The 851,383-nt window shown below is 39.9% G+C and overlaps 3 protein-coding genes across 7 annotated transcripts in view; 2 read left to right on the top strand and 1 right to left on the bottom strand.

The window, feature by feature from the left end:
- The window catches only part of LOC115792447 (pannexin-3), a 7,147-nt gene extending 475 nt beyond the window's left edge, over window positions 1-6,672 (top strand). Inside the window, 5 exon segments of the mRNA XM_030746983.1 lie at window positions 27-219; window positions 4,461-4,603; window positions 4,946-5,160; window positions 5,560-6,256; window positions 6,258-6,672. Coding sequence (XP_030602843.1) covers window positions 36-219; window positions 4,461-4,603; window positions 4,946-5,160; window positions 5,560-6,256; window positions 6,258-6,404 — 1,386 coding nt within the window. The 5' untranslated portion in view covers window positions 27-35 and the 3' untranslated portion in view covers window positions 6,405-6,672.
- A 106,352-nt stretch (window positions 6,673-113,024) lies between these two features.
- On the top strand, window positions 113,025-625,241 carry opcml (opioid binding protein/cell adhesion molecule-like). 2 transcript variants are annotated; one of them, XM_030745967.1, is made up of 8 exons: window positions 113,025-113,347; window positions 367,457-367,532; window positions 483,363-483,598; window positions 532,484-532,609; window positions 618,539-618,676; window positions 619,633-619,753; window positions 620,571-620,722; window positions 621,046-625,241. In XM_030745967.1, the coding sequence occupies exons 1-8, from the start codon at window positions 113,287-113,289 to the stop codon at window positions 621,144-621,146; spliced, it is 1,011 nt and encodes a 336-aa protein (XP_030601827.1). In that variant the 5' UTR covers window positions 113,025-113,286; the 3' UTR covers window positions 621,147-625,241. The 2 variants fall into 2 exon arrangements, with proteins under 2 accessions (XP_030601827.1, XP_030601826.1); XM_030745966.1 differs by lacking the exon at window positions 113,025-113,347 and having other exon boundaries at window positions 366,895-367,532.
- A 38,980-nt stretch (window positions 625,242-664,221) lies between these two features.
- Window positions 664,222-851,383, bottom strand: part of ntm (neurotrimin) — a 561,945-nt gene continuing 374,783 nt past the window's right edge. For 2 of the 4 annotated variants that reach the window (XM_030745784.1, XM_030745782.1), the window contains 7 exons: window positions 733,590-733,822; window positions 699,844-699,969; window positions 672,775-672,903; window positions 670,433-670,553; window positions 670,001-670,152; window positions 668,279-668,314; window positions 664,222-666,930 (listed from right to left, as the gene is read on the bottom strand). In XM_030745784.1, the coding sequence (XP_030601644.1) occupies window positions 666,830-666,930; window positions 668,279-668,314; window positions 670,001-670,152; window positions 670,433-670,553; window positions 672,775-672,903; window positions 699,844-699,969; window positions 733,590-733,822 (898 nt within the window). In that variant the 3' untranslated portion in view covers window positions 664,222-666,829. The remainder of the gene's footprint in view (window positions 666,931-668,278; window positions 668,315-670,000; window positions 670,153-670,432; window positions 670,554-672,774; window positions 672,904-699,843; window positions 699,970-733,589; window positions 733,823-851,383) is intronic. The other 2 variants (XM_030745783.1, XM_030745785.1) reach the window with 2 other exon arrangements.

Here is an 851,383-nt window from a genome sequence, read left to right as displayed (position 1 = left end):
ATAGAAACCTTTTTCTTATTGCTTAGGTGTTAAAGATGTCCATCGCTCAGGCAGCGGCCAAGGCCATGCTATCTGATGCCCTGTTGCGGGATGACTCTGGGCTGCACCGTATTAACCACCTGGAACTGGAGCTTCCTCTCGACAAGGTCATCAAATTTGTGTCTGTGGGCCTCCCGCTGATGCTGGTGTGCCTGGCCTTCGCCCGCGAGATCTCCCTCGGTGAGCAGCTCTGTCTCGGTTCTTTGTTCAAACTGTGTCAGGACATTTGTTTTGTATTCCGTTTGCTTTTGACCTTAATTACACCCTCATGAATAGCAGAGCTCTTTTTCCTTCGTGCTCACGTCGGCTTTTGTGGTCCTTGATTCCACTTTGCTATTAGTCTCCTCTGTATAATAATCTTGTATGTTTGTGCTTAAATTTCTTTTTATTTACTTGCTCAACAGCTTTTAGTTGAATACATACTAAAATACATACACTTAATATTGTTGCTGCTCTATAAACTATAAACTAATCTCAAAAGTCTCAAAGGTAAAGGTAATAGCTTATGTGTTAACTCCCTATGTGTTTAATTTCAAAACTAAGTTGAAAGCATGTTTTGTATCTCTGCTGTTACTTAACAGGCTTGTATTCCATATCACATCATCCCCTACTTAAATATAACGAGCTGGGACAATGAGACTGGTAATTACAGAACAAGAGGGAGTAAATCCTGAAACAACATCTACTTTTAAAGGCAGACAGTAGCTGCTCCCCCCGCTAAAGCTGTCAGTCAGAGTCAGTGAGATCAGGCTGTCCTGGTTCTGTGTGGAAGGTCAATTTCATGATGCTTTATTTCTGCTTACAAAGAGCCTGGGGTTCTGATCAGCTGCAAATACATACACACATCAAATACATACACGTGTCAAAAGTAACTCCAGAGTACGCATTCATCTGTGCCGGTAATACAGTGATTTTCAAAATAAAATAAAATAAGCCAATAAATATATTAGAAAAACTTCATTTGTTGTTTATATACATACTGATGCTTTTATACTTGCTCTGTATTTACAAACTGCTGACCACACTAAGACTGCTGTGGTGAAAGATAATGGGTGTCCAATGAAATAAAAAAAATCTCCTTAGCACAACAGATAAACAACACAGTGTTCACATACCAACACAAAAAAGGTCTCAAACTCCACGCAGCAGTTTATCTACAGTACGCTTCTGACTGAGTAAAATAAGGTGACTGAACCAGCGGAAAACCCCGCCTGCTATCCAACATGTACATATGTAGTCTGCTGATGTTTTTGTGACCAACCTGCATTTAAATCTCCTATAAATATAAAGAGCTGTAACAATGAAAGCTGTAATTACACGGCTGCTTTCAAGGACAGGAAACACTTAAACGTCTATGATAAAAGGAAGACTCCATTAAGACCCCCCAGCACACTGGATACCACAGGATCTATTATGCAATACTGACACGACAGCATGAAATTACTGAAAGCACAAAATAACAAATGTCTTGAAACTACATTCAGCACTTTATTGATTCTGCTGCTTTTTCTTCTGCTGTCAGCAGGAAAAGAAAGAAAAAAGCATGATTTAAGTGAAACAAGCACACAAACAGTGTGCCCCTGGTCATTCTTAACAACAAAAACAGACAGTTGACAATCCTAAATATACTTGGCAGGTCCACAAGTGAATCGCTGTAGAGACTGACTCCCTTGACCTTCAGCTAAATGTCTTTTCTACAGAGCTGTTCTGCAATCAGCCTGATGCTCCTGATATTAATTGCCACAGGGGATGATTGAGAGCAGTGTTCACTAACGGTGGCAAGCTTGTAATTACAAGGCGAAGTTCTTCTGTGGCGGCTCCCCTCTATTTAAGTCAAATGAGAGGATATGTTGATAACCAGAGGAGGGGCTGGGGATGATAGTGGGTGTAGGACATGACATGGTGCTGAGATTCGCAGCTGAACTGATGTATTTTGGCTGCCTATCTGCTGGCTTGTCAGTTTCACAACAGTGCTTGATTGCACTGCTGTCTGGAGTCTGGTTTACTTGCGCCTGGACTCTCAGCCAAGAATTCTTGTACAAGGCGCAAACGTAGGGACGATCTGCCAGTGTTAATTGAGGATTGGAAGGAGGCGATAGAAGCATTGGCAGAATTTCGACTCCTTCACTTTGCCAAATGGCTTGCAGAGGTGGCGAACTGAAGGGAAAAATATTTTACAAGACTTCATGAGAAGGCATGTGCTGTTGTTTTTATTTAGGAAGATTTGGCAGCACGTTCCCACACATGTTTTCACCAGGGAACCAGAAGAAGATGAATTTCCTCAGCAAGCTGCACTAACCATCAGTGGCATGGTTAGTTAACAACTGTTAGCATTATAATGCAGCACTCACTGAAACTTTAACTGTATCAATGTGTTTGTGTAGCGCTCATGATCTAGTTAGACAGCAGCATGTAAAGTGTAAACTCCTATTACAAACAAACAAACAAACCAACAAACATCTGCAGGTCATTTCAGCCTCTTCCTTTTTGAACAGTCAGGGTGAGGATGGATGGAAGGCTTGTTAAAACACTGGACTACAGCACAATAATACAATCTGTGTATTATTGTAATCAAGACCCCCTAACCCTGACAATAACAAGTTATTGGGATAGATTCTTAAACCAAGCCTTCAGTTCTAAGCATACACCTGCCTTTATCCTAAACCTGATTTCAGGTAAAAGACAAACAAATGCTCAGCTGTAGTTTAGATTGGAAAGGCACACTGGAGGACATATATGTCACCTCTCTCTCTCTCTCTCTGCATATACTGTATATGTATACACTCACTAGACACTTTGTTAGTATTTAAGTTGGATCTACTTTAGAAATGCTTTAATTTTTTTATGGTATAGATAAAACAAAGGTGCTGGAAACATTCCTCAGAGAATTTGATCCATTTTGAATTGACAGCAGTTGCTGCAGATTTGTTGACGGTGCATCAATGATGTGAATCTTTCATTCCATGATATCCCAAAAGTGCTCCAATGGATTGACTGTGGAGGCCATTTGAGTACAGTGAACTCACTGTTATGTTCAGGAAACCACTTTGAAATGATTTGCTTTGTGATTTGCCCATTGTATCTATCAGAGGATGGGTACACTGTGGTCATAAAGGGATTGACAAGGTCACTAATCAAGTGGTGTTTACCACTGGTTGTCACAGAGTTACTGTTACCTTCCAATCAGCCATTCTCCTTCTGGCATCATCAAGCCATTTTCACCCAGAGAACTGCCGCTCACTGGATATTTTCTCTTTTTCTGACCCTTTCTGTAAACCCTGGAGATGACTGTGCAGGAAAATCCTGTTAGATCAGCAATTTTTTTCAAATACAAGACCATCTGGCAAAAGCAACCACATTTGAAGTCACTTCCATCACCTCCATCCATCACCTTACTTCCTGAACTTTAGGAGGCTGTCTTGACCATGTCTACCAATGCACCAAGCAATGTGCAGTGTGACTGGCTGATTAGCATTTTGCTGTAACAAGCAGTTGAACAGGTGGACCTAACAAAGTGGCCACTGTGAGTGTACATATAACAAAAAGTATTTGCTTGATTTATATTCTTGATTTCTTAGTTTTTTGCATATTTGTCACACTAACATGTTTCAGCTCAGCAAACAAATTTTAATATTAGACAAAAAAAAAAACTGAGTAAATATAAATGCAGTTTTTAAACAATGATTCAATTTATTAAGGGGGAAAAAAAGATATTCAAACCTACTGGCCCTTAATAATAATAATAATGATCATCATCATCATTATAAACACTGAGTAGCACAGACAACAGATGTTTAATTTCAGTTCAGTGTCAGTCGGTCAATATAAGCTCTCTCCTCATATTTTTTAAATATCTAGATAATGTTAATATTTAGCTCGGGCTCACAATTGGACCACAGTGGTCTGAAAAATGACACCCTGGCAGCAGATTAGTGGCAGCATGCTTCTACTTACAGAGCGCAGGGGAAGTGTGGAGGGTGCGAGGGTAAAACACAGACTCTTTCTCTTGCAGGGCTCTCAAGTAGGTGGGGCACATTCTTCATGTGTTCCAACTCTGGTTCTCTGTTTGAGGGTGGAGCACCCTTATGAAATGACAGATGGTTGTGGTTGGACTAAATGTGGTAATATCAAGGTGAACTAAATATAAGGTGGGGGAGCACAATTTTGGAACACAGTCACCCAGGGTTTTTTTTAAATGCCAGGTTTCCATTTGGAAACATATGATTTCTACAGAGAAAAATCTGTTCCAGTGAAAGGAAAAGGGCATGCAGAAGCTCAGATGTACTGCATGTGTCTGTTAATGGACCTCCAGGGCTGAGAACAGTATGCGTGTGTGAGAGGCTGCTACTGTGCAATTGCTTACAGGCGTATTGACAAAACAGGATCAACTGAGGTTGCATAAAGAAATCTCCATATTGCAGGGCCTCAGATCAGCTGTTTCCCTCCCAGCAACTTCACCGTGAAGCAGGCCGGCTACGTAGACACATACTGCTGGGACTCCCTCATGCATCATGAGTTTGACGCTGATGGGAACTTTGAGGAGCGCTCTCTCTGGGTACACAAAGTGAGTTCAAAGTTTCTGATCAAGCCCTCTTGATTTGTTGTTCCTACTTAGATAAACTGCTAAAACCTTTGCAAAACTTGAGTCAAAAATGTCAGTTACTGAGCAAAGAACCTGTTTTTTCCTTTTTCTTTTCTCAAAAACATTTACAAACTATTCAGAGCCATCGCAACTGACATTTAAGGCCAGGGGAGAAGTTGTAAACCACATTTCACGCTTCCTCATTTTGCAATACTGAGTTAAAAACCAAAGCTGAATTTGTGACAGTTTTTTTCTTTTACCTCTATTATTTTGTCTTTTCTTCTCCATCGATTCCTCCTGTCTGTTCTCTCATTGTGTATCCAGATGTTCCCTTACTCTCTTCTGGCCATGGCTGTGCTGATGTACCTCCCGGCTCTGATCTGGCGCCAGCTCGTCATGCCCACACTGGGCTCAGACCTGCTCTTCATAATTGACGAACTAGACAAGTCATACAACCGCTCGGTCCGACTGGCCCAAAACATTCTGGATATAGGCCAGAACACCAAGAACCCCCTCACATTTCAGGCTGAGCTACAGAGGTAAGGGATCTATAAGTACAGTAAGGGACTGTTAGTTTGTAGCCCCCACGTCTTGTTGAATGAATGTCCAAGATAAAACCTGGGTCATTGCTGCAGCAAATAAAAATGATCTGCCAATGAGAACTTACAGAAGTGATGTTATGCGGTCTGTTGAACTCTCTTGATAAACTAGAAAAGTTAAGAGCATTATCTTCCTCTCTCTGTGCAGCTACCCTTCCTATACCCTTAGGCAAAGCTCTTAACTTCCAACAGTCTCAGTGTTGTTGGTGTTGTGGTGGGCAGCTCCTAGGAGCCAAAAGTAGAACATTGTGGTTGTGTTGGGCAGCTCCCAGCTGGGGATGTTTGTAGCAGTATGAACATGGATACGATGCTGAGTTTGTTCTACTTGTCTGATTACAGGGCCAAGAAGAAGCGATACTTTGAGTACCCCCTACTGGAGAGATACATGCAGTGCAAACAAAACTCTTACTTTCTGGTTAGCATGCTTTTTTTACGGGGCTTCCTCCTCCTGACCTTCATGACCGCTGCCTGCCTTTACCTCGCCTACTTCCATCTGTCTGCCTTCCTGCAGGATGAGTTCAGCTGCTTTGTCCGCACAGGCATGCTGCGCAACCAGGACTGGGTCCCTGAATTGGTTCAGTGTAAAATGATTGGACAGTTAGTCTTTCAGGTAATAAGTGTTGCCAACGGTGCCATCTATGTCCTATTGGCACCTATCGTCCTCTTCAGCCTCCTTCGACTCTTTGTGTGGGATACCACCTTCATCTCTGTATATGAGGTTCTCCCAGCGCTGGATCTCATCAACAGACGCCGGCTAGGCTGCCCACTGAACGATCTCAATGTCCTGTTGCTCTTCTTGCGTGCCAACATAGCTCAGTTGAAGTCCTATGGGCAGGTGAGGGCTTTGTGTTCTCTGGCACCCCCACAGGTGGGTAACACCACTACACAGCAGGGCTTACATGCAATGCTGACCCAAGAAGAAATGGAGGAGCGTGAAGAAGCTGCAATGGAGCTTGCTGAGGAAATTGACGAGGCCAAGGAGGAAGGGAAACTCAACTTAGTGGACATCATGACTATTCTGGGAGCAGCACAGGGAAAGAGTGGTGAACTGCAGTGAGAAGAGGCCTCTGGTGGAGGAGAATATGAGACTCGGTACCGTAACACTTATCTACACACTCAAACGCCTTCTGCTAGTGGCTATTTTTGTCTACATCATTTGGGATGTACAGAAAATTATTAAGTGACCTCCAGACTAGAGACACAGGTTCTGAAAGTGAAAAGCAAATGCTTCACATATACAGTAGGGTGGCATTAGCAGTGCACCTTGCATACAAATGAAGGTCATCCCCAAAAGGATTTGAGGAAGCAGTTTGATAAGCAGTGGCAACTAAAAGCAGTGACAATATTTTCTCTGTATTGTTTTAAACTGCAGTGCTTTTTTTTCTTTCTGTAAGTAACCACACCAGAGCACCTACATTTCTAAAAGAGTCTTTTAAAAGCACTGGATAATGTAGAAGAGATAGATTTGTGGTACTTCCTAGCCCTAACTGCCCTCTCTGTCTTTTTACAGAGCCAAACCACCAGGGGTACCATGAGTTGAAGGAGACTGCACCATTTAGTCATTACTAGGCCTCCTATGGACTGAATCAATATGATAACAAGGGGGACGGGAGGGTGGAGGGGTGGGCGGAAAACAAAAAAAGCCTCTTTTAGAATTATAGGGCAAAATGTTCTGGCTGTAAATGTCAGTGGAGCTGGATTTGTCAGTTTTCCACAGCTGGGCATCTGTGTCTACCATAGAATTTCTTTGTGTCTCTCAGTGCGGGCGACTGAAGTACTAAAGGACAACGTGCAAGTGAACACTTTTTGTCAGCGTGACATTTGTGAGAAATCTGAATTCCAGAAGTATACAGTACACATGGGACATTATTTCCACTAAGAGACACAAGAACACATTCGTGGCAGCTATGGATGCAGCTTCGGAGCTTACTGAATATTTTATTTTATATATTCTCTTCTCTTGTTGTTATGTTTTGTTTTCTGTGAATTGCAGACACTTGTATTCTGTGTATTTCAAAATAAATAAATACTGTTTTTAATTAGTTGTGTTTTCTATCATAATCAAACCCCATAAGGTTCCATTTTTGCATTTTACATTGATCAAAGAGCTTCCAGTGTACTACATCACAAAGTCAAACTCAACAATTCATTTAAGGCTGGCACAGAGCCACTCGTCTTTTAAAGTGCTTTTATTTTTGTTTTACACAGCTCTGTTCTGCTTTCTCTGTGCACAAATTATCCTTACACTTGTAACGAATGCTAAACACACACAAATGAATCTCATTAAGGTCACAGTTAATTACTTTGAAATGTAAATCTGAATGTATAAAATTAATAAAATGCAATTAGATTTTAAATTACACTGCACCACTTCTTACAGGCATCTTATTTAAGTTTGCAGACTTATATTTATTAGAATAAGGCACAAAAAAGCTTTCAGCATTTCAGCACAGTCATTAGTTGACCCCGAGTTGTCTTTGATCCAACTGTTTGCAATAAATGTTTAACTGTTAATTAATTACCAATAGGTGCTTGATCAGCATCATTCAGCATTATCTGTGTGCTTCAGAGCGACCAAAATCCATCCCAGCTGGGTGGAAGGATGGAAGAGGAAACAAAGGAACAAAAGAGGAGGGAAGAAACAAAAACACTTGCCTCACCTTGACTGCCGGTTCTATTGAACAAGCTCAGACTCACTGCTGTGGCACAACACTGAATTATCCACGGAGTAAAGCATGCAATTATTTTGACATAGTCAAAGACACAAAGGCAGGGAAGTTGTCGGGTGGGTAATGGGGGCCATTGGTGTACAACAGGAATGCAATGCAGATCTGAGACTTATAATGAACAAGCGCCCTCTTTGTAAGTCCAATTATAAACAGTGTGTGTGTGTGTGTGTGTTTCAGGATGACTGCAGAAATGTAATATCTTTCCTTCTTTATCTTTGAAGCAGAAAGTCACGGAACACGGAGCACTTTATAGTCGAGACACTTTTCAGCTTTCAGATATTCTTGCTGTATATCTGAAAGCTGCTCTGCTCTGAACCCTTAAAGAATACCTGAAGACTTTTCTTGTCATCAACAGCCATGCGTGATATATTCCATCCTCCATCTGGCACAGAGCAGGAAACAGGCGAGTGAATGATATAAATTAATGTTCTCAAGTGTACATTTTGAATGACAACAGACACTATTCAAAGATTAAGACAAAGGAAAACCTGTAAGTATCGGCTGTCTGTGACGGTATACAGTAATAGTTGTTTCTGGTGCAACTGTCTGGCTCAGGCCACTTGAGGGCACCATTGAGTCATGCTGAAACTAGGCTGCCCACATTGTTTTGATGGCTGCAGTATATTAATTTAGGGCCACATCATAAGTGGGGTCACTGCTGATATTTATAATTCCTATAATCAAAACAAAAGAGAATACACTCTCATGAACATCAGCCTTATCAGACCAAGTCCAGACTCCTCTGCCAGAAACTGTAAAAGCTTTTGTGCTGCAGCCAATTTCCCAGGCAGTGAGGACGCTGCTGTTGCTGTGTGAAATGCCTTTTGGAATCAAGAAATTGCTGGCAATCTTCACTGAGTTCAGCTATGTCAGCAGGCTGGACAGCAGCTACCAATGTTTTCAGTCTGTTCCCCAAATTGCTCTTTATAATATTCACATTTTAAAGAAGGATTTGATTGTGTGAAATAAGACATCGCAGTCATCCTCAGCCTGCTCTCCCCTGTCCTTCTGCCTGCCTGGATACAAACAATGCTAAGGCAATATCATAATTATATAACTGTTATGCAGCACACAGCATAGTGGCAAGATGTTTGGTGATTTAATTTGTGCTGTTTGACAATCCAGTGTTCTTTAGCCTTCTTTGTTTCAACACTGTATGAGAAATCTACTGACTCAACTGATGAGAACATCCAGTTATTTTGTTCGTCTTGTTCCTGTAATGTATGCAGGATCTGGGCAGGCTTTGGTGTGTTTTAGTGGTTTCTGCTACAGGTAGCTCTTTGCACACCTGCTGGTCATCATCTCATCAAGGACTGTTTATTGAACTCTGGCTGTGTCTGACAGTCTCTGCCAGTTCATCTCAGCCACTGCAGTGGTAAAACTGGCTCCATGTTATTCCTGCATTCTGTTTTACCAGGGCTGTAACCCCTCTTTCCCGTGGCTTCTTCAGCTCCTATTCCTGTTTCTCTGTGGTTTTACCTGCAACACTCACCTGCCTCTTCACTGCCGGATTCAGGTCCTCATGGCCTTGAGACTTGTTGTTGCTCCACTACAGTCTCTGCTTTGGATTCCCACCTCTCTGCCCACACTCTGCCACTAACACCAGGGATCCGCCTGGTAACAGCCTGCCCTCAAACAGCCTCCTCCCTCTCAAGTATTCATTACCAGACTCCAAGTGAGCTAACTACATGTCCCACATGTAACCATATTGCTCCCATTTTTCCCCTCTCACAAGATCCTGGCAATCAACACTTACGCCCTGTTGGTCATCAGATACCCTGCTGGAATATTAAGCTGGACAAAGGAGAAGATAGAAGCCACTGACATCAAGACAAGACTCCATGAGCATGCTTAGTGAGTACCTCAGGTAGAAGAAACTCAAGAAAGAAAAGGAGCAAGAACAGGAACCATCATGGAAGGAGAGGCTTCTGCACGGCATGTACCACCAGCTGATAGAAGAAGTGGCTGATATTGAAATCGTACCAATGGCTGGACAGAGCTGGACTGACAGACAGCACAGAGGCACTAATCATGTCAGCACAGGAACAAGCTCTAATTACAAGATCAATAGAGGCTGGGGTCTACCACACCAGGCAGGACCCCAGGAGCAGTCTGTGCAGAGATGCCCCTGAGACAATCCAGCACATAACAGCAGGGTGCAAGATGCTAGCATGCAGGGCATACATGGAACATCATAACCAAGTGGCTGGCATATTTTACAGGAATATCTGTTCTGAGTATGCCGAGTATGGCCTGGAAGCCCCAAGGTCAAAATGGGACACGCCCCCAAGGGTGGTTGAGAATGACCGAGCTGTGGGCCTTCCAGATACAGACGGACAAACTGGTAATTGCTAACCAACCGGACATCGTAGTGATGGACAAACAGATGAAGAAGGCCATGACAGATGTAGCAATAAGTGAGGCAACATTAGGAAGAAGGAACACGAGAAGCTCGATAAATACCGAGGCCTGCGAGAAGAGCTAGAGAGAATGTGGAAGGTGAAGGTAACAGTGGTCCCGTGGTAATCGGAACACTCGGGGCAGTGACCCCAAGCTGGGAGAGCGGCTCCAGCAGATTCCAGGAGCAACATCGGAGCTCTCTGTCCAGAAGAGCGCAGTCCTGGGAACATCTAAGATACTGTGCAGGACCCTCAAGCTCCCAGGCCTCTGGTAGAGGACCCGAGCTTGGAAGAGGACGACAACTGTCCACAGGACTAATAGGGAAGTTTTTTTAATTTATTTATTTTTTTATAAGAGGTTGAGGAACCAGGAGATACTGATGAGAAGTGGGCTACTGGGACAAGGCTAAGTGGATACGAGAATGACATCTGAGATCTGTCAAGAAGAGCACAGTCCTCGTAACAGCTACAATACTGTGCAGCACCCTCAAACTCCCAGACCTCTGACAGAGGACCCAAGCTGGGAGGAGGAAAAGTGGGGAATTTTAATTTATATATGTGGTTAGCACTGTTGCCTCACAGCTAGAAGGTCTGGGTTTGAATCAAACCTGGCTGATCCCCCCCCCCCCCCCCCCACCCTGAACAGGATAAGCAGAAAAAGAATGGATGGATGGATGGATGGATATATTTTTTGCTTTTCCCTTGTAGCTTCATAAAACAGCCTGTGTCAGGTGTGGTTTTAGATTGCTGACTGCAGAAGTCAGGGTCTTGCCAATAGATTAAATACTTGCGAAATTTAAAGTGAGTCTCAAGAGGCTACAGCATGCAGAATGGGGCTGATAGTTAACTTTTAAGCAGAGCTGAGGTGACCTTCTGTTCATGACACAATTGATCTGCTGTAGCTCACCTCTCAGTGGCCATTTAATTAAGACAAAACCTTAAATTAAATGTGATAGCCTCACTGAAGACAAAGCACACAATTTGGCCTCAAAAGGCCAAATTGTCAACAGTCCTCATTGACCCCTCTCAGATTGGAGAGCCGATCAGAGGGCAGTGTAAATGTTCACTCTGCATTTGACTCACAAGCTTCCTTTCAAGCATGCATCCGTCTTCCAAGAGACCAATCTGTGTCTTTTTTTCTCAGGTTTCACTTCAGAGAGTTTGAAGTGAGTGGCATTTATTTTTTTGTCCAGCCATACTGGCTAACAGCTGGTCTTTAAACTTCAGGAGCTACAGTATAATGAGAACATGCATAATCTTATTTAATAATTTACTTAGCTCACAATATATATTCCAGAGTTGTTATTATTGTTCGTATTATTATCACGTTTTCACCAGTCGATTACGACAAAGACTAACTTTGGATTTAAAGCAGATTTAAAGATTAATTTCTATGAAATAGAAACTGTTGTTCAAGATGAAAAAATGGATTAACTGCCCAGGGGTATGAACCTTGTCTCTAAACCTGCAAGGTCACTAGACAGGGAACCACAAGCAAAAGACAGTCGTACCTAAACCAGGTCTCTCACAAATGATCGCTGCCTTTGGTCACCCTGGAGGCTGCTCATGTATTCACTGTCCATGTGAAGGACACTTTGGTTTTCAAACACATTTTGCCTTTCATATAAAAATATTCAGTGACAACCTTTTCACTTCTACTGTTCTGGTGGAGGTTTTTTCTAATCACACCACCATGACCCAGATAAGACATCACTGCCTGGAGTGTGATGTGCTTTTTTTCCCCTCCTCGGTTTGGCCTCATGGATATATAAATGTATGCTGACAAATACATGACAAAATAGGTGATATCGCTCAAGATGGTGCTTTAGAGAAAGTGAAAAATATTGTGTTTTTTTTAAATGTGCAGAGGAAGCTCATTTCTGCAGCCGGTGTCTGTGATCTGCTATTGACAGGAGTGTACACCATTTGCATGACTACAGACTCTGTGCCAATCTGTCTGTCAGTCTCCCACTTCTGGCACTTTTATTTAGCAAGTAAATATATATTCATGGAAGACACACTATAGCACCATCCTGCCAACCTTAAAAAATAAAATAAATAGTTGAAAAAGGCAGGCTACAGCAGAAATACTGTCATTTCTTGATTTGTTTTTCTAAAAATTGTAAAATGTTTCATTTGCGAATACTACCATACAGGATTTAATGTGTAAATGAGACTGAACACCAAGCCTGCTGAATGCCATTGTGACTCACTTTCTTCGCTCCTGACTCACTGGCAAGCTGCTTACCTCAGGTGTCAAAGTCAAGTACAGCTGTCAGCAGGTAAGGATGTAGAATGACACAGAAAAAGCGGTGTGGGGGAGGGCTTACATTGTATTTCAGTCAGTGCTGTCAGCCCCTGTCACTGATAGTGTTCTGAAAAGTGGAGATATATCTGTTCTCTACTCCAGTTGCGCAGAAACAGAGCACAGCCAGCGCACACCGCAGCTCTGCAGCTGATTTATTCATTCAGTAATTTACATATTTCGAAATAAGCAGCTTGAGAAGAGAAGAGAACAAACTTCAACATTTCAACTGCAAGTGCTAAAACAACACATGCGCGCGCGCACACACACACACACACCTAAAGCAGCTGATGATATCAGTGTTGTTTGCTGTCTGCATACTGCCACTGCTGATGTTCAGTTTTTTTGTTTTAATTTTTAGTTTTGATGGTGTGATGAATACCTTGAGAAATGTGCACATAAAGAACTACGCTTGGAAATCGACTTCTTTTAGTGTAGCCCCTTAACTGGCAAGGGCCCGGTGACGGGCCGTTTGTAGTCCCTTTTATATGGCAGGCTAGACCCTCCCATTTTTATTGACACGTCATTCGGCCAATCATGTAACTGGCTGCACCAAATCACCTGACAAAGCTACGTGACGCCCTCTGAGTATTATTGGCTCTGGGAAACCCATTTCTTAACATTATTGGCCGAATGAGGTGTCAGTCAAAATGGGCGGGTCTAGCCTGCCATATAAATGCACTTCATTCGGCCCGCGGACCAGACGCAGCCGATTAATAGGCTATGAAATGGGTTGTTCAGAGCCAATAATAACCAGAAGGCGTTATGTAGTTTTTGTCAGGTGATTTTTTTGCTGCCAGTTAAGGGGTTAATAACTGCAGCTAGAAATGTTTCTAAACCAGATCACTACTGAAACTTAGTCAGTAGGTCCAATCAATCCACCAGATTCACTGGAATTTCTCTTAGATATTACCACACCAGTTATCTAACTTTATCTAAGGTTCATTTACCAGCAACAGCAATGCAACTTATTTGATTCTCACTCTTACACAAACAGTATTGATTGTGATTAAATAACCATCAACATCAGTACTTACCACTTTATCTTCAACTGCCAGTATGTCTAAATGTTTACACTGATATACGAAGTGATGATCAAAACCTTCCCTTCAGGAAGGAGCTGTCAAGAGAAATCTGGATCCAATTTGTAGTGCATGCAGAAGTGCCAGATTTCACAGAATCAGTATGGATTTATGAAACTGTAAATATTGCCAATTACTAATTTAAACACTGCACATACAAAAAAATGCTACAAAACATCAAAGACACTCAACAGAATAAACCACAGCAATGCTCATATCAGACCTGTTCAGCCTTTATGTGCCTATTATGTAGCTGCTCACACTGAGTCAGGTACATTTTTCTCCAGCTCCTTACATATCACACAATCTGTCAGATGTGCTCTGTTTAAAGACAGATGATTTTCAAAGGTCTAAACGCATTTGCATGAATCGAGCAGTTGGAAACAGTTTGACTTCTGCCTTGTAGCTACAAATTCAATTAGCAGTGGTGTCCAGTGGTGTCAGCGGGCAAGAGCAAAACCAAAATAATCAAAGAGCGCAGAGTGCACAGTGGAAACACAGGGTTCTGTGTTTGTGCCATTATGTCAAACCAATCACTGATTTCCTGTATTATACATGCTTCTGTTCACTTTGTCTTTTTCAGGTCACTTCAAGCAGACTTTGATCAGCCTTTTAATTTAATTCCTTATTAGTGTATTTGAATAATAATTTTAAAATTTTGATCTCTATTAAAGAGTAGGCCCATGATACCTGATACCAGCTACATGTGGAAAGCTTTTTTTCTCTATGGGGAGCAGGTGATATGGTGTGGATTTCAATCACTGTACAACCTAAGTATATACTTTAAATATTACAGTCTACCCGATGCAGCTGAGTGATCCATGTTGACTGATGACTTGCTGTAGAAGAAAACTGATGGAAATGTTCTGTCCCATCTGTTTCATGTGTGAGTAGTCAGAGGAGAGGTGTGTGTGTGTGTGTGTGCGTGTGTGTGTGTGTATGTGTGTGTGTGTACATCAATTCATGTAGGTGTATTTATGTTTATCCAAGCTCAGCAGACAGGCCGCAGCATTCATTGTTCCAAGCAATCATTGAAACACATCAGGGGATAAAAGGCCATTAAAGGCTTCAGTGATGCTGCATATGTACAATTTTTAAGAGCACTTTATAACCTAGAGTATGAGTTAAAAGTTGTGGTTCATTTCAAAGGGTAATTGCAAATTTTTAATTTAAAGGAGAACTTCAAAAAGCTAAATAAAATTATATATATATATATATATATATATATATATATATATATATATATATATATATATATATATATATATATATATATATATATATATATATATATATATATATATATATATATATATATACAGGCCTTTACTAAAAGCCACAAACTACACATGGAGTCATTTTTGGGTGAGATGCACAACTAAGAGGAAATGTCTAAGTCAGTAATTTAACCAAAGGAGATCAGTGGCACTAACCATGTTATTTCCTTTGTACCAGTGGTCAGATTTCCCTCAGGTGTATCCTTCCGTTGAAACAGTACTTAGATTACATTCAGGTGGCCTGGAGTGACTCATCAGAGGCTGCAGCAGAATGTTACTTGAAACGCTGAAGAAGATAGAAGAAAAATGTTATTTTGATGATTTGATGATGATTTATAGCCTAATTTCACTTAAGGCTACTTGGTTTGGATGATAAGGCTCAAAGGGAGTGAGAGTGGACATGAAGAAGGTGTAGGGGCCAGACTGACATTGGGCCTATGACGCATTGTGATAGTGAGAAACAGAACAATTAAATGACAATGACCGAAGTCAAATAAGTAACTAAAGTTTTTATGTATTTATTTTTCCTATTCATAAACAGGCTTTAATTAATTGAATTTTAGAATTATGACCTTTCACCACATACTTGTCATTCAACAGTCTTCTTGTGTTGGCAAGAACATTTCATTTATCTGATGATCATTTCTAACAAACCAGTCTGTAGTACAATTCAAAAGGAAGCAATATTTAAGGCTTTTGCCCCTCATCCACAGGTAAGTGATAAACACACTGGTACATTTCTACTCAAAGCACTTGACACCTTATCTAACATTCACACACTCACTCACATGGCTGCATCACGGCAACTTGGAATTCAGTATCTTGACCAATGATACTTTGACATGCAGACTGGAGTACCTCGGGGATTGAACCACCGACCTTCTGATCGGTAGACAACCCACTTCAGCCACCCACAAGGTGCATGGAGGTGAACCTGCTTAGGTTCCTCCTTAGCACAACACTTCCAAATTCAGTGCTTGAGGGAGACAAAAAAAAAGGAAAAAGTGGAAAAAGAGAGAGAGAGAGAACCAGAGCAGAGTCCCCAAATTTCAGCTGTATATATTCATTGTGTGGTATTTATTTGATACTATGCAGCACTTAGATTTGTGGGCTTAAGCTTATAGGTTTTATAGGCATTCCAGGTGATGTTTACTGCCTCTCTCATCTGTTCCTTGTCACATTCTGTTTTGGTGATAACGTTCCCTTGACTTGTAGTCAACTCAGCTTATTTATCAAGTGACTGTAAACAGGAAACGACTGGCAACAAGGATGGGAATTTTCTTGATTGAACCTCAAACTGGCACCATGTGGCACTTCGTCAAACACAGTTTATGTTTCTGGTCATCCTTTGCGTCTGACAGAATCTTTTCTTCAAGCATTGTTGTACTGTTCTCTCTGTGTGTTGTACTCCCTGAGTATGAACATAGATAAACAGCCAGCCAAGCTCCTTTTCTGGAGCCAGGAAAGTGAGCGTATTCGCTCCTTTAATGACTCCATACACTGCAATCACATTAAAGTGATGTCTGTGGACTGGAGTGAAACTAAAAAGACACAAAAACTCTCAGTAGTTTGCCATATAATCTGCAGGTAAATACAGTTAAGCACTAACACACTAACTCACAGCAAAGTGAGTATCTTATAGTTTTATAATCTGATATTAACACAAGTGTTCAACTGTTACCGGCACAAGGGCAGTGCCGGTAACAGTTGAACTTAACAGATTCTGGGGGATGAAGATTAAAGTTAAAGGTCACTGTTACCATGTTTCCACTGACATGGTGCCAGTGCTGGTTTCGGCTCCAAGGAACCGAAAAACCCCTTAAAAATGAGCCTGCGTTTCCACTGTGCTTTACGTAAGCGGGTGTGGGCACAAGTGTGGCAGAGCACGCTCCCCTTTTGCAAACTTTATTTCTTGTGCTGAGAACAACAAAAAAGCTACTTCAACATCTGTGTGCGGCACAGAGGGAGAGTCACAGACAGCGATTACGAGAGAGATGATAAGTATGCGCTTTCCTTCCTTTTATCTGTTATGAACTGATACAAAGTAACATGTTTAGCCTTAGGGCCCAACCTAATTCCTGCTCATGCATCGCTTTTCTCATGTAATACACACCTTGCAGTACAAACTTTATGTTGAGATGGCAGAGCCACGCCCTTCTGCCGCTTGCATCACATGTTCCTTGGTTCCAGACCAGCTAGCTTACAGTGCTGGAATGGAACCGTTTTTTTGGCCGAGCACCGAGCGAGTGCGCAGTGGAAAAACGGTTCGAGCACTTGGAACCGGCACCGTGTCAGTGGAAAAGGGCAAAGTGACCTCATAAAAGGGGCCAGAATGAGTTAGAGCCAAAAAGGTCTCTGGACGGATGGATGTATTTTTTAATAACCCCCCCCCAACAGCTATAAGAAATCTTTCATACTGTATTTAATGTCTCTCTACAATGCAGCACATCTGTCTCAAAAAGAATCATCTGTACTCTCATTTTAACATTTTATATCAACTCTACATTCTCACAAAACTTTATCCAACATTTTTACTGCATTCAGTAAACATTTCAAAATCCAGTTTTCTTCATTGATTTTAAAATATTTTCCTTGTTATCTTCATCATAATCCTTTCATTCTTTCATATAGCTGTGGTATTCTGAGAAAGGCTTTTTCTTTGTGCTTACTTGCAGAGAATCACACTGTGAAACTTTGCTTTGCTGGACAAAATTAATAAACAAATTGGAGGATTTATTCTGACTTCATTAGTATGCAATGCTTAGAATAAAGCCTTCTATACACTGTTCAGGTACAACATTAAAATGACTGTCACCCATCTGAAGCTTGGATCCCGCATTATGTGGAGGTTCCTTTAGGATTTCCCACCCACCTAAAGATTTTTGAAGAAAAAGCAACAGCACCTTCAACTGTTAAATGACACTTATAATAATCACTTAAATAAAGCTGAACTGTTACGCTACGCATTATAATTGAGAAAAATCACCAAACAACGCACATTATTTGACTGCAAAGTTATTAATTTAAAGTAAAAGACAAGAAAAGTTGAAAGGCAAATGTGCTATTTTGGAAGTCGTCTGTTCTCTCAGCCATTCTGGTCAGTTGGCCTCGTGTTCTCTTCTCATAAAAAGATTACTTCGCGTTGGTCGATTTGCAATTCAGCACCTCAGACGAGGCTGGCAAATCAGTTTGGATGTCAGCTGCTTGGATGCAACATAAAGTCTGAGCACATGGTTCTCACAGTCTGCTAGTGTTATTTTCGAGTACTATTGGCAGAACTAGTTTTTCTCTGCTGCTCAGTCTGCTTTGTCCTTCACGTCAGTCTCAGCCGTCTTTGTGCCTTGGAAGGAGACCGACAAGGACCCCCTCGCCCCTTCCTCTTCACACTCCCTCTTTAAATATGACAACACCAAAGCTGAATTAGAAGCAATCCGTGACACATATGAGCTCGACAAGATCCACAAGATAAATTAGTTAATTATAGTCCTACTGAACATCTTTACTTATTAACTTTAACACACATTTATTAGAGTCCACTTCTGATATGGAGCCTGCGTCGATCGCTTCTGATGACTAAAGTGTGTAATCTGCTTTCAGATTTCAGAAGACCTTTGAGTCTGCAGGATGTGGTGCTACCAATGTCACTGCTGCCTGCAGACGTCAGTGTCCGCCTCCTGCCAAATGAGGACACTTGAACTCATTCTCTTTAGTAACATACGGCCTGGCTGTCCTCCTGTCTGCCCTTCCCTTAGCAAGTGAGCTTTAATGGGAGCTAAAATACAAGTTAGGAGCAAAAGAACATACAGTGGAGTCTTTGAACTTTTGAACTCACTTCACCATCAACACAGACAGACAAGATTGACTTTTTTCTATGGTAACGTAATATCACTTGCCGGGTCTTTGGCATGTTTTTCAGCACTCCCAGAGGATGTGACCTACATTTTAAATGTGATCACCGCCTTGAAAATGCAAAAATCTATGCAAGTTAAATTTGCCTGAACTGGATCCACATCCACGAAGAATTCTGCCTCGAACCCGAACGTTGACACTATTTTACATTTTTTTTCTATTGCGATACTGATTATTGTATTTTGTACAAAGTTTAATCATGAAGAATAAAACTAATGTATGGTTATCAGCGAGACCAGCAACAGCAACTCATAACTGCGTTTTCTCCCAGCCTGTCATTCACCTTTAACCCTAATGTCACTGGTTGTGATGAAGCTGGAGAAGCTGGGTAATCAGGGTGGCAATGTCAAACAGCAGGAAGTCCACTGACTTTTTGTAACAGCTTTGTTGGAGGTGGAGATTTCCCCCTCATACATTTTAATTTTTCAGTCCTGAAAAAAATGCCAACTAGTTTGCCAAGGAGTTAATGAATTATGGTCCATGGAGACATTAATTCTTGCCTGGGGGAAGAACTGGTATAGATTTTTCAAATGATCAATTAACAGATGTAATGGGGTATTGTTTTAGAGCTCATTCCCATAAGCCTGGGCATTAATCTCAATCAATAGTCTATAAGCATGACTTATAGTCCCCACCCCCACCCTATTTTTTTTAACAAAGGAATCTGCCGATTTCTTTTTCCAGTATTTCTTTTTCCAGGAAAAGACCATCCATGTCTACTGTGAATTTCATAGAAGGCAGAATTGTTTGGCATTGCCATTTCAGGCAATTCCAGTTGTCAGATGAATCCAAGATGACTGTCCACTCCACAGAGAGACAACGAGATTGTCCACATTCATCTTATTGGTCCGTGTGTGAGACTCAGTGTGGAGCTGTACAATCATTTTTTTACTTGTAAATATTGTTCTAAGTGGCATATCATGGCAGTTAAACACAGTGGACGCCAAGATGATTGCAGGCATCAATTTGTTAGAAAGCTAACAGACTGCGTTTGCCTTTGTGTGCTCTTTGTAAATCCACAAAGGCTGATGGGGAAATGACAGAGGCGTTTATGAATTTGATGCCACTGATTGTGGGGCCCGTGCATATAAATGTCCTGAACTGAAAGGCTCAGTCCCTGTCATTAATGAGAATAATGTTTTGCTCTAATTATCATGTAATCACATTTTCCAACAGTATGAAAAATCACTTTTCTTCTGTTTTTAGAACAGCTTATGAAGTCAAGGAGAGTCACAGAAATTAAGCCAACAGAAGTCTGAGTTCAACCCTGAAATCCAGCCTCAGTTCAAGTTCTTCTCCTCTGTGAGTCTCACGGAACAGGCTTCAAGTCTCCTTTCTTCAAAGAACCTCACTCATTAAATGTGAAGGTAATTCATTTTGGGTGATAGAGAGAAATAAATAATTATTTTAGTAGAAGACACAGAAAACTGAAAATAAATATGTTGAACTGAAAGCAATAATAAAGCCATTAAAATGGACTGCAGTCTGCAAATGAGTGGATGCTAGCAGCCTAAGAGAAAAAAAACTGTCATTTTGGAAAGTTTTATTTATTTAATCTTTGAGACAGGAATGCAGGTGTTTGCTTTTGGCTTTGATATGGTCCCTTTCTAACAGGATAAGCCTGAATCTCTGTCATTTGTTCTGAGGAGTTTTTTGTGGCTGCCTTTCAGTTCTCTATCTTCTCTGCCAAGGTGACAACAGTTGCTTTTTTCACCACATAAAACACTTTTGCTCCTGCAGGAAATAAATAAATAAACACTTTCTATTTGACATTGGATTTTACCCAGTGAAGGCCTACCTGAGATTGTGGCTGTGCCCAAAATCCCATCAAGTCTCTCACCCTAAATGACAAGGTGCGTGCCTTTTCCTTCCAATGTGACCTATTCAACAGTTTTCTGATTCAACGATCAGATCAGTGTCATTTATTTATAATTACCTTATTTCATTTCTATGAAACAACACACTCACAATCTGGACACTGATTCAAAGAGTCTGTTGACCCCTAGGGAGCACCACCACAGTAGCATGACCTGTGATGCCCTGTCACTGACTACCTCTTCTCACTCCCCCGTGCATGCATATGTTACAGTTGCATATCATTAGCTTGTCTTTCCTCTCTTAGAGTTTGTCTTTTGTCCTTTTCTTTTCACCCCGGCCGGCCAGAGGAGATGGCTACCCCCCTAAACCTGAAGTTTTTTCCTCTTAAAAGTTTTTTCTCCCCACTGCTGTTTCGTGCTTGCCTGTGGTGGACTGTCGGATCGTTGGATTTCTGTCTGAAAGGTAAGCTAAACTGAACTGAACTGAATTAAAAGATTTAAAGTGGAAATACTCCTAAATGTTCTTTTTATGAACTCTTACATGGGTTCTTTCATCAGTAGGATTGTTCAGTTGGACAAATTTCTTAGTTTGTTAGATTCACATAAAGTGGCATATTATGATGTTTGTAATGTCCCCTCACAGTCTAACCCTGCCTCCTTGTAGCCCACAATGGTAAATTGACTAGTTCTTATATAGCACTTTTCTACTCTGTCTGAGCACTCAGAGCGCTTATACAACACGTTTACATTTACTCATTCATACAAGCACTTCCATGAGTATCTAAGCTAAGTGCTTACTGTCTAACATTCACACGCATTCATACTCCGATGCTTGCGTCGGAGAGCAACTTGGGGTTGCCCAGTCTTGCCCAAGGATACTTTGACATGCAGCCCGGAGCAGCCAGGAATCAAACCGCCAACCTTCCGATCAGTAGGTGACCTGCTCTACCTCCTGAGCCCCTATGCAATGCAGAGAAACATTTGGTTCAGTCTTGTTTGTCTGCTTTGATGATTACTGTGTGCTCATGTTGGGATCAAACCCCTCATTTATAAAGAACAGAAAATAGTTGACTCTTTCTTTTAGACACTCCTGTGTAACGCACTGCAGTTTTCCAGAGACTGCTGAGGACAGACTTCGGGAACTGTTGACCACGCTGTGTTATATCTAGCAGGAGGTTTCTTTGAAGAGCTGGGTGAAAAATCCATTAGCAATGCTGATTTGTCATTTTGGAACTTCAGAAAGAACAAACGCCGGCTTTTCTCTGTCAGACTTTCCGTTATTGTAGTCAGAATGTGGGATGACCCCAGGCTTTCAGATCTGTAGAGACACGCTGCCCAAACAAATCACACTAACCTCTGCTGTCTCTTTAATTGGTGGATTCTCTGCTTGTTTGAAAGCTTTCGCATTAGGAATGCCTGCGCAGCAATCAAAGCACAGATTTTCAGTCGACTTGAAATAAACTGAAAAGTCGGAAAGAAATTACAAAAATCTCACGTGAATATACACCAGCAAAGGTAAAGACGTTCTGAAGAGAGTAAGTTATGAAATACTTGGTAGAATGTTATGCTAACCTCCAAAAATTGAACTCTAAACCTCTACACTTAATTAATAAAATGAATTTATTCCGTCACATTTATGGAAGTACTTGAGGGTTTTCGCTCTTTCTCTCAACTTGGTGCCACTTTGAAAGTCAACATAGCAACTTTGGATCTATTCACAGGCAAATAAACCATTAAACTGGAATATGTGCTTTCATTTCTTCATAACTCACCAAGATCTGTAGCTTCTCTCAACAAGTGCTGTTAATTTGGAGATATTATGTGTTGCTTAAACACATCATATCTCCAAATTAACAAAGTCCTTATCAAACTAATTAAATCTGCAAAACCCAATATTAAAAACAGAATGCTTAAATAAATAATTCAGCTTGAATTGAGTGAAATGATTTGTTTCCCTGCTCTTTGTGTGTGAAATTAACATTTGCTCTTCCACTGTAGTTGGATATTTTTTCCCAGAGCTCTCTGCTAAATTCACAGTTTATTCAACTAACAAAAATGATACATGAATTACAAACACTTTGACTCCTGAAGAAATGCATGCATGCACCGTGCTGTTTCTGCATTTCTGCAGCAATAAAATAGATTTAGAAAAGAATGTCTGAATTTAGTTTTTTTAATTATTATGGGATGCATGCCCTGCTGTTACCCACTGGGCTATAAATATATGCTCAAGTAAAGTATCACCCTGCAGGATTTAATTTCACAAAGGTCAGAGCAGGTCCATTCTGAGATCCCCAATGTTTTGATTTATTCATTAACATTATCCAGGTGCATTGTGTATAGTTTTTGTTAGAGATAACAACAGAGCAGAGTGTATTATTTCCATATAGGAAGAAACAACTTGAATCCAAAAACTCCTGGATAGGAAAACAATCCAGGAAAGATTAAGGCAGAGGCATGTGTGCAGAAATGCAGGCGGCATGTTTGTTGTTTAACTTGTGCCCTTGTTGAAAAAGAAGCTTTTTCTTTTTGTTGGGATGGAACTCCTATAGTTTCATTCACCTTCAAAAATCCTGTCATTCATGGCTTGTCATGTAATGCGCTGTGTGGCAGGCAGGAGAGGATCCCAAGGCAGGACTCACAGGACAGGAGCTTAAACGTAGCTTTATTGCAGGCAAAACATCTGACTTCTAAATACTCTGGAGGTCAGAGCCGCAAACTGAGGATTATAACTCAAAGTTTGTGTAGGGAACAGGAAACGCACACAGCAGGCAGGGAGACACTGACAAAGGACAAGGAGAGACACAGACAATATATACACACCAAGGAAACAAGACAAGTGGAAACAGCTTCATAACCAGCCTGTGAAGGAAACACAGGAAGCACAACTAAACACAATGTGAAACGAGACAAGAGCTGGCAAAAAAAAAACAAACTGGAATTAACTAAACATGACAAAAAGCAGGGCTGACACACAGGGATGAAAAAAAAACCCACTAAACACTGTAATAGAAAACTAAATACTCAAAAATGCAAAACTCTGAACTCCAAAACCCACAATCATCAAAATCAAATGCAAAACAAGAAAAACAACTGAAGAAATTTAACAATAAAAATCTTCAGAAACCAAAAAACACAAATCACTGGGCCATGAGCTGGGACCATGGCATGGCTTTAACAACGAAGGTTAAATACTCAGACTGACAAAAAACACAAGATTTCCAGACATGAGCTCGAATTAAAACTGTGCAGTAATGCAGCGGATGGGTTTGTGTGTGTAAGGCAGTAATCAGTGATATGCACGCAGGTGCTTTCTCTTTGAAACACTTTGGAGCAATAATATGAGCTCTGCTACATCTGTGCTATCATTTTCTGTGCACTGCATTACATTTACCATCAGCATGGTGCCATGCTAACATTTGGTAATAACTTACACATTTTTTTTGCCCTTATTTGGATGTGAGGCCACGAACCTCATGGTGCCACTAAAGGAAATGTAAGGGGATTTCTCCTTTTATAGCACAGATATCTCCTGAAGCAGGAGGCGGCACCGGTCTGTGCTAGAACGGATCATCAGAAGGCATCTTTTACTTTTAATACCAAATTTCAATGCAGTCCATCAGTGAATCACAAATGTTAATTTTGCAGTGGAAACAAGTCCGGGGATCGCCAAAGACATTAAAATATATCATGTTCTAATCAAAGTCAAGCCTAGGGACCTTAAATACTGGTACCAAGCTCATTTAAAAGAAGGTTTATCCTGTAGGAAATGTGAATAATTGACAAAATTTCATTAAAAACACTTCAGATATTTATATATTTCATTCTAAACCCAAAATGCCTGTCTATGGGTAGAGGAAAAATTAAGATATCACCAAAAGGAAAATATCTGTAAGCCTTGAATGACATATTTCCCAGAGGTCTGAAGATCATCTGCCATTATAAGTTATTGAGTCAAGAGGTCTGCCCACAATTAAAACCATTAGAACTCGGTGAATTTTACATCAACGTTCGAGTGATTTGATATTTATTTCTGACAGGATTTTCTGAACATGCCAGCTGAGATATTTGGGCAAAGCTGGAAGTTTATAAAGTAATAAATATGACTTTTAAGACTCCATGACACACAAATCATTACAAAATTCCTCATGGAAATATGTGCAGAGGTCATGTCAGATGAATGGTGGCTGTGCACACCAAACACTGAAATGCCAAATGGCAGACTCTGCTTTCACTAGGAGATATGCTCGCCCTCCGTTGTCCTTCAATGCCACACACTGTACTGCTGACAGTGAATAGCAGCATGGCTAGAAAAACATAATGTGCTGTGACAGAAAACATAACTGAGCTATGTTATATAATTTATCCCCTTCAATATTTAACTTATTCCTCTGCAGATATATGCATTTCACTTTTTAAATTAATTTTAGTCTTATTTTAACATTAGATCCTGGTATCAAGGATAATTATACACAGCTCAGACTGACCCTCTTTCTGAGTTCACAGCGTAGAACAACCTGAAACTGCTGATTGAGAAAAGTTTGCAGCTCTCCTTTACTTTCCAGCCAACTTTTACTCTGCACTGTCAGTTTGTGCCTGTGAGTACAGTAGATCTATCATCTCTGCAATTACCCAATTATGTTCCTATTATACATATTATATCCATATTAATATATTACAGAATTACATTAAAAATGTTTTTCTAATGCTGGTAAATATATTTGTAAAATTACATCATTTAAATGTAAAGATATACTAAGTAAATAAACTCCAGTCCATAGAGTGATGGCACTAAAACTTTTGTTTCTAGGCTAAAGCTGCCCCAGAGGGTGATTTCTACCTCTGTTAGTGATCTCCTTACTTTTCCAAAAATTTCAAGGAAAATTACAAATTTGTAAAATCATTGTCTGAACCACAAAAGCAAAGTTTGGGATTTATTTGGCTAGAAAAACACAGTTTAAACCCCCAAACAAGACAAAAGTGGAAATGTGTTTGTTGTAAGGTAAAAACCCTACAATATTAGAGGAAGAACCTCGACAGTCACCTGTGAGCAGCACTTGGTGACAGCAGGGAGGAAGAACTCCCTGTTAACAGAACGATACCTTCAGCAGTACTCAGGGGGCTCAGGGGAGGTTGCCCCTACCTGCTGGGAGGTGGAAATAGTACGGAAAAGAAGCACATCAGAGAGAACAAACAAGGTTAACGGCATGACAATGATAATGTCTGTTATTATATTTATATTTATATTTATATTATGTATTATTAGTATAGTCCATGGCTGCTCACTACCTTTGGCTATTGTCTAATCTTCTGGAGTGGAACACACTTACATTTATAGTTCCTGGCCTACGTGCTGAATTGGCAATCTCCAATCTTCTTCTTTTGGTTACTTCCTTCAGAGGTTTCCACAGTGGATCATCTGGCTGCATCTCCCCCTACCCCCAGCATCCTCCTCTGTCACACCAACCCTCTGCATGCCCTCCTTTGCCTGGCAGTTTCATAACCAACATCCTTTGTCCAGTATACTCACTCTTCCTTCTCTGCACATGTCCACACAATCTCAGCCGTACATCTCTAAATAAAACAACCTGAGCTAACAGGAACAGGATCTTTAAACCAAATATCATAGACTTTATTTATCCTGTCAAACTTTGCTTTGGTGGATTTTAGAATGATTTTTTGCCTCAAAATAGCAAAATTTAATTCAATTTCTGCATTGTTTGCACGTCTGCCTCTGCACATTCGTATATGTATACTGCACTACGACTTTTGTTTTGTTTTCCTTGTTGTCAGAGCCCTTAGGCCCTGCACAGCTTACTATAGTTTGTATGATAGTATAGTTTGTATAGTTGGTATAGCTTGTTAGTCGGTATTATTAGTATTATTAGTTTGTATAATTTATACCTCCATTGTTTGCATTCCATTTATTGTGCATCTTAAGCTGCTGGATGCACTAATTTTCTCTGGGCTCAAGATCTGCTTAAAAACAGCTTAATTGTTTAAGACAGGAAAAGACAGTATTGGTTCTGTATCGTCGTTATCAGCAAAAATAAAAACAAGTACTATTGAGCTGTCTGTAAACAAATTCAGAACTGGTTCGCCACTCCTCCCGCTTGTATCCAGCTTTATAACATCTTTGTAGGATGATGGGTGGTTAGGACCTGAGCATCAGACAACAAACATCCACATTTTCTGACCTAAATCTGGCTGCCCAGATTTACACTACTTATATACAGTGTACCTACATGTAAACTGTTTTATATTTTATAGGGTTATGTCTCATAGTATGCTGCATGATGAGCTTACTTGTAAGGGCCTCTGGACAAATGCATTGTTTTCATATACTAGGGCAGCACGGTGGTGGTACAGCAAGAACTGTCTGGGTCCAAATCTGGTGGTTGTTTGACGAGTGTGTAGAGGAAGGAAAAGGAGAAACATGTTCTCTCACTCTTCAACGCAATGTAGACATAACGGGTTATCACTGTCTTCTTTTTAACCACATTTCAGTGTTATTTTAAGGTCTGGGTAAATGTAAGGACTGGGAAGGTTTCTGCTGAGTAAAACTGATCTCAGAGAACTGACGACAAATAACAACACAACAAAATGTCTTTTTATCTGTCCCTAAAAATTTTATCCAAGTATTTAAAATATTGACATTTTGCCTTCATGTCTTGCTTTAGGTTTTGTGACATGAGAATAAGCCAAAAATCTAAAAAGGTTATGATATTTACAGTTTCCTCATTCCATCATTTGAACCTGATGGATGTTTGGAGCTTGTGGTGAACATGTTTGACGAGTTTGATGCCTCACACCAAAGAGCACATTTGGATGAACTGGATGCTAAGCTACAGTAAACAATATTAAACCTGACATGTACCCAATCACAGAGGAAATAACGAGTAATTCCAGAGGGACTCTCAATCCCACTTGTGCAGAAAACATGGCAGTCTCCTGAAATACATCCACATGTTTACAGCACACTGAAAAAAGGCAACATGACCCCATCGCACATCCCTAACCCTGACCTTAACTCATTTCAAAATCACTTCTACTTAATCAGGCTGATGTAACTTTGAGGAGATTCCTTTTATATTTCTTTAAAAAAAACAAACATTTCAGAATGAACTCAGTGCGGGTGTCATATTTTTTTCTAAAATTCCAGGTTTCACTTCCAGGACAAGACTGGTGAGATGGAAAGATACTTTTAGACCCATTCCTACAAGTCTGCTCAAAGATGTTTCCCCATCAATAAATTCTTCAATTTTAAATGTGATTAATCTGTCTTTATTAACAGGCTACCTACCACAGGCTTATAAGGTGGTGATAATTAAACCATTATTTAAAAAGCCCTTTCTTTATCCAGTGCTCTTAGCTAATTACAGACCAATTTCAAATCTTCCTTTTTTTCCCCCCACAGTTCTCGAAAGACTTGTTGTCAGTTAACTGATCATTTGGAGAGTAATGGTTTATTTGAATAGTTTCATTCAGGATTTAGAGTGCGTTGTAGCACAGAAGCAACACTAGCAAATTATATAGTTAAATTATATAGCCATATAAATGTAGTAAATGTAGTGAATGTGCATTTGCAAATTTTCACTAAAATTAGAAACATCCTGTCTCAGAGTGATGCTGAAAAACTAGTTCACAAATGTATTACTTCTAAGTGGGAATAATGTAATCTGTTATTATGAGGTTGCTCTAAAAGCTCCCTGAAAAGCTTTCAAGCTATCCATAACACTGAAAAGAGAAAAAGAGACAATATTTCTCTCATATTAGCTTCTCTTCATTGGCTCCATATTAAATTCAGAATTCAAATTAGAATCTATATCTTAAAGACCTCGGAGTACCTCATTACCCTAACAGAGCACTTCACTCTCAGACTGCAGGTCTACTCATGGTTCCTGGAACTTTTAAAAGTAAAATGGGAGGCAGAGCCTTCAGCGTTCAGGCCCCTCTAGTGTGGGACCAACTCCCAGTTTGGATTTGGGAAACAGACATGATCTCAACTTTTGAAGTGGACATTTCTGGTGAACCACTGGTGCACCTGACTCAAACAAGCTCTCCTCCACACAGTCCTCATTTATTCAGTGCTCTACAAACCCGAACATTATGGCTAATAGCTGTACTTTCCCATTTCAGTGCAGCTAACCAACAAGAAAGAACCTCTTATTGCTACACACATAACATCCAACTCATTGTTGTAGCTGCGGGCAGTACAAAAGTGACCCCCTCAGACTGCGTTTTAGTTTTAGTTTACTGTTTTCCACTGAGTTATCGGATCTGTCACAAAAACGTATTTCTCAAATCGAGCTTCACAGACAGTGTTAATTGTGTGACAGTGTTTTAGAGTAGGGCTCTATGGTGTAAATTAGCCTTTATAGGCTTCCCATGATGCACTGAGCATTTCTTATTCACCTCTTTTCACAAAAAAAAAAAAAAAAAAATGGTCGATTAAATTAAACTCAGTTTGGTTTATATAGCGCGGTTGGCTGCTCTGACCCTGGTGCTGCAGGTTTCTTCCTGTTAAAAGTGACTTTTTCCTGCTCACTGTCACCAAGTGCTGCCCATAGAGGATTGTGTGATTTTTGGGCTTTCTTTGTAATACTGTAGAAAGATTTACCTTACAGTATAAAGCACCTTGAAGTGATTGTTAGGGCAGCACGGTGGCGCAGTGGTTAGCACTGCTGCCTCACAGTTAGAATACCATCTGGAAGGCCTGGGTTCGATTCCACCTTGGCCCAGGCCTCTCCCTCTCTCTGTGTGGAGTTTGCATGTTCTCCCCGTGCTTGCGTGGGTTTCCTCCGGGTACTCCGGTTTCCTCCCACATTCCAAAGACATGCACTTACTGGGGTTAGGTTAATTGGCTACTCTAAATTGCCCATAGGTGTGAATGAGAGCATGAATGTGAGTGTGAAAGGTTGTCTGTAACTCTGTGTTGGCCCTGCGACAGGCTGGCGACCTGTACAGAGTGTACCCTGCCTCTCGCCCTATGACAGCTGGGATAGGCTCCAGCCCCCCCCGCGACCCTGAACAGGATAAGCGGAAGTGAATGGATGGATGGATGGATGGAAGTGATTGTTGCTGTGAAATGGTGTAATACAAATAAAATTGAATTGAACTGAATTGCACTGAAATGGCTGGAATTATTCTACATGCCTGCTAATTAGACCTGTTTTAATAAGCAGCTGAAAGAGACCACAGATTTATTCCACACAAATTTTATCCAAATCTTTCGCTATGTTATTGATTGTACTGATGATATAGTCATGTTTTTCCACCTACAGCCACGTCTACCTACTACATCTGTGTGTCTACATACTCACAATGCCATACACTTAGCCACAGGGCTATTCTGCTGCTTACTGTTATTTCATGCTATCTGTCACAATTTGGGTGCTTCAACCATCAGTGAATCACATTGATTGTTAGCGGTTGCAGATGTTTTATACAAATAGGTCACATCCCAGCAGTCTCTGCTAATTAGAACATTGCTGTGCAAAGGGGCAGTTATGCAGATTATTAACAAACCATTACAGTGAGTGCCTTTCATCCATCATAAAAGCCAGCTCTAATTGGGCTTGTAGGCTTTTATTTATCTGATGGGCCAGGACAGTCATTATTTTTCTCTTCAAAGCAAATAGATCTTATTAGCCTGTTTTTGTCAATCTGCTGCTGTGTTAATCTGAAACTGTACTCTGGTTTGCTTGCTGATAGCGAGGCGTGGGGCTTTGATATCTCAGTTTAGATAACCTTCCATTTAATGCACCTGCAGGTTGACACATCGTTCAGTGGATTTTTCTTTTTTCTGGAACCACAGAGGTTTGTGTGCCCCTGCTGCTGCTTTTCTCTGTGTTGTCTTTAAACTACTTATGCAGGACAAATTACACATGCATTATGCTGAGCCTGTGCCCATCAGCTTAAATATCCAATAAAAGGAATATGACCTTTTTAACTGATGAGTTCCATCCTCAAGTTGAATGTAAATTGATTTCAAGCAAAATAATGCAGCGTGCACACAGGGCTCAGTTATCTGGGGGAATTATAGTATACAACTGGATCTTTTTTAGATAACAAGTCATGTAGATAATGTCTAATGAAGGTATTAATGAACTGCTCCCCTTTATACCTTGAGTGCAAGCTGGAACCTTAACCTTCCAATTTGCTCTCGATGCTCTGGTTTGTTCATATTAGATTAGTTCGGTACTATACTTGTCTGTTCTTATATTGAGTAGTATTCCTTTGGTGAAAACCTCGTCCTGGTTCAGTGAGTTCACTTTCACATTAAAATCAATGGAGAAAAGTATATTGAATTGGGGGTTGGTGGGGGGGTGGGGGGATGCCCTGAAAACTTACAATGCTTTCACAACTCTTTAAATTTTACTTCATATAAATTCTGCAGTGAGCTCCTCCTCAAGATACAGAGTACAGACAGCTCCTTGGAGCTATTTGAGAAAACGTTTAGCATACAGAACTTTAAGGTGATCGGGCCTTGAATATTAATTCCAGTATCTTCGCTGTTCTGAGCTGCTTGATGCCCATTTCATGTTTCCAAGACGAGACACTGCAGAAGACAGTGAAGACAAAGTGTCTCCTGGGAATCATCAAGTGAAGAACCTGTGTGACAGTCACTGGCCAGATGTCTCACATCAAACCCGACAGTGCTGTCGTTTTTCTGACTGACCTTTGCCCTAAGGTGAAGTACACCTTCTTTAAGGATGTCCATTGTTCTGGGTCATGAAGAGTAAAAGGATTTAAAGGAGAGATGTCAGATATTAGAGATATTGGCTTCTAAATTCAGATAAAACTGAAATTCTTGTTCTCGGCCCCACAAATCTTAGAAACATGGTGTCTAACCAGATACTTACTCTGGATGGCATTACTTTGGCCTCCAGTAACACTGTGAGAAATCTTGGAGTCATTTTTGACCAGGATATGTCCTTCAATGCACATATTAAACAAATATGTAGGACCGATTTTTTGCATTTGCGCAATATTTCTAAAATTAGAAACATCCTTTCTCAGAGTGATGCTGAAAAGCTCATTCATGCATTTATTACTTCTAGGCTGGATTATTGTAATTCATTATTATCAGGCTGTCCTAAAAGCTCCCTGAAAAGCCTTCAGCTGATCCAAAATGCTGCAGCTAGAGTACTGACAGGGACTAGAAAGAGAGAGCAGATTTCTCCCATATTGGCTTCTCTTCATTGGCTCCCTGTTAAATCTAGAATAGAAGTTAAAATCCTTCTCCTCACATACAAGGTCTTGAATAATCAGGCCCCATCTTATCTCAAAGACCTCATAGTCCCATATCACCCCAATAGAGCACTTCGCTCTCAGACTGCTGGCTTACTTGTGGTTCCTAGGATACTTAAGAGTAGAATGGGAGGCAGAGCCTTCAGCTTTCAGGCGCCTCTTCTGTGGAACCAGCTTCCAGCTTGGATTCGGGAGACAGACACCCTCTCTATTTTTAAGATTAGGCTTAAAACTTTCCTTTATGATCAAGCTTATAGTTAGGGCTGGATCAGGTGACCCTGAACCATCCCTTAGTTATGCTGCTATAGGCCTAGTCTGCTGGGGGGTTCACATAATGCACTGTTTCTTCTCATTCACCTTATTTACTTTGTTTATACTCCACTCTGCATTTAATCATTAATTGATATTAATCTCTGGCTCTCTTCCACAGCATGTCTTTCTCTCCCCTCAGCCCAACCGGTCGCGGCAGATGACCCCCCCTCCCTGAGCCTGGTTCTGCTGGAGGTTTCTTCCTGTTAAAGGGAGTTTTTCCTTCCCACTGTCACCAAGTGCTGCTCATAGGGGGTCGTTTTGACTGTTGGGTTTTCTCTGTATTATTGTAGGGTCTTTACCCACAATACAAAGCGTCTTGAGGCGACAGTTTGTTGTGATTTGGCGCTATATAAATAAAATTGAATTGAATTGAATTGAATTTAAACAAGACACAACACTATTAGGTTACTACTAATACTAGTAATACTACTAGGTTCCTGGTATTGTACTGTACACTATACTGGACAAAGGATGTTCCAAATGGGCCTTACGCACTCAAACATATGCACCCATTTTACAAGCAATTCAGAGGAGAATTATCTACATGCTCTGTGGTCTTGTGTACCAGTTCAGAGATTTTGGCAGAGGATATGTGAAGACCTATCTATATGGTTTAGCTGTTGTGTCCCAACTTCCCCCAGGCTATGCATCTTAGGTGATGTTAGTGAATTAGTCATGGAGTCAAATATATCACACATTATTCTTACTGCCTTGTGCATCGCTAAGAAAACTATCCTCATGAATTGGAAGTCAAAAAATAAACTATGTATTACTCAATACAGAAATTTATTAATAGATCATTTTAGTTTAGAGAGAATGTCTGCTTCTTCTAAAGATCAATTGGAGGAATTTGACTCTCTTTGGTTCCCACTGATCAGCTCCATTACTTAGTGGGGGTGGTTGCCTGTTGCCTAGGAGTAAGAATAAACAGAGGGGAAAAACAAGTTAAAAATAGTCTTAACTGGAAAGTACCAAACAAGCCATGTATTACGAGAAATGAAGTAATGGTCAAAGCCAAATACCATAATTTGTAATCAAGCAGTGGAGTGATAATTTGTCATGATGATGTTTTAAAACTAGGATGTGTCTTAAAATGTAAACTATAAAAGGAGATGCACAGAAGCATCGAGTGAGAATCTACGGAGCCTGTCCTGGCACCAAGACAAGTCTGCGCCTTGGACTAAGCCAATCCAGATGTGGACATTTAATTGACTTCAAACTGTCTTTGTGAGAACTCTCCCTGCATATAGAAGAATGTATGATTTATACATTTATATGAGGGGTTAGTGTGTCCAAACCTTTGATTGGTACTCTAAATTAGCATTTTTAGCTGAAAATACATGAGAAATCCACTCTGTAGTAATGGAATCGTGTCAAATGTAAGTGATAATTCACTGAAATCATATCAACATATAAATAATTTTGTCTGTAATTGGTGGATGAGAGACACTTCAGCAGGGCTGTAACGATGATCCTCTTCATTATGTGTCTAACAGTATAATACACACAGGTAATTTTTACTTTTGTGTAAAAGAAAATGCTCACATGAGGAAGTTTGACATATTTTATTATTTGTTTTGTGGTTGCTGTTAGCAAGCTGTTTTTCTTGCCTGTGTTTTTTCCAAAAGGGTGTTCCAACCAAAAGAGTCCCCGGTAGTGATGGCAGTGCGACACTTAAGCTTCGATACGTGCTTCGAACCCTGGACTTACAATTTCATAGAACCACTGCTTTGAAGCTTGCTTTGAAAAAAAAATCATGTGACATATGAAGTCTGAACCAGCAACTGCTTCATGAATCACCTGACAGCTCCAGTCCGGTCACTCACTGGCACACCACAGCTCGTTACAAGCAAAAAAGAAACCGTCTCAATCCAAAAACTGTTGAAAAAGTAATGAACTGCAATAAAAACCTGAGTGTTCCCCATCCCACAGAATCACCCCTGCCATAGTTACACATGCACATCCAATTTATGCCATGTTTTCCCAGCACTCTCTTCCTTAATAACGCAACACACATTCATCCATCTGTATGAATAGAACATATCATCATCAGAATGCAAAGATGCGTCAGAACAAAAGGTACTTTCTGCAAAAGTAAAATAGCTCATTGAAGTGTGTGTACATCTGTGTAATTAAAAGCATTGTACTTCTCCAGGAGAGGGCGATGTACAGTAATTGAAGCTGCAAGTAATTAACCAATTTTTGAAACAATTGGCTCAAGTGGCTTAGTGCTTCACTCGTCCCCAGGCTTCCTGAGTGCCTTTTAAAGGTTCCAGGTGGCACCAAGTAATTGAAGAGGACACTGAATAGCTATTACCAGTTTTTATTGTAGATTATTGGTGATAGGCCAAGTGGGGAAATATTTTATTTAATAATTGTTATCTTTGTAGTGTTGATGTAATGTCAATAAAGATGCTGAGATAAGTTGTGTGTTCAGTTCATTAGTTTAGTTTAGGGTGTAGCCCCAGAGAATGGTTTGGTTTGGGGGTTCCTTACAGCTGTCTATAAAAGGCTGCCAGTGAACATCAGAGACTGTTGCTGGAACCCTGCTCCACCACTGGGCTGCATTGTTTTATTTTATGTTATGTTTTGTGTTCATTAATGTTGGTGAATAGACACCTGTTGGGTCAGCACTTCATCTCCACCTCAAGCCTTCTATTTTAATTCAGCCACTACGGGCATCCTAACGAGGACAGAGCATTAACGTTAATTCTGGTGATGCGGAGATGAAGCCCCGTGAAGCTTTGAAGCTTTCCATCCAGTTGGTCCAAAGAAGGGTTCATTTCTCTTGGTCCAGTCTGAAAATGATCACTCAAATTGTATTTTTTCATCAAAATGATTTGTTGTATAAATAGAGGGAGAAGGACGCAAAGTTTAATGTGAAATGAGTACAAAACAAATGTTCAAAATAAAAAGTGTGCAACTTAATTTTTAACTTTTAAAGGAATCTCCCAACTTTGGTTATAAAACATTTCATTTTTTTGACAATATGATACATTGAAATCAGCAAACTATATACATACATTTTGCTGACAATATTTACATAATTTAAAGGGCACCATTTTAACCAGTAAATGAAAGCTACTCTGCTTATCAGCTTCTCCCACTGATTTAAAACCTACTACTATTACATGCAGTCTCTGCAAAGCAAACCCAGAGGTGTATGCACATGAGCGTGCTGCATTCCTGTATTTACTGCTAGAAGGGGACATTGTGGAAACCAGATAAGATTTATTGCCTGTGGAGTAAAATCACATTCTAATTCCATTAAACACCCTGCTGTCTGCCCAGCAACTCTTTACAATTACCCGCTCCATCTATCTCTCCTTCTTTATCAAAATTAATAACTGGTTGTTTGGGATTTTGTAGCTTTTCACTGGTTATAGAACCTTATGCAATTATGCAAGGATCCCACCCAAATGCGGTTGACTACACAGGCATTTATTTTAGCACATACACACTGTAGAAGAAGGAAGGTCAGTTACATGGTGCTGAGATTCAGATGCTCTAGGAATGGTGTCACTGTTACTTTACAATGCACTGCCAGCAGTTTTTCCCCTCACCTTAACATCACCTTTCCTTGTGAATCCAATAAAAACATTGCGATGGAAATGCCTAATTGAAGTCTCACACAAATGACCTCATTCTCAAAATATTGTTTGTTTTTCTCCCTGCCATCTACTCCAAAATGTCTGAGTCATTTTGAGCAAATTGAGGTCACTTTGGAACACAGAACTGTGTTGTGGAGTTGGTGGAGCCTATATGCACTCCACAATTTAGTTAACTTGATTGAGTATGTGTCCCCGAGTGTGCCTCCACTTTTTATTTGGTCTTGTGAGCTAAAGTTTAAGCAATAGCTTAAACTTCTTGTATACCAGAAAAAAAAAAAAGGTAAAATGCAAAATGATGCAGTTGTATTAATCTTTCTGAAGGCCATGGCCAATTTAAATATGATGTCTGCTTGAGTCCTAATTTATAGTCTAGTGCCATCTGCATCATTTCAAATATGTGACAGTGATATACATCATTAGTTACAAGGTTAACCCTATTATGCGTTCCTGGGGTAATTCTGTACCCCAAGTCCCAATTTTTTAAAATAATATTATTGGAGTAAATGTTATCGAGCAATCCTTTTAGGAGTTTGTTCCTTGGTCCTTACTGGTCCTTTTTTTATGCATTGCCCTCATCAATCAATAGCCACTTATTAACTTTTTCATTTCAATTCCGAAAGTTACAGTTTTATGGACCTGGGGTAATTCTGTACCCCAGGGTTTCCATCATTGCCAAAAGGTGTCTCTTTTTGATGAAGCGCTGCTACCTTGTGGTATCTCTATATAGGTAGGATATATAGATATATATATAGATATATATACATAGATAGGACTAGAATGCTTGAATCATATCCTATATACATCCAGCTGCAACTGTAAAAGATCTGGGAGAATAAGTAGGGGTAAGACATACAAAACGTGTCAGCACATCTGGCATGGCTAGAAATACAGGACATTGACCTTGGACTTGAGGAGGTTATTGTACAGTGAACACAGAAAAAAGTGATTTGTCGTAATAAAAAATATTTTGAAAAGGTTTCATATCAGACAAATTTAGATGAAATTAGCTAGTCTTTCTATACATATATCTGGATATTTTTGCTCCCAAGTCTTATCAGCTACCTGGTATTGTGTAACTTCATTTTAGGTATGTTCATCCAGAATGAGGTTGCTAATGATAAATGTTTTGCAGAATATTCCAATTCAGTTTAAGTGCATTCAGTGTTTGTTTGGTGGTTAAATGCATGCAGTGTTTCTTTGGTGGTTAGATGCATGCAGTGTTCATTTATTGGTTGAAATAAAGTTCATTTTATGGTTATATCTATGCTTTCTTTGATTAAATCCATGGGGTACAGACTAACCCCAGGTCACTAAAAACGTAAGCAAAAAAGTGCACGCATATAAGGGTTAAGAGAGTTAGGAATCTATTCAAATGCTCCTGAGTGACCCCTTAGATGTCAAGCAAGACTGTCAGACAGTCTGAACTTTTCCACAGTCAACTCAGTCTTATCCTACTTGCACAGGTTTCTACAGTATCTGAAAATACTGTATGTAGATTCACTATTTAAAAGCAGTCCATGTTACTCCAGCAGTAAATCACACAACAAATGGAATTCTGCATAAGCCATCAGCATTTTGTTCTGAGAAATACACATCATGGAATTATGTTCACGAAAATGAGCTTAATGTTCATATCCTTTCAGTTCCACCAAAAGGCTGCTGAAATGCCTATTTATCACTGGATTTGTTTAGTGTATTCACTTTTTGAAATAGAAATTGCAAAAGCAAATAACATTAAGCTATGACAGATTTTGAAGTGGATCATTGTGAGTGGGACAGCTTACCTCTCAAGTCCTTAGAGAAGGAGCATATTGTTTTCAGGGATTAGTGCTGGCACAGTTTAGAAAAGGAAAACTGTGTGAAGTTTCTATGGTTAAAATAACAGAAAAATTGCATGTGAATATAAGTGCAATGGTTAGAAAATTGGTATCACCTCTAAATGCACTTTCTTTATCAAGTTTTCTGGATCAGTACTAATGAACATAACACAGCTTAATGAGTTATCCTCTGAACAAATTACTATAATTAGCTTTGCAGGCAGGGAAAAAAACAAACAGCTGCACTGGATTGTCAAATGAGGGTCTCATGTAAAAGACAATGTGTACAAAATTAACATGTAGAGACTTATCCAAGATGATCTGCAGCTAAAGAGGCGTTTACAAACACTTCAATTAAGGGCCACAATAGTATTGTAAAAGAGAAACTCCATTTTCTTGATTTTTACAAAATAATAATAAAAAAAAATACACACCTTCACTTTGTAAATCTACAGTTGTCAGTTGAATTAATTAAATCTGAAATTTACAACACCAAAGTGTGCATGAAGTAAATGGGATTTGATTTGATCTGAAGCTATTGTACAGTAAAAGCAAAACAGAAAAATCTGTATATAAAGATGGCCATGGCCACTTTCACATCCACCATTGGTTTGTGAAGTCACTTTTTTCAATTCAATTCAATTCAATTTTATTTATATAGCGCCAAATCACAACAAACTGTCGCCTCAAGGCACTTTGTATTGTGGGTAAAGACCCTACAATAATACAGAGAAAACCCAACAGTCAAAACGACCCCCTATGAGCAGCACTTGGCGACAGTGGAAAGGAAAAACTCCCTTTTAACAGGAAGAAACCTCCAGCAGAACCAGGCTCAGGGAGGGGGGGTCATCTGCCGCGACTGGTTGGGCTGAGCCTCAAACTCAGCCTAGCTTTATTTTTGAAACATAGTGTTTTAGCTCATATAGGTCCAATTGCTAATTTAACTCATCAGGATAGTGTTGACCATGGAATAGATAAAGTGAGCCGAGGGTCAATTTCCCACTGACTTCTGTACAACCTGGCTTCGCTTTCCAGTCCTGGAAGCTATGTCCATCTTTTATACTGTATACATTCTATGGGCAAAATACATGTCAGAAACAAGATACAAGTTAACATTAATGCTACATGAAGTCAATGTAATCAAATGAGTGGCTGATTAATCTGTTTTTTTTTTTGGGGGGGGGGGGGGGGGGCATGGAAAGTCTTCTTAAAGATCATGCGGATATGAATATGATGCAGTCAGTGACAATTGGTCACATTTTCATATTAGCCCACTTGGTTTTGCAAGCCTCATAGAGGCAATAAAGATACTGTTGGATGGTTCTGCAGTTCATTTTCCAGTATATACAGGCCAGGATGTGTTAGGATGGAATTCTTAATTATCATATTAGAAATGGTAGTTAGACAGATCGCCACTGAAATGATAGATCCGCTCTTAATAACAACCTATGTTTGCTTCTGCTCTTGCTAATACTTGGATGTGTTTCCATAAATGTGGATAAATCTGCTAGGTCAAAGGTGTCTCCTTTCCTCAAGCCTTTGATTTCCCCTCTTCAGATGGTTGTCCCCAGGCTCCCATTTTGTGGCCAAATGGAGAGTGAAGTGTGCACTACCATCTGTGCAGTGGGGGGTAAAGAGAGCTAATAGTTCTGCACAAGGGATCAAAATCTCATTACTTTTAACTCCATGAGGAAAGCCAAGTTGTAAACGGACTCCTCAGTTGGACAAACCATTTACTTCTAATATGTTGTAGCTAAGTTAAGAGGAATGAAAGGGAAGGAATCAACAGACTGCTATTGTAAATCTCCAGAGAAACAAAAATCATTTTGGAAAAGCTCCAACTGCACTGAGATAATCTTGTTCCTAAAACACAAAAATAAAAATTCCATAAAAAAAAAATAAAAAGGCCATCATCAGTCTCTAGTTGTCAGCTAATCACAGCATTTGTATTTACCTGCACAGACAAAGGTGCGTGTATGTTTTTCTTTTTTGTAGACTGAAACAACATGGTGTCTTAATGCCAAAGGGAAGTGCTTCTCGATGAATCTCTTTATGGTGGTATTATGATTCTGTTCAAGTCCGCCAACATTTGCTTTGTGGTTGTGTGGCAATAATGGATGGGAAATCAGGACAATCTCTTCTCCCAAAGCCAAACATTGAAAAAAAGATTCATATAGCAAGGCATTGGAATCTCACACACAAGGCCTCAGGTGCTTCTCAAACCTCATTGCAGAGAGTTGAATGTATTGCTAATAATTAAAAGCTATTAATTCTTTTCATACATTTCTGATAATTTACCTGTGTTAAGATCATGTGTTGTTGCTTTAAACAAACATCCTTTTCTGTAAAAAATGAAAGCTGTCACTACCTTGAAGTAAAGACCACACCAACTGTTTAAAACAACAAAGTCTACATAGAGTGTGTATTGTGATACTGAGAAATGTTTATAATAGTGATTTCTTTTCTGTCTATGTTGCGGAGGCAACAAGTGCGGAGGATAAAAAAAAGAAATACACACACACACACACACACACACACACACACACACACACACACACACACACACACACACACACACACACACACACACATATATATATAAATATATACATAGCCATTTCAGAGAGGTAACATTATGTAAAGCTACTTTCAATACTGCTAATGTTTATTTGGACTCTCTCTCTCTCTCTTTCATCGATCTTTCTGAGTTGACTTGAGTGGTTACTTCTTCCAGACAATCAACGTGTCTATTAAACCCCATTCCTAAAAGAGTGCTCAAAGAAGTCCTACATGAATAAATGCTAATATCTTAAATATGATCAAATAAATATAATAAGCTAGGAACGGTTTAGTGGTGACCATAATATTTTATTACAGAAATTAGAGCAAGCCATAGGTAGTAAATGTACTGTGCTGTAGTGGTTTGAATCATATTAATTTACTCCCATTTTTTCATCTATGTGGGGAGTCTACTTCACACACTATGGTGTGAGGTGTGAGGGAGTTCCACAGGGTTCTGTGCTAGGACCAATATTATTTACATTATATATGCTTCCCTTATTAGAAAGCATTGCATACATTTTCATTGTTATGCAGATGATACCCTGCTTTATCTATCCATACAGTCAGATGACACACACCAATTAATGAAACTGCAGGAATGTCTTAAAGACATAAAGGCATGGATGACCTCTAATTTCCAGCTTCTAAGTTCAGATAAAACTCAAGTACTTGTACTCGGCCCCACAAATCTTACAAACATGGTGGCTGGCATTACCTTGGCCTCCGCTTTCAAAAAGTATCATTTTCATGCCGTTCTTGTGTACACAGGAAGCCGAAACGCATTAGCCGTTTTCATCTGAAAATGTTCTTGTGTAAACGGGGCCTCAGAGTGATGCTGAAGAAGCTAATTCATCTAGGCTTGGCTATTGTAATTCATTATTATCAGGCTGTCCTAAAAGCTCCCTGAAAAGCCTTCAGCTGATCCAAAATGCTGCAGTTAGAGTACTGACAGGGACTAGAAAGAGAGCAGATTTCTCCCATATTGGCTTCTCTTCATTGGCTCCCTGTTAAATCTAGAATAGAAATTAAAATGATTCTCCTCACATACAAGGTCTTGAATAATCAGGCCCCATCTTATCTCAAAGACCTCATAGTACCGTATCACCCCAATAGAGCACTTCACTCTCAGACTGCTGGCTTACTTGTGGTTCCTAGGATACTTAAGAGTAGAATGGGAGGCAGAGCCTTCAGCTTTCAGGCCCCTCTTCTGTGGAACCAGCTCCCAGTTTGGGATTCGGGAGACAGACACCCTCTCTATTTTTAAGATTAAAACTTCAGTCTTAGTTTCTTTGGCCACTGCCATGTTGGCTTTTTGGGCCAGAAGTGACTACATTTGGGCAGCATGGTGTTGTGCTAACACATCAGCATATGCTAGCAAGGTTTGTTAGTAAGCTGCATGCGTGAAACATACGGACTTGATACCAGCTAATTAGCACTAAGCAGCAGACTAATAAAACAACTGAATTTTACTCACCCAAACTGCAGCACAGACTTCTCGGACGGTCTGTTACTAACTGTAAAGTAAACCGTATTACTTGTCAGATAATTGCATTAGTAGTGCTTCAGAAGTTAACACCATAACTATGATTGAACTGGTAGAGGTAAGAACTAGTAGTAAGAGAGTGGCTGTGTCAGCAGAGTAGTCAATCCAAAAATAAATAAATAAATAAATCACCCGCCTGTAGAGTTGTTTTGAAAGGGAAAGCAATCCATAGAGACCAAAACTGTTTTTGTAACAGGCTGTGAACATACTTTTGATGCTTTTAATGCAGGCATTTTTACATAGGAGTCTGTGGGGACTGACTCGCTTTTAAAGCCAGTCTCAAGTCTACATTAGACAGATTTAGTATTTTCCAACCCTGGAGGTTGCCACTTGTTTTTAACTGAATAACTTCCATCAGTTCCATGTGAAAGTGAAGATGACTTTTTCACATGCTGGTCCATGAGTGTTACTGCTGTATGAGAAAACGTAAAGTAAACACAAACCTAATCTCATGCATTGAATCTACTCAGATTTCATAGGTATTTTGTATAAAGGCACAATGTCATGATCCTGGCTGAGCGTTTTCTATTTTGGGCTATGATTTCTATTATGTCAAGTCACAGTTTGATTCTCAGTTTACTGTAGTTTTGCAATTTTTGTATTGTTTCAGAGATTTCCAGGCTGGTTTCTTTATAGTTGCATCCTCAGGTTTTATTGTAGTGTTCTGGGTCATGTTCTTGGTTATGGTTTATTTGTATCTTCAGGTCTTCTTAGTTTAGTTATCTGAGTTTTGTTCCTGGTTAGAGTTTATTTGGATTTCATGCCTTGTTCCATCTGTGTTCACTTCCTCTGTGTGCCTGCCTCCCTGTTGTCAAGTCTGTGTTCCTGTTTCCACGTTCAGTTACTTTCTGTTTTACTTTGGTGGGTTGTTCCTTGTACTTTGTATCTACTTTGACTTCCTCTGTCTCATTAGTCCTGATTTGTTCCCAATGTGTTTCCCACCTGTTTCCTCTCCCCTTGTTACCTTGTGTATATATTGGGTCCTCTGCCGTTCTTTGTTGTGTTGTCATCAACGGCTCTCCTCCTGCTATGTGTTCTGTCTGTTCTTAGTTTTGGCCTAGATAATATATTCCTGGCTCCTGCCCAGCACACTGTTTATTTAGTGTATTTTTTTTGACACATGGAGGGCTGACAACCTTTTAATATCAACATTGTGGCTTAAGTGAGAAAAGTTTGGATATCAAAGTCGATATGAAAAAATATGAACAGTCTACTAGAAAAAAAACAAAACAAAACAGGTGAAAGACAATCTGTCAGCCCACGATGAGAAACTCACTGCAATAAAAAGAAAAAGAAAATCCAGATTCGCCAGCATTTGTGTGATAGCGTCAAAAAAGTTACACTGCAGGGCACCCAGTGGTTAAAGCGAGCAGCCACATACATGTGCCCCGCTGCCACTTTAACCTTCCCCGTATCTTTCCCTAATTTCCTGTCTCTCCTCTACTGAAAATAAAACCACTGTGGCCAAAAAATTAAAAAAGAAAATTACACTGGAAGTGATGAAATACAGTGATGAGTAATTGTTAATGAAAGATAAAATACTTTAAGAAAATTAAATAAGGATTACTGGGTATGTTTAAATGAAAAGCTTAAGGTCTACACTATTCCATTTGGATTCTTTTTCTTTTTTCTTACATGCATTTTATTTTATTTATATTTTTAATTTAATTCTCACTTCAATTCAATTTTATTTACATAGCCAAATCACAACAACAGTTGCCTTTGAGTGCTTTGTACTGTGAGGGAGAGACCCTACAATAATATAGTAAAAACATCACCTCCCCACCCCCCCACCCCCCAAGGAAAAATGTATTTTAACAGGATGAATAAGGACGAGGAGCATAAATCTGAAGAGTGTGAAAATCCCAGCTCAATGTCAGCTTTAATTTGAAGATATTATTGTCCTTTGTTGCTTCAGATCCATTGAAAATATAAATAATGTTACATGGAAGTACAGCATAAACAAGCAGCATTTTTTTTATTTAATCATTTATTTTACTGAGGTGTGATTGGTTGTTCCCTATAGTATCATTTGCCTTTGTGCAACCCAGGCCTTAGCATCTCCAACACTGAAGCAGGTGGTGTATGAGGTGACTGGAAAAACATAAAACAGTGTTTTCTTCTTGGTTGCTTTGCTCATGTCCTTTCTTTAGGCCTCGCACAGATTTCCTTTTCCAGATAAACAAAGTTGAAGGACAAATTCATATCAGTGTTTTTCTTTTGTAGTTTACATTCTTGTTTTGTTTTTGTTTTTTTACCTGATGGCAAAATGAACTCTCCTTGCATTACCCTAAGTAACTCTGTTTCTTTTAAAGGATCTGATGTCTGCATAACATCTGAAGACTCTGCTAAAAGTGTTATTATCAACACCTAGACTCAACAACCAGATTACCTAAAGCCTTTTTAAAACTCCTTTTAACAGGAAGAAACCTCTGGCAGAACCAGGCTCAGGGAGGGGCAGTCATCTGCTGAGACCGGTTTGAGGTGAGGGAAGAGAGAAAAGAGTACAGTTACTGTACAGTTTGCAATGAGAATCCAACACAATGCAACTTGTGAAGCAAAAACAAAAGTGTATGAAACAAAGCAAATGACACAGACAGCTAACTTTAATGCAAAATAAATCCTTTTACATTAATACCAGTGGCATCTATGTCTTTCCTGTGTGCTGGTTCTGAGTTTTTTTGTTTGTTTTTGTCTTCATAAAATTGTGATTTCCTTCTTGTAAAGTTACCACTTTAATTGTAAAGGATATTCAACTTTATTGTTACTTTATGTCTTTAATATGAAATTTGTGCACACAATTGTATTTCAGTTTGTTGATATGTTCTCTTTGGCCTCAGTACGCTGTCAGACAACACAGAAAACACAACGAGCTGCCATGAAACAAAGTGTTCTGCATTTGTTTTCTATATCTGTAGCTTGTCTTGTATTTAAGCAGGTAAAATAGATTTCCCCTTCTCAAAAGGGGAAGTGAGTACAGTGATATACACTGCTCAAAAAAATAAAGGGAACACTCAAACAACACATCCTAGATCTGAATGAATGAAATATTCTCATTGAATACTTTGTTCTGTACAAAGTTGAATGTGCTGACAACAAAATCACACAAAAATCATCAATGGAAATCAAATTTATTAACCAATGGAGGCCTGGATTTGGAGTCACACACAAAATTAAAGAGGAAAAACACACTACAGGCTGATCCAACTTTGATGTAATGTCCTTAAAACAAGTCAAAATGAGGCTCAGTATTGTGTGTGGCCTCCACGTGCCTGTATGACCTCCCTACAACACCTGGGCATGCTCCTGATGAGGTGGCAGATGGTCTCATGAGGGATCTCCTCCCAGACCTGGACTAAAGCATCCGCCAACTCCTGGACAGTCTGTGGTGCAACGTGATGTTGGTGGATGGAGCGAGACATCATGTCCCAGATGTGCTCAATGGGATTCAGGTCTGGGGAACAGGCGGGTTAGTCCATAGCTTCAATGCCTTCATCTTGCAGGAACTGCTGATACACTCCAGCCACATGAGGTCTAACATTGTCCTGCATTAGGAGGAACCCAGGGCCAACCGCACCAGCATATGGTCTCACAAGAGGTCTGAAGATCTCATCTCGGTACCTAATGGCAGTCATGCTACCTCTGGCGAGCACATGGAAGGCTGTGCGGCCCTCCAAAGAAATGCCACCCCACACCATTACTGACCCACTGCCAAACCAGTCATGCTGAAGGATGTTGCAGGCAGCAGATCGCTCTCCACGGTGTCTCCAGACTCTGTCACATCTGCTCAGTGTGAACCTGCTTTCATCTGTGAAGAGCACAGGGTGCCAGTGGCAAATTTGCCAATCCTGGTGTTCTCTGGCAAATGCCAAGCATCCTGCACGGTGTTGGGCTGTGAGCACAACCCTTATCTGTGGATGTCGGGCCCTCATACCATCCTCATGGAGTCGGTTTCTAACCGTTTGTGGAGACACATGCACATTTGTGGCCTGCTGGAGGTCATTTTGCAGGGCTCTGGCAGTGCTCCTCCTGTTCCTCCTTGCATAAAGGCGGAGGTAGCGGTCCTGCTGCTGGGTTGTTGCCCTCCTACGGCCTCCTCCACATCTTCTGGTGTACTGGCCTGTCTCCTGGTAGCGCCTCCAGCCTCTGGACACTACGCTGACAGACACAGCAAACCTTCTTGCCACAGCTCGCATTGATGTGCCATCCTGGATGAGCTGCACTACCTGAGCCACTTGTGTGGGTTGTAGAGTCTACTGTAGCCCCTTAACTGGCAAGGGCCCGGTGACGGGCCGTTTGTAGTCCCTTTTATATGGCAGGCTAGACCCTCCCATTTTTATTGACACGTCATTCGGCCAATCATGTAACTGGCTGCACCAAATCACCTCACAACGCTACGTGACGCCCTCTGAGTATTATTGGCTCTGGGAAACCCATTTCTTAATATTATTGGCCGAATGAGGTGTCAGTCAAAATGGGCGGGTCTAGCCTGCCATATAAATGCACTTCATTCGGCCCGCGGACCAGACGCAGCCGATTAATAGGCTATGAAATGGGTTTTTCAGAGCCAATAATAACCAGAAGGCGTTATGTAGTTTTTGTCAGGTGATTTTTTTGCTGCCAGTTAAGGGGTTAAATTGATCAATGAAGAATTTATCTTGGGTTGGCTGTTTGTAATTCTTAAGCTCATATCACGGTCCCTACTTAGAAAAACATGACACAATCCAGCTTCAAATACTAAATTAGTTATTCTGTGTAAGCTCCAGCACAAAATATGAGTAAAAACTAAAATAAATAAATTGCTGTAAAAGGAAAAGTAAAGCCAGCACAGAAATTCTGCTGTGCTGCAACTGACAGTTCAAAGGGTTCAATTTGAAACTGAGCTTGTAATTATGTTATAGGCTTGACAGGCTTTGTTAGAGGGTTGGATCTTTCTTTCTCTGTCTGCCTCTCTCACCATCATTAATATCCCTACATAGAGTGAGAATCCTGCTCACTTAATTATCTGGTATCCAGTAGCTTTATTAAAACCTACAATATGCACTATAATGTTAACATACATGCTTATTCTAGCGTAGCTCATACTGTGAGATGGAGCTGAGGAGGCACTAAAGTTACTTTTTCCTTAGAAGTTTAAAACATTTAAAATATTATTATATTAACATATTTAAAATATGTTTCAAATATTCTCTCATTAGCTGAGAAAACACAAGAATTAGAAATGTCATTCCATAAGAAAACATTATCTGTTTCAGCAGAACATCAAGTTTCTCTATGGAATAAATTGATAATGAAAATCATCTAGAAATAGGAGTGGCACAGCTTGAAATTCAGCAAGGCCTTATTAGAATCCAGGAATCCAATTACTCAGTCATACTGATATGCTGACTGATAAGAGTGTACACATGATGTGTGTTGAATAAAAACTGCCTGAAATGTAGTCTGACTGCGATGATTTTGAGATTCACCTGTTTTTTGTTTGTTTGTTTGTTTTGAAGGTTTTTTTTTTTTGTGCTGGACTCAAAGGTTTTCAGAACCCAGTAAGCACATCCAAATGATTTATTTACAGGCTGGGACTTCATATGGTGCGGGTTTCATGGCCCAGCTGGCAGAAACTCTGGACACATGCTGCATTCTTTTTGCAGATCACCTCAACTACTGTGTGCTTTGGATAGCAGCTAACTTAGAACCGGTGTGGACCGGGGAACTCTGACTGCTTAATTAAAGCAAAGCATTACAAATATTTGTCTTCTGTCAATGATTCAGCTTAAAGTAGGTCAAAAATCCCCAGCAGCCTAAGACTATTGCAACATAACTAAGGGATGGTTCAGGGTGACCTCATCCAGCCCTAACTGTAAGCTTAATCAAAAAGGAAAGTTTTAAGTCTAATCTTAAAAATAGAGAGGGTGTCTTTCTCCTGAATCCAAACTGGGAGCTGGTTCCACAGAAGAGGGGCCTGAAAGCTGAAGGCTCTGCCTCCCATTCTACTCATAAGTATCCTAGGAAGAATTTTAAAGTCAATTCTTGATTTAACAGGGAGCCAATGAAGAGAAGTCAGTGTAGGAGAAATATGCTCTCTCTTTCTAGTCCCTGTCAATACTAGAGTTTAGGTAGCTACTCTCCACTGTGCTGGCACATGGCATAGCATAATTATGGAGGCATTATATCCTTAAATGTAGTTACAGAACCTTCAAAAAGACGTCTACTGTTATAAAACTTATTCACCACTGCTGTGTAATCCATTAAAGTAAATGTTTTTTAAGAAATAATCAGACAGGAGGGGTTTTCAGTAAAGATGGTTAAGTCCTCGGTTTCTATGCCATATGTCAGAACAAGATCCAGGCTATGATTAAATGTCATTTTCAGCGTCTACATGGATGTTAAAATCACCCACTATAATTATTTTATCTGAACTGAGCACCAAATCAGACAAAAAGTCTGAGAAATCAGACAGAAACTCTGAGTAAGGACCAGGTGGACGATAGATAATAACAAATAAAACAGGTTTTTGAATTTTCCAATTAGGGTAGACAAGGCTAAAAGTTGGGTTTTCAAATGAATTAAAACTCTGTCTGGGTCAATGGTTAATTAATAAGCTGCATTGGAAGATTGCTGCTACTCCTCCTCCTCGACCTGTTCTTCGAGGAGTAACTAAACATCTGACACACAGAGCAGGAAAGTGCGGGAGAGAGAAAAGAGTCAGGCATGCTGTTAGTGAGTCAACTAAGAGCTAAGCTAAAAGCTACGCTAAGCTAGCTAATGCCTAAGAACACACAAAGTGAACAATGTGGTCATAATATGCAAGTGATTCAGCAGAGAGTGTGCTTTGGTTAAAGCATGTAACGATCACATTGTAAAATATGTCGTTATCTAGGTTTATCGAGCAACACAGATTAATTAACTAACAGATACATCAAAACACCACTGTGAGCTGGAACAGGAAGTGATACGATACTGAAGTGATACGATACTGCAGTGAGAGCCAACACCAAGTGACATACACGCCACTTTATTACATAGACCTGTGACCACTTATTAGGTACACACGTGGCTTAATAAAGTGGTGTGTCACTTTTTTATGTACCATTTCCCTTCAGCTTTTGTAGCCAACCTATTTACCTTCAACTTTGCTGTCAAGCAAGCCACAGACAGCAGTCCCACTCCAATTTCTCCAGAATAGCCTTCTTTAGACATCCATCCATCCCATTTCCTACTAGTTATCCAAAGCCAGGTCACAGGGGCAACAGCCTAAGCAGAGAAGCACAGACCTCTCTCTCCCCAGCCACCTTCCCTAACTCATCAAGGGGGAAGCATTCCCAGACCAGCTGAGAGACCAAAGATGAGGGTAGGGACATGGATCTACCTGTAAATTGACAGATTTGCTTTTACACTAAGCTCTCTCTTCACCACAATGAACCAGTAAAGTGTCCAGGTCATTGTACCAATCTGTCTGTCAATCTCCTGGTCCCCTGGTCTCCTGGGTGGCTGTAGCTCAGTAAGTAGAGCAGGTCACCTACTGATCGGAAGGTCAGCGGTTCGAATCCTGGCTACTCCAGGCTACATGCCAATGTATCCTTGGGCAAGATACTTAACCCTAAGTTGCTCTCCGACCGTTCTGTCGGAGTATGAATGCGTGTGAATGCTAGTTAATTAAAAAAGCACTTAGCTTAATTAATGATGGAAGTGCTTGTATGAATGGGAGTGCATGGGTGAATGCAAACAGGTTGTATAAGTGCTTTGAGTGCTCTGATTGAGTAGAAAAGCGCTATATAAGAACTAGTCCATTTTCCCCACACTCATGCACAAGGCAGGCTGCTTCTCCCAATCACGCCACTCCACATCTCACTGTCGTTGCTCACGTGAGCATTTAAGTCTCTCAGTAGGACATTGGAGTCACTAGGCGGGGCACACTCTAGCACCCTACCCAACAACACCAAGAAGGCTGGATAGCTCAAGAATAGTGCATAAAGAGCTTCACAGAATGGGTTTCTATGGCCGAGCAACAGCATCCAAGCCTTACATCACCAAGTTCAATGCAAAACATCAAGACATTTTGGACAATTTCATGCGCCCAACTTTGTGGGAACAGTTTGGGGATGGCCCCTTCCTGTTCAAACATGACTGTACACCAGTGCACAAAGCAGCTTCATAAAGACATGGATGAGCGAGTTGGTGTGAAAGAATTTGATTGGCCTGCACAGAATCCTGAGTGGAGACAGCGAGCCAGGCCTTCTCATCCAACATCAGTGTCACAAATGTGCTTCTGGAAGAATGATAAAAAATTCCTATAAACACACTCCTAAACCTGGAAAGCCTTCCTACAAGAGTTGAAGTTGTTATACTGTAGCTGCAAAGGGTGGGCTGACATCATATTAAACCCTATGGATTGAAAATGGGATGTTAAATATCAAGTGATTAATACATATAAAACTGAGGTATGATTTTCATTTGTTGTCTTTTAAACAGAAGACAAAATGGAAATTATGTCTCTGGTCTTTATTTTTGGTTAAATGTAGTTGTAAAACTCATGCCATCACAGTTGACACTTTGACTAATTAATGCTCAGAGATTACTTCAGTCCTAGTTTGCAGAAAGAGGGGTAAATACTGTCAAGGTATGTGCATTGAGTTGAGTTTAAAAGGCTTTGCCCTCCTCTACATTCCTGTCTCTGATTTAAGCTTGGGCTTGTTCTGCTTGGGATAAGTTGGGAACATTTTTTTTCTGTTCTTGACCCAGTTACTCGTGCCTCATTATTTTCCAGCTGAAGGCTTCAGGATGGTTTTTCTACTCTTTTGCTTCACTGTGGTTCCACTGATTCTAGCCTGGACTCGTCTCAATATACATAACACACACACTTTACCTCCGTTCTCCAGACATCCAGAAGTTATCTTTCTACAGGAGACAGCCTTTATATATTGGACTCTTTTAACTGTGTTCAAGTGAACCCAAATTCACTGACAAGTGCAAAACAGCAGTGCTGCTTCTGCTGTTTCTCTGCTTCCGTCTCTCTATTCCTCTCATGTATTTCATTTCTTTTATTTCCATCTGTCTCCTTATGTGCTTCTCAGCTTTCTCTGTTAGCTTTAGATTTGTCTTTTTCAAACCATCATGCTTGCCTTTGTTACTGTGCCATGCTCTTGTACTGTTGTTTCTTTATTGTCAGTGTCTGAGGGGACCAAGCCGCTGAGCAATAGTAACAATTTCTGTCATTCTTTCGTTTTTTTTTTTGTTTTTTTTTTTTAACTTAAAGGTTTAAAGGCTTTATTCAGAATATTATCCCTGAAACACATAGGGGAGTCCAGTTTGGCAGTGTGATGTTAAAAGAAAAATAAAATAGTGGACTGTTCAAAACAGGGAACAAATCCATCCATACAACCTGACCTCATCCCTATATTGGCCTATGATAGCCAACTGCACATCATTTGAATGCAAACACATGCTGTGCTCAAACGTTTCTTTAAATAACTGATACTTCCTTAAAAATAAAATTTTTGTTAACAACAACGTGCAAGTCAAACAACCTTTACACTTTCTTCTGATGGGAGGACATTCTCTTTTAGTTTTAGCTGGCAGCTGTTTTTGGAGCAGATGTTTTAATAACCACTGCTCTACTTATTCAGAATATAATACACATAACAGCGGACAAACACAACTAATGGGAAGCATAATGAAGCTTTCACGAGGTTACACGAGGCAGTGTTTCCCAGCATTTCCTGAAGATAAAAAAAAAAGAGAAATCAAGAGGACTGGATTAACATTTGCACTGGCAAATGGAGAAACTATAATTTGTTAATAAAAAATTTGTCACTAAACAGTCTAAAAGCTTTTAATGAAGTTTCACATCATCGTAACACATCTACCATCTCAGCAGTGATGTTCTTTAAATGTTCTTCTTGCAATTAAATAACTTGTGCAACAACGACTGACAAACCAGAAAGAAATCCATTGCAGAATCCACTTAAACCTGCTCCAGTACAAGCTAAAATTAATGGACTTCATAAGCCAGCAGGCCTAAATCATCAAATAATATGAGTTCTGCTGTTTTGTTTTTAAATATGTGTACTGTACATTCTACTAAATGTAATGTGAAACACCCCAAATAGACATTGTTAGAAAATTGAATGTCTGTTTTCACTTTCATAAATACTACTATTGGGAGCCCTTCTTTTAGCAAGTTCAGTAGGCTGTTATATCGATTTCAGTGATAAAAATGGAGCAACGCATGTAATATAGCCATCTAGCCATAGTGTGAAGAAGCACACCTGACTTCTTTTTTGTTTGTTTGTTTATTTTAATTAAAAAAAGTGTTTTCATAAAACTATGATATTTTCTGAATCCTAAGCAAGTACTCTCGGTGCCTAAACATAACCAGACTTTGTTGGCTAAACTTAACTGAATGCTTTTGGTGCAAAATGTTCCACACTTGAATTAAAGTGAATCAGCACAGCTTTGTGACTTTGTGCTCACTGCGTAATCAGTAACATACATAGACATAGTACATTGTTAGATTTTTTGAACAAAAAAAAAAACTCCACTGTGAATTTTACTGTAAAATGGTAGAAGTATTTATTCACAGTACTAATGTAATTTCTATATTATTAGTGATGTAGCATTTCAGTATTTTTGCAGTAATACTGTAATTTCTACATTCAGTTATTTTGTGAAACTATTTGAAATCCATGCTGGAAAAAGAAAATATTAACATTTATTTAAAAAACACCATTCAATTCAATTTTATTTATATAGCTCCAAATAAAGTGTAATTATTGTAGGGTCTTTACCTTACAATATAAAGCACCTTGATGCGACTGTTTGTTGTGATTTGGAGCTATAAAAATAAAATTGAACTGAATTGAATCACAGCAACAGTCACCTCAAGGTGCTTTATATTGTAAGGTAAAGATGACAATAAACCAGAGAAAACCACAACAATCAGACAATGCCCTATGAGCAGCACTTGGTGACAGTGGGAAGGAAAAATCCCCTTTTAACAGAAAGAAGCCTCCAGCAGAACCAGCAGTCATCTGCTGACACCAGTTGGGGTGAGGGGAGAGAGACCAGACAAAATGGGGAAGAGAGCCAGAAATAATAATAACTAATGATTAAAGCAGCCTATTGCAGCATGAGTAAATGAGGTGATCCAGCCCTAACTAAACTTTGTCAAAAAGGAAGGTTTTAAGCCTAATTTTACTAATAGACACGGTTCTGTCTCCCAAATCCATATTGGGAGATGGTTTCACATAAGAGGAATCTGAAACCTGAAGTCTTTGAGATAAGATGGAGCCTGATTATTCAAGACCTTGTATTTGTATGTGAGGAGAAGAATTTTAAATTCTATTTAAATTTAACAGGGAGCCAATGAAGAGAAGCCAATATGGGAGAAATCTGCTCTCTCTTTCTAGTCCCTGTCAGTACTCTAGCTGCAGCATTTTGGATCAGCTGAAGGCTTTTCAGGGAGCTTTTAGGACAACCTGAAAGTAATTATTTACAATAACCCAGCCTAGGAGTATTAAATGCATGAACTAATTTTTCATCATCCTTCTGAGACAGGATATTTCTAAGTTTAGAGATATTGTGCAAATGCAAGAAAGTGGTCCTTTTATTTGTTTAATATGTGCATTGAAGGACATATCCTGGTCAAAAATGACTCCAAGATTCCTCACAGTGTTGCTAGAGGCCAAGGTAATGCCATCCAGGTAAGTATCTGGTTGGACAGCACAAGAACTTGGGTTTTATCTGAATTTAGAAGCAAGATTTTAGAGGTCATCCAAGTCTTTTTGTCTTTAAGACATTCCTGCAGCTTAACTAATTAGTGTGTGTCTGTCAGGATGCTGGGTTATTGTTACTATGGCGGTCTCTCTCTCTTACCTTTCCAGGAGAAGTTTCTCTGCCTCTCTGAGGTGGGACCGGAGGCCAGAGCTGGGCAGCTCTGCACACCTGATTCTTGTTATGTGGCAACCAATCCTGTATTTAAGGCCTGCTCTAATCCCCTGGTCTTTGCCAGAGTGTCAGCAGGTTTGTGGTAAATGACCTCCAGCCATTTCATGACTAAGATAATTTTGTGCAGTTGCTCATGTATTTGTCTTCGTTTAGTGCTCACGCTACAAAGCTCAGCCTCGCTTCCACTTACTTGCATCTCCAGACCAGCTTGCTTGCCACACTTTATGGACATCACTCACTGCTTACCTACACCTGCCTGCCCTCCTGGAGATCGTCCCACAGCAACCACACACCTCCTCTCAAGGATTTCCCAGCTTCCACTTACAAGTAAGACTCTCAGTACCATCTTGGAACTACCATCTCACTCACCTCTTCTGTTGAACAAACAATAACTCTCCTTTTCCTCTGCCTAGAGAGACTCACCCATGCCACTTTCAATAAAGTGTTTTAAAATGGCTCCTTGTCTGAGTCTGCACTTGGCTCCCCTTTGTAGATTTGGCTGCTAATCGTGACAGTGTCATCTGGCTTTATGGATGGCCAAAGCTTGGTATCATCTGCATAGCAATGAAAATGTATGCAATGCTTTCTAATAATACTCCCTAAGGGAAGAATATATAATGTAAATAGAATTGGTCCTAGCACAGAACCCCGTGGGGCTCCAAAATTAACCAGAGTGAAGAAAACTCCCCATTTACACAAACAAACTGGAGTCTATCTATATACCTGTGGCATGCTCTGATCTCTGCAATGTTATATTATGGTCAACAGTATTGATCTAGGCAGGACGAGCACAGAGATGAATCCTCTCTCAGAGACCATAAGATTATTGTAACCTTCACTAATGTTTCTATGAATTCTGAATCCTGACTGAAACTCTTCAAATAAACTGTTCCTCTGCAGATGATCAGTTAGCTGTTTTACAACTACTCTTAAAAGAATTTGAGATAAATGAAAGGTTGGAGATTGACCTATAATTAGCTAAAACAGCTGGGTAATGAGCTGGCTTTTTAGGTAATAGTCCAATTACTGCCACTTTAAAGGCCCGTGGTGCTTAGCCCGTTAATAGACAGATCATACCAAAGGCCTTTAAAGTGGCAGTAATTAAAACATTACTTAAAAAGCGTCACTTGATCCAGCTATCTCAGCTAATTTTAGGGCAAAAATTCTTAAAAGGGTAGTTAAACAGCCAACTTTGAGTGAAGGTTACAGATCATCTTCTGAGCTCTAACATTGACTCATCTCTGTGCATTTACAGTTGCCTGTCATTCTTCAGTTTTTGTCTTAACTGCATAGCTGTTTGACTCACTGGGTAATTTTAATTATTTACCCCAATGCTCCCCATTTGCCCCCATAGTGCGAGTGCCAGTTATGATTTGCAGTCAATTGTTGTCACCTCTGTGTTTAACAGTTTGGATTTGGAATCCTTTTGTTGCTGCATGTTGCACTAGGCTCCTCTTGCCAGAGGACTGCATAAATCAGACAATACTGAAATAGGTGTGTTTGGCTTTTTGTACATACTTAAGATCACTTAAAATCGTGTCTTTAAATGAGGCAGCTCTGGGGTGTTTTTAAACAAGCATGGAGTAACTACTAAGGCGCTGCAGTGTTCCTCTGAGTTCATTCTCTGTGGGTGAGAATCTGTTTGTCACAGCTGACACAGATTATGTTTGTCTTTATTGATTCTCTTCTTCTCCCTGCCTCCTCCAGTACCCTGACCCTGTAGTTGGTGCTATATAAATAAAATTGAATCGAACTAAAATACTTTTTGACAATAAATAATACAACATCAGAAATCAGCTGCCTCTCATCCTCTGGCAGTCCTTGTTATCCTCTACATCCTCAGTGAGTTTGGCATAGAGTGACACTTGAACCAATCCTTTGCATGCTACAGAATAAAACAAAATCAATCATGTTTGCATTGGTGAAAAAAACATGATGGGATAGGCCACTGACAACTGGTTAGCATCAACCAAACTTTCAAAATAAGAGAGTGGAGACTCTCAGATGGCAAATTGATCACATCTTTACACATAAATAATAAAAATGAATAACACATATATAATGCCAGCCAAAAGTCTGGACAGACTTGTGTCCAAACCTTTGACTGGTACTGTATATGTGAACAGGTAAGGCCTTCTCTTTGCAGGTGACTGAGCTGGCTGATAGTGCTCACAGTCCATAAGAGTGTGTGGACAGGAATTTTCAGCCTTCTGAGAATCAGTTATTGCTGGCAACTGGAGAAGGAGTGGAGAAAGTGAATTACACAGGAACAAGCACAAGGCATTACAGAAAACCAAGGAGGTCTGACTGTCATCATACTGGCAAGCACAATCAGGTGGAGTAATGTGGCACCCTAAAAATACCCAGCACTTGGAGCAGCTGTGCGAGGGTGGACCAGGCAGCAAGACTTCACCCATGTGTAGATCAGAAATTTAACACCAGGCCAGCAACTCCACCTGAGACTAAGAGCAAAAGTTTAACAAAAAGGAGGAAAAAACAGCAACTAGAGCCCACACAGCTGAACGACATATTGATCCACAGAACAATGCAGGAATACGAACTGCATGAGCTTTTTAAACAACTTGGCCACTTAAGAGTGGCTGTAGCTCAGAAGTTTTCCAGCTCCATGTTACTATGCAGAGATGCCCAGACCTCTTTCTCCCTGGCGACATCCTCCAAGCCTTCTTGGGAATACTATGGTATTACCAAACAAGCCGAGAGAAATAATCCCTCCAGAGTGCCTTGGGCCTGCCCAGGGGGCTCCTCCAGTTGGACACCTCACCCTTCAGAGGAAGCTCATTGATGTATCCCTGATCTTATTCTCTGAGTCACTAACCACAGCCTGTGCAATAAAAAAATAGTACTGTCAAAAAAAACTTAAATGAGAGCAATTTTAATTACATTTTAATTTAAATAAATGCACATGCAAAATCATCATAGGATTCATGAAACATGCAGATTTGCTAAAAATAAGGACCTCCAAAATCTGCATCAAGGAAACATATTTACTTTGAGGGCGATTACTGAGAATGTGGTGCAGAAAACAACTGGAAGAAAAAAGACCATCTTATCTGTCAGCCCAAGATGAGAAACGGCAATTATAAGAAAACACACAGAAGTGGGATAGCATAAAGAAACTAGACTGTGATGACATCCAGCAATTTTGGTTTTTTTTAACTGAATGCAATTTTAATATGTTAAAGTTAAAATTTCTAAGAGTGGGGTCTTCATGTGTGCATATGCATGATCTGAGGCAGTTCTGAATTTATTTTGTAGAATACACACATATTCACATAAGAAAATATTGGTAAATGTGCATGAAAGGTTAAAACTAAGTTTGAGCACATATTTGCTCACATAGTCATGGCCGAAAATGTTGGCACACCTGAAATTTTTACAGAAAATGAAGTATTTCTCCCAGAAAATTATTGTAATTGCACATCTTTTGTTATGCACATTTTTATTTCCTTTGTGTGTATTGGAACAACACAAAAAACAGAAAAAAAAAAAGCCAAAATTCATATAATTCTACGCAAAACTCCAAAAATGAGCCAGACAAAATTACTGGCACCCTCAACTTAATATTTGGTTGCACACCCTTTGGAAAAAATAACTGAAATCAGCCGCTTCCTGTAACCATCAACAAGCTTCCTACACCTCTCAAGTGGAATTTTGGACCACTCTTCTTTTGCAAACTGCTCCACGTCTCTTATGTTTGAAGGGTGCCTTCTCCCAACAGCAATTTTAAGATCACTCCACAGGTGTTCAATGGGATTCAGGTCCGGACTCATTGCTGGCCACCTCAGAACTCTCCAGCACTTTGTTTTCATCCATTTCTTTGTGCTTTTTCAAGTATGTTTGTCCTGCTCGAAGACCCATAACCTTGGATGCAAACCCAGCTTTCTGACACTGGGTCCTACCCAAAATCCTTTGGTAATCTTCAGATTTCATAATGCCTTGCACACAATCAAAAAATCCAGTGCCAGAGGCAGCAAAGCAACCCCAAAACATCTTTGAACCTCCACCATGTTTGACTGTAGGTACTGTATTCTTTTCTTTGTAGGCCTCAGAAGGATTTTGGCAAACTGCAGTCTAGCTTTTGTATGTCTCTGTGTCAGCAGGGGTGGGGGGGTGGGGGCGGGGCATGCCTCTCTTAGAGCCATTTTGGGTTTTGGGATCTCCACCCCAACATCAACATTTCCTCATTTTCCTAAGCTTCCATTGTTGAAATGGTCAGAGGACAGAGTCATGGTTCACCTCCTTGCAGCTGTTTTTTCCCTTCTTCTTCTAGCATCTGATTTTCAAAGGCCAGTACAAAATATAGAAGTTTTGAGACATGTAAACCTTCTTTTAAATTGTGTGTTTGTTGTTAATAGAAAAAATATCTACTGACATATTTATTCAATACACTACAAAGCTGTTTGTTCTTTTAATTTGTGATTTCAGCGGTGGCTGATTTTCCAACCACAAAGAAAATTCGACACAGGCCAATTAACAGCACATGGAGTGTGATGCATTGATCCAAGTTTACCATTAATTGTAAATGTATGAAATGTGTGCCAGCCTGCCTGCTTGTCTGGAGAGCAGCCGGCTCTCTCAAAAGGCCTAAACAAAGAGACAGAAGAGGAAACTCGATGCTTAGATTTCTTTTCAAATACTCGATATTTGAAAAAAATAAAAAATTTAAGGTTATAAGGTTTTATAATTCATGTGTATATTAAATTTTTTTCTAACCCACCATAGATCGGGAGGCCAAGCAAACAGCAAAACAAAGAAGTCTTGCTGTGGACCAGTTAGCAGTGAACACAGTGTGTACAAGAACAAGTGTGGATGCATTGATCCAAGTCCACTGTTAATTTATATCTTTAGAGAAAATGTTTATTTGGTCTTTGTGCATATATAGGTCCCAAGATACAGTACAGCTGGTGGATGAGACAAAAGAGTCTGGAACAGCTAAACCAGCTACTTCATCAGGAAGATGAAATAGAAGCTTCTGCACAACTGCTCATAGACCAAGGTGATGTCTCTAGCATTTTTTTTATAATACAGGGTTAATGACCAAATGGACGCCTGTAGGTGAACAATGATTTTGTTTGTGAAATCATTCATGACAGCATGCTGCTAGATCTTGATTTTAATGATGTGTTATAGATGCCACTGTGGGAACATGTCTTAGACAGGAGGCTAATGATGTATCACACCAGAGTATGTATGATATTTGTATGGTAAATGGACTAGTTCTTATTTAGCACTTTTCTAGTCTACTTTGAGCTCTCAAAGTGCTTCATATTTGTATGAATTCCTTTCTCCAACCCACTCCTGACCACTGAGATATGTCCTTACAAACACCTGGCAGTGACTCTATACTGCATGTGATTGTTGGTAGATTAGACCAAACTGAAGCCAAACTTAATCAACAACAAACACCTAAAAGAGATTAGTGTTACACTTGCAAAATGCAGCAATAAAGAAAGAATGCAGCTTATTAGACATTCTGCATGCTCAAGAGGAATTTCACCATCACAGGTGGGTTAGATCTAGAGTGTATCACAACAGTGAGTACACCCCTCACATGTTTGCAGATATTTAAGTATATCTTTTCATGGGACAACACTGACAAAATGGCACTTTGACACAATGAAAAGTAGTCTGTGTGCAGCTTATATAACAGTGTAAATTTATCAGGTGTGCATAGGGAGCAGGTGTGTTCAACTTTGTAGTACAGCTCTCACACTCTCTCATACTGGTCACTGAAAGTTCCAACATGGCAAAGAACTCTCTGAGGATCTTAAAAGATGAATTGTTGCTCTACATGAAGACTGTTATATAAGCTGCACACAGATTACTTTTCATTGTGTCAAAGTGTCATTTTGTCAGTGTTGTCCCGCGCCTGAGACGTAGTAACATTAACGAGTCACATGACATTTTGGAGGGGAAATGACAAGCAGTGCTCAATTTGGACATTTGCGGGTGTAGTCTCTTAGGGGTGTACTCACTTTTGTTGCTGCTGGTTTAGACATTAATGGCTGTATATTGAGTTATTTTGAGGGAAGAATAAATTTACACTGTTATATAAGCTGCACACAGACTACTTTTCATTGTGTCAAAGTGTCATTTTTTCAGTGTTGTCCCATGAAAAGATATACTTAAATATCTGCAGAAATGTGTAAATATATATATATATATATATATATATATATATATATATATATATATATATATATCCTGGAGGTTTCAGAAGTCCTGGTGGTAGACCTTTCTTTGATCTAAGACAGAAGATGAGGAGCTTTCTTTCAAGGTGTTGAACATGTCCTGTATGTGTGGTATTGGATGGTTAGGGATCATATTTAGCTCCCTATTCTCATAGCACAAATGGAGGATACTGCTCTTTTTTCCCACACACATACAACCGGGATGGCGTACGAGGATTTTGACTTTTTAACAAGTTTTCAAGATACTCTTTTACTTTTGTATGAAGGGGTTTGCTACTGATATATATGTGTGCCTTACAGGTGCGAGGATGCTGTGGCGAATGTTGAGCTGCAGAGAGCATATTGTGCCATTATTATGTTCACCATGAGCAAGACTTTACTCTCCTCCCTTAGTAGCTGCTTCAACTTCTGCTGCTGGGAGGGAGGTGGTCAAGAGGGAACTAGAGGGTCCCATTTGCCTTCACTGCCACTGCGTGTTCTGTTTCCCTCTTTTGTCATCTGATTGGTTGGTGATGTGGGTGCTTGGTCAGTGATAGATATCAGTTTCTCTGTTTGTTTTCTTTCCACTGGTCTTGTGTTAGCTGAGTAGATGGTTCTAACCCTCTGAGTTTGCCTGAGGAGAGTTCTTGGAGGCAGCAGGATCTCATTAGCTGTGTTATTAGTGATTGGGAGGGTGATGCAGAACCAGGTACCTTGCTATAAGTGTACTACACTCTTCTCGACCCCCAACTCCTCTGGGAGCCTTGGGTTGTGGGTGGGTATTTGGGCCTGCTCTCACCCTATACAGTTTTCTTACAGTGAATAGAGAGTGTTGTGTTACCAGCCTCTGTCACAACATGAGGTGGCTCTCTTTCCCTCTCCAACAGCCCTTCAATCATGTTGAAGTCAGTGATTAGCTCCTCCGCCACCCTATCTTCATGAGCTACTAACACAGGCAGTAGAAGCTCAAATTGTTCACCGTCTTCTGTGGGCAACCAAAATTTGATTTCAACCCACCCAGAAAAAGGGATAGGTGTCTGATTTACTGCCCTCCCATCTAATATACAAGGCCTAATGATCTCAGTTAAACTCCTGACTCTAGTATGTGGGATGTTTTGTTGTCTCTATTTTTTAATTTATGAGGCAAACCTATGATTCAGTGTCCCATAGCACTCTTGTTTTCATTCCAGCCAGCAGGCAGGCAATCATATGCTTCTTCCCAATCATGTTCAGGAGCTGGGCTCTTCGCTCTGGGGGCCTTATTGTCACCATCCTCGGGAGAAGAGGTTAACAGAGACTGCTTCATTTCTCTTGTCTTGCTGGCCACTTTGTTCACTCTGGTTTTGATGCTTTACCAGATGAAAATGAGAGCAGTGTCACAGTGCTTGCTGACCTGTCTGTGGGTTTTCTTCAGGCCCCCCTCCTCTCGACAGATGACTGCTTGGTCCACATTTGAAGCAATAGTCACACTGTTTTTCCCTCTTGTTGCCCTGAAAATCCTGCAGCTCTGTTTGATAATTGGACAGTGTGAAGGGGACTCACAAATAACTCCTTTTATTTCAGTTATTTCTCATTTTAGTTGATCAAGGAGCTCTGCTTCTTTATGAGTCACTGTGGATGGTGATTTAGCAGGTGTAACTGTTGCAGAGTGGAGAATGGTTGCTCTTGTTCTCCCACAGCACCAATTACTGTCTCCTGCACTCGTTGTGCCTCTGCCTCTCTCATTTTAGGTTCTCTGATGTTCTTTCTGAATTTGTGTTGCCTCTCCCACTCAAATGTTAAGACAAATACTACCTCATATGTATCGTCAGTGACTCCTGGATCATCGATGTAGCTTTTACGTTTCACATTGTTGCTAAGCAAACGTGTATCAACAGCTCTCAGGAGCTTCTTCTGTATCAGTCCAGTGTTTTACTGTTCATCTGTGCCTGGTTCCCTAGATGACACTAGGAGTCTCTCCTTCAGCTCTATTGCCCAGAACAGAAAGCTCTGTGAGGACTCTGTGGGTGATATTTATCAGTCAGTGACAGAGGTCAGTGGAGCTATCCTCCTTATAGCGCCCTTTTACTATGGTATGAAGCTGTGGGAGGGTGAAGTCTGTTTTGATTGTTTTGATTTGATATCACGGAAGCTGAGACCTGGAGTCATGGCTCTGCTTCAATAATTTCAATCTCACTGTGATTTCTTTCTGAACCAGGTAACTGGGGGCTTAAACCTTTACTGGGTCCTTGAGAAGCTGTTTTGTTGTCAGTTTCTGACATTTCTTCCTCTAACCTTTTTTTGTCAAGATTTGAAATCTTATCTGTAATGCTGAATACTTTTCTTTTAATCCACTGAAGATCTTTTATCAGAGCTCTTTGCATGTTAACTTTATATAGACAGATACATTTTTGCAATATCTCCATAAAAAAAGACAAGACTGGACACTGGAAAATCCCACCTCTAGATACTCATCCGTGAAATATAGGTGTAATATCTTAATAGTCAATCCACTTTGCACAATAATCTTATATTTGACCTATCTAGTTTTGAAATGTTCTACATTAATGCACCAAAACTAGATATCCAACAGATATTTTGAATACTGAATGTTTCATAGGCACACAAAAGATATTTAATGAATATGTCATTACTGCAATTATTGATAAGAAGCATGAAATTCATGTTTTGTTGTTGTTGTTGTTTTTCCCCGTCATATTGTACAGCATCTGGAAAACATTGCTAATTTAGATTTGCATATATTTCTTACCTTCCCAGACAGCACCACATTGGCATTATAAAGGAACGTAGTCAGTAAATTGCATACCATCCAGCACAGTGCAGTGATGTATTGCCAACGTGTATGCACTGTATGGGTGTTTATAGCCCCAACGTAGCGGAGATGTGTGTTTGCTCATTGGCAAGATGCCGGGCAGACATTGCTTACCTCCACTTCACTGATGCTTTTTCTCTCTCTGTTAATTGCTTGCTGTCACACAATAGGCACTGTATTTGTATCTTTGTACCTCACATAAATACTAAGGGTAAATCTGAACTGTGCAACCCAGTCCGAGAGGCATTGGGTAGCTAAAAGTGTCTGGGGTGCATGAGTTTATAGTTAGTTATTAACTGTCTGTTGACAACAGAAGATGAACTTCAACTGAAGCCAACAATTTGAAAACAGAATATACAGAACATGATGAATCAGCTAGATGAGGTAATGTGAATTTTGTGTCATATGGCTGTCAGAGAATATACTCAGGGTCTCTGTTGGCTTCAGGATACAGATGCAGCCACCTAATGTTGCCGCATCCAGCCAGACGTCGGCCAGCTGAAGTCCAGCTCCCAGCTGGCCGACGTCCGGCTGTCGTCGGGCTGGAAGTCCCCCTTCTTCTCCTGGGCGTATCTACTACCCAGCATGAACACACCCCTTTCCCTCAATTGTAGACTGTCACCAAAAGGTGGCGCCTTCTTAACAAAAACGTTGAGTTCTGTGATTCAAAAAGGTTTTGGTGAAGTATCAAGTTTTGAAAACCTAAAATAGATGCCTAAATTTTTTGTCAGTATGACCTTTCACACATTTCCATTGCGAATCACCAAAAGATTCCTTTGTTTCACTTCATCTTTTAACTAAATAAGTAAATAAATACAGTAGGTTAAAAAAGAAGCGGTGCTGCGCTGAGCCAACCCGGTCTCACGGCAGTTCGTGCAGTAGTCACGAAATGTAATCTATTGATTCGTGCTCATGAACACGAATTCCCTCTTTTTTCGTGTTACTCGGCACGACTTCTATTCTGCCTGAAATGCAGTGGGATAAAGTTCGTGCCTCTGAGCACGGCTTCTAAGCTGCAGTATAGTTTTTTGGGTTTTTTTTTTGCCCCTGTCCCCCTTTTTCCCCCCTTTTCTTTTGAACCGGAAGCTCAGAATCTGAATTATGCCTTTAATTGCGATCCTTAAGCGCCACGTTTCCTTTTGACATGAATTTCTCCTTGTTTCATTTAATGTGGGGTGTTGCTTATGGTTGTAACGATGACATTTGTGGGGCTTTTTAGGTCTAAATTTATATTTACGTGTTTATGGTTAGTGCTATATTCGGTGTCCAATTTTTTCTTTGACTTCCGTGGTCTGAAGCCGTTTTTCTTCTGTGTTAAATCCATGAACCAACGATGAATAAATAAATGAACTACAGTACCCATCACCCCATCGGCCGTGACCATGGTCACGCGTATTCCCGTTGCTGTCCATGTAAATTGCATTAGTTCAGTTATCGTTCTAACGGAGGATCACTGACAGAGAAGGACTACAGAAGAAGGACTACAGAAGCCATGCTCGCTGACTTCCGGCGGATGCTGCAGTGTTCAGGTAAGAGGATTTCAATGGACAGCGTTTATATAGTGATATTATTAAGGCAGTGAGTTCAATAAGCACTTGAAATTAGATTAATGGTGTAAGAGAGCGCTGATATCCCATCTCTGAGATGCATTTGTAGAGATTATTGCGGGTTTTGCCGTCTTTGAGGCGCTGGCTTAAATTTTCTGTGCAAATGTTAGCGGATATCGTAGGAAAGCGTTCACTATTAAACAATGTTATGACAGAAATATGAGCTTCTGGACTTACTAGTTAAGTAAAATGATTATTTTCAGCCACAGATTCCAAATAAATATCCTGATGAGCTTCAGTGCATCCATATTCAATATCTGCGAGTACAGTGCTTCATTTAATCTGCATTGAACTGACCCAGGCTTATCACAATGTAAAATAAAATGATACTGGTCTGAACACAGTTGCTGGATCAGGTGACCCTGAAGCCTCTCTTAGTTATGCTGCTATAGGCCTAGGCTGCTGGGGAGGTTCCCGTGATTTCTTTATATTCACTGTAAACAAACCTTATATTAGCAAGTTTCTTATATACACTATATAAACAAAGAGCAGTCTGTTTATACTTCAGACTGCTGGCTTACTTGTGGTTCCAGGATACTTAAGAGAGAATGTACTTCTCTTTTATTGTAAGTAAGCTAATGTTAGTCTAAAGTTGTCAGTGACTAAAGTTAATTTTTCAGACCGTGGTGTCCTGTTGCAGATGGCGCACTGTTAGCAAGCTGTGCTCAGCTGCTGTGTGAGAGTTCCTGGAGAATTAAAAGGTAGAATGGGATCAGAGCCTTAAGCTTTCAGGTCCCTCTTCTGTGGAACCAGCTCCCAGTCCAGATTTGGGAGACAGACACCCTATTTACTTTTAGGATTAGACTTCAAACTTTCATTTTTGATAAAGCTTACGCTTAGGGCTGGATCAGGTGACCCTAAACTTTTCCTTAGTTATACTGCAATATGCCTAGGCTGCTGGGGGCTTCCCATGACGCACTGTGTTTCTTCTTCACTCACCTCTTTTCACTCTCTGTGTGCTTATACTCCACTCTGCATTTAATCATTAGTTATTATTAATCTCTGGCTCTCTTCCACAGCATGTCTTTTGTCCTGTCTCTCTCCACTCAGCCCCAACAGGTCATGGTAGACTGCTTCTGCTGGAGGTTTCTTCCTGTTAAAAGGACGTTTTTTTTCACACAGTCACCAAGTGCTTGCTCAAAGGGGGTCATCTGATTGTTGAGGTTTTCGCTGCATTGTTGTACGGCCTTACCTTACAATATAAAGCATCTTGAAGCAACTGTTTTTGTGATTTGGTGCTATATAAATAAAACTGAATTGAACTGAGCATTGGACAGATAAAGTATTTCATGCCAGTATTCCTCAATCATAAAAGACAAAGTAAAGTCAAAGAAATTATTTTCCAGCAAAGTCTTTTATCTGTTCAATTTCACCATCGCTATATGTTGGCAGAAAAAACAAGCAAAAACAAAAACAATTTCATGCTCTCTTTTTCTCAGCTCATCACTCAAACACTTCTGCTTATGAGGTCATCCCTGCAAAAGTTAAGAGTGTACAACAAAAGTCTAATAATGTATGGACTTAAACACATAAATACATTTTAGTTGTTAATGATAATTTCTGCAGTGTTTTTGCTCTCACTCGAAAGGTATTTGTAAGGTATCTCTATTTGTACCTATCCTATGTAATGTATCTAGACTTATATAGACTAATATGACAATGAAGAAAGTGTTTTACTGATAAACCTGTCAGTATCACTGCATACAAGGATAATTTAGAGTTGCCAGATTTATACAAAAGATGTTTCTTCTTTCTTATAGTCAAGGTTGAATGGAAATGTGAAGGAAAGCTGTGAGACATCAAAAAAGCTGTTAAACTCCTAACAAACCCTTCTTAGTGACACTGCTGATGATAAAGTTAATGGACTTAACTTTCCTTTAGAGGAAAATTCCTGTAGGAACCATCTTCTCTCCTTTTTTTATAGTGAGAAAGCCCCCACCACTAGGGGAGTGGGGCACCTGCCAGTTTGGCTGCAGCTGTAGTAGATTTAACACAGGTGTTACTGAGGGAAGCAAACAGTTTCTGTCTGTATTTATACCTATAGGCTGTATGCAGTAAATCAGCTTTACGAACATCTTAGGGTCACAGGGCCGGCAGTGCTCATCCTGTTTGTCCTTGAACAAAGGAGCATATACTGGTCCTGTTGATGGGCTAAGAACCTTACTGTATGTGGTCATGTCCAGCTCTCCTAGAGTAATTTTTTTTAGCAGTGTACACCAATCAGGCATAACATTATGACCACTGTCAGGTTGCGTGAATGACATTGATTATCTTGTTATCGTGGCAACTGTTGGTGGGTGGGATATATTAGGGTTGATGTGTTAGAAACATTAAAATTGGGCAAATGTAAGGACTTCATAAGGGCCAGACTGTGATGGCTAGACGACTGTATCAGCATCTCCAAAACTGCAGCTCTTGTGGGATCTTCCTGGTCTGCAGTGGTCAGTGTCTATCAAAAGGGCTCCAAGCAAGAAGACTGGTTAACTAGTGACAGGGTCAAAGGCAGCCGTATGCGTATGTATGTATGCAGCATGGTGGCGTGGAGGTTAGCACTGCTGCCTCACAGCTAGAATGACATCTAGAAGGTCTTGGTTTGATTCCACTTTGGTGTGGACCTCTCACTGTGTGGAGTTTGCATGTTCTCCCCATGTCTGTATGCATTTCCTCCCACAATCCAAAGACATGCAGTTACTGGGGTTAAGTTAATTGGACACTGTAAATTGCCCATAGGTGTGAATGTTTGTCTGTCTCTCTGTGTTGGCCCTGCGACAGGCTGCTAATTTTTACAGGTATACCCTACCTCTCGCCCTGTGACAGCTGGGATAGGTTCCAGCCCCCCCTGTGACCCTGAACAGGATAAGTAAATGGATGGATGGATGGATATAGACCTAGGTCTGTCCCCTTATTCTTCTGTTTTCTTCCCTCCTTTTTTTCCTCTCTCTCTCTTCTTCTTCTCACTTTTTCCTTCCTGCCTGTCAGACAATAATGGTGAACAGACTAGTGCTTTTCTACTCTAATGTTTACATTCACCCATTCATACAAGCACTTCCATGTGTAACTAAGCTAAGTGCTTACTGTCTAACATTCACACACATTCACACTTTGACGCTTACTTCGGAGAGCAACTTGGGATTCAGTATCTTGCCCAAGGATACTTTGGCATGCAGCTCAGAGCAGCCAGGAATCAAACTGCGAACCTTCCGATTACTTGGTGACCTGCTCTACCTCCTGAGCCACGGCTGCCCCAGTTAATCAAAATGAATGAATAAACCAAAGAAACGACAAACATCAACAAGAGTAGCCTATAGAGAACTTATGGAGCTCTTCTTCTAAAAGCAAGTGGTACAATAATACATTGGGATCGTGACTCAGTTTGCAAAAACTGCCTGACCTGACAGGCTATAAAATAAATAAATAAATAAAACAGGAAGTGACCTCATGTAACATACACACAAACATGACACAACACAGAAGACTTGACAAAGGAGGAAGTAATACTGAGGAAGAACGGACTGAGCAACTGAAAACAAAATATATTTAACAAAACTATATAAGATACAAGATATAACATAACCCCAAGCAAACCAAGAACCCATAACACACCTACAAAACAAAACGCAATGTCCAAAAAACCCAGAACACTGGGAAACTCGCCCAGGAACATGACGCTACATGTATAAAGGCTTATTTACACCATGGAGCCCTGCTTTAAAAATGGTCAAAGATTTAATTAAATTCAGTTAAATTCAATTCTATCCAATTTTATTTATATAGAGCCAAATCACAACAGTTGCCTAATGGTGCTTTACAATGTAAAGTCCCTACAATAATACTGAGAAAACCCTTACAATCAAATGACCCCTCTATGAGCAACCATTTGGGAAGGAAGGGAATAGGAAGGAAAAACTCTTTTAACAGGAAAAAAAAACCTCCAGCAAAACCAGGCTCAGGGAGGGGCAGCCGTCTGCCACAGCCAGTTGGGGTTGAGGTGGAGGGAAGGAGACAGAACAAAAGACATCAGATGTTTAACATTGTCTGTGAAGCTGGATTTAAGAAATTTTTTCAAATTTAAAGTTTTTAGAACATATGTAGTGCCATCTTGTGCCAGTACAGGACATTATGCCAAAGGGTTGGTCAGTTGGTTGCCACTAATAGACTTATATTAGTTTGTTTTAGCTAACTAGTGAAACTCATTGCTGCAGCCAGGGGCAGTACAAAAGTGACCACTTTGGGTTGCTTTTTAGTTTTAGTTTCCTTATTTTCTACTGAATTATCAATTCTGTTGCTAGTTAGCTAACATAAACTAATCTAAAACTATTAGCCTATTAGCCATTCTTAATCCGTTGGGTTTAATATGATTTCAGCCCACCATTTGCAGCTATAACAGCTTCAACTCTTCTGGGAACTACAAGGTTTAGGTGTGTGTTTATGGGAATTTTTGACCATTTTTCCAGAAGCACATGTGTGAGGCCAGACACTGATGTTGGATAAGAAAGTTCAGGTTGAGTCCTGACCTCAACCTGAACTTGACTGTGAAGGCCAGTCAAGTTGAATCCTCAATTTTTAACAATAACTCATACATTCTTGATAACAATTTGGGACACAGATATTTTAAAATTCTGTTACCCATGTAGTCATTTCTAAGTTCAGTTTATTGGGATGAAATCTTTCCTGTATGAACAACAGTTGCTGATATTCAAGACATTTAAGCTCTTGGAATGTGTCTTGAGTTACATGTTCTAGATTTTTTTTACCCTTTTCTACAGCCATGATGAGAAATTCAGTATTTTCCTTTTCTAACAAACAACTGAATTGTTACAAATGGGTGTTAGTTTACATGGGACAAGTGAAAACTTTGTTATTTTTTAAATTTCCCAACAGGCTGTCAGAGACGTGTTTATGCTAAGGCTTTTAAAGCAGTTGTGATGGTTTATATTGGAGCTAATGAAAGGCAGAGCTGAGATTGCTTAGAAACATACTGCAATCTATTGGCTAAGAGGTAGTGGGGGAAAAAATGGTAGTTCTAGACCACCATTGTGTTTTGGCTTTTGTAGAGTTTTTAAACTTATTCATGATGGTTTATTTTTCCATAAAAAGTTTGAGATGTTTAAGTCTAGTAACTTAAACCAAGCAATAAGGGGTTTATTAGGGATCAGTGAGACCAAATAATCTAGTTGATTTTATATAAAACCCTCATTTTAATGGTGGGAACTTTCCCCGTGAGTGATATAGGTGAAGTATTCCAACATGTGAGATTGCCCTCTACCATTTTTAGTAGAGGAATATGATTCAAACATACCAATCATGAGAGCCTGGCAGAAATGTCATTAACTTTTTAATTAACTTTTTCAACTTTCTTTCATATAAAGGACCTTAACCCACTTGGGAAGCTGCCTTTTGCTGGCTGTGCCACTGGCCACCCTCCTGCGTACCATTTTGCAGGAGTTGTGCTGTCCTAGTTTATTTTGGCACTTGTGCAGTATTTCACTGAGCCTGGTGGCCCTCCACTCAGGCCAGCTGACCTTCAGTGTCTGCCTGTCCTCTTCATCTGTCTCTTTGTCACATGAAGCATGTGGGAACATCTTCAAATATTCAAAGTCCTCTTCACTGAGCACTTACCCTGCTAAAGCCCTGTGGGCATTCAGAAGCTCAAACAGAAAAACAACTTTTCAGGCAATATTGTACTTGTATCACAAAAATCAAAAATGCTACATTGCACAGCCTGGTAGGGAACTGATTAGCACTGTCAGTATCACAGCAAGAATGTTCCTGGTTTGAACCCTGTCAGGGGCATTTCTGTGTTGAGTCTGCATGTTCTCCTTGTGCCACTGTAGGTTTCCTCCCACAGTCAAAGGACGTGCAGGTTATGTTAAGTAGTAAGTTTAAGTTGGCCTTGGATTTGAGGTAGTTAAAGTTTCTAGAATAGACATTTTAATATATGGTTAATATATGCTGTATGCAATGCATATATGGTTAAGTGTGGCTTAAAGCCCTTTAAGTGGTCAGTAATACTAGAAAAGTGCTATATAAATGCAAGCAGATTACATTAGTGGTTGTCAGTCTTGTTAGGTGATGTTGATTACGATGTGGTGGCTAAACAATATTAAGGAAAGGTTTTCTTTCATTATTGGTTAGGGCAGTGTTTTTGTAATATTAATTCTAACATGATGTGTGCAATGTACCGTAGAAGACAGGTATTTGTCTTTATCAGCTATTTTTTTTTAACCATTTTAAACATATTTTTCTCCTCCCAAGGGGAAAATAACAAACAAAAACATTCAAGAACTTCCTCTGAAAAATGGCTGGTACATTACGAAAACATATTCCCAGTGGTGGAGAATGTATTCTGGGCCCTATTCCACAGAGCCGGTTCAGTAAACTCTGAGTTTAACCATAAAACCAAATAGCTCTGTGATGATCAACTCTGAGTTTTTAGTTCCACAGACACGATGAGTGTTTTACTCCTTTATTTTCCTGTGGTTTGTACACTTTTCCACTTTTCCTTGTGCAGGCAGGCATCTTCCCCACCTCTGCAACCCCTCTGCTCTCCTCCTGCCAGCTACTGTGTGAAAAGGACACACACACAACCCTTTTCCTGATGGCAACTGTGCACCCCCGTCCTTTACTGATGCCGCTCCCTGAACCCACTGCCCCACCCCACCCTTCACCTGCAGCCATCACAGTATGAGTAGAGAAAGAAAGCCATTATCAACGAATCTCTGATACCAGGATTCATCATGGCAATGGGTAAATCAAGAGCAGAGCCTCCATTTTAATGCAGTGGAACCAAGAATATGAATATGTGTCAGTTGGGGCTGGGCAATAAAATGATAGATAATTATCAGAGAATAACTTTTTCTCTGTAGAAATATGAAACATGGTCAACACAAGTCAGAAATCATTCTATCCATGTTCTGACAGACTGTCACAGCCTGTGGCTGAAGCTACGAGGTGGACCCAGATGCAAACACGGAGAAGAAGACTGAGGCTATTTCCAGTTTAGTGAGGACACAGAATTGTTTTAGTTCAACTAAGAAGCACACTCGAAGCAAGATCAATTCAGTTCAATTTTATTTATATAGCGCCAAGTCACAACAAACAGTCGCCTCAAGGTGCTTTTTATTGTAGGTAAGGACCCTACAAAAACAAAGAGAAAACCCAACAGTCAAAACGACCCCCTATGAGCAGCACTTGGCAACACTGGGAAGAAAACCTCCCTTTAACAGGAAGAAACCTCCAGCAGAACCAGGCTCAGGGAGGGGGGGTCATCTGCCGCGACCGGTTGTGGCTGAGAAGAAAGAAAGAGAAAAGAAAGAGCTTTATTTGTCACATACATATACATGCAGTGAGATTCATTCTCTGCATTTAACCCATCACACACACATGGAGTATGTAGTACACACAGCACAGCATGGAGCAGGGGGCAGCCAAGGGGCGCCCGGGGAGCAACCTGGGGGGGTGGGCTTGCTCAGGGACCCACAGTGATGCCAGCCCGAGGATTTGAACCAGGGTCCTCTCAGTGATGAACCCTCTTCTTCTCCCCTAGGCCACCACTCCCCATTGAGGGGAGAGAGACAGGACAAAAGACATGCTGTGGAAGAGTCAGAGATTAATAACTAATGACTAAACACAGAGTGAAGTATAAACAGAGTAAAAAGAGGTGAATAAAAAGAAACAGTGCATTATGTGAACCCCCCAGCAACCTAGGCCTATCAGCATAACTAAGGGGTGGTTCAGGGTAACCTGATCCAGCCCTAACTATAAGCTTGATCAAAAAGGAAAGTTTTAAGTCTAATCTTAAAAATAGAGAGGGTGTCTGTCTCCTGAATCCAAATTGAGAGCTGGTTCCACAGAAGAGGGGCCTGAAAGCTGAAGGCTCTGCCTCCCATTCTACTCTTAAGTATCCTAGGAACCACAAGTAAGCCAGCATTCTGAGAGGGAACTGCTCTATTGGGGTGATATGGTACCATAAGGTCTTTGAGATAAGATGGGGCCTGATTATTCAAGACCTTGTATGTGAGGAGAAGGATTTTAAATTCAGTTCTGAATTTAACAGGGAGCCAATGAAGAGAAGCCAATATGGGAGAAATCTGCTCTCTCTTTCTAGTCCCTGTCAGTACTCTAGCTGCAGCATTTTGAATCAGGACATTTCTAATTTTAGAAATATTGTGCAAATACAAAAAAGTGCTCCTACATATTTGTCCATTGAAGGACATATTATGGTCAAAAATAACTCCAAGATTTCTCACAGTGTTACTGGAAGCCAAGGTAAATAGACTAGTTCTTATATAGCGCTTTTCTTCTCAGTATGAGCACTCAAAGCACTTATACAACCTGTTTGCATTCACCCATGCACTCTCTTTCATACAAGCACTTCCATTTTTACGAAGCGAAGTGCTTTTAATTAACTAACATTCACACGCATTCATACTCCGACAGAACGGTCGGAGAGCAACTTGGGGTTAAGTATCTTGCCCAAGGATACATTGGCATGTAGCCTGGAGTAGCCAGGATTTGAACCGCTGACCTTCCGATCAGTAGGTGACCTGCTCTACCTACTGAGCTACAGCCACCCTCAAGGTAATGCCATCCAGAGTAAATATCTGGTTCGACACCATGTTTCTAAGATTTGTGGGGCTGAGCACAAGAACTTCAGTTTTATCTGAATTTAGAAGCAGGAAATTAGAGGTCATCCAGGCCTTTTTGTCTTTAAGACATTCCTGCAGTTTAACTAATTGATGTGTGTCATCTGGGATTCTGAAGGGTTTTTCTATAAAACACTAAGTCACCTCCAGGTGGTACAGAGGAGGAACACAGGTTATGTGGGTGGGTCTCTCTAGACAGAGGAAAGGGCGAAGTTGTTGTTCGCTCCACAAAAAGAGGTGAGTTCAGTAACCGTCCAAAGATGACAAAAAGTGGGTTACTTGTAAGCAGGAACTGAATAATCCTTGAGGGGAACTGCATTGTTGTAGCAGCTCCAACAAGTTCCAGTAGGGCAGGCAGAGATGAGTGGTGAATGATTTCCAGGAAGTATCGAGAGGAAGCCAGTCCAAATGATGCAGGTGAGTGAAGGTGGTGATGAGGTCTGTATCAAGGATACTGAACAAAAATAAACATGAGTGAGATACACAAAAATCTTCTTGAACATGAAATAGCTGGAGGTCATGACCTCCAGCCATTAGCAGATATTCTGGTGAAGAGGTTTGGACTGCTAAATACTGGGTTGATTGACACAGAATAAGAAACAGGTGTGCAGGACTGCCAAGTGCTGACCTCCAGCCCTGCCCCAGAGGGGCAGAGGAACCCCACTACTCCCAGAGCTGGAACGCGCTAGCTGGACTTCAGAGACATGAAGAAAATGTGAATTCTGAAAGAAGCAGGCAGTTTCAGCTTGACCACAGTAGGACTGATCACATCATGTATTTCAAAAGGCCCAATGAATTGTGGAGCTAACTTCTTTGATAATGACTTCAGAAATGCTGAGGAGCATGGGTACATCAACGGTCAGCATACCGACAAGTACGGTCACATGAGATCAGGATGACTCTTCTATTTTGCTCCCACACTCGTCTACTCCTTTCCAGGTGATGCTGGAGGGAAGGGAACACTAACTCCTCCTCCAGCTCAGGAAACAAGTGGTTGAAAACCTAAGGATGCTTCAAAAGGAGAGAGTCCAGTAGTTGAGGAGGTGAGGATTTTATCAGCATATTTGACCCAAGGAAAATAGGTACTCCAGGTGGACGGATTATTGGATGCAACACAAGGAAAGGTGGCCTCTAACTCCTGACTCAGCCTGTCTGTTTGACCATTTGTTTGGGGACGAAAACCTGGGCTGAGGCTAACGGTAACTTCTAAAGTGGTACAAAAAGTTTTCCATACTTGTGAAATGAATTGATGCTCCTTGTACCAAAGGATCTGAACTGGAAAACATGCTAAACAAGCAATTTGGTGGGTTTCTGAGGTTGAGGGTAGTCTAGGAAGTGCAATTAAGTGTATTGCTTTAGAAAATCTGTCAACAATGGATAGAAGACTGGTCTAGTCTAGTCCTATATGAAACCCTGGCCTGTGAGGAATGGCAATGGATCGAAGTAGAGCTGAAGGGGATTGATTTCTACGATTCTTGTATGCACATATAGGTCACATATTCTTGTACATCTTGATCCAGTGAGGGACACCAAAAACATGGTTTCAAGAGAGTTTGAGTTCTTCTCACACCACTTACAGACTTTCTCTTTCAGAACCTCCTTCAGTCTATTAGGTGACACCATAAATGCAACAACTTCACATTTTTTTCTAATAACCAAATGAATTTGTAGCAGAGTTCTACACAATGTAGCATTGATAAGAAAAAGATATGGCAAACACATTTCTGGCTGATTTGGCTGACTGAGCAGCTGTTTTGGTGTTGTACTTATATACTTATACAAGTATAGCTTTATTTATTCTTTGGTATCAACAGAACAGAGTAAGACTTAAAAGCCAATCTGGTATCTAATATCTTTCCTTAACTTTAAAAACTAAACTTTAAAAACTCTCAGTAGAGAGAAGGTAAATACGCCAGAGATGATCTTCTGTTGTTGAGGCCTTTAGCATGCCTATCCTCTTCCTTTTTGTTATCCACAAGTTCTCTGAACTACTGTTTGACATTTTCATATCTATTGCAGGCTCCTATGGACATAAACTCACTGTCAAAAAGTGTAAAAATATAAAAGGAATTATTCACACAAATTATTACACGTTATACAAACCACTGGCTAAAGCTAAACTTAAATTTGGTAAAATAATTCACATTGTCAGTAATGTCTCTCTCTTTCAAGCCCCTTTTAGAAAATGATTTAATAATTGATCAACATATTGATTCATTCTGTCTTACAGTAACTGTAGGAATCCTCGAAGAACAGGTTGAGGAGTAGGAGTAGAAGCAATCTTCCACTCCAACTCATTAATTAACCAAAGACCCAGACAGAGTTTTAATTGATTTGAAAGCCTGACTCTTAGCCTTTTACACCCTGAGCCTGTGACTTTACCTTTTTTGTATGAGGTTGTTGGTCAAATGAAGCCCTCTGGGTGCCCTACAGATGTAGACCCTCCACGACTATTTAAAGAGGTGGTTACCACTTTGGGGCCATCTGTTCTTGCTGTTATTAACAGCAGTTTGTCCTCAGGTGTTGTTCCAAAAGACTGGAAGCATGCAACAGTGTAACCTCTGATTAAAAAGGCTGGCTTGGATCCTACTGTGCTTTCAAACTTTAGACCAATTTCCAAGCTGCCTTTTCATGCAAAGATTTTGGAAAAAAATGTCTATATACAGTTAAAAGAGTTTTTAGAGTCAAATGACATTTTTGAGGTTTTTCAGTCTGGTTTTAAGCCCTTCCATAGCACAGACTCTGTACTATTAAAGGTTTTTAATGAGATTCTTTTAGCTACAGACTCTGGCGATTATGTTATCCTAGTTTTACTGGATTTAACAGTGGCCTTTTATACAGTGGATCACAGTATTTTACTTTCTCGTTTAGAGAATTGGACAGGCATTCATTGCACTGCCCTGAGTTGGTTGAGGTCCTACCTGGCTGAGAGAACATTCTGTGTTAGTCTTGATAGTTTTAAGTCTTCACGCTCTCCTCTGCTGTGTGGGATACCCCAGGGTTCCATCCTTGGACCAATGCTATTCTCATTGTATCTTCTTCGCTTGGGTTCCATTTTTAGAAAGCACAAATGTGCTTTCCATTTTTATGCTGATGACAGTCAGGTGTATGTCCCCTTAAAACAAGAAGACTCTTATTCTGTAAAATCTTTGATTAAGTGACTTGATGAAGTTAAAACCTGGATGGCACTAAACTTTCTTCATTTTAATGACAAGAAGATAAGATAGATAAGATAGTGTTTATTCGTCACATGCAGTTATACACAGTACAATGCACAGTGAAATGTATTTTGTACCTGCAACCATATATACACACACATATAAATAAGAAGAATAAAAATAAAAATAAGTAATTCACATTATACACTATACTCTATATACTATACACTATACACACTTTTACGTGGAATTATAGATTATAAATTATAATATGTACATTGTGCAATGATAGTCCAGTTAGGGCTCAGAGTTGAGCAGACGGATGGCTTGTGGGTAAAAAGACAGAGGTTTTGGTTGTTAGTCCTGGTACTACTGGTGGGTCCTCTCCTGTACTGTAGATCTCCTCTAACACAATATGCAAAACCTACTGTTTCTAACCTGGGTGTCAGAATGGACAGTGTTTTTAACCTAGATAAGCAGATCAGTGCAGTGGAGAAGTCCAGCTTTTTTAAACTCAGACACTTAGCTAAGGTCCCAATGCAGGACTTGGTAGGCAATACTTGAACTCACAAATCCAAAGCTTTGTGCTGGAGACATGAAACTAACAGAGCTGGACGGGGCCAGCAGAACAGATAGCAAACTCTCTGGGACAGAGCCATACATGGACAGAAGAACACACAGCGGGAATGAATTCAAAGACGACAAACGATGCGACAAGGAACAAGAGGAACGCAGACAAGGGCGTAGGAATGAGTTTACTATTAGGGGGGACACATATCGGAAACCTGACAGATCTGTAAATACTCTGAGCAAAGCATAATGCTATTCTAATCACGTTGTTATTGATTTATTGCCCAGCCCTGAGATGTATACATTACATCTCATATGCTGTCAACTCTGTTAACAGCATCCCCTGACCCTTACAGTAAAAGTTATCATTTATTTTTACACCTGACCTCGAGCCCTGCACCACCCTCTTTTTCCTGTCTCCTTCGTGCTGCATTGCTGCTCCTAAACATACAAAATGGTTTCAGAGATGAGGCACAGCTCCTGAACCTAAAGGTGGCTCATTTTATACTAAACGAGAAAAAAATCCACTTATTGGTCACTATGGAGCAGCATTTCACCAACTCTAGTGAGGTGTTGTACTGATGAAATGAGATAACAAAACATGTTGGCTAATTTAGTTAACTTCTAGACAAAGTTAGCAGTTAAATATTGGACGAATGACCATCCCAGGATTAAGATGACTGAGAAAGATTTGGTTTCTATATATGAAAGTAAACTGGCAACAAGGCGTAATAAACAAGCCATATTCACGGAGACATTCCCGACAGTCCGTTTTACCTCATTTAAAGAGTTTCTGAATCCTGCCGCTGTCTCCGCCTCCCAAACACACTGTTCCGAGAGGGGCGGGGGGGGCATGACGCTATGTTGCGCCTTCAAAATAAAAGCACGCAAGTTACAGATTTAGTATTTTTTTTCCTCCGCAGTGTAATTTTTGGGTAGTACAAAGGTGCTTGTCTCCAATATTGGGGGGGGGGGGGGGGGTGGCGACATGTCCCCCGTCCCCCCCAGTTCCTATGCCTATGAACGCAGACAATAAGTACACAGAGGCTAACAAGGCAAGTGGAAACAGCTGGGCAGGACACAGAACAGGGACTAGGAAAATAAAGCAGGAAGAGGGAAAACGGGTAAACAGAAGTGCAGACGTGACACAACACTCAGAGTTATACTAAACAGAGAACACACAAGACAAGGGACAAAGACACAGAGGGATGAAACTCACACTGGAACACAGGGACATAGGGATGACCACAAGAACAAAGGAAAACGGGAACTCAATACAGATAACTATAACCATTTCAGTAACAAAAGAATTTCAAAACACAAGAACACTGGGCCAAAGGCCCTGGACAATGACACAATCAGAGAATATCATGAATGACTAAAGATATTTTCACACCTGTTTACTCTGAATCAGTTGATGCATGTTTAAACTTGTAGCTTTTTTCCTGTAATTTGGTTTCTTTTCACACAGAGAAAGGATCCAACAGGAGTTATGACTGAAACATTACTTTCACCACAAAATGAGCTTCCTGGATAGCCTTTACCTCTCTGAAAGCATTCTGTCTTTGACCTCTGACCTCTGTGCGGGTCTGGGTCTGTCTAAGGAATATCTCTCCTCTTTGCTTAGTTTCTTTTGCTGCTCTTTCTGTGGGAAAAAAAAAAAAAATTAATTCTGTTTTGTGTCTTTATAAATTGGTGGTGTGGCCATAATAGAGAATTTCCCTCCTACACACATTGCTGTTTGCAGTGTTTTCATTTGCAGCTGTAAAATATCTCCACACGATCCTCCTCTTTCTCACTCTCTGCAGCCCACATTTTCTCAGTGCAGCTCAATCATGTCTCCACACAGCAACAAACCACACCAAAGCAGGGAGGAATGGGTGAAGAAAAATGTGGCTGCATCAGAGATGCGGTGTTCACACAGACATAGCTGCTTTTTCATGAAACAGGAGCAACATATTGAATTTAGAGGAGAAAAACAAACTAAAGCATCGGTCCTGTCACGCTAGTATTAATCCAATACTAATACCAACATTGGTATAGATACTATCAATATTTATCTAAACAATGTACTTAATATGACAAAACTGTTTACTGCTCACCCAGTTTGCACCAATCAGAATGCTTCAGTCTGCCCTGATGTTAGCCACACTGTCACTCCTTCACTCCGCTAAGTTTAGTGTTAGCAGTTAGCCTGCACACTACAGATAACATACTTGTGATGCCTCACGATTGTCAAGATTGTTCCTCCAAAACAAAACTTTCTTTAACTTGTAAGCTATAGTATGCTTTTAAACCACTGTGCCTGTTTCCATATGAATCACATGAAATTTCCTGGCATGAAGAATCATGCTTCTCCATTTTGCAATCTGATGGATGAGCCATCAGACAGCCATATGGTGTGAGGGTGTTTTTCAGGAGTTGGGCTCAGCCCCTTAGTTTCAGTGAAAGGAACGCATATTAAGACATTTTGGACAATTTGATGCTCCCAACCTTGTGGGAACAGTTTGGGGATGGCCCCTTCCTGTTCCAACATGACTGCACTCCAGTGCACAAAGCAGCTCCATAAAGACATGGATGAGCCAGTTTGGTCTGGAAAAAAACCTGACCTCAACCTTTGGGATGAATTAGTGCAGAGACTACTAGACATCCAACATTGAGTGTCTGAATTCATAAATGCACTTCTGAAAGAATGGTCAAAAATTCCCATAATCACACACCTAAAACTTGTGGAAATCCTTCCCAGAAGAGGTGAAGCTGTTATAGCTGCAAAGGGTCGGCCAATATCATATTAAAACTTAGGGAATCAGAATGGGATGTCACTCAAGTTCATGTGAAGACAGACAAGCAAATAGTTTTGACAATATAGTGTAGCTTATATAGAGGAGAGCAGTGTGTCATTATTTATGACATGAATCACCATCAATTTGCCAAATCTGAATTCATTTCAGTGACCACTAGATCATTATGACTTTTACTTTCACAATAATTAGCTAACACAATAAAACACACTTTTCAGCTTTTCATGAAACTGAATTTTTTTTGGAGACCTGTAATGTAGATGTGCCTGTCTTTAAAGCACTTTGGGTCAATGTGTTTTTAAAATGTGCTATATAAATAAATGGACTGTGGCTCAAGATGAAATAACAAGTGGTCTGACCGATGCTTGACCCATAATTATGATACCAGCCCTCAACGTTTATAATCATGTTGTTTATTTAAGTTGCTGGCAAAAAAACAAGTGGATTTTACAACAAGCAAAATTAAACAACACATTAAAAGTAGGAAGAAAGGGCATGTATGCACATTGCTATGTCCATACATGCCATACTATGCAGCAGAAGTGGAATGTAGTAATTTCTTTGCTGCACAATATGATGTTACAGGAAGTGACTCACAAAAAAACAAACAAAAAACAATGATTACAGATCTATTCTTCATCTTAAAAGATCAGAAAAATCACATATCTCAAAAAATCTCTGGCCTTGCAGCACAAAAGGAAATGATTGAAGGTGTCCTGGAAGGCCCATAAAATGCAATATTTGCCAAGGGAAATAGTACATAAGGGTTCCTACATTGAAACCTATAGATCAGTTCAGATCAGTTCGGTCAAGGAAAGGGCTCATACGCCCTGAGTTAGAATTAGGGTACTGCAGTACAGTATGGGACCCAGCTGATAAAGACACCATCCAGAAAATCGAAATGGTCCAACGCAGAGGGCGAGGTATGTAATTCAATTCAATTCAATTCAATTTTATTTATATAGTGACTGGGATCACCCCCCAGGTTGCTCCCTGTGTGCTTTGTAGCTGCTGCCTGCTCCATGTTGTGCTGTGTGTGCTACATACTCCATGTGTGATGGGTTAAATGCAGAGATTGAATTTCACTGCATGTATGTGACAAATAAAGTTGTTCTTCTTCTAATATTTGTCATCTAATAGTTCCTCTTCTGATGACCTCACCCCCAACCATTTAAGTTACTGTGTTCAACTGAATATTTTCTTGTATGCTATAATTACACTGAAATATGTAATTAGATTGTTTTTAGTTTTATTTGTTGACAATCAATAAGTGGAAAAATGCTTTTGAGAAGGAAAAAAAAAAAGAAAATATTTCAAAATTCCAAATGTCATCACAATAATGTTGAACAGAGGGCAGAGCCTGAGTGTCATCATCTGGCCAAACTAAGAAAATCAGTAGTTACAAAGGTGGTACACTCATCATGGGCATGAATGTTTTTTGGGCTTTGTCATGGTCCTGGGTCTTTTGGCTCGGTGTTTTGTGATTTTGTAACTGAAGTCTGTTATTGTTTGATTTCTCTAGTTGTGTTTCTAAGTTTGCTTACAGTTTATATTCTTAATTTGTTATAGTTTTCTGAATTCTGTTATTAGTTATAGTTATTTGTATTTAGTTGCAGTTTCCCTTGTTCTTGTGTTCCAGTGTCTGTGTTGTGTTTCAGGTATCTGTGTCTTCCCCATCAGTTGCTTCCATGTCCAGTTCATGTGTCACAGTCTGGATGTCTGTGTTTTGGTGTTTCCTCTGTGAACCTGCTTTCCTGTGTTGTGTCAAGTCTGTGTGTATTTTTCTGTTGGTCATTTCCTGTGTTAGGTTTTCAATCTCCTGTTCTGTGTGTTGTTTATTTTTGCTTTCCCTTGTCTTGTTTCTATGTTGGCTTATCCCTCTGTCTGACCAGTCTTATGTTCTTCATCCAGCAATAAAATGTCTCTGAGCCCTGCATTGGGGTCCTCTGCTGTGCCTGCCACAGCAGTACATGACAGGCTTTTAATGTTTTCTTTGAACTGTTCTTTTTCCAGGATGGGATGATTATAAATATATATCTTAAAAAACAAGAATTAGGTGCACAGGTTTGAATTTATTTTGGATTTTCTCTAATTCACACAGGGTCAAAATTATAGATCCAGTCAGAAATATATGCATACACCCGTATAAAATTTTGTTAAATGTCCCTTAGCAACTGAATGCGTCCGGCATAATCCAAGCCGGATATTTGACCACTCTTTTGGGCAAATTTGGTAGAGTTATTTTAAATTTGTCTATCTGGATGGAGACCTGGAACAGTGATAAGTTTAAACAAAAGTTTATTTAACAAATAAGGCTATGATACCACTTTAGGAAATTTGCTCTAGTGGTTCTCTCCTTGCTGCGTTTCTCTTCTATCCTCTCATCAGGTCAATGACAAACACCTGTGGGTAATCAGAGATGTGCATGAGGTGAGTAACCAGTGGAGTGGAGCCTCCCACAGGACCCCACGTCTGGAGAGAGAACAACACACACACACACACATTCATACATAGCAAAAAAAGAAAGAGAGAAAGGACAAGTTGGTCCAGGGAACCATGGACAATGACAGTAGCTCCCCCCAAAGTCAAAACAAGAGAATGGTTCAGGCCCCCATACTACTTCGTGGTATGCCAGGAATCTGCCAGCGGAGACAAAGCAACTCTGAAGGTTGACCATGGGTCAGGGGTGATGAAGAAATTCAGGAGGCCGGCCACATTGCCAGCAGTGCGAACAAAGAAACTCAGGAGGCCTCCAGGGTGGCCAGCAGCGCAGGCAAAACAGGTCGGGAGGCCTGCCTGTTGCCCAGCGGTGTAGGCAAAACAGTTCAGATGGGGTGGCCAAAACTGGAAACCTTCCCACAGCTTGGCAGGAGGCTGATGTTGGAGAAGGTTATAGAGTGCTGCCGGATGCCTCCTGGGGACTGGCATTGGCAAGGGACTCCTATAGTAGCACAGCTGGAGGTTGACGTTGGCAGAGAATACATCCCTCTAGACCAGGGGTCTCCCTGTCATGGTCCGGGGTCCTTTTGACTCAGTGCATTTTGTTTTTGCTTTGCTTTTGTCTGTTCTGGGTTTCTTTTGTTGTGGGGTTTAGTTTGTTGTAATTTCTAGTTCCTTGTGTTTTCCTGGTGTTCAGTATCTAGTCTGTGTCTTTGTTCCCTCATTTGACTTCCTGTTTTATTTTGATAGCCGTCTGGTCCCTGTGTGTCGTGTTCTGTTTTGCTTCCCCCTGTTCATCAGTGTTATTTTGTTCACCTGTGTTCTCACCTGTTTCCACTTCCCTCACTATCCCCTATTGTATTTAAGTCCTGTGTTTTCTCTGCCTGTTTTCGCGTCCTGGTCATTGCTTTGTCATTTGTTCTCCTGCTGTGTGCTTCCTGTTTTTTGCCTTTGTACCTGGAAATCAAGTCACGTCATTTTTGTTATCCTGAACTTGCTGCCACTGGTTCTGTCCAGCCCTGCCTTCTGTTCTGCACTCGCAAATAAAGCTGAGTTTAAATTTTACTCCCCTCTGGTGTATCCTGCATTGGGGGTCCTCTTCCGTCTGCCACACAGTGTTACATGACTCTCCCGGCCCGTGGGCCACTTCCAGCCACTTCAAACATGCAGCTACACACTGGTCAGTTGGCTCTCTGAAATTATTCTCCGTGACCCCAACTCTGCCAACAAGAGCTCAAACTGTCCACTAACATCCTGAAATATGCACGAAAGTGGACATGATGATGAGTTGGACCCAGAAGCTCTCTTTCTTCCTTCTCTTATTTAGAAACATCAAGACCTCCTTACATCATCGTTTGATGTCAACTTCATGTTTTTCACAACGCGCCCGGTGTGTAATGGCCTTAACAAACTAGGTAAAGTATAATAAAAAAAAAATAAAAATTATAAACACTAACAGTGGCCCCCAGGTCATTTGAGTTTGAGACCCCTCCTCTAGACACTGATGAAGGAGATAGAGTTCTCCTGGTGGATGACAATGGAGATGACCCTCAGGAAACCAGTGTCGGCAAAGGCTGCAAGGGAGATGGAATCCCTCAGGAGGCTAGGATGGAGGCCGGCAATGCTGAAAGTGACAGAACACCTCTGGTGACTTGACTGGTGGCTGGTGTTGTTGTTGAAGTAGACGGTGCTTCTCAGGAAGCTGGGCAAGATTCCAGCAGTGGCAAAGACTGAGGAGACCCTCTGGAGATCGACTGAGAGGCCAGTGACAAGGAAGGCAGCAAGACACCTCTGTGATGCGGTACCGGCACAGGTGGCATGAGACAATGGACTTAGACAGAGACTCTGGACACTCAGGTTTTGGCAGCTTGGGATTCTTGAGGTCATGTACAAGTTCAGGCAGCGTGGGACTTTCGAGCTCAGGTTCAGTCGGAGGGGTACTCTATCTCCGGACTCTCTGGCTCAGGTGGAGCAGTACCCTTTGACTCCAGACTCTGTGGCTCAGGTGGAGCGGTACCCTCTGGGTCTGGACTCTTTGGCTCAGGAAATTCTGGTGACCCAGAGGATAATAAGGACCCTCCAGCTCCAAACCCTGGACACTCAGGTGGAGCGGGGTCAACTGATATGGGTTCTGGACACTCAGGATGCCACAGTTCTGATGCAGGATGCAGAGGGGGCTGGGGCAGGCTCCACTGACCCAAGGGCTCGGGTGCTCAGAAGACTCAGGAGTGTGTCCTGCCCAGCAGGACACAAGAGAATAAAAAGTCAGAGTTTGTCCATTCCGAAATGGCTGTGACTTTGAAACACAAAATTTAAGGTGGTTATTATCAAGCTCAGAAGCATGAGCTTTACTTTGATCAGTCTCCAGTTCAGAACCGCTTAACGCTGCTCCATCATCAACTGGTTCATGAAGCTTTGATTCAATAATTTATTCAAGATTCAATAATTTATCGTCATTATTCGTCAAGAAATACAATAAGATTACATTCCAGAACACCCATTCAAGAAATACAATCAACAAAACAAACAGGAAAGACAGGTGTCTGAGGTCATGCAGCCACTATGCGGCACTACTTTTAAGAAAAGAAAGGAAACAAACACACAACAGGGTAGTTAGGTTAAAAAAAATTCAACTGGTACGTACCGGGGTCCAAAAAAAAACACCTTAGCTAATCATATCGCACATTTAAAGCTGGGATAGCAATATGGTTGGGCAAGGGGGGCCAACGGAGACGAGAGGGTCAGGACATTATGGAGCCAGACCCCGGCTCCCAGCCAAGACAGTTCACTGATAATGATGGACGTCAGCAGGCCTGGTACGCCAGATCCAGCTCACACAAATCACAAATAGGGCTGGGGGAGAAGAGTGTCTGGTACACACTGACCTGGAGAGATATGATTACCAGCCTCAAGGCCGATTAGGGAGCCGAATTCCTGATAATGCAGATGTTGTTTTGGAACAGGCTGCTTGTTATTTTTTCAACAGGCTTCAGTTTCAATGAGGAACCCATTCAGTAAATCCAGTAGTCCAAATTGCAGTTACCGTCTTCGCTATGCAGGACTGAACTTTATCTCCAGATCTTAGCCCTTTCGCCTGCGAGCACATTCACAGCTGGACAACGCATCCAGCTTGCAGCTCAGGTCCAACAGGCTCTGATTCTGAACGGCTCTGCATAGCCCATCCATCTGGTTCTGCAGACTTGGAAGACGCCAAACTGCTGCCCAAATTTTCTTGATTTCTCGGTAAATCAGGTATCCTCCAAGCCCAAACAGAAGAGATCCCATTACCAAAAAGCCGAATATGTATACGTCTTCCACGTCCTCAACCGATAGCACCACAAGACACACAGGTCTCCACATGCTCCACGAATCCAGGACGTATCCGACCGGGTCTGTTCCACTAGGACATGTGGGCTCCCCTTTCCCCGATCTCATAGTGGAGAAAATACAATCCATGGTGTTTAGAGCCCAGTTTGCCAGATCCATGTTTTTTCTTATTTGATCAATATGTAAGAAAGGCACTTTCAGCAAAGAAGCAGAGCAGGTTAGGAAGGGGAGGGCAGGAGAGAGAGAAAGTGCGACCTTCTCTGTCGAGAGCAGGAAGAGAAAGAAACAGCTTTGGACAACTGGAATGGCACCACGCATGCAGCATTGACAGACAGGGGCTGTGCTGGACATATGATGTTGACATGCTGGAGCTGTGCAGGGATCACAGCATCAGCAGACGGGATCCTTTGTTTCTGCTGCCAGGAAGTGCACTTCTTCTTACAGGGAGCGGGTTGCAATGGTGGCGATGAATTGCCAGGCTGGGAGGGTGACAAAGCATCTAAGGGTTGCAGAGGCAAGGAAGGCGCACACTGCACAGCAGGGCTACCCACACCAAACAATTCGTTTTGGAGATGTTTCTTCAGCTGAGTTACTGTGTGTGCTAGCAAAGCAGTGACAGGTAGGGACAGCAGCCAAGGCTTGGCTGAATTGCTACAAGCAATCTTCTTGGATGATCTTCCTGGATTGCCTGTAGCAATCTCCCTTGATTGACCAGAAGCTGTGAATCTTTTGCAACCTGGGTGACAACTTCCCTAACTTCTTCCTAAACAGTATTTGAGACTGCATCCACTGCGTCCATCTTTGGCCAGACCTTTCTGTCTGGCTGGGAGGAGACTTGGACACATATGTGGAGCACAGTGAAAAGTTTAAAAAAATTTATTTAAGAAATAAGGTTATAATCCTCCTTTAGGCAATTCGCTGGTGCCAGGTGGGTTATCACTCTGTCGCAGCTCTCTCCTTGCCACATCTCTTCTGCATCATCCTCATGCCAATGGCAAACAGGTAGGTAATCAGAGATGTGCACGAGGTGAGTAACCAGCGGAGTGGAGCCTCCCGCAGGACTCCACCTTTGGAGAGAGAAAACAACAAACATACACACACACACACACACACACACACACACACTAACAGAGGAGAGAGAGCAAAAAAGGAAGACAGAAAAGGCAAGTCGGTCCAGGGAACTGTAGACCATGACAAAATTGGTTGGTTTCTTGCCACAGATTTAACTTCTAAGCCTAGTCGGCTTTATCAATCCCAAAATCAATTTTTTATGTATGTTTGGGATCATTGTCCTGTTAGAATACACAGTTGTGTCCAAGTTTCAGCTTTCTAGCTGTTGATTCGAGGTGAGGTTTTTTTTTTTGGTTAGAATTTGGAGGTAGTCCTCATTATTATTCATTACTCTGTGCAATGTTACTTGTAGTAAAACAGCTTCAGAGCATGATTTGATTTGAGAGTTGGTACATTATTCTTAGGTGCGAAAGCTTCACCTTTACTATTCCAAAAATGCCTCTTGTAATTGTGACCAAATAGGTTAGTTTTTCTCTCGTTTGACCATAAAACTTTCTGCAGAAGGCATTTGGCTTGTCCATGTGGGAAGCTGCAAATTTCAGTCGATGCATTTTGGAGCAGGTGCTTCTTTCTTGGTCAGCACCCTCTCTCAGTCCATGGCAAAGTATCCACTTCACTGTGGATAATGACACTGGTGTTCCAGCAGTTTGTGACAGGCTTGAGCCTTGGTGGTTTTTGGGTTTTTCCTAAACAATTTATTCTCATCTTGACATTGACAGTTTGGGTCTTCTTCCAGATCTTGAAAAAGCGGTGACATCCAAATAACTTGTATTTACATGCAATGGTTTAATGATGATGCACTGATGCAATGATCATGCAGGTCTTTAGAAATAGCACCAAGAGACCTTCCCAGCTTGTGTACAGCTACAGGTCTCCTTAGATGATCACTGAGTTCCTTGGACAGTCCCATTGTTTTGCATATTGTTCAATCCAGTGAGTGCTGTTGAAGACATCCTTTTTATGCTGGCTAAGAGAAACTACAAGTTGTAGTCAATCAAGATCACTTACAAGCATAGGCGTAGGAACCGGGGGGGCCATGTCCCCCCGAATATTGGAGACAGGCGCATTTTGTCCCACCCAAAAATTACACGCGGAGGAGAAAAATTTTTAACTCACGTGCTTTTATTTTGAAGGCGCAACATAGCGTCATGCCACTGCGCTCCCCCCGCCCCCGAGCGTTTGGGAGCCGGAGACAGCGGCAGGAGTCAGAAACTCTTCGAATGAGGTAAAACGGTCTGTCGGGAATGTTACCATGAATATGGTTGTTTGTCAGTTTACTTTTATACATAGGATAAAGTTTACTTACTGGACAAGAAGGCAATTTGCAATGAATTTCAAATGAGGCAGAAAAATAATTTTAGCTCTTCTGCTTAGGCCAATGTTTTTAACCTTTTGTGTACCTGTTTGGCTAAATGCAGGGCTGTAAAGAGGCACACAGCTTGTCTATTAAATGTGAGAGGTATCACTTTTATTTATTTCTTTTGGTTATTATTATTTTTATTGATATTTATTTTGATTTATTAGATTAGAGTTTCAAACTGAATAGGCATATTTTAATAGCTGTTTTTTTAACTTAAGGTTGATATTAAAAAGTGAATAATTTGTTCATTACATTATCTGTGAGTGTTTTTTCATGTCAGAACCTTGTTTAATTAAAGAACCAGTTCTGTTGCCAGTCAGCCAACATAAATGCATTTTTGACCATTATTAAATGTTTTGGACCAATAAAACATATCAAAAGTTGCACTTCTGTGCATATCTAAATTATTTTTGTGCTACTGAAATATTTAGCTTGCTAGTAAATGAAGGCATGTGAGGGCCACATTGAGAAAAAAAAATCATTTTGAGCATTTTGAGAATAAAGTCAAAATTGTCGAAGTCATCATTTCAAGTCAAGTAATGGCCACAGCTGCTATACTCTCTACAAAATGCCTTGTTTAGAAACAACTTGATCAGCTCTGTTATTGTGTCTTGTGGGTCTACATGTCCCCTCTGTACTGTATGAACAATAACCCTAAGACTGTTACCACCACCCTCCACAAACGCTGATGACCCTATGTCTATGCACCTGTCTGACTGCACTGATGTACATATTAGTGGAATATAGTCTACATTCTTTTATCTTTTAATTAGTCTCTGCACTGTATATTTTGTAATTTTGTAATATTGTGCTATAGTTATAGCTCTAATATCTCTGTATATTTGCAATTTGTATACTTGTATATTGTCTTATAGTTTTTATACTTATTTGTTTTTTTTTTCTGTAAGCACGAAGTACCGCAGCAATTTCCTAATGCTGTGAACCTGTTCACACATATGGCAATAAAAACCTTCTGATTCTGATTCTGATTCTGATTCTGATGAAGGTGCAGCCATCTTTGCATCTAACCATTGCCAGTTTGTGTGGTTTTTCCTTCCGAGCAGATGCAGCTTTTTGCACTCTCTCTTTGACGTCCTCATACTTATCACTACATTGTGTTTATGTGCTAAAAGAGAAATCATTTCCTTGTTACTAAAACCGATTCTAAAGTATAGTTTCACTAACTCATAATACAAGACATTCTGGAGGCTATAACAGACGTGTCGTGGCAGTTGTTTGACTTGAAATGACTTTAATCTGCACATTTCGACTTTTTTCTCAAAATTTTGAATTTATTCCCAAATGCACAATTAATCTTTTTTCTCAGTGTGGCCCTAATACTCCTTTGTACTAGTACCAGTGCAGCCAGCTGATAAAGTAAGCCCTATAGCCTGGAATAACATGGTCATTATGCTTCATAAAAGACTCAACCCATTTTGTTTGTCCACGTCTTATGATTATAAAACATATATATATGTAAATTATACATGCAGTAATATAGGTGTACACAACACTATTTTTCCAAGAAACATTTGAAAAAGAAGAAAGTAAAAGATTAAATAGCATTTTTTTATGCTTTGCTCCAAGTATTTACAGATCTGTCAGGTTTCCGATATGTGTCCCCCCCAATAGTAAACTCCTTCCTAGGCCCTTGCTTACAAGAAGTTAATAGGCACTGGCCTTGTCAAGTTAAAAGACATTGTAGAACCTTCAGCATCACTTATGAAAAGATTTAAGTGAATGTGTGTGAATATGTCTGTATGTATACTTTTGACCTCAGAGAAAATCCAAAAAAAATTGAAACTTCTGCACCCATTTCTTATATCATTCTACCTCAAGGTGACTGTTGTGATTTGGCACTATGTAAATAAAATTGAACTGAATTGAAATAAAACAGTTCAAAGAAATTATTAAAGTCCCATATTACCAAGTTTTAAAGAATTAATGTCATTCACAGTCATTCCCTGTGGTGCAAGGTAGCAGCAGACTGTAGACTACTGTTGCAGTTCAGTGTCACAAGACAAACAATACTACATAATTCTTTAATGGGTTAAAAAGATCTCTTGCAGGGTTGTAGGATTGAGGAGTTTTTAAAGAACTTTGTAAAACCACCCCTTCAAATTAAATTAAAAAGAAAACACATTTAAAAGGAAGCTAACAAGACACAAATAAATGTTGTCACACACAGACAATAAAAAAGTGGAAGCAAGGCACCAAAAACAAACACAAAACTAAGAAGCTTTTTTCAATGTATAACAGGAAAGAACTAAAAATAGAGACAAGAAAATCAAGACTACAATGGGAAAAATAAACAAACAAAATCAACAACAACAAAACACCTAAAGAGAGAAATTAACATGTAATAATACCACAAAACCAAGAATAACAAACCAAAGGCAGGAAGTCAAAATTTAACAGATACAAAAACCAGCTGGCCTGGGAACGCCTTGGGGTCCCTCCGGATGAGCTGGAGGAGGTGGCTGGGGAGAGGGAAGCCTGGGCTTCTCTGCTTAGGCTTCTGCCCCCGCGACCCGGCCCCGGATAAGCGGAAGAAAATGGATGGATGGATGGAAAAACCAGAAGTTTCATGAACTAAAACAGCAAAACAAACAAACAAACAAAAACAACAAGAATTCAAACCTCAAAAACATAACCAATCCTAGGGACCATGCTACGAAATAAGGGTGGACTCACCTTAGCTATGATGTTTTTCTAAAATTTAACTAAGACCAACCAAACAGCAAATGAAAATTGCTAATTACTAATTAATTAGAAACAATTAACAGTTCATTCAAATCAGTCCCCTGAATGACCACGACCTATACGTCTTCCTAATGCTCACTCTGGCACCATCTGAATATAATCTTATTTTTTTATACAGCACTACTAGGTGAGTTTTCTGGCAAAAATACTTTAAAAGATTTCTAGGGAAAAGATGTTTACCAAATTTGTTTACCAGCAAACTGGCAAACATATTTTTTGGGTGTCACTAACAAATCAATTTTTTTGGTAAGGTATGAGGACATGGTGACATCCAGGGCCTTGACAAATATGATATGACAAGAGTTGTGATAATTGAGTATCTCTCTCTCTCTCACACACACACACACACACACACACACACACACACACACACACACACACACACACACACACACACACACACACACACACACATACACACACACACACACACACAATAAATGTCTGGTGTCAGTGTCTATTTTTTTTCTCTTCAGTTTTCTAAGACAGCACACTATATGTGGGTTCTGACTCCTTAGTGTTATATTTTATTGTCTTTTCTTTTGTTGTTTAGTTTGTGTCCCACAGTGTGCGGTTTCATTTTTAAACAGAATAACTTTAAACAAAGTTTTCACTATGGTTAGTGTTGCTGTCGTTCAGGTTATTTCCATTGTGAAATAATTGGTAGCTCATAAAGTAGGCTCCCCAAACTGCAAAGGGTAAGCTATGCTTCTCTCTTCTTGATGAACCCAGTGCCTTTTTCTCTGTTATCTCTGTCATTCCTGCTTGTATGTTTAGCAAAACTAGGTCATCATTAACATTGGATTAACATTTAATCAGTCACTGAGCACGGTACCTTTCATTGTACTCCTGAGTCTTTAAAAAAGAACATCAAAAACTTGGAGATGAAGATGATTCTCTTTTATAAATACTCATTCTCTGTGACTACAATGACATTTAGTCAAAGATATCGCTCACCACTTTATTGTTGAGTGTGATGATAAAGCACCTGATATAGCTATCCATCCATCCATCCATCCATCCATCCATCCATCCATATTCTTCCTCTTATCAAAATGTCCAAATTTTAATACTCTTCTGATTCGGCATTGTAAATTGTAAAACATTTTTAGTCCGCTCAGGGAAGATTTCTTCCTGTAAATATTCTTCCTTCATACACGTTGAGTATTTTTGTGATGAAACGGTATCAGAATTTCAGCAAGTAGTTTCTATGAATATATGGATTAATCATAAGATGTTGTATCTAAATATGGCCCACTGTTCATTTCACTTTCCTTAGCAGGGGATGCTATATGTTACATTTATGCAGAAACACTGTAGTATATGCAGGGGAAATTATTACCTAAGACTGTATAAATATGCAATATACAAACCAATCAATGTTGTAAACAGTTGTAAATAAGAAATTGTTCTTAATGTGATTGCTTGGTTAAATAAAAGTTTAAATAAAACATGATGTTGGGGAAGGCATTGTTCATTGTTCTTGGCAACACCACAAAAAACTGAGGTTAAGGGATTTCTCTTACACACATGAATTGGCTGCCTTGCTTAACTAACTCTCCTGTCCACTTTGCTTTCTCCACATCTCTTTAATTTCTGGAAATTATTTAGCTTCTCTAATTCAGTCCACTTTTCTTTCCTTATGCTTAGTAGATTTTAACTTCGCCAACAAATAAAACTGGCTTGAAGGTTTACACTGCAGTACTTCATAAGGTATATAGTTGTTTACTGAGCTGTTACAGTTTAATCTAATAATTACAAAGGGAATAATCCAATGTAGCACAGCAAAGTAAGATTAAAAATGCAAAATCCAAATCTTTAATTAGCAGGCTGAGGTCATACATGATTGGCAGTCAACATAGATGAAAAAAAGCAGCTCAAGAGATGGGAAATGTTTGAACAGCTTGACTACTTGGAGTATGAGGAATTTGGGCAGGAACAAAAGGAAGTATTCTTTATTGGCAAAAGTATTTGCCCATCTGCCTTCACACACATATGAACTTGAATGACATCCCATTCTTAATTTACGGGGTTTAATATGACGTCAGCCAACCCGCTGCAGCTTTTTAACAGCTTCAGCTCTTCTGGGAAGGCTTTCCACAAGATTTAGGGATGTGTTTATGGGATTTTTTGACCATTCTTCCAGAAGTACAGTACCAGTCAGATGGTGAAACACATATGACACACTGTCAGCTAGAGTACAGACAGGGACTAGAAAGAGAGAGCAGATTTCTCCCATATTGGCTTCTCTTCATTGGCTCCCTGTTAAATCTAGAATAGAATTTAAAATCCTTCTCCTCACCTACAAGGTCTTGAATAATCAGGCCCCATCTTATCTCAAAGACCTTATAGTACCGTATCAACCCAATAGAGCACTTTGGTCTCAGACTTCTGGCTTACTTGTGGTTCCTAGGATACTTGAGAGTAGAATGGGAGGCAGAGCCTTCAGCTTTCAGGCCCCTCTTCTGTGGAACCAGCTCCCAGCTTGGATTCAGGAGACAGACACCCTCTCTATTTTTAAGATTAGGCTTTTTTTGATCAAGCTTATAGTTAGTGCTGGATCAGGTGAACCTGAACCCTCCCTTCGTTATGTTGCTGTAGGCCTAGGCTGCTGGTGGGTTCCCATGATGCAATGAGTATTTCTTTTTATACAACACTCTGCATTGAATCATTAGTTATTATTAATCTCTGGTTCTCTCCTGTCTCTCTCCCTTCAGCCCCAACCGGTCACAGCAGATGACTGCCCCTCCGTGAGCCTGGTTCTGCTGGAGGTTTCTTCCTGTTAAAAGGGAGTTTTTCCTTCTCAATGTCACCAAGTGCTGCTCATAGGGGGTCGTTTTGACTGTTGGGTTTTCTCTGTATTATTGTAGGGTCTTTACCTTACAAAATAACGTTGTGATTTGGCACAATATAAATAAAATTGAATTGAACTGAATTTGGGTTATCTGTGAGTGGATGGTTCCTGTCTTGCCAGAGATCACATCTGCTGACCAACCAGACTAGGACCCTCAGCAGGTTCACCTCCATCCTCATTTTGTCATTATCCCTTCTGAAATCCTCTTGGTCTCTTCTGTCTTTCACTGGACCTTGGATCTGTTGAAACTGGTGCTGCGTACTTCTCTTTCTTTCTTTCTGCCAGGTTGATTGTTTTTCCACTCTCTGGTCTCTTGCTGTTTGAAACTGCATTAATGACGTCACCAGATCTGTGGGTTCATCCAGTCTATTACCAAGATTAGCTCCTGTATCAGCTGTCACACCTACGCCATCATCTGCAACTTCATTAAAAACATTCTTTTTGTTTTCCACATCTTATCATATTCACCTCACTCTAATCAGAGTGCCAAAACCTCAACTGGGAGATTCAGCCCATCCAACTGGCCCAGGCAGCTCTATTACATTTCCTCAGGGTCATAGTACTTTTATTTAATCTCTTTTTATCACTGTTGTAATGTATAGTTTTGCACTCTGTGCCTGTGGCATTTCTACTCTCAATTTGTTGTTTATTTATTGTAGATTGTACTATTTTCTTGCTGCTGTAACATAATAATTTCCCTTGCGGGATCAATAAAGTATCTATCTATGTCAGGGTTTGGGCTTGTGTGGGGTTTTTATTTGTGTGTTGCATTTTCAGGTTGCAAGATGGGTGGGAACAGTGTCCTCCTGGGCAGCTGGAGTTGCACCTGTGAGAAATTAGTTAATTGGTGGCTGGGTATTTAAGGACCAGTCATGACAGTTGTCCTCCACCAGTTCCTTTGTCCTCTATGGTGTAGCTCAGGCTCATTCTATTCTCTACCTCTCGCTCTAGTTAAAATGTGCCAGATTTGAGTCTCTTGTGTCTTTCTCAGAAATCCATTGGAGGAACTCAGTTCACCTCCCTGCCACCATCTCTCTCTCACTGGTTCCAAACTTCGTCGCCCCTCTGCCTAACACCAGCCTGCTCATTCTCCACCAACACCAGCAGTTCACCTCAGATCCCTGCTTGCCTCCTGAAGTGTCCCCCCAAGCTCTGCTCACTTGCACCCCTAAGTATGGAGATACCTTTACCAAAACCCACACCATCTTGTCTCTAGCTGGCTCTGTTTAAACAAACTTCGCCCTCTCCACAGAAGCCGCTCTCGCTTCCCCGTGTATGATCAGACCTGGTCCCTCATACTCCCATAGCATCCAACTGAAAGTTGGATGCAGTCTGAGGTTACAGCTCTGATAGCCCAACATCCAACACAAAGGGAGATCCAATAAAGGAGCTTCTAGCCAAAGTTTAGGAGCACACAAGCAAGGTTGAGGCAATGGAACAAGAAAATATTTCACAGTCACCAGAGTCTTTGAGCCAGAGGTCATAGAGTGAAGTGAAGACTAAAAGAGATGGCTGTCAAAAATGTGTTTCCGTGGCAGGTGTTATTGTTACCACTGTTTCTCCTGAGGGGAAGAAGGCCATAGGGCTGTGGGCTGTCTAATTAAACAAACGAACAAGGGAAATGCAAACCAGTCATTGACACAGGGAACCCAGTGATTGGATTGGAACTAAAGTCCCACACTGGTGCTGCCAGGAAAGATTGCCCTGCCTTATCCATCATTCTTCAGGATGATAATCTACACAGGAGCCACAACCCAAAGAAACAACCTACTCAGCCTTCCCTGGAGTAGCTCAGTGCTAAATGTGGCAGTGTTGTCAAACTAATAGGAAGGAAGGCCCTGATATATTATAATCTGAGTGGTTTGGAAAGAACTGCATTACTTGACTCGTGCACAAGTGAACATTATGAACCACACCTGGAAAGACCTAAATCTGCCTGACCTTGATATCTGACCAGTTTCTGAGATCACTGAGGAAACAGATGAGCTGAAGGTTTATGTAGCCGGAGGTAGCCATAAAGGTTAACCTACTTGGAAACGAGGACCCTGGCCTTTCAATCAGTGTCCTGCTTCTAGTTGGCAGATTGATCAAGGAGAGACCCTCGATTGGTTTCAGTGTTTTAGAGCAGCTCGTTTTTGATAAGTATATTTATTATTCCAATCCAATCCAATCCAACTTTATTTATAGAGCGCTTTAAAAGACAACAAAGTTGAACAAAGCACTTTCCAGATAAAAGACAGCAATACAATACAGCACAAATAAAAACAAAAAAACAAAAAAATGTCAGACAATTCTGCTTAATTTCCGATGATGTAGCTATGGTGAAGTGGTGTTATTCTGATGGGAGAACGTTGCATGTGAAGGATGATAGGTTCAGATCATTTTAATAACTCAGAGAACAAACACACAACTCTTTTGAACTTGCACAAGGAGGAGAGATCCATTCCTTGAACTCAGCTCGCGGCTGAGCGGAAGTTATCTGTCCTAAGGGACTGCTTCCTGCGCAGCGCTTTTATTCGGACTTTTACAATAAGATCACGTGGGTTACACCAAACGCAGTTTACAGCATGTAATAAACAACATTCTTGGCTTTTTCCTTACCATATATGGTCGTAAGCATACTGTAACATGTGCGCATGTAACATGGCGTATACGAGACACGTATCCTATATGTGTTCTCTGCAGGCTTGAAACAGCCTGCAGGTAACTACAACTTCCTTTGTAAGAAATGTCACCAAATGTTCCCATTTCAAACATAAAAACAACAGTATCATATGTACATAAAACAACTTATAGAAAATATACAAACAGAAGATATGATAATTTATAATAAACAGAATGGAATTTATACCATAACTCCAACAAAGGATGTCAATGTGTTTGTAGGACACACTACACGATCGTGTTCTACACTGTGACACTGACTGTTATTTTCACATCCAAGCCCGGTGAAATGGATCCTTTGGGGCCATACCTGGATGACCTTACCAGTGAGTTACTCTGTGAGGAGGGCGAAGATTACATCACAGTGTTTATCTCTTGGGGTCCAAAATCACACAGTGTCACACTGTCACTCATAAATCACTGAAAAGGTTAACTGACTTTTTTGTGGTCAACTGTAACACAGGTGCACATTTGGTTGCTGTGTCTGACACCATCAAATGTGATTAAAACAGGTTTCATCTTAAGAATGGCACAGTTGTTAAAAAACTAAAAGTTGTTTACAACAAAAGGAGGGCGCTTTCCAGCAACAGCAAACAGCAGTGTTTATTAAAATAGCATCACCCACAGAAAAATCCTGGAAATCTTTAGCAACTCACCTCAGTATTTCTGTGACTAGACACCAGGGGTGAAAGTAAGCCAGTACAGCCCGGTACTGCTACCACTAAAAGATTCTGCGCCGGTATGCAGTACCAACAAGAGTTGGCACGCTGTCTGCTTTAAAGCCGTCATTCACAACCAGTCATGGCTGCACTTTCGGTCAGAGTAGATCCGCTAGCAATAAGTAATCTAAAACACAAATTAATCTGTTAATAAATTGCTTTTATTCTCATTTCAAATTGTTTCCGAACTGTTTGTGCAATGCTGGAGCCTCAACTCTAGCTTCTCTCCCCTCAGAGAACGACACTTTCGTCAACGGACAGCCACGTCCTGTAAGCAGGACGATGTAATGCATTGTATATGGCAGGCTAGACCCTCCTATTTTGATTGACACCTCATTCGGCCAGTCATGTAACTGGCTGCACCAAAATCAACCGAAAAGCTACGTGAAGCCCCCTTGTAATTATTGGCTCTGAAATACCCAATGCTTAATATGATTGGCCGAATGAGGTGTCAATCAAAATAGGAGGGTCTAGCCTTCCATATAAATGCACTACATACCTGACAGGATGCAGCTAGTTAACAGGCAATGACATCTGTTTTTTAGCGCCAACAATAACCAGAGGGCTTAGTTTTTTCAGGTGATTTTGGTTCAGCCAGTTAACAGGTTAAAACATTCTCCACTACGTTTAATGTCGGTCTGCTTGTTACAAAATATCCCAATTAAAAGCAAATAGAGATTAACTAATTGTTTCATGTTATTCTGCTCAGGTTCAACAACACAGCACAGCTCGTAAACACTGCTTATGACCAGAGATTTAATTTATGCTACACGACCCCGCATTCACCTCCAAAACACGGTGGATGCCAAGAGGATTGAGGTTTGAGAAAATTTGGTGGTTATTTCTGTCTAGAGGTTTTGTATTGGTGGAGAGAGCCAGAATGGATGGAGGTGGTCACCAGTTTTGTGCAAACATCTCAGCTCCTTAACAACAAAAATATATTCCACATTGTCAAATGACCCCAATTTCTGCCTTATCCAGGCAGGCAATAGTGTGTGTGTGTGTGTGTGTGTGTGTGTGTGTGTATATATATAGTCATAGTACCGGCAAGAATTTAAAACTACTTTCACCCCTGCAAGACACCAGTGGGCTTCACTAACTCATCGACCCATATTGGACTCCTTTCACTCCTTTTTATTGGATAGTGCGACAGTGAAGAGTAGACAGGAAAACAGGAAGAAAGAGCAGGGGAAGACATGCAGCACAGGCCTCAGGTCAGACCTGAACATGGGCTGCTGACATTCAGCCCCAAGGAATGCTGTCGCCTGCTCATGTCATGATAATGATAATCTGGCACCCTACATAACTGTTTTTTTTTTTTTATTCCTGATTTACTGCCAAGTGTTGATATTATTAAATTATGTCAAAATATAGTGTGTACAAAAACAGTGTTATCCACCAACAGCAGAAGAAACACGCTGGCCAGCCGTGGCCATTATGGAGAAAAGCAAGGAGGCCAGCTGCGGCCACTATGGGGTACAGAGGGTTAAATAATCAACTTCTTAAGACAAGAGATATAAATTTTGTTAACAGAATATCAGAATATCTCAGCAATTACCCCCAGATAAGAGCAATTTACACATAGATGATTTAATGAATAATGCTGGTAATAATATTGAGGTACAGAATGTCTTCACCAAATATGTACACCATAGAAATCTGTATTTATAATATAGACATTTGTATTTATTTAATTCAGTAATTGTTTATTTAAGAAAAATCCAGTAAGAGCCAGTTCCTGGGAACAATCAACTATTTTGTTCTTTTCAATAATCATACAGAAAAATATCAGATTACACGTTTAGATTGTCACGGCTGGGTCCTGCAGGCAGGGCAGAGAGGACCTCAAAGCAAGACGTGAGGCGAGAGCAGATCTGTGCTTCACTTTTATTGAAAATAACACCAGAAAACAAAACTGGACAGGGGCCAGCTATACAAAAACTAAACACTCGAAAAAAACTAGAAACTCGAAACACTCAGCACAACCGTTAACCTAAATGTAAACAGACTTAGGACCCGACAAAGGACAAAGACAAGAGCAGACACTAAATACACAAGGGTTAATGAGGGGAGTGACAACAGGTGGGAAAACAGCTGACCATAATTAGGCAGACAGGGGGAAGCAAAACTGAATACACACACAAGGAACACGACACTATCAAAATAAAACAGGAAGTTGAACTAAACACAAAACACCCAAACCTAATGCAAGAAACCCAGAATAACATACAATTAACAGAAAACCCAACCATAACAAACTGAGGATATAAATAATGAACACCCACCAGCAAAAAATATACAAAAAGGAACTACACACAAAAAAGAACTCAAGAATCTGGGCCACCGGTCCACAACCATGACATAGATAGACAAATGTTTCTGGGTAATACAAAATATTTCTTAGAAGCTTTTGCTACAGGTGTCCCATATGGATATCTTCTCATAGATCATAAAGGCAAGACACCTGACTATTAAAGACTCAGATCCAATTTGCTGTCAGACCAAACTGCTGTATAAATACCAAAAACACTAAAGGGTGTCATTGCGTATGCATAGAAACTTGGCTCTGCTGGAGTTGTTATATAAATCCCCACCAAGTGTAAGGAGGGTAAGTAGTGCAAATGTTACCATTTCACACAGTGTTAAGGGGCGGCATACCACTAACTGAAGAGCAGTTCAAACAGCTGAGGCTTGTTGCAGAGAAGAAGGTTAAATTTTGAAAAAAAGAAGACCCATCAACCAAACTCGTGGTTTTCTGCTGCTATGATCAGAAGCAGCAGTTCCATTCACAGATAGTCTGATAGCACGCCGGTGAAACGGAGCACACAGAATATGTATCCAGTTCCTTTGTAGCAGTTGGGCTTGTTAAAACAGCAGAATACAGGGAACATCAGACAGGTGGACAAGGCTATGGGTGAAGTGCTACAGCTACCTAGCTTGGATGTATATGAGAAGGCTAAAAAGTATTCTGGTATTCTCCAGAGATACCTGTCACTTGTGAGACAGGGTGAGCATGAAAAGAATGTACTGTCTTTGTCACTGCCTGAAGAGCCCAGACAGGACACATCTGCACCAGCACCAGCACCTCCATCTGCACATCATGTTGATGGTGATACAGAGGTGAAAGATCTTGTTATGGAGGATGTTTTGACACGTGCCCAAAGAGAGTAGAAAAAATGCAGAGCTCATTTTAACAGTGCTGAACAGGGCATCAGATATGATAGCATGGAATGATAAGAGCAAAATTATTATTGACAAACGGACAATCAGAGGGTCTCATTTTTATGATTTAGGTAAAGCTGTTATAACCCCACATAATGTTTCTGATATCTCAAGACCAGAAGGACAGACAGTGTTTTAAAGCATTCCTCTTTCCTCCATTCTCAATACACGTGCGCAGGCCTGCTGCTTTGTATAAAGCTGACCAGAACCTGTCTGAAAAAGAGGTTTTATGACACATCATGATTCACACACATCCAGAAAACAGTCTAATTTTAGAAAACCTTCAATATTAAAGGGCAGTCATGTTGGCTGGGAAGACTTTTGATTTTATACATTTATGCATATAAAGTATTTTTCCTTTAATAGAATTTTTATGATGATATCATCATTTTTTCCGCTTTGTTCACAAGCAGGGTTATTATTGTTAACGAAAACGAACGAAATAACGAAAACTGAAATTGAAAAAACATTGTCGTTAACTGAAATAAATAAAAACTAAAATTAAAAGGAAGAAACGACAACTAACTAAAACTGAATTGTGAGTTTACAAAACTAACTAAAACTAACTGAAATTATAGATATTGTTATTTTTTCAAAAGTCTTGTGGATTGATATGAAATCATTTTTTTCCTCTCTCCGAGTTTAAGCTCGGAACGCCGTCGGGCAAATGGGTGCGCATGGGCGGGGGGGCGCACACCGCGCTGCTCCTCAGAGAGTCCCATGTGGTTTTTTTTTTTTTTTTTTTACTATGATAGCACAGATAGCAGCGAGTGTCTTGTTGTGGATGATGTTGTGGATGATGTACGGAACACTTCTTAGTCAGGAAAAAAAACACCAACATCAAAGTAGACCTGAGAAGCGCACACAAGGCAGCTACGGAAACCGCTCTCATCCTACAAGGCAACCCGGCCTGCACCTCCAGAGAAACGTGACTACTCGTCGGGTCAACGCAGCCCACAACGTTGTGTTTAGTCCTTGTGCGTTTCCGGCTACTTTATCAGTCAGATAATAACAATCGGGACTAATAATCAAAGCATCAATATAAGGACTCACAAATGTCAGCAAATTCCTGGAGGGAGCTGCTGAAACTATGGGAATGGACGTGAAGGAATGAAGAAAGTGAAAAAACAGGGACAAATATGTTTGCACCCTAAAAACTGAGCATAAAGAGCGAGGACCAAAAAACCCCCAGCACACAACCACAAGGTAATTAACACACGCAATCCAGCTATACATGCATAAATGCGGACATGAGGTCGGACACTTCCGTAAGCTACATAGGCCGCAAAGACCCTGCAAGTCTAATCAGCGAGCATCTAACCAAGCTAGCTCCAAAACAGAAGCAGCATCAGGTGGAGAGAACATCAGGATGCAGCTGGATTTGAGCTTTGACTCCTTCAAGGAGTTTGTTTTTGTCAAACACCACATGTAGCTGTTGGTAATCTGCTGCACTGAGGCTGAACTTTATTGGGAGTTTATTGTAGAATTTATCGAGTTTTGGAGTTCATATTGTTAGCAGTTTCTCCCTGTTGATGTTCATGTGTGTCCTTAATATTACACACATTTAGCATGTAGTTCTGCTGTCTGTGAACAGTTGGTTGCTGAATTTATTTCTTTAAAGGGTATCTTTAAAGCGTACCTGATTAAGTATGAAAATACTAAAACTAATACTGAAACTAACTAAAACTAAGCATAAAACCAAAAATAAAAACTAATAAAAACGAGCAAAACCACTCTGAAAACTAATTAAAACTAACTGAATTAGAGAAAAAAAAGTAAAAACTAACTAAAACTAAACTATAATGTAAAATCCAAAACTATTATAACCCTGTTCACAAGTGTTTTATGCTAATTTAATGACGCGAGTTTCATATGAGTTTATGAAGATGTTTTATTTTTCTAATTGCACTACTAGAGGACTTAAAGAATGTTTACATGATAATCAGAATTCTTTCTTATTACTGCAAAATGATAGAATATTTTTCCTCTATTTACAACTGTTAATAAACATAACTGACTGTCATAGCTGACACTGGAAGGCTCTTTAATTACTGGACTCAAAGTGCAGACTTACAAAATTAAGTTTAATATGTTTATTTACAGTGATAAACAGAACAAGTGTTCTCAGTGGAATTATGCAGTGCAGTTAGGGAGGGCTCCAATGTAGACTGGTCTACAGATTCCAAACAAACAGTCATTAACAGTTCCAGTAAGGATTGATCCTCCACCTGATCCCTCACCAGGATTTTACTCTCTCAGTTTTACTGAGCTCCGGGTCTCCTGTGCGTGTTTGGTTGCCGATGTTCAGTAGTGGCCACAGAACATAGGCAACCAAACATGCAGATTCAGAAGAGCCAGTTCCACTACTTATTGTCAAAGCAACAATCAGCCATCAAACAGGTGCCTTCCTCCTCCAGCTTAAATAGGGAGCTACTGATCTCATGTCTCCTCACAGGTGTGTTTATCATCCCAGATGCATGAAACTGGAAGGAGTAAGACCCACCCCTGGAACACAAGGTGTGGTTACCCCACCCCCACCCCACCTACACACACACACAGAGAGTTAGAGAGGAAAACTGACTGAGACAGCCAGAAGGACTGGAGGACCATGATACTGGCTCAGTGAAGTAAGGTTCTGCATTGTATTTATTTATTTTGCATGGAGTGATAGAAAAGTTGAACACAAGCACAATCATATCCATGACACAGAAAAACAGGCTGTCTTTTTTTTATCAAAACAACAAACCAGTGCATCAATATAAACAATATCAGTTCCATACATATTAACTACTTGTGTATAAGGTATGCCATTTTCTATATGAAATTAAAAAAAAAAAACACACAGTAATGATGACCTATAATGTAGAGTTCACAGTTTTGAATCCGGTATGGTGGTAGAGTTTTTTTTTTTTTTTCTCAGATGGAAAGTTTTCTGGAGAGTTGCCAAAAAAAACAAACAAACAACCCTACAACAACAAAAAAACAAAGAAAAACATGTCTCTCTTCTTTGATATAGACTATGTTCTGGTTCCAGTGAATTTAGTTTGTCATACTGACGTCTAGTGGTAGGGAAGACTTAAAACTCATGTTCGGGGTAGGTCCTCCATTTTGTCTGAAGGTGTAGCAGTGCAATGGTGGAATCCAAATCCATCCTCCCTTTTATGATCTTGATTTCGTACAAACTGTGAGTATTGTTTTCTGTTGGACATTTTTCTGATGAATAGCAAGCTCATTGTATGCAAATTTACATTTTCTTATAGTTCAATGACCTCATAATCAGAGCTGGTGATCACATGGCAATGTTCAATCAGAAACAACTGTGTTATTGTTAGATTATTTCTTAATGTTTCAGGGTTGTCTTTAATCAATTGTATATTGAATGGGGTGTGCAATTGGTGCAAACTTAGGTTGTTTCATGGTTGTTTCATGTATAGGTGATTTCAATGTAACACTGTTATCCATTTCTTTATCTTTATGTCAATGTCAACAGTTTCACAAAAGAGGACATCCCATAAACAACCTCAACGTCAGCTCCTGTCTGAAGTGTTCTATTGGGCAAGTGTTTAGCTCACTGTCTAACCATGTATTCGGTACAGCACCTGGTGAGGGCAGTAGAGATTATCAACCAGTGCTTGCCAGGTGGGATTGATGGGTGGGTGTTTATAATTAGCATAGATGGGAATTTATCAATGTTTGGAAGCTGATCAAATACCACTGCACTGAGCAAGTATGTCTTTAATAATTCTTTTGACAACACCGGCTAATTGTACAGTGTTCATGTTGGGTTATTATCTCAGTAGTAATCCAAAAGTACCTGTCTCATATTTGATATTTCCATAATCAAATATAGAGTAACATACAAAGTTCATCGTATGAGGCAGTGGGTTTCTAGATGTATAATCCAAACCTTTGGAGTGGGTATTCTTGTATCACCTTGGCTTGCTGTCTGTATGCTGGAGTTTTCACCAGTGGACAAGAGAGTTGCTTCCCTGCGCCTCTGGGCCAGGGAACGGGTCCTGACTGTCGTTTGCACATATGTGCCAAGTGACACTTCAGAGTATCCATACTTCTTCGAGTCAGTGGGTGGGGTGCTCAAGGGTGCTCCATCCAGTGACTCCATCATCCAACTGGGAGACTTCAATGCTCATGTGGGCAATGACAGTGAGACCTGGAGCGGTGTGACTGGGAGGAACTGTCTGCCTGATCTGAACCCCAATGGTGTTTTATTATTGGACTTCTGCGCAAACCACAGTTTGTTCATAACAAACACGAACTAACATAAGGATGTTCATGAGTACACGTGGCACCTGGACACCCTAGGTTGCAGGTCGATGATCAATTTTGTAATTGTATCATCAGATCTGTGGCCATACAGTATGTTCTGGACACTCGGGTGAAGAGAGGAGCTGAGCTGTCAACTGACCACCACCTGGTGGTGACTTGGATTATGTGGCAGGGGAAGACGTTGGACAGACCTGGTACACCTAAACATATAGTGAGGGCGCGCTGGGAATGCAAGGCAGAAGCCCCAGTCCATGAGATCTTCAACTCCCATCTCTGGACTTGGGTGTGGGAGGAGTTCGGTGAGGCCATGGAAAAAGAGATTAGGATGGCCTTGAAGCAATTCTGGCAAATTGTCAGGTGAGTCAGGAGGGGAAAGCAGTGCTCTACCGACATGGTTTATAGTGCAGGTGGGGCACTACTGACTTCAACTGAGGCTATAGTCGGGCAGTGGAAGGAATACTTCGAGGACCTCTTTAATCCCACTGACACACCTTCTGTAGTGGAAGCAGAGTCTGGGGACGAGGGGGATGACTCGCCCATCACTGGGGGTGAGGTCACTGAGGAGGTTAAACAACTCCTTGGTGGCAGGGCCTCTGGGGTGGATGAGATTCACCCCGACTTCCTAAAGGCTCTGGATGTTGTATGGCTGTCTTGGTTGACATGCCTCTGCAACAGATCTGGGGCGGTGCCACTGGATTGGCAGACTGGGGTGGTGGTCCCCAGCTTTAAGAAGTGAGGATCGGAGGGTATGTTCCAACTATTGGGGGATCACACTCTAAAGCCTATGCTAGCATGCTGGAAAGGAGTGTCTGTCCGTTAGTTGAACTTCATATTCAAGAGGAATAATACAGTTTTTGTCCTGGTCAGAAAACGCTGGACCAGCACTTTAATCCTCTCAAGGATATTCGAGTGTATGTGGGAGTTTGCCCATCCAGTCTACATTTGTGGACTTGGAGAAAGCATTCGATCGTGTCCCTCAGGGTATCCTGTGGGGGGGTGCTGCAAGAGTATGGTCTGTCTGGCTTGTTGTTGCCAGCCATTCAGTTCCTGTAGAACCGCAACAAGAGCTTGGTCCGTATTGTTGGCAATAAGTCAGACTGATTTCCTGTGGTTACTGGACTTTGCCACTGCCCTTTGTCACTGATTCTGTTCATAATTTTTATGGACAGAATTTCTAAGTGTAGCCAAGTTCCAAAAGGCTTCTGCCTCGGTGGCCTCAGAATCTCTTCTCTGCTCTTTGCAGATGATGCGGTCCTGTTGGTTTCATCAGTGGTGGCCTCCACCTCACAGTGGAGCAGTTTGCAGCCGAGTGTGAAGCAGCTGGCATGAGAATTAGCACCTCTAAGTCTGAGGCCATGGTTTTTAGCCAGAAAAGGGTGGAGTGCCCACTCTGGCACAGGGATGAGTTGCTGCCCCAGGTGGAGGAGTTTAAGTATCTTGGGGTCCTGTTCACGAATGACAGGAGAAGGGAGTGGGAGATTGACAGACTGCATCTGCACTGATGTGGATCCTGCATTGGTTTGTCATGGTGAAGAGGGAGCTGAGTGTAGTAGTGAAGCTGTTGATTTACCGGTTGATCTATGTCCCTACCCTCACCTATGGTCACGAGTTTTAGGTCACCGAAAAAATGAGATCGGGATTACAAGCGGCAGAAATGAGCTTCCTCTGAAGGGTGGCTGGCCTGTCTCTTAGAGATAGGCTGAGGAGTGCCGCCATTCACGAGGGGCTCAGAGTAGAGCCACTGCTCCTCTACGTTGAAAGGAGCCAGTTGAGGTGGTTTGGTCATCTGACTAGGATCCCTCCTGGGCATCTCTTGGGTGAGGTGTTTCGGGCATGTCCTACTGGGAAGAGGCCGGGATACACTGGAGAGATTATATCTCTTGGCTGTCCTAGGAATGCCTTGGGGTCTGCCCAGATAAGCTGCAGGAGGTGGCTGGGGAGAGGGAGGTCTGAGCTTCTCTGCTTAGGCTGCTGCTTCTGCGACCCGGACATGAATAAGCAGAAGAAAATGGATGGATGGATGGATGGATGGAAGTATCTTGCATGTCTATACACTTGTTCTAAATGCATTATTTTCCACTAATTCCTTGCATTTTGTTAAAAAGTGAATTATTCTGGGCTAAAGACTCTCAGGAATGCAAAGACTTGGTAATATCACACAGTGTAAAGCAGCTTGTTTTACACTGAAATAAAACATCTCACAAATACCTTTGAGGTCATTACGGTTTATCTGAATCTTGCTGTATTAATAATTGACATTTATAAATTTCAATCATGGTACAGTTGGCAGTAATCAAATGCATTTGAAAACTAATGTCATGTATCATCTGTGTTTGTTCCATCTAAACTTTTAATTGTCAGAAGGCTCATGATTGTTGCCTTGCCAGACAACAAGAAGTTTTACTTTGCATGAGTAATGAGGCTATCAATGACAAATTAGTCAGGAGGATTAGGCAACGATCTAAATACACCGCTACAGATCAATTGGCCGCAATTGTGCAGCTGAATGCAGCTGAGTATTAATCTGAAGTAAACAAAATGTTTCCCAGGCCAGCACAGAGGCATCTGTCATCCTTTATCAAACATTGCTATAAGAGATAGACTGTCATAACACATTATTAACACTGGTGATTACCCCTTGTTATTTTACAACACAGGCACCTCCTCTCATTCAAGTCTTCCTCTATTTTATGCCATTCTTAAGTGTAAACACTAAAGAAAATAAAGAGGAATAAAGTATGTTGCAGTTTCAGGCATTAATTTATACCACATTTCACATAAAAGTGAAGTGTTGAATTGGGTTCTTCATGCATATAACTGCATGGGTCACAATTTAAGTGTTGGCAATGTGTACATTGAATGGCTATAAATTTTAAAGAGGGGCTGTGCATTTTTTAGTGTACCTCTGAAGAGCGTACAATATTAAACCTGTATCAGCCTGTCCGGATCTGCATTATAGTTCATACTTTCCAAAAACAGGGATTTTTGCCAAAGGAATTTCAGAAAGAGTGTAATTAGATGAACTACCTCTCAGCATAATTGTGCTGAGATTGATAATTAGATTGATGTTTATTGCATCTCATCAACAAGCTCATTAACAGGTTCATTAAACATGTTCACAGCTTCTATAGTACATCACACATGTCATTCTGAGATTAAACATTGATGCTCACGGTCATAGTCATGGCTTTGGATTGTTATAGCACCTAGAATAATTAAATAGCCTTCCTCTGTCCATTATGGGCACATCTACTTTATAGCATTTTATTTGTGATGGTACAACACCGTCTCACGGCAGTTTGTGAAACAGTCTCGACCTCTAATCTATTGAATGGTATTCCAAAAAATTTCCCTTTATTTTAATGTCCCATTAATATATTTTTTTTATGTCTGTTTTCATATGTATGGAAACAAGTCCATATAGAGTTGTGTTCAGAAGTTTAGATTCACTCATCATGAGCATGAATGTCATGGTAATTTGGGGCTTTTAATTATTTTTCGTTGAACTTTTTCCAGGGTAGAATAACTGTACAAGTTTGAATTTAGATTTTCTCAAATCCACACAAGGTCAAAATTATACATAGAGGCTCAAATATCTACATACACCCCCACTAATATTTGATTAAATGTCCCTGAGCAAGTTGTGCCTCATTGGTAGCCACTAACAAGCTTCTGGCATGATTACTGTCAGATATTTGATTACTCTTCATGGCAGAATTGTTAAAGTTCTTTTAAATTAATTGGTTGCCTGACACCAATGGCTGTTGTTACCAGTTTGGCTCAGGCTGGCAACAAATAAATGAGAGTCCACACCCAGCAGAATCTACTTTTTCCAATTTATTGAACAAACTATATAGTAATGTGTGAAAACTGCCAGACCATAGTGATGCATGAATGCAGTTAAAGAAATGGTAAACGGACTAGTTCTTATATAGCGCTTTTCTAGCTCAGGGGTATTCAACTGGTGGCCCAAGGGCCAGAACCGGCCCATCAGTTATTTTGGACCGGCCCGCTGCCCATTTACTTCTATTAAATAAAAATTTTAAAAGAAACTGTGACTAAACTGTAAGCACGGCATGTAGTTCACACTCCTTACAGGTGGTGGCGGTAATGCACCATAGATTACCAACCGCCATTGAACTCAAGAAGAAAAAGAAGAAGAAGAATGGCATTTTATCAGTGTTGCCAACTTGGCGACTTTGTCGTTAGAGTTAGCAGCTTTTCAGACCCACCCTAGTGAGTTTTTTCCTAAAAGCAACTAGCGACAAATTTAGCTTTTGTTAACCTGAAATCCTCCGCTATTGCTGTGTTTTATGTAGATACAGCCTTCATACTGCGTCCGTTCAGACGCTTTGGCATCACCTGGACCCCCAAGAGTACAGAAATGTTGGTATGTACCGTAAGTCACATGACCTTAATAGCGGAAGTGAGTCTGATTGTGTCCTCTTGATGCAGCCGGCGGATACGACGCTGCATTGAGCAGGTGGGATTGTTGCTGTGAGACATCAGCATATATGTCTATGGATTTACAAATCCTGCTGACTGAAGGATGGAAGTTTGTTCATTCAGTCTGTTTACATATTTTGTTATCTTCACAGGAGGAAGCACTTTGGTGAAGTCTACTTCACTGCAGACTGGCTTTTTAAAGAATCAGTCAGCCTTTTGCTATTTTCGCTCTGTATCTTTTATGTTTACATTTTAATAGCACAGCTGCAAGTCTTTTGTTATAAAGAAAAAAAACATTAATTTATTCGGGGAGCATTATTATTTAAATATGCCAGTGGTTTATGTTTGAGCAATTTCTCATGTACATCTACAGCAGAATGTTAATAAAAGTGTCTGTGTGACATTTGGGACATGTAGCTTTGACTCAGAGGTGCCTTTTTGTTTATATCTTTGGGAAGAAAAAATATCAAGATATAATTCGTATATCACCATTCAGGTAACAAAAATATTGAGATATTATTTTGGTCCATATTCCCCAGCCCTAGTAGTTCTAAACATTTTTTCTTCACTTTTTGTCTCTCCGAAGATGTTATTCCTCTCTCCTACAGCCTCGATTGCAACTACATGCAAATAACCAATTATGCAAATTAGGTGACGATGTCATATAGCAACTTCTAGGACATCCAATAGCTACTTTCCTTGCTGAGGAGTTGGCGGGAGGCAAGACACCAGTTTCTGATGAAAACATGTCGCATTCAAAAGAGAAGAGACGTAAGGTGGACAGCGAAAATAGAAAATTTAAGACAACTGGACTGATAAGTGTGCACAAGCGTAAGTGTCCCGAGAAATATGTGGCCCACTGGCAAATAGCCTCATGACAATTTGGCCCATAGAAAAATGTAGTTGAATACCCCCGATCTAGCTGTTGACATGAGTTGAAGTTGAAGAATTTAAGTGTAATCCTCCTCCTTCATTATTCCACCCACTTTGTGTAATGTACTAGTACCACTAGTAGAAAAACTGTCCCAAAAGCATGATGCCACCGTGCATGCCTGACAGCTGGTGTCATAGACATATATACGTAGACACCTCATTGACTGGGTTGGCCCACTGATGTTACGTAACTGTGTGTCCGCCATATTGGAGGAGGCAAAGCTGTGCTGTGAACTAATAAAAGTGAATGTACTATACATTTGTTTGTCTGTTTGTCAGCAGGATTACTCCAAAAGTTATGAAGAGATTTCGATGAAATTTTGTGGAGTGGTTGGAAATGACAAGAGGAAGAAGTGGTTAAATTTTGGCGGTGATCCGGATCACGATCTGGATCCAGGAATTTTTTTAAGGATTCTTCACTATTGCGGGATAGGGGGACTTTAATAATTTAGCTTCTAACTCCGAAACACAAGGCACAAAAGCCTGAAAAAAATTAGTGTAACATAGTCACATGTTCTATCATACAGCATAGTGAGGCGACGATCATTTTTTTATTGTTTACTGCTCAGATGATCCTAGCGTCCATCCTAGGAAAGATGGAAGATTATTTCACAGCATTTAGATACACGTATTACAGCGTCAGTGACCCTATGGCCTTGGCGGAGGTTTGCACTCTCTGAATGCTTCTAGTTTAAGTTAATGCGTTCATTCACACATTCAAATATGCACTAATATACACTGGGAAACTGTTAGGCACAAAAAAATAATTTTGTTTTCAAAATGTTAAAATGGCCAAATGCGATCAAAAACAATTCCTCAGTCTAACCTGTGAAAGGTAATCCCATGCAATCCCGTTTTGACTGTAAAATGGTTCGAACAACTCTATACAGCACCAGAGCGCAGCATCTCTCTCATGTTATGTTGGCCGCTTTTGCCACCTCCAATATGGCGGCGACGTTGACATACAGTGCGGCATCTAGGTATATATGTCTATGGTTGGTATAGTGTTCTTAGGCTTAGAAGCTTCAGCTTTACTCGTCTAAACATACTTCCTTTCACTGTCGCCAGATAGCGCAATATTTGTCTCGTCTGACCATATAGCATTTCCCCAGAAGGCGTTTGGCTCATCTATGTGGGCAGCTTCAAATTTCAGTAGAGTTTGATTTATTTCTTTTATTTCTTTATTTGTTTGTAATTTAATTTAATTTTTATTTTACACTTGTACTCGAAAGCTCTGCACCCAAACCTTGTGTGTGAGTACAAATGGCAAATACAGTCTTGAAGTCTTGAAGGCATTAGTTTTGCTTTTCAGCTTTTTTTTTTTTTCTCTCAGTCTATGGAAATGTAAAACTTGGATCACTGTGGACAGTGATGTTGGTGTTCCTGCAGTTTCCAGTTCTTGTACTTGCAAACAGTCATTTGAACTGATGGTCTTGGAATCTGCAGTTGTTTAGAAAACACTCCAAGAAACATTCCCAACTTATTTAAGTCTACAGTTCTCCTCCTTAGAGCTTCACTGAGTTCCTTTTACTTTCCCACTGTTCAGAATATTAGTCAATCCAATGAGTGCTGTCACACAAATCATTTTTATGCTAGTAAAGAGAAACTACCAGTAACTAGTCAACTGCAATCACTGATGAGAAGTCAATCAGCATTGGCCTTGTCAAGGTAAAAGACTCTGTGGAAAATCCAACACTGCTTGTTAAAAGAGTTAAGTGAGTGTGCTGTGAAAAAATATTTGCCCCTTCTCTTTTTTTACATATTTTTCACACTTACATATTTCAGATAATAATTTTAATATTAGACAAAGATAACCAGAGTAAATCTAACATGCATGATTTTATTTATTAAGGGAGAAAAAACTATCTAAAAGGTACTTATGTGAAAAAGTTAAATCATTAACTACATTTTTTGGAAAGCTGAGTTCACTAGTCACAGTCGGGTCTGATTGTTGTCAGACTTGTTGAATCAGGAAATCCCTTAAATAGAACTTGTCTGATAAAGTGAAGTAGGATAAAAGATCTTAGAAAGTAACACAACATGACACGATCTACAGAAACTCAAGAACAGGTGAGAAACAAAGTCACTGACATCTGTCAGTTGGGAAAGGGTTACAAAGCCATTTTTAAGGCGTTGGACTCCAGTGACCAATGGTCAGTATTTATGTCATCCCTGAGTCAAAATCACATTTACCCCCTTTTGAACACTGAAGCTCCAGATGTGAAAGCACAGATAAGCACATCTCACTGCTGCTTGAAGATTGGTTGACTGACTAATTTCATGAATAAGCAGGTGTAATGGTGTTTTTAATCAGGGGCTCACTGAGTATACATGGCAAAGTGATGATTTTGCAGATACCCAGACATATGCTCGTTTGCCAGTAATTTCGTCAATCAATTGAAAGCAAATTGAAGATAATGACATGTTGATGGACATATTTATTTATTCTGACTTTTTACGTGGCAAATCATCTGTCAGTTGATACAGAAAATAACTACTTATATTAAAAATATATTTGGTTGTAGTTTGTGATAAGGTGCAGCTTTATAACACAGGAACTCAAGTTAAAACTAAATTCTTAGGGTTGTTTTCACACGTGTGCCGTTTAAATCCAACTATGGTTTGTTTTCCCCCTTGGTGCAGTTCATTTGTGCAGTAATCGCACCTGGACCGAAAGAACCCCACAAGCCCTTTTCGAGGATGTGGTCTACCAAATGAGTACACAAGCTGTAGCAATGAGCCATAAAATTGCCTAAAACCAGGGTAACTATAGCTGAAACTACGTGTGAAAATGCCCAAAGACAAGGTCCTCAAGACTGGGAAGTCAATATGGAGGATAAATGACCCATCATGGCCGATCTTCTCTGCAGAGGAGCAACAAATCGTAAATTAATTAAATTACACAGACAGAAATACAAGGCACATGGGGCTTATGGGGCATGTCTTAAAGGGGCTTTTCTGTCTAGCAGGGTTTCTGCTATACAATCCACCACTCTAAGAAATGTCAGACGATTTAAAATATAACGTCAAGGGATAATTTCCTGGAAAAATGCAGCCAATTCCAGATCACCTTTTGCATGAATTAGGAGGCTGCTATTTTGTTTAAATGCATTAAATATGCAGCCCTTTATCATCTGTTAATCTTTTAATGCAATTATTTAATAGGGCAAGTAAAAGGAAAGGAGGTTTGAAGATTCATAGCAGGAGAGAGGAAAAAAAAAAGACAGAGCTACAGCTGTTCGCTGTTGATCGGCAGAGGTGTCAGCCAATTCCAGCTGAGCAGAGGCTGCTGTCCCCCTCCTCTCCCCCCAATCTTGCAGAGTGATGATCCCTGTGTGCGCTGTAGTACGTAGGAGAGGGAGATTGAACGCTGCGTGAGGAACCAGCCTCTCTTTCTCTCTCTCTCTCTCTCTCTCTCTCTCGCTCCCTGCATGAGAGCGCCAACTACTACTTGCAGTGGATTTAAAGCATCTTCAGTACAACCCGCAAGTGGGGATGAAAAGCTATTCAAACTGAGAGTCAGGGAAAAGGCAGAGGAAGAAAAAGAAAAGTAGGCAGCTCTCTGAAAGCCCTGTTGTGGGAAGATACAAAAAGAGCATCTATAAAACAAACGAACAGATCAGAATCAGCACTGTTTGGGAAGCATGTATAATTCGGTATGTTTCATCATCCTGTCATGGGTGTTTGCTGTGCTTGTGTTTCCAGGTAAGACACCTTCTTTTTCCCCTTTCTTCTGTATATATGTATTTACATGCTCCTGTCTTTCTTGCTCCTGTTAACACACAGCAGTGCACTGTTAAGACATAGCCTCTTTCTCTCTTGCTTTCATACTCATGGTTGTCAATAAATCTTCTGTCAGTGGGACTATTTGTGAGGCTTTTTTCCTTTTCATATGGAAATCTAAAGATTAGAAGTTTACAAGAAGCTTTCTGTGTTCCTGCAAGGATACTTTTGCAAAGCGAAAAGAAGTTCCCTCCCCCTCACATACTTGTCATTCTTTATAAAAAATAACACTGAGCTGAATTAACTTCTTTGGTCTCAAGTTTCACTGAAATAAAGATTCAACAGTTATGTCATGTGTTTTGATGATGTAACTGCTCAGTTGAAATAATTAGCAGATCCAAAGAATTTATTATATTTATGCAGATTTCAGTATTGTTGCTTTATTATGTTTCCTTGAGTGGAGCAGCTCTGTTGTATTATTAGAGTGCAGAAGTGGTATTTTGGAGTATGCATCTTGTAGAGCTCTGTGCATGTCATGCAAGCATTTAGATTTTAAGTGTCAAAATCTCCACATGAGACTTTCTGTCAGGGAACCCTGGACATAGTCCCACTGACTGAGCTTCAGTGCAATTCAACGCAATTCAGTTCAATTCAATTCAATTCAATTCAAATAGTGCCAAATGACAGCAACAGTTGTCTTGGGGCAATTTAGCTTGTAAGGTAAAGACCCTACAATAAAAGTGAGAAAACCCCAACAATGAAACAACAAAACATCTTTTTAACAGGAAGAAACCTCCAGCAGAACCAGGATCAGGGAGGGGCAGCCATCTGCCACAACTGTTTGAGGGTGAGAAGAGAGAGACAGGACAAAACATATGCTGTGGAAGAGAGCCAGAGTTAAATAATGATTAAATGCATAGCAGTTCATAAACACAGAGAGAGTGGAAAAAAGGCGAGTGAAGAAGAAACACTCAGTGCATTATGGGAAGCCTCCAGCAGCCTAGGCCTACTGCAGCGTAACTAAGGGAGGGTTCGGGGTGGTCCCACTGACTGAGCTTCCTCGTGATGTCAGGGGGGGAAGCATAATGTAGTGAAATTATGTTAAATCAGCCTGACATCTCAAAATGCAAATACACTCCCAAAGCACCTGTAGTGAGGGAATTTTTTTCTCCCCTCAAAGGGATTATGTAAAGTGGAATAATTGAGAAGGAGGTGACAGGGGAATAATGTGACGCATAACTTTGTACATTTGCATTTTATTTTTACCATTTTAGGTTCTACAAAGCTTTAAAGAAACTTCTCTGTCTAGGACACCAGAATAATCAAATACATTCGTGTACATTTGTCTCTAAATTCAGGAATTACATTACATTTACTCATACATTTATGTCACTTATTCAGGTATGTGTGTGTATATATACATACATTCACCGATTTGTATGCATGGGTGAGTGTGTCCAAAGTTTTGACTGTAACTGTATATACATTAGTTCTTCAGGTATGTGCATCGTGGGCGGATAAAAAGAAAGACAAAACAACATGTTTCTCTTCATGTGTGATTGTGTAACAACTGGCTGACCAGTGCAGTCTCCAACTTTTGATATATGCACATTACTTTAAATTTGTACCCAAATGTGATCTATGCATGCATGTCCTCCCAGTGAGGATAAGGATTTATGATAAATGGCAGTTATCTGACACTGCATCTCAGGAAACGTTGTGAAGTAATACAAAAGTACTACACAGGCTATGTATCTACATCAGTGACAGCTGGTGCAAAAATGCAAAGACTGTAGATAGACACTGTTCCCCAGACTGGGAATATTTGACTGTTAAATGCAGACCCATCTACATACTTTGGTCATATATATACCAATGTTAACTTAGCTATGGATAACCTGCACAAAAGCAATTAGTAGCCAACAGACCTCTTACCTTGATGGAGGACACATCATAGCTGGAAACTTGAATCGTGTTGATTTAAGGTCAGTATTCACCAGATTTGATCAGCATATTAATGTCCAACAAGGGGTATAATATTGGACAAAGCCTATATCAATATAAAGGTTATAGAGCAACTCCTTTACCACATCTAGAGCCGTCAGATTGTATGTCCATGCTGTTAATTCCTGCATACACCCCTGTCATGAGGAGAAAGACCCATTTCTTTTAAGGTGGAGGGACCCAAAGCAGTTGTAGCTTGAACACTGGAGTGCAGCAGCTCAGGGCAATGAACCCCAGGAAGGCCACGTGACCAGAAGGGTCCTCAGACAGTGTGCAGACCAGCTAGCTGGGGTCTTCACTAAAGTCATCAAAGTGTCACTGTCCCAGTACTTCATCCCACTATGCCTGAAATCAGCCACAATTGTCCCGCTGCCCAAAAAGACCACATCAGCTACGGTCTTAAACTTTTGATCAGCTGAAAAAATCATGTTTGAGTGTAAATTTCAAAAAATTCCCTGCTCAAAAGTTTTTGTCTATTTTTGTCGATTTCTTCTTTTAGCATTGTGAAGCTCTACTTAGAACCTTCTTAAGATCCACTAGTGCAGTGGTTCTCAAATCCAGGCCTCATGGGCCAGTGTTCTGCAGGTTTTAGATGTGTCCCTGATCCAACACACCTGAATCAAATGGCTGAATTACCTCCTCAGTATGCAGTCAAGTTCTCAAGAGTCCTGCTAATGACTTCTATATTTGACTCAGGTGTGTTGAAGCAGAGACACATCTAAAACCTGCAGGACACTGGGCCGCGAGGCCTGGATTTGAGAACCACAGCACTAGTGCAAAAAGCAAATTCTTGCAATTTTTTTACTGGTCTTAAAATTTTGATCAAGAGTGTATAATCTTTCCAGCGTGTCCTGGGTCTACCCTGGGGCCTCCTTCCAGGAGGACATGCCCAGAACACCTCACACAAGAGGTGCCCAGGAGGCATCCTAGTCAGATGTCCGAGCCACCTCAACTGGCTCCTCTCGATGTGGAGGAGCTCTACTCTGAGCCCCTCCCGAATAGCCACACTCCTCACCCTATCTCTAAGAGAGAGGCCAGCCACCGTCTGAAGGAAACTCATTTCTGCTGCTTGTATCCGTGATCCTATTCTTTCGGTCTCCTCTGCTCTCAGAGAGCAGAGAGCCCCTGCTCTCTGCTTTAACTGTGATTCACTTAAATGTTACCAGACTCAGAAGTGTTTAACAGTAGTTTGTAGCTGAATCTGGAAAGATGGCTGATGTCTAAGTTGTCATCTGTCAAGAAGAGTCACTTATGTTTTTTGTTTGCATTTTTGTTTCTAAATTCATTTCTCAGTGCCTGACTGATATTTTTCATGCTTATGCTGTCAAATCTTGCACACATCCTGCTCATAAACTGACACCTGCCAAGCCCAAATTAGTGACTGAAATAATCACTGGTCAAGTGAGGCTGTTCAGATGATGTATTGTCACCATTTCTGTGGTGTTTTTTCCAGTTGAAGTGTTTCCAATTGAGGACAAGCTAAAGACCTTTAGAGCCTCTATCAGCTCGTTCCTGTTGTCCAGTGATGGACAGCTAGGAGTGAATTTTCAAACTTTTGCTGGAAGAGGAGTAGCAGCAATTTTGTTCTCCAGCTTATTAATCAACCCAAAGCAGAGTTTTAATTAATTTGAAAGCCTGACTCTCAGCCTGATACATGCTAACTGGAAAACTCCAAAAACTGTTTCATTTGTTATTATCTACAGTACCAGTCTAAACTTTTAGTGCTCAGTTCTCATAAAATAATATTAGTAGAAGATTTTAACATCCATGTAGATGCTGACCCCCCCCCCCCCCCCCCCCCCTTTTTATCATTTCTTTATAAAAACATTTACAATAATGGATTGCCCAACAGTGGGAAATACATTTTAGTACAGTGGAAGTCTTTGTGAAAGTGCAGTAACTTAGTTTAAATATGATTCCTCCACTTTTATCTTCTTCAGTGTCATACCAACACAATGCAGAGCAGCTACCTAAACCCAACTGCCAGAGGTCATTTATCTGGTTAACAGTGTTACATCCTCACTGCGTGTGACTCTGGATACCGTGGCTCCTCTGAGGGAAAATAAAAAGTGCCTGACTCTTTGGTATAACTTAAAGCAGATAAGCTGTAAGCTGGAGAAGAAATATCATCTCACTAATTTAGAAGATGCTCATTTAGCCTGGAAAAAGAGTTTGTTGCTCTATAAAAAAGCCCTCCGTAAAGCTAGGACATCTTACTACTCATCACTGACAGAAGAAAATAAGAACAACCCCAGGTTTGTTTTCAGCACTGTAGCCAGACTGACAAAGAGTCAGAGCTCTGTAGAGCCGAGTATTCCTTTCACTTTAACTAGCAGTGACTTCATGGATTTCTTTACAAATAAAATTTTAGACATTAGAGAAAAAATTATTCATAACCATCTCACAGAGATATCATTATGTAGAGCTTCTTTCAATAATAGCAATATTTGTTTGTAGACTCTTTCTCTTCAATTGATCTTGAATAATTACTTCTTCCAAACAAATCTATTAGATCCCATTCCTACAGGAGCACAGTAGTCCTACCATTAATTAATGCTTCAATCTTAAGCATGATCAATCTATCTCTAATAATGGGCTATGTTCCATTAATAGAGGCCTAATTAAACCATTACCCAGCTGTCTTAGGTAATCATAGGTCAATATCCATCTGTCCTTTTCTCTCAAAGACTCTTGAAAGAGTAGTTGTAAAACAGCTAACTGATCATCTGCAGAGGAACGGTTTATTTGAAGAGTTTCAGTCAGGTTTCAGAATTCATCACAGTACAGAAACAGCATTAGTGAAGGTTACCAATGATCTTCTCATGTCTGTGCTTATCCTGTTAGTCCTCAATGCAGCATTTGATAATACTGACCATAATATTTTATTACAGAGATTAGAGCATGCCATAGCTACATGCTGCAGTGGTTTTATTCATATCTATCTAATAGACTACAGTTTGTTCAGTTCCACAGGGTTCTGTGTAATGACCAATTCTATTTACATTATACATGCTTCCCTTAGGCAGTTTTGTTAGAAGGCACGGCATATATCTTCACATGTAGATGATACCCAGCTTTATCTAGCCATGAAGCCAGATGATACAACCAATTAGTCAAATTGGAGGAATGTCTTAAAGACATAAAGACCTGGATTACCTCTAATTTCCTGCTTCTAAATTCAGAAAAAACTGGCCTTACTGTACTCTACCTTACTCTGGATGGCATTAACTTGGCCTCCAGTAACACTGTGAGGAATCTTCACACATTTGTGACCAGGATATGTCCTTCAATTCACATATTAAACAAATATGTAGGACTGCTTTTTTGCATTTGCATGATATCTCAAAAATTTGAAACATCCTGTCTCAGAGGTATGCTGAAAAACTAGTTAATGCGCTTTTTTTTTACTCTATGCTGGATTACTGTAATTCATTATTATCAGATTAATCTAAACCCTTACTCCCACCTGGTCATGACAGATGGCTGCCCCTCCCTGAGCCTGGTTCTGCTGGAAATTTCTTCTTTGTTAAAAGGGCGTTTTACTTTCCCACTGTCAACAAGTTCTTGCTCATCGGGGATCATCTGATTGTTTTTGTTGGGCTTGGGTTTTTGCTGTATTATTGAAGGGTCTGTACAATGTTGAGCTGTCTTGAGCAGAGTGTTGTTATTTGGCCCTATATAAATTAATTTATAAAGTAATTTGAATTGAATTGATGAGAACTTGAAAAGTCTCTTGGAATGCTGATGTTTATGCTGTGGCTCTGCTTGTTAATGACTGACACAAAAAAAATGCAGAGTGGTGTTTATACACGAAAACCACATTGTTCCTCTTGAGTCAGAGGTTCGACTAAGAGATGAACTCTCCTTTCCAGCACCCTGGCATAGACCTTCCCAGGGAGGCTGAGGACTTGTACCATCTGGCTTAGGCTCCTTCCCCACCAGAGAGGTGATATTCTATGTCCCAATAGCCAGTCTCAATAGCCGGGGATCGGTCCACATGCGCCTCCGCCCTTGGCGGCCGTGTGACACACATTGCACCTGACCCCCTATGGTGCCTCTTGCGGGCACCTACAGGAAGGTGGGCCCATGTCTCCTCTTTGGGCCGCACCCAGCCGGGCCTTACAGGCTTAAGCCTCGAGCACCCTCCCCAGGCCTGTGTTCTGAGTGGGGCCCCAGTAACCCTATCCCAGGCAGGGTAAACTGTTCACTACTGTTCACTTGGTGTCACTGCTTTAAGGATCACTGGAACTGCTCTTTGCCTGGCCCCTCACCCAATTTGCCTTGGGAGACCCTACCACAGAGCAAAAGCCCCAGACAGCATAACCCCTGGAATCACTGGAACACACAAACCCCTCTATCACGATAAGGTGCCGATTCATGGAGGGGTCAACAAAAAGATAGTCATCAAATGGTGATCAAGTCCATCCAGTATTACACCGTGTGTCCAAACTCTTCTCTGCTACTGTGTATATATATATATATATATATATATATATATATATATATATATATATGTATACATATCAGTTACTGAATTTAAGGATTTAGGTTTTTAAAAAAGAACAAGAACCACGATTGTGTATCTGAGAACATGTTAGTACAGAACAGTGCAAAAAAAAAAAAAAGAATCTTCATCCTCTTTACTTCTTTCCCCACTTTATTCATCCAGAGGAGGCTTTTGCTGAGTATGCATGTTCCTTTTAAGTGTTGCCGTGCTTCACATTCATACACACTCTATACATAACTGCACACCTGAGAGCGGCACATTACCACTGCAGTTTATCTCACAGCTACTGATTGAGCAACTGCTTACATATTAATGTTGACAGAGAAAGCTGCGTTGAAGATTTGAAATAGTTTTGGTCATAAGATTGTTTACAAAGCTTGTGGTGTGTCTTTGTGCACGTGTGTGTGTGAGAGTTTATAGAGTTACAGATGAAAAGGCAGCCTGTGGAAAACATTTCCTGTGATAGTGACTTGAAGAATATATACTATGATGTATATTTGTTTAATAATATGGCTTTCTGAACAGCCATCCTGCTTTGTTTACCTTTTATTTACTGAAATTATCTGGACTGTCACTCTTTGACTCAGTGATGGCTTTGCCTTTGCTTTCAAATAACAGAGGGAAAGGACGCTGTAGTTTCTGAGCTCAGAACAGCTGAGGAAGTTCCAGGATGTTAATTTGCATCAGCAAATTAAACTGTCCGTGGATATATGTGAAAAAAAGTGTGAAAATGTTCCAGATTTAGTGGTTGAATGTGCCTTTACAATGTCTGTGCAATAAAGAAGTTATTTTTGGTCAGCCAGTGAAAGGATGGCTGTTCACTGGAACTGTGAACCTCTTGCTTCCAATATTTCTCTTCTTTCTCATTAGTGTGGGGGAAAAACTGCAATTAAGACAACTTGATAAGCAAGCAGCTTGCAGATGCCACATCATTTTACAAGAATTGCTGTTGTGTTTTCTGACATCCTTTGATAGAAAATACCTTGGAAGATCCACCGTTTCCTAAAGAATGTCAGAAGAAGCAGTTTTATCAGCTCATTTTCATTTAATTTAGCACCATTAAGGAGAGCATTTGTGTTTTAACTGAACAACTTTAAGCGTGTAGCCTTTAAATTAAAGCAGTCTTGTCTCTGTGAAGAAAATTATGCCATTTGCAAAATAAAATAGCAGAACAGGTTCCATCTAAAGACCCCACATATGCACAGAGAGCACATGCACCCCTATGATACACTTTATTGTGGGCCATATAAGTGAAGTGATGGTTTCTTTGATGGGAGATTTATTTTTGGAATGTCAGAACAGAATTAAAAATAAACTGTAATTGATTTTACAAAAGAAACATGTATTGTGTTTTGATAGTATGTCTTTGTCAACATGATTACATGTAACCTGTAAGCCTAATACAACATGGTTTAGAGGTAGATCATAGACAAGGGAGGAAATTTAATTCAGTGTTGGCATAAATCCAGATAACTTTATTTAAAATTGTAATGTAGGGTCTTAGTCTTTGTTGACAATGTGCTCTGAGAGGCCTTCCAGGTGTTTCTGTTCTCTAACACATTAATACAGTGATGGTGACTAAATACAGTATCAGTGTGTCCAAACTTTTGACTGGTACAGTATATCTTTCACAATACATTGTATGAAAGTTATGTTGCACAATCAAATCATTAAACTGTACAGTGGAAATCTTTCTAGATCAACATGACGTGATAACAAAATGAACTATATATCCCATATTTTGAAATTCTTCAGTTACGGCAGTTGAAATTATGTAATAATAGTCATAATAATAATAACTATCGTGTGCCAGATATATTGCATTCTAGAGGGTGACAGCATTTGCTATAAAGGTTGTGGCAGCAGAGCTGAATCAACCTCTTATTGAAGGTGCCCTGCGGCCTGTCCATCAAGTGGTGCAGAGGGTGGTCAGGAACAATTTGTTCAGTGACCTCCTCTCCACCACAGCTTCAAGAGTAGCCAGTTTGCAGCCAATCACAGAGCCAGCATTCCTAATCAGTTTATTCAGTCTGTTGATGTCACCAGCTCCAATGCTGCTCACCCAGCAGAGCACAGCAAAGTACCCTGGGCTGGAGAAAACTGACTGATAGATAATAATAGTCATTACAAAGTCATTTTGCTGTGTACACTGAAGGATCTCAGCTTCCCCAGGAAATGGAACCTTCTCATCTCCTTTTTGTGTACAGCGTCTGTGTTATCCACATGGGTACCCAGGTACTTCTCCAACACATCAATCTCCTGTCCCAGGACAGACACAGGCTGAGCAGCTGTTCCCTTCCATCTACTAGATCACCTTCTCTTATCCACATTCAGAGGCAGATGATTATTCTAAGCCCCATGATGAGAATATGCTGAATTATCTGACTTTTGAATAAACTGTGTCTGTGTATCCATGTAGTCTGTGGTTGAGGTGTGTTATGGTCACTTCTGGCCCCCAAAAAACAAGTTGTTGACAGTCAATAATACAATTTAGGCTTCAAGAGGGGACTTCAAAAATAGGTCCAAGCTAAGCAGATTACTCCAGGCATCCTTCTCCCAAGCAATGTTTACCAGTTTCTCCTGGGATATCTAGGATGGACGTGATATACAATCCCTACAGCCAATTCTGAGTCTAATGCTACAGGAATACCTCCTCACTACAGGAAGCAGTCCAGAAGCTACCCTCTGGCTCTTTTTGACATGAAGGAGCAGCAGCTCTACTCCAAGCTCTCCCTGGATGTCTAAGCTCCTCACTCTGTCACCCCACAAAGGAAACTGATTTTGGCCACTTCTGTGATCAACTCATGACCCAAGCTGAGAGTTGGAATGTAGATTTACTGGAAAATTGAACGCTTTGTTTCTGGCTCCGCTTTCTCTTATACAAAATGATCTGGTACAATACCAGTGTTTACACTGTCTCCCAGCTGATGAGAGGTTCAGTAGTTTCCAAACAGTGCATCCTTTGTGACCGGCCGGTCCCAACTGCTTTTAAATGGTGGTGGAATTGCAACCACATACGATAGAGCATTAAGTCTTTTTGCATATGAAACCAGAGGATTTACACTTGCATATCATGCATTCAACATGTCCCAGAGCGCTGTATGCTTCCTCTAACGGGTTCACAGAAATCAGGTAAAAAGTGCTCACAACAAAATATACTCCATGCACTTTATTGTGTTCATTAGCATGTACAGCTATGGCGTTTCTGTGTTTAGCATAGTATGTAGATACAAAAAACGGTTTTCAATTTCTTTGTGGGTTAGTGCACTTTTTTAGCTACTTTCTGTGGTTTCTATGGATTTCCTTCATGCATGTTATTATAATTAGGGTTCTGAAGATTCTATGGATTTAGAATGAGTTGAAATATTCCACAAGATGGTACTACAGCATGTATAACTGTAAAGATATGGTCTGGGGGACTTGTTCTATTATATAAGGGCTATACCAAAGTTTGAAGTTAGTAATAAGGCAGAAGTATCTTTGCATCTCAGTGATAAGTTTTACAACAGATCCAACAAGTCTGTGCAGTCAACCTTAGAAGTCTTAAAAAGACAAATCTTTTTCAATATCTCATATCCTTTTAAACCAGAAGTTATTTTATTGTATTTTCATTGACATTAAGACATGAAGGGGTAAAAAAATAAATACATTATCCACATCATCATAAAGAACATTTTTGAAACAACAAAAGTGTGATTTAAACTGCTAAAGTCTGAATACTAACCAATAACACAGAGCCTGTGCAGTGATGCTCAGAGCGAAGTGGAGACAGATTGACAGGGGAAATATCAGAAATCTGTAAAATATAAAAATTATGCTTTTGTTTTAAATCCATTTCATTTTCACCACATAGAGGTACAGCATTCAGCACAGTTCAATTCAATTTGATTTATATATTGTGAAATCACAACAGTTGCCTCAAGGTGCTTTTCACTGTAAGGTAAAGACCCTACAATAATACAAAGAAAACCCCAACAATCAGATGATCCCCTATGAACAAGCACTTGGGGACAGTGGGAAGGAAAAACTCCCTTTTAACAGAACCCCCAGCAGAAGCAGGCTCAGGGAGGGGCAGTCATCTGCAATGGATTACACAGCAGTGGGGAATAAGTTTTATTACAGTCGAAGTCTTTCTGAAAGTGCTGTAACTAATTTTAAGGATCTAATTCTTTCATTATTATGCTCTTCAATGCCAACACAGTACAGAGCAGCTACCTAAACTCTGCTCCCAGTGAGGTCGATTATCTCGTCAATAGTTTTACATCCTCACTGCGTATAACTTTGGATACTGTGGCTCCTCTGAAAAGGAAAGCTTCAAATCAGAAGTGCCTGACTCTGTGGTATAATTCACAAATGCACAGCTTAAAGCAGATAACCCGTAAGCTGGAGAGGGAATGGCGTCTCTCTAAATTAGAAGATGCTCATTTAGCCTGGAAAAAGAGTTTGTTGCTCTATAAAAAAAAAAGACCTCCAAAAAGCTAGGACATCTTACTATTCACTACTATCACTAATTGAAGAATGAGGTTTGTTTTAAGCACTGTAGCCAGGCTGACAAAGAGTCAGAGCTCTGTTGAGCCGAGTATTCCTTTCACTTTAACTAGTAATGACTTCATGGATTTCTTCACAAATAATATTTAAGCCATTAGAGAAAAAATTATTCATAACCATCTCAAAGATTTATCATGTTCGACTGTTTTCAGCACTGCTGGTATTTGTTTAGACTCTTTTGCTCCAGTTGATCTTTCAGAGTTAACTTCAATAGTTACTTCCTCCAAACCAGCAACATGTTTATTAGATCCCATTCCTACTAGGCTGTTCAAAGAAGTCCTACCATTAATTAATGCTTCAATCTTAAATATAATCAATCTGTCTGTATTAGTTGGCTATATACCACAGACCTTCAAGGAGTAATTAAACCATTACTTAAAAAGCCATCACTGACCCAGCTGTCTTAGCTAATTATAGGCCAATCTCCAACCTTCCTTTTCTCTCAAAGATTCTTGAAAGAGTAGTTGTAAAACAGCTAACTGATCATCTGCAGAGGAACGGTTTATTTGAAGAGTTTCAGTCAGGTTTCAGAATTCATCACAGTACAGAAACAGCATTAGTGAAGGTTACCAATGATCTTCTTAGAGCCTCTGACAGTGGACTCATCTCTGTGCTTGTCCTGTTGGACCTCAGTGCAGCTTTGATACTGTTGATCATAACATTTTATTACAGAGATTAGAGCATACTATAGGTATTAAAGGTACTGCACTGCAGTGGTTTGAATCATATTTATCTCATAGACTCCAATGTGTTCATGTAAATGTGGAGTCTTCTTCACACACACTAAGGTTAATTATGGAGTTCCACAGGGTTCTGTGCTAGGACCAATTCTATTTACATTATACATGATTCCCTTAGGCAGTATTATTAGAAAGCACAGCTTTATCTAACCGTGAAGCCAGATGACACACATCAATTAGTTAAACTGCAGGAATGTCTTAAAGACATAAAGGCCTGGATGACCTCTAATTTCCTGCTTCTAAATTCAGGTAAAACTTAAGTTCTTGTTCTCGGCCCCACAAATCTTAGAAATATGGTGTCAAACCAGATACTTACTCTGGATGGCATTACTTTGGCCTCCAGTAACACTGTGAGAAATCTTGGAGTCATTTTTGACCAGGATATGTCCTTCAATGTCAGGGCAGACTAGAACGACTTAGAGCAGACTCGTTCTAATCTGGGTGAATTGCTCTTTTGGGTTGATAGGATGAAATAGGATGGGGACTGATTTACTTAATATTGTAGATAAGGTCTTTATTGAAGGCAAGTTCGGTGTCAGGAGCAGTGGTGGGTTGTTCGGCTCCACACCGGCTCTTTCATTTCTTTTTTGTGCAAACTTTGTTGGCTAATTTTTGGCTGAATTTTTAAAAACAGGAATTCTGCCTTCGGATCATAACAGAGGAGACAAGTGATTCAACTGAACATGGCTGATTTGTTTGCAGTTTCTCAAATTCTTCATGGACAATCCATTTAAATTACTACATTCCAGTTCTATATAAATAAACAAGCAAAAAATCAATGGCCAAAAAGAAGAAACAAGCTGCAAACGGTATGTGTTTGTATGACTACTTTTTGGTTTTTGTTTGTCCCACTTGAACAATGCTTGACTGTGGCTGAAGATGAAACAAGTGGAAAGGGCATATATGGGATTTACTACTAGAGGCATCTATTCTGCTTCTGTTAGCTGGTGACATACAGTTAAATCCAGGTAACATCTCTTTGGGTTTGTCTACTGCTATCCAGAGGAGTGTCTGTAGTTGAAATGATGAAGACTTCTATAGCCTGGCACAGGATGGAGATTTCCTAATGGAGTTGAATCAGAACACATTTCTTGTTGCAGCAGCAGAACTGGGCTGTAGTAAATTCTCTGCTGCACAACAGGATGCAACAGGAAGTGACTCCCAAAAACAAAACAATGACTCTGGGTCTGTTCTTGCAACACTAAAGCAACAACATCTGAAATATTTTCAAACAGAGAATCACGCAAAAAGTGATCATCAAAGGGGGTCATCTTAATATTCAAAGTATTTTATCAAAATGAAATGAAGTTTAACAGTAATTGAATAAATCTAATTTTGATGTTTTAGCACTGAGTGAAACCTGATTTAGATAATTTTTAAATGTTCTCTAATTTAATTGGATACTTTTGGTTTAGAATGTCTCATTTTTAACATTGTGCATGAAATTTAATATAATGGTTTTATGTAACTCACCTTCTCATAATGCTTCATTTTATCATGAGTTTGATAAACTGTGTAAACTGCTTAATCCAGAAACAGAAATTATTTTATTGGGAGTTTATGGTTTAATGGGAGTTTTTAACATAAATTGGTTGGACAATAGTAAAAAAGAAAAACTCACTGCTATTGCATTAAAATATAAATTGCATCAAATAATTACAAATCCAACCAGAATCATTCAAAATAGTAAAACACTAATATATTTAATTTTCACAAACAGACCAGAGTGAGTTATTATTATTATTTTATTACATATTATTATTTTTTATTATTTCATTGTAATATTATTTTATTACAGATATGTCTGATCATAACATGGCTTTGATTGTTAGGAAACTAACTAAAAAGCAACTAGAGAGAAGCTTTCATGATTCTAGAGTAAAAAAGCAACAAAAGTGAATCTCCAAGCAGAAAATGCCTCAATTTGAAAATGAGCTAAAACATTTAAATTGGGAGAATATTATATAAATTGAAAATGTAAATCATTGCTATGATCTTTTAATGGAGACACAAATTCAATACAAATGTATATGTTTAAAAGTAATGGGAGTAAATAATGATATTAATGAAAAAGAGAGAGATGACATTAAAAAAAAAAATCCATCTGAAATTGTACACCTTTTCAAAGGATTAAGAAATAGTGATTAGTGAATTGAGAAAAGCAAAGGCATCATATTTTATGCAGCTGTTTGCTGAATCAGGGGGTATTAGGTCACCTATATGGAAACACATGAACAAATTAAAATCGGGAATCTCGCCAAAGGAGGTGTAAAATATATTGCAAATTCATTCAGTTATTTCTTTGTTAACTCAGCGGAGGAGCTTGTGTCAAAATTTAGTTTCTGTTTCTGTCAAGGCGGCCTGTGTGGCAGGCAGAATTTGGACCCAAATGCAGGACTCAGATGACAGGCATACATTCAAGTTGCTTTAATGCAAGTTTCTCCAATAATACAAAAGCACAAAAATATCAATACTAAAGAATACTAGAGTACACAATAAAACAATTCAAGGGCTCGTTCAGGCCAAGGGACCCGAGCTAGAGGCTGCGGCCTTCCATGGAGACGTCCCTATACACCTCACAGGCCTGTTTAAGCCATTGATCACACATTGTAAACATGGAGTTACTCATTTCTTGCTTTTTAGCTGGCTCAGGATCACAACATGAAATATTATCATAATAAGATGATTCAAAAATATGACAGGGATTATGGTTATTATTGTCCAGTGCCCACAAATACATTTTTTCAAGAAACAAAGCAGTTCTATTCACTCTCTCCAATGGCCTGATGCCGGCACATGTGAGCAGAAAGGCAGGAGTGATTGGAAGCTGCACAGGGCACAACTGTGCCCTGTGAAGGACTGTGCAGGACTGCATGTGAGGACAGTGTGAGGACTGTGCAGAACTCAGTCACCAGCTCCACTGTCGGGTCCATGCCTTCGCTTGCATGGAGCGGAGCTTGACAGCGGCATTTTGTTGTTGCGCTGATACAACAGTGATTCATCAGTCGGAGGAACTACACAGAAAGTGATCTACTGTGGTGGCAGAATGGACGTGGACGGGGTGATCCACTGCGACGGTGACAGGAAAAATCCACCCACTCTGACATTTGAAAACCCTGGTGGAGGAGATGCAGCTGTCAAGCAGGACAGCTGCCACGTCAAGACTCAGGCTTGATACTGAGGTTGTTCAGGTTGTGATCAGTGTGACCTGGGACTGTTCTTCCAGGGAGATCCCCCCACTGAAAAGGTTTTGAGTCCATGGGGTTCATTATGGTCACAATGTTCTGTCAAGGCAAAAACAGGAGCAGAATTGGAAACCATAATCCACAGATGAGCACTTGAGCATGAGGGGAAAACCACTGGACAGGACAAGGGAAAAACAGACAATACATACAGACCAGGGTAACAAGAGGGAAAAGCTGAGGAAAACAGGTGAACAGTATTAAACTAACAAGAGAAGGGGAAGCAAGCACACTGAGAAAAGGCCATAAAACACTAACAGAACCTAAATACTGAAAAAACAAAGGAAAAATACAAAACTGCAGACCCTACAATAAACTCAAAACACTGGTCAAAAGGCCCAGGACCATGACAGTTTCATGTGATGAGGTAAAAGATTCCTCTATCATTTTTTTAACATCAAACAGTTTGATCAAGATATGATCCATATAATTACATATTAACCAATTAAACAGCTCAATAGCTAAAGATGCTAGATAGCTTAGATACTTCTCTTATCAAAATTCATAATGCAACATTACAAGACCAATAGCACATTTAGTAAATCTATCTTTAAAATCTTGTGAATTTCCTTAAAATATCAAAACAGCTGTTGTTTAGAACCACCTTCTAAACCCTAAACAATTTGGATTTTGACCTAAGTATTCAATTGAAATGGCCATATTTCATTTCACAGAAGCTATAAAACGTAGTTTGGATCAAGGTAAAGTGGCAGGAACAGTGTTTCTAGAAAAGTGTTTGATACTGTAAACCTTATAGCACTTAAAAAGAATTTGAAATATTTAAATTTTTCTCAACAAGCTTTAAACTGTTTTAAATCATAGCTTGACTCTAAACAGCAATGTGTTAAAATAAACTGTGTGAAATCACTCCTGCAAATATGCAGTTTAGATGTGCCACAAGGGTCAATATTGGGTCCCTTGCTCTTCTGCTTACATATAAATGGTCTATCTGCAAAGAAAAATCTGCAAAGATGCTAGCTGCCAGTTGTATGCAGATGATGCAATCATTTATGTAACAGTAGAAACTCCTCAACAGGCTGCAGAACTGTTAATTAGGCAGTCTGGCAGTTTATCACAGTGGCTGCAGGAGAATTGTTTAACTCTAAACTATACCAAAACAGCTGCAATGTGTTTCTCTGTAAAGGAAACTACACTGAAGAAATTTAAAGTCCACATCAAAGGAAATTGAAGAAGTATGTTAATTTAAATATCTGGGGTTTATTTTAGACCAAAAACTAAAGTTTGTTTCTCATATTAGAAAAATGTCTATCAAGACATATTTAAACTGTTCTCAGATCATAAGACCCTGTATATCCATCAAAGCAGCCCAAAGGTATTTGGATGGTATGATTTTTATGTCATACTACTCCATTCTCCCAGGCCTCAAACTCAGTTCTGAAGCCTTTAATTTTATTATACAAACAAACTCTGCAAGTATTTGATCAGAAACCAATGAAGTGGCATCACTTGCTGAGTTTTGATAACTTTCTTAATTACTCTATTGTAAAAACCAACACAAAACAAACAAACAAACAAAAACAATGTGTAAATGACCTTGCCCCTGATGTCATTTGTCAATTAATAAAAAAATATAATAACAAAGGTAAAAATATCCATTACTACTCTGGGTCAATCATCACTGTCAGTCAAAGGTTCATGGAACATTTTACCATTGGATTTAAAGTCAGCGTCAGAAATGGGACTTTTCACTGCAAAACGTAAGCACGAGCTGAAAGAACAACAGTGTGAACACTGAGCAGCTTATCTAGATTGGTCAGGTTTTATGTTTTACTTTTTTTTTGTTTGCATGTGTTTTTATGTGCTCTTGCAACTTGTTTACTAACCTATAACTGTATATGCCTTTTTATCTACATTATTAACTTGTACTAATTATTTTGTTTGGATCCAAAAACCTAACCAGGGATGGGGGCTGCAAATTAGGTTGAGGCTAGAAGCCTTGAATACATGGCATCGGTTGCCCATGTGTGACAATGATTAGTTGACTGTCCCTGCAAAGACAAACAAATAAATAACAAACTACTCTGAAAATAAACATCCAACCTGCTGGTAAAGCATTCAAGAAATGAGGTGATTCTTTACATATGCAGATGTGAGACATCTGATACATGTGCCACTAGACACTAGAAATATAGGCACGTGTATTTTTTCAGAAATAATTTTATTTCAGGTGTACGTAACATCTAAGGCAGCTCATCAAAATGTCAAAAAATAAATTAAAATGAGTTACACTTGCCAAATACTGAGCTAATATACAGATCAGTCAAAGCCAAGTAGTCATCAAAAGTTTTGACAAGGCATAAAAGACATACACGTGTAATATGTAATTATGTTCTTGCATTAGACATTAATTATATATTATGCCTTAGAATGTTATATATAATTATGCAGATTTCTCTTAAAAGTATATTAACTTTTTAAAAATGTTCAGTGAAACATAAAACAATCAAATTAAAAGATATAAACAATACTAATGTAGAGCAGCACCTAAAGCAAAGTAGAAGTCATTAGAGGAACAATCCAAGTTATCAAGACCAACACTAAGCATCTATAAAATAAAATTACATTACATCTTTGTATGTATGAAAGCACGATAAGACAAGAAAAAACAAGTGATACTACACATAGAATAGTAAACTTAATATAAGAACAGTTACTAATAGCGTTTTATTGTAATGAGCATGTTTTTGTGTTAAACTGTGTGTAACCTGTAGAAGATGTTCAGCAAGAAGTGAGCAAGCTTCTCTTGTGAGAGTGTGAAAAGTGTTTCCAACACTTCTCAGCCCCTGAGAAGTGCATGCAAACAGGGATCTGTGTTAGTGTAACAGTTTTTCATGCTGTTTACTGTCCCACAAAATAAAAAGAAGGCCAGCTCAGGGAAAAATCTTCTCCTCTCTCTAATTCCTTCTCAATACACAACACATCCCCCGGGACTGTGTATTTATCAAACTGTTCTGGCACAAGATAAAGTTGTGGCCAAAATTCTCTCAACTTTCCTGATCTTTGTGTAACTCAAACAGTATAGCCTCTCCAGCCTCTGCTGATTGAGCCATTTATCATAATGACATGCATACAGCCGAGTATAGTCAACATCACTGCTTGGTTCTGCCCATTGATCCCAAAGACTGAAAATGATGGATTGCAATTATAAGTGAGTCAATTTTGGTGAGAAAATGAAGCTTTAGTTTATTAGCTGCTGCGGATCAGTGTGTGGATCCACTTCTACTTAACATTTAGGCTATCTAGTGTGAGTTGGGCTAAACTGTGACTGTAGATCTTGCTAACACCAGTGCCTTTCATCACACGATGAACCCAGGGAGCTATTTTTGCTGTTGTTTTCACTCAAATGTATGACATGTCAAATTTTATGACATCACATTACTCACATTCAGTACAACTCATATCTGTAAAAGGAGATGGAAAGTGTGACAATTTATCACGTTTTCACTTTTCCTGGGGATTGTCACTCGTATAGTTTGGAAATGTTCAGATTCTTTCAGCAGAAGTTGAACAAAAGCCTTCAAAACTTCAAAAATGTCAAATGTGCTAAGCAGTTTTAGCATTTCACTGAAATGAAAGGACAAGCTTCTTTTTAGTATTCTTTCTTGAAATGAACCCTTCCTCCATCTGTCTTCTCCAAAATAAAATAATTCTATTTAAAAAAAAACTATGCGGACACTTATTTTGTGGAATTTAGAACATAATCCCAGTCCATTCCTTATTTATACTCTCAGACTTTACGCTGTGAGTCCCAGGAATACAAATCAAACAAGAGTTTCTTAAAGTGCTACTCAGAAACCGGTTACTAAGTTGGATAACACATAATGTACTTTGGATTGGAGATCCAACAGTGACTCACTGGTAAGACACAGACACATTGTAACAGTAGTGAATACAGGCTATTATTCATTGAATGGGCTAGACAGACAAAGACAAAACTGTTGGTACCCTTCTGTTAAAGAAAGGAAACCCACAATGGTCACTGAAATAATCTGACACTGGCAAAATTAATAATAATTAAAAATATTACTGAAAATTAACTAAAGAAAATCAGACATTGCTTTCAAATTTTGGTTCAACAGAATTATTTAAAAAACAAACTATTGAAACTGGCCTGGATAAAAAAAAATGATGGTATCCTTAACTTAATATTTTGTTGTGTAACCTTTTGAGGAAATCAATCAATCAGAATCAGAATCAGAAGGTTTTATTGCCATATGGGTGAACAGGTCCACAGCATTAGGAAATTGCTGCGGTACTTCGTGCTTACATAAAACAAATAAGTATAAAAACTATAAGACAATATTACAAATATACAAATTACAAATATACAGAAATATTAGAAAACTATAACTATAACACAATATTACAAAATATACAGTGCAGAGAATAATTAAAAGATAAAAGAATGTAAACTATAGTTCAGTTCATCAATCAAGTGATTTCAGTAACTCTCAGTGAGACTTCTGCACTAGGGTTTAATCCCGAGATCCGGGATTCCCGGGAAATGCGATCAGAACCATTTCCCGTTTCCCGGGAAACGTTAGACGGGAAACCGGGAAAAAAGTCGCGCGCGTCGATTTGACTTTCAGAAAGAAAAGAAAGCTTCAGAATGTTAAATTTAAGGAAATGTTGAGAGAAGGGTTCGTTTAATGCGAAAAGCATTACTCTTCATTTCAGGCATGTTCAGCCTCCGTTTAAGGCTTCAGCTTCATCTCAAGCGTTTTAATAGAGGTATTACACAGTTGTGCTTTTTTCCTCTTTAATTTGTTGAAATCGTAGGCAATGTGTTTACCCTAAGGTATTTTGTATTATATAATTTTATATTATTATATATTGTTATATTGCATTATATAGCCTATAAAATATGCCTGCCCTGAACAATAAAGAAATATCTGTTTAACTTCGAGTGTTTCTTTTCCTCGTTTGCAGCCGCTTACTAACAATCATGAATTAGGATACGGGCCTAATGTGTGAAGAAATTATCATGAAATAGATTGCTTTAACATATTTCGCTTTTAAAATGGAGTTGAGTAAAATGTATATTTTTTTAGGCTATAAGGATTGGCCAGTTTTTCAATAGACGATTCACAGCGAACCTACTTTAACCCTCAGACACGGTGTTATAAATTTGCTGTTGCCAGAATGGCAATGACCAAGTCGTAGTGCATTACTCAAGGCCCTGTGTTATGCCATATTATAGTGTAGTACGGTAGTTAACTTTTCAATGACTATTACAGCGTTCCACTGGTGGAGATATAGCCCAACAGATGTCGCCACGACAGCGTGGCTGAGCCTTTATCAATGCTGTGGAGATGAACCGTATTGTTTTGCACCAGCAGTTGTAAAATATCTTGGTATAATTCCATGTACAATGGAGGAATATTCGAATTATATTTGTTAAGGAAGTGTTGAGGAACGATACAACACCGCATAGCTCGAGCACTCGAATGTCGAGATGTAGGTTTTATTGCGTTAATCAAGCCGACGTTACCCCCTACTGGGCATAACAGGACATAGCTGGAAAGCTACCTCTACAATATCAGAATAGGTTAAGGCCGACACAGGCTACAGAAGGCCTAATTAAAATAAAAAAATAAATAAACTTTTTCCCGGGATTCCCGGGAAATGGCTCTTCATTTCCCGGGATTTGATCCATGTCATTTTCGGGAAAAATATTAAACCCTATTCTGCACCTGTCGACAGGTATTTTAGCCCACTCCTTGTGAGACTGCTTCAGCTGTCTCAGATTTGAAGGTGCCTTCTCCAGACTGTATGTTTCAGCTCCTTCCACAGATGTTCAATAGGAACATAACCAAGCCTCCACCATGTTTCACAGTGGGCACAGTGTTCATTTTTGTGTTTGTGCACAAAGAGTTAATGTGCTCAGATAGAGTAGAACTAGTCCATTTACTTGCGAAAAGGCTCTAGTTTTGTCTCATCTGTCCAAAGGAGATTCTCAGAAGCTTTGTGCCAAGTTTCAGGCTCACTTTTTTATGATTAGCTTTCTACAGTGGTGTCCTCCTAAGTCATCCTCCATTAAGTCCTTTTGGCTCAAACAGCAATGGATGGTACGATCTGACACTGATATACAGTACCAGTCAAAAGTTTGGACACACCTTCTCATTCAGTGTTTTTATTTTAATTTTTTTCCTACATTGTAAATTAATACTGAAGTCATCCAGACTATGAAGGGATGAATAAGGAATCATGTAGTAAACTTAAAAGTATTAAACTAAAATATGTTTTAGATTTTAGAGTCTTCAAAGTAGGCACCTTTGGCTTTGATTACAGCTTTGCGCACTCTTGGCATTCATTAACTGAAATGGTCTTGAAGGAGTTCCCAGAGGTGCTGAGCACTTGTTGGCTGCTTTGCCTTCACTTTACAGTCCAACTCATCCCAAACCATCTCAACTGGGTTTATATCAGGTGATTATGGAGGCCAGGTCATCTGACGCAACACTCCATCACCCTCTTTCTTGGTCAAATAGCCCGTACATAGCCTGGAGGTGTGTTTGGGATCATTGTCCTGCTTCTTTGCAGCAATTCAAAGTCCAGAATTGTGCAGTCTTCTCTGAACACTTGACGTTAAGATGTGTGTGCTACTTGAACTCTGTGAGGCATTTAGGTGGGCTCTTATCTCTGTTAACTTGTGATTTCTGAGGCTTGTAACTCTGATGAACTTATCCTGTGCAACAGAGACTCTTGGTCTTCCTTTCCTCTGGCAGTCCTGACGTGAGCCAGTTTCATCATAATATTTGATGGCCTTTGGACTGCACTTGAGGACACTTTCAACGTTCTTGAAATTTTTTGGCTTGACTGACGGCAGTAATGATGTTAAAAGAAAGCCACTCCAGGTGACTACCTCATAAAGCTGACTGAGGAAATGCCAAGATGTGCAAAGCTGTCATCTAAGCAAGCGGTAATAATTCTGTTGAACCACAATTCAAAAGCAGTGTCTGATTTTCATCAGTTAATTTCCAGTAAATTTTAATTTACTATTACTTTTGTAAGTTTGAAGTTATTTCAGTGACCATTGTGGGTTTTCCTTCTTTTACAGAAGGGCACCAACACTTTTGTCCATGTCTATATTTGCGAGGACACTGCCATTTGGCATAAGTAAACAAACCCCAGTGAGTATTCACAGAAGCTTTGTGGCTAAATGAGAGCATTGTGAGCCTTGAATAGAGGCAAATAATCGATTACTGGGAGATGGCACAGGCGAGAACAAGCATTCAACTGTCATGAGGCCGCAGGGCTTAATATGAGAAGATACTGTTTTACCAGAAACCATTTTGGTTCTAAAAGTATTTGGAGTAGAGTACAGCAGTGTCCCTGCTGCATACAAATGCTCTCTGCCTCATCTAGGCATTAATTCAGAGCAGACCTTCACAAACTAATTAATCCATTATTTACTGGATCAAAATGGGCCATAGAATAGGGAAATCAGCCTCCGTGGGTTAGCTGAGTCACAGCAGTGCTTTGTTCATTTGGCCTCTAAAAATAATTTTACATTCAGCTTGAAAGTCTTCCTTCACACAAATTGTGTCTAGAATGAATGATGCATGTTCTTAGTTTGACACAAAAAGGCTACCTTCAAATTATTCTGGAATTTTTCTGCTTAAGGTTTCTAATTATGAACGCTACATTTGTATACATTTTTTTTTCGGAGAGTAAGAGAGGCGGAGAGTAATTCCTCTCTGATGAACAATTAGTATCTGTCTTACTCATTTTAACTAACTAACTTTCAATTATCATTATTGTAAAATTTATCATGTTTTATAATACTACAACTCATACTCATACTATAATTTACTCATGTAAATGGTCATTTTCACATTTTTTTCATACAACACAACAATGGGGTGTGGTGACTTTTAAAGAAAAGCAAGCAGAGACAACCGGGTTAACACATACTGTTTCTTAATGTTATGCTGTCTTTTATTCTTTTACGTATGTTGACAGCCTTGTACACTGTGCATGCACATTTACACCTGCACTTAATCCCAACTGTATGATATTATTACTTCCATAGCTATCATCAAAATATTTACCATTAGCTGACAATGGCAAGTACTAAAGAATATTTTAGACATATTCCTTTAGTGGTCCCCTCCTCGGTCAGACCAGTAGTGACGTGTTTAACCACATGTTCTCCTTAAACTGATGGCTGTCTGAGTGGTATCCAGAAAATGATGTGAGCTTCGTAGATAATTGGGAAACTCTGTGGGAAAAAACTGGTCTTGTTAGGAGAGATGGAGCAGCTCTCATTTCTAGAAATCTGACCAAATAAACACTCTAAAACACGACTATCCAGAGTTGGGACCAGGAAGAAGAGCTCCAGTCTTATGAGTCTCTCTTCAGCTTCTCTCCTTCTGTCATTCATCCAGCTCCATAGAGTCAAATAAATAATCAAATCAAATAAAAAAATCAAATAAAAATAAATCATTAAAAAAAAAAAATCAGCAAAAAACAAAAACAAATCAAGTATAAAAATTCACAAAGACAGAACACCATCAACTACACCAAAGAATAAATCAATTCAAGGTGGCCTGTTAAAAATTTGGGCTCTCACTTCTAAGTCCCTGTTAATAAATTATTTAATAATTGATCAACATATTGATTAATTCTGCCTTACAGATTGGCTACAGCAGGATGACTCCCGAGTCATACTGTCAGAATCACTGAAGCACAAGCTAAGGAGTGGCAGCAATCTTTATCTGTAGCTTATCAGTGAACCAAAGACATAGAATCTTTGGCTGACTCATTTGAAAGCCTTACTCTTAGTCCTGTCCACTCCAAAAAACAGTTCTGGTTGTTGTTATTTATCATTTTCCTGGCCTTCACTCAGAGCTTTGACTTTTTATCTGATTCAGTGCATGGTTCTGAAAAATACCTATAGCAGGCAAATTTACCATCCATGCAGGTGTTGAAAATCACACCCTCAACACTGCATTTTATTTTTTCTCTCATAATGTAGATGGCATTACCTTGGCCTCCAGTAACACTTTGAGGAGTCTTTCAATATGGACTTTAAACAAATATGTAGGACTGTTTTTTTTTGCATTTGCACAATATTTCTAAAATTAGAAACACCCTGTCTCAGAGTGATGTGGAAGGTCTAGTTCATGCATTTATTACTTCTAGGCTGGACTATTGTAATTCATTATTATCAGGTTGCTCTGAAAGTTCCCTGAAAAGCCTTCAGCTGATCCAAAATGCTGCAGCTAGAGTACTGACAGGGACTAGAAAGAGAGAGCAGATTTCTCCCATATTGACTTCTCTTCATTGGCTCCCTGTTAAATCTAGATTAAAATTTAAAATCGTTCTCCTCACATACAAGGTCTTGAATAATCAGGCCTCGTCATATCTTACCTTATCTTAACAGAGCACTTTGCTCTCCGACAGCAGGTTTACTTTGTGGTTTTTAGGGTTTTCAGAAGTACAATTGGAGGCAAAGCCTTCAGCCATCAGGCCTCTCTACTATGGAACAAGCTCCCAGTTTGGATTCCTTACTTTTAAGACTAGACTTAAAACTTTTCTTTTTGACAAAGCTTATAGTTAGGGCTGGATCAGATGACCCTGGATCTTCCTTTAGTCACACTGCAATAGGCTTAGGCTGCTGTTGGGGCTTGCTATGATGCACTGAATGTTTCTTTTTCACTCATCTCATTTCACTCTCTGTGTGTTTATACTCCACTACTGTCCTGTCTCTCTCTGTTCCCCTCAACCCCAAATTGTTGTGGCAGATGGCCGCCCCTCCCTGAGCCTGGTTCTGCTGGAAGTTTCTTCCTGTTAAGAAGGAGTTTTTCCTTCCCACTGTAACTAAGTGCTTGCTCGTATGGGTTGGGGTCTCTTTCTGATATTGTGCACAATATAAATTCTCTTGAGGTGATTGTTGCTGTGAATTGGTGCCATAAAAATAGAACTCAATTGAACTGAATAGTAGAAGCCTTTTGTGTGTGTTTGCTTGGGTTTTCTCCGAGTACTCCGGTTTCCTCCCACAGTCCAAAAATATGCACTAAGTGGGCTTAGATTAATTGGTGAGTCTAAATTGCCCATAGGTGTGAATGGTCTCTCTGTGTTAGCCCTGTGACAGGCTGGCGACCTGTACAGGGTGTACCCCACCTCTTGCCCCCATGACCCTGAAAAGAATAACTGGAAGAGGATGGATGGATGGATGGATGGATAGATGGAGAACACCATAGTGTACACAAAACTGTACTATTGGCAAATTGTACAAAAAATATTAAAAGTGAAAGAGCATGATGAATTTGGATCAGTATTGATCCATATTGTTTATATGGTTCAATATTACTGCTGCAGACTTTTAAGGTTAAGATCAGTTTAAATCCTTCAGTTTAATCTGCAGTGATGCATCATGTTCTGCAAAAGCATATGCTGGTACTGTGGCTGTCCTGTGAGGACTACATATCTCTAAAGAAACATCTTTTAATGAGCTAAGAAAAACAGGCATTTGCTTTGATTTAAAAAAGTATATTAAAATAAATTAATAAAATAAATAAATAAAAATCACAGCTGAATTAAAAGCCTTGACTATTATGTGAGGTGGTTGCATGGTTTATTTTCTACAGGTGAAATAAAAATGTTAATGAAAAATTAAGGTGGTGCATTTGTAAAACAGCTGGTTAAGACCAGGAACTCTTTTTAAAAAGCATGTAACTGTTAAATTAACACCCATCATCTCATATTTCATGACTTTTCAAAAAAAATCAGTTTATTCATTCTATAGTGAATTTTAAGTTGTGTGGGTTAAAAAAGAAAAGAAATTATGACCACTTATACATAGAATGGCCGAGGACGGCGTGTTGACCTCAGAAACTGATACAAAACAGAACTGCAGCATGCACGGTTGCTTAGTGATATGAAGGCTGCTATAGAGCTAGCTAGCCATGCTGAATGGGTCACAAATCAAATGTTGAGCCTGGACAGAGTGGGTCAGAGTGAGGGAGTGAGTGACAGAACACGCTGAGAACCAGGTGGGTTACTGACTGTGAAGAGCAGCAGGGTGGAGTGTACCTGCATTGAGCAGAGAGTCCAGAGTTTGCAGTACTAATCTGAGCAAATAAACAGTGAAATCCAGAGCAGATCAATGGAATCAGATGGGTTTCAGGCCTCAGGAGCAAAGCTGAGCTGGTCAAAGGCTGCAGACTGAGGCGGAGCAGTGTGGAGGGTGGACGAGAGAGAGGCTGCAGATTCAAAGAGCGGAGGTAGATGGGGGCGCTTGTTTTGTTGTAGCCAAATGTGAGGTGAGTGTTTCACAGTGAGTGCTCTGTTTTTTTATACCTTCTTTATTTTATTTTATCTTTATTTTAGCAGAACTAATACCACTCATTATCCAAAACTCACTTTTAAGTTTTCTTTGCTATTCTTCTTCTACAGTAATTGTGTTAGCTATTTTGTTTGTTCTACCCTGTGTTTATTAATGAATTCTAATATATATTGTTACTTTACCAATCTAAATTGTTTGTGAAACTAATAAAACACTTAAAAAATCATAAATTCTCATTTTGTTGTATCTTACCTAGAATTAAGAAAATTGGATAAAAAATACTTCTTGCAGAAATGACCTCTTGGTCATTGCCGCTGTTGTTGGGGGATGGGGTAAAAATGACCCCCGATGGTTCTATGAGCTTTGGATTCTGGTGGTTCTAGTGTTAAATTTACATTCTTTGACCAAGCAAGTGATTTCTCAGACATGATAATTTGAAAATGCTTGTTGAGTCTTCATTTGTTCAGCTTGCCTGTTTTATTAACCTGGACATGGCAGGAAGTGATATCTCCTCTCCATCCTCAAGGCTTTCCATGTTGAAGAAGGTATTAAGGGTAGTGCAGAGTTCTGCACTATAATGGCATGTTGTGAAAAAAGGAAGCCCCACCTGCCTCCCACTGTGTTCTTCCTAGGAAATCCCTCAAGAAAAACTAAATGTGTGTTTTGTTGCCTTAAGTAATTATTATGGAAAGTAAAAATTACAGTGATTCAGTGGTCATTAATATGTGTTTAGAATTTGCTGTGATGAGTATTCATCTAAAAAAATCATGACACAGTGCTCTCGCCTATAAAAGCTGCTTTTATAAGTTAAAAGTATTGGTATCTGTATTGCTATTGGCAATATGGACCCTGTATTAGCTCGGTATTGGCTCAATACCAAAAATTGCAGTGTTGCACATAACTAGTGTTTGTGAATGATAGATAAAAGTGCTTAGGTATGGATAATAGCACTGTATGGATATGTGTGTGACTGGGTGAGTGAAACTTGTAGCAGTGCTAAGAGTGCTCAAATTCAGCAGAATGATGCTCTATAAGTCCATCTAATATTTACCATGCAAGGATGGCACTGCTTCCAGAGGTAAAAACAATTTGTGGTGTTTCCTGCTTTTCTGGGAACATGCTTTCAGTATGCTACTCTGCCTCTTTGTAAGAGTTTAAATTATATATGTTGTAAAAAATAAAATAAGATAAAATAAAATAAAAAGTATATACATATAACAATATGTATTTGAGTCTTGGACTGTGCCCATTGGGGTATTGTGCTTGGTAATGCTGTTGCTCTAGTTTTCATTAACATTTTCTCTTGTCTTTTATACTCACAGTCCTGCGTGAGTACGGCTGCAGTAGTCCAAACATTAACATGTGCTGATGTCTTTTACTTCCTTTAGTTTGACAAGTTTGATTGCCAAACATTTTTTTTCCACACAAAACAAAGTTAGACTCACCTTCAGCTGTGTTTACAATCTGATGACCAACAACAAAAGCCAAAATACTTGAAGTCACATGGTCAGATCTTGCATTCTGATTGGTTCTAAGGACATGGAAGCTTTTACGGCCAATGGGAAGTGGAGTTTTGAGGCTTTTGATAATTCAGACTAGTCAGAGATGGCTATTTAATGGATTATGATGTGACATGATTGATTGGCATATATTACGTGTGGAAAGGATTCCGTAAATGTCATTATCTCATTTTTGACGGAGGTGGCATTTAGTGGCTTTTGCATCTAAACTCTTCATATTTTTCCTCCTCAGTAGACTAGTTGGGATTTCAGTAACATTTGGGGGACTGGATAGAAAGCTCTGTCGGGCCGGATGTGGTCCGCAGGCCACCAGTTGACATTCACTGGTCTACAGAGTGCATGTTTAGTGTTCAATGGCAAAGTAAATGGACTCATAGCCATTGTTCAGTAAGCATTATTGGCTATAGTTCACCACAGGAAAACTGAAGGGTCATCACCATTTTCTTCTAATGAAGAAAAAGTTGCAACAACAATATGCAAAAAAAAGGCAGTGACCAAATAGGGATAATTTTTTTGCACTCAAATCTAAGGGTGGTTCAGCCAATTAAGGTTAGAGTTAGATGGGAGAACAGTAATTAGGTGGAACCTCTGAACAAACAGTGTACATAAAAGTTTTGAAAGTTATTGACCACAACCTGCTAGGTGATCTGTTTAGGCTGAGAAACGAGCTGCTCATTTCTGCTGCTTCTACAGAAGCATATGCATGTCACACTCCAACCTCAACACGGGATCCATCTCCAAGCTCTGGCTATCTGCAGTTCCCCGTGAGGAAAATGCATTGATCTCTCTCTCCTCTGGTCTTAAAGTAAGCTTCCAAAGGGAAAGAAAAAATAAATAAAACACAGCCTTGAGACCCAAACTGAATTAGCTTAACAACCATTTAACTGATGTTAAAGTTGGTAAAGGGAGTCATGTTGCCCAGTGGATCCTAATGACTTTGGCCAGCTACTTAAAGATCTCCACCACAAGGCTATGAAAACTATAAAAACTATTTAAAACTATTAATTCTACATTTGTTTTAATTTACATATTACAAGTAGTAATATCTATCAAGGTGTTCAATGCCGAGAGAAAAGTAGTCTCTAAAGCACAACCCAATAAGGAAAGATTTAAGTTCTCAAGCCTTATTTGTACATGAATTACTTGAACAGGAAGGTTTCAGAGCTGACACTGAGAGAGAGGAGAATGTAACAAGGTGCTGGAAAGCAGTGGTTTAATTGGAAAACATGAAAGGTGGGGTGCGCTGAATCACCCAGAAATTATATTCATAGTATTCACTCATGGTGTCTTAAGGGATTCACTAGCTTAGCATAGCTATTAGCTTAGCTCTTAGCCGAGTGACTAACAGCATGTCTTCTTCACCTGTCCCTTCTGCAGTTTCCTGTTCAGTGTGTCAAATGTTTAGTTACTCCTCTGCCTCCTTTAATAATAATGACACTTAGTACACACCACCAACCCATTCATATTTTGAATCGTTTTCCTCATTTAGCAATCACCTGCTAACAAACTCTGGTTATTGGTGACTGTTTTGAGAAACGTGCAGCTGGAGACACCAGCAATCATTGTTTATTGTCTTCCAAGTGCAGGACATAGAAGGAACCCTGAAACTGGTGGCTAAGGATAAACACAGAATTTTTAAAAGCAATAATTCACACCGGCAGTAACAGCCCCTGGTTACATCAATCGGAGATCACTAATGTTAATATTGAATCAGTGTGTAACTTTGCCAAAACAATAAACTATGTAGTTTTCTCTCAGCCCCTCCCCAATCAGACCAGGACTGACATACATTAATCCCTCACTTATCGCGGGTGTTGCGTTCCAGTATCGTGAAGTAGCAAGGGATTACTGTATTTAGCTGCTTGTTCTCCTTAAATTGCTGGCTGTCAGAATGGTGTACAAAAAAAACAAAAAAACAAAGTAGGCTTTATAGATCACTGGGGAACTTTTTACCTGGTCTTCTTAAGAGAGATGGCATTCATCCCAATTTGGATGACGGTACTCTCATTTCTAGAAATCTGACCATATTTATTAAACACCCCCAAAATGTGACAATCCAGAGTTCGGACCATAAAGCAGGATTGCAGTCTTACACGCCTCTGCAACTTCTCTCCTCCTGTCATCTACCCAGAACCCCATCCCCACAGAGACTGCATCTGCTCCCAGACCACCAAAAAACAAACCAAAAATCAGTAAAAAATATTGAAGCATGGAAATTCACAAAGAACGATCCATATAACATCCTCAACTGCACCAAAGAGTAAAACAGTTAAATGTGGATTATTAAACATTAGATCTCTCTCTTCTGAGTCCCTGTTAGTAAATGATTTAATGATTGTTCATTGATTTATTCTGCCTTACAGAAACCTGGTTACAGCAGGATGAACATGTTAGTTTAAATTAATCAACACCCCCGAGTCACACTACAGTAAGTGCCAGAATCCTCGAAGCACAGGTTGAGGAAGAGGAGTAGCAACAACCTTTCACTCTAGCTTATTAATTAATTATTATTAATTCCTCAAATATTTTCTTCAGTGCCATGTGTGAACACAGTGCAGGGCAGCTGCCTAAACTCTACCTCCGCAGAGATCAATTATGTCATTAATAGTTTTACATCCTCACTGCATAAGAACTCTGGATATTGTCCCCCATATTGACTTCTCTTCATTGGTTCTTTGTTCTCAGACTGCTGGCTTACTTGTGGTTCCTAAGGTATATAAAAGTAGAATGGGAGGCAGAGCCTTCAGGTTTCAGGCCCCTCTTCTGTGGAACCAGCTCCTGGCTTGGATTCAGGAGACAGACACCCTCTCTATTTTTAAGATTAGGCTTAGAATTTTCCTTTGTGATCAAGCTTATAGTTAGGGCTGGATCAGTTAACCCTGAACCCTCCCTTAGTTATGCTGCAATAGGCCTAGGTTGCTGGGGGCTTCCCATGGTGCACTGAGTGTTTCTTCGTCGTTCACATCTTCTCACTCTGTTTATAGACCACTGTGCATCATTATTATTATAATCATTAGTTATTAATCTCTGGGTCTCTTTCACAGCCTGTCTTTTGTCCTTTGTCCTTCCCCTCATGCCTGGTCGTAGCAGATGGCTGCCCCTCCCTGAGCCTGTTTCTGCCAGATGTTTCTTCCTGTTAAAAGACCCCAGTGTTGCCAATTGCTTGTTCATAGGGTGTCATCCGTTTGTTGGGTTTTCTCTCTATTATTGGAAGGTCTTTTCCTTACAATAAAAAGTGTCTTGAGGTAACTGTAGTAGTGATTTGGATGCATATAAATTCAATTGAATTGAATCGAATCACAGCTAGAAGATCTGGGTTTGATTCCACCTTGGCCTGGGCCTTTCTGTGTGGAGTTTTTCTGTGTGCCTGTTCTCCCCGTGTGTGGGTTTTCTCCGGGTCCTCCAGTTTCCTCCCACAGTCCAAAGACATGCAGTTACTGGGATTTGGTTAATTGGAGATTTTAAATTGCCCATAAGTGTGAATGTGAGTATGAATGGTTGTCTGTGTTACCCCTGCGACAGGCTCCAGCCCCCCATGACCCTGAAAAAGATAAGTGAAAAAGAATGGATGGATGAATTATTCTAAGGGTAACAGGCAGTTTCAGTTGGACAGCAGTGAGACTGGTAACGGAGTCGATCTCATAAGGACCGATGTAATGTGGGGTTAGTTTCGTAGACACAGATTTCATGGTATATTACTGAGAGCTAAACTTTCTGACCTCAGTGAGAACATGGACTTGGAATCTGCTGAAGGTTGGCCAGCTGTTGATTGAGTTTAGAGGTGTGGAGAAGGGCTGCTCAGGTTTCGAGATCCCATCTTCCCAGGTGCTGCTGCACAGATGGTATGTCCAAAGCCTATTCTTGAGCTGGGAGCAAAGGAGGATGGTAACCTTTGGACACCTCAAACAGGCAGGGTCTTGTAGCAGATGAAGGTAGTGAGTTATGAGCATATTCTCTCCAAGACAACTGTGAGCTCCAAGAAAAGGGATCAGTGGCTATGACACAGCAAAGGGCGGCTTCCAGCTCCTGGTTGAAACGTTCAGTTTGGCTGTTGGTCTGGGTTCACAGGTCTCCTAAACCTGTGCAGAAAACTGAACAACTTTGTTTTCATGTACCTTGGTAACATTCAGATTTTTTCCAACTCTCTCACCATAAGCACTGGTTTGCTCACAGTGGGTGCTTGAGGTCATAGGAGGGAAGCAGGTGGTGGAGGCAGAGTGTTCCGGTGGAGTGATGTGATTCGAACAAGGCATACAAAGGCACATAGGGTGGCTGTAGCTCAGAAGTTAAAGCAGGTCACCTACTAATCAGTTTTGTGGTTCGATCCCCAGCTGCTCCAGTCTGCATACCAGAGTATCCTTGGGCAAGATACTGAACTGATGTGTTCATTGGAGTCTGAATGTTAGATAGAAAAAAGTACTTGGGAGAATGAGGGATATTGTATAATGTACTTTGAGTGAAGAAGTAAGAATCAGTCCATTTGCAGTGTATATAGCAGATAACATGGAAGAGCCTGATTACCACAGTGGATATGCAGACAGCCTGGAGGAGACTGGATGCGGGAGCTGGTTCTTAAGTACCAGTGGGTTGATGAAGTGAATGAGCAACTGGTGAGGGAACCCAAGAAGGGAAGTAAATGAAAGAAATGAAGATACTGGCAAAGGCAGGGCCTCAGAGAGAGACCCTCTGCTTCTGCCTCCTCTTTGGCTCTTACAGTCATGTCCACTCTGTCATCTCCACATCATCTACATGCTCCAACACTGCTCATTCTTCCCTCATGTCCGCCTCACTTTCTTCCTCCTAACCTGAAGCCTTATTTCCTCAACTGCAGTCACAGTTCTGACTTGTAAAAACATGCATAAACATTATGGCTGCAATTAAAGGTTATTTTGGTAGTCAACTACTCTGTCAATTATTTTTTTGATTAGTCGATTAGTCAACAATTGTTTCAATCTAACCTCACCTGTTCAAGTCTGCCCACCTGTGAATATCACCTTCTCACAATTAAAATAATGACCCATAAAAATACTAGTTTGAAACTAATCAAATGTATTTTTAACATTAATGTGACCATCACAATAAAGATCAAATAAACAACGCATATTAAAGTGAATGCAATTTTTTATTTTTAAATGAAAATATAATGTGAAAATAAGTAAATAAAAATGGCTTCTGGCCAAAAGTTCAAATAAGGCTTCAAATTAAATCAAAAAGATTTTCCCATCCAAAACAACTGAAAAGTTTACAGATGATTCAGTTCATGAAGAGGTTTACTATTCAGAATTAACGCTGATATTAATGCAAGAAAAACAATAGGAGACAATGTAACTGCTCCTCTTGTCCTTCACTCGTTAGCTAACATAACTGAAATGGTGCCGCTTAGCAAACATCATCCATGAGTGTGATTCCTACAGGTAATCTACAGTAACAGAAACATTACTGTAACATTAACAGGTATCAACAACGCACTAATGTACCCATCCAGAGCTGACGTCACAGCTCCAGGGTGCCAACGTTTTAAATGCGTTTTAAATGCGTTTTAAATGCTAAGTGTTTTCCAGTGAAATATAAAGAGTTTGCCACAGTAGTGAAAGCCATTCCTTCAGGAATAGTAGAGTTAATGAAAGCACATTTTGTATATCAAAGGTTTAGTTTGTAGTTACCTCTTCTAAAAGTTGGGAGAATCAATTTAAGGGACAAGAAATGCTCAAATCAGCATATAAGGAAGGTTCTGTGAAGCTCAAGTATGGTGATACCCAAAGGAAAGTTTTTCTGGAATACACAATTTGTTATTATAAATTGGAGGAAAGCATGGATGGTTCACTTTGTGTTTCAAACAAAATAAGAGAGCTTAACTTCAAAATTTTACCCTAGTAACAAAAAGCTATCAGTGTTTAGGGATCTGGATGAAAACTTTTGTCAAGTTAAGTCAGAAACTATAATACATTTATTTTGTAACTGTTCTCTTGCTTCTAGGTTTTGGAGGGACATGGAGGAATTTGTTAAGGATAAAACTAAATGCACTCTCCAAATCAGACCTAAGGATGTTATAGTCAAGTTTGAATGTAGAGATCAAATTTTGAGCTTCATTATTAATCTAATGCTCCTCTTAAGGAAATTTCAGATACATAAGGCAAATCCTCCAGATCCCTCCAAAACTTCTATGTTTTCTTAGTAGACGTCCATTCATATGTAAACACTTTAAAGTTAACTACTAATAAGAAAGCAGAACTCACATTGCTGCAACTTCAAAATTCATCTTTGATTGATGCTGATAATAATAATCATAATATGCCTTTAATTGCTGTATAAATTTTACTTGCCATGTTTTGTATTTGAATGTTATTAATGTTCATGCTGATGTCTGTTTATGTATTCTACTTTATTCTATTTGTGTTTGTAACCAAAGCATAAATAAAGTTTCCCAATAAATAAATAAACGTTCAGCACTGCAGTGATGAAGGGGTTTGCGGGGTGCGTGCCTGCTTGCTAATTGCAGAAGTTTTGATGTGTTTTGACCTCCTGTTTCCATGAGAATAGAGTAAAAATGATACTTTTTGGAAACGGGCTCCAGAGTAGAGTGTTTTCGAAATGCTCCAGCCTCCGTTTCCATGTAAACAAACGAAAAACAATGCTTTTAGAAAACATTGGTGCTGGCACATGTGCACTATGGTTGCAGCTCCTATATCCACACTGCCAACTTTCTGAAACATTTCCATATGAACGCGCTACTTTTTGAAAACAAAAACGGCAATCAACACTGTTTCCACTGGATACGCTGTCGTGTAAATGAGGCCTTAAACTCTTCAAATAAACCGTTCCTCTGCTGATGATCAGTTAGGTCTTTTACAACTACTCTTTCAAGGATTTTAGAGAGAAATGGAAGGTTGGAGACTGACCTATAATTAACTGAGACAGCAAGTGATGACTTTTTAAGTAGCACTTTAATTACAGCCACCTTAAAAGCCTGTGATACATAGCCAACTAATAAAGACAGATTGATCATCTTTAAGAGTGAAAGATCAATAAATGGTAGGACTTCGTTGACCTGTTTGATAGGAATGGGGGCTAATAGTTGTCAGATGCACATGAGCATCAGAACTGGACCATAGAGCAATGGAAGAAGATGGCCTGGTTTCATGAATCACATTTTCTATTACATCACATGGATGGCTCCGCCGTTAATCGCCACCTTATCGTGGTGGAGGGGTTTATGTGTCCCAGTGATCACGGGAGCTATGTTGCCCGGGGGCTTGTCCCCCTGGTAGGGTCTCCCATGGCAAACTGGTCCTGGGTGAGGGTCCAGACAAAGAGCGGTTCAGAAGACCCCTATCTCTGCAACAATGAGGGAACAGTTTATTCTGGCCGGGATAGGGTTACCAGGGCCCCACCCTGGAGCCAGGCCTGGGGAGGGAGCTCGAGGGAGGGCGTCTGGTGGCCGGGCATTAGCCCGTGGTGCCCGGCTGGGCACAGCCTGAAGACGTTACATTGGCCCACCCTCCCGTAGGCCCACCACCCGCAGGAGGCATCGTAGCGGTCGAGTGCAGTGTGTGTCGGGCGGTGGCCAAGGGCGGAGGCCCTGGCGGACCGATCCCCGGCTATCGAGACTGGCTATTGGGACATGGAATGTCACCACTCTGGTGGGGAAGGAGCTTGAGCTAGTGCGTGAGGTTGAGAGATACCAGCTAGATATAGTTGGGCTCACCTCAACGCATGGCCTGGGCTCTGGAACCAGTCTCCTGGAGAGGGGCTGGACTCTGTTCCAGTCTAGAGTTGCCCCCAGTGAGAGGCGGCGAGCTGGGGTGGGTATTCTTGTATCCCCCCCGGCTTGCTGCCTGCACGTCAGAGTTTTCACCGGTGGACAAAAGGGTTGTTTCTCTGCGCCTTTGGGCCGGGGAATGGGTCCTGACTGTTGTTTGCGCTTATGCGCCGAATGACAGTTCAGAGTACCTACCCTTTTTGGAGTCACTGGGCAAGGTGCTGGAGAGTGCTCCATCTGGTGACTCCATCGTCTTGCTGGGAGACTTCAACGCTCACGTGGGCAATGACAGTGAGACCTGGAGGGGTGTGATTGGGAGGAACGGCCTGCCCGATCTGATCCCGAATGGTGTTTTGTTGTTGGACTTCTGTGCAAACCACAGTGTGTCCATAACGAACACCATGTTCGAACATAAGGATGTCCATAAGTGCACATGGCACCAGGACACCCTAGGTCGCAGGTCAATGATTGATTTTGTAATCGTATCATCAGATCTGCGGCCATATGTTCTGGACACTCGGGTGAAGAGAGGAGCTGAGCTGTCAACTGATCACCACTTGGTGGTGAGTTGGATCAGGTGGCGGGGGAAGATGCTGGACAGACCTGGCGCACCTAAACGTATTGTGAGGGTGCGCTGGGAACGTCTGACAGAAGTCCCAGTCCAGGAGATCTTCAACTCCCACCTCCGGCAGAACTTCGACAACATTCCGAGGTAGGCTGAGGACATTGAGTCCAAATGGACCATGTTCCGCACCTCCATTGTTGAGGCTGCTGCTCAGAGCTGTGGCTGCAAGGTGGTTGGTGCCTGTCGTGGTGGTAACCCTAGAACCAGATGGTGGTCACCGGAGGTGAAGGGAGCCATCAAGCTGAAGAAAGAGTCCTATCGGGCTTGGTTAGCCTGTGGGACTCCGGAGGCAGCTGACAGGTATCTGCAGGCCAAGCAGAATGCAGCTCGGGCAGTGGCCGAAGGAAAAACACAGGTGTGGGAGGAGTTCGGTGAGGCTATGGAAAAAGACTTTTGGACGGCATCGAAGCGATTCTGGCAAACCGACAGGCGACTCAGAAGGGGACAGCAGTGCTCCACTCACACGGTTTATAGTGTGGGTGGGGTGCTGCTGACTTCAACTGAGGCTATAGTTGGATGGTGGAAGGAATACTTCGAGGACCTCCTGAATCCCACTGACACGCCTTCTGTAGTGGAAGCAGAGTCTGGAAACGAGGGAGATGACTTGAACATCACTCTGGGTGAGGTCACTGAGGTAGTTAAACAACTCCTTGGTGGCAGGGCCCCTGGGGTGGATGAGATTCGCCCTGAGTTCCTGAAGGCTCTGGATGTTGTAGGGCTGTCTTGGTTGACACGCCTCTGCAACATCACGTGGAGATCTGGGGCAGTGCCATTGGATTGGTAGATCGGGGTGGTGGTCCCCATCTTTAAGAAGGGAGACGGGAGGGTGTGCTCCAACCGTCGGGGGATCACACTCCTCAGCCTCCCTGGTAAGGTCTATGCCAGGGTGCTGGAAAGGAGGGTTCATCTGTTAGTCGAACCTCGGATTCAGGAGGAACAATGCGGTTTTCGTCCTGGTCGCGGAACGCTGGACCAGCTCTTTATCCTCTCAAGGATATTCGACTGTGCGTAGGAGTTTGCCCAACCAGTCTACATGTGCTTTGTGGACTTGGAGAAGGCATTCGACGTGTCCCTCGGGGTATCCTTTGGGAGGTCCTGCGGGGGTATGGGGTGTCTGGTCTGTTGTTGCGGGCCATTCAATCTCTGTACAACCACAGTGAGAGCTTGGTCCGTATAGCCGGTAATAAATCGGATTCGTTTCCTGTGGGTGTTGGACTCCCTCAGGGCTGCCCTTTGTCACTGATTCTGTTCATAATTTTTATGGACAGAATTTCTAGGAATAGCCAGGTGGCGGAAAGCTTCTTCCTTGCTGGTCTCAGAGTCTCATCTCTGCTCTTTGCAGATGATGCGGTCCTGCTGGCTTCATCAGGGGGTGGCCTCCAGCTCGCAGTTGAATGGTTCGCAGCTGAGTGTGAAGCGGCCGGCATGAGAATCAGCACCTCTAAGTCTGAGGCCATGGTCCTCAGCCGGAAAAGGGTGGAGTGCCCTCTCAGGCTCAGGAACGAGTTCTTGCCCCAAGTTGAGGAGTTCAAGTATCTCAGGGTCTTGTTCACGAGTGATGGGAGAAGGGAGCGGGAGATCGACAGACAGATCGGGGCTGCTTCTGCAGTGATGCAGACGCTGCAGCGGTCTGTCATGGTGAAGAGGAAGCTTAGTGTAAAAGCGAAGCTCTCGATTTACCGGTCGATCTACGTTCCTACCCTCACTATGGTCACGAGCTTTGGGTAGTGACCGAAAGAATAAGATCGCGAATACAAGCGGCAGAAATGAGTTTCCTTCGAAAGTTGGCTGGCCTCTCCCTTAGGGATAAGGTGAGGAGTGTGGCCATCCGGGAGGGGCTCAGAGTAGAGCTGCTGCTCCTCCACATTGAAAGGAGCCAGTTGAGGTGGCTTGGGCATCTGATTAGGATGCCTCCTGGCCGCCTCTTGGGTGAGATGTTCCGGGCATGTCCCACCGGGAGGAGGCCCCGTGGTAGACCCAGGACACGCTGGAGAGATTATATCTCTCGGCTGGCCTGGGAAAGCCTTGGGGTCCCCCGGGATGAGCTGGAGGAGGTGGCTGGGGAGAGGGAAGCCTGGGCTTCTCTGCTTAGGCTCCTGCCCCCACGACCCGGCCCCGGATAAGCGGAAGAGAATGGATGGATGGATGGCACTGCAGTGATGCTGCCGTGGAAGGAAAGCTCTGCTCTGCACAGTCTGCATTCAGCTTTATTTTAGTTTCTGTCAAATGCTCCCACACTTTTGACAGTCTGTCTCCATTTTCTTTCATTTTCTCCACCCTCCTCTCTGTTCCACCACCATTATGTTGTTCATGTTACATTCTTCTTTGTTAGTATTGTTCTTATTGGCAGACAATAGAGCCAATACTGCCCCCACGGCTTCGTGTAGTGTATTGCAGTCATAAAATCACGTCTGTGGCTTTAGAATATGACGCGTTGACATTAAAATTCCACGTTGACTAATTTTTGTTGTCGACATCATCAAGTATGTTGGCGAATTGTTGCAGCCCCAATAAACATACATAAATTATTCAGTCATATATAGGTGCAGTTAGTCAAATTAGATTAGATTATATGTGGCCATCCCCTGCAGAGAAAGAAAAATCTTCTCTGGACAGCTGACAGCTACGTAACAACAGCAGCACCTGGTTATAAGATAACATCATGTCAGAACAATGATGTAGGCTTAAGTTCCCTATGGAAGCACGTTCTCTGTGATAAAGCTTCACTGCATACATTCACAAACTCCCTGAGTCTGACTAGGTTAGCTCCACCTCAAAGGATGGTTCAAAATATCCTTAACAATTCACCTCAATGACACTGTCATCGGATATAAGTGGCATTTCACTGACTGATTTGCATGGCTGTGGCTCAGGAGGTAGAGCAGGTCATCTGCTAATCAGAATATTGGTGGTTTGATTCCTGGATGCTCCAGTCTGAATCCCTAAGTATCCTTGGGCAAGCTATTGAACCCTGAGTCGCTCCCAATGTATTCATTGGAGTGTGAATGTTAGATAGAAAGCACTTAGATGCAGAAAAGAAGTGCTTCTCTGAATAGGTGAATGCAAACGTGTATAGAGTGCTATGTAAGAACTAGTCAATTTACTGACTCTTCATCCTGTTTATTTTCTTCAGCAGTCAATATGTCGGGTGTGAAGCATGTCTATTTACTCCTGAGGAGGCTGTAAAACTGTGAAAGAATTCCACTGATCTGATGGGCTGTGCTCATTACAGATAAATACTCACTATAGAGTTTAAGGTAACTTGGTGCATTTTTTATTCCTGATTTATTAACTGTGGATATCCATCCATCCATCCATCCATCCATCCATCCATTTTCTTCCTCTTAATGGCCACCTACATATGGTGGCTATGGCTGGCCAATGTTTAATGTGGATGATTTACATTATTAACCACATTACAAGCTGCTCTTCCATTTGATTTTATATGTTACAAGGGTGGTGGTTGTATCAGTCTATGCAGTCTTATGTATGGACTGATGCCTGATAAGAACGGCACCAGGAAAGTGAGAACTTGTTGCAAAGATTTGTTGATTGTAAATGTGGGAAATGCTATTTCAGCATGACTGTGGTCCTAATGTATTGTGAAGTGCTACTTCTCTTAGTTATAGAACAACTTTTTAAAGTTGGAAAAAAATAATCTAGAATGGCCACTTGCCAACTACACAAACAGGGACAACTAGATCCCAAGCCCAGTACAATACTATATCTATGCCAGTGAGTGTTGGACCTGCTTACCAACAAATCAGTGTGCTGCTTTTTACAAAAGGAACTCTGTATGTCCTTCAAAAAGTATTCACTCTGATAAACAGCCAGGAATGAGTTTCTGAGTGGAGTCACTGCAAGGTCATGGCACTGCTTCGCTGTTTGCACAAACACTGGAAGCTGTCCCTCCAAATAAGCAAGATATAGTGGCTTCAACAAATCCTGGTAAAAACATTATTTTAAATGAAAGGGTTAATATTTTATATTTCCATTTCATCAGTTGCCTGTAAAGATTGCATTTAGTTGCACACCTCATTTCTGCATAAGAGCTGAGTGTGTTTGGAAATGGCAGTGACCTTTCTAAGCACTTCTCCTGGAGCAAATAACCCTGTTATGTGATGAGTGAATTCAAGCATTAATGACTCAGGCAGCTTAACTTGAATATGTACTGTTTCTAAATATAATGTATTTTTTGTACAAGAGTAAAGAATTTGACAACATAATTACACATTATTTAGATATGAATATTACCTGGAGCTGCTGGAGTTAAGATGTTGGCCAAAACCTTGTTGTTCCTGTCATGTGTCAACTGGGAGAACATATAATGCTTCTTCTATTTGTCCACTTTACCTGGCTGCTTGCTTACTTGGTGGCATCCAAATTGCTACAACCGCTTAGTTTTGATGCAAAACTCCTGTGTGCCTGTGTTGGAGACTGGTAGACTTTAACTAAAAAATGTGATTTTAAATTTTTGCATATATTTCTGCTTGTACTTTGAGATTTCTGTTAATTTTAGTAGATTTTCAGAGTACGGGTGATTGACAAAGAGTTAGAGCTCTGTGCCGTGTTCCTTTAACTTTAACAAGCAATGACTTTATCCATTTATGAATTATTCACAGCTGTCCCACAGATGTGTCATTGAGTACAGCAACTTTAATAACTGCTGATATTTACATAGTCTCTTCTATCGATCTTTCTGAGTTAAATTCAATAATGTCTTCCTCTAAACCATCAGTGTGCCTTATAGACCCTATTCCCACAAGACTGCTTGAAGAAGTTTCACCACATTAATCAATGCTTCAAGTTTAAATATGATTAATCTACCTTTATTAACAGGCCATGTACCAAAGGCTTTTAAGGTAGTGGTAATTAAACCATTACTTAAAAAGCCCTTGCTTCACTCAACTTTCTTAGCTAATTACAGTATAGACCAATTTCTGGCTTTCTTTAAAAAAAAAAAAAAAAAACTTGAAAGAGTAGTTATCAAACATTTAATTGATCATTTGCAGTTTCAGTCTGGATTTAGACCATCAAGAGTGCCAAATCACAACAATCACCTCAAGGTGCTTCATGTTGTAAGGTAAGACCCAACAATAATACAGAGAAAACTCCTAGAATCCGACGACATTCTATGAGCAAGCACTTGGAGACAGTGGGAAGGAAAAAGAAATCCCTTTTAACAGGAAGAACCCTCCGGCAGAACCAGGCTCAGGGAGGGGCAGATATGTGCCAAGACCGGTACGGGTTGAGGGAAAGAAGACAGGACAAAAGACACACTATGGAAAAGAGCCAGAAATGAATAATAACTAATGATTAAATACAGGTGTGATGAAGAAACACCCAGTGCACCATGGGAACCCCCCCCCCAGCAGCTTAGGCCTATTGCAGTGTAACTAAGGGTTCAGGGTCACCTGATCCAGCCCTAACTATAAGCTTGATCATAAAGGAAAGTTTGAAGCCTAATCTTAAAAATAGAGAGGGTGTCTGTCTCCTGAATCCAAGCTGGGAGCTGGTTCCACAGAAGAGGGGCCTGAAAGCTGAAGGCTCTGCCTCCCATTCTACTCTTAAGTATCCTAGGAACCACAAGTAAGCCAGCAGTCTGAGAGCAAAATGTCTGTTGGGGTGATACGGTACTATGAGGTCTTTGAGATAGGATGGGGCCTGATGACTGTTAGTACCCTTCCTTTAATGAAAGAAAAACCCACAATGGTCACTGAAATAACTTGAAACTGACAAAAATAATAATATATAAAAATAACTTACCTAATGATACCCAGATTTTTTTTTAATTGTCATTCAACAGAATAATAAAAAAACAATGAAACAAAAATACATACAAAATATTGTTTTGTACATACTGTACAAAAATAATCGTACACCTAGAAGATTGAAAATAACACTTATGGATGGAATGCTGTACCTACTGTGAAACATGGAGGAGGATCAGTTAATTCTGGGGCTGCTTTGGCACAGGGTGTCTTGAATATGTGCAGGGTACAATGAAATCTCAAAGCATTATTGAGCAAAATGTGCCTAGTGTCAGAAAGATTTGTCTTAGCTGTAGGTCATGGGTCCTCCAACAGGATAATGACCCAAAATACACAGCTAAAAACTCCCAGAAACAAAACACTGGACTATTCTGAAGTGGCTTTCTATGAACCCTGATCTAAATCTGTGGAAGGAGCTGAATTGTGCAGTCTGGAGAAGACAACCTTCAAACCAGAGACAGCTGGAGCAGTTTCCTCACGAAATACCTGTTGACAGCTGCAGAAGTCTCACACAGAGTTGCAGAAATCATTTGATTGCAGTGATTGCCTGAAAAGATTGAGCAACAAAATATTAAGGGTAGCATCATTTTTGTCCAGGCCAGTTTCATTAGTTTTGTTGTTGCTGTTGTTGTTTTAAATAATTCTGTTGAACTACAATTCAAAAGCAATGTCTGATTTTGAATTTAAAAAATTTATATCACTTTTCTTAGTTTCAAGTTCTTTCAGTGACCATTGTTAGTTTTTCTTGCTTTACCAGAGTCAGAGTCAGAGTCAGAGAAGTTTTATTGTCATTTCAACTATGTAGTTGAAATGACAATAAAAAGTACATATTGAAACGAAACAGTGTTCCTCTAGGATCACGGTATAACACGGTACAAAAAGTGCAAGATAACACAAAAACAGTGTAGATACAACAATAAATACAAAAAAATTATATAATAAATAACTACAAAAGATTCCTGATTTTCCCCAATGTAAACAAGTAATTAGAAGACAGGACTACAGACAGGACTAAAGATAAGTGTTAGTACATGACGGTGAATAGATGGTACAATGGTTCATGAGGTAGTGACATGTACATTAGCAGCGTAAAATTGGCAATGCAGATAAAGTGCCTAAAAAGTAAATAAGGTGCAAAAATACAGGTAAGGTGCAGAAATTAAAAGAAAACTTGTGCAGTTCTAGCATGTGTGCAAAAAATGCAAGTAACATAGTCAAATACAGTCAGTACAGGGGAAATTGTTACAGTGCTGAATTAAGGAGTCTGATTGCTTGAGGGATAAAACTGTTACACAGTCTGGTTGTGTTAAGTCCGGATGCTGCGGTATCGTCTCCCAGACGGGAGCAGAGTAAAAAGTCCATGTGATGGATGGGTTGGGTCATCCACAATGCTGAGAGCTTTTCGGATGCAGCGGGTGTTAAAAATGTCCGTGAGAGATGGGAGAGCGACCCTGATGATCTTTCCAGCTGTCCTCACTACTCGCTGGAGAGTCCTGGGGTCCGACACAGTACAATTTCCGAACCGCTCAGGATGATCTCTCGATTGTTCCTCTGTAGAACGTGGTGAGAAAGGGGGGTGGCAGATGAGCTTTCCTCAGTCTTCTCAAAAAGGAGAGATGCTGCTGGGCTTTCTTGGTGATGGAACTGGTGTTGAGGGTCCAGGTGAGATTCTCCTCCAGATGAACACCGAGAAATTTGGTGCTCTTGACGATCTCGACAGATGAGCTGTCGATGTGCAGTGGGGAGTGGTCCCTTAGTGTCTTTCTAAAGTCAATGACCATCTCTTTGGTTTAATCCACATTCAGAGACAGGTTGTTGACTTGGCACAGTCCTTTAGATGTTGTACCTCCTCTCTGTACGCTGACTCATTGTTGTTGCTGATAAGTCCCACCACAGTTGTGTCGTCTGCAAACTACACAAACAGTGGAATTTGAGCTGTGCATTGCTGTACAGTCGTGCATAAGCAGAGTAAACAGCAGTGGACTGAGCACACAGCCTTGGGGAGCGCCGGTGCTCAGTGTGGTGGAGCTGGAGGTGTTCTTGCCGATCCGGACGGACTGAGGTCACTCAGTCAAGAAATCCAGGATCCAATTGCAGAGAGAGGTGTTCAGGCCCAGCGTGCTCAGCTTTCCAATTAGATGCTGAGGAATGATGGTGTTGAATGCTGAGCTAAAGTCTATGAACAGCATCCTGACGTAACAGAAGGGTCCCAACAATTTTGTCCTCTTGTGTATGTGAGAAAAAGGATTTTGAATTAAATTTTGGATTTAACATGGAGCCAATGAAGAGAAGTCATTATGGGAGAAATCTACTCTTTCTAGTCCCTTCATAACTTCAGTTTTATCTGAATTTAGCCTTTATGTCTTTAAGATATTTCTGCAATTTAACTAACTGATGTGTGTCATCTGGCTTCATGGATAGATAAGCCGGTATCATCTGCATAACAATGAAAATATATGCAATGGTTTCTAATAATACTGCCTAAGGCAGTGATTCTCAAAGTGTGTGGAATGACCTATTGGTGGGGTGCAGGGTCATGACAAGTGGGGTGCAAGAGACCTGGGAAAAAAGTCATGTGGAAGTAATGTTTAACATAGGAATCATTTTCATGGCAGAACAAAGAAATTTACCTCGGATATGTTCGTCTCATCCCCTGCTGTCACAGTCATGAGGTCATCAAAATGGAGAGATATTTGACAGTTACAAAAAGAAAAACCGGTGTTGCTTCTGGCACAAATGAGGCAAATGCCAAAAATAAGCCAAGCAAATTGCCAAAAACTAGATATGATGAAGCTTATCTTGCTGTTGGTTTCACAGTGAATGTGTTAGGAGATGATGGGAGACCAGTGTGTATTTTATGTATTTATGGATAGACTGTAGGCAACAGGATTTATGAAGGGCTTGTGTATAACATGAAGAAATGACCTGTTTTGCAGCATCTTTATGAGTCTGCATTATTGTATCTGCATTATAGTCACTTGGCCACTTCAAATATCTTTATCGAACTGTGATGTTATGAAAGATGTGAAGTTTTTTAATTTGCACAAAAAAAGTTACTGAAGAATTCAATGTGAATGAGTATGTATCTAAAATTACACCTAGGCTTTTCTGTCATTGTTTTGTTAAGGCAGGTCATGACAATACTTCTTCCTGCAAAGTGGGGAATGATGGAAAAAGTTTAAGAAGCACTGGCCTATGGGAAACATGTATAGTGTCAATAGAACTGGTCCTAGCACGGAAACCTATAAAACTCCATAATTAACCTTAGTGTGTGAAGAAGACTCCCCATTTGTAGGGTCTTTACCTTACAATACAAAGCCCCTTGAGGCAACTGTTTGTTGTGATTTGGCGCTACATAAATAAAATAGAATTGAATTAAATTAAAATTGAATCTGAATTTAGAAGCAGGAAATTAGAGGTCATCCAGGTATTTATATGTTTAAGACATTCCTGCAGCTAACTAATTGGTGTGTGTCAACTGGCTTGTACGCAATGTCTAAGGGAAGCATGTATAATGTAAATAAAATTGGTCCTAGCACAGCACCCTGTGGAATGCCATAATTAGCCTTAGTGTGTGAAGAAGACTCACCATTTAAATTGTCTATTAGATAGATATGATTCAAACCACTGCAGTACCATACCGTTAATACCTACGGCACACTCTAATATCTGTAATAAAATATTACAGTCAACAGTATTAAATGCTGCACTGAGGTTTAGAAGGGCAAGCACAGAGATGAGGCACGCAGCCCATTAATAAATATAGATTAATCAAATTTGAGATTGAAGCATTAATTAATGGTAGGACTTCTTTGAGCAGTATTGTAAGAATGATGTTTAATAGACTCATTTATGGTTTGGAGGAAGTAACTATTGAAGTAACTAAAAGATCAACTGGAGATAAAGTGTATGTAGTATTGAAAGTAATTGTACATAATTACATCTGTTGATAGTAATTAACTTTTTTCTAAAAAGAAACATCCACGCATGAGTGAAATCTCCTGAATGACTATTTTTCTTATTACATGTTTGTTAGTTTTTTACATTTTTGGATTGTGCGTGTCCTTATCGCCATTTAATGACATTTTTGTCTCTAATGGCTATAATTTTATTTGTGAAGAAATTCTTAAGTCATTAACTGTAAGTGTTGCAGGAATACTGGCTACAGTACTGAAAAGAAATCTGGGATTGTTCTTGTTTTCTTGACTCAGTGGTGAGATGTCCTAGCTTTATGGAGGCTTTTTTATATAGAGCAACAAACTCTTTTTCCAGGCTAAATCAAGATCTTCTAAATTAGTGAGACTCCATTTCCTCTCCAGCTTATGGGCTATCTGCTTTAAGGTGCATGCTCGTGTGTTATACCAGGGAGTCAGGCACTTCTGATTTGATTAAAATTGTGTAATATTGTATAGATTCCCCTCATGCTTTGAAAACAACTGTGACCCTTTGGGCCATGGACATTGGACCTGTGTGGGTGTCCACTGCTGCCTGGCTCTGGAATATGGGCAGCTGTGGACCCTGTGGGATGTGGGGTGAAACCAATGTGGACTGGTCTTGTTCCAGTACATCCTGTAGATGCTCAACTGGATTCAAATCTGGGCAGTTTTGAGGCTGGGTCCTATTATGTTCCTAGAGCCACTCCAGAGCAGTATGTGTCAAAGTAACATCCACATAAATGCCTACCTTAAAGCTGCATTGTAACACACAAATCCCCATTATTCACTTCCACTGTTTTAAATGTTGCAGCTGATTGGAGAGGTTTTTTTTGTTTTGTTTTTTTAAATCTTTAAATTTGCAAGGAGGAAAAGTACAGACAGAAATAACCATTGTGAGTTGAAAGGACTGTAGGCAACAAACTAACACTGTTGTTTGTGACTGGCACACCTTAAAACGTCACTGAAATAAAACAGTTGGAAAACACTTGGACTGCTGCTTGTGGCTGTTCACAGCAAGGCTCACCACACTAATCCCCCCATAATGGAAAATTCGTACTGGTTTCATGTTATTCTTTTTCTCTGTCTCCCCGTGTTTCTTGGCATCACTCTACTGTCCTGAATATATGTTATACCTGCAAATCTTCATGCATGCATTTAAATTGTATTATTATGGTTCTTTGTTTTATCATCAATGTACTTATAGACGGTATTTGGGTAATAAGTTCTAAGTACACCTACATGACAACTAAATGCAGTTCAAGACTTCTGTTTAGAAAATATGTTAAAGGTCAGGAAATAAGTATATTTTTTATTAAACCCACAGTCTGTCCTGTACATTTGCATTTTCTGTAAAAGAAATACCATAGTATGAAATACACATACAGCAGGGATAAAAGCAACACAGTCAAAGCAGAGCATGAATTTTCTTCATGTGCACAGCTTTGTGAGAGACTCCAAAAGGGCAAGAACATCAACCTTTTCAGGGCTGAACAGAAATGTGAAAGGATACATCATTGCTTCAGGATGTTACCACATAAAAGAAAACTGAGAATGGAAGCAAGAAAAAGAAGTTAAGTGCAGAGGAACAGACATCAGCAGGAGGTCGGTTACACACTGCTGTTATCACACAAATTTTTACAGTAATAGGTGAAAAACTGGAGGCATCGCCTTGGCTTTAGATCCTTCAAATAGTCTGAGCCATTTGCAATAGATGGATTGGGCAACTTCTTGTCCTTTTATAAACAATATTCAAATTGAATCAGCTGTATAGATGCTTTGCAACTGCAATGATGCTGCTCAGGTGTACAAAAGCTAGAAGACAAGGCAGAGAGGTCTAAAGCTATGAGCCAAGTGCAAACAATACAAGCCAGAGCTTTATTACTGAGAACCAGAAACCTTTTAACACAAATCATTGAACAAAAGGCAGCTGGGAGCTCTTAAGCTGTGTTCTCAGGGAGAGCAGAAAGGCTGGGATATTTACTGAGTCTTTTCATTGAAGTATTCAAACATTTGTGATAAATGTTCTTTCAAGTAAAGATTTGGCCACTGTGCACAAATTTGCTTGCATTTTGAGTTATTACTGGATATGTCTTTAAGAAAACAGTAAACAGCAAACACCCAAAGCAACTTAGGAAATCTAGTGACGTTATCATGGAGCTACAGAGAGGAAACTGGTGGAGAACTGTCAACAAAGCCGAAAATGAATCTTTGATGTGGGAAAATACTCTAAATTTTCATTCACAAAGTTGTTCTCGCAATGTTTATCTAAATCTGTCTTTGCAATTACTGTCACCTAAAGCATTATATTTCTGTAACCTTAAAATGTTTCTATGCCATAAATATGTGAAATCTGAAGAGTGCATGAGCATGGAGAGGCTATGAGCTCTGTGTTTCATTGTACATTGTTTGGTCTGGCGTGTGCGTGGACGTGTGTGTTGAGGAGTGCGTGCGGCCAAACACATCTACACCCATGCAGAGTTACAGGATGTCAGATTTGCATGTTATTCTTACATTACAAGGGACTTCCAGCAGTCTCACAAAATACTGCTGGATATAATCACTGGTGCTGGTGGAGAACAGCGGCAAAAATGAGGATCCAGGTTATACCTTCTTGCTAGGCTAACGAGACTACCCTACCAAGCATCTTCCTCACCAATGCATCATTGACAAAACAGATAAATTGGAGCTACAGGTGGCAGAAACCAAGTGCATTTGTGACTGTAGTGTGATGATCATCACAGAAACTTAGTTATACCTGCTCGTTTCGGATGTGACAGTTCAGCAGACAAACACATCCAGGTTTTCCTCAACCAAAAGCCACGGATGACCACAGAGGTTTGGTACCACCAACCCTCACCCACTTAATTTACATGAATACCAAGTGAGATGTGTGTTGAAGGCAATAAACCAGAGGAAAGCCACAGGGCCAGATGGTGTACCTGGTATAGTACTTAAAGCCTGTACCGACCAACTAACTTAGCACAAGCACAACCCTGGCATAAGTTACCATCCTACCCTGTCTGAAGTCAGTCACTATAACCCCTCACAACGCTGAGCCATTTTAAGCATATGGGGAAGTATGCCAGGATGCTTTTCGTTGATCACAGCACAGCCTTTTACACAATCATTCCTGACATCCAAATCGAAAACCTGATGGGCATGCAGCAGCGACTGCATTTCCTCAGGGTGCTGCATAGAAACAATCTGTAGGAGAAGCTGATGGTAGCTTTTTACTGCTTGAGAGCTTGCTGGAATACCGCATAACTGTGTGGTATGCCAGCTGCTCGGCTGTGGACAGGAAAGCTGTGTAGAGGGTGATGAAAACAGCTCAGAGCATCATCAGATATTCCTTGCCCTCCTTAGAAGACACTGCTAGCTTCCGGTGTCTCAGTGCTAGCTTCTGGTGCCTCAGCACTGTCCAGGGTGGTAGGGTCAACCTCCTGCCCTCTGGCACCCAGTACAGAAGAATTAAATGCAAACCTAACTGACTCAAAAACAGTGTTTATCCTTTGGCATTCACAATGTTGAACTCTTGATGCACTCTTTTATTATCTCATGTATAGCTGTTGTTTTTGTTGTTGTTATTTATTATTTATTTCTGTGATGCACTGATCTGAGGGACTCTCACAACTGTATGCTGGCTATGCAATGAGAATAAAGGCTGTTCTATTCTAACAGTTTATCTAAGAGAGGAGGGACAACAAGAAAATGTTTGACTAGTTTAAACTAGACAAAGAAAAGAAAATTAAGCAATGAGAAAATGAAGAAGTTCAAAAAGAGTAAAAAAGTTTTACTTCTTTCATTACCTTGCTGTTGTATAAATCATGTGTACTCACAAATGTTTCTATATGTTTCCTGACAGTTATTTAAGAAGGAGGAATGTGCATGACGAAAACTTACATTTTTATTAACATTATAATTCTTCACTGCTCGCTCTCACACACAGACACACACCTATATTATGAGGTACGATGTACTATTCACGGACTTCCATGCAAATACAACGTGGACTAAATGTTATTTATTTCTTTATTAGCTTTGGATGGGTGGGGGTAATTGAGGTTACTATAAATAGCAGCAGCCAACTGTAATCGTCACACATACGGGTGGCTGCTCTGGCATTTTGTGTTTATCTCTGTCAGTTTTCTTTTCTCTGAAGAGCAAAGGAACCTGCTGTTGCTGGCTAAAGATGGGAGTTGATATAATGGTTGTACAAGTTCATTGACAGACATCTGCAGAATAAGACCGCAGCTTTCAAAAACTACACACGTACATTTCTGCATTTGTGTGTACACACATTTTTAGTATTGTATGAATCAGCAGAACACTCACTATCCACACAGACTGCAGAACATATTAGCCATATGTGCATGCTTTATAATCTATAATGAAAATTGATCAGTGCCAAAATATATATTAGTCTTTAGAAACCCACCATCAAACATACCCCTGTAGAATTCATAAAAGAGGTCTCTGCAGGATCATCAGCATAAGGACTTATACAGTATAAATCTTTTGCATCCTATCCAAGAGAAGTATCATAAAACAAAAAATTACAGTTTAAAAGAGTACAAAAATGGACTGATACATTTGGTTACACAAGCTGGCACCATCAGAAGTGGCAACTATTATGGAAACCAACAAATCAGACGTCTGGATTTGAAAACCTTGAAGGCCACCTGTCTGACAAATCCATTCCCTGAAGAAGGTGGTGGTGCTGGTGGGGCTGAAAAAAACATTTCGGTTCCTGAGAAGCAGGAGCCGTTCTCGTGATCGCTTCTGACAAGAAAAGGTTCAAGCACTCACTTGGTTCCTGAGTGCCTGAAAACTGGCTGGAGACCTCAAATCTACCTGATGGAAATAAGAGGCTTTGTGAGTACTTCAGTCAGTAGAAAGCTTGGGGCAGCAAATAAAGCAGGAAAGTAACTGCATGTAGTAAAAGCAGAAATCCGTGGGAAGCACAGAAAGTGTGATGGAAAAAACAACCGCACTCGAAATTTTAAAGGCTTTGTTAAGTTCAGTGTTTAGTTTTATAAAAGTGTTTGACTTATTTGTTAGCGTGTGTGTGTGTGTGTGTGTGTGTGTCTGTGTGTGTTTGATGCATGGTGTATGGCTGTATTTGTACTCTGAAAGCAGGACAGTACTCTTCTTTTTGATCATAGATCAGAAGCGCTGCGTGGCCATCAGACTTCTGTCTGCCATTATTTATTGATGAAACAACAATTTCAGGGAGACAACCCCACCCCACCACCCTGACCACAACCACCTCCCCCCATTTTCCATCACCAGGACAGCTCTGATCTTTTACTAACAGATGAGGCCTGAGCTGAATGTGAAACCTGCTTGTTTCTTATATACTTCACAATAACAAGGTCATCAAAGGGCACTAATAGCTGAACACTGGACAGATCCATTCTGTCACTGTGCCACATGTCTGGGCAGAAGTCAGAACAGGATTTTATAAAAAATGATTCAAACAGTTTAATCTGGTTTTATGTACAGAACCACAATCGCATTTTTTCTGTGTAACCTCAGTGCAGCTACAGTGAAAGCACCAAAGTGCATGATACACAAGACCTGTTCTCATTTTAGCCCCATCAGCTGGTCCTATTTTCTCTTTCAGCTGTCACATCTCATTTGGTATGATCGTGCCTTTAGCAGTGCAGGCACCGTCCCCTCAACACTGTGTCACTGCTGTTGGTGCTGCTCAGACTTCTACCAAGCAATGATGAGGTCATATTTGCTAAAGAGGAACATTTTCCAGTGGGCAAAGTCAGAAAGGGTGACCCAGTGGATTAGAAGGCTTTGGGAAAAGTGTTGCTTTGGCTTGAACCAGCACAGCACTCACAGATTAAAGTTTACACATTTATACAGGAATTATCTTAAAGCTTTAATAGCTGGTAGATGATGGTGTACGTGTTCTGATGAAACAGACTGAACTTGTTTGTGCCTCATGCGTACATCACATTCAACTCAAAAGACTAATTTCTCTTTTTGGTTAATCCTTGAAAAATGCAGATGGACAATAGTGTTTAAAGACTCTTACATTCCATTTGAAGAAGAATGTGCAGAGGTCTTGTTGAGGATGACCTCAACATGACCTCTGCACATTCTTCTTCAAATGGAATGTGCAGAGGTCATGTTGAGGATGAGTTTATTTGCCATGTCTGATAAGTGCAAAGTGCTGAATTTACTATTGCATAAATCTCAAAAATCTGATGAGTCTCAAAAAAGCGATCAAGTGTTCAGACTTCTTCTCCATGACTGCTTTGTGCATTAGCTTGTAATTATGTGAATACTTTCATCATGACGATCAGCAATGGCTGTTTGCATCGAGCTATGTGAACAAATATAGGCTTAAAAAGCAGGTCTTAAGTTGCTGTAAGATACTATCTGCATAATTCAGGAGTGGCCTGTCTTCTTTTTGTGAACACAGTGTACTTCTACCGTTTACGTCACAAGTCTCCAACTTTATTACTTCTGAGAACTAGTTAAAATAATAGAAATAGCCGAGAGCTGCTTGTGTCCAAAAAAAAAGCTTTCACGCTCTGTAAAATGTAATTAAAAACACAATGCAGTCTTATTATCCCACATTTTATTCATGAAAGAACAAAGAAAATACATTAAATGTGCAAACTGATAAACTGGACCATTTTAAGAAAAAATGAACTCATTTTGAATTTGATGGCCGCAACATGTCGCAAAAAAGTGGGAACAGGGTCATTTTCACCACTGTGTCCATCCGCTATTCCTTTAGCAACAGTCCGTAAACATCTGGGAAGTGAAGACACATGTTGCTCAATTTTGGGAAAAGAATGGTGTCCCATTCTTGCCTGATGTAGGATTATAGCTGTTCAACAGTCCTGGGTCATCTTTGCTGTATTTTTTATTTCATGGTTGCCCAAATGTTTTCAGGCGGTGAAGGGCCTGGACTGCAGGCTGGCCAGTTCAGCAGCTGGACTCTTCTACTATGAAGCTGTTCCGTACATGTTGCTCTTAAACCTGTATATACCTTTCAGCACTGGTGAAAGGTGCTTTTCCAGATGTGCAAGCTGCCAATTCCACAGTCACTAATGCTCCTCATACCATCAGGCATGCAGGCTTTTGAACTGAGTGCTGATAATGTCCATGTTTCCCAAAAAGAATTTTAAATTTAATTTCCACTTTGCCTCAGTCCATTTTAAATGAGATTTGGCCTAGAGAAGACGATGGCATTTCTGAATCATTTTCACATTTGGCTTCTTCTTTCTTCTTCTTTGAAAGAGCTTTAACCTGCATTTGTGGATGGCACGGCAAACTTTGGTCACAGACAGTGATTTCTGGAAGTGTTCCTGAGCCCATGCAATGATTTCCATCACAGAATCAAGCCTGTTTTTAATGCAGTGCCACCTTATATTGATTTTTGATCTTGTCCCTTGTGCACAGTAAGATCGCCAGATTTGTCAAATGTTTTTGATTTTATGTATTATAGCTAATGAGATATTCAGAATTATACATTGAGGAACATCTTCAGAATTGTTCCACCCTGTGCAAACACGGTGTAAACTTGCCCATGTTTAATTCTGAGACACCCCGCTATGGTGGCCCTGAGATGTCAAGCGCACTGCAACTTAAGAAAGCATCAGCAAACAGAGAAATGCAGCAAAAGCTCACAAAAAAAACATAACACAAAAAAGAAAATTCATGAAACACAGCAGAAGCGTTTTTGGGGCGACAATAACGTGATGGAACAGCCGCAGAAGTGACAGGTCAACAGTAAACGGCTACTGGCAAACATGTATCTGTAGGATTACATGAATCATGAGATTAAAACATCACTTTGCATCTTTTTCTCCCTCACAACACTGAAGGATCCTCCGCTTCCTTTGAGTGTGTCTCAGTGGAACCCGTCACGTGTTTTAGTTTCAGTTCTGCAGCTGTTCCGTCACATTATCGTCTCACTAGAAACACTTCTGTTTTGTGAGACTTTGCTTTCTTCTACTTCTATTGTGTTTTATTCAGATTCCTTTGTGTTTTGTGCTTTTGCTGCATTTTTCTATTTGCTGGTGTTTTCTTCAGTTACAGTCCATTTGACCTCTCAGGGCCACCGTAGCCTCCTTTCTCACATGTGATTTTTATACGCTGTTATATTTCTGACCTGCTGCCAGTTCACCTAAGCTGTTTATTTTTGAGATGTGCTGCTGCCACCAAATTCAAACTAAGCTAATATTTTCATGATCAAGCAAAATGACTCAGGTTAAACATTTGATATGTTTTCTTTGCTGTGTTGTGAATGAAATATTGATTCATGAGATTTGAGAATCATTACCTCCACCAAAGAGGTTACATTTTGGTAGTGTTTACGTGCGCGCGTGCCATTCTGTCTGTAAACATGATAGCTAAAAAAGTTTTGAATGAATTTGGGTAAAACCTTGTAGGGGTGTAGAGTGGGGTTATGCTAACAATCCATTAAAATTTGGCTTATATCCATCAACATCTTCAAGGTCAATTTAACGATTTATTGGTTGAAAATTGACAAAAAGCCTTAAAACTTTAACTGATTCCTCCAAGTGTGGTGTGTATTGTCAATATATAGAAAGTGTCATATAAAGATTTGAAATATGTCACATTTGACCTTTGACTTCTCCTTCAAGGTCAATAGAGTGATCTGAAAATCAAAGTGATACTAGTGCTATATAGAGTTATTTAAATCTGTTTTTTTTACAGCCATTATTTGTACTGACAGCATATAGGTATATAGGGATTCTAAATATCTCATTACTCTCATTACCTCTGACCTCTACTTCAAGGTCAAATAAGGCAAAAGTTCACAGAATGTTTATCTTTAAAACTCTGCTTAAAATTCTACTGCCTTTGTTTGTATTGCAACATTTATTCTATGATATTGTTATGCACATAACAGTAACAGGGTTTAACTGTTTAAATACAAAATAATTTGAATACAATTTCTTGAATACGTTCTTTTTTGGAAAAAAAAATTAACCTTTTTTCACATTTATTACTAAACATTTAAACAAATGTTACTAAACAATGAAATGAATGGTAAATGCAGTATGTGCACATAAATAAAAATATAATAATTTTACTCAAAATGTCAAGTATAATAAAATGAGTTTCAACAGGACTAATAACAAATACCCACACTTTGCACTTGTTTTTATTGCACTGCAAACTTCTTAAATTATGTTTACAAAGAACAAAGAAAACAAAATGCATGTATCCAAAATATAATACTGTTCCCTTAACATACTGCCCAGATAGTGAGCTGCCCTGGTGGAGGTTTGTGCTCTCTGAATGCTTCTTGTTGCCTTTTGTTTTATATTTCACACAGCAACCCATTGGTTGGAATTGGGGTTGTGTTTATTTACACTATTTAAAGGTGTCTGCAATGTGTTCAGTCTTTTTCCACATGTAATTAGGTGACTGGAACTACTTGGAGTCAACAAAAGAGGCATTTGCTCAGGTGGATCTAGTTAAGTTCATCTGTCAGTCCTGTTCTGAATTCAGATTTTATCAAAAATAAAGCTGTGTTGAGATTGTTAGCTCAAACTTACAATTTCAGAGTCTGTCACGTTCCAAAAAACAGTGAATGTTGGTGACTGGGGAAATGTGCTCTCTGAAAATCTGATTGCTTATTTCTGTTTTTTTATGTTTCTGTTGTTGAAATTATTTGATATCAAGCAGCTGTAAAGCAGCAGAAAGACATAACATAAATAAAATGTATTATACATTGCCCCCTCAATTTTTCCTCAATTTCAAGGTAGTAGGGAGAAAGTAACAACCCTTCACATATTCTGGCCATTCATTAATGTTAGTTGTATTGTCAGCCTTGTAGTATAAAAAAGTAAAAGATAAAGTAAAACAAATTTCAAAGGCACTGCAAGTAATCACAACACATTTTTAGATTTCTGCTTGTCATTGTAGCCATTCTGTAACACCACACTCATGTAAAAGGTTGAACAAGTGTGTAAGCCATATATTAAATAACATTACCCTTAAACTAGCACTATTACTGTACCCTGAACCTTGAACTTGTTGACCTTATTTAAAGTTAGGACAGCAATTTTCCTGCCATAGGCATTCACAAACTGCTCCTTTGACTGCAGCATCTGTGTCGCTTTTAACCTGTAGTATAATTAATTTTTTTAATGTTAGGGCTTTTTCTTCATCTTTAAAATTTGCTGCTGTGCTGCCTGCTCCACCTCTTTGATGGGACTGGATTGGATTGACTTGTAGAGTTTATAACCACCATCAAATGACTGCTTAGCCTGATTGCTAATGACGGGGTAAGTGAAACCAGATAAGGAGAAGATATCCTGGGTTGAGATTCACATTAAAAGCTCCTGATTCATTCATACAAGGGCACTGAGGAGACTCAGGTGTCTGAAGCAGAAAAACTTATTAAAGCCTTCGACTGCCAGGCTGTATCCTATCAGGACATTTATGCTCATTCTATACATCTATAATTACAAATGTATGTCTAAATAAATAAATAACATGGCTCTTTTACCTTCAATCTAAAGCTGGAGTAGGAATGTTGTGTATGCAAGGCCATGCCTCTCTCCACTATTAAAATTAGAGGACAGAGGCTTCTCTTAGGCCTTGGGGCTACTGCAGACTCTGATTCATTACATTCTTGTGAGAAACTTCACCCTGAATGACCTCAGAGATTATAGAAAATGGAGAGAGTTTGACTTTTGACAAGTCTTTTACAACTGTTATTCAAAACTTAGTGCAGACCACACGTGACCATATAGACTATTTAGGCATGAATATTAGAATTTAAATTAATAGAGTAAATTATGCCTACTTTTCTTTTTGAGACCAGAACAGGTGCTAGGTTTATAGCAGCATAACTAAGGGAGGGTTCAGGGTCATCTGATCCAGTCCTAACTATAAGCTTGATCATAAAGGAAAGTTTTAAGCCTAATCTTAAAAATAGAGAGAGTGTCTGTCTCCTGAATCCAAGCTGGAAGCTGGTTCCACAGAAGAGGGGCCTGAAAGCTGAAGGCTCTGCCTCCCATTCTACTCTTAAGTATCCTAGGAACCACGAGTAAGCCAGCAGTCTGAGAGCGAAGTGCTCTGTTGGGTTGATACCATACTATGGGGTCTTTAAGATAAGATGGGTCCTGATTATTCAAGACCTCGTATGTGAGGAGAAGGATTTTAAATTCTATTCTAGATTTAAGAGGGAGCCAATGAAGAGATGAGATGAGATGAGATGAGATTAGATAAAACTTTATTAATCCCTTTAGGAAGATTCTGTCAGGGAAATTAAAGTTCTAGTAGCATCTTTTACAGATAACATAGGTACATAAACACAGCAGAAACCACAATAAACAAACAATAATGGATAAATAAATGAATAATAAAATAGACAAGTATTTCTTTATGTTGTGTTGCCTGCTGCTGCTCCCCTTCCTCTGTCCTCCTGAAGGCCCACCAGATCAGTTTGTCCTTCCTGGACGTGCAGCACACCATGGTGTAAAAGAGGACACTCGCTATGACGGACTGATTAAACATCTCCAGGAATTTCCTGCAAATGTTTAAAGACCGCAGCCTCCTCAGGAAGTACAGCCTGCTTTGTCAAATATGGGAGAAATATGCTCTTTCTTTCTAGTCCGCGTCAGTACTCTAGCTGCAGCTAAAACCAAATACCAAATATTTGGATTTGTCAAATAGCCCAGTCATATGTTTGTGTCTGCTGCAGCTTATATAACTTCTGTTTCAGTCCCACAGAAATATAGTAATTTTTTTTTTTTTAAAAACAGTCTGGAAGGTAATCATCGACAATAAAAAGATGAACAATTTTGTCTCCTATTAAAGGGAAGCAAGATTACACAGTGTATCCCCTTTGGTCATGATACAGGAACTTTGGTGGAAAAAATTCTTCTCGCCTACATAATCTTTAAAATATAACTATAGAAAGTGATGTACACAATTGTGTACACTGTGATCGAAGGGGCTATATTTAGTCCACGCATGCAGTGTTATCCTCCTGAGGGACAGATGCCCTTGTCTTGTGTGGTGAGCTCTTCTGAGCAACCGATGTATCTGAAGGGAGACAGCTGGGCTGTCACACTTGTCAGGAAGTCAGTTCATTACTCATCTTAGACTCGGCATGGGAGAGCAGTCTCCATTTGGCTGAGGTCTTAAACACTTGTGGCACTGAGCCAAGCTCTCTGCTGAGAACTGAAACCACATCTGGAAGTACTATATGTCAAAAATGTTCTTTGAAGAGGCACATTAGAGAGGATTGATGCCAATCATCTTTCTACAGAGTTGTGTGAGATGAAACTTTTAAAGGAGTAATTTATGTAGAGAAAAAAGGCTTTTATCTGTTTTGAAAAATATTGCTGAGGCTAGTAAGATTATGGAAGGATGCTGAGGACAGTTGAACACAAAATGACTATAAATATAAAAATCTCAACTTAAATCTTGGCAAAAAGTGTAATTATAGTAAGTGTTGAAAACACTGGGTGCTGTTTAACTAATCCAATCCTAATTTCATCATTACTTTATTTTTAAATAAATTACAAACATCATAAACAAAACTTTAAACAAATAAATCAAGACAAAACTGATAAACTAATAACAGATTCAGGATGAAAAAAGTGTATTTCTCCTATGCCATGGATTTTTTCTGAGTTCTCACAGACCTATAAACTAGCAGTTTAAAGAGTGCCTGCATGCTCAGTCAATGTGTAAGCAAAAAGATGATGATGAAAAAGGTGAATGCCTTCCAATAAAGTATGCTATGTACCAGTAAATGCTAGTATGCAAGCAAAAATGAAGGTAATGCAATTTAATTGGTTCTGTTTCATTTATATAGCACCAAATCATAACAAACAGTCACTTCAAGACAATTTATATTATAAGGTAAAGACCCTACATCAATATAGCAAAAACCTCAACAATCAAACAACCTCTCTGCCAGAGCTGCCCATCATCACTGATCCTGTTCATAATTTTGTGGAGAGAATTTCTAGGCACAGGCAAGTGGCAGAAGGCTTCTGCTTTGGTGGCTTCAAAATCTCATCTCTGCTTTTTGCAGATGATGCAGTCCTGTTGGCTTCAGGTGGTGGCCTCCACCTCACACTGGAGTGGGTTGCAGCTGAGTGTGAAGTGGCAGGTATGAGAATCAGCACCTCTAAGTTTAAGTCTGAGGCCACGGTCCTCAGCTGGAAAAGAGTAAAGTGTCCACTCCGTGTCAGGGATGAGTTGCTGCCCCAGGTGGAGGAGTTTAAGTGTCCCGGGGTTTTGTTCACAGGTGAGGGGAGATGGGAGCAGTCGATTGACAGATAGATTGGGGCTCAGGGGGGCTCAGAGTAGAGCCACTACTCCTCCACATTGAAAGGAGCTAGTTGAGGTGGCTCAGGCATCTGACAAGGATCACTCCTGGACGCATATTGAGTGAGGTGTTCCAGGCATGTCCAACCAGAAGGAAGCCCTGGGGCAGGCCTAGGACACACTGGAGACATTATATCTCCCAGCTGGCCTGGAAGCTCCTTGTTTTCCATGATAAGCTGGAGGAGGTGGCTGGGGAGAGGGAGGTCTGGGTTTCTCTGCTTCAGCTGCTATCCCCACGATGTGGCCCTGGATAAGCAGAAGAAAATGGAAGGACGGATAATTAATTATATAATTATAATTAATTCTATAATGTGTGTGTGTGTGTGTGTGTGTGTGTGTGTGTGTGTGTGTGTGTGTGTGTGTGCATACTAGGAGTTACTGGGTAAGGTCGAGCTCAAAATACAAGAAAACTGGCAGTGTATTACTCTTGGGACTTTGAACCAATTTCAAAATGTAATATGACTCCGGGGAAATCAGAGCTGTCACACGGTGTTCATGGAAACAATATCTTGGTAGATGCATTTGCAAAAGGGAAAAATATTGCAGAGGCAGCATACATTCCAGTTTATGAGTGGCTGGCATCAACTAAGGTGTCCAAGGAGTTATGCTTTTAAAAAAAACATTAGACAGAACTGGTCTGTTCCATTCCAATAAATGTTATTTCCTGTGAAGACCTCAGATGTATGAAATGCCAGAACATAAGTGAAAAAAACCTCACCTGGACTTTACTGCAAAATTGATGCCAAGTACTGATACTGATACTTTGAGCTTATCAAAGGCAGCCTATGTAAGGGAGAGCAGTGTGGTTAACACCACAAAAATCTTTCACAATTTTTCACAAATCGTGCTATGTTTTGTTGTCATTTGACCACATGACAGCAAAACATAGCACAGCAGGAGAGGGGGAGGAGCAGAGTGTGAATGCATGAGAGGAGTGGTGATGGCACAGTTACAACTTCTTTTTTGATGAACATAGAGATCCCGAAACTGAAGTATCAATCACACTAGTTTCAAAACCAATGTTGGCATTAATACTATTGATATTTGCATTAATTCCCCAACACCAAGATTGTAATAGTTCTGGAATTTACATTATACTTTAGTTTCATTTCATTGTAACTTTTTTCTCTAATGAAGTTCTAATTAGTTTTCAGAGTGGTTTTGCTCATTTTTTTAAATTAATTTTTATTTTCTGTTCAATGCTTAGTTATAGTTTCGTTTTTATTAGCTTTAGTATTAGTTTGAGTTTTTCAACTTTGTCAGGTGCAGAATTCAAGGTGCAAGATTGTGACTGAAGATTGTGCAATAAGAACTCGAGAAAAGATACCATTTAAAAAAACTGTATTCAACAACCTATTCACAAGACAGAGAGAGAGAGAAGTGAATTGAATTGGATAGATGAATGATGGATGGATGGTCATTTATAGAGTAACATAGTTATGTGTATAAATTTTTATGTAGTGTAACATGCAGGTTTACATGGGAATTCATGTGAATCAGTCATCAAAGAATGAACAGAGATGCTCATATAATATTTGCTACCCTGTGAAAAAAACTGATACAAATGATACAAACTGATGTAAGTCAAGTCTTAGGACCTTATGTCAACACAAACTGTGACCTTACTGCCTAAGTCTTATAGGCATATGAAAACATGCTGTGAATCACAGCTCAAAGCTTTACATAATTCTGAAAAGCCCCCTGAGCCAGTGTTGCTCATTAATTGAACTTCACTGGATCAGTGGACTCCAACACAGCTTTGATTTTTTGTTTAGGGATATTCAGAGAGTTTCTGCCTTTACAAACTCAGAAAAAAAATCCACAAATTAAGTTTTAAGAAAAAGGTTATGACATATGTATGTGTTGTACAGGTCTTTGTCCACCCAGTAGAGTGACACTTCTACTTATTCTGAAGAAGTGAGTAAGGAAAAGCACGTTCTGTTCCAAACCATCTGTGTGTCGTGGGGAGGCAGACGGCTGGGCAGGTGGACACTAGTGCTCAGGGATCCAGGTGCCCTTGGAGCCAAGATTCTAGAGTGAGCCTGCAGATTACAGCCACTAATTAGTCCTTGCCAGAGTGTAAGGTAACTCCTGTGCCAAGCTCATGTATGCAAGCATACCCACACAATCATGCAATTCATTGACAGTAACTATACGCAGGCCTTATATCATATGAATGATTCTCAGTTACCACTGGGGCTTCTGCCTACCAAATGAACAGATAATTATTAACAAAATGAACAAGAAAGCTAGTGATGCTAGCTTGATTCTGGGGTTTTTCTTTCTGACTCATTCATTTTTATTCTCTGCTGCTGTTAGCTCTGAAAAATGTTGTGTTACCTGCTTGGCTGGGTTTATGCAGATAACGAAAGAAATGATGAAATCCAAATAACAGCTTAAGCAATTAACTAGTTACTATAATGCAAGCTTGTCTTATGTTTCACTGCAAGTAACTCTTGATAACATAATAATCTGTGATTCCTTACAAAGCAAACAAAACAAGTGATTTCAGATTGTGCTATTGAGCTGGAAAATGCAGAGAAACCCCTTTCCCCAGCATTTAACAGTTGTGGTATAAAAATTCACAACATATTTTTCCATTGTGAAGTCCACCTAGTTTGGTAAAATATTATTAGAGAAGAAATAAATAAAAGCTTTAAATATGTCATTTAAAACTTAAAATCTTGATTAATATACAGTAGGTTTTTTCTTTTAAACTTATCAAATTTAATTGCTTAGAATATTGTGAGCTTTTTTTTTCCTTACACATTCTAATATACTTTTAATAATGTGAAACAATACAATAACTTTGAAGCTGGTAAGACCCCCGTTTGCACACATTGTAATAGATACAGTTTTAAGCTGAATACATTGGCTTTTCCCCTCATATCGCTACACTGACAAATAAAGAATAAAGAAAATTAGCAAATTTTTTTACAAATTGCAAACTGAAGTCTTTGATTTGCAAACGTACACAGATATCTGAAGCAGTGTTCTGAGTTTCAGACATAGCACTTGGAGTTCTGACCAAAAAGTTCACATTTTGTCTAATCAAGGAATCATTTTCCTTTAAATGCCATTCAACACACTTCAAGCAGGCTGTAACGTGTCTTTTACTCAGAGTGGCTTTGATGGAACCACTCTACTATAAGGTCCTGATTGCTGAGATGGCTGCAATTCTGGAAGGCTCTCCCATCCACGCAGAACATTTCTAAAGCTATGTTACAGTACCTCCTTGGTCTCTTCCCTGACCCAAGACCAGCTTACTAAATCTGTAGTTGATTCACTTTGGACTACAATCAGATTGCAGTCACATGTCAACAATTATTCAAACAAACAGAATACAATGAACCTCAGTTTGGAGTACCAAAACAAAGGCTCTGGTTACCTTAGTAAATGGAATGGGGCTGTAGCTCAGGACAAAGAGAAGGTCTCCTACTTATCAGAAGGTTGGTGAGTCAACCCCCAGCTGCTCCAGTCTGCATGCCAAAGTATCCTTGAGCAAGATACTGAATCAGAGTTGCTCTCCGATGTGTTCATTGGAGCGTGAATGTTAGATAGAAAGCACTTACACATAGAAAAAAGTGTTTGGGTGAATGAGGCACGTAGTATAAATCACTTTGAGTGCTCAAGTAGAGTAGAAAAGCACTATATGAGAACCAGTCCATTTTGATTTTTAACAGCAAATTTCTAAAAACATGTCTTCTTTTTGTCATTATGGGTTAACGAGTGTAAACAGTAAACATATTAAGTTGGATAACTTAAAAGCCTGAACTGAGGAAACTAAGATAAGATTTGTTGCTTTATTGTCTGTTTTTTGTTGTTATTGCGTTGATAGGGTGTCAGTGGTGTTGTGTTGGTGATTCTCAGGGGTTTTGCTTTGGTTGGTAGGGTGTTTGAGTGTTATATGGCAAATTTAACCAGTTTACCATGTCAGAATATGTCATGTACTGCAGTCCAGCCTGACACATGTAGTTTTGGGTGTCCCATGAGCAGGCTGGCATAATTTGTTAGTACATAAAGGGGTACAAACAGTGACTTAATAAATTAATGAAATCAGCGCTAACTGTGAGCAGTCTGTCTCCGGTCAAACTCTTCATAGAGCTGGCTTCCTAAACAACATTTCTTGTGTTTGCAGCAGATAAGTCATAATTCCTGCGGCCACCAGAGGGCTTTGTCACTCATATGTTGCTTTGGGGGGCATTTCTTGGTATGACTGATGTTTTGAGATAAGGTAAATGTTTCAGCATTATGGAGGGAGAGACACCATGACAGATTTGGTTAGTTATTTCCAGAAGCTGCTGAAATACACTAAACGGCAGGTAGAATTCTGAAATAGACCATTATGAACTGGTGCAATAGTTTGAGCCTTGCATTCTGTAAAGAAAGCTGAAAGAAATATGCTCCTTAGGATACAAGTATGAAATGAACTGCGCTTCTCCTGTCTGCCTTTCCCAGTGGCCAAGTTCTTCCTGTGTGCCAGACTGCAGGTAGTGTTAGACTGTGTCAAAAGCAGCAGACAGGCCAAGCAGGGTGAGAATGAAGGATATTGAGAAACAGCCTGAGGAGAGCAGAGGGCTTATGAAAGAGTCTCAGCTCAGTGTGCTAAACATGTTTTGATGGTTTGCTTTCCAGTGCAATTCTTCATGTATGTCTCAGGTTAGCAATAGTGAGTGCACTGCAGAGTAATGTATTCCCTGAACACGGACAGTGTGAGTGTGAAATGACAGCTTTAATGTAATTTTTGTGCTACTAAATCTACAAAATTATTGATATACTACAAAGCTATGACACAATTCTCCTCACTAGACATACAGCAGATTTTGCAGAGTTCCATATACAGTTGCATCAGTAAAAAAATAAATGCTCAAATTGCTCTAATGAAGCGAGAGTGAGAAATAAGATCCTATATCTTTAATGATGGAATGAGTGAATGCAGACTCCAGTGGGAATGGTGCTGAGGAGAGTAGTAACTCAGTTAATGTTGTCTTATAATGGCTGGGATTTGATAAGCTCTATGTCTGCGTTGGCACCAGGGACGCAGTCATTCACACAGAATTCAGTCTGACAGTTGAATGCTATTGTTTTAAACAACCAGCAATACGAGCCACTACTATTTCTTTCCACTACGTAAATGATGGGCTTCTCATATGAGATACCATATATATATATATATATATATATATATATATATATATATATATATATATATATATATATATATATATATATTTGAGAAGAATGGAAGCCATTCCACATGGAATCAATAAAAGCTCTGTGACTTGAGGCATTACATCTATTAAATTTAGTTGGCTTCAGTTAGAGAAGAAACCATTCACAGTGATTGAAAATTGTTTCTTCATCCAAATATTAATACATACACTGCAAAAAACAAAAACAAAAAACAAATAGCAAGTGGAGACAATCAAAAAAGGCTTGAGTTGTACATTGATTTTAATTTTTTTATGGTTCAGCATGTCTGGCTAAAGTGCCTTTTGATACCCCAAGACAACATAGGATGTCACTTTGCAGAGGGAATTTGCAGGTGATAGCCCTGCAAATTCTACCAGTGAACTACCATTTCTAATAATACTTGGAAGTGAATGTGGAGTACAAGTATCTCCAGCTCTGCTCTTTTATCACTAGAATTCTGGCAGGGGTCTGACTGGAAATACCAGCTTAGAGCTGGAAAGGAATAATGGAACACAAGAGGTTTGGGGAATGTGCCTAAAATGTGATAATCAGTATGCAGAATCCAGCTCAAGGAAAGCATTAAAATATTTGTAAATACATCAGGCTATAAAAAAGAAATATTTCGTAAGTTGTGGACGGTCCAATCTGCTTTATTTGCATTCATTCTGACTAACGCACGAGTTTCTGTTCTTTTTCAATACTCCATTAGTCAAAGCAAGCGTGTTATTGTATTGCTGTTTTCATCACACCAAGGTGATTTTATCCTTACGCTTTTGGGTTTTTTCATGTCAGCTTCAGTTTAAAAGGAACAAAGTTGAATTAAATTAAAAAAAAAAAAAAAAGGTTATAACTTGTATATTTCTAACCAGAAAAAAATTTCAGCCCACCGTGCGTGCGTTTGCTTAATGCTAACACTAAATGCCCCGCCAGTTTGCGAATTCCACGACAGTGAACAGTTGGATAATATTATGTATGTAATATTCTGTGAAAACGGTTGGTCCTACTGAAGGCACCTGAGTCTGATTGGACCATGTGATGTCATGACGATAGGGAGTGTGGATCCCTCTAGTCTGTGTTATGATGCTCTGAAAATAAGATGCACATTTACCTGCAGTTCTTAATAAACATTCCTTAAGCAACACGTCAGTGTGTTATCCTCGTGAGTCTACGAAGACAAAAAACAAGACAAGCTCCTGGGATTTTATGTTTAATAGGAAGCCCAAAATTGTCCTTTGAGCTCCCTTGTTCCTCTACTTCCCCCTCAATTTCACCCTGGTTGCTATTTTGCCCCGCAATTGTGGTAGTAGATTGCAAATTGTGGTGAAATAATACTATAGTACAGGTATCTGGCCAGGGGGAAAAAAAATAAGTCTGGTATTGGCGATGGGGTGGCATGCCCGGAGTGTGCGGGGTGCGTGCCTGCTTGCTAATTGCAGACGTTTTGATGTGTTTTGACCTCCTGTTTCCACGAGAATAGAGTAAAAATGATACTTTTTGGAAACGGGCTCCAGAGTAGAGTGTTTTCAAAATGCTCCGGCCTCCGTTTCCATGTAAACAAATGAAAAACAATGCTTTTAGAAAACATTGGTGCTGGCACATGTGCACTATGGTTGCAGCTCCTATATCCACACTGCCAACTTTCTGAAACATTTCCATATGAACGCGCTACTTTTTGAAAACAAAAACGGCAATCAACACTGTTTCCACTGGAAACGCTGTCGTGTAAATGAGGCCTTAAACTCTTCAAATAAACCGTTCCTCTGCTGATGATCAGTTAGGTCTTTTACAACTACTCTTTCAAGGATTTTAGAGAGAAATGGAAGGTTGGAGACTGACCTATAATTAACTGAGACAGCAAGTGATAACTTTTTATGTAGCACTTTAATTACAGCCACCTTAAAAGCCTGTGATACAAAGCCAACTAATAAAGACAGATTGATCATCTTTAAGACTGAAGCATCAATAAATGGTAGGACTTCGTTGACCTGTTTGATAGGAATGGGGGCTAATAGATGTCAGATGCACATGAGCATCAGAACTGGACCATAGAGCAATGGAAGAAGATGGCCTGGTTTCATGAATCACATTTTCTATTACATCACATGGATGGCTCTTCCGTTAATCGCCACCTTATCGTGGTGGAGGGGTTTATGTGTCCCAGTGATCACGGGAGCTATGTTGCCCGGGGGCTTGTCCCCCTGGTAGGGTCTCCCATGGCAAACTGGTCCTGGGTGAGGGTCCAGACAAAGAGCGGTTCAGAAGACACCTATCTCTGCAACAACGAGGGAACAGTTTACTCTGGCCGGGATAGGGTTACCAGGGCCCCACCCTGGAGCCAGGCCTGGGGAGGGAGCTCCAGGGAGAGCATCTGGTGGCCGGGCATTAGCCCATGGTGCCCGGCTGGGTACAGCCCGAAGAGGTTACATGGGCCCGCCCTCTCGTAGGCCCACCACCCGCAGGAGGCATCGTAGCGGTCGAGTGCAGTGTGTGTCGGGCGGTGGCCAAGGGCGGAGCCCCTGGCGGACCGATCCCCGGCTATCGAGACTGGGTATTGGGACATGGAATGTCACCTCTCTGGTGGGGAAGGAGCCTGAGCTAGTGCGTGAGGTTGAGAGATACCAGCTAGATATACTTGGGCTCACCTAAACGCATGGCCTGGGCTCTGGAACCAGTCTCCTGGAGAGGGGCTGGACTCTGTTCCAGTCTAGAGTTTCCCTCAGTGAGAGGCGGTGACCTGGGGTGGGTATTCTTGTATCCCCCCAGCTTGCTGCCTGCATGTCGGAGTTTTCACCGGTGGACGAGAGGGTAGTTTCTCTGCGCCTTTGGGCCGGGGAATGGGTCCTGACTGTTGTTTGTGCTTATGCGCCGAATGACAGTTCAGAGTACCCACCCTTTTTGGAGTCACTGGGCGAGGTGCTGGAGAGTGCTCCATCTGGTGACTCCATAGTCTTGCTGGGAGACTTCAACGCTCACGTGCGCAATGACAGTGAGACCTGGAGGGGTGTGATTGGGAGGAACGGCCTGCCCGATCTGAACCCGAATGGTGTTTTGTTATTGGACTTCTGTGCAAACCACAGTTTGTTTTTAACAAACACCATGTTCGAACATAAGGATGTCCATAAGTGCACGTGGCACCAGGACACCAGGACAGTTCGATTATCAATTTTGTAATCGTATAATCAGATCTGCAGCCATATGTTCTGGACACTCAGGTGAAGAGAGGAGCTGAGCTGTCAACTGATCACCACCTGGTGGTGAGTTGGATCAGGTGGCAGGGGAAGATGCTGGACAGACCTGGCGCACCTAAACGTATTGTGAGGGTGCGCTGGGAATGCCTGGCAGATGTCCGGGAGATCTTCACTCCCACGTTCGACAGCATTCCGAGGGAGGCTGAGGACATTGAGTCCCAATGGACCATGTTCCGCACCTCCATTGCTGGTCAGAGCTGTGGCTGCAAGGTGGTTGGTGCCTGTCGTGGTGGTAACCCTAGAACCAGATGTTGGTCACCAGAAGGGAGAAAGGAGCCATCAAGCTGAAGAAGGAGTCTTATCGGGCTTGGTTAGCCTGTGGGACTCCGGAGGCAGCTGACAGGTATCGGCAGGCCAAGCAGAATGCAGCTCGGGCAGTGGCCGAAGCAAAAACTCGGGTGTGTGAGGAGTTTGGTGAGGCTATGGAAAAGGTTTTCGGACAGCATCGAAGCGATTCTGGCAAACCGCCAGGAGGGGAAAGCAGTTCTCCACTCACATGGTTTATAGTGCGGGTGGGGTGCTGCTGACTTCAACTGAGCCTATAGTCAGACGGTGGAACGAATACTTCGAGGACCTCCTGAATCCCACTGACACGCCTTCTGTAGTGGAAGCAGAATCTGGGGATGAGGGAGATGACTTGGCCATCACTGGGGGTGAGGTTACTGAGGCAGTTAAACAACTCCTTGGTGGCAGGGCCCCTGGAGTGGATGAGATTCGCCCTGAGTTCCTGAGGGCTCTGGATGTTGTAGGCCTGTCTTGGTTGACATGACTCTGCAACATCACATGGAGATCTGGGACAGTGCCATTGGATTGGCAGACCGGGGTGGTCCCCATCTTTAAGAAGGGAGACCGGAGGATGTGCTCTTTCAGGGGAATCACACTCATCAGCCTCCCCGGTAAGGTTTTAGTCGAACCTCAGATCCAGGAGGAACAATGTGGTTTTCGTCCTGTCCGCTGGACCAGCTCTTTATCCTCTCAAGGATATTTGAGTGTGCGTGGGAGTTTGCCCAACCAGTCTACATGTGCTTTGTGGACTTGGAGAAGGCATTCGATCATGTCCCTCAGGGTATCCTGTGGGGGGTCCTGCGTGAGTACAGGGTGTCTGGCCTGCTCTTGTGGGCCATTCAGTCTCTTTACAACTGCAGTGAGAGCTTGGTCCATAAAGCCGGTAATAAGTCGGATTCATTACCTGTGGGAGTTGGACCCCCTCAGGGCTGCCCTTTGTCACCGATTCTGTTCATAATTTTTATGGACAGAATTTCTAGGCGTAGCCAAGTGGCGGAAGGCTTCCTCCTTGGTGGTCTCAGAGTCTCATCTCTGCTCTTTGCAGATGATGCGGTCCTGTTGGGTTCATCAGGGCGTGGCCTTCAGCTCGCCAAGTGTGAAGCAGCTGGCATGAGAATCAGCACCTCTAAGTCTGAGGCCATGGTCCTCAGATGGAAAAGGGTGAGTTCTTGTCCCAAGTGGAGGAGTTCAAGTATCTCGGGGTGTTGATCACGAGTGATGGGAGAAGGGAGTGGGAGATCGACAGACGGATCAGGGCTGCTTCTGTAGTGATGCAGACGCTGCACCGGTCTGTCGTGGTGAAGAGGGAGCTGAGTGTAAAAGTGAAGCTCTCGATTTACCGGTCGATCTACGTTCCTACCCTCACCTATGGTCACGAGCTTTGGGTTGCAACCGAAAGAATAAAATCGCGAATACAAGCGGCAGAAATGAGTTTCCTTCGAAGGGTGGCTGGCCTCTTCCTTAGAGATAAGGTGAAGAGTGCGGCCATCCGGGAGGGGCTCAGAGTAGAGCTGCTGCTTCTCCACATTGAAAGGAGCCAGTTGAGGTGGCTCAGGCATCTGATTGGGATGCCTCCTGGCCGCCTCTTGGGTGAGGTGTTCCAGGCATGTCCCACCGGGAGGAGGCCCCGTGGTAGACCCAGGACACGCTGGGGAGATTATATCTCTTGGCTGGCCTGGGAATGCCTTGGGGTCCCTCCGCATGAGCTGGAGGAGGTGGCTGGGGAGAGGGAAGCCTGGGCTTCTCTGCTTAGGCTCCTGCCCCCGCGACCTGGCCCTGGATAAGCAGAAGAGAATGGATGAATGGATGGATCACATGGATGGCTGAGTGTGTGTACATGGGTCCTACCATCCACGTGAATGTTACTTTAATGCACCCTGCCAGAAAGCAAAAATGGTTCTGGAATGGTTTGAGGGGCACATCAACAAATTTGAGGTGTTGACTTGGCCTCCAAAATCCCCAGATCTCAATCCAATCGAGCATCCTTGGGATGTGCTGGACAAACAAGTCCAATCCATTGGAGGCCCCAACTTGCAACTTACAGGACTTAAAGGATCTGTTGCTAACATCTTGGTGTCAGATACAACAATCATGATCTTGCTCATTTATGCACGTAGGGAGAAAAGGCTGTGGGGTACGAACACAATAGGCGGTCATGTTATGCTTGGTATGTGTAAATATTGTTTGGAAGCTTACTTTGAAATTAAGAAGCTTATAGGTTAATAGCTGTATAAATATTTCAATTACTAAAAGCAATGTAGTGTTTGATTACTGTTTGATTTTTGTGTAAAAGTACACAATAAGCCTGTAGGTGCACTTCCAACGCTGGTAAAGTTTTACTCTTACTTTACAGTCCAGTGAAAGTCTAAGAGCTATTTCCTGATTTCAGAAGAAAAAACAGAGTCAAATGTCCTGTACTGAACGATGTCCTTATCCAACAACTTGGCTATGACAGTGACACAGGTGCATTTTGATGTCACTGATGTTCCTTTTATGTCCGACTGGAAACTCCATTAAGAACCATTCTGGACTGTTTGAACTTTGAAGCATAATTAATTTAAAAAAATTTAATTATGCGTCATTGTGTGGAAGCTTCTGGTGGTTCTGGCCTGCTACAATCTATTTGCATAGGTCTGTCTACCATTGTTTTTGGTGAGTTTTTAACCAAGTAACTTCATGTTGTAGAAAAAAGTCTACACTGTAATTTTACTTTTTGAACAATTCAAAAGCAAAATGAACTTTCCATGCAGACACAGACATCAGCTACAGAGAAAAACTAAAGGTCAGTGATACAGGACTGTTAAGTACATAGTTTAATGTACACTCACATGTGGAGGCAAACAACGCAAACTTTCTGCCAAAAAGTATGAAATGCAGTTAAGGAAGACCCATTTCTGTCACATACATAGTGATCTTATCAAAACATATATTTTTAAGATAGAATCACAATCCACAACACACATTCTCCTCACAGACTTTGTTAAATTCATGTGATCATATAATTAGCTGCCCATATGGGAAATATGAGATCATGGACAGTCCTGACTGGGGCTAGTAAATAAGCAGCAAGCAAACTTTGAGAAGAAGCATATCAAACTTTATTCCAAATAAGTATCCATGAAATCACTTACTTGAAATCACCACCAAATAGCAACCTGACTATCCATGAGGATAAAAAATTAAATAAAAAAATGGACTCGTAAATGGTTCCAGTTGGCATCACTTGTCACTGGAATGCATAAAGGCCTGGAACTGCCTTTTCCATTCTGGCTCAATCCAGAGATTTTGATCGAATTGAAAGAATATTCAACATCTCTTGGGTATTGGCTTTTCAAAGAAAATCCTTGCAAGGACTATTCTTTTTCAGCCTCTGTCAAAAGACATTCAGAGATCTAACCGTTATCCTCTCTCAAACTTCTCCAAACAAGTCAGCATTTCCAAAGCTCATTTCTTCTATTTTTCAGTAGTTTGGATCTTTAAACATTCAGCCCTGGGAAAATGGCTTAAAGGTAATGTTTTTTATCTGAGTTATCAATTCTGTCTGACCTAATTTGCAATTGTCTCAGCTTCCTGATACTACAGAAATGGTAATACTGCCATGTCCTATATTTTAAAGGTAACCCTGCTAGGAAAAAGAATATATCAGTATGTCAGGTATGTAACTCCTTCTGAACCCAACGCACGCTAGTGTACAGGAACAGAAAAGCAGCACGGTTGTTTGCATTTGTATGAGAAGCCCTTTCTGCATATCAAACTGCAATCTTTCTCCAGTTTTCTCAAAGCAGATTCAAAAACAACCTGCAGACACGTTCAGCATGCCTGAGTAGCAACTGTTTCATAACTGTGAAAGTGTGTGGAAGTTAGGTGTTGTAAAATGTACAGAAAGACAACAAGTCAGCCATATCATCATCCTTTAGCTAACGACTAGACCCTTGGAATTGGTTTGATGGCTTTGCAGAAAACAGCTTAATTAATCCAGAAGGTAGTTTAACAAACAAGCTGGTTCAAAATCTCTCAAGGCGCTTTACATTGTAAGGCAAAGACCCTACAATAATACAGAGAAAACCCCAACAATCACATGACCCCTATGAGCAGCACTTGGCAACAGAAGGAAAGACAAACTCCCGTTTAACAGGAATTAGAATAGAATAGTATAGAATAGAATAGAATAGAATAGAATAGAATAGAATAGAATAGAATAGAATAGAATGCCTTTATTGTCATTATACAGGATGTACAATGAGATTGGAGGGCCACTCCTGTTCAGTGCCATGTAACAGAAAATCAAACTCTCTAAAATGAAAATAAAAATATTATAAAAATATTATAATCTAGTATAATCAATATGATCAAGAGATATACAGAAATTAAACAATGTGTAAAATATACAAAAAATAGAATGTATAAAAATATATACATACATACCTATTGGTGCATCTGTACATTGTAAGAAAGTAAATGCGTGTATACATATAATAATGAAGATGATGAATATTGCACTTGGTGAATGAATATTGCACTAGTGAATGAATACTGGATATTACACAATATAGGAGTGATAGATATTGTTCAGTATGAATAATATAATACAAGAGTGTTCTCCCCTCTTGTGGAACATTTGACATGTTGGTGGAATTTCGGGAGTACAGTCTTTAAGTTGGCCTTGTTAAAGTCTCCCGCGATAATAAGAACACCGTCAGGGTGGACCCGCTGCTGTTTGTTAATGGCGTTCAGCAGGAGAGAGAGCGCCATGCTAACGTTAGCATCGGAGCTATATACACAGCTGTGACGATCACTACTGTTAGCTCTCTGGGTAGAAAAAAAGGCCGACATCTTACAGGCATGTACTCTAAGTCTGGGGAACAATGTTTGTCTGTGATTGTTCCGTTGTTACACCAGTCCTCATGCACGTAAATACAGAGACCCCCTCCCCTGCTCTTACCGGAGTCCTTGGTCCGATCTCCGCATAGCAGAGCCCCGCTTCTGCTTCCTCTCCCTCCGCCGTCGGCGGCGCCTTCCAGACCCGATAACAATCCACGGAGCACCCGGCGGTCTCGCTATTGCGTCTGGGATGTTATGAGTGTAGTGAAAATCACTCGATACTGATATCTTGTGCCGGTAGCCAATGTCCACCAGATCCTGGCGTGTGTAGCAGTTATTTGCAGAGACAAATGCACCAAAACTAACAAATATGAAATACAAAAAGTACAAAAAAGAGCACCGAAAGGAAGAGCCGTGAGCCGCTGCATCTGTGCGCGCCGCCATCTTGAAAAGTTACAGTGTTTCAGTCCAAAAGACCTTCTTCAGGTACAACAAAGATTATATGTGACACACACATTTCACCCTAAATACAGCACCCTGAGACTATACGCTAAGTGGACAGAAGGAGGCCGATGACTAGCGAGAGAATCAGTATCCAGGATGAAATAACAAAGCCCCACGAGAACATTGGAAAGTAGTTAGCAAATGTTGTGTCTGTCACAACTTACCCATTCCACGCTCACTGTTGTGCTCCTCATAGTGATGTTAACATCAAAGGGTGCAATACTGTCACATACTCCACAGGTCCTTAGAACACTTGTACATCTATGCACTGGCAAGTTCAAAGATATTACAATCTGCCTCAAGCAGTTCTCATACACCACTGCATCTGTAACACAAATGATGTCATCTTCACAGAGAATCTTGTGAGGCTGTGGCAACACAGATAAACCAGCAGTGGGACAGGGCTTTTCCAGGAGGGTCTTCATGTGCAGGCAGGTCATGCACAGTCTCATCAATTCCAATAAAAGGGAGTTGATCAATGGATTGTGCCCTCTTCACTGCACCGCTGTCTTTATGCTCTGCAGACAGAGCATAAAGTCAAACTATAAAACATATACAAAGAAAGACAAAAATGCAAAAATCACATACCATGAACAAATTGGTGGAAAGTGTTCTTCATCAGCTTCATCACTCTTGCCAGCATCTCTATCATCTGTCCAATCAATTCTGGATAAAACATTTTTAGTACAGTTTTACTTTAGAACAACACAAAATTCTAACAGATGTGTTCAAGGAGAACTACTTACACACTGTTCTGCAGGTAATTGAATTGAAAACATTTTCCTCCAGGTCCTCCTCAGCAATGCTCATGTCATGTAATATATATTAAAATGTTCCACTAAGCACTGTGTTATTCTAAATTTATCTGGGAGAAAACATGGCTTATAAATACAGTTTCATAGAATTAATAGGCTGATAAAACATGGATGGGAAACTATGACACTTGTGCGATGTCATCTCATTGCACAAGTTCCATAGGAAATGAATGGAGAGGGAGCGACCTCGCTCCTCGTGTGTTGAGCCCCTAATATCACCAAGAAAAATATAAATCGTCCCCTTAGAATTATAAGGTTCTATCTGCATTCTGACCAGTTTTGAGATATTAAATAGTAGAACCTTATAATACCAAGGTAAAGCTTGATTTTGCTGATACTAGAACCTTTTTGTTTTGTGAATGAAATAGCCAGAGTTGTATACAATTTTAAAAAATCTCTTACATATTGTTGATTAGCGGTCAACGAATAAGAATATGACAATAAGTCAATTTCGTCAAACAGGTCAAATAGAACCTTATAATTCTAAAAGGACGAAATACTGAATTTGAAGAGAAACCAAACAAAGAACAGAACGTGAACATCAATCAGTTCTAAAAACCAACATGAACAAAGACTAAAAACCTTTGGTCAACAACCAAGGGAGCAGGAATCTACATGTTGTTGCTGTACTAACATTCGAATTCAAACGAGAGTCAACAACCCTGCTCTGCAAGTCAACTGTTTCTGGCCCTTTCCTTTTTGTTAATGGCGTTAGTGTTGTAGTCAAGACCACCTAACCCGAGACCGAGACAAGACCAAGACTTTTAGGGTCCGAGACCAGTCGAGACCAAGACCGAGGGGGGGCGAGACCGAGACAAGACCAAGACCAGTGCCTGACACTACATGACACAATAAAATGTGAAACATGATCAAAATCACTTCTCAAATTGATCTGAAAGATCCGCATTCCCATAAAATTACCCTGATATTAAAAACTCACAGCTCAAATAAATATAACCATCTTTATTTAATACTCCTGGGTGACTTCCATCATTTATCACAGAATGTAAAACAATTATTCATAGTTCATCACAATAGTCTTAACTTTTCTCTGCCTTTCATAAACTATGCATAAAGTTGTGTTGTTTTTAAACCAACAACCTTTGTAAAAATGGGTGCTTTTTCAAAACCACATAGCTAAATGTGTAAAACTGAAAAAATGGCAAACACTCATCAACAGTAAGAACTAAAGCCTTTAATCTTATACAGATTCAAGCTGCAGGATGTAACTTTTATAAAAAATCTGGTTTTTACATATTTGTTAAAACTGTCACCATGTCAGACAGTATGAGACCGATAATCTGCGAAAAAAATGGAGCTCCTCCACCTCCTCCCTGAACCGCTCCCAGTCAAAAACAACCAGTCAGAGCCAGGAGGAGGGTCTTAGCACTGTCAATCACTCCTGGTGTATGCTGCTCAATGTAGTTGTGTGCAATACTTCAAGATTTGGTATCGATCCTATGTAAAGTAAACACAGGGCCATTATCACCGATACTGATACCAATACTTTTTAATAATTATGAAGAATTTCCATGAAGTTTAACTGGTTTGAGATTTTTTTCCTTTGGATCATTAATTAGTTAAAACCCAGAATAGAATTGGGCAAAGTTTATATGTAAGTAGAAAATACTTTATCAAAATAAAAGTTATTGTTCTGAAACAATAGAATAAAACAATTTTCCCCATAAATTGATGTCTGGATTTTTTTTTTCATAAATTAAGTGTACAAAATCATCACTCAAGAACAAATGCAAACTTTTTTCCAGGTAGATTTTTCAGAAAGTATAATAAAAAAATTTAATAAAAAATGTCCCTTCATTCACTAATTTTCTACAAATTTACATTTAAATTTGATTTAAATGTTTCATAGCAAAATCCTTTTTTTTCCCCAAATAAAATCTGTTATGCATCACATGACAGTATAACAAAACACTGTGGGGAGGGGAGGAGCAAAGTGCTCTGTGCTGTGACAGGAGCGACACTTAGACAGTCAGCTCGCATCTTTGATGAAACCGCAGCACTGCATACAGGAGAGAAACTGAAGCCAAAGTATCGATCTCATCACACTGATATTGATCAATACCAATACCAACGTTGGCATCCTTATTATCGATATTAGGATCAATCTGCCCACCACTAGCTCAATGTACTAATGGCGGAGAAACAACTTACTTACTTCTCTGCTGTTACCATTGGTGGTGGCCATGGTAACTTCCGGGTTCTAGCAAGAAATATTCCTCACCCCAGCACTAATGCTAATGCTAATTAGTAAGCTAATACTAACCACCAAATGCCGCTCCCACTTGTTAATTGAGTGATGGGGCCTAAGACATAACCAGAAAGCAGTAATCAGTTTTTTTGGACGTGTAGTTACATTTCTTGAGGTGCATGTCAGGTTTGCTTCAAGAGGATTTTCAGTTATACACAAAGGATCAATGCAGAACTCTAAATCAGGCCTTATTAGATCGATAGAATGATCATTTTTGCATATAATCCAGAAAAGTTACATTTATACATCAAGCATTTAATGTGTCCCAGAGTGCCGTTTCCTTCCACTGTGTTTGCAGAAATCACATAAAAAATATACAACAAAAACATAATCCAGATTCCTCGGCTGCTAATAGCATTTCCTACATTTGAATATCAGCCACCATATCTCCAATCTCATTGTACATCCTGTATAATGACAATAAAGGCATTCTATTCTATTCTATTCTATATTGTGAGCATAAACTATCACGTTTTTAATGCAACAATAGGAAGTGACATCATCTTGCTGGGAACTGTAGTATTTTATTCTTGAAGGCCTCTCATAGCTCTACTGGTGCTGAAAACTAATGTTTGACTATGGCTTTCTGAATACAAGTAGGGCTGCAACTATCAATTATTTTAGTAAACAAGTATTCAATTGATTACTCCGTCAATTAATCAAGTAATTGGATAAGAAATAATTTTTCATTTTAACAATTCATCAGCATATTTTAACTTCCGTACTGCAGATGTTTCTCTGTGTGAAACAAACAGGGTGGATGGAGCAGCTACAAAGTTCTCTGTTCTTGATGTTGCTGATCAGGTGGTTGATAAAAACATTTTGACGGATCCCCTCTGTACTGCCGGGGGTGGGGGGGCACCGAACGATTGCTAGTGCTAATGGCAGCCCCCCTTTCCCCAGTACACTGTGGTTATAGATCTGTTCTGGTGGCTACAGCTGACGTAAAAAAAAAAATAACAGCTGACATCCTCTGCACAACACGCGCGCACATTCAAACATGCGCACTCACAGCACAGAGAAGTGGGGGCGTGAAAAAACATCTCAGCGATCCACTCGCGTTAAAGGGTCGTTTTTGTTTTTTTTGGAAATGCTCCGCTTACACGGAGACACCTGAGCTGCAGAGCTGATACGAAACATCAAAGCAACAAATTTGTGTCGAGGATTTTTAATAATCGAATTGCGTTATTCCAAGAATCGTTGCAGCCCTAAAACTTGCATTAAATTTTTAGTTTGTGTATCAAAATACATGAAGGTTGGTATTTACCTTTCATGCTGGGATTTTTTTGTTGAATCGGAAGCCTGAAATTTTCCTTTGATCTTCATTTTCCCTCTTACTTCTCTTCGTGTTCATGCCGGTTGTTATTTCGATTTATGCAGCACACGCGTGACCATAGTGAGATCAAACGTACACACTGTGAATGAAACTGTCCGTGCTCTGTGGTAGATTGCAAACTGCGGTGAAATGATACAGGCGTAAGCAGCGATAATAGCAGCGACCTAGCCGGGGCGGAGTCTGTGAGGTGCGCTCCTTTGAGAGGCAGAGGAGCGCAATCTTTGTTGGATTTGAATTAGTACGTTTTGCATCCAATAAAAGCAAATATGTTAACAAATAAATTGGACAGTATTCTGGCAATTTAGGGATATTTCCACATCTGTGGTCTTGACTGGTCTTGAAATAAAATCCCGAGTCCGCAAGGTCCGAGTCCATGACAAGACCGAGACCAAATGCGGTCGAGTCCATGACAAGACCGAGACCATCAAAAAGCGGTCTCGAGACCGGTCTCGAGACCAAGACCGATCTCGAGTACTACAACACTAAATGGCGTGGTATACCCACCCCACACTCACAGGAAGATCAATTACACTTCTCTTTTTTTTCTTTGTTTATTTGTGAACTGGAGCGTTTGGTGGTTAAATCTGTTTTTCTGTCTTGATTAAATCATGAATGAGGACCCAAATGTAGACTCACAAGGGCCCTATACTATGAAATAAGTTCAGCATACCCGGGTGTCTTCCAGTTATCTGGGTTCACTGACCCTAACACGGTCAATCAGGATATACGGTCACACAAAGCTGGTTATCAACTCGTTAAGTTAACCCTGGGTTTCCCCTGTGCTTTCTCACTAAAGGGGTGGTGTTTGCAGCATCTGACCGATCTAAAATGGGTGTTTCACGGGTCACTTTACTTCCATAGAAAATAATCGTTATGAGTGCCACCTACACCAGAGATGTTATATATATAATTATCAAACAAAAAAAAGATCTATAAAGATACCACTAAAAAATACCACTAAAATGCAACACTGTGGTAACGTGATTAATGCAGATCAGATCGTTAATCTGGTGATTTAGCACACAAACGGACCCTGGTTCAAATCCTCGGGCTGGCATCACTGTGGGTCCCTGAGCAAGCCCACCCCCCCAGGGTGCTCCCCGGGCGCCCTTTGGCTGCCCCCTGCCCCCTGCTCCATGCTGTGCTGTGTGTACTACATACTCCATGTGTGTGATGGGTTAAATGCAGAGAATGAATCTCACTGCATGTATATGTATGTGACAAATAAAGCTCTTTCTTTCTTTCTAGAAAACACAGAAGTTTAGATGATGGAAATACAAACTCAACTAAGGATAATTCGAAACCAGTAGCCAAGGAACCAAAACACTCAGGCTGTATTAGATAAAAAGTGAACAATAATTACAAAACTTTAGCATCACTTTAAAAATCCTTCTTTCTCTCCAACTCTTTCCATCTGGAAAAGGCTACTGTGTCAATATTTATTCAATTTTTAGCATAACTTTACCAAAACCGACAAAGTAATACTGAATCAACCAACTACGAAAAATATGTTCCTAGTATCTGTTATGGACAGAATACAAAAATGCTTTAAAGTCTTCAGCGATGTGTTCATTTTTGCCACCTTTCACTCAAGTGTTAAATCAGCAGAAGATGCTGAAGTGTTCTGACTTAATTTGACTATCAGCTTTCAGTAAAAATTCACACTGATAAGTGGTGCTGTATGCCCTTATAATTACAAGGCAAATCAAGAGTCCATCAGCAATCAGCAATAATTGCTGTATATACTTGTGCTTACTTCCATTTGCTGCAGAGAAGAGAGGGTTTTTTTTTTTTTTTTTTTTTAGAAATTTACATTTTTGAGTGTACATAGATTGCTAGATTGCCTAATTTTACTTAGGTTGAAACTATGCCTCTAATCAGTGTCTAGCAGAAACAGCTGTGTTAGTGCAGGTGGGAAGACTTAGTCATGTTTGTGGCAAATAACTTATGTCTGGTTTATTGTATATACACTGCTCAAAAAATTAAAGGAACACTTTGAAAACACATCAGATCTTGATGGAAAAAAATATGGTAGATATCTATTCAGATATGGACTGGGTAATGTGTTAGGAATGAAAGGATGCCACATTATTTGACAGAATTGAAAATTATCAACCTAAATCCTTTCTTTATTACACTCTACAACAATAAGCTCATGCAGCCGCCAGTTTTTCAACATAAACACTCATAACACAACAGCAGCAGGCAGCTGTTTTATGTGCAGTCTGTCTGTGCAAGTGCAAAGAGGTGGAGCCATTATACAGGCAGTGAGCTTAGGTGGAGCGCAAGGAAATGTTTTTCTAGTGTCCAAAAGAAGCTGTTTTTTCCCTGTAACCACCATTAAACTTTTACTGGGAAACAGCTGGAGGTCCTTCATCAACCACCTGATCAGTAAGTGAAGAAAAGAGATTTTTGTAGCTGCTCCATCCACCCTGTTTGTTTCTTACAGCGAAAAACTGCAGTACGGAAGTTAAAATATGCAGATGAACTGTTAATACAAAAAAGTATTTCTTATCCGATTACTCTAGTAATTGATGTAATAATCGATAGAACACTTGATTACTAAAATAATCGATATTTGCAGCTCTAATCCCAATAGCTAAAGTTCCTGTATTCGCAGTTAGAAAAATCCAATTTGATTTGATTACAGTGTTTGCCAGTGGCCACTGTGTGAAGTCAAAGAGCCTTAGTGTCATGATTTTCACTTACTATTGTTTAAACATAATTAAACAATTGAAAAGAAATTAAATTAATGTTATGTTATAATTTTTATAACAAGAAATAATCAAATCATATGGATACTTAAGTTTTTCAATTTCAAGTCCGCACACCCTGCGTGACTTCCTGTTTTACTTTTGTGTCGCACTAAAAGGCTAAATCACACAAAACAGACTTTCGCAGTTATCCAAACAAGGACTTTCAGACTGAGGGAAGCAGAAACAGTTCATAGGTTGAGTGGAGGCCCAAAACTAAAGATGGTGAATTGGCAAAACACGCAAAAAAAGACACCACACAATCACAAGGGAAGTGCCACATTTGGGACTGTCACAATGAAATCAATAAAGAAGCAAATAAATAAGTAAAGGCTAAACAAGCAAGCACTTTAAATTAGTGTCTTAGAAGTAGCACAAGCCCTTACAGGTGCTGGTCATAAAATTAGAACATCATGAAAAAGTTGATTTATTTCACTAATTCCATTCAAAAAGTGAAAGTTGTCTATTATATTCATTCATTACACATAGACTGATATATTTCAAATGTTTATTTCTTTTAATTTTGATGATTATAACTGACAACTACTGAAAACCCCAAATTCAGTATCTCAGAAAATTAGAATATTGTGAAAAGGTTCAATATTGAAGACACCTGGTGCCACACTCTAATCAGCTAATTAACTCAGAACACCTGCAAAGGCCTTTAAAGCCTTTCGCTCAGTCTAGTTCTGTAGGCTACACAACCATGGGGAAGACTGCTTACTAGACAGTTGTCCAAAAGATGACCTTTGACACTTTGCACAAGGAGGGTGAGACACAAAAGGTCATTGCTAAAGAGGATGCTGTTCACAGAGCTCTGTGTCCAAGCACATTAATAGAGAGGCAAAGGGAAGGAAACGATGTGGGAGGAAAAAAGTGGACAAGCAATAGGGACAAATGCACCCTGGAGAGGATTGTGGAACAAAAGCCATTTAAAAATGTGGGGGAGATTCACAAAGAGTGGACTGCAGCTGGAGTCAGTGCTTCAAGAACCACCACACACAGACGTATGCAGACATGGTTTCAGCTGTCGCAGTCCTCGTGTCGAGCCACTCTTGAACAAGAGACGGCGTCAGAAGCATCTCGCCTGGGCTAAAGACAAAAAGGACTGGACTGCTGCTGAGTGCTCCAAAGTTATGTTCTCTCAGCAAAGCCAATTTTGCATTTCCTTTGGAAATCAAGGTCCCAGAGTCTGGAGGAAGAGAGGAGAGGCACAGAATCCCCATTGGCTGAGGTCCAGTGTAAAGTTTCCACAGTCAGTGATGGTGTGGGGTGCCGTGTCATCTGCTGCTGTTGGTCCACTGTGTTTTCTGAGGTCCAAGGTCAACGCAGCCGTCTACCAGGAAGTTTTAGAGCACTTCATGTTTCCTGCTGCTGACCAACTTTATGGAGATGCAGATTTCATTTTCCAACAGGACTTGGCACTTGCACACAGTGCCAAAGCTACCAGTAACTGGTTTAAGGACCATGGTATCCCTGTTTCTAATTGGCCAGCAAACTCGCCTGACTTTAACCTCGGGCTATTGTGAAGAGGAAGATGTGATACGCCAGACCCAACAATTCAGAAGAGCTGAAGGCCACTATCAGAGCAACCTGGGGTCTCATAACACCTGAGCAGTGCCACAGACTGATCGACTCCATGCCACGCCGCATTGCTGCAGTAACTGAGTGCTGTACATGCTCATATTTTTCATGTTCATACTTTTTAGTTGGCCAACATTTCTAAAAATCCTTTTTTGTATTGGTCTTAAGTAATATTCTAATTTTCTGAGATACTGAATTTGGGGTTTTAATTAGTTGTCAGGTAGAATCATCAAAATTAAAAGAAACAGACATTTGAAATATATCAGTCTGTGTGTAATAAATGACTATAATATACAAGTTTCACTTTTTGAACGGAATTACTGAAATAAATCAACTTTTTCATGATATTCTAATTTTATGACCAGCATGATTCCTGGCTGCTCCAGGCTGCATGCCAATGTATCCTTGGGCAAGATACTGAACCCCAAGTTGCTCTCCAATGCAAGTGTTGGAGTGTGAATGTGTGTGAATGTTAGATAATAAAAGCACTTAGCTTAGTTAATCATGGAAGTGCTTGTATGAATGTGGTTAATGTAAGCATGTTGTATAAGTGCTCTGAGTGCTCAGACAGAGTAGAAAAGCGCTATATAAGAACTAGTCCATTTACTATTTACTCAGGCATAAATGTGAACGTAAATATGAGAAAAATCATCCAGTGTGTCTACACCAGGACAATGAGTAAAGTTACCAAGAACAAAATTCAAGAACCAGTTGAGAACAGTCAAGGTGAAAATAATCAAGCACTCAAAGCACTTATACAACATATTTTGCATTCACCCAAGCACTTCCATGTATATCTAAGCTAAGTGCTTACTGTCTAACATTCACACACATTCATACTCCAACACTTGCATCAGAGAGCAACTTGGGGTTCAGTATCTTGCCCAAGAACACTTTGGCATGCAGCCCGGAGCAACTTGGAATAGAACTGCCAACCTTCCGATTAGTAGGTGACCTGCTCTACCTCCTGAGCTACGGCCACCCCACCAAATGAGCAACAAACAAAAGGTCTGAATCAAAACAAAGCACAAATTCAATCAAGCAGCCTCTAACAGAGTGATTGAGGAAAATAACAGTACTCATACTCATACCAGTTAATGTTTCACCAATGACTGAACCAGAAAAGTAAATTCTAATGTATGTTTTACTTGACACCCAGAGTGACATTGCCTTTATCCCAAAGGATGTGGCTGAGACACTGAATGCCAAGAAAGAACCAGTAAATCTCAAAATTACTATGATAACATCAAGAACAAAGACTGCTCCCTGTCAAAAAATAAAGGGACTACAAGAAAGAGGCATCAAGTCTGACACAAAGATTATGCTCCAAGTAACGTACACTAGGGATCATATCCCAGCAAGCAGATCCCGTATACCTACAGTATGTGTGAAAACACAAGGTCTTGGCCACATCTGGTACAGCTTGCAGACAAAATGTCTCCTGAACTCAACTGTGAAGAAGGAATTGGTTAATTGGCTACAACTGTCCCCAAGCCCTGCATCCAAGACACTATTAGTGATAAGGAAGACGAGCCATTTGCACTAAAAATGGTACTGGGCTGGAGCATTGTTGAGTTCAGGGGCTCAGCAACACTTCCAGAAATCATTGTCCGTGAACAAAGTTCACCATACCATCCACAAATGCAAAGTTCTATAATGCAAAGAAAATCTTATATGTGGCCATGATCCAGAAATGTCACCATCTTCTCTGGGCCAAAGCTCATTGAAAATGGACTGATGCAAACTGTAAAACTGTTCTATGTTCATCCGTTCATTTTATTCCGCTTACCCGGGGCCGGGGGCAGCAGCCTAAGCAGAGAAGCCCAGACTTCCCTCTTCCCCAGCCACCTCCACCAGCTCATCCGGAGAGACCCCAAGGCATTCCCCGGCCAGTTGAGATATATAATCTCTCTAGCATGTCCTGGTCTACCCCGGGCCCTCACCCAGAAGGCATCCTAGTCAGATGCCAAGCCACCACAACTGGCTCCTCTTGATGTAGAGGAGCAACTGCTCTAGTCTGAGCCCTTCCTGAATGGCCACACTCCTCACCCTATCTCTTAGGGAGAGGCCAGCCACCCTTCGGAGGAAGCTCATTTCTGCCACTTGTATTCGCGATCTTATTCTTTCAGTCACTACCCAAAGCTCGTGATCATAGGTGAGGTTAGGGACAGAGATCGACAAGTAAATCGACAGCTTCGCTCCCTCTTCACCATGACAGACTGGTGCAGCGTCTGCATCACTACAGACACAGCGCCGATCCATCTGTCGATCTCCCATTCCCTTCTTTTGTCACTTGTAAACAAGACCCCGAGATACTTAAACTCCTGCACCTGGGGTGGGAATTTATCCCTGAGCTGGAGAGGGCACTCCACCCTTTCCGGCTGAGGACCATGGCCAGACTTAGACGTGCTTATTCTCATGTCAGCCGCTTCCCACTCAGATGCGAAACCATCCACTGTGAGCTGGATGATGTCCAATGCAGTCCTGATGACACGAACAGGACTGCATCATCCGCAAAGAGCAGAGACGAGATTCTGAGGCCACCAAGGGAGAAGCCTTCCGCCACATGGCTATGCCTAGAAATTCTGTCCATAAAAATTATGAACAGAATCGGTGACACAGGGCAGCCCTGGCAAAGTCCAACACCCACAGGAAACGAATCGCTCTCACTGCGGTCGTACAGGTACTGAATGGCCCACAACAATGGGCCAGACACCCCATACTCCCGCAGGACCTCCCATGGTATATCCCGAGGGATGCGGTCGAATGCCTTCTTCAAGCCCACAAAACATCCCGTAGACTGGATGGGCAAAATCCCACGCACACTCGAATATCCTCTAGAGCAGGGGTAGGGAACTCCAGGCCTCGAGAGCTGTTGTCCTGCAGGTTTTAGATGTGTCCCTGATCCGGCACACCTGAATCACATATAGAAGTCATTAGCAGGACTCTGGAGAACTTGACTGCAGACTGAGGAGGTAATTCAGTCATTTGAGTCAGGTGTGCTGGATCAGGGACACATCTAAAACCTGCAGGACACCGGCTCTCGAGGCCTGGAGTTCCCTACCCCTGCTCTAGAGGATAAATCCGGGGTTCGACTAACGGACAGACCCTCCTTTCCAGCACCCTGGCATAGGGAAGCTGAGGAGTGTTATACCCGAAAGTTGGAGCACACCCTCAAGTCTCCCTTCTTAAAGATGGGGAGCACCACCCCGGTCTGCCAATCTAGTGGCACCACCCTAGATCTCCAGGCGATGTTGCAGAGGCATATCAACCAAGACAGCCCTACAACATCCAGAGCCTTCAGGAACTCAAGGCGAATCTTGTCCACACCAGGGGCCCTGCCACCAAGGAGTTGTTTAACCACCTCAGTGACCTCACCACTAGTGATGGGCGAGTCATCCCCCTCGTCCCAAGATCTGCTTCCACTACAGAAGGCGTGTCAGTGGGATTAAGAAGGTCCTCAAAATATTCCTTCCACCGCCTGACTATGGCTTCAGTTGAAGTCAGCAGCACTCCACCCGCACTATAAACCGTGTGAGTAGAGCTCCGCTTTCCCCTCTTAAGTCGCCTGACAGTTTGCCAGAATCACTTTGATGCCATCCAACAGTCTTTTTCCATAGTCTCACCAAACTCCTCCCACACCCGAGTTTTTGCTTGAGCCACCACAGGAGCCACTTTCCGCTTGGCCTGCCGGTCCCCGTCAGATGCCTCTGGACTCCCACAGGCTAACCAAACCCGATACGACTTCTTCTTCAGCTTGATGGCTCCGTTCACCTCTGGTGACCACCATCTGGTTCGGGGGTTACCACCATGACAGGCACCAACTCCCTTGCTCTGAGCAGCAGCCTCAACAATGGAGGTGCAGAACATGGTCTATTCGGACTCAATGTCCTCAGCCTCCTTCAGAATGCTGTAGAAGTTCTGCCAAAGGTAAGAGTTGAAGATCTTGTAGACTGGGGTTTCTGTTAGGCATTCCCAGCGCACCCTCACAACACATTTAGGTGTGCCAGGTCTGTCCAGCATCTTCCTCTGCCACATGATCCAATTCACCACCAGGTGGTGATCAGTTGACAGCTCAGCTCCTGTCTTCACCCGAGTATCCAGAACATATGGCCACTGATCTGGTGATACACTTACAAAATTGATCACTGACCTGCAACCAAGGGTGTCCTGGTGCCATGTGCACTTATGGACATCCTTATGTTCAAACATGGTGTTATTTATGGACAAACTGTGGTTTGCACAGAACTCCAATAACGAGACACCATTTGGGTTCAGATCGGGCAGGCTGTTCCTCCCAATCACACCCCTCCAGGTCTCACTGTCATTGCCCACATTAAATTGAATTGAATTGAATTGAATTTTATTTACATAGCGCCAAATCACAACAAACAGTTGCCTCAAGTTGCTTTGTATTGTAGGTAAAGACCTTACAATAATACAGAGAAAACACAACAGTCAAAACGATCCCCTATGAGCAAGCATTTGGCATCAGTGGGAAGGAAAAACTCCCTTTCAACAGGAAAAAACCTCCAGCAGAACCAGGCTCAGGGAGGGGGGGTCATCTGCCGCGACCGGTTGGGGCTGAGGGGAGAGAGACAGGACAAAAGACACACTGTCTTTAATTATGATTAAATACAGAGTGAAGCATAAACAGAGTAAATAAAGTGAATGAAAAGAAACAGTGCATTATGGGAACCCCCCCAACATGAGCGTTTGAAGTGTCCCAGTAGGACAATGGAGTCACCAGATGGAGCACCCTCGAGCCCCCTGCCCAGTGACTCCAAAAACGGTGGGTATTCTGAACTGTCATTCAGCGCATAAGTGCAACCAACAGTCAGGACCCATTCCCCCGCCTAAAGTTGCAAGGAAGCAACTCTTTTGTCCACCGGGGAGAAAACTCTGACGTACAGGCAGCAAGCCAAGGGGATACAGGAATACCCACCGCAGCTTGCCGCCTCTCACCAAGGGCAACTCCAGACTGGAACAGAGTCCAGCCCCTCTCCAGGAGACTAGTTCCAGAGTCCAGGCATGCATTTAGGTGAGCCCAACTATATCTAGTCAGTATCTCTCAACCTCACGCAGTAGCTCAGGCTCCTTCACCACCAGAGAGGTGACATTCCATGCTAGTCCCGATCGATTCACCAGAGCCTCTGCCCTTGGCCACCACCTGACACACACTGCACCCGACCCATACAACACCTCCTGCAGGTGGGCCTACAGGAGGGTGGGCCATGTTGTCTCTTCGGGCTGTGTCCAGCTGGGCACCATGAATTTAAATTTGAAATGATCTTTGGAAAACATGGACACTGTATCTTTTAGAGAAAAGAGCGACCATCTAGTTTATTAGTTCAGAAGCCTGCATCTCTGGTGGTATGGGGGTTCAGTAGTGCCTATGTAAACTGGCAGTTTGCAGATTGGGAAAACACCATCAGTGCTGACAAGTATATACAGGTTTTAGAGCAACACATGCTGTTCAGGAAAGATCATGTACTGCATCATTCATTTTTTTTTTCTTTTAAGACAGCTGGGATAGGCTGCAGTCCCCCCGCGACCCTTAACAGAGAAAGCAGAAGAGAATGGATGGATGATATATTTCCTCATTTTAAACATTTGATATGTTTCTGTGTTCTATTGTGAATAAAATATATATTTATGAGCTTTGCAGAGCACTGAATTCTGTTTTAATTTACATTTTACACAGTGTCCCATCTTTTTTGGAATTGGGGCTGTAGAATAAAAGTGATTTAACCAAAATTGAATTACTGTCCAGCTCTGCAATTCTGTTAACAAGCATAGAATGAGCAGCGCATTCTGATGTGCTTGGTAGTGCCAAGGGACAAATAAACAAGCAATCTACATTAAACAGGAAATTGTACTGTGCAAAAATGCAAAACATTATATGGATCAGTATTACTGCAACAGATGTTTGAAGTTTAGTACATTTTTAATACTCAGTTTAATCTGCAGTAATGCGTCACAGTCTGTAAAAATATATGCTAATAGTGACTGTCCTGTGAAGACCATATATCTCTAAAAAATGCTTTTTAATCACCTCAGTAAATGTTAGAAAATTTATTTTGCAGTACAATAGTGGTGGAGTGTGAACCTGTTCATCTTGCCAGATTTATTAAATTAGACATGGTGGAAGTTTGTATCCCCTCTCCGCTATCAAGGCTTTTCTTGCTAATGTGCTAAATCAGATATTAAAAAATTCTTCACACTGCACTCCAACTCCTCTTTATCACAGGCTGACCAAGATGGTTAATAAGAGAACACTTTCTACTGCTAGCTCTGTTTCCACAAAACATGCAGTTAATAATTTATCTCAAAGCAAGTGAAACCAGAGCGTGTCAAGCACACTGGTCTCCCATCAGTTTCTCATCAAAGACGTGGTTTATCCATAACGTTTAAGTGCGAACAACAAGAAAAAGCTGCTGACTTCACTGCTTGCCCAACTCCTGCCTTTGTTAGCAGGACACAGACACAGCCATTAGAACAACACATGCTATAGATTTCAGTGGAATCTGAGTCAAACAGAATCATGCCTCCAGACACAGTAGCCAACTGTGGCCACAAGATGGCAGTAATTTAAAAATAACAAGCAAGACACATTATGACAGAACATTGTTTGAAGTGCAAGGAGAAGGATGACTTTCATTTTGGTATTTTTAATTGATGTCTATTTTTAGATTTCCACACATACCAGTGCCATCAGACATTAGACATCAGCCAGACTCATGTTTTATTGTATTTGCTTGACTGGCATGTACTAAATAAAGTAAACATAAAATACTGTAGATCTTTTTAATTTATTAAACTTCTTTGTACTATAAAATGCAGTCCAAATCTATCTTAAAAAGTGTATTTAAATCGGAATCTTTAGACAATGTGCGGAAGCACATACTGAAGCTGAACCCAAACTACATTCCCTCCTTCTTGTAATGAACAGCTTCTACGTACAGTATCACTTTCATGCCTGGGTGGTAATTACCTTCTTTTCAACTCAAAAATTAATTATATAGCTATAAATTGGCAGTTTACGCACTGAGGCAATGCTTACACCCGTTTTAATATAATTCCCTGTTAAAAGATGGATGGTACCTCAAGCATCTGGCAGACTATTTTCAGACCTCTGCCTTCCCTGAAGGTCAGACTGCCTACTGTCTGTCATGAAGCTCAATGCATAGAATCATCTGGTCACTGCTGGTTGGTCTCAGGTGTGTTCTTAGGACCAGCAATCTGTTCTCACTTGCTTGGATGACACTGGAAAACAAACACCAGAACAAGCACTGCATGAAATCAATTAAATACAAGTCATCCTTCTTCCTGTTGTTAAAAGACAGCTGCCACTACTTCTCATGTATGTTTTCTTGATTTATTAGACATATACATGTTGCCTGAGAGTTTCTAAAACAATATGTTTGATTTTGTTTTTTATTCTATGTTAATATCCTTTTAATAAAAATCAATGCCACAGTATTTATTAACTACACTAACTTGCATTTCCTGTCCCTTGCTGGGTTACACATGAAAAACAGCCTTGAATATAAGACTGTGAAAGTGATATTGTTAGCCTAATAGCATAATTTACTAAGTCATATTTTGTCCAAACTAAGATATCTACCTGACTGTACCACACTAACACTGCAGATTGGTAAACAGTCTAGTTCTTATATAGCGCTTTTCTACTCTAATTGAACACTCTAAGGGCTTATACAACATGTTTGCATTCACACCAGCACTTCCATATGTAACTAAGCTAAGTGCTTATTATCTAACATTCACACACATTCATACTCTAATGCTTCATTTGGAGTCGGAGAGCAACCTGGGATTCAGTACCTTGCCCAAGGATACTTTGGCATGCAGCCAGGAATCGAACTACCAACCTTCTGATTAGTAGGGGACCTGCTCTACCAACCGAGCCACAGCCAGCCCAGATTCACCACACTTTATTGCCTATTAGCCTAGAAATGAGTTAGGCAATTATGTTATGAGCCAAACAATATATAAATGCAAAAGCACACATTAGACCAATTCTAGACTTTTACCAGAAACATTAAAGGCAGACAGGGATGACTTTTACACATCAAAGTCTGGTTACAGTTTTAGAATGCCTTCTGTGGCTCTGAGACGTTTTTTTTTCTAAGGAAGATAAAATGAAGTTATTATTATTATAATTATAATTATTATAATTATCATTATTTGTTCATTTGTAATTTGGGGAATTTTGGCTAGTATCAGATGCTCTCAGCATAAAATGTATATATATATATATATATATATATATATATATATATATATATATATATATGCCACTGCTCATTTGACTTGGAGAGGCTCCATGGTTACATTATATTGTGTTCAGTGATAGAATTTTTTACTTAACTGACCAAAGCAATTAGGTTTGAGCATCTCTGGATCCTTCCTGTGTTCCTGGCATGTTCTCCCTGTCCTTTGAGTACTCCAGTTTCCTCTCAAAGTCAAAAGACAGCCATGTGATTAGGTGATTGCAAATTGTCTGTGAGTGTGAGTGTGTGGCATCTCTCTGTGTTAGCCCTGTAATAGACTGGTGACCTGTCCAGCATGTACCTCAACTCTCATCCATCTACCATATGACCCTAAGTTGAATAGGTGGTTTAGAAAATGGATGGATGGATAATCAACAGTTTTCTATAAAAGCATTACATATATAATGAGGCTATAATAAGGAATGGCTCCATGACATTGACTTGTTTTAACTCTTTGTGAAAAATATTTAGACTTTACCAAACCATAAGGTGGGAATTGTGAGCTGGTGATATTGTTATCCCTAAAATATGCTGAGTATCAGTTTTTCCCCTGTGGTATTGAAAATGGCATATAATATTTGTACTTTGTACAGCACTGTATGTACTCCATAAAACGATATCTGTCTGTGGTGCTGCAATATTATTTATCCATTTATTTTTAGACAAGATGGTTATTGATATCATGTCAAGCCTTTCTGCAGTGTGTCTTTCTGCATGTCAGATGCCACAGTGTGCAGATGCTTTCTTGTGCACTGAGCCCTGTGCTGCACACATCAGAGAAAAATGTCATGTAGTTTAGAAAGCAAACCATCGCCTGTTTTGCTGCTGCAGGCAAATGGAATAAGTTGCAGCTCCTTTGTGGACTTCATTAAAGACAAGTAGTTACAAATGTTTTACTCGAGTTCTTATTTTAATAACTGTGATGAATGATGCTTGCAATAATTGTCCCCATTTTTAACCCTCCTCTGATCTCAGCTGTGGCTGTTACAGTAGTCGTGTGTGTGTGTGTGTGTGTGTGTGTGTGTGTGTGTGTGTGTGTGTGTGTGTGTGTGTGTGTGTGTGTGTGTGTGTGTGTGTGTGTGTGTAGGTGTTCCTCTTTTATCAGATCCATTTATCACTGTCAGTGTCCGGTCTGCCTTGTGTTTTGTGATCTGCATGTTCTTGTCAAGTGCCTTTCGCAGTGGCTGTCTTTTGTGTCTTGAACCTCTGATCTGCTTCTAGATGTATTTAACCTCAATTGTTAAGACTTTGTTTCATTTATTTTCTTTATCAGGATGATAAAAACTACATTTGAAGTTGCATGAAAGTTGTAATCATAAAATGGCAAGATTGTGTTATTATGTGCTGTTTCAGGGTGAGCCCAAATAGTTATTTTTTTATTATTTTGTGAAAACTGAATTTCATACTGCCATAAAAATAAGATGTGAATATATTACACTCACAGAGTGACATTGTGGCTTAAAGATTTCCTTCATAATGTGGATTATGAATACAGTAGCACTGAATAACTATGCCATTCTAACCAGCACACAAACTCTCTCTGAAATAACTGTTATTCAATCCAACCTTGTCTAATTGGCTTTACCCTCCTCAGAAAATGATAGAAATCATGAGCTTGCTGCCGGGAACTGCCTCTCGGGCTGTTTATCATCTCTTTCTTTACCGTGTTTGCTCATCAAGTTGTTGTTCACATACTTACCACGCTGACTTTTTAGGAAACATGTCTGCAATTTGAAAAGTATTTGTGGCGTGGAAAGCATTTTGCCAAGCTAGTCAAAGAAGCTTTGCCTTTCTTGTTTAGCTGTATACAGAATGAGTAGAGCTTTGAAAAATAGCTTGAGTAACACTGACATCTGCTGGGACAGCATGTTGCAACTGGTCAGAGTGGGGCCATGTTTAATAATCCACAAGCTGTGGGCAAATACTGGCTTGGGGATTTAGTGTGCCTTCTCCTTGAGACGTTAATGACATGAATGAAAGTGGCAGAAAATTCAAATATGGGAAGTGATCTGAGCTGAGGTGGGTAATTAAAAGTGTGTGAGACATCCTCAAGCCTGTTCTGTGATCCAGTGTGACACATCATCCATCAGCATCATGCTGTCTCTGGCAGGAGTTTACATCACCACACTTGAATTAGCTGCTGCTACATTATGACAATAATGTCCTTAAAGTTTTAAAAAGCACTCTGTGCCAAAATAAAGCTCTGTTCTGTTTACCAGAAGTCTATCGTTCCCATTTCCAAAAACTAATTGTACTCTCTATTTTTCTTTCCAGGTAAGGCCTCTCTTTGTGTCTTCATTACAGAGGACGTTTTGTCTCAAAGGGTACTGTAAGATCAGTGTGTCTTTGTGTGTGTGTGTGTGTGTGGTGGTGGTGGTGTGGGGGAGTTGCTCCCACTATCTTATTCTGAGTCAGTCTGTCTCTGTTGATATTCATCTTGCTAATTTACAATTCACTCACTCTTGCAAAGACTCAATTTGTCCTGACCTTAGTTGTTTCCCAGAGACTTGGACAGACTGAGTTTTTATTAATGCTTTGGATCTTCTTCTGCCACTCTGTGGGTGTGTGTGGGTGTGTGTGTGTGTGTGTATGTGCGTGCGCACTAACACACATGTGTTTTTGCATGTTTGTGTATATGAGTGATCAGGTACTATTAAGACCTAATTACATCCAAATTGTGTTTGTAACTCCCTGAATACCAATAACCCCCCCCCCCCCCCCCCCCCCCCCCCCGACTAAAGCAACTCCACTGCTCAGAAGGCATGACATGCTGCTTGATTAGCTGAGCCTGAGTGATCACAGCTGAAGATTGACTTCACTGAGAATTGTCTGAAATGTTTGGCCAGCCTATGGAGAATGAATACAGCTCAGTGAGCGCAAGCTATAGAGTGAATCATGCTGCCTTCGCTGTCAAGTCGGCAAAGACCATGTCATGCAATCTTCCTTCGAACAAGGCAATTCTTTTTTTTTCTTTTCTTCCTTCTTACTGGGGCCAATAAGAAGAACAGCAGATGAATCCTGCCTCCCTCACCATGATGGCATTTTGATTTCAGTTTCCCATTTCCAGCTTATCACAGTTTGATAAGGTCAACTCACGCCATCACCTGCAGTATCCAACTCCATTTACTCAAGCACCATGAAACGCCATTATCAATATGAAATATTGTCCAGACAGACTGTGCCTCTTCCAACAGGAAAGCATCGATGTTTACGGTTCAGAAATCAAGCCCTTGCCTCAGGTGCCAACAACTAGTTGTCTTCTCTGGGGGGAAAAAAAATCTCCAACAGGGATTACTAATCCCCTCCTTGTTTGTAGTGTTGGTACAATTCAGCAAAACAAGATTATCCTGCTCAAATTTTGAGGCCCCAGATGAAATGATAAATGCCAGGAAATATTTATTTTGTTGGATAAACTCCTAATTCATTCCAGTAGACTGTGCTTGTTTTAGTAATTTCATAGTAATGGCTTTTCTCTATGCAAACCTCCCAGACTGTCAACACTTGAATTGGAGTAGTTTTGCCAGCTGTGAGATATTATGACCCAGATTCTTTCCCCCTTCCTCTAATGAGGTGCTCAGTCATGTTGAGGGAGAATTTTTACATTTATTTATTTCTATGTATGAGTGCCTCTGAAGATAGTTTTCTAAGGTGTAGATTAGATGTCGTACCTGAGAAAAGTGACGGGTATGCCATATACAGAGCTTACAGGTTAGTTTAGTATTTTTAGATGGCAAAATGCAAATGAAATGACTGAACAAAATGTGTTTCATATGATTAATTTTGTGAAATGGAATTCTTTTAAAATTGATGTTGCCATCCTTATTGGGATGCAGGATTAAGGTTTGCAAGCCCTCAAAAAAGCCATTTAAGAATGACAATTGGAATTCACTTAATGAAAATACTTTCCATTTTATATGCATGACAGTCTGTGTAAATTGCTTAAGGCCACAGAAAAGTCTCCCAGGACAGCCTGCAAGGAATAAAGCAATGCTTCCAACCCTGAAGAAGGGATTTCTAACATGCCTGACTATTATTTCACGTGGAAGCTAGCTTACTTTGCTTCAGCACAGCAAGTGAAAACTTAATGGATGATTAGTGTATTGGGGGCAAAATGGAGCCGCACTTATTCCCAGGTGTAATTTCTAGCTATTGTTTTCGGTCATGGGGTTACAAAATGGGGGTACAAAAACAAGTATGATTCAGGTGAGAAGCAGGTATCCAGCTACTTGTTTTAAACAAAACTTATGGCTACTGATACTTTTCTGAATATAAAACCTTAACCTGGGAGTGTATGCCAAATTTCATGACTTTTTGAGCTTTCCAAGCCCCCCAACACCCAGTTTCTGTTTCATGCCGAATCGGCATGCCACCAGTGTGCACAATTACACAAAAACTCACAATCTTCACAGTGAAGCATCAACAAGGTCTGATGTTTACTCAGACCGCTTCTGAGTTGGATGGGGTAAAACTGCAAGGAGCAGTACTTCAAAGTATAAAACACGGTATTTCCAGTTCCCAGTAGGTGGAACTCTAACAATTTCTGACTATTGGTTATAGAGCCATTCTGGAACATCCACACCTCAAACCAGTAAAATACTTACATTTTCACCAGACCTGATGTGTGTGCAAAATTTCATACATTTTTGAGCATGTTTAGGCTCCCATAAAGGCAATTCATTTGCCCTAAAAATTATAAGAAAGAAGAATTACAATAGGACCTTCGCGCTGTCCATGCTCAGGCCCTAGTAACACTGATGTTACAGTTACTTGGTTAGTTAACAACAATAGTGAATAAAGCTGCTTTTGGCTTCTTTAAAAAAAAAAATAGCAAAGGTAGGAGATGATCTGATCTCAATATGTAGTTGGTTCCGGCTGTGGGCAGCGTAGTCGCTAAATGCTTTATCAACCGAGTTTCAGATTTGTGTACTACCAGGTGACCAGCTCCTGCAGACATTAGAGACCTAAGAGGTTTGTATCCATTAAACATCTTAGTTATATATTTAGGGCCCAAGCTTTTACTGGAAGCCAATATAGGTACCTGAGAAGTGATATGCTTGGAATGACGTGCTGTCTCTAACTGTAACTGTCTAATTGTCCTTTTAGGGAGGCAATAAAAAGAGCATTGCAGTATTTAACTCTAGAAGAAGCAGAGTTTTTTGGTTTAATATTTTATTCCGTCAGATTGATTTAGATTCGAGTTTTACATTTAATCCTTTCTATATGCCATTATTTCCTAATATTTCTAAGTTTGTTATCTTTGGGTCTAGTTCTTGGTTCATCATGTTAGTTTCCTTTCAGGTCCAGTCGGTCCTATTCTCGTCTTTCCATCCCCGTGTCTGTCGTGTCTCTGTCTTGTCCTGTTCCCTTGACTGTCTGGTTTCCCGTTTAGTTGTGTCTAGTTAATCGCGTCTCCCCATTCAGTGATGACTCTCTTATTGTCTCTCTTACTGTGCCTTTAGTTCCCTGCCTGCTTTTGTTGACAGGTTGTTAATTCCCTTTTTGTATTTCCATTCAGTCCTAGTCTTGTCTCTCTATTGTATTTCTTCCTTCCTGTTTCAGTTTCGTATATCTTAGTTCTGGTCTCAGTAATATTTGTTTCCTGTCTTATTTTGATAGTCGCTTGTCTCTTGTGTTTTCTTTAGTTCTACTTCCCTTGTCTCATCTTCAGTGATTAGTACCAGCTTTGCTTCCACCTGTTTCCTCTCCCTTCTTTACTTCATTTGACTATATTGTCTGAGTCTTCCTCTGTTCTTTGTCGTGTCCTCCTCTCTTGCTGTGTATTCCCTCAGATTCTTAGTTTGTATTTCTGGTTGCAGTCCAGCCCTGTCTATATTAAATTTAATCTGTGAGTTACCAGCAAATAAAGCTGAGTATTTTTAAGTTCAGGGCTGTCTTCTGAGTCCTGCATTGGGGTTCTATTCCTGCCTGCCACACAGCAGTCCATAACACATATAATCTTTTATTTTTCTGAGATGCCAAAAAGCTGATTTAGTTACAGCCCTAATATGACCAGTCAAACTAAGGTACTCGTCCATAATGATACCAAGATTTTTCACATAGGTTGAGGTCTTCAGTAACCTAGATTCAAAATGTGAACTAAGTTGCAGTCGTGCATCTTCCAAACCGGATAATCTCAGTGTTTTGTCTATTTAATTGAATCCAATGTTTTTGTATCCAGGCGTCCACTTTATCAAGGCACAAACATAATAAGCTGAAAGGATCAAAATTGTTTGGCAAATGAGTCAAATAAATCTGGGTATTGTCTGCACAGCTATGATAAGCCACCTTGTATTCCTGAAAGATATCCCTGAGAGGAAGTGTATACAAATTAAACAAGAAGGGCCCAAGAACTGACCCATACAACATTAAGGTTGTCTCTGATTCATAAGTATCAATGGAGACAAAATTAGCTCTACCGTCAAGGTATGATCTAATCCACTTTAGGATCGTTCTTATGAGACCAGTCAAATTTTCTAATCTTTCTAATAGTAGATTATGATCTGCTCCCAGACCACCAAAAACCAAAGCTAAAATCAGCAAAAAGCTATTTAAGCATAAAAATTCAAAAACAATAAATAATACAGCTTCATCAACTGCACCAAAGAATAAAACAATTAAATGTGGATTGTTAAACATTAGGTCTCTCTCTTCCAAGTCCCTATTAGTAAATGATTTAATAATTGATCAACGTATTGATTTATTCTGCCTTACAGAAACCTGGTTACAGCAGGATGAATATGTTAGTTTAAATGAATCAACACCCCCGAGTCACAGTAACTGTCAGAATGCTCAAAGCACAGGTCGAGGAGGAGGATTAGCTGCAATCTTCAATTCCAGCTTATTAATTAATCAAAGACCCAGACAAAGTTTTCATTCTTTTGAAAGCCTGACTCTTAGTCTTGTCCATCCTAATTGGGAAAATCAAAAACCTGTTTTATTTGTTATTATCTATCGTCCACCTGGTCCCTACTCAGAGTTTCTGTCTGATTTCTCAGACTTTTTATCTGATTTAGTGCTCAGTTCAGATAAAATAATTATAGTGGGTGATTTTAACATCCATGTACAGTAGATGCTGAGAATGACAGCCTCAACACTGCATTTAATCTATTGTTAGATTCAATTGGCTTCTCTCAAAATGTAAAGGAGCCCCCCCACCACTTTAATCATACTCTGGATCTTGTCCTGACATATGGCATAGAAACTGAAGACCTAACAGTATTCCCTGAAAGCCCCCTCCTGTCTGATCATTTCTTAGTAACATTTACATTTACTTTAATGGATTACAAAGCAGTGGGGAATAAGTTTTATTACAGTAGAAGTCTTTCTGAAAGTGCTGTAACTAAGTTTAAGGATCTAATTCCTTCATTGTTATGCTCTTCAGTGCCATGTGCCAACACAGTGCAGAGCAGCTACCTAAACTCTGCTCCCAGTGAGGTTGATTATCTCGTCAATAGTTTTACATCCTCACTGCGTATAACTTTGGATACTGTGGCTCCTCTGAAAAGGAAAGCTTCAAATCAGAAGTGCCTGACTCCGTGGTATAATTCACAAACGCACATCTTAAAGCAGATAACCCGAAAGCTGGAGAGGGAATGGCGTCTCACTAAATTAGAAGATGCTCATTTAGCCTGGAAAAAGAGTTTGTTGCTCTATAAAAAAGCCCTCCGTAAAGCTAGGACATCTTACTATTCATCATTAATTGAAGAAAATAGGAACAACCCCGGGTTTGTTTTCAGCACTGTAGCCAGACTGACAAAGAGTCAGAGCTCTGTAGAGCCGAGTATTCCTTTCACTTTAACTAGCAGTGACTTCATGGATTTCTTTACAAATAAAATTTTAGACATTGGAGAAAAAAATTATTCATAACCATCTCAAAGATTATTCTTCATGTTCGGCTGCTTTCAGCACTGCTGGTATTTGTTTAGACTCTTTTGCTCCAGTTGATCTTTCAGAGTTAACTTCAATAGTTACTTCTTCCAAACCAGCAACATGTTTGTTAGATCCCATTCCTACTAGACTGTTCAAAGAAGTCTTTCCAATTATTGATGCTTCAATCTTAAAAATGATCAATCAGTCTTTATTAGTTGGCTATGTACCACAGACCTTCAAGGTGGCTGTAATTAAACCTCTGCTTAAAAAGCCATCACTTGACCCAGCTGTCTTAGCTAATTATAGGCCAATCTCCAACCTTCCTTTTCTCTCAAAGATTCGTGAAAGAGTAGTTGTAAAACAGCTAACTGATCATCTGCAGAGGAACGGTTTATTTGAAGAGGTTCAGTCAGGTTTCAGAATTCATCACAGTACAGAAACAGCATTAGTGAAGGTTACCAATGATCTTCTTACAGCCTCTGACAGTGGACTCATCTCTGTTCTTGTCCTGTTGGACCTCAGTGCAGCTTTTGATACTGTTGACCATAACATTTTATTACAGAGATTAGAGCTTGCTATAGGTATTAAAGGTACTGCACAGCAGTGGTTTGAATCATATTTATCTCATAGACTCCAATTTGTTCATGTAAATGGGGAGTCTTCTTCACACACTAAGGTTAATTATGGAGTTCCACAGGGTTCTGTGCTAGGACCAATTTTATTTACATTATACATGCTTCCCTTAGGCAGTATTATTAGAAAGCACTGCATCAATTTTCATTGTTATGCAGATGATACTCAGCTTTACCTATCAATGAAGCCAGATGACACACATCAATTAATTAAACTGCAGGAATGTCTTAAAGACATTAAGGCCTGGATGACCTCTAATTTCCTGCTTCTAAATTCAGATAAAACTGAAATTCTTGTTCTCGGCCCCACAAATCTTAGAAACATGGTGTCTAACCAGATACTTACTCTGGATGGCATTACTTTGGCCTCCAGTAACACTGTGAGAAATCTTGGAGTCATTTTTGACCAGGATATGTCCGTCAATGCACATATTAAACAGATATGTAGGACCGCTTTTTTGCATTTGCGCAATATTTCTAAAATTAGAAACATCCTTTCTCAGAGTGATGCTGAAAAGCTCATTCATGCATTTATTACTTCTAGGCTGGATTATTGTAATTCATTATTTTCAGGCTGTCCTAAAAGCTCCCTGAAAAGCCTTCAGCTGATCCAAAATGCTGCAGCTAGAGTACTGACAGGGACTAGAAAGAGAGAGCAGATTTCTCCCATATTGGCTTCTCTTCATTGGCTCCCTGTTAAATCTAGAATAGAATTTAAAATTCTTCTCCTCACATACAAGGTCTTGAATAATCAGGCACCATCTTATCTCAAAGACCTCATAGTACCATATCACCCCAACAGAGCACTTCGCTCTCAGACTGCTGGCTTACTTGTGGTTCCTAGGATACTTAAGAGTAGAATGGGAGGCAGAGCCTTCAGCTTTCAGGCCCCTCTTCTGTGGAACCAGCTTCCAGCTTGGATTCGGGAGACAGACACCCTCTCTATTTTTAAGATTAGGCTTAAAACTTTCCTTTATGATCAAGCTTATAGTTAGGGCTGGATCAGGTGACCCTGAACCATCCCTTAGTTATGCTGCTATAGGCCTAGTCTGCTGGGGGGTTCACATAATGCACTGTTTCTCATTCACCTTATTTACTTTGTTTATACTCCACTCTGCATTTAATCATTAATTGATATTAATCTCTGGCTCTCTTCCACAGCATGTCTTTCTCTCCCCTCAGCCCAACCGGTCGCGGCAGATGACTGCCCCTCCCTGAGCCTGGTTCTGCTGGAGGTTTCTTCCTGTTAAAAGGGAGTTTTTCCTTTCCACTGTCGCCAAGTGCTGCTCATAGGGGGTCGTTTTGACTGTTGGGTTTTCTCTGTATTATTGTAGGGTCTTTACCCACAATACAAAGCGCCATGAGGCGACAGTTTGTTGTGATTTGGCGCTATATAAATAAAATTGATTTGAATTGAATTGAATTGAATTGAATTGAATCTACAGGCTAAGATCTAACAGTACCAGGGTAGTCATTTTACCTGAATCTGTATTCAGATATATCATTTAATACCTTTATAAGAGCAGTTTCTGTGCTGTGATATTGCCGAAAGCCCGATTGAAAGGTATCATGACAGAAATTCATATTCAAGAAATTACTAATTTGATTAAAACATATTTTCTCAGTTTTACCAATAAAGAAATTTCTCTTTTTCAGTGATGTAGGGGAAATGCCAGAAAGGCGAGAACAGCAGGTACAAGGTTTAAGATTGAACATTAGGATTTTGTAGTCAATGGCAGTAAATTCCCACGTGAAAGCTGCATTTAATCTACATGCTTATGTTACATCAGTTAAATTACTGTTTGATAGAGTTTAACAGATATTGGCTCTGATATTCTTAATTTTCTGTTTTAAAAAAAGAATAAAACTCAGTACAGTTTTTGGCTGAGACAAACTTGAGACAGCAGTGTTGGGGGATTTGTTAGCTTATCTATAACACAAACTATACGATTGTCTGGATTTTCATGACTCAAAGTTGTAGATACAAACTCTCTTTAAAAATTTCATAATCTGAAGCTTGCTGTTCTCCATTTACACTCAGCTTTCCTACAGTTTCTCTTTTGATTTGCTACCATTGTAAAATTTCTCCATGGTGTTTTCTTTTTACTACAAACAACTTTAGAGTTAAACTGATGGAGGTGGTCGTCCACAGACTCTGTCCACAGACAAAAAAAGGTCACACAGGGCTACAACAAAAACATTAATGAACGTTATACTCAAGCTTGTAGTGATCACTAAATCCAGTGTATGACCACAAATGGAGTTGGAATGGTTCACCTGCTGCACCAAAACAAACAGGTTGAATAAAGCAATAAGTTCTTTTGACATAGTTTAAATAGGATTATCAGTGATAAAAAACAAAACAAAACAATATTTGTGGAAACTATATACAGCAACTCAGAAAATTTATTTATAAAATTTGAACTGTATTTTCGGGGGTCTATAAACAACTAATAACATTTTCATTATAATACATAAATATTCAACAGAGTTAAACTCTCCAAGTGACATCTGCTTGCATTCATGAATACCAGATCTAGACATATTTAGGAAATTAATATTTGGAGGAGCTGATTCAACAAGAACAGTTGCACTGCCGTGATTTCCTATTAATGTTTCAGGTAAAAAGAAGAAATCTATCTAGTGTGTAGAAATGATATCATGAACCTTATTGGCAAGTGATCAAACATTAAAAACTGCTGACTTTAAGATGTTGTAGGGATTTAAAGCTTCAGGTTTATACACAATCTGACATAAGTTAGGCTGATTGTCCATATGTGCTGACTTCGCTCTGTTGTTTGTAATTCTATTCCCAACTACAACTGAAATAGTCAGTTAGTCATGTGGAGCAGACTGGACAGTGTACTGCCTCTAATATTCGGCTACCTAACCATATACGGTGGACTCAGTCGGTCCAAAAAAGGGAAGCGTGATTCCAAACAGATTAAAATCATCAATAAAACCTATGTTAAAAGCTCTGTAGGTGTTCTGGAGCCAGGTGTTGAGGCTAAGGAGTTGACTAAAATGTCCTGCATCACAGTTCGGTGTTGGGAAAGGGGCAGTAATAAAGTCCTTTAAGAGGTTTTAAGTGAGCAGAATACCCAGAATTGTTAAATGAATGGCAGATTATGTCAACTAACTGCACATATGTCATTAGTGATTTACTACCCTGAGGATAAGGGGAAAAAGTTCTAGTGTCAAAAGCCTCAGATTCACTGTATAAACTTGGTCTACATAATTGCAATTTTTTTCAAAACTAGTTGTGCTGAAGTGCAACTTCTAGAGCAATAATACCTTTGTCTCTTCTTGTAGTGAGTCTACAAGAATCTATAGTTGAGACAAAAGAAAAAGCAGTTAATTAATTTCAAAAGCTGAAACCTGATGATACTTTTTTTGTTAAAGGTCAGCTATAAAAAATCAATTTTCTTTAGAGTTGGGATCAGTTTCTGGTAAAATAACATACTGTAGTCAATATATGACTAGAACAAGGCTGATGTGCAGAGCTGCAGTAACTACAGAGGGATAAAACTGATGAGCCATATAATGAAGCTATGGGAAGGAATTATTGGAGCTAGGTTAAGAAGAAAAGTGATGATCAGTGAGGAGCAGCATGGCTTCATGCCAAGAAGGAACACTACAGATGTGGTGTTTGTTTTGACAGCGCTGATGGAGAAGTATAGAGAATGTCAGAAGGAGTTGCACTGTGTTTTTGTGGATCTAGAGAACATATATGAGAGGGGGCCAAGAGAGGAACTGTGGTACTGTATGAGGAAGTCAAGAGTGGCAGAGAAGTATGTGAGGCTGGTGCAGGAGATGTATGAGGACAGCATGACAGTGGTGAGGTGTGTGGAGTGTCATACGGGTTCAAGATGAGGGTGTGATTACATCAGGGATTGGTTCTGAGCCCCTTCTTGTTTGCAATGGTGATGGACAGGTTGACAGACAAGGTCAGGCAGGCCTCGCTATGGACTATAAAGTTCACAGACGGCACTGTGATCTATAGTGGGAGAAGAGAGCAGGTGGAGGTATGCACTGGAGACAAGAGGAATGGAAGTCAATAGAAGCAAGAATGAATACATGAGTGTGAATGAGAGGGAGACAGGTGGAAAGGTGGACATGCAAGAAGTAGAGACAGTGAAGGCAGATGAGTTTAAATGCCTGGGGTTTTCAGAGCATTAGTTTTTATATTGGTTTCATGCTTTGTTTTAGTTTAGTTTTCGTCAGTTTTAGTTTTTCATACTTTGTCAGGTGCAAGAGTGACTATTGTGTAATAATAACTTGACAAAAGATACCGTTTCAAAAATTGCATTCAACAACCAACTGTTCACAAAATAGCAGCATTATGTGTTTAATGTGTGTAATAGGAAACACATGAACATCAACAAGGAGAAACACAAAGAAAAACATGAACTCCAAAACTGAATAAACTCTACAACAAACTTCATCGTCAGTGCAGAACACGTGGTGTAAAACATCAGAACACAGTTGGACCAAAACAACCTGAAGTCTTTGAAGGAATCAAAGCTCAAATCCAGCTGCATCCTGATGTTCTCACCACATGAAGCTGCTTCTGTTTTGGAGCTGCTCAGAGAGCTAGCTTTGCAGCCTGTGTCCACAACCTACTTAAGTGGCCGACCATTTATGCTTGTGTAGCTGGATAGTGTGTGTTAATTACCTTGCGGTCGCGTGGTGGTGTTCTATATGCGGTGCCGGCTGGGACTTTTTTGGTCCTCGCTCTTTGTGCTCAGTTTTTTGGCTGCGAACATATTTGCCCCTGTTTTTCCACTTTCTTCATTTCCTCACATATTCCGATAGTTTCAGCAGTCTCCCTCCAGGAATTTGCTGACATTTGTGAGTCCTTATATTGATGCTTTGATTATTATTCCTGATTGTTATTCTCTCACTGATAAATTCAAACACTGCAGCAAAAAGTAGCCAGAAACGCACAAGGACTGAACAGGTTAATCACAACCTTGTGGGCTGTGTGGACCCGACATGTAGTTCGATTTCTCCGGAGGCGCATGTCAGGTTACGTTGAAGGATCAGTGTGTTTTCTCGGCACACCGATGCCATTACTTTGCGCACCGATGCGGTGAGCATGCTTACACAGGCACACAGTTGCCTGATGGCGCTCCCAGCTTAAACTGTTAGAGCGAAAAAAAATGATTTCATATGAATCCACAAGGGTTTTAAATAAAATTACGAAAACAAAGGTCATTGTATCTATAATTTCTTTAGTTTTAGTTAGTTTTGTAAACTCACGATACTGTTTTTTGCTTTTAATTATAGATGTTATTTATTTCAATTAATGAAAATGTTTTTTTCTGTTTCAGTTTTCATTATTTAGTTTGTTTTCGTTAACTATAATAACCCTGTTTGTTACAAAGTTTACCAGCCAGCAGGAACCAGCTTGGTGGTATCACGTGGTATAGCCAAACTCGCATGCAATTGGTCAGTGGGTTTCCTTGGACGCTTCACTACTACTGTAAGGACTGTAAACCAGAAAGTGCTCAACAAGATTTTAATTAAGTGGTTATTTCTGTTTTGGTATTAGGTTCGGGTCTGCGCGAGACATCATTTCGGTCCGGATCCGGACCGAGGTCCGCCTATTGGTGAGGTCTGGTCTGGAGAGTAAACAAAAAAACCAGGAGGCAGAACTGAAGATGTTAAGATTTTCATTAGGAGAGACCAGGATGGACAGGATTAGAAATGAGAATATCAGAGGGATAGCACAAGTTGAGCGTTTTGGAGACAAAGTTAGAGAGGCAAGGCCGAGATGGTTTGGACATGGGTCCCTAACCCATGCAGGGGAGGGACAGTGAATATACTGGACAAAGGATACTGAATATGGAGCTGCTAGGGAAGAGGAAAAACAGGAACATGACAGATAAGATTCATGGATGTCATAAATGAGGATATGCAGGGGGTTGGTGTGACAGAGTAGGATTTCTCATCCTGTCCACTAGGGATAGGATGAGATGGAGGCAGATTACCCACTGTGGCAGCACCTGAAAGGAGCAGCTGAAAGAAGGTGAAGAATGTTATATTTATTGTAAGTGAAATATTTTGAATTCATGCAAACTAACTAGGCTTATCTCTTAGAAAAAAAAATGCTTCTTAGGTTTAAATCATTTAAATTAAAAATAAAACAAACATATGCATTTTACACATGTAAGAACAGTACACTTACCACCTGTTGGCAAAACTCATTGCTTATTTTCTAGCTACTGTAAAGTAAGCAAACAACTTTAGCGTAATCTTAGTGTTACATTAAGACTTTGATAATGCTCTCATGTTTTAGAATATATATTTCCTCAACCTTAAATTGATTATTTTACATAAAGCCACTGAGTAACCCCAGTCTATGGGAGAAATCAAGATAGCATGTTAACACTGCATGTAGTTTATTGGTGGTATTTAAATAAGAGTTATTAAACTCAAAGCCCGAATGACAACTTTTACAGTTTAAATAACACATAATAAGTCATTACAATAATTAAACAGCATTTTGTGAGGTTTCAAGAATCCTAGCTTTTTTTTTTATTACAATTTCTGCTCAGAACTTTCTTTTCTTTCATCTTCTTCTTCTTCTTGATTTTTATTGGTCACTGGTAAACAGTGAAATGGTACATTAGTGCCATCAGCTGATATGGAGTGTGGACCAGAATATCACTCCAAAAAAAAAAAAAAAAACTCAAATCCTGTGAAACAAGTTAGTCTGTCTTAGAAAATGGAATATGGCCTGAAAACCTTCACTTCTTTAGTCTATGTTTGACTTCTTTTATCAGTGTTACAGCTGTGCATGTGTGTGTGTGTGTGTGTGTGTTTGAAAGGATTGCTCTTTCAGACTGAAGATTGTTTTGATAAATAAACAACTTTATTTGCTTATGTTAACCGTGACTCCTTTCAATCCTGTCTTTTTTTTTAATATATTGTCCCCTCATCCCCTAGATCCATCGGGATGCAACATATAATTTGTGGGGGCTCATCTGGGATTAAATGAGATATTGGCTTATTAAGTGTGATGCCGTCAGGGGGAACTGAAGTGTGCCTTGGGGGAGGGGGGGTCTATTTGGTGGTTTTACACGTCTTCCTTGTGTAGACGGGATTGTTCAGCTGGGCTGCAGGCTCTTCCATCAAACATGCTTTTATTATTTTGCTTTTTTTTATTCTTGTGGTAATCCTATGGGGGGGAATCCAATTCTCTGGCGGGGCAGGCGATTTAGGGGTTTGCCCACTGAGATTTTGCCTTTAAAGTTGCCTTGAGCCAGCATGCCCCAGAAGATAAACAGGTACAGTGTGGACTAGGCAGGATCTGGAGATCTTTGTGTATTGGTTGACATTGATGGCACCTGATGTTGTAGTCTATGGTTCAGTAAGTATGGTGTTTGTTTTGAATGAGCTTGTTGCTGGACTTAGCTTGGGTAAGTTGGGAGAATATAGAAAGGCTGGTTGCACTTGTTAAATATTATGATGTTCCTGTTCCATCTGTGTTCAGGTAAAATAATCTGAGAGCTACACTTTTGGATGTTTTAATTAGTAAAAGTCTACTTAATTCACCAGCAGTGGATGAGCATCCTGTGGTGGAGGTGCCCGAGCTGCAGCTAATAGCTGCCATGCCTGATTTAGTGGAGTAAAGGAAAAGCCAGTTACCTTGACACGGTTCGATCCTGACATTGCTGATTCATCTCCTGGTTCTTGATTAGGCGCTAGAGTAAAATTGCAGATGGCTTGGCTTATGGAAAATGAAAGGGAGCAGTGTGAGTTTCAACATATAAGAGAGTTGGAGGTGAAAAGGCTGGAAACAGAAGCTGCACTTACAATGAGTGAGTTTGAGCCGTGAAAGGGCTCAGCCAATAACGGCTCATCTGTTCATCCACAAACCGCGTCCGACTCTGCTGGTGCATTTGACTAAGTAAAAACATTTCTTTGGTACCTACCAGAATGTATAACAAATGCTTCACACTGGCCAAAAGATGTATGAGCAATCCTTTTACAGTGTAAGTTGTTGGTAAAGCTCAGGAGGTGTGTGCTTCTCTTTCTGTTGAAGATAGTCTAATGCAGCCATTCCCAAAGTCAAGTGTGCTGTGGCCCACAGAAAATCTCATTAAATGAGCAGAAGGTGTAAACTTTGAGGCAAGCTGCTTCTCTGGCTGCTGAGTTTGCACTGACACACAAAGTTCTGTTTCTTCTCTGTGAAGTGGTGAAGTCACAAATTCAATTCAATTCAATTTTATTTATATAGCACCAAATCACAACAACAGTTGCTTCAAGATGTTTTATATTGTAAGCTAAAGACCCTACAATAATACAGAGGGCTGTTTCAGGGTCACCTGATCCAGCCCTAACTATAAGCTTGATCATAAAGGAAAGTTTTAAGCCTAATCTTAAAAATAGAGAGGGTGTCTGTCTCCCGAATCCAAACTGGGAGCTGGTTCCACAGAAGAGGGGGGCCTGAAAGCTGAAGGCTCTGCCGCAGCTGTAAAAAAAAAAAATAATAATAATAATAAAAATAATAAAAAATCCAGAAAAAGAATCTTTGGCCCTCTGAGTCGACAGACGTGCCAATACATCCAAATGACTTTGTCAATTTAAGATAACATAGCAGCAGAATGAGCCTCTGTGAGCCTAAGTTTCAACTTGTGTTGAAAGTTCATACATAGCAGTTTTAAATTGTGTGGCTAGACCAAGTAAAACCAGAGTTATGATTAATCATTTTCACCATGCTTCTTCCTGTATATTGTCCTCACATGTGATGCTGGTTTGATGCACAAAGAAACAGTAAAAACAGGATCTTTGCTAGCAGACAGTGCTGACAAGCAAATAAATATATAAATAAATAAAACACAACATCCCCTTTCCTGTTGGTAGAAAAATGCAGCACATCAATGCCGAGTTTTGAAATTTGAAAGATTTTAGCATTTTGAAGTCTATAGTTAGTGTGTTTACTGTGTTGTGTAGTCATGAACAATGCAGATGCTAGCTAAAAAGCTACCAAAGGCAGACAACAATGTAAATGCTGACTCCAGGTGTACAACAGGAGGGGTGACACACCTGGAAGTGTCAGGTATTGTGCACCTCTGTCTTGTGTTGGACAAGAACTGTTTTTTTGGAGTGACACACTAGCTCTAAAAATCACCTGAGACATTTGAATGTAAATAGTTGTATATAACTGTTTGGTAAATTTGTACATATTTGTTTTCAAATTACAACTTATATTTGTATTTTAAGTTATAAAAATAGTTCGTTAAACATGTTTGAAGGTTTTCACAGTAAAACATCTGAATGTTTTCTACTAGATTTTGTGTTTTTTTGTGTGATTTGAGGTCCAATGTGTTAATACAGCATGTCAAAATGAAAAAATAAATAAATGTATAAACCCAGTACATGTACACATGTGAGGTTGTGCTATAAAAAATGATACCGAACAAGGCAGGGTAAACTATTTTTTTAGGTGAAATACAAAGGTAAAATCAAAAGTAGTCAAAAACAGCAATGGACTCCACATAGGGCAAAATTTTAAAAAGGATATTTTTATTTCTGATCATGTTTGTGTTCTTTTTAATTTGTCTCTTAATTTTGATTGTCTATCTGTTCCACGTGTTTTTAATCACCTTTGTCCATATAAATTTACCGCTGCTTTCAATCATGAGGTTTTTACTTCAAATGATGTAAATATTTTAGTACACTCTTTTAACCATTAGTGTCTCTCTACTTCTACTTCTAAAATTAAGTAATCAGTAAAGTAACTAAATTACTTTTTAAAGGAGTAATCAGTAATCGGATTACAAGGTAACTATACCATCACTGGTGCTAACAGTAATGTATACTGCCACACTTTTCCCACTCATGAAGATCACTGCTCCCCTGATCAGTAAGGCCCGAAGTTTTTCACAACTTTTGGTCTCCCCAGAATAGTCCAGATAAAGGCACAGATAAATGATTGAGAATATGGGGTGGCTGTAGGAGGGAGGTAGAACAGGCTACCTACTAATCGGAAGGTTGACGGTTCGATTCCTGGCTGCTCTGAGCTGCAGTATCCTTGGCATGCAGCTTGCTGCATACTGAACCCCAAGTTGCTCTCCGACGCAAGCGGATGAATGTGTGTGAATGTTAGACAGTAAGCACTTAGTACTTAGTTTCATATGGAAGTGAATGTAAACGTGTGCTTTGAGTGCTCATTTCAGAGTAGACAAGCACTATATAAGAACTAGTCCATTTAGTGTTGAGTACCTGTCACCCTGAGTCTCAAGGGACTCTGGAGGGGTGCACCAAACACTCAAATCCGGAAATACTATTTGGACAAATCTGGGATAAGGGAGGGCCATTGATGGTGAACTTGAGCCATTTCCCCTATTTCATTAGTTACCCTCCCAGGGCTGGAGCTTGGAATAGACGAGGATGGTCTTGAGTTATGTGATGCAAAGCACCAGTGTGCCAGATTACTTAATTCCAAGGTGCTGTGCAATCTCTCATTTATCTAATGAACAAAAATCTGATATTGAAGTTCTCATTCAATCCCAGCTGATTCTCTTGATGTTCCTTCATGTATTGGAGCATGATATCAATGTAAGTAATGCATCACCTCTCAACCAAAATGTTTATTGAACAAACGTGGCAAAATGGGAAGTAATGAAAAACAAGTAAGGTACATTTTGGATCGTGGCCTGGCAAAACCCAGCTCTTTCTTCATGGCTTCTCACAGAGTTGATCACTTCTTGCATTACACTGTCATGGCGTTTGGACTGAAAAATGTTCCTTATGTTGTCTGGTGTCACCAACTGTAGTGTCTATTTAGATGATGTGGTTATCTATTCTTCCAGCTGCTCTGAAAACTCACTAGTCTCACTAGTCTATGCAGTCCAAAGCAGCCATTTATGTAGAGTGATGATTGACAGCATAATTATGAATGAATGAAAGCTCTCCTTTCAAGTTCTCCTAACTCCGAACTTATCCAAGCCTTTTAAAATCAAGGTGGACACTAGTGACTAGAGAGTCAGCCATCCTATTTCCTACTTCTTCCTACTTCTACAGTTCAACAAACACCAAATAGGATATTCAACAGCTGCAGTGTTCTAGCTAGCGATTGATTGCGAGGCGCTGCGCCGGAATGGGATGCCCTCGCGCGGGGCTGATGATTTCACCTCTTCACTTTCGGAGCTCTGCTGTCACAGCATTTAGCAAACAGGAGCCCGCCCCGCAGATCACAAGATCACTGCTTTTATCGCTGCTTGCGCCTGTATTATTTCACGGCAATTTACAATCTACCACAGAGCATGGACAGTTTTATCTCCCTACGGTGGTGCGCGCGCTTGATTTCGTGGCTACAGAAATTGAAACTACAACCAGTCTTGTGTGCAATTCTGTTCATCTGTGAAAAATCTGTTCCCCCTGTGTCGGCAGCGTGCACTGCAGCCAGAGAGGCATATCTGACAGTCTTCAAGGTGCTTCTGATTGATTTCTCAGTAAAACTACACTGTAAAAGACTTTTACTGAGAAATTGATCAGAAGCGCCATGAAGACTGTTGGATAGCCTGTTGGCTAGTGCATCAGGAGCTGTCTCCACTTTCTCTCCTTCAGTGATTCATTCCATCGAAGCTTAGATGCTGGCACCTTGAAAGTGGCAACTTCCTGGTTTCATTGGTTATCTCACATTCCTGAGCCTACAAAGAGCTGACTTGACAACACGAAAAAAAAAACAAAAAAAACCCTGAATTAGCAGCAAATAGTAGTCAGTCAGTCAGTCAGTCAGAATACTTTATTGATCCCAAAGGGAAATTACTACTGTTACAGCTGCAACCGTTTCATTTAAACGAGTAACCCTAAAACACAATAACATACACTAAAGGCATAAAAGTATAAAGACTAAAGAGATATTTTGACTATATACACATCTAAATCTATACACATATGAGAATTGTGAGTGCAAAAATGTTTAAATAGGTGTCATTATATATATATGCACAGTCCTTTTTTGTACAATGTATAAGTGTATGTACAATGTACAATGTATATAGTGTATGTACAATGTATATGGAAATTTAAACAATTTTATGTACAATTGAATACTGATAAATGAGTGACACTGATGAACCACAATGTCACCTATTAAGGGAGGAGTTATAGAGTCTGATGGCCACAGGTAGAAATGACCTCCTGTGGCGCTCTGTGGTGCATTTTGGTGGGATGAGTCTTGCACTGAATGTGCTCCTGTGTCCCATCACTGTGTTGTAGAGTGGGTGGGAGCCATTGTTCATAATGGCCTGCAGCTTAGACAGCATCCTCCTCTCCGACACTGCCATAAGCGAATCCAGCTCCACTCCCACCACATCACTGGCTTTGTGGATCAGTTTATTGAGTCTGTTGGCATCTGCCGCCCTCAGTCTGCTGCCCCAGCATGCAACAGCATAGAGGATGGCACTCGCCACCACAGACTCATAGAAGATCCTGAGCATAGTCCGGCAGATGTTGAAGGACCTCAGGCGTCTCAGAAAATAGAGGCGACTTTGGCCCTTCCTGTATAGGGCATCAGTGTTCTTAGCCCAGTCCAGTTTGTTGTCAATGTGTACTCCCAGGTATTTGTAGTCCTCAACGGTGTCCACACTGACCCCTCCGATGGACATAGGGGCCACCGGTGCCTTGTCTTTCCTCAAGTCCACCACCAGTTCCTTTGTCTTTGTCACGTTGAGCTCTAGATGGTTCCGCTTGCACCATGTGACAAAGTCCTTCACTGTCCTCCTGTACTCATCCTCATCACCCCTGCTGATACATCCAACTATTGCAGAGTCATCAGAAAACTTTTGAAGATGGCAGGGCTCTGAGCAGTAGCTGAAGTCTGTGGTGTAGAGGGTGAAGAGGAAGGGAGAGAGGACAGTCCCTTGTGGGGCTCCAGTGTTGCTAACTACTCTGTCAGACACACAGTGCTGCAGCCGTACATACTGTGGTCTGCCAGTCAGGTAGTCAACAATCCAGGACACAAGGGGGACATCTACCTGCATCGCTGTCAACTTATCACCCAGAAGAGCAGGCTGAATGGTGTTGAATGCACTTGAGAAGTCAAAGAACATGACCCTCACAGTGCTGGCCGGCTTATCCAGGTGAGCGTAGACTCGGTTTAGCAGGTAGATAATGGCATCCTCAACTCCCAGGCGGGGCTGGTAGGCGAACTGGAGGGGGTCCAGAAATGACTGGACCATGGGCCGGAGCTGATCCAGGACGAGCCTCTCCATGGTCTTCATTATGTGGGAAGTCAGTGCCACTGGCCTGTAATCCTTGACGTCACTGGGTCGCGTCATCTTCGGGACCGGAACGATGCAAGATGTCTTCCACATCACAGGGACCCTCTGAAGATCCAGGCTCATATTGAAGACATGGTGCAGTACTCCACAAAGCTGGGTGGCACAGGCTTTAAGCACCCTGGGGGAGACCCCGTCAGGGCCTGCAGCCTTGTTTTTGTGGAGTCTCTTAAGTTGTCTTCTCACCTGGTCAGCAGTGAGACTAACTGTAGAGGTGGCGGGTGGGGGAGGGGTGGAGACGTCAAGAGGGCCATCACAGGAAGGAAGCAGGCTATTGTGAAGTGTGGGGGTGGGTGGGGGTGGAGTGGACTTCTGGAGACCAGCAGCAGAGCTGTCTGGATGAGGGATGACAGAGCCTGCAGTGTCAAACCTGTTAAAGAACAGATTTAGCTCATTGGCCCTGTCCACACTGCCCTCCATTCCCCTGTTGTTACTGGTCCTGAAGCCAGTGATGGTTCTTATTCCACTCCATACCTCCCTCATGTTGTTCTGCTGGAGTTTCAGCTCCAGCTTCCTCCTATAATTGTTTTTAGCCTCCCTAATTGTTGTTTTGAGTTCCCTCTGGATCGTTCTCACCTCCTCCCTGTTGCCAGCCCTGAAGGCCTTCTTCTTATTGTTGAGAAGTGCTTTAATGTCCTTTGTTACCCACGGCTTGTTGTTTGGGTAGCATTTTACAGTCCTGGTAGGAACAATGGTGTCCACACAGAAGTTAATGTAGTCTGTGATGCATTCTGTGAGCCTGTCGATGTCCTGTCCATGAGGCTCACAGAGTGCCGGCCAGTCTGTCACCTCAAAGCAGTCCTGCAGTGCTTCATAAGTGTTGTCAGACCATCCCTTAATTGACCGTGTGGTCACAGGCTGACTTTTCACCAGTGGCACATAGCGGGAGCTGAGCTTCACCAAGTTGTGGTCCGACCTCCCTAGAGGGGGGAGGGGGGAGCAGCTGTATGCATCCTTAACATTAGCATACAGCAGGTCCAGTGTTCTCTCCTCTCTGGTGGGACAGTTCACGTACTGGGTGAAGTTTGAGAGTGTCTTTTCCATGGTGACATGATTGAAGTCACCTGAAATTGCAATAAAGGCAGTTGGGTGTTGAGTTTGTAAACACGCTAATGTTGAGTGAATGACGTCACACGCCGACGTCGGGTTGGCAGAGGGGGGGACGTAAACAGCCACAATAATAACATGGGAGAACTCCCTTGGTAAATAATATGGCCTCAGTCCCACAGCCAATAGCTCGATATCCGGGCAACCCACACGTTCCTTGATGGTAATGTGGCCAGGGTTACACCAGCGGTTATTAACTAGAACAGCTAGCCCTCCTCCTCTGCGCTTACCGCTCTCAGTGTAGCTCCGGTCAGCTCGAATAGTTTGAAAACCATCAATGGAAACGTTGTCATCTGGAATATCCTGGTGTAGCCATGTCTCTGAAAAGCACATTAGGCTGCATTCCCGATACTCTCTCTGACTCCTGACTAACGCTGTAAGCTCGTCCATCTTGTTAGCCAGCGATCTTACGTTGCCCATGATGAGAGAGGGGAGACGCGGCTTATATCCCGTCTTCTCCATAAGTCTCCGACGCTTGGCCCTTGCTTTTCCTGTGCGCTGTTTTGTTCCTCCTCTGCATCCTCGGTGTGTCCGTCTCCAAAGTTCTTCAGGAGTGATAGTTGTTCTGGTTGTTATGCCGGCCGGCCTTAGCGCGATCAGCTGATCCCGGTTGTAAACAAAGCGGACATGTTGCTGAGCAACGGCGGACCAGGAAAGTGAAAGAAGCACTTTCATGACGAAAAAACAGACCAAAACCCTCTCTGCTCTCATGTTTCGAGAGGGCATGGGTTCACTAAGTTACCCTATCTATATAAATAAATATTACGATGTTAAAGAAAAGAAAAGAACAAAAATCGATAAACACAAACGGAGCGCTGTAACGGGCAGCATGCACATTTCCGCGCATGCGCACCAAAAACTACAACTTGGACTACAACTTGACTAGTAAAGCCAAAGAATCCCCGATAAATGGACACGCAAATTCCATAGACTGAGAGATTCACAAGCTGGACATATACCATAGCTACCATTGCTTTAAAATGATGGCCTAAGTCATTTTTTTTAAAAAGTTTCATTTTTACCTAAATCATCATATTTTGTAATATTTCGTTCAGTTTCTTTGTCTTTTCTGAAAAACCTGACACAAATAACTTAGGCCATTATTTTAAGGTGCCGTTTACACAAGACCGTTTTCATTTTGAAACGGCATCGTTTTGATGCGTCCTTCTGTTTACACGACAACAGAGTGAAAACGATGTGTTTCAGAAACGGGGTCCAGAGTGGAGCATTTCAGAAACGCACCGGCTTGCGTTCTCGTGTAAACACTTGAAACCGGGGTGATTTGAAAACGCTCTACTCGCACATGCGCACTATGGTTGCGACGGCCACAGTTTTTCACGCACGCGCAAATTGATAAACAGTACTCACGGATTCACGAGTGCTTCTTATGCTTTTCTTGTGTTTTTACCGTTTTGTAATTCAGCGTTGTGTGCACCAGCGATCCAACCTCATCGTCAGTCCACACAAAACCTCTCACATTGGCCGTTTTGTAAGTAATGAACAATTTGCCGCACTACCTACTGTGTCACTCCACGCATGTGTGTCTTGCATAAACAAACTTTGCAAAGAGAAAACCAACGCCAACTTGTGGCCTGGCATGGGAACTACATCGTTTTCATCGTTTCCATCATTTCACATGTCATCGTGTAAACTTGGATCGTTTCTGAAACGCCATCGTGTAAACGAAAGGCTGAAACGCATCAAAACGACACCGTTTCCAGTGAAAACGGCTTTGTGTAAACGGCACCTAAGAGAAACACATATACATTTGCCTGAAATTCCAGTCCAAACTTGCTGCACGACAATGGGACTTGGACAGAGGGAAGGCCTAGGCCACTACTGATTGTCTGGAAATGCCAGGGGGAGGCTTGGGCTGGGAGTAGTGGGGAAGGAAATTATGTTGCATTATTTTAGCTTGGTAAAAAATACATAGTAACTAAATAATTCTTTGAATTTAAGACATAGGCTAAGGAAGGGCCTACGAAAGGTGTACAAACGTTTTCGTGGCTGTTTTGGTCACAGTTTTTACAGTCAAATCCAATACAAAAAACAACCTTGCTTCCAGGACAGACACCCCGATACTATGGTTACATGTGACATGTCAGACGCCTTGAGGCAACTATTTGTTGTGATTTGGCACTATACAAACAAAATTGAATTGAATCAAATACCTACATACACAAACTACTTCCTGGACTTGAGGTTTGGGTTTTTCTAGCAGGAAGAAGTTTACTGACGTTATAGAGTGTTGTTAAATGCAGTGAGCAATATATTACATGTTACATGACTGTCACTGTCAGCTGATGGACGAATTGTTTTCAGAGGTGGACACTTTCCTATGTCGGTGTAGGATGTTTGGTGGTTTTGGAAGGTTGAAAAACATGCATCTACCACAGGTTCACTTACAAATTATTGGATGTTTAATTGGGTGAACTTCTAGCTCCATAATACATGCGGTGATGCCCAAGGATACTTTGATGTGCAGCCCGAAATCAAACTGCTAACCTTTCAATTGGTAGGTGACCTGTGCTATCTCCTGAGCTACAGCCACCTCCCCTCATCCTCTAGACCCTTCAGGATGTAACAATCAGTAAGATTTCATTTAACTTCCATTTCACTGAGGTTTTGAATCAGTCACCATCTCTCAGCCTGATTTTTCTGACAGAGTAATAAAACATGTTCTGTGATTTCATCTCCTCCACAATAATCACATCTGTATGGTGTTTCCTGATTATCCCCTTTAGTCATGACACAGGAACTTTGGTGAAAAAAATGTATCTTCTGACATAATCTTTTTTTATGTAGGAGATGTCAGAAAATTAATATTACAGTAAAATATATAACTATAGAAGGTTCTGTACACAGATGTGTATGCAGGGTTAGAAACAATGTCCAAACATGCAGGAGTGCACCCACAGAGGGGCTCTGTAGGTAAACCGTGTGGTTGTATGAGCAAGGCAAACCTACACTTTCTACATGGGCCACGAGTTGGTGTGCCCACACAGGGCCCATGCATTTTTGCACTTTGGAACCCCTGTATGGGTTTTCAATAGGCAAACTGACTGTGTGCGTGTGCATGTGTGTGTGTGTGTGTATGTGCATGCTTGTGGAGGGGGTGTGAGGCCTGCATGGGCTAAACCAAAGGGGTTGAATGGGCCCCACATCATGCATAGGGATACTAAATCATTCAAATTTTTAATAAAATAACAATTTGTATAGCACCATTCATGGAAGAAATGCAGCTCAAAGTTTCCAATAACAAAAGAAATTATATGCACAGAGGAGGGTCAATTCTTTACTAATACATATATATAAAAAAATAACTCCCATAGCAGTAAGCACTAAGCAGCTGAGGCAAAGTTACTTGTCACAATATATAAATGAGCACAACTGCTAATATCCATAATACATCACGGCATTTTTGAAGATCCTTCAAACAGCAAGACCCTGCCAACAAATGCATTCATATATTCATCAACTGAATACACGGATCTCTAAGGTCACTTCTTTTCATGCACCTCATAATTAAAGCATTATTTAGAGCTCACTACAGGAATATAGCTAACAGTATGGGGTGGCATTACATACAAAGCTAAGTAGAGTTAATGAGAATTATCCAAACAGCCTACTATGAATTAAAAACTGCTCCTGTGTGTTTTTGTCAGCCAGGCTCCAGCATTTGTTTAAACATCCCAAATCCTTTAGAGTGAGCTGCTTCTGCAGTCTTCAGGCTATAATTAACTGAGGAGGTGATGGACAGGGAAGTCCAGGATTTCATATTGACAAGGCAAATATCAAGCCAATTCATTTCATACACAGAAATAACTCATCAATTCCCACTGTCACTGGAAGAGCTTGTTGAATTTTGGGCATGGTAAATGGATCATTTCTCTATGTTCTGCACTGCAGAATTTAACTGATATGCAGATACACCCCAGCCTGGAACATATGCCTTTAACCAAAGCCTGGTAACCTGTGAGGATGCGATAAAAATGTATATTTTTTAGCTGATACACTGAAAAAATAGAGTAGACTTAACAGCAGCTCCTGAGATGGGATGCCAAGTAAATTTAACATGTGAGTCATCCGTTACAGCAGCTTGGAAATGACTCACTGGAGCAAAAAGATGTGTGATGGAAAAAAATGTTTCAGTCACAACTACAAGACTGTAGGGAAGACAGACAGACAGATTTATAGTATGTCAAAGAAATGCTTGCATGAAATTAAACCCACATATCTTATTAGAGCATATATGGAGCCTATCTATATCCCTGCAACTCTAAATGTCAACAGCCTGAAGGTTATGATAATGAAACACTCTCATCTGCACTGAGCATGTGTGCCACTGGGGGGCAAAGTAGCACTATCAACATTTAACAGCAGTGACCCATTTTTCCAAACCTTGGACTGGTCTGATGCATTTGTTGTTGCCCCTTTGAAATGAAAATATGTATGTGAGCATAAACATATAATACATTTCCATATCAATTGGTAGTGCTGAATGCTGTGTCACTGCAGCAGAGGCCAAGCATATTATTAACAAACTGCGGACATCAAATTATGCCTTCCCACTTGTCCTTTCTTGTCTTTAGCAGAGACATAGAGAGCAAATGAGGAGCTGTAAGGACAGTAGGATCTAATGGTTAAGAAGGTGCTCTTACCTGATTATTTATCCTCCGTAAGCTGTTATGTGCTCGCCAGGGTGACACACCACTGCAATGTGTTTATTTATTTACTGTGAGGGCTTCTCAGCAGAATTAACAGGATTTAAGACTACAGCTATGTGGCCACAAATAATCCACCTCAAGTATCCCCTTACACTTCAAAGAGATGCTAGATGAAGATTAGCATTTTGCTTTCACTGTGGGGAGAAGTGTCTAAAAATAGCAGTGATCCTGGGGGAAAGCAGTCCTTGGTTGCAGGGACTGCATGGTTGTTCTTGTCTGGGTGGTAGAAAGTGCATCAGAGGATTTGTTTGAGCATCTCCTTCTAGTCTGCTGCCAAGTTATGGTATGCCAGTGACCTTGGGAGAAGTGCTGATGAAGGCCCCAGCAAACCCCAGGAGGTTAAGTGAAATGGGTTCCACTACTGGAATGGGAAGAAATCACGATGACAAACCAGAATAAAAGCAGCAGATAAGGTATTCATTTCCAGGGCTGCTGCACCCATCCTGTTTCAGAAAAACATTGTTCTGCTTATCAAAGTTTTCTAAGCACACTGGAAACCCAGATTTTGATTCCACTTAAAAATATTGAGTTCATATTACTTAAAGTTGCCTAGAATGTGACCATTACTTGTTAATGCTGAGTAGACTGTACTTTTTGATGGTCTATTTTATTGTAATCATGTGTTTGAGTTCAAACAACTTAATATCATCACGTTTTGCACCTGCTAAAAATCTAGTTTATACCAGTTTTAACAGACTGGATTAATGTGCAGCTGCATGGTGGTGTGATGGTTAGCACTGCTGCCTCACAGGTAGAATGCCATCTAGAAGGTCTGGGTTCAATTCCGGCTTGGCCCGGGCCTCTCGCTGTTTGGAATAGAAGACATTTGGTGTTTTTGTTTGGTTTTTGTTTACAACGCTCTCTCGTATAGTTTTTTTATCGTTCAATGGACAAATGTTATTTGTAAATGTTAATGTACCAGCATTCAGCAGGGCTGAGTTTTATCATGTTTATTTACCAAATTTAAACAGACAGTTCAACACTGTAAAAAATATCTGTATTACTGGGCAGCATGGTGGTGTGGTGGTTAGCACTGCTGCCTCACAACTAGAATAGTTATCTGATAGTCTGGGTTCAATTCCACCTTAGCCCGGGACTCTTGCTGTGTGGAGTTTGTATGTTCTCCCTGTGTCTGTGTGGGTTTTCTCCCACAATCTGAAGACATGCAGTTACTGGGGTTAGGTTAATTGGTCTCTCTAAATTGCCCACAGGTGTGAAAGTTTGTGGGCAAGGTGGGGTGCACCCTGCATTTTACTGCCTTGTCAGCTGGGATAGGCTCCAGCCCCCACCACCCCCACACAACCATGAAAAGGATAGGGGGGATTGATCAAAAGACATTTTATTTTTTCATGAACTATAAAAGATAAGTTTGGTCAATTAGAACATACAATTTAGTTCAATTGGAAATGGAGTAGTGCTTACTTAACAGGCTGAGTTAAATGAACTGTTTCATTACTTAAAAAATTTAAGGCAACGAGTTACCTTGGCTTTTTAAGTAGTTTCAACTTATCCAGGTTTACAGTGCAGTCAAGGCTGTGGAATTTTTGTTTGTTTGTACTGAGAGAAAGCATAAAAATCTGACTAAAATATCAGCATATTTCCAGCTCCATGAAGGAACAAAACTCAACAGCCACACAAAAGGAACCAAGAATGCAAGAATAAATAATCAATGCAAAGATATATTTAAACAAATACAACCTAAAAAGTGAGTTTGTGCTGAAAAAATGACACTGGTTTTGTATATTCTCAGGTAGTCTGTTCCACATTGTAAATGTTTCCAATTTGTGAGTTTTGGGCCTAAAATATCATGAGCTGAGACATTTGTGCAGGCCTGGATTACATTAGGATTAAAACAGCTTTTTTTTTTACACTCCTGTGCTGCGTATGTGTCACAACATCAGGTTAGTCTACGACTGAAAGGCTCCTCATTCACTTTTGGTGGGCTCGGGCTCAGTCCTGTCAGGCTGTGTTTGATTTGCGTTTTCAGTGAGAAATCACTCCATCACAGGTTCTGACAGATGCTATTTCTGAATGCTACGCATACATGGAAAGCGTGTTGCATTTCCATGACAACTGGCAATTGTGAGACGTCATCGCCAGTCGTAGCAGCAGGATAACAGCGAACAGGCATTTAAATATGCTGATTGTTTTTCTTTGTTTCAATGTTTTTATGTTTCTACACATTTGAAATCATAATACAGTACCCACAATCAATTCAGAGCTCTCTAGATTGCAATAAAAATCTTTTCTACAACAGATGCATCTGTCTACCATGTTGGCAGAGCCAACGCACCTGAACATTCGAATTAAAGATCTCAGGACATGAAGCAGGTCAAAGCGGGCCACTCTCTAACTGGAATGTTGGTGGTTTGATTCCTGGCTCTTCCAGTTTGCATTCCATGCAAGAAAAATATTCCCAACAGCCAAATTATACTGATCATCTTCCAGTGCAAACTTTACTACTGTGTTCCTCATTTTGATTCATTTTTTTGGTGGTCTGAAACAGCAGATTCAAAATTTGTAAAGCACGTCATTTAGCTTTTTTTCATTATTGCTTTTAATAAGAGTATGACTAATATTAATAAAATAGATGAAATGAAGCTGCTGAATGATGTTTCTTTGAAAACCACAGAGGCACGGAGAGTGGCAAAGAGATAAAGAGAGAGAGGCTTTATATTTCAGATTTTGCTGATAGAAAATATGTTTAACAGAAAAAGTATTTTATTTTCTGTTCTACAAAAGCCAAACGGCATGCCATCAACTGTAGGTGATACACTGAGTGTGGATAAGTACCTCATACAAACCCACTTCAAAGAAGCTGAACAATGTCTTTAACAGCCAGTTTGGCGGTACTCAAATATGATTTAGTCTGCACGCTGATGTGGCTGCTTCACTCTTTCACTCTTCTCATCCCAACTGATTGAGGCAAAAAGCAGCTGACCTATAAAGACCTTACAATAAAGGTCCTCAGATGGCATATAAAATAATGTATAGAAAATGAAATGGGAGCAAAATGCATTGCACAGTTATGTATAGAAGTTACACATGAACATAAAGTCAGAGGACGGGAGACTCGTGCTCCTTGTTGATTTTGTAGGTCACAGAAAGGCTGTGAGGCGAGATGTAAGATTTCGTCATCAGTGCTGGAACTGACTGATAACCATGAAGGAAAATGACAATACTAATCTTTTGTGACAATCAGAGTTTCTTTATGTGGAGAATATTTAAAGCAGCTGAACACTAGAACAATAGTTCTCATTATTTTATTTTTTCTCTTTTAATTTCCTTACTCCAATTTTGACTTCATACACATGTTCTGCTTTTGATTAGCATAATCTTGCACATTAAAACAGAAAGTGAAATAAATTCACTGATGAAGTGTGCAGTCTGTATTAAAAGCTACTTTTCCAGAGTGTAGATATGAGCAGAGAGCAGGATTTTCTCATTTCTCTGTGACAGCAGCACAGCTAATGAAACGACTGTGTGAGTTAAGCAACACTTGGACGACCACATTCATATTCATTAATGCAAAATTGAATGTTAATACAAACACTGGGAGTGTAAACAAAGATCATTTACAAATTCAGTGTACCAGCAATTGAACATTGCACACACACGCTCCCAAAAAATATTGTGGAGGTGTGCGGCCTTTTAATAATATATTTCCAAATATCAGCAAGTGATTCATAATTTAGCTCAGCAGTAGGCAGAGACTCTGCCAAAAAAACCCCAAAACAAAACCTGTGTAACTTTTCACACGCACAGCAGGTTATAGAGAACCAAACATTATTAAAACTTGAGTCATCCTGGGAAGGTGGGAAGCTTGTGTCTATCCATGCTGCTGAGATAACTTGAGGGACTTCCGAAGTCCTCGGCCTACTTTGCTTCAAGTCTGGGTGAGGTGAGGAGGAGGAGAAGAAGAAAAGCACAGCAGCTGCCAAGCAGACGGTATAGGTGGTGTCTGATTCAGGCAACAAAATCCTTGCTTGATACACAAACCTATGATGTGTGGAGCGTTTGAAGGTCTGTGGTCTTTCATCCATGTTTCTGGGGTTCTTGTCTGCTGTAACGACGTACTGCAATGTACCAACATATCCAGGAGTCAAAAGATAGTCTTTTTAGACAATTTGTCCAAAATACCTGCACTCATGTAAACACCAGCAAATGTGTTTTCCAAGGCAGAGCTGGTTTATGTGTTCAGCCTAACTTGGAAAAAAAATAGCCTCTGAAGCAAAGGCTTTTCGATTTGAATTGTTCATTCTGCCACTTGCACATCGCTGATAATAAGCTCGGATATGAGTCATTTGATGCTTGCATCCCCTCTGGTTTAAGAAATATTGAGTGCACCAAAGATGATATTATCTGGCTTTCATCACAGTCAGGTGCTCGGCTATCTACAGTGTTGCACATGTACTGTATGGAGTGAGTAAAGGACCTAAATGAAGGTCTGAAGCCTGGGCTGCAACCAAATTCAGAAGATGAGAAATTACAGTGCTGCCCAGGATGGACAGAGACTATAGACAAGTGACAACGAGATTCAGAAATTGCTGCAGACATCTTTAGAGTATTTCTACATTTAAAATGGATCCCATTACTGTTTAATGTGAATGGAGTCACTTATATTGATGAACTCACAAATATACAGTTCACTACCCATCCAGCAAAAGCAGTACTTAGCAACTTTAATAGTAATAAATCTGACGCCATGTTTTCCATACTATCCAGTTCTCCTTAGTATATCTGTGGGTGATGCAGGGGTACCAAATGGTAGCTGGGAAACTCCAGTCTGGCTTCTTAATGGCTCACTTACAAATTAAGCCTGTCAGCCAAGAGGCTGCAGTTTATGACCCTCTTGCAAACTTTGCATTGGTACTTCATATTGCTTTTTTGCTGTTTAGTTAGACACCAAAACTACTTATTTGGGCTGAGAAAAAGATTGTGGTGTAAAATGTAACAGTGTGCAACATTTACCCTGCATGTTGAAAATGACTAAGTATATCCAATAGGTTTAACCCTCATCCCACTGACTGGGGTCTGTGCAGAGCCCAGAGGTATATTTTTCATATATTTGTCATTCCAATTTTTAATGACTCTGTCAGTTAGTTTGTTCCTACTGATGTAATCATTTTTTATCTATTTCTGCTTTAATTGGTGGTTTTTAAAAATACAAATGTTTGGGAATCCCAGCCAAAAGAACCTAATTGCACCTATGCAGTTATAATAAATTTAACTATTTGTTAACTTAATATTTGCCATGGGTCCTATGGTAAAGTAATACACTATCCAAGGGTTAGGCATGGTGTCATTGAAAAGAAGACTCAGATGCCATCACTGATTTATTATCTGGATGGGGAACTTCCCAGAGCATCCAGTCAGTTCTGGCCTTTATCACCGATTCTGTTCATAATATTTACTGTATGGTAAGCATTTCTAGGTGCATCCAAGGTGTAGGGAGTGGAGGGTTTCGTGGTCTTAGAATCTCGCTGAGTGTGAAGTGGCTGGATGAGGCACCTCCAAGTCTAAGGCCATGGTTCTCAGCTGTAAAAGGGTGGAGTTCCCACTCCAGGTCAGGGATGAGTTGGGTTCCAAAGTGGAAGAGTTTAAGTATGTTCATGAGTGAGGGGAGAGTGAAGTGGGAGACTGACAGTGGGTACTGTAACGGTCTGTCACGTTAGGTTGATCTACAGTGCTACTCCTCTGCATAGAAAGGAGCCAGTTCAGGTGGTAGGTGTCCTCCTACGCAGGTGAGGTGTTTCAGACATGTCCTAGGAGGAGGTGAGGAGGCACCAGGGCAGACCAAAGACATGCTGGAGAGATTACATCTCTGGGCTGGTTGTGTGTTTATTTTATCATATAAATACAGCATATGTTTTACCTGAAATTACAAATGTTAAGTAACAGCAGGGTCAAAGAACGGTTAATCAGTATTAATGTGGATTGCACTTTGGATAAAAGATGAAAGTTGTATTAAAGATAAGTATAGATTTTGGTTTTATAAAATTAATGTTTATTGTAACTTTGCAAATATAATAACAAAAATCAGCAATATTTTTTCTTTACATGATATGAATAACATAAGGAAATAAGCTGTAAGGTTTTGTAGGTAGGATGAGAGTTACAGTGTCCAAATATGATCAGTTGGGAATGAGTTTGGACTCATCTGCCATGATTCTAGATCACACCATTCAGTAAAAGGGTTAACTAACTCTAGAGAAACCAGCAGGGATATGTTCATTTCATTAAAATGCTGGCTACCATTGATGATTGTCTTATGACTGTAAATGCATTAAGGGCACTGGTTTCAAAGGTGATTATAGATTAGTTAAAGGAGACTCAGAAATTCCCAACTACATATTTGTATTCTTGGACTCTAGAGTAGCTTTGTATGAGTCATAGTTCAAAATAATCCCTTTTTATTCTTATACTGGGCCTTGGTAGCTCCTTTTCTCATCCCCTTAGTCCAACTTTGTTCTAAATTGGCTGACACTCCCAAACAAAAAGCTTTGTGTCTGAAATAACTATATTGAGGGTATGATTGACATCATACAGAGCCAAGAGAGAAAAAAATAAATGGGAGGGGAAAATAGAGCATTTAGAGCACTTTGAAGCACGAGCTTTAGGCTCAGCAGGATTACTTGTAAGAAAGCTAAAACAAAGACTGCACTGTATTACACATAGTTTAAAAGTTGCATCTGAACTAAAACTAGAACTGTTTAGTTGGCTTGAGGTTATTGACTTGTTGAGCCATTTCTCCCATGACAGTTTCTGGAATTGCCTCATCTGCTGCCTGTGGGGCTTGTCTGCAACAGACTGACACTGCACTGATGGGTAAGCTGCAACAATGGGTTTGAAAGCTTTTTTTGCCTTTAAATTATTACCAGCTTCACAGTCATATATCTGTGATGAAAGCCTTATTAAAGCTTCCATCTGTTCACATAAGTGAAAACTTTTATCAACAAGGCCTGGTGGAGATGGAGATTAATTTTTAGTGTGGTAACACATTGTGGCATTAATTTTCCCCTTGTACTCTGCCACAGAAACAGTCTTTTCATCAAGCATTTTCATCATTACTGAGTTCAGTGAACCTGTAACAGCCTGTTAAGGACTCTCTCATTTTGAGATTGCAGTATTATCACTTTTGGGAGTTGATTCTTCCCTCTTTGCTTTTCTGACATGTTTATTTATTTGTTTGATGAGATAAACAATTCCTTGCTGGTGCCGAGCAGGTGATTTACACAGAATTCTTAAGGGATCATTTGAAATGAAGATATCTGTTGTGGTGTGTGTAGTGATGAGGAACCAGCAAATAATGCCATCCACCATCCCTCACTACCTTGAAACCAGTGTGCAAGCATATTTTGGCTCTGTGGCTTTGACTGCTTGGTCTGTCAGTTCTGTTATCTCAAAATAAAGGTCCCTCACACCTTCTGTATACAAGAAAATTCAAACCGGAGGCCAAAAACATGGAGCCCGTCCATAGCATTTACCTATTAGAAAAGCTGATTCAGGCCTGTATTCACCTGTCAAAAGTGGACTGAGGCGTTTAAATCATCAGCCGTATGCAGAGAAAGATAATGTGGAAGTTCAGAGACTGCCGACCAAATTATTTCAGAGGATTAGCTTCCCGACTGTCATCTCTGCCACACTCAGCCTGGCATTCAGAGGCTTGCTGACTCCCGGACAAACAGCAACCTCTGACTTTCAAAGTGTTAGCCATAGCTCTCTTCTCTTACCCTCCCCTGCCTAAAACTGCTCCTTTTCTCACAGCAGCCTGCAGAAAAAAAACAAATGCAACCCACAAATCTGCCTCTGCTCACAGTTGATGGCATTAATTTCATTTCATTTACACACTCACCACAATTAAAACCCTCATTGTGGAGACATGCAGAGATGGGATGGAGCTGTAAACAAAGCACTAAGTTTACTTACTGCAGTGAGGACAAAAGCAGTATCCCCTGAGTATATTTGTACAAACAGACAATAACACTCTCCGTTCTCAATAGTGGGTACCAAGGCAGCAGCTACAGTGCTGTGATGTTAAAGCGTAGTGGGTGTAAAACTGTGCAAGCAATAAGCTTTTTTTGTGGACCAGACTGCTCCCTCAAGCCAAATCTCTGCTGACCTCCAGCTGACATCCTACATTCCTGCTCTGTCTGTATCTGTGAGACAGGTACTGTAAAGCAAGATGAAGACTTCATAAAAATCACCCCATCTCGGCTATTTGTTTATAATATATTGCTACCTGATAGCTGCTTGGGGTATTCACTTCATGCACCACTAGCAGGCCATCAGGCACTCAGCCGGGCTCCAGTCCACAGCAGAAGCCTGCTATCTGAGCAGGAAGCGGAGGGGGAAGACATAATTTGTGTGAATTCAGCTGATGTAACTAATGCTGACAGATGATATGGAAATAAGTGGTACCTCGGCTTTGAACAACATGTACATTTTATAGCGCTCCACTTATCTCTGCTGAAACTGACATTTATGGCAGTGGGTAAATGCAAATTCCAATCGCACCCAAAATTGCTCCTTTCAAATGAATATATGTTGCATTTGGGATTTCATAGGACAAGATGGGCAGTTGGGGGCCGTGAGGAGAGTGGGAGAACTGTGAATCTGCTGGAAAAAAGCAAACATGTTGCGCAGATGCACCTATACACATTCACATGTTGAATGTGAACGTGCACCACTGACAATTAGACAGAAGGTAGGATGAACCAGCCAAAGCTAATCTGATGGGAAGGGAAGAATTGAGAGCCTAAGATGAAATGAGCAAGGGTGGGGGTGGGGGGGATTGAGGAAGGAAGTGGGGTGGGGGTTGTGTAGGTGGCCGGAGATAGAGAGAGAAAGAGACAGATAGTGGAAAGGAGGGATATTGTCAGACACAGTGCTTGATATATAGTGAGCCCAGACAATATAGACTCTTCATGTGGCTCCTGGCAGATGTTTAAAGAGCTTGCTAATGGAAGGCTGGTGCCTCAGGAACAATGACACTCACAGGCACTGTCATATACAGCTGATTAAACCCAGGATGTCACGCTGGATGTGCTGCGCACAATGCTATGTTTTATCCGTCACAAAGAAACAAATTCTGCGGTTTGCAGCCCCGTTCCTTCTCTTGTGCTTCTTTACTCTCAATCCTGGATAATTACTATCTATTAAAACAGAAATGCCACAAAAACGGTGCAGCAAAGGGTGAGCTTCTAAAAGTGAGCTTCTGACAAAAACTTTTTTCTTTCTTGTTTTTTTTTTTTTTTCTTTTTGGTTTGAAATGTGAAACAAGGTATTTCACATTTGAGAGTTTTTTTTTTTTCAGTCACTTCTCTGTAATGAGCAATTACATTTTTGAAGCAACAGCCAGAGTGATCGCCATTTAAATAATGTACCATCCCCTTAAAATGTGAATAAAAGTAGGCCTGTTTCATTGTCCACATCCTTTTATGTGACTCTGTGCTGCATGATCACAAAGAATACTTACTGACAGTAAATTAATTGTGTTCTTTCTTGACCAATGAAAATATCCATTAAAAAACTCGACATTTTCTGCGGGAATTAGAAAAGGATAACAATTTAAATCAAAGGACCAAAACAATGATTTCCAAGTGCATTTAGATTAAAAAGCCAAGCGTATTATCTTCAGTCCCTTTGCTAGCATCACCTTGGCCACTGTTCAAATGGAAATTTCACTTTGTGGCTTGTTGATGCCAAAAAGTTAGAGCTAATGCTCTGATATTTGTAAATATCAATATGGTTTTAGTTTATACAGCAGGATCCAAAAGTCTGAGACAAGTGACGATAACTATTTGATTATTTAATTTGCTTGTGAATTTAAGTTTTTTTCCTACCAAAAATGAAAAAATTATTACTTAATTCAGAAACTCTTAGTAATTATTGTATTCATTCCTACTATTGATCGAATGACTCTGTGATGATGCCTGTTGAAATTGTCTCTTCCGTCTGTAACATCTGCAAGTGTTTATCATCTCAGCCAATTCTATGCGTCACGTTAAGGAGATATAATGAAAGATATTTAAAAATCAATCATTACTTTGTCACTAACCTAAGCTCTGCTTTCTAATCTTTGGTAACCTTGTTTCACACTCGTAGACAGGGAAGAAATAGAAAAGCAAGCTCATCTACTGACAAAAAATAAGAATTGCTGTATTGTAGAGGGGTTATAATAAAAAAAAAAGAATTGCACAAAAATTTTTTGTTTGAAAGGGGTGTCAGTGTTCAGCTACGCCAATAATTATGTGAGGCTGAGATTAGAGATTAGATGTAGAGAAAAGGCCCTGGCAGTGTTTGGTCTTTAAGTAGTTCTACAGCTTTGAGATGTGTTTGGGCTCATCAGTCAGCTGCACTATAAATCATTCTCCATAAAATCCAAACTAAAGGGTGGATCAGGACGCTGTAGAATGGTGAAGGTGGATTGTATTTAATGCAGGTGTCCAACTAAGAGAAACTAAACAATAAGACTGTGCTATATCATATAATCTGCAATAATACTGATACAATTTTTATTAAATATATATATATATATATATATATATATATATATATCACAATATCATTCCCTAGTGTTCAACAATGGGACATGCGCAAGCAAGTGAGCAAGAGTTGGGTGTCAGCCTGTGATGATGATTAAGTACCTAAAAAAGAAGCTACTTCAACAACCTCGAACAAAACACAGTTTTCTAAACTATGCAAGAAAACTGTTCCCAGTAAGGATGGAAACAACAAATGTGTTTTATTACGTGACATAAAAACACACCATCAGGCTGTTAAGGAGCATCTGGTGATATGAGACCCAAAAATAAACAAATGACCCCTGCATTTGGCTGGGGTCAGTGTCACTACTGGTAGCATGAAGTGATGCCTGGACTCTACAGAGGTTGCACAGGTAGTCCAACTCCTCCAGGATAGCATATCATTACGTGCCATTGGCAGGTTTGCTGTGTCTCCCAGCACAGTCTCGTGACTGTTCAGCTACTCTAGGAGAGCTGGACTGAGCTGTAGAAGGTCCTTAACCCATCAGCAGGATTCATATCTGCTCTTTGTGTAAGGAGGTTCTATAAACTTCAGTTAAATTCAATTCAATTCAATTTTATTTATATAGTGCCAAATTACAACAAGCAGTTGCCTCAAGGTATTTTATATTGTAAGGTAAAAGACCATACAATAATTAAAATGACCTCTAACAGGTCAGAAACAGACTTCATGAGAGTGGCCCGAGGGCCCGATGGCATACTGTGCTTTTCACAGATAAGAGCAGGTTCACCCTGAGTACATGTGACAGATGTGAAAGGGTCTGGAGAAGCTGTGGAGAATGTTATGCTGCCTGTAACATCGTGCAGCATGATTGGTTTGGTGGTGGGTCAGTGATGGACGGGGGAGGCGTATCCATGGAGGGACACACAGACCTCTACAGGCGACAGCATCCTCACTGCCGTCAGGCATCAGGATGAAATCCTTGGACCCATTATCAAACCCTACGCTGGTGCAGTGGGTCCTCGCTTCCTCCTGGTGATCAACAATGCCCAGCTTCATGTTGCAAGAGTATACAGGCAGTTCCTGGAGGATGAAGGAATTGATATTGTTGACTGGCCCCCACGCTCACCTAACCTAAATCTAATAGAACACCTCTGGAACACTATGTTTCAGTCCATCTGATGCTGCCAGGTTGCACCTCAGACTGTCCAGGAGCTCCAGGTCCAGATCTAGGAGGAGATACCCCAGGGCACCATCCATAGTCTCATTAGGAGCATGCCCCGACAATGTCAGGCATACATACAAGCACATTTTAAGTTGCTGTAAAGAAATTTGGGCTAAATGGAATAGCCTGCCACATCAGTTTTTCACTTTGATTTTTGGGATGTCTTTTAATTCAGCCCTCTGTAGGTTAATTATTTTCATTTCCATCAAATGATGTGGCTCCCTTCATTCCTAACACGTTACCCTGTCCATATCAGTATAGATATCTAGCATGATTTTTTTTTCCTATTAAGATGTTTTTAAGGTGTTCCTTTAATTTTTTTGAACAGTGTACTTTCCTTTGTTACTGTTTTTGTTGTATAACACTGGTGCTGCAGGCACCTTGTTTTACTAGATTCACACCTTAAATTAGGCAGTGTGTCATCAGTGACAGTAGCTTGGAAAACAAGGATGGACCATGGCCTTCATTCACTTATACTTACAAATATTGTTGCCTCCGAACTGCAAGAATCAATAAAATATATACATATTTTTTAGTAATATCAGAAATATTGTCATCATAAATTTTCTTGAAATAAGATATTGTGCTATAACTGTGAGGCTGTATCACCCACCCCTCCTAAACAGTAGCACACAACCCGACTTGAATATTCTAACACCATGTTTCACCGTGACTTCTCTCTCTGGTTTGGACCCATACATACACCCTTTTGGTCTCACCACTAATTTCGTGCTTAGATGTATTAGTAAATAAGACTGTGTCTCACTTTTTAATGTGAAACACTGTTCTGTCTTTGCCCACTCCAAGTGTTTGGCCTTGTTTCCCCTCTGGAGAAGTTTAAAGATGCTATTCGTCCTCTGAGACCACAGCCACACAACTGCCTTCTGAAAGCACCTTTACTGACTGCTGTCTGAAAACCAACTTTAATCACAGATACAGAATTTGCTAAGAACTCAAGATTCCAATGTCTGAGGTTCTTATTGTGCTTTAACTTTTGTTTTTAGATGTATAGAAGTGTTAGAGTGCCATGCACTGCCCTCCATTTCAGCTTTGATTTGACAATGAGACAGCTCCTCTTTGATCAATATACAGTAACTATCTCACTTCTGACACTTCCAGCTAGTTTTAATGTGATGTTTCACACTATTACATTGCTAATATTCTGCAAGAAATTTGAGGAACAGCCACATTTCTAACAATGGCTGAAAGTTGATTTAATTGAACAAGGGTAGATTAAATTCTTCTGAGGGCCAACAAGAGCTGCTTACTGGAGCAAGTCAAAGAAATCTCCACCTGCTCGAAGGCATTAACGTGGTCAACGCCACTAATCTCTTTGACTTGATGACTTATGGCAGGTGAATCAGTTCAGAATTTAAATGTTTGCTTTTCATTCTAATATAGGAAGTTCTTTTATTAATGTTTCTAAATCTTCAAATGTTTTGGTTTACATGAAAAAAAAAAAAAAAGATTTTCCATGTGGCGTCTGCCATTTAGGCTAGTGTCCAAGAGTAGCTACAAATACTTCTTAGTCAATGTGTTAATCAGTTTGAAGTACCAGATGGGTTTATTGCACAAAAGCTGACAAATAAGCTTGTTGCACTTGCTGTTGTTTCCAAAAATATGTGAAAATCATGGTGGACTTTTTTCTACTTTCTGCTGTACACGAACACAACCTTCTATCACATAAATGGATTAAGACAAATTAGAAGATGCAGTGATTCTTGAGTTTTCATGTTTATAAAGCAGGTGTGCATTTACTTACAAGTTTTAAAGGAAATGTCCCAAACACAGTGAGAATAAACAAAGTTTATTTTGGTATGCTCAGTTCTTATGAATAAGAAGTCACAGCAAAGTCAGAAACACATGCATTTGTGTAATGGCATGCTGCTTTGTTATTTTTTGCTGTGTTTTTTACTACAGGGATAAATAGTATGGTTTTTAAAAGAAAATGAAAACAATAAAAGAGAGGTGGTGGTCTTAAAGCAATCTTGTTTTGGCATGATCTGCAGCAAAGGTAGCCATGTTTGATCAAGTCTCTCTCAGCACTCCTATGAAGTAAATACAAACTTCAGATTAATTTCTTGTAGATGAAAAATCTCTGAAGCATTTCACTGCCTTTTTGCCATATTTTCAAAGGCTTAAACCAAAGGCGCCACTGTGCATGTGTTATATCTGGACGACTGCTGCTAACTTTGTTAAAGCTAGGGCAATATTTACTGAGCGCTATCAAAAGCGAGATGATCAAACAGGACTTTAACAAAGAATTGCATTTGAAACAGTAATACTAAACTTCGTGAATTTTACAACCATACACTGTCAGTGATGACATTTGATTTTGACATTCCGTGACCCTGAATTGGATAATTGGAAGGTGGACAGATGGATGCTCACAGTAAAGTCACTGTAAATTAAAATAACTTGCAGACTTCCACAATTAACTACTGTTATCAGCAGACTGTGAGGAAAAAAACTGCTATGAAAACTATGAAATTGGCTCAGAATTTATTTTATTTTTTTCATATATGCTCTTCCAGCTCTTTCTTTATTCAGCTGTGGTCAGAAGTTTGTATACACTCATCATGGGCATGAATGTCGTGGTAATTTGGGATTGATTTATTTGAACTGTTTGTTTTCCAGAGTGGAATGATTGTACAGCATACATGTTTAAAGGCATTAGAAAACAAGAATTAAGCCACACAGGGTCAAAAGTATATATACAGGCTCAAATATACATACACCCACACTAATATTTGGTTAAATGTCCCTTAAAGGTCCCTTAGCAAGTCCCTTACACTATTACACTACACCATTAAAAAGCCTCACTACATATAATTTATGTATGGTTTGCCAGTAATGTAGTTTTATCAAAAGTAAAAGTACCCAGTTAACAGGGTGGGTAATGTATAGCAGAGTCAGTGAAGAAGTCTGTGAAGTTTGATGGGTCTAGCTTCAACAGTATGCATCTATGGCTTGAATTTGAACATTCTAGGTGAGCTCATTCTCAAGTTATTGCATTCACAAGATTTTCAGAAAACTTGACCTCTGACCTTTACCTTCAGATCAAGATCACTGAGGTTTGAACTCCAAGATCTTTAATACATGCATCTATGGTGTGAATTTGAACATTATTGGTCAAATGATTTTGAGTTATGGCTCACACGCTGCTGCCAAAGCTACAGTATGACAATAGCTCGGCCTTTTCTGCATAACAGCCGAGCTAATGAAGGTGGTGTTTTAGCAAAACAGCTGGTTAAATTTACTACATTCGGTCAACCAGGCGATTTCTCAGAGATGCTCATCTCAAAATGCTGGTGCAGTCTGTACCTGTTCAACTTGCCTGCTTTATGAACCCAGAGACGGAGCTGATGTCCCCTCTCAGCAAGGCTTTCTTTGCTAACATGTTAAAGGAGTTATTAAAAACTTTTTGACACTACACTAACTCCTCTACTTTACACAAGTTGGCCAAAATGATTAGTAAGAGGAAACATATCTGTTGCAATGATAAAACACAGATGCCTTGTTTACTCAATGAAGCTTATGCAATAAGGAAGATTTGTAATCGCTCATCTGCCTGCTTTTCCAGGTGTTCTACTGCTAGTCTGTTCCTCACATTACTACCACTTTCCCATGCTGTCATACTAACATAATTATACTAGTCCAATCATCTTCTTGCCCTTCTTTGAGCCAATCAGCCTCCACTCTATCTTATTTAAATCTCTGCGCTCTTCGGTTATTCTCCCTTTCAGACTCTCATTCATGCACTGGAGTCCATGCCTTTGTCATTTTGCCTCCTACTTACCTTTTCATTCATTTTAATTTTAGGCAGTGTCATCTTTGACACTGTCATGATCCCCATCCTGTGCAGGAAGTTCTCCTGCATAGTAGCAGGAGTCGCATATCCTGAATTGCATTACGTCAGGGCTACAGCTGCAATTGCACACACTTGCGTCAGGCTTTTGCATCTGCAAGCCTTTACAATGCGTCTGCAAGTTCTGGTGGAGAGAACATGGTGACTGAAGAGATTACTTTCATCTCAGTAGGTTTTAATTTATGCCTTTTAGATTTCACTAGACAAGCACTGCTTGCCTTGCTTGCCCTAACAGGATGTCACTGCTTAAAGTAAAGGAATAAATAATGCAGACTGGAAAGATAAGAGCTGTTTATGCCATTTACTGTGCTAAATTTATAACATTAATAACAGTGTAAAGTTTCCTACCAGAAAATCCTAGTGGCTGTGACACGGAGGTTGGGTCCATGTTTTACTATATTAACATCGCAAGAAACAGAAGAGGATTTGGTGCTCACTTCTCATATAATGATTAAGATTATACCAGCCAGAGAGAATCTATTAATCAATTTCTTGACCACTTTGAGTTGTTCATACCTATGTCCAATTTAGAATCACCAGTTAACATGGCAAGCACATCTTTTTTTAGCATGTGGGAAATCACACTCCACAAAACAGCTCCAGCTAATCAAAGGTTTGAACCCATAACCTCTGTCAGCTACACCGACAGTGTATACACTCATAAAACATTGACGCCTAATGGTCTGTCCATCCATTTTCTACCATTCTGGGCTTGGATTGCAGTTTATGCAGAGATACCCTGACTTGGAGGGACTATTCTCATCTCAGCTGCTTCTTAATGTAGTTCTTATATAGCGCTTTTCTACTCTGTTTTGAGCACTCAAAGCGCTTATACAACATGTTTACATTTACCCCATTTACACCCATTCATACAAGCACTTCCATGATTAACTAAGCTAAGTGCTTTTTATTATCTAACATTCACACACATTCACACTCCAACGCTTGCGTCGGAGAGCAACTTGGGGTTAAGTATCTTGCCCAAGGATACACTGGCATGCAGTCTGGAGTAACCAGGAATTGAACCGCTGACCTTCTGATCAGTGGGTGACCACTACAGCCACCCCGTGGCTGTGACACCTCCTGAGCCTAATGACAAGGAGCAAGGCCAGGAAGTAAAAGTAGTGCCTCTCCACCAATAAAAACCTTTCAGAATAGGTACCTATTTAACGAGTGGAGTGTAAACTGATATTTGCAGAGCTAAAATTCAGTTCATGAGGAAAATGTATACTGCTTAAAAAAGGTTTTGGTTCACAAGCTAGAACTCAAACATATAGTGGAACTCATATAATGTGTCCATGTTACCATAACAATGTGCATATGAACATCCAGTGTAATGAAGAGGAGGAATCCTTTGATTTGTGGGCCCTGGGGCATTGCCTTAGCTTCTATATGGTGCAAACTAATGAAATACTAGAATTTCAGTTACCAGAAACTAAAGCACAAACTTCTTGGTACCAGATAACAAACTATACAGTTTTTAATGTAATGACTCCTATTAACAGATTTAAAGTCTAGCAGACAGCTTTGCAACTACCTGTGTCAGAACACCTGGAAAATATCTAAGGCCCTAACTCTAGTAGCCAGATGGATGAGTAAAAAAATCTGCTTGCATTTTTGATGACAGTATGTAAAAAAAAAAAAAAATAATAGTAGGAGATTATGAAGCAAGTTAAGTCATTTATTGTATGCTTACTTGAAAATGACAAGAGTAATAATAAATAAAAATGTACAAAAAATTAACTAATGAAAATCAGACATTGCTTTTGAATTGCAGTTCAAAATTATTTAAAAAAAAAAACAAAAAACAAATTTATGAAACTGGCCTGGACAAAAATGATGGCATCCTTAACTTAATATTTTGAGGCAATCCTCATTTGCTTGCCGCAAATAAAGTAGGACGTGCACACCAAACAGCTTGCTTGCACTCAGTGGTTATTGCTGACTAATGAACATGAAACCATAAAAAGATTATTTAACGCACTGCTGATGTTTATAAGCAAAAAGTGAAATTTAAACGTGAATTGATTATTGCTGGGTCCTGTTGGATTAAGATGCATTTTATGATCGAGAGCGCTGGGATCACCTCTCTTATTCCTTTTAATACTCTGCTCTGTTGTGAAAGGGACCAAATGTAATGACAGATACATGTTCCGCAACAAAAGTTGCTGCAATATTTATTTATTATTCACAGGTACAAAAACTGTGTATGCTGACAGGCATTAGATAAAATGGCATTAGCATTCAACCTGGTCTTCGCACTTAATGACAGTGGAAACAGCTCTCCCAGTCCCCAAAAATCATGAATTTCAACCCTAACTACACACATTCCTCTACATTTTTTAATCACAGTGTCTTAAAATGCAGGAACATCTCGACGTCTTCTCAAGACTGATAATAAATAAAAAAATAAGCACATTAATAACATGATTTATATAAAGTATAACATAGATGTCATAGATGCCTGAGCCTGGTTCTGCTGGAGGTTTCTTCCTGTTAAAAGGGAGTTTTTCCTTTCCACTGTCACTAAGTGCTGCTCATAGGGGGTCATTTTGACTGTTGGGTTTTCTCTGTATTATTGTAGGGTCTTTACCCACAATACAAAGCACCTTGAGGCGACAGTTTGTTGTGATTTGGCGCTATATAAATAAAATTGAATTGAATTGAATATCACTAGTTTTACAAATAATGTATGGACTGCATAATTGTAACATCCAGTAAACTGCCTGCCACAAAACACTTGGTGTTTTTCTTTTAAATACACAATGTGTGCTCTGAAAGTGGCAGTACAGCAGGTTAGGTTAGCACATTAGGCAATCATTCAAACGGCCCCCACATAAGCACAACAACTTCCACAGCCCAAATTTCACTCGGTGCCCCTCTGCCAGAGTACACGGTCCTCTTTGGAGGAATCGTTGCCAGAAAGTATTTACACTGACATAAAAACAGTCCCGGTTTGTATTTTCCCAAACTGAAGGACGACTTTAAAATAAGGCCCCATTTACATGACACATTTTCGGTGTTTTGATGCGTTTCGGCCTCACGTTTACACGGAGATGTTAGAAACGGTGAAAACGATGTAGTTCCCATTGCCAGGCCACAAGTTGGTGGTGTTTTTTTTTTTTTTTTTTTCTTTTTGCAAAGCTTGTTTATGCAACATGCGCATGTGTGGAGGGACTCAGTGGGATGGGCGGCAAAGATTTGTTCATTATTTACAAAATGGCCAATGTGAATGTTGTTCATCTGTTAGTGCATGTGTGGAAAACTGTTGCAAGCATAGTGCGCATGTGTGAGTGCCCCTTTTTTCAAAAAGCATCATATCTGTCCGTTTACACGGAGACGGAGGCCAGAGCGTCTCAGAAACGCTCCATCTGGAGCCCGTTTCCAAAACGTATCGTTTTCACTCTGTTCTCGTGTAAACGGGAGACGGAAACACATCAAAATGGTGTCGTGTAAACGGGATCTAAGAAATGTCTGCTTTTCTCGTTTAGTGCTTGTTATTCAGCTGTCACCATTTTTCACCTCTTAATGACCAGGTGTGAAATAAGAGACTTCCTCCTGCAGACAAGGAGACCTCTATTAAAAACGACTTTTAAAAGTATGCAATCCACAGTATCTTAATAAAACTGCTGTTAAGACAAACAAAAATTTTCAATTCATATTCATCACTCCATAAAACCCATTGTTAAGTGCTCATTTGTTTGAGTAATTCATAGTTTATTATTAAATGGAGTAACAAACAAACAACAACAAAAAACATCCGTCTTCAGGTACATGGATTGGACTGAAAATGAACTCTAAAGCAGCCATAGAACAATTTTTAAAGACTTTCATGAAGCCTGGATAACACTTTAAAAACTTACAGTTGGTGAAAGTCTGGCTTCTCCTATGCAAAATATAAAGAAATGATGGTGGCTCAAGACTTGTGCACAATATGAAAATTTATAACATAAATCAAAATATTAAATTGTAACCTGACATAAAAAAATGGAGGACTGAACAAGCAAAATTTCAGCAAACAATAAATGCTAAATTAGGTTCTTCCAGAATCACACATAACCTGCACATCTGCTTTGATGTGTTCAAAACTACTTTTATGATCAAACTGACTGTAAATTTTCAAAAAAATTTATTTTACATTTTCAAAACTTAACTTTAATCAAGTTTTTATATTTCAGCAGGTGAAAATATTAAAGCACAAAAGCTATCAAAACTATTTTAAGCTCTATACAAGTCAAAGTTTTTTTGAACAAAGCACCATCACTTGGTGACACTGGGGGGACACCCAGTGGCTGGAAACTGGCTGACAACCATCTGGGAATATCTCTGTACATTCCTCTCATCCATTAGATTCATCCACTGCATTTCAGCAGGAGTTAGCCCTTTAAGATTACACAGGTGAGGGCTATATGATAATAACAGGTGGTTGCAGTGGGCAGGAAGCCCAAGGTGCAGCTCTAGTTCACTAGTGTGGAGCTATCTGGACAGAACTTTTGTCCATTTCCTGACTTAAACTCCCCTGTACTCAGATGCTGTTTCCTACGTGATGACCTTCATTATCTTGACACCTGTAATTAGGTAACTTAGAAGCACTTAAATCTAAGTTCATGCACTAATATGCTTCTCCTGATTGATAACTCATTGACTCCACTCTCAAAGATCAGGAATAAAATGTGGCACAAATTTGGATGTATTTTAGTTATTTCTCCCCTCACTCACATATAGTTCATCTCTGCAGAATATGCCTCAGTTTTGGCTACTTTTCAAAGCAGAATTTGCAGCAGTGGCAGGGCCAATATTTAAAATAGACTGTGCCCTGACACTCTTTGCACAGTCACACAGGGTTTTATTTCAGCAAATTATTCACTTTGAATAAAGATCAGCCGACAGCTGCAGGTACAGTTGTGACCTCTGGGCCTTTTAGGTGCCACAGCAAAGGAATGACCCTTTTTGGGGGGTGGAGGGAGCTTCATACCATGAGCAGAGTCTCATTCACTTCCTCTTCCAGCAAGAGCAGTTAATCAACTTCCTACAGAGAAAAGTCCCTTGTGGAGAAGTGCAGCATGATTTGCTGTTCCTAAATAGAGGTGGCAAAAGTACAGACATTCTCTATTTAAGTAGAAGTACAGATACTTGTATTAAAAATACTCTGGTAAAAGTTGAAGTACCAAAACAATTTCTTTACCAAAGTAAAAGTGAAAAAGTACAGGCTCTACTCAATGTAAGAGTAAAAAGTAGGTCTTTGACAGACATTTCTACCAGATAATTTTGTGCAGAGCTAACTGAACCGCATGCTAAATTAACGTAACAATAAAACAATATTGGTACATGGGAATGCAAACTTTATTTCCATCTAAATCTAATGAATGTACTCAGCTTGAATCAAACATGAGCAGAGAGAAAGAAAATTAATTAAAAAACAAAAATAGCTGTATTTGCTGCCGCCTACATTGTAGAGGATAACTTTGCCTCAGCACCTAAACTGAAATATGAGTACAGTTAGGGATTAAAGTGGGATTCGGCATTATGAGTGCCAGAGGATTTTCTGTACAGGCTGTGATCAGCTGACCTGTGCTGCTGTTTACTGCTCTTTGTGGAGACAAGATGTAAGCCAGTATTTCACGAGCTGTTTTGACTGATTTCCACCCCCTACACTGTAGGGGTATTCAAATAAAATTGAAAGAGGTCCAGTCAGACAAAATTTCATGAGGCCAAGGTCCGGAAGTCCAACTATTTAATGTGATATATTATATATATATATATATATATATATATATATATATATATATATATATATATATATATATATATATATATATATATAATATAGGTTAGTTTTCAGAGCATTAGTATTTATATCTGGTTTCATGCTTAGTTTTAGTTTCGTTTTCGTCAGTTTTAGTTTTTCATACTTTGTCAGGTGCAAGAGTGACTATTGAGTAATAATAACTCGACAAAAGATACCGTTTAAAAAATTGCATACAACAACCAACTGTACACAAAATAGCAGCATTACGTGTTTAAGGAAACACATGAACATCAACAAGGAGAAACACAAAGAAAAACATGAACTCCAAAACTGAATAAACTCTACAACAAACTTCATCGTCAGTGCAGAACACGTGGTGTAAAACATCAGAACACAGTTGGACAAAAACAACCTGAAGTCTTTGAAGGAATCAAAGCTCAAATCCAGCTGCATCCTGATGTTCTCACCACATGAAGCTGCTTCTGTTTTGGAGCTGCTCAGAGAGCTAGCTTTGCAGCCTCTGTACACAACCTACTTAAGTGGCCAACCATTTATGCTTGTGTAGCTGGATAGTGTGTGTTAATTACCTTGCGGTCGTGAGTTGGTGGTGTTTTATATGCGGTGTCGGCTCAGACTTTTTTGGTCCTCGCTCTTTGTGCTCAGTTTTTTGGCTGCAAACATATTTGTCCCTGTTTTCCCACTTTCTTCATTTCCTCACATATTCCGATAGTTTCAGCAGTCTCCCTCCAGGAATTTGCTGACATTTGTGAGTCCTTATATTGATGCTTTGATTATTATTCCTGATTGTTATTCTCTCACTGATAAATTCAAACACTGCAGCAAAAAGTAGCCAGAAACACACAAGGACTGAACAGGTTAATCACAACCTTGTGGGCTGTGTGGACCCGACATGTAGTTCGATTTCTCCGGAGGCGCACGTCAGGTTACGTTGAAGGATCAGTGTGTTTTCTCGGCAGACCGCTGCCATTACTTTGCGGACCGATGCGGTGAGCACACACACGCATGCACACATTTGCCCGATGACGCTCCCAGCTTAAACTATTAGAGCGGGAAAAAAATGATTTCATATGAATCCACAACAGTCTTTTAATAAAATTACGAAAACAAAGGTCATTGTATCTATAATTTCTGTTAGTTTTAGTTAGTTTTGTAAACTCACAATACTGTTTTTTGCTTTTAATTATAGATGTTATTTATTTCAGTTAATGAAAATGTTTTTTTCAGTTTCAGTTTTCATTATTTAGTTTGTTTTCGTTAACTATAATAACCCTGTTTGTTACAAAGTTTACCAGCCGGCAGGAACCAGCTTGGTGGTATCATGTGGTATAGCCAAACTCGCATGCAATTGGTCAGTGGGTTTCCTTGGACGCTTCACTACTACCATAAGGACTGTAAAAGCTGCGCCGGCAAACCAGAAAGCGCTCAACAAGATTTTAATTAAGTGGTTATTTCTGTTTTGGTATTAGGTTCGGGTCCGCTTGAGACATCATTTCGGTCCGGATCCGGACCGAGGTCCGCCTATTGGTGATGGCTGCCCTACAGTATACTATAAACAGTATACTGTTTATACTACCTTTATACTGGACAGTATAAATTTAGTATAAAGGGGGAAATCAATGCACAAATCTCAGCATCATCAGCTTAAATTCAAACTCATCTCTGCTACACTCGTTGTACCCAACCTGTTACCACGAATACCACAGCCACTGTGCACCAGTCCAACACAGTACTGCAGGCTAACCCACTTTACCCCTGAGTATAGCACAATAAATGTGCATAAATTACATGGTTTTGGCTCTTTCACCTCTTTGTATAGAGTTTCCTTTTATGTATTATTGTTCCTTCCATTTTGGCACAAATCGGTTTGACATTTGAAGGCACGCAGTGATGTGAAATAAAAACTTCCCTCAGATGTGCTAAACCTAAAATACCGAACCTGTGTTGAAGATGTCAGCAATAGAAAGTACAGATATTTGTGTAAAGTAGGGAGTAAATGGACAAAGTTGTCAGAAAAATAGGAAAAGTACAGTTACCTGAAAATTCAACTGAAGTACAGTAACGAAGTATTTGTACTTCACACCTCTGTACCTAAATAACCAATGACCCTGGTTGATTATAAATTAATTGTATGCTAAATCAAGGGGTTTGTCAACAGAGGGAAATTGTTCACATTGACGTTACAAGCTTTCTATTATGTTCTATTACTGTGTACTGTGAAGATATAAAGCCACCTACAGGCAAGATGGAAAATGCTGTCCATGCATTGAGAGTCATGGGAAGTCAAAGGGAATCCAACATGATGCTGGTTTTTGTAACATAATCAGTGAAAACTGTGACTGATCTTGCAGCAAGAAGGGAAATGCCAGCAAACCTCCGGCTTACAGGCAGCACTGAGCTGCTGATGTGTGATTTCAGCAGGCTGAGGTTTGCTCTCCTGTCTGCACCTCCTCATCAGAGCCCAACCTGGGATCCAAATACAAATACATGGGCTTTTTTAAAAACGTTTTTTAGCAAACACATATGAATAAGCTTTTGAATGCAGAGCTGGCAGTATTTGAGAGCTGGCATGAGACAAATACATGTAATTATATCTTTTATTGTAGTTTCAGGATTTAAAATGGCTTTTGATGAATTACCTCTGCGCACTAGAGTGAAACTGACCTTGACTTCTAAATGCAACAAGACAAGGATGTTATGCAAAGCTTTTCTGCTTGATGGCACAGTGACTCAAATTTATGCCTATGTCCTCATATGGTTTACTAATTCTAAATACCCAGATCAGAGCTGGAAAGAGCTGGCTAAACCCCGTGATTTTCTACGAGCAAGTGTCACAAAAGGCAAAAGTGCACTAAACAAGCCTCATCACAAAGCTGGGCTAATATACTGAGAACAGGAAGGAATGCCAAAAAGAGGAACTACACTTAATTTAAGACAGTAAATTATTCAAGGATTCTTTATTGTCATTCATACCACATTTGCATGCAGTGGAACGAAATTCTGTCCTCAGGTCCCACTGTTGCCCATGTAATAGTTACGACAGTTTCAGTGATGAAAGGAGAATAAATAGAAATATAACAATCAATTATATATATACACCTGTGTGTACCTTCCAAGGTAAACTTATGATAACGTTCAGCAGTAATACTACTATATATACTATATATCTGGACACACCTACTCATTCATTTTTTTTATTCTTCTTTTTATTATTATTAATTATAATTTCCAACTGTCTCAAAGGAGATGCCCATTTACTGACCACTTGTTGTCTGTTTTTCCTTCATTTTGTGCTCTTGAACCAGCTCAGCTAACTTCAGGTAAGAGGGGTGTACTACGAAGTGAGATTAATGGCTCAGCAAGCTGTGTCGAGCTGGAAGTCAGAGTTTTCTGTGTCACAGAAGTGGCTCTCTTTTTACCTGACTAAATCACCCTGGTGACTTATATTGTACACATAACCTGGAATGGAGCAGCTTGTGTTCGGCTGGAAGCATCAGGTTTTCACTGATTCTTTTATTTACAGCCTGTTTTAAGAGCAATATAGATTTCTGCTGGAGGTACTGTATATAAATTTTATATGTGCAAGTTGTCAAGCTACTATAACTACTGAATGAAGCACATTGTCACAGGAATGTACTTGTATTAATGTTGATTCAATTTGATTCAGTTCAATTTTATTCATATAACACTAAATCATAACAAGAGTCACCTCAATGTGCTTCACATTGTAAGGTAAAGACTCTACAGTAATACAGAGAAAACCTATGAGCAAGTACTTGGTAACAGTGGGAAAGAAAAATTCCCTGTCAAAAGGAAGAAACCTCTGACAGAACGAGGCTCAGGAAGGGCCAGCCTTGTGTCGCAACCAGCTAGGGGTGAGGGGAGACAGACAGGAAAAAAGGCAAATTGTGGGAGAGAGCCAGAGATTAATAATAACTAATGATTAACTGCAGAGTAGAGCATGAAAAGATGTGAATGAAGAAGCCTAATCTTAAAAATAGAGAGGGTGTCTGTCTCCTGAATCCAAGCTGGGAGCTGGTTCCACAGAAGAGGGGCCTGAAAGCTGAAGGCTCTGCCTCCCATTCTACACTTAAGTATCCTAGGAACCACAAGTAAGCCAGCAGTCTGAGAGTGAAGTGCTCTATTGGGGTGATATGGTACTATGAGGTCTTTGAGATAAGATGGGGCCTGATTATTCCAGACCTTGTATGTGAGGAGAAGAATTTCAAATTCTATTCTAGATTTAACAGGGAGCCAATGAAGAGAAGCCAATATGGGAGAAATCTGCTCTCTCTTTCTAGTCCCTGTCAGTACTCTAGCTGCAGCATTTTGGATCAGCTGAAGGCTTTTCAGGGAGCTTTTAGGACAGCCTGATAGTAATGAATTACAATAGTCCAGCCTAGAAGTAATAAATGCATGAATTAGCTTTCACTCTGAGATGTTTGTAATTTTAGAGAGATTGTGCAAATGCAACAAAGCAGTCCTACATATTTGTTTGTTATGTGCATTGAAGGACATATCCTGGTGAAAAATGATTCCAAGTTCTCACAGTGTTACTGGAGGCCAAAGTAATGCCATCCAGAGTCTGGTTAGATCATGTTTCGTGGATTTGCAGTTATACAATAATTTCAGTTTTATCTAAATTTGGAAGCAGGAAATTAGAGGTCATCCAGGCCTTAATGTCTTTAAGACATTTCTGCATTTTAAGTAATTGATGTGTCTCATCTGGCTTCATGGATAGATAAACCTGGGTATCATCTGCATAGCAATGACATTTTATACAATGTTTTCTAATAATACCACCTAAGAAGCAAGTATAATGTAAGCAAACTTGGCACAAAAATGAAGGAAATTTGCATTTGGTGATCATTGATTTGTAGTAACAATGCTTCTCGTCTATAAATTCTATACCGGTGGAAAGCCTCATTCCCGCTTAAATGGTGCCACATTTGTAAGGAAAATGCATTTGTGGGTTGAGCAGCAGAGTTGAGAATGTGGGCTGCATCCACGAAAAACTTGCCAGATCTTCAGTGTCAAAGCCAAACATCATATTCTGCTATTGACTCATGTTTGGTGTTATTTGTCTGAAGAAACAAGACATACTGTATTTGCAATTTAACAATTTATTAATTTAACAAACAACTGGCCTTAGTAGCATGTGGAAGAACATAGCCACAGCAGCCTGCCACCTCCTCCTCATTCTGGTCAACATCTTTGTTGTCATGGTCCTGGGCCGTTGGCCCAGTGTTTTGTTTTCTTGGTTTTGTTTCAGTTATTTCTCTGATCATGTTATTGGTTTTCTTTTGTATTTCTCAGTTTATTCTGGTCCCTTGTGTTTCCCTGTGTCAGCTCTGCATCTCTGTCAGTGTCCTTGTGCCAGTTACACCTGTCAAGTCTGCGTGTTCTTTGTTTCGCCACTTCCTGTTTTATTTTGCCAGTCTTGTGTTCCCTGTGCTTTGTGTTTAGGTTTGCTTCCCCTATGTTGTTAGTCAAATTTGCTTCACCTGCTGTGCCCTGCTGTTTCCTCTTGCCCTGATTACCTATTGTGTATTTAAGCCCTCAGTTTTCATCTGCCCTTTGTTGCGTTGTCTTCTGTGTTCCCTCGCTGTGTGCCTCCCTGGTTTTTGGTTTAGGTTCCTTCCCAGTGTAGGTTTGTTTTTGTCTTCTGTTTTACGTTCTAATAAACCACTTTAAGTTCACCCTCTCCTGAGTCCTGCATTTTGGGGTCTACCCGCTCCAGCCACACAGCACCATGACACTTTGTCACACACTGCTTTGGCGCAAATGCGGTTGTGTTGGTCACTCTGACACGAACAGCATGCCCAAGCTGATCCCACAAGCGTTCAGTCACGTTGAGGTCAGTTGAGGTTAGGCCTACTGACAGCCCTATGAGACCAGAGATTGGCTATGTGCAGTCTGTTCTGGATTGTCTGTATAAAGAGCTGTCAGCCATATCATCCTGCAAACCTTGACTGCAAATCTATAGAAGATTATAGAAGAAAATTCTTAAGTCCTGATAGGGTGTGCAAACAGTTTTCTTGTGGTGTCGTCTTAGAACGCCCACATTGCAGCCTGTCTTTGAAAAGTTGACAAGAGCTTGAAGTTACTGTATGGCACATGCCCTATCTAAATCACTCAAACTTTATAATGCTTGGAGCAGACACCAACTGACCGCTGTAGCAGGGTCCATGCTCACAGGTGCTGCTAATCAGGTGCCAGTCGGGCACCTGATTGTTAGTACCTGGGGTACCAGGCACTCAAAACAAGAGTCAATAACAGAACAAGCTGTTTGGCATTGTCAGGGAAGATTTAGCAATTAGTGTGTGAAGAAGACCATTTATATGAACATGAAGAAGACCATTTACATGAACAAACTGGAGTCTATTGGATAGATATGATTTACACCACTGTAGAAGAGTACCTTTAATACCTCTGACATGCTCTAATCTCTGTAATAAAATATTATGGTCAGCAGTATCAAACACTGCACTGAGGTCTAGCACAGAGATGAGTCCACTGTCAGAGGCCATAAGAAGATCATTTGTAATCTTCACTGATGCTGTTTCTGTGCTGTGATTCAAAAAAAGTATAAATGTTATTATACTTGAGTGGAATCTGCTGCTTAGTCTGTTTTACATTGCCAGAACTGCAGCTATAAGAGCAGAGGACACACATCACGAATCAATTCAATCCATAAAATTAATTTCACTTTGATCTGGCGAAAAAATAAAGCGATTTCCATGTCTCTTTTGGGTTATGGGACAGTAACCTTTAATGTTTAAATATATCCAGTTTGCAGTCTCAGATCAATAATGTGCAGCAATAACCGTATAAATAAACAGCAGCACCAAGAGAGCACTCAGCAATAAAATAATTAACTTAAAAATGTTTATTTTACCGCATTAATCTCTTGCCAAGTGTTGCATTTTACATTTATAATTTTATGTTCTTTATGTAATTTTAATCACCATTTTTTATCATCATCCAATAATGTGTCTGATTGGAGTAGGTGGCACTAAATAGCATGGAGGAAGAGCCATATGGTCCTTGTTGTGAGCACACACAGAGCCTGCTTAACAGATAAAGCTGATAACCACCCTTTTGATACTTGTTACCTCCAACTGGGGTTTTAGGTTTTGTCAAGCCAACTCACTATAGATCACAATGTCATCTGCAAAAGTCATAGTCCACAGAGACACCTGCCCAACCTCATCTGTCTGCCTGTCCATCACCACTGCAAGCAAGAAGGGGCTCAGAGCCCTGATGTAATCCCACCTCTATCTCTCACTACTACAACACACCTCACCACTGCGTCACTGTCCTCATACATATCCTGCACCAGACTCAAACAATTCTCTGCCACTCCTGACTTCCTCATGCAGTGCCACACTTCCTTTCTTGGCGCCCGATCATATGCTTTCTCTAGCTGCACAAAGATACAATGAAGCTCGTTCCAACCTTCGATATACTTCTCCATCAACAAGCAAAGCAAACATCATATCTGTCGTGCTTTTTCTTGGCATGTATGTAGTAAATATATGTAAATATAGATGTAGTCAATATAGACATCTCTATCTTTTCCCTTTATAGGTACATTTTTGTTTCTCAGTTAAACAGATATTGTGATGTAGATCAAGTACCTCCAATCTGCTCATAATAGGGAAACATGTTGTGTCAGCATTATGTTATGAATTCCTCTGTGATTCTCACCCCTGTTGATCATAGGTTTGCTGTTTTTTTGTTTTTTGTTTGTTTTGGGTTTTTTTTTTTTTGCATTTTGAGAAACTTTCTAAGTTCTTGAATTTTTTCACATTTACCGGTCTTCTTAAAGTTCTGATGAACAGTTTATACTTCATCAGTTCTTGCAATGATATGAACTCATTCAGTAGTTGATTGGGACTGTTAGCTTACTTAAAACTGAGGTCAGTGCAACAGTGACTTTGACTGCCTTTGGGCACAAAACAGCTGATGCCGATTAGGAAGACAGAAAACCTACAAGAAAAGCTCATTTAAAACCATTACAGATGATGACCTCATGAAGCTGGTTTACAAAAGTCTAATAGTATGCAGAGCTGCCATGAAGTTAATAAAGGCTATAATTGACAAAATAAGGTTACACATCATTAGATGTTGTGTGACACCTTGGCAATAAGACACCTTTTTATAGGCCATCAGTTGGGACTGAAACTGCTGTTATTAATTAGCACTAAGTGACAGGATTGCTTTCCAGTTACTGATAGATTTTGGCTGGTGTCATGCTTTTCCATGCCTTTTTGCACCTCCCTTTCTTCATGTGTTCGATACTTTTTCCTGTGTCATTTCTCATTATTACACGTAACTTAATTTATGGACATCTATGGTTTGATTTCTTTGCATGTGTGGATTGGACGCATTGTTATTGACATCTGGTGTGAATTTCATGTCAATATCACCTTTAGAAATATATTTATATTTAGTCTGCATGCCTAGGTGATTGGTTTTATACACTTGTGGTCATGGAAGTGATTGAAACACCTGCATTCAGTGATTTGAATGGGTGACTGAATACTTTTGGCACTATAGTGTATCTACGGAGACAGAAATCTGTATCTATCTTTCATGTGTACACTGTCTTATCTTGCACACAGCTGATTGCAAATTGTTATGCACAAAGTGTACATCGCTCCACTGTTTTGCAGATGATGGAATGGTATAACTACAGCTTTTGTATCTATTTTTTTCACTCATTTTGGACAAACTCATTACTTTCTTGTAGGAGTCATAATAAAATAGCATCTAGAAGCCAGCGTTCTCCCAAACATGTGATAGAGGCCTTGGGTTTCCTGAAATTTCTAGAAAACAGCTGAGTTAAATATCTAAGAATCCCCCATCAGTACAAACTTTGCCTGCCCCCCCAATTTATCAATTCTGTGAACTGCTATATATTTTCATCTTTAACGAAACTAATCCAGCAGACGGTTCCTATGTTTTATAGCGATCATACTTCAAACTACTTTGGTGAACAGAACCAATAAACAAACTTTGAGCTATGTCATTGTCATGGCTACAAATGACACATTAAAAACTGTCCAACAGTCTAGACCAGTGTTTCCCAAAGTGTGGGCCGTGGCCCACCAGGGGGCCACCAACGTACTGCAGGGCAGCCACAGTAATAACAGAAATTCAGTTTGAAATTACTCACAAGTGTGCATAATTACATATTTATTAGGGGTGGGACTCGATTAAAAAAATAAATTAATTAGGAGCTTTGTAATTAATTAAGCGAAATTAATCGCATTTTAATCACATTTCAATATTTAACATGATAAATATTAATTTAAGTTTGATTGATGAATGAATCAATATACATAAGCTTAAACTTCAAAACTTAGTTTATTTTCCCACCAGTCTACTACACAGACCAACGAAGGGTGGAAGTGCGCCTGTGATAAGCAAACTCCTGAAATTAAAGTTAAGCATCATAACTGGATAGTTTTACTCAACATTAATGTCTCACTTGTTATAGTTGGAAATTAATCATTCGCTCAGCTGTATTCCTTGATGTTGAAATGTGTTATGCTTGTTTTAACAGCTTATTTTGAATTAAAGACTTAAAATTAAACCACGAAAAGGAGAAAAAGTTCGTTCTCCGTTTAACCAGCTGTTTTTACACAGCTGTGCTTCACACTCACGGTTGCTAGGCGACATGAGCTACGCAGAGGTGAGAGCAGCTGATATGAAGGCTAGCCGCTCACTCTTCATGGGCTTCGTGAGTTTTTGACATCATGCGTCGATATAATCTGTATGCCTGGAACTCATGCACTGAGTGAGATTAAAATGTGTTAAAATTTTTAATTCGTTATTTTCCCAGTAATTAATTAATCGAAATTAACGCTTTAAAGTCCCACCCCTAATATTTATATAAATATATTAATTTATAAAAAAGTGAATTAAAACTGGTAACAGGAGGTGTTTAGTTTGTGATATTACTCATTACTCTGAACTAAATTTACTGCTCTTGTATTGAAGTTTGTGTCTCAGTGGCAAGTGGTCACATACTGTCGTATGACTGGGTAGTATTAGCAATTTATAGCCAACAGCCTGTGTTGTTTATGTTTTTTTTAATCACATTTTCAAGGAAATACATTTTCTCTTGTAGTTTGATGAGTATGAAGACAGGCTTCTAGCCAGGAAAATGTCACAGGCCTGTGTTGTGCCAAAAAGTGATTTCCAGTGTTTATATGCACTTTTATATATAATGTCTTTGCTTATATTGGTAAATAAACTGCAGTCAACAGGATTTATGAATTACGTCTATATAAAATAACAAAATGGGCCACAACACTCTTGACTTTGGGAACCACTGGTCTAGATAAATAATTTTATAACAGTCTTGCAATATTTATTTGTACATGTAATTACTTTATGATTGTTTTATATTATATAAAGGTAATCCTGGTGCATTGGACAGAATAAGAATATGCAGTCCTTGTGTATCTTTAACCCAGGGATGTTTATAAGTAGCGTCTCCCATCTGCTCCCTGACCAGGAGATCAGCTAACATGATAACATGAGAATTACTGTAACAGAGAAGTGAGCTGGGAGAGGATGAAAGAAGGAGCAGCTTTGGGAGTTTAAGGTGACAGCCCAAGTTTGTAACAACATGAAACATCAGCATTTCTACAACCCAAACTATTTTCATAGGCATGTATATATCTTATATCAAATACATACATATTAATAAATATTTAGGTATTTTAGCTGTCCTAAACACACTGTTGCATCTCTACAATCAATGCTGGTATTTAAACTTTCCTCCTCATTACTTATTTTAAAGCATCTTTCCATGGCTTTAAACAAGTCTTGTTGGTGCCTAAACCTAATTTAAGCTTAAGTGAACATAGAAATATGATTTATTTTTTGATGGTGATATCAGATCCAAAGGAACCTGAGTAACTGACTGTATATAATAATATTTCATCCTGTAGCCATGCTTATAATTACACGGTTATAAAAACAGTGCTAAAGCTATAGAATGGTGAGTTTTATTAATTTTAAAGTTCAGTGGCTTGTGGGTCCTTCATTCAACCCAGCCAACTTTATGATTGTATAACATTGTGACCTGATTTTCTTCTTTACTTGCATTACTTTGTCCACTACAGAGGCATTTCAAGAAAGCAAATGTGTCCATGTGCATTTTAAGCAGTCGTTTCTCAGATACTCCCACTCTGAACCCGAGAATTCACTCTCTGTGATGCCTCTTATTCATCTGTGTTGAAATGTGAAGTTCTATTGTTCATAACTGCTTTGTGAGGAAAATAAAAGAATTGGAGTCTCATATTTGCTTAAAAGATGATATTAAAGTTCTTTTGTCAGTAGTGTGTTGTATGAGAGGACTTCAGATATCCTCTTCCTTTTGTTGTGAGCCATGACCATGACCCGGCTAAAAGGTTTTACAGCCTGTAGAGCAAGCTATGGCTCCCAAGAAATTTGTGAAGAAAATATCAGATATTTGATAAATGTCTGTGATTTGGATAGCTTGAAACTACAGAGATCTGAAAGCCTAAAACCAAACTGTATCAAAAGAAAAAAGAAAAGCAATGAAGGGGGTGGGGGAACACTCACTACCTGACCTGACTCTTAGAGCAACAAATAACAAAGGCAGTATTTCCACACTCCACTTGCTGAATCCTTCATGGTGACAGGTGGATCTGGCGTGAGTGTGTAACTATGATTTATTGGGTTCCATACTGGCCCATCTTTAATGGTGGATACTATTGCCTGCAGGATTGTGAGTGATTACTGTCCACTAATTCTTCATGGCAAGCCGGGTAGAAAAATGACAGTGAAAGCTGTGCAGAATGGCTAATCAATACCATATTTATGCCCAGTGAGGAGACAGCATTGCTCACTTGCCACCACAACAGGGCTTCCATTGATGCACCCCAGTGGATTTCTGAGGGAAGATAATCAACATTTCTTTATTCAAAGCGACCAAAACAACAGCAGTTATGGTGGGAAACTGGATATCTTGAAAAGTGCCTTTAAATACTTACCCTCTGTCAGAAATTCTGTTTAGTGCAACTGCCTCTGCTTTGAAGTGATTTTTGATCAAAATAAACCTTGTTCATCAACCCTCTGTTGTTCCAAACCCTTGTTCACTTTGGACATTATCTGAACTTCATTTTTTAAGCCTGCAGCTAGTGTCCCCAGAGTATTATTGAAGTTATATTTTTGATCACTCACAGAAAGTCTAACCTGAAAGAAAGCATAAAAATCTTTGTGAGATGCACATCAGGTCAGTAACAGACTCAGGGAATTTGGAGGTGCCCTCAGTATGTCATCGGATGTTATCATCATACTTACAACAAACATTATGTGCATCTTTCAATTCAATTCAATTCAATTCAATTCATCCATCCATTCGCTTCCGCTCATTCTGTTCAGGGTCGCGGGGGGGCTGGAGCCTATCCCAGCTGTCACAGGGCGAGAGGCGGGGTACACCCTGAACAGGTCGCCAGCCTGTTGCAGGGCCAACACAGAGACAAACAACCTTTCACACTCACATTCACGCTGTCATTCACACCTATGGGCAATTTAGAATAGCCAATGAACCTAACCCCAGTAAGTGCATGTCTTTGGAATGTGGGAGGAAACCGGAGTACCCGGAGGAAACCCACGCAAGCACGGGGAGAACATGCAAACTCCACACAGAGAGAGGGAGAGGCCTGGGCCAAGGTGGAATCGAACCCAGGCCTTCCAGATGGTATTCTAACTGTGAGGCAGCAGTGCTAACCACTGCGCCACCGTGCTGCCCTCAATTCAATTCAATTCAATTTTATTTATATAGCGCCAAATCACAACAAACTGTCACCTCAAGGCGCTTTGTATTGCGAGTAAAGACCCTACAATAATACAGAGAAAACCCAACAGTCAAAACGACCTTTGTTCCTACTCACAGTTTTGTGACAAATCTACTCAGAGTTTTATGCATCTGGCCATGTGTTACTTAGTAAGATGGCAAAGCAGTAAAGTAGAAACAGTAAAATGAAAAATCTAAACGAAGACAAAACCAACAACACATAAACATACATGAAGCTTAAAACACCACCTGTTGTGGGATCATTATAACCAAAGGGTTTCCAGATACTTGCATCACTGTTGAAAGACAAGCTGGATAAGCTAAGGGTTAACATTCATTCAACTGTCAGGAGGCAGGGATATTCAGGGTAACTCATTTCCTAGTCAGTTAACTGAAAAATTAAATACTAGTTGGCTAATCTAAAATTGTGTTAAAAACATGCAGTCACTTGTGTGTAGCAAAATTTCTCTAAGAGTGCACTGACGACTCATCCAGGAGGTCCCAGAACAACATTTAAAGAACAGCAGGCCTCACTCGCCTCAGTTATGGTCAGTGTCCACGATTCAGTCATAACAAAGAGACCTGGAAAAAATGGCATCCATGGCAGAGTTCCAAGGTGAAAACCACTGCTGACCGAAGAACAAAAAGACATGTCTCACATTTGCCAAAAAACAACTTGACAATCCCCAAGACTTTTGGGGAGATTCTATGGATTGTCAAAAGTTGAACTTTTTGGAAAGTTTCCATCCCACTGGATCTGTCATAAAACTCACACACGATTTCATCAGAAGAATATCAGTCAAATTGAAGCCGTGTTGCTGGAGTGGGGCGACTGTAACTGATGGAACCATGAATTTGACTCTCAGATTATCCTGAAGAAGAAAGTCTGGTCATCATTTGAAGTGCACTTAGGTTATTCAGCAGGACAATGATCCAAAACACACCAACAAATGAACCTGTGCACCCCCCCCCCCCCCCAAAAAAAAATGCAGAAAATCACTGCCAAAAGTCATAGCACACAATTCTCATTCACTCTGAATGTTCTGATACACAGTTCGTGGGGAATTTCTCAAAGTTGCAAGACTAGTTATGCATCAGAATTTTAGGTGGAAGATTTTAGGTTTGCTATGATCTGGCACTATATAAATAAAATGTAATTAAATTGAATTGAACTGAATGTTTTGAGTGGTTAGACTGAATTGTAATAATTGCTGAAATCTTAACTGAAGTTGTTGAAGCTGCTGAAATGTGTTGAACTGCTCTGCCAATAACAAAGTTGCAGAATAGCTGAATGGTAAGGTTTGTATCCAAAGAAGCAAAAAGACAGTGACATTGCATTACTAAATAAAAAATAAGTAAAACAGCTGAATAATGTCTCAAGTGAAATATTACAAATAATACTAATACTTTTCCTTTTATTATTATACAATGTTGAGTCAACTTTGTACAAAGGAGCTGTTTTAAATCCTGTAACTGTCTTTGAGGCTTTATTTTGAAAAGCTTTTGTTTCCTACACTGTATGATAACAATAACAACAACACAGATCATTTGAACCACCTGACCACTGCAGATATCCACTCAGTCTGAGAAGCCAGAAGTGTAATTTGGATGTCACAATGATGTAACCCTTATTCAAATTGGTTAAAAAATACCAACTGAAAATAACTGTCAGAGCAGAATCATCTATCAGTAGAACCGTAGTTACCGTTGCCATGGTGCTAGCATCTCCACTCACTATCCTCCTGAATGCTGAAAGCTGAATGATTTTGCCCCGCACTGCTGTAACTGTTGAAATCTTACTTGAGCTTGTTGAAGCTGTTAAAAGGAATCGAACTGTTCCCTGCAGGCAATTTGTCGAACAGCTGAAAGCTGAAGTTTGTATTCAAAGAAGCAGAAAAGTCATGAAATTTTATCTGTATTTGATGGAAAATCTCAGACATAAAGGGATGACAGACTGATACTGAAATGGTGATTTAAAAAAATGCAAATCTGAAGTGCAGTGCACTTAAGATTTCAAACGTAAGACCCTTTTGTGCTGCCTACAGTTAGTTTTGTGGGTGCGGGTGTGTGGGTGGGACGGTGGGTGGGTGAGAGAAAAGAATAAATAATGATCAGTCGAAGTGACTTGAGCAGCTAAAATATATATATATGTCTTTAATTTGTAACTGTGTTTGAGGTTTAATTTTTAAAAAGTAAAAAACTGCTGTAAAGTGTCAATTATTTGTACATTTCATCATTTATTTCTTTCTTTTCCTCCTCCTCTTCATCTGCCTCCTCCACCACTGCTCTCGCTCCTCCTTCATGTCCTCCTCATCATCTTCCTCTTCACTTCATCTCCTGAACTGAAGTCGGGGCTCTAACACATGAAAACGTGAATAAACATGCTTATTTAATAATATTTACCTATTGTCATCTAAACAACAACAGCAGGTTATAGGATAACAGCATACCAGCTAATGTTAGTGCCCTAAAAATCACACTTTGCCTCTGATAAACAGATTGATCACATTCTCACATCGTGTAAGAGTTTATCTGCTCAGTGTCTGAGTTGTGGACACATTAGATCCACCTCGAAACTTTCAGTAACACCGGCTAACAGTAGCTAACAGCAGCTAACAGCAGCAAAAATGTAACCTTATAGAAAATCTAGTTATAGAAAAATATAGTGTGTATAAAAATGTTTTTATACACAAACACAGGTAGAAACATGCTGAGCAGTCGCGGCTGTTATGGGGAAATGCAAGGCAGCCAGCGGGGGTCACCACGGGGTACAGAAGGTTAAATGAACCTCCTCACTAAAAATACAATGTGTATCCCTCAACTTGGATCCACACCTAATTTAAATAAGTTAAATAAAAAGATTTTGTTAGATGTGAGAGACACGTCTTTGCATCACTGAAGATGTTATACAATTTGGGGGAAAAATGGTGGCTGTAGAGTGAAAAGTGTTGGCACAGCTGCAGCTGAAAGAGAAAATTTTAAGAGGAGTCTTTTGATTTCACCCACTGTTACAGCTGATGCCCCCACTGATGCCCCCACTGTAAGATCCAGCATTCCCAGCAATACACATCTCTGAAAAACGCTGACAAAGAGCATGAAACTCAAACTGAACAAAAACCATTTGAATAGTTCAGCATTTTGGCATCATTCTGACGTTTGAATGGCACTGTTTACAAGAACACACACACACTCAGGTGCCCATCCCACGCTGTTTAAAAATACACACAGACAATTCTCTTCCCCACCTGGCCCTGTTTACAAGAGCGTGCAGACACACACACAACCACAACCACACTTAATATTGGGCAGTTACTCAGGGAAAGCATGCTGATATTCTTCAATGCCAAAATGGAGTTTTTGACATGTGGGTGGAAGAGTGTTTCTCTTATAAATAATCAGGCTGATAAAAGATTATGAATCAAAATGCTGAATTTTAATACACCAATCACCAAGGAGCTTGGTACTGATTGGTTCCTTTGTTTACTTCTTTCCCTCCAAGTGAGCTACAGAATAAGCCCCTACAGAGCAACCCTAAAACAAGTGGTTGCTACATAAAAACTGTAGGTCCCAGTCAAATGTTTCACACTGTGAACACGGACATGTTACTGAACCAGGACATATATTTGATAACACAAAAATTGATGGAGAAACGGCTGTTAAAAAATACCTCTATTTTGGCTTTACTGTGCCTAATAAAATGGCATTTCAGTTATGGGTGTGAGAGTGTGTTGTCTGTATCTGTGTCCTGGCCAGAGAGGCCTCATAAATGGTATCGTTTTTGCGTTTTTGTTTTTGAACAGTAACACATTCAGACGGAAACGTTGGAAACACTGTACTTCCCACATATGTAACTTTTGACATTTTGCTTTCCCCTCCAATTAAGAGGAGTTAGCGAAATGTCAAAAAAAGTACTTTAAAGGGCCAAATTGTCTTATATTTTTGACATCAAATCGCAGTCTGGACGTAGGGGGCATAAATGTTTTACAGTGTTGTGGAGTGATAGTTTTGTACAGGTTGCTTTTTTAAGAAAAAATCCAGAAAATTATTGAATGAAGGAATATTTTATTATATCTTTGTATTATACTTTATGAACACTCTGCCTGAAAAAAAAGTTTTAATTTGTTCTTGAGTGATCATTTTGTACACTATATTTAAGAAAAAAATCTAGACATCACAATGTATGGGGAAAATTGTTTTGTTACTGTTCTATTGTTTCAGAACAAAAACCTCTATTTTGATGAAGTATTTCCTATTTACCTATAAACTCTGCCCAATTCTGAGCTGGTTTTTAGCTAATAAATGATTCAAAAGGAAAAAAACACACTTAAACTCAATGAAAACTTTTCATAATTATTAAAAGTATCGGTATCAGTATCAGTATCAGGGATACTGGCCCTGTATTTACTTGGTATCGGATCAATACCAAATCTTGCACTATCGCACACCACTAGCCAGTACCTCCTGTTTTCAGAATGTAGTGTTTTATCCGTTGACATGGAGGTGGAGAACAGAGTGTTTGGAAAATGCTCCATTCTGGAACCTGCTTTCAAATTGTGCCATTTTCAGGGACTCAGGAATGCTGTTGTTGTCTAAACAACAACAAAAACACAACAAAAAGTTTTCACCAGAACACATTCTCATGTAGATGGGGCCTTAGTTGTCTGCTGAAATGCAGAGAGAGGGGAAAAAAAAAGAGGTCAATTTGAATAGAAAAATTAAAAGCAGGTTCTCTTTGGTTAGTGCTCTTTTTAAGGCTGTGTAGGACCCCAACTTGTATGACAGTAAAGATATACACACACACACACACACACACACACACACACACACACACACACACACAGAGACACAGTGTGTGTGTGTGTGTGTGTGTGTGTGTAAATGGACTAGTTCTTATATAGCGCTTTTCTACTCAATCAGAGCACTCAAAGCGCTTATACAATCTGTTTTGCATTCACCCATGCACTCCCATTCATACAAGCACTTCCATCATTAATTAAGCTAAGTGCTTTTTTAATTAACTAGCATTCACACACATTCATACTCCGACAGAACGGTCGGAGAGCAACTTAGGGTTAAGTATCTTGCCCAAGGATACATTGGCATGTAGCCTGGAGTAGCGAGGATGTGTGTGTGTTTCTACGGTTTATTTAAATAATCAGTCTACTGATGTCATACATCTGAATGCTGAATTTGAATCCACCAATCAGAAGCAGTGTGTTTCTGACTGGTTCGTTTGTTTCCTTCTTTCCCTCCAGAGACAAGAGATTAAAAGCAACTGAATGGCCCCAACCAAAACTAGCGTCCGCCATGTTTTTTGTCTGGTTAGAGCTGTCAAATGTCAGCATTTATAATTAGAACAAACCTACCTATGCCAGAGCGCCCACTCGCAACAACGTAAACGAGTCATTTTCTTTTATCAGGTATAAAAATGAAAAAGAATGAAGAGAATCTTCGGGGAAATCTTTTAAAAAAAGAGAGTTTTAACAATGATCTGAAACCAACAACTGAAGTCCACTGACAGTCATCTGTACTGAGGCAGCATATATATATTTATGAAAAACTGTATATATTTATAACAAAAAATAAAAAGTGACTCATGAGGATCAATATTCTAATTGTACAGTGATTCAATTATAACCCTCTGAATCCCACATGTTTCTGCTACTGTTTGTGTATAAAAACATTTCTGTACACACTCTATTTTAACAATTTAATAATATCAACACTAATGAATAAATCAGGAATAAATAAATAAATCAGAAACATAAAATATTGCACAATATTTAATTTTCACATATTCCATTTTTTAAATTCCTGATTTATTCAAAAGTTTTGATATTATTAAAATGTTAAAATAACGCGTGTACAGAAACATTTTTATACACAAACAATAGTAGAAACACAGCCGCCACAGCTATGGGACACAGAAGGTTATAATTATATCATTGTACAGTTATAATACTGATCACCATAATTTGCTCTTTTGTTATAAATATATATGAAGTCTTAGAACAGGTGGCTGTCAGTGGATGTTTTCAGATGTTGGTTTCAGATCATTAAAACTTTTTTCTTTTTCTTGAGGCTTCTCTTGATTTTTCTTGATCCTTTAAACCTGATAAAAGGAAGATATGACCCAAATGAATTGTTTACATTGTTGAGAGTGTGTGTGTGTGTGTGTGTGTGTGTGTGTGTGTGTGTGTGTGTGTGTGTGTGTGTGTGTGTGTGTGTGTGTGTAGGCTTGAGCTCATTATAAACACATGTCTGACAGCCCTGAACAGACCAACAAACATGGCAGACGCTAGTTTCAGTCAGGGAGCTTTTGGTGATGTCACAGGCCTGGTTACTTTGTGTCCCTTCAGCTCTTGTCTCTGTTTCCCTCCAAGTGAGTGAGACCACAGAAGAAAGTCCTCCTGAACAACCCCAAACTACAGGTCGTAACACAAAAAATGAAGGTCCCAGTGACAGGGTTTCACATTATGAGCAGAGGGACATGTTACTGAAGCGGGACATATGTTTTTGTATTTATGTCATTAAAATTGAAGGAGAAATGGCAGTTTAAAAGGTGCCTCCTTTTTGGCTTTTGCCCCCAAAGAGAGCGGAAAAGTTAACATTGGAGTTTAAGGCCTTTACACAGTGAGCATGTGTAAAAACCCCATGAAACTCAGAATCTTTTGGATGCGAACCTGTTGCGTGACCTATATACACACCGAATGTGTTGTGTTTGTCCTCATAAAATGCAGTGTGAAAAAAATGAAGTCGGCATCAAGTCGCTGATGTAATGAGGTCCTGATGTTTCTAAACAAGAGAAGGAAGAAACAGAGATTCTGGGTTCAGCCAACTCTCCTGAGAAAGCAGCAGCAGGGAGAGTTTCATGGTTTGACCGCAGTGTTGAAGCTGCATCACGGTGACTTTCACACATATTTCACGATGTCAGTGGGACAGTTTGAGCTCTTGTTGGCAGAGTTGGAAAGTCAGAGATATAAGTTCAATGACTCGATTGACCCAGAGCAGCATCTAGCTGTATGTCTGAGGAAATTTACTGTCCCCACATCACTTTATATTCAGTATATCAATGTGCATTTTGAGATATCACCTCACAAAATGCAGCGGTCTGATTGGTCAGATCTGTTTATTGACTTGTGAATAAATAAATGGCACAAATTTGTCCTGTAAAAAGATGTGGTTTATGTGAGTCCGAAAAAAGTGTTTTAACTTTAATTTTACATATCCAGTGTGTAAAGGCCTTTAATGGCAGGGGATGAGTGTACTCCCGACACTCTCAGGCTCATAATAAAATACTATAAATCTCTGTGTTTTGGAAAGGTCATTTTCTTAAAGAGCACAACCATAGCCACAATTTGAAGTGTAAAATTTGTGGGTAGAGCACAAGTTGTGGGAGTAAACCAACATGTCCTCCAATCTGAATAATATCAGTCATTTGTTCCAAAACGACCTGTATCATGCTTCACGTGTCATGTCGCTGTAGCCCAGGAAGTAGAGCAGGTCACCTTTAAATCAAAAGGTTAGTGGTTTAATTCGCGGCTGTTCTTGTCAGCATGCTAAAATACCTGTGGGCTGTTCTGAAGTGTTTGTATGAATGTGGAATGTTGTATAAAGTGAGAACGTATTGTTTTAACTTTTCCAGTTGCCAGAGTAAACTGAACACATTATTCACACGCCCTTTTCTGTACAAACGCTAGACTTTGCTTAATTTTATTTTAAAATGTAGGTACTGATTGTGAACGGTGCCTTAAAAATGATCTATGAGGTCATTTTTTTTAAACTAGATGATCTTTGTTAGAGAGAGTTTTGGATGTTGTTCAGGAAACAGAGCTAAAGGAGAAAAAACTGAAATGTAAAATGGCTCAAAGTAGCATTACCAAAAACTAAATATTGCAATAAATAAACCCAAGAAAATACAAAAATTGAACTTCATTTGCTGAAATTACTTTTTAAAAAACAGAAAAAACTCAAAACTTGGAGCTGAAGTGCATCAAAATGAAAAACTTAAATAAATGCAGTATGAGAGAAACAGACCTGAAAAAAAGCTGTTTGAATCCACAAATTAAAAACAGGCTGTTTTTAAACACCCCTCTGCCCCAAACACACACACACACACACACACACAGACACACACACACACACAGATAGACATACGCACATCCCCATCTGGAACTTTTTACAAGCACAGATACACACACACACACAAAATTCCTACCCCAATCTGGCACTGGTAACAAGAAAATACACACACACACACACACACACACAGAGACACACACACACACACACACACACACACCTCTCTCTCACTGGGGCCGTTTATTTTTGATCAAGGTCCCCACCTAACACTATTTACAAGTACACACACACACACAAGGGAACAACAGTAATGGCGTGACAGTGCCTCTGTGTTTCTATGTCACATTTAAATAATCAGTCTGATGACAGATTATTTATCTGAATGATGAATTTGAATTCACCAATCAGGAGCAGTTTGTTTCTGATTGGTGGATGTGCTTATTTCCCCACTGCAAACTCCTGCTGAGCTCACCCTTCAACAACAGGTTGCCAAACAAAAACTGTAGGTCCCAGTGACATGCTTTTCACACTGCGAGCATGAGGAGAGGTTACTTAAGCAGGACATATGCCTAAATTCCCTTAAGTGTGATTAACACACTGCCTGTAGAGTGCCTTTGATAAATGTGCACTGAATATACGATATTTGCAAAAATCAGAATTGAACTGAAAACTTGGCGTCATGTTTGAAACAAATGTGTCTATCCTTACCTCATTTACGCGAATGGTTCTCAAAGGGACTGCTGCCCTCTGAAAAAAATCCAAACATAAAAATACAGTTTCATGAGACAATATAATATCAGTTCAGTAAAACAGGAGACCCACACATTTCCCTGTAACCTGTGAATTAAAATCATGGGAATAACAAACATCCTTCTTGATATTGCACTGTTGAAAGGAGGTGCCATGTATCTTTTGCTTTAGATTAAATGCATGCCAGTAAACAAAGTAAGTGCTGCAGATCCCATATCCTGTTGGAGCCATCCCTGAGTATTATGCTCTGACCTTTGCAAAATTGGCGTTACCTGAAATCTAACATTAACAACAATACATTTAAAGTATGTGTTAAAACACTGATTTGCCTCATATGCTTAATAAAACCTTTATCAGTAGTTAATATTTTTTCAAAGTACATTTGAACAGTTGGAAAGCTGTTCATTTCCAGATTTTGATAGCTACAGGATAACGGAAAACTAAAAAAAGAAAAATCTCCATCCGCCACTCAAAATTTTGAGTTATTAACATGAAATTTCTCAGTGAATGAAGACGTTGGACCGGCTCTTCCTCAGCCTCCTAAGATGCCAGTTGCAACACGCCCACGACCATCTGCAGTTTGCATACTGGGCAGGTGACAGTGTGGAGGGCGCCATCCTCTACCTGCTACACTGAGCACACACTCATCTAGAGAAGGGAAATGGCACGGTGGGGATCCTCTTTCTGGATTCCTCAAGTGCCTTTAACATCATCCATGCCCGCCCTTATGCTCCAGCATAAACTGAACAGGATGAGAGTGGACCCTTGCCTGGTCACTTGGATGACACATTGGTCACTTGGTGTATCAGGGAAGACAGAGAGGTGGAGTACAGGAGCCTAGTGAGGGACTTTGCTGTGCCACTGTGACCACCTGCAGCTCAACACCTCAAAGACCAAGGAGCTGGTCATTGACTTTAGGAAGTCCAGACTAAGGTCACAACCAGTTCAAATTGATAGAGTTGAGGTAGAGGCTGTGGACTCTTACAAGTACCTTGGACTGTGGCTGGACAGCAAGCTGGACTGGACATACAAGCCTGAGCCTGACCACAAACACACTGTAGCATAAAGCAGTACTGGACAATACCACATCATCTGTCAGACATTTTATATCTTCCTCTGTCTTTGCTGTATCTTTGTTTATTATTTCTCAATTTATTCATTTGCTTGTATATTTCTTTGTATATTTCTGACTACTGTTGTGCTTGCTTGTGTGCCTACAATGTAAAAGTGCTACTGGAACTTTAATTTAAGTGATGGACCCCTCCCAAAAGGATTAATAAAGTTTAATCTAATCTAATCTAAGTTTCAATAGGTTACAGTATTGTTCAGTCATACCACTAAAGACTTTTCACACTGTCCTTTAACCAGATGTGCTCCAGATGTGATGTGTCACACTCTAATTGTACAGTGATGAAGATGGTGATGAACTTTCTCTGATGTGTGCTATTATAGTAACCTAGCTGCCATGTACTGTCTTCACAGTATTGGAGGATGTGAAGCTTAAAGAAAACGCAGGAGAACTGTGTCTCCCTTCAAAGAGAATGAAATCTATATTAAGTTGGTGCAACACCCATCCACCCACCCCCCTCCACACTCCGCAGCCTCATACCATCTATTGTCTTTTTAGAGAGACTAACAAGACATAGGGATGGATAAAATTGTGGGGTATCAGCTGGTAACAGAAGCTATGTGTTACATATGTAACACATAGCTTCTGATGCATTTCTGGCCTTTTTCAGCAGCTGAGTAATGCCAGAACTGTGCAATTATCAGCCAGTGCACTTATCCACCCGAATCCTCCCTGATAAATGCCCTGTCCAAAACATGTTAAAAGTAGAGCTCCTAAGAATTTGTATTTTGTGAAAAAAAAAGAAAAAACAAAACAAAACAAACAATGTATATATGTATATATATATATATATATATATATATATATATATATATATATATATATATATATATATATATATATATATATATATATATATATATATATATATAATACTATAGTTAAATAAACCAAGATCAATAACATTTTGATAACCAGAAAAAAAAATAATGCATAAATTGTTTCAAATATATAGACAGATATTCTGCTTTGACTGTCATTTTTGTTTTGGATCAAAATGAAGCAGCCTGTAATGTGTGTGATTCTCTCAGAACCAAATAAGCAGTTTAAGCTTTTTGTTGTCTGGGCAATCCTGTGGTCCACCCACCCCCCCTCCCTCCCAGCCACAGTGAAAGTGGGGCAGCTTGGCAGGATGTTGAAAACTGGCTGCACAGACAATATGCCTGATCATATGCCTGATCACTTTAAACTGCTATATTTGGTTTCTCTGACAATTGTAGATAATTGTAAGTGGATTTTATATTATCTACATATTTTGTAATTAATAAAACCATAATCATATACTAGTAACATTACTTAAGTCAAATTTCATAATTTTTGTGTTTTGGATAAATTTTAATGTGTTTTCAATGTGTTTTAGAGATTATACTATGATGCAGCTGTTTTTTTTATTCAACTGTTAAATATTGTTGTAGTTTATAAATAGAAGCACATAAATTACTGACATTAGACAGAGGTGTAAAAAAAAATCAACTAAGGTCACGAATCATCACAAAACAATAGACAGTACCCAGGATCATGGTAACTATAATATGTTTTCATGACACCAGAAGGGAGACATCAGTGTGGTTGAAAAATGAAAATAAGGTCAAGCAGTGTTTTCTTGTCTGTGGTAGCAGCTGTGATGAGCTGCACATATCTGCTAGACTGTAACAGCTCCATGATTGATGTACCCTCACTGAATTCAGTTCAATTCAGTTTTTTTTATATAGCGCCAAGTCACAACAAACAGTCGTCTCAAGGCGCTTTGTATAAAACATTCTCATTAAAATCACCACAAACAATGATGGGATGGCAGTCCATGATCTCTAATGAATCTAAAAGGCTTATCGGGTTTTTCTGGATTCAAATTGTAGTCTGGAGGTCTGTATACAACTGCAATCAGTGCACTCATTGGAGTTTTTACCTTTAAAGCCAGAAATTCAAGAGCAGTTATATTATAGATATTCTGTTCGTCATATACTTGAATGTCTCTTTTCACATAAACAGGAACTCCACCACTTGTGTTTGCCATTTGGGGAAAGTTTGTTTAGGACAGGTTTGTATTTGAACAAATTGTAATTTTCTAAATAGAGACTCCAACAAAAGAGCCCTGCAGGCGTATTTCTGTTAGGCACAAAACATCTGCTAGGCATAGCTCATGATGGCTCTTGAAGTCATTAATATAAGAAGGCAGTCGTGCTATATTATATTGAACAATGGTGAAAGCTTCAGACCTACTTATTGATTGTCTCACATGTAGAAAAAGCATCAGTCTCATGTTCTCGAGTGCTGCAGTGATTTCTGGATAAGCAAATATTTTCCTTTCATCCAGATCAAGAAAATACAGCCACTGAGACAGCTCACAGTTGATGCTGTCAAAGCCTGGACCTTATTTAGCTTACAATGCAAAAGTCAGCTTCACTGGGAACTGTCTGTGTGCCACTCCTTTCTGTTTCAGATTTTCCTCTGCTCTCTCTCTGAACACTACATTGTCAGGCTCTTCTGGTGCTTGGTGATTCTTCCCAGCCTTTTCATTATCCATTTTAGGGCCAAGCTTGATGGTGTGTTGGTCATTTTCAGAATATACTACTGTAAATAGTTTCCCAAAAGCTCCATTAATCAAACCACTTTGTATGTCTTTGTTTCTGGTGAACATTACACGCGCTCCCTCTGCAACTTTCAATATGTCTGGTAACTCATTTGTACCTCCTTTGAATGGTCTGTCTTTTTGTGCCCTTCTGCCAGTTCTTGGATCCATTCTATAGTCATCTGCATCAACATCAATGATATGAGAATGGAGCTGAGCCAGTTTTGCAAAATTGTGTGCATCCACTATTATTAGTTGCAAAATGTGCAACACATCAGTTGGACACAGGGCTGATTCAGTTATGGACTGTGACAACAAATCTCTGCTTCGGAAAGCTCATCTAACTTTCCTTTCAAATGAATCCTGTTCAGCATCTCTCCAAGGCAACATCATCTTTCTGATGCATTATCTCGGTCGGCGTGATCATTTGAAATTGCCCCCACCATAGTCACCATATCATCTTTTTAGTGTTTCTCTCTCTTTTTTTTTTTTTTTTTTGTTTCTGTTTATAATGTGTTGCACATATTCAGGGCAGTCAGCACCTGGTAGCTGTACACAGTCAGCACTATAGGAAGAATGATAGGTTGCCAAAAATGGTCTTTTCAGTTCGTGAACTGATCGGTAAGGAAAGAACAGTTTAAGTAGTCTTCCATAATATTGCTCTGCATATTTTTCTTGTGAGCAGCAGTGAAATCTGATGTCAGCAGGGTTCTCATATTTCCACCTTTGCACAAATCCCATCTCACAGAGGAGGGGCGAAACAGCTTTACCTTTTGTGTGTTGGCCATAGACTATCTTGAAAGTGGCAGCAAAGTCTGCCAGCTACATCTTTTCATATTTTGGTGTTTCAGGCCTGGATTTGGATTTGGATTTGACATCAACATCAGCGGGGAGCAACATAAAGAAAAATCCAATAAACTTAAACTCCCAAAACCTCTTCTCAAAAATATGTTTCTCAGAATTTGAAAATTATTAATAAAAATATTTATTTCAAAAATACATTGGACTGCCCAGCACTAGATGCAGGTACAGCTTCAGTGCAGTAGTTCTATAACATCAGAATACATTGAAATATTATGAACAAGAACAAACTGATCTCAGAGCATTTGAAGGAAACAAAGCTCAAATACAGCTTTTCAAGATTGTGTGTGTTTGTATTTGTGTGTCACACAGTGGTGTGGACATCCCAGTCTCAATAAACACATTTATCAGTGCATCCTCCCGCTTGCAGGGTTACTGTTTATTAACTAGCCAGCAGTTATTTTTTTCACTGAAAATGGTTCATTATGGATTTCACTTTGCTACAGGGCCGTGATGCTGGTTCTCTGTTGGAGCCAGGGGAGCTACAGAGACGCTAGCTTGGTTAGATACTCACTATTAGGCCTGAATTAGTCTTCTGTGCAAGGCTATGTATGCAAGTAGCTGACGTCCATGTGTGTTAATTGCCTTGTGTCGTGTCTTAGTGTTTTATCTGCCGTGCCACTCGACAAAAACAAAAAATGAAAAATTACTTCATATCAATTGACAAGGCTTTTAAATAAACTGACAAACATGAAAACAGAGAGCATTTTATCTATAATTTCAGTACGTTTTAGTTAGTTTTGTAAACACACAGTACAGTTTCAATTAGTTATTATTTTTTTTCCTTTTGATTACCATTTTTATTCATTTCAGTTAACAAAAATGTTTTGTCAATGTTTTGCATGAGCAGCACATTCCTGAGCATGCCTGCATGACTCTCATTTCATCACGCTCATTTACATCGTCCATGTAGGAATTCTATATAACAGTTTTGAGAGCCCACTTTTTTTTGGTCATGTATTTCATCAGGTATTAGACTGCTGTAAAGGCATGTAAAATGTAACTCACACTGATTTTTCAGTCTTCAAACAGATATGGATTGTAGCCATTTTTTCAACAGTCCTTTGGATCACACTTTTTGACTTTGCTCTTCATTTTATTCAGGGATCTCATATTCCATGCTGAATTTAAATCTAGCCAAGAGCTGCTCTAAACTCGTGGAAGCAGCTTCAGGTTCATTCAGCAGCTGGTTCAGTGGTCTGAGCTTCTTCTTTGCTATTTCACAATCACTGTCTCATTGTGGGGTGGTTTGGGAAAACCAAAACAGCATCCAGAGCTCAAACTCTTCAAACATGTCTTTGAGTGGTTCTTATTGTGTTTTGCACTATTACTTGCTTGTACAGTTGAAGTTGTGTGTGTGGATCAGGCAGCCGAGCTGTGATGTACTTTTTTTAAAGTCTGATCATCATCCTCCTCAAATAGAGGAGCACCTTTTACCCATAAGAGATGGTGTATGTGTCGGCTTTCTGTTGAGACTCAACTCTGTAAAAATAGTCAAAAACTATATTGACTACTGACTTATTTCACACCAGTTTCTCGATCTCCTGTTTATCTCCTAACATACCTGAGGTTATTTTCCATCCGTCTCTAGGCAGGGACTTTGCCTTCCTTAACTGTAATGTCATGCTGGAAGTGTATTTCAGACACAAACTGTGCAAAGAACACATATTCTGTGTCTTTTGCGAGATGATTGTCAATGCAGAAAAGTCTGGATTTGAAATAGCCACTAGGTGATACTTTAATCAACCTCTTTTCATCCATTGAGTTTACCTGTAGTCCAGTTTAGGTGTTTTAAAAAGGTGAACTGGATTGCCACATCAGGGGTTTCTACAAACAGAACTGCAAACATACCAACGTGTCAATATCCTGTTCATTTTCAGACTCATTTTCTGCTTCACAGTGCATTTGTCACACCTGTCAATTTCCATGAAATCAGCCTCATGATAATCCTCCTCATCCATGTTTTCATCCTCATCTTCTTCAACAGGAAGTTTAGGATCACATTGCTCAGCCAAATCTCTGATATTTACATCCTTATACGGTGGATGGATCTGTTTCAGTTTACGCAGTGCCTGCACAAATTTACTCCATGTAACAGTCTGAAACAACTGATGACCTCTGTAAGATAAGCGTCTCTTCAGTTTTACTCTCATCACTTGAGACTCAATTCTCAGTCTGGTTCATGCCTCAACAGTTTCCTGCACTTCTTATGGGACATGCACTAAATTTCCTGTAATTGCTCCCTGTCTGCCTTTGGGAAGAAGAAGGATTTTGGCAAATGGCATACATTTGGCTATGAGATGCTTTTGAGATTAGACAGTTTGGGTGGAATATCAGAAATTTACTGGCAACAGAAAGTGCTGGCATGGATCAGTTTTTAAGATGATTATGGCAGGTGTGACAAATCCACTCTCTCTCATCACGCACATTGCACTGCTCATTTCTGCAGCCATCATCACAAACATGAACGAATCTTCCTGTCAAACATGCTGCAATGTGTGGATTCTTCACATAATTTGACCTTGTCAAGTTCATACTTTGTTTGGAAATGCAGTCACAAATATATAGTACAGGGTTATGATAGACCAGCTTTTTATTTGTGATTTGAATGCAGATATGACTACTTTGATCAAACTGTTGTCACTCTCTTTCTTTTCATAGAACATCCCATGCATAATCCTAAATGCAAAATTGTTTTCGTTACTGTCTCGCAATAGTTGTTTCATTAGATGTCTGTGTCGTCCTCTGAATGGGTTGTCAGAATAGTTAGAAAACAGCTAACTGATCATCTTCGCAAGGTTTGGGTACATAGGAATTCTTGTGCAGAGTTTTCGAGTAGGAGTGTAAAATTAAATAAAATAAAATAAAAAAATACATAAATAAAAATAAAATTAAAAAGGAATGGAAAAAAGGAATCTGCAGAGGAATGGTTGATTTGAAGCGTTTCAGTCAGGTTTCTGAAATCATCACAGCACAGAAACAGTATTAGTGAAGATTACAAATGATCTTATGGCATCTGACACTGGACCTTATTGCAGCTTTTGATACTGTTGACCTCAGTTTTTGTTTTTTGGGTTTTTTTGCGCTACAGTGGTTTGAATCATATTAATCTAATGGACTGCAATTTGTTCATGTAAATGGGGAGTCTTCTTCACACACTAAGGTTAATTATGGAGTTCTACAGGGTTCTGTGCTAGTATTTACCCTATACATGCTTCCCTTAGGCAATATTTATTAGAAAACATTGTATTGCATAACACTGTTATGCAGATTATACCCAGCTTTATTTATCCATGAAGCCATCAAACTAAACTGGAGTTTAAAGCCGTTAAACTCCAGGAATGTCTTAAAGACATAATGGCATGAATGATCTCTAATTTCATGCTTCTTAATTTAGATAAAACTGAAGTTATTGTACTCTGTCTCACAAATCTTAGAAACACAGTGTCCTACCAGACATTACTCTGGATGGCATTACCTTGGCCTCCAGTAACACTGCAAGAAATCTTGGAGTCATTTTTGACCAGGATACAAAAGTGCTGTCAAAAGTTTGGCTTCCCCCATTTATAGGAATATGTGAATTTATAGGAAGTGTGTCCAAACTTTTTACTGGTACTGTATGGCCTTCACTCTTAATATTAAGCAAATTTATAGGACCGCTTTTTTGTATTTGTGCAATATCTGTAAAAAAAAAAAAAAAAAAAAAAAAGAATCCTTTCTCAGACTGATGCTGAAAAGCTAATTCATGCATTTATTACTTCTAGGCTGGACTATTGTAATTCATTATTATCAGGCTGTCCTAAAAGCTCCCTGAAAAGCCTTCAGCTGATCCAAAATGCTGCAGCTAGAGTACTGATAGGGACTAGAAAGAGAGAGCAGATTTCTCCCATATTGGCTTCTCTTCATTGGCTCCCTGTTAAATCTAGAACATAGTTAAAAAAAAATTTCTGCACATACAAGGTCTTGAATAATCAGACCCCAGCTTATCTTAATGACCTCATAGTACCATATCACCCCAATACAGCACTTCACTCTCAGACTGCTGGCTTACTTGTGGTTCCTAGGATACTTAAGAGTAGAATGGGAGGCAGAGCCTTCAGCTTTCAGGCCCCTCTTCTGTGGAACCAGCTCCCAGCTTGGATTCAGGAGACAGACACCCTCTCTATTTTTAAGATTAGGCTTAAAACTTTCCTTTATGATAAAACTCATAGTTAGGGCTGGATCAGGTGACCCAGAAACATCCCTTAGTTGTGCTGCTATAGGCCTAGGTGCCTGGGGGGTTCCCATGATGCACTGTTTCTTTTTATTCTCCTCTTTTTACTCTTTTTATACCCCAGTCAGCATTTAATCATTAGGTATTATCAATCTCTGGCTCTCTTCCACAGCATGTCTTTTGTCCTGTCTCTCTCCCCTTAGCCCCAACCAGTCGCAGAAAATGACTGCCACCCCGTGCGTGGGTTTTATGTGGGTGTTCTGGTTTCCTTCCACAGTCTAAGGACATTCACTTTAATGGGGTTAGGATAATTGGTGATTTTAAATTGCCCATAGGTCTAAATCCCCCCCTGACCTTGGACGGGATAACAGGACGATCTTTATTTGAAGCATACCTTACCCAGTCTTCCTTTTTGATTTTTCTCTGTTCTCTGGGATTTTCCTGATGCCATTAATTTTCTTTTCATTTTTTGCCTTGGCTGTTTATTAGCTTTTGTCATTTTATAGATTTTCTGTAAACCAATATGAGAGATCACAGGCAGCAGCATGTTTTACCTTTCACTGAGTGTAAGAAGCATCATTTGATGGAAGATTCTGATTCAGTTCGCAGTGACAGCCGTCAGTCTGCAGTCTGTGTCTGGGATAGTGTCACTCATGTTGACTGTGCTCATATTGTAAAACTGCACAGGCTTCAGCTCATAGTTACAAGAAGGAGGTATCTCCATCGTTTCATAAGAATCTTGGTGCCTCTTAATCATATCACTCACTTCAGCATCACAGCTGTACAAAGATTACGTGACTACACTGGTAGGGGAAGACCACTGGCTGTCCTGGAGTGTGGATCACAGAAACCATATTTGCCTGATCTGGATCTGAATACTCCGATACACAATCCACAAATAATTAACAATGCATACTGCACAGCTGACAACAAGCAGTTCAGTCCTGCTTCTAAGCTGAGAATGGAAACGTTCGCCAAATGTGCCATACCTGGAAGGCTGTGTCGTGTCTACATAATGCATACACCTTCAACTTTGGCAGCTCATCAGTCGCCAAATGTGAATCTTATTCTGGCCTACAAAGGTACATCACTTTTAAGACCAGATTTAGGTCTGCTTCAGTTAACTTTTCATTCTTTCATTTCATTTGTATTTTGTTTTTGTTCTTTTAAGATTAAAATTCTGAACAAAGCTACTGAAATTCAATTGTGAATCAAACTCTGTTTGGACAAGAAGAAACATTAACTGTAAAAAGCTGCTAGTATTCCCATGTAAAGGTGTTTACTATGTAAAAGAAATACTACCAAATATTTAGAAAATATATTTACAAAATAATGATACACAACAGATTTTTTTTTCAATCTTGTAATCCGGTTGTTAAAGGATTTTTTTGTTTGTTTTTTGCATTGCCTGCTGATAGGCAGAGAGACACTTTTCTGTCGTCCATCTGTCCGTCACGCTTTCAGTATCTCAGTAACCGTGCAACATATTGACTTCAGACTTGGAGGATAGATATGTATTGCAACTGCAGAGGACGAGAACCAAAACTCTACCTCCTCTTATACTGGAGTTAGTGTTTACTTTTTCCACTTTCCATGATACTTTCAGTCTGTCACGCTTTCAGTATCTCAGTAATCGTGCAACATACTGAAACCTTTGAGCAGGTGGCACATGTTCTTTGGAAAACTCTTGTTTTTTTATTTTGCTGTTTGTTTGTTATTTCTTTCTCTTGTAGGGGAGAGTGGGGTAAGATGAGCCAGTGGGTAAGATGACCCACACCCTGTATATTAGCAACTATGCTTTTCTAGGGTCATGTGACCTTGCTTTTAGATGGCAAACATCATTTCAATCATACTGAAAAAGGCAGGAGTACATATGACAAGTGGTAAGATTTTTTTTCCACAAAAAAACAATGTTTCCTTGTCAAAGTAAATTTTTAGCATTTCATGTTTAATGAAAATTATATCAAGATTAATTTATTTTAAGGTATTATTATCCATGGTATATATTGGTGGATTCCCAAACTACAAAACCATGTCAATTATTTTGTTAAAGATTAGACTTATTAGCTAAACTGGATCATTCTGTCCAAAATGGCTTCTGGGGCAAAGTGAGCCAAAAAGCCGTAGGGTAAGCTGAACCAGTGGTTCAACTTAACCCTGCCGAAAGCCAATAACTGTCAGCTATATTTTTTCACATTGCAGAAGAGCTATTATGCTAAGAATGTATAAAATTCACCACACCGGATTTTTAAAATCCAGAATTTAATTTTTTTAAGTACTTAAATGAAATCAGGTAATGGTTCATTTTTTTGTTTTCCGTTTGTTTTTGACAAATTTAAAAAAATGGGAAATGGCTCATTTTTCATTTTGGGTTTCCAATTTTGAAATGGTAATCACGAAACAAGTTGTTTTGCTTTTTTTGTTTTTTTTAAACCTTTATTTTACCAAGTAAAAATGTTTGAGAACTATTTCTCATTTACAAACATGAAACGTTTTCCAATTTTTGTTTTCTGATTCCTAAATGAAAATCCATTGGCCGTAAAGTACACGGACCATTTACACCCTCACCTTAAAGTTAATGTTTATCAGTGGTAAAGTTACCTGAAAATTTAAGTTTCAGGTAACTTAAATTTAATTGGCTTTGTCTGGAACTTTTTTTTTATGTCTGTTTTAATACTGGGAAAAATAGACGGGTCACTTTACCCTGTGAACTGGTTCATCTTACCCCATGCCTGGGGCAAACTGAGCCACTGGAAAACTTTTTTTGTGATGTCATATTTCCAAAGCTGTTTGTTATAGACTCATTCTTATAATTTAATTTGTTAAACAACAATCCAAATTATAGATTGATGTTTTCATTATACTCCTGTTATTTAATTTTGTCTGTAGAACCAAAAAAGTAAAAAGTGGCTCTTACCCCACTCTCCCCTATATGTTATATGATCGGCTTGGCACATCAGCAGCAAGTGAAAAACAGTAGAGAGAAACTTTAGAGAGAACCGACAGAGGATGACAGACTTAACTTGGAAATCGCCATCGAGCCACAGCATAAGATAAAGTTGGCACGAAGGCAAAGACAAAAGGTGGAGCCGGACGGGGGGTAGAGGGGATGGGGGTTGGATGTGAGAAAGAAGACTGAAGATCTTGTCATTCTTCTGTGAACAAAAGGAAGAAAAAACAATAATTACATTGATTAAAATTATTACACACAATAATTGCATGAATAAAATGTATTTACAGCTGTGACTAATATCCATGCACAAAACAAGTATTTTTTTCATTCAGACAAGAACTTTTTTCGATGCCCGTCTATCCAACATTCACACTCCAGTGAACGCGTTGGAGGGTAACTTGGGGTTCAGTATCTTGCCCAAGGATTCTTTGGCACAAAGGCTGGAGCAGCCAGGGATCAAACCACCAACCTTCCGATGACATACATAAACATGTACCTGCAGGTGATATTCCTAATCAGTATTCTGTAAACTCATCATTTATAGAAGTCCCACACTAACGTAAGAGACCAACTACCAAAAATCTCTGTCAGCATGTACATGTGTGCTTTAGGCAGTTGCTATAACTCAGTATGTCCATACTTAACAGAGTGCCAAAGTCAGCCAGGTTTTTGTTAATTTAGAGATGGAAAATAATGTGTTCAGTTATCTCTGCAATTTGTTTCAGTTCTAATCCAGTCAGGAAGGATCTACTTCAAATCATTTGAAGGACAGCTGACACTAACTGCCCTTGTTAACATTTGAACCATCTGTCTGCCACCAATAAGAAGCCAGAAATGTAATCTGCCAATCAGAATGAGCTAATCCTAATTCAAGTAGCTGCTGAATTGAATTGTTCAATTGAAAGCCAGAAATGTACAACTGTTGAAAAATCAATTTTATGTATAATGAGCAAAAAGAAAAAAAAAAAAGATGTTTAATTATCATTTCATGAAGTACTCAGGCAGTGAATGGCTGAAAAAAAATTGCAGAATCATAAGTAAAAATATGGCTTTCCAAATGAACTTCCATGTGGATGCAGATTGTTTCTGACTATTTTGTAAGCCTGCACGTGTGTGTGTGTGTGTGTGTGTGTGTGTGTGTGTGTGTGTGTGTGTGTGTGTGTGTGTGTGTGTGTGTGTGTGTGCGTATGTTTATAATACCTTGTGGGGACAATTTTCCTGACATATACTACGTTGTGGGGACCAATTGCTCCTTGTGGGGACTGGAACCTTGTCCCCACAAGGGGAAACCCTGTTTTTGGGTCAGGGGTCAGAGTTAGGGCTAAGGTATGAATTGAGTTTAGGTTAGGGTTAGGGTTAGGTATGTGATGGTTAGGGTTAGGAAAAGGGTAAAGGTAAGGTTTAGGCTGTAGAAATGAATGGAAGTCAATGGAAATTCCCCACAAAGATAGCAAAACACACTTGTGTGTGTGTGTGTCTGTGTGTGTGTGTGTGTGTGTGTGTGTGTGTGTGTGTGTGTGTGTGTGTGTGTGTGTGTGTGATGTCAGTTATAGTTTATCCAGTATACAGATGAATGAGTTAAAGCTGAAGTTACTGTTAGTTGTTCTGCTAACAGATGAATGCTGTATTATCTCAAAGGTTTAAGATTCTTTATTGTCATTTCTGCAGTTGCAAAATACTACAGAAACGAAAAGGGTGTTTCACTTGGAACAAAACAGTGCAAAAAAAGTTATACACAAAAATATAAATATACATACTAAGATATTAAAACAGCAATACAAACACACAGAGTAGTGAGAGCCTAAGTGTTTAGTGCTCTCAGAGCCTGTGGGAAGAAGCTGTTGAAAAGTCTACTGGATCTACAGCTGATGCTCCTGAACCTTCTCCCAGATGGTAGCAGGGAGAAGAGGCTGTGAGCTGGGTGGTAAAGGTCTTTTAGAATATTTGACAACCTACAGATGTTACACTCAGTGTAGATGTCCAGCAGCAAGAGGAGGGGGGCACCTATGATCCTTCTGACCGGCTTCACCAATCTATTCAGCTGATGTTTCTCGTAGTTCTTACAGCTGCCAAACCAGGAGGAGAGACTGTAGGCCATAACGCTCTCAATGGTGCCCCTGTAGAAGGTGGTTAGGTGGACGGTTGGAGGACCTGCCTTCCCGAGTGGGTGGAGGTGCTGTTGGACCTTCTTGATGATGGTTGCAGTATTGGTGGTGAAGGTCAAGTCCTGTGCCAGGTGGACTCTGAGAAACCTGACACTGCTGACCCTCTCCCTCTGAAATAATTACCATCTCCTTTTTTTTTTTTTTATTTTAAGGAATAGATTGTGGGACCTGCACGACACCATCAACTGCTCCACCTCCATTCTGTATGCGGCCTCATTGTTGTTCTTAATGAGGCCCACCACAGTCATGTCATCAGCATACTTAATGATATGGTTGGTGGCAGTGCAGTCATGGGTAAGCAGGCTAAAGAGGAGGGGACTCAGGATTCAGGTCTACACACGAGCCACCAATTGATCATTCATGCTTAAACTGGTATATTTATGCTTCTGCCCAGTAACTATGTTCTGTCCTCAATACATGTGCTGTATATATCTCTGGACAGACAGATAAACTCTTTTCTATTTCAAGACTCTGAAGACGTTGTCAGCTTGTCCACAGGTTTATTGAAGACTCAGAAAAGTGTGAAACTAAAACACATGAAAACACAAATCAGTTATATACTAATTTCTCTTAACGTACGTAAGCACAACAGAAATATACACAATTACATGAACTGCATATCTTAACATCACTGTATCTATAACCTCTTCGGTCTAGAAGATATGTTAACTTTATCAACTAACAAGTTTAAACAGTTATCATAGCTTGTTGACACACTGAACAATGTGCTCCGGCGCTAAGCCGTTCCGATCCGATTTCCCGTTACCGTCAACAAAATACACACTCGTTCCAAAAAATACACATCTCAAAATAAAGTTGTCTTAGTGTAAAGCGTACATACCCAAGATGCAATCACCACGCCTAAGATGAAAGGCAGATGTTACACGATACTCTTACATGTGGTATCACAACACCATGTTTCTTCCGTAGCCATGCTCTCACTTCCTGAGTTAGGTCACATGACCGGAAGCTCCGTAGCTCTCTTAAAGCGACAGTACAAAACTGAACTCAATACATCATGCACTAACGTATTCCGTTAATCGTGTAACAGAACACTCCCCGCCTGACGTGGTTACACGTCACCCAAACAGTTATCATCTTAACTAATACAAACATCTAAACATCAGGAGGAAAAAGAAGAACTGTCTCTGAAATAGGTCTAAGAAAGAACGCGTTTCCACCAGGTTTCATGGTTTTCACTTCCACCTGGCGTACTCTTCCGTCCTTACTCGGAAAAGTCTTGGTTACCAGTCCAAGGGGCCACTCATTTCTCGGTGCTTGCACGTTCTTGAGAAGAACAACACTTCCTTGTGTGATATCCGGATGAGTGGAATGCCACTTCTTGCGAGGCTGTAGAGTTGGTAGGAACTGCTTCCGCCACCTGTCCCAAAAGGTGTTGGACAAGTGTTGCACTTGACGCCACTGACGTTTGTAGAGGTCCGACTCTCCAAATTCCCCTGCAGGAACTGGAACACCGCTAACCTTCTGCGTTAGAAGAGCAGTTGGCGTAAGTATGAACCGATCATCAGGATCTGTTCCCACAGGAATGAGAGGTCTGGAATTTATAATAGCTGTGACCTCCGCCATGAAGGTCACCAACACTTCATGAGTGAGTTTGTCTTTGAGTTGAAAGAACATGGAATCCAGAATCCTTCGACCAAGACCTATCATCCTTTCCCATGTACCACCAAAATGGGATGCGTGTGGTGGATTGAAGGTCCACGAACAACCTTGGTTTGACAGGTAAGTCTTCACCTTCGTCCCGTCAATATTCGAAGGAATCTTCAAGTCTTTACAGGCACGGACGAAGTTTGTGCCGCGGTCAGACCGAATGTGTTTCACAGGTCCCCGCACAGCGAGGAAGCGTCTCAGGGCGTTGATGAAACTAGAGGTGTCCAGAGTCTCGATGACCTCTATGTGAACTGCCCTTACACTCATGCATGTGAAGATCACCGCCCATCGCTTGCTGCATGAGAGACCTCCCCTAATACGCCGCGAGGCAACGACCCATGGACCAAACACATCCAAACCTACATTTGTAAAAGGTGGGTCTGTTGAAAGACGATCTGATGGCAGACTAGCCATTTTCTGAATGCAAGTTGGAGCTCTTAGTCGTCTACAGGTGACACAAGAGTAGACGATGCTGCTCACTTTCCTTCTCCCGCCAACTATCCAATAGCCAGCTGCGCGGACAGCACCTTCTGTAAACAAACGCCCTTGGTGTTCAGTCTGTTTATGATAGTGTCTGATGAGCAGCGTAGCAACGTGATGTTTGCCAGGTATGATCAACGGATTCCTTTCATTTTGATCAAGGCTTGAATGGTCGAGACGTCCTCCGACTCTCAGAAGACCATGGTCGTCGATATAAGGACTCAGTTTCCTAATAGGATTGCTTTTGTTAATTTCCTCCTGCCTCTGGATGCATTTGATTTCTTGCTCATACTCTTCCTCTTGTGTGGCTCGGATGATGATTGTCAGTGCTTGTTCCGACTCGTCTGCTGTAAACTCTGAGTTGCAGTAATGCCAGCCCTTACAAGAGCCCTTTGCCTTCCCTGCGGTGTTGAAGGCTCTGACTATGTGTACAAGACGAGTAATAGCTCGAGTTACTGCCTTCCAACTGGAGAACTTGGCAAACCTTTGAGACCCAAGTTGGTTGACTGAAGTTGCAGTACTCAGGGTAGACACAAGAGGTCGAATGTCTGGGTCTGAAGTAGGATCAACCAGACCAAAAGCATTTCCAGATTCGTTTGTTTTTCCTGAGGTCAAGAATGGTGGCCCGGTTAACCAGTTTGTGTCCGTCAAATGGCTTGCTGGGACAAAGCGTGTTGCATGGTCTGCCGGGTTTTTGTCCGTCGACACATAACACCACTGGTCTGGGCTGGAAGATCTCCGGATACGAAGTACCCTGTTGCTCACGTAGACGTAGAAACGTCTAGTCTCGTTATGTATATATCCCAAGACTACCTTGCTGTCTGAGTAGTAAGTCACTGCATCAAGCTTTAGGTCCAGTTCTGTTGAGATGAGTTCTGCTAGCTCCACAGCAAGTACTGCTGCACACAGCTCTAACCTAGGGATCGTGTGCTCTGGTCGGGGTGCTAGTTTTGCTTTCCCCATTACAAATCCCACGAAGTTGTTCCCAGCTGAATCTGTGACCTTCAAGTACGCGACTGCTGCGATGGCCTTAATTGAAGCATCACAAAACACACATAACTCTCTTCTCACAGCACCGGAGGTTGATGTTGGGGTGTAGGGCCTCGGAACTGAAAGTTTAGATAGCTCTGTCAAAGAGGCTCTCCATGATGTCCAAACTCCTTCCATCTCTTGAGGCAATGGAGCATCCCAATCCCCGTTCTCCGCTGTAAGCTCCCTGAGGATAGCTTTGCCTTGTATTGTGACTGGCGCTGCGAATCCTAAAGGATCATAGAGGCTGTTGATGGTGGACAAGACACCCCGTCGAGTGTATGGCTTAACCTTCTCTGAGACAGTGAAGAGGAAATAGTCGGTTTGGAGGTCCCACTTGATACCCAGACTGTGTTGTGTCGGTAGCACGTCTGCATCCAGGTTAAGATCTTTAAAGTCGCTTGAATGATCGCTCTCCGGAAAAGCCTCCATGACCTTTCTATTGTTCGCTGCGATCTTGTGGAGTCTCAGGTTTGACTTTGAGAGAGTGTCTCGTGTCCTTCTCAACAAGCTAACAGCCTCCTCAACTGTGGGCAACGACGTCAAGCCATCATCCACATAAAAGTCTCGCATCACAAAGTGCTTGACATCTGGGTCCACATGGAAGTCGCTGAGCTGGACTGACTGGTGCAGGCAATGAATAGCCACAGAGGGTGATGGGCTGTTCCCAAACACGTGTACTCTCATGCGATATTCTACAACGTCTTTGCTAAGATCGTTGCCCTGGAACCAAAGGAACCGCAGGAAGTTCCTGTCTTCTTCCCTTACCAGGAAACAATAGAACATCTGATCTACGTCTGCTGTGAACGCAATCGCTTCTCTTCTGAAACGAATCAGGACACCAAGCAGTGTGTTGTTCAAGTCAGGTCCCGTTAATAGGGTGTCGTTAAGCGACACACCATCGTATGGGGCACTTGAATCGAACACCACCCGGATTTTGTCTGGTTTTCTTGGGTGGTAGACGCCAAATATTGGCAGATACCAACGTTCTTCATCCTTGCTGAGAGGAGGAGCTAACTCCGCATGACCATTTTCAAACATCTGCTCCATGAACCTGAGAAAGTGATCCCTCATTTCGGGTTTCCTGTCGAGGTTGCGTTTAAGCGACATAAGACGTTTTAGTGCCTGGGGCCTGTTGCCAGGGAGACGTTGGCGTGGCGATTTAAAGGGCAACGGAGCGATCCAACTACCGTCTGGGTCCCTTGTTAATCCCTCATCCATTATCCTTATGAATGCAATGTCCTGGACTGAGGGAGCCACTTGGTTGTCATCCCTGCTGCGCTCAAACACTATGCGTCCCAGGTGACCTGTGTCACAAGGACTGCTTTCTTCAGGTGATGCTGGCGGATGTTTGAGGACCTGAATGTCACTGTATTTCTCCTTAATGTGGAACACATTAGGACACGGATCAAAGAGGGTAGGACGTTCCAACTCTGTGGTGTGTGTATAGAACGCCCTGACTGTAGGTGGTCTGTGAACTCTTCCAAGACACACATTACCAACAATAACCCACCCAAGATCCAACTTCTGAGCATAGGGTTGGTTGCGCGAGCCATTCACCTGCTTGCGGACCTTATGGACTCTGATAATGTCTCTGCCCAAAAGGAGAATTATTTGAGCCTGTGAGTCAATCTCTGGGATGAGATGGGCTACTGATTTCAGGTGTGGGTGATGAACAGCTGCGCTGGGGGTTGGTATTTCATCCCGGTTGTTAGGAATGTCATTACATTCAATGAGACTTGGTAGTGGGATCCTCACTGTTCCATCTAGTGATTCCACTTCAAAGCCACTGGCCCGTCTTCCCATAGTCTCCTTTTCTCCCGCACATGTCCTCAACACGTAAAGAGCACTTGGGCCTTGGTTGTTAAACAGATCGAAAAACTGAGAGCGAGCCAGCGAGCGGTTGCTCTGTTCATCCAATATTGCATACAGCTTCACTGCCTTTTCTCGCCGGCCGGCGGGGTACACATTCACAAGACAGATCTTAGAGCAAGATCTACCTGATAGATTTTCACCACAAACCTTAGTGCATTTGCTCGTGACTTGCGATTCCAAAAGGTTGTCCTCCTCCCCGCCGTGCTCTTGAGGCGAGGCTTCCTCTCTAATCCATGGAGCAGGTCCGGGGTGAAGTGCTGAGTTATGCCTGTCACTCTTACATTCTGCACACTGGACTTTAGTTTTACAGTTTCTGGCGATGTGTGTGGATGAAGCGCAGCATTTGAAACAGACGTTCCTCTGTCTCAGAAATGTTTTACGCTCCTCCATGGTCTTTTCTCTGAATGCACGACATTTACTTAAGGGGTGTGGCTTCCTGTGGATAGGACACTGTTTCTCTATGTTTTCAGAGTTTGTTGGAGGCTCACCAGTCTCTGCCGCCGTTTTGAAAGACGTCTCAGTTTTGTGGACGGAGACCTCACTGTATTTGTTTTGTCTCCAGACTGACTTCTCTGTCTTTGGGAGAATGTCTGTGTAGGAGGTGAATTTAAAGCTTGGGTCATTCCTTATCCTCGCTTCCTGACCGATGAACTCCACAAAGCACACAAAGGGTGGATAAGAAACACGATTTTGCTGCTTGTAACATGCACCAACTGAAGCCCACTTTTCCTGCAGATGAAATGGGAGTTTTTGAACAATCGGGTTGACCCCTCTTGCTGTGTCGAGGAAGGCAAGACCCGGTAAGTCTCCATCCGCTTTTGCTGCCTCGAGTTCCATCAGCAGATCACTTAACTTTGTCAGTTTTGAGTAATCCCGGCTTGTGATCTTAGGGAAAGAGTCAATACGCCTGAACAGGGCGTCCTCTATCGCTTCTGGTGATCCATATATTTGATCGAGTCTGTCCCATGTCATAGCAAGCCCTGCTGCTGGGTGGTTAATATGAATTGCTCTGATCTGCTCCACGTGCTCTGCAGACTCCTTACCAAGCCACCTGAGCAGTAGATCCATTTCCTCACTTGGCGAGAGGGTCAGACCTGCAGTCACGGTGAGAAAGGACCGTTTCCACGCTCTGTAATTCTGTGGCCTATCGTTGAACTGCAATAAGCCTGTAGCCACTAGCTCACGACGCGCTAAGTACTTCACAAAGTCGTTCGTGTTTATGCCACCGTCGTTGACGTCAGGAGATACTGGGTACGATGTCAAACTCGGGCGCTGCGTGGGGGAGACAAAATCTCTATCAAACTTGACTTTACGTGATGCCGGGCTGTACTTATCTTCATAAGCGTAGGGCTGCTGTAAAGCGTAGGGCTGCTGTAAAGTAGAATGAACTGCACCGTTTCGCCCTGGCACGAACGGTTTTGCTTTTGGCTTGAGGTGTGAGGCGCTGAAGCCTGTGCTTGGCTCTGCCTTTACGGGAGAAATGTCCTCGCCTAGCTGTTCAGAATCCTGTGAAAGTTCTGAACCTTTGACTTTAGCCTGGTCGACCACATATTGTCTTGTGCGTTCCGTGGCTTCCAAAGGAGAGGAGTCGAGATTCAGTTTGCAGCTGTGTTTCTCACTTGCTCCATCGACAGCTGCTTCAAGTGCTTCTGCCTCTGCAATGGCTGCAGCAACTTCTTTTTTATGACTCAGCATTTCTATGCTTGCTTCTAGCTTAGCTTTCTCCAGTTTTAAGCTTACTTCCTCTTCTAGAAAGGTAAGGCGTGTCTTAGCGGCCTCTGCTCTTGCCCTGGCCTTGGCTGCCGCTGAGCCAGTAGAAGATGCTCTGGATACTGATGTTGCAGCTGACACTTGAGAGCGTGTCTTTAACGATGAAGCTTTTTCTGCCATGGCGTAGGTTAGCGTTGTAGCTCCACTTTACTGCTTCTGTGATGACTATTCACATGCCACATGTGACCAGGTAAGTAACACTGCGCTGTCTTGTCCGCTAGAAAGCCTTGGTTTCACTGTTCTGTCCTCAATACATGTGCTGTATATATCTCTGGACAGACAGATAAACTCTTTTCTACTTCAAGACTCTGAAGACGTTGTCAGCTTGTCCACAGGTTTATTGAAGACTCAGAAAAGTGTGAAACTAAAACACATGAAAACACAAATCAGTTATATACTAATTTCTCTTAACGTACGTAAGCACAACAGAAATATACACAATTACATGAACTGCATATCTTAACATCACTGTATCTATAACCTCTTCGGTCTAGAAGATATGTTAACTTTATCAACTAACAAGTTTAAACAGTTATCATAGCTTGTTGACACACTGAACAATGTGCTCCGGCGCTAAGCCGTTCCGATCCGATTTCCCGTTACCGTCAACAAAATACACACTCGTTCCAAAAAATAGTGTAAAGCGTACATACCCAAGATGCAATCACCACGCCTAAGATGAAAGGCAGATGTTACACGATACTCTTACATGTGGTATCACAACACCATGTTTCTTCCGTAGCCATGCTCTCACTTCCTGAGTTAGGTCACATGACCGGAAGCTCCGTAGCTCTCTTAAAGCGACAGTACAAAACTGAACTCAATATATCATGCACTAACGTATTCCGTTAATCGTGTAACAGAACAAACTATCATTCCATTACTAACAGCATCAACTGACAATGGTCTGCAGGAATGGTACTAGGCTAGTTATAATAATAATAATAATATTTATTATTATTATTATAAAGATTTGGATCTCTTTTATGTGAATGCTGAATCAGCATTCACACTAATAAAAACTACAGAATGCATTTCCTGAAGAAAATGTAGTGTGAATGCTGAAAGTTGAATTAGATTGTTTAAATTTTTGGGAAACAGGTTGAAACTACTGAAATACACTGAATCATTCTCCTTCAAGCCAAAGTGAAGAACTGTTGAAAGCTGAGGTTCACACACAAAGAGGCAGAAATGTGTGAATATTTAATCTGCATTTGATGGTAAACCTTAAACTCGGCATTGCTAAATATGAAAAGTGTGAGGGAGTGCGAGGAGTGAGGACCCCAATGCAGACACACAGACGGCAAACAGGGGTGAACTTAAAGCAAGCCTTTTATTTGGCTGAAACCTGGAGTACAAATACAAAAGAGAACAGAAAGGTACAACTAAAGAAACTAAACACTAAGGTTTGGAGCTGAGGCGAACTGGGAGACATGGAGGGAAGGTGAGCTGATGCTCTGACAAAGGACAAAGGGAGGATGCAAATAAAGAACTCACGCAGGAACAATTAAAAGGTAAAAACCTCAAAACCGTGAAACCGTATAACAATCTAAGAATCACAGAGAGTTCTTAAACAGAATTTCCAAAATACAAAACGCTGGTTCACAGACCCAGGACCAAAACAAAGCATCAAAGCAACAGCGAGCGTGTCATCCTTTAAAATAATTTGTGAATAGCGTGTTTGGTTTTCTCTGGCAAATCCTGAGGAAATTTGTAAATATGGATTTTCTCAGATTTCTGAAACGTCTATGGGGACTAAATGGCATTAGATGCCACAGGAAAAGCTTAAACATTTAATAAAGATCCTGGTTTTCATGTAACACTTTTCTACTGTACCTGAGCACTCAAAGCCCTTTATACAACATGCCTCATTGACACTCATTTATTTTGCCCAATGTTGCTGCCTAACTTTGGCATGCAGACTGGAGCAGCCAGGAGTTGAACCAATAACCTTCACAATCATTCGGTGAGCTGCTCTACCTGCTGAGCTACAGCAACAGTACATGCTGACATGACCATCATGACACATGAAGGCACATGTAGGAGCACTCATTTTGGAACAAATGACTGATACTGTTGTTCAAACATGTTGTTACATATACGTGCAGCCCTAAAATGAAGGAGAATGACAAAGAAGAATAAATATAATACATTAAATGCTTCAAGGTTCAAAAGTAGTTTAATATCTTTAAAATGTACATTAGACACAAGCTATTTAATGGAAAAGAAAATTTAGGGTCAGAAGAATACCGAATGAATATTGAAAGCTCATTGAATTGAATGCTGACAGCTGACTGATTTTGAGATGAATTGTTGTAATTGCTGAAACTTAAATGAAATTGTTGAAGCTGCTGACATGCAATGAATTGTTCTCCATTTTCAGATTAGCTGAATGTTTTTTCTTGCATTTCTGTAATATCTCAAATGTTACTGAAACCTCTTGACAGTTTGTAAATGCACCAAACTGCTCACTGAAAAGCCAGACTGCCAGGGAGAACCTAGAGAAGCAGAAACCTGCTGAAATCTAATATGCATTTGAGCTAAAACAATAAAAAAAAAATAATAATAAAATCATTGCACTGTCAAATGTAAAAGCCTCCAGCAAAGCATATTGCATACACCTTTGGCTTGAAAATTAAGCAGACTGATAATAATGAAAGCTCACAGGCTTCAAATCACTTTAAGACTGGAATTATGTTTTTGTTCTGTTTTTTGTATGTAAGCAGAAGAATCTTGAATACAAAGACAGCATATTTTCAAGCCCATTGTAACCAGCTGCGTGTGTGTGTGTGTGTGTGTGTGTGTGTGTGTGTGTGTGTGTGTGTGTGTGTGTGTGTGTGTGTGTGTGTGTGTGTGTGTGAGAGAGAGAGAGACAGAGAGAGAGAGTGAAAGTGATGGAGAAAAAGATTGTTGAATTTGACTCAGTGTTGTACAAATGAGCTTTTGAAATCATTTTTAGCTCCTATAGTTGTCTTGGGGACATTACTTTTATTTTTTTCCTGTACTGTATGCTGACAATAACAGCACAGTTTAAGTTAGATGAGTTGCAATGTGGGAGAATCCACTTCAGGTAGACAGGTACCTGGTTTCAATTCTAATAATCCAATCAAATCATTGGAAGGTCATCAAGTGTCCCAGATTTGAACCACCTGCCTTGTCTAATCGCCCAATCATAATGATGTATTATCCAATAAACTTAAATTCACCAACTTTAAATAACCGCCAGCAGCTTTCAGTTGAACTGCAGTAATAAAACAGCTCAGTGCCTTTGTGAGACGCCTAAGTGTATGCACTGTGTTGGTAACAGTAGCCACTGCGTAGCAGAGACGTGTTTTGCTCATTAGCAGGAGGTCGCTGCTAGGTTGTTTCACCTACATTCTACCTTTCAATGCTCTCCACACAGACAGCACCCATATAGCTTACTCATCAAGACACCATGGTGACGTCGCTTACCTTGGCTTCACCAACCCTCTTACTCTGTCTATGCAATCCCATTAGGAAGGCATTACTGGGGATTTATGCTTAAGCAAGAAATCCATGCCATAGCTATACTGTAATTGCAAACCCCTCTGATATTCTCAACCTACAGCATAAACTTCCATTCACCTCCGTAGAAATGTAACTACATGTCGCATCAACGCAGCTGCAACTATTGTGATTGTCCTGCTCAGTACCAGCGAATCGTCATATGCATTTCTGGCTACTTTTTTGCTGCAGTTTTTGAATTTATCAGTCAGAGAATAACAATCATCATCTCAATATAAGGAATAATAACCATAACATCAATATAAGGACTCACAAATAGCAGCAAATTTCTGGAGGGAGACTGCTGAAACTATTGAAATGGATGTGAGATAATCTACAAAGAATTGGAAAAACTTGAGTTATAAATGTTTGCTCCTGAAAAAAAAAGGCCACAATAAATAGTGGGGACCCAGGAGGGGAAAAAGTGGCAGCCTTTTATTTGCAGTGATAGACTGGCATTGCATAGAAAACACTGGGACCACAAGGTAATTAACACATAATGCAGCAGCACAAGCATAAATGCCAGGACCAGTGTCTGCCACTTACTTAGGTTACACTGCAGGCTCTGCAAAAATTCACTGCAGAAGTCAGAAGAAGAAGATCAGCCATTAGGTAGCATGTACATTGTTTTCCCACTGAAAAGATTTAGTATCATTGTCACTTACCGCTGATTTAGCGACTTCCTGCTGTTCTCTATGTGATGTTCGGATCTACCTCATATCTCATTCAAACCATGATCTAATGAATGCCTTAAAACGCAGCATGTATTCCTATAGTCTACCATTTATATCCATGGTAATAATCCTTAAAGATTAAGTGAACAAATAAAGAAATATAACACACACAATCACCTAAATACCTAAATAAAGTTACAGGCTAAAATGGCTAGGTTAAAAAATGTATTAAAATGGTAGGATGTCATGATCTTTGGTACTTGACTCAGTGTTTTGAGTTTAGACTTTAAAGTTATTCATGTTATGGAATATATTCTAAATGACTCTTACTTTATTCATTGTCAGTGTTTTACTTTCCTGTTTGGCTTGGTCATGTTATAGTCTCAGCTTTACTTCGTTTTTTTGTCCCCTTTTGCAGCCTAGTTTCTCCTGAAAAAGAATCTATGCAAATATAAAATACACACATATATACACATAGCACAACAATTAAGCTGAAACATTAAAACACTAAAGGTGACAGAATATCATCTGTTTAATAAAGCAGAGCATAATTGTTTTGTGTCTTGATTTATTGTAAAATTAATGTTTCATCACAGGACTGACTGAAGGGGATTCCAATGCAGCACGTTAAAACAAACAAACAAAAACAAACAGTAAAACTCATAAGAGCCAGTTGTACTGCAGATTTACCTGGGCAGAGTCTGCTCTTATTATCAGACAAGAATACAAATGTGCAAATTTTTAGAAAGTTAAATACAGAAAAGATTTCTGAGCTCACAGCAGAAAAACAATCCAAGCAAACTGGGGAGTGAAAACAGCTTGGCTGAAGTGAATGAATAAAACACTTTAAAAGTCACAGTCTCGATGCAGTCTCGCATCAGTCATGCTGGCCCTCTGTCTGATCGAGGGCTGGCCTTGTTGAAACTCTATGCACATCTGTCTGTGGAGGGGAGTGAGGGAAGAGAAGTTATTACATGAAATTATGACCTTTTATATGCACTAATATCAAATGCAGTTGAACAGCTCAGTGTTTGTCAAGATTATTATAGTTAATTAACTAAAAGCTAATTTGTAAAAATATAGTTAGCTGAAATTAAAACTAAACTATAGGAAAAAAACAAACAATATTCAGTATTTAAAATAAAATCGATGTGTTTAGTTTATATCGCTAACTTCACATTTGGACAAATGTCTCAATGTAATATGAAGAGGGTCTGAAAACACATTTGTTGAAAATGGGATGTCTCAGTAAAAATACCAAACTGTATCAACTGGGGTTTGTTAATGAATGCTAATTATTATCCAAGAATGGGAATTGATCTGGGCTAAAAACTACTTCTCTATATAATTTATCAAACTCAATTTCAACAGGTGTGGATTAAACAAGACTACTTTTTTTTAGAATTGTATTAATCCTCAGACATTATAAAAATTTCAAGCATTGAAGAAACTACTAATAAGAATGCACAAAATTCAACCAAAAAATTCCTCCTCCTCCAGGGAACAGTGTTAATGTAGCTTCCCTGTAGAAAAAAAACAAATCCCAATTAGAAATCAGGGTGTTGAGGTGATTGTCATGATTGCTTTATAGCAAGAAGACTCTGGGTTCAAACATCTTGATTAGCTGGGTCTTTTCTTTGGAGTTCATATGCTCTCTCACAGTCCAAGGACACCCAAAAACATGCAGAGTGTGCTCCTCTGCCTCTCTGTTGGGCCTGTGAAAGACTGACAACCTGCTCAACATCTTGGATTTACTCAACTTTAGAATTTCTTTTTTTTTTCTTTAATGAAACAAGGAATTTTTCTGAAATTTGTTAAAATATAGCGATGGAGGAGGATAGTATATTTTCAGGTAGGGGTAAAAGCATGTCAGTGATGGTCTGGGGTGGTATATTCATGGACAGATGAACTCTACAGGCTAGGTTATGGTATCCTGACTGCCATTATGCATTGGGATGAAATCCTCAGACCCACTGTCAGACCCTAGAGTGGTGCAGTGGGTCCTCAGCTCCTCATGGTGCACAGCAATACCTAATGTGACAAGAGTACGCAAACAGTTCCTGGGGGATTAAGGAATTGATACTACTCTCTGGCTCCCACACTCACCTGACCTCACACATCTGTAACATCATGCTTTGGTCCATCTGATGCCACCAGGTTGCACCTCAGATTGTCCAGGAGCTCAGTGACATCCTGGTCCAGATCTTGGAGGAGAGCCCCCAGGACACCATTTGTCATCTCATCATGTCGCAGTGTTGTCAGGCATGAATAAAAGCAAATGGGGTCCATCCAAACTTTGAATTCATCCCTTTGAAGGTTGATTTTTTTTACAATGTGGAATTCTTTCCATATCCATATAAGTGTGGATATGTTGTGTTCCTTTAATTTTTTGAGCTCTCTCTCTCTCTCTCTGTGTGTGTGTGTGTGTGTGTGGCTGGCATAGTATACAGGAACTTCTGTTCCAAGTATGGCCTGGAAGTCCTATGATCAAAATGGTACATGCCCCCATGTGGTTGACAATCCTGTGGGACTTCCAGATACAGATGGACAAAGTGGTGATGGCTAACTAACCAGACATAGTAATAGTGATAGATGATGCAATATCAAGTTTAACACCAATATCATTATTAACATCAGGAAGAAGGAACACAAGGAGCTTGAGAAATACCAAGGGCTGAGAGAAGAGCTAGAGAAGATTTGGAAGGCCACAGTGACTCCTGTGGTAATCCAAACATTCAGGGCAGTAACCCCCAAACTGGGAGAGTGCCTCCAGCAGTTCTAGGAACAACTAAGATACCACACAGGACCCTCAAGGTCCCAGGCCTCTGATAGAGGACCTGAGCTTGAAAGAGAAACAAAGACCAGCTGTAGGGTGAGTCAGAAATGTAGTCCACTAACACTAATAAGTGACACAAGGAACTCACAAAGATTGAGGGAGAAACCAGACCATATATACACACATGGGTTAAAGGTGCAATGGTGGTCCAGACAATTATAAAGGGAAAAAACAAAGACAGGAAGCAAAGACACACAAATCAAAATAAACAATGGTAAACCAAAAGACACTAATACACAGGCTGCACAACTTTAGTCAGTGGTACATTGTAATTTAAATTACTTTTCTCTCAGGGTGTCTGTCAGGAGAATTTCCAAAGAATAATGACCAAGAGAAGGTTATAAGTGAAATGCAGATTTATTAGAACTTGCAAGTCCGGATCAGTCACTACACACTCTACAAGAAGGATGTGAGGAGTGAACGCTTCTGTTCATCAGCTTTTATACAGTTTACATATCATATTGATTTTAGCACAAAAGGGGAAGTGCTCCTTTTTCTGGTACTTTCCACACATGCTGACCATTCTCAGTAAGATGTATCTAAACATTTCATACATGGCGTCATTATTCTTAGCACACTGACCTTAAGCCTTGGTGTATGTGTGCTCAAATCAGTAACTTATAGCTCTCTGTCAGATTTTAGTCAACTTCCTCTTTTCTGTGTATAATTTACAAAAATACTTTCTAGCAACTGCTGACTTCTCAGTACACTAGTCAGAAGCAGACTACATATTTTCTTTCTTAGTACTGAAAGATTACTGTAACAATGATTATGCTGGAGTACGATTAACTGTAAAAGGTTAAACATGTGATTAACATAAAAGATTAATATTTTAGCTACATTTTCCTGTCAGTGTCTCTCTTACTTATAAATATGATGTATTTAAATGTCTGTAAAAATACAGCCATTAACATTATTCTGCCAAATTTGAAACATCTAAACACCTTAATAAAAATATTAGATAGACTGTCAGCAATTTCTTGGTGTTTGTAATGCCACACCTATTGTTGCTTTTTTTACTAACACTGAAGGACTCATATGAATTCCAGTGCTTTTTATAAGCCACTACAAAAGTGCTAAAGTGATGCTTTGCATCCATCAACTAATCTTGTTGTCACAGGTATCAGTAGAGAACATACATATCAGCATCATGGCATCTCACTGCTGGAAGACAGAGTATACAGCAGACTATATACATTTTATCAGACTGAAAACTGCACAGCTGTGGTTATGGAGAGGAACCAGAATTCAATGAATAACCCTGAACTTGGGTCAGTTTGTCATGATACAGAAATAGAGCAGGAAATTGTTATGTCTGCAATACACTGAATGCTATAAACCAGAACACACATGAGGTGGAGGAGGAAAGTACTCTGCAAAACCTACTTAAAATGTGCACACAATCCATTAGCAGTTACACAACAATAAAAAATGTCCACAGATACATTTTTTAAGGTGTGCAGAAAAAAGATTTCCAAGGTGTGTGGAAGGTTACAGAGAATATTATGATAGACTTTTAAGTGTAGTGACTCCTCTTGGGAAGACACTGTTGAAGTGATGGATGGCTCTAGTCATGATGGACTGGTACTGTCTCTTAAAGGAGGCTTTGTGGAACAGATGATTGCCTGGTGTGCGGTTGGCAACAACACTTTTTACTTTCAACCTGGTGTCATCTCATACAGGGAAGCTTACAGTTGCTGACCCACACTGCACAGCTGCAAATACCTGTACTCTGTAACAGGAGACAAAAGGTTTATTCTGTGTGAGAAAACTATTGATTTCTCCTTTAAAGCACATTCAGTTAAACTGGGATGTTATTGCTCTGAATTAGTCTACTTGAACCATCGATGCCCCAGTCTGCCGTTGTTTTTTCTTGTCTTCTTCATCTAAAAAAAATAAATAAAATAAAATAAAAGAGAGTGAGCAAACTCTATGGCAAATGCCAGTTGAGCTCCACGGTGCCAGGCAGTGAGAACACTAGAGGACGTCGGTTCCTCAGGCCGCCCTCATCAAGTCTATTTCTGATTATCTGGTCACAGACATTCACACCAGTGGGCTGCTGGAGGTCTTTTGTAGGGCTTTGGCAGTGCTCACCCTGTTCCTCCTTGCACAAAGGAGCAAATTCAGGTCTTGCTAATAGGTTAAGGACCTTCTATGGTCTTGTCCAGTTCTCCTTGTAACTGTCCCTTGGAATCTCCTCCATGCTCTGAGACTGTGCTGGAAGACACAGCAAACCTTCTGGTAATGGCACGTAATGATGTGCCATCCTGGAGGAGTTGGACCACCTGTGCAGCCTCTGTGGGGTCCAGGTATCACCTCATGCTAACAGTAGTGACACTGACCCTAGCCAAATGCAAAACTAGTGAAAAAACAGTCTGAAAATATGAGAAAAGAAAAAAATGTCAGTAAAACCATTCCTGTTTGGGGGTTGTCTCATTGTTGCTGCTCTAGTGCACCTTATTAATAACCTTTTCTGCTACTCAGCTGACCAGATCAATAAACTAGAAGTTTAATTGACTTGATGCTAGACTCTCATTAAAAAGCGTTACTTTATTTTCATTTTTATTTTGATCAGTATAGTCAAGAGTGTGTGTATTCTGAAGGAGCTCCTTTGACTTTGTTGCATGGTGCGCCTACACGCATCGGTTGGGATGTTTTTGAGCTTGTGGTGATTCCTGTTTATCGGAGAAACAGGAACTAATTGACTGGAAAGATTTAATAAATTATTTAGCACAGCTTGCTGTTTTTAGCAGTGGGAAGGTGAAAGACCGCTGACTGCCTTTTGTTTCTTTATAAAAAGCAAATCTGTACATTTCCTTTTGCTTCTCATTTTGAATTACCTTTTAATATCATCTGTGTGGAGGTGCTGCAGGGAGGCTCACGCACATACCTGCAAAATATAAATACATTTTCAGTGTCATTCAAATGAGTCATCAACATGAGGTCATATTTACAGAGGATTTTATATAAATATCATGAGTTCTGCTAAGTGCTACAGGCATCATCACTTAAGACCTTTTAACAAAATTGATAAGAAATTACTTGCAATCCTTATACTCACCACAGATTAATCCATCTGAATGAATGAATGAATGAATGAATGAATGAAGTTTTATTGCCATGTGGGTGAACAAGTTCACACATTGGAAATTGCAGTTACAGAACACCATCCAAATACACAAACACAACACACATAGGGGGATATGTGTCCTCGGGTCATGCAGCCGTTTACTTGCGGCGCTACCTTTGGCAGGAGGAGAAAACAACACATCATGGGGAAGTTAGGTTAAAAAAAAAGTCATCTGGTACAGTGCTCAAAAGAGCACTGCACCAGGGTCCAAAAAAACCACCTTAGCAAAGCATTTGCACATGTAAAGCAAGGACAGCGGCGGTAGGTGAGGTCAGGTCAGGAGGGGATGCAGACGGAGACGAGAGGTGGGGGCATTGTGGAGCCAGATGCCAGGATCCAGCCAAAACAGTTTGCTGATAGCGGTGGAATTTCATCAGCGGCCGTGATACACCAGACCCAGCTTCACAAATCACAACGCGGAGTGGGGGAGAGAGCAGCCGCACACAGAGCCCTGGAGAGTGATATGGTTGCCAACCCAAGGCCGGCAGGGGAGCCGAATTCCTGATAACAAATGTTGTTTTGGAACAGGCTGCTTGTTTTTCCAACAGCCTTCAGTCTTACTGGGAAACCATTCGAAAATCCAATATTCCAAATTCGTTGATTGCCGTCCTCACTGTGCAGAACCGAACTATATCTCCTGATCTAACCCCTCTCGCCTGCGAGCTCGCTAATCTTGCGGCTCAGGTCCACCAGGCTTTGAGTCTGAGTTTGTACGGCTCTGCCCAGCCCCTCCACCTGGGTCGGCAGCCTCTGCAGATGTCGAACCACCGTCCAGATTTTCTTAATTTGCCAGTAAAGCAGGTATCCACCGAGCCCAAACAGAGAGGATACTGCTACCAAAAAGCCGAATATGTAGGCGTCTTCCACGTCTTCCACTCCAAGGGCCGAGAAGCACACAGGTCTCCACGAGCTCCAAGAGTCGATGACGTATCCAACCGGGTCTGTTCCACTCGGACACGCAGGCTCCCCTGTCCCGGATCTCATAGTGGAAAAAATTCGATCAATGATGGAGAATGCCCAGTTTGCCAGATCCATGTTTCAATCTTGTTCTTATTCGGACAGTGTGTAAAAGACGCTCTCACAGCAAGCAGCAAGCGGAGAGATGGGGAGGGCAGGGAGAGAGAGATAGTGCGACCGTCTCCGACAAGAGCCGGAAGAAGATACTGAAATTGAAGAATATCTTAATAATATAAACCTACCAAAATTAAATGATGAACCTGATGATGATCGCCTCTTTCATCATTGGAATTTAATGCAGCAATACAGCATCTCCCAAATAATAAAGCCCCAGGCCCAGGTGGTTTTCCAGCAGAGTTTTATAAAGAATTTTGGTCTGAGCTAGCACCCATTTTTTTCAGAATGGTGACTCAGATTCAGAATGATCAAATGTTATCTCCAAACATGAACTCTGCTAACATTAGCCTGCTCCTTAAACTAGGCAAAGACCCCACACGCCCATCCGGCTACCACCCAATCTCTCTCATTAATGTAGACCAGGGCCCTTCAACTCCAGGCCTTGAGAGCACCTGTCCTGCAGGTTTTAGATGTGTCCCTGATCCAACACACACTGTAAACCCAGATAAGTTGAATCTACTTAAAAAAACCAAGGTAACTCGTTGCCTTAAATTTTTTAAGCAATGAAACAGGTGAATAAGTGCAGGGGACTACGTTCAGTGTACTCGAGACATTTTGGAATGGAATGAAAGATCTAAGTTGAATGTACTAATAACAGAGTTTCAGTAACTGAAAATACTTAGTTTATGCAATCACCACCCATTTATTTAACTCAGCACTACTCCATTACCAGTTAAACTAAATTGTATGTTCTAATTGACCAAACTTTTATAGTTCATGAAAAAATAAAATGTCTTTTGATCAATCAATTCCCCCTATCCTTTTCATGGTCGTGGAGGGGTGGGGGCTGGAGCCTATCCCAGATGACAAGGCAGTAAGATGCAGGATACACTCCGTACAGGTTACCAGCCTGTTGTAGGGCTGACACAGAGAGAGACAGACAGCCATTCACACCTGTGGGCAGTTTACAGTGACCAATTAACCTAACTACATGTCTTCAGATTGTGGGAAGAAACCCACACAGACACAGGGAGAACATACAAACTCCACACAGCAAGAGTCCCGGGCCAAGGTGGAATCGAACCCAGACTATTAGATAGGTATTCTAGCTGTGAGGCAACAATACTAACCACCACACCACCATGCTGCCCAGTAACAAAAATATTTTTACAGTGTTGAACTGTGTCTGTTTAAATTTGGTAAATAAACAAACATGATAAAACTCAGCCCTGCTGAATGCTGGTACATTAACATTTACAAATAACATTTGTCCATGGAACAATAAAAAAACTATATGAGAGAGAGATGTGAACAAAAACCAAACAAAAGGACCAAATATCTCCTATTTCAAACACCACACAACAAGAGGCCTGGGCCAAGGTGGACTTGAACCCAGACCTTCGAGATGGTATTCTACCTGTGAGGCAGCAGTGCTATCCATCATGCCACCATGCTGCTGCTCATTAATCCTGTCTGTTTTAAGTGGTATAAACTAGATTGTTGTTTGAACTCAAACACATAATTACAATAAGATAGACCATCAAAAAGTACAGTCTACTCAACAATAACAAGTAATCTTCACATTCTAGGCAATTTTAAGTAATATGTACTCAGTATTTTTAAGTGGAATCAAAATCTGGGTTTCCAGTGCACCTGAATCAAATGGCTGAATTACCTCCTCATTATGCAGTCAAGTTCTCCAGAGTCCTGCTAATGACTGCAGAGTCCTGCAGAGACACATCTAAAACCTGTAGGACAGGGGCTCTCGAGGCCTGGAGTTGAAGAGCCCTGATGTAGACCTTAAAATAATTTGCAAAGTCCTTGCCAGAAGATTAGAAAAAATCACTCCATCTATTATACATCCAAACAGGTTTTATCAAAGGTCGGCGCTCAAACAATAATACACGCAGACTAATAAATGTAATAGATTACTGTTCCATTAACAAATTAGAAACCACAGTTGTCTCTTTAGATGCAGAGAAAGCATTCGACCGGGTAAATTGGAAATTTCTGTTAGCAGTTCTACACAAATTTGGATTTGGTTCATCCTTCATAAATTGGATCAGAACACTATACAGCTCTCCAAATGCACATGTTAGGACAAATGATCTTATTTCCCCAAGCTTCAATCTGTAGAGGGGCACCAGGCAGGGCTGCCCACTTTCTCCTTCACTTTTTGTCATTTTCATCAAACCACTAGCAGCAATAATTCGACAAAATTTAGATATTAAAGGAATTCAAACAGAGAACACAGTTCATAAGATACGCCTTTATGCTGATGATGTTTTACTTTTCCTTGGGAACTTACAAACCTTTCTTCTGAAGACAATCACACTTATAGATAAATTCTCATCTATATCAGACTACTCCATCAGCTGGAGTAAATCAACAGTTTTATTTTTGAATTGTAACTTTCAGAACACCACCTCTACCTCACTACAGTCAGGCAACATTAGATATTTAGGTATAAATTTTTCCAACAGGCTGTCAGACCTGGTACGATTGAATCATTTCAGGATGACCTCACACATTGGAACTCTCTACCTATATCTCTCATGGGGAGAGTTGCCACAGTAAAAATGATGATTCTACCTAAAATCAATTATCTGTTTTCACTGATCCCTAATAAACCTTCTGTTGCTTGGTTTATGGCATTAGACTCATACATTTCAAAATTTTTATGGAAAAATAAAACCTCAAGAATAAGTTTGAAGACATTACAAAAGCTAAAATGCAGTGGTGGTCTAGAACTTCCAAACTTCTATCACTATTTCGTAGCCAATAGATTACAGTATGTTCCAAGGTGAATCAAATCAAGCCCTTTAGTCAGCCCATGGATGGATCTAGAACAAACACTCTGTGGAAAAGTGAAAATCTCTGACTTACCTTTCATTAGCTCCAGTATTAAACATCATAACTGCTTTAAACGTGTTAACATAAACACCACCCTGACAGCCTGGTGGGAATTTTTAAAGATAACTAAGTCTTCACTTATCCCATGCGGGCCTGCGGGGGCGGGGTGGGCTGCTCATTGCCTCTGGCTCTCTGGACTCTTGCCCTTTGGCCGTGGGGGCTCTGTCTAGGGTCTCTCTCCTTCCTCCTCTGGGGTGTGCACGCATTTGCCATCAGGATGTGTGGCCTCAGGTATTCTGAGCTCCTAGTGGGCTGTGGATGGCCTGGGTCCTTTCCTATTTGCCTCTGGATCGCGGGCGGCATGGTTGCAGTTCTTACCCTCATTGAGTACATTCCATGACAGAGGCGCATACACACTTTACTGCAAACAGCAAAATTGTGTGTATATGTATATGCATTTGTATAGACATGTGAATGTGTGTATGTATGTATGTATGTATGTATGTATGTATATCTTTGAGTATTTTTCTTTCCTTTCTCCCCTGCCCCCCTGTTTTTTTTTTTTTTCCTCTTCTCTATCCCTTTCCTTATTGCCTGTCAGGCCTGGCATAAATAACTAAATAAAAGATAAAAATACAAACATTAACAAGAATAGTCTATAGAAAACTTATAGAGCTGTTATTGTAAAAAAAAAATATGTTTGGTACATCAACAGCCAGACATGACAGGCTTTAAAAAAAAAATAAAAAAAATTAGTTGCAAGCTAAGAACAGAAAAGGACTAACAGGAGGCATTGTGGATGACACTGTTGGTTGACAGGTAAATGTGATATTAATATATTAGTACATGATGTAATACATTAACTGTATGATATTATATGTAATAGCATAATTGTATGAATAAACAGCAGTATGAAGGGTAACAAATAGTTCCTGCATTGAGTTACTTCTAGGTACATTACATTCTAGGTAGTGGCAGCTTTTTGGGGCAATAATCTAGCAATAATCAGTGATTTATTTTTGTCTATTCTTATAATAATAATAATAATTGTGGACAATAATCATATATATGTAATATATAATTACCATCTAATAATAATGATAATGATGGGTAAATGGATGGATATTAGAGGTTAAGTGTTAAACAGGATCTGAAGTTATTCTTGTTTTTAACAACAGAGACATTTCAAATGTCCAAATGATTTGTAGGCCATAGTTTAGAGTTGGATGATGACTTTGGTCAAGTAAACCAGCAGGCTGTTTATGAACTAATCAAACACTGAAATTTGTATTTAAAAGTTCAGTATCATTGTATTTTACCAAAACACTGCAAAACTAAATGGATGTGAGAAAAACTGAACTTGAAGCTAATGATTTGCAAATTAAACACTGAGAGGAACAAAAAGGTGGCTTTCTCCTGCCACCCTATCCTCACCCCAGCCAAGACAGTTTAAAACAAGCAAGAAGCATAAGAACAGTGAATAAGATGCAGAAAATGGAAAAAAGAATATAAAATATAAAGATGGAGTATGAAGCAAGAACAGTCCTAAAATTGGCATGAAGCTCTGCCTCTATCACTGAAAGACCTCACTCTGAGTCTAAGTGTTCTGTGGCTTGGCATCAACAATGACCTATAACCAGGCAGCATTTGGCTTCTGTGTTCTCACGGCTGCCTATATGTGTTTGTGTGCTTTTTGAGCTTTGGAAATGATGGGTGTGTATCAGTGTTTATTGTTTTGATAAGTTAAACCACTCTCAGAAAGAAATATCAGACTATGTGGGTGTCAAAACTGCAACTCATACTGTAAAAGGTCTCACTGGCTGTACCGCTGAATCAGTGCGTCAGCCCTCGGTTTGGTTCCACCCACCAACTGTGATTCAAATAGGTTTAACTGCCCACAGTTACTGTCTATATTCTGAAACAATCTGGAGTGCTGGATGGGCATAGTTGGAATAAAGAGTATGGTAAACATTTACATACCTTAATTTATGACCACAATGAGACTCGCAGGTTTCATTTACACTATATGTTGTCTTGTCTTTGGTCGTATTTTTATACTGAAGACTATGTGTTGCAGACATGGTTGGCTGTCATCTGGTAAAGACATTTTAGCGTGTCTTTGTAATAAAAGTAACACTCAACACCAATAGCTGCTTAAAGCATGAAGGTTTTTAATATTAGACTTTTGAACCATTTTTTAAAAAATCTTTTACTTATTTGTGGCCCATTGTTAATATGACATGTTTAAATGACTGTTACGTATATATAATGTAAATCAGTTCGAGTTTTAGTATAATCGGGCAGAATTACACTCAAGTACATAATAATTACTTAGTAAATAAACATTTATTAAAAAATGAATTGCAAAATGTTAGTGCAGTGTGAAATTCTAATATATTCACCAGGCACTTTATCTACCATTCAAATAAAACTGGAACCATTTCATGTGATGAAATAGATTTTTATTAAAGAATTTTTATACACTGCTACATTTGTTTTTTTTACACTTTTGGCCACAGTGGCTTTTATGGGCAGTGAAGAGAGACAGGAAATGGGGGAAAGATAGAGGGGAAGACACGCAGCCAAGCTGGCGACGGGCCGGGACTCGAACCCGCACCACAACGTATGCATGTGGTCACCAGCTTCACCACTAAGCCACCCATGCGCCCATGCACTGCTACATTTTTATGCACTAGTGCAGTTCATTATGTTAAAAATACAGTCCCCTTGAAAAACAAGTAAATTTATAGTACTTTTCAAAAATCCACCCCTAATTTCTTTATATTTTGCTTCCAGTGTGTAAATGTGTAAAGCTTTCTTGTTAATTTTTAAAGTACTTCTGAGCAATAGTTCTCCAGGTCTTCAAAAAAAAACCCCCAAAAAAAACATGGCAGACATTGAGGACAACTACAAGTACCTTAGAATCCCAAAGGAAAATGGAAACCAAACCTCAAGAACCTTCCGAGAGTAAGTCAAGTCCTGAAGAGTCAGCTGAATGGGAAGAACAAGATCTGGGCAATCAACACCTATGCCGTGCCAGTTGTCAGATACCCTGCTGGGATAATAAGTGGAATGTAAGTGGCCAAAGACACTGACATCAAAACAAGAAAGCGCCGTACCATGCATGGAGGACTTCACCACAAATCCAGCTCCCTGAGACTGTACACTAAGCAGAAGGAAGAAGGCTGAGGACTATTGAGTGTCAGAACCACTATCCTGGATGGAACAACAAAGATCCACAAGTACATCAGTAAGATGGCCACAAATGATCATGTTTAGTGAGTACCTCAGGCAGCAGACACCCGAGAAAGAAGAGGAGGAAGAACAGGAACCACCACGGAAGGACAGGCCCCTTCATGGCATGTACCTTGTCCATATATGCCTTGTTCTAATAGCCCACTTCTCATCAGAAATTCCTCAATAGCTGATGCATACCTTGTTAAACTAGGTGACATCCAAGCCAGTATGCTTTCAGTTAGATATCTCTTGCTCATGTTCTGAGATAGGCTTTGGTAGAGTGGGGGGCCCTGTCCTGGGGACCCTTGCTGGATGCATGCCCTGGCTGGGATTCAGACCTCCAAGCTATTGTTCCAGAGACGTAATGTCAGTGGCAACATTACTGTCTGAGCTGAGGATGAAGATTGAGGCTAGAGTAGCTAAGATACTGAGCCAATCCCACAAACCTGGCCTCTGGTAGAGGACCCAAGGTTGAGGATGACACACATACCAACCCCAGGGCATCACAGGGAGATTCATAATTTAATCCACCAGTATGCAAAGCTCTTCAACTGAAATTATATATTTAAGGCTAAAATATGATTATTAATTCTAATCCTTGAATTTTCAAATTTGCTGTTTTACAAAAAAGCTGAAAAAAATAATAAAGCACATGACTATTTTTTGATTAAGATGCCAAACTACAGTTATTTACTTACATTCTTGAATAGAAATAAAAATAGCCTTGGGGTTGAATGTTATACATGATTAATTTCTGACGTTTCAGAGAAGTCCACTTTTCTGTCTCATATAATATAATAATATAAAATTCTGAATTCAGTTGTTTTCACTTATAAATAGATTTTTTTGACAAATTTCTAAAACATTTATGCATTAGGAATAAAAGAATGCCAAATTGTTTGATGGAAATGAAAATTATCAACCTACATAGAGCTGAATTCAAAGACATCCATCCATCCATCCATCCATCTTCTTCCACTTATCTGAGAGTGGGCTGCAGGGGGCATCAGTCTAAGCAGAGAACTCCAGACCTCCGTCTCCCCAGCCACCTCCTCCAGCTAATTCAGGGGAGCACCCAGGCCAGCTCAGAGATATAATCTGGTAGTGGCGCAGTGGGCAGGTGCTCACCTTGCAACCAGAGGATTGCTGGTTCCCGAGTCCCCATCTGAGCACATGCTGTCATTGTGTCCCTGGGCAAGACACTTAACCCACATTGCCCAAGCGTGAATGTGGTTGTGTTGGTGGTGGTCGGAGGGGCTATAGGTGCAAATTGGCAGCCACGCCTCTGTCAGACTGCCCCAGGGCAGCTGTGGCTACATTATTAGCTTACCACTACCAATTATGATTGAGGTGTGAATGAATAGTGCATGAAATTGTAAAGCGTCTTTGGGTGTCTAGAAAAGCGCTATATAAGACTAATGCATTATTATTATTAATGATCTCTCCAGCATAGCCTGGGTCTGGGGTGTGTGTGTGTATATATATATATATATATATATATATATATATATATATATATATATATATATATATATATAGTGCTGGATATATTCATTTTATTATTTATATACATTTTAAGGCTTTATAAACCCTTCCCACACTCCCATAACCCTTTCCCACTCTCTTACTACAACTTGAATGATGAAGATGATGAAATGTGTAGCATTACAGCTCTTCTGAATGCACCACTTCATCAGGTGCTTCATCAGATGCTGTCGTATCTTCGCCCTTGGCTGTAACTTCTATTTCTGCTAAAGGCGTAGGCGTAACTTATCTCCTCGTCCAAGTGATGAACATAGTTATGAGGAGTCATATAAATAACTTCATTCTGCAAAATCCAGTGATGTAGCAAAAAGTCTGCCATACAGAACTAGATTTTTTTGTTTTTTTAAAAATACGCGATACAGTGAAGCTGCAATAAGTGAACTGCGATATAGCGAGGGACGACTGTATATGGTGAAAGGAACATGTATTTTAGAACATTAAATCAATTGATTACAACATTACTTTTTAAAACATTATAACATAGACATTAGAAATTTATACATTTCTTCAAGACCACATGCTTCTTAACCTCACTGAGGTGTGCGATGGACATCATATCTAAAGTGTGCAGAAATGACCAGGTTTAATTTTATTAACACCAAAGCAGCTGAAGCTAAGTAACGACCCCCTCTGCAACTTAACTGACCAGATCAAAATCCCAGAAGTTTAACTCGACTTCATGCAATGCTCTGATTAACAAGTGTTTCTTATATGTGTGCATGCATGTATATAGATATATATGTGTGCACGCACGCACGTGTGTGTGTGTGTGCGTGTGTATGCGTGTTATGCATAAAAATAGGGCTTTATTAGAACAATGCAATTTAGATTAATATTATAATAATTAAGGGTGGGACATGATTAAAAAATTAATCGAATTAATTAGAAGCTTTGTAATTAATTAATCGAAATTAATCGCATTTTAATCACATTTAAATATTTAACATGATAAATATTAATTTAAGTTTGGTTGATGAATGAATCAATATACATAAGCTTAAACTTAAAAATCTTGTTTATTTTCCCACCAGTCTACTACACAGACCAACGAAGGGTGGAAGTGCTCCTGTGATAAGCCAAACTCCTGAAATTAAAGTTAAGCATCATAACTGGATAGTTTTATTCAACATTAATGTCTCACTTAATATAGTTGGAAATTAATCATTCTCTCAGCTGTATTCCTTGATGTTGAAATGTGTTGTGCTTGTTTTAACAGCTTATTTTGAATGAAAGAATTAAAATTAAACCATAGAAAGGAGAAAAAGTTTGTTCTCCATTTAACCAGCTGCTTTTACACAGCTGTGCTTCACACTCTCGGCTGCTAGGCGACATGAGCTACGCTGAGGTGAGGGCAGCTGATATGAAGGCTAGCCGATAACTTCCAGCCTTTGCAGCCTACGTGGGCCGGGTCCTTTGCAGGATGCGGCCCCTGAATTTGGACATTGTGTGTCGATATAATCTGTATGCTTGGAACTCATGCACTGAGAAACGTTCCACGGTGCAAAGTGCGATTAAAATGCGTTAAAAATTTTAATTCGTTATTTTCCCCGTAATTAATTAATCGAAATTAACGCGTTAAAGTCCCACCCCTAATAATAATACAATTCAATATTTTTCTAGGAAAGTATTCAATATATTAACATTTTTGTTTGTTAATCACTAAATTTCATCTTTCATACACATACAAATAAATGTTTTAATGTTTGTATATAATAAAGAAAGTTGACATTTGAAAATGAAACACTTCTGTTTTCCAAAAATACAATTCATTTTTCTCCCAAATATGCTATTATTATAATACCAGCTGAAAAGATGATTACAGTTGAAGAGCAAATCAGTGGCCTGATTGGTGTGAAAATCAAAGTCCCTACAAGCTTTGCCATGTCTACGAGCTGTTTGCCTTTTCATTTTCTTTTATAACAGGACACTTGATTGCTCCTGTGTGATTCTATGCTTGTTGACAAATATTCATGAACTTCCTGCTGGGCTACTGTTTAGGAAACTGTATTTGTATAAGTGCATGATTACAAGTTAAACTGAAAACTCACACAAAATTGTTGATTGAAATCATGTCACTGTGTTTAATTTGTCCGGTCAGGATGTGTGTAAAGGACTGTTACACATTGATGCTTAAATGCTGCACCACCATAATCACTAGCAGTTTGCCTTCTAGATTCTTATACTGTGGTTATCTCTTTTAATCTACACATAAGCATAATCCTACATTCATTCCCAGCAGTCTCCTAAATTCTTACAAGTGTATGTTTTAAATGGCAAGAAGGCTTTTGTGTTCTCGTGCTGTAACTAATTCTTCACCAAAGCCTGCAAACACTCAGAAATAATCTTCCTATGCAATCCAGAACCTCTGATGAAAGTTAGTGGAGATCAAGGGGATCTGTCAAGTGCTTTCCAATTTTATGGTATGGTATTCTCCAAGGCCATCTTCAATAGCTCTACATCAACAGCGCATATTTCTTTTGTATGATGGGGATTTGCCTTTGCCCCACAGCAGCTTTCTCCTTTGGGTAGATTTTCAGTTCAATAGTAGACGGTACATCCGCATGTAGCCTGTAAAGCTCCATGACCTATAGATGATCACCATAATCAGAAGTAGTTTTAACTTATTGTATAACAAGACATCACTAACAACTATTTTTCCATGTTTTAATATAAATAAATGCACATTTGAATGTTGTGTAATATACATAAAATACGCTAACCAAAACAAAACAAACAAAAAAAAACCCCAAACAAAATCCCCAAATTTCCAAATCATCTATATTTAATTAGTACAAAGTCTTTGTTTTTTCGTTCTTCTTATGAAATAATGTTTCATTTGCTGACTGGTGTGAACTGCAGGCCGGCTAGTTTGTGTTGCTATAAGTCATGTGATAAAAGAAAGTACCGTGTAAAGACATAATAAAAAATCTGTCCTCACCAGGTCTTCTGACTTTTTAAAATACCACCTCAGATGAACAACATATGACATAATACACCAGTTCATTATTTATTTAACAAAAATTAAGCCATAATGAAGAATCAGTGTGTGCAAAACTAAATACACACTATGATCCAGTAGCTTGTAGAACCACCTTTAGTAGTGTAACCCTTCGAGAATGTAGCAGTCCAGAATGCAAGTATCTATTGATCTGAATTGTTGGAGCAACCAATCTAAGTATACACAATTAGGGTCAGTTCTCCTAGATCCGTAGGAGATTGGCAGTGGCAACTGTATAAATTTCAAAGGAAAAAAACATCTAATCACAATAAACCACACTCACTGTTTTTAGTTAAGAATGCAGTGTATTTCAAGGAATTTAACCTCAGTTTCCCTCACCCACTGAGCTCGATGACATTTTCCTATAATGTCTACTGAACACATTGTCCATGTCAGTTTACACACTTAAAGTCCACTTGTCTCGGGGTATTTAGAGTAGAGTTCAGTTACTCCTAATTTTTTTGATGCATCAGTTATTTATGGAATCAGGCATAACCCAAAGAAAAGTAGCAAATAAAATATATGAGATCTCAGGTAAAATATGAGAAAAATTAGCAAATCCTGTGAGGAAGGGGAAAAAAAAAAGGAAATCCTTCCAGGTCCTACCACCCTCCTGGGAACAGGTGGCCTTGGTACTGAATGCCCTGGGTAGATAGCTCTAGCTTCCAGTGCGCAGGCATCCCGGCTCAGTCTTTAAAAGCAGGTTCTATCAAAAAGAAAAAAAAAAAAACAGCCTGCACACAATGTGCAAGCAACTCTAATTCCTAAAATAAAATAATTCAGTAAATGAACCATCTCTTAGAAAATATCCTTTCTATTTCCACATATTAATGTTACAAGCCAATTGATAATATAATTTTGTCCAAAAAATAGTAATAATAGTATTCCAGAGCACAATCAAATCTCCCATGGAAGCTAGGCACCTGTTGAGCTCATAGCTGGCCCACAGTGATAACCAAATAAAGTTACAACCATGTGGCTGTGCTAGCTTACATTCCACAGGGCTAACACAGCTCACAACTCATTAGCAGCTCATAGCTTCCACATTTCACACAACAGCATATCCTGACAGTTTGTTTTTTCTTTCTAACTAATAACCAACTCCATTCTGCACCATGTTCACACAGGAAATTCTTCGAAACTTAATCCACCCTTAGTGGCATTTACACATCACTGGACCAACTATATTACTTCTGTGCTTACAAAATTACGACTAATCAAATCACTAAGTTTCACAGCCGTTCTGCTTTCCCGACGGTGGGAAAAAATGTTTTCGTCCTCTGTAGACAATGAAATGGTGCGTTCATAGAACATGGGAAAAACAAAACTTAACGAGACATATACAATGGCCAAAACCAACTTGGGTTACAGTTAATGTAAACTAATCACTTGGCTACTGTTTTTTGGTGTCTGTGTGCGGGCCCTGGTTGGTGGGGGGGGGCTTGGATGGATGCTCTTATGGTCTTTGGGTTGGGGGCTGGAGTGCCTGTGGTGGTGGGGGCTGGCCCTGGGCCAGGCGGCCGGCCCCGTCTGCGGGGGTTGGGGTCTGGGGTCTGGGGCCCTGGTGCTCAGGGTTGCCCGTTTCCCGCGCGCGCGCATACACACACACACACACACGCACACACAAAAAAAAAAAATTGAGAGGGCTTGTAACTGGGTGCTGTTTTGTTTTTTTCATGGCTTGCTTATTCTGGCAGTTAATGTTTTCTAGCCACAAATGGACTATATTAAAACCTTATGTGTTAGTAGGCCTGATCAAAAAAATTACAAAGAGAGAATCATGTGAAGTTCAGAGGTAGCAGGTGTGCCTCCATAGCCTATTTGTCAGCCACCATATCTGCAATATGGTCACATTCCTCTCCCCCATTAGCAAAAGCCAACCCTAGCACACCATGTTTCAAACGTGCAAGCTTTTTACGTTTTCATTATTTTTTGGTCATGAACAGAAAACAACAAACGCAAATTAGGATGTATTAAAAATCATGTAGCTCCAGTAGTGCTCAATGAGTAAGAAAATTATTATTATGATAATGAAATTTCAGACAGCTTGAGATGCCACTTAAAACCCAGTTATGAATGGGCTGTGAATGTTTTGTGTGTTGCTGCTAATCCAGTGTTAACTGCAAGTACAGTTGAGCCTAAGAAGCTATGTATCTTCAGGAGTGTAGTACAGTGGAGAGGATGATTGATGATACAGGGCTGTTAGCCAGTTAATTGTAAAAGGCTGGCAGACTTGTTACATTTAGGTAATCGGTAATAAGAGCAAGAATATGAAGACTGTTCTCAGTGGTTTTGAAAACAAAGATATAAAAACGTTCCTTAAACCCTGATGCAGAGTCAGAAAAATATATATAGAAAAAAATACACATTACACTACCCTTCAAATTCATCTCTTTGTGCACCTCTGAACCACTTCCAATTTTTAATTATACACTGCTCAAAAAAATAAAGGGAACACTCAAATAACACATCCTAGATCTGAATGAATGAAATATTCTCATTGAATACTTTGTTCTGTACAAAGTTGAATGTGCTGACAACAAAATCACACAAAAATCATCAATGGAAATCAAATTTATTAACCAATGAAGGCCTGGATTTGGAGTCACACACAAAATTAAAGTGGAAAAACACACTTCAGGCTGATCCAACTTTGATGTAATGTCCTTAAAACAAGTCAAAATGAGGCTCATTATTGTGTGTGGCCTCCACGTGCCTGTATGACCTCCCTACAACACCTGGGCATGCTCCTGATGAGGTGGTGGATGGTCTCCTGAGGGATCTCCTCCCAGACCTGGACTAAAGCATCCGCCAACTCCTGGACAGTCTGTGGTGCAACGTGACGTTGGTGGATGGAGCGAGACATGATGTCCCAGATGTGCTCAATCTGATTCAGGTCTGGGGAACGGGTGGGCTTCAATGCCTTCATCTTGCAGGAACTGCTGACACACTCCAGCCACATGAGGTCTAGAATTGTCCTACATTAGGAGGAACCCAGGGCCAACCGCACCAGCATATGGTCTCACAAGAGGTCTGAAGATCTCATCTCGGTACCTAATGGCAGTCATGCTACCTCTGGCGAGCACATGGAGGGCTGTGCGGCCCTCCAAAGAAATGCCACCCCACACCATTACTGACCCACTGCCAAACTGGTCATGCTGAAGGATGTTGCAGGCAGCAGATCGCTCTCCACGGTGTCTCCAGACTCTGTCACATCTGTCACATGTGCTCAGTGTGAACCTGCTTTCATCTGTGAAGAGCACAGGGCCCCAGTGGCGAATTTGCCAATCCTGGTGTTCTCTGGCAAATGCCAAGCATCCTTGCTAATTGCCAATATTTTCCACGTGTTGTCTATTCCATTTGCACAACAGCATGTGAAATTGATAGTCAATCAGTGTTGCTTCCTACGTGGACAGTTTGATTTCATAGAAGTTTGATTTACTTGGAGTTATATTGTGTTGTTTAAGTGTTCCCTTTATTTTTTTGAGCAGTGTATATAGCTCCTTGGAATTCTTATCTGTACAACTGCACGTGTCTGTCAGAATTTGAGCTTCTCTCAAAGTCTTGTAGCAACTATCTTATGGAACTATTTAGATTCAAAGCAAGCTTCTGGTGAGTTTTATCCATTTCACTGTATTCTGAGTACAGTACGTCTAATAATCTGAATTGTGATATGAATTACAGTGCTGTGAAAAAGTATTTGCCCCCTCCTGATTTCTTAGTTTTTTGCATATTTGTCACACTTACTTAAAGATCATCAAACAAATTTTAATACTTGACAGATAAGCAGAGTAAATACATATTGCAGTTTTTAAATAATGATTTCATGTATTAAAGGAAAAACGTTATCCAAACCTGCTTGGCCCTGTGGGAAAAAGTAATTGCCCCTAAACCTAATTACTGCTTGTGCCACTCTTGGTAACAAGAACTGCGATCAAGAGTTTGCAATAACTGGTAGTGAGTCTTTCACGTCACTGGGGAGGAATTTTTCTTGTTTGCAGAATTGTTTCAATTCAGCCAAATTGGAGGGTTTTCACCAGGAAAAGCCTGATTAAGGTCATGCAAGGCATCTCAATTGGATTTTGAAATGGAGTGTGATTAGGCCATTCCAAATCTTTTTCTAAACTTTTCTAAATTTCTTTTTTTTTTTGTAACCATTCAGTGGCATGTTTTCAATCATTGTACTGCTGCATAATTGAACAAATGGCTGGACATTCTTCATCAGGATTTTCTTGTAGAGAGTAGAGTTCACGGTTCCGTCAATTATGGGAAGTCATTCAGGTTCTAAAGCAGCAAGGCAGCCCTGGACCATCATACTACCCCCACCATGTTTGATTGTTAGTATGATGTTCTTTTTATGAAATGGTGTGTTAGTTTTATGCCATTTAGCATGGATTCAAACCTTCCCAAAGGTCCAATTTTTGTCTCATTAGCCCACATAATATTTTCTCAGGTGCTGGGGATCATCAAATGTGGCATAAAGACAAAGGTGAGACAAGCCTTTATATTTGTTTTGGTCAAAGGTGGTTTTAGCCTTAATAGGTGATATCATCATTTAAAATAAATATTTGTATGGTGAGCTGAAAAATATGTGTGACAAATATGCAAAACACTAATAAATCAGGAAAGGGCAAATACTTTTCACAGTACTGTATAAACATAGATAAGCTCATATAGAAAAAAGAAAAAAAATACACTTGATCATCTGAATAAACACAGTGATTGGTGGGTGCGACTCATCATTTGTTGCCACAAATGTGGCACAACAGCATGACAGATTCACCATTAAATCACGAATAATATTTTAATTTGGTAACATTACAAAAGCTAAAGTTCGTCAGTTTATTATTCATGATGGTGCAGAGGTTATCACAGTTTACCACTATTGCACAATAACAAAGTAACCTTTCTCTGACATTATATAAGAAATATAGAAATATGTTTGCCTAAATCATGTAGATTTCTATTTTTTGTTGAGTTTTTTGTCTTTTCTGAAAGCCCTAAAAAAATGACATAGGCCATTATTTTAACAAGGTGACGACATGCAAAACTACTGCTGCATTTTCTTACAAAACATACATGAGGGTAGAAGAGAAAACCTTTCTCCTTAATAAAGATGGTGTTTGAAAGCAGGCAGACAGAGTAAACATCAGATCCAGCCCTGCATGTGCCTTCGTGAAAGATGCAGTGTTTCTCTAAGTAGATATTCTTTCCTAAAAAACACAATTTGCGACACAGACTCATCTCAGATTTTTCAGCACGCACACAATTGGTATAACTCTATGGTTGTTTGTGGATGCATGCACTGAAATAGCAAGATATATGATATGGTTTTACAGATCTAGTTCCAGTTTTTTTTTTTCACATATATTTTCCTTTATTTGTCTTACGCTTTAATGATTAGTAACTGTTTAGCTAACATGCAAGCTTTAAATATTTTTTATATTTGTAGAAAATATTGTACTTTTTCATTTAAGTTTATTTAAGGAAATCAAGCTTTAAAAGATCAAACTGTGTCTGTTGACTCTGTAAAAGCAAACCAGTGCTGGCTGAAGAGGTCCAGGAGTTACTGAACTATTAGAGTGATCAAAAAAAGTTGAACAGGAACACAGCCAAGCCTTGGTTCATGCATTTCTTCTCTGATTAACACTGAAAGCTGTATGATGGATTGTCCTTAATTCCCAGCCTAAAGGGCTTAAAATCTGTTTAGTCTGTGCAAATACTGTGTACTATAAATGCAGATTAAACAAACTGCTTAATGACATAGTTATATGTTTCTAACTATGTTAACTATGTGTATAAGCTCTTTGAGTGCTCAGCTAGAGTAGAAAAGTGCTATATAAGAAGTAGTCCATTTCCCATAACATAAGGTTATAACATAAGGTGACAAGGTCATATATACACCGCCTGGCTCCCAAAAAAGGTCACGACCTGGTTTTTACTAAGCAAATAGGTAATCCTCTTCCATTGGATAATTACTACAGTGAATAATTAGTTTCAGCTGGCATCTATCTATCTATCTATCCATCCATCCATCCATCCATCCATCTGCTGCCTCTTATCCGGGTGCAGATCACAAGAGCAGCCGTCTAAGCAGAAACAACCACCCACCTCCCTTTCCCAAGTGAATGGAGAGATATAATCTCTCCAGTGTGCAATGGGCCTGCCCCTGGCCCTCCTTCCAGTGGGACATGCCAAGAATCCCTCACCTAGGAGGCACCCAGGAGGTATCATTGTCAACTGCCCAAATCACCTCAGCTGGCTGCTTTTAATGTGGAGGAGTAGCAGCACTACTCAGATCCTCACTTTAATGGCCAAGCTCCTCACACTATCTCTAAGGCTGAGCCCAGTCACCTATCACAGGAAGCTCATTTCAAGAGCTTGTATTTGCAATCTCATGCTTTTGGTTACTGCACAGAGCTTGACACCATTTGTGAGAGTAAGAATATAGATTGGCCTTTAAATCGACAGATTCATTTTGACACTTAGCTCTCTTCACCACAACAGACTGGTACAGAGTCCACATGACTGTGGACCCAGTGACACTTAAGCTCCTCCACATGGGTAACTCATTCCTGACCCAGTGAGGGCACTCCACACTTTCTTGACTGAGGACCATGGCCTTGAACTTTTTGGTCCTAATTCTCATCCCAGCCATCATAGACTGGTTGTGCTTGCTCCAAGGCACCCTCAAATATCCTCCAGAGAATAAAGAGCTGGTCCAGTGTTCCAAAAAAAACACATTATTCCACCAGAATCTGAGGTACAACTAACAAATGGCCTCTCCTCTCCATTACTCTGGATTACACTTTCCTAGGAAGGCTGGGAAGCATGTTCACCCAGTCCCCATTCTTGAAGAGAGGAAACACCACCCCAGTCTGCAAATCCAGAGGCACTGTCCCTGACTGACTTCCATGCAATGTTGCAGAGGTGTGTCAGCCATGACAGCCCCACAACATCCAGAGCCTTCAAAAAACTCAAGGCAAATCTCATAAACCCCAGGAGCCCTTCCACAAAGGAGTTGATTAACTACCTTGGTGATCTCACCCCCAGTGATGGACAAATCTTCCCTTTCGTCCCCAGACTTTGCTTCCACTACAGAAGGTGTGTCAGTGGGCTTTGAGTGCTCATACTGAGTAGAAAAGCGCTATATAAGAACTAGTCCATTTACCATTTACCATTAAGGAGATCTTTGAAGTGTTCCTTTCACCACCCAACTATGTCCACAGTTGAGGATGGAAATAAATATGACACTCCATAAGTCATGAAATGATGTGTGCCATCATCCAAGTTAAAGTCAGTCCAACAAATTATGTGGGTGAGCTTAACCTTAGATTCATCTTTGGGGGTGGTGCTTTATTTAGAACATTAAAATACCAGAGCTTGCTACCCTCTATCGGTAATAGCTACTGTTATGAAATACTCCTGATTGTTTTAGTAGCTGTGACTCTAAACACAGTGGTGGTTAGCATCTTAACAGGCCAGATTCTGGGCTGTTAAGTTTAAGTTGTTAGTTTTTCTTGAAAAGGTACAAGTTTTTGGAAGTTTTAAATTTTTTTAACACAATACTACACTTTTCCCCCAGGTTCCCTCTTTCCCCGTCTACAATAGCTCTTAGTCACTAGAGCATTATAATGTCAATCTTGATCTTAATTCATAGTCATGAATCTGGGCTCTACAGAGTGAATGCTGTCTTGAGTTGAGACTATTAAGAATCAGCTTATCAAAGCTTCATCATTATCTCTATGTTAAATCTTTGTTGAATAAATTCTCATTTCTGATTGAAATTAAATATGCAGACTGACTTCTGCTGCTCTGTGTTCATTTCATGACACACTGAAATGAAATGAACAAATGAATAGTGAAACCAACCACCACCAGCAGGAGCTTTGTCTGTAGTGCAATGACCTTTCATTCTCCACTCTCCTTCTCTTGCTTCTAGGTTACCGCTGTCTCCATATCAACCTATGCAGTGATAATATGCCAGGTTGCATAATGGATTGATTTTCTTTTATGGAGGTCTGAACCAAATGACTTTGAAGAACTGGCACCTCTAATGTGGTTCCCTGGGACATAGTTTATTTAGGTAATAGCCTAAATAAGACTGCAGGTGCTATTTTGCAAATGAATGTGCCTCCCTTTAGCCTCATCAAGCATTTCAGTGATAAAACTGCAATTTAGAGTGAAAATAAATAGTAGCAGCTTTAAAGAGGAATTATCTTCCAAGTTTTTGAAGTTGTTGCAATTGTCTTTTAACCCTGTTCAGATATGCAGTAAAGGAGCAAAATAATGTACACAGAAAGACTGCTTCATTTCTTTTGTATCAAGCAAAATCAAGTAGGAGTTTGGAACAAAATTAACTTAAATAATTAAAATGACTGATATGCAAAATTTCTTTCTTTCTTTCTTTCTTTCTTTCTTTCTTTCTTTCTTTCTTTCTTTCTTTCTTTCTTTCTTTCTTTCTTTCTTTCTTTCTTTCTTTCTTAACCCTGTCCTTTCAATTCAGAGTTGGTAATTATCTACAATATGAAATTGTCCCATTATAGTGCTTTGTTTTTTTCTGTAGAAAATACATTGTTTGCCACCAAAATTATGGGCCATTTTGGCTTTTGTTGCATCTCACCTGCAAATGTGTATATATGGAATATCAAAGAAACTGGTGTACTCACTGGCGGAACTAAAGCAATCTATATTGAATCTTTTCATATCTGCAAATATGGCTTTCTTTACGCATACACTCTAGATTAGTGTAAATTCTCTCCCTACGCCAGCAGGGAAAAGATGCAAGTTCTTTATTCTGAACAAAATGCTGATTGGATCAGACAGAGTCTTTGCCAACCAGTTTAGCCTTGACTCTATTAGCCAAGGTCATTCAACTACAGACATCCCAGACTCCACCTGAGGACTGACCTATCCCTCTACTTGTTTGTTTATTTCTGCAAATGCCATGCCGTTTCTATAGAATCTGGAATCTAATAGACCTGAGACTTCACTGAAATGATAGAGCATTTCATTCCAACATTTTAACAGCTACAATTCATCAGCATTGGGAAAACCTCTCAGTGCCACTCACTCCTGACAAATGGGGCATAGAAGTAGGTGTAGGGTTTAATTTCCTTCTTCAGTGTCATGCAATTAGACTAATATGAGTATGATGAATGTGATCATATTTATTTATTTATCTACTTAACTCCAGTGTTCGTTATGGGGTCAAACACAAAAAAGATTTATGCAAACTTTGCCTTGATTTTAGATTATTTTAAATGGTATATTAGGAAGTGGTAAGAGACAAATAATCTTATATTTGAGGATGTGTGCGTGTACATGGATACAATTACTCAATTACACATTGATTTTAAATTTGTAAATTCAGGTCAATGGCATTCCTGTTGTATAAAATACTGTTTTGCTGGTCTTACTCAGTTACACACAAGTTGCTCTGTGGTGGAGGTGCATGAATACAACTTGTGATGTTAAAGAGCATCTTATAACCCAAACTATAATCTTGTACTTATTCTAATCAAGCACCTTGTAGTGCCTTAACCGTACCAAGTGTCTAACCCTAACCAAGCACCTTTCAGTTCCCTAAAGCCTAGCCAGCAGCTGAAAGTAAAAAAACAAGTAGAAATGAAGTGCAAAATAGAAATTCCAAAAGGCACAAACCGCCACCCTTCAAACCTCTTGGAATGGTGAGTCAAGCCAATGTGTCAAGGCTTGGAAACCAAAAGACACCTTGTGTATAATGATGAGTTGGTTTTTCACAAAATTGCAATATGTGGCACCTGGACTGAGAATGCAAAGGGCAATTGTAAAATAATTGATCAAAAGCATGAAAACATTTTTGCAGTGTATACCAGAGTGATGCCAGATGCACCAGTCCCCTGGAGAGGGGTTTGAGTCTGGTCCAGTCTGGAGTTGCCTTCGGTGAGGGGGAGGATGCTGGGGTGACTAACCTTGTATCCCCTCAGTTTTGTGCCAGTATGTTGGAATTTTTACTGGTGGAAGAGAGGGGTTTTTTTTTTCCTGCACCTTCAGACCAGGGAACAGGTCATGACTGTAATTGTGTGCTTATGCATCAAACAACAGTTCAGATATCTAGCCTTCTTGGAGTTGCTGGGTAGGGTGCTTGAGGGTGCTCCATCTGGTGACCATCCATCCATCTATCCATTTTCTTCAGCTTATCCGGGGCCAGGTCACAGGGGCAGCAACCTAAGCAAAGAAGCCCAGACCTTCCTCTCCCCAGCCACCTCCACCAGCTCATCTGAAGGGACCCCAAGGTGCTCCCAGGCCAGCCGAGAGATATAATCTCTCCAGCCTGTCCTGGGTCTACCCCGGGGCCTCCTTCTGGTAGGACATCCCCGGAACACCTCAACCAAGAGGTGCCCAGGAGGCATCCTAGTCAGATGCCCGAGCCACCTCAACTGGATCCTTTCGATGTGGAGGAGCAGTGGCTCTACTTTGGACCCCTCCCGAACGGGAGAGGCCAGTCACCCTTCAGAGGAAGCTCATTTCTGGTGACTCTATTGTCCTACTGGGAGACTTCAATACTCCCATGGGCAATGACAGTGAGGTCTGAAGGGGCATGATTGGGAGGAATGGCCTGTATGATCTGAACCTGCCTGTATGATGTTCTGTTATTGAACTTCTGCACAAACCACAGTTTATCCATAACAACCACCATATTTGAACTGAAGAGTGCACCAGGATACCATAGGTTGCAGGTCGATGATCGATTTTGTAATTCTGTCATCAACTCTGCGGCCGTATGTTCTGGACTCTTGAGCTGAGCTGCCATCACCACCTGGTGATGAGTTGTATCAGGTGGGAGGCGGGATGCTGAACAGACCTGGCACAACTAAACAATTTTTTGCTATAAACAGAATTGTTATTTATATCAGTGTTTGACTGTTTTAACAAGAAGATGATCTCTGTCTCACTCTCCACCTTGTCAGTTATCCCTAGCCATGGTTGTTGTTGAGTTGTGAAATATTAACAAGAATGTATCTGCTGCTTGCCAGTGGTGAGTTTTGTTGTTTTTAATAATATAAAAAAATAGACACCTGTATTTCTTTCATTGCTTTATTTCAAAACATCTTTGTTTTCAAGGCATCTTCTTCAGCTTACCGTCGACACAGCCAGAAAATCTCAAATATGCACAGCACAGCTTTGCATATGAGTGTGGTGATTCTCTGGTTATGCTTTTGGCTTCACTTTGCCTTGGAAAATTTGGACTCAAATAATTTAGGTTTGGACTCATTAAAATATGCTTCACAAGAGACGTGGGTCCACTGAGAAAAAACAAACAAACAAACATAAAAAAACAGCACTACCTCTGATTATGGATCTCCTTCTGACAACTATAGACTGAGCATTTCCAAGTGTCGCAAAACAGGTTATAATAAAATGAAATTGCCAGTCTACATTTTACCAACATTACTTCATAACTCCTACTGAAGGCACAGCTTTGGCTCATAACAGACTTTGCTGTTCTCCCTATTCTCGTTGTTCTCTTGTAGCTGTAGCTCAGTAGGTAGAGCAGGTCACCTACTGATTGGAAGGTCAGTGGTTCAATTCCTGGCTACTGCAGGCTGCGTGCCAATGTATCCTTGGGCAAGATACTTAACCCCAAGTTGCGTATGAATGTGAGTGAATGTTAGATGATTAAAGCACTTAGCTTAATTAGTTAATCATGGAAGTGCTTGTATGAATGCGTGTGCATGGGGTAAATGTGAACGTGTTGTATAAGCGCTTTGAGTGCTCATATCTGAGTAGAAAAGCGCTATATAAGAACTAGTCCATTTACCACAGTGTGTGTGTGTGTATGCCCTTATTGGAGAACTTTCTTCCTGTACCTTTGAGCAGGGGATGGGGTTGTTCAGGCATCACTGCTGTATCTGAATTCATGGTCATATTTATTATGGCTTCATTACTTTTTAAAAAAAAATATTATTATTATTATTTTTAGAAACTAAAATGTGTACTGGGCAAATTTTCTGCAAATTTTCAGCATGGATTTACCATAACAATGTACTGTATGGGCCAAACCAAAATTCTGACTCTTTTGTCAATTTTTGCAGCCAATTTGATACTTTATCTCACTAATTTATGCAACCATTTGACCATAGTGTAGAAGCTGTATATCTGTGGAGGATAATTTATCCATGGAAAAGTTCCTAGATATTAGTTTTAAAAGGAGAAGTTCAAGCAGAAAAGTTCACAGACTTTGCTGATTTGTCTCTAAATGTCTTGATAACATCCTGGATAAATTATCAGATACAATATGATCAATATTATCAAAGAAAATGAGAAAATTATTCCCCTTGTAATATCTGATAAATATCGGCCAGCCTTTACATAGTGGTGCTGATTAGATCACTGGATAAATGCATAATTATTCTGATGTGTAGCTATTACCATTACTATATACATTAGCATATTTAAAATTTTAGTATAGTCAAATACTATACTATATATACTATAATATTTAAATATCATTAAATCCAACCAAGAAGGCAAATATTAGTGGTTGTAATGAATATAAATAATATTTAACAACCTGCTTGATCATATTAATAAGCCAGTATTAAAGAACCTGAAATGTATCACCACAGAAATCACTACTGTGGCTACAAAAACCAATCAAAAAAAACAAAACAAAAAAAACTGCACATGCTGATAACCCTTTACTGGTGTGTTTTATTGAACATGGTATTAATAATGCACTGTGCCTAGAATCAGTGTCTGTCAGGACTTCTGTATAAATATGCCTGTGGACAACATGTGTAAAAACAAGCAAACAACAACAACAACAAAACAGTCTTATAATTTTGCGTTGCATTACATGCTATGGACACTTACCTTTGACAGTTAATTCAAACTTTTAACTGAGGTGAAGTCTGACATCAGGAGCTGGAACAGAGCCTCTGCCTTTCTGCACTAATGGGTAGATGTGATGCAGTGGAATACTGGACAAAAACGTAGTAGGCTGTGTGAACGAATCAGTCCGACAGCGTATTAGTGCCACTGAAAATAAATAAATAAATAAATGAATAAATAAATAAATACATCACTGATGAGGGAGTACAAAATTATGAGAAAAAAAAAACTTAACTTCACATTTCAAGGTGAAGTCGGAAAGAAATTCAAATATTTGAACTTCTGGGTTTAATACAAAACCTTATTAAGAGAGACAAAAACTAACTGCATGCTCCAACGTGCTCTCTGTGCAGCAAAAATAAGCAAACCGATATCACTTGTCAAGAAAAATAAATAAATAAGTCCACACAATCTTTTTTTTAGTAAATCTACCAAAAATAAAGTGTATGATACTTATTGCACTGCGCAACTACACTTGGAGTTTTGAAAATAATTATAGTGATAATAATAATCATTTGTAACTTCAATTGTTATGCTGTGTGTGTTCTTATTTAAAAAACAAAGTCATTGTACAGCTAACTGCTTGATCTGCACGACCTCTTTGGTATCTCCAAAGACTGAGACGGCGAGTACCGCACTCTGCCCCCTTCCATCTGAGCCACCACTGTTTATGCAATCCACATGATCAAACCCAGGATGTGTCACTCCAATCCTTTGTCTGGTTTTGACGAGTGAACTGCAGGCTCCATCAATGATAACAGCCTTTAGAAATTTTCAGTTTTAAGAACATGGAAATGAGTAACAGCCCTTTAGCCCCAATTTTAATATTATTTCCACAAGAGTACCCCTAATCAGAAAATGTTGTGGTGAAGCGACCAGAGCGTTTCTCTTCAGCTGAATTTAGAGTTATCTTATCTTAGTGTTATTTATGTGGACAGTGCTACTTTAAAATGCCAAACTGAACTTCACCCAAACACAACTCAGCTTTAGAAGCATGATGTTCAGGATTTGAAAGATTAAAACTCTTAAACCCATCTTCCTGCAGTGGAATGACTGTTGATCTAAAAGCACCTGGTATGGTAAATCAAATAACAACATGCTTGAGTGGTCTGTCGCAAAAGACTGAGCTTGATTGACTCTGACCTCTAGCTTTTTTACATGGGCAACTTGTCAGTTTGTCCAGTCATTGATAAGAGGCAGAAAATCCTTCCTCACTAAGAACGGCAGCATCACTCCCTGTTTTCGCTGAGCCCTACAAACTGTCAGTAGATAGCAGCATTTCAAATGACAGCTGCTTATCTGAGCAAGCTCCAGTGCATTTTCCAAGGGAGGAATTGGTAATACAGCAACCACATTACTGCTGGAAATTCAGCATTCTGCGCTCACACTTCAGGTTCATTTCACTCCGGAGGTGTTTACCTTTATTATGTCCCAAAGAAGGTTTTGTAAAAATCACAATATGTGCTGTTGATATGAATCACTGTATTTACTGTAACTAAAAGGAATGCTTGTAAATAAATTCTTATGATCAATCATTTTTTTAACAGTGTGATGAGAGTGGGGAAAGCTTGTCAATGCTTTCTTTTGTCTCATCTTTCTTACAGTACCATACGGTGTAACCCAGTAAACAACTCGACTGTTTCCAATTAAACTGAAGTGTTCCACTGGACCATTATATCAATGGGACATCTAAGTACATAAAATTTGATTACATCTTAAGATATTGCTGCAAGAAAGAAAATAAATTACTATTAGGTGTATTCCAGCCAATTAATGTTAATGGGGGCTAATTTGACAACTGTTGCTGACAGCCTCCTTTCTGCACTCTGAAGCATGGAGAATTAATTGCATATGATTCTGCTTATAATTTAAATTAATAGCATTTATTCTTTCTAAAATATTCAAAAGTTCTCCATTAATTTACTTTAATGAATAAAAAAAAGTGTGAAGATGAAAACATTCTGTTACACTTCATTCATTTAATGCTGGCTTTTCCCCTGGAATCCATAGGTCATGTAGGGAAGATTTTGTTGCCCTGGGGCAACAGACAGTTTTGTAAGCCCCGTGCCCAGTACACATGAACTTAAATGATGCAAACCAATCAGAATGGTTTAAAAAAGTATTACATTTCAGTCCAACAACATGTGGGAGTCACTATAGGGCATGATTCGAAAGTAGGACATCCTTTTCTTTGTCACAGGAGCACATGGTGTCAGAAGAAGGTAAAAATATTTGCCCAGGTAATCATGTTTAAAATGACTTAAACCCTAATTAAAAATACAGGTATGTAGTGAAGCGTTAGAGAGGGATTTTGTCAGGTTTTATGAAGTTTTTTTAATTAATTTTGCATTAATTTTTGCATTTTCTTTTCGTTGCCTCAGTGCAACATTGTGCAGTAAGGCATACATCTTGAGGGAAACTTATAGGGTTAGAGTGCCTTAGGTCAGGTAAGGTAACCATAACACTCAAAAAAGTGGCAGCACTGTCTTTCCTTTGATATAAATGCAGCAGTGACATGCTGGCTGCTCTACAGACTGGACTGCACTGAGAATGGGATGACAGAAAGTGACCAGATGCACATGTATGGATTCAAATCCCAAACCACATGAAGTCTGTGCAAATCCAAAAAAGAAAGCAAGAGAGGGCAAAGCAGAGGTGAGAAATCTCAAAAGTATGAAGAGAAGAGGAAGAAGCAGGGACCCATGGCCCCCCTTCCAAATCGGGATGTGTGCTTGGACAGTTCACCACACTGACCAAGAATATGTAAGAAGGAAGATGGAGGGATGCTGGGTGCACAGGAACACCACATGTGATGTGTGTAAAATGTAATGTGCACCTCTGTGACAGCAATGTCTCACTACATGAGAATCAACAGGACAATGAGCCATACGAACCTGATCCTATATCAATTCATATGCAAATATGTTTCAAGGGTTTCTCAGTCCTTTGTGTCATCATTTGTTGAAATTTTTGGAAACATTTCTGATATTTTTATTGCTCTGTAACAGTTGCCTTATGATCCACAAACACATTTTTCTGTAGAAAATAGAAACATGATAATAAAAATAAAAACAAATTATAGACTTTGTGGGCTTATTTGACAATCAGCAGTGAAGAGAATCAGGAAACCAGGAGGAAAGAGATGGAGGAAGACGCGATAAATGGCGACAGGTCGGGACGCGAACCTGCGCCGTCTCTGCCACCACGCGGCACATGTGGTTGTCTCTGCTCATCCGCTGAGCCACCCCGGCACACCGCTGTCTTTATTGTCTCATTGGTGGATCTTAGGCCATTCAGGCTCAGTCAAGTCCCTGACAATAATGTGGCTGCACCACACTCTTTATAAATGCAAGCATGAATTTCACATTTTTCATGAATCCATCAAAAATAATAAAAGCTAGCAGATCATCAGAATCAACAGCTGCACCTACAGTACACATGATGATAGCCCAGGTACATTTATTATTTCTTTGCTGGCAAGAGAGTGCGAAACAAACATTTACTGACCTGGCAACTGGATATTAATGGCAGGATGAGATGGGTGAATTTTAGTTCCAGTGGAGTCTCAGTATTATGTAAAACCAATTTTTCATGTGAGCTAACTGTCAGTTGATGCCCTTCCTTTGCCTGTGAATAAAACAATGGTGATGCTCTGATCATTTTTTTTATTCTGGCCTTTAAAACAGCCAGTGCAGAGCATCTGTTGTATGGTGTTTGAGGACTTCATAGTACTGGATCACTGTTGACTTTGCAGGGAGACATCAGTTTGAGGGTGCTACAGAGTGAGGCGCTGTCTTTGCTGTTGGCTTTAATGGTAAATTCAAATTAGTGTTCATGGTCAGGGTCTCATCATTAACCTATATTGTATAAATCATACTTTTCTTTGAGCAGCTACTGTTCTAATAGTTTTATGCTTTCAGAGACAAATATAAATGTTTATTAAAGTATTTGAATTTAATTTTAAAAAACACGCACAACCGTATACTAAAACTTTCATAACCAATCGGTATTTTACAGCATAATTTATACAGCTTTTTTATATGGCTGCTGAGGGTGCTCATCATAGTGCCCCCATCACCCCCCCTCACATGAAATATGTTCCCATCACTATGCATCAAAACGTGTTGACTCAACACAGTAGTAAAATCAAGTGGAGGGTTGCCAGTGTGAGGCAAACTTTATGGCAGGGAGGGATCGTGGGTTCAAAAGGCCTTCCTGCTGTGACATTAGTCATCATTGCCAGTTCAGTCATTTCAGGGTTAGGCTGGAGATTCATCATCAGTTGACTTGAGAGAGCCTCTTGTTAAATGAAGCAGGACTGGGGTGTTTATGGATGAAGAAAGGCACATATCCAATCCCCCAGTGGATGGAAGCTCAGTTAGTTTAGTTAGTCATTGGTGATCTTTCAATTTTATGACTTGTGGCTTCCTGCACTCGTGTCTAAAGGCAAACTGACAAGAATGCAGTGTCTCTTGGAGTGTTTGTTTATGATTGGTTATGAAATTATATGTGAGGAATTGTAATACCAAGATAGTACTCTCAGTATTATTGGCTTATAAGTTGTTAATGTTAAATTAGTAATGCAAACAGAAATATAGCTGTAGTCAGGGTTTGAAATCATTTTTAAAAGCAAATCTGATTTCAAATCTGCATATGAACTGCTGTCCTGTTGGTTTTTATCTATTTGGGGTCGGCTTTCCCAGTTCTTAAAGTTATTAATAACCACCACACAAGATTAAGCAGAGCTCGTTAATCACTAGATGGGAAAATAGTGCAATTTAAATGCTGAATGTAGTAATTAAATATTGATTAAGCATGTATAAAAAACTGAATCACACCTTTTTAATAATTTGTGCTCTTCCCATTTAATTCATTTCTGTTGTGAACGTGTTTTGGGCCATTTTTGCTTATTGTCTTGTTTGCTTTTTAAAAAATAAACTAATAATACTGTGAACAACCTACTGTTACAGTACAGGCTCACTGAACTGATTGTAAGCTTAAATCATTTATTTAAATGTCTTTTAATGGTTATTTCAGTTATGTTGCGTTTTGGTTGTGAGATGGCAGAGAACAGTGTATCTGGAAAAAGGCCACCATAACTGAGACACCTGTGATGAATATGGCATCCAGCCAGTGTTCAGTGTGGCTCTTCAGCCTTTTGTATTTGTTTAAGGTGAGATGTGGACTTAGAGAAACTTAATTTAGTACATGGATGAGGACGTGCTGTTAGACAACCAGTTCAATTTTATGAATTATATCATTTGTAAAAAAAATTGTTATACAAATCAAAATTTGTCAGTTAGTTAATGAATTCATGTTGCATTGGCTTTAATTAAAGGTTGATAGTGAACGCCCACCTGCTGTCTCACTTATATGCTGTCAATTTTGAGTTTTTTTTAAATGTAAAATTCATTTGAAATCTTTAGTTTTTATCAGTATTCATTTCCAATATCACATTCTACAGTTTGAAGCAATAAACTGTTAATAGATAGATTGGTGGGGGGGGGGGGGGGGGGGGGGGGGGGGGGGGGCATAAAGGGACAAATTACTGAATAGTCTTATATTGGACAATATACTGCTGTACATTACAGAAGCTCACTGTGGATCAACTACTTTGTTTGGCTATATGTAGTTGACAGAATTTTGTTTTTCCAGGCTAGATGAGTTTAAATTGGAACATTGCAGCCAATCTAAAGGACATTATGGAGGTAAATTTATTTCTCAAGTAAAGACTTTTACAGTTATCGTGCAAAAACACACATCCACTGGCTCAGCACAGACAGTTACAGTACAAAGAGAGGGAGGGTCACCTACTAATCAAATTTCCAGGTCAAATTGTCCCAGTTGTCTCAGACATTTGAAACTTCATCTTTTCAAATATCACTACATCCACAAGCATGATGATGGTTATGGTTTAACTTTAAGAGTACATGGCCAGAAAGAAAGGATTATGGTTTTGGCTAAATAAAAAAGTTAACAGTGACTTGACACAGTGTGTCTGAGTAACATTTAATCAACGTACTATGTAACCTTTAATGACAAAAGTTTCAGTGACAGCTAAAAGAAGAAGCATATTACCAAAATGTTATTTAAAATGGAGATTTCTCATTAAAGAAAGGGTGAAGACACAAGGATGGAAAATAGTTTTATTAGCCATGGAAGTTTGTATTTTTAACCACCTAGACCTCAATCCTAAACAGCTCTGGTAAAAGGATTCAGCAACCAGAAGCCTAATAAGCAGTGGGTATATCATACTCATAATAAAGAATAGAGGGAGAGTAGAAAATAATAATAAAAAAAGGTAGCAATGCAATAAAAACATCAAAGAGAGGGATAGACCAAGCCTAGACACTTTAAAAGACACTTCTGTTGTGCTCTTAAGTCCTTCTTTCATTTAGCTGGTTATGAAAAAAGAAAAGTAAACAGGTTATTTTCAGAGGACAGTAATCTTTGGAGGTGGTTGTCTCAGCAGATAAAGACATTTTTTTAACCTTATGCTTTCAGTTAATTACACAGGCTGCCAAACGTTGTCATCTCTGCTTTCTCTGTCAGATTTCACCTCGAATATTAAATTGTAAACACAATATAAAACGCCTCGAGGCGACTGTTTGTTGGCATTTGATGCTATATAAATAAAATTGAATTGAACTAAATTGAACCACAGCCCACCTGACTTCACCAATTTATTCTTTCAAAAATATATTCATCTGATTCATAGCACATAGTGTCAATATTCACCATGTAATTATGTCAAGCATCACGTATTTCTGATTAATATATGTTGGATCCTTGTTAAAATACAGTGTTTACTTTATGCTTTATAAAAACCTCCAGTTACAGTCAGGATATTTTTAACAAGGAACTGCAGACATTTCACAATCATATGAAGCATCTCCAGGCAACATCATAACAATATTTGAAGTCAGTGTTATAACCTCAAATAACAGTGTGGCTGTTCAAGTTAAAGTAGTACTGACAGCCAACTGCATGGTCATCCATCAACTTGTATTTGGAGAGCTATCTAACACTTTAAAAGACTCCTGGATGAGCTCTCACAGCCCTTCAATCAGTTTATCCAAACTGCCTCAATATTTTACTGACAAACCTGTAAGAAAATTTTATGTTGGGTCATTACTCACAAAAGCAAGTGATACAAGTCAACAGATTTTCTAGGCTGGAACACGTGTAACTAAGCTAACAGAAAACTGTGCTTATCTTAATGCTCTGCATGGTCATGCCTCAGCATAAACATCCAATACTAATTGTCAAAATTGGTGTGTTTTATATGCTTTTACATTAAGTTTGCAGTCTGAGAATGGTTTTGTCACTTCACCACTTTACAACTGGACTCATTTTTATGAAATGTCATTCTTTATGCCCCCCCTAAGAGGTTTGATCCTATCTACCTGTTCCAAACAGTTCATAAAATTGTTTTCTGTTGATATCACTCACATAGGCAACCCTATCCAACAACTGGTAGTCTTCAGTTGTCACCTCATTTTAATAGTGATCCCTCACCTATCGTGGGGGTTATGTGCCAGACACCCCTGTGAAAGTTGAAAATTCACAAAGTAGGTGCGTAATTTTTATTATATATTTATTTTACTATTTATGTACATTGTGGTGAGCGCCAGTAGAAAAAGGAGACAGAGATTTTGAGCCAACTTTACAATTCCTGTGCTCCCCTGCTGGCCAGCTTTATGAACCCTTTGATGCAAAACATGGGTCAAAAGTGACCCGGCTGAGTTTTTATCTTTTATATCTTTGCAATAATTTAATTTCATCATTCAGCATTCAAGGTATTCCTCAATTAACTTGTTTTTCATCATCATATATCCTTATTTTATTTTTTCCTTTCTTACTTTTTGAATAAACACCCTTTTTGTATCACTACCCTTCTAATGCACAATATGGGTCAAAAATGACCCGCATTCATTTTCCAGGTTACTTCATGTATGGCTGACTGTTTCTATGATATAGTTTTGAAATAAATTAATTTTATCATTTACTTTTAAAATTATGCAGTAAAAATCTTGTTTTTGTTTAGCACAAATCACCGCTTTTATTTTTCATTTTTTAAGTTATGAACAAGCACAGCTTTTCTAATTCTAGATCAATTTTACACACATGGGTCAGAAATGACCTGCATCCATTTACTACAGCATTTAGTGGGAACTCTGAATTGTGCTTGTGTCAGATATTTCACAGCTCAGCACAGGACCCTTTGCCCATCTAATACATGTAAGTATTGTTTTTCAATTGTTCAGTTCGATTCATGGGAGCTTCATAGCTCGGAATTTGGATTTCATGGCAAAATGACCATGGTGAGCTATGTGCAGAAGAAGGGAAAGGCTGTTGTCCTACTGAGCACCATGCATGATGACAAATCAGTGGATAACAGCAGTCAGAAGAAGAAACCAGAAGTGATCCAGTACTACAATAAAACGAAATGAGGAGTGGACACAATGGTTCACATGGTTAGCAGCTACATATGTTTGTGGAGAACAAGGAGGTGGCCCATGGTTCTCTGGTACAATATGCTGGATGTTGCCACACTCAATGCCTACACCAACTTCAGTGCACAACACCCTGATCATATGAGTGGTGCGAGTAATGCATGCTGGCTACTTATCAAGGAGCTGGGCAAAGAGCTTGTCATGCCACATATGAAGAGGCGCATGGAGGGCACACCTAAACTCCAGAATCATATGATTGAGGCAATAGGAAGGTGTGGGTTAAAAAAACAAAACACAGCCACCACCCAGCTACAAAAGGACATCAGACAGGAGGGCCAAAGGAAGAGGAAGAGGCGTGCAATTTTGGATGACCTATGTGTAGTAATATAAAAAGTATTTTTGTTGATAAAGTAGTAAATGAAACAAAAAAAAATACTCATCTGTGGTAATTAAAAACAAGATATTTAAAGAATAAATTGATTTCAGAAGATAGAGCAAAGAAAAACTCAGTCAGCATGAAATAACCTGGTAAATGAATACGGGTCATTTTTGACCCATGTTGTGCATTAGAAGGGGTGTGCATATGTTATGCATCAAAGGGTTAACATAACATTAACATAAAAACATGCCCACAACCAGGAACAGTGGCCCTAGACCATTAGCTGCCACAGCCATCTCAGTCATGGTGGCTCATTACTAGCCACCCTCAATACTGGACATGTGTAATTCACATCACACAATAATAACAGTGAGAGACCAACACAACATAACTGAAATAACTGATAACACTGTAACTAAACACATAAACATCAGCATGAACAGTCCCATGAGCACCTCCCCCTTGGCTGCCCCATAGCCCCCACCTGAAGGGGTTAATCATCCCCGACAGCCCCATCACCCAACATAAAGTCTTTCAAGTGTCCAGGAACCTGCCTTAGGCGAGCAGGCTGCCTGAGACCAACAGGGGGAGAGTCATTCTGGTTGGAACATGGGATACAGCTTTTCCAATACCAGGTGAAGGAAGGGGGTGATATGGTGAAACTCTATCCTGGTGCAACACCACCATGTGCCCTTGGCCAGGCATGTGCACACCACGTCTGACAGCCGTGTCACGATTTCTGCAGGCCCTTGCCAGTGACTGCAAAGCTTGGGGGACACACCTTTCTTACAGACAGGGCAATACACCCAGACTTTATCCCCTGGCACAAATGCCCTTCCCCGACATCTGGAGTCATAGGCCTTCTTCTGTCGCACTCCAGTATGTCTGGGCTTGACGAGTGTAATCGTGGACCACCTGTAGACGTTCTCTCAGCCTCCGGAGGTAGTCTATTTCTTTCCCACCAGCAATCTCAAGCTCGGGTGGGGCTCCAAACATCAAGTCCACTGATGTGTGGAGTTCCTGCCCACACATGAGGGCAGCAGATGCGCACTGACTGGACTCTTGGACAGCAATTCGATAGGACCAAAGGACCAGGGCAAATGTTAGTCCCAGTCACACTGGTGTTGGCTGGAGAGGATGGCGAGCTGGGTAGCTAGTGTGAGGTTGAACCGACCAACCAGGCCGTCACTTTGAGGGTGGAGGGGTGTTGTCCTTGTCTTGTCCACCCCAAGCCGCCGGCAGATCTCCTTAAAGACCTGCAACTCAAAGTTACGCCCCTGGTCACTGTGGAGTTCAGCAGGGACCCCAAATCGGGTGATCATCTCTTCCACCAGCTTCACTGCCATCGTAGTTGTACTCTGAACTGGCACCACATACGCCTCAGGCCACTTTGTGAAATAATCCATGGCCACCAGTATGTATCAACTCCCTGAGTCAGTGACAGGGAAAGGTCCCAGAATGTCCACTCCTACCATTGGGTCCCCCCACCAAATACTGCTGCAGTGGAGCATGGGAATGCATGGAAATGCTCAGCTGGTCCCTTCTGGGACATGCAGGTGTCACAGCAGTGTACATGCAATTCCACAGCTCGTCAGCAGCCAGGCCAATAGAACCTCCCCCTGAGGCAATAGAGGATATTAGCATTGTCCTGCCCCCACTGATTCACGGACGAGCTTGAGCACCTGGGGGTGTAGCGAATGGGGCACCACCAGCTGTAAGATGTCTTTACCCTGTCCTGGGGCCTGCCATATCTGGTACATGAGACATCACAAATTTCCAGGTTGCCCCATAGAGAAATAAGCCTTCACCTCGGGCCCTTGTGCAGACACCCCTGCCCACTGAGGGCACTGTGCCATCTCCAGCCACCTCCTCACCTGAGCCAATGTTGTGTCGGCCTCCTGCTGTTGCCTCAGTTGTTGCGGGGTCAGCAGATACAGTCAGTGCTGATTGGCCCCGTTCTTCTTGCCCCTGGCAATAATGGCACTCAGCTGCTGCACAGGGACGTCTAGAGAGTGCATCAGCATTGCCATGCTGTTGGCCTGCTCAGTGCTGGATTTTGAAGTCGTGTCCGTGGAGTACTTCCAACCAGCGGGTCACTTGGCCTTCCGGATGCTTGAAGTTTAAGAGCCAGGTCAGAGAAGCATGGTCAGTGTGGAGGCGGAAGTGACTGCCATGCAAGTAGGGGCAGAAGTGCCATACAGCTAGTACTACAGCCAACAGCTTATGTCAAGTAACGCAGTAGTTTTTCTCGGCTCGACTCAGGGCACGGCTGAAATAGGCTACAGCGCGGTCTCTATCTCTACACTGCTGGGACAGGACAGCTCCAACCCCTACATTGCTGGCATCAGTGTCCATGATGAAGAGCTTTTGAGGATCAGGGTAGGCCAAGACAGAGCTTTTTGTGAGCGCCTCTTTGAGTTGGTCAAAGGTGCGCAGGTGTGGTCCCAGCTGAAGGGTTGGCCCTTGTCGGTCAAGAGGTGGAGAGGACTGGCAATGGTGATGAACCCTTTGATGAAACGGCGGTAGTATGACACCAGGCCTAGGAAGTTCCAAAGCTCTCTGATGTTCACAGGGGCGGCCAATCTCAGACTGCAGCCACCTTAGCAGGGTCAGTGGCTACACCACCAGCACTGACTACATGGCCCTGGAAGGTGATTTATGGGGTGTTATGGAAATACATATATACTACAAAATTCCGCAACATAGTGAAAACTCTGTGACACAGAATGAGATATATTTTTAAAAAAAATAAAAACCTGTGATATAGTGAACCATGATGTAGCAAAGGATGACTGTATTTGTGTTAAATGGTAGTGTTTCCAGACTAACGAAACTCCACATAGGTATAGTCAGGATGGTATGAATGGACTAGTATATGGCACTTTTCACAACATGTTTGCATTTACCCATTCACACACACGTTCATACATGTTGTCTACCTCAAGCTGCTTTCTATCTAACATTCATACTCCGATGGTTGCATTGGAGAACAACTTGGGTTTCAATATCTTGCCCAAAGACACTTTGTCATACAGACTGGAGCAGCCAGAAATTGAACCACCGACCTTCCAATTAGTAGATGACCTGCTTTACCTCCTTAGCCACAGCCACTCTCTGAGTTTTATCTTCCTACAGTACATTTTCACTGTGCTGGGAACTTTTTTTTTTTTTTTGGACTTTTAAGTTGTTGTTTAATTTCATTTATTGTTGCTGTTAGACTTGATCCAGGAGCCATGTTTCTGAGTTCATTGTACTGCTTCATCATCACTGAAGATTCATAAGCCCCTCTCAGTAGAACCCATGCAAGCCCAAGCCATGACATCACATCCACTGTGTTTCACAGATGAGCTCATATGTTTGGGATCTCTGTCATTATTGTAGGGTCTTTACCTTAAAGTGCATTGAGGCAACTGTTGTGATTCGGCACTATATAAATAAAATAGAACAGAACTGAATTGGATCCTGAGCAGTGGCAGTGGGTAGGCGCTCGCCTTGCAGGTTCGAGCCCTTGTCCCTGCATTGCGTTGTGTCGTTGGGCAAGACACTTAAACCACATTGCCTAACGGTAGCGCCGGTCTCTGGGTGCATGACCGCAGATGCTCGTCTCTGGATGAGTGATCTGGAACGATCATTTCGTTGTGTGCCTTGTGTGCACAATGAGTTGAATCTAACATTTCTCTCTCCAAACTTCAGCCTTTCTATCACCTTGGTAAAGGTTAATCTTTGTCTCGTCAGTCCACACACCTTTCTTTGAAAATTATTTAGGCTTGTCTCTGCACTTCTTGGCAAATTCCAGCCTGGCCTTCCTGTTCTTCTGGCTAATTAATGGTTTGCATCTTCTGGTGAAGCTTCTGTACTTTTGTTCATGAAGTCTTCTCTGAACAGTAGATTGTGATACCTTCACTCCTGCCCTCTGTTGCTGATGTCACTAACAGCTGTTTTAGGGACTTTCTTTACAGCACTAACAGTGTTTCTGTCATCAGCTGCTGTTGTTTTCCTTGGTCTACCTGTTTGACATGTGTTACTTAGAACACTAGCGATGACTTTCTTCTTCAGGATGTTCCAGATGTTTGTACTGGCTATGGCCAGTGTTTGTGTAATGGCTCTGATTGATTTTCCATCTTCACTCAGTTTGACAGTTATTTTTCACTCAGAGACTGCTCTCTGGTTTTCATGTTGTTTACTCTTAACTATAAATACACAGTCTGCGCAGGCAAAACCCAAATCTGAAACTGAGCACCGTTTATTGTTTTAATAATGATATAAGAATGAGTTTCCATCTTTGCTTTCCATTCAGTTTTATAAAGAGTAAACCAAATACCTGGACACATACTGCAAGAGAAAAGTTGAAAATATAAGTGAGCAATTTATATAAAGCTCTTTATAGACAGCAATTGCATGTCTATAATAATAATTATAATTATTAATTATTTAACAATAATTAATAATAATTATTAATTATTTAACAAGAATCTCAATATTCATCAGTAAATTATTGACTTTTTTACAGTATCTGTCTGTAGCTGCTTCATAAAATATAACAGTTTCTTTTTCAGTTATACCTGCAGCTGTCTAAACAGCCAAGCACATGCTGATAGATCTGCTTAATTTGAGTGTAAATGAGACGAGGCTCACAACCACATTTAGATTTTCTCTGTTGTTTATGCAGAAGATTACCTGGATCTCTTCAAACCTGTCCAGCTTTCTCTCTTATGAGAGTGACAGACCTACAGTAGCTCTTTAATTAAACTAAAATACGATCCAGTGTTTTGTTAAACAGGGCTTATTTTCTGATTTATATTTTTATCCTTGGACTCTACCAGAGTGGCTTGTGGTTCTTTATCAAAAGCAAACATATACATTTACTGCTTGAAGCAATTTAAGTGGTTAGGAGTTGGAAATACAGAAAAGCCAGACCATTATCTTCTCATCTGTATTTATCTTACACTGGACCTTGGTTAAGTCTCTCAATTTATCCACTATTCAAAACAAGCCATTGTAGCCCCCTTCTCCTTCTCTTTAAGTCAGATGTCTTCTGATTGGCTCCTCCTAAATAGAAAGATGTGAACATCATGGGGCTGTCACTCTCCATACTAGACATCTGATTTGTTCTATACATGTATAAAAAATAAATAAATAAAAGAGCTTCTTGCATTTGTATTATTTCACGCTCCTGACATATACACAAAAAATTATTTACAGCAGTGCATCAAAGATATTTAAAAAAGATTATAAAATTAAAATAAAATTATATCTTTGATTCAGCCAATTATGGAAGATAGGTTTTGTTTTTTGTCTTGTTTTGGTTAAGAATTCCTAATTTATGGAAATGAACTGGCATTTATATTTCACTTTTCTAGTCTTACTATTTATGTTGCTTGTGCAGGGTATGATTCATGAGAAAAACACAAATCACACCCTATTTTTGTTGCTGTTGTTTTTACTTTCCACAAAACCAGCTTAGGAACCAGGATGGTCCTGTTACATTAGCCTATTTATTACTGTTGTCACTGTAATGTTTATGACCTCAGCTAAACATATTCAGAACTTAATTATACTACCAAAACATTTACAAGAAATTTGTAATATTTTTATTAATTTAATGTGTGGAATATTCTCAATCTCTTGTCTTCCTCTCGAGAAAATCCAATCAAACATAGATATACAGTTTAAGGTCCCAGAGTTGGTGCTATTTGGTCAACTGGGCCATTTAACTTCAATGTTTAATATGAAATAATGCCAGAATGCAACAGCACAAAAAGCTGTTAGGCTATATTTGTTTTTTGTTTTTTTTCATCTTTCAATTTCAGTTTCTTATTAAATATCTTCAGTTTGATCCTTAAGTTTGCTTTTCATGTATTATTTCACAGCTTTAGTTTTATTTCTTTTATAGGTTGAGTTTTTTATTTACTGTATGTAATCCTGCGTCTTGAGTTCTATTACGTTTGCTATCTAGTTTCTGTTGATGGTTATTCTTTAGTTTATCCTTTTCTCCCTGTGTTTAGATAAATTTCCGTCACCCTGTTAGTGTTTCCTGTTAGTGTTTCCGGTACGTGTTTCCTGTATGTGTCTTCTTGTGCCTTGCCTTCAGTTTTAATTTCTTGTCTTGTTTAATTACCTTTAGCTGTGTCTCATCACCCTCCTGTGTCCACTTCTCTTGATTGCCTCGTGTGTATTGAAGGCCTCAGTTTGTCTCAGTTCCTTCTACTCTATATGCAGCATATCATGCTTCATTATATATTTTCCATTTACTTCACACCCACAGGAGAATCATCAATTATCTCAGAGGTGTCCCATGCAATGAAAAGGAATGTGTGCAAACTCACAGGGGTGCCAGAGCCAGGGTTTGAAGCAGGAACCTTCTTGCTGTGAGGAGACAGAGCCGGCACCTGCACTACCACACCATGTATGGGTCTAATTAAATAGAAAATCCCCCCTACATTCCCCGTATCAAATGAACTCAGTTTTGGTAAGGAAGGTCTTTGAAGCTGATTTTGTGATCCATCACCAAAAATATTGGTTCTTAAAAAAAACAACAAAAAACCTTAGTTTCATATACTAACTGTAAAATAACAAAACTTCAGTAATTATGTATCAAACCGAGAAAGTAAAATGTTTCGTGTACATGTGCTAATTATTATTTCAGTGTGTTTTCTTTTACAAAGATAAGAAAAGAAAAAACATATACACGCACACACACACACACAAAGACCGAAAAAAGTGTGGCAACATCAATTGATGTGAGATGAAAGATGACCTCTTCATGGAAGCAAGTAAAAATATATCATGTAGATTTCTTTTCTTTAGAAAACTGATATCAATGAGAATATAATATACAGACAGCAGGTAACAATAGTTAAGCTATTTTAATCCAGAACTGGCAAGAAAATGATTCCTTTTTATCTGTAGCAGTGGCAGGAAATAGGTACATTTTTGAGCACACTTAAAAGAAATTGGGTTTCTGTGTATGGATCAGGAAGTGACACGGGCTTCTGTACTCAAAACCAGAGCTGTGTGCCTGAGATGACAGCATAAATTTGTCCTCCCTCACTGACATCATACAGAAGAAATAGAAGGAAAAAACTGTCTGAAACTCAACATCTAGAGCAGTCTGAAGCCTGAGCTTTTGGCTCACAGGAATTACTTGTACATAGGCTGAACTCATGATTTGAAACATTGGCCATGTTTAGTATGAGCATCCACCATTTTAACAGTGTACAGTACCAATCAAAAAATTACATACCGGTACTGTATACAGGATATACGATATAAGAAAAGTAGAGTTGGCCCTTCAGTTACACTCACAGCAACCAAAAACAAATGTGAGCATTGCTTAAGTAAACTTGTATGTATGCTAAAGTGGCTCAAATAGTCCGGCCTGTTAAGGTTCAACACACAGGCACATCATGTACATTGTATATAGTGTTATTATTAGTAGTATTAAGGTTAATCTTGTTTGTTGATTTTATATATATTCTTTTCTTAATAGTGTAAATTATTATATCTTTATTTATATTATAATAACTGCGGCTGCTGTTACACCCAAATTTCCCCTCTGTGGGACAATAAAGGCTGTTTCTTCTTCTTCTTCTTCTTCTCAATACTTTTGCACAGTACTGTAATATAAATGAGATTTATAAATGTTTAGTAAGTCATTATAATTTGTGCTGTAGAACTGAAATGGTCATTTGTCGGGTTCATAAAAAACATTCATTTCAAAACTTGCATCGTTACATGAGCAGTCCAAAAGTGTTTCAGTATGTCCACAAAAATAAATGTCCTCATCTGGATATTTTAATTTTAGTTCTGAAGAATCTGTAACTCATAACATTGGGTGAATGTGAGCTTGTATACTCTTTTGTTTCTTTTGCCATTCAAACAAAAACAAAAAACAAAAAACAATAATGAAAGCAAGACACCGCTGAGACACTGCTCAGTGCACACAGAGCAGATGAAAGGAGGTAACTGTGTTCAGGGCCGTGGTGTTCCACCACAGTTTGTCAGTGCAAATATGATGGAAACACGAACACATTTTGGAGAAGAGCGTACTGTGCTGCACATTCTGGTCATATTATTATGGGTTTGTGCAACAGTTTGGCGCATCCTTTCAACACGCTTTCAGCATCACGTTTTATCTGTATTAATGCTACTCCCCAAGGCTTTGTGCTGAGGGGCTGAGAGCAGACAAATGATTCATATTTGTCTTCTCTTTGGCTTCGATAAAGACAACAAATCCGTTCTCTGCAGCTTTTCACTCATCTTAGTTGCAGTCAACTAAAATTGGAAGGCACTCCATTACACTCTTAGTAATACCATTTAGTGCAAATACATTGCCCTGAAATAAAACATGTGCAACTCAGAAAGAATTAGACCTTTAAAAGCTCTTTTCCCTTTAAATGAATTTGTTTATTTCATATTTGATTCACAGGAAAGGCTAAAAACTAGTTGAATGTGGTTAAATCAGTGGGGGGAAAGCTTTTGTGGCTGATTAAATTTTTAAAATAGTTCAGCTTTATGCTAGAATTAATTTAACATGAAGGTTTCATATTGAACTTTTTATGCATGTGAAGACATAAGGAAGATACCTTGATCTCAGGAAGGACCTGCTCTGCCCCATGAGAAAATAGGACAAGGAGATAATGAGTATTGAATGAGCATATCTACTTCAAGCAGTCATCCCCACTGACCAAATCCCATCAGCACACAAATCATTTGTGTGGTTACGCCGAGTTAATTAAGATCTAGTGTGTGGAGTTAATCGAGTCATGCCATTGCAAACGTCTTCAATCACTGAACCTGCTGGGTTTTTTTTTTCTGTGAGAAGGAATGAAGCTGAGGATATATTATTGAAAAATAGTCTTAAATATATGGATTTCTTTTTTTCAAGTAAAGATAAAGCCATCTCTGTCGAAGGCAGAGAGGGAACTGCTTTAGCTCTCTTTACTTTAAAACAAACCAACAGGAATACCAACTGGTGATAGTAAAGACTGTTGTGTACGTCTGAGTCACTGTTTCTGTATGTGGAATATCATTTAGGCTTTTATCTGGGGAAATACAGTACCCTCTCAGGCTTCTTGGACTTCCACAGATAAGAAAAATAAGTGAGATTAAAACTCGTTTTTCTTCTCAGTGCCAACATTTTCTTTTCCATTGCGAGTTGTAATTGTGCCCTCCAGACATTTATACAGTGAGTGCAAGAAATTGGCTGGGCAAAGCAAACAGCCCTGGTGGACTCAAAATGCCCCATTGAGGCATTGCCGGTGTTGTTGAGACACATGCTGGAAAGCAATCACCTTTCACCAAGTTAAGTAAATTAACAAGGAAATTTGGAAAAAAGCAGGAGTATGATATCACATATCAGAGGAAGCCTCGATTTCTACATAATGGCTTAATCTGCTTCATTGTTGCTGAGTGATAATTTATCATTTTTCCACGCTGAAAACACAGTTATCCATGTAGGAAATAAATCCTGCAACTCTGCACAGTCCTTGAGGAAAAACTGAATGACAGAAAGATGCAGAGAGTGAAATCACGAGAGATGAAACATGTCAGCATATCTGTGGTCTTAGTTATGTCACAGGTGTGTGTGTGTGTGAGAGAGAGAGAGAGAGAGAGAGAGATTAAACTCATGTCTACATAGAAGCCATTGCATGAGCAGCACATTAGCAGAGCAGCAGCAGCTGTGGAGCTCCATCTGTGTCTACACGGGAGGCATTCAGGCACAGTATTGAGCTGTAGATCACCTGTGCTGGGGAAGTTCTCAAACACCGACATGCAGTCACTGTGGTGCCATTATGTGCTTAAAGAAAATACACTTAAAGGTTAAAAATTAAGCTTAGTCCATGTTTACAGTCCAAATAAAACTCAAGCTGTTATGACGCCTGTTTAGCCAAGAGTATTGACTGAAGGAGCTGTCAGTCAGGTGTGTGTCATGGGAAGTTTAAAAATGCAGCTGACATTAAAGGGGCAATCACGCCTGTTGATACCAGCGTGACCTCCTAAGTGATATTCCGCAAAGGTAAAAGCAGTGAAAGACAAATAGTTGTAGATATTCAAACACATCCTGTCTGGCACATAAATATAATTAAAGTCTTATTACAATGATGTGCACAATTCTGTTATTTACCTCTTGATCAGTTGCCATTCATTTCACATCTACATCTAGAGTGTGAGGCTTGGTGCTGGTGGGCATCCTTCTTAGGAATATAGTATCCAGTTGGTGTAACAACCATTGGAAGCACACTCGCTACGTTCTGTCCATGACATCTGCTTTGACCAGCTGTGTTGTATTTTATGTCCATTGCAGCAGAGTGCACAGATGGGAGGAGACCCACAAAAAGAAGAGGCTTGTTCAAATGAGGCAGCACATAATGAGATATGGAAAAAGTGACCCAAATTTACCGTTTATTTATTTGTATTTGGAACATTATGAGATAGCTTCATTTTTGGTGACTGCTGATGAAAAACCCCTTTTCATTCCCAGGATGTCAATATTTGACATTTAGTTAAAGCCACTGGTATCTAATGGGTATGCCAAGGCGTCCCTATTGTCTATGCCTTGACATTCAGGGCTTATGGCAACAGTTACATGGTTCTTTAGCTGCCTAAAACAGGTACATATTGGAGCCTAAATTAAACCACGAGTTTTTGGTGCCAGAATCAAACTACAGAGTGAATTCAGAAATAAAAAGGGAGTGAAAACTAAACAGTCTGGAAACAAGATACAAACTATGGTCTCTTGTCTAACAAACCTTTGACTATTTAACTGCCACCCCTCCAACCTCCTAATACTGACTTTGTTGTTCTTTAAAAGAGGGTAGTTATCTACTAGCATCTCATATTGCTATAGCCAGTACTCTCAAGGTACAGTTGCCATACATGTAGGCGATATTAAATCCACTTGATCATCTGTGGGATGTACTGGACAAACAAGACCAACCCCGTAACTTAAGCCGCATTTCCATTAGTATCTACTCAGCGCAGGTCGACTCGACTCGGCACAGTCGTGTTGTGTTTCCATTGCAATTGAGGACCACCTCAGTGTGGATGGCGTCGATAAAGCAGTGCGGGCAGTAGTGTCTTGACGTAATTTGTATGCAGCTCAAAACACAACACGACAACGGATGAGACAGAGGCAAGCTAGTAACGCAGCTAATCCCAGTTTAATGTCATCATCACGCATAAGTCCCCCGTACAATTTTTTAATGTATGAAGGTTATCATTGTTAAGTAGAACCCTATACCACTGAACATGTCATAATCGACTCAGTGTACTTCAAAAGTGCCACCGTTCACAGACTTCCAGCAACAATTACCATAATAATACCACAGTAATACCCTATGTTGGTTGTGAAGTGCAGTTTCTCAGCTTTCAGAAAGCGTTTGAATTTTTCCAATAGGACAAACGGTTATTACGGTAATTTAAAGTTCCTTTGATCAGCCCCTCAGGCTCGGCATTAACCAGCTGTTCAAGACCTGTAGGTGCAGGTAACAGGTGCTTCAGCGGCAATCGCCAGGCAGTACAGGGTTATAATAAGTATGCTCTGTGTGCGTTTCAGATGGCTCTCTTGTTGCAAAACTACCAATGCAAACTGTCGGCCTGGATATTCAACCTGTGCTTTGCGTGCCTCCATTTTCTTGCTGTCGGGTTTTTTAAAAAAAGGCACGCTTGATTCTGGTGGAGTCACTCTCATGATTCCGTTAGCAATGACACTCCCTGGCCAATCGGTGGCATGCTGTTCTTCCGCATCACATTTTCTTATTGCTTGGAACCCCGGCTGAGTGAGTACTAAAAAAATAATAAAAGCACCAGGTATTAATGGAAACACCTTCAAACTGCACTGAGTTGAGTCGAGTAGATACTAATGGAAACGAGGCTTTACAGGACTTAAAGGCTCTGTTGCTAGCATCTTGGCGCCAGATACCATAGCACACCACAGGGTTCTAGTGGAGTTCATGCTTTGACGGGTCAGTACTGTTTTGGCAGCAAAATGGGGACAGACACAATATTAGGCTGGTGCTAATAATGCTATGCTTGATCAGTGTAAGTAAACTTAAAAGTCTTTATTGTGAAATCACAAAACGAGAATACCAAAATCCTCTTGGAAGCAAGGCATGGAACATAATCCAAGACAAGACATGGGCACAGGAGACACCACCATGACCAAGCAACAACACAACAACAAACAGCAGAAACACATGAGTTAAATACAAGAGGGCTGACACGGGGAGTGGAAACAGTGGGGAACACAGCTGAACCAAATTACACTAATGACCAGGAGGAAGCAAAACAGAACACAACACACAGGGACCAGAATACTATCACAATAAAGCAGGAAGTGAAAACAAACAAGGCAAAAATGAAGAATTGACATGAGAGGTGATAAGCACCCAGGGAACCAAAACATGACCTTCCATGAGACAAAGGCAAGAATCTAAGACATGAGAAACCAAGACAGAGACTAAACACTGGGGAACACTGGGAAACTAGAAATTAAAACACAACCTAAAACACAACCGTGAACAGAAACAAAAGAAGCTCAAAGGAAAACATGTTTCAAAAAACAAATCATAATCCAAAACGCTGGGTCAAAGGACAATATGATCTTTTCTGAAACCCAATCAATTATGTTTACTGTCCAAACTTAGCAAATAAAAACTGAACAGTCTGTCAAAAAATAAAAATGATAGAAATTAAAAATATAGGTTACAAGTAGGATTTGCAGTATAGGACCTTCATTTAAGAGATTACAGGACTTCTAACTATTTGAAAACCTGAGTTGCCATACTATGTTGGACGGTCATACATCCAACGCAACATTTTATTATACTTAACGATACAAATTGGTCATCTGACAAATTTAGCTGGATTGAGAAAAGGATTGAAATGTTTTTAAAGTCAGTGCTTGGTACCTGTGATTGCCTTTTTATGTCTTCTCACATCGTGGTTCTACCAGTGGGATGTGGTGATTTTTACGGAAAGGCAAGCAGAGATGATGATGCCCCCAGCCCCCACACGCCCACTTCCTCAACTGTTTAACAAGACAAATTGGATCAGATTAAAACATTGTGCTGCCTGTCTTTTATTCTTTTATATATGCTGACAGCCTCCTGCAGTTTGCTGCACTCTTCCTGGACATCTTCAGTTTTTCTGCAATTATTCCAGGCTGAAGAATTGTTAAAAAAAAAAAGCTATAAAATTATTCCTGTAACAAAAGAAGTCATAAAACACAATGAAAACACATCACTATACATTAAACTGTATTATTGGCAAATTATGCATAAAGTATCAAAAAGTAATAAAAAAAACATTCAGTATTATATGGCTCAATATTACTGCTGCCGGTGGTTAAGTTTGAGCTCATTGTAAATGCTTCATATTCTGTTTAATTTCCAGTAATTTATCATAGTCTATAAAATATGTTTGTGCATCTCCACGGATCTCTGGGAAAACCGCTGGTAATGAGCTTAGAAAAACAGTCCTACACCTTGAATTTAAAAAGTATATTAAATATATTAATAATAAATAAAATCCCACCTGAAATAAAAGGCTTGAGCACTGTGTAACATGGTTAATGGTATATATCTACAAAGGGACTAAAATTATTAATGAAAACTGACAGCCTATCCCAGCTATCATAGGGTGAAAGGCGGAGTACACCCTGTACAGGTCACCAGCGTGTTGCAGGGCTAACACAGAGAGACAGACAACCATTCACACTCACATTCATACCTATTGCCCATTTATAATCATCAATTAACCTAACCCCACTAACCGCAGTATTAGCAGCATGGTGGTGTGGTGTTAGCACTGTTGCCTCACAGCTAGAAAATCTGGGTTTCAATCTACCATGGCTGGGGCCTTTCTGTGTGGTGTTTGCGTGTTTTCCCGTGTCTGTGTGGGTTTACTCCAGTTTCTTCCCACGGTCCAAAGACATGCAGTTAGTGGGATTAGGTCCATAGGTGCGAATGGTTATCTGTCTCTCTGTGTTAGCCCTGCAACAATTCTGTTTCTGCAAATGTGCAGATGGTAACTCTCAGCTTGATAAACTCAAGCCTTTGTTAACAGGACACAGACACGCCCATGACCATGACATCAAGACATGCTAAGGATTTCAGTGGAATCAAAGGCAAGTGGCACTTCCAGTAGCCAATTGCAGGGACAAGATGGCAGTAATGTAACAGAAGCTTAATAACAGATGATAGGAGAAGGGTGCGTTCACTTTGGTTTTAACTGGGTTCTACTTATAGGTCTTTTAGACAATAATCCAACACTGAGCAATCTTGCACTGTGACTGGTTTGACAGCATATTTCCTTACTTCTGTATACCTTTGCCACAAACAAATAATCTCCTACACAGTTTTTCTTTTGTTCTATTTTTTTTTTTAACTTTCGGACATCTCGTCCTTCCCATCACCATAAAGATGCAGAAACGGTGGGCATGAAGCAAAGTCCACGGGCCAGAACTGAAGCAGGTGATTACAGTATATGGAATGTGTCCGATCCATACAGCTGCAAGAAAATGTTTGCAATTTTCTGCATTAGTGCATGGATATGATTTTAAAAAATAATCACAAGTCCTAAAAATAGATAAAGGGGACCAACTCAATAAATTATACGAAAAATTAATTTTATCTTTGGAGATAAAATTAGAATCAGTTTTCAGGCAGAGGGTTGAGATTCAAATGTGAGTGGATGCCCTGTATTTAAGAGCACTTTAGTAATCTACAAAGGTCTGATCTTTACAACATGTGTGTGGAAGTGTGCCATGGCATCAATGAACAACCTCGGAAAAGAGGTTGTTGTTTCTAATCATCTGTTTTGGACTCCATTCACAATGTTTTGTGAATGGAGAAGACCAAAATCCAACTTCATGTTTCAAGTGCTAAATAGACTGATATTTATATAGCACTGTTATCTGCTAACCAACCACTCACACCAGCATTTTCATGGACGAAGATAAATCCACTCATGCAACATTCTAACTACTTTAAGCACATAATCTACCACACACAGAGGGAGGCACTGGGTGGAATCGGGGGTTGAATCTCAGCCCAAGGACAAGTAATTCATATAAGGAGGAACCAGGGATTGAATCACCAATTTTCTGATTAGTGAACAATTTATTCTACCTCCTATATTATGTTATAATGGCTCATTTTCTTCAAAAAGACAAAGTATAATATTTCTATTTCATTCATTCATTAGATTTTCTTTATCTACTTTTAAGACGGAAAATCAGATGATATTTTTGGTCAACACCATACAGTGTATGACCCTAAGTCATGTCATACTTACCACCCTGCTTGCATAATTTATGTTTCTGGATGGACATTTTTGAGTCTGTTTTGTGTCTCTGGGCATGAATTTCCTTCTTCTGTTTTATATTTCCATGAACATAATTTTCCATCAGACCAGTACCATAAGTAATGATGTGTCCATATATACAAAGTGTCATGGTTTGGGGTGTTGTGATGTGTGCAGCTCTTTTTTCTTTTTTGTTTTCTATGTAGGCTGGGTGGCTGGGTCTCCTCTACATGGCAAAGCTGGAGGCTGTCTCTTGGTGGTCTGGCACACCTGGTGCTCATCATCAGTAATTTCACCTGCCTTTAAGGACCAGCTTGAGCCTCCTGTCTTCGCCAGAGTGTTAGCTAACCCACGTGGTTTGATTAATCATCTCGTGGATAACCTAGCCTCCCAGCCTGCCTGCCCTCCTGGATGTTTCGGAGCCGCTGCAACAACACACCAACCCCTGCTCTGGACTTTGTTGCCATACCTTCTGAACCCGTTACCCCTTTTATGAACCATTCCTGTTTCTAGCCCGTGAGCTGGAAACAGGAGACTGGTTTCCAGCAAATTCGTCCCTACCCCGTTGAGAGCATTCTTCACTTTGTTTGGTGACTGTTGTATTTTGAGTTAGTGTGCTTTCAATGAAGTGTAAGTGTTTCGCAAGCTCCCTGTTTGCTGTGTCTGCATTTGGGTCCACCTCTTGGTTAGCCATCTGGTGTGACACAAAGCTCAAATTTTCCACTTTCGTTTTGTTCTGCAGCACAAAATTTTATGTCATTACTGACATACACTATATTGCCAAAAGTATTCACTCACCCATTCAAATCAGTGAATTCAGGATTTCCAAATCTTATACACTAAATTCCATTGCTGCAGGTCTATAAAACCAAGCACCTAAGCACACAGACTGCTACTATAAACATTTGTGAAAGAATGGGTTGTGGCACAGTCACCTGTTAGAAATATTATAACAAAGTGGAAGTGACTGACAACAACAGGAACTCAATTCAAATCAATTCAATTCAGTTCAGTTTTATTTATATAGCCTCAAATGGTTGCCTCAAGGTGTTTATTACATAAAGTAACATAAAGACCCTACAATAATACAGGGAAAAACCCAACAAACCAAAAAACAACAATCCCCTATGAGCAAGCAACTGGTGACAGTGGCAAGGAAACACTTCCTTTGAACAGGAAGAAACCCCCAGGAGAAACAAGCTCAGGGAGGGGCAGTCATCTGCTGCGAATGGTTGGAGGTGAGTGGATGGAGACAAGACAGAAGAGAGTGGGAGATTAATAATAACTAATGATTAAATGCAGAGTGGGGTATAAGCACAGAGTTAGTGAAAAGAGGTGAGTGAAGAAAAAAAAAAAAAAACACTCACTGTATCATGCGACTTCCCTAGCAGCCTAGGCCTATTGCAGCATAACTAAGGGATGGTTCAGGATCACCTGATCCACCCATAACAATGAGCTTGATCAAAAAAGGAGAGTTTTAAGCCTAATCTTAAAAATAGAGAGGGTGTCTGTCTCCTGAATCCAAACTGGGAGCTGGTTCCACAGAAGAGGGGCCTGAAAGCTGAAGGCTCTGCCTCCCATTCTACTCTTAAGTATCCTAGGAACCACAAGTAAGCCAGCAGTCTGAGAGCGAAGTGCTCTGTTGGGGCGATACGGTACTATAAGGTCTTTAAGATAAAATGGGGCCTGATTATTCAAGACCTTGTAGGTGAGGAGAATGATTTTAAATTCTATTCTAGATTTAACAGGGAGCCAATGAAGAGAAGCCAATATGGGAGAAATCTGCTCTCTCTTTCTAGTCCCTGTCAGTACTCTAGCTGCAGCATTTTGGATCAGCTGAAGGCTTTTCAGGGAGCTTTTAGGACAGCCTGATAATAATAAATTACAGTAGTCAAGTCAAGAATTAATAAATGCATGAATTAGCTTTTCAGCATCACTCTGAGACAAGATGTTTCTAATTTTAGAAATATTGTACAAATGCAAAAAAGCAGTCCTACATATTTGTTTAATATGTGCATTGAAGGACATATCCTGGTCAAAAATGACTCCAAGATTTCTCACAGTGTTACTGGAGGCCAAAGTAATGCCATCCAGAGTAAGTATCTGGTTTGAAACCGTGTTTCTAAGATTTGTGGGGCCAAGTACAAGAATTTCAGTTTTTTCTGAATTTAGAAGCAGGAAATTAGAGGTCATCCAGGCCTTAATGTCTTTAAGACATTCCTGCAGTTTAACTAATTGATGTGTGTCATCTGGCTTCATTGATAGGTAAAGCTGAGTATCATCTGCATAACAATGAAAATTGATGCAGTGCTTTCTAATAATACAGCCTGCATGTATAATGTAAATAGAATTGGTCCTAGCACAGAACCCTGTGGAACTCCATAATTAACCTTAGTGTGTGAAGAAGACTCCCCATTTACATGAACAAATTGGAATCTATTAGATAAATATAATTCAAACCACTGCAGTGCAGTACCTTTAATACCTATAGTATGCTCTAATCTTTGTAATAAAATGTTATGGTCAACAGTATCAAAAGCTGCACTGAGGTCCAACAGGACAAGAACAGAGATGAGTCCACTGTCAGAGGCTGTAAGAAGATCATTTGTAACCTTCACTAATGCTGTTTCTGTAATGTGATGAATTCTGAAACCTGACAGAAACTCTTCAAATAAACCGTTCCTCTGCAGATGATCAGTTAGCTTTTTTACAACTACTCTTTCAAGAATCTTTGAGAGAAAAGGAAGGTTGGAGATTGGCCTATAATTAGCTAAGACAGCTGGGTCAAGTGATGGCTTTTTAAGTAGTGGTTTAATAACAGCCACCTTGAAGGTCTGTGGTACATAGCCAGCTAATAAAGAGTGATTGATCATTTTTAAGACTGAAGCATCAATAATTGAAAAGACTTCTTTGAACAGTCTAGTAGGAATGGGATGTTGCTGGTTTGGAGGAAGTAACTATTGAAGTTACCTCTGAAAGATCAACTGGAGCGAAAGAGTCTAAACATATACCAGCAGTGCTGAAAGCAGCCGAACATGAAGAATAATCTTTGAGATGGTTATGAATAATTTTTTCTCCAACGTCTAAAATTTCATTTGTAAAGAAATCCATGAAGTCACTACTAGTTAAAGTGAAAGGAATACTCGGCTCTACAGAGCTCTGACTCTTTGTCAGCCTGGCTACAGTGCTGAAAACAAACCCGGGGTTGTTCCTATTTTCTTCAATTAGTGATGAATAGTAAGATGTCCTAGCTTTACAGAGGGCTTTTTTTTATTGAACAAACTCTTTTTCCAGGCTAAATGAGCATCTTCTAAATTAGTGAGACGCCATTCCCACTCCAGCTTTCGGGTTATCTGCTTTAAGCTACGCGTTTGCGAATTATACCACGGAGTCAGGCACTTCTGATTTGAAGCTTTTCTTTTCAGAGGAGCCACAGTATCATACGCAGTGAGGATATAAAACTATTGGTGAGATAATCTGCCTCACTGGGAGAAGAGTTTAGGTAGCTGCTCTGTACTGTGTTGGCACTGAAGAGCATAATAATGAAGGAATTAGATGCTTAAACTTAGTTACAGCACTTTCAGAAAAACTTGTAATACTGTAATAAAACCTATTCCCCACTGCTGTGTAATCCATTAAAGTAAATGTAAATGTTACTAAGAAATGATCAGACAGGAGGGGGCTTTCAGGGAAAAGTGTTAAGTCTTCAGTTTCTATGCCATATGTTAGGACAAGATCCAGAGTATGATTAAAGTGGTGGGTGGGCTCCTTTACATTTTGAGAGAAGCCAATTGAATCTAACAATAGATTAAATGCAGTGTTGAGGCTGTCATTCTCAGCATCTACATGGATGTTAAAATCACCCACTATAATTATTTTATCTGAACTAAATCAGATAAAAAGTCTGAGAAATCAGACAGAAACTCTGAGTAAGGACCAGGTGGACGATAGATAATAACAAATAAAACAGGTTTTTGAGTTTCCCAATTAGGATGGACAAGACTAAGAGTCAGGCTTTCAAAAGAATGAAAACTTTGTCTGGGTCTTTGATTAATTAATAAGCTGGAATTGAAGATTGCTGCTACTCCTCCTCCTCGACCTGTGCTTCGAGCATTCTGACAGTTAGTGTGACTCGTGGGTGTTGATTCATTTAAACTAACATATTCATCCTGCTGTAACCAGGTTTCTGTAAGGCAGAATAAATCAATATGTTGATCAATTATTAAATCATTTACTAACAGGGACTTGGAAGAGAGAGACCTAATGTTTCATAATCCACATTTAACTGTTTTATTCTTTGGTGCAGTTGAGGATGTTGTATTTTTCTTTCTTTGTGAATTTTTATGCCGAAATAATTTTTTGCTGAGTTCTGTTTTTTTTTTTTTTTGGTGGTCTGGGAGCAGGCACAGTCTCTATGGGTTTTTGGGGGGGATGGCAGGAGGAGAGAAGCTGCAGTGATGCGTGTAAGACTGCAACTCTTCTTCCTGGTCTCAACCCTAGGCAGTCATGTTTTGGGGGGGGGGTTAATAAATTCAGCCAGATTTCTAGAAATGAGAGCTACTCCATCCATAGTGGGTGGGATGCCGTCTCATCTCTCCTAACAACACCAGGTTTACCTCAGAAAGTTTCCCAATTATCTATAAAGCCCACGTCGTTTTTTGGACATCACTCATGAATGCACTTCTGAAAGAATGGTCAAAAGTTACCATAAACACATTCCTAAACCTTGTGGAAAGCCTTCCCAGAAGAGTTGAACCTGTTATAGCTGCAAAGGCTGGGCTGACATCATATTAAACCCTCTGGATTAAGAATGAGATGTCACTCAAGCATGGTGTCCACAAACAGGTCTTTTTATTTATGTGGAACCATAAACTATCTCTTTTTCTCACAAATATGTTACACAGTGCTGTGATCTTTAAATTTGTATTTGCATGTGTGTTAGATGTGAAACAGCACTACTGACAAAAACATATCTCAGGAAAGTGACACATTTTTGACAGCAAGAGCTTTTATTAGCATTTTCAAGATGCTTTTACAGTTTAGTTGCTTGTGGCTAGGAAGAGCATCACATGAACAATCTCTCTCCAGTATTATATTAAATCTGCTATAAATTCAGAACTGAAAAAGTCTAAATAAATGAATGCCATTCCAACCTTAAGGACAACTGGAGCAGGACTGAAAAACAGCTAATACTTGGTAGAACTTCCTGACTGACACCTGTTGATCGGAAAAGTGAAAGATTAACTGTCTAAAATTGTGTTTAGCATCTCCTTAAACATCCCCTAATCGTGTCAATATTTTCCCCAACTTTCCAGAACTGCCATCCATGTGCCAGTGTCAAATAAGATCTGAGTGGTTGATTTATTCCATCCCAAGGTATTAGTTCCATATGACTAATATTTGAATGGAAATTACTCAGTGAGATGCATTCACCTTGAAGTGAGTGGAATCTATCTCTGGGATGACAGCCTCTGCCTAAATAAGAAGCATTACTTAGAGAAGCTCCTCTTAGATTGGACACTCATTGTCGCTAAATTGTTTATCACCTCAGAGTTAAATACTGCTACATTTACATACATACAAATGAACAATTTAATGTCAGTGAAACAATAAGGCTGAATTGGTAGCCATATTGACTGGATAACCACAGTGTCTGCCAAAGAGAATCCCACTTCTGAAAAATACACCTTCCAAAGTCATTTCCTGTTAATGAAACTTTGCTTAAATGGCCCATAACATTGGTAATTTTTTTTTGTTTGTTTATTTGTAAATGAAAGAGGTAATTGTTTACTGATGAAGCTGTTTCTGGAAGCTTCTGTGCTGTAAGCATAACTAAATACTGCCAGATCATTTTGCTCTCCATTAGTCTTATCTCTTTGTCCTCGTATGCTCCAAAACCTTATTAGGCTTTCCCCCGCAAGGTAACTATTGAAATGCCACCTCAAAGCCGTCATTTACATGGCACACATCCTAGATGTGATTTAATCTAAAAGAGGTGTGGTGCATAAGCAACTGCCTTCTTTTAGTGGCATTGAAAAATACTGAAGAGCAAATATTGAGGGGATCAAATGCATTCACTTTTATTCTCAAAGAGTAAATATGCAAGGATGACTGGAGAAAAAACCCCACAGTAATGCACACTGAGTCCTTGTTGATACTGTTCATATTTTCAAGGCTCTCATAAAAGCTGGATGCTGTAATGCAGGAGGATTTGGCTTTGACCTTCAAACAGCTTTTATGTCCATTACTTGTAGTCAGTAGATGCTTAAAGTTGTTGCAATATTGACAGATTGGAATGAAAAAAAAGCTTTTTGTTTTTGTTGTTTATTTAATTTTTAATAAACTGAACACTCAGTTAAGACTTCAGAACATGTGACAAATCAGTACAGTGCATTTTTAATTCAGACGCACTCACAAGAATGCCATGCAGCTGTCAATGGGAGCCCCTGATAAAGTATCAGCATATCTGCTGAAAATGAATGTTGAGAGCACATAGAATATTACACCTATTGATAATACAAAACGGCTGGGCATTTAGATCAGTTAAAGTTTCCAGCATCTTAAATAATTCATATCCTTATGCCTTGCTTACACTGACTGACTTTGCAAGACATCACGTAGCATTATCTGGGAGAAAACTGGGGAGGGCTGGGATCAGATCAGAAAAAGACCACTTTGTGAGAGCAAAGAAAGCACTGGCCTTACATTTTAAAGCCTGGCTACGGACAATCTGTCTTTTGTTTTGCATGCTGTGACTGCAGCAAAGGTGTCTAATTCAAGCTGTCTGATTAGTCAAGACGGAGGCAGATGTAGTTATCAGAGATCAAAGTTAGAATTATGTGCAGCTCTACATGCCAGGAGCACTTAAGCTTCTACACAGTTTAAAGCATACCTGAAACAAGAAGCCATTTGATTAAGAAAATAAAGAGAAGAAAACAGCAGAAGAAATGAGTCTGTCTTCAAAGAGACAACCCAGTAAGCCCTGCATTTCAGCCAATTACATTGCAAAGCAAGCTTTTAGTTCCAGATTTTACCAGTAACGGTGATGTCCTACAATCACAAATGAAACAAGTTCATAAAAGTAATGACAGGCAAAGCCAGCGTTGTCAAAAAAAAAAGTCTTCTGAAACGAACATATGAAAGGTAAATATCCAATTTTGTGTTTATGGAAGATTGCAGTAAAGCCAAAAGCAATGAAAGAGAAGGCAAGTCTAAAAGACTGCATCTAAAATAGAGCTCCAAAAGTGAAAATCAAGCCATTCTATTTTTGTCCAGAAATCTGTTGCATTTCTTTTCTTTTTTTCCCCCTTTTAGTACTTCAGGCTGTATTCTGGCTCATTAGGGTACAGGGGAAAACCCCAGATGTGAATTAAAAGTAATCCTGAGTAATGGTTAAAAAAATATTCTAAAATTCACATCTAGATGCTTAAATTATGTGAATTCTTTATTGAAATTAGATTTTCAGAAAGGCCGTTAAAGCTCGTGGCTACTGACACATACAAGTACATTTCAAACTGTTCCCAAAACACTGCTGGACTCACCTCAGAATGTCATCCTTTCATGAATATGTTGTGTAACGTTACAACTCTGTGCCAGAGGGATCTGAACTACTGCAGATGACTGGATCCATTGAGTGGGTGCTCTTTATTCAGGCTCCCCATGTTTTTGCATGGGTATTAACTAGCTTTGGTCAGAGGCCCGTCCATTGTCTGCTTGCTCTGCCCATCCTTGCATGATATGAATGAAGATTAGCATGGATGGTCTGAATAAACCACCCAGGGTCTGGCGTTAATACATTGCAGCAGGAAATTATATGAATGTCACTGCATGTATAAGTGAAATAAATGAAACACAATCTGTTAGGGAGAGTTGGACTGAATATGGCTACAGCCAGTCAGAAAAGATGTTGACTGAAGCACAATGGCTTTGTTCATTTGAGTGTGTTAAAATCAATGTCCACTTCCCATTTTAGAGCATGTGTAGTCCATCTATGCCACATAATTGAGCATCCTTTTTGTCTTCTGCTCTCTTTCTGTTTGTGTGATACATCAAGAATGATTCATGTGGGCCATACAACAAACAATGTCATTCTGATTTGTCATTTCTGCATGCTTGGCACTGTCGAATGATGTGGGTTGAGGTTGAGATCTTGGTTATTCGATGGCCTATGCCTGGTACTGGGTGGACAATCATACTTCTGAATTATATAAAAATGATAGAGTTGATTATGAAATGTAACAAATGATCTGTATGATTTCTACTTTAAGTTGATAAGAATGTGTGTAACACAGAAATGATTTGAGCACAACAAGTTAAAGGGGTTGTGAAATCTTGGAGAATTATTAAGCAGGGTGGAATGAGGAACTGAAACCTGTTGCCTAGGAATAAATGGTAAATGGACTAGCTCTTATATAGCGCTTTTCTACTCAGTATGAGCACTATTACAACATGTTTACATTCACCCATGCACTCCCATTCATACAAGCACTTCCATGTTTGCTAAGTGCTTTTTAATTAACTATCATTCACACACATTCATACTCCGACGGGACGGTCGGAGAGCAACTTGGGGTTAAGTATCTTGCCCAAGGATACATTGGCATGTAGCCTGGAGTAGCCAGGAATCGAACCGCTGACCTTCTGATCAGCAGGTGATCTGCTCTACCTACTGAGCTACAGCCACCCCAATAAGAATAGAGGAACAGAGGGGAAAAACAAGTTAAAAATAATCTTAACTTGAAAGTACCAAACAAGCCATGTATTACGAGAAATGAAGTAATGGTCAAGGCCACTCTGGTTGTTTCTGTTTTCTTCTAGTCAGATTCCCGAGCAAATGGACATCGTTCTTTACCCAGGTGGTGCCCTGCTGATAGGCCTAGTAAGCTCCACCATAACACTCAGTACAGTCGTTACTCCAGCCATCTAACTCACTGCAGGGTCTCCGTGCCAGCTCTATGGTGCAGGTGTCGTTGGCTCGATTACATCTCATTTTCCACGGTCTCGGGGTTAAGGTCACACTTGGTCTGATGCCAGTCCATCTATACCATTCATAGAGTCCTTCCCCTGTGGAATAGACTGTAGCCACGTATTGATACTTAATCCAATAGTTTTGCGGTTGTGACAGGCACGGCAAAACCCAGGCTTCGGTTTCCTCTTTCTGCAGCCCCCACCATGTTCGAGTCTTATCAGGGCCGTCCCAAAACAGCAGCCACTGCTCCAGTACCCCCTTCATGGTGTTATGGCTCTTCATTTGGGAACAGTTGTACCTCCAGTATCCTTCGTCCCATGCTCCTACCTGGGTAATGTCACAGCACTCACACTTGTGGTGAAGGTTTGGCAAGGTCATCGGTTTCACCTGACCTGCTGTAAGGCAGAACAATGAGGGGCAAAAGCATAATACACATGACATGGATTGAAATGGATTGCGGTCTTATATTTCTCAAAGAGCACTGCAAAGAGCTGATAGCTGACTGCACATAGCTGCTACTCCTCATCACTTCTATTTTCTTATTAAACCCTGTATCCTCACTGTGCATTGAAAGCAGAAACCACAAAGGTGTTAAACCAATGTCATGTGACCAGCTGAAGCTCTAATCGAATGAGGAGGTGTCTGCACAAGTGCCTGAGCCTACCACTGCCCTGTACCCTTGACTCTAATTAAGACCACATATCCTAGATTTTGCTGAGGTCAGGGAGGGCTTTTAATTTAAAAACCATTAAGTTGTGCACATAGTCAGGACTTGTGTTGCATCCAAGGTAGATATAATTTTAATTAACTCTTATCTTTACCCAATTTCTCTGGCACAAGACATCATCATAATTCCTCAATAACAACCTCAAATAAAATGAGCAGCAGTTTGGTAAATAAAACTCATACGTTACAAAGTACTGACTTGTGTAAATCAGACTTTTGCCCAGCTAGTCACTGATGTTAGTCAGAAGAATTCTGGAATCTGAAACAGCATTTACCTGCTGCCTTGAAATAGTAGAAAGTTTTTAATGTGCATTTATTGTAAAGAGAATTTTTTTTTATTGTGAAGTCAACTGTATGTGTGATAAGGCTGATGAACAGAATGCAGACTGGAGCCTGCAAATAAGCGCCCATCAGTGCTTTCACACTTGCACAAAATTTGATAGTAGACAGGAACAATGTCATGTGTACTTGTAAATTTCCCCAGTGATGACATCCAGTGCTTTCGGCACATTGTCATTTGTTGCCTCCTTTCCAATATCTCAACAGCATACCAAATTGATGTTAAGGTAAAGACATTATCTTGTTCAATCTTCTCATGAGACTCAAAAGCGGTCATAGTAATTGTGAGAGCTTCTGTTAGATGCACAGCAAAGTGCCACTTTCATCCCAAGTGACCAGCAACCCCTCCATGCATACAGATAGGGAGGGGAGAAACAAAGCAAGAGCACATTAGTAAACAAAGCCAACGTGACTCTGTGAAGTTCAAACACTCATTAATTTTCACACTTTCCCCTAAAGGTGCACTATGTGGAACACTCTTAAAGTCCCAACTGTTCATCACAAAAGCACACAGTGGCTTCTCCTTTGCGAATGCATGTTTGTGTCTTAGGCCAACTTTCTTTAGCCTCTAACATCAACCTGCCATATCACCCCAACAGAGCACTTCTCTCTCAGACTGCTGGCTTACTTGTGGTTCCTAGGATACTTAAGAGTAGAATGGGAGGCAGAGCCTTCAGCTTTCAGGCCCCTCTTCTGTGGAACCAGCTCCCAGCTTGGATTCAGGAGACAGACACCCTCTCTATTTTTAAGATTAGGCTTAAAACTTTCCTTTTTGATCAAGCTTATAGTTAGGGCTGGATCAGGTGACCCTGAACCATCCTTTAGTTAGCTGCTGGGGGTATAAACAGTATAAACACACTCTCTATGTGTTTATACCGCACTCATTATGCATTTAATCATTAGTTATTACTAATCTCTGGCTCTCTCCCACAGTTGTCTTTTGTCATGCTTGCTCATAAGGGGTTGTCTGATTGTTGCGGTTCTTTGTATTACTGTGGAGTGTGTACCTTACAATCTAAAGTGCCTTGAGGTGACTGTTGTTGTGATTTGGTGAGATGTAAATAAAACTGAGTGAGCGTACATCCTGGACAGGTCATCAATCTGTCACAAGGCTAATGCATAGAAACAGATAACCACTCTGACCTGTTTTGAACACCTCATTAACCTAACCCCATGCATGTCTTTGGACTTTGAGAGGAAGCTGGAGTACCCGTATAGAGAACCCAAACAGACATGGTGAGAATATGCATACTCCACACTAAAAGGCCCCAGGCTGGATTCAAGCCTCGGACCTTCTTTCCTGTGAGGTAACGGTGCTAACCACTGTACCATGTTGGACATCACTTCATCACTTCTCATATGAAGCATACAGCTGATAGACACTGATCTACTGACTGTCTGCTTAACTCACAGGGTAAAATTGGCCATGACTAGCTATTTATCAGAGACAGTGTGGTCACATGATTTATTTCTTCATGGAAAATCTGATTTATCCAACCTCCTTTCATGGTTTCTGTATCCTAATCTGCTGTGTTAAAATGCCAGACTTGCACATTAACTGTATAAATACTCCAACCGGAGGTACGTCTACAAGGACGCATTAGATTAACATGATGGTGACCACCTCACAGCAGGAGAACGGCTTTATTTCTTTTCTTTGGCTGGAAGACATGAAAAGATGTCACATGCAGTACAGATTTGATGAAATTCATATTTAGCATAAAACATGGATCCAACAACATGAATTAGTCTTTAGTCTAACAGGGCTAGGAGCCTGCCCAAAGATTTGTTGCATGTAAGATGTCATGCATTTTCCCATGCTGGAAAATACCTGAGTTTGCAATGTTTGCTACTGTACATGATTAACAACTGCTTATGAATATGTAACATATAAAACACAAAACTATCACAAGTGCACTTCCAGTGACATGTCTATAAGTGAATTACTTCTTTCTGAATATTTGCGTTCTTCTAAAATCAGCAATTTTTAGCAAATTGCTAAAATGTTGCTAAATATAAATAACCACTCCTCAGTGCATGATTAATTATTAATTCTTCTTATATACAATTTTCAGGGAAATAATAAACCATAAAATACCATTAACAATGAGAATGGACTCAAGATTGTCATACAGAAACTTTTAACCATCACATTTGAATTAATTGGGACTTTAAAGACTCTCTAGGCCTGCACTACAAGCTGTTTTTTGTTTTTTTTATTTAATTTTGTAGATCTGTGATTCTAAGTGCACAATTTTTGATAAATATTTTCCTTATAGTTCCATTTTGTTCACTTTAAGTGGTCTGTGACCTGCGGCCAAATAAAAACACACAACAATCTCATTTGAAGACAGTTTGTCACAAAGACCTCGATCATAAACCATTCAACAGCACATCAACAAAAACTGTTTCAAGTCCTGCTTAGTGATGGAGAAGGGGCACGTGTGAAGCCTGATTGGGATGAAATGAAATTACTGTGAAACTAAACAATTTCACTTCTGTTTTGTTGCCTCTGTGCCTTAGGTGCTCCCATCTTACACCAACCAAAGCAAGGATTCTAAGATCCTATCAAATGCCTGTGCGCTTGTTGTGATATTCAGTCCTCTTAGAAATTATTTATTATTTTCATGTGGCCAAATAGAAATATCTATATATGTCCCTGAAGGACCAACGGGTGGCCCCTGGACCCGTTTGGCCATTTACTGTAAACCGAATGAACGAATAGGCTGCAAACCATATGCTCCACATAATACATGCAAGTGATGCTACCCAGCGATTAAAAAGCAGAGAGAGAGAGAGAGGGAGAGAGAGAGAGGATGCTTCAGGAGCTGTGCACTAAACGACAGAGAAGATACTGAAGCCAATTCAGCCTTTTGTGTTGAGTATTTTCGTTTTCTCACCCAGACGACAGTAAGAAAAGAGAACACCGAGGGAGAGCAGGAAAAAATATACAAGGAGCCTTGGCTGATGCATCTGTGCAGGAGCATCCATTTCACGGCGGTTACAGTTTAAATCTGAGGAGACGGTGCGCATTTCTTTGAGAAACACGGTGCTTTTCTCTCCCCCGAAGTCAGTTTCCTAGAGCGGCTGACGGACGGAAAGACACTTTTCCCCCTCTGCGGTTATCTATACGAACAGGATTTCATAACAAGGCTTTTCACTTGAAGCAAAACCAGGTCGAGCGCAGTTCCAGCAGCCTATACTGCGTCTTGTTTGTGGAGTGGGATTTTGCGGTCCGTAGCTCAAGACGCAAAAAGGAATATCAGACGTTTAAGTTTCCCTGGAAGTTGCGCAGTGACAGAAAAACATGGGAATTTGTGGCTATCTGGCGATGTCTGGGAAATGCCTTGTCGTCATCGGACTTAAATTGTTATTCCTTGTACCCGCAGGAGTTCCAACCAGGAGCGGAGATTCTGTATTAAAGGACAACATCACCGTCAGACAGGGAGACAGCGCCGTCCTAAAGTAAGTCTCTAACTGTCTTTCTGACTGGCTTTCATTATTCGAACACTAATATGCTCTCTGCCTGCGCAGCACGGGGAATGATTCCCGCTTTAAAGCATGTGTTGGTCCAAACAGCTAATCAAGCCCAGCACTCCAGGAGTTACTAAAGGTCACCATAACCTATATAAGACACACTGATGGTTGTTTTTGTCGGTAATGTTAATGCATGCGTGACATGCAGAAGTTCTGTTATAGCGTGCAAAGCTCGGTGTTTAGCCCCTTCTGCTCATTGCCCTTGAATGTTATTGATCTGGTTGCTTAATGTCTTGTTGGGGATGCACAGACCTGAGGTACTCACATTAAGAATTAGGAGGGGTTGTGTAGCCTACTATCGATTTGCGCATGCGGTACAAATACAAATGCAATTATGACTTTTATTTTTAGGGCTGTTGTTTTCGTAACACTTCAAGAAATGTTCTGGAAGGCAGAGTACAAAATATAACGGATTTTTCAATTCATTCTTTATGGAAAAACTGTTTTTATTTCCATCTTTTAAAAACTTTGAGGGATTTACAGTGAGCTTATGACACTTAACACATGCATATTTTAATCTGCATTCTATTGTAGTACTCCAGCATATGGTTATGCTGTGTGCCATTGTTGCATCTTATGATTTTTTTTTTCATCTGTATTTGGTTGTTAATAAACAGGTGTGATGTTAGAAATCCACAATCCCTGTGAAAGGATGACAGATAGGGTGCTGTTCATGTGCCTGCACACAAATACAGAAGTAAATGCACACAAAAACAAACAGCTGCAAACAGTTTCTAAACCACACAGAATGATACCAATGATATTATAGACCAGTGACAAATGAAAGGAAATACATTAATCCTTGACCCCTACAGTCAGGGAATCCAGTGGCTCTTTTATGTTTTGGGGCCATTTTCAGGCATAGTTTGGGTCCACTTGCCCCCTTAAAACAGTGGTTTCCACACTTTTACACATCATTAACAATAAAACTGCAATGAAACATTTCCGTGCTGATGGGGTCAATTTCAGGATGATAATAATCCCATCCATAAAACACGAGGGCTCAGTGAATGTTTTGATGAGGATGAAAATGTTGTAAATCATATACTATGGCCTTCACAGTCACCAGATCTAGACCTAATTTAAACTAAAATTTTTACATTAAAAACAGCACTTGAAGGATGATCTTTTAGAAGAAAGGTGACTTTAAGAATCAAGAAGTGACCAAAGCTTCAGCGAGGCACTTTTCTTTAATAACTTTTCTTTTGCCTGTATCAGGAAATGTGAGATTCTTTAATTCAGTATGAATGAAGATGAAACTGACACTAATTTTCAACATTTTTTCTGTATTATCAAAGAGGACATGAAAACAATGTAATTGGTTAATGTGAAGAAATAAACATATAAAAACTTTCATCATATTCAAAACTGACGGGTTGTGCCACAGATGTTAATAACAGCCTAGATTATCTACTCAAGTATAATTTACAAGTGACTCAATAAACACAGACGTCTGTGACTATGTCATTATGTAGTCACACTCTTGTGTTTGTATGAGGCTGTGATTCAGTACCTTCAGCTGTCAGAGCAGGGCAGTAGAGTTCAGCTGGCTTCAAGCTGCCTGATGGGAGGCAGCTTGGACTACACAGGCTCTACACAGCCTTGCTGCTCTTTTAATCCTATATTCATTTTTAGCCTGTACAAATGTGTGCCGCCCGCCCTCCCCTGATTAGTAGAACTCATTAAGTAGCCTGTTGGTTCAACTGAAATCATCCATTTCACTCTCCTCACCCTGGATGGTGACAGGCTGAAATCCACTTCCAGCTCCTTTGTCACGCTGGTGTTGAGCTGCAAATGGTTGCTACAGTAGCAGCTGTTGGGTTTCTTTAGCTTCTTAATATTCTCCTTTTCTTGCCCTAACCTGAGAACCCCACTGTAGAGAAGTCATCAAAGAACTTGTTGAGCTGCCATGACCCCGAGTTGAATCTTTAAAAGAGAGGTTTAGAAAGTGGACTTGAAAACTGACAATAGAGGAGCCTGGTGCTGCTCCACAGTGTACACTGCCCTTGAGCAAGATGAGCTGCTTCCTGTCAGTGAGCTAGTCAGTCTATAATCCAGGAAACCATGCTATCCACATGCATCGCTTTGAGCTTTCCCCCAAGCAGGGGAGACTGGATGGCGATGAAAGCAACACAGAAATAATTCTTATCCGCCTTCCAAGCTTCTGTGGGTGGGAATAAGGCCTGTGGAGCTGCTATATGATGGCATTGTCCATGTCCACATTTGACAGCTACATGCCTGGAGCGCCCTGCAATGCTGTGAGCCTCCTCTGCCTCACCTGTGATGAGCCTCATCAACCAAATGGCAAAAATGCAGAAGCTTGGAAGGACAGCAGGTGTTGACAAAGGTAGGCCAGGAGCAGGAAGCTTTAGACTGGAGGCAGATGAGGAAGGCAGCTGTGGGTCTGACCTCTGATTTGAATGTTTTATTTGACATAGTATGCGCACCAACACTGTCTGTGTATTTATTGATGAGTCATTTAATAAAATCAATAAACCACTGCTACAACTAAATTGTAACAACAGATATTTTCAAATAAATTATAGTACTGAGAACCTGAATTTTACTAAATATTCAGGAATATGTATTATTGCTATAATTAGTATTTGGAAGGCAGCCATGATGTCATCGTGCTAAACTTTCCCGAGGGTAAAATTATTTCAAGTTCCTAATATAACAGTTGTTGTACAACGAGAGATTCAAACAATGATACACAGGAGTCATTGTAACTTGACCCAGAAAGTGGTTCAATCTGACATCAGGAATCAGATATAGTGCCGTGAGCCAAGTCACAGAGGGCTGTCAAGGGTTAAATGCTTTTATTCCAGGGAAAGTACAGCAATGATGTGATCCTGGCAATATGTTTTAAATGAACCATTGCTGCATCTGAGTGATTCCTTGCAGCTGGAAGAATTCCTCAAGGGTTATTTTGCTTCCACAAGGCTGTAATATTAAGACAGGAAAGGGCAACACAAAGCAGTATCATTCTGACATAAAGAAAGCCACTGCCAGCGGGAACTTCAGAAGATGTGAGCAGCAGAATAATTAGCATCATTCAGTTCAACCTTAGCAGCAATATTACTTTTCTTTTCCCCAAATGCATAGATCACTAGAAAAAACTGTCTGGGTTACACCTGTTAGAGGAACAAAGCACTGATGCCAGTTTAAGGCCAGCATGTGTATTTTATACACATAGGACTGTGTCTTTAGAGTGGAATATTCAGCATTTGTGTTTTATTTAATTTTTTTGTGAATAATTAATACAGTGCTATGAAAAAGTATTTGCCCCACTGGTGATTTTCTTTTCTTTCTTTTGTATGTTTGTCATGCTTACATATTTCAGATCATTGAACAAATTTTAATATTAGACAAAAATAAGCTGAGTAAACACAAAATGCAGTTTTTAAATAATGAGTTCATTTATTGGGGGGAAAACAGCTGTCCAAACTTACTTGGCCCTGTGTGAAAAAGTAAGTGCCCCCTAACCTGATAAGGGGTTACTCCATCCTTGGTAGCAAGAACTGCAATCAAGTGTTTGCAATAACTGGCAGTGAATCTTTCATATTGCTGGGGAAGAATTTTGGCCCACTCTTCAGAATTGTTTTAATTCAGCCATATTGGAGGGTTTTGAACATAAATGGTCTGTTTAAAGTCAAGTCAAAGCATCTGAGTTGGATTTAAGTCTGGACTTCGTCTAGACACTCCAAAACCTTCATTTTGGTGTTTTTTTTGGACTTGCTGGTGTGTTTCCGATCATGGCCCTGCTGCGTAACCCAAGTCTGGTAACCCAGCTGATGGTCGGGCATTCTTCTTCACGGTTTTCTGGCAGAGAGCAGAATGCATGGCTCCATCATTTAGAGCAAGTTGTCCAGGTTCTGAAGCAGCAATGCAGCCCCAGGCCATCACATCGCTGCAACTATATTTGACAGTTCGTATCATATTCTTTCTATGAAAAGCTAATTTTATGCCAGATGTAACCTTCTGAAAACTTGTGTCTTCAGTCCACAGAATTTGGCAAATTTAAAATTTCTATGATGATCTGAAACATGTGAGTGTGACACATATGCCCCCCCCCCCCACACACACACACACACACACACACGCACACACATATACAAAAAAAACCACCAAAAGCCCAGAGCAGTGGGCTGGGTGACCCACTCACCTTCAGTGATTGACTAGTGGTGAGAATTAAACACCAAAGTCAGATGGTTTTGTTGCATATTGTCAAAAAGTAGTACTTTCACTGTATTGCAGTACCAGTGTCTCTGTGGACATTGAATGGAGGGTAAAATAGTGTACTAACACTATTTAATACTTTCATGGTGCTGGCTTGAAGGATCTCATACATAGTATGAAAGTGCTGTATAGTCTTCATGTAAAGTATGTTGAGTCATCAATAAGACTACATATGTACTATATAAATTGAGTCTATTATAATTGACTCTGTCTATAAACACATGCACAGCAGTTTTAGTCATCATAGTTTTATGCACCTAACATTACTTTAAATGCTATGCGATGCTAATCTATAATGTGAAGGTGCTTAAATGAATGACAGGATTACAATATCACCATGTTAACTGTTATTTCATGTAAATACTTAAATAGTGAAAGTAAAAAAAGAAAAAAATACAATTCAGCTCTATTAAAATGTATTTTAAGTGGGAGATTTTATCAGAATACATGTGAAGAACACATGATTTTACCTAAAACAGTCATCCAGAGCTTTGATTCTATGATCAAATGGGTCTCAAGTCATATTTATTAGTTAAATTTTGAACAGGTGCCCTGATTTCTGTCACTTCGGATTTGGCACTTTGGCTTTTATTTTAGCAGATTTTGCTTCCATTTTCACCCAGATTGAAAGGCCCAGTTCTTACATCCAATAGTCCTTGTCGCTGCTTAATCTGTGTTTAACCTGTGGACAGCCGCAGACACCTCTGTGACACAAGATGTCACCAATCTTTTATTTTCACCTGCAAGTGATGAGCTCCACTGGTAGGGCAAGACATGCAGGTGGTTCACACTGTCCTCCCCCTCCTCCACCCCTTGACCACTATTGCAAAAACAAGGACGACAGGACCTGGCTGGCTCCTGACTTATCGCTGGTTGTGTTTATTGAAGTGTGAAGTGTCTCAGGGCCATTTGGCAGTGTCATTTTGTTTGGACCCGTAACTCTACATGAGGTGGGGAAAATATCTAGCATTTAAAATTCTTTAGTGTTTGTTCAGCCATCCAGATTGAATCACTTCAACCATATGGGAGGTGTCTATAAATAAAGGTCATCCTTTCTCATCTGTTTGCACTGGCAGTGGATGATGAGAATACAGTAGGAATGAATGGGTCACGTAGGATGGACCTGCTCTGCTTGGTAACTACAGACAGTCATGCCTTTATTTCCTCTGTATTCTGCGAGTCACTGTTGGCATTCAAGACAGCGGCACCAAAACTAGACAAAAATCTGTTCACTCAGCTTTGGGATGCAGTCATCCGGCTGGCATTCTGTGAAACACTGATCTTAGGTCTGGCTGAAAGCTGTTTGACGAGTAGGTGGTAAATCCTGTTTTACATATAACCATTATCTTTAAGCGAGCTCTGCAGTGTCATTATAAATGAGGGGTAAACATAAAGTCATTGTTGCTCTGTTTTCCGATGTGGACACTTCTGAAAATATCAGCTGAGAGCTTCTGCTTTCCCTCACTGCCACTGACTATTTCACTGACAGACCTGTTGTAATATGGGTCCCTGTGGCCCTTCTCCCAGCTGGATAGATTGGCAGCAGAGATCCCTGGTGTTCTGTCGATGACCCTTGGCACAGTCTCTGTTTAAGCCTTATGTAGCAGAGTGTGTAGAGTTGAATGGCGTGATGGTGGGCCTGTCTGAACAAAGGTGCAACCTTGGAACTGACACAACCTTTTTGAAGAAGGTGTGAGTTGAATTTATTCTTGTTCAAACTCGGGTTGGGTGATCTGTACTGAATCAGCATGTATTAATGTGTACAGTGAGACATGGTGATGTCTGGTGTCAGGGTGTTTTATGGGGTATTTTTACAAAAGTAGAAATGGTAAATAAGGTGTAAAGAACTACAGGGTTGATCTCCCGGGCTGAGGTACTGTCACGCCGGCCTGAGAATTTCACTCCTTTGCTATTGGAACTGTTTGCTATTAGCACTAGCAAGCGGTCGTCCGATTACCAGGGGGCCCCGTCAGTGGTTACCCAGGTACGGGAATGGTGTCTAATAGAGATGGAAGTGGGGCTGTCAGTGGCATTCATTGGATAATATGAATGTATTATTAAGCTTTTGATTTTAGTCTGTGTTACTGGTTTTGTTTAAACTCATTTTCAGTAGGAATTTGCTTAATTTTCTTCACCCATCAGTGGTTACAGTGTGTCTAATCAATCAAATTAAATTTACAGTTTTCAGTAGACAGAATAAAGATGTGTTTTTTGGTTTTTCAGTCCCTTATCAGTAGAGCTGGAGGTTATTCATGTTGGCCTCACAGTTGTGGTATTCTTGTTCACTTGGAAATCAGTAAAAAATAGACTGAGGACTTACTGGGCTAACAGTTATTAAATTAAATGGCAAATTATTGCATTTTTAAAAGGTGAAATGTTTAATAGATTAGTCTATTAATGAAATATTTTATTGCTCAATTAAGCATTTAAACATGTTTGCATTTACTGGTCTCCAAAGAGGATCTGCTGCTGCTGTTTTGTGCTTAATAATAAAAAAAAACAATCTCTTTAGGTCTTTCAGGTTGAACAGGATATCAGTGGTTTCCAAAAACTAAATATTATAGACTAAAAGACGAATTAACTAATTGTAACTGATAAATCAGTAGCTGAGAGATTCTTCAGTAATGAGTTATTTGCAGCCCTTATATCTATTTGATCCACTTTCTGCAGTTTTAATGGATCTGACCAGACAGTGATGTTGGATCATAGTAGATTTTATTTACTGCAGTTATATGCTTGCAACACAAATATTGGACAAGGATGTTATGAATTTGTTTTGCAGTGATCACTGCGGTGCTAGTCTCAGGGCTAGTTATAATTAGTTATCCTTGTCAAAATGCAAGTGCAGACATTTGACTGTCATAAAGAATTTTTACTGCAAAACCAAATATCACAGACACCTGTTATTTTCATTGTTTGCCTGATTTAGCATTTTCCCCACATCTCATTGAATGCCCGAGACATTCACTTAGTCCTTTAGTCCTTAGTACTTCACACCAGAACCCCATGTACTCCAAACAAGCAAGACTTGACCCGTCAAGACTGATTTTGTTCCTTGTTTTCAGTGAGGATAATGTCGATTTGATTCACAGAGGAATCAGTGGTTTCTGTACTTCATTTAGAACTGACCAAAAATACTCCAGTATAATTTCCAGTATAAGTTTCCAGTCTGCATGTTATTGTAGTTTTTACACAGCACAGTTGGGAATGCAGTGCGCTCTGAATGATCTGTGATTTCTAGTCAAAGGTCTGCTCTTAATTGTGGCCATAGCGTCTCTGCTGTTCAGTACAGAATGTCATGAAGTCTGGGAGGCGTTCACTGATTCCCAGGAAGACACCACTGAGACACCGATGGAAATCATCAGCCTGGAGAAATCTTTAAGCCATAACAAAAAGTTGAATGCTGAACTTTTTATCCATTCCTTGCATATCTGATCTCCATACAAAGCAAAACAACTCCTTGACTGAATATGGCCCTGTGAATCTAGACTATACAGAGGTAGGCTTCAATCAGTCATGATTAACTGCATCACTTTCTGTAAAGAAATAAATTTAAAATGTTTCATACTACCTAGGTCTCTCTGCAGTCCTAATATAAAGGATCAAGAGGTATATTTTCTTTTTTTTTGCATTAGTTTCCCTTTGTGTTTTAGGTCAGTAAGCCATGGCTAATGATTGTAAGCAGCATTTAACTAGCTCCTGCCTCTCTGTTTAATCCTCTTTCAGACATTGACCTGAAACACTGCAGTGCACTGAGAGTACACTAATAGGTAGTTAGTCACAACTAAAAATGATATCAGGATCATGAGGAGACAAGAGTGTCGTGCAAAGGAAAGCCTAAGGGTAGGATAATGGGCACAGAGATGGTGAGCTGCTTTTCTTTGTTCATGATCACACAATGATGCATCATTTTAACCAGTACTTTTCAGGGGCTGACCGAGGAATGACAAAACACATCCTATTCTTTGACTTCTCTCAAAGCAGTTTTTCTGTACCTTAATGAAAAAAAAAAAAAAATTATTGGGTAACCCAAGGATCAGAAGCAGTGATTCCACAGGAAGCTGAAAATATGTGGAAATATGTGGTGTCTTTTTTTTTTTAATATCCATTCATTCATCCATTCTCTTCTGCTCATCCTGTTCAGGGTCGCAGGGAGGCTGGAGCCTATCCCAGCTGATACACACACACACACACATATATATATATATATATATATATATATATATATATATATATATATATTTCAATTCAATTCAATTTTATTTATATAGCGCCAAATCACAACAAACTGTCGCCTCAAGGCGAATATATATATATATATATATATATATATATATATATATATATATATATATTCCCTTGAAATTGAAATTCCCTTGAAATTAGGGCATTTCACATGGCAGCAGCTTTTTATCCATAGTTAAGAGAGACAGGAAACGGGGGAAAGACACGCAGGCAAACCGGTGACGGGCCAAGACTTGAACCCGCGCCACAACACAGCGTGTGCATGTGCTCACCGGCTTCACCCCTAAGCCACCCAGGCGCCCAAATAAAAGATTTTTGGTGTTTTCCTGCCTGCCGTCACACCGCCTGTGACCACATAGCCTCATATTATTTATTCATCATATCTTCAACCCTCTTGTTTTTTTCATTCAGTGCAGCAAGTGTTGAGTTTGAACTCTGTGGTTTCAGACACAGCTGGACAGAAATTGTACTGTGTGTCAGGAAAATGTGTTCTATTTCCAGGTATATTCATCTCCGATCTCTAATCATTTTACCATTCGCTGTCTCAACACTGAGTAGATTCAGTGGGTAAATTTGCTGCAGATTGATTAAGATTGTTTAGCATCTGTCAACGCTGATGATTACAGTCTATTCTCATTTTTGTATGATACTTTATAATATAAAAGCAGGAATGTGGCTCACTCTATCAAGGTGAGACCCTCTGGATATTCCAGAGATTGAGGATCAGATTCCCACATCCAGTGGTCCACCAGGCTTGCATCAGTCTTCTTTTATCATTCCCTATACATCCATCTTGCACAGGTTGAGTTTCAGCATCCTTGTGTTGTCGTAAATCACAGAGATAGTCATTAATTTTTAATATCCAGAAACCTATGCGCCATGCTTGCAGTCCGAGTAGATTCTCCTCTAGTGAGAGCCAGCCACATCCATTACAGCCCGTCTTTGCTGTCCCCACTCTGTGCATGTTTGGGTGCACTTTTCTGATATCATTAATACTCATCAGGAGCACCTTCCATTCATGCCACATTCTGCCAGGCAATTTATGCTCTACTACTTTCACTCTCCTACCTACTTTTTCCTTATCCTTTTTAGCACATCTCTCTTACTCATCGACCTATATGCTTCAAGGTCTGGATACACAAAAAAGTAATCACAATCTGGACCAAAAATGAAACATGTTGCTCTCAGCATAATGTATTTTGATTGCAATGTGACTAACCAGCAAGGGCACTGGTGTTTGTATTGTTTTTTTCTCTTTAACTGTATTACAGTTATGATTGAAGAAAGCATTGAGGAAATGTTATATATTGTCCAGTGTGGTGAACAGAAGTCCCACGTCATCTGGTGTTATTCCAGTGGCACAATTTTGCTGAATGTTCTAAGGAAGTTCAGTTACCTCCGGACCTTTCCACAGGGCTCACACTCTACGTTGCTCATCCAAAACGTACCAATTTCCATCCATTTCTCGGTTGAGTTTAAATAACTTTATATGATCCCAAAACAAGCTTTGTATGAACAAAAATTGGCCTTGAAGTTTAAAGAGAAATATTTGCAATATTTACATAGTATTTAGACGGAGTAACAATAATACTCCCACTGATTATAAAAGTGTTAAGAGAATATTAAACTCAGATAGTTTCTTTATTAAATGAAGCTGAATCTCATCGATTAATTTGAATTACGTAGGTTGCATTTACGAATATTACCTGTTTTTCTATGAATTTGCTTTTATTTCAAATCTCTTTGAAATCAAAATACTGTCATTGAGAGCTTTGTACTGTCACTTACTGTCACTTCTCATGGAGAAGTAAAATGTACTTTTTTGAAATCTCCATGTCAGCCTGCCTGCTTACATGTCTGCTGTATGAACACAATGAATATATTACATAGAAACACACAGTATGTTGAATGTTAATCTCTATAGCACAGGAGACGTGGTTAGAGCACAAGCTGAATATATTTGCAAAATAATGAGTGAAATGTGATTCTCTCCAATTTTAACCTCCATGTGGATGTAAGGCAGGAAACTTATATTTTAAGTGTGTTATTTGATGAGTATGTACAGATCTCTTACTTAATTAATAAATAACTTTGCTTAATTGCTGTCTTCTGCAGCACAAATGTTGTATCTCTTGCATCACGGTGATTGTGGATGAGGGATGGTACTTGTTGTCCATTTGCTGTTACAGGTCTTCATGTTTTAGAAATGTAATGCTGAAAAAGTAGGTCATCCTCTCCAGAGGCGATAGAAGTACTGTTAGAAAGGTTGTATATTTTATGTGAGCACACACTTTGCTTGCTGCCATAAGGAGGCACGAGATTTGCATTTCAAGAATCAGTTTCCAGCACATGTAGAAACTTTCAGGTCAGAACAGTAAGGGGCACTTCAGAGTTACCGCTCAACTAAAAATCAAAATATAAAAAATAACTTTAGGTTTTGCAGTTCTTCCCCAACAGAGGTCATTGTTACTTGCTGCAACCTCAACAAAGGGAATAGGATTTTCATCATTGCACTTTCACCTGAACTGAGCTGCTGACACTGTTAGTGAGTATTAATGCAGCTCTTGAAAACTCCAGTATTATGCTCTTCATTCGTTCCACTCGAGATCTCTCCTCCCTCATTTCAGAAATTAGACATCTCTGACCATCTGTTGCCACAAAGTGCTGGCCTCCCATGACCGGGCAAATCATTTCTAACTCTCCCGCCTCTCCTCGGGTCCTGGATCTCAGCCGTCGGCTCTCTAACAAAATAAACCCCCCTAATGGAGGAATATGCCAGGGAAATATTCCTCCTGTTGATTCTGTTCCCAGGCTAATGCCGCCTCAAGGATAGTGCAGCTGAGCTATACTCAGAATGAAGTGTGGGGTTGATGTAATATTTTTTGTTGCCTTCAAGATGTTTTGTATGGGCAGCGTAATGATAAGACTTAACTAATGCTAATTGAGCGATTTCAACACAAATCAATGAGCAACAGAATGCAGTAAATATGGCTGTTAAATGAGACTTGGCTGCCAGCCTTAGCTTATGAGTAGATCGCAATGTGAAAGCCATCCCATGACGATGTCTGTCATGTAACAAACTGTGCAATACAGTGATTATATTCAGATTAGCAACTTGTTTATTGCTATGTGAGACGTTTTGTGCACCCCCCCCCCCCCCCCCCCCCCCCCCCACACACACACACACACACACACACACACACACAATCTGCTTTCCATGTTAATCAAGGACTAATTAAAGCGGCCTAAAAATACCCTAAATTTTTACAAAATATATTAACCTGCACCATGAAAGCTGGTCATCTTATGTCTTTCATGCTATAATCTAAAACATTCATTTGAGTAGAGGTGAGGCATCCATCTTGGAAAATGCAGAATCCCTGTGTAACTGTGCTCCATGCCCCGTGCCTTTCTGATTGATATCACCCTTTAATGCACATAGTTTTTATGTGGCTGACTTAGGCACATTGAAATCGATAAGTGGCCTTGATTTATTATTGCAACCAGATTTCACTGTCTAAAGACAAGGAAGGAAGCAGGGAATTCGTCTCAGTCCGCCAGCTGATGGTGCTCATTAATATGGATAAAAATGACTAGGAGTCATCTGGGAGGAATGTCATACCACATTAGACAAATAAGTGGCTGAAACCACTGGCTGTAATGAATTGATTTTCTTCACATTGATCCCCCTCCCTTTCTCTGCTGTTAATCGCATTTGGGAATCATGTTCAGAATTTCTGTAATTATGAAATGTTAAATAGTCCAAGTGAATGGGGCCCGGTTCCATGTTTTGCTTTTGTGCTGTTAATACACAGTTGACAAATTAAAGGAAAAAATAGAGTGTCTAAATAAGGCATTAGCTCCCCATTTTCCACAAGAACAGCTTAGTAGGGAATTTCTTCCAAAATTTCTTCCTCCATTTGGTGTTCCAATGATGGTTCTGGGGAGCGTTGGTGTTCAGATGGGTTGATATTTGGATATTTGATATCTGTGAAAGCCGTTGCATATGATTTACAAATGCATTGTTTGTCCAGAGATAGCTCATTCCCATCACAGAAATCACAGAGGGATTTTCAGTTGTTTAAGTGAATGAAGATCCTGCAACTTCCTGCACTTAGAAAGTTTAATTTCTTTTTATTATGAAGCTAATATGTTGCAGTGAAGAAAGATTGGGTTTTGTTTGTATATGCTGTCAGTTATTCAGACACTCTTGGAATGAAAATCAAAATTAGCAACAATGGATATCAGCTGGTCACACTGTGAAAAAAATCAGAAGTTGAAATCCGCCACAAAATCATAGGTCAGTGCATTTCTAATAGAAATGTGTCTTGAGAGGACAAAGGTGATCACAACAATATTCAGTTGCAGTGAACCTTCATTGTAGAATAGGGATGCTATGGCATGTGGGCCAGGCCTGGTGAGCCAAATGGTCCATTCTAGCCCACTGGATTGCTTTACAAATAGTGAAGATTGCAGAGAACTAGGGCATCATTTTGGACAACTCACTGCATTTTTCAGAAGGTTTTCCTTAAGAATGGCTCACTTGATAAAAGTTGTCTGAACTGTTAATTTCTTTCCAGCCAGGTCTGAATCATAGTCAAATGTATAACTTTCTTAACCCTCAGGGGTGTCGGGTTAAATCGGCCATTTTTGACTACTTTTGATTTTAACTGTTTACTTTGCCTTTTTTGGTATCATTTTTTTTTTTCAGCACAGCCTCACATGTGTGACTGTACAGTTATTTTTTTCTTTTTGGCATATTAACACATTTGACCTAAAATCATACAAAAAAATTTAAGTCACAGTAGAATTTTTTTTTTACAATTTTTGATGTGTAAACTATAAACATGTTTAATGAGCAGTTTTTATAACTTAAAATACAAATAGTAAATTTAAAAGACTTATATGTACAAAATGAGCGATCAAGCTCAGGCAACTACTTATTGAACAATCATCTGTCACAATAAGATGCCATACAAATGATTTGTGACACTCCACAAAAGAGGCCCCCATCGCATTGGAGTACATGTGAATGTAACTGGTAGATAGACCCTTTTTTCTCAGGCATAGAAAAAAAGCACTTGTATGAATATGTGTGATCGGGTGAATGAGGTTTGCAGTAGAAAGTGCTTTGAGTGCTCAATTTAGTAGAAATGTGTGATAAAAGTGCCAGTTCATATTGTTGAAATTGAACTTTTTATTTGTGAAGTGGACTTGGGCATTTAAGAGTAGAATGGGAGGCAGAGCCTTTCAGCTTTCAGGCCCCTCTTCTGTGCAATCAGCTCCCAGCTTGGAACTGTTGAGACAGACACCCTCGCTATTTTTAAGAATAGGCTTAAAACTTTCCTTCATGATCAAGCTTATAGTTAGAGCTGGATCAGGTGACCCTGAACCATCCCTTAGTTACACTGCAATAGGCCTAGACTGTTTCTTCTTCACTCACCTCTTCTCATTCAGTGTGTTAGAGGTTTATTCATTACTTATTTTTAATCTCTGGCTTTCTTCCACAGTGTGTGTGTGTGTGTGTGTGTGTGTGTCAGTTCTGCTGGAGGTTTCTTCCTGTTAAAAGGGAGTTTTTCCTTCCCACTGTTCCCAAGAGTTTGCTCATGGGGGGTTGTCTGATTGTAGGCATTTTTTCTGTATTATTGTACGGTCTTTACCTTACAATATAAAGTGCCTTGAGGCGTTGTGATTTGGTGCTATATCAATAAATAAAGCCTCCACTTTGCACACGTAAATAGGGAGCCTTCTTCACACACAAGTTAGACATGGACTTCCACAGGGTTCTGTGCTAAGAAGACCAACACTATTTATATTACATATACTGCCCGTAGGCAATATTATTAGAAAACACTGCATACAATTTTAGTGCTATGCAGTTGACACCCTGCTTTATTTACCAATGAAGCCAGATGAAACAAATATTACAGCCATGTCTTAAAAAAACAGGCCTGGGTGACCTCTAATTCTACATTTAGACAAACTGATACTTGGCCCTATCTGTTGACTAACCACATACTTACTCTGGATGGCATTACCTTTGCCTCCAGTAACACTGAGTCATTTTTTATCATTAAATGTCCTTCAGCGCACATATTAAACAAATTTGTAGGGCTGTCTTCTTTCATTTGCACAATATTGCTAAAATTAGAAACATCAGTTGATCTAGAATGCTTCTCCTGCCCTCAGTTAACTGTTAAGAAATTAACCTAGACAGCGAGCTAAACACTAATGAGTCCAGCAATGACATGCTGCTGTGACGTGGTCTTTTTGGGCTTTACTGAGACCCATATTTTACCATAAAACTGTGTTTTGTCATAACACAGATTCACATCCAAAAAAAAAAACATCCTGTCATGACAGAATAAGCAATAAACAAACAAACATTCACATGCCCTTTAGCCAAGACTAACATAAACAGAACTAAAGGCTAGTAGCATTAGCTTATTCTCTCTCAAACTAGAAAACTGGTCTATAAGCAGCATGGTAAAAGAAACTACAATCAAATGGACACAACACTGCCTAACAAAGACAAAACTATTGTGCAGTCCTACACGTGAATTGCCGCGGCTCACAGATGATATTAAGATTCATTTATTCCACACTTGACCGGACATGGCTGCTTCACGAACATCATTGCTGCTTACAGCTGTTGACCATTAGATGTCACTGTTATTCATAATCAAAAGCAGAAAAACACAACAAACGTAGCAAGGCTGACCTCTTGTGTCACAAAAGAGCGTTTAAACGTTCACCAACAGGGATTACAACAAAATAACAAGTCTTGCTGTAAGTGTGAGACAGAACAAGAGTTCTGACAGGGACTAAAAAGCGAGACCATATTTTTCCCATATTAGCTTCTCTTCATTGGTTCCCTGTTAAATTGAACTTAAAATCCTTCACACATACAAAATCTTAAACAATCAGGGCCTTTCATACCTTATTATCAGTTCCTAGAGATTTCAAAAGTAAAATGAAAGGCAGACCTTTCAGTTATCAGGCCCCTCTCCTAGGAATTAGCTTCCAGTTTGGCTTCAACAGTCAAACACTTTCTCTACTTTAAAAATTAGATTTAAAACTTTCTATTATGATAAAGCTTATAGTTGGTTATTTAGGCTGCTGGGTGGCTTCTTATGATGAGCGTTTCTTCTTCAGTCACCTCTTTTCACTGTGTGTTTTTACACTGTTATTGCATTATTAGTATCAGTAATTATTATTAAACTCTGTCTCTCTCTCCCCCATAGTGTACCTTTTGTCCTGTCTCCCTCTGCTTTCTGCCCCCCCCCCCCCCAGCTGGTTGCAGCTGGTGGTTGAGCCTCCTTGATCCTGGTTCTGCTGGAGGTTTATTCCTGTTAAAATTGAGTTTTTCCTTCCCAGCGTTCCCAAGTGCTTGCTCATACGGGGTCATCTGGTGTTTGGGGTTTTCTTTCTAATATTGCAGGGTCTTTAGCCTACAGTATAAAGCAGCTTGTGGTGCCTTGAGTTGTTGAGAATTAGTGCTATATAAATAAAACTGAATTGGATGTACCTGAAATTGAAATTGAATTGAATTTTGTGCTGGGGTTTGATGCAGTGTCCAGGGCTTAATGTTCTGTGGGAGCGGGCCATTTTAAATTCATGAATGGATATACAATAAACAGGCCTTTCATTTTGTTCCAATGTCTTTGGTGAGTGTTAAAAAGTTCAGTATTTTTTATGTCCTTGAAATATGTACTTTGGCTTTGATACTGTTGAGACACCAGATAATTGTTTCCAACTGAGGAAATGATGGGTATTGTTTTTTCTTCCATGCTTGAGCCTGAATGCGACACAGAATATGAGAGCGGACAGCACAAACATCTACAAGAACTCAGATTTATATTTCCCTCACTAGCTGCTTATTGTGGGACATAAAAAGGTCTTTCCATTGTAAGCTGTGTGAAATGCTACCAACCAAGGTGGAAATATTCTGCTGTCAGGAAATACAGAATGCTAATTAGCAAGTTAAATGTACTGTCACAAACTGTACAGTAGCAGCGAGCGTGTCCAAACTGGTACTGTATGTCCCTATGCAGAAAGACTTTGAAAGAGTTAGGACTATAAAGAAGAGCTTAGTTACAGTGTACCTGTAACTTTAGTCACTGAAACTGTAGTCACAAGCATTGAGTCCTATTGTCAATACAAGACAAAAATTTCAGAGATATGTTACTTACAGCTTGCAGTTCTGATGCCTCAACTTTCTCCCTTGCTCCCTTTCTGTTCTGCAGTAGGTGAGCTGAAAATGCAACTTCATCCTGGGCTCTGTTGATAAGAGTCTGAAAAAAAAAGAAATTGCATCCACAGTTTGCTTGTGCTTTCTTGTTTAGAAAATGTAGCAAATGTAGCTTTACTTCACAATCAAAAAAGAAAGACATCCTAATCACCCCTGAAAACCTCGCAAAGGATTCCTGTGCAGAGGGTGGTGGAATTGTCTGGCCATACATCCACTGTTATATCTGTGTGCATGTGACATCTCAGGCTTTCATTTTGTGTTTTATAAATGCCTGACTCAAAAAAATGTGGATTTTTTAAAAGTAGGTTTTTATTTAGTGGGTCTTGCTGGCCTTGCCCCTCACAGAATAAAAGAGATACCAATTCCCCTGGCTGTGTAGATCAAGTGTTCAGTTTTTTCCTTATATTACCTTGTGTTTATTTATTTATTTCCTTTGCAAACGCCAGCCTCACTATCTTACCAGATTGCTAAACATAAAATAATAATGTATTCTCTGGCATAAAATCAATATTTATGAAAATGATGACTTCTTTAAAAAGTTAGATGTTCTGGCATGATTTTATCTTCATCCAAAGGGAAGTCAGCTGAGAGTAGCTTTTCATTTCACACAGCACAACAACTTTTATACATTTCGTTCACATTCACACATGCAGCCACACTCGGGAGCTGCCACAGCCGCAGTCTTCTTACTGTTGGCCACTGAGCAGCTTCAGTGGATCAGCGGAGAGTTCACTTGCTTGGTCAAGGGCGAATTGGCAGCGATAGCTGGAGGAGAGGAGAGTATTAGACAGCCTTCATATGAATATATGATTTTATGATACATAGAATCATGCCTTGTTATTTTTGTGCAAGCTGTGATAGGAAAGATTACATGGATTGTAGTGCAATTCAAGACACGACCACAATTAAAAAAAAAAAAAAAAAAAACTGTCAAGTTTTGGCATAGTGAAAGTCGTCACTGCCAGACCTCAGACTAAATCAGCCATGGAAAGTTGTTCAACAAGAGAGTGCTACGAGAGTGTCTGTAGGACTCTGATCAAACTGCAAAGTAATAAAAATACTTAGCTGATTTCAAAAGTAACAATATGTTTGACTGACAGCTGCTGATTGTACTGTTTTGCCAGCCAGTATGTGACCAGTATCTAGTCACGAGGCTCCCTGCGGAGCACACCATCTTCCCACCTAGAAAAAATATCAGATAATAAATTTAGGTGCAACAGGTGGGAAAACCAGCTATTGTAAAACATTTCTGACATTCACTGTTTAACTTTGGAAAATCAATAAAGCCAATTTAGCTGAAGGATTTTCTTGTTTATCAAAAAATAGTCCACATGAACCTGACCTGATTTTTTTCTGTCTTCTCTTTTGAGAGGCTATTATCCCATAAAAGCTCTGACCTCTCTCCTGAGTACTTGTCATTATTTTTGTCTAGATAAATAACTTCCTTTACTGCCAGTCTCTGTGCAAATAGATGATGCTGCACAGCGATTGAGAACCCTACAGTTGTAGCTAAACATTAACCAGCAGCTAATAGTTTATTACAGCTGGATTGTGTGATTACTTTCATTTATAAGAGTCTGATGAACATCTCCCAAGAAAGGTTTTCATATTTTATATTCCATTTTTTTGTTTTTGAGTAAAAGAGAATTAGAGTGAGTGTCAAGAGCCTGAAATGCATTTACAGTGAACATTTGTGCATTTAGAGCTACATCAGTCAATCATCTGACCCAGTTAGTGGCTTTAGTTTATAACAGTGTTTTTCAATTACTGTTTTGGATTCCCGTGAATATGAAAACAAAATAGTTGAGATTTATTTATAAGTTAATGCATAATCATGTTAAATGGCTATTGGCTAGGACCAAAAATATAATTATGATTTTTGCCATATTTGAACAGCTGCAGCCTTGTAGCGGATACATCACTAATGGGGTTAGGCTGTATTATGTGAATAAGGGTAAAGAAAATGCTTTGCAGAAATGTCAGTGTCAGTGTTTCTTCGCTGATGCTGCAGTGTTCCTCAAATTTGTTGTGATAGTGGTCTCCTTTGTTTATTTGTTTATTTAAATAATTGCTTTCATGTTTGTGCAAGCAAATAAATATTGCTAATAAGGTGATTCTTTCCAAATATTTGAAGTGTCACTTTTGACAAATAAATACTGCAACAGTATAATCAGCTGCTTGTCCAGTGAGTCTCCCGGTGATGGACTGTTGTACTGCAGATCATAGTGCTCTGCAGCTTTGCTCAGCACAGCAGCAAATGGTGGAAGCAAGTGGAAGTTCTCCACCTTTGGCTAAGAGTGGCCATTCTGGACCTAACATCCTAAACTGCAGTCCAGGACAACTGCGGGATGAGGAACTCTCTGGAGAAAAAGCTGAATAATACTGAGGACCCCCACAACAGCAACCAGATCAAGCTGGTAAGGAAAAACACTCTGGGAAGGCCTGGAACTAAACTGTATGTTAATATGAGCTTTACCTCATCATAATAAAAATTTGTTTATATTGTTCTTAAAATACATTATGTACAATCTCAGTTTCTAAAATGTTAGGACACCACATACAATGTAAATAAAAACAGAATGCAATGGTTTGCAAATCTCAAAAATCCACATATTATTCACGATAATACACTGAAAACATGCATGATTTTAAAATAAAAAAAAAAACCAGCTCATTTTCAGTTTGATGGCAATCACTCTGTAGTTTATCACTCTATAGCATCCCCTCTTCTTTAAACAACAGTTAATTGAACACTCCACAACATACCCACTATATGCTGAGTATTGCTATAACATATATTGTCATTTATCACCTTTTTTCAAAGGCAGATTATGTCCTCAAATTTAAACATTGTCAGTATCTTTTTCATCCAATAGAATAAAGTTATCTCACTTCAGTTATTTTTTTAACTGCAAAATTAGACTGTCAAGCACACCAACACTGTCACTAAAACCTGCCATAAATGTTGCAATAAGACTGAGATCAGTTCAATTCACTTCAGTTCAGTTCAGTTTATATAGCACCAAATCACAGCAACAGTAGCCTTAAGGTACTTCATATTATAAGAGGTTACAATAATACAGAGAAAACCCCAACAATCAGATCACCCCTATGAGCAAGCACTTGGTGATGGTGGGAAGGAAAAACTTCCTTCTGTCACTTCTCTCTTCAAACCATACCTTCACCTCTCCAAGCTGTTTCCCACCTGCTCCCTACTCAAACTACAGATCACAGTGTTGTCTGTGACCATCATAGTCCATGGAGACTCCTGCCTGACCTCATCTGTCAACCTGTCCATCACCACTGCAAACAAGAAGGGGCTCAGAGCAGATCCCTGATGTAATCCCACCCCCACCTTGAACCCATCTGTCACTCGTGCCGCACACTGCACCACTGTCTCACTGTCCTCATACAGTTGTAGAATAATAAAAATTTGCCTTTTTGTTACTGAAAATCAGACACACTGCATGTTGCTTCCCAGTTATGCTTGCTACACTATATTTTTCTACATGTATGGCGTAACTTGAAAGGAGGTCCCAGCTAATCATTTCTCTAATCAGACCATGGTAGCAAAAGTGGTTTGTATGATACTAGTGATCTAGTTATACTCAGTCATACTCAGTTTCACAGTGCTACAAGTGAAACTGGCAAGCTCATTCCTCTTATCAGTGGTTGTTTACAGTAGGGGAATATTGCACTCTAAAAATTGGGTAGTGACAGCATCACTGAGCTACGAGTGTATAGCAAATATGAAGAAATTGGCACCAGGTTCTTCAGATTTGAATGCCTTCTAGCGAATGATAGGTGCAGAAAAGGTGGAATCAACGGATTCATGTCAAACTGTTGGACAGCTGGTGCCTTCCAGCTTCTGCTTCTGGGTAACAAGTAAACGACGAACCTTCACAGAGCTTCCTGATTGTCACGGCTAATTCAGAATTTAAAGTTTTTTCTCGAAATTTTGAGTCATTGTTGGCATTTTCTTTTCAAACTTCCATACTTGACAGACTTGTGGAAAGTGAGAGCATTGTTGTGATTTTTTTAAGCCACAGTTTTACTCCATTTTTCAGATTTGAGTTGCCTGAGATGGCAGAAGAAGCTTGCTGAACCTCAGCAGCAAGTTTATAGAAAATGTAAGAGGTGGACAACAGTTTTATGTACTTTGTAGCTGTAACACTGTGTCATACTCACCAGATTAGTGTGACTTTTCAAAGCCCAGGCAGTCCAAAAGTTGCAGAGTTAAGTATTTAGAAAGAGTACAGCTGCACCTTGAAGTGTCACTTGTAAGTAATTTGTCAGGAGATCAAAGCAAATAATCTTGCTGAACTGTTCTGTCACAGAACGCTCTTCATGTGTTTTTTCAAACTTATTTTCCATACATACGCAAATTAGTTTAATTGCTGTGCAATTTTTTAATCTTATCGTTTCCATCCTATCAGCAAGTCTTCAACTTAGTTTTCTTTAAGTGCCATGTTGTATGTATTTGTATGTCATTGAAAAGTTTCCCATGAAGCTCTTCAAGGCTTTTGAAATCACTCAAAAAAGTGAATCGGAGATGGAACAGATGAAATTTCTAATTACTGCACTTTCATCACCTGAGGAAACATTCCTTCTGTACATGCTCAAAGAGGCGAGGATAAATCAAACAAACATGCTGGCTGTGGCACAAATGTTTAAAGAAAACAGAGCAAGCCCAGCTTTTAACCCAGCTTTTCATCTGAGAAATGAGCAGATCCGCCCAGCCTTTAATGGGCCTCAGACTTTTGGAAAGACAAATTAAGCACTGAACTTCAATATCATTATTCTATCATTATTATTTGTTCTTTTCAGGAGAAAAACTGACACGTATGCCTCTAATAGTGTACTCACCGAGAGGAGATAATTATGACACATAGCCCACTTATCTCAGACTGTGCTGTGTTAAACATTTTAAATGAAACTGCAGGATATTTCTGGTACAGCAGCAGAATGGCACGCTCCTCAATCTTACACGAGTATTGCAGGCTCATACAGAATGTGCCTGACCTTAGTGTTGCTCCTTCATGGCATGAATATTGAGGCTGTATGTTTTTAACCTTCTACTGGCTGTCCAGTGTCCCTTATCTGGCATTGAAAATAATGAGAACCATGAAAAGCAGACTGCTGACAGGCACCCTTTTGACTGTGCACTAAATTTATAGCTGTCAGGTGGAGATGGCACTCTTTGCATCTGTGAGGGTCAAAGCTATCAGGGCCATAAAGGTTTAATTATAGGGCTGGGAACTGGCAAGTGCACTAGACATGGGTTACAGTGCAGGACAGCTTTACAAATGGGCAATTGTGCATTTTGTAATAATTGACATAAAGAAGCAAGAATATAAAGGTCGTCAAGGCTGTAGTGGAATCTATGATGCACTAACAGGGGAGGTTACAGTATATGTGTAAATGTACATCACTATTAAAGTCTTTGATGTAGTCTAACTTCCATTTTTCTTTGAATCCTAAATGATCACACTTTTAACGTTGGAAATGTATTAAATAAAGAAAATAACAATAAATTAAAAAAGGAGCACTTCTGATGATGCACCGGTGAAAAAAAGTTTTACAGCATGGTTTGCATAGAAAACTGCCAATTTACTTTAGTATCACTGTTAATTTGACTCTTTTAAACATTTTAAAAGGTTTGCAGGTCATTTTCAACATCTCATGAAAAAAATCACCTCTTCAAATGTTTTGCTCTGCCTGAAATAACATTTTAAAGCTGTTCCCAAATACTGTGGACTGTTCAGGAGCAGCATCCAAATACGCTTGCTTCCTCTGGGCTCAGAGATTAATTTTCTCATATGTGTGCTATTTGTTATTCTTTTTGGGAATATGCAGCAGACCTGGTCAAATCTGTTCATCATGAATCACATTTGAGAAGACTTTAGATAAGGAAGTCCAAAACACTGACAGATCAATAAACAATTTGTTAATTAAAAAAAAAATAAAATGAAAGGTCTTGATTTGATTAGGTTAAATGGGTCCAGTGGTTACATTGATGGAAGTAGGAGTGACTCAGTTTATTGCTGTTTGGGAACTGAATAACATTAAAAGTAGTTCTCAGAGGTGTAAAGTGTTCAAAAGATTAGGCAAATTGGTTCTTTTCCAAATGAGACTTTATAAAAACAAAGCAACCAGTTTAGTCACAAAATAACTGGCAATAAACATTTTTCCCTAGCGACTGGTTCTTACAGGGGGTCACTGAGCAGTCTGTAGTGTCTGTGTGGCTGAGCTTTTAGTAATCAATTGCTGAAGTTTGATTAAACCATAACTGTCAGAATTGTGTAATATCAGTCATTAAAATATGGTTTACTTTACTGAAAAACATGAAAAACATCTTTGAAGTAGATTGGAAAAACAGATATAAGGCTAGGTGAAGAAAATATAGAAAAAGATTATTTGTATAAAACTGATTTGTATCTATTATGTTTCATAGCATGACATATCCAGTGATATAGACAATACATTGGATATTTGTAATAAACTGTGTTATAAACATGTTTAGCCTCCATGGTTGTGGGGTATAAATTTCAGCATTTTTCTGTGGCAGTTTGGAGTTTCATTGAATCCAAAAACATCAATGGGCAACTTCATAACTGAGCAGCCCACCATCTTTTTTTCTCTTTTGCCACAGGGCTGGCGTCCCCTGCTTGTGCTTGTCAGCATGAACCATTACTGGAGCCAGGCCCTCAGTGTGCTGCCCTTACATTACACAGCGTAACTTCAGAGTTTATTTCTTCCTGTCTTGCAGAAATACATCCCAAAGACACACAAAAAGGGTAAAGGCAGATTTTGTTCAGAAATATTTTACCTTGACAACAGTAGCCTAACAGGAAAAACAAACGAGTGTTGGAAATAATAGATAAAATCTCAGTTTTGGAGTGTGATACACATAATGTGGTAATTTTCTGACAATGTTTAGGTGAGGTGCCCCAATAGATTTATACATAACAGGGATGGAAGTGCTTAAATTAATCTTTTCTAGACCTTATTTGTGCTCTCTTGCTATATTTGCATTGCAGGAAAATCTATAGCTGTGAGGGAGGACGGGGTCAGCAAGGGTTTTCTCCACAAAGTGCATCACACTCATTTATCTGCCTCACAGGTGGCACTTTGCCCAGCAAATAAAATAGGATACTTCCCAACCATGGTAGTACACTTGATAAAATTAGCTGTGGAACAAGGGTAGTGCCACCTTCATAAGTCGTGACAGTACTCTGTCTTTCAGATTTTTGGGACACTTGTTGCTCTGAATCCATTTGAATGTGCCACTTCAGACTGGTGCAGCATTACCAGCACTGACCTTTAAAAAAATGTAGTTAAAAAAGTTTGCAGAAGTCGAGATTTCATTTGAAGATTTGAAATAGAAAGATGTATTTTTTTATACATGAGGGTAATGTCTGATCACACACTGATCTGCAATTCACTGCTTGTGTTATTGGGATGAAAACTTTGCTTCACAGGATCATTAAAGTAATCAGATTTCTTTGAACAACACTCAGCTGTTTTAAAGCTAATGAAAAACAGCCTTTTTATAAAGTTGTCAGAAAGAATTCAGGTGACAAACTTCAACTTTTTTTACTTCTAATATCCCTGCAGTTATGCTCAGACTGTATTTTCAGATTGCAGAAAGGTCACTTTAGAGGCCTCAAAAAAGCAAAATCATTGTGCATGCTCTGATTGGTAAACACATATTTGGTTTTAGTAGAACCTTGTGCAGAGTTTACTTTGAGAGATTATTTTGAACTTGACAGACAAGAAATCTGGTGCTGTGCACATAATCTCTTCATCCAAAGAATGGATTTTATCTCTAAGAGGATGGGTCAGTTTATTAAATATAAAGCCTTAGATTGGTTTGTAAATCACAAAGCGGAGCAGATTCAAGAAGGAGCTAATCACACATACAACATGCCAAAGAACACATTTGAAGCACTTTTACAGGCTTCCATTGAACTATTTAGCACCAAAATGTGTCAGCCTAAACACTGTACAACACCAACATTATTCACTGCTGCTAATTAAGACAATGTACATTTACAGGATTTATCCAAATCAAATTATGTTGGTTTGCATAGTTATTTCAACCGCTTGCTTCCTTGTTAAACTTAAAAGCATTAACAGGGAATTCAGTGTGGTAGTTTTCTCAGTGTGAGCATCAAAAAATGAAAGACTCAAGCATCCAGTCTTTTAATTAAAAAACAGTTTTGTATGTGAGCAAAACAGTTTCCAATCACAGCATCTGTTAAGATGTCTGAAGATAATGCTGGCAAAGAGGTACGTACAGCCTAGCAGTGAAGAGTTGCTACGGTTTGTCCTTTCTAATACTTCTTGCACAATTTGCAATGTGTGCTGAGCATCTGAGGAAATGTAATTAATTAGTACGTTTGTGATAGTTTGTAAAAGGCAAGGATGAAAGAGATAAAGACAGACAAAAAATCGACAAGACAGATAGGGCAACGGATAAGCACAAGATTTATAGCATGCATATTGTGGGATGGTGAGTGTGGCTCTTATCTAAACCTTGCAGCATTTTCAGGTAATCAACAATTCACTGTGAGTAAAATTAAAGGGCTTTATCTGCTTGAAATGGTGCAGATTTAATGGGGATAGATGGCGTTCTGATGAGGTGAGAACATTTCATAAGTGATTAGAATTCATCTAAATAAATTTAGGATGAAATTTCTCCAAAGTCAGAGTGCATGCAGAGCAAGGTTGTACCAGTATTAAACACTGAAACTTTCCCTACATTGTTTACACATTTCTGATCTCTTGTGGACACTACATGTGAATTCCTCCTTATTTAGTTATTTTGAACGGTCCTGCAGTCGGGCTGGTTCATTTTCATTTGACTTATTGGTTGGTTTGAAACCCATCTCCACACTTGGAATGGGTCTACTTGGTAGCAGATGCTTCAATTTCAGACCTGAGCAAAACACATGCCCAACGCGCATGCACACACACACACACACACACACACACACTCACACACACACACACACGCACACAGTGCTGAAATCATGCCTCCATCAGCTTTGCCTTGTCTGTCGTACAGATATTGATTTACAGACCAGTTATGAGCTGGCTCTGAAGCCACCTCTGCAGTTTTATAGAAACATGATAAACACCATCAATCTTTTTGTGCAGCCTTCAAAAGGTGGCAGATGGTTCATAGCCCTTTAATCAATTGGGATTCAATGGGCCGATATAGCATGTAATGGTTTCTGTGCTACTTTGGTTTATCTGGTATTAGTTCATGCTGTTAAAGTCAATTTATTGCACCTGTTATTACAAACACATTTTCTGTTGATGTAATATGAAAGTATAAGGCAGCTGCATACAATAGTCTAAATAGCGTGCTTGTTTATGACTCTTGTGTTAAAATAGAGACTGTCAGATAAGTGATTCTAAAGGATATTCCTTATCACATCAAGCCCAGCTCTATAAGTTCAGCTCTTCATCAGAAAGAAACATTTACAGGATTGATTTCATGCCAATAAAATAACGAAGGTGTCCTGCCTACCTACCAGTGTGGGTAAGGTAAAAGGCCCTGTAAAGGTGCAGTGGACGTGGGACAGTGTTTTCCGTGGCTCAGAATGGTCCTCAGGAGGGTGGGGCATGACTACACATGTCATGAGCATGATCAGTCTGCGTGAAGTAAAGGTGTTACCTTAGGTGGTAGTTGTAGTGACACTGTTAATGTTCTGATATATAGTATTTATAATGGTTACCATATTAAGGTGTTTAGTCCAGGTAAGTGTATTTTATTAAAATGCTTTGCACTAAACAGAAATGTCTGTAGTACTTAAGTAGATTTTTCAGGTATCTGTGTTTACTTGAGTATTTATTTTTCTGACAATTTTTTACTTTTACTCCTTACATTTGGTAAATGGTAAATGGACTAGTTCTTATATAGCGCTTTTCTACTCAATCAGAGCACTCAAAGCGCTTATACAAACCGCATTTGTACATAAATATTAGTAGTTTCTACTTCTTATATTTTCAGAACATAAGGTTTAAGACAACATAAACCGATTTGAGCCTAAATGGTGGGAACAACAACACATATACAGTAAAAGCCAATCTTATTGGTGTATCCTCCAACATGGGGCCTTAGCATATACAAAGAGATGAAAGAGACTAAAACATAAATTATCTTTCATTTATAGTGCTGTACTCAGGTGTCTAAGTGGGCCAGAATGAGTGCAGATGTCCGTAAGTTGTAGTACTTCAGCATCTAGCTACCGCTGCAGAAGAGGAGTGAAAATAAAGGGAGTCACGAGTTGTTGCTGGTAATTTCAAATGCAACTTTTCTATCAGCTGCTTGTCACACAGTGTGTCTGTGAGCTGCTGTATGCCCCAGAATGAGAGAGAAGTTCACTCAGAGATGGAGAAAGATGTATTGTAGGGTCTTTACCCACAATAAAAAGCGCCTTGAGGCGACAGTTTGTTGTGATTTGGCGCTATATAAATAAAATTGAATTGAATTGAATTGAATTGAATTAAGAAAGAGGACAGGAGAGGAAGAGGAGAGGTTAGATTTAAAGGTAAGAACTGCTCAGTGACATTTGATATCCTGGAAATTTAAAGCTTACATGTAATGTCCTCATTTTTAAATCACATATGATGTGAAGTTATGTTTTTTCATATTGTGAAACGTCCTGCAAAACAAACTGATGTTGTGTTATTCAAAGGTTGCATGAAAATGCTCGGACAAACACATTGGGCGTAACTCGTGGTTCAGTATCTTGCCCAAGGATATTTTGGCATGCAGACAGGAGTAACCAGGGATTGAACCACCAACCTGCAGAATTTTCCGTCTTGCACACGTGTTCTGCACACATCACATGCCATCAGGTTGTGCAGTGTACACACAATGGGCATGCTATTGATTGTTTCAATTTCCCATCCACCGTGAATTTCTGGATTCTTTGTATCCGTGTGATAGGGATCTTAAGGAAAATTGAAACCCCTCCCCCCTCATAAATTGTTTAGTGCATAAGCAATGTCAGACTCAGACTAGAAATGGAGTGTAAATATTTGACAGTTCTATTTAACATCAGTTGCATTTTTGAATGTCATTCAAATGAAATTGAATATTTAAAGAATAGCAGGTTTGCACTGACACTTTTAGTCTTCTGATTCACACATCACACTCCCAAACATACTGAGAAGGAAACCAGAGAGTACTTGGACAGAAATGTCTCTGAGCTCTGGGTGCTCTTCTTTCTATACCCACAGTCCATCCTCTGGATTAACAACCTGCAGAATCATTTAAGAATCTACTTACTAGGAGCAAGATCTCCTCATTAAAGATACCCCAGAGTAGCTGACCAATTTGACTGCATCGGGTCTGGTAACAAAGTAATAATGATACTACTGTGTCATGTGGAGGCATCAAAATTAATAGGTGAAGGTGTATATGAACACCACATTGTGAATTTCTGCTCTGTCATGTAGCCTCCAAGCACACAACTTGAATGAGGAAAAAGTTGTTTAACTTTGTAAATGAATGAAACTTTGTTGTATTCAATCACATCTTATTGCCTGTTCAGTTGCTTCCTTCTCATACAAAAAACAGGTCATCTTATTTTAGACTGCAGCAATCAGTATTGCACAACTATCTTTTGTTAGTGAGCCAACATTCAAGTGGAGACACAGCTCCATAAGCACTGAAGCACTGTTGTTCTTCTGCTCCATCCAACAGTCTCAAAGGCTTTTAGTGCTACCAAAACACATGAAAACATTTTTATACTGTCTCTGTTGGGAATGGGAGAGTTTTATAGAGAGCAATGATAAATCTGCAGTGCACCCTTTTAAATTATGCAACAACACTTCGAGGTGTAGTTGTGGCTCCAGGCTGCATTTTGTCACTTTGATTTTCAGGGTGTCTTTGACTTCAGCCCTCTGTAGGTTGATCATTTTCATTTCCATCAAACAATGTCATCATTCCTAACACATTACCTAGTAGATATCAGTGTACAGTATCCAGCATTTTTTATTCATATTTATAATTGAAGGGCCTGTTTTCAAAGTGTTCCTTTAATTTTTTTTGAGTAGTGTATGAGTACCACTGCATTCTACTGGCAAAACCTTGGGCTTGTGCAATTCAATTCAGTCTTATTCATGTAGCACAAATTCACAACAGTTGCCTCAACACACTTTATATTGTAAGGTAAAGACCCTACAATATTAGAAAGAAAACCTAACAATCAAATTAAGCCTAATCTTAAGAGTAGAGAAGGTTACTGTGGAGCTGGCTCCATAGTGGACGGGCCTGAAGGTTCTGCCTCCCATTCTACTTTTGAAAACTCTAGAAACTCCAAGTAAGCCTACAGTCTGAGAGTAAAGTGTTGTGTAATAAGGTGCTATGAAGTCTTTGTGATTGTTGCGTTTTCTTCCTAACGTTGTACATCTTTAAGATATGATGGGGCCTGATTATTCAAGATTCTGTGTGTGAGAAGAAGTATTTTACTCTCAAGTCTGGATTTAACAGGAAGTCAATGAAGAGAAGCCAGTATGGGAGAAATATGGGCTGTTTTTGGGTCCCCGTTAGTACGCTCACTGCAACACTCTGGATCAGCTGAAGGCTTTTCAGGGTGCTTTTAGAATGACCTGTGAATAGTGAAGTACAATAGTCCAGCCTAAAAGTAATGAATGCATGAAGTCGCTTTCCAGCGTCACAGTGAGATAGGATGTTTCTTATTTTAGTGATATTATGCAAATAAATGAAGGCAGTCATATCTATTTGTTTAGTGTGCACGCTGATAAAAAATGACTCCAAGTGTTACTGGAGGCCAAAGTTATGCCATCTAAAGTAAATATCTAGAAGGGAATCATGTATAATGGAAAAAGTTTAAAAGTGTAGAAAAGATGCTGCTTTGAAACATACCTGCATAATATAAATGGTAAATGGACTTATATAGAGCTCTTCTACTCTAGCTGAGCACTCAAAGCACTTTATACAAAGCATTTGCATTTACCCATTCATACAAGCACCGTTTTCTACTTTAAAGTGCTTACTATCTAACGTTCACACTCCGACGGTTGCATCGGAGAGCAACTTGGGATCCAGTTTCTTGCCCAAGGATACTTTCACATGCAGACTGGAGCAGCGAGGAATCAAACCACCAACCTTCCACTTAGTACAGTAGAGGACCTGCTCTACCTCCTGAGCCATAGCCATAAGTAGGATGCTTTAATGTTCTTGTTTATCAGTGTGGTTTGAGTGACGTCAACTTAGATATACATCCAATTGAATGTGGTCTCTTATTTGTCAAAAATGAACCAAAATGTCAGCAACCAGATTTTTATTTTTTCATCCCTCAGCTGACCCCTTTCAGCTCTGTTAACAGTGTTACTGCTGACACACACAGTGTTGAGTTGTCAATTTGCTGAGGAGAAAAAGGAAAACTGTGTACTAATGAGTCCAAAGGGAACACTTTAGTAGCTCGGGTGGCTGTAGCTGAGGAGGTAGAGCAGGTTACCTACTAATCAGAAGGTTGGTGGTTCAATCCCTTGCTGCCTCTAGTCTACATGCCGAAGTCTTCCCAGACAAGATACTGTATCCCAAGTTGCTCTCAGATGCATTCATCTGAGTGTGAAGGTCAGGTAGAAAGCACTCAGGAGTAGAAAAAATGTGCATGTATGAATGAAGCATGTTGTACAAAGTGCTTTGAGTGCTGTGGAAGTAACCAGTCCTTTTAGTATTGTAATACAGCAGTTCTCAGCTTCCTCGTTATGGACTCACTTATATTCAGCATGATGGCAGCTGGATACATGACTTCAAAATATCACTCCAATAAAACTGTTATGCGCCATCAGTTGGTGGGTAATGAAAGAGAATATTGTCAGGATTTTAAAACTATTTTTATAGATTTTTTTTCTTTAAATATAAACAATAGCAATAGCAAAATTTTTAGTATGTTCAAAGAAATCATTAAATCATTACAAGGTAATCATCGATTTTGATTGGTTCTCTCTTTTTTTAATTTATACCTCCTCTCATCTACCAGTGAAATCAGTGTACATTGCTCTAAGCAAACGCAAGTCTGCCATTGAGATATGCTCTCAATGAGACAGGCGGCCAAGTAATCTGACAAGAAGGCCTGCAGCACTCAGAATTCATGAATATTTTCCTTGTGAGATCAGAAATGGGCTCTGACCTCACTGTATAGAGTATAGCATGTATACCACTCATGTGTGGAGTTAGTATTTTCTTCCCGTGCCTGTGCGGGTTCTGTCCAGGTACTCCATAATTTAATTGGTCATTCTAAATTGCTCGTACAGTAGGTGTGACTCTAAGTATGAATGATTGCCTGTGTTAGCCCTGGGTCAGATTGGTGACCTATTGAGGGTGTACCCTGCCTTTTGCTCTGTGACAGCTGGGGTAGGTTCAAGCCCTTATTCAAACTTCAATTTCATAAACAGAAGAAACTGGATGGATGGATGATAAAGCAATTAAGATTTAAAAATGTTATTACATTCTTAAGATGGTAACAAGTGAACTGTGATTGTTTACATTTCAATTGCAACCTTTCCAACACACATTTCATGTTTCATTGCAGGTTTGAGTACATTATCATTGTCTCTCCTGTTTGTGTCCTTGCATACACACTTCTGTTAATACAACTACTCTTTGACTTTGACTCATCAGTAAATATGACTCTTTTTCATCCTCTCAAGTGTTTGGCCCTGTGTCACCTTGCATATTCTGCAAAGAAGGTAGAAACTCTTCTTTTGTACAAAATTGTTCACATGGTCAAAGCTACCAAATTAGTTCTTGTTGATATATAAATGCAGAATTTGAAATATTTCTTCTGTGTCTTTTAATGTTTTCCATCCATCCATCCATTTTCTTCCGCTTATCCGGGGCCGGGTCGCGGGGGCAGAAGCCTAAGCAGAGAAGCCCAAGCTTCCCTCTCCCCAGCCACCTCCTCCAGCCCATCCGGAGGGACCCCAAGGCGTTCCCAGGCCAGCCGAGATACACAATCTCTCCAGCGTGTCCTGGGTCTACCACGGGGCCTCCTCCCGGTGGGACATGCCCGGAACACCTCACCCAGGAGGCGGCCAGGAGGCATCCTAATCAGATGCCTGAGCCACCTCAACTGGCTCCTTTCGATGTGGAGGAGCAGCGGCTCTACTCCGAGCCCCTCCCGGATGGCCGCACTCTTCACCTTATCTCTAAGGGAGAGGCCAGCTACCCTTCGAAGGAAACTCATTTCTGCCGCTTGTATTCGCGATCTTATTCTTTCGGTCACTACCCAAAGCTCGTGACCATAGGTGAGGGTAGGAACGTAGATCGACCGGTAAATCGAGAGCCTCGCTTTTACGCTAAGCTCCCTCTTCACCACGACGGACCGGTGCAGTGTCCGCATCACTGCAGAAGCAGCCCCGATCCGCCTGTCGATCTCCCGTTCCCTTCTCCCATCACTCGTGAACAAGACCCCGAGATACTTAAACTCCTCCACTTGAGGCAAGAACTCGTTCCTGAGCCGGAGAGGGCACTCCACCCTTTTCCGGCTGAGGACCATGGCCTCAGACTTAGAGGTGCTGATTCTCATGCCAGCCGCTTCACACTCGGCTGCGAACCGTTCCACTGCGAGCTGGAGGCCCCCCTTTTAATGTTTTTTAATTCTCAAATTTCAGTTTGACCAAACCTTTGATGTGGTCTCCAGTTTCATATTGGAAATGGACTGGTACTTACATCACCCTTTTTAGTTTCAGTGAACATTCAAAGTGTTTCATTTTAAACCCTGTTGCGCGTTGTCCCCTTAAAAGCCCATGTAGGCACATGCAAACTTCTTGAGTAATGCCTCAAGGAGGTTCAAACCCATAACCTTATGCCCTGATGTGAAAATGCTAACCAGTGATTTGCTTCAAACTGGCTGAAATATGTTTCAGTGTATTCAGGGTTCTGAACTGCATTAACTTTGGTACTGTACTTCTCTACGTCCATTTTAAGGCATTAGATTTTTCTTTCTTCTTGGAGAATAAGTGGCTTTAACCTTTAAAATCTTTTCACTTTTCAGCAGCGTCTTCCATCTCTTATCAGCTGAAATGTGAGGATGTGGTGGTGGGCTCTTAAAGCAAAGCAGGTGAAGGGGAGCATTTCTTGAAGAAACAGAATGGAAGAAGAGTAATAAAAGTGCAAAAATGCCAAGCAACTTGGCCAAGCAGTAGTTAATTATTGGTCCATAATAACAAACATCACTCATCCATCAAAATAATTGAACTCAGGTGTTTCAATCACTTCCATGGCTACATAAATCAAGCACCTAGGCATGCAGACTGCTTCTACAAACAGTGAAAGAATGGGTCGCTCCCAGGAGCTCAGTGAATTTCAGCATGGTACCATGATAGGATGATTCCTGTGCAACAAGTCCAGTCCTGAAATTTCCTCACTATTAAATATTCCACCATCAACTTTTAGTGGGATTATAACAAAGTGGAATCAATTGGGAATGACAACAACTCAGCAACAAAGTGGTAGGCCACACAAATGACAGTGTGGGGTCAGTGGATGCTGAGGTGCATAGTGTGCAGAAGTTGACAATTTTATGTAGCGTCAATCACTACAGACCTCCAAACTTCATGTGGCCTTCAGATTAGTTCAAGGACAGTGTGTGGAGAGCTTTGTGGAATGGGTTTCCATGGCCAAGCAGCTGCATCCAAGCCTTATATCATCAATCATAGCACAGTGCTGTAAAGCACACCACCACTGGACTCCAGAGCAGTGGAGATGTGTTCTCTGGAGTGACAAATCTCCCGGGGGGGGTGGTTGTTTTTCAAGAGTTGGGCCCTGCCCCTTAGTTCCAATGAAATTAACTCTTAATTCTGCAGCATACCAAGACATTTTGGACAATTTCATGTTCCCAACTTTGTGTTGGCACAGTTCGGTGATGGCCCCTTCCTGTTCCACCATGACTGCAAACCAGTGCATAAAGCAGCTCCTTAACTACATGGATGAGTGAGTTTGGTGTGGAAGAGCCAACATGTCTTCCAATCCAAATGACAGTATCAGTCAGGCCCTGAAATATGACCTATTTGAGCATTCCTACATGTGGCTTCACGTAGTTTCACGTGTCATGTGGTCTTGCCTGTGAGTAATGCTGCTGTAGCTCAGGAGGTAGAACAGTAATCTATTAATTAGAAGATTGATGGTTCAATCCCAGGCTGTTCCTGTCAGCATGCCAAAATATCCTAGGGCATAATACTGAAGTGCTTTTATAAATAAACAATGTTGCATCAAGAGCTTTGAGCGCTCATTTACTCAAATAAAGCATTATATAAAAACACTTAACTTTTCTGGTTGCATCTACTACCATTCAGTGTGCAAAGACTTCAGAAATCTGAGGAAATCCATATGTACATATTTTTTCAGAGAAAACTGAACGTGTTATTCACAATCACTTTCATCTACGACTGCTAGAGGTTGCTTAATTTCTTTTTAAAAAATAGATATTGGTAAAACGTGCCTGCAGAAATGATGTACAAGGTCATTTTTTTCAAGGAGGACAGGCTTGGATGAACTTGACTGGCCTGCAGTGAGTCCTGACCTCAACCCAACAGAACACCTTTGGGATTAATTAGTGGAGTGGAGACACTGAGCCAGGCCTTCTTGTTCAACAGCAGTGTCTGACCTCGCAAACGCACTTCCGGAAGAATGGTCAAAAATTCCCATAAACACTCCTAAACACTGAGTTGAAGAGTTGAACCTGTTATGAACCTGTTGGGATGTCATATGCATGTAAAGGCAGACAAGTGAATACTTTTGGCAGTATAGTGCATTTTTGCTCCCAATTCACAGTATATACAAAAGAACCACTGAAAACACAACATGCACGTTATCTGACATTGTAATAAAATATGATTTAATGCATGAAGATATCAATTTTGTTTTAGTCTACAGTACTAGAATGGCATTACAACAATGGAATACAAGCATGCATAATTAATCCTAGGTTACACTGAATGGTTGCACAAATTCACTTGAACAATTGTCTATGGTCTGATGGAAATTTGTTCTGTCATTTAATCTGCTGCTGCTGATCCTCCAATGGAATGAGAGAAAATGATGTGTACATACAGAACAACACAAAGGCTTGCCTGTTTTGCCCTCACTCTGCCAGGCTTTCCCTCATCAATCTTACTGTGGAAGGCTCGTAGGGAGCCAGCTGGGCCTGTTTTGAGGCTGTGATGCTTGACAGCTTAAATAGAACAGCAGGCACGATGTCCATTTTGTGACAGAATAAACAGCATTTTCAGACCCACCGATGAGCTGCAAGAAGACATGTCTCAGTCTTACCTGTCTTACCCAGGTGTCAGGCCTAGTATTAGCTTATATACTCCAAGGCTGAATGGATCTTTGATTGACCAGAGGGTAAGATCTCAGGGAGGTGGCAGTATCAGAATGGCAGGATACGCAGGAGAGGGAACGATGGCTCTCTGCCTTCATCTTCACTGCCTCACCAGATTCTGCGGTTTCTCTCCCTCTGCTCGTGTCCTTTGAAACCCCTTTGCTTTGGATATTTTGACAGCTTACAAGCTTGTGCAGCTCAGAGCTGTTCCATTCTTTCTTATGTCTGTGTCAGAGATCAAGTGTAGGGTCAACAACTCATCAGCATGCTAATGATTTTTCTTTAAGTACAGTTAATAACCTTTCACAGTGGTGAGATGTTAATAACTTATGACACTTAAAACACTACAGGAATAGCTGCCAAAGCAAATTGAAAAGCAGCAATTGTTTAAGTGAACCTGAGCTGCAAGGATACGGATTTATCATGATAGTATGTATACGCTGCTTTAGAAATGAATACTTTCCTTTTTGAGTGAAGGAAAATGGGTATAAAAATTAAGGCGGCTGTTAAGTCTCCATCCAGATGCTCTACAGACTGAGTCTTAGACATGGTGAACTCAGTAGCAGCCCCTAATCCAAACCTTAACTGAGCCCAGAGGAGGGGTTGCTCCTGAAATCCCACAGCACAGCTGAACAGACTTTGCTGAGAAGCAAATTACTGCTTCAGATTTCTTATTATTGCTTTAAAGGCAGGTTAAGTATCCTTTTATCAAGCCACAATGTACATGTCAGTGCAGAATGTTTGAGCATTTTCTTTCTAATATGTGGCTGGCAATTTCAATCACACACACACACACACCTATAGGTGTTTGTGTTTGCTGTGAAAAGAGACAGCATGATGATAGATAACAAGGAGCTTGGGGGGAGGGAGGGCTGAGCGTCAGGTGCACCATTTTCTCCGACATTGCTATTGCCCAATGATAAGCTGTTAGACAGTGCAGAGAGGAATTTGACTGCAGGCGGAATCTAGGCCATGTGTAAGAATCATCTCCAATTTGTAGCCTCCAAGATTGCCCAGGGGGCAACAGGAAATAGTCCCTCTATCTGCTATTATGACCTGGCTTGTAATTAAAGGGAAAAAAAAAAAAAAAACAGATGCTGGTTTGCAGACTCTGCAGGCTGCCTGAAATCCTTCTAAATACAGTTTTGCAGGTGCAGCCAGTGCCCGTCTGTGCATGTGTGTTTGTGATCGAGAGAGCACACATACAAAAAAGACAGATGCGTGTTTAGTGAAGCACTTCTCCCTGTGCACCTTTTGAGTCTATGAGGAGGAATCTGACGTGTGCCAGTAGAGCTCGCCTTTGCCATGGTGCATTGAAAAGTAGATTATGGTTTTGGCTCCATATTGCTAACAATTACAAAGTTAGTCTGCTTTGTAGGAAATTCTGCTAGAAGGGCAATGTGTTCCTGTCACTGTGCAAAGAATCAGCCAGTGTTACTCATAGAGAACAAACAGAGAAACGTTTTCCTCTCTCTGGTGCTGAGGAGGATTGCAAATAGAGATGACATGCAGACAGGCCCTCACAAAAACACATTAGAAATACATTCTCCATTGTGCATATCTTTTCACAACATTTTTCCCCCAGACAGAACCATTGAACATTTTAGCCTTGGATGATGGCCCTGGAGCTTCGAGTTGTCAGGATCAAACACATCAAACGTCCTGGTTATATAAACAAGAATGGTAGAACAAAGAGGAAGATGGGACTTTTCAGTTCAAAACAACTCATTGTTTTCAGCTGTCTCAACATCAACACCCTGAAATGTGAAATTAACTCTTAATGTTAGAGAAAGAGCTATATAATTATCATTTGAAAATGTAGTTTTAATCTTTTACAGTTGTTGGGAAAAGTACTAGATTACATTATTCTTCACAGTTATGGTTCCTTTTTAGCAAATATTTTATGTAGACTATAATAACCTTTAATAACCTTTTTTTTTTTTTTAATTTTGCAGCAGTCACAGCTCACCAACCAACAACACACATTATCTTATGCACTACAAGCTTACTTGTTTTGTTTCAGTCACACATCATAAATGCACATCTTTTACATTTACATCCATTTACAAGTTACCTTTGATAAAAGAAAAGAAAAAAAATAAATAGAAACCTTCATCCCATTCAATCACATATCTATGTCAAATATATTGTAAGATTTTCTTCTTAAAAAGAAATAATGAATTACATGTTTTCATGTCTGGGCTAACGTTATTCCACAGCTGAGCTCCAAGAACAAACACGCGTCTCTGTTTTAACCCTTTCCTGGCCTCAGGTACAAGAAACCTTCATTCATCTTTAGATTGGATTCAGTTTCCTGAAGTACAAAATATTTTGTACACAGTCTGGCAGCATCTTTGATTTAGCATTAAAGGTTATTTGAATTATTTCATACTAAATTATGTCTTTAAATTTTATAAGATTAGATTTTAGAAAAAAATGAATATGTGTGTTCATAATAGCCTGCCTTATTTATCAGGCGTATAGCTCATTTTTTTCAATAAAACTGTATCATTGAGTAAGGTTCTGAAAATGGACCCCACAGTTCAGTGTGCAGAATATTATAAATAAGGCATTATAAGTAAGCAAATCTTTAATTTTATACAAAATACCAAGGGTGTTTACCTTATGTAATTAATACGGTGCTTCCATGTTAACCTGCTGTTAGTTACCACCCTAAAATCTTTCAATATCACTGATTTTATGTTTTGTCTATTTTTATTTCCAAATGCTATAAATGTGTTTTTGCTATATTAACAGATAATTTAATTCCTGCACTATTAAGTTCATTCAGATTTTTACCAGAAAAACTATTGTCGTGTCACCTGCAAACATAATGAACCCAAATAAATCAGAAATATTACAAATATCATTTATAAAGATAAAAAAGAGTTTCGGCCCAATCACAGAACCCTGTGGTAAATCCAGAAATTATATTGTCTAGTTGAACACACTGATGACAATTTTCCAAAAAGCTTTTTACAGAGGAATTAACCTATCAGGTTTTCCAGTAACTGTCTCTGATCAGCAGTATCAAAAGCTTCTGTTAAATTCATGCATATACTTCAAGAGCAGAGGTAATCTCCTCTAACATATGAATCACTACAGCGGCCTGATTTTTCCTAAATCCATATTATTGTTCATGCGGTAATCATTTATTATTTTTTTGTCATGGTTAGCTGTGGCAGGCAGGCAAAGGTTGGACCCCAAAGGCAAACTGAACTTAAATGTGGTTTATTAAAGAGGATGACAAATAATACAAACAAACTGGGCTGGACAAACAAACAAACTGAGGGAAACATGACACAGGGAGGCGCACAGCAGGGATCATTGATGACGACGCAGACACACACACACACACACACACACACACACACACACACACACACACACACACACACACACACACACACACACACACACACACACACACACAGTTATCAGGGAACAGGCAATGGGTGGAAGCAAAAGGGGGAAGCAAAACTAAACACAAAGCACCAGGAACAAAGGACTATCAAAGTAAAACAGGAAACACAGATACAGGACAGAGACGCAGGGGAGGCAAGAACAAAGGGAACTAGGAAATCAAAATGTAAGCTATAACTAATAACAAGACAGGAAACTAAGATGAATAATGAAAATCAAAACAAACTGGGACATAACTAAACTCAGTAAAAACAGAACTAAACACCAAACGCTGGGCACACGGCCCAGGACCATGACATCCTTAAAATAGACGTTACTTGTAGCTCGATTATGATGATGTCCCTTGTTTGTCTCCTTGCATACACACTTCTGTTACTACAACTACTCTCTGACTGACTCATCAGTAAATATGACTCTTTTTCATCTCTCAAGTGTTTGGCCCTGTGTCGCCTTGAAGGTAGAGACTCTCCTTTTGTACAAAATTGTTTGATAATTGAAAATATCAACACATCAATCAAGATAATCAAGAATGAAAACAGAGATGTGTTAACTAAATATTTTACAATATTTTACATTTTTATGCCCGTTTTAAGTCCCCTCAAATGCTCTGGCTCTGGAACTAGTAATTAGATAGTAACCTATCACAGTTCATTACACTGTAATAAATACTGTAGTAAATCAGACCTTTTACCAATAGCTGTCAATAACATAAAAAGCTGTTTGACATCGGCAAGTTTTTCATGGGTGCAACTCACATACTCAACTCTGCTGCTCAACCCTCAAATGTGTTTTTGTTACAAATGTGGCTCCATGTAAGGGGAAACAAACAGGCTTTCCAACAGTACAAGACTTGTTACCATGAAGCATTGTTACAACAAAGAAATAATGGATCAAACACAAATGTCCTTACTTTTTATGACAGTTTATTGGGCTATCATTTGTAATATTAATTTAGACTATTTATGCTGTGCTTGACTCTGACACTGCATTGCATCACATTTAAAAGGTCAATCTTCAGTCATCAGCACACTGAGTGTTTCACATCCTCCCTTAATGTCATTTGGTTTACTCACTTTTGCTGTCCTTTGAGCACTGACACAGAGCACTGACTTCAGAGAAACTGCACTGACACAAAGTGACAGCTGCGTAGTTCTCTTGCCTTCTGTACTATGATGCATCGAAAAGACAATGGTAAACAGCCAGCTGGTCACAAACACGAGAGCATGCAAGTTGTGTGCCTGGGGGAGATGTCATGAATAATATATATTTTCAGTCTAAAGAGCTTTATCAACACAAAAGAAAATAAATTACCCAGCTTTTTTTTTTCTAATCCCTGTGAATCACACTTCGACGAATGCATCGGGGGCAACTCGGGGTTCAGTATGTTGCCTAAGGATACTTCAGCACATGGAGCCAGGGATCAATCCAACAACCTTCTAAGTGGTAGACTACCTGCTCTACCACCTGAGCCGCAGCCACCCCAAACAAAACAAGACTCAAAATATTTTTAAAATAGGAAAAGGAAAAAAGTAAATTGCATTTTATGAAAATCAAATGAAGAGCTTTTTATTCTTTCATATCCACCGAGATGCAGACAGACGCACAGCCGCACCACTTTTTAATCGTGTTCATAAATCTGTGAAGAAAAGGAAATATTCATAGCTTGTCTTTTTTCCAATAAATAAAATGGGGGATTGCTGTCAGCTGTCAGCAGTGTAATTATTTACCTCAGTGATTAGCAGTTTATGCCTGGAATACTGGTGACAGTACACAGGATCACAGGATCCAAGCTGATGCTAGGAACTGGCATTGGTTTTCAATCAATCAGTCAATAAATAAATAAAAGTTTGGGCTTTTTTTCCCTCCTGTGGACACATCAAGCAGGCTGTTTTTTGATTGGCACCCATTTCCTGTAACTATAAAAAAGAGTAATCCTGCAATAAAGTCCATTTTTTTCCCCTATACACTTTATATAAACATTGGTCATAGCTATGGTATCAAATGCTAGCTTGGTTAGCATGGTCCACCCTTCATTCACTGTAGCATTAAATGGCATTCCAAGTTCGTCTAGTGAAAAAAGACAAAGTCAAATGAAGTTTTTAAATGCTGCTGTGGTTATGTGATAAATGCTCGTCTCCTCCATCCTCTTGTTATTAAAAGCATTGCATGTACAGCAGTTTGATGTCTCTTTGAAGTCCCTAAGCATTAATACCTAGTTACAACACAGTATCTGGTTTTAAATTTGTCACATGACCGGCCATCCTCAAGTCCTTGAACACATTTTCTCTGTATATGTGAAAAAATGTGTCTGGATCAACAGGCATCAGTAATTTGTTGCTGTCTGTTGATGGGAACTGCTTTGGGGTTTTTCTCAAGGTTTTTCACATTTTCCTTCTGTTACCCCCAGAATGCAAAATGAATGTTAAAAAGCTGCACTTGGCCATTTTTCACTTTGCCAGCTTCAAAGGGAGCCAGCAGTTTCCCCCCCAAATCTAACTCTCTTGCAGTTGGTGGTAGCAGTGAAGACTGTGGGAAACTGTTTTCTGTTTTGTTATTATAAAAGCCTGCGAGCCTGGGCTGGAGGACAAGCTCGCTGCTGCTGAGGCAATGAGATTCAGTTAGGATTTCTTACTTTAAGATTTCACATTAAGGATAAAACTATATAATGATGGGCTCTCTGTCAACATAAGAGGATGTTCAGACTCAGTTTTCATACATACATTATGCGCAGGTAATATAAATATAGCTTTCACACATTTTCATAAAAGTACTCTGAGATATTTGTGTGCCAAAATAGGTGTAATCCTCTTTCAACTTTTGTAAGAGTGTCTTTAATTGAGTTCTGGCTTCATGAAGTGTAACCTCAACTTGTTAGGTAGTGAGGACATCTCTGAAAGCCATGTGGTTTGCATTAACTTTTGAAATCATGTTCTCTCTAATGGTACAGTTCATACCAGTGTTATACACTATACCCTTAAGAAAGTACACAAACACAGCATACAATATTAATGTTCAATTCAATTTTATTTAAATCACAGCAGCAGTTGTCTCTAGGCACTTTAAATTGTAAGGTAAAAGCCCTGCAACAGAGAGAAAAACCCCAACAAGTTTAGTCGGGAAATTTCCTCACTACTAAATATTCCATAGTCAACTGTTAGTGGGATTGTAACAAAGTGGAAGCGATTGGGAACGACAGCGGCTCAGCCACAAAATGTTAGGCCATGTAAAATCACAGAGCAGTGTCAGTGGGTGCTGAGGTGCACAGTTTCTGCAGAATTGCTACAGACCTTCATGTGACCTTCAGATCAGCTCAAGAACAGTGTGTAGAGAGCTGCATGGATTGGGTTTCCATGGCAGCTGCATCCAAGCCTTCCAGCATTGATGCAGTGGTGTAAAGCACACCGCCACTGGACTCTGGAGCAGTGGAGACGTGTTCTCTGGAGGGATGAATCACACTTCTCCATCTGCCAATCTGAGGGAGGAGTCTGGGTTTGGTGGTTGCCAGGGGAACGGTACCTGTCTGACTGCATTGTGTAAAGTTTGGTGGAGGGGGGGTTATGGTGTGGGGGTGTTTTTCAGGAGTTGGGCTCAGCCCCTCAGTTCCAGTGAAAGGAACTCTTAATGCTTCAGCATACCAAGACATTTGGGACAATTTGATGCTCCCAACTGTGTGGGAACAGTTTGGGGATGGCCCCTTCCTGTTCCACCATGACTGCACACCAGTGCACAAAGCAGCTCCATAAAGACGTGGATGAGCCAGTTTGGTGTGGAAGAACTTGACTGGCCTGCACAGAGTCCTGACCTCAGCCTGATAAAACACCTTTGGGATGGATTAGAGCAGAGACTGTGAGCCAGGCCTTCTCTCCAACATCAGTGTCTGACCTCACAGATGTGCTTCTGGAAGAATGGTCAGAAATTCCCATAAACACTCCTAAACCTGTGGAAAGCCTTCCCAGAAGAGCTGAAGCTGTTATAGCTGCAAAGGGCCCACATCATATTAAACACTATGGATTAAGAATGGATGTTACTCAATTTCATATGCATGTGAATGCAGATGAGCCAATACTTTTGGCACTATAGTGTACATGGATCCATGGTGTTACAGTATCAGTAAGAACAGAGTGCAGTTTCAGCTCCTACAGCAAAATGCAAACAGCGTGGGTTAGAGTGAAGAAGGGAAGGCTTTATTGATTTCTATCCAAATATTCTTGTCTTGTTCAGCGAGTGGATTCTCATTGTCAATCCACAGCTGGAAGGCCTGGTTTGCACAGAGCTGTCCTTGATCAGGGAAGTATTTGATAGCTTCTCAGCAAGTGTTTGGAAACTGTCTCGTTGTGTGTTGAGGAGGTGGCTTGTTCTTTGTTACATGCAATGCAAGTGAGGATGTGTGCAAAGGCAGAATGATAACAGTAGAGAAAATGAGAAGTGCGCTTTAACAGTGAGCGTGCTCAGTGCGGGGGCATGCTGCTGTCCTATCGGTTTTGTTCTGTGAAATGTTGTCTTGTTTCTGGTGTGACTTTGAAACTGCCTCTCTTATAACCTTCCTTATAACACAGCAACTCTGGACATGAGCTATGAGTTTATTGACCAGTGCTTGAACACAATTTGAAAGGGAATAAAATATATGATTTATTGTTATGTTGGCTGTTAAGTTCCAGTTTTATCTTTAAGCTGATATGAGTCTACAATAAGTGTGTATCCTGTTTTTGACCAATTAACGCATAATAGTTTGTTTACTGGAAATGGTTTTAAATAAGTCCAAATTTGGCAATAATGAGGTAAAGGAAACAGTCTGCTTTCCCTACTCACAGTCACGATCTAAATATGAATATCTGAATTTAGATGAAACAATTCAGCCAGTGTTACTAGAGGAAAGGCATTTACTGAAATTTCCTGACTCACCAGACCATTAATGTTTTGACATGCTTTAGAAAAACAAATATCATTTGGAGTTAGTTCAACCAAGGTCATGTGGACACAGTCTCTGATGTCTTTAACTAAAACTGTACATGAAAAACTTTGTGTCGTTTCAGATAATGAGACTAACTGCCCTGTCTGTATGAAGTCTTCAATTAGGGTCGGATGTTAAACCAGCAAAGACTGAAGCTTCAAATCTGTGTGCAATACAGTTGCACCACCAATTAAAGATACTGAGAGAAAATCCTATTTTCCTACACTGTACTTTATTATCTTGAAAAATGAAGGCTCGTGCACATCATTCCCTAGTTTGTCATGTCACTGTGTGTGCGTGTGGGTGGAACAGGGAGCCTAATAGGTCATGCTGCGAGTTTCCTGGCAATTAGCCCGTCGCTCATAGATTGATTTGTCTGCAAAATGGAGATCATGTTGTGAGGTGTCGGTGAGATTCAGCTCAGAGCCTACAGCCTGGAGCACATACAGTGGTCTTCTTGTGTTTGCTGTCTCTGCTTGAACTCATATGCGTTGGTCGTCACAGTTATTCTTTTGATGGGTTATTAGCTGCCTGCCTCTCATCCCCTGGTGTGTATATGTTAGCATGTGCACTTCTGAAATATCTCACCACAGCCTTTTTCCTCTTGTTAGACCAAAATGCAGATGTAGCTGCGTGTTGCCACGTGACTGAGCGCCTGGAAGCTTCTTTCCATTTAGGAGAATGTGTGGCTCTACTCTCCTGTCACTGATGTCGTGTTTGCATCACTGGTTAAATGTCATGATATTTTGAAATACATTATATTTCCATATTTTTATTTTCATTTTTCAAAGTGAAACTGTTGGATAACTGATAATAAAAATGATAATGAAAATATTACCTAGATACTAATCTTGGATCTCTGGGATGTAAAGATGCTTTCGCTCATTACATCTGTCTGAGGTTAAAAAAATCTTTTTGAGGCATTTTCAGTGTTAAAAGGAAGAGTCATTTCATACTAACAAAGAAAGCAATCTATTCTTGTTTGTGGCGTAAGAGTTGAGGAATAAGTCAAATGTTAAAACTCTGACTGGCAGCATTCCCTGTTTCTTTATGAAAGTAGCACCTGGTAAAAACAAAACAGAAAAATCCATTAGACCTCAAATGGCACAAGAAAGCAGCTGAATCAGACAAGAAATCATCCAACTGAGCACAGACTGCCAACTAACTAGTGCACAGTCATCAACACCCCCCCCCCCCCCCCCCCCGAAAAAAAAAAAATATCCTGCCTGCGCTTCTCCCTCTCCTGTTAATTTCAAATTAATTACTCGTATGCATGGCATATGGTGACAGAGAGTTTTTTTCTCTCACTTTCACCTCTGAAGGTGCACTTGCTACTTGTTAAGATGAGATTTCAGGTGTAGCTGGGCTCACTTGGCGTATTCTTCAGGGACACTGTAGTCTGCAGAAAGCTACGCCAGAGAAATACCTGCATGCTGGATCAGTCCAGCATGATGAACAGTCAATGGATCCACTTGCAGAACATCACGGCCACTGTCTCTTTCTCCCATTGACTGTGAAAATGAAAAGTATGGCACAAGCGAGAGCCCTGACACCCTGGGGATGGGATTTGCTTCAAGTTATCAGACACTGTCAGTAGTAATTCAGATTGATGAAAGATAAGGAAAACTGATTGCATGGGATGATGGACAGCTGTATCACTGATAAATCTGGCTATCTCTGACCCAGCCGAATTGACAATTGTGAGCACATAGCAGTTTCTATTTCAGTCCCTGGTAGTTATTCTGTCTCCGTCACACGTTAGTGAGATGTCAGCTGAGAGCTAAAGCTTCCAGTGCTTCTTTGTGCAAGCAAGGACATGTGTGAAATGCTGTGAAATTTTCTAGACCAAATAACAAAATTGCAATAAGTCTGAACAAGACAGAGATCTGCTCCTTCTTATGAATATGCACTAGCTTAAAAACGTTTAGGGAGACTACATGAGAGATCAAAGCCCAGCTGTGTATGAAATCACTTCCAAACAATCTCAGCCTTTGGGTCTAATTTAGAGCTGTGACGGTTTTCATTTGACCTCAATATGCTTATTTGTTTTTTTTTTTTCTGTTTTCAATTTAGTGCAGTAATTACTGCACAATAATGTACATAGTTTATGCATGTTTTCTTATATGACTGAGGTCTCTATAACTCAGTTAAATAAAAATATAATCATAATCATCTAAGAAAAACTACAGAAAATACAGGATACACATGCATACAGGGCACTGGTTCACAGGAAAGCTACATTTGCATTAAATCTCAATGATAAAATGGCATCCATCAAAATTTACTATCAGAACACACACACACACGCACACGCACAGATGGGCTGTGGCTCAGGTGGTAGAGCAGGTTGTCTATCTACTATAACGTCGGTGGATCAATCCCCAGCTCCTACAGTTCATGTGTCGAAGTATCCTTGGGCAAGGTCCTGAACCCAGAGTTTCCCCTGATGCATGTGTGTGAATGTTAGATAAAAGCACTGTATGAGTGCATGTGCTTGGGGGAATGAGGCTTGTAGCAGAATGTGCTTTGAGGGCTCAAACTGAGTAGAAATGTGCCACATACCAGTCCAAGGATTTGCTCTTTAGCATATTGTCTACTGACACTGCTATTTATTGCCAAAACCAGAGAAGATCTCATGATAAACATACACAAAGTAAACAAATAATTCAATTCAATTCAGTTTTATTTATATAGCGCCAACAACAACAGTCACCTCAAGGTGCTTTATATTGTAAGGTAAAGTTCCTACAATAATACAGAGAAAACCCAACCCAATCAGATGACCCCAATGAGCGATAGACATGCTGTGAAAGAGATCCAGCGATTAATAATAACTAATGATTAAATGCCGAGTGGGGTATAAACATAATAAAGAATCGAAAGAGATGAGTGAAGAAGAAACACTCAGTGCATCAAGGAAAGCCCCCAGCAGCCTAGGCCTATTGCAGCATAACTGGAGGGAGGGTCCAGGGCAGGGCTGGACTGGGACAAAAAATCGGTCTTGGCATTTGTGGCTTAGACCGGCCCACAACTATGTCTTAAAAGCATTTGACACTGTCTTACTCATATTCAATGTGGGCATACATAATAATACTAATAATACTTTTATACTTTTTTTTGCACTTAGTTTAGTAATGCTTAAATTGCAAAGCTTTTACTTATTTAGCTTTTTTTAAAATCTGTTATTTTGCTTTTAGTGCTTTTTAAAAAATGTTTAACCAGCACAGAGGCTACAAATTCAAACTACTGTGCAGCCTTTCCACACACCTTTAACCTAAATATCTAAAATGCTATGATGTAGCCTAAAATGGACACTTGCTGCTGATCCAACACTTCTCGGCCTTGACCGTTTGCTATTTCATCAGATTAAGGTGCTGTGGCTGCCAGATTTTGGGAAGTATGCAAATACCAATAAATATTGATACTAATCAATCATTCTCATGTAATAGAGCTAACGTTACCTCCATCACCTCAAAGTCCCTGTATTATCCTAACGTTACTACCTGCTCTTGTACTACACTTTCCCGCTCACTCTGTCCCTCGGTTTCCAAAGCCTGCATCTCTGGCTGCTCCTCTCCCTGCTGCTGTCTTCATCTACAGCAGACGGGCCCAAGCCTTGACGGGGCCCTAAGCAAGATTTGATTTGGGGCCCCCTTCATACCATTTCATTGTCCCCTGAACTTAACCGTTATTAATGCTGGAGGGTTAAAGTTGATTATTAATTTTTTTAGGATGCATTACTGTTTCAGCCTTTTCAATTCAATTTTATTTCTACAGCACCAACTCACAACAAACAGGCGCATGAAGGCACTTTATACTGTAAGGTAAAGACAATAATTATAGAGAAAACCCAACAGTGATCCTAATCTTAAAAATAGAGAGGGTGTCTGTCTCCTGAATCCAAGCTGGGAGCTGGTTCCACAGAAGAGGGTCCTGAAAGCTGAAGGCTCTGCCTCCCATTCTACTCTTAAGTATCCTAGGAACCACAAGTAAGCCAGCAGTCTGAGAGAGAAGTGCTCTATTGGGGTGATATGGTACTATGAGCCAATGAAGAGAAGCCAATATGGGAGAAATCTGCTCTCTCTTTCTAGTCCCTGTCAGTACTCTAGCTGCAGCATTTTGGATCAGCTGAAGGCTTTTCAGGTAGCCTTTAGGACAGCCTGATAATAATAAATTACTATAGTCCAACCTAGAAGTAATAAATGCATGAATTAGCTTTTCAGCATCGGTCTGAGACAGAAATATTGTGTTTGAATGTAGCCTACTCATTAAATTAGCATTGTTGCAAGTGTACAAATCAGTTAGACTAGTCTCTTCTTTCTTTTAGGAAATTGGCATTTGTAAAAAATTAAAGCAAACCAAAAAAATTTCATGACAAATGTGGGCGAGCTCGGGGGGCCCCCTGGTGGTCAGAGGTCCCTATGCCTCCGCTGGCTCTGCCTACAGCTTGCTGTTGCTGGAGCATTGCTATTACAGAGGATGTGGAGGCTACAGCAACGAACATGTCTGGGATCTTTACACATTTTGTAGCATCTACAGCGACACTCTTCAGTTTCTTTGCACGTAACTTCTCAGCACCCCCTTTCTGCCGCTTCGGTTTCTCCATATTGCCTCTCATTTAAAACACGCGCTCAACACTGAAACTACTAGCGGGAATTACAGGGAACCACGCAGAGAAAGAGTGGGGCCGCTTTCATCCGTCCAGCCTAAAATTAATAAATGCATGAATGAGCTTTTCAGCATCACTCTGAGAAAGGATGTTTCTAATTTTAGAAATACTGTGGAAATACAAGAAAGCGGTCCTACAACAGCAACAACAAACAACAGTTCTGCACCAGCTCTTATGAAAAAAAAAAAAAAGAGATTTACAAAATATTTTGATGATATAAGCATTAACCATTGACACAGCTGTATTCACTAGTAAAGCTGACTAACTCACTGAACTTGAGATTCACTTTTTTAAATTTGGATACACAGATAACAGGTCCTCTGCAATCCACCAGGGAGTGCTCCAGACCCACAACACCTGTACAGCCCATGGGATTGGCTACAGACTGTCAAAACATTTGTTATATTGAACAGTAAAACTAGAACACCAGCACCAGCTCTAGCACAAGAGCAGACACTCAAATGCATAAACCAAGGATCGGCAAAGAACATTCTTAATAAAATCTTATACTTCTTTTTGTTGAGACAGCTAAGAGCAAAGAAAGCATCGCTATGTCAAACTTGTTTCATAGCACATCCGTCTACCAGCCTCAGAGACATAATTAACCAATGTCACCAAAACATTTCAGACAATAACTTTTACAACCTTGTTTAAAGATGGTTAAATGGGAATAAATAGCAGTTCCAAATTAGTATTGATCCAGTAGTTCAGTTACAAAATTTACTGTTTTCTTGGTAAAAGAAGAGATGCTAACCTTCCATAGAATTCTGGTCATATTTAAAAAAAAAAAAAAAAATCAGCCTCACATAAATAGAGAGCTAGATAGACAGATACTAAATTTTTCAATATCTAAATGGCTGTCAGTATAGTCAGAACCTAGCATGTCACTAAAAAAGTATCATTAATTTATCAAACTGACAGGGGGTGGGCAGATCGATCGATCGATCAGAATATCAGTGTTATCGATACCAGTGCCAGTATTGGTATTGGATTGATAGTAGCATGATGGGATCGATGCTTTATATTGTTTGTCTCCTCTAAGTTCAGTGAGTTGCTCCTATTTCATCAAACAGCAGACAAGTCTATGCATACAGTGCGCCTCTTGTGCAGGCACACGTAGCTCCGCCCCCTCCTCCATGCTTTGCTGTGTTTAGTTGTCCTGCTGTCACGTGACTCAGCGGCACTGAGCAGAGCCATGTAGGCTGCAGTGAGTGAGAAAGAGAAGCATGCTGTAGGGGTACTTTACAGCTGGAAATAAAAACACTGCAACAAGTGATGCGAGTTGGAGGGAAATTCTCGATTGTGGCAACACCACCAACTTATATAAAGACATGAAAGACCATGAAAAAGAAAAAAAAAACCTTTTTCCAGAAACAAAGAGAGGAGGAGGGGAATCCCTCAGACAGCCCCCCCAGCACAGTGATAGAGCCCACTGTCACAGAGACAAAGAAAATCCAGGTAGCTCATATAATGGTGAAAGTAACGTTTCATTCAGCAGCAATTCTGTATCTACCCCGTTAGTTAAGGTCTCATTGGTCATGACAGCTGTTACATTAGCAGACTGATTATCTATAGGCTATATTCAGATTCAAACAATATATTCAGCCCACTGAATTATGTAAAATTAAATTATTGGATTGGAACTGAAAACAATATGCCTCAAATGTGAACTCTGAAAAATGTCTAAGTATATAATAACTCTTTGCATTGACTGTCATGATTTCTTTTATACAGCACATTTAAAACAGAGACGACCTCGCTTTAAAAACAGGCACATTTAAATTATAGGTCTCCAAAAGACGCAGTTTCAAAATACATGAAGAGCTGAAAGGTGTGTTTTATTCTGTTAACTTATTTTTGTGGAAAGTAAAAATCACAGTTTAGTGATCATTAAAATGTGTTGCAAATCGATGATGATTCATCTCATAAGTCCTGATACACTGCTCTCCCCATATAAGCTATCTTTGTAAGTTAAAAGTATTGCTATCGGCAGTACTGGCCCTGCATTTACTTGGTATCGGATCAATACCAGAAATTGCAGTATCACACACTGCTAATTGGTGGAGGTCACTGGTCTGAGAGAGCTGAATAAGTATTTACAGTACACTAGGAACAAGCTAGAATTTTTTGTTTGCTTTCATAAAAGGGTTATGAGGCTTTTTAGTGACAAACCCAATTCTATTCTATTTTTCATCCTTGTTTTCTGTAATAATGATGCCTGACAAACCTCCTTGAGCTTCAATTAAACCTTGCTAAAAGGTATCTGTAGTGATTCAGAATGCAGTTGTATTTATGTGTCATATTATATTCTGCACCAACAGTGGCCTTTGGACATATGTGTGTTATTAGTTACCTCCAGCAGCTTGTTATTCATAATGCGTGATAGGCAAAATTATCAGAATCTTTTGTATAAAGTATCTTTTTAAAAAATAGATATATCCTGTCTGTCTTTTATTTCTCTCCGATATCCGATCCAGTAATTTAGGCCAGTATCGGACCGATACCGATACTGAATATCGGATCGGCGCATCCCTAATCTATATAGTTACACAAGTGATAAAGAGAAGAAGGAGAAAAAGATGCATGAATTAGCCCTCTAGTGGACACACTTTAGTACTGCAGTCCCCAGCAGCGGTAGTTTTCTGGTGATGTGTGTCGCACTTGTTGGGCCCTATTGTTGTATTACAGTATGGAACTTTATTTTAAATTTAGTATCTTTTTTGAACAAAAATAGATATTATTAATTAATATATTTATTTAAATAATAAATTATACTTACAATACCATATTTACATTGCTTTAAATTAAAAAACGAGATGAATTTATTGTTTTTCACTCCCCTTTTAAACCATTTATCTATTCTTTAGTGGAATTTCAGTTTGTTAGTCAGCATAATTTCAATAAACTGTTTTGATCACTTTTTGAAAAACAAAAAGACAAAAATGGTGTTTTTTTTTCTTTTAGCTGTAGTTATGGCAATAATTTTAAGCAGCAACAGTGGTCGACGTTATTCTTTGATGGTAAAATACTAAATTTAAGTTTGTTTTTAAGAAGAAATCATTAGCAGTTTTTATTTTGAAAAGCTGTTTATTAAGATGTTATTGACAAAGTAAAAAAAAGAATAGAATAAAATAAAATACTTTTATTTGTCATTATACAGAATGTGTAATGAGATTGGAGATTGGAGAAAAATCAGCACTTTGAGTATCAATTATTATTTTCCACTCCACATTAAGTACAGACTCTCAAGCAGCCCTCAGCTTCAGCAGAAGTAGTAAAAGTATTTGATTTAGGACCATCTTAATCAAAGTAAAAATCTGTGGTGGTGCCTGCCCAACAAATATGTTATACATATGCACGCTTCAGGCAACAAATTGGGAGCTGGTTCCACAGGAGCGGGGCCTAATCGCTGAAGGCTCGGCCTCCCATTCTACTTTTAGAATCTCAAAGAATCACAAGTAAGCCTGTAGCCTGAGAACAAGGAGCTCTGCTGGGATTATGTGGCACTATGAGGTCCTTTAGATCCAATGGGCTCTGATAATTCCAGAATTTGTATGTGAGGAGAAAGATTTTAAATTCAGTGATGAGAAGCTAATATGGGAGCAAGTGAAAATAAGCTAAATTATGAGAAATGTGATGTATTTTCTTTTAGTCCCTGTTAATATTCTAACTACAGCATTTTGGATCAAATGGAGGTTTTTCAGGGAACTTTTGGAACAACAATAAAGACTTACAGTAGTCCAGCCTCTGGGTGGTATGGAAGAGTTGCCACATGACTGTGAAAGTACAGAAAATGTAGTGAGGGAAGCTGCCAAGAAGGTGTTTGGTGTACCCTCTGGACAGAGGAAAAGGACAAGGAGACTTAGTGGGGGAATGAGGAAGTACAGGAAAGCATTTAAAGGAAGAAGTTAGCAAAGAAAATTGGGATAGTCATAGAGATGATGAAAGTAGTTGGGAGCAATGGGAGGCTAGGCAAACCGCAAAGAGAGAGGTGACAAGGAAAAGTGTTACAAAATGAAATGATGGACAGATGGAGGACAGTTAGTGAATCAGGAAGTGCAGAGGATTAGTAAAGAGGAAGTGAGGGCAACTATGAAGAGGATGGAGAGTGGGAAGGGAGTTGATCCAGATGACATATCTGTGGAAGTATGGAGTTTCCTAGGAGAAAGGGCAGGGGACTTTTTGACCAGATTGTTTAACACAATCTTGGAGAGTGAGAGGATCCCTGAGGAATGGGGATGAAGTGTACCGGTACTAATTGTCAAGAATAAGGGTGATGTACAGTGCTGTGGGAAATACAGAGTGATAAATCTGATGAGCAATACCACAAATCTGTGTGAGTTCTTTGAAGTTAGGTTAAGAAGGGAGGTGACAATCAGCAAGCAGCCGTACAGCTTCATGCTGAGAAAGAGCGCTGAAGATGTGTTTGAGAGTGTTAATGGAAAAGCATAGAGAAGGTCAGGAGTTGCACTTTGTTTCTGTCGATCTAGAGAAAGAATGAGATGAACTGTGATTGATGAGAGCTGGCAGGAGTCTCTGTGGACTATAATGTTTGCAAATGACATTGTGATCTTTAGTGAGAGTAGGGAGCAGATGTAAGAGAGCCTGGAGAGGTGGAGGTATGCACTAGAGCAAAGAAGAATGAAAGGCAGTAGAAGCAAGACAGAATACATGTGTGTGAATGAGAAGGAGACAGGTAGAACATTGAAGCTGCAATGAGCAAAGGTAGTGAGAGTGGATGAGTTTAAATTTCTGGGATCAACCATCCAAAGCAACGGGCAGTGCACAAGAGAGGTGAAGAACAGAGTTCAGGCAGGGTGGAGTGGGTGGAAACGAGCATCATGGGTGATTTGTGACAGAAGGATAACAGCAAGAATGAAAAGGAGACTTAGTGAGACTTGTATGTATGTATGGTTTGAAGATGGTGGCACTGGCAAAAAGACAGGAGCCTGATCATGAAGATCTTGATTGGGAGTGACTGGGATGGACAGGATTAGAAATGAGAATATCTGGAGGACAGCACAGATTGAGTGGCGTGGAGATAGAGTTGGAGAGGCAAGGCAGAGACAGTTTGGACACATGCAGATGGGGACAGTGGATATACTGGACAAAGGATGTCGATGGATGATGGAAGATAGAGGAGGAAAAGATAAAACCACAGAGAAGGTTCATGCATGAAATATGCAAAGGGCTGGTTTGACAGAGGAAAATGCTTGGGATAAGGTCAGGTGGAGGCAGGTGATCCATGGAAAGACGGCAGAAGAACTGTGCAAACTCTGTTTTGGGTTTTAAATGCTGCATTTCCCTTTATGTTTGTACATGTTTTAATATATTGCTGTACCTATTTCACGTTTTTCTAGTAAAATAACTCACAAAACTAAGGTAGAACATGTGAACTATACTGAGGTCCCTTGAAGTGCTAACCACTGCACCACAACGTTGCCACAAAATGGCCTCATCCTAAAACAAGGAGCAGCATAGCATAATTTTTTTAACTAAATTTCTGCTGCAGGATATTTATGGAGTCTTTCTACCTAATTCCTGAAGTAAATGACTTTTGTTAGCCTCATAGCAAAATTGCCGAAGTCATATTTTGGCCATATTAAAATCTCTGCCCAACTCTACTTTGCTAACACTGTTTTATTGCTAAATATTTTTCATTCTTTGGCAAAAACAAAATGAAAAAAAAATATATTCATTACATACATCGTGAATTTTCATGTCATCATGTCTGTCCTAATTTGAAGGTGCCTCAAAATGCAGCCCACAAATGCAGCCTAATTCAGATGATATTTAATGGGTGATGTTTGGTTTATTTGGCTGAGATTAAAGTTAAGCGCTATAACTGGATAGTTTTATTTAACTTGAATGTATTACTGGAGAGCTGTCAATATATTTGGAAATTAATAATTCGCTCAACTTTACTCCTGGATGTACAGACGACGCTTCAAGGATTAAATAAACTTCCAGGCTCCATTTTAACAGTTTTTTCCCCTCAGATGTGCTCAGGTGACAGGTGACAGCAGCTATGCTGAAGTATGGGCGTATAGCTTGTGAACCCCCCCTTAATGTTCGCTAGCTTTGTTCTTTCTACAAAATAGTACCTGATTGAAGATCACACAAAACATAGAAAATTCTCCCTTTCAATATGTATCAGTGTCTGAGCTGTTTGTAACTAACCCGGGGTGTGCTGTATTATAAATCCTTTTGATTTGCACAGAGAAGCTATGGAACCTGAAGGAAATGGTAAGTTTGAAGTTATTTTATTTTGCTTTTAATATATATTGTATTGTTAAGCTTACTGGCTACTGTTTGTCATAGTATTCAAAATAACTATTAAAACATGCTGGATTTTCACAAAGCTGCATGTTAGCCCATGTTAGCTAACAGCTGTTAGCACCAAATGAGCAGGCTGCAGTGAACACCAGGCCATCAGCTGACTGAAATGCCAGAGCTGAAAGTTAAGATGAGAAAGACAAAGGAGCATAAAAACCACATGTAATATGTTACAGTGAGATTGTATGGAGATTAAAAAAAATGTTTTTACCTTTTTAGTAACACAGCTGTCTTAATTATCTGTTGAATAATAAAAAATCTTTTCTGATATTTCTAATACTAATTAATAATAATTAAGGAATGAATTTATGAATTGATTAATTCAACATTATTATATCCCATGATCTAACTGGGTATTTGTAGGAGAATATTTTCTATATTCCTCATAAAGAAGGTTGGGTATGTGTGCAGATTGAAATTCAGTAAAATGCTGGACTTTGCATGACTGACTGTGTCACTTGTACTAACAGGTAATGGTCCAAGTTTTGGATCCACTGGTAGATGCTCAGAATGACAAGGTAAGGCACCTGAGAAGTAATGAGAAATGCCAACATTAAAAAGATAATAATATTATATGGTTAGACACTCTATGGTTAGTCTCATTATCTGACATGTTATAGATTTTCTAGTATTCTCTAATATTCTATTACACCTTGGCATATTTAGAAGCAGTTTTAAAAGTAATCGCAAAAACAAGTACAAAGAACAAAGTATGCATTTATGAGAGCAAGAAGAGAAAATAAACAGACAAGGACTATGTTGTCAGTCACTTAAATGTGAACACTACATGAAGGAGAAATGCAGTTACTGTCCTAAAGGTGCATGAGGATGCTTCCTGAGCAGAATCAAAACCATAAAGGGAGATTGGCATGTTGCATGATGCATGTTGACATCATGGAATGTTATCTTCTTCTTCTTCCTGCTTCCTTTAGGAGTCAACACAGCAGATCATCTGCCTCCATCTCACCCTATCCTCCTCTGTCATACCAATGCTCTGCATGTCGTTCTTCACTACATCCATGCATTTACTCTGCGCTCACTGGGATTTCCTAATCCTGCAAGCATTTGTTTCCTCAAGGCAAGGACAAAAGGTAAAATTCAAATCTAGCTCCTAAAAACTGTCACCTACTGTATTTAGTGAGTTCATTTGGTGTTTTGTGCGCTGTTCCAAACCAACTAGCCTAAAGTGGATTGTTGGTGATAAGATGCAGCAAAACACCAGGCTGCACATATATAATCTGGACTAAACAAATCAAACTGAATATGTACAGCAGCAGTCAAAGGTTTGAACACAGAGTGTGTCCAAACTCTCAGTACTTTGGACATGATGTTAATACATGCGTATACACACGGGAATACATGGCAGATACTGGAAGTTCCCATTTCCATTTGAGAAAGGTTAGAGCGTCCTAACGTCTGCTGCTCTGTTTCAATGGTCTCTTAGTTAAGAGTCTGAAGGGAAAATATGACATGACTGAAATACTCAGGTGATGTTCTTAGAGCATTTCCTGCAAGTGGTTAAAGAGTTTCTGTTATTATCAAAATTTTTTTCTGTTCTTTATTTTTCAGGAAGCACAACAGTACTCCCGTGACTATGAAAGTCCTTTTTTCCTTGATGAACTGAGGACCCAACAGAAGTTGTAAGTAGTGATGTATGTGGCTAATAGTGCAACTAAATGCTGCTGCTCTTGCTAGTCTATTTCTAGTTTCTTTAATTACAGGGATAATATACATTACCTAACTTTATGCAAGGGCGTAATGTAACTATATCAGATTTAGTCAAGAACGCTAATTTTCATCTGTAGGCCTAAGGTGGGTTAATGTAACAATCAGGAAAAACATGTTGGCATATAATCTAAAACAGCAAAAAGAAAATATAATAATTTGATTAAAAAAAATTATCCCAAACAAATCAGTGTTGTTTTAATTAATATTCACATAGTTGATTATCCAGAAGAAAAGAGCTACATGAACAGCTTGATATGAGGATGCTGACGGACCAAAAATGATTTTTGTAACGGGAAGCAAAAGTTACCTGTTATGACAGACCGTTCAACCTGTGGATACAGTCACAAGTTCCCCAAGTACCTGTGATGCAATTCCATTTAAAAATTTATGAAGGAATATAAAATAAGAGAAGATAGGGATATTTAATTAGGATATTGGAACCTAGAAATTATACCTTAATAAGAGAACAATGCGACAGTGGTTATACTGATTTGGTGTTTTTGTCAAGAATCTTCGCCACTTATTTCCAAACTATTTCAGCTGGCATCAGGGCTGTGGTGTTTGCTTGGCTATAATGAGTTAAGCAGTAAGTAATATGAGGGAGGCTCATAGAATTTGGCAGTAAAGTTGTAGTAAGGTTGCCTCTACTATGTCTAAAGTATGCCGAGTTACGTTTTATAGTATTTAGTTACTTCTTAATGTGTTTTTTAAAAGTTAATTGTTAGTCCAAAACCAAGTCAACGTATTTAAATTCACTTACACCCTGCAGTTTCTGGCCATGAATATCCCACTTCTTGTGCAAGATGCATTGAGACTAACGTTTTAAATCTTATATTTTTAATCTTTGAATGGATAAATTAATAATCTTTGTTAGAGTACCAGTTAAACAGTCTCTGAGTTTTACAAATCTGACTTCATGGGCAATGTTGTGAACAATGCAATGTGCAAAACATTTTAGTGACATTTAAAATACAATCTGATTATTGAAGAATGTGAATACCACTCTCAAATAGCTCTTAAAAGTTCATGCAGTTTATGTACAGACAGTGTTTTAAACTGAGCTCAGTTGAGATGGTTTTCTGTTTTCTTACTTTTGGACTAGTTGATTCATTTTTTTCCTTCAGTCCTTAAAATGTCTAGCAGTTAAGTTGCCAAGAACATCCTTGGGTATAAGTTTACAAAATTTGACATCCTGACCTTAGGAAGTCATGGTATTGGTCAGGTGAATTTATCATGCTTTCTCCTGCATAGAGGATAAAATGAATGTTAAATAACAGGCAATTATGTACAGAAACTTTATTTCTACTATTTACTCCAAAGTGGCACACAAGTGTCAGAAAATTTTCAAACCCTTTGGATTTTTTTTATATTCCTGTATATAGATCAGGAATGTCATTGTGACCACTGACTGGAGAAGTGGAAAATACTCTTCACTATGGCACCTGCTGGTGAGTGGGATATATTAGGAAGCAAGTGAACATTTGATTGTCAAAGTTGATGTTAGAAGCAGGAAAAATAAGCAAGTGTAAGAGTTTGACAAGGCCCAAATTGTGATGGCTAGACAAATGGGTCAGAGCATCTCCAAAACTGCAGCTCTTGTGGGGTTTTCCCGGTCTGCTGTGGTCAGTATCTATCAAAAGTAGTCCAACGAAGTAACAGTGGTGAGCCAGTGACAGGGACGCTAGTGGCCAAGGCTCGTTGATGCACATGGGGAGAGGATACTGGACCCTGTGGTCCAAGCCAACAGACGAGCTACTGTAACTCAGATTGGTGAACATGTTTATGCTGGTTGTGATAGACAGGTGTCAGAATACACAGAGCATCACAGTCTGTTGCATACTGGGCTGCAAAGCCAAAGACCATTCAGGTTGTTTGTCCATCCCAACAATGGGCATGTGAGTATCAGAACTGGACCACGGAGCAATGGAAGAAAGTGGCCCGGTCTGATGAGTCACATCTTCTTTTATATCACATGACCAGGTGTGTGCGTCGCTTACCTGGGAACACCTTGCAACAGGATGCACTGCAGGAAGAAGGCAAGCCAGTAGAGTCAATGGGCAGTGTTCTGCTGGGAAACCTTGGGTCCTGGTATGTCCTGATGGCTGTGGCCTATTTCATCAGGATAGTATGGTTCAGGAACAGTTTGAGGAGCCCAACGAGTAGGAGGTGTTGACTTGGCCTCCAAAAAAAATCCCCAGATCTCAGTCCAATCAAGCATCTGGGGGAAGTGCTGGACAAACAAGCCGATCCATGGAGGCCCCACCTCACAGCGTAAAGGAGCTGTTAAACATCTTGGTGCCAGATAGCACAACACATCTTCAGGGATCTAGTGGAGTCCATGCCTCGACAGATCTGAACTGTTTTGGCAGCAAAAGGGGGACCAATACAATATTATGCAGGTAGTCATAATGTTATGCCTGATCAGTTTATATGTCCTAAACAACCTTTGAAGTTTATACAAGTCATAAAAGTAGAAAAATACAACTCAACTTGGCTAATTAAATTAAGATACCAGATTGGGCATTGAATTATTTCGGGGAAATTATCAATTACATATCAGTGAGAGTAACAAGTATGTGAACCTTTGCTTACCTTTGTTTAACTGTTAATCAGTCCTGTTTATCAGATTGATTAACAGGACTGACTAATAAATACAATAGAATAGCTTCAACTCAGATATAACAGGGTTAGCTCTTGAATTTCCTCCATTTGTTTTCAGTATGTCTGACTGTAGATTGGTGGCGTCTAATCTTTTTAGAGATGCTTCTAATCTTTTCTGCCCCAATGAGAAACATCTATTTCTGGAGTCTTTGGAAATCTAATTATGCTGCAAGACTTGTTTGAATAAAATGACTGGTACACCGTGTTGATTACGCTACCATGACATTAAATGGAGACATTTTTTTTAATCATAATTAATTAGCACTGTGACTCTCATAGCTATAGCAGACCCCCTGTGATGTTTCCTTTTCAGGATTGAACTCGTACTTTGTAATAAACCTGTCCCAACTGTAATTTGTTTTGTTTTGCTTTTCTTTTAGGCTAAGAAATGATTTGCAACACACCAGGAGGATCCATCAAGTTTTGAGGTCAGCAAAGAATGTGTTAAATCTCCATCAGCTGAATAAACAGGAAAAGATACTTCAACAGAAGCTGTCAAACAGCTGAAGAGTAAGGAGAGGTGCAACAGAAGGTACAGAGAAGAATTCCAGCCACCTGTTAGGAAGTAGATGTCCCTTGGCTTCAAATAATACTGGACATTACAAGTGATAGGGCTACAAGTGATCTACCAGCATCGGTGGCTGATGTTTATCTGTTACGTCATAAACATTTTACAATTGATAAATGTTCAAATATAGTGTTGCTTTAAAATAGTTATTGTTACAATGGAGTGGAGATCAATATGCAGAGATGAATAATAAGCATACAAACACAAAAACAATTGCAAGAGTTGTTAACAAAAGTATAAATAAAATGTAATCATTTTTATTTTCAAAAGGGCGATATTTGATTCTAAAGACTATGGCTGTGCAATTCATCAAATTCATATTTCTATTTCAGCTCCAAATGATCACAAAAATAGTGTACTCAAAAAAGATTATTATTTGAGTCTTTGCGGGGCCAGCCACAGTGTCAGCACTTGTGAGAGGTGCATTATGTGTTAATTACCAAGCAGGAAATCTACGTTATACGTTATAACCTGACATGCTCCTGATCAGAGCCATCGAATCCTCCTGTGCATTTCCAGCTTCTTTTGCACCACAGTTTTTGAATTTTTCAGTGCGAGAATAAGGGCAAAGACACCTTCATCGTCATCGGCACTACGCAGCTACATTATTCATCATCTTCATCATTCAAGTTGTAGTAAGAGCGTGAGAAATGTTTATAGACGTGTGGGAAGGGTTTACAAAGCCTTAAAATATATATAAATAACAAAATAAATACTTGGTGGCTACTTGGTGGATTTTCACCTATGGGGGGGTCTCTGGAACGACACCCCAATCCCGCGATATGTAAGGGATCACTGTATTACCTTTCTATTTATTTTTCTATTCATTTATTATTTGTGTTTAATTTATAATGTATTTGTTTATGTTGTAATTTATTTATATTTTTATATTCAAGTGATTGTAGAAGTGGACTAGATTCCAAGGTATTCACTGCTCTTTAAGTGCAATAAATCAAGTATTTACAAAGTCAATGAGTAATCATGTTAAATAATTGTGATTTCAGTATTGACTCAAATAATTGTGTCAAACAGCCCTACTAAAAAAATAACCTTAAATGCTGACCACATAAAGACTTGAAAATGCATATAAGAACATTCTCGAAAGATGTGTTTAAGTGCCAGATGGTGGTGCTTTCCTTTCCTGTCCCCACCAGCACAGAAAAACCTGACTGAAAAACTAAAAATCTAACTGAAAATCTGAATTTAAGGAGTTTAAGTTTCTGGCATCCAAAAAAATCCCTGAAAAATTGCTGAGATATAGCTATACCTGTGTTTATAAAAACTGAAGGTCCCACGAAACACAATTTTTTTCAGGTGCAAAATGAGGTCCCCACAACGACCAGTGGGGAGCGGTAGGGAGGGGCAACTCCCCACCCTCCATGACCATGTCCCACAGGGGCAAAGGCTCAGCAAGCCTCAGACCCAGGCCCAGCTATACACACAGATACATGCTTTTATAAGTCAGTCTAACATTTTTAGCTTGAGACAGTTCAATGTTTTGTGTTAACTGGGTAAGAATGAGCTCACCCACCACTTTAATCAGTGGAAGTGCTGTGACTAAGTTCAAAGATGTAATTCCTCCACTGTTAGTGCTGCAGTGTTTTTACACAATGCAGAGCAGCTATATGTTAAACCTGTTAAATGGGAGTTTTCCTTTCCACTGTCACCAAGTAGGGGCTCGTCTGATTGTTGAGTTTTCTCTGAATTATTGTAAATCTTTATCTTACAATATGGCAACCGTATTTGTCCTATTGGTGCTATATGAATAAAATTGAATTTAACTTATTCAGCTACTCATTAATACTCTGAATTAAAAATAAATAAATAAATAAAGATAGACTCTGATAGCATCTGGCTACTAAACCATTAATATATAGTATTTGACTATCTGTAACACTGATTGCAGACTAGAGCTCTTGCAAAACTGTGTAGACTTCATGGGATAATTGCAGTATTTTCTTTGATCTGAACTGCATTTATGTAGATGCATTTTCCTCATGTAAACTAAGGGAGGTGAATATGCTCCACTTGCTGCAAGGATGCATCTTGAGGACGGATACAAGCAGATATATGCAGCAGTGGTAAAAGTAACAGTGACCTCAAAAATACGAAAGAGAAAAAATGTTGGGTGAGCTACACTATAATATGCAACACCTAAGAAAGGTGCACATACAACATGCCAAATCAGGCTGACAGATAGTGACTAGACAAAAGGGGAAATGTTATTACATTTCATCTCCATTTCTTTTAAATTATTACATTCAGCAACAGTTTTCCTGAGAGTCCCTTGGACTATGATGTGAATTGAGCCCCTCTGATGTCCAGTACTCCCACCAGACCATAATTTTACTATACTGTAATCTAAAAATGGTTGTGCAGAGGAGCTGGAAATGATAGGCTTTTTTTTCTTTTTCTTCAGAAGGCATTATCATCCACAAACTAGCAGAGTGCACACACCTCCATGTGCTGTGGAATGCAGCACCAGCTGTCTCACCACATTCTTGCCCACCTGCGATTTCACTCTGAGTTGTTTTGGCTGACAGATATTTGTGAGCTGCTCAGACAAATCAAATATCTTCCAGAAGTCTCCATCAGAGCTAGATGTTCTGTGATGTAGCAAATCATCCTGTTTCACCAAGGAAGCATCATAATCATCTGTCAACACATGCATGTTTTCAGTGAAGGGTTCTCTCTTGTTCTCATCATTGACAGCATGAGTGAAATGAAGATATGGTAGTTTTTCCTCAATACTACACCCTACCCACAAGCTAATCCTCCACTTGTGTGCTGTCATGCTGGTCTAGAGGTTTATGCAAAGTCTACTGTGGCAAGAAAAGTGTGATAAATATAGTATTTTGTTAAGAGGGCACTTGCTGTAAACAACCATCAAGGCAAGGTACAGGTAAAACATATGAAACATTAGTTTCACATTGACTTTTATGACAGACAGATATGTGAAAAAAGCAGCTCCAAAGTCTAATTTACAAATGTGTAATTTTCTTTAAAGGATGGATTCACAGGAACATGGTGTAACATGGTGCAACAATTCTTACACAGATTTGACTTCGAACAACACGTGCACTTGCTTATTCATGCATTTATCCGATCATTCAGTCAGCCTTTTCCAGAGGTGCAATGCAAAAAGTCCTGTAGCTACAGTTCAGCAGATTCAGTATTTACACTGAATATCAGAATTGGTTTAACAATCTGATCCTGGGAATTTGACTGCTGGTGGCAGACAGGCGGGTTTGAATACTTTTAATACCTGGATTTTCACAAGTAAAGTAACGTAAATCATAATAGTGCAAAAACAAATTGGATTTAACACTTTGGGTTTGATTTCCCATTAAGCTGTCAAGTTGCAGTTTCAATCCATGTCTGTTCAGACACATATATGTAGCGCAGAGACTGAAGGAAATGAAGAAGAATAAACTGTAATAAAGTACTGATGTACTGAAGTCTAATTACACTGTTTTGACAGAACACAAAACATGGAAGTCGCTAAAAGAAGCTACAAATTTTAAAGCAATAATGGCCAGAATTTTTATTTTTATTTTTTATATTTGCAGACCATTATGAGTTAAATAAAATGTTATCACTCCATTTTATGTCATGAGCACCTAATCACAGGAACTGTGGTGAGCTTACTGTGATCAGCCATCATGTGTGTAGATCATTTTTATTCAAAATCCTGTGCTACACCTCGTACATGTAGGAAACAGGTAAAGTAAAAAAAAAACAGAAGAAAACCGAGAGAAAACCGAAGCAGAAACGGGAGAACATGCAAACTCCACGTGGAAAGGCCCGGTGGATTTAAACTCAGGATCTTCTTGCTTTGAGGCAGCAGTGCTAACCACCACACCACTCTGCTGCCACATCGCACATCCATAGCCACGTCAAATTGGTTTAAGAAACATGAAAGCCATTTTAAAAAGTCAATTTAACTGCCTCTGCATCTCCAGATTTAGATGCATCAGAATACCTTTTGGGATATGACATACTGAGATTAGCAGCATAATTACGAGACATATAAACTATCTTTTTTTGACCCATGGACTTAAGATATGTGATTATCAATGACGGAAAATATAGGGTGCAGAAACCTTTGTAAAGCTTGCTATTTTTGTGTATCTAATGACATCTTGTAGTGTTAAAAAAAAAAAAAAAGGTGCAATCATGGTGCTACACTACTCCAGGAGCACTATGCTCACATACTTTCATGCTAATTTAGATTATGAAGTTATGTTTAGGGAGGTTAATTATGATTGCGGCATTATAAAAACATTACTGAAAATAGAAGTAGTGATAGTGGTGGAAGATGATCTTGCAGCCTTTAGTTAAGAGCATGTGTTATTTTTTTATGTTTTTGCAGAAAAAATAGAACACATGTTGTGTTATCATATGGTACATACAGTCATATGAAAAAGAACTTTTTCCTGTGAGAAAGACTAAGCACCCCATGATTCAAGCACTTATACAAACATCTTAATTGTTTTTTGAATGACTCAGTCAGTCTCTCATATAATTATGGTCCACACTTCTTCACAACTTTGCTTCAGTTCATTGAGGTTTGCTTACATTTGTGTTTACACGGCTCTTTAAGCTTGAAGATCCTGCATTTCAATAGGATTGCAGTCTGGACTTTGACTGGATCATTCCAATATCTTAATTCTTTACTTTTGTATTGCTGGTGTACTTGGGATCATTGTCCTGTTTCATGACCTATGACCTTTATGAGTGATAGGTGTGGTGTAGAATTCAGGAGAAAGGTAGTCAACTTTTTATGAGATAAAATCTCCTCTAGCTTATGTGGAGAAGTAGGTGCAGAAAGGCTTAAATCAGCAGAAATCCTAGAGATAACAGAAAGGTCCTGGGCTATTTTTATGAAAAAGAAAGCTGCACTTCTCTCCAAAGAGACAGGTACTGTAAGACTGCTGGCAGGCCTAACAACAGACTACTGCAATTTTTTTTCATTTTTTTTCCCCCTTCAAAATGATATCCTACTTGATATTATGGGTCTTTTGGGTTTGGGTTGGACATTGCACCCACAATCTTTCAGCCAATTCACAGATTAATGGTGTTCACTGTCAATTCCTTTTGATCTGCTGCTTCTCCAAAACTTCCCACAACACAAATTAAGCATGCTTGCCACTTGCTGCTGTGTGCAAGCACACTATATCAGTGAACAAGTGTTCACAGCAACTCTCACTTGCAAGCATCATATTTCTAAGTATAATCAAATATTCTAATAGACGGCTGGAGAAGGAAGTGTTTATCCAACATTGCATATAATTGTAGTCCCAGTCTTGAGCTGATTAACACTTCAAAATGATAACTGTAGTGTCTGTGTTTACCACTGTATATATAAAGCAAGAGGATGCAGGTGGATCCTCTCATGGTGCCAATCAAACCTTATAGTCTGCGTACAAATGTGACAATATATCATTAACTACAATAATCACTGTGCTTTTTAAATTAAAAACAGACAAATTAATTAAAAAAAATTAAGTTTAATACTGTATGCATCACATAATGCTGACACAAGTCCCCAATTAATGGAGTAAAAAGGCATTTCTCAACCCTTACATGTCCTTGGCTAAAATCTTTGCTCATCATTGCTCCTAATCCTAAACAACCATATGCACCACTTTAAGGACATTCACTTTAATGATGACACTTGAATTTCCACTTAACACAGCACTGCACCAAGGTTTATACTGAATCTTTCAAGCCCTTTGCTCCTTTTTTCTGAACAGAGAGACAACAAAGTTAAACTATTGTTCCATAAATGTGTCTTTTCTCAGACCATAAAATTTCTTCACTTTGTGAATGAGCACAAAGGCTCACAACTCTGGCCACCAGGCTGAAGAGATATACCAGAGAAACCGAAGCCAAATAAATGGTCTGTTCTCGAAAGAAACATCCACAATATACTTTTAGCTACAAGGGAACAATAGCACAAGGGCAGACCCACCCAGATCGGAGACTGACCAATACTGGAAGAACATCTGGGAGCCAAGTGACTGATGGACACAAAAGCGCAGACTGCAGCAAACTAAGTACCAGATTCATAGAGGCAGGAATCTAACACAGCCAATAGGATCCAAGTTAAAGACTATGCAAAGATGCCCTGGAAACTATCCACCACAAACTAGCAGGATATAACATGCAAGCTGGGACAAGGTACACTGAGAGGTACAACCAAGTGGCCCGGATAGTGTACAGAAACATCTGTGTCGCATATAAACAAGAAGGTCCATAGTCCCAATGGGAGACACCACTAAAGGTGGTTGAGAACAACTGTGCTAAGGTCTTGTGGGAGTTTGAGTTCCAGATAGACAAGCAGCTGCTGGCCAACCAATCAGACAGGTGGTTGAGAAGGAACAGAAAACTGCAGTTGTGATAGATGTGGCAATCCCAGTGGACAGCAACATCAGGAAGAAGGAGCACAAGAAAATAGAGAAGTACCAGGGGCTGAAGGAACAACTGGAGCAGATGTTGATGATAAAGTCCAAAGGGGCTCCAGTGGTAATAGAAGTGTTAGGAGCTGTAACCCTCAAAACTGGAAGAGTGGCTCCAGGAGAACATCCAGCACAACATCAGGGGTCTCAATCCAGAAGAGTGCAGTTCTAGGAACAGCTAAGATACAGCAAACAGCAAAGAACCCTCAAACTCCCAGGGCTGTGGTAGAGGACCCATCAAAAGTGCCGCTTAACAGACACAATCTGTTCAAGCATCTGTATTGTGAAACGAGCATCACTGGATGGAAAACAGTGAGTCAGAAAAAAGTGACTGCAAGTAATTCAGTATAAATTAACACAAGATTATCATTTGAATTGGGAACTCTTGGTTCAGATTGGTTTATAAATGTCTTGTAGCAATAATATTGTATTTGGCTACATTAATATGATCTAATAAAGTAATTTGGGATTCTTTAGAGTACCTGCTGAGAGGAGCGGAAGGAATTTTTAATTTTTTAAAATTTGATTAGCTTTTTTTAAGTTCCATTACACACAAACAGAGTTCATTATGTACCCTGCACTGGAAATATTGTACAGGGATTAATTATGTCTTAGAAGTAAAAGATAAAAACCTGCGCTGAAGTTCATATAGAAACTGTTTTCGTATCTTGTATAACAGAAATTGAGTTTCTTTGAACCAAAATGGAATGCCTTGATGGGATTTCAGTCATGAAATTAATCTTGCTTGTGACAGATTTTCAGTTGAAACAAAACACTTTTAAAGTGGTTCCCGATACCTTTAAAAAACAGAATACTTTAGATGAGCATCCGAAAAACTGAACTGAAAGCAGGAACGAATCATAATTTATCATTTTAATAAGGATCGATTTGCCACAGTTGCTTTAATTGTCCTTTGAATCTTATGACTGTGAAACTCAAAAGTGTTCTTAGAGAAATATTATGGCTCTGTATCTGTGTTTCTTTTGAACACAGTAACTGCCTCCATAGGGAATATTTAAATTCTCAGTTGAGAATATTTGGTAGGGTGAATGAGGCAAGATATTATTTATTAATATCCTGCTACGTTTACTCTGACCTTGACAGGCCAGATGGCCTGCAAAAATATGACTGGATTGCACTTATAGGAAAGTTCTATGTTCCAGGGCTGTGTCACTCTCTCTTTATATATATATATATATATATATATATATATATATATATATATACCTTTATATATATATATATATATATATACCTTTATATATATATATATATATATATATATATATATATATATATATATATATATATATATATATATATACCTTTATATATATATATATATATATATATATATATATATATATATATATAATATATATATATATATATATATATATATATATATATATATATTATACCTTTATATATATATATATATATATATATATATATATATATATATATATATATATATATATATATATATATATATACCCTTTATATATATATATATATAATATATATATATATATATACTATATATATATATATATATATATATATATATATATATATATATATATATATATATATATATATATAAGGTACAATATGTGTCCAAATTTTTGACTGGTGCTGTATAAACACAGTCGTAATAGTAGAATATTGGGGTCAGGTTTGTGTTTGCCACTCTGAGGTGGCCTTTTCTAGTGCCTGCTTCACTGCACAGTATACACAGTATTGGGAGCAGCAATGTTACTGCCTGCCTCAGTTCCTCTCCTGGACCATGAGCACTGTCACCAGTAAAAAGTGACCATCTGGGGTCAGCAATTTGCTGTGTACTGTTGTTGTATTTGCTGCCATCTGCTTGAACAGAAAGAAATTTATTATTTCATTCCCTGTTGAGTTACTATTTTATCACAAGCGATTTTGGTTTTGTCTTTTTATGTCCAAATTTAGCAGCAAGCACTTAGTGAGCACTCAGCCGATGTTATATCAAACTGACGTACAATAATGTGATGATCAGACTGTCTTTGGCCACTTAATTGGTGTACCACAGTGAATGTAGCTTTCTTGTGTTGTGTGGTTTTTACCTCCCAGGTGGAGAGTCTGTTAGAGAGCCAGGCCTGTGTGAAACTGAACAGCTTCTTGCTGTGACCCTAGTTTTTATAAAGAGAAGTGGTCACGTGACTCCTGGAATCACTGTTTTTTAAATTATAATTCCATTCTTTGATGTTTTAATATTACTTTTGCTCAAGTAAAAACTGGTAGTCAATTTAAAACTGGGTGTCTGACAGTGGCAGTGAATGAGATGAATACAAACAAATAAAGGCCAGGCCCTTATTACAAAATCTTCCTGTGACTGACTTTTGTTCTACAGTATATTAAGGCTGAGGTTGTGGGGTAATTACAATTCAATTCAATTCAATGTTCAATGCTATTAATATAGCGCTAAATTACAGCAGTATTTGCGTCAAGGCAATTAAGTTGTAAGGTTAAAAACTCTAAAATAATAGACAGAAAACCCCCAAAATCAGATTACTGGAGACAGGACAAAAGAAGAGAGCCAGAGATTAATAATAACTAATGATTAAATGCAAGTGGTGTATAAACCCACAGAGTGAAAACCATTGAGTGAAGAAGAAATGCTCAGTGCATCATAGGAACAATAAAAAACACTGGAAATCAAGTGTTTCTATCTTGAAGTCAGTTTTAGTTAGGCATTTATTCGATGCTTACACATATTCTGTCAAAATGACTTGTTCTGTGTTTGATCAGTTTGCTTTTTTATCTTTTGTTTGCTGATTAAGTTTTTTGTTCAGATTTGTATTTGATTGTCAGACACCATGCTAAACAGAATTGAAATGAAGGATTTTATTGTTATTGCACAGCATATAACAAAGTACACTATCCTAAAATGGTGTGAAGAAAGTAGGAAGTAATAAAATGTAAAGAAATTAAAGAAATGCAAATGCAAACATAGAAAGAAAGAAAGAAAGAAAGAAAGAAAGAAAGAAAGAAAGAAAGAAAGAAAGAAAGAAAGAAAGAAAGTTTTACTCATCCCCAAAGGGTACATTTCTGTATTGCAGCAGCAGTACTACACAAAATAAAAAACACACATAAAATACAATGCCTCTCCCAAGAGGCGCACAGGTGCCATCCTAGTCAGATGCCCGAGCCACCTTAACTGGCTCCTCTTGATGTGGAGGAGCAGCAGCTCTACTCTGAGCCCCTCCCGAAAGGCTGCACTCCACACGCTATCTCTAAGGGAGAGGCCAGCCACCCTTCCAAGGAAATTCATTTCTGCTGCTTGTATTCGGGATCTTATTCTTTCGGTCACTACCCAAAGCTTGTGACCATAGGTGAGGGTAGGAACGTAGATCGACTGGTAAATCGATAGCTTCGCTTTTACACTCAGCTCCTCTTCACCACGACAGACCGGTGAAGTGTCCACATCACTGCAGACACAGCCCCGATCCGTCTGTTGATCTCCCGTTCCCTTCTCCCCTGACTCCTGAACAAGACCCTGAGATACTTAAACTCCTCCACCTGGGGCAGCAACTCATCCCTGAGCCAGAGAGGGCACTCCACGCTCCATGGCCTCAGACTTAGAGGTGCTGATTCTCATGCCAGCCACTTCACACCGCCTGACTATAGTCTCAGTTGAAGTCAGCAGCACTCCACCCACCCACTCCACCCGTTTTCCCATCCTGAGTCACCGGTTTGCCAGAATCGCTTCGATGTCATCCAAAAGTCTTTTTCCATGGCCTCACTGAACTCCTCCCACACCCGAGTTTTTGCTTCGGCCACCACCTGAGCCACATTCCACTTGGCAGCCAGTACCCTCCAGGTGCCTTCAGAGTCCCACAGGCTAACCAAGCCTGATAAGACTCCTTCTTCAGCTTGATGGCTCCATTCACCTCCGGTGACCACAATCTGGTTTGGGGGTTACCACCAAGATAGGCACCAACCACCTTGCAGCCACAGCTCTGAGCAGCAGCTTCAACAATGTAGGTCCATTCAGACTCAATGTCCTCAGCCTCCCTCAGAATGCAGTTGAAGTTCTGACACAGGTGGAAGTTGAAGATCTTACGGACTGGGGCTTCTGCCAGGCATTCGCAGCGCACCCTTGCAACACATTTAGGTGCACCAGGTCTGTCCAGGATCTTCCCCCGCCACCTGATCCAACTCACCACCAGGTGGTGATCACTTGACAGCTCAGCTCCTCTTTTCACCCGAGTGTCCAGAACATATGGCCACTGATCTGGTGATACGATTACAAGGTCGATCATCGACCTGCAACCTAGCGTGTCCTGGTGCCACATGCACTTATGGACATCCTTATGTTCAAACATGGTGTTCATTATGGACAAACTGTGGTTTTCACAAAAGTCCAATAACAAAACACCATTCGGGTTGAAATCGGGCAGGCCTCCCAATCACGCCCCTTCAGGTCTCGGTGTCGTTGCCCACATGAGTGTTGAAGTCTCAAAACAGAATGTTGGAGTCAGCAGATGGAGCACCCTCAAGCACCCCACCCAGCAACTGAACTGTCATTTGGCGTATAAGTGCAAACAACAATCATGACCTGTTCCCCAGCCCGAAGGCGCAGGGAAGCAACCCTCTCATTTACCAGTGAAAACTCCGATGTACAGGCAGCAAGACAGGGGAATACAAGAATACCAACCCCAGCTCGCCACCTCTCACCAAGGGCAACTCCAGACTGGACCAGAGTCCAGCCCCTCTCCAGGAGACTGGTTCCAGAGCCCAAGCTATTAATTGAGGTGAGCCCGACTACATCTAACCGGTATCTCTCAACCTCATGCACTAGCTCAGGCTCCTTCCCCACCAGAGAGGTGACATTCCATGTGCCGATTGCCAGCCTCGATAGCTGGGGATCGGTTCCCCAGGGCTTCCGCCTTCAGCCACTGCCTGACACACACTGCGCCCGACCCCTGTGACGCCTCCTGCGGGTGGTGGGCCTACAGGAGGGCGGGCCCATGTCGGCTCTTCGGGCTGCACCTGGACGGGCACCACGGGTTAATGCCTGGCCACCAGATGCTCTCCTTCGAGCTCCCTCCCCAGGCCTGGCTCCAGGGTGGGGCCCCGGTAACTCTATCCTGGGCAGGGTAAACAGTTCCTTTGTTGACATTTCCATAGGGGTCTTCTGAACCGCTCTTTGTCTGGCCCCTCACCCAGGACCAATTTGCCTACCAGGGGGACAAGCCCCCGAACAACATAGCTATAAGATGTGTATTTAAATAGCAGAGAAGAAGTAAAGTAAATAAATAGATAATAGCTGGCATCACTGGCTGTCCTGTATGAGGACAACAATATTGCACAAGGAAAACCTCTTTTACATAATTAAGAGGTCAGTGTGATGATGACTCTGGTAAAAACGATTTCTGAGGCTGTTTGTCTGTGATTTGATAGTCCTGTACTACTTACAAGAGATCGATAATTCAAACAGTTGATAATCTGGGTGTGAGTCCCTGAAAGTGCTGGTGGTTCTGTTAAGGGAGTGATGTCTGTCAAAGTTTTCAAAGGAGATTAGTGGGAACCTGCTGAACGATAAAGAGATGCAGTAGCTCAATGCATTCTCTGTGGAACAGCAGCACATTTTATTTTCCTGAAGTCAGTGATGAATGCTTTGGTTTGTAAGGTTTATTGAGCCAGGTTGCACCACTGTAACAGCTGTTGGACCTCATTCCTGTATGCTAGAGTGAGCGGGGATGCAGTCATAGGTACACCCTCACTCCTCACACCATCATATTGAGAATTATGAAAAAGGTGAGGGCCTACTTTAACTCTCTGAGAGTGGTTAGAATGTTTTTGATCCAGTTACAGACAAACAGTTCACCAGTTTAGTGGTCCACCACTAAACTGGTGAACTTGGGTCAGATTGCTAGGAATGATGGCTGAGGTGAAATCCAAAAAGAGAAGTCTTGCATTGCATCCCCGGATTCATAATGAATCAGAGCCATGTGTAGAACTGTGTCTTACGGCTCATTCAAACAACAAACATAACAGTTAACACAAAACCAGTGTGAAAGCTAAATACATTACCTACATGTTCATTATAAAGTAAAATAAATAGATAAATGTAAACAATATTTAAGCACCTCAAAGGGAGAAAGAGAACTGAATAGAGGACCAGCATATAAAGGCCCAGCAAGCAAGCTAGTGTAGCTGCCAGCCAATCAACTGCTCATGATGGAGAAAGAAATAGGAAACACCAAAATGAAACAGGTTGTAGCACTATGAGCACAGTGGGTTTCTGGATTCCCACTTTGACACCATTAAGTGTGCATAGAGAGATGTCCTGCTCATTGTGGAAAAGAAATAAAATTACATTAAACAAATTTTAAAAAGTAATTTTGTGGTGGAAGTCCATTATTCGTGTAAGTTTGATTATTTATTAACTACTTGCTACTGTATGATATGATGTTGCTACACCAGTTATATATTTAAAGCTCTCTGGGGTAGTATGTATATGCATGTATGTATATGTGAATGTGTATGTATGTGTATCTACCTCTCTCATATTATTTTTTCTGTTCTCTCCCTTTTTTTCTTTCTCTCTCTTTCTCTCTTCTTTTTACCCCTTCCTTCCTGCCTGTCAGACCTGGTATGAATAAATAAAATAAAAATACAAACATTAACAAAAATAGCCTATAGAAAACATATAGAGCTCCTCTTGTAAAAGCAAATATGTTTGGTACAAAAGTGCATTCGGATCATCCTTCTCATTGTGAAAACTGCCAGACATGACTGACTAAAAAAAAAAAAAAAAGCTCTCGGGGGTGGGGGTTAGCCTGGTGGGCCTGTTCCTGCCTCTCGGGGGGGGTGCCATGGTTGGGGGTGTCATGGATCTACGAGCATGGTGGGATGGTGTGGATGTTGGGGGTGGTGCGGCTGGGGGATGGGTGAGGGTGAATGGGGTCTTGCCAGCTGGGCTTTGTGGCACTCCCTTTCCCTTTGCCCTATCCTTTCCTTTATTCAATTCAATTCAGTTTTGTTTATATTGCAACAAATCACAACAGTTGCCTCAAGGCACTTTATCTTACCTTTATTAATGCCCCAGGCACTGGTGGAGACCATCCTGCATGTTTCTGCCTTGGCACACAGGTGTCCACTACTTCTTGGCCTTTGATGTAGGTTGCAGCCACGTGGGGGTCTCTGAGCTCTGGCCACTTGGGTTCTTATCACCATCCTGTGTTGTGATGTTTGGGTTCTGGTGACGTTGTTGAGAGTGGGGGTGCCATCAAAATGACCATACTGCCTGGTTTGATATATGCTAGTCTCTTGATCCTTGTTTAGGGGTCTGGATGCTGGATTTCACTGAGATGTATTTTGCTAGTGAGTTTTTCTAAAAAATGTTCTCTCTCACATAATGAGTCAAGTTCACCACTTTTGATTTGGGAAAGATCACATGTACATCCTCACATGTGCATGGATGCATGCACACACACGCAAACACACACACCCAAAAGGGTGTGTGTGTGTGCTAAAGATGTATCAAAAGAATACCAGGTGACAGGTATCTGAACTTGTAGCTGATTGCACACATGCTATTTCAGTTTATTAACTATTCCAGCTACATGACCAGGGTACCTGTCAATATTTTTCTGAGGACTTTTATAAAAAAGGAAAAATAAGAAAAATATATTAACAGCAAATGAAAGTACATTTCAATGAGGCTGTGTCAATACCAATTCAATTTAAATTCAATTTATATATATATGGATTCTGGAAGCCAATATTGGAGAAATATGCTCTCTTTCTAGTTTCTGTCAGTATGCTTGCTGCAGCATTTTGTATCAGCTGAAGGCTTTTCAGCATCACTCTGAGACAAGATGTTTCTAATTTTAGAGATACTGTGCAAATGCAAGAAAGCAGTCCTACATATTTATTTAATATGTGCATTGAAGGACATATCCTGATCAAAAATGACTCCAACATTCCTCACAGTGTTACTGGAAGCCAAAGTAATGCCATCCAGAGTAAGTATCTGGTTTGACACCATGTTTGTAAGATTTGTGGGGCTGAGGACAAGAGTTTCAGTTTTATCTGAATTTAGAAGCAGGAAATTAGAGGTCATCCAGGCCTTAATGTCTTTAAGACATTCCTGCAGTTTAACTAATTGATGTGTGTCATCTGGCTTCATGGATATATAAAGCTGGGTATCATTTGCATTACAATGAAAATGTATGCAATGCTTTCTAATAATACTGCCTAAGGGAAGCATGTATAATGTAAATAAAATTGGTCCTAGCACAGAACCCTGTGGAACTCTATAATTAACCTTAGTGTGTGAAGAAGACTCCCCATTTACATGAACAAATTGGAGTCTATTCCATAAATATGATTCAAACCACTGCAGTAGAGTACCTTTAATACCTATAGCAAGCTCTAATCTCTGTAATAAAATGTTATGGTCAACAGTATCAAAGCTGCACTGAGGTCCAACAGGACAAGCACAGAGATGAGTCCACTGTCAGAGGCTCTAAGAAGATCATTGTAACCTTCACTAATGCTGTTTCTGTACTGTGATGAATTCTGAAACCTGACTGAAACTCTTCAAATAAACCGTTCCTCTGCAGATGATCAGTTAGCTGTTTTACAACTACTCTTTCAAGAATCTTTGAGAGAAAAGGAAGGTTGGAGATTGGCCTATAATTAGCTAAGACAGCTGGGTCAGTGATGGCTTTTTAAGTAGAGGTTTAATTACAGCCACCTTGAAGGTCTGTGGTACATAGCCAACTAATAAAGACTGACTGATTATATTTAAGATTGAAGAATTAATTAATGTTAGGTCTTCATTGAGTAGTCTAGCAGGAATGGGGTCTAATGGGCATGTTGATGGTTTGGAAGAATTCCGAAAGAGCAATCAGAGAGAAAGAGTCTTAAAAAATATCAGCAGTACTGAAAGTAGCTGAACATAAAGATATGTCTTTGAGATGTTTATGAATAATTTTTTCTCCTCAAGTACTAGTTAAGGTTAAATGAATACTTGGCAGAGCTCTGACTCTTTGTCAGCCTGGCTACAGTGCTGAAAAGAAACCTGGGGTTGTTCTTATTTTCTTCAATTAATGATGAATAGTAAGATGTCCTAGCTTTACGGAGGGCTTTTTTTTAATAGTGCAAAAACCTCTTTTTCTAACTAAATGAAGATTTTCTAAATTCAAGAGATGTCATTTCCTCTCCAGTTTACGAGTTATCTGCTTTGAGCACGGCATTTGAGTTTTAACAGGGAGTCAAGTACTTTTTATTTGAGGCTTTCATTTTCAGAGGAGCCACAGTATCCAGAGGACTTATGCAGTGAGTATATAACACTATTAATGACATAATTAATCTCTGTGGAAGTAGAGTTTAGGTAGCTGTGTTTGCACATGGCACTGAAGAAGACAATAATGGAGGAATTATATCCTTTAACTTAGTTACAGGACTTTAATGATATTTATTCCCCACTGCTGTAAAATCCATTATTGTAAATGTAAACATTATTAAGAAATGATCAGACACAAGATAAGATAAGATAAGATAAGATAGTGTTTATTTGTCACATGCACAGTTATACACAGTACAATGCACAGTGAAATGTATTTTGTACCTGCAACCATATATACACACACATATAAATAAGAAGAATAAAAATAAAAAAAGTAATTCACACTATACACTAGTGGGGTGGCTGTAGCTCAGTAGGTAGAGCAGGTCACCTACTGATCGGAAGGTCAGCGGTTCGAATCCTGGCTACTCTAGGCTACATGCCAATGTATCCTTGGGCAAGATACTTAACCCCAAGTTGCTCTCCGACCGTTCTGTCGGAGTATGTATGCGTGTGAATGTTAGTTAATTAAAAGCACTTAGCTTCGTAAAAATGGAAGTGCTTGTATGAATGGGAGTGCATGGGTGAATGCAAACAGGTTGTGTAAGTGCTTTGAGTGCTCATACTGAGTAGAAAAGCGCTATATAAGAATCAGAATCTTTATTGTCATTGTACACAGAAGTTGCACAACGAAATTTAAAATGCATTCCTTTCTAGGTGCCTCAGACAATAAATAATAAAATAATAAAAATATGAGTGATAAAAATGATTACTAAAATACAGTGCACAATAGTAAATTAAGATGAATCTAGCCCCAATACACACACCAACGCACGCACACAGTCAGCACTACCACCCCACATCACTGTCCAAACCACAAAGAACTAGTCCATACACTATACTCTATATACTATACACTATACACACTTTTTAAATTATAATATTTACATTGTGCAATAATGGTCCAGTTAGGGCTCAGAGTTGAGCAGACGGATGGCTTGTGGGTAAAAACTCTTCTTCAACCTTTCAGTCTTAGCCCTCAGGCAGCGGTAACGCCGGCCTGATGGGAGCAGGGAGAAGAGAGAGTGTCCGGGGTGGCTGGGCTGTTTTAGGATCTTCATGGCCCTCAGCCTGCACTGCTTGGTGTAAATGTCCTGCAGGTTGGGGAGGGTGGTTCTGATGGTCCGTTCAGCTGAACGAACCACCCTTTTTAGGGCCATGAAGTCCTGCTTGGTGCAGTTTCCCATCCAGGTGGTGATGCTCCCACGCATGATGCTCTCGATGGTGCAGGTGTAAAAGTTCCTGAGCACCTTGAGTGGGAGCTTGAAGTCTCTCAGCCGCCTGAGGAGGTAGAGACGCTGTCTGGCCTTCTTCACAGTGATGTTTATGTGATGAGTCCAGGACAGGTCCTGTGAGATGGTCACTCCCAGGTATTTGAAAGTGTCCACTCTTTCCACCTCAGCACCACTGATGACAAGTGGATGGTAGTCCCTCTGCTGCTTCCTGCTGAAGTCCACGATCAGTTCCTTTGTTTTGCTGACGTTGAGCAGGAGGTGGTTCTCCTGGCACCAGTTCTCCAGGCGGGAGACCTCTCTCCTGTAGGCTGTCTCCTCATTGTGAGAGATTAGTCCCACAACAGCAGTGTCGTCGGCAAACTTGATGATGACGTTGGACTCTGACGTGGCCTCGCAGTCATGGGTGTACAGTGAGTACAGCAGAGGGCTGAGCAGACAGCCTTGGGGGGATCCAGTGTTGAGGGTGAGGGAGGATGAGGTGAGGTGACCCACTCGTACCACCTGTGGTCTGCTGGTCAGGAAGCTGTGAACCCACCTGCACAGGGATGGGCCCAGGCCCAGGTCCAGCAGCTTAGAGACCAGCCTGGAGGGAACTATGGTGTTGAATGCTGAGCTGTAATCTACAAACAGCACTCTCACATAGTTCCCCTTACCAGTGTCTATGTGTGAAAGGGTCTTGTGGAGGAGGAAGGATATGGCGTCATCTGTGGATCTGTCTGGCCGGTATGCAAACTGTAGTGGGTCGAGGGTGGTGGGCAGTGAGGAGGTGATGAATGTCTTCATGAGTCTCTCAAAACACTTCATCACCACAGAGGTGAGTGCTATGGGCCTGAAGTCATTGGGGCTGCTGGGGTGTGGTTTCTTTGGGACAGGGACTATGATGGACTTTTTAAAGCAGGTGGGAATCACACACAGTTTCAGTGAGAGGTTGAATATCAGTGTAAACACAGGTGCCAGCTGGTCAGCGCAGGTCTTAAGGACACGTCCACTAATACCGTCTGGTCCAGCCGCTCCACAAGAGGGTTTTCAGGGAATATTGTTGAATCTAAATGAGTGGTACTGTAGGTGGACGCATTTACATTTTGAGAGAAGCCAATTAAATCTAATAATAGATTAAATGCATCATTGAAGCTGTCGTTTTCAGCATCTACATGGATGTTAAAATCACCCACTATAATTATTTTATCTCAACTGAGCACTAAATCAGTTAAAAAGTCTGAGAAATCAGACAGAAACTCTGAGGAAGGACCAGATGGACGATAGATAATAACATGAAATCAAACAGGTCTTGGAATTTTCCAGTTAGGGAGGACAAGGCTAGGAGTCAGGTTTTCAAATGAATTAAAGCTCTGTCTGGGTCTTTGATTAATTAATAAGCTGGAATTGAAGATTGCTGCTACTCCTCCTCCTCGACCTGTGCTTCAAGCCTTCTGACAGTTACTGTGACTCGGGGGTATTGATTCGTTTAAATTAACATATTCATCCTGCTGTAACCAGGTTTCTGTAAGGCAGAATAAATCAATATGCTGATCAATTATTAAATCATTTACTAACAGGGACTTGGAAGAGAGAGACCTAATGTTTAATAATCCACATGTAATTGCTTCACCCTTTGGTGCAGTTGAGGATGTTGTATTGTTCTTTCTTTGTGAATTTTTATGCTTAAATTGTTTTTTGCTGGTTTTTGGTGGTCTGGGAGCAGGCACTGTCTCTATGGAGATGGCGTTTTGGGGGGATGACAGGAGGAGAGAGGCTGCAGAGAGGCGCATAACACTGTAACTCTTCTTCTTGGTCTCAACCCTGGGTAGTCACGTTTCAGTTGGTTTAATAAATTTGGCCAGATTTCTAGAAATGAGAGCTGCTGCAACCAATGGATGCGTCTCTCCTAACAAGACCAGGTTTTCCCCAGAATGTGTCCCCCTTACCTATCAGGCTACTTTCATATATAGGTCATGTAATGTGTACATGTAACTAAACCAAAATATATTTAAGAGATTAATTACCAGTACGTGTCTTTTTCATTTCAGCTTTTTTTTCATAACGAAAGTCAGTTTGAGTTCAAATGGTAGTGACTTAATATTTACATTTTACAATACTATAAGTGCTCAACTATTATTTAATTTTTCATCTGATATCACAAATGTATACAGTACAAATTGTCCATGGTATTTGCTCATTTTATCCCAATCTGCTTTATTTTATTTCCCCTTGAAGTGTAATGAGCCATTGCTGCAACATAACATTTGTAAAGGTTACACTGGCATATGGCTCAGGGAATGTTTAAAATTGGCATGGGGTAATCAATTTAAAGATGACCAAATCAGTTTAACAGGAGCTTCCAGTGACTGTGATGATTGGAATGAACACAAATTGATGCCTCTGTCACTCCTGCTTAGCATTTTAACACAGACAGAATAATGGCAGTAGAACAGAAAATCAACTGGGATTTAGGATCTCTTATTTTCAATTTAAGATAGACCGCCACCACATTTTACTTGCTAATACTGAGATGCAAATCATTATATTGATTTATTTTTAAATCTATGTAGCACCGTAGAATAGGAACAGATAGGAACACATGTGTTGGCAGTTGGAATGACAAATGAATATGAAGTATTGTTTGCCACTGGGTTATTTTGAGGGGGGAAATTTATCATTACATTAAAGTGTTACAATATAAGAAAATATCCTGGATGAAGGTGAGATGACTAAAGACTGCTTGCAAAAAGTGACACATTACCCAAATGTTTGAGAGCAATGCAGCAACAAGTTACAGAAATCTATCCCAGTCACCTTAAAAAAAAACCTTGAAGAAGATGTCCACCAGGGATGGATATACAGTACCAGTAAAAGGTTGGGACACACTTATCCATTCATACGAATGGATAATGGGTGAGTGTGTTCAAACTTTTGACTGGTACTGTGTATATATATATATATATATATATAAGTATAAAAGTATATGAAGTATAAAGTAAGATTAAGTCATTTGATGCTCACAATCCAGATGACAGATGATTCAGAGTCTGTGTGTGAGGGACATTAGCAGCTGCAGCACTTCACACTTCACTAGACTTTATGCTGATATTTCTCGTAAGCATTAACTTTGTTGCAGCTAAGAAACGAGCAATCTGCCAAACATAGAGCAAAAGTGCATTACATAGAAGCTCACTCCAGATATACTATGTTTGAAAGCCACCAAGAGGCTATATATGGCCATGTCACCCACACACTGCTAACTAAATTATAGAAATGTGTTAATGTTTAAGAGCAGCCATTGGCAAGCTGATTGTTTATGTTTGGGTAAATTCATACATTCAATCTGAAATGCTCAGCAGATCAGTGTCACTTATAATTTCACAGTTTCAAAAGCTTACAGTGGGACACATTTAATGATTAATGATTAATTTGGGGGCTACAGTGATCTAGTATGTCTTATTTGTGTTGTTTTTTTTACTGAATATTGATAATAGTAGTTTCTATAAACTAAATTAAAATTGAAGAGTCTAATTAGATTTACTTAATGTTTGTTAGATAATTATAAAAAGTACTTTATATTTCATGTTTGCCATATTTTATTTTTAAAATTAGCAACACCTAATCTAATCAGGTATTGTAAGAGTGCTGTTAAAGTATGAAGTTTATATATAAAAATATATCTCCACAAGATGTACTTACACAAGCTGTCTTTTTAGTTCAAATCTTATTTAAGATTTGCAGTTGTCTGAGACTGCAGGCAAGCAGCAGAGAGTTGACCAATATTAAACAAGACAAAAGAATAGTTACATCAAAGTGATTTTAAGCTGTTTATTGTTTTTTCACGGTAACTGAACCATTCTGCTAATAAGCACAAGCTAATCAGTTGATGACACTCTTGGAGTGTTCACAGAGCTGTACTTTGCATTCAAATGTTTTGGCCATCAGCTATAATATGAATGAGAATGCACTTACCTAAGCAGCTCACATCTCATTAGACAAACAGCTCCTCACCACAGACCCACAGGTGCTCAGCTTCAGCTCTCCCCATCTTCATTCCTCACATTTGTGTCAGCTTGTGCAGTGCTTGGTCTCAAGTTGTGGCTCCTCCATGTTGGCAGTTCAACATTTAGTTGACAACTTAACACAGAAAGTAACATTGTCTTCCAGAAAAGGGTAAGAGTTACACTTGATATCTGAAAATCCCCACCAGTCACTCACTTGCCCTGGCACCCTTTACTATGCCCCTGCATCACTTCCTGAGGGGCAATTTATTACAGCTGTAGCCCATTCATTCCCACTGCATGTACATGCACAGTATGCACAGCACAAAAGACAAACATATAGCACCTTTCTTTCTCTTAAGTTTGTCATTTTTGTCTTTTTTTAAAAATCAGTTTATCTTACATTTATTCTAGCAGCCATAGGGCAGGACTGATCCCCAGCTATCAAGGCTGGTGATTGGAACGTGGAAACTCACCCCTGTGGTGGGGAAGGCGCCTGAGTTAGTGTGTAAAGGTGAGCGATACCGGCTAGATATATTCAGGCTCACCTTAACTCACGGCCTGAGCTCTGGAAGCAGTCTCCTGCAGAGGGGCCGGACTCTGTTCCAGTCTGGAGCTGCCCTCGGTAAGAGGCTTGCTACCTGTATGTTGAAAATTTTACAGATGGACCAGAAGGTTTTTTCCCTTTAGCTTCGGATCAGGGAATGGGCCCTAACTGTCTTGCGCTTAGGCCGTTAACTACTGTATCTATGGCAACTTTCTCAAACACTGCAAAAACCACATCAAAGGCAATTTTATCAAATGAGGACATAAAGATACATGCTCGTTTAAGATCAAATCCATTGTCACTTTTGCTTCCTGCTGCCATAGCTCTTTATACCTCTACTTTGGCCATTCTTTCTAAATGAGCCCTCTCTTTCCCCTTTTCCTCATTCATTTCTCACTCCCTTTAATCTGCTAACTGTGGTCGCTTTTGTCCTCAGCTAGTTCTCTGCATTTCTTTTGTTTGGTGAAGTTGTAACTGCAAAACCTCCATTAAACAGAGCGAAACTGTTCCCCTCCAGTGAAATGTTTCTTGTGCCAAAACAGTTAGTTCATCCATTTTTTAACCTTCTCAACTCCTCCCGAGTCATTTCCATGACTGACAGTTCACTGCCCACTACAAGTTCGTGGCAATACAACGTTAGACACAACCTGGCCAATCAAACAATCAAATGACCAATACGATCAAGCCACGAGCACACCTGATTTGTTTCATTTTATATTTATTGTGTCTACAATTCTGACTGTCTAAGCCAAGTCAGTATTAAGCAAAGTATAAACATTATTTATGAACATTACTCAGACCAAACAGGTACTCTGTTTGCAAGCTGTGCATTTATGTACTACCTGGCTGTGCACACTTTTTGATGAGCCAAAATCAACGATGGCACGTTTCCCATCATCAACAAAGTAAATGATGTCTTTCTGGTGGACTGCTGAAACTAAATACATGAGGCCCCTAGCTAACTTTTCATTTTCATAGCTTCCTTCTTGACAAGCTCCATTAGTATGAAATGGTCACCAAACCGCTGTACTAGTAAGGAGTAAGCTAATCATTTGATGACAGTCTAGGGGCCTCCTGAGTGCAGTGCCATGCACGACTTACCTAAGCAGCTTATGTCTCACTGGACAGATGACGCCTCATCAAAAACCCACAGATCCCACTCTCAATGTGCAACACTAAAGGAAACTGTTTTCCAGAATGGGAAGGAGTTTGTGTGATATTTGAAAATCTTTCAGTATACCCCTACATCACTTTCTGATCACACCTGTTGTCCTTTTAATCCCACCATGCACAGCTTAGTGGCCAACTCATTGTGTGGGTGATACTATGAAAAGTTCTACTGAACACAGATGAGTTTTGGGGGTTTAATGGGTGTTTAATCTTGTCATAACTAGCTTCCTTGACCAGCAGCACAGTTGAAGGATCTTATGGCTGTTAATTTTCTGAATTTGAAACTGCATGGCAACTTTCTGACCTGCTGTTCTCTGATGGTTTTATCAAGTGCCCCAAGGTATGAATCCATTCAACTTTCTCAAAACTGTAGAGTGACATCCCATTAGTTTCTCTCATGGGGGTCATTAAAGTTTCATCTATGCTAATTTAACCACTTGGAGGCACTTAATGAGAATAAAAACTTGTTAAATGTTGTGGCTGTATGACCTTTCAATGACATGATAGACTGATGGAAGATGTGTATGTGGACACAACTGGAAGTCATTGAGATCAGCTGCACAGTACATGCACATGTATTTCATGACATTTTGTTAAAGTTAAATATTATAAGCCCACCTTGAGGAGGTAAGAAAAGAATGATTTTCCATATCAAAGATTTTGAGGCTAGGTGTACAAACAATCTAGGAAATTATGCAATGAATACGTAATGGCTCTGATGAGTCACAGTTGTTCATGGAAGCAAGGAAAGGGGGGCATAAATATTGTATTTCAATTGTGATATTAATGCACTTGTGATACTTCATTAGCACCCACAGGAGATAAAAATCATGCCTTCCATCTATGTGCTGTAAACAGAAAATTTATGCATTCAGTTTAGTCTGAGTGATTTTAGGCATATAAATGCTTTTGAAAATGACTAAAAAAATATTATATTAAATTAAAATAAATAGATAAATAAACAACCACAAATTGTTACTGTAACATTAAGTAATGAAAATACACAGGCACAACATGCATAAAGAGTCCTTGAAAAAGGCAAAACTCTGTTTCTCTGGAAGATTCCTCTTAATACGCTTGCAGCATTAAAGTAAACCCAGCTTGACCTTGTGTTGTTTGCAATGGAGGACTGCTAGACTAGCTTTGAGGTCTAGAACACTTTATTATTAAGTAAGTCCGAGATGTCTTGTAAATTGACCCTGAACAACAAAAATTATTTATAGAAAAAGCAGCGCTGCTTCAGTATTAATTTTACACCACAGTGGAAGCCTGTATACTGATCTCAGCAATCTTATAAAGGCTTCTTTCTACACGTAGTCAATGTTAAAATACAATTACACTCATTCATCATCTGTTGGTAATTACTTGCTGCACAAAGGTCTTTCAACAACACTAATAGCACATAGAAAATGTATGTCAATGATAATATGTTTGCACATATGAGTGAAGATTAGTGAACAAAGGTTTCCATGTCCATGCACATCAGTCACTCCCTCTATCTCTCTGATGTTTGTTCCCAATTGAATAACATGGCTTTATACAGAAAACAAACAAATGAGATGAAAACAGATATGGTATTGCCCTCTCTTCCTCTATTTCTCTCTCTCTCCCTCTCAAAGTTTCCTCTCTTTAGTGTACATTATCATTTGACATAAAACATCTAAGGATACTTACATGAACAGAGTATGTGTCATTTGCCCTATGATGCACTAATGTCATTCATGCTATGCAAAACTGAAATGAATCAGTCTAAATGCATTAAAAATATAATGTAATCTTCCGTGATTTGTTATGGAGAGATGGCTCATTAAAGACCAGCTGCAGCTCCACTTTGACAGTATGACAGCTGTTAGTGTGGAAGGTTTTAAAAGAAATAACACTAAAACGCATGATAATATGCCTAAAAACTGGGTCTGTGCCAGGAAACAACCAATTTAAAGGAACTCTGCTCTAATTCTAATTCAATAATTCTGCCAAGAAGAGAGGTCAAATATCGAGCCAGAATTATGCCAGAAGCTTTTTGATAGCTACCAAAAGCTTCTGTGCAAGGTGCACCTTATGGCGGTGTATGTATATATTTCAATTTTATTTCAATTTTATTTATTTGGGACAATGCACATTAATAAAACAATCAATACTTTGTACGGATTGTAAATGAGCCAGATTATAGCATATTTGCTAATTTGCATCTGTAGTCCCTAGGCAGAAGGACAAACAACAGAAGACATCATGAGTATACAATAACAGTAAAAAGTATTTGAGCCTATATGTATAATTTTGACCTTGTGTGGATTAGAGAAAATCCTAAGTCAATTCAAACTTGCCCACCCTATTCTTAAATGTCCAAAATTCCCATGATATTCATGACCATGATGAAGCTGTACAAACTATATAAACTTCCCTGCTCGCCCTGCAGGTGTAGGTGTTGATTGCCCAGATCTTGTTCTTCCCATTCAGCTGATTCCTTAGGACTTGCCTTACGTACTCTCTGCAGGTACTTGGAGGTTGCAGCTTTCCTAGCGGCCTCTTCATGGTTCCCTTTTGCCTGTGGGATTCCAAGGTACTTGTAGTTGTCTTCAGTGTCTGCAATGTTACCTTCTGGTTCTGCAATCCACTATCCTGGATGAAACACAAAAGATCCATGACTACATCAGGAAGATGGCCACAACTGATATGGTGTTTAGTGAATCCCTCAGGTAGTCTAAGCCAGAGTAAGAGGAGGAGCAAGTGCAGGAACCATCATGGAAAGACAGGCCCCTGCACAGCATTTATCACCAGGAGAAAGAAGAAAATTGGCTGACACTGAAAAATTCTATCAATCGCAGGGCAAAGCTGGGCTGATAGACAGCACAGAGGCACTAATCATGGCAACACAGGAACAAAATCTAACCACAAAATCAGTGGAGGCTGGGGTCTACCACACCAGGCAAGACTCCAGGTGTAGGCTATGCAGAGATGCCCCTGAGACAATCCAGCACATAACAGCAGGGGGCAAGATGCTAGCAGGCAGGGCATACATGGAACACCAGAACCAAGTGGCTGGCATAGTATACAGGAACATCTGTGCCGAGCATGGCCTGGAAGTCCCATGGTCAAAATTTGATACGGCCCCAAAGATAATTTTGAACGGTCAAGCTAAGATCCTGTGGGACTTCAAGATACTGATGGAAAAATGGTGATGACTATCCAACCGGACATCATAGTGGTGGACAAGCAGAGGAAGAAGGCTGTAGGGATGTACTAATACCAAGCGATAGTAACATCAGGACGAAGGAACATGAGAAGCTCAATAAATACCCAGGGCTGAGAGGATGTGGATGATGAAGGCAACAGTGGTCTCTGTGGTAATTGGAACACTCGGGGCAGTGACCCCCAAACTGAGACAGTTGCTCCAGCAAATTCCAGGAATGACATCTGAGAGCTTTGTCCAGAGGAGCGCAGTCCTGGGAACAGCTAAGATTGTGCACAGGACTCTCAGGCTCCCAGGCCTCTGGTAGAGGACCTGAGCTTGAAGGACAAAGAAAGCTCACCCACAGGGCGAGGGGGGATTTTTTTAATATATATTTATAAAATCAGGAAATTTAGCCTATGTACCCTATTATTTGATTAATTTGGTACTTGTCTGAGTTTTGTTTACAGATTTAACCCACAGCGCAGCAATGTTATGTTATTCTTACTGTTAACATACTGTTAATATTTAATATGTCAATAATACAGATTTGTCAGTTTTTGCATGTGTGAAAATGCTGCTTACCATCTATTGTTCAGATCTTGTGCAGGTTTTCAGGTGTTTTTGTTGGTGAGTAAACAGCTGTTCTGCCTCAGCTGAATTTATAACAAGCTAATTAAGTACTCATTTATTCCCACCTCAGTGGAAGATATTCCTCATTCTCAGTTGCGTGCTTCTAAACTGGTTATAAAGGTATTTGAAGCTGGAGACACAGCGATGCAGTAAGAGCATCTTGGCCATTTTCCTTTCAATATGTGTTAATGCTTCTAATTGACATTTCTATTATTTTATTTTATTTTATTTTATTTTAACTTTTAATTTTTTGGAGCTTTAACTGCATTTCAGAAAGGAAAAACAAGACAGTAGTAATGTAACAATTGCATGTACTGGCCATTGCCAAACTGCCACTGTGCACTTAATGCTGTTTGTACTCCCACTGCTGTAATGATAAAGAGTGCTTGACATTTGCTCAGAGGCTTCCCACCAGTTACAGTATGTGTATCATATGTTTAATTGTGACAAGGCAGTAGCATCTATTTGGTGCATAAACCAGCACATGACCTTGAACAGCTGAACACTAAATGAATAATGATGAATAATGCATCAAAATAATTTGTTGTATTATTGAATGCCTTGTGTTCATAGAGCATTAGCACATAGAGTGTTTCTGCGATATGTAACCATCTTGCTGACTCTGAAGGGTAGTTTAATCATATAATATTTTGCAGGAACAGGAAAGAAGATAAATAAGGTCACAGGATCTAAGATATAATTATGCTATGATAGCACTATATTAGATCAGATGTTTCAAGTAATTTAAAACATTTCACCATGCAGTGTGTATCATAGTATCATAGAAGACAGAAGACCTATTATTTATTTAAAAAAAAAAAAAAACTTCAAAGAAACAACTGGTATGCAAGGAGTAATGTATTTCCTGTTGTGAAAGGAAAAAGTAATTCTGCTGCTTTAAAATGTTTTAAAAGCCATTCTAATTTTTAATCAATTTAACGGAAAACGATGCTCATGCAGCACGGTGGCGTGGTGGTTAGCATTGCTGCCTCACAGTTAGAATACCATCTGGAAGGCCTGGGTTTGATTCCACCTTGGCCCAGGCCCCTCCCTGTGTGGAGTTTGCATGTTCTCCCCGTGTCTGCGTGGGTTTCCTCCCACAATCCAATCCAAAAACATGCACTTACTGGGGTTAGGTTAACTGGAAACTCTAACTTGCCCATAGGTATGAATGTGAGTATGAATAGTTGTCTGTCTCTCTGTGTTGGCTGTCTGCGACAGGCTGGCGACCTATACCTATACTGCCGACCTCTTGCCCTATGTCAGCTGGGATAGGCTCAGCGACCCTGAACAGGATAAGTGGATGGATGGTTATTTAGTCAATTTTTTTAATGAACTTAAACAAGTTTCATGTTCCTGTTTATGTGTCTGGGTAGGACACTGACAGTGTAGCTTTTAGCAGCAGCAGTCAGCTTTCTGCTCCCTGTACTACAAACAAACAAACAAACCAAAACAAACAAACAAACAAACAAACAAGAAAACCAAAAAAGCTGCCAGAAAATCCAAGAATGAACAGAAATTTTGCAGTTAAAGAAACAAATGTTTCCCTCAGCAATTGGTAGAGATACAAAAGAAAGGTATAAATATTGGACTTTCATTCATCATAAACGCTGCCCCAAATAAATGTTTTGCTTTGTAATTGCTGGATGTCTACGTAAGAATCTAAGAAGCTAAGCTATTTGCAATCTATACAGAGATGATAACTCAGTGTTGTGTTCACAGTTCTCAAATGACCAATAAAATGTGTGCTTGTTCTTTTAATTAAAATTAATAAGGTATAAATAAACAAATAAACACTGTACTGTTAAGGAAAAATAGGTCTGTGTGATCAGCAGAATGTAGTGAAAGAAACAAAAGCAGCCCTCTGAATATACACACATATTATTGGTTTAGAATTACTGAAACATTAATGTCTAAGTTACAGTTGTAATTCATCATATTGTCACCTAAAGTATGACATGATGTCCTAATCATAATAATACAGGATAGTTGTCTAAATAAACCTATGTAATACATGTATCAGAATTTTGTGTCAGAATTATAAAGTAGCATTAAATAGAAATTCTCATCCAAAGTACTCTAACTATTTGTACTCTAACCAAGTACAATAATCAAGTGATTGTTCGTGCTTCCCTTCTATCACTGTTGAAGCGTATTGGCATGTTTGCCACAATGTGTGAGCACTGGTTTCGAAAGCTGAGGACCAGAGGGGTGTTTGTCTCATTAAGCAAGATTACTAGTTTAAATTGGCTTAGGAAACATTGGACATAATTTTAATAGGTCTCATAAAATGAAAGCCTGAATATCCTATAAGTACAGAATGGCTTGTTGCATGCACTGCTTGTTGGGACACCAATCAGGTAAAATACATGAATAAATAACTATGCTATATGGTATATATTATGCACACTATCCAGTGCTGTGCAAAAGTGTTTGTACAGTTCTAACAAGCTTGAAATTTAATATCTAGTATGACCACCTGTATTCTTCAACACATCCTGAACTCTCATATAGTAGGTAAGCTTTCTTATCATTTTTTAAGAAGTCTTCAGGAATAATTCTCCAGGCTTCCTGAAGGACATTCCAAAGCACTTTTTTTAGATGTTGGCTGCGTTTTGTTATGTTCTTTGTCAAGATGATGCCACACTGCTTCAATAACATTGAGATCTGGGCTCTAGGGAGGCCAGTCAATGACTGATAGTGCCCCATTGTGTGTTTTTCTATCCAGGTATGCTTTTACTGCACTGGCAGTGTGTTTGGGATCATTGTTGTGCTGAAAAATGAAGCTGTTTCCAATCAGATGCTTTCCAGATGGTATTGCATGGTGGATCAAAATCTGACAGTGGTTTTCTACATTCCTAGTTCCATCAATTTTTGGCAAGCTCCCGAACACCACTGGTTGAAATGCAGCATCAAACCATGTTTTACAGATGGCTGTATACACTCGCTGTTGTAGCTCTCTCCTGATCTCCTCCATATGTACTGATTTTCACCACAGTTCATATGTAATTTGCCATACCTCAGCCTTTCTTTTCTAACTGCATTATCTTTGGCTGTGTTATCTCTGGCATTTTTCATAGATTGAACTAAAGAAATGGGAACAAATGATGTGTTTTTGCAAAGTTCCTCAAGATACAATTTAAAAGTGGTTCCTTGCTAAAAAAAAAAATTCTATTACTGTATATGTAGATACAACACTGATTCATCCCTTGAGTTAGGTGCATTTTTGGGCTTGAAGCCCACCCTTGGAGCCCCCACCCCTACCCCAAACCCCCAATAACCACCCCTTCTCTTAATTCCCCACACTCTTCCCACGTAGAGAGACCCTGTTTCTGCATAACATTTAAACTGAACTTGTGTGCAGCCCATCCACACAGGGCACTTGCAAAATAGCTTCCAATATTGCTGATGTTAACGTTATACATCAATCACCTTTAAGATAGAACGTTTCTAGAATTTTCTACTGTAGTCTAATCAAATGCGAGTGACTTGACTGCTAATGCATCAGAAAGCACATGATTCAGAAAAATCCTAGAACTGATGATGAGAACTTCACATGGGAACTGACATTGTTGACTGAGGATATTTGTGGGAATCAACACTGAGTTTTTGTTTGGCCTTGATACAAAGAAAATTATTTTACAGTTTTACACCCAAATAAAATCCAAATATCTTGCGGCATCTCAAAGGTGAACTCTACAGTTCACAATCAATTTGGATGCAAATGAACTGTTTACTGTTCCAGAATTTAAAAAAAAAAATCTAATCAGCTGTGGGTAAAGCCAGTGGGTCAGTGGTGTTTCAGGAGTGGCATATTCTGAACTTAAAATGTTTGTCACACTTGTCTTGTGGGGAGTATTTCTCCACAATTTCTGATCTATGTCTGGACTTTGATGGAGCACTGTGATAGAAGTGGATTCCCATATGGCTGTCTCCTCTGACCCTGCAGTTGCAGAGGGAAATGACAGAATGAGTAATGCTATTCATCCAGGGTGGTCCACTGGACTAAAGTCTAGGCAATGTGTGAAGAGAAAACAGTAATATGTCTTAAATATGAATCCTTTGTCTTCCTGTCTGTCTCAGGGACACTTCAGGGTGAGCGCTTGCAGTTTTGTAATCTTTTTTTTTTTTTCTTTTTTCCATACACATTCACTGCTTTCCACATAATGTTAAAAATATGCTAATGTGAAGGTTTGGGTGTAAATTTGTAGTAAATAGAAATTTTCACAGGTGCTGACATTTTGGTTGGTGTAGCACCATGGTCATTACTGGGTAGATTTACTCTTTTGGCAGCTATTTTCTTTTGTTGCTGTTAATCGTCTTTCTGCATATCACGGAGCAAATACACTGTTTCCAGCACAGGTCTCACAAACACACAGCACGTCACAGAACCAGGGCCGTATTACCAACCGGGCGAGTGGGGCTGGCGCCCCGGGGCCCATGGATCCAGGGGGCCCAGGGGGGGGCCCAACAACAATCCAGATACAGATGTCGATGCTGATTGCGATAGAGCCCTCTATTCTAGTATCTTCTTTAGTTGTACTTCTTTAGTCTATAAGGGTTAACTGAAATGGGCTGGGGGGAGTGACAGCAGTCAGAGGGCCCTCAGCCACAGGACATAGGAACCAGAGGGCCCCTGGGCCATGTCGTACAGCAACCAGAGGGCCCCTAGGCCACGGAGGACGGCAATCAGAGGGCCCCTGGGCCACGGGGGATGGCAAAGGGCCCCTGAACCACGGGATATGGCAACCAGAGGGCCCCTGGGCCACGGGGGACTGCAATCAGAGGGCCCCTGGGCCACGGGGGACGGCTATCAAAAGGCCCCTGAGCCACGGGATATGGCAACCATAGGGCCCCTGTGCCACAAGAAACAGCAATCAAAGGGCCCCTGGGCTATGCGGTACGGCGACTAGAGCGCCTAGGGGGACAGCAATCAAAGGGCCCCTGGGCTACAGGATATGGCAACTTCGACTGTTCTTGACTCTGCCAATTACGAACTGTGAAGGGGAACGGTCATTCTCCAGAATGGCTCGAATAAAAAATGAGCTCAGGATGAAAATGACCCAAAATCGTCTGAACTCCCTCTCACTTCTTGCAATTGAATCACAGTTTGTGCAACAGCTGAACTTTGATGAGTTGGTAGATGATTTTGCACGAAGGAAGAGCAGAAAGAGACTTTTGTAGGGGAGTGTGTGTCGGGGGGGGTGGGGGGGTTGGTATGGGCTCGGAGCGGGAGGGGGGGAGGGGGGGCCCTTGCAATCTCCTTGCCCCGGGGCCCAGACCCACCTTAATCCGGGCCTGCACAGAACAATACATTTTGTGTTCTCGGGGCAAAGGTTTATGCCTAAAATTAGTTGTACTGGCTATGTTGACATGTGCCCTAATATTCTGATTCTAAGGGGTGGCTGCAGCTCCCAAGGCAGAGCAGGTCACCTGCTAATCGAAAGGTTGGCAGTTCGATCCCTGCCTGCACCAGTCTGCATGCCAAGGTATCCTTGTGTGAGATACTGAAGCCCAAGTTGCTCTCTGATGCATTCATAGGAGTGTAAATGTGTGTGAATGTTAGACTAAAAGCACTTAAGCGTAGAAAAAAGTGCTTGTATGAATGGGTGAATGAGGCATGTTGTATAAAGTGCTTTGAGTGCTCAAGTAAAGCAGAAAACCACTGTACAATAATCAGTCCATTTACTAATTCGTTTAAAAGACCAAATGGAGCTAAAATGTGCACTATAAACATCCCAATCAGAACAGACCCAAAGCAATTAAAAAATTGAGAGAGTGAAGTATCCTTTTTCATAAAATGATAAGAAAAACTTTACTATGTTAAACCACGTTAACCAGAATACTTGAACAGAGTACAGATATCCCTTTTTAGTGAGCTGATCAAACATATTCCACAGAGATCAAATTCACGACAAATTGATTGCATTGTGCATGTTCAAAGTAAATTTGCTTGCACCTGTAAAAAAGAGACTGTATCAAACCAAAATCAATGTAAACAGATGACCCAGAATCTTCAGACTGAAAAAAGCTGCTTATACTGTATGAGAATGCAAGTAATGTCTCAAAGAGGCATCGATACTGGAATGTGTTACATCTTTCTGATCACTTGCAGGTGCAGAAACTATTCAAAAGGGTTGGCAACCAAAACCAAATTGCTTTACAGCAGGAGTTCAACTCATACTGTCTGTGGAAATCTTCTGCTCACAATAAAGCCACATTTAGACTATGTAGTACTTTATGTCTGATTAGATTAAAAGATTAGTCACACAATTTTACTCTGTATTGGCGTGATAGATGGTGGACTGGATGTTTCCCCTACAAGTCAGGCTGGCCAGCTTTGTTATATTATAATATATGTTTGAGAAGTTGCTAGGGGCCACTTTGTTTATGTCTTTGAGGCTGACAACAGTGCTAACATAGTCAAATATCAATCTGAACAAGTGGACATCACTATTATACTTTGCCTTTGCTGTAATGTTATTAAACTCACTCTTTCCATCTTTGTCACTATCTCCATCACAGTCTGCTGCTCTGCAATAGGCCCTTCAACAGTTTAAAAAGTCTTACCTTGGTTTAATAATCAATGGAATGGACTAGCATTTATATATTTTCTGTGAATGATCTTACTAAGCACCCATGTGAGTTTGTACTAAAAGGCCATATTATAACTTTTACAGCACTCGCGTTCCATCTGGGCAAGGAAGGCAAGCAGTGCTTACTTCATAAAATCTAAAATCAGACATCAGTTAAAACCAAAGTGAAAGCGATCCCTCCCCTTTCATCTCAAACAGAGCTCTATCAAAAAGCTTTTTTGCATCCATCCTTTATATTACTGCTATCTTGTGCCGACATTTGGCTGTTGTTGCTAGAAGCTCCGCTTGCCTTTGAATCCAGTGAAATCCATGGCATCTCAGTTTAACCCTTTAACGCAGAGCATTGTTGCATGTTGTCGCCAACATGTTGCGCAAGCACAGTCTGCATTACCGTGATTACACAACAGTTTGTCCTATCAGATACGCTCTGTGTTAAAGGGTTAACAGGACGTGGACATGCCCATTAATAAAGGCTTGTCAAGCTGAGGCCAGCACCTCTTTCCTGGTTGTTTGCGCACGCACGTTGTGGATAAACCTCTGGTCTTTGGTGGGAGACTGCTGAGAGATTAGCATGCTAGAGAAGCTGCTGCTGGCTGTGCTTTCATTGCTCTGAGATCAGTTACCATCTGCACATTTGTTGAAACAGAGCTAGCATAAGGAAGTAGACAAGCTTGAATGTGAAAACTTTAACCAGCTGTTTTGTTAATATACCGCCTTCCTTTTTCATTAATATTTTAATTCCCTTGTAGATACATAAAGGTAACCATGCCACAAGCTTTTTACTTCAGCTGTGATTTTATTTAATATCAGTATATTTAATATGCTTTTAAAAATTAAGGTGTAGGCCTGTTTTTCTGAGCTGTGTTTTTTCAGAGATGTGAGGTCCTCACACGGCAGCTGCACTGTACAATTTGCCAATAATACACTTTAATGTGTAGTGAGGTGTTTTCATAGTGTTTTATTGCTTCATTTGCTAAAGGAATAGTTCTAACAAATTCTTCCACCACTTGTCACTGTCAGCTAATAGTACAGTAAATATTTAGTAACATAGCAAATATTTATTTAACTATGGAAGTAATAATATTTTACAATGCAATGAGTGCAGAAAGGTGAAGAAATGTGGAAGAGTGCAGCAAGCTGCAGGAAGCTGTCAGCAGCATATATAAAACAATAAAACTGAGGCACCACAAAGCACTGGAGGAAGTGGGGGTGTGGGGGCTGGGGGAATCATCAGCTCTGCTTGCCTTTCTGTAAAAGTCACTGCATGCCACTGTTTTACAGCACTTATACACTTCAGCACTTTAGCTTGTATCCACGCCTATGGCCAATTTAGAATTAAAGGTTAAGTGCACTTGTATGTCTTTGGACTGTGGGAGGAAACACAAAAATGACTTAAGAACAGGAGCTCATAACTCAGATCACTGAGTTATTTTTTCTGCAGTCAAAAGCTGTTTTACCATGCCTATTAACAAACATGATATGCAGCATATGTTATTTGCTGTGCATTTCTAAAGCTGTAATGTCCAAAAAAGAAATAATATGAGGAAAAAGTTCTGTAAAGTTTACTGTACAGAGCTCACCAATTTTTCTGTTTGTTTCTTTGTTTGTTATGTTTTTTTTGTTGTTTGTTTTGTTTTGTTTTTGGACTACTTTTGACTTCTGATGACCTTTTTTCACATATATCACATGACATGACAACAGTGGTGTTTGGACTTTAACTTTAATTTGCTATTAGACATAATTGGTCTAATTTGATGATTGAATCCCTGTTTGTGATTTCATGATTCATAGATTGTACGCTGAGAGTGACTTAAAGAATTTGTTCTATAGCATAATTCTTTGTGCAAAGATATACAGTTGTGTCTCGTGCCTGGCAAGTTTAATGTTTGACTGTTGTCAAGCTGAAGCCTGAACTCAGCACTGTGGTTTCAGGTGGCACGCCTTGTGATTCTCCTTTGTACTGGTCTCTGTAGATAGTGTAATGAGTTATCTTCTGTTAGCAGAATTTCATGGCTGTGCCTATGATCATGGTTATTTGACTAAATTTCATCCCGTCTCTTTGGACTCTTTTCATCAGTGTGGGCAGGTTTTATATGCCTAGGATTGTGCATTTTGGGTCTGCGAAGGTCAGAAGTGCCAAGCAGCAGGCCAGCCATACTCAGCATTGTTACCCACTTACTATACGGAGATTTCATGAACTACACAGTACCTGTAGACCCATAGAGGAGGGGATTTGATTCAGACACATATTTGTGTTTTTAGTACATAGTCCTCTTAACTGTTAGTTACTGTGTCTGGCACCTGAAGTATTTATGCAACAGTGGTGTACTGCATATCAAAAAATAAATAAATTTTAGATCTGTAAACTAAGAATGCTAAATGGTAAATGGACTAGTTCTTATATAGCGCTTTTCTACTCTTTTTGAGCACGCAAAGTGCTTATACAACATGTTTACATTTAGCCCATTCACACCATTCATACAAGCACTTCCATGACAGTAGAGAATAAAAAGCTCAAGACAGTATTCATCTGATTATCATCCTTATGCTCATACTTGGTATTTATGTTTTACTGGAATACATTTTTCCAGAGTTGGGCTGAGAAAATCAGCCTTTCTGAATATTACCACATTAACTGATCACATTCTACCATGTTTTCTCATTGATTTCCTAGTTTTGAGCAGTCATTTTCAATTCTCAGTATGCTTTTTGGTCTATGCTGTTGCTGACAGCAGTGTTGGAATGGTGAAAATACAAACCATTTGATTCCTCCACTCGCCACTCACTGCTATTTTTAACCTGACACCGAGGACTGTTAGATTTTAAAATCCAGCAACCAACCATGCCAGTTGTAGTCAGTGAAGTGCAAACACATTTGAGTAAATGTGTTTGGACACCATGGCAGGCTCCAAACAGTGTCATTGTCCAATAGAATAAGATAAAACATAACCAGCAAATCAAGGTTTTAGGAGAACAGAAGCAGCCAGATGAGCACATGAGTACACCCTGAGGGAAAGGCTAGATTAGATTTGACTGTGCAAGAAAATAAAATTTGACTACCTCCTGGGTATATAGCAATACACAGAATTTACTGTAACCACATTTAGAAAAAAGAAAAAGATATTTGGCAAAGTAGTAGAGCCTAGTAGTATATTTATTTACTTTATTCAGTGTATTAAAATTTCAGCTCAAACTGCTGCTGCAGAGGCTTTGCCTAATACATCAAATTCAGAAGACATACCTAAGTCACTACAAAAGCTCCTGCACAGTGTATTATAAGAATACATAATAACAGCACAGAACCTCAGCTGATGACTTAAAAATTATATTGCAGAAGAAAACTGTAGCACGTAATGTTGCTGAAGCAGTGTGTTTTTTCAGAAAGCCGGTCTTTCTTGGAATGCACAATTTTAGAAGACACTGAAAAGATTCATTTTTAAAGATGATAGAGAGATATATAAGGAAAAACCACAATACAGAGTTCTTGTAAAGTTATTCTGTACTGCCAAAACAGCTTTCATGTGCTTTGACATTGAATCTCCAAGTCTCTGTGGGATAGGGTCTCTAGCCCACAGAATTGTGTCCGTGAAAAAAATTTTCTGGCGCATGTAAGAGCATGTAAGAAAAGCCCTGGTCTTCCACGGTGTTGTATGGACACAGGTCTTTGCAGATAAAGTATGTGATGGATTGTGTTATTTTTGTTTCTTTTTTTTTTTTTTAAAGGGCCTCAGAAAAATATTGACAGGTATCCTGGTCATGTAACTGGAACAGGTAGGAAACTAAAATACCATGTGTCCAATCAGCTACAAGTTGAGATACCTGTCACATGTGGTATTCTTTTGATACATCATTTGCCTCCTTTTCAACTTTTTTGTATGTGTGCCTGTGTGTGCATGTGTGCCTGTATCCATTCAGATGTGAGGACATGCATGTGATCTTTCCCAACTCAAAAGTGGTGAACTTGACTCATTATGAGAGAAAGAATTTAGAAAAAGACACCAGCAAAATGCATCTCAGTGAAATCCAGCATCCAGACACCTAAACAAGGATAAAGAGACTAGCAGAAACCAGACCAGGCAGTGTGGTCATTTTGATGACACCCCCACTCTCAAGAAAGTCCAGAATCACCAGAGTCCAAACATTACAACACAGGACAGTGATAAGAACCCAAGTGGCTGCAAATAAAGGGAAGGATAGGGAAAAGGAAAAGGGACAGCCACTAATGCCGCATTTCCACTACTACCTAGCCCGGCTCAATTTGACTCGACACGGTTTATACTGTAGGCTTTTCCATTAGGTCCTGGTACCAGGTCATTTTTTAATACCCATTCAGCCTGGATTCCAAGCGATTCGAGGTGATCCGAAAATGTGACATCGAAAAACAGCATGCCACTAATTGGCCAGGGAGTGTCTTCACTAGCTGAGTCATGAGAGGGACTCCTTCACCAGAATCAACGGTACCATTTTTAAAACCCAACAGCAAGAAAATGGAGGTACGCAAACCACTGGGAGGCTCGGCTGAATGCCCAGACCGATGGTTTGCTGCGGTAGTTTTAAGAGAGCCATGTGAAATGTGCACACAGGATACATATTTTGATACTTAACAATGATGTCCTTCATCCATTAAAATATTGCATAGGGGACTTATGCATTATGATAAGAGTAAACTGGCATTAGCTATCGTTAGCTTGCCTCTGTCTCATCCATTGTTGTGTTGTGTTTTGAGTCGTATACAGATTACGTTAAGAGACTACTGCCCACGTTGCTAAATTGGCTCCACCCACATTGATGTGGTACTCACTTGTAATGGAAACAAAACAAGACCATGGTGAGTCGTGTTGAGTCAAGTCGATCTGCGCTGAGTAGGTACTAATGGAAACCCAGCCAGCAAGACGCATCTGCCCTCACCCATCCCCCAGCTGCACCGCCCCCGGCGTCCACACCACCCATACTCCGCCCGCAGATGCAAAAACGGAGCACCCACACTGCCACCATGACACCCCATGCTGTGGAAGAGAGCCAGAGATTAATAATAACTGATGATTAAATGTGGAATTGTGTATAAACAGAGTAAAAAGAGGTAAATGACAAAGAATTATGGGAACTCCCCTGTAGCCTAGGTCTAGAGCATCATAACTAAGGGATGGTTCAGGGTCACCTGATTCAGCCTTAACTATAAACTTTATCATAAAGGAACATTTTAAGCCTACTCTTAAAAATAGAGAGGGTGTCTGTCTCCTGAATCCAAGCTGGGAGCTGGTTCCACAGAAGAGGGGCCTGAAAGCTGAAGGCTCTGCCTCCCATTCTACTCTTAAGTATCCTAGGAACCACAAGTAAGCCAGCAGTCTGAGAGTGAAGGGCTCTATTGGGGTGATATGGCAGTATGAGGTGTTTATGATAAGGTGGGACCTGATGTTTCAAGACCTTGTATGTGAGGAGAAGGATTTTAAATTCTATTCTAGATTTAACAGGGAGCCAATGAAGAGAAGTCAATATGGGAGAAATCTGCGCTCTCTTTCTAGTCCCTGTCAGTACTCTAGCTGCAGCATTTTCGATCAGCTGAAGGCTTTTCAGGGAGCTTTTAGGACAGCCTGACAATAATGAATTGCAATAGTCCAGCCTAGAAGTAATAAATGCATGAATTAGCTTTCCAGCATCACCCTGAAACAGGATGTTTCTAATTTTAGAAATATTGTGCAAATGCAAAAAAGCAGTTCTACATATATGCTTAATATGTACATTGAAGGACGTATCCTGGTCAAAAATGGCTCCAAGATTTCTCACAGTGTTAGTGGAGGCCAAAGTAATGCCATCCAGAGTAAGTATCTGGTTCGGCACCATGTTTCTAAGATTTTTCAGGCAGAGTACAAGAAGTTGTGTTTATCTGAATTTACAAGCAGGACATTCCTGCAGTTTAACTAATTGATGTGTGGCATCTGGCTTCATGGACAGATAAAGGTGGGTATCATCTGCATAGCAATGGAAACGTATGCAATGCTTTCTAATGATACTGCCAAAGGGAAGCATGCAGTGTAAATAAAATTGGTCCTAGCACAGAACCCTGTGGAACTTCAAAGTAACCTTAGTTCAAAGAAGTCTCCCCATTTACATGAACAAATTGGAGTCTATTCCATAACTATGATTCAAACCACTGCAGCCACTGTACCACTGTACCTTTAATACCTACAGCAGAGATTCTTAAATCCATTCTCCAGAGTCCTGCTAATGACTTCTATATTTGACTCAGGTGTGTTGGATCAGGGACACAACTAAAACCTCCAGGACACCGGACCTTGAGGCCTGGATTTGAAGACCCCTGACCTATAGAATGCTCTAATCTCTAATAAATGTTATGGTCACAGTATCGAAAAGCTGCCCTTAGGCCATAAGAAGATCGTTTGCAACCTTCACTAATGCTGTTTCTGTACTGTGATGAATTCTGAATCCTGACTGAAAAACTTAAACCGTTCCTCTGTAGATGATCAGTTAGCTGTTTTAGAACTACTCTTTCAAGAATCTTTGAGAGAAGAGGAAGGTTGGAGATTGGCGTATAATTAACTAAGCCAGCTGGTTGAGTGATGGGTTTTTAAGTAATGGTTTAATTACTGCCACCTTAAAAGCCTGTGGTACATAGCCAAATAATAAAGACAGATTGATATATTCAAGATTGAAGCATCAATAAATAGAAGGACTTCTTTGAGCAGTCTAGTAGTAATGGAGTCTAATAGGGGTGTTGATAGTTTGGAGGAAATAACCATTTAAGTTAATTTAGAGATCAGTCGGTGAGAAAGAGTCTAAACAAATACCAGCAGTACTGAAAGCAGCTGAACAAAAATATATCTTTTGAGATTGTTATGAATGATGAAGTTGAATTCTGAAGAGACAGCATGAATATCTTAATTTCCAAATGAACCTGAAGTATTTTCACAGCACATACAGTGCTGTGAAAAAATATCTGCCTCCTTTTTAATTTATAATTTTTTGCATTTTTGTCACACCTACATGTTTCATGTCATCAAACAACTTTTTAATATTCAACAAATCGGACTGCTGTGGCTCAGGTGGTAGAAAGGGTTGTCTACCATTTGGAAAGATGGTGACTTGATCCCTGTGTGCGTTCAGTCTGTGCTGAAGTATCCGTTGGCAAGCTACTGATATTTGTCTTTCAGTGATTCTTCTGAACTTTTCTTCTGGGGTGTAATGATCAAAAAAACAAAAGAAAAGAAAAAAGAGCACATCTAATGTATGGTTAACCTTCCTTTAGGCCTCAGTCACACTAGATTGAAACTAGGAGTGTGACCTCCTTACAGCCAGGAAAAGTCCCGGGCCAAGGTGCGTGGTGAGTGATTGGATTAATGTTTTTCTTTTGTTGTTTGTTTTTTGGGGGGTTTTTTCGCTGTCTGGAGCCAAATGCAAGTAGCTGCAGTGATGAACTGGTAACCCAGAGGTTGAGTGTACAGCAGGAAGGTAATTCTACAGGTTGCCACCAGGCAACCTGTAGAATTACCTGTCTAGCTACACTGGTCAACAATGATTTTGCTACCTAGAGAAAAATACCTGATATAAGGCATTTCAGGTATGCTGATTCCAAATCTTCAGTGGCTTGCAAAAGTATTCATACCCCTTGAACTTTTCCATATTTTGTCACATTACAACCACAAACATAAATATATTTCACTGGAATTTAATGTGAAAGACCAACACAAAGTGGTATACAATTGTGAAGTGGAAAGAAAATTATACATGATTCAAAACATTTTTTACAAATAAAAAACTGAAAAGTGTGGTGTGCAAAAGTATTCAGCCCCCTTTTTCTCTGAGTGCAACCAATTGCATTCAGAAGTTGCCTGATGACTGCTAATGACTAAAAAGAGTCCACCTGTGTGTAATCTAATCTCAGTACAAGTACAGCTGCTCCGTGACGGCCTCAGTGGTTGGTTAAGAGAATATTGGGGAGTAAACAGCATCATGAAGTCCAAAGAACACAGCAGACAGGTCAGGAATAAGGTTGTGGGGAAGTTTAAAGCAGGCTTAGGCTATAAAAAGATTTCCCAAGCTTTGAACATCTCACGGAGCACTGTTCAATCCATTATCCAGAAATGGAAAGAGTATGGTACAACTGTAAACCTACCAAGACAAGGCCATCCACCTAAACTTACAGGCCAAACAAGGAGAGCACTGATCAGAGATGCAGCCAAGAGGCCCACGGTGACTCTGGACAAAATGCAGAGATCACCATAAAAATTCCTGTTTGCAGTTTGCCAGAAGCCATGTTGGAGACACAGCAAACATGTGGAACAAGGTGCTTTGGTCAGATGAGACCAAAATTGAACTTTAAGACAAAAATGCAAAAAGCTATGTGTGGCGGAGAATTAACACTGCACATCACTCTGAACACACCATCCCCATTGTCAAATATGGTGGTGGCAACATCACGCTCTGGGGCTGCTTCTCTTCAGCAGGGACAGGGAAGTTGGTCAGAGTTGATGGGAAGATGGATGGAGCCAAATACAGGACAATCTTGGAATAAAACCTGTTGGAGTCTGCAAAAGACTTGAGACTGGGGCAGAGGTTCACCTTCCAGCAGGACAACGACCCTAAACATAAAGCCAGGGCTACAATGGAACGGTTTAAAACCAAACATATTCATGTGTTAGAACGGCCCAGTCAAAGTCCAGACCTAAACCCAATCGAGAATTTGTGGCAAGATCTGAAAACTGCTGTTCACAAACGCTCTCCATCTAATCTGACTGAACTTGAGCTGTTTTGCAAAGAAGAATGGGCAAAAATTTCAGTCACTAGATGTGCAAAGCTGGTGGAGACATACCCTAAAAGACCTGCAGCTGTAATTGCAGCAAAAGGTGGTTCCAGTAGATAAAAACAAAGTTTTAGTGCTACATCAAGTGATGAATAGTGTTTCTGGGCCAGTCCAAAGTGATGCCAAGCTTAAAGCTGGGATCTTTGATGGACCCCAAGTCCGTGAGCTTATTAGAGACAAACTCTTTCAATCTAAGCTCAGATCCCTTGAACTAAGAGCATGGGAATCATTTGTTCAGGTGCTACAGAATTTCTTGGGCAATCACAAAGCCACAAACTATGAAGAACTAGTTGCCGACATGCTCATATCATTCAAACGCATGGGTTGCAGAATGTCACTTAAGATTCACTTCCTTCACTTTCATCTTGACTTCTTTCCACCCAAATTGGGTGATGTGAGCATGGTGAAAGGTTCCATCAAGATATCTCTGAAATGGAGAGCAGTTACCAGGGGCGCTATAATGCAAACACGATGGTGACTAATGCTGGAAGCGTCAAACTTCCGTGAAGCACAAGAGCAAGTGTTTGTCACACTTTTGAACTGTTTAGGCAGTCTAATTGTGGACTGTATTAGTTTGAGATTTTGGTATCTTTTATTTTTCTGGCCTTTTGGGCTTTATTTCATAGTTTTCCAGTGAAGATAGACAGGAAAGCGGGAAGGAGAAACGGGGGAAGACACGCAGCAAATGGCGACAGCCCGGGACTTGAGCCTGTGCCAGTCGCACAGCCAAGCGTCATACACAGTCGCCTGCTCACGCCCTGAACTATCCCGGCACCTGATCTGCTGTGTCTTTTTTCCACCAGTTGTATGTTCATGGTGTACTTTTCTAATAAAATCGTTGACGTCGAGTTTGGCAATTGACATTTATTGGCACGTCAAGATACTGACGTGCTAGATGTGCTGGAGTTTTTCCTTCCCACTGTGGCCAAGTGCTTGCTCATGCTGGGTCATTTTGACTGTTGGGTTTGCCGAGTAATTATTGTAGGGTCTTTACCTTACAAGTGCCTTGAGGAGACTGTTTGTTGTGATTTGGCACTATATAAATAAAACTGAATTGTGGTTTAAATCCACCTTGGCCCAGGCCTTTCTGTGTGGAGTTTGCATGCTCTCTCCATGTTTGTGTGGGTTCTTTCCGGGTACTCCGGTTTCCTCCCACAGTCCAAACACATGGCGTTAGTAGGGTTAGGTTAACTGGTGAATCTAAATTGCCCATAGGTGTGAATGGTTGTCTGTCTCTCTGTGTTAGCCCTGTGACAGGCTGGCGACCTGTACAGGGTGTACCCTGCCTCTCCCCCTTTCAACAGGGCTGACCGCGAGCGCAACCCTGAACAGGATAAGAGGATGGATGGATGGCTGTCTTGGTAAAACTTGGACTGACTGCAACTGCAGTCAAACAGATAGGGGAATTTTTCCAGTTAATCATAAATGCAGACAGATTGATAACATACTGCAATCAGTTGGGGTCAGTCTGTGTAACTTGACTGCTTCATCAAATAATAAAAGTAATAAAAGTTTGTGGCAGGGAGTTTACTACTAATTGTACTAAATTTAATTACAAAAGCATATCCTATTTTGCACCCGATATCTGCGTGATAGTTTTACTAGGAGTGTTTATTCGGGATGAGGAGGAAATTTTATCAGAACAAATGTGTAATTGGCACTGGTAGATGGCTCAAAGCTGTGATTGCAGTGCCAAAACTTTGGCTCTGTCCTGTTACTCGTTACTCAGTCCTCATTAGGAGTGCTTCACACCAAGCCCCACGTTTTCCTGCTCTGCAATAATACAGTAATTTTTAATTGAAACAGAACTGAACTGAACTGAAAGTAACAGAGCATCAGAGGAAGGGAGGGGGAGAATCCCAATGCAGGACACATACAAGGATATTTCTTGTTTTCCATTTTACAGTGAGCAGGCTGGGTTCCAGTGTTTCATTTCTGCACAGTGATCAGAACACAGTGAAAACATCTTTTCTCAGCAGTGCGCACACAGAGCAACATTCATGTTTTTTTTTTTTCCTTTACTTGCCTTGATAGACGCTATTATACAACATGTGTCATATGTGTATTTAATCATTAGTTATTATTAGTCTCTGACTCTCTTCCATGGTGTATCTTTTGTCCTGTTGCCCTCCCCTTATCCCCAACCGGTCACAGCAGATGACTGCCCCTCCCTGAGCCTGGCTCTGCTGGAGGTTTCTTCCTGTTAAAAAGGAGTTTCTTCTTCCCACTGTTGCGAAGTGCTTCCTCATCGAGGGTCATCTGACTGTTTTGGTTTTCTCTCTTACAACATAACGAACCTTGAGTTGACTGTGGTTGTGATTTGGTGCTATATAATTAAAACTGAGTTGAGTTGAATTGAAAATGGAGCTATTAATGGAACTGTGTTAGGGTGCTAGATAAGCCTTTAACAGCAAGCAATTGATGCTGATACACCTGTTACCTGCTCTTAATTGCTGTAAACAACTGGTTAGTGCCGAGCATGGCACCGCTGAGACATCTTATCAAGCTTTGAATTACTGTAATTATGTGACCGTTTGTCCTATCAGAAAAACGGTTTCTGAAAGTAATTGTTGCCCGAAGTCCGCAAATGGTAGCAGTTTGAAGTTCACAGGCCAATGGCCCCTGGTAAATAAAGAGTTAATATCTGAATGTTGGGGTTAGAGTTAGTTAAGTTAATATGTGGCTGTAGCTCAGTAGGTAGAGCAGGTCACCTACTGATCGGAAGGTCAGCGGTTCGAATCCTGGCTATTCCAGGCTACATGCCAATGTATCCTTGGGCAAGATACTTAACCCCAAGTTGCTCTCCGACCGTTCTGTCGGAGTATGAATGCGTGTGAATGTTAGTTAATTAAAAAGCACTTAGCTTCGTAAAAATGGAAGTGCTTGTATGAATGGGAGTGCATGGGTGAATGCACAGGTTGTATAAGCGCTTTGAGTGCTCATACTGAGTAGAAAAGCGCTATATAAGAACTAGTCCATTTACCATGTGTAGCATTCCAAGTCTCATGCTTTCCTCTTCAGACATTTGCTATCAAATGCAATAATACAAACAGTTTAATGTGCCAGAATTAAACCATGAATTAAATCCCAATTCCACTTAGCGTTATTTGACTAGTTGAGACATTTAATTTTACAACAAAATAATGTCAAAAAGTCACAGCACAAAATTCTGTCAGTTTAAAGAATGAACTAATAAATATTACACTATAGTAGATTGCTAAGAAAACAGTTTGCTTTGATGAGTGATTTTTTTTTTTTTCACTTTCCTGCAGTGCATCAATTTTTAAAACACATCTGTAGATCTCTGTACAGGGCAGGAGGCACCATTTTCATTCAGTGAGATCAACAGCAGACTTTGTTGTTCTTGGTAAAATGCTTCTCATTAATGAAATGAACTAGCTTCATCTGTTTGTTTAGAAATTTTTAAATTAGAAATTTGCCATTTCAAAGACAAGCAGATTGCAAGTTGATTGCACACAGTCAAAATCATTTTGATAATACAGTTTTCCCCAGTGTAACTGTAGCCTTAACTCAGTAACACCTTTGGTAATCATCAGCAGTCTCTTAACATGATTGTGGTTCAGTGTTTGATCACTCTTGACAGAACTGGTAGAGTTCAATTTGCATTTTTGGTTACCAGAGCAAGGAACCCGGTTTTATGGATAGTCCACATATTTTGATAGAGAAGGGGCGAAACAGACTCGTTTTATGAACAGTCCAATATTATCATGATATTTCTGTACAAAATGGATATATGTAACTGTCCAACCAAAACTGAATATTTCCCATAATTTCTGTTCTTAATTTGCACAGAATGTGCCTGCACTATTTCCTAAGCAATTTATGAAAGTAACTAAAGCTCAAAATCCAAAGTGGCAGCAGGTTGTGTGTGCTACATTCTGCTCTCCTGAGCAGATTTGCTACACTTAAAATGACAACTTGGTCCTTGATAGGACCATAGTGGAGCCTTAGCCGATTCTCAACCATAATGGGATACCGCTTGTGATGTGGACACAAGCCCACAAGTGGTAAAACCCCTAAGCAGGAAAACTGGTGTTAATGTCTGGTGTATCCACGAGGGGAGCAGCGGTAATGGAACCACATTCATTTACAACTTGCTACACTGTATATTCATGCATTTAAATTTTGCTCAAGGCTCTATTATTACTGTATAACAGAATCATAATGTTGAGCTGTTCTGTAACACACTGATATAGATATTTGCTTGCAGCAAATAAAGCACAGGTTATGCACACAAGCAAAACAGAACGGAACCAAATACAACAACAGACACATGTCACGCAAAAAAGTGTCCAACCTCATCCTTCAGTATTTATTTATTTATATATACGTGCAAAAACTACATATGGTGACAGGAGAATTTTAAAACAGCATAAAAATTAAATCTCCCAGTCCCAGCAGACCCCGATTTTCAACCCTGATTACAAACGTCTGTCCATTTTTTTAATCACAGTATATTTGTTTCCTTTACTATATAGATACTCTAAAACTACAGGACACTGAAAAAATAATTTCTTTGTAATTATGCAGCCAAGAGAAAATGTTTTATACATTTTCTATATCAATTGTTGTGATTGTGCAGTCAAAATGACGACAACTTATAGAATATCATCACACAACCCCTCAACCTGACTGGTGGGAATAAACCACGCAAAATTTATGGGATGCAGTGTCTTAATATGCAGAAACCTCCTGAAGCCTTTCTTGAATTTTTCCCAAATATCACTCTCTGTGCCTGGTGTGATTTTAACAAAGTAAAATGCCCTCTTTGCAGGAATCATGGATGGAAAATATTTACAGAACACTGTCATAAAAACAGTCCTCCTGTTTTATTTTCCAGAACTGGGATGACGTTAAAATGAGAGGTTTTTGCTTTTATTGTTTTAGTACTTGTTGTTCAGCTGTCACGTATCATTTTGCATCAAAGCAAAATGTCTGTCTCTTCTTAATGATCCAGTGTGAAATAATAGATATCCTGCAGACAAGAAGCAAGGAAGCAAGGAAAAACTCCCTTTTAACAGGAAGAAACCTCCAGCAGAACCAGGCTCAGGGAGGGGGGGTCATCTGCCACGACCGGTTGGACTGAGGGGAGAGAAAGACATGCTGTGGAAGAGAGCCAGAGATTTATATCAATTAATGATTAAATGCAGAGTGGAGTATAAACAAAGTAAATAAGGTGAATGAGAAACAGTGCATTATGGGAACCCCACCCCCCACCCCCAGCAGCCTAGGCCTATAGCAACATAACTAATGGATGGTTCAGGGTCACCTGATCCAGCCCTAACTATAAGCTTGATCAAAACAGAAAGTTTTAAGCCTAATCTTAAAAATAGAGAGGGTGTCTGTCTCCCGAATCCAAGCTGGAAGCTGGTTCCACAGAGGAGGGGCCTGAAAGCTGAAGGCTCTGTGATTGCCCAAGTATCCTCGTAACTACAAGTAAGCCAGCAGTCTGAGAGCGAAGTGCTCTATTGGGGTGATATGGCACTGTAAGGTCTTTGAGATAAGATGGTGCCTGATTATTCAAGACCTTGTATGTGAGGAGAAGGATTTTAAATTCTATTCTAGATTTAACAGGGAGCCAATGAAGAGAAGCCAATATGGGAGAAATCTGCTCTCTCTTTCTAGTCCCTGTCAGTACTCTAGCTGCAGCATTTTGGATCAGCTGAAGGCTTTTCAGGGAGCTTTTAGCACAGCCTGATGATAATAATGAATTACAATAGTCCAGCCTAGAAGTAATAAATGCATGAATTAGCATTTCAGCATCACTCTGAGACAAGATGTTTCTAATTTTAGAAATATTAACCCTAAGGTGGAAGTAATTAAACTGCTATTGAGTAGCGGTTTAATTACTGCCATCTTAAAAGCGTGTGGTACATAGTCAACTAATAGAGATAGATTGATCATATTTAAGACTGAAGCATCAATAATTGGAAAAACTTCTTTGAGCAGTCTAGTAGGAATGGGGTCTAATAAACATGTTGCTGGTTTGGAGGAAGTAACTATTAAAGTTAACTCTGAAAAATCAACTGGAGAGAGAGAGTCGAAACAAATACCAGCAGTACTGAAAGCAGGCGAACACAACAATAAGTCTTTGAGATGGTTATGAATGATTTGTGAAGAAATTCATGAAGTCACTACTAGTTAAAGTTAAAGGAATACTCAGCTCTACAGAGCTCTGACTCTTTGTCAGCCTGGCTACAGTGCTGAAAACAAACCTGGGGTTGTCCTAGCTTTACTAAGGGTGTTTTTCTCTTTTTCTTTCTCTTTTTCTAAATTAAATGAGCATCTTCTAAATTAGTTAGACATCACTTCCTCTCCAGCTTATGGGTTATCTACTTTAAGCTGTGTGCTTGTGAGTTACACCACAGAGTCAGGCACTTAGACCCATCAAATGCCACCACTAAGGAGTTTCTGAGCATCATGGACTCTTTTAACTTTGTTCAACATGTATCTGGGCCTACTCACACTGCTGGACATACTTTGGACTTGGTCTTTACTTATGGTGTTACTCTCGACCATCTGCACATAAATGAAGTTGTCTTCAGTGACCATAAATCAATTTCTTTTAATGTTTCTTTTGATTCAGAATCTTTTCCCCAAGTTCGCATTAAGCGTAGACGCTTTATTGATGATTCTGTTTTATCTGAGTTTTTTTCTCTTTTCAATTTTACAGCTCATCCTGGTGATAATGTTGAGCTCCTTGTTAACTCTTTTAATGAACACTGCCAAACCATTCTCAATCAGGTTGCTCCTTTGAAAACTAGTCATTGCTCAGCTAGTTCTTGCATACCCTGGTTAAACAGTCAAACTTGTGGCCTTTGGCGCTCCTGTCGTAAAGCAGAGCGTCTGTGGAAATCTATGGGATTGATTGTTCATTGGGAATACTTCAAAGAGCTCCTTCGGTCTTACAATGAGGCATCGAAAGAAGCTAGATCATCCTATTTTAGTTATCTTATAAAATGCAGTAAGAATAATCCCAGGGTTTTATTTGATACAATCAACAGGATTGTTTCTCCTCCAACTCAGCAGGCTTTGTTACTTTCTGATGATGATTGTAACACATTTCTTAGTCATTTTGTGAATAAGGTGATGGACCTGAGATCCAAAATTTCCTTAAGTTCACCCCATCAAGAAGATGGTCCACAGTGTACTGAATGTTTTAGCTCATTCTCTCCTATCACACTAAATGACTTAGTTACGGTAATTGGCAAGATGAAACCCTCATGATGCTCCTTTGAGATATTACCTTCTTCTGTCCTGCTTGGGACTGTCACCACTATTGGTCCTTCATTGTTATCAATCATAAACAGTTCACTGAGTCAAGGTCATGTTCCACTTTATTTTTAACACGCTGAGGTAACTCCCATATTAAAAAAGCCTAACCTTGATACTAGCTGTATTGGCAACTATCGACCTATTTCTAAATTGCCATTCGTTAGTAAATTATTAGCAATTATCTACAATAATTATTATTAATTATTGTAGATAGTCAATTCAGAACTTTACTATCCAATTTACAAATTCTCGATCCTTTTCAGTCTGGCTTTCAAAACCAGTACTCTACTGAGTCTGCTCTTTTGAAAGTCTACAATGATGTTTTAATGGCGTCTGATGCAGGGAATTGTTCTGTCATCATTTTACTTGATCTCAGTGCAGCCTTTGATACCATTGATCATAATATTTTGCTTAACAAGCTTAAGGTTTTGGCTGGTATCTCTGGCTCAGCACTAGACTGGTTTTCCTCTTATCTGTCTGATAGGACATTCTCTGTTAGGACCAGCAAATTTAGTTCCACCATTGCCTCCCTAAATTGTGGGGTCCCACAGGGTTCAGTCCTGGGTCCATTATTATTTTCTTTTTATATGCTCCCTTTAGCTGGCATCACTCAGTCTTTTAAGGTGATTTCTTACCATTTATACGCTGATGATATTCAGCTGTATATGTCTTTTAAGCCCCAGCAGTTGGATAGGTTATCTACCCTAGTCCAGTGTTTAACCCGGATCAGTGATTGGCTCTCCAGTAATTACCTTGTTTTAAATGCCAATAAGACTGAGACTATGATTATAGCTCCTCCTGATCTATATCTGAAAATCAGTCAGGCTCTTGCCTCTTTTTGTCCCACCGCTAAGTCCAGCATCCGTAATCTTGGAGTAATATTTGATTCCTCTTTGAGCTTTGACTCACACGTAAGATCTCTGTCTCGTTCCTGCTTCTTTCATTTAAGGAACATCTCTAAGTTATGACATATGGTCCCCAAGGCTGATCTGGAAAAAATTATCCATGTATTTGTGTCTTCGCATTTAGATTATTGCAATGCCCTGTTTACTGGCTTGGACAAATCATCTCTTTCACGTCTCCAAGCAATACAAAATGCTGCAGCCAGATTATTAACAAATTCTAGCAAACAAGCTCAAATTACTCCGATTTTACGTTCCTTACATTGGCTCCCAGTCGATTTTAGGATTCATTTTTAAATTCTCGTCTTCACATACAGAGCATTAAACAGCCAGGCTCCAGATTATATTTCCCAGCTTCTCATAAAATATACTGCTTCTCACTGTCTTCGTTCCCAGGCTCAGAATTTGTTAGTTGTTCCCCGCACACGACTAAAGACTAGGGGGACAGAGCCTTTCAGTCAGTAGCACCAAGGCTGTGGAACAGTCTACCCCTACATCTATGCTCAGCTGACTCTGTGGATTCTTTTAAAAAGCAGTTAAAAACTTTTCTTTTTAAAAATGCCTTCTGCTGAGAATTTTTATTGAATTTTTAGTTTTAGCTATTATGGTGTTTAATTATTTTTAGCTTGACATTATTTGGTTTTTAGATATTATGGTGTTTATTTACTGTCTGTTTTTTTTTTTTTTTTTTTTTGCATGTACAGCGCTTTGTGACTAGTGTCTGTGAAAAGCGCTAAATAAATAAAATTTACTTACTTGCTTACTTACTTATCTATCCATGAAGCCAGATGACACACACCAATTAGTTAAACTGCAGGAATGTCTTAAAGGCATAAAAGCCTGGATGACCTCTAAATTTTTTTGCTTCTAAATTTGAACAGTGTTTAAAGTGTTACCACTTACTCCTGTATCCCTGTTGATCCGCATCAATACAGTAGCTGAGAAAAAAAAATGTAGATATTGCACTGACTATGTTTATGTTATTCACACAAACCAGACAACATAAATAGACCCTGGAGCGTAAAGTGTGCTTTCTAAAGGACACTTTACCCCAACTACTTAAACTGTGTATCCATCTAAGAATTACAGTGGAATTTACTAAGGTCTAGAGATGTCTGGCTAAGAAATATGTGCTGTCACTGCAATACAGTCTGATGCAAAACTTGTTGCAAAACTGTTCACGTGATTACTCATGGTGATCTGGACTTTACTGAGAAGAGGTTTTCTAAAAGCTATATCTAGCACATTGTGAAGGAGTCAATCCCATCTGCCTCTTTAAAAAAGAGAATATTGCACTTTATTGAAGCATTTTCTCTATTCATTAACTCATTAAGTATAACTCTTGAATCCTGATTTTGCTGTCAGTGAATGTGGTGATTGGCACTATTCAGTTTGCTACCTAAATATATTATCATTATTGAATTGATTTACTTAAGTGTATGATTGACAATTGACCTCTTGGGGGCTTGGTATTTCTCCCTGGCTTGGGGGTGCCAGTCAGTTGGGGTGGTGGGTCCTATTAGGCGGCCCTGAGGCTGTGCCACTCGGGCTTGTGTGTTGGGTGGGGGCTTGCCCCTCTTGGGGTTGAGGGGAGGATGGAATGGGCTCATTGTCCTCCCCAATGCAAACCAACCCCCTGTGGGGGTTGTGTGTATGGGGCCCAGCCATGTATCTGGTGGTCCTGCCCACTTTCCTGCACCAGTGTTGCTCCGCCTCCCTCCAGTGGATTGCATTTTCCTTGCCCTTGTGGCTGGAACTGTTGCTGGATGTGTTGATGTGCTCTCCTTACTGTCAATTCTCCATGGTTTCTGTCCCCTGGGGATCTCCAAGTTGCTTCTCTGGGCTTGCCTTATGCCCCTGGAAGTTTTAGAAATATTGCACAATTGCAAGTTTGCAGTTTAATGACCATTTTAATGTCTCAATGATAAAAAATTAAATGGAACAAGAGGGAAAACTTCATTTTGAAGATTTTACCTTTCTAAAGATCGAAACCTCTCTTATGATGAAACAATGTGCTCATTTTTAGTTAGGTTACAGTGCACTACACCAGCAACTAACAGAAGGAGAAAGTACAAAATAAGGACTGGTGATTCTAAATTGCATGATTGTGTTGCGTTTGCATGACAAGTTTCCAAAAGTTGTAATGGCTCTTCTAATTTCTTTAACAGGTCAATCTTTTTCAGTTTTTCTGCCCAACATCAGCAATTACTCAGGTTTATACTGTCTGTTGTTTAAGTCAAATGAAGTAATTTAAGTTCTCACCCTGTTACATATGAGCTTTCACAAGCTTTTGTTACTTTCAGTCTGGCTGCAAGTTTCAGTTTATTTTCAAGCCCATTCTTTCAAATCCTCCTCACACCATTGCTTTCCTTGTATTCATCACACAGACCCCATGTATCAGTTTAGACAGGGACATGTTAATCTGTGAACCTGAAATTTCTTGTTTTGCTCTGTTTGTGATTGCTATACGCATGACTTGAAAGTTAGCTAACACAGCTGAGTGTTAAAAGCTCTTTGACTGTCATGTTATATGGACTGCATGTGATGAGACTTGCAGACTAATCAGTCAGACACTGATTGATTTTGGACTGAATTCATCTCTCTACATGTGTGAGCTTTTATTTTTAAAAAAACTGATGGGTATTTTGGATTTGAAGACATTTCACAGTTTTTCACAGTTTCTATCTTTGGCATCCTACCCTGTCCCACCCCAGCCTGGCCAGTTGTTTCATAAATAATTTTATCTGTTTGTCTAACTGGGTGGCTGTAGCTCAGTAGGTAGACCAGGTCACCTACTGATCGGAAGGTCAGCGGTTCTAATCCTGGCTACTCCAGGCTACATGCCAATGTATCCTTGGGCAAGATACTTAACCCCAAGTTGCTCTCCGACCGTTCTGTCGGAGTATGAATGTGTGTGAATGTTAGTTAATTAAAAAGCACTTAGCTTCGTAAAAATGGAAGTGCTTGTATGAATGGGAGTGCATGGGTGAATGCAAAACAGGTTGTATAAGCGCTTTGAGTGCTCATACTGAGTAGAAAAGCGCTATATAAGAACTAGTCCATTTACCATTTACCATTTAACTGATCAGCAAAATTAGTTGACATCATGAAAACATCCTCTTGCTCTCTTGGCTTTTTACCTGTTTTTTTGTTCAAAGAGAGGGGTCCCCATCTTTTGGCTGAGCAGTTTTTAGGTGTTTTAGACAAATACAGTATTTCTTGATTATTTTTAATCTGGTTTCCCAGATTTTACTGAAACAGCTCTTCTCAGAGTTTCAAACAAAATCTTCATGCACAGTGATGTGGGAGAATGTTCTTTTGATGCTGGGCCTGTCCTCTGCCTTGGAGACTAGTGACCATCTCATTATGCTTGATAGGCTGAGATACTGAGTGGGTACACCGGGTCTGCTTTGGAGATGTTCTTTTCCTATCTGTTCTAACAATATTTTTCTGTGGCTGCCTCTAGGTACAGGTCCACATCTCTTGATATGGTGCAGCAAGGTTCTGTTTTGGGGCTTTTATTGTTTCTGTTATCTCTGCTCCCTCTTGAGCACTTTTTTGAATGTTTTTAAGGACATTTCTTATCATTGCTATACAGCAGACATTCAGCTATATATCTCTTTTAAGCTCCAACATGTTTTGAAATTACAGATCTTGCATAGGTGCTTAGACTTTATTAAAAGTTTGATAGCATTCAATTTTCTAAAAACTTACTTAGAAAACAGAAGTCCATGTTTGTGACCTGGACAGATTTGTAGAAACTCTATGTTCCACTTTTGCTAAATCGACTATCAAGAAGTTTGGGATGACTTGGGATAGTCACGTACTGTAAAATCTTTTGTTTGTTTTTGCTTTTTTGTTTAAGAAACATTGAAAGTTTCAGGAATAACCTTGGTACATACATATTCATGAATATTTTATCATGTTTGGATTGCTGTAACTATCTGTTCAGTTGTCTTAAAACAAACCTCCTTGGGTCATCTGCAGGTTGTTCAGAATGCTGCCGCAAGGCTCTGAAGTCTTTTAAATGCTCACAGGTCACACTGTTGCTAATGGTGCTGCACTGGCTCCCCATTAATTTCAGGGTCAATTTTAAGGTAGTGGTTTTTGACTTTTAGAACAGTAAATAGTCAAGCATAGTCATACATCAGTAAACATTTACATCCACACATCCCAGCATGGCCCAAAGTCATGTGATCAGGGTCTGCTGGCCATGTGTCATACAAGGCTGGGAACTAAAGGTGACACAACTTCTGTAGCAGTGACCCTGGAACTCTCTTGCTCTTAATTGTTTTGAACTAATGAAGCTAAAGCAGATGTATTGTTTTAAGCTGCCCAAATTAATCAGACAACAATTTAATTACAATTATAATCCTCTCAAAAAAAAAAACCAAAAAAAACATTGAGGATGATTTGTTTCTGACAGCCTAACCCTAACCACTGAATAAATAAAGCTGGGGTAACCAAAGACTGCATTTTCTAAATTATTAATTTAATTATTATTAATTTCAGTTTTAATACACCTTCACAAATTAGTTCACTTGGAGTCGAAACAGATTGCTTCTCAAAATCATGTTTTACCTTTTAAAAAGTTAAATAAAAATTTTAAGAAAAGTTGTTCTTTTATTGGAACAAACTTGATATTTTATTTTACCTCAGTTTTTGGCTGAATACAGACAGAAGGCTTGCACCTTAGCTTCTGCACCAGCAGGCAAAGAAATACAAACAGAACAACTAATTTAGTGTCATTCTGGTGTGTTCTGAGTCATGGGAGTTGATACGAGGTGTTGCTTGTTAAAATGACAAGCAGCACCTCATATCAACTCCCATGACTCAGAACACACCAGAGTCCTGCGGAGAACAAGCAGATCATCATACTGACGCGTCTACAAGTGGCCTGTTTGTTTTGGTTTTTTAATTTAGTAAATGGCAGCTTTTTGGTTTAATATAATTTCACAGGCTGCCTCATATTACAGCATAAATTGCGATTAGAATAATTGTGTACCTCAAACTGTTTTGAATGAACAGTGTTCTGATACCTGCAGTTTTTAACCTAACAAGTATGGTAAACCTTATCTAAATCAAATGTTTAAAGCACAATGCTGTACTTTCCAATTTGGCCTCATAGTGAGAGCAAAGTCTCACTTTTCCATTTTTTTCCCCCTGTTTGATGATGGAATTGAAGCTTTTTGACTGCTTTAGGTCAGTTTAGTTTCTTTCACTCTGCAACTGGTCACAGCAGCTGGGTGCTCCTCCCTGAGCCTGGTTCTGCTGGAGGTTTCTCCCTGTTTAAAGGGAGTTCTTCCTAAACAATGTGGCCAAGTGCTTAGGGTTACGGTAAAGCTGTCCTTTTTGACCAAGTTTATAGCCTGGGCTGGATCAGGTGACCCTGAACCATCCCTTACTTAAACTACATCACTGACACTTTGAAGAAAACAGCCCTGGTATATTTTCCTCTATCAAACCATTTTATATAAACTTCCAGTTTACCTGTGCACCTTTCTGTGTCCTAATACCAATAGTGAACAGCTGCTGTCTTCTAAAAGGTTGCCTTTTGATGTACCTAGAGTTAGGACAGATGTGGGGAAAACAACATTGTTTTTACTATGCACCTTAAACATGGAGTGATTTACAGAAAGAGCTCAATTTAAATATGCCTCTATCTGTTGGTCAATTTAAATGCATAATGAGGAATGCAGTGAATGAGAGTTGCAGATGTTTCTCTTGAGAAGCCACTTAATGTTTTATATTATAGGTATTGTATAGAGTTGTCATTTATATTTCATGTTGTATTCATAGTATTTTGAGATGTTTTTGAGTTTATATGGCTGCTATTTTGGCCAGGTCTCCCTTGTAAAAGAGATTGTGATCTCAATGGGACTTCCTGGTAAAATAAAGGTAATAATAATAATAATAACCTCGCTCCACCTGTCGGTTGGCAAAGTAAATCTTCCACAGGCAACATAGCACACCTTGTGTTATCAAATAAATTGTCATCTAATTCATTCTGCAAGTGTTGCTTTTGTTAGATGTTTCATGGGGTTAAGACAAATCCCTATGTCCTTGGATAAATCACTAATGCATTTCTTTTGTCTTTCTTTCTGCCTACCAGATGCAATGTGGATAGCAAAGTCTCACGAGTGGCATGGCTCAATCGCACCACTATTCTATTCGCAGGGACTGAGAAGTGGTCTCTGGATCCTCGCGTCATCTTGATGGAAAACACAGCAGTGACAGAGTACAGCATCAAAATCCAAAACGTTGACGTCCACGATGAAGGGCCCTATGTATGCTCTATTCTAACAAACAAGAAACCACAGTCTACCAAAGTGCATCTCATTGTTCAAGGTAAGATGTGGCTACTGCTGCCGATCCTGTCAGCAGCTGGATTCAGCTACAACAAAGGTGTCAGACAGGATGAGTGTTGTGTTTTGGCTTTCTTTGAAGTGTAGATGTTTATGTTTCATTTCCAAAAGAATAATTTCATTGTTTCTTTTAGAAAGATTTCAGATTTTCTTTTTTTCTTCTTCTTCTTTTTTTTTTTGTTTTTACCTTGGGAAAGACATTGCAGGGCCTTTAAAAATAATTCACATAATCTTCACAAAAAGTTCAACTTGATGATATTCATTTCCATGAAATCAGAATTAACACACTGCATTATTCATAATGATATCTCAGTATCTCTTAATTGATGCAGGAAAGCATTAGGCCATGGTTTTAATCAAACAATGGACAAGAATATTCTCTCATAGACATGGAAGCATGACTCCCAGTTGTACTTTCCCATGGATTTTATCTGTCCTTTGTTGTGACCTTGAATAACCCAACCATCTGCAATCTTGCAGATTCACATTTGGAAGCAGGCATAAGATCTCCAAAGAATGCAAATCTAGGCTTTGATTTATCCACAAAACACTGATGGTGAATCTGTGTTATACAAAGCAAAGGGTGGATGGCTGCCTGTGGTCATACAGTAAGCACACTGGTTCACCTGCTCGACAGTGTAAATATCAGCAGGTCACATGGCAGCAACACAATACTTTTAGGCATGTAGAAATGCAATGAAAAGACGTCCTACTGAAGGATCAGAATGGAGAAGAAAGGTGATTTAAGTGACTTTACATGTGGCCATTCCCTTTATTTTATGATCTTTACCTTGCGAAATAAGTACCTTGAGGTGACTGTTGTTATGAACTGGCGCTGTGGAAGTATAGCTGAAATGAGCTGAACTCCTGTCAGCTAAGAACAGGAGAATGAGTCTCACAGGCTCACAAAAATTGGACAGGAAAAGACTGGAAAAATTTTGCCTGGTCTGTTGAGTCTTGATTTTTGCTGTGACATTTCAGATGTAGGGTTAGAACTTGGCACAGACAACATGAAGGCATGGATCAATCTTGCCTTGTATCAACAGATTAGGCTGGTAGGATGGTGTAATGACATGAAGAATATTTTCTTGGCACACTTTGGGCCCCATAGTATCAACTGAGCATTGGAGCATTGGACATGGTCAGCAACAATACTCAGGTAGGTTACCTGAGTGACTACTTGTGATTTGGCACTATATACAGTCAATAAAATTGAATTGAATTAAAGGTGTGAATATGAGCATGAATTGTTGTATTTCTCTGTGTGTTAATACTGTGATAGACTGGCAGCATATCCAGGATGTACCCTGCCTTTTGCCCTATGACAGTTTTGCCTGCCTGCAATCCTAAATTAGAGAAAATTGCTAGAAAATGGATGAATATATATATATATATGGTACATATTTATGTTTATCAAGTTTTATTATATTCTAACTGGGTCCGTAATTTCAATAATGATTATGATGACATATTACTTTATATAACACTTAGGGACAGGCAAATTAGCACAAGGTTACTAATGCACTGATGAGAGTAGAAAGTTTTGCGGGTGATCTACTAACAATGATGGATTTGTTTAGAGTAATCATCATATCTTGGCAACATGTTCAACATAAGTCAACTACTGTTTATTCCCTATTTATAGTGCATGTTCCCAGGTGTAGATACAGGTACAGTTGCACAAGAATATTTTTATATTTCATTCCCTGCAGTTGACTGTAATTACACCAAAGGAAGAATGTTGCCTTCAAAGTCCAGGATTTTTTTTTCTTACATGTCGTAAACTTCTGCTTGTCCACATCATTAGCACGGTTCTCTATCAACTCATCTGTTGAAGCTGGTAGTTTAAATTAGCATAAATCTCTGGAAAGCCAGTTAAGCTAGACAGCTGCCAGACAACTGCTAGACAACCACTCAGTGTAATTTATGTAGTGTTTGTGTTGCTTTGATGCAGCCCCAGCAGTTTGGTGTGTGTCCCTGGTCTTCTGCAAGGTGTGTTTATATAATTTTAAGAGAAAAAAAATCTAAAAGTTTTTAACTGATGATTGATTAATCGCTGCCATCCATAATTAGGGGTTTTACATAACATATCCTTCTATTAATTACATTTACCTCAAAGTTCACTGTAGAGGGAAAAAAATACAAGAAGACAGATTGGATCCTTGGGCCAGTATTGTAGATGTTGTTACCAGCCAGTTGTAAAATTAATTTCTCAGTGCTCACATGTTGTGAATTAAGATCTACTTCAGATAATATTCAAACTGGGTGCTGATTAAGATTGAGTGGACAGAAAAACCATCAAATTTTCCTTTTTCTTTTCTTACAATTCAAGGGAATACATTGTCACAGATCTCCCATGAATTATTGTTCCAGAATTGTTTTTTTTTCTACTGAAATTACATATGGAAAGAGTGAAGGATGTGTAAAGACAGAAAGGACTAGTATAATAATTCTTCTACACTGCCTTTTCTGTGACTGTCTGATATAATAATAGTTGCCATGGAGTATTAAGCAAATATGATAATTTATGTAGGGAAGCATGCAATTTAATGGGGCATAGAGTGAAACAGCATAGATGTATGCTAGAAAATGAACAAATACAGTAGATACTGTCACCTTTATGGCAAAGAACAGCCCTGAAATCCACAAGGGAGCTTTTCAGCCCCATGGGCACTCTCCTCTCCAACACCTCCGGAATGGAGATTGGTGTTGAACCTGTGCACAGGGAGGCTAACATCAATCAGCTATGTGACCTTGTCAGCCAATTCCCTCAGGAATATAGGGCATCTGCTTCCACGGTGATTGCACACAGAGAGTGGACTGACTGCAGTTAAGCCACACTACAAGAAAGAATGGCATCTTGAAGTGCTTCGTAATGCATAGGTTATGCATTCCAAGGACTAGAAGTAGAAGGGAAGGACTCAAGGATTCTGAATAAACATCAAGTTATGCTGTCATCCCAACTTTAAGGACTTCACTTCTGTTTGTTTGATGAACAATGAGTCTTGACACTTCCCTGTTATTGACCACACCTTAAATACTGCAGTATCCTTTTTCAGTGTAACGGCATCTTGTGTTTGGACACTTTGAAACAATGTCACAAGGTGGCAAGATGATCCTGCTTTGGCTAAAGTGGTTGTTGACCACAGCCTCTTATTAGTCGTAATGTAAAAGACATTGTCTAAATAATTAAAAGTTACCACTGCACTGCCACAACACCAAGGTTGTCAGGTACAGCATTTCAATATATACTGTACTACATATTCCAATTTGCCATTTCTGGGCAATGCATAGCTGTGATCCACTCCATAAGATCTTCTCACCACCAGAGGAGAGGGGCCAGACAATAAAACAGACATGCTACCTGGAGCTTGTGTTCCTAAGAGCATAGCTCACACCACAGAAAGGTGGGAAACCAAAGATTTCATGTACCACCTGGGCACTCCCCAGGTAGCTATTCGGGATGCATCCAACAAGAAGGAAACCAAGCGTCACATCCAGATTATACAAGATTATCCCTCTTGGAAATGGCTAGGGTACAGGATACCTAGGCTACTATGGCCCTTTTTCCACTGACGGGGTGCCGGTATTTGAACCGTTCAGCGGTTTTTCCACTGCAAACATACTTGGTGCTCAGACAAAAAACGGGTTCAACTCGGGCCCCACAAGTTAGCTGGTCTCGAACCAAGAACGTGTGACAAAAGTAGCAGAAGGGTGTGACTCTGTCATCTCAACATAAAGTTTTCTACCTCTATTTCACTGCATGGTGTGTATTTCAGGAGAAAAGCAATGCGATTTTCATGGCTGTAAATTAGGTTGGGCCCTAAGGCTGAACTTGCTGCTTTGTATCAGTTCATATCACAGATAAAAGGATGCAAAGTGCATACTTGTCGTCTTGCTCTAATCGCTGTCTGTGTTTACCTCTGTGCTGCACACAGATGCTGCAGCACTTTGGTTTGGACTGTAAAATGTGTTCGCAGCACAAGAAAGGGGAGCGTGTTCTCCCACGTTTGTGCCCTTCAGTTTACGTGTCCAGACGAGGACCCGCCCACACTCATATGTAAAGGATCAGTTCATAAAGCGCGGTGGAAATGCAGGCTCCTTCTTAAGCATTTTGCCGGTTCACTGAAACCGACACCAGCACTGGCACGAGTACCGGCACGTCGGTGGTGGAACCGTCGCATGTGACACCAGTAGAGGAAAAACCTTGGCACTATAATGATCTCTGTTTTTAATAACTTGTTGAAAGCCCCTCAAAATATCAGCTACACTAGTCAACAGTTTTAGACAACAAAGTAATTTTGCTTTTCCTTTCCCCTGCTTTCTCTTACCTCAGCTGACCCCAAACTCCCTTCAGCACATGCCAGGTTTAAATTCTCAGCACACAACTTGCCCTCCATGCAGTCCAGTTCTGTCTCTGGCTCATCCATTGGCTTTCATGATAAAAACAGAGCAGCCCTCTGGAGGACCCAGTGTTTTGCCTGTAGTTATAGATTTTTCACACTGGTTTGGCTGTATGAACCAGTTCATACTGTTCAAGACAGCTTTTCTTTGATGCCATGCTATAATGATTTGCTGGAAAGGGCACTCCCTGTGTCAGATCTCTCAGGTCTCTCTGGTGTACAGTTTTGTCTATCTAGCTGCGACTCTCTATGTAAAGTTACTGGTGAAAAAAAAGGCAAAATGAAAACTTACCAACAGTATTGTTTTTGCTACCCTGTCTAAATGCTGTGCATTCTAGAATATCTGCCTTTCAAAACAGTTCCAGCAAGTACATACCAGTGATTGGCCATTGGGGTTTCACCTTCAGGCATGCATTCTTCAAAATACTTGAAGTCCCAATGTATTCAACCCGTAGGCTGTTGTGGTGCCATGCCTGAAGCATGGCCCAACAATCATTTTTTGTTTCATTTGTTTTCCTCCTGGGTTATTTGTTTAAATCTAGACATCTGCAGGCTATATTACAGTAAAGCAATAAGATTTTTTTTCATAACCATAGACACTTCGGGAAAAAAATAACATGCCCACAGTTAGTGTTACTTTAGAGGTTTATGGACTTAAATATGCTTGTTCTTGTTCAACCTCTCTTTTGGATCAGTTAAACCTAAAGACACTAATATCTTTTTTCCACTCAGTTCAACTCGACTCAACTCTACTCAGTTCGGTTTGGTTGCTTTCCATTACAACTGAGGAACACCTAAAAGTGGGTGGGGTTGCTATAGGAAAGCCCTGTGATGTCAAATCGTCACTGTGTCTAGGTCTCTCTGACACACAAAAACATCTGTGTTGGTTAGTGTGGAGCCATTTCCATCATTGCATTGAGGGTGGCTGTGGCTCAGGAGGTAGAACAGGTCATCAACTAGAGCTGGGCGATATGGACCAAAAGTAATAGCTCGTTATTTTTTAGCTGACTGGCAGTATACAATATATATATGTCGATATTTTTTCTTCAGAAAAGGTATAAACAAAAAGGCAAAGTTACATGTCCCAAATGTCACACAGGCACTTTTATTAACAAGACTCACAGCTGTGCTATTAAAATGTAAACAGAAAAGATACAGAGCAAAAATAGAGAAGGCTGACTTATTCTTTAAAAAGTCAGTCTGATGAAGTCTGCTTCACTGGAAAATACTTCCTCCAGGACTGTGACAGACTGAATGAATAAAACTCCATCCTTCAGTCAGCAGGGTTCTAGCCAGCTCAGTAAATCCATAGACATATGGATGTATCACAGCAACGGGCCCACCTGCTCAATGCGGGGTCTGCAAGCACACAAAAAAGACCCACTTCCGCTATTAAGGTCACGTGACTTACGGTACAAACCAACTTCTGCTATGGAGTTGCAGTATGGCGGCACTCTCTTACCTGCAGCCAGGGACTCTTGGGGGTCTGGGCAATGCCAAAGAGTACAAACGGACGCAGTACAAAGGCTGTATGTACACAAAACACGGCAACAGTAGAGGATTTCAGGTTTCCAAAAGACATTGACCTCACCGGAAAGCCGCTAAATTTGTTGCTAGTTGCTTTTGGGAAAAAAAGTCACCAGCGGGGTGTGAAAAGCTGTTAAATCTTGCCACAAAGTCATTAATTTGGCAACACTGCCATGCTGTCACTTCCTGTATGATTTAGGGGTAAAGCGGAGAGAGGCCGGGCAGTGTGAAGTTGTGCAGAGACAAACTGGGAGAGGAGAAAGGTGAACCGGTGGATCTACAAGTATGATTGTAATGCGACATAGACTATATCGATATAAACAATATTGTCTCAACTTATATCGCATATGAAAATATATCAATATTTTTTAAAAACTCGATATATTACCCAGCCCTATCATCTACTAATGAGAAGGGTGGTGGTTAGATTCCTGGCTGATCCAGGCTGCATGCCAAAGTATCCATGGGCAAGACAGTGAACCCCAAGTTGCTCTCCTATGCCCACCAGAGGTACACCACGACACCACCGTCTGAGTACACCAGAGGGACCAGAGTGTGTATGTTAGATAGTTAGCACTTAGCTATAGAACAGGGGTGTCCAAGCTTGTTTTAAGGAGAGCCAGATTTGACAATGTGAAAGTGCCTGTGGGGCAACAGTCCCTGATGACATAGCTTTAAAGAATGAATAGACTAGAATAGAATAGAATGTTTATTGTCATTATACAGGATGTACAATGAGATTGGAGGGCCACTCCTGTTCAGTGCCATGTAACAGAAAATCAAACTCTCTAAAATAAAAATCAAAATATTGTAAAAATATTATAATCTAGTATAATCAATATAATCAAGAGATATACAGAAAATAAACAATGTGTAAAATATACAAAAAATAGAATGTATAAAAATATATATATACATTGGTGCATCTGTACATTGTAAGAAAAGTAAATATGTGTATACATATAATAATGAAGATGATGAATATTGCACTTGGTGAATGAATATTGCACTAGTGAATGAATACTGGATATTACATAATATAGGAATGTTAGATATTGTTCAGTATGAATAATATAATATTGCACAGAGATGTGTGTGTTGCACAGTTACGATGGGTGAGTGTGTGAGTTCAGGGTGGTGATTGCTCTGGCGAAGAAACTGTTCTTGAGTCTGTTTGTTCTGGCTTTGATGCACCTGTAGCGCCTGCCAGAGGGCAGCAGGTCAAACAGGTCAAAGCCAGGGTGTGAGCTGTCCTTGATGATGTTCCTGGCTCTGCTGATGCAGCGGGAGGTGTAGATGTCCATCAGGGAGGGGAGAGGGCAGCCAACGATTCTTTGTGCTGTCTTGACTACCCTCTGAAGCCTGACCCTGTCTGCCTCAGTGCAGCTGCCGTACCATACTGTGATACAGTAGGTCAGCAGGCTCTCAATGGATGAGCGGTAGAAGGTCACCAGCAGGTTTGAGTCCAAGTTGTTCTTCCTGAGGACCCTCAGGAAGTGAAGTCGCTGCTGAGCCTTCTTGATAACAGCTGTGATGTTATCTGACCAAAAGAGATCAGCAGAGATGAGGACACCGAGAAACCTGAAGGTGTGGACCCTCTCCACACGCTCGCCGTTGATGTAGAGGGGAGCTGGGTCAGTCCTTTGCTTCCTGAAGTCGATGATGATCTCTTTGGTTTTCATGGTGTTCAGTACCAGGTTGTTCTCTGAACACCAGGCTGTCAACTTCAGGACCTCCTCTCTGTAAGCTGCCTCATCTCCCTTTGAGATGAGTCCGACCGCTGTGGTGTCGTCAGCAAATTTGACGATGAGGTTGTTATTGTGGGCCGGACTGAAGTCATGGGTGTAGAAGCAGTACAGGAGGGGGCTCAGCACACAGCCCTGTGGGGAGCCAGTGCTCTGTGTGCGGGTGGAGGAGAGATGGGGGCCAAGTCTCACAGTCTGGGGCCGGTTGGTTAAGAAGTCCTTGATCCAGGAACATGTGAGAGGGGGGAGGCCCAGGGTGTGCAGTTTGGTGGTGAGAATGTCCGGGATGATTGTGTTGAACGCTGAGCTGTAATCCACAAAGAGCATGCGAGCGTAGCTCTGCTGCTGCTCCAAGTGGCTCAACACAGAGTGGAGATCTACAGCGATGGCGTCCTCTGTGGATCTGTTTGCACGATATGCAAACTGATGGGTGTCGAAAGTGGGGGGCAGATGGTCTTTGATGTGCTGGAGAACCAGCCTCTCAAAGCACTTCATGATTACCGGTGTGAGGGCCACAGGGCGGTAATCATTTAGGCTGGTGACAGATGACCTTTTGGGCACGGGGATGATTGTGGCTGTTTTTAGGCAGGGGGGGATGACTGCTTGGGCCAGGGAGCGGTTGAAAATCCTGGTGAGAATCAGGGTGAGCTGGTGGGCACACGCTCTGATCACCTTGCCAGGTACTCCGTCTGGTCCAGCAGCCTTCCTGGGGTTCACTGCCAGGAGCACGCGCCGTACCTCATGCTCCTGGACAGTGAGTGAATGAATGAATGAATGAATGAAGTTTATTGCCATGTGGGTGAACAAGTTCACACATTGGAAATTGCAGTTACAGAACACCATCCAAATACACAAACACAACACACATAGGGGGATATGTGTCCTTGGGTCATGCAGCCGTTTCTTGCGGCGCTACTTTTTTTTTTTTTTTTTTTTTTTTTTTTTTTAATGAATGAATGAATGGGGTGCAGCCTGGTGGGGGGGGACTGGAGCAGATGGGTGGTCCTGAGGCATCTCAAAGCGAGCAAAGAAACAGTTAAGTTCCTCTGCTAGTGACACACTCAGGTCTCCTGCAGTCACATCACAGCCTCTGAAGTTTGTGATGTTCTGAATGCCCTGCCACACCTCCCGTGTGTTATTGCTGGACAGATGGGACTCTATTCTCCTCCTGTAGTCCGTTTTGGCTTTTTTAATTCCTCTTTTCAGGTCAGCTCGAGCAGCGCTGTACAGAGCTCTGTTGCCTGACCTGAAGGCAGCATCACGGGTTTTGAGGAGTGAACGGACCTGGCTGTTCATCCAGGGTTTCTGGTTAGGGAAAACCCGGATGTTTTTGCTGACAGTCACATTTCCGATACAGAACTTAATGTAGTCCAGTACCGTCACTGTGAATGTTTCTAGGTCCTCGTGTTCGAATAAGTCCCAGTCTGTGTATGCAAAGCAGTCCTGTAGGTCGGAGAGTGCGTTTTCAGGCCAGGTTGTAATGGTTTTTACAGTAGACCTGGCTCTCCGTCTGAGGGGGGTGTATGCTGGGGTGAGCAGCAGGGAAAGATGGTCGGACTGGCCGAGGTGGGGAAGGGGTTTGGATCTGTAAGCGTGCTTAATGTTGGAGTAAACATGGTCAAGAGTGTTCTCCCCTCTTGTAGAACATTTGACATGTTGGTGGAATTTCGGGAGTACAGTCTTTAAGTTGGCCTTGTTAAAGTCTCCCGCGATAATAAGAACACCGTCGGGGTGGACCCGCTGCTGTTCGTTAATGGCGTTCAGCAGGAGAGACAGCGCCATGCTAACGTTAGCATCAGGAGCTGCATCGGGAGCTGCATATAAATATTCTTATTTAATACTTTCATTTCCATGCAGCAAGCAAACATTAAGTAACCCAATGTAGAGCATAAAGCTCTGAATTTCCAACAGAAATTTATCATAACATACAGAAACTGTAAAATACTGCTGTGTACTTCTGATAACAGAGCAACAGGTAAGCTACTGACGTGAAAGGCACACAGGTACAGGGCAGGTGTGGCTCCAGAGCAGTGGTAGATGTGTGTAAAATGTCATGTAAGTGGAGTCACTCAGTCCGGATCTCAGCAGTTCTTGTTTCAGTTCAGAACAGAGAAAATCTGCACACACAAACATGTGGAGCCAAACAAGCTGAACATTTTCTTTGCAAACGTTTATCTCTTGAAACTTGATCTTATCCAGCTGCCAGTGTTGTGCCAAAGAGTGATTTCCGAAAAAAAAAAAAAGGAAAAGATTTCCGATGTTTTTATGTGTTTTTGATCTAAAATCTCTCTCCTTAAATTGGTAAGTAGACTTAAGTCAACAGGATTTATGAAGGCCTTTTAAATAAAATAAAGAAATGACCTGCTTTGCAATTATCTTTATGACTGTATAATTGTATCTACATTATAATCAATCCAGTCCTTTTTGGCCTCATCAACTATCTTTACAGAGCTGTGATGTTATATTTGTAGCAACTTCTGCTGCCCTCTTTTTTTTTTTTTTTTTTTGGCAAATACCAAGTATCACTTTTTGGCACAACACCGGTAAAAAGGTAAGAGGGAGAGATGCTGGTGTTGGCTGTCACACTGAAGCTCAGTTAGTGCCAGCTGCAGGTGTAGCTGCAGGTGAGGTGGCGCTTCATCAGGGTCAATGGCAACATGTCCTTTTCAATAGTGGCAAAATCCCAAAAACGGTCATTAAACCCACCAGCGAGAGATGCGATAACTGCTGCATACACTTTGTTTGCACACCCCTACTGAAAACCATGACCCCCCGCAGAGCTGAGAAGAATGTGGTGCAGGGCTCTGTTTGTGACAAGTGTCTCTGGAAAAGTTGCAGCTTTGTTGGCAGTGAGGTCCGGGGTGGGTGGGGGAATGTCCCTCAGTGCCGAAAAGAAGTCTGTATGGATGAAGGGAGTGCTGTATGTACACAGAACAAGGCATTGGGGGAGGATTCCAGCTTTCTGGGCTATCTCAAAGAGTCTCCAAAAGTTGATGAAGTCACCAGAAATAGTCGCTAAATTTCTCACTAGTCGCTTTTTGGGGGGAAAAAAAAAGGTCACTAAGTTGGCAACGCTGTCACCTATGACCAGGGGTGAAAGTAAGCCGGTACTGCGAACCACTAAAAGATTCTGCAGTACCTGGAAGGAAGGGGGGGCCTCAATTCTCTCTTTCTCTCTCTCTCTCTCACTCTCTCTTTCTCTCTCTCTCTCTCTCTCTCTCTCTCTCTCTCTCTCTCTCTCTCTCTCTCTCTCTCTCTATATATATATATATATATATATATATATATATATATATATATATATATATATATAGACACACACACTCACACACAAAGATACAGTTATTGTCATAGTACCAGTGGGCCAAAAATAATACATGTATGGACACATATACAATCTGAGCCCAGGCCATGTTTGGCCCACAGGCCATAGTTTGGAAACCCCTGCTGTACAAAAACGTGCTTGTATGAATGGGTAAATTCAAAACGTGTTGTATAAAGCACTTTTAGTGCTCAGCTAGAGTAGAAAACCATTGCTGGGTTTTAAAAGTGTCAGGTTTGATTCTTGTGAAGGAGTCGCTTTCATGACTTATCTAGTGACATCACTCTCTGGCCAATCAGTGGCATACACTCTGTTGACGTCACATTTTTGGCTTGACTCAGCCTGCTTGAAACCCCAACTGAGTACCAGGTGCTAACACCAAATGGAAAACCCTAAAACTGAGTCGAGCTGAGTCGAATCGGGTCGAGTCGAGTTCTACTGAGTAAAAAAGAGGCATAAGGTCTTCTTCATGAAATTGGGGATATATTTATATTCACAACATGAAAGGCACTGGCCTGGTCTCTGCTGTCTATTTGATGAGACATTTTCATCACACACTGACTGGCACAGCTTGTTTAAAAACACATACACATAGATCAGATATCATGGCTTGCTGTGAGGAACACAATGAATTGCCTCACTCCTCTGATCAGCAGTCCACTTCTTCCAACCTTTTTACTTATATCCTGCTTCACCTGTGAGAAAACAAACAGCAGGTGCACCTGGATAGCACTGATCTTGTTTTTGCAAAGAAAACATTAGCTTCCACACGAATCCATGCTCAGGAATTGTAAAAAAAAAAAAAAATCCATGTAGTTTATCTTTTATTTTTAACAAATAATGTATGTGAATGATAATAATAGACTTAGTAGTGTTATTTATCAGAATTAGAAACAAGGTGGATCCAAGACTGATGAAATCAATGGAGATGGAGTAACTGACATATTACACAAACAGCATATTTAAAGCAGTCAGCAAGTTAAATTTAACATGTTTTAATACCTTTTAATTATGAAAAATGTGAATTCATTTTGAGAGCTATTTGCAAAAATATGAAGTATATAAAGGAAAAGTCTTCAATTCAATTCCATCCATCCATCCATCCATCCATTTTCTTCCGCTTATCTGGGGCCAGGATGTGGGGGCAGCAGCCTAAGCAGAGATGACCATCCATGGTCTTTCAGGCTTTTTTTTTTTATTGCTGAGCTTATACTGCTGTTTTTAAATAAAGTACTTAAATGTTGACTAGGTCACTTTTAATGTTCCTGCTGATTTTGCATGAACAGAGCACACACTTGAATTAAAGCAAATTTCATATCCATTGTGGTGGTGCAAAGGGGCAAAATAATGAAAATTGTGTCAGTCTACAAATATTCATGCATCTACTGATGGGAAATTGCATTTTCAAATGGTAAACGGACTAATTCTTATATAGTGCTTTTCTACTCTATCTGAGCGCTCAAAGTGCTTATACAACACGTTTACATTTACCCATTCACACAAGCACTTCCATGAAAACTAAGCTAAGTGCTTTTATTGTCTAACATTCCCACACATTCTTTGTGTTTTATGTCCAGTTTTACTGCCCCTGTCTCTTTGCCTTAATTATCTTCAGGTGTTCCTCATTCCCACTGAGTGTATAAATAACCTCAGTCTCTCTTTGTCATGGTATCTGTGTTTGTCACTTGCTTCTGTTTGTGTTCCTGTTTGTCTCCGTGCTTGCTGTTTATTTGGACAACTTTTCTATAAAAAAAAAGTAAAAGTACTAAATCACTAAACTAATGTGTTCTCATGCAGAAGTGTGTAAGCCGCACATTACTGTTACAGCTTCTTAAGATGAAACTATTTCAAACTATGTTATAAAAGGGAATTGACTCTCTCGCAGAGAAGAAACTTAATAAAAACAGTTGGCAATAACAAATTGATTGAATAACTTCATCTCTAAAATGAACATATTTCATCAGTTAAAGTCATAAAATTTATAATTTTGGGCATTTTAGGAAACACAGCTAGTGAATGGTAGTTATAAGACATGTTTGTCACAGTTAGGCTGTGTGGTGGGAAGGGTAGGACCCAAATGCAGGACGCTTGAAACTGGAGCTTAACTCTAACAGCTTTTAATTTACAAAAAACAAACAACTGAATCTAAACCAAGACTGCAAAACAAAATCACAACTATACCTGGGAGGAACTTACGGGGACAAAACACACACAGACCTAATCATGAAGAATAGCATAGATACTGGGGAACAGACACGGGAGACACCACAATCCAAGGGAGGGACACTAAGGGAAAACACAGGGAGAACTAAACCCTAAGGCTAAGGGAAGGGAAACCTAAACACCACACAAGGAAACAACAGGAAGGGATATAAATACAAAAGGGCCAAGACACAGGGACGACACAGACGCAGGAACACAAACGAAGGGAAACCAGAATAAAGTTCAAATAACTGTAACTAAAAACAAAATACAAAACAACAACAAACAGAGAGTCTAAACTGTAAGAAAAAATAAGAAACACAACCAGAAAATTCAACAAAAACAGAACTGCACAAATGGAACTCAAAACACTGTCCCACCAGCCCAGCATCATGACAATGTTACTGTATTTATATAGAGTACAGTGACATGAAAATAGGTCATGACACCAAGCAGTGCTGGAGATTATTTGTCATTAAAGTTGTTTGATGTTGCTAGTTGTTGCTTGAGACATTTTTAAAAGAAAATTGCTAGAAAGGTATGAAAACTTATTTAATGAACTGAACTGTGTGTCAGAGAAATGTCACGTACACAGGATGAGACAGGATACTGTATAAATCAACACAAAAAGACCAAAAAAGAAGAAGAATTTGAATCCTCATTCAGAATACCTAACCAACAATCAAATTTCAATTTGATACCAAAGGTCCAAATATGCACATTTGGATCTGGCACCAAAACAGGAATATTTCAGAGAGAGAGAAAAGAACTTTAGATATGATGCTTGTACTATACTGGTGATAATTCAAGTTGAGAAAGGAAAAGACTAATAATGTTATCACAATGTGTTGTAGAAAACATGTTTTAGCATAATGTTACGGAATTATTTCAAACACACTCTCACTTAAACTGCGTATCCAATAAATCAGCAGAAAGTGGGATTTGTGAAGTTCAGATCAGTGCTGCTGAACTTAACTCTAAAGTGCTCGAGCGTCTCTACAAATACATTTACACTCACAACTAAAGCAAATGAGGAATGGAAAGACTTTGCACCCCCTCTGTTAGAATGCCCAAGATAAAATAGAATATTTGCATCCAGCTACCTGTTTATTTCTAAAAACATGCATTATTTATCTGTATAAAATATAACTGCAACAACATCAGAAGCTCTCCAGTAGTCATTACTGAGTAAATAAAATACAAATGTCTTATTTTCGTAATAGCCAAACAATGGAAAAATATACAACCAGTGTGACAATTTCCTTAAACAACTGTATGTGTATGTAAAATTGAAAACAATAATCCTACCCAATCATTTTTGTCTCTTGTAACCGATATCCAAATTTGCTACACAAATTGGAGAAAGTACAGTGAGGACAAAAGCTGAATCTATGACACTGAATCGTGTTACTGATAACAAGTGGGAAAGTTCTAACAGTATAATACCAATCTATTCCTGCACCCATTTATATAATAATCTATTATTACAACTATATGTCCAGGGTCATATAGTGCATCCCCTCTGTATCTCTTTTTTCCATGTTTCAACCTTCGTCATACTCTCATACTAAGTCTTTCGTATTGAAGAGATTAGTTTAAATGTGTGAATTGTGTAATGACTTTTCACAACCTAAAACAAAGAGTTAATGCTGGTGCTGCTCACTGGTCAGTTATTATTGAGAAAACTCCTACTACACTATAGCAACAGCCAAAGTGAAATCACAATATGAGTCAGACAATGTCCTAAAATAAAATTATACTGGGATATTTGCTGACTCACAGCTGGAAAGTCCTGCATTTCTTCTTCTTCTTCTTCTTTTGGCTGATCCCTTTAGGGGTTGCCACAGTGGATCATCTGCCGCCATCTCTCCCAGTCCTATTCTGTCACACCAACCCTCTCCATATCCTCCTTTACTACATCCATGAATCTTCTCTGCAGTCTTCCTCTTTTCCTCCTGCCTGCCAGCTATATATTCAATACCCTTTGTCCTATATATCCACCATCCCTCCTCTGTACATGCCCAAAGTATCTCAACCTCTCTATCTATCTAGAATTCAGGGATTGAACACCAACCTTCTGATTAGTAAATAACCTCTTCTACCTCCTGAGCACACCCCACTCCAAATGGCTCTGACACTCACTAATCCTTGTCCACCCACTTTTCGTTGCCCATAAAATCTCAGGGTGCTTTACTTGAGTCAGACTGCCCCATGCATTGTAAGGTATTTTCATGTCTTCTCATCAGTGGCATCCATGTCCTCAGGTGGCCAGCTTACTATTCCACATGGGTATCTGATGATGGCAGGGCATAAATGTTGATCTTATTCTCACCATTAAGTTGGCTCCTCAGCACCTGTTTTATCCTCTGAAGGTAATTGACTGTTGCTATTTTACCATCTGGTAGCTTCATCCCTTCGGCCCAGGCCACCTTCAGTCTCTATGCCACCATGCAGCCACACTCATTCAGTCCGAATAACAGATCCTGTTTGATCATTGAGTCAATGCCTCCCTCACTTCAGGCATATACACTTGATGCCATCCATGTGTATGATGTGGCTAATGGCCATGCCACTTCTGATTGCATAACTGTATTGGCTTGCACTGAGCTCACTCAGGGGGTATCTTCTGCATTTGATGTTAATTTGTCAACATCAAATGTGTCTCTGTTATGGATGGGCCTTGGGGATTCATGTTCATCCAAAAAGGTCACTATGTTCGTCGAGTTGAATCATACAGATATCCTTTTACAACTGAAATTAAAATTAAGTCATACTTAAGTTATTGCAGCTAATGCTCAAGTTAATTATACAGTTAACAGTAGCTTAGCGCTTCTGCAGCAATTGCTGTAACTGGCATGACTGAGAAGGACACTGACTTTGGAGTGAATGGGCCTGTGTAAATCAGAGGCACCCCTCATGTGTCTTTGAAACTAAAGAGGTCATTCATCAGCTAGTTGTGCAGATAGTTTTAAAGCATTAGCTCACTTGAAAATGATAAAATGTGGAAATGTGGTGAGGATATTTTGAACCCACAGTCGGAAACCCCAACTGCCCTGTCCTGTGGTTTAGGAGGTACAGCAGGTCATCTACTAATGGGAACACTGGTGATTTGATTCCTGGCTGCTCCAGTCAGCGTACCAAAGTACCCTTGGGCAAGATACTGAACTCGAGTTGCTCCTGATGCATTCATCGGAGTGTGAATGTGTGTGCAAATGTTAGATAGAAAGCACTTAGATGTAGAAAAAAGTGAATGGGTGAATGAGGCATGTTGCATAAAATGCTTTGAATGCTCAAGTAGAGTAGAACAGTGCTATATAAGAACCAATCCATTTACAATTAAAATTTACCTAGTGTGTAGTGAGTTTATTGATCTACTTCTACACCTAGAGAAAAATGTCTGTCTGGCTTTGTACACTTTAGCCTGTTTCCCACCAACAGGGTTCCGGAGCCGGTGCCTTTATTTGAACTGTTAGGCGGGTTTTCCACCATGGAAGCACTCAACGCTCGGCTGAAAAACGGGTTCAAGTCTGGCCTCGCAAACTAGCTGGTTTCAAACCAAGAACATGTGACAAAAGCGGCAGAAGGGCGTGACTCTGCCATCTCAACATCAAGTTTTCTGCCATATTACATGTGTATTACATGAGAAAAACAAAGTGATTTTCACAGCTGTGAATTAGGCTGGGCTCTGAGGCTGAACTTGCTGCTTTGTATCAGTTCATATCACAGATAAAAGGACTCAAAGTGCGTACTTGTCGTCTTGCTCTAATTGCTGTCTGTGTTCACCTCTGTGCTGCACACAGATGCTGCAGTAGTTTGCTTTGGACCGTAAAACATATTTGCAGCACAAGAAAGGGGAACGTGTTCTCCCACGTTTGTGCGCTTCAGGCTTCCGTGTCCAGACGAGGACCCGCCCACACTCATACGTAAAGGAACAGTTCACAGAAAAGTGGGCCCGTTCTTAAGTGTTTCGCCAGTTCATTGGGAACAGCACGAGCACTGGCACGTGAACTGGGTCCTCGGCAGTGGGAAAGTAGCATTTGTGGTTTTAGACAGAGAAATGTATTGACACAATTCTGCAAAAGTATCTATGAGGATACTGTGCATGTGTGTAATTACACACATCAATTGTGGTTTAAAGTAGTTTCTTTATACTTAAATGTAAAGTGTAAAGGTGGCCAAGTGCATAGGATCATTAATTATGTATATACTGTAGGGTTTCCTCTTGCAGTATTCTTTTAAATGTAAATAATTATGTTTTGTACTTTTAACTTTTTGAGACCAAGGTTTTCAAAGTTGTCAGGAGTTTTGAGCGACCTAGGCTTTCTAAAGTTTCCAAATCAGTTCAGTTTAATTTATATAGCACTAAATCACAACAAACAGTCACCTCAAGGTGCTTTTTATTTTGTAAAGTAAAGACCCTATAGTAATCACAGAAAAAAACCAACAATCAAAACGGCCCCCTATGAGCAAGCACTTGCTGACAGTGGGAAGCAAAAACTCACTTGTTAAAAAAGAGCTTCTTGTTAAAGGAAGAAACCTGCAGCAGAACCAGGCTCAGGAAGCCATAGGGGTGGCTGTGGCTCAGGAGGTACGACAGGTCATCTACTAATTGGAAGGTTAGTAATTGGATTGCTGGCTGCTCCAATCTGCATGCCAAAGTATCCTTGGGCTAGATACTGAACCCCAAGTTGCTCCTGATGTAACCATCGGAGTTTGAATGTGTGTGAAGGTTAAACAGAAAGCACGTAGATGTAGAAGACAGTGTTTGTATGAATGTTTGTATGAATGTGTGAATGGGTAAATGCAAATGTGTTGTGTAAAGTGTGTTGAGTGCTGAGCTAGAGTAGAAAAGCGCTACGTAAGAACTAGTCCATTTATCATTTACTATCTGCTGCAACTGGTTGGGGTGAGGGGAGGGAGACAGGACAAAAGATATGCTGTGGAAGAGAGCCAATAATAACTAATGATTAAATGCAGAGTGGTGTATAATCACTTAGAGAGCGATCCATAATTATTCTTTGGTTTCTATGTTGCCACTTATTCTTCTAATGTGCATGAGGAATTGTCTCAGACGGACAATTTAGAATTCATTTGAAAATCTTTGGTAGGACTTACAGAAATTATTCCAAAAACAAGCTTTGGTTTACTTGGATGTTTGTCTCGATGAAAACTTCAATTTACTTAATGGCAACGGAATCGCATGATTCTAAGATAAGATAAGATAAGATGAAACTTTAATGATCCCACGACGGGGAAATTTGCGCATTACAGCAGCTCAGCAGAGAAAAATGTAAAGGATGAGTAAAAACAAATGAACTAAAAATAGGATAGAATAAAATAAAATAAAATAAAATAGAAAAACACTATACACATATCCATAAGCACTATATACATAAAATATATATATCAATGTCAATACACACATGTACATATACACACACATCAAAACACTATATACAGATATCAAAACATTATATACATGATGGCCTTGTATTTGAAAATATCTCTAAAGCAAACCATAGAGTCAGTTTTTGGAAGAAATAAAATACTCCAACAAGAATGGCACCATTTCATTTTGATGGGATATTTCTTGCTGCTTTGGCTTCCCCTTCTTATGCTAGTGGCAAGTAAAACAATGATTGTTGAGATTTTTTTCCCTCTTCACACATTTTAAAGGCAATATTAATGAGGGATTGAAACAAGCATCAAATTGATGGGTCTTGAAAATTAAACATCAAGAATCTAGTGAAAGCAATTGCTAAAGGAGACTAAGAGCATTTTTAAGATAGACACATTTAAGGGCTGAGCAATATATCAACAACATACAGAATGACACAATGCCACTTACATCCATTTCATAACCGTTTTCTTTCATAAAATCAGGCCCCTGTTTGTGTCTCTCCTTTATCTCTCCTTCGATCTGTAGCCAAACCTGTTCTCACGTGTTTTGGTGACGCGGTGCTAGAGTGGTTAGTACTCTCACCTTACAGCGAACATTTTCCTGGCACTTTCTGAGTGGAGCTTGAATGTTCTTCCTGTTCCTGTCTGGGTGATCGACATCCTCCTAAAGCCTTGTAACAGTTAAGGTCAGAAGTGTACAAAGACTCAACATGGGCATGAAACTCCTGGTAATTTGAGGCTTTTAATGCTTTCTTTGAACTGTTCTATTTCCAGGGTGGAATGATTGTATAGCTTACAACTTTAATGACTTTAAAAAACAAGAATTGGGTGCACAAGTTTGAATTTATTTTGAATTTTCTCTAATCCATACAGGGTCAAAATTATACATACAGGCTCACATATTAAGATTAAGATTAAGATAGTGTTTATTCGTCACATGCACAGTTATACACAGTACAATGCACAGTGAAATGTATTTTGTACCTGCAACCATATATACACACACACATAAATAAGAAGAATAAAAATAAAAAAGTAATTCACACTATACACTATACTCTATATACTATACACTATACACACTTTTACGTGGGAATTATAGATTATAAATTATAATATTTACATTGTGCAATAATGGTCCAGTTTGGGCTCAGAGTTGAGCAGACGGATGGCTTGTGGGTAAAAACTCTTCTTCAACCTTTCAGTCTTAGCCCTCAGGCAGCGGTAACGCCGGCCTGATGGGAGCAGGGAGAAGAGAGAGTGTCCGGGGTGGCTGGGCTGTTTTAGGATCTTCATGGCCCTCAGCCTGCACTGCTTGGTGTAAATGTCCTGCAGGTTGGGGAGGGTGGTTCTGATGGTCCGTTCAGCTGAACGAACCACCCTTTTTAGGGCCATGAAGTCCTGCTTGGTGCAGTTTCCCATCCAGGTGGTGATGCTCCCACGCACGATGCTCTCGATGGTGCAGGTGTAAAAGTTCCTGAGCACCTTGAATGGGAGCTTGAAGTCTCTCAGCCGCCTGAGGAGGTAGAGACGCTGTCTGGCCTTCTTCACAGTGATGTTTATGTGATGAGTCCAGGACAGGTCCTGTGAGATGGTCACTCCCAGGTATTTGAAAGTGTCCACTCTTTCCACCTCAGCACCACTGATGACAAGTGGATGGTAGTCCCTCTGCTGCTTCCTGCTGAAGTCCACGATCAGTTCCTTCGTTTTGCTGACGTTGAGCAGGAGGTGGTTCTCCTGGCACCAGTTCTCCAGGCGGGAGACCTCTCTCCTGTAGGCTGTCTCCTCATTGTGAGAGATTAGTCCCACAACAGCAGTGTCGTCAGCAAACTTGATGATGACGTTGGACATATATGCATACAGTCATTTAAATTTTTAATCATTGGCGCTTAAGGTTCTACAAAGTTCTTTTTTTTGACAAGGCCAAGGCCTATTAACTTCTTGTTGGTGATCATAATTGACTACAACTGACAAAGCTGTTTCTCTTTGCCAGCATAAAAAGGACTTTTTTGACAGCATTTATTGGATTGTAGATTTACACAAGTTAGGAAGGTCTCTTGGAGCCATTTCCAAACAACTGCAGATTCCAAGATCATCACTTCAAACAATTGTATGTAAGTAGAAGTTTTGTGGATGTGTAACCACTTTGCCATGGTCTGAAAGAAGACCTGAACTGTCACCTTCAGATGAGAGGAAATTGGTTAGGTTGTTCAGGAGCAACTCAGAAACCAACGAGGTTCAAGCGTTCTCTGATGGCTGTACCAGCAGGCATACAACGCTTTTGCCCATTTGAGTTATCTTAGTTTCATACAGTCTGTGCAGGTTCTCGGTGATCCAGGTCATGGTAGTCTCTGAGCTTGAAAAAAAGACTAGACCCTTGATCGGAAAGGCTTTCGGATGAGACTTAAACTTGAAAAAAGCAACTGTACTTCTTTAAGCTACAGAGATTAGTTTCATATATATTGTACATCAAGTAATTTGTTGTTACGACCATGTCCTACTGGGAGGAGGCCCCGGGGCAGACCCAGGACATGCTGGAGAGATTATATCTCTTGGCTGGCCTGAGAATGCCTTGGGGTCCCCCAGCTGGAGGAGGTGGCTGGGGAGAGGGAGGTCTGGGCTTCTCTGCTTAGGCTGCTGCCCCGTGAAGAAAATGGATGAATGGATGGTTTTTGGTTTGTTTTTTAGGTGTCTGGGAACAGACACAGACACAGGAGGAGAGAAGCTGCAGTGAGGTGTCTAAGACTTCTGTAACTCTGCTGCCTGGTCTCAACCTTGGATAATCATGTTTTGGTGGGGTTGATAAATTTGGATAGATTTTTAGAATTAGAGCTGCTCCATCCAAAGTGGCATGGATTCTGTCTTTCTGGGGAAAACCTGATTTGTTAGGAGAGACAAATAATATTCAATGGATGTGTAACACCTATTGAATATTAACTTTCGTGACCTCCAAATAACTTAGTGGGGGTGTCATTACTGCTGGCTTATTAAACTACAAATTAACTACAAGCTACAAATTAAAACTACAAATCTCATTTATTTCTTTATTCTGGATCATTGAATAAATTTCATGCACAAACCCTTAATACTTAGTAGAGTTACAAATTTCTGATTGCTCTTATAGCTTCCACTGAAAGTTGAGTTGGAGATGATGGAGGAAACTATGTTGTTTTCATATCATTCAGCCAACATGGGTCCAGATCATGGGGAGCGTCTGCATAACACACTTCACACATTTGCCACAGTGGGGATCCCTTTGATTCATATGACCCCCTGAAGTTATAAGTTTGACGGAAACACATGGGATCCCCTGACCAGACAGCTGGACTACGATGGGTTAGAAGGACAGACTTATTCAATTCGATTATAAAATATCCTTAACAGACTACTCTTTGGTTTCATCAGATGTAATGATGTGGCTCTGTTTTTCTGATTAGGGCTCAAACCTTTCTCTGCCATAATGAGAAGAAGAAAAGAGAAAGCATTGGCCCTTTCAGCTCAATGCACACTGGTCTAATAAGCTTCAGGGCTCATTATAGAGTAGAGAGAGGCTTCTCCCTTCCTCGCAAAATGCAAGTAATGAGGCATTTGAAATATTCCACAACATTAGGATAAGTGAAATTGGAGAGTAAGTCCTATAAGCTTTGCTTGTGTAACACATTTAAAAGGGCTCCTTTCCCCCTGAGGCTGGGATTTCAATTTCTCACCTACATAGGTGGATAGATTTTTGGCCTGAGCTACACTGTTTTCATTTTTTCTGTTTTGTACAATGGTAGTGTTCACATGATGAACACATTCAGAAATATTAAACCAGCTTCCCTGGCTTTCATTCACATTAGTGCTCTGATGTTTTATGTTCAACAGCACTATTAATGTGTACTATTAATAATTTGATATGACAGTTTAACATCCTATGCTGCAGTTTGTGTTACCCTGAGGCCTAATTTTGCAGTATGTAAGCAACTCAATCACTGCACCTGATGTTACTGAAATTCTTTATTAGATGAAATTGCTTCAAAACCAAACAATGTTTCATTCATCTAAAAGGTCTGTTTAGTCTTAAAAGTAAGCCTTGTTTGAGCTGATGGGGCCCATGGCTAAGGAGATTATCTCTTGTTTTTGAGGTGTGTAAGAGTTTATCCAAACATCTCTCTGGACAGGAAGCCAGTCCATTGCAGGGCTCAACTCACATTCATCCTTTAAGTAGAAACAGCCTTGCAGAGAAACACTGACTCCTGTTAATTTATTTCTTTAGTATGACTGAACTTAAAAAGGATCCTAACATCAGGAGAGAAACTGATCTGTTTTTTCGGTTTAGAAGAAGTTTTCTGTTTGTTACACATATCCAGGTGGCAAATCTTTCTGTTGATCTGAAGCTCTGATAGTATCTTCTATAGCTTAGATCTTTTCAGTTATAGATCTGACAGTATTATTGGTATAACACTGTCTGTTAAACTCTTTTTAAAACTTAAAAAGAAAAAAAAAAAATTAGGACCTGGGTAGGATGGAGGGTGCATACAAAATGCTCATCTTTAAAATTAGGATTCAAATTCAGAGTACAATCTAAATCTAGGTTTTTGAAAAACAGAAGAACTTTAGTTAAGGTTACAGCAAGTGGTTTTGATTACATGTAAATCAGTTAAATGTAAATCAAAACCTCTGTTTCATAGTCTTGTGTTCTTCAAAATTTATTTCCTGTTGCAAACTAGTTGTATGAAATCTGAATATACAAATACACCAAACTAGTGTTACAATTGTATTATTAATTGCAGTCAGTGAAGATATTGGCCCACACAAATGAAACTGGTAGTTTTTAAAAACATGTTAAACTCTTAGTTTAAGCTGGAAAAGAGGTGGTTATGCCTTTGGTGCATTCTAAATTATATCTGTTTTCTAGTAAAGCCCCCAAATTTCCAAAATTCCCAGTTTGTGGTTCAATCATTGGCATCTTAAAAATTGCAATCTTAAAGGTAGTTTATACTTGCTTCATCCAGGTGAAAAGGATCTCACAACTGCTACTTTGATGTTTTTTCAGCTAGCCATGCACTACTTCATTTTTTTTTTGTAAACTGGTGAGCAAAGTGCAGCTGGTGCAGCCAGGAGTGTGAAATTAGATCTGATTCTAAACACATGTGAGGGATACATCAATGAGCAACCATAGGTGTTGTAACTCAGGGAAAAAACGGAAGAAATAAACAAGTTTATGGCTTCAATAAGAGTAGATGATGTTAAAACAAGAAACAAAACAAATTGTTGTTGTTTATTGTTTTTTAAGGTTTTAATATTGCAGCAATCTCCCTTTTTGGAGTCTGGGAATCTCTAACATTTAGGTGGAGGATGCACTGAGTTTAAGTGCCAGTATACATTGTTAGAGGAATGTATTGACATAGTTCTCATGATCAATGACCAACCATAATCATGGCTTAATAAAGGCACAGCATTTATGCCTTATCTTCTATTGTCTGCAATAAAATCACTTTTGGCTGTTATTTAATGCATTAATATAGTTATTATAGTATTATTGTATCTTCTGTACTGACTTCTATGTGTTGTTTGCCCAATTAATTAAAGACATAGTGCAGGTGCTGGCATCAGACTGAGGTCAGAGCTGTGCTACATTTATTGCTCTTCTGACCAAAAGGTAGCTGTCAAAAATATACAAGCATTAGCACCTGTGTACAGGATTATCCATACAAATCTAAATTCTAGATGTGTGCTTTGAGACAGGATAAATTCACCCATGTTCTGGCAACACACACACACAATCCCTGGCTGATTAAGTTAATCACTCACATGGACTCCAGCCTTTCACTAATTACTCTGGCTATATAGAAATGAGCACTGGCTGCAGCATTCAGCACCGATGCTGAAACAATTATTCAGTTGTCAGGAAAATTATACAAATATTGGTGTTACCATTTATTCATTGATTAGTTAAACATTTGTTAGTTTGTTGGTTCTATATTTGTTTTATATACAAATAAAAGCCTTCTCTTTGATTCTTCTTAAAAATCTGAATCTAAGCTTGATTTCAGGGCTTTCCTGATGTTCAGCTGAATCTTTGTGACTTTTGGGCTGCAGGCTGGACAGAGCAAGCAATTTTAAAATCATTAATGAAAAAATACATAAAGACTAGACATGAATGAATGTTGTTTGTCATAACCCTTCTTAAAAAAAAAAATTGTTTGTCTTGATCTACTCACCAGTAAAAGCCATGCAGTACTTCACCACAAGTCACATTTAAAACTGGAGTATCCAGTAATCATTAAGTCTAAGTTGGCAAAGGCACCTCATTGTCATGTCTGTGCTGATTTAGATCAAAGCAAAGACTCGAGGCTCTGTGTCCTACTTGGAGCTATTGTCGCAGTTTGGCTGGCATTTTGTGATTTGGGGTCTTTGTGTTTCCATATAAGAAAACAACACCACCTGTGTAGTGTGTTTACTGAGCCTCATCTAGGCTTGTGCTGGAATGCAAGAAAGTGAGTATTTGCACTACAAAAACTACTTGAGACATAAAAGAAATGTTTCTTTTTAACCTGTACCTCGCATTTCAAAATTACACCAAAAGCACCTGTCGATGTGTCTACAATCCACTGATTCATCTACTGCACATTGTACCTGAACCAGAAAAAAAGTTTATTTTAAAATCTGATCAACGTCTGCAAATTCAACAATGACATGGGGGGAAAAAAAAGCTTCTGAAAAATCATTAATGTGGTGCAGAAATATTGTTGAACTAATATGAATGGTTTCACATCATAGTGATGAATGAAGGTTCTCTTATTTCTCATTGTGTGGTTTTGTAGGGTTTTTTGTTGTTGTGCTTTTTCAATCACAGTTCCTCATAACTGTATAGGTGATGCTAACTACCAATACAAAAATAAATAAATAAATTGCATACAGCAAATACAGTAGCGACCTAGTTTTCATACACAAGTTCTGCTAGACTAAAATCCTCAACGTCAAGGACCTGAATAATGTTACAGGTTATTAGATCAAGTCTAACATGAACAGGTCCACTTGAAACCAAATTAAATATCACTATCAGTGTAGACACTGGCACAGTGATGCTCCTGAGCCTGGCTGTGGCTCAGGCTCAGGAGCAGCTCATCTATTAATCGGATGGTTGGTGGTTTGATTCCTGACTGCTCCAGTCTACATACCAGAGTATCCTTGGACAAGATACTGAAGCCTGCATTGCTCCCAATGTGTTAATAGTGTGATTGTGTGTGCAAATGTTAGATAGAAAGCACTTAGATGTAGAAAGTGTTTGTATGAATGTGTCATCCTTTCTTTTCATCTTAATTGTGGCGTGAGCTCCCAGCATCTGTACTGTTGCATGCTAAAGCTGGGAGGCACATTGGACACAATGCCTGTAGCTACAGATAAGAATATTTCTTGAAGACAGAATCTGGCACTTTCTATCTGTGCAGAGCTTAACATTAAGGCGTCTGCAGTTCGTAATTCTGGCTATTTGGTATGTTCGTAATGGTAGAACTTTGTGGTTGTACTTGCTGGACAGTGAGCCTCTCTTGATAAAACTGTAAGAATCATATCACGACATCCAATTCTCATCTTATTGATAAATCCCATTTTCAGCCCTTTAGTTGTACTTAGCATGCCAGAGCACAGCTTCTGTTACAGCCTAAAAAGTATGTATTTTTAATTTTGCAGGCTTGAATTGCATGCAGGCTCATTTGCACACAAGCAAAAAAGTTATCACTGAGCCCAAACTAATTCCCAGGATAAAACCTTGGCATACATTTTCAGGAATATGCTGATGTTCATTCAGTGTCTGGTTGTTGTTTGAGGAATGTATGATCCTGCTTTTCTTTTTCCTCTGACCTGCCAGTGACATCCTTTTGGGAAATATTGAGCAGATTTTTCTGGGTTCGCTTTTTCCTTCTAGGCTGAACAAACAGGAAGTGATCAGGGTCCTGCCTAATGGTAATACATTCAAATACCTAATGGTCCTCTTTCAGAATTCTGCCAATCCTTCTTGTCATGCAAGAATAGTTTGTGAGAACACTCAAGTTATTTGGCAGCATTTGGCTTAAGCACAACATGGGAAATGTTAAAAATAATGAGGGAACAGTGTTTTCATGGTATACTGCTACACTGTTGTAAAACTCCTAAATTCCTTGTGTTATATAGCTATACAGTTTAACTGTAGTACCTGCTGTACTGACTCCCATGAAGTAGTTGCCCAAGTCATTACTGATACAGCACTCCTGCTGGCAGCAGACACTGTGCAATGAAGGCACACAAGGTCAGATCCAGAATACATTTTCTACTGACTCCAACCAAAATTTGACTCTCAGAAATATACAACCATAAACGTACTTTTATTTGCAGATTTGAGAAAATAGTTAGTGAGTGCTTACAAGTTTGCTTTTGATATATCATTTGTGGATGCAAATTTGAGAGGTGTGGTTAGATGTTTGCTTTCCTGTTGCTGCACCATTCTTTCACCTGCTTGGGAGTACATTCAAAATATTCTTATAGTCTGTTGGCGCACCACAGGATGCATTACATTTCAATTTAGCTCAAACCTAAAAATGTGTTGTGTGAAAACATGACCCGAGGCATGGAAAACAGCAGATAAGGATGAGGAGGGAAAGAAACTGAGGACACAGCAAGAAGGGGGAAATGCAAGAAAATGTTATCTTGATAGTAGTTGTGTTTCTTCTTTCCATTTCTAAATTGCACATTAACAACAGTTCTTTAATTTCCATGTTGTGAATATAAATCATACTGTGTGTGATGATGTGATTTGACGTTGACGTTATATGGAATTTAAAGTAATGGTAACAGGTAAAGTAACAGGTTGCAGATCGACAAGAAGCCATATGAGAATATCCACGTGTCTTCTTATGCTTCCAGGGCTACACTTATATTTCCTGTCATACATTTTTTTTCCTTTTTTAACTGTATCCCCAATTTTACATTATGTTTCGTGCTAATGAATCAAATGTTAAAGGAGATTTTTTTTTTTGGTCTAATAACTCAGTAATGTCAGCATTTGTGTTCTACTGAAACATCTCTAACATTGCTACTTTATGTTTAGCATGATATTGGCAAATAGTTTAATAATGATCATCATTTCCAAATTATGATTTAAAGTATGAATCATAAAGCATTACTTCTTTAGAGCATTTTTTATATCAAGCAGGCCAGTGTGACATTCTAAAGGTACATTGCTAATATTTTACAGTGGTATGCAAAAGTTTGGGCACCCCTGATAATTTTCATGATTATCTTTATAAATCATTGGTTGATCAGATCAGCAGTTTCAGTTAAATATATCATATAGCAGATGAACACAGTGATATTTGAGAAGTGAAATGAAGTTTATAGGACTTACAGAAAGTGTGCAATAATTATTTAACCAAAATTAGGCAGGTACATAAGTTTGGGCCCCCCAACAGAAAAATGACATCAATATTTAGTAGATCCTCCTCCTCCTGCAGAAATAACAGCCTCTAAAGTCTTCCTATAGCTTTCAATGAGAGTCTGGATTCTGGTTGAAGGTATTTTGGACCATTCTTCTTTACAGAACATCTCCAGTTCAGTCAGGTTTGATGGTTTCTGAGCATGGACAGCCCGCTTTACATCCCACCACAGATTTTCAATAATATTCAGGTCTGGGACTGAGATGGCCGTTCCAGAACGTTGTACTTGTTCCTCTGCATGAATGCCTCAGTAGATTTTGAGCAGTGTTTAGGGTCGTTGTCTTGTTGAAGTATCCAGCCCCGGCACAACTTTGTCACTGATTCTTGAACATTGTTCTCAAGAATCTGCTGACGCTCAAATTTAACAAAATTCCCAGTACCTGCACTGGCCACACAGCCCCACAGCATGTTATGTCCAAATAACTCAGTTTTAGTTCCATCAGTCCACAGCACCTTATTCCAAAATGAAGCTGGCTTCTCCAAATGTGCTTTAGCAGACCTCAGTGACTCTGTTTGTGGTGTGTGTGCAGAAAAGGCTTCTTCTGCATCACTCTCCCATACAGCCTCTCCTTGTGTAAAGTGTGCTGAATAGTTGAATGATGCACAGTGACACCATCTGCAGCAAGATGATGTTGTAGGTCTTTGGAGCTGCTCTGTGGGTTGACTGTGACTGTTCTCACCATCCTTCTCCTCTGCCTATCTGAGAGTTTTCTTGGCCTGTCACTTCTGGCCTTAACTAGAACTGTGCCTGTGGTCTTCCATTTCCTCACTATGTTCCTCACAGTGGAAACTGACACCTGAAATCTCTGAGAGAGCTTTTTGGATCCTCCCCCTATGATATGATCTATTTAACTGAAATTGCTGATCTGAACAAACAATGATTTATAAAGGAAAATCATGAAAATTATGAGGGGTGCCCAAACTTTTGCATACGACTGTATAAGGTCCTTCTCATGCTGCCGAAACAGTGCAGTACACCTCATAACAGCTCTATTCCTTTAATATCTATGAAAATTCACATGGTGTTTAGATGCCCAACAATCTGGAAATCCTCCCCTGACCTGACTAACAGCTGAGCTGACTAAAAGTAGGACAGCAGCAGTGTTTGCCATTGTAAATATATCAGGTTGATCACAAATATCTGGGAATTGCCAGTAAACAAATGGTAAATGGACTAGTTCTTATATAGCGCTTTTCTACTCAGTCTGAGCACTCAAAGTGCTTATACAACACGTTTACATTTACCCATGCACACCCATTCATACAAGCACATGATTAATTAAGCTAAGTGCTTTTAATTAGCTAACATTCACACACATTCACACTGGCACATAGCCTGGAGTAGCCAGCAATCGAACCTCTGACCTTGCGATCTACCTACTGAGCTACAGCCCCGTGACAAGCAACTGCTGATTTTAAATGACTCATAAAAAGTCCTCTTCTGTCTCCTTGCACTTGTGTCCATGCAGTGTGTGTGTGCACTCCCCTCCACTGTCTCAAAATAGTTATGCTTCACCTTGATTTTGGTTTTTGGGAAGTTAACAAAGTCATAAAAATTAAAATCTGTGGAGTGGGGAATTAAGTTAAAGTTTGGCCAAAAAAATCTTCCATTATTTTTTCTTTTCTTTTCTTTTCTTTTCTTTTCTTTTCTTTTCTTCTCTTTTCTTTTCTTTTCTTTTAATTTACTTTTTAAATTTAATCTATTTATTTTAAATAAATGTAAAAAAAATAAAGAAACAAATAAGTAAAAATAAATAAAAATCCCCCATTTTTAATATGTTTTGATTTTAGTTCTTTGTTGAAATTATTACTCTTTTTAATTTATTTTATCTTACTTGGTTTTGAATGTTCATGGATGCTTTGAACAGCTGTTAATCTTTGGCCTGATGTATTGCTGAAAAGTAAAAAAAAAACTGGTACAGCTGTATTCCAGAGATAATTTTGTAGCATTGTGCTAAAATCGTTTCCCCCCCTATTAGACCAAAAGTAAATTTTTCCAAAGAGAAAGTTACACATTTTTCATGACCCATAGAGCCACAATCGCTACATTAATGGGAAATACTGAAATAAATTGGAATGAACCTTTAACCTCACTGGTTGCCCTTTTTCATCCTGTGTATCAGAGCTAGATTCTACAATTAATTACACAGAAATACAGACCTGGTTAATGAATGCAGTACACTGCATCTCTGTAGGCCTGAGACACAATAGGTCAGTCTACAGAGCTTGAGCCATCGGCATTTGAATAATTAAAATGCTAAAAAGTTAATAGTTGCATATTTTTTAATTCACAAAATGTGATTTTGGACATTTTGTGATTTTTTTTGGCCTCTACTTAATGGTATGTTTCCATGTTGTGTTTTATTTTCTGTTGGCTGTTCTCGGCTACTCAGCTGGCACACAAAGAGACTGGCTACAGTATCATTTCAAATGCTTTCATAAAAGTGAGCATGAGAATTGGGTTAGCATAAGTGAATAATTAGGAATAATTAGCTGAGGGACTATCACTGAGACATCATCTGCTCTTATACTCATGGTGGAAAATGTTAAATATGTGGCCTTTTCATAGTCAGTTTAACAGTGAGTATGGCTGTATCACAATAGAAATATTTCCACAATATGTTCTTAGATGTTAAAAAATGCATTAGCCAGGCAATACTAAAAGGAGTACAAGAGGCCAGCACTGCTACTAATTGCTCATCATCAATAAAATGAACACATAGATGAAAGTCTGCACTTGTAAATGCAAAGAATTAAAGACCCAGCTATCTCAGCCAGCTTGTGTGTGGTGCCTTTCTTATGCTGATCACAAGTTAATATAGTTACACTGTGCATCATGTTCTGCCATTTGGTTTCACTTCAGTGCCACTGTCATTACTTTAGACTGGGTCCTACACCATAAGATGCATGTGTCCCATATGAAAAGCTGCCTTTGAACTGAGAAAGCTGGTACTTTGAAAGCAGGTGTCATTGCTTGTGCCTTCTACCAACCAGCAGGAAAGCTAACCTAGTTTATTTCCACTTCACCAGAGCCTGAGCAGCCCCCCCACCCACAGCTTCTGCCTTTGTGTTTCATCACATTTCTCATGCTGGAATGTTCTGATGTCTTTTTGGTTCCTTCCCTTGGAATTGGGTGTGCTTCTGAATTAACAACAACCACTGACAAGAACACTAAATGTGACCAAGATAACTGTCATGGATGTCTATTGTTCTGAGATAAGATGGCAGATTAGAAAACTTTGTGACAGCGATTCCTTTGATGTTACAGTTGCATAATAATTTCCTATGACAGAAGAGTTAGCATCTATTATAGATTTGGTGACTGTTAGCACAAGAGCAGAGGCTTTGATGTTGGCATATGTCAAAGGTTCAGACTCACCCTAAAACACCTCCAAGCAAAGCCTCTATGCTTCCTTTATTTTTTTCACATTCTCTTCATTCATATCTGGCACAAATGAAATTTTTGATTTAATTGAAATATTTCTTATTATTAATTATTAATCTGACATTTTCAAAGTTTCATAAAAGCAGTAACCACAAAGACACTTTACTTAAGAGTGCATGCTCTGCTTCTGAATGCAGCTAAAGTCAACACTGCAAAACCCCCTAAAGCAGAATTTGTTGCTGCTGTTTGGATGAATGTGTATATTGAACAGGAAATGGATGAGTGTAGAAGTTGCTTGGTGAATTCTCTGAGTAAACCACCATGTAGTTATCTCCACCTGCAATTAGAAGATAACAAAATACAAAGTGACACAATTTGTTACTTATCTATAAAGAAAGGCAAGAACAGGGTGTATACATTTTTGCACAATAAACAATATGGAGAAATTTGTTGTTAAGATAAACAACTCACACTAGGATTGGGCATATAGGGGAGCATATACAATACACATCCAGAGGACAGTAAAAATCATAAATAATTTTATGTCAAGGCAGAATGGTGGCATGGTGGTTAGCACTGATCCCTCACAGTTAGGAGGCCAAATTCCACTTTGGCCCGGGCCTCTCTGTGTGGAGTTTGCATGTTTTCCCTGTGTCTATGTGGGTTTCCTCCCACAGTACAAAGACATGCGGTTACTGGGGTTAGGTTAATTGGTTACTCTAAATTGCCCTCTAAATTGTCTCTCTGTGTTAGGCTGGTGACCTGTACAGGGTGTACCCTGCCTCTCGCCCTATGTCAGCTGGGATAGGCTCCAGTGATCCTGAACAGGATAAGCAGAAGAGAATGGATGGATGCATTTTCTGTAAATGTTCTATTTAGCTGTGGCAGACAGCAAAACAAAGGAGTTATGTTCTCTGGTTAATCTTGGGATCTTATTCTGACTTCCAGGTGTCAGAGTTTGAGCTTGGCCACCCAATTTGCCCTTCTTGGGATCCTTACTCAAAGTTCATGGTCACAGATGAAAGATGGAGCATAAACTAAGCAGTAACTCAAGAGATTCATGTCTGTGCCATCATATAGACTTTGGCACTGAGCTGCCCAGTGATTATACACTGCATTTTTGCACGGCATCTGATCAAGAAACTCTTTGACTTGTCAAAGTGACTCAGGAGTCACCATTTTATAGAGAGCTTTGTGGCCTCTGACTGTAAGGTGCAGACCTTCAGCCGCATCACTTCTCAGCAGGGTGACATTATTACAGCAGCATGGCAATGTTGGTCTTTCTGACTCTGCTGGTCTTTGCTTTGCCACACTCTACAGTAATATCTCAATAAATACTGGACGGATTGGCTAAACTTTCATAGGCAAGTTTAGCCTATGAAATCAGATTACTGCATTGGCAACGTGGCCCTGGAGCCAGTGAGTGCCCTTGGCTTTAAAACTGCAGTAAAAATGAAAGGTCTGTGTTGCAGTATTGTAATTAAATAAGTTTACATGTATTTTTGGTCAACAGAGGGGTGGACTAATTAGGTGACCTGTTGTAACCTAGCCAATCAGTGCTTGACTGACTGCAATCCTTGCTGGTCAGACTTGATTACATCACTCACTGCTATCACAAATGTGTCTGCAGTTCAGCAACATTGCGCGTTTACTCAGACTTTGTGTCAATTAAGTGTATATGTTGAAATTATAAAAATGACTGATATATTGTTGAAGGTCCAGAGATCCAGCATGTGAGTAAATGAGATTCACTTAGTTTTTATACAAGCACAATTTTCACACATCACAGAGCTGAAAGTCCACTAGCCACTGCCAATTGGCCTAATTTCCTTCAGGATCAATAAATTATCTATCTATCTATCTATCTAGAAGCTAGGCTAACATTTTACAGTGTGATATGCTTGTGACTTAGCATGACATACGTTTGGAAAATTTTACTGACAAAGAGCAATTCTGTTGCTGTGACATGTCTTTTTTTTCCTGGTAAAACAACAGATGTGGCTCAGAAGGTAGAGCAGGTCATCTATTAATTGGAAGGTCTGTGGTTAGATCCCTGGTGGCTCCAGTCTGCATGCTAAGGTGTTCTTGGACAAGACACTGAACCATGAGTTGCTCACGACACAGTCATCAGAGTATATTTTTGTCTGTGAATGTTAGATTGAAAGCAGTTAGATGTAAAAAGTGCTTGTGTGAATGGGCGACTGAGATATGCTGTATTAAGCACTTTGAGTGCTCATATAGAGCAGAAAAGTGCTAAATGAGAACCAGTACATTTACCATTACATTTAGTCTAACAGAGTGTCCACTGAAGAGCAGAGTTTCCAGTTAACTGACTGGTGAGCCAACCCAGGAGTCCTTGTTGAGACTGATGTTACATTTTGTTTCATCTTCGTTTTATGGTGGGATGCATATTTGCACACCTATAGATTTCCTTATTGATGTCACAGTGAATTAGGATGGATGGACTGCCAAACCATTCATCCTCTCCTTCTGTCCAAATAGCAACTTTTCACACCCATACATCTTATTCCACTTATTGGACTCATTTGTCAGCTCGAATCTCTAAGCCTAACATTAAACAGGCTACAGTACTTACATATAAATTATTATATAGTTTCTGTTTTTAAAACAGAACTTGAAGTGGTCTACATGCTGCCTTTGTCTAAGTAAAGACTCTGACCCCTTCTGAATCCACTTGTGTGTGAAGATAAGGTTGATCCGAGGGGAAAAAGAAGATGTTGTTGCTTAGCCTATTTTGTGAGCCTGCTTTGCAGACTTCTTTGTTTTGAATCATGACCATTTTCACTTTCAAACTGACCGGCTGTCTGAGGAAATACAGCAGCTCAAATATCCCCCTACACAATTCCTCATCGCATTGTCTGTCACTGAAATCTGCCATTAATGTATGATTCATCTTATCGAACACAACAATGCCAGACATTATAACAATACTATATCATCATGTACTTATTCTCGTGTCACAAAGATAATGCATTGTTGCATTTGTGCTGCATATGCACTTCTTTCTATGTGAATGAAGCCCATTTAGCCATAGAATGACAGTTTAAATTTGAAAACATATTGCAGAGAAAATCATTCTCAGCACTTCTGCCCGGATGTTAAATAGACTTTTCCTATTGGGTCACCTCTTGATTCCATTTTCTAATTAATTACTTACTATAACACCTCAGCTGCACTGACATGAAGAGTGATGTGTTCCAGGCCCCAAGTCACATCCACCCAGCAGGCCCAGTGGCAGGAGAGCTATGTTTTTTAATCACCTGGCCACTGGCATTATCAAGCTGGAGACCCATCACCTGCTCTGCACACAGACACTTCTTCATTTATCCCTGCCTGATCTCAGTGTGGCTGAGAAAAGTGGTGTCTCCTCAAACCAAACCGAGAAGCATTTGACAAACTTTTAAATCTCTGCTTAGCTCAGTTCCACTAAATCTTACAATTATTTTGGAAAAATATTATTTTAAATAAATTCAATTTAATACTGTTGGCAATATTTCCTTATTTCATAATAGGTTTACCTCTAATTGAGGCTCTAAATATCTCAGAGGTTCTATAAAGTGTTAATTACCATAGCTGTTACATAATGGCTAATATGACAGAGCACTTTCTTTTTTCTAATATACAAACTTGGCATCAATTTATAGTCCAAAGTGATTCTCCTGAAACAACACCTATGATTGTAATTTCCAACTCCATACACAGACACAGGGTGAACATACAAACTCCACAAAGAACGGCCGGGGCCAATGTGGAGTCAAACCCAGACCTCCTAGCTGTGAGGCAGCAGTGCTAACCACCACACCACCTTATATCCAACCCCACCCCCCCAGAAATATGAGCACAATCTTCGATTCTAAAGAATATAAACCACAGGAATATTAGTGGCAACATTAACAAAGGGACAGAATATAGACATAACACAAACTGAAATGAATAATGTGAGTAGAGGAAACTGAGGGAAGGGTCCAAATAGCAAAGAGGAAAAAGAAAAGCAGAACAGAGAATGAGCCTGTGATAAAGGCTCAATGGCCATCAGAGGCCAGTAAAGAGAAGAGAGAGAGAGCCTGTATTAAAGGCTCAATGGCCGTCGGAGGCCTGGAGAGAGCAGAGAGCTTGTGATAAAGCTGAGAATTGACAGAGGCCAGGAGAGCGAAGGGAGAGAGTCTGTGTTAAACCACAGTGGCTGTTGGAGGCCAGAAGAGAGCAGAGAGCCTGTAATAAGGCTCAAGGGCCTTCACGGGCCAGGAGAGAGTGGACCACATGCAATGAGGCTGAATGGCCATCAGAGGCCGGGACATACAGGAGAGAGAGCCTGCAATAAAACTCAAGGGTCAGTACAGAGAGCAAAGCATGTGAGGGATGTTGGAGGTGGGGAGAAAGAGAGAGCATAGAACAAAACACTAAAGAACCGGAGCAGAAATGTGAACAAAAATGGAAAATACTTTGATGCTACAACCAGCTACATGTCAACTTAACACAAATTTAAGGCTTGAGGGATTTGTGGTCTGAGAGGATGACATCAGGGCCGGGTGGTGTATAACGAATTAGGCTGAAGATGACCAGTGACCCAGTTGTTGAATAAGAGGAAATGCCCTGCATGGCTCCAGAAACAGCAGCACCTTTTCTAAAAGACTGATCTCAATATCATTTTGAGCTAAGACCCCACATGAGAAGCACTTGTTTAAAGTATTAAATGAACCAGAATTTAGACATGGGGTGACTTCCAGGACTTGAAAAAAGAAGGAAAAATGCAGCAGTAATTTTCTTGAGCTTTAGAAAGTCCAACATGGAAGTGACTGGTGATTAAACTCTGATGAAGCTACATACAAAGCAGTGTGGAGTCCCCCTGTGAAAAATATGATCAGGCATTCCATGGCAAGGAAAATCACCTCTTGGAAAAGTAAATAATTTGACACACAAGCTGCATCACAACATTAAAGACAGAGATAAACATATATCATAAATTGCGTATGGTGAGAAAAAGTGACTGAGAGAAGGATTGAGATCGAAACTGATTGCAAAAAGGCTTGAGGGCCTTTGGGTGTTGGGGGAGAAAAGAGAAACTTTACAATAAAGGCTTGAGGGCTATCAAAAGTTGAACTTAGGACCAGAAAAAGCAGAAACTATGGGTAAAAAACAAAACCAAAAAAAAACGTGGATGATGAGAGAAAACACATGGATACAGGGTTATGCTGGAATTGAATTGATGCGTGAATCAGATGTTGTTGCTGACTACCAGTCCATTTGGATGTCCGTGTGGATGAGAGAAGGTGGAAAGCCTTACAAAGCTGCCAAACAAGCGCCCACCTATTTATTCATTTATTGATTTATTCATGAGCTTTAAAATTTCAACATGGAAATAGAAATAGCAAACTTTACAAGCTACAGTGGCTTGCAAAAGTATTCATACCCCTTGAATTTTTCCATATTTTGTCACATTACAACCACAAACATAAATATATTTCACTGGAATTTAATGTGTCCTCCGGACCGCCTCCTATCCCGCCTCCTTATATCTTGCGGCCCTGATTAGGTGGAGATGCCCATGCTGTAGAGCGAGAGGGGGAGAGAGAGAGACACACACAGACAAAACGGCACGCAGCCGTAACACAAGCCACTGTATAATGACTGAAAGCCCCTTTTACTTACAGTGCCAAATCTACAGTGGAATGGTTCACAAATAAACGTATCCAGGTGCTGGAACAGCCAAGTCAAAGTCCAGACCTGAATCCAATCGAGAATCTGTGGACAGAGCTGAAGACTGCTGTTCACAAACGCTCTCCATCCAACCTCACTGAGCTCGAGCTGTTTTGCAAGGAAGAATGGGCAAGAATTTCAGTCTCTCGATGTGCAAAACTGATAGAGACATAACCCCAAGCGACTTGCAGCTGTAATTGCAGCAACAGGTGGCACTACAAAGTATTAACGCAAGGGGGCCGAATAATATTGCACGCCCCACTTTTCAGTTTTTTATTTGTTAAAAAAGTTTGACACATCCAATAAATTTCATTCCACTTCACGATTGTGTCCCACTTGTTGTTGATTCTTCACAAAAAATTAAAATTTTATATCTTTGTGTTTGAAGCCTGAAATGTGGCAAAAGGTTGAAAAGTTCAAGGGGGCCGAATACTTTCACAAGGCACTGTATGTTGCATCTTAAATTAGCATCCCATGAAGAATAGAAAGAGCTAGAGCATTGTATCTGGTGAGACAGCAGCTACATATATTTGATATGGCCTCTGTGTTGCCTCAAAGCGCTATGACCTCAAGAAGGTCATAGGTTCAAATCCACCTTGACTAGGGCCATTCTGTGTGGAGTTTGTATGTTCTCCCTGTGTCTGCGTGGGTTTCCTCAGGGCACTCTAGTTTTCTACCACAGTCCAAAGACATGTTAACTGGTGATTCTGCATTGCCCATCAGTGTGAATGGTTGTCTGTGTCTATGTGTTAGCCCTGCGACAGGCGAGTGACGTGCCCCTGTGGATGGTGCTATATTCATGTAGAACTGAAGACAGAAGAAATACAATGACAATATAGAAAAGGTAAACTGTTCAACTTACTGAGCAGAGAGGACAAATTTTAATTTTACTTTATTTATTTTTGCACCGGAGAGGCTAGATTGAATAATCCAGAGAAAAGGTGCAGGCCATTGGGACTTACATATATGATATACAGATGGCCAAGAAGGATAGCCAGATGATGATTAAGGGACAAGGCACAAAGTAAATTGTGCTCTACTTAATTATCTAAGAGGCAGTGCCTAGAAACTCCACACGAGGCTGGACCAATTGATTTAATCTAAAAAGGGAATGTCTAAAAGATGTATTAAGGATTGTAATTTGGAATGAAAAGCACCTGAATTATCAAGCAGAGAGAATCAGCCAACAGGTGAAGAACAGAGGGGAGATTTATCTAGAGCTTCAGAGACTAACTGAAAATACCTGAGCTGGGCTGCTTTTACAACTGAACACAAATCTGACTGCAAAAGAGAATCTAAGTCTTGGCACTACAAGGAGATACCACATCCACTGATAGCATCAGTGATATCAGTTTAACAGTTAGGTGCCATTGTCAGAAAACTTTATCAGCATGAGGCATCATGGAGTTTTTTTTTTGGTATTGTTTGTTTGGGGTGTTTTTAACTCCTTGGAGCTGACTGAACAGCTTAATTAGGTTAATTAATTAATTAATTAATTAATTAATTAATTAATTAATAGTGGACTGAAAGTTCTCCCATACAAATAACTCATGCAGTTATACATATAGCTACAGTATGGGGAAGAGCAAACCCTTTAATAAAAAAAAAAAAAAATGCTGCACATTTATCTCTTGATGAACATGAATTTGTGCCACTCAGCCCGAGTGAGATGAAGGAGTAGCTGCCAGAGTGATAGAGGAAAGTAACTGGGTTGAGAATTCAAGCTGGGTAATAAGGACTGGGCAGTTGATGTGAGTATTAAACTGCATTTGGTGGAGTTCTGATTTAGTGGAAAGGGCTTGTGTTACAGGTAGAAAATAATCTTGTGTCTAACTATTGCTTTGGTAGATTAATATGCTGGAGTGGAAGATTGCTGCTTCTCCTCCTCCTCGACCTGTGCTTCAAGGATTCTGACAGTTAGCGTGACTCTGGGGTGTTGATTAATTTAAACTAACATGTTCTGCTGTAACCAGGTTTCTGCAAGGCAGAATAAATCAACATGTTAATCAATTATTAAATAATTTGCTAAACTGCTAGACTTAAAAAAGAGAGACCTAATGTTTAATAATCCACATTTAACTGTTTTACATGTTGGTGGAGTTGAGGGAGCTATATTGTTCTTTTTTTTGTGAATTTTTATGCTTAAATCATTTTTTGATGTTTTTTCTTTGGGGGGGGGGTGTTTTTTTTTCTGGGAGCAGGCACTGTCTGTGGAAATGGGATTTTGGGGGGATGACAGGAGGAGAGAAGCTACAGAGAGGCATATAAGACTTCAACTCTGCTTCCTGGTCCCAACTCTAGATAGATAGATAGATAGATAGATAGATAGATAGACAGACAGACAGACAGACAGACAGACAGACAGACAGACAGACAGATAGATAGATAGATAGATAGATAGATAGATAGATAGATAGATAGATAGATAGATAGATAGATAGACAGACAGACAGATAGACAGACATAGATAGATAGTTTTGGGGGATTTAATAAATTTGGCCAGAGTTCTAGAAAAGAAAATAATCAGCTATAGTCATCAATAACCAGAGTGTTTTTCTCGGCGGGTGTGTTTTGCCGAGTGAGGAAAAAAATTATTCAAAATGTCAACAGCTCGGTGGTGTACCAGGAGCTTCTGTTTAGGGCTATGCTTCCTCTTCACCATCACCCAGCTGGCCTTATTTCCTGGCTGCTTGGGACAATCTGCTGGGGAAGCGCTAACAGTGGCTAAGCTACCTTCGCTCACACGAGCTTCAGGGGCCTGTCTTGCTACAGCATTTTCTGTGGTACGTAGCTGGGTCTCCAGTTCACTGAGCCTGGCCTCTAAAGCTACAAACAAGCTACATTTTTTACAAGTATCGATATTCTAAAGGACACTGTGTGTTGTAAAAGGGTGTTCAGCTCCTCCCGCATCTTGGACTGTAGCTGGTGATGACAGTTTTTGTTAGGGGTGGGCAGATCAATCTAAATGTCAATAGTATTGATACTAACACTGGTATTAGTATGGATTGCTACTCGTTAAATAGGATCTTTGCTCTAGTTTGTGTGTCTCCTGTAAATTGAATCCATTGCTCCCATTCATCAGAAAGTAGACATGCCTGTGCAAACTGGCTTCTCTCATGTAGGCACACTTTGCTCCACCCCCTCCTCCCTGCTTTGCTGTTTTTAATTGTCCTGTGGCAATTAAACACAGTGACATGTAGGCTGCAGTGAGGGAGAAAGCAGACCATCGTGGAGATGCATTTTATAATGAAAACGCTGCAGACAGTGATGTGTGTTGGAAGGAAATTTTCTACTGTGGCAATACCACCAACTTTTATAAAAACATCAAAGACCAAAAAAACAGATACTTTGTCCCAGAATGAGCAGCAATGATAGCGATGAAAATAATATTTCAATCATGACATGTCAGATCTTCAGCATTAGTTAATGTTAAACTGTTACTGGTCATCATAGTCAAAGCTTTAGTATACTGATTACCTATGGACTATATTTAGAGATTCAAATTATATATTCAGTTCATTGAATTCTTGCACTGGAAATGAAAAAAAATGTACTTCAAGCATGAACTATGAAAAATGTCTGAATATAATAACCCTTTGTGTTTACTGTCCAGCCTGTTATATTTATATAATACATTTAACAACAGATACTGGTCCACAGTGCTTTAAAGCCAGGCACACTGCTCTGGATATTTAAAAAGAACCTGCAGTATGTGTAGAACTGCTTCATGTGCCAGTGGCTCAGTGGGAGCCCAATGTAACATTCATAGAATAATCATCTAAAGTTGAAAATGTAAACATATGACCATGGCTTTCACAAGAATATTATAATGTATTGTTTTAAATTAAATTCATCTGCACAGTATTCTCAGTCTCATGTCTTCCTTTTCAGACACAGTTGATTCTGTCAAACAATACAAACAATTGAATCTGCCAGAAATAAATCCCCCTTTCACTTAGTGTTATTTGGTGAGCAGTTCCATTTAACTTCAGTATTGAACATGAAATATCAAAATGCAGCAGTACAAAATGCTAGAGATTTATTAAGCAATAAGTAAATTTTCCTCCTGTGTTCCCAAGAACTAACTAACAACTTTTATTGTCACATACACATACATGCAATAAAATTCAGTCTCTGCATTTGCTCCATCACACATGCTCAAGGGCCCACAGTGGTGTACTGAGAGTGAAGACAGGCAGCACTTCAACACTTCAATATCCCAAAGGCCTATGACAGACACTGGTCAGGTTAGGAGTGCTCTTTTCATTCGGGTGTGTGTCTGTTCCTCTCTATCAGCCCATCACAGCAGCTGCACTATTAGTCTCAGAGCCAGCAAACCATGTACTTAATTTCTTCAGAGACCCCCTTCATAACTGCAGCATGTGGCAGACAGCAGCCTCGGTGGACAGCTGCAATTTAACACGAAGCTGCACAACTCACCTGTGTAGGAAATTCTGGCGTCAATAATGAGGCAAGTGGTTGACACAAACTATGAATATTCCCAGGACTTTTTATGAGTTCTCTGACACTCTGAATGTGGTTTATTTCTATTTTATTTAGTTGTAGCCTTTACTCAGAAACAGCGGTACTTAGTGTCTTGATGAAAACTTGAAAGGGAAAATGATATGGGGTCACTGGAGTGTCATCTATCATTGATCGCAAGTACTGAAAGTGGAAGTCAGTGTCTTATTTACTATTATTTGTGTTGTTTTGAGATGCAGCACTAAAAATCAGAGGTGTGGGGGAGATGAATACCAAGCATAAAGAAAAATAGCAGAGGTGTGGACATGTTGGTGTTCTGTGCCATTATAAAGTCATCAGATTGGTGAGCTGCTGTGTTGGAATGGAAGCCCTTTACGGAATAGAGTAAGTCCCAGAAAGTTGATTCTGTTCCTCTGGATGTAAGAATTTCACTGGGAGAAATGTTTTATTTATCCAAAGGACTTCTTCAGTCTGAAAATGCTACATCCAGATGGACAGATTCAACTTTCTGAGAATTCCTTACATGATTGAGCATGAAGACATGAATGAGTAATATTTTTGCGCTTTCCAGCTTGGGCCCATCTGTCACTCCTACTGCACACCTCAATGCTGTCTCACTGTCCTTACACATGTCCTGCACCACCCTCACATACCTCACTGCTACTCCTGACTACCATATGCAAATGTTACAAATGATCTTCTTATGGCCTCTGACAGTTGACTCATCTCTGTGCTTGTCCTGCTAGACCAGTATTCGATACGGTTGACCATAATATTTTATTACAGATATTATAGCATGCCATAGGTATTAAAGGTACTGCACTGCAGTGGTTTGAATCATATTTATCTAATAAACTCCTATTTGTTTGTGTACATGGGAGTCTTCTTCACACACTAAGGTTAATTGTGGAGTTGCACAGAGCTCTGTGCTAGGACTAATTCTATTTACATTATATATGCTTCCCTTAGGCAGTATTATTAGAAGACATAACATACATTTTCATTGCTATGCAGATGATACCCAGCTATCCATGAATACAGAAGGCACGCACCAATTAGTGAAGGATGTCTTAAAAGCGATAAAGCACTGGATGACCTCTAATTTCCTGCTTCTAAATTCAGATAAATCTGTTATTGTACTCAGCCCCACAAATCTTAGAAACATGGTGTCAAACCAGATCTGGACAGCATTACTTTGGACTCCAGTAACACTGAGGAATCTTGGAGTCTATAAAATTAGGAATATCCTAACTTAGAGTGATGCTTAAAACCTATTTCATGCATTTATTACTTTTAAGTTGGACTATTGTAATTCATTATTATCAAGTTGTCCTAAAAGCTTCCTGAAAAGTCTTCAGTTGATCCAGAATGCTGCAGCAAGAAGAGTCTTCATTGGAACCCTGTTAAATCCAGAACTGGACACCTCACATACAAAGTCTTGATTAATCAGGGCCATCTTATCTTAAAGTTCCCATAGTACCACATCACCCCATTAGAGCACTTCACTCTCAGACTGTGGGCTTACATGTGGTTCATAGGATACTTAAAAGTAGAATGAGAGGTAGAGCCTTCAGCTTTTAGGCTCAGGCTGCTGGGGGGCTTTCCATGATGACCATTTCTTCTTCACTAAACCTCTTTTTACCCTCTATCTCTTTATACACCACTCTGCATTCAATCATTAATTATTATCAATCTCTGGCTCTCGTCCACCTTGTGTCTTTTGTAAAATATAACATATATACAACATGTCAGCAGAGGCCAAGGAGATGCAAAAAGATGTTCAAATTTAGTTTTTCTGCCTTTATCACAGAGCGATGGCTCTGTGGATAACAGTGGTTGACTCAGTCACACATGCTAAAATGCGAGCTTGAAGCACTTTATAATTTTTAACTTGTTTGATATTCAGGCACTCACAAACATGTTTAGAAAGTATGTCAGGGAACTTGAGCATCTGTAATTCCTAAAATGACCATTGTTTGTGTTCACATACATCAACCCCTCCAATTATGATTTTCCTTGTTGTTTAGCTTCTCTCTGGTCATTTGTGGGTTTTTTCAATGCTCAGTGTGTTTTTCAGTCCTTTTTACATGTTGGCATCTGTCTCTTTATTGGTTCTGCATGAATAGCAACATGGTGGCAAGTACCCACGATGCAGTTCCCATTCTCTGTACAGTCCAATTCTGCATCAGTGTTAGCCTCCCTCTAAATTAAGGTGCTACTGTTCATCCAGTCTCACTAGATACACAGTCTCTGGGAGGATTTTGTAGCTAGTAGCTACAGTTAGATATCAGGCAACTTGCTTCAGTATGCCCAGGAGCACGAGTTGCACTTATTTTATTCTCCAATCCTCTGTCTTGGCTCGTCCCATCAGACCAACCAATCAGAGTTTGAAAAAAGGGAAGTCTCTCAACACTGACCAATCTTAGGCAGACAAACATGCACTCCCCTCCAAAAGTATTGGAACAGTGAGGCCAATCGCTTTTTTTTTGCTGTGGACGGAAAATATTTGAGTTTGACATAAAAAAATGTATATGAGACAAAAGATCAACATCTCAGGTTTTATTTCCAGGTATTTCTATCTGGATCTGATACACAGTTCAGAAGAAAGCACCAGGGGAACCCACACATTTTTCTTGTGAGCAAAAGTATTGGAACAGATAAACTTAAGTCTTAACTTTAATCTATTTTAACATTTAGTTGCAAATCCTTTGCTTACAATACTGCATCAAGCCTGTGACCCACTGACATCACTAAACTTTTGCATTCTTTTTTTGCTATGCTTTTCCAGGCTTTCACTTCAGTTTCTTTCAGTTGTTTGTTTTGGGGGGCTTACACCCTTCAGTCTCCTTTTTAGCAGGTAAAATACATACTCTATCGGTCTGGAGATTGACTAGGCCAGTCTAAAACCTTTCACTTCTTGCCCCTGTTGAACTCCTTTGTAGTTTTGGCTGTTTGTTTGGGGTTGTTATCTTGCAGCATGGTAAAGGTTGATGTTTGTCTCATCAGTCTATAAAACTTTGTCCAAGAATTTCTGAGGCTTGTCTCTATACTAAGTGGCAAATTCCAACATCTTCTGGTGAAGCTTCTGTACTTTGGTTCATGCAGTCTTCTGTGAACAGTAGACTGTGATAACTTCACTCCTGCCCTCTGGAGGTTGTTGTTGATATCACTAACAGTTGTTTTAGGGTCTTACTTTACAGCACTTACAAAGTTTCTGTCATCAACTGCTGTTGTTTTCCTTGGTCTACCTGTTTGACATCTGTTACTTAGTACACCGGTGATGACTTTCTTCTTCAGGGCATTCCAAATGGTTGTGCTGGCTATGGTCAGTGTTACTTGATCTTTTGTTTCATATTTTTGGTTTAATGTCAAACCCAAATGTTTTCAGTTTAAGGCAAAAATAAAGGGATTGGCCTCACTGTCCCAATACTTGTTCCTACTGCTCTGATTGTGAATGGTCCTTTTTCTTTCCTCAAAATTAACCATTGTTGCTTTTGCAGCAAACATTTTAGAGTTTTCCCGCATCCTCAAAATTAAAGATTTACACTGGTGTCCATTTGTCTACCTTCACCTGGTTCAAGCTATAAACCCATGAATTTTTCATTTGCTGCTACTGTTTGATAAACGTCTCATTTTTTCATAAATGTGGAAAATTCCACATTCTCTCTTGTATGTGTCCTAGAATCAGCAATGGCAGCTTCCTTACCACATTTTTGCAGTTTGTTTTTGCTGCTGTTGCTGTTGCACCACAAAGTGACTGCCATACACACCTTGTTCTTGCTCAAAACTAAGATTAGAAAAATTTGATTGGTTGCAGAATAATTCCTGATTGAACCCTTTCCATTCTCATTGATATTTTTATGCCACTGAAACATTTTCTTTGACTGAAGCAAACTATTTCATCCAATTGTCATATCATAACATCCCTACTGACCTCAAAAAGTCAAATTTTCACCATAACTGTTTGGCTTGAGCTCCATTTCAATAGGTAGTGTTTAGTTTAAATGATTGAGGTCAATGATAGTCTAAAGATGAGACCAAAGTAAATTCAGTGCAGATCGGAGCAGCAATTCTTATTGAAACATTTGAAGCTTTCTGTAGGTAATAGTCTGTCTGAAGAAGTATTTTACCAAAAATAATTGAATGTTTTTACAAAACTCAATTTTTCTGTTTTGGGCAGGGTTGCATTAGTATCAGGGTATCAAATATCACACTCTTACCTTGGTGGGATCAATAAAACATCTGCCATTTTGCTTGATGCCAGCCAGCACCAGTCTTTGACATCTTTTCTGAAATAATCCACAGACCCAATTGTGAATGATAAAATTACATAGTTTCTTCATCCACAGACAAACACACAAACATTAGAAAATAAAATGTGAGGCAATTTTTTTTCTTGGTCTTATGCTATGTTTATGAAAGACCATGTGCAAAACCATCATTACATAGTGCAGTCCAAATGTCAATAATTCATAAGATATTATACAATATAGATCATAATTGCTGCATGTGTGTGTAAAACTTAAATATACTGATATGTCTGACCCCTGGTACAGAGTTAAAGAGGGAGAACAATATACTCTAATTAAATACATTTCAAACCTAAGTAAACTGGGGTGAAGTCACTCAGGTGGTTAAACAAATCCTGGGTGACAAGGTCCCTGGGTGGACGAGATTTGCCCTGAGTTCCTGAAGTCTCTGGATGTTGTAGCCATGTCTTGGTTGACGCACCTCTGCAATGTCACATGGAGATCTGAAGCAGATCTGAGACTTTGGTGGTGGTCCCCATCTTTAAGAAGGGAGGCCAGAGGGTGTGCTCCAACTATCCGGGGATCACACTCCTCAGCCTCCCTGGGAAGGTCTATGCCAAGCTGGTGGAAAGGAGGGTCTGTCTGTTAGTTGAACCTCGGATCCAATGTGACATCCAATGAACAATGTGGTTTTCATCCCGGTTGTGGAACCCTCGACCAGCTCTTTATCCTCTGAAGGATATTCGACTGTTTGAGTTTGACAATCCAGTCTACATGTGTATTGTACACTTGGAGAAAGCATTCGACCGTGTCCCTTGTTTAACCACCTGAGTGACCTCACCCCCAGTGATGGGCGAGTCATACCCCTCATCCCCAGACTCTGCTTCCTCTACAGAAGGCGTGTCAGTGGCATTAAAGAGGTCCTCATAGTATTTCTTCCACTGCCTGACTATAGCCTCAGTTGGATTCAGAAGCACCCCATCCGCGCTACCAGAAGGGAGAATAGCAGATAAACAGAACAGTTACAAGTATCTGGGTACCCCACAGGCCAGTGTCAGCAGTGTATAAAACCTAATTAGAAAGAAAGGAAAAAAAAAATCTTTGGCCCTGCCAGAGTTGTGTTTATAGATTTTGTGCATAGAGAAGTAGATACCTCAACTAATGCTATATACATGGGTTGGACAATGAAACTGAAACACCTGTCATTTTAGTGTGGGAGGTTTCATGGCTAAATTGGACCAGCCTGGTGGCCAATCTTCATTAATTGCACATTGCACAAGTAAGAGCAGAGTGTGAAGGTCCAATTAGCAGGGTAAGAGCACAAAATATTGCAATGCACACAACAATATGGGTGACATACCAGAGTTCAAAAGAGGACAAATTGTTGGTGCACGTCTTGCTGGCGCATCTGTGACCAAGACAGCAAGTCTTTGTGATGTATCAAGAGCCACGGTATCCAGGGTAATGTCAGCATACCACCAAGAAGGACGAACCACATCCAACAGGATTAACTGTGGACGCAAGAGGAAGCTGTCTCAAAGGGATGTTTGGGTGCTAACCCGGATTGTATCCAAAAAACATAAAACCACGGCTGCCCAAATGACGGCAGAATTAAATATGCACCTCAACTCTCCTGTTTCCACCAAAACTGTCCGTTGGGAGCTCCACAGGGTCAATATACACGGCCGGGCTGCTATAGCCAAACCTTTGGTCACTCGTGCCAATGCCAAACGTCGGTTTCAATGGTGCAAGGAGCGCAAATCTTGGGCTGTGGACAATGTGAAACATGTATTGTTCTCTGATGAGTCCACCTTTACTGTTTTCCCCACATCCAAGAGAGTTCCGGTGTGGAGAAGCCCCAAAGAAGCGTAGCACCCAGACTGTTGCATGCCCAGAGTGAAGCATGGGGGTGGATCAGTGATGGTTTGGGCTGCCATATCATGGCATTCCCTTGGCCCAATAATTGTGCTAGATGGGCGCGTCACTGCCAAGGACTACCGAACCATTCTGGCGGACCACGTGCATCCAATGGTTCAAACATTGTATCCTGAAGGCGGTGCCGTGTATCAGGATGACGATGCACCAATACACACAGCAAGATGGTGAAAGACTGGTTTGATGAACATGAAAGTGAAGTTGAACATCTCCCATGGCCTGCACAGTCACCAGATCTAAATATTATTGAGCCACTTTGGGGTGTTTTGGAGGAGCGAGTCAGGAAACGTTTTCCTCCACCAGCATCACGTCGTGACCTGGCCACTATCCTGCAAGAAGAATGGCTTAAAATCCCTCTGACCACTGTGCAGGACTTGTATATGTCATTCCCAAGACGAATTGATGCTGTATTGGCCGCAAAAGGAGGCCCTACACCATACTAATAAATTATTGTGGTCTAAAGTTTCATTTCAGTTTCATTGTCCAACCCCTGTATGTGACCAGTATTGTAAGTTGTAATTTTTTTGTTTTCCTTGATGTTTTTTTTTTTTAACGATCAAATGTAAAATAGATGCCATTTCTCTTGTGTCATTTTCTTCTATGAATGTCAATCCAGCACTTTGCACTAACATGGTTTTAATATTCAAGTGAATAGGAGACAGTTAAATTACAGTGAATAACTTCTGACCCTTGATTTCAGGCTATCCTCAACTCAATCAAGAAGCCTGATCTACACAAAAACACTTTTGCAGACAAATCAAGTGGGCTTGATGAGAGATAAATTCCTGTCTTACTTCAAATTAATCTGATGCTTGTCTAATGAGTAGTGTGGCACAGATACATGATGAAGAAAATCAATCATGTATAACATCAAACCGAGCTAGAGAACTGAGAGATCTGTCAGCTAATTTCATGCTAATTGAGTCCCCGACCCTGGGGTTATTTTTAACCTCATCATGGGTATGACCACATGCAATGGCAGGTGCTTTGCTCATGTGTTATTATTTAGAACGAAACATCAATCATTATTTTTCTTTCTTCCCTCAGTACCTGCCAGGATCACTAACATATCAAAGGACGTCACAGTGAATGAGGGCAGTACCGTCAATCTTATGTGCCTGGCAGTTGGTCGACCTGAGGCCAGCATCATATGGAAGCATCATTCACCGAGGGGTAAGGCATAGGAGGTTTAATTTTATTTTATTGTTTCAACTTAGAACAGACTTTTGTGTGGAAGTCCTGTGTACCCATCCAGAATTTATAGGTTTTTGGTTTATACAAATAGAAGAACAATATTAAGAACAAAAGCAAGTGGATTTTTAACTGGTGCTACTATGAAAACTTGTTTTATTATTTTAAATCGCAAATTTGCTGCTCTATTTTTTCAGCTGTTAGTCCAAAACTAAAACTTTTATATTCAGCTTTAACATTACATTTGTCAAAGCTAATTTAGAACTTTCTTAAATGTGTGAAGCAAAGCATTATGTCAGTGTAAAGGTGACTAACTCGCCACACACTAAGCATGATGTCAAAATTCCCACAAACACCTCCCATCTTTCCTTAAATATATTTTCTTCTTTATGCAGAATAGCCATTTATCTCCAGATGGAAATGAATCTGTGGCTTTTCTCTTAACATACATGAGCCACAGAGGATTTTATATGAATTATGCAGGGATTAATCTGTTGACCAAGGCCCTTTCTTCTTTTCAACTTGGTGGATTTAAGGAGATGAAACTGCACAGCCTGTGGCTTGACAAGAATGAACTCCAATCAAAGTATCACTTGGCTTGGGGCCACAGCTGGTTTGTTGGTTGTGTTGTGTTTTGTTAGCTCTTCACAGCAAGAAGAAGACCCAAGATGCTCTGTGGGCCTGTACGTGTGCGTATGTTTGTGTGTTCTGTGTTCTAATTGTGTTGGCTCTACGCTTCCCACTGAGCATTCAGTCATGTGCTGCTTCTCTGTAGGATCAGATGTTCAGCCTCCAACATAACATGAATGCTTACAGCCCAGCTGTTCTTCTTTGCTTTCCCATTATCTAGAGCCAGCAGAATCTGGTTTGCACGGGCTAGCAGCCCTTCACCACCTCAGTCATCCACAGTGTTTCTGGCTCCCTGCATTTACTGGTTACCTTGGTGTTTACTAATTATCATAAACGAAAACATCTTTGGAGTCATATTGGAACAACTACAATGTGGCTCAACCACATGGTGCCATTTACAGTGACTGCATACGCAATCCAGTTGGAAATTTTGATAAATATAAAATATACTTACATTTCAAACCTTTTTTTCTTTATTTTATCAAGGAAAATAATAATGAAGGAAGTAAAGAAAATATAAAAATTCACTCTTTTGTCATGTGTTTTGAAATTGCCTGGGAGCAGAGGAAGGAAGTCCCTCCTCACAACCAACCATGAGCTTGTGCACAGCCACAAGAGGAGTAGAAAATTGAATTACACTTGAAAAGTAATATACTGGCATCAATAGCCAGTCAACCTGGTATACTGCTTATGTTTGTGTGTGTTTGTGTTCTAGTCAATGGGGAAGTTAATGGATTATCTTACTTGACATTTCTCTGAGTAGCACTAATGAAAAGAAAGACGATGTGGGGAGATGTTTGGGCAGCCAAGAAAATTGTTTCTGGCAGTCAGAATCTTAAATGTTTTTCCTGCAGAGTGGCATTTCCAGACTAGCTCCTCACCGTGCTTTTCATGTTTGTCACTAGCAATAATGGACCAGTCCCTCAGAGGACAGTGTTGGTGTCTGTTTGCTCACTTCATTGCTGAACTGTCTTCTTCAGGAGCTAAACTGCTTTTCTTGAACGTCTCAAATGTGCAACATTGCTGTTTTGCCACCTTATAGATCGTTTTTCATGGTGTAGCTTTTAAAATCTTCACATTCACATGGTGTCAGGAACATAAACAATTGTATTGCTGCATCTAATAATTCAGAAGGTGCTTCACCTACACTTTGCACAAGAAAATAGCACTTGGCAAATCTAGATTAAATAAGAAGACATGCTGCTTAATTTGAGCCTGAATTTTCTTAACAATCAATAAAGAGAATTGCTGTTAGATTCCAAGACCCTTCATAAAAGGGACATGAAACACTATGTATATGCACTAAGCCGGATTTACACCGCAGAGTCTAAACAACAGTTACAGATTTAATACTGTCCATGAGGCTGGATTTAAAAATAAATCCAGCGGTGGTTAGCACTGAGGCCTCACAGCCAGAAGATCTTGGTTTGAATCCACCTTGGCCTGGCCTTTCTGTGTGGAGTGTGCATGAATCTCGCCATGTCTGCATGGGTTTTCTCTCAGTACTTCAGTTTCCTTCCACAGTCCAAAGACATGCAATTAGTGGGGTTAGGTTAATTGGTGATTCTAAATTGCCCATAGGTGTGAATGTGAGTGTGAGTGGTTGTCTGTCTCTCTGTGTTGGCCCTGCAACAGGCTGGCGACCTGTACAGGGTGTACCCTGCATCTCGCCCTATGACAGCTGGCATAGGCTCCAGCTGCCCCCACGACACTGAATTGGATAAGTAGAAGAAAATAGATGGATGGAATTTACAAAAATGTTTTAAGTTACAGTTTTTAAAGCAATTGCAGCATCATTTTGTTAAAATTTTCAATTCAATTCAATTCAATTTTATTTTTATATAGCGCCAAATCACAACAAACAGTCACCTCAAGGCACATACAGAGTAAGATGTCACTAGATTCTTTATTTGGTTGCTGCTAATAGTTTAACATTGTTTTATGTTAGCTACATAACATAACTCAGTGGAAAAGAAGGAATCCAAAACTAAAAAGAGGTATTAGGGGTTACTTTTGTAATGCTCCAAGCTGTAGCAGTGAATTTTATGTTACAAAAACAAGACCGGCTGCTTTAACACTTTGCCTCTAACCCTAAGCAGTAAGTGTTGGTGAGCTGCACTGAAACAGAAGAATCCACCAGTTAGCCGTAATGCTAGAGTTTGTAGAGCACTTTATAAATGAAGAATGTGTGGAGGAGAGAGTGTTTCAGACCAACAAGCATAAGTCAGATGTTGTCCCCTCTGTGTTGGACTTGTCCTCTTATAAGGTTTGTGTGCAGACCGTCCCACATAGGCTGATAGCAAAGAAGTACAACCTCAGTTCCAAAAAGGTGGGATACTGTGTAAAGACTAAATACAACAATAATGTAATAATTTGCAAATTTCATAAAGCTGTTGTAGTAAGTTGCAGCAGAGGGGTGCACATTCTTCTATGACTCTGGAGTGTTAATGTTGTGTGGATCATCAAGTTTCCAAAACAAAACAAAACCAAAGAACAACATCACAAAAAGTCTCTAAACTTTATTTACACAACCTTTAACCAAAGCTCTGATCATACTATAAGCTTAAAGTATTGTTTTGTTTTATTTCAACGTGATTTGATTTTTATTAATGTGGCTACTTTCAGCAATTAGATTTCCTTGGGTCTTGTATATTTCTATATATTATATTATTTATTTGTCAAGTCATTTGTCAAGTTTAAAGCAAGTAGTTTTTCTCCCCACAGAGCTGGCCTTTGTAGTTCTAGTTCTCATTATATATATATATATATATATATATATATATATATATATATATATATATATATATATATATATATATATATATATATATATATATATATATTTTTTTTTTTTACAGTTACAGGTTTTGAGAAATGACAAGTAAATTGTGAGGAAAAAAAGCTTACATGACACCTGAGGACAATTATTTGAAAACCTGGCAGTGCTGAGCACTTTTGACAGAACCACAGCAGCACAGACAGATATTGTCAACTTGTGATTAGTCTCCTGATGAGTGCCATTCACAGTGTTATACAGCAGAAATGAATGACATGCTATTTGCAGTGCTGTCGCCTTACAACATGAACAATTCTCAGACATTGCCTGCTGACAGTGGTGACGCTGTTATCACTGGGAGAAGGAAGAGCATGTGTGCAGGTGTTTCACATAGAAAAAACAAAAAGAGAAAAAATCCTTTAGAAATTTAAACTGCATGACATTTCACGAAGTGCCTCCCACACTGGAAAGAAACCCTTACATGTATTCTGCCTTTTTAGATTGGGAATTGAAGACAAGCATTGTGTGATTGCGAGCGTCAATATTCAGCAAAATCGGAGAAGCAGTGGTTTCTGGTTTGGTTTCAAAGAGCTTCAGTATACTCTCATCAATTCATCAATAAGAGCCTTGAAGCTAGCCAGAACTATTTGATAAGAAAACAGATTTGTCTCTTTGTGTGGTTTACCTTCCAAACAGGTAATTGCAATTAGGGATAAATTAACAATCATAGCCTACATGGCACATAGTGAGTAAACAGCTGTCTTTACTTTAATGTCTCTGTCACCAAAGCATGTAGACAATATGAAGCCCTGTTTAAAAAATGACCAGATAGAACTTTGTACTGTTGGTTAGTGAATTTGATGCATGTTGTGCCCACACTAGTATATTAAGCACTACAGATAGCAAACATCTGGTACAGTAGCTCGCATGTTTTTCTTTTCTTTCTGGGCTTCCTGTGGCTATAACTCAGTCAGTGATTTGGAGGCTGGAAGCAGAGACCCATTTTTCCTAATGCAAGTATTATGAGCAAAGACTATTTGAAGACAACTCTATAATCAGTCTCCAAGTAAGAAGCTGACTGATCATAGTAACAAGCAGTTAGGGAACATAACAGAGCCATATATAGTTTTTGGATCACATGCAAAAAGCACACACCCAGTACAGACAACAGATGAGAGTCTGACATTTTATTCCTTTATGTATTTAATAATAATTAATTAAATTCTTATTTAATGATTGGCTTAATTTGTGACTGTATAAGATAAAGAATAGTCTGACAAAAATCAACAGAAAAGTGGTGGACAAACACACTGCTTTATTCTTGACATACGTGCTTTCGTTGCACTCATGGATACATTGTTCATTTAATAACTTGTCCAGAGCTTACATCTGTCAAGTTAGTAAGCAAACTAATATGGTTCTGCATTAATGGGTTTGTTGAGTTGACCCTGTTCTTATCATGTTCTTCTACAGTTCAGAGAGGTATTGACCAGAAGTGATCTTTCACCTTTTTGGTTCTCAATGAAGACCCAAAGTCATGTGGCTTATGACAAGCACCTTAGCCCTAACTGCTTTAAAATGCCTTTAGAATTGCAATCACATAGGATAGAGCAATAATTCTTTCTGCATATAAATCCAGGGGATTTACACTTACATATCATGCACACAATGTGTCCCAGAGTGCTGTATCCTTCCTCTAACAGGTTTGCAGAAATTGCATAAAAAGAGCTAACAAATCATACTCCATGCTCTTTACCATTTTCATGATTGCATGTACAGCTATAGCATTTCTGTATCTAGCATAATATAGATACAAAAAACAGCTTTCAATTTCTTTGTGGGTTAGTGCACTTTTTAGCTACTTTCCATAGTTACAATGGATTTCTTTCATACATGTTATTATAATTAGGGTTATGAAGATTCTATTGATGTATAGTGAGTTGAAATATTCCACAAGTTTGTACTACAGTATGTATAAATGTTAAGATGTGCTCTACTTGACTTTTTCTATTATAGGTCATAAAGGTCATAAAGTTCAGGCTGACAGCAAAACCAAGCAGTATTCTAACTTCTTGTTTGGCAGATTTGAAAGGCTGTTTTTATCGCTCTATTTTTGGTCTCAATACATAGTTCTTGTTATGGTGATCACTGATGACTGAGTCTCACTCTTGCTGTTCTTACTTGCGCTGCTTCTTGGTCTATGACTGGTGTTGGAGAAGGGCTGGACTCGTATACCCCCCGGCTTGCTGCCTGCATGCCGGAGTTTTCACCGGTGGATGAGAGGGTTGTTTCTTTTTTATGTCCGATACCGATACAAATCCGATCTTTTTTTATTTTTAAAAATTGTTTTTAAATGCCTGGATCAATTTTATGTAAGTCAACAGTCTCTCACACAATAAAATTGAAATCTTTTAGTTGTCCCACATACAAGACTAAGGACCAGGGGGGCAGAGCTTTTCAGACAGTGGCACCAAAGCTCTGGAACTGTTTACCACTCCAGCTCTGTTTTAAGTAGAGAAAGAAATAACAGCTGAAATACTCAGCACAGTGAGCACAACACACAAACACGCAGAGAGCGGTGGAGGCGTGGAAAAACATGTCAGCGATGATTGCTCAGTGTCAAAGGAAAGCCATCGCAGCGACGGAGAACTTTATAGAATCTGAGGAGGGTTTTTTTCTAACTTCTCATCCCCCACTCCATTCCAGTAGGTCTTGGTAATGCAGCTCTAAGCTGGTTTGTTCAACAGCAGACCCACAAGAAGAAGACAATGACCAAAAACTGTAATACAGCGAATGTGGGTCGGATCGGATTGCATTTGTTATTTCTTTCCGATATCTGATCCAGTAATTCAGGCCAGGATCGGACCGATACAGATACTGAATATCGGATCAGCGCATCCCTAGTTGTTTCCCTGCACCTTCAGGCCGGGGAACGGGTCCTGACTGTTGTTTGACAGTTCAGAGTACCCACCCTTTTTGAAGTCACTGGGCGGGGTGCTCGAGGGTGCTCTATCCGGTGACTCCATCTTCTTGCTGGGAGAATTCAATGCTCACATGGGAAATGACATTGAGACCTGGAGGCGCGTGATTGGGAGAAATGGCCTGCCCGATCTGAACTCGAATGGTGTCTTGTTATTGGACTTCTGTGCAAACCACAGTTTGTCCATAACAAACACCATGTTCAAACATAAGGATGTCCGTAAGTACACGTGGCACAGGACACCCTGGGTCGCAGGTTGATGATCGATATTGTAATCGTATCACCAGATCTGCAACTGTATGTTTTGGACACTCAGGTGAAGAGAGGAGCTGAGTTGTCAACTGCAGTGGCTGAAGCAAAAATTCAGGTGTGCGAGGAGTTCAGTGAAGCTGTGGAAAAAGAATTTTGGATGGCATTGAAGCGATTCTGGCACACCATCAGGCGACTCGGGAGAGGAAAGCGGTGCTCCACTCATACGGTCTATAGTGCGGGTGGGGTGCTGCTGACTTCAACTGAGGCTATTGGTGGCAGAGCACCTGGGGTGGACAAGATTCACCCTGTGTTCCTGAAGGCTCTGGATGTTGTAGGACTGTCTTGGTTGAAATGCTTCTGCAACATCGTGTGGAGATCTCAGGCAGTGCCACTGGATTGGCAGACCTGGGTGGTGGTTCCCATCCTTAAGAAGGGAGACCGGAGGGTGTGCTCCAACTTTTGGAGGATCACACTCCTCAGCCTCCTTGGTAAGGTCTATGCCAGGGTGCTGGAAAGAAAGGTCCGCCTGCTAGTCGATCCTCGGATCCTGTAGGAACAATGCGATTTTCATCCTGGTCGTGGAACGCTGGACCAGCTCTTTATCCTCTCAAGGATATTTGAGTGCGTGTGAGTTTGCCCAACCAGTCTACATGTGCTTTGTGGACTTGGAGAAGGCATTCGACTGTGTCTCCTGTGGGAGGTCCCTCGGGAGTATGTGGTGTCTGGCCCGTTGTTGCGGGCCATTCAGTCCTTGTACAACCGTGTGAGAGCTCGGTCTGTATAGCCGGTAATAAATTGGTCTCGTTTTCTGTAGGTGTTGGACTCCGTCAGAGCTGCCCTTTGTCACCGATTCTGTTCATAATTTTTATGGACAGAATTTTCCAGGCATAGCCAGGTGGCGGAAGGCTTCTTCCTTGGTGGCCTCAGGATCTCGCCTCTGTTATTTCATGATTCAATTCAATTCAATTCAATTTTATTTATATAGCGCCAAATCACAACAAACTGTCGCCTCAAGGCACTTTGTATTGTGGGTAAAGACCCTACAATAATACAGAGAAAACCCAACAGTCAAAACGACCCCCTATGAGCAAGCACTTGGTGACAGTGGAAAGGAAAAACTCCCTTTTAACAGGAAGAAACCTCCAGCAGAACCAGGCTCAGGGAGGGGGGGTCATCGGCCGCGACCGGTTGGGCTGAGGGGAGAGAAAGACATGCTGTGGAAGAGAGCCAGAGATTTATATCAATTAATGATTAAATGCAGAGTGGAGTATAAACAAAGTAAATAAGGTGAATGAGAAACAGTGCATTATGTGAACCCCCCAGCAGACTAGGCCTATAGCAGCATAACTAAGGGATGGTTCAGGGTCACCTGATCCAGCCCTAACTATAAGCTTTATCATAAAGGAAAGTTTTAAGCCTAATCTTAAAAATAGAGAGGGTGTCTGTCTCCCGAATCCAAGCTGGAAGCTGGTTCCACAGAACAGGCGCCTGAAAGCTGAAGGCTCTGCCTCCCATTCTACTCTTAAGTATCCTAGGAACCACAAGTAAGCCAGCAGTCTGAGAGCGAAGTGCTCTATTGGGGTGATATGGTACTATGAGGTCTTTGAGATAAGATGGTGCCTGATTATTCAAGACCTTGTATGTGAGGAGAAGAATTTTAAATTCTATTCTAGATTTAACAGGGAGCCAATGAAGAGAAGCCAATATGGGAGAAATCTGCTCTCTCTTTCTAGTCCCTGTCAGTACTCTAGCTGCAGCATTTTGGATCAGCTGAAGGCTTTTCAGGGAGCTTTTAGGACGGCCTGATAATAATGAATTACAATAGTCCACCCTAGAAGAAATAAATGCATGAATGAGCTTTTCAGCATCACTCTGAGAAAGGATGTTTCTGTCTATTATTTATATTATAATATAAATAATAAATAACTTATATTGTAAATAGAATATGAATGATATTATCATATTAGGGCAGCATGGTGGCGTGGTGGTTAGCACTGCTGCCTCACAGCTGGGATAACATCTAGAAGTTCCACCTTGGCCCAGGGTTCTCGCTGTGTGAAGTATGCATGTTCTCCCCGTGTCTGCATGGGTTTCTGGTTTCCTTCCACAGTCCAAAGACATGGAGTTACTGGGGTTAGGTTAATTGGTCACTCTAAACTGCCCATAGGTATGAATGTGAGTGTGAATGGTTGTCTGTCTCTCTGTGTTGGCCCTGTGACAGGCTGGCAACCTGTACAGGTGTACTCTGCCTCTCGGCCTATGTCAGCTGGGTTAGGCTCCAGCCTTTTTTTTCATTGCAGACTTACATGTTTATCTTCTGTGCAGATGCATCCCTTTTTTGGAGGAAAAGAAACCTGTGGAGTAGTGATGGGTTGTCGCGAACAATCCGACTCTAAGAGCCGGCACTCTGAAATGAACGAAGGGAGCCGGCTCATGATTGTGAGTCGTTTTTTTGTTTGTTTCTTTGTTTGTTTTTTGTGGAAGCGGCACATGATTGTTTAAGATGTGTGGCAGCATCTGTGTGTCTACCCTGAGTGACAGGGCGAGGGGGGAGGGCACAGACATACCGCACAATGAGTAAGCACAGATCAAACAGAGGGAGAGGCTCCTGCAAAGACCGGAAGGAGCAAGAGGAAGTTGCACTTGTTGCAAGTTTTTTGTACAAGGGCTTTGAGGGCTCAGACAGAGTAGAAAAGCGCTATATAAGAACTACGGTAGTCCATTTACCATTTACTTTACACAGGGGCTACACACGGGAACAGTGAGGAAAATGAGTGACAGAAAACGTAGAAAGGTTTGGACACATTTTAATGTGGTAGGCAGAGTGTAGACTGAGCAAAGTTCGAATTTCTTATCGAGTAGGCTCCAAAAACAACCTGCACAGGCATATACGAATTGTTCATCCATCAGTTAGAAGAACAAAACAGGGCAGGTCATATCAGGAAGGAGAAACAGGATCAACCCCTCACAGGCCCTTGGTGTGGTGCCAATATTTTGGGGTTTTTTTTTGTAATTTATATTTGGTGCACTCTTTTGTATGTTGAGTATATAAATAAACATTGGATATAATGTATGTTTTTACATTAGTAATTTACCTGTTGAACTTTTATTCTTGTGTCCTGTGTTTAAGATCAGAGCTGGCTTGGTTCTTGATAGAACATGAGCTCAGCAACCATAGACATAGATCGTGTCCAGAGAGCACTCAGCAGCCAGGGGGCTTTCCTTGGCAAACATGACCAAGTTCTTAGCACCTTTCTGAACAACAAGGAATAATCCTGCAGCAGATAACTCAAGTTCTAGGTATGTTAGGTCTTTGTTCATAATCTTAATCAGCTTCAGCTGCTCCATCATCTCCATCTCAGCAGACCGATTATTCTGTTGATTTATTGATTCTAGCCAGGGAGGCTGGTTGAAAGGACAAGGCTCTTCAAGGGGCATTTTTGCATGGATTCACCAATGCTCAGGCTGTTTTTCAAGTTTTGGTAAATGACATACTTTCAGATTTCCTCAACCTCTTCATCTTCGTCTACTTTTTCCAAGACCCTTTCTGATCACCAATACCATGTCCATCAGTTATTGATGATACTGTATTTATCCCACAATGGGGACATTACAGTTAACAGAACACCCATCCAAGAAGACAAACAGAACAAACATGGGGAGATAGGTGAACTGTGGCCGGCAGACCCCGCAAGCCTTTGACGCCTTCAGAGAGGGGTTTTCATGTGCTCCCATCCTCATTCAACCAGATCCCTTCAGGCAATTAATTGTAGAACTCAATACTTCAGATACAGGGGCAGGAGCTTTTCTTTCTCAGCAACATAATGACAAGATGCATACCTATGCTTTTTTCTCTTGCCACCTTTCCCCAGCTAAACAAAGCTATGATGTGGAGGATTTACTACTAGCTTTAAAACTCACCTAGGAGGAGTGGAGGATGTCTGGATGGCAAGGATCAACCATTCATCAACCTGACAATCCATAAAAACCTGGCCTACTGGTCTGTTTTTTTTTGTTTGTTTGTTTTGCTAGATTTAACTTCATCATCACTTATCATCCAGGATCTTGCACCGTGAAGCTGGACCCCCTTTCCCACCAATTCTCTACCTACAATTCACCTTCTGAGTCTATCCTGCCTTCCTCCTATGTCTATCTCTGACCTGTGAGATTGAATTTCTGATGTGAACCACCCAACTGAATGAACCAGAACCTGGAGGCAGACTCCCCACAACAGACGCCTGCAACTCTATGCCCTCTTTAATTACTGGTCCCTCCCCATTTGAGGCTTTTCTTGGGTACTAGCCACCGTTGTTTTCAGCTCAAGAAGGTGAACTCTGTGTGCCATCAGTTCAGCACCATCTTTGATGCTGCTGACACCTCTGCAGAACCACAAGGCTGCACTCTTAATAACCCTAGAATAGAACACCTGGCTGATTGACACTAGTTTCTGGCTCCCAACTATTCACCAGGTCAGAAGGATAGGTTAGGTTGTCTTCCAAAAATATTCCTTTGAGATCTGAATCAAAGAAGTTTTCCTCCCAATTACTTTGGTGTATTTGAAATCAAAGCAGTCAATAATCTTGTGTTCACCTGAAACTACCCAGAAACATGAAGATTCACAACTCTTTCCATGTCTCTCCACTGAAACTAGTTTGTTCTAGTCTTCTGCACCCTCCTTCCAACCCCCCCTCGACCTACCAGGATGATTGATGGGTAACCTGCTCAGATGGTGAAATGCCTTAAGGATGTGAAACAGCAGGCCAGGGTTTTCTTCTGGACTGGGAAGCTTATAGGCCAGGTCTTGGGTCCCATAGTCTGCCTTTTTTGATACCTCCCTCACTCATTGAGTTTGTTGAGATTTTTATACATGACTTCCCAACAAGCTCAGTGGACGATCATGTCCCTCAAACTCTCCTGGATTCACTTGCCTTCCTCTCTTGTTGACCCTACTCTGAAGGAAGCCACCAAACAAATCACAATTTAATCTTTATTGACAGTTTGAAATACATGCAAGTAAGGAAAAACTATTTTGCAGCACTGGGTGCAAAATACTTGACCTGCTGGAAACTGTTAGTGTGGCAGATGTGTTAAATGCTGAATGTATCCTGTAGCGGCGTATTATGTTATATCATAGCCTACCTGCACCTCATCTGGCACACTATTAGTTAGCACTATTAATTAAACAAAGTAGCTTGTACAAAGTGCTAATGCAACATAGCATTCAGTAAATCTACAGTGTGGTGAAAAAGTATTTGCTGACTTGTCTGGCAGGTTTTGCAATCAGAATCATGATCTGAATGCACTGTTGTGCCAAAAATATTTGCTTTTCCAAGACGAGCGCTATAAATTCTCCACTTGCTCCTCTTAGTGTTTTTCTTTCTTTCTTTCTTTATTCATTCATTTCTATTATTATTCACATGACTGCATGTGTAATAGAGCGGTGCCAGAGCTGACAGTCAGAAAAAACAATGAAAAAAAAAAGGGGGGGGGGGGGGGTAGAAAATAAGAAAAAAAAATATATAAGAATAAGAGAACAGAGCCAAGTAGTGCTACTGCTGCACCTGTGTAAAATAAATAATACTAATACAAAGAACACCTCCTGAAAAAGAGAGAAGCCACAGCAATCCCCCCCATGAGCCAGAGGCAGACAGAGAAAGACCCAGGAGACCTGGGACATCTGCAGCCCCACAAGAGTATTGAAGACCTGAGACCACACACCTTGAAGACAACTGCAGGCTCACCCCAGCAGAATGAGGAGGGAGGCCCCAGACTGAGCCCTTATGGCCAAAGGGCAAGAGTGCCAGAGACAGCAGGCAGCCTACCCCTCCAGAGACTGGACATTCCAGCATGATCCAAAAACAGAGCCCAAGGGCCCCAGGCACCTGAGAACCACCCAACACCCAACAGAGTCCCCCACCAAAGAGGCCTGAGCCACCGCAGACTACTGTACAAACCCCAAGGGATCAAGTTAACAACCATGCTAAAACATCCAGCCACATGCCCCAGAACCAACAAGTACCCACATCCCAGAGAAGGCAGCAATGACCAGCAGGGGGTGGTAGGGAGGGGCAACCCCCACCCTCCATGGCCATGTCCCACAGTGACCAAGGTTCAGCAAGTCCATACCCAGGTCCAACCAAACACATGTGCACCCACCCACACAGACATTTAATTCAATTCAGTTGTATTTATATAGCGCCAAATCACAACAAACAGTCACCTCAAGGCACTTTATATTGTAAGATAAAGAACCTTCCCTACTGACACACAAACACATATAAAGGCTACTCACTCACATATTAACCCCCACCTCCACCCTAAATGCAGGCATACAGATGCCCTCCCAGAGCCAGCGGCCACACCGGGATGCAGCCAGCCCAGCCTCCGAGCCACCAGCTGACCCTCACCCTGGGCAGGGTGCAGGAAATAGGGGTGTGGGAAGATCCTGCTGGAAGTGATATGTTGGGTGCATGTGTTGGTATATGTAAGTGTATGAGGTGAAAAGGCTGTGTATAGAATAGAATAGAATAGAATGCCTTTATTGTCATTATACAGGATGTACAATGAGATTGGAGGGCCACTCCTGTTCAGTGCCATGCAGTAGAAAGTCAAAAGTTCTAAAATATACAATATAAATTTGAACTTCTAAAAATATACAGAAAATAAAACAACGTTTAAATATACATACAGAGAATAAGAGAATGTATAAAAATATATAAATTGTAAAAAATAAAATAAGTCTATACATATAATAATGAAGATGGTGAGTATTGCACTTGGTGAATGAATATTGGCTATTACACAATATAGGAGTGACAGATATTGTTCAGTATGAATAATATAATATGGCCCCCCAGAGATGTGGGTATTGCACAGTTACAGTGGGTGAGTGTGTGAGTTCAGGGTGGTGATTGCTCTGGTGAAGAAACTGTTCTTGAGTCTGTTTGTTCTGGCTTTGATGCACCTGTAGCTCCTGCCAGAGGGCAGCAGGTCAAACAGGTCAAAGGCAGGGTGTGAGCTGTCCTTGATGATGTTTGTGGCTCTGCTGATGCAGCGGGAGGTGTAGATGTCCATCAGGGAGGGGAGAGGGCAGCCAACGATTCTGAAGCCTCCCCCTGTCTGCCTTAATGAGGCTTCCGTACCATACTGTGATACAGTACATCAGTATCCTCTCAATGGATGAGTGGTAGAAGGTCAGCAGCAGGTTTGAGTCCAAGTTGTTCTTCCTGAGGACCCTCAGGAAGTGAAGTCGCTGCTGAGCCTTCTTGATAACAGCTGTGATGTTATCTGACCGAGAGAGATCAGCAGAGATGAGGACACCAAGAAACCTGAAGGTATAGACCCTCTCCACATGCTCGCCGTTGATGTACAGTAGAGGGGGCTGGGTCAGTCCTGTGTTTCCTGAAGTCGATAATTTTTTCTTTGGTTTTCATGGTGTTCAGTGCAGGTTGTTCTCAGAACATCAGGCTGTCATTCCAGACCTCCTCTCTGTAGGCTGCCTCATCTCCCTTTGAGATGAGTCAGACCACTGTGGTGTCGTCAGCAAATATGACAATGATATTGTTATTGTGGGCTGGACTGCAGTCATTTTTCATGTTAACAATTCATCTGATCAAATGATCGCTAGTGCTAATGGCATTTTCAGCAAGGCGATCACCTGCTAGCTAGAACACTGGGTCACACGACAAATTTTAACAAAACCATTTGGGTGGGGTGGCTGTAGCCCAGCAGGTAGAGCAAGTCATGTACTAATCAGAAGGTTGGTGGTTCATGCCAAAGCACCCTTGGGCAACATACTGAACCCCAAATTGCTCTCTATGTGTTCATTGGAGTCTGAATGTGTGTGAATGTTAGACAGAAAGTGATTGAGACATGTTGTACAAGGCACTTTGAGCGCTCAAGTAGAGTAGAAAAACAATTGCTGAAGGATATAGTACATCAAGCTGAGGACCTGTGTGAAAAAAGACAAGAAAAAGAAGCATCAGATGTGAATGTTATGATTTTGTAGTTTGGCAAATTGAACTTAGCCATGACAGCCAGGTTGCCAACGCTATGCTTCCTGGCAGATGAATACACAAACCTTTAGCAGCGTCATGCTTACAGTACAGCTTTGGTTGGTTCTCAGCTTGACTTTGTGTTTACATGTAGTAGTCCATGTTTTCAGTTCATGTCTGAATGAATATCTTATCAATTGACTTTTCCAGATCCTCACTGGCTGAAACAGTAGCTTTAAAACATGAATACATGAAATGAAAGCTGTGAAAGCCACAGAGAAAAATATTTTCTAACTCAGCTAACTAACACACTACTGAGCTATCAACCTTATATGTTTTATATAAAACTGAATATATTAGCTTCAGGAAAGAAACTACTACCAAAAGCCAAAAATCAGTGTGGAGTGCCTTGCAGTTGATGATGCGTTCACATATCACTGTGCTTTTTGAAGTCTGTCTGTAAGATGGATAAAATACAGTGACTACAAACTTTAAACTGAACTGACATTAAAATGATGGGATTCAGCAGTAGATCCAATGGTTTCCATCTTTTTTTTTTTTTTTTTTTTTTTTTTTAGGAATGTTACAGTTCTGTACTCCCATTTTGTCAAAAATGTTAGGCTCATATACATTAAAGAAAAGATAATATAGAATTCAGATGTAAAGAACATCTCTGTAAAAGTATGAATTTATGAAGCCAAATGCATTGGTTTACTAAAGAAAAATGGCACAAAAACTACTGTAAAACTATTGCTCCTCTTACTTCTCACACATAAAATTGGGTCAGACTAATTGGTGTCTGAGTACCACCCAGTAAAGAATTAATTTGCACACAGACACTTTGTACTTCTCACAACAGAGCTATATCAGTCTTGTAATGATTAAAAAATGTCCCTGCCTCATTCATATTTACAACTTTTTTAAAATTTAAAGTGACTACTGCACACACACACACACACACACACACACACACACATCACTAAATGGAAATACCAAAATTTGAATGAAACAATCTCTAGCTACCGCTATACCTGCCATTTATAACATGGTGCACTAAATTTGTTGTCGCATTTGATTTACTAAAGATTAAATATATGAATCAGTATGTTATATTAAAATCTGAAATGACAATTGTCCAGTATTATCATGTTGTCAAATGTGTACTTTAAGGATATAGGTTGTGTGTTTTGAGTTATATTTTGTGCATATGAATGTAACATATGGATGGTGAATTCCTGGAGTAGGGGGGTTACAACAGAACAGACTCGCTTTCCATCCACATGACTATATGTATACAACTCATAATGTGGTTTAATGAGATCATCTGCATTTGTGAGGAAAATTCTTACTCTTATTGTGGATCATAATTCTACTCTGCAAAGCTTGGGCAGCCCAGTTTTAGAACTTATAGCAGCCAGTAAAGAGATTATATTTAGAGGCAATGTTCTCATTTTGGTGTGGGTAAGAATATCAGCTATATTTTTATCCCTTATAGTCTGATAAACAGTTAGGATAGCCATGAACAACATTTCTGAAGTCAATTCAGTTCAAACTGAGATATGGATATTTATTTATTTATTTATTTTTTGCCATGACAGACAAATCGTTTGACCTTGTAAAGGTTTTCAAAAGATAGAAGGGCAGTATGGTGGTGTTCTAAAAGTGTGCCTCTATTGTAAATCCCTCTGGCACCACTTGTTTGCTTCTTGTGACAATGAAGCAAGAAGTCATCGAAATAGTAAGCAATCTTTACAAGTAGAATGTGGAGTGTGTGCTTGTGTGCGTGTGTGCGTGCGTGCGTGTGTGGCATAAAAGTCAATTTAGTCTTTTGGCCTTCGCTCTCCTTTGTCATTACAATTATGTGTGCCATCCATTCTGTTATATCTGAGCAAGATACATGTACACACTTAAAAAAGTGAAAAATATATTTGTGGAAAAAACTGTTTAAACTATTGTTTTAAATAATTCAGTCATAATCATTATTGATGAGATTTTTGGGTTTTTCATATATATTTTTTTCTTTATTTGAGCGCATGCTGCAATATACTTTTTTAAATTCAGAAGTTGAGGAGGAATTATGGATTTTTTGAAGTTCACAGCAAAAAGACAAAACATAAAGAAAAGCTGAGTTAAAAAAAACCCCACACTGCCTGTAAAATCCAAAGATTGGAGCAGGAGGAGAAGTAAGAGAGGAAATAGCAGATAGACTATTGGATGAGAGTACTGAAGTGGATTCAGGAGACAGACACCCTCTCTATTTTTAAGATCAGGTGTAAAACTTTTCTTTATAATCAAGCTTATAGTTAGGGCTGGATCAGATGACCCTGAACCCTCCCTTAGTTATGCTGCAATAGGTCGAGGCTGCTGGGGGGGTTCCAATGATGCACAGAGTGTTTTTTTCATTCACCTCTTTTTACTCTGTTTATACCCCAGTCTGTATTTAATCATTAGTTATTATTAATATCTGGCTCTCTTCCACAGTGTGTCTTTTGTCCTGTCTCTCTCTCCCCTCCCAGCAGATGACCCCTCCCTCCCTGAGCCTGGTTCTGCTGGAGGTTTCTTCCTGTTTAAAGGGAGTTTTTTCCTTCCCACTGTCACCAAGTGCTGCTCATAGGGGGTCGTTTTGACTGTTAGATTTTCTCTGTATTATTGTAGGGTCTTTACCTTACAATATAAAGAACCTTGAGGCAACTGTTTGTTGTGATTTGGCACCATATAAAAAAAATTGAATTGAATTGAAATATTGAATGTGGTGAATATGATATGCTAGGAAAACAGAAGTGACAAAGTTAATACTGTAGTGAGAATAGCCCACATCACCAAAATAAATGGAGACAGAACCTGAGAGAACAGGTCTTCCTATTTGAACTTAAGTAACAACTTCATTTGCCATAACAAGCAATAACTGTCCTAATGTATCATACAAGTACTAATCATACTTTATGATTGCACTGTCTAAACAAAATGTAAATGAAGAGGAAATTTTGCCTTTATTAGTTAAATATACTAAAGCTATTTCAACTAATTCTGAAGGTAGCGGAGGACTCATTCTGCATAGAATGGCTGAGGTATTCCTTACTATGTAACTAACAGAGTGCTCTGATAGTATTTACAGTGCTAAATGAATGGAAATTGCATTGGATATATTTGCAAGAAATTTTGTCACTGTGGTAATAGTAATTCTGTTCCTAGTAACAAAGTAGTCTAAGTGACACTAACAATAGATTCGATGACTATATGTATGTGAATGAAGTTGCCTTTAGCAATAAAGCAGAATATATATGCTCGAGCAAATATGAGAGTGAATGCAAGGCATGTCCCCATCTGGGTTTGATAAACAGGAGCTGGCCAGCTGACAAAGTTCCAGTAATAAACAGCAGCAAATGAGAGGCAAAGTACATGAGCATGCAGTATTGTTGTTAGTGGTATTCAAGAGCAAGGAGGAGCATCTAATTAGACCTCTATGACATTTACAGGTCTTACAATTCCATGCAGCTCAGCAGATAATAAGCTATGTAGCTTGCAAACTGACATTTAATGGATCTAATGAAGGCTGTTGTTCAAGAAACCTTTTTAAAGAAAAATTTGTGCATTGGTGTTCAAACAATGGGAGTTGTGCATATTCATACTGTAAAACCACTGACTAAGGTTTTTATTCAAACTTAGATAAATACATTTTCAGTGAAATTAATAAATATGGTTATGAGGTCAATAATGAGAAAAAGACATGTCACAGGTAAAGTTAAACTTGGTATTTGTGTTACTGGTATCATATCGCATTAAATCAGCTGAAATATTTCTCTGCAACTTTTCTGCCCGTGATGCTGGAATTTTGGTTTTATTGCTGCATGTCAATGATTTAGGTTTATATCTCTATGATAGTACTATTTAACAATGATAATTGATGAATCAAACAGCACTACTGTATATGTTCTTGCAGAACCCACTGGTGGACCATAACATCACACTGGCTCAGTGGGAGTGCCTATGCTACCAATATTATATTTGATAGCCTATATTGAAAAATAATATCATTGTCTATAGGACAGATGCTGAAATGGTATCAGATCAAATTACAGTAAAAGTAGGGGGCATAAACATAAACATTTACCTCACATTCTTGGCCAATTTAGAATCAGTATAAAATGCCCACCATGCAAGGGTAGGTTTAATAACTGCAAAAAATTACCTTCTATCTCATTTTCCTAAAATCAACCATACATGCATTAGACTCAACCATGTGACACAGATGAGGCTGTATTAAAGCTTTAATGAACATTTGGTGTTATATAAGTAAAATAGAATTGAATTGTTTCGGATCCAGAAAATCTGCCCCAGAAATCCTCATAAATCTTTGAACAGTAATTTTTGGAAACAATTTCCTTAAAATGGACTTCTTGTGTTCTTCTTGCTGAGAGGTCAGAGTACTAACAACTGCACCAATTCAAGTCAGTTAAGTTTCATTTATATAGCACCAATTCACAAAAGTCGCTTCAAGGTGCTTAATATTATAAGGTAAAACCCCTACAATAATACAGAGAAAACCCCAACAATCATTCTTTAGCATTCAAAAGAAGATCACATGACCCTCTATGAGGAACCACTTGGTGACAGTGAGAATGAAAAACTCCCTTTTAACAGGAAGAAACCTCCAGTAGAACCGGGCTCAGGGAGGGTCAGCCATCCACAGGATGAGGGGAAAGAGAAAAGCACCACTGTGCCACACTACTACTACCAGCTATGTGTTCTGCTGGTCAGAAAAGAGATTAAAAACCCAGCCATTATGGTGACTCTCATGCAATTCCATTCAGACATTCTGACATCAATTCTTTAGAGAATTCCTTTGACAGAGAGCTATAATATGCACACACAAGAGAAATGCCTAATGTATAACACATCCGATGACCACTTCAAATCTCAAGACAAAGTTTGTGTCCAGAGGAGACTTTTTTCTACCTTTATGTGTGTTTTTATCCCTCAGCACCAATCATTAAATGTTTAAACACACTGAGAAATACAATACAGTTTGCGATCCATTTTAAGTGTTGGTAAATTATTGCTATTTTCCTTTTAAACTCAGCTGTGGCTCTGTGGCAGGCAGCATCCGAAGCATTAATATGTATACAGCATGAGGCCAAGAGTAGTAAGAAACAAGCCGTGCTGTAAGAAATTGAATTTCACCTTGAAACCTTTTTGAGAACTATTGGCAGTAACATTAAAAATTGTTGACTGACTTGTTAGTCAGTTTCAGTCTCCACAGTTTTATCTACAATAATAATCAGTAGTTAGAACACAGAAGGATGCCACGTCTGTGCAGGGATCACTGGTGCGATCAGCCAATTAGTATGAATCAGACTAGCTTTGGGTTCATGTCTGGAGCTCTTGATTATTAGCCAGCTATTCAGGTGCAGGTACAGCATTGGCTAGTGAAAATAAAGTATATAATATTAAAAGAAGTACTTCCCAATAACCTGTTCTCTGCCCTGTATACTTCTGGGAAGTCTCCAGGAAAGCTTTCTTTTCAAATTTATTGGGCAAAAGCACTTCTAAAAATCACAGTGTGGGAGTGTGAGGTGTTGTTTGGCTGTTAAAGGTGGCAAAAGTAGTGTGAGTACAGCGTGCTGATGTAGGTGCTTGTGTATATGTGTGTGCTTTGCCAAGGACCTGGAGGGCTCACTCAAATGTTCAGTTTCACCCAACCACCCACACAAGGCGTAAAAGGCTGTGAGAAAGAAGTGCAATGTATTCAAAATGGGCAAGGATTAGTACAAAAGGGAGCAGGTCTGCAGTGAGTCCATCAGTGAGACAGAGGGGAAAAAACTACTGAAAAGGGATTGAGGGCCATAAGGGGCTAACAGAAAGATTATTTCACCACACTGTAAACCCAGATTTTGATTCCACTTAAAAATATTGAGTTCATATTACTTAAAATTGCCTAGAATGTGAACATTACTTGTTAATGCTGAGTAGACTGTACTTTTTGATGGTCTGTCTTATTGTAATCATGTGTTTGAGTTCAAACAACTTAATATCATCAAGTTTTGCACCTGCTAAAAATCTAGTTTATACCAGTTTTAACAGACTGGATTAATGTGCAGCTGCATGGTGGCATGATGGTTAGCAGTGCTGCCTCACAGTTAGAATGCCTTCTAGAAGGTCTGGGTTCAATTCCAGCTTGGCCCGGGCCTCTTGCTGTTTGCAATAGTTGACATTTGGTGTTTTTGTTCACAACGCTCTCTCGTATAGTTTTTTTATTGTTCCATGGACAAATGTTATTTGTAAATGTTAATGTACCAGCATTCAGCAGGGCTGAGTTTTATCATGTTTATTTACCAAATTTAAACAGACACAGTTCAACACTGTAAAAAATATTTGTGTTACTGGGCAGCATGGTGGTGTGGTGGTTAGCACTGCTGCCTCACAGCTAGAATAGCTATCTGATAGTCTGGGTTCAATTCCACCTTAGCCTGGGACTCTTGCTGTGTGGACTCATGTATGTTCTCCCTGTGTCTGTGTGGGTTTCCTCCCACAATTATGAAGACATGCAGTTACTGGAGTTAGGTTAATTGGTCTCTCTAAATTACCCACAGGTGTGAATGGTTGACTGTGTCAGCCCTGCAACAGGCTGGTGACCTGCACAGTGTGTACCCTGCATCTTACTGCCTTGTCAGCTGGGATAGGCTCCAGCCCCCACCCCCCCCACACAACCATGAAAAGGATAGGGGGGATTGATTGATCAAAAGACATTTTATTTTTTCATGAACTATAAAACACAAGTTTGGTCAATTAGAACATACAATTTAGTTCAATTGGAAATGTAGTAGTGCTTACTTAACAGGCTGAGTTAAATGAACTGTTTCATTACTTTAAAAATTTAAGGCAACGAGTTACCTTGGTTTTTTTAAGTAGATTCAACTTTACAGTGCAAGAAGCTGCCAGTTTTTTGTTAGCAGTGTCTTATCCAGAGCATTTTGCATGTAAAAGCCATCAGAAAGCTACAGACAGGTGCAGACTCTTCAGAGTGAATGGCTTCTGTGCTCCTGTCCTCCATTAATCATGAAAGCAATGTGAGTAAATCCCTCCTTGAAGCAAAATCATTAATAACACATTTTAGGTAGAAAGGGAAACATACACCTGTTTCCCTTTCTAGTGTGTAAAGGGGAGGGGCTGGTTCTCATCATCTAATCTTGTGACTGAAGGTTAGGAGGAAAAGTGTCTCTTAATTAATTGCTACATATCAGCATAATGAGTTGTTGAAATACCTGAGTTATAGAAGGCTCTTATGTGGAGGGAGAAGTGAGAAGCAAAAGCAGGTTTACAGTTAGATGTAATGAGCATCTTTTTCCTTTCATATACAAAATCCTCCTGCAAACATTCAAATTATTTGCTTCAAGTTGTTTTTATTATTTTTCATATGTATTTGATCTGTGAAACATATTCTTGTGGCAGCCTTGAAGTGCAAGGCTCTACAACAAAATCTGAAAAATAACAACATTTAGTTGAAGGCACTGATGCTCATGGGTGCCATTGAGCTGGGCCTGGTCTCTTACATCACCAAATAGATCCACCTGTAACTGACCTCTTGGAATAAAGAACGTTTTGTTTGGATAAAATAAACTCTTTCTACACACACACACACACACACACACGCACGCACGCACACACGCACACACGCACACACTCCACATTCTACTTGTAAAGATTGCTTACTATTTCGATGACTTCTTGCTTCATTGTCACAAGAAGCAAACAAGTGGTGCCAGGCATAACAAACCCCACCCCCAGCAGATGTTTTAGCTGATTTGAACGTTGTCCATTTCACAAACATTTCACTCTTAAAAACGCTGAAATACCGAGATATCACATATGTCCTATTGTCCATGCCCATAATGTTCCAAGGTTTAAAATGTTGAACTAAAATGGAATGTCCAAAGTTAAGTTGAACTAGGCAGCACGGTGGTGCAGTGGTTAGCACTGCTGCTTCACAGTTAGAATACCATCTGGAAGGCCTGGGTTTGATTTCACCTTGACCCAGGCCTCTCCCTCTCTCTGTGTGGAGTTTGCATGTTCTCCCCGTGCTTGTGTGGGTTTCCTTCAGGTACTCTGGTTTCCTCCCACATTCCAAAGACATGCACTTACTGGGGTTAGGTTAATTGGCTACTCTAAATTGCCCATAGGTGCGAATATGAGTGTGAAGGGTTGTTTGTCTCTCTGTGTTAGCCCTGCAACAGGTTGACGACCTGTTCAGGGTGTACCCTGCCTCTCGCCCTATGACAGCTGGGATAGGCTCCAGCCCCCCTGCGACCCTGAAAAAGGATAAGTGGATGGATGGATAAATTGAACTAGCCTGCAAATCTGAATCAGATCAGTTTCACTTTTAAACCAAATTTAAGCATGAAAAAGATGCTTTCATTGACTGAACAAAAAAAATTCAGCCGCCAGTACTGCCCCTCAGCCTGCGGGCAGTAGAATCTTTAGGTGGCAGAGATTCAAATTCATCCAAGATTTTTAGTTGATGCAACTATGTTGTGAATTTGAAAATCATACCTCATATTATTCTCGAGTTACCGTATTCACTAGATTTTTATAAAAACTTGAACTCTGACCTCTGACCTTGACTTAATCATTGCAACAATTTAATGAGGTGATCTAAGCATCAGTGACCATCTTTTGTGGTTCAGTACAAACAGAGAGACAGACAAGCATACCAAAAACAAGTGGTGCTGGGCACAACAAATGTTTTAAATGATTTGAACATTGTCCGTCACACAAATATGTCACTCTCCAAACACTGAAACACGGAGATAACACATAGGTCCTATTGTCCGTACTCATAATTTTCCTTTGACCTTTACCTTGAGATTAAGATCATCAAGATTTAAACTTGTCAAAGATTTTTAGCAGATGCATATATGGTGTGAATTTTAGCAGCCTACCTCACATCGTTCTTGAGATATCGCTTTTTCAAGATTTTCAGAAAGACTTGACCTCTGACCTTGATCCAAGTATGGCAAAAATTTAATCAGGTTATCTATGTGTCACTAGCCATCTTTTGTGCAAATTTGATATGAATCAGACAGCTAACTGACCATCTGCAGAGGAACAGCGCAGAAACAGTATTAATGAAGGTTACAAATGATCTTCTCATGATCTCTGACAGTGAACTCATCTCTGTGCTTGTCCTGCTAGACCTCAGTTCAGCTTTTGATATTGTTGACCATAAAATTTTATTACAGAGATTAGAGCATACCATAAATGTTAATGGTTTGAATCATATTTATCTAATAATTTGCCATTTGTTCATGTAAATGGGGATTCCTCTTCACACACTGAGGTTAATTAAGGAGTTCCACAGGGTTCTGTGCTAGGACCAATTACATGTTTCCCTTAGGCAATATTATTAAAAAGCATTGCATATATTTTCATTGCTATGCAGATGATACCCAGCTTTATCCATTCATAAAGCCAGATGGCACACATCAATTAATTAAACTGCAGGTATGTCTTAAAGACATAAAGGACTGAGTGACCTTTAATTACCTGCTTCTAAGTTCAGATAAAACTGAGTTATTGTAATTCATTACTCTCGGGCTCTCATAAAGGCTCCCTGAATAGCCTCCAGTTAATATAAAATGTTGCAGCTGGAGTACTGACAGGAACTAGAAAAGAGAGCATATTTCTCCCACATTGGCTTCTCTTCATTGGCCCCTGTTAAATCCAGAATCTAATTTAAAATCCTTCTTCTTGCATATAAGGTCTTGAATAATCATGGCCCATCTTATCTTAAAGACCTCATAGTACAATATCATTTTCAGACTGCTGGCTTGCTAGGATATTTAAAAGTACAATGGGAGGCAGAGCCTTCAGCTTTCAGGCCTCTCTTGTGTGGAACCAGCTCCCAATTTTTACTTCCCACTGTTGCCAAATGCTTGCTCATAGGGAGTCATTCTGATTGTTCGATTTTCTCTGTAATTATTGTAGGAACTTTACCGTACCATGTTATTCTTCTTGTTAGGGCCCGAGCACGAACTGTGCGAAGGCCCTATTGTAATTGCTTCGTTTATTATTAGGGCCCGAGCACGAACTGTGCGAAGGCCCTATTGTAATTGCTTCGTTTATTATTATTTTTTTTTTTTTTTTATTATTATTATTATTCAGGCAAATGAATTGGCTTTTTGGGGGCTTTATCATATTCAAAAACTCATGAAACTTTGCACATGCGTCACACCTGGTGAAAATTTAAGTATTTTAATGGGCTCGGGCAAGGGCGCGCCCAAATGGCTCGCTAGCGCCCCCTAAACTGGAGCCCCACCGCTGTGTTTCACGTACATGAATGAAACTTCATACACATGTATATCATGTCCAGGCGCACAAAAAATCCTCTTGGAGCCATGCCCTAAACCCAACAGGAAGTCCGCCATTTTGAATTAATTATGCAAATTTGGCGATTTGCAGCCCTCACACTTTTTCTAATAACTCAGAGGTTTTAGATGTTATCATCTTCATATTTGGTTTGTCTAACCTACACCCCCAGGGGAATCTAAATCTCGAAAATGGTGAGTTTTTGCCAAGGGGGAGGGGTCCGTATGCCCCTTTGAACTTTGATCATTCGCCATGAAATTTTGATTGCCTCTCATTCATACCTACATGATCCAATGTGCATCAAACTTCTCCAGTAGGATGAGGGTGCCCCCCTGAACACATACATATGACAATATTTAATATCAGTCGCAGCGCCACCTAGTGGGAACAGGAAATGTCATATTTTACACTTGGAGGTCCAGCTCCAAGGTGGTTTAGCAGAACCATCTCAAATTTCACCTGGAAAGCCTTAAGAAGTTGGACTTACTGTGTTTTCAAAACTGTGACTTTTTGACAAAAGGGCGTGACCCTTATGGGACGGCAAAGTTCGATGATTCGCCATGAACACAAAAATGGCTGTAACTCAAAGCCAACTTGCCCAATCTGGCTCAAACTTCAGTGGTGTGATAAGCACCCTGTCTTGAACACACTGATATGCATAAAGTCCATAAACGTTAGAGCGCCGCCTAGTGGCAGCCCGGAATATCTTAAAATAGCAAGTTTTTTGAGTAGCCCCGGAGCTACGTTTTATCTACATGTATGAAAATGTACAGGCTCGTGTAGCATACTAAGACGTACAAAAAAGTCTCTTGGACCCATACCCCAAACCCTACAGGAAGTCGGCCATCTTCAATTGAAGGTGTCAATTTTTGCGATTTCCACGCCTGCTATTTGAACGAACTCGTCCTAGGGCATTTCACCCACTGACACCAAATTGGCTCCAGATCATCTACACAAGTAGCCCATCAAATATTGTGGAAATCTTTACAAAATATTAAACGGCCTTGTCACACCAGGCCATTAAATTTGGCCTTTGTTTTTCTCCCTCACCACCAAAATTGTTTGTGCACTTGTTCGCACATGCTTTGTCTGATCAGGCTGAAAATTTAATCACTCATGTACACACCCAGTCTGAATCCATAACTACAGATTCAAGACTGTAGGCGCAATAGCGCCCCCTACAGAAGCAAATGAAAATTTGTATGACCGTCCACAGAATTAGTTTTGCTCTGAAATACATGAAATATCTTTCACCATTCCTTACAAAAACCTCATCTATTTGATAAGCCTCCTGCCCTGAACACATTGATATGCATAAAGTCCATAAACGTTAGAGCGCCCCCTACTGGCAGCTTTAAATATCATAATATACCATGTTTTTTAGCTAGCCCCTGAGTTACATTTTATCTACAGCTCTGAAATTTTGCACACTCATGTAACATCCTAAGACATACAAAAAAGTCTCTTGGAGCCATACTCCAAACCCTACAGGAAGTCCAGCATCTTCAATTGAAAGTGTCAATTTTTGCCATTTTCAGGCCTGCTATTTGAATGAACTCCTCCTAGGGCATTTCACCCAGTGAGACCAAATTGGCTCCACATCATCTAGACAAACAGCCCATCAAAAAAGTCAATCAGACCCATGCCCTATTTTGCATGCTGGAGCCGTGACCACACCCCCAAATATTCCATTGCGTCTATGCCGAGAGCAAAAGATACCTTTTCCTATAAAAGAATTCAACTTTCTAGAGACCCATCACGATCACAAAACCTCCGAGTGCGGCACGGGTCGACGAGCGCCACGGGTCGACGCGCGTGGAGTGCGAGGGCCCGATATCACCGCTTGCGGTTTTAATTATTTTTATTTTTTTTTTTATTATTCAGGCAAATGAATTGGCTTTTTGGGGGCTTTATCATATTCAAAAACTCATGAAACTTTGCACATGCGTCACACCTGGTGAAAATTTAAGTATTTTAATGGGCTCGGGCAAGGGCGCGCCCAAATGGCTCGCTAGCGCCCCCTAAACTGGAGCCCCACCGCTGTGTTTCACGTACATGAATGAAACTTCATACACATGTATATCATGTCCAGGCGCACAAAAAATCCTCTTGGAGCCATGCCCTAAACCCAACAGGAAGTCCGCCATTTTGAATGAATTATGCAAATTTGGCGATTTGCAGCCCTCACACTTTTTCTAATAACTCAGAGGTTTTAGACGTTATCATCTTCATATTTGGTTTGTCTAACCTACACCCCCAGGGGAATCTAAATCTCGAAAATGGTGAGTTTTTGCCAAGGGGGAGGGGTCCTTATGCCCCTTTGAACTTTGATCATTCGCCATGAAATTTTGATTGCCTCTCATTCATACCTACATGATCCAATGTGCATCAAACTTCTCCAGTAGGATGAGGGTGCCCCCCTGAACACATACATATGACAATATTTAATATCAGTCGCAGCGCCACCTAGTGGGAACAGGAAATGTCATATTTTACACTTGGAGGTCCAGCTCCAAGGTGGTTTAGCAGAACCATCTCAAATTTCACCTGGAAAGCCTTAAGAAGTTGGACTTACTGTGTTTTCAAAACTGTGAGTTTTTGACAAAAGGGCGTGACCCTTATGGGACGGCAAAGTTCGATGATTCGCCATGAACACAAAAATGGCTGTAACTCAAAGCCAACTTGCCCAATCTGGCTCAAACTTCAGTGGTGTGATAAGCATGCTGCCCTGAACACACTCATATGCATAAAGTCCATAAACGTTGGAGCGCCGCCTAGTGGCAGCTCGGAATATCTTAAAATAGCAAGTTTTTTGAGTAGCCCCGGAGCTACGTTTTATCTACATGTATGAAAATGTACATGCTCATGTAACATACTAAGACGTACAAAAAAGTCTCTTGGACCCATACCCCAAACCCTACAGGAAGTCGGCCATCTTCAATTGAAGGTGTCAATTTTTGCGATTTCCACGCCTGCTATTTGAACGAACTTGTCCTAGGGCATTTCACCCAGTGACACCAAATTGGCTCCAGATCATCTACACAAGTAGCCCATCAAAAGTTATTCAGGGTTTTGTAGAATATTGAACGGTGTTGCCATGGCAACCCTCTGAATTTGGACTTTTTTGAATTTCAAATTCACAGAGATTCTAAACATCAGCCCCTGGGCTGTGCTTTCTCTATGTACCTGAAAATGTGCCTGCTGATGTAAGATGCTAACATCTACAAAAAACTCTCTTGGACCGATAGCCCAAACCCAACAGGAAGTCAGCCACGTTTACTTTAAAGTGTCATTTTTGCAGCATTTTTCACATTTTTCAGGCCTTTTTGCCTCAACTCCTCCTAGGGCATTTGACCCAGTGAGACCAAAATGGCTCCAGATCATCCACACAAGTAGCCCATCAAAAGATATTCATGCTTTTGTAGAATATTGAACGGTGTTGCCGTAGCAACCCTCTGAATTTGGACTTTTTTTCCATTTCAGGCCCAGATAGGTTCTAAACATCAGCCCCAGGGCAGTGCTTGGTCTGTGTACCTGAAATCGTGCATGCTGAAGTAACATCCTAACACGTACAAAAAAGTCTCTTGGACCGATAGCCGAAATCCAACAGGAAGCCTGACATGTTCTAATTAAGGTGTCATTTTTGCAGCATTTTTCACATTTTTCAGGCCTGCTATTTCAATCATCTTCTACTACAGCTTTTCATCCAGTCACACCAAAATGGCTCCAGATCATCTACACAAGTAGCCCATCAAAAGATATTCATGGTTTTGTAGAATATTGAACGGTGTTGCCGTAGCAACCCTCTAAATGTGGGATTTTACTCATATACCACAGTGCACCAAATTGTTACATCTCTCTCATACATTGTCCAATCTATTCCAAACTTCACAGGCTTAATGGGAGGGTAAGGGAGACCGGACACACCCCTCTATCAGCTTTGTTTCACACTCATAACGCCACCTAGTGGCAACAGGAAATCAGTAGGACACTGATACTCATCATCCTATGGTCATTACAGTTTCATTGATGGCTGCAGGCATTACATAGAGCATTGTGACATATTAATTAGTGGGCACTCACCGACGCCACCTAGTGGAAGCGGGAGACGAACGACGGGAGGTACAGCTAGCCTGCTGAGCCGTCAGCAGCCGGGTGAGCCAGCTACTCTCTCGTCTGCGAGAACCTCCCAGCGCGGTTCGGCTGGAGCGTGCCACGGGTCGACGCGCGGCTTGGCTGGAGCGCGCCAGGGGTCGACGCGCGCCGGGTGCGAGGGCCCGCTCATCGCCGCTTGCGGCTTTAATTATTATTCTGTTTATTAGATTTTAATACAAATTACAGAAAATCGAAGCAAATCAGGATTCAGAGAAATAACAAATATATGAGAAAACAGTCAATGGTAACCAAAACCCCTATCCATCCCCACCCTTGGCACCTATTCCACTATATTATCTTTACTTTACTTTGAAGGTTGGTTTTGTTTAATTCAAGAATCAGACATTTATGTATATTATAGGTTGTATATTATATAGCAGTGTTACCCGTTTATTAGTGAAGTCTCATTGTGAAATCTTGCACAGAATGTCATATTTGTTGCCATCTTGCTGATTTGAAACTGGCTATGATGAGTGAGGTGAGATGACTGAGAAACCAAAGGACACATTTATTTTTGATAATTTTATAGTGTTTGGGGTGGAAACATTGCTGCTGGGACAAAACAATAATGCCTGAGGTGGCAACTATTCAGCATTGCTATGCTTATCTTGGAAGAAATCCGTGAGTGTGAATGACATTTTCATAAACTTGAGCTTCTCTCACTCTCTGTAGTGTCATTTGGCACATTTAAAGTCTATGATTTGTCTGTCAGCCCCATTTACACCAACAGTCTATTGCTTCCCCAACTTATATGTATTCGTCACTAAAAATGCCCACCCAAATTTTTGAAGCATTTATACCCATTTTGAAACCTGGACAGGGATACAAAATAGCTGCAGTGCTCATCCATTATTATTTTTTTTTTTTACTTGCACAAAATTGAGTGCATAGAAATAGTCCTAGTATTTATTTTCATTTGTAAGGAAAATGCATTTGTGAGTTGAGTATGTGGGTTGTACCTTTCCTTTGAAAAACCTGCCAAATCTTTTCTGCCAATGCCACACAGCTTATTCTACTCTTCACTTTTGTTTAGTGTCATTTATTGGATTGGATGATTGAAGTCTGTAGAAACAAGACATACTGGCAATTCCCAATCCTGGCTCACCACAAGTGGGTCATCTTGTCTCACTCAAAAACAATGGCAGACTGTCAAAATAATATTAATAATTAAAAAAAAAACTCCACATCACAGTGAATATCTCATATTAGTACTGTATACAATAACATATTCACTGTAACAATGAGCTGCCATAGCATAAAGTGCTATTAATAACCTGGGTAACTGCAAAACAGAGATTGATAAACAAAACTGATAAACTGATATGTATAATTAGAATATTAAATGATGGGAAAATAAGACACACACTGTGTTTTAATAGGCATTTATTGTTGGTTTGTTGATTGGTAAACATACCATAAGGGTTCCCATTTAGCTAAGTCAGATTTACACAGGAGTGCGACAGCATTATTCCACTTGGCTGATGACCTTTGAATTAGCAAACATATGACTTATTGTTAGCTAGATGCAAAATTTCAATTCATTACTAAAATGTAGGAATACAACATATTGTCATATGAATTAAAAATAGACAGTATTATAAATAGGGATGGGAATTGATAAGAATTTAGCGATTCCCATTCCATTATCGATATCACATATATATTCGATTCCTTGTCGATTCTCTTATCAATTCTCATTGGGTTAGTGAATAAAATATACCACAAATGGGTTGGTTTGCATTAACTCCTTTAAATGTAAAGTAGAACAAAATTAAAACTGATGTAAAAAAAAACAAGAATTCCTCTTTCAAAATTAATACTAATAATATTTTAACATAAAATCCAGCTGCAAGGTGTGTGAAAACCAGCCTCTGAGCCAGCCAGACTCTGGCAGTCCTCACCAACTAAATGTTATATGAGATGGAGATTATTCATACAGTATAGTGAAAGCAGTACAGCCAAATAGGGTTGCAACTATTGATTATTCCATTGATTGAGTGAACGGATTAGAAAAGATTTTCTCGTATTAATAATTCATCTATTTTTTTTTTAATTCCATATTGCAGTTTTTTGCTGTGTGAAACAAACAGCAGCGGATGGAGCAGCTACAAAGTTCTCTTTTCTTCACGTTGGCACTTACTGATCAGGTGGTTGATGATGGACCTCCAGCTGTTTCAGGAAAAAGCGCTGCTTTTTAGAAAAACGTTTCCTTTCGCTCCATCTGAGCTCATCTGTAACGGCTCCGCCTTTTTTGCGCTTGCTGCGTGTGCACAGACTGCACATAAAACAGCTGCTGCTGTTGCTGAAACATTGTGAACATAATTTTGTAATGCGTTTTATCTTGACTTCTGTCATGAGGCTGTTGGATATATTCTGAACCAAATAAGGCTCGTGTGATGTAATCACGCAAATGCATCCTCACGTTAGTGGAATCTATGAGTGGAATCATTAAGCAAGCAGACTCACAATTCCAAGGAACTGAATTACTGGGAACCGGTTCTTGATTCCGATCCCTAATTATAAATGGAATGTGCTTTGTGTTGTATCAGTTGTGTGCATCTAATTTTATTAGATACACAGATTCATTCTAGGCTCAGCAACCGAGAGAGAGAATCCCCCGCCTGCTCCTTTTCTTCTCTTACAACCTGTCAGAAAGCGTTGTGAATGTCAGAGGGCACTCATTACCCCACAAGTGGAGTGCGCAGCTGCGGTGATTGCAATGCGTAGGGGGAAGAGGGGCGGTCATGCCGCCCTAGTTGAGAAGCCGCCCTGGGCGGCTGCCCATGTCGCCCATATCAGGAACCGCCACTGGGTATGAAGGATCATTTGTTCTTTCAGTTCTCAACACACACAGGTGCTATGACTTTTCCAGGGGGAGCTATAGCACCCCCTAGCCCCCCCCCCCCCCCCCCCCCCCCGGCACCGCCACTGATGTCTACATGGAAATTATCCGGATATGTAACGGATGTTCATTCAGAGTTTGGATTTTTCAGGGTCCAATCTTGTCCGTTTATGGAGAAATCTCCAAAACGTATCATCAAAGGTCCGGTGCGCATTTGTCTTGATAATGTTCTCAAGTGAGTTGAGATCTTGATTGCCCGATAGCCTAAGCCTGGTACTGAATGAACAATTATAATTCAAATTTGTAGAAGTATTAAGGATTGGTTTATGTGATTTATATTCAAAAGTTGTGTGTGTGTAACACAGAAATGATAGTTGAAGCAATGTATTAAGGAAATTGCAAAATCACTGAGCGAGGGTAAAATGAGGAACTCGAATCTGTCGCCTAGAGACGAGCAAGAGCAAAGTTAAAAATATGTCCAGACATGTCCCTGAATGGAAAGAACCTAAAAGAATAAAAATGAAGTGGTGTCTAGCACCCCAATAGGATAAAGGCAGTGGGGTGATGGTTTGTCATAATGATGTATGGAAGCTAGGATGTGTCTTAGATTTAAGATATAAAAGATGATGTACAGAACCATCAGATGAGAATTTCATTAGTATCTCCTTCCACCAGAACCACACTGCAGAGAGGACAAGCCCAACCCATTCTGTGGATAACTAATTCGACTTTGAACCATTCTGCGTGCCTTCTCCCTGCCAACTTGAAGTTGGACGTACCCTCGCTGTTGGATTTCTACTTTTTGGACTTTGTACCAAGACTCGGTGGATTTCTGAGGAGCAGCAGGGATTGTAAAAAGGACAGTTAACAGAAGGACAGCAACATCTTCCTTTTGGACTTCTCCCTTTTCCCCCACTTCACTGAGGCAGCTCAACGGAGTGGAATTTGGGTGTGGTCACTTTGGCCAAGCGACTCACTCGAAGCCTGCCTTTCCAAAAGGATTTTTAACCAAAATTGGACAATACCAAGCCCCCTCTTCATCAACCCAGCTCATAAGTTGATTGAAAGATAATGATTTTTAGATTAGCTCTATGATTGATTTGAATTGATTTTGAATTCTGAATTTTGAGGTGATTACTGAATTTAAAGGATTGATTAAGAATTGATTTTGAGCTAATTGCAATTTGCTTGAGCTGATACCTACAAAATAAAATTGACTCTAAAAAGTCAGTATAGTTCTTTTGAAAATTATTTCCCCAATTAATGGTACACTTAGTCTCATGATAGTAAAACTCTAGGCAAGTAGCTCCAATACCTAGCTGTGTTCTGATCACACTAGTCTATAGTTTCCACTTAAAACTAATATATGTCCCTAGGGCTTTCTGCCTAGCCTTTAAATCTACACCTGGCACGTTCCAAGTGCACTGATCAATTAGGGGTAAAGCCGCCATAACTGACGGGACTGAACCTCAGACACCGCTGCAGGAGGCCTCCCTGACTGGTGGTACTGAGGGATCGGAGGAAGCAGGGCAGATGTCAGTATTAACGGTGGTAAGAAGCCAGGCGAGTTACCCCGCCACAGCTTTAAGTAGTGCTACATTGTACCAGTTGGGGTAATACTCTGCTGACAGTGCAGCCAGGACCCTGTGAAACGGAGAAGCTGACACAGCCATAACCTGTGGGATCTAACAATGTCCATATCTGTGAGGGATACAGATATATCATACCTCGGATAGTGCCGTATATTAGAGCTTTTATTCCAGTTAAATTTTAAGGATTGTGCTTACGATAATTAAGCCTGGTACCTTAAAAAACATACTTGTGATCAAAGATAGCCTGACCCTGGCTGAGCTAAAACGTTTCCTCAAAAAACACCTTAGGGATAAGTACTGAATTATTTTAGGAATTGAGTAATGCAAAGCAACATGACACAGAGAGCCCACAACAGTTTATGTACAGACTGATGGGGTGAAACAACGTATAATGTTTGCTTCTAAACAAGGTACAGACTTCCAATATAACAGCAAGCTGGTGCAAGGAGTGTTTCTTCATTCACTTTACCAGGGAATGAATGAAAAATGAACATACATGAAACAAGACCTTTTCAAACATGGGTGTGACTAATGACTTTATTCTCAAAATGATAACAAGGTCACTGAGACAAGACACGGAGAGGAAACCCAGGTTAGGTCAGGCCTGTAAACAAAAGACAATCAGTGTCAACACCACCCAGCAGGATAGAGACGGACAAAATGCAGGTCAGCTGCAAGCGGAGATGCAGGCTAACCACACTGCTATACAGGAGCTGACTGCACGTGTCATCTTTGTCAAGGAATTTAGAGACAGCCCTCACACCTGTAGTGAATGTGGCAACTGAAAACACTTATCCACCTTTGCCATGTCCAAAACAGTCAGCCAAGCCAGAAGTTAATGTAAAATGTCATCAGTGTGTATCCCAAGGAAATGACACAAGGAAATCCCGTCTTCTACAAAGTCCACCAAACAACACTGGGTGTCCAAAAAGGAGTGTGTTACCCAACTGATTGGGGGTAGGTACATGGAAACATGCTACTTGGATGGGGTCAAACTTCAGATGTTATTGGACCGGAAGGAAGCATACTGGAAGGACGTCCAAGCAAGTCTTGGGTGCAGAAAGCTTTGCCCAATGTACCAATTCAACCACTGGAAAGCCTACTACCAGACCACTCACTCAAAGTCACTGCAGCTAATGGTACAGAGGTACCATTCGATGGGTGGACAGAAGTCCTTCTTGAACTCACAAGTAGCAAATTTGGCTCAGTTGCTCTGTATGTCCCAATGCTAGTAAGCCAAGCAGGTGTAAGCAGCCCATTTCTAGGCTTCAATGTAATGCAAGAAATTATCACAGGGAACAATGATCAAACAGATAAGGTTATTTTAGTGGAACTATTTTCAGAGGCTTTGAAAATTAGGAATAGTGTTGAAACTCTTGTCTCTGTTGTTCACACAATGCCACACCAGGAGGAGTCAGAATGCTCAATGGCAAGAGTGGGAAAGAAAGGACTCACCATCCACAGCAGTCAGGTCTGTGAGGTGAGATGTCGCATTAAAGCTTTTCTTGGAGGATTCATGTTGTTTGAGCCAGATGTCGAGTGCAGTTTCCCAGATGGGTTGGTGTTGTGTCATGTTTTTGTCAATGTGCCTGCTGGCGCCTGTAAAATAGTAAGAATCCCAATCGATAAATCCACAAAGATTCCTCCAAAAGCAGTCTTGGGATTCATTGAGGAAATCATTGAAAGTACACCTGTACACATTCATGCAGTTACCCAGATGCCAATAGAGTCACTTAATGATCCTCTACTGTGCACTACACAGTAAGCTTAAACCATGATGGATGGAGTGAGGGAAAAGAAAATCACAGGGCTACCCAGGGTGAAGAAAAATGGCATCCAAATGTCAATTTAGACCATCTGTCTGAGTCTGACCAAAGCAAGGTACGGCAATTGCTTTATGGGGAATCAGATGTGTTTGCTCATGATGAAGGAAACACTGGATGCATCCCTGACTTACAGCTAAAAATCAACACATCTGACAATACTCCAGTCCAGAAAGGCTACAATTCCGCTACCAAGGATTCAGGATCTGTTGGACAGCCTGGTTCATGGTTCTCAATCCTGGACCAAGGGAGTGCATACCATCAAGATTTTGTGAGTGAGGAATCAAGACCTTTAACTGCCTTTAGCATACCCTGGGGACTCTACGAATGGGTGTAAATACCTTTTGGACTGACTAATGCTTCAGCTGCCTTTCAGAGGTACATGGAGGGAGTGTTAGAGGGCATCAAAGATGAGTACTGTGTGCCTCATTTGGATGATTTCCTTTGTTATTCTAAAACTTTTGACAAACATGTAAACCATCTGAGACAAGTATTTCACCGAATGCGACAACATGGTATAAAACTTTTTTCCTGCCAAATGTGAACTCTTCAAGAGACAGATCTGGTACATTGGTTGAATGGTTTCAGGAAAAGCAATTCAGATTGACCCAAAGGATTTGGAAGTGGTCTTGGTCACTGTTGGAGAGGTACGGACATTGCGTAGATTTCTGAGTTATTACCGGTCATTTATCCAAGACTTTTCATAACTGGCAAGACCCTTGTTTGAACTTCTTCAAAGCCCAGCTGAGAAAAGCAGTGCCATCAAATCTCAGACTGGCAAGAAAAAGTCAAGCAATCATAGGGAACAAGAGACAACTTCCCTCCCATACACCTGTAACTGGGACTATTGAACATCAGACTGTAGTATCGAAATTGGTGGAGATGCTGACAAACCCTCCCTTCCTAGCCTATCCAGATTTTGATCTTCTATTTGTGTTACACAGAGATGCTTCAAATGAAGGACTAGGAGCTATATTATACCAATGCCAAAACAAATAATTGTGTGTCATTGGGTACAGATCTAGAACCTTAGCACTTGCTGAGAGGAACTACCATCTACACTCTGGCAAACTTGAATTCTTGGCACTTAAATAGGCTATCTGTGACAAGTTCCATGATTACCTGAATTATGCACCAACTTTCACAGTTCCATTCTGATATCAAGTATAGACCAGGAAAGAAAAATGCGGATGCTGACATGTTGTCCAGGTACCCAGTGAACCTTCAGCAGCAGATGGATGATCACATAGAAACAACGTCACCGGAGGTGGTCTCTGCAGTGTGGCAGGGAACCAAAATGGCACAAAATGATGAGGTTCCCTGGGTTGCTGCATTGCAACTAAACGATGGTGGTGGAAATGTTGTGCCATCAGCTGGTGTTTCAAGCATCATATCCAAAGATATCAGAGCTGCACCAAGAATATCCAGCTATCAAAGAGGTTGTGTCTCTGAATTTGAGAGCATGGACTCTGAATAAAAAAGAGAATTAAGCAATGTGTAAGCCAATGAGTGGAACAAGCTTGAAGTAGAAAATGGAAAACACATCAAAACTGACAACTGTTCTTCACTGAACAGCTCAAATTGGAGGTGTTGAAGAGCTTGCATGATGACATGGGGCATGTAGGTTCTGACAAGATTATCCATCTTGCACGGTTCTACTAGCCGTATATGCAACAGGATATTGGGGACTACGTGAAAAAAAAGCCCTGGTATAAAATAAAAACAGCCCAATGTACCACAGAGAACTCCAATGCCATCCCTGCAGCAAATGCAGCTCGGGCAGTGGCCGAAGCAGAAACTCTGGTGTGGGAGGAGTTTGGTGAGGCTATGGAAAAACACTTTCAGACGGCATCGAAGCAATTATGGTAAACTGCGACTCAGGAGGGGAAAAGCGGTGCTCCACTCACACGGTTTATAGTGCGGGTGGGGTGCTGCTGACTTCAACTGAGGCTATAGTCGGATGGTGGAAGGAATACTTCGAGGACCTCCTGAATTTAGCCTTCTATAGTGGAAGCAGAGTCTGGGGACGAGGGAGATGACTTGACCATCACTGGGGGTGAGGTCACTGAGGCAGTTAAACAGCTCCTTGGTGGCAGGGCCCCTGGGGTGGATGAGATTCACCCTGAGTTCCTGAAGGCTCTGGATGTTGTAGGGCTGTCTTAGTTGACACGCCGCTGCAACATTGCGTGGAGATCTGGGGCAGTGCCATTGGATTGGTAGACCGGGGTGGTGGTCCCCATCTTTAAGAGGGGAGACCGGAGGGTGTGCTCCAACTTTCAGGGGATCACACTCCTCAGCCTCCCCGGTAAGGTCTCTGCCAGGGTGCCGGAAAGGAGGGTCCGTCTGTTAGTCGAACCTCGGATCCAGGAGGAACAATGCGGTTTTCGTCCTGGTCAAGGAACGCTGGACCAGCTCTTTATCCTCTCAAGGATATTTGAGTGTGCGGGAGAGTTTGCCCAACCAGTCTACATGTGCTTTGTGGACTTGGAGAAGGCATTCAGCTGTGTCCCTTGGGGTATCCTTTGGGAAGTCCTGCAGGAGTATGGGGTGTCTGGGCCGTTGTTGCGGGCCATTCAGTCTCTGTACAACCGCAGTGAAAGCTTGGTCCATATAGCCGGTAATAAGTCGGATTCGTTTCCTGTGGGTGTTGGACTCCGTCAGGGCTGCCCTTTGTCACCGATTATGTTCATAATTTTTATGGACAGAATTTCTAGGCGTAGCCAGGTGGCAGAAGGCTTCTTCCTTGGTGGCCTCAGAGTCTCATCTCTGCTCTTTGCAGATGATGCGGTCCTGTTGGCTTCATCAGGGGGTGGCCTCCAGCTTACAGTGGAACGGTTCACAGTCGAGTGTGAAGCAGCTGGCATGAGAATCAGCACCTCTATGTCTGAGGCCATGGTCCTCAGCCAGAAAAGGGTGGAGTGCCCTCTCCAGCTCAGGAACTAGTTCTTGCCCCAAGTAGAGGAGTTCAAGTATCTTGTTCACGAGTGACGGGAGAAGGGAGCGGGAGATTGACAGATGGATCGGGGCTGCTTCTGCAGTGATGCAGATGCTGCACTGGTCTGTCGTGGTGAAGACGGAGCTTAGTGTAAAAGTGAAGTTCTCGATTTACCGGTCGATCTACGTTCCTACCCTCACCTATGGTCACGAGCTTTGGGTAGTGACCGAAAGAATAAGATTGAGAATACAAGCGGCAGAAATGAGTTTCCTTCGAAGGGTGGCTGGCCTGGCTGGATGGATATTGCACTGAAGAGCATAATAATGAAGGAATTATATCTTTAACTGGCCATGTCCTGTCCGCGGGACATTTGTAGTTCATTTTAGATGGCAGGCAAGACCCTACCATTTTGATCGACACCTCATTTAGCCAATCATGTAACTAGCCGCACCAAATCACCTGACAAAGTTATGTGACACCCTCTGGTTATTATTGGCTCTGTGAAACCCATTTCTTGACATGATTGGCCGAATGGGAGGGTCTAGCCTGCCATATAAAACGCAGTTCATACGTCCTGCAGTCCGGACGTGGCCAGTTAAGAGGTTATGAAATGGGTTTTCCAGAGCAAATAAAAACCAGAGGGAGTTATGTAGTTTTTTTCAGGTGATTTTGGTGCTGCCAGTTAACAGGTCAAACTTAGTTACAGCACTTTCAGGAAGTATCTACTGTAATAAAAACGTATTCCCCACTGCTGTGTAATCCATTAAAGCAAATGTAAATGTTATTAAGAAAGGATCAGACAGGAGGGGCTTTCAAGACATATTAAGTCTTCAGCCAAAGTTCCAGAGCATGATTAAAGTGGTGGGTGGGCTCATTTCCATTTTGAGAAAAGCCAACTGAATCTAATAATAGATTAAATGCAGTGTTGAGGCTGTCTTTTTCAGCATCTACATGAATGTTAAAACCACCCACTATAATTATTTTATCTGAACCGAGCACTAAATCAGATAAAAAGTGGCAGGTAGATAATAGATAATAATAAATAAAACTGATTTTAAGTTTTCCAATTAGAGTGGACAAGGCTAAGAGTCAGACTTCCAAAAGAACTAAAAGTCTGTCTGGATCTTTGATTAATTAATAAGCTGGAATGGAAGATTGCTGCTACTCCTCCTTCTCGACCTGTGCTTTGAACATTCTGACAGTTAGTGTGACTCAGGGGTGTTGATTCATTTAAACTAACATATTCATCCTGATGTAACTAGGTTTTGTAAGGCAGAAAAAAAAAAGCAATACGCTGATCAATTTTACTAAGAGGGACTTAGAAGAGAGAGACCCAGTGTGTAGTAATCCACATTTAACTGTTTTATTCTTTGGTGCAGTTGATGATGCTATATTGTTTTTGTTTGTTCATTTATTTTTCTTTTTGAATTATGCTCAAATTATGCTGATTTTCAGTTTGTTTTTTGGTGGTCTACAAGCAGGCACCATCTCTGTGGGGATGGGGTTTTGGGGGATGGCAGGAGGAGAAAAGCTGCAGAGAGGCACATAAGCCTGCAACTCTGCTTCCTGGTCTCAATGGAGGGTAGTCAGGTTTTAGGAGGGTTAACCTCTTAACTGGCAGCAAAAAAATCACCTGACAAAAACTACATAACGCCTTCTGGTTATTATTGGCTCTGAAAAAACCCATTTCATAGCCTATTAATCGGCTGCGTCTGGTCCGCCGGCCGAATGAAGTGCATTTATATGGCAGGCTAGACCCGCCCATTTTGACTGACACCTCATTCGGCCAATCATGTTAAGAAATGGGTTTCCCAGAGCCAATAATACTCAGAGGGCGTCACGTAGCTTTGTCAGGTGATTTGGTGCAGCCAGTTACATGATTGGCCGAATGACGTGTCAATAAAAATGGGAGGGTCTAGCCTGTCATATAAAAGGGACTACAAACGGCCCGTCACCGGGCCCTTGCCAGTTAAGGGGTTAATAAATTCAGCCAGATTGTCAATACACTGCTGTGTGGCAGGCAGGATTTGGACCCCAATGCAGGACTCAGAAACAGGAACTGACTTTTCACAGCTTTATTGCTGGAGTCAAAACCAAAACAACAGCAAACTAAATAAACAAACTACATGGAAGCAAACAATATAAAATAAAGAACAAGTAATTTACTGCACTAGAAACACACAACATGAGGGAGAATGCAACAAAGCACTAAGGGAAACTGAGACACTAAATACACTTAAGAATAATGAGCGGATGGGAAACAAATGGGTACCTGGGTGGAAATAACTAACATAACTCTTAAAGGGGAAGTTAACCCTGACGTGAAACACATAGCAGAAGTATTACCAAAATAAAACAGGAAGGGAGCAACAACTGACTAGGAAGACAAACTCAGCACAAAACACAAACGATAACAAAACCCAAAAGCTCTGGATCAAAGATCCAATTCAATTCAATTCAATTCAATTCAATTTTATTTATATAGCGCCAAATCACAACAAACAGTCGCCTCAAGGCACTTTGTATTGCGGTTAAAGACCCTACAATAATACAGAGAAAACCCAACAGTCAAAAGCGACCCCCTATGAGCAGCACTTGGCGACAGTGGGAAGGAAAAACTACCTTTTAACAGGAAAAAACCTCCAGCAGAACCAGGCTCAGGGAGGGGCAGTCATCTGCCGCGACTGGTTGGGCTGAGGGGAGAGAAAAGACATGCTGTGGAAGAGAGCCAGAGATTAATAACAATTAATGATTAATTAATGATCCAGAGACCATAACAGAGATTCCTAGAAATGAGAGCTGCTCCATCCAAAGTGGGATGGATGCCGTCTCTCCTAACAAGACCAGGTTTTCCCCAGAAACTTTCCCAATTATCTATAAAGCCTACTTTGTTTTATGGACACCACTCAGACAGCCAGCAATTCAAGGAGAATATGCGGCATCTTTATATAACTGTATTAAATGTATACAGAGTTTAAATTGCATTTCTCTTTTCAGAATTTCTCAAAACTCTGTTTTATATTTGTGCACTGATATTTGCATACTGAAGCAAAAATATAGGTTTTTATCTGTATGACAGCAGGCACTTCACTTTGTCTCTTTGTCACTTCATTCAGAACAATTATTAACACTTCATTTCCAATCTGACTGTCAAATTAACAATTTTTTCTACTACAATTCAGCCCTGAGGCGTATGATTGTCTATAGTACATACAGCAGCTCACCCAAAATATGCCATCAGTGCTAATGAATTATTTGTAGCCTGTTTGGATATTCCTTGCAGAAACATCTACTATAAAGGCCTCTGATGATTGCCTTTTTCACAGCCTGAGTTACAGCACTTGCACTTCATAACTTCAGGTCTGAAAGGCTTTTAATTCACTCAGTAGTTTTAATTTGAAAGGCCCTGATGAGGGAAAACACCCATTGATTGATCATTGTTCTCAGGAAAGGTCATGCATTTGAAATGAATGAGACAAACAACAGGGGGTGGATAGGAGAATGCTCAGCAATTAAATTATGATATGGGGGGAGGCGGGGCTGGCTGTGAAGTAAACAGCACATACAGGGGAGTTAATGTGAGCCTTCATCAAAGGTGTGTGGAATGGATGGAAAAATGATTCTCCTGCCACTGGAGCCAGTGTGGTGTTGAGGGAGGAAAGGTGGTATCATGACTTCAAGCTGCTGTTTTATCTCCCTTAGTAGCACAGATAGAGAAAACATACAAACACACATGTAGCCTATTAAACAAACAAAAACCTGCACACAATGGTACATAAATGGGAGCACTGAGGCCTGACTGCTTTTTACAATTTGTGCAGCGCATACTGCTGCTCATACCAGCATGAGCAGGACTTCTATTTTTGAAGCAATTTATTGGATGTGTCAGCCATTACATTAAAACATCATAATATATATAATATGATGTATATTATGATGTTGCAGACCAGAAGTAGTTACAACAACCTTTCATTTGAATATGATATTAGGAGGCTATGCAACACTGGTGGTTATTGCTGGGTTGCTCTTTTTGGTAACTCATAAATATGATAATATTTGTTTGGCTTCCACACATTTCCACATGTCCTGAACAGCATTTATTGCACACATAAGCTTAATGACAACCCAAATGAAACTTGGAAATTAATTTTCATCTCTTCCATATAAGTAGCGTTTAGTGGGTTGCTGTTAGGCAATGCATTCTCCCATATGTTCAATAACATGTTAGGGTGTCACACTCTTTTACGGAGTGTATTTATGAAACACTCTCAATGCCTGTCCTTCCCCAGGACTTTTGTTTCTCTATTCAATTGGTATGAAACATTTAAATAACCCACTTACCAGCAAAGTTAACCAATTTTTTTAATAATAAAGCTATTATTATGCTATAATTAGGGCAATGTGAAATAAAGTATAACCTTTTTTAATACATAACTTGTTATGCTTTGCTGAGAAAGTAAAATTTTTATTGCCATGTATCAAATTAGACTGTCCTCATTCTATCAAGAAGTTAGAAACCAAGCCAGGAAAACTTGGCTATGAATGGATTTTGTGTTTCTTTCTTTAATTTGGTAGGACAGAATGTGGGTCATAAGTAAGTGAGAGCTTTTCCACATGACTTGAATTTAGAGGCATTTGTTTATTTATATATGCATATCACTGGCTCATCCTGCGGATGGCCTTTGTCCTCTGTGCTTTTCTGCACAGATCTGGTTCCATTTACCACGGGGACCACTGTTATCTTCACATTCCATACCCTCTCAAGTTCCTCTCTGAGACCTTGGTATTTATCAAGCTTCTCGTGTTCTTTCTTCCTGATGTTGCCATCACTTGGTATTGCAAAATCAAACAGCTTTCTTCCTCTGTTTGTCCACCACTACAATGTCCAGTTAGTTAGCCATCACAAGTTTGTCCGCCTGTATCTGGAAGTCCCACAGGTTCTTGGCTCTGTCTTTGTAAGCCACCTTTGGGGGCATATCCCATTTTGACCCCGGGACTTCCAGGTCATACTCACAGATGTTCCTGTATATTATGTCAGCCACTTATTTATGTATGCCCTGCCTGCTGCCTTGCTTCCTTCTCTTATATGCTGGATTGTCTCAAGGGCATTTCTGCGCAGCCTGCACCTGGGGTCTTGCCTTGTGTGGTAGATCCCAGTAAACTTGTTCCAGTGCTGCCATGATAGTGCCTCTGTACTGTCTGTCAATCCAGCTTTGTCCAGCAATTGTCAGATTTTTCAATATCAGCTACTTCTTCTATCTGCCAGTGGTACATGCCGTGCAGAAGCCTGTCCTTCCATGATGGTTCCTGTTCTTGCTCCACATTATTTTCAGGTTTCCATTGCCTAAGGTACTCACTAAGCATGTGATCAGTTGTGGCCATCTTTCTGATATATTCATGGATCTTTGTTGTTTCGCCTCGGATATTGGTTCTGACACTCACTAGTCCTCGGCCTCTTTGTTTCTCTTAGCGTACAGTCTCAGGGTGCTGGATCTGGGGTGAAACCCTCTATGCACTGGTAAAGAACTTTCTTGTCTTGACATCAGTGGCTCCTTCTTTGGCCAGCTTATTATCCCAGCAGGGTATCTGACAACTGACAGGGCATAGGCATTGATTGCTTCCAATTCAACTGAGTCTTCATGGCTTGCCTTACTCTCTGCAGGTACTTGGCAGTTGCAGCTTTGCTAGTGGCCTCTTCATGGTTCCCATTTGCCTGTGGGATTCCAAGGTACTTGCAGATATCTTCAGTATCTGCAATGTTGCCTTCTGGTAGTGATATCCTCCTCAGTTTTGACTAGCTTCCCTGTCTTTGTTACAACCTAACTGAACTTCTCCAGTCTGAATGTCACTGCTGTAGATCAGTGTGGTGTAGATCAGTGAATTGATATCTTGTTCACTCCTGGCATACAGCTCATGAATTGTACCACATGCCTGCTCATCATTGCTGCTATGATGCCTGACAAGAGTTTCCATGGTGTACTGAGGCAGGTTACTGGCCAGTAGGTGGATGGGACTGGTCCATTCTGGGGATCCTTGGGGATCAAGACTGTCCAGCCTTCAGTCAGCCATTCCAGGGGTGTGTCTTAGCCTGCAGCAGCTGGTTCATTTGTAGTGCCAGGTCCTCATGGAGTGCAGTTAGCTTCTTTAGCCAGTAGGTGTGAATCATATCAGGGCCTGGTGCTGTCCAGCTCTTCATATGCGAGACCCAGTGGCAGACTCTTTCCTGGATGTCTGCCACTGTGAGGTTACTGGAACTTGTTAAGGGAGGTTGCTGTGGTCTGGTCTTAGATCCACTAGCCACTGAACACTGGTGTTGTGTCTTGTATCCTTCTCCCATATGCTCTTCAAGTATTGCTCCATATCCAGCCTTGGTGAGTGTGTTGTTCTTCTATTGTTTCCCTACCACTGAGACTACACCTTGGATGGTTCAGTGGAGAACATCTGGTTTATTCTCCTGGCTTCTATCTCTCTGGTTTACCTCTTCAGGCAGTTAACCAAGGCTGTGAGTCTTTGCTTGGCAGTCTCTAAGGCCTCAGGTATGGACAGCTTCTTGCACTTCTTAGGCACCCCTTTCTTCATCACACCTTTCTGATAGCTGGCTAACCTCTGCAGAGCTGCAGAGAGGCATATAAGACTGCAACTCTGCTTCATGGTCCCAACAGATGGTCACGTTTTGGGGGTGTTTAATAAATGACAGTTGCTCCATTCAGAGTGAAATGGTGTCTAAAAAGACCAGGTTTTCTCCAGAAAGTTTCACAATTGTCTATAAAGCCAACATCATTTTTTAGACCCTACTGAGACAGCCAGCAATTTAAGGAGAACATGCAGCTAAACATGTCACTCCTGGTCTGACTGGAAAGGGAAGCAGAGAAAACCAACATTGTCTTATCAAAGTTACAATATTAACTTTAGTGACCACCAATTGATGTAACCGGGTGTCATTACTGCTGATGTGATTTTTTTTATTTTTTTATTTTAACCAAATCTATGCAGATTTCTCCTATGCTATAGTGATTTACAGGGTATTCAGCAGAGAGTCTGCTTTGGATAAATCATGGGAAAATTAGACTGAAATAAGTCATTATCAAAAGATTATAATTAATCAAGTTACACAAACACTACATGTAAAATGAAGTGATACAGTAATGTAAGTAAATGTAAACATGTTGTATAAGTGCTTTGAGTGCTCAAACAGAGTAGAAAAGAGCTATATAAGAACTAGTCCATACACCAGAGCATTATGTACTGATGTACATATTAGTGGAATATAGTCTACATTCTTCTATCTTTTAATTAGTCTCTGCACTGTATATTTTGTAATTTTGTAATATTGTGCTATAGTTATAGCTCTAATATCTCTGTATATTTGCAATTTGTATACTTGTATATTGTCTTATAGTTTTTATACTTATTTGTTCTTTCTGTAAGCACGAAGTACCGCAGCAATTTCCTAATGCTGTGAACCTGTTCACCCATATGGCAATAAAAACCTTCTGATTCTGATTCTGATTCTGATTACCATACACTGAGAAAAAATCAGAGCAAATCTGAGAACTGATCTTAGAATGGATAGTTTTATAATCTACAGCTGTTTTAAAATGGCACCTGTTTAGAAGAGACCTTGACAACTTGTGTAAATTTACATTAGGTGTTCCCAGTCTGCAGATGTCAGTATCTATCAAAAGTGGTCCAAGAAAGGAACAGTGGTGAACCAGTGACAGGGTCAGGGTCACAGCCAAAGTTCAATATGGGAAGAAGGAAAGCCGATGAAGGCAGTGTAATGCTTTGGACAGTATTCTGTCGGGAAACCTTGGGTCCTGCCATCCATGTGGATTTAGTTTGACACATACCTAAGCATTATTGCAGGGTGTTGTACACTCTTTCCTGGAAACAAAAATGGTTCAGGAATTTTTTGAGGAGCACAACAATGAGTTTGAGGTATTGAGGTAAGGTGTTGAGGTTGCCTTCTTCCAGAAGCACATTTGTGAGGTCAGACACTGATGTTGGACAAGAAGGCCTGGCTCGCAGTCTCTGCTCTAATTCATTCCAAAGGTGTTCTGTTGGGTTGAGGTCAGGACTCTGTACAGGTTAGTCAAGTGATTTAATACCAAACTTTCTCATCCATGTCTTGCTTGGACCTTGCTTTGTACACTGGTGCGCAGTTATACTGGAACAGGAAGACACCATCCCCAAACTATTCCCACAAAGTTGGGAGCAGGAAATTGTCCAAATGTCTTAATCTGCTGAATGATTACGAGTTCGTTTCACTGGAACTAAGAGCCAAGCCCAATTCCTGAAAAACACCCCCCCTCTACCAAACTTTACACTTGGTACAATGCAGTTAGACAAGTACCGTTCTCCTGGCAACCACCAAACCCAGACTGGTCCAACAGATTACAAGATGAAGAAGTGTGATTCATCGCTCCAGAGAATATGTCTCCATTGCTCCTAAGTGTCCCGTGGTGCCTTGTTTTACACCACTGCATCAGATGCTTTGCACTGTGCTTGGTGACCATAAGGCTTGGATACAGCTGCTTTGCAGGGAAACCCATTCCATGAAGTGCTCCATGAACTGTTCTTGAGCTAATCTAAAGGCCACAGTTTGGAGGTCTGTAGCAACTGACTCTTCAGAAAGTTGGTGACCTCTTTTTCCTGTGTGCCAGTGAAGGTGTGTGTGTGTGTGTGTGTGTGTGTGTGTGTGTGGTGTGTATTTAGATCCCACAATGGGCGGTCCCACAGGTATCTGAGATCATGCAGCCATTTTAACTCACACTACCTTTAACAGGAAAACAGAAACAGATACAGTGGGATAGTTAAGTTCAAAAAATCATCTGGTACTGTGTTCATTATGAACACCTTACGAGGTTCCAAAAAACACCTCAGCAAAGCAGCAGCACATTTAAAGCCTGGAGAGCACTAGGGTGGGTAGGGAGGGGCTGCCAGCGGAGACGAGCAGGATACTGTGTCGGCCGCACAGCTTCCAGACCAGCAGTTCATGATAATGTTCATGATAAGATGGAATAGTCAGCCTTGGTTGCCAGGATACCAGTTCATACAGGCCACAACACGGGGCGGGGGTGAAGAGCATTTGTTTACAAACATCCCAGGAGACGATTTAGATAGACAGCATCCAAGGCTGTCTGGGAGCCAAATCCGATACTACAATTGTTTTGGTTCAGGCCATCATAACTGATTGCTGACAGACCTTACAGTTTTCTGGTTACCTCTCAGAAATCTAATCATCTGAATTTTTGGTTCTACTCCGCCACGCAGAAACAGACACTCCAACACTCTCCAGATGTAATCCACTTCGATTCAGCTCTACTGAGACTGACTGAGTTTGTACCGTTTCTGCATCCCTCATAGGCAGCCTTAGAAACCAGATATCCCCAGGTCCAATTTGGGTAAAATCTTGGTATCAATATGTATGCCACGCCTACACAGTACAGCCAGGAATGTTAACTTCCATCCCCACAGGAATCCATAACGTAACCAGCTGGGTGTGTAGTCAGGCCAGAGGAAAGAGGGTTCCCTTTCTCCCAATCTCTTCGTGATGAGAATTTGATCATCAATAGTGTTGAGAGACCAGCTGACCAGATCCATATTTTAATTTCCAGTTCGGGGATGTGTAAAGAAAAGCTTTAAGCAACCAAGCACCAAAAGCAGGGGTAGATAGGGAAATTTCGGGAGAAGTGAAATATGTGTCCGTCTCCACCGAGAGCAGGAAAAAAATAAAACAAAACAAAAAAAAACAAATATATATGAATGATACCTAGCTTTATCTCCAGATGACACACATCAATTAGTTAAACTGCAGGACTGTCTTAAAGACATAAAGGCCTGGATGACCTCTAATTTCTTGCTGCTAAATTCAGAGAAAAACTGAAGTTATTGTTCTCGGCCCCACAAGTCTTAGAAATATGGTGTCTAGCAAGATGCTTACTCTGGATGGCATTACCTTGGCCTCCAGTAACACTGAGAAATCTTGGAGTCATTTTGACAAGGGAGTGATGCTGAAAAGCTAATTCATGCATTATTACTTCTAGGCTGGACTATTGTAACTTTTATTATCAGGCTGTCCTAAAAGCTCCCTGAAAAGCCTTAAGCTGATCCAAAATGCTGCAGCTAGAGTACTGACAGGGACTAGAAAGAGAGTGCAGATTTCTCCCATATTGGCTTCTCTTCATTGGCTCCCTGTTAAATAGAATAGAATTTAAAATCCTTCTCCTCACATACAAGGTCTTGAATAATCAGGCCTCATCTTATCTCAAAGACCTCATAGTCCCATATTATTCCAACAGAGCACTTCTCTCTCCGTCTGCTGGCTTACTTGTGGTTCCTAGATACTTAAGAGTAGAATGGGAGGCAGAGCCTTCAGCTTTCAGCAGGCCCCTCTTCTGTGGAACCAGCTCCCAGCTTGGTTCAGGAGACAGACACCCTCTCTATTTTTAATGATGAGGCTTAAAAATGTCCTTATGATAAAGTTATAGTAGGGCTGGATAGGTGACCCGAACCCTCCTTTAGTTATGCTGCAATAGGCCTAGGCCACTGGGGGGGTTTCCATCATTTCATTTGCCCCTTTTTACTCTGTTTATATCCCACTCTAATTATTAATTAATTATTCTTAATATCTGGCTCTCTTCCACAGTGTGTTTTTTGTTGTGTCTCTCTCCCCTCAGCCCCAACCATTCACAGTAGATGACCCCCCCCCCCCCCCCCCCCCCCGAGCCTGGTCTGCTGGAGGTTTCTTCCTGTTAAAGGGAGTTTTTCCTTCCCACTGTTGCCAAGTGCTGCTCATAGAGGGTTGTTTTGGACTGTTGTGTTTTCTCTGCAATGATAGTAGGGTCTTTACCGTACAATATAATGCACCTAAACGTGACTGTTGGTGGCTTAATGAAAAAAAGACAAATGGCTGGTTCTTTGCTATAACTAAACCTTGTGGAAGTCTGATGAAAACCTGAACCCATGACCATTTCCAAGACTTGAAAATGTAGCACTTCAGTCAGGATTCCAATGATAGATAGAAAAAAGTTTCCCTCTAACTCAAGACAAATAGCACATTTGTAGAATATAAACACATTTTTAGTAGTAGACAGATGCTGTAAATCAGAAGAATACTCCTCACAGACAAAAAATTTAACTGTTCACTGAGGTCAACTGTGAGTGAATGTGAGCCTGAACACATTTTTGCATCTGACATGTGTTATCCTGATGGAATTCTGAAAAAAGTGTGTAAAGTTGTTTATGTTCCTTTAGAAGTTTTTTTTTTTTTTTTTTTTTTTTTTTTTACATAAAACCCTCTTCTTTTTTACCTCAACTGGGTACCAGCACTCTGTAAGTGGGTTTCCCATTTCTTGATAAGACACTTAATTCGGTGTCTTAATGCAGGATCCTTGTCATTACTTAGGTGAAGCTTTTATGACAGACTGTCTGACAGGTATGGGTGTTCTAAACCTTTAGGGATGACAGGACATCTGTAGAGAGGTGAGAAATGCTACATGCTAAGTGGCTGTCACACACTGGGTTGCAGGGGAACAGATGACAGTCACTTATCCATGTAGGTGGACATGGCTGTCAGAGGCTCAGCTCAGAGGCTAAGTTGTGATTAAGCATTGCTATTCCTCTGTGAGCCTTTCTAGTGGAATCCTGCTACCTCTTGGCATGAGGAGGACTTTTTTATCCCAGTGATTTCTGTTTAATTAAGCCATACTGTGTCATCACAGAGCAATACTCTGTGTCCAGGAAAATATAATTGAAACTGTGGTAAGTGAAGTCAAGGGTTGCCTATCATCATTAAAGGTGTGACACCACTGCTTTGACAGAATGGTTAATTTTTTATTCATAATGGTGAGTGAACATAATGGTCCCGAGACCTGTTTATCATCCATGTGCTGTGGCTTGCATAAATACATTTCTGAAGTCATGGATGCTTGCTTTTACAGTAATGCCTCTGGGTATATTTCCACTACTCTTCCTGTTGGTTTCAAAAGAACACAAACCTTAATGAACTTTTCAACAGACTCATGCCCTGTGGTCCCTAAAGCAATGGTTAATGGCTTGTGATCTCTCACAGGAGCTGCCTAAAATCTTCTCAACTAAAACTCTTATATCAGATCATTACCAAACTATCCTTAGCTGCATTAATTTTTTTCCTAACATATTATAAAGCCAGTCACACAGCTGATGAAGCTTGAATGCAATGTGTATTCCCAGTTCACATCATGTTTCTTTCATCTCACATGTGTAACACACTAGCTTTGTCAAGTGCCACAGTGGTGTAGCTTAGTCAGTGTGCATAAATGCCTTATGTATATGACTGTTGGATTGCTATTAATTATCATCAGGCGGAATTAGCAGCCTGATGCAACATGGGCTTGGGAATTACACCCTCCACTGTCACACAGTATTTCTTGAGATTTAAATGTGATAACAGTTTATGAGAGCAGAGATTTTTGTATGCAAAACTGAAGAATGTGTTAAAGTAGCACTGTTTCACTTTAAATATTGCATTTAAGTTCGACAGTGCTATACTCAGCTCAACAAATGATAGAAGCCACTTTCAGATTCTGCCATTCACTGTTGAATGCACAACGCAGATCTGGGTTTTTCAATTCAAGTGAATTTTATTTATATAGCGCCAAATTACAACAAACAGTTGTCTCAAGGCAGTTTTGGATACAAAACCCAGTGTTGGGTTTTTCCACCAAGTACTAAGTCATGTGTTTCTTTCTGGAGTTTTGGTTGATATTCTGTCTAAAAATTAGAGGCTGTTCATTTCTTTGAAAGCAAGCAAACTTATAAATTCAGCGGAGGATTGCATGATTATTTCCCCCACTGTAAAGTCATACATATTTTTTTTTTCTTGATAATGTTCACAGTGGCAAGAGGCAGGAAAGACACAGGTAAATCGGACAGGTCGGGACTCGAACTTGTGCCATCTGCACCACCACGGTTACCTGCTCAAGCCCTGAGCCACCCTGGTGCCACACAAAGACAGATTTTTATTACTTAATTTACTACATCAAAACATCAAGATCCGTCATAAATGGGCAAAAATATCTCTAAATATTGATGGCTCAGGGCTGCGTGGTGGTGCAAATGGTGCAGGTTTGAGTCCTGACCTGTCGCAATTTACCTGTGTTTTCCCCGACTCTTTCCTGTCTCTCTCACTGCGGAAATTATCAAGGAAAAAAGAAAAATCTTTTGTTACAACACCTTATTTTTAGTAAGTCATAGCTGTAAGTCAAGCATTTGCAGTTATGTCCTACAGATGTTTTGAATAATATTTAATATTTCCTATAATTCTACTCAGGTTTTCCATCTAGTTCGCATAGTATGTTTAGTTACATTTACTCAATTTATGTAGTATTTCTGCTTGGGTAGTTCATTCAGATGTAATTGAAAATATCACTTACATTTAATTATTACTCCTGTTTTGTTATAACCAATTTGAGGGCATTCAAATAAACACAATATTTTTAAGCGTAAAAATTTTATACCAATGAAATTAAGGAATGTGCAGTATTATTTTTTACAATGTATGAGTATGTGGTCTGTGTTTTGGCATGTGTCTGGGTGTATCTGTATGTGTACAACTGGACCTGGGTCTGGGGCTTGCTGAACCTTGGCCTCTGTGGGATATGGTCCTGGAGGGTGGGGTTTACCACTCCCCACTCATTGTTGCTACCTCCCCTGGGAGGTGGGTGTCTGTTGGTCCGGGGTGCGTGGCCAGATGTCTTGTTGTGGCTGTTATTCCGCTCCCTTCGGGGTTGTGGCCTGGACATGACTCAGTCCTCTTTAACATGGGCAGGAAGGGGGGGGGTCTGCTGGGTCAGGTGGTTTGTGTCTATGGCCTCTCTCCTTCCTTCTCTGGAGTGTGCATGTGGTTGCCTCAGCTCTTCTGAGCTCCTGGTGGGTCCAGCCTGGTTGCCCTGCGTCTTTTTCTGTCTGTCTCTAGATCCCGGGGGGCATTGTTGTGGCTTCTCGCCTTCATTATTGAGTATGTTTCATGACAAAGACACACATACGTGCACTACAACGCAACACAGCAGTGTGTGTGTGTGTTTGTGTGTATATATATATATATATATATATATATATATATATATATATATATATATATACATATATATATATATATATATATATATATATATATATATATATATATATATATATATATATGAATGTATGTACGTATGTGTACCTGTGCTCTGCCCCCTGATTTCTTCTGCTTCTTGATTTCTGCCTGCCTCAGTATGAGAAGTAATTTAATCAAATTTGCGCACATCCGTGGTTTGGGAAAAACCAGGAATTGTGGTTGCCTTGATGTTATTATTCCATGTATGGACTTATGGCCTGCTTTTTGGGACTTCAGCCTTTCCCTTCCCTGTTTGCCTTCCTGTGTATGACCACTGCCCATTTTAGAGTGTATTTTGGATTTGATTGTGCCTCTGTATGTCCTGTGTTTGTTTTTTCTTTCTCTACGACTGTTCCACAAATGTAATTCTTCCTGTTGATGGTTTCCAGCTCCACATCTGAAAGAGTTTCCCTCAAAGCAGGAAATACCATCTTCATCACATTCTACAAAGAGATTTTTCATATTTCTTAGTTTTCTCATCTTTAAAGTGTCAAATATGGGGAAAAAAGTCACAAATATGTGTGTAGTGTCAAAAGGGCTACTAAATACCAAAATGATTGTTAAGTTTGGGATTTGGCAAAACAGTATTGATAAAATATGCAATATGTAAAATTACTGACATTTGTTAGCAACAAGAACATTTAGAGACTTTTAGGCAGGATACTACCTGTAAATTAAATATAACCTGTAAAAGAAATATAACAGTGAACTAAAAACAAAAAAAAATCATACATTGTAAGAAAAAACAGATTTTCACTTGTGTATGTTTCAAAAGTGCACCTTGTTTTCTCACAGAAAGATCCAGAACCTGCAGGAATAACCAGTAACTACATGATTTATTATTTCTTTTTAAGTTTATATTAAATAGCACAATCATTTTGAACCAGAAAGTTGGAGCACACCCTCAGGTCTCCCATCTTAAAGATGGGGACCACCACCACCCCAGTCTGCCAGTCCAGTGGCACTGCCCCAGATCTCCATGCGATGCTGCAGAGGTGTGTCAACCAAGACAGTCCTACAACATCCAGAGTCTTCAGGAGGTCAGGGCGAATCTTGCCCACTCCAGGGGCCCTGCAACCAAGGTGTTTAACCACCTCAGTGGCCTCATCTTCTTCTATATCTGTCCCACCAATCTCCTCTTTTCCCCGCACATTACAGGCGAGGAAAAGATACACACAGTTTACCTCCGGTGTCAGTGATCATTGTGGGATTTGTAGTATTACTGGTGAGAGCGCCATTTACCTTCGAGCTATCAATAATAACAATATGAAATCATCTCGTGGACTGTATAAAATTAGATTGTGAGCCAGATGTGGCCTGCCTTGAGTCTGACACATGTGATCTACACAGAAATATGTTCCTGCTACTGATGTTCCTTGCCACCAGCATCTTTAGTTGATTAGTAACATTACAGAGCTATGTATTAATTTACTAATTAACTAATATATGATATTAAGTTATTATAAATTTAAGCAAATAATGTACGGCGGTCAGACCACCTATGGGAGTTCTAATACTTCTAAAATTCCTCGAGTTCTAGTTTTAATGATAAGATTTGACAAAATAAGTATTCAAGATTAAGTTTGAGGGGTTTTATTAGTTTTACAAACAATTTCAATTATTTAATTACAGATCATCTTAAAAAAATATATAAAGGTAAAATATATTTCCGAATCAGCTAAAAACAAAAGGTACAAAAACTACACACAGAATACACACAATAGCTAATATGTCTAAATAAGTTAAATATTGTAGAAGAAGAACATTATGTAAAAGTTAAAGGTACATTTTGGGCATCATGTCATGGCTTATTTTGGTGTGACTAACTGAATGGTTGGCCACACCATCATAAGAAATACATTTCATTAAAGTAATTATTGTAAAAGTAGAACAAAGAATTTTTTTTTTTTAATCTTGGCCAGATATACCGGCCCTTCAGCCCCTCTCTTATCTACCATCCACACAGTGCTCTGCCTCAGGGTGCAGCCCTTCAGCTCCTGAGGCCCCCAAACTCATCCCATTCAGCTGGTCTGCTCTGGATTTCACTCTTAATTTGCTCAGATTAGTCCTCCACATTCTGGACTTTCTGCTCAGTTCAGCTATGGTTCCCCTGCTGCTCTGCGCAGTCAGCACCCACCCAGTTCTCCACATCCAGTCACATTCTCTGCCCTGCTCTTCTCCATGCTGCCCCAGCTCAATATGCCATCTGCCACAGGTTTAACCCTGCAGTAATTATTTATATTTTATATATTATAGTATATTTATATTTATACTGTCCCTAGTATATTTATCAGTCACATCTAGCTAGCTCTGGCTCATATAATAGCAGCCCTCAAAATTTGTGTAAACATTATGTGTTGGTAGGCAACCAGGCTGGTTGGGGAGAGTCCTGAATAGTAAGCATCACATCAGCAGGGTCAGAATTCAGGGTCATCATGTGGTTTGTGTGGACTTCATATAGTTTCTTGAAGTGCCAAACAGACAATTTGAATGTGAATAATAGAGAGACAGAACAATAATATGTAATAAATAAATGCATTGATTTTCAATAGTGTGTATGTAGTTATGTAGTGTATGTAGTTAAATCTATGTATGTGTATTTATAAGTAAAATATTCTTGGATTAGAGTCAACTGCAAGTGTTGGCAAGCGTTGCCTACTTTCTTGACATATTCAAGTTTGTATTACCATAGTAAAAGCATGCTACAGTTGTTCTTTTTTATGCTATTTTTTGCTAATCAATAGCAATCATCACTTAATATGTATAGAGTAAATAGAATAAAAATTTCAAAATGAATTATTTTAGTTTGAACACGGGATATACAAATTCCAAACATCGTCCACTTTTAGTGTGACAGAGAGAATTTCTCTGTTTTGCATTTGAAATAATCTGCTATTAAATTACAGCACATGAACATGTTTTGGGTTGTATTAAAATGCATATTACTGTGACTAATTTGTCACCTGGCATGCTTACAACAGGCATTAGGGAAGGGTTAAGACAGAGAAAAAGACATTAAATGTCAGGCACACCTGTGTAGGACTGGACAGGTAAATGTACTAGGAATCAGAATCATGATCTGAAAGCACTGTGGTGCCAAACATATTTGTTTTTACAAGTGCTCTATAAATTATCTATAGGCTCCTCTTGTTAATGTTTTTCTTTATATTTTATTTATTTATTCATTTCTGTTATTATTTACACAAGTGTGCTTAATATAAAAAAGGAAAAAGGGGAGAACATAGGAGAAATAAGGGGACAGCGCACAGGTAGAAAATCCAGTGGTTCACAAACTGCTGCACCTGTTAAAATAATAATGATAAATAATAATATTTAAAAAACACACACACACACACACACACATGCACACACACACAAATACACAATCTTATTGTGTTGTAATGTGTGTGTGTGTGTGTGTGTGTGTGTGTGTGTGTGTGTGTGTGTGTGTGTGTGTGTGTGTGTGTGTGTGTGTGTGTTTGTCTTTGCATGAAGCGTACTTAATAATGAGATTAAGAAACCGCAACAACGCCCCCTGGGAGCCTGGTGCCATGGCTGGATGGTAAACAAAGTGTCACAAGTGTCATCAGTTACTATAAGATAAACTTTAATGATCCCACGTCGGGGAAATTTGCACGTTACAGCAGCTCAAGTACAGATAAGGATGAAATGAAATAAAATAGAAAACACTATATACATAAAAAAATATATAAATACATATATACACATATACATCAAATCACTATATACAGATATCAAAAACACTATATACATTTGTAGCCGGTAATTTGCAATTTGTACACAGCATAAACAGTATGCATTATGGGTGGGAGTGTAGATAAATAAAATAAAATGTATATGTACCATATGTGAAGGTACACTCTGTGCATAAGTGATGGCAGTAAAGTGTCCAAGTGACTCATGACACCGTGATGTGTTGTACAGTCTAACTGAAGTTGGGATGCTTGTGAAAGCGGTCCTTTCTGCAGCGAGGATGTTTCAGTCTCTGAAACATGACTTTGTGTAATCAGTCCATCCATCAATTTTCTTCCACTTATCCCAGCCCAAGCAGAGAAGCCCAAGCTTCCCTCTCTCCAGCCACCTCCACCAGCTCATTCGGGGGGACCCCAAGGCGTTCCCAGGCCAGCCGAGAGATATAATCTCTCCAGGGTGTCCTGGGTCTACCCCGGGGCCTCCTCCCAGTGGAACATGCCCGGAACACCTCACCCAAGAGGCGGCCAGGAGGCATCCTAATCAGATGCCTGAGCCACCTCAACTCCCTCCTTTCGATGTGGAGGAGCAGTGGTTCTACTCCGGTGCCCCTCCCGAATGGCTGCACTCCTCACCCTATCTCTAAGGGATAGGCCAGCCACCCTTTGAAGGAAAATCATTCCTGCCGCCTGTATTCATGATCTTATTCTTTCAGTCACTACCCAAAGCTCGTGACCATAGATGAGGGTAGGAACGTAGATCAACCGGTAAATCAACAGGTAAATCGAGAGCTTCGCTTTTATACTCAGCTCCCTCTTCACCATGACAGACCGGTGCAGCGTCTGCATCACTGCAGACACAGCCCTGATCCATCTGTTGATCTCCTGCTCCCCTCTCCCATCACTCGTGAACAGGACCCAGATATACTTGAACTCCTCCACTAGGGCAGGCGCCTCTGAGCCGGAGAGGGCACTCCACCCTTTTCCGGCTGAGGACCATGGTAATCAATACTAATACTGTAATGTAGGATTAGCATGATAGCATGCATAATACAGTTGAATAAAACTTTGAATATTTAGTATAATGATCATTTCTTCAGAGCTGATCACACATTTTAAATTTGTGTTTTCAATCTCATTTGAGTCCACCACCTTACCTCTGCTTCTGTCATCAGCTGACCTGCAAAAGGCAACAGGATTTGATCAGAACGCCAGTTGAGGAAGAATTCTGCTGCTACAAAATACTGAACCCCAAGTTGCTGTCCTACGTGTTCATTGGAGTATGAACATTATATCCAAGCACTTAGGTATAAAAAAAAGTGCTGGTATGAATGAAGAGGTGTTGTATAAATCAGTTCTCAGGTAGAGTAGAAAAGCACCACATAAGAACCAGTCCATTTACCATTTACTTTTACCTTCAGGTGCTGGGGAGTATGGGTTTCCCATGATGCACTGAGCACTTAACTCATCTCTTTTCACTCTCTGTGTGGTTATACATTACTACTACATTGAATCATTAGTAATTATTATGCTTCTTTCTAATATTTTAGGGTCTTTCCTGAGAACATACAGTGCACTGTTGAAAAAAGTGACTGTAGAATTTACAGTAAATTACTGGCAGCAGGGTTGCCAGCCAGTTACTGTAATTTTTACAGTAACTGTAATTTAATTACAGTTTTACGGTAATTTTATTACAATTTGGCTGTAATTTATTTAAAATTTTACTGTAATTCTCTTACAGTTTTACTGTAATTTTTTTTTTACAATTTTACTGTGATTTTATTACAATGTTACTGTAATTCTATTAGTTTTACTGTATTTTTTACAATTTTGCTGTAATTTAATTGCAATTTTACTGTGATTTTATCACAATTTTACAGTAATTATATTATATTATATTACATGGTTACTCATTTTTTTCCTGTGATAGAATTACAGTAAAACTTCATTTTACAGTAGGTTAAGAGGCACCCTAAATTGAAATTTCAATAGGAATTGAACTCTGTATACTTTGGCTATTGCTAGCTGTTAAAAGTTAAAATGTCAACTTGCAACTTAATTTACCAAACTCTCAATAAATGTTAGCAATTTTTCTAATTTCAAGCAAATAAAAACAATATATTTTAAAAAAAATTTATTTCATTGTCAATTTAACACAGCCGCCTTTCTGTATTATCATGCTGTAGTTTTTACAGCCATTTGTTACAGTGTGCCTTATTATGAATTGGCGCTATATAAATACAAGTGAATTGAAGATTGTTGTTTTAGCATGACTGATAACATGAGAAATGTCAAAATACACCAGAATATTGTGCAAGTGCATCCACATAAACACACAGACACACACACACACACACACACACACACACAACTGATCAAAGGGAGTGTGTGTATTTAACCATATTTCCTCTACTACTGACTTCATCAGCATTACCTGCCACGAACAAAGGGGAAGCACTACGGGGTTAACTGTGGCTCAGGTGGTAGAGCAGGTCATCTGCCGATCAGAAGGTTGGTGGTTTGATCCCTGACTCCTCCAGTCCATCTGTCAAAGTATCCTTGGGCAAGATTCTAACCCGGGTTGCCCTTGATGCATCAAATGGAGTGTGTGTGTGTGTGTGTGTGTGTGTGTGTGTGTGTGTGTGTGTGTGTGTGTGTGTGTGTGTGTGTGTGTGCGTATGTTTATAATACCTTGTGGGGACAATTTTCCTGACATATACTACGTTGTGGGGACCAATTGCTCCTTGTGGGGACTGGAACCTTGTCCCCACAAGGGGAAACCCTGTTTTTGGGTCAGGGGTCAGAGTTAGGGCTAAGGTATGAATTGAGTTTAGGTTAGGGTTAGGGTTAGGTATGTGATGGTTAGGGTTAGGAAAAGGGTAAAAGTAAGGTTTAGGCTGTAGAAATGAATGGAAGTCAATGGAAATTCCCCACAAAGATAGCAAAACACACTTGTGTGTGTGTGTGTGTGTGTGTGTTAGTGTGTTAGATAAAAAGTGTGTGTTACTGGGTGAATGAGATTTGTAGCAAGAAAGTGCTTTGAGTGCTCAAATTGAGTAGAAAGGTGCTATGTAAGTACCAGTCCATTTACTATTTCATTGCTGCAAATATGCTGTGAGATTATACTGAATCTGTACTAGAAGTCACCATGCTCACAGCTATAAAGTGTAAAGGCTGTATGGATCTGTGGTGTTGGCTTAAATAAGCCAAATAAGATGTGTCACTGATGATATTTGCAATTAAACTTACCCCCCAGTTCTTAAGAAAATCTATTGCATCCCATGTTAAACATGCCAGGTGTTAGGTTGCTAATGCTCTAATGCTTTCAAAATAACAATAACAAAATGCTGCTTTAATTAGATATTGGGAGCTCTTACATTGTCTTTGAGGTCATTTTTATGTTTACAGTTATTAAGTGCAGTCACTTCCTGCTGATTGATTTACTCAGCAAGATTCAAATGAATTCTCTTGGATGTGAATAATTTAAATTCATTTTAGCTATAGACCTGATATCTACACCTTGTGAAAATGATATTTTAATCAGACATTCAACATGGTTTTTGTAAACCTTTTTAAATATAATTCTCTGTGTGTTTTAACTATACAGTTAACTTCTAAAACAATTTAAGTCCAATCGTTTTTTTTGGAATTACATAGGCCTATTTAACATTCTGTACAGAACTGTATGTCATTTGATACGGTGTTGAAAATTATTAAATTAGTGAGTACAGGTTGGTTAAGAGAATATTGGGGAGTAAACAGCATCATGAAGTCCGAAGAACACACCAGACAGGTCAAGAATAAGGTTGTGGAGAAGTTTAAAGCAGGCTTAGGCTATAAAAAGATTTCCCAAGCTTTGAACATCTCACGAAGCACTGTTCAATCCATTATCCAGAAATGGAAAGAGTATGGCACAACTGTAAACCTACCAAGACAAGGTCGTCCACCTAAACTTACAGGCCCAACAAGGAGAGCACTGATCAGAGATGCAGACAAGAGGCCCATGGTGACTCTGGACCAAATGCAGAGATCCACAGCTCAGGTGGGGGAATCTGTCCACAGGACAACTATTAGTCGTGCACTGCACAAAAGTGGTCTTTATGGAAGAGTGGCAAGAAGAAAGTCATTGTTAAAAGAAAACCATAAAAAGTCTCATTTGCAGTTTGCCAGAAGCCATGTTGGAGACACAGCAAACGTGGAACAAGGTGCTTTGGTCAGATGAGACCAAAATTGAACTTTTTGGCCAAAATGCAAAACGCTATGTGTGGCGGAGAATTAACACTGCACATCACTCTGAACACACCATCCCCACTGTCAAAGATGGTGGTGGCAGCATCATGCTCTGGGGCTGCTTCTCTTCAGCAGGGACAGGGAAGTTGGTCAGAGTTGACAGGTAGATGGATGGAGCCAAATACAGGACAATCTTGGAAGAAAACCTGTTGGAGTCTGCAAAAGACTTGAGACTGGGGCAGAGGTTCACCTTCCAGCAGGACAACGACCCTAAACATAAAGCCAGGGCTACAATGGAACGGTTTAAAACCAAACATATTCATGTGTTAGAACGGCCCAGTCAAAGTCCAGACCTAAACCCAATCGAGAATTTGTGGCAAGATCTGAAAACTGCTGTTCACAAATGCTCTCCATCTAATCTGATTGAGCTTGAGCTGTTTTGCAAAGAAGAATGGGCAAAAATTTGAGTCACTAGATGTTCAAAGCTGGTGGAGACATACCCTAAAAGACTTGCAGCTGTAACTGCAGCAAAAGGTGGTTCGACAAGGTATTGACTCAGGGGGGCTCAATACTTTTGCACACTGCACTTTTCAGTTTTTTATTTGTAAAAAGTGTTTTGAATCATGTTTAATTTTCTTTCCACTTCACAGTTGTAACCACTTTGTGTTGGTCTTTCACATTAAATTCCAGTGAAATACATTTATGTTTGTGGTTGTAATGTGAGAAAATATGGAAAAGTTCAAGGGGTATGAATACTTTTGCAAGCCACTGTATATATGTGTGTGTGTGTGTGTGTGTGTGTGTGTGTGTGTGTGTGTGTGTGTGTGTGTGTGTGTGTGTGTATACATATGTATGTATATGCGTATGTATATGTGTATATGTATATTAATTATAGTAATTATTTTGTGTTATTGTGCAATAAATTGCCCCTTGGGGATGAATGAAGTTCTTTGAAATTGAAATTGAAATACCTGGTTGGGTACCCCCCCCCCCCCCCCCCCCCCCCCCCCCCCCCCCTTCCACACACACACACACACACACGCACACACACTCCCAGTCTTCAGCTCTGGCATTAACTCCTTACTGCATTTCTAAAATCCTCATTTGTGAATATTTTAGTTCCTTTGTGTCATGGGTCTGGGTTTGCAAACCAGTGTTTCTTAGTTTAATGAATGTTTGTAGTTAGTTAATTTGCCTTTGTGATCACTGGTACATTTTATGTTGTATTCTTTCTTCTATTCCTTAGTGCATTTGTTTCTTTGTAGGTCATTGTTGGTTTGTTAGTTTACATTTTGTGTTCTTCTTTTCTCCTGTGCCTTTAGTGGTTAGTTCTCCATGTGTTTTGTCCCTTAGTGTACCTCCCTCTGTGGAGGGTCTCTTGTATCTATTTTCCTCAGTGTGTCTGCCTCCCTGTGTTGTGTCTGCATTTCTGTTTCCGTGTCTTCTCACTTCCTGTTTTATTTTGCCAGTGTGTTGCATGTGTTCTGCTTTGCTACCCCATCTCATTTGTGTCAAATGTGACCTGTTCTCCCAGCTGTTTCCACATCCCTAATTATCCCTCTGTGTATATATTGTCTCACTCCCACGTTGTTCTTTGTCAGAGCACAAGTTCACTTTACCTTTGTGTCTTCCAGTTCTCCTTGTGTCATCAGCTCCTAGTTTTAGTGTGTATTTCTAGTTTAGTTATCTGTAGTTCTAGCTTTCAGTTCCTTTTTGAATTCTTTGGTCCCCTTACTTCCCCTGGACTATTGTAATTCATTATTATCAGGCTGTCCTAAAAGCTCCCTGAAAAGCCTTCAGCTGATCCAAAATGCTGCAGCTAGAGTACTGACAGGGACTAGAAAGAGAGAGCAGATTTCTCCCATATTGGCTTCTCTTCATTGGCTCCCTGTTAAATCCAGAATTTAATTTAAAATCCTTCTTCTCACATACAAGGTCTTGAATAATCAGTCCCCATCTTATCTTAAAGACCTTATAGTGCCATATCACCCCAGCAGAGCACTTTGCTCTGAGACCACTGGCTTACTTCCTTAGTTCCTAGGACACTTAATAGAGCAGAGCCTTCAGCTTTCAGGCCCCTCTTCTGTGGAACCAGCTCCCAGCTACGATTCAGGAGACAGACACCCTCTCTATTTTTAAGATTAGGCTTAAAGTTTTACTTTTTGACCAAACTTATAGTTAAGGCTGCATCAGCTCACCCTGAAACCATTCTTAGTTTTGCTGCAAAAGGCCTAGGGTGCTGAGGGGCTTTCCATGATTCACTCAGCGTTTCTCTTTTATGCACTTCTTTTCAGTCTCTCTGTTTATACGTCACTCTGCAGTTAATCATTAGTTATTATTAATCTCTGACTCTCTTCCACAGCATGCCCTTTATCCTGTCTCCCTCCCCTCAACTCCAACTGGTTGTGGCAGATGACTGCCCCTCCCTGAGCCTGGTTCTGCTGGAGATTTCTTCCTGTTTAAAGGGAGTTTTCCCTTCCCAGTGTCATTAATTGCTTGCTCATAGGGGGTTGTTTTGATTGTTGAGTGTCTATACCTAACAGCGTAAAGCACCTTGAGGCGACTGTTGTGAATCGGTGTTATACTGTATAATTAAAACTGAATTTTAGTGAAACAATTTTAATTTGACCAGGATATGACTGTGAGCCTTCTTTACTTTTCAGTTGATTTTCATTTGCATTAATTTGTGCAATACAGCCAACCAAAAACAAAACTCATTACTTTCTTTCTGTACAATGACCTGTGAATTTTGATCGCGTTTTATGTTTCTTTTACTTTCTGGTTTATTGGTCAGTTTTACATTTTTCACATTTTCTATTATTCCTTAGCACAGCAGTTTAGACTTTGCTTTGGACTGTTAGCACATTGTGCAGCTAATGTGGCTAATGTCACCATTAACTTTGATTTATGCCGGTGAATGAAAAAGAATGTATTCACTGTTAGCCCCAACAACAGAACATTTTGCATGCGAATTTTTAGAGTTAGCATGAAGCAGCTACATTGGCATCAGCTCCCTTCAGCATGGGTTTTGCACTTTGCAATCATCCACACACAAATTACATATCAAAATATATGTTTGATTAAATAGCACACCACCACAAAAATTTGGACCACACAGTCAAATATTTTATTTATTGTTCATTTATAAATAGTGCTTGTAATTAAAAAACTCTCTTGAAACACAATTTGCATCCCTTTACATTTGTGATCTTCCTGATAATAATAATTGCATATAGTTTTTTTTTTTTTTTTCTGATAATTGCATTCATGAGTGCCTCTGCTGACACTGAAAGGTGTTTGAATAACAAACTCAACTGGCAATCGCATAACTTTTAGTTTCCAAAGTCAGGTGAAAACGAATGAGTCCCTTTCCACATGGACAGATGGCAACTGAGTGAAGTCCTGGTGGTTAATATTTAGGGTGCATGCTGAACAACCACTCAAGCTTTAAAGGGCATATGGCACAAGTCATACAGGAATTAAATGGCTGGTGGGAACAGAAGGCCAATATCATCTTCACCTTTTAAGCTGACAAAACAGCCTTTGCATAATATATTACGATGCACATTCTTCTTGTGGAAAGGTGACAACTGTGCTGGCTATTAGTTTCCCTAGTGGAAGCTTCTCAAGTTGATACGGAATGGTAAATTCTCATACTTTCAATATTTTCTGTCCAATTTAACATGGTGGATGTCAAAGGGAATTACATAATTTAAAAATGATATGCTTGTGCATTTCTTATGTACAAGATAGACACACATTATGCTGCTGCTTTCTAAATGTGACATGGGTTCTTAAGTAAATTTTCTGGTGTCAGATGCTGCTCAATGTAAAAATAAGTCTGTAATGTAGTATTACCAAAATTTTCTTGGTTATGATAGAGACATTTCTGGTTAAAAGGGAAACTCTGATTCTCTGAAAACCTTCTGACTATGGAGAATAACCCTCTGGCTTGACCAAGCACTGAAGCTGCACTATCACCACATCTGTCTAAGACAGACTAATCGCTTCAAAGACACAGGGTCCCCTGTCTCCCTTTATCATAGCTCCTGACCCCACACCAGCATCCTCAATGTGCTTCTTTCACACACACCCATGCAAGTAGTGTGGTGAAATGTCTCACTTGGTCTCACTTGGTTTTCAGAAAACCATTGTTACCCTGGTAATCAAGCATTCTCTTTCAAATCTCACTTGTATCTCACTGTGGGACACATAGACCACTCCCAGATTGCATGCCCCGAAGCCCCAAACACATTCCAAAGGCCAGTATGCAGGTAAGAGCCCACACTAAGGACCGAGTGTACCAGTATGGCCACAGTGACACTGAGGAAGGAAAACCTAACACATGTATGTGGGGATAGCCAACTAGCAGCTGCAAATATGTCCCCTACAAAGACACCCTTAAACAGTACTCACGACTTAGCTATTCTTCTGGTAGGATGTGCACAAGGGACTGTGGTCCGTGCATTCCTTCACATTGCCATCACAACAGCTGGTTGCTTTTCCTAAATGTTTTAATTCAATCTAAATAAATGTGTTATGCTCAGACAGGACAGAGTGAATGAAGCTGCTGCTGGATCTCATCAAACAGCAGGGGATGAAAAGCCAATAACTCCAGTGTGGGGCAGCAATCCACAGACTCCCTAACCTTTGGCACAGTGGCAGGATTAGTACACAACACCATCTTTCTATATTTGCAGGAAAACTGCAGGCAGGAAGCATGGATAGATAAAGTACTTATGCTTTTTGCTGATACCAAAACCAGAAATAAGTTTTGAATGAAGGCACCTTTAAATCAACATTTCCTATAGACTCAAATGGCAACCCAGATAGTGTCTCTAAAACTGTGGGTAAATCCCACGAGGAACAACAGGCTTAAAAATAGGGCACAACCGACAGTCCCCCTTGCTGACCCATTGGTTTATTACCAAAGCCAATATAACAGGCTGAAATTACAGCTAAATATACTTTATTAGTGGAAAAGGCTTTTCATTTATCTAACAAATCCTGAAGGAGTATAATATAGTCATAACAGAGTACTGATGAGGCATAGCATTTCTACCTGTATACCAGGTCTCAAATTTACACCACTTTCCATCATCAAGTGAGTTCAATTCAGTTTTTTTTATATAGGGCCAAATCACAACAAACAGTCACCTCAAGGCACTTTATATTGTAAGGTAAAAACCCTTCAATAATACAAAAAAACCCCAAACAGGCACATGACTTCCTTTGAGCAAGCACTTGGTGACAGCGGGAAGGAAGAACTCTTTTCTTCGTTTAACATGAAGAGTCCTCCGGTGGATTCAGGCTCAGGGAGGACCAGCCATCTGCTGTGACCAGCTGGGGGTAAGGGGAGGGAGATGGGACAACAGACATACTGTGCAAGAGAGACAGAGATTAATAACAACTAATAATTAAATGCAGAGTAGTGTATAAAAACAAAGTGAAAAGAGATGAGTGAAGAAAAAAAAAACATGCATTATGGGAAGCCCCACCAAGCTAGACCTGTTGCAGCATAACTAAGAGAGGGTTCAGGATCTAACAGGATTTAACAGGGAATCAGTGAAGAGACGCAAATATGCTATATTTCTAGTCCCTGTCAGTACTGTTGATGCAGCATTTTGGATCTACTGAAGGCTTTTTAGGGAGCACTAGATACCTGCCCTTACTTGCCATGAACAGCTGGTTTACGCCGAACGCATCACTGCTGACACATCCGATCAAACACAAACGCGATCATTTGTTCTATTGGAAAAATTCAAACAGTTTCTGAAGGCTGAGAAATTGCACTTTACACCCAACATAGCGTTATCACAGTAATTATTGCCTGAAGTGCACGAATGGCAGCACTTTTGAACTAAGTGTAAGTGTAAAGGAATATTTGGCTCAACAGAGCTCTGACTCTTTGTCAGCCCAACTACAGTGCTGAAAAGAAACCTCGGGTTGTAGTCTAAGATGTTCTAGATTTACGGAAAGCTTTTTTTTTTTTTTTTTTTTTTTTATAAATGTTGCTCTTCTAATTAGAGTGATATCATTTCCTCTCCAGCTTATGGGCTATCTGCTTTGTGATTTATACCACGCAGTCAAGCACTTCTGATCTGAGGCTTTTTTCAGAGGAGCAACAGTATCTAGAGTTATACGCAGTGAAGATGTAAAGCTACTGATGAGATAATCAACACTTGTGGGAGCAGGGTTTAAGTAGCTGCTCTGCACTGTGTGCATGGCACTGAAGAAGATAATGTAGCAATTATATCTTAAATCACAGCACTTTCAGAAAGACATCTACTGTAATGATATTTATTCTTCTGTAAAATCCAGGATTGTAAAATTTAATGTTATTAAAAAAATGATCAGACAGAAAGAAGGCTTTCAGGGAATACAGTTAAAGGTCCAGTTTCTATTCCATATGTCAGAACAAGATCCAGAGTGTGATTAAAGTGGTGGCTGGGCTCATTTACATTTTGGGAGAAGCTAATTGAGTCTAATAATAGATTAAATGCAGTGTTGAGGCTGTCATTTTCAGCATCTACATGGATGTTAAAATCCCCCATTATCTGATCTAATGACTAAATCAGATAAAAAGACTGAGAAATCAGAAATTATGAGTGAGGGCCAGGTCGACAATAGATAAAAACAAATACAGCTGGTTTTTGAGTTTATCAAATAAGGTGAACTAGGCTAACATTCAGGCTTTGAAACAAATCAAAACTTTTTGTGCATCTTTGGTTAATTAGTAAGCTGGAGTTTAAGATTGCTGCCGCTGAAGCTACTATAATGTTCTTTCTTTGTGAATTTCTATAATTTGTTTGTTTTTTGGTAGTCTGGAAGCAGACAGTGTATGGAGATGGGGTTTTGGTGGGATGACAAGAGGAGAGAAGCTGCAGAGAGGCATGTAAGACTGCAAGTCTGCTTCCTGGTCTCAACCCTGGATAGTCACGTTTTGGGGGATTTCATAAATTTGGCCAGATTTCTAGAAATGGGAGCTTCTCCATCCAAAATAAGATGAATACTGTCTTTCCAACCAAGACCAGGTTTTTCCCAAGAAATTTCCCAATTATCTATACAGCCCACATCCGTTTTTGGACACCATTCAGATAGCCAGCAATTTAAGGAGAACATGTGGCTAAATATGTCACATCTGGTCCAATTGAGAAGTCCAACACTGTTTTGGCAATGTTACACACTGATTCATGACCCCCGATTGGCATAATTGAGTGCCATTACTGCCGTTGTGAATTATTATGTGTGGAAAGTGATCTTGTTCTCTTAATTTCCTCTCAGGCACCTTGAGGGGGTCATTCAAATTCAGCCCCTCACATGCCAAGCCCAGAAAACTAACTGCTTGGGATGCGGATGAAAAACTTGCCTGTCTTCCTGTGACCAATTCCTTGTGCAAAGGCAGTGGCCATGGCTGGCTGTGGAGCAGACTCGCCAGCTCCACTATGCATAGCCTGCTGGTCCAGTAAGGGGCTATCAAAGTCCAAGACAGCCACTGCTCCTTTGCCCTAGTCAGCACCAATGAGGCTGAGGTGGGATTTTCACATAGCAGTACATTTGGTCATGGGTGAATCAGGGTGTCTTCCCATAATCGTGCACCCTGGTTTTTCTGCAAAAAGAACAGAGGACATCACATATTTTTGTGCAATGTAGACAGCTCTACAAATGTCTGACCAAATCTGTTCCACAGCTGGTGGATTATTTCAGAATACAGTCTCCACTCTGCAGAGTGGATTCCCTCAGGAAAGCAAATCCGCTCCAGTGTTTAGCGCACCAGGAACATGAATGCTGTATAATGACAGGAGGCGTTTGCTGCTCCACATGATCAGGCTGTGTGTGTATAATGTCACAGAGCAAGTAAACCATTATAATGACATAAGAACCTGATGGTTCATATATGTCACCAATGTTGTATTTCCTGTTCGGACCAAAACCTGACAATTTCTCACGAGTGGCAAGAAAACTGCCAACAGTGCCAAGTAATTTATATGTGTATGATGGAGCTATGTGCCATTTGCGGCCCGCCCCTCAAATGAAACATCCACTGTCAAAGTTTCAGAGTTTTCCTCATACCCGCCGCACCTAAAGGGACATTGATGGTGAATTCGGGTCTCTCCCATGAAGGTGAGCCAGCAGACATTCCAGGGAAATCCTCACCATATGGCTGAGGTGATGTCTCATATCCAGCTGCAGACAGGACACCCAGAAGTAGAAATGCTGCATCCTCAATAGCCCCTGATGGATGGCAGAAACTGAGGCCATCAGCCCTGTCAAACACAAACAGGCTGTTAACAAGACCATGTTTCCCTTGCAAAACAGAGTGAGGTGCTGGTAAAATCAGCGTCAATTGTAATTAACAGATTGTGTAACCATGCCAGAGTATTTTTCTCCACTTTCTCTCTGCTATAAGCGCATATTAGAAAACAAACCCTGAAAAGTGAACTTGAGAAATTTCTTGTGAGCCTGTAGATCTATCAATGTGAACCACTTGCCCTGTCAAATAAATCAGACCAGGTGTACTGAGGTCACTCAGTGGGTGAGCAGGTGATCATATACGCCATGTGACTATGGTGAGGTGGACTGTGTTTGTGTTTGACTGTAGCCCTTTCCTATGTGTCTTCTCCTATCGCTCTCTCTCCCCCCACTTTCCTGTCTCTCTTCAATGTCCACTATCTAATAAAAAAACAAAAAATATCTTAATAAATAAATTGTACCAGCACATTTTCCATCTGAATTTGTATTTCCTGAGTTGAGAACTGAGAAAACATGAATCCAATATGAGTATAATGATCTCCACTTTTTTGGAATCAAGAAATATATGGAATAGAAGCCTTTGGTCTTATTGCCCCTGGTGTAGGAAGGGGAAGGGGGGTCACTCTTTAAAGCACTTGCTGCTTACCCCCATAGCTACTGAAAACACCACACCATTCAAACTGTGTGAGTTTTTTTTTTTTTTGCAAACCGTAGCCTGTAACCGCTGACAAAAGTTGTCAACACCCATTCTTCTACCCTGACAGCTGAGGGGCCCAGGGGACTGAACCTCAAAACTGGTGCAGCTGCACCCTCTTTGGGCAACGGACTGATCTGCAATTTCTGACTTTTGAACACACTATGTCCTCAGTGTCGTGACTGGCTGTGACAGTGGCACTTTTTGTGTTTTGAACCACACACACCTTTCTCTCTCTGAAATTACACTGCAAAGCATTGAGTGCAAGTAAATAAATCAGGGAGCACTGAAGGAACTTGTACTTCCCCTTGAATGTGAACATTGTTGGCCATTACACAGCTCAAAGTGGAACTTGAGAAAAAAAAAATTATTTTCTTTGGAGGGAAGCCGGAACAGTGAATGAGTCTCTGGAGAGTTCATGGCAGGGATCTCCATCAGTGCTGCCTGCTGCCAACCAATACAGCTCCTAAACTGACTACTGCTTCTTTTGCTGAGGAGGACGGGATGAGTGGCTCAAAGCAGCTACAATCAACTAGAAAAAGTTGTGTTCCAGGTTGTCTGGGTTTTTTTTTTTTCATTTAATTGTTTATGTTCAATCTCAGTTGTGGAACGCACTTTAATAATAGGTCTTTGCAAATGGTTCTTCTGCCCACTTTGTTAGGTGTGCATACTTTTTCATTGTAATTGTGGTCCATCATGAAAATGCTTGAGTTGGCTTTAGATTGGCTTTAGATCGTGACACTCGGAGTTGTTGTAAAATTGATTTGATTTCCTTTTTTTTTTTTTGTCTTTTTATTAAAGTTTGTTTTCCTTTATAAATACAAATAAAAGCCAGTAGGTACAAAGGAGCTAAATAATTTTAACAGAACTTAAATGTGTTTCTCAGTCCTGGAGATGTCAAATATTATGTTTGTGGCAGAAGGCCCCAAATGCAGGACTATCAATGCAGAGCTTAATAAAAAACAAAACCAAACAACAAAAACTTAAGTCCATAAAAATCCAAAGAGAATTAATAGAAGAGTTCAAAATATTCCTGAGTTCTAGAGGCACAAATAAACATGGCAGACTATGGATCAAGTAAAACAATAAACAGACTTGAAACAAAGAATAGAGACATGGACAGTCTGACAAAGGACAAAGGAAATCTACAAGTAAACCTAGTATAAAAGTAAGGACATTTTTGTTTGGTCAATTATTTCTTTGTTCTAACAATGGTTCTTGGCAATAAATCTTATACCACTGGAAAACCTGTTTATTTCCTATTGAATGGAGCCACAGTTGTAAGGAAAATCCATTTGGGTGAAACAACAGAGTTGAGTGTGTGAGTTGTGCCCATGAAAAACTTGCCAAATCTTCTCTGCCAATGCCAAACAGCTTATTCTGCTATTGACTGCTATCTTCCCCTTCTGGTACCGCAAGTGCTGACAATCAAGTGCTTGATTGGCATCTGAACATGTGGAGGAATGTTTTGTTCAGCTGTCTCAATGTAGAGATGTCAAGATGAGATTCTGCAGCCAGTGGCAATCCCATATCTCCACAGTCAGGGACTGAACTCTATCCTCCAAGATGACAACGCTCACCCCACACAGAGCAGGATTACCTCCTGGCCTATCTGCGGTCCTGACCAATCCTTTTAACTGATTTGTTGGGTGGGTGATAATAAGGGAATATGGACTGATGGAGAATCAAAAGTTGTCATATATTTGCATATCCAGATCATATCCCAATCAAATGTTACATGTCCATGGACAATAGTAATATGCTTTTTACTGCAACAAATGAGGATGTCTTTTTTTTCAGCTGACATGGCCAAAAACATCCATTAAATGGAGTTTCCCATGCTAAATTCAAGTAAACATTATGTTTGGCACTAATTCTTGGACCTCCACAACTGTGTACCAAATATCAGATGACTGGTTTTGAGGGAGATTTTTTATATATATATATTTCAATTTTGTCCTGTGTAGTCTTTTTGACTACTTTTGATTTTATCTTTATATTTCACCTTAAAAACTGTTTAACTTGCCTTGTTTGGTATAATTTTTTTCAGTATGTATGACTGTACAGTTATTTTTTTCATTCTACATACATGCTATATTAACACATCAGACATAAAATCGCCCAAAAAACATAAAATCAGAATAGAAAAAGGTTAGATATTTTACTGTAAAAGCCACAAACATGTTTAACATGGGGTTAGGTTAATTGGCTACTCTAAATTGCCCATAGGTATGAATGTGACTGTGAATGGTTGTCTGTCTCTCTGTGTTGGCCCTGTGTTAGGCTGGCGACCTGTACAGGGTGTACTGTGCCTCTCGCCCTATGACAGCTGGGATAGGCTCCAGCGCCCCCCGCGCCTGAACAGGATAAGGGGAAGAGAATGGATGGATGGATGTTTAACAAGCTATTTTTACATGTAAAGTATTAATATTTTATATAATTACCCACCCCACCCCACCCCCGCAACCGTAAAAATCTGAAGATGGATGGCTGGATGGATAAATACAAATATAAGTTGTAATTTTCAAAAACCTATGTTCAAATTTAGCATTATTTGTTATATGCATTATTTATAACTATTTACACTGAAATGCAGGCAATGCCTCAGGCACATTTTGTACAACTATTCACAGAACAATCACGTGTCACAATAAGATGCCACACAAATTATTTGTGCCACTCCAAAACAGTAAACACTAAACACATTACACTACACATTAACTATACACTCTAAACACACTAAAATCTCTCAAATTTCAGCTCTCAAATCAAAACTTCCTATCAATATCACTTTCTTTCTTTCATCTCATCAGTGTCACAACTTTCACCTGTTCCTGAACAATGTCACACGTTGTTTTTCTTAATCAACCATTTTTTTTAATCAGTTGATATGGTGCATTTTTCCACGAATATTAAAGTGGATATCATTGTTTTGCTTGCAAGCACTTTATGCTAGCAAATATCCCATTTTTAACATCTTTACATGTGAGGACAATATACAGTAAAAAGCATTGCATAAATTATTGATCGTAACTCTGGTTTTATACAACTTGAAATGGAGACTCACCGAGGCTGCATCCTGCTGCTATGTCATCTTAAGCTGACAATGTCATTTGGACGTACCGACTCCAGAGGCCCAAAGATAGGAATTTTTTTTTAACCTTGTCCCAACTATGGCAAAAAAATGTAATCAGTTGATCTAGGGGGTCACTGGCCATCTTTCATGCAAATTTGGTATAGACTTATAGTTTTGCTGCAATTTTGTTAATAAACTAAACAGACAAACATACCAGAAACAATACAATGGTCCCCGACCAGGACTGGGGTAAAAATACAAAGAAATACACTATATTGCCAAACATAATAACTCACCCATCTAAATCATTGAATTCAGGTGTTCCAATTATTTCCATGGCCACAGGTGTTATAAAACCAAACACCTAGGCATGAACACTTCTTCTAAAAACAGTTGTGAAAGAATGAATCGCTCTCAGGAATTCCAGCATGATACTGTGAAAGGATGCCTCCTGTGCAATTTCAGTAATGAAATGTCCTCACTACTAATTATTCCACAGTCAACTGTTAGTGGTATTATAACAAAGTGGAAGCCACAAAGTGGTAGGCCACATAAAAAATCAGAGTGGTGCCAGCAGATGCTGAGCGATGTAAACCTCCTCTGTCAGACCAACCCTCTGCATGTCCTCCTTCACTACATCCATTCTCTTTTTCTCTTGCAACATCCATTCTCTAATTATCCACCGTTCCTCCTCTGGACGTCCAAACCATCTCAGCCTTGCCTCGCTTACTTTGTCTTCAAACCGCTCAACCTGAGCTGTACCTCTTATTTCTACTCTTTTTCATCCTGGTCACTCTCAATGAAAATCTTATCTCAATCTCTGCCACCTCCAGCTCTGCCTCCTGTCTTTTTGTCAGTGCCACATCTCTAAACCATACATCCTAGCAGGTCTCACTACCATTTTGTAAAACTTCCTTTTCACTCTTATTGTAATACTTGTGTCACAAATTACACCTGATACTCGTCTCACTCACTCCACCGTGCCTGCACTCTCTTCTTCACCTCTCTTGTGCGCTGGTATTTAAAGTCATCTATCATCACTACCTCTACTCCTTACAGAGCATACTTCCACCTCCTCTCTACTCTCACTACACATCACAATGTCATCTGCAAATATAGTTCATAGAGACTCCTGCCTGACCTCATCTGTCAACCTGTCCATCACTGTTGGAAACAAGAAGAGACTCAGAGCCTATTCCTGATGTAACCCGACCCCCACCTTAAGCCCATCTATTACACCTACTGCACATCTCACCACTGTCTCACTGTCCTCTTACTGTACATGTCCTGCACAGCCTCACATACTTCTCTACCACTTCTGACTTTGTCATGCAATGCCACAGTTCCTGTCTTGGCACCTTATAATATTCTTTCTCTAGCTCCACAAAGACACAGTGCAACCCTGTCTGACCTTCTCTATACTTCTCCATCAACACTTTCAAAGCAAGCATAGCAACAGTAGTTGACTTCTTGGTATGAAGCCATACTGATGCTGTCTGATTCATCACTTGTCTTCTTAACCCCTTAACTGGCAGCAAAAAAATCACCTGACAAAAACTACATAACACCCTCTGGTTATTATTGGCTCTGAACAACCCATTTCATAGCCTATTAACTGGCTGCGTCTGGTCCGCCGGCCGAATGAAGTGCATTTATATGGCAGGCTAGACCCGCCCATTTTGACTGACACCTCATTCGGCCAATCATGTTAAGAAATGGGTTTCCCAGAGCCAATAATACTCAGAGGGCGTCACGTAGCTTTGTCAGGTGATTTGGTGCAGCCAGTTACATGATTGGCCGAATGACGTGTCAATAAAAATGGGAGGGTCTAGCCTGCCATATAAAAGGGACTACAAACGGCCCGTCACCGGGCCCTTGCCAGTTAAGGGGTTAACCTAGCTTCAGCAACTCTTTCTCATATCTTCATTGATGGCTCATCAAGTTTATCCCTCTGTAGTTGTTATAGTTCTGCACATCACCCTTGTTCTTGAAAATCAGTACCAGTACACTTCTCCATTTCTCAGGCATCCTCTCACTCTCCAAGATTGTGTTAAAAATCTGGTCAATAAGTCCACTGCCCTCTCTCCTAGACGTCTCCATAACTCCGCTATTTTGCTTGTGGTTTAATTACTTCATCTGCAGTTTTTCAGTTCTTTTTTTCCCATTCAGTGAGATAAATCTAGTCTGTTTGGGGCTTGAACAACTGCATTAAAGTCAGCATCAATATCTGAGGTGGAAGTGCAAATGACAATCACATCAACAGCAAATGAAACATCTATCATAACCATAGTAATGGCTAATCTTAGCAAAAGTTCCAATTTACTTAAATTATTTTGTAATTTTCCTCCTTAATTTATGGAAAGCATTTAAGGTGTACAGGTTTTATGTCACTAACACAATGACCAATAAGTCATAGTCATATCAGCTGATTAGAACACTTTGCTCTTGGACTCCTGGTTTACTTGTGGTTCCTAAGGTATTTAAAAGTAGAATGGGAAGCAGAATCTTCAGCTTTCAGGCCCCTCTTCTGTGGAACCAGCTCCCAGTTTGGATTTGGGAGGCAGACACACTCTCTATTTTTAAGGTTAGGCTTAAAACTTTCCTTTTTGATAATGCTCATAGTTAGGGCTGAATGATGTGACCCTGAACTCTTCCTTAATTACACTGCAATAGGCCTAGGGTTCTGCCAGGCTTCCCATGATGCGTTTCTTCTTCTCTCACATATTTTCACTATCTGTGGTAATATACCACTTTGCATTCAGTTATCAGTTATTATTATATTGTGGCACATTCTAAATGCTATGGTAAGGGGGAGCCAGGGCGACAGGTCACGGGTGAGAAATCATCATCCCCACACTCCAAGGTTGGGTACCAAGCCCCAATAAAAACTGGTACATTAAATGCCAGAGCTGATGACCTGAAAGATAAAATAATGGCTAAGCTAGAAACCTGGACTCCACTGAGCCCGACTACCAAGATTACGTGCAGCACTACGGACAACCAATATGTTGACCACGGCAACAGTGATCCTTGAGATGCTTGGCTATAAGATGAACAGCAGCCACAAGGTGCAGTACCCTCCATGGAAAAGGTGACTATTTAGCACACAGACACACACACACAGTGGCTAGTAGATCTTAGAGCAGACCACAGCAACCTCCCTTAACAGGCTCCAGTATCTATCACAGTGGTAGACATGCAAGAGAGAGTCTCGCATATTAAGAGCCGGACAGCACCAGCTAACTGCACTCAACAAAAGCTACGCCCTTCCAGTTGTCAGATACTCTGCTGGGAAAATAAGCCAGTCAAAGGAGGAGATAGAAGCCACTGACATCAACACAAGAATGCTCCTTACCATTCATGGAGGGTTTCACCCCAAATCCAGCGTCCTGAGACTGTACACTCAGTGGAAGGAAGGACACTGGGAACTAGAGAGTGTCAGAACTGCTATCCTAGTTGAAACAACAAAGATCCATGAATACATCAGGAAGATCGCCACAAACAATCATGTGCTTAGTGAATACCTCAGGCAGAAACCTGAGAAAGAAGAGGACCAAGAACAGGAACCATCATGGAAGGACAGGCCTCGGCATGGCATTTACCACCTGCAGATAGAAGAAATGGTTGATATCAAATCAATGGCTGAAAAAAGCTGGACTGAAAGACAGCACAGAGGCAATAATACTATACAGGAACATCTGTGCTGAGTATGACCTTGGGACTTCCAGGTCATACTCGGCACAGATGCTCTTGACCACCGATAGGATACACCCCAACGGGTGGTCAAGAATGACAGTGCCAAGATCCTGTGGGACTTCAGATACAGATAGACAAACTTGTGATGGCTAACCAACCAGACATAGTACTGGCAACATCAAGAAGAAGGAAGAAACTTGATAAACTCAGGGCAGTGACCTCCAAAATGGGAGATTGGCTCCAGCAAATCCCAGGAATGACATCAGAGATCTCTGTCCAGAAGAGTGTAGTCCTGGGAACAGCTAAGATAATTTGCAAGACCCTGAAGTTCAGGCACATTCTAAATGCTATGGCATTTAGAATGCCAAGAAAGACTACTTTCTTATAGTCAATCCAGGCAGTGCACAAGTTGGTCAGTCTGGCCTTACAGTCTTGCTTATGTATTGTGCCACGTGCCTGCTCACCTTAGCTGCTATGATGCCTGACACAAGTTTTCCTGTCCAGATTTTCATATGTGACACTCTTTCCTGGATGTGTGCCACTGTGATGGTAACTGGATGGTTACTGGTTGCTGGAGGTTGCTGCAGTCTTCTCTTAGATCCACTAGACACTGAGCATTGGTGTTGTGTGACGCATCCTTCTACCACGCGCTTCCAGTATTGCTCCGTCTCCAGCCTTGGTGGGGGTGCTGTTCTCATATTGTTCCCCTACCACTGAGAGTATACCTTGGATGGTTCAGTGGACAACATCTGGTTTATTCTCCTGGTTTCTGTCTCTCTGGTATACCTTTTCATGGGTTAGCCAAGGCTGTGATTTTTTGCTTGGCAGTCTCTAAGGCCTCAGGTATGGACAGCCTATTGCACCCCTTTCTTCATCAGAGCTTTCTGCAACTCTGATAGCTGTCTAACTTCCCACCTTGCTGCCTTGATCTTAGCCTCTAGCCTCGATCTTTTCCATGGAGGGCACTGCTACTTGTGGCTGTGCATCTTATAGCCACGTATTCTTTGTAGTCAGCTTCAAGGGGTCCAGGTTTGCATCTTAGCCATGATCTTATTTTTCAGGTCAGCTGCTCTGGTATTCAGAGTACTTGAGTGTGGGGATGATGAAATCTCCCACCTGACCTGTTGTCCTGGCTCCCCCCTGCCGTAGCATTTGTGTTGTACCTTGTCAATCTCTAGTTGCGATAGCAGTTGCTTCCTTTGTATGTTGGAACACTGAGCCACAAGTTGTTTTGATGTCAGTTTGGATGTCGAAGAATCCATAGGTCCCACATCTTCTCCATGTAACCCCTTTGACTGGGATTGTGTGTGTGTCAGTCAAAAGTTTGGCCTGGTACTGTATGTGTGCATGGATGGGTGAGTGTGTATTCCATTTGCAATTTGCTTTGAAAGCTATTTTTAAAGACTATTTTTGAGCAGTTTTTGTTGCTGATCTGGAACTTCTTTTATTAAGCACAATAAACTCCAAGGCACATCTCCAACTGTGAGAGCTATTTTTATCAAGAATGCCTTTATTAGTCCCACAAATGGGGAAATTGCAGTTAACAGAACATCCATCCAAAACAAAAACATAACACAGACAGGGGGGGACAGATGTCTGAGGTCATGCAACCGTTTCACAACGGCGCTACCTTTAGCAGAGAGACAGAAAGAGATACATTGGGATAGTTAGGTTCAAAAAAATCATCTCATACTGTGTTCATAAAGAACACCTTACGAGGTTCCAAAAAACACCTCAGCAAAAAGCATATTGCACATATAAAGCCGGGATAGCAGTATGGTGGGTAGGGTCAGGGTCAGGAGGGGACGCAGACGGAGACGAGAGGGTGGGGGCATTGTGGAGCCCAGATGCCAGCTCCCAGGCAAACAGTTTGCTGATAGTGATGGAAGTTCATCAGCAGCCTTGGTACACCAGATCCAGCTTCACAAATCACAGAGAGGGCTGAGGGGGATAGCGGCCTTCACACATAGTTCTGGAGAGATATGATTGCCAGCCAAGGCCGGCTAGGGAGCCGAATTCTGATAATGCAGGTGTTGTTTTGGAACAGGCTGCTTGTTTTTTCAACAGCCTTCAGTCTCACTGGGAAACCATTCAATAAATCCAATAATCCAAATTCATTAGTTACCGTCCTCACTGAGCAGAACCGTACCTTATCTCCAGATCGAACCCCTCTCACCTGCTACTCCCCAAGTCTACGGCTCAGGTTCATCAGGCTTTGAGTCTGAGTCTGTACCATTCTGGTCAGCCCATCCACCTGGGTCGGCAGCCTCTGCAGATGTCGAACTGCCGTCCAGGTTTTCTTGATTTCACGGTAAATCAGGTATCCTCCAAGCCCAAACAGAAAAGATACCGCTACCAGATAGCCAAATATGTAAGCGTCTTCCACGTCTTCCACCTCTAGGGCCGAGAAGCACACAGGTCTCCACGAGCTCCAAGAGTCGATGACGTATCCAACCGGGTCTGTTCCACTCGGACACGCAGGCTCCCCTTTCCCAGATCTCATAGTGGAAAAAATTCGATCCATGGTCTTGAAGGCCCAGTTTGCCAAATCCATATTGCTCTCAATCTTATTCTTATTCGAACAGTGTGCAAGAGACGCTCTCACAGCAAGCAGCAAGCAGGAAAGATAGGGAGGGCAGGGAGAGAGATAGAATGCGACCGTCCCCGTCAGAGGCTGGAGCAAGAAATTTTTTGTTCTTTATCTCATCATTTTGTTTTTTCTTAGAAAAAATTGGAAATTACATAACCAGTGTGTAATCTGGTTCTAGTGCAGGTACAGGACAAAGGTGTTGCAAGAGGATTTGTCTGTACTCTACCATCTCCTTTAACCCCAAACTGTGTCACAGGATATATCAACACCTGCCTCCATATTGTAGCATCGAGCCACTCCAAGGGGAAACAATGAAAGGAGTGTGAAGGTGTCATCAAAAAAGAAAAAACAATGGCAGATGCAACAAAACTTTAGTGTGCCCTTTAACACTTAGACTGATGGCTCGGGCAGCAGTATTTGCAGAATGTGACAGAAAGGGTGAGGGAAAAGAAAAAAAGGCCACTGATTGGTATCAGCACGAAAGCTGTCCTCAGAGAGACACCATGCTCAGTGGGACAGCTGGATTGTATAGTTATGAAATGGACCATAGAACCTTTCAAGTATTGTCTACTGAGTACAGAATTCAGTTTTGACTATGGAGGCTCTGTGATAGTTAGAAACCATGAAGGTATTCTTAAGTTTTTGCCCCACATCTCTGTAAAGAGTCGCCATCCACCACTGCAGACACATATGCAAACACTCACGCACAATGTCACAATGTATATTCTGAAATATGCGATCTATAACGGATGTAACAAGGACACTTTAGATGCTGCTGCACCATGTTGATATTGACAATTACATGGTATGATTAATGGACTTCACCTTAAAGCTACAGCTTTACAAAACTTTGATTAATTCCTTTCTTTTCAGATTATAACACTGGCTGAAAGCTTTCTCAATAATGATGTAGAAATTATAGTGACTCATTCATACTTTTTCTATCAAGCTGATCAAGACAATCCAAATGAATACTTTTTTGTATGTTTTGTGCAGAAGAACAAAATGTTTATACCCTATTTGGAGAGGCAATGTTTTTTTCTTTGACATTCAAGGTGTTGTGCACATAGAATTCATCTATCCATCTATTGTTGAAAAAATGTCCATGAAACCAACCAAACAAATAAACAACCAAGCAACTAAAACTACATTTACAGTATTTCAACATTGCCAGGGCATACATTAGCTGATATGATTATGCATATTTATGGATATAATTTAGACTATAAATGGTTTTCAAAAGAGTTAAAGACCTCTACATATTCCTTGAAGTTCAAACTAGTACTAGCACAAGTAGTTTTTTTCTTTTTTTAAAAAAATATCTTGGTACCACATAGTTCCTGAATTATTTTCTATTGTAACGCTTTGTAATTGGCATGCAGTAATCTTTTTTACTAAAGCTGCACAGAGTGGTGTCTAGACAGCAGAGCTCCTTAAGCTAATAGCTAATATTGCTGTGGTGCTCCGCTGAGTGCTTTTAGATACTCATTTATGCTGGCTGCCACCCGGTACTTTAATGGCTCTCTTATTACTCATCTAGTCATGCTACACTGACACTGATGCTGTGCTGAAAATATGGCTAGCACCACAGACCAGTAATGTGGGAATTCATGATAAAGGTGATTGTTTTTATATCAACCAAGATTATCATCATGACTTCTTTCAAGTCATGATGATTTTCATTCAAGGTAATTCAGATTGGCATTTATATTCCAACACTTAGACTGTAACCATGTTTTGTCATTATCTTACACTTTTTGTATACTTCTGTGTTCTTGCTGTGTAATGATCAAACTCACCTGGAAAAATAACTTATCTTTAATTTTTTATTTTTAACCTTGTATTATAATGCCTTCAGATTGTCAGTCGTTCTGTTAACATTTGTGTGCTCTGCTTGGAAATTGTTGTTTGAATGGTGACTTGTCACTGATAACAATGCTGTACACACACGTACACACACACACACACACACACACACACACACACACACACACACACACACACACACAGTGAGAGACAGAGAGAGTTGAGAAGTCTTAAAAAGGAAATAAGACAAGTGTCTTATAAGACAGAGCAGAAAATCAAAAACAGAAGCACTCCAAAAGTGCAAACCTCCACTAGGTTCACTCTCTGGGGAATAGTATTGTTTTGTATATATTCTTTTTTTTCTTTTTAAATGTACTTTAAGAAGTTTGTAGTGCAGTAAAAATCAAATAAGGATAGCAATACATATGTCTACACAAACATTATGTAAGAGTATGGATAATAGGCACTGATTTAAAAATTAGTGGACATGAATAATTTGAACTTATTATATAATATTGTACTAAAGTATATTTCTAACTACCTAACTTCAGCACCACCACATGTGTGTGACTGTACAGTTATTCTTTCATTTTGACAAACTGTATTAACACATTGGACCTGAAATCACATAAAATCTGAGTAGAAAAAGTTAGATTTTTTTTACTATGAAAACCACATGCTTAACAAACTATTTTTATAGCAAATATCAAAGTTATATACAACTGTTTACATTAAAATGCAGGGAAGGACTCAGGAGTTTTTCTGTACAACTATTTAATCAGGTCTCACAAAACAAAAAGATGCCACACAAATTATTTATGCCACCCCAGAGAACAGTTCCCGTCCTCCACAAGCCAGAGGGGCCCATCACAAAAACCTTCCATCAATATTGTCTCTGTTCCTCAGCAGCCAAATTCAACCAAACTTAACCTGTTATCGCATAATTTTCTGATTAGAGATAAGATAAGATAGTGTTTATTTGTCACATGCACAGTTATACACAGTACAATGCACAGTGAAATGTATTTTGTACCTGCAACCTTATATACACACACATATAAATAAGAAGAATAAAAATAAAAAAAGTAATTCACACTATACACTATACTCTATATACTATACACTATACACACTTTTATAAATTATAATATTGGTTGATATAGTGCATTTTTCCACCAATAGGAAAGAGGATGTCAGGAATTCTTTTTTTTTTTTTTTTTTCTTTATTAGCGAGCACTTCCTGCTAGTGAAACTCCTGTTTTTGTCATTTAGTCCTACACAAAACTCTCATCGAGTTTTGTGGATAATATACAGGAAAAAGCATGTTGTAAATTATTGGGCATAACTCTGGTTTTACTTGGCCTATCAACAACAAGAAACTGGTACGTAGTTTGAAGTCCACAATTTCAGATCATGTTGAAATGGAGATCCAGCACAGCAGCGTCCCAATGCCATGTCATCTCAAATCGGCGATATAATTTTGACACACCGGCACATCCACTGACCCCAAAAGGTTAATCTCTGGCTCTCTTCCACAGTGTGTCTTTTGTCCTGTCTCACTCCCCCCATCCCCACCCAGTTGTGGCAGATGAGCCTGGTTCTGCCAGAGGATTCAGGAGAGTTTTTCCTTTCCGCTGTCACCACGTGCTCGCTCATGAGTTGTCATTCTGATTGTTGTGGTTTTCTATGTATTATTGTAAGGTCTTTACCTTACACTATAAAGTACGTTGAGGCAACTGCTGTGATTTGGCACTATATAAATAAAACTGAATTGAGTTGAATTGAATTGAACTGAACTGTAACACTGCTTCTTTGCAATAAATCTTATACTGTTTATTACAGTTTATTTCCCCTTAAATGGAGCCACATTTGTAAGGAAAAAGCATTTGCTGGTTTAGCAGCTGAGTTGAGTAGGTGGGTTGTGCCCATGAAAACTTGCCAAATCTTCTCTGCCAATGCCAAACAGCTTATTTTGCTATTGACTCTTCTTTGGTGCCATTTATTGGATTGGATGATTGAAATCTGAAGAAACAAGACATATTGGCAATTTCACAATTCATTCATTTAACAAACAGGGGCCACAATAGCATGTGAAGGAACCATACACAGCCACAACAGCCTGGCACCTCCTCCTTATGCAGGTCACCAATGTGGTCACACTGTTGTGAGATGGCATCACATTCTTCAACCAGTATTTGTCACAAGTCAGCCAATGTGTTTGTGCTGGTCACTCTGGCACAAACAGCATGCCCAAGCTGATCCCTCAAATTTCCAGTGGGGTTGAGGTCAGAACTACAGGCAGCCCGTTCCAGCCCCTCCACTTGTAAATTCTGGAGGTAGTCTCTGATAAACCCTACTATGTGGGGACAAATGTTGTCATCTTGGAGGATAGAGTTTGGTCCTTGACTGTGGGGATATGGGATTACCACTCATGTCAATATTTCTCTGCATTGAGATTGGGTACTAGAAGGACAAAACTAGAGTCAACAGCAGAATAAGCGTGCTGGTAGAGAAGATTTGGCAAGTTTTTCATGGGCGCAACTCACATACTGAACTCTGCTGCTCAGCCCACAAATACATTTTCCTTACAAATGCTCCATTTAAGGGGAAATAAAAGGCTTTCCAATGATATAAGATTTATTGCCAAAAAGCATTGTTACAACAAAGAAATAATTGACCAAACACAAATGTATTTACTTTTTTTCTAGGTTTAGTTTTGAAAAGCTCTGTATTGCATTTTTATCACATTAACCATCAGATCCATCTACTGACCTTGAAGAGAGGCAAGAAGTCAAATGTGACATATCATAAATCTTCATCTGGTAATTTTTTATATGTTGACAGTATACACCACACTTGTAAGAATCATAGTTTCTAAGTTATAAGGAACTTTTGCGCAATCTGGAGTTTTAATAATAATAAGAGTAATAAAATATATTCTGGTATTACTGTTTGAGAAATAATTATTTTTGCTGATCACACAGCAAATATAATTAATATATAGAAAATTCAATACAGTTTGCCAGACTAGATCAGATTTAAACAGTTTAGCATCAACAGAAATGTTACATGTCTGAAATAGTTTATTAAGATTTTCAGACTTTTTTTGTTTACCGTATTATTAACGTAGATTTAGATATAAACAGAATACCTGAGCTTTTCCCCACATAAAAGGAATTTGATTGATGCAAGGGCATGTGGACTGGTATTTATGTAGTGCTTATTTAGTCTAGTTGAGTACTCAAAGCATTATTACACTACAATGCACAGTCACCTGTTTATAAAGTATTCTATTCTATGCAAGCAGTGCTTGATGTTCCTTAGCAAATTGGTTTGTATTTCCTGAAACCTAAGAGTTTTATTTTGTTTTTAAAATCAAACAATCACAAAACTAGGTAAATACCTGGATTTATGCCATATAAAATATTGATTCATCATTAAGGATTGAGCTTGCATTTGTAGTCACCCACCAAAGACCCCTACTGAGCTTAGGATGTATAAGGCACAGCATATGAGTAGATACAGTGTAGACACAGTAGACAAAGTAATTTGATTATAATTTGACAGTGAACTTCTTTTCACCTTTGGCCATCACTGAGAACTCAGACAGTTCTAGCTAGTAACTCAGCAGCATTGTGTCACCAGTCTACCTAATATAATTACAGTTGAGGAAAATGTTAATTACCTGTGCTTGCAGTTCCCTGGTTTCATGCAACGAGCTGATTATCCCTAGCCCACAACCTTTTTAATGAATCCCCAGCCAGCTGCAGCAGTGTCTGCAGCTGAGGATTTGGAAAACATAATGGCATTATGCTAATGTTGAGATATTGCTAGATTGACATTTCTACTGATTGGGATTAGTGCTCCTATCCATTTTCCCACCCACACAGCAATGGCTTAAAGTCTCTCTCTGTCATAAGAACATGCTTTTAACATTGTTGGTGTCGGGGGTAATTTGTGGTGTTACTCAAGTGGGCTTGTTTCAATGCAATTAGTTTGTTTTCTTTGTGTAATGAGTGCATGCCCTGAGCTGTCTGCCTTCTGGAGATGTCTGGAAAAAAGAGTTCTCCTAAATTAAGGGACAGACTATTCCTGTGGTCTCTTTTCTTTAATTAAGATTTTTAACAAGGATAATCATGAGTTTGTTCCATCTGTTAAGCTGTAAAATAATATTTATAATTTTAAATCTCATTAAAACATGTTGGAAACATGTTTCTGTAAATGTATAACCATATTACTATAATATATGTATTTATAACTGCTTATCTGAGCTGATAATATTGACTGTCCTTCTTTAGGTCAGTCATTTTGTCCTCTATTTTAGAGGTCATGTTAGAGGCATGATTTTTTATTTAAACAAGATATTTATATAAAGAAGAAATGCTCAAGCACTAAATCTATAATCACTGCTTTCAGGAGCAATGTAAAATACTCATCTGTCATATTGTTACCAGACTGGTAACAATATGACAAATATGGGAACTGTAGGAAATGTGTAATGGTTATTGATAAAAACATCACCAGTAACAGTGCTCTTATTGGTTCTTATCTGCAAATGCTCTACTACCATGTGAATCAGTGCCTGCATTGATAATAAGCCACTGGTGGCTACAGTTCCAAAGGATTAGACTATCTTGTACCAGTCTTCTAGTTTAACTGGACCTCAAGTCCACTCCCCAGTGGAACTCATGGTTTCAACAGCAGTGACCCTGAATCTTTAACACACTCATCCATCGTGTATAACCCTCTGGTTTGGAGAGGATGAGGTTGATACAGAAAATATAAATGTATAATTTTGTGAGCAGGGTTATTTGTAGAAAAAATAAGGTGAAATATAATATATTCATAAATATTTTATTTTCTTTCGTTTTTTGTTTTTTTTTTTTTGGGGGGGGGGGGGGGGGGGGGTCAGTACAGTATCTCCAGATGTAAAACACACATCTTGACATTTTCTGACATGCCTAATAATTACTGTGGCCCCTAAATGGCAGTCTCACTTGAATCTAAACATAAATAGTTTAGAACAGTGGTACCCAATGGTACTGCGAGGGGGGGCAGTAATAACAGAAATTCAGTTTGAAATTATTGGGATTTTCTGGTTTGATGTTTGGAACTTTGGGAACCACTGGTTTAGAAATATTCCCTAAAATAACAATGATGCAAATGTAAAACCCATGCAGTCACCACCGGATTACCCAGAGTGGTGTGGTCTCCATGCTGCTTTCCTCACTCTACCGCAAAATATTTAGTTATAATGTGTCTTTCTTCTTAAATGAGTACAGCATCATGAGACATATAGGTAGTAAAACTGCTACTGGAACATATTAACACATGCACTGCTTTTTTTGTTCTTTGCTTTGTTTCTTTTTCTGCAGGAACCCATAAATTTGTGACAGAGGGAGAACATCTGGTGCTCACAGCCATCACCAAAGACCAGTCAGGATCCTACGAATGCATTGCATCTAATGACATCTCAAGCCCTGATGTCAGGACAGTGCAAGTCACCGTTAACTGTAAGGGCCAAACTATCACACTGTCAGATACTGTATGTACAACATAGGGTATATTAAAGCCAACAAACTAGAGGGCTGATACGTATGTAAAATTTGGGCTCCATACACCTATCGCACCGCCTTTTGTTTTTGTTAAACAATATACAACATAATCTAGCATCGTTTAAACGGCTGTTAACACAAAGGTGATAGAAAGTTGTTGGCTGGGAATACACCCTGCTGGTACAGCAGGCTTTGCTGTACAACATCACAAGATGGGAGAATGAAATTAACACTGGGTGAGAATAGAATAGAATAGAATAGAATAGAATAGAATAGAATAGAATAGAATAGAACAGAATAGAATAGAAAGCTTTTATTGTCATCAAACACAGAGTATGATGAAAATGTAGCAGCTGACACAGTTCAGTGCCTTTCCTTATGAAACTTAAATAAATAAAATACTGTAAAACAGTATGTACGAGTTCACAAGGACCTACAGGGGAAAATAAATAAATGTAACTAATATACAAAATATACCAACTATTGCACAAGTGCACAGTTATTGCACAGAGGAATGTTATGATATACTGAATGTACTAATATAGCACAGTGAGGTAGTCAGAAGAAGAAGTGAGCAGTGAGTCAGTCAAGCTGTTGTTGTGTATTATTGTGTAGTGTTGAAGCATCTGATGGCCCAGGGGGAAAACTGTTCCTCAGCCTGTTCGTCCTGCCTTTGTGGGACCTGAGGAGTCTCTTGCCTGATGGCAGCAGGTGAACAGGTGTTGACCAGGGTGAGAGGGGTCTGCCAAGATTTTCTTTGCTCTTCGTGAGTGAGCACACTCACTGTGAATGTGTTCAGCGTAATCATGACCTAAGTTCACATTTGAAGAAACAAAAATATGAAACAGCCCAAAACACAAACATATCACTTATGCTGATGCGGATTGTTAACTTCTTTTGATTTTGTTTTCCAGATCCTCCTTTCATTTCCAAAGCGAGGAGTACAGGTACTGCAGTTGGACAAAAAGGAGTCCTGCAATGCGAAGCATCTGCTGTCCCGAGGGCAGATTTTGAGTGGTACAAAGAAGACCGCAGGCATGTTTCTCCTCTGAGCTCTAGGATTTCTGCCTGCTCTGGATTGTTTGAACTCTGTATTACAGGCTCACAAAGACACCTATTCTGCTGTAGGCTGTGGTCTTAGCTCATTCGACATAAGCCATCTTGGATGATCATTTTTGAAAAAGATGCGTTCACTCATGTCCTTGTTTAAAACTATGCTTTTGACATAATGAGATAACTCATGCATTCCTCTATGCACGGGCAAAAAAAAGTCTTCAGTCAGATAATTTGCACAAAGTCATGGGTACCAAAGGCAACTATTATTATTTTTCCTCTGTAATTGCCTTATGTCAGCAGGGTATGGGCCTCAGTGGCTTTAGAGGATGTTGAGGTATAATGTAGCTTTTTCCATCTGATGGCTTGAGACTGAAAATATGTTTATGAGAAGCCTTAGAGATGGTAAGCATATTCAAACAAAGGCTATGTTGGACTGTTAAATAGTCCCTGACAATGACAGCAGCATTTCCTGTCATTTCCTGTCCCCAAACGATGAAATGGGTTCCTATGAACAAAAAGATGGAGAGAAGTGATATAATAAATAACAAACATCCACAAATGTGGAATAAGGCAGTGAAACAGTAGCAGAGAAATAGGAAATGCAGTGTGGGAAACACAAGCTTTTAAACAAATACATCCGCAGAGAGTGCTGGCTCTTGAAATAAATGTCTACATGTGAAAGTGTTTCTAATTGTTAATCAAGTATAATTTTTAAGTGCATTTGGTAGAGATTAGATTAAATATATAAGAACACGGACTCTCGGAGGATTTCAAATCTGTTTTCTGTTTTTTACAGGGTCCTCAACGGACTAAACGGGGTAAAGATAGAGAATCAAGGGAAACAGTCAATGCTTATCTTTTTCAATGTCTCAGAAGAAGACTATGGGAACTACACTTGCGTTGCCATGAACACCATGGGAATCACTAATGCCAGTATAATACTTTACGGTAAGAATCAGATTTTGTAGTTAAATTCAGTTAATTAAAAAAAAAAAACTAATTTCTTTTCAGTAGCCACTTCTTTGCATAATATCAGCTGTGCTTAAAAAAATCCATTCTGAAAGTCACCCACTGTGTGTTTTCATTGAATTACCTTTTAATTTCCACCGATTGCCAGTTTCCATGGCAATCGCAGCACTAATGTAAATCTTCAATGTAGCTTAGAGAATAAGCCACATGAACATTTTAATTCAAGCCAGTGATGGTCAGTACTAGAGCAGTGATCTGACTAACCCTGATGATGAATCACATGGTGCATTATTCTCCTGCAGGTCCTGGTGCAATGCATGATGTGAACGGGGCTACTGTGCTACCCCATTGCTCTGTATGCCTCCTGCTGACTGTAACTTCAACCTACCTTGTCAAGTTCTAATGTGAAAGGTTGCCACCTTGGAGCTTCTCTCAGAATTGAACACCAAGAACAGACTTTTAGTCCAAAAAGAAGAATGGAAACCCAAGATTGTCAGTGGTTCACCCTTCGTTTTATTTCTTCTTTTTGTTTCTAGCTTTGCATCAGAGTCTGTTCTCTGTTGGCTCGTCAAGAGTGAGAAGCGTCAACTCGCAGAAGGGAAAATTTTAAATCATGCACTAATTTGATGATGGTAGAACTTCTGAGTTTGTGTCTCCCCAAACCTTTTTATATGTGAAAAGGGAAAAAGAAAAAAATACATGTAACTGTTGATAGTTGACTGTTTATTGCCCAATATTGAAGTGTACATTCAGATTATTATTATTATTATTGTGTCATGTCCTGTTCAATATCTGTACAATAACATTAAGCTTTTTTAGGTAAATGACAAAAAAAGAGAAAAAAATACAATGTGATTGTTGAATTTTACTGTATTTTTACAGTTGTATGCAAAACTGAATAATTGATCCTTCATTATAAACAGTTCAGAACAATAAATAGTACACCATGGTTTCTCAGGCAAAGTCCTACACATAGTGCATCCAAATTTATTATTTCCATTGTAGTGTGTGTAAAAAAAAATATGTACAAATATGTACAGACAATACCTGCACTGCTGTTTTTCAAAATGCATAAGCTTATCAAATGGCATTTTTGAAATACCCAATCACAGTGTCATAGCAGCTTCATGGCATATTCATACTGACAATCTGAAAGGTGATTTTCAGATTGTGAAGATTTCAGATTGCATGAAGTATGATTTAGGAGACGGTTATTATGCTGCTTTGTTTTCTGAAGTCACAAACACAAACATGGCTTCATGCCTGCATGACAGACCCAGTGTTCAGTGTGCTGATGGCATCATTAGTGTCCAGTTAGTAGGTAGTCTAATCAGCAATCTGACACTAACCTGATGCTCAAAGTGCTGTGGCTAATTTGCAAAGGTAAATTCTATTTTTTTAGAATATATGTTCCATATCTTAGGATGCTATTTAATTATTTTTATCACCCCACCCCCACAAAAAATCATATGTTAGTTTAAAACACAGCAAGTGGCCGTTGTAGTCCCCTCTCTTCTTTGCTGAAGATTTTTATACAACCGACACCTTTGATTCAGACTGATACTATACTTTTGCAATGTGTCACTTTTTGCTATGCATAACATAGCCACATTTAGCAAAAACAATATGACAGTGAGTAAGAGCAAACATCGGCAGTGTTAGTACTAGCAGTCCTATTGGCAGTGCTGCTAGTGCTACCAAATACTGTCAGTAATAAATGCCTGTACTGACAGTGTTTTAATTTTCTAGCTCAGATCTGGCCAGTGTGCACCCCACGGGCTGCACTCAGCCTTTTTGCTGTCCCCGACAGTGGGAAATTAGCATTCAAACATAAATAGGTAAATATCATGCAGCCTGTCCCATATCAGCCACCAAATACTGTTTGATAAACTTCCCATCAGAGAATGGCTTACTGTTTTTTTGTGATTTTGAGGGAAAACACAATGCAACTTTATTGCTTTTATTTTGAAGGTGACTACTATATTTTTAAATTTATGTACAGAAGTGTGTGCAAGCAAATCCCGCTTCATTGTAAATACATGGGAACTGACGTTTATTAGACACATAGTTTGCTAGCTCTGAAATATGTGAACTCCAACTCCAAAAAGAAAGACTGATGCAGAATGTAGAGCTTATAACAAGACATGAACTTTTGAGTATTTATTATTCCAATATGAACAAGGACTTTTGCCAAGCTTCACATATCTGGGAATGGAGCAGTCAAGACCAGCTTTGTGATTTCCCACAAAAAAGCCAGTAAGCCATCATCCACTGGGGAGTTTATCAAAGGGTTTTTGGTGGTGCTGCAGCAATATGTAGTAATATGCAATAATATGCAACGAAACATTTGAGAATGTGTCCCTTTCCAGGGAAACTGTAAAAAGACAAATCAAGCACACTGGGAAATCTGGAGCTTCAGTTGGAAAAACAAAGAAGAGAATTTTGACTTTTTCTCTTGATTCTGGACAAGAGCTCTACTGTCCATGACACAGCCCAGTACTTCATTTTTGTACATGGGATAATGAAGCAGTTTGAGATTATGAAGGAGCTGTCAGAAATGCACTCACTGAAAGGGGGGGTAAGTGCTTGGATAGGCCTGGGCTGAAATGGAACAAGTTGGCAGGTGTTACAACCAATGGCTCTCCAAATCTGACAGGAAAAAATGTCAGACCTCTGAAGCAGATGCATAAGTATAAGTGACTGAAATGAACCCAGAACTGAAATTGGTATTTTTGCCTTGTATTATACACCAGGAGGTGTTGTGTAAGTCAGTGCTAAAAATTAATAATGTTGTTGATGTTATAACTAAAATAGTTAACTTCATCAGGGCTAGAGCACTTTTGACTGACAACTGGCAGAACATTTCAAGTTAGTTTCACTGCTGGATTTTTATCCTGCTCACAAAGAGGAGAACTTTCCACTCACAAGGACACATGCTATCTTTGGAGCTACATGTGACGCAATGAGATTTAACAAATCCACATACAGATCCCCTCTGTTTGTTGCCGTTTGCATTTCCACCTCACTCTGAACCTGACTTTAATGCACTTGTTCAAGCCCAGAACAAACTAGGTTTTTCTCACAGAACAAGAAAAAAGAACTGAAACACTATAGATGAAGTAATTAAACTAAAAGTGAAATCACAATAGCAGTTTGCTAAAAGTTAAAAGTCTTTGAAATTTTACAAAAAACGTGCACATTTTCTTCAGAATTGCTTCTGGGAATGTTGATTAAATATTGATAAAACGTTGGCATTTTTACTATTCCTCTTTCACATTCTCATTGCTTAATTGAAACATCTACTCCTGCCAGTAGCAGTTTACAAAGAGAAAAAAAGTTGAGTTCAGCTTATTGGTGCAGCCCTCCACAGTGGTCCTTACTGGAGGTCTCACACGTTGAAGATCAAAGTATTAGAATTATACATTTACACTGCACTTATTTATTATGATATGGTGAAAAAACTATTGTTTTCTTCTGTTTAAAAATTTGAATAAATTTTCTGCTCCATTTCACATCAGATAATGCAACCACAAAAAGCCAGCTTGAATGAATGTTCCATGTAGCTGCTATGAAGCTTTCTTCAGGTGTTGTGAATGTGTGCTTTTAACCTGGTTTGCCCTGAGATAAATGGCGGATGCTGCTCTGAACACTGCAGGAGTAACAGGTTGATCCGTAATAGGTGGATAAAATTTTCAAGAAGAGTTTTCAGTCTAATTCTGACAGAAAATACTTAGAGCACAAGTGACTGCTAATGTGATGTTTTTTATTTCTTTGTTTTTTTAAACTATCCAGTTCACTCCTGTGCATACCTATGAGTAACAAATGTGTTGACGACAAAAGGGAAGAATCTATGTATGTTAGAATGCTCTTTTTTGTACTCATGTTAAAGTTCTGTGCTCGTGATGATGGTGAAACAGTCAGCCCTCACAGGATGTGATTTCCCCTTTTTTAGGGGTTTGCAAAAAAAAAAAACAAACAAAAAAAAAACACACACACAAGTGAGATACAGATGCCTGCAAAACTACAGTTTAGGGGTTACTGTCAAACTTTCTAACCCAGATAGAACATGAACATGATAAATATTGATGTCAGTAAGCTTGAATCAATTTGTTTAAAATCCTTATTAAAAGATAACTGATACAGGAGTCTACTTAAGATGTATTTTTGCATGACACCATGACAACAGTACAGATTTGTTTTTATGGTTTAAAGATTTTACGCTTATGCACCACATTATCAATATACTTACTCAATGCGTAATTCTCTGAGAAATTTAAGAGTTGCGGTAATCAAAAATCATGTTAATTCCTAAATTTTTTTTTTTCCTCAGTTTATTTTACAGTGTGCAATCCCGCTGACCGTTGCATTGTTTACCTATCTGATATGTTTTCTGACCTTACTGGAGGTTGAGCATACAGTAGTCACTGTTGTGGTATATAGTCATCATATCATTTGGTTGAGAGATTGCAAAATTGTCCATAAACTGGTTAAATGTGAATTTTAGTTGCCAATCATTTGTTCTGATTTCAAATGCTATGCATACTGTCATTTATTTACTGTGTGTTTTTTTGTTTTAGAGATGAAACAATATATATTGATTGAACATCAGTATTTCCCAAAACCTGCACGGTAGAGTGCCAATTTCAGACATTTACCTACAGCATTATCTGTTGTGTAATATCAATTTTGTGCTGCTGGCTGGCTGTGTGAGGTAAAGTGGTCATCAAAAGTTCACTGGCTCAATTGCCAGATGGAGCAAGATGCTGAATCTGCAATTGTCCCCTCATGTGAGCCTGTAGCTAAGAGATAATAAGCACTCTGAGTGTATGTAGCTTGTAGTGTTTAAGCACTTTGAGAAGTAGTAAGGAGAGAACAGTGAGACTAGAAAAGAGCTATATACAGGTGCTGGTCATAAAATTAAAATATCATGAAAAAGTTGATGTATTTCAGTAATTCCATTCAAAATGTGAAACTTGTATATTATATTCATTCATTACACACAGACTGATATATTTCAAATGTTCATTTCTTTTAATTTTGATGATTATAACTGACAACTAATGAAAACCCCAAATTCAGTATCTCAGAAAATTAGAAGACCAACACAAAAAAGGATTTTTAGAAATGTTGGCCAACTGAAAAATATGAATATGAAAAGTATGAGCATGCACAGCACTCAGTACTTAGTTGGAGCTCCTTTTGCCTGGATTACTGCAGCAATGCGGCGTGGCATGGAGTCGATCAGTCTGTGGCACTGCTCAGGTGTTATGAGAGCCCAGGTTGCTCTGATAGTGGCCTTCAGCTCTTCTGAATTGTTGGGTCTAGCTTATTGCATCTTCCTCTTCACAATAGCCCATAGATGTTCTATGGGGTTAAGGTCAGGTGAGTTTGCTGGGCAATGAAGAACAGGGATACCATGGTCCTTAAAGCAGGTACTGGTAGCTTTGGCACTGTGTGCAGGTGCCAAGTCCTGTTGGAAAATGAAATCTGTATCTCCATAAAGTTGGTCAGCAGCAGGAAGCATGAAGTGCTCTAAAACTTCCTGGTAGACGGCCGCGTTGCTTCTCCTCTCTTCCTCCAGACTCTGGGACCTTGATTTCCAAAGGAAATGCAACATTGACTTTGATCAGAGAACATAACTTTGGAGCACTCAGCAGCAGTCCAGTCCTTTTTGTCTTTAGCCCAGGCGAGACGCTTCTGACGCCGTCTCTTGTTCAAGAGTGGCTCGACACGAGGACTGCGACAGCTGAAACCATGTCTGCATCCATCTGTGTGTGGTGGTTCTTGAAGCACTGACTCCAGCTGCAGTCCACTCTTTGTGAATCTCCCTCACATTTTTGAATGGGTTTTGTTTCATAGTCCTCTCCAGGGTGTGGTTATCCCTGTTGCTTGTCCACTTTTTACTACCACATCTTTTCCTTCCCTTCGCCTCTCTATTAATGTGCTTGGACACAGAGCTCTGTGAACAGCCAGCCTCTTTAGCAATGACCTTTTGTGTCTCACCCTCCTTGTGCAAAGTGTCAAAGGTCATCTTTTGGACAACTGTCAAGTCAGCAGTCTTCCCCATGATTGTGTGGCCTACAGAACTAGACTGAGAGACCATTTAACCTCCTGAGAGCCTGCAACCGCATATGAGGACATTACATTTTGGCTTTGCTGCACATTATACTTCATTCTGCTCAGTTGTGTTTCAGATTTTGTTAAGCCATGTTAGCTTTGCTGGGTTATGCTCCAAATAATCCCATTGTCCACATCTGAGGACATTTTTTTCTCCCACAAACATATTTAACAACCATGTAACAAAATCCAACTTCCTATTCAAAGAGAAAGCTTAGTTTATATACATATCAGGTCCATCTAATCACAAATATCTAGGAGAAATTAAACATGCATCGCAAACAGGAGGTCAGGTCTCAGGAGGTTAAAGGCCTTTGCAGGTATTTTGAATTAATTAGATGTTCAGAGTGTGGCACCAGGTGTCTTCAATATTGAACCTTTTCACAGTATTCTAATTTTCTAAGATACTGAATTTGGGGTTTTCATTAGTTGTCAGTTACAATCATCAAAATTAAAAGAAATAAACATTTGAAATATATCAGTCTGTGTGTAATGAATGAATATAATATACAAGTTTCACTTTTTGAATTGAATTACTGAAATAAATCAACTTTTTCATGATATTCTAATTTTATGACCAGCACCTGTAAATCCCTGAGTTCTGTTTTGACACACCTTCAAAGAGTTTATAACTTTCTCAAATTTGAAAAATATATTTTTGGCCATCATGAAATATATTTTCCAAAGACTGGCCAAAAGATGCCTATTAAAAAGGACTTTGTGAAAGGTGGGAGCGTCAAAGAAAGAAGAATTGCCATTCTTGAGTGGAAACTGATGCTGCAGATAGGAAACAATGATGTACCGATCATGGCCAAGATTAAAGCTGGGCATTTTAATACAGGCTTACCAAAACTTTCTTGGAAATGTGGGACAAATTTTTGTAACTGTCAGTCAAGTTTTCTGTTACCTCAGTTTTCCTTTTAAATGAACAGCAGTCAGTGTCATTCAGATATTGATGTGAATTCTTGCCAGTGGTTTGTGGCATCTTAATGGTTTCCTACTACTTTACTAGCTTAGTTTCATTATAAGCCACTAATATGACTAATCCCAGTTTCCCTAATGAATTTTGCAAAATTAATTAAAATCAATCCCAATGATTAACTGGGGATTTATGCTTCAGTGGGAAATCTTCACTGTAGCTATGTTGTAACCGCAAACCCTTCTGAAATCCATAAAAGAGAGTGTAAACCCAACTTGCACCTCCGTAGAAATGTAACTACACATCAGGATGATGCAGCCTGCAAGTAATGTGATTGGTCTGCTCAGTACCATTGATTCCTCCTGTGTATTTCCAGCTACTTTTTTTTTTTGAATTTATCAGTGTGAGATTAAACATCACCATAAAGGAATGATAATCATAGTATCAATATGAGGACTCACACATCAGAAAAAAAATTCCTGCATGCAGATTGCTGAAACTATCAGAACAGATGTGAGGGAATGTACAAAGAAGTGGAAACACCTGAAGCACAAATATGTTTGCCCCTGAAAAAACGGACCACAACAAAGAGCGGGTACCCAGGAGGGAAAAAAGTACCAGAACTTTATTTGCTTCTGTCTTGGCTGGCACTGCATATAAAACACAGGAACAGGTCCACAAGGTAACACATAATGCACCAGCACAAGGATAAATTCTGGCAACAATGTTGGCCACTAAAGTCTAAATCAGGCCTAATACAGGTGCACGCCAAGATTTAATCTGAAGAAATTTATACTTTTTGGTCATCAAAATGTAGTTACAGGGATTAGGTAAACTGTAAATGACTTAAACGAGCTAAAACTATACTTATCAGCAGTCCCTACATCACTCCAGGCCCCACTGAGTGATGCAGACTGCTAGTCACGTGGAACATGTTTCTTCACAATACCTGTTTCACCTCAAAATATGTCAATTTAAGGATAATCTCATTCAGATTTTATGATGTGCTCCCTTAAAACCTGCTCAAAGCAGCACATGTGCACACATATACTATTGCTTGATGTCTTTCATTCCAACTTCACTCCCTCATCTTATATTACAGTTGATGCAGATTGAGATAAGTCCATATGCATATTTATATTTTCTGGGTTTACTGCTCTGATAAAAAAAAAAAAAAGCATTAAAGAATTATTTTAGATGAACATACTGTATATTGATGAAACTTTTCATGTTTAACTATATGTTGCGCTTATTGCATTTTGTTCCATGCCCAGTGAATGGATATTTGGCCACCAATTTTCCTACAGAATCTGCACATATGTTTTAGAGAGGTTAAAAAAACAATATGGGATAGTCAGCTGTCTTTGCACAGATATTAGCAAGGTTCATTTTATTTGCACTACAAGTGCATCATCCTGACTGATGCACTGGTGGCACTATAACTAAGCAGTAAATGCCCTTAGAGAACTATGCAGACCTGTAAGGTGCCAGATGTAAAATAAGCAAAATTACCAACTGTTACTTTTTTGCTGACTTGATGGGTTACTTTCTGTAGAGTCACATTCATAACGTGGAGGAAAATACAACAGTACATATTTTTGTTGTTAGCTAATTTGATCAAAATAATATATTCTGCTCAAAAAATTAAAAGGAACACTTTTTAAATCAGAGTTTAGCATCAAGTCAGCTAAACTTCTGGGATATTGATCTGGTCAGTTAAATAGCAGAGGAGGTTTTAAATCAGTTTCAGCTGCTTTAGTGTTAATGATATTAACAACAGGTGCATTAGAGGGACAACAGTAAGAATCTCCAAAACAGGAATGGTTTTACAGGTGGAGGCCACTGATATGTTTTCTCCTCTCATTTTTTTTTTTTTTTTTTTTTGTTGTTGTTGTTGGGTTTGTGTCACTACTGGTAGCATGAAGTGATACTTGGAGTCTACAGATGTTGCACAAGTAGTCCAGCTCCTTCAGCATGGCGCACCAGTACATGCTATGCCAGGTTTGCTGTGTCTCCCAGCTGAGTCTAAAGAACATGGAGAATATTCCAGGAGACAGGCAATTCCTCTAGGAGAGCTGGGCAAGGACGTAATGTCATGGACCACTGTCTGACAGGAAGGAAATAGGACTCCAATTTCAGGACTGGGAGGAAAGGACTGAAATCAAAAGTACTCAACTGTATTGCTGGCAAAACACACGCTTTAACTAAATACAGGTAGAGCTAGACAGCAGCCAGAAGCACAAACTAGGAATCACACAGAACTAGAAAACACAGCTAGAGAAAAGAACACGACAAAGGCCAAGGGGAAACACGGACAATATATACACAAGCGGTAATGAGTGGAGAGGAAACAGGTGGGAGCACAGCTGGTACTAATCACAGAAGACAAGACAACTGACGTACAAAACACAAGACTTACAAACCTGATACAAAGACAGATGATAAATTTAGAAAAGGGACTGAAAAGACAAGATTATGGCGGCAGGGTGTGGTTGAGTGCATGGCTTCGAAGGGGGGGCAGCGGTTTCAAGGAGTGGCATCAGGGAATGACTGCATGCTTTTCCTTTTTACACAGTAGCCGGTAGGAGCAGAGCTGGGGAAGATACCTGCCCACACAAGGAAAATGGAAAAGTGTACAAACCACAGGAAAATAAAGAAAGGAGTAAAATGCTCAACATGTGTGTTGGGGACGAAACTGAGACACTTGTGTCACAAAGATAAACTTGACCAGTGATGGCATAGTTACCTTGCAAAAGTAATCTGATTTCTGATTACTGATTACTCCTTCAAAAAGTAACAGTTACTTTACTGATTACTTATTTTTAAAGTAACTAAGTTAGATTACAATTTACTTTATTAGTTACATTCAACAGCTGCCGGTGTTGTGCCAAAAAGTGATCATCTGCCAAAAAGCAATTTTCTGTGTTTGCCAGAAAATGACTGCCTGTATTTAAACGGCTGTAAATGACTTGTAGACCTATAATCTGTGAACCATGTGTCAAACATATTTCTCTTGAATGATTTCAGGTCATTTTGAGCGAGAACCAGCATTTCTATCACAAGGTAGAAGCTGCACTCAGTTTTTGGCAAAGTGACTTTTATATATTTGTTCTTTATAAAGTTAAAAACTGTCATTGAGATTAAAAAATGTCTTTCTAAACAGAAATCATGGCTCAGAAGGCTGCAGAAATTGAAATAGATATGACATCACAGTTCTATGAAGATATTTTAAGTGGCCAAAAGCACTGGATAGACTATAATGTAGGTACAATAACACAGACTCCTGAAGATTGTTGAAAAACAGGTTATTTCTTAATTTTATATATAAGCACTTCATGAATCATGCTGACTGCACTCTATTTACCAATATAAGCAAAAACATTACACATAAAAGATATAGAAACATTGGAATCACTTTATGGCAGACAATCAGTTTTTGGCACAACAACAGCAGGAAGGAGGAAGAGGATGCGCACTGCCAGAGCCCTACAAAATTACCCCCAACAGGCCACTGGTGTGTATATCCCTGACCAAGCAATAAGAAACAGACTTCATGAGGATATTCTGAGGGCCTGACAACCTCTAGTGGTCACTGTGGTCACTGCCCAGCACCATGCATCAGACATGAAAGCGTCTGGAGAAGCCATGGAGAACTTGCCTTTCACATCGTTCAGCATTACCATTTTGGTGATGGATCATCATTTCCATTAAACTATGTGGCATCATTTTGTTCCCAATACATTACCCAGTTCATATCAGTTCAGATATCCAGCATGATTTTTTTTTCCTATTGCAATCTGATATGTTTTCAAAGTGTTCTTTTATTTATTTATGAGCAGTGTGTATTTTCATGCCAAAATATTTTTGGAAAATTAAAGGCAGGAGTAGGACCTAAATATTGGAACTCTTAAGTTTTGGGTCCATTTTTCACGAGTCCTCTCTCTCAGGAAGACACACACATACCCATGAGAGCACATAAGCAGGGATAAGAACTCCTGGCTGAAGTGTTTCAGGTAGGTCCAACCAGGAGGAGCCCTCAGGCAGACTCAGGACACACTGGAGACATTTTTTGTCTTGATAGCCCCGAGTTGTTTTTTTTTTTTTTGTTTGTTTGTTTTTTTCTGTTTATGAAGAATTTACAATTCAGCACCATTTGTTATATTTTCCAAAAAAACACCACGCATTAAAAATAAAGACATCAGCTACTGCCCCTACATGAAAGCTGGTGTACAACATGACCTTCATTCAGCTTTGTGTGAACTCTCAAACCACATGATTAAAATCTAGTTTTGATAACTTCTGATGTTTTGTGAGTACTGATAAAACTGAAGCATATTTCACTCATCTGAATGTTCTGCCACTTACCTCTGCTTGTAAAGAGTGGAAATACTAACCTCTAGAATTACCCCTCACCCCACAAATCCTTTCTCATGACAAATATCAGGACATCTTATTAAGATCTTGAGCTTAAAAACCAAATGCACCTTCTGCACAAATGAATGTTGTTCTTACAGGCCATATTCAATACACTGCACTGCATTGCTCTTTAATAAACATGCATTCATTCTTATTCTACAGTGCAGACTCAGCAAGTTCAGGTAATCCTAATTATAGCAAAATTTTGAATGGGTTGGGTCAAAATTTATATAGCTCCAAATCACAACAAACATGACCATACAATTATTACAGAGAAAACTCAACAATCAAAACAATCCCCCTATGTGCAAGCGCTTGGCGACAGTGTTACTGAAGGCCAAGGTAAGACCAGAGTATTTGGTTTGACACCATGTTTCTGAGCTTTGTACAGCCAAATACAAGAACTTCAGCTTTATCTGAATTTAGAAGCAGGAAATTAGAGGCCATCCGAGCCTTTTTGTCTTTAAGACATTCCTGCAGCTTAACTAATTGATGTGTGTCATCTGATTTCATGGACAGATAAAGCTGAGTATCATCTGCATAACAATGAAAATGGACTACTTAAGTGCAGTACGTATAATGTAAATAGAATTGGTGCTATCACAGAACCCTGTTGAACTCCATAATTAACCTTAGTGTGCAAACAAGACTCCCCATTTACATGAACAAACTGAAGCCCATTAGATAAACATGATTCAAACCACTGCAGTACATTTAATACCTATAGTATCCTCTAATCTCTGTAATAAAATGTTATGGTTAACAGTCTCAAAAGCTCCACTGAGGAAGAACAACCACAGATATGAATCCACTGTCAGAGGCTATAAGAAGATAATTTGTAACCTTCAATAATGACGTTTCTGTACTGTGATGAATTCTGAAACCTGACTGAAACTCTTCAAATAAACTGTTCCTTTTTCAAGTTTTTTTTGAGATAAAAGGAAGGTTGTACTTAGCTAAGACAGCTGGGTCAAGTGAATGCTTTTTAACTAATGGTTTAATTACTGCCACCTTTAAAGCCTCTGGTATGTAGCCCATTATTAAAGCTAGATTCTTCATATTTAAGATTGAACCATTAATTAATGGTAATACTTCTTTGGCCAGTCTTGTAGTCATGAGGTCTAATAGACACATTGATGGCTTGGAGGAATTAACTACTGAAGTTAACTAAGAAAGATCAATGAGATAGAAGGAGTCTAAATAAATAAATAACAGCAGTACTGAATGTAGATACACACAAAGATATGTCTGTGAGATGGTTATGAATAATTTTTTCTCTAATGTTTAAAATATTTGTGAAGAAATTCATGAAGTCATTACTAGTTAAAATGAAAGGAATAGTCAGCTCTACAGAGCTCTGACTCTTTGTCAACCTGGCTACAGTGCTGAAAAGAAAGCTGGGGTTGTTCTTATTTTCTTCAATCTGTGATGAATAGTAAGATGTCCTAGCTTTACAGAGGGAATATTTTTATAGAACAAACTCTTTTCCTGACTAAATGAAGATCTACTAAATCAGTGAGACCATTTCTTCCCCACCTTATGGGTGGGTTATCTGTTTTAAGCTGCATGTTTATGAGTTTTAGCTGGGATTGAAGCATTTCAGATTTCTGAGGGATTTTTTCAGAGAAGCCACAGTATCCACAGTCATATGCAGTGAAGATGTAAAAATATTGACAAGATGATCTACCTCCGTAGGAGTAGATTCTAGGTAGCTCCTCTGCACTGTGCTGGTACATGGCATTGAAGAGGATAATAAAGGAGGAATTATATCCTTGAACTTAGGTACAGCACTTTGAGAAAAACTTCTACTAGAATAAAAATTATTCCCCACTGCTGCTGTGTAAGCATTCATGTAACTGTAAATGTTATTAACAAATGATCAGAAAACTGTTCAGTCTTCAGTTTCTATGAGAGAGATAAGATAAGATAAAACTTTAATGATCCCACAATGGGGAAATTTGCACATTACAGCAGCTCAGTACAGAGAAAAATGAAGAGGATGAGTAAAAAAACAAATGAACTAAAATAGAATAAAATAGAATAGAAAAACCTATACACATATGCTAAGAAAAATCAATGAGATAGAAAGAGTCTAAATAAATAAATAACAGTAATAAAATAAATAAATAAATAATGCCATATGTGTATCAGCTTTCCAATAGGCATTACATGGCATTACTTCAGCTGATTCTGACACCACAGCTGTGTGCTGAAACACTGACGATTTCAAACATCTTTGTCTTCACTTCCTGTTTATTATTTGTGACAGTCAACATGTAGTTCTCGTCCCTTTTGTTGAACAGTTTATGCACCCTAATTAAACATTGTAAATGCTGGTATAGCTGAAACAGACTGCATGGTCAAAAACTGTTGTGTCTCCACCATTAACGCCCTGGAATGAGTGAACCCCTTCCTGCATAAAAACTGTTTTTTTTTTTTTTTTTGTTTTTTTTTAATTTTCCAACTAGGGTGGACAAAGCTATAAGTCAAGTTTTCAAATGAATTAAAACTCCATCTGAGTCTTTGGTTAATTAATAAGCTGGAGTGGAAAATTGCCAGTGACCGTGGTGGTTAGCACTGTTGCCTCACAACTAGAAGGTCTGGGTTTGAATCTACCTTGGCCCGGGCCTTTCTGTGTGGAGTTTGCATGTTCTCCCCATGTTTGTGTGGGTTTTCTCCAGGTACTCTGGTTTCCTCCCACAGGCCAAAGACACGATAAGCGGAAGAGAATGAATGGATGGAGAGACCAAGGCCCCACAGAGGATCCTACAGATGTTAAAGAAAATAAATTAATTTAAAAAAATGATTAACTCTGTGTGTCCATAGAGAAAACAACAACAAAAACAAACCCTTTTAGCTAAATATCTTTGGTATCCGAGGAGACGGAGCAGTGTCTCCCCCCAAAATCCTTTAGGAGAAACATTTAAGACAGAGATGATGATTGGACCACTATTAGATGGGTTGAAAGGTCCTCATGCAGGAATTACATGAGCTATCAGATGAAGAGGTTGCCATTTTGCCAGTTCCAAGAGTTTTAATGATGGAATTCGATCATATTTTGAGACAGTGCAAGTTTTGTCAAGAATCATAGGAGACTGATATCCAACCCAGCCTTTTCATTTAGCATGTTTAGACAAGTGAGCATGGACGGTTTGCTTTATTACAAAAAGCAAAAGTTGTTTTACTTTGAAGCTTTCCCATCATTAGTGTCATGACCTGATGATGGGAAATTAAATTCCTTTTTTTTTTTTTACACAATGAGAAAGCTGAAGATTTGTGGACTGGTCTACTTGAAAATATCTAAAGAAGTCAAAATCCAGTCTTTGCATTATTTAGTTTGTGTATTATTTATGAAGCAAATGCTTCCTAAAAATCTGTATCAGTTCTAAAATGAGCTGGCAGCTTCAGTGTTTCAAAATATGTGGCAAGTGAAGGAAAAGTTCCCCCAGCAATCTTCACTTTTGTTTCTGGAGGAAGCATTTTAGTAACTGGTTCAGTTTACCTGGTAAAGCTAGAAAAGTCATAAAATGTGTCATGGCTTGAGTGTGTGTGTGGCAGGCAGGATTGGACCCCAGAATGCAGACTCAGACAAAAATTAGAACTTAACAGTGGATTCATTGTGTCAACAGAAGAAACCAAAACTCAGCTACACTGGAGCTGGACAGGTGCCAGAACTAACTACAAAACAATGGTGCTGGACACACACAGCGAGGAAACACTGAAGACGACGAGACAAAAAACAGATGAAAACTGAGGGCTTAAATACACAATAGGTAATCAGGGCGAGCGGAAACAACAGGGCACAGCAGGTGAAGCAAATGAAACTAATAACACAGGGGAAGCAAAACTAAACACAAAGCACAGGGAACACAAGACTGGCAAAATAAAACAGGAAGTGACTAACCAAGGTACACGCAGACTAGACACAGGGGACTGGCACACAGACACGGGACAGAGACGCAGACTAGTCACAACACTAGGAATAAAACTCAACATGAAAACACAGGAGGTCAGGGTTAAGACAACATGACAAAACAGACACAAGACCATAGATGCAGGGGAGACAGGGACAAAGGGAACAAGAACATCAAAACAAACTGGGAAATAAAACTCAGGGAAAATAAAACTAAACACAAAACGCTGGGCAGACGGCCCAGGACATGACAAAAATGGATTAAATAAAACATACAGTTCATTGTTCAAAATGTTGCACTATAACTATTCATTCTATAATTAATTATTCATAATGAATGTGACACATTTGTAAACAGAGCAATAGATTAGCCAAATAAGATGCCTATACCTGTTACAATGAACAACTGTAGAAAACCAGTGATGCAGCACTTGGACTAATCTTCATCACTATCCTCAACTGGCAATGTAATTTTCTCTATGACCATCTGATAGAAAATGAAACAGCAGTTAAGAACAACATTGTTTAAAAAGCCATCACTGACCCAGCTGTCTTAGCTAATTATAGGCCAATCTCCAACCTTCCTTTTCTCTCAAAGATTCTTGAAAGAGTAGTTGTAAAACAGCTAACTGATCATCTGCAGAGGAACGGTTTATTTGAAGAGTTTCAGTCAGGTTTCAGAATTCATCACAGTACAGAAACAGCATTAGTGAAGGTTACAAATGATCTTCTTAGAGCCTCTGACAGTGGACTCATCTCTGTTCTTGTCCTGTTGGACCTCAGTGCAGCTTTGATACTGTTGACCATAACATTTTATTACAGAGATTAGAGCATGCTATAGGTATTAAAGGTACTGCACTGCAGTGGTTTGAATCATATTTATCTAATAGGCTTCAAATTGTTCGTGTACATCTTCTTCACGCACTAAGGTTAATTAAGGTTAATTCATTACTACCATAAAAGCTCCCTGAAAAGTACTTAAGAGTAGAATGGGAGGCAGAGCCTTCAGCTTTCAGGCCCCTCTTCTGTGGAACCAGCTCCCGGCTTGGATTCAGGAGACAGACACCCTCTCTATTTTTAAGATTAGGCTTAAAACTTTCCTTTATGATCAAGCTTATAGTTAGGGCTGGATCAGGTGAGCCTAAAATATCCCTTAGTTATGCTGCTATAGACGTAGGCTGTTGTGGGGCGTCCAATAATGCTCTTTTCATACACCGCTCCACATTTAATCATTAGTTATTATTAATCTCTGTCTCTCTTCCACAGTGTGTGTTTATGTAGTTGTGTTCCTATATAAATGAACTAATACACTGTGATTCAGCAAACTGCATGGAATATGATGCCTTTGCTTTTCTCAATTCACTAATTACTCTTTTTCTTACAGTAATTCTTTAGAGAGAAGTAAATCTACTTGTAATTTTGTTAAGATGGATTTTTATAATGCCATATCGCTCTTTTTTAAAAGTTGATATCATTATTTATCCACGTTAAAGTTACTTTTCTCCTTGTACTTTTAGAAAAGCATGTAAACCTTGGTATTGTGTTAGTAAGTGCCTCCATTAAAAGATCACACCACTGATGTTGTCACTTTCTATTATATACTCCCAATTTATATTTTCAGCTCATCTTCAAATTGAGGCATCTTCTGCTTGGGGATTCCTTTTTGTTGCTTTTTTTTACTCTAGAACTAAGAAAACTCTAGTTGCCTTTTAGTTAGTTTCCTAACAATCAAAGTCATGTTAGGATCAGACAGACAGACCTGTAATAAAATTGTACCTTTTAATAACTCACTCTAGTTTGTTTATGAAAATTAAATCTATTAGTGCTTTATTAGTTTGAGTGATTCTTGTTGGATTTGTAATTATTTGTTGTAATTTATATTTAGATCCAATAACTTTGAGTTTTTTCTTTTTTACTATTGTCCATTCAATTTGTGTTAAATTCCATCCATCCATCCATACATCCATCCATCCAGTTTCTTCCACTTATCTGAGGCCGGGTCAAGGGGGCAGCAACCTAAGAAAAGAAGCTCAGACCACCCTCTCCACAGCAACCTCCTCCAGCTCGTCTGTCATTCTGTTCATGGATTAAGTGTTGGGTCATAATTTTAGGGCTCCCCATGTTCCTTTTGGATGAAATGAAATGAATTTAATCCTGTACAGAATTCAATTAAAGCCAAAGTTTCCAAAAATTCACTGGGATGAGCAGGTTCCAGTGCAGGCTGTTTATTAGACATCTTGGTTACACAAAACACAGACAGTAACATATTTAAGACTTGAATATACACAGAGAGACGAAGAGAAGACAGAAACAAAAAGACAGAGAAAGATGCAGAGACAGGAAGAGAAGAAGAATAGCACAAGAAAAGGAAGAGCAAAAAGAGAAGTGCCAGACAAAGAGCAAACACCTTTTTTATAACTTTAAAGTAGGCAACTGCCCACTTGCCTTTGACCCCTCCTAATTTTAAATTCTAAAGAATTAGAATTTCAGAGCTCTTCACAGTCAGATGCCCTCACATATCAGCGAGCTACTACAGCCTTACCAAGCTTCCTGATCCCTGAGATCTGCTAATCAGTACTTGTTGGCTGTGCCTAAATCAAGGTTAAGGACAAAGGGTGACTGTGCTTTTGAGGTTGTGGGCCCTAAGTTGTGGAATTCATTCCCACTGGATTTAAGATCTGTAGACTCTGTTGACATTTTTAAAAAGAAATTGAAGACCCAGAAGTGCAGCTTGGCTTTTATTTAATTCCAGTATTCCATTTTAAATGTGTCATTTTATTATGTTTTGTAAAGCACTTTGTGAACTTTGTTCTTGTAAAGTGCTATAGAAATAAACTTTACTTACTTACTAATTTACATAAAGTATTGTCCCCTGCAACCTGATGTAGACCAATCACCTTTGTGCGCTACTAAACAGCTCCATTCCCCTTTTTGCAGGTCCAAAGACACACAGTTCATCGGGGCTTTTCATAATCCACAGTAGATCTAACAGCTGTCAAAATGAAGAACTTTTCCAAGCTGAACCTACCGCTCCAAAAATAGTCCCACTGACAGCTTTCTAAAACTTCCACTATTAAAAAAAACTCCTTAGGGCAGTTTTATATAAGTATACAAAATTTATTCCCACGCTTTATTCATATTACACAAACACAGGCGGGTCTACAAACCCAAATTTCAAGGGCCCACTGTCCGAAGCAACATGAACTTTATCAAAAAAGGTGATACAGTATCATGTGACAAAAAGTTGTGCATTAGATAAAAGTGGTTTTAGCAGGAGCTAAAAGTGAGGCCCTGAGACTCCCAAGGAGTGAATGTAACAGGCCTCAGTTTAATCCTACTGATCTAAAGCATACAGTGTTTATTAATCCAGAGTGTGTGGCTAACATAGGTAAATGATATAAAATAGTAGCAGTAATACCAATATCAAAGTGATAAAAATTCCCAACATTACCAGTTTACACAGTTCATCAAAATCATGATAAAATGCAGCATTATGTGAAGGTGGATTATATAAAACCATTATATTCAATTTGATGGTAGCTGATAGCACAACTTTAAAAAATAAGACATTCTAAGCCAAAAGAATCCAATTCAATTATAGAATATTTAAAAATGTCCCTGATGTAAATCAGAATGTGAGTCATTCCTTGTAGCATCCTATTGTGTAGCAGATTAATTTACTGCATTCCACTTCTGCTGCTGCAGCAAGAAGTGTGTTCTGATTCAACTCCATTAAGAAATCTCCATCCTGTGCCAGGCTAGTAGAAGTCTTCATCACTTCAACACCATGTGTGTCCACTGGTGGCAGCTGCAGACAGTCCTCAGTCTGAAGCACAGTAGACAAGCCCAAACAGATGTTACTTGTAGGACCTGGATTTAGCTGGATGTCACCACTTAACAGAAGCAGAATGAATAGGCATGCCCATACATGTCATTTCTTCCAACTTTTAGGGCTCATATCATAATCATTGGTCAAGCATTGGTCAGGTCACTTGTTTCATCTTCAGCCACAATCAAGCATTGTTCAAGTGGGACAGACAAAACCACCTGCAAAGTAGGCATACAGAAACATACCTTTTGTAGCTTGTTGCTTCTTTTTGGTCATTGTTTGGTTGCTTGTTTCTTTCTGTTGAACTGGAAACATTGCATACATTTTCATTGTTATGCAGATAATACCCAGTTTTATCAATCCATGAAGCCAGACGAAACACATCAATTAGTTAAACTGCAGGAATGTCTTAAAAATATAAAGGCCTGGAAAGTTATTGTACTAAGCCTGAAAAATCTTAGAAACATGGTGTCTAACCAGATACTTACTCTGGATGGCATTACTTTGGCCTCCAGTAACACTGTGAGAAATCTTGGAGTCATTTTTGACCAGGATATGTCCTTCGATGCACATATTAAACAAATATGTAGGACCACTTTTTTGCATTTGCGCAATATTTCTAAAATTAGAAACATCCTTTCTCAGAGTGATGCTGAAAAGATAATTCATACATTTATTACTTCTTGGGTGGACTATTGTAATTCATTATCATCAGGCTGTCTTCAAAGCTCCCTGAAAAGCCTTCAGCTGATCCAAAATGCTGCAGCTAGAGTACTGACAGGGACTAGAAAGAGAGAGCAGATTTCTCCTGAACTGACTTCTCTTCATTGGCTCCCTGTTAAATCTAGAATAGAATTTAACATTCTTCTCCTCATATACAAGGTCTTGAATACTTAGGCCCCATCTTATCTCAAAGACCTTATAGTACCATATCACCCCAGTAAAGCACCTCAGTCTATTAGGAGGCAGAGCCTTCAGCTTTCCAGCCCCTCTTCTGTGGAACCAGCTCCCAATTTGGATTCAGGAGACAGACAAACTTTATTTTTAAGATTAGGAGTAAAACATTCATTTTTGATCAAGCTTATAGTTAGGACTGGAGAGGAGCAGGAGGAAAAAGACAATAAGAAAGAGATGGTGAAAATATACATGTATACATTTTAACTGGTCACATATAGTTTGAAAGAGCCATTTGGTATCTCTAAATTAAAACTAACATAATTGACAATTTGCAGTACAGTAATCCCTCACTCATCGCGGGTGTTACGTTCCAGGACCACCCGCGATAAGTGAAAATCCGCAAAGTAGGGACGCTATTTTTATTTTAAGACTTATACATTATTTTAGTAGTTATACACTATTTGAAGTTTTTATAAACCCTCCCCGCACATTTATACACCAAATATATACATTACTGTATAACACGTACTACTCATGTGAAGAACGAGTACCGCAAAAACCTGCGAAACAGCAAAAATACCGCAATAAATATTTTACACTAATATTGATTGAAAACCCGCGAAACAGCGAGTCAGCGAAAAGCGAACCGCGAAGTAGCGAGGGATTACTGTAGATTGTTTTAAACCTAAATTTAATTCTTTAGTTTATCAGGTTTCCTCTTTATTTTGGAATTCTCAGGAATCTAGGCCATTCGAAAAGAATTCTACTGGGGTGTAGACTGTTAGGTTGAATTGCATGTCAAGCAGAAAGCAGGGGACGCCGATGTCCATCTCAGCCACTTTATTCAAGATGGCAGGACAGCATGGTGGTTTCCACAAACTGGCACCTGCTTATATGTATTTCCAGTGCATTAATTCTAAGTTTATAAGAATGCATTAATTTGTTGGAGGACATAATTACACACTAATCACTGTATATTTATTAGTACATCTGTATATACTGTACATGTTCTTTGCTTTATAATGGTCTCACTCCACCAAACATGGCTCAGAAGGTAGTTCCCTTTGAAGTTACAAAAATGCATGTGTACAAAAAAAGACATCTGTTAGAATTTCTATTCAGATTCACACTGGGAAGTGTCACTATTTCTTAGACTTTCTCCTTTTTTGCTCAAAGCATATTTATTGGCCATGGATTAAAGTGTGAAGGCTGATGGCTGTCAGCTCATTAATCATATTTTCAAGGGGAGAGTCTGCTTGGAAGATATCACACTGTTCTGGCATGTATCTCCACAAAGCAAATACATTGCCTAAGATTTTGCCCATACATGACAAACCAATCTAAATAAATCAATTCAGATTTTTTTTTCTCATTGCCTCTGGCAAAGTGAGACAATGAAAGTTACTGATGATACCTCTGCTCCTCAGCATGCTACGAGGCTAATTTGGCCACGACACAATATCATTATTGACTGACACCTTATATAGTGGGATTGATTGTGATATGTCAGCAACAAATAATGGAAAAAATTATCATTTCACCCCTTTGGGGTTGCGCCAGGAAGGGCATCCAGCTTGGCAACCCCTTGTGGCCAAGGAGCAACTGAAAGTAGTTTTACTGATAACGTGGCATTCATGAATGTTATTAGTGCTCCACTATCTTAATATTGTTTGGCAAGAAACTCCACAGAAGGGTGCAAGCTTGTAGTTGCAGAAGGCAGTTATATTCCTGACTAACAAGGAGAAAGGATTATTTTCCAAAGTGTTTCAAGTCATCAGTCAACTGAGTCAGTAAGACTAGATCAGCTCCATACAGTACATATATAGGCCATTTCAGTCCAATATCCTTTTTTTCTCTCCCTCTTTGTTTGGTTATTAGTTCATTTATGAAATTATGAAACTCACATACTACTTGTTCCTAAAATGTGTAGCATGTTTTTTTTAAGAACCTGTTCATTCTATTTTATTTTACTGTAAAGCACGTTTAAATGTGCCATAGAAATAAAATTGACTTACATAGTTAAGCTATTAAATGTAGTTAGGTTAGCATGCATCCATCCATCCATCCATCCATTCTCTTCCGCTTATCCGGGGCCGGGTCGCGGGGGCAGGAGCCTAAGCAAAGAAGCCCAGGCTTCCCTCTCCCCAGCCACCTCCGCCAGCTCATCCGGAGGGACCCCAAGGCGTTCCCAGGCCAGCCGAGAGATATAATCTCTCCAGCGTGTCCTGGGTCTACCACGGGGCCTCTTCCCGGTGGGACATGCCCGGAACACCTCACCCAGGCGGCGGCCAGGAGGCATCCTAATCAGATGCCCGAGCCACCTCAACTGGCTCCTTTCGAAGTGGAGGAGCAGCGGCTCTACTCTGAGCCCCTCCCGGATGGCCGCACTCCTCACCTTATCTCTAAGGGAGAGGCCAGCCACCCTTCGAAGGAAACTCATTTCTGCCGCTTGTATTCGTGATCTTATTCTTTCGGTCACTACCCAAAGCTCGTGGCCATAGGTGAGGGTAGGAACATAGATCGACCAGTAAATCGAGAGCATCGCTTTTACACTAAGCTCTCTCTTCACCACGACAGACCGGTGCAGCGTCCGCATCACTGCAGAGGCAGCCCCGATCCGTCTGTTGATCTCCCGCTCCCTTCTCCCATCACTTGAACTCCTCCACATGGGGTAAGAACTCGTTCCTGAGCCGAGTTAGGTTAGCATTACTAATGAAAATGTGATTGACTACAAAGAGGTCACAACCAAAGTATTATTTTATCTTTCAAAAATGATCGAATATAGCATTTATTCTGTTGCTTGTCATCTGTCCACTCTACAGAATTGCCTTTTGCCATATTTCAGCACAAGACAACACGAGGCTTACAATAAAGGTTTGACTGCTTCTTTTATTGGTACTTTGTTAGATTTTCACTGCTTCTTGTTTGGCAATCAAATCAATGGACATTGCTTTAAGTAAGTTGAGTTTACCATATCGGCTGATTACACCAAGGTGGGCGGCCATGTTATCAGACAGGAATGCATTTTAGTGCTGGAAATTCAAGAATATTTTAGTTGTGAAATCAGAAAAATGTTTCAACGTTCAGAGAGATGCTTTTTTTTTTTTTAAACCATCAAAACGTTCAGTGTCAAACCTGAGGATAACAAATCCAGTCTGTTGAAGACTTTTTTCTGTTTTATTGCCCAGTTTAACACATTTTTTAAAAAGTGATCAAAAAGGAATTAAACATGTTAGTTTATTTTCTGTTTGAAGAACATGTTAACTGAGTTACATTACTTATTATATTTTGACCAGGTAATCAGTAGTCTGTAATATACTGCATTTCAGAAATAGAATTCACAACACTGGTGAACACTTTCATCACTGATCAAACTAATCTGGTTGTTGTTAATGGGATGCTGCAAATGGACTGATAAGCATGCCCTGTTGCTGCTTTCACACTATTCGTTTTCTCTAGCTTGGGCCACAGCAGCTAAAAGCAAACATATGCATTACAAATTTGAAATCTGTGTGTTTACAGCACCCACAGCACGGCAAGCTTTACATTACCATGGATTGAGAGGTTTGTTTGGAGCAGTAAAGGTGATGCGTTCAAAGCTAAGCATGGTGGTGGTAGCATCATGCTCCGGGGCTGTTTTGCTACCAGTGGTACTGTTATATTGCACAAAGTGGCTAGAATAATGGAGGAGGGCTACTTCCAAATTTTTCAACTTCACCTCAGATCAACAGCTAGACAGTTGAAAAACAATAGGGTGCTCCTATTGATCCTAAACATACCTCAAATGGATAAAGCGTGACGTATTTGAGCCTGCATGTACACTTTTGGCCCTGTGTGGATTAGAGAAAATTCAAAATAAATTCAAACTTGTGCACCCATGATTTTTACCATGACATTTATTCCCATGATGAGTGCATGTAAACTTATGACCACAACTGTATATAATATGTTCATTGACACCATAAAAGCCACTGTCCAGTCCTGTGTATTCCATTATTGTTAAATTAAATATTATCAAAAAAATGGTCAGGCAAAAAAGGATTTTCAGGAAATACCGTTCAGTTTCTGTGTGACATGTCATGAAAACATCCAGTGTGATCAGTTACATTTTGAGAGAAGCTAACTGAATCTAATTTTCAACATCTAAAATTGCGTACACTAATTATTTTATCATAAAAGTGCTGAGAAATAGAAACTCTGAGTAACAGCCAGGTGGACGATAAATAACAACAAATAAAACAGTTTTTTGACTTTTCCAAGTAGTGCGGCCAAGGGTCAGAATAAGGGTATCAAATGAATTATAACTCTATCTTTGGTCTTTGGTTGACTGATAAGCTAGAGATGAAGATTGCTGCCACTCTTTGGACTGTGCTTCGAGGATTCTGACAGTTCGTATGACTCGTGAGTGTTGATTCATTTAAACTAAAATATTCCTCCTGCTGTAACCAGGTTTCTGTAAAGCTGAATAAATCAATATGTTGATCAATTATTAAATAATATACTAACAGGGACTTAGAAGAACAGAGAGTTTTCACAGTCTACATTTAATTGATTTACTCTTTTGGTGCAGTTGAGGGTTTTATTTTGTCTTTGTGAATTTTTATACTTTTTGCTGATTCTTATTTTATTTATTTATTTAGTTTTGGATGGCCTGGGAGCAGACAGTCTCTATGGTAATGGAGTTTTGAGACGATGACACCGACTCAATATTACTGTAATTTTAGTGACCTCTGATTGATGCAACTGGGTGTCATTACTGCTGATGTGACTTTCAATCTTAGCAAATCTAGGATTACTCAATTCAATTCAATTGAATTCAATTAAATTTTATTTATATAGCACCAAATCACAACAAACTGTCGCCTCAAGGCGCTTTGTATTGTGTGTAAAGACCCTACAATAATAATAATTGTTTCAAATTTGCTTCAGTGTCACCTACTCGGGCCCCAGTAACATGTTGTCTTACTACTATGCTTACTGGAGTCTATAGCTTCATGTTTCTCAGAATAGATTTGCCAATTATAAATATTACAATTAAATGTGGATTGTTAAACATTAGGTCTCTCTCTTCCAAGTCCCTATTAGTAAATGATTTAATAATTGATCAACGTATTGATTTATTCTGCCTTACAGAAACCTGGTTACAGCAGGATGAAGAAGAAGAAGAAGAAGAAGAAGAAGAAACAGCCTTTATTGTCCCACAGAGGGGAAATTTGGGTGTAACAGCAGCCGCAGTTATTATAAATATAAATAAAGATATAATAATTCACACTATTAAGAAAAGAATATATATAAAATCAACAAACAAGATTAACCTTAATACTACTAATAATAACACTATATACAATGTACATGATGTGCCTGTGTGTTGAACCTTAACAGGCCAGACTATTTACAGTATATTATATATTATCCTACATTGTGTAGGCTATTGTGGTTTTTGTTGGGAGCAGTGATGGTTATAAAGTCTTACAGCTGCTGGGAGGAAGGATCTGCGGTAACGCTCCTTTGTGCATTTAGGATGCAGCAGTCTGTCACTGAAGGAGCTCTCCAGCTCAGCAACAGTTTCATGCATGGGATGGGAGACTTTGTCCATCAGTGATGTTATTTTGGTCAGAGTCCTTCTGTCTCCCACCACCTGCACTGAGTCGAGAGGACATCCTAGGACAGAGCTGGCTCTCCTGATGAGCTTGTCTATCCTCTTCCTCTCAGCTGTAGACAAGCTGCTGCTCCAACATACTGCTGCATAGAAGATGGCTGATGCCACCACAGAGTCATAGAAGGTCTTCAGGAGTGTCCCCTGCACTCCAAAAGACCTCAGCCTTCTCAGCAGGTAGAGTCTGCTCTGACCCTTCCTGTAGAGCGCATCAGTGTTATGAGTCCAGTCCAGTTTATTGTTTAGGTGAACACCCAGGTACTTATAAGAGTCCACTATCTCAATGTCCACTCCCTGGATGTTCACCGGTGTCCGTGTGGTGGGTCTGCGCCTGCGGAAATCCACCACCAGCTCCTTGGTTTTAGCGGCGTTGATCAGGAGGTGGTTCCGCTGGCACCAGTCCACAAAGTCCTGAGTCCACTGTCTGTACTCTGAGTCATCCTCACCTGTGATGAGGCCAACTATGGCAGAGTCGTCAGAGCACTTCTGCAGATGGCAGCGTGGGGAGTTGATGGAGAAGTCTGCAGTGTAGAGGGTGAAGAGGAACGGTGCCAGCACAGTTCCCTGTGGGGCCCCCGTACTGCAGACCAGCCTGTCAGAGACACAGCCCTGTGTCCTCACGTACTGTGGGCGGTCAGTGAGGTAGTCCAGTATCCACTCGGAGATGTGGTGGTCCACTCCTGACAGTTCCAGCTTGTCTCTCAGAAGTCCTGGTTGGATGGTGTTAAAAGCACTGGAGAAATCAAAGAACATGATCCTCACAGTGCTTCCAGGCTTCTCCAGGTGGGTCAGAGCTCGGTGCAGGAGGTAGATGATGGCGTCATCCACCCCGATGCCAGGCCGGTAGGCGAACTGCAGCGGGTCCAACGAAGACGACACCATGAGGCGTAGATGGTTGAGGACCAGCCTCTCGATGGTCTTCATTAGTTGCGATGTCAGGGCTACCGGCCTGTAGCTGCTAAGATCCTTTGGATGTTTGGTCTTTGGTACCGGTACCACACAGGAGGTCTTCCACAGTTGTGGTACTTTCCCCAGCTTCAAGCTCAGGTTGAACATGTATCCCATGATGCCACACAGCTGATCTGCGCAGCACCTCAGGAGCCTGGAGCTGATGCCGTCTGGACCAGCAGCCTTTCGCACCTTGATCTTACGTAGCTCCTTCCTCACATGATGAGTTGAGAGGGACAAGATGGAGGTGGGGGATGGGGGTTGTGAGATGGAGTCCTCAGAAGTGAAGGGGGTGGGTGATGGCTGAGAGCTGAGAGGTGTGAGGTCCCAAGAAGAAGAAAGGTTGGCAGTCATTAAAGATGGTGGGGCTGACAGCAGGGGGGACTGGGCTGGGGGAGGGGTGGGTGGCTGGTCAAACCTGTTAAAGAACTGGTTCAGGTTGTTCACCCATTCTAAGTCTCCCACAACCCTAGGGCTTGGTTTGTGGCCTGAAATTGAGTTCAAACTCCTCCAAACCCCACTGATGTTGCTCTGCTGTAGCTGGTCCTCCATCTTCTTCCTGTAGATGTTTTTTCCATCCCTGATTTTCCTTCTCAGATCCTTCTGCACGGCTCTCAGCTCCTCCTTATTTCCTGATCTAAAGGCTCTCTTCTTCTCCTTCAGGAGAGCCTTTATTTCAGAGTTGATCCAGGGTTTGTTGTTTGAAAAACACCGTACCCTCCTGGTGGGCACAGTGTTTTCCACGCAGAAATTGATGTAATCAGTGATGCAGTCCGTGATGCTGTCGATGTCCTCCCCATGAGGGGCACAAAGCTCTTCCCACACAGTGGAGCTAAAGCAGTCTCTCAGAGCTTCTTCAGTCTCCTCAGACCATTTCTTCACTGTGTGTGTCACAACTGGTTCTCTGTGTACCAAGGGTTTGTACACAGGCTGGAGATGAACCAGGTTGTGATCTGAGCCCCCCAGGGGAGGCAGAGGTGATGAGCTGTATGCCTCCTTGATGTTGGCATACAGTAGATCCAGTGTGTTGGTATTCCTGGTGTGGCAGGTGACATACTGGGTGAAGGTGGGGGGAGTGGAGGACAGGGAGACGTGGTTAAAGTCCCCTGAGATCAGAAAGAGGGCCTGTGGGTGCTGTGTTTGGAGTCTGCTGGTAGTAGCATGGAGGACATCGCAGGCTGCAGCAGCGTTAGCAGAGGGCGGCACATACACAGTTATCACAATAACATGTGAAAACTCCCGAGGAAGATAGTGCGGTCTCATACTAACAGCGAGCAGTTCAATGTCCTTACTGCAGAGCGTCTCTTTGATATGTTAGTTTAAATATGTTAGTTTAAATGAATCAACACCCCCGAGTCACAGTAACTGTCAGAATGCTCGAAGCACAGGTCGAGGAGGAGGATTAGCTGCAATCTTCAATTCCAGCTTATTAATTAATCAAAGACCCAGACAAAGTTTTCATTCTTTTGAAAGCCTGACTCTTAGTCTTGTCCATCCTAATTGGGAAAATCAAAAACCTGTTTTATTTGTTATTATCTATCGTCCACCTGGTCCTTACTCAGAGTTTCTGTCTGATTTCTCAGACTTTTTATTTGATTTAGTGCTCAGTTCAGATAAAATCATTATAGTGGGTGATTTTAACATCCATGTAGATGCTGAGAATGACAGCCTCAACACTGCATTTAATCTATTGTTAGATTCAATTGGCTTCTCTCAAAATGTAAAGGAGCCCACCCACCACTTTAATCATACTCTGGATCTTGTCCTAACATATGGCATAGAAACTGAAGACTTAACAGTATTCCCTGAAAGCCCCCTCCTGTCTGATCATTTCTTAGTAACATTTACATTTACTTTAATGGATTACACAGCAGTGAGGAATAAGTTTTATTACAGTAGAAGTCTTTCTGAAAGTGCTGTAACTAAGTTTACTAAGCTAAACTAAGCTACCTAAACTCTGCTCCCAGTGAGGTCGATTATCTCGTCAATAGTTTTACATCCTCACTGCGTATAACTTTGGATACTGTGGCTCCTCTGAAAAGGAAAGCTTCAAATCAGAAGTGCCTGACTCCGTGGTATAATTCACAAACGCACAGCTTAAAGCAGATAACCCGAAAGCTGGAGAGGGAATGGCGTCTCACTAAATTAGAAGATGCTCATTTAGCCTGGAAAAAGAGTTTGTTGCTCTATAAAAAAGCCCTCCGTAAAGCTAGGACATCTTACTATTCATCATTAATTGAAGAAAATAAGAACAACCCCAGGTTTCTTTTCAGCACTGTAGCCAGGCTGACAAAGAGTCAGAGCTCTGTAGAGCCAAGTATTCCTTTCACGTTAACTAGTAGTGACTTCATGGATTTCTTTACAAATAAAATTTTAGACATTAGAGAAAAAATTATTCATAACCATCTCAAAGATTATTCTTCATGTTCGGCTGCTTTCAGCACTGCTGGTATTTGTTTAGACTCTTTTGCTCCAGTTGATCTTTCAGAGTTAACTTCAATAGTTACTTCCTCCAAACCAGCAACATGTTTGTTAGATCCCATTCCTACTAGACTGTTCAAAGAAGTCTTTCCAATTATTGATGCTTCAATCTTAAAAATGATCAGTCAGTCTTTATTAGTTGGCTATGTACCACAGACCTTCAAGGTGGCTGTAATTAAACCTCTGCTTAAAAAGCCATCACTTGACCCAGCTGTCTTAGCTAATTATAGGCCAATCTCCAACCTCCCTTTTCTCTCAAAGATTCTTGAAAGAGTAGTTGTAAAACAGCTAACTGATCATCTGCAGAGGAACGGTTTATTTGAAGAGTTTCAGTCAGGTTTCAGAATTCATCACAGTACAGAAACAGCATTAGTGAAGGTTACAAATGATCTTCTTACAGCCTCTGACAGTGGACTCATCTCTGTGCTTGTCCTGTTGGACCTCAGTGCAGCTTTTGATACTGTTGACCATAACATTTTATTACAGAGATTAGAGCATACTATAGGTATTAAAGGTACTGCACTGCAGTGGTTTGAATCATATTTATCTCATAGACTCCAATTTGTTCATGTAAATGGGGAGTCTTCTTCACACACTAAGGTTAATTATGGAGTTCCACAGGGTTCTGTGCTAGGACCAATTTTATTTACATTATACATGCTTCCCTTAGGCAGTATTATTAGAAAGCACTGCATCAATTTTCATTGTTATGCTGATGATACTCAGCTTTACCTATCAATGAAGCCAGATGACACACATCAATTAGTTAAACTGCAGGAATGTCTTAAAGATATTAAGGCCTGGATGACCTCTAATTTCCTGCTTCTAAATTCAGATAAAACTGAAATTCTTGTTCTCGGCTCCACAAATCTTAGAAACATGGTGTCTAACCAGATACTTACTCTGGATGGCATTACTTTGGCCTCCAGGAACACTGTGAGAAATCTTGGAGTCATTTTTGACCAGGATATGTCCTTCAATGCACATATTAAACAAATATGTAGGACCGCTTTTTTGCATTTGCGCAATATTTCTAAAATTAGAAACATCCTTTCTCAGAGTGATGCTGAAAAGCTCATTCATGCATTTATTACTTCTAGGCTGGATTATTGTAATTCATTATTATCAGGCTGTCCTAAAAGCTTCCTGAAAAGCCTTCAGCTGATCCAAAATGCTGCAGCTAGAGTACTGACAGGGACTAGAAAGAGAGAGCAGATTTCTCCCATACTGGCTTCTCTTCATTGGCTCCCTGTTAAATCTAGAATAGAATTTAAAATTCTTCTCCTCACATACAAGGTCTTGAATAATCAGGCACCATCTTATCTCAAAGACCTCATAGTACCATATCACCCCAACAGAGCACTTCTCTCTCAGACTGCTGGCTTACTTGTGGTTCCTAGGATACTTAAGAGTAGAATGGGAGGCAGAGCCTTCAGCTTTCAGGCCCCTCTTCTGTGGAACCAGCTCCCAGCTTGGATTCGGGAGACAGACACCCTCTCTATTTTTAAGATTAGGCTTAAAACTTTCCTTTATGATAAAGCTTATAGTTAGGGCTGGATCAGGTGACCCTGAACCATCCCTTAGTTATGCTGCTATAGGCCTAGTCTGCTGGGGGGTTCACATAATTTCTCATTCACCTTATTTACTTTGTTTATACTCCACTCTGCATTTAATCATTAATTGATATTAATCTCTGGCTCTCTTCCACAGCATGTCTTTCTCTCCCCTCAGCCCAACCGGTCACAGCAGATGACTGCCCCTCCCTGAGCCTGGTTCTGCTGGAGGTTTCTTCCTGTTAAAAGGGAGTTTTTCCTTTCCACTGTCGCCAAGTGCTGCTCATAGGGGGTCGTTTTGACTGTTGGGTTTTCTCTGTATTATTGTAGGGTCTTTACCCACAATACAAAGCGCCTTGAGGCGACAGTTTGTTGTGAATTGGCGCTATATAAATAAAATTGAATTGAATTGAATTGAATTCAATTATCAGAGTTTTGCCTTGGCGGATGTGTCACTGAGTGGGAAAAATTGATTTGAGGTATTAGTGGGTTGGTGGTGTACTGGGGGCTTCTGTTTCAGGCTACACTTCCTCCTCACAGTCACCCAGCCGGCCTGATTTCACAGCTGCTCAAGAGGACCTGCTGGGGACAGCTAAGCCATTTAGGCCCACACTGACTACTGGGGGTCTGGGTAGTTATATGACAATTTTCAACAGTGTGGAGCTGTTGGTCTCCAATTCACTGAGCTTGCCTCCAAAGCTGCAAACAAGTTACATTTATAATGTGTGCCATTAGCGCTAAAAGAGGCTAAGCAACAGCTAACCATTTGATATAATGCGCAGGGCAGTGCTGGAGAACCACAGGCCATACTGCTAGTGACACAATAAGTAAATACTGACTAAAATTTTAAGTGAATCAAGAAAACATATGCTCTTGATAAAGCATGCACACGTTACAGTATGAAATAAATTCCTATGTAAAAGTTTTAAATCAATTGAGCTACACAGATTAACACAAGACACCCACTGTGCATTGTAATGATGCTCACCATCCTTTAGGATTGTTTACCTCGCTCAGTGAGAAGGAAAAGTGATAGAAGAAAAAATAAAAAAATAAAAAAACTTTTTGACACAGATCTTTTTATTGTTTTTACTCTATTTGACATTAATTAGGTTAAAAGTGTGAAGGAAGAGATGGACCCAACAGGGAGATAGAAGGTAGAAAGCGAGACATTTCTCCAGTGCTTAAATGTCTGTCATGGGCCTCTAAGTGGGATCTCTGCAGCACAAATACAATGCTACTGCTTGACAATTAACATTTATAGTATAATGTTGGTGCATGATGTTGTTAATGTTGCAGGATGTTGGTCTATATTCAGCAAAAAGCATCCATATACCACCAATTTTGCTTAGGAAAATACAACTAAACACAATTGTAGCTCAGAATAGATTTGCAGGCGTTTTTTTTTTTTTTTTTTTAATTTGCATCCCATATGTGATCAGGTTTAGGTTTAACCTACCAAAACACTTAGGTGTAGGTAATACTGGTAGTAAATGCCAGCACATTCTGTTTTTACTATGGGTCAGGAAGCTTATTAATACTAAATTTCACTAAGACATGAGCTTTCTCTAACCTTGACCAAAGTTTTTGGACAAATTAAATACAATAATTATATGCTTTTACTGCATATTTTAAGCTTTCTTTTATGGCAGCTGTGCTAAAAATTGAATATTGACATGAAATCTTTTCATCTGGAATGTTCCTAAAAATTGTGGTCCCAATTTTAAACATGTCAGTCCTACAGCAACAACAGTTTGTTATGTTGTAATAAGAGTTTTTTAACAGTAAAAAAAAATAACACTGGAAACTGGAAACAAAAAGTGGTGGATGTTTAGGGTTACATGGCTCTATTTGACATATATTGTTGGAGCATTAAACTTTTGGGGTAGTATTTTAATAGTTTTGTGATAGTTTGAAAAAATAAAAAAGAAAGTCATGATGCCTAAAGCTATTTTCATTTTTAATGTTTGAAAAATTTCCAGAGAATATTTGACTGTTATGCTCCTGGGTCCATTTACCCAGTGTTTTTGTTTACCTTTTCTGTGCTTCTTTTTTTGTGTTATTGGTTATGTTTTGATTTCTGCTTTCCCAGTGTTTCCCGGTGTGTAGTGTCTAGTCCATGTCTTTGTTTCTCTGTCTTCCTTCCTGTTTAATTTTGGTGGTCTTCTGTTCTCTGTGTGTTGTGTTCTATGTTACTTCCTTTTTGTAATGAGTATTATTGTGTTCACCTGTGTTCCCAGCTGTGTCCACTCCCCTGTTTGTTTAATCCTCTGCTTGTCTGTGTAGATTCTCAGTTATCCAGGTCATAGTAGTCTCTGGAGCTTGAAAAAGGCGACTGGACTTCTTTTTGTTTCTTGAAGACGTTTCACCTCTCATCCGAAAGGCTTCTTCAGTTCTCAACCAAATGGTGGAGAGACCCAGGTATTTAAACCCCTGTGGGCGTAGTCCCCTGGAGGTGGTTATGACCCTCTATTGATCATGTGCTTGAAACGCCCTCTTCACACCTGGGCACATGTGTTCAAGCACATGATCAATAGAGGGTCATAACCACCTCCAGGGGACTACGCCCACAGGGGTTTAAATACCTGGGTCTCTCCACCATTTGGTTGAGAACTGAAGAAGCCTTTCGGATGAGAGGTGAAACGTCTTCAAGAAACAAAAAGAAGTCCAGTCGCCTTTTTCAAGCTCCAGAGACAATCCTCTGCTTGTTGTTGTGTCTTCGTCTGTGTACCCTGCCTGCTGTGTGCGCCTTCCCTTTTAGTTCCCAAGTGTGTCTCATTTTGGATTTATGTAGACCTGAGGGTTTGGGATTTTGTATCTGTCACGGAGGAGACTGTGTGCTGGGAAGGGGTGGACCCAAATGCAGGACACATGAACTGGAGCTTTACTCTAAACAGCTTTATTGCTGGAGGCTCACAAATCGTAAACAAAAACTCGAAAATACAACAAAATCTCAACCAAGGCTGAAAACACAAAACAAGCCTGGGAGAACAAGGGGGGAGACTACACTGGGAGACACACAGCTAGGGGGTAACACATATGATAACAATGACGACGACGCAACAATGAGCCAAACAACACTAAGATCTAAAATACCTTGGGGGAAAATGAAGGAAAAGGAAACAGGTGAGAACACAGGTGACAATATAACACAGGGGAAGGCAAAACAGAACACAATACACAGAGACTAGAACACTATCAAAATAAAACAGGAAGTCAAACAAAGGAACAGAGATGCAGCACTTCACTGAACACCAGGAACACACGGAACTAGAAAATCAAACGATCAAACCCCACAACAAAAGAAAAACCCCAGAACAGACAAATTAAAATCAAACCAAAAACACACAGGGGCCAGCGGACCCCGGACCATAACAGTATCTTGCATTTTTGGACATTAAAAAGAGTTTCAGCATTAAAGCTGCTTAATATCAGTTTTGTCTCATGTGTCCTGTGTTTGTGTCCACCCCTGCCAGCCACACAACCTAACCCTAACATTGGCAAGTTTTTCATGGGTGCAACTCACATACTCAACTCTGCTGCTCAACCCACAAATAGATTTTCATTACACACGTGGCTCCATTTAAGGGGAAATAGATGAACTTTCCAATGAATTTTATTGCCAAGAAACATTGTTACAACAAAGAAATCAACCAAACACGAATTTCTTTACTTTTTGTGCTAAGTTTAATATTTGAGGTGTCTGACTTTAAGATTTTTAAGCAAGGCAAGTTTCAGCTTTTGTGCAGCAGTGATGTTATCATGAGGATACCTTCAACAGCTATTCAATTCCATTTTATTTATATAGCCCCAAATCACAACAAACACTCTCCTCAAGGCACTCAACAGCACTCTTCAACAGCACAGAAAAATCATAGAGCAAAAGCTGAAACTCATATTTCTCCACATTTTAAGGGCTTTAAAAACAGATTGCCACCTGATGCAGAGACCAGTCACTCAGATCAGTCTTCCCGCAAATGGTGACCAACAGTTAAGTAAACACAATAAACTAATTATTATGTATTGCTTTCTATTACAATTACACTCTATTACAATCTAGTCATATTAAACTGATTACAAGTAGACAGACAGAACTGAATGACTCTGTGGCCACACACACAAGGATGCCACAATGCACAACCAATGAAACTTCAGATTTTTTTGGTTTTCTTTCAGAAAAATATTATTTTCCCAAAAGACATGTAAAGAAGATTCTCTTTGGGGCCTCAGGAGCATAGAAGACAGTCAGAAGTCCTATGGCTATGTGAAATATTTATAACTGAAAACACCATGAGTAAAATAAACAGTTATGAGTGGGAAAGAACACTTTTTTTAGTTCAAGATAGGGCCATCTAGTTAAGATAAGATGGCTGATACATCCTCACTTTCAAGAGTGGAATTTTCCACATAGCTGATCCTGAATATATAGTCGATCTGTTCAATATCCTAAGTGCAGGGGTTCAGAATCAAGCAAGGTACACAAGAAACTTGCAAATAGAAAACAAAGTTATGATGTGAAAACTGTGGAAGGAATACTGGAAACTGACTTCAGGGTTATGACATACCTACGGCTGGTTGACTGTGGTGTGAACTATATTTAAAATGTTTACTTTCCTGAACTTACAAGTAGTTCACTTGTTGATAGAGTTTTGGCAACGGCATAAAAAATTTTAATCTCATTCAAATTGCTATAACTTCAGCATGATGGGTGATACTGTATACTCTGCCAAAGTTATCTATCATGGGATGGTGTGTTGTGGAGATGAGGCCATCCCCTTTGACGATTGGGCTGCTCAGCAGGGCACATGGCCATCTCCTCTGGTAACTGTGGCTGAGGCAGCTCTGGCATGGGATACAAGGGTTGCTCAGGATCCACGGGTTGCACAGGGGTTCTAATCTCCCCAGACAATTGGGGCTGCTCTTCTCTGAAGCCTGGATCCATGCAGGACCCTCTGCCGATTCAAGAGGCTGAATGGGAGCAAAGATGGGTGCAGGATATTCAGTCTCTGATGGGGCCTGCAGTGCTATGCACTATTAAATGTCTGTCTTCTTCTTGGATGAGAGAGCTGGAAAAACAGGCTGCATCCAGAGGCTGAACAGCGGGATCGAGGCAGAAGGGCTGAGCGGTGATGAGTTGGATGAGCTGATTTGCTGAGGAAAGGGGATGGCGAGTGCAATGTTTTTTCTTGGCAGTGGATAGAGGTGGATTTGGAGGCTCCTCATATTCCGACCACTGACTTGCCAGAAAGGAGGCAGGGCCAGGCGAGAAGTCAGTGGGAGTGGGGGAGGCTGGCTTAGACTTGGGTAAGGAATGAGTTTTCTGATCCTTAGTGAGTAATAGCCCTTTCTAAGTACTGTCATGGTATGGTGTGTTGTTGATGTTGTGTGTTGTAGAACCCAAACGAAGACATGAGGAAGAAGACTGAGGTGAAATAAAACAAGTCTTTTACTGAGGGCTGATGGCAGGAGTACAAAACATGAACATAAGGTACAAAATAAGAAACTAGGAACTAATAACCTAAACGTAGAAAACACACAGTTGCAAGGAAACACTAGGAACTGGTGAACAGGTGCTCTGACAAAGAACAAGGGTTGATTGAGACAATATACAGATGTAGACAAAATTGTTGGTGCCCTTCTGTTGAGGAAAGAAAAACCCACAGTGGTCACTGAAATAACTTGAAACTGACAAAAGTAATAATAAATTAAAATTTACTGAAAATTAATGAAAATAAAACTGGCCTGGACAAAAATAATGGTACACTAGAAAAGACTGAAAATAAGTTGACCATAGCGACATGTTAAACTAAAGTGTGTCCTGTAATTAGCATCACAGGTGTCTTCTAACTTTCTAACATACGTTTGGTATTATGGTGTGTACCACAGAAAGCCAAGGAGAAAGCTGTCTCGGGATATGAGACATACAATTATTGACAAGCATAAAGCATAGACAAGTCATATAGCATAAAGGCTATATGACTATTTCCAAGCAGCTTGATGATCCAGTGACTACAGTTGAACATATTATTCCAACATTTTGGGTCCACAGGAATGTAGCAACCCACCCTGGATGTGGCAACAAGAGGAAATTGATGACAAACTGAAGAGACGGATAATACGAATGGTAACCAAAAAGGAGCTCAGAATAACTCCCAAAGAGATTAGAAGTGGACTCAAGGTACATCAGCATCAGTTCACACCATCCATTGCTGTTTGAGCCAAATTAGATATAATGGAAGACGACCGAGGAGGACACCACTGTTGAAAGAAAATCATAAAAAAGCGAGACCGAAATTTGCCAAACTGGATGTTGACAAGCCACAAAGTTTCTGGCAAAGTGTCCTTTGGACAGATGAGAAAAAACTAGAGCTATTTTGTAAGTCAAATCAGCTCTAGGTTCACAGATGCAAAAATAAAGCAGCAAAAGAACGAACACTGTACCTACCGTGAAACACGGAGGAGGCTCAATTATGTTCTGGGACTGCTATGCTACATCTGGCACAGGGTGTCTTTTAGTCTACAATGAAATCTGAAAACTATCGAAATATTCTGGTGTGAAATGTGCTGCCCAGTGTCAGAAAGCTTTGTCGCAGTTGCAGGTCATTGGTCTTCCAATAGGATAATGACCAAAAACACACAACTAAACCCACCCAGGTATGGCTAAGAACAAAACATTGGACGATTCTGAAGTCGCCTTCAAAGAATCCTGATCTAAATACTACTGAACAACTGTAGAAGGAGCTGAAACATACAGTCTGCAGTCTGGAGGAGGCACCCTTCAAACCTGAGACAGCTGGAGCAGTTTGCTCAAAAGGAGTGGACCAAAATAACTGTTGACAGCTGCAGAAGTCTCACTGAGAGTTACAGAAATAACTTGATTGCAGTGACTGCCCCAAAGGGGTTGCACAACAAACTGTTAAGGGTACCATCATTTTTCTCTAGGCCAGTTTCATTAATGTGCTTTTTAAAATGATTCTGTTAAACCACAATTCAAAAGCAATGGCTGATTTTCTTTCATTAATTTTCAGTACATTTTTATTTATTATTACTACTTGTGTAAATTTTATTTATTACTTCTAGGCTGGACTATTGTAATTCATTATTATCATGCTGTCCTAAAAGCTCCCTGAAAAGCCTTCAGCTGATCCAAAATGCTGCAGCTAGAGTACTGACAGGGACTAGAAAGAGAGAGCAGATTTCTCCCATATTGGCTTCCCTTCATTGGCTCCCTGTTCAATCCAGAATTTAATTTAAAATCCTTCTTCTCACATACAAGGTCTTGAATAATCAGGCTCCATCTTATCCTAAAGACCAACAGAGCACTTCACTCTCAGACTGCTGGCTTACTTGTGGTTCCTAGGATACTTAAGAGTAGAATGGGAGGCAGAGCCTTCAGCTTTCAGGCCCCTCTTCTGTGGAACCAGCTCCCAGCTTGGATTCAGGAGACAGACACCCTCTCTATTTTTAAGATTAGGCTTAAAAATTTCCTTTTTGATCAAACTTATAGTTAGGGGACCCCGAAACCTCACTTAGTCATGCTGCAATAGACCTCGGCTGTTGTTGGGCTTCCATTAATGCACTGAATATTTATTTTCAGTCACCTCTTTTTACTCTGTTTATACACCGCTCCACATTTAATCATTAGTTATTATTAATCTCTGGCTCCCTTCCTCAGTGTGTCTTTCGTCCTGTCTCTCTCCCCTCAGTCCCAACCAGTCGAGGCAGTGCTTGCTCATAGATGTCGTTTTAACTGTTGGATTTTCTCTGTACCAAACAATATAAAGCACCTTGAGATGACCGTTTGTTGTGATTTGGCACTATATAAAACTGAATTAAACTGAAAAAGGCTGAAGTCGCCCAGAGACAAGCCCATTTGGAGTGAATAGAGTATTTTGCCTAGTCACTCATTTTAGCTCCAAGCTAATGGTTGTGATGACTTGGGTTTTATAACCTACATTCAATCACTTTCAGTGTTTTTAAATTGTTCAAACCTAAGATTTTCCTTTTGGCTTTGATTTTTAGGGACACTGGTCTTTGATTTAAGTCAAACAAAAATCTTTTACCTTTCGAGTAGCATCACTGTGTTCAGTCTCTAATGTAATGAGCAACCCTTAGCAGCAGAGAACAGATGTTTGCATGAATTAAATATTTGTTGTGACTGAAGTAGAGCTGTGGGGTATCAACTGCCAAGTCATTTTTTCTGCCACTGCTTAAGAACTGCAATAAAAAAAGCACAGAACCTGTAATACTGAACACATTATGGACATGGGTTTACATTATTTATTACCTGGTAATAGAAGCATTCTAGAAACATTTCTCCAGGTCACAAGCATCTCTGCCAGTAACAACTAACAGAAGAGAAAAAAAAAAGATTCCTGGTACATATCTTTTTAATGTGAATGAATGAGAATAGGAAATAGCTTTTCTATGCAGGTACAGTATGCAATTAGCTTTCTCTAAGGAACAGAAACACATTCAGAATGTTATGGTTGACGTCCCTCTGTGCTGCACATAACTGATGTACCAGAACCCTTAGAATACACTGTGTGCAGGCAGGAAGACACATTGATGCCATTTAAAGAATGGCAGTTAGCGGTTGTTGGTAATGTAGCAGACAGACCACAACGAGCTCAGTCCAAGGTCAGGACTTCTGAGGGACAGGAAAATCAATAAGTTTGTCTTGTTCCTGGATAGGTGCCACTCTGGGGGACTTTGCTGCTACGTCATGGAAAACTCTGTTGTCAGCACTGTATGGCCAGGGATTTGATTTCTTCCTATGAATGTTTATTCTGAATAACCCATTAACACTGAATAAAAACACCAAAAATATATCCTAACACAAGATATTAAGATAGAACATTTTATTATTGTCAGCCTTAAATATGAGCACACACGTTTCATCAAGAAAATACATATGAACCAACAATCCTTTACAATGCATGGAGTCAAGTAGCATGACGTCTCCCCCCACTCTGGGAACAAGCTAATCTGAAGAAGAGTCCCATGAACTTGTAGCTAGACAAAGGACAGAATTTTAGTTATATAAATCATCCAAAAATGAATACCAACATATTGTGATACTATGTCATGCATCTGCTAAGATAATGCCCTGGCAGCTGAGACAAATGTTTGACTTCTTGTGTCTAATCAAAGTTCACATCTCCTTCTGGTCTCCTTCTGACGCCAAAGCATACCAAACAAATGTCACAAAACACCTAAAATTAATAGTACTACCTGGTAGATGCATCACAAACTCATTCACTTTTCTACTCATTTCACTTTCAGATGTGGAAAAATGAAAAAAAAGAAACACACTCATAGCCCCTTTCCACCCCACCCTACCACTATTCCAACTGGGCCTCTGTTTGCTAATGCTGAGTGAGAGAATGAGTCCTGCAATCCCTGCACAGTCTTCAAACAGGCAATGTAATTGGTCATATAAACATAAATATGCAATGCTACCAAAATATGAAACTTTACGGGGTGTGATTCAGAATTGGTTCACTGGAGTTATACAGAAACATAAAAATTATGTGAATCCAGCACACAGTTTAATAGATGAATGCCAGCGAAGGATCAAAAATATGTTTCCAAGATCCTCTGCTCAGTTTCTTACACTTTGTCATCATAAATTTGGACTTGAATAGTATTTGCATCTAATTTTTTTCAAAGTCATGCTTAGTGGGTGTTAACAAGAGAGTACAGACACAAAGAAACTGCAATATCACTGCCTTCTATTTGTCTGAAAGATGAATTATTACTGAAGTTGCTTGCTTCCTATTGAAATAGGTATGTCAGCTCCTGCTGCGTTGAGCTTGCCTGACAGAGATACACATTATGTACAGTTGCACAGGCAGCATGTGGAGAAGCAATAAAATTCAATTCACTTCAACTCAGTTTGATTTATATAGCACCAAATGACAACAACTGTCACCTCAATGTGTCTAATGTTGTATATTGGAGGGTAAAGACTCTACAATAAAGAGAAAACAACAACAATCAGAGGAACCCCTATAAACAAGCACTTGGCAACAGTGGGAAGGAAAAACTCCCTTTTAACAGGAAGAGACCTCCAGCAGAACATCTGCCACAGCCGGTGAGGGATGAGGAGAAAGAGAAGAGAGCAGAGGGAGACAGGACAAAAGACACACATGGGAGCGAGCCAGAGTTTAAAATTAATTACTGAGTAAATGCAATAGTGCAATGTCAATTTTCAACTTTTAACTCCTGACACAAATGATTTCATAAACATGATATTTTGTAAAAAGCTACAATATCACATGAGGTGATAACCCCTAACCCTTCAATATAGCTATTTTGGCTATTCTGGTTCCAAGCCATGAAAATAACAAAAGTATCAGGCTTATGTGATTGTGATTCTTCATTGTTAGCAGCTAGTGCTTCCTGTGAGTGTATTATAGCAAACAATAAACATTCTTTTCTTGCCACGTGGAAACCTGCAGACTAATATCCCAAACTGAAAGCTGTTCATAGCCTCAAACATTTAAAATGGTTTTCACAGATAAATAAAGATACACCTGTGATAAGGTCAGCTGGAAGGATGCCCAAGGTATGTGAAATTTCCAATTTAGCATGAAGCCTTGAGTCACAATAGTCACATTCAAAGGAAACATGAAACATTTAATTAAACCTGACTTTCTTTTTCAATTTTAAAATGGATTATGAATCTAGTTAACAACAACTGGACACCATGAGTACCAACAAAGGCCTTAGTTTTATCAACCAAATGGGCAGTAAAATGGAAATTAGCTGGGTTCAAATCAAATCATCACACTTCCTCACTACGTGTAACATGATTGTGTTTATTTAACTGCTCTGCAAGCCAGCTTGTCTAACCTTGAGGCTGACTGTGTCCATAATGCATCAAGAACACTGGCTCTAAGTAATACAAAAGGCCTCAGGAAAGAAAACAATCCAAATTAAGCCTTCAAAGAGGCAGCCTGCATAGGTTTTCTCCACATGTTTCTCTTTTTACATGTTTGGAACAGCAGGGATTTGAGAACAATGAAATGAAAATGATCTTTTTTCTTTTAGCTGCACACAGTTCAGAAAAAATTTAGAAAATATAAGTGGGATTTAGTGGGATTTCCAGCAGTGATGTGACAAGCACTGTCTCTTTTCTATCTACACTGAAGGGACAGACTACGTCACCCTCTGATCACGGATGAGACTTTGTGCTTTCTTAACTCAGTGCTGAACAGTTTACAACATTTTATCCATGGTGATAGATCTCAGTGCAGTTCATAAACAGTGTTGTTGTATGATATTAACAATAATTAGGGTTCAAAAGTCATTTTTAATTCTCACAGATTTGGCCAGCGTTGATCAGTGCAGCCTCAACTCTGAATTGCTGCCATAGCAATCATATGGCATTGCCATTATTAGACTGATTATTAGGTAATGCTATATAACCACCTACTTCAGGTTAGGTGCTAAAAAAATATGCCCTGGTGTTTTATATAGACCTGTCTGTGTTTCTAAAGGTAAGCACTTTCAAATAGGTTTGACCTAAATGTTTAAAAAACATTAAAAAAAAAAAAACATTAACAGCAATATTAAAATGATCAAGGTCAAGGAAAAAAGCTGAAAAAATCAGCTGATTGCACTTTCCTGTGGTGTTGATCCTAGCACACACTTGGCAACACATGCACAACCAAATCTAAATACTACTTTAAGGTGGTTATTGCTGCACCAATCCCATTGCCATTGCCACAGTTAAATAGTCAGGCTGGACACCGAACATGTGCTAATAGGTAGTAAAAGATAAAATAAATGGGACAGTTTTATCCTTTGCTCAGGGAACTACTGAGAAGGATATATTTGCATGCAATTTATTTTCAGCTTAAAAAGGGGAGAATGTGTGAATTTTGACAGCAACTGGTTGACTTTAATTTTTTTCTGGATGGATCTCTGCAAAAACTTCCCTAGGAGGTGAACTGACTGTCCATCTTAAATGTGGTTAATCTTGACTGTGCAGGATTCACATGTGATCAACAGAGCCATCTTTCAACCCAGGATGGAATAATTACTGTCATTTCCAAGCATTGCAGTGCTGAAGATAAATAATATTCTGCAGTCTCTCTCTGTCTGCGTCTCTGTATGTGATGCATTAACCCTGATAAATTTTAATAATGACCCCATCTGTTTCATAACTCTTTGATTTGTATAATGGCTCTTGTTTTCACATCAAAAACCTTGTTATTCCAAAGAGCCATGGAAAGAAAAGAACAATGAAGGTGAATGTGGCTGATGGACTAGGACCTCAGTAGTGCTGACATAATCCAGAGGGAAAAGATCGGGATTTTCTTTTAAAAGAGGAAAAGTTGGCTGTTAAAAAGTTAATTTAAAAAAGTTAACTGTAAAATCATAAGAAATGCATTATTTCCCCGCAATTAAAGAGAAACACGCTAATTTCTTTTAATTCGCTCTTCCTGTTTGTTGCAGTGTCAATGGAAACCTACAAAAGCAAAATGATGTGTTCAAAATGATGTCCGCTCTCACAGAAGCTGACAGTGTTCACAGAAACAAACAGCATTTTGCAAGAGATACACAATGTCTTAAAAACTCTCTTCCTCATTACAAAAGCCAATAGTTTAACAGCAGATGCAGCATTTTTGTTATTGTCACTCAATAATAAAAAATTAAAAGACAATGCATTTACCAGGAAGGGGGGCCTGAGTGGAGTCTGGCAGTTGGTATAAATCTCTTGGCAAAATGAGAGACGTGAAAAAGATAAATGATCAGCTTTATTTCTCGCTGTCATTTTCTGAGAGGTTACAGACTGTTGCATAAAATTCTCATACTCACAACGAAATACAGTAAAGGATTTGCTGCTTGCTTGCTGCCTGTCATAACACCTGTGACACTCTGCCTGCACTGATGTATGTTCATAATAAAACCTGGAGATATGATTTTCTTGTTTTCTCATATATCCTGTCTTTTCTGATAATGCAAGTTATATCAAATGATGAGAACTGTTGCTGAGACCTCTGATCAATCTCAGTTATTGCAGCTGGCTTGCATACTATACAGTAAACTCTGCAATTATTTCTTATTTTTTAGTAAGAGCTAGAAATGCAATGTTCATCTCACAATGGGCACCTCACAATCTGACTCCTACACTGTACATTTTGGTTTAAGTGTCTATGATTTTAAATGTTTCCCCCCCTCGAATTACCCATACCCATGTTAAAAGATTTACTCTAGAGGTCTTCACGAGTGTACCCATACCAGTGGACCTGTGCAAGACTGGATAACGGACACTATATAAAAGATGGGTCTTAGCCTCCAAGTCTAAAATGTGAAGTGGAAGCAAAAGTGCCTCAAAGTTGCCTTCTTTCGAGGGGGTTAATGACAAATGATTATTGACAAAGTGAAGTCCAAAGGCAAAGAAGTGTGAAAAAATGACTACAAACTTGCCTATAAAACATTTACCAATTAAACATTTTTCTAATGACTTTATGGTCTCAGTTGCTACTTTCAATATGTCTTCAATACAGTATGTTTATTTTGTGCATTATAGTTTAATTTATGGAAAGTGATGGCGCAGAGTATGCCTCAAGTTGCTTTTGGTGTGCATAATGTCTTCAGGTTCTCAGTAAGATCAATTCCTTATTCTCTGGTATGCTTGCCTTCAAAAAAAAAGACAATGGCCAAAAGCAACACTGGAGGCTCAAGTCACAGTGCCTACATCCATTTTTTATATACAGTCTATGTTTATGACCTATGTTTTATATTACTGCACTTACCAGGTATGTTTTCCATTACATGCAGTACAAGTGGAGGAGGCCTGGCCATGATCAGACAGCCCTGTTATATGTGCTGTGTGTATTTGTATATTGTTACATTATTAGGATGAAAAAGTGTGGGTCAGGAAATAGACCAGGTCAGACTAACTTTGACGAGCATATCAAATAGCAGATAACCCATGATAATGATAACTGTGGCAATAAGTAAACAATTGTTATAATTGAAAATGGCAGCTAATGTAATATATAATGTGATATATGCAACAGAACTGCAGAGCTGATAAGCAAGTTGTGTTTTACAAGTGAGAGGAGAAAAAGATTGTGTTAAGTTTTGTCAGTCAGCCGGCAAACTCGGGTCTGAGTCCTACATTTAGAGAGAAAAAAATACAAACAGACAAATGCAGTTTGGTTCACCGTGGTACATTTTTGTGCAGGCAAAAAATAATTTACCCGTGAAGACCTCTAGTTTATTCTCAAGTTAGGGAGAAGACAATACTTAAAAAAAGTGTCTTTGTTTTGGTGCTGAGACTGAAAAACGGGAAAAATGTGAAATATAGTCTTTGGGTTATTTGTGTCTAAATACATGCAGAAAGTGTTTGTTTTGTGTTAACATGCTCAAACTGACTGCTCCGTAACCCTCCAGTGCTGGTTTAGAACATAAACAGGAATTTTTTAGAACAACTGTGTCATGTATACATGGCATGATGTTCAAACAAATACCAACAGCATTAATACATTTGCATTACTTAAGTCAGATGTCAACTCCACACACGTGTAGTTAATGTTCCCTCCATTTGTAACCATTAAATTCTAACATAATTATAATAATCTTGACAACATGTTTGCGTACAACTGGTACTATAAAGAACAACAAAAAAAGACAAAGACATGAAACTAGGATATTTGTCCCAAATAATTACAACTTCATATTTCCCCTTCTTAAAAATATTTAAAACTAAACACAATTGAAAAAATATAATTTGAAAGATTAGCATAACACAATAGCAAGTATATCACTATAATGCTGAGAACAAAAATACTTGAAGGTCAAGAACAGTTCTGCTTTTAACAACCAGACTAAATGATAATTATTATACATTAAAATATGATAATACCAGGCCTCCAGCCTCAGGGTAACCTAAATTCCTTCTGTTTCACTCTCTCAGTTTGACTTTGAGGTATTTAACATTCACCTCTTATACTTGCTGCAAATTTGCCTTTTCCTGGAGTTGAATATTCAGTGTGGTTAAAATTAAGACAAATCCATTTAAATAAAAGACAAAACATTTAAACATTTTTGAGAGACATAGGTAAAAAGAGACACTCCAGAATAATATAATTAAAAGAGAAAAATATCCAATAGAATTAAATTAAAAGGTGAAACAATTGTTACATCCTTGAAATCTCAAAATTAGAAAACAAAAGAAAGACTCAAGCTTATTATATAATTACTTAGTGGGTCAACATCAATGTGGTGCAGATTACCTCATGCACTTACTGTGCATCAGTTTGTGGTTTCAGTCAAAAAAACAAAAAGAAACGCACACGCAGACACGCACTCAAAACACGTGTTCAAATCCATTTCTCTTCAAAATCTGAGCAGGAAGGGCAGAATCATAACAAAGAGGAGACAGCTGTGTGAGTGCACTCTCATCGCCCCGCCGCTGCCATCCTGAACTGCTCTCGGTCCTAACAGGAGGGAAGGAGGAAAACCATCTGAGTAAACTCCACCGCCGATCATTTGTTCTTCTTCTGAGTTAGCTTAACATCCATATGCAGTTTTGTGATAACAATGATTTAAGAAGTGATAAATATGAAAATATGACAGTGATGATTATGGCTTATTATTTAATTTTATTGGGAATTAGGAGTTACGGGATGCATGATTGTATTTCTAAGATGACATGAAAATCGAGTTTTTGTGTTTTTGATCAAGATGACATGCTCTACACTGAGGTTTACAAGAATTAAAAAAGTAACCTTGCTCAGCAGCCATGGCTTACAGCTTAGATTTTCAGGAACGTTCTCAGGATTGAGAACTGAACTGAAAAAGTTTTAAAATTAAAATTAAGTATTCTAGTATTAGTAATCTTTTAATTGTATGATGCATTTTATGAACAAAAACATTTTCATCATGCTCTTTTCAGGGATGAGGGAAGTTGTATCTAGTTTATTAGGATTGAGGATAATTTTTCATTTTTACTTTGAAACTTAACACAATGACTACTCATTTCCCTTGGATTTCCATGAGTTCACCACAGTTTCCTTTGGGGGCATCTATCCAATTATCCTACCACAGTGGATTATCCCTAATCCTGCCTACAGCTAATTAGAATAATGGCAATCACTCATGGTCATAGTCAAAATCAAAGTCATTAATACAATTCTGCTGTGCTAATAGAATGGATCTGCTTACCAGCAGTCACAAGGACATATTAAATAAGAAGGTAGGTGAGGTATTTGTCTCTGCAGTTCCTTAAAAAAAAATCATGGATTCACACAAGATATGTGCAATTTTCTTTGTTTTTACTAATTCTGTTGTACGTAGGAGTGCAATAAATAAAGGTACAAAGAATCACAAAAGAACAAATGATAACATCAAAACATGATGAATACTTACATTGGAAAAAGAGCATGCAAAGAATCAAAATGAAGCCAGCGTCACACAGAGGCAGTTAGGTTTGCAAAAAAGAAAGATGAAACACAGTTAATGAAACAGGCTTCATTGACCATTTTCACAGATTCACATCAGTTTACTTTGCTGCTCACATCCTCAGAGATGCTGCTCACCACACAACAACTCTAACATGCCAATTAAGAAAAATCACAGAAGTAGTTAAAAAAGTGCAATTTTGACAGGTTCAAAAAGCTAAGAAAAATGATTTCTCCTTTATTCAAATGTAGCAGAGTCAGTCTCTGAAATTCTAATGCAGCCTAAGTTCCAATTGCGAAAATGGCAATGTTCCACAGGTTCCAGCATGCAGTTAATACTTTCAGTCCACGACAGTTGAAGTGCATGCTGGTGTAGAATACTAACCTTGCAAAAGCGTTGAGCTAGTGGGTTCAATTACCACTACAGCAGGGGAACAAATTGAACAGAGCAACATGTCAGAAACAGAACAGCAACACATCACTGACAACACTTGTGGAAAGCGTGAAAAATAGGCAGCTGCGGAATATTTTTATTGTTTTCTTTTTTTTTTTTTACATAGTGAAAACACAGTTACAGACAAGAGAGTTCAACTGATAAAACACTGGCAAGAGCCATTGAGAGTGAAATGCTCTGTTTTAATTTTTAGTACCACTGAGTCATTTTAGCAAAAAAATAAAAATAAATTAGTGATATGAAGCACAGTAAGTTTAAGAACAGCACAGGTCAATGCATCTTCCTAATAAAGGCCCTTTAGTTTAACGGTTGTCTTCCCAGGTATAGGAGAAATTAGAAATATGTTAATTCCAGTAATAATAAATTATTCTGTTTGGAAATTTCACATTTCACTGCTGTACTCCTTATTCTTTAACATTGGTTATAAAAAATATACACAATATACTATTAACCCCAACCCCCAAATCCAGTCCTGAAATTTCCTCACTGCTAAATATTCCACAGTCAGCTGTTAGTGGTACTTTAACAAAGTGGAAGTGATTGGGAATGACAGCAACTCAGCCATGTAGTGGTAGGCCACGTAAAATCACAGAGTGGGGTCAGAGGATGCTGAGGGTCATAGTGCGCAGAGGTCACCAACTTTCTGCAGAGTCAATCACTACAGACCTCCAAACTTCATGTGGCCTTCAGATCAGCTCAAGAACAGTTTGTAGAGAGCAGCTGCATCCAAACCTTACATCACCAAGTGCAACACAAAGCATCAGCTTTGCAGTGATGTAATGTGCTCCCACCAGAACCTAGAGCAGTGGAGACGTGTTCTCTGGAGTGACAAATCATTGCTTCTCTGTTTGCCAATCTGATGGACGATTCTGGGTTTGGCAGATGCCAGGAGAATGGTACTTGTCTGACTGCTTTCTGCCAAGCGTAAAGTTTGGTGGGGGGGGTGGGGGTTATGGTGTGGGGGTGTTTGTCAGGAGTTGGGCTCGGCCCCTTAGTTCTAGTAAAAGGAACTCTTAATGCTTCAGCATATCAAGACATTTTGGGCAATTTCATGTTCCCAGCTTTTGTGGGAACAGTTTGGGGATGGCCCCTTCCTGTTCCAACATGACTGCACACCAGTGCACAAAGCAGCTCCATAAATACATGGATGAGGGTTTGGTGTGTACAACTCTGTGTAGAGAGTTGTGACCTCAACCTGATAGAACACCTTTTGGGATGAATTAGAATAGAAACTGTGAGCCAGACCTTCTAATCCAACATCAGTATCTGACCTCACTCCTTGCAGACTCAACTCTCCACTTCTGAAATGCTTCTGATGAGTTTTGAAAGTCCCCAATAGGACACAAAGTCCAAGACCTGCACAGCGGGTATTACTTGGTTAATGCAGCCATCTTGAACTGGATTTGATGACACAACTTGGTGAGCATAACAAATTCTCCACTGGCTGCAGGTTCTGGTTTGAGTGGCTCCAAAGCAGAAAAACAGTTACTGTCATGGGCTGCACCGTGTTACTCTGGTCATGAAATGATAATGATAATAAGCACTGCTGCCCAAATAAAAAATCTACGTACAACACCTTTTTTCTGTACACACATAACATATTACAACATCATAGTTATAGTTCCTGTTGTCATGTATTATAAATGTACTTACCATACAGAAGGAAGCTTGTATTTGAGCTCCCAAGTTTGTTGATGGCGACACAGGTGTAGTTACCATAATCTCCATCAGACACATTAAAGAAAGTCAGCTTTGACCCTGATCCAGTACTGACAATTTCCATACCATCAAAGCCATTAAAGATCCTAAATGAATGAAAAAAACATCAAATCATATCAATAAGGTTTTCTTTTTTCACTTTTTTCCCTACAAATAAGTTAAACTCAATTCAAGTAGTATTAGGACCACTAATCTCACAGCAGATCGATAACTTGAGCACGCACGCACGCACGCACGCACGCACACACACACACACACACACACACACACACACACACACACACACACACACGCACACACACACACACACACACACACACACACCTTCAATTTGCCTATTTAAAATTCTAATGTAAAACCAGTTACCTTCTGTCATCTTTATACCACTCAAAATCTGCCTCAGGCACTGCATCGGCCTCACACTCCAGCACTCCTCTCTGGCCAGGCGTCACTCCGACATCTCTGCCCTCTGACACACTTGGAGCATCTACAAACACATTGGTATGCTGTGTTCAGGACTGCAAGTAAGGCTGATCGGAAAAGAGGGGTCATGGCATTTTCTTCTCTTGCCACTACTACAAGTGAAAAAAATATTATGGTTAAATTATATACAATATTCATTACACCGTGATATTGCATAGTGTTAGGGTATGATGTGAAGGAATTAACTGTCCAGGTTTTAATGAAACAATCTAATCTCATTCTCCTGCAACAAAGATATATCATTATATAGATATTAGCTGTTAGCTGTGTATGAAAAATATAAGCAAATATGGCCGAGTACTCAGTCACTGCTCACGGGCCTCTGAAAATCTTATGTTCTGTTCAGGGCTCTCTGTGGTAACTAAAAAATAGTAACTGCACAAAGATAAAATAAATTATCTCTTGTACTACAAAATGCCAGAAAACAATATAACAACAAAATAAATGCAATTACCATTTTGTGACAATGAAGTATTAGCTCAGAAAGCCACAATATCAGTTTCTGGTCAAATAAGCCAAAGACTGACAGCAGTCATTAGTGCTAAAATGCTAGTTTATGCTCGATGAATGAACCAGCAGTTAAGTAGCAGATTAATATCCTGACAATCAGCTAATTTATTTATAGTTAAAGAGAGAAAGTTGAAGTAAGCGCTGGTAGACACCGAAGGTTCACATAAATAAATAGTTATACAGCAGTTTTGAATCTGAACGTACTCCAAACTTGACAGTGACAGTAAGTTTTTTGTTTGTTTGTTTCGTGAGTAGCACATACTTCCAGCCTAAATAAATAAATAAGTAACAGAGTGACAGAGCACTATTAGGAACACCTGTAGCCCTGATTACTCATGCAATTATCCAGTCAGCCAATCATATGGCAAGTGTGTAATGCATAAACTCCTGGAGATAAAGGTCAAGGGCTTCAGTTAATAACCAAGTCAGAAATCATAATGAGGCCAAAATGTGATCTTACTGCCTTGCTGCTTTGAGTGTTTCTCTAGCTGCTGATCTCTTGCATTTTCACCACAGCAGTCTAGGAATTGTGTAAAAAAAAAAAAAAACCCTAAAAACTAAAACCATCCAATCACTAGGTAGTACTTCCAGAAATGGAATGCTTTTTTCATTAGATAACTCAGAGAATAAGTGATAGAAAAGCTGGGGTGCCAGAAAGGATATGTGAAGTTGGAGTTTTTGATATGCTGTCCTGAGCAAAAAGGGACCCCAGACTCAAAGCATGGCCAAACATGAGGGGCTGAGCCAGAACAACAGAAAGTCATATCAAATTTCTCTCAGCCAAAACATGAGGCTAAAGTACACACAGGTATAGAATGCCATTCAGGTCAAATATCTAAAGAATTTAAACATTTTAGAATAAAATGTATTTATACACTGTGCATTATTTACTTATTTCATATTGGCGTAATTGCATTCTATACAGAAGGTCAATAAAAAAAGAGAAAAAAGAAAAAGACTTTATTATGTGGAATCTATGACACCAACAACTGAAGTTGGACAAAAAGGAATGTGCTACCCACATTATTAGTGTGTAGTTCCCAATAAAGTCTGCTATTTGAAAAAAAAAAGAAAAATAATTAGTAAAACTTAGTGACAGTATATTTGTGAGCCATCAGAACTTCACCTATTAGGAATGCTATGACTAATAATTCACTGTTCTTTCTGATGGATTATTAAAAAGTATATTAGACATGAGTGTGGCACAGTGGAGCAGTGGTTAGCATAGGAAGAAGGTCTTCATAGGAAGAAGGTCCTTTGTTTGAATCCAGCCTGGGACCTTTCTGTGTAGCATTTGCATGTTCTCTCCAGCTACTCTGGCTTCTTCCCCCATAAAAGGCATGAGGTTATGTAACTGGTGATTCTAAATTGACCATAAGCGTGAATGATTCTATGTTGCAGCAACAGACTGGTGACCTGTCCAGGGTGTACACTGCCTCTTGCCCTATGACAGATGGCATGGCCCCCACACAACCCTGAATTGGAAAAGTAGAAGAACGTTGATACATAGATATATTAGACATAGAATTTTGTTCAATGTCAGTCTGAAATGACCCCAATTACTGAAAAAATCTCACAGTTTTTCAGCTGTATGAAATGTGTAAATTGTATTTTTTTTTCCATGAGCACCAGTCCAACACTCCATTGTATTACACATTACAAAATTTAGCACTATTTGCATGACTAGTTTTTGAAACATTTAGCAGTCCACTCACAGTTGACGGTGATGTCTACAGTCTGCACATCTGTGTCAATATCATTGACAGCTGTGCATTCATACGTCCCTGCTCTCTGTCTGGATATAGATGGGATTTCCAGGTACTCATCATCTGACACCAGGTCCCCTGTAAAAGATCACACACACACATAGACGAGAGTTGAGAAGGTCATTTAGAGATAATGTGACTAGTCAACAGCTGTGGCCTGGTTCAGTATTTTCACAATCTGTGCGCCTGCAGGACACCTTGTCATGCTGGTGCATGAAGACGAAGGAGGAACATATTGATTGCAAGGGATGATAAATCCTTGCTGTTACTATAATTGACCTAGGTGTATAGAGTTGTACATCCTTTGAATGTGATCCACAACAGTAACAATTATTTTGGTACTGTCTTTGTTTTACCAAAGAAAGAGAAGGTCATCTCCAACACAGAAATAAAACATCTACATTCAGCAACAACAGGAATGAAGATAAACCCTGATAATGTTTGTCAGTACCTGATCTGGGGTGACAGGCAAAATTCTCACAGCTACAAATGCATCAAAACCTGCACTTGCAAATATCATGACATTCTGAATTCTGTCTTTTTCTCATGTTTCTGTATTGTTTCTTACAGCACTTACAAAGACCAATTCTTTAGCTTACTAACATTTTACAGAGAATGTTATAACATTTGGTGATTAATGCTTTGTTTAGCCCTACTCATTATTGCTTGTCTGTCAGAACTTTCATATTCTGTTCTTTTGTGTGCGTCTCTCAAGACTGCAAGCACACTGGGACTACTACTGACATATGAGAATATGAAGAGGGGAAAAATCCCAGCCTTGCTTTTTTTCCTTGTATCAATTTGACGCGCTTGACAGAGCCACTTAATACAGCACTCAACATAAAGAACAAAAGACATAATTGACTTCAAGCTGTTGGAAGGTGACAGTAATAAATTGCACATGGATTCACTTTGCTGGGTTTAGGGACATTATTGAATTGCACCTGGGAAAGCTGTTATGGATGGAAGGCCTCCCTGACACAATGATCACCTGATGTGAGGTATCAAGAGGGCTTGTATAGATGTACAGGTTCCACTCTGTTCCATTTATGTGCCTCTTGTTCCTTTTCTGATTTGCTTTCTCTCAAAAGAGGATAATAGAATTTGCCAATAGAGACTACAGTGTCAGTTAAAGCCACACCGCAAATTCCTCTGAGGTGAGTTAATCAAGATGAAGCTGCCAGCTGACACACATTCACGTCAAGCAAGGGCTTTTTGGCAGGTACCTTCATATCAGCAGCAGGAGCAGCTATACTCTAGACTGGCACATGAAGGCCTAAACTTCGTATTTAATGGTCTTAAAATATCTACAAGATTCTTCTCATGTGCCTGCTATTAATAGCAACATCCTGTCTCATTTGTGTATGTGTGTAGAATGTCTTTAAAACTAATCATCTCTTTGTTATTTAAAACCTTCTTTTTGACTCCTGCAGGATTTCACATACAGTGGGTTAAAATAAAGATTGAACCTGCCACCAATTTTCTAAGTAAATCTATTTCTAAAGGTGCTATTGATATGAAATTCTCACCAGATGTTGGTAACAACCCATCCAATCCACACATACAAATAAATGAAATCACAGATGCCTGTTAATTATGTGCAATAATGAGAAATGACACAGGGAAAAAGTATCCAACACATGAAGAAAAGGAGGTGCGAAAAAGTAGTTATGACACCAGATGAAATCTATCAGTAAATAGAAAGCAATCCTGCCACTTAGTGCAAATTAATATCAGCTGGTTGAGTCCCAAGTGATGGCCTATAAAAACATGATTACCAAGATGTCACACAAGAAACATCTGATGATGGGTAACCAGTGAGCTCTCTCAAGATCTTCGCAACATTATTGTTGCATTAATAAATTATACAGCAGCAGTGGGGAATAAATTTTAATACATTATTTTAATAAAAATACAAAATATATTTTATTTTTATTAAAATTAATAAAAATTATTTTAATCAAAATTAAAATTGTAATAAAATAAATCTTATTACAGGAAAAATCTTTCTGAAAGTGCTGTATATATATATATATATATATATATATATACACTCCTGATCAAAATCTTAAGACCAGTTAAAAAATTGCAAGAATTTGCATTTTGCAGTATTGGATCTTAAGAAGGTTCTAAGTAGAGCTTCACAATGCTAAAAAAAGAAGTCAGCGCAAGAGACAAAAACGTTTGAGCAGGGAATTTTTTGAAAACCGCTTTCACACTCAAACATGATTTTTTTTAGCTGATCAAAAGTTGAGGACCACAGCCTTTAAAAGCCAAAAGCTGTGCAAAAATTTGGATTTCATGTCATTTTCTGTCAAGTCTTTACACTGTCGAGACCTCCTGATGGTAAAAGCAAAAAAGCTCACTGACTTTGAACGTGGTAGGATTGTTGAGCTGCATAAGTAAGGCCTCTCACAACGTGCCATCGCTGGTGAGGTTGGACGCAGTAAAACAGTCATTTTGTATTTTTTAAATGACTGTTTAAAAAATGAATGAGGGGTATGTAACAAAAAAGTCAAGTGGTAGACCCAAAAAATTTCACCAGCGCTATCTGTCCGTCAAGTCACAGGACGATCCTCAACCCAGATTAAGACCATTACTGGTGCTGACTGCAGCCCAATAACCATCAGACGGCATCTGCGAGGGAAGGGCTTCAGAAACAAAAAAACATCTTCAAAGGCCACGTCTTCTTCAACGCCACAAAATTGCCAGTTTGGACTTTGCAAGGGTACAACAAACATGGGACATTGAAAGGTGGAAGAAAGTTGTCTTCTCTGATGAGAAAAAATTTAACCTTGATGGTCCTGATGGTTTCCAACGTTACTGGCATGACAAGGAGATCCCACCTTAGATGTTTTCTACACGGCACAGTGGGGGGGGGGGGGTGCCATCATGATTTGGGGTGCGTTTTCCTTCAGTGGAACAATGGAGCTTCAGGTTGTGTAGGGGCGTCAAACAGCAGCTTGCGGGCATCCCTCATGACTGAGGGCCCTCGTCTGTGTGGTAATGACTGGATTTTTCAACAGGACAATGCTGCAGTTCACAATGCCCGCCTGACAAAGGACTTCTTCCAAGAGAATAACATCACTCTTTTGGACCATCCTGCATGTTCACCTGGTCTAAATCCGATTGAGACATTTGGGGATGGATGGCAAGGGACATTTACAAAAATGGACATCAGTTCCAGACAGCCCTTCATGAAGCCATCTTCAACACTTGAAGCAATGTTCCCACTAGCCTCCTGGAAACACTGGCATCAAGCATGCCTAAACGATTGTTTGAAGTGATCAACAAGAATGGTGGAGCTGCTCATTACTGAGACCTTTTTTTGACACTTTGATTTCTGTTTTGAGGGGGGTTTTGGGTTTTTTTGAGCTATGGTCTTAAACTTTTGAGTTTGAGTGTAAATGCAGTTTTCAAGAAATTTTTGTTTCAAGAAGTTTTTGTCTCTTGTGCTTATTTCTTCTTTTAGCATTGTCATGAAAAAGTTGATTTATTTTAGTAATTCCATTGAAACAGTGAAACTTGTATATTATATTAATTCATTATACAACAACTGACATATTTCAAATGCTTATTTATTTTAATTTTCTTTTAATTTTGATGATTATAACTGACAACTAATGAAAACCCCAATTCAGTATCTCAGAAAATTAGGATATTGTGAAAAGGTTCAATACTGAAGACACCTGGTGCCACACTCTAATCAGCTAATTAACGCAAAACACCTGTAATGGCCTTTAAATGGTCTCTCAGTCTAGTTCTGTAGGCTACACAATCATGGGGAAGACTGCTGACTTGACAGTTGTCCAAAAGACAACCTTTGACACCTTGCATTCTTTTCTCATTGTATATGTTGCCTCTAGGGTCGATTTTTAGGAAACATAATATTTGTTTCCACTGTTTTGCTGACGACATCCAGGTGTATATGCCCATCAAACTGAACAGCAGAGATCCATGGGAACCCCTGCTGAACTGTCTAAGTGACATCAAGTCCTGGATGAGAAACAATTTCCTAAAACTTAATGAAAGCAAAACCGAGGTCATATGCTTTGGTAAATTTGACCCCTCAAGCTACTCCTCTGGCACTCCGAGTCATTTGGCTCCTCACTGTCGTGATGCTGTGAAAAATCTGGGTGTCATTTTAGATAGTAGTTTTAAAATGGAGAAGCAAGTAAGTGCTGTTACCAAAATCAGTTTTTACCAACTCAGAGTCATTGCCAAGGTAAAACCTCATCTCCCACAGCAGGACCTGGAAAAAGTTATTCATGCTTTTATTACTTCCCGCCTGGACTACTGTAATTCTCTGTACTTTGGCATAAATCAACCATCTGTGCGCCGCCTGCAGGTAGTCCAGAATGCGGCAGCTCGTCTTTTAACCGGTTTAAAAAAGCATGAACACATTACCCCAGTCCTGTCATCCCTTCACCGGCTCCCTGTCCGTTTTAGAATCGATTTTAAGATTTTATTGCTTACTTTTAAAGCCTTAAACGGACTGGCACCTTTGTATCTGTCTGAGCTGCTTCACTGTCACACCCCTGTAAGAGCTCTGAGGTCATCGAACCAGCTGCTCTTACAGAGGCCTAAAACTAGACTAAAACAGAGAGGTGATCGAGCTTTTGCAGCAGCAGCACCAAAGCTATGGAACGATCTACCTCTCCATATTCGCACAGCTCAGACGATACACACATTTAAATCTCTATTAAAAACACATTTCTTTTCCTTGGCATTTGGCTGCAGTGCTACCTCCTTTTAGATGATTGTTTTATGGTATTTTATGGTACTTGTTTTAAACGTTTTAATTTTTAATTTTCTTATGTTATTTATTGTTCTTAATGTTTTATTTCCATCCATCCATCCATTCGCTTCCGCTTATCCTGGTCAGGGTCGCGGGGGGGCTGGAGCCTATCCCAGCTGTCATAGGGCGAGAGGCAGGGTACACCCTGAACAGGTCGCCAGCCCGTCACAGGGCCAACACAGAAAGACGAACAACCTTTCACACTCACATTCACACCTATGGGCAATTTAGAATAGCCAATTAACCTAACCTAACCCCAGTAAGTTATTTTATTATTTTATTTATTTATTTATATATTTTTATTTTTATTTAGTATAGTCCTTGGGGTTACAGATCTTGTACAGCACTTTGGTCAACGTCGTTGTTTTAAATGTGCTTTATAAATAAACTTGACTTGACTTGACTTGACTTGCACAAAGGAGGGCAAGACACAAAAGGTCATTGCTAAAGATGTTCACAGAGCTCTGTGTCCAAGCTAGGGGTTGCACGACTTAAGATTTTTTAAGGTTGAAGTCAACATGATAAAAGTTGAGTCGACAGTGACTAGTCGCTATGACGTCATACGAACTCGAGACATGATGCTTTGCAGTAACTTACAGGCTTTATTACCCATATTCACAGATAAAACATTTGTTGTGCAAAATTCTGTTCCCCTGTGAGAATCTGTTCCCCCTGTGTCGGGAGAGCGCAGCCAGAGAGGCGGATCCGACAGTCTTCACAGCGGTTCTGATCAATTTCTCGGTAAAAGTCTTTTACGGTGTTTATTCCTCTCATCAAGAACAATAACTCCTGTGAATATGAAAACATTTGCTCTTTATTTGCCAAAGTTACACGGGGGGAACCAAATATTTCAGCCATCCAAAATATTGTGTTCCCCCTCTATGACATGGGAAAAAATTAATTTACCAACAAGTCTTTTACAGTGTCATTTTACGGAGAAATCAATAAGAAGCGCCATGAAGACAGTCCAATCCGCCTCGCTGCCTGCAGTTCGTGCTCCCGAGACAGGGGGAACAGATATTCACGGGGGAACAGAATGACGCACAACACCGGAACAGCTAAATACCTTCTGCTGAGTTTTGCCAAACGGGGAAATCTGTCCTGATTGCTGGCCCACCACTTCAGTGGGTTTGCCATGGTGGGAATCTACGGTAACAAAAAAAAAAAAAAAAATCATGGACCACTTCTGCAGCAGTTGAGAAGCATGCTGCTGATCTCCTGTCACTCTGGTAATGTGGCCCAAAAACATGCTCAAAATCCTTTCAAGTGACTGTGCTTTGCGGTCATACTTTTGTTGTACTTCAGCACAGCTTTGCAGATTTGGCATGTAACGGTAGTTGAACCAGAAGAGTCATCTTTAGTAAAATACTTCCACACTGTTGATTTTCTAGCTGTTTGTGAAGACTCGACCTGCTCCTCGTCCTCGCCTTCCATCTGTTTGGAATCCATTTTGTCTTCAGCAGTCACGTGACTGCGACTAGTCGACGTGAAATTTAAAAACTTGTGAAATTTCCTAGACTCGACTACTCGACAAGTCGACTAGTTCATGCAACCCCTAGTCCAAGCACATTAATAGAGACGCAAAGGGAAGGAAAAGATGTGGTAGAAAAAAGTGGACAAGCAATAGGGACAAATGCACCCTGGAGAGGATTGTGAAACAAAAGCCATTCAAAAATGTGGGGGAGATCCACAAAGAGTGGACTGCAGCTGGAGTCAGTGCTTCAAGAACCACCACGCACAGACGTCTGCAGACATGGGTTTCAGATGTCACAGTCCTTGTGTCAAGCCACTCTTGAACAAGAGACAGCGTCAGAAGCGTCTCGCCTGGGCTAAAGACAAAAAGGACTGGACTGCTGCTGAGTGCTCCAAAGTTATGTTCTCTGATCAAAGTCAATTTTGCATTTCCTTTGGGAATCAAGGTCCCAGAGTCTGGAGGAAGAGAGGAGAGGCACAGAATCCACGTTGGCTGAGGTCCAGTGTAAAGTTTCCACAGTCAGTGATGGTTTGGGGTGCCGTGTGATCTGCTGCTGTTGGTCCACTGTGTTTTCTGAGGTCCAAGGTCAACGCAGCTGTCTACCAGGAAGTTTTAGGGCACTTCATTCTTCCTGCTGCTGACCAATGTTATGGAGATGCAAATTTCATTTTCCAACAGGACTTGGCACCTGCACACAGTGCCAAAGGTACCAGTACCTGGTTTAAGAACCATGGTATCCCTGCTCGTAATTGGCCAGCAAACTCGCCTGACATTAACCCCATAGAACATCTATGGGCTATTGTGAAGTGGAAGATGCGATACGCTAGACCCAACAATTCAGAAGAGCTGAAGGCCACTATCAGAGCAACCTGGGCTCTCATAACACCTGAGCAGTGCCACAGACTGATCGACTCCATGCCATGCCACATTGCTACAGTCTCTGTGCTGTCTTTCAGTCAAGGTTTGTCCAGCCATTGGTAGGATTTTTCTACATCAGCCACTTCTTTGGCTGCCTGTGGTACATGCCGTACAGGACCCTGTCTTTCCATGATGGTTCATGTTCTTGCTCCTCTTATTTCTTGGGTTTCTGCCACCTGAGGTACTCACGCATCTGATCCTTTGTGGCAATCTTCCTGATGTACTCATGGATCTTTGTTGTTTCATCCAAGATGGTTCTGACACTCACTAGTCCTCAGCCTCCCTCGTTCCGCTTAGCATACAGTCTCAGGGTGCTGGATTTGCGGCAAAGTCCTACATGAATGGTGAACTTTCTTGTCTTGATGTCAGTAGCTTCTATCTCCTCCTCTGGCCAGCTCATTGTCCCAGCGGGGTATCTGATGACTGATAGGGCGTAGGTGTTGATTGCCCAGATCTTGTTCTTCCCATTCAGCTGACTCTTCAGGACTTGACTTATTCTCTACACATATTTGCTGGTTTCTTTCCAAGCAGCCTCTTTGTGGTTCCATTTGCCTGTGGGACTCCAGGGTACTTGTATTTGTCCTCAATGGGTGCAGTGTTGCCTTCTGCTAGTGTAATCCCCTCAGTTCTGACTACCTTCCCTCTCTTTGTACAACTACACTTCTTCAGTCTAAATGGCATTCCGATGTCATTATTGTAGATCCTTACGGTGTGAATCAGGGAATCGATGTCTTGCTCACTCCTGGCATACAGCTTGATGTCATCCATGCAGAGGCTGATATTTGATTTAGGGCTGCAACGAATCATCGATTAACTCGATTAAATCTATTCTAAAAAATTATCAACACAAATTTACTGTGTCGATGCTTCATTTAAACTCCGCAGCGCTCAGCTGTCTCAGTGTAAGCGGCGCTCCTCACTAACATTAGCAGCATTAGTGCTCCGTCGTCTTTTTTGTGGGTTTATTGGTGGCTGGCAAACCAACATAGAACTACATTACCGCCACCTACTGCACTGGAGTGTGACTCGCGCGCGCACACGCAGATTCTAAAAAGCTCTCCGTCACTGCGATGGATTTCATTTAACACAGAGTGGATCATCGCTCGAGTTGCCACCTGTCTCGTAAAATACAGAACCCCGTATGTTACGGGACTCCGTGGAATACGGCTACGTAACATGCAGGGTTCTGTACTATACCGGATGGGTGGCAACTATTGCTGATATTCATTTCCACGCCTCCACTGCTGTCTGTGTGTCTGTGTGTGTTGTGCTCGCTGAGAATTTCAGCTGTTATTTTTGTCTTTACTTCAGCTGTTGTTACCAGAACTGGTTTTCTAGCGAGCGCGGGCCATTAGCACTAGCGATGGCTTGGTACCGGAAGGCCTGCCCCCCCAGGACCGAGGGGCTCCGTCAAAATATTTTTTATACTTTAATCCCTTATTAGTGACTAAATATAGACCTGCAGTAGAAACCTATTTTCGACAATGCTTGTGAATACAAAGCATTACAACATTACTCACACATGCACCATGACTCCCGCAGCCACTAGTTTTTCAGAACACTCATAGCAGGCAGCAGTTTTAACTGCGCAAAGAGACGGTGAGCTCAAGTAGTGCAAAAGAAAACATTTTTCCAGCGTCCAAAACAGCAGCTTTTTCTTTTAGTAACCACCATTAAATCTGTGAAAAGCTGGAGGTCCTTCATCAAGCACCTGATCAGCGAGTGTTAAGGTGAAGAAAAGAGAACTTTGTAGCTGCTCCATCCACCCCTGCCTGTTCACAGGTGAAAAACTGCAGTACGGAAGTTAAAATATGCAGATAAACTGTTAATAAAAAAAGTATTTCTTATCCAATTACTCGATTAATTGATGGAATAATCGATAGAATACTCGATTACTAAAATAATAATTTTATGCAGCCCTAATTTGATTTATTCCATAGTTGGTATCTGTACCCAGTCTTGTTAATGATCTGGCTGAGGGGGTTCAGGCCTATGCAGAACAGCAGTGGGGACAGAGCATCTCCTTAGTAAATCCCTCACTTGATGGTAACTTGTGCAATTGGATTGAAGTTGCCTCTAGAGTTGTTCTCCACATCCCCACAGGCTCTTAGGCTTCTGTTGCTCTTGTACACTTCTAGGCATTCCAGGATCCATGCATGATGACAGGAGTTTCCATGTTATGCTGAAGCAACTTATTGGCCGGTAGTTGGATGGGACTGGTCCCTTCTGGAGATCCTTGGGGATCAGGACAATCTGGCCCTCAGTCAGCCATTCCACGTGTATCTTAGCCTTTAGCAGCTGGTTCATTTGTGCTGCCAGGTGCTCATCGAATGCCATCGATTTCTTTAGCCAGTAGGTGTGAATCATGTCGGGGCCTGGTACTGTCCAATTCTTCATACATGAGACTCTTTCCTGGATGTCTGCCACTGTGATAGTTACTGGATCCTGTTCAGGGATAGGGTTTAATCCCGGGATCCGGGATTCCCGGGAAATGCGATCAGAACCATTTCCGTTTCCCGGGAAACGTTAGACGGGAAACCGGGAAAAAAGTCGCGCGCGTCGATTTGACTTTCAGAAAGAAAAGAAAGCTAAAGTTAAATTTAAGGAAATATTGGGAGAAGGGTTCGTTTAATGCGAAAAGCATTACTCTTCATTTCAGGCACGTTCAGCCTCCGTTTAAGGCTGGCTTCAGCCTTCATCTCAAGCGTTTTAATAGAGGTATTACACAGTTGTGCTTTTTTCCTCTTTAATTTGTTGAAATCGTAGGCAATGTGTTTACCCTAAGGTATTTTGTATTATATAATTTTATATTATTATATATTGTTATATTGCATTATATAGCCTATAAAATATGCCTGCCCTGAACAATAAAGAAATATCTGTTTAACTTCGAGTGTTTCTTTTCCTCATTTGCAGCCGCTTACTAACAATCATGAATTAGGATACGGGCCTAATGTGTGAAGAAATTATCATGAAATAGATTGCTTTAACATATTTCGCTTTTAAAATGGAGTTGAGTAAAATGTATATTTTTTAGGCTATAAGGATTGGCCAGTTTTTCAAAAGACGATTCACAGCGAACCTACTTTAACCCTCAGACATGGTGTTATAAATTTGTTGTTGCCAGAATGGCAATGACCAAGTCGTAGTGCATTACTCAAGGCCCTGTGTTATGTCATATTATAGTGTAGTACGGTAGTTAACTTTTCAATGACTATTACAGCGTTCCACTGGTGGAGATATAGCGCAACAGATGTCGCCACGACAGCGTGGCTGAGCCTTTATCAATGCTGTGGAGATGAACCGTATTGTTTTGCACCAGCAGTTGTAAAATAGCTTGGTATAATTCCATGTACAATGGAGGAATATTCGAATTATATTTGTTAAGGGAGTGTTGAGGAACGATACAACACCGCATAGCTCGAGCACTCCAATGTCGAGATGTAGGTTTTATTGCGTTAATCAAGCCGACGTTGCCCCCTACTGGGCATAACAGGACATAGCTGGAAAGCTACCTCTACAATATCACAATAGGTTAAGGCCGACACAGGCTACAGAAGGCCTAATTAAAATAAAAAAATAAATAAACTTTTTCCCGGGATTCCCGGGAAATGGCTCGTCATTTCCCGGGATTTAATTCATGTCATTTTCGGGAAAAATATTAAACCCTATTCAGGGAGGTTGCTGTGGTTTGCTCTTATAGCCAGTAGACACTGAGCATTGGTGTTGTGTATTGCATCCTTCTCCCATATGCACTTTCAGTATTGCTCCGTCTAAAGCCTTGGTGGGGGTGCTGTTCTCATATTGTTCCCCTGCCACTGAGAGAATACCTTGGATGGTTCAGTGGAAAACATCTGGTTTATTCTTCTGGCTTCTATCTCTCTGGTCTACCTCTTCAAGCTGTTAAGCAAGGCTGTGAGTCTTTGCTTGGCAGTTTCTAAGGCCTCAAGTATGGACAGCTGGTTGTACTTCTTAGCTAACACTTTCTTTATCACACCTTTCTGTAGCTCGGATAGCTGGCTGACTTCCATCCATGCCTTGATCTTAGAATCTAGCCATCTTTTCCATGGAGAATACTGCTCCTTGTGACTGTGCATCTTATAGCCAGTCATCTCAAGGATGACTGTTGCCATGGTATATGTAAACTGATTGGTTTCAGTGATGGTCAAAGTAGGGATTCTTCGTAGTACTGTACTCACATCATCTAGCAGACTTTCAGAGGCTGCTTCACACTCCGCAACCTGTAGTCTTGGTAATTGGCCATGGAAGGGTCCAGATTTCCAGCTTAGCCATGATCTCATCTTTCAGGTCAGCTGCTCTGGTATTCAACGTACCAGTTTGGTACCTATTCGCGGAGTGTGGGGATGATGATATATCCCCCTTTACCTAACATCCTGGCTCCCCCTTGCTGTAGAATTTGTGTTGTACCTTGCCAATCTCTAGCTGCAATAGCAGTTTCTTCTTGTGGCTCCTAGTTGTTTCAATCTGGATGTTGGGTGTCAAAGAATCCATAGCTCCCACACCCTCTCCTCTTCCACACATCCCTTTCACTGGAATTACATGTGTAGTAGCATTCCAACAGTTCCAGAGTCTCATCTCGTGTCTATTTATGCCATATCCTTGTTTAAGTAGCTAAATTATCATTAGTCCATATATATCGTAGTTATATATATAACTACGATATATATACATATAATAACTATGATATATATATATATATATATATATATATATATATATATATATATATATATATCATAGTTATTATGTAAAAAAAACTAGAAAGACAGAAAGATATTTATGTAGAGGACAATGGGAACAACTTTGTAGAGAAAAAAGGAGAGGAGACCAGATGATTGATTTGAAGAGAGGGACCAGTGGGGTGGAATTTAAATTGATGAGTCCAAATAGGGAAACAGAAGAAACAGAAGCAAAATTGGACAAACACGTAGCCAAAGAGAGAGTGAGGGGTGGGACTCGATTAAAAAAATTAATCGAATTAATTAGAAGCTTTGTAATTAATTAATCGAAATTATTTTCATTTTAGTCGCATTTCAAGATTTAACACGAGAAATATTAATTTAAGTTTGGTTGATGAATGAATCAATATACATACGCTTACACTTCAAAATCTTGTTTATTTTTCCACCAGTCTACTACACAGACCAACAAAGGGTGGAAGTGCTCTGTGATAAGCAAACTCAGCATTTTTGTTTGTACTTCCATCTGGAAATTTCTTGTATTTAAATTTCCCATCCACCAGCGTAGTCTCTTCCATCATCTCCGTAGCTGTGTCCAAATTCAGGGGCGGCATCCTTTGAAGGACCCAGCCCACCGGGTCCTTCGCAGCCCACGAAGACTGCAAAGTGAGCGTCTGTGAAATTGGACAGTCTAGCCTTCATATCAGCGTCACCAGCCCTCACCTCAGCGTAGCTCATGTCGCCTAGGAACCATGACAGTGCGAAGCACAGCTGTGGTTAAATGGAGAACGAACTTTTTCTCCTTTTTGTGGTTTAAGTCTTGAATTCAAAATAAGCTGTTAAAATACGCATAACACATTTCAGCATCAAGGAATACAGCTGAGCGAATGATTAATTTCCAACTATATTAAGTGAGACATTAACATTTCATTAAAAATGTTTAATAAACATTATGATGCTTAATTTTTATTTCAGCCAAACCGATTTAATCAGGAACAAATGAAACACTGAAACAAACCAAACACCAGCCGTTAGAGATCATCTGAGTGAGCTATATCCGTGTTTAACTTCCACTCAGCAGCGACAACCAGCGGGGGGTTGAAAATGATGTTACGGCAGTCGGGGCGTTCTCTCCGGCTAAAGCGAGCCTCGATAGCCCAGTCAGCTGACAGCTAGCGAGGTGAGCTGCTGGTGGAGTAGCGGGAACGGACAGCTCCGAAAACAGCAGAGCACTTTTTGCATATAAGTGGTACGAATTTGGACACAGCTCATCACGTTCATCACATTGTGCGTCGATATAATCTGCATGCCTGGAGCTCGTGCAGTGAGAAACGTTCCATGGTGCAAAGTGCGATTAAAATGCGTTAAATTTTTAATTCGTTATTTCCTTGTAATTAATTAATCATAATTAACACGTTAAAGTCCCACCCCAAATATATATATATATATATATATATATATATATCCATAAAAAGAGAGAGAGAGAGATCAGGGCCAGTAAATCACTATACTATAGTAACTAAAACTTGTATGTACACTACTCACAAAAAGTTATTTGATATTTGGCTTTTGGGTGAAATTTCAGGATGAGCCTAAAATGCATTCAAACCTTTACAGGTGAACTTAATGTGACCTTCTCTAACGAGGAGCTTAACGGCAAAATTCACAACAGGTGTTTGATCCTCGAATCGACCAATAAATGTCCTGGTTCATGATGAAGACAACTGTTTAAACACGAGCTCTAACTGAACCAGGACATTTATTGTATGTGTGTGTGTATATGTATGTGCATGTGGGTGTATGCATGGATGTGTGAGTGTGTGTGAGTATATTTACTTTGATTTCTTTTTTATTTTTTCCTTTCTTCCTTCTCCCCCCCCCCCCCCCCCCCCCCCCCCCCCCCCACCTCTTTTTCTTGCCCCTTCTTTGTTGCCTGTCAGACTTGGCATAAATAACTAAATAAAAAGATAAATAAATAAAAATACAAACATTAACAAGAATAGCCTATAGAAAACATATAGAGCTGTTCTTGTTAAAGCAAATATGTTTTGTACATCAGTGCATTCGGATCATCATTCCAATTGTGAAAAATGCCAGACATGACAGGCTAAAAAAAAAAAAAGAAAGAGTTCCCCCACCTGCCAAATCCCACTGTACTAATGACCAATGACTGTACTAATTTTTGTGTTTATGTGTGGAGGCAGAGACACCCTCCACAATGTAGGTAACAGATTCAAGATGAGTACAGTCATTCGAATTTAGGTTGGAATAATGTTTGTATTCTCAGTTTATACCATTTTATTAAATCAGTATAGCAGGTTCAGTTACGTTTACACAAAAATGTCATTCAGTAAGATACTTTTACTTTCTTACTTTGAGTACATTTCAGAGCCTGTACTTTTTACTTTTACCTGAGTAAAGAAGTTGAATCAGTACTTCAACTTTTACCAGAGTATTTTTAACAGAACTATCTGTACTTCTACTTAAGTAAAAAATGTCTGTATTTTTGCTGCATCTGGTAATTTGAGCTTTTGAGAAACCTTCAGAAGAGTGTCAATACAACAGTTTATCTGCTCGTTCTTGGATACAAGGAGCCACAAGTGATGAGCTTGTGAAAGATGAGCTTCCACTGATTTTGAATAAGTTTATGAGAGTGTTTCTTCATGTTATTAAGCATGAAAACAAAATGCTATTCTTATAGCATTTCACAAAGACAGATTTAGAGCATTTTTTTCAGATGGCAGCAGTACAGAGGAACATGTCAGGGAATGGATCCAACTTGGAGCCTACTCTGTATGCTTTAAATATCCCCTCAGTCAGCTAAGCTTTATTTTAAGTGAATGCCCAATGCAGCTATAATTATGATGGGCCTGAGCACAGAAGAAAACTGTAAAACTCTGAGAGGCCTAATTTTTTATGTATTGTTGGGCCAGGCTACATTACAGTGGCAGCACAGAAATAGAAAATGGAACTTTCTAACATGCAGTTAATGTTGTTAATAGGTCTAATATAACCAAATCCTAATTTTCAACAAAGCATGAAGGAACTGAAGGTAAACTGTGAATGAAAACAAACAAATAAGGCAGCACGGTGGCATGATGGTTAGCACTGTTGCCTCACAGCTGGAAGGTCTAGGTTCGAATCTCCCCGTGTCTGTGTGGGGTTCCTCCCACAGCCAAAGACATGCAGTTAGTGGGGTTAGGTTAATTGGTGATTCTAAATTGCCCATAGGTTAGCCCTGCAACAGGCTGGTGACCTGTACAGGTGTACCTGGCCTCTCCCCCTATGACAGCTGGAATAGGCTCCAGCCCCCCCGTGACCCTGAACGGGAAGGATGGAAACAATATGAAGCTGTAAAGATGATAAAAATATATAATAATACCACACAGCAACTATAAAACTGAAAAATATTTCAAAACTAAGTCTAATAAAAGGTTACCACACCAGACGCATACAGTATCACAGTCCTGGGCATAAGTGACTTATCTCTTTGACTAAAAACATGGAGAGCTACATAGGGCATTGGAACCCCTACAGAGCCTTGCGAAAGTATTCGGGCCCCTTCAACTTTTCAACCTTTTGCCACATTTGCACGCCCCACTTTTCAGTTTTTTATTTGTTAAAAAAGTTTGACATCCACTAAATTTCATTCCACTTCACGATTGTGTCCCACTTGTTGTTGATTCTTCACAAAAAATTAAAATTTTATATCTTTATGTTTGAAGCCTGAAATGTGGCAAAAGGTTGAAAAGTTGAAGGGGGCCGAATACTTTCGCAAGGAACTGTATGTAGCTAATCAATTTCTGTCTTTTTTCTGCTTATTTATTCATTATTTTTTTCTTTCTATTTGAGAAAAAAGCAAGTCTGGAATTTACTGAAGTCATTTAATACAACGAGACATGAAGTCACAAAGGTGGATTCGTCGGAAACCTGCTTTCATGGTTTGATTGGTGTACTCCATCATTAGCAAATAAACAGAAGTTTAAAATGCAACTATGACTCACAGAAGTGTGTACTGCGAGATGGAATCTGTGAGCTTCATGGCGTTCCACAATTAAATGTATACTACAGTAATTAACTGTTATAACTGTTATATATTGTTCATGAACAAAGAAATAAATTATTTCTGCAACAAAACAATACAATCCGATCATCACAGTTTGTACTTACAAACATCAGTTTTGTAACAGCTTTCTCAAATATAAATACATAGGTAAATATACCACACACACACATACACGCTCTCTCTCTCTCTCTCTCTCTCTCTCTCTCTCTCTCTCTATATATATATATATATATATATATATATATATATATATACCAACTAACTCCATCTAATTTAATTTTGCAGGAATCTTTGTGAGGAAAACAGTGCTGTGCAAATCTGGAAAACTTTTATTGCTCCTCAGTTAAATTCAATAATTTTCATGTTTATTCCAGCTGCTGTAATACACCAGGTGTCAGCTGGCTGCCTGGGCTGACAAATTTTGCAGTCTGATTGTGCAGTCTGTGGGAGATACAGAGGATCACTGCTGATATGCCACAAGCCCCTAAAGCCATCTATCTATCAAAGGTGAGCAGGAGCTGGGTCATGGCTATGTGAGAGCCTCGGCCTCAGTCTGAAATCATCGGTCTTTCTGCGGGCACACACACACACACACACACACACACAGAAAGAATATATATATTTGCTCATTTTTGGAAAAGAGTTGTATTGCAGGTGGGAGATACTGGAACAGTATCAGTTTGGACTTCAGCATGGACCAGGACAGTTTGTACTCTACTCAAATCCTCTAGGTCTGTAAAACAACTGTAAATTGTGACTCTATTAATTCTTATTCATAAATGTCCTTATCGGGCACTCAGTCAATTCCTGGACCTGAAATGGATACCAAAATGGTAACTGAAAAATACCAGCTAGAACTGAGAACATTGATTCTGAACAATTTCAGAGAAAAATACGTTTAAGTGTCATGTACTGTGCGAGAGGAAAATCAAAATGACAGCATGTCAAGCTGATGCTAGTTAATTTACATTTTCATCCCATACTAAACTAAAAGTCAATATTCCTGAATTGTAGTTTGTTAGTGCCTGTGAAGAGGATCTTTATTATGAATTCAATGGACTTTCGCAGATATGGATTTTAAATAGAGAAATAAACATAAGGAACCAGTGAGCGCATCCATTTTGATCATGAAGAATGCTGAGATGAGAACAGAATTAAGAATGCCTTTGATAAATGTGTTACATAGACATAGCAGGTATAGTTAAAGCTACACACACATACACACACACACACACACACACACACACACACACACACACACACACACACACACACACACACACACACACACACACACCAAACCATAAAACAAAACAAGGCCTGGGTGCACACCACAAGGAGTTGAGTCACCAAGGTCTCCAATTCCATGTATATATGAAATTAAATGGTCATAAGTATATATGATTTATCTGTCTGTAGAAAGATGCTTAATTCTATTATACTTCATGTTATATACAAACAAAACCTATACTGTTTTTTTAAACTTATGTTGTGTATGTCTGTGTACTTTTAAACCCAGTGTACATAAAAGAAGAATTGGGCCCAACTTCTTTAATCTCTTGCCATGTCAAGCTGCATTTATACAGTTGTAATAGACTACACCTGTAGGAGGTGAAAACCTGTCTGATGTTGAGCAGGATGTTAAGGCAGCAATGAAATAAAGCATTGGCTCTAATAATGAGATTTAACAGAATTAGTTCCCAGCAATAACTGAGTGCTTCAGACTCATGCCTCAATAGTACAGGTAACCCCCCTGTCACACAAAATTTACAATTCTCCCTAATTAAGAATAAATATTACAAAAGGTTAATGGCAGTGGCCACTCTTCCGTAAAACCTGTTTTCGGTCCAATTGTCCATATCAGTTTATGGTCATAATGAAGTGGAATAAACATCCTCTGTTGCTTTCATTTGTTATTGATTTGCTAGTCAAGAGAAAAGGCTAATGAGGCATTGTACTTTATTTTTGATCACAGAGCAGAAATGGAGCAGACTATTTAAGTAATACATATTTCACAAGCATGATGCTCTTCAGTAAATATTACAGTATAGGCACATTATTGTACTGCATGACTAATTTGATCTTGAGCTTATCTGGGTAACCTTGTACATTCTTTTCACTATTCACTGAATCTTAAAGTAAAGTAATATAAGTAAAGTAATATAATGTGGGACATTTTCTCAGTCCTACTGACAGAAGTGAAACCAAAATTAAATCAAATCAAACAGCACTGCTCACATTATTTAAAGTTGAATGAATTTTATAACTGCATATGCATGTGTTTTTTTTATATATATATACACACACACACACACACCTGAAGACCTGAAGACCAATCCAGAGAAAAACTGTTTTTCCATATTGTGGAATAAGGAAAAAGTGATTAACGGCAAAGTCCAAAGACATGTTAGGTTAACTGATGATTAAGAACTATCCTTAGCTGTGAAATAGATAAATACTTAACGTGGATATAATAAGGTTCTGTATGACTGCAATCACTGTGAATGGTCAGTAAGACTAGTGCTACATAAATGCCAGTCCATTTTTTCTCATTGCTATCTTTTGATAGCATTGTGTCCATTCTTTTCAGCCCCTCATTGCTTCTACTTCAGTTTAGTGTTACATAGATAGATTAAAACCATTTCTATTATTTTTGTCATCAAAGTAGTGCCGCAATGACAAGACCTCAGTCACAAAGGCCAGTTGGCAACACCCTGGGAATCAATAGTTGAATAGTTGTGAGGGAATAATGTGTATGCCCAACCCGTTTTTAAACTTGCTTTTGGGTAACTTTTGTTTCATGTTCTAGTATTTTTGTTGTGATATTTATCTTGAAAGATGTTATATAAATAAAATTTTACTTATGTACATATTTTCCCCTCATGACCGGTGGCTGCCAGACGGCCACCGGTCATCTTTAGGCCTGTATGACTGGGTCTAACATGTTAATATCAAAGTGTAAAGTGATACTAAAATCTAGACACAATTTATGTTTAAACAACCCCTGGGTGTTGATTGTGAACTCAGCATCTACACCAAGGATATTTTTATAAGAGTTTAATGTGGCCCTCAGTAGAGGTACAAAATAAAAGATAAAGTAATAAATTAGAAGAACTTAAATTAATCAAATGAATTAATTGCAAATTAAAGAGTTTTCCAAATGTTTCTTATAATGAACTGGTACTTATATAGCACTTTAATACTCTGCAGACTCAAACTGCTTTTTACTACAAGCCTCATTCATCCATTCACACATGCTTTCATGTAGTGCTTTATTCTGTGCTGTTAAGCATTTTCTATCATGCAAACACTTACATTCTGATAGATGCATCGGAGCAATTTGGGGTTCAGTCTCTTGCCCAAGGACACTTCAGCACAAGGGCTGAAAATGAACAGACCACTGCACATGTCACTGAACTCATGTCATCCTTTTAAGTGGTCACATTATGGAGGAAATATGGTTACTTCCTGGTGAAGAGACTCACAGTCTTGTGGTCAACAGTCTATCTCTGGCTGAGATAACAGAGAACAGAAAGCGGCATATTGGTCACATGACAATTTGGACCTGGAAATGGAATTCTACGTCATCAATTAACAACCGAATAGTGTATAGTGGGTATATCACAAATTATTTGTGCCACTCAGAAAAGTCTAAATCTTCTCTCATAGAGTACTATAAGACATAGAGTACTAAAGAATACATATTGCAAGTATTTATTGGTTGGAATGAACGTTGCTGAATGGTTGTTAAAAGGCTGCAAGATATGCTTCACATCTACCAGATCCTACCAACAGTCTAAAATTCACTAAACCAAAGGCACTGCTGCTTACAGAGCTACTGGATGCAGTAACATGGAGGTTTTTCTATTATAGTAACCTATATCTAATAACCTATATTTATATCTATTTTGGTATCTAGTACCTAAGTCCTCGGCTTTCTGGATGTTTTTCTGGTATATTCCTGCCCATTTGATTTATGTACATTCCACTGAAAAAGCAAAAAAAAAAAACATAGACTGAAGTTGAATATAGATGACAGAATATGTTGAGTTTTTTGAGCCAATCACAGTGATGCATGATGATAACAGCTGAACGAATGGAATAGCACTTCCTCAGATTCCTGTCAGAGTGGTACAATGCACCATTACATGAATTCACAACAGCTGAAATCTGCAGCCAGAAACAGATGGTGTGTTTTTATCAACAGTGAACCAGCACAAAGATGACAGAAATTAATAATTAAAAAAAAAAAAACTTGGTGTTTATTGTTTATATAATCTGATGCTATTTCAGGCATAGTTCTTTTTTTCATGCTGTAAATGAGCACATCATAGCTTAAATGCAATACAAAAAAAGCATCTGCTTCATAATGCATTTCAGTAATTAAAAAGTAAAACCCATTTTTTTTAATTGTTGGAAAGAAGGCTGTGATGCACAGGGGATTATATAATGGTGTATTATAATGGACCTGTCTGATATGTAGAGGCACATTCGGTTATTCTGTACCAGCCTTGTGTCATTTGCATATGATTTAATAAAGGTAATTAGACAGTTGTGCATAGTGGCTAAAGTACATACATGTCTTGTTGCCTTCCGAAGACCGCTTACTGACTTTAATGAGAAGCTTTTCGTACAGCTGTGGCTAACAGATACATGAAGAAACTGTTTCAAGATAATGATTTTTCTTGAAACAATGCTGACATGCTATTTGATTTATGCGCAGCACTATCTAAACACAGTATATCAGCACAAACACCTCATCCCAGTTGTCAAGCAAGGTGGCATGAAAAAAAAAAATCATACCATAAAAAAATCATGTAATAATCTCTATTTTTAAAAAATAGAGATTAAAAAGCTGATGGAGACTTCTATTCTCATTGCCAAGTCTAGTAGACATTTTCCTCAAATAGTCATTTGAAAAAGGACGATTTCAATGACTATGCAGTCATGTGAAAAACATATACACTTACTATTCAATTAAGAGGGTAAGTAGCAGGTGTGGGAGGAGTTCGGAAAAGACTTTCAGAGGCCCTTGAAGCAATTCTGGCAAACCATCAGGCAACACAGGAGGGGAAAACAGTGCTCTACCCACAGGGTTTATAGTGCAGGTGGGGCACTGCTGACTTCAACTGAGGCAGTGGATGGAATATTTCCTTAATCCCACTGACATGCCTTCTGTAGTGGAAGCAAAGTCTGGGGATGAGGTGGGATGACTCAACCATCGCTGGGGGTGAGGTCACTGAAGTTGTTAAACAACTCCTTGGTGGCGCTTTGAGGCAACTGTTTGTTGTGATTTGGTGCTATATAAATAAAATTGAATTGAATTGGATTGGCAAGGCCCCTGGGGTGGATGAGATTTGCCCTGAGTTCCTGAAGGCTCTGGATGTTGTAGGGCTGTCTTGGTTGACACACCTATGCAACATCACATGGAGATCTCAGTCACCCCCGTCTGCCACTGGATTGGCAGACTGGGGTGTTGGTCCCCATCTTTAAGAAGGGGGACCACAGGGTTTGCTCCAACTACTGGGGAATCACACTCCTCAGCCTCCCCAGTAAGGTCTGTGCCAGGGTGCTGGAAAGGAGGGTCCGTCCGTTAGTCAAAGCCCAGATTGTCCTATGAGGTGTGCTGCAGGAGTATGTGGTGTCTGGCCCGTTGTTGCAGGCCATTCAGTCCCTGTACAACTGCAGCAACAGCTTGGTCCATATAGCTGGCTATAAGTCAGACTTGTTTCCTGTGGGTGTTGGACTTTGTCAAGGCTGCCCTTTGTCACCAATTCTGTTGATAATTTTTATGGACAGAATTTCTAAGTGTAGCCAAGTGGTGGAAGGCTTCTGCCTTGGTGGCCTCAGAATCTCATCTCTACTTTTTGAGGATGATGTAGTCCTGTTGGCTTCAACAGGTGGTGACCTCCAGCTCTCAGTGGAATGGTTCAGAGCTGAGTGTGAAGTGGCTGGCAGGAGAATTAGCACGTCTAAGTCTGAGGCCATGGTCCTCAGCCGGATAAGGGTGGAGTCCCCACTCCAGCTCATGGGCGAGTTGCTCCCCCAGGTGGAGGAGTTTTAGTATCTTGGAGTCTTATTCATGACTGACGGGAGAAGACTGACAGACAGATTGGGGCTACGTCTGCAGTGATGCAGATGCTGCACTGGTCTGTTGTAGTAAAGAGGGAGTTGAGTGTGAATGTGAAGCTGTCGATTTACCGGTCAATCTACATCCCTATCCCTACCCTCATTTATGTCCATCAGCTTTGGGTAGTGACCGAAAGAATGAGATTGCAAATACAAGCGGCCCCGGATAAGTGGAAGAAAATGGATGGATGGATTGATGGATGGATGGATGGATGGATGGATGGATGGATGGATGGATGGATGGATGGATGGATGGATGGATGGACAAAAACCACATGCAAACTTCTGAATGATCCCAGACATTGCTAAAGAAACACATTCTGATTAAATTCTATAATAAATCTACTCCATATAGACAACAGTACTTTTACACATGATGCACCTCAGCACTCAGTAACCTCACTCAGTAACCTCACTCTGTAACCTTACTCAGTAACCTCACTCAGTATCCTCACTCTGTAACCTCACTCTGTAACCTCACTCTGTAACCTCACTCTGTAACCTCACTCTGTAACCTCACTCTGTAACGTTGTGTTCCAGTCCATTTAGAAACCACAGCAGCAATGTTCCTACTTTGCAATAATAGCATTTACAGTTGATTGTGGAGTCTTTAGAAGGGAAGACATTAATAAACTGACTTGTAACAATCCTATTCAGTGAGCTCTGAAGAACAACTTATTCTTTCACAAACATTTGTAAAGGCAGGTTGCAGTATTTGATATTATATATCTGTGGCAACTGGACTGAAAACACATGAACTGAAAGATTAAGAGGTGTAGACCAATACTTCTGGCCATATAGTGCAGTGGTCCCCAACCTTTTTTGAGCCGCGGACCGGTTTAGTGTTAGAAAATATTTCCACGGACCGGCTTTTAAGGTGTGGCGAATAAATACGTCAAAATAAATGATACGACCATAACCAAGTGTGATATTTTCTACGTATAATAATAAAAAACGTGAATCCACTTTGTATTCGTATGCAACTCTATCAGCAGCGTTCTCGTAACATCCCGCCTCAACATGAATAACAGGCTCTCTGCCCACAGCGCTCCCTGGTCAGCTGTTAGAGCCATGGTAAAACATGCCTTCAAAATAAGATACACCGCAAAAACAAATACAGTAGAAATCACCTCAGTCGGATTCAAATGGCCCAGTTTGGGGTCTATTATCGAATTTCGCTGCAATGGCTTCTGCTTCATCTATGAATTTGCTTCTGCAAATTTTATAATCTGAAATTTTACTCGTAAGTGCAAGTTTGTAGCTTACACTTGCCACGATTGTCCCCGGTGAAATGAACTGATATAAACACTAAAACAATTTCCAGGCGTTGTTAGTGTGTGTGTAGTTGTGCATGAACGAGCCGATGCATGGAAGTGGGCGGACAGGAGCTGAGGAGGGTTTTAGCGCTAAACTCATCCAGTTTATGCGATCACATTTAACTGGAAATTTATTACAATGGGACCAGATTTTTCATCCGAGGTAGGTGAATATCCGACGGATTTATGTGATGATTTTATTGGAATTAATGTTAGAAAAAATCAGGACCTGCAGATGCCATCCAACTAGAGCGAAAACCCGATTTGTGCGACTTCGACTTAGGTGATTTTTACTGTATAAAGCGCATGAAAAATACAACTCACCATAACACTGAATCAGTGTAAGCCCCCTGAGCTTGTTTCTCTGATACTCATTTTTGCTGGCTTCTGGTTTGACTGGGTTCGGCCGATTTCACATGGAGCGTGGCTGCAGAGCCGCGGTGTCAAGCGCTGGAGAGTCTGTTTGATGGCTGGGTCTACCTCACTGCTATCCCCGGTGTTGATAAATAAAAATGGTAAATGGACTAGTTCTTACATAGCGCTTTTCTACTCTTGTTGAGCACTCAAAAATTTAAAGAAGCGTTATGTAGGTCAACCAACCGATTTCGTTAGACAGGCCTGAAGCTTCTGGGTTTAATTTTAGCGGTGATGTATCATGTGAGCAGAAACGTCTTGACACGTCAAGAGGAAGTCATGGAGGGAAGTAACAGAGCGAATCCGCCCATTTTTCAAAATAAAATATAGTTTAGGCGCAGATAATAAGTAAAATGGAAATAATTTAAGTTATTTATTCTTTATGTGCGGCCCGGTACCAAATGTCCCACGGCCCGGTACCGGTCCACGGCCCGGGGGTTGGGGACCTCTGATATAGTGTATTCATTTACACTATTAATTTGCAGCATCTGAAAACAACTATACCTATACTTAACTGCAGACTTCTTGGGAAGACCTATTTTCTGTCCTGGTGTTGGTTTAATTCTGTCTGACAGTTCAAATATTGATTTGTTCCTTCAAGGGCCAGACCCACAAGAGATCTCACTGGTAAGTTCTACATGTAATGCCATGTAATACCAAATGTCTTGTGTAATGGAAGACAGTGCAAACTGACTGGCACTGAGAACAGGTTCATAGATAATCAATCCCATGAAATTTTGATAGACTTCATGGCAATCATGGAGTTGAACTCTCAGGACAGTTTAATGTAGTTTAGTAGCCATGAATTCATTATTGACTTTAAATACAGTTCGTTGTCTTTGTCCTATCACAGGAACAATGAACAGTTTGCTATCTTCTTATAATCAGTAGTAGCGCTAAGGATGTTTTTCCATCAGTCCATTTTTTTGGGGTGGCTGTGGCTCAGGAGGTAGAGCAGGTCATCTACTAATCAGAAGTTTGGTGGTTTGACTCCTGGTTGCTCCAATCTACATGCCAAAGCATCCTTGGGCAAGATACTAAACCCCAAGTTGGTCATGGATGCAACTGTCAGAGTATGAATGTGTGTAAATGCACACACATTCATACAAGCACTATTTCAAAGTACTCGCTATCTAACGCGAGTACTTTGAAATAGTGCTTGTATGAATGTGTGTGTGAATGGGTAAATGCAAAACTTGTATAAAATGCTTTGAGTGCTCAACTAGAGTAGAAGACGCTATAGAAAAACTAGTCCATTTACCATTTCTCAGTGGACTCATGTTTCTCTTCTGAAGAGAATTTTCCAAAGCGAACTGATGCCAAAAGCATAACCAAAGAATCATCAAACTCATATGCAAAGCTGTGCAAAGTAATGTTGCAACTAATAAGACTTTTGGGCATAAAAATGGTCCAAAAATGCATCTGGTAAATGTTTTTTTTTTTTTCTCTTCTCCATTTAAAAAGTGTGGTGATTAAGATTCCTGCCTCAGTTTTACACCCATTTTAGTGCCTCAAGATGCTTTATATTACCTTTGCCTTGAATTTTAAAGTGCATTGAAGTGAATATACACTCACTCATTGAACATAAAGTTTTAATGATTGCTAGTACTGAAAAAATAAAAAAAAAATCTACACTGAATAGCAACACAAGCAAAATAAGTATTGATCTTTAGCACTGAATCCATTCTCATGCACACTCAGACAACTCAGACACAGTCCTGCAACTAATAAAGTAAATCCTGCACCGATAACAATAGAAGCTCCTGAAACATAAATGACACAAAACCAACACAAGTCACCAAGTAGATAGTCCAGTCTGCCTCACTGGTGTCACAGTTATTGTAGATATTGAAGTCCCCAGACTCATGACACATTAACCCAAAGAGTGACATGCAACTGTTTCTCATCTTTTTAAGAAAGAAAATAATACACTGTCTCTCCAGTCTCTTCAATCACAGATAATTAGATTAGGTAATCTCTTCATTTGTTATGCTTTTCTGGTGTGGTTATATGGCAGAGCACTATTAATATAAAAAAGTCAGTAATGATTAGATAACATTTGTTTGCATTTAACCAAACTTCTTCTCAAATTAATGTGTTTTTGTTGCCATGCCAAACCACAGGCACGAGTCTCAGTATTAACCTTGGTCCATTCTAACCAAGAATCCACCCCAGTCACCTCTGAAGCAATTCATTAATATGGTACAGTACTAACTCAGTGGAAAGAATTAAAGCCATCAAATACCACACAGATGAAAGCACAAAAACCTGAGGTTTTTAAAGGCATATAAATGCAAGCATCTTGCCTGATTAAGTCAAGCATTAACATAGAACAGCAGATTAATGCAAACAATAGTTTGTTTTCTTCAGTCTTTAGTAAAGAATAATGGAACAATGCAACTGAGCACGTACCATGCAACATTCCTGGTTTTGGACATACTATACTTGAAGTGCTAGTCCTATGCATAATGCTACATATTGTTTTAATATTCTCTGCATTAATGCTATCCTTCAACTGCCTCCAGAACATTTACATCCATTCAATTACTTGTAATTAATTAGTCCTATTACAACAGGGCCAGATTATTTTCCTGTGAATGATCATGCTGTAATGATTATCTGGAAATGGGTTATAAAAAAAACATGAAATCCGCCATGGACTGCTCATGGGCTGATTAACACTGAGGGATAAGCGGAAGACAAAGAGGCAAAAGGAAAGAACCTGTAGAAATATTGACTGTATATAAAAGATGGACTGTTACATCTTCCATTTGCTTGTCAAGTCCTGTGTTCAAGCTTTGATAGAAGTGTTTTGGCCAGCATCAAAACATACCAATCAACAGCTCTTTATCATCTTATTTTACTCTAATTTCAACTGTTAACTTAAAACTTTTAAATCATGCTGTACTTCAAAAGACTTAAAACTAGCAAATCAGACCATAAATTCATTAAGGATGTGTTTAATGAAGTAGATCAAGTCTCACATACTTCTAAACAACCTTAGATTTTTTTTTTACCCCCAGAGAAGCTGTCCTCCACTGACCATTAGAAATGTCCATTGATCTGGATGCTACAGCCATGTTTTTATATAGTCAGTGTGTAGAAAAGTAGAAAGCAAAGAAAGTGAGCTATCATTAAGATAACACCACAAATACATCAGTAATCTGCTCTACATCCAAATATTTTAAATACAAACAAGTTACCTGAAGAGGAGATGAGCTTCCAGCTGATGGAAGGCTCTGGTTTACCACTAGCTTGGCACATCAGGGTGATGTTGGAGCCTTCATTTACCACAACATCTCTTGACAGGTTGGTGATTTTCGGTGGCACTGTGCAGGAAAATCAAATATGGGTGAATATAAACATACATCTTACTGATTTTAAAAGGCACTCCTAAAAAACAATCTTTATGATATCACCATGATAAGCTATTATTATTATTATTATTATCATTTACATATTTCACTTTGAAAATTGATATTACAAAGGCCTGTATTACCCACTTAGAATGTGCTGTTTTACAAACAGGTATTTAGACAGGAAAAATCTTGCAAAGAGACAATGACGTTGCATTCTAGGTACTGTCTGAAACAGAACTGTATTAAACTCAGGGGGAAAATAAGGTATGTTGGCCTCTGATCCATTAATTTTGGTTAATTCTTTTCCTCTTTTGTCCTGCATGTGTTTTCAAGCCCCTAAACATAACAAAACTGCATGAATTGTCAGATTAGGCCTTAAATGCCACCAGCACAATCTTCCTGGCAGGAAACAGAAAACATGACACCCATTGTTTATGTTCAACAAAGGGCTCAACCACCAAGCATTCTGCTGATACCTAAGAGAGTGACATCCCTGATATGTGGCATTTAAATGGCATTTAAAACAGTTTTAGTGATCTGAGCAATGAACATCTGAACAATGGACATCTCATAAAAACATAGCTTATGAGGAATGGTAGAGGATAATTAGCATCAACAATTAAAGATATCACAAATGTTGAATCAATTAAATTAATTTGAAATTGACAAGCTTGTTGTGTTTGTCCTTTTTTTGTGTTTTACATATTAGTCTATGTATTTAGAAAAATTTAGGGATGCATTTTTCAATCTATTCGCTGAAGTTGTCCAATCAGCATTTGCAACTGTATCAAGTGCCTTTTGTAAACCTTTGTGAACACCTCAAGTGAGCTGCCTGCTTGAATGTAAAGATACTCCCTCTGTGTGTGTGTGTGTGTGTGTGTGTGTGTGTGTGTGTGTGGGGGGGGGGGGGGGGGGGGGCAGTTATGTAGTTCTGGTAAAAGATATGCAGCCCTCCACTTTACAGCTCTTGTGAAAAGCTTCACATTTGTTAAAATGTGAGGAAACATGCACTCAATGACACTGTGGTTAAAATTTGTACAATGTGGAGTAAAACGTGTCCTTTGTCATTCTTTTTTTCACCAAATGCAAAACAGTTTCTGATGTATTATGCAGGCAATTTGCCAGAGAAGTTGTTTTTTCAACATGAAAATCTGAATTAAAACATAAAACAAAATAGTATAAACTTAATTTCCTCTTCTGGAGCACACAAATCTGAAAGGGAAATTATTCTTTTGACAAAATGGAATCACTGCCATGTCTAATTCACTCCGCTTTGTGAATCTTTTATTTCCCTATAGGGACTGCTTTGAATCCAAGAAGAGAGAGTTAGATATGTTCATTCTTGTCTTACTTGAGTGAAAATGAAACCCACTAGCCAGCATTACTTGACATTCATGACTGCCTACCATGAAGCTCAGGGACTTAAAGATTTTCTAGAAGGAATGGATGAAAAAGTGGCATCCCTACCACATGCAGATTTACGCTGAGGTCACAAAAGAGTGGAGGAGGCACTAAGAACAAATCCATATGATCATCACTGTTTTTTTTTACATATATCTAAGTGATATAAGCCTAAAATACCGATAGCTATATCAACATATTTCCTGATAATGAAGGCACAATAAAAGCATTCAGTAGTTTGTTTATGAGTGTGTCTTATTGACTTGAGTTAGTATGACTGAGAACACTAATATTTCTACCTGAAGATTCCTGGTGGTCCATCTTAAAACTACATCCAGAACCAATATGGAAACATGTTCAGAATTTAATGTAATTTGGCAAAGTGCATTTCAAAAAATTCTCATAATTGAAATGTTTTGTGAGATGCATACCCCTTTTTCTGAAAAATACAAATATTCTCTGAATGGCATAAGATAATTTAACTTGGTTCCAATACTGCCTCACTTGTGAAGAACTCCTGAGGATTACTGTGCTAGTAGTGAATTGATTGAAAATAAATTCTGAAGCACGTAGAGTTGTATTGTGTTTGAAATGTCTTCTGTATAAAACAGAGCTGCAAAAATTTATTGATTTCTTGGCAGCGAGGTAATTTTATGGCTCCTGGTCTCTTTTCTCAAGGCAGCCTGCTTAATCAAGCAGTCTTCTGTATAAACTATTGGACAAACATCCTGTCAGCATGAGAAGGCTGCCATGGTAGTTAAAGGGTAGAGCATCGCTGTTACCAAGGACTGTTAAATACAGCAATCAGAATATCAAACAACAAAACAACACACATAAGGTAAAGTTTATATACATAAATAAATGAGTAGGAAGAAACCATTTTTTTCTAAAACATTTCACATTTAAGAAAACAAATATCTATGTTTCCTTAGACGTTGATGACATCAACCTAATTTCACAGCATTTTAATGCTAAATGTTCTGCTGCATTTCACTGGATGATACTCAAATAAAATATTTTAACACAGAACACATGGTTCACATTGCTAAAATAATAAGATCAAAGAGATACAGTACTTTTATTAATAGCAAAAAATAATGGAAATGCCGCCTACATTGGCAGGAAAAACATTGTGTTCCTTTCTGGATTTTTTGCTGTTTTTGGGTCACTGTTTTGCTCTTCCTCCTCAAAACATTCTTGTAAATTCTCTGTTGACTGCCCCTCCCTCTGTACTGCTTTAGAGTTCACCTATTAAAAATCTTAACACACATGGGACAACTTCTCAGCTCATTCTCTGCAGGTGGTCACTGACTTAACTGTGATGTTAAATACTTTCAGTTTACTTCGGCTCCATTTCAAGTTCTCACAGTGTGGAGTCCATTTTGAATTCAGCAAGATATAAGCACATGTTTCATGAGCTGTAATGCTGATTTTCTGATCCCTAGACACTGTGAAACTAGTATAAAAAGTATAATTCAGTAAGTGAATCGAATCAGCATCATCACCCTTAATATAAACTGATGTCTGCTACCCTTGATGTAACCTAACATTGACCATGAACACCATGTCTGCTGTAATTGGACTGTAAATGACTCTACGTGTTCACTGCTTCATGCTTTAGTATAGACTGCTGCTTGTGCGCCTTGAGAGTGCCCACACTGTGTACTAGCATGGCTGCCTAAACAAGCTGGAAATGAGTGAACACACTGTGCCAGGGAAAGAAATTCAGTCATGGGTTTCCATGGCCAAGCAGCTGCATCCAGGCCTTACATCACCAATACACAACGTTGGATGCAGCACACTGCCGCTGGACTCTAGAACAGTGGAGATGTGTTTTCTGGAGTCATGCTTCTCTGTCTGGCAATCTAATGGACTTGTCTGGGTTTGGCGGCTGCCAGGAAAATGGGACATGTCTGATTTCAATTTGCAAGTGTAAAGTTTGGTGGAGAGGGATGTTGGTGATGTTGGCTTGTTTTTCAGGAGCTGAGCCTGGCCCCTTAGTTCCAGTGAAAGGAACTGTTAATGCTTCAGCATACCAAGACACTTTGGACAATTTCATGCTCCCAGCTTTGTGGGAACAGTTTAGGGATGGCCTTTTCCGGATCCAACATGGCTGAACGCCAGTGCACACAGGAAGGTCCATAAAGACATGGATGAGTGAGTTTGGAGTGGAAGAACTTTACTGGCCTGCACAGAGTCCTGACCTCAACCCAACAGAACACCTTTGGGATGAATTAGAGCAGAGACTGTGAGCCAGGCCTTCTTGTCCAACAGTGTCTGACCTCACAAATGCGCTTCTGGAAGAATGGTCAAAAATTCCCATAAGCACACTCTTAAACTTTGTGGAAAGCCTTCCCAGAAGAGCTGAAGCTGTTATAGCTGCAAAGGGTGGGTCGACATCATATTAAACCCTATGGATTACAAATGGAATGTCACTCAAGTTCATATGGGTGTGAAAGCAGACAAAAAAAATACTTTTGGCAATATAGTGTACGTATTTGAGTCAGTACGTATTATTTTAACCCTGTTTGGATAAGAGAAAATTCTAAATAAAATCAAACTCATGCACCCAGTTCTATCTGGTACATGTCATGCAGAGGAATGTCCTTCCATAATGGTTCCTGTTCTTCCTCCTCGTCTTTCTTGGGTTTCTGCTGCCTGAGGTACTCACTAAGTATATAATCCTTTGTGGTCATCTTCCTGATGTATTCACGGATCTTTGTTGTTTCATCTAGAAAGTGGTTCTGACGCTCACTAGTCCTTGGCCACCTTCCTTCCGCTTAGCGTACAGTCTCAGGGTGCTGGATTTAGGGTGAAACCCTCCATGCATGGTAAGGAGTTTTTTTGTCTTTACATCAGCGGCTTCTGTGTCCTCTTTTGGCCAGTTTTTCATCCCAGCACGGTAGCTGATAACTGGCAGGGCATAGGTGTGGATGGCCCAGATCTTGTTCTTCCCATTCAGCTGACTCCTTAGGACTTGCATTACTCTCTGCAGGTACTTGGAGGTTGCAGCTTTCCTAGTGGCCTCTTCATGGTTCCCATTTGCCTGTGGGATTCTATGGTACTTGTAGTTGTCCTCAATGTTTACAATGTTGCCTTCTGGTAATGCAGTCCCTTCAGTTCTGACTACCTTCCCTGTCTTTGTTACCATCTGACTACACTTCTCTAGTCCCAGTGACATTCCAATGTCATTGCTGTAGAATCCTGGTGGGGTGGATCAGTGACTCGATGCTCCACTGTGTGGGAAGAGCTTTGTGCCCCTCATGGGGAGGACATCGACAGCATCACGGACTGCATCACTGATTACATCAATTTCTGCGTGGAAAACACTGTGCCCACCAGGAGGGTACGGTGTTTTTCAAACAACAAACCCTGGATCAACTCTGAAATAAAGGCTCTCCTGAAGGAGAAGAAGAGAGCCTTTAGATCAGGAAATAAGGAGGAGCTGAGAGCCGTGCAGAAGGATCCGAGAAGGAAAATCAGGGATGGAAAAAACATCTACAGGAAGAAGATGGAGGACCAGCTACAGCAGAGCAACATCAGTGGGGTTTGGAGGAGTTTGAACTCAATTTCAGGCCACAAACCAAGCCCTAGGGTTGTGGGAGACTTAGAATGGGTGAACAACCTGAACCAGTTCTTTAACAGGTTTGACCAGCCACCCACCCCTCCCCCAGCCCAGTCCCCCCTGCTGTCAGCCCCACCATCTTTAATGACTGCCAACCTTTCTTCTTCTTGGGACCTCACACCTCTCAGCTCTCAGCCATCACCCCCCCCCTTCACTTCTGAGGACTCCATCTCACAACCCCCATCCCCCACCTCCATCTTGTCCCTCTCAACTCATCATGTGAGGAAGGAGCTACGTAAGATCAAGGTGCGAAAGGCTGCTGGTCCAGACGGCATCAGCTCCAGGCTCCTGAGGTGCTGCGCAGATCAGCTGTGTGGCATCATGGGATACATGTTCAACCTGAGCTTGAAGCTGGGGAAAGTACCACAACTGTGGAAGACCTCCTGTGTGGTACCGGTACCAAAGAACAAACATCCAAAGGATCTTAGCAGCTACAGGCCGGTAGCCCTGACATCGCATCTAATGAAGACCCTCGAGAGGCTGGTCCTCAACCATCTACGCCTCATGGTGTCGTCTTCGTTGGACCCGCTGCAGTTCGCCTACCGGCCTGGCATCGGGGTGGATGACGCCATCATCTACCTCCTGCACCGAGCTCTGACCCACCTGGAGAAGCCTGGAAGCACTGTGAGGATCATGTTCTTTGATTTCTCCAGTGCTTTTAACACCATCCAGCCAGGACTTCTGAGAGACAAGTTGGAACTGTCAGGAGTGGACCACCACATCTCCGAGTGGATACTGGACTACCTCACTGACCGCCCACAGTACGTGAGGACACAGGGCTGTGTCTCTGACAGGCTGGTCTGCAGTACGGGGGCCCCACAGGGAACTGTGCTGGCACCGTTCCTCTTCACCCTCTACACTGCAGACTTCTCCATCAACTCCCCACGCTGCCATCTGCAGAAGTTCTCTGACGACTCTGCCATAGTTGGCCTCATCACAGGTGAGGATGACTCAGAGTACAGACAGTGGACTCAGGACTTTGTGGACTGGTGCCAGCGGAACCACCTCCTGATCAACGCCGCTAAAACCAAGGAGCTGGTGGTGGATTTCCGCAGGCGCAGACCCACCACACGGACACCGGTGAACATCCAGGGAGTGGACATTGAGATAGTGGACTCTTATAAGTACCTGGGTGTTCACCTAAACAATAAACTGGACTGGACTCATAACACTGATGCGCTCTACAGGAAGGGTCAGAGCAGACTCTACTTGCTGAGAAGGCTGAGGTCTTTTGGAGTGCAGGGGACACTCCTGAAGACCTTCTATGACTCTGTGGTGGCATCAGCCATCTTCTATGCAGCAGTATGTTGGAGCAGCAGCTTGTCTACAGCTGAGAGGAAGAGGATAGACAAGCTCATCAGGAAAGCCAGCTCTGTCCTAGGATGTCCTCTCGACTCAGTGCAGGTGGTGGGAGACAGAAGGACTCTGACCAAAATAACATCACTGATGGACAAGGTCTCCCATCCCATGCATGAAACTGTTGCTGAGCTGGAGAGCTCCTTCAGTGACAGACTGCTGCATCCTAAATGCACAAAGGAGCGTTACCGCAGATCCTTCCTCCCAGCAGCTGTAAGACTTTATAATCATCACTGCTCCCAACAAAAACCACAATAACCTACACAATGTAGGATAATATATAATATACTGTAAATAGTCCGGCACATCATGCACATTGTATATAGTGTTATTATTATTAGTAGTATTAAGGTTAATATTGTTTGTTGATTTTATATATATTCTTTTCTTAATAGTGTGAATTATTATATCTTTATTTATATTTATAATAACTGCGGCTGCTGTTACACCCAAATTTCCCCTCTGTGGGACAATAAAGGCTGTTTCTTCTTCTTCTTCTTCTTCTTCTTCTTCTTGTTCACTCATAGCATACAACTTAATGTCATATGTAGAGGAGGTGGCTCATGGTTGCTCCATTTCGTAGTTGATATCTCTTGTTGATGATCTGGCTGAGAGGATTCAGGCCTATGAAGAACAGCAGTGGGGACAGATGTTGCAAATATGTTTGGTACAACAACGCGTTTGTATCATGATTTTGTTGGCGAAAACTGGCAGAAATGACAGACTTAAAAAAACAAAAAAAGAAAAAAGACGTATGCTGCACAGTCATTCTACCCTGGAAAAAGAAAAGTTCAAAAAAGTTATTAAAGTATAGATTTCCCATGATATTTATACTCATGACAACTGTATGCAAACTTTTGACCACAACTTTAACTTGTACACTGAAGTGAATCTTTTTCAGTTAACCTCATTTAATATGCTAATCTCACCTTATATGATTTTAAGTTAATTTACTATACTATAAGTAATCTCTCTCTTAATATGCTAATTTTAAGTTTGTTTTAGGGTGGAGGGCAGTGGTCTTTTTGACCTGACAGTTTAACACAATCTTGGAGAGTGAGAGGATGCCTGACAAATAGAGATGACATATACTGAACAAGGGGAGTATGTAGAACTGTATCTACAGAAGGATAAAGCTGATGGGCTATACCATGAAGCTATGGGAAAGAGTTGTTAAAGCTACATTAAAAAGAAAGGTGATAATCCCTAAGTAGCAGTATGACTTTTTACAGAGAAAGAGCACTACAGATGCCATGTTTGCTGTGGGAGCATTGATAGAGAAGTATAGCGAAGGTCAGAAGGAGATGCAGTGTGTCTTTGTGGATCTAGAAAAAGCATATGATAGGGTGCCAAAAGAAAAAATGTGGTACCACATGAGGAAGTCAAGGGTGGCAGAGAAGTGTGTGAAGCTGTGGAGGACATCTATGAAGACAGCGAGACAATGGTGAGGTGCACAGTAGGAGTGACAGATGGGTTCAAGATGCAGGTGGGATTACATCAGGGATTGGCACTGATCCCCTTCTTGTTTGCGATGGCGATGTACAGATAGTTCAGGTAGGAGGCTACACACTTCATGAATTTCTTCACAAATTTTAACCCATCCATCCATCCATCCATCCATCCATTCGCTTCTGCACATCCTGTTCAGGGTCGCGGGGGGGCTGGAGCCTATCCCAGCTGTCATAGGGCGAGAGGCAGGGTACATTCTGAACAGGTCGCCAGCCTGTTGCAGGGCCAACACAGAAAGACGAACAACCTTTCACACTCACTTTCACACTCTCATTCACACCTATGGGCAATTTAGAGTAGCCAATTAACCTAACCCCAGTAAGTGCATGTCTTTGGAATGTGGGAGGAAACCGGAGTACCCGGAGGAAACCCACGCAAGCACGGGGAGAACATGCAAACTCCACACAGAGAGAGGGAGAGGCCTGGGCCAAGGTGGAATCGAACCCAGGCCTTCCAGATGTTATTCTAACTGTGAGGCAGCAGTGCTAACCACTGCGCCACCATGCTACAAATTTTAACCATTAGAGAAAGAAATATTCAGAACTATTATTATGTGCAGCTTCTTTCAGTACTAGTCATATTGTTTTTTCACTGACCTTTCTGAGTTAACTTCAATAATTACTTCCTCCAAACCATCAACATGTCCATTAGACCCCATTCCTACAATATTGTTCAAAGAAGTCTTACCACTAATTAATACTTTGATCTTAAAGATGATAGTCTATATTAGTGGGCTACATACCACAGGCCTTTAAAGCGGCAGTAACTAAACCACTACTTAAAAAGCCATCATTTGAACCAGCTGTCTTAGCTAATTACTAACTCATTTCCACCCTTCCTTTTATTACAAAAATTTTTGAAAGTGTAGCTTGTGGTCTGTGGCCAGCCGCAGGTAGGAACGCCCCTAAGCATCATTTGGGAAAACTGGTGGTAATGTCTTGTGTATCCACCAGGAGGAGCAGTGACAGTGGAAGTACATTCAATTACAATCCGCTATGCTGTATATTCATACATATTATATTTGCTCGGGGGTTCTGTCATTCTAACAGAATCATAATGTTGAACCTTTCTGTAAAAAACACTGATATAAATATTTGCTTGCTGCCAGTAGAGGATGGACACACTGAACAAGCTGACTAATGAACATGAAAGCATAAAACAATTATTTAACTGCACTGCTAATGTTTTTTAAAAGAAAGGTAAAGTTAAAATGTAAACATGAATTGATTATTGCTGAGTTCTGTCAGTGAAAGCCGCATTTATACGACAGAGGAGTGGGATTGCGCAACAATTCTGTATGTGCCTGTGTACTCTGCTTTAAAGAAATATGGCACAAATCTTAAATATAAAAGTGATTTATGAATGTGTGTGAATTTTAGACGGTAAGCACTTAGCTTAGCTACACATGAAAGTGCTTGTATGAATGGGTCTGAATGGGTGACTGCAAATATGTTGTGTAAGCACTTTGAGTGCTCCATAAGAGTAGGAAAGCGTACATGTGTGTGCATGTGTGTGCGTATGTGTGTGTGTGTGTGTGTGTGTGTGTGTGTGTGTGTGTGTGTGTGTGTGTATGTGTGTGTGTGCATGTGTGTGAGTGTGTGGACAGCAGGGCCTGGGCCTGTGGTTCACTGAGCCTTGGCACCTGTGGGACATGGTTGCGGAGGGTGGGAGTCCCCCCTCCCTATCACTCCCTATCGCTTCCTGCTGCTTCCTGCTGGTTGCCACTGCTGCCCCTGGAGTGTCGGGTGCCCGTGGGTCCCGGGGTTCGCGGCTGGATGTCTTGGCGTGGTTCTTGGCCCGCTCCCTTGGCGGTTGTGGCCTGGGGGTGGCTCGGGCCTCTTTGGCGGGGGGGGGGGGGGCTCTGCTGGGTGTCGGGCGCTTCTCGGGCGCCTGGGGCCCTGGGGCCGCATTCGCGGCTCGTGCGGGGGATGCCGGCCCGCGGCGGGGGTTGGCTGCTCATTGCCTCTGGCTGTCTGGACTCTTGCTGTTTGGCCGTGGGGGGGTCCGTCTGGGGTCTCCCTCCTTCCTCCTCTGGGGTGTGTACGCAGTTGCCATCGGGATGTGTGGCCTCTCGTCTTCTGATGTCCTGGTGGGCCGTGGATAGGCCGCGTCCCCTGGGTCCTTTCCCGTTCGCCTCTGGATCACGAGGGGCAGGATTGCAGTTTCTTGCCTCCATTGGTGAGTACGTTCCATGACAGAGGCACATACACACATTACTTGCAAGCAACAGCAGGATTATGTGTGTGTATGGGTGTATGCGTATGTGTGTGCAGGTGTAGATATGTGGATATCATTCTTTGATTATTCTTTTCTCACCTTTGTTTTGTTTTTGTTTTTCTTTCTCACTCCTTTTTTTTCCCTTTCCTTTCTGCCTGTCATGCCTGGTATAAATAAATAAAATAAAATCAAAATACAAACTAAATACATGCTAACAAGAGTAGCCTATTGTAAAACTTAAAGAGCTATTCTTGGAAAAGCAAATATGTTTGGTACACAGCGTATTCGGATCATATTCTGAGTGCGAAAACTGCCAGACATAACAGGCTAGAAAAAAAAAAAAAAAAAAAAGAGTAGGAAAGCGTTATATAAGAACTAGTCCATTTACTATTTACTGTCAGATCAAATTAAGTTTGGCAGCAGAAGCAGGACATTGTGGAGGCAGTGGGTGGTCATATGAATGCAGATGACACGTTATAAGCTACCTTTATTAGGTAGCTTTTAAAACTGATAAAAGTGTAGCCCGAAGCTGCGTTTATAGAACTTCTCACAGGAGACTGAAAATTTCTAACAGGAGACTGAAAAGGAAGACAGTTTGGATTGCTCAGTGCAGCGCTACTTTTTTAAAAACCTATTTATTTAATTAATTACTTACTTAGTTATTTGATTCACTGAAATAATTTGATGAAAATAAAGTTTGGTGATTTGCAATTGAAAACGTGTGAAAGGTCATACTGACTAAAAATGTATCCATCTATTTTAGATTTTCAAAATTTGTTCCACCATTGGTTGTAGCTTTGTTTTAGACAATGAAAATACTTCAGCATGAAATGATAATAAAACATTTGTGAATCAAAGAAGTCAAAGTTTTTGTGAACAAAGCGACATTTCTTGGTGACACTCTGCAATTGAGGAAAAGGGGTATTTTTTATGCTGGGAAGTAGATATGCCCAGAAGAAGGAGGGGGACTTCCAGTGGGCTGTCAGCCGAGGACCTGAGCGTGGAGGATTGTGTGTATATATATATATATATACACACAATTTTTAGTCTTACTTTGTTAGAGCTCATTCCACCAAAACATCTCTTTTTTCAGAACCACCAGTGAAAAGATGCATTTGTTGATGTTGGTCTTGACCTCTGCCTTTGACATTGTTGACCATCTCATTATGGGTGTATCAGTGTTTGATTTGGAGTGGTTCTCAACATATCAAGATGTTTCTAAGTTATAGATATCGCAGAGGTGCTCAGACTCTATTAAAAGTTGAATGGCTGACAACTTTCTCCAACTTAATGAAGAGAACACAGATGCCCTTGTTTGCCCCTGACAGATTTGTACCTAAAATAATGGAAATTCTAGGTCCCTTTACCACATTTACTAAATCTTCTATAAGGAACTTTGAGGGTTCTTTGGATTCATGTGGGAACGGTGTGGCAGGCAGTGTGGACCGAAATGCAGAACTCCGAGGCAGACTGAACTTAAAAGGTGGCTTTGTTGTAGATAGTGTGAAACATAACGCAGAGGAATGGCACTGTAACAAAACTCAAACTGAATGGAAGCCAGGACAAAACCACACCTCCATGAGGGAGGAAGTGACAGAGAATGGATGGAAATGCAGACAATAAATATACAGGGAATAACTAGGGATAACAGGAAACAGCTGGGGAGCGATAACAGGAAAGAGTGGAATAATAATAATGGAATAAACTAATAACACAGGGGAAGCAAAACTAAAAATGTACAGGGAACATGAGACTGTCAAAATAAAAGGACACACCTAACAAGGTACATGTTGACTTAACACAGGGGGCTGGCACACAGAGGAAAACTAAACAGGGACCAAGGCACATGGAAACAGACAAAGAGAAACACAGACACGGGACAGAGACACCGACTAGTCACAACACAGGGAATAAAACTCAACACAAAAACACAGCAGGTGAGGGTCATGACAAAAGGACAAAAGCGACACAAGAACACAGACACAGGGGAGACAGGGACAAAGGGAACTAGAAAACCACAACTGATAACAAAGCCAGACCTAAGATGAACAATGAAAACCAAAACAAACCTGGAAATAACAAAACTCAGTGAAACCAGAACTAAACACAAAACGCTGGGCACACGGCCCAGGACCATGACAGCTTCAGCCTTCACTTTGGATGAACACATCTAATCTCCGGTTCGCTCATGCTTTCATCACTTCAGAAATATTTATTTAAAGCTTACTTGGACTGTCTGCAGATTGTCCAAAATTTTTTCCAAAACTTTTCTAAATTCTCAATTACACTATTGCTAATTCAGTTACTGTACTGTCCTGCCCCAACGCCTTGCCAGGGTCGACAGCTGGTTAACTCCTCTCCAACAAACCACACAGATGACAGGTTCCAGTTAACTCTTTATGGTAAGTTGAAGTAGGGTAAAACTGTGAAACAAAATACAATTCCATTCAGAGGGCGATTTGACAGTGCTATAGAAGATAGCTTAGAAGCTAGATTAGCTTAACCAATAAATAACAAATATAGAACTCTACTAAAGGTTAGCAGGGCTCTAAACTAGGTGGATTAACATTTATCTTGTTTTATATGCATATAATTAATACAACATACCGACGATGCCTCCAAGGGCTGACTTGAGACTCAACAGACAGAAATCGCGTATCAAGCTTGTTTTCACAATGTCCACTGCTCATGACGTCATCAGTCGATGCCGCAAGCATAAAAACACTACCCTTGTTCCCTAGTAGATGGCAGCAAAGGAACATGAAAAACTTATAAACACCAAATTTCTCAGCAAAGAAAACAGGAGGACAACATGAAACAGAACAGTTACTCTATTAACGCAGGAGTCAACTTTAAGATTCTGGTTATGACTTTTAGAGCTCTCTATGGACAGGTTCCATTGTACATAAGTGCATTTTTACATCCATACATCCCTAGCGGGTCTCTGAGGTCATGTGATGAGGGTCTGTTGGCAGTGTATCATATAAGGTTGAGAAGTGAAGGAGACAGAGGTTTTGCAGCAGTGGCCCCTGGACTCTGGAATTCTTTCCCGGAACAAGAGATCTGTGGACAGCTAAATGCTCATTTTTTGTTTAAATTGCTTTGATCAACTTTTTATTATGATGTTCTAGCATTTTTGCTATGAAGCACTTTGTGATATTTCTCTTGAAAGGTGCTATATAAATAAAATTTTACTTGCACTGTAGGACATCAGAAGATGCAGTTGATAGCTTTGTATGACTGTAATGATTGCTTCTGGATGCCTTACACTTTTTTGGTTTTCCTCTTTAAATATGTTTTTCTCTTGACACCTGTCTAAGTTATCTTTTTGTCATTTCCATTTCAAAGTAACAAGGACACATCTCTATTTTAACATTTGAGAATCATCAACTAAAAGGGAATAGTGTGACATCAGTGCTTTACCTTGTTTTTGTCACATCAAACTCGTTTGTAAGACAAAATCACTATGAATAATTTATTGGATGTCAGTTTAATCCCCATTTACTCTCATGGAATGATAAAAGCATTCAGGAAGTGTATCAGCATTGTCTCTATTTAGCTATGGTTCATAAGGCCAAGGGCCTCATCTCTGAATATAAACAAAAGATTTATTTGGTACTTTTTTTTTGTATTACTGTTCAAGCACTACAAGTAAAGCAAGTACTTGATGTTTAACTGGGACTGAAAATGTATCTCCCATAGCATACAGACCATTACATGCTGAAGTAATTTAAACAGAATTTATAATACTAGTGACTGATTTATAACATTCTCATGATTTTGTGCACTGAGAGCTTTATCAACATCAGCATATAAACTATGCTAATATTTTCACACCTGTGCTGGTGTGAAATCATTGCTGGCTTGTGTCTCTGAGAAGCCCTAAAGTTGCAGAGAAAGTCTTGAATTATCAAGGTTACAATGACACCGTATGTTTGCTGTCATATCAAGACTCAATTCCGTTACATATTCCATATGTATGGGGTAAGAGGAGAAAGTGGAGCCCAATAGCCTAAAACACTTTAGTGTAAACAGGAAAACTATCTACTTTTGGTTTTTTTTGGTTAGTAGGTTTTTGTGCTATCTTGATAAAATTTGAAATACATGGTAAAAAGACTTCATTCTACAGCTTCATTATATTTTCCAATCCATACCTTCAACACTCAGTGTTTAATTAGATCAAAAACTAACAGGAAAAATCCAGGCGAGGTAAAAATTGTCTAATTTTTCTGTGTTCCAAACTTAATAGCTACATACTCATTACAGTTACAGCATTTTTGACTGCAGAAATGAAAAATATAGCTTGTCTTCTTTACAAAGAGATCAAGCTTTTGCATGTACTCCAAAGAGTTCAGGAACAGCAGCTGATTTAATTTGGGTATGCTTTTTCAGGCGTTTTTGGTGATTTTGGCACCGCCAGTTAAGAGGTTAAGGGCCTCAGAAAAAAAATATTTTGACAGGTGCGCTGGTCATGTAGCTGAACAGGTAGAAAACTGAACAACAATTTGTGCAATCAGCCACAGGTTTAGACACCTGTTGGCTGGTATTCTTTTAATATATCATTAGCCCCTTTTGTTTGTTTGTGTGTGTGTGTGTGTGTGTGTGTGTGTGTGTGTGTGTGTGTGTGTGTGTGTGTGTGTGTGTGTGTGTGTGTGTGTGTGTGTGTGTGTGTGTGTGGCCCACACATGTCCACACACACACTTGTACATACGTGCCCGTATCCATACATATGTCAGGACATGCATGTGATCTTTACCAAATCAAAAGTGGTGAACTTGATTCATTATATGAGAGAAATTTTTCTAAAAAAAAAAAAAGTCACCAGGAAAATGCACCTCAGTGAAAGCCAGCATCCAGACCCCTAATTCAGGCTAAAGGGACTAGCAGAAACCAAACCAGGCAGTGTGGTGAGTCCAGGCATCACAACACAGGATGGCGATAAGAACCCAAGTGGCTGCAACCTACATCAAAGGCCAAGAAGTAGTGGACACCTTTGTGCCAGGGCAGAAACACCCAGGAAGGTCTTCATCAGTGCTCGGGGCCTTCGTCAAGACACAACAGAGGCCGAGAGCACATCCCGGTCCCACCCGCAGAACCGCATGAGCCAAGGGACAGCAAACAGACCCAAAGCTCAGAAAGGACACCAGCCAGCACAACCAGGGCGCCCAGGCACAGCCCCAGTGGCGGAGAACAACCGGACCCACAGGATGCCCACCTGAGTCCCCCACACCCACCACCCCCACTATCCCCTGACAGAGCAAAGGGCGCCCATCCCCCAAAGAGCCAGCCACAGGGGCAGAGCACCCTAACCCTAACCCGCACAGTGCAGGGGCAGGGCAGTTAAAGGGAAGGATAGCGGAAAGGGAAAGGGAGAGACACAAAGCCCAGCCAGTAAGCCTCATCTGCCCACACCCATCCCCCAGCATCCACATTACCCTCACCCTGCCCACAGATGCCAACATGACCCCCCCCCCCCCCCCCCCCCCCCCCACACACACACACACACACACACGGAGCAACACGGACAGACCCACCGGGCCAACCCCCCATCCCCAAGAGCCACATGCTACTTTCTACCGCCGAGGTGCCGGTGTTTGTGCCAGTGCTGGTGTCGGTTTCAATGAACCAGTGAAATGCTTAAGAACGGGCCTGCATTTCCACAGCGCTTTGTGAACTGCTCCTTTACATGTGAGTGTGGGCGGGTCCTTGTCTGGACACAGAAGCCGAATGGCGCAAACGTGGGAGAACACGCTCCACATTCTTGTGCTGCGAACACATTTTACCGTCCAAACAAACTACTGCAGCATCTGTGTGCAGCACAGACGGCAGACAGCGATTACGAGCAAGACAAGTACGCACTTTGCGTCTTTTTATCTGTGATATGAACTGACACAAAGCAGCAAGTTCAGCCTTAGAGCCCAACCTAATTCACAGCCGTGAAAATCGCTTCGCTGTTCTCATGTAATACACATGTAATATGGTAGAAAACTTTATGTTGAGATAGCAGAGTCACACCCTTTTGCCGCTTTTGTCATGCGTTCTTGGTTCCAGACCAGCCAGCTTGCGAGGCCTGAGTTGAACCCGTTTTTCAGCCGAGCACTGAGTGTGTTCGTGATGGAAAAACTGCTCAACGGTTCAAATACTGGCATGGGCACCGGAACCCCGTTATACATTATTATAACTTATGTGTTTTCCAATTGCCTGACTGGAATCATTTTTTATTTATTTTTAATTTTTTTGAAGTGTGAGCCCCACCTACCTGTGTAAAGTGACTAGTGAGATGCATTAAAATGGAAGGCAGGTGGGTTAGGGGAGAGTGATGTGGAAGGCCAATCCACATTCCTGTATGTGACCTTCCACTACCAATCTAACCTGGAAAACTATTTAAAAATGTATGTATTTACATGCAGCACAGTCAGAGCCCTGCCACATGCAAATGGCAAGCCTCAGAGATAGGAGGGCTGTCAATCTGAAAGAAGCAAGACTGACAAAGATACAGATCGTGCAAGGCACAAGGAAAAACATCTGCAACCAGAGTGGCCACTCTCATCGGCCCACAAAATGCCAAGCTGACCAAGGAAATAACAATCACTTGTCCCGTCCCCAAATGAGGGCTGGCTGTAGAATTAAGTCAGTAGATTCTGGAAAATATGGACCTCGATGACCATGTTGCAATGGCAGAAAAGGCCATTTGAGAAACTTCCTTCCATGAGGTGGCCACACCATAGCTTGACTTACCTTGAACCTTGGACAGGACAGGAGCATCCAAATACACTGCTGAATGGTGTAAACAACCCAGTGAGACAACCTGGGCTTTGACAAAGTTCTGCCCAAATATCCACAGCTGAAGCAGACAAACAAGTTCGCCAAATATACTCTGCCAAAGAGCAGACAAGACACAGTATAACCTTGCAGTGAATCTGGATTCTGGCCTCCACCAGGGGGAGTAGAGATCGTAGCTCGACACACTGAGGTAGGTGGAAGTAAGATAGAACCTTTGGCAAAAATGTAGGGTTAAGTCAGAGAATCACACCTGATTCATCCCTCAAAAACCTGCCTCAATCCTTATGGATTGATAAGGCAGTCCTAGCGGATTTGACAACTAAAGCAGTTTGGGGGAAAGTTACTTCAAGTCAGCATCCTTGAAAAGTTAAATCCTTGTTATTAATGCAAGGGCTTGAATAATCATGCCCCCTCTTAACTTAAAGACCTCGTAGTAATACATCACCATAATAGAGCACTTTGCTCTCAGACCACTGCCTTACTTGTGGTTCCTAAGTAAATGGTAAATGGACTAAGTACATGATTGAGTAAATGATTTCTATATAGTGCTTTTCTACTCTACCTGAGCACTCGAAACACTTAATACAACATGTCTTGATTTATCCACTTACACTTTTTCTACACCTAAGTACTTTCTACATGTATCTAACATTCATATTCCAGTGAACACATTGGAGTGCAACTTGGGGTTCAGTATCTTGCCCAAGGATACTTTGGCATGCAGACTGGAGCAGCCAGGGATCAAACCATCAACCTTGAATGATCTTGAGGCCTGTAATTTGGTGCCCATAAAAAAAACTGAATTAAATTGATCTAAGTCAATGATATATATATATATATATATATATATATATATATATATATATATATATTTAGGAAAGTCTGAATATATTGAATGAAAGTCTGAATATATTGAATGAAAACTGACGTCACGGAAGCTCTTGCGCCATCTCGTGTTTTCGTTACGTAAAGCACATAATGTCACTACAAGAAATGACACTATGAGTCAATCTGCAGGGAATTTAGTGGCAGAAATCCTAAATAATGAGTAGCTAATTAACACCCTGGCAAATGCATGAACTGGCCAACATAATGCTAGCAGCAGTGTTCCTAATCATGCTACTGATGAAGAGTTTTATTCAGTGAATCTCTCAGGTCAGACAGCTCCTGCGTATCAAGCTAACAATAAGCAGAACATGCCTTCCACATCCACATCTCAGATTCTAGACAGGGCCTGTTGTTGTGGAGGGTGCCTGTGCATGTTCTGCGTAATGTTAGCTTGCATGCAGGAGCTGTCTGACCTGAGAGGTTCGCTGCATTTGGTCTTCCACGATGAAACAGTGAAGATGAACTGCAGATTGACTCATAGTGCCGCTTCTTGTAGTGACATTATGCGCTTTATGTAACGAAAACACTAGATGGCGCTTCCGTGACCACAGCTTTCATTCAATATATTCAGACTTTCATTCAATATATTCAGACTTTCATTCAATATATTCAGACTTTCATTCCATATATTCAAGTTTCATTCAATATATTCAGACATCATTCCATATATTCAGACTTTCATTCCATATATTCAGACTTTCATTCAATATATTCAGACTTTCATTCCATATATTCAAGTTTCATTCAATATATTCAGACTTTCATTTTATATATTCTGACTTTCATTCAATATATTCAGACTCTTATTTTTATATATATATAATAATTTCCTAAATGGCATTCCATTATATATATATATATATATATATATCAGCCTGGAAAGGGTTACAAAACCATTTCTATGGCTTTGGGAGTCTAACAAACCACAGTGAGTGCCATTATCCACAAATGGAGAAAACTTGGAATGGCTTTGAGCAGGAGTGGCAGGCCTACTAAAATTACTCCAAAAGCACATTGACATCTCATCCAGAAGGTCACAAAAGAACCCAGAACAACATCTAAAGGTCTGCAGGCCTCACTTGCCTCATTTAGGGTCAATGTTCATGATTCAACAATAAGAAACAGACTGGGCAGAAATAGCATCCATGGGAGAGTTCCAAGGTGAAAACCGCTGCTGCCCAAAAAGAACACAAAGGCTCATCTTACAGTTGTCAAAAAAACATCATTGTGATCCCCAAGACTTTTGGGAAAACATTCTGTGAACTGGCATGAGAAAAACTGAACTTTTTGGAAGGTTTGAGTCCTGCTAAATCTGGCAAAAAACTAACAGATCATTTCATAAAAAGAACAACCTACCAACACTCAAACATGGTGGTGTTCCTGTGATAGTCTGGGGCTGCTTTGTTGCTTCAGGGCCTGAACAACTTGTTGTAATTGACAGAACCTCAAATTCTGCTGTCTACCAGGAAATTCTGAAGGAGATTTTCGGGCCATCAGTTTGTGCCCTGAAGCTCAAGTGCACTTGAGTTATGCAGCAAAACAATGATCTCAAACCCACCAGCAAGTCCATCTCTGACTGGCTAAAAAAAAAGAAAAAAAAACTAAACAAAAGTTTTGGAGTTGCCCAGTGAAAGTCAATACTTAAATCAGATTGCGAGGATTTAGCATGACCTTAAACAGCCAGCCCCTGCTTGAAAACTCTCCAGTGTAGCTGAATTAAAATAATTCTTCAAAGAAGAGTGGGCCAAAATCCACAGCAATGTCAAAGACTCACGGCCAGCTATCACAATCACTTGACTGCAGTTCTTGTTGCCAAAGGTGGCACAATCAGTTATTAAGTTTACTTTCTCACACAGGGCCAAATAGGTTTGGATATCTTTTTTAATAAATGAAATTATCATTTAAAAACAACATTTTGTATTTACTTGGGTTATCTTTGTCTAATAAATATTAAATATTAAAATTTGTTTGATGATCTGAAACATGTAATTGTCACAAATATGTAAAAAAAAAACAAGAAATCAAAGAGGGGCAAATACTTTTTCCACAGCACTGTATGTCTGCACTGGTCCCAATGAGTATGTTAGCTCACAACACTGCAAGCAATATGCCAGCAATGGGAATAACAGCCAGAAGGAAAGGTGAACAGGGAAAGAGCAGCCAAAGAAAGGGAAACCTTTGGAGGCTGCCTAAGTGGAATAAATACTGTAACCCACACAAAACACAACAACTTTCAATCACAGATCAATACACATCACACCTGACTCAAGTGGAGATCAAATTATGAATGATTTCACACCGGCACAAGTGCTTTATCCCATGGGACATGACCACACAAACTATTGTTTTCAGACGCTCTGATGAGCAGGAGAATGAACACTGTATCTATGGGATATGTAATGTAGTCAAGAGATAGTCTTGATACAATAGAGAACAACAGACAACTCCATATGAATGTAATTGGTTTAAGATTTGGGTCAGCCAAGTGGTATTGTTTTTGTTTGGGATAAGTCTTCAGGATATGAATGTGGTAGCGGATTTAATGTCCACTGAAGTAATCAAAACACAGCTGATTGTGTGTGTATGTGATTGCACAGATTGGTATTCTTTGGCCTCAATTTCATATAAAGCATGTAAAATTTCCTTTTAATAGAGGTGGCACCTCTCATCATCTCAGAGTGCTTCAAAGACTGCCCCAAGTCAACTAGCAGGCAATTATAATAAAATGCTTTAACCACCACAGGGATGGTGCACTCTTAAATGCATTTTTCAAAAGCAATGTGTGGTAATGGAATAATGCAATTTTTTTAAAAACAATTTTCATATGGCTGTGCTGAAACATTGCACCAGGGTACATTCATGCCATTCCAATTTCTGTTGGCAATTTGTGTTTCCAGCACAGAAAATTAGTGATAAAAATGTGTGATAAAAGGTTAACCAACAAAGGGCACGGTTTTGTATAAGAATTATAAGGGATTCATTTTAAGATTATTTCAAATATATGGAACATAAAGACACATTTAATCCTGAAAGGTTTTCTCAATGCCCTGATTTTAATGTTGAGACAATATTAAGGGCAATAAAAATACTTATTGCAATAAGACTTTCTGAATTGCATATGTTTGCTTCTGCTGTTCACATTCTTTTATTTATTGCATTACAGATACATGGTAAATAGACTGGCTCATATATAACACTTTTCTACTTTGCTTGAGAACTCAAAGCTCTTTATACAACATGCCTCCTTCAGCTATTCATTTACTCACTCTTTTTCAATAACTAAATGACTTCACACTTGCATGGAGACTGGAGCAGTCAGGGATTGAACTATCAACTTTCCAATTAGTACATGATCTACTCTACCGTCTGATGGTGTGCCTTCTACCCCTGGTACTTTTCTATTTTCTCATGCTCATTCTTGTTGATGTTGCTGTCCACTAGGATTGCCACATCTATCACAACTGTGGTCTTCTGCTCCTTGTCAACCACCACTACTACTGTGGCTGGTTGGACAGCAGCTGTGGTCTCTCTGGAACTCAGCATCCCACAGGACCTTAGCGCTGTTGTTCTGAACCATATTTAGTGATGTCTCCCATTGGGACTTGGGGACATCTAGTCCATATGCAGTAAAGACATTCCTGTACACTTCACCAGCCATTGTACCTCTCAGTGTATACGGTCCCAGTGTGCATCTTACATCCTACTCCTTTGTTGGATACTCTCCGGGGCACCTTTGTACAGTCTGCAACATGAGTCATGTCGGCTGCGGTAGATTCCTGTCTCTATGGATCTGGGGATTAGGGCCTGTTCTTCTGCTGCCATGATCAGACCCTCTGTGCTGTCCTTTTCTGGTACAATTTCTTGATGTCAGGCACTTCCTCTACCTGTCAGTGATACATCTCATAGAGCTTGGTCATCCATGATAGTTCTTCTCCCTGTTCCTTATCACTCTCTGTTTTCAGCTGCCTGAAGCATTCTTTAAGGAGCTCTCAGGAGGTCAATGACCTGATGTTGGTCTGTGTTTCATCCATGTATTGTGGCTCTGACTAATACTTGCCTCCCCTCTTTCCTTTGGCCATAGAGCCTCAGGGTGCTGGGTTTCAGGTGGAGACCTCCATCCATTGTGAGGAGTTTTTGTGTCTTGACATCAGTGGCATCTATCTCCTCCTGTGGCCAGTTTATCATTCTAGCTGGGTATCTGATGGCCTATTGCAGCATAACTGAAGGAGGGTTCAGGGTCACCTGATCCAGCCCTACCTACAGTATAAGCTTTATCATAAAGGAAAGTTTTAAGCCTAATCTTAAAAATAGAGAGGGTGTCTGTCTCCCAAATCCAAACTAGGAGCTGGTTCCAGAGAAGAGAGGCCTGAAAACTGAAGGCTCTGCCCACAGGTAAGCCAGCAGTCTGAGAGCAAAGTGCTCTATTGGGGTGATACGGTACTATGAGGTCTTCAAGATATAATGGGGCATGATTATTCAAGACCTTGTATGTGGTCCATCCATCCATCCATTCACTACTGCTTATCCTTTTCAGGGTCGCGGGGGGCTGGAGCCTATCCCAGCTGACATAGGGCAAGAGGCAGGGTACACCCTGTACAGGTCACCAGCCTGTCGCAGGGCTAACACAGAGAAACAGACAACCGTTCACACCTATGAGCAATTTAGACTGACCAATTAACCTAACCTCAGTAAATGCATGTCTTTGGACTGTGAGAGGAAACCCACGCAGACATGGGGAGAACATACAAACTCCACACAGAATGCCCTGGGCCAAGGTGGATTCGAACCCTTCTAGCTGTGAAGCAGTAGTGCTAACCACGACACCACTGTGCTGCCATGTTCATCCAATTAGTAGTTGGCTGAACCACCTTTTAGCAGGATAACTTGAATTAATTATTTTCTGTAAGAGTTTATCAGTCTCTCAAATTGTTATGGGGAATGTGGGCCACCCTTCTTTAGAAGGTTGCTTCAGTTCCACTGATGTACATATTAGTGGAACATAGTTTACATTCTTTTATCTTTTAATTAGTCTCTGCACTGTATATTTTGTAATTTTGTAATATTGTGTTATAGTTATAGCTCTAATATCTCTGTATATTTGCAATTTGTATACTTGTATATTGTCTTATAGTTTTTATACTTATTTGTTTTTTTCTGTAAGCACGAAGTACCGCAGCAATTTCCTAATGCTGTGAACCTGTTCACCCATATGGCAATAAAAACCTTCTGATTCTGATTCTGATTCATTGAGATTTACAGACGTGTTTATGCACAGCTTTCTTAAGGTCCCACCACACCATTTCAGTCAGTTTGGACTTTTACTGGACCACTGCAGGTCCTTGATTCTTTTTTTTTCAGCCATTGTGTAGATTTGCTGCTGTGCTTGGTCCTCTGGAATGACCCCATTTATGCAAAGCTTTAGCTGTTGGGTTCCAAAGACCCACCACTGAAGTCTAATTAGCAAGCATCTAATCAAGCTAGCTCTCTGAGCAGCTCCAACAGAGAACCAGCATCATATGGTGAATAACATCAGGATGCAGCTGTATTTGAGCTTTGATTCCTACAAAGAGTTCAGTTTGTTTTTGTCAAACATTCGCTGAGTTCTGATGTTATTGTTCTGATGTTGATGTTCCTGTTTGTCCTTAATATTACACACATTAAACACGTTATGCTGCTATCTTGTGAACAGTTGGTTGTTGAATACAATTTTTTAAACATTATATTTTTTCGAGTTTTTATTACACAATGGTCACTCTTGCACCTTGAATCTCAAACTAATACTAAAACTAAGCATTTAACCAAAAATAAAAACTAATAAAAACAAGCAAAACCACTCTGAAAACTAATTAAAACTAACTGAATTAGAGGGGAAAAAAGCAAAAACAAACTAAAACTAATCTATAATGTAAAATCCAAAGGTATTATAACCTTGTAGTGGACCCTTTGAAACTGAAAGCCTTTTTAACCCATTCTCCACTCGTCTGAAGGACTATGCGTAGGACTAGGAAAATCCATAACGTAGTCTATGCCTCTCAGTTGAAGCCTCTTTCTGCCAGAGTAATTCAAGCTATTCATTCATTAAACCCCACAATATTTCTCAAGCACAGCAAACATTAAGATTTTTTTATTCATTTATTTTTTTTTGCTTTGCTTTATGGCTCTCCCAGTGTGTTAAAAATGTGCTGGTGGATGACTGTAATATACCACAATAATTTCTCTGCAACATCTATATTAAGTTCACATTTAGAGCCGTGCAAAAAATTTTTCAAAACATACTGTACTAAGTTGGTTTTATTTGAAATAGAGTTTTGAGCTGTATAACATGATGTAACAATGACCCATTAGATAAAGGCAGGATTTGGACCCAGATACAGGACTTGGGAGGCAGGAATAAACTGAAAATCAGCTTTGATGCTGTAGCTTAAACAGAATACAAAAGTCCAACACAGTAGAAGGGTAGGAGCAAAGAGACTGAAAACCAGGAAAGACAGCAGGGAGATAGACATAAGATGATGTGAAAAAGGACAACGGTGAGACTCAGACAACACATACTCACATGATAACCAGGAGAGAGGAAGCAGGTGGGACCACAGCTGATGGTAACTAACAAAATGACTCAAAGGGAAATTAAACTAAATACAAAGAACAGCAATCACCACAATAAAATAGAAAGAGAGACACAATTGACTGGGGAGATGAGATAAACTGGATACAACTAAACAGGGAAACAAGAAAGACAAAGAAAAAATGCAGAGGCAGGACTGGAGGAACAGAATTTGAACACAAAATGAGAACACTAAATATTACATAACCAAGACACATATATACCAAACCCAAGTATTACCTAAGAAGTTGGACTTACAAGGCAAAATGTAAACAGAGATCAAGGAAAGTAGAAACAATATGACCAATATTGCAAAAGAAGCAAAGCTCAAACATAAACTAGAAAAAAAGCGTTTCCTAGCGAAAATCCAACGTGAATGCTGAAAGCTGAAAGATTTGACCTGCAATGTCCAGAAATTCTTAAAATACCTAAAGCCTAATATGCTGAAACAGGCCAACCAGCTGAAAGAAAAAAAAATAGTAAAAAGCTCAGATTTGCTGAAACTGCAGTTTAAAAAATAGAGAAACATAAAAACTTGGAGTCATCTACTAATCAGAAGGTTGGTGGTTCGATTCCTGGCTGCTTCAGTCTGCACACCCAAATATCCTTGGGAGAGATACTGAACCCCAAGTTGCTTTCCGATGCACCCGTTGGAGAATGAATATATGTGAATGTTAGATAGAAAGCACTTTGAAATAGAAAATAGCGCTTGTATGAATGTGTGTGTGAATGGGTAAATGCAAACGTGTTGTATAAAGTGCTTTGAGTGCTAAGCTAGAGTAGAAAAGTGCCATATAAGAACTAGTCCATTTATCATTTTACACACACAGGATTGACACTGGGTGAGAGTGTGTGCCTCTGTGTTTCTATGACACATTTAAATAATCACACTGATGAAAGGTTACGCAGCCAAATGCTGATTTTGAATCCACCAATCAGCAACAAGATGCTTCAAGCTGTTTTTTTTATGGCACTATGCACACAAAGAGCTGTTACTGATACAGTACAGGACATGTTTCTTATCTCTGTACAACTAAAACTGACCAAGAACTGGCTGTTTAAAAAGTGCCTTAATTTGGGGGTTTTAAGCTTAAAAGAGAAGAAAAGTTAACATTCGAATGAATGTAGATGTGGAGGATACTCCTGACACTCTGAGGTCCCTACTTTAAACTCTGTAAATCTCTGGGTTTTGGAAAGGTCATTTTCTTAAAGAGCACAACCATGGCCACAATTTGAAGTATGAAATGTTTTAGTTGACGAAAACTTGTGGGAGTAAAAAGAGCTGAAAGAGATAAAAACTGAAAAGTTATACAGCTCAAATTCTTCTGTGGGTAATGATGTCACCACTCTAAAGGCCTCTCATAGACACCCATAAAAATGAAATTTCTGAAAAGTTCATAAACTGTCACTGTTGACTGTCACTGTTTGAAAACCATCAGATATCAGTAAATACCTGATGAGTAATACCTGAATAGTTCAGGGTCTTTAAAGTTTAATTTTTTTCTCTAGCTCAAAGTATGCTGAACTAGTTAACTGCCAAAGCAGAGTGGGTTTGAAGAGGATTTCAGACTGTCTACATTCATTTCAAATGGCATAAAATTTATTAAAAGTAAGATATTTAAAAAATTATAAAAGTTAGAAAAAAGTAATAGCATAATTCTCCAAAAGACAAAGCTGAACGTTTTGATATCAGAATGGTTTCTGTAGCACAAATCATGCAGAAGGAGTTAAAAACGCAGAGAAGGAAAACAATAATGTGAATGCCATAAATCATTCACATTAATGATCCACAAAACAAAAAGACCCCCCCCCCCCAAAAAAAACAAACAAAAAAACAAAACAAAAAACTCAAAACTTTGCTGTAAAAATACTGACATTTTACAAACACATTTCCAAAAATAAAGCTTACTACAATGACAGTAACACACCTAGAAAATGAAAATGACCAACAGTATAAGGATAAACCAGTACAACCAATACAGGCTGCAAAAGTCATCTCATAAAGTACTTTTTTTTTTTTTTGTTAAAAAAATGTGCAAATTTGTTTGGTTATTTTTGTTTGCCTAAAGTGATAATTTACATGATGTAAAGGCTTTTTGGAAAAAATTAAGTTGTACGAGTTGTCAGACCACAACAAAAAAGATGTTTTACTATAAATATGGTGATACATTTCAGTACATTAAAACATAAAATCAAGGGGAAAATTATTCAAGTAAGTGTCCTCTTATGTGCACTGCATGAGCTCATGCATGTTACTGTATCTACTGAAACATACCCCAAAGGTAAGTTTGATCATTACCTTCTATATTCTAAGTGAGGTTATTTTTTTTTTTTTTGGTTTTCTTCAGGAGTCTATGCAATTGATGATGATGAGAATGCCATTTGTTTTGCAGCTATGGAAGTATGTATGTAAGAGATTATGGTAATGGTGATGCTTCAAAGGTAACAAATCCAAAAAGAACTATATTTCACTGTCAAAGTGATAACAATGTTATAAATTAAACTTTCTTTAGCTTGAACACCTGATCTGAATGCTTTCACCACTATGACTACTTTCATACATTCACTTTCATGGGTTGCTTAATTTAATGTATGCTGTCAAATGAAGCACCTTACAGTGAATTACTATAATTACTCACTATATACTATTTTCTTTTTGAAATGTTATTCCTTGTTTCTGTGTATTTTCATTTCTTTTAGTAGACCATCCAAAAGTAGCTCATAGGCATGTTTTTTTTCAGATTTAAGTATGATTTAATTGCTACATTTAAAGTTTCATTACTATACACCTCATATTACTAAAATAAAGAATTGAATTACTATAACTTCTTACAATATAATGTATTACTCCCCAACTTACTGCTCAGTTCCTGAGCATTACTGTAAAGAGGTCCAACCTTGCCTTGAGGCGACTGTTGTGATTTGTCATTATAGAAATAAAATTGAATTGAATTAAATTGAATACATTTTAAAGGGGATACTAATGTCTAAATAGTTGTCTGACTTGACTAAGTAAGTTACACATTAGTCTCACAGTTGTGCAGGTTGTGTAAGTCTACACATAGGGCACAACTGAATTTAGCAAAACATATTGTTTTCAAAATAAAAGCTCTAATATTGTGAGATGAAGACTGTCGTATCCACCTCTCTGGCTGCAGTTCGTGCTCCCGACACAGGGGGAATAGATTTTCACGAGGGAACAGAATTTCGCACAACACCGGAAGGAGGCCCTCCCCATCAAAATATTTTTGATACTTTAATCCCTGATTAGTGACTAAATATAGAGCTGCAGTAGAAACCTATTTAGGTGAATGCTTGTTAATATAAAACATTACAAGATTACGCTCACGCAGCCCCCAGTTTTTCAGCATAAACACTGATATTACAACAACAGCAATCAGCTGTTTAACATGCAGTCTGTCTGCAAAAAGGTGGAGCCGGCGAGCTCAGATGGAGCGGACTAAATGTTTTTCTAGCGTCCAGATGAAGCTTTTCCCCCTGTAACCTCCATTAAACCTTTACTGGGAAAAAGCTGGAGGTCCTTCATCAACCACCTGATCAGTAAGTGAAGAAAAGAGAACTTTCTAGCTGCTTCATCCACCCTGTTTGTTTCACACAGGGAAAAACTGCAGTACGGAAGTTAAAATATGCAGATGAACTGTTAATACAAAAAAAGTATTTCTTATCCAGTTACTCAGGTAATCGATAGAATAATCGATGGAATACTCGATAGCTAAAATAATCAGTAGTTGCAGCCCTAATGAAATCTGCATCATACCATAAGCCAATGCATCACCTTCTCACATAGGAGCAACAGGAGTCTGGTTAAACAGAAAAGTTTTCAACTGTTTTTTAAAAGATGCCACAGAGTCAGCTAAACAGAGTGGTAAACAGTTCAAGAGCTTTGGTGCCACTGCCTGAAAAGCTCTGCCCACGTAGTCCTTAGTCTTGTATGTGGGATAACTAAAAGATTTGCAATTTGTTGTGTGAGAGACTGTTGGCTTATGAAAAATTGATAGAGGCATTTAAAAACAATTTTTAAAAATAATACAAAAAAGATCGGATTTGTATCGGTATCGGCAGATATCCAAATGTAAAATATCGGTATCGGTATTGGACATAAAAAAGTGGTATCGTGCCATCCCTTGGATAGAAAGCACTTGGGTGTAGAACAGGGGTGGGCATCTCCAGGCCTCGAGGGCCGGTGTCCTGCATGTTTTAGATGTGTTCCTGTGCCAACACACCTGAATCACATGTAGAAGTCATTAGCAGGACTCTGGAGAACTTGGCTGCATACTGAGGAGGTAATTCAGCCATTTGATTGCCAAATGTTCCAAAACAAAACAAAACAAAACAAAACAAAACAAAACAAAAACAAGCAAACAAACAGATAGATAGATAGATAGATAGATAGATAGATAGATAGATAGATAGATAGATAGATAGATAGATAGATAGATAGATAGATAGATAGATAGATAGATAGATAGATTTATGCACAAACTGCTGACTTTAAGTCATTTGATTATATGTAAATTTTCCATGTAATTTTGTTACATAACTATAATGTAAAACATTAAATTAAATAGAATCTGGTCAAGTGATGGCTATGCAGTCAGTTTATACCAAGCATATTTTACTTTGAAAACACACCAGATTTCAAAGGGAAATAAATAAATAAATCATGCTTAAGATCTACAGTATGCTGATATGGAGTGGGTAATTTGTTAAGAATGAAAGGATGCCACACCTTCACCTTTCAGGTGTCTCTTCTGTGGAACCAGCTTCAGGAGACAGGGAAAGTTTTAAGCCCTCTCTACTTAAAAGTTGAGAGAGCTTAAAACTTTAATTTAATAAAGCTTTAATTAGGGCTGGATTAGTAAACCCTGAACTCTCCCTTACTTGCATTGCACTAGACCTAGGCTACTGGGGGCTTCCCATGATGAGTTTTCTTCTTTACTCACTTCTTTTCACTCTCTATGTGTTTATGCAGCACTTTGTATTTAATCATTAGTTATCGTTAATCTCTGGCTCTCTCCCACAGTGTGTCTTTTGCCCTGTCTCCTTCCCTTCACCCCGATCAGTTGCAGAAAATGACTGCCCCTCCCTGAGCCTGGTTCTGCTGGAGGTTTCTTCCTGTTAAAAGGGAGTTTTTCCTTCCCACTGTCATCAAGTGCTGCTCATAGGGGGTTGTTTTGATTGTTGGGGTTTTCTCTATATTATTGTAGGGTCTTTACCTTTCAATATAAAGTTTATTGAGGCAACTGCTGTTGTAATTTTGCACTATATAAATAAAATAAAATTGAATTGAAATGAAATTCAATCAAACTCTCACTGTCACCTATTTTTTTTATTCATGGTCTAAGGTTAAATCTGTTATGTCTAACCTGTGTATCTAACCATTATAAGAACCCAGATTTGCGATTGCCTTGCAGCAGACGTAAGCTACATAGGGCCAAAATGCTGTGATTGTGCCATTCCATTTTGGATTCAAGACTCATCATGTCAGTGGTTAAATGTGAAAACTGCTTCTCTGAACTCATTTGTCCCTTGATGTCCTTCAGGACAGGGTTTAAATAACAATCAGTGGTATCTGACAACAGATTACATCATTTAGTCATAAAGTCTTTTATCAATAAATGAAGAATTGTAGAGGAGGACAAAGGTAAATAAGTGCGTAATTACCACTATTTTTCATTAATCATACAATTTGATCATAACTAATCACAACTACAGAAAAAGTTATGTCCAAGCATTTCAGACCCAAAATTAAGATACTTCTGTTTTACATTAACTTTGAATTAAGTATGTACATTTTCATTGCAAATGATAATATCAGCTTATGTATTTGAGTGTGAAGCTGAGTCCGTGAAAAATGTCTGTGATTATCAGAATATCTTAGTAATGTTTTTATCACATTTGCTCTCCTTTCTGTAGTGCTCAAGCTCAAAGCCTGGCAATGTTCCAAGTAGCACATTGCCAATTCCTGGCTTTCACAGGCTTCAGCTGACTGATAAATCTTTAGTGGTCAGGTGACCATGGAGGGAAGTCCTCACCAGGCACTCCCTGTTTAAGTAGTTTAAGGTGTGTTTGGACCTATTTTCCTGCTGTTGTATGAATTCCTCTCTAGAAAGATGTAAATCAGATTGTGAAGCATGACTGTGAATAATGGGGTGCTGCTTCTTTGTCAGGGTGTTTTTAAATGAATGCAGGTGTCCAACTTGAGACCAGAAAAACTGCCCTAGACATGAATATTTCCACCATCAACTCTCACTGTGAGTTGATGTTCTGTGTCATCCTTCTGTCTCCCGTTTCTCTCATTATATAGACCCTTCTGTTACTTTCACTAATCTCTAACGCATCAGTAAATGTGACTTTTTCACCCACTTTAAAATGCATTTTTTTGGAGTATTTTATTTAGCTAATTCTGTGTCCTTGCTTATCTCATCGTGTGGTTACAAACATCCTGATTATTTCCAGGTTACATAAGAAAATGGCAGTTTTTTTATGTGTTGACATGAACACTATATATTATAGATTAACACAGGGAAGGTAAATAATTTCAAAGGTCTTCGGAGTTCATAATGTACGCAGCACTGACTTATCTATATGCTTTTACCTGAGGAATGTTGAGCATACAGTTTTTATCTTCAACAGTTTTATTGCTTCTATACTGTAACTTGCTTGCTACATCGTGAAAAGAAGCAAGGTTAATTTTATTGATTACATATATGCGAAATTACTGTAGAATCATATATAATGTGGGTTGAGTAGCAGTGTGGTAGAATACTTGAACTTCATTATTGACAGTACCAGTGCTGCAATGTAAGAATGCATGTAAGAAAGTGTTAGTGTGTTACTGTTGTACACTGCTCAAAAAAATAAAGGGAACACTTAAACAACACATTATAACTCCAAGTAAATCAAACTTCTGTGAAATCAAACTGTCCACTTAGGAAGCAACACTGATTGACAATCAATTTCACATGCTGTTGTGTAAATGGAATAGACAACAGGTGGAAATTATTGGCACACCCAATAAAGGAGTGGTTCTGCAGGTGGGGACCACAGACTACTTCTCAGTACCTATGCTTTCTGGCTGATGTTTTGGTCACTTTTGAATGTTGGTGGTGCTTTCACACTCGTGGTAGCATGAGATGGACTCCACAACCCACACAAGTGGCTCAGGTAGTGCAGCTCATCCAGGATGGCACATCAATGCGAGCTGTGGCAAGAAGGTTTGCCGTGTCTGTCAGCGTAGTGTCCAGAGGCTGGAGGCGCTACCAGGAGACAGGCCAGTACACCAGGAGACGTGGAGGAGGCCGTAGGAGGGCAACAACCCAGCAGCAGGACTGCTACCTCTGCCTTTGTGCAAGGAGGAACAGGAGGAGCACTGCCAGAGCCCTGCAAAATGACCTCCAGCAGGCCACAAATGTGCATGTGTCTGCACAAACGATTAGAAACCAATTCCATGAGGATGCTATGAGGGCCCGACATCCACAGATGGGGGTTGTGCTCACAGCCCAACACCATGCAGGACGCTTGGCATTTGCCAGAGAACACCAGGATTGGCAAATTTGCCACTAGTGCCCTGTGCTCTTCACAGATGAAAGCAGGTTCACACTGAGCACATGTGACAGAGTCTGGAGACGCCGTGGAGAGCGATCTGCTGCCTGCAACATCCTTCAGCATGACCAGTTTGGCAGCGGGTCAGTAATGGTGTGAGGTGGCATTTCTTTGGAGGGCTGCACAGCCCTCCATGTGCTCGCCAGAGGTAGCATGACTGCCATTAGGTACCGAGATGAGATCCTCAGACCCTTTGTGAGACCATATGCTGGTGCGGTTGGCCCTGGGTTCCTCCTAATGCAGGACAATGCTAGACCTCATGTGGCTGGAGTGTGTCAGCAGTTCCTGCAAGATGAAGGCATTGAAGCTATGGACTGGCCCGCCCATTCCCCAGACCTGAATCCAATTGAGCACATCTGGGACATCATGTCTCGCTCCATCCACCAACGTCACGTTGCACCACAGACTGTCCAGGAGTTGGTGGATGCTTTGGTCCAGGTCTGGGAGGAGATCCCTCAGGAGACCATCCGCCACCTCATCAGGAGCATGCCCAGGCGTTGTAGGGAGGTCATACAGGAATGTGGAGGCCACACACAATACTGAGCCTCATTTTGACTTGTTTTAAGGACATTACATCAAAGTTGGATCAGCCTGTAGTGTTTTTCCTCTTTAATTTTGTGTGTGACTCCAAATCCAGGCCTCCATTGGTTAATAAATTTGATTTCCATTAATGATTTTTATGTGATTTTGTTGTCAGCACATTCAACTTTGTACAGAACAAAGTATTCAATGAGAACATTTCATTTATTCAGATCTAGGATGTGTTATTTGAGTGTTCCCTTTATTTGAGCAGTGTATATTACCTGGTTCTTTTTCTGAGAGGAACTCAGGAAAGGCATCATATGAGCAGCACTTTATGCTACAAATGCCATCTGCATATCAAATTGGTACCCTAAGCTGCCCCATTACACTATGTGTATACAGCACAATGCATCTCACTGCATTTTGAATTCCATTAGGAGACTATTACAACTCCACATCATTATAACCAAAGCATCTTAACACCTGGTATTCCCCATTAACCTTACCTAATATAGTGGATGAGGAACCCACTCCCATCTCATTCCTTGAGCAAGGCATTTGGCCTCTGATTGCTCCAGTGGAGCGATGAATGAGGAAATGAGATTCAAGTGAGGCACTGGAAGTCTGTTTTGACTCTATCTGGATTGCTTACTTATGCTCTCTCGTGCCAGTGCTTTAGAATAAAACTAGACATCAATCATAATGTTTAGACCAGCAAAATAAGTAGATTAAAAAAAAGCATGGATGCGTGTAAGAGAGAATAAAAATATCTCAATTTGAAGTGAATTCAAGGAAGAGTGGTTGAAAATTGCTGTCAAGAACAGGAAGACTCATTTGCAACATACAAAACTTGTGGTATCTGTACTAACATAGGTTTCACAAACTTTTGGAACAATAAGTTCAGGAAATTTAAATAATATTTTTTATGATTACCAAGGATTGATTGCTGGTAGCATATACACAAGAATTCACAGTTCAACAAAACTGACATAGAAATCAATGCTACACATATTAGTAACATAACAGCAGCTATAGCTGTCTGTATCTTGGGATCATTACCTTGGACGAGAATGTGCATTGAGGTGGTTTTTGGTCGACTGCTTGTCTGGACCGCACACACGTAGTGCCCCTCATCTGTCATTTCCACATTTTCAATCTTGATAGTAAACTCCTCTTGATTAAGTGTCACCAAACTGACTCTGGGATCAATCGACCATTTGTCTTCTCCTGCATACAGTATACTTGACCGATTAAGCCATGCTGTGTGTGTGACAACATCCCCCTGTGGACACCTGTGAAGGAACAAAAATAACATTGAAAGCAGGGCTTTTACTAGTAGTTACTTTATGATTCAGTGAAGTACTTGTGAAAATCCCCCAAATCTAAAATGTATATTCAGTCATGTTAAAAACTAATTCATCTACCAATACATGAATTTCCACATTTTCCACTAACAGTACACGAGGACTCTTCCTAATCATTATAGACTTTTTTGTTGATTTTTTTGTGTCTGTATCCTGTTTAGTTGGACATGCATTCTGGGTGTTGCACTCTGCATTCAAAACTGCTGCAAAATCTCACGGATGACAATAAACATTGACATTCCGATACAATGAAGTATAGAGAGTGGGGAGGTGACAGTGGGAAGGAAAAAAACTCCCTTTTAACAGGAAGAAACTCAGCAGAACCAGGCTCAGGGAGGGGCAGTCATCTGCTACGACCAGCTGGGGGTGAGGGGAGGGAGACAGGACAAAAGAGACTGTGGAGGAGAGCCAGAGATTAATAATAACTAGTGATTAAATGCAGAGTTGTGTATCAACACAGTGAGAAGAGTTGACTGTATAAGAAAAATGGCCTAGGTCTTTTGCTACACAACTAAGAGAGGGTTCACTGGTCACTAATAGACATTAACTATGTTACTTTTGAAAAGTAATAGAGGTAATTATAAAATGCTAGAAACATAATTTCAGATCTCCACTCCATTATAAATTTAAATGCACACTAATACTCTGATACAAAACAGTGAAATGAAAATAACATTTAGTTTCTTAGCAATCATGTAAGCTTAGTAACATTTTCTATATGCAAATGCACTCCTTGAGCAGCATAAGGTTTCTTTTGTTGATCTGCCTACACACTTGGTTTGTGACATTCAAACCTGATTGAGATAATGAGCTGAAACAGCACTGCTGTGGTCCATTGCAATTACAACAGAATGCTTTCTCCAGTCAACAAACAGGGCTTTAATACAGGAGCTGGTGACTGATGTTTGACTGTTTCCACAGAGTGATATATCTGCTGTATTTTCATGATAAATATTTCAATCCTGGTGAGAAAGTACAAGAGCCAGAGCCATTTTAAGTAAGTGACTCAGTGGATGAAAAAAAGAAAATGTGCTGCCAATTGCTTATCAGGTGAGTTGTGTTTTAACTTTCAGTAGCCTTGGTTCTGAACGCACACAAGAGCTGGAAATTCAAACATTTAAACACTTTTGAATGGTGGCAGTGTAACAGGAGCTCAGTGCTTTGCAGCTGAATGAGTTTCAGCTCCATTTACGCTGTCACAGCTTTTGTTGCACCATCAGTCACTTCCACTTCAGTGGCAGCAGTAGGGTCAATGGCATCCTTGGGGCATTGTGGTACTGTGGAGGAAGACAACAGTAATACAAAAAGGCATGGAGTGCATGTGTCCGTGTGTGTGTGTGTGTGTGTGTGTGTGTGTGTGTGTGTGTGTGTGTGTGTGTGTGTGTGTGTGTGTGTGTCATCAATATACAGGAGCAATAGGTTTCAAAATTAATGGATCACAGTGTACAGTATGCAAAAGACTTAAGAGTTTAAATTTAATATGATAAACTGAATTCAAATTAGGGTTTTCATCAATAATGGCTACAGCAAATTTTCCAAGCTGTAAATCTATTTTACTGCAGACATATGACTAAATGTTAACCTTTATAAACATCCACCCACCCATCCACTTTCTTCAGGTTATCCAATTTGGAGGGGAGGCACTGGAGCCTTTCCCAGCTGTCACAGGGCAAACTGATATTCACGTTATTTATTTGTTTGTGCTTATTTAAATTTTTTCCTCTGGTACTTAATCAGCAGATATATGTTTGTATGTGGGACCATATTGCTGACCAAACTTAGCATTAGCTGAATCCAGACATCAATAGCTGAAATCATGGTGGCTATGCCCAACTTTTATATACATTTTGCATGAATCAAAATAAATATGAAAATAAAAATAATAAAGTTCACCCACTGATAAGGAACAACACATATTGCATATACACAGATGGTGCTCAACTTTAAAAGACTGAGAGAACAAAACTTAGTTCATGCTGCATATCTATTCCATGTTTATTCCTCATTAGGGCTCAATATCCTGCAATCAATGTAAAAAGGGAAACTAGTTTTTATTCTTGATGAAAATGCTTACTACTCTGCCTCTGCAAAAATACAGAGATGAATAATGAACAAGAAGAGTGGTCAAATATCCAGCAAGAATTATGCCAGAAGCTTGTTGATGGCTACCAAAAGAGTATGCTCGAGGTGCAACTTGATAAGGTACATTTAACCAAATATTATATTGGAAAAAAAAATTTTATGTTTCATTTTCAGATTAGGGGTAGCACAGTGGCATCGCAGCAAGAAGGTCCTAGGTTCAATTCCACCTTGGCCAGGGTTTTTCTGTGTGGAGTTTGCATGTTCTCCCCATATATTTGTGGGTTTTCTCCATGCGCTCCAGTTTCCTATTGTACTAGGGTTAGGTTATTTGGTGATTCTAAATTGCCCATATGTGAGTATGAATGGTTGTCTGTGGAAAAAAATGGATGGGTACTCTATGCAAATCCCTAAAACTAGAGAAAGTAGATGCTTTTGAAAACCAAAGAGATCATCATCGACTTCAGGAAGCACAGGACTGACCCAGCTCCCCTCTACATCAACGGCGAGTGTGTGTAGAGGGTCCACACCTTCAGGTTTCTTGGTGTCCTCATCTCTGCTGATCTTTCTCGGTCAGATAACATCACAGCTGTTATCAAGAAGGCTCAGCAGCGACTTCACTTCCTGAGAGTCCTCAGGAAGAACAACTTGGACTCAAACCTGCTGCTGACCTTCTACCGCTCATCCATTGAGAGCCTGCTGACCTACTGTATCACAGTATGGTACGGCAGCTGCACTGAGGCAGACAGGGTCAGGCTTCAGAGGGTAGTCAAGACAGCACAAAGAATCGTTGGCTGCCCTCTCCCCTCCCTGATGGACATCTACACCTCCCACTGCATCAGCAGAGCCAGGAACATCATCAAGGACAGCTCACACCCTGGCTTTGAACTGTTTGACCTGCTGCCCTCTGGCAGGCGCTACAGGTGCATCAAAGCCAGAACAAACAGACTCAAGAACAGTTTCTTCACCAGAGCAATCACCACCCTGACCTCACACACTCACCCACTGTAACTGTGCAACACCCACATCTCTGTGCAATATTATATTATTCATACTGAACAATATCTAACATTCCTATATTGTGTAATATCCAGTATTCATTCACTAGTGCAATATTCATTCACCAAGTGCAATATTCATCATCTTCATTATTATATGTATACACGCATTTACTTTCTTACAATGTACAGATGCACCAATGTAGGTATGTATGTATATATTTTTATACATTCTATTTTTTGTATATTTTACACATTGTTTATTTTCTGTATATCTCTTGATCATATTGATTATACTAGATTATAATATTTTTATAATATTTTTATTTTCATTTAGAGAGTTTGATTTTCTGTTACATGGCACTGAACAGGAGTGGCCCTCCAATCTCATTGTACATCCTGTATAATGACAATAAAGGCATTCTATTCTATTCTAATATTCTATTCTTTTTTTTTTTTTTTTTTGGCATGGAAAATAATAAATACTGTAGGTATAAAAACAAGTTTATTGAAGGAAAAGTGCTCTGTGGGTGAGCTGTGCTGACACTGAGCATTTATAATAATGAAAACAAACCACGTGGCGAATTAAAATATAATATTCACCAAGAGACATCAGTGTGTCAGTCTGGGGAGTGAAAGTGATAACACTGGTGCGCTTCTGGAGGGCTGATAGTGTGTCATGATTCTGCCAGTATGTGGGATGTTGCTAAAAAAGCAAATGCTGTGGGTGTTTTGGCACATGCAAAATACTATGGAAAATCCCAAGCCTTTAGAAGTGAGTTGCTTATTTCCCAAAATAATGGATAGGAGCAAACTTCGCTTTGCATCAGAGGGTCCATCTCATTTGCTAGGTTACTCCTTGCAGCTACAGTCAATAGGAAAATGTGCAGCTAGACAGCTACAATTATTAATCAGTTACAAAGTAAACTCTTGAGTACATGTGAGAAGTCCACTGCTTACTAGTGCATCTAAAAAAAAACTAAAAGAATATCATGAAAATCTTTTTTTTTTTTTATTTCATTCCAAAAGGTAAACCTTTACATGTTCTATTTTCATTATACGGAAAGTGAAACGCATTGCTCAAAAAAATTAAAGGAAAACATTGAAAACACACCATATCTCAATGAAAAATGAATTGTGCTGGATATCTATACTGATATGGATTGGGTAATGTGTTAGGAATAGTAGGATAGTTTGATGGAAATTAAATTTATCGACCTACAGAGGGCTGAATTCAAAGACAGCCTGAAAATCAAAGTGAAAAAATGATGCAGCAGGCTGGTCCATTTTGCCAAAATTTCATTGCAGCAACTCAGAATGGCTGAAAATTGCTCCATGGTTATACCTCCCCAGACCAGCCATGGTGAATCATGTGACAGGCATGTTCATGGTTTCTCCAGACCCTTTCACATCTGTAACATGTGCCCTAAACTGTGAAAAGCACAGGGAGCCAGTGACAAGTCCCAGTTGGGTTCCATGGTGCCAGGCAGTGAGCACAGGGCCTACTAGAGGACATCAGGCCTTCAGACCACCCTCATGAAGTTTATTTCTGATTAGTTGGTTAGAGACATTCATACCAGTGGTGTGCTGGAGTTCATTTTGAAAAGCTCTGTCAGTGCTCATCCTACTCCTCGCACAAAGCAGCAGATGCCGGTCCTGCTGATGGGTTAAGGACCATCTACGGCCCTGTCCAGCTCTCCTACAGTAACTGACTGTGTCCTGGAAACTTGATTTCTGAATTTTGATACTGGATTTCTGAATTTTTTGACCTCAGCCAAAATCATCAACATTAAAATACACTGGTTAAAAAAAATTTAAGAAAATCCAGTATCTCAAATCATTTGATTATTATCGAAGATCAAAAAAGAATTTACAATACAGAAAGTTGGACAGAAATGTCCAACTTTTCCAAAAGAAAAGTATGCTCACATTCATTTATAGTTTAAATTTAACAGCAGCTGTCTTACATTAAAGTCTTCTAACTTGCTTATCCTAGTGTGTTTGGCTTGTTTTCTGTTACAGTCATGCTGACATTTAAATGGGAGACCTGTAAAAAAAAATTTTGCTATACAAAATTGCTATACAGGAAATGCAGAAATGTGCATTTCCTGTATAGCAATGTTTGGTCTTGGGTAAAACAAACAAACAAACAGTAAACAAACAAATATGGCTCCAATTATGATGTACAGGGGTTGGACACTGAAACTGAAACACCTGTCATTTTAGTGTGGGAGGTTTCATGGCTAAATTGGACCAGCCTGGTGGCCAATCTTCATTTATTGCACATTGCACCAGTAAGAGCAGAGTGTGAAGGTCCAATTAGCAGGGTAAGAGCACAAAATATTGCAATGCACACAACATTATGGGTGACATACCAGAGTTTAAAAGAGGACAAATTGTTGGTGCACGTCTTGCTGGCACATCTGTGACCAAGACAGCAAGTCTTTGTGATGTATCAAGAGCCACGGTATCCAGGGTAATGTCAGCATACCACCAAGAAGGACGAACCACATCCAACAGGATTAACTGTGGACGCAAGAGGAAGCTGTCTGAAAGGGATGTTTGGGTGCTAACCCGGATTGTATCCAAAAAACATAAAACCATGGCTGCCCAAATCACAGCAGAATTAAATATGCACCTCAACTCTCCTGTTTCCACTAAAACTGTCCGTCGGGAGCTCCACAGGGTCAGTATACACGGCCGGGCTGCTATAGCCAAACCTTTGGTCACTCGTGCCAATGCCAAACGTCGGTTTCAATGGTGCAAGGAGCACAAATCTTGGGCTGTGGACAATGTGAAACATGTATTGTTCTCTGATGAGTCCACCTTTACTGTTTTCCCCACATCCGGGAGAGTTACGGTGTGGAGAAGCCCCAAAGAAGCGTACCACCCAGACTGTTGCATGCCCAGAGTGAAGCATGGGGGTGGATCAGTGATGGTTTGGGCTGCCATATCATGGCATTCCCTTGGCCCAATACTTGTGCTAGATGGGCGCGTCACTGCCAAGGACTACCGAACCATTCTGGAGGACCATGTGCATCCAATGGTTCAAAGATTGTATCCTGAAGGTGGTGCCATGTATCAGGATGACGATGCACCAATACACACAGCAAGATGGTGAAAGACTGGTTTGATGAACATGAAAGTGAAGTTGAACATCTCCCATGGCCTGCACAGTCACCAGATCTAAATATTACTGAGCCACTTTGGGGTGTTTTGGAGGAGCGAGTCAGGAAACGTTTTCCTCCACCAGCATCACATCGTGACCTGCCCACTATCCTGCAAGAAGAACGGCTTAAAATCCCTCTGACCACTGTGCAGGACTTGTATATGTCATTCCCAAGACGAACTGACGCTGTATTGGCCGCAAAAGGAGGCCCTACACCATACTAATAAATTATTGTGGTCTAAAACCAGGTGTTTCAGTTTCATTGTCCAACCCCTGTATGCATTGTACCTGACATTATTTTCAATTCAATTTATTTATATAGCACCAAATCACAACAAACAGTCACCTCAAGGTGCTTTGTATTGCGGGTAAAGACCTTATAATAATACAGAGAAAACCCCACAGTCAAAATGACCCCCTATGAGCAGCACTTGGTGACAGTGGGAAGGAAAAACTCCCTTTTAACAGGAAGAAACCTCCAGCAGAACCAGGCTCAGGGAGGGGCAGCCATCTGCCGCGACTGGTTGGGCTGAGGGGAGACTTTTAGTGAGTGTCAGATCCCAGTTACACCCCTATACAGGGGTTTGGATCAGCTCTGCGTCTAACAGGTTAGCGTTTCAGAACCACACACCAAGGCCTGCGGTGTGATCTGGCCATGCCCGAAATAATCCAAACAGGAAAGTGACAATCCAGTACAAGATCCTTCAGCTCCTTTCAGGTTAAATCCAACATGGCAAAAGTGAATAGAGAAAATCGCCAAAAATCAATGTGAACTCTAGAATCCAATTCTTCTCCACATACACTTGCAAGACATGGAAGAAAATACAGCTAAATTCTCTCATATGACAGTTTTATATCCTCATTTATTGGGTATACCACTTCTCCTGCCTATCTCTCTCTGGTGCAAGACTAGTCTATGCCTGATGAGTCACATCATGTTGATTTCACTTCTGGAACTTTCCACACAAGTTCAGTGCAGGCCTCACTCACACTAGTCAGATGTAAGACACAGTTTAACCATTACTTTCATTTCTTTGGTATAATCATATGTGAATATACTTCTTTACAGAATTCTGTGTTAATTTAGTGAAATATAGCAGTTTAGCTGGGGGATCTCATTCCTCTTTGACATGTGCTGATAACATGAGGACCAATGGTATCCCTTCACATTAGAGAATATCATGATATTTTGTTACTTCTTTGTGGCTCTCCTGTAATTACATAAGACTGATAAATGAAAAGCAAAGTAACATTGCATCAGCAAAAAATTACTGTAAAATATCAGTGTTAATACAGTTTAAGTTAGTGCCAATGCTTCCACATGGTTCTGTGTTTTCTACAAGTAAAAAATGACAGAGAAAAGACTGACATAAAAAAAAATGTTATAACTTTAAATGTAAGTCACAAAACCGCATTTTCATGGCCACCAGGTGCTGAAATATGCCTAAAAGTAACAACACCAGCACATAGTTAACATGCATTTATTAACACAGTTTGAAGAGGTTTCTTTAACAGGCCAGTCTAAAAGCTTGCATGGACAGCAGGCAAAACTCAAGTGCTGTGTGACATGAATGTCAGATGCTCCATAGTCTGTTTCCATTTAAATGATTTAGGCTTTCAAGATGGAAAGAAACACTATCACTGAAGAATAAAATATGTTGTTATGCTGATTTTAAAATATGCTGTTATGCTGATTTTTTTTTCATTATTTCATAAACTCACTTAATAAAAATTAAATTGAGTAAAAAAAAATGAGTTAAATAAGTGAAAGTGAATCTTGTAGAAATGATTGTGACAGCAACCAGTCAAAATTTCACTTTATTTTATGCAACAGTAACCTCAGACTGAATGTTTCTTGCAGTCAGAATAAATGAGAAATAGTGTGTCTTAAATGTTGCCATGCTGTGAACGATTTTTTTTTTCCCCTAGTGTTTCAAGGCAATTTCTTCAAAGCCATTTATTTAGACAAGTGGAAACTGAAGGCAAAATGACTCTGACTGATGGCATTACACAACTGCAATTATATTTCATTTTTATATTTCATAAATGAGAAAGGTAAGACTTTCAACTCAATCTAAGATGGTGAGAACAAGAATGCAGAACAAGAATGTTGCTATAGCTTCAAAAATTCTATTTCAAATCTATGGAGCTGCATTGCTTGGAAATCTGCTGTTAGGGTCAGGGGTAAAGAGCTTCTATTAGCCCAGCAAAAGTCTGACTTTTGGAGTCAGGCATCTCTACAAATAAAACCAAAAAAGCACATTCTGACTTTCTGTTTCCATTTCTTCGAGAAGAGGAGTAGATATATATTTTTTTTAATGTTACTATTTCACAAGGTAATAGAACCTTTTGTGTAAAGTATATAATATATGCACTATTTTTCAAACATGTCTAGGCTTAAATAGTGTCTAGGGCCTTTTCATATTAAATTTGTTCATAAACAAAACAGTTAACAAATCTGTCCTCAGTCAAATCCAAGTATTTTTCATTCTAATTGCATATATAACTGCAAAGAGGTCAGATAAAACATTTCTATCAGCATTTAATCCATTACTTTTGTGGTCATTGTGTCTGACACAGAAACAAACTGTCTCATTGAAGTCACTTTGCTATGACTAAGTATTTGTGTTTTCCATCTCTATGTTGAACCAAGCAGATAAACAAGTACTGCCGTGACCTAATGAGAAAGCAGCCACTTGAGCTGCCTGAAGTGCAGCTATAATCAAAATGATATATTAAGCCTAACCAGTTATGCTGATGGGGCCATTAATTTACCCAAACCATGCATTCATTAGGAAATGCTTCTGTGTCAACAGACTCATCTCCAAGTAACTTGAGGGAGGAAAAAATCTGTTCTTTGTATCCCAAAGCATTCCTGTGGTATTTGCACTCCAAAGGATAAAAAATGTACTGTTCATTTCACCAGAGATGTGCAGATAGATGGAATGCCAGAGTGTCTGAATGAAATAGGAAAATATATCATTAAATAATCAATCAAATGGGTCAATTGGAAATAAATGAGTATATTATTAAATGCAAGCACAGAAGAAATGAGAAAATATATTTAGGTGTTTCTACATTTAATTCATTATTTTATGGTTCCTGTGGTACAGTGAAATAGCTTCAACTGTCACCATCAGAAGACCCTAATATCTGATTTTTTTTTTACCCTGCACAGTAAGTCAGGAGAGATCAGTCCCAGGTATTTACACTGTATTGATGCAGTGGACTTATTGTGAATTAAATGACAACAGGCAATGGTGGAGGAAAACTCCTCAAACTGTAAGTAACGTTTTGAAATATTACTGTCTGTGTATCATAAAATACATTTTTAGGTCTAGTTTTTTAGGTGACAACATAACGGCATAATCTTCAAATATCTGTTCAATTTATCAAAATGAAGCCGATTTGCAAAAGTGCCCCAATGTCTTCAGAGACGTGAGGTCTCTGAAAACCCCCACTGACCCTCAGCTTTGAGGATATAATTCACAAATTTATCACAAGTTTGTAGTTAGTTACATGTATCAGTTCGTTCAGCTCAAAAAATGGTTGAACAGAGATGGAATATTATGGAGTGCCAAAATAAATACATAATGAAATAATTAATTAAAGTGTAATTACTTAATAATTAAAATTGAAATTAATAAATTATTAAATACACAATCAGTTAGCTTCATTCCATCCAGCCATCCATCCATCCATCCATCCATCCATCCATTGTCTTACGCTTATCCGGGTAATTAGCTTTTACCTTCATTATTAATTAAAATGTCAAGCAATTTTATTTAAAAACACTGATGTTTTACCCTTATGATTCTTTCATTGGGCATTTCTCAGTACAGACAGTTTGTATTTGCATACTTGGTAGTTCCAACTTGGTGAGTACACTCAAGTGGAATTTGAGAATGGCATTATAACATACAATGAGCTGACATTATATCAAGAACAATGAAAACCGTGTACTTCAGCCACTGTCTGTGCTGTTCATACTGTACTTTTTGATCTTTGAAGTTTTTTTGTGGCCCTCTCATTACTGGTGAACTCCACTGTTGCTCCCTTCCTTATTCTGGCTCACTTGTCAACCAATCAGTATTTGGCAGACACGTACATCATCTGCTTCCAGCGACACACAGTTAGAATTTTGGAGGACTGCACGGGAGAGCAGTGAGTGGAAACCTCTCTCCCACCTGTCCGAACGGAAATGTGTACACAGATGGACACATTTGCAGGACCATAAATTATGCTCAATTACTTCTGAGGGTAGGAGGACAGCTCACAGTGAGCATACTTCATGTCATCAACTTGGCTTCATTGTGTACTTTACTGCCTTATGATTAATATTTATAATTAAAATAGCACATAATAGACTTAATTACCTGTGTCCTTTTAAAATATATTTACATTTTTATAAATACTATGGAAAGATGTTCTAAATGCTATAAAAGGGCAATTACTGTGAAATCATTTCATCATAAATCCTCTATTGATTTGGAGGTAGGTGGTAAAGAACCATACACCACTATAATAAATAATGATAATCAATGGACTGTTCAGCAGATCTTCCTTAAAACCATTATACATGCATACATAATGCTCACTGTTCATCAGACAAAAAACTGATCAGATGTATTTTTTTTAATTCTAGTAAACTTATAACAAATAGCTGGTGTTTAAGAATACAGTTCAGTAAATGTTCAAAACAGATAATTTGATCATTTCTGGAGCAGACTCGACATCACAAACAGCATCAACATGCTGGTCCAGATGTTTCTGCTCCTGGGGAAAATGATTTTGATTGAAAATAAGCTGTTATAAAGAAGAATAACACACCTGAACATTAGGAAATAAAGATGAGCAATTCATTCAGTTCAAAATATACTGACAGTGCTTAAGTGAGACATTATGGTTTATGAAAACTATCCAGGTATGAAGCTTAACTTTAGGCAAACCAATTTGCTAGGGAACAGATAGAACACTGAAATCACCAATCAAATATCACCTGAGTGAATTACATCCTATGTTTAGCCTCCACTGAAAGGTGAGGGTCAGCAGAGGTTTTGAAAACTGTGTATCAGGAGCAGGCTGTTCTTGGTGGGTATCATGAGGTGATTACTGCTGACGCCAGCTGGCCGTTACGTCAGTGAGACCTCAAAACTGCACTTTTACAATTAGGCTCTTTTTGACAAATGTCTTGACAAACAAAGATACTTTTTTCTCTTATTTATTGATCAACATTACTGTAAATGTGCCAGATGGCTGACTTTCAACTGCAGTCCTTGGGCAAGACGTATATTCTATAAAACAACATACATGGTTAAAATTTTATATCTGTTCATTGACTGGCACATATAAAAGATGTTGAACATAAAAGCATGTAGCAGACAGATAATCTACCCAATTATGCAACAACAAATTATAAAACAGTAGATATGCTACAAGAAGATATGATTACACAGACAAACGGGTTTAAATCTTAAACACACAATAAGATAAGCAGCATTAGGTCTTGCAGGCAGCTGAGAAGCAGGTCGGGTGAGCAGAACATAAGCACACAGGAATCCAGCAGACAAGACAGAGAAAATTATTTTAGTGGTCACAGATTTCATTCTCTGATGGTGTGTTTCACTATTACAAATATGAAGATTACCACACTACATTTGTGTCTAAAAGATTCTTCAAAGTTCAATTCAATAAAATTTCAATTAAATGTTATTTATACAGTGCTAAATCACAACAACAGTCACCTCACAGTGTTTTATATTACAAGATGAAAAACCCTACAATAATAAAAAAAAAAAAAAAAAAAGCACAATCAGACGACCTCATATAAGTGAGCATGAGGCAATAGTGGGAAGGAAAACCTCTGCCAGAACCAACAAGTTTATATGGCGACACAGAAACAGTAGTAGAAATCTCTACTCATAAAGTCTGGGGTGCTTTCTTCCCCAGTGCTTGTTGTGATTTTATTCCAAGTCCTCTGCATCAGTCCATTATCTGGCATTGGTCTGTCTTGAATTGTCGTACATGTTACCAATCAGATATAAGGGTCTGTTGATGAGCTGCAGTGACAGTTTAAATGATTTCAATAATTTCATGATGCACTGCAACACAGGAGCCATGAAGTAATTAATTAAATAGTGAAATAATTAAATATTTTTTTAAATAAAAAAAAAAGATAGATTTAATTAATTTATTATACATTTAATTAATTATTAGATGTATATATTAATTTCATTTTGGCACGCTTGGTACATATATATATATATATATATATATATATATATATATATATATATATATATATATATATATATATATATATATAGTTTTACTGACCAGTCAAATATTTTTAACCATACATTCAAGCATTTTTTTTTTCCACAGATCTTTATCTAGCACTTCATCTACCTCACTTCCATGTTCAATTTAGTCCAATTTGCATGTCTTTGCTGGAGTAGTTAGAGAAAACATGTGGAAACAGTGAGAACATGCAAACTCCATAAAAAAAAGCTCAAGCCAGCCAGGAGATTAAACCTTTGTGCTGTGAGTTGACAGCGGTACCCACTCTGGCACTGTACCAATATTGCATTGAAAACTGAAACAAATTACCTTTTTTTTTTGTTTTGCAGTGTCATTACATCCATTAAAAAGACATGCAGTGAGGTGAGCTCCTGACGTAATGACTGTGTTCCAATATAGTTTACTGGTTTTCTTTTTGTTAGTTTTTGTTTGTCTTGTTTGTTTTCTTTTGTCTTCATGGTGTTTGTTGAGCTACTGAGGTCCAATTTTGTATGACAGATAAAATAAGTAGGAGAGACCACATTCTAACTCTTTGATGTTAACTATAATGTGTATATGCTCCAGAAATCTAAATTATTAACTTCCTGTGATTGTAGACAAAAATTAAAACAAGCACTGGCATGTTAATTCAAAGCTTCAATGTTGCAAAGTACAGCCTCAAAGAGTCTGGCAAAACATAATTCACCTTTCAGTATGCATTATGCATATAAGAACTATAAGTCTGAAAAATCTGAATAATATAGCATTTAGCTGAAAAAAGTAAAGTGAAGCCAGTACACTAAAAGTGCCATAAAGCTGCACAGCTGTCAAGTTCAATAAAACCTTGTAGTTCCTATGTTTATGGTTAAAATGTATTGAAGATAAAGAGGAGGATGAACTATGATGGTAATTAGAGAAGTGCCTGGAGTTCAAGACTTAGAACCTTATATAAAGCAAACAAAGTGGAGACAGAAGCACTAACACAAGAACTCTCAAAGGAAGTTCATAAGTAATCCTCTCACCGCTGCTAAAAAGTCTCGCAGCAGAAATACAACCAGAGGTGCAAATGGATCACAGGAACAGCTGATTTATTAATGTGCCTCTATGTAATGTAAACTGTGAAGGAGTGTGTGGATTTTATTTTATTTTTTTTTGTTGGTTTTTATTTTTTCATTGATAAGTCTCCACAGGATAGAAGGGTACACTGAATCCTACACTCTCCATAATGGGTTTGTTGTCTACTCTTACATCCCTTACGTTCCGTAAGGGTTAACGATCCACTTGATTGTCAGAGTAGTCTCTGAGGAGGAGGTTTTCAACACCCCAAAAATGAAAAGCACTCACGGAGAAAAATTCTGGTTCCAAATAATCAACCTTTACTTATAGCAATAACATAATATTCTCCGAGTTGACTGCTTACAAAATCCAAATATAAACATTAAGGTTTGGTGGTAGAAAAACTGTATCACTCCTCACTCCATACAAAAAAAAAAAGGAAAAAACCACCAGCCCCACCCCAACAGCTGTTTTTTCTTCATAATGACAGCGAGAGGCAGACCTAATGAGCTGGAGGAGGTTCCAAACAAAGCACAAGAACAAATGATACGTCCACCACCCTTGGCATAATCCTTGGCATCATATAGGATCACCAACATTTATCATTTGGCACAATACTCATCCCCCAATACCCAATCAAATACTCAATAGGCTCCAACAGGGTTATTTTCTTTGTTAGTCTATATCATTGTGTTTAATAAAAGGTAGAGCAGAGCATTGTGGAGTTGCTGGCAAAAACCGGTGCATATCGTACGGACACTTCAGTGACCACTGTATACAATATATTCAATTCAATTCAATTCAATCCATCCATCCATCTATTCTCTTCCGCTTATCCGGGGCCGGGTCGTGGGGGCAGGAGCCTAAGCAGAGAAGCCCAGGTTTCCCTCTCCCCAGCCAACTCCTCCAGCTCATCCAGAGGGACCCCAAGGCATTCCCAGGCCAGCCGAGAGATATAATCTCCCCAGCGTGTCCTGGGTCTACCACGGGGCCTCCTCCCGGTGGGAAATGCCCGGAACACCTCACCCAACAGGCAGCCAGGAGGCATCCTAATCAGATGCCAGAGCCACCTCAACTGGCTCCTTTCAATGAGGGGCCGTTAGGGACATTATTACTGAAATGCGCGCACACAAACTACTGAAACGCCTTCCTGTTTAACCGAAACAACTTACTGTTTGCACAAAACACCTTCCTGTTCACTCGAAACGCCTTCCTGTTCACACGAAATGCTCTCATACACACTACTGAAACGCTCTCACACAAACTACTGAAACGCCTTCCTGTTTAGCCGAAATGCCTTCCTGTTTAGCCAAAACAACTTCCTGTTTGCACAAAACACCTTCCTGTTCACACGAAATGCTCTCATACACACTACTGAAACGCTCTCACTCACACTACTGAAACGCGCTCACACACACTACTGAAACGCTCTCACTCACACTACTGAAACGCTCTCACACACACTACTGAAAAGCCTTCCTGTTTAGCCAAAACAACTTCCTGTTTGCACAAAACACCTTCCTGTTCACACGAAATGCTCTCATACACACTACTGAAACGCTCTCACTCACACTACTGAAACGCGCTCACACACACTACTGAAACGCTCTCACTCTCACTACTGAAACACGCTCACACACACTACTGAAACGCTCTCACTCTCACTACTGAAACACGCTCACACACACTACTGAAACGCTCTCACTCTCACTACTGAAACACGCTCACTCACACTACTGAAACACGCTCACACACACTACTGAAACGCTCTCACTCACACTACTGAAACGCGCTCACACACTACTGAAACGCTCTCACTCACACTACTGAAACGCGCTCACTCACACTACTGAAACGCTCTCACTCACACTACTGAAACGCGCTCACTCACACTACTGAAACGCTCTCACTCACACTACTGAAACTCTCTCACTCACACTACTGAAACGCTCTCACTCACACTACTGAAACGCTCTCACTCACACTACTGAAACGCTCTCACTCACACTACTGAAACGCGCTCAGTCACACTACTGAAACGCTCTCACTCTCACTACTGAAACACGCTCACACACACTACTGAAACGCGCTCACTCTCACTACTGAAACACGCTCACACACACTACTGAAACGCTCTCACTCTCACTACTGAAACACTCTCACACACACTACTGAAACGCTCTCACTCTCACTACTGAAACTCGCTCACTCACACTACTGAAACGCGCTCACACACACTACTGAAACGCTCTCACTCACACTACTGAAACGCGCTCACACACACTACTGAAACGCTCTCATACACACTACTGAAACGCGCTCACTCACACTACTGAAACGCTCTCACTCACACTACTGAAACGCGCTCACTCACACTACTGAAACGCTCTCACTCACACTACTGAAACGCTCTCACTCACACTACTGAAACGCTCTCACTCACACTACTGAAACGCTCTCACTCACACTACTGAAACGCGCTCACTCACACTACTGAAACGCTCTCACTCACACTACTGAAACGCTCTCACTCACACTACTGAAACGCTCTCACTCACACTACTGAAACGTGCTCACTCACACTACTGAAACGCTCTCACTCACACTACTGAAACGCTCTCACTCACACTACTGAAACGCGCTCACTCACACTACTGAAACGCTCTCACTCACACTACTGAAACGCGCTCACACACAGTACTGAAACGCTCTCACTCACACTACTGAAACGCGCTCACACACACTACTGAAACGTTCTCACTCACACTACTGAAACGCTCTCACTCACACTACTGAACGCTCTCACTCACACTACTGAAACGCGCTCACACACACTACTGAAACGCTCTCACTCACACTACTGAAACGCGCTCACTCACACTACTGAAACACTCTCACTCACACTACTGAAACGCGCTCACACACAGTACTGAAACGCTCTCACTCACACTACTGAAACACTCTCACTCACACTACTGAAACGCGCTCACACACAGTACTGAAACGCTCTCACTCACACTACTGAAACGCCCTCACTCACACTACTGAAACGCTCTCACTCTCACTACTGAAACGCTCTCACTCACACTACTGAAACGCTCTCACTCACACTACTGAAACGCGCTCACACACACTACTGAAACGCGCTCACAAACACTACTGAAACGCGCTCACTCACACTACTGAAACGCTCTCACTCTCACTACTGAAACGCTCTCACTCACACTACTGAAATGCTCTCACTCACACTACTGAAACGCGCTCACACACACTACTGAAACGCTCTCACTCACACTACTGAAACGCTCTCACTCACACTACTGAAACGCGCTCACTCACACTACTGAAACGCTCTCACTCTCACTACTGAAACGCTCTCACTCACACAGTACTGAAACGCTCTCACTCACACTACTGAAACGCTCTCACTCACACTACTGAAACGCTCTCACTCTCACTACTGAAACGCTCTCACTCACACTACTGAAACGTGCTCACTCACACTACTGAAACGCTCTCACTCACACTACTGAAACGCTCTCACTCACACTACTGAAACGCGCTCACTCACACTACTGAAACGCGCTCACTCACACTACTGAAACGCGCTCACACACAGTACTGAAACGCTCTCACTCACACTACTGAAACGCGCTCACACACACTACTGAAACGTTCTCACTCACACTACTGAAACGCTCTCACTCACACTACTGAAACGCTCTCACTCACACTACTGAAACGCGCTCACACACACTACTGAAACGCTCTCACTCACACTACTGAAACGCGCTCACTCACACTACTGAAACACTCTCACTCACACTACTGAAACGCGCTCACACACAGTACTGAAACGCTCTCTCTCACACTACTGAAACACTCTCACTCACACTACTGAAACGCGCTCACACACAGTACTGAAACGCTCTCACTCACACTACTGAAACGCCCTCACTCACACTACTGAAACGCTCTCACTCTCACTACTGAAACGCTCTCACTCACACTACTGAAACGCTCTCACTCACACTACTGAAACGCGCTCACACACACTACTGAAACGCGCTCACACACACTACTGAAACGCGCTCACTCACACTACTGAAACGCTCTCACTCTCACTACTGAAACGCTCTCACTCACACTACTGAAACGCTCTCACTCACACTACTGAAACGCGCTCACACACACTACTGAAACGCTCTCACTCACACTACTGAAACGCTCTCACTCACACTACTGAAACGCGCTCACTCACACTACTGAAACGCTCTCACTCTCACTACTGAAACGCTCTCACTCACACAGTACTGAAACGCTCTCACTCACACTACTGAAACGCTCTCACTCACACTACTGAAACGCTCTCACTCTCACTACTGAAACGCTCTCACTCACACTACTGAAACGCGCTCACTCACACTACTGAAACGCGCTCACTCACACTACTGAAACGCTCTCACTCTCACTACTGAAACGCTCTCACTCACACTACTGAAACGCTCTCACTCACACTACTGAAACGCGCTCACACACACTACTGAAACGCTCTCACTCACACTACTGAAACGCTCTCACTCACACTACTGAAACGCGCTCACTCACACTACTGAAACGCTCTCACTCTCACTACTGAAACGCTCTCACTCACACAGTACTGAAACGCTCTCACTCACACTACTGAAACGCTCTCACTCACACTACTGAAACGCTCTCACTCTCACTACTGAAACGCTCTCACTCACACTACTGAAACGCGCTCACACACACTACTGAAACGCTCTCACTCACACTACTGAAACGCGCTCACTCACACTACTGAAACGCTCTCACTCACACTACTGAAACGCTCTCACTCACACTACTGAAACGCTCTCACTCTCACTACTGAAACGCTCTCACTCTCACTACTGAAACGCGCTCACTCACACTACTGAAACGCTCTCACTCACACTACTGAAACGCTCTCACACACACTACTGAAACGCTCTCACTCACACTACTGAAACGCTCTCACTCACACTACTGAAACGCGCTCACACACACTACTGAAACGCGCTCACTCACACTACTGAAACGCTCTCACTCACACTACTGAAACGCTCTCACTCACACTACTGAAACGCGCTCACACACACTACGGAAACGCTATCACTCACACTACTGAAACGCGCTCACACACTACTGAAATGCTCTCACTCACACTACTGAAACGCGCTCACACACACTACGGAAACGCTATCACTCACACTACTGAAACGCTCTCACTCACACTACTGAAACGCTCTCACTCACACTACTGAAACGCGCTCACACACACTACTGAAACGCGCTCACTCACACTACTGAAACGCTCTCACACACTCTACTGAAACGCTTCCACACTTCCAAATGAAAAGACAAACAACGTGGTAAAAGTGATTCTGAACAAAGTCCAAGACTTTTTTCTTTTCATACTATATTAAACTTACAGCCCTGTCTGCTGAAATATTGCAGTATCTATCTACAACAGTGGTCCCCAAACTTTTTTGTGCCCCGGACCGGTTTATTTTCAGACAATTTTTTCATGGACCGGCCTTTAAGGTGTGGCGCTTAAATACACCAAAATAAATGATACGACCGGCATAAAATTTTGTGACATTTTCTAAATATAATATTAAACGTGAATCCACTGTGTTCTCTTATGCAACTTTATCAGCAGCGTCCTTGTAACATCGCGCCAACAACACAACAAAACAAAAGCAACATCCTCTCTGTCCCGATGCTCTTTGGTCTCTATGGTAATGTTTAAACATGCCTTCAAAATAAAATACACCGCAAAAATATAACTCACCATAGCGCTGAATCAGCGTGAGCCCCGACCTTTGATTTCATATGGAGAGTGTTGGGATCTGTTTTCCAATCCTACTTTAAGAAATCTTTACTTTGTTTAAAACTTCCAATTTAGTGATCCCACCCAGGTTCGTTGATGGTGAAAAGAAACACACAGGTCATGCAAATACTCACATCATAATATAAACATTTATTCAACAGAGTATATTAATTAATAGAGTATATGACATAAAACATGTTAAATCAGATATCTGAGAGACTAGATCAGACCTTACTTCCCTGTCCCTCTGCCCCATCTAGTCTAACCTTCTCACTGTCTCTCTTCTGCTTATATGCCCCATCCTCCACTTCTTCTAAAGAATTTACCCTTCTTTACAATTCCTACACTAGTTTCTATGACAACCACACCTAAGGAATGACCAGCCTGCACACTGAGAAGGAAAAGTCTGTTCCAGTTCACTAACAAGTATATACTGCTAAATGCAAATAAAACTAACAAATATAAATCATACAAATAATTGCTAGCAAATGTAACTAATACACATAAAGAAGCCGAAAAAAGTAAATACAAGACAAAAATCAATAAACAAAAAATATATAACATTTAGTTTTGGAGGGTGCATGTAAGTAAAGTACATCAGGCTTCTATAGAAGCCACAGAAGAGCGATATATCTGGTTCAAATTAGCTGTCATTATTTAGTCAGCCTGATCAGACATGATCGTGAACATCATTAGTGAAGTACATGCTTACCAAGTGGTAAGTAATTCTATCTTAATCACAGTTACTTTCATTAAAAAGAATGGCATAGATTTATAAAACTAATTATGACAATTGACTTAAAATGTGGATGACGAAAAGAGACAAATGCTCATGGTAGCTATAATGCTAGTTTGGTGTATTATTAGCTTAAAAGTGTCCGATAAGGCAAGGTAACATTAATGAACACATTACATATTATCATGCACAGATTTGTACAATACCAGAGTACAGTATCACAGCTGGCTCATTTTATGGCAAAAAACAGACATGCTGAATGACAGAAAACATGATCGTGATTATTGCAAAGTCTGCAGGCTAAGATTGCAGTGATAAAGATGAGGAAATAATTTTTTTAGGCCGTACAGAGAAAAAGAGTCAGCAACAGGGGCATCATAGTGGGGGGAACTAGAGCATACTACCCAGGACCCCAATCTTGGGAGGGACCCTGGAATGAAATGTTTGTAATGTTTTATTTCTAAGTAATTAGCGTCATAATGGAATTACCTGAATAAATCATTTGGGTAATTGAACTTTGAATCCACTGTCACCCCTTACAAATTACAAAATGGTATAGTCCACCCCAGCACTCTCCTTGACAGCACAGCTAATTTATTCTATCTAGGTGACCGCTAATACTCATGGTGAGTCATGTCATTCCCAGGAAAGCAAATTCAGGGTATCAAGAATGAAAAGAAAGAAAGGAGAAGGAGAGAAAGCAAACTAAGGGAAGAATTCCTTTCAAAAGAATGGTTTAGCTATCTGTAGCTGTTAAAGACAGTGACCCAATATCAGATGTGACAATATATCTCACAAAATGACAAATATATCTAACAACTTAAAACCATGAAGTGCTTGGCCCCTTACTTCAGAAAAACCAAGCAGCAGCAGGTCCTTCTCCAAATGATGTGCAAGATGTGGGACAAGGTGAGCTCATACAGTCACAGCTAAAAGTTATGCCATGCAATCATTTGTATCAATAGCACGTCCATCTGAAATCTTGCCTCTAATAGCATTAAACTTTATTCTATGTTGGACCAGTTGTTCTCAACCAGTGACTGTACCTCAACCAATGTCCCATGAAGCATTTTGAGGAAGTCAGTGCACTTTAGGCTGTTGAAATGGCATTTTAAAATACTACAATGACACTGCTTTTAAATTCCAAAAGTTTCTAGCTTATATGGGGATAGATGCATCTATTTAGCTTTTACTAACTCTAATAAAACACTATCAGGCACACAGCATACCAGGACCATCAGTATAATATCAGTATAAATGGCTATTATGTCATATCATTGCACATATCATAAATGTGATTAAATCTAATGCATTTCAACATTATGCAACCAAGATGCTATAATTATAATATAAAATTTTCATAAACACAAGTAGGAAATGATAAATAAACGGGTTCTTTAGTGCTTTTCTACTCTACTCGGAGTATTCAAAGCACTTTATACAACATGCCTCATTCACATAAGCACTTTTTCTATTCCAAGTACTTTCTATCTAACTGTCACACAAACTGGCACTCCAGTCAATGCGTAGGAGAGCAACTTAGAGTTTAGTATCCTGCCCAAAGGTACTTTGGCATGCAGACTGAAGCAGCCAGGGATTGAACCATCCTGAGTTACAGCCTTGATGATCTGGGCTGACCTCTAATGTACTATACCTCAGTGGCACAAATTTATTATATAGTGGCAAATCACATCAACAGTCACCTCAAGGCACTTTACACTAAAAGTAAAGACCCTACAATAGTACAGAGAAAACCCAACAATCAGATGACCCCCTATGAACAAACACTTGGCACTTCCCTTTTAACAGGAAGAAACCTCTGGCAGACCCAGGCTCTGGGAGGGGCAGCCATCTGCTGTGACCACTTGGGGGAGAGAGGAGGGAGACAGGACAAAAGACACACTGTGGAAGGGAGCCAGAGATTAATAATAAGTAATGATTAAATGCAGAGTGGGGTATAAACACAGAGAGTAAAAGAGGTGAGTGAAAAAGAATCACTCACTGCATCAAGGGAAGCCCCCAGTAGTCTAAGCCTAATGCAGTGTACTGTAACTAAAGGGGGGGTTCAGGATCACCTGATCAGGCCTTAACTATAACCTTGATCAAAAAGTTCTAAGTATAATCTTAGAAGTAGAAAGGGTGTCTGTGTTCCAAAGTACTTTTACCCCAAGATTATCTTGAATCTGACTGAAGAGGCCATTGGTTTGACAATTGTAAATGATAGGCCATATGGGTTATCTATGCAACTTCATAAACAATTTGTGGGACCTTCATGCAGAACTGCAGCAGTGCCACCTGGATCCACTCCATTCAGTGATTTTGGGCCTGTAAGGAGGTCAATATCAAGGTTGAGGTCAAGTCTTCTTACATATCCGACAGATATCTTTATTGCTGCTTAATTAATACTGGATAGGTAATACAAAACATCATAAAGAACTATCAGTACCCTCAGCAGATTAAAATAAAACAGTCCTCAAAGATGTGCTTACACTCTCAAGTCTACTTAAACCATAGAAAGATACATCAATATGCCCTATTTTAGTCTGTATCAAAAAAAAAAAATTATGAGTATTCCATAAGAAAAGGTTACAGTTAACCCTTTTGTACAAGGTATTTTCACTGTTGATTGATGCTTGCATGTTGTGGGTACATGGAACGCATATCAACACAGGATTTCTTCCTAGAACTGAGAAGCCACACTTGCATAAAACTGCATAGCATCTGCTAATTTTTCTTAAAAGGTATTGGAAAGGCATATTGTAGACACAGAAATGTTTGTGAGCCTAACATTTTTCATAGTTTTCACAACCTTGCACAAAATGCAGAAATAAAGGTGTGACACTTTGAACTTCATGCATTTCCACTAAGTCTGTGAAGAAAACACAAAATTAAAATGTCACTTAATCTGAAAAGGCCCAAAATTGCCAATTTTAGGCACATTTCTGTGTCCACAGTACATGATCTACATGTATGGTGTATCTGGGCCATTCTACTAAACTGGAGCTGATTGATTGAAATGAATGAAAATTTGTATTCTCTTTTATCAAAATTTTTAACAGATATCAGTTGCTCTGAAGGACACATATTTAATAATGCAACACTCAATGTTCATTTTGTATTTTCAAACTATCTTGTAATAACTTTCCTCTCCCAAAATTTGTCACTACCAAACCATGGAATTCATTTCAGAAAAAAAATTAATTGTTTTACATATTTTGCTTGAACTCTGCCTGTACAGACTATTTTTCTAAAATTAATTTATAAGGTGTTCACAGCAAAATAGATTTTAATTAAGTTTTTACCCACTGCGCCCACTGAGTAGATGGGTCAAAATGCAGAGAATGGATCTCACATACATATTAGCTATTAATGACCTGACAACTGGATTCAACTTCAACAGGACACACAACAGGGAGACAAAGAAGTCACAAAAGAACCTACTGGTATAAGCACTAGCAGCTGTATTTAGTCCAAAATATGATATTGGCAAAAGGGCAGTGGGCAGTGTTTTTTTTCTTCTTTTTTTTTTTCTCTTTTCTCTTTCTCACTCTTTTTTCCTACCCTTTCCTTTCTACCTGTCAGGCCTCGTGAAAATAAATTAAATTAAATTAAAATACAAACATTAACAAGAGCAGCCTATTGGAAAACTTATAGAGCTATTTTCGGAAAAGCAAATATGTTTGGTACACCAGAGCATTCGGATCATATTCCGATTGTGAAAACTGCCAGACATAACAGGCTTTAAAAAAAAAAGGGGCAGTGGGCTGGGGTGTGGGGAACTAAGCAAAGGGTGAAAAGGGCAAAATAAGCCTCATCACCGATGGGGATATCCTCCCACCATTAATGAAGATAGAAAATACATTTAGAAGTCTGGATGACATTACAGCCCCGTTTCATAGCCGACATCTTATTGCCTTTTGAAACATTATTTTGCCCTAATTTTGAGGCCTTGTCCTAATCTTTTATCCCAGTACTTTCACCCTTTGGTTAGTAAAGATATAATACACATTCCAGCAAAAATATGTTTTCATTATTAACAATACTCATTAAATCAAAACAATTTCAAACATGCTGTAAGAGATTGATATTCTGTTATTATCTTGAACATTTCTATAAATGCTTTTTGGTAACCACATCCTAGAACAGACATTCATTGGTAAACATTAGAGAAAGTACAAGGGCGTATGCTATACTTTCTATTTATATAATCTATAACAATAAGCCAGATACAATACATACTTACTATTCATATTATATTATCATGTGTGTACAGAAATATTACTACATAATGCACATATACTATAAAACCTGCTTAATTCAATGTATTATATAAAACATCACTATAATCATAAGACAGCCATGTACAAAACCATGTTGCTTACATTTGAACAGTATTGCTGAGCAGTATGTATGGCTTTAATATTGCTCAATGATGAGTCATAGTCTGTACTGTTTTTGGCCATGAGTCATCCCTGAGCAACATGATTATGCTCATGACTATGCTCAGCCAATCATAAGTTGGCATCCCAGGCTAATCAATAAGGCTGCAGCCTAGAGCTGATGTTACTGTAAACAGACTGGCACTTAGCCTTGGAATGTGGGATTCCCCAGTTTCTCACTGTTTCGCACTCTCATCTATCCAGCTGTTCAGTGACCTAGGGCAGTTGCTAGTTATAGGGAATCCCCACTTTGTCCATTTCAGTCAATGATGGTCCAGTAGGTGTAGCCAATCACACAACACAATATGATCACATGATTAGGCTAAGTCAATCAGCCATAAGAAAGAGGCTGCATATCATTAGCATATATTATCATAGCATTAGCAGCATGAACTCCACCACCACCTCCCCCACCCCTCAGCTCCCATCTATCCCCCTCCGTATGCTGTATCCCCTCTCTCCTGGTGCAGTGCTATTGCTGCCTGCACTCTTCTCACCCCCACACACAACAGAGACAGCCCCATCTTCCACCTAACTCAGCCTCACATCCACCTCATAGCTGATCAGGTGAGAAGTCAGCTCAGGAAGACAAAGATCAGGAAGGCAGCAGGTCCAGATGGAATCAGCTCCAGACTGCTCAGGGACTGTGCAGACCAGCTCTGTCAGGTGGTCCTGTATATCTTCAACTTGAGCCTGAATCTGGAGAAGGTTCCTGAACTGTGGAAGACTTCCTGTGTAGTTCCTTTGCCAAAGATCGCACACCCCAGGGAGCCCAACCACTACAGACCTGTGGTCCTGACTTCTCATCTGATGAAGACCATGGAGAGGCTCATCCTGCACCACCATCACCCACTGGTGGGCACAGCACTGGACCCTCTGCAGGTCACCTATCAGCCTGGCATTGGAGTGGACAATGCCATCATCTACCTGCTGCACAGAGCTCTCTCTCACCTGCAGCAGGTGGGGAACACTCTGAGGGTCATGTTCTTTGACTTCTCCAGTGCTTTCAAAATCATTCAGCCTGCACTGCTGAGATGGAAGCTGGAGGCAGCCGGAATGGACAGGCAGCTGACTGCATGGACCGGTGCCATGACTGTGTGTCTGATGTGGTAGTCTGCAGCACAGGGGCAACGCAGGGCATGGTGATACAGCTATCATCAGATGCGTATTAGAAGGGAACGGTAAGGAATACAGGGGGGTCATCAGTGATTTTGTTGGCTGGTCTGAGACCAACGCCCTCCAAATCAATGCCAGCAAGACAAAGTCGATGGTCATAGACTTCAGGAGGAAGTCACCTCCTACAGCACCGGTGAACATCCAGGGAAAGGACATTGAGACAGTGGTCTCTTACAAGTACCTGGGTGTTCACCTAAACAACAGGCTGGACTGGACTTTAAACACAGATGTCCCGTATAAGAAGGGCCAGAGTCGACGCCACCTGCTGAGAAGACTGCGGTCCTTCGGTGTCTGCAGGACTCTGTTAAAGACATTTTACGACTCAGAGGTAGCATCTTCCCCTCAGTGGTAGCATCTACTCTTTTCTATGCAGTGGTCTGCTGGGGTGGGGAGGTGGGGGTTGATGTACCGAAAGGGACAGGAGCAGGATTGACAAACTGGTGCAGAGGTCTAGCTCTGTGCTGGGATGTCCTCTGGAGTCTGTGATGGTGGTGGGTGAGAGGAGGATGTTAGCAAAGCTGACATCTATTATGGAGAACCCCCATCACTCTCTGCATGAGACCGTGGGTGAGCTGAGCAGCTCCTTCAGTCAGAGACTGAAACACCCTCGCTGCAGGAAGGAGCGCTTTCACAGGTCATTCATCCCAACAGCAGTTAGACTGTGCAACACATCATGATGTCATGAATCACTTGGACACTTTACCTCCCCTTCCATCATTTATGCACACAATGTACCTTTACACGTAGTACATATGCATTTTTATTATTACACTCCCACCCATAATGCATATTGAGTATGCTGTATACAAATGTATATAGTGATTTTGATATCTGTATATAGTGTTTTGATGTATATGTGTGTATATGTATTGTGTATTGATATATTTTATGTGTGTAGTGTTTATTATTTCATCCCTCTTCTCTGTACCTGAGCTGCTGTAATATGCAAATTTCCCTGTCATTGGATCATTAAAGTTTTATCTTATCTTAACTTCTCTAGGTTATTTACTTTCCCCTTCAGATAAATACATCCAATGTGCACAAAGGGTACTAAACACCCAGGAATACAAATATCGTGTTGCACATCTTTGAAGAGTAAATAACACATATGCCAAATTTCATGGCTCAACTCCTTGTGGTTTTGGAGTCTGGAGTAGACTCGTATTCCACTGTACTGGATCATTTCGTAGTCGTTCCCTGTACTCCCTCCATTGCTCTGTCCCATTTTTTCTTTCTTTTTTCTTGAAGTAAGTTTTGTTTTGTCTTCCCTAGGAAAATACATTAAGAAAAAAGAATAATTTGTATGTTTGAAAAATGAAATGTATTCGTATGTATAAAAATAACTGACATCCACTTTTGTCACTACCAAAACAATCAGTTCACAGCTATACATTATGGCAGTGACTTTTTTGGTAGTTACAATCTTAACAAATTCTTAACATGTTTGTAAATATGTTCACAAATAAAAACATAACAAACACATCACTAAAACTAAAACATTTTTAGTTGGAGAAATTATATGTTCAGTAGTGTCAGTCTATGGACCATAACTCTTCTTGTTTTGGTAGTGACATGAAAATGTGGGACAGGTTTTTTGACATATACTTCTTGAATTAATGAGAAAACTATAGAATCAATTTGAATATTTAAGTATTTTAAAATATATTTAAATCTATATTTTTGATATATTTAAAATATATCAAAAGCTAAAATGCAATCAAATAAAAAATCATTGAAAGCATATTTTCACTCATTGAAATTTACAAATTAGAGTTGGGACAGTTCCCTCCCAGAAGAAAGTAACATAAAAAGGATGATATATATTATATATATTTAACTTAATTCTCTCTGAACTAATGCTTTGGGATTAAATAGATCAAAACGTGACATTAATAACTATCAAGGGTCCGATTTTGTAATACTTTTCTAAACATATTTTTAAGTATGGGACTGCAATTTGAAACAATTTGGTAGAGTGGCCCATATTGTCTGCTTCTGATCCAGGAAGTAGGACTATTAGATTTATTTATTTGTTTATTTATTTCTTTTTTAAGACAGGAGCAGTTAGAGGAAAATAAACCTTTATGTGAACATAGCATATGCATAGCCACACCATGGCTATGCATATATTATGATAGTACCAGAAGTTATGCTATGCCTTCTAATAATACTGCATAAAGAAAGCCACTGCACCACAATACCTTTAATACTTACGCCATGCTCTAATTTTTGTAATAAAATATTATGGTCAACAGTATCAAATGCTTTACAAGTCTAACAGGACAACCACAGAAATTAGTCCACTGTCAGGAGCCATAGAAGATCACTGGTAACCTTCACTAATTCTGTTTCTGTACTGTGATTAATTCTGAAATCTGTTTTCAAATAAATCATTCCTCTGCAGATGATCAGTTAGCTGTATTACAACTACTCTTTTGAAATTTTTTTGCGCAAAAATGAAGGTTGCAGATTGGCCTATAATTAGCTAAGACAGCTGAGTCAAGTGATGGCTTTTTAAGTAATAGATTACTTACTGCCACTTTAAAGACCTGTGGTACGTAGCCCGTTATTAGAGATAGATTGATCATATTTAAGATCAAGGCACTAATTAATGGTAGGACTTCGTTGAGCAGTCTTGTAAGAATGGGGTTTAATAGACACGTTGATGGTTTGGAGGAAGTAACTATTGAAAGCTCCATTGGAGAGAAAGAGACTAAATAAATATCAGTAGCTGAAATGATACATCTGTGAGATGGTTATGAATAATTTTTTTTTTTTCTAATAGTTAAAATTTTGTGAAGAAATTCACGAAGTCATTACTAGTTAAGGTTAAAGGAATACTCGGCTCAACAGAGCCCTGATATTTTGTCAGCCTGGCTACAGTGCTGAAAAGAAACCTGGGGTTATTCTTATTTTCTTCAATTAGTGATAAATAGTAAAATGTCCTAGATTTACAGAGGGCTTTTTTATAGAGCAACAACCCTTTTTCGATGCTAAAGGAAGATTAGGGAAATAGCATTTCCACTCCAGCATACAGTCATCTGCTTTAAACCTTAACACAGAGTTTTTTGTTTTTCCAGGTTTTCCCATGCCTCCACTGCTCTCTACACTGTGTGTGTGTGTGTGTGTGTGTGTGTGTGGGAGGGGGGGTGGCAAAGAAGCGGCTATGCCGACTTCCTATAACAAGTGAAATTACTGTAATAATTACATGTGGGCTGTGTAGGGAAATAGCTTAGCTTTCAGAAACCATTTGAAGTTTTCCGATAGGACAAGCCATCGTGTAATTACAGTACTGCAAAGCACATTTGCGCAAATCTGTTGGCTTGGTGTTAAAGGGTTGAGCTGTGCATTTATGAGTTATACCAGGGAGTCAAGCACTTCTGATTTGAGACTTTCTTTTTCAGAGTAGACACAGTATCCGGAGTAGTACAGTGAGAATGTAAAAGTATTAATGAGATAATCTACATCTGTGCGAGTACAGTTTAGGTACCTGCTCTGCATTGTGTTGGCACATGGCATTAAAAATAACAATGGATGAATTATATCTTTAAACTTTGTTACAGCACTTTCAGAAAGACATCTACTGCAATTTTTCCCCCACTGTTGTGTAATCCATTACAGTAAATGTAAATGTTATTAAGAAATTAACTGACAAAAGAGTATTTTCAGAGTATACAGATATATAGAGTTTAGAAGGTTAAAAGTTAGACTTTCAAATTCTGTCTAGGTCTTTGGTTGATTGATAACCTGAAGTGGAAGATTGCTGCCACTCCTCCTCCTTGGCCTGTGCTTCAAGGATTCTGACAGCATGTTTCAGGGTGTTCATTTATTTAAACATATTCAACATATTCATCCTCCTGTAACCAGGTTTCCGTACTAACAGGTACTTAGAAGAGAGTGACCTAATGTTTAATAAACTGCATTTACAGTAACAGCTTTACTCTTTGGTGCAGTTGAGGTGATTATATTTTTCTTTCTTTGTGAATTTTTATTCTTAAATTGTTTTTTTGCTGATTTTTGCTTTGTTTTTTGGTGGTCTGGGAGCAGACAGTCTTTATAGGGATGCTTCCTGGTCGCCACCCTGGATAGTCACATTATTGGGGGTTTAATAAATATGGCCAGATTTCTAGAAATAAGAGCTGCTCCATCCAAAGTGGGATGGATGCTGTCTCTCCCAACATAGCCAGGTTTTCCCCAGAAATTTTCCCAATTAGCTATAAAACTCACATTGTTTTTTGGACATTGTTCAGACAGACAGCAATTTGAGAACATGCAGCTAAACATGGCCCTCCTGATCCGTTTGTGGAGGAGACCAGAGAAAACAACACTGACATTGTTTTTACAAAGTTACACTGATTAAATTTTAACTTGTGACCTCGGATTGGCGTAACTGCGTGTCATTACTGCTGCAATGTTATATTATTTATGAAATCTATATTTATCCTTAGCCAGCAGTTTCATATTTCCTACTATGTCACCTCCTCTGCCCTGTGAAATACAATCAGTAATGGTTGCTGGTGTCTCTAGCCTCATGTTTCTCAAAATAGCGTCACCAATAACCAGAGTCTGTTCCTCAGTGGGTGTGATGCTGAGTGGGAAAAACAATTTGAGACGTGAACTAGTGGGTTTTCTTGATCAGAAAATAGTTTATTAATGTCCGGAATGCCCTGTTTGTTAAAGCTGGATTCCATCATGGTGTTATTAGGAGTAATTAATTGGCTGCAAATTCATTTGTTTTGGATTATCAATGTGGTTTAGGTATCAACATTGATCTTTTCCCAGGCTCTTTCTATCTGTATAGGTTTTGGATTTAATTGGAAAGAATTACATTTTTTGTAACATACCTAAGAACGTTGTCTAAGCTACCGTCATCTACACTGACTACAGGGGCCTGGTTAGGTTTTTCAAGGGTGCAGAGCTGGGACTTCATTTCACTCAGCCTGGTCTCCAAAGCTACAAACAAGCTACATTCATTATAAGTATTGTTATCACTAATGGAGGCTAAGGAGTTACCAAAAATTTGACAGACAGCGAAAGTAGGAAGGAACAGTATATGAACAGTGTTGTTGAGGTGATGACAATATCAGACAGGATCATGAGTCTGAAGCTAAAAATCGAAGTTGTGATGTTGAATGTTATCACTGAGCATGCCCCACAACTTAAGATGCCAGTTAGAAGAGAGCACAGACAATAGTAATTTGTTTGTAATCTGCTCATCACGGCCTTTGTTACCTGCTGAGGTTCAGGGCCTGGCTTGCTGGGTTGGGGTCATCATTCATTTGGCTTTAACATCATTCTGCGTTCTCTGTGCTATCATGCTGTCTGTGCACATGCTTGAACAGAGCCAAGCTTGTGTTAGCAGTATTATGCAGTAGTTTCTGTCCTGGACGCAGTTTGCATTTCACCATTGCACTCTTGTCCTTTCATGTAATAAAAACAAAAGTAATATCTATTTCTCCACTCCTCAGAAGCTGCAGACTACTTGCTATTTTTGGCCTTCGTGCACACTGAAATCAGTTGATTGTACAGCAAGCACACAGGAACAACAACGCACAAGAAAAAAGTCTGTTTGATTTTTAGTTTTGACCGGCATTCAGGTAATTGAGAGGCCGTTGTAGCGCAAGTAGCACAATGATTGTAACTGTAATGTAATTACTGAATTTAGTACAGTAATGAGTTTCGTTACTGCATTACTGAAGAATGTAATTAATAATAATAATTACATTACAATGTATAATTACAGTCATGCATTACTTTGGCATTACACCCAACACTGCCAATAACAATTTAGTACCTAAAAGAGAGCTACTTCATCAACCTCTAACAAGCACAGTACTTTATAAAATATGCAAGAAACCTTTTCTTGCTAAAGGCGGAAGCAACAAATATGTTTTACCACTTGAGGCAGAAACACATAGTCAAGTACACATAGACAGGCACACATAGACAATTACAAACAGGCTTACAAAGGAGGAGATGCTAGCAGGTGGTGATGTCTGACCCAATTGTAAACAAAAGGCTCCACCAAGTGCCCCTAGAGATTAGTTTAGATTAGGTTAAACTTTATTAATCCCTTGAGGATGATTCAGTCAGGGAAATTAAAGTTCCGGTAGCCTTTTACATTATAGGCATGCAAACACAGCAGTAGGCAAAAATAAACAATGAAATGAATAAATATAAACAAATATGCAAGAACATAAAGGCAAAAAGTAGATACAAAATGTCTAGCAAATGTGGTATTGTCCGGTATTACTTTATGTTACATAGTGTTTGTGGTCAGGCTCAGACTGCCCCCTCCAAGAGGAGTTGTAGAATCTGATGGCATGAAGGATAAGAGAGTTTTTCAGTCTGTTAGTCCTTCACTTGGGAAGGTGCAGTCTCTCACTTGACAGGCTCTTCTGGTTGCTGATGACAGTGTGCAGAAGATGACTGGCATCATCCATAAGTAATTTGTCCATAGTCCTCTTGTCTGCCACTGTTAGCAGAGAGTCCAGTTTCACTACACTAGATTAGATTAGATTCAAGTCATTGTCATTGTGCACACAAGGCACACAACAAAATGATGGTTCCAGATCACTCATCCAGAGATGAGCATCTGCGGTCATGCAGCCAGAGACCGGCGCTACCGTTAGGCAATGTGGTTTAAGTGTCTTGCCCAAGGACACAACGCAGTGCAGGGACAGGGGCTCGAACCTGCAACCTTCCGGCTACAAGGCGAGCGCCTACCCACTGTGACATGCCACATGCTGACTACAGAGCTGGCCCAGGGTGAAGAGAAGAGGAGCCAGCACCATCCCCTGGGGTGCTCTGGTGTTGCTGATCACAGTGTCAGACGTGTTGTCCTTCAGCCTGACATACTGCGGCCTGTTGGTGAGGTAGCTGGAGATCTAGATCAGGTCCTGTTCAGTTTATCCTGAGGCATAAGGGGCTGGATGGTGTTAAAGGTCACTTGAGAAATCCAACAAGAAGTTCCTCACCATGCCACTCCCCTCATCCAGATGAGAGTGTGCTTGCTGTAGCAGGTAGAGGATGGCGTTCTCCACACCTGCCCAGTATGCAAACTGCAGACAGTCCTGGGTGTGTTGTACCTGGGATCTGAAGAGGCTGAGGAAGAGCTGCTCCTCAATTAGATGTGAGACGAGTGCCATTGGTCAGAAATCATTCAACTTGTTAGGCCAATCCTTCTTAGGAACTACAATGATACAGGATATCTTCCAGAGGGTGGGCACTCTCCCCAGTTGTTTGAAGTTTGAAGATGCGTTGAACTGGTTCACCCAGTCTTCAGCAGTTGGGAGCACATGGTGTCCCGGTTCACTGCTTTCCTGCGATGAAGTTTCCTCAGCTGACCCCTGACCTGGTCCGCAGTAATGCATGGAGGAGATAGACAGGAGGCCTGTGTTGTGGCCTGTGATGGTTTTCACACCTTCCCAGACCTCCCTCGTGTTGTTCTCCTTCAGCTTGTTTCACCTCCTGCTGTGCTGCTTTCATCACCTCCCTGTCCCTGCTTCTGAAGGCGGCCTTCTTCCTGTTGAGGACAGCTTTGACTTCCTGAGTTACCCATTGTTTTTTATTAGGGTAACACTGTTCAGTCTTGGCGAAGGAGATGATGTCTGCACAAAAATTGAGATAATCCATCAGTGTGTCATCCCCTCTATGTCCTCACAGTGTGGGCCGAGCAGCATATCCTAGTCCGTGGTGTTATAGGAATCTCTCAGGACATCTTCCATTTCAGGAGACCACCTCGTAATGGAGCGCGTCGTTGCAGACTGCCTTTGAACGGGGGGGGGGGGGGGGGGGGGGGGGGTACTGTGGCTGTAGTTAACCAGGATTTGGTCAGACTTCCCTAATGGGGAGGGGTGTGACTCTGTAAGCATCCCTCACATTAGCATATAGCAAGTCAATTGTCCTGTTGTTCTTTGTTGGACAGTCCACAACCTGGTAGAAAGCAGCCAAAGTACCGTTCAAAGCAGCATGATTAAAGTCCCCAAAAATGATCATAGGTGCCTCAGGATGCTGTGTCCGCAGTCTTGCTGTGACAGAATGAATCCTCTCACATGCAGTGGCTGCGTCTGCTTTTTAAGGAATGTAAACACAGAAGGTAGCTAAACTCCCTTGGCGAATAACATGACCACAGGCTAACAGCTAACAGCTTCAAGTCCAGGCAACATAAGGCCCCCGTTTACACGACACAGTTTCAAAATGAAAACAGCGTCGTTTTGATGCGTTTCGGCCTTCAGTTTACACGACAACGGAGTGAAAACGATGTGTTTCAGAAACAGGGTCCAGAGTGGAGCATTTCAGAAACGCACCAGCTTGCGTGCTTGTGTAAATGCTGATTTGAAAACGGGGGGGGCTCGCACATGCGCACTATGGTTGGGACGGCCACAGTTTTCCGCGCATGCGCAAATTGATAAACAGTACTCGGGGATTCACGAGTGCTTCTTGTGCTTTTCTTGTGTTTTTACCATTTTGTAATGCAGCGTTGTGTGCACCAGCAATCCAACCTCGTCATCAGTCCACACAAAACCTCTCACATTGGCTGTTTTGTAAGTAATGAGCAATTTGCCGTGCTTCCTACTGTGTCACTCCACCCATGCGCGTCTTGCGTAAACAAACTTTGCAAAAAGAAAACAAACGCCAACTTGTGGCCGGGCATGGGAACTACATCGTTTTCATCGTTTCACGTGCCATTGTGTAAACACAGATCATTTCTGAAACACTATCGTGTAAACAGAAGGCTGAAACTCATCGAAATGACACTATTTCCAGTGGAAACGGCATCGTGTAAAAGGGGCCTAAGACTGTCTGTATTGAGATATGTCCTGGGTTACACCAATGGTTGTTAATGTAAAAGATCAGCCCCCAACCTTTACTTTTCCCACAGGTTTTAATGTCTCCATCGGCTTTCACGGCAGTGAATCCCTGCAAGTCCACGTTAGCATCTGGTACGAGGTGGGTTTAGGGTTGCCACCCATCCCGTAAAATACGGAATCGTACTTTAATTGGCAATTAAATGTTGCATCCCGTATTGAACTGATACAGGATGCGATTTGTTCCGTATTTTCAAAAATGCCCATTACTCATCTCTGTCACACACATGTCAACACTAAATTTAACAACTAAGCACAGAATAAAATACAGGAAATACTAAGGCCAGTTAAATTGTTGTGAATGGCGCTGCTGTCACCGTTTTCTTGTGACAGACAACACACAGAACGTCCCCTGAAAGTCTTATGTTCAATGTTCAGCACATGACGTTCAGTGAACGTTCATTCATCATGGAAATTTTTTTGCTGTGCTTTTATTTCATCGGTTGTTATATCTTTTACATCTGCAGTGTTGTTAACAATACTTTTTCACCAAATTTCCATTTTTTGTCTTGGTGCACCCCTGACGTTCTCTGAACGTCCTGTGAACGTTTGGAAATAATGTCTAACTGTTTCTGTAAAATGTGGCTTATGTAAATATTAGCATGTAATATTCTTAAAATATGTAAGATATATGCACAAATTTATAAAATAAAACAGTCATTACAATTATAAGTACATTAAAATACAACTAAAATACAACTGTACAACTAAAGAATAATCAGATGTCACAATAAGATACCACACAAATTATTTGTGCTACTCCAAAGAAGATTTTCTGTCCATCCCACGGCAATGCAAAACATCACCAGTCTTTCACCTGTCCCTCAGCAACCAAATACCGTACGTTGCCATATACTTTTGTGATTGGCTGTTGTGCTCCATTTTTCCATCCAATAGGGAACAAGATCGTGTTTTTTGTTTTGTGTGTGTTTGTTTTTGCTACCAAGAACTTCCTGCACTTCTCCTGCACACAAACGCGAGGATAATATACAGGAAAAGGCATGGCATGATTTAAAAATTGGTACGTCGTTTGAAGTCTGCATTTTCAACTCTAATTGAAATCAGTGTCCTGCTGTTACGTCATCTGAAGTCGACGATATCATAAATTGATGCGTCGGCGCCTCTGTAGGGGTTAACTAAATATAAAACACATCAATTTAGGTAGTGCTTTTTAAAAAACACAAAAGATGGTTAGTTTTAATTGTGTTTATTTAGCAATCTGTACTTTTCCCGTTTTTTTCTGTACCTCACAGTTACCAGGTTTGAATTTTGCGCGTAACAAACAGCGCGATTACGTAGGAAGTTACGTGGTATCAGACGCCAACCGCCATCAGACCCACAAGAACGAGATCGAACAACGCCATTCCGCCATTTCTTCACACGACTACCAGTGAAGGTCCAACAATTACAAGCTCCAGAAATATTCCCTTATTTCAGCTGATACCGACCAAAACTAAAGTGTTAAGTAAGTTTATCACTGTTTGTATTTTGATCAAAAACATAGTCATTAGGACGTAAAGTAAAATTTATTACCGGTAAATACCATGCTTTGTTTGAAAACGATGGCCACCGTGGCTGAGCCGCGTTGTAAATAGTACTCATACATGTATGTCCGTACGGTTTACAACCTGAATTTTGACTTAATCATGCATGTAATTCGTGCATTGATGCTTAGTCAGGCTTAGAGACTTTTAAATTCTGTGCTTGAATCTTTACTTTATAGTACATGTCCTGTTGTGTTATTTGATCTTTTCACATGATATAACTGGACCTTGGGTTCTTCCTTTTAAAATATTATCCAGATCACTAGCTAATAGCACAGTTACAGCAGAGCTCCCAGTTCGGTTTATTATTGTGCCGATTACATTGAAAAACAAATTCTTTTCAGTCAAATGGGCTGGTATGCCCTGAGTTGGCTCTAATCAAATTGAACTCTGAAAAGTGTGGCTTATTACCATTAGGCTATCACTAAGAATGGCAAACAAATCTGATTCATTCTCAAGATGGACTCTTTGGAGGCAGGCTTGCCGTGCTGCAAAAAGAAAATTTGAGTGTGTAGATGATGACAGTGAAATTGATGAATATCCTGAACATCTGGTTGATAATACTGCATTTCAGCACGACATCCTCGGCATACTTGGTGATTCAGTTGTAAGTTCCAATTCTAGTAACAATGATGATGGCATGCTCAATGAAGGTGACACTAAAAAGTATACCTGTGAATGTATCACTGCTTGGGACGTTTGCAGATAATGAACCTGGCACTGACTTTTTTGAGCAACATGATATCCGTCATCCTTCTGACTTACCATCTGAATCATTGGCCATAGCTCTGAATCAGAACCGGATTGCTCAACAGATTCTTCTTTCTTGGATACTGAGAGTGAGGAGGACATTTGCTTGGGTGATGAGCTCTCAGACTGGGCAGTGAAATTTCAAATAAAACAGGTTGCTCTCTGCAGTCTTTTGAAAATTCTTAGGAATTGTGGACATACCGATCTTCCTAAGGATTCAAGAACCTTGCTGAAGACAGATACTTACTCTGTGGTGGAGTTCCAGCACAAACAAACCATCGATGGCGAGGGGCAACTTACAACAGAGGTTGACATTGTGGCTTCTTCATGGATCCATGGCAATCATAAGCTCTGCTGGTGGCCAGGTAGCCATTACACAAGTACAATGGCTGAAAAGATGGCTAAAAACAAAGTGGAAGTCAGTGACCCATCTGAGTGGAATGCATATGAAATCAAGATTCTGTACCACCATGGTAAGTAGTGCTATTCAAAAATCAAAATATTTTGATAATTGATTGCTTTGTTCTTTAACCATGATAACATTTCTCCTTCTTGAATGTTAATGAGTTTACCTTCTACATTGGCCTAGCCGAGCATTTGTGCATGATTTCTTTGGAAAATGTGACAAATAAACTGATGATTACTTTTTATTTAAATAATCTTTCAGACGACTACCTAAAAGCACGACAAAAGTGTCGCTTGGCCCAGGATGTTTCAAACCTAGAAACAGAAATGGAACCAGAAGCCCAGGAGGGTAGAGGTAAAAGAAAAAGAAAGTAGGTAGTTTATATAGCGGTCATTATGTGAACTAATTTGAAAAAACATTACTTTATCTACTATAATAAACCTCTTTTAATTACAGCTAATATTAACATTGTTCGCTGCTATGAAGATACTGATTCGTGATGTCCTTGAGCTGGATTTAAAAAAAAAACAAACCTGCATTTACTACACGTAACGAACATGCGACTATCAAAGGTGGTTCTTTCTGAGAACTCCTGCATCATTATAGCCATGACGGTCCCCAACCCTCACCACTCACTACAAATATAGTATTTAATGACGATTAAGGTGTGAACCATTCACTTTAAAAGAGTAAAAGTCTACTCAATTATTCATTGTGAAACCAGACAATGGTCATGTATGTTTGCCTTGTCGTAATAATGAGATGTGTCATATGGAGCCATTTAAACCTCTCATGTCTTTAAAGAAGTTGTAGTAATTTCTTATGGAATGTTTCTTTCTTACAGGCTAATTAACATTGATTTTGAGAGTGAGGACGAGGAAAGACAGTCGAGCAAAACCTTCCTAAGCCACCAGCTCCCCCTAAACCACCTGCGGTGCCCATCATCAGAAGTCACCAAGCGACATCATCCACCATCAGCAGCCATTTTTATAACACATAAAACACAGTTACCATCGCCACCCATCTGCACCTATCGGGCATATCATTCATCCATTAGCTACGCCCACCAACTCCATCCAAAGTGAAACAGGATCTGGAACGAGAACTCCTCTATCAGGTAAATGTGACAAACAAAGTACACACAAGAAGCGAGGACACTTCTAGTGAGTGCACTATCATGTCATATAATACATTATTAGGTAATAATTACTTACCAACTGATATTTTACGTTTCTCTGATCTTTTATCATTCTTTTCAGAATACAACTTTCAGCTTAAAGTTTTTAGGGCCATAGAGAAGGTCAAGGCAATAGCCCTGAACAATGTCAAGAGGCTGAAAGCACTTCTGACCCAACAGGCTGCTAATAATTCTGTGGCTGGACCCATTGGATGAGCTCGCGCTTCCAGCCTCCAGTTCAGAAGACTTAGAAGCTCTGAACCAGGCACTTGAGTCTCGAGCAGTCAGAAAAAAAGTGGTATGCGTAATTTATTGACATCTGTCTTGGACAATAAGTTCAATAAAGCTGGATACTGTATGACAGTCAAAATGAGCCTCTACCTTCTGTGTAAACAGTGACTTTTACATTTTTTGTATAGTTTCACATTTTAGGTGCATCATCTGGCAGTCATTGGAGGAAGGGACCTGAGAGCTGCTGTTTATAATATTTTGCCAAAAATCGTCACAAACCACCTTGCAGAACAATACAGCCTCTATGGACGGAAAGGCAAAAAAAATTTCTCTGCTCACAAGCACTTGGTGGCCGTGATATTTAGTAAGTACTAAAAGGTCAGAATTTAGACTGAAGCTTTAGCCATTGTTCACGTTTCTCTATAGCCCATGAAAATCATATTGTCTTGCCTCCTGACACCAACCACGGTACTCCAATTCACACTTCCAATTTCTTTTTTGTCTGTATATTTTTCAGGGGCTGTACGAAAGAACCAAGGGTCAGATACTCTGAGTGATACTGAGATCCAGGCTGTGTTGGGAGATTAGCTGAAACGTGAAGTGTCGTAAAGACAAGTCGGCAAATCGCGGACAGGACAGGAATGATGAGGAGGACAAACCCTAAATCGGGACTATGCAACTGCAGCATTGCTAGTTTGATCTGTTTCTCTGTACTAACAAGTCTTCTACTGTAGAGTAGAAGACTTGTGTTTTTGTTTAGTGGTGTTTAGTGGTGATCCAAAAACATTGTTTAAACATACTAGAAAATGTACATGTATATAGTAAAAACAAAATTAAAGCATAATTGTTTGTCAAATCATTGTATTGCCTTGGTTGTTATTAATGCTTTGAGCTTATCTAGGCCTGCACTTCACACTAGTTTCAGGCAAACACGTAGGGTCAAACATGGAAAACATTTGCTAGTATTTTGCAGTCTTGAATTATGCAGTTATAATATTTTAACATTGATTTTTCTTTAAATGGAATCATAGATCATTACAAATTGAACTGTGCACATAAATCTAAAAATTTTGTGGCAAATGGCTTATTCTGCAAAAAAAAAAAAAATTAAAATAAAACTGCAGCAAAATTCTTCCCTACCGGTTAAATGAAACTGTTCTTTGCTTAGTGTAAATTTTAAGTGGCTGGAATCTATATTCACGTTTGATACAAGTGCGGATGATTCTCACTGGAAAATGGAGGACATATGTTCACAGGTAAACCTTAAAAATACATTCAACATGCCATGTTGGAAATATCAAAAGTATAACGGTCACTGAACATCCTCACAGACGTTCATTGAACGTTCAGTGCACGTTGTCAGTGAACGTTCACCAGACGTTCAGTGAACGTTGCAGATTTACGTCTGGTGAACGTTGTCAGTGAACGTACACCAGACGTTCAAGGCGACGTTCACTGAACGTTGTCTGAACGTTCATTGCTAGCTGGGAAAGTACGCTGAGCCCACATGCGTTTCTGTGATGTTTATTGATACACTGCCAAGCATGAATCTGGGTGACAATCAGAACAAACCAAACGAGTGAGCGCTCGTACATGCTAGCGTGCGGTCAACAAAAATTACGGCCACCCAGCTAACCTCTCCTCCATTAAGAGAGCAGGTGAGTGTGACACCCTTTTAACTCTGCAAGCTGTTACGACCTACACCCACATGATCCATACACCAATACACGTCACCATGACAACCAACGTGAAAGCAAAAACAACTTAAAACAAGTTATATCTGGCTCCTACAAAGGCCTTTGATCTTTTGATGAGGCTTGATCAACAGAGCCCTTAAATAGGACCCTCTATAAAGACACAAAAAATAAGATTCACATTAGAGTCTACAAGAAGCACATATCTGCATCAGAACCCCAAATACACACTGTAACAATTCTTTTATAATCATTTCATCCAAAATGAATGGCAGAGGAGACGGATTACCAAATCACAGACATAAGTATTGGAACTTTTCATACCTGTATTTTAGTCTTAAAGTGTATGAAAGAAACTGATTTTCAGCAGATATTTATGAATGCTAATCAAAACATAAAATTATCTTGCAGGCAGATTCTTGGCCAGGCTGCACCACTTTTTATATCGTGTAAATCTGCAAGCTATGCAGGGCCCTGCTGGGGATAACAACTACATCGAAATTGTCATGGTCATCCTCAACAATCCCAATGTGGACAACAACAGGCAAAATAATAACAATGCTGGTGTTGCCGGTGTTGCTGGTGAGAGAAACAATGACTGTGATGACCTCAAGAGACAAAATAATGATAATGCTATTGTTGCTGGCATTGCTCACGAGAGAAACAATGCCCATGTTGACATCAAGAGACAAAATAATGATAACATTGCTGTTGCTGGTGGAATCTACAATGATATTGCTCATGAGGCAGTTGAAGAAGCTGTAGATGTCCACCAGGACATCCCAGAAGAGGATCCTTTGCCTGGTGTATCCAGAAAGAGGTCGAGAGAGTTGGATGATGAAGGACTTGAAGAAAACAAAAGATTCAGATGGTGTGATTTTGCTGATGGTGACTCTGACGGCACAGACTCTCCTCATGTTGATGATCCCAAAGACATCAACGAACAGGTCACAGACGAAATGTTGCCTGGTGGATCCACCAAAAGATCCAGAGAGGAGGATACGGAAGATGAAGCACACACAAGCAAAAGAATCAGGCTTGCAAACCCTGATCCAGGGACTGGCCCCGTTCACTGAACGTTGTCTGAACGTTCATCGCTAGCTGGGAAAGTACGCTGAGCCCAAACTTCTGCAGTCACACTGAGAGAAGTAGTGATGAACCTTTTGAGGATGTACCTCCAGAACTTGACAGCCATCAAGCTGGAGGATCCAGGACACGGTCCCAAGAAGATTGTGAGGAAGAAGAGGAAGATTTGAGTCCAAATTTTGGAGGTCTTCTAATGAGTCCACCAGCAGCAATTAAGGCAATTAATACATATAATATATAATCAATGAAGGCAATATATATATATATCCTCACTGTTGCCAAGTGATTGCTCATAGGGGGTCGTTATGATTTTTGGATTTTCTCTGTATTTTCTCTTTAATTTCTCTGTAATATAAAGAACAATAAAGTTGGTCATATCAAATACTGACTTTCAAGATCTTTTTTAACCTTATAAATTGCAATTCCATCATCATTGCTGCTTAGTGTTGGCTATTGGGGTGGCTGTGGGTCATGAGTTAGAGCAGGTTATCTACTAATTGATGGTTTGATTCCTGGCTGCTCCACTCTGCATGCCAAAGTATTCTTGGGCAAGTTGCTCCCTGATATGCGGGTGCCCACAAAATCATTTGTCCCAAGACAAGAGTCTATAATTTTGATTTGATGAAAAACTGCTTAAAAGTTTTTTTTTTTTTTTAAATATGAAATATCTTTGAAAGATGAAAGAGAAAAAATGAAAAGTCAAAGTCAAGCTAATAGCTTGAAGATTTTTGCAACATTTACTATAAATTTGTGTTCACTTAAAGTTTGTCTCAAGTTTTTGTCAATAGATTTTTATAAAAAAGCAATAAAATCAGGAAACTCCGTGATTAGTTACACATTCCTGAGGGTTTTACCTAAAGAGGAAAGAAGAACAGTTATGCAGTTTAATGCTGCTGCTGTCATCGGATCACAACATGGTGACAATTTTAACAAATCTGTAAAAAACAAACATATTTTTATAAAAGTTACATGCTTCAGCTTTAAGAGTTACATTAAGTTCTCATCTTATTTAGTTCATCATTGCACACTCTACACAAACAGATCAGATTAGGTGCTAGTTCTACTGTCATGTTGTAGATCATACAGTATATCATTTACTAGGTCAACTGTGCAATAGCTTGTGTGCAAGTTGTGTTTCATTGTACTTTGTTATATATTTGCATGTAATGTAGCCTTATTTAACAGCACTTTATATGCAACAATCTTTCACAATAAAGTATTTGATTTTATGTATGACTAATTGCTTTCTTGATTTTCTTGATCCCTTTACAAAAACAACACAACATAAAATGTGAGTCAGGCGACTCGGGCCATGTTGGTTATAGTCCTGAGAAGCTGTGGCAGGGGTCCCTTATTTTCATTTGTGAAAGGTGGCTACCCTAGGTGGGTTAGCCATGTCTCCATGAAGATAAACAAGCTGCACTTACAGTAAATCCGCTGGTTGTTCAGTGTGGACAGCTCTAATACTGTGTCACTATTGCACTATAGTGCTGCTGCTGCTAGTACCTTGTTTCAATAGATTCACATTTTACATTAGGAAGTGTGTCATCAATAACCGTGACAGTTCTTTTTTACTGGAAAAGAATAACGGAAAATGCCTTTCATTTACTTACATTTATGAATGCTGCTGATGGCAAGCGTCAATAAAATATTGTTCAGTATTTTTTTTTCTCAGAAATCGGTAACACAACTTTAGAAATATTGTGATATTGTTTTGAGCCAATATTGCCCACCCTACCCCAAGAAAATGTTTTCTCCACTTATTTAAGGACCTCCCAGAGGATGAGAACCAAATTTGACTTTAATACGTGACCTGCGAGTGACCCTTTGGAGCTAGGGGGAGATAAAATAGAACAACAATGTGGTAATGGAGGAATTATGAGTCCGTGGGCTCCTGGGATGAATGGGCATATGGAAGGGATGTCTCACACCCACCAGCTTTTGCTTATCACACAACAACATGATTTTTCCTTTAAGGAACATAGTCCTGTATGAGATTCAAAGCTGTAAGGGGTAACGTTATCAGCATGCAGCCATTGTTTACTGCATTCTAGTAAGTTATTATATCACATACATCAGGGGTGTCCAAACTACGGCCCGTGGGCCAAACATGGCCCAAGCTCGGACTTTATATTATACGTTATTCTTGGCCCGCCGGCACAAGCGATGAATATGACTCAGCACGCAATTCCTCTTTTTAACTCATAGGAGGCAGTGTGGTGTAACAGATGTCTGCCAACTCCTTCCAAACCTCAAAAAGAAGAACATTGAATAATTAACCAATCACAGCCCATGCTGTGTGATAAATGTAGTGATTTCTTCTGGTGACTTCATTGACTTTTTGACTCTTTAAGATACACCGGAAAGCTAAAATCCTCCACCGACGCCCTGTTCTGTGTACATACAGGGCTCCCTTCGTACGTCCGGACTTCGTCGCTGGTGAGTTCAACGACCGTTTCTGGGATTTTGCCGCTATTGAAAAGGACATGTTGCCATTGACCCTGATGACCCTGAACTGAGCTGAGCTTTTTACCAGTGTTGTGCCAAAAGTGATATTTGGTATCAAAAAACAAACAAACAAAAAAACAAAAAAGGAAGACTTTTTTGGCCTATAATCTTTCAAACATGTCTCTCCTGAAGGATATTAATTCATTTTGAGTGAGAAAGAACACTCCTGTTACAGGTAGAAGCTTCAATCATGTGTTGGCAAAGTGACTTTTATTCTTTATTTATCAGGAAAAAAAATTTGTTTTTTTTTTCAGAGAGATCTGGCCAAGAGGGCAGCAGAAGTTGCAACAAATATAACATCACAGCTCTATAAAGATAGTTGATGAGGCCAAAAATGACTGGATTGATTATAATTTAGATACAATTATACAGTCATAAAGATACTTGCAAAACAGGTCATTTTTTAATTTTATTTATAAGGCCTTCATAAATCCTGTTGGCTGCAGTCTAGTTACCAATATAAGCAGAGACTTTATAGATCAAAAACACATAAAAACATTGGAAATCCCTCTTTGGCAAATGATCACTTTTTGGCACAACGCCGGCAGCTGGATATGATCGAGTTTCCAGAGATAAACATTTGCAAAGAAAATGTTCAGCTTGCTTGGCTCCACATGTTTGTGTGTGCAGATTTTCTCTGTTCTAAACTTAAACAAGAACTGCTGAGATCCAGACTAAGTGACTCCACCTACGTGACATTTTACGCACATCTACCACTGCTCTGGAGCCACACCTGCCCTGTACCTGTGTGCGCTTCACATTAGTGTCAGTAGCTTACCTGTTGCTCTTTTATCAGAATTACACAGCAGTATTTTACAGTTTCTGTATGTTATAAACTTCAGTTGGAAATTCAGAGCTTTATGCTTAACATTTGGTTACTTCATGTTTGTTTGCTGCATGGAAATGAAAGTATTAAATAACAATATTTATGGTTCTTTAAAATAATGTCATCAGGGACTGTTGGCCCTTGGGCACTTTCACAGTGTCAAATCTGGCCCTCCTTGAAAAAAGTTTGGACACCCGTGACATATATGATATAGGGACACATCTAAAACCCGCAGGACACTGGGCCACGAGGCCTGGATTTGAGAAACACTGGCTTAAAGTAACCTGACCATCATTCACTGCATTATTCACAACTTACAACCTGTGGTCCACAATTCTGTAAAACATGTTACAGAGCTGGTCACATTATTTATTAACTCCAAGTGTGAGTCTGCTGCTGTTCTCAGTAAATCTAATGGAATTGCTTACTACCCTGCAGGAAGATATGCAGATGTGTGTGGGCTACAGATGATGCTCTGCAGGAAAGCAGAAAAAGTTTGTCATTAAAGCAGACGAGTTATATGTTTCAGTTCTGAAGTTGTTTGTTGATCTGCATAATTATTCTATAAATGTTACCTTGAGAGCAGTGATAAATATTAAGTACTCTGACAGGCTTCAGACCACTCTGGTTCCTCAACTGTTTTTGTGAGTATAACATCTGTCTACCAGTTGTATACGGCCCCATAAAAAAGGGGAAAAGCAAGGCCCAGCTTCAGCAACTTCAACAACACTCAACACTCTGGAGATAGACAAACAATAGAGTTAAGACACATCAATATTTTGAACTTTTAAAGAATACTTTTTTGGATGAATGGGTGATGAATTAGGATTGTAATAAGGTAGGTAAGCAGTTTGAGTGCTCAAATTGAGTAGAAAAGCACTAGATAAGTCATCATCTTTTTTTGGCTGCTGCCTTTACAGATCACCGTAGCGGGCCATCTGCCTCCATCTCAGTCTATCCTTAGCATCCTCGTCTGTCACGCATGTCTTTGTTCACATCCATGAACCTTCTCTGAGGTCTTCCTCTTTTCATCTTGCCTGGTAGCTCCATATTCAACAGCCTTTGTCCAATTATCTACCATGTCTGCATGTCCAAACCATCTCAGCCTTGCCTCTCTAACTTTGTCTTCAAACAGCTCAACCTGAGCTGTCTCTCTGATGTACTTATTTCTAATCTTATCCATCGTGGTCACTGAAAATCTTTGAGATTTTCACCTCTGCCACCTCCAGCTTGGCCTCCTGGCATTTTGTCAGTGCCACTGTCTCCATCCCATCCATCATAGCAGTTTGCACTACCATCTCGTAAACTTTCCCTTTCACTCTTATATTCACTGCTATCATTCTGTCACAAATCACCCCTTACACTCGTCTCCACCCAGTCCACCCTGCCTGCACTCTCTTCTTCAGCTCTCTTGTGCACTATTGCTTTGGATGGTTGACCCAAAGTATTTTAACTCATCATCTTCACTATCTTTACAGCTTTACTGTTACAGCTGTCTCCTTCTTATTCAGACACATGTATTTTATTTTATTTTTTTGCTTCTACTGACTTTTATTCCTCTTCTCTCCAGTGCATACCTCTACCTTTCCATGTTCTCTTCCACCTGTTCCCTACTCTCACTACAGATCTCAATGTCACATTGAAAAAAAATGCCAATGTCCAAAGAAGAACTTTAAGGGACCTTCAGAAAACCTGGAGAATGATTGCTCAAGATGACTACAAATTTTCAAAAACCTCCTTGGAAGTATAAAGAAAGGAGGGGCAGCCAAAGACTTCTGCTCATATATATGTGATTATCAACACTGTGAATCCAGACTTGAAATTAGAAATCTGATATATAAATTGTATAAATTCCTAAATAAAAAAAATTGTGGAACTATATATATTTATGTATGTATTTTATTTATTAATTAATATTTTGACCCATGTTTATTGCAATTAATCTTAGCTGACTTATATTAGGAAAAAGCATTCAAATTACAATTCATGAGTACTAAGCTTGATTTATTTATGGCAGAGATGGCAGAAATTGAGCCACTATTTAAAAATAAAAAAGGTGTTACATGCATGTTCAGTACACACTAAACCACAAACACAGTTTAGTGCAGGATGTGTTGTGAATTTGTTCAAAGCAGAGAAAATATTTGTTTTTGTTTTTTATTGCTTGTTTTCCTTATTTAATTTTCATAAAAAAACATTTTTTTAAATAATGACACAACAGCACTATAACTACATCTGTTAGTTATGCCAGACTTCAGAAATGGCTACACATTTTTTTGCAAAATGCAGAGCTGCAGGGAAAATAGGTAATTACATGAATGGTTTTCCAAATATTCTTTCTAAATAATTCTGCCTGAATATGAACTAAATACGAAACTAACCTACAGCTACAAGAAGGGCAAGTCACCATTATATTTTTTTCTTAACATTTTGGTTTATCAAAATTTTCAGTCAGCCTTCTCCTTCAGAGGGTAAAAAGCTTAAATCATCATATTTTATAGGACTAATTATAACAAATTACAAATCTTTCTTCGTATGTACACAGTCGATGGATGAGTGAGTCAATGACAATTTAGTCACTTCTGAAGCCTCTGATTAATTGCTTAGATCACTGTCGCCCCATTTACTAAATCATATTCTATCCTATACTAATACGATTTACATTAACCAATAGAATAAGTAGTTTGATGCTTAGCATATTTTCAATGATTGCTATTGATTACAGTTTCTGGTACAGTAATCCCTCGCTACTTCGCGGTTCGCTTTTCGCGGACTCGCTGTTTCGCGGGTTTTCAATCATTATTAGTGTAAAATATTTATTGTGGTATTTTCACTATTTCGCGGGGTTTTGCAGTACTCATTCTTCACATGCGTAGTACGTGTTGTACAGTAATGTACATATTTGGTGTATAAGTATGTGGGGAGAATTCATAAAAACTTAAAATAGTTTATAACTACTAAAATAATGTATAAGTATTAAAATAAATATAGCGTCCCTACTTCGTGGATTTTCACTTATCGCGGGTGGTCCTGGAACGTAACGTAACAATAAGTGAGGGATTACTGTAATGAGAGTTTTTTAATCTGTACACAGTGGGACACAGTTCCTTGGCAACTATTGTCATGAGTCCTTCTTGTTTCTCTGGTTGCCAATGATTTATTATTTTCAGAAACATGGAATGCTTTGTGAGGTCCATCACAAGCAATTTGAATGTATTTTTTATGGCTTTAAAAGATCTATACAAAGATTTAAGACATACAAATGTCAAGGTAGAATTTAGAAAAGATACATTAGATGACTTTCTAAACACTTTAAAACAGAATATTATATCCCTGACCTCATTGTAGACTCTTTAGTCACTATATTGCATCTAGCTACTTGTTTGTTTCCAGAGGTTATAACAAAAGATCCTCTGATTTTGATTGCATCAGAAGACAAGAACTGCTTCATTCAAAGTGAATTAAAGACGTGTGAAAGTTTTTTTAGAAGTGGAAGAAATCTTATTTGAAATTCTTTACTGTGTATTCGATTAACTGTCTTCAAGTAGGTTTTTTCTTGATGACATTGTGAAACTCTTATGTAATGTCTCTCTTTTTTAAAGTTTTGTTCTCTTTCATCTGACAAGAACAAACTATGTGAGAGAAAGAATCGCAGCCTTTGATAAATGACCCAAATGATACCTGCAAAATGGGTCAGCTGCTTGCTCAAGTTCTCAAGACTGAAAAATATCCTCCAAGCTCTAGCCATAGCATACTTAATACTTAATGAGTCTCTTTAATTTCTGATAGTTTTGTACCTCAGGTGGAGGTGGGAATGGAGTATGTGACGTGATCTATTGCGTTTATTGCAGGCCGCACAAAATCAAGTGTTTATAAAGTGGAAGAAAGTGCTCCAAAGCAGATGTTATTCACATTTTTTATCCCTGGTTTGCTCTGTGCCCAGCTCAGTTAGGGAAAGTTCACACACATTCACAGACAATGAGCTCCGATTTCCATCAAAGGACCTGCTGGCTCGTGCCTCTCTCTCTTTTAACCAGGGGTGAAAGTAGTTTTAAATTCTTGCCAGTACTATGACAAGCACACACACACACACCCACACACACACACACACACACACACACACACACATATATATATATATATATATATTCTGCCTGGATAAGGCAGAAATTAGAATCAGTTGACAATGTGGAATATATTTTGGTTGTTAAGGAACTGAGATGTTTGCACACAATGCACACTTAACACAATTGATGACCACCTCCATGCATTCTGGCTCTGTCCACCAATATAAAACTTCTGGACAGAAATAACCACCAAACTTTCACAAAGCTTAATCCTCTTGGCAACCACTGTGTTTTGGAGGTGAATGCGCTCTCATGTAGCGTAAATGAAATCTTCGGTCATAAGCAGTGTTTTTGAACTGTGTTGTGTTGTTGAAATTGAGCAGAATAACATGAAACACAATTAGTTAATCTCTATTTTAATTGAGATAGTTTGTAACAAGCAGACGACATTAAACGTAGCGGTGAATGTTTTAACCTGTTTACTGACCGAACCGAAATCACCTGAAAAAAATACGCCCTCTGGTTATTGTTGGCTCTGGAAAACCCACGTTGTTGCCCGTTAACTGGCTGTGTCCTGTCCGCCGGGATGTAGTGCATTTTATTATGAAGGCTAGACCCTCCTATTTTGATTGACACCTCATTCGGCCAATCATATTAACACTGCATGAAAAGTGGGTTTTTCAACAGTTTCTTGTATGTAATATTGCCGCGCGCCTTGAGCTTTAGGGCTCTCAGCAGGAGGCTTTGGCCAGAACAATAAACTGTAGGGAAACTGCCGTGGACTCTCTGTGTCAGTGCTCCCTCAGCTCCCCCCTCTCTCCTCAGGTCTAGGGCAGGCTCTCATATTGTAAAGGAGGTTTCTGTGAGTCATACAAATGCAAATCAAGTACTCACCAGTGGTCACCAGCACTCACCAGTGGTCACCAGTACTCACCAGTGGTCACCAGCACTCACCAGAGGTCTACCCCTCCCAACAGTTGTAAAATATTTTTATTTTGAGATATATATAATCAAATTTACATTATCATCTTTTAAGCCTTTTTCTATTACAATGTGACTACACATAAATTATACAGCGAAACATTCAAACAAGACTAAACTCAGAAGAAGTCAATCTATTTTATAAATTTGTATTATCTAGTTAGAAATATACTTTTGGACGTTTTCAGCTTTTGTCCCTTTTTCCAATAAGGCTGTGAGCTTCTGTCTGTGAGCTTCTGTCTGTGAGCCTTTGTCATGGAGTTTTTTGTGAACCATGAACTTTAGTGACTGAGGGAGATAAACAAAGGCTATAACTTGATTTTGGTGACACTACAAGCATTATTTTCATTGAAAAGCAAACTCAGTTTTCAGTCTAATTCACTGTAACAAAAAGTCTGTCACACCATCATCCTCTTCTGTACAGTGGCTTCCCAGCTAGCATTGAACATTCAGACAACATCGCATGAACGCTGCTATAAACGTTCAGTGAATGTCTCCAATCTCATTGTACATCCTGTATAATAACAATAAAGGCATTCTATTCTATCTAATGTTCACATGCATTAATGACATTAAAGACTACCAAGGCAGATGTAATAAGAAAACATATAAACATATAAAACATAAACTTTCATTTTGCTATACATGGATGTACATAAGAGATATCAGCAAAACCTTCATGAGAAAAATGTAAAAAAAAAAAAAAAAAGACGGACAGTGGATGTGTGTCTTCCAGCTCATAGGGGGTCGTTTTGACTGTTGGGTTTTCTCTGTATTATTGTAGGGTCTTTACCCACAATACAAAGCGCCTTGAGGCGACTGTTTGTTGTGATTTGGTGCTATATAAATAAAATTTAATTGAGTTGAAACGAAATGAATTGAATTCCGTGTGGCACCTTCCTCGCCTGTGATTGGACAATACAGATCACATGTGGGATCACGCTGAAGGTCTCGCAAGACCAAAGGAAATCAGCGCGGTCGTTCTCTTCCGTTCAAACTGAATGGCGTTCTTTGTCTACGCTGCTTTCCTGGTACGACAATGAAGGACATCGTCTATATTTTCAACACCCCAAAAGCTCCCCGTGAAAGCGGGCCTCTCTACCGGCCAGCTTCAACCAGCCCCGCTGCAGACGAGAAGACACTGCTGGCTGCAATGAGTGGGTTATCTCCTCAGTTAACTCAAGTTTCTACTAGGGCAGCTGAAAGATAAGATGGCGTCTATTGTGTACAGACTTGATGCTCTAACAAAGACTCACCTACTAAAGAAAACTGCGGTAAGACTTGGTCGTTTCTAAAACAAAAATACTAAGAGTGGAGGAATGGTCACAGTAAGCTGACAGACGTATTGTGATTTGGTTTCTTATTTTTATTTGGTTTCATCTTATAGGAAGCCGTTCCTGAACAACTCTGAATCCAATAAAAGCCGGTATGATCCTCTGCAGAGGTAAGAATCAGAAACAAAGCAGCAGTATTCAATGTGTGGAGGAGAGAAGAACTTCAAATGTTTTTACTCTTATTTATTTTCACCTTTATTTTCCACAGACTGTGTCCACCTCACAACGCGAGTGTGAGTGTTCCTAATGCGTGGACCGTGATATAATTGTGTGTAAGTATCTATTGGTGTTGTTTGTTTGTGTGTTTTTTGCCTGGATATGTTTATGTATACACTGTGTTTATGCTCTTTATTTACAATGTACAAAAATGTTTTCCAGCTTCTTGTTAAACCTACAGACGGTCCGCCACAGCTTCCGCTACAGTCAGCCTCACGTTCAGGAAAAGGCGACAGCCATTAAAAATCCTGCCCGGTGACGTGCAAGAAGGAAGCCGGTAAGACGTGTTGGATTGGATTGTTGGTCTGCTGTATTTAGAATAGAATAGAATAGAATAGAATGCCTTTATTGTCATTATACAGGATGTACAATGAGATTGGAGGGCCACTCCTGTTCAGTGCCATGTAACAGAAAATCAAACTCTCTAAAATAAAAATATTATGAAAATATTATAACCTAGTATGATCAATATAATCAAGAGATAGTGTAGAGAGATTTGTGTAGTTAGCTTGGAAATGCAGTTTTATTTTGGGGAAATATTACTAATTGTTTTTTTTTAACTTTATATAAAATCTGGCTTCTTTTGAACAACCCAAAATGTCTATAAAAATATGATGCAGTGAAGGTGAAAATAATTAACACTGAATGTTTATAGTTTTAGCAGCTGTAACATTTTGGGACCTAAAAGATAAAAAGTGTATAATCAGTTTAAAGGTGCCTCAAGGGTAATGACCAAAGTACTTTTATCAATGTTACATTTTTTCAAAGTACTTGTTCATTTGTCTTTTATTCACAGGATGCAGGAGTTGGTACTTTGTCACATAACCATTGTTTCTGATGACAAAGATGGGCTGATTAATTTTTTTTTTTTTTGGCATTCAGGGTCTTATCTGCCATGTGTGCATTCAAAGTCAAGAGACTCAAACTTTCAGTGTAGTTTTCTGATTTTTCACAATATTTCATATAGTTTCATAATGACTTAATGTGTGCTCTGTGTCAGCAGCTGCTGGAGGCGAGGACGAGTGTCCTGGCAGTGAAGGAGGTTGCCTTCTGGGACGGTGTCACCACTGACCTCATGTTAGATGAGGAGGATGGCGTCTCAGAGGGCGTATCGGGCTGGATTAAGACCCCCAAGCTTCCCCAGCCAGGAGCTCAGTGACCTCTGAGCCAAACTGCAAGACAGAAGCTAACCCTAAATACAACACTGTGCACCATAAGTGTTTGTATGCTAGACCATGCTCTGAGAGAAAGCCGCCATCACCACATGGCCCAGAAGTAGCAAAGCATTATATGTCATAATGTTTTTGTTTTCTTATATATGATGTGTGTGTGTGTATGTGCATATTGCTTTGTAAATAAAAAAAATAACTAAATTCAAACTTGTGTCTCACAATTTGTTTCTCTTAATTGAATTCCTTTTAGTTGAGGTTATTAGCATGGCATGAATACAACATAACATACAAGGTATATCACAGAAATAATAATTAAAAATAGTTTTTATTACCGGGTTGTTATTTATTAGGGAGGGGCTTACCCAGGCCTGTCTTTATAAAGGCCAATGGGGGACAGATCTACCAGCCAATCACATGTGAATGCTGAATTGTGATGGCATTTTTTTCATCCAATGACAGAGAAGCCACGTGGGTCTGTTACCGCTGCTTCGGCTTGCAGCGCTGCTATTCATATGTAAAGTAGAGACGTTAACACCTCCCGCCGGCCGGCTCCCCCGTACCTTTACCCCCGCTGATTGTGGTGGTACGTAAACGACCATATCCGTCTCAGGCGAACGAAATTGCGCTGCCCCGTATGCTGACGAAAGCTGCCGTTTACTAGCGGCGCCCGCGTCAGTATACGGGGACGAATATGCTTCTTTTCGTGCAGTGTAAGAAATGGGTTTTCCAGAGCCAATAATAACCAGGGGGTGTTTTACATGATTGGCCGAACGAGGTGTCAATCAAAATAGGAGGGTCTGGCCTGCCATATAAAATGCACTGCATCCGTTCCGCTTACGGTGGCTGTCCTCGATCTCTGATAGTGACGGGAATTATGGCTCTTTTCAGAGAGCCGGCTCTTTCTGCTCCCAAATGGCTCCTTAGATTTTAATTAAAAAAAAAAAAAGTGTCAAATGAATTACTAATGTAAAAATGTACATTAGGCCTATATCAAACATTTCTTTATATACTCAACATATAATAGAGTGCTCCAAATACAAATTATAAAACAAAATATTGGAAATCAGAAAAAACAAGGGCCTTTGAGGAGTTGATCCTGTTTCTCCTGCCTGATGACCTGCCCTGTTTTGGTCTTCTAATTACACTGAGGGATGAACAGTTCGTATACTGTATACCTATGTAGGTTGTGCAGCCTGCTTGATATTAAATTTTAAATTTGCAGTCTACACTCTGTCTATTAGAATAATCCGTTAACGCCAGGCGATCGCTGCTGAAGTGCGGGTTTCCTGACCTTACAAGCCACGAACAGCTGATTAAGACATAGGGGCCTCTTTCCCACCAACAGGGTTCTGGAGCCCGTGCCGTAATTTGAACCGTTAAGCGGGTTTTCCACCGCCGAAGCACTCGGTGCTCGGCCGAAAAACGGGTTCAATTCCGGCCCCGCAAACTAGCTGGTCTGGAACCAGGAAGCGGCAGAGGGGCGTGACTCTGCCGTCTCAACATCAAGTTTTCTACCATATTACATGTGTATTACATGAGAAAAGCGAAGCGATTTTCACTGCTGTGAATTAGGTTGGGCTCTAAGGCTGAACTTGCTGCTTTGTATCAGTTCATATCACAGATAAAAGGACACAAAGTGCGTACTCGTCGTCTTGCTCTGATCGCTGTCTGTGTTTCCCTCTGTGCTGCACACAGATGCTGCAGTAGTTTGATTTGGACCGTAAAACGTATTTGCAGCACAAGAAAGGGGAGCGTGTTCTCCCACGTTTGTGCGCTTCGGCTTCCGTGTCCAGACGAGGACCCGCCCACACTCATACGCAAAGGAGCAGTTCACAGAAACGCGGTGGGAATGCGGGCCCGTAACTCCGCGACCATTCGTGCTATCGAAAAAATTCAAATGGTTCCTGAAAGCTCAGAAATTACACTTCACAGTCATGTAGTGGTATTACGGTATTTGTCCACAAACGCCGGCACTTTTGAAGTACGTGGTGTCTCGTCCGACGTTTGGAGGTATAAGGTTAAAATGTGTCCAGTCTTTCCTACGCTTTCCGTCACTCATTTTCCTCACCGTTCTCACGTGTAGCCTCTATGTAACGCGCAACTTCATCTGGCTCTTTCCTGTCTCCAAGCGCATTTTGCAGGAGCCCCTCCTTCTCTGGTGTTTGTTTACTCACTGCGCAATGTGTCCGTGGACCCTCCCCTCCTGTTCAGTGTAGACGATCATATGCTACCATTCATCTTAACCAATCACGTGCGGCTTCCATAAAAAAAAAAAAAAAGGAAACGAACGAAAAGAAAAAAGAAACGGCTCACTATCAGGAGCCGGCTCCCGTCGTTCACTTCAAAGAGCCGGCTCATAGAGCCGGATTGTTCGCGACCGACCCATCACTAATCTCTGAGGGGAGAGAAGCTAGAGATTTGAGGCGCCAGCATAGCATGAACAGTTCAGAAACAATTTGAAATGAAAAAAAAAGCAATTTATTAACTGATTACGTCGTGTTTTAGACTGCTTATTGCTAAGGGATTTATTCTAACCCAAAGTACAGCCGTGACTGGTTCTGAATGACGGCTTTACAGCAGAGCCACTCCAACTCTTTAGGGTAACGAACGTACTGCGTACCGGCGTAGAATCTTTTAGTGGTATGCAGTACCGGACCGTACCGGCTTACTTTCACCCCTGCTTTTAACTGATTTGTTCACACAGACTCAGCTTTATAGGCATATGCTGATCATTTGAAATGATTATGTCAGATACATTTACAGGTTTTGGATACCTCCACCCCATATAACCTCCAGTATACAGACAAAGGAGTACATGATGTCCATGGCATCATGTCGCACTCAGATGACACACTGATCCTCTCTGAGAAGCAAAGACAAACCACAAAGAAATGGTAGAATATGAACACTAGTAGTGCATATGGAATTCAGTTATCATAAATAATTAAAAGGAGACATTAGAAACCCTGAAAGCAAATGATACATTGTTTAAATAAATAAAATCTAAGGGGTGCTTGTTTAAAAATTAATGTGCCCCTTAAAAGGTCATGTAGTCCCTTTGATTGCTCTCAAACTGCTTACTTAATTCAGCATGTTTCCCACATGTTTCCCCTCTAGGGATTCTACTGACTTCAGTTATTTGAAAAAGAAAACAGAAAACAGAGAGAGGCTGAAAAATTGGTCTATACATTCTTACATTCTACATTGGATTTCTCAAGACTTCAAATTGTGTTGTTCTTGTCTAGACTTTGTCCAGAATTGAATTTAAAACCTTTCTCCTTACATACATAAAGTGCTAAATGCACAAGTCCTCATAGAGCCATAATATCTGAATAAAGCATTTCTCTCTCAGACTGCAAGCTGACTGGTTCCTAAACTTTCCAAAAGCAGAATGGGAGGCAGAAACCTCAGCTATCAGACTCTTCTCTTCTGGAACAAGCTCTAAGTTTGACACCCTCTCTATTTTTTATGATTAGGCTTCAAACTTCGTTTTTAATAAAACTCATAGTTAGGGTTGGACCAGGGTAGCTCAGGCTGTTGAGGGACATATTTTTGAGGAACACGAATCCTGTTGTTAGGAGTTTTTCATTAGCAGATAAGTCAGAAAGACCTAAAAGAAATTTGTCCTTCAGAATTGTACTGATTAAATACTATTGAAGATGGTATTTTAGGGTAACGAACGTAGTGTATGGGCAATGTGGAACAAAAACCTTATCATATTATTTGCTTTCATGTCAATCAATACTTAATTTTTTTATTTATCCTTTATTTAACCAGGCAAAAGTCCCATTGAGATTAAAATCTCTTTTCCAAGAGAGACTGGGCCAAGAGGCTGTGGACAGCTTCTGTAGGCCACACATCAGCACATGTGCTGCTGCTGGCTCTTCCTCCTATGCTCTGTGCATCGTCCTAACCTCACATGGCTCTAACAGGGACCACCTTTCATTTTTAGCTTGGCTACTTTTTTACAGTAAAACTGTGCCCCAGCAACTTGCATACAAGTGCAAGTTGTTATGTAGCGCCAAATCACATTACCTTATATTGTAAGGTAAAGATTCAATTCAATTTAATTCAATGTTATTTATATAGCGCCAAATCACAACAAACAGTCGCCTCAAGGCGCTTTGTATTGTGGGTAAAGACCCTACAATAATACAGAGAAAACCCAACAGTCAAAACGACCCCCTATGAGCAGCACTTGGTGACAGTGGGAAGGAAAAACTCCCTTTAACAGGAAGAAACCTCCAGCAGAACCAGGCTCAGGGAGGGGGGGTCATCTGCTGTGACCGGTTGGGCTGAGGGGACAGAGAAAAAAGACATGCTGTGGAAGAGAGCCAGAGATTAATAATAACTAATGATTAAAAGCAGTGTGGGGTATAAAGAGAGTAAAAAGAGGTGAATGAAAAGAAACACTCAGTGCATTATAGGAACCCCCCCAGCAGCCTAGGCCTATAGTAGCATAACTAAGGGGTGGTACAGGGTCACCTGATCAAGCCCTAACTATAAACTTGATCATAAAGGAAAGTTTTAAGCCTCATCCTAAAAATAGAGAGGGTGTTTGTCTCCCGAAGCCAACTTGGAGCAGGTTCCACAGAAGAGGGGCCTGAAAGCTGAAGGCTCTGCCTCCCATTCTACTCTTAAGTATCCTAGGAACCACAAGTAAGCCAGCAGTCTGAGAGCGAAGTGCTCTATATGTCTTTAAGATAAGACCTTGTATGTGAGAAGAAGGATTTTAAATTAAATTCTGGATTTAACAGGGAACCAATGAAGAGAAGCCATTAGTCTCTCTTTCTAGTCCCTGTCAGTACTTTCACTGCAGCATTTTGGATCAGCTGAAGGGTTTTCGGGACGATTTTAGAGCAACCTGATAATAATGAATTCAATAGTCCAGCTTAGAAGTAATGAATGCATGAATTAGCTTTTTAGCATCACTCTGAGATAGGAGAGATTTTTCGCAAATATAATTATTAAATTAATATGTGCAATGAAAGACAGATCCAGGCCAAAAATGACTTCAAGATTCCTCAGTGTTCCTGGAGGCCAAGGTAATACCATCCATAGTAAGTATCTGAATTTAGAAGCAGGAAATTAGAGGTCATCCAGGCCTTTATGTCTTTAGACATTCCTGGAGTTTAACTAATTGGTGTGTGACATCTGGCTTCATGGATAAAGTTGGGTATAATGAAAATGTAATGGTTTCAAAAAATACAGCGTAAGGGAGGCAGTATTAGTGTAAATTAGTGTAAATTTTAGTGTAAAGAACTGGTCCTAGCACAGAACCTTGTGGAACTCTATGATTAAACTTTAGTGTGTGAAGAAGATTCCCCATTTACATAAAGTAATTGGAGTCTATTGCATAGATATGATTCAAACCACTGCAGAAGAGGACCTTTAATACCTATGGCATGCTCTAATCTCCATAATGAAATATAATGGTCCACAGTATCAAAGGCTGCACTGAGGTCTAAGAGGACAGGCACAGAGATGAGTCCACTGTCAGAGGCCATAAGATCATTTGTAACCTTCACTAATACTGATTGATGGTTTGGAGGAAGAAACTACTGAAGTTAAGTCAGAATGATCAATTGGAGAGAAAGAGACTAAATAAATATCAGTTGTATTGAAAGTAGCTGAACATGAAGATATGTCTTTGAGATGGCTAGGGATAATTTTTTTTCTCTCTGATGGTTAAAATTTACGTTGTAATGGCAATACAGCCCTGAGTAAATTAAATAAGTAAGTATGGATGGAGATAAATAAAAAGAATGACCCCTACAGTATGGGCTTGCTAGCCACCCTCAGTTTCCAATTCTCTCCATTCTAGTATATAAACAGTCAGTGGCAAAGACTGAGGATAGTTGGGTCTAATGGTCTGGTGATCCTATAAATAATAGCTACACAGTTTGCTCCCCATTGATCACCTAGCCTTGGCTGACTGCTAGTGGGGGCTGGTGTATGTTGGAAAGAGCTGACCAAAGAGCATGCTTGGCTGCCCTTTCCTCCACATACTTCTGGTGCATGTTCTATCAAACTGAGGGTCTGTACAACTTGAGAAATGACACACGTTAATTGGGTGCTATGAGAGGCCCATCACTTAAGGATAGCGTGGAATTGGAGAAAGAACCGACTCTGGACAAGGTTAACGAACTCCACTGCTAAATGTCTGGTCTTGAAAAGTTTCCTGGGTTCACAAAAGTGTGAACAAACTGTATTTCAGAATGAGGACTTTAAGATAAGAAGGTCAGACTCTGTACGTTTGGTAGGAAATCTTTTCTTGCCTTTCCCGACGGCCTCTCATTAGAATAAGTTGTTCATCAAAGGTAGCTTTAGTTTTTTGCAGATGTGACATTGTAATTTGTTCACAAAGGTCAGCTGGCAGGGTCAGAGGCACTCACAAATCTATCCAAGGTCTGCTGATTTCCATTTAGAACTAACCGGGGTTGACACAGAAGGGCAAAGGCCGCATCATCATCTTAAGTACAACAGTATGTGTCCTTCAAAGTCGGGCGAGCGCAGCAGGGCATGACCACAAGAAATATTTCACACTGAAAGAAAATGGAATGTTGATGTAAACTGTCTCCTTATCTGTGTCACACATCACAGGGGAGAGGAAAAAAGATTTTAAATTATTAAAAATTTGGAAGAACTCTTTTTCACAGCTGTTCAATAAGAGTCCTCTGATACAAAACAATGAGAAGCTGGAGCAGACAGAATGAGCACCAGAACCTTCAGAACAACAGTGGCATTTTGAGTCTCTGAAAATGGCACAATTTGAAAACAGGTTCCAGAGTGTAGTTTTTTCGAAACACTCCATTCTCCGTGTAAACAGCTAAATGCTACTTTTTGAAAACAGGAGGTACTGGCACATGTGCACTGTGGTTGCGACTCCTACACCGCCAACTCGTGGCCAAGCATGGGAACTACAGCATTTTCAACACCTCTTGCAGTTCCATGTGAACAGTGATTGTTTTTTAAAAATTCTATCTGAACGAGTTACTTTTCAAAAAAGAAAACAGAACAGCAATACCATTTCCACTGGATTGATTTTGTGTAAATGAAGCCTCTGTTGCCAAGTTTACCACGAAAGTGACTTATCATGCTCCTCAACACTTTTTCCCTTAAGCACATAATTCCTAAGACCACAGATGAAAACATCTCTTGTATGCAATTTGCATACAGCCGAAATCTGGGTGTGGCTCATACAATCAACTACAAGCTGCAAAGACAAAACTCCCATCTCAATAGTAACATTATTTATATGATTAGGATTACCTTCTTGGATTTCTCTGATCATTTAACATGATCCAACCTCTGCAATTGGGGAGGAAGCTACAGGAAATGTCAGTAAACATTCCCACCATCTTGTGGATTACTGGATACCTGACACATAGGCTGCAGTAACTGAGACTGGTCATTGCTCTGTTTTATTTGGTGATGTGCAGCATAGGAGCTTAACAGGGGTCTGTACGATCTCCATTCCTGTTCACCTTGTACACCTCAGACTTTCAAGACAACTCTGGGTCAAACCACCTACAGAAATAATCTTCCAAACTATATGCAATGTTTATAATACTTTACAATACAATCTGACTGGCAAAAAATCATATTCAAGATAGCAGAATAATATATATTATTACACATTATGTAATGTATATTATTATTAACAGTACGTGGTCACACAGGACAGAGATTTCATGTATTATAATAAGATTATTATTAGAGAGGCACTCATTGCAATTTTCTTGGTGATTTCAGTTTTTTTCTTTTTTTTTTTGTGAGACTTGGCTTTTTCTTTAAGTGATGGTTGAATTTGTGTTCATGATTAGAAAAGTATATTTATAAGATTGGACACATATTCTCTCTACCACATAGGGAACACACCTGTGGAGTGGCTGTGACTCAGGAAATACAGAGGGTTGTCTACTTGATAGAAGGTCAGTGGTTCAATCCCGAGCTCCTCCAGTCTGCATGTCAACGCATCCTTGGGCAAAATACTGAACCCCAAGTTGGCCCCAGTGCATCCATCAGAATGTGAGTGTGTGAGTGTTAGGTTAAAAGTACTTAGGCAGAGGAAAAAGCTCTTGTGTAAATGAGTGAATGAGGCTTGTAGTAAGAAAGTGTGTTGAGTGCTCAAATTGAGTAGAAAAGTGCTACATAAGTACTAGTCCATTTACCACTGACCAGCTTTTAGTATTTGCTGCTGATTACTTTTGAAGCTCCAGAGGACAAAGAATGGCATTAAGGACCCCTAAATAATATATATATATATATATATATATATATATATATATATATATATATATATATATATATATATATATATATATATAGTATATAAGGAATAGGCAGCATAGCCTCAAAATTATATTACAATTTTTCAAGAAAATTTGCAGTAACAATATGACTATGTAGAAAAAAATACTGAGCATTTTATCAGTGCTTGCTGTTTCGAGGCAGCAGCATTTACTTTTTTGTATCTTCCTCTGAGATGGAAACACAGTATACAACTCTAGCGATCTATCATTGCACCCACAAACACAAAGTTTTTATTTATTTTATTTTGCTATATCTGCACCATTTAGTTTCTGTCACTTTGAGATGTGAAGATTTGCCATTAGTTGCCATTAGTTAATACTCTGAAAGTACATTCCATTCTCTGATCGAATAAATGTTGAACACTGTAAACAATATACTTACAATATACAGTACATTTAATGCCCACTTTATTGCATACAGTCATCTCTTGTCCAAAAACAAAAAGTAGTTTTGTTTGGTATCCTACTGTTTTAACAATAATTGAAGTTAATAATATTATTATTATTATTATTATTATTTATTTATTTAGTTATTTTTTTACATGCTTCTCTTTATGAAAGAGGCAGTTCTGAAACAAAATGTTTAATCTAATATCTGTCTTGCTTTTATGTTTCTTTTTCTGAAAGACATTGATAGAGAAGGTACATGATGGCCTGAAGCTAGCCGGGGCCAGTCTGTCACAGGGCATCAGAAAAGCCAAGCATCAGTACACCTCAACGATAACAAGCTGGTTCAGACACGGTAGAGACACGAGGAGTCTTTTGAAGGTGATCCAGACCATCACTAACTACAGACCTTCTCCACAGACCTGTGATGGAAACACTTCTCTGTTGGACCTTCTTTGTACAGTTTTAGAAACACAACACCACAACTGCGCAGAAGGCCACAACACCACCCAGCAATCAGGTTTTATGCCTGTCCTCAGTCAGCGTATAGAGAACCCTCTCCAGAGTCAACATTCACAATGCTGCTGAAGGACTGCGCTGAGGAACTCCAGGATGTCCTCCCTCAGTTTGTATATTGAGCTTTTAACCCTCTGGTCACACCCAAATGAAATAATTGATTTAAAATGATGTAGCAGCAGGACACTGCCTTGCTGAGTCTCCATTTCAACATGTATCCAAAGGGGGAACTTTAGACTACGTAGCAGTTTTTAAATTGTTTTGAAAGGCCAAATAAAACCACAATTATGATCATTAATTCATGCCATGCTTTTTCCTGTATATTGTCCTCATGTTTGATGCGCGTTTCATGCATATTCTGCTGGGGTATTTGCCAGAACTCACACGCAGAGGTGCTTGCAATTAAAAAAGATGGAGGAAGCTCCGTTCTGCTACTTGTATTCGCAGTCTCATTCTTTTGGTCACTACCCAAAGCTCATGACGACAGGTGAGGGTAGGGGCATAGATTAACCGGTAAAGTGACAGCTTCACTTTCATGCTCAGCTCCCTTTTCACCTCGACAGACCGATGCAGTGTCCACATCACTGCAGACGCAGCCCCAAACCGTCTGTCAATTTCCTGTTCCCTTCTCCTGTCACTCGTGAACAAGACCCTCAAGATACTCCTCCACCTGGGGCAGCAACTCATCCCTGAGGTGGGGAGGGCACTTCACCCTTTTCCATCTGAGGACCATGGACTCAGACTTAGAGATGCTGATTCTCATGCCAGCCACTTCACACTCGGATGCAAACGGTTCCACTGCGAGCTGGGGGCCACAACCTGATGAAGCCAACAGGACCACATGATCCGCAAAAAAGCAGAAATGAAATTCTGAGGCCACCAAGGTCGACGCCTTCCACCACTTGGCTACGCCTAAAAATTCTGTCCATAAAAATTATGAACAGAACTGGTGACAAAGCACAGCCGTGGTGAAGTCCAACACCCACAGGAAACGAGTCCAACTCATTGCCGGCAATAGATTTTTAAAAATTACAACTTATATTTGTATTTCAAGTTGTAAAAATTGTTTGTTAAACATGTTTGTGGTTTTCACAGTGAAAAAAATCAAACTTTTTTCCAATGTGATTTTATGTTTTTGTATTTGATTTTAGGTCCAGTGAGTTAATACAGTATGTCAAAATTTAAAAAAAAAAATTACTGTACAGTCACATATGAGGTTGTGCTGAAAAAAAAACAAACAAACCAACAAGGTAAGGTAAACCTTTTTTAAGCTGAAATATAAAAGTACAATCAAAATTAGTCCAAAATGGCCAACTACGTATACCCTGGACTCCAGAAGGTTAACACCTCCTTAAGACAGGCTGTTGTCCCCACCGCCATCATACCTGTGCCAAAAAAGCAATCACCAGCTTGCTTCAATGATTACTGCCTTGTTGCACTCACTTCAACCATCATGAAGTGCTTCGAAAGACTAGTCATGTGGCACTATTTACAGTTTGCATATAAAGCCAACAGGTTCACTGATGCCGCTGTCTCCTACACCTTCCACACAGCCCTCACCCACCAGGACACAAAAGACTCCCACTTCAGCAGACACCCACAGAACAGCTAGCATTTTGAGCAACTCCAGCTACCCCTCACACAGCCTCTTCTGTCTCCTGCCATTAGGGAGGAGGTTTAGGAGCCTTCGGGCCTCCTCCACCAGACCAAGCAACAGCTTCACAATCTGGCAGCAATTGGCAATAAAAGCTGACTTGAGTTAAGGCTACCACTTCTCCCTTATGCAACTCATGCTCAATAAATAAGTGAAAACCTTATAATAAATAACTGCTCTTTCTCGATCATGCCTAGCAATTTCAAAATTAAATAACCTGGCACTTTTGTAGCATGCTGTCATAGAAAAGTGGGGGCTGTGATGCACCACTTCCAACAACACTGAGACAGGTTTTACTTCCAACTCTTGAATTGAATTCAATTCAGTTTTATTTATATAGCACCAAATCACAACAAACAGTCGCCTCAAGGCTCTTCACACATGGAAACTACAGTAGAACCTTTTTTGGTCACTTGGGTACCCTTAAGTATAAAATGTTCAGCTTTCTAAACCTGAATATTTTCCTTGACCTAATCAATTTGTTTTGGTGACTAAATGTAACTAACAAGTAAAAAAGTAACCAGTAAGTGATAAAATGAAACAATAAAGCAATACATGGGCTAAGGCCAACAGACTCACAATGTTGTAATTTTTACCACTTGACCTGTCTACCAACATGTTCTTCAAAAGAACTGTTTTAAACATTACTTGTAACTTTAGAATAACCATCCAGTTAAGGTTCGTAGATGGTTTACTAACCAATTATTAACAAATCAGTAAATATTATCATTATACTATTTTTTAGCAGCAAACATTGACCGAAAGGTAATGAACTATTAATTTACCATTTAGTGCAATGTTTATTAAAAAGTGCTTTTTGCATGTTTTATGTCTTCTGATGTTAGTGATTTTAAGTGTTTTAGCCACTCATATTCATCATTATCATATTCAACTTCATAATTTTTTCTCACATTTATATTAGTTAAATTTTAGTATAATGTAAAAGTGTATAATGTATAATGATGTGCAAATTTCCCCCCGTTTTTCTGCAGAGTAATAAGCTTCTTAGTGGCCTGTTTGCAAAGAAAACATTGCACTCCTTCCAGCAATGTCCAATTTCCTGTTAACCAAGCAAAATAATATTTGCAGTCACATAGGAAAGGTACACATCTATATACACTATGTAAGGGTAGACATTCTGTTAAATCCCCAACTGCGTAGCCAAACATTGTTAAAACTCTAAAGAAGTGTATTTTAAATTCTAGTTAAAATCCCAATGTTTTCAGTGGTGTCAGGCTGAATTTGGGGTAAAAAACAGGGAAAGGAAACTGTAACCATATACACAGATTCTTTCAAACAATATGGAATTAAATTAAGTACACATCCCAAAAACTACTTAAAGCGGTAAACTAATTTTAAAGGATTACTCTTGACAACCAGCTGCAACTGCTTTTACTTATGGGTTCTTGTAAAACATTACATTTTAGGATACAGGAAATGGTTCATATGGTTCATATTGAAGTTCCTTTGCAAGTCCTGGATTTCAACACTTATTAAAAGCACATCTAAAGAAAGCTAAAGGCTTTGCATCAGCCAGTGTTAAAAGACAATACAGACCTAGAGTGGCAATCCTTAAAATTGGTCAATTAATATTCAATAAGTCATTCATTCATCAGGAAACTCATTTCTGCCGCTTGTATTCGCGATCTTATTCTTTCGGTCACTACCCAAAGCTCGTGGCCATAGGTGAGGGTAGGAACGTAGATCGACCGATAAATCGAGAGCTTCGCTTTTACACTAAGCTCCCTCTTCACCACGACAGACCGGTGCAGCGTCTGCATCACTGCAGAAGCAGCCCCGATCCGTCTGTCGATCTCCCGCTCCCTTCTCCCATCACTCGTGAACAAGACCCAGAGATACTTGAACTCCTCCACAGACCATGTCACTGAGGTTATATAAGTTTCCTGAAGAAAAGCTTGAAGACATGTTTTACTGTGGCAATCACAACCCTACACAAACCTACTTTCTATCAGTGGAGTGAGAAAAGTGACCAAGATTTCAGTGTGCTTGCACAAAAAGACAAGAAATTTCATAAATATGTCAATTACATAGAGTACAAGTTCTTAATACAATAGGCCTGATAAACCTTGGTGTCCCCTAAAAGTCATTCAGCAGTAACTTTCACCTTTTCAAATTTATGTCATTATGTCAATTTATGCCCGATTTGGCAGAAATAAAAACAAAAGGAATGAAAAAGTAGAGAGTCATAAAAGATGCATTTGACCACCTAATAAGTGGTAGTTGAATGTTTAAAGAAGCTTTTGATCTAAAATTGTAACTACATCAATTGCTTTCAAGCATTCTGCTTCACTTCACACTCAGCCTTAATCTGGTGTTGACTGACATAATTCTTTGACATAATTTATTTATGTCAATAATAAACTGTTTTAAAGTCTGAAAAAAAATGAAGAATGAAGCGAAAGAAGCCTATCAGAAACTTTTTAAAGTCTCATATTGGCAGCTTCACCTCCACAAGAAGCCTGTGTTTGACTACATGGAAACACAGAGAAATAAATGCTGCTGTGTACATTGTGACCTTGTTACCCAGCAGTCCATTATGGAGGAAGAGTTCAAACAAACAGACGAAAGAAGATACAAAAGGGCTGCTGGTACAGCACATCATCAGGGATTCCACAGCTCTCTGTTGTAATTACCCAGCATTCAGCTGCCTCTCACACACGGCTCCACCTATCCACTGCCTCGACAAACACTCACTGAATAGTAGATCTGAATCTGGGTCAGTACCCAGTATTGATAATGCCATATGCAGTTTAAATTAGTGTGGGTGGATGCTAATCAATAGTGCACAATTGTCAGGTCTTTACAGTCACCTTTGGCCCCTGCTGATGAACATTGATTCAGACTTAAATGGACCTAAAAGCCCAGGGAGAAGAGCAATGGTATCCGAGGAGGGTAAACAAAACTCACAGAGAATAAACATGGCAGGAGGGGGAAGAGTCTGTGTATTTACAGCAGCATGCTCCACTATTGTGACAATCAAAAGAAAAACAGACAGCTGCAGGGTTGGGCAGCAGGCAGCTTTCTCTACCACAACATATGCACAAAACAAATGTGTGACTTTGTTTACTGTTTTTTTATAAATTCACTTCATTTGTCAACTTATCCAGCAAAGATGATACTGTGATAACTGGTGCATGCCAGAATGAAATGAATGATACAGTTGGAGTGAGTAATACCAAGATTATGCCAATAGAGCAACATCATTTGATGGAAATGAAAATTGTCAACCTACAGAGGGCTGAATTCAAAGACACCCCCGAAAATCAACGTGAAAAAATATGTGGTAAGCTAGTCCATTTTGCCAAAATGTCATTACAGCAACTCAAAATGGTGCTTAGTAGTCTGTATGGCCCCCATCTGCATTTATGCATACTGGCAACATCATGGCACGCTCCTAATGAGATGACAGATGGTGTCCAGGGGATCTCCTCCCTGATCTGGACTAGTGTATCACTGAGCTTCTGGACAGTCTGAGGTGCAGCCTGGCGATAGCAGATAGACCAAAACATAACGTCCCAGAGATGTTATATTGGATTTAGCACGGATGCCAGTCAATCATATCAATTCTTTTACCCTCCTAGAACTGTCTGCATACTCTCGCTACGTGAGGCCAGAGGCATTGTTGTGCACCAGGAGTAACCCAGGATGCACCACTGCACCAGCGTAGGGTCTGACAGTGAGTCCAAGGATTTCATCCCGATATCTGGCGGCAGTCAGGGTGCTGTTGCCTAGCCTGTAGAGGTCTGTATGTCCCTCCATGGTTATGTCTCCAGAGACCACTACTGACCTACCAAAAAAACAGTCATGCTGAATGATGTTACAGACAGCATAACATTCTCCACAGCTTCTCCAGACCCTTTCACATCGGTCACATTAAGTCATGTATATTGTAAACATGATTCATTTCCTGATCTTTTTTTAAATATGCCAAAGCTTCACCCTTTGAAGGGTGTACAATTAGTTTTACTTTTTTTATTCATGTTTTATGTGAATTCCATATCCCATGTGTCTTGTGGCATTGCTATCACCTTGAATGATTGATTATGATATGGCAGAAAGTTGCACTCAGTCCTTCAGGATCATTGAGATGTACCCGTAAAGAGAGTTGTTCTGGTCATTGACAGTGGTGAGAGGCATGAACAAGCAAGCAAAAATGTGCAAACATTTGATAGTGTGGACTACATTGCAACAATTTAAAGAAAAGCAAAGTGTCATCAGATGTGTATTTTTTTTTAGCAAATTTTGACAAATAGACATTTTCCACTTGATTTTTCAGAAGCCTTGCTGATCCTTCTCTGTGTAAAGGAAACAGCTTTCTGCTGTTGTTTTTGTGTTTTCAGCTTACCTTGCCAAATATAACCTCATGGATCAGTATATACAATGAAGATGAATCCTATCAATCATTTGAGTTATTCATTTAATTAATTATTAAGTAATTAATTATATTATAAATTCTAGTTCTTACTTTGGGAAAAGGGGTCATGATTTACACAGTGAGGCAACATGTGCCCCTGCATGTAGCTGCAGGACAGTATTACCCAAGCAGTATTGCTAGAGTAACTGAGTATAGCTCAATGGAACAAAACTCTAGTATTATTCTTGAAATCACAGTGTGGGACGGGTGAAAGGATCTGAATGCTTCTTGAAGTGACTGTAAAACTGAATTGTAAGACATAAGGTGTGTCATGTGTCATACTGTGGGGCAGTACTGTAAATTCAATTCACAATTTATTTTCACCTTCTCCTAGAAACAATGTATTAACACAGTTGATAGATGTGTCAAACAGTAACAAAAAGAAAATTAGAAGTTGGGATGCAATTATCTTTCCAGTATAACAGTGAATAGCACTTCCAGCTTCCTGTGATCACACCATTTTTAGGGCACGGGTTCCAAAAAGTCCAATCAGGCCCAGAAAACAACAATATGAGAAGAGTGATGGTCTAAAACATTCTTCTGAATTATCATCTCATTTACAGCCTTCTTGCTGACAAAGATATTGTCTACCATACCATTCATCTGTCCATCCAGTTTCTTAACTTACACACAGCATCTCAGTTGCCATGCATACAGAATATGGAATTTATTATTTTTGAATAACTTTATTGTTTATTGCAAGATTTCAGGCTGTTCCTGATCTGTTTTGTAACTGGATGTTTTTATCATTTTTATACTGGGGATCAAATGAGGCTCGATGTGGCCCATGAACTAAAATGAGTTTTACACCCCTGCTTTGAGAGCTGCAGCAGTGTAAGAATAGTTCTTGTAATAGCCAGCTGCCTCTACACCATGCTGTTTATTGTTCCCATCTCTGCACTAGGGACACTGTTACTGCTTTGTGGCTGAGTTTGCAGCTAAAACTTAGTAAGCCTATTTCACAAAGATGCTTGCTGACATAATCTTAATGTGGTATTGTGCATTCTGACCAACCATGAGAGAAAATGTATTACTAACTCAGGAATGCCCTTCACTACACTCTGTTTTCCTGCTGGTAAACAAAACTCTCTAACTCTTCTTGAGAATTTATTTTGTTACAACCAGTAACAGTGTTGTCTTACTGGTTACAGATTAACCAGTTTAACCACTGCAGCACATTTGCCTTCATGTGTGCTTGTCACACACACAATACTATCCCATTGTTCATGACTGCTTCCATGCATTTGTTTGGTCCATGTTGTGATTACTGGGGACAAGGTGTGTTAATATGCTTGAGATGGCATGTTTTGTTTGATTAATTTATGCAGTGAAAGAGATGCTAACAGTATCAACTCTCTATACATTCAAAGGTTGATGCACAATAGATGACACTCCCTTGGGGAGAGCAGTGGACAAGCACATAATGCAAAAACAAAAACAACCCACTGCTATGACTAAAACTAAATGCAGCATTATTGTGCTTCATTTCTGCTGCCTCTTTTTCCTCACCCCCCAACTGTTGGCAGCTGAGGGCTGCCCCTCCCTGAGCCTGGTTCTGCCTGGAGGTCTCTTCCTTTTTTTAAAGAGATTTTTTCCTTCCCGCTGCTGCCAAGTGCTGCTCATAGGGGATTGTCTGATTATTGGGGTTTTCTCTCTAACACTGTGGGGTCTTTACCTTGAAAAAATAAAGTACCTTGAGGCAACTGTTGTTGCAATTTGGTGATATATAAATAAAACTGATTTGACCTGAATTGCAGTTGAAGATTCATCAACTGTATTTACTCTGTAGTTGGAAGTAAACATGACAAAATTCATTTTAGTGTAGTTTATTTGTAATTTCTACATATTTTTTTTGTTTTTGTTTTGTTTTGTTTAGTATTACTCTCTTGTCATATATTATTATCATCCATCCTTCCATTTTCTTCTGCTTTTCCAATTGAGAGTCATCGGGTGGGGTGGGGTTGGTGGGGTGGGGTGGGTTGGTTGGGGGCTATCCCAGTAGCCATAGGGCTAAAAGGTAGTGTACACCCTGGACAGGTCACCAGTATGTCACAGGGCAAACAGAGAGAGACAGACCACCATTCACACTCACATTCACACCTATTTAGAATGACCAATAAACCTAACCCCACTAACTGCATGTCTTTGGGCTGTGGGAGGAAACCAGAGTACCTGGAAAGAAACCTACACACACACAAGGAGAACATGTAAACTCCACACAGAAAAGCCCCAGTTAGATGATTTATTTGAACCCTGAATGTTCTTGCTGTAAGGCAATAGTGCTAACCACCATGCCATCATGCTGCCCTATTATTATCATGTTACTTATATTAATGTTGTTTGTTATCAATGTGTATATTACGACGGAGTATTAGGGCCACATTTAGAAAAAAAATAAATCGTGCATTTTGAGAATAAAGTCAAAATTTCGAGAAAAAAGTCAAAGTCGTCATTTCAAGTCAAATAATGGCCGCGGCTGCTATACCCTCTACAAAATGCCTTGGGTAGATGAAGCAACTTGATCAGCTGTCACACGGGGAGTGACATCGCTCCCTGCGTGGCGAGCCCCTTATTGTGACTTGTGATTCTGCAAATCCCCTCTGTGCTGCACGAAGGTGCAATCATCGAAATCCTTGCATCTAAGCGTTGCCAGTTTGTGTGGTTTTCCTTCTAAGCCGATGCAGCTTTCTGCACACCTCATTACCATCCTCACAGTTATCACTACATTGTGTTTGTGTACTAAAAGAGAACTAAATTCCTTGTTTCTAAAACCGATAGTATAGTTCCGCTAACTCGTTCTGGAGGTTATAGCAGACGTAGCGTGGCAGGTGTTTGACTTCAAATGACTTAAATCTGCACATTTCGACTTTTTTCTCAAAATAGTATTTTGACTTTATTCTCGAAATTTTACTTTATTCTCGAAATTTTAACTTTATTCTCGAAATTTCGACTTTATTCTCGAAATTTCGACTTTATTCTCAAAATGCACAATTAATTTTTTTTTCTCAATGTGGCCCTAATACTCCTTCGTAGTATATATACCAAATATTCTATATATTAATTTTATATTTTTCTTCATCTATAATTTGACAATAAAAATAAGCATTTTCAGTTATTGTTGTTATCCATGTATTTTTAATGTATTTACAAGTGTTAGTATGCATTTACACTGAATTTAATAAATGAAATCAATCAATCAAGTTTTAATGTGGCCTGGTTTTTGGGATATGGCAACATATATTTCAAAATTCTGAAGCATCTCTTATACAGTGCCCATGGCTATTTAATTTGTCCTTATATTTATGGAGCTGTTATTGACTGTAATGTAACACAATATATGTGCTCCATAATTAATACAATCTTGATTTTGAATCTACAACCCAAAAGTTTGTTGAATTTAAAATATTGATTTAGTTTTATATACCTGAATTATTTTTCTGAATTCTTGTTGTACCATCACTTGCATCCTGTGGTGGTCTCTGACCACAGAGCAGCTGACAACAAGCACTTTAAAGTTTGGCTCTATGTGACCTCTAACATACTAGATGCAAAGCATGTAGACTTCTTGAAAGACAGATGACATGTCAGAAATGAACTTTTGCTTGTGTAGATGGTGATTTTGTACAAATAAACTACAAGTTCTTCCTTTAGGGAAGTATGATAAAATGTGTCTGTTGTGTAGGCAGACTTGTCATGTGGAGCCACAAAAATAAAAGAATAACAAGGTCATGATTTAGATCTGTTTCTACACGTTTCATTTTACTAACCAATAAAAACATAAAGGTGGCAAGTTCTTAGAGCAGCTGGGCCGATCAGAATGAACGGATAGTGGCAACAAGTACTAATTAAGGACATGAGGTGATGTCCTGTTTTAGTTTCATGATTTTATATTAATTCACTGTCAGGCTGGAGAATGTACAACAAACAAACAAAGAAACAAACAAATAAAATCCCGAAAGTCTAGATAATATTTAATGCAAAAGTGCACCTATCACTGAAATTACTGCTATCAAAACATCTTACTAAAAGGTAAACTTTACCAGGATATTTACATTCAGTGCAGCAGGATGAATAACTCCATAGATGTCAATTTTTCAAGAAGCAGCAAAGGTAGCCTGGAAAGTTTGACAACCATGAATTTTTCAGTCAATCTAGTGTGATTTTTTGAAGGGTGTTTTAAAGCCCAAGAGGTCACAGAACTTCCTGAACCCACAGAGGAGGTCCCACAAATCTAAAAGCTTGAGTCACATTTTGTGCAGCAACAATAAAAGATTTTTTCAGCTTTACTATAAAGTTAGCTTTTGTTCCAAAATTCTGCCAGAAAAAGTATAGTTTAGAATGTTATGTACACAACACATAATGGTGAGGAAATTAAAAAGGGAATATTTATGCAAATTGTGTTCATAACTCATTCGGTTGTAGCTAAAGCTGGTTAAATTACGAGGTCCATAAAAGATAATGTGTGTGTAAGGGGACTGGTTATTGTAAATCAATAAGAAAATACTTGTTGTTTTTTTTATAAAATATAAAATTCAGGTTTTTGTTTGCAGATTGTTAGAAAGGAAAAAAGCGAAACTTGGTGAAACTTACAGCATTACTAACATCCACGTCATTTCAATAATCAGGAGACTGTTCAAGTTAGTGCAAATCCTATGACCACAATGTATGATGACAATGAACAAATTAATTACAAGCAATCAGGCATAACAATATGACAACTGTCAGCTGAAGTGAATAATGCTAATTGTACGTGATAGATTAGGGAGAAGGTGAACATTTTGTCCTCAAAGTTGACGTTAGAAGCAGGAAAAATGGGTAAGTGTACGAATTTGACAATTTTGACAAGGTTAATGCTGGTTATGATGGAAAACTGTCAGAATACACAGTGCACTGCAATTTGTTGCATATGGGGTTGGATAGATGCAGATCAGTCAGGGTGCCCATGCTGATCTCTGTCCACCCCCAAAAGCACCAACAATGGCTACATGAGCAACAGAACTTGACCACAAAGCAGTGGAAGGAGATGGCCTGGCCTGATGAATCACATTTCATTTACATTAAGTGGTGCATGTATGTTGCTTATCTGGGGAACACCTGTCACCAGGATGCATTATAGGAGGAAGGCAAGCCGGTGGAAGCATTGTGATGGTTTGGACAATTTTCTGCTGGGAAATCTTTAGTCCTGTTTTCCATGTGGATGTTACTTTGACACATACCAACTGCCTAAGCATTGTTGCAGACCATGTATACCCTTTGATGCAAATTCCCTGATGACTGTGGGCTCTTCAGCAAGATAATGCACCCTGCCACAAAGTAAAAGTGTTAATACACTAATCTGCATTTAATCATTAGTTATTATTAATCTCAGGCGCTCGTCCACAGCAAGTCTTTTGTCCTGTCTCCTTCCCCTCACCCCCAACTGCTGCGGCAGATGGCTGCCCCGCCTGAGTTCTGCCAGAGGTTTCTTCCTGTTAAAAGGGAGTTTTTCCTTCCCACTGTCGCCAAGTACTTGCTCATAGGGGGTCGTTTTGACTGTTGGGCTTTCTGTGTATTATACATAAAATATATACATAAAACTGAATTAAGTAGAATATGTCTAGGGCAGACTGTTGAGGCAGACTGACTACGGCATCAAAATCCAATATTTAGGAAACATGAAAAAACAAAGAACAACGTGTTGCTTGTGTGATGTGGATAATGTGCCATGTCACTACCCAGTTAACTCATCTGAGGCCAGTTCAGAACATGTGGTAGAATGGGAGATCTTGAGAAATGATGTAATGAATAATATATCCCTATGGAGCAGAATTTTAAAGGAATGTTTCCAAAACCTTGTGGCATAACATCAAGCACAAGGGCTGTTTGAGAGCATTGAGAAGTCTGACCTAGTATTATTCTTAGGCTTCTAATAAAGTGAATATTTTAGAGAAAAATGCTAAGATAATGCACTACAATATTACTGCAAATATAAGAAGAAATAAAGAGACAAACTGGGGAATGAATTGAGCAAAATTGTCCATCTGCACAAAGTACATATATATTTCAACCATTTCTGCAGGAACAAATGTATGAATCTCAAACACTTACATAATGACATTATCTTCTTGGACTCTAATCTTTTTGGCTTTACTGCAAAAATCATCAACAGTAAGAGTAAATTCCCCTATAATTCTTTGTTAGAACTGTATTTAAAACCATTATCTTTATTGTGGCCTCTAAGGTTTAAACTAAAAGGCAGAATTTGCTCATGATCTGTGATGCTCAGTACAAAGCTCAGGACAAATGTATTCAATATGTTCAACTAGCATTACTTCCTTGTACTTACCATCTAACAGTCTCAGTGAGATTCCTGTTTAAAAATTAAGAGGCATGAAATACTGATATAAACTGATTTAGCTGGATTTCAGGAACACTACTGTGTCTGTAGTAGATAAAATAGAGCTTGAAGTTTGTATGCCACAGTGAGCTCAGTTGAGGCTGATATTTCTATGGTGGTCTCATTATATGAAAAAAAAAAGTCTGCTTTAGTTTTTCATGAGGTGGTTGCATCACTACATCAAGACAGCTGACACCAGCTGCAAAATAAGATAAACCAAGGCACAGGGGACTTGTAGAAAGAGACAGCTAAAGAAAGACATTTTACAATCTACGCTTAAAATATTGCATTACTGATGCCCTTATTTATATGCAACACTCTGCCTCCTCCATGCTTCCAAAACAGAATTTTGGTATTATGTGCATTAATGGCACAGAGTCTGTTAACACTCCCTCTATTTGACCTAGCACTGCCAGCCATGTATTTATCTCTGAACCATCAATATTACATCGACTGCTGTTCCCCTGTGCATGTACAGTGCAGCTGAAGTGATGCAAAACAAACATGTAGTCAAACACATGATGTATAGGCTGTGCAGGGTTTTCTGTTTCCCTGAAAATGGTTAAGGGTGAAGAAGACGGAAGAGATGCTTGCAAATGGTAGTGTTTATGAGCTCTTGAATAGCTTTTACCATTCAAAGTCTCCCCCACTATGGTTATAATTGAATCATTATCCTTGTCGTGTGCACGATTGATCTGGCTGTGGGGAGACACAGCTTTGACATCCATTCAGCTACATCTCAATTGCCATTGTTTGATTGTAGGATTAAATTATGAAATAATTATTTTAAGAGGTGAAATTAAGATTGCCGACCCCCCAAAAAACATGCAGGCATACAAGGGATGGAATCAGGTGACCCTGAACATCCCTTAGTTATGCTGCTATAGGCCTAGGCTGCTGGGGGTTCCCATGATGCACTGAGTATTTCTTTTCATTCACCTCTTTTTACTCTGGTTATATATCACTCTCCATTTAATCATTAATTATTATTAATCTCTGGCTCTCTTCCACAGTGTGTCTTTTGTCTTGTCTCTCTCCCCTCAGCCCAACCGGTCACAGACTGCCCCTCCCTGAGCCTGGTTCTGCTGGAGGTTTTTTCCTGGTAAAAGGGAGTTTTTCCTTCCCACTGTCACCACATGCTTGCTCATAGGGGGTCATTGTGACTGTTGTAATTATTGGAGGGTCTTTACCTTACAATACAAAGTGTCTTGAGGTGGCTATTTGTTGTGATTTGGTGCTATATAAATAAAATTGAATTGCATTGGATTGGATTAGAGTGAAGGCAGATGAGTAAATATTTTTTGGCAATATAGCATAGTTAATTTTAAGCACCAACTTACACAACACCTCCTGGTGTATACTATAATACAAAAATACCATTTTCAGGTCTGGTTTCATTTCAGTCACTTTGTCTTGCATCCACTTCAAAAGCCTGACATTTTTCCCTGTCAGATTTGGACAGCCATCAGCTGTAACACCTGCCAGTTTGTCCCATTTCAGTCCAAGCCTTCCCAGCAGACAGTTACCTCCATGAACAAATCACTCCTTGTTGTAGTCCTTTTCAGTGGGCACGCTGCTACCAGCTACTCCATAAAAGTCAAACTTTGTTGTTATCCCATGTACAAATATGAGTAACTGGGCCATGTCACCAACATCACAGCTCTCATCCAGTGCCAAGGAGAAAAAGTCTAAATTGTCTGATTTGTGTTCCAGAAAACTGGTCTTGACTACTGCATCACTGGATGTGTAAAACTTCTGACAAAGTCCTTGTTGCTTTTGAAGCTTTGTTAGCAGCTTTGTTAGTTGTTGCCACTCAGCGTCAGTCAAGTTCTTGTATTTCTCTGTGTTTAGTCTCTTAATGGTGATTCAAATTGTAATCCTTAAATCCACAGCAATCTGCTCTCCACAAACTAAGGACACGGCTTTACCACTTACTTCAGTAAATAAATACTTAAAAGTCCATGTCTTCTTAAAAACTCTGCATTCTGCATCAGTCTTTCTTTTTTTGTGAGCTGACATCTTTCAGGACTCATAAGCATCTCTTCAAATATACTTACAGTGAAGCTGCATCTGCTTGCACACATGAATGTATATTTAAAAAATGTAAAAAGAAATAGTTGCCTTCAAAATAAAAACAATAAACTTTTATTGTGATTTCCCACAAAATTATAAAAAGGTAAACCTAAAATCTAACCTCCAGCACTTTTCTGGTAAAGATTGTAAAAGTAATACAGAGTACCTGTGAACAGCACTGCATAATATTCAAGTATCTCTGGATTCAGTTCAACTCAGTTTTATTGATAAAGCACCAATTCACAGCAACAGCTGTCTCAGGTGCTTAACTGGAGAAAAAAAAATCATATGATCTCACATGAGCAGCACTTGGCAATGCAGGGAAGGAAGAATTGCCTTTTATGAAGATAAGACCTCCGGCAGAAGGGAGGGGTGGTCACCTCATATCATCATTAATATGAAAAACAATAAAAGGTCAGGTAGTGCCACCTTCATTTCTCATTTACACATGCACAAAATGCAAAGATTTGGAAATGCAGTGTATGTAGATAGTGTTTACTGTCTGGCCAAAGGACAGTGCAGCTACTGAAAGAACCAAGGACTGACCAGAAAATTGATTTGTAATAACTCACCCTACCACTTGAGTGATTATGCCCTGTGTGTATCAGATTTAAAAGGCTATAGCTATTCCTCTCAATCCAGACTAACCCCCTTACTTGTCATCCCTTAACTGAGCCTGGTCCTGCCAAAGGTTTGTTCCTACAAAATGGGAGGATTTTTCTTCTAACTGTGACAAAGTGCTGCTCAAAGGGAATCCCTGGTCTTATGCTGTGACTTAGCACTCTACACATAAAACTGTGGCATACTTAGAGGCATTTTTAAGAGCACAAAAAATCTATAAATCTAAGAAAAACATTTAGAAAATCTTTTGTTGATGTTGTATGACATCGACAAAATCACTGTCAAAGCATGACTTTGAATATTTAAGACTTAAGATAGTGCCATTTTGTGCATTTTTGTCTGATGAAGTTTAACTTTTAACTGTAAGAAACCAATTTTTTATGTTCAAAATGCACTCACTGAGTCTTGTAATGGAGCAGTGATTGCATAGTTACCTTGAAAAAGCAATTGATTACTGATTACTCCTTTAAAAAGTAAGTTAGTTACTTTATTGATTACGTAATTTTAGAAGTAACTAAGTTAGATTACAAGTTACTTTATTAGTTGCATTCAACAGCTGCCAGTGTTGTGCCAAAAAGTGATTCCACTGTTTATGTTTGCATTTATGTGTAATGTCTTTGCTTATATTGGTAAGCAAAGACATTGGTAAAGGGAGCATGTAAAAAGAAAAAAACGAGAGGCTCCATGATAGACCCTTGTGGAACTCCAAATTTCCAAACTGCTCATTTAGAGGAGTATTATCCTGTGTTAACTGAGAAAGCCCTGAGTTTAATATAAGATTTAAACCAGTAAGAGCCAAACCCTTGGCTCCTACACATTGTTCCAAGTGCTCAGTAAGCAAGTCATCATTTATGGTGTCAAAAGCAGCACTCAAGTCTAGCAGAACTAAGAGCAACCACCAGAATTAGCAACAAGTAGAATATTGTTTGTTACCTTCAAAAGAGAAGACTCAGTACTGTGAAAGGCCCTGAAACCTGATTGAAACATCTCATAGATTTTGTTTTTCTCTAAATAGGATAAAAGTTGAATGAAAATAATTTTTTCTAGAACTTCAGCCAAAAATTGCATTTATGATATAGGTCAATAATTACTCAGGACATCCACTTCCAAATTTTGCTTGTTTAAGACTGGGTGATTGCGTGCTGAAAACACCCAGGAACTGTACTTTTTTCTCACATTTATAATTGTGAGAACATCACAGCCTATTATGTCAAAAGTTTCCTTAATATACCAAGATGGAAGAACATCCATTGTAGCAGTAGATATGGTAAGGTCAAATGCACTGCAACACAAGAAAGCAAATAGAAAAATGCTGCAAAAGCATACAAAACACAACAGAAGTTGAATAAAACACAAGGGAAATACAAGAAAACATAATGAAATTTGGATAAAACACAACAGAAATAGAAAGAAAAATGCAGCAAAAGCTCACAAAAAAGAAAACACAAAACTGTGGAAATGTTTCAAGGGAGACAATAACATGACAGAAAGATGCAAAAGTAACAAGATAACAGTAAATGGCTAATAGCAAACATGAATCTACAATATTATATTAATCATGCAATTAAAACAAACATTACCTTGCCTCTTTTTCTTGCTCACAACACTGAAGAATCCTCCATTTCTTTTAAGTGAAATCCGTTGAATGTGTTGTTTTCTGTCACTTCCACAGTTGTTCCATCATGTTATTGTCTCCCTAGAAACATTTCCATTGTGTTTTGTGAGATTTTTTTTCTATACTGTTGTGTTTAATTCAACATCCGTTCTTTTGTATGTTTTTGCAGCATTTTTCTATTTCCCGGTGTTTTCTTGAGTTGCAGTGCTTTGACCTCTCAGAGCCACTGTTTTTCAACCTTACTAAGACAGACATCTGAAACTTTTCAGTTTTTTTTTTAAAGATGCTTAAGGACATGATTCAGACTTAAAATGGAATTTATCTCAACAAGCAAAACCTTTTTGAAATCAAGTATGAGAAATATACTCCTGTTGCAGATTCAATCATTTTTTTTTTAAATCTAAGCAAGCAAGATTGAAAAATCTCTAAAGATACTTAGAGCTTATCCTTCCTCCATCTGCAATCAGCGCTCCTGTATTCCTTCCTGACAGCCCTAATAAAATCATTCAAACAGGCTTGAGTTTTAAACATAGGGCATCTCATTCTTCTCATTCAGTTCAGCCAAGTCCAATGCATATGTACAGGATGCACTGAGCCCTTCAACACCCAGACTGTAATCAGCAGAAGAAACAGAGTAGGCAAGTTCTCAATGAATAGCTGTGGAAGGGCCATACTTTTTACAGAAACATTTTGCAACTCTAGATACAACAGTGGGTACAAGTCTTAAAAATCATAGATTTATGGTCAGAGAAAACAATTTACACAGATTCAACATGTTCTATATTAAAACCATCTGACATTACAAGATTGAGAATATAACCATAGTTATGAGCGGATGATAGTCATGGTTACTGTATGTGTTTACGTGCAGATAAAAATTAATATCTGGTCATACATAACAACTGAAGAGCAGATGTGCTCAAAACATTACAGTACAGCTTTTGTGATGTGATAAATAGGTAAAATTGGAGTCCTGCAGTATGCAAGCTGTATAGAGCCGAGTATTCCTTTCACTTTAACTAGTAGTGACTTCATGGATTTCTTTACAAATAAAATTTTAGACATTAGAGAAAAAATTATTCATAACCATCTCAAAGATTTATCTTCATGTTCGGCTGCTTTCAGCACTGCTGGTATTTGTTTAGTCTTTCGCTCAAGTTGATCTTTCAGAGTTAACTTCAATAGTTACTTCCTCCAAACCAGCAACCTGTTTATTAGATCCCATTCCTACTAGACTGTTCAAAGAAGTCTTTCCAATTATTGATGTTTCTATCTTAAAAATGATCAATCCGTCTTTATTAGTTGGCTATATACCACAGGCCTTCAAGGTGGCTGTAATTAAACCTCTACTTAAAAAGCCATCACTGACCCAGCTGTCTTAGCTAATTATAGGCCAATCTCCAACCTTCCTTTTCTCTCAAAGATTCTTGAAAGAGTAGTTGTAAAACAGCTAACTGATCATCTGCAGAGGAACGGTTTATTTGAAGAGTTTCAGTCAGGTTTCAGAATTCATCACAGTACAGAAACAGCATTAGTGAAGGTTACAAATGATCTTCTTAGAGCCTCTGACAGTGGACTCATCTCTGTTCTTGTCCTGTTGGACCTCAGTGCAGCTTTTGATACTGTTAACCATAAAATTTTATTACAGAGATTAGAGCATACTATAGGTCAGTTATGGAGTTCCACAGGGTTCTGTGCTAGGACCAATTCTATTTACATTATACATGCTTCCCTTAGGCAGTATTATTAGAAAGCATTACATCAATTATCATTGTTATGCAGATGATACTCAGCTTTACCTATCAATGAAGCCAGATGACGCGCATCAATTAGTTAAACTGCAGGAATGTCTTAAAGACATTAAGGCCTGGATGACCTCTAATTTCCTGCTTCTACATTCAGATAAAACTGAAATTCTTGTTCTCGGCCCACAAATCTTAGAAACATGGTGTCTAACCAGATACTTACTCTAGATGGCATTACTTTGGCCTCCAGTAACATTGTGAGAAATCTTGGAGTCATTTTTGACCAGGATATGTCCTTCAATGCACATATTAAACGTTTTGCATTTGCGCAATATTTCTAAAATTAGAAACATCCTTTCTCAGAGTGATGCTGAAAAGCTAATCCATGCATTTATTACTTCTAGGCTGTCCTAAAAGCTCCCTGAAAAGTCTTCAGCTGATCCAAAATGCTGCAGTTAGAGTCCTGACAGGGACTAGAAAGAGAGAGTATATTTCTCCCATATTGGCTTCTCTTCATTGGTTCCCTGTTAAATCTAGAATAGAATTTAAAATCCTTCTCCTCACATACAAGGTCTTGAATAATCAAGCCCCATCTTATCTCAAAGACCTCATAGTCCCAGATCACCCCAACAGAGCACTTCGCTCTCAGACTGCTGGCTTACTTGTGGTTCCTAGGATACTTAAGAGTAGAATGGGAGGCAGAGCCTTCAGCTTTCAGGCCCCTCTTCTGTGGAACCAGCTTCCAGCTTGGATTCGGGAGACAGACACCCTCTCTATTTTTAAGATTAGGCTTAAAACTTTCCTTTATGATAAATCTTATAGTTAGGGCTGGATCAGGTGACCCTGAACCATCCCTTAGTTATGCTGTTATAGGCCTAGGCTGCTGGGGGGGGTTCCCACAATAGACTGTTTCTTTTCATTCACCTTATTTACTTTGTTTATACTCCACTGTGCATTTAATCATTAATTGTTATTAATCTCTGGCTCTCTTCCACAGCATGTCTTTTCTCTCCCCTCAGCCCAACCGGTCGCGGCAGATGACTGCCCCTCCCTGAGCCTGGTTCTGCTGGAGGTTTCTTCCTGTTAAAAGGGAGTTTTTCCTTTCCACTGTCACCAAGTGCTGCTCATAGGGGGTCGTTTTTGACTGTTGGGTTTTTTCTGTATTATTGTAGGGTCTTTACCCACAATACAAAGCGCCTTGAGGCGACTGTTTGTTGTGATTTGGCGCTATATAAATAAAATTGAATTGAATTGAAATGAATTGAATATATATATATATATATATATAATTGATGCGACCACCCTAAAGCCGTTAAATGCAGCTTCAATATTTAATACAGTTTGATGTTATTCCTCTATAGCATTCCTTTGAAAGTAGAATAATAGACTGAGGTGCGGTGATTGCACACTGTCAGATTTCATTTGGTGATCTTTACTGGCACAAAGGATGAATAGAACTACAGAGCAGTTTGCTCATTGTCCCTCAGGCATACTGCACAGGATTTCAAAAGATTGATATCACATTCAATAAAGTAGTCATTTTTCATATGTAGTAAAAAATAAAATAAATCTACGATCCCAACTCATACAGGTAATTTGGGTTGATGTCTTAATGTCTAAAATCAAGGTTGAAATAGAAATCTAAGTAATGAGTAAAATGTAAATATAAACATAATGCAATGATTTTCAAGTCTCACAAACCCATATTTTATTCACAATAGACCATAGAATAATGTTTAAACTGAGGACATGTACCATTTTAAGAAAAAATAAGGTCATTTTGAATTTGACGGCAGTAACATGTCTCAAAAAGCTGGTATGGGGCAAGAAAAGCCTGGAAAAGTAAGTCGTACTACAAACAAAGAACTGAAGGAATAATTATGACAACTATGATTAAAATGCCTTGCCTGAAGGCTCTGTCAGTCTTGTTGTGTTGTTTAAAACTCAAACAATGTTTTGCGTGAAGTCTAGACATACAAAATTGGTATCTGTATTTTCAATAGATATAACGATCTCTTTGAAAAGATAAATTTTAAAAAGAGGTAGGTATTTACTTGAAGAAGAAGAATTTCAAGCCGAGTGGAGCAGTTTATTAGTCATGCACCAAAGGACAGACATACACTGTTTAAACAGCTAATAACAGACACCTTTTAGCGCCTCAAAAATGTTTTGGGCATTAAAAGTTCTGGGAGTGTTGACTAGAAACTAATTGTAAATGTGGCAGGTTTTGATGTACTGCTGTTATGCTGTTAAAGGCACCTCAGAACTCTAGCCAATTCTAGTGGTGGGCGGATCAATCCAAATATCGATATTGATACCAACGTTGGTATTGATATTGATCAATACCAGTGTAATGAGATCGATACTTTAGCTTCAGCTTCTCTCCTGCATACAGCGCTGCGGTTTCATCAAAGACGCGAACTGACTGTTTAAGTGCCGCTGCTGTCACATCACAGACCAGGGACACTTTGTGTTTTTTGACGTTATACCATGACGTGTTACGTGACATATTTTACTTGAGCGAAAAAGGAATCTGTCAGCGTTCTCAAACTCCCGGCCTACGGTCCACTTGTGGCCCTGCCCCCTTACTTCTGGCCCGCTATTTGATGTCAAAAATATATGACAATTTGGCCCTTTAAGTTAATTTTTTGACATTTTGCCTTCCCTTCCCTTAAGAGTAGTTAGCAAAATGTCAAAAAAGTAACTTAAAGGGCCAAATTGTCTTATATTTTTGACATCAAATCGTGGGCCAGGAGAAGGGGGCGGGCTGGAAGCGTAAACGTTTTATAACTTTGTGGAGTGATCATTTTGTACAGCTTGCTTATTTGAGAAAAAATCCAGAAAATTAATGAATGAATGGATGTTTCTATTACATTTTTGTATTATACTTTCTGAAAAAAGAGTTTTAATTTGTTTTTGAGTAATCATTTTATACACTTCATTTAAGATAAAAATCCAGACATCACAATGTATGGGGAAAATTGTTTTATTACTGTTCTAATGTTTTTAAATAAAGTAATAAAGTATTTTCTATTTACCTATAAACTTTGCCCAAACCTATCCTGATTTTTAACCCTATACTTCCATACGTGTCAAATGCGACACAGCATACTTCAAAGCATACTTGTTCGCGGACTTCCGGGAACAAATACCATAATACCCCTATATGGCAGTGAAGTGCAATTTCTGAGCTTTCAGGCTTTTTTAAATTTTTCCAAAGAACAAACAGTCACAGAGTGGTAAAAAGCCAGCTGATCAAAGTTCCTTTCATCAGCCGATGCCACGCTGATACACTAGATCTTAACCAGCTCTTTGCTGCTAATAAGGGCAAGTAACCGGCGCTTCAGCTGCGATCACCTGGCGTTAAGGGGTTAACTATTTAATGATCCAAGGGGAAAAAAAAAATCACAAAATGCTGAAAGAATCACTGGCCCTGTATTTACTTGGGATCGGATCGATACTAAATCTTGCAGTATCGCACACCGCTAGCCAATTCCAACTGTAAGAAAGATTTTTGACACTATAGGTCTACAGCTACTGTATTGTAGTACTGTACTACATTCAAAATAATACCAAGAAGTAGCACAGGATCAGCAGTAGCATTAAGCATCATTAGATCACCTCTGTATTTTTTTTTAGCTTTTTCTGTCTGGTGATCTGCCCAACAAAGGCATCCAAAGAGATAGTGCATCTCTGGTGACTGTTCAAAGTACGTGTTATCAAAAGAAGTACGATGCCAACCTCTGACAAACGAGGAAGGGAAACAATTATACTAAAAATCAATATAACCTATAGCTTTATCTTAACTCATATCAGAGTCAAGCCCATACCTTTCATAGCTGCTGTGAGCACTGACGCACATATGTCTGCTTTGCTTGGCAGTACACCTCTATAACACTACTTGGCAATGTGGCATCTATGGAACTGTATTGACTTAAAGTGAGTGGATTGTATTGGAGTTGTAGCAAACAGGTGTTGAAAAATAATTATTATAACTGATATTCCTCCTACACAGATTAAACAGAGGAAAGGAGTTGATAGAATCCGAGACTCAGTGCACAAATTCCATCTTGAACGGCAATTTAAAATAATAATGGATTAAAGAACAGGACGAACACGGTTACACCTACGTTATGCTAACGTAGCACATTCAGCTACATGACGCACAACGAACACGTGTTCGGTATTGTAACGTTGTAAACACACTTCCAAAGTCGGCGATATTCACAACAAAGGTCGTCTTTATTAACAGAAAAACGGCTGCTGTAGGCCACAGCCACGCCAACCACAACTACAACAGCGGAACAGCAACACACACACAGGCAAGCTCTCGGTCTTTTTCTCTCTCTCCATGCTGCCTTCACGAACCTCCCGAACAGTCCGAAATCCCACAACATCAACACGCTCTCTAACTAAGAGAATCGCTACAGTATGTTAACGTAACATTAAGTTATTCAGATAACCATAGCATAAAGAACATACTAACAAGTTAACCAAACCATCAATCCATTGAATTCTTCATCCTCGGTGTCACTTCTAAACAATTCCGTACACTCCGTAGACGAAGCGCCTTTTCCTCTTCTGTGTCGCGTTAGTCAGACTCGTCGTCAGCTGCAGTTCCAATTATTCCAGCCTTTCTGAATCCCAACAGGATGGTTTGTCACTGAAGCCCATGTTTTCTTGATCCATCCAATGACTTCCAGGAAAGTTGGGTGGCGCATTCTCCCAGTTGCCGTTAAGCTGTGCTCTCCATCCACTGCGCCCACAGGTTACGCAAGACTGCCTTAAAGCTGCAGTTCACGGAGATGTCAAGTGGCTGGAGTATTTTGGTTCATGTGTTATAAATGTCACATATACGTCGCTCCGGAGTATAGGTCGCACGCCCAGCCAAACTATGAAAAAAAGTGCGACTTATACTCCGGAAAATACGGTAATTATATTTCTTCAGGGGTGCATGTTAGGCTAAACCATACCTACAATGTAGAATCACTCCATAAGTATAAATTAAGCTTACATTTGAAACTCGTAATAAATTTTAGGCTTTCTAAAAGAGAACTTGTCATACATGGTAGGGCACAGTGGTACTCTACATACTTTCTGTTAATTTTTTAGTCCAGTGTTTTTAAAATAAAACCCTTTTAAAACCTGGTAGAATGCTGTTTTCTGGCTGTGAGCTTGGATGAGGAATAGATTTCCCTCTGTTTGTAAATTATACAAATCACTTTATTTAAAAATATTACATGGTAAATTTAGTGCTCATGTTGCCCCATGCTCGACTAAATTAAATGATTTTTCACAATTACACATGAGAAATGATGGCTTGTCTGATTTTCCAATGATTACACGAGGTTCAAAAGTGAGTGATGGGTTAATTAAGACTCTGGGGAAACAGGTAAACACTAAATCTGTCTGAAACAGTGCACATTCAAAGGTAACTTCAGCTGCCCTCGTCTGCTGTAATTTCACAGAAGATTGTCTCCACATGCTAATTCTACCCTATAATACTTCACCCTCAGTTTCATCCCTCTATTTAATAAGCTTGAAATTAAAGCAGCACCACATGCTGGCCAATTTTCCAGGGGAAATGATAAGACCCAACAATAAGAAGAAAAAACATGTCAGGGGTTACATCAAACAACAGCTATATCAAAGCAGAAGATATAAAGGCACTTTCTGTGGGTGTGAGGACTGAGGACTGAACCAGAGGTTAACTAGATGATTCCATCTCTTCCTGTCCTGAAATACTGTTGCAATATATTTTTGTTCCATTCTGTGAACCAGTGCACATACATGCATGAGTACCAGCTTATTAAGTAATTATCAAATAATTTAAATGAGCAAATGAATTTTCTTTTGATTGTTTACATTTAATATTAATTCAAATCAAGTTTTTAGAGTATGAAAAGCAACTTATTGTGTTTTTCGTCATCTTTCCTGATTGATGCTGTCTCAGCGACACAAAAACATATTGGGAGTATTGTATTACAAAGTAAAGCATTGATGGAGTCACATTAAATCGGACTATAACATCGTATGTTACCAAATTTCTGTTCTAGTCATCAAGTAAACTAATTAAACATTTATGTCACTGTAGGAAGAGAGCAGTGTACAACTTCGAGAGGAGACATGCACATTATTTTGAATTTGCTGAGTGAACAAGAGAGGAGTATAAAAGATTTTCCATGAAAAATCCTAATAAGGTAAAAAATGTAATATGTTCCTTGAGGCTATATAAATAAAACTGAATTGAATAGATGGACAGGTTCTTATATAGTGATTTTCTACTTTACTTGAGCAGTCAAAGCACTTCATATAACATGTCTTCATTCCCCCATCCACACACACATTCATACAAACACTTCTACATTTAGGAATGCCCTGGAATGCCCTTCTTCAGACTAGAAGAAGGGCATTCCAGCCCGAAACGTCACTTCTTTTAAATACTGATGGATTAACCCCTTAACTGGCAGCAAAAAAAATCACCTGTAATGACTACATAACACCCTCTGGTTATTATTGGTTCTGAACAACCCATTTCATAGCCAATTAACCTGTCGCGTCTTGTCCGCGGGCTGAATGAAGTGCATTTATATGGCAGGCTAGACCCGCCCATTTTGATTGACACCTCATTCGGCCAATCATGTTAAGAAATCGGTTTCCCAGAGCCAATAATACTCAGAGGGCGTCAGGTAGCTTTGTCAGGTAATTTGGTGCAGCCAGTTACATGATTGGCCGAATGACGTGTCAATAAAAATGGGAGGGTCTAGCCTGCCATATAAAAGGGACTACAAATGGCCCGGTGACGGGCCCTGGCCAGTTAAGGGGTTAAAATTTCTCAAGGAGCTTTTTGGTGTGCGGACCTCCTTTTTCAACAATTGTCACCTTCTCACCAATCTTGTGTAGGTCTACAATCTTGTCCCTGATGTCCTTTGACCACTCTTTGGTCTTGCCCATGGCGGTGGAGAGGTTGGAATGGAAGAAATTGATTCTGTGAATAGGTTTGCTTTATATAAACTTCTCAAAAAAATAAAGGGAACACTCAAATAACACATCCTAGATCTGAATGAATTAAATGTTCTCATTGAATACTTTGTTCTGTACAAAGTTGAATGTGCTGACAACAAAGTCACACAGAAATCATCAATGGAAATCAAATTTATTAACCAATGGAGGCCTGGATTTGGAGTCACACACAAAATTAAAGAGGAAAAACACACTACAGGCTGATCCAACTTTGATGTAATGTCCTTAAAACAAGTCAAAATGAGGCTCAGTATTGTGTGTGGCCTCCACGTGCCTGTATGACCTCCCTACAATGCCTGGGCATGCTCCTGATGAGGTGGCGGATGGTCTCCTGAGGGATCTCCTCCCAGACCAGGACCAAAGCATCCGCCAACTCCTGGACAGTCTGTGGTGCAACATGATGTTGGTGGATGGAGCGAGACATGATGTCCCAGATGTGCTCAATCGGATTCAGGTCTGGGAAATGGGTGGGCCAGTCCATAGCTTCAATGCCTTCATCTTGCTGGAACTGCTGACACACTCCAGCCACATGAGGTCTAGCACTGTCCTGCATTAGGAGGAACCCAGGGCCAACCGCACCAGCATATGGTCTCACAAGGGGTCTGAGGATCTCATCTCGGTACCTAATGGCAGTCATGCTACCTCTGGCGAGCACATGGATGGCAGTGCGGCCCTCCAAAGAAATGCCACCCCACACCATTACTGACCCACTGCCAAACCGGTCATGCTGAAGGATGTTGCAGGCAGCAGATCGCTCTCCACCGGGTCTCTAGACTTTGTCACGTCTGTCACATGTGCTCAGTGTGAACCTGCTTTCATCTGTGAAGAGCACATGGTGCCAGTGGCGAATTTGCCAATCCTGGTGTTCTCTGGCAAACGCCAAGTGTCCTGCACGGTGTTGGACTGTGAGCACAACCCCCATCTGTGGACGTCGGGCCCTCATACCATCCACATGGAGTTGGTTTCTAACCGTTTGTGCAGACACATGCACATTTGTTGCCTGCTGGAGGTCATTTTGCAGGGCTCTGGCAGTGCTCCTCCTGTTCCTCCTTGCACAAAGGCGGAGGTAGCGGTCCTGCTGCTGGGTTGTTGCCCTCCTACGGTATCCTCCACATCTCCTGGTGTACTGGCCTCTCTCCTGGTAGCGCCTCCAGCCTCTGGACACTACGCTGACAGACACAGCAAACCTCCTTGCCACAGCTCGCATTGATGTGCCATCCTGGATGAGCTGCACTACCTGAACCACTTGTGTGGGTTGTAGAGTCCGTCTCATGCTACCACAAGTGTGAAAGCACCACCAACATTCAAAAGTGACCAAAACATCAGCCAGAAAGCATAGGTACTGAGAAGTGGTCTGTGGTCCCCACCTGCAGAACCACTCCTTTATTGAGTGTGTCTTGCCAATAATTTCCACCTGTTGTCTTTTCCATCTGCACAACAGCATGTGGAATTGATTGTCAATCAGTGTTGCTTCCTAAGTGGACAGTTTGATTTCACAGAAGTTTGATTTACTTGCAGTTATATTGTGTTGTTTAAGTGTTCCCTTTATGTTTTTGAGCAGTGTACATATAAAATGTTAAGATTAGAAGAATCTGTAATTGAATCTTTGTGCAAGGAGAAAAAGGATAAGCACTGCTAGAGCCCTATAAAATGACCTCCAGCAGGACACTGGTGTGAATATCTCTGAGCAAACAAACAGAAACAGACCTAATGAGGGTGGTGTGAGGGCCTGGCGTAATTGAGCCTGATAGGGATTTGCCAGAGAATACCAGAATTTGCAGTTCTGTGCTTTTCACTGATGAGGTCCCTGAGCACACGCCATAGACGTGAAAGAGTCTGGAGAAGATTATGCTGCTTGTAACATCATTAAGCATTTTTATGCACATAAGTTTTTACCTCATTAAAATTGTTTTGTCATATTGTATTGTGTTTTAAGCTACATTCATTGTACTTAATTAAGCAATTTTGTTTTTTGTAACTTAATTTGTAACTGTTGCAACAATGGATTTTCTAGACTTTTGAGATGGAACAAATATATCATCCATCCATTCATTTTCTTCCCCTTATCCAGGGCCGGGTCATATAATCTCTCCAGCATGTCCTGGGTCAGCCCCAGGGCCTCCTCCCAGTAGGGAATACCCAAAGCATCTCAGCAAGAGGTGTGCAGAAGGCATCCTAGTCAGATGCCCAAACCACCTCAACATGCTCATTTTGATGTGAAGGAGCAGCAGCTCTACTCTGAGTCCCTCTTGAATGACTGCACTCCTCACCCTATCTCTAAGTGAGAGACCAGCCACCCTTCAGAGGAAGCCCATTTCCACTACTTGTATCTGCTTGTATCTTGTTCTTTCAGTCACTACCCAAAGCTTGTGACCATAAGGAAGGCGTTAGGACATAAACTGACAGCTTTGCTTTTACACTCAATGCTCTCTTTACCACGATGTACCAGTCTAGCAACTGCATCATTACAGCCACAACCACAATCCATCTGTCACTCATCTGTCCCACTCATCTCTCCCGTCATCTCTCCCGTCACCCGTGAGCAAGAACCTGAGATGCTAAAACCCATACTATACACCATGTGAGTAGAGCACCACTTTCTCCTTATTAGTTACCAGATATTTTGCCAGAATCACTTACCCTCCCACAACTGAGTCTTTGCTTTAGCCACTGCCCAAGGTGCGCTCCCCCTGGCTGCCTCCAAAGTCCCAAGGGCTAACCAAGCTCAATAGAACTCCTTCACATTGATGGCACAACCACTCTGCATCTGCAGCTCTAAGCAGCAGCCTCAACAGTGGAGGTGCAGAACATGGTCCATTTGGACTTAATGTCCTCAACCTCCCTCAGAATGCTGTCAAAGTTATGTGGCAGGCTGAAGTTGAAGATCTCATGAACTTGGGCCTGTGCTAGGTATTCCCACTCCACCCCACTGTACGTTTAGGTGCACCACATGTGTCCAACATCCTCCCCCACCACAGAGCTGATGATACACTTATAAAATTGATCACTGACCTGTAGTGTTGTAGTCAAGACCACCTAACCCGAGACCGAGACAAGACCAAGACCAGAGGGTATCGAGACCGAGACAAGACCAAGACTTTTAGGGTCCGAGACCAGTCGAGACCAAGACCGAGGGGGGGCGAGACCGAGACAAGACCAAGACCAGTGCCTGACACTACATGACACAATAAAATGTGAAACATGATCAAAATCACTTCTCAAATTGATCTGAAAGATCCGCATTCCCATAAAATCATCCTGATATTAAACACTCACAGCTCAAATAAATATAACCATCTTTATTTAATACTCCTGGGTGACTTCCATCATTTATCACAGAATGTAAAACAATTATTCATAGTTCATCACAATAGTCTTAACTTTTCTCTGCCTTTCATAAACAATACATAAAGTTGTGTTGTTTTTAAACCAACAACCTTTGTAAAAATGGGTGCTTTTTCAAAACCACATAGCTAAATGTGTAAAACTGAAAAAATGGCAAACACTCATCAACAGTAAGAACTAAAGCCTTTAATCTTATACAGATTAAAGCTGCAGGATGTAACTTTTATAAAAAATCTGGTTTTTACATATTTGTTAAAACTGTCACCATGTCAGACAGTATGAGACCGATAATCTGCGAAAAAAATGGAGCTCCTCCACCTCCTCCCTGAACCGCTCCCAGTCAAAAACAACCAGTCAGAGCCAGGAGGAGGGTCTTAGCACTGTCAATCACTCCTGGTGTATGCTGCTCAATGTAGTTGTGTGCAACACTTCATAATTTGGTATCGATCCTATGTAAAGTAAACACAGGGCCATTATCACCGATACTGATACCAATACTTTTTAATAATTATGAAGAATTTCCATGAAGTTTAATTGGTTTGAGATTTTTTTCCTTTGGATCATTAATTAGTTAAAACCCAGGATAGAATTGGGCAAAGTTTATATGTAAGTAGAAAATACTTTATCAAAATAAAAGTTATTGTTCTGAAACAATAGAATAAAACAATTTTCCCCATACATTGATGTCTGGAATTTTTCTTCATAAATTAAGTGTACAAAATCATCACTCAAGAACAAATGCAAACTTTTTTCCAGGTAGATTTTTCAGAAAGTATAATAAAAAAATTTAATAAAAAATGTTCCTTCATTCACTAATTTTCTACAAATTTAAATTTAAATTTGATTTAAATGTTTCATAGCAAAATCCTTTTTTTTCCCCAAATAAAATATGTTATACATCACATGACAGTATAACAAAACACTGTGGGGAGGGGAGGAGCAAAGTGCTCTGCTGTGACAGGAGCGACACTTAGACAGTCAGCTCGCATCTTTGATGAAACCGCAGCACTGCATACAGGAGAGAAACTGAAGCCAAAGTATCGATCTCATCACACTGATATTGATCAATACCAATACAACGTTGGCATCCATATTATCGATATTAGGATCAATCTGCCCACCACTTGCTCAATGTACTAATGGCGGAGAAACAACTTACTTACTTCTCTGCTGTTACCATTGGTGGTGGCCATGGTAACTTCCGGGTTCTAGCAAGAAATATTCCTCACCCCAGCACTAATGCTAATGCTAATTAGTAAGCTAATACTAACCACCAAAATGCCGCTCCCACTTGTTAATTGAGTGATGGGGCCTAAGACATAACCAGAAAGCAGTAATCAGTTTTTTTGGACGTGTAGTTACATTTCTTGAGGTGCATGTCAGGTTTGCTTCAAGAGGATTTTCAGTTATACACAAAGGATCAATGCAGAACTCTAAATCAGGCCTTATTAGATCGATAGAATGATCATTTTTGCATATAATCCAGAAAAGTTACATTTATACATCAAGCATTTAATGTGTCCCAGAGTGACGTTTCCTTCCACTGTGTTTGCAGAAATCACATAAAAAAATATGCAACAAAAACATAATCCAGATTCCTCGGCTGCTAATAGCATTTCCTACATTTGAATATCAGCCACCATATCTCCAATCTCATTGTACATCCTGTATAATGACAATAAAGGCATTCTATTCTATTCTATTCTATATTGTGAGCATAAACTATCACGTTTTTAATGCAACAATAGGAAGTGACATCATCTTGCTGGGAACTGTAGTATTTTATTCTTGAAGGCCTCTCATAGCTCTACTGGTGCTGAAAACTAATGTTTGACTATGGCTTTCTGAATACAAGTAGGGCTGCAACTATCAATTATTTTAGTAAACAAGTATTCAATTGATTACTCCGTCAATTAATCAAGTAATTGAATAAGAAATAATTTTTCATTTTAACAATTCATCAGCATATTTTAACTTCCGTACTGCAGATGTTTCTCTGTGTGAAACAAACAGGGTGGATGGAGCAGCTACAAAGTTCTCTGTTCTTCATGTTGCTGATCAGGTGGTTGATAAAAACATTTTGACGGATCCCCTCTGTACTGAAGGGGGTGGGGGGGCACCGAACGATTGCTAGTGCTAATGGCAGCCCCCCTTTCCCCAGTACACTGTGGTTATAGATCTGTTCTGGTGGCTACAGCTGACGTAAAGAAAAAAATAACAGCTGACATCCTCTGCACAACACGCGCACATTCAAACATGCGCACTCACAGCACAGAGAAGTGGGGGCGTGAAAAAACATCTCAGCGATCCACTCGCGTTAAAGGCTCGTTTTTGGTTTTTTTGGAAATGCTCCGCTTACACGGAGACACCTGAGCTGCAGAGCTGAAACCAAACATCAAAGCAACAAATTTGTGTCGAGGATTTTTAATAATCGAATTGTGTTATTCCAAGAATCGTTGCAGCCCTAAAACTTGCATTAAATTTTTAGTTTGTGTATCAAAATACATGAAGGTTGGTATTTACCTTTCATGCTGGGATTTTTTTGTTGAATCGGAAGCCTGAAATTTTCCTTTGATCTTCATTTTCCCTCTTACTTCTCTTCGTGTTCATGCGGTTATTTCGATGTATGCAGCACACGCGTGACCATAGTGAGATCAAACGTACACACTGTGAATGAAACTGTCCGTGCTCTGTGGTAGATTGCAAACTGCGGTGAAATGATACAGGCGTAAGCAGCGATAATAGCAGCGACCTAGCTGGGGCGGAGTCTGTGAGGTGCGCTCCTTTGAGAGGCAGAGGAGCGCAATATTTGTGGGATTTGAATTAGTACGTTTTGCATCCAATAAAAGCAAAGATGTTAACAAATAAATTGGACAGTATTCTGGCAATTTAGGGATATTTCCACAGCTGTGGTCTTGACTGGTCTTGAAATAAAATCCCGAGTCCGCAAGGTCCGAGTCCATGACAAGACCGAGACCAAATGCGGTCGAGTCCATGACAAGACCGAGACCATCAAAAAGCGGTCTCGAGACCGGTCTCGAGACCAAGACCGATCTCGAGTACTACAACACTACTGACCTGCAACCAAGAGTGCCTGGTGCCACGTGCACTAATGGACATCCATATGTTGAAACCTGGTGTTTGTTATGGACAAATTGGGGTTTGCCCAAAAGTCCAATAACAGAACACCACTTGAGGTTAGATCAGGCAGGCCGTTCCTCCCAATCATGCCCCTCCAGATCTCTCTGTTATTGCCCACGTGAACACTGACGTCTCCCAGTAGAGCCACAGTGACAGAGAGCACCCTCAAACACCTGACCCACCTACTCCAAGAAGGCTGGGTACTCTGAACTGTCATTTATTTGTTTTATTTTAATTTTCCTAACCAGTGAAAGCTGACTGACTGAACACAACAAATGAATTAGGTCTGGCTTAGTAGATAGCTAAAGATCCAAGGGTTATAATTACATATTAAGCAATAAGTGGAACATTACAACCAAGACAAAGTTTTACAATTTATTTTGAACAAACAGGGACACATGCATATTTAATATGCACATAAAATAAAAAAAATATCTTACTGCTCTAGTTGATCCTTTTGCTTAATCAGTAAATAAACAGATTAAACAGCCATGCTAAGCTTCTGTATTTTCTTTCAATATTCAATTACTGGAGTTTGAGTTTTGTGAACTAAGCTGGGGACATTACTTGTGTGTAGCCGGGCAGCCCCTGGTGATGGTACTGCAATGTTTAAAATTTCAGACCTCGGTCAAGTGAGCTAAATAACAAATCCTACTTGCTAAATGTTTATCGTGTAAGGCTGTATCACTGCATTGGTATGGACATAAAAATGCTCTCAAATAAAGGATTACAGAACTTCAAAGAGCAAGATTCATTCATGTCTGTAATTTGAATAACAGCAACGTCCTAAGCAGATAAATTCTTTGTATTCTTATCATTTATAGTGAACCAAAGCTAATTTGTTTCCCATTATATTTATCATGTTCCGTGGCTTGACATTTTAAAAATGCTGAAATTGCTCTGTTACAGATAATTCTGTCTCACTTAAGCACTGTGTATAAAGGGTTATTATTTTCAACAGCAATGTGATAGCTTTGTTTTGAGGGGCTATTTGGACTTTCTATGCAAAGTTTAAATTTAATTCATGTTTTAGATCCCTTTTTTCTACTCTTGACTGTGGAGAAGTAAATATATTACTTTTTCCACATACAGGCAGATCGGTTTGAATAGCTTTTTTCCCTTAATAAATTAAATCATAATTTAAAAAGTGAATTTGTTATCTTTGTCTAATATTAAAATTTGTTTGATTATCTGAAATATGTAAGTGTGACAAATATGCAAAAAAAAAAATAAAATAAAAATTTTCATAGCACCACATGCCACAGAACACCTACCCATACACCAAAAGTAAAAAGCATCACAGATTTTATTTGTTAATTGCCAAAGATAAGACTCGACAGGCCATTATATCTGAGGGTTGGGTTCTGAATCAGGGCCAATCACATTTCTGTATCCCAAAGAAATGGTCAGGGTGCAATGACTGGCAGAGGCAATCCAGCAGTATAATAAGCAGCAGCTCGAAACAGGATTTGCAGCTGCTATTAAAATTGGTCAAGATGGCTATCAGGGATAATTTTTGTAATTTTGTGTGACTGTTCCAAAGTGTCTTCTTGATATAAGAGAGACAGGAGATTAATGAAAAAAAAAATCCTATCTTTTCCCTATACAACTGAAAGAGCAGAAGGTATCACTTCTAATAAAGTATGGTAATGAGACCCTGGCATACAACTGAGGCCCAAATGACCTCACTTTTTATCAGCACTGTGGCTAAGGTTACAACATTCATGCACCAGACAGAGCAGCTCAGCCCCGTACCGTTATTAGCAATTCTGTCAGGTCATACTCCTCACTGCTTGAGAAGTATGTGACCCACTCCAGGCTGCACGGTGTATTACTATCATGAACTTTAAAGAAATTAAAATGTTAATCAAATTTGTATGTCATCCTTCATGTCCCCATATTGTGTCTTCATTGCTTGATCTTGAGGTGCTACTTTTCTAAGAATAATCCAACTAATCAGACTTTGAACACAAAGTACAAGTTTTATGCTTGAGAAGAAAGTTCCTATTTTAATGCCTAAAGTCAACGTCTTTCATTAACTATGGTATTAAATGGCAAAGTGCTGAAGCAGACTGCTGAACTCTGAAAAACAAAGTGAGCAAAACAGTATCATTCTTTATGGCTGTAGTTATTTTACAAGTGCCTCTAAATGTTTCTACTGGGGTCCATTAATATGGACCCTAAACTCAACATACCATGACATAACAATATTCTTTACATGGTTTTAAGATTGCACACTGAAAGGCCCAGCCAGGTGGTGGATTTGAAACCAGAGTTAGAGTTTTGGTTTAAAACAGTTTAAAACTGACAATTTTTTTTTTTTTTTTTAGAGCATGTTTTGTGTAATACAGATTCTCCGCTGGGGGGGGGGGGGGGGGGGGGGGGGGGGGGGGGGGGTTATGTCTCATGTGTGCAACTTGTTAAGCCATACCTTACTGACATCACAAATGAATCCTAGCTGTAAATTATGGCACCACAACATATGCATCACAATGTCACTGGAATGTGCATGTACTGTAATAAAGAAAATATATAAATGTTTTTATAATTGCTGGTATGTCTTTTTTACACTGATGGAATTAGAGTAACCAGAACACAATGCACACCAACAATACCTAATCAATCACTTTGATCTGCTTACAAACTAAAGCAATTTCCACATTTTCTTCATAAGGTTATGGGACAGTCCCCTTTAATGTTTAAATATACCCAGTCTGATGTTTCAGAGCTGTAATGTGCCACCCTCATGTTAGAAATAAACAGCAGTGCTGAAAGTGCACTTAGCATTTTATTTTTATAGTTTGTTTATCACCATTTTATCATCATCATGTCATAAAATCTCTAAATGGAGTAGACAGCACTCACAGGAATCATTTTGTGTGAAATAAGATTCATATGACATGTGAAACAGCCCTTTTATGTGAGGATGTTACCTGTTTTTCCTGACCAGGGTTTTAGGATTTTTTTTTTAAGCCAGTAATGCAAAAAAAGCCTGGCTATGTTTAGCTTACTTTGTATGTCTCTCTTCTTAAGTGGCTGTTTGATAATATTGCACTCCCTTGGAAAAATCTCTAAAAGAGCAAAAAAACAAACAAACAAAATTAAAACAAGCTGTTTTACACATTAAAGATGACATTTGTTTTGGCCTCCATATGCAAAGCCACATGGGCATTTAAGTTTACAAATACATATAATGTGGTTTACAAATTGTTTAATAATTGTTGCTTGTCTACAGATAGTAAAGCCATCCATCCATCCATCCATCCATTCTCTTCTGCTTATCCGGGGCCGGGTCGCGGGGCAGGAGCCTAAGCAGAGAAGCCCAGGCTTCCCTCTTCCCAGCCACCTCCTCCAGCTCATCCGGAGGGACCCCAAGGCGTTCCCAGGCCAGCCGAGAGATATAATCTCTCCAGCGTGTCCTGGGTCTACCACGGGGCCTCCTCCCGGTGGAACATGCCCAGAACACCTCACCCAAGAGGCGGCCAGGAGGCATCCTAATCAGATGCCCGAGCCACCTCAACTGGCTCCTTTCGAAGTGGAGGAGCAGCGGCTCTACTCTGAGCCCCTCCCGGATGGCCACACTCCTCACCTTATCTCTAAGGGAAAGGCCAGCCACCCTTCGAAGGAAACTCATTTCTGCCGCTTGTATTCGCGATCTTATTCTTTCGGTCACTACCCAAAGCTCGTGACCATAGGTGAGGGTAGGAACGTAGATTGACCGGTAAATCGAGAGCTTCGCTTTTACACTAAGCTCCCTCTTCACCACGATAGACCGGTGCAGCGTCCGCATCACTGCAGAAGCAGCCCCGATCCGTCTGTCGATCTCCCGTTCCCTTCTCCCATCACTCGTGAACAAGACCCCGAGATACTTGAACCCCTCCACTTGGGGCAAGAACTCGTTCCTGAGCCGGAGAGGGCACTCCACCCTTTTCCGGCTGAGGACCATGGCCTCAGACTTAGAGGTGCTGATTCTCATGCCGGCCGCTTCACATTCGGCTGCGAACCGTTCCACTGCGAGCTGGAGGCCACGCCCTGATGAAGCCAACAGGACCGCATCATCTGCAAAGAGCAGAGATGAGACTTTGAGGCCACCAAGGAAGAAGCCTTCCAGAACCTGGCTACGCCTAGAAATTATGTCCATAAACATTATGAACAGAATCGATGACAAAGGGCAGCCCTGAGGGAGTCCAACTCCCACAGGAAACGAATCCGACTTATTACCGGCTATACGGACCAAGCTCTCACTGCGGTTGTACAGAGATTGAATGGCCTGAAACAACGGGCCAGACACCCCATACTCCCGCAGGACCTCCCAAAGGATACCCCGAGGGACACGGTTGAATGCCTTCTCCAAGTCCACAAAGCACATGTAGACTGGTTGGGCAAACTCCCACGCACACTCAAATATCCTTGAGAGGATAAAGAGCTGGTCCAGCGTTCCGCGACCAGGACGAAAACTGTATTGAAGATGGGGACCACCACCCCGGTCTGCCAATCCAATAGCACTGCCCCAGATCTCCACGTGATGTTGCAGAGGCGTGTCAACCAAGACAGCCCTACAACATCCAGAGCCTTCAGGAACTCAGAGCGAATCTCGTCCACCCCAGGGGCCCTGCCACCAAGGAGTTGTTTAACTACCTCAGTGACCTCACCCCCAGTGATGTTCAAGTCATCTCCCTCGTCCCCAGTATTCCTTCCACCGTCCGACTATAGCCTCATTTGAAGTCAGCAGCACCCCATCCGCACTATAAACCATGTGAGTGGAGCACTGCTTTCCCTTCCTGAGTCGCCTGACGGTTTGCCAGAATCGCTTCGATGCTGTCCGAAAGTCTTTTTCCATAGCCTCACCGAACTCCTCCCACACCCGAGTTTTTGCTTCGGCCACTGCCCCAGCTGCATTCCACTTGGCCTGCCGATACCTGTCAGCTACCTCCAGAGTCCCGCAGGCTAACCAAGCCTGATAGGACTCTTTCTTCAGCTTGATGGCTCCCTTCACCTCCGGTGACTACCATCTGGTTCGGGGGTTACCACCACGACAGGCACCAACCACCTTGCAGCCACAGCTCTGAGCAGCAGCCTCAACAATGGAGGTGCGGAACATGGTCCATTCGGACTCAATGTCCTCAGCCTCCCTCAGAATGCTGTCAAAGTTCTGCTGGAGGTGGGAGTTGAAGATCTCCTGGACTGGGGCTTCTGCCAGGCGCTCCCAGTACACCCTCACAATACGTTTAGGTGTGCCACGTCTGTCCAGCATCTTCCCTCGCCACCTGATCCAACTCACCACCAGGTGGTGATCAGTTGACAGCTCAGCTCCTCTCTTCACCCGAGTGTCCAGAACATACAGCCGCAGATCTGATGATACGATTACAAAATCGATCATCGACCTGCGACCTAGGGTGTCCTGGTGCCATGTGCACTTATGGACATTCTTATGCTCGAACATGGTGTTCGTTATGGACAAACTGTGGTTTGCACAGAAGTCCAACAACAAAACACCATTCAGGTTCAGATCGGGCAGACTGTTCCTCCCAATCACGCCCCTCCAGGTCTCACTGTCATTGCCCACATGAGCGTTGAAGTCTCCCAGCAAGACTATGGAGTCACCAGATGGAGCACTCTCCAGCACCCCGCCCAGCGACTCCAAAACGGGTGGGTACTCTGAACTGTCATTCGGCGCATAAGCGCAAACAACAGTCAGGACCAGTTCCCCAGCACGAAGGTGCAGGGAAACTACCCTATCATCCACCGGTGAAAACTCCGACGTACAGGCAGCAAGCCGGGGGGATACAAGCATACCCACCCCAGCTCGCCGCCTCTCACCAAGGGCAACTCCAGACTGGAACAGAGTCCAGCCCTTCTCCAGGAGACTGGTTCCAGAGCCCAGGCCATGCGTTGAGGTGAGCCCAACTATATCTAGCTGGTATCTCTCAACCTCACGCACTAGCTCAGGCTCCTTCCCCACCAGAGAGGTGACATCCATGTCCCAATAGCCAGTCTCGATAGCTGGGGATCGGTCTGCCAGGACCTCCGCCCTTGGCCACCGCCTGACACACATTGCACCCGATAGGAAAGCACTTTAGGATTAATGATGCTTAAATTGTTTTTAAACAGAAACCCTACATTGAAACTAAAGCAATTTCATACCAAGTAATTGAGGCATCTTTCAGTTTTAATTAGAAATATCACTGCACGAAAAGAAGCATATTCGTCCCCGTATAATGACGCTGGCGCCGCTAGTAAACGACAGCTTTCATCAGCATACGGGGATGCACATTTTCGTTCGCCTGAGATGAAGATGGTCGTTTACGTACCACCAGAAGCAGCGGGGGGTAAAGGTACGGGGGAGCCGGCCAGCGGGAGGTCTTAACGCCTCTACTTTACATATGAATAGCAGCGCTGCAAGCCGAAGCAGCGGCAACAGACCCATGTGACTTCTCTGTCATTGGATGAAAAAAATGCCACCACAATTCAGCGCTCACATATGATTGGCTGGTAGATCTGTCACCCATTGGCCTTTATAAAGACAGGCCTGGGTAAGCCCCTCCCTAATAAATAATAACCCGGTAATAAAAATTATTTTTAATTATTATTTCTGTGATATACCTTGTATGTTATGTTGTATTCATGCTATGCTAATAACCTCAACTAAAGGGAATTCAATTAAGAGAAACAAATTGTGAGACACAAGTTTGAATTTTTTATAATTTTTTTATTTACAAAGCAATATGCACATACACACACACACATCATATATAAGAAAACAAAAACATTATGACATATAATGCTTTGCTACTTCTGGGCCATGTGGTGATGGCGGCTTTCTCTCAGAGCATGGTCCAGCATACAAACACTTATGGTGCACAGTGTTGTATTTAGGGTTAGCTTCTGTCTTGCAGTTTGGCTCAGAGGTCACTGAGCTCCTGGCTGGGGAAGCTTGGGGGTCTTAATCCAGCTCGATACGCCCTCTGAGACGCCATCCTCCTCATCCAACATGAGGTCAGTGGTGACACCGTCCCAGAAGGCAACCTCCTTCACTGCCAGGACACTCGCCCTCGCCTCCAGCAGCTGCTGACACAGAGCACACACTAAGTCATTATAAAACTGTATGAAATATTGTGAAAAATCAGGAAACTACACTGAAAGTTTGAGTCTCTTGACTTTGAATGCACACATAGCAGATAAGACCCTGAATGCAAAAAAAAAAATTAATCAGCCCATCTTTGTCATCAGAAACAATGGTTATGTGACAAAGTACCAACTCCTGCATCCTGTGAATAAAAGACAAATGAACAAGTACTTTGAAAACATTTAACATTGATAAAAGTACTTCAGTGATTTTGGTCATTAACCCTTGAGGCACCTTTAAACTGATTATACACTTTTTTATCTTTAGGTCCCAAAATGTTACAGCTGCTAAAACTATAAACATTCAGTGTTAATTATTTTCCCCCTTCACTGCATCATGTTTTTATAGACATTTTGGGTTGTTCAAAAGAAGCCAGATTTTATATAAAGTTAAAAAAAACAATAAGTAATATTTCCCAAAAATAAAACTGCATTTACAAGCTAACTACACAAATACAGCAGACCAACAATACAATCCAACACATCTTACCGGCTTCCTTCTTGCACGTCACCGGGCAGGATTTTTAATGGCTGCCGCCTTTTCCAGAACGTGAGGCTGACTGTAGCGGAAGCTGTGGCGGACCGTCTGTAGGTTTAACAAGAAGCTGGAAAACATTTTTGTACATTGTAAATAAAGAGCATAAACACAGTGTATACATAAACATATCCAGGCAAAAAAACACACAAACAAACAACACCAATAGATACTTACACACAATTATATCACGGTCCACGCATTAGGAACACTCACACTTGCGTTGTGAGGTGGACACAGTCTGTGGAAAATAAAGGTGAAAATAAATAAGAGTAAAAACATTTGAAGTTCTTCTCTCCTCCACACATTGAATACTGCTGCTTTGTTTCTGATTTTTACCTCTGCAGAGGATCATACCGGCTTTTATTGGATTCAGAGTTGTTCAGGAACTGCTTCCTATAAGATGAAACCAAATAAAAATAAGAAACCAAATCACAAAACGTCTGTCAGCTTACTGTGACCATTCCTCCACTCTTAGTATTTTTGTTTTAGAAACGACCAAGTCTTACCGCAGTTTTCGGATTGTGCTGCCGTCTTTTCCTCTTGAGTAGGTGAGTCTTTGTTAGAGTCCAGAGGATCGAGTCTCTACACAATAGACGCCATCTTGTATTTAAGTTGCGAAAAAACAGGAGATAACCCACTCATTGCAGCCAGCAGTGTCTTCTCGTCTGCAGCGGGGCTGGTTGAAGCTGGCCGGTAGAGAGGCCCGCTTTCACGGGGAGCTTCTGGGGTGTTGAAATATAGATGACGACCTCCACTGTCGTACCAGGAAAGCAGCGTAGACAAAGAACGCCATTCAGTTTGAACGGAAGAGAACGACCGCACTGATTTCCTTTGGTCTTGCGAGACCTTCAGCGTGATCCCGCATGTGATCTGTATTGTCCAATCACAGGCGAGGAAGGTGCCACACGGAATTCAATTCATTTCATTTCAACTCAATTAAATTTTATTCATATAGCACCAAATCACAACAAACAGTCGCCTCAAGGCGCTTTGTATTGTGGGTAAAGACCCTACAATAATACAGAGAAAACCCAACAGTCAAAACGACCCCCTATGAGCTGGAAGACACACATCCACTGTCCGTCTTTTTTTTTTTTTTTTTTTACATTTTTCTCATGAAGGTTTTGCTGATATCTCTTATGTACATCCATGTATAGCAAAATGAAAGTTTATGTTTTATATGTTTATATGTTTTCTTATTCCATCTGCCTTGGTCGTCTTTAATGTCATTAATGCATGTGAACATTCATTGAAGTTTATAGCAGCGTTCATGGGATGTTGTCTGAATGTTCAATGCTAGCTGGGAAGCCACTGCACAGAAGAGGATGATGGTGTGACAGACTTTTTGTTACAGTGAATTAGACTGAAAACTGAGTATGCTTTTAAATGAAAATAATGCTTGTGGTGTCACCAAAATCAAGTTATAGCCTTTGTTTATCTCCCTCAGTCCACTAAAGTTCAGCGTTCACAAAAAACTCCATGACAAAGGCTCACAGACAGAAGCTCACAGACAGAAGCTCACAGACAGAAGCTCACAGCCTTATTGGAAAAAGGGACAAAAGCTGAAAACGTCCAAAAGTATATTTCCAACTAGATAATACTAATTTATAAATTAGAATGATTTCTTCTGAGTTTAGTCTTGTTTGAATGTTTCGCTGTATAATTTATGTGTAGTCACATTGTAATGGAAAAAGGCTTAAAAGATGATATTGTAAATTTGATTACATATATCTCAAAATAAAAATATGTTACAACTGTTGGGAGGGGTAGACCTCTGGTGAGTACTGGTGAGTATTCCTGCCTCTCTTGTTTTCCCGTGTCTGCCTTTGTCCTCGTCTGTGTTCATCTTTTGTGCTTTGTGTTGTTGGGTCTTATTTTTACTCTGAACAAAATTATACTGCTTTAGGGTAAAATTACAAGAGTTGATTAATTATGTAATGAATTGATTAAATGATTAAATAAATGGTGAATAAACAAATCTGATGATTAGATTAATAATAATTGAATTAAATTAATAATTGGCAGTTGACTCAAAGCTCTAAATAGTAGTTGATTAAATGATAAATAATACTTGAATCAAATAATTCTTAATCAGTAGTTGAATTAAAATGATCAAAATAGTATTTGAATTAAAATAACTAAATAGTGGCTGAAGCAAATAATAGACAAGTAAATAACACATTAGACAGAAAGCGACACATAGATAGTGCCAGACTGACTTTACAGCCTTTGGGCGACATGTTTATCTTATTTATGTCCTTCTCGGTCTCGGAGAAGAATATGTTTATCTTATCCTTAAAGGTTTTGCCAAAACATGTGCATCTGTGTCTAAGGAGAGTGTTTATAGGTCATCGCACCCTGTTGCTAAGCAGAATAAAACTGCCAAGTCATGATTAGGGACATGTGAGGACAGGAAGGTGTGTGTTTCTTTTATGGAGCTTTTATTGCTGATTGGAGAAGTTTGTGCCATGATGCCGGAACCAACCACTGGACGAACCAATCTGAGAAGGCCAAGTCTAAACCACGGCTCTCTCCATCTGTTTTGAATTGATAGTGCTTGTAGTATAAAATTGTTATGTTTAGCTTAGAGCTTTCAGTCTTCTGGGGAGGGAGCACGGGCAGCTGCTGAGAAGGCCTGTGTCTCTTCCTGAACCAAATGACCCGTGTACACGTAATTCTTCTGAGTCTTTAATAGATTAAATGTTTGAATGTTTGAATTAAAGTGTTTTAGGTGTCTTCCTTCACAAAGACAAAACACACACTGACAGTGTCAAGTTAATCTTGGGTTCTTGGGTGTGCACTGTTTCATTTCACTTATGTCACTTTTCACATCTTTTCTCTTTTTCTGTTTCTGCGCTCAGGAATATTTTTACTTCACCTTCAATGCTACAATTTACTATGCAAACAGCACAGAAACACACACCAACATACAACACAGTATGTGGCTTTGCTCCCTGTGCCGCACAGAAACCACCCCTCCCTTTTAATTACACTATGGACATTATGGCTCATGCCACATCACTATACACATAGGTCTTTGGGGGGCAGGTATGTTATCCAGAAGCTGGGCAGTGGGAATACTGAGGTGGCCCCACTCACCTCTTCACTGCTGTCTGCCCCTAAATTTTATATGCACCTTAGACATTGAGGGTTGTTTTTATTTATTTATTTATTTATTTTTTGGGGGGGGTGTCAGTGAGCACTGTTGACTGGCAGTCGAGTGCTCATGTTGTATCTGTCCCCTCAATTTTAATAGCACTCTAGTTTTCACACAGTCATACTCTTTTGTTTACACCTCCTACACTTGCATATTCCAACACTTGCACCCAACATTTCCCAACATGGAGCAGGCAGGTCTTCTACTCCCCTGTTTCCTGTACCCAGCTCAGGGCAAGGGTTGGCTGGTGTTTCGGGGTGGTTTCAGTCATTTGCACATGCCTTGAAGGGTGGGTTTATGTGGATGAGTGTGTCTCTTTGTGTATTTGTATTTATCTTTGGATGTGTGTGTGTGTGTGTGTGTGTGTGTGTGTGTGCATGCTGGGCCCCCCCACTGGGTCCACCTCCTGCCTGCCACACTTAACAAATAAACTGAAAAAAATCACAGAGGTTCTTTACATGATATTTGAAACATGATGCTTGTTACCTAAGCTACACAGGAAACTGAAACTGACTGACAGTAAGTCAGATCAATTGCAATGATGTCAGTCTTGAACATAAAACTTTAATTGAAAAAAGGAGTGTTTTTTAAAAATATATATATTTTACTTTGGCCTGACACTTAACTTTCTTATTAATCAATTAATTATAGAAACTATTTAATAGCATTTGCATTTTCATTTGACTTTAAGTCCTTAAAAGGTTTGCACTGTTCATGTTTAATGTTAATGATAAAAAAAGATTTAATATTGGCCAAGAGCCATGCATGTGCCTGCAATTTAAAACACATTGTCTATAATCAAGTATAATCTAAGATGATCATGACAGCTTGTCAGAGTTAATTCTGAAGATTTCATTCACACTATGTTTATAAAATGCTATTATTTAAATGTGTTCTTGTCAGCCAAACCTCATTTACAGAGAGCAAGTAAACTAAGCAATACATTTGTCCTCAGTGTTCTTTTGTGGGTCAGCGGTGTCAAATGTGGACAAACAATTAAGAAAAGACCATTTTTACCCAACATATGTGTCTGAATCCAAATCAACACAGTGGCTCGTGACTGTGCAGGAAATTAAACTAAACTCATGTAATGTTCCCTGCACAGTCTTAATCAAAGCTAAGTACAGATGAAACAACCTGTAGCCTCTGATATTAAGTAATTTGTTATGGAAAAACCGAGGCAGAGCATTTATCAAACAGAAGCATAAAGAAGTGTGGCATTTCTCCCTGGCTGCTTCAGTATTAGTACTGCCGGAGTTTTATAAAGTCACTGAGGCAGAAGAAGGTGGGTTTCAGATAGATGGTACAGAACTAATTTTAAACTAATGATATTGCTCTAAAATAATTGTGATTCAAGAGTAATCTAGATTTAATTTGATGGAAATTCAGATAGAATTTCAATAACAATATCAATATATTTAATTGATGTGTTGCTGAGTATACCTTTATGATCTAGTCAAAATGCCATGAAGGGAATGTAGTTCTGAAGGAAACAGAAGAAGTGAGCAGCTGTCATCCAGCTGGAAGAATCAAATCTGTACTTGATCTGTTTAGAAAACTGCTTTAAAATGTGTTTGTCTGTTGAAGCAGCTAGCCTTGTTAGGTAAACCAACTGACCTGAATAAGTAGATCCTTTAAAATTATGTTTTACCTCCTTGAATAAATATTCTCAAGTGAAGTATTTATTGATAGAAGAGAGATCAAAAAGTGCTGGTTATCTATTTGAGTTCTTCTCTAAAGGGCTTAATATGAATATGTTTATTTTTATCATAAAAATACTTTAGCCATTCATCATCAGGTTTTGTCACATAAAAAAATATACAAATAATTAATAAAATTAAGAGTACTGAATAAAAAAAAGAAAGAGGATGGTTTGAATTTAAATGAATTAAATTCAAACCATCCTCCAATGCTGAGGGGGCTGCAAGGAGCCGTGGCTACAAGGTAATTGGTGCCTTCTGTGGCAATAATGGCAGATCCAGATGGTCAACACCGGAGGTGAAGGGACCCATCAGACTGAAGAAGACTTATTGGGCTTGGTTAACCTGTGGGACTCCAGAGGCATAAGACAGTTACCGGCAGGTCAAGTGGAGTGCTGGTTGGGGCTCATGCAAAAACTTAGGTGCGGGGGGGGGGGTTCGATGAGACGACGGAACAAGGCTTTCGGTCGTCCTCAAAACAATTCTAGGAAATTGTCAGATGACTCAGGGAAGTGCTGTTTTACTCAAGCTGTATACAGTAGTTGTAGGATGCTGCTGACTGTAGATTCAGGCGGTGGAAGAGACACTTGTAGAATCTCCTCAATCCCACTTCCACGCTTTCCATAGCGAGGTCTATGTTACAGAGTCGTAACGAGTCTGGCACTGATGTAGCAGGGAATGAGACTCAGTACCTCAAAGTCCAAGACCATTGTTCTCAGTCAGAAAAGGGTGGAGCACACACACCAGGTCACTGGACGAGTTGCTTCCCCAAGTGGAGGAGTTTAAGTTGTTTGGGTTCTTGTTTACAAGTGGGGGTGGAGAGTGGAGCTTGAGATTGACAGACTGGGGTCGCGGATACAAGCGTGGAAATGACTTTCCTTCGAAGGGTGGCTGGGCTCTCCCTTGGAAACATTGTAGGAGTGGAGTCATTTGAGAGTGAGTCGGAGTAGGGCCACTGCTCCTCCACATCAAAAGGAGCCAGTTGACCTGGAGGCCTCCGTGGTAAGGTGTTTTGAGGAAGTCGTACCAGGAGTAGGCCCCGGGGCAGATGTAGGACTGACTGGAGAGATTATATTTCTTGGTTGGCTTGGGAATAATTCGGTGTACCGCTGGATGAGCTGGAAGAGATGGCCAAGGTGAGGGAAGTCCTCATTTCTCTGCCTAGACTGCTGCTCCCATGACCCGAACCCAGATAAGCGGTAGAAAATGGTTGAATAGATGGATATATACAAAAATACATACATTTGCAGAATTTTCCTGTCAGATATTTTGGATATTTTGCCTTCACAGTTCATATGCAAGAATGCCTCAAAGCATTGTTCACAATGACCTAAGAAATGTAAGAGTCTTATGAGATGCCAGATGTTTATAGAATAAGATGTTTGATAGGTCTAGTGTGCGCTTATGTGGCTTCTGTTAAAAACAGAAATCTGGCAGCTGCATTTTGTCTGAGCTGAAGCCTGTTCATTGCTTTCTTTCTTTTGAAAAGGGCACTTCAGTAGTCAAGAAAAGAAAGTGCCACTGTGAACATAATTTTCTTTACATCAGTAAAAAGGAGATATGGTCTCTTTTGTCCTGTGGACAAAAGGACAGCCTTGCAGTTTAAATCATTGTGTATGATGACATCCAAGTTTTTTTGTGTCTCCTTAACCCCTCTAATGTGATTATATGTACTGCACTGTATGTGCTATTATACTGCATTCTTCCCACACAGAAAATATGAAGTAAATGATGAAATATTAAGTTTTATAATCTCCTTTTATAGTATGACAAGTTTAACAGAGAATTCTGTACCTCTTTGCAAAATGTATCGATTACTTTAGAAACCTTTTTTTTTCTGGTGTAAGTTTATGTTTTTGTAAGACTGCTATTTTGTAGCTTGTGGTGTGGCCAGAAAATTTAAGGCACTCCTAACTCTATTAAAGCTACTTTTTGAGTCACACAGAAATGAATATATCAGTTAAAATGCAAGTCATGTGTGACGCTGTGAATAATGTCACACTGCCTCCCTGCAGAGTGAGTTCACCAATGTTGGACTAACCTTTCCTTGTTGGGGAACTTGGAAAAAAAAATTAGAATAGAAGTCATATATGATGTCATCATGTAGTTGCAGAACTTGCAGTTTGGCCTGGCTTGGGCAGCAGTTGTGCAGTTGTAGAATTTAAAAACAACTCTAATTTATGTTATGTCACTAAATCAAACTCTACCTCTTACAAACAGAACCACAAGCAGAAGTAATGACACTGTTAAATATCACCCATCAACTCCAAAGCTGCGTGGTAGATTCAATTAAGAACAATACATCTTAGCAGGCTGTCGGGCTGCTTTAACTCTTGTGCTTTCTTGTAGAGGCCTTGAATAACTTCAAAGCAAAGAGACATCTATAACAGTTATATGGTCTAATCAAACATGCTCATCCATACTGGATCTGTCAGGCCCGGGTTAGCAAAGACTGCCTCCTGTGCTACTGGCCAACAGGGTGCTGGTAGAAACTGTGCTACTGTTGGCCAAAGACAAAGGAAGGGGAGAGGGGGAAGGCTTGGGAGTGGTGAAGAAAAGAAAAGGTAGGAACGTGGAGGTGAGAGTAGGGACTCTAAATGGAGGTACTATGACTGATAATGGGAGAGAGATGCCTGACATGATGGAGAGAATGAAGGTAGATATATTGTGTCTGCATGAGACCAGGTGGAAGGGAAGCAAGACCAGGAGCACTGGAGATGGATTCAAGCTGTTCTACCATGTTGTAGATAGGAAGAGAAATGTAGTAGGGGTAATCTTGAAGGAATGGGGATAGTGTTGTTGAGGTGAGGAGAGTGCCAGAAAGGCTCATAAGTTTGAAGCTGGAAATCAAAGGGGCGATGCTGAATGTTGTCAGTGCATAGGTCCCGCAAGTTTGATGTCAGTTATAAGAGCAAATGGAATTCTGGAATATGTTTGATGAACTGGGAGAGAGTGTTCCCAGGGGGAAGAGATCAGTGATTGGAGCAGACTTCAATAGATATGTAGGTGATGGGAACACCTACACTTCTGTATTATTGTAGGGTCTTTACATTGCAGTATAAAGTGCCTTGACGCAACTGTTGTTGTGATTTGGTGCTCTAAATCCTGAATGAAACTCTCCAAATACACAATTCCTTTGTAAATGATCAATTAACTGTTTGACATCTGCTCATTCAAAAATTTTTGAAATAAAAAGAAAGTTACAAATTGGTCTATAATTAGCTGAGACAGCAGGATGGAGTAAGGGCTTTTTAAGCAATGGTAATTAGAAAAATAAAAGTATTCGGTACGTGGACTGTTAATAAAAATAGATTAATCATGTTGAAAAGTTAATTAATTAATGGTGAAACTTCTTTGAGTAGTCTTGTGAGAATGCAGTCTAAAAGGTACACTGATGTTTTAGATGAAGACATTATTCAAGTTAACTGAGGAAGATCGATATGAGAGACTAAGTAAATATCAGCAGTTATTAAAGTTGCTGTATTTAATGTCACATCTGTGTATGAATGTTTCTTTTTCTAATGGTTAAAATTTTATTTGTGAAGAAAATCATAAAGTCATTGCTTGTTAAAGTAAAGGAACACAGAGCTCTGACTTCTTGCCAAGCATTCATAGGCTGAAAATCTACTAAAATTAAGCAGAAATCTCAAAGTACAGGAAGGAGAGTTTTGTAGAGATGGAAATGGCTGTGGTGAATATGTATTTTAAGAAGATTTATTCATGTTCTTATAGGGCAGCATATAAGAGTGGAAGGAGGTAGGCTACAGCTGGACTACAGCTTATGCAGAAATTGCCGGAGAATGTAGCAAGGCAGCTTCAAATGGCAATCTTTAGGATAACTTTGGATGCCAAGAAGAGGAAGCAAGTGAAAGCAGAGGCATGGAATAAATGCTGGAAACTGAAAAAGGTAAAATGTTGCACAGAGTTCAGGAAGGAGTTGAGACAGGCTCTGGATGGTAGGAAATCTGGGTGGTTATCGCATGACTGGGAAAGTACAGCTGTAGTGCTGAAGGAAACTGTCAAAAAGGTGTTTGGTGTATATGCTGGACAGAGAAAGAAGACAAGGAAACTTGGTGATGGAACAAGAAATTACAAAAAAGAAAGTGGTTATAGCAAAGAAAAGTGGTATCGTCAGGGAAATGAAGAAAGTAGACAGGAGTACTGGGAGGCTAGGCGTATGGAAAAGAGAGGTGGTAAAGGAAAAGACTTAAAGTGTACAGCACCAGTCAAAAGTGAGTGTGTCCAAACTTTTGACTGGTACTGTATGAGAACATCAAGACAGTGTTAAGGCTGTTTGAGTGACAGATGGGTTTGAGGTGGGGTTGGGATTACATCAGGGACCAGCCCTGAGCCCCTTCTTGTTTGCACTGGTGATGGACAGGTTGACTGATGAGGTTAGGCAGGAGTCTCCATGGACTATCATCTTTGCAGATGACATTGTGATCTGTAGTGCAAATAGGGAGCAGAAGGAAGAGAGTCTGGAGAGGTTGAGGGATGCTCTGGAGAGAAAGTCAGTAGAAACAAGACAGAATATGTCTGTGAATGAGAGGGAGACAGGTGGAAAGATGACCATCCAAGAAGTAGCGATAGTGAGGGTAGCTAATTTAAAATACCTGAGGTCAACCATCCAAAGCAATGGACACTGAACCAAACAGGTGAAGAACAGAGTGCAGTCAGGGTGTAGAGTGGATGGAGACAAGTGTCGGGGTGATTTGTGACAGGGAAGGTTTACAAGATGGTAGTGGCACCTGCTTTGATGTATGGTTTGGAGACAGTAGCACCAAGAAAAAGATGGAAGGTCAAGCTGGAGGTGGCAGAGTTGACTATGTTAAGATTTTCACTGGGATTATCCAAGACAGACAGGATTATAAGTGAATATATCAGAGGGAAAGCTCAGGTTGAGTGGTTTGGAGACAAAGTTTGAGAAGCAAGGCTGAGATGTCTGAGCATGTGCAGAGGAGGGACAGTAGATAATTTGACAGAGGATGCTGAATATGGAGCTGCATGGCAGGAAGAAAAGAGAAAGACCACAGAGAAGATTCATGGCTGCATGTTCCCCCACCAGTTTATTTACCATACTTCTGACTAAACACGTTTTAAGTCTGTAACCAGCAGTGATGTCAGCAAGTAACATGTTAATTAGTAACACATTACTTAGTAACGCATTACTCTAATCTGACCACTTTTTTCAGTATCGAGTAATCTAATGCGTTTACTATTTGCAGTCCAGTAATCAGATAAAAGTAACTTATCCAAGTCACTGTGAGTTACTAATTTTGTCATTTTCTTAGTAAAAAGATATATTTTTGCTTTCTTCTTGCATCTTGGGGAGTGACGCCTGGTCGATGCGACAATCAAGTCCCGTTTTCACAAACGTAAACAATGGAGGGAGGAGAGAGTTGCGTGTTTTCTAGCTGGAAATACAGGCACTATTTTGAGTTTGTGTCAGATAAAGATGACAATATCAATGTTGCACTCTGTGCTGGCGACAAAGGAAACGCTACGTCAGATTTGAAGAAACAGTTGGAGTCACAGCACAACACAGTCAAACTTACAGAGCAAGTCCCACCAGGTGGTGTGAAGCAGAGAGCTGCAGTTAATGCAGGAGGCCCCCCAGCACCCAAACAACAAAAGCTGGACTTTGGTACAAAACCAGGGAGTGGGGGAGAGCTGAAGAAGTTGAAGACAGTATGTAGTAGAGGAAATGCTGCCCTTAAACACAGTTGACTTGCCCTCGTTTCATGGTTGTCATTTTAATGTTGGGCAGGGGGGATGGGGGGGTTGCCGGTGTTGTTCCAAAAAGTGATCATCTGCCATAAAGTGATTCAGATGTTTCTGTGTGCTTTTATTTGTAATATCTTTGCTTATATTGGTAAATAGAGTGCAGTCAGCATGATTTATGAAGGGCTTATATTTAAAATGAACAAATAACCTGTTTTGCAACAATCTTTAGGAGTCTGTGTTATTGTACCTGCGTTATGATCAATCCAGTGCTTTTTGGCCACTTAAAATATCTTTATAGAACTATGATGTTATATTTGTTGCAGCATTCTGAGCCAGATTTCTGTTTACAAGGACATTTGTAATGTCAATGACAGTTTTTAACTTTATAAATAACAAATATATGTCACTGATTGCAGCTTCTACCTTGTGATAGAAATGCTGCTTATCGCTCAAAATGACCTGATATCATTCATGAGAGATATGTTTGACACATGTTTCACAGATTATAGGTCAACAAGTCATTTACAGCCATTTAAATACAGGCAATCATTTTCTGGCAAACATAGAAAATCACTTTTTGGCACAACAGCAGCAGCTGCTGAATGTAACTAATAAAGTAAATTGTATACTAAATTAGTTACTTCTAAAATTAAGTAATCAGTAAAGTAACTAAGTCACTTTTTAAAGGAGTAATCAGTAATCAGAAATCAGATTACTTTTTCAAGGAAACTATGCCATCACTGGTAGCCAGTCTGTATATACAGAGCACGACAAAGCCAGTAGAGAAGTTGTAGGCAGTAGCCTGCTGTGGAGGAGCATCTAAATTTGTGCCTGCACCTTCAGACTCAAAATATGAAGGATCATATCTATGTTTTATTGTCAGAGAAGGTTTGCCCTTCACCAAAGAAACAAAAACACAAAGGAAAGCAACAATGAGAAATGTCATCCTCTTCCTTCTCACTTCAAGCCTCACATTTTGTATCAGGTTACTAGTCATTCTGTTTTACAGTAGCATTTAGATTATTAGCTTTGACATGTTACTTTGTATTCATGTTTCTGTTAGTGTAAGAGATGTGTTCATGTGTGTTTCTTGTTTCAGATTTCATCCTCAACTCTTTTTCGAGTATTTTGTTCTTGTTCGGTTTGTAATCTGATTTTCTTCAGGGTTTGAATGTCACATATTGGAGTCCCTGTATTTTGGTTTAATCTGGTCTCCCTAGTATGTTCTTACATCTTGCTAAGTCATCGTCTGTGTTTTAGGATTCCCCTTCCAGCTGCTTCCCATTTCAGTTCTCAGTTTTTTGTGCTCTGCCATGGGTTTTACTTTCTTTAATCAGTTTTCAGCTGTGCCTGGTGATCCTGGCGTTTTCATCTCTCTGATTACTTCTTTAAAACCTTAGTTTGACTTTGTTGAGTCCTTACTTGTTTCTCAGGATACAGTCAGCTACAGTAATACAGTGGCAGTGGTGCAGTGGGTAGGTGTTTGCCTTGCAGCCGGAGGGTTGCCAGTTTGAGCCCCTGTCCCTGCACTGCGTTGTGTCTTCGGCCAAGACACTTAAACCACATTGCCTAAGAGTAGCCCCGGTCTCTGATCTGCATGACCTTCAGATGCTCGTCTCTGGACGAGTGATCTGGAACGATCATTTTGTTGTGTGCACAATGACAGTGAGTTGAATCAAACATCGTAATACAGAATCTCTAAAGGGAGAAATATATAGAAGCTTGTTTCCACCACTAAAAAAAAAAAAAAAAAAATCGCCATCTATAACCCAAAATTTCGACTTATTAACTGAAAATTTCAGGTTATTTTCTCAAAATTTTGACTTAGTAAACCAAAATTTCGTTAATAACTCCAATAATAAGTCAAAATTTCGAGTTAATGCTGCCAATCAGGAAGCTCTGTGATCTGTACATCATTTCTTTGTTAACCAAAAGCAGGAAGCTGAAGGTATCAGCTGTCCAACAGATCAACATGAAAACAACATGAAAAGATTCCTTACCTTTCATGCAGCTGTTTTTTGTTAATAACTCGAAATTTTCAGTTACAGATGGCGATTTTTTTCTTTTTTTAGTGACGGAAACAAGCTTCCATAGAAATATAGAGGCAGAGGGGTGATGCAAATGAAACAGAATAATTATTGTCATCACATTTTGTTAAGGAAGAGATAATGGGAGCACACATGAATGTGTGTCACACGAGCCCAGTGGATTTATGTTTTTGATGTCTTTGGGATTACTTTTTCACATCAATAAAGCCTAGTTTTTGTTTAAGAAGTCTGCATTTGGGTCCACAACCTGCACACCTCTTACACAGGGATCGAACAGCTTCCAAAAGTGAGAGCAAAATAGCTTTTTGGACCTTAGCTAACCAGCTAATATAAGTATTTGGTAAATGAGCAATGTACAAGAAGAGGGCCACTCACCCTCTGCACTCTCTCCAACTGTCTTGTAGATAGATGAAGGCCTACTGCATCCAAAAAAGCACCCTCGACAGGAAGTGCTTTTCCACAAAAAGCTGCCTTTTGATAGAATCCACTCACATAAACCTAGCCCTCTACTGCACACATTGTGATGGTACATGCTGAAAATTATTTGACATCATTTACTGATTCACTTTGGGCCATTTAATTGCCCAAACTATTTTTTTTATATTTCAGACCCACCCTCCCCAAGATATTTTTTCGTTGCCTAGGGGCAACGTTGTGCAACAATAGTATAAAACTACAGAGAAAATTATTAACTCATAGATCATAAGGCAACTGTTACAGAGCAATAAAAACACCAGAAGTGTTTCCAAAAATGTCAACAAATGATGAAACAAAGAACTGAAAAACCCTTGAAACATATAGGCTCAGGTTTGTATGGCCCATTGTCATGCCATGTTGATACTCATGTTGTGAGACATTGCTGTCATTCTGTGTGTGAAACTTCACAAAACAGTTCTTATATGCTGTAAAGCAGAGGTGCACATTGCATTTTATACACATTGCTTTTAGTGTTCCTTTGTACCCAGGAACTCTCCATCTTTCTTTGTGCACTGAGAGTGGCAGTGGTAGGTGCTCACCTCGCAACCAGAGGGTTGCTGGTTCGAGTCCCCGTCTGAGCACATGCTGTGAAGACACTTAACCCACATTGCCTAAGTGTCAATGTGGTTGTGTGGTGTGGTCGGAGAGGCTGTACGGCAAATTGGAAGCACAGTGGTGACCAACACCACAGCTGTGGTCAAGAAGACACAGCAGAGACTCTAGTTGCTGAGAATTCTGAGGAAGAACAACCTTCAGGAGAAGCTGCTTGTGTCCTACTACCACTGTGCCATTGAGAGTGTGCTGACCTACTGCATCTCAACATGGTACAACAGCTGCTTGGTGGCAGAAAGGAGAGCACTACAGAGAGTGATCAACACGGCCCAGAAGATCATCGGCTGTCCTCTCCTCAGTCTGGGGGACCTGTTCAGCTCTCGCTGCCTTAGCAGGCCAGCCAACATACTGAAAGACTCCTTCCAGCCTGGTTATCATCTTTTCCAACAGCTGCCCTCTGAAAAATGCCTCAGGTCCCTCACATCCAGGACAAACAGACTGAAAAACAGCTTTTACCCCAGCACTGTAGGGGAACTGAGCACTGCAAACATGTGCACATGATTTTTTTTTTTAAAGCTACTCAGGGCCTGTGCAATAATCTGCAGTTTATTGAATGTTTTTATTGTGTTTAGGTACCTTAAGGATTGCTGCTCAATTTTATTGTACTCTAGTACAATGACAATAAAAGCTATCTATCTAAATAAAATGCTTGGGTTTTACTTAACTAGAATAAGTGGATTTTATTCCAAAAACCTTTATTTGATATTTACTTAAATAAGTGCCACAAAATCAAGGACTCAATTATATTGACTGGATTATCCTTAATACATTAAAATCTACATGACCACAGAATAATTTTTACAGTTCATGTCCTGCACTGACATACTTGGTTACCGTGGTTGATTGTTGATCATGAATACATCCTATTTCCTCATGTTTCCCAAAGGTCTAAACATAGATATATTTAGTCACAGTTCCTATTAAAAAATGACCCAGATAGCAGGACTAAAGCGCCTGCCCTGTGACCCAACATTGGACCATTTTAATTTTTTTACACTTAGCACTTTTCTTCATGTCATCTTAACACAAAATTGTAACCAACTACAGTAGGTATAATTTGCTTAACTGAGAAAAATCTGCATTCATTGCTTCTTCACATATTTTTGCCCCCCCCCCCCCCCCCCCCTTTCAATTCAATCTGTTTCATATCTATCTTCTGACTCATAGAAAGATGTTTTTAAACCAGCAACCTCCCAGAATAATTTTTCATAACTTATTCAGTTGTTTGTTGAGCTGATTAAGTCATACCTGACATACTGCTCTCTGTAGTCAGTATTTGGCAGCAGAAACATTTTTTTCTTGGTTCCATTATTTTCAAAATCTACCAAGTCATATTTGTTTGTGGTAATCTGAATTTTAGCTGCATCTGTAGTAATTTTTATATGTGATTTTATTAATTTAGGCTTAGAACTGTGGAACCAGAAAATTTTTATTTGTATCTCTATACAGTACCATACAATGCATACCATATTGAAATGTATCTAATAATAGGACTGCTAGTGTGGTACATTATTGTGTGAATCTTGCAATATGTAATACTGACTTCAAAAAGTAGCTTCAGGCTGTGTTCAGACAAAAAAAAAAAATTACATTACATTAATGGCACAGTAACAGCATCTTACTCTAAAGGTAAAGCATTCACTCAGTAGTATCTCATAACAGTATTGCTCCATCACCACATGCTGGTGATATCTGCAAAAGTCCAGACAAAATTAACATTTTATTTTGCTTATTCAAATTTTAAAAGGGAGATTAAATTACACAGAAGAATGATTCAGTGACACTGGTGTGACTGAACCCATTATAAAAATTCACATCTGCAACTCGACAAAAATCGGAAGCAACAGAAATGAAGTGCAACAATGCTACATCCATTTTAGTCATAAAAGTACAAGGTTGTCTTTTGACTGAATGTGCCACACTCAGCAGCCTTCAAAAATGGATGTGGGTTGCTTTTTCCTAACAGATTTAGCTTGTCCTTGAACAAGGACCTCCACAGTAGAAAGGACTCTATGATGGAGATTTATATTGTGCAAATCATTTAAAAACATGATTAAAGGTCTACATTGATGGGAATAATTTCAAGTACACAGTAGCGTGGAAATGAGTTCATCTGGATAAATTATGAATAAACCTAAAATTTGCTACATTTTGCCATTTTTTTTTTTAATTTTGTGGACATTCACACAAACA

This window comes from Archocentrus centrarchus, chromosome 14, assembly GCF_007364275.1.
Source record: "Archocentrus centrarchus isolate MPI-CPG fArcCen1 chromosome 14, fArcCen1, whole genome shotgun sequence".
Classification (NCBI taxonomy): domain Eukaryota; kingdom Metazoa; phylum Chordata; class Actinopteri; order Cichliformes; family Cichlidae; genus Archocentrus; species Archocentrus centrarchus.
Note: the sequence above shows the minus strand (reverse complement) of the source record. Positions and strands in the feature narration are given on the sequence as shown.

What these genes read in the sequence shown, in the direction of transcription:
- opcml (XM_030745966.1), top strand. Translation starts at nt 367,375, where the DNA reads ATGGGAATTTGTGGCTATCTGGCGATGTCTGGGAAATGCCTTGTCGTC. An exon ending in GAAGCATCATTCACCGAGGG is followed by an intron (nt 532,610 to 618,538) that starts GTAAGGCATAGG and finishes CTTTTTCTGCAG; the next exon opens with GAACCCATAAATTTGTGACA. An exon ending in TGGTACAAAGAAGACCGCAG is followed by an intron (nt 619,754 to 620,570) that starts GCATGTTTCTCC and finishes TGTTTTTTACAG; the next exon opens with GGTCCTCAACGGACTAAACG.